Genomic DNA, 1153433 nt, shown 5'->3' with positions numbered 1-1153433 from the left:
GCCCGCCCCCCTGCTGGCGCCAGCCGGCGCTGGCTGTGGCTGTGGCTGTGGCTGTGGCGTTGGTTTCGTTGATTGGCGTCCTCTGCAACCCGCTGCGGCCAGGGCTACACTGCGGCTGGGAGGCCCAACTTGAATCCTGGGGTGGCTCTCGCCCCAGAAGGCACTCATGCGTCTCAGTCAAGAAAGGGTCTGAGTCCCTTGAGTTGAGCAGTAGGAGGACTACCGGGGGTCTCCCCTCCCGGAGGTGGTGGGTACAAGATGCTGAGGCCCGAGCCTGCCTCTTCTCCGTCTTCCCGGGCTTCCGGGCGAGGGAGAGGGGGCTTCCAGGGAGCAGAAGCACAGACCCCTCTCCTGTCTTCTCACCCAGAGAGCTGCCCGGCTAAGGAGCCTGGAGCTGGCAGGAGCCTGAGTCCACGTCCTCTCCTGTGCCCCCCCTGCAAGGTGCGAGGGCCCCAGAGAGATGGGGAGGGGAGGAGGGCTTCAGGATCCACCCCCATAGTCAGCGGCTGACCTCTCCCCACTGGGTGATCCCCACCCCAGTTAGTGCCTAGTGTTGGCCTGGGGCACTCAGAGCGTGCCCAGAACAGGGAGGAGGAGGGGACCGCACTCCCACTCTCAGCCCCTGAGACAGATGTTGGTGCCCACAGGAAGTTGTTTTCAACAGCTCGGTAGGCACGTGGCCCTACCACTTGAAGGATGTGTTGATGTCAGGGAGGATCAGAGAATGTGAGTGTCGGAAGGAAATTTAGCAAGCATCCAATCCAGACTCCTTGCGTCGCAGCTGAGGAAACTGAGGCCCAGAGAGAAGGAGGTTTCCAGCATTACGTGCTTGGTCACTGAAGAGCCAAGACTAGAACCCGCGGACACCAGCCCTCGTGCCATCTGGCTCCGCACCGACTCCCTCTACTTGCTAGCCTTCTGAACCAGCCTCAGAGAGAACAAGAGTCCCGGACTAAGAGGGGAGTGACCTTCCCTAGACCACCCTGGCTGCCTCCCGGTCCAAAGCAGGCTGGGGAGAAGTCCCAGCTTCCTGTGGCTACTAGTGATGAGCTTCCCCCCCCAAATCCTGATTGGGAAGCACTTTCTGCACTGGTGGGTTCTCCAGCCTTCAGCCCTGGAGACAGTTCACGCACCGAACTATGGAATTGGACGACGTAATGCTCGCTGCTGTTAACCCTGTGTCAGTGATTCACCACTTTTGTGCTATTGTATGTGTCTTGCCTCCTCGGCTAAACCGTAAGCTCCTCAAGGCAGGGACACTGTCCTCTCTCCCAGCACTGAGCAGGCACTCAGGAAAGATTTTATAGAACACGAGAGTATTGGTGCTGGAAGAGGCTTCAGTCTGAGTAAGATCCTTGAGTAACCCTTCCACCAGAAGCCACATCCCCATTCTGTGCCTGCAGGTGTCCAGAACAGCCATGCCTCTGCCCGACAGCTCTGGTTGTGCTAGAAGGTTCTACCTCAAGCCAAAATCTGCCTCTCAGTCATTTTTAACCCATTGGTACTGGTCGTACCCTTAACCTTACAGAATTTCTTCATATAGGGGATAAGTATCCTGTCCTCCTTAGTCTTCGCTTACTGATATGAGGGCATTGAGACTGGGGGAGGGGCGAGGAGAGGGGGAGGCTTCGAGGACAGTGCAAATAAGGGAGGGGGAGGGGTAAAGGAAGAGAGCAGAAATTCAGCTAGGCTGGGGTGTTCTGCACATGGATAAAGAAAGCTGGGTTGGGGTTGGGATTTGGTGGATTTTCCCATCTCCATTCTTCTGTCCTCCCATCTCCCTGCTCCCTTTGAGGTTCAGAAAAGTTGCGGGGTGGTGCAGAAAGACACGTTGGGTGGTGTCGCTTCGAACTTCCGGATCTCTGTCTCTCACCACTCCCATCCCTAAACCCCCAGGAGGGTCCCAGGACACAGCACGAATGTGTGGAGTGGATGGTTATCAGTCCTCACAACATGTAGGTGAGGGCGAAGAAGTGGAGATGGGGAGGACTGTCGTTTCTCCCCCCTCTCAGGAGAAGGCAAATGAGGCACAGGGAAATAGAGGGACTTGCCCAAGGTCATCAAAGAGAGAAAGAGCCAGAGACTAGGGACACAGGGCCTCCCAAGCCCAGCCGACACCGTCTCGGGGCCAGGGCCATCTCTGAGGGACTCCACTGGGATTTGAGACATCCCATAGGAAGCAGAAGTCCTCCCCCAGGTCCATGGTGTTTGACCCCAGCCCCTGAGTGCCAGCCAGAGCACTTTGGCCAAGACCAAGGGTCCACCACGAGCTGCACTATCATATCTTCATCATCCAGTGAGTTTTTTGCATAGGGAGGCCGTGGCCAAATCGCCTCTTTGTGACAGGGCATACACACAGCCAGAAGGAAGAAGGTGGCATACACAGGGACATCCTGGCTCTGAGGAACACGGGGGCAACTCGAGCGCAAAGCTAGCTCCGCCCTAGTTCCACAGGGGACCGCGGGACCCGGGACATGGCTGGAACTAAGTACATGTGCCCTGGAACTGGGGGGCCCTCCTTCAAGACAGAATTTCCCCTTTCACTGACCCAAACTCTGCCTTCCTCGCCCTGGCTGAGCCCCTCGGGTGCCCAGCGAAGCCGCCGTCTCCCCCTTTTCCTGCCCTCCCCTTCCCCAGACGCTCCCCTTCCACACTCCGTGCACTGTAAACATGAGAAAAACAAAAGCAAAGGAAAAAACAAAACCAAAAACAAAACAAGAACCACCCCCCTCCCGCCTCCCAACCCGGGTGAAAAAAAAAAAAAAAAAAAAAATCATCCTTTTTCACCAGAAACAGGATTTGGCTTTTTTTTTTTTTTTTTTTTCACCTTTGATTCCTTTTTCCTTTTTTCTCATAAAGACGGGAAGATCTGGGCTGTCGTTGGTTGGTTCAGTCAGGCACCAAAACAAGGAACTCAATGAGAAATATTTGGTGCGAATTCGTAATAGCGACATGTCCACCACAAGATGACTAGAGCACCACACACAACATTTTTCTTAAGCTAACATGCTCCGGCTGCCATCCACAGAAATAGCTAGAGACCCCTACATGGTTTCTACGTGGTCGAGAGGTATATACACAATCCTTCAAAGGACAGGATTGAGGGGCCTGTCTATCAGCTAGGACCTTCCAGTTCGCATCCAGATTCTCAGCAGCGTGGGCCCCCCCTTCCCACCCCTGCTCCGGGCACGGCCAGCTCCCTCCCGCGCAGCGAGGTGGATGGGGGCAGTCACCGCTCTGGATGGGGGGGGGTCGCCCCCCCACCCCTCCTTTCCCTCAGACACTGATACCGCCAACTCCTCTTTCCACAAAATGTGCTTGCAGGCTTTTCCTCTACATCAAATGGCTCAGAAGGCAAAGTTTGGCTGCAAGGGCTATGGCCGTGGGGGGGACCTGGTGAAGGAAAATGGGGTGTCCACTGGCTAATTCCTCCCTCAGCTGTCGGCTCCCAGTTGTGTCTCAATGTCCACTCGGCAGATGGGACATTTCTTGCTCATGGCGAGCCACTGGTCCACACACAGTTGGTGGAAGAGGTGCATACAGGGGAGGCGCCTGGAAGAGAAGGGAGGGTCAGAGGACTGGTGGAAAGAGAGGGGCCCGGGGCGGGGCCAGAGGCGGAGCAACACCGGCTCTCACTGGACTGGGGACCACACCAACGCCACGGGGGATGGGCCAAAGAGGGTGTGGGGAGACCTGTTCCAGAGCGAGGCTGTGGCTGGGATGGGAAGTCATGACAAGGCCCTCCTCCACGAAGCCCTTTCAGACCAGCCGAAAACAAAGCCATGACTTTGTCTTAGACCCATCCAGGCCAAATATCACCCTGCTCTCTTACACTCTGTGTCCACCAGTCCACACCATAGACATCGCACATCTTCCACGCCTACCTGCCGGGAGCAACCACGCGGCACACTGTGGCACGCCCAGCACACACACGCACAAGTGAGCAAGCACCACGCCCCTGACATACAGCAGGTGATTGATCGCAAATGCCTGTGCGGGAAGGGAGGGGGAACAGAAGAGTCTGGCCTCCTACCTCACATCTTCTCCATCTTCCAGCATAGACAGGCAAATTGTGCATTTCTCATCTGTGTCTGACTCCTCCCCCTCTTCCTTCTTGCCCTTGCCATCCTGGGGTCTTCGCTGTGAGAAGAGGAGGGGCATTAGTTACCTGGAGCAGACGCACCTGGTGCCTACTGTCTTTCATCCACAGCCTCCCCTCCCTTACATGTAAGTCAGTGTCTAAGTTCTTAAGGAAACCCCAGGCTGGTGTGCTGTCGCTAGCCCCTTCTCCTGGCCTCCTCTCCGACTCTTCCTCCTTGCCTCAGGATACAGGGGTGGTATGCTGGCCCAGGGCACATAGGGTTTGGACAGGAAGCGGGTGCCTAATGAATCGATCCTTCGCACAACAATGGTTTGTGCATGAACGGTTTGCTCTATTCCCCTCATACTCTCCATCCTCCTTACATCCTTTCCAACATAGACCCCTGCCTCCAGGCTTTTCCCTCACATTCAGGTCCAGCAAGCTCCACCCATCCATCCACCCATTTAAACCTCCATCCATCCATCTATCCATCCATCGATCCATCCTGTTTCCCTCCCTTCCTTCCTTCCTCCCTCCCTCCCTTCCTTCCTCCCTTCCTTCCTCTCTCCCTCCCTCCCTCCCTCCCTCCCTTCCTCTCTTCCACTCAACTAACGTCTACTCATTTATTCATCTATTACTAGATGAAGGCAAAATTCCTCAACCTGGCATTAACTCCTATAATTTTATATTGTTGGATCTCTTCCTATCCAGAAAGTTCCTTTAGCATAGGCAACAGCTCCAAACACAAGTTTGGACATCAAACATTCTGTTTATACTTACTGACTTTAGTTGTCCTGTTTTAAATTCTATGCTAATTACTTGAAAATAGTTAACTAGTTTATAGGAAGTTCCAAGCTCTTAGATGGTGTGGACCATGGTCCACCCTTCTTTAGGTACTGTTCCACACTTGGCCGAGTAGAAGGCACATCACTGGTGCTTAAAAAAATATTCTGGAGACCAAGGAATCTAATCATTGAATGAAATCAGCCATGTTTCTTGTCCTCATCTCCATGCTGTGCAGTGAAACAGTCTGATAATATCCATGGGAAGAAAACTAGCCCTTCTGGCCCCTTTCCAAAGAGAAGCAGGGATAAAGGCCATTCTTGCCAAGAGAAAAATCTGAAGAGTCACAAGATAAGCAACATGCACAGAATGACTGTAAGCTTCATGCCAGGCTTGGGGGCCAGGTTTCCCCACTCTGGTCCCTGGTCCAAAGCCCTGGAGATCCTTAGTGTGATATGGTGTCCAGAGTACTGTAGCCTCCCTGGAACACTGAGGAAACTCTAAGCTTCTGCTCTCAGGCTCCCTGTGCCCTGCACACGCTAACTGCAAACCATGCGATGGCCACTGCAATAAGTGTGCCCTTATCTAGAATCCAGAAAATCAAAATTACGCCCTTAGTCACATATAACCACCGTGGCTTTTGAGTCTGAACGGAATGACAGTCGGCCTGCCTAACAGCCCAGCTGTGTTTCTGGTGGGGAGTGGCCTTCTTTTAGCTGGTCCTTTGAGAAAAGGGATATTCCATAAATGACACTAATAAGAGTCACTATTTGCCTATTTTCTATTGTTTCTCCCGACCATTATTCATGATTTCCTTTTTATAGCTAATGATTTAAACCTAATTGTCTTACCATGTCTAATCTATATTTAATGATTGTCTCTTTTCGAATCTTTTCCTATTTTCTCTTTTGTGTTTGTAATCTTTTAGGTCTTCTGGGTTTTTTCTTCTCTTCTCATCCATGTAACTTTTATTTTAACAGTAACTTTTCTCAGCATTTATTTATTTCATATTTATTTTACTCCTTCTGTCTGTCCCTCTTTGTCCTCATGCACAATACCTTTTCATGTCAGTGTTATTGGTTTTAATTCTGTATGTTGCTTCCATATCTTTTTTAAAAAGTGTTTATTTTATTTTTGAGAGAGAGTGTGCAAGTGGGGGGGGGCAGAAAGAGAGAGAGAGAGAGAGAGAGAGAGAGAGAGAGAATCTCAAGCAGGCTCTGCACTGTCAGTGGACAGCCTGAGCGGGGCTCAAACTCAGCAACCATGAGATCATGACCTGAGCCTAAATCAGGAGTCAGACCCTTAAACAATGAGCCACCCAGGCACCCCTTATTGCTTTCATATCTTTGCCTAATTCTTATTTTTTACATTTTTCTACATGAATAGATTTTATATATTCTATTCTTATATCACCATTGTAAAATATTTTTCATTTTGTTTTGTATTACTTGACTCTCAGTTAAAATTTTTTTAAATGTATTTATTGATTTCTTTTGAGAGAGACAGCCATCAGCGCAGAGCCTGATGTGGGGCTCGAACCCATGAACCATGAGATCGTGACCTGAGCCAAGACAGAGTTGGATGCTTAACCGACTAATCCACCCAGGCACCCCTCTCAGTTCACATTTTCAAAGTTTTTTTCACAATTTATTTGGGTGGATCCTAAAGTTTATCATTTCATATTTTTAATTCTTCTGGTTTCTTTTTTATAATATTCTATTCCCCTAATTGTCCCTTTAGTCTCATCATTTTTACCTCAATTCTTTATATCATTGGCTTGGTCCACATTCCCTTCTCATTCTCAATGTATGTTCTGTTCCTGTCTCCTCACGGCCTGTTGCCACGAGGGCAGGTGAGAGTGTGGCCCTGGCAGGAGCGAGGACACCCTAATCGGTGATGCGGAAGCTGCTCCGGGCTCCTGAACACATCACTCATTTCTTCCATGTTCTCCTCCAGTAGCCTAAAGCTCTCCCTGCAGAGAATGATCGTTTTCCACTTGGAGATGACACCTTTAGTTACTGAAACACTGTCATTTCCTCTACGAACACACTACCCATACAGGACACATCGAGGTTAATAAATGTTGATTGAAATCACTTACGGGTGAATCCAATGCCTCTATCTTGGTCTGCAGAGACCAAGATTCATAGTCTTTGACACTTACTGCATGGACACCTGGGCAAGCCTAGAACAAGTGAGCCTTGTATCAAGGTGAGAGTGGTTCACCATTCCCGGTCACTCGCCAGATACCAGGCACTGTACTAAGCTGTTCTATGCATTGTCCCACTGAATCCCTGGAGCACCCCTTATGGTCACTACTAACACATCACTCCCGTTTTACATTATAAAGGTCAGAGAAGGGGCCAGAAAAGCCAAGTAAGTTGTCCAGAGTACCTAGCTATCAGCAGTGGTTATGAACTGAATGTCTGTGCCTCCCATCCCCAAATTCACATATTGACGCCCTACCCTCCAATGTGATGGTACCAGGAGATGGGGCCTCTGGGAACTAATTAGGTTTAGATGAGGCCATGAAGACAGAGCCCCTGGGATGGTATTAGTGCCCCTATAAAAAGAGGAGAAGACACCAGAGCTTCCTCTCTCTGCCATGTAAGGTTACAGCAGAAGGCGGCCGTCTGCAAGGCAGGAAGAGGGCCATCACCAAGAACTAAATCTGCTAGCACCTTGATCTTGGACTTCCCAGCCTCCAGAACTGCGAGAAATAAATGGCTGCCGTTTAAGCCCTCCAGCTGGTAGTATTTTGTTATAGCAGCCCAAAGACAGTGGTAACACTGAAATTAAAAGCTGGCCCTGTCCGACTTCAACGCCAGGTGATCACAACCACTGCACCCTAGCACCTCATGAAGAAGTGAGGATGGGCTCTGGCCTGACCACCATGAGCATTTTCCCACTCCAAGTTTCTCAGCACTTGCCAAGCTTTTAATTCTTAAATTTTAAAAAGCTATTTAATACTTGTTTCCATAGAATTTATTTTGTAGGGCGGTTTTAGTTTACATTAAAACTGAGCAGAAAACACAGTGCATTCCCAAATCCCTCCCCCTCTCTCAACACCACACACACACACACACACACACACACACATTTTCCCTATTATTAACATTTTGCATTAATGTGGTATCTCTGTTACAACTGAAGGACCGATAGTGATACACAGTTAATAACTGAAGAACATTCGTTTACGTTAGGGTTCATTCTTTGTGTTGTAGAATTCTATGGGTTTTGACAAATGCACAATGTCATGTGTCCGCCATTACAGTACGTACGATAGTTTCACTAAAAATACCCAGTCACCCACGTGCTCATTTATTTTCCCTCCCCAAAGCCGTTGGCAACAGGGATCTTTTAACTGTTTAGTTTCACCTTTTCCAGAATGCTATATAGTTGGAATCATATAGTATGCCACCTTTTCGGGCTGGCTTCTTTCACTTAGTAATACGCATTTAAGGTGCCCACATGTCTTTCCATAGCTTAATAGCTCATTTTTAAAAATCATGGAATAATATTCCATCGTATGGATGTACCACAGTTTGTTTGTTTATTCATTCACTTATTGAAGGACATCTTGGTTGCTTCCAAAAATTTTTCATTTATTTGAATGTTAAAATGTTTTAAAAATCAAATCCCTGAGTTCTAATCCTACTCCACATTCCTGAGCAATAACCCTGGAGAATCTACCTCTACAGGCTTAGGGTAGAGCCTGTAAACGTGTGGCTTTAAAAGCTCCCCAACTGATCCTGCTGGTCAGTGAGGATTGGAAACCCCTGCTCTGAAGGCTTACTTGCCTATTTGTCCACACAAGGGATTGGACTTGGAATTCTCTTCTAAGGCAAATCTCAGCCTTCACTGCAGGTGTTCCCTTGGCTCACCTCATTCAGATACAAACATTGACATACCTGTACCCCTACCTAATACACCCACTCACAAGTCCATGTGTACCACACACCCAGCCCTCCTCTTTTATGATGAGAGGCACCCCCATCTCCCCTCCTGGTCACACCTGACAGAGACAAGGGAGAAGACCCTGGGAAAGCATCACAGCTTCAGAGCATCTAACCACAGCACCTCAACTATGCAGGCTGACCTGCTTGCAGACGCACCTTCTTGTATTTGTGGGGGAAGGTGAACCTCTCGATGGTGTTCTGTACGGCTCCCCGAGTCACATTTCCCAACCTGTCCTCAAGCTGCAGCAGCTCCTGCAAAGAGAAAAATGTGGATATGCGCACTCTGCATGTACAAGCTCATACACACACACACACACACACACACACACACACATACACACACACACAGAGGATAAGGTGGAGGGGCACTGAAAGATGTTAACAGGAGCCATTCACATAGCCATCAGGAAGAACTTGCCTGGTACTGAAAGACCCCACATCTCTACTCACTCTCTCTTTTTCTCTCTCTTACTCTCAACCCTGAAGCTCACTGCAACCTCCCATCCCCTACCCACCAGCAGGGGAAAGAGGGAGGGGACAGTGAACAATAATGGTGTCTCCACCAACCCAGCTGGAGCCGGACAGAGGGGCAGGCATACCTCGTAGCTCTCCCGCACTGCAGAGGTGTGTCTGCTGGGGTTCAGTCCCTGGAGAGCAAGGAAGTGAAGCTGAGGGTAAGGGTAGTTTCGGATTTCATGGACCACCTGTTGGGGAGGAAACGCTCAGATGGGATTCCCGGCTGCATGAGCCTGGCATCCAACTCCTCACCACCCTCATAACCACCAATCTGCACACCCTCAAGATTCTTCAGGCAGAAGTTCTATCTTTCCTGCTCCTCTGTCCTCCTCTCCTCATCAAGAACAAAGCCTGTACTAGACCAGCCCCAGAAAAAAATAACAAAATCAATGAAGTAAGTATAAATTAGGGGCACCTGGGGGCGCCTGGGTGGCTCAGTCGGCTAAGCGTCTGACTTCAGCTCAGGTCATGATGTCGCAGCGTGTGAGTTTGACCCCCGTGTCGGGCTCTGTGCTGGCAGCTCAGAGGTTGGAGCCTGCTTCAGATTCTGTGTCTCCCTCTCTCTGCCCCTCCCCTGCTCACACTCTGTCTCTCTCTTTCTCTCTCTCTCAAGAAATAAATAAACATTACAAAAAATTAAATTAGGGGCACCTGGGTAGCTCAGTTGGTTAAGCATCTGATTCCTGATTTTGGCTCAGGTCATAATCTCGCAGTTTGTGGGTTCGAGCCGTGCATCAGGCTCTGCACGGACAGCAAGGAGCCTGCTTGGGATTCTCTCTGTCCCTCTCTCCCTGCCCCTCCCCCGCTCACACACACGCATGTTCTCTCTCTCAAAAATAGATGGATAAACGTCTAAAAATATATATAAATTAGTAAATATATATACCATATACTAATATAATTAGAAAAATAACCGAGCTGATTGGGCATTTATTTCGTGGCAGGCACTATCTAAGCACTTCACATGATTAAGTTAATGATCTCATCTGCTCTAGAATGTGGGTGCAATTACACATTTTCCTGATAGGACAAATAGGAAAATCCCCATTTTCCTGATGGTGCAAATGAGACACAAATAGATAAAGTAAGTGCCCAAGTTATGCAACCAAGTGGCAGAACCACAATTTCAAACCCAGGCAGTTGGGTGGCCATGGCCACTTCCTTCCTCTCCACTCTGCACTGCCTTAAACGGGGAAGAGCTGGGGCCAGGGTCCTCACTGGGAAATGCAGGTGAGAGCACAAAATTTAAACACAAAAGACTCAGTAATCAAGGTAAATAATATCTTCACGCAGTATCTTTTAAATTGAAATCAAATGCGGAAGTCCACAGTGAACAAAATATCAAAAGCTTACATAAAGACAGAATCTGACCCTGTGCTGGCAGGGCTCTGCCTCCCTCACCTCGCTCTGGCATCAGCTTTGTGCCAGAGGGGCCAGATCTCCATCACAGCTCCTCTCTACATGAACCCTGTTAGCTAACCCTCCCTATACCTCAGTTTGCCAATCTGTGAAATAGGGACAATGCCCTTTTGGATAAGGTTATGGATAATTCATGCAAAGTGCTTAGAACAGGGCCTGCCATGCAGTAAGTGCTCGATAAACGTCAGCTTTTTTCCCCAGGAGATGGTGCTTCATGACACGAACCGAACCATCGTGCCTCAGAGCTGACGAGGGCTCCAGGCCTCTCATTTGACAAATACGGAGACTGAGGAACTGAGTGGCTAATGACACAGGCAAGGGCTGGAAGGGTGGAACTGTGAAGCAGCTGGGTGGAGATAAGACTTTGCCATCTGTCTTTTGCCGCTTTGATGGAATATCCAACTTCGCTCCACTTAGCTCGCAACGCCAGGGACCGACCAGAAGGCCCCCAAACCCAACCTGCCCCCTTCTGCCACCCCGATGCCTGTGCTGACAAAGACCAGCCCCCTGCAGAAAGCAGAACTGGATCAGCAGGCAGGGCCCAAGGGCCACCTGTGGGGTCTCCTCTGTCCCTCACAACAGCCCTGTGAGAAGGACGAGGCAGGCTTCTTCCTCCCATCCCACAGATAAGCAAAATCAAAGCCCAGGGAGGCACTGATTCCAAGAAATTAATTAAGTGAGGCCAGGGACCACCAGGACTGTTCTGTCCTTGGCCTCTTCCCCACAGACCACAGCCTGCTACGCACCCCCTTGGCTCCTCGAGCGCTCCACTCAGTCCTGCCGCAGTACCGACTTTGGCCGGGCAGGTGGGAACAGGAGTGGGGAGGGGAGGGCGGCGTGACAGCAGGACCCACGGGAGCCTCTGGCCTTGGCCCACCCTCGGCACCCAGCCGTCGGCACCCGCCGGCAGCAAGGGGGGGTCTGTTCCCAGCAGGGCCCTTCCACTCACCATCTGCGTGGAGGAGGAGTTTCTGGGAAAGTGGTGCATTCGAGGAGTCGCTAGGTAATGCTGATAGTGCTGAGGGATGGGTCGCACCTGGAACTGGGCAGGGCTCAAGCCGGCGTCCACGCTGAGATCCCTGCAGGGACGAGGCCACAGGGCGGTGTGACTCAGCCGTCTGAAGGGGGTCTGGAGGACGGACCTCAGACCTCAAGCCCAGGGACAAGAGTCAGAGTCACAAACCACCAAGGCTGCAAGGGGCTTGGCATCACCAACCCCGTCGGCTCTCTTTAAAGTGCTGAAAACGGAGACTCAGAGGAGGCAAGGGGTCTGCCAGGCCTGAAGGGGCCGGGACGGTCTATGCCTCACAAAGCTTCTTCAAATTAGTGCACCAAGGCTCCCTCCCAAGATAAAGCCCGGCCCTGGCAGAAATGCTGAAAGAAGAATTCAAATAGAGCTGCTCAGGGAGGGATATGGAGCAAAGGGAAGACAAGGGAGGCAGAGACAGAGGTGGGAGCAGAGGCAGTGTTTGGAGAAAACCACAGAAGAGGGACGGACCTCTAGAGCGGTGAGGTTGGAAAATCTATCCTGGACCCCTGCCCCCCACTCCTGCAAGTACAGGAAAACTCATTTCCCTTAAAAATTAACCAGTCAATGGGGTGCCTGGGTGGCTCAGTCAGTTAAGCGTCTGACTTCGGCTCAAGTCATGATCTCATGGCTTGTGAGTTCAAGCCCTGCGTCGGGCTCTGTGCTGACAACTCAGAGCTTGGAGCCTGCCTGGGATTCTGTGTCTCCCTCTCTCTCTCTGACCCTCCCCAGCTTGTGCTCTTTCTTTCTTTCTCTCTCTCTCAGAAATAATAAGTTGGGATTCTGTGTCTCCCTCTCTCTCTCTGACCCTCTCTCTCTGACCCTCTGACCCTCTCTCTCTGACCCTCCCCAGCTTGTGCTCTTTCTCTCTCTCTCTCTCAGAAATAATAAGTGAACACACTTTTTAAAAAAATTAAAAAAAAATTTAACCTGTCAATGTGACTGAAAAGGAACCAGGTCCTTGGGAAACGGCTAATTTCAGGTCTGGGGCAGAAAATGCACAAAATGTTTTGAAACGTCTTGTCATAACTGCGAGTAAGGAAGTTACACCAGGTCAGAGGTGAAAAGGATTCAGGAACCATCCTGAAGAGGTTCCCCCTGGCCAGTCTGGACACCTGGCAAGTCAGTGAGCATAATTACGATGGATGGAAACCCATCGCATAGGTTATGTGACGCTAAGGAAAACAGGGCCCTTTGAAGCATGTCAGGGAACCCAGACTTCATTTTGAAAACTAGTAAAGAAAGGGAAAGAACACAACGTTTATCCTGCCTTTCCTCTATTAGCTGTACTTGAGGGTAACCAAATGGCTGAAGAAGGGAAATTTCTCGTTATAAAAGCTTCCTAGGTAATAAATGAGGAAGCAAGGATTGAATTGTCACCTTTTTGCAGCCCCTAAAGGAATAGAGGCTCCTGGCAAAGATCATTTGATGTTACCATCACAGAAGGAAAGGCAACCAGCTCTCTGCTGGAAAAACACACCCCCTGTGAAGGATTTTTGCCAAGAAATAGTAAGAGCTGAACCGGAATCTGCTCAAACCTTGATCTAAGCACCAGAGCACAGGGAACATAGAGAAACTGAGGGAGGTCTTAAGGGATACACCAGAGTACAAGTGCAACTAGCTGAATCCAGAAAAGGAGAAACTCCACAGAAGCAGCCAAATTCTTCAACAAATACATCAAAAGAAACAAAAACAAACAAGCAAACAAACAAACAACCAATATGAGGGGCATTTGGCATTAAAGGGATTTCTAGCCGTGATATACATATATATTACAATGTACATGTAGTGCTGTATTTCCTGAATATATTAGCCCAAATCCCTGGGATAACTTTTCATGAGTCTATCATTTGGGAAATGAGCTAAATTCTTGGATCCAGTTGGAAGCAAACTTAGAAACCCACTAATCCAGCCCCCAGGCTCCCCAGGTCCTTCTGAGGCCTGAAGAGTGGCCGTGCCTGATCCACAGTCCTAGGCGAGGCAGTTTGGGCCACCTGGGTTCTAAGCCTTGCCTGGGCCCATTCCATTGACCTGCCTTGGGGAAGGTGTTCCATGGCGCACCCTCATGTGGCTGAAGCTCTGGCTGTCAGTATTTACTTAGCAGCCTCGGGGCGGGGGGGGGGGGGGGGGGCACCCAATTCAAAGCAACAAAGAGATATTCAGGGAATTCTACCAAGAGCAATGTCCAAAGGAACTTAGAACAGAGTCGACCCAATTGCAAGAATGCTAACTGGGGGAGCAACGGCACCTTGACCCTCAATGAGTGGGATAACCTGCCCAGGTTGGCCCTGGGTGGTCTCTGGGATACCCCTCTTATCATCTCACCAGAAAATTCCTTCCTAAACCCAGGATCCCTGAAAAGGGGACACTCATTGGGTGCAAAAGAAACCTGGATTGGGACTTACCCTAGGACACATCAGCCCCTGGAAAAGCAGTGTCTCCCACCTTTCTGCTGTTGCCCCAAACTGTGAGAACCTGGCTGAGGGCTGAACAGGGTCACAGAAATACCTTACAGCCCTAGAGCCACAGGGTTAACCCAGAACGGTGTTCTGGAGATTTCCTGTGGGCATTGTCTCAATGCACAGTTTATGTCAGCTCTGTCTAACTATCAAGCTAAACTTGGAGTGCCTGGGCGGTTCAGTTGGTTGAGCGTCCGACTCTTGATTTTGGCTCAGGTCATGATCCCAGGGTCGTGAGACTGAGCCCCATGTTGGGCTCACTGGGCGTGGAGCCTGTTTGGGATTCTCGCTCTCCCTCTGTCCTTCTCCCCTTCTCACACATGTTCTCTCTGTCTCTCAAAAAAATTTATATATATATACGTATATATATGTATATATACGTATATATACACACACACACACACACACACATATACATATAGCTAATATAGCTAAATATATATATAGCTAATATAACTAATATATACATATAGCTAAACTTTATTTTCCACTATCAATGGCCTTGAAGCATGCTGTGGTCCAGTTGCTACACAGACCCTTACGTTCTTCCCTGGGGGAGCATCCGTGCTGGACTGTCTCACAGGGGAATCTGGAGGCTTGGCAGAGGCACAGCTGCCTGCAGGGGAAGGACAGTAGGAGGCTCTTGTTCGCTGCCCTGCCTCACAGGTCCCAGGTGCCCCTGGGGGGCTCTGCCTGGGCAGGGCTAAGGCTGGGGGTAGGCAGTCAGAACAGGGCATCAGAGTTGGAACTCTGAAACCGGGACTGAGTCAGAGAAGGAGCACCATGAGGACAGAGACATTGGAGCTCAAGTTCAGGGTCGCGTTATCAGGCATGGACCCAAAAGGGGGCATATTTGGGATTGATCCCCCAAGGCCTGCTGCTCCCACACACTCTGGGGCCAAGGTGCCCAGCTAAGAGAAGCTGCCTAGGTAGGATTCACATATCCTAAAGTAAGGGTGACAGGCCAGGCAGAGAAAGCCCGGGGTGGACCCAGATGTGCCTCGGGGCAGGGGCCTCCCCTCTTCCCCCGCTAAGGCCTCTCAGGGCCTCAGTCTTTATGTTTCTTAGGCAGACAGAGGTCAGGAGGGCAGCGTGATTGAGCTGCAGGAGGACGGAAGGTCTGGCTAGAGCAAGCAGCCTGGCAGGGCTCACACCCACACTGCACCGGACACCTCTCCAGGCCACCACTCTCCACTCACCCGTGTCACCTACCCGGTCCCAACCTGCTGCACTGGCCCCGACATGTTTGTTCAAATCACTCGGTGTGTGCTGAATTGAATTCAATCGGATGGGCTTGAGTGCCGAGGGACAGAATTCAATCCAAACTGCAATTAAATCTTCCTGATTTGAATCTGCTAATTAGAAAAAGCCTGGGCTGAAGTTGGCCGCCATGCAGCCTGTCTTTTAAGGAAGTGTTCAATTTAACAGTGTCCCCAAGAACCAGCAGAGGGCTGAGAGACATCGGAATGTGCCAGAACAACAATTTCCTGCCCCTGGAAGCATCCTGCACATGTAACCAACCAGAACTTTCCAGTTTTTGCATCATTCATTCCTGGATGTCCAGTTCGCCCAATGACTGAAGAATGACACAGTGGATGTCTTTTTTTTTTTTTTAAATAGTCCATCCCTGGGGCCCCCCGGGTGGCTCAGTCGGTTAAGCGTCCAACTCCGGCTCAGGTCGTGATCTCGCGGTTTGTGAATTCGAGCCCCGTGTTGGGCTCTGTGCTGACAGCTCGGAGCCTGGAGCCTGCTTCGGATTCTGTGTCTCCTCCTCTCTCTGCCCCTCCCCTGCTCATGCTCTGTTTCTCTGTCTCTCAATAATAAATAAACATTAAAAAAAAAATTAAAAAAAAATAGTCCATCCCTTTCCATAGAAGTTTCTTGTTTGCTTTTGCATTCTTTCAAGAAACATTTTTGACCTCAAAGTTGCAAAACCAGCACAAAGAATTCCTGGATACCCTTCACCCAGATTCCCCATGTGTTGATGTTTTACTGTTTACTGCATTCTTATCTCTCTCTCTCTCTCTCTCTCCATGTATACATATACACATCTACACACACACTTCTCCAGGGTTTTTTTTTTTTTTCTGAACTATTTAAAAATAAATGACAAGCATGATGCCCTTTAAGCCTAAGTGCTTCAGTAAACTACACGTCTTTTTCATGTGTTTGGGTGTTTGGATCTGACTCTAGATTAGGTCAGCCAACTTCTGAGCTAGAACCAGAGAGTCAGGTAGGGCAGAGGACCCAAAACCAAGCAACACTGCAAAGACATCTGTCTCCAGTGCAAGAGATAGTGGAAGGCCTCGTAGGGACCTGGTGCCTAAAAGGCATCAGGCAAAGCTCTTAATCTCTCTCCCCAGCTTCTCTCCCCAGTCCTTACCTCCAACCCTGCTGGCTCTGCCTCTACGAGCCTGTGTTTGGTCTTGCTGACTGGCCCTGGCTCTTCTCTGTGGATCCCTCAAGGCCCACCCCCTCCAGGAAGCCTTCCCTGACTAGCTAGCTCTTGAGACTCTCCTTTCTGCCCGCCTCCCCAAAACCGCTGGTTTCCAGCCCTCACTGACCTTGGGAAATGTTTTGTAACTCTGTCCCCTCCTCCCTTGCAGGACCGTGAGCACAGAGCCCCAAGCCGGGTGCATGATGATATCCAGCCACATAATGAGCTAATTGCTGAAACCAGGCCCACTGGGGGCCATTTGGCCTTGAGGGTGACTGGGGGCACAGGCAAAGGCAAGAGCTTGAGGACTAGGCCTCCTGCCCCATTCAAAGTGAAGGAAACAGGGTCTCCACGGACCAGCAAGACCTTCCTCCGACCCTCCTCCCTCCCTCGCTCAGGGGCCCCAAAGACTCACCAGTCAGTACCCTCAGCCAAATACCTAGGCTGAGGCGTCTGGAGTTGGTGGCCGAAGTCGAAGCTGGGGTGGAGGCGGTGGGGGTGGACAGACACACGCTCCTGACTCCGCCTGCACAGGAAGGGAAGGAGGGCCCGCGGTGTCACGGCTGCCCACGGCCAGCCCAGCTCCCAGGACCACCGAGCAGCCGTCGTCTGCCTGAGCCTGCAGCCTACAGAGCAGTGGGCTCTGCCTCCCTTCCCAAACTCTGAGGACATTCCCCAGCTTGGCAGCAGCCTGACCATTCCTGCTGCCCCGGCTCTGTCCACTTTTCTGAGGCCTCTCCCCGGGTGTGCCTGCAGCAGGCCACCCATCCCACCCAAACTCTCTCCCCTCCTCTGCTCCTTCTCCTACTTCTTCCTTCTGAATTTGGTAGGCTGTCCCCAAGACACACAGATACGCCTCCTGCAGGCTTCCGCACACCTGTGCACCCCTCTCCTCCACCCTTCTCTACACTCTTCCCAGCTTTCGTAGTGCCGGTCAAAGCCGCCGCCTGCAGGAAGGCCTCCCTGAACACTCCAAGCATGGTGACCTCTTGTCCCTCCGACCTGCTACAACATTCATCTCTGCCCCTGCACCTGCACCCCTACAGTCATGGATGAGACTCCACTCAGAGCCTTAGAGACCATCAGGTCCAGCAGTCTTCAAAGTGTGTTCCAAGCACCCCCGGGGGATTCCTGAGGCTCCGTCATGGGGTTCGTGAGGTCAAAACTATTTTCATAATAATACTGGGACGTTATTTGCTGTTTTACTCTCATTCTCTCATAAGTGAATGGTGAGGTTTTCTAGAAACCAAATGTGATTCTGCAACAGATTGAATATGCAGAAGCAGACATGAGAACACAGCTGTCTTCTATTAAGCCAGGCATTAAAGAGATTTGCAAATATGTAAAAAAAAAAAAAAAGCCCCTCTTCTCACTACATGTATATATAGCTCGTTCCCCAAAAAAGATATTATTAGTGTTAGCATGAGTTTGTTATTGTATTTTGAAGTGAATTAATAAATATTTTTAAAATTTCTTAGTTTTAACTTCCATCATGGTAAGTATTAATAGTCATAACCCACACAAACAGAAGCTTGTGTAATCCTCAATAATTTTGAAGTGTGTGAAGGGTCCTGGGGCCCCTGGATGGCTCAGTGGGTCAAGCGACCAACTTGGGCTCCGGTCATGATTTCACACGCTCATGAGTTTGAGCCCCGCGGGGGGCTCTGTGCTGACAGCTCAGAGCCTGGAGTCTGCTTCAGATTCTGTGTCTCCCTCTCTCTCTGACCCTCCCCTGCTCATGCCCTGTCTCTGTCTCCGTCTCTCTCAAAAATAAACATTCTTTTTTTTTTTTAAAGAGTGTAAAGGGTCCTAAGGCAAAAATATTTGGGAAGCACCAGTGTAATCTCTTTCTCTTGACAGAGGTGAAGTGACTTCCCCAGGGTCCCACAGCCCTTCGGACCTATCTGATTAGTATTATCTAATTTTACTCTCCATTTGTTTCGGAGCTAGTCACCTCAACCAGACCTCGGGCTCCAGGGCGGAAGCAGCCACGTCCTTTGGTGTCCCTTAGAGAACCGAGGTGTTAGAATCAGGTGACCATGGAGCTCAAGGAGACATAAAGGACCCCATCTCCCCCACCGTGAGCAGAAACCACCAGTCACTCAGTCCCCGTCCCTGCACCCGGGTGGTATGGCAAGGACACACACTAGCTACTGAGGGAACCCGTGTGGGGTCCAGGTGGTGTTCCCTGCCTGACACCAACGCCTCTAACGAGCAAAAGCTGTCCCCGCCCCCCCAGCCACGGCGGGTAAACCCACTCAGGACCGCCTGACCAGCCCGCGGGGGGGGGGGGGGGGGGGGGGAAGCCAGGCGTCCCGCTCTAGGCCCCGCCCCCAGCCCCCCCCCCCCCCCCCCCCCCCTCCGCTCCCGGCTGCAGCGCCCACCTCGGGTGCGAGACGAGCCTGCGGTGCTGGGCTTCCAGGAGCTGCTGCTGCAGGAGGTATTGCTGGTGCAGGGCCTGAGGTAGGAAGGAGGGACCTGTGACGTCCTGGAACTGCAGGGTGGGCAGCGGAGTCAGCGACTGGTGCAGGGTGCCGCTGTGCTGGTGGGCCGGGGCCATGTGGGCGCTGAGGCCCGGCTGCGACTGCACGGGGTGCGCCAGGGGGAAGTCGGGGGCCAGCTGCTGCGGCTGCGGGGGGCCCAGGTGGAAGTGGCGGCAGGAGGTAGCGTGAGGATGCTGAGACCTTTGAAAGGGGGCACCTGGAGAGGAAGGACAGAGAAGACCCGGTGAGGACCCGCCCTGCGCCCCTCCCCCACCGAGGGGCCGCGCCGGCAGCTGGTGAAACGCCCGGATTTCGATTTCGCAGGAACGCAGCAGTGTCGTTGCTCTTAGACACACGTGGCCGTCTGTAATGCCGCCAGGTAGAGGCTCTGTGCCGTGTGTGTTGGAGAGAGGAGCGTTTCGTTTACTGACCCGATTCGCAAGCGTCCTTTTAAAAATCAACACACTTGTTGGAGGAGGTGTCAGGCCCCTCGCGGCAGTTTGGCCTTGAATTCGACGGCTGCCGTGCACACTCACTGACCCTCCTGCCCGTGTTCATAGATGCTACCTAGAAAACAGGGAGTTCAGCCTAAGGACCCAACCCCGGGGGGAGCCCTAATTTCCAGAGATGAAACAACCAGACATTGTTTTCCATACAGTTTCGGGAAAAAGACTAATCCACGAAAAGTCATTTTTTCGTTCCATAAAAGTTAAGTAACTTGTTACAGTGTTACAATGTATTTAAAAGCAACCGTTTCCAAGAACGAGCTGGGCTCAGGGTACGCTTAATCTAGTCTCCACGACTTTTCTAAATAACATTGACCTTGATGACAGGAAAGCCTTACAGATTCTCCATGAGGAAAGAGCCAGCTCTCAGCTTGGAGGCCCTTTATGAAGACAAGGGAGAGAACTTGGCACTTCACAAACGTTCACCGGGGCTTCCTGCTAAACGTGGCAGGTTCAGCACATGTCTGCTCCTTCCTTAACCCCACTGAAATGAGAGCAAAGTTGTAAAGAGAAGATAAACAGCTAAGGACAGAGAGAACAGTAGAAATGACACGAGCCGACAGCAGATGTCAACAGATTTTGGAAGATGGAAAGCAAATGGAGGAATTTGCAGCGCTGAGAAACCGGAAATGAGTGTGCGCCCGAGGGGGCGGGCAACAGGAAGTAGACAGATTTTGCCGCCCCTCTGGGTCAGGAATTGGAGGTGGTGGCTACTTTGGAAGGCTGGGGAGAGGGACACTGATGACAAGTCTGTATGAGGACCAGTAATGCCTGGGGCTTCTCCCCTTTCCCACGGAGGCACTGACTACCCCCTCCCTCATCCTAGCATTTTGTAGGGAAACTGGGCCAGAATGCAGCAGCGTGCTCAAACGGGGGGGTTTAAGTGAAAGTCTATGCACGGAACTTTGGAAGCCCCTGCCCCCTTCTGCCACTTGGCTCTGAAAGCACGGTCACCCAGCAGCGTACTGGAAACTGGTCCCAGAAAGACATCTGCAGATACTTCTACATCTGCAGATACTTCTGGTTGGGAGGGCCCAGTAAAATGGCTGGGTCCCCAACTAGCCGCTCTGCAATGAAACCTGTACATTTAAAAGTCCATACAGGTACACACAATCGCTCCCACTTTCTGGATAGCTTTTAGTGACCTAGTCTTCACCATGAACAGATAGCCCAAAGGTAATCAGTCTCTGAGGAAGATTACTGAGTGAAAAGAGAGACAATGTATCAAAATTTTAAAAGAACAAAACAAAAGGAATCCAAAGGAACAGAGGCCATGCAAAGGAAAAACCCTATAATTGACATCCGCGGAGAAATAAAATGTTGGATCTATGAAACAAGAAGTTCTTTTAAAAGGAGCTAAGAGAAAACCAGAGCTCTTGGACATTAAAAACAGAAGGGTCAGAAGACAAAGCTGGGGAAATTTCCCAGGAAGCAGAACGAGAAAACCGAGAGACAGGAAATAGGAGAAAACAGATATAAACATAGACGGATGGGTGGGAAGTTTACATACATGACTCGTGAGAGAGAAAAGACAGAGAAAACAAGGGGGAGGAGAATATGAAAAACATTGTACAAGATAGTTTCCCAAACTGACCGTTTGAGTTTCTAGATAGAAAAGGTCCTCTGAGTGCCCAGCAAAATGGATAGGAGAAGAACCCGTACTGAGGCATTTGACTGTAAAATATCCAAATTGTAGGAGCCAAGATGATTCTAACACTTTCCAGAGAGAAAGCAAACAGGGGCTACACAAAGGGTCAGGAAGCAAAATAGCATGAGGTTTTTCAAAAGCAACATTGGTAGCATAAAAACAGTAGAGCAATTGCCTTCAGGATACTGAGGGGGAAAAAGATTTCAATCTAGAGCTCTATGCCCAGCCCAACTATTGATTGATCAAGCATGAGAATAGAATAGAGACATTTTCAAACATGCTGGGTCTCAAAAACATCAACCTTCTCCGCACGTTTCTCAGAGAGGGACTGACACAAACCAAGAAAGAGGAGCAGACACTGGGGGGTGCGGCCTGAAAGAGATGGGGTTTCCCAAGCCGTGCGCAGCAGGAGGGGAGGCGCTCTGAGAGGGTGTCCTGGGGTGGAGATGGAAAGGATAGGACTACCAAGAGATTTAGCCACACAAAAACAGTATTTGAAGGGGGTGCCTGGGTGACTCAGTCGGTTAAACATTAGGCTCTTGACGCTGGCTCAGGTCATGATCTCCCGGTTTGTGAGTTCGAGCCCCACGACGGGCTCTGTGCTGACAGCTCAGAGGCTGCTTGGAATTCTCTCTCTCTCCCTCTCTCTCTCTTCTCCTACCCCACTCACACATGTACTCTTTCTCTCTCTCAAAATAAATAAATAATTTAAAAAATTTTATAATATTTGACAGAATTTTGCAGTTTGACAGAATTTGGTAAGAATTTGTGCAAATGTCATAAAAAGCAAGGCAACCACAAAAAATAATGCTAAACTACAAAAAGAGGCAGTTATTACCTCCCAGGAAAGAAAAAGTTATGCAAGAAAGTGTAATTATTATGTACTACTTGGTTCAGCAGTAAAAAAGATTTCTATTACATATATATTATATATTATATGTATAATAAAGCAAACATTAATAAGCTATATTAGAACAGAAAAAGACATTTCTCTCTTAATAAGAAACTATAAGGGTGCCTGGGTGGCTCAGTTGATTAGATCTCGGTTCAGGTCATGATCTCATGGTTCATGAGACAGAGCCCCGCGTCACCGGCTCTGTGCTCACAGCACAGAGCCTGCTTGGGATTCTCTCTCTCCCTGTCTCTCTGCCCCTCCCCTGCTCACGCACTCTCTCTTTCTCTCTCTCTCTCTCTCAAAGATAAACATTTTTAAATTAATTAATTAAATAAAAAGAAAATGTGTAATGTCAAAATTGAAAAATCAACAAATAGCATTATAAGAATTTACTTAGTAATTTATGTGTTTCAGGAAGTGAACAGCTAAAGACGAGTGGCATGAATTGGGCTTTGGGCTGTAGGAGAGGGGAAGAGGCAGATACATTGCTACATGTATCTTACATACTGGTGCCTTTTGACTCTGTAAATGATGGCCATGCAGTTGATAGACGTTTTTAATCTTTTAAAAATAACTCTTTGCAAATCCAAATGAAAACCAAAAGAGTTTCTGACTGCCCTCAAATGAGCCAGGAGAGAATTATCTAGAAGGTTTATTTCTACAAACATTCTGGGTAAGTAGGACTTCTCTGCCTGTTGAATTCTGGCTTTGCTGAGTCCAGGGGCGGTGGCCTGAGCAAGTAGGTCCTGGATTCCCCCTTCTCCCTCACTCACGCCTGACCATCAAAAGAGAAGAAAAAGGCCAAGGTGACAGAGGACAGGGGCAAGAAGAAGGAAGGAGGGCTGTTGAGAGATCATGGAAAGAAGTGAAAGGCAGCATGACTGCAGGGAAAGGGAATTGCGTAAAAAATACAGAGACTCTAATCCAGTCCTGTCCAAAAGAATTATGACGTGAGCCACGTGTGTAACTTAAAATTTTCCAGTAGCCACCCTTAAAAGAAGTAAAAAGACATGGGTGAAATTAATTTTAATAATATATCTAGGGGCGCCTGTGTGGATCGGTCGGTTCAGCTTCCTGACTCTTGATTTCGGTTCAGGTAGTGATCTTGTGGTTGGCGAGATAGAACCCCGCATCGGGCTCTGTGCTGACAGCGCAGAGCCTGCTTGGGATTCTGTGTCTCTCTCTTTTGCCGCCCCTCCCCCCTCTCCAAATAGATAAATAAACGTTAAAAATTAAAATAAATAAATAGTATATGCTACATAAGCCAATATATCCAAAGTGTTATTATTTCAACAGGTACTCCAGGAAAAAAAATGAGATATAGTACATTGCTTTTTTTTTTTATGTTTTTTTAATGTTTATTTATTATTGAGAGACTGAGAGACAGAGAGACAGAGCATGAGTGGGGGAGAGGTAGAGAGAGGGGGAGACACAGAATCAGAAGTAGGCTCCAGGCTCCGAGCTGTCAGCACAGAGCCCAAGGTGGGGCTCGAACCCATCAACTGCGAGATCATGACCCGAGCCGAAGTCGGACGCTCAACCGACTGAGCCACCCAAGCGCCCCTAGTACATTGTTTTTTTATTGTGCACTAAGTCTTCAGAACCAAGTGTGCATTTTGCACTTATAAAGCATCTGAGTTCCGACTAGCCCCCTCCCAAGCTGCCCCTTGGGGTTAGTGCCTCCCCTATTGGACAGTGAGCTGTGAAGGAAGAAAGCCAACTGCATGCACAGAGCAAAGCATTTGAGCCAAGTTTCCTAACTGGTCTGCCTTCAAATGGGGAGCTCCCCATTGCTTACAGGTGAGATGCACACCCCTTTGCCAGAAAGTAAGCCCCATCCTCCTGATCCCTGCTAACTCCACTAACCTCCCCCCCCACCAGCCGTTTGCACTGGTCAACTCAAAATTCAGACACGCCACGCGTATTCCCACTGAGGGGCCTTTGCTCACACCTCACCGGCTGCCTTCCCCATCTTTAAAGGTCACCTCTCAGCTCTTCCAAAAACGTCTCCCCTGCCCACCAGCCTCCCCTGAGTTCGTGGAGAACGCCCCGTCTCTATCACTCATTTGGCACCTGGCAGGGGCTACCTTGAGCTGTTTCTTCACACTCGCCACCCCCAGCTGGCTGAGCTTCGTGTCTTACTGTTTCTGGATCCCCACGCACGTCTCTGGGAGCTGCATTCAGGGGAGACCTACTGGCTGATTGTTGGAGGGTCTGAGGCAGAAACAGTAGCTCAGGAAACTGGTGCGCTGAGACTGGTTGGTGGCAAGCTGGTTTCAAATTGAGAGGGAGAGAGAACGGCAAGAAGGGCCTGGGTGAGCTCCCGGGTTTTAACTCGGCAGCTGGGCGGGGACAGGTCAGGCGGGGCTGGCCAGAGGCCTGCCGCCAGGGTGCCCACCCTGCCAGGGGAGCCTTCAGGTTTCCTTCTTCTTAGAAAGAGGACCGAGCGACTGTCCTAGCCTAGAGAGGCTTTGCTCCCTGCGGCCTGGACCCTCACACTGATGCACTGGGAAGTGAGGACAGGTGCCTTCCCTCCGGCAGGGGCGGCAAGAGAAAGGTGAACCAAAGTGTCTATTTGTCCCATATTTCAGGCAGTTTCTACCTGCAAGAACCCTTTGACTCCCACTCTGGGACTTTGGGTCCCTCTCCCCATCGCCTCCATGCCCGGAGGGTGTCTTAGTCTCAACACCCCTGCTCAGGAGGGAATTGAAGCCAGGAGACAGCCATTCAGGGACCCCCGGCTCTCCTCAAGCCTGTGTCATGTAGGGTCTGTGAAAGTAGCACGTAATAGCGATTCTATCTGGCCTCGAAGACCAGAGGAGTGAAGTTCTCAGGGTAGAATATCTGGGCCCATGACAAGCCAATGATCAATGACGTCTGAACAGCTCTTACATCCCCAAATGGCCCCATCAATAGACAACCCACAATTTTTCCCATTAGAGCCACTCCCTTGGGTTAAAACATAATCTCCAGATGTCCCTGATTACACTATCCATTTATCATACTTCCTCGGGGCTGATATGCCATCAATTGCAAGATCCGCCATGAGCTAAATAACATTTTTAGGGAGTGAGGAGAACGAAGGAGCTCCCCGAAACAAAGCACCCCACTAAAGAAACACATCAAGTATAAGACACAAATTAGTTTGGGAAATGGAAGAGAAACATGTGCATCTCTAAATTCAGAAAATCAGTGTTCATAGCAACCCTCCACCCCACCCCCTCCGAGAGCTGGCAGGGAGCCATATCTTCAAGCGGGGGGCCTGGCACATGCACAAGGTAGGGCAGAGCTGGGGAGGGAGGCCCCGGGCTGGCCCCTCACAGCTGGGGCAGGGGAGGCACGTGGTGCGGGGGTCTCCTGATGCCCACCTGACACACGGGACACAACAGGTACTCCACACAAGCCTGGGGACTGGTGACTGATTTGTGCCTTGTGGGCAGGGAGCCTGAACAGGCTGGCAGCTGGAGAGTGGGTGGACCAGGGGACAGAAGAAACCATACAACCCCACAGCAGAGGGAAAGGTAAGGAGAAGCAGAGGACTGTGGGGCTAAGGATGGTGGGTGAGGTGAGTGGAGGCAACGGTGACAGAGGTCCCGAGTCTCTGAAAGGCTCATGGACACTCGTCTGGTAAAAAACAGAGCAGAGACTTGAACCGAGGTCTTTCCTGAAAGCAAATCCTCAATGGGAAGGAGGGCCCAGAGCCCAGGGAACTAGGAGGCTTGATAAATAAAGCAGAGGTGGCAGTGAGGGGACCTACCAAGGAGGAAGGTGGTACAGAAATGGGGCCAGGACACCCAGAGGACACACCGGGCCTGTCTGCGGTTTCTGGCCTGGGGACAGAACCAAGGGGGTTGGGGGAGCCTCAGGGCTGGGCCTAGGTGGGAGCACAGAGGAACCAGGCCCACGTGTCAGAATGCCAGGGATGGTGACTGAGACCACAGAGCCCTGAGGCCTGACGGAGGCTTCTTCAGCGCAGGCAGCCCCCAGAGATGTTGGAAGGTTCTAGCTGTATTCGAACCTGACCAGCATGGTCACCCGGAGGCAAAGGGGCTTTAATCCCCAAGACTCCAGGGCCCATGAGCACCACCTTCAAGCCTTCAGACAAAGAGGCAAGGGGGAAGAACAGACGTGCAGTAGGACAACTGACATTGTCCCCAGCAGCAGTCTGGGCTGCTGCCCGCAGCCTGGTGATAGTCCCCTTGTGCTCGTGGGTGCACAGAGTCTACCAGCTGGCGGAGTCTCGCCTGCTCCCCCAGGGGATCCGGGACCCTGGGAGAGGAGGGTGGGAACCAAACCCTCCAGGTCCCCAGGGAAGCCAGCCTGGCGTGTCCCATCCTCCCCAGGCCTGTTCCCAGGGTGTCAGGTTCCTGCTGTCCCTCAGCTCACTGACCCAGCGTCACCCTCCCTCAAAGCTGGGGGCAGAACCGGCAGGGGGAGGGACGCTAGGCAGGCCCACGGCAGAGTCAGGAGGGAAGGGGCACCACGGAGACTCCCTGCCCTGGGGCCAAGGATGGCTGGGGAGAAAGGGGACAGGAGCAGCTGGAAACCTTGTCCCTGCTGAGCCTTTCCCTAGAAGCTAGGGCTGGAGGCAGCATTTACTCCTTTCTGAGAAGCTGGCTCTCAAGCAGCAGAGAAAACCAGTCCTTTGAGAAGCAGACTGCTGGGGTGTCTGGGTGGCTTTGTCCTCGATTAAGCAGCCGATTTCAGCTCAGGTGGTGGTTTCGTGGTCCATGGGTTCGAGCCCCGCATCGGGCTCTGTGCGGACAGCTCAGAGCCTGGAGCCTGCTGCGGATTCTGTGTCTCCCTCTCTCGCTGCCCCTCCTTCACTCACACTCTGTTTCTGTCTCTCAAAAAATGAATAAACGTTAAAAAAAAATCAAGTAAAAAAAAAGAGAAGAAAAGAAAAGCAGATTGCCGTCCACAAGAGGCCAGTGAGGAAGGCCTCTGCTACCAAAGAGGCTTTCAAAGCCAGGCAGAGTGATCCAGTGGAAGCCTCTGTCCTAGAGGCCAGGGCGCCTCCCCTTAGCAGTCGGACCTGGCCAGGACATTGGGCTTCTCCAGGCCTTAGTTTCCTAGACTTGTGACCCACGATGATGACACCTGATCCTACACACCTGCTAACAGGTCTGGGCTGCCTGGGGCCATGAACATTTTCCTGCCAGGCCTCTCATTTCGCTCACTGGGAAGCCAGGTAGAAAGCCCTGGAAGATGTTTGTGAACTGACATCTGTGCTCCCCCAGGGGCCCACAGCTGGAAGCCCAGACCCGGCTCTGCTGCCCTGGCCCCTGTTGACATCTGTGTGATGTCCAGCATCTCAAGTGGGCTAAAAGCAGTGAGGAGCAGAGCAGACCAGCACTGACCTTTGAAACCCACCTTCCGAATGGCTACCACATTATCCTAAAGCCTACCCCTGAGCATTCTATTCCCCACCCAAATTCCCCTCCTGCCCCCACCCCTCACTGCCCTGTGTGACCTTCCCTCTCACCTCTCCCAGAGCCCCAGGGGCCTGGCCTGCCTCCAGCCCTTGGCTGCCATTCTCTGCCCCCGCACTACTGCCCTGTCTAACCAGACTGTCATATGTCCTGTGAAGCCTGTACTCTAGGGCGGATGCCAGTCCGCCTTGGAGCCCTCCAGCGCCTTCCCAGCCACATGAGGTGCCCTCTCCGCTTCACTTGCGGCCTTCGCCTCATACACTGGCATTTCATTTGTGGGCAAATTTTATCTCCAAAAATAAGCTGTGAAGTGAGTGGTTTCGAAGCAAATACGATGCAGTAGATGTCTTTTGTTCTCAAGAGGGGCTTAGCAGGGCACCTGGGTGGCTCAATTGGTTGAGTGGCTGAATCTTGATTTTGGCTCAGGTCATGGGATCAGCATGGAGCCTGCTTAAGATTCTCTCTCTCTCTCTCTCTCTCTCTCTCTCTCTCTCTCCCTCAGTCCCTCCCCTGTTTGTGCGCCTGCCCTCTCTCTCTCTCTCTCTCAAAATAAAATAAATAAACATTAAAAATAAAGGGGGGAGGGGATTAGAATCTTCCAAGAGGGACGGAGAGGGAAATGAGAGAATGGAGGAGAGAGGGTAAGAAAAATCTAGGAGGAGGAGAGGGAAGACAGAGGGAAGAAAAAAGGAAAAGAAAGACCTTCATTATCTCAGAAAGTTAAAGATTACGTTATTAGCTAGTAAGGAAATCGGGTTCTTCATTGAATATTCAAGCTAAATGATCCTCAGTGAGTGGACAGGTGAAAACCCCAAAGGGGTAAATGCGGGGTGGCCTGTCCAAGGGCTCTCGGGTAGTGACGGCTGAGCTGGGGGCTAAGGCTCTGGGCCTTGAGAGTGTGCTCTCCCTCAGCTCTGCCATTTCAGTCCCCCTGCCAGCCCTCAGGCCCCCGCATGTCCCTCCATGACCATACATGGTACCCCCAGAGAGGAACCCACCTGTCCCGGTGGGCTGCTGGATGAGAATGACGCACACGACCCTGCTGGAACCACCTCCGCTGTCTCACCCTCATCTGTCTCCCCAGATGCCCCCAGGAGAAAGCCTGTTCCTGCCTATGGAGGTAACCATGAAATGACAAGGGGCCAGCTACCACTGTCCCTGGAGAGTGGTGTCCCGCTGAGGAAAAGCCATGCTGATTGAGGTTGCTTAGGCACAGTCCAATCCACTTTGGCCAGGGGCCCCAGGAACCCCCGCCTCCCGCCCCGGCCTAAGAAAATGCCAAGGGCTTATTCAATGTTGCCAGCCCGTCGGATGCTTCTGTAACAGGGCAAATCTACGGAGCCCTGACAAATCCTCTGCAGAAGGCTTTCAGCCCTATACTTCACGGGGTTTAGCTAATAAAAAGGATGGTGGAAACCCCTGGGTCTGAGCACCAACGCCGGAAGCCTTATAAGAACAATCACGTAGGTAAACCAGGACGAGAGCAGGATGGTCAGGGGACTTGGGTTGTGCAGTACAAGGACTAGCTGAAGAATCTGAGTGTGAACCAGGAAGAGGAGACTCTGGGACAGATAATAGCTGCAGGCAAAGAGATTAAGCTCTTTCTGGTAGATTTGGGTCAACATAAGGAGGATGTCTTTTAGAATGTCACTATGTCCCCCAAAGCTCCTCATCATGGGGGATGCCCACGCAGAGGCCTACTACCTGCCCAGCAGAGGTGTGTGGACGCTGGAGATGGCCTGGAGCACCTCCAGGACCCCTTCTAGGCCCACCAGGACATGATGCACACTCACTGCAACACCTCCCAGTGCTTGATCGTAGTGATGCCGAACTGTTGTGGGAAGGCACAGAAAGGCTGGCCTGGGTGATAGGGAAGGGTGTATGGAGCACAGCAGCGAGGAGAGACCAAGCCTGGGTACTCGGGGCCCGAGCTTGGAGGCCGGAGCCCGGGGAACAGGGAGTCGACGTGAGCCACAAGTCAGACTCCCTGTACTACTCCACCTGGCCCTCCAGGGGCTTCCTCTTCCCTCTGCTGATATCAGAAGAATCCCATCTCCTGCGGCAGCTGAGCCTCCTGATGGCCCACACTGACTTCTCACATCTGAGATCCACGTGACAAGAAATGCATCCTTTGCGATCCATTCAGATGCAGAACACTTGGGGGTGGGGGGGACACGGGAAGGAGAAGGGAGGGCTAAGTTGTGGGGAATCTTGAATCCCAAGACCAGGAGTCTGGGATATACTTCCTGAGCTGAGTACTTGATGACAGACTGGATAAAATCAGAGATAAAGAACGGGAATGTGAGCCATCTGCCCAGAGCCCAGCTTCTTGGCTGCTCTTCCCGCCTCCTTACCTCCTCCAGGTAAATCGGCTTAACCCCTTTTGCTCCAGTCCGATCAACCCCCAGAGGCCTATCCCCTGGCTCAGCCCCTTGGGCTGCCAGAGGTCTCCTTTCCTCCCACTCCGTGGTTTGGTTCCCTTACCAACAGAGCCAGGAAAGGAAGTGATATGCCCAGAGGGGTCCTTTGGAGCCCAGAGCAGCTTTGTGAACGCTTCCCCAGGGCCAATATTTGATCTCTAATGAAAAGCTCAGCTTCTTCCAAGGAACTGAATTCTGGCTCTGAAACCACTGATGGGAGGGAAATTTCCATCCTAAGGAAGCCTAACTTGCCCTTGGACAGGAAGCAATTAAACTGCATGCTTCCAACAAGCAGCAAAGGGCAAGCGTTTAGCTCTAGTTGCCCACTGGGCCAGGAGTAGGAGCCTGGAGCCTAGGAGGGAGTGGCCAGCTAGCAGCAGGCTGCTACTGCAGAAGAAAATGCCTACGGGGATAAGGTAATCTTCCAGGCTTCCTCTAGCCCCGAAGATACCTCTTCTCCATCCAGTGCCAAAGATGGCTATAAAAATATTCCCAGTGGGTACTCGGGTGGCTCAGTCAGTTAAGTGTCCGACTTCAGCTCAGGTCATGATTTCGTGGTTCGTGGGTTCAAGCCCCGGGTCGGGTTCTGGGCTGACAGCTCAGAGCCTGGAGCCTCTTTCAGATCCTATCTGTCTCTCTCTCTCTCTCTCTCTCTCTCTCTCTCTCTCTCCCTCTCTCCCCCCATCCCTGTTCGCGCTCTGTCTCTCTCTGTCTCACAAACATGAATAAATGTGAAAAAAACAGGCAAACATTCCCAGTGCACTCATAAAAGGGCTTTTGGTGGAGGGCGTCTATGGTCAGGAGACCTCGCTACCTGAGGGCAGAACCTGGGTCTATCTCATTTACCTATGTTCCTGGTGCCTGGCACAGATCCTAATACCCAGGAAGAACTTGCTGAATGAAAGAATGAATGAGTGAGTGAATGAAAACGAACAGTTGAATATGTAGAAAGGGGCATCTTGCTAAAAGCCTTGGTAGTGTGCAAACCAGCTGCCCCCAGCGAGTCAGCACCCGCGGGCTTGCATGGCAGCAAAGGGGCTGACGGAGTTCAAGAGTAGGGCAGGAGGACTAACCCGGTGAGCACCACAGAAAGACTGAGGATTCTTTGCATGAATCCCAGGGCCCAGATGCAAGTACCAGGACTGGGGTGGCCCAGCATGTGAGGTGGTCACCATGAATCACAAGCAAATACCTCAGAAGAAGAAGCCGTTTCAGACCCAGAACAGAACACCTGCCACTCCTGGCCGCGGGAGGAGGGGTCCACACTGTTGGTGGCATTGGTTAGCTTCCATAAACTGCGTGCAGCGAATCCCAGGTCATGAGTTCAGACACTCTCCTCATGGCCTTAATGCTCCAGTACATTTTTAAAAAACAGAAACCAAACCCCAACAACTTTCGAGAAGTGCCAGGACGCTCCCGGGACCTGGTCACATTAGCACCGCCTGGTGCCCATCAGGCAGACCAAGTTCAGCCAGCTGCTTCCATGGACTTTTCCTACCCAGGTGTGCAGGACATACGTGCCTCTGGCACAGAGGCCCGGCCCTATGAACATCCGGGCCAGGGCCGCGGGGAGCACCGTGCCTCTGCCTCCTGTTTCCCACCGGGGCGACTCGGTCTGCTCTGACCACTGGTTCTCCTGCGCGTTCCTCCTGAGAAGAGTGTAGAAGAGCTTAGACGGAGGCCTTTCTCCGAAGCGGCTACGTTTGGGCGGGATCACGCTGCGAAGAGCTAATGGTGGGGTTTCAAGGGGAAGCCTGTGGGTCCGCCCGCTGGGGGAGTCCTTGGCCTCCCCGTGCCCCTGAAATCAAACCACATGCGTGGGTGGGCATCCGTTTGCTTTCAGAGGGAGCCAGGGGCACTGAAATTAGATCCCCGTCCATTACTGCTCATGAGGACCTCAGGCCGGCTCCCTGGGCTGTGAGGTGTGAGAGGGACAGAGACAGAGACAGAGAGAGAGACAGAGACAGGAGGGAGGGAGGGAGGGAAGACCTTGGTTGAAATGCTTGAGGGAGCACAAAGCGGAGCAAGAGAGAGGGAAGGCTGGGAGAACAGAAAGGAGATGAGAAGACAGAAGGGGCAGAAGGAAGAGGGAGATGACTTGGGAAGAGCAGAGCTATGGGGGTCTCACAACCCGCAGATCCCAGCTGCTTGATGGACGACCAAGGCCCATCTCAAGTCACCTCCAGTGACTCTGTCAGTCCCTTGGCTGCCACTGGCTTGGCCTGTGACAGCACCTGCCTCCCCAGGCAGGCCGGGGCCAGCCGTGCCACCGGGCACCCAGCTCACCACGTGGTATCCTGCATACTCATTTCAGGCCAGTGTCCCTCCGACCGGGCCACCCCAGCTGCCCTAAGAGCCCAGCGGCCCCCGGACTCCACCCACCCGGAGGAGGGCCCCACACAAGCCCTCAGGAGACTGGCTGAGCCACCTCACTTCCCAGCTCTGGGCTGCAGCCTTCTGTCTGCAAAATGAGCTAGTAGTGCCTCTGGCCACCTGGCAGGGTGGACACCATGAGACATCACCGCGGAAGGTGCCTCACGGAGGACAAACACCGCTCACCCCTCTCGGGGAGGGGCCGGGGTTGGCCGCAGGGAACACCCACTCCTCCCAGGTCCCCTCTCTCCCCACCAAGCCCCAAGCATGGTCTATGATGAGATGTCAGGCAGGGGAGCGCGGCCAGGGCACCCTGCACCGGGGCTCCCTGCCTGCAGAGCCACCACGGCCGGCCTCCTACTCCTGGGGTGAACGCGGAGACAAGGAAGAGATTCATAGCCCAGCAACGGCACTGGAGCCAAAAATTCCCAGGAGAGAGGCACTGCCTTGGGTTAAGCATTGCTCTCTCACCCTCCTGCTTTTAAGATGCAAATGTCCCCAAGAGGGCGACACTTTAAGTCCTTAATGCGGAAGGCCATGCAGGGCTTTCTGTCGTCCACAGAGAATGGAAAGCCGGGGAGGTACAGAATGAGCTGCAGGGCTCAGAGAGAAAGACTACCTTCATGGCCTTTGCAGCTCTCTGCCTGGCCGCCCTGAGGATGAGAACAGCCAGACAGTACTTCTTCGCTGGGTCTGAAACTATCTGGCCACACACTTGTATCTGATTCCAAACCCGACTTACTCATTCACCAAATATTTACGGCGTGCCTATTACGGGCGAGGCACAGTTCTAGATGCTAGGGATGCAGCCCTGAGCAAAACAGTCAAAAACCCTTGCCCTCATGGGACTGTGGTCTCGTTCTGTATGACAGCAGTGTGGTCACCACATGTGACTGTCAGCTTGTGAAACGTGGCTAGTCTGAATTGGTATAAGCTGCCAGTGTGAAATGTGCACCAGACCTCCAAGACTTAGTAAAAACCAAAAGCTAACTTTCAAATGAAGTATACATTGAAATGACTGATGTTGGATATATTGGATTAAATAATATATATTGTTAAAACAAATCTCACCTCTTTCATTTTACTTTTTTAATGTGGCTGCTAGAAAAAAATTAAGTGATATATGTGTCCTACATTATATTTCTATTGGGCAATGTTGGTCTAGACCCTAAGGGGCTATATAAGAAAATATATCATTCATTGATGATGTTGCCAAGAGCTGTAGAGAAAACTGAAGCAGGGAAGGAGGAGGGGTGGGGAGAATGTGTCAATTTTAGATAGGATGGCCAGGAGGGCCTTCAGTGAGAGGGCGAGGTTTTTGTAAAGAGCTGAAGGAGGCCAAGGATTGGGGGTGAAGATATCCAGGAGAAGAGCTTTCCACGCAGACAGGTCTGCATTGCAAAGGCCCTGTGGTGAGAGAAGCCTGGCATGGTGAGGACCATCTGGAGGCCAGTGTGGGTGGGGCAGAGTGAGGTAGGGGACAGTGGTAGGAGTTTAGGTGAGATAGATATTGGGAGTTCAGGGAACACATTGTGCAGGCCCCCATTAGCCATTATAGGATGTTGGCTTTCACCCCAAGTGAGATTAGGAGCCAAAGGGGTGTCTGAGCAGGAAGTAATATGAGTTGGCTTGCTCCGGCTGCCATGTTGAGAATAGGCTATACGGATAAAAGGGAAGAAGCAGGTACCAAGAAAGAGGTGATTGTTTCTTGGACACTGGAGGGAATAGGGCAGAGGGAGGAAGGGAAAATATATGTCAAGGGTGGAGGTAACCAGATTTGCTAATAGATTGGATGTGGAATGTGAGACAGAGCACAAGGCTGACTCCAGAGCCTCTGTGAGCAACAAAGATTGTGTGGTTGACAGTTCAAAACAGTGGCCCCAATTCCTCCGCTCTGGATAGACACGATTTTTGCAAGGTGATTTGTGCCCGCCCCGTCAAGAGGCAGAATCCATTTCTCCACCCCTTGAATCTGGGGTTGGCCGTGTGACCGACTTTGGCCACTAGAATGTAGTGAAAGTGACATCATGCCAGTTCTTAGCCTGGGTTTTAAGAGACCTTGCCTGTTCGCACTTTCTTGGACTCCTGCTTCTCCCTTGTAAACAAGCTTAGGCTGTCCCACTGGAGAGTGAGAGACCTGCGAAGCTGGGGAAAACTCTCCTAGTGGAGGTCCTCCTGCCCCAGTCGGTCCCAGCTCCCTGTGGATGTGTGACACGGCCCAGATAAGACCAAAGGTCCTGGCTGAGCTCAACCCAAATTATCAACTCACTGACTTGTGAGCTGTATAAATGGTTGTTGTTTTATTTTTTTATTTTTTATTTTATTTGAGAGAGAGAGCGAGAACATGAGTGGGGGAGAGGGGCAGAGGAAGGGAGAGAGAAAATCTTAGGCAGATTCCATGCTCAGCATGGAGCCCAATGTGGGGCTCAATCCCACAACCCTGGGATCATGACCTGAACCGAAATCGAGAGTCAGCCACTCAACTGACTGAGCCACCCAGGTGCCCAATGGTTGCTGTTTTAAAGCCAAGCTTTAGAGTAGTTGTTGTAGGAAAAGCTAGCTGGTATAATTGATTTATTGATGCGGGGACCCAGTTTTGAGTTATGCTCTGTTTTGAATATGAGTCAGGATGTTTAGAGAGCAAAAGCCTCCCCTTCCCTCATCTCTTCCAGAACACTTCAGAGGGGGCTAGATGGAATCTAGGTGCACACTGAACACTTACTGGATGGGTGGATAGATGGATGGATGCATGCATGCATGCATGCATGGATGACTTATTAATTGGTCCCTAAGCACCAGCCAGGTCCCTGAATCACCCTTCCCCTGACAAAGCCAAAAGGGCTTTCAATGCCTCTTCTCTCTACCCCGAGGGTCTGCAGTTGAACCTTGATTTCATAGCGCTTTCACCGGCAGTAACAGTGGAGAACTGAAACCTGCAGAGCCGTGAGCTTCCTTGAGAATGTGAAGCACTGATTTTTAGCCTGCTTTTTGACCTCCCACACCCAGCCTTTTCCCAGATGTGCTGGCAAAGAGACAAATCAATTGTTTTGTGTTTTTCCTGCTCTCCACCCCCATGACATGCTAATTAGCAGGGAAAATGCCAACAGCAAAGTCAAAAGGCTGAGGACAGTTCCCAACCCTGGGTAGACAGCTGGTGCAGCACTGGGCGTCCTGACTCTTCCATCCAAGGTTGGTGCCCATTTCCAGGGCCTTAAGCACTGTTTCCTGCCTCCCTGCTTGTCTTTCCTCCACCCCAGGTGCTCTGAATCCCTCAGGAACTCCGCTTCGGTACCTCTGTGATGCTGACAGTAATCTCAGTGCACCATGTCACCTCCCACAAGCCCTTTCCCAAATTCAGCCCCACAACCATCCAGCACAGTGCATTGTAGACATTACTTCCATTTTAGAGATGAAGAAACTGAGGCTCAAAGGGTTAGAAAGACTTACCAACATCCTTTGGCCCAGGGCTGGAAATGTGGAGCCTAGTTTTCTCATTCCAAGCCTGTCTTTCTTTCATTGTCTGCACCATCAAAATATGGGGCCAAGAACACTGAGGCGGGGGGCTCCATAAGCAATTCACTGGTAAGGTTACCATCTCAGGTCTCACGTGGGCATTTAGCTGATGTCAGTTAAACTCTGACCAGTCTTCCAGGCCCAGGGAAGGGGACACTCTGAAGAGACGCAGGCTCTCCCAGGCCCTGAAACTGTCCTGCCCCCATCTCCTGGGCTCTAGCTGTCACCTGAAGCTCAGGGTGTCCATGAGCCAAGAATAAAGACCCATCTTACCAGGTTCTTCCGAGGTGCTTAAATCAAGTCCTGATGCCACACATACTCTCATGCAGCCCTGGTGCAGGCTCCCCATCTGTAGTGCTCCCCATCTGCAATTCTGTGAACGTTCCCCATCTGCAGTGCTCCCCATATGCATATGGGGTGCTCCCCATCTGCAATTCTGTGCACGTTCCCCATCTGCAGTGCTCCCCATCTGCAATACTATGACTGCACAGAGTAAAGATGTTTACCGGGTGCAAAGTGAGCCCCGAAGAACCTAATATGGCCTCTCACATGACCCTTCCCAGTTACCATTGCACCCTTCCCTCTCCACTAAGGCAAGAGAAGCCAAGAGGAGCAAGGGATTCCACATGCTGCATTTGCCCTTCTGGAATCTGAGGGGTGTCGGGGGGAGGGGGGCAGCGTGCACGTGCGCGTGTGTGTGCGTGCGTGCACACGTGGGGGCAGCTGTGCCCTTGCATCCATCGCCTGCTCCGTGGCCTGCTGGAATTAGGCCTACTTGTTGGCAGTGGCTTCACATAGTCCTGCTTTGTCAGGTCAATCACACCGGACAGGAGAAGGGGGAGTAGACTGTCCCTCTAGGAAGCAGTGGGGTACATCTGCCCTGGGACTCAGGAGAGTTTCACTGAAGTCCAGTCTCACTCACTCACTCTCAGTGTGGCCTTAGGCAAGCAGCCTGGCCTCTCTGAATTCCAGCTTCCCAACCTACAAAACGGCACAAGGATATTGCCGTCTGTTCATCCAGGATGGTCACGGGTTCAGAGGAGATGTGCTGGGGTCAAGTGCTTTGAAAAGTATACAACGGCTCACAGCAGGGAGGCCTGGGTAGGAAGGGCGTTACAACAGACGTTTAGGGGAGCCTGAGGGCCCCGCAGTAACTTCAAGTCAAGTCTGCCACTAGGTTATAGTGTACACGCAGCAGATGATTTCTGGAAGATGACACGAGCTCTGACGGCAGTGGTTCCCATGAGGAGAGAGCACGGGTGGCTGATGGCAGGGGAGGGAAGGGGATGTGGTTTTCTCGGTCTATATACACCCTCTCTACCATGTGGCTTTGTACCCTACACTGTGTGGTTTTTAAAATACACAAAGTAGCTTTTAAAAATAATAAATGTTAAGCACGGCAAAATGGGCAAGTCGGTTGGTCTTCAGCACTGTTTCTGCCCCCCTTTCTATTCACTTTCTCACCCCAGGCTCCCAGGGTGCCCCACACTGTCTCCCCCATCTCCCCCAGTTTCAGCTTTCCCCCTCTCCCCAATTTAAAGATAAGCAAACTGAGGCACTAAGAAAGTCGACAACGGCCCATCACATTACCCCAGAGTGAACACAAGGTGTATTGGGGTTCAGTTCCACAGCCAGGGGGGCCCTCCGACCCCACGTGGCACCTACAACTCAGAACTGCTCTAGAAAGCCAATGGAAGCCCTTACAGTGGTGTGAGTTCAGACCCCATGGGACAGGCTGCAACAGACATACTTTGGGGTGGAGAGGGTCCTCCCAGGGCCCCTTGGATATCACCACATGGTCTGCTTCTAGAGAAGGCTGGGCTTGAGTGAGGCTGCTTTATCAAAGGTGCTGCTTTGGGTGTGAACTTGAGAATCGGTGCCCTTGGAAAGGGTCGAGGCAACCCACCTTATTCTAATTCCACTCTAGACAGAAGAGGTCCTGGCAGGATTCCCGGCTTGCAGTGTTTGAACCAAACAATTTTGAAAACTGAGTTCAAGACCTGACACCCAAAGCCACAAGCCTTTACAGAGTGCCACAGAGCACGGCCACAGTTCCCACCCACCGCCCCCCCCCCCCCCCCCCCCCCGCCCTCAGCAAAGGCAGGAAGGTGTCTGGAACACCTCCACCTTCTCAGAGAGCTGTGCTGTTTGAAGCTGAAGCCTCACTAATTCCTGAACATCAGGAATTCTGGCAAGGTTGAGAGCGGTGGGTTGAGGATCCTTGTCAGGGAGAGACGAAGGATCTTCCAGTGACCTTGGCCGGGGGGCTCCCCTTTGGGCCTCTGTGTCCTCACCTGTAACAGGGCACAGTGATACTTGGCCCACAGGTGTGATATGTAGAGCATGGAAGGCATTCACCCCATGATGGCTGGTAACGGCAACTCCATATCCGCCACAGCTCCTGCCTAAGGTGGCCTTGTCCTTCTCCGAGAGTGAGGGGTCGTCAGGACCACCAGCAAGGCCCTTCCTGTCTTCCCTGCATCCCCTGCAAGGGGAGCATTTCACTGCCAGCCCATGGCTGAAGCTGCTGGGGGCTGGGGAGCGGGGGGGAGGGGGGGGGGAAGTGTGCAAGTGGAAAGAACCAGACAAACGAGGGTGCCTCCGCCGTGGTGCCACTCAGAGAGGCTGGCCTCCCTGGAGCCCTCTCCCCACCCAGGGCAGCACGCAGTATGCGGCTCAGCTCCCAGAGGGACGCTGGACAGGTGGGTGCCTGCTCTCTGCTCTGACTCCCGCTGTCTTCAAAGCCCGACAGGCAGCTGTGAGCTGCTACCAAGAGTCAAAGACAGTGGCAGATGGCAGACAGGCAGGGACATGTTTGCCTGCTGGCCTAGTGGTGAGCCTCTGGGGCCGCCAGGCAACCAAGAGACCAGGGCTGCTGGGCTGCCTCCGGCCAGCTGGGCAGCCGGCCCAATAACCGGGATGCATCCCTTCTACCCCACGGCCCGTGGAGTCCACACTTCCCCAATCCGGGACATGTGGTGGTCATGGCCGGATTCACAGGCGGCTGCCCAGTCGATGTGATTTTGAAGGACGAGGGTGGGGAGACTTAAACTTTGGTTAAACTTGGGGTGGGGGAAGTTGTTCTTTGATTCCCGAGGCTCCGAGATGAGCCATTCTCTCCCGCTGAGCTTGAGATCTGCACTCGGGGAAGAGAGGGCGTTTAAAAATAGCACGGCTGACTTGAATACCTCTGCTCCCTGCCTGCTGCAAGTCAGATCCAATTACTCTGCTGACAAGAGGCTTTTAGCCCAGGGAGCTTGGCATCTTTGATGCCACTCCAGGGGGCCAGATGCCATGGTTCCCTCCGGTCCCTCCTCCTCCCAGTGGGCCTCCAAGAGTCCAGGAGAAAGGGACCAAGGGGATGTGAAGATCACAAACGCACGTGGCTCAGCCCCAGGCCATAACTTAGGCACGTCCGGCTACTTGGCTGTATCTGGTTTCCCCGAACGACACCCCTTGTAATTAAAGTATATGTCACATGCGATATTCTTATTAGTTTCAGGTGCACAACGTACACATTATGAAATGATGGCCACGTTAAGGGTAACTGCCATCTGTCACCATGCAAAGTCATTGAAATACCGTTACCTGCATTCCCTGTGCTGTACTTTTCATCCCTGTGACTTACTGACTTTTTAACGGTAAGTTTGTACCTCTTCAACCCCTTCGTGTATTTCACCCAACGCCTCAGGCCCCTCCGCCCCTCTGCCGCCACCAGTTGTTCTCTGTGTTTATAAGTCTGCTTCTTTTTCGTTGTGCTGTTTGGCTTTTCAGATTCCACCTCTAAGTGAAATAATATGGTATTTGTCTTTCTCTGTCTGACTTATTTCACTTAGCATAGTGAAGTCTGAAGGCACCTCAAGGTCTGGGGTGCCTGAGTGGCTCAGTTGGTTAAGCTGCACACTCTTGATTGCAGCTCAGGTCATGACCTCGGTTTGTGAGATGGAGCCCCACATAGGGCTCCATGCTGACAGTGCACGGAGCCTGGTTGTGATTCTCTCTCTGTTGCACCCTCATTCACGCTTACTCTCTCTCGAAATAAATAAATAAACTTAAAAAAAAAAAATCTAAAAAAAAAAATCCCAAGGTCTATCCGTGTTGTCACAAACTGTCAAGATTTCATTCTTTTTTTTTTTTAATTTTTTTGTTTACATTTATTTATTTTTGGGAGACAGAGAGAGACAGCGCATGAGTGGGGGAGGGGCAGAGAGAGAAGGAGACACAGGATCCGAGGCAGGCTCCAGGCTCCGAGCCGTCAGCACAGAGCCCGACACGGGGCTCGAAGCCACAAACCGCGAGATCATGACCCGAGCCGAAGTCGAACGCTCAACCGACCGAGCCACCAAGGCGCCCCAGGATTTCCTTCTTGAACACACCCCGTCTTATTCACACTGGGTGAACAGCCCAAATATAGGACTCATGCCTGAGTTTCCACCAGTATAGGCTCAGCCCTTCAGAAAGTGAAGACCTTTTCAAGACTCCCCCACTAAGATCCAAGTGAGCCTCTCTGGGGTGGGTGGCTTATCACAGTTGAGGACACATATAGAGTGTCAACTCCATGAGGCAGGACCTCCATTGTCCGGCTCACTGCTGGCACTCAGTAGGTACTTCACAAATGTATGTTGAAATGGTCAGTAGTAAACTTCCTCACAACTGCAAGTGTGAGAAACGATCTACTGATCCAGAAGCACGGGTCCTATTAATGATAGCCATATGGCATTACGTCACCAACAAAGGCCAAGTGCACAGGCCCCTAGGAAATCTTGTCTCTTTTCCTTCTCCAGCCAACGCCGCTATAGTTTCATCTTTCGGCAAACTGGCCCCACCTGAAGCAGCTTGCCAGTGACCCTGTTAACCAGCAAACGTTAGACCTGAAACTGTCGCCTGCAAGCCTCACTCCACCTGCCTGTGGAGCCGTCCTCTCCTATGTACTTTGCTTCTCTCCCTTGAAATCATTGGATGCCCAGGAAATGGAAACTAAGAGAGCTGTCACTGAGAGAGAAGGGGGGATCTGTAGGGCACGACTTGCCCATCTTGTCTATGACACTTGTCACCTTCTATCCTGTGCTCTGTCACAAGAGGTCTTGTCTGAGCAGTTTCCCCTGGGGGGAGGCAGGGATTTGGTCATCTGCCACCCATGCACAGCCAGCATCTGGCTTACAGTGGTGCCCAGGAGATGTCTGATTAAAGAATACGTGTGTGAGAGAGAGAGGGAGAGAGAGAGAGAGAGAAGGGCCCTGTAAACATTATACAAGCACATGTTGCAGGATCCAGGGACTCCTTGCTGACCACTTTCATCAGCCTGGACAACTGAGGAAACGATGCATAAAAGTGGGCTCACCGTGTGCTATGCCCATGACAAGAGTGGAAGGGACAAGAGGCATTTCCTTTCCTTGGTCATTTTACACTTCCTTTGTGACGGATTTCCATTTGTGTGTCAGAGAGGCCCTCCCCCTTAGCTAAGCCCTTGGAGGGTTATTGGTGACAGCTTTGAGTGTTTCTGGGCATGGCTCCAGGTCACCACCAAGATCTAGGCCCTACCAGCATCTTCCTGGGGTGAAATTACCATAAGTATCAGAGCCTCGTTAAGCTAAGGATGAGGATCCTTCACCGAAGGCCTGGACAGTGAGTTTGCCCTTCAGTCTCACGGCCTGAGGGGCTCTGACCACCTTCCCAGTGACACACACAGCTGGCTATTCTCCTTTTCCTCCTCCTCCACCCTGACCGTGGGAGGCAAGGCATGTGTTCACGGATGTTGGAATGATGTCAGTTGCTGGCATATCACTGGTAAGACACTGAACACCAGAGACTCTCTCATTCTTGCTATCTCTCTCTCTCTCCTTTCTGAAATTGGGGTGGGAAGCATCCCAGGAACGGAGCCTGATAAGAAGCCCAGCCCAGCTAAGCATTCGGTACCTTAAGAAATGGGAGCAGCAGCACAGCAAGACTCTAATGTCATGTAGCCTTAGAGGTGGCAGGTGGCAGGTAGATTGGAGGGCTCGTCAAGGAATCCCACCCACCGCCCCACCACGTGAGTAAGGTAGCAGGGCCCACGACTTAGCAGTAGGATTATAACTGGTGCAGCCACTGTGGAGAGACATCTGGAAATGGACATGAAAATCACAAACGCACAACCCCTGGCAATGGCCGCTCCGCTCGGCACCCTACAGCTCAGCGCGTACAAGTCCAGAGAGATACATGTACAAAATGTGCACGGTAGCTTGTGAGACTGTGAACAACCGGGTGTCTGTGGATAGGGAACGTGTATTCAGAGAACACTGTGCTGTCATGAGGAAGAATGACCATGATCTCCAGGACGCCTTGAAGTGAAGAAAGCAAGGAGTCTGAAAGGCCTCCGGATCCTCCGTCTCGTAAATGGGGAGGTTAAGACCAGGAGAGGACAATGAGTGGCAGAAAGCCACCACCCTGCCACCACCCCGCGGCCCCTTAGCCTCCCCACCCAGTACGTAACAACACAGAGCCAGACAATTCTTTCCCTATCGAAATCAAACCTCAGTGTCACTGCTTTAGTGTCTTTCCTCCTGCACTGTCCTTGGCTACAGTAAGGAAGTGTGTGTCACCCCCCTTCACTTGCACATACATAGATGTGCCCCAAACCTCAAAGCCTCCTTCCATCCCCTTCCTTCACTGCTCAGAAGATCACACCAGTCGAACAGGACTTGCTTGTTCTAGATTATGGTGGCTTCCACACTGTCTTGTTGTGGTCAGGGTATCTCAGATCACGGTACCTCTTTTTTCCCCCCTTAAGTGGAAAACAAATTTGCGGACCATCCTTTGTTTAGGGGCAGTAAGGATATCTATGTTCTTTTTTCTCGATCTTGAAGGTTTGTAGTGATAATGATGGCCGGCGTGTATATTGCACCCAGTGTGTGCCAGGCACGGTTAGATGCTTCTAACGTATTAACTCGTGTCATCCTCAGGATTCCACGGTGTGGCTGCCGCTATTATTCCCACTTGCCCAGTGAGAAAACCAAGGCACAGTGGGGGCAAGTAACTAGCCCAAGGGCAAACATGAGGGAGGACGTGGCCCTGCGGGCAGATAGGCAGTGTCTAGGGAACTGCGACTTGAAACAGAAACCACCAATTGCAAAGAGGCCCGTGTGATGATTCATAAAACAGAAAAACGGCACAGCGCAGACTAGCTAAGCTCAAATGCTTTGACACCAGCTCATCCACACCCATCTGTTCCAAGAGAAGCCCACAGACAAACTGATCTGACGGCAAATCCGAGCAGGCTTGCGTGTTCTAAAGATGTGACTTCTGACTGTTCAGCAACCCACTAGTTTACCGACTCTGATCAAGACCGTGCTGGGATTCTTTCCAGCCCCCAAACTCTGGGTGCACCCCTTCTTTTTTTTTGATATAATTTACTGTCAGATTGGTTTCCATACCACACGCAGTGCTCATTCCAACGAGGAGGGTGCGCCCCTTCTTTAGTGCCCTGTTTGGAGGTGCCCCGCAGTTGCCCAGGATGCGTGCCCTCACTTGCTGCCTCGGGCTAATACCCCTGACTGGGTTGGGATACAGGTGTGTTCCCACTGGTCTTGGCCGGTGGGTTTTGATGCGATAGACGTGGAATTTGAATCTCGGAAATCAGGTTCTCTGTGCTGAGTGTTTCACCTCTAGAGACCCTCTCCTGCCTCCAGGCTGTCATTATAGATGCCGTGGGCCAAGCTGATGCCAGTCGGATCAGCCCGAGACCAGCTCTGGCCGGGCAGAGAGGAGGTAGGACTTGGCAGATTTCCCTCCTGGCCTCTTTACTATTCCTTGAAGCAGACCTGAGATTCCTCCCGCTCACCTTTCCCTGAATCAGCAGCCTCCATCACAGCACCTCGTTCGGCTACCTTCATGGTTCCCTGCTCAGCCCAGGACAGGAGCCACCCATCACGCCTGACTCCAGCTCACCGCTCCCACTCACTGAGCCACTTCCAGGCCTCCATACATATTGGAGCTTTCCTGTCTCCAAATATCCCCCCAGGGTATCCACCCCCCCCCCCCCCCCCCCCCGCCAAACTGAAATGCAGCCCCCTTCTCCGACGTCCATCTTCCAAGACTTCAGTGTTCAGCCACCATCCCACCTCCCCCAGGAAGCCTTCCCTGACTCCCTCACCGGATCTTTGCCCCCCTGGATTGTTGAAGGCACGATCAATCTCTGTGTTTCTCAAAAGACAAGGTTCCCCGAAGCAGCATGACATTTGTGATGACATAATGCCTGTGATATCACCCAACTTTTTACCTGAGTGGATCTTGTCACCTTACCTAGAATATATGCTCCTTCCAAGCAGGAGTTCCCTGACATGCCTCAAGACATCGAGCCCAGGCCCAGCAAGTGCTTCCCTGCCCTTAATTTTTAAAATCCAGCTATGAATAGCAGCTGTGATTCATTTTTTTTTCCCATGCAAGCCACTGCTGGAGCCATGGGTCTGGAAACAGCCTCTGCATTAGAGATTAACCTTCAAATTCAAAACAAAAACAAACAACAACAACAACATCAACAAAATCAACAAACTAACCAAGACCTCATCTGCCTAAGGAGAAAATCTAGAAGGAAATACATGGACAGGTTAACATGGTCTTGTTGGGTGAATGGAGTCAGGAATGATATTTTCCAAATGTCTTGTTACATGATTTTATAACAGGAGAAGTAAAGGCACATGCTGATAATAAAGATAGCATGCACCAAAGAGAGAAAGCCCACGGGAGCAAGCCAGACAGAGCTAATTCCCAGGCCAGGCCAGCCCGAGTGGCGACACTCGGGTGGGGTGTCAGGAGACTGGCTCAGAGGGGACACCTGCTTCCTCCAAAGGCCTGGGGGGTCTGAAGCAGAGGCCCAGGCCAGAGGTGGTGTCCTGCCCTATGGGGTGAAGGCCACACACGCCCTGGGAAGGGAGTGAACGGTAGCCCCTGTTCACTGAGCCCAGTATTTCAAATAGATCTCAAACGCTGGGGAATTCAAGGCAGATCAAAGGATGCCCAACTCTATGCGGTAGGATGCAATTTATATATAGTCCTCATTTCCCCCAAGAGCTGGGAGAGGCAGGGGCAAAAGTCAGGTTTGAGAAGGTTTTAGATAACTCTTAAATAAGAGCTCCATAAATAGCCATTTTTAAAGGGAAACTAGGCTGTTCAGGGACAGAAGGAGGGTGATATCAGCAAAGACAAGCACGTTTGGCCTCCCGGTCCGCGTCAGGGTTCTGGGCTGGTTGGGTGGGTGCCGGGGGCTGCATGCCGCATGCCCTCACTACCCACTCCCAGGCACCAGCCAGGCCCCGCCCCAAGGACGGCAGCTTCTCAGGACAGGACCAAAAGAGGCTCCCCCCCCCCCCCCCCCCCCCCCCCGCCCAACATCTGGCCTCACTGCTGTTGGTAGGCCCTGTGCCCAGGCTTCAGCTCAGGCCCACCTCTGATCCCACTGTGATCAAACGTGTCAGCCTGGGCACTGAGCACCACCCCCTGACCCAGATCCTGGTGTTCTAGCTCCTAACCTGCCACCACCTGGCAGGGTGACCCTGGGCAGGGCAGGCCTCTGTAAATGAGCCAGATGAGAGGCTCTCTATGAATTCTTCGAGTTCTAATGCTTCGTCCCACTGCAAGGACACCCTGGTTTGCCGGAGGCCTGGGACTGAGGACCGAAGGGCTGCACATCCTGGAGAGGCTCTGCTCCAGCTGGCCGGCCCCAGCCAGCACCCACGAGGTCAATGGCGACTAGAGGTGGGGAGCCAGCCCAGGTGGGGGCCACCTGACAGTGGAGCCGCTCCCCTGCCCAGGACGCCCAGTCCCCAGATGGTGGCCGCTCTCTGAGGAGGCTGTAAAGGGCTGGCTGTGCAAAAGGAGCAGTTTCTGAGCAGGAGGGAGATGAGAGAGGGGACACGTGTGTGTGAGGCTGTGTGTTTAAATGAGTGTATGAGTGTGCACGGGTGTGTGAGCGGGAGTGAGTGTGTGTGGATGAGGGGAGTGTGTGAGTGGGTTGCATGAGTGTGTGGGTGGCTGAGGGTGTACACAATGTGTGTGTGTGTGTACTAGTGTGTGGATATGTATATGAGGGGAGTGTGTGCACGCACAAGCATGTGAGGGTAGTGAGGGTATGTGTATGTCAGTGTGCAAATATGTACAGGTGCGTGAGTGTGTATGGAGGGAGTGTGCATGTGCGTGGAAGGGGCCTGTGAATGTGTTTATGGATGTGTGTCGAAGGGATACGTAATGTGTGTGTAAATGTGTTCCAGTGTGTGAGTGTGTCCGATAGGAGTGTGTAAAGATGTACACGTGGGTGTGGGTACGTATGTGAGTGTGTGGTTATATACAAGTGTGTGTGGATAAGTGTGTGAAGGTGCACACGCGTGTGGGTGTAGGTGTGACTGTGTACACGTGTGTGAGTGTGGACACGTGAGGGGACCGCGTGGTGTGTGTGGATGAGTGTGTGAGGGCATGCGCATGTGCACAAATCCCAGCGGAATCTTACTGGGTGGGAGAAAGGGAGATTCGTTTCGGGGAAGGTCTTACATACAAATAACTCTAGAAAACAGCTCTCCTCCCGGAAGTAACCCCGAATCTCTGCAGCCAGCCCCAGACACTAAGACGCCAGCCAGCGTGTCCCATGACACGTCTGAAGCCACCCATCCAAATCAAATTTATTTCCCCTCCCACCTGTTCCTCCACCTGTCTTACCCCTTGGGGTACACAGAACCCATCTGGACCCATGGCCAGGGCAGGGGCCTGGGAACCTTCCCAGGGTCACCCCTTGTTCTCTCTCTCTCTCTCCCTCTCTCTCTAGCACCCTTTCAGTCCAATCCTCCACCCACTTCTCTTGTTTCTGCCACCTCCCACCGACACCCCAGCCCCCTGCCTCAGCTGTGCCTGCGGCCCTCACGGTCCCTCCCTGGGCCACCACCGTACCCCTCACCCACCCCACCACCTGCCTGGTGGGCCCCACCCTGCGCTCTCTGGGTGCCAGCCCGCCGGCTCGCAGAACTCCGCGGCTCCCACCAGCTGCCTGCCTGCCTCCCTGGCCGTAGGCACCTCCCTCGGCCACTGCTATTCCTGGGGAGCCCTCCGAGCTGAAAACCTGGCCTCTCAGCTGCCCCCACGGCTAAAAATTCTCTGGGATACTGAACAATCACTCGACCTCCCTGTGTCCCAGAGAGAGACAACCCAGGCTGCCACACTGCCCACGATAGATGTGTTTGAAATAGTCAACTCGTTTCATGAATCAGATCCTATGTAAAAAAAGAATTACATGATGAACTTCATCTCTCTGAACATTTGAGTTTGGCCATATTATACTCGCTGCAAGTTAAGCGCATCCTGGAGCACAGTGGAAAGAGCACAGACTTTGAGGCTGAATGGAGCTGGATGTGGAGTCTGCAGATATCACACAGACATTCCAGCCGTGTGACGTAACTTCTCTGAACTTCTCAGTTTCCCCAACTCAGAAACGGGGCTGATAATCTCCCCTTCATCGAGTTGGAGGAAGGTGGAATCATATAATGAATGCTGAATACATTGCATATCTGACACAAAAGTGCTTACTATTAGCTTCCTTCTGTCGCTCTTTCTCCTGTCCTTGACCTACATCCACCAAATTACTTAGAATTCATTAGAGTTAGAAGTTAAGAAGAGTAAGGCAGCCAGTCGTTCAGCACATTCACTGGACACATGTCTCTCAACTCTGTTAAATTGTAGTGCGGCATGGGGAAAGGACTTGCAGACGAGACCACAGACCTGCTGAGCAATTTTGGAGGAATCACGCATAGCAGCAGAGGGCCAGACATTTCCGACCATGAATTGTGTTTAAATTTTCCCACAAGGAAAAAAGATGAAGTCTAGAAACTTTAAATTGGAATCTCAAACACCTTGACAAATTTTTAATGGGTTTCGAAATGGTTTGTGGTCCCTTAAAAAGGGAAGGGGGAGCAAGAGGAGACTGACAATCACTAGGGGCCAGTAGAGTTCCCTAAAGAACGAGCCTTTCTGATGGGGTTACCTCAGTTGGGAGATGTAATGGATCTGATTTTCACCAGGCATCTGGCACATGGCACAAGGAGGCGTTCTAAAAATATTCCCTGAAATGAATGAATCAGAAAATGGAAGAAGACTGTTATAAAATGTTTGTAGATGAAATGAGAAATGTAGTCTGGGTAATAGATACTACACTCAGGTAAGCTGGCCCAGTGAGTGTTGGTTAATGGCAGCCTACAGGAAGTGGGGAAGGGAAGGCTGTCACCAGGGGCACACCAAAGATGTCAGTGCTTAGCCTTGGCCAGGTCCCCGTTTTCACCAACTACTTGACTGTAGATCTACCAGTCAGGCTTATCATGTCTGAACATACTCTAACCTGGGAGGGATAGACTTTTTTGCTGGGCTACACACTCTGGATTCCAATGGCCCAGAAGCATGGACAAATCAACAAGGTGAAAGAACACAGGCAGAGATGAAGGAGCCAAGACAGTTCAAAAACGCCTGAAGGCTGGAGGGGAGGACTGCCTGATGGCACCCAAGTCAATGAGGTCAACAGAGGCCATGAACGTGACTCGAAAAGGCTAGCATGATCTTAACATCAGTAATGAAATTCATGACAGGGAGACCGCTGTGCAGCACCCTAAAACCCCAGGAAGGTTCAGAACATCAGGGAACGCTAAGATTTGTCTTCAAACACCAGAAGGGCTGTTCCTTGGCAGAGGGAACACACGAATTCTATACAACACAAGAGGCTAGAGCTCGGGGTGAGCAAATAAAAATACAGCATGCCCAGTTAAATTAGAATTTCAGGTAAGCAACAAATGGTTTTTAGTATAAATATGTCATGTGCAGTATTTGTAGAAGTATGTCACATGCAATACTTGGGACATACTTATACCAAAAAAAAAAAAAAAAAAAAAAAGCCCTATTCATCGTCTATCTGTGATTCGAATTTAACTGAGCATCCTGTGTTTTATCTGGCCACCTAATGAAACTGGGGTTGGAGAGTAGAATGTAGAGGGAACATAAGTTTGCAAAAGCCCATGGCATGGAGGGTGTTCTCAAGGAGCAGCTGATCTAATAAATGAATTAGTCGAGAAGAACCAACCAGCAGGGAACAGATGCTTTCACAGGTATATACACGTGGCAAAACTCATCAGACTTTACACTTTAAATACATGCAGTTTATGGAGCATCACCTATACCTCGATAAGTCTTTCTGTAATAGAGGAGGAGACCTCCTGCAGAGCAAGCTAAGTCCAAAGCCTCCCGCTGGGAATTGAGGAAGGGTTTTGTGAATCTGCATCAGATCTGCAGTTTCCAATTCTTCTCTGGCTAAATAGATCTTGCTGAGAGTCCTCCCTCCCCCCAGTGCGCCCCACAAAGAGCAGCGGAAGGCAGGCGGCCCCTCCCACAGTGCAAAACCCCCACTGTGGCGGGAGATGCGTGCTGTCAGCTAGACTCCGGGACCTGGATGTGCGTCCCTCCCCCCCACCCCCCCCCCCCCCCCACCCCCGCCTATTTGAGGAGCAGGAGGAGACACTTCCAAAACCTCCTCAACTCAAAGGCCCATGGCACCGGGAAGCCCCCTGGAGGGGCTTGAGCCTCCAGGGCTGATGCCGGTGGTTTGCAAGGGCAGCCCAGAAGGTGGTGGACGTCTCTTAAGGCTGGTTTAGTGGGAAGATGGCTGGAGAGAGGGAGAGCCAGCTGCCTTCGTGTGTTCCTTTGCTCCATCCTCTGACCCTGGCATGGCCCAGGAGGAACAAGGCCCTGAGTAGCTGGGTGACCATGGGCAAGTCACTTGGCCTGTCCAAAAGAGGATAAGGGTTTTGCTAAGTTCCTTTCATGCCTTCATGCTCTTGGATCCATTACAGAATGTAAATACATGGCATCTTCATTCTTAATTAGATGACACGGAGAGGTCAGAAAAATTCCGTAATAAGGAAACAGTGTCCTTGTGTGACGGCGGTGGCTGCAGAAATGGAGGTGGGGTGCAATGCTGCGTGCCGCCTTGACTTCGGCTGGGATGTGGGCCGCTGACCTGCTGAGTTTGGTGTGGCCTGTCCAGCCGGCCGGCTGCTGGGAGACCCTGGGCCACGCCGGGGCCAGCCTGGCAGGTAAAGTGGCTCCCCAGGTAACGGACCCACTGGCCCAGGACCTCTCCCTCAGACAGAGCCCGGAGGAGCACTGGGTGAGCCTTTGTCCTCACCTCTGTGCAGGGCTGAGTAGGGAGGGCCCTGGGGACCCAGGTCTGGGCTTCCCGTGCCCTCACCTGCCGTGTCACATGGCCCTGAGGCTCTCGGCCTGCATGCAAAGTCCCTCCATCCTTGTGGGAGGGCCAGGCCTCCCAGCATTTCCAGTACAAGACTTAGCTTTGATGGTGGCAATCTCTGCCTCTGGCAGCTTTGGCCTCGCTGTATCCCATCCCCATCCCCATTCCTTCCACCTGCCCATCTAGAACCTGCTCTCCCCAGTAGACCCAGAAGGGCTGAGTTGTAAATGCCTCCATGAGCCCTGATCCCGAGCCCTCACCAGCACATTTCATTCTAGCAGAAGACCAAGGAGGGAAAAATGCAAACAGAGAAAACAGGATTTGGCCCTCAGGAGCACGGTGACAGGGCTGCTGAAAGCTGGCACAATTCAGGCTGTGTTCAGACCTAGGAAGACGACAGAGCATCCCCGACAGACTGTCTGACTCGGCCCACCACACTAAGAGGCACATTGACGCGTCAGGGAATGTTCTGAACAGCTGGGGACTTGTGAGAACAGGGAGGCGTTCTGACTGCAGAGAAACGACAGTGCATAGGCAAGGTTCTTCCCCCATTTCTGCGGGTCACACAATCTTACAAACTGCCCATTAACAGACTGAGGGTCCCCGTTTGATCTGAGCCTGTTGGAGAGGGGACAAAGGCCATAACAGCACTCTTTTAACAGGCCAGGAAGAAGCCATTGGAGTCCCTAATGAAGCCACATCTATTCACCGGGAACCTGCTGGGTGCCCAGCCCCTCTCCCAGGGAACACAGAGAAGTGAGCAGTCAGGACCCTGCCCTCGATGTACTGGCCAAGCCCAAGTACAAAGAAGGCACCCAGAGACTGCCCATATGGTTCAAGCAAGAGGCTCAGAAGAGAGGAGCTGACGGGAGGGGTGATCAATGAGGGTCAGAAAGGCCCAGCCCATTTTTAGAAGTCTGAGCTAGAGAGGGACACCAGGACATCCAAGCCCCGGGAAATGAAACCAGGGGAAGGCTAGGAGGTGGGGTGAGGGTCCAGACGTGAGCATGGGGTGCTCTCTCTGAGAGTCAGAGTGTCCAACACCGAGGGCCTGAAGATCAGAACAACCAGGGTCTGGTCCCATATCTGCATTCCACTAACCCGGTGGCTCAGTTTACTCATCTGTAAAGTGGGTTGCTTGCCCTGATCACCTTTCAGGGTGGTCTACACAAAAGTGCTTTGGAAAAGCCAATCACAATGTAGAATACAAGGGCTCAGCATCAGGGAATTGGAGAGAAAACCAGAGAAACAGTCCAAGATGAGACAGAAGAACAAGAGTAGATCCCGGACAAGAAAGGAGGTGAGTTGATGAGTGCCTGTTGAATCTGGAACAATCTAAGCGTGTGCCCTTGTCTGCTGTTAATGAGGGCATCACCCTAGTCCACTGTGATTAGTTATTGCATGAGTCATTTCCGGTCTCTGCATCTCAGTTTCCTCACCTGTAAAATGAGATGCCTTCTGTTTTATAACAGTCCATGATTCTGGAGCTCCCCAGGAGTCCTCCAACGGCGAGAATGGGAAGAGCCAATACTTGCCTCTAGGACTGGCTAAGACTGGTCTGAAGCAGCATGGGACACTGTCATTGCCAGCTGACCCTTCCTTTTGTTGCCTCCCCTTCTCTGCCTGTCAAAGCCTGTCCATCCTGCGTCCCAGTGCCCCCCGGACTCTGTTCTCTGCCACTAATCAGCAACCACAGCACATTAGGTAACCAGATAAAACAGGCTTTTCCTGGGGAGTCACATGTCTTTGCCCAGTTCAAGTGCACACATTCCCAGGAGGCCTCGCTGCTTGGCCCAGTCTAGCGAGGAGTATTTGATGGAAAAGGGCATCCCAGTTCTACCATCCATTCCCGCATGCCCCTGGGCAAATGCTTCTTTTCAGGAGTTCCTTTGTCCCCATTCAGGAAATGGGCACAGCTATCCCTGCTCAGCCAACATAATAGGGCAAAAGGGAGTTCTGGGGAAAACCCTGTAGTTGAAGGTATTTTACAATCATAATACATGGAAGCGTAGTAAGCACCCACCCCACCCAAGAGCATCAAGCAGAGGACCGGGGTCACTGCATCTGGGGTATTTGGCCTCTCCTGCCATGGGCACCGGAGACCGTGATGGCAGGTATCAGGCTACTGGTCTCCACGGAGCCCCAGCGCTGGACTGTGTGCTCTGGGTCACACAGATCACACAACGATCTGTGCCCAACGATCACAGTGGACCCCCACCATTCCAGACCCGCCAGCCCACTGTGCCACCACAGCTCACGCTCTTCTCCAAGCTTTCCCCACCCGCCCTCGCTGTCCCCCAGCCCCGGTGTCCCAGCCGCACGATCTGACTGTCCATCCCTGCTGGCTAGCAGTCTCCCCTGTGCCAGGTTCTTGTCCCCACTCACAAGGGGACCTTGGAGACAAAGGGCTGCATTTCTTCTCCCCGGCCATCCACAGATGCTGGCAAAGGCTCAGGCCACCACATGCACACTCAACATATAACACCTGGTCTCCTGGTATTTGTTCTTCCTTCTACCTGTCCCCTCTCTCCCACCCTGCCACCTCCCCATGACCTCACACACACTCACACACACACACCTGCCTCCTCCCTGTAACCACACACACCTGCCTCCTCCCTGTGACCACACACACACACACACACACACATTCCACACAGCCTGACCTAAGTGACTGATATGGTAATCTCCACTCTCAGTCACCACCGAGAAACCACACACACCAGCCTGATTTACTTCCCAATCTGGAAGGAATCCCACTTTACCTCCTGCCCTAGGCCCTACTCCTGAGATATGGGTGGAGATGAGAGGGAGGACTGATATCTCATTAAGACCCCTTCCTTCCTCCTCCAAGCTGGAGAGCAGGAAGAGGGGACGCCTCAGGCACAGGCCTGCTCGGCCAAACTAAGCCGGGACTCTGGGCCTGCCCGGGGGAGGCTAACCTCGTTGACTCCTGGCAGAAGGCAGCTTCCTGTTTCTAAGAATCTGGGGCTTTGAAAGTCTGTCCTATCCCGGGTGCCCTTACACAGACAGCATTGTGGTAAATCTCGTGCACAGTCTCAGATTTCCCTTCCAAAGCTCTGAGGCTTTCAAAGGAAAAGGGAAGCCAGCAGGCTGCCGAGACACCCGCTGGATTTGGCTAAACTGAACCACTCGGAAAAATCAGCAGAAAATCCACCCAACCCACATGGTGCCGAGAACTTAGGAAGAGTTTCCAGAGACCCGGGCCTCTGCATGCCCTTCCTTGGGTGGCCCAGGCTGTCGCGACATGGGTGTGGTTTGTAAGGCCAGCACTTCCGAGGCTGAATGGATGCCTTCTCAGTCACGTCCCCCATGAGTCACGTCCAGCTCTCGGTCTGTGGTGGAGACCTGGGCAGATCTGACTCTCAGAGTAAGTAGGGCTAAGCTCAATAGACAGCAGGGACAGAACAAAGACCACTGAAATCAGGTTATGTGATTTCAGTGAGGTGAATTCGTTGAATTAATCTCACGCTCAACAGCTGAGAACCTACTGTGTGTCAGGCACATGCTAGATGCTCAGAACTCAGGGGTGAACAGAGGCCATATCCTCAAGGAGCTCGCCATCCGGAGGGGTGACAGGAGATCTGCTCTGCCTCCAGGCAGCCACAATTTCTCTGCAGAAGCCTGAACCTGCTGACATTTCCCTTTCCTCTCTCACTAGCAGGGCCTGGGCTTCCCATGGCCTTCCAGAAAGCCAGATGAACTCTCTGAGAGAAAGAACACAAAAAAGGCCTCAGCTGTCCCCTCTCTTACACTGTGACTCTGCAGTCACTCCATTAGAGGCAGAGTCTATGTCCGCACCCTAGAATCTGGGCTGGCTCTGTGACTTGTGGCCGATAGAATGAGGCAGAAGTGACTGTTCTAGCTGCAAGCCTAGGCCTCATAGGGCCCTGCACACTTCCTTTTCCATTTCCCTCTCTCGGATTCCTGCCCCACCATTTGAGCAAGTTAAAACTAACCTCCCGCACAATGAGACCAAACGGAACAGAGCCAGGACAGCCCCGGTGGCCAGGCAGGAGCACAGACATGGGACAGAGCCCAGCCAAGGGCGGCAAACCGCACGCGCACACGTGGGCCTCCCTGAGACTTCATGAGGCCAGATGCACTGCGGGGGAATCGCGAGCTCCAGCAAATGATTCCGGTGCGCGGCTACTGGTGTTGGGTGACTTAGTACGCAGCGTGATTGTGGCACTCGAGATCGATACAAGGTCCAAAGCTAGCCAGCCCCACTGCAGAAGGAAAGTAGGTTTACCACTCGGCTACTTCTTCCCATCCCTGCCTGGCCCCAGAAAGCCTCTGAAGGAAGAGAATTCAGGGCTGGGACCCTTGCAGTGAACCTGTTAGCTCACTTTTCTCACACCCAAAACTTGAGCATTTTCCCAGGCGACCCCTGGCTCCTTGGAGCTTCAGAGAGTGAACAAGATCTCATCTCACCCCCTGCAGCAGGAATCATGGCTAGAATCACGGTTAAAGTCATTGATTTTGGGGCGCCTGGGTGGCTCAGTCAGTTAATCGCCTGACTCTTGATTTCAGCTCAGGTCATGATCTCACGGTTCATCAGTTAGAGCTCTGCATCGGGCTTGGCGCTGACAGTGCGGAGCCTGCTTGGGATTCTCTCTCTCCTTCTCTCTCTGCCCCTCCCCTGCTGGTCTCTTTCTCTCTCTCTCTCTCTCTGTCTGTCTCTTAAAAACTAAACTGAAAAAAATTAGAAAGCAATAAAATAGACTTTGGTGTCAGCAGACTCAGGTTTGGGTCCTGGCTTTGGCATTGACCAGCTGCAGAAATGTTGCTTAACTCAGCCTCAGTGAATTCATCTGTAAAGTGGAGGTGATCATCCAAGTTGGTCCCTCAAGGGGCTATGTGTGATGATATGTAAAGCCACAAGTTCTCAAGTGGAGGCGATCTAGCCCCTCAGGGGACACTTGGCAATATCTGGAGACATTTTTAGTTGTCACAAAGTTGGGGGGACAGGTTCTGCTACTGGCATCCAGTAGGAGAGGCCAAGGATGTTGGAAAACATCTTAATGACGCCCGGGGTAGCCCCCACTATAAGGAATTATGCAGTCCCAAATGTCAACAGTGAAACCCCAAGGTGTCCAGCCCCAGTCCCTGCACACATCAAACAGCAGTGGAGATGGTCACACAGCCCCTGGGGAAGCGGGGTCCAAGGTCCCCTGTATTCCTGGGAGGTTCCTGGCAAAGCGGCAGCAGCAAATTGGGTGCGGACGATAGTTATCCCACCTTCCATCTTTGAGTCCATCTACCCCGTGTGTCTGTAACCTGGGATCCCAGCCAGTCTGGATGGAGTTTAGGTTTCAGCTTGAGTTCCAACAGGGGGAGGACATTTCTGAGTTTCTGGCCGTCTGTGACCAAAAGGTAGCTGTCTTCACAAACTAAGTGAGAGGTTGTGCATGCGATTTATAGCACTCTTGAGCAAAGTCCCACATGAAAGTTAATGTTAACTGAATGTTGCGGGTTCCCAGAGATACCTTGTACTCTCTGCTAGAGCATCTGTTTTTAAAGAACTAGTCTGTAATGAAATACACTGGAATCTTCCTTTGCTGATTAGAAGGCCTTTGGCTCCTGCAGGAATAATCGTGGGACCACTTATTAGGATCCACAGTTGTCCTTGCACAGGGTCAGGGACGTGAAGGGAAAACTCTGCCTCCGGGAACTCCTGCTTTTTGGATTTGGGTGGGCTACGGAGGGTCCATTAAACCCCAAATAGAAGTAAGTAGGAAAACGCCCCCAGGATAGTTAGTTGTGGATACACGTCGAGCCACCTGAGAGACTGCATTCTATCTGATCAATCTGAAGCCTCCCCCACTGTAACCATGTGAGGAGATGAGCTGGGAGCCGAATGGGGAAGTGGATAGGGGGGTGGGGTGCAGGGAAGGATGGGGACTCAGGACCCACAGAAGTGGAAGTCCGGAAGAGTCATTAGGGTGTCAGCCAGCAGACAGAGGGAAGGGGAGAGCCCTTCCCAGCAGAGACCAATCCAATGTCAGGGACACCGGGCAGGCCAGAAGGAAGGAGCCCTCTCGGTGTGGGGCAGTGAGCTGGTGTGGGGGGCTGGGACACACGAAGGATGCCAGGTCAGGGCCCGGAAAGATGACCTCCTGTGGTGAAATCAGGACATGCGCTTGATCACCTGAGGTTCATATTCTCACCCCATTTAGAGTCTGTCTTTCTGCAGGAGCCCCTTCATCATGTCAATATCCCTAGTCATTTGCATCTAAGTGAGAAGAAGGTTCTGGAGGAAGGAAATGAGTGCGAGTCTGGTTTGCAGCAGGGTGTGCACTCCCCATGCCCTAGGGATGCTTCTAGGCAGCAGAAAGCTACAGGGAAAGGTGGGGGCACCTAAGGCCACTCTCCCCGCCTCCCATAATGCCTGGAGCCAGCACCTGGAGACGCCTACAACCCCACCAGGCGGCGGGCACCGTATCTTTTCTAAGCCTTGCACCAACCAAGATTCAGAGGCTTAACTAACAGCACAGCTAGCATGTGGCAGAGACAGGCTTTGAACCCAGGTCTGTCAGACTCCAGAGCCCTTCCAGTTTCCAAACTGCAAGTCTGCCCTGTTTTCTACTTACTGGGCCATCGCCCTGTAGACCTCTGCAGAGTAGCTGACACTCCCAGGAATTGGGAAATGGTTTCACTGGGTGGGAGGTTTTAGAACCTGCGGGTCACATCAGGGTTGGACAATCATTTGGAGTGGGGTGACAGCAGGTCTGAGACCTCACACTTGGGTGAATTCAATAGCACATGGGCCAGCTCCAGTCCTACCCGGTGGGTAGAGGAGGGGGCCGTGGCGGGAAGGGCATGAGGCCACCACGGAAGGAGGAAGCCTCCCAGCTCTGAGGACTGTGTTTCTAAAACCTGGGGAGAAGGGAGAACAGGGCGCCCTGGGGGCTGCCCTCTGGAAGGCTCTGGTTAGGCATCCTACCTCCTAGAGGGAGCTGTCGGCAAGGAGGAAGGTCACCTGGTCAGGTGCTGCCTGGCCAATGGCCTGGGGCCCCGGGGCAGCCCTGTCACCGGCGGAAGGCCCGCCACAGCCCAGAACTGTTTGAGAAGATTTATACCGTGAAGCGCTCCTCAAATTTAACTGGATGTTGTCAGAATGAAACCAGTGGGCATATCCTCTTGACAAATACAAGAATTCATAACACGGTGCCCTTTTGTGCTTCTGCTTTTAAATTCAGAGGCACAATTTAAGCAAACCTGACCCATGAAAAATCTGAATCTGTGAGGCCGACAGAGAGGACGTAGCTCCCCACGTTGGAAAGGGCTCATCCTGCGCCCTTGCTGTGAGGCGGGGGGGGGGGGGGGGGGGGGGGGGGGAGCTTGGGGGCCCCTGGGCCTCTGTGCCAGTGATGTGAGGAAGCTGCTTCGGGGATTCCATTTTCCCTCGAGCTCTCAGGGAGCTCGAACATGGCGGTTCTCAGTTCCTGGGGCTGGACCCAGATGGAAACAGGACCAGGAGTCACCACCTAAAGGCCAGGGCCGTGCATCTCGCTGCACTTCAGCTCCACTGAGGCTCCCTGTTCTCCTGCGTACGGCGTGATGATGCTGGGGGCTGTTCCTCACATAGGCCCCGTCCCAAGCTGGGTGCCCGGCAGGGGCATAACGGAGTATTGAATCGAGGGCCCTGGCGCTCAGAAGGGAGAGAACGAAGTGGCCAGGGACAGTGTCTCCATCAGCCCCGAGGCTGCCCGGGCACCTGCCCGCCTTGACCTCATCCCGTGGGTCCTCCCCTGTGAACTGACCCAGCCCCCCACGCACGGTCTCCCTCGGGCAGCTTCTGCCAAGTCTGTGTTCACGGGCCCAGCAGGACAGGGCTACGGCCACCAACGGCTTCGCACGTGCCAAGGGTGGCTTTCAGGACCCAGCAAACAATACCATACTGAATGTTGTCCCCTCCCACCAAGTATGGTCAACAAGGGACAGCAGGAGGGCACTGAAGGCCTTATTGTGGGGTGGACACGTAGGGCTATTCCTGGCAGCAAGGAGTCCCTGGCTGAACCCAGTCAGATGCCCCACTGAGCGGTCAGGAAGGAGAGAGGTGAGCGCGGGCCCGTGTGAGCCCAGCCTCTTTAGGGAAGAGGCAGGCTGAAGGTGAAGTCCAGCGAGGTGAGGGGCTGAGAGGGCAATGGCGTGGAGGCAGGAACGAAAGGAGGGATGTGTGTATGTGTGGGTGTGGGTGTGGTGTACGTGGGTGGGGGGCAGGTGTGTGTTGGGGGCCAGGCTGGCGGAGGGAAGCGAGCAGCGGACACTGTTGGAGATGGACGCGGCCGGGCCCGCAGCCGGTGGCCCCAGTCGGTGCTGTGCAAACTTATTTTAAACTCCAACAGACCAAACGGGGCCTATTAGGTCGCAGGGCAGGTGGGAGAGTCGGGCTGCGCCAGCCACCTCTGCCCCCGCGGGGCCTGCCCAGGAGGCTCCCGGGAGCCCCGTGTCTCCCCAGGGCACAGGTGGGGACGCACGGAGTAGGTTCAATACACGTCGCACGTGAAGACACCGGGGCTGGAGTAACGGCAGCAACGTGAGCGCCGTCGTTTCTGAGAGCGTGAGCGCGCGGTGAGCCTCGTCTCTACCTCTCACGACCCGCGGGCACGGCCGTGTCATTCCCCAACAGAGACATAGCCCGCAGCGCAGAGCAGGGACCCGACTTGCTCCAGGATCCATGGCGCTACGAAGGCGCGAAGTCTAGAACCCCAGTCTCCCGCCTCAAGACTAAACAATGTAACTCACGTGAAACACACCCCACAAGGAAGTGCTAGTGAGCGGCGAGCTGGAAATGACCAGGGAGCGTCGGTCCCCCCACTGAGGGAGTCATGACCGGCCCCGTGTTTTGTCCTCGGCCCTGTGAGGCAGCAGCTCTTGTCCGCAGCCCCCCAGCCGGCAAAAGCAGATTCAAAGCCAGCCCGTCACGCTTGGAGACCGTTATGAAACGTGAAGTGTGCCCATTGTGCTCACTGCTTTCAAGAATTCCAGCGACGGCTCTCATCAATGGCAAGTCAGTCAAAATCGGTCAAAATCCCCCTGCAAGCAATAATCTGCCATTCACCGTGGGCTCCCTAAATGATTCATAGCCATCGCCGCTATGAGGCATCATATGCCCATTCCACAGATGAGGCAAACGAGCTACCGAGACCGAGGGCTCCCGGCTCAGCAGTGATGCAACAGGAACCCGAGCCCAGGCTAGCCTGGAATTCTGAGTCCCATTCTCCCGCCTTTCCTTCGGCTCTCCTTAAGTGCTTAAGTCCACACCAGAAGTGCTCGTGAATGGGGGCGGATGGATTCATCGTCCTATAGTGAAAAAAATAGAAGAAACTGGCCTATTTCCATCCCTCAGAGAAGGGTTAGTGTTCCGTTTCACAGGAAGCCAGAAGTCCACAAGCTTTAAAATCAAGCTCCACTGAAAATAGAATCTATATGCCAGAGCCTTGTGAAACCAGCCCCACCACCTGAGGACACAGATGCAGCGACCCGGCTCCAACCTCTGCCACTTGCCATCAGACCAGTGACGGCGAACGCAGTTGGTTTCCTAAGAGACCCCCACCCTGGCTGAATCTCCCACTATGCCCCATTCCTATGCCAAGTCCACCCTAAGGGGCGTGGGGGGTGGGCAGGAAGAAGAAAGAATCATAGGGTCTGGCGATGTTAGGGAAGGCTAGGGGGCTTAATCCCAGGGGAGAAAGACAGGGGAGAGTTACACTATCCCTCCCTCCACCAGCTGTGGGCGTCTAACTGGGTGGCTCCTGTCCACCCCACCTCCCTTTCTGTGCCTCCAGAATGAAGGGCTTGAACCAGATGACTCTGACATGCTCTGCTTCCTATACATAGTATGTGTCTGTCCCAGGGGAAATGTATCTAGAGCATTTAGAATTTACAGTGACGTTTCACTTATCAGCCTTGTTGAGAAAGATTCACATAAGTGAATTTTCCCCATGACACAAACCTACCCATTGAATCCCCATCATTCAGTATGGAAATCTTTCCTAAATGCTCACTTAGTTTCCTAGTTCCTTCTAGTGGCTAAATATAACGTATCCTCCCCTATTTCCTAGTGGTCAGAATTACCCAGTGGTGAGTTGTGATAAGGATGAGGGTGTACACAGTTTTCTCCGTGATAGGTTCTGCCGTCCCCAAGCCTGTCCTTCCCCTTCCAACGGGTTGCTTTCAATCTATTGTTGACTGGGCACCAAGACTGGTAGAACTCTTTGTAAACTAAGAGTCAATAAACTATGAGAGAAATCTAAGACCCTATGCCCCAGAGTTAAGCACGTGAGCTCCATGAATGCTATTTCAGTGTTTTGTGTCTTTTTTCTTTTTTTATCTCTGTGTTCTTAGATCTGTTTTTGACCGCCCCTAAGTGGGGTGTTAAATTTTCACACCCACCTCCTCCACACAAACATGTCTCTGGGTTCTCCAGGTTTACCCCTCACTCTGGGGAAATGACATTTTCTTTGATTCATCCTAAAACCACCTTCCAAAAGAGCTGCTTTTTCATGACTCGGATTTGGTGAGCAGGCTGTTGCCCACCCCCCCACCCACGCCCACCTGAGGAGCCGACACCCCCAGAGCAAAACGAAGCCATGAAATCAATGACCCCCGAAGACCCCAACTGAGGGCAACGCCAATTAGTGCCAACCCGCATCCTCCTGTGTCCTTGTTCATGGCTGAGGCAGACCCTGAAACCAGAGTGCAGGCATCTTGACCCCCCCCCCCCCCCCCGTGTCTTTCTGCTCATCTCGCAGGTCCCAAAGTGTGTTTCAGGAACACATTGTGCAGCAGGACTCAGCGGCTTGTATGTTGCTGAAAGGGTCCTAAGACCAAATGCGTCCAGGAAACAGGGGTAAAAGAAAAGTTCCCGGATATTCAAGCCTGTAACGTAACAGGTGAGTGGTGAATCTTCCAGGTAGAGGGGACATTGCATACAGGATATGTCAAACTTACCCAGCCGGGACCCAAGCGTCCCTCGACAAGGCCACCTTATCATGCAGCTACCCTCCTTCATCTCCCTGCAATAATTCCAAATAACCATCAAGCAAGCCTCTCTCAGCCTCCTGGTCCTCATGGGGCAAATGGGGGAGTTCATCTAGATTGGGAATGGCAAGGAGGCATGCGTGGGATGCTAAGTGGTACATACGTGGCAGGTGCCAACAAGAATCTGGGAACATCCCGGGCTGCTGTGCGGTCGGAAGAATTCTAAAGCTGTCTCCAGGCTCAGGAGGAATACCCACCTGGCCACCGAGGATGTCTGCCCCCACCCCAGGAGCTGGGCTGGCAGCCGGCGTGCCCCCTATTGGCTGTCCCTGTAACTAGAACCTAAGGACACCTAAGAGTCTGTTTTGGGGGGACCTGAACTTGGATTTCAGAAGCCCTCAATGGCAGAGACTGGAAGCCTCTCCAGTCACGGAGGCCGCCTGAGGTTTCTGTCTGTTCCCATTTGGTGGGTCCTTGCACCCCTCACTCAACCTGCTTGCTCAGCTCCAGACCTCCTCCCGTTCTGATGTCCTTCCTTCCCACCTTCCGGACCCGCACTCGGGTGGAGTTGGAAGCACACAGTTTCCACGTTTTACACAACCTCAAGAGGACCTAGCACAAGTCTCTCCGCTAGAAGCCCTGAATACTTCAAGTCCTATACAAATGCCCCGTCCGCAGAGGTAAGCGCTGTTTTCATGCCAGACTCACTCCCAAAGCCTCCACTGTCTTGAGGAGAGCTGCTTCCCCAACTTCAGGGTAGCCCCTGGGGCACTGGAATCATGGCGTTGAGGTCAGAGGGAGCAACTTGGTTTAATGCAGGAGCTTATTTTAATTTCCCACACCCACTGTGGAACTCTCCAGAGGTGGGTTCTGGTAGAGGTGGGTTCTCCAGAGGTGGGTTCTATCTTTTTCACATGTGCCCTGGCTGGACACTGAAGTTGAGAACCACAGTCATCAAGAAACTTGTCTGCTGAGCTGGCCAGACCAGAGCCCTGCACTAAAAAGGCACATCAGGGGGCGCCTGGGTGGCTCAGTCGGTTGAGCGTCCGACTTTGGCTAGGTCATGATCTTGTGGTTGTGAGTTTGAGCCCCTGTGTCGGCAGAGCCTGGAGCCTGCTTCAGATACCGTGTCTCCCTCTCTCTGTCTCTCCCCACCTCACACTCTGTCTTTCTCTCAAAAATAAATAAACATAAAAAAAATTTTTTTAAAGGCACATCAGGACCTCACTGCAGCGAGACCACCAGAAATCACTGTTTCTCTGACCTGACCCACTCTTCTTTGGGGATTTTCCAAGAAATGAATTAGATGAGATGTGTTTGCCAAATGCCTGGTCAACACCAGCACCCAACAGTACCCATAAACATCAGTGTCCTTGCTCCCCTCGGCTAGTGCTTAGCTGCTCTGTTGTTTCTCAAGCCCTGCTCACCATGCCAAAGGTTCTAGAAATCGGAAGGTGGAGGGCTCCGAAAAACCGGTCTGCTGGGGGTAGAAGGCAGGAGGAAGTGGTAGGAAGGGAAAATGAAATCTTCCTCTGAGAGCTTCATGCCCAGGCTTTCACTCTACGCCCTGGATCTTTCTATCTACAGAAAAGACAATCTCCACTTAACTGACGACAGCTGGGGACAAGGAACAGGTTTGTTTTTGTCCACCGCTACCTACATGCTTGGCTCTTAGTAATTATCTATTGGATGGATGGATGGAAGGATGGATGGAAGGATAGATGGAGGGATGGATGGATGCATCTGGGGTCAAGTCATAAGATGCCACAGAAAGAGAGTTGGATTCTTGTTCGGGCCCCAAAACTTGCTGGCCTTGGAAGAAAATTGACATTAACCCCACTGAGCCACTGCTTCTTGTCAAATAATGATGGTTATATCTGTCCTGACCTCATCATAGCAGGATGACTACATATATGGTAGCTATTTGGTAAAACACCAGATTATACAAATGCCAGAGGTGATGATGACAGTGACAGTGTGGTTGATTCAAGAGGTGTCAGAGTCCACAGGCCCTGGTACGTGGATAGGGGGACGCATTCAGCTTTTGCCTCTCCAGCGTGGGCACCGAGGCAGCCAGGAGAAGGAGGACAACCTGTGGGAGCCCATTTCCTTCTCACCCATGAGAACATTCCCCCCATACTGATGGGCCAAAGCATTTGCTGCCAAGGCCCATGAGGCTGTGGGTGGAGCCCAATACCTCCTTTTGGCAAACCAACCAAGAGGAAAGCCCAGATGGCCTGGAAGCTTCCTCCTGTAGACACGGGGTCTATGTCACCAGAGCCCCAGAGCTGGCAGACACCATCATGATGTCATCCAGCCCTCTCCTCTCAGTTTATGGAGATGATATGACAGTCTTCTTGGCACGTATTCATAAAAACAACTCCTCCAGCCCCAGGCCCTTCGCTGGGCTCAGCTGAGCCCGGCTGAAACATCTGTCACTTACGGGGGGGGGGGGGGGGGGGGGGGGGAGAAATCACTTTTCCAGGTCAAAGGCAAACACTGATTTATTCATTAATTACCTCCAGGGGGTCCTGCCAAAACCATAAGAGAGGAGCGAGAGGCTGGGTTGGGGGAGTGGCAGAGAACCTCTGGAAGGAGGTAGTGGGCTCCCAGTTCACACTCTAGAGGGTCGAAGGTGACATGTTCAGATGAAGGGCTGTGGGGCTTGTATTTAGGTTTTCTCTCTGTGCCTTTCCTTGTTCCTTTCACCCATCAGCAGAGAGGAGAACATCTGGGAATTTAAAAGCTCCAGGCATGGTTCTCTGTCCAGTAGGGTCATCAGAGCCAAAAGCTCCCAGTCTTGGGCTCAACATCCTTGTACATCACCTTGCTCTTTAGAACCCTTTTCTGTGTTCGTGAGCATGCACACAAGTTCCTAGTTCCCAGAGCACCTCCAGACAAGACGATCTGTCATCAGTCACTTACGCACAGCTGTGAAGATGCACCCCCCACTCCCATCTCCCAGAAGAATGTACAACATCTTGGCCTGGCCCTCTGTAAGTCTCATTTCTGTGCAATTTGATTTGGGGCCCAGAAAGAAGCCCTGTAACTCATGAGGTAGAATGGGCTTCTCCTGGCCCCTGACATCACATCACCTGGGCAACCATAGTCTCCAACTCAAGAGACAAGAGCTGGCACCAGCATGGGGAGTAGGATCTCAGAGGACATATGCCAGTGGTGGTTGGACTATCTCCCATTGAGACTTCAAAAGGTTTGCCAACCAAGAGGTTGAAGGGGCTCTGGAGACTACTCTAGAAATCTCCGAGGGGGAGGGAATGGGGCCGTTACGTGTAGATGTGCTGTCTGTGCCAAACACAAAGATGTCCCGCAAAGGGGGGAGTAGGACCGAAGCAACAGTGGGTGCACCCTGGCTCTGGCCACATCTGCCAGCGGGGAGGGGAGCCATTTTCTAATTCATGCAAAAGTGCAGAACGGGCTAGCCTTGGCCCCAAGTGGAAAGACGTGAAAGGTAGAGACGGACCCCTTTTCTATCAGAAAGCCGTGCTCCTTCAGAGCTCCTGAGTGAGTGGGCTTGCTTTCATGGGAGGTGCTGCATGTGGGCCTGTGTGGTGGGGCAGGGATAGGCGAATATATGTCCATGGGAAAAACTCAAGGAAAGAGCAATGTATTTGGGAGAGTAGAAAATAAGGGCAGAGTTCTTTGAAGAAAGAAGAGGCTTTCAAGGCCCAGTTCTTGGCAGATCCCTAAAGGAGAGGGTCCCTGTGGTAAGGGAGTGGAACCCCACACACACACACACACCAGCCTGCAGGAAGGTCCCCAGGAAGACTGGGTGCCCACAGGGAGTCCTCATGAGCTCTCGGGCGTCTCCAGAGCCTCTTGGATTCATGTCCATCATAAAGTGTCCAGTCCAGGTTGTTCTAATAACCAGAATGGAATGTTCTAGATGAAGGGAGGGGTCAACCAAGTAGGTGGAATGGGACCAGCAGAGGGGGACAGTGATCTTAGATGGTTAAAAAAAAAATCCTCTGTGCTATCTCTGTCTTGGGCTCTCTCTGGCTGGAATCCCTCAGTTTCACCCCCTGCTTATTTCTGCCTGCTATTAAGGAAAATACCCAAAACTTTGAAATAAGGCAAAAAAGAAACTACATCCTTTCAAAGTCATACTAGAACACTAACGGCCTTGCCTGAGAGTCATCTGGCTTTCTGGAACAAGGTAACTTTACCTGACTTACTGGTTACTACTGAGAGAACCCAGTCTCCGTAAAGTTAGATTATCCAAGGTAAGGTGCAAATGATTTTTGGTCAATGGAGAATACCAGTTTTGTATCTAATTTAGCAATCTTATTCCGGCATTCTTTTTTTTGCCCCCCCCCCATTAATGTGTGTGTGTGTGTGTGTGTGTGTGTGTGTATCCTGCTGATTCCCTCATTAACAACTTAAATATATCTCTCTGTATATCACCATATATTTTTGTAGGAGAATTACACTGTTCACCATTTTAAAAATCTGACTTTGATGCTGTCTCGGCCTGACCCTCTGTCTTCAGCCCCAACACCAACCGCTTCCCACAGCTCCGGGGTGCTGACCGTGGCTCGCTCTCACACAGCCATCCGCCGGAGTCTGTCTCACGCAGCTGGCTCCTGTGCCAGCCTGTGCGGGGCCCTGGGCTCGACCTCGGCCTAGCAGGGGAGAGGACGCAGGGCACGACGGAGGGCCACGATCAGGCCGTGCTGGTCAGGCGGCCTGGAGTGTGCGTGAGGTTCCAGCCCCGGGGGGGCCATGAGGGGCAGACAGCTCAGCTCTGCCCAGTTCTGCTGCCTCTTCACCGGGAGGGAAGCCTCAGGCCGGCCCTGGCACTCTGTGAGCCCCTCTCCCTGCACACAGAGGAAACACGGCTCCGGGGGCTGTGGCAGCCTAGGCCATAGACGAGCACGGTTAGAAGAACTGGGAACTTACGATACAAAAGTGTTAACATGACCTGCAGGATTCTAGGCACGAGCAGGGTTTCACCTTCAGTGGGTAGGTAATACCAACAACGGGACGATAAGAGACTGACCCTAGATGAATGCATTCCTATTAAAACATTAACTGACACACAAGGGAAGGGATTCCTCTTTGTAAAAATAAAAACTCACATCTCTGAATGCCACAGGCTTGCAGAAACCCAGATGCCGTCGGGGCCGGGCCGGGGGCTCTGTGCTTTGCAGTACGTCTGAGGCCGAGAGCCAAGGAGAAGCATATCTCTCCATAAAGACCTTCTCGCTGGGGGTCCCTGAAATTCCATCACTAACGTTTTGTTCCTAAGAGTCTTAAAAGATGTGCTTTTTCCCTTCAGGAGGGCTCTGTGGAAATAGGAGGACGTCGAGAGGGGCCAAACGTTGATGCAGCTGAGAGCCTTGGAAGCCCCGACGAGGGACAGTCTGCACCCGGTGACTGCGGGGACAGAAGGCCCTGGCAAGAGGAAGGGGGCGGAAAAGCAGAGCACTGCCCTGGCGTGGGCCACTGCTTCCTGTGGCTGGGTCTGCCGCTGTGGCCCGAGCAGGGGGAGCCTAGCTCATCAGAGACCAGAGCCGGAGCGGCAAATCTGGACGGACCCTGGCTTTGGCTGCAGACAACAGAGAATGTGCTAGGCCTTATCTCCGAGCCAGGCTGGAAGTAACAACAATCCCTCCGTCCTGGGAAGGCGACTCTGCTTCCCTTCTCTCGTTCCATGGGGGATGGCAGAGTGAGGGCATTGTCCCCATTTTACAGATGGGGAGACTGAGACCTAGTAAAGTGTCAAGCCCGGGCTTTGCCACACTCCCATACATGGCCAGAGGAACCCGAGGATCGAGGATGTTCTCTACGAAGGATTTGTTTCTGAGAGAGAAAGAAACCCAAGCCAGGCTATGATTGTGTTCTGGGGAAGTCTCCCTCTATCTCTTTCCTTCCTTCTCCACCATGGGGCTGGCTCTGGGGCTGCCCTAAGACTCGGGGGAGCAGGGCTAGGAAGAGTGTGATGATGTGAACCTGACCCAGGAGGGCCCCCCTCGTCTTCTGGTCTCTCTTTCCCCCAGCTAGTGAGGGGCCACACCACAGGGGCTGCCAGCCCAGGGTGCACAGGCTGCATTCAGAACTCTAGGACCCCGGAGAGTGTGGGTTGGGGGACCTCAGAAGCCACCAGCTCCCAGCCCCCACCTGCCTGAGCTTCTCCAGGACCCAGTGGTGAGCCCAGCATCTCCCTTAGGCCACCGGTTCAGAAGTTTGGGGATCTGAGGAAAGACAAGCCGTGAGCCAGAATTCATGTAGGTGGCCCGTGGAAGCCGCACCCAAGAGCTGCTTGTTACTATTACCCCTGCCGTTGCTCTTGACATTGTGCTTGTCGTCATCATTATTACTACACCTTCCTCTCAGTGAAGCAAGTCCCTCGGGCCTCCTTCAGGCCAGCGGATGCCTCTGCACTCCAAGGTCCACCTCCCGGCCCCCAGCCCCGGCAGGGCCAGACTGGCCATTTGATACAAACCCCGCCCCCCAAAGCCACACGCACAGGCGGTGGCTCAGCTCCCTTCGTGGCCATACTTCCTGTCGGCCCTTCTTCCTTTCCTTGGGGGTCACTGAGTCAGAGACCGGCAGAGACCCTCAGCCCCACTCTCCTGCTTGATGGAGGAAAGCAAGGCCTGGAGGCAGGGGGTGGAGAGGGAGACAACCTGTCAAGGCTCTTCCCCTCTGCCCCCTGCCAGGAGGGTGGGGGTGGGGCGAGCTGTTTTTAAAAAGCTGTACAGCACAGCTCCTTGATAGAATTTGAGGACCAGGGCAGGAGGCGTTTCAGGGAAGGGGGTGTCTCTTGCCTTTGGACCCTCATCTTTTGTTCTCTCACATTCCAATTCCATTTGAGATGAGGTCAGCAAGCAGGTCACCCGTTCCTAGTGGCAGGAACTTCCCAGGGGACCAAGGACCCCGGGGGGCAGGACAGGCCCTTCTGCAGTTAGCTCAGTGACAGGTACTGCCGGGGCAACCTCTCTTAAAGCGACCCTGGAATAGACCCTCTGGATCCAGTGCCTCGGCCCCTGTGTGTGTCCTGAAATCACACCCTTTAGGTTTGGAAAGCTGATTGGTTCCCCAGGGCGGCTGGCTAAACCCTGGCCTCTCCGGAGAGGCCACACCCTTGCAGTTAGCAAGGAGGGGAATGGGCAGGAAGAAAAATCCAGAAGGTGACCCAAAGGAGGAATCTTGCCCAGGGGGCCTGGTGGAGCTAGAAGGGGTCAGGAGAAAGAGCTTAGGACCAGGGTAGCTGTCCCAGGCCAAAGCACTGTGTGACCTCAGTCAGTTCACTCAACCTCTCTGGGCTTATTCCTGCATCTGTAAACTGGATAGAGGTGGGAGGGGTAGTGAGTAGGGAGGGACCTCTAAGAATCTGGAGGGATGAGGCATAAGCCCTGAAAGGAAACCAGCACTTTGCCCTATGAGATCGGTTTGTTCTCTTAAATTTCAAGCTAAATGTAAAGGAGAAGATGTTGTGTTTGTCAAGGTGGAGACCAGTGGGGACAACAAGCTTAAAATCCTCTGTACTAGAAGCCCCCCAAAAGACAGGGAAGTTGAGTGGTTGAGTGACTCACCGGGATGATAGCATTTCTACCTCCTCTTATCATGGGGTTGAACGGGGGTTGGGGGCGGGCCCGGGAACTTCCAGCAGGAACGTGAGGTCCCAAAGCCATCCCTTTCTTTTCTGCATCCTGGGGACCACACGCCAGCTGCTGTCCTTTGGTGCCGCCCTATCCTCCCCACCCCAGGCCTAACTAGGAGCAGGTGAGCCCCTCTCAGGGCGCTGGGGTCCCTCCCCTTGACAGATGGTTACTTTCAGCCGCTTACTCATCTGAGCCATGCTGGGGAAGGAGGAGGCTTGACATCAGACAGTGAAGACCCCTCAGGGCTTCCCCTCAAGCTCCCTGAAGCCTTTCCATCCTTCGTGGTGAGTTATAGAGAGAGGGGTGCAAAAGGCTCCCACTTCTCACCCTGTCCCTCCCCCACACTATGCTCAGAGGGATGAGTGTTCTAGAGGACATGCCCTGGGTACCTGGCCTCTAGCCCTGCCACTGACCCTGACTGCTCTGTGCCTTCAGAAGCCACACAACAGCCTCAGTTTTCTCCTCCGTGGCATGGGCAAAGGGAGGACCAGAGCTCGGCCGCCCCAGGGAATGTGTGGGGCCCTTAGCTTGCTTCTGAACCGAACCCTCAAGCTCGCTCCCCCAGCACAAGTTGATAAATGGCTGGGGGTCCCTTGGAGCATTGATGAAGTCCACATGAGGATCTGGCAGAGTAGTCTGCTCAAGACGCAAAGCCCAGGGCCATCTTCCATGGACGTCACCTCAATTGTGACTCGTCAGCTGCCAAGACCTGCCCCCCTCTTCCCAAACGCCTCTCCGTTCCTGCACCACCTCCCTCATGTAGCCCACCATCACTTACTAGCAGTCCTACTCCCCAGATCTTTCTCTGAGATGCCTGATCATGCCAAGTCCCACCTTTTTGTACTCTTCTCCTAGACACGATGGCCTGAGGATCACACTCTAAATATAGCGTGCATTTATCAGCACTTGCCTCTCCCTGGGCTCAGAGTGCTCTCAAACTTGGCTCCTCAAACTCCTACTCATCCCACAATGCCCCAAACACCAGCCCCTCCCTGAAGCCTTTGTCTACCTCCCATGCCTCTGCCATCAAGCAAATTTAATGACATCCTCCCTTGACTTCCCATATATTTGGTTCTTAGAGCCTCCATACTTGCTTTTCTCTCTACCTGATACCTTCTCCCCACCTCCCACTTCATCCTCCCCTCCTTCACTGGACAAAATGGCGCTGTCCTTCTGGTCACCTTTTCCTCATCCGGGCGCCGCCTGCCCCAGAACGAAGTGAAGTCCCCCCCGATGGCTCTTGCAGCCCCTGCATGCAGAGCCATTCTGGAGCGATGTTGATATTGCCCTTTCTTTTTTTTTCAAGTAGACATTTCCAGAGCAGTTTTAGGTTCATTATTGCCTTTTCTGTGTCTGCCTCCCTCAACTCACCATAGCTCCCATAGCTAGAATAAGCCTGTGTGTTTAGCATGTAGCAGGTTCCAACGAATACCTGTTGAAGAGTCGGGAGGGAGGGGAAGAGAAAAGAAAGGGGGGAGGAAGGGGCAGAAAGAGGGAGGAACGACATCATGTCTCAAATACGCAACCTCGGCCTTATGAAACATTATTCTTTTCGTTGAAGGCCATTTACTAAAGATATAACAAAAGGTGATACAATTTACACCTTCCTAAGTCCTTTCCTATACGTATGTTCACAGTTGAAGACACCCCACTGTGCTGCGTGCTAACTTGGAGCTCAGGCAGGGTCCCCATATCTAAACCTCTCTCCCAGTGCTCCCAGTGTGGCCGCCTCCTCCCAGGGGCCAGGGCGCATCCTGGGGCAGGGGCTGGGTGTTGCGTCTTTGAGCCTCTGCCATCCCCTGCACATAAAACATTCTCACCCGGTGTTTGCTGAATTAACTTCAAATGAACTGAATTGAGGCCCCGAAGGAAATTCTTTTCGAAGTCACTGGCCCATCACTTTGCAACATCCCACAAAGGCTGGCCTAATACTCCGGTGCACCGGTGGGGTCTGGGGTCCCATCCAGGAGGCTTCAAAAGACCCCTGACAAAATGATCGCCCCACAGAGCTGCACCTTCTGTTTCCTGTACGCCTCTGCCCTCCCCTGACGGGAACAAAAGGGAATGCTGGACGGGCCAGGGCCACACTGTGTCCTCTGCCGTGTCCTGACCATATTGTCCTCGTCATGCTCCTTCCCCACCCTGCACCTCAGTTTCCTTGTCTTCAAAGCGGGCATACTGACCCTTACCTCGCAGAGATTCCTGGCACAGAGAAGGTAGCCAAGCAGTGTCAGGTCCCTCCCTGTCGCGCCCTGATGTTAGGACAGGTGACAGCTTTGCTGCCTAAAAGCCAGGGCTGCAGACAGGAAGCTCGGAGCACACAGCAGGTACAGAGAGGTGTCCGTTGGCCCCAGGCCACAGGCGAGGGTGCCACTCGGAGTGGCCAGCGCCTGGTGGCCCTGACTGTGCCGGCCCGGCCCAAGCACTCGACAGGCTCTCTCTCACCTCACCCCTGGACAGCCCTGGCAGACGTCGTCATCCCATTTTACAGAGAAGGAAAGGGAAGCAAAAGGAGGTGAAGTGACTTGCCTAGACTCACAGTCTCACGGAGGGCAGGGTCTCAGGTGCACTTTCCCTGGCACGGGAGGGGTGATCAATCCACAGCAGTGTGACGGAGGCAGGGATTTACGGGACGCCCAAAGTGGATCCAGGCTGTGTGCTGCTCCCGTCCCCAACTGTCACCACCCCCCCTTGCCCGCCTGCCTGCCGTGGGGTCTGAAAGTCCCTGTGCACCTGGCTAAGGAAGGAAATTCTGCCACATGGTAAAACACGGACGAACCTGGAAGACCTCGTTGTGGGTGAAATGAGCCGGTCACAAAAGGACAAATACTGTATTTTTCCACTTACGTGAGGTTCCGAGAGTAGTTAAACCCATAGAGACAGAGAGTAAAATGGAGCTTGCCAGAGGCTGAAGGGAGGTGGAATGGGGTGTTAGTGTCTTTCGGGAACAGTGTCAGTTGGGGAAGATGGAAATGCTCTGGAGACGGATGGTAGTGATGTTTGCACAACAACGTGAATGTACTTCATGCCACTGTGTGCTTCAAATGGTTAAAATTTTATGTTATGTTTATCTGGCCATCATAAAAAATAACCAATTAAAAAAACTTTTATTTCATTATTATTTTTTTTTTTTAGTAAGCTCTATGCCCAATGTGGGGCTTGAACTCAGGACCTCGAGATCAAGAGTTGCACGCCCTACAGACTGACCCAGTCCGGCACCCCTAACACAGCAATTTTTTTTTAAATGTTTTTTTTTTTTAACATTTATTTATTTTTGAGACAGAGAGAGACAGAGCATGAACGGGGGAGGGGCAGAGAGAGAGGGAGACACAGAATCTGAAACAGGCTCCAGGCTCGGAGCAATCAGCACAGAGCCCGACGCGGGGCTCGAACTCACATACCGCGAGATCGTGACCTGAGCCGAAGTCGGACGCTTAACCGACTGAGCCACCCAGGCGCCCCCCTAACACAGCAATTTTAAAAGAAAACACAAGCTACCTGGCCGGTGCACAAGTGCCTGGGCCCCAGTTGGTCTGTTTGTGGGAAGGGCTCCAGCCGCGACACTTGGCAGGGAGGGGACCAGGATGACGAGAACGCCTCAGCCTGGCCTCACTCACACCCAGGGAAAAAAGGAACATCAGGGGTAATTAGAAGCACGAGGGGCCTGAGTTTGCCACGGGAACCACGGCACGGGCACCACACACCCTCTTTGTGGGAGCAAATGCCCATCTGCTGGGGGAAAGCAGGCAGCACAGGGCTGGGTCAAGGCACGGAGCCACCTGGAGCCCAGCTTCCCTGCGCTCGCGATGCAGATAACGGCTCCTTCCTCCCGCTTGGATCCTGGGAAGCATCCTGTCCTGGGAAGAACCACACAGGGCCGTTCAAATGTGTCTGCTCTAGCGGATACGGGTAGGCTGTCCTGGGGCCCGTGGAGCTTCTACTGGGGAGCAGCGGCAGCAGGGGTTTATTAAGCCCCCTGTGTCCCTGGCACTGGGCTCTCTCTTGTCCCGAATCACTTTGAATTGGGTCATCAATGGCAAGAGGCACCATCACATTGACAGGTTCTCTGGGATGCGTCCAATTAGGCCAGTCATCCCAGCCGAGACACTATGGGCTGCCGGGGAGTCAGGCGGCCTGGATAGAGTCCACCCCTCCCTGGGCCACCCAGCCCAGACCCTCAGCACCGCTGGGCCTCACTTTCTTGTCTTTCTGGACGGGCCAGCCGCTTTCACAGGTGATTGGCAGGAAGAAAGACAAACGCAACCCTAGAAAGCCTGCACGCAGCTCTGTGGAAATGTGCACCGTTATTATCCGTAGCCTTTGACTGGCATCCCCATTCCCCCAGGCTGAGCATTAGCCAGGCTACCGCATGAGCCACGGCATCAAGTTCACGGCCCTGGAGGTCCTGGAAGAGAATGTACCCTCGCAGGAGGCTTGGCCTGAGTAACGAGAAGATGGGAGAGCCCACTGTGCACTTGCTACCTTCGGAGCTGTAAGCCCACCCATTTCACAACCTCCACACACACCCACACGCATGCACACACACACATGCACGCACACATGTGCTTCTGGTTCCAAAGCAGGGTTGGCGGTGCCCCCGAAAGGCTGCGGGGCGAGAAGAGAGAGTGCGGGCTGCAGAGGTGAGGAATCTTATTTTCCCTGTGCCCCCAGGAGGCCTCCTGGACGCCACGCAGCCTTTACATAACAGCACTGCAGTGTGGTTAGAATAAAGGAAACACGGATTTTGTCCTTCGCAAATGTACAGGATGGGACACGTGGATAAAGCAGCCTGGCCAGAGGCAACAGACCCTTTCGTTCCTGGGGCCAGAGCAAGAGCGGGCGTAGCTGGGGAGCCCAGCCTCTCCTCCACCGTTCCCTGACAGGAGAACCCCTGATCCCTCAGGCCAGCCAGCCCCCAAGACCCACTCCTGACTGTTGCCACGGAAACGTGGCCCTCGCTTCCAGGACTGAAGCAAGCTGGAATGTGCCGTGAGCTGGGAGTGAGCATAGGTGCCCCACACAGAGACGGTGGAAGGGACAATGATGCCCTGACACCGCAGAGCACTGTTCGCAGATTGCCCTGTGCGCTCTTTTACTGAGTCCTCACAGGACCTCTGGGAGGGACGTTGGCAGGTTTATGGCTCCCAGCACCCACGCAGAAAGCAACCAAGTGCACTGCCTAAGGATGCGCGACAAGGGCGGCGCTACAACGGAGCCCCTTCGTTCTTCAACCAGGCTCTCTCTCTAGAAAACTCTGCTTCTGCCCTGATCAGCAGCACCCTCCAAAGGACTCCATGCAGGACCTGGATTCTCTAGTGCCCGTGAACTTGGCATCGCTAAGACACAGCAGACACTGCAACAACCTTCAAGGACCTGCAGCCAACCCACAGCCCAGCAACACTGCCTTCATGGAGCACTCCTATGTAGACATCAGTCCCTTGGTCCCACCCTACAGGAAATCTGCCTCATCCCCGGGATGCCTCCTGACATGGTCTGGCCAGGACACTGTGCCCAGTTTCCCAGAAATGACGTGGTCAAGTCCAGCTCCCTCAATAAATCGCTATTGGTTGAACGGGTATGAGTCAACAAACATGAGGATGTTGAGGTTCAAGGAGGTTAAGTGACCTGCCCAGAGTCCCACAGCTAGTGAAGGGCAGAGCAGGTTTGCCCCCAGGCACCATGCAGACTCTCGGGGCAGGCTGACCCGCATCTTTATTCACAACCAGACCTTGGTGCACGGTAAGCGCTCCACGACCCTCCGTGCCACAGAAAAGACCCAGCTCCGTAGCGTTGTCCCGAAGAGAACAGAACTACAGAGCTAATCACCACAGGGGAAGGCCCAGCTGCCTCCCCCTAGACAGCTGGTGAGGCCGGGGACAAAGCCCATGACATCTTGACCAAGATGACTCGGGTCCCTTTGGCCCACAAGGAAGCCAGGGGCATTCACGGGCTTCCTCCTGTTCCTCTATCCCATGACTAGGCCTGTTCTGGAGTTCTGGCTTCCCATGCAATGTCCCTGGGGGGTTAGGGTGGTGATGTAAGCAGGAGGTTGGGGGCAGGAAAGGAGGAAGATGGGGGAAGAGCAAATGATTTAACCAACATATTTTATTCTCTGTTCAGGACCCCACACCCCAACCCAATCTCTAGGGTGAACATCAGCCAGACCCAACCTCCATCTCTAGGGGTGAACCCACTTAGTGAACTTCCAACAAGCTTCACCTAGGAAGGGTTTCTTCATACGAGCACCAGGGCTTACCAAAGCCCGTACGAGACCCAGGGAAGCAGACAAGGCCCGACACACCAGAGTTACCATGGAGGATCTCATTTAGTAGCTCTGGGGAGGGGCCCAGGACACTGCATGTTTAACAAGCTCCCAGGTGAGGGTGCTGCCCAGGGTGCTGCCCCACTTGGGAGATTCACTGACCTCAAGTACCAGTTCTCAACCTTAGCTCAGCCATCAAAACCGTGTAGGAAGGTGGTTACATGTATAGATACCTGCTCCCAACCCAGAGAAGCTGCCATGAATACAAAGAAGTAGAACCCAGCAGTCGGAACTGTTAAAAGCATTGAAGAGATTCTGACATTCAAGAACTCAGGGGAGCTGGGGTCTGGTCTCCACTAAAGCACAAGTCACAGGCTGCCGGTGGGGGAAAAGCCAAGGCCAGTTTGGTGGCATATGTTGCCAGAGTTTATTCAAACACAACTCACTCCGTTCTGGGAGTTTTAGACAACGTGGGTTTTAAGGCCCAGGTTGAGGCCAGATTTCATCATGAAGACACTGCCTAACTAGGAAGATACCAGGCAACAGGTCCAACGGACCGGTCTGTCGTTCAAGAACCAATTCAACCCTGCTTCAAAGAGGGTCAGCACAAGGCTTTGGCACAAATGCATGGAACAGAGAGCCACTTTTCTCCCAAGCAAAATCCCACTCACTTTCCAGGTCATTGCTATGGACAAATTGTTCCCCATCACGTATGCTGAACGTTAATACATCTTCTAGTATGAGTTTAGATCCTGAAAATCCCTGAGCTGTTGAATTTTAGAGCACATGGAGACCTCAGAGGTCATCTGGTCTATCCAACATCTGGAGAGGGTTGAACCAGTTGAATACAAAGCTGAATCCCAAAAGGTCCTTGGAAATCCCCCAAAACTCTGCATCTGTAAGAAGAGATCCCACATCTCCCAGCAGATGGGCAGCCTGGGAGGAGTCTTTCACCCACCTGATCCCAGTGTCTTCCTGTTGTGTTTGCTTTACAAGGCCCACAGTGTTGTTTTGCTTGGCGATTTATTTCCTTTTTCTTAGAAATTAAGTATATGATGAATTTCCTTTTGGTGTGAATCCCAGAAGCCCAACGGGAGGACCGGGCCCTAAGCCAGTTTCAGAAAATCCATTCTTTCCAGCAGGACATAGAAGGCTTTTTGCTAGACTTGCATTTCACTCTCCAGGACTATTTTGTTTGCTCTCATTTCCCTAGCCTCTAGCATAGCACCTGACATATAGTGGATGGTCCACATGTGTGTGTTGAGTAAATGAATGAATGAATGAATGAATGAATTCAACCTAATTCCAGGACTATGAAGTGTAGAGAAAAATCTCAAGGCACAGCTATATTTCTCTATATAATCTCAAGGCACAGTCTAGAATTTTTTCAGAAATCCTACTATTCCTCTGTCCTGACTCCTGCATTTACTGACCACTGTGCTTTCGAGAAGTTCTCCTGGAATCCCTGCCAAGGGATTGCCCCGCCTTGGCAGCCAAGGCATTGCTGGGCACTCTCATTTACTAAGAGCATAGAGGAAGCTGGGAACAAGTCTCCATGACCCCTCATCAAGTTCTCAGGGGCTCATCATAAAATGACTCACAGCATCTGAGGGGACATTTGAGAGGAACAGATTTGGGGCTGGGCTGGGCTTGGGGAGGAGAAGAGACAACACTGTCAGTTGTTCCCAGCTCATCCCCCACTAATCTTCCAGAGGACTAAAGACCCCAAATTGTATGGCTCACAACGTATGACATTTCCTTTGCAAATGACTGTAACTTCCCTTGAGGCAACCTTGCTGTATACCTTCCCTGTAATCATTCCTATTCCTCGCTCACACCCTGCACTTTCTGGAAATTCTAGCCAAAAGCTAGAGCTCCCCATTACTGAAGGAGGATGTGGAAGCCCAGAAGTGAAGTGAGACATCCAAGGTCACAAGATAAGAAGGTACCTGGCCAGATTTCAATGTCAGGACCTTGCATATCAAGAGCCAGCATCTTTGTGAAGAAATAACTATATGTGTTTACTTAACGTAGAAAAATCTCCTCTAGAAATTTCTGGAGACAGACACCGACACTCCAAGAACAGAACCCCTGAACCCTTGACCTTTTGTGGCCCTGAGTCAGGGGTATGGAGTGGGTAATGCAGACAGGGGACTTGCATTTCTTTTTTTTTTTCTTTTTAATTTTTTAATGTTTACTCAATTTTTTGAGAGAGAGAGAGAGAGAGAGAGAGAGAGAGAGACGGAGTGTGAGTGAGGGAGAGGCAGAGAGAGAGGGAGACACAGAATCCGAAGCAAGTTCTGGGCTCTGAGCTGTCAGCTCAGAGCCTGACTCAGGGCTTGAACCCATGAACTGCAAAATCATGACCTGAGACAAAGTTGGACACTTAACGGACTGAGCCACCCAGATGCCCCAGGGACTTGAGTTTCTGAAGAGCCCACCTGGGAGCCTCAAGGCCAGGGTTCGGGCCACCTATCATCTAGGCCCCTGTTGTCCAAGCCCCTCCTCTCCCACCCAAGTCTGGTTACAAAGAGCAACTCCCCTTCCTGTCCTCTAACAAGAAGGCAGGAAGCTTCCTGGAGAGGACATGGCAGGAGAAGCAAGGGAAGGTGATAAATTAGGACTATCTGGGAGAACCAGACTCAGAATGTTAGAAGCAAGGGGAGTCCCAGAGACCCCCAACTCACTCGCCCTTCTCTTGCCACAGAGAGAGAAACAGATATCTGGGAGCCTAGGAGGGCCCAGCTCTCCCAAATCTGGGCCAGGGTTCTTTTCTACCACCTAAGCCACCCTGAAGTTCCAGGAAACCTGGCCAACCCATCAGCTGCTTCCTGGGGCCTCCAGCCCGCAGCCCAGACAGGAGGAGTTCGGAGGAATCCACTGAACCTGGTTCTCCTGGTTTCTATTCCAGGGCCGTGTGGTCCTCAGCAAAGGCCACCCCCAACCAGCACTCAAGGACAGGTGTCAGAGGGAGCCCCAGGGCAACCTTGTAAAACCACCGAAGGAGATTCCACGCTGCCTCCTCTGTTCTGGGCACTTCTGAAGAAAACAAAATTCAGCTGTGAACCAGTCCTAAAATCTAGGCATGGAGCAGCAGCCGGAGGAGGGCTTCTTGCAGTGAGGGTTGGAAGGTGACCTGAAATCACATGCCCAGGTGCCCACCTCCTTTGTGTGAGGCAGGCATCACCAAGGGTCCTCGAGCGCTCCAGAGTGAGGCACTCCGCGGTCACTTTAGAGTGTATGCTCTGTGTCCTTGGAGCTTGCACTCTGATGCTTTGTTAGAACACACCAAGACACATTCGGGGTAACTCCTGAGGACTTTTGACCCAAGCAAACGTCTGGTTGGGGAGGAAGTGCCTGGATAGGGGGTGGGGAGTGCAAAAAGATCCCAGAAGATCTTTTTCTGTGGGAAAGGGTTCCAGGGAGCAGACTGGACCGCAGGCCCTCTGAGAGGTGAGTCCAGAGGTCACGCACTCACTGGTGGCCCTCACTGTTCTGTGTGAACTTTTCAATTCTACCCACAAAGTCCAAGGAAACCCAAGACCAAGGGGCAGGTTCCCCGTCCTCAGGGAGCATGCAGCCCGGCTGGGGAGACACGGCCAGCTCACTATGGCAACGAGAGCCCTCCACTGCCCATAACCCCCCTGTCACCACTACCACGGGCTGGGCTGTGGCTTGACCACCTGCTCTCCCCCACATGCCCTCCCCTGGGCCCACCACAGGGCTGCACTCAGAGTATGTATCAACTGGCACATGGCGGGGTAGGGCGGGGTGTAGGGGTGAATCGGGGACCCAGACACCAAGGGGTGGATCCTGACTTATGTGTGCCTCAGGCTGAGAAGCGGAGCCAGCCTCTACTCCCAGGCCGGCGTAGCTCCCGTGAGCTTTGCAAACCGGGGCTGATGGGCTGGGGGCACTGCGGCGTGTTCCTTTCCGTCTTCTTCACACCTGGAAGAGAGCGGTCTGTTCTGCCAGGTGGAAGACGGCCTCTGCCTCCTCTGCAGCTGAAGGAGGTGGAAGAATTCCGCACGCTCATCTCCAGAGCCATATTCGGAGCCCAAAGACCGAGGGATTTTCTCGGCTGACGGCACAGCAAAGCCACATTTATTCAGACCCCGCTGACTGACAATGTGTTGCAATTCCCATTCATTTGCTCAACTAATATTTATCGAGCATTTCCTATGTGTCAGTCCTGGGCCAGGCGCTGGGGATACAGTGGTGATCAAATGGGGCAAAACCCATGCCCTCATGGGCTTCCGCGTGGGCAGAAGAGGGGCCAGCCTGGGCTTCACTCTACACGCTTTCTGCAGACGTGGAAAGATCTCTGTGAACTCCACACACGAGCCCTGGGCACTGGCTGGCTCTTTGCCAGTATCTCATCCTCTGATTTTCCCCTCTGAGACAGCCTCCACCTGTGCAAAATGGAGGGCTGGGTGAACACATCTCTGAAGACCTTTCAGCACTAGGGTGCCGTGCTTCTGTCATTTAAAGAAAGGGGTCCAAAGGGGACCGTCAGAAAGAAAACCTTGTCAAGCACTTTGAACACACCTACTTCAAACACAGCTGAACTCGGTATGGTTATCAGAGATTCCTCTTGTCGGTTCACCAAAGCATGTTCCCAAACTTTTGTTGGCCAAGGTGGAGTTGCCCGGAGTTTGTAAGTAACAGAGCTTTGAGGCTCTCACTAGTTCAGATGAGTGGGGTGTAGCTGTGTCACCATCTGTTTGGGTGGCTTCTATGATGCTCTTCAGAGTTTTCAAGAATAGAACATGAGTCACAAGGAGGATACCCACGATGGGATTGCAGGCATTGCTAAGGAGTGGGCCTAAGTCCTGGGGCCAGTGGGACCTCTCCACACACACACACACACACACACACCCCTCCTGTAAGGCAGGCATCTTGTCAGAAGTCTGTTATTCCTTTTAGAAGTGCTCTCAGGGACTCTCCCAGCTGGCTCTCAGACAGTAAACCCAGGTCTAAGGAATCTTGGGCGGAAACCAACTTTCTTGATAAACCTTGAAGGGAAACGTGGTGTCTTCAAGGATCCATCCCATGGGCCTACTGGGACCCACTTTATAGCCTGGTGGAGAAAAGACTGGCCTCAGAAGGGAAGCCACTGCCTCCAGCCCCTTGTCACCTGGGACCTGTTCCCAAGCCCGGAGCCTGGGGCCTCCCCACTACACCACCCATCTTTGAGTGGAGATGGGGCAGGAGGTGGTGACTTTGGCAGGCCAACCACAGCCGAATTTGAGCTCCATTTTGCTTGTACTCTGTAAATGCTTTGAAATCCTTCAGGGACATAAGTGAGCTATTATCTTCAATGCTGCCCTATTTCTTAATGCCTTTAAGTGGGGAAATGGGGCATGAAGCAGATAAGAGACTCAGGGAAATTTGAGCTGAAAGGCGTCTTGGAGATCTGGCTCTTGGCTTGCTAGTACAGTAGACTAAGGTCCAAGGAGCATCCGAGGGTCATTCTCCCAGGAGCCAGCAGAGGAGGGGCTGGAGGCCCCCAGGGTTGGCTAGCTCACGAGTGGGTAGGGGGCAGGACTTCACACCTGGGCCTCCACGCCCTGTCCTGAGTGGGGCAGGTCCCTTCCTGGACAGTCGGCCAGCTGCCCCTCTCCTTCCATAACCATATATACTTAGTACCAACACTGAAACATAACATTAACAGGGATCAAGAAGGCCAACCAGAATGAGCATGACAGTCCTTGACAGAGTCCACAGGAATCTCTGGAGGGCCACTGGGGGGCTGGACACAGTGAAGGGAGCCCTGCTCTCACTGTGTGCCCCCTCTGCTTTTGGATATTCTGTCATGTGCCTATGATGCCCAACCAAATATCAATAAACATACATGTGTATATCTATTATGTGTGTGTGTATATATATGTATATGTGTATATACACACACATATACATATATATGTATATGTATATATATATACACACACACATATATATGCTTGCATATATAATGATTTCCATATCATAATCTATAAATACGATTTTTTCTGTTTTTTACAAGAGCGAGTTTACAGGGATTGGGCTAAAATTTCGCTTTAGAACTCTGTTGTACACCTGAAACTAAAGTAACATTGTTGTCAACTACACTTCAATTAAATATAGATATATCAAAAAATAATAACAATCACAAAATTTCACCTCAGAGAGCAAGGATGAGTGTTCAGTTCACCTTTTTGTTTTCCCAGCTGGAGCCGGAGGGAAGCCCCGCTCAAGGTCAAGAAGCTAGTACCTAATCCAACTCGACTGCAGGCAATATGGCGAGCATCGGGAATGGGTGCCCACACCCCAGCTTTGCCGGCCAGCAGCGTGGGTCTCTGGCAAGTCACTGTGCCCTGCCCAACCCATCTCCCATCAGCTGCTCATTGGGGGACTGGCTGGAGTCCAACTTTTTCTATTTGCAGAGACTTCCTTCAAATGCAATGTCGTGAAAGCCCCCCTGTGAAAGCCAGTGGGAGTCTCCCGCTGTGATGGTGAGCCCTGCCCATGGGTTCCTCCCTCTTCCACAGGGCTGCAGTCCTCATGGCTCCCCAAGCGCAACTTGGACACCCCCAGGCTGGACGGCATTCACCTCCCTCCCAGCCTAGTGCCCTGGGACCAGCCTGACCCCTCAGTGCCTGACCTCTGGCAGAACCCCAGACAGAATTCCACAACCCACCTCACGTGCCTGTGACAGGCAGTCCTGGGGGCAGGGAAGGGTTCTCCCATAGCACCCCACCTCCTGGCCCCCAGGGAAGTTCCGATAACTCCCTACTTCTGGGGTCCTTTGTCTGGTGCTGCCTGGTGCTTTGGCCTCAAAAGAGAGCAGGGCAAGGCTGGAAAGCAGGGACTTGCTATGGAAATGTCTTCGAGAACAGGGCACAAGGAGCCTGGGTCTCCGGGTCTGTTTGTGAACGAGGTGAGGGAAATTCCAACTGCATTCTCCTTGGGAGCCCTGGGTTCCCAGGTTAGCCCACGGAAGCAGCAGGACTGCATTCTAGTTGAGCCTGACTACCAGTTTTAGTCCACTCTCTGTAGAATTCGCCCTCTGTTCCTCCATGGCTGGCCACAAATACATCATCCCTCCTCCCAATCTACGCGTCAGAGGGAAGACCTCCAACGCTCTCAACACCCTTGTCAGAGAGTGAGGGTTCCACGGGGGAGAGGAAGATGGCCTTTGAATGGACCACATCAGTGGGATGAGGATTGTCCTGTTTGGGGGAGTGACATGGAAGGCACTCAGTGAAGCCAGTGCATGGACCCATGATGCATCTCCTCAGTTCCTGGATCCAGGGTGTCCTCATCAACTGAAATACTAAGCATGGTGACTATGGAGCAGGTCGTGAGTTATCTCTAAATATCCATCTTGCTCTTTCCACATTAATAGAAGCCCCCCTCCCCCGTTTTTAGCTGGCCCATGGCAATCTGGAATAAAGGCTGTTTCCCAACTTGCCCTGAAGCTAAATGCGATTCTGCGACTACAACCCGCCCAATAGGATTTTACGTGGAAATGGTACATGTAATTTCTAGGAAATGCCTCAGTTTGAGAAGGCATCCTCACCTCTTCCTCCTCTGTATTTGCTGGAATGAAAATGCCAGGGCTGGAGCTTTAGCAGCCATTTTGGGCCATGAGTGACTTCGGGAATGGAAGTCACGAATGACAGAGCAATTAGTAGAAAGAGTCTGATTCTCTGACATCATGGGGAGCATCATACCTGCCTTGGATTGCTACCTCCAGACTTCCAAACAGGTGAGAGAAACAACCTAGATTTTGAACCCAAGCAAATACTAACTAATACAATGGCCTTTCACGTGGGGTCCACCTGGGCCCTGGACTCAGTTCTTATACCCCCTTTGCTCTCTACACTCCCACCATACCAGGCTGCTCTCTATTTCTACGACAAGCCATGAACTGCAGTCTCCCAGATGCTATTCCCTTTGCTGAGAACTCTTCTCCCGCTCTTTGCCTGACTGACCCCTCCTCATTAGTCCACTCCCCTCTTATGTATCACTTGCTTGGGAGGGCTTTACCTGACCCCTGCACCAGCTAAAATCCTGGTTACACCTCCTCCTCCTCCTTATACTGTTCCTCATTTCTGTAAACCCTTTATGCAAGATACGGTTTTCCCAGCAGACAGCCCATAACCTCTGTGGGCAGGGCACAGCCTGCCTTGTCTACCCCGAACCCCCTGGGCCTGGCATAGGGCTTGGAGTGCAGAGCAGGAGCCCAGAGCGTCGGGCCGAATTGAAGCACACAATTCTAGCTCCTGGACAGCTGTGCACATCTCCTCACGTAAGCCCCGTGAAGGGGCTACTACCACCTACTACTTTACAGGGAGGGCAACTGAGTCCCAGGACGGGGAGGCACCTCACCCAAGCTTCACGTCAGCCCAGCAGCAGTGGCAGGACGTGAGCCTCCTGACACAGTGGTTGCATGAAGGGCTGGGGGATCTCGGTCTCTGCAGGGACAAGGTCTGAGGACATCGCTGTCAGGAGCCTCTCGTGTCTCTGTGGTCGTTGTTTAAGTCAAAAGAATATTTCTTCTTTTTTTTAATGTTTATTTTTGAGAGAGAGAGAGAGCGAGTGTGAGTGGGGGAGGGGCAGAGAGAGAGGGAGACACAGAATCTGAAGCGGGCTCCGGGCTCTGAGCGGTCAGCATAGAGTCTGACGCAGGGCTCAAACTCATGAACTGTGAGATCATGACCCGAGACAAAGCTGGACATTTAACCAACTGAGCCACCCAGGCACCCCCAAAAGAATATTTCTTATGTGCCTCCTCCGAGCAAACCCTTCTCTAGGCAGTGGGGATACAGTCCCATAGCCCACCTGCAGGTTTCTCCCGAGAGTGGGAGAAGGGAAAAGATGGGAAAAGGAGCTAGTTGTGTGGGCATATGGTAAGGAAGGGATGGTTTGGAGCCTATCATCAAGGGCTAGAGGCTCTGGGCTCTGGGGACACGTGCTGGCCTCAGGAGCCATCTCAGGAGCCCAAGTGACAGTGACTTCTCCCCTGTCTGCAGCCACCGTATCTGAAGGCCAGAGCTAGCAGCTGGAAAAGGTCACAGAGGACACCCCAGAGCCCCCCCCCCCCCGGAGCCTCCTTCAGGGGAGGAGCGAACAGTGACGTGTGGGATACTCTTCAGGCTTCATAACTGCCATGGCCTCACTGTACTGGATCACACTTCTAGAAGGCAGCTCTGCAGAGGTCCTTGGAGCCCCTTTCCTGTGGCTGTGTGTGCTCTGTGCCTTCCCGACTCTGCCATCTTTCATTCATTCGCTTGCTCATGCTCCACCCTCCTCCCCATGTACCTGGACCCTCCCAGACCATCCAGACCTTCCCCTTCCTGAGGCCTGCCCTGGACTGCCCACCCCAGCCTGCAGGGACCCAGGCCCCCTTCCTTGACCCATCTGGGTCACTCTGGGGCCTGCATGTTTTATCCTCGTTGTGGGTCAAATTGGGTCCTGCCAAAAAGACATATCGACGTCATAACCCCCTGTACCTATGGATATGATCTTATTTGGAAATAGGGTCTTTGCAGAAATGATCGAGTTAAGATGAAGTCACAGTGAAATAGAGTGGGCCCTAATCCAGAAACTGGGTGTGCTTAGAAGAAGACCGTGTGTGGGCACAGAGACACAGAAGGAGAAGCCCACATGATGACAGAGGCACAGATTGGGGGGATGTGTCTACAAGCCAAGGACTGCGGCCACCATCAGAAGATAGAAGAAGGAAGAAGGATCCTTCTCTAGAGCCTTCAGAGGCTAGAGCATGGTCCTGTCGACATCTTACTTTCAGACCCCTAGCCTCCAGAACTGTGACAAAGTAAATCTCCATTGTTTTACGCCACTCATTTATTTGTTACGGCAGCCTTAGGACAATCCTAAGGCAGCCAGTACAATCCTTATCAAAACCTCTGTCCTGTCTCCCTAACTGGAAGGTGACTCTGAAACATCAGGAAGCATCTTGCTCCCCTCTGTACCCTAGACTTAGAGTAAGAAGTGAGTGGAAACTGGGGCGCCTGGGTGGCTCAGGCAGTTAAGCGTCCGACTTTGGCTCAGGTCATGATCTCACAGTTTGTGGGTTCAAGCCCCACATCTGGCTCCGTGCTGACAGCAGGAAGCCTGCTCCGGATTCTGTCTCCATCTCTCTCTGTCCCTCCCCAACTCGTGCTCTGTCTCTGTCTCTCAATAATAAATAAACATCCAAAAAATTAAAAGGAGAAGGAGAAGGAGAAGGAGAAGGAGGGAGTGGAAACTGAGGGTTCCACGAAAACCACCTGGCATCCTGGACAGGAAACCAGGGAACCCTCACCCATGCACCACCACCTCCTCCAGCTCAGCCTCCCAAAGTGAGGTCATCCCTGCCGTTCTCCCTCCCGACACCCTGTTCTGTTCCTCCTGACCCTTGTCAGGTCTCGTGATAACGTGAACATTTGTGGGCCATTTGTTTCTCCCAGTCACCTCAACTAGACTATGCACTCCAGGAGGGCAGGGACCCAAGGGTTCTGTTCAACACAGGATGTGCCACGTCAGGTGCAGCATTTGCTACTTAATCAAGAATGAGTATTAACAGGGGCGCCTGGGTGGCATAGTCGGGTAAGTGTCTGATTTGGTTCAGGTCATGATCTCATGGTTCATGAGTTCGAGCCCCCACGTTGGGCTCTGTGCTGACAGCTCACGGCTCTGAGCCTGCTTTGGATTCTCAGTCTCCCTCTCTCTGCCCCTCCCCCACTCACATTTGTCTCTCTCTCAAAAATAAAAATAAATGTTAAAAATTGTTTTAAAAAGGGGAGGCTTAGTTGGTTAAGCCTCTGACTCTGGCTTGGGTCACGATCTCACAGTTCATGAGTTCGAGCTCCGCGTCGGGCTCTGTGCTGACAGCTCGGAGCCTGGACCCTGCTTTGGATTCTGTGTCTCCCTCTCTCTCTGCCCCTCCCCTGCTCACACTCTGTCTCTCTCTGTCTCAAAAATAAATAAACATTAAAAAATGTTTTTAAAAAAGAATGAGTAATAGCAATTGTCAGCTCTGGGGAGAGGTCTGTGGGGCAGGAAAGAAACCTGCTGTTCAGCAACGAGTCTTCCATACTGCTTACATTTTTTTGCACATTTTTCACTTACATTTTTTGGCTTACATTTTTCACTTACATTTCACTCACATTTTTTGCACTTTCTTCTTCTTTTTTTAAAGTTTCTTTCTTTTAATTAATTTATTTATCTTGAGAGAGACAGAGACAGTGCAAGTGGAGTAAGGGCAGAGAGAGAGAGAGAGAGAGAGAGAGAGAGAGAGAGAGAAAATCCCAAGCAAGCTCCAAGCTGCCAGCACAGAGCCCAATGCAGGACTCAAACCCATGAAACAGATCATGAGCCCAACTGAGCCACCCAGGTGTCCCTTGAACTTTTTTCTTTATTGACAAAACAACTCATTTGCATTTGAAATTCACATATACATGGGGCACCTGGGTGGCTCAGTTGGTTAAGCGTCTGACTTTGGCTTAGGTCATGATTTCACGGTTTGTGGGTTTGAGCCTCACCTCCGGCTCTGTGCTGACAGCTCTGTGCTGACAACTCAGAGCCTGGAGCCTGCTTTGCATTCTGTGTCTCCCTCTCTCTCTCTGTCCCTCCCCTGCTTGTGCTCTCTCACTCTCAAACATAAATAAACATTTAAAATGAATAAAATTTAAAAAATAAAACTCACATATACATAAAAATACAGATTCCCCCCTCAGAAAGGTAGCTCTGCTGCGGGGCCTGGGAATATGGATTTTGGCAAGCTCCCCAGGTAACCCTAATGACATGTATGAGAACTGGACAAAGCCAGTTGTCCCCACCTAAAGTCAGCGCCGCAGCTCAAAGGCACAGAATTCTGTCTTCCCAACCAGGGCTCCATCTGGCTCTGGAGGAAGCCTACCCGTCTTTAGGGTCTCAGTCTCCCCTGAGTATAAAACCTATGCTCACCAGATTTGACCATGATCTCAACTGGAGGCAGTGAGCTAGGGGACAAGAGGTGGCACCATGAAAGGAACAGCCGATACCGCCATCGAGAAGGGCCTGGGGAGGGGCGCCTGGGTGGCGCAGTCGGTTAAGCGTCCGACTTCAGCCAGCTCACGATCTCGCGGTCCGTGAGTTCGAGCCCCGCGTCGGGCTCTGGGCTGATGGCTCGGAGCCTGGAGCCTATTTCCGATTCTGTGTCTCCCTCTCTCTCTGCCCCTCCCCCGTTCATGCTCTGTCTCTCTCTGTCCCAAAAATAAATAAATAAAAAAAAAACGTTGAAAAAAAAAAAAAAAGAGAAGGGCCTGGGGAGGTAGGGCCCTGGAAGGGGTGTTTGAGACTCCGGGCACCACTCAGTTTTCAACGGCCTATGTCTGGGCTTGATTCATGGGGGTCCTTAGTGGGACTTTGGTGGGAATACACCTTCCATGTGCACATGCATACAGGCACACACACTCGCGTGCACACATGCACGCACACACCTGCCTTGTGCTCAGAGATGGTCCTGAGAAGACAGATGGACCCACTGTGCTCCTGCCTCCTCCCAGACTCCCCCTTCCATGGCCCTGCACTAGCCCTGAAGCTCCCAGAAAGAAATCCGGCAAAGAGGAGGAGGGAGAGGAGACTCTCTGAACCTATTTGGTCATTAATTAGAAGGTGGCTCCAAGCAAGTCACTTTGCCTCTCTGGGCCTCAGTTTCCTCACATGTAAGAGGGGACAGGGAGCCATGCACTGAGAGACTCTGAATGCCGTGTTGGGTGCTACACCAACCAGTCGGCACTCCTGCCCTGAGTGGGGAGGATGGCAGAGCCAGCTGTCCGTCTGGCTCCGGAGCTCAGAGAACCCACGGGATGCAGGGGTACGGCAGAGACATTCAAGAGCGGTGTAGCAGAGTGGTGACCACTCAGACTCTGGGGTCCCCTGCCTGCATCTGAAGCCCGGCTCAGCCTCTACAAGCTGTGTGCACTCTGGCCACCTCCTGTGCCTCAGCTTCCCCATCTGTAAACCAGGGATAATGACGGTCTCTAACCACCCCCCCTCGCAGAGTTAGTATGAAGACTGAGTGAGGCAGTGCTCAGAGCGCCTGGGAAGGAGGATGCTCCAGCCCACTGGGGAGGCAGGAAGCAGCCATACTCAGCCGCACTCACAAGGGAGGTGAGATCGAACCCCTCAGAGCCGCTGGGCCCCTCTCGCACGACCCTCAAGTCAGGCCTCTGGTAGCACCGCACTGACCGCAGAGCTTTTCCCGAGCAAGCGTGGACAGAAAGCACCCCGGCCCCAGCATCACTGTCCCCGTGCCCCGAGCTACTCCACCGCCTAGCTCCTGCCACCTTCCATCTGCTTTCTCTGCCACCTAGCCCCTGTCACCTTCCACCTGCTTTTACCTACTTACTTAGTTGCTGTCTGCCAGCCCCCACTAGAGCGTAAGCTCCGTGAAGTCAGGGTGGAAGGTTCTGACTCACCGCTGCATCCTCAGTGCCTGGAACACACCCGGAACGGGGCTGGCCGCCCAATCAACATTTGGGAACGAGTGAATGATTGAATGGAAGGAAGGAAGGAAGGAAGGAAGGAAGGAAGGAAGGAAGGAAGGAAAGACAAGGCAATATCTTTTCCATTTTCCACAAGTTCCTGGCACAGAGTAGGGACTTCATAAATATTTCACGAATAAATCAAGGGGGGAATGAGGGAGGAATGGTGGCAGTTTGGACCTGTCCTGAGTCAACCTCGTACTGGCCTTGGGCTGAGTGCCATGGGAACTCTGCCAACGAGTGGCCCCACGGCCTTGGCCCAGCAGCCCCGTCATATGGCCGTGCCTCCTCCTGCCACAGAGCCTCTTCATCATCCTCGTCTTCATCATCTTCAACATCACCATCCTTATCATCACCATCATCCATGCCCATCAGATCCCCCACATGCTGGGGCCATACTGGGTCTCTCGGTGCTGGGGCCCTGCAAGCATAGTGGGGCCGTGCAAGGCTTTGGCTCACGTGTGCACAGCTGGGTTTAGGGAAGGTCCTGAGGGGGCAGCTGAGTTCGCAAGGGGTGGAGAGAAGGGAGCTGCCAGAAAGCCAGGCAGGCACTGAATTTAGGGATGGCAGGGACATCACAGGGCACTGGGAGACAGTGACTGGGGGAGGAATGGGAAAAGGAGGGGTCAGCACCCCAGAAGGGTCATCTGACCATCTAGGAGATTGGCGGTTCTCTGACAGGCACAGGAAGGGGGCTTAGACAGCTGGTTTGGGGAAAGAGGGAAAGTCAAGGAAGTTCGCATTTTTCCTAGCTCTGGGGCACGTCTGTCCTTTGCAAAGCTATTTAGACAGCAAGTATGCCCTGCGGGTCCTCACCAGCCCCTGAAGAGTAAGGCAGAAAGAGGATGCTCCTCCCTTTGGACCAGCAAAGAGCCCAAGGCCCCCCCAAAATGGTAACAAAGCTGGTCCCCATCAGAGGGGTCCCAGGAATTTTGTCTCCCGATTCGCCCACTTCTGGCCCTCCCCAATGTGTTCATCGTCCTGGGTCCTTGGGTTCTCGTGAAATGTTAAAAACAAGATGAAGGAGGATAGTCCCTATTGCAAAAGAAACCTAGATATTATGAATCACAAACTTGGCACTGATGTTTTTGTCTCTGAGGGTTTTACAGACTTATTTGTGGCCCCCAAAGCTTTGTGCATGGGGAGCATAAAAAAGCTGCCGAGTTTTATCAGTTCTAAGAGGCCATCGATTGCACAGTGAACCATCCTTTATCAACCACTAAAAGATTTTTTAAGGGCAATTAAACTAGAACGCACGGGCACTTCACAGGTGCCCTCCAGTTTCGGAGATGTGAACTGCGGAAATGTGTGCAGCTCGGAAGCTTACTGATGGCTGAACAGTGGAATGTTCTGTGAAAACCCGGAAGTGTCAGGCAGAGACCCTGCAAGCATTCTAACCAACTACGGACACTCTTGTAAAAACTTCTCTCGTTTCTCCTGCTTACCAATAGCACAGTTAGATCTCGGTGCCCACATATCCTTACCATGCTTCTTCCCTTCCTGGGCCCTGTGCCCGAGGAACCTCATCTTTACAGCCTAAATGGACAGAAGCCCTCGAATCTGAATGGCCCTTCACGGTTTACAAACCTGTGTCGATGAATCTCCACCCTGACCCCAACAGGCAAGTCCGACGGTGCCCGCTCTTGCCCTTTGGCACACACAGATGAGCCTCGGAGCTGGTGACCAGGCCCCGGCCCCCAGCCCCTGACGCTGCAATGCCCCCTCCCCATCACAGCTGCTTCCCCAAGAGATTGTGCCCTGCCCCCCTCCCTGCAGTGCCTCTGCTAATGTGCTTGCCCCTCCCTGGGCCTTCCCCAGACAGGTGACTGCACCATGGGAAGAAACGGACTAATTCCTAACTGCAGGCAGAAGGCAGAGGAGAGGAAAGAGGAGTGGGGGAGGGGGCACAGAGGCTTGTGGCTCCGGCCCTCCCAGGTCAGGAGCAAGAATGGAGACTGAGAGGTGGGTCTGGGTCTTCACCGTGGCTGAGGGTCCTTGGCCAAGCCCTTTCCTCTCTCTGGGCTCTGTTTCCTGTAAAATGAGGGGTGGGGGTAATGAGCTGGATATCTGAGTCCCCTCCTGCCCTGCTATTCCAGGCTTCCAGAAAGAACCCAGAGAGCTGAGTCTTGGTGGACAGGAAGACAGAATCTTCTGTCACAGCCAGGCCACCACCAGGAGCCCAGGGAACCATGCCCCCAGCCCTCAACATGGGAAGTCTGTGTCTAGTTACTGTTCCTGGAGGCACATCTCATTTCCCCCAGCAGAGGATCTGAGGCAGAAACGGGGGACAGTGGGCATGACACTGGTCTAAGGCGCCAGAACCCCAGTCTTCTCCTCACCAGCAGCTCCTTGGCCCCATCACTTCTGCTCTGATTCTCAGAGACCCGCCCCCCTCCCCCCGCCCCCCCCCCCCGCCGCTTCTTTTCTCCACGGAGTGTCTACCGAGGGAGGGGGAGGGATCCAGGGATTGGCATCCAGGGTCCCCCACCAGTGGCAGTGAGGTAGGCATAGGGAGCAAACTAGTATTCATTGAACACCCACTGCTTACCAGGCACCTGTACTGAAATCTCACTGGATCCCATTTCACTCACACAACTTCTCGGGAGGTTAGAGCCTCACTCTCACCCGGCAGCCTGACCCAGAGCCTGCTCTCTGGACCCCTAGGCCAGCCTGCCTCTGTGGCAGCTTCCACTCCCTGCGCCAGCCATTGCCTGGTGCTCCCTGTGGACTCTCACTGAATCCCCCCAGCCACCCAGGGGCCGGCCATGATTATATCCCCATTTCTCAGATGAGTAAACAGAAGCCCCGAGAGGTTAAGTGCCTTGCCCAAGGACGCACAGCGTTTATTGAGCGCCTACTGTACACATGCCCTGGGCCGGGCACTCCACGACCATCATCTCAGTCTCCACTCCAACATCTTACTGTATTCTCGGGGACAAGATGCCAAATGAGAGCTAGTCACCAGGACAACAAGGAGAATCTGCAACTAGATGAATGAGCACATCCCATCAGTACAGCGCAGGGTTTGATACCAGCTTGGAGGGTGGCTTCCCCCTTCCCACCTTGGGGCTTTGTCCTTGCCTAGTGGGGAAGCCATGGAGGGCATGCTAGCCCACCCACCATAACGCTAAATGGAAAAGTGCACGCACAGGACGTCAGTGTAAGGCCCGGTGTACGGGTCGGAGAACCAACGGAGGCAGAGCTGACTTCTCTGCCAATATCCATTCTCTCCTTCTGTGGTAACAGAACTCCCGGATTTAAGCTAGCACGTGGCCTTCCAGAATGAAGACTACATTTCCCAGCCCCCTTTGCAGCCACACGAGGTCATGTGGCCAGTTCTGGCCAACGGGATATGAGTGGGTGACGGCAGCTTGTGTCACGCTCCTTCTACCCTTTCTTTCCTTCCTCCATCCCACGGCTTGGAAAGTGGACATGGGGGTGAAACCACTCTGGGCCACGCAGAAAGGGGCCACGCCCTAGGGAGGGGTGCAGCAGCAAGAGAGGAGGTATCTGATGCTTGACATTGAGTACCCACCTACCAGGCCTGGCCAGGAACACTAACTCCAGGCTGTGCCAGAGAGCTGGTAGCCCCTTTGAGCCACCTTTACTTTGTGTCTCTGTCACCAGAGCCAAACTTACACCCTACCAAATAAACCAGTTCAAATAAGCTAAGGCAGAAGAGTCCCGTAGCAGGTGTTGGCAGTTTGAGGGTTCTGGTCCACCTGAATTAAGCTCAATACAAGGGTGCCGTGTGCTCAGAACATCTGGTGCAAAATCAGGCTGCATTAACAGAAGCGTGGATTCTCGACTAGGGGAAGGCATCTGCTGGAGTCCATACTGGCTGCCTTCCCATTTTATGGGCTTTAACCAGCTGGGGCTCATCAAGGCAAGCGTCCTGGATGGGACCAGAGGCACCCAAGGAGAAGGAAACGGGGGTGTTTGGCCTGAAGAACCGTCAGAAGTCTCCGGCAGAGCCCTGCAAAAGCTGCCAAGAGCCGGTGGCAGGGCAGGAAAGGCCAAGGCCTGGGAGGCAGGGGACACGAAGCAGCCATCCCGGGGACAGGCCCAGGAAATGCAAGGGGAAACGCCAGGAGCAAGCTCACCACCCACGGGCCACTGCCGTCCATCAGGACAAGATGGAGCTCCGTGTGTGAGTCAGGTAGGCCCTCCTCCTCCACAACCCATCTCCCCCACTGACCTGTAATAGCGTCTGCCAGGCCACCCGTGGAGAAAGATCCATTGCATTCTGTTCCAGAGGCCCCCAGGAAAACAGACGCAGCTCTTGGAGGAAGGCTGCATAGGTCCATGAGCCATGAGGACTCCTCGAATAGCTCGAGTTCCTACAGACCCCTACCCCAACACACGCAGCTGTCTTACTCCCTGCTGAGCGATGCGGTGTCAATGTGCGTGCGCTGATTCAGGGCTAGGCCCTGCCTCCAGGCTGGGGACACTGCCTCCGGTCCTGGAAAGGACATCAACGTCCAAGTTGCCTTTAAACCCAGGCCTCAGTTTCTAGGCCATGACATTCAAAACCACTGCTTGCAACACCTCAGTTTTCTTATTGTTCAGTCGGCTTTAGTAAAAGCTAACCCAAGAGCAACATGGGATGATCGGCAGGGGGTGCCTATAAAGCCCCCAGTGGGACAACATTCCGGGACTAATGCTTCTCTCCCGCCAGGCCGGAGGCTCCCACAGCCAGCTGAGGGTCCGCAGTGCTGGGAGCCTCCAAAGATGCAAGGAGACAGCCTCTGCAAACTTGACCATTTTGATCAAGACACAACCTCATTCTTGGCCAGCCCTTCTCCTGTCCTTTTCTTCTTCAGAAATCCAGGGAAGGGAAGCCATTGTTTGGAGCAGGGGGACTAGCGTGGCCTGTCCACAGGCAACAGTGCACCAGGCAGGCCTCCTCGGAGAACACTCCAGACCCCTTTCCAGACTGGGGCAAGTCCCAAACCCTGCCCCTAGGCTAGGGCAATCTGCATTCTAATAAGCTTCCAGATGATTCTTACTTGGTGTAGACTTGAGTTTGAAGCTCCTTGGCTGGGTGATCCCCAGTGTCTCTCTCCCACACAGGTGGTTGGGCTTCCGCACCCAGCTTGCTGGGCCTGCGGACCTGCACACCGGCCAGGACATCCCTTTCCCTCCCGCACTCCGCCGGCTCGGGGAGCTCCCCGGCCTCCAGTCTCAGCGCTGCTGTTCCCTTCCATGATTTATGACTGTGACTCCCACACACACTCCGGAGCAGGAAAACCCAGCGCACTGTTCACAAATTAAATCCAGCCCTCCTCTCCTCCCAGGTAATGGGCCCATCTGATGATAGAAGAGCTTATAAATGGCTATCATCAAATTAATCTCCATGTCAGAGAAATAATAGCAGCTGTAAATAAGACTGAGTGTGCCTGGCTTACCGGCTTGTTAGGACACTTTATAAAACAAGGCAGCAACATTAATACTGCATGGTCTCTTTAATTCCCCCAACCACCTGGGTGCAGAAGCTGAGCACTGAATGAGGAGTCTCCTGGGCAGCAGGAGGAAACCCCAGCAGAGCAGGGCTACTGACTGCTTCCTGGCCCCACTGCTTCTTCTCCCATCTCTGCTCAAACTGTCCCCACAATCATCACTGGGGCTCTCTGGGTTAGGGGGTCACCAGCCATGCTCACTGCTCCCCATGCCCTTCGTGTGACTTCCCCGCCTCCACGTCCTCCCCTCTCTCACCTCCTGCTGACATGGTCCTCGTCCTTCACCCCAGCTCGAGACCCACCTCTTCCATGAAGCCCTCCAGGCCACTTGACGTCCAAAAGGGGCTGTCGATGTTTGTTTTATCCATCACCAGGCGGCTATAGTGGATACCATAGCAAATCAGCTGTGCCTCCCGCATTAGCCCACATAGCCACTGCCCCTCCTGGGCCTCAGCAAGGCCCCGTGGAGAAAGCAGAGTCCTGAGGATGGGAACAACGGGATGCCACAGGCCCCGGCTCTGAGGCAGGTGTGGGCCCCTTACCTTGGCCAGCCTGACCAGGGGATACGGAGACGCTCAAGCCTCGTGGCTTTAGCCTGGCTGAAGGTCTCCATCTGTTTATTGGAATTTTAACTGTGTGACTTCAGTGATGGTGGGATGGGGGCCTCATCGGGCACAGGTGGCGTGTCAGTGACAAGAAGGAGAAGGAGGTCCCCATCTGGAGACATTTAAGCTTGTATGTTGCGAGGCGAGGAGGTGTCACCGGTATACCTGTGTGCACGCGTGTGCGTGGCTGCAAGTGCATAGGTGTGCATTTATTTGCATCTGTGAATGTGTGTACCACACATTCCGATCCCGTACAGGTGTTAACGAGTGTGAATGAGTGTATGTGCTGACATTCTGACTGCGTGTGGATTGTGTACGAATGTGTATTACACGGGGACCATGTGGGGTTGCGTGCGTGCGTGCGTGCTGGGGTTGAGCACCTGGGTGCATTATTAGGTGAATATCAAGAGCTGCGTGGACCGTGTGCAGTGTGTCAAATATAGCTATGGGCACAGGGGCATGGGGGCTCCCAGCTGGGTAGGGAGAGAGCCCACCCCGTGGCATCTGGACAAGGTCATAAATATAAAAGGTGGGAGGAAAGTCTTAAGCAGAGCAGGGCTTTGTACAAGGCCCGTCCCTCCAGGGGCCGAGAGCTCCCTCCAGGGTCTCCTCCGCTCCCTGGCTGGAGCTCCCCCAGGCTGGCCAGCAAGGGTGTCGCTGGGAGGGGGTGACCTGCTCACCACTGACCTCCTGATCTTAGAGTCTTCTCTTCAGCAGGTAAAGATGGCCCTCCTGGGAGGAAGACTGGGCTGGAGGGGTGAGGGGGGGAACTTCGAGACAGGCAGTCACCAACCGATGGGCCACCTTTCATGGCCTTTCTTAGCCTCTACTTCCCCTCACATAAGGAGCTGCTTTGGGCCAGCCTTGAGGTAGATGACCCAGCTCCCAGGCCGCCATTTCCCAAACGGTCTCCGTGCGCCAAGTTCAAGGGATGTTTTAGGACTCACCATACACACACACAGTTCTGTGGTCAGAGTATGGGGAAGTGCTACTGAAGCAGAACCAAAGGGCATTCAGTACTGTGCGAGCTACCAGAACCTTCAGTGTGCTCACATGCATGGGGACCTCCACGACAGGGGTGTCGCGTGCAGCATTTTCCCAAATGGCGGAACGTGTAGCTTTTCTGCAGAAACAACATTTAACAGCTCAAGGGGTCCTAGTGTTTGGGTGAAAAATGCTGCCCCGGGGCCCTCGTTCAAGGGTCAGTCAGCTCAAGGCCCATGTCCTCCAAGACTCCTGGACACCACGTCCCCCTCATCTTGCCCTCGTCTGGCCTCCTCCCCCTCCTCCCAGCAGTCAGCCATGATAACCCTTGGAAGGTGGGGGGAGGGTATCCCGTCCCCTCATTGCTTCCTGGGCTGGGGGGGGGAGGGGGTCTGTCGAGATGTCAACCTTGTTTCCTAGGCCTTCAAGGGCAGTGCCCTGGTCCCGCCCTCAGCCCGAGGCTCAGAACATGCCATCTCTGGGTAGGGCGTGTGCACTTCGTTCTTGACACAAGCCAGTCAACCAGCAGCCACGCTGATGGACGGGCAACACTGCTGTGCTGACAACTAGGATTGACAAAGCCCCAGCTGCCCCGCAGGACATCAGCCTCACCTCCAGGCCCCACGGGCAGCATCTGCTTCTCAGCCCGCCCGGTGCCCCTGCAGCCCCTTGGCCTGCGAGACGTTGCCCCGGCCCAATCCCCTGGTCAAGCCCACGCATGCTCCAAGACTCAGCTCCGCACCAGCTCCCCCAGGCACTGCCTTCCCCGGGACGTCCCCGCGCAGGCTGACAGAGCACCCGGTACGTACCTGGGCCCTCACTTCTGACTGCTCACGCACCTGTTTCCCACCACACTGAGTCCGTTTAGGGTAAGGTGCTTAGGAAAGCGGCTGGCACGGACAAGTGCCCCGTGAGCATATGCTATAGTGCTCCTGTTGTCGTTACCCTTGTGTCTCCGGTGCCCGGGACAACGCCTGGGCCAGGGCACATGCTCAGTGCACACCTGTCAGATGAGCTGCACAAAACCACCATCGGATCTGAGCCTCATGATAAGGGGGGCCAGTGGGGGTGGGGGCATGGGTTTACCAGGATTGTTCCCATTTTACCGACGAGGACACTTTGGCTCCAAGAAGTCTTGGCTCCTCGCCTTTGTTCCCCTTACCAAATTCAAAGTGCTTCCTAGAAGCAGGCAGGGGATTCTGTGTGTGGCACGTCCCTAGTGGACAGCCACATGGAACAAAAATAGCCCCATACTCTGTGCCGGGCATCATGGGGGGCCCATTTAAACCCCACGCAGCCTGGCACGTCAGGATGAGGACCCCATGCTGCAGAGAACAGAACCAATGCCCCGAGAGGGGTACCTGCTCCAGAGGGAGGTCACGAAAGCCCCAGCTCCCCTAGGGCAGCCTCGCCCTCCGCAGGCTCTCCCACTCTGACCCACTGAGGCAGGCTCTCCGCACGCTGACCCACTGGAGCGCTCAGGCAGGGGGTGGGAGAGGAGGCAGAGAGTTATAGGGAAGATGGCTGGGGGTGGGGCAGGGGAGAGAGCAGGGAGAGCGGGGCTGGAATGGGTGGGATGACAATGAAATGAGAGGGCCCAATGCTCCAGAAAAGAAAAAGAAAACTCAGACAAGGATGACAGCCACAGGACTCTGAACATTCACCTCTTGGATCGGATGTGGGCCTAGTGGGAGGGGGCGTGGGAGGCAGGCTGACCTCACAGCTCCCCCAGGCAGCAAAGGGCAGATCTCTCTCCCTCCTGGGGAACAGCTCCAGCTCTGCCTCTTCCGGGAGGCCCTCCTGACTTCTCCAGGCCTCAGCGACCTCTCCCCATCCCATGTGCCAACCCTGACCAGTTGCCTCCAGGCTCCATTTCTAGCCAGCATCACCATCAGCTTCGCCCTCTGTGTCGCCCAGTCTGGGTTTTCCACCCACTTCCGGGGTGCTCGGGGGTCTCCCCAGCACCCTAGGTTCTCATGAACTGCGTATGCAATGACACGGGAACGTGTCCAGCCCCTTCTGGTCTGCCCCTAGACTGTCCCAGGGTTCCAGGCCCAAACAAACAGGATGCGGGTTCAGAGGAGGCAGCGGGAGCTGGGAATGACCATCTTTTGCTAAGCACCTCCAAGGTGCCTTGTACCTGATATGTAATTCCTTCATCCTCGCTGCCCCCTGACACTGGTACCAATAACAATTACCTCCATTTTTTGTTATGAAGAGAGGAGGCTCAGAGGGGCCCAAAGTCACCTGGCTAGTAGGTGCCAAAGCCAAGAATTGAACCCGAGACTTCCCGATGCCAAAATCTGTGCACTTCCTGCTACCACTTAGTCTCCCCCAGTGGTCGTCAAGGAGACCCAGCAGGCACAGCCGTGCCCTGCCCAGGAGCAGGCCTCAAGGTCAAGCGGGCCCTTAGTTTCTGTTTGGGGCCATCCACAAGTTTTAAAAATAGAAAGTGGTGATGGTGGCACAGCACTGTGAATATACTCCATGCCCATGAACTGCACACCTTAAAGTGGTGAAAACAGCAAATATTACGCTATCCAGCAGCTCCCCCTTATCCACAGGAAATACGTTCCAAGACCCACAGTGGATGCCCGACACCAGAGACGGCACCAAACCCCCGTACATACTATGTTTTTTCCTATACACACCTACCTGCAATAAATGTAATTTATAAATAAAGCACAGGAAGAGATTATCAATAACTAATAATAAATTGCAACAATTGTACCAATATGCTGTACGATACGCCGTACAAATAAAAGTTACGTGGACGTGGTCTTCCTCTCAGAACATCTCACTGTCCTGTACTCGGCCTGCCCATGATGACGTGTGGTGACAAAATGCGTCCATGACTGTGGGGGGGACGACCAGGCACTGTGACGTAGGTTAGGCTGCTACTGACCTTCTGATGATGCGTCAGAAAGAGGATCGTCTGTTTCTGGACTATAGCTGACGGTGGGTAACTGACACCGTGGAAATCAAAACTGCAGGTAAGGGGGAGCCGCTGTATGTATTTTACTACAGTCAAAATGAGAGTCCTGGGGGAAGCCCTGCTAGACACCCCCCACAGGAAAGCCTCCCTCCCTTGCTTCTTCCTGGCATTCGTCTCCACCTCCCGACCTCCCCCACTCAGACCCTCGCTCCCAGTCCTCGCCCTGGCTCTCCAGACTTCGGAGGCAATACGGCAGATGAGGCACCATATTAAAATACCATCGTTTTCTCTCTCTGCCTAAACCCCACACTGTCTTCAGCCTCACCCAGTTGTGCCCCTGACAGAGCTTCACTCGACCACCCCTGTGAGGGCTCCTGGAGCTCAGGCCGCTTCCAACTGGCCTTGAGTCAAGACCAGGAAGAACACTGGCCCCTCAGAATCAGGACACCCGGGTCCCGATCCTGACTGGGGCGCTCGGGAGCTGGCTTTGCAACTCCAGCCACTGGACAGGCTTGGGTTTCCGGTTCTGTGACGAGAACCTGCTTCACCCAGCACCCCTCATACTCTTCCCCGGGAGCACCCCAATGTCAATGTAAAACAACGAGCTCCCCAGCCATGGGGGTACAGTCTGACCTGCCCACATGAAATGTGTCATCCAAGTCTTCTATTTTCACTCAAAAGTTCACGCAACCTTTGCAATTGATGACTTAAGAGCTCCTTGTCTAGTTTAATATAAAAACCTCTTTTTCCCCAGATTTGGTAGTAAAACTGGAAACCACGCTATGTTTCCCTGGCATGGGGCATGGAAGGGCCGTTTTTGGCCCGGAGTCACGGGTTCCGCTGTCTGTCCCTTGCACACCTCTCCCAACTCCCCGCTAGTCTGGATGCTCCTAGAGGGCAGGTCTGGACCACCCGGCCATGGTGAGCACAAGAGGGACTCCGAAAAGACTTAGTATTGCGGGAGATGGTGAATGCCACCTGCTGAAGAGCAGGGGGGACTGTGACAACATGTGTCTAACTTCCTCCTTCCCATCCTTCATGTCATGCTCCTTCTTTCCTCCACCTGTCTCCTGGGGGGAGCTCGGACTGGTCAAGGACCCTTCAGGATGAGGTGGGGATAGAATGCGAAAATGCCGCCCAGGTTCCTGTCTGGGGTCCTTCTCCACCTTCTCCGTCACTCTCCCAGTTCACCTGCCCAGGTGAGGGCTGGTTGGCTGTTGTTCCCTTCACCACCTGCGACCTCTCTTCCCCTCCCCCCTCCCCACGGCTGCCTCTTACTGCCCTTCCCCTCTGGCTCGGCTCCAGCCCTGCCTCCCGGGCACCCCTGCCTGCGGCAGCCTCAGTATCTATCCCCTCAGCAGAAAGGAGTCCAGGAGGCACTGCCTCCTGAGCCCAGCTTCCATCCAGATCAGCCGCTGAGCTCCTGGCTCAGGCCGGACTTGCACCTGTGCCACAGTCTACCCAACCTGGTGTCCAAGAGCAGCTCCAGCGAGTTCCAACTAAACCAAGGCCGAGGCTCTGTCCAGCTACCTCTTTTGTCTCCCTCACCTGGACACACAGGCTCCCAAGCCAGGGGTGACCGGTAGTGGGGGACAGCCCTGTGCACCCAAGCCTTCCCCTCATCATGTCTCACCTTCCCCAGGGTTGGATTTCTCAACTCTGGTCACGAGGACCATGTCTGCTAGGTGGAGGTGGAGGCCTGGACAGGCCAGCCGCTCTTTCCCGGCCAGTCCATTTCCAGCTCGCCTGCAGGGAATGCCCCCCCCCCCCCCACCAGTCCGGGGAGCTCCACCCTCCGGCTTAAGGAACGCTACCAGGATCTCCAGTCCTGGGGGGAGGCATTCATCCATTCCTGCCCACAGAGTTTGGGGACGGGAGCAACTGCTCCAGGAGGCGGGTGCCTGGGGAACACGGGGAGGGGGTGGCACGGAGGCCCTGGCAGCTAGGGGAGCAGAGCCGCGGCGACACTGGCTGTGGGGGAGGGGCAGACTCGAGCGCGCCTCCGCCCCCTTCCCTCCCACTCTCAGCCCCAGACTGCGAGCAGCAGCTGTTCCAGAGCTTCCTGCCCTTCCTTGAGACAGGTGTTGGCCCAGTGCTCACTTCCTCCCAGCCTCTCCTCCACCCCCTCTCCACGTGGCAGGCTGGTGCTGAGTCAGCAGCCGCCACTTCCTGTCCCCGCCGCACCGCGGCTACCTGGGGGAGCGCTGAGCCCCGATGGGCCATGCCACCCACTGGGTGACTTCCCGAGCCCTGTCTCCCCGGCCCCGCGCTGGCTCGCCTGTGGTGGGGGGGAGGTTTCAAGGAAAGGATGCCTTAGGAAAGCACGGGAACTTCCCGCTCTGAGGCCGAACCAGGGCAGCTGCGCCGGCAAGCCGTCCCACCCTGAGCTCGGCCCGCGTCGGGTCGGCGTTCAGGGCCTCTGCGGGCCCCTGGCTGCCGTCCCGCGGCGCGGAGAGCCGGCCAGCGGAAGTGGCCTAGGAAGGTGGCACTAAGGAAAGGCAAAGAGTGATGCAAGTGAGTCTCATCTGGGGGAAATCCCAGTTTTTGAAGGCAGGAAGGGGCCATTCGGCCAATCGTCTCCAGTAGCAGACAGCAAAGAGGGCACCGAGCAGTCGGACGTGACCCAGAGGTCACACCCTCGCTAATTGGCAGAGCCGGACCCCGCGTCCGGGCTGTCCCCACTGCACTGTCCCGCCTGTCTGAGGACAACCACTAGGGAATGCCAGTCAGTGCCGCTACCCTGGCCTTTGGCTGACTTCTCGTTTTGTTTCATTTGCGTCACTTTCTGTGGCAAGTCCTTCCCCGTGAGACAGACACGATGGACCTATCATCCCCATTCAACTGACCGGCCAACTGAGGCCCAGTGGGGGAAGCTGACCTGCTCATGATCACAGGAGTTTGTGGCAGAAAAAAAGACCAGCACCCAGATCTCAGAAGTTTATGCAAACCTTCCTGCTTCCAAGCCCTCTCTTACCCGCCCTCCTCTCCACCTATTTGGACCTGTTGATGGAAGAGGCTGATGGTGAGCAGAGAGGCTTTGGAGCTGTCAGACCCATCCCGCTGACCTCTCCTCCCATGTGGCTCACAGCAGCCCTCAACCCAGTGCCCTGTGAGTGCGTTGGACTCCACCAGCCCAAGTGCAGAGCCACCATTCGAGGGGAATATTGCGCAGCCATTAAAAGTGATGCTCATGGGGACAACATAGGAAAGCATGAAAAGGCTTGTGACATGTGACGTTAAAAAATGGAGAACGCAGGAGTGTACGTTACTGTGTTTACAGCTCTCCGCAATATATACATGTATGTGTGCACGAACACGTGGAAGGAATTTCACTAACATGATCGGAGGGGGTGGACATCCAAAAGATTTCTTTTCCCTTTGGTCTATTTTCTAAACCTTCCAAAATGTCATTCCACTACTTCCACGATAGAACACAGATAGAAGTTGTTGAAACACCAAGCTCTTCCTCCTCACGTGGGTAAAGTCAACCTTTCCGCAAACGTGTGGAGGCAAGAATCCTGGCACTTGCCTGCCTTGGAGTCTCTCTTCTCAAAAACGGTGAAGTTTGATGAAAACCATTCAAACTGAGACATCGGGGCACAGCGGGGCACAGCTCCCCAGGGGTCTGTGTCGTAAGGGAGGCTATGGAGAGAATGGCCTACTGACTAAAGATGCGTGCATATAACCGAAGAAGGGGGTTTCAAGACTGCAGAGAGAGGGTTTTGAGGAGTTGCCATGTAAACATGAGGAATTTTTATTGAAGTGAATTTCCTAACCGCGCTGGGTACAGAAGTCTTAAATCACAGGAGACTGTCACAGTCCCCTTTCCTCTGTCACTCTTGGCATCTCAAACTTACTGAACTCAGCTCTCCCTGAAACTGACTACTGCTCCCATCTCCCAGTTTGTCTTCATGGCCGTACACACTCCCAGGCACTTCACCCAGGCTCAGTTCTGCTCACTTCCTCTTATGGTAAGGCCCCTTGTGGGAACTGTCCTTCCCATCCCCCAGACCTTTGGTTTAGGCTTCCATCACCCCTGGAAGCCTGCCATGGCCTCCTCCCCGGCCTCGGCCCCTTGGCTCACCCCTCTGTCATCAGCTGCCAGAATGAGTTGTCGAAATACCACTCTCCCCAAAGAGCTCCCAATGGCTAAAGGAGCAAGTTCAAACTCTGCTGAAGCTTCCCGAGGCCTTCAAACACTGGCTTCAAAATATCTTCCAGACTTTCCTCCCACATTCTCCAGACCATGTGCTGCTTAACCCCTGGAGCTATGCACTAGGGAGAAGCAGTGACAATGACCCCAGGGCCTCCTATGGCCATGCAAGGCGACAGATCTGCACACATACCCTTATACACATGCACACACGCATACACGTGCATACACACACACCCTTCCTCATAGGCACATCCTGGTCTTGCCAAATCAGCGGAGCCTCTTGGCCTTAGCCAAAGTCTCACTTCTACCTTACCCCAACCTGCAGCCCTTCTTCCTCTTCCTCCCTCCTGTATTTATACGACCCTTTGAGGCACATCTTAACCCCACTTCCTCAGCAAGGTCAGCTCTGAGACTTTATTTGATCCCTCACGAATAAATGCCTCCAGTTATGGGGGGTGGAGGGGCAACCATCTAGCGGACACTAGGCACCTGCTGCGTGCCGGGTGCCTTTGAATACTCTAGACACACCCTATCGGGTATGATGGTGGTCACTGTTTAGAGGATGCTCAGAGCAGCGGTCTAAGTTCACCCTTCCAGGTCAAGACTGAGCTAGGACTCAACCCCGGGACGGCTCCAGGCTCTTCCCACTTTGCCCAGTCAGGATGTTCTGCCATCACAGAACATCTGAGACAGCATCTCGTTTCCTAAGCATTCATCTCCCAGCCTCAGCATAAGCCTCAGGAGGGCAGACACCCAGGTCCTACATTGCTTTAGTATCCCCCTTAGCTTGGTCCCAAGTAGGTATTCAATAAACGCTCAATAACTAAATGAACAAACAGGTGAGTGGATGAATGAATGACTGAATACATGAAGGCACAGGCATTGCAAGCGGCTGTGCTTCAGGGTAATGAACATTTGCTTTTAGTTCTCAAAGCATCCAGAAATGATTCTCTCCAAAGCAAGCTCTCCCCATTACTCTCCCCCCAACTCTCTTGGAAATATATTGGCTCATCCGTGGCCAAGCCGTACCGGAAACTAATAAAAACTCATTCACATTCATACAGTGTTAAGCCAGGAATTTTTAAAGAGCTATTTAGATCCATAGGAAAACAAAGGCACAAATGTCTGGCACATTTGTGCAAACAGTAGTCAGGTAGGATTGAGAGATCCAGAGTCATACTCTGAATTGGAGTCAAGGGCGTGTGTCTCCTGGCCAGGAAAGGGGTTTCACACTGCACTTGGGTCCAGCTCAGAGCTGCTGCTTCCCTCACTCAGGAAACCAGGAAACGAGTAAGTTTTCCAATGGGACACTTTAGGCTGCTTATTTAAAGATGGGAGAGATGTGGGGGGAAAGGATGGGACAGGAGGTGAGCAAACTGTAAAGTGAAGAAAAGAGGACCCAGGTCTCTGTCACCTGCATCTTAGAGCATCGAGACTCTTGATGGTTTTCCCCTAGTCTTGGGTGACGAATTATATTTGCTGGTTTATAGGTAACTATTATTTAAGAAAACTCATCAATTAAGTGGTCCTTATCTGATGCTAGTTTCAAAAGAGTTCTTTTGTTTGAAAAGAAGACTGGTAAACAAGATCTGTGTTTCATCTCATTACAAAGTCTGTGCTGTAGGATCTAAGTAACAGATGGCTTTTCCAAAATCCTGGAGTCAAAAGTTATTAAAACGGATATGTGTCAGATGGTTGAGAGAGTAGATGTAAAGTACAATGGCTTTGTAATGATTGGATCATCCAGTCAGGGGAAAAGTCTTCTTCATCTGAATGTGTTTCTTCTGACAATCTGGGTGAAAATAGAGTATGCATTTGATCAATTGCTAAAGCATGACTTCCCACTAACCCCACTAGCTTTCTATATTATTACTAGGTTATGAGACCATCCTTGCAATGTATTGTTCAACGAATTCTGACACACATAATCTAGAGAAATAGAATCTTAGGGTTGGTTAACATCAATCTAATAAAAGCCACTGCTCTCTAGGACAAAAATGAGGGTCATCACCTGATTTGGGGTACTTTTACCATTGTTGAGGATGGGTTGGGGAATGGTTGATTTTGCTTTCTCGAACTAGGAACAAAATTAAAAGTTTCATGTAAGCCAAAATAAAAGAAGAAAAGGAAGGAGGAGGAGAAGCAAAAAAAGAAAAAAAAAATCCTTGAAGGCCTGCATACTCTTCTCGTACCAACTACAGCATGAGCCTCTGCTGGGAACTTCCATGTGTGTCCATGTGTCACAGTAAATCAGCTCAGCTTTCCCACCCAGGCTGGGGAGAGCATGAGAACAAAGGCCCAGAGCAGAAAGGGCAGTAATGGGAGGAGAGGAGAGTCCTACCAACCCACAAAGAAGGCAAGGAAGCACTGTGGTCAGGCAGGGTGCACCTCCATGGGGAAGGAATGCCAGCAGAGGGGCAGAGGGACCCCAGGAGACAGCCCAGAGAAGGAAGGAGGAGGTACAGCCCAAGGAAGAGCGGCTCCAAAATGATGACCCTTTGTAGAAACCGTGAATTTCTTTAATGAACTGATTTCCTGGGTGTCTAAAATGCTTCATTTAGCAAGACTTCTTCTGGGCTGAAATTGAATAGGTGTAATTGACAAATGCTTGAATTTGGGTTCCACTCTGGGGGAAGAATACCTCTCCACTGGCTTCTCAAATGTAATTACGGAAAAAAGATACACATTAAGGGCTTTTCTTCCAATTCAATTTGGGGGAAGTTTCCCTCCTGATCCACACCCCACCTCCTACACACATGCGCGCGCCCACACACACACACACACACAGCGACAATGGCAAGAGATCGGGCTTTCTTTCTCAAGAGAGGCAGTAGGGCCACAGATGAGGCAGCTGTCAGGGAACCAGGCTATAATCAGCTTTAACTGGCTTACAGCCTACAGAGGACACAGACCCTCTTATTTCTACGGTAACAGGTCAGGCTGCTGACCCTGGGATAAATGTGGGGGTGGTCTGGGTCGGTTTCTGTTGCCAACATCTTCCTTATGCAGGATCTCAATGAAAAACTTACACTGCAGGTCCCAAGAATTTAAAGATGCACATAGAAGAGGGTACTTTAAAATTCTAGACCATGGTTTCAACTGCATGTAACATGTTACCCCAGCATGATTTATAAGGACAGTAAATCAATGAGACAGTAAAAGGAAAAGTTAAAACACAACCAAAAATGGGTTTTTCAGGCGAGTCTGAAATGCTACAAGATTGCTAGTTAAGAACAGTATCCCTTTTCTCAACCTAAGTGTTATACCCCTCCCTCTTCCCCAGCATCACAAACTGAGTGCCATGTAACTTAGAAACTATGATGAAATGTGCAGGCTATTAGGTACACAGGTGGCCAAAGGCCGGGTCCCTACGCAGTTGAGCGTTTTGGTGTGGTAGGGCAGCTGACCCTTCCCATGGCCCCAGGCGTCTACTGTAAAAAGATACGGACTAGATCTGTACCACAAAAATAAATAAATAAATAAGAAAGAAAAAAAGAAAGGAAAGGAAAAAAACAAGGCATTCACTCGAATCTTACAATGGGAGGTGGGAGTGGTGGGTGGGTGAGGGTGGGGATAGAAAAGCAAGGGAAAAAATCTAAACAGCAGGATACGACAATAAATGGGAAAACAGCAAGAGAAAAAGCACACTAGGTTAATATAGGAAAACTAGTTCTTTATTGAGAGATTGTATATTAGTATTAGTGGATTCTGTGTGTAACAATGTCATCATGCACACGATACAAAAAAAAAAAAGGCTGGGCCCACCATGCTTCGGAAGGGCAACAGAACAAAAGCAGCGTACAATGAGCAGATGGCCGGGGCTACACGACCACAGTACGTTTCAGCAGGGTGACATCTCTAACCGAGCGCTGTACATTGTCAACTGGGGGATGTAAAAAAATACAGATCATGCTTTAGTTTTAGTACAAGAAAAGGTGAAAAAGATACACAACCAAAAGGATATTTGATACAGAAAAAATTACCCACAAAATAAGAACAAGAAGTAATTCAGCACAGCAGAACACGCTATCCCTGTTTAATGGAAAACCATTTTGCTGGGGATTCTTTTTTCTTCTTCATTTTGTTTTGTGGTTTTTTTGTTTTTTTTTTTTCTCTTTCTTTTCAGATTGCCAAATGGCAATCTGGGGCAGCCACTTGGGACTTTATTTTGGAAGGGCCCTCGAAGTAGGGGCCTTATTCTTTCATTATTGCCGCTGTTTTGTTTCAGTTTTCAAGCAGGTCTGGCTGGTGAGGCAGCAGAAGGGAGCCGGCTGTTAAAGGGGCAGCTCTGAGGGCCAGGGCGGATGTCCAAAGATGCTCTTGACATTGTACAATTAAACAATTAAGACACCACGGCCCCGGCTCCCCCTTAAGCCAGGGACCTTGCTGCACCAAATTTCCAGAGGCTATGGAGTGGAAGCAACTGCCATTTCATCAAAGATTTTCAGAGATGTATAGATACACTCATTATTTTTGGCCTCCGACTAAATGTAATCTCTTCACTTATTCCTGGGTGTTGCCAAGAAGCTAGCTGATGGCCACCCAGATAAGCGGGAAATGGGGTGCTACAGCCTCCAAGCCAAGGCAAAAGGAATCCACTTAACAGGGATTTACAGTGCAATGTACTCAGCTAAACAAGATGAAGATACAAAAATGGTTATTTCTCTACATCTATTCTGAAATGGCCTACATCCTACACTACTACAATGGAAACTAAAAAGAACAGACTTAAGCTGGCAAGCTATCTAATAGTTTTACAAGAAGATTGTGGTGTAGGACCTTGTTGGGTTAAGCATTAGTATCCTCTATCAAAAGGTCATGAATTCTTATCTCATGGTGCTAAATTTTACCCACAGCCCCACTCACCCTCAGCCCTTGAATTTCCTGTGGGCGTGTTTGCCATGAAAGTAAACTTTGACTGATGGGCAGAATTTGTTTTGTTGGGGTTTTTTTTTTTGGGGGGGGGGTGTATTAAAAATAAAATTTAAAGGCAGCTGAGCAATTTGAATTTCAAAACGTAAAATCGGCATCCTGCAATGGTATTTAGAGATCCGTGGTATTAATGAGGATGATAATGATTTAATCAGGATAATTATACTTTCAGGCTCAACATCCTTCTTAATCATTTTTGAATTTCTGCCTAGTGTAATGTTCCACACCCGCTTTAAGAGGAAATGCCAAGTAATAAGACATAATTGTGTGTTGGGGGAGGGGGTTGGCATTTCAAGGGAGATCTCGCCCAGCCCCCGCCCCACTCCTATTCCTCACACACCCACCCCACACCCCCTCCACCGGCCTGAGATAGGGATACTGCCGCTTAAATAGCAATGCCTTCCTCAGATGGAGACAGGAGATGGTTAAGAGGGGTGTCACAATACAGCTAAATGCGGAGGCAGAAGGGTCACAGCGCACACAGCAGCGAGTTGACCATTCACTGAGCTACACAATGAAGAAAAAAAAAGATTTGATAAATGCAGAATGTCATCATTCTATCATCACACAAAAAAACTGCGGTTCAAACAGGCCTAAGGGGGCCAACCTTGCCTTTTAGGTTCTGGGGAGAGGCGTGGGGCTGGGGACAGCTGGGCTGGAAGAAAGAGGGCTGGGCTTTCATTTTCTTGCCCAATCGGGCCCCTGGGGCGCACTAAAGCGCTGGCCCCGCGACCCCACCCCCTGCTCTGACTCGGAGGGGCGGCCCTGGTCGCAAAGGGAAGACATCATTCTGTGCGTGAGGAAGGGGGGAGGAGGGAGGGCCTTAGCCAGCAGGGATTCAAGCAGACTTGGAGTGGGAGAGGGTAGCAGAAACATTTCCAAGAAGAGAAATGTGAGTCCAGAGGCAGAATACAAAAAGAAAAAAAAAAAAAAAAATGAATCTAAATGCATCCCGGATTTGCTTTGGGAGGTGGGAATTTTTGATTAAAAGAAAATGGAAGAAATGTAGGGGGGGGGGGGGAGAAGAGGGGGAAACCAAGCTATTGTTGGAGCAGAATGTAAGGGAAAGGGGATGTGGGGAAGGGGACCGTGCAAACACACCCCATATATCACAGTTAAAAACAAAGCCGGCGCCGGCCTGCTGCTTTGTCAACGCCCGCCCGGGGCAAAGGCCTGGCGTGGAGGCAGCTTTCCACCTCATCCTCACACACAGCGCGACACCCAAGGGCCGGGCACCCCGCTCCGGCCGGGACCAGGGGTGCACGGCAGGGCACGTCTGACTCCTAAGCGCGCACACACTTACACACACGCTCACATACACACACACACACCCAAGCATACTGAACCCATAAATGCAACTGTCATACAAAGACAATGGTGGGGGTTGGGGGGGATAGCACAAGGGAGATGCAAAAAAGGGTTACAGGGGAGAAAAGGATGGGACGGGACGGGAAATCATGCAAGTGCCCACCAGAGGGTGGGGGCTGGGGCACGGGATAGGGCAGATGCCAGATCCCAGCTAACCAGCCTTCGGTATCAATGACCAAAGAGATAAAGAAATACAAACACAACACAAAAACATATATGCCTCAACACACACACACACACACACACACACACACACACCAGAAAACCAACTATGCTTGCACACACACGCACACACACACGCACACAGTCATGTACCTCTCGCCTTCTTTCGATCATACAGGGCTAGGTATTAGGGAAGGGGCTGTGATTTGGGGGAACCGCGTCCGCCGCAAAGAATAAAAAATGGGGCTGGGGAGGGAGGGACCCAAATTCGCCAAACCCTAACTTCACTACAAAAGCTCCCACGAGGGCGGCCACCCCCACACTGGGGGTCCCCCAAAAGGGAGAGGGGAGAAGCCACCGCTCGCCCTGCGTCCCCGCGGGTGTGCCCTGAGCCCCCGGCCGCCCGCGGCGCCCGCCCCCGCCCCGCTGCCTGCGGCGATCCACGCTCCGAAGCGGACCCCGAAAGGAAAAAGCGATACCTCTGTTTCGCACAGAGCCAAACACTGGAAGCACGAGATAGCCGACGTGGACCAGGACCATCCTGGCTCCTCGCGCGGCGGCGGCGGCGGCGGCGGCGGCGGCGGCTGCGCGCGGGCCCTTTGTGGCGCGGCTCCGGGGCGCGGGCGCGGGCGGCGGCGGGGCTGCGGGAGCCGCCGGGGCGGGAGGCGGAGCGCGGGGCGCGGGCGGCGGTGGGGCGGCGGCTGGCGGGGAGACAGATGGCCCATGGAAAGGCTCCCTTCCCGGCCCCTCTCGACATTCAAAGGCGCTGGGGCCGCAGCTGCCGCCACACAAAGGCGCGCGCAGCCAATGGGAGCGGAGCGCAGCGCGGCGCGGCCTCGCCGGAACCGCGGGGGACAGCGGGGACCGCGGGCGCGCGGGTGGCGGGGGGAGGGAGGGGTGACGGCTGCGAGGGCGCGGGCGGCCAATCGCGGAGGCCCGCGGCCGGGCGCGGGGAGGGGTGGGGGGGAGGTCAGCCCCGCGGGGCGCGTGGAGCCTGGCGCGGGTCCCTGGCCGCCCGCAGGCCCGAGCGCGCGCGTGAAGCGCCCTGCACACAGACACGGGCGGCGTGCACACGGAACGTGCACACACCGAGGGGGACGTGCATCCAGACATGTGGAAGTGCGTTCGTGCGTGCGGAGAGAAAGGCACGAGCGCACCAAGTGCACACGACCCGGAGGTCCTTGCACACCGCGCACAGGTCACTCGGGGACGTGCGCATGGGGGCTGGCGCACGTGCAGAGCCTGACTGCGGGCACAAGTGAAGGTGGAAAGCGAGCAAGCAGCAGCACACAGGACCCAGGCACCGACACACAGACATGCACACACCGAAAGCCTTGTTAAGGCAGGACACGTGCCAAGAGCACATTCCCAAAGACACACAGAGGGGACACACAATGCAGACATGTACACTCCCAGGCTCCCTGCCCGTGGCAACGCTTTGTTGCTTTGGCAGAGCACAAAGCTCACAATAATTATTTGCTGAATTGAAATCCACTCATAACACTGAAGTATGTGCACGCCGAAAACCCAGAGCCACCTGGCCACCATTCACCCTGCTCTGACACAGGCACAAGCAGCCATGTGCACAGACACGCCCACTTCCTCAGCCGGCGGGGAGGGGGGAGGGGGATGGCACACATGACATCAAGGCTAGGAGGCTCCTCAGATTTACACGTGGAGGCACAGCTGGGGTGTCACGTGTGGCCTGCGGCCGGCCTGCCAGGTAAAAGCAAGACAGAAGTGAAGAGCCTTCACCCCACAGCCCTGATGTCAGGTGCACTGCTAAGACTGTGTCCATGCACGCTCAGCCCGCGGGCTGTGAAAGTTCCCGGCACAACCCTCAGACCAAGCTCTTAGCCCACACCAGGGCCAGAGTGTGCCCAGAGCCCATCCACAGGCACCAAGGTGGAAGACGTTTCCTACATTGGGACTTGTCTTCAAATCCCAATGGCTCCTTTATTTAACGAGTCTGGTAAAAAAAAAAAAAAAAAAAATTTACATGGTAAAATCATAGTATACGGAGCTAAAAGGAATCTAATACAACCCAACCTTCCCCCATTTTAGAGACAACGCAAAAGAAGATCATTCATTGAACACATGATAAGCTTGTGTCCGGGCATAGGGAGGCCATGCAGGATCCCTTGATATTCCAACCCTTGCGGGCAGAGGGGCCTCAGGCAAGTAAAGGCAGTCACCCAAAAGCCTGCTAGGGGCTGAGATGGAACTTAGCATAGGGTGCTGGGTAAGGGGACACCTAGGGGGCGCACCTAGCCCAGTGCGAGAAGCGGGGTGGGGGCAATTGGCTTGACTCCAGGAAAGTGACTTCTGAGACAAAGCATGAAGAGTGGCAGGGGTGAGGCGAGGCAAAGAAGGAGACAGTAAAGGGAAAACCATGGCCTGGCTTTGCCAAGACAACTACCATGTTCCCGGTGGCAGCAGTAGGGCGGGATCCCAGGACATACTGTTCTCTCCCTCCCAAGCACATATATCCCTCCGACTTCTTCCCCACCAAGCACCTGTGGCTGCCCCACAGGGGCGAACTGGGGGAGGACATCTCCCGCCAGGCCCAAGCCCCCCTCTGGAAGGTCATTTCAACAAGCTTCTGCCACCAGCTCTTTCCTGTTTTCATAATCTGTCAAATAAACACAATGCCACCACTAATAAAAATTCTTGAAAAAATGAGAAGACCTGGGACACCTGGGTGGCTCAGTTGGTTAAGCAACTGACTTTGGCTTAGGTCATGATCTCACCGTTGGTGGGTTCAAGCCCCGCGTCAGGCTCTGTGCTGACAGCTCAGAGCCTGGAGCCTGTTTGGGATTCTGTGTCTCCCTCACTCTCTGCCCCTCCCCACTCATGCTCTGTCTCTGTCTCTGTCTCTCTCAAAAATAAATAAAACATTTTTTAAAACATTTTTTTTTAAATGAGAAGACCTTAACAAACACTTAACTACTAGCATTTTTCTCCTGTTCCATTTCAGGCTTTGCCAATATGCATATAGACCAGATTTGTCATCATAATCTACATATTTTTTATTCTGCGTTTTAATCTTAACATTTTATCAGAGACATTTCCCCATCCTTCGACATAATTATCTTCATAATTTTCATTTTAAATGTTTTCATAGTATCCAACAAGTGAAGGTACTGTGAAATTACTCAATCATACTCTACTCTTGGGCATGTAATTCACTCCCACTTTTCCCTTATTGGAGATCACACGATAAACTTCATGCCTATAGCTTGTTGCTTTTGTTAAACTGTAAGCTTAGAGCAAACTTCTAGGGTTGGCATTCTTGAGTTGACAAATATGGAAAAACTTTATGGCTCTTGCCATACATGGTTTATGAAAAGATTAAACTCACAGTCAGTACTCCCAGCAGTATATAGCGTCCCAATTTCTCTGCAACCTTCCTTGCTTGAGTAGCTCTTCTTTATTTTTTTTAATCCTACTTTATACCAGAGCAGCTCACAAAGGCTGATGACTACCCGACCTGCCCTCGACAGCGGGGGGGTTGGGCTACAAACTCTGAAACCGGATTGCCTGGCTTCACATGCTGGCTCTTGGACAAGTTCCTTAACTTCTCTAGGCCTTGGTTTCAGTATCTGTAAAATGGGTGTGATTATAGTTCTTCATGGGGTTAATGTGAAGATCAAGAGACCTCTGCACTCGTGCAGTACATACAATGGTGGTGGCAATTCAGCTCTTCGTTCTTGCCCCTTTACTTCTCCGTCTCCCCTTGCCCACTACCCTTTGTCCTCCTGTCACTATTTATTTTTGCCTAAAGCATTTAGCGTAAATTATACTGTAACACGGAACATCCGTCAGACAAAAGCAAACATCCAGGAATAGACCAAGAATGATACCATGACATGGAATATCCATCAGACAAAGCGGAAATCATGAGTCCAATTAGAAGCTGCACCCTTCTTACTCAAACATCAGAGAAACATGACAGACAGATGCCCACATTCACCAATATGCCCACATGCACACAGACGTGAGCCTCCTGCTAAGAAGGAAGTATTTCGCATTACGAGAAGGGGTTTCATTTTGAATGAAACCTTGGGTGTTTACCATTCCGCAGCCTCAATGCAACCATCTGTCCAATGGGAATAATAATAACCCCTGTCAGACTACCTTAAAGGTTTACTGTGAGGATCAAATGAGCAGAGAGCCGTGGAGCCACGGCTAAATTCTAGAAGCATAGAACACGGAAAATTCTAGAAGCATAAAATAGTGGTATCTCCAAGAATGAAATTTGATTATTGTTTTGCCCATCTCCTTGTCTCATGGATAAGGAAACTGAGGCTCAGAAATGGGGTTATGAACGAGGTCACCACCATTCCTGGATGAGTCAGAACGAGGATCCTTGTTTCCTGGCACATAGCCTAGTATTGCTGCCACTTCCCACTGGTTCTCCATCACACCAGGATGGCTGTCTTCCACTCTTCCTCGCATTAGTTAATGTCCACAGGATACAATAAAGCAGATTCCTGAGAAGAGGAATATTTGTGGAAACATTTCATTCATCGGGGTTTATCTTTATGTGTGCTTCCTGCCCCCTGCCAAGGTCAAAACCTAGAGCATGTTTGCAGGCTTAGCATGTAACATTCAGGAAGAAATACTTAAAAACTGAGAGGTGAAGAAATATTTTAAAAATGAAATCTATAATTCCTGATCCAAACTAGAGAAACATCACCCTATAAGGTAGAAATAGCACTGTCACCTTGAACCTTGGCTCATGCTTTGATTCCTCACTCTCTTTTGTCTCCACCATGGCTACCTGCAGAAGGGGTTCTACAGAGCTTCTTGATTCTGGGGCATCTGTTTTGAGAATTTCTCAGACGCATCTGTTTTGAGAATTACTCCTTTGGAGCCCAACATTAGATCTGGGTTATGACCTCCACTGCCCTTTAGTCAACAAACGGAAACAAACCTAGCACATCAGCCACGTAGACATCCACAGTTTTCCAAAACAGACGACAGAATTCCTGTTCATCTCCAGGTTGGGTTGGCATCAGGTAGACACAGCTTTCAAAATCTGTGCGAAACAGCTGGACTTCAGTAGACGCCCCCTCCACGACTGGCGTCACAACAGCCTCTGTGCTGAACGTGGCGGGGTTCTAGATGCAGCCTGCCACAGGAAGAGGCACGGCCCGGGGCGCTGACGGTCACTGGGGAGTCAGGGCATAACTGCAAGAAAATAAAAAGGGATCCAAGAGAAGCTGCCCCAAACCAGGGATGATGGTGAGTCGGGCGGAAGTCAAGATGGGCTTGAGCACTCAAGAAGTCCTTCAGGACAGAGCAGGGTAGGAGAGGACCCTCAAGGGTGGGGTCATTTGCAACAAGCTAAGAAAAAGGAGGGAGGTAAAACATGAACCAAGGCCCAGAAGCAAACAGAGGAGAAGAGAGAGAAGGAGCTGGAGGGGTGGAAGAGAGAGAAGGAAGGGGAAAAAAGGGAGGAGGAGAGTGGAGAGAGGGAAGAAGAAGGGGAGGAGAGGGAGGAGAAGGAAAGGCAGCAGCAGCAGCAGCTCGGGAAAAGTGAGGCTACAGGAGACAGCTCTGTGCTCTGCACTGACCTGGGACACGGGGTGGATGGAGCAGGCAGGAGGGGACTGCTGACCCATGTATGCCACGCACACGCACTGACCAGGGCTCCAGGTGCCAGGAGTTGGCCGAAATCCTCAAACAAAGATGGACCAAAAGGAAACGAAGAAGGACCCGGGGTCCATGATCCCCGTCTCCATTGTAATAGGGAAATTATCTGAGCCCCTGCCTGTCCAGGCTGGCAGTGAGGTGGGGTCCTGTGGCTACATCCTGGGGAAAGGCATGGAAGCAGGAATTTTACGGGATGGCCTTCTTAGAAAATAGAGCTGTTTTGGAGGATGTCAGGAAATCGTTTAAAACAAACAAACAAACAAACAAACAAACAAACAACTGGTAAATAGAATCAAGCATGTATCCTGCCTTTCCTCTATGAACTCTATTTCAGGTTAATGAAATATTTGATGAGGGGAAGTTTCTCTTTATAGAAGTATTGGCTAATAAATGAAGAAGAAATGAGATGATGAGAATATCATTGTAATGAAATAATAGTTCTAGGCAATGGCCATTAATAGCTGTTAGTGTCTCCAAAAGAGAGACAGTGCGAGGTGACATGTGTCCTAATAGAACAGCCAGCCACCTCTGAAGTGGTCTTTCCAGAAAAATGGAACCTGAACCTAATGAAACTTCTTGATCTTAATTCCCAGTTGATTGGAAGCACAGGAAATAGAAACATATTAAAAGATACCATGGGATACAACGAGCAGAGTCTAAATTGTGGAAATGCTACAGGACAAACCAGCCGTGTTTCTCACAAATGAATGGATTATAAGGGGGAGAAAAAGAGACAGAGGGGCAACCTATAGAGACAGAAGGGATATATCAATCAAATGCAACATTTAGACTTTTGTGAAACATGATTAGAACAAAAAAAATAATTGGGGAAATGCAGACAATGGATATTAAGATATTAATTTTTTCAGATGAGATCATGGTATTGTGGTTATGTTTACACAAAGTGTCCTTGTATTTCCAAATGCTTTGCAGATGATATTAACTGATGTCTGGGGGCTCAGTTGGTAGAACATGACAGTCTTGATCTTGGGGTTATAAGTTTAAGCTCCACGTTGGGTGTAGAGATTACTTTTAATTAATTAATTAATTTATTTATTAATTTATTTATTTATGGAAGGAAAGAAGGAAGGAAGAAATAAAGAAAAGAAGGAAGGAAGGAAGAAATGAAGGAAGGAAGGAAGGAAGAAAGGTAGAGAGGAAGAAAGAAGAGTGGAAGTTTCTTACCTCTTGGTGGGGGAGGAGTATAGGTGAAACCAGAATGGCACTGAGTTGATAATTTTTGAAACTGAATGATAGATATGTGGGGATTCATTCTATTATTCTCTCTACTTTTCTTTATGTGATGGTTAATTTTGTGTGTCAACCTGACTGATCTAAGGGATGCCCAGAGAGCTGGGGAGACATGATTTCTGGGTGTGCCTGTGAGGGTGACTCTGGAAGAGATAAGCACTTGAATTGGTGAATTGAGTAAAGGACTTTCTGTTACCAGTGTGGGTGGGCCTCACCCAAGGCACTGAGGGCCTCCATAGAACAAGAGGGTGGAGAAAGGGTGGGATTTGCTGTCTTTAAGTGGAACGTCCAACTTCTCTTGCCCTCAGACATAAATGCTCCTCATTCCTGGGCCTTCAGACTTCCACTGGGACCTGTACCATTGGCTCCCCTGGTTGTCGGGCCTTGGGTTTGGACTGGAACTTTCACCACTGGATTTCCTTGCTCTGCAGCTTGCAGACAGCAGATCGTGGGACATCTCAGTCTCAATAACCATGGAAGCCAAACTCTTATAATAAATCTCCTTCTTTGTATCTATATATATCCTATTGGTTCCGTGTCTCTGGAGAACCCTGACTAATACGGTTTATATTTAAAATTTTTCAAAAGTAAAAATAAAAACTAAAACACACAGAAAATAGCCAGCACACATCCTCGTACTCTGCAAGCACCTGAAAAGATGTTTCCTCAGGTTGGGCAAGTTAGGAAACAGTGCCTGTTTCTCATATTGGTCACAGGCCTAGGCTGGGAGCTAAGGCTGATTGTTAGTTCCTGCTCACTGCCTTGGACTGTCCCTGCTCTGCTGTGTGACACGCTCAGCAAAGCGGACGGCTGGCTCACTGTTCAGTTCACCACGACGGCTTACCTGCTTCACAGCCTTCATATGAGAGAGAAATAAACTCCAATCTTATTTTCACCACTGTTTCTTTGGGTGTCTGTGTTCATATCCAAACCCAATCGCAACTGAAGGTAGAAGAGACTCATACTCTAAAAGACACACAGAAAATACTGCAGGGGTTCAGATACGGAAGAGCATATGTAGTCAGGTAGATCAGTTAGCAATTGCTGCAAAGATATTACATAATAAATAGCTGTAAAATCACAGTGACACACAACAATAAGCATTTATTCTCACAGATCTCAGGGCTGGCCAGCTCCAGCTCTGCCCTGAGGCATCTGGAGTGGCTCGGCTTCTCACAACCAGCTGTGGGTTGTGGGATGGTCCTGCTCCACCTGCCTCTCATCCTCCATCAGCTAGCCCGGACATGTTCTTCTCTGGCAGGAGCCAGTGGAACCAGGCAAAGCCTCATAAGGAAGGCCAGTGGTGACTAAATTCAGAGCCCCAAAGAAGCCAAGGCAGATGGTGAATTAGGGAGACAGCCAGTGTTTTCATTTGATAGGAATAGAGTGTGTGTGTGTGTGTGTGTGTGTGTGTGTGTTTGTGTGTGCCTGGTGAAGAAAATAAGAATATATTTGGTAATCTATGGGCAACCCTGGAGGTTTCTCAGCAGAGGGGTGAACTGATCACGAAAAGAAATCTATTTATGCACAAAATGAATGGGGATGGGGGTAGGTTCTAGGGACCGGGAAATCATGGAGATAAAGGGGTGAGGTTGAAAGTCAGACGTAGGAACTGCCCATCAATCCTGAGCGCAGGAGTATAAAGGAAGAACAGAAGACACCCCTGACATTTTTAACCAGGGAAAGAATGTTTTATGAGCACTCCTCCCCTTATGAGGATGTAAGACTCCAACGGTGGTTCCCAAGTCCCATCGCTCCCAAATCCAAAGTGATTACATATACTTGTCTCTGAAAAGTTATGCTTTACTTTCATTCCCTTTGTAATTATCTGATTCTCTTACTATCTTTTCCACATTGTCTCTGATTTTATTCTTATTAGACATGAGGCAGTTTTTTACTTTCACAAATCAACTCAAATGTAAGGATCACCATAGAAAACATGCCTCAGATCGAGGAAGACTATAGGGGTGGGCAGAGTGCTGGCAGGCAGTCCCTGTTATACATTCCCCCCTTTTTCCTTGATGATATGTGTGACTTTTAATCAGACAGCTGGCCACCCAGAATAATGACTACGTTTCCCAGGTTCCTTTGCAGCCGGGTGTGACTGTGTAACTAAGTTCTGACTGCTGGGCTGAAAGCAGAAGTTCATGTATTCCTCCCAGAAAGTGTTCTTAAAGGCAAAAAGATGAGTCTTTCTTCTCCTCTTTATCAATTGTGCTAACTGGAAGATGGATGTAAGGGCTGGAGCTAGAGCAGCCGTCTAGGACCATAAAATGGAAAGTGAATCTCATGCAGCTGGTGGAGAAGCAAGTTTGAAAGAGTATGGACACTGGATGATTTCATAAAGCCAATCTGTAAGCCCCAGATGCCCTCTCGTGACTTCTTCCTTTTTTTTTTTTTTTTTTTTTTTCTCTCTCCTAGGAATCCCTGACTTCTTTAAAATAGAAAAGAATTACATGTCTATTTCATTGAAGCCATTGTTACTTGGTAACCTTCTCTCACTGTCTCCCACTTGTAGGCAGGTGGAAAATCACCACAGGAACACTGACCCCTGTGTATGTGTCTGTGTGACTACTGGATAGAGGCGACATGCGAGGCTTTGTTCAAACTTATGGACACGTATAAGTTCTAAGTTCCTAAACAGAGGCACTACTTTCATGCACATCAAGAGGCAATGAGGAAGAGAAAAGCAGGGAGAATGTGGCCAAATGTAATCAGCAAATGTTAAGGGCCGCTGGAACAAATTGGGTGTGACAAGATGAATGGCTTAGCCTGTCTTGGCGGGCAATGGGGGCATTATGACTTTATCTTATTCCTTAGTTCCCTCATTCTTTTTTCTTGGTTGGTGGGGCTGAGTGAGGGGTGGAAATCCATGTTGGGGGCAGAAGGCAGTCCCTAGATCCACAATCCTTGGGGGCTGGTTCTTGTACCTCAGTGTGCAAAAGACTCTAATGGAGAACTTGCTTCAGAGGTCCCGGCCCCTGAGAGTCTGACCAGGAGGGCCCAGAGCAGGACCTGGGAGTCTGCATTTTAGTGAGCCCTGCCTCCTCCCTGGTAAATCTTATGCAGATGGTGAAGGGCTATCTGGAAGCAACCCAGCTGTGAGGTCTAGATTGTCAGCCCCAAGGACAGCTTCTGCTGTGTCTGCTTTGCACAGCACGTTGCGGCTCGGGTGGCCGTTCAATGCCTACCTATTGGCAATGGGGAGCCACAGTGCCGTCTCGAGCAAGAGAGTGACTTTAAAAACACTTCCACTTCTGGCCCTGCTGGTCTGGGCCTGCTGAGGGAGAACAAAACAATTTCTAATCCAACAGGAGCAGAGGATTTTCTTTTTTAAAAAAATCAGACTCTCAGGCCAACATTTGGATCCTCAACCCACTTTCTGACTGGGCGGCCAGTGTCTAACCGGCCCCCGGCGAGCTCTGTGTTAGTATTGGGCGGTCCGTCCCTTTGGAGATGGGGCCTGGGAGGGCGCTGAGGAAAGAGACAGGGTGTGGAGATGAGACGGTTTGGGGCCCGAGGCCGTCCTCATGCCTTCCCCACGGTGCCCCTCACCCTTCCCTGAAGTGGGCATGGGGAGGAAACTGAGGCTCCGAGAAGTTAGGTCCCTTTGTCCAAGTCCAGGGCACCAAATTTACACTTGGGGTTGCCCCCTAGGCCTGGTCACTCCAACTACAGGACACTGCATGTTGCTGGCATGGGCATCCTGTCACTCTAGGTCCTAACGCCCAGAACCCAGGGTGGCGTTGGAGGCGTTGGCCTCACTTTACAGTGGAACTTGAGGGGCCTAGGCTTCTTGGCCCATCTCCTCCACATTTGTCCCCAAATCAGCCACAACACCGTCAAACACCACTACCCCTCACTCAGTGGCTTAAAAACGAGGCCTTAGGAAAAAGCAGTGAGTGCTCAAGTAAATTTATCCAAGTGCCCCTCTCTGACCTGTCGGCCCTTGACGCTGAATCTTCCCACAGCTCAGGAAGTACATGCTCAGCCCTTCTTAGTGTGTTCACCACATCTGCCAGACTGACCTGCAGAGGCTCTCTCTCTTTTCCCTCTCCTGGGTCTCCTGTCCCTGCTTCGCTGGCTATGTGTGCCCCGGGTCAAGCTCCAAAGATAGGAGTTTCAGGTTTGGGCCTGGCAGGGGGGTGGATTTGAGAGGCCTCCAGAGGCTGGTCCTCAAGACAGGGAGGGGCTTAGGGCAGAGGCCCAGCCTCCACCCCCTAAAGGGCCCAGAGGGAGGTAAGAAGAAGTCCGAGGCCATCTAGACCTGGGGATGTCCCCTGCGAGGCAGCTGGGGTCCAGGCTTGACACCCCACAATGCGTTCAGGTTACATCATTAGGGCTGAATTGATGTTGATGACAAATAACTGCTCCAAAGCAAAGCCAGATGGGGAGTGTTCAAATTGAATGAAGAAGGAAATGAGCTGCCATCCACAGGGAGAAGGGCTTCGTGGGGGGCCTTGGATCAGGGACTCTCAGACACGGAAGGGAAAGTTTACAAAATCCAGTCCATCCCCCAACTCAGGGAGGGAATTTTCGCTGTACCATCACCCGTGAGTGGTCACTCAGCAGGAATACTTCCCGCGACAAGGGGCTCCTTCCTCATGTGTCTGTCCTTCTGGGTCCCATCCACCCATCTGTATATCGAGGGGCTCACCTGGATGTTCTTCAGAGCCCCTGCCTGTGCTGACACTCCTCCCTGACCCTTGGACTCTTAAACCCTTTTGGGCTTCTGACTTGGCCTTACGTGAGGTTACAGTGGTAACGGCTGATGGGAGTCTGAAGCGTACAGCCAGGGGTCCGTGGCTCGTTCATCCTAGATGCTTCTATCCAAGGCTGAGAGAGTGAGTCCCAGGTCCCTGCACAGCCCAGGGGGTCGGGGGACCGTGAGACACCTGGAAACCCGCTGAGGTGAGAGTACAGGGCACCACAGCATTTCTCGGCCGACCAGGACGAGCCAGCCCAGGACATATGGGGCAGCAGAGGCGGGGGCTTTGCGGGTGTGACTGCTTAGCCAGCAGAACGCTGGGTGTTTGATTTTTATTTCAAGGCTTCTCACTCTGCCACATAACCCCTCTCCCTGTGATCTACTCCCTATACCAGCTAGTGCATCTTATAGCATTACCTGCCTGTCCCTGAAGCATTTGAATTTGCCATTCCTGGTTCACCCCTCTGCCAGGACGCCCTCCCAGATGAACACCTCTGACCCCTGCTCACCCTGGCCATGCCCTCTCCTCGGCCCCAGCACGGGCCTGAACCAGCCCTGCGTTATTTTGCCCGTGTTCTCGGATCCCCTCATCTGCCCTGCTTCCTCCAGGCACCGACGATGTCTGAGTCATTTTTGTTTCTCCACGTTGCCTAATGGGAGGTGCAAACAGTCTCAACGTGGGCAAAATCTGAGCCTCACTTTTTGGTTTGGTTTTGTTTTATTATGGTAAAATACACGTAACATAAAATTCACCACTTTGACCATTTTTAGTGTAAATTTTTATCAAGTGCATTTGCGTTAGCACTAAGTGCCTTCAGATATAATGCTGTACAATCATCACCACTATTTCCAGAACTTTTCCATCACCCCAAACAGAAACTCTGTACCCATTAAGCACCCCATTCTCCCTCCCCCTGGCCCCTGGGCGCCTCTAACCTGCTTTCTGTCTCTATGCATTTGCCTCTCCTAGATACCTCATATAAGTGGAATCATGCAACATTTGTCCTGTTGTGACTGGCTTATTTCACCATTGTCAAGGCTTCTCCATGTCGTAGCCTGTGTCAGAACTTCATTCTTTTTTAGGGAGGACTATTTTCCCAGTGTATAGATAGACCATATTTTGTTTTTCCAGTCATCTGTGAATGGACTCTTGGGACGTTTCCACCTTTTGGCTATTGTGGCTATTGCTACGATGAATGCTGGTGTACCAGCATCTTCTGAGTCCCTGTTTTCAGTGCTTTGGGGTGTAAGCCTAGGAGTGGAATTGCTAGGTCATATGGTCATTCTACACTTACCTTTGTGAGCTTTTTTCCTGAGCCTTGCTTTGAAATCCACACCACGCTGTTTTCCTGAGCCTTGCTTTGAAATCCACGAACTGTGCCCTCCACTGGGATGCTTCTGTCTCCAGCTCTCTGCCCATGTCCTAAACCAAGATCAACCGGGAGGCACCTGTGCATGACAAACGCGACCCTTGTCTCTTGGCCTCGGCCTCTCCCCATCTGTCTGCTGGCCCCTAGGCTGTAAGTGCCCCGAGGGCAGGGGTAGGGTCTTTCCCTACTGTCACACCCGCCGGAAATCACGTGCTCTGGGCTCAGGGTGAGCCAGTCAAGACATGAACCCATGTTTGCTTGACTGACAGGGTGACCAGTTGTTCACCCACCACTGACCAGCCGTCTGTTGACTGACTGAACAACATAGCACTCTCCGTACTCTATCTGCCAAATTACAACCTTTTATTCTTGGCTGGAAAACAGACACTCATTTCCTGTCCCACCTATGAAGTGATTAAGTGTGGGCTCAGGGATCCGAAGCTGACTAGTTATGTTACCATGGACAAATTTTTGAAGCTCTCTGAGCCTCAGTTCCCTCATCCGTATAATGGGGGTACTACCACTACCTACCATGGGTGTCGGCACACAGATGAACATACAATGCTGCGCACAGGGTGGGCCATAGCAAAGCCCTGTACGTGCCCTGATATACACTGAGGCATCCTGTTTTTTCTTTCTGGCTGATGCTCCTACATAGTCCTGGTTGTGTTTTGGATTTCAAATCCAGTACCTAAATCAGGGCCTGGCACAGAGTAGGCACTCAATAAATATTGAATGAATAAATTGCTGGCTTACCTTTAACCCCAGTAAGTCATAGCTTTTGTTACAGTGGAATGCTTGTGTCTTCCCCAAATTCTCACCTCCATGTGATGGTATTTAGGATGTGGAGTCTTTGGGAGGCAACTGGATGAGACGGGGTCATGAGGGTAGAGCCCCCGAATGGGACTAGTGCCCTTGGAAGAGTCATAGAAAGTTTGCTTCCCCTCCGCTCTCTATCCTGGGAGGACATGGTGAGAATGTGGCATTCTGCAACCCGGAAGAAGGTCCCCACCAGAACTTGACCATGTCGGCACCCTGATCTCAGACTTCAGGCTCCAGGACTGAGAGAAATAAATTTCTGTTGTTCTTAAGCCACTCAGTCTGTGGTACTTTGTTATAGAAAAGTACTAAACTAAGACCACTTTTTTCCCAGGCACCAGAAGAATCCGAGACCAGAGACGGTCCGTGAGTGTTATTAGTCAGGCTGCTTTTAACTATAATGAAAAGAAAACCTTATTTACAGAAGCGTAAACCACAAGTTCATTTATTATTGACTTGGCAAGTCCTACAGTGGGAGTAAGTGTGCTTTCAGAATGGGTTCAGGGACGCCCAGGTGATTCAGTCGGTTGGGCGTCCGACTTCGGCTCAGGTCATGATCTCACGGTTTGTGAGTTTGAGCCCCGCGTCGGGCTCTGTGCTGACAGCTCAGAGCCTGGAGCCTGCTTCGGATTCTGTGTCTCCCCTTCTCTCTGCTCCTCCCCTGTTCATGCTCTCTCTTTCAATAATGAATAAATGTTTTTAAAAAATTAAAAAAAAAAAAGAACGGGTTCAGAGGCTTAACAATGAAATCAAGTCCCCATTCTCTTTCTTTCTACCTTTTGACTCCACTAATCACAGCATATGGACTTTCATTTTCTGGTTTATTGCCTCATGGTCACAAGATGGCTGCCTAGCTCAGGCACCATGTCCTCACATGAGAGCATCCAAAACAGGAAGAAAAACAGGGCGAAAAAGTCTCCTCTCTCTTTTAGCAGAAAGAAACATCTTGGGGGTGCATGAGTAGCTCAGTTGGTTAAGCGTCAGACTATTGATTTCAGCTCCGGTCATGATCTCATGGTTCGTGGATTTGAGCCCTGCATCAGGTACTGACAGTGCAGAGCCTGCTTGGAATTCTCTCTCTTCCTCTCTCTCTTTCCCTCCCCTGCTCTCTCTCTCTCTCTCTCTCTCAAAAAATAAACTGAAAGAAAGAAAGAAAGAAAGAAAGAGAAAGAAAGAAAAAGGAAAGGAAGGAAAGAAGAAGGAAGGAAGGAAAATCTCTCCCAGAAGGTGCACCACACACTATATCACCCCCAGCCCAGGCGCACATCTCACTGGCCAGAACCAGATGGCACACTCATCCCTGAACCAGTCATGACACAGAGGAATAGGATAGCTATGACTGGCTTTGACCACTCCTCACTCATCCTGGGGTTGGCCTAACCCCGGTCGTACCAATCAAAATTCTTTTTTAAAAATTTTTTTTTTCAACGTTTTTTATTTATTTTTGGGACAGAGAGAGACAGAGCATGAACGGGGGAGGGGCAGAGAGAGAGGGAGACACAGAATCGGAAACAGGCTCCAGGCTCCGAGCCATCAGCCCAGAGCCTGACGCGGGGCTCGAACTCACGGACCGCGAGATCGTGACCTGGCTGAAGTCAGACGCTTAACCGACTGCGCCACCCGGGCGCCCCAATCAAAATTCTTTTAGGCAGGAGGAGGGGCCATGGCTGTTGGGTGAGCATCAGCAGTGCCCCACAATGACACTGTCCTTCCAGGAGAAACATGGGCTGCAGCTCCCCACCCAGAGGCAAGGGTTGCCAACACATGGGAGGACACATCATCACCAGGGAAGAGTTAGCCTGACAAAGAGTCAGCCCTAGTTCTGAAAAGAAGGGTCCTAGGCTCCCAAAATGATCAGGCTTCAGAAGGCAAGCATTTGAATGAAGCCCAGAAGGAAAAATGTCAGCATCTTTCCAGCGTGTGGTCCATCCTCCCTGCCATCCACAGCATCTGGCCACGTGGACACAAAGACAACTGTGCTGCCCACCCAGGCCGATGGGTTGGGTCATCCTTGGCCGTGCCTGGCTGGACTCCATCCCTTCTCAGCAAAGTAGTACCCACTAGCCCATGCCTCCCTCCCTCTGAGCTCTCTGTGAAGGGTCTGCAGGTGTGGGGGCTCTGAGAGACCAGAGAGGTTGGGGCTCTGGGGCTCTGTCCCACAGGCACCTGTCTCTGCCTCCTAGCTGCAGCAATTTGAGAAGCAGCTGGTGGGGGCCTGGCCGAACTGCCAGGAGGCAGAGAGATGAAGTCAGCAGGACAGAGCCTCTGCAAAGAATGGATAGACCGGTTATAGCATAGCGACAGAGCAGGTAAAATGGCAGATTGAACATGCACATCGAGGTTTGTTCCCTTCCAAAATTCACTAAAACTAGTAAAAAGATTTTTTTAAAAACATAAACCTACAAGGACAGAAATGACAAGAGAGGAGAGTGCAGTGACAAGTCTGGAAGTGTTGGACGTGGACAAGTGGTAACTGGACATGACCAGGCACAAGGGAGTGAAATCCTAAACTAGTTGGTGGGGGGCGGGGGGCGGGGGCTCAGAATGGATCCAATTCCACCGCAGAGTTCTCAGTGCACTCAAGAGCTAACGCTGGGGTGCCCTTGGAACTAAGAGTAAGGGGGCTGGTAGAGATTGGGAGACCTGTGAAGAAGCGGGTCCCCCAGGCCCCTCCCCAGCTCCGCAGTGCTGGGTACCTGCCTTCTCCCTCAGGGCAGGGGCTGGAGCTTTCTTCTCTGCAGAAGGTAAAGCAGAGAAGAGAGTCTGCGGGCAGGGATTCATTCTCATCCCACCTGCCCTCGGGGTCTCCTTTCCAACCTAACCCCCTCAGGACCGGCACCAGTCTCGCTCCTGAGGCAGTAGATCAGAAGACAGCTCTCTGGGCATTTGACCATCCAAAAGGAAAGCCCTAAATGAAGACATTGACCCAGAGGTTTCCCATCAGAAGGTCCACCAAGATCACCCTACAGTGGGGACTCAGAGTCAAAGTGCCCCCAGTTTCCAATCAGCGTTTTGGTTCCTCCCCACTCACCACTATACTTAATTACAAGCAGACAACCAAAGGTTCCCAGACTGCCTAGAAAAACCTCTAATAAGGAATCCAGAGGCCAAATGACCTGAGGCAGCCGAAAAGAGAAAAAGAACGATTTTTAAAAGATCATTAATCTCCCCAGAGAAATAAGATGTTGCATCCCAAGAACAGAATGTTGGGGTTTTTTTAATGGCCATTTAGAGAACAACAACAACAAAATACTTCTTGGAAATCAAAAACTTGTGAACAGACATGGGAAACCCAATGGAAGCACCTGAATCTCCCATGAGTCCCCAGAAAGGCATGCTGGGTCGGGAATGCAGCTGGGATGTAGTGTAGGTCTGGTTCCAGGGGAGGGATCTCATCATCACTGGGAGTCTCCCTGCTACAGGCAACTGGAGGGAAGCAGCTTTGCCAAGGGAGTAGTAATAGGCTATTGGGCACCAGGCAGACTGGATTCAGTGTTCCCGAGGTTTGCAGCTGCTGGGGAACACCAGCTGCTTTACATCTGGTGACCTTGGAGTCTGTGGAGATTTATAGGTCTACCTCCAGACCCCTACTGCAGAAGTAGGGGAGAGAAAGCTATTGGTCCTAAAAGAAGCTAAGCTCCGGTGTAGCTCCTCCTACCCAGACCTTGGCTTAGGTCTAGGCACCCCAGAGTTAGGTTTCCAGGGTCTTCTTAATAGTTCTGCACCACAAAGACTGAATAGCCCACTGATCTTCCAGCATAGTGGCTAAAAACAATCCCAATTCCAATGCACATCACTGGGAATTTTCAGAACACTGAGGACAGGAGAAAATCTTGTCCACTTCCAGGGAGAAAATTATGGGTCACACAGGAGGGGGTCAGTGCTTCTAATGGATTTGAGCCTCTCAGCAGCCAGGCCATACTGGCAAAGAAGATAATGAAGCAAGACCCTCAGGTAGGAGAGGAGTACTTTTCAGCCATGCAAAGTCTCCAAAAACCACTAGTCCAAACCCCTTCTCAGGAAGCTACTAGAAGGTGTTCACCACTAAAACCAAAAAAGACAGATGCAGGAAACAAGAGGTCCAACCAAAAGAAAAGTCAAAGGCATTTCCTGGAAAGCAACGGAGGGAGACACTGGAGGGCAGCCAGACCAGACTGGAGCAGTCATTATCATGCCCTCTCCTGCTATACACATCGTTCACCAGATAAGGTGCATTACCAGAGCAAGAGAGTGAAAACCAAGCAAGAGAAACCCATGAGATCCAGGCACACAGACCCCCAATTCCAGAGAGAGGCAAAGGGAATTTTAAGGATGAAAGCAAAAGAAAATCCCAAGACAACAACTGATGGGCAACCCTAGAGAAGAGCAAGTCCAAACTGAAGGAAAATGAAGGTCTCCAGGAAGGACAGCTCTGGAGAAAAAACTGAAAATGATAGATTACCTCCTATGATTGACCTAATGGATCAGTGTACTGTGTCTGATTTGTAAACACTGTACAAAGGCTCACATGTATACACTACTGAGAGAAAGTTAAGCAAATCGAAACAACAAAGCAATTATTAACTTTGGGAAAAACAAAAACCAAAAAACCAGAAAGAAAACAATAGCACAAATTACAAAGCTCAGTTGTGAATAATTTTTACATAGGCGTGAGTGATACTGTAGACTCTGAATGTTGACCTAAGGAAAAATTGTAAATTAATCATATTGGAAGGATGGGGGAGGGGAGGAGAGAGGATATTAGTGTCAGAGCATTAAACCTCATCTATCATAATGAGCAATCAATCGATAATGCCTATAATTAAGTAATTGAAAGATAGCAGCATAGGCATATTCTTTAGACATATAGAAATGGGTGAATTCCAGAAGAAATAGGTAACAGAGTTTGGTGGTTGCCTTTAAGGAAGAGAACAGGGAAAGTGGGGAAGGGTGGAACAGGGAACCACCACACTGTCATAAGCCTTTTTAGCGCTATTTGACTTTCCAAATGTGTGTATACATCATATTGGCTTTCCATATTAATTAAACAAGTAAAAGTACAGCAATATTAGAAGGCTCTGACTTGGAAATTGTTCCAATGTCTGATTTGTAAACACTGTACAAAGACTCACGCGTTTGCTCTTACTTAATAGCTTTGGGTCTGAGCTTCTTCCCAAGACGGTGAATATTTCCAAGATATACAATAAGCATTTGTGGAGTGAACAAATGCACCAGCAGATGAGCTAACAAGCCAGACAGCCACCAGAAGTAAAGCAGAACACACAAGAACTCATAAGATGCCGGTGTCGTGTGGATGGATGCCATCTGCGAGGGGCCATGGCAAAGATGACTGCACACAACCAGGCAGCCTCTGGGTGAGGGATCCCCATTCTCCACAGGAGGCCTGGTGGTCCCAATCCCGGACACACATGGGACAACTAACCCCACGGCCTGGGCGCCTGTGTCCACAGGAGCTTGGGCTTTGTTAGTAGGACTCCTTTGGTAGAAAGGAATCAAGACTCACCTAAACCACCTTCAGAAAGGAAGACATAATGGTCAGAAAAAGGGATGACTGAATTGGAACAGGACAGGGCAAACTGGGAAGGTCACCAGAGTCAGCCCTGGGGACCTGCTCCTCTCTGGTGCCACTCCTCCCTCCACGTTCTTCCCTCCCCATTTCTCTTGCTTCTCTGGGAAGCCGACACCATTGAATGTTCTGGCTAGGTTTGGGGGCATGTCCACCCTTGTGAACGCTCTTCCCCACTGCTGAGCCCAGAAACCTGACCTCTGCAGCGTCCTGGCAATAAAGCTCCAGGCAAGTGACCTAGACTCCATATTGAGGTCTCACCCACACCAGACTTGGACGAGACATGAGCACTGGAAGAAGAAAGTGCCACATGGCACAGGCATCTAGCTTCGGGACAGTGGCACCGTCTTCTCCTAGGCAGGGGCCATCCTTCTTGGGAGCTGAGCTTCAAGCCTGGTTCCCAGTTCTCCAGATGATTCTGTGTGGCTCTTGGCTTACATTCCCCCAGAGTAGACAATGGTTGAAATATTCAAGTGTAACTATTGGGGTTGAGGGCGGGGGGTGGGGGGAGTCCCAGGAAACACTGGTAGAAGAGAGGAAGAGAGGGAAGGAAGCTAACTCAGTATGTGTTACCGGGTGTGGTGGGCTATTTCGTGGGCCCCATTCCTCCCCTCCAGTATCCAGTACCCATGCTCCCTGGGAATGTGACTTTACCATGCTTCCCATTCAGGTGGGGAGTGTATTTCTGCACCCCGTGGATCTGCCCAGGCTTGGGCCTTGTTTGGCCCAAGAGAATAGAGATAGAAGTGGCATTGAGTGAGTTCTGGAGCCTAACAAAGCCCTGCAGCTTCTGCCTGTGTCCTTTCAGAACACTGCCCTGAGACCGCCTCACAAGGAAGCTGGTCTAGCCTGCTGGAGGATGAGGGGTCACTTGGAGAGAAACTGAGGCACGCAGCCAACTGCCAGACATGTGAGAGAGGCTATCTTGGACTTTCTTTCCTGCTGAATGCAGCTGAACGAGATGACACCCGCATTAGAGTCGCCATCCAACCCACGTGAGAAACAATTCATCATTACTGTTTTACGCCACACAAGTTTTGGATGGTTTGCTCCACGGCAATAGATAACTGTTGTATCAAGCCAGTTGCCAGTCAGGGCACCTGGAGCTCAATCCTGCTGGGGAGCTCTGGGAGACAGTGGGGAACAGGCCTCAGAGTTAGTTCCGTTGAAGGAAGGGGGTGTTTTTTGACCTACACCCCATCTGTCATTGGTTCAGGCTGCTTCCAGGGACATGAACTGGCCAGCACTTCTGGTTTGCCTGGCACACAGGCCAGGCGTGCTCCCTGCGGTCAGAGATCTTGTACGGTGTCACAGTAAGTAGACTTGGCGTGTGGCAGTGAATGCAAGGGGGCCTGGGCAGGGCACTGGCAGGGCCTGCTATAGTGGGTATCCCAACGTGCTTTTCAGAAACTTCTTTTCTGATTTAATCAGCTAGAGCCAGTGTCTGATGTTGCATCCTGGAGCCCTCCTGACTGATGAATGTGCGTCTCCATTCCAGTCCTTCCTGGCTACCAGCTGACCTCATCCCTCTCTAATTCATAGTCCAAATTCTGGAGGCAGCCAAGTGGATTGGCTCTGTGCACCTCCACGGCCCCTGATGGACAGAGTTCTTCCAGCCAGATGGTCACCAAGTGACCTGCACATGGGCCGCCTGCAGTCAGGGGCCCGCCTGGACCAGTCAGGGTTCAGTTACTTCCCTGAGCAGGGCCATTGAGTATGTGCAGGCACCATGACTGATCTGCTCCAACAAGGTGGGGACAGCCATTTGTGTCTGAATTCCTGCCCCTGCCCTATCTCACTGCAGGGACATGGCCCATTGTTCTGCAATTCAGAACTTCTGGGGCATGGAGCTCTCTGTCTACTGTGGGGGGAAAATTAAGGACTCCCTGGTGCCCAAAATACTTGCCACCACCCCCCCCCCCCCGGCCCCTTGATGCCACTTAGAAGTAAGATGCACGTCTGCATTCCCAACTGGAACCTGAAATGCATTTTCTCACCATACCAAGACCGTCAAAGGTGACCGAGGGCAGTTAACGTTGTACTGTTAATGATAAACTTCAGGAACACTATGAGTTAAAGAGAATTTTGTGGACTGGAGTGAAAAACCAACCACCATTTATAACTTGGTTTCTATGGGAAAAATGCATTCTGAGTTTCCAAACAACTGGCTCACATGGAGATTTCTGGAACATAGCCTGGTCCCAACGTTGGGAACTGTAGGTGGCTTCTCAGTATTCTCCATTAACATGGTCACTGTGGGTAGTTTGTAGCGGGCTCTTGTGCCAGGCTCAGAGAGCCCGGAGGAAAGCCGTGGGATCCTCTGGACAACCTTGTGGAGTACCCAAACCTGTCCTTCTGAAGCTGGACAGGACCTCTGAGCTGACAGGGACAGCAGAGGGCATCTGATCCCACATGCTCCCCAGGGTCACATTCCTGACAGTCTCTGCTTATATGCTCACTGCTACACAGCGATCTTGTAGGGCCAACTGTCACTGGTCAACAGCTCTTTCTTCTATTGAGATGAAATCTGCCCTCCCACCCCGATTCCACCACTGCAATTTCTGCTCAGCCTTCAAACCTTTCTCAGGTTTTAACGTCTCTGTGAAGCCTTCCCTAACCCTAATGTCATCCCTTCCCTAATGTCATCGTCCTGCACATTAGAGCACTACTAGCTGCGACAACGAACAAACCTGAAACACTGTGGAATATATCACCCCTTATCAAATAGTGAGTGTCTTAGCTCGGGCTGTTCTAACAAAATACCATAGACAAACACCTATTTCTCACAGTTCTGGGGCTACAAGGTCCTGCAATCTAGGTGCCGGCAGCTTCAGTGTCTGGTGAAGACCCGCTTTCCGGTTCCTGGATAGCCATCGTCCCGCTGTGTGCTCACATGGCAGAGAGAGATGGTCTCTCTCGGGTCTTTACTCGGAAGGCCACTAATCCCGTTCGTGAGAGCCCCACCCACCTTCGTGACCTACTTACCTCCCAAAGGACCCACCTCCAGCTACCATCACTTTGGAGATCAGGGCTTCAACATATGAATATAGGGGTGGGGGACACAAACATTCAGTTCACAGCAGTGGTGCTCCTGGCTGGCAAGCAGGCAGTATTTCCCATTTGGCGATTTAGGGTCCCGGGCTCCCGTCATCCTGCCAGCCTGCCGTCGGCAGGTAGGAAAGAGAGTGGTGAGAAGTCATACCTGCTTCTTAACAGCCGACACTTCTTGTCTTGGAATTGATCCATCACTTCGACTCAGTGCCTTTGGCAAGGATTAGGCACATGGCCCCACCCAGATGAAGACAGAGGAGAGGCCGAGAAATGTCATCCATAGTTGGACAGGCATTTGTAGTGACAGCTCTAGACAGAGGAAGCAGAAGCACAAAGATAGACATGGAGTTCAATCTCTCTCTCTCTCTCTCTCTCTCTCTCTCTCTCACACACACACACACACACACACACACACACTCCAAGCCTGTCCTCAGCTGGTACATGATTCCCAGCTAATCTGCATGTGTTAAGCAATACACTGAGCTCAGTCTTATTGAAGCAAAAGACAGGACCAATCCCCCTGCCCTAAACTCATCCATGTGTCCCCTGAGGTCACAGGACACCAAGGGGGTTAGAAGGCAATGCTCAGAGAAATCCTTCCTCCAGCTGGAGACATAATGGGAATGGAAGCCCCTCTGACTGGGGCTGGGCCTCCCTGCACATGTACTAACTCAAGAGAGGCTACAGTCCCCTGTGGGCAGATGCCTGAGGCCTAAGGCACTTTTCCGGGAAGATAGGCAACTGAAAGCAATCGCTCACATTTCTTGGGCACTTAGTAGGTACCAGCATTGTTCTGAGAACTTGACACTGTAACTCAACTTTCTTTCATGCTGTTACTGAGTTCTATTATTATGCTGTATATTACAGACAGGCATGTTGAGGCACTGAGGCTGTCACTTACCCAAGGTCACAGAACTAGAATGTGGTGGAACTAAGCCACAGTCCCAAACTCTGGCTGCAGAGCCAGGTTCTAGGAACCACTGACCCTACTGCCCAGCTCCAACAGTGTAGGGGGCCCTGTCCCCCGCCCCCAGGGCTTTTGCACTTCTTTATAAAGCCAGCCCACCTCCCTTCTGTTAAGGGCAAGGTGGAGAGGGGAGGGAGCATGAAGACTCCAGGCTAGAGGCTAGGATGAGTTCTTCCTTTGGTCCTCCCCACCCCCACCCCCTACCCCCTGGGTGGGTGGGGGGGGCAAGAGTCCCAGTCTGCCACCTGTCACCCCCAGCACCACAGAGCAGCTGCGCCCAGGAGGCGGGCTCCTCACCTCGCAGCTGGGAGGCTCCAGGGGAGGGGGGCGGCCAGGGAGGAGAGGCAGCCAGTACCCTTCGTGGACTTTTCTGCTGGGCTTGCAGCAAATCTGTTGCCCAAGCTCTTTACAGGGAGAAGTTCCCTTTCCCAGCCTGGGGCCCCTACCCTCCTTCCCGCGCCCCACCCCCACCCCCACCCCAGGATCCTCCTTCCCAGTCCTGCAGCAGCCCCAGGTGGCTGGGAGGCCAGGGCTGGGGTAAGAGACTGCAGAAGCCTAGTTCCCACTGTCCCAACGGTGGGAGGACCCCCAAGGAAGCCACCTCCCAGAGACAACTCCTCACACACGTGGTGAAAGCTGGGAACCCTTGCATTTCAGTCTCCTCTGTCAATAAGTGGAAAATAGCTTAGAGGGCGTATCCCCATTTGGAGTCTTAGTTTCCTCATCCATTAAATGGGTTTAGTACCCTCAGTCATTGACTTCCTGGGGCTTTGCAGGGTGTCAGAACCTTACTAAACCAGTGCCCCCATGGCAGGCACCCTTAAAATGGTTTGCTTCACTAGCAAAAAAAAAAAAAAAAAAATCCCATGGGTGATATTCTGCAGCCATGAAAATGAATGTCAAAGAAAAGATGCTTCATATCATATCTGTTGTGTCCATTTCCATCAGATGGGGGTCCCCAAATGTGGAGCAACAAGAGTTGGAAGCTGGCAGCCTGGGGCGGGGTGTGCGGGGGTGGGTGGTGAAAGGATTCACCCAAGGCTGAACAAAGAAGATAGAAGTTTATTGAATACACCGCAAGAGGCAAAGGATCTGTCTGCCGGAGGCCCGGATGGGAGCTGTTATTAAAAGGGGAAGGTGAGGAGGTATGGGGACAATGGAATTTTCCCTTTTTTGGTAGTTGTGCCTGGTAGCAAGCAGCCCACTGGTCAGGTAGGGCCTATGGGTATTTTGAGGCGGGTGCCTGATGGACCCGTCTGGATTCAGCCAGGTGTTCGCTGTGGGCCCTTTTGCCTTGATGAAGTTTCCATTGCTCGAGCCTGTTGTCTAAAAGTGGCCTCTACAACATCTATACCTAAAAATAAGAAGCCACCATAATGCTAATAATGTGGAATAATTATGGGGAAGTTTTAATTTTGGGGTGTGTGTGTGTGTGCTTTCAGCTTTTTAAAACACACTTTCTATGAGTATTTGCTACCAGATCAAATTTTTTTTTCAGGTACCTAAAGCCCTAATTTTACTTGTTCATTCCCCTATCACTGAAGGCTCTTTCCAGCCCACATAATACGGTCAGTGAGAGACTTTTCATGCTAGAAGCATCTGGGGCAGTGATTTTTAACTCTTCGAAAGCCACACATCTCTTAGAGAGTCTGATGGAAGTTGTGGGCCAGTCTCAAACACGCACACACACACACACACACACACACATAGATACAACTCTTATGTGATCTGGCAGGATGTTCTCGGACTCCATGAAGTCTGTCCCTGAACTTCAGGTTAGAAGCTTCTGATTTGAGTAAATTCCCAGGCTTAAGGGGTCCCCGAGTAAATTCCCAGGCCGAGGGGTCCCCAGGCCAGGGGAGAGGCTTACTGAAGGTTACCATAGGCTAGTGGCACAGTCTGGGTTTTAAGGCCTCCCCAGTCTGGCTCCCGGCAGCCTTCCCAGCTATGGCTCCACTAGGCCCCCACACAGACAAACTGGCCTCCACTCATGCTTGGCCTTCTCCAGGCTCTCCTCCAGCCACTGCTCTCCAGCCCTCTGCTGAATGCCCAAGTCTTCTTCATCAGTTTGCAGATTGCCTGTAGCTGCGTGTAAATGACCCCCAGGTCCCCACAGGAAGAGTGGCTCAAACACCCTAGGGTATATTCTATCTGGGCAAAGTCTAAAGGTGAGCAATCCACGGCTGGTATGCTAACTCCATAGAGGCATCAGGTACACAGGCTCCTTCCACCTTTTTCGCTCTGCCATCCTCAGAGTGCAGAGTCCACGCCCAAGGTTGCCCCATGGACCAAGACATATACCAGGAAGCAGAAGGAAGGAAGGTGGAAGGAGCAATAAAGGCACACCTCCCACACGAGTCGTTTTCCTCTGAGGAGTCTTCTAGAAAGTCCTGCATACCACCTCTGCTGCATCTCACTGATAGGGGGAGGCTCCTTGGCCACATTCCACTGCAAAGGAGGCTGGGAAATGGAGTCTTTGCAACGAGGCCCTCTGCTCAGGGTTTGGTTACTAGGGAAGAAGGGTGGAGTGGATACTGGCCAGGCAACCTTCAGCTTCTTCTGTGTCATGTCTACAGCCCACTGCCAACTGCCAGGGTCTCAGCTTCCTGTGCAACCTTCTGGTCTATGTCTAAGCCTGTTAGTTTCCAAGTCCCATCTCCAGATATTTATTTTTTTTATTTTTTTTTAATGTTTATTTATTTTTGAGACAGAGAGAGACACAGCATGAGCAGGGAAGGGGCACAGAGAGAGGGAGACACAGAATGTGAAGCAGGCTCCAGGCTCTGAGCTGTCAGCACAGAGCCTGACGCGGGGCTCGAACTCACGAACTGTGAGATCATGACCTGAGCCGAAGTCAGACGCTTAACCGACTGAGCCACCCAGGCGCCCCTCCAGATATTATTTAAATATGTCATTGCTATCAAATTTGGGGGGAGGGGGTTGATACATTATAAATATGACTTACTTTTGTAACAATGATACAATTCTTTTTTTTAACCAAAATCTATATTCCAGTTTGATCAGTTGGCTCGATAATATTCTTTACACCACTACAAAAAGCAAGCTTAAGAAGAGATCAAGACTTATTTCTGGTTCTTTTTCTCTGTAGATTGAAGGACAAACGACTGTGTTTAAAACATTACACAGATTAGGGGCGCCTGGGTGACTCGGTGGGTGAAGCGTCCAACTCTTGATTTCAACTGAGGTCATGATCTCACGGTTCGTGAGTTCAAGCCCTGCTTCAGCTCAGCATTGACAGGTGGCACCTGCTTGGGATTCTCTCTGTGTGTCTCTGCCACTCTCTCTCTCTCTCTCTCTCAAAATAAATAAATAGGGGTGCCTGGGTGGCTCAGTCAGTTGAGCGTCCGACTTCAGCTCAGGTCATGATCTCACGGTTTGTGAGTTTGAGCCCCGCATCGGGCTCTGTGCTGACAGCTCAGAGCCTGGAGCCTGCTTCAGATTCTGTGTCTCCCTCTCTCTCTGTCCCTCCCCTCCTTATGCTCATGCTCTCTTTCTGTCTCTCAATACTAAATAAACTTAAAAAAATTTTTTTTAATAAATAAATAAACTTAAAAAATATTACATGGATTCCTTGTTTTTTCTTTCAGTATGGCTATTTTGCTCCTATGAAGTATGGTTGAATTCATTTATTTCCATCTGAACACAACTTTAGGGGTCACTCCCATCCTTGCTGACCTAATATTCAGTTTTAAATATATAGTATATTGACATAATTCCAAAAGTCAAAACTACATAAAAATGTATGCTCAGAGAAGTGTTGCTCTCATAAACCTTCCCCAGCCTCCTTCCCCCTGAACCCCTCATGCATAACCAATTTCTTTAGTTTCCAGTCTAATCCCTTCTCCTATGCTTCTTTTGGAAATAAGCAGATATACATGTGTTTTCTTATTTTCTCTTCTTTCTCCTATAAAAGATAATATGTACAGTACATGTTCCTTTTTGCATTTTTTTGCAGTTTTCATTTAACAGCGTATCCTGAAAGTCACGTCGTATCATTTCAAAGAGATCGTCCTCACTGACTTCATAGATGCACAGTATTCCCCGGGGTGGGGATGTTCCCCGGTTTATTCAACCAGCCCCTTGTGCTGTGACACGTAGGCAATTTCCCATGTTTTGCAATCACAAGTTATGTTGCCACGAACCATGTGTGCTTACGTATTTCCACCCTGTTGAGCTATGTCTTCAGGGTAAGCCCCTGCAGCAGGTTACCAAGTCGAAGGGTAAATGTGTCCATGGCTTTGTTAGGTCTTGACGAGGTCTTCTCCAAGGATTGTGCCAGTTTGCACTCCCACCAGCAGTGTGCAAGATGGCCTATTTCTCCACAGCCATGCCAACAGAGAGGATTGCCAAGCAATTGAATTTTTGCCAGTCTGCTGAGTGAGAAATTGTATTTCAGGGTAGTTTTGTTTGTTTTTAAGTAGGCTCCACACCCAGCACGGAACCCAACTGTGGGGCTTGAACTCACAAGCCTGAGATCAAAACCTGAGCTGAGATCAAGAGTCAGACACTTAACTGACCGAGCCACCCAGGCGCCCCTAGCTGTAATTTTAGTAAGCATTTTTCTTAATATTTTGATATTTGAGGGCTATTTTATATTGTGTTTTACGTATGAATTTTCTGCTCATATCTTTTGTCCATTCTGTAAAGTTTTAAAGGTTTTTTTTCCTTCAATTTTTAAATATTCTTTCTTAATAGTAGGGACATCTCATATTATTATTATCGGGTGACATCTACTTCCTCTGCGCGAGGCACCACGCTGGGGACTAGGAATCGTATACCTAGGACAGTGATAGTTTAGAAAAAGAGAAGAATTCCACACAATGTCCTGAGAGTTGTAATAGAAACAAGAAAAAGATGGAAGGAACTTCGGTGCCTGATGGAATCTGGGAAGACTTCACAGAGAAGGTGACTTTTAGAAAGCTATCAAAACTATAAAAACATAGAAAGGCAAACAGATACAGGTGAGGAAAGGGTAGGGGAGAGGAGGGCATGGCCTGGACTCCAGGGCCCTTTCCAGCACCTTCTGACCCCTAGACTTGGAGGTGGAGCTCTGACCCCTCCACTCATCCCTCTTCCTGGACCATCCCAGGGTCCTTCCACGGAGTCATAGTTCTGCCTGGTCAAGCTCGCCAGCTGTCATAGCTCCCCTTACTTACCTTAGATGGTTAGACTAGTGGGGGGCAGTGGGTTCTGTTCTCTCTTACCGTGGACTCAACGGCTCAGCTGTTTTAGGCACAAGTGGCCTTGTGGTCTTGTTTGTGGGCCTGAAAACGTGTGTGTGTGTGTGTGTGAGAGAGAGAGAGAGAAAGAGAGAGAGAGAGAATGCACAGTGCATGGGGCACATGCCCAGGAACACCCAGGAGAAATGCAATCCGTTACCGAGAGGAGAGGTCGTGTTTCCCGCATATGCCTACAACCTGTGGGTTTGGTTAAAATTAGCACTCGCTGTCCCTGTGCCACCTGAGACTGCCATCCTCAGCTATCTCCCCACCTGCCCAGACAGGAAAGGGAGGGACAGAGCAATCAGAGACCTGGCCTCAGGGGCTCAGGGAGGCCTCCAGGCAGACATGGGGTGTGAACTAGACTGTGAAGTTGCGGGGGGGCGGGAATTCAAAGAAGGTGGAGGCCAGTGGGGAGTGTGAGCAACCCAAGGAGAAGACAAGGATCCCGCACCCAGTCCGGCTCACACATCCTGGAGTGTCTGGAGCAGCCATGGAGATGTTAGTGAAGACAGACCCAACAGGGGTAAAGAGGCGTGTGTGTGCAAGCCCGGTAACACGGGGAGGGTTACCAGGGAAGGTGCTGTGATATAGAGAGGTTTGATCACAATAGAAATCCATGTCTCAGGTTTTGGGCCAAGGCACAATCCCAAGCCTGGTCGGGGGACAGCCCTCTTTCACGTAGAGGTTCAGGTACCCAGGCCCATTCCCTTCAGTGTTTCTGCCATCCCAGCCCTAAGGCAGTGTTGTCTGCAGCTGCCTGGTGTAAGCAGACCTTGGAGGAGGCGTGCCCACTCCTCCAAAGCCCCAGCCAGAAGTGACACCTATCACCTCCCTTCATACCCTGGGAGGGGTGGCCACTTCTCCAGGTACTTGGGACCCTGAGCCCTTGTCCTTTAATAGGCCCTGCTGGAGTGAGAGACCCCAGGCCCCTCCCCAGCTGACCATGGCCTCTGCAAACCTGAGCCTGCTCTCCTGTGTCCCCGTCCTGGGATCTGCTGGCCTGGTTCTCCATGTTCTCTGGTGACCTAAACTGCAGCCTTGGGCTCTCTTTGCTGGATAAGTTTGGACCCTGACACCTCCTGTGCACACGTGTGCGTGCACACGCATACACACGGGCCGGCCTCGCCAGCTCAACAGGAAGCCCCAGCCTGCCCTCAACACTTGTCCCTAGAGGAGCCTCCAAAGGGGATCTGACACCCACAGAGCGTGAAGAATGATGCCCAGCTCCAGGTTCAGACTGAGCCCTTGGCCTCATACCCTTTCAAAGGTACTAAGAAAGGCTAATTAAGGGAGTGTGCCTGGGAAGATGGTCTCCGTTGTCTCCTTGCAGATCAAGGGGTCCAAATCAGCCATCCTTGCTTCCAGAGTCCAGCCAGACCAGCCTCTGGCTTCTAGCACTCACCTCCTCCGGGGAGCCTCCTGGATTAACACTCTTACTACAACCTAACCATGCAAAGCCTCAGCGAAGGTTCATATATTTGACCACATTTGATCTGATCTGTGATCAGAGTCATTTAGGCTACGAGAACCCTCTCCCTCATTATAGTTCTCTGGAGCAGATGTACACAATTCTCCATTCTTGTTTCTTCTTTTTTCCACCTGGTTCAGGTTCCACTATTCTGTACCTGCACACGTTCAAAGTCTAAATCTCACTAGTAGGACTTGTAAACGGCACTGACACCAGTGGTCCCGACAGGCTCCTCAATGAACCATTCCCTCCATTTACCCAGAGAGATACTTCTTTTTCTGTTTTAAACTACATTTTAAAGACAACATTGTACCTGTCCTTTGTCCTTTGTTCTGCAAGCTTTAAAATGGCTTTTGGACAAAAGGGGGGAAAAGTATGTCCTTAAGAAATTATAAATCAATGCATTTCCCATTTTTGAAAATTGAACAGGCTTAATGTTTTTACATGGAAAAATATGCATATTAAGTAAATCCAAACTTTATTCCCAGAAAAAAACATTTAGAGGTGATTTGTAAAGAGTGTTCCTTCCCCCCTCTCCTTCCCTCTCTCCCTCCTTCTGCCTCCTTCCTTCCCTGCCTCCCTCTCCCTATCTCCCTTTTCTCCTTCCCTCTCCTTCCCTCCCCCTCCCTCCCTCTCTTCATCCTTCCCTTCCTCCCTTTCCTTCTATCTCCCTGCCTCCCTTCCTCCCCTCTCTGTTCTCCCATCTCCTGTGGGCCCCACTCCCTCATCTTTCTTCTTTTTTCCACCTGATTCAGGTGGAACCTGAAGGGCCCCTTCCTAACAGGTTTCGTAGTTTTGACACATGTACGTTCTTGTTTGGGCCACATGTAATTTTAATTAATGTAACTGGGTTGTGTTACGGATCTCATTCTGACTTCTTTTCTCTTGGCTCTGTTTTAAGCTCCTCCATTTGGTCATATGTACATCAAATCTGTTTCTTCTGACTGCTTGCAAGGAGCCATCAGACAGACCCGAGGGGAGAGCAAGAGAATACCGCAAGCAGGACTGTTTGGGTCCAATGGCTTAAATTACCGGAAGGGGCTCAGCCAGGGCCTTCAAACTTTGGATTTGTTTGATCTAATCTTGGGCAGGGCCATCTCCTTAGCGGCACTTACCAAATGGCTGCTGTGGTGGCCCTGTGTCCCATTCAATTAGGCTAGGATTAATTTCAGAGGTGCTGGCCTGTCGGGAGTGGGGGCAGCATGGGGGGACGCCTAGGGGGCATTCCACGGGAAGAGAGGGAGGGAGTGAGGGTAGGGACATCATCAGCTCCCTCATCAGCTCAGTGGGGCTCTGGGAGCTGCCTCAAAAGCACTCCCTGTCTATCCTGATCCCTGGGCTGGGGAGGCAGGAGAGCTGGGGTCAGACTTTCATCTTTGTTCCCATCCCCCCAGCTCCCAGGACCAGAGAACAGAAACTTCCAGAGAAGGAGCCCAGGGTTTGGCGTAGACAGGCTGTGGCACTCAGCCCTTGCCCAAGCATCCTGGAGGGCCCCGCAGGCCAGAAGCCTGCCTGGTGGCATGGGCTTCGAGGAAGGCCCTTCCCCAGTCCCCACTGCCCATTTGCCAAGAGCCTAATAGGAGTTGGGGGACAGAGTACTGAGTTCTAGTGCTGACTCTGCCTTGACTGGCTTCAGGAGGAAAAGGCAGTAGACCAAGCCTCCAGCTGAGGAAGCCCTCCCTTGTCGAATGGCTGGGCTTCTTGAACAGGCTTCCCTGGCCCTGACGGCCACAGGGGTCCTTGAGGAGGAGGCGAAGACCTCAGCCTCTCTCCAGTCTGAGCCTGAGCACTTTGTAAGAACGTTTGAAGAAAGTCACTATAGGGCATTGCCCTGAAACGAAATGCGTTCGGTCCTCAAAACCTTCATGAAAGTGAGTTTACTAGTAGTGTGAGGGCCTGAGCACCCTGGGGATCGGGGTGGCCAGAGAGGAGGGAAAGGGGAGGCCAGGGAGCCTGAGGAGAATGGCCTGCTTCGCAGCAGTGCTATCCCAGCCCCCAGCCCTTCCCCGTCCTTCGCTAGTCCAGCTGCCCACCTGTTCCTGCTGAAAAAGCAAGCTGGTCTGCAGGCTCCCTCCTTCCCAGGACAACCCTCCCCCTAACCCCCCAGCTGCCTGAAGAAGGAGCTGGGAATGGGGGATACCAGAGACTATTTCCCCAAACCGGTCTCCCCAGCCCCAGACAAAAGAGGGTGGTCCGGGCTGCCGGGCTCCTGAGCCGAAAGGAGATACTGCTGGCCTGGGCTGGATTTCAGGATGAGTCCCTGGGGTTTGGCGGCTGTCCTCCAGCCTCCTCTGTGTGGAGGAGGGAAGGAAGCCTGTCACCAGCTCGGGCCTTGGATAAGGGAACACTGTCTACCTCTCCCTTCCCGCTTGGTTGATGTCAGTGTAGGAAGTAACCACGGTGGCTGACATTTCTGAGCCGTATGCGTCAATTCTGTGCCAGGGGCATCACCCGCATGGTCACATCTCAGGTAAGGTGCCCCAGTTATTTCCATATCACAGAGAAGCAGGCAGATTCCAGGGTCAAGCGACTTGCCAGGGTCAAAAGACTAGGGTGGGTCAGGGACTCAGCCCAGGAAGTCTGGCTCCGAGTTCCCCTAGGAGTAGATGGCTCTGTACAGCGGTGAGCAGACCTGGGCCTCCGTGGGCTCCTGGTTACTCTCACGAGCCCCTCTGGCCTAGTTCCCACCCTGAATTTGGATGGGTATCAGATTTGCCTGGAAGTTTCCCAAACGTGCCTGTCCTGTCTGTCCTCCAGCTGGTATCAGAATAGGCTGGGAGAGGTGCACAGAACATGACTGGGGAAAGAACTCCCCCAGCGATTCTGATGCCGCCCCTGCCAGCCCCCAGGCCTGCCTTCCAGGAGGAAGGAGGCCCCAGGAGAGGTAGCCGAGGTCCCATTTCATGTTCTGAGGCTGTTCCAACCCGGCCCCGCCCGTGGGTTGGACGCTCTGCCCATCTCCCAGCCTGGCGGAAGGGTGCGGACATGACCACATAATCATAGTGTCAAACGTCCTCAAGAAGCGTGGGGGCAGCATGGAGAAAGGATTCGGACTGCAGAGACTTACCTTCTGGCTCCTCCATTGTCCAGCCCAGAGCCACCAGACCCTACCAAGCCTGCCCTAGAGGCTGTGGTTATGTCACCTATTTTCATGTAAATTTCAACATTCCCATCATAAAAAGACTGGTTTTTTTCCCCTCATGGTTTGCAGTAAGGATCAAATGTAATAACGGATGCTTTGCCTCTCTGCAGGCAGGAGGGATGATGGCAGGATTAACCAGCTCACCTCTAATACTCCTTGGAAGAAAGGCTGGTGGAAGGTCAGGGGACCAACCCTGACCGGGAGGAAAGACACAGAGGCCCAAAGAGAGTGAGCGAGTCATAGAGGCGCAGGACAGGGACAGAGGGGCCTGAAGCTTATACTGCGTTTGGGGTGGGGGGGGGGGCGGAAGCAGGGTGAGGTGGGCAGGGACTATGTAAGAAGAAGAATACAAGCAGAGGGGGGTATAGCTCAGGGGTAGAGCATTTGACTGAAGAAGAAGAATACCAAATGACAAACACAAAATTAGTCCAAATCTGAAAATCTATCTACAATGAGACAAGAAAGCACAGCAAATTACAAATGTTAAAAAGCTAAGAAATACCAAAAATATCACAAAGTCCAGAAAAATAACATAACATCTTAATGAATGTGGAGCCCAACACACCTTTACTATATTTTTCTTCTATATATTTTTTGGCTGCATACTCTTTGATTACCTCCACTTGGGACAGTTCTGTGATGTTTTTCCATAGAGAAAATGGAAGACTATTCTAGTATTTCCTCTAATATAGTTGATCCAAATTTGTTTCTCTATTATGGTTAGTTTAGAAAATGTTCCCGGTCATAAATTACTATTGCTATTGTCATGTAAATGTTTAGGATTGTTGGGAAATCCGGGAAAATTTCTATCAGTTTCTTTTTGTACGTGAGCTATGAAAATTCAAGGCATCACAAGTTTTCTTGTTCAAATCGGCGAGAAATGTAAACACAAAAATTCTAATAAATTCAGTTTCATGGGACTCCCACTTTAATACAAAAGTACAGTGTGTATTATGTTAAAAAAATTAGGGGTGCCTATGTGGCTCAGTTGGTTAAGCATCTGACTCTTTTTGGCTCAGGTCATGATGTCGTGGTTCATGAGATTCATGACTCTCACATCAGTGAACTCAAGCTCTGCTTCAGGTGAGCTTGAGCCCTGCATCAGGTAAACCCTGTTCCTCTCTCTGTCTTTCACTCTCCCCCTCTTTCTCTTTCCTTCCCTCTGCCCCTCTGGGATTCTCTCTCTTTCTCTGCCCTTTGCCCACTTGTGCCCTCTCTCTCTCTCTAAAAAGGGGGTTTTACAGTAGAGGAGATAGATTGAGCAGGATGAGGGTCAGTGAGTGGAAAATCATTCAGAGGAAACATCAAGGGTGAGAAGGGATTCTGGCTAAGCTGACCTCACAGGACTTGCTGAGGGCAGGCCAGGGTGATCACACATCACCTGGGTGCTAGCAGATGATGAGGGTGACCAGATCTGGAGGCTGGGGCATTCTGGCTCAATAGACTAAGCAGGATTCTTGGACCATGCAAAGAAAAACATAGAAGCTCAAAAGTCAGGGCCCCGTTGAGGCTGAGTAGAGTTCGAGCAAGGAGAGAACTTTTGTCAATTATAGGATTGCAATTCCATTTTCGATAGGAATTAATAAAACCAAAAAGTTTCTAATTTTATGTATTTGATGACCAGAAGAACCCATTGTTTCAAACCTTATTTCTCCTGAATTACCCACACATGCATAGGCCAGCTTCAGAGGACAGGTTCACATTGCAATACCACCTCGGGTCCTGTACCCACGTGTCTTGATGCTCATAGCGAGCCATTTCTACACAAACTAGAGTGTAAGTGGCTGAAAATCACATAAATAAATCCCACTTAATCCTAACTAAATGCACCTTCAACTCGACTTCCCCTTAGCTAGATCCCCAAATGCCCAGAGCCACTCCAACACCATCCATCATGAGAAGGAGTGACAGAGGGGGCTCAGAAAGGAAAGAGATAGTAGACTTAACTAATTACATTGAAAATTATCTTACTTCTGCAAATTTTATAAAAACATATGGCCTTGTGCCTACATTGCTAGGGCCTCCCCCAGGGCTCCATAACTCTCAAATTCACATTGATGGCAAGAGGCCAAGGAGACTGGCCGCGGGATCTAGTGTCCCAACTCCAAATTCCCAGGAAGAACTCTGAGTGGTCCAGTTTGGTCACAGTCCATCCCTGGACCAATCAACTCCAGCCTGATGGGCAGATATGTATGTCTTGTTGCAATTTAGATGGGGGTAGAGCAGTTCTGAGAGAAGGGCAAGACCGGTTCAGCACCAGCCCTACAGATTTGTACGGCTGCCCTGTAGGGATGGACAGAAGTAAATGCACTCATAAAGCAGGCTGAGAAGGACCTTGCCATTCCTGGACTGTACCTTGTACCTTAATATTTTTCCATATGCTAGGAATTCCTTCCACTCCATTCCCACCCGGACCATCCTAGAACTCAAATGCCATTTCCTCTTTAGTGGTGCCTTTGACTAATTAGCTTCTAATTATGCCTAAAGGTACTAATTATACCTTTATCTAGATTCACCTTATATTGGTCTCATATAAGCACTTTCACTGGTTACAGTTGTGTCTCTCTCCCCAGTCAGACTGTCACGCTGTGAATTCCTCTAGGATGAAAACTATGTCTCGGGGCACCCGAGTGGCTCACTTATAGTGCGGAGCCTGCTTGGGATTCTCTCTCTTCCTCTTTCTGCCCCTCCTGTGCTCTCGTGAGCTCTCTCTCTCTCAAAAGAAATAAATATACTTAAAAAAAAAACAACAACAACTATGTCTCATCTTGGCAGCTTCAGCTCAGAGCAGTAGGGCTGGCACATGGTCAACATTCAGGGTATACTTATTGCAATGAAGAGTTTGCAAAGTCAATAAATAAATAACTATCCATCGTCTGGGGTTCGATTCAAGCCCTCCTCCCACCATAGTAACATTCTCTCCCGTTAACTACCAAATGTCTGTTGAGTGCCTCCTGTGTTCTCTGTCCTGTTTAGGGTGCTGAAAAAGACCCATAGTGCAACTGTGAAGCAAGCAAAGACAATCTGGAAATACCACTGGAATTTCCATTCTCACCACTCCTATTTCTGAGACTCAGAGCCTCTCGCCTGGATGTGCTGGGACCCACTAACTGGCCATTTTACCTTCATCTTGTGGCATGTCCTGTACCCAGCTCCCCCAAAGACCCGCTTGCCTCAGGTACACAGCACAGTGTGCCATATGGCAAGAGCTTAAGAAATGTCACACAACTAAATGAATGAATGAATGAATGAGCGAGCAAATGAATGCCAATCCCTTGAGAATCCTGTGAGTCTCCCTGTTGTAACACTGATTCTGCAGGAATGCTGCATCTTTGATTACAGTATTGTGTCCTCTTGATCCCACAAATATGCTGTTATCTGTCAGGTTATCAGTCCTGAGTTTGGGTCAGCAAATAAGGTCACTATCATTGCTATTGCAATGAGTAAACCAACCTAAACAGTTCCTCCTGACGTTCAATTCCTCCACAATGAACCCCACCCTACATAGCTGTCTAGACGATGCTCCAACCCCCCCCCCCCCCACCCCCAACTCCCTGGTCTATTGTTTCAGTAAAAAAAAGTATCCTCACTTGTAAGACACATTTACTTTACTATGACATTAATTGGATTTTAAAATAAGTCAATTGTAGAAAACTTGGAAAAATCAAAAGAGCCTAAAAGATGAAAAGCATCTCCCACAGGAGCTTTAATATTTTCTTGCCATTACTTTTCAATGAATTTATGCTTAACTGTATACTTCTAACAAAATTGAGAGCACGCTGTTTTGCAACATGCTCGTTTCCCTTGGCAGTGACTGAATGCGCTTCTTTTTGCCTCCACGTCTGCACAGCCAGATACATGAATGTTTGAGTGGAAAGGAACCATAGCAGGGCAGGGGGCGTCTTCAGTCACATTCGGAGAGGAGAGGAAACAGGCTAAGAACCAGCTTGCCCTCCAACGCTCCAGGTGAATAGGAGCCCCTCCCCTCCAGGGCTGGGAGTCCGTCGGTGGGCGGAGCTACTTCCTTCTCGGGGAGCTAAGATCGACCCGCAGGGCCTCCGAGCGCTGGCTCTACTGCCTGAGCAACGTGGGCCAGCCTCCAGTCTTCCTGACAGCCTGTCCACCTGGCAAAGGCTGATACAGCACAAACCCTTTTCTAGGTGCGACAGTCCTGAACTGACCATCTTAAACATCACCCAAATTCCATTCTCATCCTTCTCCTTGCTCACGCTATTAAACTGTGCCATTCGGGGAGAAGTACAGGTGTCTGTTAGTTACTTCTTTATGGTCTTTTATGTTTTCCAAGCTTTCTACCATGAGTTTATTTTACTTCCATTGTAAGAAAAAAAAAAATTTACTGTATGACTTCCCTGCTATCCTATAATGTTTTGCTCTTAATTTTTTTTAATGTTTATTCATTTTTGAGAGAGAGAGACAGAGAGTGAGCAGGGGAGGGGCAGAGAGACAGGGAGACACAGAATCCGAAGCAGGCTCCAGGCCCTGAGCTGTCCACACAGAGCCTGATGGGGGCTCAAACCCACGAACTGCGAGATCATGACCTGAGCCCAGTCGGACGCTTTACCGACTGAGCTACTCGGGTGCCCCGATTATGTTTTGCTCTTAATTAGCTGAATCCTGAAGTGCCAACTATGTACTCTATCGGCCCATCCTCCCCACCATGTGTGCCTCTGACACTTCAGTGACTGGACAAGAGCCCTGGGGCCTGCCAGCCGGGCCAGCTCTCCAGGGTGATGTCCAGCCACTCATCCAGCTCTTGGGGGAAAATGTTCATATCGCTATAGACCTCACTAACCAGCCACCACCCTGCTCACATTCCTCTCTCATGTCCACATGGAAAGCATGGGAAACCTCATTCAGTGCCTTGCCAAGATATGCTGTGCTTTTCCTAACAGGCTGACAATAAATATGTTGAGTGAATGGAAAAAAAAAAGAATCCTTTGGTAATTAAAGTCACTGAGAGTTTGGTTTGACGTGATTTAATGAATTAGTTCTGGAAAAGCATGGTTTTTCGTAAAGTGCTCCCAACCCATCTGTTTAATAATTCTAGAATGCTGCTGAGTGACATTAAACTTACATCCCAACAACCACGTTCCTTTCTTTTAGACAATCAGAACATTTTGCTCCCTCCCGCTGGTTAGTCCTTCCTCTCTCTTGGCTGACCCATCCTCCGAGTCCCATCTCAGGCCATTCGGGATCATTCAGTGGATTCCCCTTTTCCTGAACTATAACCATTCACGACCAAGCAAAACAGCAGCAATAGTAACAGTTTGCACCTCTTAGAGCTTGCTCGGTGCCAGACACTTTGCTAAAGGACTCTACATACTTTATCACTTATATCACTTAATCACTGTATCATATATTTGAATCTATATAATTGAAGTGTTTTTTTTTTAATTTTTTTTTAACGTTTATTTATTTTTGAGACGGAGAGAGACAGAGCATGAACGGGGGAGGGTCAGAGAGAGAGGGAGACACAGAATTTGAAACAGGCTCCAGGCTCTGAGCGGTCAGCACAGAGCCCAACGCGGGGCTCGAACTCACAGACCGTGAGATCATGACCTGAGCCGAAGTCGGACGCTTAACTGACTGAGCCACCCAGGCGCCCCTATAACTGAAGTTTTAATCACTTGAGTAACAGGTACTGTTGTGACCCCACTTAGCAGATGAGGAAACTGCGATCTAGAGAGGTTCAGTTGCCTGCATTGCTCACTACCCTCAGCTGGTGAACAAACCTGGGGTTTGTCTGGGTCTGAGCTCTCAGTCCTTACGGCCCCACCCCCACCCCCAGGCATTAGCATCTGTGTGACACAATTCAGTCCTCCTATTGCTTCTGGGGCTTTCATCTTGATATTTCTGGTGCCTCTTGGGCAGCACCCCATGACCCCAGGCACACAGCCTCCTTAGACGCTAAGTGGTCTTACTTGAGCTGCCCCTGGTCGTGCCCTTCACTCGGTGCTGGCCGCTCTTTCACCCTCACCACCAGGTGCTGGGAGAAGCCGCCTCAGCAGGCCTGGGCAAGGGTGCAGAGAGGGCCCCACTGTCACCACCCCTCACTGCAGGATGAAGGAGGAACCCCATCACAGAAAGGAGAGGGATGCACCTAACCCCCTTGAGACCCCAGGGAGGTCGACACTGTGAGAAGTTTCCGCCCTCTGTGCTCGCCCACTGAACCCCCTCAGGGGCCAAGGCCCCAGCTGACAATTCTGATCGTCTAATTCTCAGATTGAATTCAGTGTTTCCCTCCTAACCCAATGAGGGAGGCTTACCCCCCATATCTTCTCGGCCAAACACTGGGCCAGGCATCCTGGGAGGGGCGGAGGCATGGAGACCCTCTTCAGCCTCCTTGGGAGCTCATATTTCAGCTGCTACGATACGGCTCAGCACTGATGATAGAGTGAGAAAACCGCCGTCCTTCCCAGGACAGTAGCTGTGGTCAGGACGCTTCAAGCAGGCGAGGCTTGGAGTGTGTGTGTGTGTGTGGAGAAGGGGGTGGATGGAAGGCAGAATTCTGAGAGATGGGAGAAAGGCGGAGGCGTGGGCAAGGCCTGGAGGTGGGAACACGCATGACACATTTGAGTGCAAGGAGTGCGCCTCCCTGGATGGGCCTTCAAGGCCCTCAACCAAGCAATGGCTCCAAAATGCAAACCGCTCAGCTATTCCCAGGAAGAGTGTGCTTGTGGGGAAGGGGGCGGTGGGAAGAGGAGCAGGAAAAGGCCCCCCTCAGGACCCCTCACCCACCAGGTCTACAGAATGACAAGAAAACCTGGGGCCGGATGGAGCTGAGTGTGAAGAGGGGGGCGCCCCAACTCAGCACACAGACCACCCACTTTGGCCCAGAATGGGACACGTCCTCACCTCCAGGTCCGTTTCACCATCTCAGTAGCCCCCCTATTGCCCCTCTCTGCCAGGCAGGCCACCATCACTCTGACCTGCCTCAGGGCGACGCGCCCCCTCCCTGCCCACACTCCTCTAGCCATGCTGTTCTCTAGTACATTCCCCACACACATCTCCACATGGCTCCCCAGAGCCTTCAGACCCAGAGTGTGGAGGTAAAGCCCCCGTGGCTTTGTCCCCCCCAACTCTCTAGTGTCCTCTCCTGAGATACTCTGGCTCGTGTCTGGGCCTCTAGCTCAACTTATAATTATAGCCCCATCCCAACAGTAATAAGGAACATTTCTTGTGTTTGTTTTTTTATAAGGAACATTTCTTCACTTGATCTTAGCCAAAAGGCCGAGAAGCGATAGGAACATTTCTTATATGTGTGCTTAATCCTCACAAAACCCCACGTGGATAAGGTACAGCGAGGTTAAAGGACTTGTCTGCAGCCCCACTAGAGAGTCTGGGTGCAGCATGATTCACACCCAGATGGCCTGCGTCCAGAGCCCAGCTTCTACAGCACTAGATTAAAGTCCTTTAGAACCTTCTGTGGGCACCAGCAACCCCCTCACCCTCCACATTCCCCTCTAACCCATGTTGGCTCACAGCCCCCATTGCATTTAAGGTTTCTGCCTCTCTGACACCACCTCCAGGAAGTTTTCTCAGATGCCCCCTCCTCCGCCCTCCACCCAGGTGTGGGTTGGGGCAGTGGTTCCCCTACTTTGCTGCACCCTGGAATCATCTGGGAATCTTTTTAAAAACTTGTGATGCCTGGCTCCCACTCCCAGCCATTGTGGTGACACTGGTAGTGGATGTCCCCAGACAACCTCAAGTGCAGCAGTCTGGTAGCTGCTGGCAGTCATTCTCAAACTGGGTGTGCACCAGCATCACTGGGAGGGCTTATTAAAACAGATAGCCAGGGGATCCAGTGGGGTGGAGAGTACCTGGGTGGCTCAGCTGGTTAAGCGTCCAACTTCGGCTCAGGTCACGATCTCACGGTTCGTGGGTTCAAGCCCCTCATCAGGCTCTGTGCTAGGAGCCTGGAGCCCGCTTCGGGTTCTGTGTCTCCCCCCCCCCCTTTCTTCCCCTCCCCCGCTCACGTTCTGTCTCTCAAAAATGAATGAACATTTAAAAAATTGTTTTCAATTAAAAAAAATAGCCGGGCCCACCTTCAGTTTCTGATTTTATACACCTGGGCTAAGGCCCAAGACTTTGCATTTCTTTGTTTATTTTTGAGAGAGATACAGCACAAGTGGGGGTGGGGGCAGAGGATCCAAGTGGGCTTTGCACCGTGGGGCTTGAACTAGAACGCTGTGAGATCATGACCTGAGGCGAAGTCAGACGTTCAACCAACTGAGCCACCCGGGTGCCCTGGGGACTTTGCGTTTCTAACAAGTTTCCAGAAGTTTCCAGGTTCTGTTGCTGCTGAAGCTGCCGCCGCCGGTCTGGGGACCATAATTGGAGGGCTGCTGAGCTAAGGAGTCCTCTGGGTACCCATGTGCTCCCAGAGGGCACGGCACTAATCACCACCTACGCCCTTGTCACATCTGTTGTAACCGGCTGTGTGTTTCTCAACCACCTCTGCCAGGCCCGGAGCCTTCTGCTCAGTTATCTTCAGTAACCCGTGTCAACACATGTTGGGTGAGTGAATCCACCAGACGCTAAAAACATCCTTGTTTCCGCGTGGATAAGGAGCTGTGATTATAACAGGAGCTGTCCTTTACTGAGCACCGAGGGGTGGAGTATGTGGTCCTGGCCACAGATGGAAAGGGCAGAGCTGGGATTCCACGCGGCAGCCTGGCTCCCAAACCCACACCTTTAACCACTGTACTGAGAGATCCTATCCTAGGGGTCCCCAAATCTCCCCCATCCCATCCCCACTCCCCAGGCTTAGCCTCCCCGTGGGTCTCAGAGTACAGATCTCCATCTATTGGTGGGTGTGAGCAGCATTTTTAAAATGACCAAATCTCCAGCAGAACTGAACAAACTAGAAATAGATCAGAGTGCACCCGTGTAGGAAGGGGAAGTATTGCTTAGCAAATTATACATGTGTGCAACCCTATACTGATGTAAAAACGCATGGCCAACGTGGGTCACGGTCAAGAGTCTGCCAAACCCTAGAAATCTCCAGGCAGCAGCCAGCCCTTCACCACCAAGCGGGAGACGGAGAAGAGCTAGGCTGCCCCCTGCTGGGAGCTTCCAAAATTGCACCAGGAGCCCTAAAATCGGCCCTTTGATGAGAGAGGGTCTGGCCCTGATTGGTGTGTGGGTTGCCGGGAGGCAGCAGCAATTTCCTCATGACAGATAAAAATACAGAAAAGTTTGTTAATGAAATATGAATTCATTTTAACTTCCAAAATAAATACAGACCGCATGGTGAGGGACGGTACAGGCTGCGGACTGACCGACCAGCACCGAAGGAACTATGGAGGGCCACCAAACGTTTCACTGATTCTGAGCACCCAGACAAGAATCAAGACTCACGTCTTTTTCTTGTTGCAGAAGTGGAGGGAATGTGGCATCCAGAACAGTAGCTACTCTGAGGCACGCATTCACAGATCCTCTTTCATTAAATCTTTTGCTCCCTCATTCTCCTTGAGAACATGGAGGCCGAAGATCACAAGGTTGACAAGCAGAGGAACAAGTCCCAGTCGCCGGGCCTTCTGACCTCTCAGCTGGCCCTCAGGAGACAAAATGAGGAGGGGGTGGGTTGGGACATTGTCCCAGTTGGGCCTTCTATACACCTCTAGCTTAACTCTGCCTTTTCACTCCTCCCCACACTCTTCCTGGAGGAGCTGATACCTTGCAAGGTGAGTCTATGACCTCAGAGAGGGGGACCTTCTGGTTTCTAGTGAGTAGCTGCACCGGGTTTGTGCGCCCAAACCCTAGCTGCCGAATCTGTAGTCTTATGGGAAAAGCACATTTTCACGCAGTTCAACCAGAACCACCTTCTGTTAGAGGATGAATCTAACAGAAAGCCTTCTTGTCTGCGGTACACCATGACGGTCTGGGTCAGGGGCGGGGAGCTTGGGAGGGCTGAGTAAACAGGGGGAGGAGGATGCGGGGATGCGGACGATTTGCAGGGAACACATGAGGGGCAGGGAAGGGAAGAGGAAGAGGGCTCACAACATGGCTCGAGGGTGGGCACTGCATGACCCCAGGCCTGGCCACAAGCCAAACGTTTGGCGTGAGGTGGTTCCGCAGAACTGAGAGAAGGGCTTCATGTCCAAGTTTGAAGCCGTGGCAGAGAGAGCCCATACAGACACAGAAACCAGGAGGCAGAGGTGACCCCAACGCTTAAATGCCCCAAGTCCACAAACCTCTTGGGAGAGAACTCTGGATCTCTGCAGGCATTCTGCAGAGGAGTGGCCACCAGTGTCTCAGGGGAGACCTGAGTGTCCACAATAGCCTCAGGAACACACCAGGCAATAAAAAGGACAGACTTCCCAAAGAGACTCTTTCGGGAGAGCAGAGCAATACCAGTCGCAATACGATCAACAACCATACATAATCTATCATCAGGGAGTCCTTAAAAAGGTTCCCACCCTGCACCTCTCCCCTCACACCCTGCAGACAGCTTTTCCTAGACTTTGGAAGAACCAAAAGGCCCGGGGTTAACCCCTGGACAGTCTACACTCTCTCCCCCACAGCTGCCTGTGTAACTGCTCCCATGCCCTCCCGCGTCCAGCTTCAGAGGAAGGTTTTCCTTACCTGACCCGAGTTAGTGCTCCTGTGTTCTGGGGTTTGGCAGCACGGATGTCCAGGGGCTCTATCTACCATCAGTCGTCCCCGTCCCTGTGTCCCCATGGTTCCTGATCATCAAATACAGATGACATTTGTCTTTCCAGGATCTTTTCAAACTCTTCCTCCACTCTACTGCTCCTTCCAGCCAGTCTCAGCAGCCCTTCCTTTCGTTCACCTCCGAGCTCCTGAGGAAGGTCTGTCCTTGTCCTCACTGCCTTTCCCTCATGCCTTCCTCCACACCAACAGACTTGTGCACCTCAGCTGAGGAAACTGCCTGGACGAAGGTCCTATCTACACTAGATAGACAATTATTGGTCCCTCCCTCCCCTGACCGCCTGCAGCATTGGCCGGCTGGCCCTTCTAGCCCCCGGGCAACTCTGGCTGTCACCACTCCCTCCCAGTTTTCTTCCTGCTGCTTCGGCTGCCCCTTTGCAATCTCCTTAGAACGCTATTGACAACTGGGGCTGGGTCATTCTTTGTTATGAGGACATGACTTGTACATTGTTGGATGTTTAGCAGCATCCCTGACCTCTACTCCCTAAATGCCTGGAGCAGCATCTGACTTCTCTCTACCCTTCCCCACCCATCATTGTGACAACCAAAACGTCCTCGGGCTTTGTCAAATGGCCTCTATGGGCAAAATGGCCCCTGGCTGAAAACCACTGCCTTAAAAGGGTGCTTCTCTTCCACTGGTCACTTTAAACGTGGGTTTTCTATATAAATCTACATCTCCAATAGTCATGTGGTCACTGCCTGGAAACAAAATGTCTCTTCAGCCTGTTAAGTGCAGAGTGAACTCTGGACTCTCTTCTGGTCTTAGTTTGGATTCTCCCAGAAGCAGAGCCTGAGACAAGGACTCAGGTGCAGGTGGTTTAACTGGGAGGTGGTCTCAGGAAATAGGAATGAGGAACGGAGGACTGTGAGAGAGCAAAGGAGGAAAATCAATATGAGGTCCAACATCAAAGTCACCGCTGTGAGCAGTGGGGGCTCCCTTACACTGGGAGTCTCCTGAGAGGCACAGGGAATGCCTCCCAGAATTGTCCAACCAAAAGATGTAAGGTTGGGCATTTATCCCTCGGGTAGGGCACGTGTGGTGGGGGCATCTATCCAATGGCTCCCCATCCTTCATTGTTGAGGATTGTCCCAGGGCCATTAAACTCCCCTAACTTTGGGCTGCATTTGAGCCATGCAAGCCAAACAGACCCCTGTGGCTTTGAAGAAGGCCCTAGAAAAGACATCAGGATGATGCACTCCCTGTGCTGCAATTGGGGGTGCCGTCAAAATGAGTCAAAGCTCACAAAGAACATCTCCCATGGCTGCAGCTGAAATCAGAGGGTGACAAGGAGGATGCGACGTAGGGCACCCAAATAGTCTACCCTGGTCTGCCCCTTGCACCTCTCCAACCCACTTCTGCCCCACAGTAAGTCCATTCTGTCACACAGTCTTCAAGGTAGTGGCCAGCCATGAGCTAGTGAAAGGACACAGGACAGAGGGATGAGCCACCACCCTTCACCGGGACAGCAAGTCGAGGCTGAAATTACTGCTCGTTACCTTCCTTCTCCACCACCTATTCTAGATTTTCTTGCCAGCTAGTCTAGGTTGTGTGCCTGATGGGTTGAGTCAGACCCACATCCGAGGGCTCTGGGCCCTCAGTTGACTTGGCCTTGTCAGGCGACGGTTGCTGCAAGGGCCCGTTTTCTGACATTGCCAGGCTTGAGTTCCAGACCTCCTCTCACCTGATGCGAGGGGAGCACTGAGAGTGGTGGTCAGAGGGACTGAGCCCACACCCCCCCTTGATTCCTGTGTATTCCAGCAACTGGGGACACAGCACCACAGGTCAGCTACATTCCGGTGACCGCGCCCAGCCTGGACATCATCCTCGAGCTGGGGCCTTAGCTGAGCTTTTGCAAAGCAACCCATCATTCTATGAAGCTGGATACTTCCCGCGACTCGGTACATGCCAGACCAGTGGGTCCCATCATCACGCACCCAATGTTGCAGCACTTCCTTTGCCGTAAAACGGGCCTTTTTTTTTTTTTTAATTTTTTTTTTAACGTTTTTATTCATTTTTGAGACAGAGATAGACAGAGCATGAATGGGGGAGGGTCAGAGAGAGGGAGACACAGAATCTGAAACAGGCTCCGGGCTCTGAGCTGTCAGCACAGGGGCCCGATGCGGGGCTCGAACTCACGGACCGCGAGATCGTGACCTGAGCCGAAGTCGGCGCTCAACCGACTGAGCCACCCAGGCGCCCCAAAACGGGCCTCTTGATCTGAGGTGATGTTATGAGGCAGCCCACGTAACTCTGTAAACCCTCAGATTAACACTAGGTTAGGGAAAAAGCCCCAGAGGGAGGATTCGCTCCTCCTTCCAGCGTGGGGGGGGCCCGATGTAATCAACTTCTGGCCAGCAGCTGGCTGGTCAAGGGCTCAGGGCCTGTATCAGTCAGCAGTGGCAGTGGCCAGACCGTCCTGAGAGGGAGCTCGCACTGGTGGGCCCCTGCTTAGCCTCCATCCGTCACCACGGCTACCCTGCGCAGGCGCTCACCATGCAAGCCCCGGGATGGCTGAGGACGAGGCTGACCTCCACAGGGCATCATGCTGTCCACCTGGTTGTCGAGTGCATCCTCTGTGGTGGGTGCTGACAAGCATGAGCGTGAACATAAAAGACCCACACACTTTGCGTCCACTCCCATAAACCAATCCGCACACCCCTAGCTCAGGCCTCCCTTGTTTCCCTTCTTCTTAGCATCTTCTTTTCAGGCACCTGACCAACCAAATCCCTGGCCGGTGCACAAGATACATATTCTTTTTAAAAAAAAAAAATTTTTTTTTAACATTTATTTATTTTTGAGACAGAGAGAGACAGAGCATGAACAGGGGAGGGGCAGAGAGAGAGGGAGACACAGAATCGGAAACAGGCTCCAGGCTCTGAGCTGTCAGCACAAAGCCCGACGTGGGGCTCGAACTCACGGACCGTGAGATTGTGACCTGAGCCGAAGTCGGACACTCAACCAACCAAGCCACCCAGGCGCCCCTCAAGATACATATTCTTATAAAATACACACACTTCCACTGAACCATGTTGACTTACAGGTGTAGCACCTGAAGTTCTGCTCATGGGGAGGGACTAACCACTAGGCACTGTCTTTCAGGGCTACCTCACCTGGGGCTTTAGTGACACCAGCAGTCCGGCTACTTCCTCCCTCGGCTGATCACAAGAAAATGCTTGGCGAGAACTGAGGGAGAGTCATCGATGCAACAGCGGGGGTGCCTTGGAGGTCTGGGGAAGAGGCACATGGCGTGAGTCTATTTGCGCAGCTTGCTTGTGCCCCCGGGCCCTGCTAACGCCCGATCCTAGATGGTGCCACTTCCCATCTTAGAGCCGACTGCTACGGGGCCTGCCTGGATTTGTGACACGAACAGTACAAAACCCAGCTCACGATGAGAAGTTCTGAGGTCTTGGCCAAATGATGTCCCGTGGTCAGGACCCAAGAGCATTCTGGAAGCTGCTTTTCAAATGGGGACTAGAAAGCATAGTCCTGTTCCCAAACCCATAGGGTCCCCTACTGGGGCTTGCCAGACTCCATGCTGCATCCTTACCCACCATGAGTATCTCTAGCACCACTGCACTTGCTGGCCACGTGGTCCACGCAGAGTCAGATCATTCAGTGGACGGACTGGAGCAGTTATTTCCCAATATGCTAGGTATTGTGTCCCAAAGCCAAAGAGGTCCATCAAGTGCTATGTCTCCTTCCTAACGGCAGAGAGTACAAAGGGCAGTAACGTGTCCTCATTTTAGAGGAGTGACACGGTACGCCCCAAAGCCTCTGCTACATTCTCCAAACTTGACCCCTTTTCTGCATTTCCCACTCAGTGTACAATAACCTGAGTCCCTCTCTTCCTTTCTTCCTCACTCACGTGCTCTGCACCCTTTAACCCTCTGTTGCCAAGTCCTAAAGAATCAACCGCTTACATTTATTTCTTCGTTCAGATCTCGCTTCCCTGCTCTCCTTCCCACCAACTTGATGCAGCCTTCTTCATTTACCTGTTCAACTCCCACAGGAGCTTCCTAATTGAACTCCCCATTTCCGATCTCAATTCTCTTCTACCTCATTCACCCATTTTACCGCAAGGGAGAGCTGCTCTCATTCTGCCCCTCCACACAATACCTTAGTGCTCCCATCATTTCAGACATCCATCTTTATCGCACTGATGCCTTCAAGTGCGGGCTTGTTGAGGGTAACATGCATGTTCTACTGGTCGAGACCAATACCCAGAAGTGTCTGTGGGATGTTAGTGAGGTGTTCAAGGCTGTTCGCCGCAAGGCCACGGACCTCTGGCTTACTCCCCAGCACTCACCCCATTTCTCCCAACCAGCAGCTCATTATTAAACCACACTTGCTCCTTCTCCCTTTCACGCTTCACCTGAGCTTTGTGCCTGGGACGACACCCACCACAGCCTCCACTCTACTTCCTCTGACCCCACAGTCCCTACCCGTCCTGTGAACTTAGCTCAGCTGTCACCTACAGGAGCTCTTCCCTTACTTGTTCATTCCACCCCAACACTGGCCTAGGGAGCATTCCTTCTGTTCCCACTGCACAGAGCTCTGTCTTAGCACTTGTCAGACTTCGTGACAATGATTTGTTACACCACAGCAAGTTACTTCAGAATGAGGACTGGCCTCCAGTCACCTTCATGTCTCTGGGGACTGGCGCAGTGCTTAGCATAGAGCAAGTATGTACTTAGTGTTTGCTGAACCAGGGAAATTTGCATGGTACGGGGATAGCAAACTGGCAGCCTACAGGCTAAATCACACCTGCAGACAAGTTCTCTTTGGCCCACACACTTCCTGGCTGAGTGAGGTCAATTAGGATTGATCCAGGTTACGGGGCTGATGACATGGAATTGGCCTCTACTCCCTTTGGCTGACCATCTGGCCAACCAGACATGTATGCAGGAAATACACCAGACCAAGAATGCAAACGACCACAGTCCCCTAGGGTGCAGTGTCCCTTACAGCTTGAAAAGTCTCTGCAGCCTGTACAGAATGAGGATCAGAGCACCTGACTTACCCTGACTCACTGCTTTTTATCCCAGGCCAAAAGGACGGGAGGGGGAGCCAGGAAGAGTGGGAAGGGTGGGTGTGGGACAGACCCACCATACTTTTATTTCTTCCTGTACCAACACATCTACTCAGGTTGTCTATTCACCAGGTCTGACCATGGCCACTCAAGAACATACACAAATCAGAAATGTCACATTTACATTTTAAAAACCCAGATTCCCTTTTTCTCTTGAAAAAAATCCATAGATCCGGCAACATCAAGCCTGCACTCTCATGACGAGAGATGTGGCTTTCCCCTCAAAGCACAGGCTCCTTGCTCTCGGCCACAGGTCCCACTTGTCTGGCCCAATGCACCGCTTCCATTACCAGCCCTGCTTTGTCGCCATTCTGGAGTGCTTCTCAAGTGCTCTGAATCATCCCATACTGTTATCTTATTTGATTGCTGCCCCTCCCTGCCCCATGGTGTGCACACAAGTCCCCTCCTTTCACGGATGCAGAGGTTGGGATCCAGGGACGTGGCTGATGTTGGCAGGTCACACAGCTCTTTAGCAATGAAGGCGGGACTCAAAGCCAGATCTTGGGACTTTATTTTTTCACCGCCCCACGCCAGTTACCACACGCTGGAACTGTTGCTATAGTACTTCACTTGTTTCAAGAATATGCTGAAGATTTAGCCTTGCTGCTATGAAAATGTTAGTGGCCAACAGGCTTGCTTTATTTGATCTACACACTTCCTGGCTGAGTTAGCCAAACAGCTGGGGCAGTGCTGACAAGATGGCGGGCCCGGCTTGGCCTTCATTCACTTACTCCTCATGACAAGCCCCTACAACAGGTACTATTGTCCCCATTTTATGGGTGGTACCGAGAGGTCGAGTGAATGCAAGACTGATATTCTGACGATACTCTGGTTTGGTTCTATCCATTGTTTAAATGCCATACTTCAATTATATTTGGCCGACTGCCCCTGCCCTGAGCCACCTGAGTGCCTCCCCCACTGCCCTGGCCACTTTGTGGGGATCTGCAGATTAGCAATGATCCCACATGTGGCACAGCAGTCAGTGGCCATCGTACTTCCAGAACTGACAGGCTGGTGCCTAGGCCAAAAGGATTCGGACTACTTCGTGACAGTGGGTTCACGTTTAGTGTCACAAACTAATGTGCTCTGCCAAGAGCCCAAAGAGCCCATTGGTAGAATTTAGCCATCCGCTATGGGGTGCGGAAGACTACTAAAGGGATGAAAGAGGACAGGTACTACCCAGCACAGCCTAAAAGCCAAGGTCCCAACACAGGTTCTGCCTCAACGCCTCTAGGGAACACCAGACTCTCAGCCGAACAGTCACAGAGACTTGGAGCAGGTCACAACCAGGAGGGGTGGGGGCTGCTGCAGCAGGATCTCTGGGGGCAGGGACATGTTATGGGCAGTTGAGAAACCGCCCCTACCCCCACCGCCGGCCCTGCGGCTCACTGCCCAAAGGACGCAGCTGCGGCCACTCGGGCAGAGTGTCGGCTGTCAGAAAGGGCGTCTTAAGGTGGCCGTCAATTTTATGGTCCACACAGGCTACCGTCCTGACCTTGCCCCAGGAGCAAGCACTTCATTTCAGTGGGGGAACAACTGGTTTCTTTCACGATAACCTTCACCCCCTGGTGGCAGATTTGACCTACACAGAAATCTCACTAATTCCCAACTCTCTCCAGAGGGCAGGTCTCTCTTCCTAAAGTTGCTCTCAGGGACAGGAAAATCTGCGCTCAGTGAGAAAGCTGGGCATGCTTGCCTTTGATTCCTGTCACGTTGGTCTCCTAAGTCCCAGTTTCCTAACTGGGTTGCAACTTACCTAAATTTGCCCATTCTGGATATTTCCTGTAAATTAAAGAATATGTGAGCTTTTGTAACTGGCTTTTGTAACTTCTTTCATTTGACAGGTCTTCAAGGTTCATCCACATAGGACACTGCATCAGTGCTTCATTCCTATTTATGGCTGAATAATACTCAACTGTACAGCTAGATGACACTTTGCTTATCCATTCATCTGCTGGTGGCCATTTGGATTGTTGCCCTTTCGGCTACTATGAACAATGGTGCTGTTAATACTTGGGTGCCAGTTTTCGTGTGATCCTAGGTGTTCATTTCTTTCAGGTGTATACTTAGCATAGGAGTGGCTGAGTCATGTGACAACTTTTAACAGTCAACCCATTTTCCAAAGTGGATGCACCACTTTACATTCCTACCAGCAATGTAGGAGAGTTCTTTCTGATTTCTCTGCATCCTCACCATGTTATTATTTTTTTTTTAATGTTTATTTTGGGGGGGTGGGGAGGGCAGAGAGAGAATACCAAGCAGGCTCTGTGCTGCCAGCATGAAGCCCGACACAGGGCTTGATCTCCTGAACTGTGAGATCATGACCTGAGCCAAAGCCAGATGCTCAACCGAGCCATCCAGATGTCCCCCTCACTGTGGTTTTGAGGTGCATTTCCCTGATGATTAATGATATTTAACATGTTTTCATGTGTTAATGAACAAACTATATGTCTCTCTTAGAGACATATCTATTCAGATCCTTTGTCCATTTATTAATTTGTTTCTCTTTATATTATTGACTTGTAAGAGCTCTTTATTTATTCTAGATACAAGTCCCTTACCAGATAAAGGTTTGCAAATATTTTCTCCCATTCTGTGAATTGTTGTTTTGCTTTCTTGATGGTGTCCTTTGAAGCATAAAATTTACCAGTTTTACTTTTTGTTGTTGCTTGTGCTTTTGGTGACATATACAAAAAGTGTTGAGAGGAAAAAAAAAAGTGTTGAGGACATCTAAAAGGAATTCAGCTTCAGATCTTACCCATGCCCACTAGTATCATCTGGGAAGTCATAAAAAGCTTTTGTTCTTTCTACTTGAGACAAAGAAAATTTAATTTTATTATGAAATATTTAAGATATACATAAAAGTGTAAAGAACATATACCTGTGTCCCCCCCTTACCCAACTTAAGAAATTTTGCCCATAAAGTTGAAGTCCCTGTGTCCCCTCCTTCCCTTCCGGCAGTAACCATTACCCTGAATTTGGTATTTATTATTCTCATGAATTTCTTTATACTCTCACTGCACGTGTATGTATCTTTTACCAAAATATGGTATTTTTTAAGCTTCATATAAGCAGCATCATGTAACACATATTCTGAAATTTGCTTTTTCTCCACTCCACACTGATTTAACTATGTTGATAAAACTGCTACATGAATAGAGATCTAGTTCATTAATTTCCACAGTGGCTAAACATTGTATAAATACACTGTTTGTCCATCCCATAGATGAACATCCATGTTGAAATAGCCAAAAACTGGGAAAAACGACACTAAACATTTTTGAACACATGAAATAGCTTCTCTAGAACCATGGCTTTCCTTATCTTTTTGACTGCAACCCACAGTAAAAGAAATACATCTTATATCTTGACCCTATGCAGACATATACTTGTGTGTAGGTGTGATCAGCATGTAACAAAAGCTTCATATAACAATACTATCTGTTAACTGCTGTGTTGTTATATTCCCTTAAATAAACAAAAGATGGCTTACAGACACTAAATTGATTTCATGACTTCCCTGTATAGGTTTTCAACATGGTTTAAAACCTGTTCAAGAGAATCAGCCCAAGGAGTGAATTTCGTGGGTCCTGACATGTCTTAGCTCAGGATGCTATAGCAAAATACTATAGAGTGGGTGGCTTAAATAACAAACATTTTTTCTCACAGTTCTGGAGGCTGGACATCCAAGACCAGGATACTAAACATGGTCAGATTCAGCTAAGAGCCTTCTTCCTGCATACAGACAACTAGCTGCCTTCTTACTGTGTCCTCTAGCATGCAAAGCTCAGGTCTCCTGTCTTCTTATAAGAGCACTAATCCTATCATGGGCACTTCCCTGTTATCTAAACTTAATTACTGCCCAAGGGCTCCACCTCCAAACATCAGACTGGGGAGCAGGGTTTCAACATATGAATTGGGGGGTAAGGGGAACACAAACATTCAGTCCATACATGAGGTATACACATATTCAGCTTTACTAGACAACTCCACTGTTTTCCAAAGTAGCCATAGCAAATTATGCTTGCGCAAAAAGACAGGTTGTCACTGTTCTGCCTCCTGGATTTAAATTACTCCTGATTTGCCTACATGAAATAGCATCTTGTAAAGTTTGTGTTTCCATAATTAGTGGTGCGCCCAAGCATCTTTCCTGTTTACTGGCCATCTGTATTTTCCTGTTCCACCAACTATGAGACAGGGAATCTATCCATGGAAAGAGAATCAATCAAACATTACCTTCTCAGGAAAACTTCCAATTCTTCTCAGGCCAGAGCAAAGTAGAATCAACAGCAAAAAGAATAAAGGAAAACTAGGTGGAGAAAAGACGTTTTGTTTTTCTTAGAGCTAAAAGCCCTAATTTGGCCCACAGGAAAAATCTGCTCTTGCAAAAAGTCTAGCCACGCAAACCTGGGTAAGTTGTTATTCTTCTGTTCTCGGTCTTCCAATCTGCAAAATTAGGATAACAATCTGTACCACTTCTTACTCCCATGTGGAAATTCTGAACTAAACATTCTTTTAAAACTTTGAAAATTAAGAGTTTGTAGACAGTCAAGGTTCTATGGTGTTAGCCAGTGCCTTCCAAAAGCCTCGGGAAGATGATGGAACCATAGTCCTTCAAACAGCTTCCTAGAATGAGCTGCTGCCCTGAATTCTTGCATGAGAAGCCCAACAGCTCCGCAGAACATCAAATTATTACCTAAAATAATACAGTCCTACCTTTCAGTCTCAGAAAAGAGATCTAAAAAATTCTTCATTTTATAGGTACGGAAATTAACTCCTCTTGGTCAGATGGCCTTTCTGGAGTCTCCTAGTCTCTGGTTCAGGCTTTTCATACACTAGCCACCACACCCTCTGGTCGAATGGCCCTTGTGCTGCAGATGCCAAGATCCATCCTACCGTCGGACTTGCCTGCTTGCGTCAGACTCCATCACAGGAGTGAGGGTTCAACAGTGAACAATACTCCACACCTTCCTGCTCTCAGGAGGGAGCCATCATGGAAAGGAAACAGAAATCTCAGGTGTCAATTATCAAAAGCACAAAAGAAAAAGCTGGTTATCATATAGCTTCTTTCACCAAAGAATAAGAAGCTGGACCGATACAATTTACAAGCAAGGGGCCATGATCTATGAGATCACATGGACTGTTGCTGCCATATCCCCCTTCTGAGGTTTGACTCCATGGCCGGCACTCGTTCTGACCCTTCACTCACCCACCCCACACCAAATGGGATCTCAAGGCTAGGCGGAAACGAAGAAACAGTGAATGCTCTTCACAACAGCAGTGCTGAACTGAAGAGCAAATGGGTGCTCTTTCCGCATCACTATAATGCGTACAATCATCACTTGCATCTTTGTCTGAGCTCACTGTTCCTTCCAGTATTTTCGATTGCCGCCTTCTGCTCCAAGTGGATTCTCCCAGCCAAAGCTCCACGGTAGCCCAGGAACTTCTCAGATTCTGTGACTCGGTGCTCTCAAACATGGAGTCAAGGAAGTAAAGAAAATCATACCTACCAATGACCCAGGAAGATCACTCCTTCATAGATCAGTAATATAGTTAAGACAAGTCCTAGAAGAAATTCACTTTACTTCGGCTACAAAATTGGAGCTGAAGAGAGATATGCATATATTTGGTCAAAGACTTATCTAGAATTTTTCTCCAGAGTGAAGTTATAAATAGCTGCCATCTACCATGAAAAACATACCAATAAGGCAAGGCAAGGCCAAAAGCTAGCCAAGAACAAAAGGAGGAAGGCAGAATGAGAGTAAGTACTTAGCCACAAATTATTTTACCTACTCGTTCTACAAATGCAGCATCGAAGGGCAAAAAGGTTAAAAGCAAGGGCCTAGATAAACAATTTTCTTCTAGAGTCCAAGAAAAGAAGAGTTTCTCACGGGCACTACTACATCTAAGTCTCAGATACAAGGTAGTACAACAGAACCATTCCAAAAACCTGAAAACATTTCCCCAACTGTTCACAGTGTATTTTCTAATTGTTACCAGGCCCCTTTCCAGTGCAAGTAGAACTAAAAAAATTCTTGAGGAACAATAAGAGATCGAGAAGTGGTATTTTAGGAAATATAGGCCTCATTCTCCCCACCTCCCCATTCCCCTTTACATGAAGATAAGTTACAAAAGTCATGAGATGCTAATATGGAAGTTCCTCTCATTTGTAGAACCAAATAATAAAACCAGAAAGTAGAATCAAATTAAAAGAAAAGTTCTTTAGGCTGTTTTTGAAACACCATACATTTGATTCAATGTTTGACCACGTGCAAAGTACATACAGTCATGGCGCCCTGTCCTGGTGCACTGGTCTCTGAGAAGCTAACTGTCAGCTGACCTTCAGTTCCCAGGAGCAAAGGTGCCTAGCACTAGGAGGCTTTCTGCTCTCTTTAGAATCCCACTGGTCCTAGCTGGGAAGGGACGCAGGGGCTACAGGACAGCCAGAGCAAAGCTACTTTTATCAAGACCTAACACCAACGGTCACTTGCAAAACATTTTGGGAGTAGGGCACAGCTACTGCTGGGAAAAAGTTGGCACATCGATAAGATCTGTTAACAAAATATAATCCGCTTTCACATCCAAAAGCTAACTTAGGAGCTGCTCCAGGCACCATCTAATTAACTGAAGCAGATAGAAAAAAAATCCTCAGAAATTATGATTGTTTAAATACACTCTATTTTATTTTGTCTTAAAATAGTTTAACCTTTATGCTACAGACTTATTTCAAAAAACAGAAAATCTTATCTTGCACCAAAAAATATATATATAACACTCTGTTTTATTATTATTTTTTCTCCAAAGACCATTAAATACTAAATGGAAACAAAAACTAAATAATGAATGTAAAGAAGAACCAAATTTTGTTTTAAAAACTAGAGTTGCACATTTTAAAACATTAATTCTAAGCAATGATTTGTCGTCACTGCATCAAGTCCACACTCACACTCCAGCAACAGCAGATCTGTTAACCACCAAGTGCATTGGTTCCTAGCCATACAATGGCTAACATTTCATTTTCATGGTAAGAGGAGCAAAAGGCTTCATATGACCTTTGTACTCTTTAAAAAACAAAACAAAACAAAACAACAACAAAAATATTTCCTAGTTATCCAGTGATTTCTCTTTTAAGATCACTACCCTTTAAAATTTGTTAAAAGAATAAGAAGTATGTAGTGTTTTAAATAAAATGAAAAATACAACAGCAATGGACTAAAATACGTGATTATTTTAAACAAACAGTGCACAATCTGAGGAAGTTTGGTTAGGGCGCAATCATTTTTATATATACATGGAAGTCACATCATACACATACTGGAAAACAGAGATTAGGGGGCTCGTTGCATTTTAAAAAAAAGTTTAAACTAAAAGACAACATTGTGTCCCCAGCTCTTTGAAAAACTTTGTGACACAGTATAAAAAGCAGGCAACAAATTCATTTTGAAGTTACCTATGGTGGTGCTATTCTGCTAAAAGGAACAGTGAACGATGGACTAAGTTAGAAAATCAGACGGTTCATATTCACAACTGATGATAATAAAAGCAGAATTTATGCAATGCTCAACTGTAATAAATCCTGGAGTTCACTCAGTCTGGCCCCTTCCATCAGAATGGAAAGACAACTACTGGTGAGTAGATGTATATGCTCTAGGGCAGCCAGGATGACCTGAGAGCTAGTTACTGCTCTGTGGTTTCACACTGGAGGGGAGGGGAGGGAGGAGCTTAACTAAATTGGTGCCACAATCCAACCCGTGACCCAAGTGCACCACTTGAGCAGAGACACTACTTTGAATAATGTTCTGTGGAGCATAAAGAAGTACTGATGCTACCAAATGCCAACACTTTAGTTAAAAAACAATTCCTTTAAAAGAAATTTCAAATGTCATTGGACTTGTTTCCCACAGAATTCTATCAGTAAAACACCTTGCCAGAAGCCACACCCTCACTCTTCTGGATCTGGCAATGAAAGAAGAGCTCAAACAGTCTCTCTACAGTTAGTAAGTAGGTGGAAAAATCCCAACCCTGTAGGGGGAAAAAAGCTGAGTGTTTCTACCATCCCTCCCTCTCCCCTTTTTGCATGTTAACTTCTAAATCGCTGTTCTGGCAACCAGTCGGGTAGTCAGGATGCTGAAACAGGGGCAGGTGTGGGAAAAGTGCAACCTGGTGTAAAAACACAAGGCCACAGCGCCCTGCTCCCAATCCACTGTGCATATAGCACACCAGAAGAATTCTCTTTAGAAGATGACTATTGGGGGCTAAAGGAAGTGTGTCATGGGAAATCACCTGCTGTGTGGAATCAAACAAAACACACTATTAACGTAAGAATAGGTAATGCGAAAACATTCTTTAAAATGGGGCTCTGCCCTGATACTGGGGAAAAAATAAGCTGCAAAAACTTCAAGTCATATAATCCACTCTATTCTTGTCCCAATGATTTTCCTGGAAAACACAGACCAGAAATTGTACATTTCTGCTTTGTCTAGCATTTTAATTCAAGTCAAAAACAATGTGTAACAGTAAAATTCAATAAATTAATCCTAAAGTAAAATGTGAAGGTCCAAGGATACACCAGTAGTGAATCTGCAGAAGGTCCTATTTAGCTCTGGCCTCTGGATCTTTGGTTTTTGTCTAGAACTGTGGCCATGTGAGAGATCTGATATATGAGGTGCTAAAACTTGAGGTTCATGATCTTTTAAAAGCCTGATTAAAACTAGATTGGCAGAAAAATATTAGTTGATGAAGAACAGAGGCCAGATCAAATGAGATGCTACGAGAGAAGACCAAAGAACACATGCTCATACCCATTCCCATGGAAGAGGTATATGGAATAACTAAAGCAGCAGGAAGAAGGGTAAAGGGATAAATGAGTCTTTATAGAAAAACTGGAGAAAAGGCCAGGCAGGTGGAGCCAGGCAGACTCTGACGCATGCACACACAAGGGTGTCCCATTTGTCTCGGTGGCCACACCACACCTACCCTGCACAGTCCCATGTGCAGAACAGGCGCTTGGTACATTTAGTATGTCCACTAAATGACAACTGAAAATGGTACTTCTCGTGCTCTTAAGATAAGGAAGAGCCACCAAGGCATTTGAGGAGGGAGGCAAGGGCTACAGCAATGTTATATGGTAAATATGGAAACAACAACAACAAAAAGCAAACAAAAACCATGGAAAAACAAAAAGATGAGGTCTTCTAAGCCAATAGTACTTCACTCCTCCCCGTGCACAGTACATAGTGTTCTAACTAGGTATTGCTTGTAAAAGAATTCACTAGTAACTACAACATGTTATAGGAAAAAAGGTAGTAACTAATGCCACAAAACTCCAACACTGGCATTTCCTGAATTCCCTGAAGCTCCTAACCACCCTTTGCTTATTTAGATACTGTAAAACCTACAGTGTCATTTATGTGCTTTGCATCTGGTTTCTTATGGTTCATTTTGATTTTTCCACTTTTAGATGGTAGAGGAGAAAAATACCCAAATATAGCATCAGGTCTATTTATACAGCTCAAGCGTTACTTAAAACAGTTGTTGTACATCCTTTACAGAGAGACCAGCTATGAAAGAAGGCACTGCCTTCTCAGACTTGTAAGTGCCCACAGTCTTAGAGACGAAGACAACTTTTCATATTCTACTTAAGTAATAGGTTTCTGTGTTCTCCTGTTATGTAAACAAACCAGGAAAAAAAAGCTGAGGGACAAAGATTTTCTTACTGATCTCTCAATGCTCTCCTTACATGCCCAGAAAACCTCATGGGTATCTAACTGAAATGCCTCTGCCCCAAAAGGAGACATTTTCCAAAAAATTATGAATTATTGCAACAAGGAGACCAACTAAGTCACCTTAGCAGTATTTATAAACACAAAGGGGCATATCAATTATTTGTGCTGTGGGAAATCAGCCAGGAGCAAAGTCAGGAAAGAAGGCAGAAGACTCAAGCTAAAAGAAAAGTAATACTTCTGTCTTCTATTTTTAAGGACAGGTTTTCAAATGCACATGCCCTACTAGGTGCCAATAAGGACCTGACTAAATGTGTGCAAATGCCCTAAGGTAGGAGTGCCAATGGGTGGGCTGACAGTGGTCAAGGCTAGATATTAATTTTATTACACAGAAAAATAAATACAAGATTCAAAAACTGAAATCCATTTCACCTGGTAGTTAAAATATTATTCTAAAAGGAAGGCAGAGTTTCCTAAGATTGAAAGTCACCAAGTAAAATGAAGTTGTCTAAGTTGTCTAATAAAATTCATCATTCTCCTATTCCTACTGAGGGGAAAGAAGAAATTCTTTTCTCTGTGCTAAGTTATTTTCCTAAGTGACTTCTTTTAATTAAAAAAAAAAAAAAAAAAAAAAGGGACGTGGGGGCAATTTTCCATGAGTTTGGATTATACAAATGCCACAAACAGCTTCTGAGGCTGAAGCTATGACAATGAACTTCCATGTCACAAAGAGGAGGAGGAAAAGGAAGGGAACAGTGCAGAGGAGACACAGTGACATTGTATTACAGTAGGTATTTACGTCTGCTATCCTCATCCAAGGTAAGATCAACAACTTCCGCAGGTGAAGCCCAAGTCTGCTGGGGAGTCACAGCAGTCCATGACTGTGTTTGCCGGGTGCTGACATACTGCGTGCCCGAGCCATGCTTCCACGAAGAAACACTCTGAATCACACCTCCTCGAGGATGAACACACCTGCAATTGAGATGAAGAATAAAAGTATAAGTACGGTTAATCCCACTGTAGGAAAAATATAAGGCAATATGGCTTCACTAGCACGGAATGATACCTTCACAAAGATAAGCCTATATGAGTCTGTGAAATGTGAGTCTGTGAAACTTCCAACCAATATCCTTCCCTTTTTCCTCCCTATTTGTCTCCCTCCTTGCCTTTTGTCAAGTTTAGTCTAAAAGTGTCAGAAACTCCTGAGTTATGTCTAGATCTGTTACTGACAATGCATAGGTAACATGATGTTTCTCTGAACACATTTAAACCTCTGGGGTCTTCAGGACAGGGCAGAATACGAATCCAGAGCAAAACTGGGATACCCAAACAATCTTAATCTAATCAAACGACATGGTAAGAAATGTAAGTACAAGCTGTTTTAAAATAAGTCCTATGCCATACTGGGAAGAATACCTTCAAAGACAGTATTAGTAATACTCTTTTACAGACTGGATTTCTAGAAGTCTGTAAGTACTAGGTCATGCATAAAGGATCAATTTTCCTTATCCTGAAGGTCACAACAGAACACTTGGCTCATTCATCTGAAGTGCTTACGTGCTTTAGTTCAGTGAAAGTACCAAGGTTGAAGTACTCAGTTAAGGTTCTTTAAAAGTGCTTTATCAGAGGGACAGAACTGCCTTGGTGATAAATCTCACCAAAAGCTCACTGGAAGAAAAAGGTTTCGAAACACTGACATAATGAATTCCACATTCCAGTCAAATGATAACACTGAGCCTCCAGGATGAATCACTGAGTAACTGGATTCAGATGAGAGGAAGGCAGGCACTCAAGCTATCGTTGCTACTTTTGTTCTCACATCCATCACATCCCTATGTAATATATGTAAGAAGTGACAGTTGGCAGGATTCTAGTCACATTAACTACTATAGTGGATCTTGAAAAGCTGTTTAACAACCTGTGTACAATAAGCGATGCTGGGTCACTTGAGAATTCCAGCTTTGATACACTGCTACCTGCACTGCTAGGTTCAAAAGAACATTAGGGTAACAATGGACAAATTTTAGCTGCAGAACTGCCCAAGGACCCCTAAGCTCCTGGAAAGAGGTCCTGTTCTTACAAAGGTAGCTTGAAAACTACTCCCTTACCGAGTGAGGTGCCGAAAAACAGATCCCTCAGGGCCAGAGCAGAGCAGGGGGCAGAAGGTAGATGTTACCATACCAGAGGCCCATCATCTGTTGAGAATGGGTTAAGTAGCTACTAGCCCAGAGGCTACTATGTTTTCAAAGATTAGCCAGTGAAAAGCATTAAAATAGGAGACATAAAGTCCAAAGGCTAATCCAGATCTGTCCAACGCATTAAGTACACTCAGATGGAAGTGATCGTGTAATCACGGAAGAATGTCAGCCAAAGGAGTCCATTCAATGTTTACAGAAACAGTTTTGATGACTGATGGCACTAGAATACTGTTTCTTAAGCAGTCTCACCTCATTGGACAATCCCAACAGACCTATGAGGTAGATGTGGAAGTTACTATCCATACTCAATCGAAAGCAAAACGGAGGGTTAAAGGGGTTACATGATTTGCCCAGGGTCATACTGCATGACAGTGGTGGGCCAAGGAGCTTCAAGCCAGGTCTGATGTGGAGTCCAATGCTTTTCACAACATCACGCTGTCACTTCACAAATGTGTATGTTAAGTTAGGTAAGGCAAAACACAGTGAGAGTCAGCAGAGTGCAAAGATAGGCCCAGATTAACGACTTAAAAATATAAAGTTCTTCAATAATTCAAAAGCTCATCTGTACAAGTACTAATTAAAGTAATCGTAGCTAGAAATTTAGTAGAATTCAGAGAATGAATGACTACAGAGAGAATCGATGTCATCTTTGGCAGAATTCCTAGAAATACTTCTGAAATAAAAGAGGTATTTAGTCCCAACTGTTACTCTATACTGCTCCCTAAGTAATCATACAAGGGATTGACTTTAAAAGGGATCTGAGCCAATCTGCTCATTTTACAGAAGAGAAAACCAAGGCCAAAAGGCAACTGTCCAGGGTCTGAAGCAAGGTAAGCACAGAACCCAAACAAAACGAGGTCTCCGGCAGGGAGTTTATTTTCCACTAAGTAACTATGCCTTCCTCAGACTACAGCTGAAGTACTGTACTGTGTCTGGTTGTAAGGAGCACTGCTTAGCCCCTGGGAGTCATTACAGCAAAGCAGATTCTAGAAGGTACTGATACTATACAAGAGTGAGAGGTGTAGAGCCACTATTTACTACTGAGGAATGATGGATAGAGGGAGAATAAGGAGATGAGGCACTTCAACTATCTAAATTAGATCACTTCTGTAGTTATATTACAAATGATTCCAGTTACTGGAAACTAACTTGGACTACTTTAAGCAAAAAATAGAATTTGTTGGAAAGACACTTGAGGACCTCAAAGAACCTAAGGATGATGGGATAACTAGGCCTCATTCACTGGACTCAAGCCCCAACCTCTCAGTCTGTTTCTCTTACTTCAAAATTTTAGATTCTCTGGAGAATGTGATGATTCCATCTTTAGTCAAAAGTTCTCCTGGCTCCTATTTAACTGTAACTAGAAGGTCAATTCCCAAAGAAGGGAGAATCGCCATGGAAGAAGGTGGCTACTCCATCTTGTACAGAGATCTCAAGAGCAGACTAACAACCATCAATCAGTTTACAGAGGGAAGCTTTAGGTGATCATGACTATACAACAATTACAACTACTATCAAATGGAATCAACTTCCTTTTACGCTCTCAAGCAAGTGCTGGGACATCTATCAGGAATACGAAAGAGTATTCTAAGAAGACTTCTAAGGTTATCATTGAGTTTAAAATTTTTAAGAATACAGGCAAAACTCTCCTTTTAGAAGTCACGGGGTGCAGTGGTGGGAAGGCTCTGACAAGAAGATGGTGCAAGAGGGACTTCTGTTTTTTGTTTTTGTTGTGTTGTGTTGTTTTGAGAGAGAGCAAGCAAGCCAGACAGCAAGCACAAGTGGGGGAGTGGGGTAGGAGGGGCAGAGAGAGAGAGACAGATGATCCCAAGCAGGCTCTGCCCTGTGAGCACAGAGCCTCATGTGGGACTTGAACTCACAAACCGTGAGATCATGACCTGAGCAGAAATCAAGAGTTAGTTGCTTAACTGACTGAAACACCTACGTACCCCGAGACTTCTGTTTCTTGATCAGAGTGCTAGTTACCGGAGTATGGGCAGTTTGTAAAAACTAAAGCGTACATTTATGACTTTTCTAAGTGTGTTAAAGTCAATAAAACACTCAAAAAATTTTTTATGATTTAATGACCTCAATCATCTTAAATAAAATGGTAGCTAAGAGATGGATGAGGCCAGAACAAGGCTTTTAACACATTCCCTTTTTAAAAATTTTTTAACGTTTATTTATTTTTGAGACAGAGAGAGACAGAGCATGAACGGGGGAGGGTCAGAGAGAGGGAGACACAGAATCTGAAACAGGCTCCAGGCTCTGAGCTGTCAGCACAGAGCCCGACGCGGGGCTCGAACTCACGGACCGTGAGATCATGACCTGAGCCGAAGTCGGACGCTTAACCGACTGAGCCACCCAGGCGCCCCGCACATTCCCTTTTTAAATACACAGCAAAAGGACTCATGCTGGTAAACAAAGAGTGCTGGAGAAACATTTCAACTATTTTATAAGACGGTGTACATTACAGATCAACTTATACCAGATAGGGAAAGGTTTCAGGAGGAAAAGGGACCAGAACAATTGTTATAAGCCCTACAGAGATGCCCTATAAAAACAGAAGTGAGAGACTCAAAATTTTGTTAAGTCTATGCACATAAAATATACAGTTTCAGGTATTAACACATACCCTTTCCCTGTATGATGAAAGACATGGAGGGGGAACATACTCAGCTGTTTTTAAGTTTGTTTGTTTATTTTGAGAGACAGTGAGCGAATAAGCGGGAGAGGGGCAGAGAGAAGGGGAGGGAAAGAGAAACCCAAGCAAGATCCATGCTATCAGTGCAGAGCCCAATGCAGAGCTCAACCCCATGAACTGTGAGATCATGACCCAGGCAGAAATAAAAAGTTGAATGCTTAACCTACTGAGCCACCCAGGAGTCCCATACTCAGCTGTTTTTTTAATTCATCCAAACTAATTCTAGTGTAGATATAGGCTTTGTTTTCACAAAGCATTTAATCTGCATATGATTGACAATAGGTACAAAACATAATCTAGAGTCATATTTTGAGTCCTATATTCAAGAAAATGCTTAGGACTCACTTCCCCCCAAAAAACCTACTTTATAAACAGTAAGTTTTGATAGAATAATTTCCTGCTCTTCATATACTGAAACCAATAAAGGAGAGACTTCACAGTGGAAAATAAAAAACAGAGAAAGAGGGCAGGCTCTCATGGTCAGCTTTAATACAGTTCATTTACTATCCTAAGAAAACAACATTAAATATTAATCATTTTTGCTCTCATTTACAGAGCCTGAACGTGACCTCTTAGATAACATTCCTACTTATTTTTCCTAGCTAAAGATGAAGTGAATCTTCGTGGCTTCAGAGAAATGCCTGTCTGCCTCCCCTGCTTTTTTAGGGTTAATGTTTACAATTAGTTCTAGGAAGCAATCGTCTTAAATGCAAAATGCTTCTAGCATCAACTCTTCTGTTGTGGGATGAACCAACATTAAGACAAATGAACACAGGACCAAAGACTACAGTGAGTGAGGTTAGGATCTGATTATTCCCAAAAGCCTCAGAGGACAGGTATCAAAGAAACTGTTCTAACAGTTCCGTAACAGAAAGATCTGTGCTATATCCATTTATCTTCCTAGGGCAATTACCAATGAAGCTGGCAGAAGAAAAGGAAAAAGGAAAAAGAAAAGTATCGGCATGAGGGCCATAAATTAAAAGTTCTGGCAAAATTAAGTGGGCACAGAGGAGCTAGAGGTGCTGGAAAAGTCTCTATCTCATTGGCAAAGAACATCTTGTGAAACTGGGCTGTCCAAAAATTAACTCCTAGAAATGATAACATTTAGGTAACACAGAGAGTTAATTACAACAATACAAGGCAGCCATAAAAGATGCATTCAAACCATTAGTTCAGAAGGCATGCTTTCTAGTCTATGATTAGAAGAAACACAGAAGCTAAAGGAACATATCAAATCTAAATTAAAAGAGCAGGTAAAGATATTAACATGCAAGAAAAGAAAAACTTAAAAAAAAAGACACACTGTAACTAAAATTACTGAGTGCAATGTCAAACAAAATTCTTCCAATAAGGAAAAACGGCAATGCAATGCAAATCAGAGCATTCCCAAAGAGAAAAGCTCAAGAACCAATTCTGAGTTTTTAAAAACTCTCAGCCCACAACAAGGTAGAATATCAAAAAGAAAAAATAAGAACAGGACAACTAAATCCAAACAAAACATCTATGCATGCAAATCAAATTAGAACAAAAAGATGTGGATCAAAACCTAAAACCTTTTTCCAAGCGATAACCCTGCCAGAAGCCCATCAATACTTCATAACTGCAACCCTAGACCTGTAAAAGAAATAAATTCCAGATGAGATACAGGCAGCCAAAAGAGTAACTCTGAAGCAACCAACAAGAAAACTTCTCCCCCCACCTGCTCCTCAGCTTTTAATCTCAATTATTTGAAAGATTATCATGCTTCCTCTAAAGAAAGTGCTAGAAAATGTTCAGAAAGACACAAAAGAGCCAGTAAGACTCTATTCAGTCCTCGACCCAAAGACCAAAATAAAAGACCCTCTCAGAATGACACAAGCGTCAGCCCAAAGTACTCTAACGAAACTTCTCAACGCCAACATTCTATTGTATGGGCAGCATTAACCACCACTGAGATTTCATAATACATTTGTCACCTCTAAGACCGTATTTCCACAGGATTCAAACCAAAGTATCAGAATACATCTTTATGCTTCAGAGCCTGTAAGGAAAAAGTCCTTGAAAGTAATGTTATGTACTGTATGTTATTTAAAATGTAGTCAGCCACTTGACTTAGTTCAAGAGTGGAACAAACATATCTATAGAGTAAAATGACAATCTGGATAAAAGACCTAATAAGTATGGAGAAGGGTGTACTAGACAAAGTGTGTGTGTGTGTGTGTGTGTGTGTGTGTGTGTGTGCGCGCGTTGGGAGTGGGTAGGAACTTAAAATTTAAATTTCTGAGTTTTAAGAGAAATATAATGATAATTTTAACTCCGGATACCAAAAATATTGGTAGAAAAAAAGAAGCTAAGGAGTTCATGATGGAAGAAAAGTTGAACAAAGAAGCCAAGAAGAAGGGTGGCTCACTCTGTAACATTTGTAGGCACAAGTAAACAGTAAAGAAGCGAGACTTGATATAAGTTAATACAGAACTGAACCAAGTAACATGTTTCAAGAGAGAAAGAGATTAAGTAATAACCAACACAGGTTATTACCTACTCTTTGCTACTTCAGTAGGAACACATGACTAACAGTGAATTAAAATTTGAAATGTAACTCAAGACAAAATTGGTGAATGGAGAATGTGCAAACTGAAGATAATTTACCTGTATCAATCTGTTAATAGGCAAGGTAAGGTTTACAGTAGGGAATAAAAGGATACTCATGTCTTCTTTATTGCAAGGAACAATGGTGAAATAAATAATGGCAAACACATGCTAAAGTAAAGGAAAAAAACCAGAAGGTCTATAGTCTTTCATCTAAAGAGGTTAAGTCAACATGAAGGGAACAAATTAAAAAAAAGAGAGAACAGGAAAAAGTACTTAAGGCAGGAAAAAAAAAAAAAAAGAAAAAAGAATGAGATTAAGGAAAGACAGAAGAACGAAAATTCTTTCCCACCAGAAAAGGGGAAATAATCATTAAACACAGGAAAGAAAAAAGGAAGCACCTACGCAGGAATACTTCTGGCATAAACACAGGACAGAAGATGGAAGTGGTTAGGTCTGATAAAGTGAACTGGCCGCTTTTGGGGAGAAGACATGTTAAACTATGACATAATTTTACAACCTTAAAGTCCCAACAGGTATGACCTGAAAAATGCTCTCAGAAAGTAGAATCAGTTCTAAGACAAAGGTACCTTCGATTTATACGCATGTGTATTTTGCCTGCGCTCTCTCCTCCTAAGTTCACTTTTTATATAAACAACAGAAGAAATGCTGGTGAATGTTTTCCTTTCTAACCAAAGAGTAAAATCAGATCTAAGAGCCAGGTAATGTAGATATTGTGTAGATATATGTATCTACTTGGGGAAATCAGGAAAAAAATCACAATTTAACTCTTGCAGCATAGAAGAAAAGTTGTTTGCTATATAGAACACAGATTTTCTGGAGTCTAAATTTTTGTTTTCTATATAAGTGTGTGTGTGTGTGTGTGTGTGTGTGTGTTAAATGTTCCTCAGGAATACCTCTGAGAGGACTATAACCAATTCTTAGGAACACTATCTAAAGCAAGAATCAGCAAATGTTTTTCTACATAGGGCTAGACAGTTAATTACCTTAGGCTTTGAGGGCTATCAGGTGTCTGTTGAAACTTCTTCTCAACTCTGCCACTGGAATGCAACAGCAGCCACAAACAATACGTAAATGAACAAGCATGGCTCCATCCCAATAAAATTTTATTTATGGATAAATATACTGTATTTACGTGAATTTCGTAAAACTTTCACAAGTCATAAAACATCATTCTTCTTTTGATCCCATCCCCCCTCAACCATTTCACAATGTAAACTAGGGGCGCCTGGGTGGCTCAGTGGGTTAAGCATCTGACTCCAGCTCAGGTCATGATCAGTCTGGGAGTTCGAGCCATGCGTCCAGCTCTGTGCTGACAGCTCAGAGCCTGGAGCCTGCTTCGGATTCTGTCTCCCCCTCTCTCTGCCCCTCCCCTGCTCACACTCTGTCTCTCTCTCAAAATATTAAATACTAAAAAAAAAAAAAAATTTTTTTTTAGTTAAAAAGTAAACTAGTCTTAGCACAAGGTCCATATAAAAACAGGCAGCAGACCAGTGGGCTATAGTTTGCTCACCCCTATCTTTAAGAATGACAAACTTCAAAAGTTATTTTCATAACTCTAGACGAATTTGATGTCTTGTGGCTTTTAATCCTAAAAATAGGACTGCCGGAGTCACATGAACATCACTAGAAATATACTATGTTAGGAATAGACCAAAGTAACTCGCAGGTTTTAATGAACGACAAGAAGAGGTGCTTTAGGAAACAAGCATACAGGTATGATGTCAGATGTATATTTCCCAATTGTTTGCTCCCAACACATTTCAAGATAAAGTGAAAGGCAAGAAAATATGAATGACAGGGGGAAAGGTAGGATGACACTTATGCCATAAGAGAAAAATCTGTCAAGGTATCTAGACATTTGCTAAAAATATGAGGAAAACATCAGTTCTATTTCACATGCATATATGGTTGAGATGTTCTTGATAGAAGATGCAACACATTCTCAAGCTCATTATCATGTCTAATCAAAAAGCATTTTCTAAGCCACAGGAAGCTACGAGATAGCTCCCACCATTCATGCCAGCCATGCCATGAGGACTACCACTTTCTTCTCACTTTATGGTTAAAATCAAATTCACATTTAAAATATCAGAATGCTCCACTAAATGTCCTACCTTGCATGTTCCTGAACTCCCACAATCTCCACTTCACTATCTGAAGAGGCAATATTAATTTCTTCATTGAGTGGTACATTGCCAGCCGATGTCTTGTCACTTGCTAGGAATCCTGGATCCAAATGACCTGAGAGAGAAAGGGGGTAAAATAAGCACTACAGTCTGACTTCTTACAAGCAGCATGAAACACTCATTGACAGATTTCCCATCCAGGTTAATCACAGAAACAGAATTGCCATATGAGAGCTTGGCAGAGTGAAACTGTCAAGTCTCTCATTCATTCTCTATTCATTAGGAGGAAAAAAAACTAAGTACTTTAGTAAATAGATATATATAAATTATGATAATACTCTATTATATTTTATTCCATAATGCTTTTTGGATTCAACTCTAGTCTCCTTTTAAATGACCTGTATAACAGGTTTGTCACCACCTAGAGGGCAATACGGTTCTCTACTGCTTACCGGTAAATTTTATTATTTATTTATTTATTTACTTACTTATTTACTTATTTATTTATTTATTTGTTTGTTTTTAAGTAGGCTCCACAACCATTGTGGGGCTTGAACTCATGATCCTGATATGAGGAATCACAACTCTTCTGACTGAGCCAGCCAGGCGGCACCGGCACCACCACCACCACCACCACCACCCCCCACCCCGGGTAAATTTTAACAGAACAAAATTCTAAAGCAGAAAAGCTCAAAGGCATAAATAGAATAAATAACAGAGGTACTCATTAATATCATATTTACACTGGAATGCTTTATGAAAGTTTTAACAAACTTCTTTTAAACAACTTTAACAGTTTTTCTCAAAAGGAATGTAGAATTGACAAAATCTGACCCAAAACCATGTCTAAAAGAAAAGGCTAGAGGCAGATCACAATTTTTGTTCTGAGCAACTAAAACATAACCTGTACGTTGCTGACAGCTCTTATTAGAAAGAAACCACATATTCTGAAAAAGCACGACAATTTGTGGCAGTGGGACATATAAGAACTTTTCCACAAGGGGCTTCACAAAGCATCTATTACACGGTAGAATATAACATTCTCCCAACTCACAGAAAACATGAGCTTCACAGAACTCTCTCTCAACAAAGGCTAAGAGCATAACATCAAAGTACACAGGCATATAAACAATTCTAACAAAAGTTAAAATAGTTCAGCCTATGTATCCAGCTCTTAAATGTTCTGACCTTTATGAAATAGAATATCTAGGAGTCAACATGAAATAAACCAAGTTGCAACAGGCACAAATTTTCAATTACTCTTTAAAGGGTATTTTTATTTAAATGTATTATCATCTGATACAATACTGTTCCTCCATATTTAAAAAAAAATCCTTGGTGACACCTCATATAAACAAAGCACGTATCAGTAAGATTTTACACACACAACTCTCCCTTCTCCCTCCATCACCTTCACATCATTCATACCAATGTTTCAAGGTCACTGAGAAACCTTGTACTTCCATACTCCTGCGAACTTTTAGTATAACCCTCTTGGAAAATGATATACAGTCACAAAGCAAAAGTCTTACAATTTCTATACCCTCTGACCTTGTAATCCCATCTCTGAGAATTTAATTTAGTCCAAGGGAAAAAAACTTTAAATAAGCAAAATGTTATGAGGTCCAAAGATAGTGACTACAGTCTATGTAGAAACTTGGGGAAACATATGCATAACACAGAAAGTGTCACGTACAACACTTTAAAAATATTTTGGTGCTGGGTAAAAGTTGTAAAAAGCAATCAAGCTTGACTTGGACTGTGGGTCTTTTTTACAATTCTTTAATATTACTTTTACTTTTTTCTTCAATTGAACACGACGCAGATGAGAAAAAAGACTAAAAAGCTTAAAATGGCTTCCAGATACAACAGGTAATTGAGATTATATTACAGTTTGCAAGGGCTTGTTAAACTTTCTGTATTAACGAATAGCCTAAATAGATTCTACACACTGGCAGTGGGTAAATATCTTTGAACGTCACAAGCAAACAAAAGGTGGCATTCACCAGATAAAGCCCAGTTTTGTTAAATCTGGGTTGGTTGCTTAAATGAAGTATGGTTAAATCTTGATTTGGTAAACTCAGATTCTTGCTCTGATGCCAATACCTTGTTTGTGGCCAAGTCTTTTGTCTAATTTCTAGTTCAATGTTGAAGTTAGAACTATCATCATATACACTATTCCTACTACACTTCTAGGAAAGAATACAAATTGATAGTCTCTTTTTTCAAACCTTCAACTTGTCCATATTCAATCTTTTCAGCAGCCTTGCTTTGTGCAACTATAACAATTTGCTTCTTCTATTTGTTCCTACAATAAATATGTGTTTATGACATGCTATGCACTAGGTGCTACAAATACTATAGAGATCAAAGACAGGAGGTGCAGTGCCTATGCTCAACTCAACGAGCTCACGATATACTTGGGGATTAGAAAAAGCAGTACATTCATTATACTATGGCTTGAAAATTGCTGGGGGGTCTGGGGGGATCAGTTGGTTCAATGTCCAACTCTTGATTTCAGCTCAGGTCATGATCCCAGGGTCGTGGGATTGAACCCCGCTTTAGGCTCTGCACCGAGCATGGAGCCTGAGATTCTCTCCCTCTGCAGCTCGTTCTCTCTCTCTCTCAAAGTAAAAGGGGATGGCTCAGTCTGTTAAGTGTCCATCTCTTGATTTTGGCTCAGGTCATAATCTCACAGTTTGTGAGTTTGCACCCCGCATCGGGCTCCATGCTGATAGTGCACAGCCTGCTTAGGATTCTCTCTATCCCTCTCTCTCTGCCTCTCCCCTGCTCACTTTCACTCTCAAAATAAATAAACTTTTTTAAAAAGTTTAAAAAAGAAAAAGAAAAAAAAAGAAAATTGCTCAGTCAGAGAGCAATTTAAAGATATGGAAAAGGGAGGGAGTACCTGCGTGGCTCAGTCAATTAAGGGTCTGACTCTTGATTTCAGCTCAGGTCATGATCTCATGGTTCATGGGTTTGAGTCCAGCATCAGGCTCTGCACTAACAGTGTGAAGCCTTCTTGGGATTCTCTTTCCCCCTCTCTCTGCCCTGCCCCCACTCACCATCCCTCCCTCTCTCAAAATAAACAAACATTTTCAATGCTTTTTTTTTTTTTTAAAGTTTATTTATTTTTGACACAGAGAGAGACAGAGCATGAACGGGGGAGGAGCAGAGAGAGAGAGGGAGACACAGAATCCGAAACAGGCTCCAGGCTCTGAGCTGTCAGCACAGAGCCCGACGCGGGGCTCGAACCCACAGACCGTGAGATTGTGACCTGAGCCGAAGTCGGACACTTAACCGACTGAACCACCCAGGCGCCCCTAAACAAACATTTTCAAAAAAATAAAAAAGACATAGAAAAGGGAAATTTCCCAGACTTAAGAATAATCAAAGACACAGAGCTCTCAGGAAACAGTAGGCACAGATGAGAGGAAGTAGCAATACGGAACACTGTGTTGCCCTTTAGGGTATAAAAGTTCAGTGATTTGTGGGGTAATATAGTAAAAGCAGTAATGGGAAACAAGGCTGGCAAAGTCAACAGAGTTCAGATCATAGTAAGAAGTCTGGAACTTAACCTTGAGAAGTAGGAAACCACTGAAGAATTTAAGCACTGACATGATCTGATTTTCCATTTTTAAAAATTGCTTTTTGGCGTGTAGAAATGGAACTAATATCAAAGCAGGGAATATTAGAGGCAAGAAAACCAGTTAGACTGCTATCCTGGATGAGAAAGGACTATGGCTGAACTAGAAAAGAAACAAAATGGGGAACAGTCTGTGTGCGTGTATACACAGTTAGTAATGGTGGGCAATTCGAAGTAAAAAATGATGGCTAGGTTTCTGATTTAGGTAACCAGATAGAGTAACAGTGCCCTTTGGTGCACCAATGAACAGCTGAGGATGGTTGCTTAGGACGTGATAAGGACATGCTTCTGAGATGTCCACAGGGCAGCTGGAGGCACTGTTCTAAAAACTCATGTCAGAGGTCGAGGGAGAAATAAAGAGTCCTCAGCAACAGCTGGGAAGGTAAAAGTTAACAAGAGGAACGAAGAGGGCCTAGAACAGAATGCTGACGAACACCAATAATTAAGGGTGGGCGCATGAAGGGGAGCTCACCAGGTTAAGTGAGAGGTAGTAAGAAAACCTTAAGATGTGAAGCCAGGACACCATGGAATGATCATTTCTAGGAAGAAGTGCTTATCAATGCCCAACAGAGAGGTTCAGTGAGAAGAGGGACTAAGTAGAGTCCACTAGAATCGGTAGTGAGATGACTACACATATACCTTGGTAAGAAGAGCCTCAGGAGCGATAGGTATAAAGCCAATGTGGCAAGGCAAGCTGAATGATAATGGAAAGTCAGGAAGAGCAGACACATTTAAATAGTTATGCTATGAAAGAAAAGGCAACAGGATAGTACTGAGAAAGAAAAAAAATGCGTTTGAGGGAGGGGAATGCATGTGTATGAATAATCTTAAAAAATGGGAGAGACCTGGCCAAATTTGGGGGGGAAAGGCAGAGAACAAACAGATGTGATGGCAGAAGGCTGAGGCAATCTGCATCTGTGAAGAATGCGGGAAGGCCGTGTGCAGAGCACAGGTATGGGTAGGGTAGCAGGGTGGGGGTTCAGAAAAGTGAAGGAACACTATGAAGAAAGAACACCGCCTAAGGAAAGACAGGATCTGCTGGGCAGCACTGAGAGCAGGCTGCAGATTAGGAAGTGAAACTCAACCCTCAGCTCTGCAGCTATGTGATTTTCTCCCAGCTACATTAAGCAGCGTGACACAGGCTCCAAGTGTGCGTACAGGGATCTGACTTTGCCAGCTGGGTACACCAGGAAAGCTGGGGAGCTGGCGAAGGAGAGCTGAGCTTAAACATGCTAGAGTGGGTAAAAAGCGAAGCCAGCAGGGGGTTGGCAAAGGACCGGGTGGCAGGTCAGTGAGGCAGAAGAGCAGTGCAAAGGAAGTAACAGCATGACAGGGCAGAAGAGGCCCCCATGGAAAAGGAGAAAGCAAGAGCAAGAATAGGAGGAAAACCAGTGGTTAGGGGAAGTAAACACCGTAATTCAACCCTCTTGGCTACCCACAAACACAAGCCTCTGGGACCCATCCATTGCTCTCCAGTCTGGTCCTCTACTCGGCTGCTACTCTCCCTTGCTCCATCCAGCCACCCACTACTTACCTTCCTACAACCTTTCCACTGCCCTCTGGAATGTCAGCTCCATGGAAAACTGCACTGAGCTTTTCCTTTCACCTCCCCTGTGGAAACTGAACTCCTGAAAATGCCACCTAGCCTGACTGCTGCTAGGTAGCTGCTCCTACACCTGACTTTCAGGACTAGAATCACTGACAAATCCTGTTGTCCATCCTCATGTACCAACACCAGCAGCCCCTATCTCCCAGGGCACTTCCCTTGACTGCCAAATACCAACTCCAGGACGGTTTCACTCATCCATGAAACATTACTGGCACCTCACTTAGTCTCTATTTTATGTCCCGCTATCATGATTCCTTATTCTTATATGAGTGCTCATTATTTATGTGGACAACCACCCCAAAATTCTCCATGCCTACTCTCTAAGCAGCTGAGCCCCAAGAGGCACTTAAAACTCCCTGCAGTAGGGGCACCTGGGTGGCTCAGTTGGATAAGCATCCAATTTCGGCTCAGGCCATGATCTTGCAGTTTGTGGGTTTGAGCCCTGCATGAGGCTCTGTGCTGACAGCTCAGAGCCTGGATCCTGCTTGGGATTCTGCATCTCTCTCTCTCTCTCTCTGCCCCTCTCCCGCTTGTACTCTGTGTCTCTCTCTCTCAAAAATAAACAAACTTTAAAAAAAAAACACAAAACAAACCTCTCTGTGGTAGACTCACAGCAAAGGGCTCAGCCCTTACCATCCCCAAAATAAACAAGATAACTGAATTAAACCAAACTAAAAAAGCAGGTTGTGGGAGTCATGGTTTCTATAACTATAGTTATTACTATAATTGTAACTAAAATATAGTTATATTTGATTACCCAAATCTTTTCAACAGTAATTAAGAAAACACGACAAGAATACGACAGAGTTAGTTCTTAGTGCCTCTATGCCCAGTTCTATCGCCATAGTTTTTATTTTTTTTTTAATCTGAGGGTAGCCCGCAATTCTAATTCATGATTCCAACTTGTGAAATGTTCTGCCCCAGTCATCAATATTTCTAAATAACCGGTCTTCACTGATTAGGCCCCTCATTATTATAACCATATCACCTACAGAACCTCATTTCAGATCTAGAAATATCATCACTCGTTTTTAAAGAAAGGGGAAGAAATGAAAATTACTATGTTACTTTTGCTCACAATTTTATTACAATATCTTAAGAAAAACAAGGTAACTATCACCAATATTTAAGATTCTTCTAACTTTATTCATTCATTATGGATCTAGAAACTAGTAATTTACATACTGACTTCACATTAGAGCAATTCAAAATTTGGGCCATAAAAATTGTAATCCAACCTTGCTGGTATTTACAGAACTTGTGTGATGTTCTAAAATTGATCACTTAAAATCAGGTTCTCTGATAACCAGTATCTTTACTGCTTAGTCTAAAAATCGGTATCAAATAGGAGCTCCTGGGTGGCTCAGTTGATTAAGCGTCCGGCTTCGGCTCAGGTCAGGATCTCGCGGTTTGTGAGTTTGAGCCCCGCATCAGGCTCTGTGCTGACTGCTCAGAGCCTGAAGCCTGCTTCAGATTCTGTGTCTCCCCTTCTCTCTGCCCCTTTCCTGCTCATCCTCTGTCTCTGTTTTTCAATAATAAACAAAAAAAATATTTTTTTTAAATCAGTATCAAATAAAATAAGTAAGGGATATGGAGGAAAGTGATAGGGACTAAATACAAATTTCTTGGTGAATATTAACTCTAGACTAATGGTGTGAGAGTTGTGCCACATTTCCTGTCAGAGTCATTAGATAAAATGTGCCATTCAGATAACAAGTCAGCTGAGATCCCACCAAGTCTATGGGATGCCATGCTCTACAAGAGACACCAAGGCTTTCTCCAACGGCCAGGAATACATCCCCTCTTCTATCTATTTCAGACCCAGGACTATTAGTCCTTTTCTCTCAGCGTAACACTCTTCAGAATGCCATACATTCCTCTGGGAGCTCCTGTGCAGGGCTTAGTTCTCTGGCCCCTGGGCCATCCTCCACTGTCATCCCTCCAACTCATGACCTCATAGGAATCCAATGACAGAGCAATGGCCAAAGCATACACAAAAGTGAGTCTCAAAGATGCTATGGAGTTCTCAAACTGTCAATGGCAATTAATCTTTCCTGTTTCAGGATAAGAATAAGCCCTGTAGAGAAAGTGTAAATACCACAATTACCATATATTAAACTGAAAATAAATCACAGGACTTATATTTTATTGGGGCAGGAGGCCCTCTCTATGCAGCTCTTTGCCTGTGTGGCTCTTTGGAAAGATAACCTCATGTACTCTATAAGAAAATTCTAAATTTTTGTCCTCCCACTACAGACCTTTTCAACACACAAGTCAGAAAGAAACAGCATAAAAAAGTAACTAAATCATCATGGCAAACATTTTTTTTCTTTTTGTCTTCAAAGAAATAATGTAGCTACTTTTTTCTTAAGGACAAATCATTTTACTTTTTATTTTTATTTTTTAGAGAAAGTGTGCACACATAAGTGGGGAGGATGAGGGAGAAGGGAGGAGAAGGGAGGAGAAGGGAGGAGAAGGGAGGAGAAGGGAGGAGAAGGGAGGAGAAGGGAGGAGAAGGGAGGAGAAGGGAGGAGAAGGGAGGAGAAGGGAGGAGAAGGGAGGAGAAGGGAGGAGAAGGGAGGAGAAGGGAGGAGAAGGGAGGAGAAGGGAGGAGAAGGGAGAAGGGGGGAAAAAGAGGGAGAGGGGAGGAGAAGGGAGAAGGGGGGAGAAGGGGGGAGAAAGAGGGAGAGGGGAGGAGAAGGGAGGAGAAGGGAGGAGAAGGGAGGAGAAGGGAGGAGAAGGGAGGAGAAGGGAGGAGAAGGGAGGAGAAGGGAGGAGAGAGAAGGGAGGAGAGAGGAGGGAGGAGAGAGGAGGGAGGAGAGAGAAGGGAGGAGAGAGAAGGGAGAAGAGAGAAGGGAGAAGAGAGAAGGGAGAAGAGAGAAGGGAGAAGAGAGAAGGGAGAAGAGAGAAGGGAGAAGAGAGAAGGGAGAAGAGAGAAGGGAGAAGAGAGAAGGGAGAAGAGAGAAGGGAGAAGCGGGGAGAAGGGAGAGGGAATATCTTAAGCAGGCTCCACACTCAGCTCGGAGCCTGATGCCATGACCGTGGGATCATGACCTGAGCCAAAATCAAGATTCAGACTCTCAACCAACTGAGCCACCAAGGCACCCCAATGTAGTTATTTTTTAAATCACAAATCTACTGAGGAAGAACTAGTCCTGAGCTGATTTGCAGCACATTAAAGGAAATTATTACATACCGGATGACAACAGCCTATTAAGTATAAAAAAGGTTAATATCTCAAGTCACTATTCACTTAGTTTTAAACCAAGTAGTAAATTATTACCTTGTATTTAGTTTTTTCAGTAAGAATGTTTTAAAAAAACTTTAAAAAGTAGGGGAAGAAGGGGGCCTGGGTGGCTCAGTCGGTTGAGCATCTGATTCTTGACTTCGGCTCGGGTTGTGATCCCAAGGTTGTGGGATCAAGCCCCACGTGAGGTGCTTGAGCGTGGAGCCTGCTTAGGATTCTCTCTCTCCCTCCTTCTGTCCCTCCCCCCACTCATGTACCCTCACTTTCTCTCTAAAATAATAAAATGAAAAAAAAATTTTTTTTAAGTTGGGGACGAGGGGGTCAGAAATCTAAAATCATATATAGTCCATACAAAACAGGTAAAAATAAGTGGAACCTGAACAAATTTATCTCCTTCACAAGACTGCTACATTGACTTTAAAGTGCTAATAAGAGAAACATGGCCAATCTAGCCTAAATATAAAAAGCCCTACACTAAGAACAGGAAACAAGATTTGTTTCTCTGCACTACAACTAGTATTATGGACAAATCAAGATTATCATCTGTATTTCAGGGATGGGAACATGTTCAACAACCTACCTTCTTGACAAGAAGGCCGATGGGAAAAAAACTATCATTTCTGTATTAGTTTTAATTTCCTTGGGGGCCGGGGGAACACTCTAATTCAGTTTATCACAATTACAAGCTTTCTACACCAAGAGTACTTCAGACTTCTGCTGGTCTTAGCTTCATCTGCATTTACGTTCACAGTGAGCTATTACTAGCAATACATAAAAATTAAGCCATTTTCAGATCTACTGATAGTTTCCTAAATATGTCCAATGCAAGAGTTACCTGGGGGTGATTACTAAAAACAGGTTTTTCAGACCCCATACCAGATCTACTTACAGAATCTTCAGGGAGAAATCTAGGATTCTGAATTTTTATCAGCACCCTGGGTAATTTTGACACCCAGGTCAAGTATCGGACATTCCTGTAGCCAGAGCAACTCATTCCAGGGGAGGACAGTAAATTAGAAATTCACAGATTAGGTCCATTAGTCACCTGCTTCCTTACTCAGCCTACTTCAGCATGAATATATTAGCATAATGCCCGCTAGCATTCCTGAAGGCCTGTGTGCTATATTCTGTACTAAGTACAAACAATAATCTTTCGGGGTGTATACTAGTTTTATTCCAGTTCCACAGACAGGGAAACAACTGTCATTTATCGGAGTTCACACAGTATGTGAGTGGCTGCTGCTTCAAAACAAGATGCTTGTTGGCAGCAAGCTGCCACCTACAACACTATGCGATTCCAGCACCAACCAAGAGAAAAGTAAACACATAGCAAGAGTTGAAAGTTGAGATCTTCTGTTGACCAGTGGCTTTCTTAATTTCAATTCTTTTTCTTGGTTAAAACTAAAACTAAAGAGTAAAAACTCTTTTGCATACTGGAGCATCACATAATTGCTTAAGGATCCTAAACAGAGTGGGGCTCCGGACATCATCTGAGATGCTGCTACAGATTAACCCCTGAATAGTCAGTTCAGTGACTGGGTTTTTATTTTGTTGGGAGGGACAGTAGGATAACTCAGATTAACCATCAGAACATTTATCTTAAACTAAAACCACAAGAATGACATCTCATTGATGCTAACAGTTCAAATCTCAAAACTATAAAATTGGCAAACAAGCATAAATTCTGTTAACACTTTGTTGTGGCACTGTAAGTATATTCAAAATCTGCAAGATGGGTTCCCATTATGACAACTGTATCAAGACTAGAGAATATTAGACGTTTTCTTTATTACTCACATACTTGCATTGTCAGATTTAGAAAAAAGGACTTTCATGAGCCAATAAATGGCTTCATAAGAAAATGTCATCGGGATCTGTTGAACAGTGATGACCATGTCTTATGATATACAAAAATCTACACACAATTTATGGCCCAATACATACATATGTTCTCTATATATTATATCCTAGAGAAATTAATCACACACATGTATCAAGAGACATACAAGAAATGTTAATGGTAGCATCATTAGGAACAGCACTCTAAATGTCCAAAAAGAGAATGGGTAAGTCAACTGTGATAGATTCATACAGTGAATACTAAATAGTAAAAAATGAACGAACTAAAGCCATACTTATCAACAAGAATAAAACTTAAAATGTTGAAAAAAGTTACAAATGATTACCTTTTATGTAACACCAATTAATATTAAAACATGCTTGTTTACAGATATGCAACAAATGCAGTAAAAATATAAATACATACACAGGAATACCAATATCAAATACCAAATTCAAGACAGCTTTGGAGTGGAGAGGGAAAAGGAAGGGGAACAGAGTTGAAGCCATGGGTGTTTCCCCCTCACATATTTTTGTCACATTTCATTTCTTAAGAATGGTGGTAAATACCTGAGTGATATACTCTTAAAGTTTTGTATAACTGAGGGGTACCTGGGTGGCTCAGTTAGTTAAGAGGTTAAGTGGTTAAGCTTAAGCGTCCAACTCTTGATTTCGGCGCAGGTCATGATCTCACGGTTTGTGAGTTCAACCCCCATACTGGGCTCCATGCTGACAGTGCTCACACACACACACACTCTCTCTCTCTCTCTCTCTCTCTCTCTCTCTCTCTCTGCCTCTCCCCTGCTCACACACTCAGGCTCGCTCGCTCTCTCTCTCTCTCTCTCTCTCTCTCAAAATAAACTTAAAAAACATTTTTTTTGTGTTACTGAAATTCAAAAACACAACCAAAAATAGAATTAAGTACACAAAGACTAGTGATGTTTTAAACAGCCAAGCTAACAATTACTTGAATCTTAAAATGTGATGCTATCCCCAATGCTGGTAACTTTAAGGATACTTTAAGACCCCACAACCTGCATTATTAGGTTGAAATATCTGAAACTGCTGGGTTTGTTATAGGTCAAAAAGTCAAATATTAACAATTCCATGTGGTTTAAACTAATATTAAAACTCTCTCTATAAAAAACAAAAGTCAGGGCGCCTGGGTGGCTCAGTCGGTTAAGCGTCCGACTTCAGCTCAGGTCACGATCTCACGGTACTTGAGTTCGAGCCCCACGTCGGGCTCTGGGCTGATGGCTCAGAGCCTGGAGCCTGCTTCCGATTCTGTGTCTCCCTCTCTCTCTGCCCCTCCCCCGTTCATGCTCTCTCTCTGTCTCAAAAATAAATAAACGTTAAAAAAAAAAAAATTAAAAAAAAAAAAGTTAAATTTTGATGTGTTCTCCAAGAATTTACTACGCAGTGGTCTACATTTTAATGGAAAGACTAAGAAACAAGGAAATAAAACTGAAATAGAATGGACCATTTGTCAATGGATAAAATATGAAGATAAATTTCCCAGTATACAGAACAAATATATAACTTAGAAACACATATTGCACAAAATGTGGTCAACCTACTGTCCTTTGATATAAAATATTACTGCTTAATTTTTTAAAAGTACTTACACATAATAAATCCTTAAAAGATCCTTGTTGAGCAAAGCAAGTCTTTATACATATAAAAATTGAAGTCCAGAGGAGAAATACCTTGTCCAAGGTCAAGGTCAAATAGTTAGCAGTCTAAACCTATTTAAAACTAAATCTAGGTCCTGCTCCAAAATTAGTCACGATAAATTAATCAGAAGTTCAACCAGAGATTTTTATTTTGTTCCAATCAAAGATTATGAAAGGAAGAATTAAGGACAAATGATCTGTGGAGTTCTGTCTTCTTTTTTATTTCTTAACAATTTCAGTATAACAAGTTCTAAGCCCATTATTATTTTTGCAAAACTCATTTGCCATAAACATATTTTAGGTAGTGATTTACAGGATTAGCTCATAAAAGCCAAGGCTATTTATAATTTAACTATAAAACTATATTCCTTCTGTAGCACTAAAGAAAATACACACTACAAAAGTAGTCTCTCCATCCCCTCACCCTCTTTTCTCAAACTTAAGAACTAGTGCTTTAAGAAAAAGGTTTAAATGAGAAAGAATGCTGAAAAAGTACTGAGGAACACACTGCAGGACAGTTGGAGTTGGAGGGAAGGTTTTTAAAAGTAATGCAATGGGTTTTTTTAGTGAATAAATATCACTCTTCAGAATTATTATAGAGCCCAGATAAATTATGCAAGACAGGGATAGAGATTTTCCTGAGATACGAGAAGCAGAAACTGAAAGAAAAAGGTTGGAAAAGACAAACATGAGAACTACTGGAGAGGAATGGACAGGGACACTGGCACCGCTAGAAGCAGAAGAAACAGTGCAGCCCTTCTTAGGAACAGCCCCAGGGGGCAGGTGTAATCAGATCCCCCCCCCATACTGCAAGGTTGCTATACAGATTAAGTGAGGGAAACCCCTGGAGAAGGGGAGGGTGGGAGAGTATTAAGGTCATATGAGTAGTTTTTAATGTATGTTAAGCATTTTTAACCCAAGAAATAGGTATACTGAAATCTACCTGTGCCTACAATTAATTCTCATTTTTGCTTCCTTCATATTAGGAAAGATGAATGACAGACACGCTACCCACATCTCCTCTTCAGTTGTAAAGGGCACCCTGATAGTCACAATCATTGAAAGCCAGATGTGTCTAGTTGGCCTGCTCTCCTCGGCAAGGTCCACTACAAGGAAAACAGCTGCCAGGACACATGCACGTACACCGTTAGAGAAGGGGGAGGGGAGGGAGACCAACCTGCCTCCGCATTCAGCTCCTCTAGAAGCCCGCTGGTCCTCCAGGTAGCTCCTGTGTCCTGGCCTCCTACAGAATTACTGTGCTCTTGAACTACCGCAGCCGCCAATAAATTGTCCACATTTACCACTTCTGGGTCAGAGCTGGTGTCAGACATATCATAATGAGCTACAACTGGAGGTCCATCTAGGGAGGAAAGAAAATGTATACTTGTATCTAACTTGTGGGGTGAAAAATACTTCTGCAACTAAGAGCCCTCTAAATGCCAGTTGCCTTTATCTTATTACTCTACCTGGTCAGAAAAGCTGCACTTTATACATCTAATATTTTGTACATGATGTGAAAGTGGAAAAGATAACCCAAGCTTATAAGATGAGGGACACATTTGAAAAGGAGAAAAGGAGTGTTATTATGAAGAACAGAAGACAAGACTGTACTGAACAAAGTTACACTGAATTCTCGTCACATTCCTATAGAGCAAAAGACTATGAAAAAGGAGAAGACTCCACAGAGAAAATAAAACTGATTTTTTAAGGAAAAAAACTGATGCAAACTATTAAAAGTCAATTTATAGTTTTTCAGAGAATGAATCTAGTTCTTTCTCTTAGTAGCTAATACTTAAAAAGTCACTGTTAGATTCAAAGAAGAAAGTCAAATACATATTTTTCTATTCTAAAGAAATAAGGTTAACATTAGGAGCTCTACTTGACTATATCCAATAAAGCCCTTTAAAAATACCAGGGATCAGGGCACCTGGGTGGCTTGGTCGGTTAAGCACCCGACTCTTGGTTTCGACTCAGGTCATAATCTCACGGTTCATGGGATCTCATGGGATCAAGCCCCACATCGGGCTCCACGCTGAGCAGGAGTCTGCTTGGGATTCTCTCGCCCTCTCTCTCTGCCCCTCTCCCACTTGTGCTCGCTCTCTCTCTCTCTCTCTCTCTCTCAAAATAAACTTTAAAAAATAAAAATATCAGGGGTGTTATGCATTTCATAACAAAAAGACAATACTCTTTTCTACAAAAAGAAACACTTTCTCTACAAAAAGAAAACTTTTTCTACAAAAAGACAATACTCACAAAATCCACCTTCAGGATTTTGCTTGGGATGTCTTGTTAGGAATATCTAAATTTTCTTTTCCCTGAGAAAGACAACCAGCTCACATTCCAAGGCAACGATACGCAACCTTATGGGTTATTTTAGAGGAAGATATTAAAGTTCTGACTGGAAAAAAAAAAAAAAAAAAAGATCCCTTCTACCTCCAAATCACCCTAACTAGCCGAAAAAGGCAGCTGACTTCCAAAGAAATTAAACTGCAGTGATTCATGCTAAAATAACTCAATAATCATGCTTGTAGAATAGATACATGCTTTAAATGCTAATGCTACCCTTTTCTCATAGCAAAAAACAAAAATAGAGTTTTCATTCAATTATGAAATACATCCCTTACTACCATCTTCATTTTAGAATAAAGCAGAAATAAAGGAATGCAGTTTCTCTCCCCAACAGCTATTTATAAAGTGCAGGCAAATTATTTATTTCCATAAAGATTTTTTAATATCAAGACTGTTTTACATTCAACACACCTATTTTATGAAACTCTGGACTATGAAGGAATACATATGCCAATGACTCATTAAAATAGAACACAATGAAAGATTAGTTTTAATACAAGCATCCATTGTGTGAATTGTGACTGAACAAAACATGAAACACATCTGGGATATTTATCCCTTAAAGCAAAGGTCCCAAACCAAAAGTTTATGTAGCAACATTTTTAAAATAAAAATGACCAAATAAAAGCAAACGAGTTGTTAAGTGCCACTGTATAAGAACAGACATGTCACAATATGAAATTCTGACGATCATTACAATTTCAGTTGACTACTTAAAGATAATTTTCAATTCCCCCAAAAGGGTAAATCAAGTTCAGAAAATTCGATAGTGTAGCCTCAGTATCAGTTGGTAATGGATTTTAGCTCAAATAGCAAAAAATTAGTTCATGTTTGACGTTTTTCTTTTCTAAAAAAGAAAAGAAAGCTCTATTATTTATGGAGTTCTCGTCAGAGTTCAAAATGATTATTATGGAATCAAGATACTGTGTGATGTCCAAATACTTGGGTGCAGAAGATATGAGGGTCAAGTACAATATTGACTATTTGACCAAATGTTCTATTTAAAAGGGCTTTAGTTAAGTGTTGTTTTGCAAAAAATTAAAGATTTATTTTAAAATTTACACCACTAGTACCATTCACCACCTCTTGCTCTCACATCCCTCCCCCCTACAACCACCAAATTGAGGCATCAGGTCAACAGTCAAGTCAAAATTGTACCACTCCTACATGTAGAATCATGCAAAGAGTAGAGTTGTATATGTACATGCAGAGTTAACATCACCTACCCATGGAAATAACTTGTCTGAAAGTCTTCATCAGTAGGAAATACAAGCATAAACTTGTTATCTGGCTTCATTCTTGTATCTTCCATATTTCCAAACAGCACACCTTATAGCTTAGCTTAAATTTAGTATTCATCATAAACAAAGACAGTGATATTTTCATATTTTAATTATACTTAAAAGTTAAATTATTATCAGTGTCATTTCTCATTTCCAGTCTATCCAAAACAATGACAAGTCAATACTATACAAACTTTAATAAAGGAATGGATGCCTTTCCATCTTTCTTCCAACTTGAAACCAAAATTAAGGATCTTATGTTCCAAGGTCATGTTACACTTATCATTAGCAAACCAGGATGAAATAAAGTAGGTTTAAAGCACTCAGCATTAGGGTTTGAACTTTAAACCACTAAGTAAATACGAGCTACCTGATGGTGATAATTTGTGATATTCTTTTAAAAGTGATTCTTGCTGCACAGCAGAAGTAAGACACAGGTAAGATCCTGTAGTAATTGTATCTGTCTTTTAAAAGAAAGAAAGGAAAAAAAAGCTACGGAGGAGGAGCTGGGAAAATTCAGCACATTAATAAGAGAAGCAGCAACTATTCTTCCAATTTGACTCTAACAATTCATTACAGGATGGAATAAACATGGAGATACTGTCCTCTCTCCCACTTGATTTTTCTCTATACTGTGAGAACAAATGCACTGCTACTAAGATTACTTTGGCTTTCAAAAGCATCAAAATAGTCACTTCAAGTAAAGTTACACATGGAAACATTTCCAATTTAAAAATTAATCATTAATGTAAGCACATTCCATGTTACATTTAAGGATTAGCCAAACTACACATTCTCCCATCTGCTAAACTTGATGTCTGTCACAATCTTAAAACATAAATTTATAATAATGACTTCCTAGTTTTTCTACAATCCTTAATAGCATATCTCTATAAAGGTAAATGTTAACACAATTAGTTAATAACTAACTGGCCTGTGGTTAATCAAAGTGCTGTCTCTCCTCCTGATTGCAAGATTTTGAAAATTTTGCTGCTCATTACAATTACAAGGCAAAAAATTAAAAGTCAAGTAATCCACTGACTTAAGAACATCGATTCATCCATTTTATGCTAGAAATAGGTTTGTACCCTCTCAATTACATCCTAGCCTACACACAGGTTCTAACTTTTCAAATAATAAAATACAGATGTATCTGTGTCATCACACATTTCTGACATAGTGAAGTTTACTCTTTTATGGTTAGCCTTCTCTACTACTGTCATCAAGTGTTTAATTTTATGAATTAGTTTTCTTTCAACCTATTATTTTCTTCTTTAAAAAATGTTCTTTAAATCTCACTGAGAGAATGTGAAACAAAACAAAAAAGCAAAACAAAACCAACATCCTTTACTGCATTTATCCCTGACAAACCCCTTTTAGAATTTCACTACCAAAAGCACAAAATTTTTAAAAATGATGTAAGGTAATACATAATTTACCACTCTTGTTTTACAGATGAGAGATCTGAGTCCTAATTAGGTGGAACCAGAAATGAATTACATGACAGTTGTGCAGTGTTGAGAGAACTGGAAATATACAAGACGGAACAGCATAGGAAGTACGTACAGATTTTTGGCAGCCAACATACAGGTTGAAGTCCTGCCTACTACTACTTAGCTCTAGGACTCATTTCTTCACAGAGTTATGGCAAGAGTTAAAGATGACATACCAGCAGAATACTGGACCACTGCCCCATCTTTCCACTATAATTAGCACCTGCCCTATTTTATTTGTTTGCTTATCTTTTTACATGTAAATTCTACTCTACAGGGCCTGCATGCAAGAAGCTTTGAGAAAAGGGCACCTGGGTGGCTTAGTCAGTCATGTGTCTGAATCTTGATTTTAGCTCCGGTCATGATCTCATGGTTCATGAGATCGAGCCCCACGCTGGGCTCTGTGCTGACAGGGCAAAGCCTGCTTGGGATTCTCTCTCTCTGCCCCTCCTCCTTCTTTCTATCAAAATAAACAAACTTTATTTAAAAAAAAAAAAAAAAGCAGGAGCAGCTATGAGAAAACATCCCTGACTGGGTTGGTGCCTCACACTGGTCATAGATTAACCCCACTTATTAAGCAAATGCTTTCCTGGGATTACTGAGATCTTCACAAATGGGCTTTTGTATGTTTCTTTTTGTTTGAAGTGTAATGTCAGCTTGGGTGTGTTCATATAAAAGTGTTTCATACCCAGAGATCATTTTTGGATTATTTCATATTTTGCACCATCCTAGCCTACAGAGCCTCCCACTAACACAAGTGTCAGTCTCCCAGTATGAGGTCTAATTAGATCTGAGAGATGGGAATTCTAGTATCTCAGACACCCTAGAAACGCACTCCTCCTTCTCTATTGGTTAAGTCTTGGGCCCAAGGAAAGGTGGGGCAATGGCCCAAGACACACTTTGCCCCTTCAACTCCCATTTCTATAACTATAGTAATATACAACAAAGCTCAGAGAAAATTCCTTCTGTCCTCCCCAGTATAGCCAATCTCCTGAAACCCCTCACTAGGAGAGAAAAAAATTAATCTTGTTACTGCAAAATGATCCCATATAAGCTCTACTGCCACAGTCATTAAAGGGCCTATGCCCAGGGCCATTATCTATCTACAACATCATGAGAAAGGTGGAAATCACACTTGGCCTCAATCCAGATAGTCAGATTCAAAAAAGCTACACCTGAAAGAAGCATTCTTGGGAATTACCTAGCCAAGGGGTCTAAGAAGGGAGAGTATATGTGGCAGTGGGCAAGTGAGAGAATGCAGTGTGGGGGGAATAAGGAATTGAGAGGAAGGACAAACCTGAAGAGCTGCAGGAGGAAATTTGCATTTTGGCAGAACCTACTCAAGAAAAAAGGCGTTTTCATTCCATACCAAAATACTTACCAAGGTGAAAATCTGTATTTGCGAATATAAGAGAAAAAATACTTGAGAATACTTATGCTGTATTTTTATTACTATCAAAAATATATATGTACACATAGAACAATGTGAAAAAATAAAAAGCAGTCATTTTCAAAGCAGCTGTTGAAAAAGACAAATAATTACATCTACCAGAAAAAAACAAAAAGCTACACAGAAAAGCGCCATCTCTAAAAAAAACAGCTTTAAATACCAAAATCTGTGTGTGTCTATTTTCTCCAGAATAATATCAAATGCTATTTCAGTAAAAAGAAAAATGTCTGAGAAAACAGAGCTCAATGGAAATTAAATGCAATATACAATGAAATTTTATGTTTAGGCATTAAGTCATTTTCACTTTTTTAATTAAATTTTTACTAATTTGTTTTTTAAGTAATCTCTACACCCAATGTGGGGCTTGAACTCAATATCAAGAGTCGCATGCTCCACTGAGTGAGCCAGCCAGCCAGGCACCTGGCATTATGTCATTTCCAAAATAAAACTGTTCTGGTACTTTTTTCATTCTACTCATCTCAATTATTAAAATTTTAGACATTATAAAGTTTGCAAGGTGGGAATAAAGTTTTAAGGACTACATCTGTCCTTATATCATACTAGTAAATGACAGGTCATTTTGTTCACCCAGGAAAGTTACCTATGATACTGATTAAGAGTTAATTTTTGAGAGGATCAAAGATGAGGTAAAAGCAAATATTCAAGATTATCAGAGTAGTTAGAAAGTTGATCTCAAGAAAGAAAATTTCATTTTAACATTTCACCACTAACTACAAAGTTGGGAAAATTGGGAGGTTATTCGTAAGATAACTCGGGTCACGTATCTGGATATTCAACAAAGCCTAAAAGTTCGGAAAACAGGGCACCTGAAGAGGTCACCATCTTTCAATTTATCTTCCTATTTCAGAAACAAACTCATGACCTACTGCTTTGAGGATTCAGAGAACAAAACTGAAATATCTGTACCATGTACACAAAGAACACAAAAATTAGATATGATTTTAGCCACACCTCCATCTCTATGATCCCTGTTAAAGATATCTCCATTCCAGCTTTCTGATTATTCCCTGAAGTAGTCTAAACTCTATTTTCCAAATATTCCTCAATTTTTAATAGGATAACTCAGTAGAACGTGTAAAGAAAAAGAATCTCAACCTTTTATGTTAACACTGGTATTATTACCTTTTTCAATATAGCAATTACAAAAAAACCTGAAAATCATCTCAAAAACATCATGTAAAATCTATTAATTATTCTGACCACAAACTAATATTGCATAATGGAAAAGCAGGTTTCTTGACTCCCAAACACCTAATGTGAATTAACTGGTAGACAATCACTAATATACCAACCAATGCTATCCTCAATAGAGTAACAAGAAACACTTCTTTTTTGAAACTTTTATTTATCTAGATTAATTGTTACACTTCAAATGCAGTTAGGTAAAATATATAAAAAAAGTGCAATAAAATAAAAATCAGTTATTTAATAACATTCTTTCCAAATCTCAAAGTTGTAAGAGTTTATTACCAAAGAATACACTTCCTCATAGATTATTACTCCTTCATTTTTTAGGATGTCTTCTATTTTATGCTGCAGTAAATTTAATGTAAGATCTACTCAATGCCAGTAATAATAGTTTGTTTTCAATTCCCACCAACCTTCCTAAAATTCAGAGAAATTAAAAACAGAAATAAAAAAAAAAAAAAGAAAAGTGTAGAAACTCCGAAGTTATTCACGTTGTGTACAATCCATGTATCATACAACTGTTCTGGACAAATTAAAAAAACAAATTTCTTATCTGTACACTGATTAAGGACATAGATGTCATTTATGGAGAGGATTTTGAGAAGAATTTTTCTTCAAGAACAATTTTTACTGAACAATTTTCATAGTAAAAAAATTTTAAGTTTAATAAATTTGCTCAAATTATTTTGATGCTGTATTTTCTAACATGTGGCATTCCACAAAATCTCTTTCACTGTACTCTCACTGTATCATTTAAATAATTCAAACTGGAGAGAGGGAAATAAATATAAGCTAAACAAAATGTAACAGGTACAATTACTTTAAAAGGTCACCTTCTACGAGACAGCTTGCCTATAATCTGTTATTCTAAACAAATGATGACAGGAAGAAGCCTGTTCACCATCTTACCTACAACTTTCATGTAGCTGTATCATTAGGCAAATTCAGCTATATATTAAAAATGAAAATTATCAGTGATATCAATTTGGGTGCTTTATTTGCTCAACAAAAGGATTCGCTACAGCATTTCTTCCATTAACAAGCAGATTTAATCGTTTAAAATTATTTCATTTCTAATATTCTGACTTGCACACAAATTTTAAGTAATAAATCTTATGTAAATTGAGATATACCTAGACTCAGAGACCTGGGTCTCTGCTGTTAAATCTACATAACACTGTAGAATGACAAAAGCAATGAAGCAAAATTATTCTTTTACTCAGTCTGCTAGTGAAATAAACAAGAGGTCAAAAACCTTTACATGACAAAAACAAAATCCATAAAGTAACTTTTTTCTCCAATTTTATCACCCCAACTAGGTTTATATGTGGGCAACTCTTACATACATGAATGGATATTATATTAATAAAAATCCCTGTAGACTATTCCATTGTTATCTGTCTCCAACAACTTGTCAAATGTAACAATAAAAAAACACAAAAATTAGTTATTTCAGAAGTGGGCATATGTGCACACGTGCAGACACACACACACAGACCAGACCCCTTGAGATAAGGCTCAATCCTCTGACTTGGTAACAAGAAAAAAGGTTTTTTTCTCTTGGAGCCCCAAAATGATAGAATCCTTTATTCTAAGTTAAAAAAAAAACAAAAAACACTTTATACAAGATATTAAATCTTAAGATTTTCATTGTGTTGTGTTCTAAATTGAAATTTTATTTGGGCTTTTATTACACTCATTTTTAATGATGCGCACAAAATATGCATCAATACAAGTAAGACAGTTATCATCTAACAAATGGCTCAAATAACCAGATCGTTCTAATCTGGTTAAATACTCTTAAAATTATTAAAAATCTAATATCCTAAACACTGAGTTAGTACAAACCAGGCAGAAAGTAGTCTGTAGACAGATTATCAGAAAACACATTTATCTTTAATGAGGGGATAATGCCCCCTTTTAAATATCATCACCTAATTTCATGTGTACATATTAGAGAAATGGGATTTTATTCTTAAATAAAAAGTATTTCAACGACATCTAGATTAATGTTTTAGGTTGAAAGAAGTTTCTTCCAGCATTAGCCCTTTATATACTACAAAGAGGTCCAAACAGGATACATTCCTTAACCTTCTTAAAATTCTAGGAAAATTAAAGGAATTCAAAAGAAACAAATTAGGGAAGACCACTAGGCACTTCTCAAACAATACATACACGTACATAAAAATGCCACCACATAATCCATAAGTGATTCCCACTTCTTCGTTTTAGTACTTAAACGTACAACAGTCTCCCTTTAACCACGGTTTCACTGCCATGATTTCAGTTACCATCAGTCAACAATGGTCCGGAAACAGATGATCTTCCTCCTGACAAACGGTCAGAAGGTCAAAAGTAGCCTAACACTACATCACAGTGCCTGTATCATTCACCTCACTACTTCTCCTCACATACGCATTTTATCACCTCACATCATCACAAAAAGGGTAAGTGCAGTACAATATTTTGAGACCGCATTCGCATAATTTTTATTACGATATATTGTTATAATTGTTGTATTTTATTATTGTTGCTCATCTCTTACTGTGCCTAATTTACAGATTAAACCTTATCATACATATGTTTGTATACGAAAAAACAAACTATTTATAGGGTTCGGTACTATCTGTGGTTTCACGCATCCACTGGGGTCTTGAAACATAACCCCCACAGATGAGGGGGTATAATCTTAGGGATACAGGCTTTGCCTCACTGAAGGAGAATTCAATAATCCAAAACAGCAGTTATGTTTTAAAAGTTCAATACTGGATATTTCTGTAAATATATATAATACAGAAACAACATTTTTTGAAAGAGGAATTTTTAAATTGTGCAATCTGGACAAGGTGTCACCATTTAATGCACAACTCATGTAAAAACTTACTGTTTTTCAAAATAATATTTCCTATAACAGCTCACATTTTAATTTTCTTTTTTTTATTTTTTTTTAAATTTTTTTTTTTTCAACGTTTTTTTTTTTTTTTTTATTTATTTTTGGGACAGAGAGAGACAGAGCATGAACGGGGGAGGGGCAGAGAGAGAGGGAGACACAGAATCGGAAACAGGCTCCAGGCTCCGAGCCATCAGCCCAGAGCCTGACGCGGGGCTCGAACTCACGGACCGCGAGATCGTGACCTGGCTGAAGTCGGACGCTTAACCGACTGCGCCACCCAGGCGCCCTCACATTTTAATTTTCAAGGCACTGTGAGAAACTAAAAATCAGGATAAAATTTGTAGGTATGTTTCTGCTTCAAAATTATTAAGGTTAAGCACTCCAAACCACAAAATTTCAGATTTTACTTTAGAATAAGTTTTAATATTTGAAACATATTCTACGAATTAAATCAATACATCCTGGTTTCCTTTTTCTACCAAAACCTCTTTCCACTTCTTTACCCAAAATTATGTAGAAAGGTGTCCCAAATTATTAATGTTTAACACCTTCTCAAATATCCTAAATATCATTCTTACCTAGAATATCAATTATTATAACCTATGTTTGAGGAGCGCCTGGGTGGATCAGTTGGTTAAGTGTCTGACTCGAGTTCAGCTCAGGTCATGATCTTGCGGTTCCTGGGTTTGAGCCCTGTGTCAGCGTGTGGAGCCTGCTTGGGATTCTCTGTCTCCTTCCTCTCTCTGGCCCTCCTCCCACACAAAATAAACAAATAAAACCTATGTTTGATAGTTCTAGTCCACTAAAACTTTTTCATTTTTCTCTTAAAGGCAAAAAGTATATCTATAGACTTTTTGCTCAATTATCTAATAACAAAAACTAGAATATATTCGGTCAATACTAGGAATAATTTGTGTTCTTAAAAGATGAATTATTTTCTATTTTAAAAATAAAAAGCATCAGTACATCCTTAATATATCAAATATTAAATCATGAAGCAAAAAAGAAACCTGCTAAGTACTTGAAACAGTTTATACATGCATCAAAAAGTAGTCATGTTAACATGCTGAAATTAACTTTTTAAATTTATTTTTTTAAGTAGGTTCCATGCCCAATGGGGGGTTTGAACTCATAGCTCTGAGATCAAGAGTCACGTGCTCTACCAACTGAGCCAGCCAGGCACCCCTATATTGACATTTTTTATGCCTAAAACTCCATGTCTAGTAAAATCAGTGATCTCAGGAAGAAACTGAAGACAGAACTTCCCTGAAAATATCTCAAATTCAAATAATTACCGCAGATTAGTTAAAATCTAGTCAGTCATCCCAAAACAATGTTCTTCCTGTTGATATAAAACTTAATCTAAAGATAATACTAGCTGAAGTAATTTACAAATGTTGTATTATCATTTCAGAGAAAAATACATCAGTTATAATTAACTCCTATCATAGTTTATGTTGAAAATTCATACTAATGTTATGTAAGAGCTTAGCTGATGTTAAGAAATTTATTGCAAGTTGCACTGGTGTTTCCAAACTTACTCCTATTTGTCAAATATCAAGTTCAGGAAATCTGACCATCATTACACAATTAAGAGACTTCTAGTCTTTTTCATTAATTCCTATATACATTCTTCAAAGAAACCTGAGAACATTAACACGCCTCCCGCAAAGTTAACTCCCAATTCTTACCCATCAGGTTCTAAAACGAAAAAACCAAATCACACAGTTTATTTTTCAATTCAAAACTAGAAAAGGAAAAAAAAGTTGGCTCGGTCTATTACAGTTAATTTAAAAATTACAAATATTTGGATAAAGAACTAAATAGAAAATATACTAATAATTTTCTAAGTTACTGATAAATTCTTAAAATACTGACCATTTTCTGAGTAAAGTTCCTGATAAATTATTAAAATAAAGGTCTTCATTGTTATATAAACCACCTATCCTTCCTCTTACAAAACAGAATTAGTTTTTCCAACGTTGCAACTTCATTAAGTATTAAAATAATTAATCTGTTTCATATTGAGAAGTTATGAAATTATAAATTTGAAGGGAAAAACCAATAAATTTTTATTGTAAGCAAATCCAGCAGAAAGCAAAATTTGAAACAAAAACAGTATTAGCAAAGTTACATATTCCTACTAAAAAATTTCACCCTAATTTAGTGGCTTCTCACCAACCCAGAAAACATAAAATACCAGTATTTCCCAATCTCAGGCCACACATAAAAACAGCTATCATACTGCAAGACTTTCAATCCTGTGATATTTTCTCCCCTTTGACATACTCTGTGGGCCCTTTAACATGCCAAAGGGACATTTATTTTCAGTCTGGGGATTAAAAACAAAATTAAATTGGTAGTACATTAGCTAATACAGTTAGTCACCAGTAACTTAAAAACCCATTTAATACATACGCTTAACAGAGTGACCATTTCATCTATTTCCTCTAGAGGTACTCTTTACATCAAGGTACCAGACAATTTCACTGAATGATGTCTGTCAGGTTTACTGCCTCAGGCAGTGAGCTTTAAGTTAATGCTCAAGATAAAAATTCATCTATGTAGCAATGAAAAGTCCTCATGCAAGCAATCAAACTCTGTTCTTATCTGCTTTCTCTACAATATCTTGCATAGTAGGTACAGAGTATATATATATCCTCAAAAATTAATTCATTCTTCCTACATACAAATGTTACTGAAAGTTGTAATTCATTAAAGACTAGCAACAAATGCATTCATTAAATGACATACGGAAGAATGACATAAAAATGTTCATGCAGTGCATTCATCATTTATGATCTTCAGAGTGGGATTAATTACATGATTCCCTCCTTTGGAATCAGAAGAGAGTCAACAATGTTTGGGGAGAATAAATGTTAAGAGATTCTCAAAGAATTCACTACTTACCTATCTGGATTCACTAACATTCCCTATCTTATATCTTATTTATGTTTTTGGCATGAAAAAAGCATAAAGATGAGGATCACTCCTATTATCATATAAATGTGGTTCTATGTTCCAACCATATGTAATGAAACACAAGCTAAAATTATCCAACTCTGCTGTTTTGAATATCTATTTTTTTTTAAAGGAACTGTTTACTATTGTACTTTTTAAAACACCATCAAAAGAAACTTACAATAGCCAAAAGCATATTCCTTCTTACACAATCCAAAAAGCAGATAGTTAACACAATTGATTTCTGTGATAGATTCAAAGCTTGTTCTGTAATATTCCCATTTTTGGTCAAGTTAACTGGAAAATGTTATGTCTTTGGGAATTCTACTGTACTGTCAGCATTTCAACAAGTTGCACAAGAACCAAAGGGCTGCTGTGATAGTTCTTGGAAATCAGGCATCTGCATGGCCCAGACTGGGTGAGAAGGGTAATTCTTTGGATGACTAGTTGCATTTTAAGTTCCCTGGGTTCGACAGCTGCTTGTTCTCTTCACCAGTGTCAAGGTGAGTTAGCTCTTCCATCCACACGCAAAATTTCTCCTCTGTCTGCCTCTGCATCTTGGAAAAACAGCCCATGGTCTCTTCTAGGACGCTGCCTATGCAATTCCTATCATACACAGCATCCCTGTCAAATAATCCTGGAATTTCCCTGGGCGCTCCTTCAGTTCCCCCATTATGACTGAAGTCAGCTTTAAAGACATTGAGGCCATTTGATAAAACATCATTGATTCAGAAAATGTATTTTTATTAAGACAAGCTTATTCAGGAAAATGACTTGAGCATTACTAAGAAGAGCCATAAAAGCACTGATAAGCAGCACTTAAGTTAACTAAAGTAAAGTAATTCTGAGAAAAATTAAGTAACACTACCATTTTTCACAGCTTCAATATTATTTGCCCAGTAAAACTTGTATTCTGTTACTATACAACTAATCATTAATCTGTTAACAGTGGTTTTCAACCTTTGCTGCACATAAAAACCTGTAGTGGTTTAACAAATACCAAAACCTAGGGCTCCCAGGCATTGAAGGTTTGTTTTATTTTGTTTTAAGCTCTCCATGTGATTTTATTGTGTACAACCTCAGTTGAGAACCACTGTATCCTTGAGTATTTGCACGGTCTAGACTTCAAAATTCTGAAAGCTATTTTCACAGCTGACCCCTAATAAATCAGTATACAATTAATTCTCAACTGACTGATTCTTATCAAATGTTCCTACATGATGTTAAAAAATATTCCTTATAGAAAACCATGCAAAGGATATACACAATCCATGTATATACCTCTGGGTCAGCTTTGTTACAAACCCTGGTCTATGCAAGGTGCTAAATTTATGCCTTTAAAAAACAAAACAACAAAAAAAAAAAGGTTCTGTGTTTAAGTTTAGGATATGCTACAAATCATATCCTCCCCTCTTAAAAACACATTAATGTCTCTGAGTTGTACTGCAGTAAAGAAACCTATTTCCACATGGTCCAGCACTTTTCCAAATGTGTGAAGAGTCTACAGCTATTAATATCCAGTAAGAAGTCATTTCATGGTATTCCAGTTTAGGATATGCAGTTTTACATAGTTTTATCCTTGAACTAAGTAAGGTTATCTTTGGTCTGGACTGGATCCCATAGAATTTGGGTTCCCAATAAAACTAATTATGCTGATGGGGCGCCCGGGTGGCTCAGTTGGTCGGGCATCTGACTTCGGCTCAGGTCATGATCTCACAGTCCATGAGTTCCAGCCCCACGTCAAGTTCTGTGCTGACAGCTCAGAGCCTGAAGCCTGCTTCGGATTCTGTGTCTCTCTCTCTCTCTCCCCTTCCCCCCTCACACTCTGTCTCTGAAAAATGAATAAACCTTAAAAAAAAAAAATTAAAACTAATTATGCTGAACTCTTCATTTCTTTAGGGAGCTACTAAAAATGTTACCTCTTCAAAAAATAAGTAAATAAAAAATAAAAATGTTACCTCTTCAGACCACTCGTGACTACTGTACTATCTAAAATAGCTTTTTGACCCCATTCCTAGTCAATCTTTAACTCTTATATCCTGCTTTATTATTTGTAGTGTATATTCTGACAGCATATGATGAATTCACTTATTATCTGTCTGCTCAAAAAAGATGAAGTTTCATGAGAGCAGAGACTTTTCATTCACTACTGCACTCACATGCTGCAAAGCAGGTGCTCATATATTTGCTGAATAAATGAATGATGGAATCAATCAACCTTGGCCTTATACCATCTACTTATAGCAAGAAGTCTTACAAAGAACAGCCCTATGAAATGCTCTATAGTATTTACTCCAGGGTGTTTCTGAAAATATGGTTCACTTTATGTCATAGTGGCTTTTTATGAAGATGCAAAAGAAAAATTTCCCAGGTCTCAGTATCAAGAATAGCAGTGTTTCTCCTAGAAAATGAGAACTATTTAATCAGCTTTGCCACCTCTTCACAATGCCTAAAAGGCTATGGGAAAATTTCTGGCCCATACTTAGCAAATAAAAACCTCATGTAGTTTATTATTCTCTAAGTTCATATTATTCCTTTTCCCCTGACTACTCCATCCCTTGTCCTCACATTTTAAAAAAATCTTGTTTACACAAAAACATCCTCAAGAGGAACATACCTTTCCCCAAAATTTGTATTTGGCTTATAGAAACACTAAATGGAATTTATTTAATTTTTTTTTAAACATTTATTTATTTTTGAGACAGAGAGAGACAGAGCATGAACAGGGGAGGGGCAGAGAGAGAGGGAGACACAGAATCTGAAACAGGCTCCAGGCTCTGAGCGGTCAGCACAGAGCCCGACACAGGGCTCGAACTCACAGACCGTGAGATCATGACCTGAGCCGAAGTCAGACGCTTAACCGACCAAGCCACCCAGGTGCCCCTAACTGGAATTTAAAGAATATGAAACTTTCTTTAAGCAGTTTATCCATTATAAATGCTGGGGGAGTTTAAATATATAGGACAGGAAATTAAGATGGCTACTTGGATCTGTTTCAGATTCTGGCACTTAGTTTTCAACAAACACTGAAAAATGGGTATTTAAAAGCTAAATTCAGAACATGGTGTAAGATTGCTTATGCTAGGGACAGTGACATAAGTTGTGGCCTTGTAGAGATGACTATCAGCAATAAACACTGGTAAATAAGACATTTTAAAGTCTTAAAATCAAGGACCAATTAATTATACATTTGTCAAGACCCACAGAATGTACAACACCAAGAGTGAACCCTGATGTAACTATGGACTCTAAGTGATAATGATGTCAATGTAGGTTCATCACTACCTCTGGCAGGGGATGCTGAAAAGGAGGAGTCTGTACGTATGTGGGGGCAGGGAATATAGGGTAAATCTCTGTACCTTCTTAGTTTTACTGTCAACCTAAAACTGCTCTAAAAAATAAAGTCTATTTAAAAAAAAACAGGGACCATATTATAACTTTAAACACACGTATGTCCTTTTATTAATACTAAGATATATCCTATTTTGAGAAAAAGACTTACTGAAAGCAAAGCTTATGTTTTTGCATATACAAAGTTAATATAGGCACTCAACTTTAAGGAGTTAGGAAAAGCAGGTGGAAAATAATACCTTAGTGCTTTAACATGAGATTACCAAAGGATACCCACCAGTAAGACTTCAAAGCTGCCAAATTTAAGATCACATTATCCAAACACTGTACCGAGAAACAATGCATGCTTTTAAAACAATCACTTAAATGGAATAAAAGAAAAAAGTGCTTCTACTTGTTAAATTAATACAGAACTGTGCTATAGATTTTATAACTAATAGGATTTTTAAAAACTAGAGTCCACTGTTCAGAACTTGATACCCATTAACAATAACGCAACTCAATTGAGACAGATAACCAGTTTCACAATGACTTTTAACTATGTAGGAGACTTAACATCACCACTTAACTGAGTAGCTCTCAGCCCTGGCTGTTCACTGTAATCATCTAGGGAGCTTTAAAAATGCAAGGTCTCAGGGCACCTGGGTGGCTCAGTCGGTTGAGCATCCAACTCTTGATTTCAGCTCAGGTCAGGATCCCAGGATTGTGGGATCGACCCCCATGTCGGGCTCCATTCTGAGCATGGAGCCTGCTTAGGAGTCTTTTTCTCTCTCTCCCTCTGCCCCTCTCCCCAGTGCTTGCTCGCTCGTGTGCTCAAATTTAAAAAAAAAAAAAAAAAAAATGCAGGGCACCTGAGTGGTTCAGTCAGTTAAGTGTCTGACTTTGGCTCAGGGCATGATCTCAGGGTTCATGAGTTCAAGCCCTGCATCAGGCTCTGTGCTGACAGCTCGGAGCCTGGAACCTGCTTTAGATTCTGTGTCTCCCTCGCTCATGTGCTCTCTCTCTCTCTCTCTCTCAAAAGAAAATAAACATTAAAAAAAAATTTTTTTTAATGTGCTATCACATATATACATAAAATCTAAAATAACCAAACTCATGAAGTAGATTGTGGCTGAATAGGGAGATGGGTGAAGGTGATCAAAGGGTATAAACTTCCAATTAGAAGATGAATAAATTCTGAGGATGTAAAGTACAGCATGGTGACCACAGTTAACAATGCTGTATTGTATATTTGAAAGTTGCTAAGACAGCAGATCTTAAAAGTTCTCAACATACATATTATAACTACGTGAAATAACAGAAGTGTTAACTAAGCTTACTGTACTAATTATTTTGCAATTTATACATACACCAAAGCATCACATTCTACATCTTAAACTTACATGATGTTGTATGTCAACTGTATCTCAAAAAAGCTGGGAAAAAGTGCTGATGCCTTGGGTAAGACCCAGAGATTCTGATTTAATTGGTCTGGAGTGGGGCCTGGGCATCATTAGTTTTAAATGCTCCCAAGTGAGTCTAACATATTGTTAGGTTGAAAACTGCATGGATTTTACCTGCACTGATTGCATTTACTAAGCTGAAAATAGGCAGTTTTCACCTGATTGCTACATCTCGGTATTTTGTTATCAGTGTATTTACTGAGTGCCCAAAATAGCTACCAAAATACAGTAAGATTACAAGAGGCTTAAAATGGGAAAGTGGGGCTTTTACCCACTTAATATGCAATCTAGGAAAAAGGTTATGGGACTGCTTATGTGGGTTTGGGGTCATCTCCGTGAATTCCCAATGCTTAAATCAATATAAACAATTTTCCAAGTAATTCAATCCCCAATAGGCTAAGAACCCTCACAAATCAACAAGAAAAACAAATGTGGCAGGAGGAAAAGGTGCAAAGAACATGAACAGAACGTCTGCTGAAATAACAAATGACCAAACAGAATTTTTCAGCCTCACTAGTGATCAAAGAAATGCAAATTAACACTAAGATACAATTCTTCCATCAAATCAGCAAGACTTTTTAAAATATATTCAACAGAAAGAATATAATGCAACGAATACACAAACTCCTGAACGCAATAAACAATATATTTTAAAAAGCAGTTTGGCAATTATGTGTCAAGAGCCTTTAAGTATTCATACCCTTCCCTAATAGCAAAATAAAAACAGTCCAAAGGACCAATAATGGGGAATTTATTTTATGGTTAGCTAAATAATTCAAAATCCATACATTGTAGGGAGAATATTATATTTTGTTAAAAAGTTCAAAACCCAACTTTAAGAGAGAAAGGAAGATGGACATATACATATTGTGATAGTTTTGTTACATATCATGGGAAGGCAACATACTCAAATGTTAACAAAAGTAGAATTGTGACTTTAATCTTCTACTTCACATTTTTTCTATTTTCAAAATTTTCTACAAGGCATTTACTACTTAAAAAAAAAAATTCTTTTTCATTTCCAAGCATGAGTTAATTGATCAAGCCTAAGTCTAAGTCTTTACCTCAGAAAAACTGTGAGCTAAGATGATAGTGTATCATGATGCATTTCAGTGCATAAATGTGTATGGTGAGTAAGGGGTACTGAGATCCTGGCTTCACTGGGGCTGAGCCTGGCCACATGGACTGAGAATTCAGGTGATCTTAGCCAGTTGTCCTCAACAGCCCTCCTCCTCCCCCGACATTCTCCAAAATAGATCAATTAGATTTTCTAAATGCAAACCTGCCAAGACAACTGACCCTTACCTACGAAGGCAGATACTATTTTGGTACCTCAGTCTGAAAAGGCATTTATATGGTAGACTATTAAACCACACAAAAGCAGATCATTATAGCCAAGACAAGATGAAGCCACCCTGAGGTTTAGTCTATGCTAAATATTTATCAAAAATAAGTTACTAGAAAAATTTTTCCTTGCTGTCCACGTACACTGATGGACACAAGTTAGTCTGTTCAGAGAACTAATTTCTTGAACTTAATGAAGTCTGATGTCCATTATTCATATTCACTAAAATCAAAATTCCCTGCAAGAGCATACTTTACAGAACTAGTCTCAACTTAGAGTGATTTTACAGAGAAGTGACATTCTGTCCCATCCCCTTCCCCCATCACCAGAAGAAATAATGCTCTCACCATAAAACTGCAAAGAGTGATCAAGAGTACAAAAAGGTCATCTATAAAGATAAATGAGACATTTGATTAAAAGCCTCAAATACTCAAGACTACCATGAAGCATTTTCACATTAATATTCACTACAAATACTCTATTTTTGCTCATCTCTAAGTTCCTCACATGCAAGAACTGCCCGAATTATCTTGATATGGTATCTACAAACAGATTCTTAAAACAGCAATATGGGGGCGCCTGGGTGGCTCAGTCGGTTAAGCGTCCGACTTCGGCTTAGGTCATGATCTTGCGGTCCGTGAGTTCAAGCCCCGCGTCGGGCTCTGTGCTGACTGCTCAGAGCCTGGAGCCTGTTTCAGATTCTGTGTCTCCCTCTCTCTCTGACCCTTCCCCGTTCATGCTCTGTCTCAAAAATAAATAAATGTTAAAAAAAAAAAAAAAAATTTAAAAAAAGAAAAAAGAAAAAAAAACAGCAATATGTTCTCAAAGACTTCAAGGAGAGAATGACTTAGTGTGGATGCTACGCTGCCTGTCAGTTAACTAAAAACCAAAAATCCTCATAAACCTCTGTTTCCAAATATCAAACTCAATTACTAAGCATGATCAGACACTGTACAAGTCTGCATCGTTATCTTCACTCTTTAAAAGAAAATGCATTAATTGTAAATTATTTGGCATGAGAACATTTAGCATAATTCCTTCAATATTTATGCTGCTAACAAAGCTTATAAATGAAGCATTTTCTGAATTACTAAATCAGTTGTACCTTGATGAAAAAGTATAACAAGAATCTCAGTTTCTACTTTTCCTCCGGATTTTCATTCTGTGTAAACAGCTTATTCAAATTTCAAAATCTAAGAGATTCCATCAGGTACATCCAGTTTAAGTTCACCTGAATGTCCATGTTGCTGCCCTCAAGTCAGTTCATAATTTATCCTATCTTTATAATTTATATAACTCTTCAACAACTGCCCTAGCTATAAGGTTGAGTATATCCCCTTCCTGAAGTCATAATGTGACTCAGGAAATTGAGGGGTACATTATTATTACATTACAAATGCACACTGTCACAATTTTTTAGGGGTAGCAATATAGACAGTTGAAATGAACTTCCTAATATTTAAACTTAGGCTGTTCCCTCTTTTGCGCTTTGCATACCCACGTATATGAACAGTACCTCCTGAAACATGTGGTGTGCAGTGTAGGCAGTCATATACAGTGGCCCAGCACCTTACCTACCATTTGATTCTCCAGGATTACCTTAGAAAATTCCACAAACTTTCAAAAGCCACAAACTTACTAAGTGGTGTAAGCAAAAGAAATTAAATCATAGATTCAGATAATTTACTTTGGTGTTTTGGTTTGCATACACTTCAGAATAGACAAGAAACAGACTGGTGTTTTAAAGTTTTACACACTGGTGAAAGTAGTCAATTACCAAGGAAGTTTGGATAATATACACAAAGCATACCTAATCTACATAAGCCAAACAGGGGGAGTGCCCATAAAGACATTTCTCATTCCACTTCCATAACTGGATCTATTGTCAAAGAGAATTCTGTTCACCTGCCTTCTTTTCTCTTTCCATAAGGAGGTAAAATATTGGTGTGGTACCTAAAACTCTGTTCGGTGAGTGAAATTAAGCACTGTATTGAAGATTCATTATGATCTTAATTAATAGATTAGAACACAGGACATGAGAATGCAGGAATAAACAATTTTACAGGTGTTAATCAAGCTTTCTTAAACACATTATTAAATGTAAAACTGAAATATACCTAGAACCTGCTGGAGAACCACCCCAAAATCTGCTCTCTCATGCTTTCAACTGATGAACTTCAATTAAATCCCCTCCCCAGCAATTTTAACACAGAGAACTACCAAAGGAATTCAACAGATATTAAAACAGTAAGCATTTCTAATTGTTAAAAACTCATATTTAATGTACTATAAGGATGAGACTTTTATTATGAGATGAACACCTATAAAATCATTGTTACTGAGTTTATAGAAGTTTGGTTGGCTATAGGTTTAATTAACCAATATGATTTTTCTTGAAATATTCTTTGTATTATCAGCAATATGCTGTCTTCATGTGTAGAAACAAACATTCCAGAAAACTAGGAGGAAAAAACAATCACCCATAAAATTTTAAAAACCAAAACCTCCCCCTCTTTAATGTAGCAATAAACAATGCTGTCATTATCTATTAAATGCCATGTAGTTTATAAAATGTTCCTAATCATGAGTCTCTTCAATAATGAGAATTCGCCAATTAAGAACCGCTCAGACTTCGTCTTTCTTCCACCTTGAACTCTCAAGACTGCCTTTGTAGTACACAGTACCAAATATGGTAATATGGAGAAAGCAGGTATGTCAAACATGTAATAAATTACAGACGCTTACACCAATAAGAGCTAGAATAAACAGATTTCTGACAAACTTCTTAAAGCTTGGGGGATAAAGGGGGGAGTTCTGCAAAAAGCATTCTTTTCAATGCAAGTGACAACTTAGAATAGAAAAATGTGCCACAAGGATAACTATCTTATCATGCGCTGAACTGGAGGGAAACGCCTAAAACTACGGTTTTTGGAGGAACAGTTATTAGAAAACTTTAACGGAAGATAGAACGTGTTATTTCAGACACCATAAGCTCGAGTACAGTGGCTATATAATAAAGCAAGGTGCCTATTCCTGAGGAGGATTTACTTAGTAATAATGCTGATCAGTGAGTATTAAATCTAAGCAGTGCTAAAAAGGCAATGATGGGAGTTCAGGTAATGGGTTACAGGAAAGGAAATTCCATTACTTAAAAATAATCTTGTCCCTATTATTAACCATTCAAATATTTTTTTTTGCTGATGTGCAAAAGTGCACTGGAAACCTCAGAACAGGTTTTTAAACTGGCCATGTCTTGTTAATACACTGCAGTCTTCAAATTTACACAGAGCTGCAGGTCTCCTGGATTTTTTCAAGTGTCACTCATCTAACTCGGCCTGACAGCTTAGAAATGCCATCGGTTGCTCTACAGTCAGTTTAAAAAACATCCTCTACCTGGTATCTCTGCAGTGATTGTCTTGCTGCTCCCTGAAACCTCTTCATCATCATCTGATGAGCTCGTGCTTGAGTCACAAGTCAGGTCACTATCACTGGTACTACTGTCCTGCAATAGGTTATATTTCTTCCGTGCAGCAGCCTCCCTTTTCTGTCTCAGTAGCCTGATTCTCTCCTTGTGCTTTTGGCTCCGATGACCTTTAACCTTGGGGACTCGGCCATTCTGTTTATCACTGGATTGCCGGTTTTTCTTGGCAGCCATAGTAGATGTTTCACTTTCAGATCGGGACCGCCGAGATTTGCGCCCAACAGTGGCACCAGACACTCCAGAAGGGTCTCCTTCCACTGCTGTTTCTGCCTGGGAGGGCTCATTCTCTTCTGCAGAAGACAAGGTATCTGAATCAGCCAGGTGACCACTAGAGGAAGGGGAAAGCATGCAGTGATTAGAGGAGTCACTCTCATAAACTCGGCCAGTTGTTGGCTTGTCACTCTCTGTGGATGCTAACTGAGACTCAGAAGAGTCCCTTCTCAGTTCCATCAACAAGCAGGGCATTGAAGAAAGAACTGTAGAATCCACTACCCCATCTTTCTGAACTTGAGATTCCAGTTCTACAGATCCATCTTCCTCCTTAGCTGTCTCTTGTTCAGATGGTTTCGGTGGGACTTCAGACTCAATGAGTTCTTCGACTTTTCCCACTGCCTCCTCCATCTTCATTTCAGACTTTCAAGTTCAATCATGGAGCAGAGTCTAGGAAACTAGGTCAAAGATGCAACAGGAAAGCAACCTGTACAAAAACACACAAAATCAATAAACAGAAATAGTAGATTATTTAATGAACACAACATGCCTTTCTAAATGGGTAGCAAAAATTACCATCACACAGGCCTTTAAAATATATGTTTATCTGCCTGGTTAAGTCAAATTCAAAGGACTTATTAGTATTACCAAAACACTAGCATACACAATTACTAATAATGGCACGATATTAATCCTTAATTACTGAACTTGCAAGCCCAGCACAAGCATCCAAAGATTTTCAACTTTAAAACCTTATTTAAAATGGTCCAAAAAGAGAGCCTCAAAACTCTGATAGTTAAATATGTACATTCTGACTTTAACATAAAGGAAAAAGAATGCTTCAAAAAAAAATCTGGGAACGAGATTTTTCAAAAGTCTCAGAAACAAGTTAACTATACTCAATAATTTTATACTCAAATCCTCAGAGAAGAAGCTACAGTGGAGTAACATCAAATGTACACTTATGTTTAAAATTTTTTTTTAACATTTATTTATTTTTGAAAGAGACAGAGCATGAGTTGGCGGGGGGGGGGGGGGGGGGGGGGGGTGGCGTGCAAAGAGAGAGAAGGAGACACAGAATCTGAAGCAGGCTCCAGGCTCTGAGCAAGCTGTCAGCACAGAGCCTGATGCGGGGCTCGAACTCACAAATCATGAGATCATGACCTGAGCCAAAGTTGGATGCTCAACCGACTGAACCACCCAGGGGCCCCCAAATGTACACTTGTGTTTAAAAAAACCTTCAACCACATGCATTTGGCAAATGAGCACCCAAAGTAACTCTGCACCAAACCTATTTGCTATTCCTCTCAGGAAGAGTTGCTCTACAGGGGTATTAAGATGCCAGGCCTGGAATGCCTGGGTGGCTAAGTTAGCTAAGTGTCCAACTCTTGATTTCAGCTCAGGTCGTGATCTCACGGTTTGTGGAATCGAGCCCTGTGTCATGCTCCATACTGGAAGTGTGATTCTCTCTCCTTTGCATTCTCTCTCTCTCTGCCCCTCTCCCTGGATTGCACTGTCTCTCTCTCTCTCTCAAAATAAATAAATAAACTTAAAAAAAAAAATGCCAGGCCTGATGATACTGTTTCCTCATGGTCCTTCCTGTTCCCACATGCCTCTCATCAGGCTGAATGTGAGCCTAGTGTTTCAACATGCTTTATTTCATAAACAATAGCCACTAAATACAGATCAACTACTTTGTGAACCTAGTACACTCTAGTCTATGAATGACTTAAGGGGTTGAAGAGAAAACACCCTACATACATTTTCCACCTTTATATACTAACTTTAGAACCTAACATCCTTCCCCCATTGAATGTGCTACAACTCCACTTACTCATGGAGACACGGGACATAATCTTTAACCGCAAGATTTGTGACCTATACAGTGTTCATTAACTGGTGGTTTGGTTTTAAAAGGATGATGCTAAGAATGTACAAGGCAAGTAAATACCTCACTCTGTACATGTGATGTTATAGAAAGCAGTTACCATGATGTCCCACTGGTAACAGACAGACACAAATACTAAGCTACATGTACTCATCAGGAGCTGTAAGACAGCTCTGCTGCTTCACTCCATCAAGTTACTTGACAGTTCAACATATGGTAGACAGCAACTAGAAGATACTTGGAAAATCCTTTTTTTAATCTAACATGCCAAGGCTGCTTTTTCCCTTACCATAAACATGAATAATCTGTATTACTATCTTTTGTTTTTCATGGCCTTGTTCTTAGCCGCTGATAAAACAGACATTCTGATGAAGATTCCTCAACATATTCATGAAAACCAGAACATTCACGGCCACTGGAAACATTAATTTAAAACAATCTCATATGCAGCCTATTTCATAAGCATATTTGCATCATTACTAACTTTTTGAGTTAAATAAAAATGTAAGCATAAATGTTATTCCTGACACCATTCCAAAAGGAATGCAACACCTCTGAAAGCCAACAGAGGGAGTAAAAGTTAAACCAGAAAACTGCCAGTGTCATAACTAAAGCATGCTGGCAATATAACAGGAAATAAAATATTCATACATATGAAATACCCCATATATGAGGAATAAACCAAGAGTTTTCTAGCGAAATAAAAACGAGAGTTGATTCTTCTGCATAGAATGAAGTTAATATTTCTGGAATAAAAAATTTTCTTATAGCTGAAATATTTGAGAAATATACTCAAGTGAAATTAATGTCAGCCATAAAGCACAAGAATCAAAAGTCTCAAATTAATTTTTGAAAGCAGAAGGTACTGGAGCTTTTAAAGTATATAACATCAGGTTGAAAAATAAATATGGGGGCGCCTAGGTGGCTCGATCGGTTGAGTGTCCGACTTCAGCTCGGGTCATGATTTCGCTGTCTGTGAGTTCGAGCCCCGCATCGGGCTCTGTGCTGTCAGCTTGGAGCCTGCAGCCTGCTTCGGATTCTGTCTCCTTCTCTCTCTGCCCCTCCCCAACTTGTGCTCTGTCTCTCTCTGTCTCTCAAAAATAAATACATGTAAAAAAAATTTTTTTTAAATTAAATACGTTAACATGACCATAAAAATCTGGTTTCTTCAGTAGTGTGGGTAAGACAAATAAATCTAAACTGCTTTTCTTTGTAGGAAAACATAACATTATCAGTATTTTCAATATGACAAATCAATCAAATGATTATCTTTCATTTCAAGATCCTTATATCTAAGAGTTAGTTGAAATTTACAATACACCAGTCAGAATAGCTAAAAATTAACAACTCAGGCAACAACAGACGTTGGCGAGGATGCAGAAAAAGAGGATCTCTTTTGCACTGTGGTGGGAATGCAACTGGTGCAGCCACTCTGGAAAACAGTATGGAGGTTCCTCAAAAAGTTAAAAATAGAACTACCTACAACCCAGCAACTGCACTACTATGTATATATCCAAGGGATACAGGTGTGCTGTTTCGAAGGGTCACATGCACCCCAATGTTTATAGCAGGCTATTGACAATAGCCAAAGTATGGAAAGAGCCCAAATGTCCATATGTATGTGTGTGTTTATACACACACACAATGCACACACACAATGGAGTATTACACAGCAATCAAAAAGAATGAAATCTTGCCATTTGCAACGTGGATGGAACTAAAGAGCATTACGCTAAATGAAACAAGTCAGAGAAATGTATGATTTCCCTCATATGTGGAATTTAAGATACAAAACAGATGAACATAAGGGAAGGGAAGCAAAAATAATATAAAAACAGGGAGGGGGACAAAACAAGAGACTCTTAAATACAGAAAATAAACTGGGGGTTGTGGGAGGGGGGAGAGGCTAAATGAGTAAGGGGCATTAAGGAAGACACTGTTTTGGGATGAGCACTGGGTGTTATACATAGGGGATGAATCACTGGAATCTACTCCTGAAAATATGATTGCACTATATGCTAACTAACTTGAAAGAAAGAAAGAAAGAAAGAAAGAAAGAAAGAAAGAAAGAAAGAAAGGCAGGCTTTTACTGCCTAAAAAAGCAATTTTAATCACAAACACTAGCATCATTAATAGGATACCAGTTAGCTCACAGTGGTATGTCCATACGATGTGGCCATGAAGGATGAAAAGGTTCTTTAATACACTAATATAAGCAATTTTCTTTTAAAAAAAAATTTTTTTTTAACGTTTATTTATTTTGGGGACAGAGAGAGACAGAGCATGAACGGGGGAGGGGCAGAGAGCGAGGGAGACACAGAATCGGAAGCAGGCTCCAGGCTCTGAGCCATCAGCCCAGAGCCTGACGCGGGGCTCGAACTCACGGACCGCGAGATCGTGACCTGAGCCGAAGTCGGACGCTTAACCGACTGAGCCACCCAGGCACCCCAGCAATTTTCAATACATAATGTTAAATGAACAAAAAAGGTACATTATACCATTTGTGTAAACAAAGAACAAAATTATATTTATATGTGAGTTTGTCTGTAAATGTACAGAATCTCTGGGAGGATACTTAAGAAAATGGTAACACCAGCTACTCTGGCAAGGAAAGAAAGCAAATGAGGGGAACAGGAGTCAAAAGACCTTTCTACTGCACGAAGTCTTTACCTCTTGAATTTACTATCATGTACAAGTTATTATCTATTCAAAAATCCACTCTAACATAAAAGTCTACTGAAGAGTCTTCTGAAGAAAAGGGGACTTGTGCCTTTTCTGCTCATGACACCAACTACTTAACTGTTCGGGTCAAATTTAGTCCGTGAAGTGTAACAGTTGCCCCCTGCAGTGGAATTTTGTTATAATTCATAAAACACAAGGAAAAAAGTCACAGAAAGTGAAAACAGAAGTTCTGACAAAACTCCCTGCATTAGAATAAAAATGAAGTACCCTAAACACAGGGGGAAAAGATGTCATATGTATAGAAAGTAATAATCTTCCCAAAGAACCAGAGTATTTACTGCATGTTGTTTTTGGTCAGGGAAAATACATGTATTTTCCTGACAGAGGTAATCAAAAGTAGCTGGCAGCAGAAATGATAAAACTATCAAATGATAGCTGCATCTTATAAATGGGATAAAAGGCTCTCAACCACCTGATTTAACATTCAGTGAATTTACAATGATGTATTAAATAAACAACAGAGAGCATTTGTTTAGTTATTTTTATTTATTTTCCACCATGCTGTTCTAATCTCCACTCTAAAGGTGGTCCCCTTCTACCTGGATATTACAGTTAATCCCCCCTCGTCTCCCTAGAGCCCTTGTTGATTATTCTTCAGCATTCATTAACCTCTCACACTCAAATGGATTATCCAACCATCCATCCACTCATTCATTTGAAAAAATCTTCCTCCTACTTAACCTCCTCAATCTCACATCTCCTCCTCCAATTACCATTCTCTTCTTTCACGGCCAACCTCATTAAAAGAGTTGTCTAAATTCCCTCCAATTTCTTTACTTCTCATACTCCTCCAACCCAATCCCATCTGACACCTGCTTTTATCACACCTGAAGAACAGTTCTTATTAAGGTCATTAATGATCCCCATAACTTTAAATCCAACAAACATAGTTTGGCCCTCATCTTACTTAATGTCTAAGCAGCATTCTATATCCACTCCCTCTCCCCCTTAAACTAATGTTTTTCTGTAGCTTCCAGGCTTCCTTCTTCTGATTGCTCCTTCTCAGCCTACTTTATAGACTTAACTTCCTCTACCAAACCTCAGGCATTAGTCCAAGGGTAGATCCTTTTCACACCCATCAAAGTTATCTTTTCTACCAATCTTTCCAATACCATCCCTATACTAGTAATTCTGTCTCTCCATCTCAGCTCTTTTCCAAGCTCTATACCAGTCTACACAAATAGCCACCTGACATCTGCATTTAGATTTCATAAAGGCCAAACTACAATCTCTTCATGCCCAAAACCAAATTACCCATCTCTGAACTACCCCCTCTCTGCTTCTTCTCTAGCTTTCCCTTGTTCAGTAAAAACAGCATCACTGCTTACTTCAGTTGCTCGTATCAAAAACCTGAGGGTTATCCTTGACAATGCCTTCTCCTTTACTTATTGCATCCCATCATTCACTAATTCCCATCGGTCCTACCTCCTTATATTTCCAGCCTACTATTTTCTATCTCCACTGTCAATCACTCTAAACACAACCTCCATTATTTATTTTTCAGTGGAACCACTGACAATCATCTCCTCTTTCCATATTCAGTCTTGCTCCTGGACCACCAACCTGAGCTCCATACAGCAGGCAGAACAATATTTTTGCAAGGCAAATATGACATGTTTATATGAGAAATTTTTCTTTTTTAGATTCCACGTAAAGTATTTTTTTTAATGTCTTACAAGGTTGGAATGAGGCAACGAACAAGAGGAGAGTATCAAGGCAACCTGAGTTTTATGGGAGTTTCTCTCTCCCCTTTATAAAGGATTATATGCAATTATTTTAAAAACCTGGGTTCTGGACAATCAAAATGCAGCATGTATTGGTCCTGCGTTCATTAAGAAACTAAGATGACAAAAGAGGAGGACAGGAAAGAGAGTTAAACCATGGAAAGGAAGCAATATACTGCCCCTCTAAGACAGAGAAGAGGAAAGTATTAAGAAAAAGGAGTGGAAATAACAAAGTATAAGGCTAAATGAGGCTACTGTGAACACCTGGAGGAGTTTCTTTCATACTAGACCTCATTCTTGGTCAGCAAAACTTAATACAAGGTGAAATGAGCAGGTTTTGAAATTTGTGAAAATGGAAAAGGGTTCAAACTTTTGCTACAGAAAATCTGAGGAGAATAAAAATGCTAAGCACAGTAATTTACACAGTGTCAAAAAGAATAATTCGCAATACTACTTACTCAATTCCCACACTATGTAGGGACCGCTAACACAAACTTAAGGGATGGGGGTAGGAGGGCAGTGTGTGATTGCTCTTCCCTGCTCAAAAACTCTGCCCACCATCTCCAGTTTCATCTTGGGTCACTCACACCCTAGCTCCCTCTAGCTACAAAGAATGTTACACGAACAGTTTTGGGTATTTTTTTCCTCTTTTCTTTTCTTTTTTCAGATCTCTGGCCTTTTACTTATTTTGTGCCAGCCCTCTTGCTGGCTACTCTTCACATATATCAGAGTACGTATCACTTCCTTGGGGTTGCCTTTGGTACGTATTAATAGGATCCCTGTTATATACAGATCATACGCCTATTTTCTTTCATAGTATTTTGCATAATTGTCGTTAATTTTATTTAATGCCCATCTACCATATAAAGGGACTTATATAAATTTAAAGAAATAAAAAATTATATAAATGAAAAATTACATAACCCTCAGCTGACTTATCTCTATGATTAATACGTAAAATAGACCTTAAGGCAAAAATTATTGTCAAGACAAAAGGTGTCATTCTAATTTTCATAGCCCAGTGATAAACAGAATGGGAATCTGTGGAAGTTCCTTCTGACCACAAATTTTTCAAGGCAGTAGAAACCAAGATCATTGTTAAAAGGGAAGACCAATGAGGTGGTGTTGAGGTTGATCATAGGACCAGGTGTGAAAAAGTAGTGAGGAAGTGAAGACACTAGGGAAATACAGTGTAGGATTTCCAGGCAATAACAAGGGCCCACTTTAAGGGCTGGAGTATGAATTTCAAGTGAGACTGGTACATGTGGTTATGTTTTTCTCCTCTGAAGTTCAGCTACGTAAGTCCAAGCACAGAAGAGGAAGAAATTTAACCAGAATTCTAGTTTCACCAAGCAAGCAGAACAGTACAAGAAAGAAACAAGAGTGCATGCAAGGAAATGATTGTAATTATCACATCCAGAAGGTACAGGGCAGTGAAAATGTCCAATGGAATGGACATCCCAGTGGAGTTAAGGATGGAAGGGTTACATTTATTGGTAACTGCCAAGATCTAAAATAGTGCTATACTAAAAATGTTCTTCAAGGACTATCTTATAGAAATTAAGAGTAATTGACTAGAAACTTTGAGCCATTTGATACTGTCATGACAACCAAACAGCATTTCAATTTCCTAGTAGTTAGCTGACCGTATTTTACAAAACAAAAATCTACCAATTTGGATTGGAAATAAAAATACACTGGTCCAGGGGTGTCTGGGTGGCTCAGTCAATTAAGCATGTGACTCTTGATTGTGACTCAGGTCATGATCTCACAGTTTCAAGAGTTTGGGGCCCCGTGTGGGACTCTGCACTGACCACGTAGAGCTTGCTTGGGATTCTCCCCCTCTCTCTGCCCCTCCTCTGCATCCTCTCTCAAAATAAATCAACTTAAAAAAAAAAAAAATACAATGGTCCTTCGCAACAGATAGTTTGAGAAACACTGGTTAAAGTATGACTGTGGAAATAAGTGGCTAAGGTAGAGAACAAAATCATTACAGGTGAGTTCACAGAACTGAGTGGGCAGTGTCAGAAGGATCATCTGTGTATACTGAAATCACCAAGAATTAACAGTAATAATGGACAAAATGACACTAAGCAAGGAACAAAAATCATCACAGCATAACGGGTCAGTGGTCAAAAGATGACAGCAATTATCTGAAAAGTGGCAATGAGGAACAAGGAAATCCAAGGCAGAGGATAAGGACTGCAGGAGGAAAAAAGCACAGCCACTCCCTTGCAAGGTAAAGCAGTGCCCTCAGTGGAAAGCCATGTTGCTATTAGTGCAAGAAGGTAAAGGGGAAGTTCAGAGAGGAAGGTAAGAATATTGGTGATTGTGCTGATGATGAACTAAAGTAGAACTGAGCTGGAGAAGGAGGGGAAGGAAAAGAACAGGGACTGCGTGGTGCTTTCTGAAGATTAGACTGCAGGAAATAAGGGGTGACTTAGGAGTTTGGAGCTTCCTGTGGTAACATTCGTGAAACAAAAACCTATGTCAAGTACGTACTCAGATGTTTTCTTTTTCATTCTATACATTGAAAAAATTTAGTGTTGGTCATGACTCAGTCAACTGATTTCACAACCCAGTAGGTGGTGACCTAAAACTTGAAAAACATTGTCTAGAGAAACACATGGGTCACAGCAGCTCTGTTTCTGAGATAGACAAAACAAAAACAAAACATCTACTAACAAACAGTGGAATGGAAAAATAAATTGTGGTACATTCTACATTATGGTACAATAAAGGAGCATATAGCAGTGGAAACAAAAGACAACTACATCAACATGGATAAAACAATAAAAACGATGGTAAGCAAAAAAAAAAAAAAAAAAAGCTAACTGCAAAAAAAACCTGTGTCATTCAATGTATACAAAGTCCAAACTAAGACAAAATAAAACTACTTTAAAAAGCAAAGGAATGGTTACCAAAATGTCAGGATAGTGGTTACTATTAGGATAGTTCTTCAGGAACTGAAGAAGAGGGGACAGATTATGAGTATGCAGGGTTTCGTAAGTATTGGTAGGGCAGGACTTCTGGCTACGAGCAAGGGATGGGGTCAGCAAAACTCCCCAAAATGTAATTATAAGGCATGACAAAATTAATCAAAACCACCATTACAGAGCTCTAGGAATCTGTCAAAAGTATACACAAAACATACTGATGTTTAAAAACCTGCAGGATTTTTATTAAGAATAGTGGGGGTCTGTGGTGTTCCTTGCCTGGGGCTGCTCCCATTCCTCCCCCAAATCCATGGAGCTCAATAGGTTCAGCCTAACTCCGTGCAGCAGGCCAAGAGGATGTGAGGGTCAGCTTTTGCACTTACAAAGAGGCCTCACTCAATCTGGAAAGGCTGGCCACACCTACGTCCCAAGGGCATTATAGGGGCAAGTGACAATTTCAGCAAGCAAGCAGGGAGGCCAAGGGTTCCACTAGCCTGAGGATGTGATCATGAATGGGTCAAGCATATTCTTGGCTGAGGCTGCAGGATTATGCAGAGAAAATGCCAAACAGCCCAAGAGAGTTAAAAAAAAAAAAAAAGAAAAGAAAAAGCCAGCAGACTTGAAAACGGCCTGAACTTTAAAATGCTCTCATCCATCCATATACAGATCCATCAATACAGAACAAGAATCCTTATTGGTGGGAGGTATTTGAGCAAAATTTCTGTACAAGTACTGGCTGATTAGTAAACCGTGTTGGAAAGGACAAGAGCAACCATTAGCCAGGTTTAAAATTTAAAATAGGAAAAATAAAAAATAAAAAACTGAGCAGAGACATAAGCAACAACACACTGCAGGAGAGACAGATTTCAGATTTACCCATTACCTAAACAAAAAAAGAGCAACACGTTCAAAGGGAAAAATAGTACGAATCCAAATATATTTGGATATATTTGCAATATATTATCTAAAATGTCCAGTTTTCAAGAAAAAACTGAGACCTTTAAAAAATAGGAAATGTGACTCATACACAGAAGATAAAAGCAGTCACTAGAAAAACAAGTGTCCTCAGATGGGCTTCACAAAGATTTCAAAAGAACTATTTTAAATATGTTCAAAGTACTAAAGAAAGATACGATTTAAAAATTAAAGTATAGCAACAACGAAAGAACAAGTAGATAATCTCAATAAGGAAACAAATTATCAAGAGAACCAAATGGACATTCTCCACTTAAGAAATATAAAAATTGATGGGGCACCTGGGTGGCTCAGTCGGTTGAGCGTCTGACTGCAGCTCAGGTCATGATCTTGCAGTTCATTGAGCTCAACCCCACATCGGGCTCTGTGCTGTCAGCTCAGAGCCTGGAGCCTGTTTCAGATTCTGTGTCTCCCTCTCTCTCTGCCCCTCCCCTGCTTGCGCTCTGTCTCTCAAAAATAAATAAAAACTTCAAAAAGGAAAAAAAGAAATATAAAAATTGAAAAGAAATTTCACTACTAGGGCTCAACGACATGTTCAAGATGACAGAACAGAGAAACCAGTGAACAAAATAAGAGAAACTGTGCAATCGGAAGAATAGAAAGAAAAAGAATGAAGAAAAATGAACAGGGCCTCTGAAACACAAGGGACAATGTCAAGAGTATCAACATGTGTGGGGTACCTGGGTGGCTCAGCAGTTAAGCTTCCGACTCTTGGTTTCAGCTCAGGTCATGATCTCACAGTTTGTGGGTCTGAACCCTACATCAGGCTATGCTCTGACATTGCAGATGGAGCCTGCTTGGAATTATTCTCTCTCCTTCTCTCTCTGCCCCTCTCTCCCTCTCTCAAAATAAATAAACTTTTAAAAAAAGAAGAAGAAGAAAAAGAAAAAGAAACACTAGAGGCCAGAAAGTAGAATGACATTCAAAGTGCTGAGGGGAGGGACCGCCTGGGAGGGAGGCTCAGTAGGGCTGAGTGGTGTCCTTTCAGTTTGGCTCAGGTCCTGATCCTGGGGTTGTGGGACTAAGCCCCGTGTTGGGCTCCATGCTGATGTGGAGTCTGCTTGTCTCTCCCTCTGTGCCTCCCACTCCCTACTGCTGGAGCTCTCTCTCTAAAAGAAAAACACAAACAAAAAAGAGAAAAAGAGCGAGAGGGAGAGCGAGAGGGAGAGCGAGAGGGAGAGAGGGGGAGAGGGGGAGGGGGGGAGAGAGAGAGAGAGAGAGAGAGAGGGAGAGGGAGAGGGAGAGGGAGAGGGAGAGGGAGAGGGAGTGGGAGTGGGAGAGGGAGAGGGAGAGGGAGAGGGAGAGGGAGAGAGAGAGAGAGAGAGAGAGAGATAGAAAGGAACAGAGAACAAAGTGCTGAGGAGAAAAACTAAGAATGCTATAACCAACAAAAATATTCTTTCAAAATGAAGACAAAAAGGGGCACCTGGTTAGGCAGTCTGTATAGAGCATGTGACTTTTTATCTTGGGGTCTTAAGTCTGAGCTCCGCGTTGGGTGGAGAGACTACTTTAAAAACAAAAGAATTTTTTCAGGGGTGCCTGGGTGGCTCAGTCAGTTGAGCGTCCAACTTCGGCTCAGGTCATGATCTCATGGTTCGTGAGTTCAAGCCCCGCATCGGGTTCTGTGCTGACAGCTCGGAGTCTGGACCCTGCTTCGGAGTCTGTGTCTCCCTCTCTATCTGCCCCTCCCCCACTTACATTCTCTTTCTCTCTCTCTCTTTCTCTCTCAAAAATAAACATTAAAAAGATTTTTTTTAAAAAAGAAAAACAAAAGAATTTTTAAAAATGGGGTGCCTGGCTGGCTCAGTTGGAAGAGTATGTGACTCCTGATGTCAGGGTCATAGGTTCAAGTCCCACATTGAACGTAGAGATTACTAAAAAAATAAATAAAATGAAGGGAAGAAAAAAAACAGGCACCTGGGTGGCAGAGTCAGTTAAGAGTCGGGCTTTGCCTCAGGTCATGCTCTTGTAGTTCATGGGTTTGAGCCCTGCATCAGGCTCTCTGTCAACACAGAGCCCACTTCAAATCCTCTTTCTCTCTCAAAAATAAACATTTAAAAAAATAAAAATAAAAGATTTAAGAAAGAAAGAAAGAAAGAAAGAAAGAAAGAAAGAAAGAAAGAAAGAAAGGGAGGGAGGGAGGGAGGGAGGAGAAAATTCCCAGATAAACAGACTAAGAAATTTCATTAGTAGCAGACCTGCTTTACAAGAAATAATAAAGGAAATTCTTTAGGCTAAAAGAAAAGAATTTGTGACTCAAATCCACAAAATGAAATGCAGACAACAAAAAATGCTAAATATGTATGTTAGCATAAAAGACACTATAAATGATTCTTATTTCTTCTCTTAAAAAATAAAAGACTACACAGAGCAGTAATTATAACACTGTATTGCAAGGTTTACAATACACACAGCTGTTATAATATACAAAAGTAATACTATAAAAAGGAAGGAGGAGATGGAGCTCTTCCTTACTGGTGCAATGTTTCTATATTTTATTGAAATTAAATAAACACTAATTTGAAGACAACTGTGACAAATGAAGATACAGATGTAATCTCCATAGCAACCACTAAAATGAATAATACACACACACATACATATCTCCCAAGACAGTAAAGAAGGTACACAGTAACAACAATAAGACATTAGAAAATAAAATGGCAGGGGCACCTGGGTGGCTCAGTTGGTTAAGTATCTGACTCTTGGTTTCAGCTCAGGTCATGATCTCACAGTTCATGAGTTCAAGACCCTCGTTGGGCTCTGTGCTGACAGCTCAGAGCCTACAGCCTGGAGCCTGCTTCGGATTCTGTGTCTCCCTCACTCCCTCTCTGCCTTCCCCACTCGCACTCAGTCTCTCTCTCTCAAAAATAAACAAACATTAACATTTTTTTTTTAATATTTAAAAAAATAAAACAGCAAATGTAAATCCAACTAAATTAAAAATTACATTAAATGTAAATGGCCTAAATGCTCCAATCAAAAGGCAGAGATTGTCAGAATAAATAAAAAAGACCCAATTGTATACAGTCTAAGAAACATACCTTAGATTCAAAGATAAAACAGGTTGAGGGAAAATAATGGAAAATGATATAGTATGCAGAGACCAACAACAGGAGAGCTAATGTTTATATAAACATGAGATAAAAATAGACTAAGACAAGAAATGTTACTAGAGACAAAGAGGGACATTCATAATGATACAAAAGCTAATGTATCAGGAAAATATAAAAATCAAAATACTAACAAAATGGAAAGGAGAGAATTCAACACCAAAAGCTGCAGATTTCCAGTCCTCATCAGATAAAACTAGACAGAAAGTCAGCAAAAATTTAGAAGACTTGAACATTATCAACCAGTTCAACCCACGGGACAATATGGAACACTCCACTCCTTGGATAGTTATTGGCATTTGGAACTAGGTACAGGGTAACCCCAAACTAAGATATGGACTACTGGAAAGTAAAAAGAGAAACAACCAACTTTAATTTGAACTAGATTAATGCTTAGGAATATATGTCTCAAAGGAAAAAATAAAGAGATACAGATTTGGACATTATCCATACAAGAAGAGGTGGTAGATGAATACAGATGAATGGTAGATGAATCAAATTAGAAAAAGCATAAAATAGAGGAGAGACTCTAAACAGACTTTTTTAAAAATGTAAATCTGTTGCTTTAGCATATAAACTGATAGGTAACAAATTATACTTGGACCAAAAAAAGATATAAAAGCATCAAATAAAACACACACATATAAGAAAGTCTTCCTTCTCACAATACATTTTTAGATGTTTAAGAACTTCCTGTGAACTTAGAACTGTGAGAATAGACAATGATTAACGGGGTCTTATCTAAGACCAACCACTATAGGAAACCCTCCTGAGAGTTTTGACATAGCAGAGTATACAAAATCATTAAACACTCAACATAGGAAAGGTCTGCCTTTTACACTGCTCGATTTTACTCCTTTTGGGCTACAATCACTAACCATCCTTTAACACCATTATAAAGACATAAAACGAATGAATGAATAAACTAAAACAGTATTGTTGTTCCTAATGTGACAAATGCAAACTGAAGTCATCTGCTGTTAGAAGTTTACTGTTGCTACAGGCACTTTTCCGTTGAAACCACAAGTTGACACAATCACAGCCCATTATGTGAAACTGCTTCTAGGCAAGATTTTCTCTACAGTCAAGGTAAAATGGGGCATTCTAATTGCTAGCATTCCTACATATCACCACCTTAGACCTGTAAGAAAAATAAGCAGCTAATGCCTCAAACATGATATATACCGATTAACCCATTAATTTACACTGCTTCCCCACACGTACAATCCATATTATTAGATAATTCTTGAATTCCAACATTGCTCTCTTATATAAAACAATACTCTGCAGTAAATACGGCTACTCAGACACAAAAGCAACTTTAAAGATGGTCAACATTTTAATGACAAAATAACAATGCTCCTGATCACTAGAGTACAAGATATAATATTTCCTGTGGTCACAAAAAGTTAAAAAAAAAAAAAAAAATCCTTACAGGCACCTGGGTGGCTCAGTTGGTTGAGTGTCCGACTTCTGATATCATGATCGCACAGTTCAAAAGTTCGAGCCCCGCATCGGGCTCTGTGCTGACAGCTCAGAGCCTGGAGCCTGCTTCGGATTCTGTGTCTCCCTCTCTCTTTCTGCCCCTCCCCCGCTTGCACTCTCTCTCTCAAAATAAATATTTTTTAAAAAAAATTTTTAAATCCTTACAAGTGATCCTATTTCCTTGCAATAATGTGGAACTGTTCCAAACAGGACGCCTTCTACTGTTCTAATCTAGCATCAAATACCAAGTAATAGGGCTTACACCAACCACCCTTGGGAGAACACTATGTTTCAAATAGAATTCATGACCTAATTTTTTCCCAAGATTTAGTCTACTTCGGTCCGTCATTTTGTTTAAAATTGATACTAAAAAAGTTCTCTCTGTATCTGTGACCATAAACCATTCAACATAAAAACAATCTATAAGAAACCCCAAAACCTTTCATATAAGTCTACTCTTATTTTCAATATTTAAATTCTTTACCTACTTCCTTCCTCACAAAATATCTATACCCACAAAATGTCAAAGCTACTAAGTATTAAGACCACTAAAACACAAATTTGGGTTCCAAGTTTTCTGCTCTTTAATCAAAACAGTCAGACCCTCTCCTCTAAGTTTTTTTTTTTTTTAATAAATATTGAAAATAGGGGCACATGGGTGGCTTAGTCAGTTAAGCATCTGACTTTGGCTTAGATGATGATCGTGCAGTTTGAGAGTCTGAGACCTACACAGGGCTCTCGGCTGTCAGCATAGAACTCATTTCAGATCCTCTTTCCCCCTCTCCCTATGTCCCCTCTCCTACTTGCAGTCTCCCTCAAAAAAAAAAATATTTTTTTTTGAAAATTTTACCAAAGAAGTGTACACATTGTTAAGTATACAACTTGATGATTTTTACAAAATAAACATATCCATATAATGACCACATAGATAACAGAACACTCCCCAAATCCCAAAAGCCTCCTCCATGCCCTAATCATTACCTGCCCCTCCCCCAAAAGTAACCATCTTTTGGACCTTTATCACCACAGATCAAAGTTGTCTATTCTTAACTTTTAAGATGATATAAAGAAATAGGGGAATAGTCTGTATCCATAGTTTGGAAGACTCATTATTGTTGAGATGTCAATTTTTCCCAATCTGATCCAGATTTGATATATTCCCAATCAAAACCCCAAGCTATTTTGTAGATATAGACATACAGATTCCAAAGTTTATGTGGAAAAGCAAAAGACCCAGAATAGTCAACACAGCACAGAAGGTTGAAGGACTGACATTACTCAGTTTCAAGACTCACTATAAAAGCTACGGTAATCAAGACAATGTCGTACGAGCCAAAAGGCAGACACACAGATAAATGGAACAGAATATAGAGAGCCCAGAACACATTTAACTAACCACTGATGAAAGAGCAATAAAAGCATTTCAATGGATAAATAATTCCATTGAACAAATGGTACTGGAACAACTGGACATTCACATGAAAAAAAAAAATCACCTAGGGGGTGGCGGTGGAATAAAAAAAAAAAAAAATCACCTAGACACAGACCTTACACATTTCACAAAACTTAACTCAAAATGGATGAGAGACATAAATGTAAAATGCAAAACTATAAAAATTCTAGTGGAAAACAGGAGAATATTTAAGTGAACTTAGGTTTGGCAATGAATTTTCATTTCTTTTAATGTTATTTTTTGAGAGAAAGACAGGGAGAGTGTGAATCCCAAGCAAGCTCTGCCCTATCAGCACAGAGCCCCCTATGCAGGGCTCAATCTTACCAACTGTGATATCATGACCCACCAAAATCAAGAGTCGCTTAACCGACTGAGCCACCTAAGTGCCCCTGGCAATAAAGTTTTTAAATTTTTTTTTAATGCTTTATTTTTGTTTTTGAGAGAGAGAAAGAGCGCGAGCAAGGGAGAGGCAGAGAGAGGGAGATACAGATTCCAAAGCAGGCTCCAGGCTCTGAGCTGTCAGCACAGAGCCCGACACAGGGCTCGAACCCGTGAACCACCAGATCATAACCGGAGCCAAAGTCAGACACTCAACCAACTGAGCCACCCAGGCGCCCCTTGGCAATGAATTTTTAAATGTAATGCCCAAAGCACAACCCATGAAAGAAAAAATAGACTATTAAAATTAAAAATTTCTGCTCTGCAAAGACACTGTGAAGGGAACGAAATGTTTGAAAAGTATGTCCACGTCTCACTTTAAAAGAAACAAAAACAGGGGCGCCTGGGTGGCTCAGTCGGTTGAGCGTCCGACTTCGGCTCAGGTCATGATCTCATGGTCCGTGAGTTCCAGCCCCACATCGGGCTCTGTGCTGATGGCTCGGAGCCTGGAGCCTGTTTCAGATTCTGTGTCTCCCTCTCTCTCTGACCCTCCCCTGTTCATGCTCTGTCTCTCTCTGTCTCAAAAATAAATAAACGTTAAAAAAAAAGAAACAAAAACAAAGGCACACATCTTTCTTGCTCTTTCACCTCAACTACCAAACTTTAGGATCCAACAGCATCTCTAATTCCTTTTTTTCCCAGTGTTTATTCATTTTTGAAAGACAGAGAAAGAGCACGTGCACATGTGCGATTGGGAGAGAGGCAGGGGGGACAGAGGATCCAAAGTGAGCTCTACACGGATAGCAGAAACAGAAGAGAGCCCAATGTCGGGCTCGAACTCACAAACCATGAAATCATGACCCGAGCAGAAGTCAGGTGCTTAACTGACTGAGCCACTCAGTGCCTCAGCATCTCTAACTCCTTATCTTTCGCTGCTTAACCCATTGCAATCTAACCTCTGTTTCCATTATTCTACCTAAAGTTTGCTAAGACTACCTTTATTTCATGTTATTAAATCCAAAAGACATGTTTAGTCTTCATTCCTTACCTCTGAGCAGTATCTGATGCTGTTAACCATATTTCCTCCTTCTTGAAAATCCCTTTCCACAGACTTCTATACCATCACACTATTCTGGTTTTTCCTCCTTCCTCTCCAATTCAACCAACTTATATCTCCTTTGTTGACTCATTCTCATCTCTCTAAATGTAGTTATTTTTTTAAGAACTGTTTTCCCATTTAATCTGCCATGTTTCATCCCAGTGAAGTCTCAGCTCACATAAGATCATTTAAGTACCAATTCATTAGGAATGGTTAAGACCATTGAGAGAAACCAGGATACATACAACCAAATATTCCATCATCTGTCAACTGGCTTGGTAAGGACTACTTCCAATGTGAGGTGCCAGAATGATGTTCTTCAACTTCAACAAAGAATTATCTTTGACAGGGGCTCTGGGCGCATCATGTCCAAAGTAGCCACTTTAATAACCTACGGGAAGAGTTTCCACCAGGTCATCTTGACTGAATAATTGACATATTCCAGTTTAAAGGATATGAATCAACAACCAGATGAAGAGGCACATGGGGAAAGTATATGGAGCTTCCATGCTCTCTCCAGGCACACCACTCTCCCCAATCTCCTACTGTTCACCAACCTGGAACTCCAAATTTAGTTCTTCATGGCCCAGAGTTGGGCCCTCTTTTCTCTTGTTGTAATTCAAGGTGGTATGATCAACACCCTTAGCTCCCAAATTCACAACTTTAGACCAAAGGGCTCTTCCAAAGATCTCCAAAAACCCGGTGATCAATCGCCTCCTTGACATTCTAGTTAAATTATCTTAAAGATACTGCAAATTTCATGTTTAAAAAGAAACAAAAACAAAAACAAAAACCCAAACCTGCCTTTCCTCTAGCAAGCACTTAATGTGTAATTAATTCTGTATTGTTATCAAATCCAAAAGGGATACCCCCAAATTCCATTTTAACACCACATCCTATCAATTTGGCCACCCAAATATCCCAAATATCCTTCAGGCATTTTCATTTCCCTACTGCCTGGACTACTATAATAATCACAGTGGTCTCCTCATACCCACTCTTGATTGCTACAAATGCAGCCAGAATTATTTTGTTTAAAAACTAAATCTGATCTTGTTATATGTCTCTTCAAACTCTTCAAAATATTAAAACCATTTTTAAAAGAAAAACTAGGGCAGAGGGTATTTAATTCAACTAATATGTATCAAATACCTATTATGTCAAGCAACTAGGTCTGGGCTTACAAAAATGAATAAATCACAGTACTCACACTGAGATATAATCAGAAACAAATCTGTGGCTTGAAAACCTACTATTTAAGTGTTTCAGAGCAGTTAAAGACAGTAAGCAGCTCACACAAATGAACTGGATGAATGTAACAAGTAGTGCAAAATTAAGGAAGTGCTACAGGAGAGGTATAAACAACTCCAGACATTCACCAGATCAGAACCAGGAAAACTATCTATGAAGAAGATAATAAAATATGGGTTTGGAAAGGTAAGAATGATTTTAATAAATGAAAGCAAGGATAAAATGGGCTACCACAGAATCTTAAAACTGTATACCAAGAGAGACATGAGAAAAAACATTAAAAGCAAGAAAGGTCAGAGGCACTGGACTCAAAACCCAAGATGGGATTTCAAAGTTTCATTTGAGATAACTTAAAATTGATTAGATTAATATGAAGAGGTCTATGTTAGCAAAGACAATAATCCTGCATAAATAAAACTGCTGTCAGTCACTTTTCATCAATGTTACTCTCAGCATTCATACAATATGGTAGTAACACTAATTCAATACAGTGGTAGCCATTAAGATATGGTGATCCACACCTTTCCAACAAGAGAACAAAAGTTCCTAAGAACATCATTCCTGATGCAAGAAAAGAAAGTTAATTTGAAGCACCATGTATCCACTGACAAATTATTGATGTTCTCTAAGCCACAATTTCCTTGTTTCTAAAACTTCAGTCCTTGGCAGGACAAAATGAGTAACACATGCAAAGCACCTAGTACACAACTTCAAAGTCAAATTTCAAGAAACAGTATTTTTTTAAACCTTTCTATTCTCTCTTCTTCCTCTTCACTTCAAGTTCCTCACAGAACGAACATTGTAACATGTCTACAATGTTATCTGAATCCATTCATGTATTAGGCACATATTTATTGAGTACCTGTGCCAGGCACTGGGAAATATGCAGTACTTCCCTGACAGTAAAGTCTAAGAAAGAGACAAATGAATAATCACACAACTGAATAATCACACAAACATGAAATTTACTACTGTGGTAAGTATGTCAGAGAGAAGATATATTGGCACCATAAAAAGAGAAAAAGAAAGAGGAATGTAACATAGCCAAAAGTAAATAGGAACCCACTATTACAAAGAGAGGAAGGAGACATAGATTTAAGTTGATTTGTACACTCTGGCTGCATCGTGGAGACAGGATGGAAAAGGAGACAAGTAAATGTCAGTAGAACAATTCAAAGGCAAGGTAAAAAAAAATTACAGTAGCTCTGGACTAATGGTTCTGGCAACACGTGGATGTGGATGGATGTGAGATCATGGAGCAAACATGCGGAGTGAGAAAGGCACGTGTCAAGGGCAAGTCTTCGGTTTCTGGATTCTGCAACTAGACTGACAGTAGAACCAATCACTAAGAGAACATGAAAGGACCTGTGTAGTGAATGGAAGAGAAAAGGACATCAAGAGTTTGGTTTTAGGCTTACGGATTCTAAAGTGCCTTTGAGACATCCAAAGAAATGTTGGAGAAGCACTAGATATTTCATATTGAGGTCTAAGCTCAGCAGAGGTTGGGGAGGGATTTTCCTGCCAAGAATATTAAAGTAATCTTGGCACTCCTAAGACCAAATAAAACAATGAACTGGAAAAAATCTCATCTTTGACAATCGGCTACGATTTTCTCTATTTTTCTCTGTGCACCTCTCACTGTATGTGTAAGTAATGACATGAAGAAGAAAGGCAGCAGGGCGCCTGGGTGGCTCAGCTGGTTGGGCATCTGACTCTTGATTTTGGCTCATGTCATGATTCTAGGGTCGTGGGATTAAGCCTCACTTTGGGCTCTGCACGGAACATGGAGCCTGCTTGAGATTCTCTCTGCCCCTCTCCACAATTCATGCTTGCTCTTTCTTAAAATAAAAAAGAGAGAAAGAAAAGAAAAAAGAGAAAAGAAAAGAAAAGAAAAGAAAAGAAAAAGAAATGCAGCAAAGTAGAGAAGAAAAAAATAATTTAGGTAGGAGTCAGGAACTTGGGTTCTAATCTTCATTCTGCCACTAACTGTATAACCTAGGATGAGTCTCAACCTTTGTTCTTCAGTTCCTAATCTGTAAAAGTTAAAAAGGAGTAGGAAGTAGAAATACACATTCTGAAGGTTAAAAGAAACACGTGCATATATGAAACAACATAATGCTTTAAAAAGTCTAAAGCATAGGGGCACCTGGGTGGCTCGGTTGCGTGTCTGACTTCGGCTCAGGTCATGATCTCACGGTTCATGAGTTTGAGCCCTGTGTCAGGCTCTGGGCTAACAGCTCAGAGCCTGGAGCCTGCTTCAGAGTCTGTGTCTCCCTCTCTCTCTGCCCCACCCCTGCTCACACTCTGTCTTTCTCGCTCTCAAAAATAAATAAACATTAAAAAGTCTAAAGCATAGACTGCCCAAGCACACTACTTAGACACTTCTCAATACATAGCATTTATGTAGGAAAGAGGAGTAGTTTTAGTAGTATTTTAGTGCTAATCTTACATTTTTGTAAAAATAACTGCAAATTATCCAGCCTTTGGATGACTGCATGGAACTGTTTGATGCCCAAGGATACACTACATCTGTTCATATGTATAAAAACAGTAACACTATTAAAGTCAAGCACTCTTTAATCTCCAGAAAACTGCTAAGCATTTAAATGCATTAACCCACCCCCAACAACCCCATAAGGTAAATACTATTATTCTATTTTACAGATAGAAGCAAAGTTAAGGAATTTGCACAAACTCACAAAGTTAATACTGGAGTCAGGATTTTCTCAGAAGCAACTCCAGAGTCCAAGTTCTTTATCAGTCATCATCACTCCACAGTACATCCCACCTAGCACTATATCTTAAAACAACGAGCCACTCAATAAATATTTGCTATTGACAACCCTCAATCCATCACTCTTAATTTATCATAAACAATTAGGTGATAGTTTTGCTAAACCATAAAGCGTAAGGGCTTTGGAGTCAGAGAAACAAATAGAGATTACACAGAGGAGTTAATACAGAGAATCTGTAGATTCTGAACCACTTAGATACAATATTTAACTGGTGCTCCCTCCCCCCAAAAATGTTAGGATTAAGTAAAAGGAGAGCAAAGTGCCATGCAAAACCCAGAAGACTTACAGTAATATGACCTTTGTTTTTATCTGAAGCCTATGTGACTTTGGACAAGTCATGTAACCTCACTAAGCACATTTTCCAGCTACAAAATGATACTACAGTTAAGTACTAAACTAAGAATGTTATTTTGAGTATTAATTTCACTTACAATTTACTGATTGTAAACCAGTCAATGCTAGATTAACAATGGAGAAACATTTAATTTGCATTTTACTGTTTTTAAAATAGAACTATTCTTATCTTAGCCTAGGAGAAAAATTTCCTCTAACACTTGCCATCTTTTGAAAAGCTAATAATAAAACCCTTACAGGGGGAAACCACCTGGGGGGGGGGGGATAAATATTTGCTATAGATGACAGTAATAAAGTCAAGAAAAAGAATGCTTTCAATATTGTGTTTTCAGTCAAAAATGCTACAGGCTAGCTGCAAAAATTGGAAACAACCAAGACATCCTTCAGCAGGTGACCAAGTAAACTATGGTACATCCCAACAATGGAATATTATTCGGTACTAAAAAGAAATGGGCTATTAAGCCACGAAAAGACCTGAAGAAAACTTAAATGTATGTGACTAAGTAAAAGAAGCCAATCTGAAAAGGCTATATACTCTATAATTCAAACTATATGGCATTCTAGAAAAGGCAAAACTATACAGAGAGTAAAAAGATCAGTGGTTGCCAGAGGCTCAGAGGAAGGAAAGATGAACAAGTGGACCACAGAGGATGTTTAGGGCAGTGAAAACTACTCTGTGTGATACTACAATGGTGGATACACATTATGTGTCCAAAACCAGAAATTATACAACACCAAGAGTTAGCTGTAATGTTAACTATGGACTCTGGGTGATGATGTGTCAATGGAGGTCCCTCAGTTGTTAGAAATGTACCACCCTGATTAAGGATATTGATAATGGGGCAGACCAAGCATGTGTGGGACCAAGGGGTACATGGAAAACTCTCTGTACTTTCCATTCAATTTTGCTGTGAACCTTAAACTACTTAAAAAAAAAAAAAAAAAAAAAAGTCTTAAAATAAATTGCCAAAAAAAAAAAAAAAAATTCATGGTTGCCAAAGAGGAATGGAGAAGGGGAAGGAATAGTAAGTAAAGCAAAGGAAATCTTTAGGGCGGTGAAACTATTCTGCTGGATACCACAATGACCAACAGGCATTAGGCATCTGTCAAAATCCACAGAACTGTTATTCTGTGTTATGGTATCTGTTTTTCAACACAAAAAGTGGGGCCTAACTAATGTAAACATGGACTTTAGTAATGTATCAATATTAGCTCATCAATTGTAACAAGTGTACCAAACTAATGCAAGATGTTATTCAAAGGGAAACTGAAGAGGGGGTATGCAGGAATTCTGCACTTTCTGCTCAATTTTTTAGCAAATCTAAAACTACTCTGAAATATAAATTCTATTAATTTTTTCTAAATGCTGAGGAAACTGTTAGCTTGGAGCTGTTGGAAAACCAATTTTGCCCTCATAAAAGAAAAGTCTGGCTAAAAATGAAGCCCACGAAGAAAAGCAGTAGAAAGCCAGTATACAAAGAGAAAAATAGTGCCCAGATGATATCAAATGAGTTTCTAGCCCCAAACAGGCTAGAGGCCAGTTGTACCTTGGATTTATCAAAGTTAAATGAACCTATCAGATCTCATTTTTGCTTTCTAAAAATGCATGTGGTGCTACAGTACACATATGGTACAGTCATCTGCGTAAACATTATTGCAGGAGCTAGGGGTCACTGTATACAGAAAACAGATCTACTTGCAGACTTCATTGAAAAGTCAACACCAGAGCAATCTGCATTACCCTGCATTACCCTGGCCCTTGTATCTTGGCATCCTAGTGCCTCCAAGCACTGCTACTAGTGACTATAGTCAATTTCAGACACAGCATAAAATTCGACCATGTAATTAGCCAAGACCTCAATGTTTCAAAAAGGCTCAAGGAACATTTTAAAAAATAATAAGTAGGCAATTTCAACTGAAAAACCTACTAAAAGAGTGCTTCAGTCACTATTACTTTTAAAAAAGAAACTGATGAGGAATGCCTGAAGTGGCTCAGTCAGTTAAGCCTCCCAAGTCTTCATTTAGGCTCAGGTCATGATCTCACAGTTTGTGGGATCAAGCCCCGCACTGGGCTCTGTGCTGACAGCTCAGAGCCTGCTTGGGATTCTCCCTTTCCCTCTCTCCCTGCCCCTCTCCCATTGGTACACTTGCATGCTCTCTCTCTCAAAATAAACTTAAAAAAGAAAAGAAGAAGAAACTGATCAATGTTTTATTGCTTATTTGTAGACCCTTTATAAAGCTGTAATTTAAAAAGATACAGAGAATGAGTGGTCTGCCCACACTGACAACTTCCTAAACAATTCCATTTAGGTTTCCAGAACATTTTAATTATTTTTATTAATTATTGCTCATAGTTAACCTGAAATGTATAATCCTCATTTCTAAGAAAAGAATATGTAGGTCAATGGCCAAGATATATTTAGATAGAATCAGATAGATATATTTAGTAGAACAGTTTCTGAATTTCCAACCTGCTTCTTAACCTAAGACTAGACTGTGCTACCCAAGTAGCCTCCTTCAACCAAAATGAAAGTTCTCAACATCTGGATCTTTACAAAAGATAATTTAGGTTATTTTTTTTTTTTTAATTTTTTTTTTCAACGTTTTTTATTTATTTTTGGGACAGAGAGAGACAGAGCATGAACGGGGGAGGGGCAGAGAGAGAGGGAGACACAAAATCGGAAACAGGCTCCAGGCTCCGAGCCATCAGCCCAGAGCCTGACGCGGGGCTCGAACTCACGGACCGCGAGATCGTGACCTGGCTGAAGTCGGACGCTTAACCGACTACGCCACCCAGGTGCCCCATAGGTTATATATTTTAAAAATAAGGCTTTCATACAGGCTCCTCAAAATAAGTTTTCCTAATGTATTTGAGGTTTAATATTTAAAATTTGGGGTTTCCCCACAAATATACAAGAATATATCTCCTGAGTGAATAAAGGTATATCTACATTGTACACTGAAGAAGGTAAACAAGACTGCTCCTTGCTTAGACTTGCAGTTTCTTTTACATACATTTCCTTACAATTAAAATAAAATTTTTTGGCCTACGAGGCATGTACTGCTTTAGTCTCACTTCAGCATCATTTTGTTTCATTGTTTTGTTTCATTTTCAACATGTAAATAAGATCTTTTCTGACTCAAGGGGTTCTGCATTTGCTGTTCCCACTACCAGGAAAGCACGTTCCTTCACTCTTATGAAGGCAGGATAGCTCCTGTATTTCAGATCTCAATTCAAACTCACCTAAAAAAAGGCCTTCCATAAATATACTAAACACCTCTCACCCATACCCCATTATTCTCCATTTTTTAAAAGGGATCTAAAGTTACCTTGCTCATTTGTGTATTTATAGTTTATTTTCTGTTTCATAGAATACAAGAGGTCACAAGACTTGTCTCACCGTAGCATCTAGAAAAACACCCAACAGAGCAGACATTTAATATCTGTTGAACAACATATACTTCTATTCACTATTTATTAAGTAAAAGATATTTTGCTAGGGCCTGTAGATATAATGTTTAAAAAACAAGTTTCATTAAAATAAAATCTTGAGGACTTTTTGCTTTTTCAAAAACTGGCCATTTTAAAATCCTTTATTTTTAATAATTTCCCAACCACTTAAAAATTTTAAGGACAGAGGCACCTGGGTGGCTCAGTTACTTAAATGTCTGACTCTTGATTTCAGCTCAAGAGTCAAGCTGGGTTCTGCACTGACAAAGCAGAGCCTGCTTGGGATTCTGTCTCCCTCTCTGCTCTCCCACCCCCTGCTCACACGCACTCTCTCAAAAATAAACATTTAAAAATAAATAAATAGGGGGCGCCTGGGTGGCCCAGTCGATTAAGCGTCTGACTTCAGCTCAGGGCATGAACTCGCGGTTGGTGAGTTGGAGCCCCGCATCAGGCTCTGTGCTGAGAGCTCGGAGACTGGAGCCTGCTTTGGATTCTATGTCTCCCTCTCTCTCTGCCCCTCCCCTGCTCGTGCTCTGTCTCTGTCTCTCAAAAATAAATAAATGTTAAAAAAAATTTTTTTTACATAAATAAATACAGGCGCCTGGGTAGCTCAGTCGGTTAAGCCGCTCACTTCAGCTCAGGTCACAATCTCCAGCCCCTGTCGGGCTCAGTGCTGACAACTCGGGCCTGGAACCTGCTTCAGATTCTGTGTCTCCCTCTCTCTCTGCCCCTCCCCAACAAGTGCTCTGTCTCTTTGTCTCTCTCTCAAAAATAAACATTTAAAAAAATGTTTTCAATAAATGAATAAATAAATATTTTAAGGACAAACTCTGCTACAAGTGTAGTTGCCCTTTAGCACTGGCTTTATCTACAAATGCATCATAGCTTAGCACATGCCTTTCAGATATGCGTAATAATGATACAAGACTTAAGAAACTAATTATTTTTTCAAAATTGCAGCCACAGGAAAAGCAAATGGCATGACATTTTTTCCTTCCTTATATCTATGGCTCAACTAATACAAACTATCAATGTTTAAATAAATACTAAGCCACTTCATAATTTGGTTTTGCCACAATTATACAAGAATACATCTTTTGTGGGCACCCAGCTGGCTCAGTCAGAAGAGCATGTGACTCTTAATCTTAGGGTCATGGGTTCAAGCCCCACTTTGGATGTAGAGATTGCTAGATACATATACATGTATATGTATGTCTATGGGGTGCATGGGTGGCTCAGTCAGCTAAGCGTCCAGCTCTTGGTTTCAGCTCAGATCATGATCTCATAGTTTGTGGGTTTGAGCCCCACATCCAGCTGGGTGCTGGCAGTCGCAGAGCCTGATTGGGATTCTCTGTCTCCCTCTCTCTCTGTCCCTTCCCTGATGGCTCTCTCGCTCTCAAAATAAATAAATAAACATTTTTTAAAGTAAGTAAATTTTAACCAAAAAAAATCTTATTTCATGTAAATCAAAGTATATCTACCTTTTACATTTAAGAAGTAAACAAGGCTACTCCTTTGATAACTTTCCCTAAAAACAAATATCCATTGTTTTTACTTTGTAGAAACCCCCAAACCACCATTTCTTTAGTATATTTATATTTGAAAAAAAAAAATAGATATACTTTTCTATACCGCACTTACTTAAAATTATGCTCACGGCATACCAATTAACCAATAAAAGTAAAAACTATGACATATTAATAGGGAAGGAGTTTATTAAGCAAGGGAATTGCAGTCTAAATAGCTTCACAGCAGGGGCGCCTGGATGGCTCAGTCGGTGAAGCATGCAATTCTTGGATCTCAGGGTTGTGAGTTCGAGCCCCATGTTGGGTGTAGAGATTACTTAAAAAGAATAAAATCTTTAAATTTTTTTAATGTTTATTTATTTTGACACAGAGAGAGAGAGAGACAGACAGAGCATGAGAGGGGGAGGGGCAGAGAGAGAGGGAGACACGGAATCCGAAGCAGGCTCCAGGCTCTGAGCTGTCACACAGAGTCCAACACGGGGCTCAAACTCACAGACTGCGAGATCATGACCTGAGCCGAAGTCGGATGCTCAACCGACTGAGCCACCCAGGCGCCACAAGAATAAAATCTTTAAAAAATAAATAAATAGTCTCACAGCAGTCTAAACAAATATTTTAAAGTTACTTTTTTAATAGGCTTGCCTTCAAAATTCAAAAATTGTGGGGTTTCTTTACAGTTTAAATATTCAACTGTGTTTATCACTGAAACTATGATTCAAAAATGATGCACTCTTCTAGCACTGAAAATCAAAGCAACTAGACTACTTCTACACTGTTGTAAAAATACTTCTTATGTTAATGGAACTTAAAAAAAAAATCATGAGACTACCACCAACAATGAGAGAAGTTTCTGCCTCCAAGACAGTTATGATATAAAATAGATTATAGTTTGTATCTACTGCTCTTTTTTTAAATAAGAATAGCTTTCCTAATAATTGAGACCAAAGTTAAAAAAAAAAAAATCCATGACAATCAGTTGTGAGTCTTTAAAACCATTTTCTAAGCTCTTTGTCAAACTCTGACTACCCTGCACCTAAAAACTTTAAAAAAAAACAAAAAAACAGAGCCCAAGTTAAGGTGTTTTGAAGTTTTGCTTTTTTTTTTTTAATTAAAAAAAATTTTTTTTAATGTTGGTTCCTTTTTGAGAGAGAGAGAGAGAGCATGAGCGGGATAGGAGCAGAGAGAGAGGGAGACACAGAATCTGAATGAAACAGGCTCCAGGCTCTGAGCTGTGAGTACAGAGCCCAACATGGGGCTCAAACCCATCCAAGATCATGACTTAAGCCATAGTCAGACGCTTAACCAATTGAGCCACCCAGGTACCCCTTTAATTTTTTTCTTCTAACGTCTGTTTGTTTTTGAGAGACAGAGAGAGACAGAGCCTGAGTGGGTAAAGGACAGAGAGAGAGGGAGATACAGCATCTGAATGAAGCAGGCTCCAGGCTCTGAGCTGACAGCACAGAGCCCAACGCGGGGCTCGGAACTTGTGAACTGTGAGATCACGACCCGAGCCAAAGTGGAACACCTAACCAACTGAGCCACCCAGGCGCCCTAATACATAATATTTAATAAATATTTGTTAAATTGATGAACTGAAGAATCATTTTAAAAAATCACCATGACTAATAATGAAACACCTTAACAGTACTATCAACTTGGATATAAAAATAAATCAAAAAGAAGCCCCCTCTTCCTAGATGTTCAGTTCTAGGAAGAGATTCCATTATGTCCCTAATGGTGGTGTTGCCAAATCCTTTGAAGTAGAAAAATTAACCTTGTTTCTAATTTTTATATATAAACACTAACTTACTTTAATGACAATAGTACCCTTATCTTAAGTAAGCACTAATATCTCAAAACAAATATTGCTTTTCAAAGATTTCTTTTGATTATTTGTTGCATTTGGGATTAGTTTTCCACTGAGAAGTTGTAGCATGGATAATATGGACAATGCAGTAACCAAAGATCAGGATTGAAATAAAAACTCCTACAAAACTATAATATAGTTGAAATAGCCCTCTTCTCCACAGCAATCCATCCCTTCGCTTAGCTCTCAAATGGAAGAGGTCGAAGAAGCTATAAACAAGGTACAGTATAAAAGGCTAGAACCGGGAATGATGAAGGGCATTCAGAGTGAGGAGTTATGAGTAATTAAGTAATGGAATTCAGCAGTGATTATCAAGAGCTGCTAATACCACAGAGAACCAACCATTAAGTGCCTCCTAATGCAAGTACTCAACATCACCTATAAAATATTTTCCCCCTCAAAGAAAAAGGAGAGACTATACATTATAGAAACTGAATCTGATCAAGCCTCTAAACCTAAAGCCAAATAACAAGAAACCAAAGGGACAGAGGAACACGTTTAATACCACCATTGGAATATAACTGGCAAATTCAAACTGGGAAAATTTTCTTCAACAAATAATTTGCCAGGGGAAAAAAACAAAGTGGGGGACCTTTAAATTACAAAACATTACAGACCTTATTTGACTCAATCTGAGTTAAGTATAAAAATACATTTATGAGACAACAGAGCAATCTGAATACTAAATATTATATGATAGTAAAGAATTATTGCTAATTATTCTCAGTGTGGGAATAGTTGTTTGGCTTTTTCCTTAAGAGTGAAGTTGATGGGGCACCTGGGTGGCTCAGTCGGTTGAGCGGCCGACTTCGGCTCAGGTCATCATCTCGCGGTCCGTGAGTTCGACACACTGTCAGCTGTGCTGACAGCTCAGAGCCTGGAGCCTGGTTCAGATTCTGTGTCTCCCTCTCTCTGACCCTCCCCCGTTCATGCTCTGTCTCCGTCTCAAAAATACATAAACGTTAAAAAAAAATTTTTTTTTAAATAAAAATAAAAAAAAAAAGTGAAGTTGACTAAGAAACTGCAGTGCTAAAAGATTGGAGTACTGAAAAGGAATGTTAAAAATGAATGCGGTTGAATGGATTTGGCCTATCCAAACTGAAATATAAATTGAGAGATTGCAACCACGGGAAGAGAGCAACTTTGCTTGCTTGCCAGCCAACCTTTTCTCCACTGATATAAGCTCTATAAATAGGCCAAGAGTGATAATGGCTGCTCAAATCACTTCATGTTACAGATACTACCACTACTGACATGCATCTGGCCCAGCCCCAGGCTGTGAATAAACCAGCATCGAGAGCCAAGGAAGTTACCAAATGCAGAGAAGGCACCATGGCTAATGAGAGACCCTCTACTCAAAAGCAACATTGGTGTAAATTAAGGATAAAGAACAGGTTCTAGATTTTCTCCAAGATTTCTGCTCTGGCTATTTCTATCTCCCTCAGAATACAGAACACATAAAGATGGGTCACCACATGGTGGGATCTGAGGTCCCCAAGATAAATGATACCAAAAACTTACCAGAGCAAATCATTTAGGGGGCTGCAATGGAGTAAAATAATAGGAAACCCTTGATGATAAAGTGTTGATGTAAGAATAAACTATGCTTCTATGTTAGATTAAAACGAAGGCAGCCAGGGGTGCTGGAGTGGCTCAGTTGGTTAAGCATCTGACTCTTGGTCTTGGCTTGGGTCATGATCTCACGGTGGTGGGTTTGAGCCAGCGCCCCCCACCCCCCACGGGGTCCAGCTCTGCCCTGACAGTACAGAGTCTGCTTGGGATTCTGTCTCCCTCTCTCTCTGCCTCTCTCTCCCCTACTTGCTCTCTATCTCTCTCTCAAAGATAAATAAAAATAAACTTAAAAAAAATTTTTTTAAACTAAGGCAGACAGGATACTGCTTAAAATCTTAACCACATGAGGTTTTTGTTCTTAACACAGAAAGGAAAACAGTTCTGTTTTCCCAGAGTTTTAGTCCACACCCAACTTCCCTATCCCCAACAATACCTTTCTCTAATTATAAGGCATCTAGCAAAATGCTGACTCAGAACATCATAAAAGTTATTTTTTTTTAACCAGACAACTCAATAAAAAATAACTTCTAAACACGTTGGTCCATATCTTGTTTCCCTAATGTTTGCCATGCTAATGAAAACTTAAATTTTTTAATTTTTTTTTTAGCTTATTTATTTTGAGAGAGAGAGGGTACAGGCAGGGAAGGGCCAGAGAGAGAGGGAGAGAGAGAGAATCCCAAGCAGGCTCTGCACTGACAGCGCAGAGCCCGATGTGGGGCTCAAACTCAGGAACCATGACATGGTGACCTGAGCCAAAACCAAGTGTCGGATGTTTAACCGACTGAGCCCCCAGGTGCCCCGAAAACTTAATATTCTAAATTACTCAAGCACAACCCTAATTTATCCACATTCTTGGATATGACTGCTATAAGTTTCAACAGATTTAATTTTGGTAATCTTTGAACAAATGACCAGAACTTACTAATACTTGGACTTGAAATCCAGGCAGAGGAAAAAGTATTTTGTAAACGAACTGGCAGTACAAAAAAGAACACTCAAGTCCACATTTTCTTTTACACTTAGAGACCCATTTAAGAAAAATGTCATTTAAAAACAAAAACAAAAGAGGGGCACCTAGGTGGCTCAGGGGGTTGACCATCAGACTCTTGGTTTTGGCTCAGGTCATGATCTCATAGTTTGAATTGGAGCCCCGCATCGGGCTCCACGCTGGCAGTGCAGAGCCTGCTTGGGATTTACTCTACTCCCTTTGCCCCTTCTCCACCTGTGTACACACTCTCTCTCAGACAAATAAACTTTAAAAAATAAATCAGTGAAACAAATTGATTTTATAAAGGAAAAGACTAATTCCACACTATAATTATTTTGTTTTACAGTACCGTTTTCTCCTATAGCCCATTATTCTTCACATTAAAAAAAATTTTTTTTAATGTTTGTTTCTTTTTAAGAGAAAGAGAGACAACACAAGCAGGGGACAGACAGAGAGAGAGGGAAACACAGAATCTGAAGCAGGCTCCAGGCTCTGAGCTGTCAGCACAGAGCCCAACACAGGGCTTGAACCATGAGATCATGACCTGAGCCAAAGTAGGACGCTCAGCCGACTGAGCCACCCAGGCATCCCAAAACTTTACTTTTTTAAAATGTTTTTATTCAATTTTTGACAGAGAAAAAAGTGGATGAGAGGCAAAGAGAGAGGGAGACAGAGGATCCAAAGCAGGCTCTGTGCTGACAGCAGAGAGCCTAATGCAGATCCCACGAACCTCAAAATCGTGACCTGAGCCGAAGTCAGATGTTTAACCGACTGAGCCACCAGGCACCCAACTTTTCTTCACATTTTAGAGCAGGAAAGAAACTCAGAAGTCATCTGGTTCACTAGATTTGAGTACCTTAGGCAGAAATGGTTTCTTTCATCTTTCCACCCATTCCCACCTGTCACCTACTCAGTAAATGGGATTTTAATTTAATCAGGTATAAACAACCCACATACACATACACGTAAGTCAATTCTGTGGTTGGTTTCTACTTTTTTTTTTTAATTTTTTTTTTTTAACGTTTATTTATTTTTGAGACAGAGAGAGACAGAGCATGAATGGGGGAGGGTCAGAGAGAGAGGGAGACACAGAATCCGAAACAGGCTCCAGGCTCTGAGGGGTCAGCACAGAGCCCGACGCGGGGCTCGAACCCACGGACCGCGAGATCATGACCTGAGCTGAAGTCAGACGCTCAACCGACTGAGCCACCCAGGCGCCCCGGTTTCTACTTTTAATTAATCTTCAGTTAACTAGAAAATACTCATCTAGGTAGTTTTTAAATCGAATAAATTCAAACTAGTAAGTTAGGGTTTATACCATGTATCTTTTTGCTATTAAATTACAAAGGCTGAAATCCTTGTTTTGAATAGGGACATGAAAGAGAACAGAATCAAAACTGACAATGAGCGCCATAAAGCCACAAAACCTAAAAAAGACACTCATCAAATGTGAGTCACATTGGTTATTTTATGGTATTTTTAAACCACGTCTACTATTATCATCTGCTAACATTATGAAAAATATGTATAATATATATAACACACATTTCCTCCCTTAGTTCAGAAATATAGAAGGAATATGAAATACTTCTTAGTTTCACCCTGCTCCTTCCTTTTACCACAAGGACCTGTAGGCTGAGTGTGAAAACTGACTGAACATCAATCCCACTTGTGCTGAGAAGCTGCCCACACAGAAGCAGAAAACTGTTTATTTCCCCTAAGTTCAATCATGAGCCCTGAAAGAGTAAGGAATATAGGTACAATTAAAGATAAATGCTAAAAGATTTAGAAAAGTTTCAAAACAACAGTCAAATTTAAATTTAAGACTAGAATTTAAAAACTAAAGAAAAATAACTATCAAATTACTTCAGTCTGACAAATAACAATCAACCCAAAATAAAGAAAACCAGCAACATTTCTACTCATTGAACGTAAGGATGAAGAAAATCTTTTAAAAGGAATGCCTATTGCATCCTTCATATTCCACCTGAACCTTTTTTCCCTAAAAGAAGAAAATAATTTATTAGCAGACTAAGGTACCTTCACAACCTAACTCTCTGTAAACTGAAGGCACTGGTCACACTTAACCAGTCAAGATTATTGATACTCATGACTTTTGCATAGGCTGTTACCTAGCCTAGAATGCCCACCTGGAAACCCATCCCAACTCCGGTTTAAATAAATTTTTTTAATGTTTGTTTTATTTTTGAGGGGCAGTGGGGGTGGGGGGGAGAAGGGAGGAAGAGAAGGGGGGGAGGGGGGAAAGGGGTAGAGAGAAGACAGAAACACAGAATCCAAAGCAGGCTCCAGACTCAGTTGTCAGCACAGAGCCTGACGCAGGGCTCAAACCCATGAGTTGTGAGATCATGACCTGAGCCAAAGTCAGACCTACTGAGCCACCCAGGTGCCCCACAAATGCCGGTTTAAATGGTTAAGTTCCTTTAGCATCAGGACCTGTTCAATCCTATTCACCAAGCATAGCTCTAGCAACTAGAGCACTACTGGCACAAAGTAATCAATAAATAAGTGTCCTGTTTGTCCTGTTTTCTCAATAGCTCTTCCCCCTTTCTACAGTCAGCTTTTTACTCATTTATTACTGTCTATTTCATTTTTACTACAGCTATCCAAGAAAATTTATTTGACCCCAGATTCTTTCTTAAAATAATACAGAATACCAAAATCAGTAGGGTTCAAAAGAAAACAAATTAATGGCACGTTTTTAGGAACGCCTGGTTGATTCAATCACTACAGCATATGACTCCTGATCTTGGGATTATGAGTTCAAGCCCCACATTTGGTGCAGAGTTTACTTAAAAAAAAAAAAAAAAAAAAAAAAAAAAGTAAAAATTTAAAAAGTAGCATTTTTAAAAATATTTATTTATTTTTGAGAGAAAAACAGACACAGAGCACACAAGCGGAGGAAGGGCAGAAAGAGAGGGCAAGACAAAGAACCTGAAGCAGGCTCCAGGCGGTCAGCACAAAAACTTATGTGAAGACAAACCCACGAGCCGTGAGATCATACTCTTACCAAAGTCGGATGATCAACTGACTGAGCCACCCAGGCACCCCAAAAGTAGCCCATTTTACAGGTTCTCTCAAGTACTGTCAATTATAAGCATGTAAACATGAACACACATGTGTTTTCACATCCCTAGTTACATGCAGGAAAATCAGAAAGGTCTAAGATGGTTTGTCAAAATTACAAACGTAGGGTTTGGGTGTCTAGTACATACCAGTTCCAAACTTTAAAAAGAAACAAAACAAAACAAAAAACATTCTAATTGCCCATACATCAAATTTATTCATGCACATGTCAGAACAAAACTGTAAAACTGAATATCCCAGCAAAACAATTCTTTGAATGAGTTTACAAGTTACATAAAAGTTACCAGTCATATAGTAAGGAGCCTTAAAGTACCAATGTCACTATCAAATAAAATCTTTGAAGAACATACAGTGAACACTCAGTTCCAACAGAATCTAAAGCTGAATTTATCCTTAATATACAGATCTGGGATTAATCATGAAAAGTATAAAACAAAGAGCCTTATGGCACTCATTCATAAATGCATTTAAGAGTAATATACACTAAATTAGTGAGGAATTTAACAACTACACTGTGAACGTAATATGAAGCTAGCAATGGGGAAAGTTTCCAGCTCCAAAATCCAAGCCACTCATTTTCCACAAAAAAATGTCAGAAAAAATTGTTTCATTAAGAAACCATTTAGCTGATGCTTCAGGTATAATTACCTTGCAGCTTCTCTCTGCTTTTCATGTTGTCTACACCTGTATTGAAGTTTACATCTACATGTTAACATTATGAAAAAATATATGGCTTGAAGTTTCAAAAGTATGGGGCGCCTGGGTGGCTCAGCCAGTTGAGCATCCGACTTCGACTCAGGTCATGATCTCACCGCTCATGAGTTCCAGCCCTGCATTGGCTCTGTGCTAACAGCTGAGAGCCTGGAGCCTGCTTCAGATTCTGTCTCCCTCTCTCTCTCTCTCTCTCTCTCTCTCTCTGTCCCTTCCCTGCTCATACTGTCTCTGTCTCTCTCTCAAAAATAAACATTAAAAAAAAAAAAAGTACAGTCATACTGAAAAGCGTTCTCATTTAAAAATGGCTAAAGGGGTGCCTGGGTGGCTCAGCTGGTTAAGCATTCGACTTCGGTTCAGGTCATGATCTAACAATTCACAAGTTTGAGCCCAGCATTAGGCTCTGTGCTGACAGCTCAGAGCCTGGAGCTTGCTTCAGATTGTGTCTCCCTCTCTCTCTGCCCCTTCCCCCCACTTGTGCTCTTGCGCATGCTCTGTCTCTCTCTCCCAAAAATAAATAAAAACATTTTAAAAATTTACCAAAAAATGGCTAAAAATATTATTTCTCAATGGAACTGCATGAAATTTCATTGAGATCCTTTTCAAAGTAGCATAGGTCACTGCAGTAAATTCCATTTTAGTTTCCTGAACTAACTTCTATTAAAAATTTAACTCAGTTTTATATTTACTAAGCACCTACTGTGCATAAAGCACTAAATGAGGCATCATATTTGCCAGATTAGACAACTAAAATATTACACTTCGTAGTAATTAGACAACCAAAATATCACACTTCCTACTAACAAACGGTTAGCGTTATGACTCCTCGGGACATCAGGTAATAACTATCAATTGTAGGCCTCTAAAAATGCTTGTTAAACCAAAAGGCAATGCTCTTGCTGGAGGAATCCAGATTGCCTAGATCAGCAAAACTACATTAGAAAGTGAATAGCCTCCATCCTTAAAATATCCCTGGAGAAGAAAGGGAGTGATTCAAACTGTTAGCATGTGCCCAACTACACTACACAATAACAGGCTAGGCAAAACTGCCAGATGTATTTGTAATTAAGAGGTCCAACCTTGACAAAGCATCACCAGTGGGATTTTCATCCTACTGGCTGGAAGGATTCAGAAAGCAAAAGCTCAGTCAAGAAGTGAAAAGCACATCTAAGCATAAACTGCTCAGGCGGTTCAAGCTAGAAGAACAAGTACCCACAGACGTTCATTCCTTCAACCTGAGAGACTCTATTCTGACACAGCAGAGAGGACGATTTAAATGGGAAAATAAGGAGCACCTGCGTGGCTCAGTCCCTTAAGCGTGGGCTCTTGATTTTCGCTCAGGTCATGATCTCAAGCCCTCCATGGGGCTCTGCGCTGACAGCGGGAAGCCTACTTGGGATCCTGTCTCCCCTTCTCTCTCTCTCAGAATAAGTAAAATAAAATTAAAGGAAAGTAAATTAGTGAGAGAATGCATAACCTGCTGTTCTCGTGGGGGCTGCTGCCCCAACAATAAACTGAGGTCGGTGCTATAAGAAATTAATTACAAAGTAGGAAGCGCTACTGCGGAGAAGTGAAAATTCCCTGGGAAGAGCCAGAGAAGACAATGATCTTTGATTTGGGATCCGTCAGTTTAACATTTGCGCCGATTTTCCAAAGAAAGTTGACAAACTCTCCACCAGACGTCAATTCTGGAGGCTGACACATCCCTCCATCGACTGGAGGCGTCTGCCGACCCAAGGTAGTGGAAGCGCCGAGAGGCAGGCGGCGCCAGCCAAAGGAAGCTTTTTCTCCCTCTCCTAGGCCGCGGCAGCCGCGGCGCTGGGGCGGCTGCCTGGGCTCCCGAGAGCAGGGGCAGGTGTCGGCGCCAGATCCCCGGTCGCGGAGCTGGCAGAGTTGGCAGAGCTGCCGCCGCCGCTTCCCCGGCGGGCCGGGACGCAGGAAAGTTGCGTGAAGACAACTCCAGGCCGAAAAGCGGCTCCCCCGCGCAGCCCGCGGGCTGCGGCATCTCCAGCCTCCTCTCAGCCCCCGGGGACAGGGACCCGCGGCCCGCGGAACAGGAGAGGGAGCTCCGCCCGCCAGCTGGGCGAAGCCGGGAGGACCCGAGGGTCACTGCCGGGCGGGCGGGCGGGCGAACAAGGCGTCGGGCGACTCCGCTCCTTTCGGGAGCCCCCACCCGGGCCGCGCCTCCCGCCAAGTCCGGGCGCGAACACTAGGCGCCCGCCGGCCGGGCCCGTCACGACCCCGGCGCCCGGGCGCCGCAGATCCCACACCCGCGGCCCGAACCCCTCCGACTCAACCCGACCCCTCCCCGGGACGCAGCCCGGTCCCACGGCTCGACCCGCAGCCGGGCCGCGGCCCTGCGCACCTTCCCGCCTCACCTGCGCTCCGCGGCAGCTCTGCACCTCCTCGCCCGCTCCGCGCGCCCCGTCGGGGCACGCACCGACCCCCCGGCCGGGACTCCCCCGGCCGCGGTGACTCGGGACGCGACGGCCACCGCCGCCTTCTCCTCCTCAGCACAAGCCCCGGCGGCGAGCAGAGGGTCGCAGTCAAAGCCCCGCCGGGGCTAAGGCGAATCTCGCCACCTCCACAGCCTCCACCACCAAGTCCCTTCACTCGTCCGCGCCGCCCGGAGAAAATGTCACCAGAGGCCGTTCCGCTCGGCGCCTCACTTCCGCCCGGAACCACAGAGGCCGCGCCGGTCGGCTAGAGCGGCCGCTGCGGCGGCGGCCTCCAGGGACTGGCTCGGGAAGCCGAGGGAAAGCCAGACAGCGCCATCTAGCGGACAGAAAGACGCAATCCTCCAGCTGCAGAGCGCCCAGCGTGCGGAAACCAGCTTCCCGGGCTCCTTTCCCGCGCTCCATCCATCTGATGAGGCAGCTCCCTTCCGGAAATGTCCTTCCCAGAGGGTCGGAAATCAGCCAATGCAAGACAAGGATAATGCCCTAAAAGAAGGACAGTGCTCCCTTTTCAGTGCACTTCTCACTATTCACCCCTTCTGAAGCCTTCCCTCAGGGAGCTCCTAGTGTCTGAATCCTTGAGTGACTCTTCACCGCACCTTTCGTGGCAGCAAAGTTCCCTGGCCCCCACAAACTGATTTTCTCTAAGTTGGCTACAGCAGCTTGAGAATCAAGGGGGGTGGGGAGGGGGGACGGGGAACAGGAATGAAAAGGAAAGCCGGTAAGAGCAAATAAAAAGGGCCAGCCTGATGTCTGAGCCTGGACTCCCTTGCGTGCTTTTGGCTTCTGTAATCTTGCTTGCCTCTTCCCTCCTTGCCTGCTCCAGCCAGCAACCAGGAACCAGAAGCTTGACTATACTAGTCCTGCCCAACCCAGAAGCACACATGTATAAAGGATCAATAAAACCCAAGCTGGGTGCTCAGCCTTTGGAGGTGATTCTGCTGGGCCAGCACTGGTGCAAAATAAAGTCTTTTCTGATTTCTCGAGTGCATGTCGCTTGTCTCTTCCTGAACGCCTAGTATTTCCTGTAACATTTTCTCCCCACTTTTCTGCAGATGGTGACAGCTTGGCTGGTGAAAATTCGGCTGTGCTCTTCTCTTGCAGTAGCATCAACATCCCATTGGAGTTTTCTGGTCAGGAACCCTACAGGCCTGGCATATAGACCGCCACCTGCTGGTGAAACCGGATCAGCCAGGGAGACCCTGCTCTCCCCTATGGGCTGCAGACGCCCCAAATTCCACCTCTTCAGAGTCACTGCTCTCATTTGCACTTCAGCGTGGGAGGGGTGATGCATCTGTGCATTCTATGAGTTTTTGAGACATTTTCTTGACGTCTGTGATTGAAAGAAATGTGCTATACGTGGAACCTGGAGGAAAGGTGAAGTGGGTGCTGGCTACCTGGCTGGTATAGGGCTTAGAAGGAGAGAGAAAAGGTACTGAGAACAAACTTTATAACTCAAGATCTAGCCAAGGACCGGCACTCCCAAAGGCAGGGTTCTGAAAAATGAATAAGTAAGAGCTTAAGGAGAACATGTAAAAGGTCTTTACTTTTTCAGGAACCAAGCTGGAAGCTGGGGTGACCACTACCCAAGAGGAGATTATGAAAATCACAGCACTAGCCCCACGTTCCCCTTAACATCAGTGTCCCCATCAGATCAGGTGCTTCAGCTGCCCCAGTTCACTCATGTATGTTGACTGCGCACAAGCATGAGAATTTTCCATCCACGGCTAAACTAATAAATTGATAATCATTTTATATTAATAGCTAACTTTTTTTTAATACCCGCTATGTGCCAGGCACTGTGCTGTGCAGTGTGTGTGTGTGTGTGTGTGTGTGTGCGCGCGTGCGCGCCGTGAGTTTAAATGGATTCAGTCATTTAATCCTCACAACAACCCTATGAGTTTGGTACTACTACCAACCCCAGGTGACAAAAAGGGAAAGTGAGGCACAGAACGGCAAGGTCACACATCAGTACTAGACTCCAACACAAACAATCCAAGTCCAGAGCTTGCTTTCTCAACCACTACCACCAGCTACCTCTTTGAGACTGAGAACATACTGTGTGCCAGATACACATCTTGTCTATGTATGATATTTCACTTATTCATGCATTCGTTTATTCATTGATTTCCCTGCTACCTTAGTCCCCAAAGAACTTGAGAAGTTGGGGGTAGTGATAAGAGCCCAAGCTCTTTCAGAAGAAGAGGAGAAAATTTAATTACCAAGATCACAGCTGTCAGTCTTGAAGTGAAAGTGTAAATGTGGACTAATACTGTCTAGTTTTTCTTTGACGATCTTTTTTTTTTAATGTTTATTTATTTATTTTGAGAAATGGGGAAGGGGCATAGAGGGAGAGAGAAAGAATCCCAAGCAGGCTCCATGTTGTCAGCACAGAGCTGACAATCCCATGAACCGTGAGATCATGACCTGAACTGGAAAATCAAGAGTCAGAGGCTTAACTGACTGAGCTACCCAGGCAGCACCATGGTTTTTCTTTGACATTCTTATCAGCGCTGTAGATACTGAATTGTCTCCCAGAATCTCATGTGCATGCCATGCTCAGCTCTGCAAGCTCCTGAAATCCCATCTCCATAAAACCAGTCCAGTCCAGCCACCATCCATATCACTAGCAACTCTCTCCATCCCATTGTCTCTACAGAAATTTGTCAAGAAACCTCTGTTCACAGACCCTGTCCTACAAACACGTCCATCCCTTAGCCTACCTGCAATGTTATTACTGAATCATAGCAATGGTTCTCTCAACTTCTGTCGTAAGCCTTGGAGGCCAGGGCCAGGCTTGTCTGAATCACTCAGCATTATTGTTGCACCTGATGCATCGCCTGCGCTGGGGCTGGGCCTGCAGCAGGTTCCTGTTAGAAATGGCCTCGGGGCACCTGGGTGGCTCAGTTGGTTGAGTGTCTGACCTCAGCTCAGGTCATGATCTCATGGTTCGTCGGTTCAAGCCCGGCATTGGGCTCTGTGCTGACAGCTTGGAGCCTACTTCAGATTCCATGTCTCCCTCTCTTTCTGCCCCTCCAACGCTTGTACTCTGTCTCTCAAAAGTGAATAAACGTTAAAAAAAAATTTTAGGGGCACCTGGGTGGCTCAGTCAGTTAAGCGTCTGACTTCAGCTCAGGTCATGATCTCGTGGTCAGTGAGCTCGAATCCTGCATTGGGCTCTGTGCTGCCAATTCAGAGCCTGGAGCCTGCTTCAGATTCTGTGTCTCCTTCTCTCTCTGCTCCTCCCCCGCTCATGCTCTGTCTCTGTCTCTCAAAAATGAATAAATGTTAAACAAATGGTGGCCTGAACAGTAGCATCAAAGTGTGGCTGGCCTTGCTTGGACTATAGTCTGTTCCCTCCCTACCAAGCACATTACTTCTGCTGTTTCCCCCTGCAAGGTGGATGTTATTATTAGAACCACTCTCTAGATGATGAAAATGGGAGATCTGAGAGACAGAACTCTCATCTCTGGTGTCTGGGCTGCCCCTACTCTTCTCAGATTGCTAAGAGCTGGGCTACCCCCCTCCCAGTGTAACCACCCACCCATCTGCCCTCCACCCCCAGCATAACCAGCATTCACTCCAATCTCCCAGCACCTGCTGTACAGGTAAGTGCTGAACCTCTGCAGTTGGTGGCCACATAACCTCAAACAAGCCACCACTTCCAGAGTTAACACTACCTGCTTTGCCTTGGAGCATTATTTCACAGAATTAAATTACGTCCTCCACGTGGAAGGCCATCTAGAACATTCTAAGGATTCCAAGTGGCAAAAGGTCACATAGTCATCAGCACCAGGGGCTCTGGAGTCTGGCAGGTCTGAATTTGGATACAGGTCTGCCTCCCTCTAGCTGTGACCTCTGGGCAGTTGAGCAATCCTGTCAAGCATAAACATCCTCACCTGTTCAACACGGAGGACTCCTGATACTACGTTGTAGGCTCTCCTGGGGGTTAAGTGAAGTGACTGGTGTCTGTAAAGTTATCAGCATAATTCATGGCTCAGAGAGAACACTCCGTAAAGGGGGTCCTTGTTCTGATGGCAACAGTCCAGGCCAGCACCTCACTGGTTAGTACAGGCACAGACTCGCACTGCTTTACAATGATGTTGCCACCTCAACTGCCAAGTCCTCATGGAACCAGAATGGAACAGGGCAGAAGATGTCATGCAAGTGGAGCTATCTGCAGCTAAGAGTGGCTGGGAGGGGATACCTCCTTCAGCTCCCTTGTTCACTGGGGTGGCTGAGTGAGGCTCCTCTGTCTTGGGCTCCCCGTCCCTCTTTCCAATCAGGTGACCCCCTTGATATCCCTTCTATATGGAAAATCTGTAACTTAAGTTGTTTTAAACGTTTATTCATTTTTTTTAAATTTTTTTTTAACGTTTTATTTATTTTTGAGACAGAGAGAGACAGAGCATGAACGGGGGAGGGGCAGAGAGAGAGGGAGACACAGAATCGGAAGCAGGCTCCAGACTCTGAGCCATCAGCCCAGAGCCCGACGCGGGGCTCGAACTCACGGACCGCGAGATCGTGACCTGAGCCGAAGTCGGACGCTTAACCGACTGAGCCACCCAGGCGTCCCAACGTTTATTCATTTTTTGAGACCGAGACAGAGAGAGAGAGAAACAGAGCACAAGTGGGGGAGGGGCAGAGAGAGAGGGAGACACAGAATCCGAAGCAGGCTCCAGGCTCCAAGCTGTCAGCACAGAGCCCGACGCGGGGCTCGAACCCACAGACCGTGAGATCATGACCTGAGCCGAAGTCGAATGCTTAACCGACTGAGCCACCCAGGCGCCCCAGGAAAGTCTATAACTTGTATTAAAACATGAAAATAAATGCAAAGGATAGTTTAAATTTTTTCAACAAGTGTGTGTTGCCCTCTCATTTTTTTCCTGTAAGGACTAGCTCTGAATGACACAGCACCCGACCTTGCGGGGCCTCCAGGCTGGAAGCTGCAATCTTCTACTCCACTGCCCATCACAGGAGCAGCTTGTTCCCTCCGTAACATCTGCCCTCCCAGGTGCCTGTGGTGCATGCTCCTCTTCCTCACCCATCTGAGTCACCGGAGAGCACGGGGCCCTGCTCTGGGAGAGACACTCGTTCGTGGGTGTGAATGGAGGAAGTCCATCTGAGGATCTGCCTAAGGAGACACAGAAACTGGAAAGGATGTCAAGACAAGGAAGTGGTGCGAGAGGCTGGGAGGAGGCAGGCAACGAGTGGAGTCGAGGGCAAGGAGAGATGCCTGAGGGAACCTGGAGCCCGCCCCACCTCTGTTACAAAGGAGGAGAGTCAGCGCCGAGGGCAAAGCCCGTGCCTCTCTTTCTCCAAGCCCCCTTGGGTGTCCAGCACAGAGCCTGGCAGACAGGACAATCCAATAAATATATGTGACGGGAGAAAAGAGTATGCAGAGAAGCTGACCTTGGGGAAAAAGGGGCTAGAGGTGAAAAAGTCCCTGGGATGTTTGGAGGACGACAACCCCAGGGCCAGACTGCCTGTGGCTGCACAGCAGAGGGGCGAGGAGAGGGAAGGCCTGAAGGGAGGTGGGGGGCTGGATGTGAGCTTAAGGAGTCTGGGCCTGCTGGGCTGGGGGGCTGGATGTGAGCTTAAGGAGTCTGGACCTGCTGGGCTGAGTTCCTTAAGCACCAGGAGGAAAGCAGGATGTGACATCTCCACCTCTACTGAGTGTTATGAGCAGGACCACAGACAGCAGATCCTCTCCGCCCACAAACAACCTGGCAAGGCATTGACCCCACGCTGATCACACTGGGGGGCAGGTAGAGCTCTGGGACGGGAAAGGTTAAATCTGGTTACTGTTGAAGGAGAGGGGAGGAAAGCATTAGGAAAGAAGGGAAGGGCCTGAAGCCCTAGGGACCTTCCTTGGGCAGGTGGGGGAGGGGCGTGCAGATAAGGGAGTTCCAAAGATACACCGTGATTTGAAAAAAAAAACCTCAAGGACTTCAGAGCAACTGAAACACCAGCCTTATGGAGAAGGTCCCCTGTCCCCCACCTTCCCCTCTCCAGCTCTGAAAACTATGGTTTTTAAGTAAGAGCAACATCAGGGGATCTGTGGCCTAATTAAAACTATAAGGTCTTTGTCCTCAGTTCCTGGCACCGAGCTCCTAAAAGCCTTGGAATTTCCTAAGTGATAAGAGTGCCTTTTGTCATTCTTAAGAAAGCCCTTGCAGACACTTCAGAGTTTGTGCTAATGAGGGGAGTCTTGGTGGGCCCGCAGGTAGCTTCAGATTGGGGGTTGGTTGCCAGAGGGACAGACCTCTGGAGGAGAAGGTTAGAATTTTCAGCCCCACCCCCATCCCAGGAAGGGGAGAAAGGCTGGAGATTGAGTTCAGTCACGAATGGCCACTCATTTAATTAGTTGTGCCTACATCCTGAAACTTCAATAAAAACCCCTAAACAACAGCATTCGCAGAGCCCCCATGCTGGCGGAGCGCATTGAGACGCTGGGAGAGTGGCGCTCTGGGGGAGGGTACAGAAACTCTGCCCCAGCCCCCAGCCCCCCTTCCACCATGATTCTTTTCCATTTGGCTCTTCCCGAGTTGTATCCTTTATAGAAAGCCAGTAATCATAAGTAAAGTACTCTCCTGAGTTCCGAGACTTTCTAGCGAATTACCGAACTTATGGGAGAGTCATGGGGACCCCCAAATCTGTAGTCTGCCTGGCATAAGTGTGGGTAGCCTGGGGACTTTTCTTGTGCTGGCATCCGAAGTGGGGGCCCTCTTGTGGGGTCTAGGCTAACTCTGGGTAGTTAGTGTCAGAATTGAACTGAATTGTTGAACACCTAACTGTTGTCAGAGAATTGGCGTCAGGAAAAAACCACTCGGGATCCTAAAAACTTGGACTGAAAATTAATATACTTGGTTGTATTTTTTTTTTAGTTTATTTAGTTATTTATTGAGAAGAGAGAGAGAGAGAGAGAGAGGATCCCAAGCAGGCCCCGTGCGTCAGCACTAAGCCCTACATGGGGCTAACTATGAGATCATGACCTGAGTTGAAATCAAGGGTCAGAGGCTTAGCCTACTGAGTGACCCAGGTGTCCCTTAATATATGTTTTAAATAAACATGTTATTTTTAGCAAGACCAATCCTACCAAATCTCTCTTCAGACTCCTCACCTCCCTTCCCTGTGGTGTCTCTACTTTTTCACCGGTGGCCAATGCTGCCAGCACCCAAGACCCCAGGAGGTGGAGTAGTTGGATGCTTTGCCTTTCCCGGTGGTACTGAAACGTAAAGGAGTGACTTTGAGGAGGAATTAATCTTTCATGGTGATATTTCAGGTACCAAATCCTGTGGGGAGATGGTCCCAACATTCCTCAATGGCACCTATTTTTTTTAAGTTTGTTTGTTTTTTTGTTTGTTTATTAATTAATTTATTTATTGAGAGAGAGAGAGAGAGAGAGAGAGAATGAGCCAGGGAGGGGCAGAGAGAGGGAGAAAGAGGATCAGAAGAGGGCTCTGTATTGACAGCAGACAGCCCGATACGGGACTCGAACTCACGAACCCCGAGATCATGACCTGAGCCAAAGCCGGACCCATAACCGACTGAGCCATCCAGCGCCCCCCCCCCCCACTGGCACCCCTTAAGCGGTCATCTACTCCACCTGTGTCTTAGGAGCACCCAAAGAAGTACGCGTGCATGCCCTTCAATTTTATTTAAAAGACATCTATTGCAAGCCCAGCCACTAAAAGTAAGGCACACGGTGTTAGGCCCTTCACATGTGGTATTTCATTTATCCTCATTACAGTCAGCAAGGGCAGGTAGGTTTTACAGAAGGAGACTGAGGCTCAGAGAAGACAATGCGCCTGACCAAGGTTACATGAGCTGAAGGGGCAGAGCCACGATTCCTGGAAAAGAACAGCCAATACCTCCTTCCAGAACACTGGTGTCTGTCTAGTAATAGGGCTCATTCTAGAAACAAATCACAGTAGTTCACGGGTGGAACACAGCAATCCCCAAAGCAGGGGAAGAGCATGTGGAGGGAGAAATTAATTCCCGAGAGCAAGAAGGACTTTGTGGAAGAGGAAGCTTTTGACCAGTGCCTTGGAGAAAGCAGGGCTTCCAAGGATAGAGATGAAGAGAAAGGTATCCCAGGCAAAGTCTGGCTTGAGGAAAGGATGGGATCCAAAAATACAGGGCAGAGACAGTCCAGAATAGTTGTATTTCTCATACAAGTGATGTATCAACTGCTGTGATTTGGGCCCTCACCTCCCTCTCCTCCAATTTTGTGTTCATCTTTTTTTTTTTTTAATATTTATTTATTTTTGAGACAGAGAGACAGAGCACGAATGGGGGAGGGGCAGAGAGAGAGGGAGACACAGAATCCGAAGCAGGCTCCAGGCTCTGAGCTGTCAGCACAGAGCCCGACGTGGGGCTCGAACTCATGGACTGTGAGATTGTGACCTGAGCCGAAGTCAGACGCTTAACCAACTGAACCCCCCAGGCGCCCCTTGTGTTCATCTTTTTCCCGAAACAACATATGTATGTGCAGTTTACCTTGAACACTATGATTTCATTAGCTCTTCTTTTTTTTTTTTTTTTTAATTTTTAACGTTTATTTATTTTTGAGACAGAGAGAGACAGAGCATGAACAAGGGAGGGTCAGAAAGAGGGAGACACAGAATCTGAAACAGGCTCCAGGCTCTGAGCTGTCAGCACGGAGCCCGACACGGGGCTCAAACTCACGGTCTGCGAGATCATGACCTGAGCCGAAGTCGGCCACTTAACCGACTGAGCCACCCAGGCGCCCCTCATTAGCTCTTCTAAACAGTCAGGAAAGGTATCAGGAAAGTAAGAGCAGGTATTATTAACATTTTGCAGAGATTATATGACACAAGGAGATACTGAATAATTGCTTACTAAGTGAGTGAATGAATGAATGAATGAATGAATGAATGACTTGCCTCAGGTCACCAGCACTGGACAGGAGAGTCAGGACCAAACCCAGCTCTGCTGCCCCAGACTCTTCACCACCGCACATATCTGGAGGCCTTAGGGATGCCATTGTGTGTGTGTGCACGCGCGTGTGTGTGTTGGGGGGGGTGGGAATTAGACCATTATTGTGTTTTATAATGTGCTGATCACTTGAAAAAGGCTCCAGCCTGAGAACAATACGAGCATTCATTAAAGTACTTCAATAGACTGACAGCAGCAACAATAACCTAAAATTAAATGAAGCAGAGGATCTCATGTGACTCCTCTCTTGAGGAGTCAGTGCAAAGGCACCGGGCTTTGGGAAACAGGACGGGCCCCTGGGGGAAAGACAAAGCAGAGGTTTACCGAACCCATGTAGGGGAGCAGGCTGGGAGAGCCCTCGCCAGCCAGACGGGCCAGACCCAGGGATGCAGGAAACCAGGCAGCTTCCAAAGGACTCCCTCCTCTGGAGCAACTGTCATTTACTGGGAACCACGAGTAACCACCGGGCCAAGAAGGGGGCCTGAGAGAGCACCCTTTTATTTTGCAGAAAACAGGCTTTGGTTTCTGTTTTACTAATTTTGCTTTTTGGAGAAATGTGTCCCTTAATGCACTTAGTAGAGCTGCTCTGGCTTTTAATTCCACTTGTGGTTTTTGCCATGAGTCCTTCAAGTCCCCAGAAGAGCAAAAGACCAGCTCCCAGGGGAGACAGCTCAAGATCCCTCCCTGGGGTGATGGGGAGGCCTCACTGAGTGAACTACGTGTGCACAGCTGGCTCCATTCTGTCACCTAAGAGAACACACACCCATGTATTGTGGGTCAGTCCGAAGGATGTACAAGATATACACTGGCCAGTCCCTGTCTTCAGAGACCTAAGACCTTGCTTATGGGATGTACAAGGTGGCCTTACCTAAGGCAAACTGTAAAATCAGTTTCTCTTTGGTGTGTCTTTTCTCACTACATCCAGGACCCTCCTTGACCCAGTCAGTGCTGTTACCTGTCACCACTCAAGGCCCCAGGACTGTAGCCTTCTTTGCCTCTCTCTTCCCTACCTCTGACACCCAAAACATCCTGGCCTAGGACTCAATTTCTAAGGCTTCTAGTCTCCACATCGTAACAAAAATTAATTAAGCAACCCAATTCTTACTAGAGTGATAGCTGACTAACACACTGCCTCTCCCAGGTGATGGCATTTTGTCCAACTAAAATAAACACTTCTCTAGAAGTCATCAGGGAATGACATAAAAGATAGGAATTTCAGACATCTAGGCAGGTCAGCTGGGAGGAGAGAGATATTCTTGGTTAGCCAGGTTCTTCAGAATTCTCAAGTCACAACAATCTGACAGCCTGGGAGGACCAATCTAACGCACATTCATCTATGTGTTCTGACCAAGCCCCAGCCCCAACTGTTTTCTCAGTCCTCGTATACCAGGAACAAAGAAGCTCTAGCATTTACAATTAAAGAAGACAAGAATAACTCAAAGGGAAAGAATATTAAGAAGAGAGTTGAGAGATAAATCTGGGCTATTGATTATTAGTACTAAAACAAGTCAGAGTCCCGCTCTGCGGTGGGCTGACAGTGGGCGCACAGTGTAAACAGAATACAAATATGGGACGTTTCAGGCCTTTGTAAACTTCAGAAGCTTCAAGAGCCTGTTTCCTCGCCCAACCCTCTGGAGTAAGGGTGGCAACCGTACCCCAAACTGGATTTTCTATTGCCACAGGGACTGCAGGAAGCTTGCCTTCATTCTGGCAGGTGACGATCCTTTTGTATAACCATATGCCATTAATCTGCCTCTTGGGAGACGTGTGTTTTCAGCCAGAAACCCTAAGTCTACGTTGTTGAACTAGAAGAGCCAGAAACACTAAGGAGGCAGCTTATCTTCCTGGAAGGCCCCAAAGAGGTTGCCCCTGGCTACCAGGGGGTGGGGATGTCCTGTCACTGCCAAGGCTCCCCTGTGCCTGCCAGCCAGCCTGCCAGATTCTAGTGGCAGACAAGGCAGTGACACTGAGGGTTCACCCCAGCCAATATCAGGAGCTCTGCAGAGGGTCCCCAGATGCTCAAGGGTGCCCCTGCTGGGCTTATATCTCTCCCCCAAACAGGGACCAATCACATTTGTCTTGTCTTCCCCTCCCCACCGCTGTTCCCTCTTTTCTTTCCTCCTTCCATTCTTTGGCTGCATCTTCTTTACCCTCCGCTCCTGCGTTGTGTCCCGGCTCACATCTTCTTGGCCCACATTTCTGCTTCGGCTGCATGCCTCTTCCGCTTCCCTCCTGTCCTCAGACAGAGGACTCTGGATGAACCTGGAGGAAAGAAGGAATCAACAGTCCACGGGGTGACACTCAGCCAGCAGAGGCCGAAACTGGTAGATGAGTGTCCTGTCTTCTTTCCCTCGGGTGGACAACTCTATGGCCCCTTCTGCAGTGCTCCTCAGAGGCGACCAGCAGGACCATACTCCGTTCAGCCTCCATGGAGACCAATGTGGTAGCATTCCCCCGGAATGTCTCTCCCTCCTTCCACATGCTACTCTTCCCAGTCCCTCCCTCCTCTACCCGAGGAGCTTCCCAAGTCAACTACCTATGTGCAAGCTCTTGTCTCAGACTCTGTTTTTGGGGGAACTTCAACCCAAGCTCTCCTTCCTCCCTCTGTCCCCCCCCCCCCCCCCAGTCCCCACTCAGCTTCCCCTCTTCTCTTTGCTGGTCTGCTCTCCTCCTCTCAACATATATTCTCCTCCCCAGTCTACCTCAGAGATAGATGTTGTGTCCCCAGGCTGAAGGAGCATGAGAAAGTCAGACATTCCGTCACCACACCATTCCTTGGGAGCTTTGGCTCTGCATCGAGGTGAAGGGGGACAGCAGGCACAAGAGAGAGGCTGGAGATGGGATAGAGATGCTTGTGGTTTCTAAGAGGTCTTTAGTAGAGTGGAGGTAACCAGTGGGTCTGAGAGAGAGAGAGAGAGAGAGAGAGAGAGAGAGAGAGAACTCTATAGATCTCCTGGCATGCTTGGGCACGTTGCTCCCAATGGCCCAGTGCTGACTAGAGGAATCCTTCCTATCCCACACAGACTCACCCCCACCCCCACCCACCTGGGTTCATTTTCCTGTGGAGCTTCTTCTCTGGTCTCCCTGGGTTCCTCACCCTCTCATGCCTGAGGCTTGGCCTTGAACAAGACTTCTACTCTCCATCTTCCTTGAGTGAAGGATACAGTTTGCCTTACTGGAGCCTTCAGTGTCTGGAAGGAGACGTCTGGTGGCTGAAGAATTCCCCTTCTGGGGCTGTGCCAGGCTGCCATGAGGACAGGTCACCATCCAGTCTTGAGAATGATAAAACATTCTCCAAATGGCCACACTACAGGCAAAAGATGAGGGGATGAGGGGCTAAATTCTGGACCAGTTCAAGTCTTGGCAAAATTTGGGGGGCAGAAGAGGGGGATGGGGAGCAACGTTTCAGGACTTAAAGGCTCCAGAATTCATTCCTAGTGGATGATAATCTATCCTCCAACTCAAGTATGTAAGAAATACCACCTTTTTTTATGTCCTATAAATTTTTTCAAGATTTTTCAAGATTTATTTATTTTGAGAGAGAGAAAGCACACACGTGCATGCGTGCACATGTGTGAGCAGGGTGGAGGTGGGGAGACAGAAAGAAAGGGAGAGAGAGAGAATCCCAAGTAGTCTCTGTGCTGTCAGTCTGGGAGCCTGATGTGGGTCTTGATCCCACAAACTATGGGATCATGACCTGAGCTGAAAAGCAGAGCTGGATGCTTAACCCACTGAGTCACCCAGGCACCCCTAAGATTTTATTTTTTAAGTAATCTCTACACCCAAGGTGGGGCTCAAACCTATGACCCCAAGATCAAAAGTCACTTGCTCTACCAACTGTGCCAGCCCTGTGCCCCTCTTTATGTCCTATAAATCAATTTAATTTAAAAAATTTTATATTATTTTTTATTTTAGAGAGAGAGAAAGCACACAAGCTGGGGAGAGGGAGAGAGAGAGAGAGAGAGGGAAAGAATTTTAAGCAGGCTCTACACTCAGCCTGGAGCCTGACATGGGGCTCAATCCCATGATCCTGGGATCATGAGCTGAGCTGAAATCAAGAGTCAGACACAACCAACTGAGCCACCCAGGCACCCCTACATCAATTTAATTTCTACTCCAAGGCCCCAGCTGGCAAGAAAGTCCATGTCGGTCATTCCTGAAGCTTCATTTCCCTTCCCCACTTAGGACCTCAGATCTCAAGTGCCCAGAAAGGTAGGGTGGGGTCTTGTCTTTCATCCAATGTAGATACATCATTTGCCAAACCCCAGTGATGGGCAGTAGCTGACTCTGTTTTCATGTCATTTTGGGGAGCAAAAATCTTTGCTGGCCACCTCCATCAAGGGTAAGGGCACCCACAACTCTCTCCCCCTTTCTAGACCTTCATTTCTTCTTTCTCAAATGTCATCTCCCTCTTTACCCCTACCCTTCCCCCACAATGTACAGAAAACCCACTGAGTTTAGATTTGTTCAAAGGACAGGAAGTCATTGAACTCAGGCTCGTCTGCTTTGCACCAAGCCCAAATTAAGGAATTACCAACTGGCCAGTATACTTAAAATGGAAGGGGTGGGGTGGAAAACTATGAGAAACACACAGATTAATATGTCAAAATGTCATCCTGCCACTCATTCATACTCCAGCCCTTTATGGACTCCTGCTTTGGAGCCAAGCACCATGCGAGCCCTGGGGACACAGATGTGACCAGAGGAAGTCTTTCCAGGTACAGCGCTCAGCCTGGTCTGTCCTAGTAGAGAACACGGACATGAAGTCACCTAACATTAGGACTGTGTGACAAAATAATAGAAATATGCATGCCGAGGAGGACTCAGCTAGGAGGAGGCCTCTGAGCCAAGACTCAGAGAATGAAGAGAATCTTGCAGCACAGAGAAGAGGAAAGGTGTTCTAGGTGGGCATCCCAGTGGAATCTAAGAGCCAGGCCATCCTGGGAATGAGTGGTCCTGGACGGAAAGCACCCATTTGGGCGTGGTAAGGGCATCAGTTAAGAGACGGGTTTGGGAAAAAGAACAAAGTCCCCTGGAAAGGGCGCCTGGATGACTCAGTTGGTTAAGCGTCCAACTTTGGCTCAGGTCATGATCTCACAGTTCATGACTTCAAGCCCCGAGTGAGTTTGAACTCTGAGTCAGGCTCGCTGCTGTCAGTGTGTAGAGCCTGCTTCAGATCCTCTGTCTCCCTCTCTCTCTCTCTCTGCCGCTCCCCTGCACACCCGTGTGCATGCACTGCACTCTCTCTCTCAAAAATAAAATAAACTTAAAAAAAAAATCCCCAGGGAAAACTAATATGTAACATGGACTACAGTACTTTTTCCTTTTTTCCTTTCCTGGAGGAGGTGGGAGGGGATGTGCAATAAATAACCATGTCCCAGCTCCTCCTCTAGTTTGGAACCGAGAAGACAGACACAGGAAATAGATGAACATTTATATGTCAACTTTACAGTAGATGAAAGCCGGATTGGAGGACATGGGGCACATGTGCCGCCCCCAGGGACTTCCTAATATGTCCCAGCCACTGCAGACAGACATTCACCTAGCAGCAGACGGACCTAACAGACTCAGTCCTCTCCCAGAAAGTAGGTTTTCTGTACGATGAGCAGTCCTGAATATACACCCTCTGTAGGCAGGCAAGTCCCAAAGAAAATCGTGTATTCGTCGGCCAGGGCTGCCATAGTGAAGTATCACAGACAGGGGACTTAAACAACAGAAAGTTATTTCTTCACTGTTTTGGAGGCTGGAAGTCCAAGATCAAGGTGTCAGAGGGTTAGTTTCTTCTAAGGTCTCCTTGGCTTGCAGATGGCCTCCTTCCTACAACGTCCTCATAGGACCTCTCTTCAGTCTGTATGGACTGTGTCCTAATCTCCCAAGGATGTGAGCTGTAGTGGATCCGGGAACACCCTAACAACTCCATTTTGTTTATTTATGTATTTATTTCTTCTTAATTTGTATTTATTTTTGAGAGAACGAGAGACAGAGCATGAGCAGGGGAGGGGCAGAGAGAAAAGGAGACACAGTATCCAAAGCAGGCTCCAGGCTCCAGCTGTCAGCCCAGAGCCTGATGCGGGGCTCGAACCCACGAACCGCGAGTTCATGCCCTGAGCCCAAGTCAGCCGCCTAACCAACTGAGCCACCCAGGTGCCCCAAAGAGCTCCATTTTAACTTAATTACCTCTTGAAAGGCCCTGTCTCCAAATACAGCCACATTCTGAGGTGGCTGGGCATGTGGATTCAGGAAGCTGGTCTTAGTGAAGCATGCTCTCCGTTCCTTCCTTCAAACTTCCCAGTCAGATATCTTTCCTGCAGAGAGGGCAAGAGACAGAGACAGAAACCAGGGAGACTCCAGAAATGTGGCCCAGTGGAGCCACCTCCAGATTGGAACACAAGAAGCAGGGAATAAAGGTTCCATGTCACGCCCCATACCCACTCCGTGGGTGCTCACGTTACTACCGTCTTCTGAAATAAAGGAGTACCCTACACATCTATAGAAATCAAACTTGTCTCAGCACTGCACATTCATGAAACAAAGCATAGAAAGTAAGGTAGGAGAGTTTCCAGGAATCAAGAATCACCTAATCCTCCTTGTTCCTTTGCAGGTGAAGGAAGCCAGGCCCAGAAGTTCAAGAGTCCAGCCAGGGGCCCCTCGACTAATTAGCGGCCACCTGTCTTCCAGCTGTACCAAATGTCACACGTTCACTTGATGTTAAGGTCCCCCCCACAAAACCTTCTTCCATCTTTATGCCCTCTTTCTGTGAAGTGCCCATCCTGAAGATCAGCAAAACTGTTTGAACAGGGAATTGAAGTAAAACATTCTGAGAGCCGTTAACTGCTTAGGAAGGTCTGGAGCACCCTGGGCCGTGCAAGGTGCTTATTTATATTCACGTCCCCTGTGTCCAGCACGGGGGCCGATCCACAGTGGGCACCCAGTTCATGTTAGCCCATCATGACTGAAGAGCTAGAAAACTGGACATGGGAAACATTTTTTCAGAAGTGGGTGAAGAAGAAAGTGTTCCTTAAACAATAGAGCTATGAGCTCGGCATCGATCTGAGGCCTCTGCTGGGTTTGTTTGCTGGCACATCTCCCCAGTTCTCCAGAGATCTTTCAAGGTCATCTTGAGCACTTTCCTCTCCTTTGTCCTCATATCAAATTGGTCTCCAAGTCCTCTCACATCTCCTTCTTTTCCATCTCTGTTGCCACATCCTGGCCTGGGCCCTTATCACTTCGTGCTGGTCTGGACTCATGTGTCGAGCAGGGTTGAGCACAGAGGCCTGGGAGGGAGCTAGGAGGCTATCTTGGCAGATCAGGCTGCAGTGTGCATTTGTTCTGTCTCCCCTCCCCCTCCACGGCCTGCGTCTTCCTTCTTATCGGTACCCTTCATAAGGTCCCCCTGCCTCCTCCTTGCACCAGCTCCCAGCTCCTCACTCCGCCAGTCTACACTGGCCACCCACTCACCACCTCACCCATGCCTACCCCTCCCCCACCCCCTACTTCAGGTTTCAATTAACTAGCCGACCATAGAAAGATTCCAGCAAATTTATTCTCCCTGAAATAGAAGTGACCCATAACAAGGCTTAATGAGGTCATCCTCCAAGGAATTTAATAAGGGACAATCACTTCAGCCAGTCAAATGAGCATGTGAGCTGTGTCTGAGGGAGTATTTGGGGGAGGGAAGGCAGAGAGTTGATGTGCCACCTCTGGGGCTTGTCGGTGGTCTGGGTTCCCTGTGACAGGCGGTACGAGTGAGGAAAGCAAGGGGACGTGATGGATTGGCCTGGTGGGAGAACACAGAAGCACACCCTCACCCACTTCAGAGAGTTGCCAAGAGCTCACAGGAAACCTGATGCCCTCCCTGACTCAGCTCCCCCTGAGTTCCCCAGGTCAGTTCCCGAGGTCACCAGCCCAAGAGCTTTAGATGTCTGGAGATGAAGATTGTGAGAGGGGAATCTTCTGCCCCTTCCTAAGCTGACAGAGATGGGGGCGGGTGCCCAGCGTGGTAAAGCGTCCCTTCCAGAGCAGGGAAAAGAGGATGCTTGTTTTTCCTGCTTCTGAAAGATGATCGCTCCTGCAGCCAGGAGCAATGCCAGCTGTGGTCAGTGTCCAGCCTGGCAGCCGAGTCACTGGGGACTCAGGGTGAGTCTTCAGCTGCCTGCATTTTTCTCTGCCTGTGCACCAGCTGCCTCAATGACACCCTTCCTGCATCTGCTTACCCACTGAGAGAACTAGTCTCCCCCCAGCTCCTAACTCCAAAGCACCCAGCAAATGCCCCGTACATAGAGTCTCCAAAAGCTGGAGCTGGAAAGACTCCTATGTGTGCCCACTTCCCCAGTTTGCAGATGAACAACTGGAGCCCAGGGGGGTTAAGGGATGTCTCTGACATGCTGGTTCTCTATGTTGCATAACCAATGACCACAATCTAGTGGATTAAAACAACACACACTTATTAGGTCGGTTTCCACGGATCGGGATCCTGGGTTTGGCTTAGCTGGGTCCACTGCTTCTGAGTTTTGCTATGTTGGAATCCAGGTATCAGTTGGAGCTGCTGTCTCATCAGAGTCTCAAGTGGGGAAAGATCTGTTTCCAGGCCCCTTCGAGTTGCTGGCAGCATTTCCTCCTTCGTGAATTCATCTTATGGTTGCAGGACTGAGATCTCGATTTCTTGCTGGTGGTCAGGTGGATGTTTTCTGTGACTAATGCCTGCCCATAGTTCCCTGCCAAATGGGCCTCTCCCGAGGCCCTCTAACAGCACCTCAGCTCCTCCAAAGCCAACAACTGACAGAGTCTCTGATCTCAGGGAGGGCCTAGTCTCTCTTTTAAAGGCTTTTGCCTGATTAAGTCAGGTTCACTCAGTATAATCTGCCCTTTGATTAAATAAAAATCAATTGATTTGAGATTTTAATTACATCTTCAAAATCTCTTCACCTTTGCCAGATTCTAGTTACTTAGAAGCAAGTCACAGGTCCTGCCCACTCTCAAAGGGAGGGGCTTATACAGGGCATGCATGATGCAGGAGACATGAATCTTTGGGCCATCCTAGGGTCTGTCTACCACATTTAATGTCACATAGCTAGATAATAGAAGCGATATGATATAGAACCTAGATTTCACATAGAAATAGGTCCTGGGGACCAGTTATGTTTTAGAACTGAGAATGGTCGATTTTGGAAAGACAATCAAGTGCTTACACCATAGACTCACAACACACACAGTGGAGTCTGGGACAACACCCTGTGATCAAATACTGTAGGAATACATGAGTACTCCCACCAAGTGGTCCACATACACCAAAATCAGTGGTGTTGTGTTCGGGTGAGCTTTTGCTGCCAAATGAATTCACGGCAGATAAGTTTTGCCAAACGAATTATGAAAGACCTTTGGGTTTTTAAAGCTTTGGAAATTCTAGCAAGGGATTGTGGACCTATAATAACTAACACTCACCAAGTTCTTGCCCTATGCCAGACTCAGGCTAAGTCCTGTGCAGTCTCACAGCCCTGTGGAAGGAGAGTATTTTCGAGATATTAACCATTTTCCTCCCTTTCCCTCTTCTCATTCAGGTGGGCTATGCATTCATTGATGTGGGAGTGGGAGGAGGCTGAGTAGGAAAGAGCTTGAAAGTCTCTGTCGCTTATGTGTTCCCAAAGCTGCTCAAGCCCCAGATTGAGAAGGGGATGTGCAGCTCTGATAAAACACGTGGTACAAGCAAAAACCAAACCAAAACAAAAAACTGGACCTAGATCCCTCACCCTAGGCTAGGAAGGAGAAGGCCTGGGTTTTCTGGAAGCACAACCTTCACTGGCAGGACCCCAAGGATAAGGGCTGCATGCTGCATCTGGAGAGGCTATTGTCTTGGGTGGTCTCCTGCGTGCTTCTCCTGGAACAGAGAGAAGGGACATCCTAACTGGACGCTCTTGGCCGTGGGGCTGTCCTTCCTGCCTTCTCATAGTATTGTGCAAGTGAGACCCCTCTTTGGAGCCAGAACAAGTCTATTTTTCTCCTGCCCATACAGGGCTGGTTGTTGAATATATACTGCTCAATAAATACTCACTGAATGACTCTCTTCAGTGAGGACTTGAAGGGTGGTGGGTGTGTGGGTGCCCTAGGCCCCTCCCCGTAGGGGTTCCTATGCAGTTAACTTCTGAAGTGTTTGATTTGTCAGACCCTCTGAGCTACTTCATTACGGTCCATGTCAGTTTCCATTACATCATCCTCCACTCAAGGGACCAGAGCCTCGTGCTAAATTGGTGTGACCCTGAGGCCTGAAGTGGGAGAGTGGTTTAGGTGCTGGGTTATGTCCCCATTGGAGTGAGTCCCACCATGTCGATTGACTCTAGTCCAGGAACCCCCCCACCCCTCTCCATGGCCTTTCAAGGAATGGGTGGGTCTTTTTTCTTCCCCTTTGGAAGTGTTTTTTAAGTGTGACTGCCCTCTGGTGGCTAAAATTATATATGTAAATACCCCATGGGGAATGAGAGTTTGCCCAACCGAGCAGGTTACCAAGTTTGTTTAGGATATGGGTGGGAGGGCCGGAAGTAACACCCCTTTCTGCATCTGTTGGCACAAAGGTCGGATTTCAGGTACTTAATTGGACCTGGATCATTTTGGCTATAAGCTTCCTGAGGGCTGGAACCACTTCTGTTTCTGAGTGCCTAGCACAGGGTCTGGCACACAATAAGTGCTCAGAAATACTCACTGAGTGAAGGGATCAACTTGCAGGCGTGGCTTGAAGGAAGCAAATACAACCTCATTCATTTTTACCTTATTTTGTTGCTTCTTCAATAGGTGATTCATAGATGCTGAAAAGGCATTTGAAAAAATTCACCATCTACTATTTATTTTTTAAAAACTTAAAAATAGGGGGACTTCTTTGACATGATAAATAAACAAATCTGAACTGAGGCTTAAAGATGAAATTCCTTTACTGAAAGGATTTTTACTCAACTCAGGAACACAAGGCTGTTCCTTTTGGCAGATTGTATGTTCCAAAGGTGACCACAAGGAAATCTTTTATCCCACATGCTTTTCTTAGAATGTAATACTGACAATCCAACTACTGGGTGAAGAGTCTATGTTCCTCCCTTGCCCTTGACTCTGTGGGTGGTCTTCGCAAATCTGTCTGGGAAGATATAGTACGGTGTAAGTGATGCTTTGTGACTTAAAAAAAAAAAAAAAAAGAAAAGAAAGTTTATTTATTTAGGGGCACCTGGGTGGCTCAGTTGGTTAAGCAACTGACTCTTGATTTCAGCTCAGATCATGATCTCTTGGTTTTGTGAGTTTAAGCCCTGCATTGGGCTCTGTGCTGACAGTGGCGAATCTAGCTTAGAATTCTCTCTTCCTCTCTCTCTGCCCCTCCCCCATGCATGCACTGTCTCTCTCAAAATAAATAAAGTTAAAAAAAAACATTTAAAGTGTATTTATTTTGAGAGAGAGAGAGTGTGTGTGCACAAGCAGGGGAAGGGCAGAGAGAGAGAGAGGGAGAGAGAGAAAATTCCAAACAGGCTCCACACTATCAGCCCAGGGCCTGACTCAGGGCTTGAACTCACACTGTGAGATCATGACCCAGGCTGAAACCAAGAGCCAGATGCTTAATTGACTGAGCCACCCAGGAGCTCTGATGCTTTGTGACTTTTAAGGTTAGATCATAACAATGCAATACACCTCTGTCTTTCTACTTCTGTCATGCCAGCTACCATATTGGGAAAGATCACTCAGAGAGGTTATGTTTAAGTGTGTCAGCCAGAGGCTGGCAGCCTGGGACCCCAGCCAACAGCCAGCAAGAACCATCAGAAATGTTGAGTGAAGACATCAATGATTCCACCCCTCAGCTACTGAATCATTCCCAGCCTTTAAATCTTTAAACTTGAGGCAGCGGATAGATAGTAAGGAGAAAGGATAAGTCATGCCCACTGTGCCCTGCCCAGATTCCCCATCTACAGAATCTGTGATTATTTCATGCCAGTTTGGGGGTAGTTTGTTACACAGCAATGATGACTAAAACATTTACTGTTACCACTATCACCACCTTGGTATTACCACGAGAGTACCTCCTAAGAAAAAAATGAGAGGAATCAAAATTGATAAGGGGGAAGTAAATTCGTCATTTTTTGCAGTGAAATATTTACATATCTGGAAAAGCCAACAAAACCAGCTGAAAAAGAGTTAGAACAATAAGACAATTCAATAAGGGGCTGGGTTCAAAACCCAATTTATTTCCATTTTTTACTTGCATTAATGACCAGTCAACGTTGTGACTCCCATTATCAAGATTTCCGTAATATTGGAATCAATTCTCATTTAGAGACACCATCCACAGAGGATACACACCAGTGGCCAGTTTAGCAAATAAAAATACAAGATGACCAGTTAAATTTGAATTTCAGATAAACAAAAAAAGTCCCTTACTGTACTCCGCTTCATACATTTTCCTAAGAAACTAATTTTATTCCAAACAGATATTGTTGCTCAGAGAGCAAGCCTGGACACCCTCCCTCTGGAATTTCTCCCTTGGGCAATGGTTTTATTAGATGTACTAAGGCGCTTAAAGCTTTTCCCACAATGTTTGCATCTACCTAGTGTTGAACTGAATGGGTATATTGGTACTTATGGCCCATGTGAATAATAAAAGGAGAGAAAAAAGATGAATTACAATGTTTGCACTTTTAAAAAATATTTTTACACATTTTTTAAATGTTTATTTATTTCAGAGAGAAAGAGACAGAGCGCAAGTAGGGGAGGGAGACACAGAATCTGAAGCAGGCTCCAGACTCTGAGCTGTCAGCACAGAACCTGACGCGGGGCTCAAACTCTTGAACCATGAGATCAGGACCTGAGCCAAAGTCAGATGCTTAACCGACTGACCCATCCAGGTGCCCCTTAACATTTACTATTTATTTATTTATTTATTTATTTATTTCTGTTTATTTTTGAGAGACAGAGAGAGACAGAGCATGAGCAGGAGAGGGGCAGAGAGAGAGAGAGAGAGAGAGAGAGACAGAATCCGAAGCAGGCTCCAGGCTCTGAGCTGTCAGCACAGAGTCTGACATGGGGTTTGAACCCACAAACTGCTAAATCATGCCCTGAGTTAAAGTCAGATGTTTAACTCACTGAGCCACCCAGGCACCCTATTTTTTATTTTTTTAAGTAAGCTCTACACCCAAGGTGGGGCTTGAACTTACAACCCCAAGATCAAGAGTCACATGCTCTACTGACTGAGCCAGCCAGGCGCCCCTATAATGTTTGCACTTTATATGTCCACAGTGTTTCAGTGGTCTGTAAGTCGGTTATAAACACGTCTGATTGATATCAGGGTTTTGAGATGATACTTGCTTCCTACAAAAGGATGTGAACTGGGGTGACTGGGTGGCTCAGTCGAGTGTCCGACTTTGGCTCGGGTCATGATCTCACAGTTGGTGAGTTTGAGCCCCTTGTCGGGCTCTGTGCTGACAGCTCAGAGTCTGGAGCCTGCTTCTGATTCTGTGTCTCCTTCTCTCTCTGCCCCTAGCCCGCTCGCATTCTGTCTCTGTCTCAAAAATAAATAAACATTAAAAAAAAAAAAAAAAGGATATGAACTGAAGTATAAATTTCAGACCACATGGGGTGATATGGAGAAATCTACATTAAAGCATAAATGGGGCACATGGGTGGCTCAGTCAGTTGAGCATCCGACTGTTGGTTTCAGTTCAGGTCATGATCTCATGGTTCATGGGTTCGAGCCTTATGTCAGGGGCTGTGCTGACAGCGGAGAGCCTGCTTGGGATTCTCTCTCTCTGTCCTTCCCCCACTCATGCTCTCTCTCTCTCTCTCTCAAAATAAATAAATAAACTTTAAAAAAAAGTATAATTCTTTCTACCTTTGAGAAATGTGCTGAATCATAAATGGTGTGGGAGAGGAAAGCTGAAAGCCGGGCAGTAATACAACAGAAGTGTCTGCCAAGGTTCTCTTCTTGCCGCATCTGCTGGGAGAACGAAGACTGTTCTCAGCAATGAGACTGTCAACATTCCAGAAAGTGTTGACATCACTCTGAAGGGGTGCGCTGTTACCGTGAAGGACCCCAGAGGAACACTGTGGAGGACTTTCGGTCACATCAACGTAGAGCTTGTAGTCCTTGAAAAGATAAAGGAGAGGCTCTGAACTGATAAATGGCAGAGAAATGGAAAGGAACTGGCTACCGCCCGCATTATCTTCAGTCATACACAGAACATGCTTGGGGGCGTTACACCGGGCTTCCGTTACAAGATGAGGTCTGTATACACTCATTTCTCCATCAATGTTGTTATTCAAGAGAATGGTTCTCTTATTGAAATCCAAAATTTCTTGGGCAAAAAATATACCCATGGGGTTCGGATGAGGCCTGGCATTACTTTTTTGGTATCTCAATCCCAGAAAGGTGAGTTAATTCTTGAAGGAAATGACATTGAACTTGTATCAAATTCAGCTGCTTTGATTCTGCAGGCCACAAGAGTTAAAAACAAGGATATCAGGAGGCTTTTGGATGGTATCTGTTTCTGAAAAGGGAACAGTTCAGCAGGCTGATGAATGAAAGCTAAATTGCCCAGCTACAGAAACAGCAAGATGTCAGATGATTCCTCAGACTTATTTGTGGTATGTTAAAGATACAATAAAAGCTGTGTATTGATTGGTGGGGGGGAGAGAGAAATGTCTAACAGCAGCAGATTAACGAGAACAAGATCGGTGATCTGGAAGATAGGTTGGTAAAAATATCCAGACTTGAGGAGAGAAAAATACGGAAAAAATTGAGGGGCGCTAGGGTGGCTCAGTCAACTGAGCATCCGACTCTTGAATTTGGCTCAGCTCATGATCCCAGGGTCATGGGATAGAGACCTGCATCGGGCTCTGCGCTGAGTATGAAGCCTACTTGAGAATCTCAATCTCTCTCTCCCTCTGCTCCTTTCCCCCACCTTACGTGCTCTCTCTCTAAAATAAAAAAAATAAAAATTAAAAAAAAGATGTTAAAAATATTTTTCAAATATCTGTAGATACCGTTTTGATGAATAAATTCCAGTTAATATAAAATGATGTTAATTTCTGACCTCATATTAGCTTTTTGTTACTGTATATTTTCTCAGTCATTGGTTACTAATTTTACAATTTTTTAAAATATGTTTTACTTATTCTTTTTGAGAGAGAGAGAGAGGCAGACTGTGAGTGGGGAGGGGCAGAGAGAGAGGGAGACACAGAATTTGAAGCAGGCTTCATTCAGGCTCTGAGCTGTCGACACAGAACCCAACGCGGGGCTTGAACTCATGAACTGCGAGATCATGACAACCAAAGTTGGACACTCAATTGACTGAGCCGGAAACTGAGACCCAAAGAAGTAAAATGACTGACCAGGTGTCACACCCAGTCACTGACTGAGTTGGGATTAGAACCCAGGCTTATTTCCCACCCCAAGGATCTTTCCTCTGTATCACCTACTTTTGGCTAAACTGTAGTAAGTCTCAATCTCCCTTATATGGCCTTGCATTAACATTGTAGTTTCCTTGCCTATAAGACCAAAATTTGGACTGGACAGTCCCTTCCAGTCTGATATTCTGTGTATTTATAAACCGCCGGAGACTGAGGGGAAAATTCTTATTTATCTTTGAGGCCCCACAACCTAACACATAGCATTTAATAAAGCTTGTTAACAAATAAGTGAATGAATGAATGGGTGATGAGGGAGGGAGGGCAACTTTATATCCTTTGGACACCTGGGAGTTTACATGATGCCTTCATGGTTACATTGCCAGGAAGCAGGATCAGTGTCTGAACACGCTGTAGAAAATCTGGATCCTGAAAAGGCCAGAGAGAGCAATTCTCTTTCACAACGCAGTGGGGGCAGGCTGTCAGCCCACGACCGCCGCTGCAGAATTTAAAGAAAATTGTCATTGTGCGAGCTGGGCATGGTAGGATCAACCTAAAAATATATACCTGTACAACGTGAGAGGAAGCCAAGGTCAGAAGGACACGCGTGCAGCGTGGTACCAAATACAGCTGGCAGAGTGGCCTCTTCAGGTTGTCTCTCGTCAAAGACAGGACACACAGGTACAGTCCTGGCCACACTGTGGTGTGCCATTGGTCACGTGCTCCCATGATAAATCACAAGAAGAAGATCCCCTGGCAACCAAACAGGCTCCAAGGACATCCACACACAATCCTCAGCCTACTCTTAAAATAGCTTCGGAAGCATCTTGATGAGGAACAGCTTTTCATTCATGCTGCACTTCTTACCCAACATGCAGCTCCACAGCCCTCCCATGCAGCAGAAGCTGTAACAGCTAATCCTATTCTGCTGGCAACTCAAGCCCCTGCCTAGGCCATGACTTCTCAATCTCTCTCTCTCTTTTTTTTTGGAAAGATTTTATTTTTAAATAATCTCCACACCCAACATGGGCTTCGAACTTACAACCCGGAGAGATCAAGAGTCGTATGCTCCGCTGACTGAGCCGGCTGCGTGCCCCAGGACTTCTTGATTTAGTATAAGCAAAGGCAAATCTACCGCCAATACTGCCCTTCCCACAAGGCGGAATATGAGGCAAAGCACAGGGCCTCTTCACGGCATGGCCCTCAATATGCAATGGTCCCTCGATTTGTGCCCACCCTGGCTGGACTCGCTCAGACAGCTGAAACTGGGGGGAGAAAGTTTCACAGACCTAGAAATGGGGGTGTAATGAAGCAGCACAAGCAAAATGGTCAGAGCAAAATGGTCAAAATCAGGTATCAAAAGCTGGCTTCAGGCAGAGACAACGGCACACAATGTATGCTCCTAGATTGGAAAAACAATTGTTATGAAGTACATTATTTTTTTCATAAACATTTTATCCACCTGAGCATCCCATGGGTTTTTTTTTTAAAAGATTTTATTTTTGAGTAATCTCTATACCCACCGTGAGACTCAAACTTAGAACCCCAAGATCAAGAGTCGCAGTTTCCACTGACTGAGCCAGCCAGGTGCCACTGAGCATCCTGCATTTAAAATTTTTTTTCACATTTATTTATTTATTTTTGAGGGACAGAGAGAGACAGAGCACAAGCGGGGCATGGGCAGAGAGAGAAGGAGACACAGAATCCGAAGCAGGCTCCAGGCTCCGAGCTGTCAGCACAGAGCCTGAAGCGGGGCTTGAACCCACAAACGGCGAGATCGTGACCTGAGCCAAAGTCGGATGCCCAACTGACTGAGCCACCCAGGCGCCCCAGCATCCTGCATTTAAAAAGCTGAAGGGTGGGGCGCCTGGGTGGCTCAGTCGGTTGAGCGTCCGACTTCGGCTCGGGTCATGATCTCACGGTCCGTGAGTTCGAGCCCCGTGTCGGGCTCTGTGCTGACAGCTCAGAGCCTGGAGCCTGCTTCAGATTCTGTGTCTCCCTCTCTCTCTGCCCCTCCCCCATTCATGCTCTGTCTCTCTCTGTCTCAAAAATAAATAAACATTAAAAAAAATAAAAAGCTGAAAGGTAGGGGCACCTGGGTGGCTCAATGAGTTAAGTGTCCGACTCTTGATTTCGGCTCAGGTCATGATCTCATGGTTCATGAGTTTGAGCCCTGCATTGGGCTCCATGCTGATAGCAAAGAGTCTGCTTAAGATTCTCTCTCTCCTTCTCTCTCTGCACCTCCTCCACTATCACTCACTCTGTCTCTCAAACAAAAGAGAAAAACTGAAGTATAATTAACAATGTTATATTAATTTCAGGTGTAAAACATGATTCAACAATTCTATACATTACACAGTGCTCACAGGTAAGTAAAAGGTGAAAGATTTATTCGATCTGAAGAGAAACCAGAGTATAGTGCTCACAGGTAAGTACAGTCAGTCATTGTCACCAAACATTTTTACAATCTTATTGGCTATATTCCTTATGCTGCACTTTTTACCTCTGTGACTTATTTATTTTGTAACCAGAAGTTTGTATGTCTTAATCCCCTTTATCTATTTCACCCATCCCCCCACCTGTGAGGCACATTATTCAGACAACCAGAGAAATTTGAGTCTGGACTATATATTAGATAGCAATACTACATCAGTTAAATTTTCCGAATTTGTTCATTTTACTGTGATTATCTAAGCATGTCTCTGTACTTAAGAGATTGATTTAGGGGGGTATTTAGGGATATAGCAGTGGTTCTCTATAGATAGACATGAAGTCCGGGGGTCAGAATTAGAGACAAAAACCAGAAGCTCCCTCTCACACACTGCCTCCCAACCCACATCCATATGGGTGCATTTGATGTTTCCAGAAAATATGCATGCTAGAGACCTGGAAATGGAATTAGAACAAAAGGCTGAATTCTGGGCTGCTCTGGCTATCTGCTTGCCCACACCACGCATCTACGTGCAGGGATGGACACTCACTTCGCTACGTCATCTGTGATAGAAACAGCTCCACTTCTTCCTTGTTAATTTGCATACCTTTTCTTCAACAGCTTTATTGAAATATAATTCACATACTGTACAATTCACCCATTTAAAGTATATAATTCATGGGGCACCTGGGTGGCTCAGTTGGGTAAGCATCCGACTTCAGCTCAGGTCATGATCTCATGGTTTGTGAGTTCAAGCCCCATGTCAAGCTCTGTGCTGACAGCTCAGGGCCTGGAGCCTGCTTCAGACTTTATCTCCCTCTCTCTCTACCCCTCCTCTGCTCATGCTCTGTCTCTGTCTCTCTCTTACAAAAATAAATAAACATTGGGGCGCCTGGGTGGCTCAGTCGGTTAAGCAGCCGACTTCAGCTCAGGTCATGATCTCGCGGTCCGTGAGTTCGAGTCCCGCGTCGGGCTCTGTGCTGACAGCTCAGAGCCTGGAGCCTGTTTCAGATTCTGTGTCTCCCTCTCTCTGACCCTCCCCCATTCATGCTCTGTCTCTCTCTGTCTCAAAAATAAATAAACGTTAAAAAAAAATTTAACAAAAATAAATAAACATTAAAAAAATAATAAAGTATATAATTCAGGGCGCCTGGTTGGCTCAGTTGGTTGAGTGTCTGACTTCGGCTCAGGTCACCATCTCATGGTTCATGAGTTTGAGCCCCACATCAGGCTCACTGCTGTCAGTGCCATGCCTTCACCAGATCCTCTGTCCCCTTCTTCCTCTGTCCCTCCCCTCCCTCTCAAAAATAAACATTAAAAAAATAAAGTATACGATTCAATGGTTTTCAATATATTCACCGACATGTGCAACCATTACCTCAAAAGGAACACTGTACCCTTAGCTCTCAGCCCGTACCTCTCATCCTCCCAGCCCTAAGCACCATCAATTGACTTTCTGTCTCTGGACATTTCATATGAATAGAATCCTATTACATGTGGTCTTTTGTAACTGTCTTCTTTCACTTACCATAATGCTTTCAAGGGTCATCCAAGGTGTAGCATGTACTGGTATTTCAGTCCTTTTTATTTCATGGCCGAATAATGTTCCATTGTGAGGACAGAACATATTTTGTTTGTCCACTCATCAGCTGGGGGGCATTTGGGTTGTTATGAATAATGCTAATACAAACATTCATGTATAAATTTTTGTGTGGACATATGTTTTCATTTCTTTCGGGTATATACTTAGGAGCTGAATTGCTGGGTCATACAGCAACCTTATATTTAATCATTTGAGACCCTGCCAAACCATTTTCTGAAATGACTCTAGCATTTTCTTCCTACCATTAGTGTAGGATGGTTCTAATTTGTCCACATCTTCACCAACACTTGTAATTTTTTGTCCTAGCCAGCTTGTGAGCAGGGGGTAGTATATCTCACTCTGGTTTTGATTTTTATTTCCCTGATAACTAATGATGTCAAACATCTTTTCATGTGGTTATTTGGGCAACTGTACATGTCTCACTGGAGACATGTCTATTCAAATACCTTATCCATTTTTTTAATTGGATTTTTTTGCCTTTTATTATTATTTTTAAGTCAATTTACTTATTGTGAGAGAGAGAGAAAGAGAGAGAGAGAGAGAGGGTAAGCATGGGGGAGTGGCGGAGAGTGAGGGAGAGAGAGAAAATCTCAACTAGGCTCTGCATTGTCAGGGCAGAGCCCAACGAGGGGCTCTATCCCATGAACTGTGAGATCATGACCTGAGCTGAAGTCAAGAGTCAGATGCCCAACCGACCAAGTCACCCAGGCATCCCGCCTTTTATTATTGAGTTGTAAGTTTTTACAGATTCTGGATACAAGTACTTTATCAGATATGGGATGTGCAAGTATTTCCCCCCATTCTGCAGATTGTCTAGTCACTTAAAAAAAAAAAATTTTAAGTAATCTCTACACCCAACATGGGCTGAAACTTACAACCCTGATATCAAGAGTCGCGTGCTCCACCCACCGAGCCAGCCAAACACCCATATTTACTTTCTTAATGGTATCTTTTGAAAGACAAAATTTTTTTTTGAAGATCCAATATTTTTAATTTATTACTTTATTTTAGATAGAGAGGGGGAGAGAGAGCATTAGTGGCAGAGAGAGGCAGAGGGAAAGAGGGAATCTATTTTTTTTTAGACCCTCATCATCTTTTTTTTCTTCATCATCTTCTTGTAACATAAGTTCTTATATAAAATACACTGAGAGTTTATTACATTCTGTAGTCTTGATAAAAAGGTAAGCCACAGATGTTTTCACAAAATTGTAATTATATATGCAACTTTTCTTTTTCTTTTCAGATTCACCTGTTTTTTTTTTTTTCTTCTAAATACAATTTATTGTCAAGTTAGCTAACATACAGTGTATAGTGTGCTCTTGGTTTCGGAGGGTAGATTCCCATGATTCGTCACTTATATACAACACCCAGTGCTTATCCCAACAAGCACCCTCCTCAATGCCCATCACCTGTTTCCCAACCCCCACCCCCCCCCCCACCCCCACCAGGGAAAGAGAAAATCTTAAGCAGGCTCTAGACTCAGCCTGGAGCCTGACATGGGGCTTGATCCCTTGACCCTGGGATCATGACCTGAACCAAAATCAAAAATCGGACATTCAATCGACTGAGCCACCCAGGAGCCCCGAAACACAAAAGTTAGCCAGTTTTAGCTATTTCCATGTAGTAAGCTGGGGCAATCATAGGACTCACCTAATTTTTTTCTCTTATCAATGAATGTCCTGTGCTTCTTTGTTGTTCAGTATCTGAAGACTATTGTTTCTTAATTTTTGTTTGTTTTTCTGTGTAAATCAAGGCAGTCAGTCTGATCACTCTTCTCCGCCTGGGCCAAAAGCAGAAATCCACGTTTTGACCTTCAGAGTTTTAATTACTGTTTGGTTCAAAATATTTTCTAATTCATATTATTATTTGATGCATAGGTTATTTAGAATGTTTTTCTTAAATTCCAAACATAGAACTTTTATTTTTTTTATCTAATTGCATTGTGATGAGAGAACATGCTGCATGGGGTTTCTGTGCTTTTGTAGTGGTTGAGATTTCCTTTACTGCCCACTCTTGGGACAATTTTTTTTTTTTTAAGGTAAGCTCCATGCCCAATCTCCAAGCTTGAACTCATGACTCTGAGATCAGGAGTCACATGCTCTACCAACTAAGCCAGACAGGAGCCCCTGGACAACTGTTGAAATGTTCTGGATACACCTAAAAAGAACATGTATCCCGTGGCAGGTAGGTATAGGATTCTTTGTATGTCCATTGGATCAAGTTTGTAAATTGTGTTGTTTAAATACTCTGTATCCTTGCTAATTTCTTTCTGTCTGTTCTTCAGCTCAGGTCATGATCTCACAGTTCATGAGTTTGAGCCCCACAGTTGGGCTCTGTGCTAACAGCTCAGAGCCTGGAGCCTGCTTCAGATTGTGTGTCTCCCTCTCTCTCTCTGTCCCTCTCCTGCTCACGCTCTTTCTCTCAAAAATAAATAAACATTAACAAAAAAATTAGGGGCACCTGGGTGGCTCAGTCGGTTAAGCATCCGACTTCGGCTCAGATCATGATCTCCCGGTTTGTGAGTTTAAGCCCCACATTGGGCTCTGTGCTGACAGCTCAGAGCCTGCTTCAGATGCTGTGCCTCCCTCTCTCTCTGTCCCTCCCCCACTCGTGCTCTCTCTCTCTCTCTCTCTCAAAAGTAAACATTAACAAACTAAAATAAAAACAATATAATTACTGTTTTTATAAAATTATGCTGGTCCTAAGTTTGATTCTTACAGTGTATATTTTTGCTCTCCTTTTACTTTGAACATTAATTTCACAAGCTACTTTTATCAATTAGCTACCGCAGCTAACAATCAGCCCAAAACTCAAAATAAGCTTCAAATAACAATCATTTATTATTTCTCATGATATATACGTTGACTTTGTGGGCTTCTGGCCCAGGCCAGGTTGGTTGATCTCTGCTGCCTGCTGGTGGCTTGATGGGGGCTGGACAGTCTAAGAAGGCCTCATTCATATGGCTGGCAGTTGGCAGCCTGCTTGTCTTGGGTTGGGGCAAGGCTCGGCTGGAATCACTTGTTTCTGCTCCATGTAGCTTCTCATCTGCCAACAGTTCAAGTTGCTTTACGTAGTGGTTTCAGAATTCCAGAGCCATAAGAGAGGGCAAGCTCCAACACACAGCTTTTAATCCTCTTCTTCTGTTACATTCGCTATTGTCTCATTGTCTAAAACAAATCACAAGGCCAAGCCAAGAGGTAGAGATACAGACTTCATCTCTGGACGGGAGAAGTAGCAAAGTCACCACACAACGGGTGAGTGCCCAGGGACAGATTGGTCATTTCCACAATCAATTCAAGCTGCCTTACCAAAAACACTGGAATTAAGTCAAAAGAAAAATGACAAACTTGGGAAAAATATTTACAGTGCAAATCACAAAAGATTAATTTAGCTAATATACAAGGGGCTCTTATAAATTGTTAAGATAAAGACAAAATCACTATACCTACATGGCTAAATGATATGGACAGTTTTCAAAAAAGGAAATACAAATGTCCTTTGTATATTATATTTCCACATATTTGTGGGAAAGGAGTGGGAAATTTTTAAGGTCATTTAGGTAACCTTTAAAAAAACTGATTGCAGGTGGCTGGGTGGCTCAATTGGTTAAGCGTCTGACTTCAGTTCAGGTCATGATCTCACGGCTTGTGAGTTTGAGCCCTGCATCGGGCTCTGTGCTGACAGCTCAGACCAGGGAGCTTGTTTCAGATTTTATGTCTCCCTCTTTCTCTAACCCCACCCCCACTCATGCTGTGTCTCTGTCTCTCACAAATTAATAAACATTAAAAAAAGAACTGATTGCAAAAACAAAACCCCTCATTGTTTCATTTTCCTCTTTTTTAAAAAGTAAACTGGTTGCTGGGGTGCCTGGGTGGCTCAGTTGGTTGAGTGGTTGACTTCAGCTCAGGTCATGATCTCTCAGTTTGTGGGTTCAAGCCCCGCATTGGGCTCTGTGCTGACAGCTCAGAGACTGGAGCCTGCTTTGGATTCTGTGACTCCCTCCCTCTCTGCCGCTCCCCTACTTACGCTCTTTTTTTCTCTCAAAAAATGAATAAATATTAAAAGAAAAAAAAAGCCATGACAGAGGATCGTACTTTAAAAATAAATAAATAAAATAAATTTAATTAAACTTGTTGCTTCTTAATCACATGGTACAAAATTTTTCAAAGTACAAAAAGGAACACAATGAAAACTTTCTCCTTCTTTTTCCCTATACCACGTTTGTAACGGCCTTTGATTTTACTTATAAAAGATCTTGCCATGTAGGAATTTTTTAATCCAAATTTTCAAATAATTCTATCATTTCATTTATGGCTCCTGGATTTGGGTCCTCTGTTATTGACTCTATGATTATTTAAAAGTCAAAACATTAAAGCGTTTCCCTGATTTCTCTTACTGTCTTTTTTTTTTTTTTTAACATTTAAATCTTTGATCCTTGGGATTATCCTGACATAAGGCATGAAATAAGGATATAGTACCATGGGTTGAATTATCTGTCTCTCTACTACTGATTTAAAAGGTCATCTCTTTCAACTAAATTCCTGCATATATTAACATCTGGAGGTAGGCAGGTGATTGATCAGAAGGAAGGCAGCAAAACCCTAGAGGGAGGGCTGGGGAGAAACGTAAGTTGAGTTACAGAACTCTTCACTTAGTTGGCCTCACAAGTGACTGCATGACAACTGTCATAATGTTCACCAAAGAGACCCACCGAGGGACACTTAACTGTCAGCAACATAGAAAACCCACAACAGTTTGTAATATGAAAACTGTGTATTTGGGCACAGAAATGCAATACACAACCAGAAACCACTGTTCCATCAACAGTGACATTATTATACAGGTGTTAAATTGTTAAGGTATAGGAGAGGAAACAATTCTTTCAAGTCCTATTCAATTTACTTTTTAGGGACGATGAAGCTTACTGGACTCTGGTCACAGTTCCATCATATCTACTTTCTTTGTAAGCTCAGCTTCAATGGTATCCTAAAGGAAGAAAGAACCACCATAAATTCTATAAATAAGGATATAAAACAGGTCCTCTAACTTCTAGTGTTATTTAAAATAAGGGAAGCAAAAAAGAAAAACATTAAAACAGAAATTTTTAAAAATACAATTATAAATATTAAATATGTGTTTAGACATTCCTTGCTTTTACCTCGCCCCCCTCATTCCCACACCCTAAAAGTTTTCAGACCCCTGATTCTAGTTAACATCTCAAGGGGGAAAAACCCTTTAGAGAGATGAATCAGTGTATCAGTGTAAAGACACATGAACACATTTTTCTGACCTCTGCTGCTTGACCAATGCATTTCCTCAACATCTCTCACGTCACCTCTTTTCTTCTCTCGTTGACACTTTCTCATTACTTCTCACCTGGTCTACATACACCAACCGTTTCTGCAGTTTTCTTTCTCCTTCTTCTAATCCACCCTATATACTGATTCCAGAATAATCTTCCTAAAAACTGGCCTAATCAAAAAGCATAGCTCTGATCACATTTCATTTCTCTTTAGCTTAGAAAGTTAAGAAACACACAGCAATGTTCAGTGGTCCCAAACAGCCTCCAAGTTCAACTCCCTTTATATTTAAGGTCCTTTATATCATAAACCAATTGACCTTCTTTAGTCCTATTGTCCACTGCATACCCCTAAACAGCTGGGCCGCATCACTTGTCAAAGCTTGGAAAAGTCCTCCGTTTTCCAGCTCATACACCTTTGTTAATTCATTTGCTTAGAATATTCTGTCTTGGGACACCTGGGTGGCTTAACTGGTTAAGCATCCGAGTCTTGATTTAAACTCGGGTCACAAACTCATGGTTTGTGAGACTGAGCCCCGGGTCGCTGTTAGCACAGAGCCTGCTTGGGATTCTCTCTCTCCCTCTTTCTGCCCCTCCCCTGCTTGCTCTGTCTGTCTCTCTCAAAAAAAACAAATAAACTTAAAAAAAAAAAAAGAATATTCTGTCTTGCAACCCCCCTTTTCCAATTAGGAAAATCTATGCGAAAATGTAAAAGACATAAAAGGTCACTATATATTTTTTATGCAAAGAAACACATACACATATCCAAAAAAGTATTAAAAAACGCATGGTAATGACGCACAACAGCTTTGAGACCGTGGTTTACCTTGGAATAGGAAGGAAAGAAGGGTGGAAGGAGCTGTAGCCATATCAGTGTTTTTTCCTTTATTTTTAAAAAATAGGAAGGAAAAAAACTGGAACTACTTACTAGTTCCCGCTTTGCTTCTTCAATTTTCACCTGAGCAAGCGACGGATTCTTTTAAAGAAAAATAAAACAAGGAAAGATTATGTTGCTTCAACTAGGACTCAAGGAGAAAAAGTGCAACAATCTTTTTCAAAAGGCAAAACACCTTACAGAGTGTATCCAGTGCACACGCAACACTGAAACTCAGCGGAGACTTGAAAGCCTTAAACATGAACCCAGTATTTTCATGATCAGTTAGTACCCCCGGGGAAAGTTGGCGACGACTTTTTTTAATTCATAAAAATAATTACCGGCATTAAATCTAAATAGGACTCCAATTTTTTCTTCAAAGGTATTGTCTGTCGTTTTAGTTCTGCCAATTTCTGGGGGTGGAAAAAGATCCAAGAGTCACAGAGTGATAGAGATATTCATAATGCAACTAAATATTGCTCATTTCTGAAATAAAACATAATAAAGCGTTAACATTAAGATATTTTAAATAATATATCAAATTGTATCAATGTGTTAAATGAGGTTCAAAGATATAGGAATAACAAACTCACTTCCAATGGAAACAATCCTTATTAGATGCTTAAAATAGAAAAGTTATACTCCCATTTATTAAGAATTGGATCTAAATGGGGCACCTGCTGGCTCTGTTGGTAAAGCATGCAACTATTGATCTCAGGGTTTAAGTTTGAAACCTACAATGGGTGTAGAGATTACTTAAAATCTTTAAAGGGGCACCTGGGTGGCTTAGTTGGTTAAGCGCCTGACTCTTGATTTTGGCTCAGATTATGATCTCACGGTTCCTGAGTTCAAGGCCCATGTCAGGCTCTGTGCTGACAGCATGGAGCCTGCTTGGGATTCTTTCTCTTTCTTTTTCTGCCCCTCCCCTGCTCTCTTGCTCTCTCTCTCAAAATAAGTATTTTAAAAATTAAAAAGAAATGAAAAAGAAATAAAATCTTAAAAAAAAAAGACTAGGATCTAAATATGCTGTCTAGGAAGACAGAACAATGTGATCAAGAGGAATCAGAATGTAAGGGAACAATTAGAATCTCAAATACATACTTATGAATTGTCAACTTTAGATTCCCAAATCAAAGTATAAAAAAATCTTAAGAATAAATAAGTAATAATAAAATAAAACAAAGCCCCCTCTTTCTTCCTCTTCCTATCAAAATACATGAAACACTTACACAACCTAAAAACCTAGAATTGCATCCTATATGAGTTTTGGGGCCTGCATTTTTACTGTACATGGAAAGAGAAGAAGAGGACCTACATGGTTAGCACATAATCCCTCAATAAATGTATTTTATAAATAAATCAATAATATATAACGGACTCTAGCAAAGAGTTTCTGGCATATAGTAGTAAATAAAGGAAACCAAACAAATGTGAGGATAGATACAGCTAACCACGTAATAAAGGTATAAATACTAGTGAACATAAAGTACAGAGGTAAAGAAAAACAGGTCAATAGTGAATAAAGCTCTCTAAAAAGAAGCAAATGAAAAGGCAGATTGTGTGCTAAGATTCTAAAGAAAGCTAAATTGGGTTAAAATAGGCTCACCTCTGAGAGCGCTACGAGGGACTGGTGAGACAGAGAAGCATCCATGCCTCTGGTGGAAAGTTGCTCCTATAATTACAAAAAAAGGGAGTTTAGTGAAAAAAAGTATTTTCAAAGTGACCATCGTGACATATTTTCATCATATAACACAGTAAAGAGAAGCTACAAATCATAGATGAAAGACCACATGCATCTAAGCAGTTCTATGCTGCATGTGGGTCATTTCAAACAGTCACAGATTTGTGACAAGGTGGGTTCAGCGCTAAGAGTTGGGGCCCCCAGGCTTGGGGGCCTGGCTGCCTGTGTTTGAATCTGGATCCACTGCTAAGCAGCTACGTGACCTTGGGTAAGTGACCTATTTTCTCTGTAGTTCCCTTATCTGTAAAAAAGTAAGCATATGTCTAGTTGTGAGGATGAAGGTCGACAAGAAGTCTGAAAAGAACTAAATATATTCAGTCCTTTGTACAAACCTCTGCAGCTCTGATTCCAAATCTGAACTCCTCCGACTTTGCTTTTAGGAAATCCATGTTCTGAAGACGATGGTCAACTTTGGCCCTTTCCGTAGACAGATGCAACTCTGCCTTCTTTAGATCCCTTTAAAAAGTAGAGTTGAACCCATGGGGGAGGGGAAGGAAAAAAAAAAAAAGAGGTTAGAGTGGAAGAGAGCCAAAGCATAAGAGACTCTTAAAAACTGAGAACAAACTGAGGGTTGATGGGGGGTGGGAGGGAGGGGAGGGTGGGTGATGGGTATTGAGGAGGGCACCTTTTGGGATGAGCACTGGGTGTTGTATGGAAACCAATTTGACAATAAACTTCATATATTGAAAAAGAAAAGTAGAGTTGAAAACATTTTCTTCTCCTCAGTGGAATTATTATTAAAAAAATACTCTGGATTAGCCAAAAGTAGACAACATACTTGCTACTTTCTACTACAGATTTTATATCCCGGACTAGCTACGGTTTATTCTCCCAGGTCATTCTCCACTCCATGTTGCCACCTGGGATTTTTCTCATGGAATACTAAGTAATTTTAAGATTAATCTATGCCAATTATTCTTGGAGAAAGTGAACCTGCTATTTAAAAAAGTGATTTAATATATCCTAAAGCAATTTGAATTATGGAAGTCTCAAAGCCTTCTTTCCTAAATGTGACATGATACAGTGCCTTGCATATACATACTTAATATTTGTTAAATAAATTTACACACCACCAAATTACTTGTGCATATCCACACTCCTGATCTATAGCATCTAATCTCTGGGGCAACCAAATATAATGTGACTTTAGGTTGCACCATGGCTTATAAGTTAAAAAGAAAAATTCACATACATTTTCAAAATTATAAAACCCAGGCTATTTAATTATTTTTAATTTTTTTCTTTCATGTTTATTTATTTTTGAGAGAGAGACAGACAGACAGAGTGTGAGAGGGGGAGGGGCAGAGAGAGAGAGGGAAACACAGACTTTGAAGCAGGCTCCAGGCTCCAAGCTGTCAGCACAGAGCCCAATGTGGGGCTCGAACTCACAAACCGTGAGATTGTGACCTGAGCTGAAGATGGACACTTAAATGACTGAGCCACCCAGGCGCCCCAAACCCCAGGCTATTTATAAAAGAGAAAAAATGGTAAGAAAAAGTATGAAGTAAAAGGTGAAAGTCTGTACCCAATCCCTACTTCCACCCAAGTCATTTTTTACTTAGAAAACCATGTATGGACTCCAGTTTCTAATGTGTTGTTTTAAATCCCGTCTACTGTCAAAACTAAATCTGACACTGTCCTGTTACTGCCTGTATAACAAACATCATCACCACTTTCAACTCAGTTACTTACTCTCGTAGACATTTTTCCAACACTAAAGTTGCAGTTAGATTTTTTTCAAGTTTTGCCAATTCAAGCTTGATTTCTTCATTTTTGGATTTGGTACGGAAAAGATCAGACGTCAAATCATTCACTGCGGGGATAAAACTAAAAAAAGGATCTGGTCACGTAAATGGACATTAAGGACAATAATGATAATTATTCCTCATTTCTAACAATGATTTTGTCTTAATGTGGATTCTTCTGTAATCATGCTCTATGCATTTTTTTAATAATTAAAAAAAATTTTAACGTTTATTCATTTTTGAGAGTGCGTACACGCGACTGGGGGAGGGGCGCAGAGAGACAGAGAGAGAGAGAGAGAGAGAGAGAGAGAGAGAGAGAATCCAAAGCCTGCTCGACGGTGTCAGCACAAAGCCTGACATGGGGCTCAAGCTCATGAACTATGAGATCATGACCTGAGCTGAAGTCAGACACTCAACTGACTGAGCCATCCAGGCGCTCCTCTCTGTATTTTTTTATATGCTGTTCCCATTTCCTGGAAAGCTCTTCTTCAGGTAAATTTCAATTCGTCTTTTAAAATTCAAATAAGATTCACTCCGGTTCTGGAACTCACTACCCCTTTCTCTGTACTACTTATCAATAGGTTGTACATTCTTATACTGTTAAAGGTGTCACTCTATGCTATAGTTTTACATACCCATCTCCCCTATTTGACTGTGAGCAGAGACTGTCCTTGCTGCCAATTATTATCCTATTCATCTCTGCTTCCTCAGAGCAGAGCTATATGCCTAGCGTATAACCGGTATTTGGTGTCTGCTGAATTGACTGAATTCAAGTTTAGGTTTCTTATGTTCTTATACCTGAAACACTACTTCATGAGAATATATATAAATTCCAAGTTTTATATGGGCAATTAAGTAGAATAGCTATACAGTTCTCGGATTGTAAGTTATAGTGGTAGTCCTAGCTGAGATACGGCCACCAACGGTAATCACATGGACTTTGGGGTCAGGCTGGGTTTGAATCCCAAATCTGCCATTTACCAGCTTGGAGAAGTTATTTAATACACCTCTCCTGAGCTTTAGTTTCCTCTTAGGGTTGCTAGAAAGAATAATGTCATTACATAAGTGGAATACCTGTCACAAAGAATAAAGGTCCGTAATCTACTCTACCCAGTAGAGCAGGGACATGACCAAAATTCACTATGCTTAATAAGATAATTTAGATTTTTTTTTAACGTTTATTTATTTTTGAGACAGAGAGAGACAGAGCATGAACGGGGGAGGGTCAGAGAGAGGGAGACACAGAATCTGAAACAGGCTCCAGGCTCTGAGCCGTCAGCACAGAGCCCGACGTGGGGCTCGAACTCACAGACCATGAGATCATGACCTGAGCCGAAGTCGGCCGCTTAACCGACTGAGCCACCCAGGCGCCCCTGAATAAGATAATTTAGGCTACTGCTTTTCTTATTGTTTACGGGGAATAATGTAAGTGTTACCTAATTTCTTTCCAAACAAATGTGAGAAGCAACCTTCACAAACCTAATCCTGAAAGAAGAAAACACTAAAATTTAAACAATGCCAGGTTTATCTGAATTAAATACATACATTTACTAGCAATGATAAGAAGGAATTAAGTAAATTCAGTGTTTTGGGATTTATTGTTAATTTCCTATATAGAATTACCCAGTGAAACAAAAAGTCCTTAGTTGAGACCTTACAGTACCTATGATTACAGAAATGAAAACTGTCACAAGAATTACCTAGCTAGTGAGGAATCCTTTGTTTCAAGGGCCACTGCACTGTCAACCAAAGCATTCAGGTACCTAGAACCAGCGCCAGACAGATTGGCAGGGGAAAAATTCACACTTTCCATGAGAAGGTCTTGAAGGTGCTTGGCTGAAAAGATATAAGAGTTCTATGGTGACTAAGATGTTTGTTTTACTTTAATTTTTAACAGCTTTAATGACAACTTATCATATACCATATAACCCACTCACCTAAAGTATACAACTCAATAGCTTTTAGTATATTCACAGAGTTGTATACCCATCAATACAATCAATTTTAGAACATTTTCATCACCCCAAAAAGAAACCCCACCATTTCTTAGTCATCCTATTCCAATACCCCAACCCATGAAGCCCTAGCAACCACTAATCTACATTCTGTCTTTTCTCATTTCGTATTTGGGTATATACCTAGGAGTGGAACTGGTGGGTCATATGGTAACTATGTTTTAACCATTTGAGGAATTGCCAGACTGTTTTCCAAAGGGACTGTATGATTTTACATTCCCACCAGAAGTGTATGAGGATTTCAATTTCTCCGTATCTTTACCAACAAGTTTTTTTTTGTTTGTTTGTTTTACCAACAGTTGTTATTATTTGTCTTTTTTTTTTTTTGCATAGTGGTCATTCACAGAACTTAATAAATGGTTACTCAAGACCCGAATATTTTTATTTTTGATTATAGCCCTCCTTATAGGTGTGAAAAGGAATTGTGGTTTTCATTTGCATTTCCCTGATGGCTAATAATGCTGGCTTAATGGTCATTTTTATATTTTCTTGGGAGAGATGTATATTCACATCCCTTTCCCATTTTTAATTGGGTAATATGTCTTTTTATTATTGAGTTGTAAGAGTTCTTTATAAGTTGTAGATACAGGTCCCTTATCAGATATGATTTATAAATGTTTTCTCCCATTCTGTAGGTTGTTTTCTTCACTTATTTGATGGTGTCCTTTGAGAACAAAAGTTTTAATTTTGATGATGTACAATTTATCTACTCTTTCTTTTGTTGTTTGTGTTTAGGGACTCATAGCTACAAAACCATTGCCAAATTCAAGGTCATAAAGATATACACCAATGCTGTCTTCAGAGTTTTAGGTTTAGCTCTTACATTTAGGTTTTTCATTTATTTTGAGTTAATTCTTACATATGGTATGAGGCAGGATCCAACCTCATTCTTGTACATGTGGATATCCAGTTAGCCCAGCACTGGTCATTGAAAAGGCTATTTTTTTCCTCCACTGAATTGTCTTGTTACCCTTGTCAAAAAATCAAGAGACCAGGGGTGCCTGTCTGGCTTACTTGATGGAGCACGTGACTCTTGATCTTGGGGTTGTGAGTCTGAGACCCATGTTGGGTGTAGAAATTACTTAAAAATAAAATATTAAAAAAAAAAAAATCAATAGACCAGGAGTTAAGGCTTCCAGCCTACCAGTGCAAAGAGCTCTGCATACCTGCTGTCCAGTCAAAGTGGTGAAAATTGTAAACAAACAAACAAACAAAGACACCCAACCATGTAAAAACACAAACACAAAAACAAAACCAGAACTAAAACACAATGATTTAAAGCCTCTGGAAATGGTCCTAAGAACAAACAGCAAATGAAGAAACATCTATTCAAGAAAATCTATGACAATTCAGTAAGGAAGGTGAGTTTGTGATATGTAAACCAAAACCACTCTCTCCTTCTCTCTCCCAGTTCAGGGAGGCAGAGACTCCACTCCAGACTGTTGTAGTCAAGAACACAGGGATCCCTCTGCCCCCAGCTCCCAGCCAGAGGGCTTTGTTTCCGGGAGGAATAGGACTTCAGTGTTTCTCATCCTGCCACCAGCTCTCTGTTGCTGAGACTAAGTCCTAGATCAATGTGGATGAGAGGTGTGGGCTCCCCCATCCAGCCACTGTTCTTAGTATCAAGCTCTACCGTGGGTGAGCATCTACCATGCTGAGAATACCAGGGCCCTGAGGGCCCTTGCACCAGCTCATGAGGTGGTGACTTCAGACCAGGAAAGTCAAGTCAAGAGGACCTAAGTCTGCTGTACTCCCCCGTCCACCCAGCACTCAGCATCTACACTAGGGTGTCACTTGGAGAAAAGCTTGCTATTGTCTCTACCCTCACCTCCAGATCACTGGCTCAGAGATTTTTGTGCAGAGGAAGAAGCAAGCCATAGAAGAGATAATGCCCAGTATCTTCCCAAAGGAACTGATTTCATTTGCAACAGAGCCTGGAGAAGTCCAAGCCTAAGGAGACTCTCGAAAACAATGGAAGTTATAGTAAAAAGCAATTGGGAGAAGAGTCAAACTGCGGGCTAGTTAGTTTACATGGGAGAACCAGAAAATAAGACATCTAGGAGGGGCCATCCTTGGGTCACAACAAATATCAAACACTGCCCTGTAAAACTACTCCTTTAAGGGTGCCAGAATTTGATTGAATTAGCTTGTAGAACAATTTATGTCCCACAGCATTGCTGAAATCAATAATCAGCTGTCAATTACCAGAATTTTACACCTGGATGTGGTCTATGAAAGAGAGTAAGACAGTCCCCAAAACCACTGACATCCCAGAGTGACTGTGGGAATACTTAAGTCTGTGCCTCCCTGAGGAGCAACATCAGAGGCTTAACACCATCAGGGGTAAATAGACTTCATTAAAAGCAGTCAGTCACTAAGTAAATAAGAAAACAACAATGAAAACAAGCTCTGGGGCGGTGGGGGTGTTGGGAGACTAGTACTCAGAGTTGCTACATTACCTAAAATGTCCAGTTTCCAACAAAAAATATACAGGCATGCAAAACGACAAAGCATGACCCATAGTAAAATGTAAGCAAAAGAAACTGCCTGTCAGAATGACCAGATATTGGATTTGTCAGAAAAAGACTTCAAAACAGCCATAATAAATATGTTCACAGTACTAAAGGAAACCATGATTAAAGAAGTAACAAAAGGTATAAGGACAATGTTGTATCAGAAAGACTATCAAAAAGAGATAGAGGGGCGCCTGGGTGGCGCAGTCGGTTAAGCGTCCGACTTCAGCCAGGTCACGATCTCGCGGTCTGTGAGTTCGAGCCCCGCGTCAGGCTCTGGGCTGATGGCTCGGAGCCTGGAGCCTGTTTCCGATTCTGTGTCTCCCTCTCTCTCTGCCCCTCCCCCGTTCATGCTCTGTCTCTCTCTGTCCCAAAAATAAATTAAAAAACGTTGAAAAAAAAAATTAAAAAAAAAAAAGAGATAGAAATTATAAATGGAAATTCTAGAGTTGAAGAGTACAATAACTAAAATGAAAAGTTCACTAGAGAAAACAAACAATAGATTTGAAGTAGCAGAATAAATAATAAGTGAACTTGAAGATAAAGTGATAAGAGATTATGGAAGCTGAAGAACAGAGAGGAAAAGAGTGGGCGCACTTGGGTGGCTCGGTTGGTTGAGTGTCTAACTCCTGATTTCAGCTCAGGTCATGATCCCAGGGTTGTGGGATCGAGCCCCACATCGGGCTCCTTGCTGAGCTATGGAGCTCTCTCTCTCTCTCTCTCCCCTTCTATCCTGCTTGTGTGCTCTTTCTCTCTAAAATAAAAATTTTTTTTTAAAGTGAAAAATAAAAGAGCCTCAGAAAAATGAGGAACAACATTAGGCACATCAACATATGTACAATGGTCATACAGAAGAGAAAAAGCAGAAAAAATAGTCAAAGAAATAATGCCTGAAAAGTTCCCATATTTATTGAAAAACAATAATTTACACATTCAAGGAATAACTCAACAAATCCAAGTAGGATAAATGCAGAGAGCTCCACAAACATACATATCAAAGTAAAAATGTTGAAGTAAAAGATAAGGAGACAATCTTGAGACAATCTTGTTCTCACAGCAAAAGAAAAAGGACGTGTTATTTACAAGGAAACCCCAATAAGATTAACAGTTGACTTCTTGGCAGAAACAGTGGAGGCCAGAAAGCAATGGGACAACATAGTGGAAAGTGTTCTAAAAGAAAATCTGTCAACAGAGAATCCTACATCTAGCAAAACTATCTTTCAAAAATGAATGCAAATAAAGACTCCCAGATAGACAAAAACTGAGAGAATTGGTTGCCAGCAGTCTTGACTTATAAGAAATACTAAAGGAAGTTCTGCAGGCTAAAAGCAAGTGACCCCAAACAATAATTCAAATGCACACGAAAACAACAATGAACACCAGGAAAGGTGGCCAGGGAATTATAAAGAGTATAAATGCATATTTTTTTCTCCTGATTTAAAAAGCAATTGTATAACATAATATGCATACAAAGTACTGCTGGGTCATAGAAATGTAATATATATTCTAAAAGCAGTACTCCAAAACAAAAAGTCAATTTTGCTGTATGTTAACTTTTAAAAGAAAGCAGGAAAAAAGCCCACACATAGAATTACAATATAAATTGCACTACACTCAAAACATGGAATGTAACACATGCCACACATGTAAGTTAGTTAAATACAGGGCAATTGCAAGACTCAATTCTTTCCTCTTTTGTATATTCTGACCATAGATAGACTTTTATCAATTGTTTTTTAATGTGTGGTTAGTATTATAAAAACAACAGGTTTCCCAAATACACTCTTTCAAGCTACACAGGCGTAGCATACATACTAATAGTGTGACTTGTGCAAGTCTCATAGTTCATGGCTGCCACTTCAGATGTCCCAATGGCTCACTGTAACTAAATCATGGAGACGGGGAAACAGATCAAAAAGATATGTAAGTGAAAAACCACAGGCATCTTGTATGTCAGGCTACGTTTAGATTCATGTTTTAGGGGTTACTGTTGTGCTATCAGAGTACCAATTGAATTTATATTATAATGAAATTTATTGCTTATTAAGTTGCTGTAACAGAATGGGAGGCAAATCTGGGTAAAATAAAGAAGCAAAACTAACAAGCAGTCTACCTTAAATTAAAGCTTGTATACTTTAACGTTATATATAAAATGTAGTCATCTCGAGTTATTACCTCATTCAAAACTCTTACTAATCTCACCTTCTGATTCATATTCGCTTGCTTTCTGTTTCAAGTCCTCTATCACCAGGCAGACATCCCTGTCCCGGACTCTGTTGCGTTCTGAAAGGTGATGTAAAATCTCCGTGGTCCGAGGATTCACCTCATATTGCGGAATGGGGTGATCTCCAAATATTTTTTTCAACCACGCAGCAACCTAACCATTAAAAGAAAAGCAAAGATTATAAACCTTGTTTATTGTAAAAGCATGAAGCAAATATTCGAAAGAAGTGATCAGAAGCAAAGAAAATGTGTTGTAGAAATGTTCTATTTATTTTACATTATAATTTGTCTTTACGGAGATAGATACTAGACGTCAGGAGACAAAAGTGAGCAAGCACAAATAAAAAAATTACCATAAAACAATCCATATTTTCCTAAAGCTACAAAGTTGTATACGCTAATAATGTGCATCACTCGGATAATTTTAAAGCTCAATATGAAGGTGTTCAAGCTTTCTTATACGTGAAAAGTCTGAAAAAAAAAAAAAAAAGAGTTGCCCCCAACAACACACCAAAAGCCCCGCTGTTCTGGGAGGCACCTAGAGTTGGGATGCAGGCCGAGGAATCAGGTCAGGTGTGAAAATCCTACTAGGAAGCAGCGGTGAACGGGGAAGCTTGGCTGTAAGGTGGGTCTGGATTTGGAAGTCCCACTCCAGTCTGCTGAGAGGGATCTCCTACCAGGGGACTCTTCAACCGCTGTCCAAGCCCGAGTCCCAGCAAGGAGAGGCCCGGGGAAGGAAGGGAAACGCCCTTTCTGGGGGGTGGGGGTGGGGGGGTGTAAGCGGAGTCGGGCTCCCAGATCGCCAAGGCGGACTAAAGACCGATCCGCGGAGCAAGGGGAGGACAAAAGTAAAATGGTGCGCCCAGGAGATGCGCGGGCGAGGAGTGTGTCGCCAAAGACGCCGTTTCCAAGAGGCCGCAAAGCCCGGCTCCCGCCCCATCACCTGCGCCTCTTTCTCTTCCTGTGCTTCCATAGCCGCCGTTCCCTCAACTTCTCGAGAAGCTCCTCACGAGAGAAGTGCCGAGCTCGCTCGGAAGGCCCCGCCCACACACCGTTGGTCCCGCCCCTTCTGGGCCAAGGGTTTTTGGGAGTTGTGGTTTCTTACTAGGACTCTGGGCCTCTGAGTCCTTGGGCCAGGCTGGTGGAAGACTCCAGCACCGGAGCCTCTCTTCACTTGCTGCTTCTACGCTCTCTCCGCTCTCCGTGGTATCATTTCCTGGGTGAGAAGTACACCTGTCTAGAACCAGCCTGTTTTTTCTTTCTTATATTTTTATTTCTGACTTGAATCATTTGTCTTTAAAAAACAAACAAACCTGCAACTTGTTTTTCCGATAACTGATATTTGTTTCTTCCACACGGAGTGCATTAAGTTAAATGTTTTATTTTTACCTGAGCAATATGAGCCACAGCAATCTTTATCTTATCCCTTAGTTTTCACTCCCAAAGAGCTATCTGTGCTGGAGGCTATTTTAAAACAGTTGCCAGCTGGGGCGCCTGTGTGGCTCAGTCGGTTGAACTTCAGACTCGATTTCAGCTCAGGTCATAATCCCAGGGTGGTGGGATGAGCCCCCACCTTGGGCTCTGCACTGAGTATGGAGCCTGCTTGGGATTCTCTGTCTCCCCCAACCCCCTCTCTTCCCCTCTCTGTCTCTGTCCCTCCCCCACTCATGCAATCTCGTCCTCTTCAAAATAACATTTATTTTTTAAAAAGGAACATAATTTGCTTTAAAAAATAAAACAGTCGGGGCGCCTGGGTGACTCAGTCGGTTAAGCGTCCGACTTCGGCTCAAGTCATGATCTCACAGTCCGTGTGTTAAAGCCCTGCTCAGAGCCTGGAGCCTGCTTTGGATTTTCCTCTCTCTCTGCCCCTCCCCTGCTTATGCTCTGTCTCTCTCTGTGTCTCAAAAATAAATAAAAACATTAAAAAAAATAAAAAATAAAACAGTTGACAGGAGCCAACTTCTGACATTGTTGCTGCTGCTCAGCCATTCTTCCATTCATTTCTTGCCTTCCCTAAAATTCTCCATCCAGTAGTTAACACGAAGAGAGGTTCTCTATATTTACACAGCAATATATAGTTTTCTATGTGTTTTATTTCAGTTTAATTCTTTTTTTTAAATTTTCTTTTTTAATGTTCATTTAATTTCAAGAGAGATAGAGCGTGAGCAGGGGAGGGGCAGAGAAAAAGGTAGACACAGATTCTGAAGCAGGCTCCAGGCTCTGAGCTGTCAGCAAAGAGTCCAATGCAGGGCTCAAAACCATGAACCATGAGATCATGAGCTGAGCCAAAGTTAGACACTTAGCCAACTGAGCCACTCAGGCATGCCTTTAGTTTCATTTTTACAAGTAGCTGGTAAAAATAGATGAACAAATTTTACCTATTTTCATGTTAAAACACACACACACACACACACACACACACACACACACACACACACGGATTAAATGAATTGACCAAGATTAGGTAGTAGAAGGTAGAATCCGACCATAATGTTCTGGTTCCGATTGAGTGTTTATCTTTGAAGGCTAGTTAGACCACACTGTTGCCTGCAACCTCCTGTAATATACTGTTACACCAGGAAAGGTAGACCGTGTACTCGACTGCCTGATATATGTGGTTTAAGACCAAATTGTGGAGTAGTCTTACCACTAAATATCTTTCTTCTAAGTCATGTGCATATTTAAAATGACGAAACCTTTCTTTTCAAAGGAATTTTATTAACTAGTGAATACTATATTGTATGGCTTGTTTATTCTTTTTGTTTTACTCAAATATATCTCTGCTCAGTAACCAAATATCTGGTAAGATGGTACAGCCCCTGAACGGGAAAAAGTTATCTTTATGCCCTTTGTCCACTTTCATCACTACAAATTTCACAAAATAACCCTCCAACTTTGTTGTTTTTACAAACCATTTTTTTTTCTGTTAGCCTACTATTACCTATGAGGAGAAGGATTCTCAGCTTGAAAATAGAGTAGAATTTTAGGGAAAGGGATTGCTGACTGTACATTTACAAGCCATCTTTTAGGAAATGACCCTTTCAACCCAGATATTCATATGCCCTACCCAAATTAAGGTTTTAGGTGTAAACCAGGATTTGGCGAATGAAGCTGAAAGATGCTTCTCAGAACACTTACAAGTGAAGGCAATATTAATAGTTTTACTATCACAAAATACCCCATATCTTACCCCCCCCCCAATTCTGTACATATCACAAAAAAATCTCAATAAAAATTCTGTATGTGTATGTGTGGGGATAGTTCTGCCCCAATCTTTTTTTTTTTTTTTTTTTATGTTTGTTTTGAAAAAGAGAGAAATAGAGAAAGTCCAAATAAGCTAGAGCAGAGTGAGAGGAGAGACTCCCAAACAGGCTCCTCACTGTCAGCACAGAGCTGGATTCCATTAACCATGAGATCATGACCTGAGCCAAAGTCAGACACTCAACGGACTGAGTCACTTAAGTGACAGGGCACCCCAGGAGCCCCAGTTGTGTCCCATATTTATATATATATGTTATAAATTATGTATATAATATATAATATAGTAATATATGTTATATATATATCTATATGTATCTAGTGTTTTATAAATAATTATAAATAATTAGTGTTTATTTTTGAGAGAGAGACAGAGCACCAGCTGGGGAGGGGCAGAAAGGGAGACACAAATTTGAAGCAGGCTCCAGGCTCCCAGATGTCAGCATGGAGCTGACACCGGGCTAGAACCCACGAACTATGAGATCATGACCTGAGATCATCACTTGAGCCAAAGTCAGATGCTTAACCCACTGAGCCCCTCAGGCACCCCTGCCCCAATCTTAATGTGTAGATATAGAAAAGGTTTTTTCTTCATTTCCATTGTATTCCAAATTTAAAAGCATAGTCCCTGCTGTCATGAAACTAGTTGCTGGTAGAGGAAACCTTGACTTCTGGTCCAGTCTGTGGTGGGACTTCTGATTCTGGTCCACTCTCAGTAGAATTGGCAACCACTCTTCTTGAATTGTGTTTGTTACCATTAAAAAATTGTTCTAATATACAGTATTCATTTAGGTAGAATCTAAAAGAACTGCGATTTTCCAATTTGAGCGCGTACTGGATCACCTAGAATGGTGTGGGTGCCTGTCAAAAATTAAGATTCCTCCAAATTTTCGATTTTAAGAGGGTCTGGGGTGGGGCCAGCGATCTTCACATTCACCAGTTCGGCAAGCCCAGGGTGATAATTGTTTACTGTTGCTACAGCACCAAGGCTTTAATAGCTGTAGTCTCGGACATCCCCCCCTCCCCCCCGCCCCACCATTCAACCTCCTGTCACCTTCAAACCAGCCGCGCCAGGTACAGGGTGACGTCTACACCGTCTCCCTATCGGAACCGGGCCTGAGCGCCGCATCATAGCAGGTTCCGCTACCCACATGGTCGCCAGGGGCAACCATAAGGTCGACTCAGTAGGCCAAAATAAATGTATAACGAATGCCTGGGCCGAAGCTGGCCAACGTCTAATCACTCATTTTTAAGTTTAAATCTAAAAATAATATTTAAAAAAAGCAACTCCACCCCCAGTCCTCCTCTAAAAGGCAGATTCGCGTCCGGAGGTGAACACGAGGGGCGGTACTTCCGGGTCAGGTGGACCGGCTGCCTTGACCTTCCTTGCCGCTCAGCCATTTTGTCCCAGTCAGTCCGGAGGCTGCGGCTGCAGAGCAACCACCCTAAATAGAGCAACCAAGATGCTGTCCGTGCGCGTCGCCGCGGCCGTGGCCCGCGCCCTGCCTAGGCGGGCCGGGCTGGTGAGTGCGGGCAACCGGCGGGAGGGAGGTGGGCCGGCAGGTGGCTGGTGGTGTGCTGACTCGAGAGCTCTTTCTGCAAGGAGGGTGAGGGGCTGGCGGGCGCCGCCATCTTGCACTGTTGGCTGCTCGGGCTGGGCAGGGAGGAGGCACAAGGGCCTGTTGCTAGCCATCCGTGCGGGACGGTGCAGAGCGGTGCGGGGGAGGTGCTGACCTCGATGCTGTCCAGAGATGGGGTCTCGGGGAGGGTTCCCGACTTCAGCTGAGTACTGCCCGAGAGGGGCCTTGGGTGAAGGTCAGTGTTGGAGCTCCAGCTCCGATGCCTGCTCTGAAACGGCGAGGCTTGTCTCCGCTGATTCTTCGGGGCTGTGCCACTGAAGGTCAGAGCACTGTTGCTATGTCTCGTTGAAGCGGTTTAAGGAAGCCTGACATTGTATGAAGGTCAGCGGGCCCCGGCATTTCACCTCTGCCCGGAGGTCGGTTCAGGGGAAAGCAATAAATGAAGGTGCCTTTCTGAATACTTCAATAGGCGATCTCTTAGTGCTGAATATTGAAACAGTAGCGAAACACAGCGCAAATGTGCATTTCATGTGGCAGATACCGTGACAGCAGTGATAGCAGCGAATCCTAAATTGCCTCAGGTAGAAAGACTGCTTTGTGTTCTGGTACTTTGACATGTTTTAAGATTTCGTCCTTGAGGAATCGTTAGACAGTGATTGAGAACTCAAGTAAGATAGAACATAGGTTAGAAAATGCCTGTGAAGGTCAGTGCTCTCCCTTCATTACTTATCGCCCTTGAAGTTAAGGCTTACATTTACTTATTTTTTCCATGTTAAACATAATCTCAGTTTCAGAGGTGAAATAAACATATTTTGTTGTCATAATGGAACTGGCATCAAAGAGCATTTTTAACGGATTTCATCTGGTCCTAGAGAAAGTAGTAGATTTAGAATTGCCAGTGACCAAATTTAGGGCATTACAACTTGAAGGAGAAGGAGGGGGTCCAGATTGCTATAGGCTTTGTCAAAGGCAGGGAAAAAAGAGTAGACAGCCATACTTAGTTTCTAATCAAACTCTAACATTTACAACTCAATTTTTGTTTGTTGGTTGGTTTTTTTTTAAGTAAAATAGGATATGTTATTGACATTTGCCCCTTTTGGAAAGCAATTTATCTTACTGAGAATTTTCACAATTCAACTGAAATATATCTAAAGATGAAATAATAGTAACTGGTGCCTTTAAAGGAAAAGATAATTTAGTAACTGTTGCTTTTAAAAATAGGCCATTACTATTTTTTTAAAAGTAGGCTCCATGCCCAATTTGGGACTTGAATTCATGACCCTGAGATTAAGAATCACATGCTTAACCGAGTCAGCCAGATGCCCCTAGACTGCATGACTGCATTTTTAAAATTTGCTTTTTATAGAGTACTTCTAGCATTGCCAGGAGCTGCATAATAGATTTTCTCATATATCAAAAGCTACTTTGTTATATGATTAATAGTCTTCCAATTTTAAGCAAAATATTTTGATATAATTAATATTTTCACTGATAACGTGATCAGAGTAAGCCCACATTTGTTTAAGCTTGCCAGTTTTATAGAAGCTTTTATTTTAATAATATCTTAAAAAATGTTTATGTGCTAGGTCTCCAAGAATGCTTTGGGATCATCCTTCATTGCTGCAAGGAACCTCCATGCCTCTAACACACGCCTTCAGAAGACTGGTAAGTCAGTATTTCTAAGCGTACATACCCCACAGTTACTGTCTTGTCAATAAGTGAAAAAATAAGTTACATAGGTAACACAACTGTTGGGGTTTTTTATTTTCATCTGTTAATTTTTTCTTTCAAATTTAGTTACCACAAATCCCAGATTCTTAGCCCATAATGTGCCATTTAGCCCTGTCTTGGTAGGTTTTCTTGTTCTAGTGAAATATTTTATCATGTTATTAGCTCTTTCCTCTTTTTTGTTTTCTTTTTTCATTTATTTAAAAAAATATTTTAGAGCATGTGTAGGAGCAGGGGAGAGGGGCAGAGAGAGAAAGAATCTTAAGCAGGCCCCATACTCAGTGCGGAGCCTGCTGCGGTGCTCAGTCCCACGGCCCTGGGATCATGACTTCAGCTGAAAACAAGAGTCCCAATGCTCAACTGACTGAGCCACCCAGGCACCCCTACAACTTTTTTTTTCTCTGATACAATATCCCTTGGGTGGAAACAGAAAGTACACATATCAGGTGCTGGGCATCCTTCTGAACTATGAAAGATTTCTTTTTCTTCCCCCCAAAAAAATTAGAAAAAAGTAAGCAGTTTTTACCTTTGTTTTTTGACGGTGATAGCTGCTAATCTACATGTGGCAATCTATAAATTTACACATTGCAAATAGGATAGAGAAGTAGGGAGGTGAGCATAGGAAGATGCTGTAGGTTAGGGAATTCCTTTGGAGATGTGATTGGAGCTTTTGAACTAAAAATTAAGTAAGTGAATCCATAGGGGCACCTGGGTGGCTCAGTAGGTTAAACATTTGACTTTGGCTCAGGTCATGATCTCACAGTTCGTGAGTTCAACCACATGTTGGGCTCTATGCTGACAGCTCAGAGCCTGGAGCCTGCTTCGGATTCTGTGTTTCCCTCTCTCTGCCCCTCTCCAGCTTGCTCGCTCGCTCTCTCAAAAATAAACATTAAAAAAAAAAAAAGTGAATCTGTAAATCTCCCACATGCTAAGATGAAGAATAGTATTTGCATGTTTTTAAAAAGAAAGATATTTATACTTTGTTAACAGTTGCTTTTAAAAAATAGATTGTATTTTTAAACTTCCTATAGAGTTTAGCCAAAAAGTCTGGTTTCAACATAGATAGAGATTCTTAATCACTTGGATTTGTTTTTATAGTAATGGTAGGTACTAAGCTTTTTCGAATAGAGCCAAGTATATTATATTACATCTTAGAGTAATTTTATTATTGTGATTACAAAACTATAGTTTTTACATTGTTGAGGAAGTGGGTTTTAAAATCTTGAGACCAGGCTATTTTTGCAATGGAATTTTCCTCTCAATAGGCACTGCCGAAGTGTCCTCTATCCTTGAAGAACGCATTCTTGGAGCTGATACCTCTGTTGACCTTGAGGAGACTGGGCGTGTCCTAAGCATTGGTGATGGTATTGCCCGTGTACATGGGCTGAGAAATGTTCAGGCAGAAGAAATGGTGGAGTTTTCTTCAGGTTTAAAGGTAAATTATAAAATGAGATTTTGGTGGTTTAGGATTGGTCTCTGAGTTATTCATTAGTAATTCAGAGATTGTGCTAGTGTTTTTTTGTTTAACTTTAAATCTCAACTTGTTCACTGTTTTAGTGATTATCATAGGTTGTGAAAAGAATAAACTTAAGGGTTTTAGTTACCAAAGTTTTTACTCTAAGGATTGATGTATATATCAGTTGTAGCCACTAGTGCTAAAATATATAATTGAGTAAACGTTCATCTGGATCCTAAGAATGGTATACTCTTTGCAGCCGTTAACATCATCTTATACAAAAGCATTAGATAACTTTAAATTCATTTCTGGTGGAAAGTTGAAAGGCATTGAGTTTGTATTTCTAGTAAGAGTAGATGTATTATTGTTGAGGTAGGGTAGTGTAGTTATCAGAAGCTCTCTGATAGAAATCTCCTTTCCATTAGGTTGAACCTAGTTGTTTTCTGAGGAAAGCAGAGTGTGATATGGGTGGACCAGGGGGAGTAGGATTACCCACACATGGGAGAAGACAGTCTTGGTCCTCTGGGTAGTGTCCAGTGTGGAAAAAGAGCCTTGATGTGGAAGAATAATTACAAAGCCAAAAGTTTTATCCAGGGTGTTAGACTTTGGCTAAAAATGTAATCTCCCATATCTTCAGTGTATGTGTATTACATAGTTTTGAAAGTTGAGGCGAAATTAATGAACTCTGAGTTTCTGTTTAGCTTTTAAGATCTAAGAGTTTAGTAATGCCTAATAGAACTTTCTGCAATGATGGAAATACTGTGTCTTTGCTGTAAATGTAGTAACTGTTACATATGTGAGGCTGTTGAGTGTAAAATGTGGAGTTTCTCACAGAGAGTAGGTGATGTATAGAGATGTGTTAGAAAAGTAAGTTTCTCTGACTTTGTAAGATGGTGTTAATTCAAATTTTATTTTATTTATTTATTTTTTTTTTTTTAAAGCAAGCAGGACTTTTTTTTTTTTTTTTTTTTTTTTTTAAATGTTTATTTATTTTTGAGACAGAGAGAGACAGAGCATGAACGGGGGAGGGTCAGAGAGAGGGAGACACAGAATCTGAAACAGGCTCCAGGCTCTGAGCTGTCGGCACAGAGCCCGACGCGGGGCTCGAACTCACGGACCGCGAGATCATGACCTGAGCCGAAGTCGGCCGCCCAACCGACTGAGCCACCCAGGCGCCCCAATTCAAATTTTAAATAGCCACATGTGATTCGTGACTGCTGTATTGAACATCTTAAGATTTAGATTAAAGATTTTGTACATCCAGTGGTATTCCATGATATTCCTCTGTATTTGTTCCAAGTACTTTTACAAAGCTTTCATTACTGACCAGACTCTGTTCCTGGAATAACCTTTTTCCTTAGTAATGATCAGGGACCTAAAAATCTTACCATTTTGAAATAAGATTATAATGAGGAGAGATGACCCATCATTGTTACATTATGGCATTTTGTTCTTGTTTGAGTAGCTTTTAATTTCACTGTCTACTAACCTGATGAGTTCTCAGTAGGTAATTTAAATTGTGTATGGAACTTCTCACAGATAAAAAGATGTAAATTAACTGTGTCTTAAAATTTCGGGTTGATGATTTTATTTCATACTGATCACCCAGTTCAAAAGCCATAGACAAAAGAAATGTAGTGAAATAAGCTTAACCTGTTGAGGTTTTTTTTTTTTTTTTTTTGCTTCTTTTAGTTCTTTGAGGATGTGATAAAGGAGCATGTTAGGCTTATCATAACGCAGTTTTGACCAAAGAAGGGTGTTGGAAAAATACTTGGGTAAACCAGATCTAAAGGACAAGACTTTTTTTTTTTTTTTTACTAGGCATTTTCATAATATGTAGTGTTAATGTATGGGAAACAAGTACTAAAGTTTTGTTGGTGTTTGATTGTGTGTTTTGTGTAGGGTATGTCTCTGAACTTGGAACCTGACAATGTTGGTGTTGTCGTGTTTGGCAATGATAAACTGATTAAAGAAGGAGATATTGTGAAGAGAACAGGAGCCATTGTGGATGTTCCAGTTGGTGAGGAGCTGTTGGGCCGTGTCGTAGATGCCCTTGGTAATGCCATTGATGGAAAGGTACGTTTAACGTTTATTAGATGTGATTGTAGCCTCTAACAGACATCAAAACTGATTGTTCTGGGGACGCTTTTTATTGTTTACCAGGGTCCAATTGGTTCCAAGACCCGTAGGCGAGTTGGCCTGAAAGCCCCTGGGATCATTCCTCGAATTTCTGTGCGTGAGCCAATGCAGACTGGCATTAAGGCTGTGGATAGCTTGGTGCCAATTGGTCGTGGTCAGCGTGAGCTGATTATTGGTGACCGTCAGACTGGGTAAAGCTTGTTAAAAGTTCTAACTAAAATATGCTTGTGGAAAGATTATTTTTCAGGCTTGGAATGGTAAATGCTTTGGATATAATAGGGAGCATGGAATGTGATGAGCATTAGCAGTAGTACTTTTAAGTTGAGAAAACTTTTGAAGTATTTACTAAGATTCATGTTTACTTTCCCTTTTTAAAGCAAAACCTCAATTGCTATTGACACAATCATTAACCAAAAACGTTTCAACGATGGAACTGATGAAAAGAAGAAGCTATACTGTATCTACGTTGCTATTGGTCAGAAGAGGTCCACTGTTGCCCAGTTGGTGAAGAGACTTACAGATGCAGGTATTAAAGAACTTTAGTCCTGGGGCCAGTCCAACTGGCTGGCTCAGTTAGTTGGTAGAGCATGTGACTGTTGATCTCAGGGTTGTGAGTTTGAGCCCCACGTTGGAGGTAGAGTTTGCTTATAAGAAAAGAAGTTGTTCAATCTTGTTATTGTTTGGTGGGAGTCCTATTGTTGCTAATCTTAGGGTAGCTTCTACTGAATGAAGACTGGTTTTAATTACTCCCTAATGAATTGAAATTTCTCATGTAATTCAATAAGTAAAAACAAGTGAAAATAGTGTAAAACAATGATACATCTTAAGGTTTTTGTCAGTTTCTTTAAAGTAGGTGCCATTTAGAAGTTCTGGCTAATCCGACTTTGATAGATGACTTAGTGAAGCACTGAATTCTTATTTTAGTAGTCTCTAAAATCAAAACGTTAATAATCTTGTAAAACTGAAAATTTATCTTCTTCCCAGATGCCATGAAGTACACCATCGTGGTTTCAGCTACTGCTTCTGATGCTGCTCCGCTTCAGTACCTGGCTCCTTATTCTGGCTGTTCTATGGGAGAGTATTTTCGGGATAATGGCAAACATGCTCTGATCATCTATGACGACTTATCCAAACAGGTCAGAGTATATATATTTTTAGAATCTGCGTGTTTGCACCACAATGGAAGGTGACAAATTTAGCTTTTAATAACTAAACTTCGTAACCCTTTTCTATACTCTAGGCTGTTGCTTATCGTCAGATGTCTCTGCTGCTCCGCCGACCCCCTGGTCGTGAGGCCTATCCTGGTGATGTGTTCTACCTACACTCCCGTCTGCTAGAAAGAGCGGCGAAAATGAACGATTCTTTTGGCGGTGGCTCCTTGACTGCTTTACCAGTCATAGAAACACAAGCTGGTGATGTGTCTGCTTACATTCCAACAAATGTCATTTCCATCACTGATGGACAGGTATTTTATGCTTAAATAAATGTAAAAGCTTTGGATGACTTCAAGGCATTGGTTGAGGCTGGTGTTTATGAACCGATCTGTTAAATGCCTTTTACTTTTTATTGTGGACAATTTCAAATATATAGAAAAGTAAGGAGAAGGGTATAATGAACCCCACATCTCTCTCACCCATTTCAATTCGTGGTATAGTGGACCTCATTTTTGCTTCATTTATAGCCACTACTATTTTCCGTGTTAGGTAGTTTTGAAGCAAATCTCAGAGGTCCTATCACTTTATCTGCATATATTTTAATATAAATTCATAATCTGTTTTTTTTCGTCTCACATCTTTTAATCTTACCAACAGAATATGTAGTTTGATATGGGCTGTGAAAGATTGGAGGGACTCTTTACTATGAGAAGAAGACAACATTCTTCTTTGGAGATGTTGGGTTTCAGTTTTTTAAAAAAAAAATTTTTTTTTTTAATGTTTTTATTTATTTTTGAGACAGAGACAGAGCATGAGCAGGGGAGGGGCAGAGAGAGAGGGAGACACAGAATCCGAAGCAAGCTCCAGGCTCTGAGCTGTCAGCATAGAGCCCGACGCGGGGCTCCAACTCATGGACTATGAGATCATGACCTGAGCCAAAGTCGGACGCTCAACTGACTGAGCCACCCGGGTGCCCCGGGTTTCAGTGTTTTGACTTAACTTTGAAAATACTTGATTTCTTTAAGCTCATTATCATGTGTATTCTCTGTATGATGTAGATCTTCTTGGAAACAGAATTGTTCTACAAAGGTATCCGCCCTGCCATTAACGTTGGTTTGTCTGTGTCCCGTGTCGGATCTGCTGCTCAAACCAGGGCCATGAAGCAGGTAATTTGCATCACTTTGTCAAGGAGATGGGGTGTCTTTAGTTTAAAATCACAATGTATTTGTTCTTTGTCAATGAAGTTAAGTATTTTTGTATTTCATGACTTAACCATTTCTGTATTTCAGGTGGCAGGTACCATGAAGCTGGAATTGGCTCAGTATCGTGAGGTTGCTGCTTTTGCCCAGTTCGGTTCTGACCTTGATGCTGCCACACAACAACTCTTGAGTCGTGGCGTGCGATTGACTGAGTTGCTGAAGCAAGGACAGTATTGTGAGTTGTTCTTTTATGTCATCAAGTTCCTACCTTGTGTTAGGGCCTGGGAATATCACACAGCTCCCTATGTAAGCTACGATACATACTGTTACCTTTCATTAAAGATGGAGTGTTTTGAATTTTTTTTTTTTTAACGTTTATTTATTTTTGAGAAGAGGGAGACAGCATGAGCGGGGGAGGAGAGAGAAAGAGGGAGACACAGAATCTGAAACAGGCTCCAGGCTCTGAGCTGTCAGCACAGAGCCTGACGCGGGGCTTGAACTCATGGACCATGAGATCATGACCTGAGCTGAAGTCAGATGCTTAACTGACTGAGCCACCCAGGTGCCCCAAGATGGAGTGTTTTGAATGTGATCGATGCCTGTTACACTTGTATTGCAGGTATTGTCATTATTTGAAGGAAAACTTATTAAAATATACTTACTACTTTTGAGAGTTAAAATCTATCAGATCCCTTCCTCTGTCCCTTTCCGTGTTGGCTTTGAGAGAATGGAATTGGGCAGATTTAAAAGAATGTTAGTATGTGTTTACCTTGCTATAAAATGTCAGCAACTTATTTATGTCTCAAACAGTATAAATACTGCCAGATGATAAACCGTGCTTATGGAATATGCCCAAAGATAACACTTCAAGGCTTGCAAATATAAGGAAAAAAGTTTTTCCTGGGGACAGAAGTGGGAAAGAGTATTAATGTGGGGTTTCTCATAGAGAATGTGAGAGCAGGTGAAATGGAGGAGACATGTTCATAATTGGAAGAAAAGGTAAGTTTCTCTGACTTCGTTAATATGGCATTTATTTATTTGAGCAACTCACTTGGCATTGTTTTGTTTGTTTTCAGCTCCCATGGCTATTGAAGAACAAGTGGCTGTTATTTATGCTGGTGTGAGAGGGTATCTTGATAAATTGGAGCCTAGCAAGATCACAAAGTTTGAGCATGCTTTCTTGGCTCATGTTATCAGCCAGCACCAAGCTCTGTTGGGCAACATCAGGTATTAACACAATCGGTAGCCTCTTTTTTATAATTTTTAAGATACAAAGCCTTGATAAAATTCTTTTGAATTTTGTAGTTAGTCATTGAATTTTTGTTTAGGTCTGAACTGATGAACTGTTTTTCATTTCCGAATAGGACTGATGGAAAGATCTCAGAACAGTCAGATGCAAAGCTGAAAGAGATTGTGACAAATTTCTTGGCTGGATTTGAAGCTTAAATTCCCTGTGGATTCACATCAAATACCAGTTTGGTTTTGTCATTGTTTATTCTAGTAATCAGTTCCATTTGTAAAAGGATTACTGTCATACTCCAGATGTACAGAAATTACGTTAAAAATAAAGGTTCCGTATTGCTTGGTGGTTTTCTGTAGTTTGAACGATTCTTTTAAAAGAACTGAAATTAATTAGAGGAATTGGTAAGCATGCTTTAGCTAATTTACTTGAATGTTATTCAAATTAGCAGGCCTAGATTATTCAAGACTGATCTCTTTGCAAGATTCTAGAGTGCTTTGTGATTGATTAAAGAAGAATTCATAAACTAGGTAACTGGATATGTAGTAGAGTTCACATTTGGTAATGTTGAAGAGCCTCGCTGGCTTGTCTGCCAAGAAGACTGATCTATATAAAGATGTACTGTAGGCAAGAAAAGAACAGGACAACTAAAATTCTCAAGGAAATAAAACTGGTAAGTGAGGTCTGAAAGATTGGGACAAAGATTGAGAAAGAACATATTAATGAATAGAATTAGCATTTGTTAATATCTTTTCATTGTTAATTTAACATATCTTTTATAGGCAGTGGTTTATATAACCAAGTTGGTCAGTTTTTATGGTATTTTTGGTCTTATTTAAGAAATTTTTACCTTACAGTCTACAAAGATAATTATATATTTTACTAAGAGTTTTAAAGATTTACTTTTGTTATCTAAGAGCTTAGTCTACTTACTAGAGTTCTTCAGAGAAATACAGCAATTAGGATGTGTATAGAAAGATTGTAGGGGCTGGCAAGTTTGAAAGGGCAGGTGGATAAGGCTGGAGACTCCGGGAAGAGTTGTGTTTAGAAGCAGAATTCCTTCTTCGTGGACCTCAGGTTCTCTAAAGGCCTTCCAACTGGATGAGACCCATCCATGTTATGGAAAGTAAGCTTTTTTTTTTTTTCTAAAGTAATCTTTTTTCAGAGTATTTCAGATGTTAATCATGTCTAAAAAATACTTCCACCGCAATTAGACTGGTTTGACCATAAACTAGATACCATAGCTTAGCCAAGTTGACACACAAGATTGACTGTCATTGTTGCACCTGGCTGGCTCAAGTTGGTAAAGCATGAGATCTCAGGGTTGTGAGTTCAGTCTCCACATTAGGTATAGAGCTTACTTAAATAAATTAAAATGGGTTCTTGGGTGGCTCAGTCGGTTAAATGTCCAAATCTTGATTTTGGCTCAGGTCATGATCTGATCTCAGGGTGAGTTTGAGCCCTGTAACCAGGCTCTGTGCTGGCAGTAAGGAGACTGCTTGGGATTCTCTCTCCTTGCTCTCTGCCCCTCCCCTGTGCTCTTTCTAAATAAATAATAAACATTTTAAGAAGGTAGGAATGCAAGCTGGTGCAGCCACTCTGGAAAACAGTGTGGAGGTTCCTCAAAAAACTAAAAATAGAGCTACCCTACAACCCAGCAATTGCACTACTAGGCATTTATCCAAGGGAGACAGGTGTACTGTTTCGAAGGGGCACATGCACCCCAATGTTTATAGCAGCACTACCAACAATAGTCAAAGTATGGAAAGAGCCCAAATGTCCATCGTTGGATGAGTGGATAAAGATGTGGTGTGTGTGTGTGTGTGTATACACACACACATATATGTGTACACACACACATATATACATACATATACATGTACACAATGGAGTATTACTTGACAATCAAAAAGAATGAAATCTTGCCATTTGCAACTACGTGGATGGAACTGGAGGGAATTAGGCTAAGTGAAATTAGTGAAAGACAAAAATCCTATGACTTCACTCATATGAGGACTTTAAAAGACAAAACATGAACATAAGGGAAGGGAAACAAAAATAAAAACGGGGACAAAACAGAAGAGACTCCTAAATACGAAGAACAAACAGGGTCACTGGAGGAGGTATGGGAGGGTGATAGGCTAAATGGGTAAGGGGCATTAAGGAATCTACTGAAATCATTGTTGCACTATATGCTAACTAATTTGGATGTAAATTTAGAAAAATAAATAAAAAATAAGGGTGCCTAGGTGGCTCGGTTGATTTGAGCGTCCCGACTCTTGATTTTGGCTCGGTTGTGATACCAAGGTTGTGGGATTGATCCCCGCATCAGGCTCTGTGCTGAGCATAGAGCCTGCTTGGGATTATCTCTCAAAGTTAAAAATTTTTTTTCCATATTCATATCCAATTTTTAAGCTCCATTTATTAAATGAGCCCTCCATGTAACCTGCTGTGATACCGGTGTTATATTTAAGTTTCACCCGTGCCTCGGTCTTTCTGGGCTCCTCATTTTTAAATTGTTAATGGGTATATAATTTAAAGAATCAAAAAGTCAAAAGACAGTTGTTTATGAGAAAAGGAAATCCCTTGTTTGCCTACCCCCAACCTCTACAAAGGCAACTGATTCCTTTTTTTTTTTTTTTTTAATGTTTATTTTGAGAAAGAGTGCATGAGTGGGGGAGTGACGGAGAGAATCCCAAGCAGGCTCTGTGCTGTCAGCGCAGAGTCTGATGTGGGGCTCAAACTCAGGAACCGGAAGATCATGACCTGGGCCGAAACAGTCGGACACTTAACTGACAGCCACCCAGGCGCCCCCAAAGGCAACTAATTCCTATTCAGTTATTTTGTCAGCTCCGTATTGCAATGGTGCCACTTCCTGATTTGTACATTATGTGTGTAATCTGTTGATTTCACCCAACGGGTAAGAATTTTGCATGTGCACACAACTGCTATACTACACCACCATAAATCTGTTTAACTATGATCACAATATGAACAGATGATGATTTGGGTTAAAGAGAAATGCTGCTCATAGGACTTATGATCTGCTTAAACCTGAAATGGTTTTTTGTTTTTGTTTTTTGCAGTGACATGAACAATTTATTTTTTGTTTTGTTGTTTTAAATTTACATCCAAATTAGTTAGCATATAGTGCAACAATGATTTCAGGAGTAGATTTCTTAATGCCCCTTACCTATTTAGCCCATTCCCCCCCCCCCCCAACACTCCCTCCAGTAACCCTCTGTTCTCCATATTTAAGAGTCTCTTATGTTTTGTCCCCCTCCCTGTTTTTATATTATTTTTGTTTCCCTTCCCTTATGTTCATCTGTTTTGTCTCTTAAAGTCCTCAAATGAATGAAGTCATATGGTATTTGTCTTTCTCTGACTAATTTCACTTAGCATAATACTTTCCCGTTCCATTCACGTAGTTGCAAATAGCAAGATTTCATTCTTTTTGATTGCCGAGTAATACTCCATTGCATATATCTACCACATCTTATCCATTCATCCATCGATGGACATTTGGGCTCTTTCCATACTTTGGCTATTGTTGATAGTGCTGCTATAAACATGGGGGTGCATATGTCCCTTCCAAACAGCACACCTGTATCCCTTGGATAAATGCCTAGTAGTGCAATTGCTGGGTTGTAGAGTAGTTCTATCTTTAGTTTTTTGAGGAACCTCCATACTGTTTTCCAGAGTGGCTGCACCAGCTTGCATTCCCAAGAAATATTTTTTTAAGTTTATTTTGAGAGTGAGTGGGGAGAGGCAGAGAGAATCCCATGCAGGCTCTCTGTCCCGACAGGACTGATCTCCCGAGCTGTGAGATCAAGACCTGAGCCAAAATCAGGAATCGGATGCTTAACTGAGACACCCAGGTGCCCCAAGTCTTAGAATATTTTAAAGCATGTCTAGTTTACTTGGTCTAATAAAAGGACAGACCATATCTGACAAGTACACCCTATGAGAAGAATTTTTGTGAATGGTCCTCTGGATTTTAGTTTCTACTATCCACTAGCTGTAGTGATTTGGTAAGTCATTTATTCATCTGGATTAAGAATTGTAGAAGAGGGGTGCCTGGCTGGCCCAGTCGTTGGAGCATATGGCTCTTGATCTCAGGGTCGTGAGTTTGAGCCCAACATTGGGTGTAGAGATTACTTTAAAAATAAAGAGGCAATGGTTTGGGGGAAAAATTGTGCTGGAAGATGGCAAGAGTTCCCCTACAGCTGTAAAGCCTCCCTGATAGTTTTGCTGACCTAGAGCCCAACACAGTCTATTGCAACAGTGAACCAGGAGAAACCAATTCTGAGATAACAAATGTTATTTTTTTATTAGTCACTCAGAGGTGAGCAGGTTGGGAGACCACAGGCATGGCGCTGTTCTCACCAGATGTGCCTAGCCTAAGTACCCAATGGCCCTGCTGTGAGGCAGCCAAAAGGCTGCCATAAAATGAGTTTTTGTACAGCTTATCTTCTGAGAAAGGCACTCGACCTTTGAAATGTGAGGTTTTATAGCTTTCAGATAGGTATTTTAAAATCTATTTGAGGATTATTAAGTCTAGCTCTGCAGAAGGCCTCTAATGTCTCAGCTCTGTAATCTATGTAAGAATATTAAGATAGGCATATCTTCAATAAAATAGTGCTTAGTTTAGCTATTTATTTATTACTCAACTATGAGATGAGCACTAAAGGATACAAAATGAGTGACATAGAAGGACCCTCTAACTTTCCTAGGATAGGGAGGAAGACCAAAGACATTTGTTGTAATGACTTTATAATGCTGTGCAATTACTGCAGTGACCAGAGCAAAGTACTATTTGAATTGAAAAATCCATATCTATTGACAGAAGTGAAAAAGAGTTCATAGGAGAATTGGCCTTTGGCAAGAGGTAGACTTTTTTTTAATTTTTAAAAATATTTATTAAATGTTAATATTAAATATTTTATATTTATTATGTTATATAATATAATATAATTATATATGTAATTATATATTTACATATTATATATGTAAATATATATAAATATGTATTTATATATAATTATAATATGTAATATATATTACATTAAATATTATTTATATTAAATATTTTAATAAAATTAAATATTAAATATTTTAAATATTTATTCATTTCTGACAGAGAGTGCGAGCAGGGGAGAGGCAGAGAGAGAGGGAGACACAGAATCTGAAACAGGCTTCAGGCTCTGACCTGTCAGCACAGAGCCCGATGTGGGGCTCGAACTCACGAACTGAGATCATGACCTGAGCCGAAGTCGGACGCTCAACCAGCTGAGCCACCCAGGTGCCCCAGAGGTAGACTTTTTAATTATGAAAATACTCAGTCCTAAGGAAAAGTTGGAAGAATATACAAGCAACACTCTTTTACTATCCGTCAATATATGCCACATGTTAATATTCTGATGCATTTGCTTTATTTTTCTGGGGAACTATTTGAGAGTAAGTTGTAAGCATCCTGACATTTCTGACACTTCATCTAAAAAATTTCAGCATCTGTGCCCTAAGAATAAAGGCCTGCAACTCATCTGCATAACAGAACGGGCTTGTTTTTCCAAACATCTTTCACCTTGCTAGTGAGTTTTCTCCCTTTTGTGTCCTCAGCCCCTCCCCCTTTCTTTAGGTCACATAAGCTTCATGTTGCCTCTTTGGAATTCCATGTCTGTGTGATTCCCCATACATATGCCTATTTAAATTTGATTTTTTCCTCTTTTTTAAAGAAATAGGGATGCCTGGGTGGCTCAGTCCATTAAGTGTCCAACTTTTGATTTTGGCTTAGGTCACAATCTGATCATGAGTTCAAGGCCTGCATCGGGCTCCATGCTGGCAGTATGCAGCCTGCTTTGGAATCTCCCTTCTCTCTGCCCATCTCTTGTGCACACTCTCTCTCAAAATAAATAAGCTTACAAAAATAAAGACCATCTATATAGCCACAATACCACTATACCTAAGAAACAACTGATTTAATAATATGCTGTCCATATTAAAATTTTCCTAATTGTCTCCCCAGCATCTTTTATAATAGCTATTATTAAAAAAAATGTTTATTTTGTGTGTGGGGGGGGGTGCGGCAGAGAGAGAGAATCCCAAGCAGGCTCAGTGCTGTCAGTGTGGAGACTGACACAGGGCTTTATCTCATGAATCGTGAGATCATGACCTGAGCTGAAATCAAGTCAGACGCTTAACCGACTGAGCTGCCCAGGTGCCTGTAAAATAGTTATTTTTTTTAAGTTTATATAAAATTCCAGTTAACATACAGTGTAATATTAGTTTCAGGTGTATAATTTAGTGTTACAACACTGGTGCTCATCACAAGTGCACTCTGTATAATAGTTATAATTTTTATTAAACAGTTTTTTTTAATGTTTATTTTTGAGAGAGCAAAGGGGGGAGAAGCAGAGAGACAGGGAGACACAGAATCTGAAGCAGACTCCAGGCTCCAAGCTGTCAGCACAGAGCCCATTGTGGTGCTTGAACCTACAAACCACCAGATCATGACCTGAGTTGAAGTTGGACACTTAACCAACTGAGCCACCCAGGCACCCCTGTATAATAGTTGTATTTTTAAAATTAATGTGAATATCTTGTTCTCCAACAACTTTTCACTGGATGTTTTGGGGATCTATTGATTCTTACCTGAAATAGAACATTGGGAGTTGTAAAATGGTGATATATATATATATATATATATATATATATATATATATTTTTTTTTTTTTTTTTTTTTTTTTTTTTTTTTTTTTTAACCCTTTCATTCTCCTCCGAAGGAAAGCTTTCCCTCTCAGGTCACTACGGACCATGGATTTTTTTTTTTTAAATTAAATATATTACAGTATAAGTTCTATTTTTGACAAGCAGAGGATGAAGGTCATGGACATTAAGGGTAGAATTAGCATACATGAAAGAATAAAAATGGTGAAGTAGTTTATTTTGGGAATAGTGACTTAATGTGCTTGCAGCATATGGTATATATGGCTGGGTTGTGTTTTACACATTTGAACCTGTTAATGGAGGGCTTTGAAGACCACTGAAGCATTTGGAATTCTCACTGATGATCAGTTGTTGATCAGAGCTACTTAGGAAAACAGTAATGATTTGTTGATAGCTTGGAGCAAGAAAATCAGAAAGCCAATTCAGAATTCTCAGTAAGGAGAGTACGGAAAGGGAGAAAGAGGAAGTAGATTTGAGGGACATTATATAAAAGTATTAAATATAGTACTGGGAATTCATGAAAGGAGAGAGGATTGACCATGAGCCTTCTGGTTTGGGCAACCAGAGTAGTGAGGGAAAATCAGATTTGGAAGTAGAAGTTAGATCATTTAATTTTGTATAAGTTTGTTATCTATTTGTTGAGGTTAATATCTCAGATGCTCACTATAGATTCAATTTAGGCCAGAAATGTCTCCTGAGAGTCCTCAAAAGGAGGACACTGAAGTACCGAACAGTGTTCTCAAGGAAATCTTAATAGGAAACAGAGACAGGTTCCCAAAGCTATGTCATTTTTCAGTATGGGACAAGAGATTTTGTCAAGGTGTGATTTGGTAAAATCATTCATATTCGTGGGGGTCAATACCATCCAGAAATAGCCCCTTAATTGTTTGACCTAAATCCTTTAAAGTCATTCCCCATAAATATTCTTTAGTTTTTGATGCACACAGAGTGACACAGTCCAAGACTCATTCCTTAATGGGTAAATAGATTTCCAGTTCCTTCTTTGGAGATGGTTCCTCAATTCATGTATGGAAAGTGTTGCAAGTTCCAAAAGAAGAGCAGTATATCCTTCAGTTTGTCAACTTTATCAAACACTTAAGTATGTATTTGTTCACCACCATGTTAGGCAATGAGTGTATCATGACTCATTCCCTTAAGGGAATAGGGAGGTGAGATAAATACATATGAAAGAGAATAATCAAGAGTAACATGAGAATGAAGCACCAACATGAGCATCTTCCCAAACCACTGAGTCCAAAAAGGAAAGCTTTGCCAACAGTACTGGAAGTGTTGGAAGAGGTTCCAACATGGAACATTTCCTAGTTCTCACTTTAATTAAGTCTATTTTCCTATTCCTTTTATGGTGGTGCTTTTTGCGTCCTGTTTAAGGAATCTTTATAAATTTGAACTCAAAAGCAAAGAGTAAAATAATGGTTGCCAGGTGCTGGGAGGGGGGTTGGGAAAACGGGGAATTGTTGGTCAAAGGACACAAAGTTCAGTTATGCAGGATCTAGAGAGCTGATGTACACCATCAGCTGCAGCTACTAATCCTGTTTTGTATACTTGGCATTTGCTAAGAAGTTCATCCTAAGTGTCCTCACTACACACAGAAAAATTGTAACTGAGATCGTAGATATTAGCTTGATTGTGCAATCATTTCACAATTTATATGTGTATCAAAACATCACGTTGTATGCCTTAACTATTTAAAATTTTTATTTATCCAATATACCTCAATAAAGCTGGGGGGAAAATCTTAGTTTACCTTAAGGTTAAGTTTTTTTTCTCTAGAAGTTTTATTGTTTTCACGTTTGGGTCTCTGTGTCAGGGGTCCAAGACCACGCCCAGGACCAGTAATTTTCTAGAACTCAAAGGACTCGCCATACAGTGGTACTCATGGCTGTGATCTATTATAGTAAAAGCATACAAAGCGAAATCAGCATGGGAAGGTGCTCGTGGAGTGATGTCTGGAGGAAACCAGGCCCAGAGTTTCAAGAGTTGCCTCCCAGTGGAGTCACGCGGGATGCACTTAATTCCTCCAGCAATGAATTGTGACAGCATATGTGAAGTGTCTACCAGGGAAACTCATTAGAGCCTCAGTACCCAGGGTTTTTACTGGGGCCACTCATGTAGGCACTTTGCTTAACACATACCAAAATCCCAGACTTCCAGAAGGAAGCAGGTGTTTAGCATAAACCACATTGTGCAAATAATTTAGGCACAGTGAGCCACTCTTATTATTTAGGGAAAGTTTTTTTTTAACGTTTATTTTTGAGAGAGAGAGAGCACAAGCAGGGGAGGGGCAGAGAAAGAGGGGAACAGAGCATCTGAAGTGGGCTCCATGTTGACAGCAGACCGCCTGAATTGGGGCTTGAACTCTCAAACCATGAGATCATGGCCTGAGCCCAAGTCAGACACTTAACCGACCGAGCCCCTTAGGGAAAGTTTTATATCAACGTTGGGAAATGTTTACCCAGCAAGTCTGCAGACACCAGCCATGGGCCAACTTTGCCAAGCAGGCGTCTCTCAGGACAGCATTCCCGGCCTGCTACGTGAGTTCTTCTGCGCAGGTTCGATTCTGAAGCGGGGTGATACCAACCTCCAGTACTGACCTCAGTCGTGTTCTCCAGGAGTCCTGGACTTAGCCAGCAAATCCTGTTAGCCATGGAGGTCTGTTTTAGAATGCTGGGTACCTCAAGTTTCTGTATGAACCTTTTTTATTTGGTTAAAGGTACTAATTCAGGCCTGGTACAACTCTCGTCAGTAAACCAAAGCTGACCTGATGCCTTCCTGGGCTGAGGCAGTACATGATAGTATATTAAGATTTTTAATGTTTATTTATTTATTTATTTGAGAGAGAGAGAGAGAGGGCACACGCGAAGGTGGGGAGGAGGAGGGTAGAGAGAGAGGGAGAGAGAGAATCCCAAGCAGACTCTGAGCAGTCAGTGCAGAGCCTGACATGGGGCTCGATGCCACAAACCACGAGAGCAGATTGATACACTGCTGACTGAAATCCTTAGTTTATTGAGATTTCTTTTGCTTTATTTTCACTTTCTATCTTTCCTGCCCCGTTGGATTTTCTTAGTTTTTACCTAATGTCCTTTTTTTGTTCCTTAGATCCCATCTAGGACACCACATTAATCATCATGTCTCCTTAGGCTCCTCTAGGCTGTGACAATTTCTTAGATTTTCTTGGTTTGTGGTGACCTTGGCAGTTTTGAAGGGTATTACTCAGGTATTTTATAAAATGTCTTTCAGTTTGAATTTGGTGTTTTCCTCATGTTTAGGCTGAAGTTATGGGCTTTTGGGTGGAAGACCACGGACATAGAGCGCCATTTTTATCATGTGATATCAAAGGTATGTACTATTAACACAAATTATGACTTTTTTTTTTCTTTTGCCTTTCCTTTGTGAATTATCACTGTTGATGTTAACCTTGATCTCTTGCCTGAGGTACTGTTTGTCAGGCTTCTTCACTGTAGGGTTACTCTCTCTCCAACCCTTTCCACACTGTATTCTTTGGAAGGAAGTCACTATTCCCAGCTTCCATTTAAAGAGTGAGGAATTGGGGCGCCTGGGTGGCTTGGTCGGTTAAGCGTCCGACTTCGGCTCAGGTCATGATCTCACGGTCCGTGGGTTCGAGCCCCGCGTTGGGCTCTGTGCTGACAGCTCAGAGCCTGGAGCCTGTTTCAGATTCTGTGTCTCCCTCTCTCTCTCTGCCCCTCCCCTGTTCATGCTCTGTCTCTCTCTGTCTCAAAAATAAAAATAAAAAAACGTTAAAAAAAAAAAGAGTGAGGAATTATGCTCCACCCCTTTGAAGACTGACTGTCTACACAGAGTATTTGGAATTTTGCTGTTTATTTAGGTATTCAGTCAATCTACTTACGTCAGTATGGACTCATGGTTAGTTGTTTCATATTTGGGGTTCTAATCCAGTATTTCTTTTGTTGTTCAAATTGTCCCAGCTTTTTGGCCATTGGGAGCTTTCAGTTGGCTCCTGTATTCCTTTGATATGGCCCTAACTATTTTGCGTATTTCTTGTCTTAATGCACTTTCTGACACTACAAGATACTCTAGGCTTGTATATTTCCTGCCCCAGCCCTAGAACCAGTCCTATGCCTGTTTGTTTTTTTTTAAATCATGTTGTCTGGTTTTGTTTGTTTGTTTCTTTTGAGTTTTATAAGTTCCTTATATAGATACTGGATATAAATCCTTTTTGGACAAATGTGCTATCAATTTGTTCTATTCTGTGGCTTGCCTTTCACTCTCTTAATGGTGGCTTTTGACGGAAACACAAGCCCCCATGTGCAGTTGGTTGTCCTCTGTGACAATAGATACCAAAATTTTCCCATCTTTACACTCCTTTATGAGGAACAGACCCTTTGAGTCCCTTACTTCACTCCCATTACCTTATGAAAATTCAAATCGTGATGGTATCCAGCCAGCCCTTGCTCTGATGCAGGCCAGACAGAGCTCCTCACCCACCGTGCAACTAGCCCTTGGTCACTTCAGGCTCCTCCTGGATGTTTGTCCCTTGTATTCGATTCCCGTCCTGTCCCGACTCTCTCCTCCATTCCTCAATCTACTCAGCTTCCAAACTAAGTGGCAGAAATCCAGCCACTTATCTTGACATTGACTTGGCAGACCTAATAACACAGCTTAATCCTGCCCTCTGGTGCTTTCAGACCCTGGCTGCTGCTTGGCCAGGTTCTGGTCCAGGGATCCCATCTGGCTTTAGCTAGTTGGCCGGTACTCCCACCAGGTTTTCCCCCTGCTTCTTGGAATGGAGGGAACAGACGATGGGAACTGAAAGAAAAATTGATAGTGCTGATGATCAGAGAGAGTTCATTGAATCCCCTGGCTGGGTCCATCATTGTCTAATGACAATGACACACAGAGAGAGAGAGGGTGCAAATGAGTGAGGGGAAGAGACAGGGAGAGAGAGAGAATCCCACAAGGGGCAGAGAGAGGGAGAATGTGAGAGGGAGAGAGAGAGGGAAAGAGAGAGGGAGAGAAACAGGGCTCATCCAAAGCAGGGCACAAGCTCACCTGAAGTGGGGCTTGAGCTCACCCGATGTAAGACTCGAACTCACGAACCATGAGATCATGACCTGAGCTGAAGTCAGATGCTTAATTGACCGAGTCACCCAGGAGCCCAAGAGAATATCAGTCTTACCTTGAGGTGCTTTGCAATCTTCTTGGGGAGGTAAGATATCCAAAAGGAACAGAAATTAGAGAACATAAGGATATAAGTAATACATGATTAAGGGCTTATGTGTGTGATACGGGTGACAAGTTCCAGAGATTCAAGAAGTGAGAAGACAACAAGGGCTGGAGAAGTTGGGGAAGTGTGATGTCGTGGAACTTTATTTTTATTTATTTTATTTTATTTGTTTTTGATGTCGTGGAACTTTAGCAGGAGGAACAGTAGCAGGTGGCTGGTAAAGTGTGAGCAGAGATGGCATGGCAAGACTGGGAAGAGCTGATGGCCTTGGGTTGGTTGGGGGGAGGGCAGGAATCTGGGCAAGGGGATCAGAAAGGTCAGTGCAGAGCAGAGCCAGGAAGTTCTTGAAAGTCAGGCAGAGGTGTTTGGGACTTCATTCCGATGGGCAATAGGGAAACTTGGTAGCTTTGTGAGGAGAGGAGAGACGCGAAGAAACCAGTGTTTTAATTTTTTTTAATGTTTATTTATTTTTGAGAGAGAGATAGAGTGGGAGCAGGGGAGGGACAGAGAGAGAAGGAGACACAGAATCCAAAGCAGGCTCCAGGCTCTGAGTTGTCAGCACAGAGCCCGATGTGGGGCTCAAACGCAAAAACCGTGAGATCATGACCTGAGCCAAAGTCAGATGCCTAACCAACTGAGCCACTCAGGCGCCCCTGTTTTTGTCTTTTAAAAGCTTATTTATTTTTGAGAGAGAGCCACCCAGTTGCCCCAAGATATAAGTGCATTTTAAATTTTGGTAACATGATCAAATTCTCTTCACAAGGATTTTCAAGTTTTACATGCAAGAGTCTATTTGGCCACTACTGTGTACTATCAAACTTTTTGTTAGGAAAAATGCATTTAATGACTTTAGAAAGTACTTCTGAAATGTTAAGTTAAAAAGCAAGATTCAAAATTTTATGTATAACAAATGTGTATTATTGGAAGAGATTATGCCAAAATATTAACAGCAGCTATCTTAAAAGTAATGATCAGGGGCGCCTGGGTGGCTCAGTCGGTGAGCGTCCGACTTCAGCTCAGGTCATGATCTCACAGCTCGTGAGTTCGAGCCCCGCGTCGGGCTCTGTGCTGACAGCCCAGAGCCTGGAGCCTGTTTCAGATTCTGTGTCTCCCTCTTCTGTCTGTCCCAACCCACTCGCATTCTGTCTCTGTCTCTCTCAAAAATAAATAAACATTAAAAAAAATTAAAAAAAAAAAAGTAATGATCATTTATTTTTTAAGTGTTGATCATTTCATTTCAAAATTGCTATAGCAATATTATTTAACTTTGTCAGTAAAATCTCTCCAATTGGTTGTAGACCCTTAGATATAGTACACATTTTACTTGTCTTTTTACTCACAACACCTTGTCCAGGAGATGACTTTAATACGTTTGAGGAATGAATGAGTAATACAGTAAATCCTTGGTTTGCAAGCATAATTCATTCCAGAAACATGCTTGTATTCCAAAGCACTTGGAAATTTCCCAGTAAGAAATTTTCCATTAAGAAATAATGGAAACGCAGATGATTTTGTGATAAATACAAAATGATAAATATAAAATATAAAGACAAATAAACTAACCTGCATTTACCTTTGAAAATCTTCATGGCTGGTGTGAGGGAGACAAGGGAGAGGAGGGTTACTGTGTAGGATAACTTTCACTATCACTAACAGAATTACTACTACCTATTGGCTCCATGGAATCTTCTGCATGGGGGCCATTGTATACACTTGCACGGATGTTGACTACAGCACAGTATTAATAAATTCTTGTCTTATATTTAATGTAATTGGCAATAAGGCAGCAGAGGAAAGGGTCTGTATCTGCAGGCAGCCTAAACCTAGAATGAAGCAAAGCATTCCTAAGCTTATTCTTGTATGGAAAACCAAAGGACCGTTCATAGGTGCTTTGAAGTGATAAAAAATACATTAGTGTCAATTGTGGGCACTTTCCAACATTCTGAAAAATCACTGATTTCTGCCACACACCGCGGGCTGAGACTGAGCATCTGAGCATGGGAGACTATCACCCGCAATCCCGTAGAGAGAGAGAGAGAGAGAGAGTTATAATAATGTGGTTTGGCATCACATACTACTCGTATTGAAGACATCACTCATTTATCAAGTTAAAATTTATTAGAAATGTTTGCTCCTCTTGTGCAACACTAGCAGAACAAGTTACGGGCAACCCACGGTTTTACTGTATTTTCCGTCAGTGTGAAGCATTTGCAATTTTCAATCCTGCCACCAGGTGGTAGAAGAGAGTTAAAATTCAGGGATCTTTGGAATCTAGGTGGTGAAACTCAAGCATTACGCACCATGACAGTTTGGAAGACTTTCTAAGACTTAAAAAGTACATGCATTAAAAGTTAAAACTTACACAAGTAGAATTATGTCCAAAATATCTGCCCTGGGGCGCCTGAGTGGCTCGGTCAGTTGAGCAACCAACTTAATTTCAGGTCAGGTCATGATCTCACAGTGGTGGGATAGAGCCCTGCGTGGGGCTTGGTACTGAGTGTAGAGCCTACTTTAGATTCTCTCTCTCCCTCTGTCCCTCTCCCCTGCTTGTGCACATTCTCTCTCTCTCTCTCAAAGTAAATAAATAAACACATAATAAAGTATCTGCTCCAAAATATTAAAAACTTCCAGGAAGCATCTTGGTGCTATCTTTCTTCAGCCTCTTTCATCTCCCCAGTTGGTGCTATTTTTTACCTCTCCTGCAGTTTAGCCTTCCTCCTGGTGTCCACCGAGGCCTCTTCTGTCTCCTGATGGTGTTGCCAGACTCCCCTTCCTTCTAACCTCACTGCTTTTCAAAGAGATGAACAACCGGATGGATGGATGCATGGCCTTGCAGTGACCCAGAGCTGGAGGCAATCTTTTCATCTTTCTATTGTAGGTAACTCTGCTGGTGGAATTTCATTACAGTGGAACCCGGGTGGTATTACCATGCAGAACCTTTTAGCCGTCTTTCAAATCCTCCCAGAATTGCCCTTTCACTGTGTCTGGACAGAGGTAGAACCTGCTCGAGAGGCAAATGCTTGCCTTTCCAGGCCTGTGGTTATAGGTGGTCATCAGCACTTGGTCTTGGTATCCTTGACCTTCATCTTCCCCTCCTTGAGCACCTACTCTTTGCCCAGGGTGGATTTGCTCCAGGAGTGACATCTCTCTTTGACCTTGGCCCTGTTTAGAAGTGTAGAACTCAACCCAGTTCTTCACCTGTTTAATACCCTGGGATCTTGGGCAAGACTTTCAAGCCTCTCTGTCTGCCACAATTTTGGCTCAAGGCCTGTAGCATCATGCAAAGCATCACGCTTTGTTCCAAAGCGCCATATTACTACCAAGGAGAGATAGGTCTGACTTGTCCTGGGGTTATGGGGTATCCTTAGGGAGGGAGAGTGCATGGAGAGGAAGGAGGCTCTGGGCTGCTGCTGGAGTGGGCTTACTGGAAAAGGGTCTTGGGTCTTGAGAATGAGGAGGAGGTCGGAGAGGAGCTAAGCTCTTGGAGGCATTGAAAGGGCCCCGCTAAGGGACAAAGAATCAAGGGCTGACAGTATCAATGACCTTTCTTGACTTTTAAACTAAAACCTGTCCAGGGGCTGATCTGTAGCGGGTGCATCTGGAATGTACTCAGGACTTCCTGAAGCGTTTGCACCTCACGTGACCGCTAGCATTGTCAGTCCTCGAGACCACACTCCGATCAGGTCCCCAAGACCTCTATCCAGCATCCTGCCGGGCCAAGATTTCTCCGGGAGGAATTCTATTGGGGGAGGAGGGAGCACGTCGGCGGGAAGGGAGCCGAATTCGGCAAGGCGGCCGGACCAGTTCCTTGCAATCCTTGAAGGCTTCCTGCATGAGGGGACAATTCCCGGCTCCCAGATTGCCGGCTGCGGGACGCGGCAGGGCTCTACCCGGGTGCGCGCGTGGGCGCTGAACGCTAGTGACCGCGAGGCGGAGGAGGTGGCGGCGGCGGCGGCGGCGGCGGCGGAGGCGGAGGAGGAGGAGGAGTGTGTCCTGGGCGGGTGCAGTCGGGCGTGGTTTAGGACCCGGGGCGGCACCCCCCCCCCCCCACCCCCCGCGGCCCGGAGACTCTCCAGCTGGGCCGCCCCACCGCAGGCTGCCACCCTCCGGTCTCCCCGCGCCTGCCCGTCGCCCCGCTCCGCTCGGCCCCCTGCGACGCGCGCTGGCCATGACGGGCGCACTGTTCAAGGCGAACTTCTGGGTAAGTCGGCGCCGCCTGGGGACCTGTCCCGCTGCCGTGTCCCCTCTCTGCCCGGCCCCCAGCCCGCCGGCGCCCTCGAGTCCCCCGGGTGGAGTCCTCCGCGCCCCTGCCGCCCGGGCCCCAGCGGCGCGGGGCCCCCAGTCTCACAGCCGAGGATCCGGAGACCCCGGCGAGGAGCGGCGCGGCCGGGGAGAGCGGCCGGTGCCCTCGAGGCTGTGCCAGGCCTGGGTCTGGGGCGGACCTGGGTGAGCTTTGCGAGCGGACCGCTGCAGGAACCCCCCCCCCACCCCGCCACCCCCCCACCCCCGGGATCGTCTCCAGGTTCGTCCGGGCCCAGTCGGCGCCCGCCCTTCCCCGCAGAGGCTTTGCCCTGTTCCCGGAGCCCCCTCCCCGGAGCCCCCTCCCCAGGTCTTTGCCCAGAGCTGCTGGCGGCGTCCAAGGGCTGCCTGTCCCCCTTCCTCCGTCTGGTCCTCTTCCCTCAGTCCTGTCACTCCTCAGGGGCCCCTCAAGGGCCTGTAAGCCCTCTTTCAGAGGAACTGCCCTCATCCTTTTAGGCCAGCACACCTCCCGACTCCTTACTTCGGACCCTGCATGCCTCCATTGCTACCCCCCCCCCCCTTCCTGAAGTTTTTGAAGTTCCCCTGCGGCACTGCCCCCCTGCAGGTCCCATAGCAGGTATTGTCACTGTGGGGGAAAAAAAGTAGGGCAGAGAGACTGCCTTCCCCCACCTCACAGTGTGACACCAGTTGTCATATCTCAGCCCAAATGTCACCTCCTCAGGGAGGCCTTTCCTGATTGTGCCCAACAGGCCCTATCACTAGTTCACATGTCACCATTCTGTTCCTTCGTAGCATTTGTCAGCCTGTGGTTTTGAACTGGGGAGACTGCAAGCGCATTGAGCCTCTTGGGGCAGCTACTGTGCAGTTTTCAGGGCCCGTGCCCCTTACACAGCTGATGCGGGGTGGGTGCTCAGCAAATAGTTGATGACTGAGTAAGTGCATCTGTATTGCCCAAGGGGCCTGAGACTGGGTGAGAGCCGCAGCCTCTGTCCTCACAGGGCTCCACGCCACCACCCCACCGATAAATACTTGCCGGAGTGGTTAGGGCCAGGGGCAGAAATGAGGTCTGGGTTGGGTAAACGTCAGCGGGGAAAGAACCCTCTGTTTATACCTTCCCCCCTCCTCTGGCCTTATACTTTCGGAAGGTATCTGAGATCCTGAGAGATAGTTTGCAAAGGTATCTTTTACCTCTAATTTTCTGTATACTTTGTGTCAAATAATAGAAACAATAATAGCTGACATTACTGTGCACCGTCTGTGACGAACACCTGTTCTAAATGCTTTACATACACTACTCATTTCAGCCTCACAACTACCCTGTGAGGTAGCTTGCTTACTATCTCATTTTACAGGTGAGAAAACCGAGTGTCAGATTGTTAACCAACAATCCCAAGCTGCTAGAGCTGTTAAATAGTGGAGTAGGCCTCTGCACGGACCAAATGCTCTGTGAGTGCCTCAGTGAGGCTGGGGCCCAGCAAGATTATCCCAGCACTGCTGTCTGCATGGATCCTTTGGTACTCCCAAAAGTAGATGGTGGGTCATCATTTGACCCTCTGTGTGAATATCTTTCTCCCCCTGCTCCAATCATGAGCTTCTGGAGGGTAGGTACTGGGTGTCACCATCAGCTGAGCCTTCAGCATTGAATGCTGCCTTACCTGTGAATGCTCAGGAATCAGGCAGACAAGATTGTTGGCTAGGTCTGGGGGCAAAGGAGCAGAAAGGAACCTGCTGGAGGCTTCGTGTGATGCCTCTACCCACTCAGGGCATAGAGGAGGCAAGGCTGTGGTTAGCACAGAGGGGAATAACTTTCATGTTTCAAGGACGAGAAGGTTGTGATCAGATACAGTAGAAAACTTTGGAAGCACAAGTGGGTATCAGTGACTGAATTTAATAAATATTTATGAAATACTTTTCCTGTATAAGGATTTCTAACTGAGGTGGCATTTGCAGAGTAAGGCCACCACCTTGGTTGGAAGGTATATTCCCATGAGGAATCAAGGTACGGAGAGCAGGCTTTGGCTTTAAGTTTGTGGAGGAGGAAGGGGCGGAGGTAAGAAGAGTCCAGCAGGGGCCATGGAAAGAGGGCCAGGGGGTCTAGGGTGGAGACCATACGGAGGAGAAAGGAGGAGATGAGGGAGGAGTAGCAGGGGGAAGAAGAGGTCAAAGCCACAGGGCAAGGCAACCATTGAAGGTGAGCAGTAGGGGAAAGGGTAGGAGGGCTCAGAGGAGGCTCCATGTAATACGAACAGGAGAATGAGATGCGAACAGGAGAATGAGATGCGGGCCCAGAGATAAGGAAGTCAGGAGGAGGAACTGGTTTGTGGGGAGAGAGGGAGGAGGAAGAGGCAGAGCCAATATTAACAATATTTTAACCACAGGGGTGGCAATGGTGAGGACCAAGGCCAGCAGCATCCTGAAGTTCCCAACCCAGCCCTTGCCCCCACCCACCCCCCAGCACCATGCCAGGACTGGTGGGTATGGGGACGTGTTGGGAGGGGGAGGGTCCTGGAAAGGGGACAGATGTGTGAGGCAGCAGGGTTTGGAGCTATTTTGTTTCAGTAACCAGTGCAAACACGGCAGTGAGTGTTCTCTGGTGTCTGGTGGTCAACGTGCTGACAATGGGCACCTGCAGGGTGCTATGGTAGTAGACCGTTGGTTGGCATTCTGGGTTCGAGGAGCTGGTCTGGAGGAGATGGCCCTGGAGCCTTGCGAGCTGTCCAGGTGAGAGAATACAGAGAACAGCATGAAGTACAGAAAGGCATTGGTTACCAGTGGAGGCTCTGAGGTGGACTGGCCAGGTTTGAATATCCGTCGCGCCCCTTACCAGCCGTGTGCGACTTTAGGTGGCAGGTTACTTCAACCTCCCTCCTCCTGCCCCGCCACCAAGCCTCAGTTTTCCTTCCTCAGTCCCATAAAAATGAGATATTAGTAGTGTCTACCCCATCAGAGTTTAGTACCGAGATTAGCACAGTGCCTGGTGAGTACCTGTGATTGTCAGCTGTTACTACTATCAGCACAGAGGTGACAATTGATAAGTTGTCAGTCACTCGAGGAGAACAGTTGACAGTTGACAGGAGACAGTTGACAGTCACTCGAGGAGAAAGAATGAAAAGACAGGAAGTTCCCAAGGAAGCACTCTTGAAGAATACCTTTGTTTAGGCAGGAGAGGAGAAAGGACAGGGAAATAAAGACAGGGATGTAGGGACACAACCAGGAAAGGGCTGTCACACGCCCAAGAGAGAAATGTTCCATAGAAGTGGAAAGGCCTGTGGTCAAATTAAGTAGGTGTTCCAGAAAAGGTATGAGTCAGTACATACTTTGTATGTAATCTTCCTCAAATGACCCATGGAAATACTTTCCATGGATCTGTTTGAAAGAGAGTACTCAGTGTTCTTTACTAATTTTTCAAAACATTTTTTTAAGTTAATTTATTTGGAGACAGAGGGAATGTGAGCAGGAAGGAGCAGAGAGAGGGAGAGACAGCAGTCAGAGCTTAACCGGCTGAGCCACCCAGGTGCCCCTACTTGGTGCTCTTTAAAAATGGGATGGTCCCAAGGGGCCCTGGGTGGCTCAGTCGGTTGAGTGCCAACTTAGGCTCAGGTCATAATCTCACGGTTAGAGAGTTTGAGCCCCACATCAGGTTTGCTGCTTTCAGCACAGAGCCTGCTTCTGATCCTCTGTCCCCCTCTCTCTGCTGCCTCTCCCTCACTTGCATATGCTCTCTCTCTCAAAAATAAATAAAACACTAAAAAAAAAAAAATAAGGTCCCCAACTGAGTTTGCCCGATGTGAAGCACCCAGGGGTGTTGTTTCTTTCCCACTCTTCCCTGTGCGTACCTGGTCTGTGGCTGCGTGGTTAAGCAGTGCTGTGTAATTTATCATGTTAATGTAAATACTACCTTGTCAGAATAAGAGTGACCATGGATGTGGATTCCAGAACTCCAGGAAAGCAGCTAGGACACAGTAGAGGAAAAATCCCAGTCTTTGACACGATCAGACAGTGTCTTCCAGATGTGGACAGGCACATGTGATATAGAACCTGTTCCAGCAGAGGTAGAAGTCCTCCCACCCTAGGAGATTCTCATGCTCCTCACTTGGGTGTGAGGCCCAACCTACCTCTGTACATTGTCTAGATCCTTATTTTGACCAGGGCTTTCTGCTTCTCAAAGCTCTTGGTCTAGACCAGCTTCCTAGTCTCTGTCCCAGCCCTCCTCTGTGACCTCCTGCACCCGCAGTAGGTGGGGGCTCGCTGTTCTGCCTGCAGAGTGACCAGGGGAAGTCTTGGGGCTGCTTGAATTTGCTCATTGTCTTACTGTGGACCCAGGGCTGTCCCTCTGCTCCAGATCTTCGGTCAGTGTGGAATCTTGTCATTCTGGGGCCTTACTGGAACGTGGGTAGGTGCCATATTGGGCTTTGCTCAGTGACTTTTCTCTGTACGGTGACCTACATCACTATGGGAAGCTGTTTTATTTTCTTTTTTTTTTATTAAAACTATTTTTTTTCAAGGTTTATTTAATTTTGAGAGACAGAGAGAGACAGAGTGTGAGCAGGGGAGGGGTAGAGAGAGAGGGAGACACAGAATCCAAAGCAGGCTCCAAGCTCTGAGCTGTCAGCACAGAGCCTGATGCGGGGCTTGAACTCACGGACTGCTAGATCATGACCTGAACTAAAGTTGGGCTCTTAACCGACTGAGTCACCCAGGCACCCCAATGTTTATTTATTTTTGAGAGATAGAGAGAGACAGAGCATGATTGGGGGAGGGGCAGAGAGAGAGGGAGACACAGAATCTGAAGCAGGCTTCAGGCTCTGAGCTGTCATCACAGAGCCTGATGCGGGGCTTGAACTCACAGACCATGAGATCATGACCTGAGCCAAAGCCGGACACCCAACCGACTGAGCCACCCAGGCACCCCCTTTTTTTTTTCTTAAATAAGCAGAAAAACCAGGTTATCACATAGACCCTTCATGCGGACTCCATGTGCTAGTTTCTACAATGTTCAGGGTGCTGCTTTACGGCTTTAATACTCTCTCTTGGGAACCTGTCCCTAGAAACATACCACAGGGCTATTTTGTATTGTTTTGCCTAGTGGCAAAAGGCAAGGTAAAGTTATTGACAATTACCCTTGTCGAATTCATTCTTCTTAGAGCAGCCAGTGGGATCTATCTTTAAAATAATTATCAAAATCCTTTTTTCTTGTTTTATCGTCTTAAAAAAATTAAAAAAATATTTTTAATGTTTATTTATTTTTGACACACCCAGAGAGAGAGAGAGAGAGAGAGAGAGAGAGAGAGCGCGAGCATGAGCGGGGGAGGGGCAGAGAGAGGGGGAGGCACAGAATCCGAAGCAGGCTCCAGGCTCTGAGCTGTCAGCACAGAGCCCAATGTGGGGCTCGAACTCACAGACCGCGAGATCATGACCTGAGCTGAAGTCGGATGCTCAACCAACTGAGCCACCCAGGCGCCCCTATCTTCTTAAAAATTTAATGAGAGGCATGGGACCTCTCTTTAAGAAAAATAAAAAATTACAGCTTTTCTCAACATCATTGTGCAGAAACTTGTTACCACTTTACAAAATAATGTATTTATACAGCTTTTTCTTGACAGAGCAGCTTTAAAATTATCTATTGACTTACCGCTCTAATCGAGGATTTAGCCTTATGTCATCACCTCTATTTCCCTGTAAAATTATAACACTAATTTTAACTTTTTATTTAGAAACAAATTTTTAAGTGTATTTATTTTGAGAGCGGGAGAGGGGCACAGAGAGAAGGAAAGAGAGAATCCCACCCAGGCGCCCCTGGAAACAATTTTAAAGTTACAGAAATCTCGAGAGTATGAAGAATTCACATATACTCTTCACTCAGATTCTCCAGTCTTTTTAATTTTTTTGTTTTTTTAAAATGTATTTATTTTTGACAGAACGCATGTGTGAGCAAGAGAGGGGAAGAGGAAGAGAGAGAGAGAGAGAGAGAGAGAGAGAGAGAGAGAGAGAGAGAGGTGGGGGTGGGGGGAGAGAATCCCAAGCAGGCTTCATGCTCAGTGCAGAGCCCAAAGCAGGACTCAGTCCCATGACCCTGGGATCATGACCTGAGCCCAAATCAAAAGTCAGATGCTCAACTGACTAGCCACCCAGGTGCTCCAGATTCTCCAGTTTTTGTTTTTTTTTTCAACGTTTTTTTTTTTTTTTTTTTTTTTAATTTATTTTTGGGACAGAGAGAGACAGAGCATGAACGGGGGAGGGGCAGAGAGAGAGGGAGGGAGACACAGAATCGGAAACAGGCTCCAGGCTCTGAGCCATCAGCCCAGAGCCTGACGCGGGGCTCGAACTCACAGACCGCGAGATCGTGACCTGGCTGAAGTCGGACGCTTAACCGACTGCGCCACCCAGGCGCCCCCAGATTCTCCAGTTTTAAACCCCATCTGCTTTGTCTCTCTTTCTTTCTCTTAATAGATATATATTTTTTCTCCTGAACCACTGAAAATAAATATCACTGTTTTGAAATCAATAATCACTATTTAGGTTGTCAGCATAAAAAGATTGTTTACTTAAAAATAAATTGTATACTATGATTACATCTCCATTCATGCTTTTCCTGGACTTTTTGTTTTGTTTTGTTTTTTGTTTGCATTATTCAACTTTATCAGAGACTTTTTTTTAATGCTCAAGCATATCAGGGGTTTTGTTTGTTTTATTTTTTATTAAAAATTTTTTTTCCCACAAATAAGCAAGTTTTTTCACAGATCAGACTTACATAGTGAATGCAGAGTTCAGAGGTTGGTCTATCAGATACCCATTATGCAAAGGCCTAAAAATATAACACGTGTATAGATAAGTACATATAGTTAAAATGTATGGGTCTCCTGGGTGGCTCAGTCGGTTAGGCATCCAACTCTTGATTTCAGATCAGGTCATGAGCTCACAGTTGGTAAGTAGGTTTGAGTCCCGCATTGTGCTCTACTCTGACAGTGAAGAGCCTGCTTGGGATTCTTTGTCTCCTTCTCTTTCTGCCCCTCCCCATCCAAGAATAAATAAATAAACATTAAAAAATGTATTCTAAAGGAAAAAAGATTTGGTGTATTCAAAACTTGGTATAAATGTGTATGATGCGTGCTAATTTATGGATTTTTCTGGTGAAATATCTATAGATTTCATCAGCTAGTCAAAGCAAAATAATGATTATATCTAAAATCTAGATCTGTACGACTACTTGATAATTTTGTACTTAATTTTTGTATTTATCATTTACTACTTCCTAAATGTAATCAGAATGTCCAGTTTTTATTTTATAGTTTATTATTTTATTTTTACTTTAGGGAGAGAGAAAGAGTGTGAGTGGGGGAGAGGAAGAGAGAGAGAATCTTAAGCAGGTTCCATGCTCAGTGTGGAGCCCAATGCCGGGCTCTATCATGGGATCATGACCTGAGCTGAAATCAAGAGTCGGACGCTCAGCTGACTGAGCCACCCAGGTGGCCCCAGAATGTTAAGCTTTATACATATTTTATTACAGAATAAATATCATCTACATTTCAGTATTAATGAAAACCTCATCCTGAGTAGAAGTGGCTGACATTGTTTTTTCTTTACCTGCGCTACAAATCTCCTATTTTAACAAAAAGGAGATTTCAATAAGAGGAGTTGTTGGTTAGCTTTATAGTTGCATTTTTTTAATGTTAATTTGTTTTGGAGAGAGAGAGAGAGCAAGGGAAGGCAGAGAGAGAGGGAGACACAAAATCGGAAGTAGGCTCCAGGCTCTGAGCTGACAGCACAGCGCCTGACATGAGACTCAAACTCACAAACTCTGAGATCATGACCTGAGCCAAAGTCGGACGCTTAACCTACTAAGCCACCCAGGCTTAGTTGTAATTTTTTAAAATTTGAAACTATTAAAGGGGCACCTGGGTGGCTCAATTGGTTAAGTGTCTGACTCTTGACCTTAGCTCAGGTCTTGATCTCAGGGTCATGAGTTCAAGCCTTATGTTGGGTTCCATGCTAGGCAGGGAGCCTACTTTATCTATCAATCAATCAATCAATCAATCAAACCATTAAAAGTTTCTAATTAAATAAACAAGGATGCTTTAAGTTAATTAAGTACTTAATTAATTTTAAATGTTTATTTATTTTGGGAGGGGTGGAGGGGCAGAAAGAGGGAGAGAGAGAATCCTAAGCAGGCTCCATACTCAGCATGGAGTCCATGCTGGGCTGTATCTCATGACCGTGAGATCATGACCTGAGCAGATATTAAAAGTCGGGTGCTTAACTGACTGTGCCACCCAAGCACCCCTAAAATCATATATTGTGAAAATCCATGAAGATGGCAGAACCATACAGCTCACTCTAGAAAAGTCAGGCAATATAATACATGGTATTTTCAATACCAGTGTCCAATAGCTGCTGTGAGTCTTACAGCCTCTCAAAACAAGGGCTTCGTCACCTGTCTCAGAGTCGTGGGGTTCCTATTTCCCAAATAACACATGTGTGAGCTAAGTAGGAAAATCAGACTTCTCAAAGATATAGTAGACTGGTGGCTTATTTGTTTAAACCTACTTTCTGAAGTCGGCTGTTTGCATTTTGGGCTGAAGGTTAGCCAAGGGTCAATAGGAGATTTTGACATATCTAATAGATGTTTGTTCTTCATGAGAATAGAAAAGCTTTTCTCCAGTGGACCCTAATGCCCCTGTCTTAAATTCTTTGTACTATTTGTATGTTCAGGGAGGCTCAGAGCAGCACAGGGCAATCTTAAGCCCCAGTGCACAATCCATAACATTCATTATTCTCTGTCTTTGGAAACTATTATATAACCTTAAAAGTCACTGTTCAAATATGGCTGTTTCATTAGCATTGACCAGGTCACACTGGATTGCATTTGTGGATTAGAAAACGGCTTCTTTTTTTTTTTTTTTTTTTAAGTTTATTTGTTTGTTTTGAGAGAAAAAGAGAGAGAGAGAGAAAGAGAGAGAGAAAATCCCAAGCAGGCTCTGCGCCCCTAGTGTGGAGCCCCGTGTGGGGCTTGAACTCATGAACTGTGAGATCATGACCTGAGTTGAAATCAAGAGTTAGTTGCTCAACTGACTGAGCCACCCAGGCACCCCGAAGACTTCTTTTTTAAACAGAAATGATCACAGGTAACTATTTTTGAAAGTTGAACAGAAGAGTATTCTTAGATATAAAATACCCACTATTCTTAAAAAAAAACAATGCTGTGATGATCTTAAATATTTTTTTCACAGATGACTATTCATTTTTTACACATATTATTGTTTATGGCCGTGGATTACAGTTTCAAGTACTTTTATAAACCTCCAAGAATGACACTAAAATTCCCACCTGCCTCAATGACATAACCGTTTTCACAACTATATTTTAGCAGAGAAAGAGAAAAAAAATAAGGAACAAGAAAAGTTGTAAGGGCAGCAGAAAGCTGACCCCTGCCTCACACCCACAAAATTCGCACTTTGAACCACAGTCACACAAAACTACTTGCTATACCCCAAGGTGGGTGGGGCAGTGTTCCCTTGGCCCTGTCCCCAGGCTTTTGCATTGACTTCTGCTCCTGCTTCTAGGTCTTGGTTAAGAGAGTTTCTGAAAGCCCGTTGTATTTCTTTTCTTTCTTTTAATTTTATTTATTTAAATAATCTCTAAACCCAACGTGGGGCTTGAGCTCATGACCCAAAGATCAAGAGTCAGGTGTTCTTCCAACTGAGGCAGCCAGGCGTTCCAGCCTACTGCATATTTCTAACAGTACTTATGACTCAGTATTTAGTCACCACTTGCTTTGCCTGTCTTCTTTACAAGGCTATTGTCGCCTTTTGTCTCATTTACCTCTATGTCCTTAGAGCTTGACACAGTTCTGAGAACAGAGTATATGCTCAATAAATGTTTAACATGTGAAGAAGAAGTGAACACGGAAATCTAACCTACTTGATTAAAAAAAAAAAAGAGGCATCCACTGCTCTTTGCCCCTACACACACTTACATATATGTAATATTCAGGGCCATGCAACTGAATTCCATATTTAACTAGTTCCCTTTTCACTTTTTTAGTCTGATAGTATGTATATTTTTTATTGTGGCAAAATACCTATCACTTAAAATTTACCATCTTAATCATCGTAGTGAACATCTTAGTTCAGTGGTGTTAAATACGTTCATCGTGTTGTGCAATCATCACCGCCATCCATCTCCAGAACTCTTTTCGCTCTGTGGAACTGAAAGCCTATATCCATCAAACAATAACTCCCCATTCTCTCTTACCCCAGCCCCTGGCAACTATCACATTTCTGTCTCTATGATTTTGACTGTTCTAAGTGCCTCATATAAATGGAATCATACAGGATTCGTCTTTTTATGACTGGCTTATTTCGCTTAGCATAATGTCCTCAAAGTTTCTCCATGTTGTGACCTGTGTCAGAATTTCCTAACTATATTATATTATATTATATTATATTATATTATATTATATTATATTATATTATATTATATTATATTATCTTAATCTCCTAACATAGTAATACATATTAACTTACATTCCATTGCGTGTGTATAGCACATGTTGCTTATCTGTTCACCTGTAGATGGACACTTGGGTCGCTTCCACATTTCAGCTATTGTGAATACTGCTGCTATGAACACGGGTGTACGAATATGTCTTCAGGACCCTGCTTTCAGTTCTTTTGGGTATGTGCTCAGAGGTTTAGTTGCTAGATCATATGGTAACTCTATTTTTAATTTTTTGAAGAACTGCCATATGTTTGCAACAGCAGCTGCACCATTTTACATTCCCACCAGCAGTGTGGAAGGGTTCCGGTTTTCCCACGTCATCATCAACACTTTGTGGTTTTCTGTTTTTTTTTGATAGTAGCCATCCTAAAGGTATGAGGCGATACCGTAGTTTCATTTTGCAGTTTCCTAATGGTTAGTGACGTGGAGCATCTTTTCATGGGCTTGTTGGCCATTCGTATATCTTTGGAGAAATGTCTATTTAAGTCCTTTGCCCACTTTTGAATCAGGTTGTTTGGTTATCTTTTGTTGTTGTTGAGTTATCTGTATATTTTCTGGATATTAACCTTTTTATTTTTATCAGATATGTAAGTTGCAAAGATTTTCTCCCATTCTGCGTGTTGCCTTTTTACTCTGTTGTTAGTGTCTTTTGCTGCACAAAATTGAAAATATTCATGAAGTCCAATTTGTTTTTTCTTTTGTTACCTGTGCCTTTGGTGTCCTATCTAAGAAGTCATTGCCAAATCCAGTGTCATGAAGTTTTTGCCCTATGTTTTCTTTTAAGAGTTTTATTGTTTTAGGTCTTACATTTAGGTCCTTAATCCATATTGAGTTAATTTTTTTGTATTTGGTATTAAGTAGGTGTCCAACTTCATTTTTTTGCATGTGGGTATCCAGTTTTCCCAGTACCGTTTGTTGAAAAGACCATCCTTTTCCCATTGAATGGTCTTGGCCCCCTTGTCAAATGTCATTTGACCATGTATGAACAGCTTTATTTCTGTTCTATTCTGTGGGCCTGTCTTAATGCCAGGACCACACTGTTTTGGCTACTGTGGCTTTGTAGTAAGTTTTGAATTCAAGAAGTGTTGAGTCCTTCAGTTTTGTTCTTCCTTTTCAAGATTGTTTTAGCTATTCAGGGTCCTTTGAGATTCCATATGGATTTTAAGATGGGCTTAGAATTTCTATTTCTGCAAATTAAAATCAGAGACTCTTTTTAAAAAATTCTCCAGCATACTAGGTATTTTTTAAAAGTCCTCTATACCTCCATCCTCCTCTGGAGACCCCCTTTTTGGAGCCCTCTGTCCTCTGTCCCAGTCAGGCCTGCTGCACAACTGTCATCCTGGGCTTTCCTTCAGTGCTCTCTTGAGTTGGAGCCACTGTTTTCCAGATCCTATGTCACTTAGAGAGCTCTCAAAACATAAATGAGTTCATATCCTTCCCCTGCTTGAATTCTTCCAGTGGCCTCTTGTGGTACTCAGAGTCTAAAAGTCTGACCATGGCCTACACAGGTCTGCCAGCCCCAGACTAGCCTGCCCCTCTGCGCGTATCACTTACCTTCTCTTGCTCACCTACTCTACTGTGGCACTTCTAGGTCAGTTACCAAATGATGAATTATTGTTTCTGACTAGCCAATTTGCTTGCCCCACCTGCCTGTTCCTATGGCATCCTGTGCCCATAAGACAATCCATAATACTGTAACTACCTCTTTAATGTCTGATTCCCATGACCATAAGCTCCATGTGATGTGTCTGACTTGTTCAGAACCATATTCCCCCACATCTAACATGGTGCCTGGCTTGTAGCAGACACTCAGCAAATGAGCTGACACTCATCCAAGCCGATGCTCTGTCTTCACATTCCCTTTGGTGAGAAGTGTTATTCTAGGCTTCTAAAGAGCCTGTCCTACTATGACTGGAGGGGTCATCTTGTGCTTGGGAGAATGCTGTTGTCAAGGATGGGCTCCGGCTGTACTGGATGCCTTATGCCCAAGGAAGGGCACAGAGCAAGGTCCACACACTAAGTGCTGACCATATGGTGAGAGACCCTGTGACCAATAGAGAAAACACAACACTGGTTAGAGAGAGGAGCATTCTGGTTCGAGCGACCAAAGCAAGATGGGTCAAAGTCAGAGTGGTGAGCATGGCCCTGGAGGTGACAAGAAAAATGACAAGGAAAAGAAAAAGAAATACAAACCTCCTGTACCGACTAGAGTGAGGAAAAAGAAGAAGAAAACAAAGGGACCAGTTGCTGCCAGCGAGCTGCCACTGGTGACATGTCACACTCAGTGCCGGTTAAAATTACTGAAGTTATGGGGCGCCTGGGTGGCTCAGTCGGTTAAGCGTCCGACTTCGGCTCAGGTCACGATCTCGCGGTCCGTGAGTTCGAGCCCCGCGTCGGGCTCTGTGCTGACTGCTCAGAGCCTGGAGCCTGTTTCAGATTCTATGTCTCCCTCTCTCTGACCCTCCCCTGTTCATGCTCTGTCTCTCCCTGTCTCAAAAATTAAAAAATAAACGTTAAAAAAAATTTTTTTAAAAATTACTGAAGTTAAGATTAAAGACTCTCTTCTCATGGAGGATGAATTCATTAGAAATCAGGAACAAATGAAGACTTTAGAAGAAAAGCAAGAGGAGGAAAGATCAAAGGTGGATGGCTGGGGGGACCCCAACGTTGGTAGGAACGTTGGAAGACATCACTGTATCTACATCTGTGGGCTCAGAACGCTGTGTCAGTATTCTTTCCTTGGTGGACAAGGATCTGCTGGAACCAGGCTGCACGGCCCTGCTCAACCACAAGGTACATGCTGTCATAGGGGTGGCTCATGGATGACACGGATCCCTTGGTCACAGTGATGAAGGTGGAAAAGGCCCCCCAGGAAACCTATGCTGTTATCGGGGGTTGGACAACCAAATCCAGGAAATTAAGGTATCTGTGGAGCTTCCTCTCACACATCCTGAATATTATGAAGAGATGGATATAAAGCCCCCAAAGGGGGTCATTCTCTATGGTCCGCCTGGCACAGGTAAAACCTTATTAGCCAAAGCAGTAGCAAACCAAACCTCAGCCACTTTTTTTTTTTTTTTTTTTAATTTTTTTTTTTTTTTTTTAACGTTTATTTATTTTTGAGACAGAGAGAGACAGAGCACGAACGGGGGAGGGTCAGAGAGAGAGGGAGACACAGAATCTGAAACAGGCTCCAGGCTCTGAGCACTCAGCACAGAGCCTGACGCGGGGCTCGAACTCACGGACTGCGAGATCGTGACCTGAGCCGAAGTCGGACGCTCAACCGACTGAGCCACCCAGGCGCCCCAACCTCAGCCACTTTTTTAATAGTGGTTGACTCTGAACTTAATCAGAAGTACCTAGGTGATGGGCCCAAACTCGTTCAGGAATTGTTTCTAGCTGTGGAAGAACATGCACCATCCATGGTGTTTATTGATGAAATCGTTGCCATTGGAACAAAAAGATGTGACTCAAGTTCTGGTAGTGAGAGAGAAATTCAACGAACAATGTTGGAACTGTTGAACCAGTTGGATGGATTTGAATCAAGAGGTGATGTAAAAGTTACCATGGCCACATACTGAATAGAAACTTTGGATCCAGCGCTTATCAGACCAGGCCGCATTGATAGGAAAATTGAGTTCCCCTGCCTGATGAAAAGACTAGGAAGTGCATCTTTCAGATCCACACAAGCAGGATGATGCCAGACTTTGATCATGGCTAAAGATGACCTCTCTGGGGCCGACATTAAGGCAATCAGTAGAGAAGCTGGTGTGATGGCCTTGAGAGAACAGAGAATGAAAGTAACAAATGAAGACTTCAAAAAGTCTAAAGAAAATGTTCTTCATAAAAAACAAGAAGGCACCCCTGCAAGGGGTGTACATTTTTGAGGGTGATGTGGGTATAGGATGCCCACCGGGCTGCTTTCATCTGTTGGCCATGTGCAGTGCTCTGCCCCCAATAAAGCGAGCTCCTTCTCAGGTAAAAAAAAAAAAACAAAAGAGAGAGAGAGAGCGCGCATTCTTCCCTAGTCATCACACCATCTCAGGCAATTCAGCTTAACAACTATCTGTGAAGTCCTGAGCAGCAGCCTTGTGGTAGCTGCTGTGGGTCACAGAGTGACATGAGACACCTCACCTTCTAGAGACTGTTATCTATTCAGTGGGTTCAGTCTCCTGTGCTATTTAAAGACAACAGTTTTTTAATATTAACATAATAAAATTAAGGACATTAAAAATGTATTGTTGGGGCGCCTGGGTGGCTCAGTTGGTTAAGTGTTCTACTTCGGCTCAGGTCATGAGCTCATGCTTGTGGGTTTGAGCCCCGCGTTGGGCTCTGTGCTGACAGCTCAGAGCCTGGAGCCTGCTTCAGATTCTGTGTCTCCCTCTTTCTCTACCCCTTCCCTGCTCATGCTTTGTCTCTCTATCTCTCAAAATAAATAAACATTAAAAAAAATTTAAAAAAGTGTATTGTTAGTGATTTGGTACTTTTCCCCATTTTGTCCTCCATGCATAGGTATAATCATACCGTATGTACTATTTTGTATTCTACTGTTTCCATATAATAAATCAAATATAAATATAAGAAAGTATCAAAAGTTTATCTTTTGCTATCTACTTTTCTCAACAATCATTTAAAAATATTATAATTGATGAAACTATCTTCTTGCTGTTTGACATTTATATAATTTCTGAAGTTGTCTATAATAAATAATGTGCTGCACATCTTCATTTATTTAGGATATTTAAAAATTGGAATCTTTGGGGCATCTGGGTGGCTCAGTCAGTTGAGCCTCCAACTTCAGCTCAGGTCATTTCAGTTTGTGAGTTTAAGCCCCGTGTCTGGCTCTATGCCGACAGCTCGGAGCCTGGAGCCTGCTTTGGATTCTGTGTCTCCCCCTCTCTCTGCACCTCCCCCACTTGCGTTTTCTCTCTCTGTCTCTCTCTCTCTCAAAAATAAATAAACATTAACAAATTTTTAAAAAAGTAATTAAAAAATGGAATCTTTAAATATCTGTTTCTGGAAATTCATGAAGGAACTTGTCACTGCTCAACTGTTTTACTATGTTTCTCTGATGAGATCACTCCCTCTCTTTCCATGGTGTTAATTTCATACCTTTTCCACGCTACTCAGACCTCTACTTCCTTCCCATATGCTCACTCTGTTTTGATGATCTTGCTTCCTACTCCATGGAGAAGCCAGACACCAGCTGGTGAAAGCTCATTTACCTTCTGTATAAATAGGATTAGGTTTGGCCATGAGTAACAGAAAACCCAGAACAACAGTGGCCTAGACAAGGACAGTGTTTATTTCTATCTCACATACACAAAGTTCCTAGCCAGAGCTAGGCATGGCCAGGAACGATACCCCTGCCTGCTTACTCCAGCGGTACCTGGTTCAATGCCTGGTACATAATGGATTTGACGTAGGCAGGGTGGGTCCCAGGACCCAGAGGGGGTCACACAGGACCAGCCAAGAGGGTCATTGGTTTTGTGCAGGACAGAAATCAGCACTGGCTGGCTTAGTTGCAAGAGCATGCAACTGTTGATCTTGAGGTCATGAGTTCAAGCCCCATGTTGGGTGTAGAGATTACTATAAAAAAAAAAAAGAAAAGAAAAGAAAAAAATCAAACATGAACCTGAAGGAAGTGAAAGCAGAGTTTGTTGAATACTGTCAGTGATAGCACATAGCAGATTGAGTGTCTGGGAGACTTGGAAAAGAAAGGAGAGTGAGTCTCTTCATTGCTCGGGGTTAGGGCTTATATTGGAAACGGTTTCAAGGTACGTGTTCCTTCAGGAATCCAGAGTAGGGTCCCTTCAAAGGCGAGTATCAGGTGAATAATAGGTGCTATTTCTTAAATCACTGAAGGTAGGGAGGATTGATGTCAGCATCGGCAGAGGTTGGTTTGAAGCTAATGTCCTGGGACATGTTTGGGCTTCGGTTCTTCTTAGATGATAAAGTGTTTGGGAGCCTAGGACAAGAATCCAAGAATGATTAACTTTCCTGCCTCTCTCTTGGAGTGGGAACATAGATAGCAGCTTGGTTCATTCAGATGCAAGGTGAAATATAGAACATGAGTAAATGGGGCCTAGCAGAGAAACAGCAGAGACGGAGCCTTTCTAAAAATGGAGCTGCTCTCTTTCCCTGTCTCAGATTCACAGTACTATCTGTTGAATGAAAATAGCGTTCATTTACAGTAGGACACTTAAAAACTTTTGGTGTATATATAAAGTGATTTCTTAGAGAGCAGATGTATTCTCAATGTCTCCAATAATATCCCAAGGTACTAGTTCCACTACCTCAGTCATGGCCAGTGTGGTTTCTTCCCTGCCCAGTTAATAAGCAAAAACAGGTGCCTCATTAAACTTGCATTTGTGTTTTTACCACCAGGGAGAGTGAACCTTTGTTTACTTCCATGTTCTATTTCCTCTTTATGAATTGTTTTGTTTCTTTCCTTGTGCTTTGCTTATGAATCTATGTAAGCTATAAAAAATGATAAAGGTATTGTTTGTTATTTACTACAAATATTTGAAAGCACATTCTCACATCTACATATGTATGTGTATACATATGTGTGTTGTGCATGTGATTCACATCTTCTGGCCTCCAGTAAATACCGTGTGCAGTAGTGAGGGCGGTCCTGAGGCCCTCAAGCCTCTGTGTCGGACATTCTTGGGTTGGAATCCCAGCTCTGCTCCTTTTAAGCTGAGGGATATGCCTTGTTCAAATTACTCAACTTTCCTAAGCTTCGTATTCTCCTCTGTAAAATGATCATTATACTTAAAATGTATACATATTTTGCAAATGCTTTATACAGTCAAGTGTGTTGAGCTAATCTTTTGTGATTTCATCTATTATATACCAAAGTTTAAAAACTTCTCCCCATGCTTGATAAACATTTAATTATTTTTCTTTGAACTCTTCTATGGTTAAAGTTTTACTCAATAGTTAATTGTCTTTTTGGATGAGTCCCAGGTGTTCTGACATTTGCAGAAGCCAGAGATCTGTGTGACCTCTAAAGTCAGGAGAAGATTGACTCCTGCCCTCAGTGGGCCTACGCTCTTGTCAGGGGGCAAACACACATGTATGATCCCGATGGGAAATAGGCTGACCTACTCTCCTCACGCTAAGAGGTGTGGGTTAGCAGAGTAGGATTATGGAGTAGGCCCAGCTGGGTGGGTGCCATGGGCCACCAGTCCCTAAAAAGCGCTAAGATAGCACTGGGCATGTGATAACATGGGAAAAATCTGTGTTTCCAGAACACCTCAAGGGAGGGTAAGGCTTGGCACAGGGCTGGAAGGAATACTTAAATAGGCTGCTTAGGGTAGGGGGACCGAGCCTCTGCCCCTACCTGCAGGCCCTGCTTGAATGACAACAGTTGACAGATCGATGTCCTCTGACAGGCTGGAGCCTGGTTTCGGGCTTAGTTTTGCTGGGTGATGGATGCAAGAGGAAACACTGTATGGTCACTGTAGTCTTTCCTCTCCACTCTTGCCTTACAGGGCTGATCCGATTCTACTCCAATTTGAACACTAGTTTTTCTATTTAAAGAATAGCTGCTTAAGGTGACAGGTCCATAAAGGGCCACAAATGTCTGAAAACCCTAGAAATACAGTCCCTTTACTGCTCCAGGCCTTGGTTGCCCTGCCTCTTGGAAACTGCTCTGAGGATATACTCTTTAAAAAAAAATTTTTTTTAATGTTTATTTATTTTTTGAGAGAGAGACAGAGCATGATTGGGGGAGGGGCAGAGAGAGAGGGAGACACAGAATCTGAAGCAGGCTCCAGGCTCTGAGCTGTCAGCACAGAGCCTGATGTGGGGCTTGAACCCATAAACTATGAGATCGTGACCTGAGCTGAAGTCGGATGCTTAACCGACTGAGCCACCCAGGCACCCTGGGATATACTCTTTTTTTATCAAACACAGGCACTAAACTTTCTCCCTCCCAAGACAGCCAGGTCTTGAACAAGGGGTCCAAAAAGACCTTAGTTCTCTGGGATAAAAAGTATTTCTCTAGGCCTTTGTCAGCACTTCTACTGATGGTCAGGTCTGGAGATCTGAACAGTTGACCAGTCCTGTGGGTTGTCCCCAGCTCAGCCTCCATCCAACTGTCCTATGCTAGCACCTACCTGTTTAATCAGGATTCCCATGTAATTCCTGCCAGAAGAGTGGTTGGCTTTGATTCTGACCAGCTGTTGTTTAGGGCCATCATCTTGGCCAGCAGGCTTCTCCCTGGCTGACACCAGCTGTATTTCCCTTTCCTGGGCTGAGTAGGTGGAGAGTCTGTATATGAGAGACCATGGTGTTCTCCTAGATATCCTTAGCTGTGAGTCAAAGGCAGGAAATATGATGCAAATCAAGGCACCTGCCATTGAGCCACGTGGCCACTTCTGCAGACACTGAACTGAAGGGCCCCAGGACCCAAGAGCTTGGGTCAGCAAGCCAGAAGCCTGTCTGCTCTCCAGGGCAAAGAAACGAGTCCTGTGGACAGGGTTTCAGATAGGGAAGCTGGAAAGACCAGGGGGCTCAAGAGAGGCTGAAGGTACAAGACCGCAACTATTCAGATGGAATTGTGGTCGATTCCATGGGAACCCGGGAAGTGGGGAGGGAGAGGCCACCAGCTAAGGGCAGCTGCAGTCCTCCCGGCCATGGCTCCGTATCGTTTGGGATCTACATCCGACACTACCTCAGACTAAGTGAGTGCCTTGCCCAAAGCCACTCAGCTAACCGCTCTGAACTTGAGCTTCCTGTTTTGCAATGAGGACAATACTGTCTGGGCAGCCTAAAACTAGGACCATTCTGTGTCTCAGATGATAAGATAGATTATAGTTGTGTTAAAGACGTGGAACTGTTGGTAATGCATTTGTATATCGATATTGTAGCGCTTTGCTTTTTTTTTTTTGCAGTTAATTTTAAAAATTGAGATAATTCATGAAAATGGGTGGAAATAACTTTAAAATTTTTAAGGAATTGTTAGAACAAGTGAAGTATAGTCCCTAATCCCTAAAAATTGTCATTTACAGCAAGCAGCAAGAAAGGTATTTGTAATACATTAACTTAGAAAAAGATACTGCCAATTCGTAAAATAAGACCTCCTCATTTTTTTAAAGTTTATTTATTTATTTTGAGAGAGAAAGAAAGCATGAGTGGGGGAAGGGCAGAGAGAGAGAGGGAAAGAGAGAGAATCCAGGATAATCTCTCCATTGCAGGGTCCTTAATGTAATGACATCTGGGAAGTCCCTTTGCCATGTGAGGTAATGTGTTTACAAGCTCCAGGGATTCTGACTTGGATATCTTTGGGGGCGGGCCGTTGTTCTGCCTAGAACATAGAGTGATTGGATAGTCACTCCATGTGTTTGGGGGACAGAGTGATCACTGGGGGCTTCTCTGGAAAGATGACATTTGAGCTGAGATGTGAAGGGTAAGGTCCAGCCAGCCTTCCGGAGCGCTGAGGGAAGGGGAGACAAAGCAGCGAGGCTGGAAAGGGCCTGGCGTGTTTGAGGAACAGAAAGATCAGTGTGGCTTCAGCAGGAAGCAGGCAGGATTGCTGGGAATCAGTTTGACAAAAGCCAATTTGCTGAAATGATCAAGTCACTAAAGTCCTGCTTCTAGTAATTACCTAGAAAGCTAAAGCATGCTGTGTTATCGAGGGTAATTTCAAGAATCTTTAAAATTAATAGGTTTTATTATTTAGTGCAGTTTTACGTTTACAGAAAAATTGAACAAAAGTACAGAGTTCCCATATTGCTCCCTCCCACCCCAGTTTCCCCCTCTATTAATATCTTGCATTAGTGTGGTACATTTGCTACTCTTGCTGCACCAATATGGATGCATTATTATTAGCTAAAGTGCATAGTTTATGTTAAGGTTCACTGTGTTTTATAGGTTTTGACAAATGCATTATGTCATCTATCCTCCATCATAGTATCATACAGAATTGTTCCACTGACTTGAAGAACCCCCTGTTCATCCTTCCATCCCTCCTTCTGAACCCCTGACAACCACTGACCTCTTTGTTGTCTCCAGTTTTGCTTTTTCCAGAATGTCATGTAGTTGGAATCATACAGTGTGTGGCCTTTTCAGATTGGCTTCTTTCACTTAGCAGTATGTGTTGAAGATTCTCTCATGTCTTTTTGTGGCTGGATGCCTCACTTCCTCCTATTGCTGAATAATATTCCCTGGTGTGGATGTACCACAATTTGTTTATCCACCTGCCTACTGAAGGACATCTTGGTTGCTTCCAATTTGGTGCAGTTAAGAATAAAGCTGGTATAGGGGCGCCTGGGTGGCTCAGTCGGTTGAGCGACCAACTTCGGCTCAGGTCATGATCTCACGGTTTGTGAGTTCGAGCCCCGTGTCTGGCTCTGTGCTGACGGCTCGGAGCCTGGAGCCTGCTTCGGATTCTGTGTCTCCCTCCCTCTCTGCCCCTCCCCGACTCACGCTCTGTCTCTCTCTGTCTCAGAAATAAATAAACATTAAAAAAAAAAAAAAGAATAAAGCTGGTATAGGGGCACCTGGGTGGCTCAGTCAGTTGAGTGTCCAACTTCAGCTCAGGTCATGATCTCACAGCTTGAGGGTTCCAGCCCTGTGTCGGGTTCTGTGCTGAACTCAGAGCTCGGAGCCTGCTTTGGATTCTGTGTCTCCCCCTCTCTCTGTCCCTCCCCTGCTCGTGCACTGTCTCTCTCTGTCTCTCAAAAATAAATAAACATTAAAAAAAATTTAAAGAATAAGGTTGGTATATACGTTCATATGTAGGTTTGTATGGACACAAGTTTTCAGCTCACTTTAGTTAAAATATGGTTTCAATGAATCAGATTCATTGGTTTAGTTCAGCTGAATGTCATTTTAACATGTGTTATTTCACGTCTAAGGTGCCTGAGTGTCCTCTGTGCTCAAAATTCATGCAAAATGCTCCTTGGATTAGGCTGGGTAAGAAATCAGTGAGTTAGAGGGGAAAAGTCAGTGGACTTAGGAGAATGTGTACTGGAAGAAATACTTGGTATTTGCTTCTAGAATTCTGACATTTAAGACATGTGTTAAATCTGAAATTTGAATATGTAAGACATTCTCATTCCCAAAAGTCATGGACCCGAAGTGCAGAAAATCCAAAACATATTGAACTTGAGCTGGCCTAGTGACATTGCAGTGGCGAAGCCAAAGATAAACTAAAAGTAAAACTTAACCAAATCTAAATAAAAACTTTGAGGAAAAAGCCCTCAAAGACAACACAAATTGTCATCAATTTTACAGAGTCTCTAGGAACAAGTAGAAACAAGAGTCACATATTTCCGGGGTCAGGGAAGGCTGAATCACTGAGAGATAGAGGATGAGTAATTTCTGGACTACAAAGAATCATTACTTAGTATTATCCCTATAAACAAAGTTAGTCATCCTGATGGGCACATTTGGAGATCATTGCATTTATTTGCATATTTTTGGTTGGGTAACATTTTTTTTGCATTTATGTACTTCTGTTCATGTTAAGAATATAATGATCAGTCAAATTGTAACCTAAGCCTCCATTCCTTCATTTGTAAAAGGATGGAAATGAATTATGTGGTTTAGCTCTAAGATGCTCTCAAATACAGTAGCATTCTAAGGCTAGAATACTGTGGGAAAATAAATAGACTCTTTGACTACCTAGAATGTTTAGGACATGGGATATTCTGCTTAATTCCACTTTCCGATCAACTGATAATTAACCCCAATTCGTTTTTGGTTTGAAATTTGTTAGAAATTATAAATCCACATCTTGGCGAATCCACATCCAGAGCACGTAAGGGATTTTTTTGAGGATTCTTCTGATTTAGGTGCTGGGGTTTCAGAAATGGAGACGGAGAACATGGAAGATGCTGAATAGGAATGAATGCACTTTGTTCTCATCAACATCACATAGTTTCTATTAGTTTGCAGTTTCTTGGCTTTAGATAAATTGTCATGGAAGAAATCCAGTCAGTTGACTATCTGGGTTACTGGGGTCTGAGATACGGCGTCCAGTCAGCGGCTGTGAAATGCATCCCAGACATTACTGCTGCAGGGACGTGGCTGCTTAAGAGGCTTCACAGTTATGTAGTGTCTTAAGACTTTGAGATTTATTCTCGTTTGCGTATTTGGTTTGCCTAGTAGGTGAACCAGACGATAATAGATAGAGACTAAAAGCCTTCAAAATTGTATTTCAGTGGGGATGTGACATGAAGGGTGTCAGAAGCTGGAGGGAATTTTTATGGACTGGACTCCAACTTCCCACGGGGAGCAAGAGGGAATACAAGTCAGCTAGAGTAGTGACTGGATATTTCCCTGGGCTTGACCTACTTTGGTTTCCTGACTTAGTTCTCTTATTTGCTTTGACAGTGGTGGTAGTTCGTTGGGTATTTGATCTGGCTGGCTTTTTTGGCTCCGCTGGCTGGACTGCTGGGGTTTAGAGAAACACTGTCCTGTTCCCTTGGTCCCCCATCTGAGGACCTACTTCAAATTTTAGGTATAACCGCTTCCTGGCACTTGCTTGCTTTTCCAGGCCTGTGCAGTGTCTTGGGCATGTCTGGAGGATTCTCTAGGGAATGCTGTGGACCAGGAGGAAGACTTGAGTCTGTATTTCTGGACATTGATGTACCACTGATTGGTGCTCAGTTCAGCAGCACATGTACTAAAATTGGAACAATGCACCACTGATTTTACCCTGTGATATATACAGTCACGCACCTCTCAGGGGTAAACTATAGAAGTTCAACTTGTATTTATTAACTGGAAAAGCGTTAGCACTAACATTAGCAGTGCCCTTAGCTGTGGTCTAATGTTCCTCATGAATTGAAACACCCACCTTGGATTCTTAGATTTTTCTCTCCCTGTGGATTTGTAAGTCAAATTTCTCATGTCCCTGAAGGATGTGTGTGTGTGTGTGTGTGTGTGTGTGTGTGTGTGTGTGTCTGTGAAACAGAGAGAGAGAGAGGGAGGGAGGGAGGGGGAGAGGGAGATTTAGATCATATTGAAGGTTAGATGGGTAATGCTGAACATTAGCCAACTTTCTGAACATTGATATCTTCTAAATCTTATGCCTTCTATGTTAAATTTAGAGGGATATTTGTCTTTCACAAAGTCATGGTCTCAACATACATAATATAAATTTTCTGTAGTAAAATGTGAAGTTGTTCCTTTTTTTATGTTCAGTTTTGTTATGAGGAGTCCAAATAGTTCAGAAATAGAGGTTGCCACTAATAAATGTGTGGTGTGTTTCCTTCCGGACTTTTGTCTCTGTATTTATATACAATGTAGTTATGCATTTTTCTTAACAAATATGGACTCATTTATTATGGGCTTATATAGGAACCTTTCATTTGTCTCATGATAATATATTGTGGATATCTTTTTGTTACTATGTATAATTCTATTTTATTCTAGTATCTAAAGAAACTTGTGATTATGCTGGGCCCACCTGGATAATCCAGGATCATCTCCCCCTCTCAAGATCTTTAACCTAATTGCACCAGCAAAGCCCTTTTTGTCATGTAGGGAAATATATTCATAGGTTCTGGGGCTTAGACAGGGGCATCATTTGGGGTCATTATTCAGTCTGTCATACTGGTGTTTTCTAGGTATCTCCGTGGTAAAATTACTGCTTTCCCTTTTGTAAGTAATGAATAACTAATGTAATTATATAAAATAATGTAATTAATAAGTAGCTTAAGGGGGGATACTTTGAAATTATGTAAATGTACTGCTTGCCTCAAACTTTTATCCATTAGTTTTTAACATCCATTGGTGATTCTTGCCTGAATGAATTATTAAGGGGGTGGTCATTAAAATTTTTTAACAGTTTTGTTGAGGAATAATTGACATGTAATAAACTGCCTGTGTTTCATTTTTATTTATTTATTTAGTTTTTAATTAAAAAAATTTTTTTAACATTTACTTATTTTTAAGAGACAGAGAGAGAGCATGAGCAGGGTAGGGGCAGAGAGAGAGAAGGAGACACAGAATCTTAAGCAGGCTCCAGGCTCTGAGCTATCAGCACAGAGCCTGATGTGGGGCTCAAACCCACAAACTGTGAGATCACGACCTGAGCCGAAGTCAGATGCACAACCGACTGAGACACCCAGGCACCCCTCATTTTTATTTTTTTTTAAAGAATTAAAAAAAAAAATTTTAACGTTTATTTATTATTGAGAGACAGAGAGACACAGAACCTGAGCAGGGGAGGGGGAGAGAGAGGGGAAGACACAGAATCTGAAGTAGGTTCCAGGCTCTGAGCTGTCAGCACAGAGCCTGACGCGGGGCTCGAACTCACAAACTGTGAGATCATGACCTGAGCCAAAGTCAGTTGCTTAACCAACTGAGCCACCCAGGCACCCCTAAAAAATTTTTTTTAAATATTTATTCATTTTTTGAGAGAGAGAGAATGCGCCTGTGTGCATGTGAGTGAGTGGGGGAGGGGCAGAGAGAGAGGGAGACACAGAGTCTGAAACAGGCTCCAGACTTTGGGCTGTCAGCACAGAGCCTGGCGTGGGGCTTGAGATCTTGACCTGAGCTGAGGTTGGACTGATGGAGCCACCCAGGCGCCCCTAAACTGCCTGTGTTTTAAGTATAAAGTTTAACGGTTTTCACATATGTCTACCACCCATGAAACCATCCCCACAGTTAAGCTTGTGAACCTATTCATCACCCCCAAGGTTTCCTCACACCCCTTTGAAATTCCTCTAACCTCACCTGCCTCTCTCAGGCAACCACCACTCTGCTCTCTGTCCCTGTATATTAGCTGCGTTTTCTAGAATTTGTATAATCCAAACACAGCAAGTGCTCTTTTTTTGGCCTGGCTTCTTTCATTTACCATATTTATTTTGAGTTTCATCCATGTTATTGTATTAATAGTTTGTTCTTTTTAGTTACTAAATAAGATTCCATTTTATGGACATGGACATGTGACAGTTTGTTTATCCATTGATCGTTGATGGACGTTTGAGTTGTTTACAGTTTTTAGCTATTACAAATAAAACTGCTATGAACATTTGGGTCTCCTGGGTGGCTCAGTTGGTTAAGTGTCTGACTTTGGCTCAGGTCGTGATCTCATGGTTCGTGGGTTTGAGCCTGTGTCGGGCTCTGTGCTGACAGCTCAGAGACTGGAGCCTGCCTTGGATTCTGTGTCTCCCTCTCTCCTTGCCCCTCCCCCCACACTCTGTCTCTCTCTTTCTCAAAAATAAATAAACATTAAAAAAATAAAAAAACTGCTATGAACATTCATGTACATCTTTGTATGGTGATTTTCTGATTCCATCTATTATAATGAAGTTGGCATTCTACTGTAGGGAAGAGCTTTCTCTCCTCTCTCTCTCTCTTTATTAGTATGCATACAGGGATTCTTATTTCATTCGATGGATATAGTATGTTACCATCATGATTTCTCTTGATGCTCAAATTTTTCTGGATTTGGATAGCAAGGGGTCCCTCTAAACTGGGTTGTGTGCCCTAGATTTTGTGTCCTTTAGATATATTCCCATCATTCTTTGAGCACTCCTCGCTTTCTGGGACAAGATGTTATAGGCTTAATAGCTAATTTCTCTGCCACAGTCCTAGAACCTGCTATTTCTCCAAAGAGCCCCGTTTCCTTTTAGTAGAGAATAGGATTTAGAAAGCAGTATTTGTGCTGTGGGTGTGCTCATTGCTACCTGGAATTCATTGTTTCTAGGCTCTTTCAACAGAGTGAGGAAACATATGTATGCATAACAATACCTCCAGTTCCATTACAACACCACAAGGTTATTCTAGCCTTCTCGTACTTGCTGTATTTTCCAGAGGTATGCTGGTAAATGGTTAACAACTTCTCCAGTAGATAAACTTTAATCTATACTTTGCAGCATTTGCCAATTTCCGTGGTGTAAAAACTCCCTCCATGGCCATTTTCAAACCACCAACATGACATCACTGAACAGGGAGTTAGGAAGAGATATACAGCATTGGTCCTCACTGGTGCGAGCCAGGTCTTGCATGCCACTGTAGGAGAAGTGGGCTCCTATTATCCGCAATATATTTGCTCATTTCCTAAATGAGCCCTAAAACACATAGAAAGTAGTTTTAGGATTGCTAACCAATACCATTGGGAGAAACAAGCTAGCGTTTAATGCGTCTAACTCCTTTGGCTTAGGATGAGAACACACTGTCAGAATAGGGTGGCTAAAGTTACCTGGGTTGGTTCTACCTCCCTCTCCTTTAGTGTGGTGATTTTATTCATTCAAATGAGGTTAGGTTTGTTTATTTCTCTTTGTATTCCATTAGCTAGGTTTCTCCCTTACTTGTGTATGTTTCTAGTGTTTTCCACTGTGTAAAATATTAACATAATTTCAAAAGTTAGAACAACTTAGAAAGGTGTACCCAGAGGTGCCTGGGTGGCTCAATTAGTTAAGTGTCTGACTCTTGATTTCGGGTCAGGTCATGATCTCACAGTTCGTGGGTTGGAGCCCCTGCTTCGGATTCTCTCTCTCTCCTTCTTTCTCTGCCCCTCCTCTGCACGCACATGCATGCTCTCTCTCTCTCAAAATAAATACACCTGATCTTATCCAAAAGGCTGAGAGTGATCTCTCTCAAAATAAGTAAATAAACTTTAAAAAATAAAATAAGTGTACCCAGAGAAGCATCACTTTCGCCCCCTCCTTCTATCCCAATTCTACTCCTGTCTTGTCCTTTCTGATCCCACTTACCCTGTGTAAGTGACTAATTTCATTAATTTCTGGTTTATCTTCTCTGTTTCTTTTGTACAAATGAGTAGATACACATATGTATATTCTCATTTTCTTTTCTTTCTTATGCAAAAGGCAGTATACTACATAGAATAGCCATGAAATCGGAAACGTGTGTGTTTTTGTTTTACTTTTTATGATTGAAACTCCTCGATTACTTCTGGGACATGCTAATGATAGGTGTATTCCATGAAAATCAGAAACATGAATCCCTTGAAACAATGCAAAGGCGCATGTGCAGGGGTTGATAGAAATGCTGTATTGATAAGTTATGTTCATAACAGTTTTGCATAATGCATTAAACTATGCATTGCTAATCAAGGACAGTACGTTCAACATATATGATATCATTGAAAACTTTGTAATGTAATAGCAATTAATCATTTCTTACGTATATTAGCCTATGCTTCCAGACTTTGGGACCACGCTGAAGCTACCCTCTTGCCCTTTGCTGTTTTAGCTTTAAAAAATACAGACTGAGAGAACCTAGGTAGCTCAGTTGGTTAAGGTCTGACTCTTGATTTTGGCTCAGGTCATGATCTCCGGTCTTGAGATGAGCTGAGCGCAGAGCCTGCTTAACATTCTTTCTCCCTCTCCCTCTGCCCCTCTCTCTCTGCTTGCGTTCTCTCTCTCTCTCTCTCTCTCTCTCTCTCTCTCTCTCTCTCTCAGGGACGGAGTCTGATGTGGGGCTCGAACTCATGAACCACGAGTTCATGACCTGAGCCCAGATCAAGAGTTGGACACTCGATATACTGAACCACCCAGGTGCCCCTCATTCTTTTTTATAGAACTTCATTGTGAGGATATACCACTCTCCCTGTGTGTGAATATTTAGGTTGTTTGCAAAACTTTGTAACTGTAGACAGCACTTTGTTGGAGGTGTATCTTCAGGGTAAATTCCTACAAGTGGAATAGCAGGATAAAAAGGTAAACACACATGTACTTTGGTTATTATTGAATTCCCCTCTCTTAAAGTTTGAACCAATCTTCATTCTCACCAGCAATGCACAAGAGTGGCTGCTGCCCGCAGTCTTGTCAACTGAATGTGTTTCCTCTTGTTAATTTTGCCATTCCAATGGGTGAGGTTAAGTTTCCATTTGCATTTCTCTTTAAAAAAAATTTTTTTTTTACATTTATTCATTTTTGAGAGACAGAGCACAGTGGGGGAGGGGCAGAGAGAGAGGGAGACACAGAATCCGAAGCAGGCTCCAGGCTCCGAGCTGCCAGCACAGAGCCCAACGCGGGGCTTGAACCCACAAAACCACGAGATCACGACCCGAGCTGAAGCCAGACGCCGAACCGACTGAGCCACCCAGGCGCCCTGCATTTCTCTTTTTTAATAGGTGAGGTTGTATGTATCTCTAAATATTTAAGGAACGCATACACACAGAGTAAATCATGTGTTCCATATCTTTTGCCCATTTTCTGATTCTTTTTCCATCAATTTTATTTTATTTTATTTATTTTTTTAATTAAAAAATTTTTAATTTTTTTTCTTTTCCATCAATTTTGAAGAATTATTTCTATGTCAGGGATATTAGCCCTTTAGTGGTGATTTAATTGCAAGTGTTTTCTCTTTGTCAGTTTTATGTTTATTCTTTATGTGTATTATTATTTTTTGCTATGAAAATGTTTTTATGTTTAGGTGGTCAGATGCATGAACTTTTTTTGTTGTTGCATTAGGATTTTCAGTCATAGTTAGAAAACCCTTTGGCATGTTTATCTCTAGCTCTTGCAGGTTTCATGTGTTTACATTGAGATCTCTGATCCATTTTGAATTATTCTTGGGTACATTGTGGGGTTTGTATCTGCTTTTACCATTTTCTAAATGGCTAACAGTTGTCCCAGCACCGCTTATGAAAAAGCTCATTTTTGCCCCAGTGATGTGAGATGCTACCTTCAGCATATATTACTTTTCTGTGTGTACTTGTGTCTATTTCTGGGCTTTATATTCTATGCCACTGGTCTGTTTGACTATTTATTATGCACGAGCCCCACAGGGTGTCAATGATGGAGGCTTTATAAAGTGTTTAAATGTCTGGTAGGGCCGGCTTCCCTTCAGAACTTTTCATTCTCAGTATTTTTCTGGCCATTTTTGCATTTTTATGATTTCCATATGAACTTTGTTTAACCACATAGGAAAAAACTTGTTGGTATTTTCGTTGGAATAGCATTACAGTTATAAGTTAACTAAGAATTGACATTTTTATGACACTGAGTCATCCTATCCAAGAACAAAGAATATCTTTCCATTTGTATCATATCATCTGCAAGTAGAAATGGTGGAGATGGTTTTATTTCTTTCATAGCTCCTATGCTTCTAATCAATTTACCCCCTCAAATCGCATTGGTTAATCCCTCTAGTATGAAGTGGAGAAAGGGGGCATTCTTGCCTTGTTCCCCGTCTTAATACAAATAAATGCCTGCAGTGTTTCTCCTTTAAGTAGGATATGAGCTTTAGGCATAGGACATACAAATATATATAATTATTTTAAGAAAGTACCATCAGTTTCCTTTTTCTTGAGTTTCTTTCTTTTTTTAAAAAAAAAATTTTATTTTAACGTTTATTTATTTTTGAGACAGAGAGAGACAGAGCATGAACGGGGGGGGTCAGAGAGAGGGAGACACAGAATCTGAAACAGGCTCCAGGCTCTGAGCTGTCAGCACAGAGCCCGACGCGGGGCTCGAACTCACTGACCGCGAGATCATGACCTGAGCTGAGGTCAGCCGCCCAACCGACTGAGCCACCCCGGCGCCCCTTGAGTTTCTTTTAAAATCAGCAATGGGTGTTGAATACTGTTGAAGGCTTTTTTGGCCTTGCATTGCATTGCTGTAATAAATTATGATGACCTTGTGGCTTAAAACAACAGAAATGTATTCTTTCACAGTTCTGGAGGCCAAAAGCCCAACATCAGCATCAGTAAGATGAAATCAAGGTGGCAGCAGAGACATACTCCCTCTGGAGGTTGTAGGGAAGAATCTATTCCTTGACTTTCCCAGCTTCTGGTGGCAGCTGGTGTTTCTTGGCTTGTGACGCATCACTCCAATCTTGGCTCCGTGGTCACATGGCTTTTCCTCCTAAGTGTCAAATCTCCCACTGCCATCTGTTTTATAAGAACACTTGTGATTGTGTTTAGGGCCCACCCAAATAATCCAGGATAATCTCTCTATTTCAGTACTCTTAATGTAATCATACAACAAAGACTTGGTTTCCATATGAGGTAAGGTTCATGGAATCCTGGGGTGAAGACCTGGGTATCTTTGGGATCTATTATTCAGTCTACCACGGGTATCTATGGAGAAAATCATGATTTTTCTGTTAGATTTATTGAAGTGTTTTATTAGATTAATAAATTTCCTAATATTCACCCAACTTTGCATTCCTGGAATAAATCCCACTTAGTCATGTTACATTCTTTTCAGAATGTGTTACTGAATTATTTTTGCTAATATTTTATTTAGAACATTTTGATTAATATTTATAAGTAATATTGGTCTTCAACTTCCTTTTTTGTACTCCACTGAGTTTAAGTATTGTGTTATACTTGCTTTGCAAAGTGAATTAGGACATTTTCTTTCATGTCCAATCAATTTTGGAACCTCAGGAATACTTTTTTCCCCTGACGGTTTGGTGGAATTCTATTTTCCGTGAAACATCCAGTTCGGTTGCTGTTTTCTCCTCCTTGATTACTTTCTGCTGCTTCTGTGGGAGCTGGCCTGCTGAAACTTTCTATCTCAAATCGGGTCAATTTTGTTAAACTGTATTTTCAGAATAGGCTAATTTCGTCTTTTTTTAAACGTCTTCTAAGTTGCAGTGTAGGAAAAAAATCTCTTACCTCAATATTTAAAAAAATATATTCTATATTTTCTTCTTACATGTTTATGATTTCCATGCTTAGACCTTTAATTAATCAGGTATTTATTTTAGAGTATGATGTTACAAAGGGCTCTATATTTAGTCTTTGGCAAAATGGACAGTCATTGTCACAGTAACATTCATTGAATAAGCCATCCTTTGCTTTCTGGTTTCATGCTTCTTTTATCATATATGAAATCCTCCGTGTATGTAAAACTATCTCTGGACTGTTGTTTGTATTTTATTTACCTGATTGTCAATTCACAATGTCAGTACTATGCTTTTAAAATTTTTTGTTACTTTATACTCTTTTTCATATGGGTAAGTTCCTCACTCATTACTTTTCAACATTTTGTGAGCTTTTTTCATTCACCTACCCTTTTTGGTGGGCTTTGGAATGAAGTTAAATTTAAAAAGAAACCCCAGTAACATTTTGATTTTTATTGGAATTATTTTAACTTTATAGATTTACCTGGGGAGAACCGAATTTTTCTAGTATTAGATTTTTCCATCTTGGAGTAGGATATATTTCTAGATGTATTGTGATTTTGTCTGTATTTTTTGGTAATGTCCTATACCTGGTAATGTCTATACCAGATTTTGTCTGTATTTTTTGGTAATGTTTTCCTTCAAAAAAGCTTATTTCTAGGTATTTTATTTTATTTATTTAATTTTATTTTTTATTTTTTAAAAAATTTACATCCAAATTAGTTAGCATATAGTGCGACAATGATTTCAGGAGTAGATTCCTTAGTGCCCTTTACCCATTTAGCCCATCTCCCCTCCCAAAACCCCTCCAGTAACCCTCAGTTTGTTCTCCATATTTATGAGTCTCTTCTGTTTTGTCCTCCTCCCTGCTTTTATATTATTTTTGTTTCCCTTCCCTTACGTTCATGTGTTTTGTCTCTTAAAGTCCTCATATGAGTGAAGTCATATGATTTTTGTCTTTCTCTGACTAATTTCACTTAGCATAATACCCTCCAGTTCCATCCACGTAGTTGCAAATGGCAAGATTTCCTTCTTTTTGATGGCTGAGTAATACTCCATTGCACACATATACCACATCTTCTTTATCCATTCATCCATCGATGGACATTTGGGCTCTTTCCATACTTTGGCTATTGTTGATAGTGCTGCTATAAACATGGGGGTGCATGTGTCCCTTCGAAACAGCACACCTGTCTCCCTTGGATAAATGCCTAGTGGTGCAATTGCTGGGTTGGAGGGTAGTTCTATTTTTAGTTTTTTGAGGCATCTCCATACTGTTTTCCAGAGTGGCTGCCCCAGCTTGCATTCCCAATCCTAGGTATTTTATATGTTTTGTTGGTATTGAGAATAGGATTTTGTGTTTTAAGTTATGTTCTTTTTAAAAAATTTTTTTTAACGTCTGTTTATTTTTGAGAGAGACACGAGTGTGAGCATTACATTCTTAAGTGGTTATTGTTGGTGTGTACGAAAGCTTAATGCTTTAAAAAAAGTATTTAACTCAACTCCTAGCTTTTCATTTGATAAAATGTCTGGTTTTCCAAGTAGGTACTTGTATCCTCTAGAAATCATGACAATTTCTGATATGTTTTTGCCTGTCTGGAGTGAGAAAGTGGGAAGGGTGCCCTGGAGGCGAAGGGCATTTACAGGACTTGACAACTGTGTGTAACCTTTTTTTCCTTTCAGTTTGTACTGTGGAAGCTTTGGTGGTGCCAAGGGACGGTAGCTTGTTGCTCTTCTGCTCTTCCTGCCCTTGCTGGGAGCCTGCTGCAGGGTGGAGTCCTCACCAGCTGTGGCTTTGGCACAGAAGTCCCAATTGGCCGCTCTGCCTCCACTCAGCGGGGCGGGGCACTGGCTGGGCTCCCTCGGCCTACAAACACTGCCCATGGTTTACGTGGTTGCTTCAGTTTCAGCCCCTGCTGACTTGAGCTTCAGGGTTTCTAGGGCTTTGCCCAGAAAGTCTGTGGAATTCCTTGTTTGGCGTGGGCTAGAATACTGGCTTCTGTCCTCTGTGCATCTAGCCCCATTGGCTTTTTGTATAATGGAAATTCCTACAAATCTCCAGCTTCCTCCTTGGGCCCTTCCTTATTTTCTATTATTGTTATGGATCATTTGGTATTTTAGTGGGGCCCGGGAACACAGGAGAGAGAACAAAAGACCTCAATTTGGCATCTTTAAAGGATGGAGGTGGGGAGGAAGACTTCAGATTATAAAAGCAATATAAATATTTTATAGTAAATTTAGAAAATACAGATGTGTGGTAAGAAGAGAATTGCTTTCAGCATTTTGGTGCACATCCTTCCAACCATGGTTTTGTTTTGTTTTGTTTTGTTTTGTTTTGTTTTGTTTTGTTTTGTTTTGTTTTCCTGATGCAGGGGTTTGGTGTCACACAGTTACTTCCAAGTGTATTTTCAGCTGAGTGGAGTTGCCTTTTTAACTCACCTGCTGACTTGACAGGAGGGACATTTAGACATGTGAAAATGTCCGGTGTGGATCCAGCCCAGGCAGAGCTGGGGATGTCTGATTGAAGGCTGGAGGAGGTGAGGGAGGCACCCTGTGGGCTTGCAGGGCACAGCTGGAGTTGGAACTGGGGTGCGTTTCATTCTTGCTTTCACAGTCCCCTGCTATGGCTTACGAGAAGGCTTAAGGACAAAACCACGATATGGTTTTGACTTTATTTTTTTTTAATGTTTAATTATTTATTTTGAGAGAGACAGAGAGAGAGAGAGAGCAGGGGAGGTGCTGAAAGAAGGAGAAAGAGAGAATCCCAAGCAGGCTCTACGCTTTCAGCCCAGAGGCTCAAACTCATGAACCGTGAGATCATGACCTGAGCCCAAACCAAGAGTCAGACGTTCAACCGACTGAGCCACCCAGGCGCCCCAATTTTGACTTTTGATTTAGGAACACATGGCCGAAACAGCAGTTTCCATGTCCCTTTCTGAGGTCTCTCTGACACCTTTCCGGCTGCTTCCTGTGATGATGACATATTAAAAAAAATTTTTTTTTAATGTTTCATTTATTTTTGAGATAGCACAAGAGGGAGAGGGTCAGAGAGAGAAGGACAGAGGATCCAAAGCGGGCTCTGCGCTGATGGCAGCGAGCCCGATGTGGGACTTGAGCTCACAAACGTGAGATCATGACCTGACCTGAAGTCAGACGCTCAACTGAGCCACTCAGGTGTCCCGACATACTTATTTTTGTTTTTTTTTTTTTAAATTTTTTTTTTCAACGTTTTTTATTTATTTTTGGGACAGAGAGAGACAGAGCATGAACGGGGGAGGGGCAGAGAGAGAGAGGGAGACACAGAATCGGAAACAGGCTCCAGGCTCTGAGCCATCAGCCCAGAGCCTGACGCGGGGCTCAAACTCACGGACCGCAAGATCGTGACCTGGCTGAAGTCGGACGCTTAACCGACTGCGCCACCCAGGCGCCCCCCGACATACTTATTTTTGAATAGCTAACAGGCTACATTTCTTTCACTGTTGTCTGTTTTTAGTAAAAAAGTTCACACGGTCCAAATACATTTGATTTTTTTGCTTATGTGGCCTGGTCTTAAGAAATTTGAATGTGTCTCTCATAATTCCTTTAGTTTATGAAGCACTTGACAAACTCAAATCACAATATCTCATTTGATCCTTACAAGAATCCCCGTTTGATAGTCTGGTAAGTTAACATGAAGAGAGTCTGAGCTCTTAGCCCAAGGTCACATAGCTGGCGCGGGGTAGAATTTGGACTCAAATCCATGTACAGTGTTAAAGCCTGGGTGTGTCCCTTGTAGAATTGCTGGGGTTAGGGGGGGCGCCTGGCTGGCTCAGCAGGTGGAGCATGCCAATCTCAGTCTCGGGGTTGTGAGTTCGAGCCCCACACTGGATGTAGAGATTACTTTAAAATCTTTAGGGGCATCTGGATGGCTCATTCAGTTAAATGTCCAACTTCAGTTCGGGTCATGACCACGCATTTTTTTTTTTAATGTTTATTTTTGAGAGAGAGAGAAAGAGTGCAATCAGGGGAGGGGCAGAGAAAGGGAGACACAGTAGGAGCCTAAAGTAGGCTCCAGGCTTTGAGCTTTCAGCACAGAGCCAGACAGGGGGCTAGAACCCATGAACCATGAGATCATGATCTGAGCCAAAGTTGGAGGCTTAATTGACTGAGCCACCCAGGTGCCCCATGATCTCATGGTTTTTGAGTTCTAGCCCCTGCTTTGGATCCTCTGCCTCCCTCTCTCTCTCTGTCCCTCCCCAGCTCATGTGGGCATGCTCTCTCTCTCTCTCTCTCTCTTTCTCAAAAATAAATAAACATTGAAAAAAAAGTCTTTAGAATTGCTGGAAGCAGACTGACAGAAAGTTAGCTATGGTCCTTGTCCTCCAGGAAGAGAAGCTGTGTGGTTGAGTGGTTTATGAATACAGACTTTGTTCCTCAGTTGCTTGTCCTATAAATGAAGATAATAATGATCCCTGTGTTGCAGGATTATTATAAGAATTAAACAGGATATTCCACTCACAATAGTTGGTATGCTATTTGGAATACAGTGAGCATTCAATGGATGTTAGACCTAATTATTAATATTAATTAACAATAACTAATCCATATTTGCTGATAACGTGAGTTTGAACCATTTGGTTTTACCTCTCTGGGTAAAAGAGATAGGAAAGCAAGCAGGAAAGAAAGTTCCGGGTGGAGAGCATAGGGAGGTAAAAGGAATGCCTTGGTCTTTACCCCCAGTCTACTGTTGCTGTATAACTTTTCATGAATAACAGAGATTTGAATAATATTGTTGGTTGAGGGTTAAGATCTTTCACTGTGGTTAGAGGTAGTGATAAGGAGACCCTCACTTCCTATTTTCTCCAGCTGTAAAACATGGAAATAGCTCCCATCTTGCTGTGTTTGTGGAAAACGCTGTGGACCTGTAATGCAGAGTGTGGCACAGCATATGCTCAGGCAGCGAACAAATGTAGCCTTTGTATGTAACACCAAGTCAGCAGACCCCAGCCCCGGGTCCCCAGAGGGCATCAATGTTAATTTGCATTTTTTACTCAAAATCAGAGTTGTGGGTTTTTTTTTTAAAGTTTATTTATTGATTTTGAGAGAGAGAGAGAGAGAGAGAGAGAGAATGGGAAAGCAGGGGATGGGCAGAAAGAGAGGGAGAGAGAGAGAATTCCAAGCAGGTTCTGTACTGTCCATGTAGAGCCCGATGTGGGGCTCAAACCCACGAACCATGAGATCATGACCTGAGCCAAAACCAAGAGTTGGATGCTTAACTGACTGAGCCACTCAGGTGCCCCCCAAATCTGAGGTTTCAAAATGAAGTGCAAACCATGGAGTCTTTCTCTGCCCTCTTCTCCATGCCCCTTCTTACAGTCACTCTCCTGCCACCCCAAGCTCTCACGTTTTCTAGTTTTGCCTGCATGCATCCTGCTTTCCTCTGTGCTCAGCTCCTCTGCGTGGGAACCTTGATTGTTCTTTTGTCTTTTATCATTTCTGGGGCAGCAGCAGTTCTCAAACGGCATTAAGTCACTTGGAAGGAGCGTAAAAAGTGGAGATTCCCCTGCCCCAAGCTCAGAACCCAGCAGGTCTGGGTGGAACCTGGGAGTCTGCGAGGGTGATTCTGGCACAGGTGGTCCTTGGAGCCCACAGCTAGGGAAACCGTGTAGCAGACACCATGATAGGGTGGGCGTGACATGTAGCACAGACCCAGATGTGGGGACGCTCTGGTGGCAGCGCCTGTAACTGCGATGGCAGCTTTGGAAGCTGCAGGATGCTTTGCTTCCCCTCTGCCCTTATACCTTCTGCCCAGAGGCCACGTGGTGGAAAAGGATCATGGAAACAAGTTCTGAGAGGCCCCTGCAGCATGGGGCTCAGCGCTGGGCAGGAAGGAGAGTGTATATGCCTGGACTGAGTGACTGAAATCAGACCTGAGTGTTAGATCTGGGGTGGGGAGCTGGTGGGCAGTGGAGTTACCCTCCACCAGGCAGTGCACAGAGACTTCCTCCTTCTCTGAACCCACACCCTGACCTGGTCTGGACTGCCAGCCTGTGTGCTCACACGACTTTTACTACTATTCTTTGATTCACATGTCTGCTGATGTGGCACACATGTTGCTTACTGCTGGATCTGGCAAATTTTTTGTCTTAAAAAAATTGAAGTTTCTTTGTGGTCAAAGAACTAACACATTGACTGAAACTTGAATGCTTTTTAACTCTTTATAATTCGAGCATTATGAAACCTTACGTTCTGGGTCCTTGGGTGGTTTGCTGGGTGCTTAGATCTGTTCTCCCTTCGTTGTCATCTCCCTGTCTCACACAGGACTCCAAGGCCAGATGCACTTCCAAGGCTTAGTTAGCTTCCTCTGTTCCTCCTACTGTGTTTCCTGCCTGTGTTCCCTCTGAATTCTGTTTCTTTCTTTCTTTTTTTTTTTTTTTGCTTTTTAATTTATTGAAGTGTAATTTATGTAAGTTAAATCTGCAGATCAAGGAGTTTCAAAAACTACACACACCTGTACAACCCACACCTCTATAGAAAGATCTTGATAAGAATGTGGGTCACATGGGTGTATGCATTTCCATCATTCCAGGAAGTTCTCCGAGGGGCCCTTCCTACTCCACCCTCAGTTTCTCCCCTGGCTCAGGTAATCACTGTTATTTCTTTTCCTGTAGAGGTAAGTCCTAAAACTGCCTGGCTGCCCTAGAATGTCATGTAAATGAGATCACACATTAAATGCTTTTTTTGTGTCTGGCATCTTTCACTTGCATGAGGTTTTGTTGTTGTTGTTGTTGTTTTGAATGTTTATTGAGAGAGGGAGAGAGAGTGAGAGAGAGACAATCCCGAGCAGGCCTGACTCAGGGCGTGATCTCACAAACTGTGAGACCATAACCTGAGCCGAAACCAAGAGTCAGACGCTTAACTGATTGGGCCACTCAGGTGCCCTCACTGGCATAATGTTTTTGAGATTCATCCATGTGGTTTCCTGTGTCAGTAGTTCTGTCATTTTATTGCTGAGTAGTATCCCACTGTATGAATATATCACAAATTGTTTGCCATTCATCAGTTGTTAGGCATTTGGGTTGTTTCCAGTTTGGGGCTATTGTGAACAACACTCCTATGAACATTCTTGTGCAAGTCTTTTTGTGGACATATGTTTTCATTTCACTTGGGCAAATGTTTAGGGTGCAGCTCTGGGCCATAGAGTATGTGTATATTTTTCTTTTTGAGAAATTGCCATTTTTCAAAATGTACCATTTTTACACTCCCATCAGAATGCATGAGAGTTCTGGTGGTTCAACATTCCTGCCTACATTCAATGCTGACTTTTTAATTTTAGCTTTTCTAGTGAGCATGAAGTAGATATGACCGTGACTTTAATTTGAATTTCCCTGTGATGGTAAGCAACTTTACATAAACTTTTTGGCCAAATGGAATATCTTTTATGAAGTGTCTTTTTATGAAGTATTTATGAAGTTTAAGTATTATGCCTGGTTTTTATTGGGTTGCTTATGTTTTTATTATGAATTTGTTGGAGTTGTTTATATATTCTGGACATAGTCCTGTGACAGACATATATGTTCAAATACTCTACCCCTGACTCTGACAGACATATGTAAGGTGAATAGTTTCTCCCAGACTGTGGCCTGCCATTTAATTTTCTTCATAATATCTTTTTTTTAATGTTTATTTATTTTTGAGAGACAGAGTGAGAGCAGGGGAGGGACAGAGGGAGAGGGAGACACAGAATCTGAAGCAGGCTCCAGGCTCTGAGCTCTCTGCACAGAGCCCGGCGTGGGGCTTGCACTCACAAACTGTGAGATCGTGACCTGAGCTGAAGTCAGACCCTTAACTAACCGAGCCACCCAGGCTCCTCTCTTCTCTTTTCTGATGACTCAAGCCTATTCTTTCTTATGTACCTCTTTCATTATATATTTTCTCTTTATAGTCTTGTGTATCGTCTTAGTCTCTAATTTTCCTTGTGCATACACATTTGTTTTATGTATTTGTCTTTTATTGACTCTCTAAATGAACAATAGGCCCCTTGACTGCAAGAACTGCAGCTAATGAGGACTTGGTAACCTTGTTAGTATCTTGTCCATAGTTGGCATATAATTAACAGATATTTCTCAAGCTCCACTAACATGGAAGCTACTGTGGGTGATAAAAGTTGGGTGTAATCCAGATACTCTTTAAGAAGTTAACTAATTTTTAAAAATATGTTAACTAATGATATAAAATAATGTATAATAAGAGCCAAATAGAGGAATGGGCATTAAACACTGCAGGTGTTTAGAAGAGGAAGTGAAGTCGTTAGCGGGAATTATTTGAGGAAGACTCCAGAGAGGAAATGGGATTTGAACTGGCCCCAAACCAGAGGAGGAGATGCCATTCCCGCTGTGGGAAAAGCATGTACAAAGGTCCTGAGGTATAAATGTAAACTGTCCATATAGAAGACAGGGAAGAGACCAGTGTGGGGAAAGCTGAGGAAGGGAAGTCAGGGATATTGTGTAGAGAACTCCAATTAACAAGCTGAGGATATTGAGGTTATGGGGTTATCACTTCTGATGGCAGATCTGAGATGCCATCTTGGTACTCATGCAGTCTTCTATCCTACTTGACCCTCCTATTCTTACTTATGCTAGTCAGAGCTTACCAGCCATGCTTTCCGAGCAGCATATGAAGAGTTCCCAGGCCAAATCTTCCACTACTTTGAACTTGGTCATGGGCACTGTTTGTTTTCTCTTGGGGATTTCATTTCTTGGTTGGCTCTGTAGCCCAGTCACTGCTCTGAAGCAGGAATTCTGGTTTCTTAAGCTGACAACCACGAGGCCTAGTGATTTGGTTTGTTTCCATGAAACACTGGTCTAGCTCCACCCTTCTTGCTCAGCTCAAAGAGTATGTATCTGCACCCTTCATTAAGAAAAAAGAAACCATTTTTTTTCAAAAGAATAGCATAAAACAGAGAACCCAAGTGTTTTTCTCTGAGAAGGGCAAAGCACTTCTGTCTATAAGCCAGCATTGGTTGTGGTCCTTTGTGCCCATTCACTCATTCACTCAGGAGTCTTTGCCTTCATCACTTCCTTCTGATGCATCTGGCTGGAACACAAGAGGCGTTTTCATCCTCCTTACTGTAGATCTTTGGTGTGCATAACCCGAAGCTAGATTTTTTGGTGTGTGTGTGTGTGTGTGTGTGTGTGTGTGTGTGCAGAAGCGCCCCAAGACTTGGAAGAAGCTGCAGGAACTTGCTGTAGAGTTGGGACAGCAGGATTCCTCACGTGGTGGATACCAAGCAGCAAATTCAGAAGCTGGGCGCTCTGAAAGCCCAGAGGAGGGGGCCTTGGGGTCCTTCAGAGAAGGCTTCCAGAAAACCTGGCAGTTGCAGGACTGGATCTAGATTTATCTAGGAGGGGATAATGTAAACATTGTGTTAGAGTTGCCGCTGAGTGCTGTATTGCTGGTGACAGGAAGAAGCCTCCCTGGCCGAGACAGAAGAGTGTGTATGGAGGGGGTGGGTAGAGGAACGAAGCTTTGGTGGAGGCTGTTTCTTTAGGCTTCCCAGGGCTTAAATTTATGCTGAAACAACAGCCAGAACTCCTAGAACTAAATGCATTTCTAACTTAGATTTATTTATATGCCCACATGTAAAATTGACTCTGCTCATTAAAAATGCAGTGTGAGTTATGGCTGGTTAGGTTTATGAAGGCCATGTTGAAATCAGCCTCAAGCCTCGTCCTGCTAGATCTCCCTGGGACCCTGTCTGCTAGTCCAGGCCATGCCAGTGGCAGCAAATGGAAGAGGGAGATTCTGCTTCTCCAGTGCTCAGAGCTGGGTAGAGAGGTATCTTCAGGGGTCCCCCACTCACCACTAATGGTAGAATAGTACCTCCCTCAGCCCACTGGGGGCTGGGAAGGGGTGGTCTGCCTGGCTGGGCTGGGGGTGGGTGAGTTCAGAGCTCCTCAGGGCACACTTGGGACAGCCTAACCAATCTCCCTAAGGGACTAGAGTCTGAATCAGGCAACCTAATGTATGCCTTTGGAAGTAGAAGCCAGGGAACCAGCCAGATTAGGGGACCTCATAGGGGGTATTTTTTAGCCCCCGACTTGTTGGTTTGAAGCGTTGTGGGACTTTGATTTTAAAGTTTTTTTTTTTTAAATCTTTATGTATTTTTGAAAATGACAGGGAGGGGGAGGGGCAGAGAGAGAGGGGGGGACAGAGAATCCAAAGCTGACCCCATGCTGACAGCAGACAGCCTGACTTGGGGCTCGAACTCACAAACCGTGAGATCACGACCTAAGCCGAAGTTAGATGCTCAACCGACTGAGCCACCCAGGTGCCCCATGGGGGACTTTGATTTTAAAAATGTACTGCCTCTGGGGCTACTCCTTTGGGGACTTAAGTAGCTTCCTCCAACCTCAGAACACATAATAAAATAAAATGGGCATAAATTGCTAATTTAAAATGAGAAAACATCCCTCCTCCCCACCACCCCTCCCCGATTGGGGCCAGCCGGTGACCATGTGATGGATCATGCTGACTCCCCTTCATGTTTCCCAGTGGGAGGCCGGGTCCCCCTCTCTACTCCAGGGACCTGGCTCCTGGCTCAGAGCTGCTTGCCCTTTGCAGGGATACCCTTGACCCTTGACCCTCGACCCTCAAACCAGGCTTATTGGCTGTGGGAAGAGGTGTCAGTGTCAAGCTCTGTGACAAGTTTGAGAACGAAGGGAAAATTGTGTAGCCCTGGTTAAAGCAGCCCTGCGGTTGCAGTGGGTTTCCACCCCACAGGAGCTCTTGCCCTGTCCTGATGTGACTTGGCCTTGGGGGTTGGTGCAGAGAGGGACAGAGCCCAGCCAGCTCCCTCATCCATGTGCTCTCCATTTCCTGTCATGTCCTTCCTGTTTTGTGGCCCTTCAGTTTCATAACTTTGAAAATTCTCCCACAGCCACATACACTCTTACTTCTTCTATTTTGTTTGCTTTGGTCATATATGTCTTGGGGGTGAAGTTCTTTAGAAACTTCCCACTGCCGGCTTCCCCTGTGGTCTGCCCTGTCTACTCGCCAGGCTCAGGGCTGCTATCGTCACTCCCTGCCCTGACAAATGTCCTGTCTCATCAGAGCTCAGACATCCTCAGCACCGCCGGCTACGACAGCATCATCCAGCACCTGAACAATGGCCGCAGGAACTGCAAAGAATTTGAAGACTTTTTAAAAGAAAGGTACATGCTGTTCTTCCTTGAAGATGGAGGGGAAGACAAAACACCCCCACACAAAGGAACAATTTCCTACTTTCTGTGTGTTTCTAAGCGTTCCCAAGACCTCTGCTGTAGGCTATGGAATGATACCCAGGAAGTAAATGATATCTCTGTCCCAAAGCTCTCAGAAACCAGCTTTGACAGATGACATTCATGAATGAAACAGCAAACAAAATGTAATAAAATGCTAAGTGAGGTGATACGCGCAGCACTGAAGACCTCACGGGAGAGGGAGATTGTGAAAGACTAGTAAATAAAGAGGGGCAGCTTCATAGCCGATGGGACCGATGGGACCGGTGAGTGGCCCTGGCGGGGAGGGGCGGGGTGGATTTGATAGGCGGAGGTGTCTGTGGAAGAGCAGCAAGCTTGCAGGTGGAGGAGAGGAGCACGACTTAAGGAGCCTGATTCAGAGACCATGGGTGGGGAGGGGCAGAGCAGTGAGAAAGATGGGGGCGGACGGGTCCCAGCACTCCAGAGGGCAGGGAGCTTGGTGGGGAAGGAGGGGACTGGCATGGTGTAGAGGATTTTTCCTTTCCTTTCCTTTTTACATTTTATTTTATTTTATTTATTTTATTTTTTTATTAAAAAAATTTTTTTTTAATGTTTATTTATTTTTGGGACAGAGAGAGACAGAGCATGAACGGGGGAGGGGCAGAGAGAGAGGGAGACACAGAATCGGAAGCAGGCTCCAGGCTCCGAGCCATCAGCCCAGAGCCCGACGCGGGGCTTGAACCCACGGACCGCGAGATCGTGACCTGAGCCGAAGTCGGATGCTTAACCGACTGAGCCACCCAGGCGCCCCTATTTTATTTTATTTTTAAAGTTTATTTATTTATTTTGAGGGGTTGGGGTAAGGCCAGAGAGATTGGGAGAGAGAGTATCCCAAGCAGGCTCCCTACTGTCAGCACAGAACCCAATGCGGGGGTCAAACTCACAAACCATGAGACTGTGACCTGAGCTGAAACCAAGAGTCAGACGCTTAACCGAGCCACCAGGCGCCCCTCCTTTTCTTTTTGTAATAGATAAGGTTTTTTTTATTATTATTTTTTTAATTCCATACTTAATGGGGTAAGTTAGTTTTGTGGAAAATCGTAGTCCTCCAGAATACTCAATTGCCCAGTGATTCTGGATGAAGGGGTACTCTAGGGGGATTTTTGGCCAAAGAGCTGGGTCATTACCAGGGCCCAAACTAATGAACAGATTCTCTTTGTAACACAGTGAGTGAGAGGTTTATAGCTTGGAGATACAGACATTAAAGTCTTTTTCCATCAAGTCTTTGTATTTTCTTCTCAAGAGAACATTGGGTAACATCACACCTACATGGTCGTGCGCCCTGATGAGGAGGCCTCTGTCCCTGAACTGTCTGAAAGGCCCCCGGGAACCGGAGAACTGCCACACTGTAGTTCTCAGGAGCCGTGGGCGAAGTGAGGTCGGTCCACTGTCAGCCTCCAGGGAGCTAGCTGGTCATGCACCTCTTCCTTCCAGACACCAGCCTCCCTCCTCTACCCAAGCTGGTTGACAGAGGTGACACCAGGTTACCACTTTTCTTTCTCTTGATGGCTACTGGAGGTGGGCTTCCTCTGTTCTTCAACAGAGCTCTGGAGGGAGCACGCAAACAGGAATTTCATGACTGCAGGGTGTGCACATTGTAGAGCCTCCCTTGCTTTTTGTGCCCCTCCTCCAGTTAGTGCTTTTATCGATTTTCTCCTGGGAGTGAACTAGCCCTGCCCTGCATCCATGAGAAGGCATTGTCAAACATCCATGACCGAAGCTTCCGCTGCCAAGGCGGGACCATCCAAGAGTCCCCTGACACGATGTGGATGGTGTCGTAGCTCAGTGGTGCCCACATTTTTTTTAAATGTGACCCTCAGCAAGAAATACATTTTACACTGCCGTCCGGTACACACGTGCATAAAACAAGAGTTTAACAAACGTCACTACCCTATTATTTTACTCAATTCTATGTATTTAAACACGGCTGGTCATGACCCATTGAATAGATTTGTTATGCGCAAGTGAGTTATGACCCACAGTTTGAAAAACACAAGTCCAAACAGATCCCAGAAACTAAGTTCTCACTTTTTAAATGTCTCATAAAAACATATGGAAAAGAGGAGGAAATATATGGAAATTAAAAATTAATAAATATTTTTATTGTATTTTTTTAAAAGTTCTTATTTATTTATTTATTTATTTATTTATTTATTTATAGACAGAGACAACACGAGTGGGAGAGGGGCAGAGAGAGGAAGAGAGAGTGGGTAAGGGTCAGGGAGGGAGAGAATCCCAAGTAGGCTCTGCACTGTCAGCACAGAGTCTGACCCGGGGATTGAACTCACAAACCGTGAGATCATGACCTGAGCCGAAACCGAGAGTCAGACGTTTAACCGACTAAGCCACCCAGGCGCCCCTGTGCTGTATTTCTAGTATATGGTCATTTTTCTGCAGGAGTTTCAGAGCAAAAGAAACCAGTCCCATGCTCTCTGGTTTTGGGAAAGAATCGGCTTCAGGTCAGAGTGTCGGATATGTATGCCCTGGGTACGGGGGTTTGAGGCTCTTGGTCATGTGGCCTGCCTGGGCCCTGGGCTTCCTTTCTGGTGGTGAGCTTGCCATGAGGAGGCTGCTGTCAGTGAGGGAGTGTGCATTCCTTCCCTGTGTCCTGTTCAGAGATAATTCATGTGAAGAAGTGCAACCCTCTTCAGGGTTTAGTTGCCTGGCCTTTCCTTTTGCTCTGGTAGGTGTGGGGTGCCTGTGGTTCAGAGAGGTTATGTAACTTGCCTAAGGTCACACAGTCAATAAAGGATAGATCTGCTTTCAAACCTAGGAAAATCGGGCCCTGGAACTCTCTTCATCATACTTGGTACAGTGCCTGAGACATCTTAAGTGTTGGGGAAAGGGGATATTTGGCATTTTAGATCATGCTACACCAAGTAACAATCAGTTGTTTTTGTGAGACCTGCCAACTGCAGAGTTTATATTCTGAAATTTCCCTCTCTTTGCTACAGTTTAGCTGTGTATATGAATTGGCTCAGTCGATTAAACGTCCAACTTCCGCTCAGGTCATGATCTCACGGTTTGTGAGTTCGAGACCTGCATCGGGCTCACTGCTGTCAGCGTGGAGCCTGCTTCAGATCCTCTGTCCCCTCTTCAGATCCTCCCTCAAAAAACCCAAAGAACAAAAAACATAAAACACTGAATTGACTATGAATGAGGAACTGTTTAGGATGGTAAAAAGGATACTCTTCGAGAACATGGGAAGAGGGGTGGGCCTCAGGAGTGCAGCATTTAGTGGAATTATCTCTTACTCCACTTAAAAAATATATATGAATAAAAATAAATTTTTGGTAAATAAATCCTTGGGTCACAGTTTTGAATAGTCTGTAACGCGCTGGCCTGTGCCAGTCAGGGGGCCATGTTTGGTTTTGCCAAGATGTGATGTCCACCTGGCAACTGAGACATGAAGGCCACCAATCTTCTCACAATTCCCCCTGTCCTGTAGGAGAGTTTTGCATTTTAGAGAATGGTGTTATATCTGAGCTTCTCCCTTCAGAAGTGCAGTTTTGCCCTCAAGGGGAGTGCCATGTGTTTTAACTAAGAGTCAGCCCGAGAAAGACTCAGAGCTCTCTCTTCTGTTCCCTTTAGGGCATCAATTGAAGAGAAATATGGCAAAGACCTGCTAAACCTCTCCAGGAAGAAGCCGTGTGGACAGTTGGAGATCAAGTAGGTACCATGCTTTTTTCCTGTTTCCAGGTTGACTAACACTGCCAGGAGCCCCATCACTTCAGCAGACAGAGCTGGCCAGTGGGGTAAAGTGTGTCGGGTGAAAATAGTTTTTAGGTTTTTTTTTTTCTTATTTTGAGTCGTGAAAAATCTAAAAAAATAGAAAGGAGGCTAAAATGAACTGCAAAGCCACAATCCATTAGCAAAATGTTCTAGATTTTCTTTGAAGTCTTTTTCTATGTATACTTTTTCATAGGTAGGATTATACTATATATGATTTTGTACTAGACGTTTAATAGAGGGCCTTCCATGCACGCACACACACACACACCCCACAGTTTGTGATAACTCTGAGAGACTGTCTGCATGATTTTATAGTTCTCACAATCTGCATGATTTTATAGTTCTCACAACTGATACGTATAGTTCTATACGTATTCTTCTGTTACTCGCTGATTACAGGAATGGCCAGGACATGGTGCCTGCTTTAGGAACACGCTCCCTCTCATCTATAGGGTTGGCTTCATGGGCCGTCATACAGGAGCCTACGCTTTGAAGGGCTTCATAACGGGTTTGATGCTCTTTGCTGTCCCCATTTTGAAATTCTTAATAATTTTTATTTATTTATTTATTTATTTTTTAATGTTTGTTTATTTTTGAGAGAAAGAGAGCATGAGCAGGGGAGGGGCAGAGAGAGAAGGAGACACAGAATCTGAAGTATGTTCCAGGCTCTGAGCTGTCAGCACAAAGCCCAATGCAGGGCTTGAACTCATGGACGGTGAGATCATGACCTGAGCCAAAGTCAGTTGCTTAACCAACTGAGCCACCCAGGTGCCCCATAAATTCTTAATAATTTATAAACAACGGGTCCCACGTTTTCATTTTGCAGTGGACCTCACAAATTCTATAGCCCATCCTACTCATATGGAAATTTCTACATTCCTTCTTCAAAATAGGCATGTTGAGGGAGGCTTGGGAGAAATAGTTTCAAGTAGACTTTGCAGGCCTCTGCAGACCTAATCACATCACATACTGTGCTATAGAGAGCTGCATAGATGCCCTGAGGTCTGTGTCCTATCAGAGACCCTAATGGGGGAAGATAAGACATAGACCTTCCTCTTCTCTTCTCTTGCTTCTAACACACACACACACACACACCCCACCCCACCCCACCCCAGAAATGTGCTGGATTATAGAAAAGAAACATTGAAAACTACTTAAAATATTAATAGTTACATAAGCCTAAAAAATTTGTTACCCCCTGATATCAGGCATTGGTATAAGGAGAATTTGTTGATTAGACTATATTTTACTTTTGATGTTTTAAATGAAAAATTAAAAAATACACTAAAAGGTAAAAAGACAAACATAAAGACTGGCTGTATACCCAAATCACCTAGATTTAATAATTATTCATGTTTGCCATACTTTCTTAATATAGGTTTTTTGTGAAAATGTTTAAATTGGAACATTTTAAATTTAAACCTAGAATTAGATATTCCTCCACATGTTCTTGGTTCCTTTTAGTGATTTATTGTATTTAGAGATGAAACCCTGATTTCTAGCATTGGTCATTGTCACAGAGATGTCACTGTTTCTAGGCACTTTCCCAGTACAGATATTATATATTATGTTATGTTATGTTATGTTATGTTATGTTATGTTATGTTATTTATATTTTATTATTTTTAAGTTGTTTTTAATAATTTTTTTACATTTTATTCTATTTTTGAGAGACAGAGAGAGACAGAGCACAAGCAGGGGAGGGGCAGAGAGAGACAAAGACAAAATTTGAAGCAGGCTCCAGTCTCTGAGCTGTCAGCACAGAGCCTGACATGGGGCTCGAACCCACAAACCATGAGATCATGATCTGAGCTGAAGTCGGCGGCTTAACTGACTGAGCCACTCAGGCATCCTATTTATTTATTTTTAAATGTTTATTTTTGAGAAAGAGAGAAAGCAGTCACGTGCGTGCGTGAGTGGGGGAGGGGCAGAGAGACAGTGGGACAGAGGATCCCAAGCAGGCTCTGTGCTGAAAGCAGAGAGCCAAATGCAGAGCTCGAACTCATGAACTGTGAAATCATGACCTGAGCCCAAGTCGGACGCTTAACCGACTCAGCCACCCAGGTACCCCTCAGGGGACAGATTTTAAAAGCATGAGTAGTTCATATTGATATTTCCAATTCTAAAATAACTTCACAGGGTTTTACTTAATTTCCTTAATTTTATATTCATTTCACCTTGCACTGAAAATCTTGATTCCTGACAATATTAGCACAATTACTTGCTTTATATGACCATTTATATTAAAATATTTCAAAATAATATCAATGTTACTACTCATAATAATACTTCTGAATGAAGTTTAACATTTCCTTGAAGTTCCTTTTGATCTTAGAATGTATTTCACTGAGAATACTGTGTTCTGGGGTGCCTGGGTGGCTCAGTTGGTTAAGCATCTGACTCTTGATATCGGCTCAGGTCATGATCTCATGTGTGAAATGTAACCAATTTTGTTTCAATTTTAAAAATTTTAAGGATTGTTTTCTTTTCCCTATTTGGTTTAGTTTTATTTTTTGAACGTGTAAAACATTTACGTGTTGACAGATCAAAACTGCATAGATTTAGGTATGTTTCTTTGTCATTCAAGCAGGGTTTAGATAATTTCAAGGAAGATTAGTGGGTCACTTGACCAAAAAACTTATTTGCAGAGAAAGCGTAAGCTGTTTGGGAAGATACCCAAAAACTTGAGGTGATGTCATGAGAAAGAGCCATATTCTCGCACATTAACACTTCTTAGGAAAGGTATTTAGCAGAATGAGTCTGATCCAAAATGGTATTTATTATATTCTTACCCATTTGACTTATAACTTAGTAAATTCATAGAGAACACTGTTCTCTCTGTTCTGTGATAAAGGCCAGTCAGTGTTCCTTCTAAGAGTATACCTCAGACAGGAAGATGCAACAAAAAATGAGGCCTGGGGACAGAGTGTCCAAAGTTGAAGGCCATTTAGGTGACTTCTGTTTCTGTCACCTCCAGAATGATCTTTAGGAAGGGGCCCTCGATAAGAGTGCAAGACTCTGCTTCTCTGTGGACTAGTTAGGATTTTTCATCTTGTGGACCACATTGAGAGACTCAGGTGCCTAATGGGCTTGCTAGGATTTAAGGCCAAAGTGTTTATCGAAAGGGTGGTAGAGGGGCACCTGGGTGGCTCAGTTGGTTCAGCGTCTGACTTCGGCTCAGGTCATGATCTTGTGGTTTGTGGGTTCGAGCCCCACATCGGGCTCTGCGCTGACAGCTCAGAACCTGGAGCCTGCTTCAGATTCTGTGTCTCCCTCTCTCTCTGCCCCTCCCCCGCTAATGCTCTGTCTCTCTCAAAAATAAATAATAAACATTAAAAAGAATTTTAAAGGGTGGTAGAATATTTTCTTTTCCCACAGTGAAGGAGAACACTAGGGAGAAGAGGAGTCGGATGTTGCTAGGCCACCACCCCCAAAGTTCAGATTCTCTCCGGTTGTCATGTCCTGAACAAGGGAAACAGCAATTAAGTGATGATGTGAGACAACAAAGCTAATGACAAACTAAAGAGAGATTGAGGCTGCCCTTCTTGTGGCCCTGCAGCCAGTTGCTTAGGGTGGGGGAAAAACTTTAGACCCTGAACAGATTATTTATGTGTAAGGCTGGGTTTCAGCTCCACGACTCCCAATTGAGAAAGCCTTCTGGTGATGTTTGATGCCATATCTCTGCATTTCCCAGTAATTCCAGTAGTGTGCCTGCACTTCAGTGACGTTCATTTGTCCTTCGGGACCACTGGCACATTTGTTAGACATGGACACTTTCTAGTGTCTATCCACACCATATCACGATAATTGTATCATAAGATGGGTAAAGAGAATGGAGAATGTGCAGTTATGTTTTCCTGCTTGATGTCTTTGTAATAATTGGAAGTGTTTGTGTGAGAAAAGGCATGGAGAAATAAGAATTCTTTCTTTGCGATAAACAGAGCAGGGGAAAGGAAATAGCTGAAAGAAACAGCCAGCTGGAAAAGACAAGGGGTTTTTCTTTGCAAAGTAGCAAAGCTTGCCACCTACATATATACATACAAGAAGTGATCCGTGATGTTATGCTGTTGTGGTGCGGGGACCATGAATTCACAAAGTTCCATTCCTACTTAGGGGGCTGGAGTGAGCCCAGTGAGATCTGCTTCCAGTGAAAGCAGCATGAGCAAGAACATCCCCAGGGCCATGTCACCCTCACAAGGATGTTTACTTTAGGAAGTGTAGGATGACAGACAACTAAAACCATGGGCCAGGGCGTCTCCAAGGGAGGAGGAGCCATGGGCTGTAAGAGGATGGGGGAGATTGAGAGAAGGTATGAAAAATGAGTCATGGGCTTTCCCCACTGAAACTGTGAGGTAGTAAATGTGTGTAGTTTTAAACTGCTAAATTTGGGGTAGTTTGTTTTTTAGCAGTAGAACATTGAAACGATGTGTTTCATGTCTGTCCTTTCCTTTAGAGTCCAAGGTCTGGGACCAGTCTGTCTTGTACCATGGAATCATTAACATCTGACACAACACCTGGCTCATGGTTTATGTTCAATGAACACATGATTGACAAATGAGTGAAAATGAGGGCGATCAGGAGCCAGGGTTTGAACCCTTCCTTGTATCCTTATTTCTAATTATCATACTTTAAAGAAGTGGACTGGTATTCTTATGAGAAAGGGATCATAATTCCTATATAATCATTGGGAGAAATGAAACATAAGGAATTTGGGCATCTTGCTCTACCCAGGTGGACAGTGAAGAATTTATAATGCTTTACCTGGGATTGAGAGAGCAAGAAAGAGGAAAACTGAACTGAAGAAATCTTGATCCTTTGCTGTCTTCCCAAGTTTACATGCAAAGATGAGTCTGCAGGCCATGACACGTGGGCGGAGAGAAGCATGCAGTGGGTTTATAATAAGATCGTACAGGGGCACGTGAGTGGCTCAGGTGGTCAAGTGTCTGACTCTTGTTTTCAGCTCAGGTCATGATCCCACAGTTTTGTGGGTTCGAGCCCTGCTTTGGGCTCCTTGCTGGCAGCATGGAGCCTGTTTGGGATTCTCTGTCTCCCTCTCTCTCTGCACCTCCCCACTCACACTGTCTCTGTCTCTCTCAAAATAAATAAATAAACTTAAAAGATAAAAAGATTGTACAACAATTTCCAGAACTGAAGTTATATATGTGCTTGTTTTTCAGCACCCTGAAGCAGGCCCTTGAAGTCTTCAAGAAGCGTAAGTGATTCTTTAAACTATATTTGCTGCCCTTGGCTGGTTCTGGGGGTTTTACTTTGAACAGCCATCTCGTATTGGGTAAAAAAAAAAAGTTAGAGCAGCTCCCAAGGTGAGAAGTAGCTCTGCAGAGCTGAAATGAGCTGGAGAGCCCACCTTCCATGTGGAAGTCATGACGTGCATTTGACTTACTTCGAGCAGGGGTTCTCACACTTGAAATCCAGGGCAAGGCCCTCGCAATTTGGTCTTCAAGGGGTCCTGTCCGGGTCTTTTTGAAAAAAATTTTTTTATTAAAAATTTTTTTTATTAGTTTATTTTATTTTTTGACAGAGAGAGGGAAGAGAGAGAGAGAGAGAGAGAGAGAGAGAGAGAGGGAGAGAGAAGGGAAGGGGCAGAGAGAGAGGGAGAGAGAGAATCCCAAGCAGGTTCCACGCTGTCAGCACAGAGCCCAATGTGGGGCTTGAACTCGTGAACTGTGAGGTCGTGACCTGAGCCGAAATCAAGAATCGGACACTTAACTGATTGAGCCACTCAGGCGCCCCTTTTTAAAGTAATTCGTACACCCACCATGGAGTTCAGACTCACGGCTCTGAGATCAAGGGTTGTATGCTCTACCGACTGAGCCAGCCAGGCGCCCTCCTGTTCAGTTCTAAGAGTCCCCAGTCCTGTTACTCAGAAATGGCCTTTAAGACTTTCTGTTCTTCACAATACTTGCTGCTTTCGAGCTAAGGATTTTAACATGGCATCGTATGTATGTGCTTAAGTGTTTCTGTAGCTAGTTGACTGGTTCTAGAAGTTTGTAAATGTTAGCTAAACAGATATTCATCTTAACTTTTCCATGGAAGGTGTTCTCTTCCCTCTTTAACTCACCAATGAATACATTTCTCAAGGTAGAAATGTTTATGTTTCATGTTTTTTATATGCCCTGCAAGGCTAACCATGGGGCCCAAGGGAGCTTCAGTCTAGGCTGGGTCTCCTAAGCCTATGTACTTGCTGTTACTTGACTTACTTTCTACCCTCCTCGAATAGTTTTATTTCCTTCTTATTAAAAAATATATTTATCTTAAACATTCAAATGAGGCAACTATCAAGAAGATAGTAAATACCTAGACTTTCAGTTCCTAGTGATAAGCAGTTATTGGTGAATGTGACTCCAGATATTTTTATGCAATTAAACACATGTAAATGTATCAATTCATATAAAAAAATAGGATGATACCATGGCAGTGGTTCAGAATCTGTGGGGTGAGTGAGGGCAGATCATTTGTTTTTAAGTCATTTTTATTTTTTAATTTTTATTTATTTATTTATTTAAAAAAATTTTTTTTAAGTCATTTTTAAAATGAAAATATCAATGGTTTCATCATGCCAGCAGTTTGGGATATATCTCTCCAGACCTTTTCCTACGCATTTACAGTTCTCTTTCTCTCTCTTAAATTGCACACAGACACACACACGTGAGTTTTTGTATAAATGAGATCATACTATACCTATATCCTACAATTTGTTTTTCCCAACAATATTATCTAAGCATCTTTCTATTTCTTTTTTTTAACTTGTTTTATTTATTTATTTTTTTTTAATTTTCATCCAAATTAGTTAGCATATAGTGCACCAATGATTTCAGGAGTAGATTCCTTAGTGCCCCTTACCCATTTGGCCCATCCCCTCTCCTGCCACCCCTCCAGTAACCCTCAGTTTGTTCTCCATATTTATGAGTCTCTTCTGTTTTGTCCTCCTCCCTGTTTTTATATTATTTCTGTTTCCTTTCCCTTATGTTCATCTGTTTTGTCTCTTAAAGTCCTCATATGAGTGAAGTCATATGATTTTTGTCTTTCTCTGACTAATTTCACTTAGCATAATACCCTCCAGTTCCATCCACGTCGTTGCAAATGGCAAGATTTCCTTCTTTTTGATTGCCAAGTAGTACTCCATTACACACACACACACACACACACACACACACACACACACACACCACATTTTCTTTATCCATTCATCCACTGATGGACATTTGGGCTCTTTCCATACTTTGGCTATTGTCGATAGTGCTGCTATAAACACGGGGGTGCATGTGTTCCTTTGAAACAGCACACCTGTATCCCATGGATAAATGCCTAGTGGTGCAATTGCTGGGTCGTAGGGTAGTTCTATTTTTGTTTTTTTGAGGCACCTCCATACTGTTTTCCAGAGTGGCTGCACCAGCTTGCATTCCCAAGCATCTTTCCATTTCAGTTCATATAGATCTGCCTCATTCTTTCACATTTGAAAGTTTCGGTCTTATAAAATGCCAGACCTCCTCCAGAAAGGTTGTACTGACTTCTCCCCCACCAAAAGTGCTATTTTTTACCCATGCTTGCCAATATGAAGAATTTTCACATTTAAAAATTTTTCCCTAACTGAAAAGTAAAAAATTATACATCTCTGGGGGTTGAGGTTTTGCATTTTTTCCAATAGCTTTATGGTTGAATACATTTTCAAATGTTTATTAGCCATTTAGCCAATCTTTTAAAAAATGCCATGTTCTTTAACCAATTTTTTTATACTGGAATGTATATATTTTTCTTTTGACTTGTGAAAACTCTTTTAATATAGCGGTTTATTCTGTTACATAAATTGCTAATATTTTTCTAATTTGTCATGTCTCTTGGAACCTTTCAAAGTTATTTTGACACACACAAGTTTAAATTTTTTTCTTAGGTCAGATCTGTCCATCTTTCTAGCCTTAAAGTCATGCTTCAATTTGTTTTCTTAGAACAAGTAAAGTAAGAATTTTTTTTTTTTTTTTGCTGCTACAAAGGTAAACTGTACTCATTGCAAAGATCTTAGAAAATAAGAAGAAAAAATCACCAATAACCTTTCTGTCTAGAAATAATTATTGATAGCCATAATTTGTGTGTGTGACCTTTCTTACAGATGCTCAGGTTCAGAAAATGTTAGAGATGGAAAGACCGTTAGAGTCATCTAATGAGAAATAAATACTGAATTTGAAATTGTAGTGGGTTCAGTGACATCTTTCAGCATGTAAGCTCCATGAGCTGGGGCCTCGGCTGTTCTTCTCCCCAGTTCTGGGAACACACTAGGTTAGTAACAGTTAGTGTTTGGAGGTTAAGCTAAAGATTTGCTAGCCTTGGTCTTGGTGATCAGGGCAAGGCAGGACACATGGAGGGGGTTGATAAATGTTGGTGACCAAGTGAGGTAGGTTAATTTTACCACTTGTTCCAGTATTTTATTTTGTAGATAAGTTTTGTGTGGTTTTGTATATTTCAATTCAGACATATGTAGATCTTGTTTATTATGTTTTTTTTTTTTAATTTTTTTTGCAGAGGTAGACAGTGTGGCACAATGTCACATTCAGCTTGCCCAGACTCTAAGAGAAGAGGCCAGGAAGATGGAAGAATTCAGGGAAAAGCAAAAGCTACAACGGAAAAAGGTTGGATTTGCATATATGTTAAGACATTGCTTTTCCCGTGGCGGAAAACTCCAGGCTTGGTTTTTCATCAAACTCTTTGGCTCACACCCGCCTTCATGCAGCCGTGCTCCTCTTTTAACCTATGAGATTATTTATTGGGAAACCATGTGGAGACCCAACTAGATGGTTCTGTCTCTATACCCATTTGCACCCAGGCCAGTTCTCTTTGAATTCTCGCAGGATTTATGGGTCTGGCCTTCTTCTTTTCATATCTGCTGCCACTATTCAGACTATGACTGGCAAGGGGAAACCCTGTCTTTAGTAGAGTCTAGGGCATTTAACCTGACGAACTCCCAGACCACACTCCTCCTCCTTGAGAAGGCAGTAAGGGAAGGGTAAGATGTAGAGAAGACTCACATTCTCCCAGAGACCATGTAGTCTAACCACCCTATTTTACAAATTGGGAAACTGAGGCCCTGGGAAATCCAAGTCCTTTTTGTCTTCAAAGCAGATGTGCATAGGCTGTTTTTCATTGATGGAATTTACTCTGTCCAATTACATGGAAGGAGATGGGAGTAACAAGAGTTAATAAAACTGGTGAATGTTTGAAAAGTTACAAGGATCAAGAAAAGAAGTTCAGATATACAGTAGTAAAGTGTTCCTTAGAAGAGACCAGCGACTATTCTGACTCCCTTCTATCTTGTTCCTAAATGACTTATACATTCAGGTTGGCCTGACAGCCAACTAGAGCTCTTCTAGAATTTCTTCTTTTTTACATCTGGTCTATAAGGTTGGAATGTCAGCCTCACATGGGGGACCAGCTCTTCTTTATTTGGCACCCAAAGATTTCCACCCCGGTCTCTCCAGACATCTTTGCATGAACTTTTTGGAAATCTGTTCTCATCCTGGTCCTTGACCATCTGAAGGTCATTGTCTATAGTGTGTGTATCCAAAAAAGGTCCAGCTGTTAAGGCTGAGTCTACCCATATGCCATTTTCAGAAACTTTGCCTATGGTTCTAAGCCAGAGTCTAATTCCAGCCTTTGGTGACCAGCTGGCATTTGGAGTGGATGGCAGACTTAAGAGCCCGACTGCCTTACATCTATGGTCATCTCATGAGCTGCTCTTAAAGCTATGCCTCTTCTTAGGAATAAAAGGTGGAAACCAACATTTAAGGAATACCAGATCAGTGGTTTCACACACATTCACACTTCGTATATCAGGTTTGAGAGGTGCATCTGGCCTCAAATATTTTTCAGAGCAGAAATAATATGTACATATACCCACCCATTAGACAGTCAAATTGTTTTGACCTGACATTGCCAGCCTTGCCCACCTACCTAGAGAAATAACAATTTTTCAGGGGCAAAATTAACAGAGTCTATACGCATATGATTTCCAGTAAGAGGAGCAGAAAGTCATTTCCTTATGTTTCCAAGTGCCTTTGGTAGCCTTAGTCGTTTCAGGGAGACTTTTGTTAATTTTGCAAGGCTTCTGAAACTTCCCCTCCTAACAAGTTACAAAGATCAAATTCTCATAACTGGAAGAATGTGTTCTGAATTCTGTTAAGTAATAAAGGAGCCTGTGCTCAGCTCATTGCTGTCATCCAAGTTCTCTATATTCTGTGTGCTCTCCACAGGAGGAAAATGCCTTCTGAGCTTTCTTGAAGAAGTCTGAAATTTATTAATAAATTTCTAGTTACTTGTGTCACAGTGAACTCTGGGTTGTACCACTTCTGTTTTTAGATGCCCCCACCCCCCCCTTTTTTTTTTAAATCAAACTTTGGGAGAAAATGTGTCAATGCTAACTTCTCATTTTCACTGTATGTTTTGGGCTTCCACTTTCTGGAAATTGAGCCATTTCCACTTATCAAGGAAAACCATTGGTTCCTTTTAGCAAACGGGGGAAAGGGGACGGCAGGTAGAATAGCTCAGAAGTTAGTGGTGTACTACTCACTTAACTAGATTTCTGAGGGTGGTGAACAATACAGACATGGTCATCCTTCCCTCATGGAGTGTAGAGCATGGCCAGAGAATGATGTGACGTAGTCATCATGATAAAGCGTGATGAGCATTAAATATTAGGGGAGATGAAGGTGCCACCTCACCTGCAGTGGGGACTCCTAACCTTATCAGTGAGGTGGGGGAGGCGTCTTGGGGGCAGACCCTGAGGCTACAAGCACCAGAGTGAGTGACAGTACAGGTGAGGATGATGAGGGACAGGCTGTCATCCCTGAGGGTTGGCCAGGTTGGGGGGGCTCTTAGGAGCCACTTTCAGGAGTCTTGGCGTTTTAGGGTCCTGAGGTTGCTTCTCCGGCCCAGAATGTGCTAGGCTGACAGGGACAGCACACGGTCAGTCACTCTCCTCTGGTGCCTACATTCTGTTCTGCTCTCTCCGCTGACATTGGGATGAGCATGGCAGAATGGTGCTCTGCCTGTGTAGAGAGAAATCTCCAAAGAAAGGAACGTCCTTGGTTACACGGAGTGCGCTTACAGCTTTAATGGCGTGAATGCAGACAGACAGACCACCAAAGCAGCTATTTCAATCATGTACTGCAGGACCATTTGAATCATTTACATATCTCTTCTTCCTTTGCCCCTCCCTTCTGCTTCTCCCCACCCTAGAGCAGAGGTGATAGTTCTTGTACTACTTTGTGTTATCAATAATAAGACAATTAGATTTCCATTGGGTTTGGCCTTTGAAGACCTGCCAAGAATAGGCCATTCTATAAGTGAATACAGACATGAGGAGACTTAAATCAAAGTGAGTTAACAGACAGATCTGGACTTGGTGTCACTGAATGGCTTTGAGCAATTATCACCTCTTGGGCCCCCAGGGCTCACAACTGTCAGGTTAGAGCCAGACTACCTCTCTCTCTCTCTCTCTCTCTCTCTCTCTCTCTCTCTCTCTCTCTCTCTAGGGTCCTGTTCTCATACAGGTGCCAGGGATCCTCCAAGGTAGAGAGGAAGATGAAGGGAAAAGGTCTGACTAATAGAACTTTGTAGCCACCTGAGAGGAGCTGGAAGCAGGTGTTATGTGTGAGTTGGACATAAGGAGGCCTGGCTGAGGCCATAAACTATGAAATAGTGGCAGCTCCCAAACTGGAAGAAAGGCAATATATATTTTTGGACTGGCAAAGACCACAGGACAGACCAACAGTGCTGAGTGATCTGCTCCATGGAGTTTGGGGAAATCAGGAACCATTAATAAATAAACCCAGCTCCTCTTCCTGGTAGAGGTACCTAGGTGCTCAAGTGAACCACACAGCTTCCTGTCTGTGATGACAAGGGCCTTCCTATGAGACTCTGCGCGTGGGGCTCATGCCTGTTCTCTGTGTCTACAGGATCTTCACTGTTAGCAGATGCATGGCCCACCTCTTAGTCCTCGATTTCAGCTGGGCTGGAAGATGGCTGTTCAGTTCTCTGAAGGCCCCTTGGGGATCCCCAACAGAATTTCATGTATTCCACAAAGCTTATATTTGAAGTCAGACCATCCCAAACATTCCATCCAGATATCTTGAAAATCCATCCAGCCATGTTTGTGTTGGTAACAGACAAAAATGTAATTCTCCAGAAGAAAGAGAAACCACATTTGAACATCATTTTCAGAGTTATTATTTTGCATTGTGTCGTTTTGCACGAGAGCAATGCCATAGCTCATTTTGAATTACTGCACCTCTTGGTTTTTTTATATGCCCGTTTGATTTTATAGAGCTATCATAAGGATAATGGTAGGTGAGGGTAATGATTAGGAACAAGGGCACAGGAGTCAGGCTGTGCCCAAATCCCAACTCTACTACTTGCTTGGGTAAATTAATCCCCCCCAAAATGGGGATAAGAGTACTTACAGTTGTTGGGATGCATGAAAACTGATTAGCACATAATAATGCTTGATAAATGGCAACTACTATTATGTCTGAGACATACATTTTTACCATTAGCACCATTATTTTGAGTAATGAAAGGGTTATTATCAGAGCCACAACAAAGAAATTGCTCTCAAGTGAACTCAGCAGAGTAGTTTACCTTTCCTGGATTAGCTGGGATTAGCTGGGAGAATACCTTCTTTTAGTTGTCCTACAAACATTTCTTTTCTTCATACTGCCCCGGCTCCTTGCTGGTTTAGGGTGTGTTATTGGTGGATACAAGAGGAGTGAATATTTATGAGTCCCTAATTTTATTGTGCTGACACAGGCTTACAGAATAAACACCCTTTTAAAATATGAATGGTGCCTTAACAAAGGTTTTTAAATCTTTTTTGAAATCTAAGTTCCTTGATTCCAGGTTTACGGAAGAGACAGCTCCAAGGATGATCAGTGATTCTCAACAGTCCTGCCCAAGTTCAAGGGCGGGCCTTACCACTGAGCAGCCGTAAGACCTTGGGCAGGTTGTTCAGCCTCTCTGCTACAGTTTCCTTGTTTGCAAAAAGGGAGTAATAAATAGCACATCTACCTTCTGGGTGTGTGAGGACTAAGTGAGGTAATCCACGTTGAACACTTACTCCTCAAGATAAGCTGGCATTAACAGTAATTTGTTTTTTATTAATAGTGCTTGTCCTCTCTTCACAGACAGAGCTTATAATGGATGCTGCCCATAAACAAAGGAGCTTACAGTTCAAGAAAACTATGGATGTGAGTCTCAGTTTATTGCATTTTTTTTTTTTTTTTTTTGCCATGGTGACATTTTCTGAAATCCTGTGCTGTGTAAGAGCATATTCCTGAAAATAGTACTTTAATAATATTATGGACTAGTGCAGTGGTTTGGGAAAACAACCTTTAGAAGTTTGACTTTCCTGCTTTTTAAGGCCTTGGAAAGACAGAGGATGAAACAAGATAGAGGAAAGAAAATGATGGTGACTTTCTGGTAACCTGGGAAAGTCTACAAGTCAATTGAAATATTTCAGGCCAAGACACAAAAGTGTCTGTATCACATGCCATTTATCTTGTTGGATGTTAGCTTTTTCCCCTGTGACTATTTTGAATCTTGGTTTCTTACCTATTTTACTGAGTGAGCCCTTCATGTTTTAGGATCTACAAACTGTAAGAGCCTTCTGTAAGTAATCTATTTAAACACACACACACACACACACACACACACACACACACACACACACACTTAACAAGACAGAGCTAAGACAAATTGCGAGGGCCCTCCCTCTAGCTTTCCTAAATCTGTTCACTCTGGACACAGTGAACTCTGTTACTGAAACATCCATGATTCCATATTTGTACAGAAGTATCATCATGATGTTCTATGTGACATGATGTGTGGTAACCCAGTTAAAAAAGAAAATGTCACCAATGTCAATGACATATGCAGTCTGCTCCGCGTCATTTTTTTTCTGTGATGCATGGCACCTCCAAAGCAACTGAGAAATAGGGAATGATGTCATTGTAACTGCAGAAATAGCATTGGTCCATACATGGTTGTTCCCAGACTTTCTGTGTTTTGAGCAATCTGGGACAAGGTTTCTCACAATTCAAGAGAAAACCCTAGTGAAATGCAAGTTTCTTAACTATCTCTTCTACCTGCCTGCAGAGCCATGCTAGTATTATAATTTTTGCTTCGACTATCAAAAGTGATTTAGAAAACTCAAGAAAAAGGAAGACTATTGTATTAACTCATTTTTCGCTTGCTGTGTCCTTTTTTCCTCTTGATATTCCAGCGTTTCTTCTTTTATAGTTTCCTTTGCTTAGAGAGTTTAGCCATCTTCAGGATGGTCTACTATTGACAAATACTTTTAGTTTTTCCTCATCTGAGAATATCTTGATTTCCCCTTCAGTGTCAAAGGCTGTTTTCACTGGTTATAGGTTTTTCCTTGTAGGTAAAGTGTCATTTCTGTTTTAAGATATTTTCTTTCTTTCTTTCTTTCTTTCTTTCTTTTTTTTTTTTTTTTTTTTTTAGTTTTCAGAAGTTCACCTATATATGTAGTGTCATGGATTTCTTTGGGTTTATTTTGTTTGGGGTATGATCAACTTCTTGAATCTGTAGTTTTATATCTTTTGCCAAATTTGGGAAGTTTTCAGCTGTTATTTCTTCAAGTAGTTTTTTAGCTCACCTTCCTTTCCTTGGATTGCAAGGACATGAATGTGTTAGATCTTTTGTTATGGTCCCAAGGGTTCATGAGGCTCTATATGTTTATTTTGAGGTTTATTTATTTTTCTTGAGAGAGGGAGTGAGAGCATGAGCAGGGTGGGACAGAGAGAGAGGACAAGAGAGAATATCAAGCAGGCTCCATGTTGTCAGCATGGAGCCCATGCAGGGCTCGATCTCAGGAATTGTGAGATTATGACCTGAGCTGAAATCAAGAGTTGGACACTTAACCCACTGATCCATCCAGGTGCCCCATCTATGCATTTTTTTCAGCCTGTTTTTCTCTCTGTTGTTCAGATTAGGTAATTTCTATTGCTCTGTTTTCCACTTCACTGATTCTTTCTTCTATCTCTTCCATTCTGAAGTCCATCCATTGAGTTTTTAATTTTCATTAGTGTGTTTATTTAGTTCCAAAATTTCCATTTGGTTCTTCTTTATAGCTTTTATGTGTTTACTGAACTTTTCTAGTTCTTTGCCCAAACCATCTGTTTTCTCATTTAAGTGTTTTTGTAATTGCTTATTGAATTTTTATGATGGCTCCTTTAAAATCTTTGTCAGATAATTCTAACAATCTCTGCCATCTTAATGTTGGCATCTATTGAAGGCCTTCTGATTCAGTTTCAGCTCTTCCTCGTTCTTGGTATGATTAGTGACAGTCATTTGGTTTTGGACATTTTAGGTATTATGTTACAAGACTCTGGATCTTATTTAAACATTCTGTTTCAGCTGGATTACTCTGACACCTCTAGCAGGGGACAGTGAGGTCCCCTGCCTCATTACTCCTTTATGGGGTAAAAATCCAGGTTTCTCCCATTGGCCTCCACTGAAACCACAGGGTTTGTGTGGCTGTGTTACTACAGAGAGGTGGTTAAAGTTCTGACCCTCCACTAGACCTTCTCTGACACCACCCCAGCAGGCACCTTGTGACTGCCAGGCAGGGGTCGTAGAAGTCCAGGTTGCCCACATGGTTTCCACTGGCACTATGTGTAGGGCTGGTACCTCCCAGTAAGAATGAAGCCTCCAGTTCCCTATTTGTCTTTCTCTGAAACCATCTTGGCAGGGAAGTTGGGCATCCTGTTATAGCTTGGTGAGAGTGGAAGTCTAGACTCCCTGCTTGTCCTTTGCTGGATGTATGGGGGGCAGGCCACAGTTTTTTTAGGTGGTGCTTGGCTGCAGTAGAATGGTTATTTTCTCAAGGTTTCTCTCCTGGTAGACTGTCCCTTTTCTGGTCTTTTGGCTAGAGAGGGCAGGTTTTTGTTGGGACTTCTTGTTTTTGCTCATTGCCACTTCTTGGTTGCCTGCTTCTTTGGCACTCAGTCTGTGATATATGAGGCAAAGAAAAAACCAAGAGAACTTACTTGTGGGTCACCCTTCTCAGACCAGGGTTGCTAGCCAGTCTGCCTTCTCTCCACCTTTCAGAGTCTTATGTTCGTTTTATACAGAGTGTCCAGGGTTTTTAATTGTACTTATGTGGAGGAATAGGGAAAATTACATCTTTCCATCTTTTCAAAAGCTTGTATGTATAACCTTTAAAAAATTATTTAGGACCATAAATGTGATCATATCCGCTCAGTCTTATACTAAGAATTTAAGACTCTATTTTTAGGAAATCATCCCAAAAAAGAAAAGCAAAGGCATGAACTTATTCACTCTTAAAATAATGAAAATTGTAAATTATTTAGTGACTAAAAAATGGAGAAATATTAGTTATATGACCTTTATGAATATGTAGCAACAGAGAAAAAATATTTAATATGCCATATTAAAAAATAAAGTAGGGTAGAGAAAGATTGATAACTGACAACATTAAAATTTAAGACTACTTTAGAGCAAAAGAAAAAATATCTTATACATGGCTTAAAGAGAGATAACAAATGGGGGAAAATATTTGTAACTTACATAACTGATAGCCAGTTAGTGTTCCTAATATAGACTGAGCTCTTAAAAACCAATGGAAAAAGGGGTGCCTGGGTGGCTCAGTCAGTTGAGCATCCAACTTCAGCACAGGTCATGATCTCCTGGTTCATGGGTTTGAGCCCTGCATCCGGCTCTGTGTTGACAGCTCAGAGCCTGGGGTCTGCTTCAGATTCTGTGTCTCCCTCTCTCTCTGCCCCTCCCCCACTCACCCTCTGTCTCTCTCTCAAAAATAAAATAAACATTAAAAAAAAAACAATGGAAAAAAACTCAATGAAAATATGGAATTCTCCAATAGGAAAGCAGGTAAAAGACATGAAGGAGAAAGGACATACCACCTTAGTGGTCATGAAATAAATACAAATAACACAACTTTATGCTGACATTTTCTCCTCTAATATTAGAAAAGGTCAGGCATATTGTCCAAGCTTGGTGTTGGTGAAAGTGAGGAAATTTACTCCATATACTGCTGGTGGGAGTACCAGTTGGTGTGGTCATTTTGGAAGGAAGTTGCACATATACATATTCTTTTACCAAACAATTACACTTCTAGGAATTTGACCCGTATAAATAAATTCATACTACCCAAAACAAAATCAGAATATTTTTATGTTATAAAAAATGGGAAACAAGTTAAGTGTCCACTGATAGAGAGATAGTTAAAATTATGGCATGTGTGTGTGTGTGTGTGTGTGTGTATGTGTGTGTGTGTGTGTGTATGTGTTTACAACCTTTAAAATGTTCAGCTACAGGGGCGCCTAGGTGGCTCAATCGGTTAAGCGTCCAACTTCGACTCAGGTCACGATCTCACAGTTCATGGGTTCGAGCCTCACGTCGGGCTCTGTGCTGACAGCTCAGAGCCTGGAGCCTGCTTCGGATTCTGTGTCTCCCTCTCTTCTCTGTCCCTCCCCTGCTCACTCTCTGTCTCTCTCTCAAAAATAAACATTAAAAAAAAAATGTTCAGCTACAGAGATCATGCTTGACATAGAAAAATGTCTATCACATACTGTTACAAAAGGAATTTGCTGCATGAATATCTTATGTGCTTACAATTATGAAAAATTATGAAACTTCTATGTGTGTGTAGCATATATAGAGAATTGTATGGTTGTTTACTGAAAGGTTAACCTCAACTGAATTGCAGAGGATGCCGAGAATTGCACAAACCATCTCTGCAAAGGAGTCTTCATTCTTGGTCAAGCAGTTTTGGGGGGGGGAACAACATTCTTATTTATTAGCTGACTCACAGCTTTCCTTTGTTTGAGTAAGTTAAGTCTTTGCTTCAATAGGTGAAACAGAAAATTATTTGATTTGCTAACTATATAGTTGAGAACTGTTTTCATACTAATGGTAGTGATGACAGCACAGGATAGACCAGGGTCTACTTTTAAACTAGTTAAAACAGGGGCACCGAGGTGGCTTGGTTAAGTGTCTGACCTTTGGTTTTGGCTCAGGTCATGATCTCACAGTTCATGAGTTTGAGCCCCACATTGGCTCTGTGCTGCTGGTGTGGAGCCTGCTTCGGATTCTCTCCCTCTCTCTCTCTCTCTGCTCCTCTCCGACTCCCGTGCATGTTCCCTCTCTCAAAATAAACTTTAAAAATAAAAATAAAAAAATAAACTAGCTCAAACAGATTTTTTTAAATCAAAAAGGAACATGGCTATGCTTGAGTGACAGAATTGATGGGATCCATGCCCTTGTCACCTGCTAGGGTGGGTGCATTAGAATATTGAGGCATAATTACAATTACTATGGTCAAGTGGTGGCATCTAAGTTCTGAGGGTTATGTTACATAAACGTTAGATTACACATCTTTTTTTAAATTGTTTTTTTAATGTTTATTCATTTTTGAGAGACAGAGAGAGAAAACCAGAACGTGAGCGGGCGAGGGGCAGCAAGAGAGGGAGACACAGGACCTGAAGCAGGCTCGAGGCTCTGGAGCCGTCAGCACGGGGCTCGAACTCATGGACCATGAGACGATGACCTGAGCTGAAGTCAGCCGCTTAACCAACAGAGCCACTCAGGAGCCCCTAGATTATACACCTTACAGTTATATACATATTTTGATTTTGCCTATTTCAAATCCCATCTTTTGTTCCAGTTTTTAAAGCCCACATACTTTGTGTTTGCCGAACTGGAGTTATTACTTCCTTGATCAGGCTGCCACCACACACGTAGTTTGGAAAAGGGCTAAAGAGCCCTTCCACAAATAGATAAGAAGGAGCCTTTGCTGCCAGGGTGCCCACCATCTGGCGGTGATCACGGCACTGACCAGAGCGCCCTGTCCTTTGCTGGGCTCGGTGGGCTCGGGCTGCTGCTTTGCAGGCTCACGTTCCGCTTACCTGTTTTGGTCCTCTTTTGGCACATAACAACAAAGGCAAAGAAGACCTATGTGCAGAAATGCCGGGACAAAGACGAAGCAGAGCAGGCTGTCCACCGGAGTGCCAACGTGGTGAACCCGAAGCAGCAAGAAAAGGTACCTGGGAGAGCCGACAGCCTGAAAAATCTGAGCTTTATGTATTTGAAACTAAAGCCAATTACTAATCTTAATGAAAAATGGACGTGCGTCCTAAGTCCCTGGCAATATCTTGCTTTTGGGCTGTCAGGATCCTCTGGCCCAGAAAGTCCCTTGTCACAGTTTTGGGGTTTGGGAGGAGCTGGAGAAGCGTGGCCGTGGGGAAGGGAACAGGGTGATAAGAAGTAGGGGAGAGGGTTTTGGTTTTTTCATCTTTCTTCAAGACTGAAGTATTCTTTGTAGCCAGGCCACCTCAGGCTTGGGCACATTATCAATTTTATGTAATCTGGTAGAAGACTGTCAGCAACCAGAGGGCAGGGGTTATGTCTTTAGGATACCATGGGGCAAGGTGCTTGATGGCCGTTTCCCTGTGGTGCTAAGATTAGAGGGCAAGTTGAACGGTTGGCTGAGAGAAACACAGGTAAGATGTGGAACACGGGTCTCTTCACAGCCATTGCTTTCTAACCTGTTTTGCCTGTGGGAGCTCTACCCAGCATTCCCCATCTCTTGTTCTTTGTGTGTCCTCACAGCTTTTCGTAAAACTGGCAACTTCGAAGACTGCAGTCGAAGACTCAGGTGAGGGGGCTGCTCCCAGGGATAGGGGAGGCTTGTGGGGAGGGGGCTGACATTATGCTGAATCTGTCGGGAAAGGTATTTTTATATATCATACAAGAACGTATGGACAGACAGTGGGATTAACAACAAAGCAGGAGGGAAGAAGGGAGAAAGGGAGGACACGGAGGGAGACAAGGTATATCAGAACCTGGGAAAGTGAGACAGCTGTTTCTGGCCACTGCCTGCTTGAGCCGTACTTGTAATTAAATGGTGGTGGTGCGGGGGGGGGGGGGGGGGGGGAGGTCATGTGACAGCTGCTTTGTAAGCAGGTACTCATTCTGATTTATTAGGAACATCTGTCTTAAAAGCCCCTTTCAGCCCTGATAACTCTTATCTGCTATGAAGGAAACAGCCAAGTTGCAAGGCCTTGTCATGGCTGAAACCTGAGATCCAAGCCAGGTGTTTGCAAAGCCTTCTGATCCCAGAGAATTCTGCAGGAGCCAAGCCTCTTGTGACAGTGGTCATTTAAGAAGTCTCTAAACCCAAAACCAAAGTCACTTGGTAGTTCTCTGCACCTCTCACTGTCTAATCTTCCTGAAAATGGAAATGGGTGGAAGCTATTGAGGTTGAATTAGCTCAAGAGAACTCTGGCTGAAGTTCCTGTCAGCCTTTGTTCTCCTTCCTTGAAGCATTTCCTTTTTTTTTCTTCCCCTTGAAACATTTCTTACTTGGCTTGGTTTAATGTCTAAAAAGAAAGTGCTTATTTCACAAATATATTGTGAGAGAGAGAGATGGATATGGCCTCCCACTGTTCAGAGCTCCATGGGGTCTTGTGAGCTCAGTGTGACTCTGGCGAGTGTCGTTTGCCATCCAGGTGAGCTGGGCAGTGGGTCTGCGCACCCTGCTCCTGCCTGGTTTCTGAACCCAGGCCCTTCCCCTCCACTGCAGACAAGGCGTACATGATGCACATCAACACTCTGGACAAAGTCCGTGAAGACTGGCAGATCGAGCACATCAAGGCCTGCGAGGTACCAGAACCGGTGGCTGCTCAGGAGGGGATGGGTCTTCCTCCGAGAATTTGGGGAGTCTACTTTGCCAGAAATGCACCACCCCCTTATTACAGGGCCCCAATTCTCATAGAATTGCTTGAGGCCAAGTTAGAAATCAGAAATGTAAGTATAGGATGGATGGAACTGGGATGTTTTCCTCCAAGCCTCATCTTTCTGCCCCGTCCCAGTCCTGAGCGTTGTGTCTGACTCTGTTCAAGGACTTCCTCCAACGTTTGGTTAGTGCAAATATGAAATAGCTGAATCAGTTAATGGGTGATTAAATAATTATCTTTCAAGAGCCTTGCCTGAACTTGCTATCCAATAAGGAGAATGCAGATAGAAGGTGAGCTAGAAGTTTTCACTCAGGCACCTGGGTGGCTCAGTCGGTTGAGCGTCTGACTGCAGCTCAGGTCATGAGCTCGAGGTTTGAGAGCCAGGCATTGGGTTCTCTGTTGTCAGTACAGATCCCATTTTGAATCCTCCACCCCCTCTCCCTACCCCTCCCCTGCTGGCACACCCTCAAAAATAAATAAACATAAAAAAAAAAAAAAAAGAAGTTCTTACTCCCTTTACACCTTTGATTTCACCATTACCTCCTGCTTCATTTTGAGCATGTGACCTCACTTACAATTTCCTGGAGAAAATAAAGACATAACTTGGAAACTTCCTCAAGTTTCTTTTAGCCTGTCTATAGTTTTTCTTACCAGTGGTTCTCAAAGTGAAATCCCAGGACGTGTAGCATCAGTATCATCTGGGAATTTGATAGAGATGCAAATTCTCAGACCAACTCTGGACCTAGGTGCAGTACTGTTTATAACTCCCCTGGTGCTTCTCACGCAAATTCAAGCCTGAGAATCACTGATCTACACCCCCCTCCCCTCCTTTTCTCCTGTTAGTTGAAAAGGGGCTGCCCCTGCCTTATCAAGATCCTATCCTGCCATCTGGGCTCAAGATCCCATCATCCAGCTGTCTTTCCCTCATGCCTGTGCAAAGCTCCCTTCAGTGTGAACTTTTTATACCATTGTTTGGACAACTCAGCTCATTCTTGGTGTTACAACCTACTGGCACTGGCTGTTGCTTCCTGTCTGCTGCCCTCTCCTCTCTTCACAGCCAGGCTTCCTGAAGGAGTTGTCTTCACAGGCTCATTGCCCCTGCCTGTCCCAGCCTGCTGCATCTGGGGTTTGTCACCCCTGCTGCTGCTCGCTGAGGAACCAGACATCTCTGGGGTGTGAGGTCCAGCAGGCCTTTGCAGTTCCTGATCTTATTTGGCTTGTGTCTACTATCTAACACTGTGGGTCACTATCCCCTTCCTAAAACACTCTTTTCTGCTTTACTTCTGTGACTCCACACTCTCATGGAAAAACCTAGAATAAGTCCCCCTTTTTAAGGTTTAAAAACATGCAGAGCAGTATCATATGCATTTTATAGACACACAAATATTAGAAAAGCCTGCATAGGAATGATAAAGTTTAGGACAATGGTTATCTTTGGGAAGGAAGAAGGGGATCAAGTTTGGAGAAAGCACACAAGGAGCTTAAACAGAATCTGAGGCAAATATGGCCAAACTTGTTGACCAAGCGAGGTGGTCAATATGTATGTATTCATTATATTGCTCTCTATGATTCTGTCCATGCGAAGTATTCTATAATAAAAATCACATAAAATCTACTGTTTATATGCTACATAAATACAAAATATAATAAACACTACATATATACCAAGTATGCTAAATACTAAATACTAAAAGGTTTCCAATTAAAATAATGTATTTGCTTCAAAATATCCTAGGGAGTAGATGAGTTGGTAGGGATATAATAAAACAGAATTGGTTGTGAATTGATACATGTTCAAGCTGGTGAAGGGTACATGTGCATTCATTATACTATTTTCTCTGTTCTTATCTATGTTTGAAGTTCTACATGATAAAAAGTTTTAAAATGTAATAGTGTTATATTCAACCTTTAAAAAGTACATTAATATATAACATCCACTGTTGAATAGCATCCCCTTTATAGAATAATAGCTTGATTTTCCGAAAGTTGATACTTGCTTATGTCCAAGAAGCTATTGTTCAGGAAGTGACTTCTTAAAAAACTTTTTTTAGTTAAAGAAACCTTCAAACATAAACAGAGTTGGAGGACAAGTGCGGGTTCCCCCACGTTCTCGTGAACTTCAGTGATTATAATCATCTTGCCAATATTCAGTCATAGGGGAATTTGAATGTGAGGCTCTGGCAAGCTGCCCACGTGGAGATGCCCACCAGGCAGTCGGAAATGTTAGCTGGAATTCAGGTTAGACCCTTGGCATCTGGGCTCATCATTACCTCTTACCTTCAGAACTATATCCAATCCTGTTTGTGTCAATACCATATTAGAATACTATTTGCATTCTTTGCCTGCGGTAAGAGTTTATGAGTTTCCTTGGTAGCAGGGAATATCCTAAATGGGACAATAAGCTTACAGATAATGAGCGTTGACACTGTTTCTTAAGTCATAGCCAGTCTAGACAAATGTCTCCCTTCTCTGTATATGTACGGACATGTAGTTATGTTTCCGCAGATGTTCGAAGCTCAAGAATGTGAACGAATAAACTTCTTTCGGAATGCGTTGTGGTTACACACGAATCACCTGTCACAACAATGTGTCACAAGTGATGAGGTAAGTCAGAAGCATCCATGGAGGATTCATGAGAGTGGGAGGAACCATAGGCATTTATTAGTGCACCCTCCTCATTTGAGGCCCAGAGAGGTACAGTGACTTGCCCGAGGCCACACAGTGAGCTGATAGAAAGACCCAAATAAACACCTAACTGCCTGACTCCAAATCTGCTTTGCTACCATGACTTTCTCTTTAAGGAATTCACAGGGCAGGAGAGCGGAAAAGGGAGACCCAAATGTAGTTTAGTTTATGGAAGACAGAGATGTCATAGCAAAGGGTCACTCCAGGACACCACCAAGCACTAGGAGACTGACCCATGCCTGGGCTAATGATCATGCCAGGGCTCAAGATTTACTTCAGCAGCATTCCCACAGCCAACATCCGGGTTTAAGTTGTGCACAGAAACCCTCATGGGGTTTCCAGACCTCAAGAGGGATTAGAATCAAATTATCACAACCTTCTTTGCTAAGAAATAGCCACCCTCACTTGGATGGGACATTCACTTTAGGAGAAAAATCAAACACCTAGAAAACCTGTAGAATTGACTAGAAGAGCTTTTTTCCAAGTTAATTCATCTTTGCATTTTGTGTGTGGCTTTGGTCTTAGTATCTATTTTCTTTGTCCCGTCAGTGTTAAAGACAAATCTTTCTGTGAAGGTTTTTATGCAGTCACAGAGATAACATTTCTTGTCATCTTTAAAACAATTTTAATAGCAGATATGCACCAGAGAAATCCCTTTATATGAATCTGGGACTTAGGAATGTCTCTTTTTCTTTTCAAAACAAAATTTGGAAGAGCCAGCCATTCATCAAACCTGTTTTAATAAGCTGTGTCACAATTATTCACAGACATACCTCTACGCTTGATTTGTCTTCTTTTTGTCAGATGTATGAAGAAGTCCGTAAGAGCTTAGAGGCATGCAGCATTGAGAAGGACATTGAGTACTTTGTGAACCAACAAAAAACTGGACAGACTCCACCAGGTGAATGGAGTGGTGGGGCGGGGCATTTATTTAAGCAATTCTGCTAGTCTTTTGTGCACATGTCATTGAGAATGGGAGACACCAGCATCTTAATATTTTGTTTCTTAATTTCCCTAGCACCCATTGTGTATGAGAATTTCTACTGCCCCCAGAAGAATACAGCCCCACAGGGAAAGGCTCCAGGGCCCAACTTACCAAGGTAATAACCACCTACCTTTCACATGAAGAAAAATACTTAAAAAAATTTTTTTTAATGTTTATTTATTTTTGAGAGAGAGAGAGAGAGAGAGAGAGAGAGAGAGAGAGACAGAATGTGAGCAGGGGAAGGGCAGAGAGAGAAGGAGCCACAGAATTCAAAGCAGGCTCCAGGCTCTGAGTTGTCAGCACAGAGCCCGATGTGGGGCTCAAACTCACAAACTGTGACATCATGACCTGAGCCGAAGCTGGACAGTTAACTGACTGAGCCACCCAGGCCCCCCGAAGAAAAATACTTTTAATAAGTGTTGTTATCATTAGTGTTCTAAGAGATATTGGAACACATCTACCCCTGCATTTGCTTAAGTGAGGTTGCTAGATTTGGAGAATTAGCGTTTTTTTTTTAAATTTTATTTTTTATTTTTTTAAAATTTACATCCAAATTAGTCAGCATATAGTGAAACAATGATTTCAGGAGTAGAAGTAGCATTTTTAGGACAAATGTTAAGTGGATTTTACCAGTCATAGTTTAAGGAGGACCATATTATGCTTGAGTGTGATTATTATGATTCACGCATGAATCCTATACTTTTCGTAGAGCTTGTAGAAAGCAGAACTCTGTCCCCCTGTGAGTCAACTGACCTACCTGTTTTGGTAGGACCCAAGAGTAAAGAATGGTTTTTATAACTGGCTGAAAAAAGAAGAAAAGGATACTATTTTGTGACACATGGAAATGATATGAAGTTCATGTGTCAGTGTTCATATAAAGTTTTATTGGGACCTGATCATGCTCATCCATTTACATTTTTTCTGCGGCTACTTTTGCATTAGAGTTGGCAGAGTTGTGACAGAGCTGCCTTAGTGGCCAGCAGAGCCTACGTCATTTACTGTCCCTTTGCAGAGTTTGCCACCCCTGCTTTACCTGAGAGAAAAGAAACTTCTGTTTCCCGCACAGTCAACTTGAAATCTAAGCTGTTGAATTTCCATTCCAGTTTTTAAAGAGAAGGGAGTATTTGAGGGAGGATTGCATGGTCATCATCAGTATTTAAGAACACCAGGTGCCATTCAGAACAGGTCATGTGAATGAGCTCATTTAATCCTCGCAGTGAGGTGGAAATTGCTTGGATTCTCCATTTTACGTGTGGAGATGTTGAGGGACCAGGAGGTCAGGAAACCACATGCTCCACAGTAGAGACTTTACTCCTGCCTGTTTGGGGTGCTGGGACGGGGCTCTGGGCTTCCTGAGTCCTGTGCATCCTGCTGTCCTGCTCACCAGCACAATAGAATGCTGGCAGCCTAGATTCCGGTACGTCAGTGTTGCCCGGGTTTTGCTTCATCTGAACTTTTCTTGACTCTTCAGAACAGAAACCAGATCTGATTAGCTTGCAGTATGATTGGGGTGTGAAGACAAAAATTACAAACTAACGAGAACTTATCTGAAAGACTTTGGTTTTCATCTCTTACAGGAGAGGACCTCTCCCAGTTCCTAAAAGTTTACCAGGTACGATGTCAAGAAAGACCTTTCAAAATACTCATGTCAGGTTCTCTTTAAGGTTGAGTAGCTAGAATGTTGAAATAAAGGGAAAGAAGGGAATAAATAGAAATAAATTCTCAAGAGAACGAGCCTGTATCAGGATCTTGATGTAATACTGTTTGTCAAAGAATAGACTTTGGTAATTAGGGGTCTACTTTATTGCCTGTCAAAGAGAATTCAGTTCCTGGAGTACCAAAAGAAACTTATTATAAGGCAGTCTTACCTAAGAGATTATTTCAACTTGGACCATAAGAGAAGCAAAGTATAGTTTCCTTTGGATTACACAGAAACGTAACTGATAGAAGTTATGTCTAGAAACACATAACCTAATAGTATATATCTGCATACTGGCCATAACTGGGTCTGTCACTCATGACTTGGTCTCTTTTTAAATCCTATCAGAACTCCTATGACACCTCTAGGACAACCACACGTTTTAGGTTTTTTGTTGTCATTGTTGTTAGTTTTATTCCTTGGATAATTATAAGATCCTTGAAGGTGGATAATTGGTTTTCTCCTGTATCACTCATAGCACTTAACACAGTCCTGAGCACATAGGAGGTGCTCAACAAATATCTATTTTTTTGAGGAAAAGAAAGGTATACTTACCTATGTTCAAGGGAAGAGGGAACTTATGCTGCATATCATGGTTTACTGAAACTTCAGTGACTGAAAAGAAGTTTAGGACCTGAAATTATAATAATATCTTTGAAAAATATAAGGATTTAAGTTATTTTACTTTAAATGTTTATTTATTTTTGAGAATGAGAGAGTGTGAGTGGGGGAGATGCAGAGAGAGAGAGGGAGACAGAGGATCTGAAGCAGGCTCTGCGCTTAGAGCAGAGAGCCCGATGTAGGTTTCAAACTCATGAACTGGGGGATCATGACCTGAGCCAAAGTTGTGTGCTTGACTGAGCCACCTAGGTGTTCCCGTTATTTTATTTTTATAAAACAATTACCACCTGATAATGTGGGACTGATTTTTGTCTATGTCTTAGCTTGAAATCTAAGCTAAGCCTTGAAGATGGCTTTACTCTAGGTGCCGCTATCTGCACATGGATGAAAAAGGGCAATGAAATCGTGGTAGTGATTTCCAGAATGTATGCGTGAATCTTCTGTGTGTAGTCTTGATTTTCATGGGTAGGTTTCGTCGCCGGATATGTTTTCTTTTTACAGAAGGGCAGTCAGTAGAATCTTTAAGTGGAATGTCTTGATTTGAAAAGGGGTAAGAATCTTACCATGAAGCAGTATTAGCTTAATGTTGCTCTGTTCTGCCCTTTGCAGATAACCCTGATTATTCTTTGGTTGATGACTACAGTCTGATCTATCAGTAACATCAGTGGTAAGAACCTTTAATTTTCACATAATTTTCAAGTTGCATTTAGACTATTGATTGTGTTTTTGAAGTCTCTGAAGCTTCTTTACGACACCACTGCAGGCAGCAAGGCCTTGCCTCAGGCTGACCCATGCCGTGGATGCACGTGATCCTGTGGAATGGCCTCTCTGGGTCCCACAATTGCAAGGGGACTGGAGCCCATGCCATACCTACTTGAATGAGGAGATTTTTCCTTCGTTAATTATTCTGCAACTCATTTTCTGCTCTAGTTAAGCTCTGTGGCTACAACGCACCCGCACTTATAATACACCGCACACACAACGCTCACACAATGCCCATGATCCTCACTGTTTAATTTAGCCTTTCGTGTGCTCCCCCATCCCCCAAAGGGGAAAAGTCAAGTAAAAAGAAGTCAGTGACAATGAGGCAAACACTGTCACACTCCCCTGTCACACAAAGGGCGTTGGAGGGGTCATCTGGTATCAGATCATTACTACTCCAAGCTAGCAAACCCCAGGGATTCCTAGAGCAAAACTATGAGACGGTGCTTGTCTCTGACTCTCAGGTGCTTGCAACGTGTCCCAGGTCCATCTTTGCCTTCACAAATGTGAGTGAAGTTCACTTCACTCCGAGTCCAAAACAGCAATAGTAAATGGAACTCTATAAAGTATAAATGTTTTAACCCAAACGGGTGTGTCTTGGGGCATGACAATATCCGTATAGATGAGCAAAGAAAAAGCTTGAAAGGATACATTCCCAAGCAAGTAGTAGTTTTTCTTTTTGTTTACTTATGTTTTCCAGTTTGCCTACAGTGAAACTTTGTTACTTCTTTAATAAAAGACAGTTTTGAAGAGTTGATCCTTTTGCACACTCCTGATGTTCCCAGGGGCGACAGGAGTGGGGGCGGATTCAGGAACTGTGCCAGCCTCTCTCCCACCCTTCCTGGTTTGCTGTTACTGCCACTTAGGAAAAAAAACAAGTTTTATTTCTTAATGTTTATTTATTTTTGAGAGAGAGAATGATGGGGGAGAGGCAGAGAGCGAGAGGGAGAGAATCCCAAGCAGGCTCTGTGCTGACAGCGCAGAGCCCGATGTGAGGCTCAAACTCACAAACCATGAGATCACAACCTGAGCCAAAGTCGATGCTTGACTGATTGAGCCATCTAGGTGCCCCCCAAACGGGTTTTAATGGTGCTCCATCGTGCCTTTCCTTCAGTGCTCTATAACACTGAAAAGTTCTTCAAGTGAGCACATCAAACACTGCTTGTCTTCAGTCCTCCAGAAACACCCACTTTGTGACTTGTAGCCCATTAGCTAGACGGGATGGAAGCCATGTTGTTTTGATTGGGTAGAAATGATCAGCCAGTGTGTGTTTATATTTAAACATAAGTCCTTAAATTGCTTAATAAATGTGTTTAATATCTAAGCAACTTTGCTGTGAAAGATAATGGAAATGGAAGAGCTTAAATACCTCAGCTGCTAACTGTACATAACTTTCTGACCTACAAACAAATTGGTCATCATTTCTTCATTTCATAAGGCTCCCTTTTTCTCATGAAAAGAGGCATGGCCCATATTAGAGGTAGAAAGGGACATGGGGATCAGTGACTTGGGACTCCAAGGCGAAATCCGCCCTCTGGAACAACACCATGGAGGTGATGGCTGCAGGTAGGCCGCTGGCAGCTCCGAGAGTTTGAGTTTTATTTTAACCTCCTCCTTTCCCACCCTCCCTTATTTGCATAAAGCACACATTCTAGTTGCTTAATAGTAACCTTTGACCCAGCAACTCTAGTTCCTCTGAGTTCAAGAACCCGTTGCTTCAGTGCAAGATGCTAATGCCAACACACGTGAGCTCTGTCATTTCATGGGGTTCATTAGTATGTGGAAGCTCGGGGAACAGGACTCAACATACACATGTATCATTGATGGAGTTGAAGAGAATTTTACAGAAGGAAGTCTATCTTAGTTAATAACTTAGCTGAGCAATGTATTATGACATTTAAAGTAGTTTGAGCCTTTGGAAATGAAATAGGAATGTGTAGGAATTTAAATAGGAAGGCGTAGGAATTTGTGGTTTGTTTGGCATTGTTGATGTAGCTGCTATGCTTGTTTTTATTTCTGACATGTTTAGGGACAGATTATAACTTCTGAGCATCAAAAATATAAATATGTGTATTATTTGCATAAAGCAATGCTGTTGTCATCACAGTCCATTTTTTCATCACTTTAAAACACTTATTCCTCACTGTGTGTTCTCTTTGGCCAAGCATACTTATTCTTTTTTTTTTTTTTTCTAAGCATACTTATTTTCATTGAATAATATGGCAAGGGGAGGAGTGAGGAGCTGATGTGAATGGTTCATTCAGATGAAATTTCTTTGTTATTTTCTTTCAGAAAACAAACCTTTTTCGGGCCGGTGCTTCTACAGCGTGGGAGGAGGCACTCAGAACAGCAGAATCCTTAGCCAAACTGTGTCAGTCGTGAAACTTCCAAGTGAAACCTTGCTGTAATTTTTTTTGTATTTTAAATTTATTGTAGACATTTAGATCAACTTAGGCTAGTTAAGTTCTGAAATTCTTAGAAGAAGTTTACAAATTGCCCCAGACTGAAGAATCATTCTTTCCTAGGCGGTTACTAACGTTGTGAGTGAATTGTGTTATCTCCTAGGTCTCTGGATTTGGAGCCCTGACTCTTGTTGTGGGGGGGCAGAGGTGGCTGCAGAGGGGTATGAGCCATGAACCTGGAGGGGCTTCTTTGGCTCCGGGGGCAGCTTGGCTATAGAATGTTCACAGCAGCACGTGCCCTCGGTGGTGCACCATTTCAAATCACCTTCCTTTTTGGCTGGAAGACTTGGAGGCCATCTAATTATACTTTCTCGTTTTACGGATGAGGAAATGGGGCCCAGAAGTGTGAAATCAATTTTCTTACTGATTAGGGACAGAATCCAAACTGGAGTGTAAGCTCACCTCACGTTACCATTCTGACTGATCCTTCCTCAGGCCATTGGTGCTTGTGTTGAAATTTCAGACGCCGAATGTTTTTTGCCGGCGTCTTTCCAGTTGGGAAAATAACCAGGGTTTAAATGTCAGATTTATTTTTATGGGAGTCCCTGTGTGTCCTGAACTTCTAGAGCACCATATTTAATTTAATCTAAGAAGCCGCTGATTATAAAGCATGGCCATTATTTTACACACCACTGAGCAAGTTAGGTGAGGGAGTTGACATTCTCAGTGGGGGCAGAATTACTCATAAAGGGGTGAAAATTGGGACAGTTAATGGTTAAGCCCATTTAAATTTGATTTGCTAAACTGAGGCGGGGGGGAAGTACATCCTAGAGTCAGTGCAATAGGGTATTTGGACTTCAATTCCTAAGGAGAATTCGAGAGCTCCAAAGCCAGTCCTCAGTCCTGGGTCTTCACAGAGAATCTTTCCCTTGCTAGCTCCTAGAACTTTTTAAAGTGTCAGTCTTACCCTTTCGCAGGTATTTGAGTCTTTCTTCTTGTTACCCACAGACAGCAGGGAGACAATGTCCCTTTTGTGTAATATCCACATGCCATGAGAAAATGGTACATTTTAGTTAATGACAAATTAAACTAGCATTGGTACTTATTCAGTATGTTGTTGGCCTTGTAACACATATTTTCTTCTCCTGCTCTACGCAGTAGCTTTCTCAGAACTGTGCACAAATTGATTGAAACAAGATTGATTATTTCCCACCCTTTAAGGTGTTACTGAAAGTGGCAGCTTCTCCTCATGACAGGAAGCTTGCATCAATTGGATATCCTTTTGAGAAACTGAAGTTTGCAAAGGGCCATTGACTTCCCCAAATTGAGCAGGCTCAGGACATTTCCTTCAAGCTCGGAACATTCTAATTTTTAGGTATTTTATTTATTGTTCACAATTCCTCAGGGATTTCACTTTTCTCTCTTTTGGTCAGTGCAATCGCTGTAAACGTGTTTTATGAATTGAAAATACTTTATTTTATTGCTCTGTCAGTTTGATATGAAGTAAAATAAAGGTTCCTTGGAGATTTAGGATTTATTTTGCCTTTTTGTGTCCACCACGTCCTCTCTTCCAAGCTGTTTGACCCTCGTCACATTTGCTATTGTCCGATGGCAGTGGAGCAAACTGTTAGGAGGGGAACTGCCACATCACTTCCTACTGGTCCTTCATGACAAAGTCACTTGCCTGGGGAAGCATCACTCCCGCCTCCAGACTAGCTTGGATCCCACTGCTGGGTCCTTCTCCTCTCCCTTTTTTTCCTTGATAGTACGTGGTTCACTCTTGAAATTAATTGTTCAGAGTCTGTCTTCTCTCCTAGACGGTGACCTCAATGACTGCTATATCCCCAGCACCTGACACGTTGTAGTGAGTATGAAAGAATTAGCGGCTAGAAAGAGAGCATACCTCGAGAAACAACCAGTTGGGAGTGTAAAGGGAGCGAAGCCAGTCAAATAAGTATACATGTTGAATTTAGTAAATAGGATCTACCCCTAAGACTGGAGGCTTCTTCATTTGAATTCCACCAGAAGCAGCCCCTGAGATAAGGCTTTGAGTGCAGGTACTTTTTCGGGGGGGGGGGGTGGATCCCAGAAAGCACCAGTATGGGAGTGGGGAGGTAAAGGGGGTGGAAGGAAGGAAGGGAGGAAGGGAGGAAGGCAAAATAAACATGTATTATCAAGACAGCACTGCAGGCACTGGAGCTGTAGTCTGGCGGGGACTAGTAGGAAACTGTGGCACACGCACCTCACAGATGGCTCACCAGTTAGGATGTTGCTGTGATATTCATTCCCCGGCTCCCTTCAGTCACTGGTTGAGGGCCACCCCCAGGAGGCATTAAACCCCTGGCATTTCTGGCCTGCTGGAAATGCGGAAATGCCAGCAGAGTGGGATCCCGAATGCTGAGAGAGTCCTTGGGAGAGGCAGTTCCTGGCAGTTGCAAGTGGGCTGACGTTTAAGGAAATGGTAAGTACTGAAGGGAGGTGGATGGTGCCCTGACAGGGTCTGACCCCTGCATGGCTCAGATCCAGCTGTGCCCCACATGGATTTTACTCCAGCTCGCCATCATTTCTTCAAGTTCCAGTTTCCAACACACACACACACACACACACACACACACACACGCACGCACGCACACCCTAGGCCGTTTAGTAGGACAAGCTATGGTCCCTTGCTACAGATGGTCCTGAGTCTCTAACTGATATTCATCATCTCCTTCCTCTAGCAGCGTGTTAGGGAGTGAATTGTATTCTGCCCACAGCCCCCTCCAAATTTATATGTTGAAGTTTCAACCCTTAGTACCTCAGAATGTGACTGTGTTTGGAGATAGGGCCTTTAACGAGGGAATTAAGTTGAAATGAGATCCCTGGGGTGGGGCACTAATCCAGTCTGGTGCCTTTCTAAGAAGAGAAAGAGACACCACGGGTGAGTGGGCCCAAAGGATGACCTTGTGAAAAACAAGAGGACAGCCACCTGCAAGCTGAGGAGAGAGACCTCAGAGGAAACCAACCCTGCCAGCACCTTCATCTTGGACTGCCAGCTTCCAGAACTGCCAGAAAATTAATTTCTATTGTTTAAGCCACCCAGTCTCTGGTATTTTGATATGGCAGCCCTAGCAAATTAATACCACACATTCTAGATTCCCTTCACACTTGGCAAGTCTACTGCTTGTCTAGGTTGCTCAACTGGGTTGGGTAATCCAGATCGTCATCCCTAAGGGTCTTAGCCCCTGGTTGTCAGGCTCTTATCAGACCCTGTTTGCTGAAATTGCTGTTTATCACAGGCAGGGCAATACCCAGAGGCACCCCAGTGAAACTCCTGAGTTCCAGATACATTCCCCCCCACCCTACTTTCCTCATGATGATCACCAATTCCTACTGGGACAGTTACTCCCTTCTTGTCTTGCTGGTTTACTGGGATGACTAGGCATCAGCCACCATTTAGTGGAACCCTTTCTATGTCCCCCGGTTAATGCATCTCTTGGCAACCACATAGAGCTAGGTGCTCTAGTCCAGCAGAGCCTAAAGTTAAACACATGGGAAGCACCAATTTCCCAAGTGGGTCAGTGCGACCTACCCACTCTTACCTCTTCACTACCAGGCCTGTTTTCCACCCAGTGGAGTCAACATATATTACCATATTGCAGCCGTATAAGCACCATATATGACCTCATCTTTAAGACCAGCACCCCAACCCTGCAAGGTATTCTCAAGCTGCCACACTTTATAAGGCCATTCCAACATTCTATCAGGACAGTAGTTTCGAGGTGATGTGGTATATAGTAGACAAAGTGGAGCCCATGGCCATTTGCCCATTGTTGTACCAACTATACTGTAAAGTGAAGCTCTTGTTATAAGATATGCATTCTCAGTTGGGGCAGAATTTCTCATAAAGGGGCAAAAATCAGTTCTTGTTGGGCAAAACAACTCTTACTCTTCTTATGTTTAAAGCACAGACACACATATGGCACATATACAGAGATGCAGTATATCTATGGTATTAGAATTTCATGAGCATGGCAATTAAGGAAAAAATGTCTTAAAAGGCTCCACAGGGTAATGAAAAACACCAGTCTAAGGTAATGTTACGTGGAATTTCATAATGATACATGAGACACTCTTTCAGCCTTTGGATAGTGGTGTTGGCCAAGGCACTCCCAGTAGAAAAGAATAATGTATTCTTGGAATCAATCCCAGTAGAGGTGAATCTCTGCTTCTTCTATAGTAGAAGAAGCTTAATGAATCACTTCTTGCCAAGTGGCTGGTTGGTCTCCTTGGGGGATGATAACATATTAAGGGCTCACCTTCAGCTTCAGGGGCTAATTGATCAGACATTTAGCAATAGCCACTAGGGCAGGCCTGGTGAGTGGGGCGGGGGGCTGTAGAGTCTTCATCCCTGCTTCCATGGCTACTCTGTTGAGGAGTCCACTGAGGAAGCACTGGGGTGGTCAAGGACAGAGACCGCTGGATGCCACTGGATGAGTCATCCTTGCCACTTGGTTGCTCTGTACCTCCTTTGATGAGTTGTTTCTTGTGGGCACTGGTGTAAGACACGAAGATTTCACACTTCGTTGCCCATTCTTTTGTTTTCGGTCTTCTGATCCTATTCCTTGGTCAATCGGTCAAGTCATGTGCCATTGCCCAGCCGTTACCTTGGCCTTCTCTTCTTCACATCAGGCTGATGACCGGCTGTGTTACTTGATGCACTTCCCACTGGGAGCACTTCTCTTCATCCTAGGTGGTGCTGTAGCATAGCAGCCCACATATAGATGAACAACAATTAACATAGAGAGATGATTTATTCTTGAACCAGGCATGAGTTTTTTTGCTCTTCTTCACCCACTGGGTTGAAGGAAGCCTCCTCTGAGGCCACGGGTATGAGCTGCAAGGAGAGGCATAGGTGAGGCAGAGGAAGTTGGGGGAGGTGTCTGCATTGCCTGTTTGAGTAGTGGCCTTCTGGATTTGCCCCCCCCATTCCAGAATGTACCACATGTTCCACAATGTACCCCACATGTTCCAGAATGCCCCCTGTACCTGACTCAGGGGATCTAACTCAGGATAAAATGGTAATAACATTCATGTTTATGTTTCCTTTATAACTTTGACAAAATGCATCTCTGTCAATGTTACCATGGAGGCTTTCTGGCTTTCTTAGTCCCTAGTGATCTGAGCTTGTAATCTTCTTTGGTACACCAACAGCAGTTGACGACCAACCCACTCTATGGTCCTTATAACTAAATTTGGCCCATATCTCTCAAATGTCAGGAATGTTCTATAAGACTGTCCTACTGAGTCCTGCCCTAAGTCACCACAGATGAGGCCTCCAATCATTGTGATGCTTCAGCTTGGAGGTTACCGATTGTTCTATTTCTGTAAGCAGTGAGATCCTTGTTACCATATGGCTGGGAAGCAGTCTAATTCCAGAGTCCCATCCTGACATCTGAGTACCATTTCTGATACTGTCTTAGTCTAGGCTCCTCAAGGGGGCTTGGAGACCAGGACTTGAGATCAAGCAGTTCATTTAAGAGGTGTGTCCAGAGAACACTAGTAGTGAAATGGGAACTGAAAAAGGGAAGAGAAAGAAATGAATAAATACAAGGTTATCAAGGAAGTTGATAAGAAAGTTACTTATCACTGTGGGCAACTGGAGCCGAATCTTATGGGGAACTCTGGGCAGAGGCGCAGAACACAGATCAGATCGCAGTATTAATCCACCCCAGATGTGAGGGAGCTGAGCATTCGTATTTGCTAAAGCTGCTGTAATAGGGCACCGCACACTGGCTGGCTTAAACAACAGAACGGTGTTGTCTCACAGTTGTGGAGGGGAGAAGTCCAAAATCAAGGTGTTGGCAGAGTTGACTCCTTCTAAAGGCTGTGTAGGAAGGAGCTGTTCTAGGCCTCTCTCCTTGCTCAGTAGATGGTCGTCTTACCTCTATGCATGTTTGTGTGTCCATTTTCCACCTTTGTATAAGGACACTTGTCTTATTGGATTAGGACCCACCCTCATGACCTCATTTTAACTTGATTACTGAAAGATCCTATCTCCAAATAAAGGCACGTTCCAAATAAGGTCACATTCAAGTAGGGGGTGGGGGGGTGGGGGGGGAGTGGGGGGGTGGGGGAAGGGAGGGGGGCTTAAGGCTCCAAAATATAAATTTTGAGGGATACAATTCACCCCATAATTGTATTTATATGCCAACTCTCACCTGTCACTGGTTGAGGGCTGCTTTCAGTTTAGGGGGATGCAGTATTTCCATGGCACCTTCAGCCTGTCATACATGTGGCCAAAGGGAGCTCTGAGACAAAGATGTGATAATTAGAGCTTGGGTTTTTGTGTACTCAGAAATGAGAAATGCCAGGGAGATATGAGGGGGACACCAGCAATATCCGGTACTTTGTGGGTGCAAATAACTAATCATTTCCATGATTCATTTAACATTTTTTTAAGTGGGGAAGATTACGAGAGGGGAAATAGTAGAAAAAAGATAAGTTTTATATGTTTTGCTTCCTGTGGGAGAAAAAGTCTGTCAATAGAGGAGACTCCACCTATATAAGCCTTCAAAAAAAAAAATGTAGGCTGGCTATTTTTGGTACTTGCACTGCCAGCTAATTGTCTCAAGAAGCTGAAAAAATTTAGAAGTAACGTGAGTTCTGTGTGATTTTTAAAAAGTATGTTTAGTAATCACGAATGATGAAATCATTAATGCTTCCTACAGAGTGAGGAAGTAATTAACTGTAGAAGACGGCCTTCTCGGAAATCATGTCACGGGAGGTTTTGTCAGTGGGGTATTGCCGGCAGATGGCAACAGAGACTCTGGAATCTACTTTCGTAGGGGAGTTTAAGAAAGGATTACCCAGGGCTCATTCCTGAGTTCAGCAGCATTCATCGAACCCCTGTTACGGCAAATACTGTTCCAGACGCTGGCTGAATTAGGAATCATGCTCCTATTAAGTTTTGGAATACTATGTGAGTTATACTCCTTTTATGAATGCCTGGTAACTGTTTCAAATTGGGATTTTTCTCACGAGATAGAAGACTATTTTAAATTCTTAAAGCTGCAATGAAAATTAATATAACCCATTGGAAGGAAATTTGGTAAATACTTATTAAAATTAAAAATGAGAATGTCTCAGGGCACCTGGGTGGCTCAGTCAGTTAAGCATCTGACTCTTGGTTTCAGCTCAGCTCATGATCTCACGGTTTGTGAGTTCAAGCCCCACATCAGGCTCTATGCTATCAGTGTGGAGCCTGCTTGGGATTCTCTCTCTCTTTCTCTCTCTCTCTCTCCCTCTTGATCTGCCCCTTCCCTAGTCATGTGCTCTTTCTCTCTCTCAAAATAAATAAACTTAAAAAATAATAAACTTAAAAAATTAAAAAAAATGAGAATGTGTTTTTCATCAGCAATTTTGCAGCTAGGCATCTATCTTATAGAAGTATTCATGCACAAAAATATACAAGTATGGTCATTTGTAATTATTTTTTAAAGATTTTATTTTTTTTTAAGTAATCGCTTCACTCAGTGGGGAACTTGAACTTACAACCCCCAGGATCAAGAGTCCAACTGAGCCAGATGGGCACCCCTAAGCATTGTTTTTAATAGTGAAGAATTGTAAACAATTAATGGCTCCCAGAAGTCTGTTTAAATAAAGTTATTTATTTAATATAAAGGGAATGTTAAATTAATTAAGAGAAAAATGAAATAGAGCTATTGGGGTGTCTGGGTGGCTCAGTCAGTTGAGCGTCCGACTCTTGATTTCGGCTCAGGTCATGATCCCAGGGTTGTGGGATCAAGCCCCATGTTGGGTTCCGTGCTGAGCGTGGAGCCTGCTTAAGATACTCTCTCTCTCTCTCTCTCTCTCTCTCTCTCTCTTTCTTTCTCTCTCTCTCCCTCTGCCCCTCTCCCCCACTTGTGTGCTCTCTCTCACTCGAAAAAATAAAAAAGAGAAATAGAGCTATCTTCTTTATAAACACATATCTCCAAGATTTATGAATTAAAAGGTCACAGGCAATATACACATAGACACTGAGTATTTAAGAATGGGGTATTTGTGCATCGGTAGAAAGTCTGAAAGAATGTATAGTGAACTGTTAGTAATTATTGACTCTAGGGAGACAGGTTAACTTTCTATTACATGTTCTTCTATGTTGTACTTCTATGTTTGTGAAAAATTTTAAGAATAGCATAATTTAAAACTATTATATAGAAACTTTGAAGGAAGAAAAAAAAAATAAAATCAATGCCCATGTCAATGCTGTGACTATTCTGAATAACTCAGTATCTTTAAATAAAATATTTCTGATATTCATCTTGGCCCCAGTGTATAAGTATAGAGTATTGCAAATACAGAGAGAGTAAACCTGGCTACCTATCTTAAAAGTCTGTTTATGCTGCACAGTTGCATGGGTTCAAATCCCAGCTCTCCCGTATCCTAGCTGTGGGACTCTAGACAAATCATTTAACTTCTCTGGGCCTTAGTCTCTGTCTATAAAATGAGAACAATACAATTTTGTAGGGTTGCACGAGAATCAAATGGGTTACATGAAGAGTCCTCAGAACAGTTCCTGGCTTATAGTAAGTGCTCAGGAAATGGAGATTATTACTGCTGAAGGATCGGTAATAGCAAACCCTTCACTGCTCAGTTAGGCCAGTGATTGTGCTCGCTGTAAATATTTTAGAGTTTCTGCAGATAGAATTTATATATAGAAAATACATTTGTCATTGTTTTGTAGGTTTTTTTGTTTTTGTTTTTGAAGTTTGTTTTTGAGAGAGAGAGAGAGAGAGAGAGCGAGCGAGCACGTGAGTGCACAGGTAGAGAGGGAGAGAGAGAGAATCCCAGGTAGGCTCTGTGCAAGCCTGACACCAGGTTCCATCTCATGAACCAGAGATCATGACCCGAGCCCAAATCAAGAGTTGACACTTAACCTATTGAGCCACCCAGGTGCCCCCATTATTTTCTTGTTTGAAATGAATCTTTTAAACTAATTATTTTAAAATTAATGTTCAATTTATTTGTCATATACATTTTAAAATTTAATTTTTTAAAAAGTTTTTTATTTATTTTTGAGAGAGAGAGAGTGACAGAGCATGAGTGGGGGGAGGGCAGAGAGAGAGGGAGACACAGAATCCGAAGCAGGCTTCAGGCTCTGAGCTGTCTGCACAGAGCCCGGTGCAGAGCTCGAACTCACAGACTTGGAGATCGTGACCTAAGCCGAAGTTGGACACTTACCTGATCCACCCAGTCGCCCCTCTTTCTCTCTCTCTCTTTTTAATTTAGTTTTCTTAAGTCTTTATGAATCTCAACATTCTGTTTATAAATCTAATAAATTTTAATAATCACTTTCAAGGGGGAACTTTAACATTTGGTCAACTCAAATTCAATAGACCAAATTTTGTCAAAGAATCAGTCTCATTTGTGATTTAAATTCCTTCAGACATTGTAAACTACAGTATTAAACTTAATATAGATTAATTTCTTCTATTGCCTGAACTGACCAACAAACCAACTACTTATGGTACTAAGGTATAGCAAATTCAGTTTATAAATGTAACATATGCCCCCTTTTCCCCATAGGCTGTGATACATTTATTGCAGTTTATCCATACGTCATGTGTGCTTCCCAAATAAGTTGTAAATCACTGGAAGTGAAGGTAGGGTCAGTTCCATTTTGCTAAGTAGTGACTAACACACAGAGAACTTTGAAGTCCAAAAAGGATTTGAATTGGTGGAAACCAGAAAGGGTATTCCAGACCTGGAGAAATACCAGCAAAAGTAATTGGTAGTAATGGTGGTATAAAGATTTTGCTCATATTTTCCAAGTCTCACCCATTATAAATAAACACACACACACACACACACACACACACACACACACACACCAGGGTATACAAAGTGCATGGGCATTCCGAGTAGCTTGATAACTTTTTTTGTTATTGTTGAGGATTTGAGATCAAAAGATATGAAACTGTACTTTATATGATCAAATAGCTCACAAACAAGTCACTGTGCAGTGGCCATCTTTGGAGTGCTTTTCATTTCTCACATCATATTTCAGGATTTTTCATTCTAGGATATGCTACCAGTGGGTGAATAGACTTATTTTCCTCCCGTACAAGCCATCTCAACTGTCTTACCCCACCACCAGACAAAACAACTCACATTCATTTGTTCCATTCATCAAATATTTATTGAGCGTCTACTATATGCTGACCAGTGTGGTAGAGGCCCTTGGGATACTACAGGGAACAAAACAAAGAACTCTGCCCTTTAGGATCTTACATTCTAGAGGAGCTGACAGGCATAAACATGAAAGCAAATTTTATAGTAGTTTAAGAGGCACTAAATGCTTTGGAAAAAAGAAATGGAACAGCTGGGGAAGGGAGATGGGGCCAAGCTATTAACATCTGGAATTTAAAAATGAAGCAAGGTACACACAAGGTACATACATTCTATACTAAGAATACTTTTATGGGTCTTATTTCTTCTTTGCCCTTTTTGGATCAGGTGTCCATTTCCTGCCTGGCAATTTGTTTAGTAATACCATTTACTAACATGTCTGTCGCTCTACCAGGTACCTTTCACGATTAGCCCATTTAATCTTCATCAAACATCATCATTCTCCTTTATAAAAGAGGAAACTGAGGTGCATATCTTAAGGGACATCAAGAGCGCCAAGCAGAGACAGAGGCTAACTGACTTAAATACAGGTCAAAACAAGATTGACAAACATCCCTCCCCGAACTCCTTAAAGCCATTGGGCCTGAGGTGTGCGCGGCCAAAATGGGTGTGGGCCAGGGAGACAGACGCGACTTGTCAACCGGCCAGGGCCCAGGAGCTACACAACCCTCTGGAAGCCGCGGGCGGGTTGGACCTGGAGGCCCCGCACGCCGGGCCAGGGGTGGAGCCTGGACGGAAGGGGGCGGATCTACCATCTTTCAGTGAAAAAAAGCCTCCTGGGGTGGTTTGTCCTATGTTGCGGCCCGTAGCGTCCCTGAGGTGCCGCCCCTTCTCCGGGAGTGGTGGATGTCTGATCACGTGATAAGTCCAGAGGCCGGAACTGGGCAGGTTGTGGGACGCGCAGGGGTTTGATAAAAACAAACGGCGACGGCGCCGCCGCAGGGTCTATGGCCGAGGCGGTAAGGCCCCAGCGCCGGGCCAAGGCCAAGGCCAGCCGGACAAAAATCAAGGTGAGGATCGCCCCCGCTAGCCTTCCAACACCCTGGCGGATGCTCCCTGCCTGTCCCCTTTTTCCTCTCTTGGGCCTCTCTATCCAGGACTAACCATCCCCTGAGCCCTCCGCAGCCACTGCCCGCACCTCCCAATATTTGGTCCCCTTACCCACTGACACTGGCCCTGTTCAGTTATTCCATTTCCACGTTCTCCTGCCGGATTTTGTCAGGAGCCCGTATTTTCCTTTTCCTCCTCTGACCTCTGTGGGCTCTTTTCTGCTTCCTTCTTGACTTTTTCTCACCTAGGTCTGGATTCCTGCCATGTAGCAGCTTTTCAGTTTCCAGCCTCATCTTTTGACTCTGTCTCTTTTCTCCTTTAAACCTAGGAACATTTTCAATCCTCTCATGCACAAAGAGGGAAGGGATCGTTCCTCCACGCGTAGCATGTACTCTCTGGTAGAGCTTTATGGATAGCGACAGATAGAAAGTAGATTATAGTGATGGACCTCTTCACTTTTGAAATTCAAGGTGATCGTGGTGCTGCTGCTGTTTATTTCTCATTATCCTGGTCATTTATGATGGGGAATGAATGTCCAGAAATGAAACCAGGGCAGGGCTCACACAGTAGAGATAGATTTGAATTTTCTGGGTTTCTTCTGTTGGTGTGTTTTGTATTCGATGCAGCTTGGGTTTTAATTTTACTCCTGTATATTTTCTGAAATGACATTTATTTTACAGTGAACAGATTAAATGCTGGCCCTGGATGGCTGGACCTAGATTATTCTGGCTTACCTAGAACTGAATTTACATTAAGGAAATAATGATGATGGTATTACAATTACTGGGAATTTCCTTTTCTACAAGGGGTGATGTGCAGAGCAGGCATAACTTAAAAAAGGTATCAAAATCTGATTTTCTGATGGGAACAAAATTTTGACAAGAGACAGGTGTTCACCGGTACGGTATCTAATAATCCATAAATGCTTTATGTGGCTGTCTTTCATTATGATACATTAAAAAAAGGCTGTAATGGAGTTGTGCACATCAGTATACCCAGGCCTGTGAGGAGTTGCTCTTTGGGGCGAAAGCCATCTTGCTATCTAATTTAAGAAGCATATTTAAGAGAAATAATTTTGCATTGTATTGGGCTGGTAAAGAACTAGCTAGACAGAGGAGGAAGAAAAAAGCCCTTGGTCAACCATGCATAAGGTCCCTCAACCTAGAATGTGGTTGTGCATAACATGTAAACATCAGTCATGTAGAGAACAGAATCTCAAATCTTAATCTGTAGGGTTTTTTTTTTTTTTCAAATGAATGATGAAGTGACAAGTGATAAGTTCAAAGTCATGCAGTTTGACAACTCAAGTTAAAGCCAAATATCGCAATCCAGTAGCTTAATAAATTCATATATCTATATGTCTCTGTCTATAGATAGAATGTTATAAGTACTTAAAAACTTAAGAGGATGCTCTGTGAAGTTATTTTGTTTGCAAGAGAGTTTCTAAAATAAACTAAAAACCTTAAGCTTTTAATCCATCGTGAAAAACCAACTGCTTATTTTATTGACATATATTAGGCAATTTTCCTATACAAACCCATGTTAATTTATTTGAAGAGACCTTCATTCTAGAGGTATTTGGTCAAACTAGAAATCTGGGCCACATACCTTTTCTCACTCTTCAAGTCTCATCAGTCACTAGGTCTTGCCAGTTGTTGTTCCTAAATATTCTCTTAATTCTGCTCATTTCTCTCCATCCCACCACTACTATCCTCCAAGGAAGAATTCTTGGATTTCTGCTAAAGGGGCCTTTCCAAGTTCATTCTTGCTGCCCATTCTCTAAACTAAAGCCAATTGATAGTTTTAAAAACAAAACCAAAACTGATACCTCTCCTCCTTAAAACCTTTCAAATGTTCCCCATTGCCCAGAGGCTAGAGTCTGGAGTCCTTCCATGGTCTCAGGGCCCTAAATGATCTGGCTTCTATCTTTCTCTGCAGCCTCAGGTTTACCACTGTTATCTCTTTTGGTTCTCAACTCTGTCTGCTTCAGGACCTTTGCACATGCTGTTTCCTCTGCCCTGACACCTCTTCCTGCCCCCCTTACTAGCTACTGCTCAGTCATGAGATCTCTAGTGAAACAGTGCTTCCTTAGAGCTTTCCCTTATCACCCTCACATTACTCCTTCCTGCAGTGGCACACTGCATCCCTTTTGTCACTCGCCTCACTCGTAGTTATTTTGTCAACAACTCTTCTCCCTTCTCAATGAGGGAAGGCCTTGTCTTGTTCCTAGTATCCTTCACAGCTCTCTGTGCACTTGGTCATGTTTGTTGAATAAAGGAATAGATGCTGGTATTGAAGAATATTTCCAAGCTTTGTCACTTAGAAGAATTTAGTAAATTTCCTCTGAGTAGCATGAAAAAAAAAATGGAAAAAGTCCATAACACCAGTAAGGCCCTCATATTTGTCATTGAAAAAAATTATTCTCTTAGAGTAAATAGATTCATTTTTAGTGCTGGCTGTACTTGGGCCATAATTATAAAGTTCTACATTAATGAAATCTTTATTATCTGTAATACGATTTGTAAATATAACTATTTACAGAGCCATAAAGCAGTTCCAAGGCTCATTTCAGGAAGTGAGTAGTGTCATGTGTTGTTGCCTTTAGACAGTTTGGGTGGCTTGTGGATTTTTTACTCGGCAGCTGACCTGCATTCCTCAATGTTAATCATCTGGTAGATGACCTCATGTTGTTAGGTTGTGGTTATCACCTCATTCCCAAGAGAGCATCTTAATAACTTTTTCATCTTTTAGTACCATTTTCTACTAGAATATCCCCACCTCAGAGGACCCTGACTTTGGTGATCTTGGTAGATTAGAGGTTAAGTACAGTAGGTTTTTAGATTTGGACTTATTCTACAGATGCAGTGTATTATAGTCCTGGAATGTATATGAACATTAGTTAAATTCTGAATGCGAACAACTCATTAACAGTAACAATGTATGGTGATTGCTAAAGATAGACTGAGATGTGGCCCAGAAAGCTGATCACAGAAACAGAAAGACCTTTAAACTGCCATCCCCTATTGCTCTTGCCTGGATGATTTCTACCTCTTAGTCCCTCCTTCCCATGAGTAGTTACAGGAGTGAAGGTAGGGGATCCGCTATATATTATTTAGTTCCTTTTGTGCCTCCTAAGATCTATTCATTTGTTGAGCAAACACTCACTGGTCACCTAGAAACTGTTCAGGGTACTTGGGAAATAACAGGAAAATCAAAGAACCTGGCCTTAAGGCAGTTTACATTCTCAAGGGAGAAGACAAACAAACCAATAATCCCCCTAAAAAATAATTAAAATATGTGATATGTTAGGAGGTGATAAGTGTTAGGAAAACAGAAAAAGAACAGGGTACAGAGTTGAGGAGTACTGGTGAGAGATAAAGATGGGTTGCAATTTTCCAAGGTGACATTTAAGTAAAGACAGAAAGAGACGAGGGAGTTAGCCACATGGATTTTGGGGGAGAAGTGTTCCAGGCTAATGCCCTAAAGGAGACCTGTCTGGTTTGCCCCAAGAACTGCAGGGAGGCAGTCTGGATAGGATAGAGTGAGGGAGGGGAGGGTAGTGGAATGAAGTCAGAAAGGTAACACAGGGCCAGGTCATGCAGGGCTGTGTCAGCCATTGTAGCAACTTCTACTCCGAGTGAAATATGTAAGCGCCAGAGGGTTTTGAGCAGAGGAGTGATACCATCTGAGTTATGCTTTAAAGGAGCACTGTGCTTGCAGTGTTGATAATGGATTGTAAAGGAGCAACAGTAGAAGCAGAGAGACCCTCTAATTGACTGTTGCAGTAATCTAGGCGACAGGTGACAGTGGCTTGGACCAGACTTGTATAGCAAAGGTGGTAAGAAGTGTTTGAAGTCTGGGAGTTTCTGCAAATAGAGCCAGGAGGATTTGGTGATGGTTTAGATGTGGTATGTGGGAGAAAACAGTCAAGGATGACTGAGATGGAGGTTCGGGGGCTGATCAAGGGTTCAGTTTTGAATATGCTAATTTAGAAGCGAGTGTCTGCTAGACATCCAAATGGAGATGTAGAGTAGGGTTGGGTATGGGAATCTAGAGCTTGGGAAAGAGCTCCAGGCTCGAGATTAAGATCTGGGAGTCTTTAGCCTAGAGATATTTAAAGCCAGAGACTGAATTAGGTCACTTTGGGAATGAGTGTAGTGTGAAAAGGTGATAAGAAAAGAACCCAGGGCACCCCAACTTTAAGAGTTTGGGGAGAAGAGGAGGACCCACAAAGGAGTGTGAGAAGCTACCAGTGAGGTATTATGTGTCCCCAGTGCTCTTAACCGAGAATGTAGGGCCCAGAAGCTGGGTGAAGGAAGTGTATAAAGGAGGAGGAAGAGGTCAAGCCTGCAAAATTCTGACACGTGAAGTAAGATTGTTAAGAGCAACAGGAAAGAGGTGGCAGCCAAGAGGAGATGTACTCAAAGCAAAATATAGAGAGACCCCATCATTCCCCCCAAGTCTTTGTACTTGTGCAGCATCCCTGTATACGCGCCCCCCCCCCCCCCCCAAGGAGAGCTGGTAAAATTGCCCCAAGAGCTCTTGATCTGATACAAACCCACGTGTCCAAGCCCTTTTTATCTGTTCTGTGCCAGACATTGTGCTAAGTGCTGTGGATACAGACATTATTGATAAACAGACCCTGCCTTTAGAATAATCTCATGGAAGTATTCTGTGAAATGTGTAAAATTGAACCTTCATTATTCATGAAGAAGCAGCTCGTTGTTATTTTTATGGAAGGAAAGGAGTCGTAATTATTTTCACTTACTCCAGTTCAGAGAGAAGGAATTGCAAATGAGGAAACTTCCATTTGTTTCCCAGAACTTGAACTCTCATTTTTCTTCTGATTTTATAAAAGTGCTCATTGCTTAAAGAAGTATGTGTGCCTGAGAGTACACACATACACACACACACACGCACAGACACACAGAAATGTGCAGCAGAAATGAAATACCCTGAATTCCATCTCCTGGAGATAACTGGTAGTGGCAGTTTGTGTGCATTCTTTAGTTTTTTCCCACATGAACACAACATTCCAGAGCATATTTTATTTACTGTGATGTATGGTTAAGTGTGGTTTTCCATATTAACGACTCTTCCATTTCTGTATAAGTGCTTGATTATTTTTCCTTCTGTGGAATTATTTTAAAATTTGTTCTCTATCCATATGTAATTTATGTGGAGATCAAAAATAAGGAAATACGGATTCCTAATCTCCCGGCCAATTTTAGTTGTAAGAAACTTGTCTTTTGTTTAAAATAAAATGGTATGAATTTTTGCACACATAACTTGATACACATGGAGCCCTATTTAGATTTTATTTTGTGATCTGTAATGATTATTATATGTACAGTATGTTCTCCTTTATCTTTATCTCTAGTTAACTCAAGTAGACAAAGTAATTGGAAGCTGCCTTTTTTATTTTTAAGTGAGATTTTGTATTTTTAGTGTAAGAATAGATTCATATTTTGATCTAAAAGTTGCGTTTCCTCTGAATTCATTGGATAATCCCTCTGCTTTCTGAGAGGCATATAAAAATAAACTGAGTGTGCCAGAATACATGGTAAATATTCTAGATAATTGAATAATGTCTTTATCTAAAGTTCTTTATTCTAGTACCTAAGACAGAGCTCAGCGCACAGTTGGTACTCAGTAAACCCTTACAGTCCTCCAATCCATCACGAGTGTCTCAAGAAACATTTATTGAACACTGCTGAAAATCAGGGGCAGATCAGATCCAAAAACATAAGATATAGTCCCTGGCCTTGAGATACTTGTGGTTTATGTGGAGGGAGACAGAACATAAAGATAAATAAAGATAAGTAACCGTATGTCTAAACCTGTAACCAGGGCCGGATGACAAGTGTGTGTGTGTGTATGTATATATATATATATATATATATATATATATATATATATATATATGTAGCAGGAGTTCAGAGTAAAGCACGTGCGGAAGGGTCATTGTAAGAAGATTTTGTCTCGAGGCACGATCATAACTGAGTCATCAGAAGCACTGAGTGCCAGAGTTAAGAGTCAGTCTTTCATTAAGTGGAGAGCTGTGGCTGCGTCTGTGGTGTTTAGAGTGGTGTCTTAGGAAGGCCACTGGTAATGGCATCTGGGATGAATTGGTGGTGGGGCAAAGGCTGGAGGCTTGGAGACCATTCAGAACCTGTTCCCCTTTTCCGTGCTTTGGAAAAGTGACATAAGCCACAGGGAGCCACCACTGCTCCTGAGGCCTTGGCTTCGGTGATGATTTCAGCAAATTCCCTCTCCCTCCACATTCATACCCTAGAGGTCCTGCCCCGGTCTTGGGATTTGTGAGGGAACGGTATCAGGCCTTTGCCATCAGCCCAAACAGTTGTCCGTCCTTCCCTCCAGGTAGCTTCCTTGGTCTGGATGGTCCATTTGAATCAAAGCACCAGCTTCTCTGTCCTGCCTCCGCTCCCTCCTTAGGCCAACTCCAGGCTAATTCCTCTTTGGACCTAACTTCCCTAACCTGTACAGGTGGAATTTTTTGATTCCACTTTTGAACGCCAGAGAAGCACTGACTTCCACCCCAGGGGAAATAAAAGCCTAAACAAAGTCTTATGTGTTCTTCCCAGAGAGGCTAGGAAGTTTTTAAAAAAATCAGTTGATTCTCTAGCCATATTATCTGTTGCTAGAGCTGCTGGGAGTGGGCAGGCGAATTTGGGAGTAGCAGTTGGAGACTTCATTTTGTTAGTGAAGGGGAAGAATTTGAAATTACAAGGGCAATTCTGGAGTGAGGAGAGAGAGCAGTGAGGTGAGGTTGGAGTGGAGTGAGATGGGACATGGGGAGGTTCAAAATTGCCTGAGGGACAGGCTGGGGAGGAAGCGTCTGGATGCCTGTGTGTTGGAGGAGGTGTGGTTGCTTGCCTTGCCCTTGATCATATGGCTCATCTTGTGGCTGCTTCCAACTCCCTGTCTTCCAGTTGGCATTTAACACCCCTTGAGGTCTCTTTCGGCTTAAGGAAAGAGAAATAAAAATCTTCTGTGTTTTACATTCCAGTCTCTGCTTCCTTACTTCTCATTCATTTGTCGGCTCACTAAATTTTAAAAATCGCTCATCTTTGTTTTTAATAGCTTTATTGAGATGTAATTCACATACTATACAGTTCATCTATTTACAGTGTACGTCAGTGGTTTTCAGTATGATTATAAGGTTGTGCAGCCATCACCACTGTTAGGAACTGTTCTCCATAGTGGCTGCATCACGGTACAGTCCTGCCAGCAGTGTATGAGGGTTCTAATTTCTCTACATCCTTGCTGTCACTTATTATCTTACTTTAAATAGTTATCCCAGGGGATGTGACGTGGTGTCGAGGGATTTTGATTTGCTTTTCTCTAATGGCTCATGATGTTAGCATCTTTCTGTGTGCCATTTGTATATCTTCTTTGGAGAAGTGTCTGTTCAAATCCTTTGCCCATTTTTAAATTGGATTATTCATCTTGCTATTAAGTTACAAGGTTTTTGTTGTTTTTTTTTTTTAAATTCTGGATATAAGTCCCTTATAAGATAATTGATTTGCAACTATTATCTCCCATTCTGTGGGTTATATTTTCATTTTCTTCAGTGTCATTTTCAGCACAAATATTTTTGATTTTTATGAAGTCCAATTTATCTATTTTTCTGTTATTTGTACTTTTGGTGTCATGTGTACCCCAAGGTCATCGAGATTTACTCCTGTGTTTTCTTTTAAGGGTTTTAAAGTTTTAGCTCTTACATTAGGTCTATGATAGTTTTTGAATTAATTTTTGTATATGATGGAAGTTAAGGGCCCAATTTCAGTGTTTGGATATCTTGTTGTTAAGCACCATTCATTGAAGACTACTCATTCCCTGTTATATTGTCTTGGCACCCTTGTTGAAAATCATTTGAGGGGCGCCTGGGTGGCTCAGTCGGTTAGGCGGCCGACTTCGGCTCAGGTCATGATCTCACGGTCCGTGAGTTCGAGCCCTGCGTCGGGCTCTGTGCTGACAGCTCAGAGCCTGGAGCCTCCTTCAGATTCTGTGTCTCCCTCTCTCTGACCCTCCCCCGTTCATGCTCTGTCTCTCTCTGTCTCAAAAATAAATAAACGTTAAAAGAAAAATTAAAAAAAAAATCATTTGAGCGTAAATATAAGGCTTTATTTCTGGATTCTCAGTTCTCTTCCATTGATCTATGCTAGAACCACACTGTCTTTATTACTCTAGTTTTGTAGTAGGTGTTGAAGTGGCAAACTGTGAGATCTCCTTTGTTCTTCTTTTTCAGAATTGTTTTGTCTATTCTGGGTCTCTTGCATTTCCTTATGAGCTTAAGATCCAGTTTGTCATTTTATGCAAAAAAGGCAGCTGAAATTTTTATCGAGATTATGTTGAATTTGTGTATCAATTTGAGGAGTATTGCTGTCCTCCATGAACATGGAATGTATTTTCACATATTAAGTCTTTAATTTCTTTCAGTAATGTTTTGCAATTTTCAGAGTACAACTTTTACAATTCTTTGGTTAAATTTATCTCCCTGTATTTTATTCTTTGTTCATTATAAATGAAATTATTTTCTTGATTTTACGTTTTGATTGTTCAGCTCACAAAAACTTGGCCTTTCCCCTGACCAGTATACCAGCATTTCACTCACTGTAGTAACCAAAGGCCTCCCTCTCTTGATTTTCTCTTTCTGAACTCCCAGTCTGACAAACCTATTTATTATAGAAGCATACTGAACATCACTGCAGTGTAATTGGACCCACTTTTTCATTTTCTTATAAATACTCGTGCAGCGCTTGTTTGTTATTCGTGATTTTAGGCAGTTGGACAGACTGGTTTGTATGCATTGTGTGACTCATATCTGAATCTGATATCCACGGTTCATAGTGTAGGTGAATGTAGTTTTGGAGGGGACACATTGCTTCTTTAATCACCACTTGTAAATGTTTGGTAGCCATATTCATTACCAGCAAGATGACCTCAAATTCCATTTCAAAAACATTTATCTTTTCTTCCTAATATTAGGTACATGTAAACATCTTACATTTTTGGTTATTTACTCACCAACTTTTTTTTTTTTTTTTTGCTGAACATTTGCTGGATGGCACAATCCAGAATCACTGATAACTTGTGTAACTGTCAGGTTTGTCTTCCTTACAGTTTCACGGTGAAAGGGGAGTATTTGATTCAGTCATTTTTCCAGTTTGTTTGAGTGTAACAGTTTTATTTAAGTAATTTTCCTGTAATTTTTTCTTCTTTATCATCATGTTTTCCAATGTGTCTAGTTTGTTAGTGCCTGAAAATTTTTTAAAACCATAATTCATTTTATTGCATTTTTTAATGGTTCATTTTCTGTTTTTTTTTTTTTTTGTTGTTGTTTGTTTCGTTTTGTTTTTTGGAGTTAATTTTGGACTTCACAGAAAGTTGTAAATATAATACAGAGAGTTCCATATACCCTTCATGCAGCTTTATGTTATCATCTCACATAATCATAAATTCTATGGTCCAGAATGTTTATCAGAACCAAGGAATTAATTTTGGTACAATACTATTAACTAAAATATAGAATTTATTTGGATTTCAGCAGTTTTCCTACTAATGTTCTTTTTCTGTTCCAGGGTCCAATCCAGGATCCTACATGGCATTTAGTTGTCCTGTCTCTGTTGTTTCCTCCCATCTCTTGATAGTTCCTCAGTCTTTTCTTTGATGACCGTAACAATTCTGTTGTTTTGTAGACTGTTCCTTAATTTGAGTTTTTATCTGGTGTTTTTTATGATCATATTGAGGTTATACGTTATTGGAAAGGCTACTGAAGAAGTGATAGGCCTTCTCAGAACATCACATGGGGATGTGCTACTGGTGATGTTATCCTTGATCACGGGTTAAGGTATTAACCTGCCAGAATTCTCCGCTGAACCTTACTATTTCCCCCGATGTAATTACTAAATATTTAGGACATATTGTGATGCTCTGCAGCTGTCTTGTTTCTGCTTACATTTTCACTCACTCTAGCATCCATTAGTAGATCTTGCCTGCGACAGTTATTATCATAGTGTTGTAATGTGAATTTTCTGTTTTTCTCATTTCACCTACATTTATTGATTGAAATTCTTTAAGAAGGAAGTCATTTTTTGTCCATTTACGTTTATTTTATCCCATGGGTTATAATCTAATCCTGTAGTTACTTATTTTATTGCTCAAGGTATTTGACTTTTTCCGTGCTCAAGGTATGGGTTTTCTGTGACTATGTGAAGATGAAGGTAAATCTATTGAGGCCTCAGCTACTTGGAAACTGTTCTGTTTCACTTGACCTCTAGCAGAATGGAGAACAACCTAATTAAAACTTTCCTCCTCTGTCCTCGAATCATAATTTGCTGCTTATTTTGATGTCTTTCTCTTTTGGGATTATACTAGTGAGTCTCCCAAGTTTACTGTAGGCAAAATTGATTAATAGGAAACATGAAACACATCGCTCATGAAGTTTATTTAGGTTCCATTTTCTACATTATAAAATTTAGATTTTATATACAATTTAAGAATTTCTTATGTTTAAATCATCAATTGTTGCTATATTACAAATTAATTCACATTATAAATCTTGTTTTTAGGAAAAGAAAAAATCTGAACCCCTTCAGAGGGAAGAATCTGATGAAGTCTCCCTTCCAAAAACCTCCAGAGAGCTGGAAATTTCTGCTCCAGCTTGTGAATTCAAAGGAGACTGTCTGAAGGTGTTAACTGATTCTCAGCTCCAGAATGCTGCCAGTGGACACAATGAGAGTGAAATGTTTGATGTACCACTCACCTCCTTAACTATAAGCAATGAAGGGTCCCTGACATGGAACACAGAGACCTCAAAGGAAGGGGAGGAGGTCAGAGCCTGTGCTGGGGACGATGCCGTGAAGCCCAAGGTCGACCCTGGAGACAGTGCCGGAATCAAAGTAGAAACCCCCAAGAACTTTACAGAAGCAGAGGGAAATAAATTGATACAATGTGGACCTTCTGAAAGCCCCTTGCAACCTGATTTTTTTCATACTCAGCAAGAAATGGAAAATTTACAGGTCAGAGAAACTCTGAAAAAGAAAGAAGACAAACAAGCCTTGGGTCTTTCTCCAGAGGTGCTACAAAATGTTGGCTTGCAGAGTTCTTGTGAAGCCAAAGACATTTTTCAGCCACCTAGAGTGAAAAGACTGTATCCCCAGCTGCCAGCTGAAATTGCTGGAGAAGTACCAGCTTTGGTGGCAGTGAAACCCTCGTTCCGCAGCGAGCGACTGTACCCCGAGCTCCCATCCCAACCAGAACTGGTACCATTTACTAAAGAACAGCTAAAAATCTTTGAGCCTGGTTCGTGGCTGGAAAATGTTGAGTCGTATTTAGAAGAGTTTGACAGCATGGCTCATCAGGACAGGCACGAATTTTATGAGTTGCTATTGAACTACTCCCGATGTAGGAAGCAGCTGCTGCTGGCTGAAGCTGAGCTCCTTGCTCTGACGTCTGATTGCCAAAATGCGAAAAGTCGACTATGGCACTTTAAGGAGGAACAGTTGTCTGTGCAGGTATTTTGACTATTTCAGGAGCCTGGGGGATTTGCAGTGGAGGTGCTCTTCTCGTGAGGCCATCCAGGTCTGGAGTATGCTTATACTAACGCTTGACCCTGACCTAGCCCAGAGTAGTACAGTGGAGGAGTCACAAAGTCAGATGCCTGCAGGGGCCAGGCAGGTGACCTAGAGAAGTGAAGTGGGCTGAGCGGGATGGTGGTCACTGGGCTCATGCCCAGTGGTCTGGGCTCATGCCTGGCCCAGCAGGGGCAGCTGCTCTTAATTCCTTGCTGATTGTTGCTTTGAGGCTGTGTGGTCCCGCATTGCCACGTCTTTTCAATTCCTAAGAAGAGCTGGAAATCCGGATTTTTATGGGCGGGATCCTGAAATGTAAATGTTGGCAACAAAATACAGAGTAGAGGACAAGCAAGTCATGTCTCCAGGTCAGATCCAGCCTGTGGACCATTTACTTTGGAGCCTTGGGCATAATGCCAGGAATATCCAATAGGTGGAGAGTGTCAAGGAGAGCATGATCCATGGAATAAGCTTGAGACGTGATGAGGAAACAGGGAAGGCAATCAGATATGGCTGTATGCAGGCCAAGGTGACCATTAGGAAAGCCATTCCATAGTGGCCTGGGAAGGATGGCAAGGAAGAGAAAGCCACTCTTGGCAAGTTTGGCAGTGAAGGGAAGCCAGAGATGCCAAGGAGAAATAATGTGCTTTTCCCCCGTCCTTAATCCTTATTTATTGGGAGACTCGTGTATCTCTCTTTGTAGATAGAAAGGAGTCTGTGGAGAGGGGAACATTTGAAAATACTAAAAAGGAGGATAGAATCAAGAACACAGCTGAAGGTGTTAGTATTGGAAAGGAGAGGAATTTCTTTTGAGCAGCGGGTAGATACAGAGATATTTTGAAGTCCCTTAAAGTTGTGGAGATCTCACATTATCTTCAGTGTTTGCAAAGTAGAAGGTAAGATTATCAATCATGAGAGTCTTAGGGGCAAGTTTTATTATTTTTTTCTGAGGGTTTGTTTTTCCTTCTTGGACCTTGTGATGCTTTACAATTGGCATTATACTTCTCGGCACCTGATTATATATTTGATTTATTCTTCTCTATGTGGCGGTACTGTCCCCTCACCATGATTTATAAGCTCTTTGAAGGTGGTACTGAGCCAATGCATCATATGCCTGCAGCCTGATTATTTCAAGTGCAAAGAGTTAACTGGTTTCCTATTTTCCCCTTTTGTCCACCGCTAGGGTATCTGTGCAGATCAAGTGAAAGTTTCTGGCTATCATCGCTACCAAAGAGTAGAGATGAATGAAAATGCACTGGGGGAGCTAAAGAAGCTATTTGATGCCAAATCTGAGCACCTCCACCAGACCCTCGCTCTGCATTCGTATACCTCTGTGCTCTCAAAGTTGCAAGTGGAGTCTTACATTTATGCCTTACTCAATAGTTCAGCTGTTCTGAGATCTTTAGCAGTTCAAGGCCGAGGTAGGTGAATAATCAAAGTCTCACTCTTTCTTGTGATCTGCAAGGAAAAAAAGAATTGAGGGGTTGGTTGAATTGTGCCCTAATTGGTATTAGAAGGGAACATTTGTGCTGTTTTACCTTGTCTTTCCCAAAGCAGGATGGAGGTCTGCCTTAGTAACATTTCTTGGGAGCTATGCCAGGTCTCCCTTCCCTGGGGCTGTTAGTCTGTGCTTCTCTGGGAAGCCAGAGAGCTTGCTTTTTATCATTAATGCCCCTTACTGTCCTATTTATGTGCTTCTTAACCAAGTCAAATTCAAATGCAGTTTTTGATTGTAAAACTGATACTCAGCATACTTTTTCATCCTCTGTCTGTTGTACTTTATTTTTGCTTGTCTGGTTTGTTGGGCTGTTTTATATAACTTTCTTCAGAGGATGTATAATGTTCTGCATTTTTCATCATATTTGGGTTTTACAAGACTAGCTTTGATTGTGTCATGTATTAAGTATGAATTAGCTAATTGAATTATGCAATTTTTATTTCTAGGGGAGATATTAGGATTATTTAAAGTAAAAAAAATCCTTCCCCCTCATTGATTTCATAACTAATCTAAGAGCTGGGGTTAGACCAGAGGTCTGCTGCTTTTCAAATAAAAAATAGATTTTGATGAAGTTGGTTTTCCCTTTGTAATACTTCACAACATTAAATACAGTTTTGGATTACATATTTAGTAGAGAGAATTAAAAAAATTTTTTTTAACATTTATTTATTTTTGAGAGACAGAGAGAGACAGAGCATGAGCAGGGGAGGGGCAGAGAGAAAAGGAGACACAGAATCCGAAGCAGTCTCCAGGCTCTGAGCAAGCTGTCAGCACAGAGCCTGATGTGGGGCTAGAACCCATGAACCATGAGATTATGACCTGAGCTGAAGTTAGATACTCAACCAACTGAGCCACACAGGCACCCTGAAATTCAGATTTTCAAAGAAGTTTCATTTATTTAAGTGATCTTTGCACCTAGCGTGGGGCTCAAACTCACAAACCCAGAATCATGAGTCGCATACTCTTCTGACTGAGCTAGCCAAGTGCCCCAAAATTCAGATATATATATGTATATATATATTTTTTAATTTTTTTAAAGTTTATTTATTATTTATTTTGAAAGAGACAAAGCACAGGCAGGGGAGGGGCAGAGAAGGAGGGGGACAGATATCTGAAACGGGTTCTGTGCTGACAGCAGGGCCCGACGTGGGGCTTGAAGTCACAAACGTGAAATTGTGACCTGAGCCGAAGTCAGACACTTAACCACCTGAGCCACCCACGTGCCCCAAATTGAGATATTTCTGATGCAGTTTTTTCTCCTTTGGATTTTTATCTGAACTAAATATTTTGAGAAGTTATTTATTTATTTATTTATTTATTTATTGAGACACTAAAAATTCTCCCCAAAACACCACTTATATGGGGCTCATTTAATCCTCTTTTTAATTTATAGCTGGCAAACAGACTGAAAGCTTTCCCTCTGATCTGTGTCAACTAAAGGAGTGCATTAGTGTCTTATTCATGTTCACCAGGAGGGTTAATGAAGATACTCAGTTCCATGACGATATTCTTCTCTGGCTGCAGAGATTGGTAAGGAAACAGATAATTGAAGAATTATCTCTTATTGTAGTTCTTTTTTTCAACAGCTTCTTCAGCTAATTCATTTAATACGTTAATTAGTGACATTTTCTTTGTTCATGACACATGGAAATAAGTTATACTTACCTAGTGTGTTATTAAGCACGAAGTGTTTTTCTTTCTAATATAGTTTAAGCTAAATAATCTTGGGGCTTCATCCTTGGGAAGAAATGGAAATGTGGGAAGCATGGTAAAGCAAAGATTAGATATGTATTTAATATAGGCCGCTGCTCTGAAAACTTCCATGTCATTTAGTTTTATCATCTTATGTTTGATGTTGCATTAAAAGATTAAGAGAAAAAAGACAGGTGTCAGGATTTGGGAAACTTAAGAAAGATGTTAAGTGTAGTAGTGAAGGAAGCTTCTTTGTCTAGTGGTTTTCAGTGGGGCTGCCTTGGGTGTTTTTTTAATTTTCATGCTAGAGTTCTTACATATGTGGTAAGATCCCAAGCATACTTACTTGGATTTGAGAATCTGTTACAAACTGAGACTACATTAAACTACTTGGCTTGTATCTATTCACATGTGGCCAGGAACATCGGGAATTTGTCTTTTGCCAGATAATTAAAATTGGGTTGCAGGAAAATACTTACGATATTTTGATCGTAGTACTCATGGGTTCATAGGCCTCTGTGTGTCTCTGTGGTAGAAAGTCACCTGTTCATAGTGTATCTTTGGGTATGTACTACATGTATGCTATATGGGTATATATGAGTGTAGTCTCTGGTTATTCTTCTGAAAGATTCACGTATTTCAACATTGGCTAAGTGACTTACTAGACCCTTAGGTACATTTTTCTTCTTAAATAGTGAAACTCTATGTTCTTTCCTGTTCAGGTATCAGTGTTACAAAGAGTTGGCTGTCCTGGAGATCACTTCTTCCTTTTAAACCATATTCTTCGATGCCCGGCAGGTGTTAGTAAATGGGCTGTTCCTTTCATCCAGGTATGATGAATGGTTGTCTAATTTTGAGTGGGATGAGAGAGATTTTGTTAAACGTTTTTTCCTGAGGAAATTGCTTTTTTTCCCTTAAAAAAGCTATTTAAAAATATTAATATTTAAAATAAAAATTTTAAAATACATCTATATATATATTCGTATATTCATAGGAGTTTTTATGCTGAAACTTCTTGAGCCACCCTAATTGATTAAATTAAGACAGAATTATAAGAGTTCCCTTGTAGTCTGGCTTGGTAGGTTTAGTAGTATTTAATTTTGTAAAATTTCTGTGCAGGAAGGCTCACTAGGACTTTTTTGGTAATACTCAACACAGCTTTGTAAATTAATCCATCTCAGTTGGTACAGACGAGGCAGACACCTTGAGCATCTCAGTTCTTTAATACTAGCAGAGATCCGCATCTGTGTGATGATCAACTCTCAAATAATCACCTTCAGTGTTGATTACGTGGTTCATGGTTTCCCCTCTCTGTTGCTTGCCTTTGGGTTGTTCTGTTACTCACAGCAACCACTCAGATGGGTAGAAGCCAAGTGCATGCCAAATTCAACTTCTCCACATTACATTTCCTTCAGTATTTCTGGTGGTGAGAAGTTTGAATCGTTTTGGGTAGAAGGAAGATTTTTTGTTTTGTTCTCTCTTTGGATTAAAACAGCAGCATTGTCCTGCATCTTGTCTGGTTACAGTGGTCGAAGGACAGTGCTTAGCGAGCGCTGCTCTTGGAGGACAGCTGACTTCAGTACTGCCAGGTAGCCCGCCAGCTGCGCTCTGCTCTTGTGGATTCGGCGCGAGTCCATCTTTGTTTTCGTAACCGCTCCCTTTGTCAGGATGCTGGTGAACTAAGAACGTGGAAACTCGGGTTGTTGGTTTTCTACAGTATGCTTTTTCCTTTTCTGATTTCAGATCAAAGTGTTGAATAACCCGTCAGGGGTCTTTCATTTTATGCAGTCCCTTGCTCTGCTAATGTCGCCTGTCAAGTAAGTGTGGAAGAGCTTTATGAAGTAGAAATTGAAATGCTTCTTTCTACCAAAGGATTGGCTTCCTAAACTGCTCAGATCCAAAGAACTGCTAAGGGAAGAGTCAGCATTCCAGAATTTAATGTTGTGGATTTTCTTTGGGTTGGATACCCTTTGTCCCCAGGTGACCTTTTTAACTGCTTATGTATAAACAATTAAGCTTTTCTGGGTGCCCCTTTTTAGTGGGTTTGCCTCTCCTATCATATATGTCATTGTGAAAGGTGCCGTGGGGAGATCGGAAAAATCATCTTTTCCTTAAAAGAAGACATTTAGAGTCAGAGAGGGAAAAGCACAAATTGCCAAGCTGCGATTGGCACACTAGCACTGAAGAGGCTGAAGAGAGGAGGGTGGAGCCATGGAAGAAGGTTCTAGGTGCATGAGCTGGATTGCAAGAATGGGGCAGATCTCAGCAGGAGTGAAGGAGCAGGCAGTGCTCTGGCAGTGGGGAGAACAGGCAGTGGCCCCAAGCACAGGTACAGATGGCTGTGCAGAGGACAGGCAGGAGATCAGTGTGGCTGGAGTGAAGGACTGTGTGGGGGATGGTCAGACAGATGAATAACCACGGTGACTTGGATTATAGAAAGGTTTGACATTAAGACAGAGGAATCTAGAATTGATATGGTCTGGGCCTGGCAGCAGTTGAGGACTTTAGAACAAAGGTAAAAGTCGTATCAAGGAAGGTTAGGATTGACTGAAGGCAGAAGAAGATGTGCTTCTGCTTAACTGAATTACAGGTGCAGACTTTTGGCTCTCTTGGCTCTGGATCCTAACTCACCATCCGGAGGACACTTAACTGGGGAAAAAGGCACAGTCTGTCTCGGTGACCTTGAACAATGTTACTACCACTTGCTCTCGGTCCTAGAAAGCCTGTCTGCCTCAGAGCCTGAGGTGGGATCATGGTGGTGGGAAAAAGAAGGAGGGGTACCTAAGGTCATCTTCCCAGAAAGGGATTAAGTAGCTGGCTGAATAAGGAAATGGTGGGAAAGGGGTGGTTCTGACATAACCCTGTAGATGTCTGAGCCTGACTGACTGTGAGGGCACTGGTGCTGATAGACCCAAAAGACAAAGGAGAGCCGTTTCATAAGGAGAAATGTCTGAGGTCATTGGGGGCCTACAAGTGACAGATACCAGTGGACATTTGGGGCTTCAGGACTGGAGCTCCTCAGGTTGGAAGGGCAGCAGTGGACCTATAGAGCTGGAAGTCATAGGAGAAAGTTTCTGTAACAGGAGGGAATGGATGAATTTTTCAGGGTCAGGTCAGAGGGGAAGGAACAGGGGGCTGAGAACCGTGTTGTGGTCCAAGAGGAAAAACTTCTCTAGTTATACCTGCTCCTCAGATCTAGCCAACACCTTGTGAAGTCTGGCTGGCAGGAATTCTCTCCAGTTCTGTCTGCCTGGGTACAGGGGGGCTTCTGCAACATGTGGTAGATATGATTTTGACTTAATGTTTTTGCATTAGATGTACTCTTTTGCCCTATACAAGCTTCTGAGTTACCTGCAGATTGTCCTTTTTTTATTCAGTAAAGCATGGTTCCTAAAATCGTGTACCTGGCAACACTTGGCAGGCCTGGCTCGAGTTAAGGTACCGCCACGGTCCGTACGTGTTAAGGTCCCAGGGAGTGTGGGGGCTGTGCCGGCATAACCGCACTCCTGCAGTGACTCATCATGACTAATTCAGAGTGGTGGAGGTCTCCACCCCCAATTAGTAAGCTTTTAGCTTCCCTGAGTTTTAGCCAGTTCTTACTGTTTACTACTTGTTTACTACTTTAAGCCATTTGAAGACTGGATGGATGGCTGACTCTTCTCTAGGGTGAGTAGATGATCCAGAGTGTGTGCATGTGGGCTTTCTGCGTTTATGTGATGGATGATTTCCCTTGTCCTTTAGAAATCGAGCAGAGTTCCTGTGCCACATGAAGCCCAGTGAGCCAAAGCCATCCTCCTCGGGGCCTGCATCTGGGACCTGGACACTAGTAGATGAGGGAGGAGAAGAGGTAATTTGTCATGTCTGCATTATTCTGGTTAATCATTTTTAAGCTTCTCTTATGTGCCATGCATTGTTTCAAGCACTTTTCACGTAGCATCGCATTGACTTCTCCCAGTAGCCACAGGAGGCAGGTACTGATGGGATCCCCACTTTACAGATGAGAAAACTGAGGCGCAGGGGGTGAAGGATTTTTCCCAGATCATGAGGTCATTAAATGGTGGCGCCTCTAGAGCCTGTGTTCTGAACCAGTGTGCTATGTTGACGCCTGTGTGTAAAATATCTTCCTCTTCAGCTGGGAGAATTTGGAACCTGGGAATATTTTCATACTCTATAAAATTTGCATTAGGATTTTCTTTTATGTAGTGACAAGTTTCTGGACTGGGAGCCAGGGCTTACCGAGGTTCTTCCTTTAACTGTTACAAATACTTCTCATCCAGATCTTCTCATTTGAAAAGTAAAAGATAGTTCTTTATTGGTGATGAGGATTGAGTGATCAAAATCTAGTTTCTCAAGATAATACTTGTTGATTTTTCTTTTTGCTGTATACAGGGTTAGTGTATTTGTAAGGGGTTCTCCCTCCAGCTGGTTATCAGCCCTGGTGCTTTTTTATGGTCCACATCCTGATTTGATGTGCTGTCCAGGATGGCCAGGGACCAGATGTACTGAGACTCCTTCTTTTTAAAAGGAGTTGACAGATCACAACAGACAGTTCTCAGAATGACAGCCATGGCAGGTGTGGGGATCATGTCTATTTACCCAAGTGCTCATTTAGGAATGGGAAGCCCCTTCACACTCTTCTTACTCTTTAGACATCTTTGCTAGAGACTGAACAGTCACCTTGAAGAGAGTCTCTCAGGAGCTGGTGCAAATCGGTCTTTTAAAGATTGTGGTGGAACCGTTTTTTTTCCCCCAAGAGTGTTCTCCCCTGAGAGAGAAGTCTTTTCTGTGGTAGGTTTCCTGCATTTACTCCCAGAAACAGATAATGATTGAGGACCCTGCAGTGGTGCCTGGCTGCTGGTTAGCACTCACTGATTGTTGAGTGAATTCCAGAACTGGGGGAGTAGATGAGAGGGTTGAGAGTGCTGTTGGCTCTATAAAGGCTGTGGGGAGGAAGGCACGCCAGATCCGCCACATCAGTGGTTGGTTGACGCTGGCTGCCTATTGCAGCTGCCTTGGCAACTTGAAACTCTTGCCCAGGCCCCTGGCCAGACATCCAAGTGCTTAAAGGCCTCCTTGGTGATTCTAAAATACAGCCAGAGCTGAGAGCTACTGCTAGTAGAGCTGAGGCTTGCTTGTTAGCCATTTAGGACCTAGAATGGAGGGGGAAATGAGTGGCTTGGGAAATTACGAATGAATTACATTAGTCCCTTGCTGAAGTTGAGTGAGAATCCTCGGGATCTCTGCATTTTTCACAGCGTTCCCTTTTGAGTGTAGCATATCTTAGGACACAGATCAGCTTGATTTCTAAGTGACTTTCGTGCCGTGTGTCAAACAAGAACCTCAAAGGCTTTGTCTGTGGAATTGCTACATATGACCTGTTACTCTCTCCTGCTCTGGCAGCACTGCCTGACAACGGAGCCTCAGTTATCTATGGCAGATACAGAAATTGCTTCGCTGTAAGGCAGTTAAGTACTACAGTAGGCCTTGATTTGGGGGCAGGAGACCTGTAGCTAAAATAACTGGGACTCAGTATGTGGCTCTTTAATTGATGTTGTCAAAGCAGTGAGCTTTATAGTAAGATTCTCTACTCTAGAAGAACTTTTTTGGTTTAAATCTTCTTTGGGACGGAGATTTTGTGAGAGCAGTTTCGGCCACTGAAGGACGGACGTGACCCAGATGCACATAAAATTGTGCTTGCAATTTCGGGGGGTTTACAGCCCATCTGTGGAACTGATGCTGGGAGGGGAAGTCCATGAAGACACATGGTCCATGATGCACCACTCATGCCTGTGATAATTTAGCTCCTGTTGACTCTAGAGCACGGTGCGTTCTCATCAAATCAGCTGACGTGATTGTGCATCTTTTCCCTTAGGATGAAGACCCTGAGACCAGTTGGCTGCTTCTTAATGAAGATGACTTGGTTATCCTTTTATCACAGTTTCCATTTCATGAGCTCTTTCAACATCTTCTTGGGTTTAAAGCAAAAGGTAGACTGATTTCTTTTGTCCTATGTAAAATGTGGTTCCTGATTCAGGTTCCCCTGTGCCTGGCCATACTGAACAGAGTTGGTTGCATCAGACCTCAGTGAGATTTCCTTCCTTTCTCTGGTGCTTGTGATTTCCCACTTAGTGCTGAAATGCAGAGAGGTCACCTAGCTTGCACATTGCCCAGCTTTCACAAATTGTTTTCATTTTGCACTTTGTCCCAGGTTTCCCATCTCCTGTTCACAGAGGAGCCAGAGCAACAGAGATTGTTATTTTTTCTGCCTTGGCTTAGTTTCCTCATTGAGGTATTTACGGTCGTATCCTTCAGTGTTTTTTGATAGCATTTATAATTTTTTCCTTTTTTCTGATTAACTTCTAGGTGATTATTTACCTGAAACAACAAGACCTCAAGAGATGATGAAAATGTTTGCGTTTGTTAACTCACTAGTGGAGCTTCTGGCTGTGGGGTTAGAAACATTCAATAGAGCGCGCTATAGGCAGTTTGTGAAGCGGATTGGTTACATGATCAGGTAATACTGCCGTCGGTACATCTGTTTCTATTTGCTTTCGCCTTGGTCAGATGTAGATACTGCGAAATTGGGATGATGGACATTTTCGTGTACGCTTCACATCTGACTGATCGTAAAAGTAAGAATTTTTTTTTCACCACCTAGCAGGTGGGAATTCTGTAAATGCTTCCAGTCAGGATATTCGGTTAATTAACTCAGATTTAACTGGTTTGCTAGGTAATTGTCCTTAGAGTCAAGATCCTCAAAGCAGTTGCTGGGTTGAATGTGGCCAGAGAAACTGAATTTGGTCAAGGAAGATGAAGCCTCTTTCCTTTTCCTTCGCTCGCTCTTTTCCTTCTACCTCCCAGCCTTTGCCTGGGAATTGCCACCTAGTGGTGGAAGATTGGCAGCAGCTCTTTCGTGTCATTGTTTCCCTGTTTTCTCTTGTATTTATTCTTATTCTGATTTTGTGTTAAATACCATTTAAAGAAAGTTGCAAAGACTTCATCAGCAGCCACTATATTTGAACTAGGGAAAGCATTATTTATTTGATTGAAAAATGAGTTTATGCTTTTATTATCAAGTACCAATAAATTTTGACAATATGTACTGCTTTTCATTGAATTAATTTTGTATCCTCTTTTCTGCATCATTAGTTTTTCTGTATTTACTGGGTCATTCCCGATAGCATATAAATATGCTGTTATTTCTTCCAACCACCCTTCTCTCCAAAAAAACCCTCTAAAACTTCTCCCCCTCTTTGGTTTTGTTTCCAAAACAAAATAGATTGTAATTAATTTTAGATGTGTATCCATCTGCCTTGTAAAGCCAGGTAAATGATTATAGGATGTCCTGAAAGGCTGGAGGGTGCCTTTAAGGGCTTGAGAAAGATGATGGACATGAGATGGTGGGAAGAGGGATGGCTGGTGACTTGGAGAGTAATTTCTTAAAAGCTAAAAACCTATCTACTTATTATCAGAAGTCCAGACATTTATTTGCTGATTCTGCTTGGTGTAAATAAGGTAAAATCTGTCCTTGGACTCATATACATGATGTAGGATTGAGTGCTCGTTATGTGCTGGGAATATACTTCCTCATTTTATTTTCTCAATGACTCTATAGGAGAGGCATTGTTATTATTGCTTTAAAGTCAGTATTCCCTCTTTATATTGTTTCTATGTAAATACTTACAGCTGATTATTGTAGCATATTATGACTATTCTTTCTTTGTTTTCCATCTGCTTACTTTTCTTTGTATCTATCACGGATTCTTCTCACATCTTCCAGCTGTAGCATACTTTCTACAAGGTCCCTTTCTTCAGGTCATCTGTTGGTTCCAGGTTTTTCCCTCCATTCTTGCCTGACTGCTCCACAATCAGGCTTCCCCCCAGTACTACCCAAACAGCTGTTAGGAGTGACGGTTGCTATTGAACTTTGTTGTACTGATCCGGTGACCGATTCTGAGTCTTCTCCTCCTTTACATCTTTCCCATAGTTTACATGGCTTTCTCAGAGTTGCTCACTTTCTCCTTAAAACACTTTCTTTGCTTGGTTTCCAGGATCCCACATTCTCCTGGTTTCTCCTCCATTTTACCTGGCTGCTCATTTTCTGACTCTGGTCGTTTTCATCCTCACGTCCCAAACTTCTTGATGTTGGCGTGCCTCAGGGCTCATTTCTGGACCTCTTCTCTCCCATCTAAACTTGCTCCTGGGACCTCATCTGTTCTCATGTCTTTAAATACCACCTAAATACTGTTAGGATTGTCAGAGTTCTATTTCCAGCCCATGCCTCTCTCTTAACTCTTAAGCTTGTAAGTCCAGCTGCCAAGTCAGCACCTCTACTTGGGTGACTCATGAACATTGTAGTTTAATACACCCAATGGGCCTCCCTCTTCCCGCCTCCCACACTGCTTCTCCGTGGCCTTCCCAGTTTCAGTAAGCAGCAGCTTCATTCTTCTGGTCGCTCTGGCCAGAACATTTGGTGTTATCCCTGACCTTTCACACCCCACATCCAGTCTAATGGCCAGTTCTGTCTACCTTCAAAACACCATCTGCCATCAAATCTAAGATGCCACCAATTCTGAAGATGCATTTATGTGTCTTTAAGAAAGAAAAAATGTTACCAAAATATGGCATGTTAGCAATTTAGTATACATTCCAATCGCAGGGATTGTGTGAAAGTGTGAAATGTTCATCCTCTTGAACCAATGAAACATGCTATGTCCAGAATCCAGCCGGAATTCTCACCTTCACTGATACGACTCTAGTTCATTCTTAGGTATTTCTCCCTAATTATAATTGTAATAGCCTCCTGACTTACCTTCCTGCTTTGCCTTGCTCTCCCCCCCCAGCTTATTCTCACAACAACCAGTGTTCCTGGTAAATGGTGAGTCAGTTCATGTCACTCCTTTGCTCCCAGTCCTGTTCAGAGTAAAAGCCAGAGTCCTCACAGTGACCTCCAGCAGCCTTCATGGTCTGGTTTCCTGTCACTTTTCTCATTTCCTCTCCAGCCAGTCTCCCTCTCACTTACCTTGCTTTTGCACACTGGCTGCCTTACTGTTCCTGCAACATGCTGACCACACCTTGGAACCTTCATTGGTATTTCTTCTTTTTTATTTAAAAAAAATTTTTTTTAAATGTTTATTTTTGAGCGAGAGATTGAGAATGAGTGGGGCGGGGGTGGGGATCAGGGGGCAGGCAGAGACAGAGGGAGACACAGAATCCAAAGCAGGCTCCAGGCTCTAATCTGTCAGCACAGAGCCTGACGCGGGGCTCGAACTCACCAGCTGTGAGATCATGACCTGAGCCGAAGTTGGACACTTAACCGAATGAGCCACCCAGGCACCTGTGGTGTTTTTTCTTCTACCTGGGGATGCTCTTCCCTTAGATATCCCTGTGACTTCTTCCAATGTTTACTCACATGTTCCTCTTCAGTAAGGTCTTTCCTGCTCCCAACCAACCCCCTTAATCTGGCCAACTCCAGAGAAACATTATTCCTCTCTCCTATGTATTTTTCTCACTGTCACTGATAACTATGTGACAGACTATATTTCTCACTTTATTTTGTTTGTTGTCTGTTTGTCCTCCCATTAAATGTAAGTCTCATGATGGTAGTGTTTGTCCCCCCATTGAATTCTTTTCAAAACTTAGAAGGTAGTAGGTGTTCAGTAAATATATATGAATAAATTTGTGTTTCAAATGTAATATAAAGGTGTCAGGATTGAGTGCATTAACGAGAAGTGCCATATTGCCTGTCTTCACACTTAGGATGACCCTTGGTTATGTGAGTGACCATTGGGCACAGTTTGTGAGCCACAACCAAGGCTTGGGTTTGGCCCAGCAGCCCTACTCTGTGGAGAAACTACAGGTTGAATTTGATGAGCTATTTTTGAGAGCTGTCCTCCATGTGCTGAAAGCCAAAAGGTAAGGAGTATGATGGTAATTGTGGAGAAATGGCTCTCTGACTAGTGAGAAAGATTGGTGTGAAAGTCATCGACTGTAGTAGATGTCTTATTTTTTAATGTTTGGTTTTTTTTTTTACATTTATTTATTTTTGAGAAACAGAGTGAGAGAAAGCGTGAGCAGGGGAGGGGCAGAGAAAGAAGGAGATGCAGAATCCGAAGCAGGCTCCAGGCTCTGAGCAAGTGGTCAGCACAGAGCCTGATGTGGGGCTCAAACCCATGAACTGTGAGATCATGACCTGAGCTGAAGTCGGACGCTCAACTGACTGAGCCACCCAGGCGCCCTTGTAGTAGATGTCTTATATAATGTCGAGGTGTATTTCATCTGCTTCTTATCTTGGGCAAATTCATGGGCTTTAGTGTCCTTATTTATAGTGGTGACTGAAATGTTCTTTCTTTAATGTTTCTTTCAATCTTAAAATAACCCAATTGTGATATCTCAGTTTTGCCACCCCTGAACTTTTGGGGTAGCCTAGAGCAAGGTATGAATTCTGTTTCACACCCACCTCAGTGCCTGAGTGAGGCAGAGTAGTGCACAGTGCAAATGATTTGCCAGTTTTATTGTTTCAGTTGTCCTACTTACTCTGAGGGTTTCAAGGTCTAGGATTCTTATGGGTCCTGGTCCCCTGTCCTGTCTGTGTAAATGCCGGCTTCTGATCATGTTGTCTTTGTCGCTGCTTATAGCCCGGTTACCCTTGAGGGTACCTCCTGCACTGTCTTCCCTGAGCTTCTGGCCGAGAGTAGGAGCAAGTTCTGCTAACAGCCCTGTGCCCTCTGCTGGGAGAGGTTTGCTGGCCTCCAGCTTCACTCAGTTAACTGCCAGCTCTTCCCCACCTTTGCCTTCTGAGCTATGCTCCCTCTTGCCATGGGTCTCTTAGCTTCAGCCCCGTATTTATTGCGTGTTGTGGAGGGGGTTTGAGTCTTGGCTATTTACTGTCACCTTGGGCAAGTCACCTAGTGTTCGTGTCCTCACTTTCTTCATTTGTAAAATGGAGAGGATGATGCTACCTGTTGTGTTGACCTCATGGACATGTTCCTAGGATGAAATGCAGTAATGTATGGAAATACTTTGTAAACCCTGAAGGACTTTTTAGATGTTAAGTGGTGGTGGTTCTTTTGTGGTTTTAGATGAAGAATAGGATACGTGCTCGCTTAGAGAAATATCAGAATTCCTTGACTAAGTCTTAAGCACTTGTAGGCACTCAGAAGGCATGGTTCTAAGATGAATAGAATTTGGGCTTAGAAATTTATCTTTAGGTTATTCGTCATACATTCTGTGTTATCCATAAATTCGCTTGTCTCATGAGGTACACCAGATCCTGTGCAGAACCCGGCCGGGGGATCAGGAATAGCCTCCCATCTCTGCTCTCATCACTTATCCTTGCACCTGCTTAGCTGAGATGGAAAGTTCTCGCCATAGCTGCTAGCTCTTAGATTTTGAGCTGTGAACTGTCCTCTAGTATTATATCTGTAATTCACAAAGATGATAATCATTTTAAACTTTAAAATATCAAGAACTGTTACTCTTGAGTATAATTTCTTTTAGGAAAGAAATTATACGAGAATCAGATATTTAAAGCCATGATACTTAAATTTATTTGGCACTCCAATAGAAATTTCTGATGTGGTTATCCCCCAAAACAAACCCAAAAGATAGCCAAAGCCTAAGCCACTTACTGCATATCTGCCATGTGGGGAATTTTGTAGCCTGAAATACAGAGTTCTGTGATGACTTTTTTAAAAAAAAATTTTTTTTAATGTTTATTTAATTTTGAGAGAGAGGGGGAGACAGAGCGTGAGCAGGAGAGGGGCAGAAAGAGAGAGGAAGACACAGAATCCGAAGTAGGCTCTGGGTCCCAAGCTGTCAGCACAGAGCCCGACATGGGGCTCGAACCCACGAACCGTGAGATCATGACCTGAGCTGAAGTCGGATGCTTTGCCAACTGAGCCACCCAGGCGCCCCCTGTGATGACTTTTAAGGCCTCTGCAGTTTTCTCTCATTGTTTTGGGATAAGTTATACAAGAGTGTCAGGTCCTGTGTGAGGTGTTAGGATATTATTTAATTTTTTTTAATGTTTATTATTTTTTAGAGAGAGAGAGAGAGAGAGAGAGAGAGACAGAGACAGAGACAAAGAACAAGCAGGGGAGGGGCAGAGAGAGAGGGAGACACAGAATCGGAAGCAGACTCCAGGCTCTGAGCTGCCAGCACAGAGCCTGATGCAGGGCTCGAACTCAGAGGCTGAGAGATCATGACCTGAGCTGAAGTCGGCCGCTTAACCGACTGAGCCACCCAGGCGCCCCTCGGATAATTATATAATAAGACAGAAGCTTGGCTCACCTGAAGTTACGGTTTCTTCAACCTTTGCTCAAGAGTCTAGCTGTTGCTTTTCTTTTTCTTTTTTTTTTTTTTTTTATAAGTAGCATTCTTTTTTTTTTTTTTTTAATTTTTTTTTTTCCAACGTTTTTTATTTATTTTTGGGACAGAGAGAGACAGAGCATGAACGGGGGAGGGGCAGAGAGAGAGGGAGACACAGAATCGGAAACAGGCTCCAGGCTCCGAGCCATCGGCCCAGAGCCTGACGCGGGGCTCGAACTCACGGACCGCGAGATCGTGACCTGGCTGAAGTCGGACGCTTAACCGACTGCGCCACCCAGGCGCCCCTAGCTGTTGCTTTTCAAATCTAGGTCAGTAGTGGTTTGGGTATAGATGTGGGTCAGGCATGCACAATTTAATACCTTTTTCTTGTTCTCTTAATAAGCCTTGTTTGTAATTGGACAATTTGTAGTTTTGCCCAAAATAAAGCAACCGTTTTGAGTGCCTCCCTGTTTTTTCCAAGATTTTTTTGATATAAAATTCACACCACAAAGTTTTAATAGCATTTAAAGATGCTATTGAGTGCTGATTGTTTTCAAGATACTGGCTTAGGTAGTGGATAATTAAAATACAAGACTCTAGGTTACATGGTGGTTTATTCAAAGATGATCAAAACCTGGTTTCTGCTTTCAAATTGTCATGGTTTGTATGTGTACGTAAATTACAGTAACTTGAGGCATTTCTCACTGTGTGGCTTGAGGAGCACCTGAGTCTGAGTCACCTGCGGTGACTATAGAATGTGCAAATTCTTGGGCCCCAACTGTGATCTACAAAATCAGGATCCTATAGGCAGGCCTTGAAATCTGCATTTTCCACTTTGTGGCTTTTTCTGCCCACTCCAGTGTGAGAACCACTGATAAAGGGTATGATGTTGCCAAAGTCAGGTGTGGACCAAATTCTGTGATAGTGCTGAGGAGGAAATCAGAGGAGGGCTTCACAAATGGATTGGTAGCTGCTTGCAGGTAATAGGTTCTTGCCAGGCTTGTCCAGGAATGGTCTGAACACAGCAAGGGCTCTGGTTAGAAACATGGGTCTGAGCTGTAAGTGCAGGCCTTTGAATGTGGGGCTTGAAGGGTTTGAATTTTATTCAGTGGTGAGTGGGGAGTCACCGGAGGGCTTTTGGTTCTCCTCCCACCCATGGCACACGTGTCTGTGTGTACACACATACCTGTACTTAAGCTCACACACGTACATCCACATCTAAGCAACCTGTCACCTAGGTCTTAATAAGATCTTTGGTTTAAAACACAGCTCTGCCTCTTACCACCCCTTCTGCGCCTTGGTAGCCTTATGTGTAAATTGGGGATAGTGTCAGTGATAGTTCTTGCCCGGGTCTTGTGAGGATGGAATGAGGTGATGTAGGGTGATTAGAACAGTACCTGGCACAGAGTAAGTGCTTTGTGAGCATTGCTGTTATTGCTATCCATCCTTGAGGTGTGGGTGACCGAAGCATGATAGCGAAATTGCTGTGCTGTGATTTAAGAATTTGTTTTTTCTACCAGAGCAGGTCTGCCTGCTTTCTCAGTGTGGTGAGGTTGACTGATGGACGAAATTATTCCTACTCTTTAAAATGCAGACTTGGCATTTGGCTGTTTATGTCAGAGATGCCCTTTGGGACGCTGTCCGTCCAGATGCTCTGGAAGCTCTTCTACCTCATGCACCAGGTGGAGAGTGGGAATCTGGAGAAGCTCTGCATCAGTCTCCCGCCTGCGGAGTGCAAGAGGCAGCTCCAAGGTACGGCCGGGCCACAGCAGGCAGCGGAGGTCTTTTCCTACCTGTGTGCCTTTCTCGTCGTGGCTTTATTCTTTTTATCTTGTAGAAGGACTAAGAGTATTTTACCCTGTGTACTCATAAGTAAAAATTTTGAAATTTGAAAGACGGCTGTATTGTTTTGACATACTAGAATGGTAATTCCAATTTTCATTATTCTTGAAATGCTCTGGGTGGTAACTTGATATGATCCCAGTTTGGGGAGGGGAAATGAAAATTGGGTTCTGAATGCCCCCAGGGAGTTATTTTGAAAATACAGGGCATTTGGTAGACTGCTTTTGATTTCTCAAAGGTGTAAACACGTGGAAAGAGTTGTAGGCTTATTGCCTTCTTCCCGTGAAACTTCCATCAGGGGAATACATTTTTTAAACGGTCTCTCTCTCTCTCTCTCTCTCTCTTTAAAATCTTTCCTCTATACCTTTTCTTTGTGGCATTCAGTCTTCTGTCATGGATCACAGAGCTGTTTGTCAATAGTGCTCCCTAGTGACAAAATGTAATATTGCTTCCACTGCATCCTCTGAGGAGTTGGTAAAACAGATCGTATACTGTTTATCACATTTACCAGTATTGCAGTCATGGTTATGACTCACTTCTTGCCCAAGATTTTCATTTATAAGGAAATCTCTTTTGTTTGGGATGCGTGCTGTGTTTGTGCAGGGCGCTTTGCTAGTCTTAGCCGTTTTCATTAGTCACATGGTTCATTGGCTGACAGTTACTGAGTAGTTTCACGTGTGCCTTTGAAAATGTCACACCTAGTGATGGTAGTCGTGCTTTGCAGTTGACAGACCCCTTCACTAGTGACTGGTCACTAGTGTCATTTAATCTTTAACAGCTGTTTAAAGCAGATGAAGAGACTGAGAATTGGAGATGTTAATGTCACCTCTGAGGCTACATTATACATAGAGTTGGAATTTCATCTGGTCTCCGGCTTTTTCCCGATGCCTGTAGATATCTATGCTGGAACAGAGACTTTTAAATATTTCTATATATCTTTTAATTTTATATCTTCTTTCTCTCTGGAAGAGTAATTAAATGTGGTCTATGTTCATTCTTCACCCATTTTAATTTTCTTGCCATGAACTTGCAGACCCAGAATATTTTGTGAACTTTGAGAAGTGTCTTTCTTCCATGAATAGCTCAGAAGAGATTTGCCTTCTAACGACATTTGCTCAGATGGCTCAGGCCAGAAGAACCAATGTGGATGAAGACTTCATAAAAATTATTGTTCTGGAGATATATGAGGTTAGAATATTAAGTTTTAGAAATCAGCTAAAAAATGCTTTTTTTTGGATTGTCCATGCGTTGATTCTTTGGGGATTGCTTTAAAAAAATTTTTTTTTTAACATCTATTTATTATTGAGAGACAGAAACATGGCATGAACATGGGAGGGGCAGAGAGAGAGGGAGACACAGAATCTGAAGCAGGCTCCAGGCTCCGAGCTGTCTGCACAGAGCCTGACGTGGGGCTCGAACTCACCAACCAGGAGATCATGACCTGAGCCTAAGTTGGATGCCTAACCGACTGAGCCACCCAGGCACCCCCTCTTTGGGGATTGCTTTAAAAAAAGTGACTAACTTGTATTGTCTGTACGTATGGAAAGAGATAGAGAATTAAAGGATTATCGTTTTGCTCTAAGGAATGTTGAAAATATGAATCATACTCATTCTATTTCCCCCTACTGTCTCTTGACATTTGATGCATGAGTTTCGGTGAGGAATAGGCATTCTGGCACAGCCTGACACTTGTGGTTTTAACAGTCTGTTGTCCCTCTGCCCTGTGTCACTGCCAATTACGCAGAAGCCTGGCTTCCAAGCCAATTTAAATGAGATGGTGGAAAGGATACTGATGCTACAGCCAGAAGACCTGGGTTTGTTTGAACTCTTGTTAATAATTGCTCATCTCACAGCAGGAAAGACACCTCATCACTCTGGGTTCAGCTGCTTCATCTGTAAGATGACAGGCTGGGATGACATCCTTCACTGAGTCATCCCTAATGGAGGAAGAGAGTGGACTTTGGACCCCTGAGTATCTAGAGACAGAACCCAAAGTGGTTATCAAGATTTTTATTAGAGTTTTGTGTATTTTAAAAGATGTATATTTTCATTTTAGGTTGTCATGTATCTGTTTATCTTCATTAAAAAATATCTCTTCTAAACTATTCAAGTACACTTAAGTAAAATCATGTTTGAAGAAGATTCTCTGAATTTAACACCTTCTCCCCAGTACCCTGGTTTAAGAATGAATGAACTGGATGATCCAAAGTTCTTTTCCAGGGTCCAGCACTAGGCTATTCCTATACTTACTTGTGAGGTTAAGGCCTAAATGGGTCTGGAATTCCAGACTATTTTCATGGTATGAGAATATCGTGGGTGTGGAGGGAAGGTCTGTTCTCACATACAGTAAGTGACATTCTTAGGGTCTGTTGTGAAAGTAACACTTATGCTCTTGAATGTTTCAAGGGTTTGGCCAGTACTCACAGTAAAAATTACACTGTGTATTACATTTTGCTTTTGTGTACCTGTGTGTGTGTGTGTGTGTGTGTGTGTGTGTGTGTATGTGTGAAACTGAAGCAATACTTAATCTTACTGAGATGCACCCTCACAATTTTCTATTCTATTCTGTTATTTTTCTGTTCTATTCCATTGTATTTTTTAAAAAAAGAAATGTGCTTGCCATTGGCATCAGTGGATTATAACCTGTACTTTGGAATATGTTAAGAGGAGTTGATAAACATTGATATTTTAGAAGCTCGTGTAGTTAGGGATTTTATTTTATAGCAGACAATAGGTATTTCTATGAAATGCATTCTGGTTTTCATCATTTTGGAAATTTTCTCAAATTTAGAAAGTTTTTACATCAAAGGGGTATAGCTACAGACAGGCTTTGGGATATACTTCCTGAACCCAGTGCTTGAAGTCATTACATAGGTGCCTTTCCCTCTCCTCCTGACTCAGCCTCAGGTAGACAGGTAGCTCTCTGTAGTTCTAACATCTTTTTGAACATGGCGTGACCCAAGGCTCAGTGTGAGGCTCTTTCTCTTTTACTTGAAAACATCCTGCATTAAGGAACTGTGTTTTGACTGATAATTGATGGGTATTGAAAGTGCCATCTCCACCTCCTCCCACTTTTAGGTATCTTATGTCACCCTGTCCACCAGAGAGACTTTTTCAAAGGTTGGTCGAGAGCTCTTAGGGGCCATCACAGCTGTTCACCCTGAGATAATTTCTGTCCTTTTGGATAGAGTTCAAGACACCATTGACCAGGTTGGAATGGTAAGAGCACTTAATTTGTTTGTATGTTTTGCTTTTTTTGTTCTGTTATCCTGGAGTAATGGAGCAATGAGAAAAATAATCAGGTTGTTGGGGAATGACTGAGTGACAGGCGCAGCAGGATGAAGACAACGTGTACTGTGTCCTGGGCCCTGCCATTCACTGTGCCTGCTTGGGGTTAGCGGCTTCTTACAAAAAGCTGTGATTCTCTTTAATCTCCTCAAAGTGACTTTGTACCTCCCTCAATAACAGGTTTTTGTTATCTTTTCTTTTTTCTTTTTTCTTGTTTTGAGAGAGGGCTCGCATGCACACATGCACGCATGGGAGAGGGGCAGAGGGAGAGGGAGAGTGAAAATCTTAAAGCGGGCTGCACACTCAGCGTGGAGCCCAACGCAGGGCTCGATCTCATGACCCTGAGATCATGACCTGAACTGAAATCAAGAGTTGGGATGTTTAATCGGTCGACTGAGCCACCCAGACATCCCTCAATAACAGGCTTTTCTTTTAAGTACAGTCTATATAGTTAATAACAGTTTGTATTTCACAGTTTGTTTGGCTTTCGTAATTTTTATAGTTTATACTTGGAAGAAACAACTATGATTAAGAAGGCCCTGTTTACATAGGCCAAAAGCGAAAATAAAAGTGGTAATTTAAGTCAAACAAGATACATACAGTTTATTTCTGTCATTTGTCACAATCCCTTTTGTAGTCCGTTGATGTTAAAAACAGCTGGATTGTGACATAACTCACATACCATACAGTTCCCCTATTTAAAGCATGAAAGTTGGTGTGTTTTGTTTTTTCACAGAGTTGTGTAGCCATCACCACTCTCAATTTTAGAACAGTTTGATCACCTCAAAAAGAAACCACATACCCTTTAGCTATCACACTCTGTCCCTCCATCCCCTCCAGCCATAAGCCACCACTAATCTACTTTCTGTCTCTATAAATTTGACTGTTCTGGACGTTTTGTATTAATGGAATCATACAATATGTGGTCTGTGAGCGGCTTCTTTTACTTAGCATAGTTTTCGGGTTCATCCACATTGTAGCATGAGTCAGCACTTCACGACTTTTAATGGCCAAATATTCCATTGTATGGATGTACCATTTAAAAATTTTTTTAAAAATATTTATTTATTTTTGAAGGAGAGAGAGACAGAGCATGAGTGGGGGAGGGGCAGAGAGAGAGGCAGACACAGAATCCGAAGCAGGCTCCAGGCTCTGAGCTGTCAGCACAGAGCCCAACATGGGGCTCGAGCTCACAAACTGTGAGATCATGACCTGAGCCGAAGTCGGATGCTCAACTGACTGAGCCATCCAGGCGCCCCTGGATGTACCATTTTTTTTTTTTAAATTTTTTTTTTAACGTTTATTTATTTTTGAGACAGAGAGAGACAGAGCATGAACGGGGGAGGGTCAGAGAGAGAGGGAGACACAGAATCGGAAACAGGCTCCAGGCTCTGAGCAGTCAGCACAGAGCCCGATGCGGGGCTTGAACTCACGGACCGCGAGATCGTGACCTGAGCCAAAGTCGGACGCTCAACCGACTGAGCCACCCAGGCGCCCCCCCCCCCGGATGTACCATTTTAAAAAAACACACACTTACTGAAGATTTTCTTCATCATCTGTAATAACTGTTATATTGTGTGAGCTTTGCTAATGGCAGATAGTCCCGCATTGTAACTTGAAGAAGAGCATTTAAAGTGATAGTATTTTTCTGTATGGTATTTGCAGAGGCCCTTCATCTTGGAGTCACTGCATTGTCCCTGTAGGATGTATCACTGATAACTGTCATTGCTTCATTACATTCATAAGTGTGCAGATTCCGGGGAAAGATTGGTTTATGAGACAATTTTTTCTAAATGAAGAATAAATGATACGCTCTCTTTGGAAAAGTACATCGTACTTTTTTTTACATTAAAAAATTTAATCGTGGTAAATTATACACGACATAAAATATACCATCTTAACCCTTTTTAAATGTACGGTTCAGTGACATAAGTACATCCCCATTGTTTTGCTTGTTACCATTGCTGTCATCCAGCTACAGAACTCTTTCCATCTTGCAGAACTGGAGCTCTATACCTCTTAATCAGTAAGTCTGCATTCCCTCCACCCTCCACCCTCCACTCTCCACTCTCCACTCTCGAGTCCCTGGTAACAACATTCTACCTTCTCTCTGTCTAGAGTTTGGCTACTCTATGTACCTCGTGTAAATGAATCCACACAGTATTTGTCCTTTTGTGATTAGCCTATTTCATTTGACATATTGTCGTCGGTGTTCATGCATGTCGTAGCATGTGTCAGAATTTCCTTCTTTTTTAAGCCGGCATAATATTCTAGTGCATGTATAGACCACATTTTGTTTATCTGTTCATCTGTTGCTGGACACTCAGATTGCTTCTCCCTTCTGGCTGTTGTGAATAATGCTGCTGTGAATGTGAGCGTATAGCTGTCTCTTTGAGGCCCTGCTCTCCATTCTTTTGGGTATATACCCAGAAGTAGAGTTGTTGGAACATAGGGTAATTCCATTTTTCATTTTTGAGGCAGCACCATAGTGTTTTCATAGTGGCAGTAGTACTTTTTCTTTTTAATAAAAGCATTGTATCCCACCACGAAATGATATGATTTTATTGAGACGAAAGGGCTTTTATATTCAATATACGGGAGCATGTTTTTGGTTACTCCTTTTTGGGTGATTATCTAATGGAATGAGTTCTAAAGAAATACACAGTGGGTCGCAAGATTCTTTCGCTTTGGTTGAGCTCATCACCATTTTCTCTTAAGTGGCTGTCTGGTTTTGGCCACACTTACATTTTACATTTAATTTAATTTAATTTCCCATATGGATGAATTTTATTTCATTTCATTTATTTATTTTTAATATAATTTATTGTCAAGTTGGCTAACATACACCCACTTACATTTTAAATTTGCTCATAATACTTCTAGTAAACTGGCCCAGGGGTATGCTTGACTTTAAGTATAAAAATTGGAAGCATAATGTTTTTTAGAGCATATCTTCTAAAAGGTGCCTCCATTCTCTGTTTATACCTGTAGTTCCTTAATGCTTTGTGAACTTGCTGACGTTTTTGGAGGAACTTGTTCAAACCTTCTGTGCCTTCAGATGAATATGATGGCTTTGAATATTTTTGCTGTTACCTTGGGATAATCAGGAATTAGAACTAGCCCCAGAGCCTAGGAATGATCTGTGGGCTCTAAACTGTCCTAGTTTTCAAACGTTGAACTGTTACTGCTTTCTGGAATAAAAGCCACTTGATCATCGTGTGTTATTCTTTGTATGTATCGATAGATTTATTTTGGTAATTTGTTTTTAATTAAAAAAAATTTTTTTTTGGCGTTTATTTACTCTTAAAGGGGAGAGATAGAACATGAGTGGGGGAGGGGCAGAGAGAGAGGAAGACACAGAATCAGAAGCAGGCTCCAAGGCTCTGAGCTGTCAGCACAGAGCCTGATGCGGGGCTTGAACTCACAGACTGCGAGATCATGACCTGAGCCAAAGTCGGACACTTAGCCGACTGAGCCACCCCGGCACCCCAGGAAAGGCTTCTTTAAAATTCATTCCTTCTACTGTTCTTTCCCATTTTGTTTTGCCTCTCATTGGGGGCAGTGCAGGAACCTGAAAAGTACTAGTATGCATGTTCTAGATCTGTGTTGTCCAATACAGTAGCCACTCGGTACATGCAACTGTAGAGTCCTTGAAAGGTGGCTAGTCCAAATTGAGATGTATTGTAAGTGTAAAGTACTCACTGGGTTTCAAAGATTTAGTGTGAACAAAAAGTATGTAGCATATCTCAATAGTTTTGTATAATGATCACATGTTGATAATGTATTGGACATATTAGATTAAATGAAATATATTAATTTCACTTGTTTTACTTTTAAAATATGTGGCTAGTAGAAAAATTAAAATTATGTATGTGGCTTACATTGTATTTCCATTGGATAGCACTGTTCTAGACAATATAAAATGAATTGCTCTTCTGATCAGTCTCCCTTAAAGCAAACTATTGAGTGACCCCAGATTTATCTTAATTTGCACACATCGATAGGTTATTCAAAAAGTGATGCTATAGACTTCTTGTAAACAGGATTTTAAAAACTTTTTATTATAGAATCTGTCAAATATATATAAAAGGGAGAATAGGAAATGAATCCCTGTGTACCCATCATCTACTTTCAACAGTTACCAACTCTTGGTTAATCTTATTTCATTTTTACCTCTGTTCACTCCTTGTCCCTCCTCCCCAGATTGCTTGGGAGCTAACAGAAATACCTTTTTAGATGCCAGGAAAGAAATAATAATTTTTTCACTGAAGTGTAGTTGACATGCAATATCATATTCATTTCAAGTGTACAACATAGTGATTTGGCGATGATATACTTTACGAAATGCTTACCACAATAAGTGTAGTTACCATCTGTCACTGTACAAAGTTACTACAGTGTCATTGACTGTAATTACTATACTGTACTTCTCATCGCTGTGATTTATTTATTTTATAACTGGAAGTTTGTACCAGTTTTACACTTTTAATCTCCTTTACCTTTTTCACCCATCCCCCTACTATCCTCCCCTCTTCTGCTCTGACAACTACCAGTTTTTTGTTTATTTAAATAATTATTTAAAGCGCTAAATCTTTTTGTAAAATGAATGACTGTTCCTCGTTTATTATGGCTTTAAATTTGGGTCTTGGTATGGTGGTTTTATTAAATGGAAGTATACCAAATTATAAGTAATAAAAGATTGACCTTTACACAGGGTAGCAAAATGTGCTTTTGGTGTATTATTGGTTTTAATATTTATTTCATTTGGTTGTCCATGATGTCCATTTCATTTGTCTAAAAATCAAACAAGACCCCACTTCCTTTTGGAAAAAAAATTTTGCAAGCAGTTTAATAATATATTGTAGTAATTCAGGATTGTTCCTTAAGTTTTGATCTTAATTACCATCATTTTCTTTTAAATAAGGTTTCTTTATACTTGTTTAAAGAACTGCCTCTGTATCTCTGGCGACCTTCTGCCTCTGAGATAGCCGTGATTCGGGACTGGTTATTGAATTATAACCTGACAATGGTGAAGAATAAGTTGGCCTGTGTTATTCTAGAAGGACTGAATTGGGGATTTGGTGAACAGGTATGTGTATCAAAACCACTCTCTAGATACTGGAGGTTCTACACATCAATTTTAGAGAAACATTTCCTCAAAACATAAACATTTCTCAGTACTCAGTGATGGTAGTTTTTATTAATCATAGTTTATTAATGTTATTATTAATAGTTTTTATTATTAAGAGTTTGCTATGTATCATGTCTCTAAAGATGCCACGTCCATGATTTTGACCATTAAAACTTTCCTTCCTTTTTACTCTAGGCCTTACATGTTAGTTCCTAGGTCAAAATGTTTCAACATTTTAAAGGGAAAATGGGAGAGAACTCAGCCCTCTCTAACAGTCTGCCAGCTTTTTTTCTGAACAAATCATTTGGTTGTCATAGCCATCTTGTGTGTTTTGCACGAACTTGACCCCGTTGTACAGATGAGAAAACTGGAGCCAGGGAGCTTTTCTTCCAGAGTGTCCCTGACCACCTGGGTCTGCCCATGGGTACATCCGGGGCTTCCCACCCTCCAAGTGAGAGCTGTAGACCCCTCTTTTCCATCCTCGTGTTCTCTGACTTGTGAATAGAAGCCCCTAGTCCTCCCTCTCCTAGCAGGCTGCATGAACTTCCCTATGAGAGTCTCCATGATCCTTCGTTAGAGGATTCGTGAGAGGATTAGGGATATATTTCTTTATTTCTTTTTTTTTTTTATTGTTTATTTGTTATTTATTTTTGAGAGAGAGTGCACAAGCCGGGGAGGGGCAGAGAGCGGGAGAGAGAGAATCCCAAGCAGGCTCCTTGCTGTCACTGTGGATCCCGACACGGGGCTCCATCTCACAGACTGTGAGGTCATGACCTGAGCCAAAATCAAGAGTTGGATGCTTAACCAGCTGAGCCACTCAGGTGCCCCAGGAATGTGTTTCTTCAGGTTGCAGAGGAAGATTGGATGGGAAATTCTATAGGCAACTTCAGGCTCCTAAAGGAATATTCTATTTGTGTTGTTGAGTATCTTCTATATTTTCACTGATGAGAAAATGAGGAAAGGGGATATAGACTTAATTTATTAAGTATCTTTTTGTTTAATAATAAACAAACATCTTCCCAGTTTGTGGCAGTGCCCTTAAACTTGTGACCTAAAGTCTTCATGGAGCTTCTAGGGTAGGAGTGGGGGAGTTACATTCAAAGATACCTTTTATATGAGGGTCCAGGATGACTCAGACTATTTAAGTACAACGTTATGGTTCTTTAAGATTTCCATGTTTTTTCCTGTTGTCACTTTAGAACTTCATTGTTAGGTGATGTAATTTTTGGAAAGTTGAGGATCCAAGATCCTTTTTTTACTATCCTTCCTAGTCCTTTTGTTCAAAGGTATGTTAAAAAAATCAAGATGGCATGTTTATGATGATTTTTCTCTTTAAAAGGGTACCCTTCATCTGGATCAAGCAGTCCATGCTGAAGTGGCTTTAATGATTCTTGAAGCGTACCAGAAATACCTTGCACAGAAGCCGTATGCTGGGCTTCTTTCTGAAAGTATGAAGCAGGTATTTCCTTCTCTTGTATATTGAGAATATCTTTATTATAAATGATTTGGGTGGATACAGCTACAGTATTTACCCTTAGGTTGCCTAAGAACATTTCTGGCAACTTAAGATACTGAAATTGAATTCTGTGGTTGGATGAAGATTTTTTTCTTTGAGAAGTGGCCTACATGTGACCATTTTAATACTGTGGCATTTGACTTGACCTGGAGCTGGCGTGTCCTGGCTCTGGAGAGCTGAATGTTAAATTTTCGGGAACTTTGCAAACTAGATTGTTGACCTGTTGGTAGCTTGAAACTGACCACGGTGGGAGTTTTCACACTGACAAAATTGACAAACCCTGTAAAGGATCTCCCACACTCCAACTGGTTGTTAAAACTTATTTATCATCACCCCATTAGTTGTGCACCAACTTTTGTATTATTACTCCTTTGCTTGTGCTGACTCATATCAGACGCACAAAGAGACTAGTGAGTAAGCAGAAGTGGTCAGTTGTGAGAAATTGCTGTAATTGCTGCAAACTGAGTACTGGTAAGTAGTGTGTCCTCTCTTTTGAGGACGTTGGTGATCACAAAAGCAAATGGGCGGGTGAGCTTACTGATTTAATTTGTATGTGACTAATGTGGTTTAAAATAAATAATTGTTTTAGGTTTCATATTTGGCCAGTATTGTTCGATATGGAGAGACACCTGAGACCTCATTTAACCAGTGGGCCTGGAACTTGATCTTGAGGTTAAAACTGCACAAAAATGATTATGGAATACAGCAGAATTGTCCAACTGTTCCCTTCTCCAGCACTGTGCCTGACATGACAGAGTCACCCACGTTTCATCCTCTCTTGAAGGCTGTTAAGGCGGGCATGCCCATCGGCTGTTATCTGGCCTTAGCTATGACGGCTCTGGGCCACAGGTACAGTGTTTGGGCTGAACCCCTAGGGTTGCTGAACCTTGTAGTCAGTGATTCTGGATTTCATTTTTCACATCCCAAGGTCTGAGGCCTCCATCAAACCTATCTAAGGGCAATCAGGACCAAATTATAAGCCTTATTAATGGCTTATGTAGGGGAAATGCTGCCCAAATTCATATAAGACAGATTTGTACCAGAAAATCATCTCATACATTACGGAGAGAGTATACCTGTCACCCAGAGGAGAATGTTCACGTTAGCGCTAGATGTTTTGTCTTCCTTGGAATAGTGACAATATAAAAATAATTAGTCGTCTCTACTGAATTTTGTTTAAAGTGATGGCAGCCCAACTTTGGCTTCTCAGTTAGAGGGCTAAACCTGCCCAGGGGAATGAAATGCCTGCTCAGGTCACGTGCTTCTCTGGTATGAGCCTAGAGCGATCTCTGTCTCTTCTACACTGAGTGGTAGTTTTCTGTTCAGTCTTCTCAGGGATCATGTGTGAGGTCCTAACCTCAGGAGCCGTGGTTGTCTTGTGTTACCATTTTATCCCAGTGCTGAAGGCTATAGCTGGTGCAATAAGTAACTGGTGCAGTAAGTAAATGAATGAATTCTTAGTTGGTTAAAAATCCTTTTTTTCCCCCCAGAGATCATTTTCCTACAGTGTATTAATTTTTTTTAGCCTCTTTTTTTCTAAAATTTCTTTCACCTACATGCTTTCTGGTTCTTTCATTGAGACTCACTTTTTAGCATCCCAATTTTAACATCTTGTTCCACATTACATATATTTTCAGTAGGATGCCAGTTGTGCTATTAGCTGTTTATGTTCAGCCTTGTGCCAAGAAGTGGGAGAGAGACAGGATTGTTAGTGGCCTTCAGGCTGTTGACAGTTTAGTGGAGATGGTAGATGGAATCAATTGGCAGCACTAAAGGCATGACCGTGGGCTGGATGAGAGGTGTAGAGCAGTGCTTCTCCGTTCTGGCTGCTCTTCAGAGTCACGTTTGGAGTGATTCTAAAGCTCCCTGTGCAGAGAAGAGTGTGAGAGTCCTGATCTAATTAGTCTGGGGCCGTTCTCCAGATTTTTCTGATGTACAGCCTGGATTGGGAACCACTCAAGAGTATGAGCAGGAGGAATTTAAAGGAAGGAGAGATCATTAGGGCAGGATGCCTGCGTGGAGGAGCTAAGCTTTGGAGAGGAGTCTTAAGTAGAGAAGGCGTCCGAGGCTAGGGGGCAGAGTGGTGATGCTCACCCTTGCCAGGTGACGGTGTTGAAGATTCAGCCTCGGACCATCCACTCCCCCGCCCATAGCACCTGTGTGCTCTGAGCAGAGCCCTTACTGTATTGTAGTGTAATCGTCTCTCTCGCTCTTCCCATGCACTGTGTGCTCCTTGAAGGCAGGGGCATCGTCCTTTCATCAGTGTATCTCCAGAACTTGAACTAGTATATATTTGATTCAAGCATGAACGTGGGAAGGAGCACCAGGTGTCTGAGTGGGGAGGGGGAAGAGTGAGGAGTGATGAGGAAACACTCCTGACCGAAGCCCACGCTTCATGGTAGTGAACTGAGGTGATCAAGTAGGTCAGTAGGACTAGTGATGGACAGATTTGAAAGTCAGGTAAAAGAGGGTAGAAGTGACCCACTGGGATGAGGAGAGATCTTAATTAAGCACTTTGGGAGGCACTCTACATCTTTTCCAATAGCCCTCGTATCATTCTCAGGGTCCTGTACCTCAGGCACCTCATCTATAAAATGGTAATAATAATAGTACTGGACTTAACTTTATGAGCCTTAAGTGAGTTCTAATTCACTGAACACGTTTAGCATATGTCTGGCGTGTGGATTCAGAGTGTAGTGTTCTGAACTCAATCGTTTCATGATTCTTCTTGTTTTCTTCTATTCATTCTGGGACTGTAGTTCCTTTACTCACTGATAAGACTGTGTGTCTTCTCCAAACATAAGTATTTGTTTGGTGCTGATTACCAAATCCTGAATGGAGTGAAGGTGGGAATAAAGAGTTTCTCTTTGGGGCTGAATTCCATCCACCACGGTCGTCTGGGATGTATGCATACTAGAATTAACTTAACAATCTTTTTTTTTTTTATTTTTTTTTATTTTTTTTTTTAAATTTTTTTTTTTTTTCAACGTTTTTTTATTTATTTGTGGGACAGAGAGAGACAGAGCATGAACGGGGGAGGGACAGAGAGAGAGGGAGACACAGAATCGGAAACAGGCTCCAGGCTCTGAGCCATCAGCCCAGAGCCTGACGCGGGGCTCGAACTCACGGACCGTGAGATCGTGACCTGGCTGAAGTCGGACGCTTAACCGACTGCGCCACCCAGGCGCCCCTAACTTAACAATCTTTTGAATGTGCTTAGGGTTGGGTGCAGAGTATGCAGCAGTATAAGTTGTATACGAATATAACATCACAGAATACAGAGAACAATAGTCAAAGAAATCACCCAGAATCTTTCTCACCCTAATGAAACATTGTTTTGTTTTGTTTTTTAATATTTATTTTTGAGAGAGAGAGTGCATGTGCACAAGTGGGGGAGGGGCGGGGGGGGGGGAAGGCAGAGGATCCAAAGCGGTCTCTGTGCCTACAGCAGCGAGCCTGATGTGGGGCTCAGCTCATGAACCATGAGATTATGAGCTGAGTAAGCTGACATCAGATGCTCAACTGACTGAGCCACCCAGGCACCCCTGGTATACATTATTTTTAAATAATGTAATAATATTCGCATTGAATGCATTTTTCCAAAATTTACATAAATCATGTGTGCTTCTGAGTTTGTGATTTTAAATAATTTTGAAAAGTCCATCTTTTACATGGATCATCTGTCATATGTTCCTCCGCATTTGAGATTATTTCTTAAAGATAGATTTTCTGAAGTGCGTCAAAGAGTAAATAATTTTTTATGCAAATTGGTTTCAGAAGAACTTTGCCATTTTATACTAACAGAATGAACTCACTTTTGAATCGTCTCTTTGCTCTGCTACCTTGTGGGAATATGCAGACAGTGAGAGCCCCACAGCTCTTAGAAGAAGCACCATTTGGGAAGCAAAGTAGGGTAGTGGCAAAGTGCTGTGGACTGGAAATTTGCAAACCTGGGTTCTCATTTTGGCCCTCCTTTAGGAAATTATGTGAATTTGGGCATGATACTTCACCTTTCTCATGTGTAAAATGAGCATATGGATGAAACTTAAGTTCCTTTGTGCTCCAGAGCTCTGATGCTAGTATTCCTGGGCTAAGTTTGGTGGTGCAGAAATGTGCTGGAGACCTGAGATCAACTGGGTAGCAAGTAGGCTGATGGCTCACTGGAAGAACGTCATTTTCTGAGCCGGCTGCCTTGCATGCTCATTGCCTTTGTCTCTTTCCATAGCATTGAGAAGTTCTGTGCAGAAGGCATCCCACTGTTGGGAATTCTGGTCCAGTCGAGGCATTTGCGAACAGTGGTTCATGTCCTGGATAAGATCCTGCCTTTGTTCTACCCTTGCCAGTGTTACCTTCTGAAGAATGAGCAGTAAGTAGAAAACAGCCTGGGGAGTACAGATGACTGCTTGCAAGTAAAAGAGGGAATGATATAATTCACTGGTGTATTTTTTTATGAGGCAGAAAACTTCCTGCCTAGTTTAGAATGCAGTTTGATAAACAGTGACTCTTATAATGATTCTTGTTTTATTATCATGAAAGATATTTCCATTTCTCATTTGATTTTAGATTGCTCATAGCTTATTAGCCGTTGAAAGGGAAGTTTCCATGAAACCTGGGAATAGTGCTTCTGACACTGAGCAGCAAATGGCTTTGCCATTGTAACAGTAGCAGAACACATTGCTGTTAATTGTCTGTAGTATTACAAACAGATAAGATGCATAGAAGGGTGCTCATCACATGAGACATACATAATCTTGTTGAGAAAACAAGACTTTTGAGGTAATTACAAAACTTATGAAGCAAAGTATTATTGGCAAGGCCATGCATGCTGTGGTGTATAGGTTGCATTCGTGTTGTGTGGTAAAAGTATATGGAATTTAGGGTAAAAGAAATAGCTGCTTGGGAGGGAGGGAATTAAGAATAGCGGGGCGCCTGGGTGGCTCAGTCGGTTAAGCGTCCGACTTCGGCTCAGGTCACGATCTCGCGGTCCGTGAGTTTGAGCCCCGCGTCGGGCTCTGTGCTGACTGCTCAGAGCCTGGAACCTGTTTCAGATTCTGTGTCTCCCTCTCTCTCTGACCCTCCCCCGTTCATGCTCTCTCTCTCTCTCTGTCTCAAAGCTAAATAAACGTTAAAAAAAAAAAAGAAAAAAAAAAAGAATTAAGGATGGGGTGTTAATCAAGACTCTTAATTGCACATGATAAAAACCCGGTGCATGCTGGTTTCATCAAGAAGAGAATGTTTTGGCTCATGTGATTGGGAAAAGGGCTCATGATAACATCAGGGCATTCTAAAGTGGTAGTTCTCAGTCAGGGGTGATTTTGACCCTTGGGACATTTGGCAATGTCTCCAAATGATTTTGGTGGTCACATCCTGGTGGGGAGCGGGAGGCAGTAGATGGTTGGGCAAGGGGGTGGTTGAGGGGGCGACTGGGGGAGTCTGCTACTGGTATCCGGTGGATAGAGGCCAGGGGTAGTGCTGAACGTCCTGCAGTACATAAGAGAGCCCCTCACAGTAAAGAATTAGCCAGCCTAAAATGTCAGTAGTGCCAAAGTTGAGAGACCCTGGATTAGTGTTTCTCTGTTTTTCTCTTATCCTCCTTCCCAGGTCCCTTGGCCCCGCCTCTCTTTTTCAGTTTTTCCACTGCAGGTGCACTTTTCTGCAGGGGAATGAAAGTGTGTGGCTGTAAAGAGAACTAAGTACTACCCTGTGGGAAGGGCCAATGTTTTCTGTATCATTGTTCCTTGTAATGATCCCTGATTGGTCTGACCTAGTCATGTGTTCTCTCTCAGCCTGTCACTGTGCTGGGTGGTATTGACTAGTCCTAAGAGGAGGGTATAGGGATTCTGTTTTGAGGGCCCCTCCCTCCCAGAATTGGCAGTTGCCCGGGGGGGGGGGGGGGGGGGGGGCGGGTGGACAGCTCCCTTAATGAAAGGATGTGCAGTTAGCAGAAGGGAGAGAGAGAGAGAGAAGATGCTCAGTGAACAAAAGCAACAGATGGCCGAAGCATATGACTTTATGGAAGAGGTGGGTTTCTAGTTGAGTTTTGAAGTGCATGTAGGTGTTGGGCCAGTGGGGAGGACAGGGTGGGCAGGGTGGGGCTTTTTCACTATGGGTAGGGGGTAAAAAGAGGGTCTGGAGAGGCCAGGCTGGGAAACAGTGAAGGCATAGAGAAGGAAAGAGAACTGCCAGTTGGGGAGCAGGGTAGAGAGCACCTGGCTGGGGCCTCGAGAAGTGTGAGCACAGGTGAATTCCTTGACTTTGCAGGGCCTCAGTTTCTTCATTTGCATAATGGGCTGTTACACCTCGCATACAGGCTGGGTGTAAGGGTTAAGTGATACAAAGTACAATGGCTGGCACATTTTAGTAAATTGTTTTTAGATTTTTAAAAGATATTTTAAAATTAGATTGAATGGCTTCTATATTTTTTTCTCTAATCATTAAATTTTGAGTAACGATGACTCTTTCTAGGCTGTGTTTCAAATACTTCCTCTCTGTATCTCTCCCAGGCCCCTCTAATGCCTGCACTGGCTCTGTCCTCTGAACTTGTACAGCACTTCATTGGTACCTTTCCCGCCCTCACTTTTCCTCTTGACTAGGATTTGGGCCTCAATTGGGCCTGCACTGTGTCTCCTGTGAAATGGGAGGGGTGTTCATTCACCAATAACAACTGCTTATCGATTTGCACTGTGTGCTGCTGCTGCCTGTACAGCGGGGAGGGAAGCAGGCCGGCTGTTGCCCTCAGACACGTAGGAAGTGATCACGTCCTCAGGATGCAGTTGCCAATTTTAAGGCCCATGGAGGAAAAGAACAGGGTGCCACGAGAGAGGTTAATGGGTTAGCTGTGTTTTAGATGGCAGGAAGGCTCGGAAAGTATCCTCTGAGGAAAGAACGTTGTAGATGAGGTGTGGGGAGTGAGTAGGAGTTTGGCAGGTTAGGTGTGGGGGAATGTTTCAGGCGGAAAATCCAGCAGAAGCAGAGAGAGGAGGGAGCTGGGAACCCAGGAACTGAGGGCACTTCCTGACTGATGGTGGTGGGATCCCCCTTGTGCCCCTTTGTGCCCCTTCTACCACCTTGTAGGAAGTTGACTTCCAGTACAAGATTGTGGGATGATTTTACAAACATCTTGGCATTTGTTAGTGAGTGGGGAGGGGGTAAAGGGGCACTTGGGGTGGTGTTCCTCTAATGCTCTTGAACTTGTACGTGTTTGTGTGTCTTGGGATCTCTGTTCTCTATACTTCTGCAGGTGGATAGATTTCCTTTTAACCCACCTTAAATTTGAAAACTTCATTTTTCTGAAGTTCTTAAAGATTTATTGAAAATCCTAAATAGAGCTTTGGCCTAAAAATGGGACCAATTTCATGTTTTTCTGTTTCCTCCTAAGTAATTAGCCACTGGAAATTTTGTTGACTTCTGATTGGAAGGTCAAATGCATTGTGTTGTGTTCTTGGCAGGTTTCTGTCACACCTCCTTCTGTTCCTACACTTGGACAGTGGCGTCCCTCAGGGTGTCACACAGCAGGTCACCCACAAGGTGGCACAGCACCTGACAGGAGCCAGCCATGGGGACAACGTGAAGCTTCTCAACAGCATGATCCAGGTCAGGCCCCCAGGAAGCCCCTAAATACACCCTTGCCCACCTTCCCAATCAAGCACCCTAGGGTTAGCACATCTGAGTGTTGGTCATTTCAAAGCACTTGGCACAGTGCTTTTGGCCAAGAACATCGCAGATTTGGGCTTTGTAGTGGAGGTAGTCATTTTGCTGGTGTTTTAAAAGTGGGAGCCTGACTCTTACTTCCACATCACTTGAGCGCTTTCTCCGTAGGCCCATGTATCCGTAAGCACCCAGCCCAATGAAGTGGGCCCCGTTGCCGTGTTGGAGTTCTGGGTTCAGGCTCTAATAAGCCAGCATCTTTGGTACCGAGAACAACCCATCCTCTTTCTCATGGACCACTTGTGTAAAACAGCGTTTCAGCTGATGCAGGAAGACTGTGTGCAGAAGTTGCTCTACCAGCAACATAAGGTAAACCTCCTAGAGAATTTGTCTTTCGGTCATTGTCTAGATAGTAGCCTTCCCAGGATGCTCCCCCAAATGCACAGTTCTCAGTACTACTCTGGGGCCACTGCCTTTTTAAGCTTGGTCTTCTTGGTACCTGATCTCAGTAGCCACAGTCTGCTAATGCAGATTCCAGGGAAGCCAAAGGAAAGGACCCCCCAGGACAAGCCTTGCTCATGACATTTGGCTGTAATACGCTGCCTGTGGCTCTCACTGCTGGTGGACTAATTATGAAATCTGTGTCTTACCAGAGTCTACCATCACAGTAAGATAATTGCTGATATGCTTGAAAAGGTCATTGATAAGGTTTTTTTAAAGCCTTCTCTCTCTGTTCCACATCCTGTCCCCTGTATAGAATGCTTTGGGTTACCACTGTGACCGGAGTCTGCTCTCTTCTTTGGTGAGCTGGATCGTGGCTGGCAACATCACTCCTTCCTTCGTGGAGGGCTTGGCCACGCCTACTCAGGTAGGAAAGCCCTTGCGGACCGTTGGTAATCTTTGCGAACTTTTAATGTTCTCATCTTTACTAATGTATTGCTAGCAGCTTTAAATAATGCTCATCTAGCCCTTGGCACGTGTAAGAACCCTCGTTCGTTTAATCCTCGCGGCGGCCCTCTCCTGAGGTTGCGCTGTCGCTGTTCCGTTTCACCGAGGGCTTAACTGAGGTTGAATGGAGCCGAGCAGCTGGCTCAGGATCAGACTGCTGGTGGTCAGTCCTGGTCTGCCCGGCTGTAGAGCCTGCCCGGCAGCACGGTTGAGGGTGGATGCTGGAGCCAGGCCGCCTGGGGTGCACACTCGGTTCTGATGCTTGTTAGCCCTGTGCCTTGGGCAGGGCTTACCTCACCGTCCTCAGCTTCCTCAGCTGGCTGCTGGGAGTACTGAGTGCACCTGCACGGGATGTACTTAGAGCCGGGCTTAGTACGTCACACGGTGCACACGAGGCGTTGGCCGCTCTTGTCAGCGATAGCGGCCGCAGCAGCGCTTTCTTCATGACTACCACCTCTCTGACTGTGAGTGTCGAATTATGGCCCTGATCCATCACTTAAACCAGCAGCGACATCCTTCAGCCTCCCATCACAGTCTTCCCTCCCGCTCTTCCTCTTAACTCTCGTGATCCAGCCGAAACACACTCCTCGCTGTTACCTACCGTGTCCCATGTGTTTCCACCTCTTTGCCTTTTCCTCACTGGTCCTCTTGCCAGGCATCCTTCGCCTCCATTCTCCACACAGAGCCGTCTCTGATATGTCCACCTGTGTGATCCCGCCCTCCCTCTGCTGGCTTCCCGGAGCGCTGGACTCCTGATTCAGTACTCACCACCTCTCACTTCACATTGTGATTACTTATATATTAGTTTTGTCTCCTGTATACGAGATGGAAAATTAAAAAAAAATTTTTTTTAGCATTTATTTTTATATTTTTGAGAGAGAGAGAGAGAGAGAGAGAGAGACGGAGCACGAGTGTGGGAAGAGCAGAGAGAGGGGGAGACATAGAATCCAAAGCAGGCTCCAGGCTCTGAGCTGTGAACACAGAGCCCGATGCAGGGCTTGAACCCACGAACTGTGAGATCATGACCTCAGTTGAAGTCAGACGCTCAAGAGACTGAGCCACCCAGGTGCCCCTGAGATGGAAAACTTCTTAAGGGCAGAGCTCATGTCTGGCCGTCTTTCCTGTCCTTGTGCATACAGAACCTGCATGTTGCATGAACAAACATTTTCTTTTACTGAAGTAGCTTTTCCAAAGGAATTCAGCATTTTTCAATGATCTTTTTTATCTAAGTTTATATCTGTGACAAGAACAGAGGTAGGTATAAAACTCTGTTAATTTTGGAAATTATAAATACTTGTTGATTGAGATATCTGGTAGAAAAGATGTTAATTTGTAGACTATCGGGATATTTTTGGTCTGAGTGAGCTGCTCATTCCCCTCGCTCTTAACCTGCTGTCATTGTAGGTCTGGTTTGCCTGGACAGTACTGAACATGGAATCCATCTTTGAAGAAGACTCCCAGCTCCGAAGGGTCGTTGAAGGGGAATTGGTTATAAACACTGCTTTTACCCCTGACCAAGCTCTGAAGGTGCAAATAGCAGTTCTGCATTTGAGTGGGAGAAGGTGGTTCTCTGATAGATTTATCTATAGCTTTTAAACTTCTCCATTTTCTTTCGTTGTAAATGTTTAGAAAGCACAGTGTCCAAACCAGCGCTTAAAACTGTATAACTGAAGTGCATCCTTCTTTTCAAGGTTTATTTAGCATGAAGAGCCACATCGTAATGATTGAAGGCTGTGTTTTTGCGTGTGTGGAGGGGATTGCCATTGTTTTATAGCAATTTCCAGTGTGTCTCATGTGCCTTAGTCCCCTGGAGAGCTTGTTTTAAAAATCAGATTCCTGGATCCCAACTTTTGAGATTCTGAGTTTTTAAGTGTGGAGTGGGACCAGGAATTTGTTTTAAAAACTCCATAGCTGATCTGTAGGCTCACTGAAGCGAAAGAACACTGGGATAAGGCTTTAGAATGTAAGACCTATTTCAGGGTCTTATAGTACAGATTTTGCTTTTGGGTTTCAGAGCCTGTCATGGAGTTTATCATTCTGGAAAGTCCTTTTCAGATCTAAGTTTTTAAGAGATTGATAATGTTTGGCAGTAAAACTGGCTTTTGGTTTTCCTATCATTCTGCTCCTTTCCACTGTGGCGTTTTATGTGCAAAGGCCTGGAGAGGCACAGAAATGAGATAAGACTAGGTGATGTGTAAGACACATTCCAATCTGGGGTCTGGGAAATGTTTTGATGGAAAAAAACCCCCTGCCCCATATGTTTTGCTACCAAGGAGGTTAAGGTATTAGTTAGTGGGTCGGAAAGGTCAAGGTTCTATGACTTGTTTTACTTACTGAATTGAAAACAAAACGTTCAGTGTTTTCATTTGGATCACTTAGAAAGAGCAGACTGTTTGGAACTGTGATCATGTCATGGTTGCTCAAGGGCCCTCCTCTTTTGTAGAAAGCCCAGGCCCAGCTGAAGCTCCCCATCGTCCCGTCCCTCCAGAGGCTGCTGATTTATCGCTGGGCCCACCAGGCCCTTGTCACGCCTTCTGATCACCCTCTCCTGCCTCTCATCTGGCAGAAGTTCTTCCTCCTGTATCTTCACCGCCCAGGACCGCAATATGGGTATGGTACCCCGTGTTGTTGTAAGTGTCTGTGAACCTGTTCTTGACTTGGCACTGCTCTGATGCTCTGTGTCCTCCGCCGTGGCCTGTAAGTTAGAACCGTTCTTTGACCTACGACTAGCAGTGTCCCTCTCTCCCCTGTTTCACACTTACTAGACTTGACCATTTTTGCGTTTAGGGTATCTTATGGCAGCTCTTCCTTTGCCATCCCCTGTACCCAATGGGGTGAAGACAGTTCCAGATACCTGGAACCAGGTAGGGTGTAGCGTAGAGCCTCTAGAGCTGCAAAGGGAGGGAAACTGCTCCATACAGGCTGCTCGTGTGACTCTTGGGAGCCCGTCCAGGCGGACTGCTGATGGGCATGACGGGTGTGAACAAAGGCCTGGCTGTGCCCGGCAGCCCTTGGGCTGGGAGGTGTCTGCCATTTCCACTGGGTCTGAAGGGACTCTGGTCGGCTGGAACTGTCCACTGTTCCCGACCATATTCTCGGACTCCAGCCCAATTCCTAGCTCACCCTCACTCCCTTAACTCCGTCCATCGGAACATACGGATGTTGGTTATTGGGCACTTCTGTTTTTCTACCAGATTGTAAGTTCTTCTAGAGCAGAGACTGTCTTTATTCAGTAACCGCTAAGTGGTGGTAATACTTTAAATTTGTGTAGTATTTCATTCTTTTTAAAACTGCTTTCATATATACCGTGTTGTTGGAGCTGCATACTAACCATTGAGGTAGAATAATAGGTATTAATTCAGTGTGGGATATTTATAACCATTGACTTGTTGATTGATTGTGATTTTGTGCCACATAGATCATGTTGTGTTGATCTTGTAATCTATGCTTATATTTTTTAAGGTTACCCATAGATGGTTGTATTGGAAAAAGGTTTTTTCAAAGCCCTGCTCATACCAGTTTGTTGAGAGAAATGAAGAGGCGCCTGACTGAGGTGGCCGACTTCCACCATGCTGCGAGCAAGGCCCTCCGCGTTCCAGCAGAGGGCAGTGAAGGGCCGCCTGCTGGCCAGGCTGGCACCCCTGGTTACCTGACTTCCCCAGAGCTGCACACGGAGCTCGTGAGGTGGGACATGGTTATTTAGCTATTGATGCTGTGGTTTGCAGCACAGGTACTGTGCCGGAACAGTTATCTGTGTTACAGACTGCCAGGTGCTGTTCTCTTGGCCTCGATAGGATGTGGAGGGTGGCAGTGACCAGGTTTGCATCTCGTCATGCTTCCTTTTTAAGTTCTTCATGAGAAGAAAGTCAGCAGTGTGGATCTAGCTCTATCAAGTGCCCGGAGTCCGAATGGAAGGCCTTAAACCAGAGGGCTGATATCCATCCTCTCTGTTTCTCTATGTAATACTAGAAACAAACCAAAACAATTGATCATAGCAGGTAAACACCTAGTAAAGCCTGCTAGGACACTTCTTTAAAGGAAATTCATGAGCAAGGCAGGGTTCTTTAAGTGAAGTCCAAACACCTCTAGGAATCTGCCTGGGGTAAGGTAGGATCTAGTAATCACCCAAAATTGCTTCTAAAATCAGGTACAGTATGTGTGTCCCCCCCAGACGTTAAGAACTCTGGAGTAAGGTTGGTCCCTTTCACGCTGTTCCTTTACCTTTCATTTATAAGCTTTCTGTAAACCAGGTATTAGTTTTACTAAATAAGACTTAATAAAAATGGCTTCTAATAATTAGCCCTGAATGCAAAATGTCTTGGTGAGGAAGCCCAGGGTTTTGATCCAGCACTGAGGCTTCAGGCTTGCTTGACCTAAAAGCCCTTTGGGCTGTCTTTCAGCCTTTGGAATGATTTCTGCCCTCATCTTGCTTGCTTCTTGAAGGAAAACTTACTTTTAGCCAGCCTTACGCCATGGGGAGGCTTAATCTTTGAACATTTAAATCAGCCAAGAAAGCTTGATGTGCCCTTCCGCCTCTCTTAAATCCCCCTTCCTTTGGCATGTTGGTAAGTAGCCATCTAGCTGCATCAGAAGCTGGGAGAGAGCTCTGTACCGGCCTCTTGCGTGTGAGAGCCTCAAAGTCCTGTCCCTGCCTCTGTTCCTACGCAGACTGCCTCAGAGGTGAAGGAGGTAGTTTTCCATGTTACCGAGCAAAGCCAAGCCATGCCGCCTCCCAGACCCCACCCAGCAATTTGGGTGCCACAGATTCCTCTAGTACCTGTTGCTGTAAACAACTGCTTAAAATACCGGTGATCTTAGCTCAATGGACTGTGTTCCTTGTAAAAACAAAGGAAACATCATTAAATTTTTTTTAAAGTTTCTACTGGAAAATGGAGATTTTTTTTTTTTTTCCTTTCTTTTTTTAGCTGGGCTTTGTTCTGTTCCTTCTTAATAGGAGCAAGGTGTACACATGCTCTGAGTCCTCTTTGTGCTTCCTTGAAGCGGGAGAGCGTCATTGAGCCTGAAGCTGGCAGGTTCTTCCGTTGTAGTAGTTTAAGATGGCTTTTAATGTCTTCTCTAAAAGATAGAAAATGTGTTTATTTGAATGTTAGTTAACCTTTTCCAACCACTGAGGCTCACCGACTGGATTGCCCAGGAAAGAAAAACTCCAAATTCATATCCTAGGTCTGTGTTAAAATCACCTTCTCTGGTTATTTTTTCCTGTATGTTGTATTTACCCCTGATTTAATAATAGAGTTCACAGAGCCCTTTCTTTACAGCCTTGTTGTAGCAATTACCGCATGAGATTGTAAGGATTTGTGACCTCCTCCCCTGCTGGCCCGTGAGCTTCTTGGGGGCTGTGGTGGTGGTTGGAAGCATTTTCTGTATTCTGTGCTTTTTACTTTTATGTAGTAGTGACAGTGTTCCTAGACATGTAAGAAACGTCATTTGCCTGCATGTCTTTTTGTATTTTATATAATTATGTTTTTTTTTTTTCTTTTAGGCTCTTCAATGTATATATATTATGGCTAGAAGATGAGAATTTTCAAAAAGGAGATACCTATATCCCTTCTCTACCAAAGCATTATGATATTCACAGGCTAGCAAAAGTGATGCAGAACCAGCAGGTGATACTGCAGTCCTGTCTCTCTTAGCATATCTGTGATCGAACATGTCACAGTCATAATCTAATGTTAAATCCACTTACTGATATGGAAATGGGGTCACTGGCATGTTCAGGAGGTGCAGCTGGGGTACAGCCACTGTGGAGGGCAGAGGATGCCAGATAGGTGAAGGGGGGTTACATTGTTAAAGGCCATGTATGCCTTCCTAAAGAATTTGGATTTGTGCCAAAGTATTTGTTTGGAGAGCCGTTAAAATAGTGTGAGTCATTAGATAAATGGGTGAATTTAAAATGTGTTGAAGAAGAATCAGTAGGATCAGGAGGAATTTTAGATTAGAGACACAGGTGGGATTGATACTGTCATAGGATTGTTTCGGTATAAAGGACAGCCAGACTTCTAGAGTGGGCAACTAGAGATACTGTTTACAAAGATAGAGGATACTGGAAGAGGAGGTGCCACAGGGGCTTCAAGTAGAACGGTGTGCCGGGCATTTGGTAGGGAGGGAACGCATAGGTCTAGAACTTAGGAGTGGGGCAGTGTAGGAAATATGTTTTTTTTGTTTGTTTTTTTTAACTTAAGTCCACGTTAGGTAGCATATGGTGCAATACTGATTTCAGGAGTAGAATTTAGTGATTCATCACTTACATATAACACCCAGTGCTCATCCCAGCAAGGGCCCTCCTTAATGCCCATCCCCCGTTTAGCCCATCCCCCACTCACCTTCCCTCCTGCAACCTTAGTTTGTTCTTTGTATTTAAGAGTCTCTTACGGTTTGTCCATCTCTGTTTTTCTCTTATTTTTGTTTCATTTCCCCTATGCCAATCTGTTTTGTTTCTTAAATTCTACATGAGTGAAATCATACAATATTTGTCTTTCTCTGACTGACTTATTTTGCTTAGCCTAATACACTCCAGTTCCATCCATGTTGTTGTAAATGGCAAGATTTCATTCTTTTTGATCGCTGAGTAATAGTCCATTGTATGTACGTGTATGTGTGTGTATATGTATACACACACACCCCACATCTTCTTTATCCATTCATCAGTCGATGAACATTTGGGCTCTTTCCATACTTTGGCTATTGTTGATAGTGTTGCTATAAACATGTACCCCTTCGAATCAGCACTCCTGTATCTTTTGGATAAATACCAGTAGTGCAATTGCTGGGTTGTAGGGTAGTTCTATTTTTAATTTTTTGAGGAACTTCTATACTGTTTTCCAGAATGGCTGCACCAGTCTGCATTCCCACCAGCAGTGTAAAAGGGTTCCTCTTTCTCACATCCCCGCCAACATCTGTTGTTACCTGAGCTGTTACTGTTAGCCATTCTGATAGTTGTGAGGTGGTACCTCATTGTGGTTTTGATTTGTATTTCTCTGATGATGACTAATGTTGAGCATTTTTTCATGTGTCTGTTTGCCATCTGGATGTCTTCTTTGGAAAAGTGTCTTTTGCCCATTTCTTCACTGATTGTTTGCTTTCTGGGTGTTGAGTTTGATAAGTTCTTCATAGATTTTGGATACTAACCCTTTATCTGATATGTCATTTGCAAATATCTTCTCCCAAGGAAATACGAGTTTAATGGTAGTAGAGCATCTAGATTGAGAGGAGGACTGAATGGAGCTAGGGCCCCAAGGCATAGTGAAATAAGGCTGAGAATACGGAGCCAGAGCAGCAGGAAAAATAAATAGGCAGTCATGGACTGAGATCCTTTGAGCGCAGTTCTGTGTTCATCCCTCTTTGTCCTCTACACGCCACGGCCTTATCTAAGAATCTGCGTGTAGCGGATGACTGGTCAGTGTTTTTAAAAATATTAGTCATAGTGTCTTGGTTCTCTGATAATTATCTTGGCTCCCCATCATCTACAGAATTAATACCATTCTCTTTTTTTTAAGTCTTTGCCATTTGATTTTATAGCTCCAATTTTTATCTGTAGTTCATGTTTAGTGTTGTTCTTTTTGTGGTTTTCTGAGACATCTCTGCCTACCTATCGTTAATTCTCAGTATTCTTAATCATTAGCCTCTGTCAACAGTTACTTAGCACAGAGGCAGACAAGGTGATAGTGACCCCACTGAAAGGAGATGGGTGTGCACAGTAGGAGGGACTGGTACAGCACCTCCAGCAGTTGTCTGGTGCTTCTAGGTTTCAGACTTGTGGTCAAGATGACTTTGGAGTTCCTCTCCTGAGTCTGGAATGCCTCGTGCCATGGTTGGTTTGGAAGTAATGATTTAGGACTTCATGGCAGTGTGCCCATTACAAGCCAGAGATTTGTAGGTTTAGAGGAATCCTTTAAACACTTAAGATCAGAAAGAAAAAAAATAATCATCCACAAAACCATAGTCCATAGGTGATCACCTTCCTACTATTTGGTACAGTTTTTAGTGATCATGAAGACCTGACGTTTCTTTTCATTAAAGACAGTCTCCCATTCTAATAATAGGTATTGATCATCAAAGTGAAGTATGTAGTTCAAAATATGCAAGACGGTTTATTGGAGTGTAGGAAGAGAATACTAAAACGTCTGTGTTTTCCCATTTTATTTATTTATTTTACCTTTTATAATAAATTCAATCATACAGAAAAATAGAATAGCGTAGCACACATGCCCTTCTCCCCCTGCCCACTGTGTACCGGGTGTCTAATTTTATCTATAGCCCGTTCACTCCCTTCACCATATTATTTTGGAACTAATTCTAGAAAGCATTTGATACATGAAGATTTCAAAAGATGAGGATTAAAAAACTATTATAACCCAATAGCATTTATATCTGAAAAATATTAAGAGCAGTTTCTTAGTATCAAATATCGAAGTTGTGTTCAAATTTCCAGTTACCTCATACATGTCATAAAATTTTTGTTTTTATTTTTATAGTTGAATCAGGATCCTCATTTTGCAATTGGTTGACAGCTCTTATAAGTCTGTTTGATCTGTCGCTCCTCCCTTATTCCTTTTTCCCCCTGTAGTTTGTTGAAGAAACTGGATAGTTTGTCCATAGAGTTTCCCCAGAGTCTGGATTTTGCAGATCGTCGTAGTATGGTTTAATATGTTTCTCTGTCCCCTGTATTCCTGTAAATTGGTATTGGGACCAAGGGCCCAGATTATTTCTAATCCAGATTGTTATTTTCAATATATTTGTTACCTATCTCTTTAAAATTTCTGGGTTTTAACTTACTAGCTCAGTAGTATTTGTATACAGTGTATAAATACACAGTTGGTGGGGCCATTAAAATTGTTTTTTCTGTTCTTGGTGCATAATCAAACTCCTGCAAAGATTGCTAGTATCCATTTTAGAACATGATCCTTCTTAACACTGGAGAACTTGGTACGGACCACCTCGTGCTGAAACTTTCTGGTCTACCTTTTAGTTAAATATATAATTTTATATGTGAATATATGATTCATCTGTGAAAGTTAAAGTCCTATGTGAATATATGATTCATCTGTGAAAGTTAAAGTCCTATGCTTCAATTCTAGGATCTGTGGATGGAGTATTTGAACATGGAGCGCATACGTTATGAGTTCCAGGAGACTGTTGGTCTGTGGACACAGGCCACACTTGAGTCCCATTCGCCGCCCTGCAGTTTGTCAGTGCAGCTGGACTTCACTGATCCTTTGTTGGGTGAGCTGTACCACCATCATCCCCCTTGAGTGAATGAATGAATGAATGAATGAATTGCGGGTTAAGGTTTACACAGTGTATCCCTCCAGTGAGAATTGTTTTTTTAGAAGTTCATTGTTACCTTGTCTGCACCTTAGGGTTAGGTTCAGCAATGAGTGAGAGAAAACTTCAAAACAGTAATGATTTACATAAGGTGCTTTTTCTCCCATAAAAGAAGTCTGGAGGCAGGCAGTTCAGGCAGTAGCTTTAGAGTCGTGGCCTAAAATGTTGCTTGAGAGAAACTTGAACAAAGTCAGGAGTCTTTTCCAGTGATTAACATCTGACTTTGTTACTTTCTGTGCAGAGAGTAGTTGTTCTAGTGGAAAAACCCCAGCCGTATGGGACGATCCCGTACTTGACCTGTTTGGAATGTTAAATTCCATCTGTTTGGGGTGCAAACAATACAGGTCTTTTTATGCCAACTAAAATCATGGCTATTAAGTTTTCTTTTATTTTTCTTAAGAACAGAAAATGGAATGCTACATCTGGAATGAAGTCGGAAATTCATAGTAGTTCCTTAAGTATTTGTTGACTTGATTTATTGACTTGAAATTTCCTTGACCTCTCCTGTTCCCTATTACCTTACTGTTGAAAAGAGGCAGGTATGTGGCAGCATTTTTCTTCCTGTGCTCAGTCCCCACCTGCTGTATGGTATGTGTATAGTGCAGTGAAGAGAGAGGGTGGGAAGATAGGAATTTATTGATTTATTGGATACCTGTGTGGTCAGCTCTGTACTAGGTGTAGAAATACAAACATTTAGATTGGATTCACCACTATGACCCCATGTGCAATCTAGTGCAAAGTTGGATGGACAGATTTGCCATCACTTTTCTCATATGGCACCTGGTTTCTTATTTGGATTCCATTTGTTGAGTGAATGAATAAGTGGATGAGTGAAAGAACGACAATATGACTGTGTAATGTAAGTTCTGTAGGAGTTTGTGTCCATGCCTTTGTTCATTTTAACACGACTGGTCTCAGCCCTCCTGGTCAAACCTTGGCCTAATTTAAGATTTTTCCACTCAGCCATATTCCGTAACGCCCATTTCTTTTTCTCCTGTTCTCTGAAGTTTATCTGGATGATTGCATTAAACTCTTAACAGGACCACCCTCCCCGTCCCCAGTCCACTGACTGGTGATAGCTGCCATCTTCGTCAGACTTGCTTAGAGAGTTCGCTAGATCCCCTTTACGCTAGTTTCAAGTCCACACACTTGAGCATGTCATGCGAGACTGTCTGGGGTAATAGTTTAAGATCGTGAGCTTTGACTCTTTAACTCTCAGTAAGGAAGGCTGTTTGAGGCTAGGAGTTGTGTTTAATCATACCACATGCTCGTGAGCTCCCGACTCCTGGTAGAATATTAGTACCCCGGTGGGGGCTCCCTCAAAACTAGCAGGTAACGAAAGATAATGATTTTATTCATTTAGGCCACTGATGGTTTATGTAACTACTCTGTACATCTTCAACATTCTTCTCGAAGGTAACCAGCCAAAGCTTTGCACTCAATTAGTATGTTACTACCTAGTAGTAGCCTTTACTCAGTAAACGCGACTTAATTTTCTTTCAGCTAAAGAAAGGGTTTTAAGCAACTTGCGGAAGCACGAGGCTCCCCAGCCTCCCCTTGATCTGCACCCAGTGAGGCCTCCTGTGCCAGTCATTTCCTCGGCTGTGCTCCTGAGTCAGAAGGACACCACCCAGCTGGTGCGCACAGACCTGAATCTGTTGCAGCAGCAGGCCAGGTGAGACCGTGTGACCTCCAGGGTCATGCCCCTGTGCTTGCTGCTGGGACAGCTTGGATGCTTTAGTACCTTGAAGGGTTTCCTCCTCAGCGTTCTCTCCATGAGGATGATTTGACCAGGCTGGCCCAGTCAGGTACCTCAGTTAGCCAAGTTGTGACAAGTCCTTCGGTTTCATGTTGAAAATGCGTGGTGCTTTCACGGACTAGGAATTTTACATTTCCTGTGGTGGCATTTCTGTGGGCCAGCAGTGCCTGCCAAGTGTTTCTTAAGCTTCTCCTGAGGAGACTTTCTGACACTGAAAAGATGGTATTAAAAGGGTAGGCAATGAGATTTACTTTCTTTTGTCACTGCTTTGCTCCCTAACTTTCCATATTCTTTAATAAATTGCCTCGGGCATTTGATTGAAATGCGGGAAAATCATTTAGTGCTCTGAGTTAAAGTAGATACGGAACGATTAGCTCTTTGTTTTTTTTAAGTGTTTATTTTTGAGAGGGAGAGAGAGCGTGGGAGGGGCTGAGGGAGAGGGGGACAGAGGATCCCAAACAGGCTCCGCGCTGACCGCCCCATGTGGGGCTCAAACTCATGAACCGCGAGATCATGGCCTGAGTTGAAGTCTGACACTCACCCCACTGAACCATCCAGGCACCCCCGGAGCAATCAACTCTTTAAGGTTTTGGTTCCAGCTTGCGGTCTGGCGAGAAGGAGCGGGTGTGGAGTGAATCTGTTTTATGAAGTAGAAGAGTCTAATCTTTGCGAAGACACTGGGAATCGATCTCTTACTGGCTTTTTTTTTCCTTGGCTGCTCTTGGTCCAGGCATTGATTGTGTGCACGTGCATACAAATGTGCACCCCCGCCAGTGTGCGCACACACATGCCTACACAGTAACATAACCGTATCAACACCCTTGTAAACAGCTTTGTCCATCTTTGACAGTTCAGTTTGAGTTGCTAATACCGAAGAAATCACTGGTGCTTACAAGCAAGGTACCCTTTAGAATGCTTTAATTAGGATGGGATTCTCATTTGCTCTTGTATATTTAAGGGTCCATGTAAAAAACATCGTTAGTGTAATACAGATTCTAAATGAAGCTTCGTTCCTGGCTAAAAAGTTGTCCCACTTTTCCTTCCTTTTTAAAATTTCTTTAAAAAAAAAATTTTTTTTTTTTCAATGTTTGTTTTTGAGAGAGAGACAGACAGACAGAGGGTGAGTAGGGAAGGGGGAGACAGAGAGGGAATCACAGAATCCGAAGCAGGCTTCAGGCTCTGAGCTGTCAGCACAGAGCCCGACTCAGGGCTCTAACCCATGAACCGTGAGATCGTAACCTGGGCCGAAGTGGGACGCCCAACCGATTGATTGAGCCACCCAGGCGCCCCTAAAATTTTTTGTTAAGAAAAAGAGAGGATTTGGGTAAGGCTGGGCACACACCTTTGGTCTTTTGTTACTATAGGATACTTGGTCTTGATGCTCTCTGATGCAGGCTGGGGGGAACTGGAAGCCTTTATCACCTACCGTGAAACCTTTCCGAAGCCTTTCTTCTACTTCCTGATGATGTTTTTCAGAACTGCAGCTCTTCGAGAATCTCAGCAGGTTGCCCTGGATAGTGAGCTGTTGGACACAATGCCCAAGCAGTATGTTAATAGAGAAGAACAGACCACACTACATTTGGAGTGTAGAGGCAGTAGTGGTAAGAAATGCCAAGGAGCAGCAGTTGTAACAGTTCAGGTAAGATTGTTTAAGCTTCTTCTTAATTCAGAGAATTTTTAATTGAGTCCGTAATAGTGGCATATTGTTGAGAGAGACTGAAAGAAGTTTGTAGCACATGATTCACATCCTGAAACACTTAATACATTTGGGGGGGTGAAGACCCACACAGAGCTGATCATGTATTTCCGTAAGTGCTCGTGTGTCCGACAAGGACAGAAATTCAAAGAAAAGCATAATCACTGAGAAGATCCTTAGAGGGTTTTAAATTGATCTTCAAAAGACTTTGATGATGATGGTTTGGATTCTGTTAGAAGGAATGTGGGAATGGAGTCCTCTGGACAACCATTTAGGGGTCAGTGGCTAGGTCAGCCTACTTCAGATTGTTTTTGGGTGTGGTGGTGGGAATTCACATTGGAAAGGATGATCACTTGGGAGCTCCAGCTGTGTGCTGTGGTCGGTGGGGAGCCACTGAAGACAAACGTGGGGGGGACGTGTGGAAAGCAGGTCAGTTGGACAGAGCCTGCCAACAGGCAAAGGAGAGGCGTGCAACTCCGAGATTAGGAATTCAGCTGCCTCTTAGTGTCATCTTCTTGCACTGGAAAAACAGGCTTAATTAAGTTGGGTCTGTGACATTGAAAGGACTTCAGAATGGAGCTTAACTTTAGCCAGCACATCGTAGCACTTGCTTTATGCCCGACTCTGTGTAAACACTCTACAGAACTTATCCTCACGGCATCTCTGTGAGGTGGGAATTCGGGTTATCTTGTTTCCAGACGGGGAAGTAAAGGCATAGAAAGGTTAAGTTTCATACCCAGAGTGACACAGCCACCGAGTGACAGAACCAGGGAGACCCGGGCAGGCTGGCTGCAGAACACAAGCTCCTTACTCACTGCACCCTAGTCCTTCTGCGAGGGACTTCGGGTCCCCAGAGCTGGGGAGGAAATGCTCAGAGGTTGGCTACCGCATTTGCACAAACATAGCTCCTCTTTTTTTGTTAGCTTTTAGAAATCAGGGAAAACTTATTTTACTGACTCTTGGTTGTCTTTCATAAATTTCTTTTTGTGCTTCCTCATTTGAGCAGTTCTGATGTATTCTTCATCAGTCTCCTTGGGAGCCTGTTTTCTCTAAAATGTCTTCTCTGAAATAACTTATACACTTGTCTTTTTCGTTACCTTCATAATTTGTTTTTGATAAAATAACATATTTGTATGCATCTAAAGTTAAGAAATTTGACATGGGATGTGAGACTCCCAAACACTGAGAGAACATCTTTGGCCAGGTGTTTTATAAAGTTAATTTTCTTTCAGTGTACTTTTCCCCCAGTTACTAATGTTTTAGTAACACTAGGTGGGAGCATTTAAGAAGGATCACTTGCAAAAATAATGGAGCTTGGAGATAAGTCTGCTGATTTAGGACCGAATTTGATTTGGTGCAAAAAAAAAAAAAAAAAAAAAAAAAGAAATGTATCAAGTTCTAATTAAAAAGGGTGTCTTACTACCAATCTGTGCCTTCAGAAATACGGTATTTTTCCATATTTTGGAATTACACATCTTTGCCAGGCTGTTAATACTGTACAGAGAAGGGAATTCTCCTAAGATGCATCTTATTAAGTGACTTGGTAAGATAAGTACAAAAATGTTTTTTCAGTTCTGGCTAATAGCTTGCTCTGTGAAGAGTCATGAATACTTACTGCCCAGCCAAAAACCAGTTCTCTTTGCCTGACCGCCTGTTAACTCTCAGGGTCTTGTTGTGGTGGGCAGTACCACCGGGCTGACTTGGGAGCTTCAGCTCCCAGCCTGTCAGTGACCTGGCTTTTTCCTTTTCAGAAAAAGTCATCATAATCTTGATTTGTCTGAACTCTTGAATTGAAATTTCTTTTATAAGCTTTTGCTTTGTTAATTCTGAAATAGAAAGGTATACTTTTTCTGAAATACCTTCTAAGTAATTCTGATAAGACAGAGATTGGAAAGCAGATGATTTAGGATAAGGACTCAAATGAATGTGGCTTAGATTTTATTTTTACAGACAACACAAAAAATATTTATGCTTTATCTTCTCAAAAGAAAAATTGGTAAATGCAAAGATTGCTTGAAGAAAAAAGAAAAAAAAAGAAAGGACAGAGAAGAAAAGGAGATTTTATAGAGACCTAAAGAATTTGAAAAAATAGCTGTGTTTTATGGCCATAATCTCTTTAGAAATATCTAAGTTTTCTTAAAAAGCACATTCTAATTTTCTGCTGGCCTTACTAGTTTGCCCAGCACCCTGACTTTCAGTTCTGTTTGGGAAGATCTAGAAACTGGGAAACTCCCACTGATGGCTCCTATCAATATTGACAACGGTATTTACTTCAGCCGTTAATTTTGCCTGATGATGCAGATATGACAGAGGAATTGAAAATGTGAAGATGGCAGCTTTTGTAGTCTGATTTATTTTTTATTATTTTATTTTTCTTATTTATTTTTTAAAAAGTTTATGTATTTATTTTGAGATAGAGAGCAGGTAAGGGGCAGAGAGAAAGAGAAACAGAATCCCAAGCAGGCTCCATGCGATCAGTGCAGAGCCAGATGTGGGGCTCAAACCCACTAACTGCAAGATCATGACCTGCACTGAGATCAAGAGTCGGATGCTTAACTGACTGAGCCACCCAGGCACCCCATATTTTTCTTATTTTAGAGAGAGAGAGAGAGAGAGAGAGATTGTGCACGCAAGTGGGCAAGAGGGGCAGAGGGGGAGAAGAGAGAATCTTAGGCAGGCTTCATGCTCAGCACAGAGCCAGACTAGGGGTTTAATCCCACAACTCGGATCTTGACCTGAGCTGAAGTCAAGAGTCAGACGCTCAACCAGCTGAGCCACCCAGGTGCCTTGTAGTCTGATTTAAATAGGATTTCTTTGGAACGTTACATGGTAGTTGCTAACTGAGGTTGTCCAGGCGGTACTTGCTGGTTGATACTTCTAGGAATTGAAGATAAAAACTTTTTTTGGCTACTCATCAATAGCTAAGAGCAAGGTAGAGGAAAGTTGAAACTCTAGCTGCCATGAAGTTAGGACATTATCTAATCTATGCAAGTCAAGTTAGGTTTGCTCTGAGTTTTGGCCAGAGATTGTACTTGAGGTTAAAGCTGTCTCATTACACAAATGGATGACTTTGGTTATGGATGTCGGGGAGGGAAGGTGAGTTCTGATTGTTTATTACTCATCAAGAAATTGTCTCTGGGAGAGCATATGTCATGCAGAGGGTAAGTTGTGTTGCTTTTATACATAGAATTATATCCTCTCTGTATGCGTGTGTCTAGGGACCACTTCATGGCTATATCTAGTAGTTTTGATCCTGTTTAACGTCATTTTATTATCTGGAGATGTTGAACGTCATGAGGTCTCTTCTAGTCCCTCCAAATCACTAGCCACTTTGTAGTTTCCCTCCAGAATTCCTTTTCATCAATGCAACCCTTAGATTGCTGGTTGTGCTTGCGTCTACCCCTGATCCCCTTAGTCATTTGTGACATTGGCTGCTTTTGCCTACTGTTTGTGTTGGAGTTCTTAATCTAGAGTGGGTGTGTGAATGGTCTTTAGTGAGTCAGTGAAGTCCCTGAAAGTATATGGAATTTTTTTGTTCTGGATAGTTCATAACTTCAGTAGATCCTTGGTAGTCTATGACCACTGGAAGGATTAACCCATATGTTGCTGACTCCTACTCTGCTTTTCTAGTGCAGAATTCTCTGAGTTCCAGATCTAGATTTCCACCTGCCTATGTGATTTTCTGTGAATGTCCCATAAATACTTCAAACTCCACAGGTCCCAGCCTAATCCAATTTTTACCCTCCAAACCTGTTTTTCCTGTAATAGGAAGTGGGGACCTGGGCATCATTGTCATCTCCCCACCCTCATACTCCCCATCTAGTTACTTTCCAAGTCATACTGGTTCTGCTTCTGAAATGACTTTACATTTGTTTCTTTCTCTTTGTTCCCATTGCCATTGTCCCCTGGTAGGCCCACATTACTTTTCCCCTGAACCACTACATAAGGCTTCCTGTCTATAGACTCTCTCCCTGTCCAGTCCGTTTTCCATTCTGCCACATTCATCTTTTTTTTTTTTTTAATTTTTTTTAACTTTATTTATTTTTGAGAGAAAGAGAGCGTGAGTAGGGGAGGGGCAGAGAGAGGGAGACACAGAACTGGAAGCAGGCTCCAGGCTCTGAGCTGTGAGCACCGAGCCCGACGTGGGGCTCGAATTCACGAGCAGTGAGATCATGACCTGAGGTGAGGTCAGAAGCTTAACCGACTGAGCCACCCAGGCGCCCCTGCCACATTCATCTTTTTAAACACAAATCTAATCACATGTCCAGGCGAAAACCTAACATTGACTATCCGGTATCTAAAAGGAATAGGACCCTTCGGATCCCCCCATAGTCTATTCTTGATGAGTTTCTAGTGGCATCATTTACCCTTTCCTAATCCCTGAACATTTTTTTTTCTAGCCACATAGGCTTTTTCCATTCTCCAAACATGACATGCATGTTCCTACCTTCTCTCTCAGGCATGTGCTGTTACTTGTTCTCCCATACCCATTCGTGAGCTCCTTCCTCTCATCCTTCCATGCTCGGTTCAGGCAGCATCTCTTGAGGTCTTTCTCAGCCCCTCTAGTCAGACTGAGATAGTCCCTCCTTTCATAGCAGCTTTTGCATAAATGCTGTTGTATTCACCTGCTATTTTTCCTACCGGTCTGTGAACTGCTGAGGAATAGAGTTCCTGCCCTTAGTCATCTGTATTTCTGTACCATCTAGCATGGCTCCTGGCACATAATAGGTGCCCTTTCTCGCCCCCGAATGAGTCAGTGAAAACCACCAGCACGTCAATCATGAGGTTATGTTACAACTTGTTTTGTATTATCATTACCTTGTCACACTGTTACTAGATTTTGAGTTGCGTGAGGGTCAGGACCTTGTCTTATTCGGGTTTCTGTTGTTAATGCCTCACACAGTCAGTGCCATAGAACCAGTGTGTTTGAAGCAACGAACCGTAGATTTATATTCTTCACAAGTAAACCCCCTGATTTTAACTAGCTTTAGGGATTTTGTAGATATTATTTGGCTGGAAGGTGGAACCTTTTCCTACTGGAAATTAGCCGTCATTCTGTGTGTTTACCGTAGGCCAACTTAATGCTTTCCATACAGAATCTCCGGCCTCACACACTGCTGCACTTTTCGCTGTACTACAAATGTCTCCTAGGCGGTCAGTCTGGGAAGCGATAAGGATTGTCTTCCTTCCGTACACGAGATTATTTCCCAGCTCTGTTCGGAGCACTTCTTATCACGTGCTTGGGCACTCTCATATCCCAGGTAACATGCCGGTGACTGTTAATCTTCACAAAGTGGGGATGAGAATATAGGTTCAGAGAGTCTCAGAGACTTGCCAAAACCACACAGCTAGTAAGTGGCTCAGCTGAAATTCAAGCCCACGTCTATTTGAACTCAAGACCCAGGCTTTCCCAGGCAGTATTGGGAAATGAAGCCATTTGCTTTTAGCTGTTTCTGCTCCAGCTTCTGAAGACTAGGTTAGCTGTACAATTCTGAGTAAGCTGGTCATGGCCATCATCTCTCTAAATTGACACGTGTACCATTTTCTCTCTCTGAGTTGGTGTGACAGGATCATCTTCTTTTTCAGTGATTAGAGAATTCATGGACCAGATCAATTTTTTAAAATCAACTTCATGGGGAATGACTTTATATTTTAAATATAAATTTTGAGATTAAAATGCAAGAGTATGTTTTAAATATAATTTTAAATGGCTCATTTGTAAAGATTTCAAATTGTATCATGAACATATTTCATTGCTTAATAGAATTTTTCGTGAGGGAAAAGCCCTGGAAATTTCCAGCCATCTGCAAATGTTTGAACTATGTATAGCTTGTTTGGGGTATACAAAAGCCAAATATGTTTTATGGGAAGTGAGACGTGCTTCTTCTGTGGTCGTCTCTCCCAATAGAAGGCTCTAATAATTCAGTGATATTCCCTGAGGAAATGGGGTGATTTATAATAGGGTTCCTTTTGTTGGACTTCGGTATTGTGGGGCATGTGTGCCAGACCCAGGATTGATTTATTATCATGTGAAAATTTTGCTCCATCCTAGAAATGAAAGATGGAAAAGACCCACTGAGGGCCTCACAGTACTGTAAGATCTGACTCGCTTCGTCCGGCTTGCACATGGCTTTGTCTGCTTACAGTGACTCCGGCGCGCCCCCCGCCCCCCGCCCTCGCCACTTTGTGCCGTCGTCTCCAACTTCTGGCGATTGTGAGCTGCCAGGCACTCAGCCCCTCTCCCGCCCTAGCGAGCAGAGAAAATTCTCTGTAGAGCTGGGGACAATGAGCAAAAATAAGTAGACTGGGAAATAATGAGAACTTTGAGTTGCTTTTGTGTGTGAGGATGTCTGAACTTTCCCACCTCGGTGCTTTGCCTTATTCCTGGGCATCTGTGGTTTGTCCGGCGTGGGGTGGCAGTTCTGCAGCGCCAGTCCCTTGGTCTTGATGGCATTTCCCAAGCGAGGGCACCTCTGTCCTTTCTCTCTTGTGCTTCCCTCCATCCTCACTGTCTTCCTCCCTCCCCTCACGTTCTTTCTTTTCCTCCCTGTTTGCCTGCTTTCTCTCCAGGCCAGCCAAGGGCCGTGGCCCTCAGAGACCCCGCCTCATTGCACTCGGTGACACGTTAGGCATCGAAACTGTGCAGACTCCTGACCACGTTTTAGGCTGTTCAGCATTGGTCTTTGATTTGAGAGGTTGGAAATTTAATATTTGTGTTGATTCATTATGTGGTCTAATGGAAGTCATTTAATCATCTTATCTTTCATTTCTCCAATAGTAGAAATTAAAATAATTGTTAACATCATATGTTCTTGGATCTTCACCTTCATGCCTTTTGATTCAGACTAACAGCTTATTTCGTCTTTAAGTAAGAAGCTTTGTAAAGCTTTTTAATATGACATTGGTGAGTTTGATGGAAGAAAGTTATCATGATCATGAAAGCAGGCGCTCCGTGTACCGTCAGAGTTGTGCTATACTGGGGTGCTGGGTAGAACAAAACAAACAGCACCATTGCCCTCCAGTAGCCTTTCATCTGGAATTTACGATAATAACTCTGGCAGGGACATCAGGACCTCAGTTATATACGTTTGTGAATTAAGTATTTACATTATTTACAAACAAAGGATATCTGTAATCACTGCAGAGGTGGCTAAAGACTGGGTTTGGGCATGTGTGTATAAAGGAAAATGTAGACCCTTTGCTGACTCAGTGATTGGAGGAGACCGTTGGAGGAGAGTGTAGGATTTAACATTCCCACCTTCTGAATGTTCTCATCTCTTCAGCATTCTCTGCTATGCCTGCAAGATAAGTCCACATTCCCTAGCCTGCTCCAAAGGACTCCCCAGGACAGGAACCCCGGTCCCTAGCCTGACTGCTCTGTGCTCTCCAGCCCTGACCTCCCTGCCTGGCTGGGCTTCTCTTTGCTGTCCCTCTGTCCTCTTGTCCCCCACAACTGCCACATGGGTTGTGTCTTTGTGTTGCAGCCTGGGCCTAGGATATGTTTTGCATCATTCATATCCAAAAGGGGACATCGAAATGTACAAACAAAGCAGCTATCACATAGGTCACCGTCAACTAGTTAGAGAAAAGGGATATTAATAATCCCCTCAAATAGGAAATACATAATCTTAAAGAAAGGCTAATTGTTTAAATTGAAATAGATTTAGTTTTTTTTATCTTAAACTCAATACATTCTCCATTGTCACATCTTTACTGAGAATGAGTAAATATTTCATCAGTGACGAGCTTTCGGGAACCACTGAATCAGTCACTTGCTCTTTCATAGGCATGCAACTGATTGGCGCACTTCTTGTATTTTTTCATATTTTGTTGTTTTATAATTGGATATGTTTTCTTCATTTCAAAAGGACAAGTGTTTTATTAATAGCATCTGTGTCATGCTCTTTGTATGCTTGGCACACATGAGATGTGCACCCTAGTGGTTTAGGTTGACGTGTATGTGCTTTTTGGGTGGGGAGAATGGAGAGTGGTCAGGGCTCAGGGGAGGGGGCTCAGTGGGGGAGACGCTTGGTGTGCTTCCGGAAAACCTCAGTGGTAGAAGACATTGAGTCTGGTTGTTTTTTTTTTTTTAATTGTTTTTTAAAATCTTTATTTATTTTTGAGAGAGAGAGAGAGACAGAATATGAGCAGGGGAGGGGCAGAGAGAGAGGGAGACACAGAATCCGACGCAGGCTTCAGGCTCCACGCTGTCAGCACAGAGCCCGACGCGGGGCTCGAACTCACAAACCGTGAGATCATGACCTGAGCCGTAGTCAGACGCTCAACCGACTGAGCCAGCCAGGTGCCCCGAGTCTGTTTTTGATGAGAATCGGGGAATCAAAACATAAGTGACAGAGAGCATATCCTACAAAAGACTGAACCAGTGATAAACTCGCTCCAGTTTGATGCTTCATGAAAAACCTGAGATTCTTGAATAGTTTTTTGACATTTTTTTCTCCACCCCTCTCCTATTCAACTGAGAATTTTGAGTTATAATATTAATTATAGTAATAGTTCTTCATCAGATGCTCAGTATATTTATAATATTTGCTTTAGGAACATAGCAAGGACAAAAAAGGTCTTGACCACTTTAATCTTTTTTAGTTTGAAGGTATGCATAAAAATGAAGCAGTAAGCCAACAGCTTCATGTTTTGCGAAAAGAAGTGAAGCAGTTGCAAGCAGAAGCTGCTAAACCACCATCACTTAATGTTGTGGAAGCTGCTGTTCACGCGGAAAACTTGATTACGTAAGTTTTGAGGGCATTATAATTTAAAATGCAATGTTGTTATTATTGATAGTAATCATACATGCTACTATACCCCCAGACACCCACTAATTAAATTAGTACAGGATCAGCAAACAATGGCCTTTGGACCAAGTCTGGCCTGCCACCTATTTTTATAAATAAAGTTTTATTGGAACATAGCCATGTCCATTTATTTACTTAATGTGCATGGCTTTATACCACAATGGCAGAATTGAATAGTTGTGACAATTTATGGCCCATAAAACATAAAATATTTACTGGTTGGTCCTTTATAGAATAAGTTTGCTGACCCCTGAATTATGAGATGATACAGCACATTGAAGTTCAGTCATGGAGAGATTGAGTGCTTAAGTTTTATATCAAAGTTGCATTTACCCAGGAAGTCAGCATTGTCAGCTCAGATTATAGAGCAGAGTTTGAAGGGGAATTGCTCAGGGGAATTAGGTTCTCAAGTATAGTTGCCAGCTTGCATTTGGCCATCATGGCTTTTCCCTTGGAGCTCCTGGCTTACCCTCAATGTCTTCTTTCTTCCTAAAGCCACCAGGGCATGACTTGGGAGAGTGGTTGACCCTGCCTTTTACTTTAAGGTGGTTCCACATTCCAGTACCAGCAACTAATCCCCCAGTAGATCGGCGTAGTGGTGTGTGGGGTGGGGCATTGAGTTCTTTTGTGGATTGGACTGGGGGTCCAGGGAAGAAGGAGATGAGGTGAATAAGAAGTTGATGTGTCTTTTACTAGCAAAGGAACTCAAAACAGCCTGAGACTTAGAAGAGATATCTTTATTCTGGGATCTTATTCTATATAGAAATCTCTTTCTGTGACACGGGTTTTAAAATTTAGAGAGGGGCACCTGAGTACTCAATTAAGCATCCAACTTTTACTCACATCATGATCTCGCGGTTCACAGGTTTGAACCCCGCGTCAGGCTCTTTGCTGAAAGCTCAGAGCCTGGAGCCTGCTTCAGATTCTGTGTCTCCCCCTCTCTCTGCCCCTCCCGGGCTCATGCTCTGTATCTCGCTCTCTCTCAACAAGAAATAAAAGCATGTAAAAAGAAATATTAAAAAATTAAGAGAAATAAGTAATTAAATTAATTAAAAATGCATATTATATAAGGAATACACAAAGTTAAAGAATTATGAATTACATATAAAATATGAAACATTTAAGAATATTTAAAAAAATTTTTTGTAATGTTTATTCTTTGAGAGAGAGAGAGAAAGAGAGACAGCATGAGCTGGGGAGGGGCAGAGAGAGAGGGAGACACAGAATCTGAAGCAGGCTCCAGACTCTCTGAGCTGTCAGCACAGAGCCTGACGCAGGGCTCGAACTCAAGGACTAGGAGATCATGACCTGAGCCGAAGTCAGCCGCTTAACTGACTGAGCCACCCAGGGGCCCCTAATAAGGGTAAGAATATTAATAATATATATGATTCCATCCCTCTCCCCCCGGAGGACATAAAATCATTTCTGTGTATTCAAAATAAGTTGTTGGGTCAAGGTAGAAGATACTTATCTACCCCATGGATTTTTTTTCCCCATGAAATATTTTTAAAGTGACATTTATTTGGGGGCTCTGAAGGACTCTTAAGAATATTGCCTGTGTGAGAAGTGTAGAGTACCACGGAAGTACTTGTGAGTCTGTATTCTCTTATTGTAGACCAGTAGCCTCACCTGTATTTTCCCACAGGGCCCTAGTGAATGCCTACAAGTTGCAGCCTACCCCTGGGGTTCAGAAGGTTGGCATTAGCCTCTTCTTTACTGTTGTGGATTATGTCAGTGATGAGACTCAGCGCCATCCTCCCACAAGGCAATTCTTTACTTCATGCATTGAGATCTTGGGACAGGTAAGGTAATTCTGTGTTTCTAGCCTCACTCACATATATTGAATCTCTGTAGCATCCTCATTAGTTATAGTGAGGGTTGACTTCAGACTTCTGTTACACGTTCAGAGTCTCACATAAGTCAGAAGCCCCTTTGAATTGTTGACTTCTCAAGATGTGATTAAAATTGTTGGTATAGAGTTTTGCTTCCCATACAAGAGATATTAAGTTACTCATATTTGAAAGTCTGGGAGACATCAAACTTTTTCATATGCTTTTTGTGTTATTAACAATGACAAGCTCTTTATTATTTATAAAATGCTCTCCACTTCATCCTCACAGTGACTCTGAATGATTGATATCCTTTTCATTTTAAAGATGAAAACACAGGGGCGCCTGGGTGACTCAGTCGGTTAGGTGTCCGACTTCGGCCCAGATCACGATCTCACAGTTCATGGGTTCGAGCCCCGCGTTGGGCTCTGTGTTGACGGCTCAGAGCCTGGAGCCTGCTTCAGATTCTGTGTGTCCCTCTCTCTCTCTGCCCCTCTTCCACTCACGCTGTCTCTCTCTCTCAAAAATAAACATTAAAAACAGTTTAAAGATGAGAAAACAGGTCTCTAAAAAATGAAATAACTTGCCTAAAGAATATAGCTGGTCAGTGCTGGAGCTGAGCCTGTATCCCACGTCGTCTGTCTCAGTCCATGTTCGCTCCACCTCTCCACTGCTGTCTCCCAGTTGCTATTCTCAGTCCCCATTTCTTGATTTGACTTACTATTAAAAATACAGATATTTAACAAGGCAAGAGCAATGTATCCATGCACATTTGTGAAATATGTCATAAAGGAAAGGAAAGCCACTTGATGGAAAATATGTAAACACTAACCATATACTCTTACCCAAATTCAATGGAATGAGTCCTTAGTTATTAGATACTTATAAGGGGACAATATAGAGCAGAAAATAAAATAGATTTTTAAGTAGTTTTTTTCCCTTGATTTTAAAATTGATGTATGCTTATGATAAGCAATGCAGACAATATAAAAAGTGTAAAGAAGAAACATTTCTCAATTCTAACCTCCTGGAGATAGACACTGGTTACAGAGCTAAACATTTTATTATAGTTTATCTTGTGTATGTATGTTTATTAGTGTGTTATGTGTGTGTGTGTGTGTGTGTGTGTGTGTGTATGTAGAAATGATGTATCATTCCTATATACAGCTAAATAGATAAACTTCCTCAGAAATGGGCAAGTGCTATTTTGTAACCTCGTGTTTTTCATTCAAACACAACTTCTAGACATTATTCTGTGTTTATAAATATAGACTGATATCATGGTCTTTAATACATACTGTTCCATGGTACAGATATATTGTAATGTATGGAGCCCAGGGCCCTGGATGGATATTTAGGTAGTTTGTTTGTTTTGCTACAATAAGCCTGAGATAAATGTTCTTCCACATCTCTGTGAACTTGGACTATTTTTTCCAGGATAATTTCCTAGAAGTATGGTTGCTATGTCAAAGGGACTAACATTTGATGTATATTGTTACAGTGCCCTGTTCCCACTACCATAGCAGGGTTTGAATTTATTGCTCTCCATACCATAACCAGTGTTAAGAATGATGATTCTTTTAAAGTCTTGCTAATCTAAAAGGGGAAGTGTACCTTGTTATTATTTTAAGTTGGATTTCTTCAAGTATTTGTTAACTTGCATGACTTTTTCATATGTTTATTGGCCATTTAATTATTTTTTGTGATTTGCTAGTTATTGACCTTTGCACATTTTCTGTTGCAGAATTTCTTATTTTTTGATTGCTTTGAAAGAGCTCCTCAGACTATTAACCTGGTATCTGGAATATGTTCTAAATTGATTTTTCTACTTTGTCATTTTCCTTTTATTTTATCATACTTCTTGCCTTATAGAAGGTACAATTTTTGTATATTCAAATCTCTCAGTCCTCTTAGTATTTCTTTCTGCCTGTGGTCCAGCTTATCGGAGCTTTCCTGGCCCTGAGATTATTTAAATACTCACTTACATCCAGTACTTGAAACATTAGTGATCTTGATTATATATCAGTTGTTAAAGTTAGCTTTTTAAAAGTATTGAAAGCACATCTCAATAATATCTATAACCTAGAGGTTTTGTTTTCTTGACAAAATGTTGATACTTAGTGGGGGCGCCTGGGTGGCTCAGTAGGTTGATCATCTGACTTTGGCTCAGGTCATGATCTCATGGTTCAAGAGTTCAAGCCCCATGTCAGGCTTTGTGCGGACAGCTCAGAGCCTGGAGCCTGCTTTAGATTCTGTGTCTTCGTCTTTCTCTGCCCTCCCCTGCTCGTGCTTTGTATCTCTCTGTCAAAAATAAACATTAAAAAAAAAAAAAATGCTGATACTCAGTAATCATGGTAGGCACCTTGCAAATTTCTGGATTCAGATTATCCCAATATTTTAATCTTTTAAAAATTCTCTATGACTTGTCCAAATCAAATTAATGGATCATCCAGAATTTTTAATATCACTTCCATTAGAAGTGTTAGGTTTATCTGTGATGATTTTAGATTTTTTTTTATTGTTCCACATTTTCATTTAGAAAACGTTCTGTTTGCCTTACACACTAGCCCTTAAAACTTGGTTGTATAAATAAAAGTTGGGGAGGGGAGAATTTGGTGACATTTTCCCTTTCTGATTCTCTCAAGGTGTTTATCAGTGGCACTAAGTCAGAATGCAGAAAAGTACTTGAGACTATTCTGAAGAATAGAAGGTTGTGCTCTCTCCTGTCCCCTTTCTTCACTCCCAATGCTGCACCTGCGGAGTTCATTCAGCTCTATGGGAAAGTGGTGAAGTTTCTAAGTGAGGACAACAGTGATATGATTTTCATGCTGCTGACCAAGGTGAGATGTGATTCCGTGCTGATGCCATCACTGAAACGTGGGATCTAGTGTCGTTTCTGCTCTGTAGAAATGAAAGGCCCCCTGGAGTTCTGTTTCCAGGTAGACCCTTTCCGCATTTTGTATCGTCTTCAAGCAGCCTTTCCGTGTGGGGGCAGTGGTTGTGTCGTGTAGGGCAGTCTTATTCCTCATAGTAGAGAAAGGACTTTGCTCCCGAGCCCTCTTTAGAAACAGTACAGCTTTGAAATATTCATAATAGTAATTTAGTGCATCCTTCTTTTGACTATATCCTGAATTTATGCCGAAAATGTGTTTGATAAATGAGTTGTAATATATCAAAGTCTCTCATATTTGGAATAAGCCAGATATAAACAAATTGCCTTTGTCCTCATTCTGAGTAGAATATTAACTGAGACCTAGGCAATGAATTTACTTTGCCACTTGAGAATTACAGAGCCTTAGTGATTTTGCCTTCAATTGTATTTCTCTGACATCCATAAATCATAAAACCTAGGCATTTTTCTTTAGGGCCTAGAGACTGCTTTCAGTCTGTAACGGGGGAGAACAGGCTTTATAGTTGGGAATTCTGGAAGGTGATAGATAACAACACCCTGAATTTTTATTAACTGAGATAGGTAACTGCCATAGACACAGAAACATGGCTCTTTTAGATGGAGACAGTCGCCTAAGTGGCTGCTCTTTTTTTTGGCAGAGTGTGGATTCTTGCCTAGGAGGGAAAACTTAACCAAAAGTTTACTATACAAAAAAGCACACGGAACCGAGAAAGCTTTGTCCCTGTGGCCCAGAGCGCAGAGATGGAGGCTTCTGGGTGCCTGTTAATTATTGACCTCCGCTCAGTACTTGATTATAAATTCTAGTTTCAGTTTTTGTAAAAAGCCGAATGCTCAGTGGTCTTTGACTTTAAATTTGCACATCATTTTCTCTACTTCAGCTAATTTCCCCGTGTCAGTAAAACTGCTTCTTGTTTCTTTTTTCTTTTTAGTTCGATCTTAAGCAATGGTTAAACGCCACTAAACCTCCTCTGTCTGATCGTACCAGGCTTCTGGAGTCCATTCACTTGGCACTTACTGCCTGGGGCCTTGAACCAGATGAAGATATTTTGATGCCTTTTAATCTTTTCTGTAAGCACTGGACTTACCTTCTTCTCTACCAGTTTCCTGACCAGTACAGTGACATTCTCAGGCTGCTGATGCAAAGTAAGTGGCTTTTAATTGTGACTGATTAGATTGCAGCGAATATTTGATGTGACATTTACCATTCTATGGATGTCATCTAAAAATGTAAAAATAAGACAAGTACGCAGGAGTTTAGAATTGCTAATTTTTACCTAAAGTGCTTGACAAACCGAAAGCTGTTTGTAGAAGAGGGCAGTGATTGTCTTTAGTGATTGTCCTAAACGTTTGGATGGGTCCTGATTCAATAAGGCAGCACTTAGTATGTGGCGTTGGGGTCCACAGTCGTGCACCCACCTCTTTCCCTTGACTTTGCAACCGTCCTGAACTGGGCTGGGGTAGACATGCGCCTGCTTCCTCTGTTGACTGCAGATTTGGTGAGAGAAGGAAGTTGCTTCTTTGCAATATGTTTAAGGTGCCAGTCGGTTTCTCTGTAGGTCCAAATAGTGGATACATTTTGGTTCCCCTCCCCCTTAATTCTTTGACTCATGTTTGTTTGCGAGTAAATTTTACCTATATATAATGGCAGACTGTGTTTATATTCGCCAAGGGACTGAGATGTGTTCAGTTTTCCACAGCCCCACTCTCCCATCTCCCCACCGCCCTGCATTTTTCACTGGAGTATTGGAGATTACAAGAGGAGTAAAGGTTGTTAGCGTTTTTATTTTGGGAATTTCATTAGGCAGGAATTTTACTGAATTTTATTAAATGAGATAGTATTTACTTTTTTTGTGCAAACTTCAGATAGTTTATAGGTGTAATGGAAAACTAAGATTTGCTTCATGCCAAATCTTTGTGTTACTTCATAGAAACCATTTAATGAATAGGTTAATGATTTTATATATTGGACTATCTGAAGAAATACTGAAATGTGTGGTCTCGTTTTCAAGCTTTCATTGTTTCCTGTGGAGGCCAGTTGCAGGGTGGGTGGAGAATGGTTGCAGGAGAGGTATTTGTATGATTTTGATCCATTATGCATAACTAATTTTTGTTCTAAATTTTCAAAATTTGATCAAGTATACATTGTGGGTTTTTTCCCCGAAACCTTTTTAAGGAATTGTAAACGGTGTGTTCAGGCAACCATTGACTTGCATTTAACAGGAAATTTATACTTCCCAGGAAGAGTAATTCAGTTAAAAGCCTAGGAATTACAGTACCACCCCTGTCAGATTCTATGACTTCTAGCCTCCTGGTTTCCCTTTCCTCCCTGGGGAGGGTGTTGCTGTTCTCGGGGCTCTATCCTTTGCTTTTCTATGATTTTCCTTCTTCGTGGGCATGCCCGTTGTTTTCCCTGGCTTCACTACCCTCTTCTAGGTGTGCCTGACTCCCACACCTGTAACTTGATTCCAAAGCTCTGCCCCAGGAGCCAGACCACAGTAGCCATTCACCACAGACCCTTCACTGTTCCCTAGACATCTCTCGCTCACCATATTGCAGCTGCCTCATCATCTCTCCCCTCAGATATACCAGCCTTGGTTGTCCCTCGTGATCCTCATGCCATCTCTGGGTGGGAAGGGCCTGAGGAGGTCTGAGTCCTGGCCTCTGGGTGTGAGACTTACCAGGAGCACAGTGCTGTCCGTAGTGTCTATTTTGCATGCTGTGTCTGTGTTGCTTTAGGTTTTGCCTGTTGAGGGAGTGGAGTTTCAGGAGTAAGTACGAGGAGAGAGCCTAGACTCTGAGGTTCCATTCTGCAGTCCAGTCTCCCTTGTCCTGTTACTGCTGTTTCTCTCACAGCTTCATCCAGGAGAGTGGCACTTTTTTTTTTTTTTTTTTTTTCCAAATGTTACTCACTTTATTTACATTTACATTTTTTTTTTTAATATATGAAATTTACTGTCAAATTGGTTTCCATACAACACCCAGTGCTCATCCCAAAAGGTGCCCTCCTCAATACCCATCACCCACCCTGCCCTCCCTCCCACCCCCCATCAACCCTCAGTTTGTTCTCAGTTTTTAACAGTCTCTTATGCTTTGGCTCTCTCCCATTCTAACCTCTTTTTTTTTTTTTTTTCCTTCCCCTCCCCCATGGGTTTCTGTTATGTTTCTCAGGATCCACATAAGAGTGAAACCATATGGTATCTGTCTTTCTCTGTATGGCTTATTTCACTTAGCATCACACTCTCCAGTTCCATCCATGTTGCTACAAAAGGCCATATTTCATTTTTTCTCCAGGAGAGTGGCACTTTTACCATTCCCCAGGTAGGGGCTGGTAGGCAGGATTCCCCACTCCCAACACTGGATTCCAGCCCTGATGACTCCGGCTGTGCTCACTCCCAGGAGAGTCACTAGGAACCAGGAAAGTCAAGAGGGAAAGTCAAGTGTCCGGGTGGACAGTTCTTTTAATAGGTTCTCATTACTGCGGCGTCTTCACCATAGATCTGTATGAATTTGTTTTGGATTTTTATTTAATTTTCATTCCTTTGGGTTTGTTTTTAATTTTAATTTTTTTAATGTTTTTATTTTATTTTATATTATTTATTAAAAATTTTTTTTTTTCTTAACGTTTATTTATTATTGAGAGACAGAGAGAGATAGAGCACGAGCATGGGAGGGGCAGAGAGAGGAGGAGACACAGAATCTGAAGCAGGCTCCAGGCTCCGAGCTGTCAGCGCAGAGCCCGACGTGGGGCTCGAACTCACAAACCGCGAGATCATGACCTAGCTGAAGTCGGACGCTCAACTGACTGAGCCACCCAGGCGCCCCGTTAATGTTTTTATTTTATTTTTGAGAGAGACAGACAGAGTGTGAGCAGGGGAAGGCAGAGAGAGAGGGACACACAGAACCCGAAGCAGGCTCCAGGCTCTGAGCTGTCAGCATAGAGCCTGACGCGGGGCTTGAACTCATCAGCTGTGAGATGCTTAACCAACTGAGCCACCCCAGGTGCCCCAAAATTTCGTTCCTTTGTAAAGTACACGTGTTCTTTGATTCAAGTTGAAAAAGTTAGTTTGTGAAAGATGCTAACTTGCTGTCCTCTTCCCGCCCCACAAGGCTCCGCGGAGCAGCTGCTGAGCCCGGAGTGTTGGAAAGCCACTCTGAGAGCCCTGGGCTGCTGTGCCCCAAACTGCCAGCAGGGGGCAGCTTCTGCCGAGAGCTCAGTGCTTCAAAGCTCTCCAGATGTTCTCTTGTCCGATAAGCAGGTGTGTAGCTTTTGGTGTCTGAAGTTTATGTCTCTGCATTTCTTTTCTGTTTCCTTCCCTATTTTTTAAACAGTTGGGACACATTCAAAATTTATATCTAAAAAGCTGCACTCTTATGGATTATCTTTAAGAGCCCTGTGTTTTCCTTTGTCTCTTGCTTCCTCCCATGCCCCCTATGCCTTTCTCTCACACCTCAGAGTCTGATTCTTGCCCATCCATTTAGGAGCAGCCCAGGCCACCCCGTTAAACCTCCCCTCACCACCTTAACTCATCCGATTCTTAAGCTTACACCCCTGGCACCTTTGGTCAGATTTTCATGCAGTGTCCCATGGGACTGGGCTCCTCATTTCGTCAATTTTATGTGCTATGGGTCCATGTGAGAATGTACTGGACAGAATGGTTCCTCTGCTTTAGAAAAAGAGTTTGAAATCTGCTGATTTACTTTTCATATGCAAACACCTTTGCAACTGTGTTACAAAGTGTGAGCCCTCTGTCACAGTCCTCTGTAGTAGCTGCTGAAAGTAGACATTGGGTGAGGATTCTTTGACCAGTCATTCTCTTCCAGGTAATGGAGACGATACAGTGGCTCTCAAATTTTTTTTACAAGCTTCGCTTATCCACATTGGACTTTAAAAGCTTTGGTTTATTCTCAAAATGGAGTCCTTACATGGCTGATATGAAGACACTCTTGGGCTATCTTGTTAAAAGGCTGCTTGACTCAGAAATGGCCTGCTTGGCTCAAGACCCATCTGCCAGCAGCAAAGCAGGTAACATGCCTTTAGTGCAACAAAGAGTGGGGTGTTCTGACCTTCCATCAGAGGAGACTTGAATAGACACATGGAGAGATTTAAATCTTAGCAATAAAATTAAATATCTGAGTGTCAAGAAGAAGAAACAGGAAATATGCAGTGTAGGTGTGAACCCATCTATGTGTCATACCTCTGTTCCCCCGCACAGGGGTGCCTGCTTCAGCTTGTCTCTGCCCCTCCTTCATAGAGCAGGGTGCAAGGAGATGGGTTTCAATCTCTAACTCTTTCTTCCTGTTCTTTATCTTGCTCAGGAAAGGGTTCTGAATATTTAAGCTTTTATCGTTAAAAAATACGCAGTAAAAAATTATCCATGATCCTGTGTTGTAATAAAAATTCTTCAAGAAATTCCATTGCAGCAAATGAAAACACAAACAGACACACTTAGTTATAAGAAACATGTTGTTTGCATATCAACATAGGTTTGTGAGTATATAGATGAGAAGAAGTAGATTTTTAGTGTTACCAATGATAATTGACAAAGGATGAGCTTGTTTCTTGTCTCTAAAAATTTTGCTTTGTTTTAGTGCTGAGATCCCTACATTCAGTAATCATCCAGCTCTTTAAGCCATGGATCTTGGTTTTAGAGGACAATGAAAGGTAAATTGTTTTTCAGATATTCAAATTCCTTTGAAATTTATAGACTTAAAGTTCTGAGGGGATTTTGGTATAAGGGATGCATTCATGGATTTGAATTTTTATGTAGGGCCGTATTTAAATTTAGAAAATGCTTCCTTATTGTTTTTTTAATTTTTATTTATTTTTTTTTAATTTACATCCAAGTTAGCATATAGTGCAACAGTGATTTCAGGAGTAGATTCCTTAATGCCCCTTACCCATTTAGCCCATCCCCCCTCCCACATCCCCTCCAGTAACTCTCTGTTTGTTCTCCATGTTTATGAGTTTCTTATGCTTTGTCCCCCTCCCTGTTTTTTTTTTTTTAATTATTTTTGCTTCCCTTTCCTTATGTTCATGTGTTCTGTATCTTAACATCCTCATATGAGTGAAGTCATATGATTTTTGTCTTTAATTTCACTTAGCATAATACCCTCCAGGTCCACCCATGTAGTTGCAAATGGCAAGGCTTCATTCTTTTTGATTGCCGAGGAATACTCCATTGTATTTATATACTGCCTCTTCTTTATCCATTCATCCATGGATGGACATTTGGGCTCTTTCCATACTTTGGCTATTGTTGATAGTGCTGCTATAAACATTGGGGTGAATGTGCCCCTTCGAAATAGCACACCTGTATCCCTTGGATAAATACAGAGTAGTGCAATTGTTGGGTTGTAAGGTAGTTCTATTTTTTATTTTTTGAGGAACCTCCATACTGTTTTCCAGAGTGGCTGCACCAGTTTGCATTCTCTCCATAGAAAATGCTTCCTTATGAAGGGAACTTAAGACATTTTCTGTTAGTGGAATTGCTAGTCTGGTCGATCAGAGTTATTATCTTAATACTAACTTCGAAGCAAAACTGGACACTCATTTCCTTTTTTTCCACAATAAAGACATTGAATAAATTTTGGTCCTTAATTTTGGAAAAATTTTTCTCTTGAATTTGAATTTGATAATACGATACTATAAAATATGAGAGTAACTTGGTTTTATCCAGTACCTCAGTTATTTTTTGGAAGTAAGTTGGCTTCCGAATTACTGGGTGGGAATTAACGTGAGCTCTGCAATTAAGTGAAAACATGGTGTTGTGAGCATTCAAATGAGAGGTGTAGAACTGCTCACATGCAGGTAGCTGCCTTATGAGTCTTTTCCCTGAAAGGCATACAGACAAAGCTACATGAACTTGTCGGGAGCTTGTTAACATTACGCCAGTGCTAGATATCTCAGTATTTAAGGTACCTTCACAAATACTGATCTGTTCCCAAGACTCAGAGAACAGGAATGGCTTACTCCAGTTCCACAGCCAGTGAGGGCAGAACTGAGAACAGAGCTCAAGGCTCTGACTTCCATGTCAGATCTTTGTATTAACCTGTGCTGCTCCAGGGGCTCATTGAGGAAAATAGAAAAGGTTCTGGATCTTTTCTTTTGCTAGAGAACTATCCTTAATCTACAAGCTTCAGGATTTTGCACAGATTCTAAGACTGCTGGCAGTAATGCAGACTGCTGTTTATTTCTAGGAAGAATTAATGGGATTTATTTTGATATTGAACTTTCTGAACCCAGTTCAGAAACTAAAATGATCATGTAAAGAGTTTTTTTCTTTGGTTATTTCCTGTCCCTTTTTGGTCATCTTTTTTGTTATGTGGATTTTTTTTTTCTTTTTTTCATGTTTTGGGTAGAGAAAACTGTTGAAGCCACTTAGCAGCATATACCTAAGACATTTGAAATGTAACCAAGATACACAGGGTGTAAATTAGGTATAAAAAGGTGTTAATTTATGTAGGTAACACATCTCTGACTTAATTGCATTGGAATAAACGTTGAGAAGAAAAACTAAATTGTATGGCGGATATTATGAGCCTCCCGGAATTTCCAGCTGTTAGAATGGTCTAAGTGTGTATTTGGGCTACGTAATACAGTGTTCTCTAGGACATAGGCGGTCCCTAGACTCTGGGGCCTAGAATAATTTAGTCATGGTGCTTTCATTTCTAAGTGTGTGCTTCTTTTATTTGAAGCAGCCAACGACATTACCCCTGGCTGGAGAGTGATGCTGTGGTGGCCTCGAGCATCGTGCAGCTGTTCACTGACTGTGTTGATTCATTGCATGAGAGTTTTAAAGGTAGGAAGAGGTTACGTTATGTCTCTGGTTGGCTGTCACTTTTTCCCTAAGTCATTCGGTTAATCTTTGGCCTCTGCTCTCCCTACTTTATTTAATTTTATTTTAGTCGGGGGGCAGTCATCTTTGACCAAAGACGGTCACTGATACAACTGGTTAGCGTGAAGTTTGTAACATCATACGTTGTTTGTAAGGCAGCTCCGAGCTTCGCCAGCCATGGCAAATAGGCAGCCGTTCTCTTCAGATACTCTCTGGCCCTCATGTTGAACCTCGTTCTATCTTCTGTGCCTCTAACTCCTTTTTCATGTTTTCTTTCTGTGCTTCATTTTGGGCAAAGGCTTGAGGTCTCTCTTCCAGTTTACTCAGTCTCCCCAGTCCTGTCTAACCTGCTTAACAACAACAACAAAAAGCTTTGAGTTTCTTATTTCAGTATCTAGAAGTTGTATTTGTTTTTCAAATCTACCCTGTTTCTTTTTGATAGCATCTGATTTCTTTTTTTGTTTAAAATTCTAATTGTTATTTCTTTGAAATGTTTAAACATACTTTGCTTTATGACCTGTGTGCGGTAGTAATTATCTGAAGTCCCTGCTGGGGACACCTGGCTTATGCTACAGTTGGATGTTCCTTTAGATTCTCATACTTAGAGGCTTGTTTCCTTGTGTATTTTAAAAAAATGTTCACTTATTTTGAGAGAGAGGAAGTGTGCGTGTGCACACACAAGTGGGGGAAGGGCAGAGAAGCAAAGAGAGAGAAAGGAGGCGAGAGAGAATCCCAAGAGGCTCCATGCTTAGATCAAAGCCTCACTTAGGGCTCGATCTCAGAACTGTGAGATCATGACCTGAGCCAGTAGATATCAAGGGTTGGATGCTTAACCGACTAAGCCACCCAGGTGCCCCTCCTTTTGTATCTTTTTGTTTGTTTGTTTGTTTATTTTGAAAGAGTGCGCAGGAAGGGCAGAGAGAGAGAGAGAATCCCAAGCAGGCTCTGTGTTGTCAGTGTGGAGGGTGACACGGGGCTTGAACTCACAAACTGTGAGATCACAACCTGAGCCAAAATCAAGAGTCAGATGCTTAACCAACTGAGCCACCCAGGCACCTCTCTGTGTATATTTTTAAATTTCGTATTGTTAGCCCATATTTAGAGACATTTTCTCTGTAGAAATTCCATGAAGACCAGGATGAGGGTGTGTCTTCCAGAAAAGATCCTCATTTGTTCCATCTGGAACTATGATTCCTCAGCCTGCGGTTTCTCTCACTACACAGGTATAAGCAGTCAGACCCCAGACTCGCTTGTAGGTGTGCCCAGTTACCACGAACAGCTCCCCCCGCTTCCTCCGCTCCAAGTCCAGGTGAAGGTAGAGAAAAGGTTCCTTTCTTCCCCGGATCTGCCCTCTCAGTGAGGGCACAGGCCTTGGGAGACCCCTCATGCTATTAGAGCCCTGCAGAAGCAGACCCCTCGGCATGCAGCTGAGGCTTTGGTGTCTGTTCAGGACTTGCGTTTCCTGGGCTCTCTTTGCTTCTGGCCACCCACATTTGGCCTAGTTGTCTTCCGCTGAGTGTACCTCGCTATGCATTTTCAAAGATGTTTTATTTGGGGCGCCTGGGTGGCTTGGTCGGTTAAGTGTCTGACTTCGGCTCAGGTCATGATCTCACGGTCCGTGAGTTCGAGCCCCGCGTCGGGCTCTGTGCTGACAGCTCAGAGCCTGGAGCCTGTTTCAGATTCTGTGTCTCCCTCTCTGTCTGCTCCTCCCCTGTTCATGCTCTGTCTCTCTGTCTCAAAAATAAATAAACGTTAAAAAAAAATTAAAAAAAAAAAAAAAACAAAAAAAAACCAAAGATGTTTTATTTTACCTACTGTATCCAAATGTTTTATATTAGGAGGTTTATAAGGACATTTGTTCCACTCCACCCAGATTCTTGCGGTTGCCTCCTTTTTTTCTCATTCTAGTTTCTGTTCCTGCCTATTGAATAGATTAATTATTTCCTGAAAACAGTATTTATGTCCTATCATATTCATATTTCCAAACTTTTAAGTGTCATGTTTTAGCCCAACATTCAGATGTATCTGGCCCAGTGCGCTTCAGCATTGTGCAATGGCTTCCTTATGGAAACCTTCCACTCCAGCCATACTGCTTGACACACTGTTCCGCCGATGTCCTTGGCCCTCCCCTCACTGTACTTGCTCATGCTGACTCCACTACTGGACGAAGCCTCGGGTCCTTTATATTCTTCTGCACATGTTTTTGTACACACGTGTTTCTCTTCTGCCTTTGAATCTTCATAGTACATCTTCATAGTTTCAGTCCTTCAGGAGCAGACACCGTGGTGGGGTAGAATGCTACTTGGAATCTTTTTGGGGTGGTCCCTGGGAAGATAAGAGGGAGAGGAGCGGCAGTGGGCGAAGAATGCCTTCAGGGCCCGTGCAGGTGTAACACTTGTGAAAGGCGATGGGAAGGAAGAGCAGTGCCTCTGCCCAGGCACAGCTCCGAGAAAGGGCTGGCCAGCCCAGCAGCGAGTGCCGGGCCAGGATTCCTCACGGAGTGTTCCCCCGGTGGGCAGAAGTGGCCAGCTCTGTGCTCAGCTGTTGGCTCCACTCAGGCACTGCAGTGAGTCCTGAAGGTGCTACGGCCCGATTGGCACGTGCCGTTTCTGACTAGTGTACCTCTGTGGCTGCCGTGGCCTCTGTGGCCGCCATGTGTCTGTGTGGCACTTAGTCGCAGACTTAATATGTCATCCAGTCCTTAAAAAAATGTGCACATGTATAGAAAGATTTAGGTTCACAGCAAAATTGAGCAGAAAGTACAGCAAGTTCCCATATCCCCCCCCCTCCGCCCTGGATAGCCTCCCCCACTATCAACACCCCCCACCAGAGTGGTACATTTGTTACAGTTGATGAGCCTACACTGACACATCATTATCACCCAAAGTCATGGTGTATGTTAGGGTTCGCTCTTGATGTTGTACGTTGTTGATTTTGAGAAATGTATGATGACACATACCCACCATTACAGTTCTGCCTACGCCCCCCCCCCACTAATTCTTGGGGAGAATTTTTTTTTTCTTTCTCCGTAGTTTTAGTTTTTCTATAATGCCAAATAATTGGAATCATACATTATATAGCATTTCATATTGGCTTCTTTCACTTACTATCATGCATTTAAGATTTCTCCAAGTCTTTTCATGGCCTGATGGCTCATTTCCTTTCAATGCTGAACAACATTCCGTTGCCTAGATGTATCCATCCAGTATTTTTTATTGATCTTTTATATATATGCCTGATCTCTTAAAAAATTTTTTTTTCTGACTCAACTGTAAGATGTAAGCTCTAGGCACAGAAACGTTCTTTTTATCCCCACAAGACTCGGGCAGTGCCGTAGGTTCAGTGTCTATTTGATAAGTATGTGTTCAATGAGTAACGCATGAAATCCTAATAGTACTCACTTTTTTGTTTTTGTTTCTTTGGAAAGATAGACTTCTGGCTTCTTCTTACCATCATCAAAAAGATTTGAGCATTAAATTATAATCACAAAGGCTGTATATATTTGGTTTCTTAGTATAAGGGACAAGTACTCTCTTAGGCTCTTGCCTGTGTATATAAAGTAAGAAAGTAGCTTGGGTACAGGAGGGTACACAGCTAACATCAGGAATTGGTAGCTGAGTTCAAGGAGAGGAAACAGCACTATGCAAAGCAGGAAGAAGTATTTTGTTATAGCCTTTTAGTGAGGTCTTCTGATCCAGCTCTCTCCTTTTATTTGTGAGAAAATGAAGACTCAAAAAGCAAAATGAATTTATCTGAGCTCACAGAACTTAGGTGTATCTGGGCTGGAACTAGAAACTCAGTCTTGTCCTAAGAGATTACCTTTTAGACATCTTGTACCTACATATCCGTACTTATTTAAACAAAACTATTTTTATTCACATTTGAACAAATGCTACTCTTACCTTGTCTTAAAAGGTTAAAAACATGTTAGTGTTTCATGATGCAGAATAAAGTAAGGATGCGAACCAAGGGCACAGGCATGTTAGAAATGATAAATTGATTGGTACCGTGGGCTGATGCTTATTTGTCATTTTTCAAAAGCCGCTATTAAGAAACATCGTCAGGTTTCTGTTCTTGTTGTGCGTGGCTCCCTCTTCTTTGACTCCATTCATTCCTTTTCGTAAAACCAGAAAGTCTGAAAAGTTTTGTTTTAGACAAAATGCCGGTTACATTGCCATGAACTCTTGAGGGCACTGTAGTAATTGATACTGGTGATGATAATACTGAGTGATAACACAGGAGTGTCATTTTAGACTGACTTGGCTGAGTGACAGCAATAATCTAGTTTTACCGCACCAAGGGTTAAGTTTTAGTCATGTGGCACATTTCTTCTTGAGGGGTATTAGATTCCTCCAGGGTGCCAAAAGAGTAAGTGCTAAGGCCAGTGGCCGCGTATATGCCGAGGGCAGCAGACTAAAGGGGTACCTGGAAGTGGTTGGGGTTATGCAAGTATATTTGTGTTAAAAAGCCAAATAGTTAGAAGTTTTAAAGAAACACTGATCGCCCCTGCTTTCTCCCACATCCCAGCTACTTATTCCAGTTACCCAAGTGAGTAATTACATACCAATCTTTGTTAGTAATTTGCCATCAGTTTTTTTTTTTCCTGGCACAAGAAAATCTTTGAAAGTGAGTAAATATAGAGAACCTTAGGTCTTAGACTTTCAGTTCAAATTTCTGTTTTGTATTAATTTGTTTATTTTTAAAGATAACCCCGAATGTCTTCAGCTGTGTTTTCCATTTCAATTTCAGATAAGCTGTCGCCAGGTGATGATGGAGCCCTCAGGTTGCACCTGCTGCATTACTGTGAAGCATGCACAGCACCCAGAATGCCGGAGTTCATTCTGTACGCTTTCCATAGTGCCTACCAGAAGCTCCCGTGGAGGGACCTGCACCCTGACCAGATGCTCATGGAGGCCTTCTTCAAAGTAAGCCTCACTCCCTGTGGCACAGCCCGGCTTCTGGGCAGCAGCCTGTTCAATGGTTTTTAGCCACAGTTGCGGTGTGGGCTTTCTGTGTGCCTGTGTGGTGCTTGTGTGGAGCATGTGACTTCCCATGGAAATCGTTTCACTGTGTGAGCGGGTGATTGGAAAACACTTCTAGGACCATTTTTAAACCCAGAGAAAGATTTTGTCTGTCACATGGCTGTCACCCCCTAGATTTTAGTAATATTGTTCGATGAGTACATAGTTTAATGACTTCGTCATGCTCAATCTTGCTGTTTCTGGGTTTGCATATTTTTCTAGGATAGCATCACCAGACTTTCATACTGTTAAATGTTCTATTAAAGCAAAATGTAATTGGTACTCAAACCATTAGTTTCTTTAAGCAGTTACATAAGGGAATAATGTTGTAGGAGATAGAAGTGCGTTGTAACGGCCAATGATGCATCGTAATCGTATAAAGACCTGAAATGACCTGGAAAAAATGCTAATCTGTGTGTGTGAGTTTTAGCAGTAGAAGCAGTAGTTGTGAAAAACACCACAGTGGTGTTACTTACCAGCCAGGCAGTGTTGTTGTTCTTAAGTTTATAGTTTTCTTTTTTTGTTTGAGAGAGAGAGAGAGAGAGAGCGCAGGGAAGGGGAGAGGGAGAGAGAATCTTCAGTGGACTCCACGCCCAGCGAGGAGCCTGATGTGGGGCTCAATCTCATTCATGACCATGAGATCACGACCTGAGCCGAAATCGAGAGTCGGACGCTTAACTGACTGAGCCACCCAGGCACCCCTCTTATGTTGCTATTTTTAAAAACCTGTTATAATCTGGTCTTCTTAGCTTTTTACAGTCATTTCCATTTATTTATTCATAGTCATTAGCTCATTTGTGTTCACTCTTAACTTAATGTCAATTGATTACTGGGACACCCTAAGTGCTTTAATTACTGCGGGGCCACAGTGGTTCGCGGCAGTAGCGAAATGTACTGCAGTCCTTCTGTGCTGCACACGGAGACTCACCCAGGATGTTCTTGTCAGCCACTTGTCTGTGGCTGAGCTCCAGGGAAAGCTGAGGACAGTTGTCTCAGAGATAAAAGGTTAGGAATGATTTTGTAGCTAGGTTTAGTATATGAGACAGGTCCTAAGTATGTATTTGTCACTGTTATGAACATGGAAGAAAATGTTTATTTAAAGAGCTGTAATACAGCTTTAAGTAAGAGGGCAGCCTCAGCTGTGTGACAGATTAAACTAGAACAGTCTCTGAAGGGATGCTCTAGACTCTGTGCCTCTAGGAATTTTAGTCTAATGATAGATGACCCCGACCTGCCCAGAAGCTGGAAGCTTTTCAGTTCTATGTGTCTTGCTGGCCTTAGAAGGGATGTTTTTGAAGGGTTTAGAGTGAGGTTAGAGGTTATCAGGAGGATGAAGAATCATTTTCTAAAAGGGAAAAGAATAAGTAGTTAGTATGATACAATGATGGTAGTCATGGGAGGGCATGAATCATTACCAAGGTCCATTGATTGTGATTTTATAAATGGAGTAGAGCTTTTTAACCTTCATTTTAAACAGAAAAATTTATAGCCAGCCACATTTTATTTTAAACAGACTGTTGAGGGGCGCCTGGTTGCTCAGTCGATTGAGCGTCTGACTTCGACTCAGGTCATGACCTCGCGGTTCATGAGTTCAGGCCCCGCGTCGGGCTCTGTGCTAATAGCTCAGAGCGTGAAGCCTACTTCAGATTCTGTGTCTCCCTCTCTCTCTGCCTCTCCCCTGCTCGTGCTCTGTCTCTCTCTCTCTCAAAAATAAATAAACATTAAAAAAAAATGTAAACAGACTGTTGAAATGGGCTAATAAGATAGAACTCTGACATTGATTATATACTTTAAAATATATCTACCACCCCTCCTACCAATCCCTAATGTATTTTAAATAGGATTTAACATTATGAAGTCATCAAAAATCACAAAGACTAATGTTGTGGAGATATTTTTATAACATAACATTACACTAAAAAGGCAGTATAAAAATTATGTACACTGTTATAGTAGGTCTCAAAGTAGAGTCCTAGGACCAGTAGTGTCTGTACCACCGGGAAACTTACTAAAAATCCAAATTCCTGCTGCCACCCTAGATTTAGGAAATATAAAATTTGGCAGCAGGGTCCCACAGTCTGTTTTTTAGTGGGTCTTTAGTAGGGGGGGTGGTTCTGATGTATGATCAGCTTTAGGAACCACTGGCTAGTAGATCTCAGTCTTTGACCTGTCCTAGCACATCTGAGGGCTGTAATAGACTCCCCTGAGCTTTGGTGACTGACCGTGGCAGTCTGGTTAGAGCTAGGGAAGGTCACTCCTCTCCTATTAAGAATTAGTGGAATAGAGGCACCTGGGTGGTTCAGTAGGTTGAGCATCTGACTCTTGATTTTGGCTCAGGTCATGATCCCAGGGTCATGGGATTGAGCCCTGTGTCAGGCTCTGTGCTGAGTGAGTAACCTGCTTAAGATTCTCTCTCTCTCTCTCTCTCTCTCTCTCTCTCTCTCTCCCTCTCTCTCTCTCTCTCTCCCTCTCCCTCTCCCTCTCCCTCTCTCTCTCCCTCTCCTTTTGTCCCCTGCTCATGCACTCTCTCCCTCTCCCTCCCTCCCTCTCTAAAAAAAAATAACAAAGAAAAAAAGAATTCGTGGAATAAATAATGAACTCTAAATAAGGTGAAAAATGTACACATTCACTGAGCATGGAAGAAAAAATATGACAAACGTTAAGTCTAAATCTCTGGGGGAAGGATTTATAGATGATTTTTATAATCTGGGAAAAAAGTTATTTTCTAAAATACAATTTAGTAAACACTGATTTATACGCATCTTCAAGGTAGCTTAAAGCAAAACATTGATTTGAATTCATTTACCTTTAGGTGGAACGAGGAAGCCCTAAGAGCTGCTTCTTATTTTTGGGGTCTGTCCTGTGCGAAGTCAACTGGGTCAGTGTGCTCTCTGACGCCTGGAGCCCCAGTCCTCACCCAGAGACGCGGAGCATGATTGTCTGCCTCCTTTTCATGATGATTTTATTGGCAAAGGAAGATCAGCTGGTAGACCAAGCAGTAAGTTTGGAGAGCCTGAGATGAAGACTTGGCAAGGCTTCTGAGATCCTCCCTTTCTATGAAGTTGGAGTTTTTCACTGGTTTCCCTAACACCTCTGTCGGTGTGATATCTGCTTGGCATTTGGGATGTGCCTTCAACTAGTGCCTGATTTTCTGGGATCGTTCCTAATCGAATTCTGGATCATGAAGGGAGGCACATGGAGTTAGAATATAAAAATCAATTTTATCTTACATCTCATTAATTGCTAGTTCTATGACTAGATCCAAGAGTTCCTTTGAAAAATTGGGTTCTGAATACTTACAAATCTTAAAGTGTTTTTGCCAAGACTTTGGTTATTACTTTCACTAGCACTTCTACTTGAGTAGATACTTCTTTGACATCTTACCTGTTCCATACTGGTCATGGGCCCTCTTAGTGGTCACTCCATAGACTGGAGACATATTTCTGGGAAATGGGGAACTCCAAAACTAAAGGAGTGTGTGTTTTATTTTCAGGATTCACCTCTGCTGAATCTCCTTGGACAAACAAGCTCACTTTCATGGCATCTTGTAGACGTCGTGTCATACCAGAGTGTGCTAGGTTATTTCAGCAGCCATTACCAGCCATCCGTCATCCTGGCAAAGGAACCTTCTGCTGAATTAATCATGAAGCTCCTGAGAGTGTCTGCAGGCCTTTCTGTTCCTACTGACGGCCAGAAACATCTCGTAAGTCGAGTGGGTGCTTTAAAAGGCAGAGTGTTCTTCGGGGTTATAGTAGTGTAAGTGCTACTGAGGACAGGCTCAAGCCTCGTGATGGCTCAGTTAAAAAAGGTAGAGGATGTATGTCATGGTGCACTTATTTTGTACTCCTAGAGTTTTTAGTTTTAATTATCTCTCTTGGTCAACCTTCACTTACGGCAGTATCATGGGCTAACGAGAGGTGAAAAAGGTTGGGGGTGGCAGCTGTTGGTTTAGGGATCTGGATGTCCTTGGCAGCAGAATGGCAGGGAAGTTATGAGCACGAGTTTGAGGTCTGACCAACTCCGGTCCCCAGCCCCCTGCCGTTGTGACGTTGGTGTTCTCATCTGAATTGGAACTAGTAATACTTGCCCGTAAAGTGTTGTTGTGAGAATTAAATTAGGTAATGAACATAAAAGTGTTTGGAAAAGTTTCTGGCAAGTAATTAGTATAGCGTTAATGTTTTTATTAACGTAGTGAAAAAGGAAGAGTGTTCTGGAATTCGGGAGGATGTGTGTTCTAGTGACAGATGTGCGCGTATCCCTAGACACAGGGTCGGTCCTTCGACACACGCCTGTCTTTGTGTGGTCTCCTGCTCTGTTCTCTCTACCCGCTACCAAAGCAGTCAGAGCCGCGGCATGCTCCCCGGCACTTAACACTGCTTGCATGGATTCATATGAACGCTCCTTTTTCTGTCAGGATGCGGTTCCAAAATGCCGAGCCTTCACTCATCAGATGGTTCAATTCCTCAGCTCCCTGGAACAAAATGGAAAAATCACCTTAGCAGCCCTAGAAAAGGAGATGTCTAAGCTCTTAGATGATATCATCGCCTTTAACCCACCTGGTAAGTGGCCACGGGCAGTCATGTATTCAGTCGGTGAATCCCTGAGGCGTGTGAGGCCTCGTGAGGTCCGGGAGGCGGGCAGGACGCTTTCAGTCGTGTTCCCGGAGAAGTGATGCGCAAAGAGAGGACTGGCTTCCAGGGACACTGTCATTTCAGCACTGGGGAGGCACGAGTGCTAAGAACTTGAGGAGGGGTTCACACTGTCGGATGCTGGTGTGAGGTTAACTGGACTGAGGGCTAAGCTAGACGACTGGATTTAATGAGTGGGGGGAGCCAGAGACGGCCCATGAGCAGCATTCCAAGATGCTTTGGCTCTTCCCTGGTGGGCACTCCAGAATCACCTATAGACACGTGAAGAAATCATGTGCAGAGAACTTGTGCTCCCAGCAGTTTGGTGGACTGGGTATCCTGACTGCTTCTGCTGAAAACAACTAAGAATGCTGGAGAAAATGTTTTTATGAAACCAAAAATGAAACTTATCATGGAAAATCTTAGAAGTCAGGACCTAAGTGGAGGAGGAACCTGCAAAGGTAATTGGAGTGCCGAGGCTGGCTTCCCCCATGAAGGCTTTTGTGGAACCTTCTTAGACTGGGTGGAGACACTAAAGCCTGGGGCCTGCTAGTAATGGGATCCTAAAAGGAGCTCCTGTGCATCACCCACAGGATGGTATCTTCAGGACAAAGGTAGCTAGAGCTTAACCTGCCCCTGGGAGAGGAGGGCAAAGACAGTGGTATGTTTGACCTGGGTGTTGGGGGACATGTCTGTGTGGTGGGCAAAGAGCTACGTCTTTTTGAAAATTAGTAAGTATAAGTTGAAGCACATCTTTGAATTTGAAGCACAAATTCCCGCTACCTAGACTGTCAAGAGAAAAATTCCTGTATGTGGAAATTGAGTTCAATTTGTTCTGGGTTGGCAGTGCCGTTAGATGCCTGGTACAAAGCAACCACAGAGCCACTTTGCAGAAACCTGTCTTCAACTCTGGCCTCAGAGTTCCAAGGAATATGAAATCCTAGTGGAAAAAAAAGTCATAAAACACATAAGGAAACAAGGCCCCACAAGCAAGTCAGCAGAAAATGACAGTAGACTCACACATATAAAGACTTAAGACACTGGAATAATTAATTAGCACAGTAAACTAGTATTTTTAATCTATTTGATGAAATAAAAGATTTGAAAATGTCAGTAAGGAGCAAGAAATTATAGAAATATACAGCTTTGAGAGAGAATCAGATATTCTAGAAATGAAAATATAAAAATTGTGATAAAAACTTGGTAGGCTCAACTCATCTGAAGAGAAAATTAGTAAGCCGGAAAACGAATATGAAGACAATGTCCAGAATGCAGAACAGACAGAGAAAGAATGTGGAAGTAAGGTTAGAGGGCATGGCGGATAGGCCGAGAAGATTTACCACATATCCAGTCACCCAGTCAAAATTCCAAGAGAAGAGGACAGAACTGGGGGGAGGCAGTAAGGAGCTGGAGAGATAGCAGGGCTGAGAATTTTCCAGGGCTGATGAACGGAACACTCTTCGGATTCAGTAAACGCATCAAATCTCAAGAAGGTTGGAGAGAAATTGACATCTGTACACACGGTGGTGACACTGCAGAGGTACCAGGGACAAAGGAAACAACTTTCACATGAAGGAAGGAAGGACAGATGGGTGGACACGTTCAAAGGAACAACATTTGCACTGACCGCCGATTTCTCAGTAGCAACAAAGGAAGCTAAGACAGTGGAGCAACTCGAGTGTGCTCCGAGAAAATGACCGTGACCTGGAACTGTCACCTTAGAGATACAGTCTTCAAGGGTAAGGATAAAATAAAGATATTTTCACTGACAATGGAGAGTGTCCCAAAGACATCACTAAAGGCAGTCTTGAAGCATGTTCTTTAGGTAGAAGAGTCATCACGAATAAAAAGGATTGGATTGCAAGAAGGAAAAGTAAGCAGACAAAGTGGTAAAATGTGGTTAATATGAACATAAACTGCCTGTGTAAAGCTACAGTCAGCATGCATTTAGGGGCTTAAAAAGCAAAAGCTAAAATTAAACTATATGACCACGAGTATATAGAAGTGAGGAAGGAGGTTGAGTTAAAAGCATTCTAAAGTTTTAGTATTGTTCGAAAGGGTCAACAAATTGATTAAATTTATACCTTGATGAAATGTGAATGTTGACATTTCTCAGATGTTCGCTAAAAGAATAGAAATAAAATGTATAATTGCCAAGTTAGTGGAAGGAGATAAAAAGGAATGGCCAAAATGCATTTAGTCCAAAGAAGGCAAGAAAAGAAGCTTGGAGAAGGTGAGAAAAATAACCAAAACGAGGTGGTAGAGTTTACGTCCATAAATGTTAATGGACTGTTTAAAAGACAGAGTTTGTCAGACTGGATTAATAATGCACAACATCCAGCTCTAAGCTGTTTATAAAAAGTACATACAAAGCATAGGCTATACAAAGCTTTCTAGAAGGCAGTCATAGCGGGCAGTTACTAAAATAGAAAGCTGGCATAGCTTTCATATTAGACAGATAGATAGGACTATATGGCAGAAAGCATTACAGAGCCAGAGCGTTACAGAGCACCCAGATGATCTCTAGGGTGTTTTCCTGCCTTGAAGTTGCATGACAGAAAAATAAATAAATAAAAAGCGTTAATAGAGATAGAGTCATTGGAAATTGATAAAAGTTTTCATATACCAGGAAGATACTATAATGATAAATGTATTTGTACCTAATAACACAGTAGCGACTACAAATACCTGAAGTGAAAATTGCCAGAATTAGGAAGAGAAATGTGAAAGTCATTCACAGTAAGAGATGTGGCCACACTTCTGACAGTAATTAATTAAGGAAGGAAAATCAGTAAGGCTCTAGGAAGTCTGATGGCCCAGCTGGCTGTAGTGCCCATGTGGAGGAGATGTGCCCTGTAAACGCAGAACTCATGTGGTGTCAATCTTGCCCGGCACGGGTAAGGAACCTCATCACTTGTTCAGTAGAAAGTCAGTTTCCACCAATCCCAAAGGACTGGTGTGGAACAGACCACACACATTTTAACCACAGTGCAGTGAACTTAGGAATCAGTAGCAAAATATAATCGCGTGCTGGAATTAAGAAGCAAACTTTTAAATAACTGATGACCAAAGAAGCAATCATAATAGAAATTAAAAATATTTAGAACTGGATACAAAACCAGAATGCATCAAAACTTGTAGGATGCAGCTACAGTGGCACTTAATTGCTTGGCCTTAAATGCTTATATTAAAATTTTAAAAAGATGAAGATTAGTAAGGTAAGGATCCAGCTTAAGAGGTTATAAAAAGAACAGCAAAATACAACTAAAGACTGTGGAAGGGAAGAAGTAATAATCCAGAGAAGATAAGTAGGAAGAGACTGAGGATGAAGAACAATGAAAGTGGCCAATACAGGCGTAGGTGAATCTAAATGAAATGTGAGTGTCTAAAACAAGAATAACAGTAATGCCTCCCTGGGTCATGGCACCAGTAGGTTAATGCCCTTGCATGGTCTGAGAGTCAGTTAACATCAGACTTTGAAAACTCAAGAATGCACGTGTCATTTGTAAGATAACCACCATAAGAATGTTGAGTGTTTAACTTACAGACGAAAAGAGAAAAAGTACAATAAGAAATAATGAAAAGAAGTAAAAGAGAGAAAAAGGAATTTGGAATAGGAGGAATAAAGAGAAGACATATCAAAAGATAGTAGATTTAGACCCCGTTATGTCAGTAATTACATTAAATATGAATGACTAAAATTGTCACACCGAATAAAGGAAGGAAGAAAAAGATGACCCACTGGAAAAAAATGAACAAAGACCCTTGAATTGACACTCCACAAAAGAGAATATCTAAATGACCAGTGTATCTACAAAAAGGTGCTAAACCTTGTTAATAATCAGGGAAAATACCGGGGTGCCTGGGTGGCTCAGTCGGGTAAGCATCCGACTCTTGGTTTCAGCTCAGGTCATGATCTCACAGCACGGGGCCTGCTTGGGATTCTCTCACTCTCCCACTCTCTCTGCCCCTCTCCCGTTTATTCACACATGCATGAGCACTCGTGTACTGATCAGAGTACTCGTGTACTGCTGATCACAGAGTATATTGGTACAACCTTTTTTAGAAGTTTGCTATGATCTACTGGTTTGCATATCTTACGACTCAGAATTCTGCTCCTAGAATGTTCTAAAAGAAATGCACCTGTGCCCTGGGAAATATGAACAGTGTCTGTAGCTATGCATCTAAGGGGGTCCAAAACCGAAAAGAGCCCATTTGTTCAGTAGAAAGGACAAATTGTTGTATATTTGTATAGTAGAATACAACAGTAAAAATCTGCCACACCATGGGTGAATCTCACAAACTTTTTAATATTTACTTAAATACTGTTTGAGAATAGGTGATTGTAGTATACTATGCTGGGAAGCATAGTCATTTAAAGCTGATGTCACTGCATAGATTGGAATTGGTGAATAAGAAATCAGTTGAAATTTCTTGAACATATCTGCAATATAGATTTACCATATAGGTCATGTAATATGGTAGTCAAAAACAGAGATTCTGGAACCAAACTGCCTGCTTTATCCACTTGCTAACTATGTGATCTTGTAGAAGTTGTGTAACTTCATCTGCAGACTGGGCATAATAATCGTACCTGTCTCATGTGGATAGTGTAAGCACGGAATGAGTGTATGCCTGGAGCTGTAGCATCAGCCTGGCAAGTCAGTAACTCAGTGAATGTTAAAAAAGGAAAGAAAAGAAAATTACCAGACAGTACTGGAGAGGCTGTTTTAGAATTGATCAAATGGGCTTAGGCCCTGAAGATTAGCTAATAGCTGGCCAAGCACAGGAGAGGAGGGCTTTCTAGAAAGATCTTAATCAGAAGAGTGATGGGATCAGATCTGGTTTTTCAGAAAACATTTGTTGGCTGTGTTGATGATGCATAGGGAGAGGCAAGGGTGGGATCTACTAGGAAGTTTATTGTAGTAGTTTTTTGTTCCTGTGAGTCATAATTAAAAGGCAGATTCAAATTAAAATTGCTATTGGACTGAAATTCATAGATAATGCCTTAATAAAGAATATCTGTGGGGTGCCTGGGTGGCTCAGTTAAGCGTCCAACTCTTTTTTTTTTTTTTTTTTTAACGTTTATTTATTTTTGAGACAGAGAGAGACAGAGCATGAACAGGGGAGGGGCAGAGAGAGAGGGAGACACAGAATCTGAAACAGGCTCCAGGCTCTGAGCTGTCAGCACAGAGCCTGACGCGGGGCTCGAACTCACGGACTGCGAGATCGTGACCTGAACCGAAGTCGGCCGCTTAACCAACTGAGCCACCCAGGCGCCCCAAGCGTCCAACTCTTGATTTCAGCTCAGGTCACGATCTCATGGTTCACGAGAGCCCTGCGTCAGGCTCCACGCTGTCAGATTCTGACAGCTAGGGATTCTGTTTCCTTCTCTCTCTGCCCCTCCCCCGCTCGTGCTTGCTCACTCACTCTCAAAATAAATAACCTTAAAAAAAAGAATATCTCTACCCATAGAAATACATGAAAAAATAGGTATTCATATATAGTGTGTTTCTAAAACCTTTGTTTTTGAAGTCCTTGCTTGATAATAAGTAGGAGTGTTGTTGTTTTTTTAATGTTTATTTATTTTTGAGAGAGAGGGAGTGAGCAGGGGGGAGGAGAGAGAGAGGGAGAAAGAATCCAAGCCGTCTCCACACTATCAGCACAGAGCCCGATGCAGGGCTTGAACTCATGAACTATGAGATTGTGACCTGAGCCGAAATCAAAAGTCAGACGCCCAACCTGACTTGCCACCCAGGTGCCCCGATAAGAAGTAGGTCTTATGGTAACATTAAGTTAGGGTTTATTCAACACTTGTGAGTGGGTGAGTTTGGTTTGATAGGTGTGATGAGTAAGACCAAGACTCCCCTACTTTCATTGATGTGAGTACCGAAGCCTTGTGATAAGAAAGCCCCAGTTCTAGTTCAGTAAGAAATTTTACCTAACTCGAGGAGAGCTAGAAGGAGCTGGCAACAACCGTGGCCTGTTGGATTGTCTTTTCCATGAACTCCCGGTGAAATGTTTTCTATTTGGGGATGTGGAGAAGGAATCCACCTCAATAACGTTTTGCAGTTCTCTTGTGGAATGAATTTGCTTTTTCTCGTCCTCTGTTCTCTTTTCATCTCAATTTTTTGGAAAGACCCATTATATTGCCCGTCTGTCCACTTTTCTTACTGAAAAAAAAAAGAAAGAAATAAAAACTGCTTAAGTGAGGAGTTCTTTTGAAAAGGTTTAAAAAGGTTTTTCTTTTCCTTACTTTTATATTTAGTTTTAAGGAATAACCTCTGTTCCTTGTAAATCACTCCAGAATATCTACAGCTTTGGCACTGGTGAGTGGAGGTACTGTTTCTAGACAGTTTACCAGGTGGCTTTTGAGATCTGTGAGCAAAGTCTGGACGATAAAGTCTAAGTAAGCATGTTCTGGTAAATAATTTAGTCTTTTACCAGCTTGATGTCTATTTATTGAAGTATAGCTCAGCCGCCTCCCGTGACCAGGGATCTCTCAGTGGTTCCTCCTTTGCCCTTACGAAGTACTGATGTGCTGCATCCTGTCCTTAAAAGCTACACCCCATGCAGAGTGTTCCTTCTGGTCCTTCAAGATCAGTGACCAGAACTGTAAAGTGTGCCCCGGAGTGTGGCCAAGATCGGGCACATTGACATCTCCATTCCTGCAGCCACTCACGATGTGTCTGTGCTCCCCTGCAGACATGGACAGCCAGACCCGCCACATGGCGCTCAGCAGCCTCTTTATGGAAGTCCTGATGATGATGAACAACGCAACTATTCCAACGGCAGAGTTCCTCCGGGGCAGTGTCCGCGCCTGGATTGGGCAGAAAGTGCACGGGCTGGTGGTCCTGCCTCTCTTAACAGCAGCCTGTCAGAGCCTGGCTTCTGTCCGCCACATGGCTGAGACGACGGAAGCCTGCATCACTGCCTACTTCAACGAAGGTACGAGGCTCTCTTTAGGATGGTCTTTTCCAGGGGAGAGTAAAGCTTTCTCAGAAAGATGTACCTTTCTGGACCCTTCCAGTGAGCGATTTGTTTGTTAATGTAGCTGATGTTTCACAATGTATTTTGTATTGTCCACAAAGATCTGCAGTTAGTGTGAGAACCTATGGCCCGTGCTGTTAGTACAGTCCTGTTTCAGTGGAGGGAACCTCCAATTCATTTTACAGTGGTTTTGGAGGTCAGACCGGCTCTTTTATGGGAGGCAGGTCATGTAAAGTCACAGGCCTAGCCATGATCTTCCAAAGAAATGCTATAAACCAGAATCTTTATAAGACCCACTGTGTTAATATTCTTTATTTTTGTCACTTTTTAAAATGAGTTTTCATGTGTGTCTTTTATTGCTTCTTGTCACATCTTTTACACTATTACAAAGAGATCAAAGCCCACCCCCCCCCCCACCACATTTTAAAAATCATTCTTATTCCCTAACCTCCCTCTAAACTCGATTCTGGAAACATTGTGGTCTGGTTAAGAAGAATTGCTTGGATGAACATTCTCAGCTGTGATACCCAGATACACATCATTGTGCACACAGTAGGAGAGAAGGAAGGGTGTTAGAGCAAGAAGGCCGGGAAGTGCCCGTCACCTGCTGCTGTCCTTCCTTGACAACCCATGAACAATGCATGTCCCTGTGTCCCCCCATGGAAGGTGCTGCACATGTCACCATCTCCCCGCTGTCATTCCCCCAAAGAATTGAGAACCACTAGGATAACACTCCTGCTTCAAATTCATTCGGGTTGCTAAAATCAAAAAATTTTTTTTCAGTTTGTGAAACAGTTTTAAGGATTTCTGTTGAGGTATGAGTCAAACCAAGCCCTGAAAAGTAGAAATACTTCTGTCAAATAGAGTAATAATAATTTCCTTGAGAAAAGCATATTCACAACCCACTTAAAAGGTATTAGATGAAGTTAAAACCCTTAGGTGACTTGGACAGGCAGTACCTACCTGTGATTTTAAGGTATTAAAAGGGAGAGAAGGGTGATTCTGATCTCTTGCCCTCTAGCTGTGGATGGGCACTTAGCGTGAGGACTTCCCAGTCTCTGCCATGAGGCACGTTTCACTTGTGTGGCCTCCAGGGCCCACGCGGGCTTGACATGAAGCCTAAAGTGAAGAGGCCCCTTCCAGCAGGTAAATAATTTCATTCTTGTTTTCATCTTGCTATCTTTCCTTGTTTTTTTTTTTTTTTTTCAGGCTCCCTCAGTCAGAATTTAGGATGGGGCCCCATTCTGGTGTCCCTCCAAGTTCCGGAGCTCACCATAGAAGAATTTCTGCAGGAGTGCCTGTCCCTCGGCAGCTACCTGACTCTCTATGTCTACTTGCTACAGTGTTTAAACAGCGAACAGACTTTAAGGAACGAAATGAAAGTGCTTCTCACCCTGAGCAGGTGGTTGGAGCAGGTGTACCCCGGGTATGTTGGCCCTGTGGCTGCTCTGTCCCTGTCACTGTGTTAACACGCTGGGCTGTCAGCCAAAGCTTTGAAAGTACCAAGTGTCCCCCATACTTAAAATTCAAATGTGGAATTTCAATTAAACAGGAGCGGAAAGAAGCCACCTCTAATTGTGTTTTCCTCCTGGGCCTCCCCCCAGCTCCGTGCAGGAAGAGGCCAAGCTGTTTTTGTGGTGGCACCAAGTCCTGCAGCTGTCCCTGATTCAGACGGAACAGAGTGACTCGGTCCTGATAGAGTCTGTCGTTCGAATTCTGCTCATGCTTCAGAGCAGACAGAGCCAGCTGGCCGAGGAGAGGCTCAGCTCCGGGATTCTGGGGGCAATCGGGCTGGGCCGGAAGTCGCCCCTGTCTAACAGGTAAGCAGGCGCCTGCCACTGCTCTTCCCACTGGGCCTCAGCATCTGTCCCTGCTTGGGGACTGGGATACTTGAGTAGGCTTTTTGACTTCAGGGCTAGGTCCCCTCATAGATTAAGGGGGGAGAAAATCAGCTTGATTACATCTTTATATATTACAAAACATGTTTATTTTTTGTAAACAACTTTGTTTTCACATTTAAAGAATGTTTTCTTAGTAATATCTCTCGTTGTATTTTGACTGTGTAACCTGACCACACTACTGATTTCTTTCTGGCTTTGAGCCAGCGATGGTGTGTAAAGTTAGGTTATAATACCCCAGTTAGTTGCTTCACTGTCTGTACTTTGTCAGGGCAGCGCAGGCCCATGAGGGACTCAGTCTCCTGGAACTGTGAATCGCGATGAGTTCAAGTCAACTGATGAGAGGGATAAGTAACGAGAAACAAGTCTAAGTTTTTGTTGCTGAAAATTGCAAGGCATGGAAGAATTTGCCACTGGCCTCCAATTTTTGTCTCCCTTATTGGCATAGTGGTTTTCTTCCCTAGCCTTTATCAGGGTTGAAAAGAGTTCTGCCATTGTGATGTCAGCATTCTTGTAGAATAGCCCATTGCAACTTCGGGAATCAATCCAGACCAGGTCACATCATGTGTCTTTGTTTGTGGTAGAATTTAGCAGGAGTATGTGACTTTGATTTACCTAAACTGTGGAAGACTACACATAACGTAAAATTTATTACGGTAACTCTTTTAAACTATACAATTCAGCGGCGTTTAATACATTGACAGTGTTGTACTCATTGCCACTGTCTAGTTCAGACATGTTTCTGTCTTCCCAACAGGAAATCCCATACTCGTTAGACAGTTAACTCCCTATGTCCCTCTCCCCTGAGTCTCTGGCAGCCACTAAGTGACCTTCTGACTTTATTATATCTTTTCTGGACATCTCATAGAAATGGAATCATATACTGTGTGGCCTCTTGTGTCTGGCTTCTGTGACTTCACCTGAAATTGCAAGACTCACCCATGTTTAATCATGAATCAGTACCTCACTCCTTTTTATGGCTGAGTAATATTCAGCCATGTGGATGTGGTATGGATGTATCACATTTTGTTTATCCATTCATCGGTGGATAGACATTTGGGTTTTTACACTTTTTGGCTGCTGTGAAGTTTGTTAACAAATTTTTGTTGCACATGTTTTCCGTTCTTTTGAGTATGTGCCCAGGAGTAGAATTGCTGGGTCATATGGTTTCTCTGTGCTTAAGTTACTGAGTAACTGCCCAAATCCATTTTCCTGCACCAGTTTTTACATTCACACCAGCAGTGCCTGAGGTTCCAGTTATTCTACATGTTTGCAACAGTCTGAATGTTGCTTACGTTTTTTGGGCAGTGATGATGGAAAGGAAGGTTAAGGCTCCTTCTTGGTCATACTTAAGATTTTCCTGCAGAGGCTAGCAACAACGTTAGGTCTGAAATGTGTTTATCTTGTTTTTAAAGAGAAAATGTGGTATTTATTTTAAAATATTTACTTGAATCGTCATTTACTTCTGACCTCTCCCTGACGCCGAAGGTTCCGAGTGGTTGCTCGAGGCATGGCCGCCTTCCTTTCGGTTCAGGTTCCTTCCGAGGATCAGATCCGTTTGAAGCCTGGCTCTGAATTACATCTGACCCCAAAAGCTCAGCAGGTCAGTAAAAACAGCTTTACAGTTAAGGGTCGGAGTCTTTTCGGCGGGCCTTCCCGGGAGGCGAGGGGCGGCAGCCGTTGTCCTCACACACGGCGGCGTGGTTCGCTGTCGTAGCTCTGTGCTGTGCTCTGCATACTGCACGTGCCTGCCTCAGATTTTAAACCAGTTTTTGTAGGTGCGTGCCTAGAGCACTGGAAGTGCCGTTGTAGAAAAAGCAAGGCCATGGGCAAGCCAGCCGGTCCAGGGTCGAATTGGTTCTGCTGAATAGGATTGTGACCACGTGCTGGGGGCCAGGGACTGGCACAGAAGATGGGGCCACAGGAGACTGACTAGGTTAGTTGAGCTTTAACTTGGAACCAAGGAAGTCGTTCTGATTTTGTGAGTCTGGGGGCTGACCCCTGTTGGCTGATGTGGGAATAACCAAAAAACATGGACACAGTGGCAGCTGTGAGAAATTATAGTTTGTTCTAAAAACGTGGGAGGCCACATGGCAGTGGTCCTGTCCTCATAGGTATTTTCACCTGTAAACAGGCTGGCCGTGTACAGAGGGGTCTCCTGTAAAACAGTGGCCAGCATTCCCGAGTGCTCACCGGAGGCACTGTTGTGAGTTTTAACTCACTTGATATTAATGAGTTAACGTTTTAGCTCATTTAATCCTCACAAGAACCCTGTGCTGTAGGAGCTGCTGTTATCCTGGTTGTGTGCTGAGGAAGTGGGGCCGAGAGGGGCGGGGCTCAGTGACTTGTAAGTGCCGGCTGGGGCCTCGCCCCCTCTGCGCTCTGCAGTTCTGTGTCGGGTGGGCGGTCGCACCCCTTGCTCTTCGTCCTTTGTGGCCTTGTGATGTCCAAGCCGGCCACGTGCAGGGCGATCTCTGGGTTATTAAGAGCAAGCATCCAGCGATCCAGGCAGCAGGTTCTTCACAGGCTTCTTGGTTTATACAGTACCCGATACTTGTCGCCAATTGACCTGACAACTGCCGTTTGAGTCCCTAATGTCATATATGAGCCGTGTAGAAACTGCCACACGTGGGCAGGAAATTCTCCTGAGGGCCGATTGTGAAGTGGGCGCGACACCCACGTATATTCGAGAAGTCTGATGCTCTCCTGTGGCTACCAGGTCTCCCGGGCCTTGCCTCTCCACCTTCATTCCCTTATGTGATGACTCCTGCCTGCCCCCCATTGATGCCTGTTCTCAGATTGAACTTCCTCCACCCAGCAGTCAGGTTGGGAGCTACATCCCTTCAGTTGTTCATTTTTGGCTCTGAGACTTCTGTCTTCAATCTCCTGGCAGTTTATTTCTAAGCTGCCAAATTATTTACCATCCTCAACGACTTCTCCATCCGTGTTTACTGACCTGAGCATTGATCTGCATTTGATCTGCATTCTCTCGTGTGGTGGCCCCCATATCTGAGAGGGGAAGGTGTGGGGTAGTCTGTGGTCACGTTCAGAATCCTGGGGGTGGATGACCAGTGTAGCTGGAGAACAAAGCTCTCCCACACCAAGAACCACTGTTCTGATTTTGTTTTCTCCACATACAGTCTTCTTCTCCTTTCCTACTATGAAGGAAAGAAATGTTAAAATTGTGGAATTGAAGAATGTTTTTCTTTATTCCCGAAGAGAGGCATGGGAACACCTTCATTGTTTCTGACGGGCAAAGCTGAGGAGCTTGATCTGTACTTTATGCTTGTTGACCGATAGAATGATCTCACCCTCAGCAGCACTTAGGCACTGGTTTCTTTTGAATGCATATAAATAGATAGTTTAATATGACGTGATTTTGTAATCTAAGAACAAACCCAATAACAAATCAAAATCTCACAGTAGGTGGTGCCTGGGACTTCGGCTTGGGTTCTAGGAGGAGAGGCAGCAGGAGATCGGTGGGGAGGGCTCTGTGCCGGCACTGGCGGGAAGGAGGATAAGGCAGTGGGCCAGCCTGGCCTGGCTGCCCCAGTGGCTTTCTGCGGGGAAGGTTGGAGAAACAGCACAGCCAGGAGGAGGGAAGGCTGGGTGTGGAGGCTGCTGAAGCCAGAGAAGCTTGGGTGCTGGCTTCCTTCTGCTGTGGTTCATCAGTGCCTGCCTTTGGGACTTCTACTTCCGGTTCCCTAGGCTTCCCAGTTGCACCAGATGATGGCAGGTGTGCTGCACCTGCGGGGATCACGAACTGTACATCTGTGTGGTTAACCCTCCCATCTTCTGTGTCTTTCAGGCTCTGAATGCTCTTGAATCCTTGACATCAAGTAAGCAGTATGTTGAATACCAGGATCAGGTATCACAAGCTGCACAATTTATAAAGCATCCTGGCCATTGCCTCCAAGATGGGAAAAGCTTCCTGGCTCTTCTTGTTAACTGTCTCTATCCAGAAGTGCATTATTTGGACAACATACGATAGTAACACCGAGTCTCTCAAAAAAACCTGTTGCTGTTTATGTTTACATTTAACTTTGCTGTTGCACAAGTAACTTTGCTCAGTCTCACTGCAGAGCTCAGTTGGGCCAGTGAGTTCGTTGACTGAGAGGCAAGTCGGGAGGCACTAGATAATTCTGTTGTGCATGCGCATGTGTGTATGTCTTTGTGTGTGTGTGTGTGTGTGTGTGTGTGTGTGTGTGTGTTTTCTTAGTTCTTGAAACTTCCCAGGGCCTTTGTAGTTTTTATGTTCACCCCACTGGAGAAAATGAGTCCCACTTGGGCACAGAGCCATTCAGCTGCTGGATCCCCAGTCACCTCACAGGACCCCCCCACGGGGCTCTGTTGTATGTCGCCATTTCTGTCTTCCCTGTTTTATTTAAATCTCAAGACTGCTGTGTCAGATCTAACTGCTTTGGGAATCATGTAGAACCCTCAGTTTTGAACCTCATTTGTGTTCTTTCAAAGTAAAACAAGCTTTGAAAACTTCTGCATTTCTCAAATGTGGGGAAATACACCAGCTTCAAAGTATTATTTCCCTCAAAATGGAGATAAGAATGCTGAATTAAAGTGAGGCATTGTCTGAAATGTGGCCACTTGATCCTTGATTGTAGCGGATGGCAGAGATGGTGACAAGTCCATTTCCATCCAGCTGTGGTCCTCATGAAGAAGGAGATGTCCATGTAAACCGAGGGGGCACACAGGTAGCATGTGATGAGCAGACTGTGTACAGACGTGTTTCGTTTGATCCCCGTGGTGGAGAGTGTGGTCACTGTGGACATATGTGGACATAGTGTCAGGCCTACCCCAGCCCATTCCTGCATTCACACCGCTCCCTCAGCCCCCGTGGACATCAGAGTTTGCACCTCTTGATAGACAGCAGGTTTGAAATCTGAAGGCCTTGCTGTCTAGAGAGGGAGTCTGAGAACTTAATGCTCTGTATTCTGCTTGTTTCTTCATTCCACATTTAAGCTCAAATGAAGTTAGACACTTGTCCGTGGAAACTTGACTTTTCCAGTAGCCATGTGCCTTGTGTTGTTGTTCACCATTCACTCGCTACCAGAGCCTGTCTGCTGCCTTGCTCTGTAGCCAGCTTCTTGCTCTTGTCATTTCCACCCCCGGCATGAGCAGTTTGACTTCTGCCTTCCTAATTCTCTTGGCTCGAAATTGATTTTGTTCATTCAGCTTGCAGAATATGTCTTCTGTTCATGGATTAATTATAACCCAAGGATATTTATCTAACGGTGTCTGAACTGAGAGCCCTCAGCAGGGGGAGCAGGATAAAGGTTAATGGAGTGATAACCTCTCTTCAGATCTCCTCTTGGAGTGCTCACCCCAACATTTGGAAGTGTGCGGGAGCCTGTTCTCCCATTTTGAACTTGTTTAGTTGCACAGAACACATCTGCTCCACAGATCAAGATTATCCCTGTGAGCCTCCAAGGTTGTAGGCCACAAAGCATCCCTCTCAGAGGGCACGTCACAGGGCTCTCCTTGGTTTTGCTTTTCTCCATTTTCAAAATCAGTCAGCCTCCCTGTGCTGTGTTAAGAAAATGTCATAAGCTGTGGGCAGTTCAGTGGCCGATTTGGCAACAAAGATTTCATGACAGAAGTGTTTTGTGTGCTGTTTTCTGTGAGGAGGCTGTAATTATTGATATCCTAGAATGTGAAAATTTTGAGTGACAGTCTACATTTTAAAGACAATTATGATTCATCTATTAATTTTCAAAGGTTTGTAATATTTATAATGTATTTGGTCTGTAAAAATTATAAAAAATAAAATCAGTCTTTGGTTGTAGCTGGCAAGAATATGAATTTTAGGGGTATTTCAGTTTAATGCAGAATGTTATGCCCAATGTCCTCTGTTTTGATACTGGAACTTGATTATCAGAGATGGTTGGTGAAATACTTCCTCTCTGACTACTTTGTGCTTAACGGTGGAGGCCTCACTCACCCCATAGCCTCCTTGGAGCGTCTCGAGGCTGAGGAAGTGCTTTAAAGATGCTGAGATAGTTCAGAAGGGGGCAACACTGCTGTAGCCTTCTGGGGGCAGAATAGAACAGCCAGCCCTTGGCTTTCAGGAATGATGAGCCTTTACTGCCCAAAACAGTCGGCCTCCGGAGAGCGCAGGGCCAGGTTCAGACACCCTTGCCTGCGGTGCCAATGTGATGCCTGGATCAAGCCAGACCAAGGCCGCCCCGCGCCGAGCGGTGTTGGAGGTGAGCTAGCACTGACCTTCCCTGCCTGTGCCCGTTGGTGGCACCTGGCTTGGACAGGGACGTCGTGACAGGTGCCTCCCCTGCATCTGCACTCATCTCCCCACAGCTCACAGAGCTCGGGTCCGAGAGGCACGCTCGACCTCCCCCGTTTCCTGGCTCCTGCGCCCGACTGGAACAAGGGGACAGGGCAGAAAGCTGGAAGGCACAGGCCGATGGGGAGGTTGTGCTGATATGTCCGCTCAGCCTGATGGAGGAGCCAGGACCCACCCGGCGTGATCCCAGAGCTCCTGGGCGTGCAGAGAACATCATGATCAGTTTGGGGCTCAGTCACATCTGCCCCCTGGGGTGGCCTGAGTCCCTCATTCTGAGGCCGGGCGAGCCTCTCCAGAAAATGAAAACCCCCCGAGTGGCCTCACTTCACCATAACCAGCCCCATTCCTCCCGCTCAGTTACTAAAATCAGCACATCCAGGGGGCACAAGGTAGGGTGTTCAGTTCATGCCCTTTCTTTTGAATGAAGGTGATACACAGTTTTCTATTGGGTTTTTAATACTAAGATTAATGATTTCCTCTGGAGCAGGAAGCAAATGCTGTAGAATCATGACTTTTAAAGTTCATCTGGTCCCACTTCTCACTCAGCAGGGACCCCCAGCCCTGCTCTTCCAGCCAACCCCCTGCCTCTCCTCCGCCCTGTCCTGTGGCCAGGAGTCCTGCCCCTTGTGGACAAGCCCAGGTGGGCATTGGCTTTATGTTGTGCCAGAACTGGCCTGATGACATTGGTCATGGTTCGGCTGCAGCTGGCCAGGCCGGGGCTCCTCTGCTACTCTAACCGGTCTTCTAACATTTTCAGACCTCATCACCCCCCTGACCCCACCGGTCCACCTCTTAGTCTTCATGCTAAATGCTCAGTGCCTTTAGTTGGTCCTCTTCCCCCACGATGTCTGACAGGGCTGCTCTTTGGGGAAAGTGCCCAAGTTAGCCCATGTTACTCCAAAAGGGCCGTGTCCATGAATACCAGGGCCGGGGCTCAGGGACACAAACTTGAGGTGGCAGTCACCCGCAGACACCAAGAGAGTATGCTTCCTTCTGTTTTGTGCCCTTGGCCTGATCTCTGTCCCGGGCTTTGTCACACCAGTGTGGGCCAAGCAGTGACGTTGACCCCCTGGGACATGTGGATGGCATCGGCTCTCGGCGGCTGTGCCCTGTGGTTCGCACATTCAGTTAGTGGCGAATTCAAACTCCACACCTTGGTTTAACATTAGTTGCTGCCCAAGATCAGTCTCATCGCCTGCCTGCATGATAAGCTAACAAATAAGGCGCTTTGAACGTATCCTTTAACACTGTCTGCTCTTCAGTCTGGACCAACTTCACGGCTTATTTTGAAGTAGTAGCTGAATTTTTTTCTGCTCAGTTAACTTTGTCTTACTAAACAAAACGAGGAGTCTAATGTTGGAAACAAACATGTTGCTTTTTTTTTTTTTTCCCAAGAGTATCCTCATACTGATCTTCCGTTTGAATCTGGGTTGAGCTGGATAAAGTTCTTGGCTCACAGCCAGGCGCTCTTACAGACCTTGTCCTGGTCCTTGGTGATCCCCACACATTATAGAGCCATCAAGTGTCCTGCAGAAGCTACAGCTGACACTTCTTCCAGTCTGGATAGGTTCCTGATTTTTGGTGACAATAACTTGAAAAAAATAAAACCGAACTACTGACCCTGTTTGGGGATAATGAAATCACTAAGGAATGAATGTTGTATTAAAACTTTTATTTTTTAATGTACAGATGTAGTATCTCTCACTGAGCGCTGAAGGTTAGAATTTAGTTTTCCTTCAGTGGCTTAAAATCACTTACGTGGCAACAAGTACTTCCTAAGTGTGTTTAACTCTTTCCTTCCCACATGTATAGTGTGGCCTTTAACAACCACATCTTACCCGGTCATTAAATGTGCAATATTCAACTTCTTGTTCATTGTTGAGCATTTTACACGCTTGTACAAAGATTGAGTTTTTATATAATGATGAGAAACAGAGAAATGCGAATGGGTTTAAGTAAAATCCTGCAAATAAACCAGAATTAAAATTGAATTTACATGTGGTGGACACGTCTCGTTTTTGGCAGATTGGTTGGCAGGTCTTTTCATCCAGAAGTCACACTAAGAAAAATTTGGAATCAGAGAGCTTGTAAGGGGTAGAATCTGTATTTTGTGACATGCCACCACATGACACAAAGTTAAATTCAAAGAGAATTTAAGTCTTGGGGGTTTAAGAACAGGAGGCCACCTGGTGACCCCAGAGAATTCAGGAGAGCCCTGAGGGTCTACGGTGTGGCTGTGACCTTAGGAGGAGGAGGGACACGAAGCTGCATGGAGGCTCCACCACCAGACTTCCTGGGCGGGGCTGGGGCACCTTGGAGGTCGAGCTGCCAGGGGAGGGCAGTAGAACCTGAGCATTGAAGCTCAGGGAGCTCTTTCTCTCGCTTTCCTTAGCATTCGTGAGACACATCTTGAATGGGCCAAAGTATGGTGGGAGGGCCTGCACATTTGATTTGGGATTGACATCAGTTTGGAATTTCTGTGGGACAGGGCCCCTTCCTCCCTGTCTGGGTTTGGCTTCCTTTTTCCAGACGGAGCCACAGGATTTAGGGATTGGGAAGTGGATTAGAGGCAAGCTGTGCCACCTCCTAGTGTAGGAATCGGTTTCCTGTCTCTGGACCAGTGGGCTTTCTTGCTGGGACACACCCACAGAAATGCAGCGGGAAATGGTTCCTGTCACCCTGGGGCAGCTGAGAAATAGAGATGGTCTTCATCTAAGGGTGAAGGAGCCAGGATCTTCCTCTGGAAACTGCTCTTCTGAAGACAGCCCTCTTCCTTCTTGGTCTTCCTTTCTAGCCAAACCTTTTTAGGAAACAGCCACACTTTCCTGGTCTGTCAGAGTGACCAACATGGCCCCTCTCCTGGACACTGTATTGTAATATAGCCTAAATTTGTGGCTGACATCAGATTTACTGTGGACCTTCAGTCTTCCTGGGCTGCCCTGCTCCCTGCCTTGTCTTTTTTTTTTTTTTTTTAATATTTTGAGGTAGAGAGAAAGGGTGTGAGCATTGGAGGGGCACAGAGAGAGGGAGAGAGAGTCCCAAGCAGGTTCCATGCTGTCAGTACAGAGCCCGAAGGGGGCTTGATCTCACGGTCCATGAGATCATGACCTGAGCCAAAATCAAGAGTTGGACACTTATCCGGCTGAGCCACCCAAGCGCCCCCTGCCTTGTCCTTAATCAACCTTCCTTAAGGCCCTTTGTCCACCTTCCTTTTCCTGTCCCACTCTTCTCCTCCTTCATCCCATCCTCCTCCCCCTCCTCTTCTGATGGCAGTATGGAGGTGAGTGCCTGGGCTATCTTCAGCTCTGGGGACCCTTTGAGGTCACTTGCACACAGGACTTGGGGGTGACTGTGGAAGACAAAGGTCTGGGGGCCCAAACCCCGGGAAACCCAGAGTGCCAAGTGTTTCTGTATCCTTATGTTGGCAGATCATGTTTTTCTCCCTTTAGTACATAAAATGTGACACAGAGGAAGGGGCACAGGAGAGGAGGAGAGACATGGGAGAGAAAGCCTGGGAAAGAGGAGGCAGCATGTGGGTGTGGAAGGAGCTGGGACCACAGCTGTTTTGTCACAAAACATGTGGGAAGCTGGCCAGGCCGCTTTCCTCCTGAGACTTTCCCTATTTTAAATGGGGATAATTGCAGCTTTTCCTGTTCCCTGGGTTTACAGCAAGAAGTCCCTGAGGCCACAGAGGTGGAGGCACTGAGGAAATGTTGAGGGGATGTTATTGGGGGAGAGAGGGCTGGTAGCATTGACTTAAGCAGCCAGGGCTGGAGGCCGGACAAAGCCCAGGACCCCCGGCTCTTGGTCTCTAAGGTCCCACTGGCCTGAAGGCCCTGTGACCAGTGGGCCTGGCGTTCCCGTCCAGGCTGGCTAAGGGGCTGTACGTGAACACTCAGCCCACTGTGTGTCATTTCGTACCCAGGCAGGGCCTACCTTCAGTGTAGATGATCTCATGGACACTGTCTTCTCCTGTAGATGCATCTCGATGTAAAAGGTCACTAGCTCCTCAAGCCAGGGGAAGCGTGTCGGGCTCTTGGCACATCTGGGTGCACCTCTTCCTCCCACTGCCCATCTCCAGGGGCAACAGGTGGAGGGCTGGCAGTGGAGGGCAGTCTCTGGGCTGTCAGCAGCCCTTCTGGGGACAAACGGGCTCACATTCCCAGAGCACTGAAGGGACGGCTCTAGCTGTACGTCCTGGGCCACACTGCGGAGTCCTGTCTTGAAAACGCCAAGTCTCCTGGGTCCCTTCTCTCCCTGACAATGTGCCGACTGAGCCCATCGCCTGTGGCTCTGGTCCTTGCCACTGACAAAGCCTGAGTGCTCCGAGACGGTCGGGTTGGGGAGGACGGCAGCTCTGCTCCACGCAGACCTCCCAGTGAGAGCTCCAAGCTCCTGAGGTCTGGTGATGGCCAAATACAGCCGCTTCACCACTCTCCCCTTTTGCCCCTGGAGCAGCCGCTTTATCTGGAGACTAAGCAGAAGGCTGCCTGTGCGCAGTAAGCAAATCGGTAGAGGGAGTGCCGGAGGGACCCTCTGCTGTCCCTTCTCTGTGTGTGCTCCCCACGGCCCAACATGGGGTGTGAAAGCACTCCACCAGCTGCGTGTTCCTTTTAGGAATGCCACTTCGGCGGTTTCTGGGACACCCTCCTTCAAACTGCACATACCATAAGAAGGAGCACTGGGTGGTGAGCTCGCACCCTTGGAAGTCAGCCCACCTGGAGGCAGCCTCAAACTTTAGCTTAAGAATCGCCTGGAGTCACCTGGGCCCTGGCTAGAGACGACAAGCTAAGAAAGACATTTTGAGAACTGGGGAAATACGAATGTGGGCTATACGATGATATTATTCAATTATTGTTAACATTTTCTCAAACGTGAAAATGGCATTGGAGTTATGGAGGAGAATGCTCTTGTTCTCTGGAGATGCAGCTGAGGTATTTAGAGGCGAAGCACTGTGGTGTCTGTAGTTGGCCCTGAATGGTTCAAACACACACACACACACACACACACACACACACACACGTGTGCACATTAGCAAATATGGCAAATGGTAGTAACTGTTGGATGTAGGTGGTGGGTACCTGGGTGGTCATCTTCCTTTTTCAGCTGTGTGTGTGTGTGTGTGTGTGTGATTGAAAATGATCATAATACAAAGTTAGGGGCAAAAATCACATGAGCATCTGTTTAAAATTCCAGCACCCAGCCTCAGAGCTCACTTTTAGGAGGCCCAGGTAGCACTCAGGATGGGGATTTGAGCAAGCTCCCCAGGTCCTTCTGATGCAAACCACTTGACCTTCAGAAACCACTGCAGAAACACGGCTCTGAGAGCCTGGGGTCTCGAGGTGGAAACCCCAGCCCCAAAGCATGGTGGCTCCGGAGCAGGTGCAGCAGTTGGACGGGTGAAAGCAGCATGCTGAGCAGTAGAGGGAGTCAGCGTCCTGCTTGGCCCCTTGGTTCCCCCCCCCCCACCCGCCCCATCCCCCCACCCCCCCACCCTGCTTCTCAGCCCTGTCGGGGGCAGCACTTACTACCATGTGGGAGCCCCCTCTAGCTGCAGCCCCAGCTCCAGCCCTCATGCTCCAGCAACTTTGGGTGGCTTCAATATCATGCCGTGTCTGACCACCTGGCCTTTTCCCAGACTGCCCTTTCCGCTTAGAATCACCTTTGTTCTCATCTTCCGACTTCCATTCTCCCCCATTTACGTGGCCGGCACGTGCCTTCTCCATGTCCCCTCCTCTAGGAAGCCTTCCCAAGACTGGGTCACTCTTCCTTCCTGTGTGCTCCCATAGCACCTTCAGCATTCTGTTGCCCTTACAGGATTCCCCGCTAACTGGTCTGTCGCTCCCTAACCTGAGAAATTTTACTGTGGAGCCCTCGGGGCTGTTGCCCATGCTTCTGGCTTCCCTCCTTCCAGGCATCGTGTAGGGCGCACTGCCCAGCCCCCTGAGGGTGAGTGTGGCATGTTGGTAGTTCTGGCCAATGAGTTATGATCTCAAGTAGGAGGCCCTCGAGAGCTCTCTTTTTATCTCCAACCCAATGACCCACAACAAGAGATGGCGGGTCCTTGGGAGCCTGTGTTCCTAAGTACAGCAAGCAAAGCTCTAATGCCAATCTGTGGTGGGCATATAACTCTGGTGCGAATAAACCCTAGTTGCTTTCAGCCACTGTGATTTTGGCTTTGTTAACACAGCACAACCTAACCCAGACTGACCGAGACGCATACCTCATTCATTTCTGTATGCCCAAACACCTGGCCCAATTCCTAGCACAAAACAGATACACAGAAAATAATTGCTATCATGGCTTTTTCTTGACTGTGAAACGGGCCTCAAAGACCAGGCAGATGTTTCAAACCACACCACCCCCGTGTCCCTCGCTTCTTCCCTGGTGATATGGGACTCTCCATGGAGGTGCCCAAAGTATCCTCATACGAGGAGGTACAAATTCCAACTCCTCTGACCTTCTGACAGTTCAGACAGGTTCCTGGATGGATCCCAAGTTAACCATGAGCTGCTGTCACCCACTTTCCCTGGCAAAGGCTCTGCTGAGCAAGGGAAACTTGTCACCCACTGCCCTGCTTATTAACTTGTGAAGATTCCTCTCACCTCAGGCCACCTCCCCAGCAAAGCATCAGCGAGGACCCTTCCTTATTCTAGGTTACCACCCTAGCTTTGGGAAAAGTTCTGAGGGAAAGACTGTCCCCATTGCTTCTTCAGTGCCTGGCCCGGTGGCCCTTTGCTCTTGCCAGCTTGCCCTGGGCTCAAGCACACCTCCTCCCTGTCCCCTAAGCCCAAGAACTGCAGAAGCTAAAATGCACAGGCTCACACAGAGGTGTGAACACGGAAGGCAGCACCCTGCAGTCAGTCTGCGAGGCCTCGGACAAATGCCGTGAAATCGCTGTTTTTGGACCTCGCACATGCAAGGTGGATGCAGGTCATAGGTGGAGGTCACAGCCACAACTGCTTTATCCACACGAACCTGCAGCCCAGACTTCCCCTCTGACCTCTCAGCTTTCGGTCCTTAAGGACAGTGAGTCCCAGATGCTGTGAGATGATGGGTGTTTCTTTTCCCAGGGGACCCAGCTCAAGGCAGTGCAGAGCAGCCAATGGGGTAAGAGGTAGGCACAGTGTGTGAGGCAGTCACAGATGAGACCCCAGGGGGCAGGGGTACTGGGCTTCTCACCGCCGAGTTGATGTTCCTGGGACCACAGGTTTGCACAGCCCCAGACTCAAAGGTTTGCTCTCTGGAATCCTTGTTCTTGGCCAGGCTGGTGTGGGGCCCCCACTTGTCCAAGAAGTCTCTGCACGTCCCAAGGGTGCCTGCAAGGAGGAGCCCGTGGCCTCCCCCCTCCCCCCACCGCCGCCACATTTGTACATGGTTCTGTACTTCGCGAAGTCCCTTCACATCCATTATTTCTTCAGATCTTGATAGTCCTAGCAGCCAGGAGGAAAGATTATTGTCCATGTTCCAGAATGGACAAACTGAGACTCAGAGAGGTAAAAACATGCCCTAGTCGACACAGCAAGTCAGAGCCTGGGAGCCCCTCTGACCAGTGTCTTGCCCGTTTTATGATGGCGTTCTATGTAAGAAAGGGCCAGAACTTGTCTGTGAGCTTCACGCTGAGCTCACGCACACACGCACAGACACGTACACACACATACAGATTCTTTCAAAATGCTGGTCCCAGTGATGGGGGCTCTGGGACAGACATCCACGTAAGAAACCACTGAGCCTCTGTGAATGGGGTCTGGACTCCCTTTGTGGGGGTTTGCCTGGCAAGGGGCTGCCAAGGTGGCTGGCAGCCAGGAAGGGCTGTCCCAGCCAAGCCTGGCATTGGCCTTCGCTCCTCATGCTGTACAAGAGGATGCCAGTGGCCAAGGGGCTCCTCACGGTAAACATGTGGCTGCTGGTGGGTCCCGAGGGCTCATCTGGCTCAAATTCTCATAGTTGGACTCCTGAGCCTGGGGCCTGTGGACAGGAGAGAGTCGGTTGACCACCCGATACAGAAGTGGGGTCATCACCAATTGCCCAAACCATGCCCCAGCGACGGGCAGGAAGGAGAGACGAAAGGGGATTGGGGCCTATATCCAGCAGGGCTTGCGGACCAACTAAAGGGTGAAGGAAGGGTAGGGGCAGTAGCTGTGGAGCGGGGAGGAGGCTAACACAGGGGAAGGCAGCCCAGACCACAGAGGTGCTATCTTCTCGAAGGGATCTCATTGGTGGCTTCAGCTGTCTTGTGTCACATGCCCTCCAGACTGATCTCCCGGGCTTGGCCTCCTGAGCTCCAGCTGCTCTCCTGACTTTGACTTCTCCCCAGGGACATCTTTACAGGCATCTCGCACCTACATGTGAGTGCTCCCATGATCCTCACCACCACCCCCTTCTCTCTCTCTCGTCTTCATCTTAGTGGCACCCAGGGTGACAGCTCCAAACGGGGCACCCTGGCTGCCTCCCTCGCTTGTGCTGCCCACCTGGCCCTATGGTCAGCCCTGCCTTCCACCAGTCCCACCTCCCCACCTCCACCACTCGACCTCCTTCCTTGTGTCAAGCCGGCCTCAGCTTTGGTCAGCAGTCACCCCAAAGATCTCCTGGCCCCCACTCTTGTTCGGATGGGGCCACCTGTCTGCTTCAGTGATTTCTCATCGGCCCCTTTCCAGGTCGCCCCTGAGCCTTTGACTTGCCCAGTGACTGCCTCCCTCCCCTGGGGCTCTGCTGCATGGCCCTGTCCATTTCCTTCGCAGCTCTTATTTTAGAATCTAAGATGATCTTGTTTAGGTGTTTATTAAATTCTCCACATCATGTGAGTTTTCTGAGGTCAGGGAGTTTTGCTGTAGCGTTAGCATCCAAAACAGCGTCTGGTACGTGGTAGGTACTCAATAAATATTTGAACATTCAGCTTTCTGATTTAGGTGCCTTTAGCAAAGAAAAGGGACATTGCACAGGTTTCCAAGAATGTGAGGGATAGTTGGCCAGGCAGCTGGAGAGAGGGGACTGGGCTGGCATTATGGTTTTTCCAGCCCTCAGGGCACAGGCAGGGATGGAGTTATCGGAATGCCAGGGCTTGTCCAATGGGCCTGAAAGGCTGTGTTCCGCCTCCCCGCTCCCCAGCATCCCAGGCACACTGCCCAGGGTCAGTGAATTGGATTCTTTCTTCTTCAACACAGACTTCCACATGAGCAGACACTGGGGGAGAAGGGGAGCCTGGACACGAGGGTCAGCACTTCCTAGATTAAACCCTCTGAACCTCTAATGGCATTTTGTTTGTGAAACCTTCAGCTTTGGGGGAGAATCAGTGCCCCCAGGTGGCTTTTGTGTGAGTCTGCCTGTTCTACAATGCTTAGGAGAACAAGAGGAGACACAGCCTTGAGGAATCACATCTAGGTGTGGACATAAAACAGAAAAATGGCCCTGCAGCACCAGGAAACCAGGCGCGTCTGGGAGAGATGCCAGGGCGAGGCTCAGACTGTAAATGCTGGGGTGGGGTGGGGAGAGCAGGTCACCGTGGCCTGGTCAGGCCAAGAAGGACTTGGGAGACCGAAGAGGAAGGCTTTGGAAGGCCACAGGGAGGGTCTAAACCCTGGTCAAGGTCCAGCCCCCAGTCCTGCCCTTTGCCGTTCTTTATCCTTACGGCACGAGCCTTGAGAAGCCTGCATGCCTTGCTTGGCCAGTGGGGACTAGAGCCGGGTGGGTGAGGGCAGGGTACTCACCGTGGTGGGGTGTCCTGGGCAACTGGGTGCTCTGTGTAGGGACAGAGAGACAGAGAAAGAGAGAGGAGAGGCATGAATCTCCATGGTCGTCGCAGGCTACAGGCGCTGGCTGCCCACCCTACCCCACTGTGGAAAGTGGTCTGAAGGGACGTGTAACAAACATTAGCTGGCAGGGGGTGAAGTGGCCTGGCAGATGACCAGGAGTTAATGAGGAGGAGCGTGGAGTGAGGAGCGGCCCGGCAGAAAGACCTGCCTTTCTGAGGACCGTGCAGCACAGAATGCTTGGTGGGTGTGAAGAGCCAGCAAGACGGACGGCACAGCCACAGGAAAGGAGGCAGCAGCCAGGGCAACTGTGACAAATTTTGGATTTCATCCCAGGAGAGACTGAGGCCGGTGCTGCTGACCTGGGCCTGAGAGGCTCTGGGAAGCCCCTCTCTGGGGCACGAGCAAATTTCCCAGCCAGCTCAGCAAGAGAAGCGTGGGGTGAGCAGCAGCTCCTGAGGACACCCTGTTAGCTCACACTTCCTCACCTCTGTGTTTGCTGTTCCCTCTGCTGGGAACACCACCAGCTCCTTGTTTGCTTTTCTGAGTTAGCTCTCACCTTCCCTCCCAGGGAAGCTCTCACCTTCCCTCCCAGATGTCCCACCAGAGTGAGGCCTGCCAGTCTGTGCTTGGGTGGTACCTGGGCTCCAGGACAGCCCTTCCCCCTGCAGACTGGGCACCTCTTACTCAGCTCTGTATTCCTAGCACCTACACAGCACACAGTAGGTCCTCAAGATGCTTACTGTAACATAAGGGAATGGTGCTATCTAGGAAAGCCTGATGGAGTGGTGGAGTCATTTATGGGGTGCCGCCAAAAGGGCGGCGCTATACTTTCTGGGTCTCTATCTCTGTGCCTCTGGCTAGAGGCAAGTTCCGTAACCTCTCTGGGCTCCGCTTCCTTGGTGTAAAACAAGGTCCTGCTAGTTCCCACCTCCTGAGCTTTACGCAGGGAGAGGAGAGTGAGTTGGAGCACGGGTGCAGAAAGTCTGTTTGGGCTGGGTTACGCCAGGTGGTCAGCCGGGCGGCCTTACTTAGAAGGAGAGCCCCTGCCCCTCACACCCACCCTGGCCCGGGGGTGCACCCACCTGGGCGGCGGCGGGCGACGGCGCGGGCGGCCAGAACGCCGAGCAGCAGCAGCGCCTTGAGGCCGAGCGCCCCGAGCGGGAGGGCGAGCGCCGAGGCCCCGGAGGCGCCGTGGAATCGGAACAAGTAGACGCTGGCCTCCGCGCGGCCCAGGCTGTTGGACGCCGTGCACGTGTAGCGGCCGTCGTGGACCAGGGCGGGCAGCTCGGCGGTCACCTGGTGGCCGGGATCCTGTCTCTGACCCGGGCCCCGCACGGCGGCCGAGCCGTTGCCCAGGGCCGGGCCGGACCAATCTAGGACGGGCGGCGGCTCCCCCTCGGCCGTGCAGAGCGCGCGGAAGGAGTGCGCCGGACCCGGCAGCACCGAGAGGTTGATGATCCGCGGGGCGGCTGCGGGCAGCGGCCAAGGGGTCGAGGGAGAAAGCGAATCCTGGTCAGAGCAGAGGGGGGAAAGGGCAAGGGCAAGGGGGACCCCTCCCAGTCCCGTTTAGTCACCAAGAGATTTGGGGGTGGTTGGCTCAGAGAAGAGGGAGTAGGCGCTCTAGCGCCACGGTGCCTGGGTCCCAATAGAGATGTGGCCTTGGGCAAGTTATTCCGAAGCTCCGTGCCTCAGTTTCTTCATGCGTAAAATGGGGATCGTTTTCTTTATGGGGTCGTTGGGATTTGGCAAGTTAATACATGTGGGGTGCTTGGATTAGGGCGTGGCCCATTAGCAAATGCGCACTCAACGGTCGTTATTGTTGCGGTAGCTCAGGGCTGGGGACTGTCTGCTGGTAGGGGTTCAAGGGCACTTCCCACTCCCAGACAAACTGTCAGTGCAGGGTGGCGAGGGCCCTGGGGAGAAACTGAAATGCACTCGGAGAGGCAGCCCGGCCAGCCCAAGGGCACATGGGAAGTTCGTGGCAGAGCCAGACTGGAGCCCAGAACCGGATCCCCACGGCAGCGGGGTGGGGCTAGGATATTTAAAAGCTCCCCAGCTAATTCCAGTGCACAGCCAGGGTTGAGAACCACTGTTCTAGGGACCGGGGATCCTGGTGCCCACTTCTTTATGCCAGGGTCTAGCAAAATACTGGACACTGTGGGCTCCCTGGGCATCCCCCCCCTCCCAGGGGGCTGCGGGTGCCCTTCAGTGCACAGAGCACACATTCCATTGCAGCCTTTGCCGTATTCAGGATGACTGTTCGACTCGTGCTTCTCGCCCCCTAGACTGCGAGCTCCTGGGAACATTCACTCTCTGCGCGCTTCATTACAGTGCCCATTCCCGGGCCCCATTCAGCCCTTCTCGGAGCAAGCGGTCTGCATTTTTAACTAGTTCCCATGTGGCTCGTAGCCATCGCCAGTGAGCACCCCCCCCCCCCCCCCCGCCTGCCCTAGAGAGATGGGCTGTGCATTGCTCCCCTTTCTATGCCCCGGCGGGCGCAGTGCCGGCACCCGGAAAGCCCTCTGGACGGGGCGGGGAAGGGGGCCGGGACAAGGGCACGGCGCTCACCGGTCACGCGGAGCCGGATGCCGTGGCGGCTCTCGTAGCGGTCGTGGACGTCGCCGGCGAACTCGACGCGGCAGAAGTAGCGGCCGTCGTCGGCCAGGGCGAGGCGCTCGACGCGCAGCGACAGGTCGTTGCGGCGCGGGTTGCCCAGCAGCCGGAAGCGGCCGTGCAGGCTCAGCGCCGTCTGGCAGAGCTCGCTGCCCCGCGCCGCCGCGCACCGGAACACCTGCGGGCCCGCGTACGCCTCGCCCGCGCGCCAGATGGCCGTGAGCGGCCCGTCGTAGTGGCGGTGCGGGTGCGTGAAGGTGCAGGGCAGCACGGCCGCCTCGCCCGCCGCCGCGCTCACCTCGGCTGGCACATGCATGGACCAGCGCTGCGTCGGCGCACCTGCGGGCAGGCGGCCGGGAGCGTCAGCCCTGCCCTGGGGCCGCGCCGGCCGCCATCCCTCGGACTCTGGGGGGGCGGGGGGAGGGGAGTCCCCACCGGGAGGTTTGGAAACCTTAGGACTCTGGGAGCGTCTCCCACCTGGGGGCCCAGAAGCCCACCCCGTGACCGTGACCCGAGAGGCATCTCCCGGGACCTTGTCTCCCCGGACTCTTGAGGTGCCTGGGACTATTTGCCTCATTCGGGCGGTCCCACTTCACCGACAGGCCCCTTGACCCCATACTCTTCCCTAACCCCTGCCCTGCTGGAGAAAAGCCCTGGATTCCATGGTTACATTACAGTCCCAAGACCCCCGCGGTAGTGATAACAAAAGCACTTACTGTGCACCTCCGTGTCGAGCAAGTTCCTGGTAGTATCTCTTTTAGTTCTCACAAATGATCCTAGATGTAAGCACAGTTATTCCTGGGTTGTATGTAATAAACTGAGGCAAAGAGAAGTTGAGTGATTACATAAGGTCACACAGCTAGGAAGCAAAGCCGGAATTCAGACTCAGGACTGCCTGATTCCACAAACGCATGGAACCTTGGGGCTCATCCAAGGAGACCAACACTCCCATTTACAGAGGGGAAACGGGCCTTGGCAAGGGATGGTATGTTTTGAACTTAACGTGTTGAACGCGGTGAGATTCTTTGAGAATCCAGGTCAACCGAAATGGGCTTCCCAAAAGGCCGGATGAGCTGAGAGACCAAGAGTGGTAGACCATTGCGCTGCCTTCTTGCTCTGCGCAAGCGCGTTTGGGCTGTTTCCTCACCTCCTGTGTTGCGAGCCTCTGAAGTATGGTTGAGCTAGGGTCTGGAAGCTGTGCTCCGCCTTCAGCTTGAAGATGACGGGAGAGCCTCTGCCCCTGTTGTTGCATATGTGTGCTGCTTTGGGGAAGGGGTGAGCAGGTGGGTGGGTGGGTGTTGGACCTGGGCCTTGGAGGATCAGGATAGGGGTGGTGTCTCCCTGAGGAGGGAGGACAGGCTGCTAGTTCTACCCAGCTACAACCCTGAATGCAGTTCACAAAAGGGATCCTTAGAGGGAATAATATACCCACTCTGGTATTTCCCAAGAGCTTTGTAATTTACACAATTCTTTTGTATACATCATGTCACATGACCCCCAAAACACCCTAGGGGAGAATGACTCGGGGAACTATTGTTATAGATGCGAAAATGGAGTCCCAGAGTCACACAGACAGATGATGGGAGAAACCCAGCTTTGCTGACTCCATGTCCAGTGCTCTTTACTCTTTGGGGGTAGCTCATGTCCTGGTTTGGAATCCCCCCGGCCCACAGCCAGTTACCATCCGTCCTCCAAGAAGCCCATCCCATCTATGAGTTATCTACAGGTCAGGACATTTCTTCTGCATAGAACCAACATCTGCCACTACCCACATGACCCTCTTTGGAGCGTGCACATCCTCTCACGGTGATGGCCCTTCTGGGACCCCAGCATGGCTATCCTGGACCCATCAAGTCTTCCCTTCTCTGGTGGAAGTCCCGGGGCCTCCCCTGCTCCTCCCCTTCCTCACTGCCCGCTTGGTGCTCTCCGTGCAACGTAGTGTCCTGAGCCGGGGACTCCAGGTATGTGCTGCAGGGGTGTATGTTGCACGTGTTCCTGCAGGAGTGTGCCGCGGATGTGCGCTGTGGGGGTGCTGGGCCAGCAGAGTGGGGTACGAATTGGGTTGTGCGAGCTTTGCCTCGTATAAAATGACACTTTGGGCTTGTGCCGAGCTTGCAATCCAGTAAAACCACAAGTTCTTTTTTCACGCGATCTGCTTATAAGCCAAATTTCGTTTCCTCTAAACAAGTGGAATTATGCTTTTGAACCCAAGTGGAGGACTTGACATTTACCTCTACTAAGAGCTTGTTTGCTCAGTTGTTAATAATCAAAGGGCCTAGTTTCAAATCTGAGAAACCCTTCCTGAAGGTTTTGCTGGTTTACTCAGTACCTCCAGCTACAGAAACAGTTTCCCCACTCTTGAGGCTCAGTCCCTGCCTCAGTTTCCCTACACTTCTCACCCTCTGTAACCTCAGCGTCTTTTGAGCTTCTGCATCTTGCAGGCATCCTGGAGCCAGGTACTGATTCCCCAGAGGTATTTTTTTTTGCTATTGTGCATTCATCAATTAGGAGGTGTTTATCAGACATGTCCCACCCTAAGCCAGGCACTTGGATACAAGCCAGGGTTACAAAGATCAATAGGTTACCTTATCAGCCTGCTGGAGCTCACCACTCAGAAAGGGAGACAGATCTGTGAACACATAATTACACTACAGCCTGCCAGGTGCTCTAATGAGGGACACGAACAATGTTCCCTCTGTCTGAACAAGTTTCCTGGCTCATATCATTCACCAACTTCCCCCCAGTCATCCCCAGGTCTCTGCTGAGTCTTCCTACAGAGGGAGGGCTTCCTCGAACCCCAAGGCTGGGTCTGGCACCCTTGCCTTCAGCCTCTGGCCTGGCAGAGGTACATCCTCCAGGCATCCAGAAGCTCTGGGAGGACAGGGACCACGTATGTGTGGTCGTATTTGGGTCATCACTGCCTAGCATGGCACTTGCCACAAACCAACTGATGTTGAATTGGATTGCTGTAGAAGGGCGGAAGGGAGGGTAATCAGGCTGGCAGGGGAGGGTGGTGTGGCTGGGGGAAGAGGAAGAGATGTGCAAGTATTAGGCAGCGAATGCTTGGAGGACCAGCAGATCCTCGAGAAAGAAGTGGGATTTTCTAAGATTTGGTGTAGATGGAAGGTGCTCTAGGCAAAGGGAGGTAAGGACATGAGCATAGAGATTGCGGGCATGACGAGATAAGGGAGCCAGAGGACACAGTGCTTTGGGTGCTCACTGGGAGATATTCCTCATTTCATTTCATACGTACAACGACCCAGTGAGAGACTCGCGATAGCCTCTTTTGGGGAAGAGAGAACTGAGGCTCAGAGAGGCCACGTGACTGCCCAAGGTCACTTGACTCACCAGAAGCAGAGCCAAGGCTTCCCCGTTGGTGGCTCACGTTTCTACTCTGTCCTGTGTGCTGTGTCGCTTGGGGATGACAGTCTAGTTTGGAACATCCTGAAGTGGGATACAGATGGTCTGCCATGGCCTCTCCCTCCCTGGGGGCTTTGCTCTAGGAGCAGAGAGGGCACACAGAGGCCCTTTCAGCCAGTGTGAGGATCTTGGCTCCAGTTAGGGGGAGATTTGTGTTTCCTGTTTACCTGCTGGATGGTGTTTCAAGAGGAAAGCACCTGGACTCCCTGTTACATGGAGACTTTGGACACATCCACTCAGGGACTCAAGGGGAGGGTGGGAGGTCCTGGCAGGAACTGCCCAGGGAGCACATGCATTTGCTTTGGCAGGAATCCAAGCTCCCCAGCATCCTGTGACATTTGTCATTCCCTCTGGCAGCTCATGCCCGTCTTTAGGACAAGGGAGGGATGACTCCTGAACTAAAACCATGCCCCCTTATTGTGGAGTTTCTAATCTCCTTGCCTCAGGACTATTAGCCTCTGGGGACAGCAAGAGACCCACATTCTTCTCACTGTCCACCTTCACCACTCAGTGGTGGGCCACAGGGCATGCTGGCAAGCTTTCCTGCTTTGGCACAGCTGGACCTGGGTGACAGTCTCACTTGTGGTCATTCTTTCCTGGGCTCTTATGAGCACCCAGTCTGAGCCTGGCACTGTTCTAGGCTCACTCACTTATGGGTGATCTTTGGGCAGGTTACTTACTGTCCCAGGTCTCAGACTCCTCTGCTGCAAAATGGGGCGCCTAATACCTTCCTCATGGGCTTGAAGGTTGAATGAAGTCACACGTGTAGCTTGCCCAGCAAATGCTCAATGCACGTCAGCCCCCTTCTCTCACCAGCCCTGCCAAGGGAGGGTGGGGGGGTGGGGGTGCTGAGCAGTGGCGGGAAGTGCTCTGGGCACACACCTCAAGCCGATGCAGCAGGGGTGAAGATAGGGGACGCTGACATCGCACCTTTGGCAGCTCAGTTTAGCATCTTAGGGACCGTGTGGGCAGTCAGGGCGGACCGTGCCTCCCAGGGGATGGCCACGTGGTGCTCAGAGCTGGAGTCCTTCAGACCTCCCCAGTGCTGCCGCCCCCTCGGCCCCATGATGGCTGACATCACCAGCAGACGGGCAGCCACTCTCATGAGGCCAGCGATCTGTAAGGGGGCCACCCTCCTTGGGGACATTTGGCATGCTAGCAGGGGTGTTCTCAGGGAGTGACTCCGGCGGTAGCCTCTTGGGCATGGTGGCACCTGGAGTGTCAGGAGAGGGCATTTGAGGGCAAGGGGAGATGTTCCTCTTGGCCAGCAAACCTCACCAGGGAGGTGTGTGGGTTCAACTGGGGCACACTGCCTTCCGTCCACTTCTCTCCTGCCTGCGTTTGCTCCCAGCAATTCTTTTTGGGGCCTGTGTGTTGTGCAGATAGGTTGTCAGTGGAGAAAAGGGAAGAAAGGGCTGCGGACTGGGGAGGGGGGTGGAGTGACAGAGAAAACAGGAAACCCATCTTTCAGTGTGAGCTGGACCAAGAAGTTTCTAGGGAAGGGATGAGGAGCAGGGATGCATGAGGGAAAGGCCTGGCTGTTCTCCTGACCTCGGGGTTATCCAGGCTTCTCCCGTAGCCTTGCCTCTTGGCCACACGGTTGTGGACGTGGCCCCGCTTGCCTGAGCTACAGATGGAGAGCCTCAGCTGACCGTGCCCCGTGGCCAGTGTCTGCCCCAGGGCGCTGCTCTCCCAAGTTCCCACTCAGCCTGTCTCTGCCCGTGCTCCCCTGGCCTTCTCAGGGGGTCGTGCTCCCTGTCAGTCCTTCTCCACCCCAGGCGGGACTTCTCAGCCCAAGCTACTGGCCACAGTAGCCGCCAGGAGCAGAAGCATCATCCTGGCTTGGGGAACTCTCCCATTTCCCCCCGGACCCATGACAGCAGCCCATCTCCTCCTTGGCCTCTCCCCGCACCCCATGTCCTTGCTCACTACTGAGATTTGTCTTGCCTTTTGGTTTGTTTTGCAGCAGTGGTTCAGAGCTAATAAATTCCTTTGAGCACAAGCTTTGCTCTGGACTCCCCACCGCTGCATGTGGATGGTGTAAAGGTTGGGGCTTGCACTCAGAACCCTCTGGTTCAACCCAGGCTGTGACAGCCCAGAAAAGTTACTCGACTTCCACTGGCCTCCCTAAACAGGCACAGGGGTCCTTGCACTGCAGAGCTGGGGTGAAGAGTAGATGAGCTGCTTGTCAGGGCCTGACAAGGAAGCCCTTGAGGGTGACAGCGACTATGATCGCTCTACCTACTTATCAGAGGCTTGTGGACCAACTGCAGAGTTGTCCAAAGTCACCCAAATGGTCAGAGCTCCCAGACCATTGTTCTTTCCACCTGTATGTTCCCTGGCATCTCCAGCTTTCTGAAAGCAGATCCGTGGGGAGCCAGACGGGAAAGACAAGAAGACAAGGGAGAGTGTGTGTGTGAGCCCCTGGGAGATTAGGGGCTGCCCCAGGGCGCTGGGTGCTGAGGATGGGTGGCATCGGTAAGAAGAAGGGCACAGAAAGGGGGGGGGGTTTCCTGGACAAATTCCTCCCACTTTGTTTTTGCCAACGGCCTGCCCTGGCCCTATGCTCAGAGATGCAGCTGGGGGGCAGAATGTGACACGCGGGGACCCTGCTCACGTAACACCTCAGGCTTCCACATTGCAGTCTAACCCAGCCCGGTCATCCGGCCTCTTGCCCAGGCCTGGTGCCACACGGAGAGGCTCATAGGTGAACGGTACCAGAGGGGTCTCAGAACGTGCGACCCTGCTCACCCTAGTTCCGTGAAGCAGCTGCCAGTATGAGAAAAAGGGATCCCCTCCCCAAGACGCCTCAGCCTCCCTGGGTAAATCTCAGTACATGGCAGGAACACTTGCGTGGTTTAAGTTTTGTTCTTGGACACGTGACCACTCATACTTCCTCTAAGTGTTTTTGTCTTTGACTGATTCATAGCCCCTGACCCTCAACAGGAGAAAAGAAATAAACCAAAACAAGCACCCCCCACCCCCACCCCGCCAAAGCTAGCCTCTCTCAAGGGTATGTGACTTCAACAAGATTTCCTTGCCATTTCCTTGCACAATCACTGAGCACCAGGACTGTGCTGGGGGCTTTTATATACATGATCTAATTATCCTTCACAGCACCCCAAGAGGCACCGGGGACCCCACTTTGCTGATGCTCAGAGAAGTTAGGCAACCTTCCCAGGGCCACATAGGTAGTAAATAGCAGAGCCAGGATTTAAAGCTGTGTATGATGTCAACACTTATGCCTGAACTGCTCTCTTATCAGCCCAAAATCCGGGCAGGGTCACCTTCTCCAGCCCCCACCCTCTAAGTGGCACCCTAAATCATCCCAGGGAGGCAGCCGAGTTAGGGCACTCTGGGAAAAGAAAGCCTCTCCCCTATCAGCCCCCACTGGAGGGCTCTGTCAGGGGACAACGGGCAGTGCAGGGTGGGGACTGGGGTCGGTCCAGTCTAGAGCCACACATCCCAGCCCCACCCTACACCACACTTACCAATTAAAGTGGCCAGCACTTCTAAGAGCTCTGTAGGCAGGTGCTCTTATCCAAACCCGACCTGAACTGGACTCTGCCTCTGTTGAATGCTCAAGAGGAAGGAAAAGGAGCCTAAGGTGGGGGAGTGTATAATCCAGTCATGGAGACAGGACTCCAAACAAGGAATGTTGCCTAACAGCTTAGAACACCATGATATCAGAGATCACTAATGTGGCACATGACGGCCAGTGGCCATGCACATGGAGGCACTGACGCTGAGTCCAGGGACATATCCACAGGAGGGATGTTGCAGGCGGGGGTCCGGGAAAGGACTGAGGTTTGGGCCAAGGGGCTCGGAGGATGGCCTTTGTCATTTATCCCAATTACCCTCAACTATGTTGAGCATCAGAATGACCTGAGAAGATGGTTGAAGATTCAGACTTCTGGGCCCTGTTGCCTGATATTCTCATTCTGCAGGACTGGGGTGGAGCCCAAGGATCTGCATTTAAACAAATACTCTCTTCCCACTGAAATGCTGCTACCGATGGTCAGTCGGTAACAGAAACGCCGTTCCCAGGGACACGAACTCACTGAGCTCAGTGCCAATGACGTCGTTACCTAAGCCTGCGGCAAAGGGTTCCCATTCACGCCTTGGGGTTCCCCCTGGGCGGTCAGGATGCCCTCTATCGGTTGCCCTGTTCCCCATGTGAAATCACCCCCACTCTTCCCCCAAACCCGTTTTCCCTCTGAGCTGTGCCCATCGTGACACAAAGCACTTGGATGACCGCAACACCCGAAGTCCCTTCAGAGCCTGGACTGTCCGCGCCAAAGCTTGCCCACTATCTCCTTGGATCCTCACAGCGGTGGCTGAGCCGGTGGCCTTTCTACAGGTGGGGCTCAGAGAAGTCAGAGGATTGCCTAAAGTCACCGGAACCCAAGATGACACCCGGACTTGAACTTGTGGTTTCTGTCAAAGCAGCTTCCCTAAGTGCAACCCGGTTGTCCCAAGTTCAAGGAGAGAAGACTGTACCTAAGATTCTGTGAGCATCTATTCTGTTCTGAGCAGGGGCCACAGAGAAAAGTGGGAAACTTACCTATAGGGAGGATGCCCACCAAGCAGGCCAGGAGCCGGAGGGACCATTCCATGCTGTGAGTGTCTGGAGACCCCAGACCAGCCCCACACTCGCCTGGGCCACCAGCGAGAAGCCTCCCTGATGAGGAGAAGGCAGGTGAGGGGGTGGGCTGCGTGCCCAGGCCTGTGCCCCTACTGGGCTCCAGGCTCCAGGGGAACTGGGGAGAGGCAGTTGGGCAGTCTGGATATGATCAGATGAAGCCCGTGGGGTTTAGTCATGTGGAAAACCAACAGGGGAACCACTCAGATGATTTTCCAGGACAGGAAACAGAGAAGCACTTGAGGAAGAGGAAGGACCCTTTCCTGGGGCCACTGGTCCCTTTGTGAAAAAAGTGCTGCTCTTTTGCTGCCTGCCCTCTCTTCATCCCTTCTTCCCTTCGTCCTCTCTCTCCCTCTACCCGCCTCCCTTCCCCCTTCCCCTTCTCCCTTCCTTCCCTCTTCCTCCCTCTTTCTACCCTCCCCTCCCTTCCATCTTACCTCCCTTCCTTCCCTCCCCCCTCCTCCCTCTCTCATTCTACCTTCCTTTCTCCCTCCCCCACCCCTCCTCCCTCCTCCTACCACCCTCTTCCCTCCCTCCTCTTTTCTTTTCCTCCTTTTCTTCTCTACATTTTTAGTGTGCCAGCATGGGTTTTCATTTTGATGAAGCTATCTTCCTGTGGCCATGCTGATTCTGAAGTGGTGATTATTCACAGAAGAAAAGTCCTCTCCAAAATGTAGTCATCATTGACAATGGTTACATTACCAAGCAGCATAAAAGGGAAATAGTAAACTTATAAGCAAATCAATCCAGACAAACTTGTCAAAATGCTCAGAACATCAAAATGTCAGATAGAAATATCCTACCACAGGGGCAGAATCTCGGCATCTGTGCCAAGGAGGTAACCAGAAAGCTGAACAGAAAAAACGGCCAGGTAGGAGGCTGGCCAAGGTGAGTCAATGCTTGGGGAGAGGGAAATGTTTTAGTTAGGATAAATGCTAATCTGTTGAGAGAGAGAGAGAGAAGTTCTCAAATACAATAGATTTTTTAAAAAATGGAAGTTGATTTCTGTCCCATATATCAGTCCCAAGGTGAGCGATTTACGTAGGCAGGTGGCCTTGCTTCTCCAGGTCATTCAGGGATCCAGGTTCAGTCCTACTGTTACTTCCTCACCCCCTTCTCCATTGTTAATGCCCTTAAGGCTGAAGGTGGCAATCAGGCTTGTTCAAGAGGAAAGATAGAAACTCTACTTGGCTTGTCTTTTTGGTTATCCATGATCCAAAAGCTGTAGACATCACATCCACTCACCTCCATTGGCCACACCCATGGCAAGGGAGCCCTGGAAGTGTGGTCTCTAATGAGGTGATGCTATGGTCAAGATAAAATTTATTACCATGGAAGAAGGAAACAGATGTTGATGGGTGGTTACTTGTCTCTGCCCCAAGTGTTTGCTATAACTCTAGAAAACTAAACTTTGGAAAACAATCAATTCCATAAACTCTAAAATGTCCTTGAAGGATGCACCCTTATTTTATATACAACTGAGAGAGAAAAAAACTTTGTACCTTTTTATAATCGTAAGATGCCATTGGCTGTAACATGTATCAGAATTCAGAAATGTTAAAAATGTGAAAAAAATGAGCATCTTAAAATTGATGAAATATAGTTCCTTTTTGGCTTTTTGGTAACATATTCTCAACAACAAGAGCCTTTTCAGGGGCACCTGGGTGGCTCAGTTGGTTAAGCATCCGACCCTTGATTTTGGCTCAGGTCATGATCTCACCATTCATGGGTTCAAGCCCTGCATGGTGCTCTGTGTGGACAGCAGAGAGCCTGACTGGGATTCTGTCTCCCTTTATCTCTGTCCCTCCCTCGATGCTCCCACCCCCACCCCACCCCCCCCCCCCCCCCCCCCAGCGCACTCACCACTCACGTCTTTCTCTCTCAACAGTAAATAAATAAGCACTACAAAAACAGAAAAGGAAGAAAGGACTTTTCAGAGGGGTCAGCCTGTCCTCCCTATGCTATGAGGAGCCACAGAGAAGAGATGTATGTCTGTGTCTAGACCAGGGTTTTACAGATACTCTTTCTCAGATCAAGGAGGTTTTTTGTTCTGTTCCTGGTTTGCTGAGAGTTGTTAACGTGAATCTAGTGTTGAATTTTCTCAAAAAGTTTTTCTGAGATAATTCTAAGATTTTGTCTCTTTAGTGAATTACATTGATTTTTCCAAGTTGAACCAGCCTTGTGTTCCTGAGATAAACCACACGTGATCATGAAGTATTATCCCTTCTACATATTTCTGGGTTCAGTTTGCTAACATTTTATTGAGGATTGTTTAATTGTGTCCATGAGGGATATCGATCTGTAGTTTCTGTTTCTTGTAGTGTCTTTGTCTGGCTTTGGCTTTAGAGTAATGCTGACCTCATAAAATGATTCAGGAAATGTATCCTCCTCTTCTGTTTTCTGAAAGAGATTATGAATTGACATTATATCTTCATTAAACATTTGGTGGATTCCCCAATCATCTGTGCCTAGAGGTTTTTTGTTGTTATTGTCGGAAAGTTGAAACCTATGAGTTTAAGGGCACCTGGGTGGCTCAGTCAGTTGAGTATCTGACTTTGGCTCAAGTCATAATCTTGTGGTTCATGAATTTGAGTCCCACATCGGGCTGTCTGCTGTCAGCACAGAGCCTGCTTCAGATTCTCTTACCCCTCTCTCTTACCCTCCCCTGCTTGTACTCTGTCTCTCTCTCTCACTCTCTCTCAAAAATAAACATTTAAAAAAGAGGAAAAAATACCAGTTTAATATGTTTGATAGAATGCTATTCAGATTATTTCTTCTAGAAGTAAGTTTTGGTAGATCATGTATTTCAAGGAATTGGTCCATTTCATCCAAGTTGTTAAATTTAGGGACACAGAATTGTCCATAATGTTCTCTTATTGTCTTTTTAATGTCTGTGAGGTCTGTAGTAATACCACCTCTTTCATTCCTGAGTTAACAGTACTTTATTTTTGTTATTATTATTTTTATTTGAGAGAGAGAGAGAGCAGTGAACAGGGGAGTGGAGTGGAGGGGGAGATAGAGAGAATCTTAAGCAGGCTCCATGCTCAGCATGGAGCCTGACATGGGGCTCGATCCCTCGACCCTGGGATCATGACTTGAGCCGAAACCAAGAGTAAGATACTCAACCAACTGGGCCACGCAGGCGCCTCAACAGTACTTTAAAATCTCAGATTCAAATACTTTTGAACCTGTATCATGCCCCAAGTCTATGCTGGACACTGCCCAGATATATGGAAGATCAGCTTCCAGTAGAGGTTGACAGTCTAATCGAGTGTGCTACACATTGACAACTCAGCTCTCAGCCCCAAACCTACGTTTCTATACTCTGCTGTCAGTGCTGAGGCTGGCACTCTGCAAACCACATTTCTCAGACCACACTTGGCCAGTGGAAGGCACTAGAGAGAGGCTGGGAGGTGGAAGCAGGGCTTCCAGTTCCTGTTAGCGGTGCTCCAGCACCTTACGAGCCATCTGGGTCCAGCCTCTGGCTCTGTTGACAATCCAAGCCTGCCGCCTCCCCTCAGAGGTGCGGCCCCAGCCCGGCACGTCTGTCCCCCTCCCACCCTATCCTCTGAGCATTAACCACACAGTGTCCCCCTTCGCAGAGCTGACCACCAGCTGTGCTTCCTCTAAACTCCTGGGCCTCCATAACCTTACCTCCACCCCTCCTTCCCTGCCAGCCCCAGGGGTGGTAGCTTCTTCCTGTAGTTACTAATACTTGGGCTATCTCCGAATCCCCGATTTTCTCTCTTATCCTTCAGTTAGTTATCTGTGTAACCAGTGGCTTACACTGTGTTTGATACAGGAACTCAGCATATCTCAGTTTAAGAGGTCAACTCTCCCCAAGTTCATCTCTAAATTCAACACAGTCTCAATCAAAATATCAACAGGCTTTTTTTTTTTTTTTTCCTAAAAGCAGATTCTAAAATTTATTTGGAAGGACAAAGGACCTGGAAGAGCCAGAATTGTTTATTCGAAAAAGAAGAATGCACTGGGGGGACTGTCATTACTGATTTCAAGAACCACTATAAAGATGCAAAGCAAGAAAATGTGATATTGGTGGAATGATAGCCACAAAGATCAATGAAACAGAATTGAGAGTCCAGGAATACCAGTGTAGCCAACTGATTTTTGACAAAAGTCCAAAGGCAATTCAATGGAGAGAGGATAGTCTTTCCAACAATTGGTTTTGGAACAGTTGGATGTCATATATATATATATACACATATACAGGACCTTGACCCATAACTCACAATTTATACAAAAATTAACTAAAAATGCATCATAGGCCAAAATGTAAAACGTAAAACTATAAAATTTCCAGGGGAAAACAGGAAAAAAAAAATCTGTGTAAGCTTAGGTTAGGCAAAGAGTACTAATTTAAAAATTTGATAAATTGGATTTTGTCAAAATTGAAAACATTTTATCTCCAAAAGACACTGTTAAGAGAATGAAAAGACAAGGGGCGCCCTTCTGGCTCAGTCAGTTGAGTATCCGACTTCGGCTCAGGTCATGATCTCAAGGTTCGGTTCGTGAGTTTGAGCCCCGCATGGGGCTCTCTACTGTCAGCACGGAGCCCTCTGAGGATCCTGTTTCCCTCTCTCTCTGCCCCTCCTCAGCTGGCGCTGTCTCTCTTTCAAAAATAAATAAACATTTTAAAAAAGAGAGAGTGAAAAGACGAAGACTGGGAGAAAATATTTGCAAATCATATCTCTGACAGAGGATCTGTATCCAGAATATATAAAGAACTCTCAAAGACCAACAATAAGAAAATAATGACTTAAACAAATCAGTAAATTTGAAAAGACGCTTCACCAAAGAAGATGTACAGATGGCCAATAAGCTCATGAAAACATGCCCAACATCATTAGTCATTAGGAAAATGCAAATTAAATTTATCATGAGATACTGCTATACACCCATTAGAATGTTAGAATGGCTAAAATAAATAATACTGACAATACCAGATGCTGAAGAGCCTCAGAACAACCGAAACCGTCATGTATATATTGCTGGTGGGAATGCAAAATGGTGCTGTGCCCTTTGGCAAACAGGCTGTCAGTTTCTTAAAAAGTTACAAAAGTTAAGACGTTCTTAGCATATAGCCCTGCAATCCCACTCCTGGGTATTCACCCAGTGAAATAAAAATCTATGCTTACAAAAAGTCCATGTGAGAACGTTTATAGCACGTGTCTTCATACTCACCCTAAAGAAGAAAGAGCTAGCTGTCCCTCACCAGTGAATGACAACCTATCACACAGCGTGCAACAGAGCGCTACTCAGTGTCAACAAGGAAGAAACCACTGACTTACACAATAGCACGGATGAGTTAAATGCATTTTGCTTAGTGAAAGAAGATAGGCTCAAACGGGTACACCTTACATTCCGTTCAGGGACGAGGCAGAAACTACCATGGAAGGGGCTCGCGGGGTGGTTGACTGCAAGGGAGCAGCATGGAGGATTTGGGGGTGATGGGACTGTCTCGTGTCATGACTGAGGTGGTGAACACGTGATTCTATGCGTTGGTCAAATTGCAAACACATATGCGTAGAATTAGCACCGCAAAGAATGACTTTGACATATGTAATTTAAAAAACTTAACCAGGTTGTGGGGAAAACCCAAAATGGACTACAAAAGGTTGCAAAGCATCTACATGTATTACAGAAGAATAACTTAGCCCATGAGAAAGAATATAGCACTAGCTGAAGTGACTTTGGAAAACAGTGTTTTGACTGAATGCTCTGGCTAAAGACAAAACACTGGGTGTAGACACCGATCTGTAGTTAGCAAACTGGTTTCTCATAAGGATAGAGCCAGAGACTCTGAAACTATGTATGTGTACATGAGGGTTGAACAGATAAGTAGGTGTGATGTAGATCATGAGAGGCAGATTTCTTTCTGCTGTAGAAAAAAGCTACAGTTGAGAAAAGGGGAAGAGCTAGGATGACCCTTGTAATAATTGGATTGGAACTGGAGGTGTCAGAATAGTCTTGGTTTTACAATGTATATACAGATAGATGCAGAGCTGTTAAAGCTCTTAGTGCAGAGGCTGGAAGGTTGAGGAGTGTCTAACACTTAAATGGTAGCTACATATGTATATGAATGGTACATACACATATGTAGCTACCATTGTTATATATATTATACATGTTATATATATGTTATATATGCATTCATATAAAAACATACATACGTGCATGCACATAACACATATATACATATACGTATATATATTTGTGACTCAGTTAAATGATCCTTAGTGTGTGTTTGTGTTGTTGGTCAATAAGCTGGTGCTGCCTTTTCCCAGTCTCCCGGGGCTGGCCCACTTGTGGCTTTTCAGTAGGGTGACTATAATGAACTATCCAAACCAGGACACTTTTGTCTGGAACAAGTGCTAAACTGTTGGGACCACCATTACAATAGTCATAACCTGTGACTGTCCTGGGAAAATCAGACATGTGGTCACTCTTCTGGAAACATCCTGCGCTATGAATTTCTTGGCAGAGTGTCTCAAAGGCTTTATGGATCCACATATGAATATAGGGGTGGGGGAAGAGTGGGGGGCGGGAGAAGGCGCTGGTATTCCCAGCTATCAAAGGCAGAATATTGCCCTTGCCTTTTGAGTTCCTTTGCTTTGGTTTTCCTGGGAGTCACCAACTGAGAGGATTGGGATGATGTATGTGTACAGACCTCTGAGGGTGAGCTGTAAATTGACACCAGGGTCCTCATAGTTGAGGAAACACTGAGAGTATGTGAATCAGGGGTCATTGCAAGTTATATCTTCAGTAATGTTGTATAGTATACAACCTGTACAACTGTATGTGGTCACCCCATGTGAATACCTGGGAGAAGGAAGGGTTGGAACATGAAACCAATATTGTTTCTGGGGTGCTTTAGGGCCCCTCTCTGCTACCTGACACTCTTAATCAGATTTCATCTAGTGAAAGTGAACCGCCAGCTGGCCTAGGTCATTGGAACCAGAGTGTAAACCCCAGGAGTGGCAGTGGGTGGAAATGTAGCAGCAAGGAGGAATGGCAGACGGAACCTACAGGGATTTCCAGTGGGAGGCCACAGGGTTACAGGCTGATATGATTTTCTCATTCCTTTGCACCTGCTGATTCCAGGCCTAGGTAAGATAATGCCCCGATTCAGGGCCAGGGCCATTTGCTAGGCTCAGGTGGCCAGGAAGCCACGGAGGTCAAATCAGGTCTCTGCTGAGAGGCTTCCAGAGAGAAGGGTATCCCCTGTGACATGACAGGAGTCTGAGCATGGATGCAGGCCAGTGGGACAGCAGCTCAAACCACTTAGGCTGGGAAAGGAGAGGAGGCTTATGGTTTCCTAAGTCATTCTTGATTGGGGTAAATGAGGCCACGTCCTCTTGCTAGTTCTGGATGAAGATGGGGCGGGTTGTTCCTTTCCTAGTCTTCTTTCCGTTTCCTCTTCTCTGGGAAACTCAGCTTTAAAAATCTTTGTCATTTCCCCTGATCTACACTATAGATGACACGGGAAAGGCCGTGTTGCATCCTGGCGAGGCCATCGCTCCCGCAACAGACGGTGCTGTGCTGAGTTCCAGCTTTGTTGGTGACTCTACTGTCACTTTGGGCGAGCACTTATTTTCTCTGTAAAGCACAGATAACGATGGCCTCTCGTGCTGCTACAAGGACCACAGGGCGAGGTTTACGAGGGACCACTCGGGGTGCCTGGCACAGAGTAAGAACACCCCTAATCTTCAATCAAGGACAGGATCATCTTTTTATTTTGGAATCCCACTTGTTTGGAATACACACAGATTCAGATTCTGATACAAGCCAGCATGATTTCAAGAGTCAGAAGGAAGATGATAGAAGAAACTAGACGCCTATCAGAGGTCAAAGTGATTTCAAGAACTTTAGAAATGTTTGGTTAGCTAATTAGCAAATTCATCTTTTGCTCACAAAAGCAGGTCCTCTGAGACCCAGGATAAGTGCTCATTATTAGTTTTAGTTGTTTTGGGCAACAGCACGGTTGCTTTTAAAAAATACCATTATGGGACACCTGGGCGGCTCAGTCAGCTAAGCATCTGACTCTTGATATCGGCTTAGGTCATGATCTCATGGTTCGTGAGTTTGAACCCTGCATCGGGCTCTATGCTAACAGCATAGAGCCAGCTTGGGATTCTCTCTGTCTCTCTGTCTCTCTTTCTCTCTCTCTCTGCCATTCCCATGCTCTCTATCTCTCAAAATAAATAAACTAAAAAATTTTAAAAATTAGCCATCAGTCTCTTTTCTGTATGCCTGGTGCTCCCCAAATCCTCACTCTCCTCCTGCTCTCCCTCCCAAGCTGGTTAGACAGCACCCCCTGGTCCCCACAGCTGTGTTTCTTCCCTGGCCTTGAACTCCAAAGATCCAGACCTTTCTCCTTTTCGTGGCTTCAAAGCTGCCCTTCTTCAGAGAGGAGTTGTTGGTTGATGAGACAAAGCAGAGTTCATAAACAGTCTGCAAAACAGAGGAAACATAGCACATCTCATAAAACGGCGTTTCGAATCACTGGAGAGAAGTGGATTCTTTAATGATTGATGCTGGGAAAGCCAGTTTGTCATTTGGATAAAAAAAAAAAAATGAAGATAGATAACATCCTTACTTTTTAATCTATATTCCAGATGCCACAGTTACTTGAAGGTAAACGTTAAAACCGTAAAAAAGCTAGTAGAAGGCATGAATGAACCATGAAGTGGAGATCTTTCTAACTTTGGGGAAAAAAAACAGAAATCATAAAATGAAAAACTTTTTTATTTTTATTTGAAAAAAATTAAAAAAAAATTTTTTTTTTTAATGTTTATTTTTGACAGAGACAGACTGCGAGTGGCTTAGGGCAGAGAGAGGAGACACAGAAGCAGAAGCAGGCTCCAGGCTCTGAGCTGCCAGCACAGAGCCCGACGTGGGGCTCGAACTCACAAGCTGTGAGACCATGACCTGAGCTGAAATCGGACGCTCAACCGACTGAGCCACCCAGGCGCCCCTGAAAAAAATTTTTTAATGTTTTATTTATTTTTAAGACAGAGAGAGACAGAGCATGAATGAGGATGGGACAGAGAGAGAGGGAGACACAGAATCTGAAGTAGGCTCCAGGCTCTGGGCTGTCAGCACAGAGCCCGACACAGGGCTCAAACTCACGAACTGTGAGATCATGACCTGAGCCGAAGTCGGATGCTTAACTGAGCCCCTAAAATGAAAAACTTTTAATGTTTTATTATTTATTTTTGAGAGAGAGAGAATGTCAGGGAGGGGCAGAGAGAGAGGGAGAGAGAATCCCAAGCAGGCTCCACGAGGTCAGCACAGAGCCTGATGTGGGGCTTGAACTCATGAACAGTGAGGTCATGACCTGAGCTGAAATCGAGAGTCGGATGCTTAACTGACTGAGCCACCCAGGCGCCCCATAAAATGAAATTTTGATACATTTGACATCCTTGTGAGAAATTCACTTTAAACTTGACTAGTTCAAAACTTAAACATTTTGTATGGGGGAAAAAGAAAGGCACAAGGCAAGTGACAAAGCGAGGGAAAACGTTTGCAGCATATGTGATAGATAAAGACACATTTCCTTTGTTTCACGATTAATAAGGTATAGGATAGCTCATAGAAAAGAGATAAAAGAGGCTAATAAGCTTAATGCTAATTTTAAAACAACAAATCAACTCAGCAATGAAATACTATATGGGCCTCTCAGGTGGGCAGCATTTAAAGGCTACATTAAAACCTTGCTTTACCAAGGATAGGGAAATGGGCTGTCAGTAACACAGATGGATGTATCACCCAGTCATCTGTTTGGAAGACAAATTGACATAATCAGGATTGCAAATGTGTACAAACTCTCACCCAGCAATTCTACTCCAAGAACTTTATTTCCTAGATATTCTTACATAAACTGGCAACAATATACACACTAGAATCTTCCTGGAAGTGTTATTTTGTTGTAGCAAACAACCTAGATGACCATCAACAGGGGCTGATTAAGTACTGTAGACATCCTGTGATCGGATGCTTTGAATCTATTTCACAGAGCAAGATAGATCTCTGTCCTGAATTAGGAAGATTCTCAAGATATATTATCAAATGGAAAGAGCAAGGTATAGAATAATATATAGAGAGTGAGGTCTTAGCTATGTTGAGGAGAAGGGCTATCAGCTTTTGAATGTGTAGATAATTTCTGGAAAGACTCAGAAGAAAGTTAAAGGCAATAGCATCTGGGGAATTGAGATGATTTGAATATATGTCCACAAATATACTCCTCCCCTCAAAGGGCAAAGCCTTAATTCCTCTGGGGCCGGACTTACTGACTTGTATCTAATGAGTAGGATGTGACAACTGTATCTTAAAAGTCATTGTGGATTCTTTCCTGCTCTCTCTTTTGGGCCACACACTCTGGGGGAAACAGACTCCCTCTTAAAAATTATACTTTGAACATTTTTTAGAATTCCATTTTCATTACCATGCTGGTAATTTTGCCATATCCCAGTGCATTTCCCCTCCCCGGGGGCTCTGTAACACTCATGACATACAGTCTTAATTTTCACCGTAGAGTTAGAGTACATATTGTCCTACTTCACATAAATCTAGCAACCTTGCAACTATATAGGTCCATTGTCACCCCCAGTGGAATATCGATCTGACATATAACATTTCCTTTATGGCACCTGACATGTACATATATTATAAATACAAGACAGTGTTACAATTTTTGTCTTGAATAGTCATATATGTTTGAAACAAATTAAGAAGGAAAAGTCAGTCTTATATTTACCAGATATTTATCATTTTGGATGCCCTTAATTCCTTCCTAAAGATTCATATTTTCATTTGGTCTCATTTCTCTTTAGCCTGAAGAATTTCCTTTAGCATTTCTTTAGTGCAGATCTGCGAGTGACAAATTCTTTTAGTTTTCTTTTATCTGAAAAATCTTTATGTTGCCTTCATACTTGATAAGTGTTTTTTTGCTGGAGATAGAATTCTGGGCTAGGTTTTTTCTTTCTTTCTTTCAGCCCTCCAAGACGTTAATCCACTGTCTTCTGGGCTCCATTGTTTCTGACATGAGAGACCAGTCATTTGAATCACTGTTGCCTGCTTTGTAACATTTTCAAGATATTCTCTCTGTCATTGATTTTCAGAGGTTTGACTCTAATGTGCCTGGGCATTTTTCTTTTATTTAACCGGTTTGAGGATTGCTGAATTTCTTAGGTATGTAAATTTGTGTCTTTTTCTGTGGCACCTGGGTGGCTCAGTTAAGCATCTGACTCTTGATTTTGGCTCAGGTCGTGATCTCATGGCTCATGAGTTCAAGCCCTGCATCAGGCTCCTGCTGTCAACACAGAGCCTGCTTCAGATCCTCTGTCCCACTCTCTCTGCCCCTCCCCACCCCGTCCCTCCCTCTGCTTGCTCTCTCTCTCTCAAACTAAATAAATCAACTTAAAAAAATGTATGTCTTTCCCCAAGTTTGGAGATTTTTCTGGTCATTATTTTTTCAAATAGTATTTCTATCCCATTCATCTTTCTTTTCCTTCTAGGGCTCCAATTGAATGTATGTTAGACCTTTTGATATTACCCTACAGTCTCTATTATTATTCTCTCTATTCTTCAGTTGGATGTTTTGTGTTGATCTCTCTTTGGAGTCGCTGACTCTTTCCTCTGTTTTCTCCATTCCGTTGTTAAGCCCATCCAATTGATCTTTACAACTTTAGATATTGTGTTTTTCAGATATTGATATTTCCATTTGATTCTTTTTTATGGTTGTTTTTTTATTTATCTGCAGACACTTTATTTTCGTCATTATTTTAACACGTTCCCTTACATCATTTAGCATAGTCAAAATTGGGGCTTTAAAATCATTTTCTGCTCATATCAACATCTGCATTGTCTTGAGCTTGGCTTTTTGTTGATTGTCTTTCATCCTCAGCAGGGCTCACATTTTCTTTGTATGTCAAGAGATTTTAGATTGTATTCCAGACAGTGTGATTGTGACGTTGTGGAGACTGGATCTGTTGTGTTCCTTCAGAAAGGTTTGAAATTTTGCTTTAGTAAATTATTAACTTGGTTGAGCTCAAGCTGCAAACTTTGTTTTTAGGGTGACATCTCAAATCTCAGCTCAGCTGTCTTATCCTTATCGGGACTGCCTAAAGTCTGTCCTGCCTAAGGGGGTTTGGGGGTCAGGCAGAAATTTGAACAGCATTTACACATGAACGTTGAGGCTTTTTCTCTCTGTCCCTCTCCTTTTCCAGATTCCACTCATTTCCCAGAAGTTGTGGTTGCTCCAAATTCTATCCCGTGGTTTTTCAGACCAGAAAGGCTGTGGGTTCTCTCTCAGTGTTAGTTCCCTCTGAGGACACTGACTGATGCCGCCCTCAGGCAAAAAGTCCTAAAACCAGGGCACTCACCTCATGCTGTTCCCTTCTTCCAAGAATCAACTTTCCTCTGGATTCTGTAGCTTTTGTACACTCTTCAGGGCCTCCAGCCTTCAGGTAGGTTTTTATTTTGATTTTTTGTTTTGTATGTTTTGTTTTTGAGTCTGGAGCTAATAGTTGTTATCTGCAGGAAGGTTGGTACAGTACAGACTTACTCATCCATATCAGAAGTGGAATTCAGTCCAGAAACTGGATTTCTTTTAAGTTTTTTAAATAAAATGTTTAATTATTTTCGAGAGAGATAGAGATAGGAGGCATGTGCGAGTGCTCTCCAGCATGAGTGGGGGGGAGGGGCCGCGAATGGGGGGAGGACAGAGGATCTGCAGAAGGCTCTGGGATGGCAGCAGTGAGCCTGATGTGGGGCTTGAACTCATGAACTGTTCGCAGTCCACGTGATCATATCCTGAGCGGAAGTCAGAAGTTTAACCGACTGAGCCACCCAGGCTCCCCTAGAAACTGGATTCTTAACCACTAAGATATACTGACTATCACTTAGTAAAATGCTGATCTGGCCTCATCAAATATTCTTGAAAGAAGTCATTTCTCTGAGAAGTGTATGAAACAGTGGGTTTTTAACACTATGTGAACTTGATGATGGTTTTTTAATTTTTTAATTTTTGTTAATTTTTGTTAATTTAATTTTTGTTAATGCTTGTCCATCTACAGACAAGGACCTTTTTTTTTTCTCTTTTTTTTCTGTAAAGAAAGTAATGACCATATGCAAACAGGAGATACTGACTCATCTAGGGTGAAGCCAGCCCTTCAGGGTGACTCACTAGACCTTAAGAGACTGGGGGAAATGGCCAAGTGGGTGGGCCTTCTGCTAATGCTTGCTTCTGACTTGGCTAGACTTAGAACAAATTGATTCTGATTTGGGAAAGGTATGAACTTGATTTTCCAGGTCATTAGGAGGCATCTTCTGTTCCTTTTTATTTACCATCAAGAGGGCATGAGATCCTAGGATGTGATTAGAAACAAGCAAATAAATGCAGTTTGTATTAAGTCATTCAGTCACGCAGAGCACTGTTGGGAAGGGGGGAGGGGAAGGTGAGGGAGGTGCTAGGCCCCTGGGGAGACGCCAAGGTCAGAGACCTTTGACACAACTGGGCCCCGCTTAGTCCTCCTTTCTGTGAGCATCCAAGTGGGGGTTGGATGTTTGGGGGTAGTTAGGACGGACCTGGGTCTCACAGATTGGTGCCAGCCTTTGTCACCGCTTTAGTCCTCTGTAGTTTAGGAGCTTTCGGGCTGTCGGAAGGGCTCTGTAATTTCCCTTTTCTCCTCTGTAAAACTGGTTGTGGATTAGATGTGCTTGAGTCTCCAGGGAGGGGCCTCTCCACCTTATCAGCACTCACCAGAGGGGGGATTATGGGAATAGGAGCCAAGACTGGAGTGGTTAGGGTCAGGAGAGTGTGGACACTGGCGGGCGATATGCCAGAGGCAGAAGGCATCATCACTCACCCTGTTAACCTTTCCTCCAAGTCCACTGTAGACCCAGAGAACCCCATGGTGTGGGTCAGAAAGTGCAGCTTTCTCTGCAGAGGGCACTGCCTTCACCTCCCAGGAGAGCTTAGAGGTCAGTGAGTGCCAAGTCCTCCCAAGGGGTCAGACCTGAAAAACCACCCACTGGGCTTCCTCTCCCTGGGCTGAGCTGCTTCCACAGAGCGACTACTATTTCGGGAAGGCAACATGCATTCTTCTCCCCGTCTCATCCTTCCAGGGGTGTGGGACCCCAGGTGGTTTAAGACAGTGGGAGAAGGGGAGGAGGAGGGGCTGAAGGAAGGGAGAAAACAGAAGGGGATGGTGGAGGGCGTGGAGGCAAATGTCATTTGCTCAGGGCTGCAGATTCTACTCTGCTCACAGTCCTTTTCCCTGTCCCCTTTGCCCCCCACATTTGGGACACCAGTTTATTAGCTATCAAGTTTGTGCTCACCAACACCCTCTATCAAACTTAAAAAAGTAGGAGGATGATGCTTTGGAATCTATTCACTTCCTCTTTACAAATTTTTCACCAATCCGATTTCCCCATAAGTAATTGCCCCTCCTTCCAAATAGCTATCAGCCCTGCCCCTCGTGGAGGCTTTCCCTAATCCGAGCAGGGGCTCCAGCGGCTCTGAAGGTGTTTGGTCTCAGCTTGCATGCCTGTCTGTCCACACCCAGGGGGTCTCCCTGCTTTGGGGTGTCAGAGGTCCTGGTTCCTGGGCAGCCCGGCCTGAAGAGCACATCTTTCTTCCAGGCCAAAAATGCAGTGGAAGAGGGTGAAGCTCCAAGATCAGAGGGTGACGATTGTCAAGAGACAGGACCTCCAATGGCAAATGTGTCATTTGTCACATCTGTCATTGAACTACTGCTCAGTGACACATCTTACCAGTTTTTGTTTTTATTTGTACTTTTTAAGCTATGCCTCCCCAGGCATCATGGGACTGCGTGCCCACTGTAGAAATTTTGAATAATAGAGAAAATGATAAAGAGATTAGAAGAAATTGTCCATAGATTTGCTACCCACTGGTAACATTGGCACATTCCTTTCTGGTCCTTTCCTTTTACATCTATTCTTTCTGTATATATGAGATCAAATAGTATATACTCTTTTCCATACTGTTTTTATTTTCTATTTTAAGTATTTTTTTTAATGTTTATTTAGTTTTTTTTTTGAGAGACAGAGATAGAGTGTGAGTGGGGGAGGGGCAAAGAGAGAGGGAGACAGAATCGGAAACAGGCTCCAGTCTCTGAGAGGTCAGTACATGGGGCTTGAACTCATGAACCGCGAGACCATGACCTGAACTGAAGTCGGACACCCAACTGACTGAGCCACCCAGGCGCCCCTAAAGTATTTCTTTTTTTAAGTTTATATTTTTAATTTTGAGAGGGAGAGGCAGTGTGAGCAGGGGAGGGGCAGAGGGAGGGGGAGAGAGAGAATCCCAAGCAGGTTCCGAAATGCCAGCTTCGGAGCCCAGTGTGGGGTTCGCACTCACGAACCACGAGATCATGACCTGAGCTGAGACCAAGAATCAGTGGCTTAACGGACTGAGCCACCCAGACGCCCCTTCCATGCTACTTTTAAAACTTAGGCCCTTTATTAATAGGATTTTCCTATGACATTAAAATTCTGTAAGCATCATTTTCTTTCTTTTTTTTATTATGAAATTTATTGTCAAATTGGTTTCCTGTAAGCATCATTTTCAATGGCTGCATAATGTCCTGTCAAAAGTATATGCCTATTTTAGTTAACAAGGGGCCAATTTTTTTGGATATGCAAGGTGTTTCCACTTTTAAGTTATTATAAATGAATCTGAAATGAACATGCTGGAGCACAAGCCTTTAGGACAGATTCCGGGAGTGGGACGACCAGAAGGACCGGTTTCCCTTAATCCTTCCCAGCCCCCACTCCTCCCGCCCCTTTACGAGCTTCAGCCCTATTCTTGAGTCAGTCACTCTATTCCACCTCATGACTTTCTCAAAGTCTGTTCACATTCCCACCAGCACTGGATGGACCTCCGGGTTATTTGGAAAGGTCATTTGCAAGCTAGAAAAAAACCTTTCTGTTGCTTTGATCACAGGGAAAGTTATGCACCCGGATCTCCACCATGGTGCACAAGTGAGAGGCAGAGACAGGTGTAGACCCGGGTTGTCTGCCCCCTGATACCAGGCTCCTGCCACATACTACAGAGTGTCAAGGGAAGTGGGGAGAGCACCGTGGCTAAGTGTAAGCTGGGCTTTCTGAGGGCTTGGGAGTTGTGGGTGGGTATGGTATAGGGTTGCTCCGATTTTGGTTTTCGTTGTGGTTTTGGCCTCACCACCTGAGTCATTTGTCACTGAGATCAAGGCCAATCAGTGTCTCGGGAGTGTCTGCTCAAGGCCGTGTCCCTGGAAGGACAGACCTTATCACTCTTTTTTATTCTCCAGCTTTGAGATATAATTGACATATTGACATAGTGTGTAAGTTTAAGGTATACAACGAAGTGATTTGATATATGTATATATTGCAAAATGATGATCCCAATAAGCTTAGTGAACACATCCAACATCTTACTTCATTACAATTGTTTTGTTTCGTTTGGTGCTGAGAATTTTTCAGATCTACTCTCTTAGCAACTTTTAGTTGTACAGTACAGTATGTTGTTAACTAAAGTCACCATGCTGTACATTACATCCTTGGAACTGACTCATCTTGGAACCGCAGCTTTGTTACCCTTTGACCACTTTCACCCATCAGCACCCTCAGCGCCGACGGCCACCCATCTTCTCTCAGTTTCTGAGTTTGTTTGTTTTTTTTAGCTTCCCCGTATAAATGAGATTGCATGGTATTTGTCTTCCTGTGTCTGACTCATTTCACTTAGCATAATGTCCTCAATATTCATCCAAGTTGTGGCAAACGGCAGGATTTTCCCTTCTTTTTTATGGCCGTATAAATATATCATAGATATGTTCTATTATATCTATACCACATTTTCCATTATTTATAAATCACATTTTCTTCATCCCTTCATCTGTTGATGGACAATTGGGTTGTTCCCATGTGTTGGGTCATTGGGAATAATGCCATGGTGAATATGGGGGAGGGTATCTCTTTGAGATAGAGATTTTATTTCCTTTGGACATATACCCAGAAGTGGAATTGCTGGATCGTATGCTAGTTTTATTTGTAATTTTTTTGAGAAAACTCCATATTGTTTTTTATAGTGGCCTCACCAGTCTACATTCCCACCAACAGTGCACAGGGATTCCCCTTCCTCCGCACCCTCACCAACACTGGATATCTCTTGCGTTTTGGACAGTAGCCACTCTAACAGGTGTGAAATGATATCTCATGGTGGTTTTGATTCGCCAGATCTTGTCATAGTTTTAATGCAGGTGGATGGAGACTTTCCAAAACTGCTGTTTCTGTGCCAATTCCAAGATCCAGGCTGCAGGGGACCAGGGACTGGATTTGCCTAAATGGAGGCAGTGCCTCTGCTCTACTGCCTTGGGAAAAAAACAAAACAAAACAAAACAAAAAAACCACTCTTAATTTAATATTCTTGGACATGCAACCTCCTGCAAACACAAATTTATAGCTGCAAAAATACAATTATTTATATGCCCATCTGTGCGTAGTTCCCCGTGCCCACCCCCCTTTTTCTTTTTTGGTTTACTCTTCATTCTCCCTTTCCTCTTTTTCTCTTCCACACCAGTGTCCTGCCCCTGCAGCCAGGTAACCCGAGTTCACAACTACTGTTCCCCCTGCCATAGTTCTTAATATTATTGAATGCCAGACATAGGTGTGCATGTATGCAATATATGTGCATGTACACATATCCATGTATATATACATGTGAACACAAATATTTACATGGTGATTAATTTATTACAATGAATCAAGTTATGACCACCTGACTATACCTGCTTTTTTATCCAACCATGCTTCCTTGAGGCCCCTTTAAGCCACCTATTATATGTCTAATTTATTCTTTTAAGTAGTGGCATAATATTTATGGTGTGGTTGTACCCAAATTGATTTAGCTACTCCCCTATTGATGATGATAATTCCACCTGTTTCCATTTTTCTCTCACGATAAGCTCTGCTACAACGAATGCTCTCACGCATATGTGCTAGTGATTTTATTTCTATAGGATGGATCCCCAGCAGGGGAATTTCTAGGTCAAAATCATATGCATTTGTAATTTTAGTGATAGCATCAGATGGCTGCTGAAATGATTGTGATACTTTACATTTCCACCAACAATGTAGGACAGTTTCTCTACATCCACACCAGGAGCAGGAGTTACAGCTTTTCGTTTTTTTTTTGCAAGTCAGAAGGGCATAAAGTGATATTTTGTTGCTATGTAACACTTCCATGCCTGCTAGTGAATTTAAGCATCTTATGTTTGCCAGAGAAATGAACTTGCAACTCCGGATTTTTTTCTAGTTTGATTTGTCTGTGTTTCTTTGCAATGATCGTCTTACTACAATTGTAAATGCTGTTTGCATGTTTTAAATGTTAACTTTATATGATCTGCATTATAAATATTTTTCCTGAGCTATTGCTTTACCATTATTTGTTTAGGGGATATTTTACTGTTCAAAGGACTTTTGTTTTCTTTGTAACTTTTCACGGCCAAATATGCCTATCTTTTCTTTTATAGCTTTCAGGTTCTCAATCTTGATTAAGAAGGTGTTTTCTGCCCTTATCTCATATATATTGCCTTTTGGTTTGCTGGGGCTGCCATAACAGAGTGGAGGCCTTAAACAACAGAAAGTTATTTCTCACAGTTATAGAGGCCAGGAAGTCCAAGATCAAGGAGCCAGAAAATTTAGTTTCTGGGTAGGGCTCTCTTCCTGGTTTGTAAACTTTATTATCCAATTAATTTTTTATTACCCGATTGAAAAATAACTATTCAAAATGGAATTGCATGAATTATATATATTGACTTTTGGAGAATCGGTATTTTTATGAAATCAACAATTTATTTTATAGTTTCCTTCATACGTCTTGTGCCTTTCTTGTTAAATTTACTTTTAAAGTCCTGGTGATCACGAGATCCTCTGGTAGACTCCTGTGGCCTCTTGTCTTCAAAGATGGCTTCCAGCACCATCCCCCATCCCTGCACCATATGCCCACTCCTCTACTCCACTAGGAGTGGAGGAGTGGTATTGATTCTTATTAGAAGGAGTGGAGGAGTGGTATTGATTCCTCCTTCCCTTGACTCTGGGCTGGTCTTATGACTTGCTTTTACCCACAGAAAGTGGTGGAAGTGACACATTGTGGCTTCTAGCCCTAGACCTTAAGACACCTTTCAACTTCTGCTTTTGCTCTCTTGGAAGCCAGCTGCCATTTAAAGGATCCTGGGCTAGACCATAGAATGGACAGAAGCCATGTAGACAGAGGGAGGCCTCATCAGCCCCCAGCCTTTGCAGCTATTTCCAGTTGAGGTACCAGACATGTGAGTGAAACCATTTTAGGTGTTCCAGCCCCCTACGTTTCTTGCTGAGCGCAGCCCCCTGAACAACTCCAGCCAACACCACAAAGAGTTGGAGAAACTCCCAACTGAGCCCAGCTGGAAACACAATCCTAAAAAACAATAAGTCTTTGTTTTAAGCCACTAATTTTGGGGTGGCTTGTTATGAAGCAATAAATAACCAAAACACATACAAAAGACTATAAAAATATATGACAGTTAAACACACACACCGGGGGCGCCTGGGTGGCTCAGTCGGTTAAGCGGCTGACTTCGGCTTAGGTCATGATCTCACGGTCCGTGAGTTCGAGCCCCGTGTCGGGCTCTGTGCTGACAGCTCAGAGCCTGGAGCCTGTTTCAGATTCTGTGTCTCCCTCTCTCTGCCCCTCCCCCATTCATGCTCTGTCTCTCTCTGTCTCAAAAATAAATAAACGTTAAAAAAAAAATAATAAAAATAAATAAAAATAAATAAACACACACACACCAGCATAAACACTGGGATACCACCACCTAGTTTAGGAATAAAAATTACTAGTTACTTAGAAGCTCCTTGCTCACATCTTCCTTCTCCCCTGACAGAGATAACTACTATCCAGAATTTCCTGTTAATTATCTTTGCACTTTTAATTTTACCGTCTATGTACATATTCTAAAACAATACTTTGACAATTGCATAAATGGAATCATACAGTATATGAAGCTAAATATATATTTATATATATAAGTTTTTGCTTAATATTTTCTTTTTAAGATTTATCTACATTGAATTAGTGGTAGTTCATTCATTTTCCATGCTGTACTGCACTCCATTATTGATAATATTTGGGTCGTTCCAGTATTTTGTTCCTATGTTATGAATATGCATTTTATTTTATTTTATTTTATTTTTTTTTTTTTTTAATTTTTTTTTTTTCAACGTTTTTTATTTATTTTTGGGACAGAGAGAGACAGAGCATGAACGGGGGAGGGGCAGAGAGAGAGGGAGACACAGAATCGGAAACAGGCTCCAGGCTCCGAGCCATCAGCCCAGAGCCTGACGCGGGGCTCGAACTCACAGACCGCGAGATCGTGACCTGGCTGAAGTCGGACGCTTAACCGACTGCGCCACCCAGGCGCCCCATGAATATGCATTTTAAATTATTTTTCAAAAATGTTTTTTATTTGGCTGAAATTTTTATCATGGTAAAAAAATTGACAAATTCTATCAATTTTTATTTTTATTTTTTTATTTGAGAGAGAGCATGAATGCAAGTGGGAACGGGGCAGAGGGGGAGAGAGAGAATCTTAAGTGGGCTCCATGCAGAGGCCGACATGGGGCTCAATCCAGGGACACTGGGATCATTACCTGAGCTGAAATCAAGAGTTAGATCCTTAACTGACAGAGCCACCTAGGTGCCCCAAATTTTATTTTATCAATTTTTAAATGTGTACATCTAGTTTTCAGGGGTATCTAGATATACAAGGCTTAAAAAAAAAAAAAATACAGCAGTCCCTTGGAGCACCTGGGTGGCTCAGTCAATTAAGCATCCAGCTCTTGATTTCAGCTCATGGTCGTGAGATCAAGCCCTACATTGGGGGTGGAGCCTGCTTGATATTCTCTCTCTCTCTCTCTCTCTCTCTCTCTCTCTCCCTCCCTCTCCCTCTCCCTCTCCCTCTCCCTCTCTGCCTCTCCCCTGCTCTTTCTCACTCCAAATAAATAATTAAACATTAAAAAAATACAGTCTCCTCCTGTCTAGTCCATCGCATCTATTTTTCTACTCTGCAGAGCCAACCACTTCTGACTTTGATCATTTTGTCTTTCTGTCCATATCTCTATATAACATGTTTATAATGCTACTTGATTTTTTGAGGACTTAGTTCTTTTTCTTATGAACCTTCTCGCCTCAATACATATGCCATCTTCCCATTCTCTCATCCTGACGTTATGAGTATGTTGTCATCATTTCTGGATGAATATTATGATGACAGAAGTGCTTTCACAATTGTTTACTTTTTCTTGTATTTTTTTGTGCTATGTGTACTTAAGACTTTTTAAGAATATGCTTCATTTTTTTATGGACTTGTCCCTGATTGGAACCAATCCCCTCCCTGCCTCCTTTGTGGGTGTCTGGTCTTATGCGTTCAACCACATCGTCATGTCTTTCCGGTGTCCTCTGTCGCACCCCACTTGGGACTGGCTGCCTGCTCCACTTTCTGTGGCTGCCATGCTGTCAGCGCCCCTCACAGTTACCAGTGGATTCCCTTTGGCTGTTTGTGGGATCTCATGTCTCTGTCTTGCGTCCGTGCTTTGTACAGTTGTGGTGGAGGTGCCGGTGAAGACGGCACCAAGACTTCGGTGGTATCAGCAGTGCCAAGAGTGTGTCCCAACACGACTGTCCTTGGGGCTATCTCGGCCGCATTATGCTGCCTCGTCTCCTTGTCTCAGTGTGTTTCCCACACCTGATTCTCCAGCCTTCCTGTCCTTGCTGTTATCTACTGACGGGTTCCACTCCTGTGTAGCTCAGCCAAAGAGGATTTCTATCATTGACAAGAACCATGGTGGGTACAAAAGCTGTCTCACTCCCCACATCCTCCTTACCACCCGCAAGTCTTCTCTCTTCTAAACCCAGCAGTCAATTTCTAGATCTTTTACTGTTTAGGTGGTGTCCCTACAAGCATGGTGTTTAGACTGAGCACTGGGGGCTCTCAGTGACCTTGATATGGGTACCACAGTGACATGGTCGACTCTACATCCTGAAATGTCACCGATAGGATAGCTATTCCTTGTTCTTGGGGGAAGCCTGAGGAGGCAGCTGGGCAGAGGGGCACACAGGTGCCCTACCTTCTACGTAATCGTATGATTTGAAGTTTTGCAACTGGAATGCAAGACTTTACATTCAATTTTCTCTTGTTTGTTTTGGTCCATCATTCCATCTGTGAAATAACTTTGAATACTGGGCTGTCCCTCATCTTTGGACTCCCCAAGCCAAGTACAGTGCCTGCCATGCTGTGGTACGAATGAATGGCTTGTTGGATGCTGGATGCTAGGTATCGAGCAGCATCCAGATGGCCTAATGCCCACTCTGCCAATCTGTCCTCCTTCCACAAGGTTCCCGAGAGACGTGTGCTCACAAGGGATGCTTGCAAACGCGAATCGATACATCTCATCATTACCTCGACCTGTGTCCTATACCAACTACGCCTTCTCCCCGAATGTGGCGTTCTGGTAAAGATGTGTTAGATCACGTATCTCCGGCCACACACCATTCTATAGTTTCATAGGCAATCACATGAAACTAGAAGGTATTTCGTTTCTAGAATTTTTCTGTCAGGCAGAATCAGGGCTGCCCTCCCAAGCAAGTCCTTTTTTAATTCTTTTGTTGCAGTGAATGGGAATTTTGAGAACCCAAGAGTCTGAGGCTGCTCAAGGAGTTTCACTTAGCTTCTCCCTGTAAGTTATAATGCCTCACATTGCCTCCCTGTCCTTTCTCACCTCTGGGGAGGTTGCCAGCAATCGGAACGTTCTCAGGTATAAAAAAAGCTTATGCTCCACAGTGAGGTGGTGGGCAGTGGCTTGTCCAGGGTCTGACCTGAGGCCAGCATTGTCCCTTGACTAACCATAACTGAGAATGTTTTGGATTCTTTTATTATGTCCCTCAGGGCAGAAATTAAGGGCCCAAGATGACATCCAAACACAACCTTCTTTTAGTTTTATTTGGAACACTGATAGACAAGTTTTCCATCAACTTACTTGCAGATATAAAGCCAGCAGGACTTCTAAACAAAAGGGACATTGAGTGTGGACCTGCAGGTGCTTCGTGCTCTCCTCCTTCACTGCGCATGTGCAGCCGATTTCTTGGAAGGAGCACCATGGCCTTGGTGGACTTCACTTGAGAACAATAGACAATGGCAACCATTAATCCAAATTTGCTTCCCTGGAGAAGGAGAAGAGCTTTGCATGGAAGTGTCATGGGGACTTAGGCTCTTTGTTGGGAATTTTCCAGTGGGTCTTTCAAAACACTACTCGTCCCCTTTAAGAAAACATATAGCCCTTTTGGGGATGTGTTCTATTTTCTATAATTTATCACTATGATTGTTGGTGAATCTAATGATACCTTGGACATTTATTTTAAAATAATAGAGTGCAACACATGTGAGCCTAGAAAGAAACTCAGGTAGGGTAGGTCTGACCTTTCTGGTTCTCTTCTCCTAGGAGCATGGATGTAGGCTGCGTGTGCCCCGGGGCTGGCAGTCCCCATACCTGGCCACAGGCGTGGTGCAGACAGTCTCTGCAGAGGGAAGCTAAAGAGACAAAAAGAGATCAAAAAGATGAAGACAGGAAAAAGTGAGGGAAAGGACGGAGTGGTGAGAGTTGAGGTAGTAAGACTGGCAAATCCTGGCTGCACCAAGGCCTCCTTTGGGCTCTGGGAGTGGCGCCAGCCGCCCTTCTCTCCGAAATTCCCTCCCTCTTTCATCAGCTGATACGAATTCGGTTTAGGTCACTTGCCTTCTCGAACCCTCATTAACAGACCATGTTAGGTCTTGAATAGTTTTTATATGTCTATGTTTATATGTCTATGAATAGTTTTTATATGTCCTTTCCAACTTGAGGAGAATCTTCTCTGGTGGAGAACAGGTGTTGCAGGAAGGGGCGTTGATGAGTTCTGCTTTCTTTCTGTTAGTCCTTAACATTACAGCCCCCTCTCTGGGCACAGGCTTTCTGCCTTCTCTGAGCATAACTTTACTCAACCGTTTGGAATCCTTAGATGTTTTCCTAAATCCTGTTCATTTTGGACTTTGGATATGTTTATGCTACTCATAGAATTTCAGTCTAAACTCTTAAAGCTCCTCCTTCCATTTTTGGATATTATCATTAACTTTGAAACATACATATGTGCATGTCTTATATATTTTCATATGTGGAATTATAAAAGTAATATATGTTTATTACAGAGAACATGAAAATCCAGAAGTGGCCCAAAAGAGAAAAATGATAAAATAGTTTTAAAATAATAAAACGATGGGGAACCTGGGTGGCTCAGTTGGTTAAGTGCCCGACTTTGGCTCAAGTCATCATCTCACAGTTCACGAGTTCAGGACCTGTGTCAGGCTCTATGCTGACAGCTCAGAGCCTGGGGGCCTGCTTCAGATTCCGTGTCTCCCTCTCTGTCTCTGTTCCTCCCCTGCTTGCACTCTGTCTCTCTCTCAAAAATAAATAAAGATTAAATAATAATAATAATAATATAAAAAGATAAAATGATGTAATCCCTGCATCCAAAGAAAAATGTCGTTAATATTTTTTGTATGTGATCTTGTTTTTTCTATGCATATCTATGGATCCATGCTATTATATTTGTTTTACTTTACAAAAAAAAATTTTTTTTAATGTTTATTTATTTATTTTGAGAGAGAGAGAGCATGTGTGAGCAGGGGAGGGGCAGAGAGAGAATCCCAAGCAGGCCCCACACTGTCAGTGCACAGCTTGATCCCATGAGCCATGAGATCATGACCTGAGCTGAAATCAAGAGTCAGACGCTTAACCGACTGAGCCACCCATGCGCCCCTATCCATGCCATTTTAAAATCCGGCTTCAACAGGAGAGAAATCACTGTCTCCCAAGGTTTTTGTTATTTGCATGGCTCAGACCAGTCCTCTCTTTTTGCTCAGATATAAGTCCTGAGAAGCTGGCACACTTCCTTGTGTTACTGCTTTTCTTTTCTAGCTTAAAACCGTCAGAGAGGCAAGGCAACGTCTTATCAGCTATTCTGACTTTGGCAGAACATGGTTTCTTTCGCAGGCCTGGGCCTCCGCCCCATCGCTCAGAGTGCTGCACCGGGGTTTATGATACCTGTTAGGGGAGAACATTCCAGGCCTCCAGCTGGCTGTGTGTGTTTCTAGCGCGAGTGTGCTTCTGTCCACTTCCCTTCGCTGAGAAGCCCGGCTTCTGCCGGGGCGCAGATCTCCACTTGCGTGCACACTTCTCCACGCGTTGATGCCACTTCTCATCTCTCCTGCTTAGGGGTGTTATGGCCACTGCCTTTGGGGTGGAACACATCTGGATTTAAATACTGCCTTGGCACTGACTCAGTTATGTGACCCCGGACAAGCTACTTAGACTTTTGGCTCTGCTATAGCTCATCTGAGGAATGGGGATAAGCTGATCTGAAAGGGGCAGAGCTGGTCTTCTCGGAAGGAGGTGATAGTGCTCAGTTATCTCAGGAATCCCAGGGAGGAGCCCCCCACACCCCAGCATAAACACCGTGCAAGAGTCCACCCTCCCCTGTGCCCCAGAGCCTGAAATGAATTTTGTAGAGGTTAAGCCTTTTCTCTTTTTCTTCTAGAACCAGAGATAAGAAGAGACTATATATAGCCCCTTGGAGCTATAGTAGATGGAAGGGTCAGTGACTGATAGCAAATATGCTGAAAGTGTTTTGATACAGCCTGAAGGGGAGAGAGAGAGATCTTCAGGCCAGTGGGGACTGAAAAAAGGAGGAGACTGAGGCTGGGGCGGGGGCAGGAAAGAGGGCTGCAGGGTGGAGGCAGGCCACAGACAGTCCTGGCTTCGGATGTTCTGACGGTTGTTTAATCCTTTGCTGTCTCTTAGACACATTGTTTGTCGAGCCAGATGCCTTGCGGCATGGGCTCGCCCTTGCCTACATTTGTTGTCCTGAGCAGTCTCACCAGCTGCTCTTTGCATAAATAAAATGGATGGTATTGAGGTCTGGGAAGCAATTAAATTTCAAGGAGTTGTCTCCCATTAGGATATGCATAAAAAGATGTGTAATGGACCTGGGCTCACAGGCGCCTATCAGTTACTTGAGAGAGTCTTCCAGAAGAGGGTGGGGCTCTCCGGGGCCAGGGGTTCCATCCTGGGGACATGCTGGTCCCTGGAGAACTTACAGGTGGGACAGCTGGGAGGTCGGGCTGGGCTGCGGGGAGTCACAAAGGACTGACGGTTGTTGAATACAAACGGACACATCGGACACACCGTTTCCCAGCTCCTGCAGCTGCCTGCTCGGTGAGGGTGAGGACTGGCACCTTCTCCAGCTCCCGAGACCCTGCAGGATGACACCAGGCAGCTGGTTTGGTGAGTGCTGAGAGCAGGCTTGGTGTAAGAATGTTAGAAAGTTGAGCAGGATGAGTAAGCAAGTAAGAGAGGCAACCGATTTTGAACATGTAGGATGAGGGAAAAGGTGGGGCAGGAGGAAAAAAAGGACCAACCAAGCTGACTTCTTTCTTTACCCTGAGCAGAGCACTTGCCTGCCAAAGATCCAGGGTAGAATTCAAGGGTGGCCAGTGTTCATTCATTTATCCAACAACTAATTACTCACGGGGCAGCTACTGATGTGTGCTGGGGATACAGAAAAGAGGGCAGTCTCTGCTTTCAAGCAATTTATTGCTCATTCTGCCTCTGTGTATCAGCTCACACTACCCCCTGCCTGCCCTCCTCTCCCCTTCTCTCCATCTAGGCCAGGTTTCTCATCCTCAGCACTGTTGGTATTTGGGGACGGATATTTCTTTGTTGTGGCAACTGTCCTGTGCATCGCAGAACATTTGGCAGAATCCCTGGCCTATACCCACTAGATGCCACCGCCCCTCCTGAGCTGTGACGTCCACAATGTCTCTAGACCTTGCCAAATACCCACTGCGGGGGGGGGGCAATGGAACCACTGATCTGTTTTGTCTTTATCCATATTTCACAACCTTATTCAAGTGTCACCTCCTCCATGAAGCCTGCTTGAGCTACTTCTGCTCACTTGGGTTCCCCCTTTCTTGGGTCTCACAGACCAGGTATTGCTACTGCAAAGCCAGTTAGCGGGTAACCTTCTCCTCTCCTCTTTTGATCTCTGTGAGAAGACAGGTCTCCAAATGCTCCTGAAGTTGTAGATTTCACTCAAGCACCCAGCAAGCCTGTTGCCTCTCCGAGAACAGGCTGCTTTCACTCGGCCAGGGAGACCCCAGTCTCCTCAACTGTCAAATCAAATGCAATGCTAGGTCAGAAATTTTCAACCATCCATCATACAAGATATGGAGGGGCCAATTGGTTAGGTTTCTAGGTACCAATTCTCCTTTTTTTTTGTTTAAGTTTATTAATTGATTTCGAGAGAGAGAGTGAGCCTGATCAGGGAAAGGGCAGAGAGGGAGGGAGAGAGAGAGAATCATAATCTGCACTGTCAATGCAGAGCCTGATATGGGGCTCAAACTCACAAACTGCGATATCACAACCTGAGCTGAAATCAAGAGTCAGATGCTCAACCAACTGAGCCACCCAGGCACCCCGGTACCAATTCTCCTGAAAAGAAGCAGATTTGGGGGCTCCTGGGCAGTTTAGTCAGGTAAGCATCTGACTCTTGATTTCAGTTCAGGTCATGATCTCACAGTTGTGGGATCGAGCCCTGCATCAAGCTCTGTGATGACAGTGTGGAGCCTGCTTGGGATTCTCTGTCTGTCTCTCTCTCTCTCTCTCTCAATCTCTCTGTCTCTCTCTCTCTCTCTCAATCTCCCTGTCTCAGTGAAGAGTGTTTCATTTGCAAACCATAGAACACCTAACCGCACCAGCTTGGACAAACAGTGGTTTCTCTTTCTCATATAAGAAAACAGCATCAGGGCTGGCATCTCGGAGGATTTCGGGGCCTCTCCGTCCGCGAGGTTTCCAGACCTTCCCGCTGTGGACGGCTGGCAGCCCAGCTCACGCACCTGGGTGGGGGGGCACGGGCACTCGAGTTGGAGCAAGGACAATGGTTCAGTGCTCCCAGGCAGGGGGGAGGATTAATCTCTCTGTGGCTTAGGTCTCCCTTTCCTCTCGGGACAGTTGACAGTTGGAATCGAAGGCTCCCCAACAAGGAAGTAATTAAGTAAGTCGGACAATGCTGCCTGTTTTTGAAATCCCACGGGTTTAAGTAGGATTAGAAGTACCGATATGAGAATTAACCCAATAAATTCTTTCATTCTTTAAGTTGGTTGGAGCAAGGGAAGGAAATCAAGAAAAAGAATTCTTTTTCTTCTGTTCCCACCCCTCTAGTGACCCCTGCAGCTACTCCCTCACACAACCCCATACTTGATTAATATCTCTACTCATGTCCCTCTGTTGCTGGAGACTTCCGCTCTTCATCTCTATCCACACCTCATATCAGACTTCTGCTCCTAGTAGAGGCAGACCAGCTAATCTGGACCAACCCTCCCTCAGAAAATAATTAAAACGATCTGAAGAAAATATTTTAAAAAATGTTCCCTAAAACATCAAAATAAGATAGTGAGTGATTAGCAAGCCAAAATCTAGAAGACAGAAATCCAAAGAGGTGAGCTTGGCATTCAGGGCTCTGTCTGCCCAGGGGGCCTCCGCTAACCAGTCTTTGTGCAATTTCTGCATCTGCCACGGTGATGTCGCCCCTAGTGACTCTGTCACCCATGACTCCTTTGTCTACCAAGTCTCCTACTGCCTTAATAGACTGACACACTCCAGATTGGATTTATTATACACTCTTTTTTAAAAATTTTTTTCTAAGAATTATTTTGAGAGAGAGGGCACACACGTGTGCTCACGCTCTCATAAGTGGGGAAGGGACAGAGAGAGAGGGAGAGAGACAGTAACTCAAGGTAACCATGAAAGCCATTTAATATCTATGACTCATGATTTCAGCTGTTAAAAGGATGAAAACAATATCTCATCTAACCTAATTTACAAGATTGCTGAGAGGCTCAAATGGGCTAATAGACATGGAAAAACCTGGATTACGCAATACGCTATAGAGATTTGTTAATAGTAAGAAGCATTGATGGCCAAGCAATCACTGGGTATTTATGACGCGAGGACTCAGCTATCACTGATGAGAGGTTAACAAGAATCCAAAGTCCTTATCTGAGCCCTCGGGTGGTTGACACCAGGATTCAAATCATCCATTTTCTCACTTCAGCAGCGATGTTTACTGAGGACATGTTTTATGACTGGCGCTGTGTCAGGCACTGAATGTACAAAAATAAAAGTTTCTGCCCACATCTAGCTCAGTCTGATGGGAGACCAGATAAAGGTGGCCCATGATATAACAGAGATATTTATAAAATGCTAAAACAGTGTGGAGGGGAGTCACCTGACTTGAGAAGAGAGGTATTAATTAGGAGGCCTTCCTGGAAGAGGTGACCACTAAAACCAGTTCTGAAGGACAAATAGGAGACAGGTAGTGGAAGAAAAAAAGCTATTTCAAGAGGAAGGAATAGCAGGTGTAAAGGCACAGAGTCCTTAAAGTTTTAGCAGTTTTATGCAGATGAGGAGGCCTGTTGCCTTAGGAGCCTGGACCTCCTGAGGACTTCACTTAGTGAGGCCCTTGGGCGGCCTCATGCACCGCTCTAAGTACGCGCTCTCTTCTCTCCAAGAGACTTTCTAGATCATGTCGTCCAGCAGCTCTCAAACTCCAGCATGAATCAGAATCTCTGGGAGATCTTATTCAAAGACATACTGCTGGGCTCTGCCCTGAGCTTCCTCTTTGGTAAGTCAGGGGAGAGGGCAGAAATGCAAGTTCCCAGGGGAACTTGCTGTTATTGCTGGTCTGAGGACCACTTTGAGAACCACTACTCTGGCCCTAACTTTTTTTTCTTGCAGACCAGCAAGCTGAGACCTGGAGGGGAAGGAAGTGCATTAGCCTGTTAGCCGAGGTCACACAGCTAAGTCGGGCCAACTAGAGTAACAACTGGAGCGGTTTCCCCTCCCAGCGGAGCCCCTCCCTTCTAGGATCTTCCACAGCCTTTCCTCCCTTCCTCCCTCCCTCCCTGCAGGAACCTCCGCTGGCAGCGCCCCCCTTTCAGCCACCTGTGAGGCAGAGAAATTTGCATGTTCCAATTTACACCGAGACCCACTTTTCAGGAAGGCAACGTTTTAACCTAACGGAGGGCGAGTTTAATCGCGGATTTTCAGGCGGGCACCGCAGCGCCTCCCGACACCGCAGCGGGAGCGGCGCATCTCTGTCCAGGGAGCCTCGCTCTGCGCACGGTGGCCCGGGGCGCGGGGGAGAAGCCCGGCCGCGCCGGCGACAGTCGGGTCCCCCAGGCCGCCGGTGCGCGCAGCGAGGTGCCGTCGGAGCACTGTGTCCTCCCGTCCCGCCGCGGAAACGACTCTCCCCGAGGGGCCTGGGGTGGAGATGGGGGCAGCCGCTGCCGGCAGCCCCTCCCCCTCGAGGGTTCTCAAGCTGGGGGGGGTCTTCCTCTCCCCCCCCACCCCCCAAGTACAGTCTCCTTCCCAACAGGGGTCCCTCCGGCTTGTTGAGTTCTTGGGAGTCCTGGAGCCTGGAACGTGTCTCCGTGTCTGTCTGCAGGGCCCCACGGGCTTACTAAAGCAACTATTAGTGTCCGTTACATCATTAACTAGTGACAGAGCCATGTGGGGCCCCTTCCCTTCCATGTATTTAGAAGCTATTTATCGTGGGTCTGCCATTCCCATTGCCCTTTGCTAGACATTATGGGGCATTCAAACGTGGCATGCACGCACCTTCTGCCCTCCAGAACTTAAAGGTAATGCTGGGGAGACAAGGACGACAGGCAGGGTCCACAAACGATTTCACTCCCCCAGGGTGGAGGCGCCTCCAGGACTGATACAAGTTGAACACATGTTGCCATCTGCAGTGTGAGTATCCAGAAAGGTCACTGGGAAGACTGGGTGGCTAGGTCAGTTAAGCGTTGGATTCTTGATTTTGGCTCTGGTCACGATCCCCTGGTCAGTGAGATTGAGCCTCAGGGCAGAACGTGGAGCCTGCTTGGGATTCTCTCTCTCTCCCTCTCTCTCTCTGCCCCTCCTTGTGCTCTCTCTCAAAATAAATAAATACACTTAAAAAAAAGTCACTTATGTGGTGAGAAGAGGCTTCAGAGAGGAGGTGGGCTTGAAGTGGACTTGGGAGGGTTGGACAGGAGGGAGGCCTTTCTCCGTTGGGGGAAGGGAGTGACCTGAGGAATGGCATGGTGGAGGGACGGAGGGAGGGCTCCCATAGGTGGCGGTGTGAGTTGGCATGTGAAACTTCCTCTCCTCCAGTAGATACAGTCTTTACATAGACCTTTATACTTCGGTGACCAGTCGCCTTGGTAAGGACACAGGATGTGCTGCCTCACTCTTGGACAAAGACTGAGTCATGCAATTCTGTGAACTCTGGCTTTTCTGCTTTCCTCAGAGCCTTTGGGAAAATGGCGCAAAGCCTTGGGCAGGTACAGGAGATCCAGAGGTGGAAACAAAGCTGTCTGGAGTTTTATGGGCAGCCTCATAATAGGACAGTGACATTGATCTTCCAGGGTGATTTTTTTTTTTTTTTTTTTTTTAAATTAAGAAGGCCTGGTTAGATGTGGTTAATGGCTTATTTAAACCCCAGTTGGGGGTCCCTGGGTGGCTCAGTCGGTAAAGCATCCGACTTCAGCTCAGGTCATGATCTCATAGCTTGTGAGTTCGAGCCCTGCATCGGGCTCTCTGCTGACAGCTCAGAGCCTGGAGCCTGTTTTGGATTCTGTGTCTCCCTCTCTCTCTGCCCCTCTCCCGCTCATGCTCTCTCTCTCTCTGTCTCGAAAATAAATAAAAACATTAAAATAATTTAAAAAAACCCAGTTGGGCAGGGCTGAGGGAAATCCCAGTTTCAATGGGTTCTTGGTTAATAATCAGAACAGTGCTGGAAGGGAAGGATGGGTTGTGGTGAGCAGAAGGGAAGAAAGGATTCACAGTGGAGGTCTGATGTTTATGACAGGCTCTGAAAGAAACGTACCTATACTAATATTTTTTCTTAAAAATTTTTTAATGTTTATTTTTGAGAGAGACAGAGTGTGAGCGGGGGAGGCGTAGAGAGGGAGGGAGACACAAAATCTGAAGCAGGCTCCAGGCTCTGAGCTGTCAGCACAGAACCTGACGCGGGGCTCGAACTCACGAGCTGTGAGATCATGACCTGAGCCGAGGTCGGATGCTTAACCGACTGAGCCACCCAGGCGCCCTTAATGTTTTATTGATCCTAATGATGAAGAAAATGATGAAGAAAACAAAGACAAGACAAGTATGGCTTAAATTAAATCTCTGCTGATATGACCTGAGACATGCAGAGTGTGACTTTCCTCAGAGAATTCATAGCTGCCTTAATGTTGATGTGTTTTTTGCTAGAGACTGAAAGTGACCTTACCTTAGCAGCAGCTAGCCCCTCAAGGTCCTGAAAGGATTACTTCAAAATTCCTTAGAAACTTCCTTTATCCCCACTGCCTCCACCAACATAAAAGTATATAATCCATCAGTCCTCACAACCCCAGTGCAGCTCTCTCTGTCTATGGGTCCTGTCCTTGTGCTATAATAAAATCACCTTTTTGCATCAAAAATGTCTCAAGAATTCTTTTTTAGCCGTTCACTCTCAAACCCAACCTTCAAATTACATCACTAACAGAACTTTTCTCCCTGAGAAGATAATGAGGTCTGCAATGCCATGGCTCCAAAGGAAATGAAATGTCAAGTCATTTTTAGATTTAAAAGGTAGCAACTATTCATGAGAAGCTGGTGGAGGGGGGTGGGCATCTTCCCACACCTGGTATAAAGTGGATGGTCTTCGTCTGGTTCATGTAGGAGGCTCTGGGTGTAAGATGGAGAAAAATATCAGGAGGGTGGCTAAACGCTCAGGCTCTCTCCTCCCAAGCCTCCCCCAGAGATACTGTTTTAGTTGATCTCTTTCTAGTCGTCACCTTGGAGTTTCTTTGGGGTTTCCAGATGCTTCCTTTAAAACACAAACACATCTGAACACATGTCAGAGGGAAGGATGGAGGGAGGGCTGGGAAGGGAGTGAAGGATTGGGAGCAGGTTTGGGGCATCTTGGGGGCGGGAGGACTTCGGGGGGATCTTCAGGAATGCCTGGGTGTGGCAGAGGACCTTAAAGAGCCCTGGATGTTAGGACAGGACACTGCGGGTAGCTGGGAGGGCATTCAATACAAACTTGCCCAATGTGCCTTGATAATAAGGGTGAAATGCCATCTCTGAGAAGGAGGCTGTTGGAGACCCGTGAGGGCGTCCCAGCTTCCCGTTGCGGCCTAGCAAACTTCTCCAAAACTTGGTGGCTTAAGTCAACATCCATTTTATTTCATCTAATGATTTTGTGGATCAGAAATGAGAGAAGGGCTTTGCCAGGTGATTCTTTTGTTCTGGATAGAGTCTATGAAGATCACTCCATGGTCCTCTGCTAACATTTTAAGAGGAAGAAGAGGAAAAAGAAAACACCAATAAATATTTTTGCGCACCTAGGTCTCATGGTGGTTGAGAGCCCAGACTCTGGCCTGACAATGGTGCCATCACTTCCTCCTTACATGACCTTACAATTAGCCTGTCAGTGTCAGTCTTCACATCTGTCAAATGGGAAAACTTCCTCGTGGGGCTATTATGGGGTTCAGATGGGACCACATATGCGAGTCTTCATTAAATCTACGTTGGTGTGGCTGTTACTGTTTTCACTTCTCTGGGAACGATATCTTGCTCTGTGTGTGGGCCACAGAGGTGTGGAACTTGTAGTCCGTACTCTTGAGATGCTTAATGAGGCAAACCCTCCCTACGCCGCAGCTGGATAATACAACCATGCACGTAGCTGTGAACCCACTGGCTTAATCCAGGGGCTTAGCCGGGGGAGATACCGCCGTCCTGGAGGGCTTCGTGAGCCATCCCAGACCGCAGGGGAAACCAAGCAGATGGGGGAAAGCCAAAGGGATATAGAGGGGGAATCCAGCGAGGCTCTTGTGCGGCAGTGGGGTTAGCTGAGCCTGGAAGGTGAGTGGGACAGACCAGAAATCTGACATTCCGTACTAAGCCCTTCATCCTGTTTGCCAGTTGTTTTTCATAGTTTTCTTTGGAAATATTCTAAACAGGAGCTGGTTGGAGTCCAAACTGGCAACTGCCAGCAAGGCATTTCATAGAAGTCTCATGTTTCATCTTGGAAATTCATGTGATTCTTGTGTCCTGCTTAACAATGTCTCTGTGTTTATTTTTAATATAAAAATCATCTTTTATATTAAAATTATTCAAGGCATTTTATATGACTTCTATATTACTTTGTATTATTATTTTTATAATAAAATAATTACAAGTATTTTAAGTTACTTATCACTGAGTGAAAGGGAAGGACCTGGTATGTTCTTCTCCAGGCTCCCTTCCCCCAGGCACATCGCCTTGCACTCCTATGGGATTGCGGGCTCTGGTGTGTGACGGGGCCACGCAGGGCTCGAGAGGGCACAGGAGAGGCCCCGGGAACCTGTGATGAGGGCTTCCTGGAAGTGGTGAGCACAGACACCTCAACGTCTGCAGACACAAGTTCAAATCCAGGCTTTGTCACTTATTGGCTGTGTGCCCTGGCCAAGGCGTAACCTTTCTCAGCCTCAGGGGCCTTAGTATGATGGGGTGGCAGTGAGTGTAAAGGGAGGGAAGGAACGGCTGTGTCTTCTCTTCCAAACCTTCCCACCATTCCCCGGGACATTCATGTGGTCTAAGTTCCAGTTGCCATGTCTGTAGAACGGGAAAACTTCCTCACAGGGTTATTACATGGTGCAAATGAGATCACACAAGAGTATGCAACAAAATTGAAGTCACTTAAATGACCCCAAGTGGCTCCCATATTTAAAATAATATCCCTCCCATCTCCCTTCCAGGTAGCTCTTCTCTTTTTTCTTAACTCTTTAAAGATTAGCAAAGTTTTCCTAACTCGCTGTCTGCACTTCTACCTCCTATTCTCTCCCGAATCCAAGACTCCCCAGCTTTTGCTCCCACCACCCCAAGGTCTGCCTCCCAAGGTCATCAGAGACCTCCTGACTGTGGGATCTCACCATCAGTCTCTTGGGAGAGCAGCCACCACTAGCACTCTCTTCTTTTTGAAATCTGTCCTTATGGGGCACCTGGGTGGCTCAGTTGGTTGAGCGTCTGACTCTTGGTTTTGGCTCAGGTCATGATCCCAGGGTCATGGGATCAATCCCTGCACTGGGCTCCACGCTGAGTGTGGAACCTGCTTGAAATTCTCTCTCTCTCTCTCTCTCTCTCTCTCTCTCTGTCTCTGTCCTTCTGCTCCTCACCCACCCCCCAGCTCCCCCACCCTCGCTCTCTCTAAAGGAGAAAAAGAAAAAAGAAAAAAGAAATAAATCTGTCCTTCCTCTGGGTTCTGTGGTACCCACCCTCCTGGTTTTCTTCCTGCCCCTCTGGCTACTCCTTCTCAGCCTTTCTCCTGACCTTCTTCTTCTGTTGCAGCTTGACAGTGGATTTTCTCTGGGTCCTGTGTTCATCTTCTCACTCCCTATGCTCTCCTGGGTCATTTCATTAACTCATGGGGTGAATTATCATCTGCAGCCTGAGGCACTTTCCAAGCCCCAGACCACTGTGGTCACCTGCCTCTCTGGAGCCTCTACTTGGATTCCCCTGCTCCAAACTCTTCAACTTGCTTCTCTTCTGTGTTTCACTTCACAGAAGTGACTGTCACCACCACTCGGCTGCCCAAGACGGTCGTCCTTGACTTGGTCTTATTCCCCACATGAAGTAAACCACTAAGTCCTAATTCCATCTCCCAAAGTGCTTTAGAGTCTCTTACTTCTCTCCCATCCAATGCCATTCTGTCCATCATGTCTTATGTGGATTAGTTCAGAAAGTATTGTAAAAGGCCATGGTTTGAGAGAGCTCAACTCAAGTGTTCAGAAATGGTTGGTTTGTTGGGACTTTTAGGTGAATTACACTTTCGTTTTTAAAAAAATCCTTATTTATTTTTGAGGGAGAGCAAGAGAGAGCACGTGGGAGCAGGGGAGGAGCAGAGGGAGAGGGGGACAGAGGATCTGAAGCGGGTTCCGCGCTGACAGCAGACAGCCCAATGCAGGGCTTGAGCTTAACAACTGTGAGATCATGACCCGAGCTGAAGTCAGGTGCTTAACCAACTGAGCCATCCAAGTGCCCCAATAACTACACTTTCTATACTAGCTTAACCAGAAAAGGTAAGTTCAGAGAATCAATAGATAAAGAAGACACACAGGAATCAGGGAATTTATGGGCACCTCAGGGACCAGACCCGGACACCTGGGCCTTCCAGAACACACACACACACTCTCTCTCTTCTCTTTGCCTCATTCTCTCCTACTTCATCTGGTCTTTCTCCACACAGAGGGGAACATGGCCACTGACAGCCTTGTACTCACATTCTAGCCTTGGACTCACATTTTCTTGTGTCACCAGGAAAGGACTTCTACAGGCTCCAGCCAGAAGAATTGAAATTGGCAGCTATTGTCATTGTCATATGACCTTCCTGAATCAATCACTGTGGTAAAGTGCAGTGATTGTTGTAACCTGGCTCATGGGCCTCCCTCGGCAGTCAGAGGTTCAAGGTCTGTGACCGGAAGTGTCAGGTGTGGGAGGTGGGTGCAGACTGAACAAAGACAACAGTTACTTTGTTGCCCAGCTCACACACCCTCTTCTCCCCATATACACAACTGCAAAAATGTTCCTACTTAAGATAATACCACATTGCTCACACCTCCCCCTGGGAGACAACCAGAAGTCTATTGAATACCCTTCGCCCTCAGGGCTGGATGTGCACTGTGTGACCTCGTGAAAAGAGAAATGTGCCCCTCAACACACCCTATATATAACCTTTTTGGGGGAGGGACAGAATAACAATAGAAGCTTCCATTTAAAGAAGGGGAAAGGGAACAGGAGATGACAGCCACTGGCTCAGAGGATGCATGTCCTGCTGGTCAGGAACAGTGAGTAAGCAGGCAGACATGTTTGCCAACTCACTACCCCAGGTGAGCCTCGGTTGGCCACTGTGGCTTCCCTGTGCTCTGCTTGCTGGAGCCTCCATCTGGGGTTCGCCTTTGCCACACCTGAGGCGTGCTGGTCAAGATTTCGCTGCTGGCGCTGGGCCTTGAGGCCCACTCCCTCCTGGAATGGGCTTGGGGCCTGGGTTTGCCTTGGGGTTGATATAATTGTAAGCTCCTGAGTGTCCAGCCTAGAGTATCTCTGCAAATAAAGTTTAATGAAACTCTCCCTGATTACATATAGGGGAGATTTATTGACTGTTAAGTCATGATGTTTGAATCTGGACCCAGTCTTGCCTCTTAGCCACCCCCACTCCCCCCCACACACACATAATGGCTGAGATCCAGGGAGCAGAATTGATTTGCTTCCTGTCAGGCCCTCCCCCAACATTTATGGGGCTGGGGCAAGAGCATGAAAAGAGGGCTTTGGTAGACCCCATCTCATTTCTGTCCTGCACAACAGGGCCTCCTGCTTGCACACAGGCAACTCAGGGGACATATCCAAGCTTTGGTCACCCCCACCTCTATCAGCTGTCTCTTAGTAGCACCGTGGGCCCAAAGGTCTGTGACCTGCAAGCACAGGGTCCTCTCAGAAGAATGACTCAGGGAAGGGGTCCTTATGGGAGCCCAGGAAGCAGGCTCTGGCCATTTGGGCAGGACATTCTGTGATCGTGGGTGTTCAAAGCAAGGTCTAGAAGGGGGTCCCAAGCTCCTGGTGGACACATCCTCTGGGTCCCCTGGGCTTTTCATCCTGTAGGGAAGTCAGATTTCTTCCAGAGGAAGTCAGATTAGGACATTTTAAAGCACAGAGGGTCAGGACAGGGCCCTCACTGCCCAGCTCGAAAGCGTGTTCTTCTTCTGTCTCCAGGCTGCTCCCCAGAAAGTGACATTTAATCGTGGCCTGGAATTGCCAGTCTCTTTTGGTAAGGAGTGAATTTATACTAGAATGTGTTTGGAAAGGGCCTGGGGATAAGACTTCCCCCATTTCTAATCATCCTCCCAGTTTGTTGCTTCCTAGTCAGGACATTAATTTTAATGCAGGGACAGAACTCAGCTGAGAAAGTGACCTCCGGGCTGGTCCTACACCTGGGACTTCTGAGGGGGGTGTGGTGAGTCAGGTCGTGGGACAGTGACAAGAAATTGGCAGAATCCCTCTCCCTGCATCCTGCTTCCTGCCTCTGAGTCTCCCTCTGGTCCATCCTATTAGCAGAAGCTAACAGGATGAGGAGAAACTGCTGAAGGCAGAAAGAGATTCTCAACATGCCCACGCATCCCATGTTAACATGAGCCAGGAGCACAGCCGGAGCCCTCCCACAGCCTGGCATTTTCTGCCATGTGTGTCCCAAAGCATTAGCCATGGGGATGCAGAGTTTGGGTCATAACATTAGTTAGTAGTTTAACCCCATGTAGCAAGTAATATCAGATTCCCAGCCTGGGATGTGGGGGGGCAGGGGTGTCCTCCCTTGGTTCCCCACCCCCTCTTGACTCAGCCTGTTCCATCCACTAAGTGTGTCACTTGAATATTCCATTATCAGTTTTTTTTTAAATGTTTTTATTTTTGAGAGAGAGAAAGAGACAGAGTGCAAGCAGGGGAGGGGCAGAGAGAGAGGGAGACACAGAATCTGAAACAGGCTCCAGGCTCTGAGCTGTCAGCACAAGAGCCCGACGCAGGGCTCAAACTCACCAACCACAAGATCATGGCCTGAGCTAAAGTTGGAGGCTCAACCCACTGAGCCACCCAGGTGCCCCTTCTATATCAGTTTTGGTTGTTGGTCACAACAACTGAAACTGATTCTAACTCATTTAAGTACCCGTTTATTGGAAAGTCATGGGGCTAGTTCACTACATGAAAGTTAATAGTAATCTGGCCTTGGGAGAGGGTGGGGGGTAGGCCCTGGGGGAAGAAGCCAAGATCGCATGAAGGTTGCATGGCCTTTCTCCACACCACTGCGGTGAGACCCAGCTCCAACCCCCTTCTACCCTGGATGTCTGCTCAAATTTCAAATTCCTGCAGGGCGGAATCTGATTGGCCCAGTTTGGGTCAGGTGGCTCTCCTTTGGGCCAATCCCTCTGACCAGGGGATTAGAGTCCAATGATTGGCCAGGTCGGAGCCCCTTGACTCTCAGGTGCCTGCGTGTAGGGTATTGAGGTTGGCGGCCCCAAGAGAACCCAGTGAATGGGAAGGAGCAGATCTCTTAAGGGAAGGGAGGTGCTGTTACCAGAAGAAGGTAGGAAGTATGTTGGGAAGATAAAAACAAAAATGGCCATTAGGGCAGGCAAGCTGGGATTTCAAGATTCTGGGAAGAGGAAGTAACCGTATTCTAAATAGCATGGAGGAGGGAAGCCTACAGCCTGCCCGGCGGCACAGGCACGCACCTGACTTGGCTCCTTGGTCCTCGCTGGCTGGCTTCTCTCTTCACTTCCATGTGCTCAGCATGGAATGCGTTTTAATCATGCGTTGTCCTTGGCTTCCTCTTGTACATCCCTCCTCCTCCAGCCCCCTCCTCTTTCCTTTCCTTTGCGTGACAGCTCCCCTAGTGCCGGATGACCTCCTTTCTTGGATTCGTCCACCAAAACTGGTCTTTCTAGAACCCCTTTCCTATATGATTTGTTCTTGCTGACTATTAGGTGGGAAGAATCCAGATAAACGAATTCCACCAGGTTTTTATTGTCTGAGATCTTAACGAGTTGCAGCTGTCACAACATAATGCTCTTTCACTGAGAATTCGAGGGAGAAATTTTTGATTGCGTGGGCGGCTGCTGGCGAAGCCATCATAGGGCCTTGGTACCTCTCAGATCATGCAGGTGGTGGCCTGATCTGGCCCAGGTGTGGCGGTGCTGATTCTGACACCAAGGGCATGCACTTCCTTCATGGACCTGACACTGAGTCCTGGGACGGTAGATCGCACCTTGCAGCCTGGAAAGAAATACTGCTTTACGTTAAATTACAAGCGGTATTAAGCACACAAAGTCTGTCTGCACGGATCAGTTGGCCAAATATACACGGGGGTGACATTCAGAAACTTTAACTGCTCTGGCAAGGATACTGACCAATCAGATCCAGGATGCTGAGGAAGGGGGCTCCCCACGCGTGGGGCTGTGACAGGCTGTGAGGGGCAGGGCTGCAGGTGACAGGATACTTTCCACGAGGAATGTGAAGGTCAGAGGCAGGACAAGCGGTGCACGTGTGGACATTGGAGGAGGCCCCCAGAAGACAGAAAGAGAAGCAAAGCTGTCCTCACACAGTGAGTGGAGGGGTGCGGGGCAGGGCCTGGGGACTAACAATGTTATCCTTCTTCTTTTGGGTTTTTTGTGTCTATGAAAAATCTAATTAGCCATTTCTAAGTCTTTCCTACAGGTGAAAAGAAATAATCACATGGCAGCCCATGAGGATGGCTAAGATGAACTCTGTACCATGGCCTTGGCAGTGAGACAGGTGGGAGTGAGGTGGGAGATGGTGGCGGTGAAGGACTGACTCAACATAGCAAAGCTTCGGGCGTTTAAAGACTAGGTTCTCTGCCACAGGCCCTTCCTTCTGCCCTTGACCACCTTCTTTGTACTCTGGTGAACTGTGAATTTCAGGGCCCGCCAAGACATGGCTCATTTCTTTGGACCTTAGCAGTGGTTCTAGAAAGGGTGGTAGTCAGGGGACCCAGGAGGAACCCAAATGAGCCGAGTCCCGATGACCCAGGGAGAAAATGTGCCAGAACAATGGCAGAGTCTCACCTCCTCCAGGAGGCCATCCAGCTTCTGTTAGTCTCTGGGATTTCTGAACTTGCAGTTGCTTTTATGTAGGAGAGCACATTAGAATCGTCTGGAGAGCCTTTAAAGATTCAGGATGGGATAGGACAATTGTATTTTTTCAAAGATCCTTGTGAATAATTCTGATAAATGCACTTGGTTGACAAACATTATGGAACACTTATAAGAGTGCCTGGGAGTTGAACTTGCAATATGGAGCCCTTGCAAGAAATCTAACTCTCAAACTGGCTTCATTTGGCTAGTACAGTGTTTAAAAATATCTGAGGGGCTCCTGGGTGGCTCAGTCAAACATCTGACTCTTGATCTCAGCTCAGGTCTTGATCTCAGGGTCCTGAGTTCAAGCCCCGGGTTGGGCTCTGCCCTGGGTGTGAATCCTACTTAAAAAAAAAAAAAAAATCGGAAATGTGAATGCTTTGGTAGGCTTGGGGTGGGGTGTGCAATTTTCAATTATCCACAGTCCCACTGTTCCCTTTTACTTCATAACCAGGTGCTTCGCTTTTTTTCATCACTTGTGACTCATGAGCACTTGTACATCTGGGACACTGTTCTTCACATGGACACATTGGGTGGCAGCCCGCTTATCCCAGTGGGGTTGCCCCAGCTCCGAGTGTTTCTGAGGCTGCTTTTTAGGTACTGCCTTCACCATAACTTTATTCCACACACAAGAAAATCAGTCTTCTCCCTCTGTAGCCATGTTATGATTATTCTTTAAAAATGACATCCTCAGGGTGCCTGGTGGCTTAGTAAGTTGAGCATCTGGCTCTTGGTTCCGGCTCAGGTCACGATCTCATGGTTTATGAATTCGAACCTCATGTCGGGCTCTGCACTGGCAGCACAGAGCCTGCTTAGAATTCTCTCTCCCTTTCTTTCAGCCCCTCCCCTGCTCTCTCAGAAGGTCTTCCTGGAAGGGTATAAAATTTTACCTGAAATTGACACTCCAGAGTTAGCTAACTCTGTCTCCACAATGTGATACAGGAAAGGCTTCTTATCCATTCATTCAGGACATAATGATTCTCTAGAAGTTTGAGTTCCAACAGCTCGGTGCCATCTGAGTTGCCATGGAGACCTTGTAGCCTGTTAAGAGCCCAGGGTTGGGACTCGTCTAACCAAGCACCGTCCCATAGACATATGATATGAGCCGCAAATGCAAGTCATATATGCGATTAAAATTTTCTCGTGACCAAATTACAAACTTTTTAAATGGTGAAATTAATAATATCTTTTATTTAACCCAATGTATACAAGGTATTGTCATCTTGATGTTTAATAAATATACAAAATTATTGAGATATTTTGCTTTTTTTTTTGGTCTTATATGTTTGAAATCCAATGTGTACTTTTGAACACACCTCAGTTTGGGCTGGCTTTATTTCAGGTGCTGCGTGTGGCTACTCGCTCCCACAAATCTGGCCGAGAGGCCAACATGGGGTCTCAGAGTGTGGAATTGCCGCTCCTACGACCTGCCCGTATGTGCTCTTGTTCCCCCAAGATGTGCTTGCTCTTGGGTCACTGACTCATGCTCGAGCTGCCGTTTGTTTCCTGTGGTCCGAGGGACCTAACCCTAGCTAGATTTCCTGACACTGTGCCAACTTTCCTCTCTGCTTCATTTCTTCCCCTTCGAGTCCTTGCATGTCACTGTGATATAATTCAAAGCTTCTAAGGGCTAGGATCCAATGGACCCAACCCAAACAGGAAACTGGCTTTCTCATTGTTTATTTGGAGCCATAAAGCAGAAAATGTCAGACACTTGTTTTCAATGCTTCATTGAGCTGGAACTGAATTGAAACTAACTATTTCCAGTGGGGCCTTCTGACATGGAATGATTTAGAAGCTTCAACTGTTAGATCGAGAGGGCTAATTAAAACATGAATTGACCCTAAACTTTCCTTGCTCTGGTCAGTATCACTGGCTGCCTCACCTTTTGCTTAGCATCTTGTTAGTCAGAGGCTACAAGATTCTTGTTAGTCAGAAGCTGGGGTATCCTAAAGTACTCTGGGAATATTCCAGCAACTATTCCACAAAGCATCTCTGCGTAAAAGGTCTTGGTTTAGGTCTCTGTCCCAAACCCCTTTGTAAATCCCACAATAGACAATCTTGTCTGTCACCACATAGCTCTCTTCAGTGTGGTCTGGGCACGACGGTACTGTATACTGTGTGGTTTTGTATACTCTGTACCACTGTGGCAGACATGTTTGTCTGCTTGTCCAATAGCCATTCTTCCTGCGTTCCCTGCAATATGGCGGAGCTCACCTGCTACAGTAGGGGCTGACAGTGCCACATGCATGCTTTTACAGACTCCTTTGCAGCCAGGAATGGCCTTATGACCCTTGTATGCCATAGAGACACAAGTGAAAGCATTTTGGGAAAGATTTTCCTCCCTGATAAAGAGAGAGAGACATGAAAGAATGACTGTCTTGCAACTCCGGTTGCCTCCTTCTTCCTGATGTGGTTGTGAGGTTTGTAACAAGGCAGCTGTTTTGGGACCGTGAAGTAACAAGCCCGGGGATGAAAATGAAGTCTTCTGAGGATGTTGCGAAAGAGGAGGAGGATAGAAAGAGACTGCATCCTTGATGACATCACTGAGCAGCTGCACCAAACTTGGAGCAGAACTTTCTACTTTTAGGAATGAAACTACTGTTGTTTAAAGTACTTTTGGGCAGGTATTCTCTTACTTGCTGCCAAAAGCATGCTAACTGGTATGGATGCCTGGCATTTAGTGATATATTCTTGTCTTCTGTTTCTTAGAAGGAGGAAGTCACTGAAACACTGTTCCTTCAACCTCGTTGGCCAGCTACCTCTTACATCCTCATCATCATGCTACTCCCTTTCCTCATTTACTGGTCAGTTCACCTCAAAAAGTTCTGTGAGAGCAGAGGCTGTGACTGACTGGTTCACTATGGAAGCCCACTTCCATCATGTGCTAGTCATTCAACAAATATTTGCCAATTCGTGAGCCAATGGGGGCTATCAAGGAGGTAAGATCCTTAGAATTTGGCTACTGCCTAGAGGTGAGGGAATGAAGCTATGGATGATGAACTGTTTCTGGATTGTACGGTTGGCAAGAGGATGCTACCTTGTAAGTTAGCACAGGGTGGAGAGCAGAGTCATTGAAGAAGATGAGTTTTGCCCTGGATGTGTTGAGATGGATACTTTTGGAACAGTCCCCATAGACGGTTGAACACCAGGTCTGGACTGAAGCTCTGGAAAGATGGGATTGGACGGGAAGATGTATAGCATGAGAGAAGTGATTCTTGGGTGCTGCCATCTCATTGTGTGGCACTGCCATCTACCTTGTTACCCAAGTGGGAATTCGGGAAGTCATCCTTGACACCTCCCTCTCCCTCCCTTCCCACGTGAATCCATTACCATGATTCCACTTCTTGTCTCTCACCCCCATAAACTTCTCTCCATCCCCCTGTTACCACTAGAGTTCAAGCCAAACCACATCTCCCCTGCACTACTGCAGTTGTCTGCTTGGTTTCCTGAAACCACTCCAAGCCCTTTCACTCACTGTAGTCCCGCCACATCAGTCTTCTCCCACTCCTATTTTTCTTTTCTTTTTTTTTTTTTTTTTTGAGAGACAGAGACAGTATGAGCAAGGGAGGGGCAGAGAGAGAGAGAGACAGGGAGAGAATCCCAAGCAGGCTCCATGCTGCCAACGCAGAGCCAGATGTGGGGATCAAACTCACGAAACCGTGAGATCGTGACCTGAGCTGAAACCAAGAGTCAGACGCTTAACCGACTGAGCCCCCCAGGTGCCCCTTCTCTCACTCCTTGAAAGCACCAATCCTTGTCTCAAGGCCTTTCTGCATGAGCTTCCATCTGCCAAGAACACTGCTCTCTCCATCCTCCAACTTCCTCCACCTGCCCATCTCTGGTCGACTCTAGGTCTTGGCCTAAACCTCACAACCTCACATACCCCCGACCCCATGCACCTTTGTAGCCTCAGAAATTTAATTTGTTGGAACACCATGGGGTGATTTGGCTTTTGGTGACATGTATGGGCAAAAAAGCCAACCAACCAACCAACCAGCCAAATAAACAAAAAAACAAACAGCTTAAAAAACCCCTATTATCAAACTTGAATTATTAATTAAAATGAGAACTGTAACTATCCAGGGTCAGGAATTCACGAGTATGGACAAGTGCATTGTTTCCCCTAGAAGGCAAATCTACATAGGAAACCAAATAGCTTGTGAGTACGGGCTCAGACAAGGAACATTAGCTGCTTGATCTAAATGATTATATTTGCTAAGCCATGATCCCTCCAGTGTGCCCATTTCTACCACAAGGGTCTCCCTAGACACCTGTTCCTAGACCACTACTCCCCGTGCTGGAGACCCCCCTCCCCCCGCCACTGTGTCTGCCTTCAACTCCTAAGCTTCAGTGGCTGACCTGGTCCCCCTCAGATGTAAGGTTGCTTTAGCTATGTTAACACCTATCTGGCTAATATTTAGTAAGGTTAAGGTCAGACCTTGGAGCAGTCGTTTAGACGATTTCACATGTCAGCTTTGATCTACTACATGTGTTTTATAGGTCGATTTTAAGAGCTGTGAAAGCAGACTATAGAGGACTTAAATCTACTTCTTTAAAAGTCTGTTATTTACTATATTTGTTTAAATTCCTTCAGGATCTATATTGCTAATTGTTTTAGCAAATGGCACTCTGTAGCCTTGAAATTATAAGCCTTCTAATGTTCTGGGGGGATTGTCAAAGCAGGTTCAAGAAGGAGATTTTAGGGGCACCTGGGTGGCTCAGTTGGTTAAGCATCTGACTCTTGATTTTGGCTCAGGTCATGATCTCACAGTTCCTGGGTTCAAGCCCAGCCTCAGGCTCTGTGCTTACAGCATGGAGCCTGCTTGGGATTCCCTCTCTGCCCCGTGTGCATTCTCTGTCTCTCAAAATAAATAAATTTTTTAAAAAAGGAGATTTTACTCTAAAGATGAAAGCCTTTTGGAAGGAGGTTGTTAGATAAAAGGAAGGCTGAACACATTCATACGCATAAAACATTTTGCTATACTTAACAACCTCAAAGATATTTCTGCAAGATTGTCTGTAAGAGGCCCCCCCTTGGAAAATCCTGATTTCGAACTTAACCTCCTATCTCAACATATTTCATGCTAATCAGATGTCATAGGTAACTAGCATTTGTAGTCTGTAGCTGAAGAGCCTTAAAACCTTTTCTCTGTTTTCTACCGAAGACCAAAGGGGGCATTTAATGACCAGATCACTCTTGTATATTTATTATCTTGAAACAATAGGTAGAAGAGGTTTTGTTTTGACAGAAGGCATTCCAATGTGGCTAATCTACCGTGGCCTTCTTCGATTTCTTGTTTGGACTGCCTTTGAAGGTTGGAGTGAATTTCCATTCTTACCATGTTTTCTTTCAAACACGCTAACTGTGGATGAGGGGAGGTGGGAGAGCAGTCTCTGAAGACAGGTTTCAGAGACAAGCACTGCTTCACCTTCAGGGGCAACGTTCTGAGAAGTAGTTCCTCCCAGAATGCTGCCCCCTGAGGCTCAGTCCTGGTGGGGTACCGAGGGCCCGGACGGGATGCCTGGAGCTGCCTGGCGGGATATTCATCTTAAAGTCTTAGGAGCATGTCCTGAACGTCCATGGCTATCCTCAGTAATCCAGTCTCAACCCTGAGTGGGGAGAACGATGTGTAGTTGAGAGGAGACCCACAGGGATGGGCCCATATATCTGACTTGAACAGGGTTTGCTCAGCGACACGTCTGGTGCTGTTACCAAGTAGAAGAAAGGAATCAGGATACCAGCACATCAAAACATAAGCAGATTTAAGCAAGACACAATTATGCATGTGATTGTTAATATACACGCACGATAGCTATAAAAGGCATAGGTGACTTTTAAACAAAATCTGTACAAAACTGAGCTGTGAGGATAATTTTATTCATATTCTTACCTAGAAATTTGTTATACAAACAATAGGAAAAGAATCCAAGTGATCCCTGAGGAAACTAACAAAATACTCACTTCATTTCAGGGTAACACTTAGTAACAAAAACAGCTTGAAAAAATTAATACCATTTAAATTCGGCAATGTACAAGGCTTTAGAATGTTCCTATTTACACGCCTGTGTGAGTCCACCAGCAGAAGGTATACGGAGAACACTCCATGTCCTGTGAAGATGGGCCCGGAGGCATGTCAGAGGCTCTGGTTCACTCAACCACAGCCTGGACTCTTCTCTCCTGGTTTATCTTTGGTTCTGCTTTCGTTTTTGAGTCCTCCTCCCCTGCCCTCCCACCAAGTCTTATTTCACAAATTCCCTAACAAGGGAGATTTCCGTTCACACGGTGAAGATTTAATTTTTCCACATGACTCTATGACAGTTGCAAATTCAGGGTTTCAAAAGGCTTTGGTCACAGGGTTGTTAAATCAGAACAATGTTTGTTTTCCTGAGAAAAGGAAGAAGTGGACTTCTCCCTGAAATATTTTAGGTTGGCTTCCCTTCTTCTGTTTATTCCTGCAGCCACCTAAATATTTTGCACTGAGCACTGCAAACCCAAAGGGGGGAAAAACCCTTTAGGATTCCACGGTTTCTCTTTCCGAATCCTCCAAAACACTGAATCCATACAGATTCAGCGGAAGGTAGCGAGTGGCACTTTCTATGGCATCCTCACTGTGTTTGGTTATAGGATGTTTATAGGACTGATTACTTTAAAATTAAAACAAAGAAAAACAGGAGAACCCTTTACCTTTGGGTCCTGAGTGAGAATATTGTGAGTGTGCAGATAATAATGACTTTTTTTTTTTAATGAATTTTTTTTTTAAAGAAATTCAACAACTTCCAAGCATCCAGAAACAATCTGAACTTAACTTTCAGGCTTTATAACATGTCAAACATCCCAAATGGATTGCAAATTGTGGCGTTAAAGGACCCTTGGATGCTGATAACTTGGTTCTACACATTCCTGGCATTTACAAAATCAACATGTGGATTAAAGTGAAAACAGCTATGCCGAATATTTCATAAAAATGTAACTTTTCTTTAATATCTAGGAACTGGTTAAGCCAGGAACTTCTCTTATTTTACCTCATTGAAAACACAAATGCATTCTCATAAGAAAAAGATAATAAACCTTATCTAAAAAAAAAAAAATCCTTTGCCACGTCTAAGAAAAATAACATTCCAGAATAATTTTGACTGATAAAATCCCTTTCTCTCTCCTACAGCTGTGTCCACCTGGAAAGAATCAGCCCATCTCCCGTAAGAGAATCCCACCCACACAGGGCAGGATCCAGGCTGTTCTGCTGAGGGGCTGGGGCATGAGCTGTGGGCACTACCACTGTCATGTGTAACTTGTATCGATTTCAAACAAGTCACACTGCTTATCTGAGAATTCTGGGTTGACTTTGACTTTGTGACCATGAATTCCATTCGCTTGAGGCTTAGTTGTAGAGCTTAATTTTTAATACTGTTAACATCACGTAGCCTAACCAAACACTAAGAATATCAATAAATGTCAATCATTAGCTCTGGTCTCACATCTTCATTCTGTTGGAGCACTTGACCTTATGAATATATTAGTCTTAGCACCAACGCCCCACCAGGGCACACCATCTGGTCTCTCACATGTTTGGGGATGCTCCTGGAGTCTAAGAGAAAGCTACAAAATGAGCCTAAGAGCAGATCGCCAATGGGTTAGTAGTGCGAAAGTCGTTAAGGGCAAAGAACAGCAGTTTGCCAAGACCCTGGGGGTCACCTGGGGCAGTCGGTCAGCCACCCCTTGTGACTATGGCTGTGGGTGGGGTTGCTCTCACAAAGGGCTTTCAACCATCCTTTTTTTCTTGGCTTGTATGTAGAAGATGCGGTTTTCTTCAGGATAAGTGACTTTACCGAGGGGCATCCTGTACATGTTGGCATTTTTCGTGGTCAGCAAGAGGAACAGTAGTGTGGCCAAACAGAAGGGCCAGGTACAAGCTGGCAATCCCGCCTGAAGAGGAAGAGACAAGGCACATACTCCTCTGAGATCCTGTCACAAAGTACCACCCTTCATCCTATTCTCATTCAGCCCAGGGGGATGCATCCCTGGAGCACTGACCCAGGTCCACTAATGCCCAAGATGGAGTCCAAGATCCCAGGGCATTTAGCAGGTGAAATGCCCTCATCTGCTTCTTAGGGTGGTCATTTGCCTGTCCACCTTGTACATCTTTCCCTTCCTTTCATACAGTGGGCTTCCTATGCCACGGGGCACCTAGAGATGTCACTTAGCAAACCGCCAATGTCTCCTGACCTTCATCACACCCACAGGGCCCTCTTTGCTGAGTTCAGCCTGTGGTGCCATCTCTCCTCCCGATTTCCACCCAGACTAGTCTTGGACTCTACTGGCTTTCCTTCCTTTTGTTCCAGTTCCCAAATAGATTCTAAGCTCCTTGAGGGGAGGTCCTTCCTCTGGGCTGTTCTTGGCAACTCATGCAGTTCTGAAAGAGAAGGTCAGGGGCAGGACAGTGCTGAAAAGGAAGGAGAAAGAGGGGCAGGGGCCACTAAATGGGAGATGGTTTTGCCTATTAAATAGTTCAGCAGGGGTGGCACCTGGGTGGCTCAGTTGGTTAAGTGTCCAACTTCTGCTCAGGTCATGATCTCACGGTTCACGAGTTTGGGCCCTGCGTCAGGCTCTTTGCTGACAGCTCAGAGCCTGGAGCCTGCTTTGGATTCTGTGACTCCCTCTCTCTCTGCCCCTCACTTGCTCATGGGCTTGGTCTCTCTCTCTCTCTCTCAAAAATAAATAAAACATCAAAAAATTTTTTTAAATACTTAAGCCAGGATGTGAGTCTGAATAGTCTTACGACTGATGGAGATTTAAAAAAGGACAAGGTGTGGGGTACCTGGGTGGCTCAGTCGGTTAAGCATCCAAGTCTTGATTTCGGCTCAGGTCATGGGATTGAGCCCTAAATTGGGATTCTCTCTCCCTCTCTCTATGCCCTTCCCCTGCTCTCCTCTCTCTCTCTCTCTCTCTCATTCTAACATAAAATTAAAAAAAAAAAAAAAAAGACAAGAGGTATGAAAAACTAATGGCTTGACCCAAAACAAAAAACAGCACCATCTGGGTCATTAGCCAATTATATTTTTCTCTCTTTCCTGATTTCTCAACCACCACATGGTCTTGGCTTTCTGTTCAAGTAGAAGATATTCTAAGGTCAATTCCCTGACACTCAGAGTTAGAATATGAACTTGATAAATATGTTATACAGCCTAAGTTTCACTTCTTTAAATTATCAATCTGATATTTTTAGCAAGCCTGGTGATTGTAGTTTGGATTATAATTCACGAAGAAGCTACAAGGTGAGTGGGGACAGGAAGGTCCAGGAGATGAGAAAGTAGTGGCTATCACAGCCATGGATCCTGCGGGACACCACCCAGGGGGACCTTGGGAGGGTTTCCATATCATCAGAAACTGATCAGTCATGTTATGACAATGCAAGATTAAAGCAAACTCACCACAGCCATCATGTGTGACAGGCTGACTCCAAGGTAGGCAGTGAACAGGGCTACAAACAAAGGGGAACAACAGTACTTAGTAGGTGCACTTCTCATTACAGGGAAGACTGCCTTCTGGTATAAATCCCCTGCAAAGGAAACTTCCATGTCTTTCCAGCCAGCCCAGCACCCTGGTTATAAGTATGAGCTTAGAGTCGGCAGCTCTGGGTTCAAATCCAGACTCTACCACTTAGGAGCTTGGTGGCCTCCATTCTAAGCCTTCACTTTCTCACCTGCACAATAGAGGGAATAGGAATTCCTTTGTCACGGGGTTGGTGTGACACGAAAGCAGGTAATACTTGGGTTTAGCACGCAGTACGAAGTGCTCGGTAGGGGTGCCTGCGTGGCTCTGTCGGTTAAGCACCCGACTTTGGCTCAGGTCATGATCTCGAGGTCCATGGATTTAAGCCCCGCATCAGGCTCCTGTGACAGCTCAGATTCTGGAGGCTGCTTCACATTCTGTGTCTCCCTCTCTCTCTGCCCCTCCCCCGCTCATGCTCTGTCTTTCAAAAATAAACATTAAAAAAATTTAAAAAGAAGTACTCAGTAAAGGTAGCTTTTCTGTGATTACTATTTGGTTCATGTTACCGCTGATCCTTAAGGAAAAGGCTTTCCATGGCCAATAAACTTCCCTGTTATTTTATCTGAGCATGGTTGGACTAAAATGAAAAGTATGAATGTTTCTTCGGATAGCACGGTTTCTGTACGATCACAAGGATTCTCGTATTGGTTAGAATTCACAGTTAGAAACACTTGTGGTATAAAAAAAAAGATGCTAACTCAGAGATCAGTAGAAACAGAACACAAACTTGCGATTTCTCCCCATAAGAACATTTTTCCAAATACCATTAAGATCGGCATACGGGCTAATGAACTAACATGCTACGTTTTTATTTACTCTGAGCGAGCGCAAAACTTAAAGTAGCAGTTTGAGTATATCTGTGACCTTCAACGTGAAACAACAAAAACAAAGCTCTCAAGTAGCTAATCATCAGTTGAAGGGGGGTGCTCAAGAAGGCTCAGGGAAGCCCTTGGGTTTCACCAAGGCAGGCTGCAGAATGACCTTCATAAGCTGGCCACACAGCCACCTGGCCTAGCAGCACAGACCGGTAGGCACGCCCACCATCTACTGCCCCAAAGCAGGAGAAATCACACAGCCACCACGGGGGCGGGGCAGGAAGTTGGGGGGAGGGACTCCCTCCCTCATTTACTTTACCACAGACTTCCAACCTTTTATCAATCTTTGGTCTTTTTGTCCTGGTATTTTTGTTCAACAGTATGTCTTTCAACATCTGAATTGTCTCCAGCTAGCGGGAAAGGCGTGTCTTGGAAAGACAAGCTTCAAACCCCAGCTCTGCCATTTAATTGTACAACAAATCCCTGAACGTCGGAATCTGTTTTTATCATTTGTCAAAGGGCAACTTGAAGATGCTCTTTACAGGGAGGGGATGAATCTCACATTCAATCCTGTATTTCCACAAAGAGCAGCTCTCAAACCCATCCCTGTCCCTGGGGGGTGAGATACTGATCTGAGCAGAAGCCAGCAACAGCTTGGGTTGGAAGAGCTTTTTTGTTGGGTTTTGAGAATTTCATTCTTTTTTTTTCTATTTCATTCATTCATTCACTCACTCATTCAACAAATATTCACCGGCCCTTGGGCAAGTACCGGAACATTCTGTCCTTGCTCCCTTGGGCGCCGGCTCTTCTAGGAGATGTCCCCTGAGCACCTGAGACTCATTGCACTTCTCTGCATTTGATACTTATTACATTTGGAAGGCATTGCTCTGGTTTCTTACTGTTACGCAGTTTCCAGGTGCTCTCCAATTACAAGCCACTTTTCTCCCCATAGAAAGAGAGTCAGACTGCGTAACAGTAACTGCCCATCAATTAAGATTTGCTGAATCAGACTGGGAAAGCCTTACAATAGAGGTGACATTCTGCACACCACAGTTTGTAGGTGATGACTCTGACAGAGCTCTGGGCAGCAGAGGGAGAGGAGAGGCCCCGAGAGCTGAAGGGCCGGCAATGTCCGTCCCCACAGGCCACTGTGTACAAGTCCTACTGTGACAAGCCAAGCATTAAAAGGAGACGAAACGTGTTTACAGTTTGCACTGATAAAATAACAAGACTGAGGAATTCCTTGGTGGGCAGCTTCCGGTGTCGAGGCAGGGAAGGCAGCAGTGCCGGGCCCTGTCAGAGCTTCCCGGGTCCTCTTGCTGATAAGGCCATGTGATCTAATGAAAGAGCAACTCTGTAATGAATGTCCGTTCTTTATTTACTTTGGCTGGCCGAGTCGGTCTTTGGTTTGGCAAGGTCAGGGTGACGTGGGCAAGCTGGAACTTGCTGTTACATTTCCCATGTGAGATTTACCTTACAGGAGGGGGCTGGAGGTCTGCCTCAAAACTTTATGTCCAAAGACGGAAAGGATGGCCAGTACCTAGTATGGATGAAACGTGCCCTCTCACACACCACTGGTGGCAGGGGAAAGCGGGATGGCCCCTGGGGGAGGGCATCTATTGAATGTGGCATCTATTGAAGTTAAACTTGGCAGAGCTAGGACGTGGCAGAGGGTCTGGGTTCTCAACTAATTCAGTACATTGTCTCATCCATTACGCTACGCCATTAAAGAAAATCTGACCTGTCCGAAGGAAGGTAGGCGTGATAGGCACAGTCACGGCCCCCAAAGACGTTCACGCTCTAATCCCCAGAACCCGTGAATATGTTACCTTATCCGTCAAAAGGAGCTTTGCAGCTGTGATTAGGTTAATGATCTTGAGACCGGGAGATGAGTGTGGGTTATCCAAGTGGACCCAACGTAACCCAAGGTCCTTATAAGAGGTAGGCAAAAAAGTTACACTGAGGGAGCAGGAGGGAGTCTTTTTACACTCTGCTTTATACTCTTCTGTATTTATCAATTTTTTTTTTTTTTTGGTACCATAAGCCCATACTGCTTCTATAGTGAAGAAAATAATGAAGATATTCCTGCTTTGAGGAAACCCATCTGCTAACATCTTGGCCTCATCCCTTTCCACAGTCTGTCAAGATTTCAGCAACAACTTGTGTGACCAAAACAGTTTCTCCTTGATCTTGAAGGATGTACTCAGGCTGCCCCCATGCTGGCTCCGACCATCCAGTCAGATTGCCTCCACCAACAGGACTTCCTCCGCTCAATTTTAGGACATACAGAAAAGCCACCGTCTCTAGGAGGTGCTTCTTCTTTTTTTTTTTTTTTTAAATTTAATATTCATTTATTTTTGAGAGAGAGAAACAGAGTGAGAACAGAGAAGGGGCAGAGAGAGAGGGAGAGACAGAATCCAAAGCAGGCTCCAGGCTCTGAGCTGTCAGCACAGAGCCCGACGCAGGGCTCAAACCCATGAACCATGAGATCATGACCTGAGACAAAGTGGGGCACTTAACCAATTGAGCCACTCAGGCGCCCCTAGGAGGTGCTTCTTGATGATTCTGCACTGTCATGTGCCCCCAGGGAATCTGGTACTGCAGATGTGTCCTTGTTCTGTCACAGATATCACATGGTCTCCAGTGGGCTTGCTCTCACCCACCTGGCTTCTGCCCTTGATCATAACACTCTCTGCGCACAGGAATTTCTGGATCTAAAGTTGCTAACCCCCTAGGTCTTCCCAGTACTGTCTGGGAGGAAGTTCAGATACATCATATCCGGCCATGGCCACGTGGGTTTCATGAGTGTTTAATATGTATTTTCTATCACCGCCCACACAGAAACATAAATGTAAGCCCCTTGAATAAAGATTTGAAATCTCAGGGCGCCTGGCTCAGTCGGTGAAGTGTCGGACTCTTGGTTTCGGCTCAGGTCACGATCTCATCGTTTGTGGGATCGAGGCCCGTGTTGGGCTCCGTGCTGACAGCATGAAACCTGCTTGGGATTCTCTCTCTCCTCTCTCTCCTCTCTCTCTCTCTCTCTCTCTCTCAAAAATAAACTTAAAAAAAAAAAAAGATTTGAAATCTCAAAGAATCTCATAGTAAAGCTTCTAACTTGGCCTACCTCAGGTGACACGTAATCAGTTTTCTCCTTTGCTCTAAGCTTATGAACAAATATGGGAAAATGAGCAAAAACTTTGACAGGACTAGTTGGCGAAACAGCTTTGTACTATAAGGAAATTGGCAAACTGACATGTAAAGTGGCAACACCACAACAATCTGAGATTTTTTAACTTCACTACAGCATCAGAAAATTAAAATTGAGTGAGGCCTTAGAAATCCTTGGTCCTGCTTCCTGCCCAGTGCAGGAATCCATTCTAAATTCTCTGCCTGACATGTGGTCTACCCTTTTATTTTATTATCTTATTTTTTTTAATTGGGGTATCGTTGACATACAATATTATATTAGTTTCAGGTGTACAACATAGTGTTTCCATCTTTGCATACATCGTGAGATGCTCACCTCAGTAAAGTCACCGTCCATCACTGTACAAAGTTAATACAATATTATTGACTAGATTCCTCATGTTGTATATTACACCCCCCATGACTTATTTATTTTATAACTGGAAGTTTGTACTTCCCTTTATCCATTTATACTCCTAATCTGCCTCCTCTCTGGCAACCACCAGTCTGTTCTCTGTACTTATGGGTCTGGGTTTTGCTTTGTTTTGTGTTTTTAGATTCCACCTGTAAGTGACATCATATGATATTTGTCTTTCTCTGACTTGTTTCATTTAGCATAATGCCCTCAAGGTCTACCCATGTTGTTGCAAGTGGCAAGATTTCATCCTTTTTATGGCTGAGTAGTATTCCATTGTGTGTGCGTATGTGGTCCACCATTTTAATAGTGGTGTAGGTAACTTGGATTGATTAATCTGGTGATAAACTGACTCTACACAAGTATTTCCATTAGATTACAGATCATTTCTGCACATTCCACCCTTCCCCAGTATCACCCAGGGATACCCCAGTATCCCTACACTCTAATACATTATCTTACTTTTTACTTCGTATTGAATTAGGGATGCCAGAGGCTCTGGGTGAATATGTCTCCACTTTACAAGGGCCTGAGAAATCCATTAGCTTTTCAAATCTAAATCACTTGAGGTGTGTTCTCTTAAAGGCCTGAATGCTGCCACTGGGAACAGAGTAGGGTAGGGGAATTACAGAAGTTGTTACCAAATGTAGATTCCGGGCTTGAATTTACCCTAATTGACTGGATGCCCTTCAGCACATCACTTCACCTCTCTGGCCTCAGAACCCCAGTAGTAAAATGAGAAGGAAGGTGTGGGGATCTCCAGAACCATCTGGCTCTGACAGGAGGAGTCTGGCTGGAATATGGGGGTCCGAACGGATGAATACAGCGGGTCTGAAAATGTGGTCCCTGGAGGAATAGCATCAGTGCCACCTGGCCCTCGTTAGAGACGCCAACTCCTCCCCCACCTCTAACGACGAATCAGGGACTGGGGAAGGGGGGCAGCCATCTGTGTTTTAACAAGCCTTCCAGGTGATCCTGACACTCCCTGAAGTGTGAGAACAGCTGGTTCCTGTGATTCTCAAAGGGCCACATGTAGTCCTGCCTGACTCACCAGGAGAGATGGCTCTGTGTTTAGCTTGACTCATTTTATTAGTTTCTTGGGTCAACGACTAGTATGAAGAACATAGGACGAGTCAAGTTTCTATCCCCCAACATATACATAAGGCAAATGTTTAATATGGCTCAACAGGCTCTCCTGTCCTCATGATAACCCATGAGGAGGGCCCAGGAGGGCTTAATCCATCCAGAGAGAGGAAGCCACCTGCCCTGCTCACACACAGAGAGAGCCGGGGCCCAAACTGGAACCCTTGCCCCAGTTCCTCACACAGTCATATCTTACTGTTTGGGCTGATCCCATGGTTATGAGCGAGCTTCCCTCCGAGGTACAGTATACTCACCGCAGGCAAGAGCCAGCAGGTGGGTTTGCCAGGTCAGTGCCATGAACATCCCCCCCATTGCAATGCAGGCCAGAGAGCTGTTGAAACCCCAGAGTCCAAAGTAGATGTTCTCAAATGGCGCTGAAAGACTGAGTCCTGTTAGGTAAGACAGAAGGAGTCACAGCTGTGGACAAAAGGCAACACGCTCTGGAAGGAGGTTAGGGGTGGGGGAGGCACCAAGGGAGTTCTTGGAAGCAGAGCTTAAAGGCCTGAAGGTCTCAAGAAAGGTCTGGAGCATGGAAGACACCGGAGGGGGTGCAAGCAGCGGGGGAGGTGCTCGATATCCCATTGCCCGTCTCAGGCTTACCTGCTGCTATCCCCAGCAGTGACCCGATGGCAGCGTGCAGGCACATGAGCGGGGAGGAGAGCAGAATGGCGCCCAGGAAAATGCCCCCCGACCACGGGTTATCGCAGCCGTAGATCTGACCGACACCCACAGGCAGGGATTTCAACAGCTGCAAAGCCATTTAGAGAAGGAGGTCATTAAAACAGCTGAACAGACACCTACAAACACATACAAGGCAATGGTAGAGTGGGTTTATCTTGTCTTTTGAGATCAGTGTGACTAATTTTTTTTATTTTTTTAATTAAAAAAATTTTTTTTAATTTTAGAGAGAGAGTACGTGCAAGTGGGGGAGAGGGGCAGAGGGAGGAAGAGAGAATCTTAAGCAGGCTCCACGCTCAGCACGGAGCCTCACGTGGGGCTCCAGCCAAACCCATGACCCCGGGATCAGGACCTGAGCTGAAATCAAGAGCCGGGTGCTCAACCAACTGGGCCACCCAAGTACCATCACCCTACCCCCACCCCCCGCCTTTTTAAAAATTCTCTCTCTTTACAGAGAAACCTCACACTTTTGCTTTATCCCAAAAGATGCACCAGCCCATACCTGCTGCATACTGAGCACACCTTCCTAGAACCCCCTTCACTCTGGGGCTCCGTTGCTGCACTGACACGGTGGCTTTGGCTGCTGATAAGCTCCCTGGTGGAGTCACTGCCTCACAGCTTACACTTCTGTTGCTTTTAACTGTCCATTGGTTCTCAGGCCTAATACATCAGTGCACACTGTGGTCAATAGAAGTACTATTGCTCCCTTGCAATTGGGTTGTTAAGGCCAGAGACCCAGAGTCGGGTTCTCTTATCCATAATTCAGAAGCAATTATCAGCAAGTTCATGAATCAGGACCCTATTGACACTTCTGCTGTTAATGAGAACATGTATTTATTTAAACCAGAATATCCTTAGCTTGTTCCAGTTATAAACAACTGCCAGTCAGTGCAAAAAAACCGCCACAAAAATACATGTAAATGTCATGTAAATTTACCTGTAACACATGTAAATTTCTACTTTCTGGCCGAGGCCTGAATTCAGCTCGTGTGTTCACAGAATGGCAGTTTTCGGGAAGGGACAGGGTTTGATTTAAGCTAACAAACGTGAATAGCATTTTATAGCAACACATTTGGTAGGTCCAGGATAGGCATAATTAACCACACTAGGTTCCTTTGTGACCAAGACCATTTACTGAAAGATGCCTTCCCATCTTGCTCCCTCCGTCTTCTCTAGGTCACATGTATACCTTCTGAGGGGCCTTGGGGAAGCAGTGACTCTGACACAGGGGGCTCTGCCTCGGCGCGGGGACTGGGGAACTGCCCTCTCCCTTCATGCGTTAGGCTGGAACTAACGCTGGCTTCCAAATGCTGCATCAGTCCTTGCTCAGAGCACGGGACCATACTGTGAGTTTGAGTCTATCCTAAGATGGACCTTAAAATTTCCAGCCCACACTGGATCTTCATGTCTACGCGAAATCATTTCCTGTTTCTCTAGAGCAGGGAACTTGATGCGGGCAAAGACTACTTAGGCTTTCATCTCAGAAGTGGACAGCAGAACTATCCCCTGGGTAGCCCGGGAGGCGGAAGCTGGGTGAGATGGGAAATAAGGGTGCTGATGTTGGGGCGGTAGTTCATAGTGAGAAGAGCAAGACCCTTACCTCCGCGGATCAGCACTATCCAGCAGGACTTCCATGGAGGTGGAATATTCCTTTGTGTGCTGCCCAATACATGTGCCTACTGAGCACCTGAAATGTGGCTAGTGAGGCTAAGAAACTGAATTTTTAATTTTATTTAATTGTAATGAATTTCAAATTTAAATTAAAATAGCCACATGGGGATAATGGCTACTATGTTGGACAGGGACATTTTAGATAGATTACTTAACATTATTTATAATATTTTTCACAGGGGATTCGAATAAACATTTGATTTTCTTTTTGGGTTATTTCCAAATGCTCCTATTTATTTTCTGGGCAAGAATGTACAGAGAAGCCTGCCTGAGCTCTTCACATGTTTTGATCGCTCAGCAAGGAGGACGGCAAATGGGGTTTCATAACCTGATAGTGGGAAAGCCAGTCTTTTTCACATCATAAAAGGTGGTAGTTTTCTTCTGATTTAAAAAAAAGTGTTTTTTAATGTTTATTTATTTTTGAGAGAGAGAGACACACACACAGAGTGTGAGCAGGGGAGGAGCAGAGAGAGAGAGAGACACACAGAATCCAAAGCAGGCTCCAGGCTCTGAGCTGTCAGCACAGAGCCCGATGCGGGGCTCGAACTCACGAGCTGTGAGATCATGACCTGAGCTGAAGTCAGATGCCCAACTGACTGAGCCACCCAGGTGCCCCTCTTCTGATTTTAAGTGTTCTCTTGTTTTTAATAGTCAAGAAACCTTAAACAGAGTTATTAAATAAACACCAACAGGAAGAGCTGGAATGTGATTTGGGTTAACCAGGTTTTTAACTTATTTTTATTATTATTTTTTAATGTTTATTTTTGAGAGAGAGAGAGAGAAAGAGAGAGAGAGAGAGAGAGCATAAGCACAAATTGGGGAGGAGCAGAGCAAGAGGGAGACAGAGAATCCCAAGCAGGCTCCACGCTGTCAACACAGAGCTTGATACGGGGGTTGAACTCACAAACTGTATCAGTATCAGCCAAAATCAAGTATCAGATACTTAACCAACTGAGCCACCCAGGCACCCCTGGGTCAACCAGATTTTTTAAAAAGGTGCTCTCTTTGTGCACATCTGTAAAGAGATACATAGAATACATCTTATGATAGCAGTTCTCAAACTCTGGCCTACATCACCGTTATTTGGGAAGCTTGTTAATACAGGCTCCCAGACTCTATTCCCAGAGATTAGGATTTAGGGAGTCTGAGATGGAGCTTGTACTGATATTTAAAAAAGAAAAAAAACAATGATTCTGATGCCTACCAAAGCTTGAGAACCATGAATTATTGTACATATTCTATGAGATCTGCCAAATGAAAAAGCAGAATAGAGAGGTTCTGTAATGAGATCTAATGGAAGGAACAAATTCTTTTGATCAGAGGAGCCAGATCATGGAAGCCTTAACTCCAGGCTGGAGGCCTTGCCTCAAAGGATGGCCCCCAACACACCCACCCAAAGTTTGAAACAGTCTTTGACTCCGACTTTGAAACAGAGCTATACTCTGGAGTGGATTTTAGGAAAAGAGGAGGAAAAGTTAGCTTTGAGCAGTCATTTAAAAGACCCCTTAGAGTGGTGCCTGGGTGGCTCAGTTGGTTAAGTGTCTGACTCTTGACTTTGGCTCAGGTCATGGTCTCACAGTTTGTGGGTTTGAGCTCCATGTTGGGCTCTGCACTGACAGTGGGGAGCCTGCTTAGGGTTCTCTCTCTCTCTCTCTCTCTCTCTCCCTCTCTCTGCCCCTCCCCCACTCTCTTTCTTTCAAAATAAATAAATAAACATTAAAAAAAACCCCTTAGAACAGGGGTGCCTGGGTGGCTCAGTTGGTTGAGTGTCCAACTTCAGCTCAGGTCATGATCTCGTGGTCTCTGAGTTTGAGGCCCACATCAGGCTCTGTGCTGACAGCTCAGAGCCTTGAGCTTACTTCAGATTCTGTGTCTCCCTCTCTCTCTCTGCCCCTTCCCTGCTCATGCTCTGTCTCTCTCTCAAATATAAACATTAAAAAAAAAATTAAAAAAAAATCCCCAAACCCCAGAACAAAGAAAAAAGAGACAAAAAACAAAAAACCCAGAAAACAAAAAACCCGATGCTTAAATACAGAGAGCAAAATGGTGGTTACCAGAGGGAGGTGAGTGGGGAGACGGGTGAAGTAGGCGGAAGGAATTAAGAGTACTCTTATCCTGATCAGCACTGAGTAATGTATAGAATTGCTGAATCATTATATTGTACACCTGAAACTAATATAACACTGTATGTTAACTATACTTCAATAACAATAATACACAAACCCTTAGAGCCCAAAGTTTTGGAGCAGGACAAATGGTTCAGAGGGCAAGATGAAGGCAGCAAGGCCACCCTAGAGCTGAGTCTCCATAAGGCTCTGATGCCTTAGCCAGGAGGACACAGAGTCTTCCAGAGCCAGGCAGGAATGTGAGAAGACTGTGTACCTTACCTGCAGGGCACTGAGGTCAGTCCAGGTGACATTGGGAACCTCGGTTATAGGTTTGAACAGTTTGCCTGGGAAGAACGGATTGTAATGTCCCGTGGCCGAAAGGTACATTGACAACGCCATGTTGAAGGGCAGGGTGAAGACGGGGAGGTCCCATTTGCAGAACAAGGAGTTCAGTGCGCTTGAGAAAACTGGACTAATGACAACAGCAACAACCACAGAACAGAATGGAAGAACGTGCATGTGACAAGTCAGTTGACACTGAATCTCTACACCATGGAGGGGCTTTGTCTTCTGGGCAAATATGTCCCTAAAGTACTATTTCAACAAACTTTTCATGGCGGGGGGGGGGGGTGAGGGGGGTGGGGGGAAGATAACCGAAAAACCAAAACGAAACAAAAAAATAAACACACGTGGAATAAACCCTGTCAGAGAATAATTCTTACACAAGGTCAAAAATGAATGCTTTGCTTACTTGGTTTTGAAAAATTATATTCTGGGGTTTCTCACAGTGACTTATGAAATCCAGATTTTAGAAATACTTTTGAAGTATTTTAGACATGAAGTAATATACTATCTACACAGTTAAAGCCCCTGTGTAACCCACTTGATCATATGCCCCTCCCTCCCCACCAGAGGCGACCACCATCTTGAATTTCTAGATCATCTTCGTGTTTACTATATCTGTTTTTGAAGAAGAGAAACAATTGTCCAAGGGAGGATATAAGGTGGTGTGGGCTTGGAGGAAGAAGATTGGGATGGAGGATCGGGCAGCAGCTTTAGCAGTTGGTGACCTTTGGCAAGGAACTACTCCTCCATTTCCTTGTCTGTAGCCTGGGGGACTGGATTAGATTAGATGGTCTCTGGGCCTCTTTTGTGCTCTCCCGTGTTGGCCCATCACTAAGGTCAAGAGCTCCAGGTTATGGGAAAGGGTGCGGGGAGCACTGCAGGGGACAACTTCCGTCCTCCAGCCAGTTCTTCAGAACTGGTCAGAAATTACTTCCTGGACAGGTTGGCTCTACCAGCAAGTTCTCTCCCACACACCTGTGGTTGAAGCCAGGGTGGGTGGCCCGGCAGACACTGTCCTTAGTGGGCCACACTTCTCATTTGTGTGGTTATCAGTGTTTTATATCCTAAATACGTCATAATAAGAAGGAAATGTTTGCTTCCAACAAAGGGGGGAGGAGGTTTAAGGAACTAGTGTGAAGGATTGAAGGATTTAGGTTTAAAAAAAAAAAAAGGAACTGAATTCAGTAAATAAATTTTTTGAAGGTAGCAGGGACAGGTGGGTAGGGAGAGTTCATATAGGCACACATACAGAGTGGTTCTCAAAGTGTAGTTCCTGGATCAGCCACATCACCAGGCAACTAGTTAGAGATGCAAATCTTTAGGCTCCATCCCACACATACATATTTATATATATAATATATAATATTTATATATATAATATAATATATAATAACATTTACCATTTTAACCATTTTAAAGGGTGCGGTTCACTTGCATTAAGCACATTCACATTGTTGTGTAACCATCCTTATTGTCCATTCATACAACATTTTCCATCTTGCAAAACTGAAACTCTGTACCCATTGAACACTCACTCCCCATTCTCTCTTGGCCCTATACATGTTTTTTTTAAGGCATTTTGAAAACCAGGTATAACTTACCAAGTCATGGACATAGCAGACACAGGGAATAACAGCCACCAGAAATAGTTGCCCTTGTCTGAAAAGACAGCCATGAGGATTCCCACCAGGGTGCCGTTGTAGCCCTGCAGCCCGGCTGCAATTGCTGACCTGCGGGCAAGAGGCACAGCATGGACATTGGAAAGTTGTTATTTCTTCTGTATCATTAAGGGCCTCTGACCTGCATCATTAAGGGCCTCAGAGCTCTTATGTGAAACTTCCCTAATTCTGACATTCTTGGTAAGAGGTGTAAGATCGTCAAATTGTAAATTCACTTCTGTAGTGTCTGTGACCTTATAAACATTAATCTTCCAGCTCAGCATACATTTTCATCTTCCTGCACCTCCCTTTGGTCGTCTCCAAATATCCATTTTCAAGTTATTGCAATGAAAAACAATTACCTTTCCTGGGCAGGGTACTCCATTTATGTGCACATTTAGCACCGAATTCTTTATGCTTCTCAGCATATCACCTCACTTCTGAAGGTTGTCCTATTGGCAATTTTCTACTCCTGACCCAAATGGTTCCCGTTTCATAATTGAGGACACTAGAAGCCCTAAGTGAGAAATAGAACAGCTTCTACAGAATAAGCCCCAAGGCTGACAAGCCAGGCCCCCTAGGGCTCTAAGAGCTGACATCTCACACCACGAAGGGCTGAGTTAAAGGATGAAGTCATTGGGCCACCGGGTGCGAAGATGGTGGAGTGAGTATGTGAGGTTAGGTGCAAGGTCTGAAGGAGGGTGACACAGCCAGAGGCCACACTACAGGGGTCGTTTGGGTGGTGTGAGAGCTTCAGCGGGGGCAGGAGGTACCAGTGCAACAGCAAGGTGGTGTCGCTTACACTCACCTGGGTGAGAGCATGAGAGGAGGGACTCTCTGTCCAATGTCCTTGGTCTCCCCTAACTAATCTATCAGGACAGGTAGAAAGTGATGGGCTTTGTACTGGTTTAACCCCGGAAGTGATACTGTCTTCTAGAATGTGGGACTATACATGAGGACGGTGGACAGCTATGCAAAAACTCATCTTCTAATAAGGGACTTGGAGACTTGATGCTTGACTGCCATTGCTTTAATGGCAACGTCTGCAAGTTGCAGAACGCCATACTTAAGGCAGCAGGAAGATGTGAATTCGCTTAACACAGGATTGCCATTTTAATGCGGTCCTTTGGGACTGAAGAGAGTAATAGAGATTTGAAAATCAACACGTGTAAATATGGCTTGATTTTTAAATAACACCTGATAAGGAAAATGTGTCATTTTCCACTTGAACAAAACAATGAAGGAATAGTTGATATGGCGCAGTCTTGGACCACACCTCCATGCTGAATGGACTGTTTCCTGATGTGCGTTGGAATAGGACTGAACGTAAGCTATGGAGAACAAATCGGGCTCTTTGGACCTGATGGGAGAGTGGAACTCTTTCTGATTCTCTTTCTGGTTAGCTCCTTAGGTAATTTATGGTAAGTGTTATAAGAGCTGAGTTATTACAATGACCATCCACTGGTGCTTATGCATTGATCCTGGACATCTAGAAGACCAGTGGCCTCCCTGATAAAACTAGAAAGTCAGGAGCTGTCTTCTCTCATTGTAGAAGTCAGCTTATCACTTCTTCAATGACAGATCAATTTATAAAGTACATGCTATTTTTGAGTCGAGTATGAGATCGAGCCCTGAGTTGGGCTCTTTGCTGCCAGCATGCAGCCTGCTTGGGATTCTCTCTCTCTCCTTCTCTCTCTGCTCCTCCCCCACTTGCCTGCTCTTTCTTTCTCTCTCTCTCTCAAAATAAATAAGTAACTTAAAAATGTATGTGCTATTTTTAACCTAACACGTAGTTGAGAAAACACACAAACACTTCGTAAGTCAGAACTTACTAACTTGGAATTTGTGATTATTCATCTTTCTAGAAACTGAGCTAACCTTTACACTGTCTATAAAGAATGAATTTGCTAAACTAAGCATGGAAACAAGATATAATGGAATTAGTGGAATTTTTTAAGCCATCAAGACTTTTTTTTTTAATTTTTTTTTTTTTTAGTTTGTTTATTTTTGGCAGAAACAGCATGCGAGCATGAGCTGGGGAGGGGCAGAGAGAGAGAGGGAGACACAGAATCCGAAGCAGGCTCCAGGCTCTGAGCCGTCAGCACAGAGCCTGACACAGGGCTCGAACTCACGAACTGTGAGATCATGACCTGAGCTGAAGTTGGACACTTAACCGACTGAGCCACCCAGGTGCCCCCCCCCCCTTTTTTTTAAATTTTAAGCCATCAAGACTTTTTAAGAACTCATGCCCAAACAAAATGCTCATGATAAATAATTGATTAATCACTAAAGAAGAATGATTTAGTGAATGATGAAAGAGAAATAATAAGGGATATAGATGATCCCTTGATGTCTGACTCAAGACAAATGTAGAGTTCTGTGGAATAAAGGTAGGTTTTCTGGGAAGAGTGGGACTTTATCACTGGTTCCCAAAGTCGCTGGTTGGCTCCTGTGTTCTCAGAAGCAAGACGAGCAGGCTTGAATGGACACGCCTACCTGTCCTGAGCAAGTAACAGGGCCGTCAGGGTAGAGACCACTGTTCCCACACAGCCATTGAGAGCCCACCAGGGATTCTGGACGAGGAGCCCCACCAGAATCAGGATTCCGCTGATGGGGTTGCTGACGAACACCACTTGGGATATGCCCCGAAGAACCCAATCTACGAACTGGAGCACCTGTGGTTTGTCTGGAAGAGATGAGATATGCAGAGCTAAGGAATTGACAAGGCAAGATTCTCTTTTCCATGCCTAGTGCCCACCCTGAGTAAAATCAACACCCCTTCTGAGAAAGGTGAACTAAGTTTTGATATTCCTGGAAGCTTTTTCCCTCTGAGTCATTTCCCTTTTAGTGGCACTCAGATCCCTGAAACCCTTCTGTTTCTTTATGCTCCACCCACACTGCCCCTATTAGAATCTCCACTGCAGAAAGCACAGAATGCACTTATTTACCATGCTCAGTGGTAAAGACTCTTAAGTCAAAGAAATGAATTACCAATAATAAAACTTCAGTCTTTAAGTGCTGAAATTATGGGATGGAACCAGGTGCCTTCCTCTATTATGAACAGGGCCCTGATCCTGACCACTATCTCCATAAAAAAGCAAAACATTGGAAGGGGCTTGCTGGTTAGAAGATAAAAAGTTAGGGGTGTCTGGCTTGCTCAGTCAGTAGAGCATGTGACTCTTGATCTTGGGGTTGTAAGTTTGAACCCCATGTTGGGTATAGAGATTAGTTAAAAATAAAATCTTAAAAAAAACGAAAAGTTAAAAACTGGAGAGGAGAGGAATAGTTAAAAGTCAAGGGAATATAACTAAAGATATGAGTACAAGAACCCCACGCTACCTATCCCATCAACCCAAGGGATGGAAGCATAAATACCTTTAAGCCAGCTGGCAAATTCTTTCATATCACCGGTGACGTAGCCAAGTGCCTTGGGGAGGCGTCTTCTTCTTGGACTTGGTAAAACCTGATTTTCACCCTGGTCCATTTTAGCCATAGTGGGGCTATTCTCCATGGATAGCTCTTCCTCTGGCTCCTTCAGGAAAGGACAGAACTCATAAACATCCTAAGCCAGAGCACTCGAGACTGGCCAGCATCGGGCCTGCGTACAGTAGCCACAGAGGATGAGTTTAAAAGCACTTCATTTAGACCATGACATCCCAGGGGACTAAGAAAGCATCGATTTCCTCCTGAAACACTGTCGTGGCGAGCATTGTCCACGTCCAAATCCCATAGTACTTTTTCATCACTGCCTTTAATGCTACCATGAGAAGGTTCTGGCCTTGAATTTCGTAAGTCCATTTCTAGTTCAACAAATATTCGTTGAGCATCTACCTCCTGCTCTCAAGGAGCTCAGTCTAATGGGAAAGACTGAAAAATAGTTAATTTCAACATACTGAGTCAACTAATAATATAGAAAGAGCTAAGACCAAGTACTGAAGCTTCATGCTGTCAGTTAAAGAGCCAAACGTCAGGTTACAAAATGGTGCTCACTAATGCAGACCAAACAGCTACTTCCCGAGATAAGAAGACTTTTTTTAAAAATTAAGTTTAAAATTTTAATTCCAGCATGGTTAACATACAGTGTTATATTAGTTTCAGGGGTACAATATTGATTCAACAATTTTATACATTACTCAGTACTCATCATGGTAAGTGTACTCTTAATCTCCTTCACCTATTTCCTCCATCCCCCCACCTCCCCTCCCCTCTGGTAACCATCACTTTGTTCTCCTTAGTTATGACTCTGCTTTTGGTTTGTCTCTTTTTCTTTCTGTTGTTCGTTTATTCTGTTTCTTACAATCCACATTTGAGGGAAATCATATGGTATTTGTCTTTCTCTGACTGTCTCATTTCACTTAGCATTAACTCCATCCATGTTGTTACAAATGGCAAGATTCCATTCTTTTTTATGGCTGAATAATATTCCATTGTACATCACATCACATCTTTTTTATGGTCAAATAATATTTCATTTTATATTATATAAAATATATACAATAATGGAATATTATTCAGCCACAAAAAAGATCATTCATATATAAAAAATATATATGAATATTACTATCATTGATGGACCATATATTCCATTATATTGACACCGGGGCTGTTTCCATAATTTGGCTATCGTAAATAATACTACAATAAATATAGGGGTACATGTATCCTTTCAAGTTCATGTTTTTTTATTCTTTGGGTAAGTCCCAAGTAGTGCAATTACTGGATCATAGAGTAGTTCTGTTTTTAATTTTTTGAGGAACATCTATACTATCTTCCACAGTCACTGCACCAGTTTGCATTTTCAGCAACAGTGCGTGAGGGTTCCTCTTCGTCCACGTCTTCACCAATACTTGCTGCTTCTTCTGTTTTTGATCGTAGTTATTCTAATGGGTGTGAGGTTGTATCTTATGTGGTTTTGATTTGCATTTCCTTGATGATTAGTGGTGTTGAACATCTTTTCATGTGTCTGCTGGCCATCAGTATGTGTTCTTTGGAGAAATGTCTGTTCATGTCTTCTGCCCATTTTTAATGGGATTATTTGTTTTTTGGGGTTTGAGTTCTATTACTTCTTTATATATTTTAGATACTACCCTTTTATCAGCTATGTCATGTGCAAATATCGTCTCCCATTCATCAGGCTGCCTTTTAGTTTTGTTGGTTGTTCCCTTTGCTGTGCAGAAGCTTTTTATTTTGATGTAGTCCCAATAGTTTATTTAGGCTTTTATTTCCCTTGCTTCAGGAGACATTAGAAATGTCCATGTCAGAGAAATTACTGCCTGTGCTTTATTCTAGGATTTTTATGGTTTCAGGTCTCATGTTTAGGTCTTTAATCCATTTTGACTTTATTTTTCTGTATTGTGTAAGCAAGCGATCCAGTTTCATTCTTTGGCATGTAGTTGTCCAGGTTTCCCAGCAACATTTATTGAAGAGACTTTTTCCCATGGCATATTCTTGGCTCTTTTGTTGATGATTAATTGACCATATAACTGCGGGTTTGTTTCTAGGCTTTCTATTGTGTTCTATTGGTTTATGTGTCTGTTTTTGTGCCAGTACCATACTGTTTTGATTATTACAGCTTTGTAGTCATCTGGAACTGTGATACCTCCAGCTTTGTTTTTCTTTTTCAAGATTCTTTTGGCTCTTTGGGGTCTCGTGTGGTTCCATACAAATTTTAGTATTATTTGTCATAGTTCTGTGAAGAATGTTGTTGGTATTTTGATACTGATTGCATTAAATCTATAGACTGCTTTGGGTAGTATGGACATTTTAACAATATTTGTTCTTCCAAACTATGAATTTGGAATATCTTGCCATTTGTTTGTGTCGTCTTCAATTTCTTTCATCAATGTTTTATAGTTTTCAGGGTACAAGTCTTTCACCTCCTTGGTTAGGCTGATTTCTAGGTATTTTATTATTTTTGGTGCAGTTGTAAATGGGATTGCTTTCTTAATTTTTCTTTCTCTTGTTTCATTATTGGTGTATAGAAATGCAGCAGATTTCTATACATTGATTTTGTATTCTGGGATCTTACTGAATTCAATGATCAGTTCTAGTAGTTTGGTAGAGTCTTTAAGGTTTTCTATTTATAGCATTATGTCGTCTGCAAATAGTGACAGTTTTACTTCTTCCTTACCAGTTTGGATGCCTTTTATTTCTTTTTGTAGTCTGATTCCTGTGGCTAGGACTTCCAGTACTATGTTGAATGAAAGTGGTGAGAGTGGGGGTGCCTAGGTGGCCCAGTCGGTTAAGCATCTGACTTGATTTTAGCTCAGGTCATGATCTCATGCTTGTTTGAGACCCTCACTGGGCTCCATACTGACAGTGCAGAGCCTGCTTGGCATTCTCTCTCTCTCTCTCTCTCTCTCTCTCTCTGTCCTTTCTTTACTCCTCCCCTGCTTACACTCTCTCTTTAAATAAATAAACTTTAAAAAAAAAGTGGTGAGGGGTTCCTGGGTGGCTCAGTCGGTTGGGTGTCCGACTTTGGCTCAGGTCATGATCTTACAGTTTGTGAGTTCGAGCCCCACCTTGGGCTCTGAGCTGTCAAGAGCCTGGAGCCTGCTTCGGATTCTGTGTCTCCCTCTCTCTCTCTGTTCCTCTCCCGCTCTCACTCTCTCTATCTCTTAAAAATAAATAAACATTAAAAAAAAGCTGTGAGAATGGATATCCTTGTCTTATTTCTGATCTTAGGGGGAAATTCTCAAGTTTTCACCATTAAGTATGATGCTAGCTGTGTGGTTTTTATATGCTGCCTTTATTCTGTTGAGGTATGTTCTCTCTAAATCTACTTTATTAAGACTTTTCTTTATCATAATTGGATGCTGTCCTTTGTTAAATGCTTTTCCTGCACTTATTGAAAGGATTATATGGTTTTTATCCTTTCTCTTATTGATATGATATATCATGTTGATTAATTTGCAAATATTGCACTTGCATCCCAGGAATAAATCCCATTTGATCATGGTGAATTATTTTTTTAATGTATTGGTGGATTTGGCTTGCTAATATTTTGTTGAGGAATTTTGCATCCATGTTCATCAGAGATATTGGCCTGTAGTTTGTTTTTTGTAGTTTCTTTATCTGGTTTTGGTATCAGGGTAATACTGGCCTCGTAGAATGAATATGAAAGTTTTCCTTCTTCTATTTTTTGGAATAGCTTGAGAATAATAGGTATTAAGCTTTTCTTTAAATGTTTGGTAGAATTAGCCTGTGAAGCCATCTGGTACTGGACTTTTGTTCGTTGGGAGTTTTTGATTACTGATTCAGTTTTATTGTTGATAATCAGTTTGTTCAAATTTTCTATCTCTTCCTGAATCAGTTTTTGGAGGTTATATGTTTCTAGGAGTTTATTTCTTCTAGGTTGTCCAGTTTGTTGGCATATAATTTTTCATAATATTCTCTTACCATCCTTTGTATTTCCACAATGTCACTTGTTATTTCTCCTCTTTCGTGATATTGTTTATTTTAATTATCTCTTTCCCTCTCTCTCTCTCTCTCTTTCTCTCTCTCTCTTTCTTGATGAGTCTGACTAAAGGTTTATCAATTTTGTTGATCCTTTCAAAGAACCAGCTCCTGGTTTCATCAATCTGTTCTATTGTTTTTAAAATTTCTATATAATTTATTTTTGCACTAATCTTTATTATTTCCTTCCTTCTTCTGATTTGGGTTTCTTGTTATTTTTCTAGCTTCTTTAGGTGTAATGTTAGGTTCCTTATTTGAGATATTTCTTGCTTCTTGATTTAGGCCTGTGTTGCTATATGACGTCCCTCTTAGAACCACGTTTGCATCCCAAAGACTTTGGATCATTGTGTTTTCATTTTCTTCCTTTCTTTTGTGTGTGTGTTTTCATTTTCATTTGTCTCCATGAATTTTTTGATTTATTCTTTGATTTCTTGGTTGACCCATTCGTTGTTGGATAACATGTTATCCAACCTCCATGTATTTTGTTCCTTCCAGATTTTTTTCTTGTGGTTGATCTGTAGTTTCATAGTGTTGTGGTCAGAAAAAAGGCATGGTATGACTCCAGTCTTTTTGAATTTATTGAGACTTGTGGCCTAACGTGATCTATTCTGGAGAATGTTTCATGTGCGCTTGAAGAGAATGTGTATTCTGCTGTTTTAGGATGGAATGTTCTCACTGTATCTCTTAAATCCATATGGTCTAATGTGTCATTCAAAGACACTGTTTCCTTATTGATTTATTATTTGGATGATCTGTCCATTGATGTTAAGTGGGATGTTAAAGTCCCTTACTATTATTGTATTACTACTGATTATTTTCCTTATGTTTGCTATTAACTTTTTCAAGTATTTGGGTGCTTTCATGTTGGATGCATAAATATTTACACTTGTTCTATCTTGCTGGATTGTTCCCCTTATTATTATGTAGTTTATTTCTTTGTCTCTTGTTACCATCTTTGTTTTAAAGTCTACTTTGGGGGCGCCCCGGTGGCTTGGTCAGTTAAGCGTCCGACTTCGGCTCAGGTCATGATCTCACGGTCCGTGAGTTCGAGCCCCGCGTCGGGCTCTGTGCTGACAGCTCAGAGTCTGGAGCCTGTTTCAGATTCTGTGTCTCCCTCTCTCTCTGCCCCTCCTCTGTTCATGCTCTGCCTCTCTCTGTCTCAAAAATAAATAAACGTTAAAAAAAAAAAATTTAAAAAAAAAAGTCTACTTTGTCTGATTTGAGTATTGCTATCCTGGCTTTCTTTTTGTATTCATTTGCATGATAAATGCTTCTCCATCCCTTTATTTTCAGCCTGTATGTGTCTCTAGATCTGAAATGAATCTCTTGCAGGCAGCATCTAGATGGGTCTTTTTTTTTTTAAATCCATTCTGCCACCCTATGTCTTTTGATTGGAGCAGTCAGTCCATTTACACTCAAGATAATTATTAATGGGTATGTATTTATTGCCATTTTGTTACTTTTTTATGGTTGTTTTTGTGGTTTTTCTCTTTCCCTTTTTTCTCTTGCTCTCTTCTCTCATGATTAGTTGGTTTTCTTTAGTTTTATACTTGAATTCCTTTCTCTTTAATTTTTGCATATCTATTACTGGTTTTTGATTTGTGATTATCATTCAGTTTGTATATAACATTTTCTGCATTTGGCAGTCTATATTAAGTTGATGGTCACTTAAGTTTAAACCTCTTCTTTATTCCACTTGCCCTTATATTTAGGTATATGGTGTCATACTTTACATCCTTTTATTTTGTGAGTACTTTGACTGATTTTTGCAGATACACTTTTTTTTTTCACTGCTTTTGTGTTTCCTACTTTCCTTACTCTTACTTGTGGTCTTTGCTTTTTACTCAAAAAGTCTCCTATCTTAACATTTCTTCTAGGGCTGGTTTAGTGTTCGTGAATTTCTTTAGCTTCTGTTTGTCTGGGAAGCTCTTTATCTCTCCTATTCTGAATGATAACCTTGCTGGATAGAGTGTTCTTGGCTGCAGATTTTTTTCCTTTCAGCATTTTGAATATATAATGCCATTCCCTTTAGGCCAGCAAAGTTTCTGCTGAAAAAATCAGCTGATAGCCTTATGGGACTTCCCTTGTATACGTTTTCTTTTCTCTTGGTGCTTTTAAAATTCTATCACTACTTTTTGCCATTTTAATTACTATGTGTCTTGGTGGGAACCTCCTTGGGTTGATTTTGTTGGAGGCTCTCTGTGCCTCCTGAGTCTGAATTTCTGTTTCCTTCTCCAAATTTGGGAATTTTTCAGCTATTATTTCTTCAAATAAATTTTCCGCCCCCCCCCTTACTTTCTCTTCTTCTGAATCCCTATAATGCAAATGTTATTACTCTTGATGGTGTCACTAAGTTCTATAAGTCTATTCTCATTTTGTATAATTTTTTCCCCTCTTACTTGCTTAGCTTGATTGCTTTCCTTTCCTCTGTCCTCTAGGTCACTGATTTGTTCCGCTTCCTCTAGTCTGCTATTTATTCCAACTGGTGTATTTTTAATTTCATTTATTGTGTTCTTCATCTCTGTTTGGTTCTTTTTTTATCATCACTGAGTGTCTCACTGTTGTCCCTCACTCTTTCCTCCAGTCCAGTGAGTATCTTTATGATCATTTCTTTAAATTCTTTATCGGACATATTACTTATCTCCATTTAGCTTAGATCTCTTGCTGTGATTTTGTCCTGTTCTTTCATTTGGGACATATTCCTCTGTCTCCTCATTTTGTCTGTCTCGGCATCTGTTTCTCTGTGTTAGGAAAGTCAGATATGTCTCCTGCACTGGAGAGTAATGGCCTTATGAAGAGGTCCTGTAGTGCCCTGCAGTGCAGCGTCCCTTGTTCACCAGGACCTGGTGCTCCAGGGGTGTCTTCTAAGTGTGCTGCGTGCATCCAGCTTTTGTGACTGAGCTGATTTCTCCTTCAGTCCGGTCGTCTGCAGCGACTTTCTTTGCCCGTTGTGGGCAGGGTTTGGTCCGTGTGGTGTTAGTGGACCAGTCTGAGGACGCCTGGGGCTTGAGTTGAGTCAAACCAGGCATTTGCCAGAGATGCGGTAGCACCCATCTGCAGGGTGCTCTCCCCGTGCTGTCCACTGAGAAGCTTTTGTTGGTGGGCAGGGCCTGTAGTCAGACAGATGTCTTCCCCCAGCCCACTGCTGGGGCTGTAGTCTCACTGGTGTGTGTGGTTATCTTTCCCTTTCCCCGGGGCAGGAGTCACTTTGGAGTGGTGGTCAGGAGGGAGTCCACCACCTGTCCTGTCGGGCCTGCTTGTACTCTGCCAGGCCTGTGGCACTGCCCTGAATGGGCTCCAGCCAAAAGGGGCCCTGCAGCGTTGGGGCTGAGGCAGGTGTGTCTGCAGGGGGTGGATCAGCGGGGGAGCTGCTTTAGCAAGTTAGGTAGCTACTGCAAGCGCCCCTCTGGTCCCTGCAGGTGGTGGTGTGTTTATGCTGGGGGGCACGGGAGGGAAGCTCCTTCGTGCCTGGAGGGTCTCCCAGTGATCTCTGTCCCTCCAGGACGTGCTCTGAGACGAGTAGATAACTCTTTCTCCTGCATGTCCCAGGCGTTTTTCAAACTGCTGCGTCTCTGCTGTGCCTCCACAGGGCTGTTGTGCAGTCTCTTTAAGCACAGGGCCTCAGTTTCCTCTCTCCTGCTCTGCTCTCCTAGTGCCAAGTCTGCTGATTTTAAAGTTTCAGATTTTAAGTCCTGCTCATTGTGAGAACTCATGAAATTCAGTCCCTCTGGTTTTCAAAGCCAAATGTTATGGGGATTTGTCTTCCCTGTGTGGGCTCCCTGGTCCAGGGGTGTGTTTCTGTCCTCTCTCTGTGCCCTGGACTCCCTCATGACCATGGACCAACCTGCGGGTTCGTTTAGCTCCTGACCGTGTCTTTGCCCTTTCTACCCTCTTCCATGTGGCTTCTTCTTTACATTTAGCTGTGGTGTTTGTTTCTGCCAGTCTTCGGGTGGTTTCTGGGTTATTTACATTGAAGTGAGTGTTAGCTAGGTGTATCCATGGGACAGGGTGGGCTTAGGGCCTTCCTACTCCACCACCTTTCCTAGAAGTCCCAAGCAGCCTTGTAAAATTAAGTTTTTATTTTATACACACAAAAAAATTGAAAATTGCTGGAGATTTTAAGGTTTGAAAGGGCAGAATTGTTTACAGTCTGTATGCGTTGACACAGCCTAAGTAAAGCCCCTCATAGACAGTCTCCAACTCAAAGATTGCTTGAATATGTCCCCACATCGGGCAACTGCCTCAGACATTCTTTGTTTTGGGGATTTGTTATTTAAATGTTGAAAAACAGACAAGGATAATATTCCACAAAGTATAGACACTGGAAAAGGTAAAAAGGAACCAAGCTATTGAAAACCAAAGAGTTGTAATCTAGGAATTGTAAAACATAAGAACGTACGAGGCATGATTATAGTCAGCGTGCCTCGGGAAAATGCTAATATGACCGTGGCTTGTGTTCACTACGAGGCTCTTCCCTTCTCATGATAACTATATGATAGGAAAGCACCAGCATCACCAGAATGGTACCCACCAGACAACAATGAAGTTTTCATCGTGCCAACGGTAGAAACAAATGAAGAATACCAATGAGGTAATCCCAGAGATAGGCAAAGAGAGAAAGACAATGGCAAGACCACCGTGAGCATGCAAGAAATGCCAAGAGCACAGCCAGGTGAGCAGGGAGTAGGAAAACATCAAAACTCTCAGATCCCAGAAGGCACAAGTGGAATGTTGAAGCCACAGGCATATAAGACATGTAATACCCCAAATCTATGCAGATAAACCAGCTCATCTTCTCCCTGTGGCCAGGGTGTGCATAAGGGGTTCTCATAGTTATTTTTGACCCCATCACTGTTGCATTTACCATAGCCAACAAACACCTATCAAAAGATAATGAAGTTACGCCTTTTCAAAATTTTTATTTTTTGCAATCCTGTCTAGTTTTGGCTTCTGTTAATTCCAGTACAGAAATCAATGTGGGTCACTGATTTTTTTATTGAGTAACCATTACACTTCAATTCCATTCTTTCACTGCCCAACTAACTGCTCCACTTTTAAACAATGGCTGGCCATTAATCATTACGCAAAACAGAAGCTATTTATGCAACGAATTCTAGAGCAAGCTCATTTCGTCTTGGCAAAATAGTGTTAGACACCAGCATTTGTGAGATTTCCAATGAACCTTGGCATTAAGAAATTCTTAAATTGAAAATTGCTGGAGGAGGTCAGGAATCAAAACTTTGCCTATATGGAGCTCAGCTGGCCCCAGAGTTAAACATGGAAAACTATTCAAATTCTAAGCAATTATGAAAAATTATCTTTTATTTTATAATCTAAGTGATAGCTATCATTTATTTTCATATATCTTCCTCTTTAAATCTTATAACTGACCGTATTGTTCAGTAAGTAACTTCCTCAGCTCTAGTGACCCACGTGCAAAGCTAGACCGATCTGTGAGAGGCATCAGGATTTGTCCCAGGCAACGTCAAGGACCTCAGACACAATTGCTTCGAGTTTCTGTAATTGAGGAAGTCAGTTTCTACAGAGGCAGCACTGAATGAAAACATTACAAGTTTTCCATCAACTACAGGAACAATTAAACGTATAGGTTATTCCAGAGTGAACAAATTCATGTTCTTGAAATTTCTGGCGTCTATTTATTTATTTAAAAACCACCACCACCTCAGAGATTTTGGAGATAACAGATGCCAGACTCGATATTCTAACTGGCCAGACGTGATTGAGAACCTGCATGGCCTGAGCTCCCTGCGGAGCCACCCAACGTTAAAGCCTGGGTTATTTTTTGTCTAAATCCACAGTCATAGAAGGCTTATTGTGATTTATGTCTCCAGTACCCACATGTTGGGATGAGTTGTTGGGGTACCATGCCCTGGAGACAGGGCTCCTCTCCCGAGTTAAGCAGACAGGTGCTGCTGTGGCACCCCCACCCCACACCAGGAACCATGCGTTCTAAACTACTAAACACTTCCAGAACCCCTTGAATCTTGACAACTTGCTCCAGAACTCAGGCACGAGCGCTGGTCATGAGAAACCAGTAACTTCAAGGTTGTAGTTCACCTTAGAATTCTATCACGCTTGACTATTTGCAGGTCTTGGGGGGAACTTTAATAATTCCAATCGGGAAGAGAATGCAGCAGGGAACCTCTACTGATACTCAGATTTCTTAAATCTAAGTAGGTCATGAAATTTAACTAAAAAGACAAGAAAATGAAAGGAAGAAGCTCTAATTAAGTAGAAGCAGGGTAAGATTAAACCCCAGACTACTTTGTTTCCTCGCTTTTCCACTGTTACCAAAACTCATTAGTCAGCATCTAACCCAAGATGAGCACCATGTGACTTCTCGGCCATGACTCTTGTGTATGCCACTGAGCTCAAGCCACACCACTCAGCAGAGCATGAGGACCCCACTTCCCAGGCTGTGTTCAGAAAAGACACACCAGAGTGTGGAGGGCAGGCCCCCACGTTCCTGGAGACGGAGGCTGCAAAGAGGGATCATACCTGTTCCGGCGGCCCACGCTCCTGGGCCAAGCTGTGCCAGGAAGAGCCTCCGCGCGAAGCCTCACCAACCTTAAGTCCAAAAGAGTCTTTCCAAAGAGGACCACAAGGGGCATCACCAGGGCCGCCAACCAAAGACTGTCCATTCATCCTTCCTTTCTCTCCATACTTGACAGAGGGCAAAAAGACGTGAATCAGAAGGATGAGGACGTGAAATGCAGGGTGGTAGGAGGCAGGAGGTGCCCAGTGGGTTTCTGGGGAGCAGAGCTGTGGCCCCAGATGGAGACTGCCAGCAGAGAAGGCACACTTCTCCATCAACAAGAAGAGACAATGAGCTGACTACAGACATGGAATGTTCACTTTACTTTGTTTAAAATAAAAGGAAAAAATGATGTCAAACCACCCTGCACAGAGACCACTGCACAGACTTTGTTCTGCTGTGTTTCTCTGCTAGCGGGAGGTTGGTAAATCTGAAGCCTGTCTAGAGGGAGGCGTGGGCTTTAGGCTAGGACATGCTTCAGGCAAACTGTTAGGGCTCCATCTTGGGGACCAATGCCAATGTAACAATTTCCCTCAGCCTTGTTCTTTACAAACAGGAGAAGAAGGCATGGGGGTGGGCTCTATTTTCTGTAGTAAGATATGAGCCACACTTTTAATGCACAGCAAGAGCCCCGTCTCAGAGACTGCTAAGTGGCATTTTTTTTTCTTGTATCAAAATGAGATTTGTTAAATATTGGATATCATCTTGTTAATAACAAACAATCCTTAGTTGAATTCAACAAGCGTGGCAACTCTTCCTAAGTTTTATTTATTTATTTATTTTTAAAAGTTTATTTTATTTATTTTGAGAGAGAGAGCGGGGGAGGGTCAGAGAAAGGGACAGAGAGAGAATCCTAAGCAGGCTCTGCACTAACAGTGCAGAGCCTGATGCGGGGCTCAAACTCACGAACTATGAGATCATGACCTGGTCTGAAGTTGGACACTTAACCGACTGAGCCACCCAGGTGCCCCTCTAAGTTTTATTTTAAAAAAGAAAACTTCCATTCCATTCAGGGATATCATTCTTCCTTCAGAAGTTCCAGAAAAGTTGCCTGTGTGTGGTAGTTTTTTTCACCTTTATTTTAATTTTTACTTTCCTCTACCAGCTTGCTTTGAAAAAGCCACACTTGTGAAAAATGTTACTGACATGTCTTAGAAAAAATTGTGTGTGTAGGGGTTTATCCGTGGTTAAACTATCTGGTTAGTTAAGTACCAAACAGAAGTGTCTGTGGGTTGCATTATGCATTTTTTTTGTTTGATAAAGAACGACATTATGAAAAACCAATCGCAGGGCTCTCATCTTACCTATGGTTTAAAAAGAAGGAGAGAAGAAAATAGAAGAGACAAGTAGGGACTGTCACATTCCCTCAGTGTCGGTGTTTACCCCTCTGGCCCCTGTATGGCTCCTGCCTGTCCCCTGTCACCCAAATCACACACATCTAAGAGGACAATATCCTTGAGCTCAACATCAGTATTTTCTTAGAGCCACGAGAGAAAAATATGAGAGCTGGGTGAGGTCGTAAGGAGCACGTAGTTCGAGCCTTCATTTTATAGAAGAGAAAACTGAGGTTCAGAGTGGGGACCATCAGAGTTTACTCGGCAGAGTCAGCCTCGTGCAATACGGAAGCTGTGGTAGTTTTTTGTCTTCCTGGAGCCAGGCACAGTAATGCCACCCGAGAGTCTATTCAAGTCAACAAAGAGTGAAGGAGCCCCTCTTCAAAGAGGAGGTCTGCAGAGTGCTTAGGGATGCAGCGCACACAGGCTGCGTTCATGGCCACCTTGAAATAACCCTGGGGTGGGGGTGGGGGCCAACAACAACCAAGGGCCCAGCCACCCCCATTCTCACCCCACGCCCTTGCTGGAAACAGTGACTCTCCTGACAAACAGACATGACCCTGTACCTCAAAGAGAGCCTCGTTCTTTTCTATCACTGACACATCCTCACAACATCTGAGGAATATTCTGGAAGCTGCACCTGTTGAGCTTTCCAGCGGGAGTCAGAAAGCGCTTGTCATAACCCAAATCACCAGTGAAATGAAGCAGTACTTACTCCAATACAAGACAATATCAGGATTTCAATTCAACCAACACTCCTTATTTTAGTCTATGAAATAAAACTCATTCTGTTGCCAGGGTATATTAGAAATCTGTGTAATTGGAGAGATCCGAAAGTCTTTAATTTTCTATGGCTCAAGTATCACTTTAAAAAAAACAATGCAAAATTTTGGGTACAGACATAGAAGAAAACATTTAAACATTCATGCTCTATCACAAAGAGAACGAAAGCATTGACACTTATTTGGTACTTACAATAATCCTGATTTTAGGTAGCTTTTGGTCTGAAGTGGTAGGAGGTGCTCGGTGTTCTTTAAAGCTGTTATCAGAAACAAAGAAAATGCTGTCAGGTATTCTTGTCTCCTGAGGAAAACACTTCTGTCCTCAGAAGGCACCACTCCTAGAAGCCTTGAGGTCTGAATTCCACACCAGAAAATGCAGCAGCAAAGAAGCTGTGAGATCTATGGTTGCAGTGTGGCCACTGGGCTCTCCGATGGGCCAGCACACTCCCGTCAGCATGACGGCACAGGCAGAGAGGTGCACAGAGCCAGAGTTGGGAAGAGCCGTTCCTAGCACCCCACTTTTTTTTGAGTCAAAATGATAGGTTTCCAACTTCACTCAGTTATTTCAAGAACACGCTCGAAACTCCTATAGAGCATTGATGAACCCAGAGTCATTCGGCAGGTGCAGTGGACTGCTTGCCCAAACCCCGCTTGCACATGGAACTCAGGTGCTCCTTCTACCCTGCTTTGGAAACCATGAGCAAAGACATTGCTTCCAGGCTTCCAGGAAGAAGCCCGCAGCCTCGGTGAGTTGCTTTCTAGACTGCCAGGACTCGGACTTGGCTGCTTCTACTCAGTTGCAACCATCTGAGATGTATTTCTTCATTAAAGAGAAGAAAAGGGCGAAAAGCAACAATTAGGAGTAAGAAGACGAACCGGCAGCAAGGAGCAGTTGGAAGTGAATAGAAACGAGGAGGAGGAGGGTACTCACACTCCACGGGCTTCCTGGTGGCAGAAGGCACTGGCTGATAGAGCCCTGCTGGGCTCCACTGAGAGGGAGGTGCTCAGGAGGAGATAGCACTGGGAGGAGGCACCTAACAGTTTTATACTCAAACTGGCTCTGCACCCCCCGCCCCCCGCCCCTGCACTTGGCTTTCTCCTCCCACTTCGAGCCCCAGGGCCAAAGCATTGCGGAGGACCAGTCCCCTGTCTTGTACCTGATGTCTCTCTCTCTCTCTCTCTCTCTCTCTCTCCCCCTCCCCCCCACCTCTCTGCTGTTTCTCTCCCTCCTCCTCCCTCCCTCTCTCTTCCTCTCTCTCACTGTCTCTCTGCTGATGTTTCTCTCTCTTCCCTTCCCTCCCTCGCTCCCTCCCTCCCTTCCTCCCTGTCCCTCTCTGTCTCTCTCTGCTAATGTTTCTCTCTGTGTGTGTCTCTCCTCTGTCTGTCTCTTGTTTCTCTCTCTCTGTGTCTCCCTCTCTGTCTCTCTCTGCTGATGTTTCTCTTTCCTCTCTGCTGATGTCTCTCTCTCTCTCTGTCTCCCCCTCTGGCCTTGATTTGGTGCCATCTCTGTGCGGTGCTCCAAGATCCGTGCCCAGGGATAATCCTGCAACTTCGTCTTTTCCCTCTTGCTTTAGCTCCTGCCCTCACCCTGAAATATTTCGGGGAATGTTTGTAACTAAAAAAGATCAACATAGTGTCTCTGAAAACTAGAAACTGAGGGTCAGGTTGCTATACTGTAGGCTCCTGTGCTACGTGACTGCTCCCGGTGGAATTTTCTCTTAGACACCACGCAGCTTCTGCACAGGTGTAGGAATCCAGCAAAGTCCCGAGGGGTGTGGTGTGAGGGTGGGGAGGGCAAGGGGCATGCAATTCATTTTCTGGAAACCAACCTGCCCTTTTCCCCGGTTAGGAGGAACCAAAAATAAAAGTTCCCTGGAATGTCCTTTTTTCCAGGTGTGGATCCCAGGACAAACTCTGCTGACTTTTAATAGTCAGGATGCAAACATTCCATAGCAGAGAAATCTAAAATTCAAGTGAAAAATCCATTTCTTCCCCCATCCTTCTTAAACTTCAGTTTTTGGGGCTTTCTCTGTTATGGCAGGAATCTAACTAACTCAGGTGCACTTCATGGAGCACGGAATTAAAAACAAAAACAAAAACAAAAAACCAGACAACCCCCAGAAAGCCCTGCAGATGTCATGATGTTTCTGTCTTCTGGGCCTCTGGCCTCCTGTTGGAGCTGAAGGGCTTGTCAGAGGTCCTCGAGGCAGCTGCGACTCTCTGGCTCCTCCCACTGGACACCCACGAAACCACAGGTCTCCCTTTGTGGGCAGCCCCCACTCCTACCTGCTGCAGCTCAGGGTGTGTGTGTGTGTGTATATGTGTGTGTGCGTGTCTGTGTGTGTGTGTGCTCATGCCTGTGTGTGTGTGTGTGTGTGTGTCTGAGGTCTAGGAGAAGACCAGAGGTCCAGGTTCATGATTACAGTTCTGAGCTTCAGAGGAATCTGCCTCCAACATTTTGTGGTAGGAAAATAAGGAGAAAATAAGCTCCTGATTTACCCTGAAAGGGAAAAATGAATGTCAAGAGGACAGTCAGAGGGCCTGGAATGGGAATGAAAGGAATCACACTAGTTTCTAGAAGTTCCTCATGCAAATGGAACATAAATCCTTCCCTCACAGTAATAATAACGATCGCGGTAAGAAGTGAGAGTGGTGGGAGTGGTTGAGAATCACTCCGTGTGCTGGGCACTGTGCTAATCACTTCATTCTAATTCCCATCAGCCATTTAAACATTGTAAGAGTCTGGGGCGCCTGGGTGGCTCAGTTGGTTGAGCATCAGACTTCGGCTCAGGTCTTACACCTCATGGTTCATGAGTTTGAACCCCACATCAGGCTTGTTGGGCTTGCTGCTGTCAGCACAGACCCTGCTTCAAAGATCCTCGTTAACCCTCTCTTTTTGTCCCTCTCCCGCACGTGCTCTCTCTCTCTCTCAAAAATAAACATTAGGGGCACCTGGGTGGCTCAGTTGGTTGGTTAAGCATCTGACGCGTCCAACTTCAGCTCGGGCCATGATCTCGCAGTATGTGAGTTTGAGCCCCACATTAGGCTCTGCGGACAGCTCAGAGCCTGGAGCCTGCTTCGGATTCTGTCTCCCTCTTTCTCTGCCCCTTCCTTACTTGTACGCTCTCTCTCTCTCTCTCAAAAATAAATAAACATTTAAAAAAATTGCAAAAAACCCATGAGGTTAAATGCCATTATCCCCATTTTGCAGATGAGGAAACAGAGGCTCACAGGGTTTAAATAACTCATCCAAAGTCTAACACCAAAGTTTGTACTTTGATGTACTTCAGCACCATCCAATATTTCCAACTGCTGCCCATGGTTTGCTTTTCACTAATTCACTGATTAACTTCGTGAACGTGGCCATCAACACATCGATCCTAATCCTGAAGCTGCCTCCACACAGCACCCATGCAGCCTTCTGCCTCAGTGGCCTTGGTCAGAATTGAGTCCCAAATCTTCTTGGCAGGACCACCTTCCTCATCCCTCCCCATCCTCTTCCCCACTTCCTGTAAAGTCACACCTAAAGTACCGCTTGCAAAATGCAGCCTTGCTATGTGGTGTGTACAACAGGCAGTGTGCCCATGTGGGCTTCTGGGTCAGGCGGACCTGAGTTCGAATCCTCGCTTTGTCAGTTCCTAGATGTTTTACCTTAGATACGTGCGCACCCCTTTATGAAACTGAGATTCCTCACTAAAAAGGTCGTGATGGGTTTTGGCAAGGATAATTGGTAAAGCTCTGTGCCTGACCCGTGGAGGTGCTGCCATTCCGACGCCTCCCTGTCTCCATAGAGGTTGGGTTGTCCTTGAGCTTTCCAGAAAGGTCCCTCCTCCCAGCTTGGACACGGGGAAAATCTTCCCGGCTGTGCACCGGAAGGGGCAGAGTTATGAGAGTGGAGACCGCTGTTCAGCAACAACTCGGGGATAGGTGGCTGGCTGACGAGGCTCCCCGAGTTTTTGTCCTGCAAGATCCCAAGGCGCAAGTGTCTACTGTCACCCAGGAGCTTTGCAGAGAACCCCCTGAGCAGGAGAGCAGAGGGACGATTGGGCACCCAGTGGGTGCAAACCTGGGTTCTTAGGTGCTTTTCAACCCTCGTTGCAGAATTTGATGCCTTTTTCTCAGTTCTTTCTCCAGCATCTCCTGCTATCACTTACGGCATATCTTTGGCTGAGTGTTTAAGCCCAGACATTGCTTTTCTTTCCTCACCTGCCCTGAGTCCCCCCGCCAGTTCCCCCTTGTGTGCGCCCCTCTCCTCCACCGGCTCTCTGAACCCATCTGCCAGCCCTCGGTCTGGCTCTATCACAACCGAATGTATGCAGAGTTTTCCCTCCTCTGAATGTCTCCATAGAATTTCTGCCCCTAGAAAGTTCTCTCTCTCCTCTCCCCACTTGCTCTGCCCAAACCCTCACACCCCACTTTCTTTCTTCCTCTATTTGGATTTCGTAGCAGACTCCTGTCCATGCCACACTCCTGGGAACCAAAAGCAATTTATGTCCCTACTCCTCACTAGACAGGCGACCATACCCCCTGGCCCTGCAACAGCTCTGGCATTGTCCTTTATTTTGTAAAAAATGTATCTTATGCTGCACCATCCCACCTGGACTAGAAGATACTAGACAACAAGGTTGGGATCTAAGTGTCGTCTTTGTTCCCAACAGATCTCTCTCCAGAAAGGTTTGAGAAAGTTCATAAAATATATGTGAGAAGAGGAAGGAACTAGATGAAAAAAATGGTGAAGAAGGAGAACAAATTTACGGATAATGACATGATTTCAGTGTTTCCTACGTCTTGCATTTGTAGGTGTTTCTAAATACATGTTGTTTGACCCAGAAATTATCCCAACACCACCTGGTCTGGACTGCTGTTTGCTCTGGGTTTACCTATAGACACTTAAACTTTACAAATGACTTCAGCACAGCACAGCTGGAGTGCCCGCGCTCGGGAAGTGTGGCCGGCCGTGAGTGTCTTTTGCATCCTGAGCAGCAGGTTCTAAATGGCAGAGGGAGCATGGGAGAAACTTATTCTCAAGTCGTTTCTTATCCCCCCTGCCCCCCCCCCCCCCAGAGAAGCAGGACCAGCAAATCCAGGACACAATGTTCCTCTGCAGTGTGTTCCGAGCCCACAACGTTGTCCTTTGGTAAACAGTCAGACAAAAAGCACCAGATGAGAGCCCAAACTCACACTGACCCTGAACGTCATTTGGGGGGCACCCTTTGTGACAGGCGTTCCCTAGATGTAGAGCCAAGAGGCAAGCTGGCGCATAGTGTCGCGTCTCTCTCACTGCCTGTCCTTGCCAGGGGAGTGTGGGGTTGGGTAGAAGCAGGAGGCAGTGAGGCGCCTACATTTTTAGCTCTCAGATGCGGTCATGCAATTATTCTGCTCCATTTAAAAGCTCATTGTTTCTCCTGCACACATTAGAATGGCGAGAGAATCTCCATCCCTGCCATGACTTTTATCAGATGCCTTCTTTCCATGCAGCACCTTCTTTCCAGATTTTAGTTTAAACTCAGGTCACATTAAGGTCCGTCATGTAGATCTCTTATCTCCACAGCCAGTGTCTAAGGATGAGCAGGTTGTGCACTGCACAAATGCACCACGTCTAAAGTGGTACCACTAACATCCTAGACATTTATGTATTCATTGCAACAAAACTGTTGCAGAGGGTATTAAAGTATCTTGAGGAAAGGGTGTCAGGATGCCTTTGCACGAAGGGGCCATGTCAGCTAGCAACGGTCCTGCTGGTGTTTTGTTTCTCCAGGATTGAAAAAAAATCCCAATGAAAGACAATAGGAAAGGGGGTAGGAGTAGAATCTTTGCAATTTCTTGAGTAGACTGAGGAAAGGATTGAAGTGTTGGGGAAAATGTGGGCTGGGGAGTGGCACGGCCCTGTTTCCCTAACTCTCTCTTGAGACTAATTTAAAGCTCATTCAATTGTTTCCTCACCATTAAAGATATTGTGATATTGGCTCCAAGCTTGGGGAGTCGAGCTTTATTTTATAATTGGGCCTGGAAGAGAAAGTGGGATGACCTGGCACCACCATTGCCCACGGGGCTCTCTGGGTCAAGGGCTACAGGCTCTTGCCAAAGACATCAGCCACCAGAGTCTGAGTGGGACGGGTGAGGTCACTTCCAGAATCGGGATTACTCACTGGAGAGCATCACAGAGAGACCTGGCAGGAATGTCGCCAAGAAACTGCAAGGGATGGCGTGGACGTGTTAGGTGAGGCTGCCCTCTGGAGCTCAGGAGGTGGCAGCTGGCTCGGGCTCCTCACGCTTGTCCCAACTGGAGGCTTGCTGAGTGCTGGCTGCACAGTTTTGTGGTTTTCAGAAATGCACACTATTACCATCCTTTGCCTCATACCAACTGGCAGCCGAGAGCTAGAGAGGGATGCAGAATCTTCTGGCCCTCACCCGTCTTTCTGTTCTCCTCGCCTCTTCTTTCCCCACTGTTGGCATCTGCCAAGTTGGGGTGGGGGCCAAAGGCAGAGAGTCTGGGCCTTGAGAGCAAACTAACCAGCTCCGCTACCTATCTGCCAACCAGCTCAAAGGCGGACCTTACTGCATTTTCAGTTGAGCTGATTAGTTGAGCTATTATGCTTTAACTGGCCACAGATTCACATCAGAGCCTTAGCAATCCTCAACTCGAAGCCTTAACTCAAACCGTAGCAATTCTTGGCATAAGAAACGCAGTTGTGCAGGCATACCACGACAGACACGGGGGAGAATTCCCGTGCAAGTCTGACACTGCACCTTGTTCTTAGAGAATGAAATTAATTCCATGTTTCATTCAAAACCAAAATTAAATCCAGTGGAGAAGGCATTATATGTTTTTGGTGCAATATCTCTTGTTAAAACTTAAAAAATATCACCTAAGCATTATAATGCCATTGTTCTCTGTACATAGCTATTTGAAAATAAAAAATTTCAATTTCTTATTTAAAACAAGATGTAAAAATGGCAATAGACTAGAAGAAGAGTTCACAATTAATCACAAACTCTTGTTTTTAAAGAAAGCATGGCAATTCTCAGCACTATTGTAATCCTTAGTTGGAAAAACACCCCAATGATGTTGTTTCCAAGTGGAAGAAGCCAGGTTAGGACTCAGCTTCTTGGAACCTTGGCCAATGTGACAAAGTGGGCCAGGGGAGCCTGGATGTTGTGGAAAAGTTCATCCTCTTTGCAGAAAAACACCTGAGATAGAGCTCAGGCAATGTCATCTTTGAAGATGAAGTTCTGTGGGTTCATAATTAAAGCCACACAAAATATTAATGATGGATGAATTAAACACTGTTGAATTAGGGGGAAAAATCCAGTAAGAAATTTAAACAAACATACTGATAAGTGATGAGCAAAACAACATCCCCATGTGGACTCTTAATATTTGACATCACTCGGAGTTTTGACTCCTCTTGACTCATACTTTTGCAGAATCTGGGGTTTACAGACTCTCAGAGACGGAGCCAACTGCCGTGTAATGCTGACCACCAATTTCTCAATAGCTTCTCATCCCCAAAATTTTAAAGGGCAAAACTAGTTTTAAATTAATATCTATTGCAGACTTGTAATAAGTCTGTAAAGGTGTAAATCTGGAAGTTGTAAAAAGTCACCCAAAGGCAGCTTTGGGGGCAGGTGGAGGACCCAGAGTTTTGCTTGGTTTAGAATCTGAGATTTCCATGTGAAGGGTTGGTGGGAAGTCTCAGTCCTTCATCTTGATGATGGCAAGAGATGATGTGCCAAGTGTCTTAGAAAAGCTTTAAACTTTTTTTTTTTTGCTTCAAACAGATTGCTCCATTTTTTCCTCCACTTGGTGCATTTCATCCTATTATTAAAAAAACAATTCCAATCCTAAAAATAAAATCCCAACACAAGGTTTCCTAATGGACTAGTCCCTTTTGTGATGGTAGCTTTATACTAGGTGAAAGCTTTTCTCCCATCATTATCCCTTCCCTTAATCCCAGTGTGAGTCCCCACTTGTCTGCTCAATTTGGGTTTCAGATTTCCTTGTCCATGGGACCCACCCCATCTTCCTTATTCCATCCATTCACTCATCTATCCATTGTCTAGCATATGCTAGGATGACTTAGAGATAAGTCAAGGACTTCGGTTTGGTGAGTTTTTCTTTCTGAATTTTCGCCTCAGGTACTAAAATTATAGTACTTTAGCATCGGCTGACATTTTCTGCTCTTTTCTACGTAGTTTTCCCTGGCAAGCACCTCCATCCTACATCCTCTCTGGTCTTGCTTCACCCTAATATATCATCTTGTGTCTAGCTGGATTCTTGGAAGGAGTCCTGGAGTAGGAATTGAGAGGTACTAGTTCTGATGAGAATGGACTTCAACCATAAGCTTCTCAAATTGTCTCACTTATTAGAAGGGGAGCGGGACTAGCTCAGTGACTCTCTCCCTTATCTGCACATTGGAATTGCTGGGGAGCTTGACGAAACACTGATAGTAGAGTCTGATGTCATTGGTTTGGGATATGGGAGCTTTAAAAGTCTTCTTGATGATTCTAACATGCCAGCAAGTTTGAGAACCACTGGACTGAATTCGATCCTACTTCCTTACCCTGTAAAACAAGGACATGTGTCATAGTGAGATGGCTTGGAGTTTGGAGTTCGACAGATCAGATTCTAATTCCAGCCAGCTATCCCACCCTGGGGAAGATTATTTCACCTTTCCAAGCCTTAATTCCATTATGAAATTTATGGAGATCAACAATAGCTACCTTGCCAAATCCGAAGATTAAGCAAGATCATGGCACACGAAAGACACTTAGGGAAAGGTAATCTTTATCTTCACTTGCATCTAAAACAGTTCTTACCTCTGACTTCCTTATTTCTGCCAGTGGTGCCATCACGGCCTCAGTTCTTGGGCTCAACAAGTGCTTGCTGAGTGAGTAATGGATGGTGGATCTGACCCTCCTCACTTACGAATAAGTGGGGAAGGTTTAATTTCATTCACTCTTACCAATGTTCTCAAGTCTTTAAAGTGTCCGCAGACCAGCAGCCTCAACATCCCTGGGAACTTTTTTAGAAATGAAGAATCTCAGCCCCACTCAGCCTGCTGGAATCAGAATCTGCATTTTAACCAGGTCCCCAGGGGACTTGCATGCACATTAAAGTTTTGGAAGCACCCTCTCAAACATCCCTGTCCTTGAGACTCAGTGAAAAGGGATGGATTCAACCCCCCCCGCCCCCCACCCCCGAGCGGCGACCGTTTACGAATTCCAACGTCTTGGTTGGAGACGCCATGGAGAGCCCAAGTGAGTCATTGTGCCGGTCCAGCTGGCAGCATGGAGCATGCTGTCACAGGCTGGGCCACGCCGCTGGAAGGCAGCATTCCAGGAGAAGCTTCATCATCCCATTAGACTCCATCAGGCCACTCCATCAAGCCTCACCCTCTGCCTGGTGTCGATTGCTTCACATGGGCTTGGTGAGTGCCTCGAGGCCCGCAGTCACCGCAGAGAGATTATCACAGGTCACGAGAGGGGGAAGCTTGCACGCACAGGGGCAGGTTCCTCCTGCCTGGGGAGCCCAGTAGCGGCACCTGTGGTCCGGCCAGAGGCCACTGCATCCTGCCCACCCACAGGACGAACACCCCCACACTGCCAGAGCAGCGCCCACCCCCCAGGGCTCAGGATCTTCCCCAAGCTGTTTCCTTGGGGGCCCCCACCACTTGGTTCTCCATCTGGGATTCCTTGGCTTTTTTACCCTGGGGGTCCTGCAGTAATTCCCCCACCCCACCCTGGTATACAACTGCTTTGGCTGAAAGGCAAAAACACCCGTGTGGAACTGTACTTTTTATAGTCTACCCTACCCAGTAGACATGTTGAATACACTTTACAAACTATACCTGCCTTCCCGTTTGCTATCCCTCCTACGCGGGGGCAGGGGCAGCTAAATTGTCCTTCACTGGGACTCATTGTCTGAGAGAAGGTGACTCTCAGGCCAGGACTACAGTCACAGCACACGTCTCCCAGAGTGTTTCTCTTTCTCTCACAGCATTGACCATTGTCTGTAATTACATAATCATGTGAGCTTTTGCTCCATTGAGTTTGCCCACTAGACTGCAAGCTTCCTGAGGGCAGAGTCTGGGCTATGTTGTTCGCTGCTGTAGCCCCAGTTTTGAGCTCAGTGTCTGGGTCATAGAGATCCTCAATAGCTCTTCATTGAGTATATGGATGAATAAATGGGTGAATGAGCCCGTGACCGTGGGGACTTGATGGGCTGGGGTGAGTTCTTGTATGGTACTGAGATAGTTTTGTGTCAAATACAGCCCTCAGAGTGGCATCCTGCATTATGACTGGGACATGTAGTCCAGGGGGCAGGGCCCCTGCCCTCTGGAACACACATGGATGGCCCTTATTCATTTGCTTCTGCCACAGGTCAACCAGCCATAGGCACCAAGCACCCAGCACTCTAGCTTACAGGTCAGCCTTTCTGGTCAGAGGCTCTGGCTTGACTCTAGGACTGTCTTAAAATCGGGGAGGATTGAGCCCCATCTCCAGGCATGCAGGCTGGCCAGTTCTTGGGTCACTGAGTCATCCTGAGGAGGGGTGAGCAGAAAGGAAGCCTGCACCTTCAGGGTCTCCATGGTGGAGATCGTGATATAAGACAGCCCCAATCCCAGCTATCAACCTGGGCTCACCCTAAACCCAGGAGGCCTGGGCTCTCCAAAGATTGGGGGTGGGGCATGGCTGACTCCTCCTTTCTCTACATCCCAGGTCTGAGGCTGTATACTCATGACGCCTTGCCCATTCGCTGCTCTCCTGCTGACCTCAGACTTAGCATTCTCTCAGGCTGTAGGCCATGCTCTGAGGCACCCCCCTCCCTCTAGTTATCTGCCATTTATTCATCCCCAATTTCCCATCCTACCGTACGAAGGTAAGTCCTCATGACTGTAGTGGATGGCACAAAGTATAAGATGGTTCTCACATCTGGTGCAGCAGTAAGACACAGGAGAGCATTAGTGTCAGGTTCAAGGCTGTATGTGATCACTGGTCATGCTATGAGCAGAAAGGAACTTTTCCTTCAGCACAGAAGGGATGTGTAATATCATTAACCCACAAGAAAGCCCATCATGCAGTCTTCCAGGGAGGGACAAGATGCCTGTCAAGTTTAATCAAGAACTGGCAGCTTTTAGGGCTCTCTTAAATGATACAAGATGATGTGCAATGAAGTGTTAAATTGTGAGCAGACACAGCTTAGAGCTAGAAGACTTTGGATACTATCAGTGGTGTCTGGAGTAGGCAGACGGGGCTTTACTGAAGGTAGGGGCCTCATAGGGCCCTTGACATCTGAGCAGCGTTTGGTGAAGGCAGGAAAAGACGGGACAGCCTTTCAGGAAGAAACCTGAGAGTCAGCCGAGAGAAACATGGCGTGTTGGTGGGCTGCGAACAGCCTCACGATTGCACGGGAGGGTGCGTGCTGTGGGTCACAGGTCCAGCCCCCACTCGGGTCCCCAAGGAAGGCAGTGTTCCATCTGTGCAAGGTATCCAGACTGACGGTGTCCTCTGACATGGGCTTCCCCCGATAGGATACACTAGCCAGGCATTGAATCCCTTCCGAAGGACTCCGCATCAGAAGGACAGATGAGAAAAATGCTACGTTATAGAAGAAAAGATGGGCCTATGAACCTCTCTGGCCATTTCAAATAGCAAAATTATGCTCTAAGCTTTAAAGATGGGCAATATGAACTAGAGTATATTGGGGTCCCTTGTGTAAAGAATTTAAGTGATAACTATATGTAACTGTAAGCAAACAAAACACATAGTTTTATTTGCCTTTTTAAAATTTGGGAGAAGTAAGAAAAATCTGATTTCTGTTTCCTCTGCGTTTATTTCTGTGATTCTCTGTAATGACAGGAGGTTTCGAAAACTTTCTACAGATCAGAAAGCTCCTTAAATGTGGTGGCTGCTTGAGAGCTTCCGCTGGTGAGGACGTTTCTCTCACCAAGAAGCAGTTTTAAAAGCAGAGCTGACTTGGAATTTCTATCTGTTGCCCCTCTTCTCCCCATCCGGCTAATATCCCCAATTCTGCCTGCTTTCAGATCAAAGCTACCAGCAAGTAAGAAATGATAGCTGTCACCTTAAGAAAGTCACAAAAATATCTGCCAAGTCATTAGGATTAAAAAAAAATTCTTTATAACTTGGGGCTTCTTTGGAAACAGGGCTGTTGGACCAGGCTCTCTAAGCCTCTGCCAGCCCTAACCCTCTCCAGCTGGGGGGTTTCTTACAGAACTGCTAACAAGGAGGACATTTTTCCTGCCAGAGAAGCTGACATCCCAGACTTACAGGGAGAGGGACTGAGGCATTGGAATTCACCATACGAGAGTTGTAGAGGTGGCGTTGAGGCCTTAGGGAAAGATGGGGTCAACTTGTTCATTGACTAGGTTTGCAGACAGTGTCCAAAGCCAGACAGATGAAGAGATGTAGCTCTAATGTAATAGGAGACGAGGAGCCATTGAAGGTGTGTGGAAAGAACAGCGTGATGATTAAAGCCACATTTAGGGAGGGTCGGCCGGGAGTGCTTCACGGAGCCTGAAGGCCCAAGCTAGGGAGGCTGGCGGGAGTTCACAGGGCCTGAACCTGAAGCAGGGCAGGGTCAACGGGAAAAGGCTGCACATATGAGATAGTCTGGAAGGCAGAAGGGACACAGATAGGCACGGGGTGAAGGTTGAATCAATCAAAAATGGCGTCCAGTGTTGGCAAGGATGTGGAGCAGCCAGAACTCACATCCGCTGCTGGAAGAAATGTACCTATAACTGCTTTAGGGAACTGCCTGGCGGTCTCTGCTAGAGCAGGCATCTGCACTGCCCAGCAATTCCTTCCCAGCAACATGCACAGACAAAAGACGTGCATCCATCACACCAAAAGACACGCACCACAAAGTTCGGTACAGTACGGCTCGTAACAGCCCCAGATAGGAACTAGCCCGATGGTTCATCAGTGGTAGAGAGGATAAATAATGATCTATTTGTGCCTCAAGAGAATGAGTGCCTGACAACTCCGGGCCATGGTAGGGATTCATCTCACAGCATTGAGCAAAAGAAGCAAAACACAAAAGAATAATAATAGATTGTGTAATTCCATTTACGCAAGGTTTGAAACAGGCTAACCTGAGAGAAATCTGTATGTCAGCCACCACTGGAAGGGGAACAGGAAGGTCTTCTGGGGGCAGATGACGTTCTGTGTCTCGATCAACATGCTGGTTACCGGGGTGTGTTAGTTTGTGAAAATCCACCAAGCTGTATACTAACGATATGTGCACTTCAAGGGAAGTCTATTACTCTTGTTTTTTTTAATGTTTATTATTTATTTTGAGAGATTGAGAGAGAGAGAATTCCAAGCAGGTCTTATGTTGTCAGCACAGAGCCTGATGCAGGGCTCAATCCCACAAACTGTGAGATCATTACCTGAGCCAAAGTCGAGAGTCAGACGCTTAACTGACTGAGCCACCCAGATGCCCCAATAAGTCTATTGCTCTTTAATAACAATTTTGAAATGACAATCTGAGGTAGAGTAAAGGCAGGTAAGTTCCATTTTGTGGCAGGGAGCTTGAGATGTCTAGACAGGTGGGTGGAAATGCCCAGGATGCAGTTGGAGATGGAAGACTGGTCTGGGCAAGAGTGCAGGTCTGGAGACACTGAACTTGGGGCTTGTTTACCCAGAGGTGATGGGGAAGATGAGAGCCTAGTGGCTATTGGGGGCTGTTGGAACCAGCATCAGGCCGCATGAGAAGGTGCAGGGAGGGTGAGGAGTGAGCAGAGCCATTCATCAGAAGTCACTCAGCACAGGGGTGCCTGGGTGGCTCAGTCGGTTAAGCGTCCGACTTCAGCTCAGGTCACGATCTCGCGGTCCGTGATTTCCAGCCCCGCGTCGGGCTCTGGGCTGATGGCTCAGAGCCTGGAGCCTGCTTCCGATTCTGTGTCTCCCTCTCTCTCTGCCCCTCCCCCGTTCATGCTCTGTCTCTCTCTGTCTCAAAAATAAATAAACGTTAAAAAAAATTAAAAAAAAAAAAAAAGAAGAAGCCACTCAGCACTTCACTGTGCTGGGACCCCCTGTTTGGCTCTGTCCTTTGGGACTTCTACTTTTCTGGGGTGGACGCAGATGCTTCTTCATCCCTGCAGGTGGCATCACTTTTATTAAAAGGCGAGGAAACAGAGGGGTGGTGAGGCAAACTGTTTGGGGCTGGTGGGCGGTAGAGCCAGGAGCCAGCCACGCCATCCACCTCCAAGGCACGTGGTACCTTTGACACTGTGGCTGCCGTTAACACAGGGCATCAAGCCGCCTGGGCAGGTGGACAAGCCCCACAGAAGACCCTTGAAGGTCAGCCTGAGGGGGTAGTAGGCGACGTGCTGCCCGGCACTCCTCCCTGGAACACAGGGGCCTCTCGAGAGAAGAGGAACGTGCTGGAATACGGGCACACACAGAACAGCCACCCAGGCTCGTTGTCCCACTTGTGGGCTGCTGGGCCTGTGCTTTTCCTGTAAGCACATTAGGTCAGAAGGTCAGGGTACCATTCTAACCCCTGTGTGATGCTGGGGGCCAAGGCAATATGTCGATAACAGAGCCAGTACACTTCCTCTAATGGAAAATACCAGGGCAGTGGGGACTACCAAACACGCCAACAGGAAACATCAAGACAGCTGCAGAAATGCAGAAGAAAAATGTATATTAAGACATTACACACACACACACACACACACACACACCAAGGTCCCCACCACAGACTCTTAACCATACATGGAAGGGCAGGAGGGGCAAAGTAGCTGGTTGGGGCAAGCTGAAGTCCCTTCACTAAGGCTCCTCTACCTATTTTCAGGATGCCCCTCTGAAATGGGGTGCTTCTCCACCCCTCTGCCCACCGGCTCTGTGATGTGGGGTGCTCCTCCGCCCCCCCCTCCATCCTTAACTCTCATTGCTCCTCAGTGGGATGTCACATGGGTGTGTCCGTTCCCCCAGGGTGGAATTGCCCAGGACAAGTGGTCCTCATTCCCACCTCAGTGCCTTTCCCTATGCTATTACTTCTAGAAAGATGTTCTCAGGAGTCAGATGGATCGAAATCCTGGTTCTGGGGCTTCTGAGCATGATAGATTGAAGATTTGGGACAAGTCCTGTTAGCTCTCCTCAGCTCCCTCTTCTTTCAGATAGGATGACACTCTCAATGGTCTCCCTGGGGGGTGGTATATGGGAAGTCCCTGGCAGAGATGGGCACAGAGTTGGTAGGTGATCAACAGCAGCTGCTCACGACCTCACTTCCATTAACTTATCCTGGAATGTCCTTATAGCCAACGTGAGCTTGTTCTTCAAACGTCATTAGTGGTTTCACTCAATTAGATGATGTACCTGCTGCCCCTGATCCTGGGTCAGCTCTAAAGCTCAGGAGTGCCCACTGTGGGGTGCAGGTTAGCTGAGGGCCTGGGTGTTGCGCTGGAAAGGGACACAGTGCCTCCAGATCCTCAGAGTGGCTTCCTCGGGGGCCTCTGGCTTCTGTACCTTCTGAAATATCTTGGAAAAGCAAGTATCTGCTTGCATATTTGAAATTTGATGGGTCATTTTTGAAATTATGAGTTTAAATAGAAATGCACTTTTAAATACAATTGTTGAGGGGCTTCTGGAGGCTGCTGACATTCTGTTTCTTGATCACATGAGTATGTTCACTTATCAGAAATTCGTTTACAAAGTATTCACTTATGATTGTCTCACTTTTCTGGATATATGTTAAAAATAGATTTGTTGTAGGGGCACCTGGGTGGCTCAGTCGGTTGAGCATCTGACTTTGACTCAGGTCATGATCTCACAGTTCATGGGTTTGAGCCCCACATTGGGCTCTGTGCTGACACCACTTAGCCTGCTTGGGATTCTCTGTCTCCCTCTCTCTCTGCCCCTCCCCCTCTCATGCTCTCTCTCAAAAATAAATAAAACATAAAAAAAAAATATTTGTTGTAGGCTTTCTGAGCTCTGCCACTTGACCTCAGAGCAGGCATCCCAGACTGAAATGGAGTGACTGCTGGCTTGGCATGAGGGCATTGAGTCAGAGCCTAAGATCCGTGGAGGGGTCAATTTTAAGGCCACCTCTGGTGGGCAAAGAGATCCCATTAGCCTGTTTGTTACAAAGCAGATAAAAAATATCGGAGTTGAGGTACCATGGAAATGTTGAGGAAGGAAACTTTGCCTTAAGAATCAAAGAACTCCTCTCAAAAGATGCCAGTGACACTTGGACTGGGTATTGAAGACTGAATAGGAATATTTCTGGTTGGAAAAGGGAAGAAAACGATGATGAGAGTAGTATGAACAAAGACAGAGTAAAATAAGGTGCATTGTGTCTGAGGCTCAGGAAGTATCCTAATGCGGAAGAGCTTAGTGAGTATGTGTGTATGTGTGTATGCGTGTGTATGTGTGTGTGTGTGTACGTGTGTGTGGCTGGTGAGAAATGAGGCTAAAGATGTAAGGACATCCTCTAAGGCCTGTGAAGCACTTTCTCAGAACTGTCTGGAGAGCTGGGGGGCAGAGGCTGACAGGTACCTGGGACCAAGATGGCTCTTCTCTTTTCCTCCTTTCTTTTCCCCAGCTTCACTGCCCACCGGTTTAGTCAAAACGAAACTTAGATTTGTTCATTATGAAATTAATTATAAATAATAATAAAATAAGTACTTTTATAAGCATTTTATAAAATTCATTTTTCTGTCACTTACACACCTACAAAAACTTAACGGGTTTTAGCAAATAACAATATCTCTAAAACACAATCACAGTGTACCTAAGTCTAAGGTCAAGTTCCTGAACCCATCCTTTCGAGAAGTCCTAGCTCATGAGGGTCTCTGAAGTGGGGTGTATCCACTGAACATCAAGTTCTAGCATTCACGCGGGCTGGGGAGAGGGCAGGCCACGCACACCTACCTCATTGCAGAGATGATCCAAAATTTCAGAACTGAGTATTCCTTATTTGGCTCTATTAAGTTCATGCTCCTAAAGCATAATAAAGTTAAGAAATACACGTTTTGGCCACTCGAGCTTCTGGTTTCCTAGCAGTGCAAATCACTGCCTGTGGTAGAACAGTAGTAGCCAGGAGCTGATGGAGGAGCGTTACCGCAGTTATCTCCTTTCACTGTTGAAAGCACAGCAATAGCCAAGTTCGTATTTTTCCTTGTTAGGAGGAGAAACTTGGGCTCAGAGGCATTAGACAAACTCTCCAGGACTCTCAAGTAATAAGTGCTTTTTGCTTTTTAGCAGTCGTGCACCCTCCTGTGGCCTGACATCCTTTGGAGAACCGGTAAGGTGAGGGACGGCCTGAGATTGGGAGACCATCCTGAGTGGAGAGCCTGCCTTGGAAGGGGAGGGCGGCTTGGCTTTGGAGATGCTCTGGTGCCCTCTGGTGAGAATCTGGAGGTATCACAGGGCAAGGAGTACTTCGTGTGTTGAAGTTCAGTGATCATACCCACACATGGGATGAGTCAGCGTGAGAAAGGGCACAGAGGTGGGCAGCGAAGCTGGGGAAGAGAAAGGAAGACGAGACAGGAAGAGCCATCTTAGTCCTAGGTGCCTGTCAACCTCTGCCCCCCATCTCTCCCCAGACAGCTTGTCTCTCTCCTTTAATCCAAGGATGAGCAGTGGTTCTCAAGCCTTGGTGTGAACAAGAATCACAAGAGCTGGGAAGGCAGCATCTGGGCTCCAGCTGCAGAGTTCTGATTACTAGGTCTGAAGGGGCCACAGTGATCTGCATTTTTAAACTCCATTCAGGTGATTCTATGCAGGTGGTTCTTGGACCACCTCGATTTTCAAAAAACCTTACTGTTTAATATTAATATTAATCTTAAAAGTAGATTAAAGTTTATCTAGGGCTGGAGGGCTTGGGGAGAAATGGAGAGTGATTGCTAATTGGTACAGGGTTTCTTTGGGGTCAATGACGATGTTCTAAAATTGATGGTGGTGATGTTTGCACAATTCCATGGAACTGCATACTTAAGTGGATGAATTGTCTGATAAAATGTGAATTTCATCTCAACAAAAGTGTTATAGAAAAATTCTTATAAATTCCTTCCACCATAGAAGCCATGGGAAAATCACAAGAATTGGGTATGAAAAGAAATCTTTATTTTTAAATTGCACCTTCCCACTAAAAGAAGAACTATTAGCTTCCCGAGCTGAAATGGTGGTAAGGACTTACAGTTTTTGAAAATATATTCTTGGAGAAAAGACAGGCGAAAAGTTCTCCTTGGACTAAGTCTATTAATATGCCCAGTACCATTTAAGGCAGCTTAGCTGACACTATTAACAGTATTTCACCTTACAGTTTCCAAAACGTGTAAACATGTGTTTACAGTAACCTCTGAGGCAGGCAAGCCAGGGATTATAATCTCCATTTTACTGGTGAGAAAACAGGTTCAAGACAGGAAATATCTTGCTCAGGGCCACGATTAGGAAGAAAAGGGACATGGGCTTGAGGTTTTTGGATTCCATGTCTGTTTACACTACTGTGGCTTCTTTCCGTTGTCAATAACTGTCCTCTACCCCGAGAGGTCTCCGTGCACTTTATGATGGTCAAAAGCTGAGTCTCCTTTGTTTACTTTCCTTGGCCAGAAGACCATAGCCAGGCTGATTGCTGTCATTGGTCCCTTGTCTGTCTTGCCCACCCTTAACAAACTAACATCTCCAAATGATCTCTGTCTTCAAGTCCCGCTCCTGCTCTAGAGCCTTCAAAGGCAGTCATGGGGGCTTGGGTGTGAATTGCAGCTGTGAGATTTACCAACTGGGTATCTGTGAAGATGCCACTTAATGTATTATATCTCTGGGCATTTGACCTCTAAAATGGGAATGAGATGTTCAGCCGAACAGGATTTACAAGATGTAGCTGAGTTGTTACATAAAGCGCGGGGCTTAAGGCTGCGTCCATCCCACCCAGTTCTACTGGCTGACATTGCATCGCATCCAAGGGATTCTGCTTGCTCGCCAGGTTGTAGCAACCTCTTCCCCTTCCAAAAGATGTTTCAAGCACACAAGGGTCTGCATCACACAGCTTGGCAGATGGTTAACTTCCAATGAGTTTTCTGGTGTCACCTTCTAAATGAAGGTGGATTGTCAGTGGATTACAGAATAAGGGTCAGAAAACGCTGGGGTTCTATTTTAAAAATCTAGACTTACTGAATCAAAATCTCTTGGGGGTGAAAAAAAATCTCTTATGGTAGACAAACCTTAAATCTGCATTTCCCATAAGCATACCCCCCAACCTACCTCCTCCCCCCATTCTTACATACACAACAGCTGGTGCCCAGTGAGCTAAATTCTAAGCAGGTAGAGACCAGGAGGGTTCCAGGGTCTTTGCTCCTACCACATCACTGAGCACACTTTTACGTACCTAACAGGTACTTATGTCGGTACTCGTGTGATTGAAAAGTAGGTACCGTGCTGAGCTGAAGAGTTCTCAAACCCACCTGCAGCAGAAGCATCTGGAAGGCTTGTTCATATGGTTCGGCCATGCCCACCCTCAGAGTCTCTGAGTCAGTAGGTCCAGTGGCACCTGAGAATCTGCATTTCTACCAAGTTTCCCCAGTGATGCAGTGCTGCTTATCTGGGGACCACACAATGTCACCATAAAATTTGGCTGGGAGATCAGAAGCATCAGCATCACTCGGGCACTTACAAATTTCAGCAGCTCAGACCCACCTGCGACTTACTGACACACAGCTGGCATTTACCTAAGACCCTCAGGAGATCTGGGTGCACATTCAAGTGCAGGAGGGGTCACGGTGTAGTTCCTTTGGACCTCGTGACAAACCTAGAAGGCAGCTTCCACTATTACTCCCATTTCGTAGGTGAGGAGATGGAGGCTGGCAGAGAGATGGCTCGATGCAGAGTCACGCAGAGGACATGGCCAGCAGCAGGGCTGGGACTGGAATCGGCTCTGCAGACACCCAGCCCTCACCCTTAACACTCAGACACTGTTTCCCTCTCCCCACGGAAGCCCTCCCAGCGCCTTCCTTCCTTCAGATAACAGTCCTATGAGCCCAAACAAGTGAATCAAGCTGCAAGGAAACCCTGCACCCAGCCATGTACTTGAACCCAAGACTATGTTGTGTCCACATAATTATGAGATGAGGTCCCTGGCCTCAGAATTTGCTGCCTCGTTGAGGAAGTATGAGTATGAACTCATCCCGATGAAACTAGCAATAGCAGACTCCATAAAATTAGGTGTTAAGTCCCATGGTCAATCTCACATTTGATATTAAAATTATAGCTTGCTTAAAGAGTATGGAGGCTACTAAGAAATTTATGCCAGATCACGTCACTGGGTGTCTTCCTGGCTTGTTCCAGACCCTGCACCGTGGAGCCTGGGTATGCTGGGGTTTCAGAATGGCAGATGCCACCTCTCTCTGGGTTTCCCTCTTCCCTTGGGTACGTGCCTTCTCTTTGTGAGGTCCCTTTGTGTATATGGAGCTCATGTTGCTGTCTTCTGCTGTCACAGGGGAGGGAGGAATTAGAAAAGCAGAGGAGGAGCTTTGATGCTGTTGCCATGGGAGAGAGAGCGCCAGTCTCCAGCAAGAGCCCAGTGCAGAGCCAGCTACATAATCCACAGGGTCCAGTGCAAAAAGTATTAAGATTTTTGAGATAGCGATAGAATAGCATTAAACCAGATGTGAGGCCCATGTAACTGCATGGCTCCCAGAAGGCTAGCCCTGGTCCAGGGGGCTGGAAACAGGACAGACAGTACATCACTTTAACTTGCAAATAACCTGCCTGTCAGGGGACCCGGTGGTCTGTGGAGGTGAGGGAAGGAGGCAGGACCAGAGGATAGGAGATAGTGCGGGGGGCGGGGTGTGTGTGTGTGTGTGTGTGTGTGTGTGCTGTGTATAGTTAGGTTTGCTCCAGGGCAACTGTATCTGCCACTCTCTGCCTGCACCCAGGGGAGAGGCTGAGGCCCAAGGATGGATGCGTCCCCACCCCTCTCCACAAGGGGCTCAGTCTGTTCCTGTTGAGGTCCTGGAGCCAAGGCCAAGGAGCCAAGGTGGGGACCCAGGAGAATGGGAAGACGGCAGCCCAGGAATTGCAATGGGTCCTTCTGCCCCGGCCCCGGGGTTCCCCTTCCTTCCCCACCAGGTCCTCACCTCAGTCTTGGTTCCTGTGTTCTCTGTGGAGCTCTGCACCCGGGCTGCTGGAAACTAGCTGCGGGTCAATGTCTCTCTCCGTTCAGCAATCAGACGGGCCGAATGTAATCCTTTGTGGGGCCAGGAGCACAGCTGAAATGTGTCCAGCTCCAGAGGGTAAGAATTGCCAACTCTGACCCTGGGGATGGGGACACCTTCCTTTGACAAAACAATGCTGCCTGGGGTTCCTCCCATCTAATAAGTCTTCAGAGAATCTTCCCGCTGCAGCTTCCCTGTACTTACTATCCTCAAGGGCGCTGGCTTGCCGCCCAGCACTGGTGGCCCCGAGCGTCCCTCTCTACCTCCACTGCAGGGGCGTCTGTCCTTGGCTGCACCCTTCGGGGAGCTTTGAAAACTACTCCTGCCTGTCCCCCCACCCCAACATCCTGTTGGAGCCGGTCTGGCCACCAGGATTTTTAAATTCTCTGCTGCCCAGTTTGCTCACCTCCACCCACATGACCCTCGTCGCCACAGCTGCTCAGGCCACACTACAGGTGACACTTGCTCTCCAGCGGTGGATCCTCCTGACTCAGACTGACTCCTGGAGAAGCAAGTGCTGGGGAAAGGAGTGGGAACTACCTCTGTCTCTGTCCCATTCTGGCCCCACCTCCCGAGGGGAGGAGCCTCAGACCTCCACCCAAACGTGCCTGTTGTTTGCCTGCTTCCTGTTGTGGGACCACCTGGCCGCCCAGCACCTGCTCTCCCATATTTCTTTGTGTTCTGCTTTTTCTCCATCTTCTTTATCTCTTGCTTCAAATGTCTCCCTGGCTTCGGCTTTCTGCATGCAGGTCTCCAGGGAGCGCCTTTTCTATCCTGCCACCTCCTCACCTGTTTGTCCAACTGCGGCAGCAGCTGCTGCCAGCCCTACCTTCCAACCCCTCCCACTTTCTATCCCCGCCCTGGGTGGGGGGGGGCGGGCAGCCCTGGACCCCATGCCCATACCTGGTCACACAGCACACCTGCACGCTCACACAGCACACTTAGCACGCCTCTCCGCCCTGACCAGCGGCTGCCCCTGTGGCAGCACCAGGGAGACCCCCCTGCCTAGAGCAGCATTGTGAGCAGAGGTGCTGCTGACCCCGCTGCTTCCTTTCTAGGGCCTAGGCTGCGTGCTTTGCAGGTTTCCGGGGCCAATGCAAAACCTTGCTTGTCTGCTCAGCCTCCTGGGCCAGATGTTTCCTGTTTAGTGGTTTCATTTTTTTAAAAATCTAGTCTCTTTTTGGGGTGCAGGGCTGGGCCCCAACAACACTGAGGAAGAGGCCCACATCACTTCTGAGGATTCTCTGTGCCTCTCGCACATACCCCTCCTACCTCCAGGCACCCAGGGCTTCTCGCTGCACCCTTGCTGGACCTACTGCTTCTTACCAAAACCCTCTGGGAACTGAGGATGGTGAGGGCTTAACAGCCTCTAGAAATGATTCTGATTGGAGACAGGTTGGACACAGACACTGTAGTTGTTTTTTCAACCCTGGATGCACAGTGGAATTGCACCAGGAGCTTTAAAAAATACCTGTTCCCAGGCCCCTGCTGACTTAAGTGGTCTGGGGTGGGACCTGGGCCTCAGAATCAGGTGATTCTCATCCAGTCGGGGCTAAGCACCCTTACGCAAGGATCTCAAAATCTGGACCTTGACCCAGCAGCATCTGTATGATCTGAGAGTTGCTAGAAGTTCAGATTTTTGCTACCACCCAAATCCACTAAATCAAAATCTTCAGGGTTGAGGGCCAGGGATCTGTGTTTTAATGACTACTGTAGATGATTCTTCTATGCACAAGAGTTTGTAAACCAGGGCATTATAACCTGCAAAGCAAGGGAAAGGGATGGCCAGAGGCAGCATCCTATTTCTGAGTCTACACCAGTGGTTTTCAAAGTGTGGTCCCTGGATCAACAACAGCATCACATGGGAGCTTGTTAGAAATGCACATTCTCAGGTCTGGCCCCAGACCTATTGTATCAGACACTCTGGGGGTTGGACCCAGCACTGTTTAACAAGTACTGTAGGTGAACCTGATGTGTGTTCAAGTTTGAGAGCTACTGGTCTGCCATCTACCTGCCTCACCCAAGACCATTACATGATTTGGGTCTAAACCATGGAGACTCTATAAGGAAAGGATGGTAGAAAAAACATTTGTAGAGGCTTGAAGTTATTACCCATCAAATGATGATATACTTCTGGTCAGATGGTGTGTACTATTCTGCAGAGTTCCTTCTCTGAGGACTATGCAGGAGTATATGTTGGGAAGGAGTTTCGGAGGCAAGATTCAGGCAGCTGGCCCGCCTGAGATTCTGTGTGTCCGTTATGTGTATGTGGTTCTATGTGTGAAACAGATCACAAGATCCAGCCAGAATGAGCGACTGGGCTCTGTAGAGGGAGACAGAGCGGGGAGAGGAGGTGTTTCTATTAATCATTTCCCAGGGCCAATACGTGCCTATCAGTGGCTAGTTCTCTGAAGGAAAGACACGAAACACAAAAACAATTGCATGTGTGTATATATAGATGTACTTACATATGTGAGTATATTAGTATGTGGGATATATGTCTGAATGCATAAATGCATGTGTATACGTAGGCAGTTGTATCTCTTTGCTCATGCACATGTGTATGTACGTACTCCTGTGGTAGTGTGTGGTATTATGTATCTATGTGTGAACATGTGTGCATGTATGTGTGCATATGAATGTGTGTGTGTGTGTGTGTGTGTGTGTGTGTGTTATATGTGTGGGTGTTTACATTAGAACCACTATCCTCATAGGACTTACAGTCTATTTGGAGAAAAGACCCACATAATTGAAACAAAGAACAACTGTGCAGTACCCTCCACAGTAGTGACCTTGAGGGATTAAGGAAACAGGGCGTCTCGGGGAGTTCATTTTGAGAAAGTTTTCCTAAAACAAGTAAGGTAGGAGAGGAAGGAAGGAGGACAGTCCAAATGGTGAAATGAGGGAACAGCCTTAAGGTACCCCACTTGGGTCACACCTGAGCTATGTCCAGTGTCCAGCCAGTCCTTTCCTCAGCACCTTGAAGCTAAGAAAAGGTTCTGATCTGGCCCCTCTGGCCTGAACACCACATTTCAAAGAAAACCAACGAGAAGATGTCCAGACTTCCCTGGGCATTTCTGGTCACTGGGACTCGAGGAATCGGGATAAGAATGGAAGGTAAGAGTGTGAGCTCCTCTATCTGCATCCCACACTGATGGATTCTGGCATGGACTAGTTACATTCCAGGAGTTCTTATTTAGCCTCTACATCAACACTGCTCTTAGGAACCATTCTCATTGTGTAGATTAGTCCCAGCCAGTAAGGAACAGAGAAGGGCTGGATTCAAAACCAGGTCCATTTGACTTCAGAGCTGGGAACTTTCCACACCTAACCTCCTGGTTGACTCGCCAATTAGGTTTGATGACTGTGGGAGGTTTTGTGAGTTTATCATCTCGGGGGTCCCCACTCTTTGTGAGCCCAGCTGATAGTCTCCACGCCACCGCTTTCATTCTCAGGAATGTCTTTTCTGTCCCACCTTTTTGCTATCTCTGTAACAACAAAATTTCCCTTTCTTTCCACATTTTATCTGAGATTCTAAAACATTCCAAAGCAGAAATGCATAACGTGTTCATTACTGTTGTTATGCTCGGGATTACAATGTTCCTGTAATTTGGAGGCAAAACACAGAATTATTTTAATATATAAAATTATATTTAATATGTTAAAAATACATATTTTAAGTTATAAAATATGTATAAACGCTTTCAAGTGTTGGTGCAGACAGAATGGAGCACCTTGGGGCTTTGCAGACCGACCCTGCCCCAATTCTGGGGTCACTGGGAAACTGTCAGAGGTTCTGACAGGCTGAGCAGAGCACATGCTAAGCCCCAGTTCAGATTTTTTCTAGCAGAGCTGAGTTACCCATGTGGCTTAGTTCCTGCATGTTATCTTCATCGGCCCAGGAGAGGTGCCTGTCTTCATTCTTCTTGAGTGTATGAAAGTGTATATGTTTTTTTCATTTGTATACTCCACTATCATTTCTCTTTTTTGCTTGTGTGAGTGCTTACAAACGGTCTATTGTTGTTTGGTGCACATGCATTTTTATTTATGCAAATGATATTGATAACAAATGCCATATTTGGTTTTTTTATTTATTTTATTTTAGAGAGAGAGAGAGTATGTGAGTGATGGGGGAGAGAGGGGGAGAGGCAGAGCGGGGGAGAGAGAGAATCTCAAGGGAGCTCCATGCCCAGTGTGGAGCCTGATGTAGGGCTCATTCCCACAACACCCAGCTCATGATCTGAGCCAAAATCAAGAGTCGGCACTCAACCGACTGAGCCACCCAGGTGCCCTGAAATGTCACATATTTAGTTTTAGCCCAGCACCGGGTTTTTAAGATCTGTCGACATTGCTCTGTCTGTGGTCCTGGGCATCTACCTGCTGTGGGGACTGAACACACGCCCCACTCTGCTTAGCCTCTGCCTTCTCCAGCTCTCCCACCCCAGTCAATGCCGTGATGAAGAGCCTGCCTCGTGACCCATGTGGGAGCGGGGGTACTTTCCCTGAGAACTTTTCCCTGAGAACACACTCTGGAGGGGAGTTTCTAGGTCACAGAGGGTGGATAGACTTTTTTAAATTAAGTATAATGTATTGTCAAGTTGGCTAACACACAGTGCAAACACTGTGCTTTTGGCTTAGGGAGTAGATTCCAGTGATTCATCGCTTAAACACAACATCCAGTGCTCATCCCAACAAGTGCCCTCCTCAGTGCCCATCACCCATTTTCCCTCCTCCCCCCCCAACAACTCTCAGTTTGTTCTCTGTATTTAAGTGTCTCTTATGGTTTGTCTCCCTCTCTGTAATGCTTTTTGCCCCTTCCCTTCCCCCATGGTCTTCTGTGAAGTTTCTCAAATTCCACATACAAGTGAAATCATATGATATCTGTCTTTCTCTGACTGACTTATTTTACTTAGTGTAATACCCTCCAGTTGCATCTACGTTGTTGCAAATGGCAAGATTTCATTCTTTTTCATTGCCGAGTAGTATTCCATTGTGTGTGTGTGTGTGTGTGTGTGTGTGTGTGTGTGTATACCACTTCTTCTTTATCCATTCATCTAATGCTACTAAATACTGAGGACCTGCTCTCCAAGTGCTGCACCAGCCACTTCCTACCAGTGCTTTATGAGGATCCCATGCTTGTTTTATGGTATAATAAATACATGGTCTGTGTTGCAGGTGTTCTATGGGTGCTTAAGGAAAATGTGTGTTCTCTGTTTGGATTTTTGGAGGGGGGGTGTTGACTGGGAGGGTTGATAATCCTACATGTAAATAATAGCTCACACTTATCGATCCTCTTGTTATATGTCTATAAACTCTGTTCACCTTTTGTTCTTTTGATATATCAGTTTCTGAGGTTTTGGTAAAAGCTACAATTATTGATTTATTTATTTCTCCCTGAAGTGCAGTCAATTGCTGCTTGATGTATTTAAGGTTGATTGTTTATGCACATATGTGTTTATGATAATTTGTGTATGATAATTATGTACTCTTCACTCTTCTCCTATTCCTTTTTACATCATTCTTTGTTTTTTTTTTTTAAATTTTATTTAAACTAAACAAAAAAACCCAATTTACTCATTTCTCCCACTTCCCACCTTTCACCTCTGGCCATCACCAATTTGTTCTGTCTCTATGAGCTTGCTTTTTTTTTTTAATTTTATTTTTGAGAAAGAGAGACAGAGCATGAGCAGGAGAGGGGCAGAGAGAGAGGAAGACACAGAATCTGAAACAGGCTCCAGGATCTGAGCTGTCAGCACAGACAGTGGGGCTCGAACTCATGGACCATGAGATCATGACCTGAGCCAAAGTTGGACGTTTAACTGACTGAGCCACCCAGGTGCCCCTGAATTTGCTTTTTTAAAAAAATTTATTTAGTTTTGGATTCCACATATAAATGAGATCATATGGTATTTGTCTTTCTCTATCTGACTTATTTCACTTAGCATAACACCCTCAGCATCCATCCATGTTGTCACAAATGACAAGACCTCATTCTTTTTTTTTTTTAATGTTTATTTATTTTGAGAAAGAGAGAGAAAGCAAGCTCACATATGCGCACAAGCAGGAGAGGGGCAGAGAGGGAGAGGGAGAGAGAGAGAATCCCAAGCAGGCTCTGCACTGTCAGAGCAGAGCTCAGCATGGGGCTTGATCTTACCAACCGTGAGATCATAACCTGAGCCGACATCAAGAATCAGATGCTTAACTGACTGAGCCACCCAGGCACCCCGATCTCATTGTTTTTTATAGCTGAATAATATTTCACTGTATATCCATTCCATATTTTCTTTATTCATTCATTTATCGATGGACACTTAGGTTGTTGCTATGTCTCAGCTTTGTAAATAATGGTGAAATGAACATATGGGTGCAGATATCTTTTCGAGTTAGTTTTTTTTGTATTCTTTGGGTAGATACCCAGAAGTGGGATTGCTGGATCATAGGATAGTTTTATTTTTCATTTTTTTGAGGAGCCTCCATACTGTCTTCCACAGAGGCTGCACCAGTTTGCATTCCCGCCAACAGGGCATGAGGGTTCCCTTTTCCCCACCTCCTTACCAGCACTTATTGTTTCCTGTCTTTTTGATACTAGACATTCTGGCACAACTAGACATTGTGGTTTTGATTTGCATTTTCCTGATGATTCATGATGTAGATCGTTCTCTGTTTTTTAACTTTTTTTGCCTTCAATTTCACTTTTTCAAGGTATTATGGTTGATGCCCTAAACTTTTTTTTTGGTCCACGTTTATTTATTTATTTGAATTTTTAAAAAAAATTTTTTTTTAACGTTTATTTATTTTTGAGACAGAGAGAGACAGAGCATGAATGGGGGAGGGTCAGAGAGAGGGAGACACAGAATCTGAAACGGGCTCCAGGCTCTGAGCCGTCAGCACAGAGCCCGACGCGGGGCTCGAACTCACGGACCGCGAGATCGTGACCTGAGCCGAAGTCGGCCGCTTAACCAACTGAGCCACCCAGGCGCCCCTTGAATTTTTTTTGTATTTAAACATTCATGTCTTTTGTTTTAACTTTTTAAGTTTATTTATTTATTTTGAGAGAGAGAGAGTGCTCGCGCACATGAGCAGGGGATGGGCAGAGAGAGAGAAGGAGAGAGAGAATACCGACTGAGACACCCAGGTGCCCTTATGTCTTTCTGTTTTAAATGTTTTTCTTGAGAAAAGCAAATGGTGAAGTCTTTTCTCAAAAGTGCGACTGAAGGGTCTCTGTCTTTCAGTGGTAAATTTAATAGTTAACATTTTTTTTATTTTGCTCAATTGCTGTCATATTATGACTAATTTCTACTTTCTGGGTTTTTTTTTTTTTGTTGTTGTTGTTGTTCTTATTGTCTTTTTGCGGGGGAGGAATTTTTTCTTTCTTTGCTGCTTTCCATTGGAAAGAGAATTTTCTTTTAGTTCAAAAATTCTAATTCTAATTTTGTTCTCATGGTGGTTGCTCTTATCACTCATTTTTTTCTTTGTGGAATTTTTAAACATATCAATTTCTGTACAAGCCAAGTACTCTAACAGGCTCTCCTATCTCTTTTGTCTACCTCTCCCCTTGCCAATCATTTAATATTCCACTTTTGGTTGTCACAGTTACATTTGTTCTATTTTCCCCCCGTCGGTCCCAATGAACAACAAACACTACCAAGGTATTTGATCACCTTGCACTTCCTGTGTCCCTTGCAACATTTCCTGGATTTGTTCCTAGTTGCATACTTCCACCTGGTGTGTTTTCAGTGTCCGACTCTGTGGGTAAATCTTCTGAGCTTTTGTTAATGCCTGGGAACATGATTGTTATCCTTGCAGATGCCTCCTGTGTGTGGAATGGCATCTATGTGGCATCACAGAATCGAATACATTGGCTTAGTCTCTGAGCCTCGGGTCTGGAGCCCTACCGCTGTCCTCATTCTTCCCACCAAACTGGCCTGGTGGTGGTGTGCTGGTAAGCTGTCTGTCTGGGGAAAAAAGGTCCAGATTTATAGTTTGCTGCGGGAAATACTCCCCTCCCCTTGAAGCTGACTTCAAGCCATTGGTGTGATGGGATTGATGCACTCATTTGCACAACTGGCTGGTTGTGTTGGAACTGGTGGGACCTGACTCCCTCTCTTTGTTGATGCCTAATTGAGATGCTGAAATCCTGTGGCCATCATGTATTTTCATACATTGAATTCTTTTATCCCATCCATTTCCACCTTGCTTGGTATCCTGGGCCAACTCAATTTTCTTTGTAGATGAGGATATTGAAATACTTAGAACAGCTGAGGGGATTTGTTAGTGGTCACTAAGCAGAATGGTATGCACATGGAGGGTTTCCTGTTCTAATAAACCCAGATTATAACACTTTGGTGGAAAATACACGAAAAGTGCTATTTTAATGGTTCGATGTCATCACGTAGAGGTTTTGGGGTAGCTGAGTGAGCTGTGAGCAGAAACAACCATCTGGGGAAATTCCTGGATGCCTGATCTTCAGAGAGCCACAACTCCATGGTCATTAAAATATAGCTTGAGACCTTCTTGGCCGCAAGGTGTGATCCCAAACTCAGAGGTAGCCTCTGGAATGTGACTCATTCCCCTTTCCCATGTGCGGGATTTGCTTCCAGTGGGAAGTGTTCCATTTTCCTGGAGAAGTCATAATGGCTAGATATGATCTGGTAGAGAAATAGGCAGACCAGTGCTCTTGGGGTGGCAGAAAATGTCTGGGATCTCAGGGAAGACAGAGAAAAGAAAAGATAAATGCAGACACCGGCTTTTCCCAAATAATGGATTTTGGCCAAATGTAAGTCTTTCTTAAAGCTGCATTTAGAGAGGATCTGTCCCCTCCCCCTTGCCTTCTTCCCCCCATCTTGTATCCTCACCCCATCATGCTAAACTAGAATGTGTAAGATGGGGGAAGGGTGTCCTACCAAGTGCTCTGATGGTTTATCCCTGTCCTGCAGGGGAGGGGTGGGGGATGCTGAGCCACGTGCCTTCTCACAAAGGGCTCCTGTGGGTTAGGGGCTCAATGCCGTAAAAAGATTAAATAACAAGAGTTACTGACATTCAAGAGGGGCTGGGTTTGTAATTTGGGGGTGCAAGACTAAAACACCATTCACTAGAAAGTGAGATGTGTTGCTAACAGCCTGTATTTCTACTCAAACAGAAATAGAAGACCACAGTCATTTCTGTATAATTCCCTTTGTATGCAAATCAAACCCTCTTTTGATGATTTGTAGCCCATCCCATCCCTTGTCAGACACATGCTTGACCATGGAAAACCCCTCAGATGGGCAATGTGTGAACAGCGTAAGTGAGCCCCATTTTAAGAAAATCCCGATACCATTTTGTGAACTTAACCGTTTAATGACAGCATGTTTATGAATACTACTAAAGAAAAAAACATTTGTTTAAAACATGATTTAAATGTTGAAAAAGATCAGTTTTCATCTTATGACATTTCCAGAAATGTTTCTGTTATGTAAAGGAAGGCACATTGGCATTTCCAGTGAATTTAAGTTCCTAACCCCAAATCTGGAGAACATCTTCTCGTGACTCAAGAACAAATCTCAGAACATTAAAAATTTCCTGCCTCTTCTCCAGGTAAGCGCTCCATCTATTACTTGACTCAAAGTAATTACTTGATGGTCACACTGATTTCATCAGTTTACGGGAGAGAGAGAAGAATCAACACTTCCGAGGTGGGAGGGACTGAATCCCTCCCTGTCATGAAACCAGTAAGAATTCAAGGCTGAGAGCAGGGATGCGTTCACTCCAGATGGCAGGGGCTCCCTAGGGGCAGAGCTAGGGCCAAACCATCCTATCGCCTTCCAGGCTGATGCATGTTTCCTGGAACTGTGCATGGCTCCATAAAATGACTGAGTTGGAGGCTCATGCCACCAATCCCCGTCCCCTTCTTGATGAGTTCTCTTTAGGGATGTGGCTTATTTTGCAGAAGAGGGCAAATTCCCTTCAAAGGGAGCTCTTATGGTACGAGTTGTGAGTACGAAGTCTAAACTAACGGTATCTTTGATAAATGTTGTACATCTTAGAACAGAGAGGTTCCTAAATGGTGACTAGACACGTATTTCCCTATGTGGGGAAAAACTAGGGTGTAGGCTTGCTTGGGGAAAGAATCACAGAACAGACAGAAAGGGAGTTTACGTGGCCTTCAGCCTGGGGACCTGGATGACCTGATGAAGGCTGAGTACACAGTGACATGTTTTGGAAAAGGCAGCCTAGGAGACATCATAGGCCTGGTACTTTGTTATGGTTGATGCTCTTCTGTTTTTCTCCTGGGATAGGTAGTAGATGCGATTGGCCTCTGGGTAGGTAACTTTGCTGAGTGGAAGCTTGTAGATGGCAGGGTTGTTGGTCGTCAGGAGCAGGAAGGTGAGTGCTGAGAGGCAAAAGGGCCAGGTGCATGGTGGCAGTCCAAACTGGGCAGGGGAAGAAAGGAGACACACACGAGAAGCCTTGATTATATCAGATGCTTTGGCCTGTTTCATCAGCCCTTAACACTCCCCTACAGCCCTGGGTAGAGGACGGGATGCTTTGTGGGTATTGAGAGGAATAATACTTCTTGACCAATATAAATAAAAGCATGTCAGTGCTGTCTGCCTGAATTTGCAACAGGTGGATGCACATTCTCCAAAATGCAGCCATTGGAACCCTATTACAATATGGCTTTATGTAGAAGTCATGTTTTGCCTTGGGCTGTCTGGCTAGGTTATACCTTCAACTCTAGGAACTGACCATTGCCTGCCTCTCCCATAGCCCCTGTTGAAGGAGTAGCATTGGCAGCCATTTTGTAGCTCACGATCTTTCTTTGGTCACAGCTGATTGGACTCCAGCAATGCGACTTCCACAGGCAGATGGCCTGGGAGTTGAATCCTCTTTTGAGAATTTGAACTAAGAGAGACTGGGCTTTTGGTCTGAAAGGACTAGAGAGCCAACCAGTGCTGGGTGGCCGCTAGGGGGCTGTGTGCAGCAGAAGAAACCCACCACAGACACAGGGAGATAGAACAGACATCTGGAGAGAGGCAGAGATGTAATGTCCTAGTCCTAGGGGTTGGAGGTGGAGGGTAGCTGCCTCTATTCTCAAGGGCTCCCCCGTTCCCAGCTCTCCTTCTCATGGTGTTGACCTATTTTTTCTTCCTTAAGATGCCCTGAGGCTTTTCAAAACAAAATGTTTATTTATTTTTGAGAGAGAGAGAGAGAGAGAGAGAGCAGTGAGGGGCAGAGAGAGAGTGGCAAGGGGCAGAGACAGACCAGTGAGGGGCAGAGAGAGAGAGTGGCAGACAGAGGATGATCCAAGGTGGGCTCTGTGCTATAGCAGAGAGCCCAATGTGGGGCTCGAACTCGTGAACCAAACTGTGAGATCATGACCTGAGCCAAAGTTGGACACTTAGCCGACTGAGCCACCCAGGTGGCCCATGCCCTGCGGCTTTTTAATACACCTCTCACTCTTCCTTGAGATCACTTGAGTGGAGAGCTTGGTGATAAGGGGTCTGCAGACTCAACTATAAGGCTGACCAAATCATGTTCCCCCACACCCAACCTCATTTCCTTATAAGCAGTAAAGACCTCAGAAAACACCACGGGGATAACAATGCCGGTAATGTGCTGCTCAAAGATGTCACTGCTGGGTGAGACTTGGAGAAGGACTACAGCAGCCAGAACCATGGCCGTAAAAATACCCACGAGTAATGAATTCCACCCAACAAGTCTCTCCAAAGCCCTGCTCACACGACACAGTGTGTTTTGGGAAGAACCCTCTGGAGCCCCACAGTGGGAAAGAAAGTAGGTCTGGAGTTCACATCTCAGACCCACATCTCAGCTCCAACCAAATAACTTGTTAAAGTTATTTCATCCGTCTGAAACCTATTTCCTCAATAGCAAAGTAGGGATAACAGTGTCCACTCAGACAGTTAATGCCTAGTGCATATATAGGACTCAGTAAACAGCCCTCAGCACTCAGTAAACAGCGGTCATGATTGTCAAGTGGGGGGGGGGGGCACGTGGAAGACAGGGTTGCGTGTATGAGTGTCAGTGAGGAAGCAGAGGAGTGCAGCTCCCAAGTGCTCTGTCTGTGGAGGGTGTGAAGGGGCTCATAAATGTCACTTGACATTTTTATATTGTTGTTCAAGCAGATTGGACATTCCTTCCACGGGAGTAAATAGCCTGCACTTTTTTGTCTCCCTGAGAGTGTTCAGCATAGTGTCCTAAATATAGTAGGCACACAGAAAGTAAACTCGAGTTCAAAAAAAGTCTAAATGGAATGGTATTGCCTCTAACTCCTCTGCCCACAGAGGAAAAGGGCCAGTCATCCTCTAAATGCCTGTGATCAGAAACAAAAGCCTCCTGTTTGCATCCCTTCCAGTACCTTGCCCAGGGAAGGCACGTGACACATATTCACTGGCTGGACAGTCAGGTGGAAGGATGGGTACAAATGATGGGAAAGCCTGGAGAGCAAAGGAGCCGCAGAGACCATACCCTATGCTCTAGTTACCTGCCCATTCTTCTGATGGCTGACCATTCAGCCCCAGCTCTTAGATTCCCCATGGTGCAGGCTTGCTATCTTAGGATTTTATTCAGTCATCATTTCTTGAGCACCTATTATGTGCTGGGTGTTGTAATAGGTACTATGGATAAAGACTAGAATACAGCCGGGCCCCTGTTCTGAAGGAGCACATGGGCTGAAGTTGGAAAAGGAAGAATATGTATAAGGCTTGTCACCATACTGTACGTCAAGTGTCATAGCAGAGGCATGTACAAGATTCACCAGAGCCCAGAGGAGGATTTAGCCCACTGGGAGACATAGGATGGTACCAGGGAAGGCGGGTTCTATTGCTTAGAAAATTCCTTCCTATGCTAAGTTCAACCTGGCCAGTATCCCTAAGGGTGAGGAAGGGATTTGTGCAGGTGTGAGTAAAATGCCCACCTTCATCCCTACCTTCAGGACCACTGGGACTTTTCCTGGTTGCTTTTATCAAATGTGCCCTTGAACCCTTATCTAAAAGGGGGAGGCATCAACTGCGGGCTGAGCCCTGAACACTCTGTGCCGGGCTGGGGGCCTTACCCAGTGTACGTGGGGGCTGGGGCTGGCCATGTGGCTTCTCCTGTCTCAGACACCACCTCACACTAGGGCTCAGACAAGGAAGGGATTCTTGGACTGGTGCATGTGCGCATAGCCACCAGCGCTGGCTTCTCTCAGGTATTGCTGGGCCTTGGTTCCCTGTCTTCCCTGGAGACTTCCCTCATGACCCCCTCAACTCCTAGTTGCCAATGGATGAATGGAGATGTACCCTGGCCCATAAGTTAGTTGGGCAGTTGATCTATAAACATACAAAAAAAATTAAATAATAAAGATTTAAAACTAGTTCTAGGGGATGATGCAGCCGAAAGAATTCGAGTTACAAGATAGTGTTCTTCAAATTGTCCTTCTATAACAAGCTCCACTGGCCCCCTGACAATGGGGTCTGTTTGACCGGTGGTTGACATTGAACCTTTAGAGACCCAGCTCCTTCTGTCTAGCAGGTGCTGAGGCAAGCGGTGTGATTTGAGATGAGAAGGATGAGTTGGGGAAGGGTCCCCGGAGGATAGGCTTGCATTGGCTGTGGGGAGCTGAAAGAACGGGGGAAGGGCATTGTGGCACGTTCTTAGCCGACGCTGACTCACCACAGACAGCACGTTAGCCAGCGCAGCACCCAGGTAGGCCGCAAACAGAGCTGGGAAAAGAACCAAGAAACAGTCCAGTGACTGACGGTGCCTCAAGCTTAGTCTACATATTATCTCCCCAGACATTTTATGCCACAAATGCTATCTCTCAGATTAAAATAAAACTTGAATTATGTTTCTATTAGTTGACAGCCCTGAAATGTGTTAAATTCCAGGCAAATGCCGGTACAGCTAAGACAGCAGATGAACTTTGTTAAAAAAGGGCCAGAATGGAGTGATTATGGTTCTCTTGGGTCCCACCACCTTGCATTCTAGCAAAGGAACATTTAGCAGCATAAACCGTACATGAAAATTTTACTATACAGCCAAGGCAAGTGGATCCCAGAGCTCCCCGCTGGAATATTTCACCGCGAGTTATTAATGTAATACGGGTTTCCAGGGAGGAACAGCATTCTGTAAGCCTGAGGAAGACCAAATATGCCCACTGTCTTGTCATCCCGGCTCTGCCTGCAGAGGGTACGGCCAGGCTGGCCACTGGGAAGAGCCACGTGCCGGTAAGAGGTGACGCTCTGTAAAAACGAGCAAGTGTAATTGGGCTTTGCTTCTGAACTCTCAATTTCTCAACCGAAAGCATCTCAATTGTCCTCAGGATATTAACAACAGCAAATCTTTATTAGAGAGTCACTGAGCACCTGGCTGGTAGCCATGTGACCACATCCTTCAGCATTCCTCTGGCGTAAGCATTATTTGAAGGTCCTAATGATGAGTATTTGGGTGCTTAAAGTTAATCTCCATATCTGAGGTAAATCACCCAATTCTATACATAAAGATTAATTTGGGTAAGGGTTGCTCTGTCGGTTGGCTCCAATCACCAGCCAGGAGAGTAGCAATCACAGAGACAACCCATGAACAACAACAAAACAGCCACCGTCTAAAAGTTCTGTCTTCGTGTGGCTGAACACTCTGTGTTCCGTGAAAACAGTTTTTACTGTGTGAATTGTTGAACAACCACTCAAAACCGTTTTAGATAAAAACGCTTTTGTGAAGCAAACGATCCTCCCGTTTATCTTTGGGGGATCCAGAGAATCTTCAGGGTGGTTTTCCCCGCAGGGACAGTCACAGGTGGCGCTGAAGGTGCAAAGGGAGCTAGTGGTGGTCCCTACCACAGGCGATGGCCAGGAAGTGGGTCTGCCAGGTGATGACGTAGAACATGCCTCCTATGGCAATGCAGGCCAGCGTGCTGTTGAAGCCACACAGGCCGAAGTAGATGGAGTCCAAGGGCGTTGCAATAGTGAGGGCTGCGAGAGAAGGCAGGCATCAGTGTTGAGTTCGGGGAGGGGGGGTGGTGGGTCTCGTGGGGCTCGCCTGCTCTTCCTGAAAACCACCATAGTTCTCAAAGCCCAGACCAATCATCCTCTTAGGCATTTATAAAAAAGAACTTCTGATTTTATTCAGTGAAAAAATAACTAAAGGAAACAAATGGCCATAGAGTCACATGAGTATTAGTGGTGATGCCGTTATAGGTAGAAGAGAGCCTTCTGAGCATAGACTCTGCAGCCTTTTAAATCAGAGAAGTTCCTTTCCCTGCCAAGAAAGAGGACTTTTCCTTCTTCACTGATATTTTTTTAAGAGAGAGAGAGAGAGAAAGCACACGAGTGGTGCGGGAGGTGGGGAGAAAGAGAGAGAGAGAGAGAGAGAGAGAGAGAGAGAGAGAGAATCTTAATCCATGCTGAGCATGGAGCCAAACGTGGGGCTCCATCCCACGACCCTGGGATCATGACCTTAGCCAAATCAAGAGTTGGACGCTAACTGATTGAGCCACCCAGGCGCTCCTTCACTGATATCTCCGTGTTCTCTAGTGGAATATCATCCCTTGAGACAAGACTTAAAATACAAACATGACTGGAATTAACCTCTCCAAACTTTAAATTTATACTAAGGTGTAACTGACTCACACCGAATCCTTTCGGGAAGGCAGCTTTTGCTCAGAAACGCATGAGGGCACTGGCACCCAAAGTAGGGAACCAGGGTACAATGGAAGGGGCGAAAGTTTGTAGGAATAAGCGGGGGTGGGGAGGTGGGTATCGAAAACACCTGTCACCATTTTCTTCGGAGCTGACTCGAGACACTAACATCCGTATGGCCCATTAACACGTCAGAAGTGATGACACTGACCTGCCAACATCCCCATGGTGGAGCCGATCGCAGCGTGTAGGCAAATGAGAGGTGAAGATATGAACAGAGCTATGAGGAAAATGCCTCCAGTCCAGGGGTTGTCACAGCCATACACCTGGCCGACTCCAACAGGGATGGCTCTCAAGAGCTGCAGGTGCAAAGGGTCACATGCAGTTAAGGAGGCAGAAGAGACAACTTGAACCTTGGCTGGAAAAGATTCGTGCCAAGCCTTGTACACCAACAGTTCGCAACAGGTTTCTGAGACATTTTTATCCAAATAGGTTAACTCTAAAAGGAACACAAGCCTTATTGTTTTAATCTTAGGTTCTTAGAACAATAGGAGTTTAGGGTGTTAAGTTTCCTTTCTGTAGAAACATGAGTGTAAGGCACTCAACCCCCAGTGAAGAGACACTAAAAACTTTTCAAATGAGGCTATTATTCATCAGTAAAGCAGGAGATGTCTGATCAAAGTTGGGGTTTAAAAGCTCTCCTGTAACACTAAAAAAAACCCTAAAATTATGACCAAAAGGCTGAATATTATGTGAAAGAGTAGTCCTTTGTGTTTCCAAGAATAAGGTGTCTGGGCTGTGGTCACGTTAGCTCAGTCTGGGTGAACACCTGGACTCGTATCCAGAGAAGAATCCCTGAGAAGGCAGTATCATGGTATGCGCGTTTTTGATTGAGAAGCCAAGTAAACGGTGACTGATAGACGAGTCCCTGCTTGCATCAGGCCTCCGTGTATCTCAGGGGGTGCGGGGCCTGTCTGCAAACGTGAAGGGTTTGATGAGGCCAGGGTCCACTGCCTTGTGGGCACTTGCACATGTGTTATGCAGTTCCAGAAAAGGATCCTGGGCATGCAGCCTTCCCCAGCAACTGGGATTGGGGTCCTATGGTTTGGAAGGTTGGCCAAAGGCCCTTGAGCTAGGAAAGTGCATAAGGGAGGGGGCTCTGGGCCACGCAGGGGACACTGGGGTATGTCTTACCCCTCAGACAGTGAGCTGAGGAGAAACGGAGTCCTGGGGCGAGGGTGTGCGTATATTAGGAGGGGGCAGCTCTTCTCTCAGCCCATGCCCTCTGGGGGTGTGCGGAGACAGGAGGACACTGAAGGGGCTGTGGGTTGGCCTAGTGGGCTAACCCTCCAGACTCTGTCTTCTGTTACCCCAGGAACAGAGAACAGGGTGGGGGCTCTGGCATTACCACGTGGGTCAGGGCAGGCAGGTGGGAGAGCTTCATACAGAGGCAGTGGTGCTGGGCAGTTTAGTCCTGAGCTGGTGACACCCTCCAGGGGGCCCTGCAGTGGCCAAGGAGCTGAGGAACTCATGGGGTTTCAACATTGTTGGGAGTTTTAGACTCTCTGACATTTACTTGTTTCCCCAACACTCAAGGCTCTCATGAATGGTTAAAAAGATGAAACATATTAGTCCTTGTTATAATCCATTTAATTGGCTAGAAAGTTACTTCTATAAAAGGTTAAAAAAAATTTTAATGTTTATTTTTTAGAGAGTCAGAGACAGAGCTTGAGTGGGGGAGGGGCAGAGAGAGAGGGAGACACGGAATCCAAAGCAGGCTCCAGGCTCTGAGCTGTCAGAACATTGCCTGACACGAGGCTCGAACTCACAAACTGTGAGATCATGAGGTGAGCTGAAGTCAGATGCTTAACTGACTGGGCCACCCAGGCGCCCCTAGAAAGTTACTTCTTAAAATGGCAACCACCAAAAATGGAATTTTTCTTTCTTGGAACTTGGGGGTTCTAAAATATTTGTACAGGATTCCCTAGCTGTTTTTCAATTCTACAAAATGCCTAGATATGTTTCCATTGAACATGTGGCACAGAGAATGCAAAATGTCTTAAACTTACCTTTCCTAACATCAGCTCCTCAGAGCCAACGGTTTAGAGCGATTATGCCTTCAAGAGATGTTGCTGGGGTTAATGCCATGGAAAGGAAGCCTACGGAGGGAATTGCCAACCTTTTCTCACCTCTGGCTCATGAGGGTCCTCTCACACACACACACCAATCAACAAGGATGAAGCTAACACTAACACAAATATTTCTTTTACTAAATAATGTGCCTTAGTGTAAATGCCCGGTCCTTTTTACCACGCTGTGCTGTTGTGTACTATGAAACGCTAAATGAAACTAGGCATCGTTATTTCTGAAAGGTCCTCAACAAGCCCAAGTGGCTTTGTGGTTAGATGATCAATTGACAATAACAAAGTTGTAGAGTGGGCCCTAGACCATGGGGTAGTTTAGTGTAATGCAATGCAGGAGAACCTCAGACAAAATGTCTTCTTAATTATCTTGGAAGACTTCCAGAGGCCAGCATTATATACAAAATGCTTGTAAAAAACATTAAAAGTTCTGATATATAGATGTTTCTTAATGGAGGAACACCTGCACTTTATGGTGTGACCTTGGAAAGCCAATGGAATCAACTCTGGAGGTTGGAACAGAGACTTTAGCCCACAGGTGGTTGTGTGACATGTATGCCTTTAATGGTTCAGTGTGATTGATGGAAGGAAATAGACAATGTAAGTTGAATGAAAACTGGAAGAAAGCATCAAAAAGACTTTTTCCAAAAGGAAAAAGGAAAGAAACCAGTTCTAACAGTCAGGAGGCCAGAGTGCTAATCTTTAAAAAAAATTTTTTTAATGTTTATTTATTTTTGAGAGAGAGAGAGAGAGAGAGAGAGAGAGAGAGAGACAACAAGTGGGGGAGGAGCAGAGAGAGAGGGAGACACAGAATCGAAGCAGGCTCCAGGCTCTGAGCTGTCAGCATAGAGCCTGACGCAGGACTCGAACTCACAAACCGTGAGATCATGACCTGAGCCAAAGGCAGACGCACAACCAACTGAACCACCCAGGCTCCCCTAGAGTGCTAATCTTGACTTTGCTCTTCACTAGTTAGCTGTGTGACCTCAGGCCTCAGTTTTTTCCTCTGTGCTATGACAGTGTGGCACCAGAAATAGTCTTGTTAGCTTCTAGAAAAAGAAAGGAAAAGGATGGTGGCTAATGAGATACTGCACGTCCACTGCCTTGTATGGTATGATTGTTAACAGTCATCACTTGTGAATACTTCTGATGTGCAGAGTCAGTAAATGCCACTTTAACATTGCATTTGGACAGACGCTGCCTTCTTGCTTCCGTGTTACCTACCAAGGGCACTTGGACCTCTGACCAGGTGATGTTGGGCACGGAGGATGGAGGCTGCAGCAGCATCGTGGGGAAGAAGAGGTTGTAGTGGCCGGTGGCTGCCAGGTACAGGGTCACAGCGATGTTGAAGGGCAGCGTGAAGACGGGGAGGTCCCACTTGCTGAAGATGGTGCCCAGGGCACTGGAGAGGATGGGGCTGCAACAGAAACATAAAAGACTGTTCAAGAAGCTCCGGCCCTGACACTAGACCTAGCAGGAGTAGAGGGGTCCCTGGACTTTCCTGAGGAAAAGCAGCCCGCTGGGTATGTTCTCTGAGGCCGACTGGCCCTGAGCAGGTCTCCTTCTGGCCCCCTCCGTGGGCCTGGCACGGTGATGGGGCAGATGCCCAGGCTCCATTTCAGAAAGTGGGAAGACCTAAGGCAAGGGGTCACAGAACTTCCTTGATAAGTCATATAGCTCCACGCTCAGGCATGAGGAGAGAGGACAAGCTGGGGGAGTGACCAGGGAGGGGGATCTCATTCATTCGTCCATTCATCCATTCATTCAACAAATGTTTGTTGAGCAGCTAAGAGTAGCAAGCCTCCATCCAGAGTGTCCTATGATTTCTGGAGGAGAAGGGGAGCTGAGCCCTGATCCTCTGAGGGCTCTGTCTGGTGGCTGGTCCTTTAGCCCACCCTAGGAGGTTGTCTCAGTCTGGTCAGGGGATTCTAAGGACAGGAAAAAGCTAGGTGTGGTGGGGGGGCGGGGAGGCAGGAGGAATGAGAAGGTTTCCAGAAACTGACAGGAAGCTGTAGGGTGGCTCTTCACCTTTCTCTGTCCTCTGGTTGAGTAGGACCAGAAACCCTGTTAAGTCTTAAAAAAAAAAGAGTAAAGAAGGGCTCCTGGGTGGCTAAGTCAGTTAAGCATCTGACTCTCAGTTTTGGCTCAGGTCATGATCTCACAGTTTGTGAGTTTGAGCCCCACATCAGGCTCTGTGCTGACATCACGGGGCTTGCTTGGGATTCTCTTTCTCTTCCTCTCTCTCTGCTCCTCCCCAGCTCATTCTCTCTCTCTTAAAAATAAATTAAAAGAAAAAAAGAGTCAAGAACGGTAGGTAATGAGAGTGCCCGCAGATCACCCGGCACAGTGCTATCACTGCATGACATTAGCAGTTATTTGCAGTGGATGTTTCTGTGAGAGCTAAGTCAACGCCACCTTAAGACTGAGTTTAGACAGACAGCTGGGGGAGCTGGGATGAAGAGGTTGGCAGCCCTTGACTGCACCCACAGCCTTAGGAGCACACTTACCAAGACATGGACATAATGACGACAGGGAACAGAAGCCACCAGTAGTAGCTGCCCTTGTCTGAGAACACAGCCATCAGCAGCCCCACCAGCACCCCGTTGTAGCCGTGAAGTCCTGCTGCGATGGCGGACCTGGGGGGATGGAGGAGGGCTGGTGAAGGGGGGACTCCCCAGGGCTGAGGAGGGCCACTGCCTTCTTGCTTTTCCTTCTGACTCACATTTTCCTCAGCTGGGGCCTGACTGCATACACACCTTCAAGCAGATGGCTCCTCTGGGGATGGGAAGGGAAGACATCAACCCTTTGCATTTCCCTGGACAGTGTGTAGATGTTACCAAATAATCAGGGGACGGTTGTGTTTAGTTATTAGTGTCCTTATTCTGAGGAGTTTCTGAGCTTGGAGGCCAGCAGTAAGGAGATGGGAAATGGTCCCCACGGGAAGTGACCTCTGGCTTCATGCTTGGACCCTGGGTCTCCTGGAACTTACCTGTCCTGGCTCAGGATGAGGGCTGTCAAAGTGGACACAACAGTTCCCAAGCAGCCGGAGATGGCCCACCAGGGGTTCTGGACGAAGAGGCCAAGGACGATGAGGATGCCACTGAGGGGGTTGTTCACAAACATCACCTGTGATGTGCCCCGGAGGACCCAGTCAAGGAACTGGAACACTGGGGATTTGTCTAAAATGAACCAGGGCAGGGAGTCGGTCAATGCTCAGGTGTGCTGGCCCTGGGGGAGACTTCAGTGGGCGGATGGAGGGTCGGGGAAGCTCCATGTCCAATGTGGGTTCACAGGGCACCAGCCTCTGCTGTCACCTGCCCCAGAAGAGGGTGAACCAAGAACCCAAGAGGGTGTTTGACTGCCCAGAAAACTCTTCAGACCCATCACCAGCTGGTTGTGGTCTTTAGGTTGTTTTTCAAGCAGTGGGGATAAGGTACCCTGAGCTATCTATGTCTCTGTGATAGGAGCATGAATTTTCAAGAAGACATATCCAAAAAGATAATTCTTTTGCTGCCCAGAGGGTGTCAAACCCATGGCCTGAGCCCTGGGAAGATTCCTAGAAAGAACTTATCTGAATAGTAGATATAATTCTTCCAAGAGTCATCTGTAGGGTGGGCACTTTTTTAGAACGCTGACTCTAGAATCCCATGCCTAAATGCCCATCCCCTGATGGGATATTTGTTGAGCACAACTGCTAACATTCAGAAATGAGAGCTCACACACTGACATGTATTGTATTTCTACCCCAAGAGACTGCATTTGTGTCCTACCAGCAAAATCCCTGTCCCTTCTAAAAGACCGAAATGGCACTCAGTCTAGTCTATCAAGAAGGCACTGTGCCTTCTGGGGACGGCTGGAAGTGACACTTTAGGGGTAGGGTCAAGGGCTTTGCTCTCAGGACCTTTACCTTTAAGACCCTCACCACACTCCTTCATCTCCCCTGTGATGTAGCTGAGGGCTCTGCTGACCCTCTTCCCACTGGCGGCCATGTGACTCTGAATCCAGGAAGTCTTGGAAACGTTCGCTTCCACCTTTATCTCAGTGTTCTCCTCCATGGTGTCTAGATCCTGCCCGGGGACAAGAGACAGAAAGACGCCCCCACATCCTGTGTTTCTCACCCTGAGAAGCGACACCTGTGCTGGCTCTGGGGCCAAGCTAATATTTTCATTTGCTATTTAGAGAAATTGCTGTTTAATCATCTCCATGTTTCTGTAGACTAGAACACCTTTTGTCTTGTTTGACATGTTACCTCACTTAATATGGCCAACAACCTTGCAGTACAACAGGATACTGTATTTATCCTCATTCTATGGGTGAGGGCTAGGGCCTGGATGGAAGGTTCTCATTGGCAAAGGTCAAGGTCAAACAGCAGAATCGATATTTAATCACAGATATTTAGACTCTTTATTAAACCATTACTTCTACTATACCACACTCTTTCCAGGTGAACTTATTCCTTATTCCACACCCCCCAACATGTCTAGTCTTTAAAATTTAACTGTCCATAAAATTAAACATATAAAGATTCTGTTTTTGAAAATTGGTACCAGCTTGTTTCCCAAATGCTTGAATGCCAGATTTAGAGAAGACAGATAACTAATTCAAATAAAAGGGATATAAAATTTTATAAAGTAGACTATGAAAAATAGACATTTTTATCCCAGGTAATTATGTTTCTGGAAATATGAATTCAAGAAACATCTTTTCTGGCCCTCTCTCCCTAATCTGCTGCAGGTTCTGTGTCTGTAGGACCCTGCCCGATTCAGGCCACTCTTTACTCACCAGCAATTCAACCGTGGGCTTCCGGTACTGATAGGGAAAAGGGTCTTTGGTTTGCCTCTCCTGGTGTTCGCCTTTTCCAAACACTGGAGTTGAAAGAAAGCACATCAATTAGGACACCTCTACCCTGGCGTATTAGCAGCAAATTCTTAGTTTTCCTATTCCACTTGAGGAAGCCCAGAACTGTTGTATCTTGCAGCTGGAAGACCCCTTTTCATTTTACTGGTCAAAAGAACCCATTTGGGTTCTCACTTTGGGTAAAAAATGTACATCCCCATGTAAGCAGGACACTTTATACAGGAATTTAGGGAGTTCTGAGACTTGAGTGTTTCGGCCTTGGTGCTTTGGTTCCCTCTTGTGGTCAAGTGTGAGGATGGCAGGCTGGGCTCTGAACACCCTGTATTTTCAGACTGAAGGGACCATTCCCACTGAATTCATGAGCTTTCAGGGAACCTAAGCACTAGAAAGATCCATCAATGGCACCATGTGCCCACTTTTGAAAGGGCAGGGGCTGCAAATAACAGTGTTTTTGGGAAGTTGCACTATGCAGAAGAAACAAACTAATTTTGGAATCTTTGAAAGAAAGGGTGGGAGCAAAGAAAACTCCTCTAGACGTTGAGGCCAGGTGCATGGCACCCTGATGGACCTGCTGCTTGTGTGTGAAGCCCCCCTCTGTCTTCCATTGAGCAATTCCCATGAAACCCATATCTCAGTTTCCTTTGCACGCTCTGCTAGTGCTCCCCACCCCCTCGGCCCCCAACCACAGTGATAGAGGATGTTTGGAGGGTGATTGTTAGAAGAAAGCCACACAGTCTTCCTTGACATGCTAGTGGCACCTGTCAAATACAAACCCCCGGGATAGAGGGTCCTCGAGCTAACTCAATGCCCTCTCCATCTTGTGTGATGTTTTCCCACACCACCCCAGGCCTGTGTCTCTGGGATGGCCACTTTTGGTGAGAAACAACGAGGCCTAGATGCGCAAGTGCAAATGCAAGAATATCACTAATGCATCTTCTGGGAAGCACGCGGTTTGTAAAAAGGACACTAACAGGTCCTCCCCCACTTTGTCCCTTGCCAGCTGTGTGACTCTGGGCAAGTTGGTTCCCCTCCCTGAGATTTAAGGGGCAAAATTAGATTGGCCTTCTGCCCTGGCTCTTCACGTGGCTGCCTTTGAATCTGATTGGGGAGGATTCCTTGTACCCCCGCTTCCCCTGACTCCTCCCTGGCTTCCCCACCTGCTCATTTTTGGCTGCCCTCTGGACCTTCCCCTCTTGGCCTTTGGGAGCCCCCTTCCCTCTGTGGCTCTCCATCTGTTTCCTTGGCCTTGATATCTTGACCGCTGCTGTAGATAAAAAATTTCACTTCTAATCTTGTAGGTCGTCAGTAGTTTGTGGCTTGGCAGAAATTAGAATCTCATGGGGAGCTTTGAGAGATCCTTATGCCCACCCTGGCTAATCCCCAGACATATTAGATTGGTGTCTCCAGGGATGGGATGCAGGTGATTCCAATACGTAGTCAAGGCCTATAGAGTCGGCTGCCTGTCCCAGTTCCAGCATCCCCCTGTTCCTGGGAGGGTATAGACACTGGGGTCATGGCTGTGGTCAGAGGTTGGGTGTGATAAGAATGAGCCTGGTCCTCATGTCTCTCCCTACTACCCTATGAAGTAGGTACTGCCATTGTCCCCATTCTAGAGATGAGTAAATTGAGGACCCGAAAGCAAGGAGGAGGCAGTACACACCTTTGCTCCTTCTCCGAATGGATGACCACTCGATGTGGAACACGCTCCTGGGCTTGGGGGGCACGGCTTCTGAGCCCTCATCGGCCCTTGGGCTTGTTGTGGCTGGCTGCTCCCCACCAACACCTGGCCAGGGGCAAAATAAGACAGGTCGGTGTCTGCCCTGGCCTGTACCCTGTAAGAGCCAGGCAGGCAGCGCAGGGAAAATCACGTGCAGAAGCTGGAAAGGCAGGCGCGGTGTGCTCTGAAGCTTCATTAGTAATCACACTGGTGCATTGGATGCAAGCAGCATCTTCCCCCTTCCTCCCGCTAAAACATCCACTTCCTTTCCCCGCAGAAACCATATCGCAGACGCATAGACATGTCAAGAGCCAGTCTGCCTTATTACTCCAGCAAGAAACTACCCTAAGACCTACTTAACCGGGCCTTGGCCAGCGTGGATGGTGGACCTGAGCTGGCTGCCGTTTCTGCCCTTCAGCCAGTGCCTTGTCCGCCATCTGTGGCAGGGGGTGTGTGTGGCAGCTCCTCAATCTTGGAGGCCCTTTGGAACCACCAGCGTGCCTTAAAAGATGCAGGAACCCTATCCCGGACCAATTTAAAAAATTAAAGTTTTTAAATGCCCATTTTATTTAAAAGATAGCTCCAGTGAGTAGCTTGGGTTGAGAATCACTAATGTGGGTTCTTCTTACTCAAAATGTGGTCCTGGGATCAGCATCATCAAACTCATCTGGGAGCATGTTATAAATGCAGAATCTCAGGTTCCACTGGACTGTCAGAATCAGAGTCTGCACTTCAACAAGATTCCCCAGCTGTTTCTGTGTACATTAAAGTTTGACAAGCATGAGTCTATGGGGAGGTAAGGGTCTGGGGCTATGACCAGCTACAATAAACCCTCTGCTGAACTTTATTATTTCAGATTTCCACACATGGGGGAGCACAGCACGCTCCTCACTTGGGACAGGGTTTCTCAAAGCTGGGTCTGAGAATCGACACCATCAAGTCACCCTGGCGGCTTTGCTGGGATGCTCGTTCCTGTGCCCACCCCACATTGATCAGCTGGAGTATTTGGTGGTCCCTAAGTATGCAGCTTTAACACATTCTTTAACACTTTTTTTTAATGTTTACTTATTTTTGAGAGAAAGAGAGAGAGAGAGTGCTAACAGGGGAGGGACAGAGATAGAGGGAGACACAGAATCTGAAATGGCTCTAGGCTCTGAGCTGTCAGCACAGAGCCCAACATGGGGCTCAAACCCACGAACCACAAGATCTGGACCCAGGCCAAAGTCGCGCTTAGCCAACTAAACCACCTAGGCACCCCTTAACACTTTCTGCTTGGAGCTCCAGTGGACTCTAGAGTTAGATGATTTAGTGGTTTGGAATAGCACCTGGGCATTGTTATCTGCACAAACTGGAAAACTGAGGCTCGGCATGGTTTCTGAAGCTTACCTACAAACAGTGAGCCATGTGACTCTCAGCCCCCAACCCTTTCCTCTGCATTTTGTTGCTCAGAGTCTGGTTTGTGGGCCAGCTCCACGGACATCAAATGCAGACTCTTGGGTCCCATCTCAGACTGACCGACTTGGAATCTTTTTTAAACCAGATCCCCAGCTAACTTTGCGTGCACACTGAAGTTGAAAAACTGGTCTAGATCACACTTCTCAGATAAAAATGGCTTTAGCAAAGCTTAGAATATAGCAAGACCAACAACCAGAGAGTATGTGGGACACATATGAGCAAGGAGAGGGGTTTTGTCTATCTTCTCAGATTCAAAGGTAAAACATGCAACCATGTCCATTTCCTCTAGGCTCAGGGTGGGGAAGAAACTATTTCAGCATCCTGTCTGTGGGTCAGCATCGGGCCATAACTCCCCATGCTGGAGAAGCCCCCCCTCCCCCCCAACCCCGATCCCATGCTTGAGATACACCTGGAACATAAGCCTGCCATAGGACACCTGTGCAGACAGGTTTTGCACCAAGGGACAAGGGGGTATCATACATCACCTGATAAAGTGGGGCATTCTCCCAGAGCACCTATCCCAAGTGTGCATCTGCCAGGCTAGAAGGGCCCTTCTGCTGGCGCATTGCTTCTTGTTCCTTATATGTGGAGTGTCAGCTGCCCCAGCCACACCTGGGCGGAGGAATATTTTACCTTAGCCTCCTAGACCGAGAATTGCATGGAGTTTCAAGATCACACTCTACCTCTTGTGTCCAGAAATATCAACTTACCAAAGTCACACCATTCATTAATCATAGCACAGCCAGGAGTTGCTCCCAGCTCTCCTGACACCTGATTTGAGGCTCTATAAATGGCTGCAGAAGGTCTGGCTCACCTTTCATGCCCTGGCCCTTCATTTTTAGCCTCCCAGATTCTGCTACCTGCTTAGGTCCCAGGAAAGTGGGGCAGGGCCCATATTACTATGTGGTCCTAGCATTGATGTCCCAGCCACAAAAAGCAAAAACAAGAAATATCTTTCCTTCCCTTGGCAACTTATTTTGGTCTTTATTTAGGGTGAGCTGGGGAGGAGGCACCACATATGGCCCGACACAGGGTTGGCTCTGGGTCTCACACGGGTATTACTGGGGTGCTGGGCTCCACCTCCAGGTGGAGGGCAGTGGCCCCTCTGGCTGTGCTGGATAACAGTTGAGAAAGAAAAGCGGGAACATTGCCACCAAGAAGACTGGAGATAAAGTAACACATTCCCCGCGGCTGTGAAAATACTTAAAGATAAGGGGATAGCAGTTTACTGCTGCTTTTGGGTCAGATTCCCAGGACTTTCATAATGGATAAAGGCGATTTCAAGAATATCATGAACACATCTATCAAATGTTCCAAAAATAAATGTTCCATTGATGTGGTGGGGGATACAAAGAAAACAACAGTAACACTGGCCAGGAACCAGACTCACTCATCTCTGCATGGCGTTTTTCATTGACAGTTTCTCCCATGCAGGCATGGCTCTCAGAAAGAAATGTGTAGATGCCATAGGCAGCCCTTGCAAACTCAATATATGGAACTATGGCAGATATTTTGGAGGGGTACCCTCCATTTCGATCTCATGTTGTTATGAAGATAAGACAAAAGGCTCTGGGAAATATTTTGCAGGGCTCACATATCAGATACCTTTTCAGTGAGGCCACGTCCCTCGGATGGCACATGACCCTCTGCCTCCTTCAGTCAGAAGGGCTCCTGGTCCCAGTGCACACCTGGCATTTTATACCTGCCTTCACTGACTCTTACCTTGTCAAGTGTCAATTATGTGTTCTTGTCTGTCACCTTCACAGGATGGTGAGGTCCTTGGAAGCCTGGGTTATACCTGATTGTCTCGGCTCCCCCAGCACCTACCATAAGCCTGGTATTCTGTAGGCACTCAGAAGCATTTGCTGAATAAATTGATGAGGGGTAATTATACTACACATTTTAGTCTCTGAATGGTATAACAAACAATCATTGGATATTTCAGGGTGTGAACTATTTTTAAGAATAATACATCTCATCATAATTGTTAAATGCTTGATAAATATTGAAATAAAGGTGAGAGTCTTTCATTGGTTGACAGAGGTAATAGCTGAGTTGTGTAGGGCTTTGCAGGTTACAGGGTAAGAGCTGATTATTTTCCGTGGTACTTGGATACAAGAAGGGAAGTTTATAAATGGTGATACAATGCTTGGCCATCTATGACCAACCAACCAGAAACCCAGGAATACTGTGAAAGTGGCTGGAAGAACCCGGTTAATTACAGAGAAAGAAACAGGTCACTGAAGACAGAGATCATGCTTGATAGGATTTGTTTTCAATAACCGGCATGTTCCATAGGTTCCTTCTGGGTGGCCACAAAGGCCTAAGTGGTTCAGAGGTGGGGCTGGGTGTTCTATAGCCCAAGAGCAATTTTGTTCATAACTCACTTTTTCTGCCCCTAACATCATGGCACACATAGAAAATAGTGTGTGGCACGGTGCAGTAAATAGATAATGTTGTTTATGGCCAGAGGGCGTAGGCCCTCGGACTCCTGGCCGAGGCACACCTGGCCCCTCGGAGGGCCAGTGGTTGCTCTGCCAGCCCAGCTCTGTGTGCTCTGCTATACACGGTTGGAAAGGTCTGTCCCTCATAGCCCGTGGGTAAACCTTAGCGGCTCACTAACTCCTCGGCCTCCCTGCCTTGTGTAGGAGCCACGGCTCTCCTACTCTGACAAGCTTTATTAAGCATCCCAATGCATGTAGCTTCACACTGCCATTTCAGGGGCACTGTGTCCGCCCTCGAGGATTGCCACCATCCTGTGTTTTTATGGGCAAGAGTCCAGCAACGCTTTCCTCCCGTTGACTCACACAAGGAAAGAACAGTTATGAGCCACAGTATTTGTTCAGAAACACTTTCTGGAGAGCAGTGTCCCATAGTACTTATGCCTCTACTGACGTCGAACGTGCAGAAAATGTCAACCATTCAAATACCAGGGCTAAAAAAGAATTTGTAGAGGAGGCTGTCAAATACAATTTTGAAGCCTATTGTAATTTCTTTGAGAGGAACCGAGCAAACCCAAACCATGTATGACATCGTTCAGAGGATGAAAACTGATCTAGTCCATCTTACTGAAAGTCAATCTTTAATCAAGCAGGCCCACACCGAAATTATTTCTACAAGTTGTCTTCCTCAGATTTTGAACAGGTGTTACTGTCTCCTGCAGGTGGATCGATGCCATCCACACATCACTTACAATGTCCAACATATGGAACATCTGGAACCTACCATCAAGATCCATTTGTTACTCCTCCCAAAACAAGAGTTACCTCCCAACCCCACCCCCCCACTCCAAACCCACCTGTGTATCATTGCATCTGTGACACCAAATAAAAGGCCAGGGAAAGTTCTGGGCCATTGTACACCAGCTTCTTCTCTGGTAGCGGTGTTTCCATACCCCTTGCCCCACATCCTCTTTCCTCTGCCTCCCTTCTCTCCATTATCTATGGCAGACATAGCTAATTAGTCATAGCAGTCTCTCTCAATATGTTCCCCAAACAGCCTCAGACTCCTTTTTAACACAATTCTCAGACAACCAATACTAATTATTTAGAGTTGGCACTTGAGAGTAAACTAATTTTCTCCCTCTAGCCTTAAAGGGAGGTGTCGATGCTGTACAAGTTTGAGACAAGGGGTATATCAAGGCTATGGTGTTGGCAGCTAGCAGAGAGGCCTGGCCACAGAGAGGCCTGGCCACAGGCATCTTCAAGCCTCACAGGATAGCCTTCCCTCAGCAAGGTCACAAAAGCTCACATCCTTTGGTGCCAGTTTTGGAGGAGATTGCATGCCTTACAAGGTTGTCCATTCTCTGATAAGATAACTTCAATATCCTGGAATCTTCCTTATGGGGTGGCTGTCTTCCAGAAACACTCTCTGTACTGCACATAATATGTCTACAGTAATCTAAGATGGCTGTGTAAGAGAGGAGCACCAGAGGTACAGGTTGTTAAGTTGGGATGTTATGATGTTTGTATATACTGAGATCGTCTAGTTCTATTGGCATGTCTGAGGAAGGGGTACTGAGGAGAGGGGCCAAGATGCCTGGACCAGGTACCTCCACCCTGGAAACAGCAGGTAATGATGCCTGGGAAGGAAGTTTTCAAATTTACTGCATTAGCTCCCCACAGTTCAAGTCCACATGGTGCTGCCCCAGGAACCACACTGATGTCAGAGCATTGGGTCACAAAACTGTGGAAAGGATAACAAATAGTGTGAAGGCTCACCCAGTGGGCAGCTAGTTCAGTAAGGGGATTGAAGGTGGTGGTTCCATCACCACATGAGGTGTGAGTTGGGACCCCTGGACTTTTTTCCAGGCTCTTTTATCATCTGGACAGGTCCTCGGACAAACCATGGTTTCCTTATCTATAAAGTAAGGGCTTGAACTATACCTATTTAATAGCTCTTTCAGCTAGAAGCTTCCAGAATCTAAACTCTCTTTAGAATACTTAGTAACATTCCCCATCTCAGGACTAGCTTCCCCAGACACCACAGCTCAACAGAAGAAAGGGATAAAAAGATCAGCCTTTCTTTTTTTGTCTCTTCCTTTGAAAAGTCAGATGGTCTTGTTGGCTGGGGTGGGGGTGGGGGGACCTACGGTTCAGTTCTCTCCCACAAGACCTCTTACCTGGGCTCCTTTTGATGTTATGCACAGGGTTGGAGGAATCTAGACCATTGGGATGTGGCAAGAAGCTTCTTTCAGACTGAGTGGAGTTTCTGGTCCTCAACTCCGGATGCTGGACTTTCCTCTAAACCCAAAGCCCTTCGCTTCCTGGATCCCTTCTGCCCATCCTCTTGCTGGTCCTCTGTAAGTTCACTTTACATTCCTTGATCCTATGCCTGGCACACGTCTTCCAGTTGAGAAAGGGTATCATGGAGGAGGAGGGAGAGGAAAGACAAATCTTCTTTTTGCAGCTTGCTCTCACACTGGCCTTCCTGACAAAAGATTACCTTCTACACACCCTGAGGAGGACTGGCTCTGGCTACCATGGTTTTCCCACCTGCTTTGATCAGGCAGGTTTCCTTTAAAGGGGCAGAGCGAAGGATTGTGTAGTAGGAGCTTCCCTGCCCTTCCTAAATTACTCCTTTCATTAGAAACTCACTCTAGCACTTGCCTTTAAAGTAATCATCTAAGTGTTGTCTCCTCAGGGGGCCAATTTGCCTTCGAACCTCAATAAACTCCCTTAATTCCCCATATAGGCAGGGCACGGGCTGGGGAACAGTATTGCCATCAGCATCTTGATGGAAATTTCTGCATAGTCCAATAATAGATGCTGTCTTTCTGGTTCTGTGGAAAATTTCAGACCTGTCCTCCTTCTGACTTTTCCTGATGGGGGTCCCAGGGACTCACCATGAGACCCTCTCAGAGCAAGAAGGGCATGACCTAACTCCTGCCTCCAGAAAGGACTTGAGGTCTATATATTAGGAAAGATGGCCCTCCCACATCCCGTAGGGCTGTGGGGTCTGGTGGGCTGGAGTTTGAGGAGGGGGGCCCAATCTAAACATGTTTTGTTTGGCTTTGTGGTATGATGGGTCAAGCATCATTCCCCCCACCCCCGCCCCAGCCAGCCCCAGGTTTGTGTACCTCCCCCCTGCTGCACCCCTTCCATGCACACACACACATACTCTGTCAGTGATGGGGTGTGAGGTGGCCTACCCAGGTTTAGAAATAAAACCTCACACTGAGGAAATTAGCTACACCTGAGTAGACAATCTCCCCACTGACGTCAAAGGCCCCCTTCCCACCATGCCAGGTGTTTTAGAACTGCCAAAGAAGGGTCCTGATCACGGAGATCCTTCTGAAGAAGGAAAGCAAACAAAGGGGGGAGGAGCTGGAGGGCCCAACATTCCAGGGACAGGTGTGGAGCTGACTAGAGATCAGTCCCCTGCAGGGTCCCTACTTTGGTGTTGCTAGCTCAGGGCCCATGGATGTCTGCCAATGACACTTTTCCTTGTTCCCCAGCTGGCAGTCCTTGGCTCAGCCCTGCATGCCCTATCTGTTATCCTCTTGCTCTGGTCTTTCCTGAGGGCTCCTGAACTTCTTGTGGTGTAGTCCCTCCAGACCCCTAAGCATCCATCCGCCCTAGAAGTGACAGGAAATATGCCATCTGAGCACAACATGTAACTGGTGTGAAAAGACAGGAAATAATTCTGAGGAGCCATTCACAAGCTCACATGCAGCCCGTGGGCAACTTAGACATGTAGAGTATCTGTCATACACACTAAGGGTGGGGCAATCAAGTGCTGTCCTGTAAGACAGAAGATCAAGATGGAATCTTGTCCCAGATAGATCTTACTGAAGGCTGCAGCTCAGATACCACGGCTCCCCAAGACATCTATCTCTACAGATTATTTCCTTAAAGCCTCAATCAGAATTCACATCAGAACTAAGTTTTCTTCACAGATCTCATGGGTCCATTCAACTCCACACTTCCAATCTTGTAGAGGGAGGAGGGATGCACTGACCACTAGGGGCTAAACTTGGGGAGGTCAGATTTTTCCAGCATAGGCCAGAGTTTAGGTGGAATAAATGCATGCTGAGTTAGATGGTCTCCAAAGAGCAACTTCCTTCACTTAATTCTGTTCCGGCAGCCCATTCAGCTGTAGGAGGGGGCTGGGGGCTCCTACTTATCCATTTACAGAGAGTAAGAAAGACTTTTCTTTTTTTTTTTTTTTTTTTTTTTTTTTTAGCAATTCCTCATCTCTCTCCTTGGAGTCTTGCAATTCTGGTTTCACTAGGGACAGAAGTGTTCCCTATGGATTCTTCTATCTTCTTTGAATGGCAAGAGGCGGGAAAAGCCAGGCAAGTAAAACAGTTTCACATAAAAAGTGAATGCCTTTCAAGTTGCCAAATGAAACTGTGGTTTATTGAGTAGAAAGCATACCCACACTGAAACTGCCAACTCCTAACTAGTTTGGATTATAGCTATCCCCAGACTCTCACAACCTTTATGACCCAAGGAAACAAAGCTCAGACTCATATAGGAAGCATAAACAAACTGGGGCACATGGGTTTGATGTAACTACAAATGCAGGCCATGAAGATTTGAGTTTCCAAATGGGCAGATCTTAGAAGACTGACCCAAAGAAGAACTCCCCGAGAGGGGAGAGTGATAGGGGACAGTAATTCAAGGACAAGGCATAGTTGTGTGATGTTGGCCCCTCAACTTGCATCTGCACAAGCAACCATGTTGAGCATTTTGGTAAACTAACCAAGTGGCTAAAGGTCAAGCTATAGGAAAATCTGTAAAGGCAACAATGGTATGCTTTTGGTACATTTGATCTTCATATTCTTAACTTTTTGTCATCTCAGTGATGCTTCTTTCTCATTCCTCTATAGGAATCCAGGGCCAGAATATCACAGAAACTATTGTTGGAAGAGAGAGGCTACATTGTCATCTGGTCTACCCCCACCCAAAGCAAGCATTCCCAACAGGCGTCTAGTACTGCCATTGTTCTTGTATTGCCAAAGCAGGGAACTCAGGGTCTCACAGGACTATTTCTCAGACAACTTGCATTGAGAAAAAGCACCCTTATCCATTGATTCAAAGTCTGCCTGCTTGTCATTCCCACTTAGTTGTCCTTGTTCTACCCTCTAAAGTAATGCTGAGTAAGCTGACTTCTTCCATGTGCATTACCTCATACTGCAGATAGCCATGGTCCTAACCATTTCTTTTCTTCTCCAAGCCAAATATAACAGTGTCATTATCATTTCTGATGAAATAAGGGGGCTTCAGACCTCATTCACCCAGCTTGGCCTCACCTAGCATGTCCTCCATTGCCAAAGACTCTCTCAAAGTATGCTACCCACTTTTTTCCTACTTTCCCCTCCTTTTTCATCCAACCTATTCTCAGAAGTGACTCCTTCAACTTAAGATGCAAATGATTGATCATGCTTATTATGTTACCTTCCCGGGATTGTTTATATTTTAACAGGTTCAAAGTCCTGACCTGAGGGGATGGCTAGGAATGTTTGGGCATCAGCTAATGGCAAGATAGAGGACAAGAGACAAGGCACAGAAATCTTCTTGGGACCCTTACCTTCTTTCTTGATACTTTTCCTGGACAGAAGACCAATCTAACCAGATAATTCACTCAAAATAATGAAACTGGTGCTGTGAACTTACATGACTTAGGCAATCTGTGGTGTTATCCTCATCATCACCTCAGGTGAGACTATTCACCTGGCCAAGCAAATTCCCATAAAATGAATTCCTTGAAGGCAGGAGCTGGGTTGATTCTTTCCTGGTTTGTTGTCAAGTAGAGACCTGAGTAACATATTAATAGTTCCTCATACATGTCTTCTGGATGAATGAGTGAATGAGGTCAGACCATAAGGCAGAATTTCTAGGGCCTTGGCTCATGAAAATTGGCAAGTGGCCTTGGGCACAACAACAACAAAACAATATAAACATACATGGATATTGGAGTTTGGTCCCCATCCCTAAGATTTTCTGAAATGAAACATACAATTTTTTCAGCTAAAAAATTCAACTTATCTCTTGAATTGAAGGAAAGAAAGGCTACTGTTGGGATTTGAATCAGTGACCTGCAAGATCAAATGGAAGAAATATCTCAAAGCAAAGCAAAAATACAAATGGTAAAAACTGCGAAGGAGGTAAAGCAACTTGGAACAGAGGTCAAGGAGACTGAACACGTGGATAATAGGCATTCTGGATATAGAAGAAGGAAAGGATGGAGAAAGAGCAATAATCAGACAAATGTTGGAAGAAAAGCTGCTGAGCTGAAGAAAGATTTAAGTGTTGCAGATTTAAAGGCAGGACTGATGAGACAAGACGCACACTTATGCTTTACTTAATAAAATTCCTGAAATCCACTGATACGGAGAAGATCTCACAATCTTCTAGAAAGAAAGAACAGGTTATTTACAAAGGAAAAAAATAATGAAATTGACATCAGAGTTTTTATTTGTAACACTTGAAAGCCAGAAAATAAAGAGCAATGGTTACAGGCAGCTGAAGGAAAGGCTGGGGCCCAGGGACCCCCAGCCAAAATGCCATTCACATGCAGGGCAAAGAAACTTTGTGGATGTGCAGAGTCTGAGAACACGTCACCCATATTCTCTCATATTATTTGAACAAAACACTCAATATTCAAGCAAGGGTTCTAAACAAGTAACAAATGAATCACAACAAAACGGGAAGGTGCAGAATAGAGGAAACAGTGATAGAAAGTAACATGTCCACTATACGTAGTGAACTCCAAATGGACAATGATAGAATTACTGGGAATGTGGGGCATAGAGGCCAAGGAAGGATTCTTGCAAAAATAAGAGGTAAGAGAAAAAAACTGAAAATGATAAATAATCTCAGCATAGATCCAGGGGTGGGTGATACTGGAGAAGTAAAAGTATTGTAAGAATGGGGGCATAGGGGAGGAGAATAGTGAAAGTGGCATATGGGCTTTAGTTCCTCAGAGTGGGGAAGGAGCATTGGAGAAGTGGGAAATCTTGTCAGGGTAAACTATTTGGCATCTTGTTTTTATATAATAATAGAGAAATATACTTTTGATCATGAGTGTTGGGAAAGAAGCAGAATGACTAATGAAATGGAAAAGAATGGTAGATCTTCCAAATGAACAAAGGAAAGAAAGAAAAAGATAATAACGTGATCAAACTTGCCAAATGAGGAAAATGAAAAAGCAAAAGCAGTAATCACAAATAAATGGTACAAAATAAAGTAAGGTGGAAGAAGTAAAACCAGCATATTGATGGTTACACTAAATAGGAAGAGATTAAATTATCCTATTAAATTATAGAAACACTAAGATTAGGTTAAATACAAAAACTTTGCTAAATGCTATTTTTAAGAAATACAGTTAAAAGAAAATGATGAAGGTTGAAACAAAGGGATAAGAAAACACTAGGAAGAAAATAGGTATGGCAACATTAATGTCAGGTTGGAATAAAGTTAAAAGCATGAATGAGGATAGAAATAGGTAGCATGTAATAGTAAAAGATAACATTTATGAAAAATCAATGACAGTTATAGTCACTGGGCACCAAACAAGGTAGTTGCTAAATATTTGAGACAAATGTCATAAAAATGCAAAGAGAGTTTCATGAAACTATACAATTATAGTTGAATTTTAATAAACTCTTTTCAGAATTAAGATCCTATAGACAAAAAATAAACAAGCACATAGAAGAACTGAATGATGCAATTAATAAATAAATTTAATATGTATTTCCTTCAAATCAAAAATTTGCATTTTTTATCTCCAAAATCAATCAAGTACTTGGCTACAAACAGAGATTCATATAATTTTAAAATAGAGATTTTACAGGCCATCCTCTCTGCGCATAATCTAATAAAACTAGATATACAAAATTAAAATATATCAAAAGATCCCAAGTGCTAGAAATTAAGCAATACATTAAATAATTTTTGGACCAAAGAGAAATCAAAACTAAAATTACAAACTATTTAAAAACTGATTAAAGTAGAATACTTTATTCCAAAACCTATATCACACAGCTATAGTTGTACTCAGGGGGAAATTAATAGCCTTAAAATGCCTTTGTTGCTAAGGAGAAAGATGTAAAATGAAGAAACTTCACATCAATTTTAAAACATTAGGAGAAAATGAACATTTAAATAAATTATGGGAAAACAGGAGAAAGAAATCAATAAAATAGAAAACAAACCAAACTGTAGAAAGGGCAAATGAATCTCAAACTGCTTCTTTGAAAAAGACAATAAAACGGATGAACCCCTCACATACTTGATTAGGGAAAAGAGGGAGCAAAATTCCATAAGACTGGAAAGAGAAAGGAGAGCCATAGATACAGGACGGATTGAAATTACTGTATGAGAACATTATGAGTAACACTATGGCAACATTGGTTTAAATCTAAAGAAGATGCATTATTTCTTAGCAAACAAACTGAAGTTTTGACCAAGAAGACGTAGAGAACTTGACAATGGAACTTGGCTATGTCAGTTATCATAGACAAGACTGAAAGATGAGCTGAGATTGATCATTTAAAAATACAGCAGAACGACACTGTTTCATGGCAGACGGTGGAGCTCTTCCATGAGGAGTAGAGGAGACTGGAAAGGGGGTTGGGGATGATGAGGTCAGAGGGAGGAGATGCGAAGGTCTGAGGAGGGAATAGTGGAGACAGGGAGAGGGGTGTGATTGGGACAGGTTAGGACAGCACCTCCTCTACTATCCCCTGATGCCCAACATACATTCCTTCTCTTTTTAATGCCTATTTATGTTCAGCCATATTTACGTCCAACTACCATTTGTGCACCCAAGAGCTGCTGCTTGGAGTTTAGGATGATAGCAGCAAAGCAGCTGGGATGTGTACCCCAAATCTCTTCTCCTTCTCTCCTGGTGGCTCGCTCCTGTGCAAACTCATGTTGGTGGTAGTGTCTCTGCTGTTAAGGCTCCTGCCCCTACTCATCCAGGGGGGCAGTGGGATGGGAAGGAGCTGGTGAAGTCAGGACAAGGTCACTGCAGGGAGTTCTCCAACCCCCCTATCACTATTTGGGCTACTTCAGAGGACATCTGGGCATCTGTTTATGGCCCACGTGCAGGACCTGCATAGGGCTGACTTTTCTTAGAGGGATGGGGAATTCTCATTTCTGCCCCACCCTTCTCCATGCTCATGAGAGACACAAAGCATCTGCCCACCAGGCTGGCTTAATAAGATTTGTTCTGCTCCAGGAGGAGCCTGTTTGACCACATTTGGGAAATACCATTGATTTTCTGCCTCTTAATCCCAAAAGATGTCTTTTGAAAACATTTCATCACTCCTGGACAACATCTCTTGGCAAGAATTCAGTGATTCACAATACTTCATCCAGACAGTTCTTTCTTATTTTAAATTAGTAGGTGTTTTCCTATTTCTACCTACATATCTGGCCATCTTTATTATAGTGTATTATAGAATTTCTGAGGCCCTATGGTTTTTGCTGAACATACTTTTTCCTTTTTCTGAACCACTTAGCTTTTATCCATGTTTCTTCATTGAATTTGACAGCTGGCAATGCAGTTAACATTTAATTTCTACAGGGGTGAAAGTGGGAACTTGGGAGGAAAAAAAAACCCAATACCTGTAACTGAAGTGGACCTTGTTAATGACAGAGACGTGGGGTGAGAAAGAGACGGACAAGAGACACTCCTGTCCAAGTACACACACACATACATACATACACCCCCAAATAGTTTTCCTGTCCTGGAAATCCAATACAAAGTACAGTTTAAACACAGCTCCCATCAGATCCAGTTCTTGGGGTGGAGAGTCTCCTGGGCTTAAAGGAAAGGAAAGTAGGTTTCCAGGTGCAATTGTCCATAATGAATGAACAGGTCAACTGGTTCTGTTATCTCTTGTTAGAATGTTTTGGGGGTGGCTCTCCCCTCCCTTTTGGGTAATTTAGCCCTGCCTGGAAGCCTGGCAGGGAACTGAAGCCCCCGTCCTTTGTACAGAGGGGTTCATGCATCTCAGAATGGCAGGACCCTCTGGCCCTCACCACTACTCCCCTCCAAGCTTGGGATTGTAGGAGCCTCCCTGCTCTTCCTGCTGGAAACTCCTGTACTAAAGGTCAGGTTTCTCCCCCTCTCTCATGGTGGTATGCCTGTTGGCAGAGGTGGAAACAGAGTGAGGGAATGGAGGAGGGGGAATCTTAGGGGTGGCTCCCAGACATTTCCGTGGAAGGAGAGCCTGTTTAAAACTGTAGCCCCTAGTGCCTGGGGTCTATCAAAGAGCCTCAGATCTTCCAGATTCTGGTCATAGTAATCTCACTTTCCTAAAAAGCTTCCAGTATCACCCAGCATATAAATGGTTATGTGGCTGTCTGTTGTAAAGAATTTGGTGATGTCCTATGGGCCTGCTGCCCACAAGCTCCTAACCATTATTATGGTGAACATCCATGTCAGGCACTGGCTAAGTTCAGCTTTTGGGTCCAAACTAGTTTGTTTGTTTAATAGAGTCTTCTTGGAATACAACCATGTTCATTCATTTATATGTTGTCCAAGACTGTTTCATGCTATAATGACACAAGTGAGTCTTTCTATAGACAGAATAAAAAATATTTACTATTTGACCCTTTCCAGAAAAAGTTTGCTGAGCCCTGATCTACATATAAAGACTGAATGTAAGCTAATGGCTGTAATTGGGAAGTTAAAGTATGAAATTCATGGATACTTGTTGGTCCTACTCAGGCTAACCATTTGTTTTAAGTATCACAGACTTGATAAAGCTTCCAACACCCATAAGCAAATAGGAAAATGAAATAAATTTCCCCAGATTTTCACACATTGAACTCAGATACTTTTCTCAATTGAGATCTCTACTCAAAGTTGCTGGTTTGACTTATACTGAGAAATGCTTATCCTTCATAATTTTATCCTCCATAATAAAACTCATATATGGGATTCTAATCTTTATTAATTGCTTCCTGCTATTAGATATCATCTTGCCCTTTCCTCTGACCAATGAATGTTTGAAATATCCTATTTAGACACTCCCAATTCCCTAATGATCTCTTTTGACTTTAACAGTCTATCAGTGTGAAATTCCTCTTTTTTTGTAAAGCTGGGTGTGCCCATCAACCACTAGCTAAGTGCACTAAGGCACCTTCAACTCTTTGTGCATATCCCCTGAATTTCCACACACTCTGTTTCTGTATCTGCCTAGGAACCACTCAGCAAGTTCAATTTTACAGCATCTATTATTTAAACATGCCAAGAAGATCATCTTGTAATCATCTTCCCAAAAGACTAAATAGAAACGTTTTTGCTTTAAGACAATGACATTTAAAGCACATGTCTTACTTCTAACTCCAGCAAGCTCATACCAACATTCTCTAATGTCACACATGGATAGTTATGGTGATCTGTGCAGAGAGAGAAAAATCAGCCATCAGGATAAGGGAGGTACAGGTGTGTTTGGTTACACAGGTGCAAGGAGAGGCACAGAAGGTGAGTGCTGCTGCTGATTGACCCAGAGTTGAGACCACAGGGAGCAGACACCAGGTCCAGGCAAAGAGCATTTCAGCCTAGAAATGGGCTAGTCACCGCTGGGGGACTTCTCTTCTTCAATGTTCTTCACTGTCAGGTAGTAGATGCGGTTGGCCTCTGGGTAGGTGACTTTGCTGAGTGGGAGCTTATAGATGGCAGGGTTGTTGGTTGTCAGGAGCAGGAAGATGAGGGTGGAGAGGCAGAAGGCCCAGGTGCCTGACGGCACACCAATCTGGAAGCAAAAGCATTGGGGTCTGAAAATGGTCCTAGGCTCCAGGGACCCTGGGGGAGAAGGCTGTGGTAGCAGCAGAGGATGGGGATCCTTCCCTATTGATGACATCGGTTTTTAGGTTCATAAGATAAGGTTAGTTTGGTCTAGGAATCTGAGATATTGGTACCTTTGGGCACAATCAGAATCTTTTAATGATGGAGTTGAAAATCAGCCTAGGTACGACTTCCCACATCCAGCCACACACAAGTACCTCCATCTGTCCATCTAGGTTCTCCACTGCTGGTTATACCACTCTTTTGTGCACACACACAGCCACCTCCAACACACCTCAGAGGCACATATATGCAATTTCCAGTCCTTCTCTGGACATTTGTCCTGGATAAACCTTGACAAAGGCATTGTGTGGATACAAGCTACCAGAATGCATTCAGGATTCTTTCACAAACTGTAAATGTCCTAAAGCCCTGGCTGGGACAGGCATGTTCAGGAGAATCCAAACTTACCACAGACATTATGTTGGACAGGGCTGCTCCCATGTATGCACAGAACAGGGCTGTGGAAAAACAAGGACCATGGAGTCAGCTTCCCAGGGTTCTCCCCCACCTCTTCCCAAGGGCAGGGGGCCCTATACTGTCTCCAGCAGCCTTGGTGTCTCACCACATCCTGACATCTGGCATATTTGCCTGACATTATTATGGTAGCTTTTTTTTTTTTTTTTTTTTTTGCAGGTAGGTGTGGCCAATCTCCCACCAGACTGTGTTCTGAGGGCAGAGATTAAAGCCTTCTATCTCCTCCGCATTTCCATGGTGGCCTTGCATACAGTCAGGGGTCAGTAAGCATTTTTTGCTTGTCCACGCTGACCTTGGGGATGTGTGGCTGGATTATTATCTGTCTTAGGAATGAGTGGTCAGACTATATGAACCCCCAACAAGGCTCCTCCCATCCAAGATTCTGAGCGGCCCTGATAGAACTTGTTGGACCCGCACCAAGCCTCACCAGAACTGGACCTTACTGGTCTGTGAGCTTGTCCCTAGGATCCAGGCTTTGGGGTTCACTGTAGGCTGTGGCCCCCAGGACAGGTAGGGGAGCTAAACCACGCCCTTGTGCTTCTGGATAAGCTTCTTATGCCCCTGCATTTTTGCTCTTTCTGTTCCTCTGTCCAGAACACCTTCTCCCCCTGTCTCTACCTACCCAATTCCCATCCTGGAAGCGTTGAGATAAACCCCGTCCTCCCTGCAAAGCCTTCCCAGATGGTTCTAGCCACAGGAATGTGCCACTTCTCCAAAGACCAAAGGCAGTTACAGTATTAGCTTCAAAATATCTGGCACTTCTGACTTGACAGATATTTACCGAGCCTACTGTCTCCTTGCTGGCTGCTGAGGGGAATACAAGAGACATACATGGAAGTCATTTACAGTCTCCATGTATGAATGGGGAAAAAGTTCTTCTGAATGTTATTCTGCCCTTTACTTGTCTCCAGTTTTGCTTATTAAAGTCCTGCTGTTTCCAGATAACGTAAGTAACTCCAGGGCAGGAAAACTGGGGGAAAGATGAGGCTGGGGTTTGAATCTTGCTTCTGCCCTCAATAGCTGTGTTCTAGATTAAGTTCATTAAACCTTCTGGGTACCAGGGTGTACAATGGGCTGACAATCTATGCCTGGTAGTGATCTGGGAGGACTGAGTTTGTATGTGGCGCTGGGGTGCAGCTTTGAGAGTGCCGGCACCCATTTCCCTTGGGACAGTGCACTACTTACTCCATGGAAATCAAGCTCCCATGTTGTGATCTTCTGACAGCTCAGTGCTCCCAGGTATGTCATCTCACTGGGTCTTTGTAATAATCTTTTCAGACATCACAGCCTTAATGATTGTGTGATAACTGCTCTTCCTCTAGATGTGGCTTCATGACAATGTGGTCACCACTGTATCTTCCATGCATAGCCTAGGGCATGGCACTACATGGTGTTCTCTAAAAGGTTGTAGGATGAAGTTATTATACCAGAACACTGCCACTAGCACCTGAGGAAATGCATGTGTGATCTCCTTGGAAACTTACAACACTGTGTAAATAAAAAACAGTAAGCATGGTTGTGACTCCATTTCACAGAGGAGGAACCTCAAGTCCCCCATTGGGACCCAAGCCACAGGTCCTTCTAGAACTGCTACCAAGTTCCGATTAATGTTCCTCATGGGTTTTGCATAATCAAGTAGGCAGGGAAGGAAGGAATTGCAGAGTGACCTGGTGGTCAGCTTCCCCAAATACCCACCACAGACGAGGGCCAGCAGGTGCGTCTGCCAGGTGAGGGCGTAGAACATGCCCCCTATGGCGATGCAGGAGAGGACACAGTTGTAGCTCCAGAGGCCCATGTAGATGGTCTCGAAGGGCGTGGCCACCGTCAGGGCTGTGGAACAAGGTGTGACGTTTCTGGCCAGTTCTGGGTCCCCACACAAAGGCCACCTCGTGGCTGGTGCCAGCTCTCAGGATGGCCTCACTCCTGCTATCCCCTCCCCACACTCCTCCCCCATCCCATCAAAAGAGCCTCTAGAAATGGCATCTGGTCTTCAGGCACCAGCAACAAGAGGACAGCAGTGGTTCCCAAACTGGGGCTTGAAGATTTCACACAGAGGTGTGACTACTTTCAGGGTGAGAGGAGGTCAAGGCGTTGGGATTCTAGGTATTCTCCACACCTTTGGCCTGAGTAGCTGCATTTTTATCAAGAAACTTTTCAAGTGAAAAAGGTCTGCTTCAAATGGTTGAGGAAAAGTATGTATATACACATACAGATGTATAGAGATAGACAAATAGAAGTACAGGATGTGAACAATAGGTGAATCAGGCAAAGAATTTATGGGTGCTTCATGTACCATTTTTACTTTTATAATTTTTTGATAAATTCAAAATTATTTTTAAATTATTTTTTTAAAGTTCTGCTTCCAAGATGTTTCTGAAAAACATTGGAATGAGTCAACAGGATCCTAGTCCTATGTGCCCGACTCCAATTTCTGGCTCTACTGTGCATATTTACATATATAAATGCATGTACATACATATGCCTACATGCAGAAATATTAAATCACATTTGTCAAATAGGAATACAGTTTTTGAGAAACTGTTTTCTTTTAGTTTACTCCAAACTTCAAAGCACTGGGTCATTTATACTCCTCGGTCTGTTACTGCTCTCCAGGCCTCTGAGTGACCCTCCCTTTCCTTCCACCCCTCAGCTCCCAGGGGCTCAGGTAGCCAATGAGGTCTTCAGCCCCTTGCCTCTCCCCACATATCCTGCTGAGGCAGTCTGCTCACTTTGGAAAATCAAGAAAGGGAAAAATAAGTCTCTCCCCTGACAATGTTCAAAAACACCAGTGAAGATAACAAGTCTAGATTATTTGCCCTGTGCAGGGATGGAATGACCTCAGGAAAATTATTCCAAGGTCCTCCCTGCAGAGAGGGGACCCTGTCCTACCTGCTAGCATCCCCACAATTGAGCCAATGGCTGCATGCAGGCAGATGAGTGGCGAGGAGATGAAGAGAGCCACCAGGAACACGCCGCCTGTCCAGGGATTGTCACAGCCATACACCTGGCCAACCCCGATGGGGATGGCTTGTAGCAGCTGCAAAGTCAACAGAATCTGGGGTCACTGGAGTGTGGGCACATAATGAAAAGAGCAGGTCTTAGGGTCAGGACAAAGCCATTCCTGGTGGGGGTAATGGGTTGGAACGGGAGGATGGCGGTGCCCTCTAGCGTGGAAGAGAACTTGGGAGGAAGGACATGAGCTGGAACAAATAGCTCCTCACTCCACCACCTAGCAGGCATCTGGCATCCCCCGTGCAAAACCCTCCCAACACAGGTGCTTCTGAAAGACACATGGCTTCTGCTTTGAGAGGAGGAGTTTGAGAGAACCAGAGGGCACCCTCTCCTGAGAATGCCATTGGAAGTTTCAGGGCACTAGGGAATTTCCACCAGACCTTCTGACATCCTACAGGTATTCCAGGAATATTGGAAATATTCTAGGCCATTTTGATGATTGATTTAATCAAAGGTCACCCAGATCATTGGTGGCTAAGGCCAGGCTACAGCCTCTGAGCTTGACCCCTAGTCTAGAGGTGGTTGCTGCACATTCAGAGCTACCTAGGGTATTATGGGGCTCTGGGAAGGAGGTGGCATTTCTCCTGCTCGAGGATCACTTAGCATTTGTAGAAAGATAATATGTATACCATTGGAAAACAGAATAAAGCCAAACATCCCCGAGTTTGAGAGTCATTTGAGGGTGTTGCAATTGTAGATGGCTAATTTGGGAGTCAGATGGCCCTTTTTCTGCCCAAGCTGAACCATCTACATCTGACAGAGGAGGGCCTGAAGGAGAGGAGGGAGATTGGCAGGCTAGGGAAGAGTATTGGCCTGGGAGCTGAGGGCTCCAGCTTTCAGGGGAGTTTTGCACACGCTCATGGAATGATGGTGGGTATGTCACTTCCTCATGCTGGGCTCTGGTGCCCTTCTCTGTAACATGAGAAGGCTGCCATAGCAGATAATCTCCCACCTTTAAAATTCTGCTGTCTTTGCTCTATTACTATGTCATGTGACCTCTTTGAGGGCCAGGCTCCTTGATGGCTGGGTACATAATAGGTGCTTAATAAATATGTATTGATTAGCTCAGCAGTTTCCAAACTTTGCTGTACATTGGAAATCCTAGAAAAAAAAATTGATGACTGGCTCCTCCTTAGACATTGTGATTTAACTGGTATGGGGCATGACCAGGGCCTCAGGAGATTCCCAAGTGCAACTGAGTTTGGGGACCACTGAGTTAGTTATACATGACCTGCTGTAGATGTTGGAAATTAATTGCACATCTCCCTTTGGGTGAAATTTTGTACTTTTTAACAACCTGACTTAATTCTGGAGTCAGTCTGATTTCTTTAGAGAACAGTGTTTGAGGAGTCTCACAGAGCTTTTTAAGCTTTGCCCATCCTGGTCTCTGGATGGGTGGCCTTTCAATTACCAAGCACCGTCTGGGCCAGAGCCTAGAGCCTCATGCCAGGAATGATGGGGGTGTGCATCTTATTTAAAGGAACCCTGAGAATGCTTTCTGCCAGTTCAGGGAACTCAGCTTAAGTGTGGGGTACTGGCTGAAAATCTACTCAATAAATATTCCATGACTTCCCAAAGTCTGAGGCATGCAGGATGCAAAGGGGGTGCCAACTTCCCCCTTGCTGTCTGGGAACACAGATTTGAAGCCCAAGCAGTCAAGAATGAGAAGAATGAGGGACAAGTAGCCTCAGAACAGAGTCTGGGCTCAGAAAGCACCTTCCTCTGCCGGGATCCATATTTTAGCTTGGTGAACTGTGGCCCTGGGGTGGCACCCCTCCCTTCCACCTGCTCTCCAACACCCTGGGGTGAAGGTGTGAAGGGCAGTCGGGTGTGCATGGAAATTTACTGAGCCCCTGCATCCTTCCTACTGCCTACTCTCGACAATCCTCTAGTAACAAGAAAGGCCAGTTAAACAAAAAGGAAGTCATTCTCATCATTGTTTAAAAGACAAGGAGGGAAGGGGAGTTGGGACCTGGATGGTGTGGAAGAGAAGGAGCCCACTGTGAAAGTAGTGGTGTGGTGGGTGAGCTGGTGCCTCAGGGTATATGGATTTGCATGCTGCCACTTTCTGTTCACTTTGAAGATGAATGAGAGGCATCTCTCGCAGGTGGCAGGTGGCCGTCTCCATCCTGTGCCCCTCAGTGGGGAGGGTGGGAGGCTCTATGGGCAACGCCCATGCCCCCGAGGCTGTTACTGGGACTCTGCCTCATGGGTAGGGCTCAGGGACGGCAGGTCTGTGCCCTTATGGCAATGTGCCTAACTGCCAGCTGATGATCACTGACAGTCCCCTCAGAGTTAGAGCTTTGTCCCTGCTCCTGCTCCTGCCAGTTTCCACTTGAGACAGTGGGCTTTCCCTCCAATGCAGGGTTCTGTCTTTTCCATTCTCTTGGATTTAGATCCTAACCCTGACTCTGATGCCCCTCCAGCCCCTGCCCCACACAAAACTTTGAAAAGACAAAATATTAAAAAAGGTTTTGCATAGTTAGCATTTGCACTAGGGGCAGGGAAGACCTTCCTTTTCTGATAGCTTCAGGTCCGAGTGTGGCTGACCCTGAAACCCCTGAACTGTCCTCCCCACCCACGAGTGGTGGCCCTGGAGCTGAGCCCCCAGCAGCCCATCTTGATGATGGGCTCAGCTGGGTGGTGAGGGCTGGGAAAGCAGACTACATAAACAATACTGAGGATGTAGGTTCTGTGTGCAAGTATTCAAAAGGCAATCATAGAAATAATATTCTGAATTACTCTAAACAGCCGAGTTAGAACCAATGGGTGAAAGATGGAGGGGGACAGATTTCTGAGGAAGGTAAAGAGCTCTCTAATACTTCACGGTACCTAATGAGGGGTGGACTGCATTGAGAAGCAGGTTTCACCGCACTGTGGTCGTTCCAGATGAGGGTGTCTGTCTCACCTGGGACTAAGTGGGTGATGGGTCAAAGCCTGGGCTCTACATCAGGCTGCCTGGGCTTTATATTCAGGCACTAGCAGCAGTTTGAGCTTGGGCAGCTAACCTTCTCTGTGCCTTAGTTTTCTCATCTGTGAATGGGAATGATGATAGTACTTACAGTATTGGGCTATTAGGAGGGTTAAATTAAGTCCAGAAGTCAAGGGCTTGGAACAGTGTCTGATACGTAATAAGCTTGCCGTAGCCTTAGCTGTTAGCTCTCTCTATTGTTCATGAACAAGGCCAAATTTTACAATTCTGTCTATTTAATCTTGTGTTAGGTTTTTATTATATCCCTTTATCCCAAGTGTCTAGAGATTGGTAGAATAAATGAATATGTACATTTGTGATAGTTGGATGTGAAGCAGGGTTTCTCAACTTCGATATTTATTGACATTTGGGGCTAGATAATTCTTGGTTATGGGGAGGGCTGTCTTGTGAATAGTAGCATGTTTGGTGGCATCCCTGACCTTTTGATACCAGTAGCACCCCTCCCCCCAGTCTAAATTTTGCCTCCTCCCTCCAGGAGGGCAAAGTCACCCCTGCTTGAGAGTCACTGATATGGAAAGTACATGAAAGTTCATCCCTATCTTCTCTTGATAAGACCTTTAAAACCCTAATTTTAAACATTTGTTTTAGTATCTGGCCCCTTCACCCAACCATCCATCTTATTGAGTATTTTTCCCTGAACCCTACCATTCTGTATAATTAACTTGGTACTGACCTATGCACTTATTTACTGTCTGTTTCCCTGTACAGAGAGTACACTTCAAAAGGGCAGAGAAGTTGTTGTCCTTTTATTCCCCGTGTATTCCTAGTGTCTGATAAAGTGCCTGGTACATATCAGACCTTCAATGAGGTTTGTTGAAAGCACAGCAGCCTTTTTCTCTGTCCTGTTCTCTACTATGACCATCATCTGGTGGAGATGCATCTGGAGAAGCTGAGAGCCTGGATAATCCACAAACCAGTTATCAAGAAGGTGTGTGGTATAAGCAGGGGTCCCCACTCATCTGCCATTGGGTAACTTACCAAGGGCATCTCCATCTCTGTCCAGGTGATATTGGGCACTGAAGACACAGGCTCCACCAGTGTTGTGGGGAAGAAGAGGTTGTAGTGGCCGGTGGCTGCCAGGTACAGGGTCATAGCAATGTTGAAGGGCAGTGTGAAGACAGGAAGGTCCCACTTGCTGAAGATGGAATTCAAGGCACTGGAAAGAACTGGGCTGAAGATGAGCAAGACAAAGGGTTAATCTGTGCTCATCCTTAGGTCTACACCATCTTGTCTTGTCATCTCTGTCCATGGTGCCCCCCTGTCCTTGGCCCAGCCATTCCTGGCTCCTTTGAGACTCTAGTGGTCCATTTATCTGGGACTGGGGATAAGGTGTTCCATTTAAGGTGAATCTTTGAGAGATGCATTTTTAAAGTATAAATATACTTGAATATATTGTAAATTATACTTGAATAGCAAATATAATACTTGAATATAAAACTTTATAATTTAAATATTTGCTTGTTTCTTAAACCAAGAAAATTAAACAAAACATAATCCTTAGAAAATAATGTGTATTGCCCTTGAATCATCAGGATGTACAACAGCTACTCTCCTGCACTGTGATAACATTTTAGAAGCCTGGTCTTGGAGGAGGCAGCTGCTATGGCACAAAGGTAATGTGTGGGCTTGATTCAACTGAAGTGCTTTGAGCTACTCTGGAAGCCACCACATGAAGATGAAACCTTCAGTTGTTTGTGTCCTCTCTTTTCTCGGCCTCCTCCTTGGGAGAAGCAGGCATGTTGGAAGCAGATGGAGCTGGGTGCAAATCCTAACTCCTACATTTATAGGCTGAGTGAGCAGCCTTAGGTAATGATCTCCCTGAACTTTAGTTTCCTTGAAAGGACAAGCCACCGTCGACACTTAACACCCTACGTCTTCCACATTCAAAGAGCTACTGGGACAAAACATGAAATCACATGATCTGGCTGACTGGTCTACCTTTAATTCATGACCTTGAGTCTCCAATGGGCATTTATGACTGCCTGAAAACCCTACTACACAGTCCATGCAAATTAACTCTCCAACTTGTTGAGAATAAAAGAACAGAAATGACAAGATGAGAAATGCTTCATTTTCCCAACCGTAAGCTCTACACTCCAATTGCCCAGCTCCTACATAGTCTCCCTCTCTGCCTTTGTCACATAATGAAAGTATTCCTCTTTCTTTATTGGGCCAATTGTTACTCTTGTGCTTCAAGATCCAATCTGTCTCAAAGACTTCACTCTTGCAATTCTCTCCTCTCTCTCCTGCAGGTGCAGTCTCTCCTTTATCTCTGGAACACTCTCATAAGTTTACAAAATGCTTTAGTATCTTCTTCCTATTAACACCCTCCTCCTCTAATCCGATGTTCCCTCTGGCTATTTTGCCCCACTTCCCTGCCCTTGTTCATAACAAATATTCCTCAACAGATTGCTATGGTCAATCTTTCCACTCCCTTTCTTTCCTAAATCCACTCCAATCAGGTGTGTGTTCTCTCCATGCCATGCAAGTGGCTCTTGTCCAGTTCACTAACGACATCTATCCTACCAAATCTATGGCCATTCCCTGCTCCCTTCATTTGATAATCGGATGCTCCAACTGGATTGAAATATTTTCTGTCAGGGCTACCATGACACTGCTCTTTCTTAGCTTTCTTCCTACTTCTCCAGCTGCTCCTTGTCACTTCTTTGTGGTTCTTTCTCTCTTCTCCCAGTCATCTAGATACTGGAATATCCTATGGTTCAGCCTTGGGTCTTCTCTTCATCTTCTTTTTCTGGGTGATATCTTTTAGACCCATGGACAAAATGTCTTCTGTATACTTCTGCCCTCCAAATCTTGACCATATCAAAGTTCTGGATTTGTACATCCAGTTACCTTGTCAACATGTCTACTTGGAAGTCTATAGCCTAATATGTCTGTCAGAACTCTTGATTTACACCTTGTCTCCTACCACCAACCTGTTTTTCTCTTAGTCTTGTCCATCAATCCAGGTGCTCAGGCAAACTATAGGAGTGTACTGAATCCTCTTTTCTTCCCCACCCCCCAAACTCCACAGCCTCCCAGAAAGTCTTGTTGCCTTTACCTTCCTTAAAATACATCCTAAACCCAACCACCTTCCTGTGTATCACCCTTGTCCAGACCACTCTCATCTCTCTGTGGGTTCCGGACTCTGCTTCCAGCATCCGCTCTTGCTCCAGTTAAAATCCATTCTCCACAAGGCAAGCAGAGCAATTTGTTTAAATTTAAACCATATCCTATCACATCTCTGCTTAAAACCCTTTAACTGCTTCCCATCACAGTTGTAATAAAAATACAAAAGCCTACTGGATCCTCAAAGCAAACGGGGTCTAGCCCTCATTTACTTCTGCCTTCACCTCCTCCATTCCTCCTTCATTCACTGGGCATAAGCCCCCGCTGGTCTTGTTTCCTGAACATGGGGCACTCCTCCAGCTGGGGTCTGCACATGCCACCACCGCTGTCTGCAACATCCTTCACTAGATCTTCAGATGGCAAGTGCCTTTTATCATTTAAGGGAAAGCATGAATACTCCTTCCTGAAAGTGGCCTTCCCTGACCACTCACGTCTGGAATCCCTCTCTGTCCCACTTGCTCTGTTTTGCTTTCTTCAAAGCAGTTATCAAATCTTGACATGAGAGGCTTAATCTGTTGTTATAAACCAAATGTATGCAAATGAAGACAGGGTCTCCTATGCCTTACATGGGGGCAGTTGCGGGGCATTGAGGAAATCCCCATAGAAATGACTGCTATAGTTTTTGTCCCAATGGATTCAGAAACACAGAAACCCTGAGAAGAAACATAAATTTCCCAAAATGCTTAATGTAGTAATTTATTTACAAGCACTGCTAAAAAGTAATAAACTGAAACTTAATAAATTAGTACTTAAACTAACTGTTTTAGTGACTCCAGAAATCTAAGAAAGATATGTACTTCTTAGAGGTGTTGAAAATGAGTTAGCATGTCTCAAAGCTGTGGGGCACAGACTGGAGGACATGGGTCACCTTGGGCTCCTGCTCTTTGGTGACAGCATGCATAAGAATGATAGCATCAGGTAGCAAAGACCTGCCCAAGATCCAGGTGAGCTGAGCCACAGCACACCCCTCATCTCAACAAGTATTTGTTCCCAAGACCCTTTCTCTTGACTTTTTTATTCCTTTGCAGAATGAAGTGATTGTACAGCAAGATCTCAACTGATGTTTCTTGTTCAAAGATCCTATGCTTTCACTATAGACATTCTTCTCCAAGAGAGTTCTGATTCTATCACAAGTGAGTTTTTAGCTTTTCCATCTTGGTCAGGCCACAGTTTAGATAATTCCCATGTAGCCTGGAGTTTAATAGTTGCAGACTCTGGGTTCATCATCAAAAATTTTGTAAAAGTATGGCCTGGGGCAAGTTACTTAACCTCTTCATGACTTGTTCTTTTCTTCTGTAAACTGGGGACAAAAATAACCCTACCTGGCTGAGCACAGGGCTTGTCTTGCAGGAAATATTCAATAAATGTTACCTTTTGTTATTAAACCTAACATTCAAGGAAGAATATTAGCACAATGAAACACCTGTGGTCACTGCTGCTCTAAAGGGTCCCCGTTATTCCAAAATAAAAAATGATCTGTTGTGTTGCAATCAAACTGATGGATTTTCACCGTGTCTTGTGGCCACGTCACCATGTCTTGTGGCCACGTGTCAGAGCCAGCCTGACTCTGAAGACACTAGGCTCCAGGAGGGCACATGTCCCCATCCAGTGTAAGATGCAAGCACCACGGGGCCCTGGGGGTCTGTGAGCAGAAAGAAGGAGGCATCTCACCAGGTCATGGCTGTGAAGGTCACAGGAAACAGAAGCCACCAGTAATAGTCTAACTTCTCAGAGAACACAGCGATCAGTAGTCCGACCAGCATTCCGTTGTACCCGTGGAGGCCTGAGGCGATGGCAGACCTGGGTGGGGGCAGTTACATTGCATTTGAATTTGGTGGGGCTTGTAGGGCCCTCCCTGGCACTCCCAGAAGAAAGTCAGCTTACTCCTGAGTGTTGGGCAGTCACACAGCTGCTAGTGCCTTCCTAGATCTGACACACACACGCGTGCACACACACACGGCCCTGATTACCTTGCCATTCTAGAATTAAAGTACGCACTTTGTCTTCTCACTGTGTCTAAGCTCCCTCTTGGCTTCTCAGGGGGTCTCAGACTGCTAAGTTTAGTGAGAGATCTAATAGAAACCTGAGGTATGACACCAGGGAAAGTGTGTGTGTGTGTGTGTGTGTGTGTGTGTGTGTGTGTGTAGGAGACAGGGAGGAGGGGTGGGAGAGAAGGGGGAGGAGAGAGTGCATCTGACTGCATCGTGTGAAGCTGTAATTGTTGCAGTTGGCCTGTGTCCCAGAGTGGACAAGCTGAACCCGCTGGGGATGCACAAAAGCCTCTCCCCACAGCAGGATAGGGAGGGGCCCAGAGGTGGGGAGAATCCAAGCTTGAGTCTATCCTTTCTTTTTGTTTCATCACGGAAGGCTATGTGCTCCTAAACTTCTCTCCCTGATGCTAATAAACCCTGCCCTTGACCCTTCCCATGGCTCAGCTGGCTGGGGGATGGGGAACAGGGTGAAGGAGGGACTGGGCAAATCACTGCAAGACCCCTGCCAGAGCATGAGGTTTGTGTACTGTGCTCTGTCCTGCCCTTGACTGTAAGTTGTCCAGGCTGGAACTTGTCTGTCTGACATCAGTGTAACAGAAAACAGCGTCTGGTGCACAGAGGGCTCTAGGCCTTACTTGGTTGTTGAATGGGTGTGTGTACATGCTAAAGCTGTTCACAGACTGATTGTCTTTGCCCAGCAAGGGCATCCAGAAGCATAAGGAGGGAAGAAGGGCATTCTGGCTAGAGGATGGCTCCTGCCTGGCAGAGGCCATGGCTTGGGTCTGGAATGAGGGGAGCTTTCAGCTCTGGAGTGGCCAGGAGATTAGCTCAGCTAGACTGAGGAGAGTGGGAGCAGCTGGAGGGTGGGAGGAGGTATCTCTAGACAGTTTCCAACAAGAAAAGCTGAACACATGGCACTGTGTGGGGACACTTGTATGGGACACTGGTTAGAGGGCTGGCTGCTCCCGAGGCCATAAACATATGGGGCAGTTGGAGATGGGAGTTGGGGTAGGGGGTGGAGAGGACGAGGTGGGTGGAAGAGTGGCTGGGAGGGAAGACCGCTGGGTTTGGAATCTATCTCCTTGGGACTAGAAAATCTACCTAAAAAGCAGAAACCCATGTTTTGGGAAAATAATTAGTTTTAAGTCTGTGTGTGTGTGTGCATTTTATCTGTATTTTCCCATTTCTGTTCAGTGTTAGGATTTAGTACTTTTTTGGTTTTAATACTAGTTGCTTCAGGCAAGCTGAGAAAAAAATGGCTGACCCATACTGGGGGCTGTCCTGTAGTCCCAGTGGCAGGGTGCAGTGGGCATAGCAGGAATCAAACAAGGGAGCCCAGGGGAGACAAAATTAGAACCCCTCTCTGTGGAAGTCCCCTCCCAGAACACTTCTCTGCCGAAACTTTGGTGGCTTCTGGGTTTGGTTGTCAGAATGAAACCCATTACCTTATATCTGCTCTATCAAATATGTAAAACTTGGTTTAACCCCAATGCCAAAAAGATCTTCATTAGGACCACATTCTTTCAGGACTGCAGCATTAGTGCTGTTGACCTTGAGTTACTCTCTGTGAGCTACAGTCTCTGGGGTAGTGGGGTTAGGGTAACAGGGATAAGGGGGGACATGGGCTGATGGAGGAGGAGGAGGGGAGTAGGACTGGTGGACAGGAAGTAGCGGTGGTCAGGGGAACAGGGGTGGGGGAGTAGGGGTGGTAGAGAGGGATGGTGGGGGTTATGTTTAGATCATGTAGCTGTGTCAGTGATTTGCTGGGGACAGTGGTGAAGTCAGGGCTCCTTAGAAGGATTTATGTGTGGATATTGTGTAGGGTGTCTAGAGTTTTGAACCTATGGTATAGAACATGGTACTGACCTACCAGCAATGAATCTTTTCTTGACATAGTAGTAGAATATGAAATTCAAAATGGACTTCCTGTCCTGAATATGCTTAGAACACAGCCAGGGAGAGAAGACTCAGAAAATAGAGAGCCAACCCATATAGTACCAGGGTATGTTCTGTGGTTGTCCAGTGAGAAGGGAGGGTTCAGAGAGCACTGGGATAATTAGGGATGGCTCCCTGTAGGAGGAAGATTTGAAGGAATGGTAGGATTAGACAGGCAGAAGCAAAAATGCTCAGGTGGGAACAGTGTGATGCTGAGTGGTAGATGTGGTGGGCCCCAGCAGAGAAATCTCTGGAAGCCAAACTGGCACACACTAGTCTTACTAAAATGTTTGGGAGGATTAGGCAGGCATGGTGTGTGTTTCCTCCATAGTACTGAAGTCCATGAAGCAACTCTCTGAATGGCTTGGCAAATTTACCAGTAGATTATGGTCAAGAGGGAAGTCAGAGCATGAAGGGGCTTTGGCTCCTTGAAGGTAAGCCAGTAAGCAGCAGATCTCACAGATGAGGACAATGGAGCCAGGAGGGGAAGTACTTGCCCAAGGTCACATAGCTAAGGAGCTGGTGGGCTGGACAGAGTTCACCCCTGGTGTTTTACCCAACAGTGATGAAGCAGTGAGACAAGAGTTAATCTTGTCAGGGGCCAGTTCTGTGCCAGCCGCCCATGAGATGACAAGTAACTGGAAACAAGGAATAGGGAACCTACTGGGTTAAAGAGAGACACAAAATCCTGGCTGGAGCCTATTTTTTATGTCACTCACCAGACCTGCACACAAAATAATTCAGCCTCTCCTTCATCCAATTTGTCATGGCCTCCTGGCTTGCTAGAATCAGAGTGCTCCCCTAATGCCACCTCAGAGGTGCACGAATGGCTTCTCAGGGGAGACAACCCGACTCACAAATTTGCCTTGGTGGCATCTGGAATGTGAGGTAGGCCTGGGTGAAGTGTGATGTTGGTCACAACACAACCAACTCTGATGACTCCCCATCCCCTGGGTTCACCAGGGGCCCTTTGGCCTTGCTGTCCACACTCTGTCTGTGTGACAAGGACAGTACTGGCCTTCAGCCTAGAAGATGCAGGCTTTGTGTTGCAGCCCGAGCCCTGCTACCCACTGACTGTGGCACCTTAGGTGAATACCTGCTCCTCCCAGTCTTTCTCCTACCTTCACTGTCTGCCTGGTGATGTGATGGCAAGACTCACATGTAACAAGGCATGACAGTGCTTTTCAATCTTTTTGACAGTAACCTGCGGTAAGGAGGGAATACCGCGGTAAGGAGCATGACTCAGTTCTCTCTCTCAGTCTCCCTAACCTCACGCACCCCCCCACATATACAACACATCCCAACATTAATGAAACAAAAACGTCACAAAATATTTCCTACACATGAATTACTCTAATCTATTTTATTTTATTATTTTAATTTTTAAAAATGCTGTTGCCAATTGATTCATGATCCACAAATGGATTGGTGACCACAAATTGAAAAACACTAAAAATATGAGCATTCCCAAACTTCTCTGATGATCAGAAGCATCCAGGAGGATCTTGTTAAAAACATCCCCTCCCAGACCTACTGAATGGGACTATCTGAGGGAACAGAAGTGGTTGGGGGTGGAGAAGTTACATTTCTTAACAGCCAGCCCTGGTGACTCTAGCCATCAGGAAAATTTGGGAACTGTTGGGACAGCATGGGGCAAAGTCTGAGAAAATGGTCCAGTTCCAGAAAATGCTACTCGTTATTGTTCCTGGATTTTGTGGCTACCAGTGCAGGGTTGGGGGGGCCCTCCTCTAGCTGTCTCCCAGCTCTGCACTGGGTTGGAGGGGCCCTCCTCTAGCTGTCTCCCACCTCCACACTGCCCTCCCCACTCTACCTTTCTCCTCGCTCTCAGATCCCATGTTTCCAGCTCAAAGGCCACCCTCTCTCATACCCCCACCCCCAAAACACTCTGAAACATCTGTCTTCTCTGAGCTCTCCGGTATATACCGTCTCATATTATTCTGGGACATTTATTACCTGTTAGTCAACCAGACTGTAGGCTCCATAAGGGAAGAACAGTTTAAGAGTTCCTCTGCACCCGCCTCATAGGGAATGTTTCCAGAAGGATCTACAGTCAAAAGGAGCCTAGTGCTGTCACTTCCTTTGAGCACAGGAGTGGTTTAATTCTGTAGAGACCTCCAGTGACCTGTTCAAGGTTAATCTTTAGGAGACTTGGGCTGGTTGGTAGGATAACGTTGGCTGATCACTCAGGGACACACTTCTCTATCTGTCTAACCCAAGACCCCACGACCACTGCAGACAGGCACCCACCTGTCCTGGTTCAAGGCGAGGGCAGTTAAGGTTGAGACCACTGCCCCCAACACCCCAGCAATCGTCCACCAGGGATTCTGGATCAGAAGCCCTATGAAGATGATGAGTCCGCTGAGAGGGTTGTTGACAAACATTACCTGAGCAGTGCCCCTCAGGACCCAGTCTGTAACCTGGAGGGCCAGTGGCTTATCTGAAAGAGACAGGCAGAGCCATCAGCAGAGTCCCAGTTATGCTTCCCTGCTGGACCACTGGTTGGCGTGGCAACCAAGGCAAACAAGGATGCATGAGCCAGGACATTTCCTCTCGTTTGGCCTGGCACCTAGCCCAAGTCTCTGAGTGGCTAGGCAATCAGTCCACAGTGGGTGTTAGTTTTTGCCGTACAGACTGAGGCATCGTGCTGAGACCAATTTAACGCCGTTCCAGCCCTCGACTTGGTTGGCAAGGAAGCCTCAGGAGCATTCCAAGGGAAATTTATTGGTCCAAGGGAAGGGGTGAGGAGGCAGGGAAACCCTCTTTTTGTGTTGTGCCGTATGACTCAGTTGAGAACTGGTATCTGAGCAGCAAAGAAAGTCATCTGGAGAAAAGGAGCTGGAAAGGAAATGGCTTTAGCTCAGCTATGGAATCAGTATTGAGTTAGGACCCGGGGGAAGCCAGGTCAAGAAGAGGGAACATACATTCTGGTTTGGTTTCCAGGACAGCCTATGCAGGTGTGATTGGGGAGGGAAGGGCTGTTTGTTGCAGTATTTAGTTGAGGTAAACTAGGAGAAGAAGGACGTTGAAAGGAAAGAAAGAGCCTTGGAATATGGTGGAGGGTGATGTCAATATTTTCTTGGCACATAATAAATGGCCATGGAACAAGGGAAGGAATGACAGCTTGTTTGGGAAATGACTTATATACCACTAAGTGGTTGTCCTGTATCTATTCCACATAGGGGCAAAGAATTTGCAAAGCACTAAAATTAGTGAAGTGTATTTAATTCTGAAACTCCATGGGAATTCCAAGTTAGTAGGGTACCTTGGACCCATCCAGAGCCAACTCAGGGTGGGAGTACTCCAACTGTGGGAGTCCTCTCAATGGGTGAGTGAGGGATCAGCTTCCTCCACTCACGCCTGAGGGAGGGCTGTCTCCCTGGCCCAGCCCGGCTGCTTCTTTCCTGGGACTTTGCCTACCTTTCAGCCAGCTCCTGCACTCCTTCATGTCCCCTGTGAGGTATCCCACTGCTTGGAAGAGGCTGATGCCCCCCAAGCCTGCAGAGCCCCGATGAGCCGCCCCGCTTTCTCTCCTTTTACTCCTTTCATTGAGTTTTTCCATTTTCACAATATGGCTGTCTTCATTGGATGACCGGAGATCCTTTTAAGAGAAGCCATGACAAACTATCAAATAATACAGCTTTTTGAGAGCAAGGGCATTTGGGGATAGGGAAGGTTGGCAGGTGTCCTGATAAAGACAAATGATCGTAAGACATGTGTCCATTCTCTATTGTGGTCCAGAGTGCTGCACACAGGCCAGCTCTTCTAGGACCACTACACATTCTTCACAGTTGGGTTGCATAGACTTTTGTGCCACGGATCCCTGGTGGCAGCTGGGCAAGGCTGTGGACTTCTTTCCAGAATAATGTTTCGAAATGGATAAAATAAATAGGATAGCAAAGAAAACCAGTTATACTGAAGCAGTTATTACAATATTAAAAAAAATCCTATGATCTACATATAGGTACAGCCAGTCCAATATCTATTATAATTTCAAAGTAGCAGTGAGTGAATAAGTGGGGCCTCTTCACCCCAACTCAGGACAACTTTAAAGGGCTGCTTGAGATCTAGAGCTGACCATAGGGTCACCTGGGGCCCTTATTGCCCAACTTCTTCACCTAATCCTGTTGCCCTTCCTCTTCTACAACTATTGACTGCAAAGGCACATCCCAGTTAACTTCTTACATGAAAATCACCATCTCAAAGTCAGCTTTCTAGGGGAGCCCAATCTGTGACAATGACAACAATCTCAGGTGCTACTGATATGGTTATAGTTCATTATTTATATTTATAATTGAAATAAGTACTAAAGTTCATTGGAGGTTAGTGAAATAAAGGTAAATTATCTTCCCCATCCAAGTTTGTCTGCCCTTGGTTCTATCTGTGGCCTCCTAGGTCAGGACTGCTTGCTCTTAAACTGCACTGTCCAATATCACAGCCAATAGCTGTGGCTATTGAACACTTAAAATGTGGCTAATCTGAACTGAGATGTGCTCTAAGTATATTCTGAAGAATTACTATGAAAAAATAATGTGTAAAATATCTCAACGATACTTTATACTGACTATATAATGAAATAACTGCTTCTTTTTACTTCTAAAAAATGTGGCTAATAGACATTTGAACAAACGTGTGGCTCATATTATACTTCTATTGTATGCTGATGGTCTATAGATTTCCCCAACTTCCTTCCTACATCAAAACTTAAATGTCTTGAGGATATCAATGAAAATGGTGGAGTAAGGATCTCCAAAAATTCTCTCTTCTATAAAGGCAATACACATTCTTTTACAGAGCACATGGAACCTTCTCCAGTATAGACCATATGTTAGGCCATAAGATAAGTAAAACATTTTTCCCTTGTCTCCAGAGACATGTTGAGTAAGAAGCTGCTGCGGCCAAGGTCAAAGAGGTTTTTGTCTGCTTTCTCCTCAAGGATTTTGATGGCTTCCTGTCTTACATTTAGGTCTTTTATCCATTTTGAGTTTATTTTTGTGTGTGGTGTAAGTGGTCCAGGTTCATTTTTCTGCATGTTGCTCTCCAGTTTTCCCAGCACCACTTGCTGAAGAGACTGTCTTTATTCCATTGGATATTCTTTCCTGCTTTGTCAAAGATTAGTTGGCCATACATTTGTGGGTCCATTTCTGGGTTCTTTATTCTGTTCCATTGATCTGAGTGTCTGTTCTTGTACCAGTACCATACTGTCTTGATGATTACAGCTTTGTAATACAGCTTGAAGTTGGATAAGTAAAACATTTTTACCGATAAAAAGGTATCACTAAATTTAAAGGAATTGAAATCATGTTCTCTGACCATAATGGAGTGAATTTAGAAATCAAAAGCAGAAGGAAATTTGAGAAATGATGTGGCAATTAAACAACACGCTCCTAAATAATCAATGGATCAAAAAGGAAATCAGAAGAGAAATTAGGAGCTACTCTGAGATGAATGAAAACAAAACTTATGGGATGCAGCTAAATCAGTGTTAGAGGGAAATTGTAGGTATAAAGACCTGTGCTAAAAAGAGAAATATTCTGTATCAACAACTTAACCTTCCACTTTAAGAAACTAGAATAACAGTGAACTAAACCAAAAGCAAGTAGAGTGAAGGATATAACAAAAATTATCAAGAAAATAAATGAAATAGAGAATGAAAAATACAGAAAAATCATTGAAACTAAAAGATGGTTCTTTGTAAAGGTCAAAATTGACAAACTTTTAGCTAGATTGACCAAGACGAGAAAAGAAGATTGAAATTACCAGAATCAGAAATGAGAGACGAGACATGACTACCAACCTTCAAGAAATAAAATGGGTTGGGGCGCATGGGTGGCTCAGGCAGTTGTTTGACTCTTGATTTCAGCTCAGGTCATGATCTCATGATTCATGGGATTGAGCCTCGCATCAGGGTCTGTGCTGACAGTGAGGAGCCTGCTTGAGATTCTCTGTGTCTCCCGCTCTCTCTGCCCCTCCCCCTCTCACACACTCTCTCCCTCTTTCAAAATAAATAAACATTTAAAAAATTAAAAATGTTATAAAGAAATGGATTCTAAAGAAATGAATAATTGTGTGCTAACAAATCAGATAACCTAGATGAACTGGATACATTCCTAGAAAGGCAAAAAGTACCAAACTGACTCAAGAAGAAACAGAAAAATCTGAGCTGACTTATAACAAAGTAAATTATATTAGTAAAGCAAAACCAAAAACAACAAACAAAACACTTCCCACAAAGAAAAGCCCAAGTTCAGATGGCTGTACATTCTACCAAATCTTTAAAGAATTAATAACAGTATTTTTGAAAAAACAGAAGAGAAGGCAATACTTCTTATCACATTCTGTGAAGCTAGTATTAGTATTACCCTAACACCAAAGCCAGACAAAGACATCACAAAAAAGCAAATTACAGATCAATCTGCTTTATAAACATAGATGCAAAAATCCTTAACAAAACACTACCAAGCCAGATTCAGTAACATATAAAAAGAATGATGGCCAAGTGGGATTTATTCTCAGAATTCAAGACTGTTTCAATGTATAAAAAATCAATCAATAATTATTACTGTTGAAAGAATAAAAGAAAAAAACCCACATCATTGTTTCAATAGACACAGAAAAACCACTTGACAAATTCAACAACCTTTCCTGATAAAAACATTCAAAAAACCAGGAATAGAAAGGAAATTTCTCAACTTAATAAAGGATATCTACTAAAAACCCACAGTTAATATTATATATAATGGTGAAAGATGGGATGCTTTCCCTTTAAGATCAGGAATGAGACAATGATGTTGGTTCTCTTGTCACTTTGATTTAATAATGTACTGCAAGTTTTGGCCAGAGCAATTAGATAAGAAAAAAAACAGACCAAAAGGGACCCAGATTGGAAAGAAAGGATTTAAAACCTCTCCATTTGCAGATGGGACATTCTGCTGTATAGCAACTCCTTAAAAAATCTTCAACCACCTCCCCGCCCCCTACCAAACCTATTAAAGTTAATGGACAAGTTCAGCAAATTTGCTGGATAGAAGATCAATATACAAAAATCAACTTTATTTTTATATATGGGCAAGGAACAATCCAAGAATATTGTGAAGAAAATTCTATTTATGATAGTATGGAAAAGAATAAAATATTTTGGAATAAATTTAACAAGAAAGGCTTTATATCCTAAAACTAAAGGTTTTATACAAGTTTTTTAATACTAAAAACTACAAAAAATCAAAAGGAATTAAAGACTTAAGTAAATGGAAATATATCCTGTGTCCATGGATTGGAAGACTTACTCTTGTTAAAAATGGCAATACTCCTTAAATTGATCTATAGATTTAATACAATCTCTACCAAAATCCGAGTTTCATTTTTTTTCAGAAATTCAAAGTCAGATCCTAAAATTAATATAGAAATTCAGGGGTCTGAGAACAGATAAAACAATCTTGCTTGATTTCAAAACTTACTACAAAGCTACCGTAATCAAGATAGTGTGGTACTCGCATAAGGATAGGTATATAAATCAGTTAAATAAAATTGAGAGTCTAGAGATAAGCACATACACCTACGGTCCGTTGATTTTTGATGAGTGTCAAAACAGTTCAATGGAGAAAGAATAGCCTTTTCAATAAATGGTGTTGGGACAACTGGATAATTGGACCCTTACTTAATGTCTTATACAAAAATTAACTCAAAATGGAGAAAAGACTTACATGTAAATGCTAAAATTATAAAACTGTTAGATAAAAACATAGGAGTAAATCTTTGTGACCTGGATAAGAAAATGGTTTCTTAGATATGACACCAAATACATAAGCAATCAAAGACAAGAGAGATAAATTGGACTTAAAAATCACAAATTTTGTGCTTCTAAGGACACTATCAAGATAGTGAAAAGACCTATAAAGTGGGAGAAATTATTTGTGAATCATACAATTGGCAAGGGCCTAATATATCCAGAATATATAAAGAACTATTACAACTCCACAATAAAAAAACAAATAACCCAATTGAAAGATGGGCAAAGGATTTGAAAAGACATTTTTCTGAAGACGGTATATAAGTGGTCATTAAGCACATGAAAAGATGTTCAACATCAATTTGACATTAGGGAAATACTAATCAAAATCACAGTGAGATGTCAGTTCACATCCACCCAGGCTGTAATAAAAAAGACAGACCGTAACAAGTTTTGACAAGGAGGTAGACGGGAACAATGTATACCTGGCTGGAGAGAATGTACACCTGATGCAGCTACTTTGGAAAACAGTTTGGCAGCTCCTTAAAATGTTAAACATAGATTTACCATATGACCCAGAAATTCCACTTCTGGCTATGTACCCAAGAAGAAGAAAAACATATGTCTGCACAAAAACTTCGACACAAATGTTCACAGTAGCATTGTTTTTTTTTATAACAGGCAAAAAGAAACAACCCAGTGTCAATCAATGGATGAATGGGTAAGTAGGCCATGGTACACTCATACCATGAAATATTGTTGGGTCATAAAAAGAAATGATGTACCGATTCATGCTACAATAAGGATGCACCTGAAAGCATTATGTTAAATGACACAAGCATTTCACAAAAGGCCATATGTTGTATGATTCCATTTACATCACACATACGGAATGGGCAAATCCACAGGGACACAAGGTAGATTGGTGGTGGCCTGGTGGAATGCGGAGTGACTGCTAATGAGTATTGGGTTTCTTTTCAAGGTGATGAAAATATTCTGGAGTTCAGTGGTGGTGATGTTGGCAAACTCTGTAATTATGCTAAAAATCAGTGAAATGTATACTTTAAAGGGGTGAATTTTATAGCATGTAAATTATATCTCATTAAAAAAAAACCCCAAACGTTAGTGGTCCTGGATCCCTCTCCACTCTATCAGTTCAAGGAGTGTTAAAAGCTAGCATTTGAACACAGGCCTTACTTTGGGAGACAATAAGGTAATTCAAGGGAGCAGGTCTAAGGGGAAAGATTTTGGGGACTGGTTGGAAGACCGGTGTGTGACTGTGCATTCCCCACCTGCCTCTAAAATCACGTTGCACACAGAAACACGTTTTCTATCTTAGACCCACTGGGACCAACCAGGGGGTGGAACCCTGCGTTGACTGGGGCAGAGCCTCCCTGGCCAGTGACCCTTCCATGGCATTATGCAACCCGTGCACTGGGCAGCTGGGAGAGCAGCATCTTTCATCACACTTCCTCCCCTTCCCTCCACCTGTGAAATATCCTGGGAGGGACACTCCTCACCTTTTCTTCAGGCATTTCCAGGAGGGGCAGGGCTGGGTGTGTATCCTGGGGGCTTGAGGGCCAGCTAGGGCTGGTAAACTCTGACTCATACAGTTTGTATCTGCTGGAAAGAGGCTCTGTCAGGAGAGGGCTGCTGTGATGAGTGTCAGACATTTCCTTCAGGGGGCGGTCGCTCCTAGGTCCTGCAAGCGGAAAGGAAAGGGGGAGAACAGTGAGTCAGGATGGGGCCCAGGGGGACTTGGCTGGGGCTGCAGGGAGGCCGCAGGAGGCATGCAGTCAGTCCTGATACATGACTCTTGCAGTAGAGTGCTGCCAGAGAGCCCTGGGGCCACTCCTCCACCATTGTGGCCTTATCTTTCAAAATCCCCCCATTCTTCCAAGTCCAGAGGAAAGTCCATTTCTGCCGTGAAGATTTCCCTGACCACCCAGTTAGAATAGATGCCTCTCTTTTTTTCCTGATCACTGAAATATTTTTTCTCTACCTTTTATATTATCCATAGTACTATCTCACTGCTGTAGTTGTAAAAATACTTTCTCTTTGATATGCACACATAGATCTGGGGCTTCTAACTGAGTGAGGATCTAAGGGCGACTCCTTTTCTTACTTGCTATGGAGCTTATGTTGATTATGGTTGACCTCTAGTCCCTCCTCTCTTCCCTCTGCTGTCAGTGCCCTTTCCAGCTTCTTCCTCCTTTTCCTTCCCCAGGAACAGTTCAAAGAAGCAGCAGCAGTTCTGGTAACATCTACTAGAAGCTGTGTGCACCAGGCTGGAGGTCCTTCCCCCTCCACGTGGGACTCCTTTTCCCTTCACTACCGGGGCCAGGGTTTATGCCAGGACAAGCTGGTGGAGTAACTTCTGCCTGCGGTCCTCAGTTTCCTGGCTTACTGTGGCTGCCCGCTGGTAGTGCGTGCTTCTCTCCTTCCTCTTCAAGCCACCTTAGCCATTCTGTTCTTCTTTGTCTTCCCCTGGCTCAGTTATGTCTTCACTTACTTTACTGTTCCTATGACAGGTGGCTTTGGACCTGCACAGTCCCCTCTCAGTATGATCTAGACTTCTCCCCATGGCTCCACCCTGCCTCCCCTGAGTTGCAAGACAGTGTATCTTAGGACGGTGTCTGCAGATCCCTAGCATACTGCAGACCCAGATAAATGATGCAGAGTTCTCTTCCAAAGGGGAGCCAGACCCCTTCCTCTACTTGCATTAGTGCCATTTCCTTGGGCTATTTCCTACTCCCAATGAAAGGATTTCTTGTTCTTCCCTGTTGCTTCCAGACCACTGCTCACTTCGCTGGTGCAGAAAGCCCTCTTTTTTGAGGCTTACACTATCCCTCTCACTGCTCACTGCCGTGTTACTGACTTCCTGGTCATTCACTCCTTCAGTGAAGACTTGAGGGGCTCCTTTCTAGTTATCTTCATCTCTACTCCAATAATTTTCAGTAACTTCAATGTCTGTACATTGAGATTGATCTCTTTGACATTAAGTCATCACTGCATTCTCTGACTTCACAGACCCTTGTGTTCCTCATTTCTAGTGACCCTCTCTACCTCTTCTTTTCAGCCACTAATTTCCACAGTCACCATGTGGACTTGGTCTTACACAAACTATGAAATCTCCAGAGTCTGATGCTCTCCTTTGGACTTCAGGCTCACCTGCTCAAGTGCGTCCACTGACAGCACTTTCACTTCTGGGAGACCTCCAGTCCCTTAGCTCCACCAGCTCCCTATCTCCCCTGCCCTCCTTAACCAACTTAGACTTTGGAGCAGTCACTTTACTTCTTTCAACACCCTTGCTCTGCCCTCCCCAATCCCTCTCTCATGCTTGCGTGGTGAAATCCTGGCCAGGCTAAACCCAACACTCCATCTCTTCTAGGCTTTCATCAAGCAACTGAACATTGCCTGAGAAAAACTGCCTAACTGGGTAGGCTGCCGTCACTTTAGATTTATGCTTGCCATCCTCTTGGGCGGACTCCTGGCACTCCCCTTTCTGTCTTTGGCCAGCCCAGGCTGGTTTCTGCTGCTACTGCCCCTGCTGTAAGACCTCCATGTTGGCAAATCTGAAACATGCTTTGGTCTTCATCTCATCAGACAGCTCAGGGCATCCACACAGCTGACCAACTCTCCTTGACACATTCTCCTCTTTTTGGCATTCACATTGATCCTCTCTCTAGCTGCTCTTTCACACTGTCCTTGGCTGGCTCCTCCTGTAAATATAAGCATTCTGTTGAGCTCTGTTCTGGACCATTTTCTCTTTACTGATGCTCCTACCCAGCTGACGTCAGCTCTCACTGTGGCTTTATCCTCCATCTGTGTACCTATGACTCCCAAATCTAATATTTCCAGCCCAGTTTTGAGCATTGGATTCACAGATTTAATTGTCTACTTTACACTTGCATATGGATGTTCCAGAAATAGCATAAAGTTAATGCACTGAAACAGCTCATAATGTTTCCTTCTCAGACCCTGTCCTCTCTGAAAGGTGCCTGTCCCAGGAAAAGTCCTCTCTCCATTCCAAGCTGCTCCTTACAATACCCCCTCTAACCTCCCCCAATCCAGTAATACTACCTCTAAAATACACCTGGATGCCCACTGTCACCATTTGGCTGCCATCACCTCTTGCCACTGCTCCAGTAACTCCCAATTGGACACCTCACCTCTCAGATTTCTCCTTCACGCCATGCTCCACAGGGCCACCAGTGCTGTCATATCAATACTCAACTTTGCTCATGTCTGTTCCCTGCTTCAATCCCATCAATGGCTACTGATGGAAAAATGCATCTTAAACATGCACACAGAACTCTGTACCACCATGTTCCTGTTATGTGTTAGCCCACCCTGGGTTTCTCCTGCCCCTTGTCTCTAAGTTCCACACTTGCCTCCTTTCAGTGCCTAAGTGTTGAACACTTTCCACCTCAGGGCCTCTGCAAATGCTGGTCTGTGCGCCCAGATGGGCTCTCCCTTGCTAGTTACCTAGAAACTCCTCTTCTTCCCTCAAGCATTGTCTCCATTACCACTCATCAGAGAAGCCTGCCCAGGTCAGCTTCTGACCATGTTCTCCTATCATACTCTCATCGGACCTAATGTCTTTCCTTATAGCATTTTTTTTTGTACCAAGTGATGATAGATTTATTTTTATAGTGTATGTCTCCCCACCAGAACTTAAGATACATGAGGACAGTGACCTTTTTTGTTCTGTTTACTGCTGTATTCTATTCTTAGCTCCTAACTAAGTGCCTGGCACATAGCAGATGTTCAATAAATAGTTAAATGAGGGAAGGAAGAAGGGGAGGAAGAAAAGGAGGAAGAATAGAAGGCTACAGGTGATTACTGGAGTGGGAAAACTTCCTTGCACAACTTTACAAGTATCCTGAGTCTTGAATGGTTTAAGAAGGGCATTGGGCCACTCATCAGCTCTGCATTTTTTGTGGCAAGAACTCTGCCATGTCTAACACGTGTCCTCATTCCCCAGAGTTGCTCATTTAAACCATAGCTGATTTTTATTGTAGGTTTGCAAACATCATTCAGAACTAATTCCTCTTTCTGACTGCCATTGCTCTGGAAGAGGGCCCTTTCCTCTCTTCTGACCTTGCAGGTGGAGTTTGAGTGTGTTTCAGATTGCCCTGGAGGGGGCATGCTGGAATGGTTTAAGCGAGAGGGAAAACCAGCAAGCCTGAGAACCAAGGTGCTCTCTCCCTCTGGTGGCCAAGAGGTGATACAGCATCCTGGCCCATTGGTATGAGATTGCTTCCAAGCCATCCAGAAGAAAAAATGAGGGGCAATCAGGTTATCTAGACACATGATGTGTGTGGCACCATACATCTGGACGAACTAGAAATGTGCTGGAAAAACCTTATGTTAAATTCAGTGGCTGTTAATTCCTTTAAAAGCCCAATTGAAAAGTGAAATGAAATATATTTCATTAAATCTAAGATGTGATCATCTGTAAGATGATCATTATTTGGTGTATCACCAAGAAGAAAATGCTGCCAATCAAAATTGCAAGATGTGTGTTGATTTAATAAATTTTGAAATATGAGAACAATGTATATTATATAGTCAAGGAAATATTTTTTAGTGATAGGGCTTAAGTATACAGGAGTGGAGAATGGGTATATTCAGGATTATTTTCTAACCATGACAATTCAAACACTTATATGTATATATATACATATATATTTTTTTTTTTTGGTGAAAAAATGGCTTATACATTAGGAGTCCTTTAAGAACAGGGGCTTTATCTTTTTGATTTCTGTATTTGTTCTGCCTGGCAGAGAGCTTGACACATGTGTCTATATTGAGAGCCCTCAATATGTGTCTAATGATTATGGAAAGAATGAGTGATTGTACGAGGGAAGTACTCTCTCCAGAGTCATCTCCAAAAAGGTACTTTCTTCTCTACCTCTGAGTCTCTCCTGTATGTGGACAACATTTGCAACTACAGATAGAGAAATCAATGCCCAGGAAAGCAAAATAAGAATTATTTCTCACATGGATTTAACTCTGCACTTTTCGAAGCAAGCTACTGCCTTGTGATGGCAAGAGGAAGCAGAGACCCAGGAAAACCAGCAGCTTGCTGCAAAGTCAAGATTAGACCCAGCTTTCCACCCTGGGCTCCCTACCCTTCTGTTACTCTAACTGCCTTGCAGGGCACAGCTGGGGGATTCAGGGGAGGGGTGGCTGCCCTCAGCCTGTGTCCAGGCCCTCAGCCCAGTTCTATTTCATAAGCACACATAGCCTAAGCAGGAACAACGTGATTGCATCTCCTCTGGGGAACACAGCGTTCCTTTGCCATGGGAATGTTTATCCTGTTCAACTGGGGGAATTTTGGCTTTGGGGTAGGATTGAGACGTGCAGCAAGAATGGCCTTGTAAAGAGAAGGTCGCTGTGTCTGGAAAGAGCACAGGCTGCAGAAGCTGAGATGCCCAGCTTCACTCTTTTCTCTGCCGCGAGGGGCTACATGGGCCTCTGTTTCTCCCTCTTCAAAGGGCAATGTGGGACTCTTAGGACAGTGAAATTGCTGACTTGGTTCTTGGCACGTAGTAGGCACTCAGTGATTTTTAGTTTCCTTTCTTCTTGTGCTCTCAAATTGAAGGAAAGATGGGTAAAGTAACCAGATGAAGTACAAGCTGGCTGGCCTGAAACAGAACGCCTTTCAAAAGTTTCCATAAGGCGTTGGCCACTTGTTAAAACTGGACGGTGAAATCCTTGCCTGAGCCACGTCCCGTCTGAAGGCGGCAGGCCTCAGAGCCCATTCCCAACTCAGCTCTGAGCCAGTCCATTAAACCAGCTTCCAAGAACACATAATTATCTGCTTGGCGTGCAAATGCTCCCCTTGGCTGCCCGCACCTCTTCTCCCTCAGAAATATGGACGGAAAGGGCTGTTGGATCAGCCTCATGTCTCTCCAAAACCCAGGCCTTGAATGTTCCCACAAGGGGGCTCCCGAAACACTAGCTCCTCCATCCTCCTTGTAAGAATGCTCTTTGTTGAGCACCTACTGTGTGTCCTTGGACTCCCCCAGAAGCATCAGAGCTGCCTGCACAGTGCTCATGTTTGGGCTTGGGCTTCGGAAGGCAGGGAGAGAGAAGTGAACAGACTTTCAGAACAGAGGAAAGGCAATAGCAGAGGGGATGCGGGGCCAGCTGTAGGAGCACAGGGCAGCTCCTGGGCACGAAAAGACTGGGGCCCAGGCTTTCACGTTGGGACTTGGCTGAGCAAGACAGAGGGAGGAGAACACTCAAGGCCAAGGAAATGCCTAAGAAAATACATTCATGGTTTGTGCCAGGAAATCCCAGTTGTACACCTTGCTGGAATATGGGGAAGGGTGTCAGCAGGCAATAGAAAGAGGAAGGTAGGGAGTCAGAAGCCAGACTGGGAAGAGTTCTCAGTCCCTATATTTGGACCCCAATTCTTGCAATATTTAGAAAACGTGTCTGACTCTATTGTACTAACTTTGAAATTCTTTATTTTTTAATTAAAAAATTTTTTAAACATTTATTTATATTTGAGAGACAGAGAGAGGCAGAGCATGAGCAGGGGAGGGGGAGAGAGAGAGAGATACAGAATCTGAAGCAGGCTCCAGGCTGAGCTGTCAGCACAGAGCCTGACGCGGGGCTTGAACTCACAAACGTGAGATCATGACCTGAGCCGAAGTCAAGACACTGGACCGACTGGGCCACCCAGGTGCCCCTAACTTTAATTCTTGACCTGATTTTTTTCTCTAAAGGACTATCTGTCCCTGATAGCAATGCCAAAGCATGCCCATGCTCAATGGGGAGGGGCTGTGTCCTCTCTAGCACATTCTGGGTGTCAAGGGAGAATGGGGGCTTGTGACTGGAGGGGTTTCTTGAGTTGTTGGTGTGACTTAGTGCAGAGCGAAGGCTCGCTCCCTTTCCCGTGGCCTATTGGGATTAAGTATGCCAGTGAAGTTGTCATCCCGGGGTGAATCTAAAATGGCCTCGTTTATTCATCATCTACCCAAGCTGAGTTATGGAGGTCACAGCAGCTCTAGAGAAGAAAAAGTGATTAGCAGGTTTTCCAAAATATTTGTTGAATTAATTTTTCCCAAGAGTTTGTAGTTGATGCAATTATGGAAAACAGTTTCTGTGTATATCTACAACCTCAGGATCAAAAAGGATATTCTTCGCCTCTCTCAATCAATGAAGGAATCTACTTTTTAGTGCTTCTGACAGTTGGCTGGTGTCCCACGATCCCATGAGGCAGGCTGCTCTCCTTGTGAACATGTCTGCATACTAGAAGCCATTAGGTCTATGGAGCTGATGTCAAGTCCCTGCGGTTTTACCCAGTGCTGGTTCTAGTGCTGCCTTCATATCTGCACAGGATATATGTCCTCCCTTCCCTACATGAGAGCACTTCAAAGATTGATCTTCATCTTCCTTTCTCTGGGGCGGACCTCTGGATTTCCTTTAATTTGGTTCACCCAACAAAGCCCCCAGACTCTCTGCCATCTTGCTTGTGTATCTCAGTGACAGCAGGATCAAAGGCAGAGACATGACTCCAAAAGGACCTTGCTGAGTCAGGCTGGGTCCCTGGGCCAGGGCTCTGCTGATTTCTGAGCCCCGTGGACAGCTGTTGAAAGGGAGAAATCAGCTGTCTGGGGCCAAGTTGATGCTGGAATGGGGACAGGACAGATCCATGGATCATACCTCAGTGAGGCCAAGGAGGGGATCAAGCCAGGAGAGGCCTCGTCCCTTGACAGATAGGGCAGGGAACAGAAGAAGGGGCTGGCCGGCAGCTGGGCTAAGGTGAGAGGTGCCTTTCCCAGGGCTGGCTTGTGTAAGATGTTGGCTGAATGCTCCTTCTTATTAGGGGGCTCAGATTTTTTCTTGGCAGCTCCAGCCCAGCGAGTCTGATGTGGGCTGAGAGGAGCCTGACTCACGGGGCCAGGGGTCGGGCTGGGAGGGATGGGAGTCAAGAGGGAGCACAGCCTCCCCTGGCCCATCTGCAGACTGTCGGGGTTAGAGATGGCTGGTGGTCAGCACATTGGGGGCTCTATTTTCTGGGTTCTCTCGCAGGGGCCAGGGTTGGTGCCTGCAGCAGGGGACATAACCAGGGCCCGGAGTGGGATTGGGAGAGGAGGCTAGACCTGCATGGATCTCCTCCTTAGATACTGGATCTCCTTGCATTTGGAAGGACATTCTGAGGGGGTTACTGTACCCTTCTCAGTTGACATTCTTTAAGTGGGATGACCCTCTGATGTGCTGTGTATTGAGCCCCTGCTTCACCACATCCCTAAACCAGCAATTACTAAGCCATCAAATTTCACTTCAAGGGCCTTGTCTGTGTAAGTCTGTTTTCTCCCTCTGGGCTGGTCCTCTTCTGTCCAGGTCAGCTCTCAGCCAGTCTCCCTGACTGCAGCTCTCCAGCTTCTCTCCACCTTGCCCCTGGTGATGGATGAAATACCTTAAGACATGGCTTGGTCATGCCACTACTCAGAAAGCTTCTGAGGTGCTCCAAGTCTAAGGGCCTTGCTGCTGGGACTGGGTGCTTACCGCTTTTACCTTTTTTATTTTAAAACAGAATTGCTAGGAAGACATTCTGAGTCTGCAGATGGCTACTTCAGGTGTGTCCCCAGACTGCCCGGGGGGCAACGTGTCCAGTCTCCACACAGGTAGGGGCTACTTGGGGGAAGAGGTGAGTGGCACCGAAGGTGAAGGTAGCCGTGTTCTCACTCTCCCGTGGTTCTGCTTTGGTGCGGGGGGTGGGGGACAGGGCTTCATGTGTGCTTGAACCAATCTCCAGCCTCTCTGTAGCACGTACTCCTGTTCTGGGCGGGAGGTCTCCTCTGGGCCCACGGCTGCCTCAGGCTCCATTCTGTTTCTTCGTGTGTTGTTCTCCATTACTTCCCTGAATCCTGCCCACATGTCCCAGCCCAATTATTGCTATAGTGCTTTCCTGACCCAGGGACACTCTGACCTCTCCTTTGGCCCGTGCAGTGGTTAGGATCTATTTCCCAGTGCAACAGTCACACACACACACTTGTACTCATACATATGCACAATCCTCATGTATGTGCACACATACTCATACATGTGCACTCACATGCACATATGCACTCTGAACTCTGCAAATTCCACACTGCTCTAACCCTCTGTGCACATAATATTTCATACTCTACAAAGTACTCTCCTATCCAGAACTGCATTTGTTTCTCTGAATGATCCCATGATGGGGAGAGGGGCAGGGTGGTGTTATTCTTATTTCACTGGCCCAGAGAAGTGAGGGTTCTCACCTGAGTCACACAGGGCATTGACACAGTGGCTGGGGCTGACCCTGCCTCTTAATGCTCAGGCCTGGGCTCTTTCCACAACACCATCACTGACCCCAAGGGCTCTGACCCCAGGATGTCTCTCTCTCCTCATGCAGAGCTCAGAGGCTAGTGCGTCCTCCATTCTCCCTGGGGCCTGGCTTTATGTAGTTTAGGTTTCATGTGTACAAATACATGTCTCCTTCTGGGAACTGAACCACACCCTCAAACTGGAACTTCCTATGTGTAACCTGGGGCAGTATGCAACCCCGTTCTTCCATTTGGCAGGGATACAGTTCTTCCGAAATTAACCTCTCCAAGGACTTAGTTTGGCATGTTCTTTAGGCCCCTGGGCTACTCCTTTTCTTTTCAGTAAAACCTTGATAATGTTTTCCCTGCACAGATGTTTATTTTCTAGAAGTGACAGGGATCAGAGTAGGGAGGCAGGGCTGTCCCTGGGAGGGTGCAGAAATTGGGACAGATCCCATCAGGCGCTGTCCCTGGAGCCTCTAATCTGGGCACAACTCAGAGTCAGGTGACACTGAAGGCCTTCTGGAGACAGAGTGGAGGTGTTCTGAAGGGGGAGGGGGTGCTGTTGGGTACAGGTAAAGAAGGGCAGTTAAGGGGATGGTGTTAAGTCTCAGGTCTTAAGCAGCAGCCAAAGGGGCCCCAGGGCAGGGTTCTCCTAGTGCAGCAGCCCCCTGCCCCATCTTCCATGCTTTTGGATAGACTTCTCAGCACTCTGTAATGTGCTTGGGAGCCATTACAGGCACTGGCTTCCCCAAGTCACCCTCTGTCTTCAAACATGACTTCACTTTCTGCACATGATGGAAAAACAACTGGGCGAGTAGGGGGCAATGCAGTTTTCAGGGCACCTTCCCTTTCCCTTCAGCCATATGTGAATGCTCTTTCCTTTCAACCCTGAGAGCAGATTCTCATCCCTGACAGCACACAACCATCTTTCTCTTGGGAGCTTTAAAAAAATGCTGATGCCTGGGCTCCTCCTCCAGAGATTGTGGCTTCAGTGAGTGGTCTGGGGTGCAGCATGGGCACTGAGAATGTTAAGAGCTCTCCAGGTGATGCTGATGCTGATGTGCAGCCCAGACTGAGAAGCAATGACCTGGACCTTTGGGTGTCTGACCTTGCAGAACACATTTTATTGCCCTGCTACTCATGGTGCAGGCTGAGGATCAGCTACATTTCTTTTTTCTTTTTTTCTTTTTTGAGAAGGGAGGGCAGAGGATGCGAATGGATGCACATGTGAGCAGGGGAGGGGCAGAGGGAGAGGGAGAGAGAGAGAATCTTAAGCAGGCTCCATACTCAACGTGGAGCCCAATGCTGGGCTTGATCCCACAACCATGAGAGCATGATCTGAGCTGAAATTAAGAGTTGGACACTCAACTGACTGAGCCACCCAGAGAGACCCTCTGGGTCTAAATGCAGGTTCTAGGCCCTTTCTCAGAAGCAGACTTTGCATTTGAATAAGACCTTCAGGTGGTTCCTCTACTCATAAGCTCTGGGAAGCACAGGGCCAGGGGTCTAGCTGGGCAGTGCTCTTGTAGGGAGAAGGCACTGGGTGTGGGGAGCTACAAGAAGGGAGCAAGAGGAGAGGGCCTGGGCACAATCTCCATTCTTTTCAGAACTTCGGCTGAGTGGTGAAAACATTCAGTAAACAAGTGAAACCAGATTAGATTTACCAACAGCAAAACCAAAACGAAACCAAAGCTAGATTTATTATTTTAATTAAATACCATTTACATCCTCTACCTCCAGATGAAAGGAGATGGCAAACACCCCAGTCCTTTTCATCATGTGTCTTGGCCTGTGGCAGCTAAATCCCAGCTTCCCACGCAACCTGTGCAGGGCCCTAACCATGGCATGCTCCCGAGAAAGCTGGTTTGTAAAGGGTGCACAGTTTCAGAAATAAAAATGTAGCACCTATGGAAATGGAGGCTCCTCCCATTGTTGAAAATACCTAAATCGAAAACTCAGCTTTGCTTTGTAAGCTCGACAACACCATAAAGAGGAGGTGAGGTTGGGTCCTTGCTGTGAATGGCCCCAAAGAGGGCATAAACATGGATTCATGTTGGGGTGAGTCAAGGTTAGGAGGCTTTAGTCATGACAGCCTCATGCTATGAACGTCAGTGGGATGCTGGGGTGGGGGTGGGGGTATGCAGGAATGAAGGGCACTAGTAAGAACATCAGTAATCAAACAATAAATTCGTGCCATATTGGAGAAGAGAGAATAGAGGAAGCCTCGCCCAGAGTGGAAGGGGACATTTCGTGGGGGTAGTGAGAAGAGGAATACAGTTGGAATTGGCAGGCAGGAAGGAAAAAGTGGGAGGACTGGGGCATTACAGGGAGACGTAAGGGAAGTGGTGGGGGGGGGGAGGAGAATAGGAGGAAGGAGAAAGAGAAGAGAGGAGAGAAACCTCAGAGTCACAGCACAGTAGGAGGATTGAAGTGCTGGTGGGAGAGGATGTGCTGAGAAGGAGATGGAGCAGGCGAGGAGATGGGCTGGGGAGACAGATGGGCACTCCTGAGCCCTCTGTCTCTGCTCTGAAGGGGCCACAGCCTCCAGGCTGCCAGACTCCCTGGCAAGGCTTCTCCCTCCTCCTCCTCTCTTTCATGAGTCCTGTGAAGGATGGAGCAACAGTCTTCCTGGGGAGGGGAAGTGAGCTGTTCTGTCACACTGCCCTGTACGTGGCCCTGGCACATCATGTGGTTCCAGAGACAGCCAGCTCCGGACCAGCTACCGAAGAAGGAAAAGCAGAGGGATCCTGGTGTGGAGATGGGGACTTAATCTAACTTTATCCCACTCTTTCTTCTCCTTCAGCCCTAACCAGATTTACCAAATGAGCTTTCCTCAGATCTCCAAAGAAGCCACTTGGGGTTACAACAGTTGAGTGTTAAAGAAGGTATGCATTTAGCAAGTGGCTGAAGACATTTGCCGAGATGCTTGTCCTCTGACCCCTTGCAGCTTGACTGATGTAATGGGAGAGATATGTTGGCTATATTTATGCAGTCAAGCCTCTGAAGAGATAGAATTTATCTGGACATCACTGGAAAACAAATTTTGTTGTGAAACCTCTGAAGATGTGTTTTCTCGAGAGCATCTGAAAGGAGGGTGAGTGTTGATGAGCAAACTCCGTCGGGATGGTCACAGTGGGTGGAACCAAAAGAACATGGCCTTGGGAGTCCAGCCAAATTCTAGCTCTGCCATCTACCATGTACCACGTGGGGATTCCTCCTCATCTGGGAAGCAGAATGGTGATTGCTGCCTCATAAGGCAACATGTAGAGGGCTGAGCAGCACACTACTCCACGAACCGTAGGTGTCACCAAATGTCAGTTTCTGCCTACGTCCTCCCGGCTTTTCTGGGGCTGTTCATAAGCTCTAAAGGCTCCAACTACCAGGAATTTAATGAGAGTAGATTTGCTGATGTAAATATTTAGAAATGTTCATCTTCCTAAAACACTAATTTCCCCATAGCAGATCCTACATTGGATATTGCTCATTAATTCAAATGTTTGTTGAGTACCTACTATGTGTCAGTCACTAGAGATTCATCAGTGAGCAAGACAAAGTTCTTCTTGTCCTCATGGAAACCAGAAGGTACACTGTGAGTGTCCAGGGATGGGACTGCCCTGCTTCCCACTGTGGGGGTGGGTAGAGAATGAAGGTGGAAATGAGGGGAGCATCTTTTGGTTGACTCAATGAAGGAGGGGTACCACTACTATTTAGTGGTGAAGGCCAGGGAGGCCACATATCCTGCAATATGCAGGTCAAGCCTATATGACAAGGGTCGGTCCCCACAAAATGCTCAGTGAGAAAACCTGGTAAGCCCGGGATGCAAAAAGTCATGAAAGTCAAAAACTTCCCTGTTGGTAGAAAGGTTTATAATACCATCATTTCTCCAAGATCAACTTTGAAGAGATATTTTAATTGGATGTGAAGGAGTCCTGTGTCCTGTTTCTTTCTGTTTTTCAGAGTTTACAGAGCCATCCTTCTAAGGGTCTGTGATTCCATTGCCTATTTGGTGGTGCTCCTAATTCCTTCATGGCCCGGCTGATACAACTGTGAACTAGGAAGTAGGATTCAACCAAGACTCCAACTTGCAGGCCCCTTGATCAGTGCTTTGCCTCTATAAGTGGTCCAGTTCTGGTTAGGGGTACAGATGGGGATCACAGATCAGGGAGAAGACAAATGGCTCATTTGGAGAACCAAACCCATTGTCTTGGTTGCATTAATTCTACACACCAACCCACTAGGGCAAAAGGCAGGTAAAGTACACCTCTCAAAACTGATGGCCCATCTATAACATCTTCAAGGGCTTCTGAGGTTCTAAGACATAAACATTTTGGGGGATATGCCTTCAAATGAGATGATAGTATCACCCACCCAATAATCATATTGTTTTTAGTTTAAGCCTCTCCTTGTCATGTTTAAAAAAATCATATGTAGTCACTATGAAAATTTCAAATACTGAAGAGCACAGGAAGAATGCAGAAACTTACTGCCACTTCCCAAATGCAGAAATGGCCATCATAAACATTGGGGAGCTGTCCTTCCAGATACCTTTGTGCTCATATTCCTGAACAGCAAAAGAAAAAATGGAAAGACAAAATTATTTCCTAGAAATAGGATAATGTCTTATGAGCTATTATTTTTGTTTTGTTTTTGTTTTTTTGAGCTATTGTTTTTTAACGGAAAGTATCATATTTAATTTTGTGTGACTTGAACAAAAGAAAAATGAATTAAAGTGAAACTAGAGAAACTGCTAAACTTCAGATAAATGTTTATTCATCATGGGAAATATTTTTAGTTTTTGTAACCTTTTAAGGTTAAGAAAACAGAAAAAGCATTTAAAAAATTAAGAACTCAGTATCTTTAAAAAAAAATCCAGGTTTCATATTTAGGTAGTACTGATTGCCTCCTAACTAAGAAAAATAGGAAAACTGTTTTCATATGCTTTTATCAATTTTTACTAATTTTATTATTATTATTATTATTATTATTATTATTATTATTACTGCATTGTCAAGATTTATACCATTTCATTCCATTCCTTAATTGTAATTCATAATTTCATACATTTCTGTCCCTATTTATTGAAGAAAGAATATATATATATACATATATACATATACATATATATGTATATGTATATATGTATACATAAAAAGGAATTCAGCAATTATCACTAATTTTTTATAGTTTATATGTTCCCAAGTACTTTATTTTATTTCACTATGTGGGTGACATTTTATCACACACACACAATGCATAATTTATATACATATACATTCACAAGAAAGCCCCATAGATGCTTTATCTCTTGAGTTGCTTCATTTTGGAGAATGTTTATATGTTGCTTAAGGGACAAATTTATTCTTTCTTCACATATTTTCTGAGTGTCTAATGAGTGTGCTCTAGAGCTAAAATCTTGACAAAGATTAAAGTATCTCTAAGAATATCTTACAAACTTGCATTGAGACATTCAAAATCCCTTCCAAATCACAATGACAGTAAATGGAAGAGTTCATCTACCCTATTAGGCCATTATGAGGTGTGGCAGCCAACCTCCACAGTGGCCCTTGGTGACCCTTGCTTCCCGGTACTCACAGAGCTGACCTGTGTAACCAACAGGACATCATAGAAAGGAGGTTCTGTCCCTTCTGGGGCTAGGTTTAAAAGACACTGCCACTTCAGCCTTGCATTTTTGGGTCACTTGCTCTGGGGGAACTGCAGCCTTAGGAGTCTGTCGTGGAGAGGAACTGAGACCTCTTGGCAACAACCAGCATCAGCTGGCTAGATGCACAAGGATCTTAAGAGCAGATCCTCCAGCTCCAGTAAAGCCTTTAGTAAAGCCATCATCGTGACAGCCATCTCATTAGAGACTCTAAGCCAGAACCACCCAGCTATGTTCCTCCCAGATTCCTGGCCAAAAACATTTTTCTTGTTTTAAGTTGCTAAGTTTTGGGCAATTTGTTACACATCAGTAGATAACTAATACATTAGCCACTAATACCTCTTCAAAGATCTAATTAGCCAGTCTCTTAGCAGAAGCCTGGAAAGGTATACTTTTTTATGAAGGAAAAAGGAAGGAATTGATACTTACTGACATCTACTATGTGGTAGGTAATGCTCTCTGTGTTATCTAATCCTCATAACAACCTTGTAGAATAGTGTAGAGGGCACCTACTTTAGAATTTGGAGGTAGTCTGCTGCCAAAATGAGACAATAGTGCATATAAGAAAGATCTGTTGTCCTCACACTTTTGCAGGAAATTAGTTTCCTGTTGGTTGAACTTCATAGGGCAAAAATGTCTTTTGGGGGAAAAAAAAACCACTTCTGGGTGAGAATCAGTTGTGAAACACAATCAACACACTAATTTAGGAGGAATGTATATGGCCAGCCCTGTGGCTCACTCTATGGGGACACACCTGAGAAGTACCAACCAGCATTATCTTCAAGGGGGTTTACTTCAGAGATAACATTTAAAGGCAGGAACAGAATCAGAAAGCAAAGTAAGAAAGTACTGAAACAGTGAATGTGTTTCATCATTTGATTATTTGGCTGTCCTTAGCAAGGACCTCTCATCTGCAAGTCTTGCAGCCTTGAAGGATGTGAAAGACATGACGTCCAGGAGCTCTGTCCTTCAGGAGCTAAGGGGTGGTTAGACACATTAAAAAAACAGAATGTAATTTAGCATATCCCATGCTGGAGCCTGTAGGGTGGCTTGCTCAATCCTTCTAGGGTACCTTACTATATCCAAGAGGCTAGAAAGTTAAAAGTCAAATTTCTCAGGGGCGCCTGGGTGGCTCAGTTGGTGGCCCAGGTCATGATCTCATGGTTTGTAAGTTCGAGTCTGCATCTGGCTCTGTGCTGACAGTTCGGAGCCTGGAGCCTGCTTCAGATTCTGTCTCTGTCTCTCTCTGCCCCTCCCCTGCTCCCGCTTTGTCTCCCTCTCTCTCAAAAATAAATAAACATTAAAAAATAAAAAAATCAAATTTCTCAGCTTCTCTTGCAGCTGAGGTTTTAGAATAAAATCAGGCTTTGTCAATTTGAGGCATTAGGCAAAATTTAGAAGGTAGAAGTGAAGCAGAAGTCTTGCCTTTTCAGCTGTTTTCTCCTGAAAGAAAGGTCATGGACAGATGATGTTTTTTGCTGCTCACTGCTCAGCCACTAGCTTTGTGGGTTTTAGGGGCAGGAGCTATAGTGACGTCATGATTCTGGCTTCCTGATTCCTGGAATATAATGGTGGGTTTTTGAACTCAGTAGTTTCAGTGGTGGCCTCAGAGGTAGTAGCTCCTATGGTAGGTCGGTTCTGTAGTGTTTCAGGAGTAATTTCTGGCCCAAAGCTCACTCCTACAACTGTGTCCCCAATTTTGTGAGCCCCTAAATTCCTGTATTAAATCCCTTTCTGCTTAAAATACCTGTAGTCGTTTCTGTTTTATGTACTAAACCCCGACCAATAGATGCCATAAGAAAGGAGACTGGGGCAGGAGGCAGGGGACAAGAGGGAAGGGGTAATTAGGAAGGAATTTTTGGAGGAGCTAACTTTTTAGCTTAAAGGAAGAAGGACTGTAAACAGCCCAACAGAAGAGATGAAAGCTCCTTAGTGAGAGTGATTACAAGAGTCTATTTCTCTTTCCCCCAAGTTGGTACTTCCCTATCACCTTCCACCCTTCAGAAGGATGGGTTATGGCTTTTGTTAAGGCCTGGACTTGAATGAATAGTCACTTGGAGTTTCAGTTTGTTGTCACTGGAAAGTGTGTTATTTCAGTACGGGATTCAATACCCAGAAAACAGATTCTCATGGAGCCCCCTCATGGATCCTGCAAAGATAAATACATCTGGAGAAGGCAGTGCTTTTCCTTTCCTGTTGCCTTCCTTCATCACCCTGCTGGAAACTGCACGCTGCTATCTGGGCTTAGCTCCTGATCACCTATCTCCCTGGGGGAGGATAAAACAGAGGGACCAGGTGTTCTCTGACATGGCAAATCAGAAGAAAAATCACTGTATTGGGAGTGAGGAGACCTGGGGTCTAAATTTAGCTTTGCTGCCTACCAGCTGTTTAACCTTGGGCAAGTTTAATGGATAACCAAATTTTTACTATCGTGTGAATCTTCCCACTTTTCTCCAGGCTGCAGCCTTAAGTCAGACCGTTATCATACCTCCTGTTATAACTCCTGGTATCTGTGTATGCTCCACAATCCGTTCTCCTTGGTGCATTCAGAATAATTTGCAAGAATGCAAATCATGTCATATCACCCCTTCTTTAAGACTCTTTAATGCTTCCCAGTGAACCCAGGATGCCCAAACTCCCAGGCAGGACATTAAGTCCAACTTGGTCTCAGTGTACCTCTCCAATTTCCTCTCCTCTCTCCTCTCCAGAAGAGGCTTCATTTTAAGGTGAACTAGAACCAGGGGTCCCCAAAGTGGGACATTCATCCTGAGGGGTATTGTAAGACACTCAGTCAATTGGGGTGTGGATACATATTAGAACTTCTATGTATATTTTTATCTAAAAATTGAGATAAACTTAAGGTATCCTGGTTCAGATCCTTTTTCAAGTTGTCACATGTCATTTATGGATCTTATGTACCATACCTTTAGTGTTGCAAGATTAGGAGGTTAGTGGCTATCTATTTAGGCTCTGGAGGAAAACTTTCTGAATAAGTGTTTCTTATTGGTTATTAATATTATTATTATCATTCTGGAATAGAGTGGAATTTCCATGGTACAAAAGGATTGACACAAAATGGACAAATGGATTAGAAAGAGTCCTACAAAGAAATTTCAGAACATAAAAAATGACTAATATAAGTCCAAATAAATCACAGGAAAGTGGTGCTATTGCTTCTTCAGTTCTGATTATGTTCTGATGATTCCAGCCACATTAGAAAGTAAAGGCAATGACAACCTAATTAGCCACAATAAGAATTAGGCCCCCAAAATGTCAAAATTATGAAGTCTACTTTAAAAAGGGTTTACATTCTACTACAAAGCTGTAATCATCAATACAGTATGGTATTGGCACAAGAACAGACACATAGACCAATGGAATAGAACAAAGAACCCAGAATTGGACACACAAATGTATGGCCAGATAATCTTTGACAAAGCAGGAAAGAGTATCCAATGGAAACAAAGACAGTCTCTTTACCAAATGGTGCTGGGAGAATTGGACAGCAACAAGCCAAAGAATGAAAACTAGACCACTTTCTTATACCGTACACCAAAATAAACTCAAATTGGATGAAAGACCTGAATGTGAGACAGGAAACCATCAAAACCCTAGAGAAGAAAGCAGGCAACAACCTCTTTGACCTCAGCTGCAGCAATTTCTTACTTGACACATCTCCAAAGGCAAGAGAAATAAAAGCAAAAATGAACTATTGGGACCTCATCAAGATAAAAATGCTTCTGCACTGAAAAGCAAATAATCAACGAACCTAAAGGCAACCAATGGAATGGGAAAAGATATTTGCAAATGACATATCAGATAAAGGGTTAGAATCCAAAATCTATAAAGAACTCACCAAACTCCACACCTGAAAAACAAATAATCCAGTGAAGAAATGGGCAGAAGACATGAATAGACACTTCTCTAAAGAAGACATCCACATGGCCAACAGGCACATGAAAAGATGCTCAATGTTGCTCCTCATCAGGGAAATACAAATCAAAACCACCATCAGATACCACCTCACACCAGTCAGAGTGGCTAAAATGAACAAATCAGGAGACTATGATGCTGGAGAGGATGTGGAGAAACCGGAACTCTCTTGCACTGTTGGTGGGAATGCAAACTGGTGCAGCCGCTCTGGAAAACAGTGTGGAGATTCCTCAAAAAATTAAAAATAGATCTACCCTATGACCCAGCAATAGCACTGCTAGCAATTTACCCAAGGGATACAGGAGTGCTGATGCATAGGGGCACATGTACCCCAATGTTTATAACAGCACTTTCAACAATAGTCAAATTATGTTAAGAGCCTAAATGTCCATCAACTGATGAATGGATAAAGAAGATGTGGTTTATATATACAATCGAATACTACTTGGCAATGAGAAAGAATAAAATCAGGCCATTTGCAGCAATGTGGATAGAACTGGAGGGTATTATGCTAAGTGAAATAAGTCAGTCAGAGAAAGACAGATATCATATGTTTTCACTCATATATGGATCTTGAGAAACTTAACAGAAGACCATGGGGGAAGGGAAGGGAAAAAAAGTTACAAACAGAGAGGGAGGGAGGCAAACCATAAGAGACTCTTAAATACAGAGAACAAACTGAAGGTTGATGGGGGTGGGGGAGAGGGGAAAGTGGGTGATGGGCATTGAGGAGGGCACTTGTTAGGATGAACATTGGGTGTTGTATGGAAGCCAATTTGACAATAAATTATATTAAAAAAAATAAAAAGGGTTTACATTGACTATCATTATAGATGACCCTGACCTAATTGTGTATTGTGCCTTGACATATTGGCTGATGTAGATACATAAATATAATTTGTAATTAAACAAACGTATTGGGGTGCCTGCTCAAAAATATTTTTCTGGTAGAACTGCACAGTAAAGAAATTTGGAAACCACTGAGCTAAGGACAGATTTGGGTCTAAATGGTACAAGACACCCCAGATCCAATAAATGTCCTCTGGCCCTAATGTAAGAGTGTGAACTTCTTGGTTATTGATGCTTTTAATGCATTCATAAAGCAGAGTTGTTACTGTGCAGTATATTTTCAACGGATTTTAAAAGAGTAGACTTCAAAATTGGGGAGTATTTTATCTGCAAAATCATTTGATCTGATATTATCTGATATTTACTCAGAATAAAACAAGGTCAATGTTATGTACCATACAAAATTTTGTCACTGATAGGATGGGTTATGTGACTTGCACCCTCATGATGGTGAATTGCCTGCTGACATTAGGACCAATTGGGTCGCACACCAGCTCCATCATTAGAAGCCAGAAAGCAATGCCCTTTTTGCTCCAGTTATTCTTGAAGTAATTTGTTTACCCCAGCCATCAGAACACAGTCAATAAACTGCAGGGATTGACAAAGTGGCACTGTACAGGCAACACGGAAAATTGGAAAAGTGAATTGTAGGTGGTGAGTGGTTAGCAATAAATAATCAGCTTATTCCAGTTGCAGAAATGTCTATGACCAGGAGAAAATCTGACCAGTGAAAATTTTGAATTGGACAAAAGTGGACCACTTAATTCTCCATGAATACATTCAAGACTGAATATGTTTGGATTCTCTAAGCAAGACTGCTCTTCACAATACTTGGCTTTGTTAAAATCCTGTCTGCTGACATTTGGATTCTCTCCAGTTACCTGGCATCTGAAATTATATCATTAGTGATTTACTCCTTTGAACTAAACATAGACCTCTTCAGGTATCCTCTTTTGAAAAACAAGCACCCTTGGAAAGATTTAGCACAGTAAGTAAAAGATCCCTTGGTATAACTTGGTCTACTAAATGGCTGCCCCTGCAGGGAGAGCTCTGGAACAGTAAGTATCAAGGCTCCAGGCATCCTGGGGAGGGTGTGTGAGGAGGTGGGGAGCTGGGAAAGGGTGAGGTGAGGCTTGAGAAAAGAGTAAAGGTAGAGAAGGAGGGTGCCAAAGGCCAGGTTGAAGGGTTTCAGTTTAAACAAAGAAACTGATTTTAATTCTTTAGTTCAGGTCTAAAATAGACTGTGTCAAACACTGAATTCATCATAATCCTCTGGACTTGGGAAGGCATCATATCTTTCAGAATTAATTCAGTATAATATAACACTCAAGGGACCCCAAATAAATACAATCAACTTTCAGTTTTCCGTGAAACTGCCATGAGCTTGTTGATGGTTGACAGGCAATTGGGGACACAAATCAGAACTCCCTGGGCAATCACACCCATTTTCTTATCAATTATGGACAAACGAGACAGGAAGGTGAATTTCTAGAAAGAATAGAAAAATGCTCTTCAGTGCAGCAAATTGTCCTGATTAGGGACTACCTGTCATACATCTTGCAGGATCCCATTCCTCATTGTTATTGTGGATGATTGAGCAGTGGCCGTTCTGATGGAATCTCTTTGATGATTTCATTTCTGATGTTCACCTCCCTGCTTGTTCAGCAAGCTGCACATCTGGTCAATATCCTCCCCACCCCACACACAACTGATTGATTTAGTAGATTCAGTGGGAAAAAAAATCAAAGTAGTTCGACAAAAATGTACTTTTTGATAGAAGTTATTAGTCAGTCGCTAACTAAATTGATAGGTTACTTTTATCTTGATTTTTTTTTTATTTTTGTTTTCAGAAATAACAAGTTTAGCTGACTAAAAAGACCAGGTGTCTAATCGACTTGGCTGGTTGTGCTGACAGATATTTGATGTGACATCCATTGACTACACTGACGGGAATTTGAATGAGTTCAAGTCAAAATGTTTGAATTCATCAGTGGGGAGTGTCAACCAATTTTTGCTCTGGAGAAAGCACTCAAATGTCTGCATTTTACAATGAGGAAGTACAAGCTGTTTGGCCTCAAGAAATAAGTGATCCAAGAGGAGATTTCTTTGAAAGGACCTGAGTGATATTTTGTGTCTTCTGATCTCTTGTAAGAACCTGAGTTTGTTCAGGAAAGACCAACTTATGTGCCCATTACAATTACATGGTCTCTGGGGGAAAGTGAAAGCAGTGGAAGTGATTCTGAGTAGAGATGTTTTTCACATTACACCAGAGACCTCATACTATACTCTCTTCCTGAGGTTTCTAGAGCCAGACCATGGGAAAGTAGAGCAGGAGGTAAAAGGGGTTTTCAGTTTTCCATAATCCCTGCTCCCACCATGCCTCAAACTCCTTTGTCCACCTCTGTCCTCCCTTTATCAGGGTGTCCAGCTCTCATACTGTCCCTTTCTAGGGCAAATAGCCTCCAATCCCCCCACGGAAGGAGTGACAAATCATGCTGCTCCCTAAGCCTCCCCAAGAGAGATTACATTTGTCAGGGACTGACATTTTGGTCAAACACTTACTATGAACCAGGCGCTGTACTGAGCAATGTACACATGTTTCTAACAACCACTGACCATCGTATGGCTCATCTATGGCCTTAAAAATTTTTTTTTAATGTTTATTTATTTTTGAGAGAGAGAGCATGAGCAGGAAAAGGGCAGAGAGAGAGAGAGAGAGAGAGAGACAGAATCAGAAACAGACTCCAGGCTTTGAGCTGTCAGCACAGAGCCTGATGTGGGGCTTGACCTCATGAGCTGTGAGATCATGACCTGAGCTGAAGACAGATGCTTAACCAACCAAGCCACCCAAGCGCCCCTCATCTATGGCCATTAGTTAATGAAATAACTCTCTTGGCTGATGTTGAGAGCTGAAATTCTGTCAAATATGTTTGGCTTGGTCAGGGCAGTGAACTAGCACTCCTCGAGCAGGCCCTGGATCCCGGAGAGATGGGGGGCCCTTGGGCATCACGCACGGCCATGCACGCCCTCAGCTGGCATAAATTACTACAGTGGCCAATGCAAAGGCTCTGACTGTTTAGATCTTTCAGCCAGTCTTGCCAAAGCAGAAGCTTCTATGATGAGGCCAAAGGAAAGCTCCCAAGCTTGTCTGAGGAAGCACGTGTCACTCTAGTTCAGCAGAAAAGACATAAAGGTTGAGGGTCCCTAAGGCTTTTTCTTGCCTTACTACAGTTTTGGGTCCCTTAAGTCAATTCTTACTAATAGTTCAGTCTTACTTTCAATGCTTACTACTGGGTCAATCTGATGAGTTCATTTGAGGAAAAACGTCATGTAGACTTTTGATGACTTCATTCAGCAAACATCTACGCAGTGGCGCAAATGTCGGCTGGGCAGGGGAAGTCCTGGATCATCAATGGAGAGAGCTAGCCCGATGGACTGTATGCATATAAGAAAAAAAATCTCCATTGCAATTAAGATGATGAACTCAAAGCAGGTGTACATAGACCCATAAAATATTACATCCTTTAGAAACCTGAATGGTGGAACTGGCCCAGCCTGTCCTTTTCTTACTGTGTGGCTACAGAGTAGTTATATTACAAAGCATGTGCATTGTCCTCTCTGGACATTCAGGGTCAGAGTCCGTTGCCTACAGAGGGGTGGGGAAAAGCCTGGGAAAGAAGGAGATGGTTGAGAGGTCCAGTTATGGTCAGGCTTTCCTACTTGTCTTATATGTATTAGGTAAGACAGGTGCTTCCCCATAAGTGTACCTTTATTACTTCAAATTTTTTCTTCACAGTGCCCCTCAGGTGGCAGATTGGGCTAAAGTTCAGAGAGGCTAAATGACTTGCCCAAAGACACACAGCCAGTGGCTGGTTGAGTCAGCATATGGTGCAGGTTGGGGTGCATACTCTCTTTTGCCTTTTCCACCAGACCATGTGATATTGTGCTGATCACCCTGAGGGGAGGCAGCCAGGTTTACTGGAATGAGGCACAGCATGGGGAAATGGTAAAGAATGAGGTTCTGGAGCCAGATTATGCAGTTTGAGTCTTAGTGTTCCCTACTTCCCAGCATCATGGCCTTGGGCTAATTATAGGGCCTGAGACCACCCATATGCAAAATTAGGACTGTGGTAATATCTACCCAGAGTTGGCTTCATGGGCATGTGACCAGTGCAATTGTATATAGTCTTGTGCTTAAAAGGGCCCCAGGCTTGGGGTTTGATGCTCCACAAGCACCATCTTGAAATTCTTAATAATTCAAACATATTCAATTGTTCAAAATCCTAACATTGTGTTTTATATATGAAGTTTGATAGGTCAGTGGACCATGAATGGGGGTGACTTGGATCCTTGGCTTATACTCAGTCCTGCCTTCTGCTGCCTCTCCTGTTCTCAACTGCCTTTAGGTGCCCAGGGCCTCTCCCTCCTGGCCCCTCACCCTGGGACTGCTGCTACCCTCTGTGCTCAGGTGCGCACAGGTGTGGGGAGGGTTGGAGTTAGGTGATACACCCTGCAGCACTTTGGCCCATTCCTGGTACTGAGCAGAACCTGGCATATAGATTGCAGTCCCTTGGGGGTCATGCATTCACAGTGGGCTGGGCTGGAGGGCTTGTGGGAAGGGGAGACCCCCGGCTTAACTCTCCAACTTTGATCGGGGCTCAGTGTGGCAATCTGATGGCTGGTGGGAGGGAAACCTGCAGAGAGTGGATCTTTTGTGTGTACACTTAGTCACTGGGTGGGGCCTTGTGCAGTGAGAGTCTGTGCTCACCTAGCAAGAATCCCTGCACTTCTGGGACCGCATCATTAAATAGCAGATAAAAACATCATGATAGGTTATGACAGGTCAAGAAGAGAGAGGGAGGGAGTGGTGGTGAGGGTGCAGAGGAAACCACCCAAGGAAGAATGAAAAAAGTTTTATATTTTAGTACCCTTAACTGCATGTTTCCCCAGCTTTTTTTTTTTTTTTTTTTTTTTTTTTTTTTAAAGTAGGCTTCACACTCCAGGGCAGAGCTCAATGTAGGGCTTGAACTCACAACCCTCAGATCAAGACCTGAGCTGAGGTCAAGAGTTGGACGCTTAATCGACTGAGCCGCCCAGACACCCTTCCCCTGCTTTTTAAACAAAGGCTCCATTAAATCTGTATCTGGCCCTGAACTACCCCAGGGCTTGTCGAGGACTGGACGAATGAGGACCTGGAAGCAGTGGAAACGGCCAGTGTATGCGTGGTGCTGCTCAGTTCACTCTTGGCCATTTCCTGGCAGGACACGTGAGCCATGGTTAGGTTCCTTTCCTTTGGAGAGGGAGGGCCACAGCCATGCTCTAAGCAAGGTGGGCGGTGTCCCTCCACCCATCAAGCCCATAATAAAGCAGAGTCATGTGCCCTCTTCCTAACTCCTGACAAGCTTCTTTAAATCGGGCCAGGCACAGAGAGGCAGCTCCCTTTGCAATAGGGCTGGCAGGGGCCAGGGCTGAAGCAGGCATCTCGCTGAACCCAACTGGAAGGAAGCAGGGGGATCGTCATGTGGTCACATCCGCTGTGATTCAACTCATTTCCAGCATGATAATGAATTCAAGAACGAGCTTCTGAAATGAACTCTCCATCAGGAGGGAGGCGGTAATTGTGCTGGTTATTAGCGATTACTCCTGGATGGGGGTTAGGGGTGTGAGCAATAGAATTAAATGAATTTCCTTTGAAAGTTCTGCTGCGCAAAGTAAGAGATATAAATGCTACATTATGCGTTTAAAATACCTCCCGGGTTTGGTTTATAGACTTGTTTATATTTATATATTTATTTGAATGTTTATGGCCTTCTCTCTGTCATTTCACGTTGGTATCTCCATACTCATTATGGTTTTATGGCCGCTTTTTGGAAATCAGTGGCTGCACACACCAGCAAATGATTTGATGAGAGAAGGAGATCCAGAAAGGAAAACAAGTTTAATATTGTAGTTAGTGGGGTGGGGTGGGAGGGGGGAGGAAGAGCCTTCCCTTGGGGTCAGAAAGCTAAAAAATGAAGCTCGAGGTCTGCATGCTTTAGTTAGAACCTTGGGAGTTGTTGCTTAGAAGGCGGCCAGGAGATGGTCAAGTTCCACCCCTCCTTGGAGAGATTAGGAGGCCTTGTGAGATGGAGACACTGATCAGAGATCTCATAGCTTATTGTTCAGGAGTTAGGACAGGGGCCCAGGTCTCCTGATGGCCGCTGTTGCTCCAGACCCACCCTCTTCCGTTCCTATACCCAGGGACACTTCTCTATTGGGCACAACAGGCACTGTGCCCAGAGCCCATGATAGTTTTCAGGACTACAACATTGCTTTAATTTCTTTAAAATCAGAAAGAAAAAACACATATAATCCGGCCTGCATTATATTCATCTCAATACCAATGTGGTCATAAAATATAATTTTTAATATTTTTTTATGGAGAAAGAGACCTATGAAAGCTGAGTGCCTAGGGTCCCCACAAGTCATAACGTGGCCCTGCCAATACCGACCACCCAAGAGGACTGTGGGAGAAATGAGGGAGGTGAGGAGCAGTCCATTGAATCCTCCCCACCCCACCCCCACAGCAATGAGGTTCTGCTTCCTCCCCATCCCCACCTCTTTTAAGCCACCATATCTCAGATGTTTTTCTGTCTATCTCTCCGCAGGGAGATCATTTCAAACAGGAAAGAGGAGGCTCTGAGTATAATACCTTATGATGGGTAAAGAGTGACAGAGATAACCCATGTGGGTAAATGCACACTGAATTGCGAACCCCTGCTGAGTTCAGAAGGCACTTGAGGATGCTCTGAGTCTCAGGGTCTCCATGGTATACGTGAGCCACAAATTCTGTGTGAACGTGGGGGTGGCCTGTTTAGTAAAAAAGTAAAGATGTGAGATGTGTCAGGTACCTCTGCTTGGGTACATACTGATTAGCCTGCACCTCCTCAAACCTGATCAGCCTGAGGTCCCCAGTCTCAGTAAGAGAGACTGTCACTCACTGCTATGGACTGAATGTGTCCCCCAAATTCATATGTTGAAACCTACACCCCAATGTGATGGTATTAAGAGGTGGAGTCTTTGGGAGGTGATTAGGTCAAGAGAGTGCAGCCCTCACGAATGGGATTAGTGCACTTGTAAAAGAGACATGTGAGGACACAGCAAAGATAGCTGTCTATGAACAAAGAACGAACACCAAATCTGGGGCACCTTGATTTTGGACTTCCCAGGCTCCAGAACTGTGAGAAATAAATGTTTGTTGTTTATGAGCCCCCCATCCCAGTCAATGGTTTGTGTTGCAGCAGTTGGAATGGACTCAGACACCCCCACCCAAGTGCTCTAGACTCTCTCTCACACCCCACACTGCAATGTAGCAGCAATTCCTATTAGTTCCACCTGTAAATTACATCTGGAATTGGCTTTTCTCATTGCCTTCATTGCTAGTGGTGGAGCCTAAGGCACCATCATCCTTCTCCTTGTTTATGTGTCTCAGCTTCCTCCTGTGCCTGCCTCAGTCCAGCTGGAGCAACCTGAGTGGTCCTTTGAATACGTAGCACGAGTCCCTTCCCTGCTGAAGACCTCTCCAGAGACTGCCCAGCTTGTGTAGACACAAGCTGAAGTCATTCTGCCTCCTGCTTGGCCTCCACACCTGACTTCTGGCTACATCTCTGACATCATCTTCTCCTCTGCCTAGAGCATGTTAAATCCACCCCTGCTCCAGGACCTTTGCATGTGCCACTTCCTCTGCGTAGAGCACCCTCTCCTGGTTAGTCATGGTTCCTCAGAAAGGTATTCTCCAGACACCCCTCTACTGTAGCACCCCATCCCCCACTGACTTTCCATCTCTCTTACCTGTCACTTTCCACAGCACACTACCACCATCTGACACTCTGGCACACCCCCATTTGTTTCCTGTCCTTCCCTCCCACTGGGATGAAGCTCCTTGAAAGCAGGAACCTTGTTTTACTGTCAAATCTCTAGGCTTCTAACAAATTACGTGTTCAAATAATATTTACTGAATTAACGAATTAAAGTCTGGGGCTGTAAAGTAATTTGTCCTTTAAAAATGTCTGAACATCTGTCTGTATGGGCAGGTTTCCTATTTTCACCCTAGATTTGGATCCTGAAATCTTGGTGATTCCTCTTCTGGCCTCTGCCTAGTTCTATCCCTCATCTCCTCTGAAGTGCATTCTAGAAACAGCCAGGTGGCTGGTCTCCTAGCCCCTCCTCCTGTTGCCAATGGAGGGTACTCCTAAGATGGACTTTAGCCTGTCCCTGCCCTGCTGAGGACCCTTGGAAGGCTCCCTGCAGTCTTCAGGGTCAATGGCCACTCCTTAGACCAGTGTCCAGCCCCGCTTTTTGCCCTGCCTGCCTTACCCTCTTGGCTGCACTATCCTATGGTTTTTTTTCAGTTCCTGAAATGGGCCTCAATACCTCAAGCCATAACTTCTGTATACCATAAACTATCATGACAGTATCATTGCTCAAAACAGTTCTCAAATTGGAAGACAGAGAAGGGAGAGGGATAAGAAAAAACCACTCCCTACCCCCAATAAATTTCCAACGGAACTACAGGCAGAGGAATAACATGAGGAGCCAAGCTAACACAAGGTGCTGGGGAAACCTTGCTGGTGTATTTTGTCCATGAACTGAGCCAGCATTTGCAGGACACACATAGTCAGCCCTATGGACGTCGGGATGGGCGCTAGTGGGGCAGAGGTGCGATGGTCAGTTTGCAGTGGGGGCAGATGATAGACAGGTAGTTCTGGCCCAGAGAGGGAGCTTCTGTCACCAGGGGAGCTAGTCCTCAGTGAGGAGGCAAAGACATGGGTGAAGGTCAGAGGAGAACATGGGCCTTGGCATGGAGGTGAGCAGTGTGGTCAGTTCCAGGAAACGCAGAAGCACAGAGGGGAGTGTGGGCAGGTGAGAAGGTGGGCTAGACGCCACTCTGAGGAAAGCATGATTCAATAGGAACCCTGTGGGTGGTTGCTGAAGGAGTCTTAGCCCCCAAAGCGATGGACCAGGTGTAGAGATTAGAAATACACTCTCCTGACAATGAGGATTTGGAGGCAGGGATAGCAGGTGGGAGGCTATTTCAGGCACTTGCTGGAAAAGTGATGACAGAAGCCATGCAAACACTCTATCTTGGAGACCTGGTTTTGATAGGGTTGGCTGGCAGACACCCACAGGGCCATTCCTGGAGGACTGGGACACTGGACAACCATGTGAGATGGGGAGGCTTCAGTAGGAGGTGGGTGGGTCTGACAGTAGAGGAGGTGGGGGCTGAGTGGCGGGAGGACAGAGCAGTTGTGATGGGCAGTTTAGCCTGTCAGTGTGGCTGGGCTATGTCCCTAGTTACTCAAGTACCGATGTAGGTGTTGGTACATAGGCATTTTGTAGATGTGATAATAGTCCATGATTGGCTGATTTTAAGAAGATGATCCTGGATGATCTGGGTGGGCCTGATTCAATCAGTTGAAATTCCTTATGAGCAGAACTGAAGCTTCCCTGAGAAAAGAAGTAATTCTGCCTGTGGACAACAGCTTCACCCCATGCCTGAGAATTCCAGCTCACCCTGTGGATTTTGGACCTGCCAAGTTAGCCTCCACAATCATATAAGCCAGTTTCTTGCAATAAATCTCTTTATGTACTATGTATTATCTTCTACTGGTTCTGCCTTTCTGGTTGACCTCTGATGATACAACCCCTAGGAGAGAACCAAGCCCAGCCCCTTGCCTGAGGCAGGTCTCTTGGTTCCCTCCAGTAAGTCCTGCCCCAGGCTAGGGTACTTCTTCCCCTTCCTCCTTTTTCAGGAGCTGATGGAGTCGCAGACGCAAAGAGGAGTCTGTTTAGGGAAGGGCATTATGTACCTGCCCATCCTCTGAGTGCTCACAAATACAAGCACCCATAATTTTAGGACTGGATTTTTGCCTCTCAGAGAGACCCAAACCCACCCAGCCCCATGTGCCTCACTTTAGTAGGTATCCCCTTTCTCTTGTCCTAACCTTGGGCAATTCCCTTTGGGTCTGATGCATCACAGGAGAATCCCTATGCTGGTGTCTTTCTTTCCCTTTTAATTCTGTCTCCTTGCTCCCCAGTAAGGGCTTGACATATATCCATAGTGTTTTTTAATGACTATCCTGCTCTATCTGCATATGCCTCCATTAACCAAAGTCAATCTCAGGAGTCCTGGGGGTGAGATCAATTTTGCTCCAGATAGCCGTGCCAATTTCCACTGCTTCCAATAGTATTTCAAACCTATCAAGAGCACTTGGCAAGCCAAACATTTCCACATGGTTTACACACATTAATTAATTTAGCCTCATGCCACCATAGCAAGACAGGAGAGGGCAACTGGAGTGCACAGGTAGAATTTATGGAAGGGCTGATGGGGAGAGGTTCCCTATGAACAGGGGAAGGGGGACCTTCCGGAGCAGATGCTTTCCTCCCATCCACAATGGGTGGTTGTCTTTTTCTTGGATGGAATCTGTACTACTCAGCAGGAGAGCCTCCATGAAGCATGAGCAACACAAGTTCTGTGATCCCATTTCTGCAGTGTCTTCATGATTGTCAGGGGACAAAACCTTCTTAATGAGTATGCTTAGGGCAGCCTGCTTGGTCTGATACTGGCTCTCAAGGACGAGGTCAGGCAGACGGAACAAGGACACTGCCCACAGGCTGCAGTGTGTGGGAAGGGGGGCGGGTGGAGACCGGAGGAGAGAAGAGGCTGAAAGCTAGCTCTAGTTCTGTGCCAGGAAATGCGTGGTCTTCTTTGGTCCTAACCCCCACAGCAACCTGGCTAGGTAATTATTGCTATTTTCTTTTTACAAAAGGTGAAACTGAGGCTCTGCCTGGCTTTAAAGTCCTTGCTGTTTCATGTATACACTTCTCTCACATGGAAGGAAGAGTTCAATTGCCAAGCTGGAAAGAGGTGGTGATGCTCAGTGGAGAGTGCCTGGTTTCTAGCCCCAACCACGTGACTTCAGGTAATTCACTTAATGTCTGTGTGTCTCAGTGTAGTTAATGGTTAAATGGAAAGACAGTTGTTTTGTGCAGTGGCAAAAGTGTGGCATTTGAAATCAGACTGTCTTATATTCTAGAATATTCTATGCCACAGCTTTTTTTTTTTTTTTTTTTTTTTTTAATAAAAAATCTAGGCATGCCTGGGTGGCTTAGTCAGTTAAGCATCCGGCTTTGGCTCAGGTCATGATCTCACGGTTCATGAGTTTGAACCTCACATGGGGCTCTGTGCTAGCAGTGTGGAGCCTATTTGGGATTCTCTCTCCCTCTCTCTCTGTGCCCCTTCCCTGCTTGTGCTCTCTCTCTCTATCTTAAAATAAATAAATACACTTAAAAAATAAAAATAAAAAATCTGTAATGCCTATCTTAGGGTTATTGATGAAATGGGATATTGTATATAAAATGCTTAGCATAGTGCTGGTGGCCATGTTGTTAAATGCAAAATAAATGTTAACTATTATTAATTCCTCATAGAGACACTGTGGAGATAATTTTTTTCAGCTCATTTTTAATGAGCTTCTGCTTTTTGCATAACATTATGTTTGGTACTATAATAGGTATGAAAACACACTGAAAGGTTGTGAGCATACTATTATTTTCATATGAAAGGAAATAGTTTAAAAAGCTGGTTGCACAAGTAGATAAAATTGTTGAGTAGACAGTTGAATAAATAAGGTGGTCAGATTTTAAGGATTAATGCAGAAAGGTTTCACAGAAGACTGAAAGTCTGGGCAGGGTTTGGAAAGAGGAAAGGGCTATGTTTTGGAGAAAGAAGTGTTCATTTCTGGAGAGGGGATAAAATCTCACAGAATGGGGAGGAAAGTGTGGGTTTGTGTGCATGCATGTGTGTGTTTGTCTGCACCTGGGTGTGTGTTTGTGCGTATGTGCGTGTGTGCACATGTAGGTAAATGTGTCTCTGTGTGTGTGCATGTGTGTGTCTGTGTGCACATCTGGATATGTGTGTCTATTTGTGTGTGTGTCTGTCTGTGCCTGTGTGTGCATGTGTGTGCTTGTGCCTCTGTATGTGTGTGTACATGTGCATGTGTGTGTGTGTGTGTATGTGCGTGGCTGTGTATTTGTGTGTACATCTAGGTGTGTGTGTGTGTGTGTGTGTGTGTGTGTGTGTGTGTTGAGCAGTTACCTGGAAGGAGCCTGTTCTGGTGGGGTGTGACCGCTGCCCAAGGTGGAGTCAGAGTAGTGGTATGCCCTGAGGTCCATGTGTGGGAGTCCCATTTTGGTAGCAAGACTTAGGCTGTAGAGTTCTTGGCTTGTTTCCTAGAGTTCTAGAATTGAACACTAGAAGACATCTGGTTCAGCTTCCAGTCTATCAGGCTAGTAATATTATCCCAATTTTTACAAGGAATAGAGGAGGTGGTGCTGAGTTGTATGGGTCTGTATCACCGACCCCGCTCCCCTTGGTCCTCCCCTCTGTCCCACCACCTTCTGTTGGCAGAGGTAACAATTGATCCAGGAGAGAGAGGAGAGGAGGGTGTCAGGGAGGAAAGAAGAAAGAGACAAGCGAAACCTTGTCCTCACGACAAAATAAAGACCAAAAAAAGCTTGGTGAGCAAGTCATGGAGTTAGTAGAAAAAACCTCAGTGTCATTTTCTGACTGGAGGAGGGCTGTTCACTCTGCTCCACCTGCTGCCATGCCCTGGTTCCCTTGAACCTTGTATCTAATGTCCAATATTCTCTGATGTGTCTTATTTTTAAAACTCACACTGTCCCAGCCAGATCCTAATACTCGGCGTCCTTGTGTTCTCCAGCCTGGTACCCTGTACTTGACTCGTCTGTACCACAGTACTTCTCAAACCTCTCCTCTACCGGCAAATAATCCATCCAAATGCATTCACCCTTCCCTCCACCCCCTAGTGCCCTGACTCTGTTCTAACCCTGCACCCATGCATGCTGAGCTCTGCTCTTCAAGGTCCTCACTTAAATCACATTTTCAAAAAGAAACAATACTGAATACTTCATTTGTTGAGAAATTTCCCCCGCAGGTGCTTTTTTGCACCGACCAATGCCTTCTCCACTGGTCAGTCAGAGTTCCAAAAGTATTTACTGAAGGAGTATAGGCGCAAGTTGGTGGGAATGGGGTGGTGTTAATGTTTCTGTGTTGACAACACAGAGCCCGATGTGGGGCTCAAACCCATGAACCGTGAGATCATGACCTGAGCTGAAATGAAGAGTCAGACATTAAATGGGCTGAGCCACCCAGGCGCCCCTACTAAAAATTTAGAATTACATAGATACACATTGATGGCTTGTAAGCATTTCTAACCCTGGATCTTTAGTTGTTCCACAATACAGGTTCCAAGTGTCTCTTGGACTCTGTCAGATTGGAGAACAGATCTGGAGAGTATCTGATTTATTATCAACAGTCACTCAAAGGAATGGTCTCACTTTATGGCCCAGTTACTCTGTGCCTAGCCCTTATAAGGAAAGACACTTGTAACATTAAAGGCTAGAGAGTCTGCAGCTCAGATCCAGGGACCTGGGGGTTTGAGCCCAGCTCTGTGGGGCTGGCTATACTGGGCCACCATGCCCCTCACTAGGCCACAGTGCTTTGCGTCCTCTTGTCAGAGGGAGCCAGACCAAAGAGGACAGGGGTCAAGTGCTGCCCCTTTCTGCTCTTAAATGCCTATTTCTCTTGGCTGTGTGAGGTCTTCAGAGCTGGTAGGAACACAACACGGTGTGTTTTGGCTGTGAAACAGAGCCCTGGGGACTAGGCTCTGCCTTCCAGTCTCCGGGCTCAGGCAGCATGCTTGGCTACTCGGGGGAATCAGCCTCCTCCATCTGCTTCCCAAGGGGGGACCAGGAATGGGGCAGCCAGGTTCCTGTGAGAGCTGTGTTTGTGGTGTTCAGCCTCCACTGGAAAGTTAATGGGTTCTGTCTGATATCCTGCTATGTGGTGTTGGCAACAAGGACATCAGAATATTTAGATGTGCAGAACAGTGTCTGAATTTTTATTTGTTGTATAGGCATTTGTAGACTCATAGATTGGGATAGGAAGGAGGGGAGAGATTCAAAGATTATCTAGTGCAATCCTCTCATTTTATATGTCAAACAAATGGAACTGGAAGGTGAAATGTCTGTCCAAACTCCCCAGCAAGAAGGTGGAAACTGCCACACTGGGCCAGTTCCTCTTGGTCAGCAGGATGTAAGAGAGATGTTGTTGTTGACTGTTCCTGACCCCAGGGTCACCATACACTTATTTCTGCCCCTGCCAGGAATGTATAGATACTGGACTCTCTGGTCCAAAGAGCTCTGCTCTTTGCTGCTGCAAAGATATCAATCCCACGGTTTCTTGTGACCCCAAAGACCTTCCCCAGGTCTCCCAATGCCTGAGACTTGAAGCTTGGAAATCTAGTGGCTCTACTGATGGTGGGGGGAGGAGGGCTAGCCCCATCACAGCCGTGAAATTGATGAGCCATCTTTGACCCTCTGGCTGCCTTCTCATAGGTGCCTCTTTTGGTGGAGGAAAGCACTCAGGTAAATAGCCTAGAGCCTTGTCACTCAGAGTGTGCTCCTTGGACCACTGCAGTACCTGCAAGCTTGTTAGAAATGTGGAATCTCAGGCTCCTTCACAGACCTACTAAATGAGAATCTGCATTTTGACGAGATGGCTAGCCAATTTGTATGTCCATTTTAGTTTGAGAAGCCTTGGCTTAGAGTATTAGTGACTTAATGCCACCCACACTCAGGGGCTATTTATATTTCAAAAGGGTAAAGAGAAAGCCTGAGCTGTTTATTTCAAAAAGTATATTTCCAATGGGAGTGAGAAGAAGGAGAGTTAAGACCTTCTCCTCTGACATTGATATTTAGGTCTGTGTGTTTGGGTGTGGGGTTGAGGAGGGTGGCAGGCAGTTTGAGAGCTCAGGCTCTAGAACCTGATTGTTGAGATTCAGTTACTGGCTCAGTCGCTTATGTCCATTATGTGATTTTAGTTGGCTACAAGACTTTGGGAAATTTGTCTCAATTTTCTCATCTGCAAAATGGGGATAATGGTGCCACTATATCATAAGGTTGTTGTTATGATGGAATGATTTAACTCATGCTAAGCTTTCGAGACAGCACCTTAGCATACTGTAAGCCCTCGATCAAAGTCAGCTTTTATTCTGATCTCTTTCTATACATAACACTGGGCAAGAGATGCAGCTGCTTGTACCATGTGATGTTCCTATATCAGGGACCACTACATGGATGACAGGTGAGTCATGATGTTCTGTGTGCCCTTCTACTCCAGGCCTCCGGACTTTGGATCCCTACGGTGCCAAGACGTTTGGGGAAGAAGGGCCCCACTTGGCTTCCTGCAAGGTGAACTCTGCATGTACATGTGAGCTCCTGAAATTGCCATGTCCTGTGGAGGTTTCCAGAAAACAAAACCAATTCACCTCCAGGGAGCCCTCACCCTGATCTGTTTGAAAATAAACATGCAACAGTTTTATGATGTGAATTATAGTCCAATAGGAAATGAACTTAGAGTGTCCAACTTCTTTAGGATAGACTGTTTCATAGCTGGGGTTGGGGGGTAGTCTAGGCCTATGAGTTCATGCAAAAAACCCATGTCGTCAGCAGCTCTGATCTGGGGCAGCCAGTGAAGGTGTCTGAGGTGTGCTTTGGTAGAAAGAACTACACTGGGATTGAGGAGCTGTGGGTTTTCTTTCAATTTGCTGGACCTTGCGGGGAGTCCCTCTCTTCCCTCCTGCTGCCCTTGGCCCCTCAGCTATGAAACAAGGGGTGGAGTCTAAATATCCACCAGGGATTGCTGGAGTCTCCTGTGCTCTGAAACACTCATCCCAGCAGAGAAACGGTCACAACAGCTGGAAGCTCAGCAACTTGAGAGGGAGAGGGATCATGGTGACCACCCCCTTTCCTGGGAAGAGTCAAACCTTGAGAAAGCCTTGTGCTGCTGGGGTCTGAGGGAGCGCTCATACCCAGACACAGAAATCTGCAACCTCTTCAGAATTCCTGGCGCTTCTCTGTTTCCCTCAATAGGGCCTCCTGTCTCCCAACCCTGCCCCAGCCTCGCCACTTCCCCCTTCTTCGGCAAGTTAACCAAATTCTCTCTTCATGGACAGTTCAATGGAAAGTTAGTCTGAAACGACAGTATATCATATTTCACGAATTTAATAGGGTTTTCATGATTTTACAAAGTGCCTCCACCAGACACTCACAGCTGGAGGCGGCTCAGCAGGAGGCTGAAGCCCTGCATCTGGGTTTTTCAACTCTTGCCAAAATCCATTGAATTTGATCCGGAATGACTATGAATCTTTGGAATGTACAGTCCCTTTTCTCTTGCCTTATCCAAATAAAAGAAGGGGAGGGGGGAGGGTGGTGTGGGGAAATGTCCTATGAGAATTCCATATGGAAACACTAAACGTGCATTATGAAGGATTTCCTATAAACAAAATCACAGTCAGAGATGTTGGACCCTCACCATGTCGAAAACAAAGGGCTCTTGTGTGTGTGTTTGTGTGTGCTTTAAAACATATACATGTATTCATTCGGGGTATCTTGGCAGCCCCCTTCCTCTCTCTAGCTGACTCTCTCCCTTTCTGTCTTCCCCACCCCCCAAACTAGCCCCAAACTCCTAACAAGAACAAACTTTAATCGTTCTGCGCAGTAAATCCCCTACAAATAAATATCCAGGGCAACTTCAAACGCGCTAAATTGGAAGCACATGGGAAGAGCTGCACAGTCCTGGCCGAGGCCGCTGAGTTGTAATTTAATGTTATGATCTGCCATAAATGTGTGCCATAATGAGCCGAGTTTGGGTTTCCCTTCTGTGTATCAGAAAACTGCAGGTTTAAGTTTTTTCACATTCCTTTTTCTCTTTTGCTTTGCTTTTGTTCGCATCAAACTTCACATTTAACATCCCCCACAACTCCCACCTGAACGAAAAGGACAACCACAATCTAAACAAACCTTCTTCTTCCTTTAACCTCTCCCCGCAGCTCCTATGCTTCAAACCATGCATGACTGTCCTGTCTTTCCCTCTGCTGTAAAAGAATTATGGTTTAGGGTTTATAGGGTTTAAAAAAAAAGTGTTCTATCACCAGAATGGGAGAAATGAGGCTAAACCACCTCTGGGCCCTCTAATGGTTTTATCATAGAATTATAGCTGGAATGGGCTGGCAGGAACTTGGAGAGGTCATGAATTCCATCTCCCTGCCTCCACACTGCTTTATCTGTAGCACTGAGGCCGATGGTTACCCACCTTCTCCTTCGACATCACCCAGAGAGGTGTTCCTCTAACATTCTCTGGCACGTGAACCCCACCTCCAACCTTACAAGATGGAAAGGCTTTCACAAGTCCTATGGAAGTCACATGATTTAAGGCCATTTCTCCTTATTCCATCCTGGGGGATGGCAGACTTTTAGATGTCAGACTTTAGGATGACTTTATTGGAGAGAACACCTCCAGTCAAGTAGGTGGGAGAAAGTCTGGTTTCAAAAGGAAGGAATCCAATGCCAAGTTCCCTGTGTACAGAATTGCTGAATGCCAGGCTTAAAAGGGACTTCAGAGGCCATCCAGTTCAACTGCCCCTGTGAGTTGGGGACCCCTGAACAGTGCCTCTGACTGGCTGACTTCCAGCTTGGACCCAGGTCCTTCCAGGAGCCCACCATCTCCCCAGTCCATTCTCTCTTTTTTCAGAGAGCCCCAGTGATCAGAAAGCTGTCTCTCCTCCTGAGCCCAGATCTACATTCCATTTCTCACTTTTGGGGGTCCTCATTCTGTTCTCAGGAGCTACATGGAAGAACTGGAATTCTTCTGAATGACAGTCATGATTTATTATCATATATCATTGTAATATTTATGTGCTATCATTATTATGTTCCTATCATATCATTATATCCATATATCATTGTCATATTCATCCCAACTTTCCCCCTTCCATGGATTAAAAAAACCCAGCTTTTCATTCACCCCCCTCATTTCAATATATGGTCTAGACCACTCAGCAGAATCTTAGTTTTGCTTGTTCTACCTAAAAAATGAGGATAATTTTGCCATTAATTCCTACTGTCTAGAATGGCTGCAAAGATTGGAGTGAAGTGCAGTTTTATCCCCTCTAGCATTTTTTCTTCAGCACTGACACCAGCATTGGTTGGTGAGGGTGGGGAGCCTCTGGTGGCCTCTCATCTTCACTATCTGCACCTGCCTTTTCTAGCTGTGTGGGCCCTGGGCCACCCACTTCACTTGTCTGGGGGTTGGTTTCTTCCTCTGGGAGATCAGAGCTGGATTAAACAACTTCCAAGATCCCTTCTAGTTCAATAGACTCACAAAGATGAGTGCTCATGCCAACTGGAGCCAAAGACCTGGAAGCTTCTGTATCTCAGATCCTACTGTCCTCTGCTCATCTATCAACTGGTGCCAGCAGTGCACTAGACCAAGGAAAAGAAGGTGTGGCTCTTGCCTGCTGGGAACCTACCTCCTGACTCATGAGCCAAGACATACACAGAGGACAGAATCAGAGGATGCATAACCATGTGCCCCAAAGGGTATCCTGGAAGAAGGTTCTCATTCCTAGCGTTGACACACTGGGTGTGTGGCAGTATGTGGCAAGCCAAGCATTATCAGTAACAGTTACCGTACTGAGTTTGTGAGTGCAGAACTAAAAAGATAAAACAGAATGGAGCTGTTTTCCTATAAGGTCATTCCCACCCATGCACGTTCTATTATAGGTTCTTAAAAATGGTAGATAAAGGGGCAAAGTGATAGCTGGCATTTTATCTCCCTCCAAATCCCTGCATGCCCATCCTTCCTTGGGAGCCCCATTCAGCTTGCAGGTGGAAGTAGCCAAAGGCTGCAAACCACTGACACACATGACTAGGTCGAAGGATGGAAGACAGAATCTGTGAGCTCTAACGGAAGACCAGGGCCTCAAATGGTGCAATCCACTGGGGCATGGGGGAGGGCAAACCAGTCAGGGCCTGGTTGGAGCCCCCATTGAGCATCACCTGGACTGTTGCAACGGCTGCCATTCTGCCTCCACTCTTATTCGTTTACAGAGTATTCTCCACCCAGCAGCCAGAAGGATAGTTTAAAAACAAGTTAGATCAAGTTGCTTCTCTGCTCTGGATCTTTCAATCCTTTCCCATCAGACTGGGAATACAATCCCCATCTACCAAGGCCTCCACAGTTAATGAGACTTAGTGTCTAGCTATCTCCACTACCTGACTTTCCACCCCTTCTCCTTTCATGCTCTGCTTCTTAGCCACACTACCATTCTCTATGTTCCTTGGACAAGCCAGGGACACTCCTGCCTCAGGGCTTTTGTACTGGTTGGTCCCAGATATGTGACTCATTCCCTTATATTGAGGCTGTCTCAGTGCCTAGAGCAGCACTCCCTGCCATTCTCTCCTCTAGCCTACTTCACTTTTTCATAGTATTTATTACCACCTGATAGTATATTATATATATTTATTAGCATATTTGTTTATTACTTGTCTCTGTCGTAGGTGAACAGGGAACTATGTCCTATCTACCTCCATATTTCCAACATGCTCAATAAATACATGTTGAATGAATAACTGAGTGAATGAATAAAGCCTTCCCTTTCCCAGTGAGAGATGTTGTCAGAGTGAGAGCCTTGAACCTGCTTCAAGCGTGAGATAGGGTGTCACTGGTTCCTGCTCAGGATGAGGCAGTCCAGCGACTCACATTCACAAGGAGCCACCCATATATTGGATGGGTCATCAGAGCATCTCCTGAAAGTGGCTCAAGAGGAGGGAGAAAGGACAGGAAGGGCCTGGGGGCATCTCCAGTGGGGTGGGAGTGGTGTCAGGACTGGAGCAGGCACCAGGAATGGGAGGCTGGGGCTCACCAGATGGAGCAGAGCACCTTGGCTATTTCACTTTTATTCCCTGAGCTCAGTGCTACAGGTGAACTAAGCTGGCTGTACCTTTAAAGGGGAAAAAGGTAATTTGAGTATTCCTGTGAACAGAAGTTTTCTAGAATCTTGGCTATTAATCTTTTTGTTTCAAATATTAATTTTTATTGATAGGAAGTTGTAATTTTATTTTTTTTTATTTAAAAAAATTTTTTTAACATTTATTTATTTTTGAGACAGAGGGAGACAGAGCATGAACGGGGGAGGGTCAGAGAGAGAGGGAGACACAGAATCTGAAACAGGCTCCAGGCTCTGAGCAGTCAGCACAGAGCCCGACGCGGGGCTCAAACCCACGGACAGTGAGATCGTGACCTGAGCCGAAGTCGGACGCCCAACCGACTGAGCCACCCAGGCGCCCCAGGAAGTTGTAATTTTAGAATGTCAGAGCTGTAATGGTGTCCATTCATTCATTCATTTAACCAATATTTGTCGATTATCTGCTATGTACTGTTTTAGGCATGGGAAATATATCTGGTTATGAAAACAGACACAAATCCCTTCTCTTTATGGAGCTTATATTCTAGAGAAGGGAGATAAAGATCAAATACATAAATACAATTATGCTAGGAGGTGATAATTACTATGAAGGAAATAAAATAGGGGTGGGTGTTTCAACTTAAACAGGGACATCACCGAAAGGTATCAGGTTGGGGTCATGGGGACCGGACCGTAAGAAGGTCAGAGTGGCTGAAGGCTAGAGAAAGGGGAAGAGGGGGAGGAGATGGTTCCAGAGAGGTGGGGTGGGGGCAGTCTGACCCTGGGGGGGAGGTAGGAAGCCATGGAGTTTGCTAATACAGGATGGCATGATCTAACTTACGCTGGTCGCTTAGATGGGTCCTTTCATTCTAGTGATAAGGAAAAGGCTTTATGCTTTGCACAGCTTATTTCTGACAGATCCAAGAAAAGAATCCAGGTTTTCCAGTTTCCAGTCTTTGCATCTCTCACTAAGGTCTGCTGCTTTTAACCTCGATATCCCAGCATTTAACATTTTTCCAGAGCATTTTCATAAACATTGTTTTGTTCGATCAGAAACCTGCTGCCTCTCAATGTCAGATTACAGAAGGATAAAGCAAACTACAGAGATTATGGGATTTTCTGAAAGTCCCACAGAGCTGAGCTGGAACCCATGACTTCTGATGCCCAGGCCACTGCTTTGGGAGTTGCAGACTCTCCTTTCCAAAATGAAGGCCTTGTATTCTCCTCCCTGAGGCTCCTATGTGGCAGCTTACCTCCTCCACTAGTCAACAGGTACATTTTTAAAAAATTTTTTAATTGTTTATTTTTGAGAGAGAGAGAGAGAGGGAGAGAGAGACAGAGCACGAGTGGGGGAGGGGCAGAAAGAGAGGGTGACATAGAATCTGAAGCAGGTTCCAGGCTCTGAGTACAGAGCCCAACATGGAGCTCGAACCTACAAGCCCTGAAATCATGACCTGAGCCGAAGTCAGATGCTCAACCAACTGAGCCACTCAGGTGCCTCTCAACAGGTGCATTTCTGTCCACTTCCCATTCGCATTTAACTTCTGAAAAGTTCAGCCTCATTATCTGTGTACCCACAGTCTCTAGCAATCATGTGATGGGAGGAAAAGTCCTAGGGGTTGTGGGGGAGGGAGGCAATTTCTGATGCTAAATTGGCATGTGGAGCAGAGGGAAAAGTACATTTGGGTGTTCACTGGCTGCCTTCAATCTTATACTTTGAAAGCTGGAAAGAAGGTGTAGTAATTAATAAGTGCTCAGGATCCTAATGGAGCAGCCATATGGGTCAGAGGGACATGATGTCCTGCTGAAGTGCAACAGATTCTTCTCTTAATCTAGCCCATGGGACAAGCACTGTTTCTGCCTAAAGTTTTAAAAAGCAACAGCATTTAAAAAATCACTGACAGTATCCTAAAAGTGACAGCTGTCCATGTCACTCTGTCTCTGTGTGGCTCTGACTCCGATTCTAGACTTGTGCTGTCTGTCCCATACTGGCAGCCACTAGCCACATGCAGCTAGTCCCAGAGGAGATGTCCTACAGTGTAAAATACACACTGGCATTTCAAAGATTAAATATGAAACCAACAATATAAAATAGCTCATTAGTAATCTTTTGTAAGGATTCGATGTTAAAGGAAAATTCTGGGTATACTGAGTTAAAGCATTAAGATTGATTTTGGCTGTTTCTTCTTACAATTTTAGTTAGACTACTAGAAAACTTAAAATTACATATGTGGCTTGCTTTCAGTGGTGGGCTAGAACCATATGGCTCATGAGAGCCAATTGTGTACTGACTCTGTGTCTAGTGAGTTCACGTTAGTAGCTTACAATCAGTCATGGAGGGGGTTTTTACACCATGGAAACTGGAAAGTATTGCAAATTATGGCTTTTTTTTTTGAGAGCTGGTTTATCAACATGCCACTCCTCATATTATATTTCTCAGTTCTATTCTAGATGTTTTGTTTTCCTAAGATTTATTTTCTGGGTGTGCAGGTTGAATATGGGAGTTTGTGTGCTTTCTTATCTCTTTTCCCTAGTGCCTGTATTATTTCATTCATCCACAAACACTGAATAAGTACTATGTATAAAGTACTGGCTTAGACCACAGAGATTTACAATGAATAAATCACATTCCGGCTCTTGGAGCACTCAGGATCTGGTGGGAGGGGCAGCAGTGATAGAAGTTGGAGCAAACCACCATGGCAGTGGTGCAGGTAGGACCCAGTGAATAGGACAGTACACTGAATAAGTACTATGTATAAAGTACTGGCTTAGACCACAGAGATTTACAATGAATAAATCACATTCCGGCTCTTGGAGCACTCAGGATCTGGTGGGAGGGGCAGCAGTGATAGAAGTTGGAGCAAACCACCATGGCAGTGGTGCAGGTAGGACCCAGTGAATAGGACAGTCTGCAGTGCCTGCACAGGGGTGAGAAGCAAGAAAGGCTTGAGAGAGGAAGGACTATTCGAGTTGGGTCTCTAAGGATAAATAGGAGTTTGTCAGGAGAGATTCTGGGAAAGATCATTCCAGGTGGGATGGAGTTGGCACCTCATGGGGGACAGGAAAGAGGAGCAATGTTAGATGGGACCGGAATATGATTTTGGAACACAAGGGAGGCTTTGTATTACATGCTAACAAGCCTCACACATATTTTCTCTTTTCCTCCGATTCCCCAATATCTCTTTCCAGCAATGGAGAATTGGAATGGAAAGCATTTCATTTTTCAAGCCTCATCTCCCAGGGGCCAGAGATTCCATGAAAGAGACAAGGCACTGGTGGGTGGTGAGGAGATCAGACTGGCACTCCCACCCCCAAGGGCCAGGAGTGAGGTAGATTCAGAGACTCCATGTGTGGAGACTAGAAGTCTCTGTTTAGTCATCTGAAATGTACCTAAGGATGTGGGTGGCTTCAGAATTTCCAGGGATATATGTATTGGAGATGCAGAGTGAAGACGAAATAAAATCGCTGCTTGTTGGTGCCAGTGGCAGGGTGGGGGTGGCATAGGGAATAGCAAAGGGTGTAGAAAGAGCACACGGCCAGCAGCTTGCTATGTATGTGACATGGGAAAATCATCTCCTCTCTGGACCTTAGTTCCTCATGTCTAAGATGAGAAAGTCATACTAAACCTTGTGAATTTTAATGTTTATTATATTTGTTGATTATCTTTTCTCTTAAATTTTAAACACGTGACTAGAGTATTTTCTATTTCTTATAAAATCAAGGCTAAATGAATTTATTTTGTACTGATGTGGCTTTGGTCAGTATCACAAATGGTTAGTAGTACATAATGGAAAATAAAAACCTTCAGGAGCTAAGCCTGGGTGGCTTAGTTGGTTGAGCGTCCAACTTCGACTCTGTCATGATCTCATGGTTTGTGGGTTTGAACCCCACATTGGGCTCTGTGCTGACAGCTCAGATCCTGGAACCTGCTTCAGATTCTGTGTCTCCCCCTCTCTCTGCTCCTCCCTCTCTTGTGCTCTGTCTCTCTCTGTATCTCAAAAAATAAATGTTCAAATAAGTGTTCAAAAAAACCCCAAAATCGTTTTCATCTCTACTTTATACCTCTGTTCTGCTATGACTGGCAATACTAAGACCTAAAGTGTGGAATTTCTAACCCTGGAGCAAAGGGATTTGCACATTTTCCTGGCATCTCTGGCCCTATATCATTTCTTTCTAATTAGTCTTAGTCCATTCAGAGATCAGCAATTGTCTTATTTGGTGCCAGAGGTAGAGACTAGGTTGCCTGGCCCATGGTTGCCCATGGTAAGCCCTTCCTTTCATCATCTTCCCATGGCCAGGGGTTCTTCCTGCTTCCCAAACCGGTGGGTCAAGAGCACAAGTTTTCTGAACTGGATGGTATCTTGCATATTGTACTGGACTGTTTACCTTTTCATCTAGAGCTCCCTCTTTGGTTCACTCTGCCCACCTATCAGAAAGTGCTTTTAAATGACATCTTTTGTCTTGCTTTTTTTCCCTCTTATGCCCTAGAGCCATCAGTGGCTTCTTGGGGCAGACAGAGCACATACTTCCCCTGGGTGAGTGAGGCTTCAGCTTTGCTTCTGCAGCTTCACTACTCCCTTGATATCATCCTATGAGCTGTCCCCCAACACCCTTCCTTTACCTCACCCTGATGAATTTGGTCACCACAGATCCAGAGACACCTCCAGTTTCCTTTCTGCCACCTCAGTTTTTCAAGACTCTGAAAGTTCTCACTTCTTCGTTTCCCTTAGTCTCCAGCCTGCACACCCCTAAGCATCTACAAATGCTTGCTGTGGGTCCTCTTTTGGTCCCTCCTGTCTGTACGTTGTCTTCCAAAACAGGCAGTAAGTCTGGGAGTGCAGGGATCCCACAGGTGGAGGAGCAGGGTGAGACTGCTGCCCGCCCAAGAAAGGACTGTGAGACAATGGGCACAATATTTCACCTCTTTGGCAATCTCAAGTGCTTTGTCTATAAGATGGGAATAATATCGCCTGTCCTCCTTCATTCTTGGAGTTGGACATCTACTGGGAGAATCTGACATGTGTACATTCACTAAATGATGAACTGCATGGTGGCAGGTTCCTATTACTCACAGCACTGGGATCACACTTCCTCCTCTCAATCCCTGCCATTTAAGGGAGTTCTGAAGGTTATTCTGACTCCAACACTGAATCTAGAATTTCAGCTGGGAAATGTGGTATTAACAGAGGGGCAACTGGATTTGTTAACTTTCAAGTCTAAGGCTTCTGAGTTGTAAGGGATGCGGAAGGGGCCCATTAGTCTTTATGATAAGTTGTATAGCCTCTATTATGGAAGCTGTGCTGGTTTTAAAACATGCTCACAAATTCTTTGCTACCCTTCCATCAAAAGGTGGAGTCAAATTCTCCTCCTCTTAATTATGGGATGCCTTAATGACTTGCTTCTTACAAATAGAAAGTGACAAATGATACTGCAAGACTTTTCAGTTAGCTCATAAAAGGCAATGATAATGTCTACCTTGGACATGTGCTTTTGGAGCCCTGAGCTACCATGTGCACTAACCATACTTTTCATTTTCTATATTTTGATGCTTTGACATCTGAAACTTTGCTGACTCTGGAGGGACTGCCCTCCTTAGGATTAGTGAATTCCTAGAGATGGCTAACAACTCACCTGGGAGTGCATCTTTCATTTGTAAACTAACCAATAAAGGGCCCATACCCCTAATTGCCTCCTTTATCAGGCTCTCACATTGTGGGCCACTATCCACCTGCTCTCATCACCCTAGGGCCAGGTACCAGACAACTAGGGGACAGATCCTATGCTCCAGAGCCTACTGAAATTAGTCAAATTAGTCGATCCTAAGGCTGCATACTTTGCCTCATCTGTTCTTTCCCACAGAGATACAATATAGGCTTGTACCTACATTCCACCCCTCTCCCACCCCTAGTGCTTCTCCATGTGGTTCCCCATAGCAAGGCATGCCCCTTCTTCTTAAGATCTGTCAGTATAACAAACTACCTTTTAAATGGCAAGTGTCTCTTGATCCACTGGCCTCACCATACTAAATAATAATACAACCTATGTTTTGAAACACCATGTAAGAAGTCTGGGTACCTTGAAGCCACCACGCTGGAGGGACAATGTGGAGAGATGACATAGAGAGGAAGGAATGCCTGAGGAGCCCCAGCTGTTGTAGCCTTCCCAGCCCAGATGCCGGATATAGAAGGGAGCCTTCGAGAAGACCCCTGCTGCAGTCAACTTCTGACTGCAACCTCATGAAAGATCCCAATCAAGAACTATCAGCCACTCCAGAACTATGAGAGATAATCATATTAAATGACTATTGTTTCATAACACAGTTTGGATGGTTTGTTAGAGAAACACAGGTATCTGAAATAGAAGGGGTGATCAAAAAGAGTGGTTCTGCTGATTACATTCATATTCCCTTTGACAGCCAAATTCCTGCTCATGCCTTTTTAGTACCATTTAATTCCTGAAATTTGAAATTCTTCCAGTTCTAGCAAGATGCCACAGACTTCCCCCGCCCCTCCCCCCACCACCCCACAGTACCAGTAATAGCCCGCTTGTATCACTTTATGCAGTGCCTCAAAGAAAACATCTAAAACAATTTAGAAATAATTCTAGGGGCAATAGGATGAAATTTGGAGCTCAGCATGGTCAATCAGAAAAAAGAAAAAAAAAAGAGAAGGTGGCGGGGCGGGGGGAGAAAACAAGACAAAGTAGGCTTTCAAAGAAAATTGAGGATCTGGAGAGCCTTCAACTATTTTGATTTATATTTAAACATTTCTTGAGATTGAAGTCTTGATTAGCCCAGTCCTCTCAAGTTCTGCCTTAGCCCTGATTTATGGGAAAGCCAGGCCTGAGCAAAATGAAAGCAAAATGAGGTATTCTTTAAAATTACCTTGGAGCACTTGAAGGAGGGCACAAGTGCTAACGTGGAGATTAAAAGGGAAGTGATGAGATGAGTTTCTGAAACCCAAGATCTGTAGATGCCTGGCAGTGTAGGGAGGGGAGCCTATGAAAGATGGGCTACAATCTCTGCATGTGAGACCCCTGCAGGATGCTTTGTTTGGTTTGGCTCGCCATAGACTGAGCTCTCCATCAAAGGGTGGATCTGAGAGCCCAGGCTGGCATTTTGATTCAGTGACTCTTCCATCACCAGCTGGAAGTGAGAAGCTTCTAATATGGAGAGAATGGTAGGGGTATGGAGGGAGGGGACTGGCTCACAGTGGGTTGTGACAGTAGAATCCTAGCTTACCATGGCTCAGGGGCTGAATCACTGTTAGACCAGGAGACATGAGCCTCTGATCCATCTCTCTACTCTTGACTGTCTTCCAGCCATGCTTTCCACATGGGCAGGAAAGCCATGTGAGTAAGAAGATGTGCTCACCTGGAGTGTGTCCTCTTCTAGATTTTACCATTAGTTCCTGGGATCTGTAATTCCCTGACATAATGGCTCCAAGCTCACTTCTAGGGGCTGCATGAACCTCCTCCTTGGTCCATTTTTCTGAGGACAGACTATATCCCAAGATTTGAGGGGTGGCTAGGTGGTAGCTATTTACGGGAGCCTGTGGAGGCACTTGGACACATTGTCTGGGATGTTCACATGCATGAGCATAAGGCCTTTACTATGTGGGTGGAGCCAAGGGTGAAAAAAGAGAAGAGAGGTATATGGCAGAGGCTGGAACCTACACATCCCCAGGCCTGCAGGTTTGGTACAGAAAACTGAGAATTCTGAGAATTTTAAATTGAAACTTGGCTTTCTAGGTTGATATAAAAGTACATCTATCAATAGAGGAGGAGGGAACATATTGTATTTGACAGTTGTTATCTTTATTTATAACTCTTACATATGTAGCCATATGGCACATGTGGGCCTCCATATGTACTCTTGCCCTGGTCCTACAAATATTAGGAGAGGTCTGTGCAAAGGACAGAGGCAGAGTGTGCTGTTGGTCTGCTGTGTCAGCTGCAGGGAACTCAGACTTTCTCCAGCCTTATCCCTGACGGTTGGATGGTATTGTTTTCAACTTTGACTTCTCTCACAAACCCCTCCCCTGCACCCCAGCTCAAGAGTCAACAATGATTGTTCTCATCTACAGGAAGGGTCCTGAAGGCTTACGGAACATTCTGGGTCCAATCTACTGTCCTAACCCTACTTCCCATCACTCTTCTTCCCCTCCATGAACCTTCTATGTGGTAGTATAAACCTCTTCCCTACTCTCTACTCCCCTCTGCCTGCCTCTCTCTCTCTCTCACTCTCTTTCTCTCTCTCTCTCTCTGTGTCACACACACACACACACACACACACACACACACACACACACACACAGTTTCCCTCCTCTCAATTTACTCATGACATTTATTCTGCCTCAAATGGCTTTCCTCGTCTTCTCCACCCATCCAAATTCTACCTATTTTTAAAGATCTAGTTCAATTTGAATTTCTTACACTGTGTTTATTTATTAATTAATTTATTAAATGGACTAATCAGTGAAACTCAGTCACGTACCATTGCCTGGATTATAGTCATCTGGAAATTTTTTTCCTACTCTAACTCATCTTGATCTTGATCTTGATTTTTCCTAATTTCTACTTCATATGACATCATTACTACTAAATTTTAACAAAATTTCAACACTGCTTTCTTAAATTTTCTTATAGATTTTATATCTAAATTGGATGACAGATTTCTTGTGAGCAGGACTGCTCCGTTGAACTATTTTCATATCCCACTCATTGGCAGGCATAGGTTAACAGTATAAAGTTGATATGCAGCAAAGACCCATTGACTGAGTGATAGGCAGATTGATGGAGGGACCAACTGATTTGTTGCCAAACTTCCTCCCTTGCAAAGGAATTTGCAAAGAGCTCGGGTGGTCTGGCTTATATTCTCTCCTTGCCATTTTTTATCATTCTGCTGGATTATTTCTAATGCATTTTGTATCTATCATGCCTGAATTTATTTCAACCCCTTTGAACATATTGATATTTTGGCTTGAAGTCTTAATAAGAGTGATTTCTTTACTACAAATTTGAGTTTTTATTTGTAATTTACACCAAATTACTCTTATAGACAAGCATGTGTTGAAATAAATAGGTTAAGTCATTTATTATTTCTTATTATTTCCATATGATTTTGGTTTGCTTTTCTAACATCTCTTCTCTTAGGCTTGAAGTCTCTGTTTCTATCTGTTTTCTTTTAGGAAATAGTTTGTATTAGAACAGTGGTCCTCAAAGATGTGGTACCTGGGCCAGTACCATCAGCATCACCTGGAAACTTGCTAGAAATGCAATTATCAGGACCTGGCCCAGATCTATTATTTGAACAAGACTCCTAGGTGATTCTGATGCATTAGCTAAAGTTTGAGACTCACTCTATTAGTTGAAAGAACACTGAGCTGGCAGGGTTGAATATTGGCTCTGGTTCTATTATTAAAAGGCTGTATGACCCATTCTGAATGTTAGTTTCCTCATGCCAATTCTTCTGTCTGTCTTGGTGTCTTTGGGGACAAAGATGAACTATTCTCCTTTTAGGTTTTTTTGTTTGCTTTTGTTTTCATTTTTTTTACTGGTGACATGGTGAAAACGGTAACAATACTTACTTCACAAAGTTGTTCTAAAGATGAAATAGTTTTTTATCTTATGAAAAAATAATAAAATAAAATAATTCACTGCATACACATCCTTACAGGATTTTCTTTCAACTCTCAGAATTCCCAAGGGAGCCCAAGTTCTCATTATTTTACACTGGATCACATAGTAAGAAATCTTGGTTTCTACCATATGTAAGTGTTACAGCCCCTTGGGGAATGAGCACATACATGGTTGTGTGTGTATTTCAAGTGTCTGAATAAATGGTACTTATAATGAACAATAAACTCAGAAGAGGAAGCAGCTTCTGAGAGCTACGGTGGTCACACAGAGAAGGCTGCATATCAAAGATACTTGTTGAGTTGAGACATAAAAATAGGCTACAGAGAGATGGGTGGGTGGGGGAAGGACACTTATGATCAGCCTTAGTAGGTAAATGCCAGGATTAAATATGCAGACTAAAATGGGGGTGCAGAGGAGGACAGTGCGTTTACCAACTACTGGCAGTTGGGTGTGTATAGAGAGATATAGTGGAGGAAAATTTGAAGGGGATGTTGAAGCCAGTTGTGGAGGGTCTTGATGGTAAGCAAAGTGATCTGGAAACTTGTAGTGAGAAAAATCATCACTAGTCATGATTTAGATTCCTCTAGGGTCAGTGGGCTATTCACCTGGTGATATGTTGGGGGCATCTGATCACATGCTTTCAGGAAAGAGGACAGAAGTCTGAGGCCTGAACACTTGAAACCTATCTTGGGAACTCCGTGGCTGGCTCAATGGAGCCAGTCTAAATGTGTATGTGTTAATTAACTCCTAATATCTTTAAAGACTAGCCCAACCACAGAGTTTAAGACACCCCAGGGGAGAAGAAGCAAGTTCATCATATCAGTGGTTCTCAACCTTGGCTACACAGGATCACTGGAGAGCTTAAAAAGTCCATATCAGGAACTCTGCCCCAGAGATTTTGATTTAATTGGTCTGGGGTGGGGTCTGTGTACTGTTATATTTTAGAAGCTCCCCAGGTGATTCTGAGGTTCAGCTAGTGCTCTGAACCATGATCCCTGCAGAGTTCAGAAGATAAAATTGTAGGACTCAGATAAAATTTGATCAACCCCAATGACTTGTAACATATTCTCAGTAAGGAAGTGTTTCTGTTGTCTCAGACATCGGTTGTCTCTGACTTTTGGTGGCTCTTCAAATAATATGGCAGATTGCCATGGTCTTGGCAGGCTGGGGAGTCTGGCAGACACAAGTGATCTTGGCTGGAGTGTTAAAAAATATGAACCCAGAAAAGAAAACATAAGGTGAGGTGGAGCAGTGGAAAGGACTCTGGGTAGGACATCTGAAGACTTCTATACAACACCAGTAAGAAGTCAGGAACTGCAGATCAAAAGCGCAATTATAAAAACATTGTCTGATTTCCTAGACTTTATAACCATCACATGTTTATTTTTTATACTTCCTTCTGTAGCTCCACAGAAACTACCAGTAAATCTCTGGAATTGAAAAAGGATGGAAGGCTTGTTGTCAGGGCCTGAAAGGAAAACTGGAGGGCTTTGTGGCACAGTGTCTTGGAGGGAAGGAACTCTCAGGCCAGGCCTGGGTAGGGACAGTTTTCAAGAGAAAAGAGAACATGGCTTCCGGGAGGACAGCCAGAAGTCTCTTGTAACTTCACTGTGTTTAAAAGTACAACTAACCCATTACCCAGCACACAGAATTAATTAAATACAAATTTGTCTAATTGACATGTGTTCTAGTCCTGGCCTCTACTCCTTCTGGGTTGTGTATCCTAGAATATCTTCTTTATTCATCTAGTGTACTTCTTCCAAGTGGGGTAAATCATAATCTAATTTCCAGTCTTTAGGAAGTGCCCCAAAGGCATGGGCAAATGGACTGATAAATTTGAAGGAGTCTAGGTTTAGAGGTTAAAGTGACATGCTTTTGATGACATCATTTTCCCAAGCCTGAAGTTTTAGCTTAGAAATTTATATATGATGTGCATTCATTCATTCATTGAAATTTTAAATGTTTATTTATTTATTTTGAGAATGAGAGAGAGAGGCAGAGAGTGAGGGAGAGAGAGAATCCCAAGCAGGTCCCACACTCAACACAGAGCCTGATGTGGGGCTTGACCCACTACCATGAGATCATGACCTGAGCCAAAATCTAGAGTTGGAAACTTAACCAACTGAGCCACCTGGGCACCTCCATTCATCAAAATTTTACTGAGAGTCTATGATAAACATGGCATTACCCTAAGAACTTCAGACTCAGCAAGGAATCACTAAAATAAAAAAGACCCTAGTCTCATGTTGTTTCTCTTCTAGTGGAAGGAAACACAATAAATTATAATTTATCTGTTTGTTTAATATAAAAACAAGGAAACATTATTTACATGTTCAAATTCCTTAAAACCCCCTCTACCCTTGCTTCATCTTGATGTCATATGAGGCTCCAAGAGGAGGTATAAGGTCGGGGCCCCTGGCCATGGTGGTATACTGCCTAAAGCACATGGTCCCATGTGGGAAAGCTGAGAAAGAATATTGTGAGGATCAAGTAAGAGATGGAAGTCACTCAGTCGGGAGACTTCAATATACTGTGTAAACTTAAAGGATGAATACGATTTTTATGATTCCAAGTTACGAGTGCACTCTGTGCCAGAATATGGTGGACTCACTCAAGCCTGTGAGCTGTGAATACTCTAAACTGCTGTCTTACTCTCATGTGCCCCTCAGGCCACAGTAGTTGGGTACATGAGGGCATGGGGTGATATCAGAGTTGATGTTGGCCACTCAGTCTGCTTTGGGAGATGTGAGGAAGAACCTGTGCCATGGTGCTTTGATATCTACCATTTTGGTTAAGTCCAACCACTATAATCCATGAAGAACTTCCTTTCAGGGTAAGGGTTGGGTGAGGGATTGGGGAGACTGCAGACTAGGTGTTCAAGAACATGTACAATATCATGGAGTTTTAGAGCCAAAGCGTAGTCCAGAGTGGTTAAGTGGCAAGTTCAGGATCACACAGCTAATCACGGGTATAGCTGGAATGAGAGAAGACAGCTGTTTGTCTGTACTTCTTTTCTGTTAAGAAGTGTTGACTGCACACCAGTCCATATCACTCTGTCACCAGCTGGTCCCCCTCAAAGGCACAAACTTGCTATAGGTTGAAAGATAAATGTTTCCTGTTTATCTGGAACAGATTGATACAACTCCAGCTCTTCATTCCTGACAACACTATACTTTAGCACAGGAAAGAATGATGAGAAGGAATCAATAATGTTGTAGTTTGAAACACCATTGCAGGGCTTTTAGTCAAACTCTCTTGATTAGGGGTGGAGGTGGGTGGGCTACAAACTGCAGCCTGAAGAAGGAATGGTACTGGCTCAAGGTCACATGTCTGGTTAGTTGATAGCTGGGAAAGGAACTCAGGACTCCTGACTTCCATGCCAGGGCTCTGTCTCCCACTGTCACTGAGAACAGATATTGGTGTGGACCAGCACTCTTGGCAGACGGATTATTTAATGAGCCAAATTATTTTACCATAATGGCATGAACATTTCATAGTAAATCAGGTCCATTGTCACTACAGCATCACTAATTACCCACATGCAGTCAGCAAGGGTGAACTTTCCTCTTGAAATCGTTATTTCATAGAATATTGATTTCCCAGATACATTGTGAGATGGCTAACATTGGATAGGATGAGATATGAAGTCTGGATAAATATACCTTGATGTGCTTTTTATAGCCTCTGATCCCTAAATCTTGAATTTTATTTTGTAAGGAAGAAGCTCATAGTAGATTCTATAGGAATAAGGAAGTATAGAATTGGTATATTAATGAATCATTTAGACTAAAGGGGTTCGTTCAAGGTTAAGAGATGATTTTTATTTCAAGTAGGGAGGCATCTGGGAACATTTATAGGCTGTTGATAAGGAACCAGTGGAGAGGGAGGTACAAACTCAAGAAAGGGCAAGGGTAGATCACTGAGGGAGTAAAGTTCCTGAACTGGTAGGGTGACTGGATTTGGACAAGAGCAAGGCACTATATTTTCTCAGACTGGAGGTTAAGGATAAGCGAAGATGGAAATCAACAGAAGATTGAAGGTGTGTGATGGGAGGCAGTTGGGATGAAGGGAGGGGGTCATGAGGGGTGCAACTGAAGCCTATTGCCCTCTTAGTTAAAGAAATGTTGGAAGAACAACTTAGGCTGGAATAGGTACCCAATGTTCAGGGAGAAATGAGAGAGTGGGGATTTCATCTCACCCTCATCAACCTAACTTCAAGCCTACTCAGACTTCTGCAGGTGCAAGTGATCTCAGGCTATGCCAGCTTACAGTAAATTCCTCTTCTTTTACTGCATCCAGGGTTTACCCCCAAATCCATAACATCCAGAATATGACTATCCATAGTCCTGTATTATGATCATTTTGTCCAAGACCTACACACCTTTCGTCCCTGTATCAGTCAGGGTTAGGTTAGGTTGTGCGACAGTAATAGCCTCCCACATCTCTGAGGATTAAAACAATCTAGGTTTATTTCTTGCGCGTATTAAATGTCTCACTTGGGGTATGAGGGTGGGGGTTGGGCTCTGCACAACACCGTCCTGCAGGGACTCAGACTGACAATGGAGCTGCCTTCTTGAAGTAGCTGGTCCTCATGCCAAATATAAAATAATGTTTTGTGAGGTCTTGCCTCAGCAATGAGATGTTCTGGCTTGGAAGTAACGTGACGCTTTTGCTCACAGCCGATTGGCCAGAGCCGTTCTTCTACTACCCCGCACAAGGAGCCGTAAACGTAATCCTATTATGTGCCTTGAATGGGGAAGGGTGGTAGATCTTTAGCCAACAGAACTAATACTACTATACTCCTCCAGTCAGACCACATGCTCTCTGAAAGGAAGGCCAGCCATTCTGGGCCTCCTGCTTCTCTAGCGGAGGTGCCGAATTTGGCAGCCCCAGCACCAGTCACAAGGCAGGGATGTTCTAGCTGCACCCACCCAGCTCACCAATTAGCCCAGTCCTGAGGCCACAGGCTACAAATCTCATGAAGCAGGCCAGGCAGGGACGGGGGAGGCGAGACCTGCTGGGGGTAGCAGTGGAAGTGAAGATCACAAGGAGATGAGGAGCAAGTAGTAAGAAACATAAAGGAGTCTGCTCACAATGACAGGGGCACTGATGTTGCCATCTTGGGTGGTTCAGCCCCCACAGTGCTGGGCACATACAGGAGTGTCTGAAAGAGGGCAGGAGAATAGCCCAACAGCCATGCTGGTTTGACTGCAGTGAGTTGAGTGTAAGAACATTAGAAAGAGTAGGCTGGATCCAGCCCTATGATATTGAGGGGCAGGCTGGAAGAGACCATGTCCACCCTTCTCCACATCTTCACAGCCTTCTCCTGAACATCCTCAGGTGGATCTGTTATTCATGAAATGATCTGAATTTGCCCGGTGTTTTTTTAAAAAAATCTTTTTTTATTGGTCTCCTCTTGAGGTAACTGACCATTTTGCCTTTGACCCCAACAACTCCCCAGTGAAGTGGTCAGCCAAGGTGGAGGCCCAGAGAGGCAGAAGGCTTACTGCAAGCAGGGAGGCTAACGATTGGGAGTCCCACCTCTCTCACATTCCTCCTTGTGCCACATGGTCACTAGGCTAAACCTAGACAAAGGTTAGTTTCTTCAGAAATAGAGTGAAAAGAACCTCAGGCTTCTGAATTAATGGATACTCTGACTCCTTCCCAAATTTTAAGGTGTCCTAGACATTGAATAGATAAAGAAGCTTCCCTCTGTTCAAGGACAACAGCTCAAAAGAAGCAGACAGATCTGGACTGTCCAGCCAGCTTGCTCTCTCTCAGCTGGGGTCCCTTTAAGACACGAGAACTTGGAGGTAGGGAGGTCAGACACAGGCCAGTGGAAGTTTCCACACTCTATGTGTCTGGGCCAGAGTCTCTGTCTATCTCTGCTGGGGAAGGGTGGGCCCTGTTCCCACAGGCCTGAGATTTATGACTTCAGTCTGGGAGGGGGCGTTGGCCTTTACTTCTCGGCACGAACAATGGTAAACACTTATGAAGAACATTTGGAACTGGTAGCCCTCAGCCTGTGTCAGGCTAACTCTCTAGTCCTCTGTCTTCTTGTGAATTGTGTGCACCAGCACCTCTCACAAACCTGACCTCTGAGCAAAGCTGGAAGTTTTCTCAGCCTGCACTGCCTTGCAGTTATCTGTTAGTGCAGATAGCATCTCCTGCCCCCAAGATTCTTCCTTTAATACACAGAAGTATTAAGGGGCCAAAGTTGTATGTGGAGCTTAAATGGGAGTCAAAGATCAGTAGCTAACCGGCTGAAGCCTTAATTATCAGTGGAGGGACAGTGACAGGGAAGGAAGTCTGGCCAGATGAGGGAGGCAGTGATGTGTGTGTGTGTGTGTGTGTGCACATGTGTTGGGGGTGACAGCATGGAGAGGGCTGACATCAGCTTCCTATTTAGAGGGTTTTTAAGTGGTTGCATGTAGAGGGGTTCTGGTCAGGGTTCTGTGCTTATGGAAGAATTATCCCATTTTCTTCTGTTGAAGGCAGTAGACCATAGAGGTTAAGACACAGTCTCTGAAATCAGACTATCTGAGTTGAAATATCCTGGTCCTGCTACTTCTACCTGTGTGACTTGGACAAACTCCTGCACTGCTTCTAAGCCTCAGTCTTCTTGTCTATAAAATGGGCGTGGCTAGGAAACTGACATTGTAGAGTTGAGATTGCTGAGTGCCTAGCACAGGGCCAGAAATCCGCAATTACTATTACTATTGTTTGATATTCTCCCTGATTTCCTCACCTGCAGCAATGCCGAGACCATTGAGAACTCCTTCTATGGCAGAAATGGCCTGTCCCTACTTGCTTCCTCAACAAAGCAATGCACAAACCCACGTCTACTCTGCCACTGAAGCAAAAGGCACACCTCCCCCGAGTCCACCTTCCCACCTGACACCCAGTGCCTGTGGCTTTAAATAGGGATGAAGCTGGAGTGGAGGAGGCAGGGTAAAAGGACAAGGCAGCTTTCTTCTCTTCTGAGTCAGGGCTGGGTGGGGGATGGATAGTAACAGAGTGACCCAAGGAGGAGGCAGGTGGCCTTCAGACACAGCGTCCCCCCTGCCGCCCCTCGTGCCTGGAAAGCGCTCTGCCCATGGATAGGCCTGTCAGGGTACACTGATACAGTGCCCCAGAGGAGGCCGGGGCTGTGTGTGGTGCATGTGGTGACGAGTGGCCTGGGAGTGGCTCAGTATTCTGCTACCGACTGACTGCAGAACCTGGGACAAGCTGCCTCACCTTTCTGGGCCTCAGTGTCCTCCTCACATGTCAGACTGATGTCTGCTGTTATGCCAGGCCATCTCTCCTGCATCCTTCACACAGATCCCTTAATTCCCTCTCTTTGCACACTCACACAGGCACATGTGCACACACACACTCATACACACCCATACGGAGGCACACATACGTGCACAGAGTGCACCATAGGTGCGGGTGCACGCGTGTACACACACATGTGAACACAAGTGTGCTCCTCCTCAGCCGTCTGACTCACACCCAGTTCAAGTTCCACCTCCTGCCTCCCTGGTCTTCCCATTCCACCCTGATCTCCTGCTCTTCTGAACTTTCATGGTGGCCTGCACGAAGTCTCCCTTCAATTTCCTTGTCAGCTTCGGGGTGTGTGTAGTTCTGCACTATTTTTTCCTCCACATGCACAGTAAGCCCCTGACAGCCCCAGGTTCTAGGTCCTCCCCACCAACAACTTCCATGGTGCACAGAAGTGAATTTTCTACGCCACTAATGATGTGTAAGCTTCACGGCCTTCTTCAACACTGTGCTTACATGGTCACATATTTGCACACAGTTGGTGAATGCAAGATATTTTAGCTATGATCTGTTAACACCTGCGTTTCTCTCACCTCTGATTTACCCCCTGTCACGCTTCTCTGTTTGGTGGCATCAGAATGCCAGTTTGGAAACTAGCTAAGGAGCAGCTGAGTTGGGGGTGTTGGGTTTGCGTTGAGCGGGATGTATTTAATGTGGTACTTAGTCCCTTCTATAGAAGCAATTCACTGTTGCTAGCTGTCACCGTGGAGCAAAGGCTTCCAGGGACAGACTGCTGCCTACTGTGCAGAGGTATTCTGTGTCATGCCACAAAGAGCCACTGAAAGTTGTGTGGAGACCTGAGTGAATGCGTCCTACAGTGTCCAGCCCTGGAGGTACATGGAGAATGGAAGAAAAACAAGGACTAACATGTACAGACCCCAGAATCTAGCTGGTGGGGGATTCCTCCAATCATCAGGCAGGTGAAATTGTAAGCAGAAGATTCTATTCTCATCACTGCCTAGTCAAAATGAAAGTTCTCTCTTGTCAGGAATATACTCTATCATGCAAAGTAATACAATTACAAATGCACTATTCATTTTGTTTCTTTTTTGATGGGAATTACCGACACAGAATTTATCAGAACCCCCATGTTTAAATGTCTTGCTGATTTGACAGGAAATACTGACACTGACAGAGATAACAGAAAACTCATTATACGCCACCACAATGAGGACATCGATGACAATCTGGTTATAAGTTTCATAAATTCAAAGAGTATTTTAGATTTGTCACTGTAAATGAGAAGTTGAAATGCCCTGAAATCTCATAGCTCATATATGAAAGATACTTGACAGAGGTTTTCCCAAAGTTGATAACAATCCTGAAAATTCACATGGCATTACCAGTGACAAATTGAGAGACTCAAAGAAACCTTTCCAAACCGTGAATAATAAAATACAAAAATTGGATCAACTTGTTAGAGGAGAGACTGAATTATCTTTGTATTCTCTCTATAAAAATGATATTGAAAAATGATAGTCATTTAAAGAGATGATCAAAGAGTTTGCAGCCAAAAAAAAAAAAAAAAAGTAGGAAGAAGAGTATTATGGATGCGTATCAGACACTTATTCTAGATTATGTGGTGCCTGTGGAATTTGTCAGTGTTTTACGGTTTGTAATTTGTTGTGATTTCTTTTGTTTTTGTAACTACAACTTCACTTTCAAACATAATTTTGTACTTGGAATTTTGAATTTTTTCCCTTCAGCAGGGTCCCCTAAATTGTGAAAGTTTCTGCCCACCCCCGCACCAAGGTGGGTCTGCTCTGTGTAGTCCTAGGTCCCTACCAAGAGCTGCCTTGGCCTGTGGCTGCCAGCAGAGGTTCTGGATATGGGGACAGGTGTGGGTGGCACTGACAACAGTGGCCACATTAGCCGCTGGGTGACATCACACATCCTTAGAGACCACCTGACTCTTACTCTAAAAGGGGCAAAAGTTCTGTCACACCGCCTATGAGGGGCAACAAACCTTTCTACCAACAGTCTCGTCGGGGCCTGGCTGGGCCCCGCCAGCTCTTCCCCCTCCTTGCGTTTCCTTTTAATAAAATTTAATGTTTTCATTTTCAAAGACCTAGAAAATCCAAACACTTTTTAAAAGCCCCGAGGAACTATAAAAATTAATAGCACAGGGATAATTTCTTTTTCAGTGGCGACTCAATTAAACCTGCCAAAGTCAGACAGTGTGATTTAAACGCACCGCTTGCAGAGAGACCCGAGCAAAGCAGGCAAACATGGAATGAACAATAATATTTACCAATTACCCTCTTGGATGTTTCCCACCCGGCCCCTTCCCCCCGGGGAGAATTTTTTCCTTCCCTCCCTCCTCTCTAGGGGCCAGAGGTCAGCATCCCTAATTGTTTTCTCCTTGAATGGTCACATTGCTATCAACAAGTGACTGAACTTCTTCTCTGTTCAGGGTAATGGAAAAATACCACCCGGGCTGGCTGCCCAGGGCAACAGGCCACGTGGACATTATCCGGACTGTGGGGCTGAGCTCAGCTTTGAAAATGGAAGAATGGCTCCCCTCTGGCTCATCTCAGCCAGGCGCTCCAGCCAGACTAGACATCTCACATTCCACACTTAGTCCTGCCTCAGGGCACTTGCTCCTGCTGTTCACCCTGCCAGGAATGCCCTCTCTCCTGTTCACTGACGCTTACCACAGAACACTTAAATATTATATTTTGTTTGAGGCCCCTATCAAGACCAAGTTCTTTTAAGAAAGCTTTCCTGATAAAATCCATATCCATGTAGATTTCCTATGTAATCTCATTGCCTTCAACTTCTCTTCACTGAGTTGATTGCACATTATCTCTTAACTCATAAGGGCTGTCTGGGCACTGTACTAGCCTAGAACTTTTAACCTGCAGGCTGGTAACTGGCTTCTCCCTACTTCCAGACTGTAAGCTCCTCCAAGGCAGGAACTCCTCTGGATGTATCATGTGCATTATTCATTGCCTTTACTTGGGTGTTCTGCCTGTGATGGAGGCTTAAAACTTGCATGTAGACTGGAATGGAGAGTCTCAATATTTTCTCTATAACAGGAGAATGAGTTTTGTGCCTCAGGAAATGGTACAAGGATTTCAATGCAGCATTGTTTGCATAAAAAAATTAACAAATAAATAAATTACAAGAGATAAAAAAGACCTGAGCTAAGCGTCCAACAGTGGGGAATGGATAAAGAGAATATGGGATATAGTAACATGCTCTGGAGCAGTTAAAATAAAGGAAATGGAGTTGAATTATCAATATGTATAGATTCCCAAAACAGAAACATTGACTGAAAAAGGCAAACTGCAGAATAATATGTTTGTTAAGATATAATTTATGATGATTCAATGCCACATAAACCAATACTATGTAGCATTTTATGGGTCCATATGAACATATCCATGTGTGAACACATGGATGAGAAAGAAATACACACAATTCTTGCCAGGGGTTGCCTCTGGAGAGGGAAGGAAAGGAATGGGGAATGGGACCCAAGATTCTTCATCTTGGATATCTTTTTCTTCTCATTATAAAACTCTGAAGCAAACAAGAGAATGTTAACATTTGCTAATCCTGCTTGATGAGTACATGGGTGTCTGTGGGGGAGAGAGTGGCAGAACGCCCACCTCATGGGCTCCCCCTCCTCTAGTTCACCCTGGACCCCCTTTCCTGGCCTCCTCTGTGGCAGCCATGTGGCTTCAGTCTGGCTGGGGAAGCGGGCAGGTGGGTGGGAATGATAAGACAGTGGCTCCAGGTCTGGCTGCTGAATACCTGGCCTGGGTCAGCAGCCCTAGAAGCAAGCAAACCAGCCGTACATTCTGCTGTCACCCTCCCCAGGGAGCTTCCCCGGATTAAGCCGGACTGCAGGGAACAGGAAGAGCCAAGTCCAGGGGACTTTTGCTGCCTGCAGGATGCAGGTGAAGCCTCCAGTTGCCAGCCTGTGCCCCGCAACAGGCACTTTGCCCTTTGATTCATGTTAGCCAGCCTCCTCACTGTCCCCAGACCACACTTTGCTCATTTCTGATCTGCTCGCCACTAGGGATATATCCCTACATTGCTTTTTCAGCACATACTCAACCATCAAACCCTTCTGCCTGGCTCAGGCTACTGTCCTGGTGACGCCACATCCCCTCATCCCAACCTATTCCCAGAACTCTATCTGTACTGCTTGTTTTGGCTTTAACCACACACTGTCCTTGCTGTTGCTTGTATCTTCGTGACAGGGACAATGCCTTATCTTTGCATTGTCTGTCAGGGAAGGACCTAAGTGGACTTTTTCTGTGCTACGCAGGGTGGGGTGGTGGTGGGGGTGGGGGGAGAATAACAAAGTCTAGTCTGGTGCCCTCTGCGAGTCTGATGGGTTTAGAACACATTGTTTGGAGTTTCCAGAATTGAGGTAAAAGAGATCCTTACTGGAGAGGGGTGAGGGGGGGCATGTGCCCCAGTGAGAGCACAGCAGGGAAGCCCCCTTATGAGGAGCTGTTGGGGAAGAGGGTTCTGAACCCGCAGCTTAGATTCATTCTCATTGCAGAGAAGATCAAGTTTAACTCCAGCCGGGTTTCTTAACATTGCTTGTTTCACTTCTGGTTCCTCTGTAGGGACTCCAGATAAGATCCCATAGAATGCAATGGTGTCTATTTCAGAGGCAGCGGGGAAGGTGGGGAAGACATCAGGAAGCAGCATCCTATTCCTGAGGTTTATCTGTAGAAAGGAGGTGGCCGTGCGGGAGCCTAGGATGGAGAGAAGATCCTGGAGGCAGGGATGGGGTCCTCATCTGGGGTGTAGCAATGACCAGTTACAGAGCCTCCCTGAGACTCAGGTTCCTTATTTTTAGAAATGAGATAATACAACTTTGCTGGGCTGCTGAGGTTGAAGTGAATAAAATCCATGAAAGGGTTTATCAACCTGTGAGTGCTATGCAAATAGTCGGGATCTATGTGTCTTTAACAGATGTGGATAACAAAATAGATGCCAGATAGAGATAGGCCTGTCAGAATGAAAAGGCTACTGAATGAGTGAATGAAGGGATGAGGGAATGAGCTAGGGAGGGGGCATATGCTCACAAGGTGGTCCAGAGGACCAGGGCATGGTCACGTGGGCAGAGGCAGTATCTAGACAGACACTGAGTAGGGACTTGGGACTACACCCAGGAAGCATGACCTTGATGTGGTTGATCCCTTATCTCCTACTAAAGACTGGAGGGCTTGGTCAAGCATCCTCTTCCCCAGGGGAGAGCAAATACCTGGTGCCTGCAGCTAATGGAGGGTTCCTAGGGCTCTAGCACCAACCAGAGCCCCAAACTGCGTCCACTCCAAGGAGGACATGGGAAACAAAGCCGTTCCTCAGATGTTAGTAATCTGGTCAAATGGCATGCAGAGCACCATTACTGCATGTTTAGAAAAGGAACAGACAATCACAAATGTAATTAGGGGAGACCCTGATGCAAACTCAGGATGGAAATACTTTGGAGGAGGGTGTAAGGACCACACATGTTTTATACTACAGAGTTTTGTCTCTCTGAGACGCTTATCTTCCTACTTCCCTGAGAAATATAATCTGAGCATTGTCTTTGGACACTGGAGCTTTCCACAAACGGGCCAGCTGGTCCTTCTGGTGTGTTCTCCCACTTTGGCTGCCTTGCACAAACTCCTTCCAGTCCATGGGTCCCATCACCAGGGCACTTCTCAAAGCTCACCTTCTTCCCAGTGGATTCAGACCTTCCCCTCAAACTATGTCTTTTTGTTTTCACACTCTCCCATTTGTATCCTCCACATGCTCGGCTGCCCCCACCCTCTACTGGACTCACCGTTCTCTGCCTAGCATTGCACCTGTTTGTACCTCACCTTTTCTTTCACACTGTGAGCTCTCTGAAGTTTAGTTTACAATTTCTGTGCCCTTTAATCCCCCTAGCACAGTGCTGGGCATATAGGGAACCCCCAAATATTTGATGACTTGTTGGGAAGATAGCATTCTTCATGACCCAGTAACACCTTGTCCCTTGTATCTGTGGCTAAATGGACAGTTACGGGCAGTCACAACTTTTCATGCTTGCCAAGGTGCAAGCATCAGCAGGCGACACCTGGCTTCAGCTCCCACCTCCAAATACTCTCCTTCCCACCCTGTGTGTGAGGCTGGACTCATTACTAGACCCTACATAACAGGCAGCACCTGTGTAATCCTGCCTTGGTGATGCTGCGTTTGCTGTTTTTCTCTCAACACTACACTTCGATGCCTAACCACTCCCCTTGTGCTCCTGAGAAACAAACTCACAGCCCAGGGTGATCTCCAGAGGATGGGACATCCTCCTCAGTGTCCCTCCCTTTTCATTCCCACCTTCTTTGCATTGTGCGGTCCCCTCGGGGTGGGGTGGGAGAAACCAGATTCGCAGATTACTGCCACCTGTGCAGGGTCAGATGCGTGACGAGGCTGTTCAGAGAGGGTGAGCTCAGTTCCAGACTGGGGGTGGGTGGGTGGGTCCTCAAGGATATAGGAGGCGGCGCTGGAACGGAGCAGTGAGGATGGGCAGGATCTGGACTGGCCAAGGAGAAAGCTGCAGGAGCAACAGGGCAAAGAGTGCCTGGGAAAAGTGAATTCAGACAGTGGCTGGGAAAGAGGAATTATAGGACATGGGGCAGAAGTTAGATGATGGCCCAGGACGGGGAATTATCCAAAACGACACAGTATTCGTACCTGAAGTCTTTCTGAGCGTCTATGAGTGCCCACCTTGTGCTGGGCTAGAGACAACCAGATTGGCTCGTGCCTGTGCCACTCTTGGAAATACCCAAATCCTCAGGCATGGGGTGAATTCACTCTTTTCTAGCGAAATGGGAGTTGGGGGGAGGGCATCCTTCTTGGTCCACACTCATGTGGGATTTAAGGATGGTCTCTCCTAAGTGCCTTATCTGCTTTGGGAGTGTGACAGTCACTAGGCAAGATCAATCAAGTGGGCAAGGCCGCGTGTGCTTCGGAGAGAGAAGGCTCACCGAGAGAACAGGCAAAATAAGAGAGGAAGCCACATGAGGGGGATGCTTACACACAGACCCCAGGCCTAAACGTGGGGACTCTGACATGCCTTATGAAGGCAAGAACTTCTCCTGGCCAAAATTCAAGTGCAGAAAAGTGGGACCCTGAGAGAGGCACTGCTGAGGACATTTTTGAGGCAACAGAGGAGTGTGTAAAATCCAGCTGCTCCAGGCTACTTCCAAATGCCTTTTCCTTAGGAACCTCAGAAATGCAGAGCCTCGGCACTCAAGCCCACTGGGTGAGGGGGCTGAAAATGAAAGGCAAACTCAGACACATCACGGGGGCTCAGTGGCCTGGCCTGAGCATGCAACCCCTTTAAGAAAGACACTGGCATGGAGAACACCCAGACCAGCATGGCAGGGACTAGAGGAAACCTCCTCTAGGAACTCTGAGAGGAGGATGAGGTGCATGGGGAACGATGACAGAGGGCACAGAACAGCAGTTGTCACTGGGTTGAGGCCTTCAGCTCTGTGGACAGTGCTCCCATGAGGGCAAGACTAAGACTTAGAGGATACTGGCGTCCTAACACCCTAGGGCTATTGTGCAAGCCTGAGAACTGCCTGCACCGGGGTCGCCTGGTCTTTCTGAGCACCTCTCATGTGCGGGGCCTGATGCTGTGTCCCAGCACAGTAGAAAGCTGGCCATACTCAGGCTCACAGAAACCACATTTTGGCCTTTTTGGAACATGTAGGGGAATGCTTTGTTTGGTAAGAGTATTCTGAAGATATGCATAAACGTTTCATAATGAATAGAGCACTGTGCTCTCAGGAGTGGGAAAGTGACATACACGTCCCCCTCTGTGGGTGATCCATGTGAGGAAACGACTCTTTACAGAAGCAACGGCCGGCCGGCATCATTTTTGGCATGCACACTCAACTCATCCTGAATCGGGCTACACACAGATTGCAAAGAAGGTCGTATGTAAATATAAATACATTGTATCACATAAATAGAAATTTAGAATTCCAAGCAGCAGCATAGGAATCACAGCAATATATCTCATTTAACACTCATGATCATCCCATGTGGTGGGTGCTATTATCTTCATTTTAAAAAAGAGGAAACCAAGACATGGAAACATGAAGCAAATTGGCCAACGTCACTTAGTTGATAGGTGGCTGAGGCAGGACTTGAACCCAGAGCTAAGGTCTTAGTTGCTATGTTCTATGGGAGGGATGTAAACACAGGAAGAAGGGTGCCTTGCCAGAGACACCGATGGGGAGTTGCTGCCTCAGGGCTGGGGTGGATAAGGTTCCTTCCACCTCTACAGGTCTATGGTCTGACCTCTACGGTTTTCAGGCAAACACAAACATATGCCAAGTTGGGCACAGCCTCCACAACCCTAAGTAATTCAAAGAATGTGATACTGGGGAGGCAGAGAAACAGCCACAAAGGCAAGACTAGGTGAAGTCTGTACATTCCTGAGTCCCTTTTCTCCTTGCAGTTGTTCTTGCTGCCCCTTTAAGGGTACCTGTCCCCTGGGGACTGAGCAGCTGATCTGTCTTAACGAAGGAGTATTAAACAGCCCAATGGAGAAGATGGGGTGGGAGGCCTCAAGTCCATCTACTCCAATCCATGGACCCATGATAAAATAAATCCTCTTCATCTCAGGGAGATCCAGAGATGCTCTCATTTTTGGTGGGCTGGAAAGTGCCTATCTTGAATACTAAAGTTAGTTTATGAATCCTCACCAGCCGGGAAGGTTCTGTGGAGCATTTCTTTCTATAGACTGTATTAGGAAAGTCTCTTGTCTTAGAAGCAGACTCTTTGGTTTTCCAAATACAACACTGTATTATACTACTGAATATTCTTTGTTAAACTATGAATGCCTTCTCCCTCCCCATGGAGTGTGATATACCCCTTTGGAAAGACATGCCACCCTCTCTGCTGTCCTGACAATTGAGAATCACCGGTCTTGTGTAACAGTTGTAGCTGAGAAGCCAGAGATATGAGTTAATTTGGCTATAGTCACAACATGGCTTATTCGGCTCATTCATTTCAGTTCTACTGAACAAAGATTTATTGAGCAACTACTATGTGCCTTGGATCTTAAAGCTAACAGGTGCACGTGCATTTTCAAATCTATCTTGGAGGGGGCCCTTTGACCAAAGAACTGGATATTTTCACTGGTAGAATTTAGGTACCAGTAGGGTACATTCTCTTAGTTGGGAATCTTTGGATACCACTAAAATCTCACACTGTGGACAAATCTGCTCAATCAGTGCAAAAAGGGCCAGTCCTGCATGGGTACCCAGCTTTGAAGATGGCAAAAATGAGAAAGATTAGATCTCTCCCTAAAGTAATAGCATCTCCCTGCTACCCCTCTCTTGTCAACACCCTCTTCTCCTTGGATTTGGCCTTATACCCTGCCTGCTGTGTTCTTACTAAATTGGGCAGAAGGGCGCCTCCCCCTTTATTTCTTCCCATCCCCCCCAACCCGGTTTCTTCCCAGCACAAGGTTCCATTCTTCATTAATGCTGTTTTAAAGCCAGCATGGAGCTGTTTTCCAGATGTGGCCATGGGCAGACAGTAATTATGCTCTGTGATCCCTTCCAGCTGCTCCCATCGCTTGCCAACAACCCCCTCCCCAACCCCACCTTGCAGCCCCAGGAGTCCATGTTTGGGGGCTGCAAATTAGGGCAAACGTTGTAAAATGATCGTGTGCTACACACGGCCTTCTCCACAAGAATTATGGACTTTATAACTGAGCTAATTGGCATTAGGTCTTGCCTGAAAGGTCAACAGAGTGGCAAAGAAACAGGATCTTTGTAAATTGATCGGCTGGTTCCCCCTGCGTCCCCCCAACTCTCTCCCGTTTTGAAATACGGCCTACCTGCCTTGCAGAATTGCTGACTCTTGTAAATTACTGCTTTGACTGTGTGGGACTGTGACACATTGTTTCACGTCACCTCACGTGGAAGGTGGTGGGGATGTTGAAGGGGAGCATAATTAAACCCTGTGAATTCTTCTACCATGCCACAAGCTTCAGCCTTCACACACCTCGGTGAAGCAAGCAGTGCATTGTAATGCTCCTGACCTTCAAATCAAGCGTGATTTATCCAAAGGTAGCATACAGGCTCACGATTATTTATTTATTTATTTATTTATTTATTTATTTATTGCTCCAAATACATGAGTTCCTTTGGGATGATCTTGTCTTTCTTAAATGGGAACACTTGTACATGTTTTTGTTTTTGTTTTTTTTTTTCACTCCACACATTCTTATTGAGCATAGTAGTGGCAGGGTTCAAGACTGACCTTAGGAGGCAACAAAAGTTGTGTTTCTGGGAATCTGAGATGTTACGTTTTTATCTATACTTTGTGCTGATCTTTCTGCACAGGGTGAATTGAAGCCTTATGGTTTCAAAATGTCTGCCCTCCCCATCTGGTGCTCACTGTTGGGGTTAAGCATTGGAAGTCCTTGTTCAAACATGTATGGTATCTGGGAGAAATAATGCATCAAATTTGTGGTTCTTACTCCCTTCCTTCTTCTTTTTCTTCATCAGGGACCCTTGAGAATCTAATGAAAGCTGACCTCATATTGCACACACACATGTTTTGCCTACAACGTAGGGCTGTTCTTGGATCTTCCAAATCCCTGCTATGGATCAACTCCAGGTTATGAATCCCTGCTTAGTTATCATCCTTGCCCACTGACAGTCTAGCTCACATGGACTTATTAGACCCCCTCTAGCAGGGAGACCTCAGGGAACAGGTCTTAGGCTGGCCAAAGTAATGGGAAAAATGAGAGAAGCAAAATTTCAGTGGCCTGCTTTTGGGCCACAATGCAAGGGGAGGTCTGAAAATCATCTATTCATTAAACGTGCAGTCTGCAGACCTAATAAACAATGCAACATGCACATATCCACATGCAACTCTTTTCCAAATGTATGTAAATGCTGTCGAGATGTGAACATTAAGTGTTGGCCTAATCAACAGACACAAAAATGGTAACTGTTGTGCTGGGAGGTTATTTAATGCAAAAAAGGGATCTGAGCTGGGAAGTTTAGGAGGCCTTGGTCTACTCTATCCGTGATCCAGGTCACCATCCCCTCTTACCTTGATTGCTACTGCAGCCCGAGCATGTTTCTCCCTCACATCCTACCCCTAACACTGTGGCCAGGGTGGTTTTCCCAGATGCCAGGTCTCCTAAGCCTAAACCCTCCCATGGCTGCCATCCCACTCTGGGTCCTAGCCAAACCCTTGTCATGGCCTCCTGCTCTGCCCTCATCTGCTATTACTCTCCCCTTTGCTCATATCACCGCAGCCCCTGATGCTCCTCAAACAAGCTGGTCAAGCTACCACCTCACATCTTTTGCCCTTGCAAAAGGGCACTCTGCCCACGGTACACCTGTCCCAGGTGTTCTGATGGTTGGTCTCCTCTCCCTTCCAGGTCGTTGCTCATGTTTCACACTTGCTCCTCACCTCATCTAACACAGCCACCACCTGCCCCACTACTCCCAATCCTTCTTCCTTGCTTTATTTTCTCCCACAGCCTCCAGCACCACCTGACTTCATATTTACTTTTGTCTGTGTCTTCCCACCAGAATATCAGCTCCTTGAGAACAGAACCTTTGTTTGGGGTGTCTTCTGCTGAATCCAACGGCAATAGATATTTTCCTGTCGGTGAGCTCCAGGCCGCCGGACCCCATCTGCTACCAGCTCTGTGCTTTGAGCATTGCAGTGCAGCTTCTCCTTAAGAGGTTTTCACAAGTTCAGAGCAGTCCTGGGTATTGGGGAGTTGAAATTATTTTTACCCATGTGCAGCTGAAATAGCCATCTGCCATCACACCGCCCAATTCCCCACTGTGTTTAAAATCCATCTGGAGTTCTTTTTTTTTTTTTTTTTAATTATCCATATTAAAAAAACATCAGTGTCTTGGTGCAAAAGAAGGTGCCTTGTTTTCATATCTTTTCTGCCTGTGGCAGAACCTGTCCTAGGACAGAGGGATAGATTTAGGGCTACTCACTGCTTGTTTCAAGCTATATGGATTAATTATTGTTTCTAGGTGCATGGTTGTTCCTTGTTCTAGGGATGTTTACCTTCCTGTACCTAAATATAATTCAAAGCCCAGCTCATGTTACCTCCTCCACAAAGCCTTCATGATTACTCTAGCCTTCCCTTCTCTGACATCATCATGGTAGAAATGGGTAGCTCCTTAGAACAGTGTCCTTACTTTTCTTCTGTTTTCCTCAGCTGTGTTGGCCTTGTACTTGTCAGCTCTGTGACAACTGAGACTATACTTCACGTTGATCTTGCAACTGCCACAGAGCCCAGCCCAGAAGGGCCCTTATAAAGTCTTGGAATGCCTTTTAAATCCTTCTTTTCCTTCAAGGCTCCTCAGATCCTTTTTGAACAGCTCAGGTTTTCACCATGTTTGGACTCGTAGAGTGTCATCTAAATAATCTGAATTCAATATAGTACCTACGTTCCTCCTGCTTTGCCAAAGCACTCTGTGAGCTCTGGATTGTGGGGAAGGTATCTCACATCCCATTGCCTACATAATGACCAGACCAAAGCGATGCTCAGTGAATAATTTTGATTTAAATTACGATGGCGATGATGATGGAAACACTCAATCATTGTTCCTACCTTCAAAGGGCTCACAGTCTATTAGAGGAGAGAGATAGATGGCGGGGCCGGGGAGGGATATGTGGGCACCTCCACGTGATTTTAAAAGGAGAAAGCAATGAACTCATCATGAAATTTAAAAATGTCTAACATTTGAACTTGAAGTTTCAGGAAGAGGATGCACAAAGGCACAGAAGTAGGAAGAGTCTGGTGGATTCTGGGAGCAGCTGTGGTTCTGAGTGGCTGGGGTATAGGAGGCATAGGTGGTGCTGAGAGGTCAGCCTTGGAAAGTAGGAGGGTCGGGCAGGGGGCCCTATCCTGCTCTGTTAGACACGCCCATCCCCGCCCTCCCTGGTCATTTATTCCAATCTCAATGCGTGCATTTATCTAAACTCTTTGGTAATGAGATTTATGGGTTTGTCCTCCTCTAGGTGAAGTGGGACCTCCTTTGATTCACCTTAAATTGTGGGTTGGGGCTCTGGGGGGTTGATGTCCCTCAAGTTCCTCCTATTCCTTTCAGTCCAGTGACGTGTCCTTTATAAAAAACAAGACACATACAGACAAGTATTTGGAAATTAGGTGTCTGGAGATAGACCCATCTATTATTACCTTCACGACTTTGGACAATTTCTTTAACTCCTCTGAGCCTCAGTCTTTTCACTTGAAAAACAGAAAATAACATCAGGCCCACCTACTTCATTGCTCAACTATAATATAACTATCGGTGTAAAAGAGCCTTAAAACACGTACCACTCTGCACAAATGCAAGGGCTTATTACCCTGACGGAAGGAGACAGCCGCTCCTTCCTCCCGAGGAGACTCCCTTGCCAGGCGGTACAAACGTCAGTGGGGGTCCCTTGGTCTCCCATGGCAACTCGCCTCATCAACCCACTGGCGTTTTTGCCTCCACAGAAGGCAGCACTTGCTCATTAGGCAGAACAAATTACCCACGTTCCATTGGGGTATAGATGGAAAGCTGCGAGGTAGAATAGATTTCTTCCCCTCTGCTTCCCTCCCTCTCCCTTTTCATGTTCACAAGTGTCTCCGGAACAAGCTGTCTCCTGTCTGGGGAAGGCAGAGCCCAGGCCGCGCAGAGGTGGTGTGAGAGATTTGAGAATGCAGCTGCTCCAGCCCTCTTCCCCAGTGCGTCCCACAGCTTGGCTGGCTCTGGCCCTGCCATGCTTGTAGCACATCTGAACATCAGCCGTTCGCATAAAATGTTAGCCCCAAACACTGCAGACCTTCGTCTGGGCACCGAAGGTTATTGGCTCCACATACCCACTGGGGGCAGGGCATCAAGGGACAGGAAGGAAGCCAAGTTCCTATTTCTTTACCTGCTCTCATCTAGTGAATGGTGAAGGGGCCCCTTGTGGCCACATTTCCAGCCCCTGGTCCATTTTACTTCCATTCAAGCAGCAACACATATCCCAAATCCTGAATGGGAAGCAGGGGAAATAAGCAGTGCAGGAAGACAGATGGGAGAGAGGCAGGATGGTGGGACTGATGAAGAGCACCCACTTCACTCTCTGGGGTTCCTTCTTTTAGGCCCTTGGGACCTTTACAATGCCCACTTCACATGCCCCAGCACCCTCTGCCCCAGGCTCCAACAGAGGTGGAGGTGACTTCAGGCCAAGAAAAGTAAAAGCATTGTCCAATGCTTTCAGAGATTCAATTTGATTTGGTTTGCTTCAATGTGATTCGATTCAATTCAACTCCGTTCCCACATATTCAGCACTATTTGTGTGTCAGGAAGTTTTCTCAGTCTTGGGGATTCTCAAATGAAGCCGAGTCAATCCAGAAATAATTTCAAAACTCTTAAAAGTTAGGCTAATCTGACTCAGCAATTCTTTTTCTAGGAGCTTAAACTAAGAAGATAATCTTGAATGTATGGGAATATTAGCTATGAAGACGTTCCTCTTTGTTTAAAAAGCAATACAAATTTCTCAGGGATAGGAGACAAGCATTAGATGTATTTAATACAGGCCTTACAAGCTCTAATGACATAGTCAGGCAGGTTGAAACCAGTCAGGCAGGAGGAAAACCAGTTAGTACAGTATCTTTAGATGCACAAGGAATGTGCCAAAGGTTCCCAAACTTTGTCTCAGTAGTATTTTTATAGCATCCATAAACCAAAATAGGTGATACATGGTTAAGTTTATTAAGGATGTAGGGCCAAATAAGCTGATAAGTATTTATTTCCTAACAGCTTAGTAGCTGTTTGAAAAAATATTTCACATAAGTTGAAAGAAAAAAATATTTATAATTCAGTCTTAAATAATCATAATCATTTACCAATGGAATATGTGCACCTGTTGGCCATTGTACAATTAGTCAAACCTTGGAATCAGATTGGACAGATCCACCCTAATTTCCTGTTCTACAATGATTTTTGTATGGTACTTTCTTTTTAATACATCAACCAATGAAAACCCAGAGTTGCAAAGATATGATGATATCATATATATGTAGCATGATATAATCTCTGAACTCCCTCAGGCTGGTAATTTGTGTAGTATCTGACAGTATTAAGTACAATGGTGCGTCCTTTGATAATTAAAGATATCTTGTACTACCCTTATGGGTTCCCTGTGGCACCCTGGAGTTCCTTGGAACAAAGTTTGGGAACTGCAGAAATATGTTCAATTCCATTTTGTTGAAACAAATTGCCTTCTTTATTTTCCCTTTTGGTTTAGCTTTTGATAGACATAAGAATACAAGAAATATTTTACTTTTCTATTGACTGTAGAAAAGAAAATCAGTCCAAGACTCTTATAAATAGCAACTGACCCTTAACTTTAGTTTAGTTTAGTTTCAAGGAGGCCATTGGGCATGGTGGGGACTGGGGCAAAGAGTGAACACAAGTTCCATCTAAAGAAATAAGCTTCTACTCAGCTTCCCCCACGTAGCTTGATGAGAATGTGATTATTACCATTTTTTTAGAGAGAAGCAGAAATTATGGACTTTTATGTAAAGTCTCCCAATATCCAGATACTGGCAACTAATTCTAACATATTCTTTTTATAACTATTGGGTAGCTCAATACTATCCTACACAGAAAAGACATGCCTTTAGGTGGTGGCATTTCACTTGTGAGTCATTGGGTTTGTGACACATAATAAGTTATTATGTCACCATTAAAAATGACATTATTGATAAACATATAATCACACTAACAGATGTTTATGGCAAGTAGAAAAAGGTAACAAAGATCATACCATTTTTATAAGGGCTATTTATGGATAGTAAGATGACTAAAAGGATATATAACCAATTGGATAAACTTGTTTTTGCTGGGAAGGGAATCATTGCTGTTCTGTATTTTCTAAGTTATTTTTATAATAATCATATATTGCATCCACAATTTGTTTTGTTTGTGTTCGTTTTAAAAAAGAAGCTTAGAGCAATTACCATGAATAAGAGACTATTAGGCACAAACACAAATACAAATCAAAGTTGCATGAGTCATACAGAAGCTTATTAATGAATGGGAGAGACATCACATTTACTAGTGATATATTAATTGATGAAACAAGTGGGAGAGTTACATGATTATATCTAAGTTGTTGAAGGGGTTCAAGATAGGGAAGCAACTGGAGGGTGGCATGCAACTGGAGGGTGGCATGGCCATGGAAGGCAGCTATATGTGGGGTCCCGGAAACCATCCCCGGGTCAGTAGTTCGGGACTCAGCTTAGGGTTGCATTCACAGCTAAGATTTACCGAAGTGGAAGGACACGAAGCATAAGCAGCAAAGGGAAAAGGCACATGGGGTGAAGTCCAGAGGGAACCAGGCATAGTCTTCCAAGAGTTTTCTCTCAGTGGAATCACATAGGACAAGCTTAACTCTTGCGCTGAATTGTGACAACACATGGGAAGTACTGTCTATCAGGGAAGCTTATCAGACATGAAGTGCTCAGGGTTTTACTGGGGCTGGTCACACAGACACCGCCTACCTAGCATGTACCAAAATTTTGGACTCCCAGAGGAAAGCAGGTTTCAGCATAAAGCACATAGTTTGTATAGTGTAGGCACAGTGAGCCATGCTTGCCTATTAGGGAATAGTCGGAACTTTCCTAAAATCCAAGTTCCCAATACCAGCCAAAGACAACCTTGCCTGCAGCACACTTTTCTAAGGATGGCAATCTCAGGCCTTCTGTTTTATCTCTCCTCTGCACAGAAGCCTTCACAGGGGAGATGAGATTTGAGCAGGGCCATGATTTAGGGAGATGGAGAGAAGAAGGGAAAGTGTTCCAGGTGTGGCCAACACTCAAAACTAAACCTCTTTTCAGAGATCAGAGAATCCTAAAATTGGAAGGGGTCATAAAAGTCATCTAGTCTAGAACTTCCAGAGGGCAAGCATATACCATCAGCAGTATGCAAGCCCATTTTAGACTATCCATGGATGAATGGTGAATTGTTTTAATTTGTATATATTAATGTTCATATATTTATCTTGATGCACAGTTACAGGCATACCTCATTTTATTGTGCTTTGCTTTGTTGTGCTTCTCAGATATTCTGTGTTTTTTACAAATTGGAGGCTTGTGGCAGCCCTGTGTTAAGCATGTCTATTGGTGCCAACTTTCCAACTGCATTTTCTCACTTTGTGTCTCTATGTCACATTTTGGTAATTCTCACAGTATTTCACATTATTATTATATTATTCATTTTTATACTTGTTATGCTGTAATCACATGGACACATGTTCATGATCTATTAAGTAAAAACAGGTAACAAAGATCATGATACCATTTTTATAAAAGCTATGTATAGATATTTATGACATTTGTTATGGGGATCTATGATCAGTGACTGCAACTCTCTGAAAGTTGAGATGATGGTTAGCATTTTTTGGCAATAAAGTATTTTTCAATTAAAGTATGTACATTTTTATACATAATGCTAAGTATAGTGTAAACATAGCTTTCATATCCACTGGGAAACGAAAACATTTATTTGAATTACTGTATTGTGATGTTTGCTTTATTGCAGTGGTCAGTAATGAAACCCACAATATCTCTGAGGTATGCCTATACATATATAATGTAAAGTTAATAATAATATTTTATAATATATCACAGACATTATGTATATATGTGTATATTTCTACATATCTATCTGTTATCTGTATAAAAACCTGGTACTGTAGGTACTATCTAGGATTAGGCTAATTTTTTTTAATGAATATAACTTATTGTCAAATTGGCTTACATACAACACCCAGTGCTCATCCCAACAAGTGCCCTCCTCAATGCCCATCACCCATTTTCCCTCTCCCCCACCCCCTACCCATCCTTAGTTTGTTCTCTGTATTAAATAGTCTCTTGTGTAGGGCGCCTGGGTGGCTCAGTTGGTTAAGCATCCGACTTTGGCTCAGGTCATGATCTCACGGTCTGTGAGTTTGAGCCCCGCCTCGGGCTCTGTGCCGACAGCTCAGAGCCTGGAGCCTGCTTCAGATTCTGTGTCTCCCTCTCTCTCTGACCCTCCCCTGTTCATGCTCTGTCTTTCTCTGTCTCAAAAATAAATAAAAACATTAAAAAAAAAAATAGTCTCTTGTGGTTTGCCTCCCACCCTCTCTGTTTGTATCTATTTTTTCCCCCTTCCCTTTCCCCATGGTCTTCTATTCAGTTTCTCAAGATCCACATGTGAGTAAAAAGGTTAATTTTTTTTTAAAAACATGTTAATTGAAAGACAAATATTAAATAATATTAAGTAATTAATAAATATAGAATAATTAAATCTTAAATAAATCTCAAATAATATCAAATATTAAATAAACAACAGCCTCAGGGGGCTGAGGCCACATCTAACCCCTGAGGACAGTACAGTGAGCAAATGGCTGATGCTGATCAGCTCAGCCTCCCTCCCACCACGGAAACCTCACTATCACGTTTTTACTTTGGTTATGTAGTGTCATATGCTACCTGTGTAAAGGAAGAGCTTTTTGCTAAACTTCTAGGGTACCTTCCAGATCTACTAGACAACACTTCCCTGATTCTATGAGACCTCGTAATGTAAGTCAGTGGGAAAATGGAATTCAATTTTTACTTATTATTTTAAGAAGTCTTTTTTTTTTCTTGTATAACTCAAGATACTTCTTTATGGATACTATCATTGTTTATCCACTGCAGGAAGTTCATTGAAAAAAGAAAACACACAAATCACCCAGAAGCTTCCTGTTGTACATTACTTTCTGCGTCTTAAATCCACTTCCTCATCTCTCTGTTCTTTCACCAAATTCCACTCTAATACCTTTTACGCATGAGACACTGACTGGCATTGCCGACTTGGCCTGATTCTGTTTCCCTTGCCCATCCTTCAGGAAAGGCAGTCCTTGGTGACAATATTTTGGCTCTGACCATCCACTCTGGGTTCCAGCGGGACTTCTAAAACCACTCACTGCAGTTCTCAGCCATGCCCTCTGAGATTTCTGAGCCCACAGAGACTAGGAAGTTATTATTAAGCAGAGAAATATACCTTTGTGATAGTCCTGGAGGCTATTTGAGGCAAGTGAGCTGAAAACCTAAGTGAGGCTTTTTGATTGTTGATGCCTGGGGGACCCAGAAGCAAAAGCCCCTCTTCTCTTTCATCTAACAAGCCCCTAGGATAGATGCACCTTATAATGTCTGTCAAAGAACTTAGCTTGCTGTCAGGAAGAGGTCTCTGCCTTTCAACATTATTAATTCACTTAACAAAAAAAGTACCTATTTTGTGTAAGACCCTGTTCTGAGCATTGGGGACACAGCAGTGAGTGTGGTGCCCTTGATTTCTGTCCATATGGAGATTACATTTCAAGAAGCCTTAGCCACAGGCAAAGCAGACAGCCTGATGACTTCACACAGTCCCATCCGCCTCTGTGCCCACTCCCAATTCTCTCCCTTTCTTTCAGATGTGAAAATCTAGATCTTATTTTATAGGTAAGGTTTGGATGTCTAATGGCCACTAGACAGTGTTAGATCAAGCGCTTAAGTCAGGCACTCTCTTAGGTCTGGAATTACACCTCTATCCACTTACATATGAACCAACATTTAAGGCTCAAATAAAGTTAAACCTCTTCTGTGAACTATTCTGTATTAGAAACTCTGAGAAAACCTGTCTTTACTCAGTTCTCCCATGGGCACAGGTCTGCTCCATTCCTTTACCTGAGCAGTCAAGCTGGTGCCTGTGAGCCTGTCTCTTACAGATAGGTGACTGGACTACGGTGGGCACCTGATCCTGGGGCAGCCTATCTATCTCTAGGCTGGCCAGGTGCCTCTGAGCAGGTCTTCATTTGAGAGATTTGCTTAAAGGAGCAGTGTGACTTCAGTGGGCCAGTCTGGCCTCTGAATTGGGCTTATAGGGCTGTTGACAGAGGAAGCAGATAAGAGGAAGGGACACACACACACACACGTACAGCTGCATCATGGGAGAGGCGGAACTCTGGCAAGAAGACGGTAGACTCCTGCTGTCAAGGGGCACTGCCAGAATGGCCTTAGATCTCAATGGTCTTTGATTCCCATTTATATTATTGTCCTGTGAAGAGGCCCCACTGTGCTTGAGATATTCTGAGCTCCTGTTCCTTCTAAATCAAAGGGCTGAGGTGAGATGTTTCTTCTCCTCCAGCCCCATCCCTTCCCTCTTGTCATCTTCCCTCACATGCTTTCTCTCTTGCCTCTCTGGACTAGAGCCTTACAGAATTCCTGATACTTAGCTTCTTAATCCCAGTAACTTGTGAAGTTTTTGCAAAGTGCTCAGTCCTATGCCAGGTGCCAAAAGGGATAAGAAAGGAAGTAAGATGTTCAGCTCCAGCCTGCAGGGAGCCTCTATTCCGGCAAGACAGGGAAGGCCTGTGAGCACCACCAAGCTTGGTAACTCGCCAAGCCAGGGTCTGACTATCCCTGAATGCAGTGTATTTGGGTGCCTGTGAAGTCAGAGGAGGCCTCTGGGCACTGGGGGAGGTGAGAAAATGTGGCTGGAAGGAAAGGATTGGGGAGATCATCCCAGTTACAGAGACCAACATGAGCAAATGTCTGAGGAAGGGAATGAAGCTGGTCGAGGGGGCCAGGAGGAAGGTCCAAATGGGGAGAGGAGAAGGGGGCTGGAGATGGCTTCACTCTGCAGTCCTTACCCTGCCATTAAATCTGGGGGGGTAAAATGGTGAGCTGGCCAACCTGCCCTCTCAATCACCTCATCAGGCATGAATTACCCAGGATTAAAAAAAAAAGAAGAAGAAGAAGGAAAGGCCTCATTATGTGGTTGGAAATCCTCATACCAGAGATAAAATTTTATGAGTTGCCTATTGCTCAGCACCCCATATTTTTGACATTCCCTGTTTCACATACAGTATTTTAAATACATGAGACACAGACATTACTGTTTTTTTTATTTTTTTTTTACCCTTTCATTTTTTTTTTTCTTTCTGTCATGGCTTAGTGGGTAGCTCTGAAGTTTTTAATACTGAAGGGCCCATTTCATGTTATTTATTACCCTGCTTGCGTGAAAGCTGAGGCCTATAAATCGTCAACACAGGCCGTCTAATTCCAGCAACGGCAGGGCTCCGTCACATGTAATTAAAAGATCCCAAAGCCATTGGAATGTAATGGATTTGGAAATGACACCATAGGGGCGCGGGGAGCAGGCCCAGGAAGAGGCAGCCGTATTTCAAAGGCTCTCCTGCGTGGTCTGGGATCGATGGGGCCGCCTGGCTGGCCTCCAGCAAGGCTGGCTGCAGTAGGGATAGAGGAACGGTCTGGATTTGATCTCACCCTCAACTCGGAGATCTTTCCAGCTCCCACCTGCATGGAGGCGCACCTGGCTCTTGGCTTCACAAACTCCTTGAGCCTGGCCTGCCAAGGTGCCACCTCTGGTGGCAGAGAGCATCCTAGCAGGAGTGTTTCTAGAAGTCAGGAGGTAACCCCGCTTCACAGACAGAGAGCCAGCCTAGGATGGGTGGCAAGGGCTTGGTTCCACCTTCCCCACAAGTACAACTGTCCTCTCATTCTTGGTCCCCATCTGTCTCCCTGAAGCTGTTTCCAGCTGTTCTAGACAAGGTCACCCGTGTACAGCTCCAAGTCTGGCAGTGAAGTTTCCTTGACTGTCCACATCCACCTAGAGTCCCCTACCTCTTCCTGTGAGCCCCTGGGGCACCTTGTCTGCCCAGCTGTGGGACACTATGGGGCGGGGAGAGGGTGTTCATTTGCCTGGCTGCCTCATCATCCCTGACAGCTCCTCAGCAACAAGGGCTGCATTTAAGTTGTCTTAAAGTTGTTAGCCCAGTGGCTTTTATACAAACCTGCTGTGTGGTAGGTGGTCACAGGGATGGTGCAGGAAGGAAGACAGGGAGGAGAAGAAAGGACAAAAAGAAAGAAACAAAAAAGGGAGAAAGCAGAGAGGGATCTTTGGTGATCTCTCCGTCTCCTGGTTTTAAATAATAAGCTAACCAGACTCCAAGATGCCCCCAGTGACCTCCACCTCCTGCTAGCACATCCTTGTGTCCCTCCCCACCCAATGCACCGAGTTAGTGTTTGTGACTAATGGCATGTGGCAGAAGTGTGGTACGTCACTTAGGAGATCAGGTTATACAAAAGAATGCAGCTTCTTCTTTTCCCCTCTCCTTCTCTCTTGAATTTCTTATTCTGGGGAAGCAAGCTGCCATGTTGTACGAGCAGCTGTATGGGTATGCCCGTGTGTCTGGAAACTGAAGCTTCTGGCCGGCAACCTGACTGCAATCCCACTAAGCTGCTCCCAGGTTCCTGACCTCAGAAGTCATGTGACTAAATGAAGATTCTTTAGGCTTCTCAGTTCTGGAATAATGTATTGCACAGTGATAGATAACTACATACAAACACCATCCGTATGTTGATGACACCAAATTTTTGTTTCCTACTCAGACCTCTCTGCTCAACTGTAGAATTGTATACCCAACTGCCTCCTTTACCTCTCTGCCCTACATTCCAAACTGAACTCCTGATCATGCTCTTAACCTGCTTCCTCCTCAGTTTTCCCATGAGAGTTGGTGTCAACTCCTACCTGGAGGCTAGCTACAGCCTCCTCTCTGCTACCTGCCTCCTCCCTTGGCCACTGCAGTCTGTTTTCTACCCCACAGCTGGAGATCCCAATCAAATGTAAGTCAGACTATGATACTCCGAACCAAAATTTGCCACTCAACTGCCTGAATTCCCAGGCCTCATTACTCTGCTCTTCTCACCATCACCTTTTTATACAACACTTAGAACCTTCAAGAATATTATACAATTAGTTTATGATGCTTACTGCTTATTGCTTATCTCTGCTGGTTTGTAAGCTCCACAAGAAGAGGGATTTTTGTTGATGTTTTCTATTTTGTTTATTGTGGCATCTCCTAGAACAGAAGACCCAGAACTATGAGCCTGGGACATAGTGGTAGGCAAAAAAATTGTTGAAGGATGGAAGGCAGGGAGGAATAGATGGTAGGGGGTCAGGATGGCGAAGGAGGGAGGAAGGACAACTCTATGAGAACGCTTCATTTTAATCTGAATTGTTCCTCTCCTTGTAAGATGTTTGAAGGTGGGAGAGGCTATCCTACCCCAACATCTGGTGGCAGGCTTGCTGAGACCAGGAGTCAGGGAATGTGTATGAACGATCTGCTTGGGCCACCCAGGAATCCCTCAGTTTTGCTGTTCTCCCCATCCAGAAAACCTGGATATTTTCACTTCTCTGGTGTTTTGCTGCTTTTCACATCCAGCTCTATGCTTTTCTGGCTTTGTCATGGGTTGACTTGTGTCCCCCTAAAAGATATGTTGAAGTCTCAGCCTCTCAGTACCTTAGAATATGACCTTATTTGGAAATAAGATTGTGGCAAATATAATTAACTAAGTTAAGATATGGTTACCTTGGAAAAGTATGACCTTAATCCAATATGATTAATTGTCTTCTTAAGAAGAAGAGACACATAGGGAAAATCACATGTGAAGACAGAGGCAGAGATTGAAGTGATGTATCTACATGTCTAGGAGTGCCAAGGATTGCTGGCCATCACCAGAATCTAGGAGAGAGGCATGGAAGGGATTCTCTCTCAGAGTCCCGGAAGGAACCCACTGTGCCAACACCTTGACTTCAGATGCTCAGTTTCCAAAACTGTTGGAGAATAACTTTCCGTTCTTTTAAGCTACCTAGTTTGTAGTCCTTTGTTATAGCAGCGCTACAACACTTACACATATCTCCATGCCTTCTCCAAGACTATCCCAGTCCTGCCTTCTCTCAGCATTAACAGACTATTAGAACACACCAGTTTTGGCGGCCCCTGGGTGGCTCAGTTGGTTAAGCGTCCGACTTCAGTTTGAGCTGAGTTTGAGCACCGTGTTGGGCTCTGTCCTGACAGGTCAGAGCTTGGATACTGGAGCCTGCTTTGGATTCTGGATCTTCCTCTCTCTCTGCCCCTCCCCTGCTCATGCTCTGTCTCTCTTTCTCAAGAATAAATAAACACAAGAAAGAAAAAAAAAGAACACAGCACCTTTGATTTGCCACAGAGTGTTTTTTCTCTCATGTACAATAGAATGAATCTCATATCCTCCAAGAAAAGAAGCCCTCTTGGACAGCTTGAGAAGAAGGAGGCCAAAACTCTTAGCATTCTAGTATTTAAAGGTTAAACTCTAGAATATATGGTTTCTTTCACATTTAATGTGCATTCTACTGGCTTGAGAAAATGTAGACAGTCCATCTTATCTATTTTCTTGACTTGCTCATTCATTACCATTTTGTCACTCTGATTAAATGTCATCAAATGATAAGAAACAGATGTGTCTCCTTCATTGCCCATAGTTATAAGTCCAACTGTGGTAAAGAAAAGGCACTCATGCTGACTGATAAGGACTGTTTGGTGAGTAAGGGTCTGGTTGTCTGGTTTACTTATTCCCTTTCTATTTTACAAATGAGGAAACTGAGGCCCAGGCAGGAAAAGTGACCCCGGGAGATGAAGAACCACCAAATGTTTCCATTTTATCTCCATATAGGATCTCTAACACTGGGGCTTTTGCTCAAAGTCAAACAGTTACAAATATAAGCCCTTGTATAGTCATTGCTAACCATAGACCAAGAGCTATATTCAAATCCCAGCCCCATCATTCTTTGCTTGTACAATCTGGGGCAAGTTATTTAACCTCCCCAAGCCTCAGGGTCCTCATCTGAAAAATGAGGGTGGAAATACCAACCTTGCAGGGTGGGAGGGGGATGCAATGAGAATGTCATCGAGGAACTGAGCCTGTGTACTGTGGGAATGCAACAAACGTTCATTTCTTAACTTTTATTCCCATCACATAAACTCCAAACTAGAAAAAGGTAGAAACAAATTACATTTTCAACAAAATCTTGGTCTATTTGTCACATTCAGCTTAAGTTGGAAAAGTTGTCAGAAATAATGGAAGTGTGTAAAATAATCTATCCCAGCCTTGTCACTAATAGCAAGTGTTATATAGTGCTAGCAAGATCCTTCATCAGCAAACAAAGGCCCAGTGATGTTCACTAAACTTGACTGAGTATAAAAAGGAAATGGGAACCCGACATTTTGGAAAGATTTCCAAACACCAGAGCAGAAACAGGAGGAGCTTTCTGGTTGCCCCATGGTGAGGGATCAGATATCATTGCACATGGGAAAGTGGGCAAGAATTACAGACATGGAACAGACCTTGGGTCTCATTAACTAGCTAATTCACTTAACCAGAATGCCTCATTTTCTGAGAATTTCAGTGAACTGAGATTTTACAATATAGCAATATTTGGAGGATTTCTTCCCATCAATGGCTGCAAAGATGTCCTGTGTGGTGCACTGAACAGCCTATAGGGCTGATAATAGTAGTGCCAGGATTTAAGAACCAGCTCTACCATTAATCGACTATAGACCAGCCAGTGCGCTTGTCTAATCTCAGGGTCACCCTTCAGCTAATGCAAGGTAGGACTAACGCTCTCTGAGGTTCCTAAATTTATAATTTTATATACTGCCGCTCCATGTTCAACCCTTTGTCCAGGTTACGCATCCTCCACGAAGGCCCAATTTGTCCCCTGCTTGACCTTGAATAGATAACTGTAAAATGTAAAAGTTGGACCAGATAATCTCCAAAGTTCCTTTGACACTTCACATGTTATTGTTTATGGCAGTATGATATCTAAGGAACTTTAGAGTTTATGTGATCCAATCTCACATTTTACAGACACTTGTAAGTATCTGGAAGAAAGTGAACTTCTTTACTATTATTAATTAATTAGTTAATTAATTAAAGGATTAAGTTTACAAGGCCTTCATCTCAAGCGTTTATGGTGAAAGAAAATGAAAAACCTCATAAAGCTGCCTCACAAGGTATTATAGACTGAATGTCTGTGTCTCTCCCAAAATTCCTATGTCGAAATTCTAATCCCCAGTATGATGGTGTTAGGAGGTGTGGTCTTTGGGAGGTAAATAGATCATAAGGGTGGAGCCTTCATGAATGGGATGAGTACCTTTACAAGAAGAGACACAAGAGAGATGGTCTTTCTGCCACAAACTTTCTATAAACCAGGAAGAGGCCTTTCATCAAGAACCCAAACATGCTGGCACCCTAATGTTGGACTTCTGGCCTCCAGAATTTTAAGAAATAAATGTTTGTTGGTTAACCACCCTCCAGCCCCCCAGTCTACAGTATTCTGTTACAGCAGCCTGAACTGGCTAAGGCACATGTATGATGGGGAAAACACTGGGCTTGAGTTTGAGTTCTGACCAGCTGCTAACCAGCTTTGCTATCCTGAGTAAGTCAACACACCTTTCTGTACTTTTTTTTTTTTTTCTATCTATAAATTTGGATGCTTGAACTAGTTAGTCTTTGGGCCTCTTCCAGCTCTCTCTTTCTGAGACTTGCCATAGCACTGTAGAATTATCTCTCCAACTTCAGCAACATCTCATAAGGGAATAATTTACAGTGAGGAGTAGAGTGGAATTTGTAGAAGGAATACATGCAAAGTGAACTCGTAAGGTCTCTTCCAGCTCAAAAGTTGCAGCTTTAGTTCCTCAGACTTAAAGTACCTCCCTGACAGAGTCGCAATTTCACCACACCTGGATGTGAAGCCCCAAAGCCCAAGACAGCTTGAGATCCTAAACAAAGGTGTTTATTTTTTTTCCACCTTCTTCCTGATTTGAGTTCTTGAGCCTGGCATGTTTGGCTTTATAAAACTGCTGAGACAGATTCAGTCATTAGAAAAAGTGGGGCTCAAATGCAAACCCCTGGGTGAGATTAGTTAACCACTTCAGCTTGCCAGTTGGCATCATTTGATCTCTCCTGAAAGCAGTCTTTGACCTTGGCCTCTGGACTCTAAACAAAAGGAAGGTGATTTCTAATAAGACTTCCCCCACCAGAAGTGATGCTATAGTAAACACATTAATTAACATAGACTTTGAAATTGATCACATAAAATGAGTGGAGCCACCACTTTTCAAAGGACACATATAAATGTGAAATGGCTCCAGGTTCATAGAAACTTCTATGTAGCAGAATACCTGAAGCTCCTTTGGCTGCAGTTGCCCTGAATGCTTTATCTTACCGAGAATAATACCCCAATGCTATTTCAGTACCACATTTATTCAGAGGCCAGGCTAGTAGCAGCTTGGACCTTGGACCCAAGGGCAAGGACAAGACCCTTCTGGACAACTGAAATAGCTTCCCACAGAATATTTTGCAGTATGTAAAGTCCATGTACCTTCTCTCTCCTTAGGCTATCATGCAGCACTTTATTGACTCTTATTCAATACACGGCTTCAACACAGTCATAGATGGTTGTCAAAGCTTACAGAAGGCTAGATATGGAGAATCAGAACTGAAAGTGGGTTATGTGAGGCACTGGCATTAGGAAGAAATAAGATTGACAGTATAGGATCAAAAGAAAAAACTTTTTAGACTTAATATGAAAACATAGCAATACAAGGACATTTTTATATTAGGGCAGGTAGCCTCATATAATTCAGTAACCCATGAGACTTTTGCACTGTTTAATGTTTATTTATTTCTGAGACAGAGAGAGACAGAGCATGAGTGGGGGAGGGGCAGACAGAGAGGGAGACACAGAATCTGAAGCAGGCTCCAGGCTCTGAGCTGTCAGCACAGAGCCCGATGCGGGGCTCGAACTCACGGACTGTGAGATCATGACCTGAGCCGAAGTCAGTCGCTCAACAGACTGAGCCACCCAGGCGCCCCTGCACTGTTTAATAATGGGTTATGGAGAAGAAGCTACATTCAATTTCAGCGTTTCCTTTATATAATAGTAGGGAGGAAATAATCTTGTCAGGGAAATTGCCAACAAAAATTGTCCTCCCCACCCCCATCACGGTTATTATTGATGAGATTCATCTGAGCTCAGGAACTCTGATTTGTACCTCTGTGTCCCCAGTACCTAGCACACTGCCTAGTACACAGCAGGTGCTCAACACTTGATGAATAAAAAGAAGGCATGTTTTGAAGGGTTGTATTTTTTAATTTCTGGAAAATTCACTTACTTGCAATATCATGCTTTCCAATGATTCACTGAATAAAAATCTTTGTGGAAAACCTACAAACTAGGGAGGCAGGGCCTTCCTTCTTAGGGAATGGTGCTGGATCAATGACAGCCCCTTGCAACAGTAAGTGTGAACCATCCTGATGCCTGGTTCTGAAGATTGGGCATACTTTGGGACCCTGGCAGTTTTGTGCCTATTTGGAGAAATTAGAGGCCGTAAGGGAGTCCATTCCAGACACTCTTTTATTTTAAACCCTTAGACACAAGATAGTCCTCCACCAAAGAGCTTCAGGGAGGGAATCCCACATACGATTGGCATGCTGAAGAACACACATAAGGTGTTATTTCACTCCACCTTCCTGTACCTTGGGCTCTTTTGTTAAATCAAAGCTACTTTTCTCTTGCTGGCTGATTAACTACAACTCAACCTTAAGTCTTGGGCCTCAATATGACAAGGCTAAAGATTTCAGAGAGAGAAGGTAATAAGCTAGGGATTGACATATGGGTCAAACTATTGAAATCAATCTATTACTGGTGACTTATATGCCCAGCAAACTATGTCAAGATCTTTACTAGAAAGGGACAAAGAAATAGAAGACCTAGACCTTTTCTTATAGAAAACCATCTAAGGGCTAAGATACAACCAGCTTGGGTTGTAGGAGGTACAACTTCTGCCTCTTGGATTTACCCCAACCCCCAGGGTTCCTCACATAGGATTATATACTTAACACCTATGTGGGTATATGGCCAAATAACCAATGGTTAGTGGATCACAGTGAGATAGTTTTTTTTTTAATTTTTTAATTTTTTAAAATTTACATCCAAATTAGTTAGCATATAGTGCAACAATGATTTCAGGAGTAGATTCCTTAGTGCCCCTTACCCATTTAGCTCACCCCCCCTCCCACAACCCCTCCAGCAACCCTCAGTTTGTTCTCCATATTTTTGAGTCTTTTCTGTTTTGTCCCCCTCCCTGTTTTTATATTATTTTTGTTTCCCTTCCCTTATGTTCATCTGTTTTGTCTCTTAAAGTCCTCATATGAGTGAAGTCATATGATTTTTGTCTTTCTCTGACTGACTAATTTCACTTAGCATAATACCCTCTAGTTCTATCCATGTAGTTGCAAATGGCAAGATTTCATTCTTTTTGATTGCCGAGTAATACTCCATTATATATATATATATATATATATATATATATATATATATATATACATACACACACACACACACACACACACACACACCACATCTTCTTTGTCCATTCATCGATCGATGGACATTTGGGCTCTTTCCATACTTTGGCTATTGTTGATAGTGCTGCTATAAACATGGGGGTGCATGTGTCCCTTTGAAACAGCACACCTGTATCCCATGGATAAATGCCTAGTAGTGCAATTGTTGGGTCATAGGGTAGTTCTATTTTCAGTTTTTTGAGGAACCTCCATACTGTTTTCCAGAGTGGCTGCACCAGCTTGCATTTCCAGAGATAGTTGTTTTTTAAAGAAATCTTTTACTGCACCAGGCTAAACAGCTGTTTTGATTATGTTCATCTTCCCACTGCTGATTGTTTGTTATAAATTGCTGCCTAACAGCACAAAAATTTATTATTTCTCATGATTCTGTGGGTCAAAAATTTCAGCTCTTTTGTGCCCTCATGTGAGCTGGAGTCACTCATTTAGCTGTTTGCCAGAGAGGAAGGTGCAAGAAGGCTTCACTCTCATGTCTGGTGCCTTGGTTTTCCCTCATGTAGTCTCTTTCTCTCTAGGAGAGAAAGAGTAACAAGTGATTAGTGGTATCTAATCATTCAGAAGTCTAGCCTAAGGTTCTATACAGCTGGCTTCCCCAGAAAGCAGAAAAGTGGAAGCTTCTAGTCTAGGTCTGGCATTGACACAAAGTCATGCTCACCTCAGTTTAGTGGTCAAAGAAACTCACTAGGCCAGCCCCAGAGGAGGTGAAATAGCCTCCCCTTCTTGATGGAAAAAGCATACAGGAAAAGGCAGAATAGATGGCAGCCATCCTTGGATGCTTTCTAGCATAGGCTTTTTGTTTGAATCTGTGTTTTCCAATTAATTGAATAGATTTTAGGGTCTAGTAACTTGAGTGCCAGGACCAGGGATTGCTCTTTTGTGTGTGTATCTTGAATATTTCCACGGTTCTGGTTTGGAATGAGTCAGTCAGGCTTTGATGGAATCAAATGTGGACTGTGTGTGTTTTAACTGGGAGTAGAGGAATGGAGTTCCTATTGGCTGTATGATTAACTCATTACTGAAGCGATCTGAAACAGAACACAACTGTATGTGATTTATGACCAGGGTGGTAAACACTCCTGATGCTACAGGTTCTCAGCCCAGGTAAGGAAACTGGTGTAATCCTAAGATGTCAGAATGTCAGTGGGCCTTCTTCAACAACACTGATTTTGAAGTCTAATTTAAAACTACAGGAATGATACTGAAAGCTTACTGGCAGCTTCCAATGTCTGCCTCTTTGCTTAAATCTAGAACAATCCCGTTCCTTTCAGATACTTTTTTGGAGGAATTCCTGAGATGGTTTTGAAATCAGAATGTCTTCATATGTAGACATAGAGAGACTGAGGAAGTGTGTGTGTGTGTGTGCGTGCACACACAACTATTGTGAATAGTTGTGCACCTGGGGAAGGAAGCAAGTATGGTCTGAAGTCGAACCTGTGTGCCATAGCCACTGTGGGGCTGTACTTGCCTGGAGGTAGGGGAAAATAATTTCCACAAGAATGTCCTAAGGTCCCTTTAAGCTGGTGATGGTTCTATGGGCAAAACACACACACACACACACACACACACACACACACACACACACACACAGCCAGTTTCCTTCCTTAATTATAGGACAGTGTTCCTTGGAGGTAAGTAAACTTCTTTTCTTGGAAAGAGTTGTTGATTTGGCCCCAAGAATAGCTTTCTGGGAGAGAAGTTGTGGGTGGTAGAGAAGAGTCACGAACTGTAATCACATTTGTACACCAATTTGCATGTTTTCAAAGCACTTTCAAATATATTATTGCACTCAATCCTCACAATCCTGTAATACAGATATTGCTATTTCCATTTTACAGTTGAAAACACAGAGAGAAAGTGATTGTTCAAGAGGCCACAGCTGCTAGATGTGACAGTTAGAACTGAACCTGGGGCTTTGCCATGGCCTTTCCCTATTACTGGTAGAAAAGGCATAGATTTATGTTTTTTCTCTAAATGTTTTTTTTTTCTTGTAAAAAGTTTAAAATAGCTTAAAGTATGACTTGGGCAATTTCTGTAATTCTATTGCTATTGCTAATTTTAGGGGCAACCTTATCTTGCTTTTCTCGTAAGCTGTTTTCTATAACATCACCAAACATCTTTATCAAATACCTCAAATCTACATTTGATTTCATCTACATCATCTACAATAAATAAGACAAGTAAGGGGGTGTAATATTAAGATTTTCGAGATGAAAAATGGGATCATGAAGGTGACTTTACTCCTAATCATTTCATGTTTTGGATCCACTAGCATTGCCTCATTAGCTGAAAGGTGCCATCTAAAGACTTAGGATCCTACTGCTCAACAGAACCTCGAGAAATCTGTCACCACAGGACACAGCAAGTCAAGCTTTGTTTTCTTGGAGGAATCTTGGGAAAAGACACTGGAAGATCTCAGCTCTGTCATTCACCAGCTGTGTGACCTTGGGCAAGACATGCCCCTCTCTGGGTCTTAGCTTCCTGACCTATAAAATGAAGGCTTTGTTAGATGATCTCTGAGATTCTTGTAACTCTGATATTTTATGTTTATAACTTTCCATCTTGTCTACCCATCATCTAGTATTCTGATTTTGAAGAATCTTCTTCCTGTTCAATTCCTTCTTCTTTAATTACATTTCCTCTATTTGTGCTCTGTGTGAGGTCATGGTAAATTTCATAGCTGCTCCCTCCTGGCCTATAAAGTCCCTGCTCCAGATTATCATAAAAGATTGAGAAAATTAAAATCCATCCCCCTTAGCCTGGCCAATAAGGCTTTTGCAGTCTTGCTCCACTCAGCTTGTCTGCAGTGTATTTCTACTTCCTCTTCTGCAGGAACTTCCTGTTGCAGCTAAGTCAGATATTCTACCCACATCCCCTTCCTAATGGCTCGGTTTTCTAATATTATATACCCTGTGACTTTTTACTACCTATCAAATTCGCTCCATCACTTCTTCTCTGAAGCACTACTTTGGACCTACTGCTTTCCATTTATTGGATTTTTAAAAAATCTTTCCAAGTAAATTACAAGCTATTTAACTCAGATATTGTGTGATGCTTCCTTCTGCATCCCCACAGTGCCAAACATAGTTAGTGTGGGTCTATTGATAGGTGAGGGTGTCTATTGGTTAGAAGAGCTTGTCTCCCAATTAGGCACTGGAATTAGGAATTAACATCTCACTGCAGTGTCAAAGCATCCTGACAATGACTACTGGTCATGTCATCCACGGTTCTTTTAGATTACACCAGCAAAGAAGCTTTTTTATTCCCTTCAGCTGGACAAGGAATCCCAGTGACTATAGTCCATGAGGGGTCACTGTTGGGAAGAGAATGGTTGTGCAGGGTAGGCTATGCTACCACAACGACCCTCCCTGCATAACCCAAATATTTACAGCCACAACATTAGTTCATTTTCTCTGAAGCTATCTTTCATACAAAAAAGAATATTTCTATGCCTTATGCCTTTTTTCTTCATTTAACCAACTGAAATGATGCTTTTATTGACCACTTAGCTTTTTTAATTCCTTTTTGCTTACAAATCTCCTTTGAACTAGTGAATTGATTTTGATGGGACTTGTTGAGATATTAAAGGGCCCCAAGGTGTGCCCTGAATTCCATGGTGTCTCAGAGGACAGTGAGAAACAAAATGATCACCATCAGCTGCATTAAAAATGGTACACCTGCCATCAATTTAAATTTGTACAGTTGGAAATTTGAAGTTGCTGTTGCATCAGGTGCGTTCATGGGCCAGAGTTCATCTAGAACACCATCAGAGAATATATTCCCAGTCTTAAGAGTCTCATCTAAAGTGTGAAAATAATTCTTGAGCAGATTTACAAAATGCTAATTGGAATGCACAGCAAATAGGTCAGTTAAGTTCGTGAGCATTTTGAAATTATCATGGGTGATATAAGCATATTTTTATTCCTAGTGTTTAATAAAAGCCATTTCTGCGTTTGAGCCAAGGGCTTTGGCACATGCTCAGTGCAAGTCAAAGGATTAATAACCAGTAATAAAGGGAAATTGAGCCAAGGAATATCTAAGCTGCATATCTCTAGGGATCTTGGAAGCAGCAGAAGGGACAGTCCTCGAGACGTGCAGGGTGGACTGCACTCATGTCACCATAATCAATCATTCACTGCAAGCCCAATCTACCAGACCGTTCCCAGGAGAAAAGGCCAGGGCTGATCTCATGAAGTCCTTGCTTCATTTGCTTATTTCTATGATTAACTGCAAGTAATTCTGTTTGCTTCATTACCAATAGAAACCACATTAAAGAATTGCCAGGTAGGTGGGAGCAAGAATTTTAAAGGATGGGCAGAGGCAGGAGAGAGGATACTTTATGGCATTTCACTTGGTAATAAAGGAGCTCCTCTCTCTGTCTCTATCTCTTCCTCTGTCTCTGCCACACACACACACACACACACACACACACACACACACCACACACACACACACACACACACACACAATCATCTGCCTTGGGATTTCCAAATTACTTCATCTTTGCTGACCACATGTGGTGAGAAGATGGGTGGGAGGTCTCCTGAATTCATTCTAAAAGAAATCTCACTGAATTTTGAAGAAAACATTCCTTTACCTTCACGTGCCAGAGTCAAGACAGGAGGGCAGAGGTCTCCCATGTCAAGGTTAGGCTAGGGGGTAGAGCAAGGCAAAATGTGGGGAAAAGCCTTTCAGCTTCAGGATGAGGGAAAATAACTTTAACCACACTGCCCAGACCCCTAGTATTTCATACAATTTAAAGCATTTTACAGAGGGGGATGGGCACAGTAGGGAAGAGGACTAAAAAGTACAAACTTCCAGTTGGGGATGCAACAGTACAGCATGGAGAAAATGATTAATAATATGTAACAACTTAGTATGGCGACAGATGGTAGCTAGATTTATTATGGTGATCACTTTGTAAAGTACATAAATGTTGAATCACTATGTTGTACACCTGAAACTAATATAATATTACATGTCAACTACACTTCAATTTAAAAGATTTTTACATATATCTTCTACTTGGATCATTGAAAATATCCTGTACACTACGGTGGGGTTCATCGCTCTTAGTTTGAAAAAAGAAAATTCTGAAATTCAGATGAATAAATCAGATTGTTTGTCCAAATACACCTCATGGGAGGCAGCCCTTGTACCAGAAACTGCTTCTTTGATGCCATGCTTTGCTCTAAGCCAGACAGCATGACCCTGTGGCAGGTGCTGCAGCTCTGAGAGTTTCTGGGAAACCAGATGGGGTAAACAGACAGAATCTGAGACCAGGTTCTCTTCCTGGTTCTGTCACATATTTAGACAAGACGCTCATTGGCTTTCTCAGCTCAGGATTCACCATCTGTTCACTGGTAATGGTGATGGGGTGGGAGCAATCATGCCTACTCTGTGACTCTCAGGGAAGGTGTAGGGGTCTGTGGACACCCATTTCTGGGATAGGTGCTTCTCCCATTTGATCCTGACAATAGCACTTTGAAGTCAATATTATCTCTATTTTATATGTCATATGACAGCCTGGAACTCAGAGAGGTTAAGTAACTTGTTGAAGGTATGTGATTTGGTAAGTGGCAGATGTTAGGATTCCAATGCAAGTCTCGTGCTATTTTTACTGTGCTTAGCACCCTAGATGGGATAATGGCTGTGATAGTTTTTTAGATATATACAAAGTTATCCTAATGTAAGAGGAACTGGGTGGTGTTTCAACAAGTATCTGAAGTCTGGAGCAAGCTGGAAGGAAACCAGGGTGAGATAGAGGGGGCCCAGAGCTCCTTGATAATTATGGCAAAGCTGGACACAGTCCCCCACCTCTTCAGTCATCTGTTCTACCTATGTTGAATGTTCTAGATTAATTCACTCATTTGTTTTTTAAACAAGTATCTACTGAGCCTCACCAATGGCCAAGCACTATGCTTAAAACTGGGGTGGCAGCAGGGACACAGGGGAGTAGCAGGCCATCACAGTATATGTGACAGGGGCACTCAGAGAAGAAAAACAGAAGACATGGAGGGACTTGGTATCTAGAAGAAGCATGGAATGCAAGGTGGGGGAGGAGGGGGGAGCTTCCAGGATAGAGAGTCAGGAAGTGACTGAAAAGATGTCCAAGAGCAGGCAAAATGGCCGGAGAAAGGCATTTCCCACTCAATTTCAGGAACTAGCATTGCCAGGAATGGTTCAATAGGTGAGATTGAACACAGACAGAATCCATGGATGTGGAAGCCATGGGTCACCCAGCTTGAAATGGTCATCAAAGAAAACGGGCCTTCTTGATGACTCTGAGAAGAGAGTACCTTTGTGTCCTGAAGAACCAGCTAGAAAGCCAGTTGGAGGGGCTCCTTCCAATTTACCAATGACTGGGAACAGGGCAAATGCCTTCAGAGAGAGCACGTGGCATTGGTTGCCTCCCTTGGCAATGAGCCACGCTGCCCTCATCTGCCATAACCTGGGTCAAGCTCTGGAAGTCTCTCTGTGAGACCCTGGCTGGGGCCCCAGCCTGCATGTCTCTGTCCAGCCTCACACACTGTACAGGGCTCAGAGGGAGGTGTTGCTGGGGAGTCCAGCTGCAGTCAGCGAATGCTAAACCTGGAGCCAGCAAATGAGCATTTAGTGCCGTCCCTGCCTTGCTCTTCCCAGTGGCTTCAGGATCGTTTTTCTGCTTTTCATACTAGAATTAGACTCTTTGAGGACATAGACTTTGTATTTTTAATGGTGACTGACCCCGATCTGGGCATGGAGTAGGTGTTATTTGTTAGTTGAAGGAATGCTAATTGGTGCTGTTGTAGAACAAACTGCTGTGGAGATTTGTAAGGGAAGCCACTCTGAGTTTTAAGCTTCACTTAGAGCCACAGAATCATGGAATGCAGGAGCTGGCAGGGTGATGGTGCCTATACCTCATTTTACAGACAAAGAGAATGAGGCCAGAGAAGGCAGGTGAGTCATTTAGGTGCTTAGAAGAATTACATCTACACTTGTTGTGTTTTCATTTCTGGGCCATATTCTTGCCACCAAGACATCACTCGTCTCCTCTCTAAGTGAGCCCTGAACTAGGAAGAAGATGAAATGCTGAAGTTTCACACACACCTGCTATCTGCTCGCTGTCCCATGGGCTGGATGAAAAACTGAGGTCAGTGTGCCTTGCCTGCTGTGGGTGATCAGGCTGCTCTAATCTTCCTCAAGGTCTTGTCCAACCTTCCATCTCTCTTTGGGTCCAGTTGGGCTGGTCGCACACTGGGTCAAGTGCACATCCGTCTTAATGTCTTTGTCTTCTCTTTTTCCCACCCTATTCAAACCCTGCCAGGTCTTCAAGGGCCAGCTGTGTTCAGTGCAATGTAATTCAATTCAACAGACATTTATTGAGGGCCTCATGTATACAAGGCATTGTGTAGCCAGACATTTACTGGAGGTGTTGAGGACACTAAGTGAATAAAACACATTTTCTGTTCAAGGCTCAAGGGGAAGACATATCTGTAAACAATCAAGACCCACAGCTCAAGGCTGAGAGTACTAGTAATAAAGATCATTTATTGAGCACCCACAAATTACCGGACTCCATCCCAGGCACTTAATATTTGTTACTGCCAATCCTTCCAAGGCCAGAAAGGTAAGTATTAGATGCAGCCCAGTGCCTTCAAAAGAGCTCCAGTTTTGTAACTGGTCCTAAGACTAAATTCCATCTCCACTCTACAAATTATGTGTCTTTGGGCAAGTTACTTAACTTCTCTGCATCTTTCATTTGCAAAATGAAGACAACAAAACCTTCATAGGAAGGGTGTGAGGATTAAATGCTAAAATGCACACAAAAGACCTAGTGTTGGCAAAGTGCTTGACAAATGTGACCAGAGGCCCAGATGTTCCAGGAAATGTAAGACATCTGTGAGGGAAGACCTCAGTGAAGCTAGCCATGGATTGGGGCAGGTCATAGGTGGGAGGCATCATTTGAGCTGAGTCTTTAAAGACAGGGAGGAACTGGGTGGGGTTAGAGAATGGTGGTCACCAAAGGGCTCTGGTTGCTGCTGCCCTGAGGGTCCTGTCTTCGTGACGTTTCCCTACACTGTAGGGTGTCTGGGCTGGATTACCCAGACCTCGTATAGTATTAGAGGCTTGGGGGAATTTCTGGGCATTTCCCCCCATTATTTATTTAATCCCTTCCTCAACTGAGTATCAGCTACAATCCTCACCAGCTTGAAAGTGAAGACCTCTGAGTTCCCATCATCTTAGTGATCTGTGTAGACTACAGACTGCTGCAGATCATCTACGGGGTTCTGTTTAGGCCCTTGGGCTGCTCCTGACTTGAACCCTAAATGGACCAGTTTTTTGGCTGCATGTGTACAAAGACGTGTGTGTTTTGTATTAGAATTTAGCAGTGCTGGGAACCTCAAGCAATCCAGATTGTCTAAACTAGGCCTCCTTTAAAATGTCTTCTGACTTCCATTGCCCAAGGCAATGGGGTGTAGCTGTTGGGTAATATGATTTTCCAATGACCCACATGTCAGTGAGAATCAGATGAGAGCCTGAGGAAAGCAGGCAAGCAAGCAAATGAAAATCCTCATGCAGCAAACAACAACAGCAGCGACAACAAGAACCCTGAGAAGAATCGATAAATAGTTGTGGTGCGGAATGAATGAATGAATACATGAATGGAATTTCCTGAAAAAAGTCCTCTTACCAAAACCATCAGCTTCTTTTAGAGCACGAGGGAGAACTAGGCCCGCTTCCCGGGAGCTGTCAGTGCAGAATTAAGTGTGCTTGGTGGCATTTCCATTCCGGGTAGTGAGTTATGTAGGACTGTCCCCTCCCCGAGCAGAATGAGAGACGGGCGCTGACGGGTGCTGCCAGGAAGCGGCTGCACCTAAGATATGGCAGGGTTAAAACTCGCCTTGGTCTGAAATGTTAAGGGCAAGCCTGCGAGGGCTCCCTTCCCGAGTTTATCACTGCAAACTAGACATTTTCTCATGGGCTCACAGTGTTTATGCTTCTAGGGCTTAGCTGCTTGGATAACAAGGCTAATGAAAGAAATCCTTCCTTTTCACAGAGCATCATACCCATAACACGACACCAGCATGCCCATGGCACTTTATTTCTGAAGGTGCTTTTGTGTTCACACTCCCATTTGAAACCCACAGTAACCCAGTGAGGGAGACGTTATCTCCAGTCATGAGACTCGCAGGCTGAGGGTCAGAAGAGGAACCTGACTGCTTTAACATGACTCAGGAGGCAAAGAATCAAGGCAGGATTAGAACCCACATCTCCTGACTCCCAGCCCAGTGTGCTTTCCTCCTTGACAAGCTGCCCCCAAATGAAGCATCTTCTCAATGAGTGCACACAATGCTTGAGCCAGTTTTCCCATATAGCTTGGAGTAAATGCTTTCTGGTGATGTTCCCTCCCACTTATTATAAGCACAAGCCTGTTCCTGCTGGAGTCCCCAGAATCAGCTGGCAGTTTGGTACAAATACAGATGAGGGGCCCAACCCCAGATATTCTGATTCTTTAACAAGATGCATTTTTGACACACACATTAAGTGATTCTGATGCATGTTAAACTTTGCAACTTGCTGGTTTACGGAATACAGTACATTCTCAAGATCACTTGAGCCAGACATGATCTCACATATAAATCTGTTCCCTTGAAAGGTAAGTGAAAAGGGGCGCCTGGATGGCTCAGTCGGTTAAGCGTCCGACTTTGGCTCAGGTCATGATCTCACAGCTCGTGAGTTCGAGCCCCGCGTCGGGCTCTGTGCTGACAGCTCAGAGTCTGGAGCCTGCTTCACATTCTGTGTCTCCCTCTCTCTCTGCCCCTTCCCTGCTCATGCTGTGTCTCTCTCTGTCTCAAAAATAAATAAACATTAAAAAAAATTAAAAAAAAAAAGGTAAGTGAAAAAGAAGAAAAAGAAAAGATAAAAAAGAAACATCCTTCCTTTTTGGCAGCCTTTTCCAAGACTACTACTTTTGCCTTGAAACCCCCGCCCCCCTTTCCTTTTACTCCCAACCTGCCAAGCTTTTCTGACCCTCTCTCTGCGCTAGTGTCTGCTCCCTGAGCTGCATCATACTAACATGACTATGTAGTCACTGTGGGTCGGCCTTGTGGTTTTTGGTCCCTATCCTGCGCAGTCGCTGAGGGCAAGTCTTCTGTAAGAGTCCTTAGCACAATACTGGAAACTGCAAAGATGCTTTCGGCACATTCTTGGGATGAACCTCTTAACTCTGTTGGATGCTGCCTAGCACCACTCCCTGCATCGATTTGGACAATCAAGTGTGCTTGTTACAGATGCCAAGTCCATTATCAAATAGGCACTGAGTTCCTACAAGGTGAAAACCTAAAATCTCAAAACCCCCCTTCAAAAATGTGGGGACTCATAAATATGGATGTACAAAACATGACTGTTGATGGATTGGCTGATACAGAATTGTGTTGGAAGGTGCAGAGGGTGGTCCAGCCCACAGGTGGGCCTGTTGGTTGGTCATCGACATCACTCTTGCCTGGGCCAGCTGTTCAGATCCTGGAGGATCTCCCAGGAGGCAGGGGAGAAGGTGTGCACACTGTCCGACATAAACACGTAGGTCCTACTCAAGCAGTGCACAGAAAATCATCTTTGCATTCAAAGGAATGGAATGCAGGCCTCTGCAATTGTAACAACTATGATAATAACTGTTTATATTTGCTCCCAACTTTGCCATTTACTAAGTCCTTTCAATGAACTTTTCATAATCACCTACATATTAGGTAAACTGTTACTTCCAAGTTTAGGGAGGAGGAAATGGATGTTCCCAGAGGTGAAATGAATTGTCCCAGGCCATACAGCTAGATGTGTTAGAACCCCACTTTCCTGATGCTGAAATGTCATGCTCTCCCAGGACACCATGTAGCTTGTCACCTGTAGGCCACACCTCTTCAGGATGTAAACTCCCAAACACTTTTCCATATAGATCTAACTCATTTTACATGCAGAGTTTATTCCATAAATCGTAATAAAAAAGAATAGAAGGAACTGCAATTAAAAATTTTTTTAATGTTTATTTATGAGAGAGAGAGAGAGAGAGAGAGAGAGAGAGAGAGAGAGAGAGAGACAGAGTGCTAGTGGGAGAGGGACAGAGAGAGGGAGCCAGAGAATCCAAAGCAGGCTGCAGACTCTGAACTGTCGGCACAGCGCCTGATGCCGGGCTCAAACTCATGGGCTGTGAGATCATGACCTGAGCCAAAGCTGACACTCAACCGACTGAGCCACCCAGGCACCCCAGAAAGAAGAGTGATTTTAAACACATTTAATCAATCATTTAAAAAGTATCAATATAGTCCTTAGTACTATGAAAACACTGTGCCTGGCACTATGGGGGACACAACTGATGTGTACAAGGCATGCCCACTGGCGCAAAGCGCTCTAAGCACGGCACAGGGGTGGTTTCCAGTGAGTGAAGGTGACAGCAGCTGCCAGTTCCTATGCATGTATGCAGAGCCCTGCTGAAGACCAGAGGAGCTGGGCGAGTAGCTTGATGCCACTGCCAGGTACCTGGTGCCTGTCCAGCTTGTTAGTTCCTGGTTCAGGACTCACTCCACCTGACTCTGGCTTAGCTCAGAGACCTCACTGTAGGGTAGAGCCCAGAGCGTTCTTACAGCCACAGGGCTTCCAGACCAAAGGCCCTCAGTAATAAAAGACAGAGTAACAGGAGAAAAACAAACAAAAGTTTAATAACAAATATATCTCCTGTATATATGGGAGAGACCCAGGACAATCAAGTCACTCTTTGGAATGGTTCAAGCTATCACCCTAAATATCATCTTCAGCTGAAGATAAGATGGTGTGGGGGCCTGGGGAGGTAAAGGTGCATATGGGGAGCTGACCAGGAAGGGCACAGTAAACAAGGGTAAGGATTGTTATGCAGATTTAAGTCACCTTCTCCACTTCTAAAGAGTTTTAGATATTTAGAATGATCTCTTCCTGATACAAAGAGAGACATTCTTACAAATAGAGATTTCCCTTACAAATGTAAATGTCTCTTGCAAAAGGTAACTGGGTTTACTGGGTTTTCAGAGCTTCTCCATTTGCTTCTTAAAAATAATCAGCTGAAGGGGTGCCTCTGTGTGTGGCTAAGTGGGTTAAGCTCCACTTCAGTTTAGGTTGTGATCTTGAGGTTCCTGAGTTCAAGTCTTGCATCGGTATCTGTGCTAACAGCTTGGAGCCTGGAGCTTGCTTCTGATGCTGTGTCTCCCCCTCTGTCTCTGCTCCTCCCCCACTCACTACCTGTCTGTCTGTCTCTCTCAAAAATGAACATTAAAAATGAATTTTAAAAAATCAGCTGAAGACAATCCTTATGTCCAAAAGTCATATTATGGGGTGTCCTATTCTGTTCCCCTTCACCAGTTAGCAACTAACAGTGAATTATGAGTCTGGGATCCCCCCTGGAGGGGTGAGCAAGTGAGGTGTGTGTGTGCTTGCATGTGAGCTTCTGTGTGGGCACCGGCCTGTGGGAGTAGAAGATGATCCAAGTTCAGAACTAACACCGGGGACTGTGAATGGGCAAATGATTTCCCTGGAGGGTCAGCATTCCATCTCCTACAAGAAGCCATCAAATGGAACTATGCCTGGTTCAGGGGTAGCTAATCTGCAAGGGAGATTTTTTTTTTCTTTTCAGTCCGAGCCCCACCTTGCCTTTTCTGCCTTCGTGGATTTCAGTTCATTTATACATGGATTCAGTTGCTTGTTAGTGCGCTCTGCGGTGCCTCCCTAAGGATATAACTCTGCAGATGGACGACATTTTTTATTTTCTTAATATTATTCTTGGCTTTTCAGAGAAGAGTTTTTAATGATTATTCCTCCCGGTATTATTTTAGTTTCCAATTACAATGTGGGTATACTCCAGCACACTGCTATTTTGTAAATGGATGTATATGCTTATTGTTAATTGATTCCCCAAACAGGCCCCAAATGCTTGCATTTAGATTGTGTATTATATTACTTGTATGCCACTGGGCTGGCCCCCTGCCAGCTGGGGTTCTCAGTTCACCAAAATCACCGGTGGACACATCTTGTTTTCCCTAACACCTGTGCAAACTAGTTTGCCTGTCCTTGGCTTTGCTCTCCAGGGAAAGGGAGTTAAGGTGGCACACTATTGAAGAGATGTTCAAAAACCTGAGATCCATCTGTTCTGTTTTCATAAGAAAAGGAAGAGAAAGAGATTTCAACTCCAGTCCCTTCATTATTCATCATTTTGTGAAAACACAAAGGAAAGTGAGCTCTGGTCACCATGTCTTAATGTCTGACCATCAGTGGCTGAATTCTGACAGCAACAACTTGAACCACTCCTCCGTGAAGCTCTTCCTGGGGACCTAGCACGTTAGAATTCCTTGCTCTGGGTTGTCTGTCACTACTCCATCCCAGTGCGTACAGGGCTGCTTTATTCACTAACGTGTCTATATCACCTCCAGGCTGCACGTGTGGGCTGAGTTCTCTTCTTTCTCTGAGTAATCCTGGTGTCGAGAACTGTACTTGATAGCTGCTAAACTGAATGAATGACAAACAGCTGAATACAGATGCTGTCACAAAAGAGTTTTACTGAAGTTTAACACTGGCTACATGCAAAAAATGGACATGTGATTTTTAAACAAGATGATTATTTTTTAAAATCACAGTATTCAATACAGTATGAAAGCTAAAGTGCATAGCACATGGTGAACAGGGATCTGATCTGTATCAACTGTGAAATGAAATAGACAATCTCAAAGATGTCTTGGAAATGCTGTGGTGATCCAGAGCTATGATCTATGCTTTAGCAGGTAACAGCTCTTATAAAGCATGGAGTTGCAATTGGGAAAACATATTATACATCTTATTCCTTCTTCTATATAATGCAGTAGAGACAGATTGAATCTAGATCTGTGTTCTTTATCATTATCATTATTATTATTATTGTTATTATTTTGCATTTAGGATATCTAATCGAAGATGTCAAAGCTAAGGTATGGTATTAGTTTGAACATTCCAGTTCCACGATCTTCTAAAACAGATGCAACAAAACACATTACTCTATAGAAGTCACCCATTGAGGAAGTTGCTTCTTTCCTAACTCTTCTCTGTTACCAGTGTACTTTTATTTTTTTGCGCCCCTATGAACCTACTATTCCCTCCCAGAAAAAAGAGGGATTAAAGTCTTCAGGAGAATGCCCCAAATCCCAAAGGTAAAATTTCAGGCATCAGTCAAAAGGCGAGAAAGCTCTGGGAGGGAAGGTCACTGTGTAGGGTTCCTCAAGGTACAGGATTTACAACTCCCAGCCAAGAACTGGTGGCCACCTTCACCTCCGGGTGAGACTGGCCTTGGCCATGATAAAGCCTGTCAAAAGAAGCTAATTTGGCAGTTGGATAGCAGCATGAATGTTTATGTAATGCTAGCCTGAGGTTTAATGCCACAATTAAAAGAATAACAAACCCTCCTGCTGAGGAGCCTTTTGGCTACTCCAGACCCTTTAATTCCCTTCAGAAAACAGCATGTCACTTCCAAGGGTTACCCACAACAGGGCTTGCTTTGGAGACCTAAAGGGGTAATTATCTATTGGGAGAGGCAAGGCTGAGGTCAGTCTGGCTGGGGTGAGGGCCTGCCCTTTGTGCAGATATTGGAATGTCTCGGAATCCCAGCCAAACCGAATCAGCCAGGGCCGTGTCTCATGAGAAGTTACTTCGGGAGGTCATTTTGTCTGCCCTGCTGCTGACTCAGGCGGCCTTTTCCAAGCTAACTAGAGTCAGATGAATTCGTGGGAAAAGCTGTGTCGTCACCATCGAGGACCCAAATGGAGCTGGGCCCTGAGCCCACTGGGTTCTTTGGTGGGCTGTCCACGTCTCACCAAACGGTGATGTCTGGTTCACCTGTGTCCCCATGCCCACGCACAGACGGCACACGGCCAGGACTGTGGGGGGAAGGGGTGGCCCTCCCTGTTTCCCGTGTGCTCTCCCTTCTTTCCTTTCAGATGCCACCCATCTTTGAAGGCTTAATTCAAGTTCCATCCCTCTGTGCATCTTCCTCTGCTGCTGACATTGCTCCCTGATCTGTCAGTGACCCCTGCACTCAAGTACCCCACGGTGAGTGCCAGAGTCCAGGGAGCCCCTCGAGCCACGGGGTCTCTGCCTTACAGTCCTCCTGGTTTCATTTTACAGGGCCAGCACCATGTCTTTTACATGACAGAAACTCAATAAACACTGGAAACCCACTCCCCTGGTGTGTGAAAGGACCTTGGAGATCAAGTGGCCCAGTGGGTCTCTAACATTTTGTTTTTAAAAAGCAAAGAGAACACTTTAATCTTTTCAAACAAACTATTATGAAGTCTCCTCCCCTGTGGAAAGCAGATAAGAAACCAGCTTCCTGATTGAGGAGAGGGCAGAGGGCTGCAAGCCCCATGTCTGATCTTTCTCTCCCCCACTCAGCTCCCTGAGGCAGCATCTGAAAAACCACTGGTCTGTTCAGACCCTTCACTTTATACATGAGGATGCTGAGGGTCAGAGAAATAAAGTGACCCCACTAGGTTCACACTTATTTCAGTGGCAAATTTGGGAGGAGAATTAAGGTCTCCAAAGTATTGCCTGAGTGACCTTTCCAATTTATGATACTGCTTTACTTTAGGCTAAGAGAAAGGAAGGAAGGAGGCTGGGAAGGAAGGAAGGAGGACAGGAAGGAAAGAAGGAAGGGAGGGAGGGAGGAAGGAAGGAAGGAAGGAAGGAAGGAAGGAAGGATGGAAGAAAAGAAAGAAAGAAGGAAAACAGTGGGGAGAGGGAAGGGAAATAAAGAAAAACATGAAAATTCAATATGTTCTGGATAAGTTTAATTTAATGTTCTCTTTGATTCCAGCATCAACACAGCCTTATACTTGGTATAGCATACCCCTTGCACTCCCAAAAGTCCAACTGTGATGTTTTTTTAATGAGAATCTTCAGAAAGGGAGTTTAGGAAACCATATCAATGATTAACTCAATTACTTATTAATATTAAGATTTCACACTGCCTATCAAGACTTTGAATTTTCACAGTGAGGAATTTCCACTTAACAGGGCAGTTTGGGTATGCAAGGTGCCTCACACTTAGGGAACACAAAGGAGAGCAATGCAGATCAGACCCTGATTAATTCCCAAGAACTAAGGGTCTGTGTTAAATTCTTCTTGCTCCAGGTCCTGTTTCCTGTGAGGGACAGTTTCTCTGCCCCAGGAATGTCACCCCCTTGTGACTTTGCCCACCCTGCTTTCACAGGCCCCATGTGTCTACATTCCATAGGGGGTGAGCTGTGGAGGGTGCCCCCATTGGATGGGAGGTGCTCCTTTTGTCTCCTCTGTGCCTCCTTTTGACTCTGCTTATACTGCATTTCCCAGACTATTTTGTTAGGAAACAGAGGCTCAGAAAGATGAAAGGACCTTCCCAAGGCCAACCTGGCTACTTGATATTAGTCAAGCTCAGTACCCAGGTGTTTGGATACAAATTTACACTCTGTCCACGGTCTCCATGATTGCTCCTTAAAATGGATTTTAGCTCAGTGATGCTACAAGTTAGTATGACAAAGCAGTTACTTTAAAATCATAATTTTCAGAATCTGTAGTTGTATTAAGAGCACTTGAAACCTCTTCCATTTTCAATCGATCATTCACTCATTGAACAAATATTTATTGACAAATCACTTAGTGCCAGGCACCGTTATGGTGCCGGGCATACACCACCAGGTATTTTAACAGTTCTATGAATGAAGCGCTCATCCTGTTTAGCTAACACATCCCCCTCAACCTGCCCCGGGAGAATGCCATTATGATTAATGCGGTTCTTATTGTTTTCTTATTAGGTTTCAAGAGAATCACTGAATCTGGTGCTTGCATTTCAATTTTTGATAAATTGGGGAACAGAGGAAAGAAGATAGCCTTAAGGGTAGGAATAAAGCATTTATTAATATATAAATTAACATTTTAATGAGTACTAATGGCTATATTAGTAGCTATCTCAGTGCCATGTAAGCAACAGGAAGTTTGCCATGGGTGAATTTCCACCTAAATCTTGAGGGCATGGGTTGATCTTTATTCATCTTTGTATCCCTCACAGAATTGAGCCTTGCCCATCATAGATGTGCAATAAAATTTGCTGACTGACTGGTATGCTTCCCAATATCACCATTTACACAACAAGTAATATAGGCCAGGTCCCCCTTAGAACTCTCACCTAAGGCATCTATGGGAAATTTCTAACAAGGCAAGTTCGTCTACAGGGCCAGATTTGCATTTTATCAGAGTCGATGTTTACCTCCACGGTATCATCTTTGGGGGAAGCTTTTTTTCCCCATCTGTGGCTGATGCTATTGGTCTGATTAGGACTGACTTGTGGTTCTAGAGATTAAACCAGGAGCTACAGCATGGAAAGGGCAGGATGCCTACCCAGGGAGGCACAGGAAAGGTTACAGTTTTTCACCACTCCAGGGCAGAACACTTTGTGGAGGTGGAGATGTTCTCTTAGTCTGGGATCCCCATGGAGGTTGGGTCCATTCTCAGCTGGTCAAAGGAGAAACTTCTTCCATCATGAGTCTGAGTAGGTATAGTGAGAATAGCACAGACCAGGTAAGTATCTCATTCTTTTCACCATCAGACTTCTGGGGCCAGGCACTATAGGCCCAAGTCAACTATCAATTCTTTGCATATGTGTAGGTAAGATCTAAACACCTTTACCCTTCCTTCTTTACTTTGGGGCTAAGGTCAAACTGTCATTATTATAATTACACATATCACAATTAATTTTGTATTTGAGTCCTACAGGCCCTAATTTGGAGCTAGTGTTGTGACTCAAAGAAAGGCAGTATCATTACACAATGGTATTACAAAATGTGTTTTGTCTGTGGTGTATATCCCTCCTATGTATTCCACACCCCCCATCTCATAAATGTAATGATGCTGGAGATTTCTTTGCCAGAGAGTTAGTGATAAGGCTGAAAGTGGAGGTTACTATGGGAAAGAGAACATAATGACTTATGTTTACACTGGGGGGCAAATGACCAGTTTGAGAGTTTTTCTTAAAGTAGGTTTTGACCCCGAGACACACAGAGAGGGAAGTAAAGGCTGGGGTATATAAGATCAGGATGTGCCTCAGATGGTATTTGTAATAGAGACCTGTGTTTGCTACCAGCTGGCTCCACTGACCTCTACAGTGGCTCCATGATATGAACTTTTGGGGCATCCTTTCACCGAGGCTGAGGTGCAGCCATGGAATAGTGAGCCATCATTGGGCACCTCTCTGAGTGGGCACCACACTGGTTAGTGGTAAGTTTCTGGAGACCATCTATACTGAAACTTGGTCAACAGGGATCCTCAAAGAAGCCCTTTCTCTGATCACAGCCCAGAGTAGACAGACCCTTGGTAATGGATTTACCAAGTACTTGAAAGTATTCTGAACTAGACACGACCCTCATTGTTGAGAAATGATGTCTGGGAATTCCCCTCTGCCTTCCCCATCCTTCCAGCCCACCACCCACTCCCAGTAATGGCCTTGTGATCTCATCCTCTCAGACAAACTCTGAAGGCATAGTGAACCTGATGTATGTAAATCCTGTGCCCGAGCCAGACTCTCCCAGCGAGGCTGCCCTGAAGAAAATCTATTGCTCTAATCAATTACCAAACTTCCAAATGAAATAGATCGTTCTTTCTTGCTGGAAGACTATCAAGCCGTCATTTTTCTTGGTAATGAGCAATAGTGCAGAGGGGGAATTGCACTTTCTCTGTGGCACTGGACGGAGGGTTCCAGTAAGCAGGGCCTGACCAGGAAAGCTGGGAGTTACCTGCCAAAATGATGGAAAGGTATCTGGAAACTTCTCTCACTCCTAAATGCACTCCAACAAATCTCTCTTGACTGCTTCATAGGGATCAGGCAGTTTTCTGGGTGTGGGAGGTGTAAAATTGAAAAAGGACCCTTCCTCCTGGCCTGGGAATCTCCTAATCTGGCTTGTGCTTCCCTGCTCCCCACTCCTTCCTTGCTGGGCCTGTTTACCCCAATTCACGAGCTATACCTGGTGAGGCCAAGAACTCATTTGGGAGCCTCACCTCCACCATCTGATGGACAGTGTATAATCTGTTGCCCAGGGATGCTCCATGGGCACTGGTATGTAGTCTCCAAGCATTTATCTTTCCCCCAAAATGTGCTCCTGTACGTGCATCTGGGTTCCTGCTTCAGTTTCCCTTCCCAGCCTCCTAATTCCCCTGTGGGCTTGAAACCACATCTCAAACTTTAGTCTGTTAGGCTGGGTTCTTGCTAGGCTTATTCCCATTCCCTGAGTGGGGCCCATTTTTCTAGCCCCACTCTTCCTAGGAGGGCCCTGCCATGAGCAGACTGATAAGTCAGTGTCTTGAGGCCACAGCCTACCTGTTTTCAAATAGTACGTGTCCCTGGGCATTTTCTGCAGTAATGCTTTGCCTACTGTAGCGAACCTTCTGATATACACATGGAGGCCTGATCCCTGTGTGATATCATCCCACCCCTTGGATTCTGGACTCTTTTTCCAAGGCAATTCTGGACTCTTTTTCCAAGGCAATTCTGGACTCTTTTTCCAAAGGTCTGTTTTGGGGACAGGACTTAACACAAATGGGAGAATTCTTGTGGGAGAATTTGGGACACATGGATTAGGTCCTCCTTTCCCACCTAGTTCCAACTGCGTTCTCTCTCAAGCTTACATCCCTGAGATCTTGCTTGTCCTGCTAGCTGTTCCTGGGTATGGCAGTTACCCACCTAGTGCTCACCTTCTGGATGGAAAGATATCTAGATATTTAGCAGATAAAAATGAACCATTGTGATCAGGCAAAGATAAAGGTATGTATAAAGGGCCATGGAGCAAGCACAGGGAAGGGGTTACTAATGTCATTGGAGTATGGAATGGAGCCAAGGATGTCACAAGGAAAACAATGGAAATGGACCTTAAAAGAGGGGTGAGGGCTGATTTGGAGGACAAGGGTCTTCCAAGGAAAAGTTACCCTGAAAGGGTCCACTGTTATGAGTAATATGTGAGAGTCTGAAAAAGAAGCTTTAAGTTACTATATACACCCTAGAATTTCAGAGCTTGTTGCCTCAAATATAGTTTCTGCCCCACCGAAGCTATATCCTGGTTGAAAAAAGTTCCTCACGTGGTAAACAGTTGACTAAGGATGCAAGGCTATACATAATAAAGTGCTGCTTTGAATACAGACAAGTACCATGGATGTGTTAAGAGCCAAACTGTCTGGCCCAGGTAATGCTCCCTGTAAAGGCTGGGAAAAGAACAAGGCTATTGGCTTGGGGTGACTCTGTACACAATTAAAAGGGAGTTACTACATGAGCTAGGAACAGGGACCTTTTTGCTATCTGTAAAATCATATCATGTGGGTGGCTGTCTTCTTTGGCCTGTGCCCTGCAGAGGACTCTATGGGATCTTCAGGAGAGAAGGAGAAAAAAAAAACACAATAAAAATAACAGGACTTGATGTGCATGTGTATGAATGAGTGTGTGTCCAAAGAAATGTCTAATGGTGCAACTAGCTCTGAGCACTGGCTGGTGGGGAGGTGTCCTGAATCCAGAGTGGGGAAAATGGCCTTTGCAAATGCCAGCTGGAAATGCTGCTGTGCTGTGCAAGCAGGATGAGAACAAGCTAGTGAGCTGTCACCTTTCCAAGTAAGTTTCCTCTCTGAGTTCAGGGGATCATCTAGCTGTTTGGTGTGGGGCTTTGGGCATCTTGAAGCCTCTTTCAGTGAGGCAGACACCTGTGTGTGGGGAGCAGGGCTGAATGCCTTTTTATTCCACAGCTGGTTGGGCCACTTTCTGGAGGCAGGATCCTGACAGGCAGGCCAAGGGGAATGTGACATTGTGATACTCCATGAAAGAGTGGGCCAGGCTGCTTCCCTGTGAGCATGGTGACCTACTTCTTCACTCCCACTGGTGGCGGGGTTGGGGGACAGAGCAGCATGGAGAGTCTGGGGAGTGTGGGAGGGCATGGTCATTGGTCCAAATACATCTCATTTTCTCTAAGCCTGTGCTAAGTACAGCTGTGGGGTGGGGGGTGGGGGTAGGGGATGGGTCCTGGATAAACTGCTGGGATCAGGATTCAGATTCTGACTCTACAAGTTTCATGATCTTAAGGAGTTCGCTTAATCTCACAAAGACTAATTTTTCTCCCCTAAGTATGGGAATTTTTATGACTACTGAAAAACGCAGAAATGTCAGGTTTAAACACGAAAATAGTTGTAAGCACTTGTTACTCTACAAGAAGCCCTCAGAAATACTCTCTTTCCATGCTCCCTAATTCTGTAGTAAGAACTCTGAGGCTCAGAGAGGTCAAGCATCTCACCCAACATTGCCTATTAGAGATGGCGATGAGGCAGGAACCTGGGAAGCACAGTGAGAAGGTGGTGGAAAAATGCTCTGGGCTGGCTCTGCCCCAAACTAGCTGTGGAATTTTGGACAACCTCATCTCTCTGGCTTCAGGTTCCCTCTCTGTTAAGCAGAGGATGGATCAGACACTCTCCAAAGCCTCTTCCAGTCTTGACACCGAAGGAGTCTTAGTCACTCCTCTGTGCAGCAGAGGCCTGGCCTATGACCCATAATCCTATGTATTCCAGAAGAAGCAACCATGTGGGCTCCAAGTGAGATAGCTCTACAAAGAGAATTTATCTTAGCAGAACTTCTCAAAGGCTTTGGCCCCAACACCTCTTGTGAAAACAATCAAAGGGAGGCAGGGGGTGAGGGCCCACAGAATGCAGAATCACGGCCATTATAGCAGCAGATTGCTGACATAATATAACCCAGACTTTCTGGGTCTTAACTTTTTCAGTTCTGTCCAATTTATTTTTCCTTCCCTGTCCCCTCAGTGACCTGAAATGCAGTCACAACCTTATCGTGGTTTTCCTGTAAATGTCTTTTCTTCTTCTTTTAAACCTTGATCTCCTTCATGCTAATAAATTAGAACCGAGGCTCACTGTGACAAGGATAGGGGGTTTCTCCCCAAAATATAACTGTGTGCATGTAATAGAAAGAGACAGAGACTGTGAGGCAGAAAGAGATAGAGAGAAAAACACAGAAAGGAAACTTTTGGAGAATTTGTGAGAGAGACAGTTTTTTTCTTTTTTAAATTTTTAACGTTTATTTATTTTTGAGAGAGAGAGAGGGGGAGACACAGAATCCAAAGCAGGCTCCAGGCTCTGAGCTATCAGCACAGAGCCCAACATGGGGCTTGAACCCACAAACTAGGAGATCATGACCTGAGCCAAAGTCAGACACTTAACCAACTGAGACACCCAGGTGCCCCTAAGACAGACAGGTTTTGACAGAAAGACAAAGAGAGGAAGATAGGGAGGCGATGACACAGATGGATAGGCAGAGATAGGGACATTGGTCCATCTCCTCTTTGTGTCCCTGGCTACAAAGAGGGATGGGACAGAAACTGCCAGGTCCACAGATGAGTTGGGTAAGGTGTGGAATGTATTCCATGAGGGGGTATATGGAGTCTTTATTTTCATCCTTGTTCTTTTCAAAGACATTTCAAGGCCTTTGGCTGTACTGGAAGCTCCAGGATAGACCAGCACCATCTGCAGTCCCCAGGCTAGGGCCAAGGATCCTTCATCCCTGAATTTTCCCTTGGATCGACCTGAAAGCAATGATTTGGAGGATGCTGGCATTGCTACCCATGATATCAGCTCAGAGGTCATCCTTGATTTCCAAACATCTCTACATTTTGTGATCCCGTTTACATTTTTACATGTGTATGTTTGGTCTCCACAACCAGATTGTAAACTCCTTGAGGACAGGTGCTTTTGTGTGTGCATGATGCCTTGAACTAAGAGCCTTTAACAAAGTCTTGTTGAGTTACTAGGCTCACATCTTCAGACCACTTTCAATGGTCCATATGAATGGATGCTGGAAGGTTTGAGGGGACTCACTAAATCAACACTGGTTATTTGTATAGGAAAACTTTGTAGATGGCTAGGCACCCATGAATGGGTTGGCAAGCAAAGAAACAATAAAGGACCTGTTTTTGAGGAACTTAGGACTCTCTTCCAAGGACTGAGAAAGAGAAGAGAATCACACCAAGAACATATATGAAGACCAGTCTGTAACAGTCAACATAAGAAGATTCAGGAGGCTGGCCACTACTGGGAACAGATCTACCCCAATCAGTCTTCCAGAGAGCTAAGGTGCCTTGTTGATGATATTGAATGATGGCATTTCTGAAAATTATTCTAGTCTTTCTTACCTTTGAGAAAAGCAAAGGACAGTGAATCTATTTTGAGCTTGTATTTTAGGTTCAGAGTTGTACTTGGAAGGCCCTAGTTTGTGCAGGGATATTTGTCCCTGTGCCAGATGGCCCCAGATGGCCATGTTTTTCTAACTGATTATTCTTCTTGCCTTTTCTTACTGTTCCTATTTATTCCTGTTGTATGTTTCTGCTTTTTTTATTTTACACATACTCAAATGAGGGAGAACTAAAGGAAGCCCTCACCATTCCTGTCAACTAGCCAACTTTTATTCATTTTTCAGGTAGCTTAAAGTCATTTCTTTTGGGAAGATTTCCAAGCCCCTCAAACTAGGTGGGACTCAGCTTGAGGTATCCCTCTGTTTATGTTCTTGACTAAAATACCCACCACCTTGAACATAGTTACATGCTCAATGATCGGCCTCCACCATCCAATTGCAAACCCACTGAGGGCAGAGGCTGTGCTCACCACTGACTCTTCAGTGCATGGGTCACTGCTGGCTATATGGTGAGTGTTCAGTATGTATTTGTTTAATGCATGGATGTGTGCAAGCTGAGGAAGAGTCTTATTTCTCCCATGGAGCAAAGTACATCCCTTGGTGCAGGGATGCTGGCAGTGGAGCAGACATTACCAAAAGATGACTTTTGGGTGAGTGGGAATGTGGTGTTCTCATGGTCTTTCTTGCTCTGCCCTGGCCCATTTCCTCACTGTGACCCACTCATCCAATCTCTGCATGTTACCTCCCCTTGGCCCTTGTGTCTAATGCTCTCTCTGCTCCTCTCCTTTACCAATCTGTGCTTGAGATCAGTCTGCCTCCTCTGCCGGGCCTTCACTGACATTGCCGCATGTGAAGTTCTCCTCTGATCCATGATGGATTTTTTAGTCTGCTTTTCACAGTGGGCACTTGGGCTGATAAGGTCATCATCCTATGTAGTTACAGCCTCTCTTTTTTGTATAGCACATATAATATTAGACCTGCAAGAGGTCATAGACATCATTTTCTCCACCTCCTTCAATGTGCAGGCCAGGATATTGAGGCCCAGGGGGCTTATGTGACCTCTCTGAGGGGACACAGCAGACTAGATCCCCTAGTGGCAAATCTAGGGCTGATTCCAATTCCCATTTTTAGAATTTTGTGCATCACGTCACCCTCGCCTAGGGCTGCTTTACCATAGTACTACAAATTTGGTGCCTTAAAACAACAAATTTATTCTTTCACAGTTCTAGAAGCTTGAAGTCCAAAATCAAGGTATTGGCAGGGTCATGCTTGCTCTGAAGGCTCCAGGAAAGGAGCTTTTCTTGCCTCTTTCAGCATCTGGTGGCTCCCGGCATTCCTTGGCTTGTGGCTGCATCACTCCAATCTTGGCCTCTATCCTCCTCTCTCATTTCCTTTTCTGTTTCCTCCATCAGTGGATTTAGGACCCACCCTCATGCAGATGATCTCATCTCAGGATCCTTACCTTAAAGATGTCTGCAAAGACCTTCATCTCCTAAAGTTTGCATCCTGAGGTTCTGGAGGGGACAACTTTGGAGGGGACCACTAATCAACCCACTATGGCTCTAAATGCAGCAACAGCACAGTATGTCCTGATTACTGACTGGAAGCAGTGCTGCTGAATGTGTGGCCTGGTCCACTGGCCAGCTGTAGGGAGGTTCTGTGGAGATGATTAGCTTTGACAGAGAAAAGAAGGGAGGTTTTTCCGTGTGAAGGGCAGGGTCTCAGAGGCCAGTGGGAACGGGGCTTGAAGGTGACTTGAGGATGATAGCCTTGGCTAGTGTGTGAGTCAGAGCAGGGGAGGGACATCTGCTGGGCGGGTGGTGGGAGAGGCCTCACCACAATCTGGGGCCAGGGGTGGGAAGAGGGAGGCAGGTGTCTCTCTCCCAAATCTCTCCTTTCCCAGGAAGGTGACTTTTTGCTCTCCATTTGGCCCTCCCCACCCTCGGTTCGTCTGAGAGAACCCTAGCACAGAGCAGACTGGGGTGAATGCAGGTGGCCCTGTCACATGTCCCAGTCAGCCACTTGAGAAGAAAATGAGAGAGGCGGTGATGCTAGGCTTTGTGTCCCGCCTCCTGTGAAACGCGTAGGCGGGTCTGTACACAAACATCGGCTCATACAAATAAACCAAACCTGGCCAAAAATAACAGAAAAGGCAACAGATGCTTCCAATTAAAATGTCAGCGTCTCCCGAGAAGCCGCATTCTCACGTGGTGTGGGTGCTCTGGGGCCGAGGACTGCGGGGAGGGACTGCATATGGAAATCTGTGTGCATTATACCATGTCCCAGATGCCACGGAAGACACTGGCCTGACCCTTGCAATTAACACAGTGACTGTTTCTGGGGTGCAGACACGGACCCAGGGAAAAATCAGGAAGTTGTGAAACAGAGAGACTGTTCCCACTGTGTCCGTAGACGAGGAGGAGTCCAGGAGCGTTCTCAGAAAACACTACCCTGGGGGCTTCCTCACACCTTCATCCTCTTTCCTCTTTGCCTTCATTTCCTCATATTCTTTAACATTATCATAAAAGGAAGATCAATGCACAGGAGTAATAGGCAGTCAGTGGGGAAAGGCTGCCAGAAAGATGTGTGTTGGGGATAAAGGGTCAGTACCCCTTGTTCCCTAGTGGTGAGGGTCGGGGAATGATGGACACATGCTGGTATAGGAAAACAGCCCACCGACTCATAGCCTCCCTGATGCTGCTGGTCTCCTAAATCCTTCATAAGATAGTTTCTTTCCAATTGGCTTTGCTGTTTCTTGGTAGTAGGTTCTTATTCCCCTTTCCTTTCAGGGTAGCCTTGCTCTGTTTTCTTTCGGTTTTCCCCAAACTCTTTCTGGCCCCAGCTGGGTAATAACTAAGGAAAGCAATTAAAGAGGCAAGGAAACAAAATGGTAGAAGAGCACAAGGAAACCAACATTGTTCTTTCCAAAATTTCACCATCTCCTCAGACTAATAGGAAATATGTATTTGAAATGGTGCCTTATTCTAATAAATGAATCTCTTTCTTCTCCTGATTATTTTTATTATCGTCACTATTATCATAAAATCCACATTTTATAGCTGAGGAACCAACTACAGTAATGTCCATGGACAGGAAGAGCAATGGGGAAAATTAATGAACTGAAACCTCATTTGAGTTTCTATTGGGAAAGATGATAATTTGTTGATTTTAATAAGCTCCTAGATTGAGTTGCTACCATAGGCCAGGGCTGGTAGGCCTCAGTACCCACTAGGCAATACAAGATGTAAAATTTAAATATTTTTATGTGAACTCAAACACATTTTAATTTCTTAATGGTCACTATTACTAACCAGATAAGAGAAAGACCTGTCTGCATAAAACAAACAAATAATTAGTTTTGACAACAGAAGCTTAAACAGGACGTTAATTAGCAGCCATAGAGATAGGGAGGTCCTGGATGGGAACAATTACACAGACAAATCCACAGTATGGCTACAATGTGCCAGGGTCCCATCCCTCACCATATGGCTGCAGTCTGGCGAATGGCTCGTTGGCAATTCATTACCATATCGCTTGGAACTCAGGAGCGAATGGTTTATGATTAGCCAATTCATTATGCTATCCTTGGTACCTCAAGGGGGCCCTGAGGGCTTGCCTCCCCCATTGTGTTATTTTAAGGACATATGACAGGGAAGGAACAGCCTTCCCTTCCCCAGCTGCCTCAAAGTACTGTTTGCTGGAAAGTTTTCTGGAATTGAGATAGAATCTTTCAAAAGAAAATAAACAAGCAAAAAATCCCTGCAGTCATGAACTGTAGCCACAGCTGGAACCATTGGAACATTCCAGGAGAGGAAAACAAAGATTTCCTCCTCCTTCCCTTCCATCCTACCGAGGACACATCAGCCAACCTTGTGAGTACACTTTAGCTATGCAAGAGCGTGATCAGAGGGGGGAAAAAAAGGACTAAAGACCATTAGACCAACATACAGGAAGTCATGGTTCTTGAAGGGGCCCTATTACTAACTAACTTTAGGTAAGTCAGCTTGATCATTGATCCTTAGCTTCAAAACCTGCAAAATGGACACAATCCTTTACAATCCTTTCTGTCTCACCCATTTCCCAGTGGTGTGGGAAGCCTTGTGAGAGAAGTCTTTGATGGGGAAAATTACTCTGAATCCTCAAGGCTGATTACAATGCAGCAGATAGCACTTGAGCCATCAGAGGGATTTATTTTCAAATCATTAGCACAGGTGGGCAAGGAAGAAGGGGGCACAGCCTCTCTCATTGGATCTACTACAGATGGGGTCCGCCTACCTCTGGAAGTAAGTATTTTAACTAGAGTTGCCAAGAAAGAGTGTACAAGATTTTGCATAAGGAAAAAAAGTGAAGATGTGCCCAAGGACTGAAGAAAAGGAACCCATCTCGCAGGGAGCCTGACATAGTAGCAAGAATACCTGAAGAGTCAGAAAACATTAATATAGGTGGGTTACAGTGACAACCCAAATTGAAGGAACAGAGAATGGAGGGAGGACACATAAAACCAGACATTGAGTTAGTTGCATTAATGTGATTCACTAAACATTTGGATGGGCAGGGACATAGCACTGAAGAAGAGAAGCCCCATTGGCAAGTGCAGAGCACAGGATGGTTCCATTTTGGTTAATGTGCATAACATGGAGATGCCCTTTGTGTAGAGCTTGTTCTGTGAAATCCACTGCAGTCCGTTCCCCAATCCTATAAAAACCCGCCTCTAGTAATAATCCCAAGGCCGAGACAAGGTCCCCATTTCCTGAAAACATACTCAATGCTATCACATGTCACAAACACTATAGGCCACTGCATCATAAATCTGACCTAAAAGAAGCATGCTTGCTACAATCAACAGTAATTACACACTTAATTAGCTCTAATTTTGTTTCCTTCTTAGAATTCCAAAGGGCTCTGGGGAAGACTTTCCATGGCCCAGGTTCTTGGTAAGAGCTGTCCAGGGAACTTTAAAATGATGCCTTCTTCGTGTGACAAATATCCCTGTAGCAAGCAGTAGAGGCATTAAAAAAAGAAAAGATTTTATTGACCCTTCTTTGAAAAAAGAAAACACAAAAACCAATACAGGTTCTTCTCAGAATCTTATGGCTTTAAGGAAGCTCTGCCCAGAAAATCCAGAGAACTGAGTCTAAGTTTTGGGCATGACACTGATTCAGGGTGCAATCTTTAATTCGTCAGTTAGCCTCATTAGGCTTCCATCCCCTTGTCTACAAAGTGACTGTAATTACGTTGGCTAGATGATCTCTGAGAAAATGCTTCTCGGAGCATAATCCTACAGACTCAAATAATTGCAGAGAGCCAGAGTTGTGCCTTTGCTCTAGGGATGCTAAAGAAGGGATTTGGGTACTTTTCAGTTCTATCGCTCTAGCATCCCACCATTCAGTACTGTTGCCATATTTACGGTATATGGGGATTACCAGTGATGCTTGTCAACAACACATGCCCTAGATCTGAAACCGTTCCCATGGGAATGGGTGTATTTTTTTTGGCTCATTCTTGAGCACAACCAAACACCTATCATGTGCCAGGTGCTCTGCCGGGCTCTGGGGTACAAGGATGAGGAGACACAGGCCCTGTCCTGGAGTCTGGTGGGGGGAGTCAGACCCATAAATAGATCATTTCAATACAAGATAGTATGTGGAATAATAGACTATCACAGAGTTTCTCAAAGTTTTTGCCCCAGGGCTTACCTGCATTGGAAACAACTACAGAGTTTGTGAAAGGCACATTTCTTTCCATCCCTGCCTCATGAATCTGAATCCCTAGGAGCAGAACTTGGGAATCTCCCTGTTTAATAAGTCCTCTAGGATCTTCTGCCTAACAAAAAGTTCATTATGGGAAAAGTTAGCTGTGGGAACTCACAAGGCAATGGCACAGCATCTCGTCTTTATGGACCACTTATTTGAGCTCTGTGTTCTTCTAGGTTCTATGGGAAATCCAATAACATCTGAGATAGAGTCCATTCCCTCTGGGATCTTACAGCCTATACTTTTGTCTAGAGCCATAAAACCAGGAAACCATATCCAGGGATAAGGGGGGAAAAGCAAAGTTGGAGCTCATCTCTCTTGGTTTTTTTGCTCTAGCCAGCTGCAATGACCTGTCAGCTTCTTCCCCCACGACTCTCCTTTTCCCAGGCTGGAAGCCACTAGACTTAACACAGGAAGACTTAGCTCTGCCCAAGGCTCTGGGACCCCATCGATCCTAGGAAGGTTTTAAGCAGCATGTGTGGGGTCCCTTGTCACTGCTAGTGCTGCTCTGACCTAGTAATTCATTATCAGACCTCGGCTGCATTCTAGGCTCCTGCTTCATTCTTATCCAGTGCTCCAGGACCTCTATAGCGTTTGCTCTTTTGTGTCTATGCCAGGGACGTGACCTTCAGCTGCAGCTCTGTGAATGGAGGCAATGCCACCTTCTCTATCTGACTATGACGAAGTATTTTCACAAATATCACAGCATTTGAATTACACAACTTACACATTTCCTAGAGAGATAATGTTCTGTTTATTTTATAGGTAAGCATAAGGGACGTAGTTAAGTTTACAAGACTTGCGTCTTCCATTTCAGACTGGAGTCTTCTTATTCATCTATAGTCTGTGTCTATCACATAATAATCAAAGGTCCTTTATCAAGGGGAATGTCTGTGGACCGGACATAACTGGAGAGTTACTCTTTATCTGGGTGTGCCCAATACTTGGAAAGATCTCTGACACCTATGGTGAGCCAGTCTGCAGAGTGGAAATGGTCTGGAATTTGGAGTCCCTCTGTTCCTTACTCTCTATGTGATCTAGGGCAAGTTTTAGCCTTTTTGGCCCTCGGGTTCTTTGCTGGTAATATGGGACAATAATCCCATGCCAGAGGGTATTGTTGAATGAAATAATGTAGGTAATGTCCTTGGCTCAGTAGATATTAGCTTCCCTTCCATTTCCTTATTCTTCTTCCTCTCTACATGGAACCCAAGACACTTTGTTGCTCCTCACTTCTGGAATGAAGGGCCAGTTTTGCACCTCTCAGGTCCTAGAGACTGTTGAGAAATGCTTCTTGCTCTGTTATTTGACTCTGACAGCATCCCTGATTTGTCTTCACCAGATAATAGCTAGTCCTCCCTTCTCATAGCACCATGGAAATCCCACCTCTTTCTGAAACCAAAGAGAACCTGGTGAAAAGGCAGACATGGATCAATCTTAAGCTTGATAATTTGTCTGCACCTGTCCCTGACCTACTGCTCTGAACTTCAGCTGGGCACAGCGGGACACAGAAGAAAGGACTGGGAACAGAGAAAGCACAGCAGTTCCAGCTGCTGTGCTCTTTCTTGGAGAGCTGGAAACCTGTGCACACCTACTAGAGGCTAGGAATGCTCATGCATCAAGGTAAAGCCAGGATTTCAGGTCAGGAAGTATTTTATAGCAACCCAGTATACCAAAGAGACATGCGTGCTCCTTGGGGTGGATTCAAATATAGGCCAAGTGGCTAGAAGGAGTGATTATTTCTACAATGGATAATCTTCCTCACACACTATATTCTTTCTCTCCATGTCCCCTTTATAAAAATAATAAGTAGCCAATTATTATCAATTTATTTGCTGCTTCTTATAATTACATTATCCATGATTAACTCACTGGAGTCTAATTTGACTCTAGAGTTATTTTGTAGGAATGCTCCATCACTGGGCACGGTGGGACTCTTGTGAGCACAGCCTCACTCTGCTGGGCTTATGGAGCTCAATTAATGCACATGGAGAGAGACAAAGAAGAGGATGAGAAATGGCAGGCACCTCGGTCTTGCTGAGTTGCAAAGCCCCTCCACATTCATTATTTCATTTGATACACATAGTGGTTCTATGAGGTAGCTACAATAGCTGTTATCTACAGTTTACAAACTGGGAAACAGACCCAGGTCAGATCATAAGATGATGCCCAACAGAGGAGTAAAACCCATGTTACACCCTGCTAGTGCACCCCTAAGGATATCGATCAGTGATTTTAATGGTAATCATTTCTGTAGTGCTTTGAAGTTTGCAAAAATGTTTTCAAATTCCTGATCTCATTTGACCTTTACAACAATCCTGTGCCACAGAGAAGAAATTATAATGCCCAATTTTACAGAGGAGGTAACTCTTGTTTAGAGAGGTTACTTGATTGAGCTTTTAAGGTATGAAAACTGGGATGGGAATCATGGGCTCCTTCTGATAAAATGTGTGACTCCATTATAGCACCCCTGGAAGCCAAGAACTTACTAGAAACATGTGATTTAACAGCAATATGGGGTAGACACATGACATTATAACTGCATTTTGTACAAAAAGCTATTCTCTGGGGAGAGGTCCTTAATTTAGGGAGTCCATGAGCTTTTCCTGAAATAACGCATATCTATCTATCCTATCTATCTATCTATCTATCTATCCTATCTATCTATCTCTATATGTCCATATGCATGTATATGTAAATATAAACCATATTTTAGGGAGATTCTTTAAAACGTCCATCAGATTTTCGAAAGAGTACGTTAACCCCAAACATCCAGGGTGTTGAATTATTCTGGTCTCTTTTCCACCAATGGACTAAGATGGTGGTCTGGGGAGAGTGGACCAGGAAGGAGATGAGAAGGCTTCAGAGGAGCACTGGGGAACGGCATCATGTAGGCCAGAGGAGGCAACTATTTTAAGATGCTGGGTCCAGGCAATGGTTACACAGTGACAAATGCTGTAGAGACCAAACTGAGGCTTGGACAAGTTGGCATATCTGGCAGAGGAATTTCTGTGGAATTGTGGGACCAGAAAGCAGACTGTGAGGTGTTAAAGAAGGTGGAGATGAGGAAGGGAAGACAGTGAACACAGAAGTACTTCTTTAAAATCTGGCAATTAAGGAAAGTGGAGAGATGGGGTGCTAGCCTGGGGGGAAAGCAGGACCAAGGAAAATTCTCTCCCTCTTTTTTTTTTTAATCTCCTTAAAAATGGGAGATGATGTGTTTGTGGAGGAAGAATCTAACTGAAAGGGAGAGACCAGGTGAGAACGCAGCAGCCTAATTAGGAGACAGGAGGGGATGAATCCTGAGCTGAGATGGAGCGTTCACTTTAGAATAGATTTGAGACTCTCCTGAAGCAGGCGTGGTGGTGGGAGGGAGAGGTGAAGATGCAGAGAAAGTGTGAGCTTCACGCACTTTTCCTGCCAATTTCGTCTACAGCACTACTTATGGCGCTTACAGCAAGCAGCGCGCTCCCATCCAGCTGGGCTGTTCCTGTCACCTCCAGGCACAAGGCCTCCTGGCTCAGGGTGTCTGGCAGCCTCTTGCTGACCTTCCTGTTCTGAGTCTCTCCATCTCCCGGTATCTGACACCGACCCTGTCCAGGGGCTTCTCCAGCTGCTCCCTTATGGCTGCTCCTTGAGCCCCCAGCAAACAAAATTCTCCTAGGCTGATTTCAGTAATAAAATACAGGAATGTATTTGGGCAATGGTTTTCCTTGTTGTTGATTTATTTGATTGCTAAACCTTTTAGAAAACTTGTGCTACACAGGGTACAGATACATTATCACTTTATAGCTATACAATAGATGATGTATTTGGCAATTTCTGCATAAAGGTTTTTTCTGGGTCTTGGACAGAAACAGACTTTCATATTGTTTCTAAGGTGCAATCAGAGACTTGTTATTATTTTACTTTTAGCGCCTTTAATTAATCTATGAAAAGCACTCAGACTGGTGCTTGACACAGACAGTGAGTGTTAGCTAATGCTGTCATTATCATCACTGTTGTTAGGAGCTGTATGACCAGGGACAATTCAATTCTGACTTAGGGCAGCAATGTCTTCATTCATAAAATAAGGGCAAGATGTTCTCTTTTCAGAGCGTGTTCTGAAGACTTTGGGCTCCACCCCATTGCACACCACCATTTTAATTCATTGTATCCATTTCCTTGGGGTTTCACAGAATGTTCAGTTGAAGAGGGGTTCTGGAAAAAAAAGTTACGAGCACTGCACCAGACAGTTGAAGGCCCATCCTCAATAAAAGTACTTGACTGTCTATGTGAAAGAAACTATTGACAATGGACAGAGAGATGAAGTGGTCTCAGTGCGGGTACCACAAGCCAGGGAAGGCTCTTTGGAAGAGGTGAGTTGGAAGGTTAGAATCTGGGTGTTTTTAGCAGTTGATGAGCCTAGAAGAGAAACTGCAATTCCTAGAGTGGGGGGTATAAAGCATAAGTGCAGAAGGACAACTATGGGGGGAGAAAAAGGTTAGCAGCCCAACTCAGACCTATCCCTGAGTGGTAGAAGCCAAATGGGCAGATAAGGGCTTCAGGTATAATTACCCAAGTAGAAATTTGACCAAAGTGTGACTGGATTAACAGCAAAGATGATTGGCTCCACTGAGGAAGCCACCTAGTCAATGCTCTTTCTTGCATGGACAGGAAAGCAGTGCCCAGAGGAGGCAAGCTCTTGTCTAGGGGCACAAAATGCATTACTGCTGACTGGGAGCCACCACTAGCTGTTAACCAACTAGCCTCTCCCCCTCTTCCTTAGCATTAGAGCTCCCAGCTTTTTAGCTGGGCACACTGCTGACTGCATTTAACAAAACATTTCCTAGCCTCCTTTGGGGGTTAGGAATGGCCAATAAAATGACCAGGCAAGTTAAGGACTTCCAGAAAAGAACTGTTGGAGGGTGTAGGATGGCCCATAGGAAACATTTTGTCCTTCCCTGCTTCTTCTTGCTTCTGACCTTGATGACTTTTAGTTGTGGGGCTGTCTCAGATCATGAAGTGCCCCTGGAGATGGAACTCATGTAACTAGGGATGGCAGAGCAGAAAGATGGAAAGAACCTGAGTCCTGGAGAGATCGCACAGACATTGTTATCAGCCCTGGACTGCCAACCTCTGAATTCTTTTATGTTGAGAGAGAGAATGTCCTATTGTATTTAAGCCATTGTCATTCCTGGGCCCTGTTCCTAGCCACAGAATGTTCTTGATGCCCTGGCAGAGCCGGGGCTGGCGGAGCCCCCTGTGTGCCTTGACTATTTTGCTTGGCAGCGCTTTGTGCATGACCCCGCTGCTCCCGTGTGTGGAACTGTCTCGGTGTGTGTGCATGAGCAGAAATCCAAAGCCAAAATAATCTTCAAAGCTGTCAGCTCTGTTTCCTGCAGACTCATGCTCCCCACTGCCTTCTCATTTCCACCGGAGGAAAGAGAGGCTGCTGGTGAATAACTTTTTCTTTCTTGAATTGTTTACTATGTCACACACTCAATATCCACAGCACAGAATGGTACAATGTTCACATCTTGCTGAATTTGTTTTAGCTTTTTTTTTTTTAATTAATGAAATAAAACATTGGTTCAGTTGAATCTTCTGTGTACTATCCTTGAGCCTATTAGCCTCCTCCTTCTGAAAACGATTCTCCTGAACTGCATGGATCTTTCTCTGTGTTTTTATGCTTTTACCTCACCTATGCGTGAATCTGTAAGTAATAGTATTGTTTTGTATGCTTTAAACATGGATGTAAGCGGTACACTGATATGATATGATTCTTTTTGTTTAACTTGGAATTTCCAAAATAATCCTTCTCTTTTTTTTTCTCTAAAATAATCCTTGATACATGAGTCTAGCTCAGGGAGGCTCACTGCTATGAAATGTACAATGCTTTTCCATTGCCCTATTGATGAACATTTAGATTGTTTCCAAATTTTCAATATTGCACACCATACAATAATAAACATCCTTTTACAAGTCATATTACACATAGGAGTGAGTTTTGCTAGGGTATATATCTAGACATAAAACTAGTTGTCATAGAGACACATATCTTCATTTTTACAAGATTTCTCCAAATTGTTCTCTAAAGGGGTTAAATAATGCGCTCCCTCTAGAATGACAGTGCCTATTTCCCTCAAAAATTCAGCACCGTTGAACTATTAATGTTTGACAACTGGGTAGGTGTGAAATGGTATCTGTTTGCTATAATTGGCATTTCCTTGATTATTAATGAGGGAGGGCATCTTTTCATGTTTTTATAGGCCATTTTGATTTACATTTCTATTTTTATATTTTGCCTGTTTTTCTGTTGGGCTGTTTGTCTTTTCCTTATTGCAGTGTTTTACCAACATATTTTAGATATTAATCCTTTGTTGGTCAAATGCATTGCAACTGCCTCTTACAAATATCTCACTTGTATTTTGGCTTTGCTCATGGTGTCTTTTGTCTTCTAGAAATCTTAAATTTTAATGTGATCCACTTTATCTTTTTCTTTTGTGCTTTTTTTTGAATCTTAAGAAGTATTTCCCTGGTTTGATATAAAAACATCTTTCTGGACTTTCTTCTAATAGTTTAAATTTTTTAAAAAAAATTTTTAACATTTATCCATTTTTGAGAGATGGAGAGAGACAGAGCATGAGTGGGGGAGGGCAGAGAGAGGGAGACATAGAACCAGAAGCAGACTCCAGGCTCTGAGCTGTCAACACAGAGCCCAATGTGGGGCTTGAACTCATGAACCATGAGATCATGACCTGAGCCGAAGTTGGACAGCTAACCAACTGAGCCACCCAGGCACCCCATTCTCCTAATAGTTTAAAAGTTGTTGTTGTTATTTGAACTTTTAGCTTCAAATCCACCTGGAGTTTATCTGCAATATTCTGTTATTTAGTATATGAAATAGAACTCTAATGTTAATTTTCGAGTATGGGGAGACAATTGTTGTGACACTAATATCAAAAGTCCATACTTTACCTATTTATTTGTAATCAACTGCTGTCTTGTACCCAACTTCCCAAAATGCGTGGGTCTCTTTCTGAACTTTCTAGTTTATTTCATTAATCTCTGTATCCCTACACCTCCATCACAAGGTTTTATCATGAGTTTTGATGTCTGTTAGATAAGCCCCTCTTCTTTATGTTCTTTCTCAAAACTCTTTGGCTATTCTTGGCCCCTTTTACTTTTGTATGAATTTTTAAATTTATTTCTTCCAGTTTTATTGAGATATCATCAATGGACAGGCAATGGATATATAAGTTTAAGGTGTACAGCATAATGGCTTGACTTCCGTATATTGTGAAATGTATATGAATATTGACGAGTCTTTTAAGGCAATGCCTCCTTCCTACCTCTCTCAGCAGGTGCTCCCCCCCATCCCATCCCCACGCAAAGATCTGGGTTCCAGCTCCAACACTGCCACCAGATGGCCAACTGTTCTTAGGCCAGTGGTCTAACCTCTCTGGGCTTCAGCTTCATCATCCCTTGTTAGATGTGCTCTGCCTACCTCACGGGACTGGACTGCTGAGTGGAACAAATGAGGTAAGGATGTAAGAATTTTTTGGAGAATTAAAAACACAGAGCTAAAGTCAAAAAGAGTCAAAAACAATAAACTCAGGACTGGCCTAAGATAAAAGGTGAAAGTTGGACATTTTTTTCCTCAGCTTTCTGCCTTCTCTACCATTCCTACTCCTTTCTCCCAAACTTCCAGGGTTATGAGACACAGCTCTTTCAATGGGGTGGACATACCATGAAAAGGTGATGGAGGCAACTTGTGTTAATAAGGTCCAGCTCCAGTTTCAGACTCTAACCTGTGACTTAAGTCACTCAAACTCTTTGAATCTCAACTTATTCATCTTTACAAGGGGCATAAAATGTTCCTTCCCCAAGTAGTATTGTCAAATTAAAATGAAATAATGGACATGAAAGTTCTTGGTAAAAATGTGAAGCCTTTATAAAAAACAGAAGTTTTTGTTAGTGTTTTTGCTGACAGTTACATGTGGCAAAGGACTTACAGGAAGGTAATGGTGTTTACTGTGTTGAAGTGCTTTGCTGTCACCAGTTGAATCAATGCATGTAGGAGAAAGAAACCTACTTTGTAAGTATGGTAGACCCAATGCGGTATCTACACAGACTTCTAGAAGATGCAAGAAATCCCTATCATTTAAAAATATTTTTTTAATGTTTATTTTATTTTTGAGAGAGAAAGACAGAATGTGAGTGGGAGAGGGGCAGAGATGGAGGGAGACACAGAATCCAAAGCATGCTCCTGGCTCTGAGCTGTCAGCACAGAGCCCAACACAGGGCTCAAACTCATGAACCATGAGATCATGACCTGAGCTGAAGTCGGACTTCAACCAACTGAGCCACCCAGGTGCCCCAAGAAGTCCCTTTCTTAAATACCATTTCCTTTAGACATTTTCAGTCTGGATGTGCAAAGAAGTGGAGGTGGTTGAGATTCCGTGAGGTCTGTGTGGAAAAAAAGACTAAGCTAACCCTGGTGCAGGTATTGGGCTCAGCACTGACTAGAGATAGTGAGAGTCGCAGGGATTCAAGGGTGGGAACATATCAGTCTTTGTACCCTCCTCACATATACCATTTTGTTAAAATTAACATTAAGGTTAGCCCTGATGTTCTGTGAAAAGACTTCCTGTGGAGTGAGCACACAGCAATGCCTCCACATCTGTCTACCCCTTGGTACTGAGATGACCGGAGTATCCTCTGCTCTTGTGCCAAAATCAGACTTGGCCTTGCACCAAATGACATCCATGGGCTAGATGACATGAGACCACAGCTCACCTGCCTAATCTCATACAGAACACCCTTTTCCTTGGTAATTTGGTTCCTGTTCTTTCCTCAGTTCTACTGAAACAGGACTTCTTACCTGTTCCCTAGTCACCTCCATGGCTGATGATGGACTGCAATGTCCTGACCAGTCTCTGCTGGAAGTTGCTGGAATCCTTCTAAACCAATTAGCAGCATTACCACCCCTGCCTGTAGCCTCTGCCAATGTCCCCTTCTCTGCTGTGGCTTGGGAAGAGTCCTGGACTTTTGACCTGGGTTTGGATCTTAGTTGCCAGAACTTGCAATCTGTCTGTCCTTTCCTTTGGGGTCCACACCATTTCTGACCCAGTCTTGTTCTCCTCTTCCCATGTGACTCCTTCCTGCTCTTGCTTCCATGTTCATGCAAGTCTCCTTCTAGACCCTGTCTTGTCTTGCTATAGATGAATCACTTTGCAAAATCTGTCAATTAGGTATCATTCAAAACAGATCACAGCTGACTTTATTATTATTAATATTTTCAAACGTGGGCATGAAACATAGGCACAAGTTCTCTGGTAGAAGCTGTGATTGTCTGCTTATAAACTTCTTTCATCAATGAAGGACAAATTCCACTAGCTACTGGGAGTTGTCCTCTCTGAAGAAAACAGACTTGTTCAAGATCACAACCTTTCGTTGGGGCAGACCACACCCTGTGACTGCTTGATGTGGTCACAGCAATCAGAGGGAAAGAGTTTAAAGGCTGAGACCTTGATGACAACTCTGAAGGGCCATCCCCTTCTTGGATTCTCATGGGGTGAGCTGAGGCTTTGGGAAAGCCTGCTGCCCAGCGCCTCTCTCTGCCCATTCCTCCCTCCTTCCCTTCCCCTGCAGGGCTTGATCCTAAGCACTCTTCTTACTTCCAACAAGTCTCCAAGTGGAGTCAGAATCTTAGAGACTCTAACCTACCACAAGGGTCCACAGTTATTTTCTTGCTCAAGCAATCAATGCTCTATCTCACCATTTTCTTTCTCCATAAATTCATTCTCCCTGTGGTGGGCAGACTAATGCCCAATCCCCACCCAAAGATGTCCACACCCTAATCCCCCACAACCTGTGAATGTGTTATCTTCTATGCTAAAAATGAACTCTGCAGATGTGAATAAGCTTACTGACCTAAAGATAGGGAGATTATCCTGGATTATTCAAGTGGACTCAGTCTCATCACATGAGTCCTTAAAAGCAGAGAACCCTTCCTGGCTGTGGTCAGGGATGTGATTACAGAAAAAAGATCAGAGAGACCCAATATTTCTGGCTGTGAAGATGGAGGAAGGGGCCACAAGCCATGGAATGCAGGCAGCTTCTATAAGCTGGACAGGGCTAAGAAATGGATTCTCCCCAGAGTCTCCAGAAAAGAATGTAGCACTGCCAACACTTTGATTTTGGCCCAGTGAGCCCTGTGTAAGACCTCTGGCCTATGGAGCTGTGAGATAATAAATTTGTGTTGCTTTAAGCCAGTAAGTATGTGGTAATTTGTTACAACAACAATAGGAAAGTAATATATGGCTCAACTTAATATTTGTGCATTTATATGATCTTGGATATACACTTCACCTATGTAAGTCTTACTTCTCTCATCTATAAAATGGTTATTTGGGCCATATGCTTACAAAACCCCTTATAACTTGATATTTTATGGCCCTAACGGGCTAGATTCCCTACTTTGCAACATTTATTTTTTCCTTCCAATGAGGCAGTTGTTTGCTTGTTTTTGATGATGATACGAGGCAAGCCTATCTGAAATGCTGCAGGAAGCAACAGAATGGCCATGCACCAGGGTCAGGAGTGGGTATTCTTTCTTTTTGTCTGTCTGGCCCTTCTAGTATGTCTTTATGAGGAGCTATTCCCATAACTCCTCATGACCATAGGAAAAATGCATCTCAGCTGGTGAAAAATTTATAAACCAAAGCCTGATAACAAATAGATTCTGTCATTTTTCTCTCTACTGGTAGACCTTCAAGTACAATTTAAAAAATTTGGTTATGCTGAAAATAATTCATTAAAAGTTGTAGGTACCAAGCTTAGAGGTAAGGTAGCAGTGTTCTGGTTGCTGGTGAAAGTTAGGATTTCTTTAGGGAAATCTACCATTTTTAAGATTAAAAAAATGTCCTTGGCCTGATTTTTGTTAGGAATAAGTATAATAAAGTGGCACTGTAATTAAAATACTGATAAACCCACTAGATATAGCTGTTGTGGAAAAAAAAAACTGGACACTAAAATGGGATAAAAATAGAGCCTCATTTGGCCCCGTCACCCTCCTAGTGGGAAACCAATACAGTTGCCACTTCATTAACTGCTCTGCGTTAAGAAAAGCTGAGCTGACCACAAAATAATAATGGCAATAGCACAGTGATAATGATGACTCCTGCTACATTTATTTAGCACATTATGCTTCTCAAAGCACTTTCTGTCTATTTACTTGTTTGAGCCCCTAGGTCTCAGTATTTCCATAAGAAAGTGGGGGAGGTGGTGAGGAGAGCATCATCCACCTGCTTTGACAGATGAGGGAATCCTGACCTACAGTGTCTAAATGACCCTCATGTCGTCACAGCTGTGAGCAGCAGGTCTGGGCCTGGGGGCTGTGCTGTACATGGAGATCCACGTTTGTTATAGCTCACTGCCCCTGGCAGTTGGAGTCACCCAACTCAGGGTCAAACACTATCTCGAGACATTATTTATACTGCAAACCTAAGGCTAGTAGAAATATTTTTTTTCTCTCAACAGAAAGAACAAAGTCACTAAAGAATTAAAATTTTTTTTAATGTTTATTTATTTTTTAGAGAGAGAGAGAGAGAGCAGGGGAGGGGCAGAGAGAGAGAGGGAGACACAGAATCCAAAGCATGCTCCAGGCTCTGAGCTGTCAGCACAGAGCCCAACACGGGGCTCTTAACTCATGAACCGCAAAATCATGACCTGACTGAAGTCGGACGCTTAACTGACTGAGCCACCCAGGTGCCCCTAAAGTCACTAAAGAATTAGTCATTAACATCAGCTGGGAAAAGTCCAAAGAATTGAATGGAAGAGAAAGAAAACGCTAAGAAACCTAGAAGTGGTTTTTAGTCTGTCACCCATATCACTAGGATTGTGGTGCTGGCCAGTGTGTCTGTGTATGAGCCAGAGTGGAGGAAAAGTACCCCCTTTTCCACCTTCCTGGGATCCTGCTCATCTTCCCTGGTACAGTTTCCAAGAGCCCCATGTGTTATAGCCTCTGTAAAATGACATCAACACTCACTACTTGCCTCTATCCCCATCCCACAACCCAGGTCCAATTAGCCTGACTAATCTGGAAGGAGATAAGACAACCTGAGGCCAGTGGCACAAAACAGAGTAGCCCTCAAAGGCATCCCCATTTCATCTGAACAATGAGGGGGTGAGACTAGGTCTCCTCAATGATTCCACTTGTTCCAACAATTTCCTATTTTACTTCTGGTGCAGTAGTATCATTTGGACTTGGGTTTGAGAGCCAAGTGGTAACTCTCTGAGTGGGCTACAATGTGACCTTGGTCATTATCACTTAGCCTCCATGAGGCTCAGTTCTCTCACCCATGAAATGGGTGTGATAATAGTGAGTCTCCTTCCCACTGTATACCATTGTCATGAGAGTCAAAAATCCAAATGTAAAGCACTGTTGATCAAGGCTCGTCTATGTACATCTTGCATAGAAGAGATGTTATGGGTTTATTATTGGCGGTAGTGCTAATTATTATAATTGTAGTTTAATAGTAACAAGGATCTTACTAGAATCAACAACTGTGGTAGTGCTGGTAAGGCATTTCAGAGATTATTCATCATATGTGGATATTGGCTGGAGAAGTCACTGGTGTTGAGAAAATGTGTACCATGCCCTTTCTCGAATTATTTCCTTGGGGCTTTACAACAATTCTAAGAGTTAGAACTTGTTACTGTCATTTGAGACAACAAGAAGCTAAGGCTGAGAGAGAGAGAGAGAGAGATAGGCAAACAGACAGAAGTGATTTTAAAGCTGGTATCATGAGAACCTAGTGGCTTCTGCAGACTTCCAGCATTGGCAGGCATATCTAGCACTTCTTATATAGAACAATCTATAGAGCCTTGTTACCAGGGGCTTGTTGCCTTAATCACAAGAAGGGGGTATGGTTGGTATTAGAAGTTCCTTCCTAGGAACAGAATGATTCACTATTCAAAGTCATTGATGAGTCAACTGACTCTGAGTCAACTGCTCTGTGATTGATGTACGAATGCCCATTAAGAATTTTCTGAGCAGGAACTCTCTACACTATGATTTTTCCTCACAGAGCCCATGAGGTGTGTTCCCCTACCACATAGTGGATTTGTTAGGAAGTGACTGCCAGTCATGGACTAACCCAAGCCCTTTTTTATCAAGGTAAGGCCCATGTGACTAGTGCTCATTGATGGGATATAATGTGTATCAATCACAGGCCAAGGTGGGTAGGAAGTGGGTGTACCATCTTCACTTTCTTCTTCCCTGTCAACCAGGTAGATGAAGAACATAAAGCATAAAACTCAAAGGCCCTAAAAGACGGTGAAGCCACAAGACAGGAGACACCTGGGTTTCTGAATCACCACTCTGATAAACACCCAATGGGGCCTTATAGAAGGGAAAAATGATCTATGGTGTTAAACCACCAAGATTTGAGTGTTTTACGTTACACCAGCTATTGTACTATAGATCCACTGAAAGATCCACCAGTGTTTCAGACCTGGTCCTAATTCCCTGCCATTTAAAAACTACTGCGTTCCTTCTCCATGGATACCAGCTCACCCATCCTAAGCAGATTTCTTTGTGTTCTGTATAGGTGTAGAGAAGCTGGTCTGCTTGTCAAACAACCAATAAATCTATGTTAAGCAAAACAGTAGTTTTCATCAGTAAGTGACCTTATGATAACATTTACATTGCTAGAGAAATCATTCCAACCCTGAACCAGAGGCATCCCAACTCAGGCCCTCCTGGTGGCACATGGCAAGGAAACTAATGAAGTGTGGGGATTATTAATGATTTTATCTTCTCACTTACCCATCCCCTTTCCTTTTACAAACTCACAAATATGTCCAGTAGTGTCACATCTGTTCATCTATTTTTGACATATAAATAGAACCTATCCTATTGGAATTTTGCAGAGAAAATAGACACTATGTGATTATGCTATCTTATGTCTGAAAGCGGCCATGCATGACTGAGCTGGGAAGACAATGACTCAAGGGGAAGAAGGTCTTCATATGACTTAGCTGTCTCAGGTACTTCCCATGTGCTCCTAGTGACCTCAGAGGGGAAATTTTTTTTTAGTTTTCCATGGCAGCATTACTGGTGGTAACAGTTATTTCAGAAGACACAAATATAGAAAGTTCTAGAACATACTCACAATTTCTTGACAGTGGGGTCAACGGGTTCTACAAAGAGTCCTGTGAACTCCTATTTAGGTGCCTTCAAGTAGTAAGCAACAAAAAGTCCTGTAAAGATAGACAGTGGAGGTCAACTTTAAATTGCTTTGGGTTTTGATTAAATAACATGTGCTCTTTTTTGTTTTAATTGTAAGCAAAAATGTTCATTTTAGAAAAAAATAGAAAGTAAGTATTAGGAAACAAGACATAAAACTCATCTGTCATCCCACGATCCAGATATAATCACTAGTTAACCCATGGAACACTTACAGATTGTTTCATGAGTATTTATGTATATATGGATATATATTTTTTTCTACTGTTTTTCATTCATAGAATTGAGATCATACTGCATATGCTGTTTGGTGACCTGCTTTTCTTTCATTGAATAAGATGTTATGAATATTTTTTGCCACCAGATAAATGTCAACTGTGTGGTACACAGCCTGTAAGATGGTTCCCAGGGATCCCCACTATGTTGCATCCTCACCATTGTGAAATCCATTCCCCTGGAGCGTGGGCGGGACCTCTGGCTTACTTCTAACCAATAGAATATGGCAAGAGTGATGGGATGTCAGTTTGAGATTAGGTTACAAAATCGCTCTGGCTGCTGTCTTGCTCACCCTCTCCTGCTCTCAGGCTCGTTTGCTGTGATGAAACAGCTGCTGTGTTGTGAACTGCCCCAAGGAAAGGAGGGCAATGGAACTGAGGGAGACTTCCACCAGCAGGCTTAGAGGACCTGAATCCTGCCAACACCCACTGGAGGGACCTTGAAAGTGGATTCTCTCCAAGTTAAGCCTTGAGATGGTTCAAACACCTTGACTGCAGCCTTATGAGAAGTCCTGAGTCAGAGGATCCAGTTCAGCCACTGCCCACAGACTCCTGACTCACACTGTGAGATACTATGTTTGTTGCTCTAAGCTGCTAAGCTGTGGGGTAAAGCAGCCATAGATACCTAATATAAACCACACAGTTCGTAATAGTTGTTTAGTATTCCAGTGTAAGGTTTACTCAATCTTCTACTGTTGTGTGTTGCTTATTTTAGTTTATTTATTTTGCTATTCTAAACAGGGCAGTAATGGATATCATTGTAGCTAAATCTCAGTACACATCCTTCATTCTTTCCTAAGGGTAAATTCCTTGAAGTGGAATAGCTGGATTTCAAAGGGTTTTCATCTTTTAAGGCTTTTGAGATGCTGTTTCCCACTTGCTTTCTGGTAGAACTGTACCCTTTTACACCTCTGCTGGCGGCATTGTGGAGCGGCTGCTGCCCACACCCCAGGGCTTACGTTTCTGAGCCATACTTTTGGTTAAGTTCAACCACTCTCTCTTGAGCTGTGTCTCTCTGCAAACCAGTTAGAAACAAAACCAAAACCAAATCCCAAAACCCAAGAATGAAGCCTAAGGTTGACTCTTCAAAATTACTAGATAATCTGATGCTAAACAGTTTCTTCAAAGTATATTGTTTTGAAGTCAGGCAGATGAATTCAACCACCCTCAAATTGTTATTCTTATCTCTCAGTGAACACTGAACTTCTGAAAAGATGATGATGCTCAAGTCCCCAAGAACTTTGAGAGGGAAAACCACAGTGCTAGTTGAAGTCAAAATAATAATGAGCTATTCTGAAAATCTTAGTTTATTTCAGTCACACAAAGGACTGTCAGTAAATTCAACTTTCTAAATTAGCTGGATGAATTCTATATTTTCTATATTTTACATATAGATATAGATATAGATATAGATAGATATAATTTATTTTTTTAGTTTTGCATACATGGATATCACCACCATTTCCAAATTGCAACTTCACTGTTGGGGAAAGAATAAATATTTTAACGACTATACATTTTAACAGGCTTTGAACCCTGTGGTTGGTTTAAGCTAAGGGTGCAATTTCAGGCATCTAAATAAGTAAATAAATGAGGAAGAAAATCCATGTTAATTGCAGTAATTTGCGGTACTTTCAAATTCTTAATTAAGAAATAAAATAGGATTCATTATCCATGCCCACTGTAGATGGCACACATAGATCACCATTATGACCAGACACAAGACCTGAAGTTATTGCCATAAATGAAATAACAGAGAGAAATCACTGTTATTGGTGCATTATTGGTCAAAATGTGCAGGCGCAAGGAGGGAGGAAAGAGGACACACAAAATGCCTGTTCTCCATAAATGCCCTTCTTTTTGACCTGGAGATTATGTTATCCCCAAATATCTCCCCTGAGCCTCAGGTCCTGCCCCTCCCTCCTACTCTCTGGGATAGATTCTTCCTTCAAACCTCACGTAAAAATTTCTGAGCCTGTCTGGACACCCTACAGTGTCAAATTTTCCCCAGTCACCTGTTCCAGGTCACTTGTGTGCTGGGACTTCAGGTATCTGTGTCATTCTTCTTGGTGTCATTCTTTTGGTGAGTCCTAATATTCTTCTACAAAGGTGGGAAAAAGAGAAGGACTTTTCTTATAACCAGAGGCATTCTGACTCGTGCTGCCTTTTGAAAATCACGTATTAAATTAAACTAGGGACAGCATATAATTTGTCATACAAAAATCACTTTTGATTGGGACACATGCTTAATTTGAGAGGACACCAGACATAACCTGGGACTGTTCTAGATGAAGCAGGATGCTTGTGTTCCTAATGAAAATCCATCAAAGTCCCTAGGATAGGGGTAGGGTTGGTGTGGACACAGGTTTTCAGGCAGGTAATCAGGGAGGTATTCTGCTTTGGTGATGTGGGTGGGAAGGGTAATATCACGTACGTCTGGAAGGAAGAGCACTTATGTGCTGGTTGTAGGCTGGTCATTGTGCTCTTGTTTGGAGTATTTATAATAAGGACTTTGGGTATGCATTTCCCAGGCTCTCCCTTTCCTGTTGTCCTACCCATCTTGGTCTTGCAGGCTGGCATAGATAGTCCATGGTCAGTCAACATGACTCTGGGTTTCATGTCTGTCAACATGGGCAGTTATGGGCAACCAACTGCAGTCAGCTCAGCAATGAGAAGGGTGCAGAGCATAAGCAATTTGGAGGAGTTTGAGTGACCCAAGACAAAGGAAGAAGGGAAATCATCCATTGAAGATCTCTTAAAGGAATGAGGAATCTTGTCAGAGATTAGGCACTGAAGTTTTTTGAGCAAGTAGGACAGCTTTTGGTTTTACCTATAAATCCAAGGACAATCAGAAATTAACATGTATATTTCTCAGATGCCTATTATATCCTATATGGAAGGCATAAGAATAGTCTGAGACATACATCTTATTCTCAAGGGACTTAAGGAGTAGATTCTTTGAGTTAAAGGCTCCTGTCTTTTGGAAGGGAAACCAGAGAGAAACCTGGACTTGGTATCTCTTCTGACAGCCGGGCTGATCTTTTCTTGGATCACATACATGCTAAAGACCGCCATGGAATTCACAAGGGCTGAAAAGAGTGTCTGTATCTTACAGTGTTCCATTTCTCAAAGGATCCTTCCTCTATGGCTGCAACTGGATGGAGTCCAGACCACTGTGGGGCCCTGGGGGGACCTGGGGAAATGTGAACAATTCCTTATTTTTTATATGTGATCCTTATATAAGGATCCTTTCTTACCAAAACATGGCGCAGAATGACATTCTGCTTTTATTTCTGATGATTTATGGTAAAGAAGATACAGGGCTTTTCCAATTTCAGAAGTAAGCCAAGGAGAAACAATCATAAAATGCATCCATAAAAATGGGCTAGATACCAAGCTAGAAAGAAAACCCCACTGTATAAAGTGTTTCTGTAGAATTTACTGTTTCATGGGTACTGGTACTCCAAGCTTCAATAGTAAGTGACATCAGGATGCTAAGAAAAGGTGTGAAAGATGGGAGGAATGTGGGCAGAAGATCTTTAAACCATGAGAAATGCCTTGGGAAATATGCCTTCTTACGCTGTAGCGAGGAGGAACCAGATTAGTTGCATAAGGTCTTTTGAAGAAAGGTCTTAAATGCAGTTATGTCTCAACTATTACATTCTTTCATTTATTAATTTAATCTAACAAGTATTTATTGAGGATTTTCTCTTTCCCAGATATAATATTACGTGCTGGGGATTCAGAAGGAGCAAGACAAGGATTTATAGCCTTTTAAAGGGGACTTCTACTTTTAAGATGATAGTATTAAGAAAGCCTTGCCCACTTCTTTCTAGATTCATTCCCAAACAATAAGGAAAATGAAAAAGCAGAAATACAAATTTCACCTTTGTTGAGGAAAATCTGTCAAATGCAATAAAACTCCAAAAGGAGCAGGTAGATGTTGAAGGATGTCTTGGGCCAAAGACCTCAAGCAAGGTTGGCAGAGCACAGAGTTCATCAAAGAGAAGAAAACCAACACAATCTTTTGGGAAACAACGTGCCTACAGTGAATCAGCTGTCTGTGAGAGAATCCCTGGACCCTTTCTGGCTCCATCAAGAAACAGGGAATATGGTATAAACAAGAAAACAGCTAGGGGTGCTATCTCTGGTTGGGCAAATAAGCACAGACAACCAAAACAATAAACTTTAATGGAAAAGATCACTTATATAAAATAAGAACTCAAGGAAGAAATGTCAAGACCACTGAAAGAGATAAAAAATGAGCTAGCAGAGCTCAGGAAAGAAGTAGAGGAGACATAATGTCCTCACAACAATTAGGAAGCCATCAGAGGCAACAAGAAGGTAAACAGATAATGCTCAAAAAAGTGGGCTTAAGAACTGGAATGCTAAGGTGAGCAAAACAAAATGGAAATGATTAGTCAACAAGGATTAGAAAGAGAACATGGTAGCTGTGGAAGATGAAACAGATCAAATAGACCTATGTGTATGCATAAATAGACCAAGCAGTGCTTGATAAAGAATATTGAAAAAAAAGAATAGAAATTATATTTGGAGAATTATAATCACAGAGATAAGATATTTAAGTCTATGTACAAAGCAAAGCCCAAACCAAGCAAAACTATCTGAGAAAGTCAATACAGAACCAGCAACCCAAAAGGTAAAGAAAGACTCTTTACCATAAAAACAAATGAAAAAAACAAAACAAAACAAAACAAAACGAACAATACAAAACAAAACTAAAATGTCTTTTCTAAGGGGAAAAATTTTGGGTTGTTTTCAGACTTTTCCATGGTAACATCTCATGCTAGGAGACAGTGGAACTGTGCTTACAAAAATCTCAGTGAGAATTAAATTTAAGGGAGATGCGCTTGGGTGGCTCAGTCGGTTAAGCATCCAAGTCTTGATTTCAGCTCAGGTCATGATCTCATGTTTCATGAGATCCAGCCCTGTGTTGGGCTCTTTGCTTGATAGCATGGAGCCTGCTTGGGATTCTCTCTCCCTCTCTCTCTACTCTTTCCTCTGCTTATGCTCTCTGTTTCTCTCAAAAAAAAATTAAATTAAAAAAAATTAAAAAATGTTAAATTCAAATTTTTGTTTAAGTACAAATGCTGCTACTAAACATCTGACAACCCAGAAAATGTGGTCACTAGGATCCTGTCTGGAATAAATTGCACTTTAACCAACCAGTAGAGAATAGAGAAAGTGTGGCAGAAAGACTAGTACTGGGTTTTTAACAATTTAGTTTAGGATTAAGATGAAAAAAAAAAAAAAACCTTAACAAACACTGACCTGTGGCAATTATGGTTCTAGAAAATGATGTACTTTCTAACAAACTAGAACAACATGAAAAACAGTAAAACTAACACAATTCAGGGGTGCCTGGGTCGCTCAGTTGGTTGAGTATCTGACTCTGGATTTAGACTCATGGGATCAAGTGGTTCATGGGATCGAGCCCTGCCTCCAGCTCTGTGCTAACAGTGCCAAGCTTGCTTGGGATTCTTCCTCTCCCTCTCTCTGCCCTTCTCCTGCTTGCATGTGCACTCTCTCTCTCTCTCTCTCTCTCTCTCAAAATAAATAAATAAACATTAAAAAATAAACTAACACAATTCAGAAGGTGAGGAAAGAGAGAAGCTGGGGGGAGCCAAGAGTCAAAATTACCATGTAGGGCTAATGAATCAAGGAATAGAAAGAAATATATATTAAAAATTATAAAATTAAGATTAACAGAAATATTACCATCATTGTCATTATTATCATCATCATCATCAACTAAAATTGGGTATGATAGGAAAATGAGAGGCAGGAGAAGAAGTATGAAAATTTCATCATCTTGCAGAGCTATATTTAAGGATATAGAGGATCAAGAATATTATATTTAGTTTACTTAAAAATTAAAAAAAATATTAAAACTTTCTAAAGTATCACTATGAGCCCATGCATCTATTAAATTAAAAGAGAACAAAACAAAGACCATATAGTAAAATAAAAGCAGAAAGCATATGATATTAAGACTGGTTCTAAGTATATCTAGCAAATTAAAATTAATAAAAGTCAAACGTATCAAGCAAAAGAAATAGATCCTCGGTTTACATTACAAATAAAAAAAACAATCGTATTCTGTGTACAAGAGAAACAAGTAAGACAAAGTGACTGGAAAGTTGAAAATAAAAGGTGGGCAAAGGCAAACCAGCAAACCAAACCAAAACCAAAACAAGGAGAGATCCCAGTTTTAATATTAGACATGTTTCAGACAAGGTTGAGTTCAGGGCACAAAACAGTAGATGATGCAAAAATGGGAACTTTATTGCAATCTCACTGATGCTATAATTATTAGGAGGATTTATGTGCCCCCATTTTTTTATAGCAGTAACATTTATTTAAAATTTTTTTAATGTTTATTTATTTTTGAAAGAGAGAGACACAGAGTGTGACCAGGGGTGGGACGGAGAGAGAGAGAGAGAGAGAGAGAGAGAGAGAGAGAGAGAGAGAATCCGAAGCAGACTCCAGGCTCTGAGCTGTCAGCACAGAGCCTGACAGGGGGTTGAACCCACAAACCGCAAGATCATGACCTGAGCCAAAGTCAGATGCTTAACTGACTGAGCCACCCAGGTGCCCCTATAGCAGTAACATTTACTACGCTGAAAGGTGGAACATATAAAAATAAAGGCAGAGACACATGAGTAGTAAAAGACTAATACAATTCCCTCCATTCAAGTAATTGAGGATGCTTTCAGAGTCACATAACAATTCATTTTGAGATTATCTGTATTTTTCAACTCCCTGTATTTGTACAAACAACTACAAGAGATTCTTACAGTGTCTCTCCCTTGCGCTAAAGCCTTCCAAGCTCCCAGTGCCTGCTGCCTGAAGTCCTAAAGCTCCTCTGTGATCTAGCCCCTGCCTAGTTCTCCAGCCTTCTCCCACTCTTCATGTGTTCAGAGACATCCCCACAATGGGGGGTTCTCTTTTCCACACTTCCCTTCCTTTGTCTTGGTCCATGCTGTTTCCTCTCTTTGGATGCTCTTTACTCTCTGAGAGCAAGCAGATGTAACCTTTAAGACTTCACGAACATGTCACTTTTCTGGGAAGCCTTCTTTGTCCCCAGTCCTGCCAGCTACAGGACTGTTAGGGCATGCTTGCAACTTCCTGTAACTAACCCAGTTCTTTAGGATCAAGGCAATCATGATGTCTTTACTCCAGAACATCCTTCATGCTCCACATGCAAACAGGTACTAAGTCCTACCTTTTCTTCCTTTATTAGTCTTCATTCCCTCTGTACCCATCTGACCGTTGCCCCCTGCACTCCTGAGCTCCTCTTCTGTAAGTATTTTGCCACTAGCCTCACCCTGCACCCTGTTTATTCAGCATTCTACTCCTGTACCCATGTGCCTAAAGCACCACTTGGTCAAGCCAGCTCCTTTGTTCCAAAGTCTCTGATGGGTTCCTTTTCCTTTACAATCAACTCCTTCATATGATGTCAAGGCTTTCTGCAACTGGTCATGATGCCCTTCGTGATGATTGTTCATCACTCCCAACTATTTCATTCATACTGACAACCCCTCCAACCATGCCATCACCATGGGCTTCCTGACCTGCTCCTTATGTTCCTCATGTTCTCTCTCCTTTTCTCTGCTTACTGATCCAAATTTTGCTTCAAGAGCAACTCCATGGGTACCCCTCCCTGGTCTACCAGCCCAGTGATTTCTTTTCTTTTCTTTTTTTTTTTTTAAATTTTTTAAATGTTTATTTATTATTGAGAAACAGAGAGACACAGAGCATGAGCATTGGAGGGGCAGAGAGAAGGGGAGACACAGAATCCAAGGCAGGCTCCAGGATCTGAGCTGTCAGCACAGAGCCCAACGCGGGGCTCGAACCCACAGACTGTGAGATCATGACCTGAGCCGAAGTTGGACACTTAACTGACTGAGCCACCCAGGTTCCCAGCCCATAGATTCCTACTCTGAGCCCTTTGGACATTTATTATCAACACCCTAGCTTGACTTTTATCATAACTCATGCTAGGAGTTGTGCTTATTTGTACATGTTTATCTCATTTGATAGACAGTAAGCCTCAGCAGTAAGATCTTATGCTTCTTCTACACTATTCTCGACATCTTACAAGGGATTGAGAATATGGTAGGTGCTCAGCAATCATAGATGCTTTTTTAAAAACAGAGAATCTGTTGCTTCCATCTGTGTCATTTAGCGGGATGGCAGGTCACCTGAGTCCCGAGCCTTAAACAGCCTCCTTCACTGCCCTCCTCCCTTCCAGGGTTGTAAGTGACCCAATTTCCAACTGTCATTTTCTAATCATTTACCTAGCCTAATTAATTACGATAGAGTTGCTTAATATTTTAAAAACTGCTTCCCTACCCATCATCTCAGTGGACCTGCACACAATAGTGTGTTGTAGGCAAGGTGGAGATTTATGGGGAAATAAAGTCAGTGCATCTGGTGCCAGTGAGACCAGACCCCTGGCTTCTATTTCTAGTCTAATAGCCTTTATGGCAGGGCAGGCTGTGTCTCTTCCCTAAGTTTCTAGAACTTCTCTCTGGAAGTGTGAATGTGTGTTTTTAAAACATTGATTTTTGCTCAAATGGCTCTTTATTTTGCTTTTGATTTCTCCTTCCTAGTGAAGATACTGCCCTCCCCCCTGACGGCAAGCATTCTTTTTCCTTCCTGAATGATGGCCCCACTTGGTCCCCCTTTGGTTTTCTTTGCCTGAGTTTCCACTTAGCCCCGCCACCCCCTGGAGAACCATTCTGGCTTAATGCCTCCTGCATCCTTTCAAATTGTTCTTGTTCCTCAGCTCAGGATTTCCTGCAGGGCTGGCCTTCTTGGCTAATGAGGAGCCTCTAGCTGAAGGCACTGTTCCTGACCAAGTTTCCCAATCCTGCTGGGAGGTGGGGGTTGCGGCTGGCGGGAGAGTGGGTTGCAGTCCTGCACTGATACTCTGCGATCACAGGCAGGAGTCTCTGCTAATGCAGGTCTGGTGAGCCTTGGAACTTGCTGGTACCTGGTTTTGTTTTGAATGACCCACTCTCTCCACACCCCCCACAACCCCAACACTGTATCTTTAAAGTGATTCACTTTACTTTCCTCCAGGAAGGCTCGTTCATATTGTGTTTTCTCCTTCTCTAAATTGTCCAGTGCTATTACTATAATTTGTGGAGGTGGAGTGGGGAGAGTACTATTTATGTTTCAGACTAATTGAGTAGGAGTGACCTTGTATTATGCATTTTGGAGAGATGCTGGGGGCACCCCTCAGCATAACTGTCCATTAAGTAAAATGGGTTTCAAGTTATCACAGTACTAGTAGCAGAGATCTATGATTTTTGTTTCCCCTTCTGTCTTTATTAGCCATAAAGGTGAACAGGCTTTGGCTATCAGACTGGCCCAAGGGGTGCATATGGGACCCAAGCCAGGCCAGCCAGAGTTCTTCCCTAGGAGTCGCAAAGTGGAGCTGGGCAGAGGAAGCCAATCTTGCCGTCCGGCTATTGAGCTGTCAGGATATGAAACTGCAGGAGCTGATGCCAAATTCTAAACAACAGCCAATTTGAGGAAATGACATAACACCCACCGAGAAACGTAAATGGAGATTGAGGGATGGGTGGCATTAACATCTCCAATTCTAGTTATTCATGAAGCTAGCTCCCAACCCTGCTTTTTCAGGAGTCTGGCTACATGAGCCTATAAATCACTTTTTACTGCTGAAGCCAGTTTAATTTGTTAATTGCAACCAAGAAAGTCCTGGCTATACAATCCTTCCTGTCCGACTTTTCTCATCAGAGGCTCCAGATGCCCTTGTATTGTCCTTAGCTGCCCCAAACGAGGTGTTCTTACACAGCATCCTTGGGGCCTCCTAGGGGGGTTGATTCCTGCCTGCATATGAACCCTAAAAGTCCTGCCCTCATGGACCCAGTCCCATCATTGGTAGAAAAGGCATAAAATGCATGTGTCCCTATAAGAATCAGAGCTCCACGAGGTAGGGACACAAGGAAACTTGCCTGCTTTCTTCTCTGATGTGCCCATCTATCCAGACAGGGCTAGGCACACAGTGGGTACATGATGAATATTTCTTTTTAAAAAAATTTTAAAATATTTATTTATTGAGAGAGAGAGACAGAGAGACAGAGAGAGAGAGACAGGAACAGCACAAGTGGAGGATGGGCAGAGAGACAGGGAGACACTGAATCTGAAGCAGGCTCCAGGCTCTGAGCTGTCAGCACAGAGCCCAAAGCAGGGCTCAAAATGATGAACTGTGGAGATCATGACCTAAGCCCAAGTCAGACACTTAACCAATTGAGCCACCCAGGCACCTCAAATACTTCTCTTTAAGTAGTCTCCATGTCCAGCTTGGAGCCCAATGCAGGGCTTGAACTCACAACTCTGAGATCAAGACCTGAGCTGAGATCAAGAGTTGGATGCTTAACCGACTGAGCTACCCAGGCGTCCCCATGATTGATACTGGTTAAGCGAAAGAAGCACTGAATGTGGCCATTCATTCATTCACATGCCTTTCTTCTTCTGATTAGACGTCTTCAGTCACTGCCTACTGCACTCTGAATTTAACCCTCCCTCAGCTCAATTTCAACCCACCTGTCTAGCTTCATCTCTCACTGCTCCTCCACGTGTTCAAAGAGCCTCCTAGTATGAAGTAGGAGTTAAGCTCACCAGATTGCAGCCTGTCTCTGCAGCCTCCGTGCCTTTGCTTGGGCAATTCCAATCATCTGGAAGACACTTTTTCTCTGCACTTCAAAATCTCATGTTTTGAACTCATGCCTCAAGGCCTGGCTCAGAAGAAGCTCATGCCACGTGCTGGCCCTGTTCCTCCCATTCAGAAAGAATCTCATGCTTTTTTGAATCTTCATAGCACCTTCTTTCAGCCTTTGTCTTCTGAATTTGCAATAATAAGAGATACTGAGGCACATGCATTCTCTTGCCCAGTGGACTCCAGGCTCCTTGGGCACAGTGCTCCTGTTTCTCTCTCTTTGTCCATCAGCTTCTCCTTCTGGCCCTCCTCTTCACCACACATCACCACATTTTCTTACCAACTAGATCCTAGCACAGCCTCACACAAGGTGATGTCTAGTGAATATTATTATGCATGAGGAAATCTGTGCACATCAATGCAAAACAGTAAACTCTGGCCTGACTGGGACAAGCCCGTGGAATCACTGTGCATGGCTTATCCATACAGTGGAGTTAATAAAACTACAGACTTTACTGGGGTTGGCTAATAAAATACATAGCTTATGCAAAGTGCTTAGTCCATGCGGGCACATTATTAGGTGCTCAATAAGTGTTGATTGTTGTTATTGATAGGTCTTAGGTACCCAGAAAGCCAAAAGGACATTTTCTTTCCATTTTCCATCCAGGCCAGTTCTCTGACATTTACAACCTGATAGTTCTCTCCATTTCATACCTAGCCATGTGGCTTGCCACACATCTACCCCATTCAAGAGTCTTCCCTGTGTGGCTGCCTTCCAGCTAGCCAAGCAGCCAGCTTCTCCCCTCACCACAAACTGTCTCACCTGCTAGACCAAAGGAAAAGGAAAGGAAAGGGAAGATCAGGCCAGTCAGGGACTCCCCGGCCTGGGCCTGGGAGAGACAGGACAAAACTGACATGTGAAGCAAGGCTGGCTGCTTCCATTAAACTAACTCCCTCTGTCACCTGAGCTGCTGACAATGAGGCCCCACGAGGACATGGATCTGGTCTGGGTGCTTTTCTGTCTTTGCCTGTCTGCACACTCCTCTTCTCTTGCTGGATGCTCAGATAGCTCCAGAGGCTTTCAGGGAGGTGAAGTGCTGTGACAGAGCTCTCTTCTTCTCTCCCTCTCTTTCTGTTTCTGCATTACTCTCTCTGGCTCTGGCTCTCCTCCATCTGTCTTGTTCTACAGATCTGCTTTTTATTCTCTTTAGCTGACCTCGCTGCAATTCCCATCTCTTGCTTTTCTGTCATTTCTCCAGGTATCCCTTTATTGTTTCTGTCTCTCTTAGGCTGACTCTTCCTCCCTCCCTCCTGCCCTCCCCCTGCTCCCCACTCCTCCACCTGCAGTTTGGCTCCCTTGCTCTCCTTTTCATGGCCATAATGCTGCAGTGGTGAGAAGGGGACCATCTATCTGTCAGAGACAGGCTCCGCCAACCTCGACCACCTCTCTCCTGCTGCTGGCAATTATCTGGAGGTTGGCACAGGGCCCGGAAACTGCCGCTTGCACCACCCCGCAGCTCAGGGTCTGCTCCCCCAACCCAGCCCCCTTGGAGGACCGCTTGGTGCCATGCCCAGGATGTGACAACCTGCAAAGGTCACACACACTCCAGAGAAGATGGACTGCTCTACGGGTGGAATTGACATTGGGCAGATTTGCAAATGTCCCTCCAGACTTGCTAGTGTTTCACAGAGGCACGGAATGAGGTGCAAAAAATAGAAACTATAAACTGCACACAGTGCCCCTACCTCCCCTTAACACACACACTTTAACACTGCCATACATCCAGATTTTTACTTTCTTTATTTTTTTAAAGGGTGGCTTTCGAATCTACCTTATTTGAAATTTCATACAAATTCATCCATATGACATCACTGGAAGTTAGTGTACCTGGTACCACCAGGCTGGGAGCTGACCTGTTATTTATAGGAACCTGTGTGGCTCTGTAAGCTGAGTCACAGCTGTGACCTGGCACTCTCTTTTTCAGAAGTTGATGAGATTTCAGAGCTGACAGAGACTTTTGAGGCTGTTTATGCCAAGACTCTCATTTCGGGGCTGGGAAATCTGTAGACCAGAGTGGCTGAGAAAGGTACCCAGAGTCAACCGGCAAGTTGGCAGCAAAGGCCAGGGACTCCAGTTTTCAGGCTCCTGGTAAAGTGCCCATCTCACTCTGTACTCCACTGCCTTTAATGAGGGAGGAAACAGATCCTCCAGGAAGACAAATAGTTCTACCCAGGTTACTCAGTTATTAGGTGTTAGAGTCCCAGTATCTTCTGATATCTCATTTATTTGTCCTTGAAACCAGCCAACCAACTCATGAAGCATAATGGCAATCAGAGATATTGAGAAAAGGCTGGGCTAATTACCTTGGGCTGATTTGGGCCTTTGCAGATGGTTCCAAGCATGGAGACTCTTTTCATCAATACTGAAGCAAAGGTATCAATACCGTCAGAAAGTGCTTACATATGTTCAACGAGTCTTTCCCCCAAGGTCACCATGTGTTATAGGTTCATTTCATGGTAGGGCACCCTGTACCCGCTGTGTACATGCAGCCACATTCCACGTGCTCACTCAGAGACCTTTGTGTCCAGGGTTAGTGGCTCACTGCCACCAGCCTCACGGTAGGCTATATGATATGTGCTGTGCACTGTGGTGCTGCCTCACTTGACATGTGGAAAACCCCAAGTGGAAATGGAGGCATGCAGAAAGGGTGACTGAAGGGTTAAAATATGCTATGAACCTGGCTGTGACCAGATCACGGCTCACTGTTGGGTCGAGTGTAAAGTTGCAGACTGAATGGCCTTGGTTGCTCCCCTGTGGCCATCAGTTAACAAGAGCTGCCATTTATTGGGCATCTGCAGCGCACCAGACACTGTGTCAGAGGCTCCTCCAGCATCGTCTCCCTTAATCCTCACTGCCACCCAGGATGGTGGGGCCACCATCACTGTCTGGTTCCCTAACTGAGGCTCAGGGAGGCCAAGCCCACAGGGCTGTGGGGAGAGGGAGTGGAGTGCTGAATTGAGGATTTCTAGCCACAAGGGCCGTCCCTGTTCTTTATCCTCTGTCCAACTGCCTCCTGGTTTGTCTATTTACACGGACTCCAGACCCAAGGCTCCTGGAAAAGAAGGGACAGCAGAGTAGTGCAGGTAGTGCAGATGGGCCTGCTTATTTGGGAGGTGAACCTTCCTGTTTACTTTCTAGGCTCCCAAGGGCATCGCAGGATATTACAGAGCGAATACTTATCAAGTATCATCCACCCTAAGGGAAACAAAAAGTTAATGCATGCTCAGAATGTTTGTTTTATTTTTTAAAAAAGAATTTTTTTAAAACATTTTTATTTAATTTTAAGAGACAGAGAGGCAAAGTGCAAGCGGGGGAGGGGAAGAAAAAGAGAGGGAGACACAGAACCCAAAGCAGGCTCCAGGCTGTGAGCTGTCAGCACAGAGCCCAACACGGGGCTTGAACTCATGAACCAGATCATGACCTGAGCTGGTCAGATGCTTAACCGACTGAGCCATCCAGGTGCCCCTAGCATGTTTTGTTTTAAAAGGGAAGGAATAATCCTAATGATGTGAATGATAATATAGAGAAACATTGAGAATATTGAATACTTAGTAGGTGATAAGCAGTTTGCTATGTGCCTCACTTATATATCATAGACATCTGTGAATTAGGCATTATCCCATTTTGCAGGTGAAAAAAACTCAAGTCCAAAGATATTAAAAGCAAATAATCCCCCCACCCGAGCCTCTTCAGATTTATTCACATTTTAAGTGTGGGACTAGGATTCAAATGTCAAACTGCTTGCTTCCAATGCTTTTCCACCATCCTGCTCTGAAGGAAGTACACATTACCAGTTAAAAAGCTTTCTATTAAATAATTAAAACTTCAGAATGGTCCCAGTCCTAAAAGGGATACATTTCAATTACCTGGAACAGTCACCGAGGCAGAACAGCCTCTCTGTCTATATACTCTTCCTCGACTCTCTTTCAAATCATATATCTCGAAACCCTCAGGCTCTAGTGGACAATATACACATCCTGCCTGGCAGCTTCATGAGGGGGCCCTAAAAACTGGGGAATTTACAGGCCCTGCTAGACGGCCTACAAGGCCCTCGCCTGCTCGGCATGCAGGACGCCGGCTGGCCAAAGACTCTGTGGAAACAAGGGCCCAGTTCCAGAAGTCAGCTGGGCTCTAAAAGTCTATGCCTTTGGTACTGAGGTTTTATTTTCCCTTTCGATGCTGTTATGGGGGACAGTTGAAGAGGAAATTCCCTACAGTTCAACAGACTCCAGATTTATGGAGTAGTAGGAAAATATTTGCCCTGTGTTTGAAACTGCTGAAGAGGGGAAAAGAAATGTTGTTTTCTACAGATTTATGAAAACAGAAACATTGATTTGTTTTGCTTGGGGTTTGTCACTTTTCTGAATGATGGCTTGATGTTTTCGGGTGCTTTGAGAGGGCCACATTTCTTTCAGGTAAGCCTGGCACCTGGGAAAATTGTGAGGTTTGTCTCCTGCACCTTCTTCCCCATCCTCTGTGTCCCTCCCATCCTGTGTTCCCTGTCATCTAGACTTTCCCAGGGAGGAAAATAATCTAGCATTAATTCATAGAAGTTATGAAGAATGGATGGCTCACAATTCCTTTTGTATTTGTGTCTTTTAAAAAATGCTGAAGGTGAGTAATGATAGCTAACTGAAATATATTCTCACTCTCAAATGATATGATTTTAGGCACTTGGGAGAGAAATAAGTTCGAGTGGAATCTGAAGATCTTTTCACTGCCCTTCATGCTGTATCATATAAGCAAAGGTGGGTTCTGACTAAACAGGAGACTGGCTCTGGCTATAAACATAGATTTTGCTTTAGAAGTAGCTCTTTAGAGAGCCAAAATTATTCTAGACACTTTGATCTCAAATATCAGCATGAGGATTCCAAGCACAGTTGAGTGATAGATTCCAGGGCCAAAACTAAATTAGAGTAGGTCCTAAAAAAGGAGATTAGTCTGGGTCTACCAAAGGATGGCTCAGAATGCTGCCCCTAGCAGAGGAGGAAGAAAGAGAAACACAATTCTCGTTAACAGATCGCTCAATTACACCCAAGCTAGGCAGCTCCTGGAGATGACCGTGTCACTCAGATTCATCCTCACATTCTCCAATGTCCCTAATGCAAAGGAGCATCTCTGAGAAGTGACCACAGTAATGCTCTCCCCCGTGCAAGTTCCCGTAATGCAATAAAAATTAGCGAACTCTGATTTACTTCTGCATGTCTGCTCAGCAACCACGGCTGCCGGGACCAGCAGGTTGTCAGTGTTGGGAATAATAAGAAACAGAAGGACTTGGAAAGAGTACAGTAGGAAATAGAAAGTAGGGATAAAGTTTTGGGGGGACAGTGAAGATGAGTTGGGGAAAACAATGTTGAATGGCCTTTGAGAGGGAGGTGAGAGGTGAAATCTGGTAGGAAGGATCGGGGCAGGTGCCCAGGGCCTATGACATTATGTATTGAGACAGGATTTGAGAAATCTCCACTTGGCATCCAAATAAGTTAAATAAAGGCAAGCCAAAGCTTTTCTCTCTCCAGCTTCCAAGTCACACAGTGAGACCCAGGAGGCAGGAGCCAATAAAATCTTAAAAACACCCAAGGACGAGGCCCACACATTCCAAATGCTTCTTAGGGTGAGTATTTTTTGCAACAAAGCAAAATGAATTTACAAGTATCTCATTAAAGCTGCAGGGGAGGAAGAACGTGAGAAGTTTCCAGGGAGGGAGGGATGGTAAATGGAATTAATAGCACAGAACTCATTAGGACCCATTATTACTAATTTAAGATATGTGAAATGTTACTGATATTTTCTTTATTTGGTGCATAGTCTCTGTTGTTGGTTGGAGTAGATTTCGTTAGAGCTTCTTTAGGGTTTTTAAACCTAGACTCTAATCCTATTTTACCTAAGTTGGAATTCACAAAGGAAGATTCTCTTATTGTGGACTAGTTTTGGGAATAGTCAGGAAGTTCCCCTGAATCACAAATTCTGGGTGGGCCCTACCGCAAGGTGGATTGGGCAACCCCAGAGTGTACCTGTGGGGACAGCACCCCAATAGAAGACTTCGCATAGAAGCGGTGGTGGGAAAACAGGTGAGGGGTCAGTGTGTGATTTGTGGAGTGCTGCCAGTGCGGAGTCTCAGCCTCTACCTCCTCTCCTTTCTACCTCCTTTCTTTTACCTGCCTTTGGTGGCTGTCTGAGATGTATATGTTGGAGCTGTCACTGGTTTAAGGCAGCACTGTTTTCTGTCAGATGAGAATATGCTTGAGAAGGTAATAGATCACAGCTTCAAGAAAATGGCCTCTCAATCCCTCAGAAGCCAATGGCTCTGTCTTCAAGAGAAGTTTTGAGTATTAAAGGAAGTTGGAAGAGCCCAGAATATAGAGTGAACTAGTGACCAGAGTGGGTAGACAGGGGTGGGGCACATGAGGGCACTGGGTGCTGGGTGGGAAATGGCTGAGGGTAGGAGGAAGGAGACTCAGTGAAGGGGGAGGGGAGCGAAGATGCTGGGGCTGAACACTCAGTTTTCTTGTCTTCTGGTTTGGTCAGGCCAGGTCTGCAGCACACAGTTATAGGTTCTTCTAAAGAGGGGTTCCTCCCTCAAAGCCATGATGAAAACCACCCACTGAAGTGAGACAGGTCATAGCTTGAATGCTTCTAGCTTCCAAATCTGGTCCCCAAATGTCAGAACTGGATAGGGCTACATACTCCCTTGATTCCTGACTATTTTCTTAGCAGCTCTATGTACCAGGCACTGGGTGGGGTCTTGGGAATAGAAGGTTGCAACTTGCAGGGCACTTTTGGGAGATGGATGGCAGTTAGAGTCTTCTACTTGAGCTGGCACTCTTTTCGTTGCTGAAGGGAGTTTGGATCTGACAATCACCTTCATGGAATCACAAATTCAGCAGAGGGATCGCTACAAATCCACTCTAGCCCAGAACTGATGGCCATGCACGGTCCTCCCATGTCTAATCTTCCTCCGCTATACAGACAGCATCTCATTATAATTGTCTTATTTTAACTGTCATTTGTACCCCGAGGTACAGTTTCTGTACATCAGTATACTCACTTGCACCAAACATTCTGTGAGTTTTCTGACTTTGCCAGAACTGTGAAAGGTCATGAGGCAGGATAACTCAACTCACCATCTAGATTTCAAGTGACATGATTCTACCTCTACCTTGCTGTCACAGCTCCACAAACCTACGAGGACATGGGGGCTCAGACATCATATCATGGCTAGTAAATGTGATTTTGGGCAAATTAAAAATCCTTCTGGGTGCCAGCTTGCTCTTCTATGAAAAGAAATATTCAAAGCTTCCTTCTAGCTCTAACCTGATCACTGAGGTAGGGATGGCTGACGAGCCAGTAGAGGTGGTGCTGAAATCAGTGCATGGCTAGCTGATCATTTCAAGACACTGTCAGGAAGAAAAGACTCTTTAGCAAAGGGGAAGTGGGTGAACAGATTTGGGGGCTGTGGGTAGCCCACGGCCCAAAGGGAAAGGCTCCTCTTCCTGAGTGTCACCCCGAATGGGGGTTTCCTGCCCAGAAGCTGCAGGGCCACTCTGGGTTTTGCAATGATGCCAATTCTCCTTTCCTAATGTTCCGGGAAGAACGTTTTCATGGAACACAAATCACTGGTCCTTCATCCTGTGACAGCAAATGGAGACTAATGATAGGAACTGGGACTTAAGAGATGCCTTTACATTAGTGTCTGTTTCTGCAAACTTGCTCCAGAAAGCTCCTTTGTGCTGCCTGGATTCTGGCCTGAGGGCCTCCCCCTGGAGGCTGCAGGATGGCAGATGTTAGGCAGCAGTGCCTCCCCTGGGGCAGGCATCTCTTCTACATCTCTCTTCATGCTGTAGCCTGAAACCCCCAGTTCCCTCATACCCACAGCAAAGCCCCAGCATGGCATCTGCCCTTTGGCACATCTCTCAACATCATTTTCCTGGGACAGCCTGCATGTACTTTTCCTCAGCTTCCTGCCACCCTTCTCAGCCACTTTTGATCCTTGATATTCAGTGCCCTGTTGGAGTGCATCTGGATCAAGGATACCCCTCCTCCTCCCACTTCTAAGAGGTAGCTACTTCTATTTTCTCCATTTTACAGATGGGAAAATGGAGGCATAGTGAGGTAAAGTGATTTGGTCAAGGTCATGAAGATGGCAAGTTTTAAAGCCAGAATTGGAACCCAGGCAGTCTAGCTCCTGAGATTGCTGTTGACCTTGTGGTTCTTTATTATTATTATTATTATTATTATTATTATTATTATTATTATTATTATTTTACCAGCACAGTCTTCTGACTCCCAGTCACAACTTCCTGGTCCCCATGAAAAAAGCCACCACCCAGAGACTCTTTCTAAACTGTTGCTTTCAAACAATGCTTCTAAGATTCTAGAAGTCTCCCAACTGCCTGTGGACCTCAGAGAGAGGGGGTAAAACTGACCTGAAGCAAACCTGGCCACCTTCATGAATCTCCCTTTGCCACCAGAACTGGTGCTGGTGAGAACCCCAATGAAGAGGTGGGCCTGGGCTGGGTGCTTCTTTTCATTTTCCCTTCTGCATGTACATGTAGTTGATTTTGGAGGCCTTGCATCAGGGAGAGAGAGAGGAGCATGTGCTGCCCTCTCTAAACCCTACCAGGGATGCTGAACATCTGGGATGGGGTAGGGGAGCTTTTGGGCACCACTGTTAAGGAATAGGTTGCAAATGTGCTATACCATTTATTCTGCCCTACTGATCCAATCTTAAATAAAATCCAATCTTACTTGATAACTGAATCTGAGACTCAAAGAGATGAAATAGGTAAGAAACAAAAAGAAAAACAAAAACAAAAACCTCTTCATAGACTGCAAAATACTGTGCAAGATGTGCTTTGTTATAACTTATTAACATTCAACTTTCACCCAAAGTGGAATTGATTTTTTAAAATTCATATTCATGCATGCTCCCTAATTGGGGGGAGTGTCTGGCAGCCCTGAGGTCTCTAGGTCCCTGCATCTCATGGGTCCTGTAGGCTCTATCCCTCCAGGCACATCTCGCCTGGAATAATAAGGCATTTCTTCACATTCCCTCCACCCCACTGCCCATCTTGCATTCATTCCAAAGGCTGTCTTTACCTCAGCTTTGAGAATCTACAACAGCCCTGCAGCTGGGAAGAGAGTGTATCATTTGGCTTTTTGCCCAGAAAATAAGATGCTTCAAAAAGGTCATCAAAAAAAAAAAAGTCTCTTGGGGGAGAAAGGGGGGAAAAAAACCACCTTCTCTCTCAAGGTTAATTGAGTGGAAGGTGAACTTTCATCACATGTTGTCCTTTTGTGAAAGCAGCACAGCCTTAAAGATGTGGAGAGGGCAACTGACAGGATGGCATGGGCTGGGCTGCTGTGCAGGGACATGGTGCCTCCAAAGTTGGCTCTGAGCTTCCCAGTCCTTGGACAGTGTCCCCACCGAGCAGGAGCAGAAGGGAGTGTACAGGCATGTAGCCAGAGCCCAGCCTTCATAGGATATAAAGGAATGTAGGCTGGACGCCTACCCTCAGGGAGCTTTTGCTCTGGAGGATGAAAGGAGGCCCACAGCCAGCCTGTGTGAAATGAATCAGAGACCAGTAGTGTGTTGTTGGTGCTGGCTCTGCAGGTGGTGGGTGCTCAGGGCTGACGGGGTTGCCTGTGACTGAGAGTGCTGCTCTGAGCTATGGAAAAAGCCTGACCTGTTTGGGGCCTTTGCACTTGCCTCTTACCATGTGCGTTGACTCTGGTTCTAGCTGAGGATAATTTTGCTCCTTAAAGGGCACGTGGCAATATCTGGGGACATTTTGCTTGTCATGATTGGGAGGGAAGTGCTACTGGTATCAAGTATGTAGAGGCCAAGGATGCTCCTAAACATCCTACAATGTGCAGGTCACCGCACCCCCCCCCCCCCACACTGCTCCAATAAAGAATTATCCAGCCCCAAATATCAATAGTGTCAAAGTGGAGGCACCTTGCCCTAGAACTAGCTCCCACCACCTCCACCCTGGCCACATAACTTCCTCTTTCCTTCACTTTATCTAGGTGTTTGCTCAAACCACCTACCAAAATCCCTTCATGACCATCTTATATAAAAGAGAAACCCCGATCTCATTCCACCACTCCTTTCCCTCTCCCCATGATTCAATTTTTTCATGGCTCTTATCCTTGTCTGATATGTGCATGTGTGTGGCTGTGTTTGTTTATTAACTGCCTTTCCACACTAGAATGTAAGCTCTGTGAGAGCAGGGATGCTGCCCCTTTCGCTCCTTACTCTGTTCCCAGTGTCTACAACAGAGGATATAGTAGATATTCAGTCAACATTTGTTGAGTTAATGAATAAATGGACACTAATCCCAAGCAGCTGTGTGACCCTGGGCCAGTCACTTAGCTCCTGTAATATGCACTGAAATTCTCATGTGAAAAAAAGAAAGCAAAGGATTAGAATGTTTCAATGGGTCTTTCCAGCTTAAAGTTTTTTCTATTCTCCAAGAAAGAGTAATCTGGGAGTATTGGATGACCCAAGAGGGCAGGTTTCAGTAAGACAGCACTGTAAAGGCACAGCACGTGGGTTGGAGTCCTACCTGGAGGGGATAGTATCTGGATTAAATAAGCAGAGCACTTAGCCCAAGGCCAGCTTCCCACCAAATGCGTGGTGAATGGCAGCTGTTGTTATTTATGAAGAATTCAGGGCCAGGATTAGGGTGAGGCAAGAGAGGCACTAACCTCAGGCACAAAATTGAAGGTGTGACCAAAAAGCTCTGCCATCTAGACAGATAATATTTTAATCCAATATTTTTTAAAAATAAAAATTAATGCAAAAATCCACAAAGAAGGAAACACCAAGATCTTAGCTAAAGACAAGATCAGTATGACTGTTTCCTTTTGCTTTAGGCTCCCATAGGCCTTGGCACAGTGCTGCTACTGATGCTGTCTTTATTTGAAATTTTGAGATATTTCTCATCAAAGACTTTTTTGGCATGAATTTTGATTTTTAAAAAACATGGCACTGAAATATGATTTGTCTTGATTACTGAGATCTCCATCACTTCCTTCAGTTTTGTGCCTGAGGGTGAGCACCTCACCTTCTTCACCGAGCTGGAGAGCAATGGACTGTCTAGAAGCAGAGAGAAGCTCCAGACATCCCTCTCTGAGGAAGAGAAACAGGGTGAGGGACGGGTTACACAGATGATGGGGATTAAGGAGAGGGGAGCTTTTGGACAGCGGGTGGGATCTTAGAATTTGAGGGCTGGGTTTCCCAGGCAGACTGGGGCTGAGGAGATGGTCTGATTCCAAGTGAAAAGGAAAAAGACCCCAGGGCTGGGATTGCAGGTCCTGGTTTGCTTGGGACAGTCTTGAGTGCACTAGCTGTCTCAGCAGTGATGAATAATTCCTCCTCTTGCTCTCTAAAGTGTCCAGGGCTGGGCCATCTGTGTATGGTCATCCTGGGTCCGGCTGCTGTCCATGCCAGTGCTGTAGTGGGCCTCTCTGAACCCCTACAAAGGAGAAAGACACTGCCCTCCACCTGAGACCCGGTCTCTGATGATGTCTGATGCTGCTGGAAGAATTCCTCAGACCCATCTCAGACCTTAGCTATGCTTCATAGCTTACCCTTTGCCCTGTAGCCATTTTTCATGTGTCTGACCTTGCCCTTATCTTGCCAGACTCTTTGCCCCTCATGGCCTTGCCGTGTGACCTGCTGCCAACACCACAGAGTAGCTGTCCTGGGAGCAACACTCACAAAGAAGCATGGCATTGTTTTAGTCCATGGTGTTGGAGAGAAGAAAAAAGTGAAATTGACAAGAAAAATAATCAATACATAAAATTAATGTCAAATTTTTTAAATGTCCTTATTTCTATGGTATTAACCTACACTTTGATTCCCTTTCACTTGCATTGTTTGTCCTGAGCTTAAAATGCATGTATGGACTAATGTGCAAGGTACCTCACCAGAAATAGCAGATTCCCATCTCACTTATGCATAGTATGAACTAATATAATGATTTAGTGTGTGGTATGTAAAATTAAGCAGTAAGAAGCTCTGAAACCAGAAGGGCATGCACTGTTTTGATGACTGCAAATAATGCCCTTTGATTTCTTTTTTTTTTTTTAAATGTACTTGTTTTCATTATCATTGCATATTGGATTGTTAAGTTTTCAGACCCTGGGCTACAAATTTTACGGGCACTGTCCCTTTTAACTTTAATACATACAGCAATTCTGACAGCGGGTGCTATTGCTTCCATTTTAGAGATCAGAAAGTTAAGGCTTATAGGAGTCAAGTTGCCAAAGTCACAAAGTTGGCACATGGCAGACCTGGGATTCAAACCCAGTCTTTTCTGAGTTCAAGCTCTCAGCTAAACCCAAGCACTGTTTTGCCTACAATGGAGGGTTAAACCAGCAGCCAAGGACATCTCTTACACATGTATCCAATCTTCTGTCAAAGAGGCATGTGACCAGACCTGTCCCTACCCTTTGTATGAGCACCCCCCACCCTCAGTCCTAAAATGTTCTGCTTAACTGAGGTTTGAGTTACTGAATGGGCAAACAGATAAACCAGGAGGTAATTATTTATATAACCAGCAAAACAATCTTTCAAAATAGAATATCATTAGTCCTTTGAGTAGTTTATTGATGACTCATGACTCTTTTTTTTTTTTTTTTTTTTTTTCAACGTTTTTTATTTTATTTTTGAGACAGAGAGAGACAGAGCATGAACGGGGGAGGGTCAGAGAGAGAGGGAGACACAGAATCGGAAACAGGCCCCAGGCTCCGAGCCATCGGCCCAGAGCCCGACGCGGGGCTCGAACTCACGGACCGCGAGATCGTGACCTGGCTGAAGTCGGACGCTTAACCGACTGCGCCACCCAGGCGCCCCGATGACTCATGACTCTTAAAATCTCTGATAGGAAAGGAATTTAGAAGTTCATCTGATGCAAACTTCCTTGACTACTGAATTGAGATGCCATGAAACTTAAACTAAAAGAGTCTATTGGAGTGAAATTGTGGATAATCATGGATATCATCTCTAAGATGATAATGTGAATGTGAATAGGAGGGAAGAGTTCACTGGACTCAATTTGATTATTTATTTTTCAAGTATTTTTATATCCAATTTTGGGAATAAATAATTTTATCCAAATCTTCCTCTCCCTCCTTTCCATAATCCAAATTCTGTCCATTCTTCAAGTCCTAATTTAATTGTAAGTTTTTTCATGGAAATTCCTCAATGGTGGGACAGCTATTTTTCCTTCTGGACTTCCATTTTTCTCAGTCTTGTTTATGTCACTTAGTGTTTGATTTTCAGACTGCATTCTAATAGTTTCATCATTCTAACTGATTGAGTGAAGGACATAGAAAGTGTATATTCAGTTTCTTGCTTCCCCAGAAGCCCCTCACTTAGGGATTGACTTTGTAGCAGGTGCTTTCAGGGCCCCGCCCTACTCTTTGGACGCTTCAGTGGGCTCCAGCTAACTTAAAAATGTCAGTATCTGCCTTTGTGTGCCTGAAGGCTCCCCTTCCTTCACCCCCAGTAGGGGAAAGCTTGCTCTTTGTATATATGGCAGGCCAGAGTTTCAAAGAGTTACCACCCTCTAGCAATAGCCCTCAAACTAATGAAGCTCTTAAGTTGGTATATAAACACCCCAGCTCCCTCACTCCTTGAAGTGGTTCTGAATCATGTGCTTTGCACCATTTCCCAGAGTTAGGCTCCAGCGGTCCATAGCAGTAGCTGGCTAAAAAAGTCATGTACCCTTTATTTATTGCATTTTCTCCTTGTGTTACCTGCAGTGCCCAAGTAGATAGTTTACACTCACATCAGGATCTGCTTCTGGGGAACTCAAACCAAGACAGGTATAGAGGATATTGTCAAAATTGAGTTATTGGTTGGATGATTAGCTGACTGTCAGTGTTTTTCCTTGCAGGTACAGGGATTGTGCATTTTTTTTCGGAAGCCATGGTGCTTTTCTGCCCAGTGGTACTCATTCATTCCTAGTTGAATGGAACAATGATGAGGGCAAGGATTCCCACCCCAGGTTCATCTAGCTCTGTTCACTACTCTGTATTTGTGATCTATTACTGACTTCGGTAAGTAGCAAAGAGCCCAGGGGAATTATGTCAAACCTCTATTCCCTTTCTCCCATCCTTGCTGCTACCAGCTGCATGCAATTCTCATGTTTTATTGTCTTTACATTGATTACCTTCTGACAAGGCCAGGAAGAAATGCTGACCCTTGGTTACAACTAAGCAAAGGCCCCTTCCCTTTGGAAACACAAAAAAGAATGAGAAAATGAACAACAGAAAGATGTTTCCTAACAGGGCCATGTCAAATTTATAGATAAATAAAATATCAAAGATCAAATGAGGCTAGATCAGCAGTTTGGATCTCTCCCCAACCAAGCAGAGAATATGCTGTCGACTCTGTCTTGGACTGATTTCCAACTTTGTGATTCACAGCTGTAGCCAGGCAGAGTACGTCCAATAATGCTATTTGTTTTCCACTTAAAAAAAAAAAAAAAGGCTGGGGAAATATATAAATGGCTCATAGGAGAAGAGGGCATTAGCAGACAGTCAGTCTGACCAAAGCGAGACAGGCAGATGGTTTGTGGGCCTGACGCCAGCTGGGTGTTTCCATAAGTGATCGCATATCTCCTCTCTGTGCCCCAGCACTCGGCTTGATTAAGAGGTCAGGAGCAGGCTGCCACAGCACGAGGCCAGAGCACACATGATATACGGCCAACCTGTCGGTCGCCTAGAAACAGCTCTGTAAAGGGGCCCAAAGACAAATCAATTTATAAGCCCACAAGTTTGGGCCCAGTAGTCTTGGCTGTTATTAAAACATGAAGTTTGATTCTTTGGGCTTGCTTTCTCAAATGTCACTCAGCCCCTTTAACTTTGACCGGACATCACTTCTTTTCCTTTTTAATACAGTAGTATCTTTGGATAAGTGATAATACCTTCGAGGTGGGATTCTGGGAAGTGAGTGAGGCTGGAGGCAGGCAGGCAGGAGAGGGATGCATTCAGGGAAAACTGAGGTGAGGTCTGGTTCTCCTTTCTTCATTTGCTGAGCACTGGGTCCCCAGTACTGTGGAGAAGTACAGGGAGAGGAGGACACATCATCCTTTTCTGGATGGTGAAGGTTTATGTGTATAAAGCAGGGCAACCCAAAGATGCAAAGGGCTGAAATGAGTGATGTGGATAATGCAAATTTTTAAATGGTCGGCGAGGTGGTCAGAAAAAGCCTTAGAGAGGAAGTAGAACATGAGGTAGGTGGGATTCACACAAATGAAGAAGTCAGATTTGCAGAGATGCAGCAATCATCTGGGTAACCTTCGGAAAGCCTCTTAACCTGTATATGCTTCGATAGATTTTATCCTTGCTTTTCAGAGAGCATAGGATTAAGAACTTTCCAGAGAGAGGACTCAGAGAACAAAGGCTAAGCATGATACTCTAGGGCCAATGAGGCACTAGTCTGCCTGGAGTGGGCCTTAAGACTTTGTTCACCGATCTGTGAGTAATCCTATTCTCAAGTGATTTCCACGGCAGACCTGAATGGCTCTTGGAATGCTGCCTGCTGGCCACACCTTCCCCTGCTATGTCCACTCTGCAAACTTATCTGTTCAGTTACAGATTCTGGTTAGTGATCTGGATTGAAATTCTGTCTTCATTCCTGATTAGAAAGATGAGGGATTGTGTTTCCCAACTATAAAATCTATTTAGTAAATGTTTACTATATATCTACTTTTAGCGAGGCACCAATGTAAGCATGGATGGAAGAGTTAAAAGTCTGCAAGTATAGTCTGTCTTTTACTGTAAGGAGTTTGCAATCTCTTTACAGGGTGGTTAAAATAAATAAATCAAGGCACAGCAAGCCTCTGAGATAGGCCCCAACAGAGGTGTAAGCAATGTGATGGGGGTTAGAAGTAGTGGTCATTTCTGGTTGGAGGGATCGGGAAAGGTTTCCTGGGGAAGACTATGGGCAGCCCAAAGTTGCCTGAAGTTGAGAGAAGGCAGAAGTCCAGCTTTCTATCTAAAACCCTATGTGGTAAGCAGCAGTCAGAGGTAAAAGGTGACTCTTAAATTCACAACCCGGTAAAGGCAATCCAGCTTGAAGGGTAGGTAAAGGCCATGCTAATTTTTGAAGGTTCAGTCTTGCTTTGCCTAGAATGCTCTCAATTTACATATTATTATTAGTAGCATCCTCTTTCATTCTCAAAATTGTCCGGGTTTGGACAAGAATTATACAATCATCTTCATTATAGGTAATGTTTTTAGCAGCCCTTCAGGAGCAGCCAATCTGAGCTATACCAACAAAGTAGACTGGGGATGTTCCCTTGAACCAAGAAATCCTCTTTATGTTGCCTCCAAACGAACACACACAGATCAACAATGAGAAAAAGCCAAGGTATTCCTTTCCTGTAGAATGAACCAAGCAATGGAAGCAGGTGGGCACGCCAGACACACACCCATTGTTGAGGTACACTGATAGAGCATGGAATGATCACGAAAAATCTATTAACACACTCGAGCCACACTCAGTCTTGTTTTGCAGATAAACATGGTCTGTGATTATTTTACAACACTGTGAAGGTGCTGGGGGTTGTCCCTCATTTATTACTTGACTAATAAATACTTTAATTACACTTAATAAATAATGTAAGCAGGGCTCACTGAAGTGGTAATTCTTTAAATTAATTATTAACTGCATGCAAAAGGCTGCACTGCCAGTACCACTAAAAGAAAATTCAGCCTTTAATCTAAAGTGATTATTCATTATCTGGTATAAAGGCTCCATTTGCATATTATTAGGGAAATAAACTTTGGCCTCCTTGGCAATACAGATAGATCTCAAAGTCCGTGCATTATGAATCTCCAAATACTAAAGTAATGATAAACAATATGTAATAAAGTCTCCAGTTTATAGCTTTATAACAGCTGGTTTTTGATTTTCCAAATATATTACAATGATAAAGTGACCAGTTAATGTATAAGCTCTTTGTGAAAGGTGGTGCCTACAGATGGTCGACTGATAGGAAACGGTAAATGTGCAAACTGCTCATTTCCCTTGAGATTGGAGCCATAAAATGATCTCAATAAGATATGAGAAGAAAATCTCTCTTTAACCCTTTTCTTAGCTGCAATCCAAATATGGGGCTGCGTTTAGCTGTCTGGTGTGTCTCTTTCTCCGCTCCTCCCAGACTCCCACCTTTCCCCTGATAAAGTGAAGGGGGAATATCTGGATATGCAGACCTTGTGGTATCCCTGACTCTACCTTGGGGAAAGAGGCAAGGTAAGGTTCCAGTCAAAAGAGAAAGATGATCTATAAAACAAGCAAAAGACCAAAATTCATGTGCCCCTTGCATTCTCTAACTTGGTACTTTCTCCTTGAGCCTGGGCTTCTTCCAGAGGAAGTGACTGACCCCAGATGTGATGGCTGGGGAGCAAGATGCATGGAGCAGCCTCCTAGCATTTAAACTGTAAAATTCTGTGGAGAAATGATTGAAAAAGAGGTTTCTGAAGGAGAAGGAGAAATCTCTCTCCTTGACTCCCTTTGGCACAAGTAGGGTTGGGGGATAGGGGGAGGGGTAGGGGGAGGAGATAGTGGGAGGGGAGAGGAGGAGGAGACAGGACGCCAGGAACTCATGAAAATGGCGACAATCACAAGGAGGCAGGGATGACTTCTTTTCCCCATTTCACACCCCATCCTATTCATCTCTCTGAACCCCATTCAGAGACTATCTCTTTCAAGAGATCTTCCTTAACTCTCTGTGCATTCCAGCAGCATTCACCTACAGTGTGGGCCAGTCAATAGTCACTGATTTCTGGGAGGTGGGAAAAGGGCTACATGAAGATGAGGGGTGTCCTTTATTTTTTAAAAAGTTTTTATTTATTATTTTTTTTCAGAGAGAGAGAAAGAGAAAGAGAGAGGGGGGAGAAAGCGTGGAGAGAGGAGGGGCAGAAAGGGAGGGAGAGAGAGAGAATTCCAAGCAGGCTCTGTGCTGTCAGGGCAGAGCCTGATTGATGTGGGGCTCAATATCATGAACCATGAGATCATGACTCGAACAGAAATGAAGAATTGGACATTTAACCAACTGAGCCATCCAAACATCCTGAGGGGTGTCCTTTAAAGTGGTCATTCCAAGAACTGAAATTCGTTGCAATAATGTTGCTGTGCTCCAAATATGGTTGAAAATCTTTGAGAACTGCCTTTCATGTTTGTTTTAGTCAGCTTGCACTGCTATAACAAAATACCATACACCTTAGGTGGCTTGGATAACAGACAATTATTTACCATAGTTCCATAGGATTAAAGTCTGAGATCAGGGTACCAGCATGGTTGGGTTCTTGGTGAGGATTCTCTTCTTGGCTTGTAGATGGCCACTTTATTGCTATGTCCTCATAGGGCAGAGAGGGAACTCTGAGTCTCTTCCTCTTCTTATAATGACACTAATCTCATTGGGGGCCTCTACCACCTAATGGCTCTTCCTCCTAATACCATCATACTGGGGATTAGGGCTTCAGCACATAAATATGGGGGTGGGGGCACAAACATTCCATCCATAATAATGTTCTTATGAACATCTTCAATGGGAGAAAAATCATGTTAATAATAATCACTGTCCTCTGAGTATGAGTGACGTATGCAAATAGTTTCATGTACATTATCTCATATTATCCCCATAGTACACTAAGAAGTAAATATCATTAGCCAATTACAACTGAGAACACAGAGGTTCAGAGTTCAGTAGCTTGCCTAAGGCCACATAGCTGGTAAGTAGCATACCCTAGATTTGAACTGAGTGACTCCAAAGCCAAGGCATTGATGAGTATGCATACTGCTCTGTCTTTTGAAGGTAGACTAAAGTCTGGGAAATAACTAGTGTTAATGTCTGAATGTGTTTACCTTCTCATATAATTTATATCACCAATGGAACTTCTCTGGGCTTTTTTTTTTTTTTTTTTTTTTTTTTTTTCAACGTTTTTTATTTATTTTTGGGACAGAGAGAGACAGAGCATGAACGGGGGAGGGGCAGAGAGAGTGGGAGACACAGAATCGGAAACAGGCTCCAGGCTCCGAGCCATCAGCCCAGAGCCTGACGCAGGGCTCGAACTCACGGACTGCGAGATCGTGACCTGGCTGAAGTCGGACGCTTAACCGACTGCGCCACCCAGGCGCCCCTCTGGGCATTTTATTTTAGCTCAAAGGGAATTCTTTTTTTTTTTTTTCCCAAAGGGAATTCTAAGAGTAGGAGTTTTAGGCATACTACTTCTCAGTGGCATGATGCCTGGGGAGAGAAGGGCCTCATCGACCTTCTGAAATCATGCCTTAAAGGCAACTGCCTAAGTGCCTTCTGTGGTACACACATAGGGCCAACTTCATTCTCATCTAGCCTAATCTGTAGCTCCTTGGGCCATAAAGTGTAATTAGTGTTCACACTTATTATCTCCTTCTGTCTTCCCACTATCCCCAGGCACTAGATAGGTATTATTAATATTTTCATTTTAGAGATGAGAAAACTAAAGCACAGACAGGTTGAGCAACTTCCCTAAGTTTACACAGCAAATGAGGGAAAGACCTAGGGCTCAAATGTAGGAATCTCTGTTTTTATCAATGAAAACTCATTGAACAGATGGATGGTACATCACAAATGTTTCTCATGTCCTATCAAAAACGATGTCAATTTGACAGAAAGAGCGAAAATTCATCTGTACATTTTTTCCCTTACCTACAAGGTTCCCATCCATTATTCATGCATTCCTTCATTGTTCCTGTCACTCACTGATTAATTAATTTAATAAATACTTTCGAAGCACATTACTTGGTGCCAGCTACTGTCCTAGGTACTGGCTATCTAATCTAAATTTACAAAAGGAAATTGAACCAATGGGCTGTTAACTGAATTGACAAAGTGATCCAATTACTTTGGTGTTGGTGGAGACTTCGTTAGAGACCCCTCCATATTCTCAATCTCCCAGAGGCTCCAGGAGAGATGTGGGGTCTTCAAAAGAACTGCAGACGCACAACTACCTGTGAGCTTCGCCACTGGCTCCCACTTTTGAAAAGATGACTGCGTGATTTCTGATTACAGCCATTAGGCAAAATAAAACACAGAGAACGCTGGCTCACCAGTTTCATCCTGCTTAATCAAATAGCCTCATTCATCATATTCACTCACACTATTCAGGGAAAGTGCTTTTCCGTACTTCAAAGATGGGCATGAGCAAGCCTGATCTGTACTTCCCATTTTGCTCTCCTCCCTTTTTAAATACAAGCAGATGATCTTTCCTTCTTTTTTCTCCCTTCCAATTCCTGATTGAGAGGCACAGCCTCAGCACAGCAGCAGTCCAGCCAGGAAGAAATCTAAGCCGAGGACAGTATTATCCCTCATGACACTCATAATTCAGCAGGATTTCTTTCTAACTGACTTTGGGGCTGGGCCTGAGCAGGGACCAGAATATCATAGAATGTCGGGCTAGCAGCATCCACAGAGAGAAGGCATTCTGGCCACTCATGTTACAGATGAGGCCAGAGAGGGGAAGAAGCTTGTCCAAGGTCACACAGCAAGGTTGTTGCAGAGCAGGGGGCACTGGTTCCCAAACTGGCAATTCCCAAGCTAGTGCCCTCAACTGTCTTATCACCATGACTATTGCTAATACCACAGGAAACCCCAAACAGGGGCTTGGGTTCTTCAGCACCTTCCCTAATCCTACATTCAGGTAAATTGCTGATGGTTTCACACAGGAACCAAACCTTCTTTATGATAGAGGCCAATTTGCAAAATTGGTGATATTCACTCTATTGTGCTTCTACATCCTCCCTCTGGGTTCCTTTGCCATTTCTGGGTGGCTCATTCTCTAGGCACATTCCCCCAGAATTTCTTACTGCTAACCAGGTTTTCTCCACAGAACCCAGGCTCTGGAAAGACCCCTTCCTCCTCCTTCCTTAGTCCTAGGTTTCAAGTAAAGAGGAATGCTTTACACTCTCATTTGAATTGAGATCTTACTGGCTAGCAACTAATCTGGGATGAATCTCAAGGTTAAATTTCAAGGGGTTTAGATTTTAGAGAAAAGATTTTTTTTTTATATATTTTGCAAAAGGTGTGCATATATAACTGTCCATTTGCCAGTATGGCTGGCCTATATATTGTTTTTAAATTTTTTTTTTTTTTTTACGATTTATTTATTTTTGAAAGAGAGAGAGAGAAGGGGAGGGGCAGAGAGAGAAAGACACAGAATCTGAAGCAGGCTCCAGGCTCTGAGCTGTCAGCACAGAGCTCAATGTGGGGCTTGAACTCACAAGCTGTGAGATCATGACCTGAGACAAAGTTGGATGCTTAACCAACTGAGCCACCCAGGTGCCCCGACTGGCTCATATACTGACATTGTATGGATGTAGCCTAAAACTTCCTATAGCCTAGCACCTCCCCACCTCCCAGGCACACACACATCCTGGGTAACTTAGATGATGTGATTGATGTATATGGGAGGTGATTTTTTTCCCTGTCATCTGGCCTAGCTAAAAATAAATCTTTTGTAAATCAATGTTTAGCAAAAAAATAAATAAGTATCAATGAAATAGCTTCCTTTATCGAATGCTTATTTTGTAATGGAGATTCTGTTAAGAACCTTATATATATATATGCCATACTTTTTAATTCTTACAACAATCGTGTTAGGAGTGACTATATCTCCTCCACCTCCACCCAATTCAATATGCTAAAGTCTAACCTGTAATACCTCAGAATGTGACTTATTTGGAAGTAAAGTTACTGCAGATGCAATTTGTTAAGATGAATTCAAACTGAAATGGAGTGGACTTCTAGTCCAATATGACTGTTATCCTTATTAAAAAAGGGGAAATTTGGCCACAGAGACAGACACACGGATGGAATGTGATGTGAAGATGAAGAGAGAGATTTGGGTGATGCTTCTACATCAAAAGACTGCCACAGATCACCAGCACATGACCAGGAGCAAGGAGAGAGGCATGGAACAGAGTGTTCTTCACAGCCTCAGAAGGAACCAATCCTGCTGACCCCTTGATCTCAGACTTCTGGACTCCTGAACTGTGAGATAATAAGTATCTCTTGAAGCCACCCGGTCTGTGGAACTTTGTTATGGCGGCCCTAACAAATGAATATAAAGCCTCTGTGCACTATTTTCTTTATTTTGCAGACAAGGAAGCAGAGGCTCAGAGAGGTTAAATAACATGCCTTAGATCACACAGCTGGTAAGGAGCAGAGCCAGAATTTAAACTTAGTACTGCATGCTTTGTTGCTTTTATGTGGGAGTCTGTTCTGGTAAGGAATAGAAAAGGTCAATTTTCTCTGTATTTCAAGCAGGATGTGATATATCTTCTTTCTCAGCCTGGCACAGGGCAGCTGGGTCTCCCAGTCCACACCCATCACCAACTCTGAGGTACATCCTCTATTTCCTCCCACATTTTTCCCCTTCCAGCAACAGCAGAACCCCAAATCAATTGCCTCGGGCTAGCATTAGAAAAATAAATTTTCTGGGGTGCCTGGGTGGCTCAGTCGGTTGAGTGTCTGACTTCGGTTCAGGTCATAATCTCGCCATTTGTGTTCGAGCTCCACATCGGGTTCACTGCTGTCAGCGCAGAGCTGGCTTGGGATCCTCTGTCCCCCTTTCTCTCTGCCCCTTCCCCACTGGTGCGTGCGCTCTCCTTCTCTCTTAAAAATAAACATTAAAGAAATAAAAAGAAAAATAAATTTTCTCACCCCAGTCTTCTCATTTTATTTGATCTTATTTTAATTTTTGTTTAGCCCTGGGAATACATCTGAGGCCCTCAAATACAGTGTACACTTTCATACTGTTTCTGAGGTGGTAAATACCAAAATTCACCAGGAGTGGAGAGAAGGGTCAAGTTTGAAATTAAATGCTCCCTTATTCCTGATCTCTGTGGTCAAACGGCCCTCTTGCTGTCTGGTATTCATCCATTCAGCCTTCAAACACACACACACACACACACACACACACACACACACACACACACCTGAAAGTTGAACTGGGCTCTTTTACCAAAGCCAAACAGACCAGCTTCCTCCAGGGCCTCCTCATCTTACCGTCCATCCAGCACTAAGCTCTAGTGGGCCCACCCTCAGATGGCTTCTCCCACCATCTTTCCTGAAGCCAAGATCTATGGTGGTCCTGCCTTAGCAGCTATGGCATTCCTGTCTCAGGGTTTTGACTGGGTGGAAAAAGGGGAGCCCCAGGATAGAGAAATGGCCACCAGCTTGGATCGGATTCCATTTCCAAATCATTTGAATCTAGTGCCCCTCAGCAGGAGGGTACTTGGAGACTTATCCTTGGAATTTCTGCAAGGAAGGACTTCTTAGCATTTCCCAAGCTGAGAAATTATGTAAAACTATATTTTTTGAAGGGGACACTGTTAGTTTTCCAATCCAGTGGCCTAGGACGTTGGTGTGACGAGGATGCAGACAATCTGCCAAAGTGGAGGGAGAGGGGGCATGGTTGTCCATCAGAAGGGACAGTCTGGGAGCAGGCAGAAGCAGGTCAGGCAGTTACAAACCAAGAGTGCAGCCTTGAGGTCAGGCAAAACAGGAGACCAGAAACAAGAAAGTAGGTCAATACTAGATCAAAACTGTGCAGCCCCAACAAGGCAGCCTTGCTACTCCTCAGACAGGAAGCTCTTTATTTCCCTTGACAGAGTAGGAATCAACACCTAAGTCCCAGGGCAACATCAGATTCAGACCTAAGAACTCAAAGTGTCCATCATTCTGAGCTTATGGAAGATTCTTATCTATGACTCAAAGTAACAATAGCAATGGTTTTCCTTTATTGCACAATGTCTCTGTGTCCTGGGTCAACTCAAGGACTTTATCTTTGAGGTAGCTTCTATTACTCTCCTCATTTACAGATGACAAAGTACAGAGGCTAACTTGCCAAACGTCACACAGCTAATAAGAAGTAGTGCCAGCCACTCAGATAATTTACTCTTAGAATTCTGTCCATCAGATGGGGAAAGTAGTTTTAAGGTTGTAGTCTTCAGACCCTGTCCTCTTGTAGGTTAACCTCCCATTTACTAGGCTTACTAGGTTCACCTCCCCCTTAGTTGCTGATACGAGTATTCTGGTGCGCAGAGAACTCTTTTAACTTCTAATAAGCTGGAGAAGTTCTTCTCATGAGGAGGGAAAAGAAAACCAGGTCCAGAGTTTATGCTGAAATCCCAGGCTACCCAATTGCTGTTATGGTCCTGGAGTGAGTGCCCATAGGTGGACCTGGCCAGGGCTGGGGGTGGATGGAGCATTAGGAGGCAATCACATAGGATTCAGAGTGTGTATGTGAGAGCAAAAGCTATAGAGCAATACTTCTGGATTTAGTCCAGGCTGTCACGAATTAATGGCTGACAGAAAGAAAAGAAAGACTTGGAAAAAAAAATTCTTGAAAGCTGTGTTTGCATGGAGAGGAGCTCAGTCTGAGCTGCCTGGAGAAGGCCTATATTCATGCCCCTTTGGAAGCCCTGGCCATCCATTTTCATTAGTTTTATGATTTGATCAACTTACAAAGGTCACTTTTTAGCTTCCTGTGAACCACAATATTATGACTGGGCTTAAATAATGCCAAAGCGATTCATTGAGAAGGGAAACATTCAGTTACACTAGTCACTGGGCACTGAAACTAGCTTTCCAAAGCTGAATTGCTCCCTTGTAAGGCAAGGGTCTTGCTTATGAAAACAGAGCACAGAGTCTCCAAGGACTGCTCCATATAGGGCAGAGCCTGGGGGAGACTGTCCAGGTAGGAAGTGTGAGCTGGCACCACTTCTCTCCCTGGAGAGTGGTGTGGTCTCTTTTCTTTGAGTTCCCCCACACTGTGACTCCTGTGCCTCTCCCACCCCCAACACTTGCTAGCGTAGACATGGTGCCATCTTCTTGAAAATTCTGCGCCAAGTGTAGACACAACTCTTCTGTGTTTTTCCTTAGCACAGCAGAGACCAGTCTACAATGATGTGGCTAATTACATGTAATGATTTCTTTGGCATCTCTTCCTCGCTAGCCTCTAAGCATCATAGGAGCAAGAACTAGATTGGCTGTTTTCATCCCCACATCCCGGCACCTACCACAGTGTGCGAAGCCCATTGTAGATGCTCCAGGAATAGCTGCTCATTGACATTTTTTTTTAAAGGGAAAACCAAAAGAGAATATCCCAGAAAATACAGACAGCATGAGAATCGGTAGTTTCTTTACTGAATACTGCTAAAGATCAAATCCCTTATTCTAACCCAAGTTAACCACACGTGGGAATCTGAAAAGCAAATCATATACCTTTGCTATTTCAATGCCAACTCTGCAATGTCTTTCCCTGATCTTGAGATGCTAGAGGTCTCAGATAACATTGGGGTTACACAGGGTCATTGGGAAAATTAAAGGAGATACTGCACAGAAAATGCCCAGTGCCTAGTATGGCCAATAATGAACTCCGTGTGTGTCCCTCATAGCTCTGTGCTGGGTTCTTAGCCAGGTAACTTTGTTGGCACTGGATTACCTCTAGGCACTACAAGTTGGTCTTCTTGTCTATTTTCGTAGCATAGGACAGACATGAACCTTTAATTTAACTTTCTTCCTAGATCATTACTACATTTTTACTCTTGGTTTCTAATCTGAGGGATGCTATTCATTGCTTGCTTGAGTGGAAATGGTATTTTTTAGCCTTCAGCAGAATGGGTTTCCTTTAAACAGTTGCTTTGGCTATTATATATATCATCTTAATCAGAGTCTTATATAAAAATCTCTCTTTCTTTTGTAAACACACATGCATGAACATACATGTGTGCACACACATGGAGCCTTTCTTTAAAGTTGTACCTGAACTCTGTCAAACTAGTTTGTGTACATACAGATAACAGGAGGTGAATCCTCTCGGCTGTAGGGTCAAAAATATTTCTTTGTGTTTTTCTGGCAGGGTTGTGGTTTCAATAGTAATAGAAGGGACCCCTTCCCCCATTAGCATATGTTCTCCTTGACCTGCTTGAGCCAGTCATGCAGAGAAATGCTGATTTGCTGCCTACTATCACAGGAATGATTTTGAAGGTTTAATTCAAGTGATTTTATTTAACCAACCTGCACTGAGCACCTACCATAAACAAAGAACTTAACACATTTTGTACTTAATAGGAGTCTTTATTTTTGTCTTTCCATATCCTTGAGGGCACCATGTTGCTGCTCATTTCTACAGCTTCAGTGCCTGGCACAGTATACAGTAAGTGCCCAATAAATGTTTTGTTGAATGTATGACTGAAGACAGAGGGCAACAGGAAGTCAGGAGTGTAAGAGTATTTGTAACTCAAGCTTACCAGGCCCTCAGAAGGCAGCAGGGAATCACATACAATAAGAGTATGGGTTTTGTTCTCAGTATGAGTGTGGATTTTCCTTCTGGCAGGAACTATCTACTAAGAAGTTAATTATCCTTTTCAAGTCTCAATCTCCTCATCAATAAAATGGTGGAAACAACAGGTGATTTTGAGGGTTAACCCACTGTTGATGTGCCATAGTGAGTGTTCAACACACAAGTACAACTCCCATACTGCTGCTGGGGTGATGGTGAACATTTCTGCATAGTGAACACTTAATAATCTCCAATGTAAGTTGTGCGTGGGGAAAAGAGAGACAGGGGCCATGTGAGATGGAGGTGGCTGGGGGGCTGGAGCAGATGGGTCAGCTCTCTGATGGGGGGGCTTAAATGAGGTGGGGACCCTTGCAGTGTACCGTGATGGTGGGCATGGCTGGCTCCTTGGTGGGAGCACATCTGGTATCAGCAGAAGACAACTATCTTGTCTGACAGTAGGGTTCTGGATGAATGACTATATCTCCTCAATGTGTGTTCCACCATCTAGAAACAAGGAAGTGCCAGGCCCATAGCCCTGATCTCTTTTATGTCCCCTTAGGGTCTGCCAGTATTAGCTGTGTCTCAGTAAGGTGCACTCTCTGGTTGCTTTTTACCAGATTTTAGAGTCTAAGCACAGCTCTCAAGGACCTTGCTTAGAGGGCAAGAAAAATGGGAGGGAAATGGAAAGAAGATGAAAAGACAGAGCAAAGCAGACTGTGTGTGGCGGGGGGGTGGGGGGGGGAAGGGGGGAGGGCAGGTCTGGAATGGAAAGCACTAATTCAGAACAGCACTCCACCCTCTGTTATCTATTCCTTGGTCCAATCTGGCTGAAATCCTGAGCAGAGGACAGTATGCTTTAGAAGAAAATATGCAAAGAAGTTCAAGTGTGCCTTTCCTTTTTATTTGCATCTCAGTTCATTTTAATCAAGCACCCTCCCCCTTTCCTTGCAACCTGTTTTTTGGGTTTGTTTCTTCGTTTGTTGGGAATGCGTGCCTTTTGGTTTTACCTGCTCTACTGAAACAGTTTTGGGTTTTGACTTTTCCAAAATGAAATCTCTAGCCATTCTGATTTTCTCAGCTTCTGGCCCCACTGGCATCTCCATTTTGCTTTAATTATCCAATTACTGAAGCTATCCAACCTATTTATTCAGGCAATCAAGGCTTTAAATGCATGGATTTATCATCACCTCAAATCACTTGTCACTGTGGTTGAACAAAAATAGAAAGGTAACCAGAATGCTGCAGGAGGTTTGAATCAACATACTTCTCCTGGTCATTACTGTCAAGGTTCCCATATGCAAACACAAAAATTGTAGAAGGGGATGCTCTGACAGGGGTGGGGGGGGGGGAGAGGACAAAAGAGTGTGCACAGAAAGGGGATGAAGACTGGAAGGGTTTTGTTTCTGTTCCTCCGAGGATTGGCCTGTACTCCTTACCTGATTTTCCCCACATCCCTCCTTCCCTACTCTTCTCTCTGTAAGGAGGGGCACAGATTGCTGCTTCTCCCTATTTCCTCTATTAACAATGTTGTTGAGTACCGATGTGAAAAGATACAGAGGACTTGGGGGTTAATTTTTATCTGTCAGTTGTACCTTAATAAAGCTGAAGAATGAAAACAAAAACACAGAGCTTGGGAGTTATCAGAGGAAAGAGGAGTGGTCTATAGATCTGGGCTGTTACAGGAAATTCATCTGCTTTCTGGAGTTACCCAGAGTAAGTCCATTTCTTCATTTATCAGACTGCTCTGAACATACTTAAAAACAGACTACTTTTTAAAACATAAACAGCCTTATTTCTTTCAAACATTTCTCATTCGTCATTCTAGGCATTTTACCCCAATGTATCAACTTCTTTATTGAAGGGTGGTAACCCTCAAATTTAACATAAAACTCCAAGGGTGTTATGTGCAGTGAAGGGCAATCACCTCCCTCTCTCCGGGCATGGTATTACTATTAATAGAGCCTCAAAACTTTTTAAGCTTTTTTTGGCATGTCATATGCTGCTGTTTAGCCACGTTCCCCATGATGTGCTTCCTTGGTTGTGAGCTTTTGAGAAACCTACATACAGAAACTTATACTTAGCCTTCTACATTTTAATAGGTTAAATGTGGCCCACTGTATGAGCCATAAAGACCAGTTTAGATTGCAGCCACTGCAGCAAATGTATTTGCCACTTTTACTAAAACTGTAGTTTTCTGTATCCTCATCCTTGTTATTAAGGCTGTCAATCTGAACCATGTTGATACAGAACACTGGGACAGGCCACTAGATACTACCCTATTGCTCCATTAATCAGTATTCTCAGGGTTAGCTTTCCCAATCAAAGGCAAAGTCTTACACTGTTAGGTCCCTGGTGTTCCACCAGCACTAATATTTTTAGTATGAAAGTAAGAATAATGGACTAGCTTTGTGAAAACTGTCTTAGTACGACACCAACTTAAAAGAGGACTCTACCAGGTCCAGACCCATCCACAACTTCACAATTTGTGTTTTCTCATGTGGGTGATATCATAACACTAGCTGATGCTGTACTCACTTTTCATGTATAAATTTCTCAATAATATACTGTGTGGTAACAAATGTAATTGACCCATTCTATTTGTTTTCTCCAAATTAATTTAAAATACTCTCTCACTTCCTTTCTCTTTGAGTTTGGCTAATATCCTCACACTTGCAGGTTTCCATCTGTGAGTTTGGTCAAAGCAAGTTTATCAGCAAAATTTCGAAGAATCAGCTTCATCTCCACTTGGCAGCATGTGGTAAATGAAGGTATTTCTGGTGAGATTTATTGTATCACCTTCGAGGAAATGCTAACTCCAGAGAGGAGCAGATTGCAGAGAACTGTATATTAAAGTTCCTCTTCCTATCTCTGGGCCCAGGTGGAGGGGACAAATGGATTCTTACCTGACTGCAAAATATGATATATTATTATAAACAGAGTCTTGAATTATAGAAAATACTAGTTAGCATAATTACATTACCATATTTTTATATGGAGATTATTATTCAAATACCAAACAGGCAATCTTCCATTGGAAAAAACCAATAAACACTCTCAATCCAGACTTCCACTGTTATGTATGTCACAGTACAAAACAATTTTAAAGTTTAAAACCCATTACATTACAAGAGCTATTCACTTCAAGTAGGTGGCAATTTGCTTCTTTTTTTTCACCCCACGTTTTGATAGCTATTCACCTCTATCAATTCTTATCTTGCCCATTCTTTAGAAACCAATTGCAGTTTAAAAAGTGCCCATCTATTTCTGATTGAAATCTTCACATGCTGGTTTTTTAAACTATTTTTCAATCTCTTAATAAAATAGATTGCCTCCAGGCTGTCAGTTAGTAAACCCACTAACAATGCAGTGATTCCAAGGACTGCCCTAGCTCATGGGTTTTCCTTGCTCTTGGTTCTGTCCAAGAAACCCCAGATTTCCATTATTGCTGCTACATGTACAAAACAGTTTAATGGATTAAACTTACGTAAACTTGTACAAGCAACAAAAACAATATCCTGATTAAACTGAGTTAACCTCTCAGACTTTTAGTCCATGAAATAGAAAATAGGTCTTACACCTTTTTCTTTTATTTGTTAACAGTTGACATCTCAGAGTCTCGTCGGATTGAAAAGTCTTTCCCTATCATTGAGCACAACCTCCATTTGTAAGAGGGGCTCTCAGTCCATCAGTCTTAGAGCAAATACTTCTTAAGGACCCACCCTTGTCTGGAAAGTAAAGGAAGCATAGATATTATGTTGGTCCCTGAGGGCTCCTGCTTTAGAGAGAGAATAATATGAAGCAATCTACAAAGTTAAGGGGGGAGGTTCAGACTACGGGATCACCTGTGATTCAGAGATGGAAGAAATAAGGAGGTGAAGGAGTGGTCCCCAATACCCAGGAAGGTCCCTCAGAGATGGTGATGAGGTTATGTGAGGTGGAGAGGACCATCTGGTGCTGAAGAATAAGTATTATGAGCATGGGGTGAACCAAAGGCAGGGAGAAGTTGGCCATAACGACACTTTCCCCTCCATCCACCTCATCTCAGAGGAGGAAAAGCCACATTTTCTTTTCTGTTGTACCACAGTCATACTCAGTGCCCACTCTGGACTTTCATGCCCATTCCACAGCCTGGGTCTCATCATTCCCCAGGGTTTGAATGTCCTGTGACTTTAAATGATTCTCACATCATCATGATTTGAATCAGATCAAGGTAAATTCCTTCCCAAACCCAAATACAGGAATCAGGAAACTTTAGGACAATGGAACTCCACAAGCATTTATTGATCTCATGTCAATTGATGACATTGCACATTGTCAGACTTCCACATCCTTCTACCTCACAGAAGTGTGACAGATAAGGTAAGGGCCATGAGAATAGCAGGGAGAACTCTGAGAGGGCATTTCCTGTTTGGAGAAGTCAGAGCAAGTTATATGCATTTGAGATGACTTTTAGAAATGACTGAGGCTTTTATATTCATCATAAGAAGAAGGCCTAGAAATATAAAAGCATAGGAGAGGCAAAGCATGGACATAGGCAAGCTGAGATTACATTCAAGGAAAAGCAAATAGTTCTGTTTGGCTAACTGCATTGACAATACAATTTTATTAATTATAAAACAGTATCTAGTGCATGCTTTCTGTTAAAGGCATCACATTCTGCTCTTTACAAGCATTATTTCAATTAACTCTCGCATATATATCAGCATGTGAGGGGGTACTGAACACATGGGGAAACTGAAGCTTGAGTAGGTTAAGGATCCTGTCTGCAGTCTCTTAGCAAATAAATGTTGAGGCCAGGACCTAAGTCTCATCCATATTGAGAAGCATATAGTTTGGGGAAGATAAAGATTTATTTTGAGGAGGTAACACAGAAGAGTTGATGGAGCACATCTCCAGAGAAAAGGAAGAGAGATCACTTAGAAAATTTGCTGTCATGACAAATGAGAGCCTTTGTAAAATATACAAAAGGAATTTATTTGCTAATATAAGGGCATCAAAATTTCAGACAAACTCTTACCCCTGATGTTGGATTTGATGGCTCAAGGTCAACCCAGCAGACACTTAATAACTGAGGCTGTATCTATGTGCCAACAAATCCCATCTTGAGATCCCATCTTCCACCAGGCTGCCCTGAGCACCCACATGACCCTATACTAGGGAGACAAAAATGCTGGATAGTTGTAGTCCAGGCCTTTGTAGAGAACCATGTGAGAACCATGAACACACTACAGGTGCCTCACAAGGCCAAATCAAGATTGAAGGTCAGGGGCTTGCACATTAGGGAACAGCAGAGCAATTGGAGTTGGTGACTTCTCTTGGGCTCTGCCTCACATTGATCATGCTGGCTGTTTTCCAGCACAGAAACTAGCTCTCCTGGGTTAGGATGTATGTGCTGGGCTGACTCCCTGGGGTATGATGAGCAAAAATCTGATCAGGGACTGAGTATTCTAGGCCACTTGTTAATTAATTACCTCTTTAGTGTTCTAGCTACTTTCTTTGGAAGAAGGCTTCATAATGGTGATTTCCCCAAAGCTACACCGGAAACTCCTTTCAGTCACCTGGGTCTGGTCTGCCCCTGCAATAGGGGAGTGTCTTGTCATTTTTTTTCCTTCCTTGCCATGAAGAACACTGAACAAGGAGGGTGCCATGCTGAGGAATGCTGTTATCCTTTCTAACACTGCTATTTTTATTATAAAAGATGGAGACATAGTAGGAGGTTAATGGCTGCTCAGAATAAAAACAAATAGTGACTAAGAACAAATATGCAAATGAGGCATTGTCTTGCTGGGGGAATGATATTCAACAGTGAAGCTCTGTGCTCCAAGCCTCTTTGATTGCACAAACCAGGGGATGTGTGGACTCCTTTACCAGCACTGTACTGCCTTCCATTGTCAAGTAACCTAACAAGGAGACTTGGTTGGAAAAGTATGAGCCCTCCAAGGGCCAAGGGCTCTACCCAGGGCAGTCTGCTTCTTCCTCTCCCCAGCATCACTCTTCCCATTTCTTTCATCTGATTGAATGAATCATCATTTCACAATGACTTTCCTGTATGCCTTGCAAAGCCCAGGCCTGGGCACCAAGGGGCGAGTGATCCTGATAGGCCATCAGCCCTAGACCAGATTCACTGGGCTTGGATAATGCTTGTTTCCTCTGTACAGTACACACTCTGTAGAGTCCACAGCACACACATCACTGCTCCCCAGCACTGCTTGCTGACAACTTCCAATTTCTAACATTTTCTAACTGTGCTGACACAGTGTCCTAACCTCCAGCCTTCTGTTGTCCCCATGCCCAATTTCCCCACAGTGTTCCTTCTTTGCAGTTATGAAAGAGGAAAGAGAATCAACCTTATTTGGGTGCATAATGTGCTAGGCGCTTCATAAGTGTTTTTATCTTATTTACTTCTTTTGATAATCCTACAAGGCATCTTTATTTTACTGTAAAGAAACTAAGGCACACAGAGGTTTAATAAATTACCCAAGGTCACTGAACTAGTTAGTAATAGGCCAAGATTCTTCATTAACCAGACATTGCATGCACACACATATACCACACACTCATTCACTTGCTAGGCATGTGTGTGTGTATTTTTTGATTGATAATAGGCATAATATATATAACTTCTTAATTCTTACAAAATACTGTCTCCAGAAATCCCTTGAGAAGAGAGTCTAATGGTCACTGTCAGACTTTAGCATAAATAATGCCATATAAAGAGCTATTCCCTCTACCTATTCAGCATTTAGCTTTATCTAATTATCAACCTAAATGAAATGTTTTATTATTGTTTCCAAATACAGTGTAAGAGATCTAAAATCAATTATGTAAGATCTTCTACATCCTTCTTCACTCATCTCCAGATCCTTTGTATCCCATGCTTGGGTCCTAAACTCCTTGTTTCCTCCCCCTTCTAAAATTAAGCCATTCATACCCATACAGAGAAGTCTCCTTAAGCATGGGGCTCACACTGGCCAAGGGCTTATGGAGCTCTCTGGCTTGTCCACTCTACCTGTTAGCCCAATTGATCTATAAATCTCTGTGTTTTGGAGGGTAGTGTGCAGAACTTCTTTCTTACCACCATGTGAAGTCCATCCACCTCTGCGGTCCCTCTGTATCTGGGTTATGTTTGCTTTCCAACCTGCCTTCTCAAGATACTCCCTTCAGTGCCTTCCTGAGGTCACAGTTTCCTTCCATAGGCAGAAACTGACAAGAGACTCCCACCCATACCACTCTCTCCCTTTTTCCTGAAATCCGTTAGTCAGTGTTAAATGGGTTACCACAATAGCCCTCTCATTTCTCTTGTGTATGTTTTGTCTATTCAATTTGATTTATAGCTTTGAGGGTAGGAGCCAGGCCTATGCTTTTCTCTAACCTCTGGTAGCAAATGTTCAACAAATCTAACTGCTAAAATGAAGCCATAGAAAGACACCGAGTTAGTGATTTGGAAACCCGTCTTTCATTCCAACCCTGTTACAAACCAGCTATTGTGATTTGGGGAAAGTTACTTAACTCTCAAAGACCGTTTTCCCCATCTGCAAAAATGGTGATGTGTGAGCAAATGGCTTCTAACACCTTTTTCAAAGTTTAGTGAACTGGTTAAACATTTGAAGAGAGAGGAAATTACAAAGAAAGGCCTGGCCCAAACCCTAATTAACACACAACTGTTCTGAAAATGGAGGCTGAGCTGTGAGCTATATGAATGAAGGAGCAAGAGACAGCACAGTTAATTAAGGCAGATTATTAAGTTTCCTTTAAAAAAATCACTAGGTCCAAGCAATCTGGTCCTCCTTAAGTGAGCCTTTAGGGAATGATGAAAAGAACTTTTGGAGGAAGATGGTGGCATAGGAGGACACTGGGCTCACCTTGTCCTGCTGATCACTTGGATTCCACCCATATCTGCCTAAATAGCCCAGAAAACCACCAGAAGACTAGCAGAATGGACTCTCCAGAGCCAAATGTAGACAAGAGGCCCATGGAAGAGGGTAGGAAGGGCGGAGAGGCAGTGCGCGCTACGCAGACTGGCGGGAGGGAGCCGGGCAGTGGAGGGGTAGCCCACCTGGCAAGGCAGAGCCCCTGAGTCTGGCTTGCAAAAGCAGAGGGGCCGGAATGCATGAGTTCTGACAGCCAGCAGGACTTAACATCTGGAATGTTATAAGTCAACAGCTCTGCTCAGAGAGTGGGAGGGCGAGAGGACACCAGGAGGGAGTGGGGTCAAGCCCCAGAAGACAGAGCTCAGCTTGAGGGGAGCAAAGGCACCGGCCAGTGCCATCTCCCTCTCCCATCCTCCAGCCAAAATCCCAAAGGGGACCAGTTCCCATTACTGAACTTGCTTGCCCTGCGCAAACACCCAATGCTGTGATTCTGTGGATCCATCCCTCTGATGGGTCGGCCTCCCTCCCAGTGCTGCAGGGCCTCTCCCACAGGGGACCACCACCAGCAAAGCGAGCTAAGCCTGCCCCTCCTGCCAGTGTGCACCTTGCGGATCCACCCCGGCTAATACGCCAGATCCCATCAAAGAAGCACCACAAGCCTGGCAGTGTGCAAGTGGCCTAGACAGGGGCCACACCACTCCACAGTGAGTCCTGCCCCTGGGAGAGGGGAAGATAAGGTACACACCATTCTTACTGTGGCCCCAGCAGTGGGCTGGAGACAGACATCAGGTCTGACTGCGGCCCCGCCCACCAACACAAGTTACTCCAGACAGCACAGGGGAAGTGCCCTGCAGTTTGGCAGCCACCCCAAGGACTATCCAAAATGACAAAACGGAAGAATTCTCCTCAAAAGAAACTCCAGGAAGTAGTGACAACTAACAAACTGATCAAAAACGATTTAAGCAATATAACGGAACAAGAATTTAGAATAGTCATAAAATTAATCGCTGGGCTTGAAGAAAGTATAGAGAACAGCAGAGAATCTATTGCTACAGAGATCAAGGGACTAAGAAATAGTCATGAGGAGCTAAAAAATGCTATAAATGAGGTGCAAAGTAAAATGGAGGCGACCACAGCTCGGATTGAAGAGGCAGAGGAGAGAATAGGTGAATTAGAAGATAAAATTATATAAAAAGAGGAAGCTGAGAAAAAGAGAGATAAAAAAATCCAGGAGTATGAGGGGAGAATTAGAGAACTAAGTGATGCAATCAAACAGAACAATATCCGTATAATAGGAATTCCAGAAGAGGAAAAGGGAGAGAAAAGGGCTAAAGGTGTACTTGAACAAATCATAGCTGAGAACTTCCCTGATCTGGGGAAGGAAAAAGGGACTGAAATCCAAGAGGCACAGAGAACTCCCTTCAGACGTAACTTGAATCGATCTTCTGCACGACATATCATAGTGAAACTGGCAAAATACAAGGATAAAGAGAAAATTCTGAAAGCAGCTAGGGATAAACATGCTCTAACATATAAGGGGAGACCCATAAGACTAGTGACAGACCTATCTACTGAAACTTGGCAGGCCAGAAAGGAATGGCAGGAAATCTTCAATGTGATGAACAGAAAAAATATGCACCCGAGAATTCTTTATCCAGCAAGTCTGTCATTCAGAATAGAAGGAGAGATAAAGGTCTTCCCAAACAAACAAAAACTGAAGGAATTCATCACCACTAAACTAGCCCTACAAGAGATCCTAAGGGGGATTCTGTGAGTGAAATGTTGCAAGGACCACAAAGTGCCAGAGACATCACTACAAGCATGAAACCTACAGACATCACAATGACTCTAAACCCATATATTTCCATAATAACACTGAATGTAAATGGACTAAATGCGCCAACCAAAAGACACAGGGTATCAGAATGGATAAAAAAACAAGACCCATCTATTTGCTGTCTACAAGAGACTCATTTTAGACCTGAGGACACCTTCAGATTGAACGTGAGGGGATGGAGAACTATCTATCATGCTACTGGAAGTCAAAAGAAAGCTGGAGTAGCCATACTTATATCAGACAAACTAGACTTTAAATTAAAGGCTGTAATAAGAGATGAAGAAGGGCATTATATAATAATTACAGGGTCTATCCATGAGGAAGAGCTAATAATTATAAATGTCTATGCACCCAATATGGGAGCCCCCAAATATATAAAACAATTAATCACGAACATAAGCAACCTTAGTGATAAGAATGTGGTAACTGCAGGGGACTTTAATACTCCACTTACAACAATGGATAGATCATCTAGACACAAGATCAATAAAGAAACAAGGGTGCTGAATGATAGTTGGATCAGATGGACTTGACAGACATATTTAGAACTCTGCATCCCAAAGCAACAGAATATACTTTCTTCTTGAGTGCACATGAAACATTCTCCAAGACAGATCACATACTGGGTCACAAAACAGCCCTTCATAAGTATAAAAGAATTGCACCATGCACACTTTCAGACTACAATGCTATGAAAATTGAAATCAACCACAGGAAAAAGTCTGGAAAACCTCCAAAAGCATGGAAGTTAAAGAACACCCTACTAAAGACTGAATGGGTCAACCAGGCAATTAGAGAAGAAATTAAAAAATATATGGAAACAAATGAAAATGAAAATACAACAATCCACATGCTTTGGGATGCAGTGAAAGCAGTCCTGAGAGGAAAATACATTGCAATCCAGGCCTATCTCAAGAAACAAGAAAAATCCCAAATACAAAATCTAACAGCACACCTAAAGGAAAGAGAAGCAGAACAGCAAAGACACCCCAAACCCAGCAGAAGAAGATAAATAATAAAGATCAGAGCAGAAATAAATAATATAGAATCTAAAAAAACTGTAGAGAAAATCAATGAAACCTAGAGTTGGTTTTTTGAAAAAATAAGCAAAATTGATAACCCCCTAGCCAGGCTTCTCAAAAAGAAAAGGGAGATGACCCAAATAGATAAAATCATGAATGAAAATGGAATTATTACAACCAATCCCTCAGAAATACAAGCAATTATCAGGGAATACTATGAAAAATTATATGCCAACACACAGGACAATCTGGAAGATATGGAAAAATTCCTAAGCACCCGCACACTTCCAAAACTCAAACAGGAAGAAATAGAAAACTTGAACAGACCCATAACCAGCAAAGAAATTGAATCAGTTATCAAGAATCTCCCAACAAATAAGAGTCCAGGACCAGATGGCTTCCCAGGGGAATTCTACCAGACATTTAAAGCAGAGATAATACCTATCCTTCTCAAGATGTTCCAAAAAAATAGAAAGGGAAGGAAAACTTCCAGACTCATTCTATGAAGCCAGCAGTACTTTGATTCCTAAACCAGACAGAGACCCAGCAAAAAAGGAGAACTACAGGCCAATATCCCTGATGAATATGGATGCAAAAATTCTCAGTAAGATACTAGCAAATCGAATTCAACAGCATATAAAAAGAATTATTCACCATGATCAAGTGGGATTCATTCCTGGGCCGCAGGGCTCGTTCAACATTCGCAAATCAATCAATGTGATACATCACATTAATAAAAGAAAAGATAAGAACGATATGATCCTGTCAATTGATGCAGAAAAAGCATTTGACAAAATTGAGCATCCTTTCTTAATAAAAACCCTTGAGAAAGTCGGGATAGAAGAAACATACTTAAACATCATAAAAGCCATTTATGAAAATCCCACAGCTAATATCATCCTCAATGGGGAAAAACTGAGAGCTTTCCCCCTGAGATCAGGAACACGACAGGGATGTCCACTCCCACCGCTGTTGTTTTACATAGTTTTAGAAGTGCTAGCATCAGCAATCAGACAACAAAAGGAAATCAAAGGCATCAGAATTGGCAAAGATGAAGTTAAGCTTTCACTTTTTGCAGATGACATGATATTATACATGGAAAATCCGACAGACTCCACCAAAAGTCTGCTAGAACTGATACATGAATTCAGCAAAGTGGCAGAATACAAAATCAATGTACAGAAATCAGTTGCATTCTTATACACTAACAATGAAGCAACAGAAAGACAAATAAAGAAACTGATCCCATTCACAATTGCACCAAGAAGCATAAAATACCTAGGAATAAACCTATCCAAAGATGTAAAAGATCTGTAGGCTGAAAACTATAGAAAGCTTATGAAGGAAATTGAAGAAGATATAAAGAAATGGAAAAACATTCCATGCTCATGGATTCGAAGAATAAGTAATGTTCAAATGTCAATACTACCCAAAGCTGTCTACACATTCAATGCAATCCCAATCAAAATTGCACCAGCATTCTTCTCAAAGCTAGAACAATGGGGCGCCTGGGTGGCTCAGTTGGTTGGGCATCCGGCTTCGGCTCAGGTAATGATCTCACGGTCTGTGGGTTCGAGCCCCACGTTGGGCTCTGTGCTGACAGCTCGGAGCCTGGAGCCTGTTTCAGATTCTGTGTCTCCCTCTCTCTCTGCCCCTCCCCTGCTCATGGTCTGCCTCTCTCTGTCTCAAAAATAAATAAAAACATTAAAAAAAATTTTTTTTAAAAAGCTAGAACAAGCAATCCTAAAATTTGTATGGAATCACAAAAGACCCCAAATAGCCAAAGTAATATTGAAGAAGAAGACCAAAGCAGGAGGCATCACAATCCCAGACTTTAGCCTCTACTACAAAGCTGTAATCGTCAAGACAGCATGGTATTGGCACAAAAACAGACACACAGACCAATGGAATAGAATAGAAACCCCAGAATTAGACCCACAAAAGTATGGCCAACTAATCTTTGACAAAGCAGGAAAGAAAATCCAATGGAAAAAAGACAGTCTCTTTAACAAATGGTGCTGGGAGAGCCGGACGGAAACATGCAGAAGAATGAAACTAGACCACTTTCTTACACCATTCACAAAAATAAACTCAAAATAGATAAAGGACCTGAATGTGAGACAGGAAACCATCAAAACCCTAGAGGAGAAAGCAGGAAAAAACCTCTCTGACCTCAGCCACAGCAATTTCTTACTTGACACATCCCAAAAGGCAAGGGAATTAAAAGCAAAAATGAACTATTGGGACCTCATGAAGATAAAAAGCTTCTGCACTGCAAAGGAAACAATCAACAAAACTAAAAGGCAACCAATGGGATGGGAAAAGATATTTGCAAATGACATATCAGACAAAGGGCTAGTATCCAAAATCTATAAAGAACTCATCAAAACTCCACACCTGAAAAACAAATAATCCAGTGAAGAAATGGGCAGAAAACATGAATAGACACTTCTCTAAACAAGACATCCGGATGGCCAACAGGCACATGAAAAGATGCTCAATATAGCTCCTCATCAGGGAAATACAAATTAAAACCACACTCAGATACCACATCAAGCCAGTAAGAGTGGCTAAAATGAAGAAATCAGGAGACTATAGATGCTGGCAAGGATGTGGAGAAACGGGAACCCTCTTGGACTGTTGGTGGGAATGCAAACTGGTGCAGCCGTTCTGGAAAACAGTGTGGAGGTTCCTCAAAAAATTAAAAATAGATCTACCCTATGACCCAGCAATGGCACTGCTAGGAATTTACCCAAGGGATACAGGAGTGCTGATGCATAGGGACACTTGTACCCCAATGTTTATAGCAGCACTTTCAACAATAGCCAAATTATGTTAAGAGCCTAAATGTCCATCAGCTGATGAATGGATAAAGAAATTGTGGTTTATATACACAATGGAATACTACATGGCAGTGAAAAAGAATGAAATATGGCCTTTTGTAGCAATGTGGATGGAACTGGAGAGTGTTATGCTAAGTGAAATAAATCATACAGAGAAAGACAGATACCATATATTTCCACTCTTATGTGGATCCTGAGAAACTTAACAGAAGACCATGGGGGAGGGGAAGGAGGAAAAAAAAAAAAAAAGGTTAGAGAGGGAGTGAGCCAAAACATAAGAGACTTAAAAACTGAGAACAAACTGAGGTTTGATGGGGGGTTGGAGGGAGGGGAAGGTGGGTGATGGGTATTGAGGAGGGCACCTGTTGGGATGAACACTGGGTGTTGTATGGAAACCAATTTGAGAATAAATTTCATATAAAAAATAGTAATAAAAAAGAACTTTTGGAGTGCAGTGGATCAGGTTCCTCAATCACAGACCCTCACTGGATCTGGCTGCAATGGCAGGTTCCCCCACTGCAGAGATCAGAACTCGGGACCCCAGGGGAGCCACAGAAGAATTCCAGGTGCTCCAGAAGGTAGCTTGACTTGGAAGATCACACTCAAGCACTCTGTCTTCCTTTTACTCTAGACTCTTATCACAGACTAGAATTTCTTTGTGGGGCTGAAATGTATGCAAAATGTTAAGTTAATTCTATTCTAAGACTGGCTAGGCTGGACAGGGCTGTCTGACTATAAGTGGGGGTCCTAGGAGCTAATGGTTGTCCATATCACAGAGTTTGACAAGAGGGAATGGAATGATGGGATAGGGCTTTTCCAGTGCTACTATAGAAAAGTCTGAGGGCTGTGCAGGTGAGATGGTCCTCCTTGAGCCTTGCCAGCATGCTTCTGTTCAGATAGGTCCTTGCCTCTCAAAACATCTGCACAAAGAGTGGCTTCTTATGCTTAGCCGTAAGTCTACTGTCACAGGCAGGTTCTTGCTAGAAATGTGAGCTCCCCAGACTCCTGGATTGATGGATTTAGCTTTTAAAAATGTAACTGTGTTAATTTATCCAGTAAGTATTTTTACTTTTGCAAAAAATGAAAACACACAGTATATATTATTTTATAAGGTAATTTTTAATTTAATGATACATTATAAACATCTCTTCATGCCAATAAATTCAGAATCTAACATCTTTGTTCTTTTCTTCCTTGTCCTTATTGCATAACTCCATTTGTGATCCCGATCAATGTTCCTCCATATATATAAGACAGTGAATTTTGCCTTTGCTCCCTGGACTCTCTCTCATCCCTGTTCATTAATACACCTGTTACTCAGTCCTTTTATGCATCAGGCACTTGTGAGGGGATGTTGTCAATGCTTACAGGAAAAGTACATGGATTTCTCCCAAGAGAGCAACAGATTCCCATCTCTTCCCAGAAATCTAGAACCAATGGTAGAGAACAAGTTTTGGGAGCTCATTAAGAATCATTTTATCACCAGTTCATCACGATGAGCCACTATTCAACAAGAACTACTAGTCATCATCCTGAATAACTTCAGGGAAGCTTAATTTATGTCTTATATTTATTAAATAGAACCCAAATGGAAGTTTCAGTTAGTTTTTCTTCTTCTGGTTTGGGGTAGGAAGTGGGGCAGGATTTTTTTAAGTGCAATCCCAGGGATTGGTCCTTTCTATCATTAAATCTGCTACTCCTTCTGCTCACTTTCCTACCCTGACCCATGTCACCTTGAAGTGGTCCTCCCTCTTTTTGATTTTCCAATTATAATCCACATTTCAGGACAAACTTATATGGTATATGCTCTGCGGGTTATGTGCCCATAACCTCCAGCTCACAGGGGTAGCTCTCTCTCCAGCCCTCAGGGATTTCCCACAATTTTGTGATGCCCATTGTCAGTATTGTTCTCTGCTTATATTCATGTTAGCACTATTTCCCTCTGTACTTCCAATATTGTGTACAATTTCTTCAGTTACAATTCTGCAAAGCAGGTTTTTTTATTTTAAAGTTATGGTCTGTGGTCGCCATTTTATAGCTTCTTAAACATGGATCATTTCTATTCAACAATCCAAAGAAGTGACACTGCGCCCTTGAAAGGTGTTGTTTTATTTGAGTTGGATATAATACTGCTAAGACATATGCTATCCCCAGGGACTGGCTGTGTTGTGAGTTTTCCTTGTAAATGTCTAGCTTCCATCTTTAATTCCCAGGCTGGTGCTCCTTGTGTTGAATGACACATCATCCAGAAGTAATGCAGGTATAGTAGCAGGGTAATTTGCATATAAGCTTTCCCTCTGGGACTCCCTTTTAGGAAGGTAGGTTTCTTACATGGAACGAATGGACTTCAATCCAGATAGACTTGCTAAAAACAGTGAACTCTTTCTTACTTGAAAACAGTGTTGTATACCTGTCATTGCTCTTTCATACATCTTATTTCAGATCTTCACTGCACCCTTGTGTGAAAGGTAGGGCATTTATTTTAATCCCCATTTGACAGATAAAGTAAGTGAGGCCTGAAGAGGTCTTATGACTTGCCTAAGGTCATATAGCAGCCAAGTTAGAACCACATGCCAGATACCCCTACCTGGGCTATCTCCTTGGCAACACAAATGATGATGTTCTGACAACCGTATCTGTTTCTCTACATCATTTTGCTTCTAAAATATGATCATATTTCTAATCCCATTTAATTCTCAAGAACCTTGGAAGAAACTTATCTGCATCATTGCTTCCAACTTGCAGTCAGAGAAACAAACAAAGAGACAAAAGGGGCTTTGCTGATCACATGGGGATCAATGGATGAGGTAGGAGAGAACTTGGTTCCCAGACCCTCCAGGTGGAACTTTGACACCCTTTTACACACACACTGTATACCTCAGAGGTTGGTCTCCCTGCTGCCAATAATTTTAAGTAGCATGAGTGTCAGCAGGAACTTCTGGGTGGTCTTCAAAGGAAACATGCCACCCAAATGAACCCATCACTTGGTACTAAGTGACAGGCAGGTGTGCAAGTGGTGTGGTCCCATGGAAAGAACCAAGGGGAGGAGGTCTTGGGCACAGAGCCAGGGTAAGAAGCCAGCTCTTCTGACTTCCAGGCCAGTGCTGTTTTTTTCTAATCCCACTAATAGGAGAAGTCAACAGCTTTTACCATGAAGAAAAATTAAGTGAATGTCCGATCAGGGATTTGGTTTCACCCATGACAAATATAAAGAATCACTCTTACAATCTTCCAGTGAGAAGGGGTTGGGTGTCCATTTCCAAGCTACTTATGTCCCTCAGTAGGTATTTTGGAATGACTCAGTCACTATTAACTAAGTAAAATGACCCAGAATCTCAACTCAGCCAATACTAATATTTCCCCAATTCTGTGTTGAAGAAGGAATGAATATATTTGGCATCTTAAGAGGTGAAAAGAGATGGTTACAATGCAGTCATTCCCTGAGGGAGGACAGCAGATGGATAGATTTCCTGCTGTTGTGATGGGTGGTCCAGAATCAGCAAAGAAGGGACTTCCTCACACAACCATGTGTGACCAATGCAAGTTCCCTGGGGCAGAGACAGAACTGTGGGACAGCACTGTGCTTCCCCCAGAAAATGTCCAGTCTTATTTAAGAGCCATTATTCCACTGAGTACACATATGTTTTGCTCACTCAGTTCTGCTTTGTGTTGTGAGGCCTAAGTCAGGATATACTCTGCTTCGAAGTCATTTTTAAAAGAAACTAACATATTCTATGTGATTAGCAAAAGTTATAAACCATAGCAAGGAACAGAGATGAAGAAAGTATGTCTTCCGCCTTCAGGGAGGCTATATTCTAACTGGAAAGTCACGATTACACACCTGACAAGTCAGTGAGCAACTGAAGAATAATAATGATGAATGGCACCCAGTGAAGAACAGAAAGACTGGCTGTCATAGCCCTGGAAAGGGAAAGGTCCAAGGTAGGTGGGACAGTCTGGGCAGAATCAGAAGTGTGGGCTTGTGTTGGGTCTTGACTGCTGGATGGCTGCTGGATAGGAGCAGTCACCAGGCAGGTGGTGCCAAAGGCAAGGAAGGAAGTGCAGATGGGAGAAAGCAGGCACACTGACTTGGTCATTTTCCCCAACACAGACTACCCTTTTGTGTCCAGGGACTTGCTCTCTCATAGTCACAAAGGACTACACAAGGCAATGTGGATGACTCAGGAGAAACTTGCCTCCACTTCCAGAGGCTCATCCTGGGTGAGAAACACCATTTCTGAGATGGAGGGATAGAACACAATTTTTCAGACAAATAAAATCTACCTCCCCCGCCTTCCGCCCCAATTTGAAAAAAAAAAAAAAATACATCTGGGCTGTGTTACCTACCTATAGAGAAAACTTGAAGGGAAATGTGGAAACAGGGATTGATTTGAAGATCTGAAGAAGGTTAATGTCATGTTTGTCAACTAGAAAGTAACGGACAACTTACTAATATATACAAAGGCTTGACTGAAGGAACAAATTCTGGGACACACCGGAGGTAGTGTAGTACTTCCTGTGAGTATATTTTTTAAAGGTGGCAAGAATCCCAGTGCCCTCTCCCAAGGCAAGAGATCTCTTTCTGAGCCATCTCTAAGTACTGGCCATCTAGCCTCTTGTTCTTGCAACTGCTTATTCCATTGATATACCAGCACATCAGTGGGGCTTAGTAGGGACTGAACCAAGGATACATTTCTAGGGTGGAGGAGACTGTGGAATCATGGTGTTAAGAAGGGAGAGATTAAGACAGCACTGAGACGTTGGAAAATATTGCTATATGCTTTGCTTATGTCAAATCAAAATTGAAGCCTGGGCCTGCTGCCCTCATCAACTGTTACTATTGTCCTGCCATTCCTATAAGAATTATTCAGTATCTCCTAAGTCATTAACTAGGGCTAGAAGGCCATCTAAAAATAAGAGTGGGTGGTGGAGGACCACTATTTGGATGTTTGGGTGGTATATTACCATTGTGGAGCTATTTTGTCTATGCCATATTTAGAAACTTCTTTCAAGAGTTTTTGTTTTCACATTAAAAATCACAGCTCTGGGGCACCTGGGTGGCTCAGTTGGTCAGGTGTCTGACTCTTGATTTTGGCTCAGGTCATGATCCCAGGGTCATGGGATCAAGCCCTACATCAGGCTCTATGCTGTCAGCTTGGGATTCTCTCTCTCTCTCTGCCCCTCCCCTGCTTATGCTTTCTTTCTCTCTTTCTCTCTCTCAAAATAAATAAATAAACATTAAAAAAAAATCACAGCTCCTAAATGCACTGGATATGCACTTGAGATCTATGAGATAAAAACTGGCCTTGCCAGTAGGCAGTCGTGTCTGGGTTGTACTTGGTGGATCATAAATGCTCTGTGAGAGGTTGTTGGATGAATAGAAAACTTAGGGAAAATCACTTAATTTCCCTGGGACTCAGTTTCCTCATCTCTAAAATAGGAGAAATGGTTCCTAGTATCCTAACTAATAGGGTCATGGCGGGTGAAATATGAGGTAATGTTGTTTTTTTTTTAATACACTTTAAAAGTAAAAAGTTCTGTAGAAATGCAAGTGGTTATTACTGCAAACTGAGTGGGAGAAGGCCTGTAAATAGGACCTAAGAAACTTTGGAACTTGTCCAACTCAGCTCATATACTACATCTTGGGAAGTCTATTACCTTCTTGGAGCCTCAGTTATCTCCTATGTAAATGCAAGATTATAGAATCTGTTTACTTCACAGGGGCGTTCTGAAAGTTAACAGAGATGATTATGAATTGCTCTTCTTTGATACGCAATAAAAAAGTTAAGCTATGAGTGCCTAAGTCTTGCCTGTGCTCAGTTGTGATTTTGGAAACAGTTTGCCCCTAGAGAAGTGAAGCTTTTACAGGGAGCTCCCGGGCCTCCCTTTCTTCCTGCTTCTAGTCCTCCATACCATGTGTTTTCCATTAGCCTCTCCTTAGCATTCACCTTCCGGCCCATGCTCCTTGCAATCATTGTTCACCATAGCCCGGATGCAGAGTCTCCATAGAATCCCAGAATGTTAGAGTTGAGCAGGGTCTCTGAGTCTACAGAACAAACCCCCTTATCTTAGACATGAAAGCATGGAGGCTCAGAACGGTTATACAGCTATCTGGTTGCAAAGTCAGAACCAGAAACTGGGTCCAAGTCCAGTGTTCTTTTTACTGCATGTCACCTTAGGCCTTTTAAACATTGTACTTCCCAACCCCATCTTCTTACAGGAAATCCCATGTGCCCAGGGTTCAGCTGAGATTCTTAATAGATGCTGTAATGTGAAGTCTGTGAGTCTGTGCTGTCCTCCCTCTGCCATCTCAGGCATCTCCCTGAAAGCCAGCCCCAAGAGTGGCATTGGTTAGCATGTCCCAAATTCAGTGGGGAGGGGCTACTCCACTCAACTCCAGTTTTTTCTCTCTTTTTCAGGAAGGCAAAAAAGAGATGAATAAGGGATAGAAAAAAACTCCACCTCAATAAATCTTGGGTGGAATGATGCAGTTTGACAAGGTAAATCAAAAATGGAGCACTTGAGCACCAACTCTTGAGACAAAGGCATGCAAATTACCAGGGCTTCTGTTTATTTTGTTTTCTCAACATAAAACATCAAATTAGAATTATTCTATGTCATAATCCGTGGGTTTTTGTTTCTACTTAGGACAGTTGAGCAGACATGCTGGATGTGACATCTGTGATGTATTTAGCAAAACAATTCTTTTAAGAAGATATTTTTTGACTGTCAGAAAGCTTAGTTTCCTGTCCTGAGGTTGTCATTATATGTGTGCCCTGGCTGATCACATCCCATGTGTGAGCTCTAGTCTCTTCATCCGTGAACTGGGTGGGATAGCCTAGATGCTCACTAATGAATCTTTCCATGTCAGCGATTCACTGTAGCCCCTCAGCTTATGCACACTGTTGTTGAATATGAGAGCCTTTTAAAAATTAGTGGTCACCTGGCTCTACTGCGGCGGTTCCTCCACACAGGAGCTTCAGAGCAAAGGGCTCTCACCAGGGCAAATTCTGAACTGTCAAGCAGTGGCCGATTATCCTGTCTTTCAGTTCCTGTTTCCTGACAATTCACATAACCATCCTTCAGAAGGACATGATAATGCAGTGTCTGGATTGTAAAACTGCTCATAAAACATTATGGGATTGTGGGAAATCTGGGTCCCTGTAAGGACGGTGCTGGAATCCAACTTGAGCCTGAGTGGAAAATAAATAAGGAGCTATTTGAAACCGTCATCTTTTCCCCAAACGCAACAGAGAAAGTGAAGATAAATGGAGATACTATCAATTACTGTTTTTCCCAGTGGGAAAGTGATAAAGATATTTAAATAATATGTGACACAATGGAGTGTGGGTCCTAATGGAGGGCTTCCCATCCTTAACAGTGGGAAATTGTAGGTAATGGAATGAGTAGAAAAACTAGGAGGGGAGAACAAAGAAAGGGCACAAATAAATGAGAGGATGGGGGAGCCAGGCTGAATCTACACATAAAAATAAAAAGCCGATTGAAACAGAGCACAGGCTTACACAAAGTTTGATTGCTATTGTTTAAATGGAGATCCAGAAAGGAAACATAGAGGATGGGACTCCCAAAAAGGGGTTGAATGGAGAAATGAAAAAGCTTGGGCTGTAAGATCTTAGACAGCAGCACCTTTAGCTACCGTTTCTGGGCCATGAAAACATCTGGCTAAGGGGATGGAGCAGGGTTTTGGCTAAGGCTCAGACTGGACACTGGCTTTCTTTCTCCCTGCAAGATCCTCCTCAGAGGTTTGACCCACCCACTTTTAGGGTCTCTCACAGGCTGCTCTATAGATGACTCCTTAACCTACCCCTTGGGTTCCAGCCCCTTTCCTTGGGTCCAGTCCTCCACCTCATACCACTCCTCTTCAAACTGCCCCTCTCCCCTCCCACTCAGCCTAAACCGGCATTCACTTCCTTATCCTTCCCGTATGTTCACACTATGACAGTGGCACCAACTATTTCTCATATCTCTCTAGACTCACTCTTGCATTTCTTCTACTCATCTTCCCTGTTTTATAGCTTCCAAATTCAGTTATTTTTTTCTAGTGAAAACTCTGTACACACAACCTACATTTGTCAGGACCCTCTCACACATTGTTTCCAAACTACTCTAATAGCTCCTTGCATACTGACCTTGGCTCCAGCTTCTTCTTCCCTTTTGAATCTACTCAGTGCCCTCTTGACAGTCTGATAGTCCTCAAATACTCTCAAATATCTCCAAGAGATCACATTTTCAGCTTTTCTTTTCCATGTTCTCTTTGCTATTCTACAAATATTCTTATCATTTCCATTCACACTCACTTCTGTAGTAGAACCTCCTGTCCCATTGGAGGTCTAATATCCTATTCAAGGCCAAAACCAAGACCCTTTCCTCCAGAAAGCCTACTCTGACTACTGATACTGATGCTGACACACTTATTCCACGTATTGCCATTCAGCATTGGATTAGAAGCTGATCTACATTATCACCCTAAGGTTTGGGGCCAAACATAATTAACTCTTAAGCATTCATTTTTCCATTCCTAAGATCTTCTCCGGGCCTCTCCTACATGCTTGGAAAGAAGAGCACTGGGGGTTCATTGATAATCAATGATTATCTGATCAGCTATATGGCCAGTTCAATGATTTGCAAATTTGACTTTTTTTGAGGAAGGAGCACAAAGCTCAGTCATTTAAATGCATATTTTAAAAATACTGACCATAAACATTGCCTTAACACATGACCATATAACCAATGCTGTCCATCCCGTCAAGACATTCTGATGAATTCTGGGGCTAGCACAGTCCTCTCCAGGAGCCCAGTGCATTCTATTTCTACCTGTCATTCTGTATGCTTTCTTAGAATCAATTATGTTTGTTCTCAAGCCCTTTTATGCTGGTTGTAGTTGTAAGTATGCAATTTATGTGGAAATTATGCAAAAATGTGAAATATGAATGCAAAGAGAGTTGTTTCATTGATAAAAACCAAGTCCAAGTTGATTGCTTTGGAAAAAGTCAATAAATAGGAAGTTGATTTTAAAAAAAAGATGTTGAATTGAGTGTGGGTGAAGCAGCTTTAAGAAATTAGCCAAAAATCATAAAGGTCTTGACAAATTCTGTTTTCACATAGCTTGGAAAATACATTTTAGATTCTAGGTTTACTTTAAAGAAACCAAAACTAGATTATGTAAATTATGTATTCTGGGAATGGTTTTGGGGAAAAGATGATGCAGAACTTTAATTAGAAGGTCCTTACTCAAAGGAAAATTATTATTTTCTCATGAAAAAGAAAAATGAAAACATTGATAAATGAATGCATATTTATAAGCATAAGCTACAATAAAAGGCTTACTTTATAAATGTATGTTTAAAGTACTATGACCCATTGAGGCACCTGGGTGGCTCAGTTAGTTAAGTGTCTGACTTTGGCTAAGGTCATGATCTCATGGCTCATGGGTTTGAGCCCCACATTGGACTCTACAGTGAGAGTGCAGAGCCTGCTTGGGATTCTCTCTCTTTACCTTTCTTTCTGCCCCTCCCCAACTTGTGCTTTCTCTCTCTCAAAAATAAATAAACTTTAAAAATAAAATAAAATAAAATAAAATAAAATAAAATAAAATAAAATAACTTTGACCCATTATCAACCATTATTCCAGACTATGTCAGATTAAAGCAATTCTTCTCCAACGAGCATTGCTTAACCTTAGTACAGGTAAAAATTTTCCCAGAGTTTTTGATCAGAAACAGGGAAGTTTCTCTTCTTAATACCAGAAGCTCATAAATTTACTTGTGAGGCACAAGATATAGCACTTCTGTGATAGGCAGCCTCTAAAGACACTTCCCAGTGATCTATAGTCCCTGGAGTTCACACCTGTGTAATTCCCTACCTCATCCAATCAGGCTGTCCTGTTGCGTGACAACAGAATACATTATAATAGAATAAACACAACATATTGTACAGCCAGTAGAATGAATCATTAGTGGTAGTGTGATTTCTAAGACTGGGTCATAAGGGCTTTGAGCTTGGTATCTTATATTACTTATCCTGGGGGAAGCCAACCACCATGTTATGAGGACGCTTGAGCAGTCTGGTGGAGACCCTGGTAGTGAAGAAGTGAGGACTCTCCACAACAGCTAATACCAACTTACTTGCCAGCCTGTGAGTGAGCCACCTCAGAAGTATATTTTCTAGCCCTAGCCAAATCTTCAGATGACAATAGCCCTCCCTGACATTTGACTGAAACCTCATGAGAGACCCCTACCCACCATTGCCTAGCCAAGCTATTCCTAAATTTATGATCCTCAGAAATAATGAGAGATATTAAATTGTTATTATTGTTTTAAGCCATCATGTTTTGGAGAGACTTGTTATGCAGTTATAGATAACACACAATCTTCCAAATAGAGCTGCTATTTCTAGCCAGGGAGAACCTGATATTGAGAACTAATAGCAAGAAGAATGCCTACTCTACTGAGAATACAAAGGACACATTGCTTTTTGTCCTCATGGATCTTATAAAATGAAAAAGGAGAAAGAAGAAGAACTCCATTTTCAACAGCTTCTGGGACAGAACCATAATACAAAAGAAATTTGCTCAATAGTTTGCTGGTCAAGAGCAAGGCAGAGTAAAGACACCAGAGAGAGAATTGTTTACCCTTCTATTCACACTTTAAAGCTCATCTACAGATGTCACCCCCACTAACAGAGTCAGAGGGAGCCATGAGGAGCCCCAGGGATCATCCAGGTCAGGGTGGGCTTCATGAACCCCACATTCCAGACACAATTCTGTGAAGATTCTCCGCCACGTAGTGTGAACATGTTTCTCTCTTTTTTTAAATTTTTTTTTAACGTTTATTTATTTTTGAGACAGAGAGAGACACAGCATGAACGGGGGAGGGGCAGAGAGAGAGGGAGACACAGAATCCGAAGCAGGCTCCAGGTTCCGAGCCATCAGCCCAGAGCCCGATGCAGGGCTCGAACTCAGGGACCGCGAGATCGTGACCTGAGTCGAAGTCGGACGCTTAACCGACTGAGCCACCCAGGCGCCCCCATGTTTCTCTTTTTAATATCTAAGTAAAGCACTCTTGGGTCTAACAACAGCAATTCTCACTGGCAGATTGATCATAGCTTACTGAGTGTTGGTCAGTACTGGTCACTTCTTTCCTCTTCACAAGTCTTGTTAAAACTTGAGAAATCAAATGATGATGATGAGTCTGGCTGTATCTTTGGTGCTTCAGCCTGATCAGCCCAACTGCGACCAGTTGCATATTCCTAACTATTCTCCTACCTAATTGTTAAGCCACGGATCTGAGGCTTGCACGCCGAGGGATCCTCTGATCACTTCTAATATAGTACTTCAAAGCCATCATTAAAAAGGAAATGCATTTTTCCCCCTAGAATTAAAACAAGAAGGAAAGCTAGCTGAACAGGGACTTGGGGTAAATCCACCTTTCCAAGTGATAAAACAACTTCTGAAATGTCTTTCTCTTTCTCACCCCAGTCTCATTTAAATTTTCCTACAGCTTTGATCAGATCAATATTCTACTTAAAACCTGAAATGACTCTCTAATCACCCAAATAAATGTCCAAGAATCTTACCATGACACTTAAAGTGTCATGGTAATGACACTTCAAATCTAGCCTGAAAATACTTGCCAGTCGTATGTCTACCCACAACTCATGGATGTGAACCTGGAGCCCAACAAATATTGACCAGCCTCAGAGCACACCAAACACTTCTGTGCCTCTTGCTTTCATTCCTGCCATCTTTTCTCCCTGAAATGCTCTCTTTCCAATCACCAGCCCTCCATACCTCTTTAGAATCTAGAAGTTTGAACACCACAAAGTACAGGAACCCTCTCATGACAATACCAATGACTATTGTCATCTCTGGGCTTTTATGCTACTTTCTTACAAGAAGTTGGTTTCTCACTCAACAGTGCAGCTGCTACCTAGGGTCTGTACGTATTTTATCTGCTCTTTAAGCTGGTAAGGCCCTAGAGGATGGGAATCAGATTTCATTCCTTGCCATTTCCCCCACCGCACCTAGCAGTATCTTTGGCATTTACAAGAACTTAATTCATTGATGCATGAATGAATTACTGTGTTCCCACTATTGCTCTGTGTCTTTTCCAACTCAACTTACTGCCTGCCCCAAGTACACATTTATTTCCAAGGGGGAACTGCAAAAAAGACAAGAGCAGGGATCTGATATGGAATGGGCAGTGCCATTTCCCTGAATAACTTGACTCAAAATCTGCCCACTTAGCTACTTTTCATCTCCAAATCCAATCAGTTAACTTCATTTAATTGGACTGACCGCAGGTTTTAGAAGGTGGTAAAGTACATGGCTACACTAAAGGTAAAATTGGGTGGGGATTTTTAAAATGTTCTTTCCTCCTTCAATCCCTTCTTTAAAAACACTATTCTTTACTGATTTTTAAAAATTCTTCCATTTGAGATTTAATACTTAGTTTTTTTTTAATGTAACTATTCTTGGGAGAGGCCACACTTAAGGTGTGAAGATTATTATTAATGGGATAACCGTGACAGATGACCTGTAAGAAATATGACTCTAGGACTAGGAAAGTGCAAGAAGGTGTAAGAGAAAGGGTCACTGAAAATGGTAAGTGTTAAAGTCCCCAAGAAAACAACAATTTGGTGAATTTGCTGAAGTTTGTTCTCATCCCTAGTAGAATTTTACGTGGCAACTTTTCATGGATCAGAAAACCTCTCTGCTGATGAATAACAACAATCCTGACACTTTTTTTTAACCCCCCCATCCCCCAACCCCCCCATGCTCTAACATAATTGCCTGTGACAGAGCACCAGCTGTATCCCTGTGATGTAATTATTTTCTTTCTGGGGTCCATCCTGTGGGCTCATGTACCTACACATGAACGCCGGTGTGGGTGTGCATACACGTGCATGCTGTGTAGGCACAGAGACAGCTCACTGGTCCTTTACACCCCATTCATTTTCCCTCCTAATATGCTACATCAGAAGCACATTGAAATTTCTGGATGTGTAGTAAAACATGAATTTATGGAAAATAAATTAACCTAGTAAAATCCATTCAAATGATCAAATGTCCTGTAAAGGTAATTTGAGAAGAAAAAAAAAACTACTGGTTTTGATGGCAGTTTAAAATATCTTTTATTTCTCATAAATAATAGGCTAGTTAAAATGCCCATTTTACTTATATCATGGTAATGAGTTCTATGTGCCTTTCTCAAATCCTCATTCTTCTCTCGTTAAGCCTCCTCAGTAATAATAATGACAATAACAATAATAACAATGGTCATATACAACAAAGAGTAAAGATCATTCGAAAGTTTTCTTCCTCCAAAGAGGAATTTTTGAATGGCTGCACTCTGTGTCTTGAATGCATTATGGTTAATTTCAGATTCCGAGGATGATTAACTCTGACTGGTGGAATAAAAGGCCACGACCAATTATTATTCAGAAAAATCCTGCTGTTTAGCCAAAGAGCGTACAGTGCAATCCAGTCCTTGATGTTCCTGTGATAAATGCTCACATGACAAGGTTATTTGGTGTAGAGCAGCCAGAGTGGTTGCTATGGCAACCTGTTCACAATGCTCATAAATCTGAGGTGTAGTTATCCTTGCTGTGTATGCAAAAAAAAAAAAAAAAATAAGGAAAGAAAAAGGAAACCTACAAAGCCAACTCAAGCGGTTTAATTTACAATGCTGCCTCAAAAAAAGAAAAAAATGGGCAAATGAATTCTAAGATAATAGACCTCTCCATATTATATTCTTTCACAATACGGGCACTTAGGACTCAAACGCTCTCTTCAAAGCCACAAAGACTTTTAAGATAATCATTATGGTAGAGAATATAGGTCATCATTAGCACCAGGAGTGACAAAAATAAAAGAGGTGGTTAGAAATTCGAGTTTGCGGGCATCAATTGTTTTCCCTTGGCACAGTTAGCAATGCAAACAGCTGTTGACAGCGCATCAGGACAGGTACATTCAACGGGGAACAAATGGCTTTTTTAGTCGCTGCTTCCCAGAAATGATGGGCTGTAAGTCTAAGAGGCCAAAGGTCAAGCAGACAATGATGAAATATCCCCCACAGACCCAGTGTCAGGTGGTTCGATGTTAAGATCACTCTGATATGGTCTCTCGGCCTCGATTTCAGCTCTACTCAAGCCCCATTAGAAATAAGGGCAGACTATTAAACCAGCAGGTTGCAAGGGTTTCTCATCTTGGGTATAAGCTCCCTGGCCACCTGGCTCTTTGACCCCCTGTGGCTTATTTCAACCATTATCAGTTTTCTAAATAAAAATTGGGGAAGAGTTGAACCCTTTGAAGTGGCAATTTTTTTAACACTCAGGAATGTGAGAGCCATTGGCTCTGAAGTTACCTAGAATGACAGAGAAGTCTAGTATGTTAATGGTCTAATTTAAATTAAGACTAATATTTGACTTATGCCATCTAACAGTGGAGATGGCTCAATTAGAGAGCTTTGACGGGCACGTTCAGTATGTGATCAAGACTCAGCATACTCACATATTGCAGCGTTCCGAGGAGTCCAACAAACCACACATTTGCTTGGACAACACTGTAAGCACTCAGTCGTAGAAAACTGGAGAGAATGATGACAGAAACACACCTGCTGCCCTTGGGCCTTAATTCTGAGCCACAGCTTAAGTCTTTCCACTAGTCTGTGATAAAGGATACCTACAGGATATGGGACTTCTAAAGCTACCCAGTAGGCCAAGGAGGATCCTGACCAACATATTTGGTAGCCAAATAGCTGGTTTACTCACTTGGTCAGCAAATACATACCCAATTTATCAAAGTTTGCTCCACCTATTCTTTTAAGAATGCCTAAAAATATGTCATTTGAGATCATCTTTTTGGTTTAAGATGTATCTTCTCCTTTTAAAAAGCAGACACCCTTGTGATCTGAGAAGAGGTTAGAAATGTAGGCTTGTGTGCAAGGTAGCCAGGCAGACTTTAGTACAAAGAAGCTGAGCAGACTGTTTGCAGAGAACAAGTGAACACACTGGGCATTCAGGATGGGAAGAACCATAGACGGAGAAAAAGGATGACTGAAGATTTACAAAGATAATCTTGTTTCCAATGCCATGAGACCCTTGAGGATAGGCACTATATTTTCCAATTATTGTATCTTCAATGCCCAGCACTGTGCAAGGCACGTGGAAAGGTCCACTGGATCTTTGAAGAACTGATGCAATTATGTAAGTATGTGGAGGATAAACTTTCCTCTGGAAAAGTAAATTGCTCATGTGTCCAAATGTTCTAATGCACTCCTCATTATAGACATGGATGGATCAGTAGGAAGAGAGAAAAGAGTGATGAAAGAAAGACAGAAGAAGGAATTTCCTTCCTCTTAAATTGTTGGGTTCTCTTCGAAGATTCCTCTGTCCACAGACATTTATTCTAGGATTCCAAAAAACTTGGAAAGCTCTGTGCCATTGTTTATTATTTAACCAGGGCCACTTTCCAACTAGTGGCATAGAGGGTTGGACTACATGCACTGCGCCTCAACTCAGGCCTACAATGCTGCATGCTGAGTGCTGGGTCTGGAGGGGCACATTCCTCCATTGGCCAGGCCAGAACTCATCCACCACCTACATGACAATAAATGTGGCTTTGCCTAGGCTGACTTGCTGCATTTGCAATGAATTAGAAATTATGCAGATGTACCCTTATTCTCACAATACTCCATACCAAAAAGTATTTGTGCTCCTGTTTGATAATACAGACTCTCTTTAACTGAGAAGCTTTTAAAAATGTGTATTTATTTTTGAGAGAGAGAGTGTGAGTGGGGATGGGGCAGAGAGGGGGTGGGTACAGAGAGCCCAAAGCAGGCTCTGCATTGACAGCAGTGAACCTGATATGGGGCTCAAACTCATGAACTGAACCATGAGATAATGGCCTAAGCCGAAGCTGGACACTCGCTCAACCAACTGGGCCACCCAGGGGCCATGAACTGTGCACGTTTTTAAATGTCAGGTGCAGATCTCTGTGTTTCACATATAGACCTATGCATGATCTTCTCTCTTACCAAACTCTGTGGGATACCTATAGAGTTTTTTATGCATGTAAAATTACATGTATGATCTCATTTGTTCCTCATAAAACAATCAGGAAATAGGTACTATTATTACCTTATAAAGAGATGAGAAAACTATTGCTTAGGCATCAGGTTAAATACCTTGGCCAAAGTCACACTGCTAGTATGAGAAGAAAGAGACTGGAATCAAGAACGGATGCTCCAGAACCCTAAATATTACCTACTATGGCTCAGCACTGGCAGAAACAGGGAAAGTCTGATTACTTGCTGAATGACAAAGTTGACGAAAAAGCAACCATGTTTTAGAAAGCACTGGAATTCTGAATCTCAAATGTTCCCATTACCTTAAAGTTCTGGTTGCTCCTTTTTCATAAGCAAAGAGAGGAAAGAATGCCTTACTGGAAGTCAGGGACTTAGATCTGAGTCCAGATGAGGAAAAGAGGAAAAGAGGAAAAGGAAAGGAAGCTGAAGAATGCTGGCACAGTATGGTTGTTTGACTATATTTTAACTCAGGCATGTACGTGATGCAACCACCTTCAGTAGCCTTCTTACCACATTGCAACACAATTCTGTAAACAATTCTACAATTCAACAAGCTAAGCAAAGAGACCCTATTGGCAGAAAAACCTTCTTTTTCTGGGAGCAGAAACAGTAAACTTTTTTGTTGCTAAAGAGAGGAGATTCTCAACAAAATTGCCTAATAAAACTTTGCAGCACTCTTTCTCCAGATAACATTAGATAACATAAGCTACTGAGTATAATGATCTTTGAATACATGGGCTTTAGCTCTCCCCCTGGACCATTGGCTCCTTTAAATGGGCACATGGTTCCATTTATCTTTATCCTCTTCCTAATGATCGATAAAAGGCACTTCAGAAAAACAGTAACAACAACAAAACTGACAAGCTGAAGATAGAATGCCAGAGTTCTGCCTTTTCTTTAAAAAAATCAGAAAATGTGGCGATACTAGTCCCAAATTTTTGCATGGAGTTGAGTAGCAGTTACCCTCGCTAGACAGGTCTTATCACAGTTCTACCTGACCACTGTGCTTATCTAGCAGCCATGTGAACAGCTGAATTTAAGGACACCACAAAAAATAAGTGAGAAACAGAAGGGCAAGGCCTCCTGGTTCAGACACCTCATAGTATTCTACCATCTTGGGGTTGGCCATTCTGGTTATCCTGGCCATGATCAGCACCTGTGCACCCTTTGACTTTTGTCCCACTTGGATGTGCTTTATCTTCTTTGTACACCCAGAGATTTGGTGTCTTCATGGTAAGGGAATTTAAGGGGACTGAGGACAAGCAAATAATTCTTTGGGGATGGGATTCTGGGCTTATCCTCAAGCTCAAATCTGGTGATTATATCAAATCAAGTTATTATAAAAGTAGGTATGTGAACTCCTGCCCATGAGGGTAGTCTCCACTCTGAGCTGAGAATACAGGTCAAGGTGCTAAAATCAAAGATTGCATTTAAAAGTATGCATTAGAGGGCCTGACACCTTTCTGTTTTCTCTTTTTAGTTCTAGTTACTGCTAATTTACCCATTATCAGGTCAAAGAGTTATGCAAAATAAAAGCTTAGAACATGATGACAAAAATACCTGTGGGATGTACATTTATTTCCCAGGATAAAACATTGTTCCATATGGGAAAAATCCCCCCAATATTTTGATTTGCCAAACCTCCTAGCAAAGCTGTCACTCTAGGGATAAGACTGTGGCCTTACTCTACAATCTTCATTCAGCTGTTCAGCAGTTTGTGCCAGGTGGTGCTTAAGGCAGGAGATGCAATGGCGAACAACAAAAATACCTGGCCCTCGCTTTCAGGGGCACACTCTATTTGGAAAGACGGATACTAATCAAATAAGTGCCAGGATGAAGAAGAAAGGAGTCCTATGGGAGGCTACAGATCTAGTCTTGGTTGGGACTGTATGTGTGCAGGGAGGGGAGCATGTCTCCAGGGAGAGCTTTCTTGAAAAACTGGCCTGGGGTGCCTAGGTGGCTCAGTCAGTTGAGCGTCGACTTCAGCTCGGGTCATGATCTCACAGCTCCTGAGTTCAAGCCCTGCGTTGGGGTCTGTGCTGACAGCTTGAGGCCTAGAGCCTGTTTCGGATACTGTGTCTCCCTCTCTCTGCCCCTAAGCCACTCGCATTCTGTCTCTGTCTCTCTCAAGAATAAATAAACATTAAAAAAAATTAAAAAAAAACCAACAAACCTGGCCTTTGCGGGGGGTGAGAGAGGGCAGCCCATGATATTTGTTCTTGTGCCTTACATAGAGTAAATGCTGTGGACCCTTGCACCAGGGGATCCCAGCCAGGTCACCATGCTCATTGGTCTTTGTCTCTCAGTTCAAGCATCTTATCCTCAGGGCAATCTTTATTAACATGTACCCTCCCCCTTACACTGAGTCCCCCTCAGCAGTCTTCCCATATCTCCCAATCAGCCCATAACATTGTGGCAAATGTAAGATGAAGACCTGTCATCTCTACTAACCAGGACCTAGTGCAGCTTGGGTGAATGCTTGCTGCAGAGTGGACAGATGATCTCCGAGAGAACAGAGATGACATGATTTGCATTGTGGGTGTGGGGAACTGAATCTGTGTTATGGGGAGACTCAAACTTGACTTACACCAAGATAAAGCATCTTTGGCTGGATCAGAGCTCTTAACACAGTGACATTTGGTTTTGAAGCCTGACTATTTTGTTTCTTAAGACTCAGCTGACTGTTTTTCATTTATCCTAATAAAGCATGAATGCTCATTTAAATTAACAACTTTGGGTGAGATTAACAGGTTAAATAGAGAAGTACTGCATAAATTTGCTAATTATATTCCTCTATAGTCAGTGTCTCTTACTTAAGTAAATGACACAGGTGTGTGTGTGTGTGTGTGTGTGTGTGTGTGTGTGTGTATAATCAACTCTCAGTATTTGAGGGAGTTATGTTCTAGAAAGTTGCTTCTAATACTGATTTAGTGAATACTGAGTCATTTCTCCTATGGGAAATACAGGGTTAGGTTCCTGAGAGCCTTTGGTCACATTTTTGCCAACCAACCAATATATAACCTTGTTTTATGTGTGTTTCTGTTTAAAGATACCTTATATAATATATATTATTAATTAACTAACATTTAAGTCATGGCCAGCAGCATGATATCTCTCATGAAAATATATCATATATACCATAACTATATATATATAATTCATACCTGAATGAAGCTTATCTAACACATATATTTTCTCTGTAAGGCACACCACAGCCTTTTTGAACTTTAGGAATACTAGACAGGACCTCAGCACTGTGCTGCAGGCCATTTTAAACAAGAAAATCACAAATTAAAAGCACAAAAATGCAAAAAAATGTGTGACATTAAATAAACCACAAAAAGACACTTGTTTGTTGTATGACAGCTGAAACAAAAAGGAAGAATGGCTTCCTGTTCAACTTAGCTGAGAATGTGTGAGTCAGACAACTCAAAGTTTTCACCATTCTGCACAGGTCTTTGAATGACTTTGAAAACACTATGAGTATTGATTTGGGGATTACAAATAAATTTTAGTATGCAGATGAATTTTCAATATGAAATCTGCAAAGAGGGATCCAATATCTATAAAAAGATATATATATATATATATAAAATTATATTCTTCTGCACATTATCTGGCATACAGTAAATGTCCAATAAACATTTTTTGAATGAATTAATTAATAAGATTTGCTATTTAATACAGTAAAAATAAAACATTTTGGTTAAGAGAAGGCATTCTTGGTTGACAGTTTGCTTTTTCATTTTGACTGCTTTAAAAATATTGCCCTACTCTCTCCTGCCTTGTTTGGGAAGAAGATCTTGTTGAGATGATCCTTTCTGGTATCTGTTACTGCATGCTGACCTCAGAGCCCTCAGAGCAGCGTTGGTTAAGAGAGAATTCATATGCTTTATATGAGGTATGTAATAAAGTATATTTAGTAATAAAGTGCTATTGAACATAATTTAATCCTAGGATAATGTGCCTCATAGGTTCCTATAAAGATCATCCCAAACAACCTCACCATGAAAGTTTATAAAATTCACTACATAATTTAATCCTAGGATAATGTGCCTCATAGGTTCCTATAAAGATCATCCCAAACAACCTCACCATGAAAGTTTATAAAATTCACTTAAAGTTAAATAACTTCTCTAGAATATACTGCTCATGTGGATTTGGGGAGTGGGGATTTGAAGTACAAACAATTATTTACTTAATACTTTTGCTTCTTCATTTCCATCTAGGAAAAGTCCTGAAAATGTTCTTTGGAAAAAGGGGGTGGGTGGAAAGAAAGTTTGTCTTGAAGCTCAGTGGGTCAGGTTTACTTTGAAAGAGGCAATACCACCATATAAAACTTTAGAATTTTCTTTCTGTTTCATTTCACTACTTTAGTCATAAAAGGGTTTAATAATTGTTTGTTGAGGGAAGCCTAGGTGGCTCAGTTGGTTGGGTGTCCAACTCTTGATCTTGGAACAGGTCATGGTCTCATGGTTCATGGAATTGAGCTCCATGTCAGGCTTCTGTGCTGACAGCGTGAAGCCTGCTTGGGATTTTTGCTCTCCCTCTCTCTCTCTGCCCCTCCCCACCATCACAAATAAATAAATAAACTTAAAAAATAATAGTTTGTTGAGTAAAGAATCATAGGTACCAAAAGGCTTGGTGATAAATAGTCTACTCTATATTCAGAAAAATAAAAAGTCAAGAATGAGCATTAAGGTAGGAGGAGAAGAAGCAGAGAAAAGCTGAAAGATGAGGGAGTAGCCACAGGCCCTGACATCACTCCCATAACCAGTTGTCAGTGGCCCTGGTAATGATGATAAAAACAAAAACAGTAGCTCACATACATATTACAGTTTTCAGTCCTCATATAAAATATCTCATTTAGTCCTTATAACGACTTCTTGCAGTTGATCATTTCAAGAGTGAGGGGCAGAGAACCAGATGCATTTGTTGACTTCTGGAATCTCACCTCTGGTAGCAGAGTGGAAGTGGAACCTGCGAATCCAAGTCAGTGCTCTTCCACCTGCCCGTGGAGGGCTGTAACTGGAGGGGTTGGAGCTTTGAGCCACATGTTTGGGGAGCAGAAGTCAACAGATACTTCAATGGTTGAGTAACTGAACCACTCCCAGAATCCATTTGGTTAAATTCATAGACTCTCAGAGCATTGGTTAAATAAAATAAATCTTAGGGATAATGTTGTACATCTCTATTTTTCAGATTAGGAAACCAGTCCTAGAGGGGTAAAGTGAATTACACAGTCATAGAACTAGTTGGTAGTAAAGCCTCATGCCTCCAAATTCTGGGTCTTCTTCTGCCTGCCTTATGCTATTTCTACTTTCACTGCACTTTTTCTTCCCCACTGCCAACAGCTGCACAATTTTGAATTTTCCTGATGGAGTTTCAAATACATGGTGTGGGGAAATCCTCTCTGTGGTTCACAGATAAGAATTGTAGACTTCCCCACTGTATTAATTAATGGCCTCATTAATCCACATTTAACTGTTCAATTAAATGTTTAATGTAACGCTTAGAGGTGCCATCAATTACCATGTACGAAGCAACTCTTGGAGATCCTAGCCTGGAAGCTGCTATGTACATGTGCAAAATTACTGTCATTCGGACACACCATGTTATCTCATAGAGCTCTATTCAGGGAAGGTGCGTTACAGCTCTGGTTTAACTCAGGGTGGATTAAATCAGTGCGTTAGAGAAGAATGGAATTAAATGCTTTGCTGTAATGACTCACATCCTCACAAGTACCACTCATTAATTGTAGGTGCTACATGACATGAATGTGCTAGGGGATGGCAAATATAATATTTTGAATGCTTTCCTTTCCCAGAATTACCCCCAGAGAGGGAGAGAGAAATGATCTCAGTGGTGGTTACTGAAAACATATGCCAGCTTGATTTCCCCAGCAATGATATGAACAGTGAAGACTAAAGCATTTGCGCCTTCGTTCGAAGAAAGGCAGCTCAATTTTCACCAAATGTACTTCAGCCTGACCTAGGTAATAATTAAGCAAGCAACGTGGGGAAGGTTCATAACTGCAATTGCTTATTATGTGAGCGAAAATGGTAAGATTTGTTTCTGTGGCAGAGTTCCTCTACGTAGGCTCACAGATTAGAGCTTGCAGTTGCCCCTTTGCAAAGCCGCCAGATGTATGTGACGTGTTGTTTGAATGGACAGTGGTGCTGTATATCAGCGCTAGGTCTATGTCTTGCACTAGCTGAAAGAATACAGGATTTTAAAAGTTTGGATCAGGCAATTAACTCTTGTTGTGGGTGAGTGCAAACATTTTGCCTAGTAACTAGTGGTTTAGGTATCGAAGAGACTCAGCTTTTATGAGAAGAGTCTTTGGAGTGAAAGGTGAGAATAACTGGTACCTGGCTCCTCACAGTCTGCTTCTTTGAAGCCTCATGTATCATGAATTTCCTTCCAAGTTTCTGGGTGGGTCTGCTCAGTGTCAGGACAGGAGGAGATGGGGGGTGGTGTGCGGTGGGAGGAAGAGGCAGGTCCAAACCAGGCAGAGTCCAACAGCAAGGCTCAGCATCCAGAAAAAACTCTTGCTAGAGATAGCATTCAAAGCACCTCTTCTGAATGGACAACTGAGTTAAAATTATGAGGTGGATTCAAATGAAAGGAAAGACATTCAGGAATGAGTCTGAGTTAGGCATGAATGGGGGACCATGAGGTAGAGCCATACATGGTCAAACCTGGTCAAAATCTTTGCAGGCAAGGAGGTTTCCATCTGGGTGTTGGGTGGAGTCAGGGGAGTACAGTGGAAGATGAGGAACTTCTAGAATGAAAAGACCCTAACAGTGGGGATGGAAAAGAAGTGGAGAGGCAAGAAAAGTGGATTTTAGAGAACTATTGCTATGTGTTATAATTTGGACCTCAAAGATACCAGCACAGATTAGATATTTTTAATTGGCTTTGGCCATTAAATTTTATTTCTTTGAATATGACACTGTCCTGAAACAGAACCATATGGTACTAAGGGTTTATTAGGTTATATTTTCCTCCATGTGGAAGAATTAGATGGGATAAGTCCTGATACTGACTGCTATTTCAGCAATAAGCACTCTCTGATTTCTTTTTATCTATCTATCTATCTATCTATCTATCTATCTATCTATCTATCTATAAATGTTTATTCATTTGAGAGAGAGAGAGAGAGAGAGAGCATGAACATGAGCAGGGGAGGGGCAGAGAGAGCGGGAGAGAGGGGGACAGAGGATCCAAAGTGGGCTCTGTGCTGATAGCAGCAAGCCCAATATAGAGCTCGAACTCACAAACACTGGTTTCATGACCTGAGCCGAAGTCGGTGTTAACTCTGATTTCTTATTGAGGTATACAGGAATTTCTGGATGCCCTGGATTCATCTGGACTGTTCTACTTCAACTCTTTGCTACTTGTATCTCTCCCGGCTTTAGCTTGCTGATGTGTTCTGCTCACTGATGTCCTTCTCCCTACACCTTTTGCATCTCAGAGCTCCAGAGCTGTTTCAACTGTTTTTCTGCCTTTTTTTTCTTGGAACTGTTCCTGCACATCCTCAGATTGCTCTTCTGCCCTGGGGGATATTCTGCAACTTTCCAGACACTTCCATAAAGTGACCTGAGGGCTTATCAGGTAAGTAAGCACACTGTTACCATGGAGTGACAAAATGCCAACCGGAAGAGACATAGATTTTCTGGTCTAAGGTTTTGCAAATTATATGCTAGAGGGCCCTGGAAGTCCTGCACGGAAGTGTCTTGAAGGCTTCTCAGGACAGTGCTGGTGGAAATGAGAATGACGCCGAGTGGGAAGTCCTCTTCAGCCTCAACCATTACAGCCATGTTTTGTTTTGTTTTTTGTTTTTGTTTTGGTTTATGTATTGGGTTTCTGTGCAAGATTTTGTTCCACTGCTATGAAAATAAGACTGACAAACCCTAATCCATTTGTACTCTTTCTACATGCATAGAAACCAAGGTAAAAATCTAAAGAAATGAATGACCTTACCAAGGAGGCTCAGTTCATCAGTGGCCAGACAAGATAGAAACTTCAGCTTCGGTCTTCTTTCCACTGTACCAGTGGTGGCCACCTGGCTGATCACAGAGACACCTGGAGTCTCTCCTGGGGAGATTCATTCACTAGAAATAGGGGGTATAGTCTGATAACATGTAATCATAAGTTTCCCAGGAGATTCAGACAGATTTGGGAATTACTGCATCATTCCCACTGTCCACCAAGCTTCCCATTCCAGTAAGTATGAAGCACTACAAGGGAGACATCTCCCATTTATGGGAAGAAGGAGGAAAGAGAGGGAACTCAGGAGTTGGCCAAATTCTCTGAGCTCCCAAGACCATAAACTTTCTTACACATCTATGTACTGCACCAGCTTCTGATTCATAGATTAGAATCTAGCCTTATTATTACATAATGCAAAATTAATAATATCATAACACACTTGGCTAATTAATCATGTGTGTATCAGGCATTGCGCTAGATAGTAAGATATACAGATAACAGTGTCATATCTAATGGAGGGAGACAGACAAGTTAATGGACACATATAATTCCAGATTTGGATAGAAAGCAATAAGAGCCCAGATAATGTGAGAACCTCCCAAACTTGGAGGAAGTGAGGGTGTCTTGATGCCTGAACTCAGCCAACCAGATAAAGGAAGGGTCTTTCTAGGCAGCATGAACAGTATGAGCAAAGACACATATGTATGGTAGGGCTACAGGTAGGCAGAAAACTGCAAAAAACTTAGCATGTACAGAGAGGGGAAAACGGGCTAGTGTCAAAGTGAGAAGTTCTGAGCTTGGAGGAGTGGATTTAGCTGGATCATGGAAATCTGTACCAGCCTTCACCCTCTGGATGTAGGGAAGCTACTAAAGCATTGTAAGCAGAGGAATTTGGCAATCAAATTTGATTCATATAAAGTATCCACCCATCCATCCATCCATCTCTGACTGTTTCAAAGGAGGATACAAAGGAGGACAGATAAACCATAGTCCTTACCCAGCATGCAGGGTGAATAATGCTGAGGCCGTGAACTAGGTTATGGAGTGTCCAGTAAGTTCCTGCTTGCTCCTGTGCCCAGGGTGCACCCCTGGCACAGACTCTCTGGTCAGCTCACATGAGAAGGAGTGAGCAGCAATGCAGAGAGCTCAGGAATAACCCATTTTAAGGGTTTGAGAGACAACACTATATCCATGGCCCAAAGTTATGGAACACTAATGTCACTTCCAAGCAATTATTACCATTACTAACTTAAAAGTTAAAAAAAAAAGATTCTGTGATAAACTTAATTTATTATCCTTAGAATTCTATGATAGAATTAATTATTATTATCCAGTTATAGACTGAATTCTGTCTCCCACCCCATTTTTATGTTGAAGCCCTAACCCCTAATGACTATATTTGGAGATAGGGCCTTTAAAGAGGTAATTAAAGTTAAATAAGGTCATAAGGTTGGGGAACTAATCTGATAGGAAGAGGAAAAAACAACAGAGCAAGAGCTTTCTGTGCAACATAAGGGAAAGGCCACGTGAAGACATAGTGAGAAGGTGGCTGTCTGTAAGCCAAGGAGAGAGGCCTCACAGAAACCAAATCAGCTAGCACCCTGAACTTGGACTTCCAGACATTAGAACTGTGAGAAAAAAAGTGTCTGTTGTTTACACCATCTAGTCTGTGATATTTTTTATGGCAGCCCTAGGATATTAATACAACCTGTTAAGGAATACTGAAGTGTCTTATTCATAACAAGAATTTTTTAGAAGCTAGGAGCTGAAGGAAGATCCATCCTAAAAGTGTATGCAGGGGTGGTGAAGCCCCAGATGCCATCCTATCAATGGTTCACACCTATGACAGGAAATTAAATTCTACTTGAGATTAGTTAAATCCTGTTACATCTCCACTGTTCTAGATTTATGCAAGAGGTCTGGGTTCTGGTCTCAGGACAGCCACCAAATAGTCTGCAAGCTCCTCTCAAGGATTCAGATTCCTTGTTTGTAAAATGAGGATGTTGGGCAGGGGCAGGTTGGGGGGAGTGGCTGAATTCTAATGATACCCTTAGACAACCAAGGGACAATGATTTTATTATTCTTTTCCTCCTGGCCTCCTAGATAGATATTTCAATATTGACAAGATCTACTGGGACATTCACCAGCTAAACACACCAATGGTATAACAATCTAGAAGTGGCCCACTTGCAATAAACCTGATTGAGGAAAGAAATGGACAATTAATTTCAGGCAAACAATAAAAATGTGTGAAAATTAAAGATGTAGAGAAACTAATAATGACAGCGATGAGGGCTGGCTCTGCCTTTATTAGTGTCTTTTGTGTTCTTTTATGAAACGTCTATTATCGGAGAACTGGCTGATTATTCTCTCATAATTACTTCATACAGAATAATTAAATAAAATGCAGACAATAATCTTTTATAGACATTTACAAAGAGAAACATTTTTATGGGAAGAAAGGAAAGGAGGGGTTGTTAGGTAAGAAAGCTAGAATGTGATTCCTCATTCTTGGGTTTTCATGGGGGTTCCTTTGCCAGCTCCTGGCTCTCTGCTAAGACCTCCAAAGGGACTGTAGGCCTGTGTCATAGGTGTTGAGGGCCTTGATCATCACTTCTTTGTCTAGAGGGGGGTTTGGCTCCCTGGTAGGTAAGGATGTATGGACAGATTTTTTAAAGCAACTCTTGATCCAAATATTCACCTGCTAAACTTTATTCTCTTATATACATCTAGGGATGTCAAGGCAGTTACGATGACAGGCTTTGAAGCTAGAGAGGCCCAGATTCAATTCCCTCTTCTTGAAACTATACCTTGGGGATCATTACTGACACTTCCCTCTTCCTCACCCATCACATCTAATCTATCACCAGTGGCCTTAGGGAGTCTGTCTCCAAAATATCCCCTAAGTCTTCTACTGTTATGTCTACTGCCACCACCCTAGGCAAACATCTCTCTCTTGGACCACTGCAACAACCTGCATATACCTATCTCTCCTAAAAGTCTTGCCCCTATATAATTATTTCTCCATTAAACAACCAGTGTGATCTTTGAAAAATATAAGTCAGATTAGGTCACTCCTGTAATTTAAAACCCTGTAGGGACTTCCTGTGGCACTTATATGGAAATGTACCAAATCCTTTTGCTGAACTACACAGGCTGGCCTGGTGTGGGCTCATCTGGTTTCTCTGCCCTTGACTTTTTTCCCCCTAGGTAACTCCTACATATTTTTCACATTCTTTAATGAGGACAAGGATTTTCATTTGTTTTGGTCACCTAGCATTGTGCTTACCTTCATTAAGCCAGTATTTTTGAAGGGGTGGGTGGGTTAATAAAGTAAATACATTAAAATACTTATGATATTATATAATAATAAGTGATTGGGAAAAACTAAAGCAAGAATGATGGATAAACTATGGCTAGGTCTGGTGTCAGAGGTCACCATTTTATATAGGGTAGAAGGGAAGGCCCACAAAGATGAAATTTGAGTAAAGATGTGTAGGAGGCAGGGAGTGAGTCTTGCCATTGAGAAGTCTTCAAAGCAGCAACACCCTAGTCGGTTTGAGCACATCCAGCACCCAGATCTCAGTTTCTAGCTGCCATCATCCACTAAAAAGAACAGGCATCATCCACTAAAAAGAATGGCTGACTCCAGGGCTGTGGCAGGGAAAGTATAATTCAATGAAGGGCTCAACGAATGACATAACTAGATGAAAAGGACTCAGGAGCCAGATTGAAAGAACTCCTGTTGGCCAAATCTAGGACAAAGCTGAATGTCAAAACAAACAATGATAGGAATGGATTATGACCCATTGAATGAAGTAGAAATCCATGAGTCAATGTTGATATTCATAAATGAATACAAGCATGGGGTGAAATTAAAGCTCTTTGTTACAGGAGAATGCCAACTAATAAATGTAGAAGGAATGAAGGAATTAGGAAATCACCTTTTGTCAATCACAGTAACAGGCAAGAAAGAAACAACAGAGGAGGCTAAAAATAGTGGATGAAATGGGACCATGAAAGAGATCGTTACATTACCTCAAAATATCTACACAAAAAATATTTATTAAGTACAAAAGGGAAAAATAATTTCATAGTGGGGAAACCTGGAACATGCCGTCTTAATTAGGTTACTACAGTACCAACACGACTGGGACAAACTGACACTGCATGCCACCTGAGGGGTGCCAACATGCAGAACAGCATTGATCCTGTGGTTTCCTGCCCAGAATGCATAACATGGGTCAAATCATGAGGAAGGATGCAACCAACCCCAGTTAAGGGACATTCCACAAAACAACTGCCTTGTAATGTTCAAAAAGGTAAAGAGCATGACACTTGAGAACAAACTAAAAGACTGTTCCAGATGGAGGGAAGCTAGAGAGATGTGACTACTGGGTGCAACTCAGCATTCTTTTGCCATAAAGGACATCATCGGAGCTTGACTGGCATGATTGGCTTGATGTGTAGCCTGATTGGCATCTCTGGATGAAAAGTATATAAAACCTCCTTGTACTATTCTCACAATATTTTTGGTGAGTTTGTTTCAAATAATGACATTAAAAACATTTACCCTAAACTTCCATACTTCAGATACTGCTAGGTGACAAGCTTCTTGCAGCATAAAATGCAATTGACTGATGCGGCCATGAACTGCCTCAGGTCTGTAGGACCTTTGGGGCCACAGCTGATTGGTGAGTAAGAGGAGGAAGAAAAGAATGGAGAGGATGTTGACGAAGTGGTTTTGTCCCTTGGCTCTTACCCTTCGCATTTGCAAATTCCTCTGCAGGAGTAGTAGCATAATCAGATCCCTTTTAACTCTAAATGTAAGCTCACCAGTTGTCTTCCTGTGTGGTTGGGAGTGTGTGGGTGGCAGCAAATAGAAGAAAAATCTGAAAAAGTAGAAAAAAATAGATGCAAATGGAAAAAGAAGTTCCATCATAATATATATTCTTCTCCTCCCCTACAGCCCTATCAAACAGAATAATGAAAGGAAAATAAAAAACAAAAATCAGCCACCAGCAGGGAACCTCCCAAGTTCTTTAGTGCCAAAAAAACAACAGAAGCCAAGGAAGTGGCATTTCACCCACATGGACTTCTTGACGATGGACCTCAGCTGGGTCTCCCACGTCTGGGATATTTATGAGGCTCTGGGAAGGTGTTCAGAACTGGAGATAAACTCTAAACTCCACCACTCAGAGAAGTGTGATGGCTTCAAAGCCTGTGGGTTGGCCAGCTCCTCCTCTGCTGGTTCAGGTGCTCACAACTTGGGCAGCAGATCCCCCACAGGGGACCTCACCCCGGCTCTGGCATTGCCTCTACTGCTTAAAGCCGAAGGTTCTCCTTAGACTCTGGAGCTCTAGTTTGCTTTGCCAATTTTAGCACAGGGGGCAAGAGCATAAACTCAGAAGCCAGGCTGGGTTCAAATCCTGACTCCAGCCCTTACTGGCTGTGTGAACAGAGGTAGGTTTCTGGACCTCTTTCAGCCTCAGGGTTCTCATGTCAAAATTTAGAGCATTAATAAGACCTACTTCTTGAAATTATTATGAGGATCGAATGAGATGGAACTTAGTCTAATAAGTGAGCATCTATGCTATTTTTTGGCTCTTTAAATATACTTTTTATTGTGGTAAAATATACATAACACAGAATTTAACCATTTTAGAATGTGTAGCTCTGTGGCATTAAGTATGCACACATTGTTGTACCATCTGTCCATCTCCAGAACTTCATTAACCTCAACTGAAACTCTGTCCCCACTCAACAACAACTCCCCACTCCCTGCTCCACTCAGCCCCTCTCAACCGCCATTCTGCTTTCTGTTTCAGTAAGTTTGACTACTCCTATAAATTTCTGTAAGTGGAGCTGTACAGTCTTTGTCCTTTTGTGTCTGGCTTAGTTCACATAGCATAATGTCTTCAGGTTTGTCCATGTTATAACACGTGTCAGAATTTCATTCCTTTTTAAGGCTGAATAATATTCCACAATATATATAGAAAACATTTTGTTTATCTGATCATCTATCAACTAACATGTGGGTTGCTTCCAGCTTTTGGTAAATAATACTGCTACGAACACTGGTACAGAAATCTTTGTTCAAGTTCCTGCTTTCACTTCTTTTGAGCACACTATTGTTTTATAGTAATGTCTGCCCACCCAATCCCTGCTGCTTCATGATAAGAATCTGGCCTGATGCTCAAGACAGCTTGGAAGTGGCATGGTCATTTGCTTTCCCTCAAGAACCTTGGCCTTCATTATCTGATGTTGGTCAAAAGTAAACATCCAGGCTTGATGTCAGCCATACACTCAATGCAAAGAAATCGGAAGAAGAAAGGTTGATGGGGAGGGCTTTGGACTCTGAAGAATTCCTTTAGAATCCTGGTGTGTTATCTTAAAACTCTATGGGCCTTGCCTTATTCACTTAATCTCTATGAGCCTCAGTTTTCCTATATGTAAAATGAATTCTGTACATAGAATATCTACTTATTTTTGTGTGTGAAAATTAACAGAAGTTATATATGTAAGCTCCTGGCACATAGTAGGTCCTCATTGAATGCTACTTCCTAAATCCCCCACGAGGATTCATGTCACAAGTAATATCAACTAGCAGGTGATTTATTTGTATCATTATCATCATAACCATCATTACTGCTAATTCTTGAGGGTCTACATGGAACAGGCACTGGAGTATTTTTTCTTTACATAGATTAATTTATTCAATTCTGTAAATATTTCTTTAAAGAGGTAAGTCCTATGGTTATCTCTAATTTACAACTGTGATAACTATGGCTCAGAGGGATTCATTAATTTGTGCAAGGTAGTAAGTGATAGAGCCTGGATTCAAACTAGGCAGGTCAACTCCTGAGCTGTGTTCTTTACCTTCCTACTCCACTGCCCCACTAACTAACTTCAAAAATAAAAATGATAACAAAATAAAATGAATAACGGAAAGTAAAATAAAACAGGAGGAATTCTCACAGTTTGTTGAATGAACATGTATCTGAGTAAATAACTGACCTTAAGGGTATAGGTTAATGAACCACTATAAAGATGGAGAAAAGTCTCTAGTAGGGTTCCACAGGACTCTTCCCTTGACATGATCAGCAGTTTTATTTTATATGAAGTCATAGAAGGAACAATTATACAATCATGTGGATCTGGGAGGGCCAGCTACTAAGATGTCAAAAAGTTCTCTATAGAGATAGATGCAGAACAAACAACATAAATTTTAATAAAAAATATGCAAGGCTAACCTCAGGTAAAAAACAAAACAAAACAAAACTGCACAACTGGAATGTAGATGAAATGACTTGCCAGAAGTTAAATGAGAAAAGATTAAGAATGACTTATTTGGCCAGAAATGCTTCATGCTCTAGTTATGGGATATAGTTGCCAAACATCTAATGTTCCCTGAGGCCTTTCAATTAGTGGTACAGTATCCGGATGAGGAAAATGGGCAAAGGACTTAAATATCCATTTCTCCATAAAAGATCTAGAATGACCATCAGGTGTATGAAAAGATGCTCAACATCAGTAAACATTAGGGAAATGCAAATGAAAACCAAAATGAGATAGGACTTCACAACTGCTAAGATGACCAATATAAAAAAAATAGATAATATTTTAAAAGTAATTTCTACTTTGACAGTTTGTGATTCTAAATTTAAAATAACTAAAACACTGTGAGTTGAAAAGGATACTACAAACCTCACATATATTTACGGCGAAGCCTGAGGACTTGATTCAGTGTCTCTTAACTTTCAATTTATACACCATTCTAAGAGCATGATTCTTTTACTTCCAATATCTTAAGAAATTATATGAAATCAAGTAAAGTAAAGTAGCAACTTACATCAGTGGAAAGTGACTCCTGACAGCCTGGTATGCAACAGAACAATGAGAAGAAGTAGGCACAGAAATTTTCAATTCAATGTCATTTGTCCTCGTATAATACTTTGAGCAATGAAAGTATCATTACAGCACAGCAAAGCATTTAATGTGCATAATATTTCTGGTTTCATTAACAAGGCAAATGATAAAAGGCTGACTTGCCTTAAGTAGGCAGACTTGAATGAATTAAGATCATCTGGGAGGGGCCCTGGGTGGCTCAGTCGGTTAAGTGCCAGACTCTTGATTTCAGCTCAGGTCATGATCTCATGGTTTGAGGGTTGGAGCCCTGCATCTGGCTCCATGCTGAAGGTGCAGAGTCTGCTTGGGATTCTGTCTCCCTCTCTCTCTGCCCCTCCCCTGCTTGCTCTCTCTCTCTCTCTCTCTCTCAAAATAAACAAATAAACAAACAATAAGAAAAAACTTTAAGTAAGACCATCTGAGGTACAGGGTTAAGGATGGGCTAAGAGCCTGGAGCCTTTTAGACCTGAGAGTGGATCCCACCTCTGTCACTTACTAATGGTGAGAACTTGGGTCCCATTTTCTCTTCTGTAAAATAGGGATTATGATACCACAGGGAGCTTTGGGGTCAGAATTCAGCAGGATTATAATGCTTATAAGGTACACTGTCTAGAGCAAGAACTCAGTGAGTACTGGCTGCTGCTCTGGTATGGAGAACTGGCAGAAAAATGGTAGTGTTGTCCATCCAGCCTGCAAATCAGGCCAGAGTTATGCCAGAAAGGGTGGGGAAGAGAGTCAGCCTTATGTTCCCTCAGTCAACCTGGAGAAGGTGAAGTCAGAGTGGATGAACCAGGTCTACTCCTAGTGACTCTCGAGGGCTTCAAGATCCCTCCCACCCTCGTGGGCTATCCAACCTTCAAAAGCTTCTGAGTATTGTCTTGTTTCAGACCTTGGCTTTCCATAATGCACAGGGACAAACTATTGTCACAACCTTTTCTGTAGAAAAAGATGAACTGATGCGTGCTTCCCTGTTAAAGCAGCAAGCGATGTGCCATGTCTCCCAGGAGTGCATACATTTTATAAATTTTTGCAGCAGAGGACAAGGTTTCAATTAAGGGAGTGACTCAAATACCAGGAAAATTTTAGGCATGGGTTGGCAGAAGGGAGCAAGGCATTTTCAGGAGTTTGGGTCTTCCTGGACCCTTTTGAGTTATTTCAAAAATAGGTTAAGATCATATGCATACAAAATTGATCTAAAATGTATCAACTTATAAAACTGATACTAACTGATACTATCACATAGGTACAAGGGGAAACATTGAGAGAGGAGAGGCTTTGCAGTCAAAGTGGGGTTTTTTTGTAGAAAGAATGCTAGTGGAGCCCATGAAGAAAAATCTTTCATGCTCTATCTTCACCAAGAATTTACTGCTTTCTTGCAAAGAAAATAAGTTGATTCACATTATTAGAAAGCAAATGTGCTCTTAAAAAGAAAATAAATTTAATCCCAAAATTTTAAATATTGAACCTTCTAATTGTCTACACATTTTTATTACAAAGTGAGATAGAAAAATTATACACATACATATTTGCATATACATATGTTCAAAGGTTCAGATACAAAGTCTACTGTCACACAAAATGATACCTTATTTCAGTATTTTAGATAAGGGAATTTTTTATGTAAGCATGTTATGTGCCAGTTAAAGCAAATAGTGTATACAATAGCCATTTTAGTAGAAGATCTTTTAAAAATTTGTTATTCTACTCTGGCCCATTTTAAGCAGAGCGATTAAATGTATTCTGACATTTTATGGTGAACTCCAGGTCAACACTATGCACACTGATTACCATGCTGTGCTGTGAAGAAACGGTGCTTTCATTGGCCCCAGTAATACCTGGGGCCAGTCATCTGTGTTTTTTCAATCTCCTCCCTAAACATTTAGCAATGAGAATGCATACACATCAAATAAAATTAAAGTCTTAGATACAAAGTGAAAAACCAGCATATTATAGATGAAAAGCATGTGTGTGTGGAGAGGGAGAGGTTGCTGGTGACAGTGTGTCCTGAAGGGGCCAAATGGCCTTGGGTGGCTGTGCTCATTGTGGTTAAGCACAGTGAAGATTTGGGGATTTGGAACCTGCTTTCACTTCTTTCTGTGTGTCCAGGACAATGTATTTACACTCTGATGCTGCCTACCTCTGTAAAATGGGCACAGCAATACTGACTGCCTCCCCCTGGTTATCGTGAGCATTCAGTGAACAGTATGGAAGGTCCTCAGCTCAGTGCCTGGCCCCATTGGCCATTCGTGACAGGTGGCAATTATTATCATTTTCCCCCCTGACCAGCCCAGCCAAAATCACATCCCTATTCACACTCCCCTCCTAACTCCCTTCCCATTCTCTATACACCCTATTTTATTTGTGCATCTTTTAAAATTACCTGTCTTGGATAATAAAATGTAGGCTCCTTTAGGGTAGGGTTTTCTTTGTTCACTAAGTGCCTGGTGTTTAGCAGGTATAAAGGGAACATTTGTTTAAAAATTTTTTTTTAACATTGATTTACTATTGAGAGACAGAGAGAGACAGAGCATGAGCATGGGAGGGGCAGAGAGAGAGGGAGACACAGAATCCGAAGCAGACTCCAGGCTCTGAGCTGTCAGCACAGAGCCCAACATGGGGCTGGAACCTACGGACTGTGAGATCATGACACCTAACCGACTGAGCCACCCAGGCACCCCAGGAATGTTTGTTTAATAATGAATGAATACAATGGGGCACCTGGGTGGCTCAGTCGGTTAAGCATTCTTCTTCAGCTCAGGTCATGATATTGCGGATCGTGGGTTCAAGCCCCGCGTCGGGCTCTGTGGTGACAGCTCAGAGCCTGGAGCCTGTTTCAGATTGTGTCTCCCTCTCTCGCTGCCCCTCCCTCACTCACGCTCTGTCTGTCTCTCTCTCAAAAATAAACATTAAAAATTTTTTTCATAATGAATGAATTCGCTGATGAGGGTGTGGGGCAGATAGCACAATGGACACAAGGTGGACAGCCATTCCCACTGTGAAACTTAGTGGACTGCAAAACCACTTACTCCATCCTGACTCTCCCATTCTCAGAGCCCCACAAGCTAACGAGGCAGAGATGAGGTACTGCCTGAGGTTGTTCAAGGCTTGCCTCACAAAGCCCAGTGACAGGATGGCACATAGAACACAGGAAGCAGGGCAGATATATGTCTCTCTTTAGCACTATCTGGACATGCCAGGGTCTGCGCCAGAACTCAGCTCTCTCCCAGTGCTCACATCACCCTTATCCTGCAGCCTGGGATGTAGGGAGAATAAGGGGCCACCCATGCTCTGCAGCTCCAGGACCTATGGAAAGGCCCTTTTCCTCCTCTCAAATTCTCTCCAAATGCCCTTGGGGCTTTTGCATGCTACAAAGATGTTTTAACTTAAAGTGTGGATATCTGTCAAAATGCAAAGATCTTTAAGCAGGGTCAACGTTTTTCCTCCTTAGAGTGTGAAATCTAATCTATAGATCTTTTGGAATGGGGATGAGCATGGGACACTCAGCTCAGGAAACAGGAGAGAAAGAAGGAGAGAACCATTAGGTGAGGTATCCAAACTTTATCAGTTTTCTTATTTTGCTTAAGACCTGCCTAACCCTCTGGCACCTATAAGAAAAATATCCTCAAATACAAAGCAACTTCAGTTCTATAGCTGAGTAACTGTTTGAGAAACATTTTGTAGCAGAACTCTAGAATGTCACAGTTTTGCAATGCTGACCTGTTAGCTTAATCCAAGGAAGACAGAATGCTGGTTGAAGTTGATTTGGGACTCTGAGAGTAACTACAAGAACAGTGCATTTTATCCCGGAAAATTGGTCAGATCTTCAATATGAGGAATGGTATGAATGAAGAATAAGACAGTTTTTTGGAAAAGCTTAGTTTGGCCACTGGGTTGACCATTACTTTTGGAGAAAATTCATGGTTCAAAAATCATGAACATGGAAACTGTAGCCCATATTTATGAAAAAGAAAGTTTATAAAGCATCAAACCAATATCAAAATTTAGTCAGAAAAACAAGTTGCAAGCCTGTCCTGAAGTTAGCACACATTCTGTACCATTACTCAAGCTATACGCTTCAATAGCTGCCTATTAACTGGTTGGAAAGATGATCTTTATCACCAGCAAATGGCTTCAGGTTCGCCAGCTTCCTCTCTATACAAAGCTTCACACTTGTGTCATATATTTTAAGAAGATTTCTATTAAAACAATTTGAAATCAAAAGATTTTCTCTCTCAAATGGTTAACTCTTGTGCTTATCCATGCCAGATTACTGTGTGTCTATTTATATGCACATATTTTTATATATGAATATTTATTTGTGTCTTAATTATTTATTCAATATTTAAAAAAATTCCATGAGATGCTTCTAGCACATCAGCATGCCTTCTTTGAAGGAGCCAACCCACATTTGGAGGTAGAAGAATCCCTTGGCTTTACAGTCCTATCATATCACGCACAAACATATACCTATGTGCACCTGTGGCCTTTATGCTCCCTCTATATTTATGGATTGCAGTGGAGGATTTGTGATCTGTACCTCTTCTCCATGCAAGTGCTGAGATACTCTTCTTTTCTAGCTAGCATGTGGAATCAGAAACATGGGTGGAATTCCTATCTTTTTCATGATCTCTTGGGGAGTAAAGGAGGATGGTGGAGATGAAGGATTAGCGGTTATGTATCTGAATATATACGAATGATCAACTCCAGGTACTGCTGGCCTTGGGGCATTGAAGGGAAATGCCAGAGTGGCCCCAGCTGCTGGGAAGGAAAGGAAGGAGCTCTCAAATAATTCAACAGCTCTTGTTGTTAAGAGCTAAGAAGTGAGGGGCGCCTGGGTGGCGCAGTCGGTTAAGCGTCCGACTTCAGCCAGGTCACGATCTCGCGGTCTGTGAGTTCGAGCCCCGCGTCAGGCTCTGGGCTGATGGCTCGGAGCCTGGAGCCTGTTTCCGATTCTGTGTCTCCCTCTCTCTCTGCCCCTCCCCCGTTCATGCTCTGTCTCTCTCTGTCCCAAAAATAAATAAAAAACGTTGAAAAAAAAAATTAAAAAAAAAAAAAAAAAAAAAAAAAAAAAAGAGCTAAGAAGTGAAACTCTTCTCCATCTGTGATAAAGTAAGGCCTTATTTCAGGTTCATGATTTCTTTAAGATATGAACAAGGTGACTGGGGACTCTTCCTTCTCTGAGCATTCCCAGACTGTACACTGCCTTTAAAAATCAGGTCAAGAATGACCTCCTTCCCATATAGCCTGACCTTTCAAGGGATCAATCTATTTTTCAGTCTCTCCTATGGACACAGTATATACCAGCTCTTATGCCTTTTCTACAAGTAGCTGTGGACTGTCTTTCAGCTATGTTATGTGTAAGTGCTATTTCATGTGCGAATCAGTTTTCTGAGGCCAAATAATCCCTTTAAGTTACTAACTGCCATAATAATTCATACAACTTTTTACATGTAAAGACACACAGTGTGAATAAGAGGGGAACAGAATTGTGACCAGTACCACCCCTTTGGACTTGCCCTGAGGATATCTGAAATTTCTACAAGCAGTCATTAAGAGACTTTTGATCTAAGGCATTGATCTTTACTGGGAAAGATAACATAAATGTGAACAACTACACTCATTCAGTTATTCACTCAAAGATTTCCGCTGTGCATTTACCGTGTATAAGGCACGCTGCTGGGTAAATAAGAGGGGCAGTGCAAAATGGAATGGGATATTGCCTTTGCTTTCCAGAAATGTAGTACCCACTACTCATTCTCACCAATAGCCAGTTCTCCTCACCTTGGGGGTGAGGAGGCACGTGGTAGGGTTGTATTTACTGCCTCCCTGCGTTGGGGACAGGGTATATGATCAGTTTGCCTATGAGCTGTGGCAAGAAGTCATGGGTTCTACTTTCAACATTTAAGTGCTGGTGTGAGACCCTCCCAGTACTCGTCTTCATGCATGGTGACCAGGAAAGTGTGAGATGGTGGTTGAGTCTGGCCCCTGAGTGACTGTCACGAGCAGAGCCCCCCGGACGATGGACAAGGAACGTGAGAGTGAGTGTTTAAAACCTTTGAGACTGGGAGTCTCAATAGGCTGCAGCATAGCCTGGCCTATTTTGACTAAAATAGGCAGCTCATCCTTATAAGACAGAAACAGGACGTGGGCACACACAACTATAATATAAGGAAGAAAGCTGTAAAGGAGATACAGCAAAATTCTTATAGAGCGATTCCTTAATGTGTAGAGTGTACGGGAAAATCCAACGGAAGAAGTGGCAACTGGGCTAGGCCCAGTTTAGAGAAAAACTGTAATTTAGATACGAGCATTCCACAAACAGTTTGAGCCCAGGTCTGGAGGGAGAGAGAGTTAACATTCATAGAATGTTCATAGAGAATAATTCAGATTGAATCACAATTCTATTACTACTAACAAGCTGCTATTTATTGCATGTGCTCATCCTGTGCCTGGTTATATGCCAAGTGGTTTGCATACATTACCATCAACCTTCACAGTGTCCCTGAAAGGTAAGTACTGTCATCATTCCATTTCTACAGTTGAGGAAACCGAGGTTTCAGGGAGGGTCAAGTAACATGCTGGAGGTCCCACAGCCAGTTGATATCGCTGCAAAAACTCAAATCCCAGCCAGAGTCCATGCTGACAACCACAGTGATGTTCTGCTTCTGAAAGCAGGCCCCTTGAATGGAGGGGGACTCTAGGATTACATGTTAGCAAGACTCTGTTTAACTGTTAATGTAGCTGTGCACACTGCCACTCAGCAAGAAGTGAGTCTTTTTGGGATGGGACCCCAGGAGGTGAGCTATGATGGAAGAAGGGGAGAAGCCAGGTATGGAGGCGATGCTTGGGTCCATTAGGGGGTGCTGTGGGCCTTCAGACCACAAGGTTGCGGTTGGCCCTGGTTTTTTAAGACCCTCCTGGGCTCTTTGATTTGTAGAGGACACTGCAGGAAACAGCTCCAACTCCAGGTGTCATGAAAACTGAGTTCTTTGTCACCAATCCTCACTCTACCTTGTCTTCTCTTCAGTTTTAATATGATCTCCCCTCCCATCTATGAAATTTCCACAAGACCTTTGACCCTTCAGTTTGGGTTTTAAAAGCCAGCCAGAAGTAGCTTCCAGCTGCAATTTTTGAACCCACTCCAGCTAGGCAGATGTAATTTCTCATCTGGTCCTCCTCATTTACCCCAGAATAACTCACCACCATCACTTGCACCTCCACCATTTGGCATATGTTCTTTTCTCTGCTGATTTGAGTCATCTTTTGTCAGTGCAGCTCTCAACACTTAACCCCAAGCACCTCTCCTTTCTGGGCCAAACAATCTCCTCTCCTTCAAATAGACCCTGAGCTCCTTGAGGGCAAGCACTGTGCTTTTCACTTCGCTCATGGCACTCAATGCAGTCCTGGGGACATGGAAGGGGCTCAGTGAAGACCTCAGCTGCTTCCAGTTTATTTATTTTCATCTTATCTGAAGCCATTGATTGGCTTCTAGTCTTCCTCTTACTTTTCCGCGTAACCTCTAGAACATCCTAACATCTGCAGTACCTCATTTGAACTCCTGTGTCCATCAGAGCCATTTACTTTGAAGGCTTTTAAAGTCAGTTCTGCATTCAAATTATGACTCCATAATTTCCTAGCTGAGTTATCTTGGGTGAGTCAGTTAAATTATCTACACCTCAGTTCTCATCTGCAAAATGGGAAAACAGTGATGTAACCATGTACTATTATGTGAGGATGCTAAATATATAAAATACTCAGCACCTGGGACATAGCAAACACTATATGGGTTTTTAATCCCCCCACTCTCCCTCTAGTTCATTTTCAAGCTTTACTGGAAACAGTCTGGTTCTTCATCTACTAAATCTACTTCCCTGTGCCTCTGCTAAGTTCTTTCTTTCTTTTTTTTTTTTTTTTTTCTGTTTAAACCCAGTACCTCAGCACCCTGGGAAGAGGGCTGAGCTGTGCTTCTTGGGGGAGGTTGTGACCTAAGGGTAAATAGCCTGCTGCCAAGCCAGCAGCAGCCCCCACCATTGGAGAGCTGCCCTGTGACTCCTGCGTGCTTAGAAGCGTTATCAAGTTGCAGGGAATTTGGTAGCACTAATCAAACATTTGCTGTGCACCACCTGGAACTGGTGTGTACTTTAAGATAATGTCTGGCTTCAGATTGGATGCTGGTGATTAGAGCAGTAAATTAGCCCCACTTCGTGGCTGCAGGTTTTCTTGGCCCACTTAGCACATCGGAGCAGATTTCAGCGTGCAGATGTTTTTCAGCTTCCCTTTTCATCTCCAAGGAGAACAATTACAATATCCTGATGTTCCCCTGCCATCCAATTATTCCCATTTTGCTTCTGTGCTTTAGCTCATCAGTAGCAGAAGGCAGGTAAAGCTTGAAAGCCCCCTGGTCATCTCTGCTTGAAGGTGTTATCATGCCGGTAACCAACGCGGGGCTGTCAGCTGAATGATACCTCGGTTAAGGTCTCGCTCAAGTCACAGAGAGCTTTCACCTAATTGAGGACAACTGGCCATTTGGGTTTTATACTTACGTGCCATCTGCCCTCAACACATACAGGTACATACACCCTCCTGGGCCCTCAGTTTCTTTGTGGTTTTCCACTTGAACATGAGGTGCAAGATAGATTACGAGAGGGGACCACAGAGACAGTGGCTGGGCAGCTGGGGGTGGACAGAACACCTTGTGGGGTCAGTTGGCTACATACCACCCAGCAGAGGGCAGCAGTGCCTAACAGTCCATCCTAAATCCATCCCTATCTTCAGAGACAGGTCAAGGCAGATTGGGGATGACTTTGGAGCATCCTCTGGATCCACAAGAAAGTGGGGAATGTTTCCTTTATAAAGTCTGTCGGCTGATTTCCATTGAAGACACAGAAAATCCTAGCTCTATGGAGAGAGAACCCGCAGAGAGCAACAGTCTGATCCATTCACTTTATAGCAGCAAAACTTGTTCATGGATTGCCAGGAAGGGTTCCATGCTGCTCTTTACTCTGAAGGTGAAATCAACTGTTGGAGGTGAAGCCAGGATGTCACAGCCAGGGGAAGAGAGGATCTATATGGTGCCCCCAAGCTCTTACTCCTCCTTTTGGTGCATGGGTTAGGTCCCAGTGGTTTAAAAAAAGTGCAAAGGCTTCTAGTCTCAGCTCTTTCATTTTCAAAGAACTGTAATTTACATCCAGTCTCTATTTCCTTGTGCAGTGCCTATGTTAGCATGCTGTATATAAGAGCAATTCTCTCCCCGCTCTCAGCCAACCCAGAGACTCTTCTTGGCTTCCTATACTTGTTCATGTTTCTGGGGATTTACCCTTGATATTGGTCCTTCTCAAATCCATTTCACAAATGAATCTCAGATTAACCTCACTCATTCTTCTCACCTCATCTCACTGTCAGAGGCCCCTTGGGGACTGCAGTGAGAAAGAAGAGGGAATTGATAGGTCCAGAAGTGAAGGAAGTAAAGAAGCCTGGAAAGCAGAACCCAGGGCAGCCACCCAAGGATATTTTTCAGATTGCTTTTATATAACATTTGGCAGGGATAGTGACGCAGATATTTTGAGTTATGGAACAACTTGGGGCAAGACTAAGCCTGGTTGAAGGTCTACACTGAGAGTATCATAAGGGTATGAACACCTGGAGGCCCATGAAAGGAGCCCCAGGAGGTTGGGGAGAAGTAGAGAAGGCAAGGATGTAATGGGATGATGGGAGTGTAACAAATATAAATCTTGCCTACATCCATATTTTGTTTAGGACCATCAGGGAAGCTGCCGACTGGCTGGATAGTTTTACTAGACGACTGCTAAGCCCGTTTTAACTCCCAGCCTCTGGGATTCTAAGAGCTGGATGGAGTTCGGAAGTGCCTTTGGCTGAAGGCGCTTCCATATGGTCACTATGTTTTCCACATGGAGCTGAGCTGTTTTAGCATACAATAGGCCAATGTCCTCTATTTTCTGCAGACAGCCAGCATAGAACCTGCTTCTGGGGGCTGCCTAGGATTATAGGAAAAGCAATATACTTGGAATCAAGAGACATGGGTCTTGTTCCTACTTGGTCTTAACTCATTGTGTGATCTTGGGCAAGTCACTTTCCTCTCTGGTTTTTAATTTGCTTTTTTTTTTTTTTTTTTTGACAAATCCAGGTACTGGAATACATCAGGGAAGGCAAATGTGTAGCACAAAAGCCAAAAGCCAAAAAAAAAAAAAAAAAAAGCCAGGCAGTCAAGGCCCACAGCACATAGTGCTAATAGATTATGGTACTCTTTCCTACTGAACTAGACTCAGAATCCCTTTCAACGCTGCATTTGAAACAGCCATTATCAACCAAACAGAGCTTTTTCTTGAGAGTAAAACTGTTTGCCATCACTGGATGAGACAATTTTAAAGGTTTTCACAGTTCTAAACTAAACTCTTCCTCTGCCATATATTATACAAGACTGCCATGGTCACAGAACAAATGCATATCTAGCAGCTCTTTTCAAAACAGTGACATGAAGTATAAAAAAAGACACTTGAAAATATTGAAATTGAAATATTGAACATTTGAAATTATTTGATATGTTAGGAGTATTTATGAAGTGCCCACCAAATGACCAGAACTTTCATAAGTTCTTTATGTAGAAATTAGGCCTAAAATACAAATATTTCCAGGGACTAATGGCACCTAACTTAAACTCACTGTAACCCATAAGGGCATATGGTTCTTTCTAATAATACAGTGTGAGTAATCATTTAGTTTCTAGGTAGCAAAAGTAGGGTGGAAAGAGTTTACTGGGGAGAACCTGGGAGACGTAATATGGGTAGCTGGGATACTGCAGAGCAAGTCATATAGACTTACTCTAGCATAAATAACTTTTTTGCATGGTCTTCTCCTATACCTTTAGGTAGAATGAAATACCATTGTCCTTGACACTCATTATATTCCTCAATACACTCTGACATGTACTATCTTTCTTATAATAGCATAAACTCTTTGAAGGTAGAATTTGTGTTATTTTCTATATCTCCAACATCTAGCACAAGTATTATTCCAAAATGTTACTTGAATTAAGCTGGAGTCACATTTTTGTCTCCTACCAGTCTGCCCCTTAAAGCATTTATAGTCCATATTACTGGATCCCTCAGAGCTATTCTCAAGACACAGTGAAGAAGAAAATAATAAAATATTAACTCAAATGCTGAAGCTCTCAATTGGTTCAGGTCAGGATCTGGAAGCAAAGGGAATATATAAAATCCCATTCTGTGTCTTTGTGGCTCATGTAGTTTGGGATGATTATAGTCAAAAGACCACAGAAAACTAAATGCAGGAGGTCTTTTATTTTATGATCCTTAATTTCTTAAACTATAAAATAAGAAGCTTGGTCAAGAATATGTCTAGTGTCTTCCAAATCTAATATCCAATTATGTTTTGACTTGAAGAGTGCAATGATTAATTAATCAAATATATGCTCAGTGTCACTATCAACTGCCTGGATTAAGCCTGCTAGATTCTGTCCTACAAGACAGCTCAGCTTCCACTGGTGGAGAAGATAACTTACTGTCTAACAAGTGAGGAAGACTGGCTAGCTTCATCTATGGAGAGAGGTTTATCAGAAGAATTCAAGAGCAGCTTTCTCAGAAGACTCAAGCTATGAAGTTCTAGGTAAGATGTGTTAGCTCCTGAGGGGTAATATGAAGGTAATATGGCTCAGGAAAACTTGAGAAATTCTACAGGTCATGGATCTGGAGAACAGAACTGGCCAAGGCAGTTCCATATTTGTCAAACAACTGTAGAGTTAACAAAGCAGTTTCACAAACGTTACCGCTTTCGATCCCCAGCACGGTGCTTAGAATTGTGATTTCTGTTTTCCAGATGAGGAAACTAAAATTTAAGGAGGTTCAGTAAATAGTTACATTAATTTTGGAAAAGAAAATAAAGAACAGCTCCTGACATCAGAAAGCTGGCCTGGCACTCACATCTAGGTCATGTTATTCTTTTATTGGACAAAAACAATCTCAAAGAATATTAAATTCAGACAAGGTTATTCTGAGACCATAATAAAATAAGACAAAGCAAGGTCACTTCATAATTTTGTCTAAACATAGACAAAAACAAGGCCACCATGCCACCCACAAATATCAAACTGTGGGTAAAATGAGCGACTTTTACTTCTTTACCAGTCATAGATTTATCCTTATTTCTCACTGTAGATGAGATGAAGATAAGACTCTTCCCCACTTGTTATAGCATCCAATCTAGAGAAAATCTTTATTTCCTTAGACCCTGTCTCACATCATGCAACCAAGGCCCAAAGACTGTAATAGGCTCTTTCTAGCACCCTATTACTGCAATGTCCTGTGGTTCCTCATGGTGTGCATTCTCCCTTGCTGCAAAGAGTAATAAGCCCAACATGTTTAACTGTAGTATGCTCCCGATGGTCTTTGGCTGGAGGATATTGAGAATTTCCATAAGGTTAAATGGATTGCCATGGAAAGACACACAGTAAGGGCTAGGCTTGTGGTACCCAGCCCCACATTCTTTCCAGGGCACGATACTACTGAACAGGGCTGACCTTTACCACCACCATAGGGGAGAGGCCCAGAGAGTATAGTGGATGCCACCAGGAGATAGTTGCAAGGCACAGGGATTTGAGGAGAATGAATCATCTTAATAATTTCTACTTGAGTCTCTGCTTCAATTTTTCAAATCCCTTTCAAATCTAACTTTAAAAAACATTTTTTTTTACATATACTTATTTTTGATAGGGAGAGACAGAGCACAAGTGGGGTAGGGGCAGAGAGAGAAGGAGACACAGAATCTGAAGCAGGCTCCAGGCTCCGAGCTGTCAGCACAGAGCCCGACATGGGGCTTGAACCCACAAACTGCGAGGTCATGACCTGAGCTGAAGTTGGATGCTTAACCGACTGGGCCACCCAGGTGCCCCAAATCTAACTTTTTTATTTGAGCCTTACATTACTCTGGTGAGGAAGGTAGGATTAGTATTACTGTGCTATTTGGTAGGTGAGATAGGAAATGATCATCCTTGGCTGGTTTGGGGAGAGTCCCTTTCCTTATCTATCATATTACTCCTACAAGTCCATGCATGGAGGACATGCATAACATTCTTTTTGGCCATAGTCAAATACTGTGATAACCACAAAATTAGAGGATGGGGAGGATTTTATCTAAAATGGGCATGAATTTTTAACATAATAATAATGTAAGCAAATAGTGATGAAGCTCTAATAAAATTTGGTGTGCTCCTGGGCCTCATTAAGCAGTGGATGGGGCTCAGTTGTGGAAGGTAAGTAGTTTCAACAGAGCATAAAGACAGTATTTTGCTCAGGTCTGGGAACCACATTTTAGAGGATCAGTGGGTACTTGTAGCACATTCAGAAGAGGCTAGTGATTATGAAGAGTGGCTCTGAAACCAGGTCATAGAACAGTTGAGAGAATGAGGGCAGGAGCAGTTAGCCTGAAGAATAGGTCACATGGTGGAGACATGATAGCTTCCTTCAGACATGGGAAAGGCCATCACATGGAAGAGAAAATAGATTCACCATGTTACTTTGGAGGCAGAATTAGGACTAGTGGGTGGAATTTATAAGAAGCCAGCTTTGGCTAAATATAGGAATTGTCTTTTTAACATGAAGAGATGTCCAACAATGTAGATGTCAGAAAGCTTATTATTCTTAAGGGAATTTAAGTACAGCCTGGAGGACATTTTGTCAAGGACACTTGAGAACAGAACCTGTACTAGGTGGAAGTTTGTATTCCATGACACCTGTGGCTATTCCATCTCCACCATGTCCATCTGGGTTGTTCCAGGCAGTGTGTTAGATTCTAGGTGGGAGTGAGGGTCAGGTAGGGAATTCAAGGATTAATAAGACGCAGTCACTTTCTATCTTTTTTTATTTGATCATTTGCTAATTTAATTAGCTCTTTGGTCAGGTATCATCTCCCTATCAGATCCATTTGATAAAAATGTGTTGCACACTTATGTTTTCCAGGCTCTGTGGATACCTTGCTGTATAAAATAGACATGAATCCTCTTCTTATAGATTTCCATAAAGATCCTAAACTTGAGGGCAGGAGCTATATCATAGTCTAATTTTTACCTCCCTAAGAGCATCAGTGAAATGGCATATTAATGTGGCTGCATATGCAAGAATAAATTAGAATTCAGGACAATTGTCTAAGCCCAGATACCTTCTGCTGAATCACTTGCCTCTATTATGTTATCTCAAGAGTTTTAAAGGAAAAACTACTTCCGGAACCCTTTGAAGTCAGTTTCCACTAGAGATGGGAGATGGTAATCCAATTTCAATTCTAAATGTGAGCTGTGCTGTAGCTCAGAGATTCTTTTCAAGAAGTAGTTCTCCAAAGATTTTACTCTAGAGATGAGGAATAAAGGGAACGGTCTTCAGACCTCTTTACCAATATTTCAATTCAGTTCAGTTCAATTCAATTCACTTCTTAATGGGAGCCTTTAAGGCACTGTGTTAAGTACTCCAGAGAATTCAGAAACAAGTAAGACCTAGCCCCCAGTCTTAAGAGCTTACTGTCTAGTTTGGAGCCCACAGATAAATGTAAATTCAAAGTAAAATATCTAAGTGCCTTAGGGGAGAAATAAAGAGATACATTATAGTAGTTTTTGCGTCAAAGAAGGAAATGATAATTTCACAGGAATTTTGATGTATATGTAAATTTTTATGGTAATTGCTGGGGGTAGGATTTTCCAAGAAGAGAGGTGAGCTTGAGAAAGCAAAAGAGATAGGAATTTGTGGGACAACTCTGGAAAAGTCAAGATATCTGTAACTGGGTGGTTGAGTAGATAGTGGTAGGAGGCAAAGCTAGAAGATAGGGCCACAGAAGACAGAGGCTCAGATGCCTAGACCAAGGGTTTTAATTTTAAGTTCAGTAGGTAATAGATAATCATGGAAGGCTTTCAACCAGAGAAGAGGAATAGTAAGAACCATACCATAGAAAAGGTACATTTGGCAGTTTTAAATGGATTGGAAATAAGAGTGATAGGGCAGGTGTCTGTGAGGTAGAGATTACCCAAACAAAAGGGTGAACCAAGAATAAAAAGAAGAGGATGAATCTGAGATGCTAGAGTGGGAGAATCTATAAGGCATTAGCTTTGGAATAAATGTAGCTGGGAAAGGAAAGGGGGAGTAGGGAGGAAGTTAAAAAAAAACCTAGGTTAAGGAAAAATAGAAATGCCTGGGGCTTAGACACCAGTTTTGACTTCAGGCTGAGAGTCTGATTGGTAGTCGGAAACCAGTGTCCAAAGCTTGGGATAGGAGGTGCAGTTTGTATCAGGGGTTTACAAGTCATATGGGTAGAAGCCAATGTTGTATGAAAAGATGTAACCATCAAGGGACTGAGGGTAAGGATCCTCAACTGTGTTTAAGGAAGAAGAGGAGGGAGTGAAAAAAAAAACCCCACAGAGAATGAAGTTTGTGATGAAGAAGTCACCACTGATGAGACCACATAATTCAGAGGTAACATTTCAAGAAAGCTGGATTGGTGGTCAATAGATCAAATAGTGTCAGAGGTCAAGGAGGACTAGTAATAAGCAATAGCTTTGAGGTTTGGCAATTACAGATGTTTTGGAGACCTTTAGAAAGTAGCATCAGCACATGGTAGAAGAAACAGTCATATTTCAGGAGGTTGTTTGAACAGTGGAAGCAGTGATGGAAGCCACATTTAAAAGAGGTTAAGGAGGTAATGGAACATTATGAAAGAATAGCATGGGCAACAACATGTTTTACTGAGACAGAGATACAAGAACCTATCTTTAGAAAGAAGTAGGTAGAAAGTGAGAGGCTAGAGGTATAAGCAAGAAAAAAGAACCAAAATCTAGTTGTAAATGTCTCTTATTAAACTGACAGTCAGAAATCATGGACCATAGCTCTAGAGGTTGCCATTCCCATTCTGCTTATACTCCTGCCTCAAAGCCATGCTGTGGCTCCCATAGTCATCTCCTCTTTGCTCCCACCCTGTGCCCACCCACCTACTACCATCAAGAACCATCTTTAAATGCCCCACTTGGCAGAGATCTCTCTCTTCTCTGAATCTCTGTTACATCAACTAAAACCAACCAGCTTAGCCTGAAATGACTTTCTTTACTGAATGGGTTTGTCTTTCTAACTAGACTTGTGAGGGGCAAGAACAGGTTTCATACTTCCCTTGATTCTTAGTAACTCCTACCAGAATTTGAGTACACAGTGGGTGCAATAATATCTTAGAGTCACAGAATTAAGTTGAGAAAGTCCAACTACATTATTTTCCTGATGCAAAAATTGAAGTCTGGAGAGGCTTTTATGACATAGTTTACTCATTCCATCATTTGTCAAACACTTGCTAAGCATTTATATGTGGCAGACACTGTGCAAGATGCTCAGGACTTTAGGAGACAAAGAGATTCACAATTTAACCTAGAAAAGAGACATGTAAACAGCTCAGAAAAGTATAAATTATACAAAGTAAAATAGTGGTTTGCACAAGTTGGAACAGGAGGAGGGGCTGTTAATTAAATCTGAGAAATGAGGTCAAGTCCAGAAAAAAAGTGTCGGGGAGGAGGAGCTATTTGCCCTGTGCCTTAAAGAAATATTGAGAACTTACAGCTTGTTAATGTCCATGCCAGCGTGTAGCCCAAATCTCCCAAATCCACACTGTTACTCTTCCAACTTGGGCATTAGTTAATTGCCTGATTGAGTAATTGAATGCTTGGTCTCTTGCCACAGCTTCCCACCCTGCCCTGGCCAGCAGGGATGTAGACTTGACTGGTGCTTGTTAGATATTTGGGTGACAGAAGGTGCCATGCCTCAAGGCAAGCCTCTAGGGAAGGGAAGGAGCATAACGGAAGTGGTGAGGCTGCCTAAGATTGGCAGGAGGACAGGGAGAGAAGGGAAGAGGTTAAGAAAATGTGGTTACAGATTACTCACAGAGCCTGCACGGCATCTGAGCCTCCCAATCTTCTGTCCTACAGCCCTAGAAGTTGGTTCTCTAGGTTAGAAGTCCAGATTATCAAAGAGAGTTCAACCAAAAGAGAGAAGGCAGGGGAGGGAAAGCTAGAGACAATTCCATGTAGACGGCTGCATTTTATAGCAGCAACAGCCCAATCAGCAGGAGAGACATGTATTGACATCTCATGGAGAGCTGAGACTGGGAGTCTGTTGCTGTCTTGTGACCTCAATTCTACTACTAACAGCACAGGAAACCTGGGAGCCTCCATACATTTTTGGGCTTTTGACTCCTAATCCTTAATGTAAGACTGAACAGTTCCTGAGATCCCTTCCAACCCTAGTGGTCTCCAGATTTCTAATTGGAACCCCAAGAAGACGGCAGCTTGTCAATTTCTCTTCTCACCTCAAGAGGAGTCAGAAAATATTTGGCTCTGGCTTTTTAGCATGGGAAGTGGTGGCCCACAGACATCACAGTCGAGATATTAATAGATTATTCCAAATGTTATATTTGCATAGATGCACCACTCATTATGCAGATTGCCAATTATGAACTATTTGTTCTTTCTTCCAGGGGAGAAGTTGTTTATTTGCAAAGTGCAGGAGGGTGACTTTGGGCAGCATGGTGACAGAACCTTAGCCAGGAGATCTTTGTGAGGCTCCCTGAGATGATCTGCACTTTGACACCAGCTGAAGGTCACCAGTGAGTGCTGGGCAGTGAGGTGATGAGAAATGATGAGAAAGAAACCAGTGGAAGATTTTTAAGAGAAGGACTGAAATCAAAAGGTCTTGATACAATAGTGATCAGATGTTTAATGGGAAAGAGAAATTATTTTGCTGTAAATTAGGCACAAACTAAAATGTGCTCAGTCCTTTAGAGCCACAGCATTTCTTCTGGCTGAACCATGCAATGATCGGGTCCTTTCCTTGTAATGCAAAAAACCCCCACCAACTGGGGTGCTTGGGTGGCTCAGGCAGTTAAGCCTTTGACTCTTGATTTCCGTTCAGGTCATGATCTTTTGGTCATGAGATCAGGCCTGTGTTGGGCTCTGAGTTAGGTGTGGAGTCTGCTTAAGGTTCTTACCTCTCCCTCTCCTTCTGCCCCTCCCCTGTTTGCATGTGCATGCATTCTCTTTCTCTCTCAAAATAAATAAAGTTAAAAAAAAACAGCTTCAATAGACACCTGCCACTTACTGAGCATGAATATGCAGGGGCACTGTTTTAAGTCCTTTACTTGGGTTATCTCATTTAACCTCATAGCTCTTAGGAGGCACTGAACTTTGGAGAATTTACATATGCCTCATGCTGAACTTAATATTTGATCTTAGGCTGTCTGATCCCAGAGCCAGTGCACTTACTGGCTACAGTACATACTACTCTTCCTCAGACTCTTATTGCTTTGACCATAGGCCATTTTTCTTGGGGCCATATATAAACACAAGACTGGCTTCTGAGGGCAGGCAGAAACAGGAGCATCTGATATAATGCCCCCAACTGTCCTCTATTAGAGTCCAGTTTTCCGCATAAGGCTTTAAATCTGAGAGTTGCCTGAAGTTGGCTCCAGAGGGAGTGTGAGGGTGATTAATGAGTTTTTAAGAGGGGAAATGAGTGAGGGATATAGGAGAGGCTAAGAGGGTGCCTGAGACAATGGCTGCCATTAATGCTGGAAGGGATAAAAGCAGAGACTCTTGCAAGAAGAAAGAAGCTTGGAAGTCACCTTGTCTAATGTCATACACAATGCAGGAACCAGAGAGCCCTGAGCTGAACAATATAAATGTATGAAGATGCTGGGAAATGCTGCTGTCTCTTCATAAGAGATCAGGGTGAGCAGAAATCAGTAAGTTTCCATGGATGGCATGTGTGTGTGCCCAGACCTGGGCAAGATGTCACAGGACATACACAGAAATGAGCCCTGTTGTGGGATGAGCTGGCCTAGTCGGGTTTCAAGACTTTTACAAAATGACATAAACTCCACAAGATAGTCTACAAGTGACACCAGTGTGGTATAGAGCTGTGCTGTCTAATTTGGTAGCCACTGGCCACAGGTGTCTATGGAGCATTTAAAACGTGAATAGTCCAAATTGTGCTGTAAATTTAAACTACATCCTGGATTTTGAAGACTTAGTATGAAAAAAATGTAAAGCATATATTTTCTCTTGCTTATATGTTGAAATAATAATATTGTGTATATATTAGATTCAATAAATATTATTAAAATTAATTTTACCTTTTTCTTTTCTTTTCAAAATGTGGTAGCTGGAAAATTTGAAATGATACAGGTGGCTTCCATTATATTTCTATTGGATAGTGCTGGTCTAGATTAGCTCCTGGCTACCTAAGGTATAGTTAACTCATGGACCATTTGCATGGGCATCATCTGTGAGCTTGCTAGAAACACAGGCCCTGAAGTTTGAGAAGCACTAGGTAACACCAGTGTTCAATGTCTCCTTTGCGGGCTTTTCTCCTAGTCTTCACACTTAAACAATGCCAGGACTAATAGTAACTACCTGAATGACCAAGAACAAGGTCTGTTCTTAGTCCACATCTTAGATTTTCTCATCTAAGACAAAAAGGAGCTGCCCTTAGGGTCATTTTCAGCCCTATCTAGTGTGCTCTGACTCTATGATTATACTGTAGAAATTTTGTTATCTGGTAGAAAAAGTTAATTGTTCATAACAATTAATTTTTGAATCTCTAGTTCACAGTCAAGGTCTTATCTAAGAAAGTAATACCTTTCCACTTCTTTTCAAGAATATTTAACTCTAGACCAGATAACCTAGTCCCATGTTCTTCTGAAAACTTTATTCCAGCATTCATACTCATGAATAAATTTACTTGGAAAGTAAGCAGTGGAGGGTTTAGTATTTGGAATATATGCACTGAATAATGAAAATGGTCAGACATAATGCCATTACTTACAACTGCTTTTTGAACATCTTCTCTGGCTAGATCTGCAAAATGGGCATTCATCAATTCCTCCTCAATAGACAAACAAAAAAATTCCTCCTCAATAAGCAAACATTAAGTAGAAAAGCACAGGGGTGAACAGCAGAGTATTTCAAATCGGAAGGACTGAATTTTATATCCAGGCTCTGCCCATATGTGTAATTACAGATAAGTATTTTTACCTAGCTAAGCCTCAGTTCATTTCTCTGCAAAAAGGATAAAATAACGTCACTGTTTATTCACTAAATAGATTATATAGGGACTAAACTAGTTTAGCATGGTGTTGGGATCAATAAATATTATTAATGTTACTAGATGAGACTAACACAGAGTGGGGCTAGGTATTATGTGGGTGAAAAAGTCTTAGGAGAGGGTCTTAATTGTAGTTGAACACCACACTGGGGTGGAATTTGAAATGGTCTTTGAAGTATAATAAAGTTTGGAGAGATGGAAGAGAGAAGGATGGGATCCTAGATAGAAGAAACTCCTGACCTATGGAGCATGAAAGACCTAAGCATGTTTGAGTCATCTAATTTGGTGAACATAAGGGTATAAGGGGAATTATGGTGGAAAAGGGAGGTTGGGTCCTTGGTTGTGGAAACTGAGGTAGAAGAGATTTCAGGGCTACAGGATTAAAATTTTTTGATTAACATTGAGAAAATGTGTGTCTACACTACCAAACCATGATGCAGAGCCTCTTTACCTTTGGGGTGTTGTTTGCTTTTGCTACAACAGATTATTCCATCAGCCCCATCTCTCTGGCCTGTCTTCCCCCAACCAAGCCATTGGCAATCGGATCTCGCTCCCATGCTGACATTTCCCTGAGACTCATTTCATGCTATTTCTTCACGGGGGCATCTGGGCTGACAATGCAAAGAGACTTTTCCCACATAATTGAAAGGAATTTCTGATTATGCGCGGGGATGTCAGCCATGATGAAGTCTTGGACTGTTTCCAATTCCAGCTGCTTCTGATGACAGTGTTCCAGTCCCCCTTTCTCTCCCCCTCCCTGGCATTCTCCTTGTGAACTTTTTGCTCCCTTCTGGGAGTGATTTCTCAAGATAATATGCTATTTCCAAGCTTTCCTTTCTCCAGCCAGATTGATGGGTCCTGCATGAAGTGTACTCTTTTGGGGGGTCCAGCTCAGAAGCACTGCTATTGCACAGACCTGCACAAATTTCATCAGTAGTTACCCTGTCATTTCCATATCTGGAACCCTGTGCCTGACAGGAAAAGGTTGAGTGAACACACATATATTTTGGGTCTTTCTTTAGAGAAGTTCTTTTGAATATGCAGAACAAAGTGAGGGCTGCATTTATCTCTGACCTTTTCCGGCTCTTTTCTTGCATCTGTTAAGGGAAAAGCAGGCCTCTGAGCTCACCAGTCTCCTCTCCCACGGAGCAGATGATAGAGTTGCCTGGATTCACTTCCTCACCAGCCTTCATTGCTCAGGCCTGCCTGAATCTTTCTCTGTGGCTGATTTTCCTGCAGGTTTCTGGGGGATCCCAGAAAAAAAGGAAACAGTGTTCTTGGGGAGTAGTTGAGGTAGCGGCTAAACATCCAGGACCTTGGGTTCTCACTGTGTGTTCAACCTTTAAATCTCTTTTCCATGAAACAGTTAACCCCATTGTTATCTTCTATGTGTCTCCTAGCACAGGATGTGAGGAAAGAATGTGTATCAAGAAGAGGGAAGGAAAAGTTGGAGAAACCATCAGGTCCTTCCCCCAGTGCCAATCAGAGATGATGCCTTGGCCTGGAGTGAACAGTTCTTGGTCCATGGTGTCATTGCTGATCTGGTGCAATCCAGGGGTGACTCTGGGGGCAGAAATCTACCAATATAAGCTTTTGCCATTCTTACAACTTCTCTGGGAAACAGTTAATAACATAGTAGAAAGAACTGGACTTGTTATCAGGAGTCTTGCATTTAGTTCTGGCTAGGACTTTTAGACGGTATATGCACTAGACTGTGGGCTTCACAAAAAGTCACTGCGTCTGCTTCCCAATGTGTCTCAGAGTTTGGCACTGTGCCTGGTGTATAACAGGTGTTTAATAATGAAAATATGATCTGGAGCAAGTTCATATATTAAATATGTTATATATGTGTGTAACACACACACATACATACTCACAGAGTACTTTTATGTTAAAAGAGATTAAATAAAAGCACTATGAACAATGCCCCAAAACAATGTTCCTAGCATAAAACATATATACATATAAATCTTAGCTTATCCTCCACTGGAACACTGTCCTTCAGCCAACCCAACTATATTTAAAATACCCATCTTGGATCCCTGAATCCTGAGATTTCACCATTAAGTGTATGATATTTCTTTTTATTAGCCTTACATTTTCCTATGACCACCTTTAAAATGCAAATGTACTTGTGTTGGGCATCACATTAAATTCTATATGTGAACTAGTTTGAAAAATTACTTCCTAAGATAGACAGAAAAGACCAACTATCCTTTGGGGGTTTGGTTTTTGTTGTTACTGTTTTAATTTCTTTTAATGTTTATTCATTTTTTGAGAGATACAGAGCATGAGTGGGGGAGGGGGAGAGAGAGTGAGAGGCAGAGTGGGAGACACAGAATCTAAAGCAGGCTCCCAGCTATGAGCTGTCAGCACAGAGCCCGACATGGGACTCAAACCCACGAAGTGTAAGATTAAGACCTGAGCTGAAGTCAGGCACTTAACTGACTGAGCCACCAAGGCACCCCAGCCAGTTCTCCTTTTGTTTGGCTTCAAAGAGGAGTGGGTAGGTAGAAGGATACTAGATGAGAAAGCTGGAAACTGAGTCTTCATCAGAGATTGAATTACCCTCATCTTTCTGGTCCAGGTGATCAGGCCCAATTTATTTTTATATGGTAGGGGAAACAAAGAGAGGATGTATAGAGGGGATACCCTCTGAAAAGATGAGCAGTGACAGTATTTCTTTGTTTTTTCCCATGTTGACTAAGACTAATACAAAATAATTACTTTTACCTAACAGAGAATCTTAGCCTCTCCAGATGAGCTGGTTGCAGTCACTCATTCAGGAACCCCCATTACAACATCCCACATTGTTGCTTGGATTTTTCTTGGCTGAAGATGGCTCCTGAGTCTTAAGGCTTGCCATTCTACTGTTGAATGACCAAAAATTTTAGGAAAGATTTAATTTAGTTGGATGGTTAAGATCTTTGGTATTTACTGGCTATTAACATCATTTGAAACCCTTCAATGTCCAGTAGGACCAATTTCTCTTTGGTGTGAGAGAAGTAAGGGGTTAAGCCAAATCAAAGCAGAGTTATGAGGAATCTGAGATTTGTCTTAAGCCCCTTCCACTTGCTCATTATATCTCTCTTGTCCACATGGCCTTTCCTTTATGCTGTCAACACTGGAGGCCAAAAACCTTTCTGGGTTTGACATTTGCACAGTTTCACTAATTGTTAAATGGAAATAAACCTGACTTCCCAAATGCTTAACAAGGGAAACATTATAAAGTCATATGCCTAATGTGATGGGTCTTTCCTTAAACCTTGCCATTGAAGCAGTCATCAACTCTACCCACATCTCAGTCTCTGACTCCTAGGAATTTATACCCAGGGAAAAACTAACAATGAATCCCAGAGACCGAGGTTTCTTAGCTCTTGGTAAGCAAAGATACGGCTGTTATTTTAAGTCTTTTTTTCCCTCCCACACTGCCACCCTCAACTTATGCCTCTTCTATATATTCTAATGTCATGAAATTCAACTGCAACAAACCAAAGTATACATTCAAAGGAAATGAATAACCATATGCATAAGGATGTCACTCTTTTGGGAGAACTTGCTCTTTAGCACTGTTCATAAGACCTTTATTCAGGTAAAGGGACAGCATCAGAATATGTCTCTCCATGTCTCCCTGGTTAAATCTGCTCGAAGGATGTATCTGTTGTTCCTGACCTCCTGTGTCCCCATAGTAGGATTGAGGAATGAGTGTGTACAGAGCACCAGAGGACATGAAGGGTCACAGGAACCCAGATGTTTCTGATCCAAGGTGTCAACCAGTGAGCCTAACATTTGCCTTTCATTAATCAAAAAGAGGATTAAATCTTCAGTGTCTCTTTTTCCAGATAAAGAGCTGCCACTTTGTTCTGATTACAATTCCTCAACTTGGGAGCCAGAAGTAGGCTGAGCCAAGATTGCCTCTGAGAGCAGGGTAAGTAGGGGCCCTGGGAAAGGAGAAAGCTGATGAACCAGTGCAACATCAATAAAAAGCTCTGATCTGTAGCATTTGCTGATTTCCATGGTGTAAATACTTCCATCATGACCAATTTCAAGCTACCAACATGAAGTTACTGAAATTGGAATTGGAGAAAGATGAGCACAGTTGGCTTGGTGTGAGCCAGCTCCAGCATACCAATGGGAGAGTGACCTTTGTGAGGTCACAAGGTCACTAAAATGTCAAACTACAGGATGGCATGATGTTCCAGCATACTTGCTCACTGTTAAAGCAATTTGCTATTTAAAATTGAAAGGTGTTCTCCAAAGGCAAGGGAATTAAAAGCAAAAATGAACTGTTGGGACCTCATCAAGATAAGAAGCGTCTGCACTGCAAAGGAAATAATCAACAAAACTAAAAGGCAACCAAAGGAATGGGAAAAGATATTTGCAAATGACATATCATATAAAGGGCTAGTATCCAAAATCTATAAAGAACTCACCAAACTCCACACCTGAAAAACAAATAATCCAGTGAAGAAATGGGCAGAAGACATGAATAGACACTTTTCCAAAGAAGACATCCAGATGGCCAACAGACACATGAAACGATGCTCAACATCGCTCATCACCAGGAAAATACAAATCAAAGCCACACTGAGATTCCACCTCACACCAGTCAGAGTGGCTAAAATGAACAAATCAGGAAACTATAGATGCTGGTGAGGATGTGGAGAAACGGGAACCCTCTTGCACTGTTGGTGGTATTGCAAACTGGTGCAGCTGCTCTGGAAAACAGTGTGGAGGTTCCTCAAAAAGTTAAAAATAGAACTACCCTATGACCCAGCAATGGCACTGCTAGGAATTTACCCACAGGATACAGGAGTGCTGATGCATAGGGGCACATGTACCCCTATGTTTACAGCAATGCTTTCAACAATAGTCAAATTATGGAAAGAGCCTAAATGTCCATCAACTGATGAATGGATAAAGAAGATGTGGTTTATATATACAATGGAATACTACTTGGCAATGAAAGAATAAAATCATGCCATTTGCAGCAACGTGGATGGAACTGGATTATGCTAAGTGAAGTCAGTCAGTCAGAGAAAGATATCATATGTTTTCACTCATATGTGGATCTTGAGAAACTTAACAGAAGACCATGGGAGAAGGGAAGGGGAAAAATAGTTACAGAGAGGGAGGGAGGCAAACCATAAGAGACTCGTAAATACAGAGAAAAAACTGAGGGTTGATGGGGGTGGGGGAGAGGGGAAAGTGGGTGATGGGCATTGAGGAGGGTACTTGTTGGGATGAGCACTGGGTGTTGTATGTAAGCCAATTTGACAATAAATTATATTTAAAAAAATAAAATGAGAAGATGTTAATTCCTATGTATGTATGTATGTATGTATTCATTCATTCATTGTTAAGAAAGACTGCCACATGCAGCGCCTCATTTGGATGTGTCTGGAGTCTTGGAAGCTTGACTGCCCTATGTCTTCCTATAAATAGACCTTGAGAGCTTGTTTGGAGATTCTAGCAGGAGAGCACAGCTACTCATGTGTTCTTGACCAAAGACCGATTCTTCTCCACCAGGGAAGACTGTACTCCACTGAGCATGCAGCTTTGGGAGGGGTACACTTGGAGTGGAAAGAGAAGAAGGGGACACCTGTCTAGCCAGTCACATCAGCCAAATGAACCCTGGTGATCAATGGCGTGACAGATTCCACAGCCAGATAATCCCTCACATCCAAAGATGGTAATTCTTCAAGTGCAGTTTCTTTTTGCTCTTGTGTATACCAGATTCAGCTGGTTTCTGAGAACCCAAAAACCAAGGAGAAGGATATATTGAGGCAAGTGGCCCCATTCTTTCCATAATGTAGAAGAAACCTTACTTCATTTTACATTTGTGAAATCTTGGTAATTTCCCTCAAACACATAGGGCACCATCTCACTGTGAGACCTTGGTCAAGTCATGTCTCTTTTCTGGGTTCTTGTTTTTGCATCTGCAAAATGAGGCATCTGGGTTATAAAATCTCCCAAGTCCCTCATAGTTTTAACATTCAGTTTTAACAATACTGAAAATCTCAGAGCTACAAATCCACAATATAAAACACAAGTGAAAATTTCCAGTCAAAGAAACACCTTTTTCTGTTTACATGCTGCTGGATAACTGGTTCCCTGCCCCTTACCCAAATGGAGCTGTGATTCTGACAGATTTCTTTCCACACTCCTCTTGCAGGGCCTCAGCATGCCCTGGTATTTGAAAGGATACCAGCAAGTACCAGCCTTTGTCCTTAAGCTGCTTTCCCACTGGCCCAGTATTTGGCCTGACATTCTACCTTTATATATAAACTCTGTTCCATTCTGAAGTGCATAGACCACTCTGATGAAGCAGATGGAATCCATCAGTCACCATAAATGCTTTTGTATCCATAAATATTCTACCAGATACCAGCTGAGCCAATTCTCCCAATGATGAGAGACATGCACCAGGTATGTGTGGAGAGGGGTAAACAGGATACAGAGAGTCAGTCTCAGGTCTTGGGGAAGTGGAGATATGTCCCAGGCAGAAAGCTGCAGCTAGTTCCCCTGGGCAGCCAGAGGACAGCCAGTGGGTGGTGGGAGAGGGGAAGGCACTAAAGGAATAAGAAGGACTCCAAAAAGGAAGGTAGAAAGTGAGAGACAATTCTCTGGCTCACACTTTGCTGAGAACCACTTTGCATATTTCTATTTTTGCTATAGATGGTAGTGATGACAGAGGGGTCCTTGGCATGAACTATGCTAGTGCCTTTGTCTCTGTGATTGTCAAGAGTGACTTCCAGACCTGGTAGCACCTGGGTGGACAGATCTGAGTCTGACTTCATCACAACCTTTCCTGCAGCTGATCTAGCTGCACACACTTAGGAGACCGAAGGGGAGGAGAACAAATGTGGAGAGAAGCCAAGAAAGAGGCCGGCTGGGTCAAGTGGGGGGCTAAGTCCAGAAAGGGCAATGTGATTGAGGTCACTGCTATGGCTAGTGAGCACAGGGGGCAGACCAGTGGGGCTGGCAAAGCCTGGCTGAGGTGCTGGGTTCAGACTACTGACTGGGGAGGCAGCTGTGCTCTGTTTTCCCCTCTGGGGCACTCTGCTTCATGGTAAGTCCTTTGGAAAGGAAACACTAAAACATATAGTTATACTCACTCTACCCTTGCTGGTGAAATTTTCTAATTACAAAACGTAGTTTATTGAAGTTTATTGAAGTTATTTTTTTGGTTCCTTTGCTTGGGTGTACATGCTTAGTCTGTTTATGGGATAATCCAGCCCAGTTGCAGCTCTACATTGGCTAAGCGTACAGCTGATGTGTTCTGAGCACACAAGAGAGAGTCCATTCAGAGTCCTAGAAAAACAATTAAAAGCTACAATAGTAATAATAATAATAGTAATAGTAGTAGTAGCTAACAGATACAGTGGTTATTATAAGCCAGGTGGGAGAGCTGTGACTTGAACCCAGTCCTTTTGGCTCTAGAGTGTGTGATGACCTCCACCAAAAGACAGATGTCTCCTTCTCATCAAGAATGTAATCCAAGTGAGACCAGGGGAAGAATACCGATGTAGGGAGCTGTAGGTGACCTGGGATCCTTGACACTGGGCACAATACTGTTTCTAATCCTCAATGCCTTCTGTAAATAATCAGAGTAGCAAAGAAGACTATTAAGACCAAGGCACCTCACTGTTATGCATCCTGCTTTGCATTTGGTGATCCTCATGCTCCACAAGGGAATGTACACTGTCTTTTACACAAAGAAAGAAGTACCTGGGGCGCCTGGTGGCTCAGTTGGTTAAGTGTCCGACTTCGGCTCAGGTCGTGATCTCATGGTTGGTGAGACTGAGCCTTAAGTTGGGCTCTGTGCTGACAGCATGGAACCTGCTTGGGATTCTCTCTCTTCCTCTTTCTGATTCTCTCTCTCTCTTTCTCTCTCAAAATAAACAACCATTAAAAAAAGGAGTACGTGTAATGACCACTTTCTAGGCAAGATCACTAAGATTACGCTAGAAGAATGGATCTCACAAGGCCATAAAGCTAGAAGAAGGCAGAATTGGGACCCTACTCAGAATTTCTAACTGTAAATCTGGGTCACTGGAAGAAAGAAGAGGTTTTGTACAGTGTTGCTCTGAGCCAGGGGGCCTTGGAAGTCTCTGTACCCTGCTAGGGCTGCTGGGGCTCGAGTGGAAGGTCAGAGGACAACGGGAAAGAGGGTCCTCTTGACTTATTTACCTGTCTGCAATTTCATTTGAAGATTTTATGGCTTGAAAAAGCTTGTCATTCACCCTGTTCCAGGTCTTTCACCCTTCACATCTGGGGCTACAACAGGGCTTCTGACCACTGTCCCCAAGAGCAAAGATGTGAGGAGAGAATGGTACTTTAGTTCTCCATAAAAGCTAGTGAAGCCCTGTGAGTGAATTCCTATTCAGGAGACAACACATTCCCACTCCTGGAAAAACGACTTGAGACAACATTGATAATAAAAATGAACAAAACATGTCATGCTTGCTAGGTGCCAAGCACTATTCTAAAATTGTGTGTTGCCTAATCTATGTTGCTTATAAAAACCTGCAGTAGTTCTTGTTTACAATGAGAGACCATCGACCCCTTTCCAGAAGAAAACTGTTTCCTCTCTTATTGTAATTGCTCTGTTGAAATACATGTGCTCCCATTCCATATATTTATGGATATATATACCTTTCCAGACATTCACACACCCATATATAACATAGGTACGCATTCATTTATATTTACATTCTTGTAAAAATTAATTCTTCTTTTAATTTGTCCATCTTTAGTATTTCCATTACTACAGACGGGCTACCTTATTGCTTTTATCTGACTTTGAACTTGGCAATGACTGAAATAAGAAAGTCCACCAACCATGGGTAAGAGCCTTTAAGCATAGTGTAGGGAAATTTTGATTTTAGGAATTTGGAGACCTGAATTTCAGACTCAACTTTGGTTAGTTATGTATCTGGTTCAAGTGATGTTTATTAATTATCTCCTAAGCATATGGGATTGTGGGGAATACCATAAGTACATGATACAGTCATGGGGGCACGTGGAAGATAACGGGACATAGCAGGGTACAGGGCAGATGAAGGGACATGGGGGGTAGAGGGAAGCCCAGGGATACAGGTGACCCAGGGAAGAGAAAGGGACATGGGAGTACAGGAAAGATAAAGGGACATGGGGGGCAAAGGGAAGATAAAGGGACATGAGGGGGGCACAGGGAAGATAAAGGGACATGAGAGGGGCACAGGGAAGATAAAGGGACATGGGGGTACAGGAAAGATAAAGGGACATGGGGGGCAAAGGGAAGATAAAGGGACATGAGGGGGGCACAGGGAAGATAAAGGGACATGAGAGGGGCACAGGGAAGATAAAGGGACATGGGGGTACAGGAAAGATAAAGGGACATGGGGGGCAAAGGGAAGATAAAGGGACACGAGGGGGGCACAGGGCAGATAAAGGGGGTAGAGGGTTTGGAGGAATGTGAAGGGGGTAGGGAGAGTATAAGGTGAAGACTGGGGAAGGCACTGGAATTTGCAATGAGTCTGGAAGGATAGAAACAGATACTTATTTGTACAAGCCTCTTTTGGCAAGTGAGGGGACTGAATTTTAATGGGGAGGAAGGTGGCCTGGTGAGGCAACAAGAGCCTGGGGTGAGGGGAGCATGCTGAAGCCCCTTCTCTGCTCCCACTCTTTCTTCTCATCTGTTAAAGGAGCAGTGAGGACTGAGTAGGTGACTCCCCAGGGCCCCAGCCCAGACGTGACACCCCAGGAGGTGGTTCATGCCCATTCCTAGCTCCCCAAATAGCCCGGTCCCTCCCGTCAGTGCCACATGGCAAGGACCCAACTGGTGCTTTTGTCTTAATCCATGGCGTTCCAGAATCAACCTCTGCGTTTCTCCATCTCCCACTTCTAAGCACAGCCTCATTGATATTCTGCAAACTTTCCTGGCCCCCTTCTTGTCTAATTCTGTGAGAAGACATTTCAATGAGTCTGAGCTGGGACAATTTAGAGCTGAGACTCGGATCTCTATTCACAGCCAGGGTGCGTTCTCACCAGATTTGAGTCAGGAGGCTAAGCTTTTTAGATCCCCCAACGGCATTGTCTCCAAGTTTTCTCGGGGCCAGGCTGCCAAGTTCATGCGAGGTGCTGATCTCCCTGCTTTCACAGACCTACTTATTAGCAGCTCTCTTTCTTTCTTTTTCTTTTCTTTTTTTTCCCCCTTCCAGGCCCATAGATACAATTATTAGAAATTCCTGGTTTTGTGCCCATATTGAAAGAAGGCCTGAATGGGTATGCTAAGGACCCGAAAGTGAGCCACTCTCCCTAACTCCAGCTTATGCGGTTAATTAGATTTGGATGGTTTCAGAGGAGCAGCTGGAGTTTTCAGAAAATGGGAACCATAAAAAGGGACTATTCAAGGTATTTTGGAGGGGCCTTATAAAACAATACAGCTGTGAAATGGGGTTTGGGAAATACAACGCTCTTGATTTGGGGGGAGGTTTCAGAGGAGAGGGGTGGGCAAGGGGTGACAGGAATGGGTGTGAGCAGGCAGAGAAATGCCAGGCCAGGGCAGATTCCGTTCACATGGACGCTGTTAAGCTGGTGCCACACAGATCTGGTCCCCATAGCAGCCTTGTCCCTAGTTCGGGGGAACAGCTCCAGCACATGCCAGAGTCAGGTCGACTGGAGAAGATGGGAGTTAAATATTGGCCTTGGAGTACGAGGCTACTCTCATTTGGCTGAAACTATGAAGTTTTTCAGAAAACACAGTTTCTGCAATGCTGGCTTTGTACTCTGCAGGCAGCATGGGTGACAATCCCCCGGCTGTGTCTGACCGTAGGAGAACTGTGTTCTCCCTACTTTGGATTGAATACAGCCTAACCTGGAAGTGCCTAATGCCTGAACCTCTGTGAGAGCCCTGGGTGCTTGCAGTGTGATATTTTGAACTTGTTGAGTATGCAAACACCCTAAGGCAGGAGTCTCTAAAGCCACAGTCTGACAGTGTGACTGGGCCTTCATCTTGCCTGTCCAGAATTCACAGTGGGTTTCTTCATCTCTAAGACCAAGAAGAGTCTGGACGCTCTCGCATTCAGTTACTCACTTGTGATAATGCAGAGAAGGTGTGGAAGGGGGCAGGGTGCAAGAGGGCCTGGGGAGCCTGCAGATGAACAGGAGGAAAGGCAACTTTCCAGAGTTCCACCTGTAGGAGGAGGAAGTTCATAGCCAAGTTCCCCATGCAAATTCTACTGCCCGGTGGTCAGCGATCTAAGCATTTCTGGGGTCTGTGGTCAGGAGTGCCCCCGGGGCAAAGGTGGGCATGAACAATGGCATTTTGTTCCATGGAGCAGTAATTAGGAAACTTTATGGAACCTAGTTTTTTCTTTTCTTTTCTTTTTTTCTAACGACCGGAAGACTTTCTCCAGACCAAATTCTACCTACAACCCCAGACTATGAAACTGGGAGAAGCAGAACAGCCCTGGTTAAGGGGGAGGGAGCTTGCTTGTTCTCACTCTTCAGATGACCTCTTGGGCGCAGGCACAGAGCACTTGGGCCCCCTTGTTGCTTGGAGCCTCTGCATTCTGCAAAGCAGCCTTCTGCCAAACCCAGACATTTTAACCTGTCCCATATGTTTTTTATATTAGGGTCTGTCTGTGGGTCTGCCCCTTTCCTCCATTCCCAATTCAGATGGAGTCAATGTGTGACAGACTGTCTGGTTGTGTAGGTGGGAGCTCTGTGGGACCAAAACATGGTTATTAATATCAGTGTGTCCATGGGCTGTCAAGCCCTGGAGAGAATCATGGTTTCAAAGAATAGCTCACTCATTCCTTTAGCAAAAGACCACCTTCTTATACCAAAAACACTGCACTGTGTCCTGCTGCTACTGGGGTGAATGAGACACAGTTCCTTCTGTTAAGGGGTTTGTACTCTAATAAGGGTGAAAACCACACACACAATGACTACAGTCCAGGACCACTTCATCAGTACTGCATCAGAAGGGCACCAAATGTTCTCAGAGGAAGGAGGAAGACTTTCATCTCAGTGATCTGACAGGAGCTACACAATGTGCTACCCAGTTTCTGGGGAGAGAACAAGCAGGGATGGATGTGGGCGCTTGCTGCCCAGTGGATTCTGTTTTGACGTTTTAAAGGATTAAATATTAGAAGAGAAGGAATGAATAGAAAAAAGAAGTGAAGAATTTAGGGGTGGGGGAGGGAGGAAGGGAGAGAGAGAGAGAGAGAGAGAAAGGGAGGGAGGGAGGTCTGCTTTGGACAAGCTTTCAGCGGGTAACACTATAAAACTTCCTTCATTTGATATTTTTAGACACTGTCTGCTCCTAGTTCTTGTATTTTCAATTGTCTGTGTGCCCTTTCTCTCTGTGACATATTTTTAGATTTTTGGCTTCTAAAAGGCAAGAATGGTGGGCAGGTATCTTAGTAAATCAGTTTACATTGCAAGTGTTTCCCTTCCTTGGAAACCGGATCACCAGCTGGAGAGCCTTTAAGCAAACGGAACACACATGGAGCACTCACCTTTCTGTGTTAGTTGGGGTGGAGGTGAGGTATGAGGAGGTCCACATGAGATAGGGTGCTGGTCCCCAGAAATGGACTATTTGGAGACACAAGACAAACTACCAGAAGCTTTTTAAAAATGAATTTTAGACATCCCCAAAGGCAAGGGAATTAAAAGCAAAAATAAACTACTGGGACCTCATGAAGATAAAAAGCTTCTGCACAGCAAAGGAAACAACCAACAAAACTAAAAGGCAACCAACGGAATGGGAAAAGATATTTGCAAATGACATATCGGACAAAGGGCTAGTATCCAAAATCTATAAAGAGGTCACCAAACTCCACACCCGAAAAACAAATCACCCAGTGAAGAAATGGGCAGAAAACATGAATAGACACTTCTCTAAAGAAGACATCCGGATGGCCAACAGGCACATGAAAAGATGCTCAACGTCGCTCCTCATCAGGGAAATACAAATCAAAACCACACTCAGATATCACCTCACGCCAGTCAGAGTGGCCAAAATGAACAAATCAGGGGACTATAGATGCTGGAGAGGATGTGGAGAAACGGGAACCCTCTTGCACTGTTGGTGGGAATGCAAATTGGTGCAGCCACTCTGGAAAGCAGTGTGGAGGTTCCTCAGAAATTTAAAAATAGACCTACCCTATGACCCAGCAATAGCACTGCTAGGAATTTACCCAAGGGATACAGGAGTACTGATGCATAGGGGCACTTGTACCCCAATGTTTATAGCAGCACTCTCAACAATAGCCAAATTATGGAAAGAGCCTAAATGTCCATCAACTGATGAATGGATAAAGAAATTGTGGTTTATATACACAATGGAGTACTACATGGCAATGAGAAAGAACGAAATATGGCCCTTTGTAGCAACGTGGATGGAACTGGAGAGTATGATGCTAAGTGAAATAAGCCATACAGAGAAAGACAGATACCATATGTTTTCACTCTTATGTGGATCCTGAGAAACTTAACAGAAACCCATGGAGGAGGGGAAGGAAAAAAAAAAAAGAGGTTAGAGTGGGAGACAGCCAAAGCATAAGAGACTCTTAAAAACTGAGAACAAACTGAGGGTTGATGGGGGGTGGGAGGGAGGGGAGGGTGGGTGATGGGTATTGAGGAGGGCACCTTTTGGGATGAGCACTGGGTGTTGTATGGAAACCAATTTGACAATAAATTTCATATATTGAAAAAAAAATGAATTTTAGTGAATTCCTAAACTCTGGGACATTGTCTGTGACTATAACTGGCATTGACCACTTGAGGGACTACAGGACATTTCCAAGGGACAGGGGTGAGCTAGGCTCTGCAGAAGGTTCAGGAGTTAGGATAGAAATTGAATTACCAAGTTATTCAGTGCCTAGACTTTAGTCTCAGATACTGTAGGGGACACAAAAAGTAGCAGACCCTTGAGCCACTTTCTGTTTTGTGGTGGGGGTGGTGTAACACACCCAGGAAACCAACCTTACCAATTAAGGAGTGCAGAGATGCACTGTTGGGTTTTGCAGTTCCAAATGGTAGAGAAGAAAAGGGAGAGGTCTGTGTGGGGCTGGAGTGGCCATCAAGGGAGGGAGTGCCGTTTGATGAAGAAGAGGAATCTGGAGAAATCATAAATCAAACAGTAAGGTTAACCGGGAAGGGAGGAAGTGCAGGGGAATCTTGGGAAGAAGTCCAGAGGCAGGTTAAGCATATCTGGTTAAAATGAAGACATTTCCTGATATGTGTGGAGGGTCTGGGTTGGCAAAGAGCATGAGGGGAATGTGGGCAAAGATTCTGAATAAAGATTGCATGGGAATTTGGAGACTGGAGGCCTTGAATTCCAAGCTAAGAGATGTGAACTTTTTCCTGTAGGCTAGAGACGCTCTTTTTTGGACCAGGAAACTGAGCCCCTATCATTTCATCAGTTGGAGAGAGGCCCTCCCCAGTGGTTGGTGGTCAGATAGGAGAAACCTGTGCCAGGACACTCTGCAGCATTCGGAGACACAGACAGAAGGAGCTGGAAATGTCTCGCCATAATTGGCTCTCTCTAGGCTGCTGCCTTGTTGTGAGGAGAGGTGGTACTCCCTCCTCTGCACAGTGATTGCTGGCCCAAAATAGCCCTGCACCTGCTCTGAGATGCCTGCAAGATAATTTCAGCTTCCAAGGAAACTGCCCTGATTGGTGTTGATTTTTCATGACCTCCCTTCAGGCAAACACCTGGAGATAAGCACCTGATCACAGAGGTGCACCCTGGAGAGTTGAAGGCACAGAGGTATGCAGCCTGGGTGCTCCTTATCTCCTACCAGGGAAGGGAGGATCAGGTTCTGGGTGCCTCTCACCCCACGGGTATTGGAACCAAAAGGTTGGGCACTAACTGGCCAATGCAGAGGGCAGGGAAAAGGGCAGGGGGGTAGTGTGGGGACTAGGAGCCTGAGCCATCACCCTGGGGAGCCACTTTGGAAGCAATGCTTGAAGTGGGCCGACTCTGATCTCTAATTTACAGTCTGACTATGACCTATCTTCCCAGCTTATCTCCCACCTCTGCATACTCTTCCTCTTCAGCTCAAACCAGCCCTATGGAAAGATCTTCCTTTAGCTCATGCCTGAAATTCTGGTTTGCTCACCTAACCACATGCTTCCCTTTCAGCTCAAATATCACTTTCTCCTCGGACCTAACTGTGGCCTTCTGTGTATAAAAAAAATCCAGGGCACTTGGGAGAAATACAAATAACTGGTTGAAAACTGGGAGGGATCACACACAGATGAGTGAATTGGCATCATATTTTAAGGCATATTATTGATGCCTGCCTGCTATACTTAAGACACTGTCATGAGTGACTGCATACATAGTCTCTCATCTGATTCTCTCCAGAACTCTACATGGCAGGTGTGGGTATCCTTGTGTCCACTTTTCAGGTGTTTACAAATTTGCCCAAGACCATATAACTTGGAAGTGTTATAAGCAGGGTTGGGCCCCGTGGTCTAAGTTAACAGTCCTTCCTCTATGATGCACTATCTTGGTCACACATTATATAATTGATTATGGGTAAAGAAAAGTTACTTGAACCAAGTCAAGTTTTATGATACAGTGTTTTATTATGTTCCTTTGATGGGCCAATGGGGCTCTGAGGATCCTCACCGATATTTCATATGAACTCAAGCAGGTACTGCTTCCAGAAGGAGTGGCATGTAGGAGTAATGAGGCTTTGGCCAGAAAGGTAAAGCTCCTTTCTACTGTTTCTTCCATTTCTGAAGCATACTGTTCAATGTAACTCGGTCCGTCTGGCAAATTTTTGGAGAATTTAATGTGGAATCCTCATTTTGGCACTTTACTGGGACAGAGGGTAGACAACTAAACCTTTCTCTCATTCTATCTCCTTCAAAGAGTTTATTTTTTATGATTTTTTTTAAACTGAAGGTATGCACAACCGAATACCTTGATTTGGGAATTATGCGGCACTGACCCACTCATCTGTTTGGTTCACAAACTCTGTTCTCTCTCTCTCTCTTGCTTTTTTCCCCATGTTGTGGCTACCAAAAGCTCTATGTCTAAGAACTGGGGGATCTGTAGAAGTCCTCTGAGATGTGGTGGATTCAAACCCCTCACCAAGGTGTGAAAACAACTTCTTCCAGGATCCTGTCAGCCCACCAACCTGGTCTCCTTACACACCTGAGAACATGAGCCCCAGAGCATCACTCTCCTCAGGGCACCTGCGGCTTCTCTTCACTCCTCTGACTGTAGTTGTGGAAGATGGGGTGAAGGAGAGGAAAATCCGAATCCACACACTCTTATTTTTTCTCCCTCTTCTTCTAATTCTACCGTATTTCTCCCTCAAGCGCTATTTTCTTAACCTGTCCTGATAGTAGCAGTAAGAAAAAAAAAGTGTCCCAAGCCTACTGCCTCAGGAGAGAAATTCAGAGAGCATGAGAAGAGGAAACGTGCTTGTTTTCACAGTCATCCCCAGTGGCTCCTTCTGGCTCCCCATCCTAACTGTAGCTTTCTTTCTCCCCAAACCTACAGACCCAGCTCTTCAGCATCCTGAATTGAAGTTCCCACATCACTAGAATTAAGCAAATAAACAAAATCCATGTGCCAATGAAGGCTGTCCCCTTCATTCTTCCTGCTATGTACCAGTGTTTGGTGTCCCTGGCGTGGCCCAGGTAACTGCAGACCCCAGGCTCCCACACACTTGAACCTGCAGGGCTGATGGCTTCATGCACCTGGACCCACCTGAGATCCTGGCTCAGACCTTTGCTTCCCAAACCTGGCTGATCACCCCAACTATATAGGGAACACTCAAAAACATTTGCCCCAGACACCATCCAGAGATTCTGATTCACTAGGTCTATATTTTGTTAAAGCTCCTGGCTAACTCTAGTAAGAGCCAGTCAGGTTTAAGGACCACTAATCTAGACCACAAATTATTATCTCATTCTTAATCTGTATCTTTATCTCTTTGGACCCAGATTTGCAGTCTACAGTTTATTTCCTCCAGCTATGACTTTAGGGAGATCCAGCTTTCTGGTCTCAGATTCAACCACTTTCCATATCATTCCTGTTGCTGTCTATGCTGATGTGATAGGTTTCTTCCAAGACCTCTATAAGTGGGACATTATCCCATACTAGAGAAATTCCATAAACAGGATAAAAGTCTGTTGAATGGGCTTTGCTGTTTAACTAGCACCCCTATACAGTGATGATTATTGAAAATATAAAATTCACAATCATAATAATAGTCACCTATAAGAGAAAACAAAGTTGTTCCCTATCCATTATCTCATTTGGTCTTAGTAAAATCTCTAATACCTACCAGTGTCATTCTGACTATACAGATTTATAAACTTAGACTTGGAGAAGGTAAGGGGCACATGCAAAGATCCATAGAAGCTATCTTTCTGGGCTTTTTGAACACTGAAGGTTACAGTATGCTGAGCACAGCTATGCTTTTGGTACACTGTAATGTAGTTAGAAAACTGACATGTCCATGAAGCCCCCACCACCTCCTCATCAAAGCCACCACAGAAGCCCTCAGGTGTTCACAGCAGTTCAGCACCACCCTCCAACTCCTATAGCAGTCAGCTTCTCCCTTGGACCCTGGTGGGGATTTATCCTGGTTTCCTTGATTCTTGCTTCCTTAGATGGTAGGCTTGTCCTGACTGTTCCCCAGAAGCCCAACCTGGTCAGCTCACTGGTCAGTCCACCCAGTGCCCTGAGATGGAGTGGAACATTAGACAATAATTCTTAGGCATTTGGGACCCAGGTATTATCTGAATCCAGGGTAAGCCTTATGGAGGCTCTGTGAGTGTGAACATAGCTCAGGAGTCTTTGTGCTTCCTATCCAAAGATGCCTGCCTTCTCCAACCTACCTTAGCAGCCAAAAAAAGATGGTCTCTTACATCTGTGTGAGATATGAATCATTACCAGCATCATGAGTTGTCTTTCACTGAACACCTACTATGCTCCAGGATCTGTGCTTTGTGTACTTGGTCTCCCTACAAGACAGAGGTACGATCTTTTATAGATTAGGGCATTGGACTCCAAGAGATTAGTGCAGAAATAAACGGGCATCTCTCTGCCCCAAGCTACAGAACCAGGAGGTAAAAGGGCCCTGTCTTCATGTCTCAAAGGCAGGTAAGTCTCAAGTGTTTGTTCTATGATACTATCTTTCTCCAGTTCCATCACTATATCATCCATTTAAGACATGATACATGTTTAAAAAAATACATAGGAGTGATCAGTCACTGACGTCCTTTAGTGAGTGTTCTTAGTTGATGCTTCCTAGTATACACAGCTGAAAATCCTTTGGGATTTTGAGAGGGGAGAACAACAGATTAATTTGGAGGTTGAGCCACTCTGTCCTATAGCAGGCCGAATAGGGCACATGGGGAGTGAGGGCTTGGGTGGGCAGTACACAGCATGAAATTATGAAAACTTCATCTCTTGCCTATGTTTATTCCATCTGGCTGTTTCTGTGAATATTTTCTTTTACCATAGCAGTGGCTTTACCAGGGCATTAACAACCTGACCCCACTAGAGAGCCAAGTGCCATCAGTTTTGGGGATATTGCTCCAACTCTACCAAACAGGGTTTAGGTACAATACCCCTCAGTGACCTGAGGATATGCTTACATGTTTGTCTGCTTTACTGAACTGGGAACCTCCACAAGTCAAAACTATTATTTACATGGCTTTTATTTAGCATTAGCCACAGAGTCAACATTACTCAAGAGGTGAGTGGAGGAATGAATCAAAATAACTTTTGTTACCACCAATAACCCAGGAGCTAGCCCATCCAGTCCCTGCGTATTTCCAAAGGTTCCTCAGAAATCATCCTGCTTTCGATGTCTAAAGCTTTGCTGATTGATTTACCAGGGATTCTTGAAGACTATTGATTAGGTAAATAGAATGCTAACAAGTTGGACTGGTGAGCCAGAGAACATCAATAGCTGAGATAAGCTTGAATCAGCGACTTCTACTGGGTATATAGCACAGGTAATTTGTCTTTATATTTACTTAGTATTGATGTTAAAAAGAACAATTATTCATTCACTCTATAGCTTACCTCAAACATACCCCCTCCAAAAAATTACATCGAGTGCCTTTGATATTAAAAAGATAAAGCTAAGAGTTTTGCTGCTTTCTCATAATGGAAGGAGACCAATTAAGAACAAATAATTCCCATCATCTCCACCCATTATTTCTTAAAAAATTCCTCACTTATTTTGTTAAAAATGTTTTTAATCTAAGAAAGGAGAAAACAATTAGCAGGTCACTTAATCTGTCCATTTAACATAAATCTCTGAGATTTCAGAATAAAGTCAGCCTAAGAAGCCATAGGCAGATTAATACAAAAGATTGGATAATCCAGGGGCCTATGTTTAGTCTTGGAACATGGTGAGAAAAAAACCCACTAGCCACAGACTTAATGTATGCCTATCACATTCAGATTTTCTAATACATCCATCTTCTTGGTATCCAGACCCAGGATTCCTTCACATCTAATGTGTTCTTGTCCTGCTGAGGGTTAGTAACATGGTAGAAAGGAAAACCACTTATGGGCCCAGGTTACAAGGGATGATGCACGCATGGATAATTAAGAGACCTTGCAATTTTAATCTGCACATTCTGCCTGGGCCTACAGGAGAATTATGCTAAAACAGCCCACCCCAATCCAAAATACTTTCTGTAATACAACTGACCTATGAAATTAACACTATCCTCCCCATATTCCCAAAGAACTGTACACAGCAGGACGGTACTATTTCCAGCAATCTGAGGTTCCTGAATTTCATCAGTTTACCCTTCCTTCCTTCCTGTATCCCTGGTAACTAACCATGATCCTAATTCGGGTATTTTCTACCATTGTGAATGGGTACCATGTTTGTGTTTCCTGGAATTTTATTTGAGTTCCCTGAGCATGTAGTTCTTCCTGTGTTTGTTTATGTTGTTTCCTCTTCCTGGAATAATTTATTCCTCCTCTTCTTAGCTCTTGAATCTCTTCACATTCACCTTCTTATCATCCCCTAACCTTGGCTCTCAGCTCATATATTCCTCCCTTAGGGAAGCCTGTTCTGTCTCCACTGCAGCCTCTATCTGGGCTCTCTCTTACATCTTCTCATTTCTTCCTGTATTTTCCTCTGGTGTCATTTGTAAATATGTATCTGTGACATTACTTGGCTAATGTCTATCTCCTCTGATAGACTGTAAGCTCTCTGGGGGCAAAGACTACATCTGTTTTTGCACATCATTACATCTCTAGCACTTGGTCCAGTGCCTTGATCCTCAGTAAGTTGTTTTAGAAGACAGAAAAATAGGTGAATTAGACACAAGAAAGAAAATAAAGGCATGAACTTAAAAATTTGGTCCACTTCTTGTACTTTTTCCTTCTTTTTGTGGGATGGATAAACATGATATGAACTATTTTTTCTCTGCCTAAACTAGATAAATTTGCTCTCTGAATGAGGAATTACAAGAAATAATGTGTGTGGGGGAGTGTGAGCACAAGTTCAATGTGTGTTGCTCCTTCTTTAGAAGCACCTTCTCCATATCTTCTTGAGCAGTTCAGCTCTTACAGAGGGACTAAGTCAGGTTTTACCTTTCCTTTGAAGTCTTCCTTGATAACTAAAGCCCTCACAGATGTATTCCTTCTACAGACTCTTAAAGCACATATCTGTCACATCAGAGAACTTGGGGTTTAAATGGGCCAGTCCCATAACCTGTCCAATACAATAATTCCATGACCATAGCCCTCTCCATGAGTTACTCACAGATGTCATCTTCTTTTGCCAGATGACTCCACTTACTGGATTGAGAAGGTTTCCTGATGTCAACCTAACATCTCTGTCTTTGATGATCCCATACTTTAATCCGATTCATGTTCCCCAGAGCTCCCACAGGACATCTACTCCTCCAGGCCCTTCACTGTCCTTCTGATACTTGGATACAGTTGTCACACCTCTTCACTTCCTTCCATCTACTGTCCATCCTACTCCCACAGTGTCCTTCTCAGTTCTATGCTCCATGTGTGTGTCTCATCCCCTCATATAGACTGTAAGCTCCGGAAAGGAACAACTTCCCTTCTGCCTCTTTTATATACCTTTCAAACCCCACATTTGGCTGAAAACACAATGGGCATTCATTGCTGAATGAAAAGTGCCTAAGTGTAGTGAAGAAAGGTTATGTTGGAAAAAAAAAAAAAAAAAGGAGATTATGTGGGCTGGAGACCCAGGAAGAATAGGATTGCCCTCTTTTCCCATTGTTGACAAAGTTTAACTTATCAATGTGAAGATTTTTCAGCACTCCATACTAGGCCCTTTTCTTCCAGTAAAGAAATACAAAATGTTCCTTTGGTAGGTGAAGAGGAAATTATTTTCCCACCAGTTGGTATAAGAATAAAAGAGTAAAGACAACTCTCATTGGAAAGCCGTAGGAACTGAGAAGACTATCTGTTAAAGACAATTTAACACATACAGAAAAAGATCAAGGAAGAAGTAGGATGAAAGAGGAGATGGTGTGGAATTCGGAACATGGCCAGTCCAAGAGCACCATTCCTCTGGTATCCCCTAGTCCCAGAGGATGCATTAGGTTTAATGCAGAAAATGACTGACAAATTACTAGGTCACTGAGTGTGAAATTTATACTTTTTGCTCCTTGCTTTCTCCCATCCTATAATTGTATCGACCTAACCAGTAAAAATATTGCTATTGTCTTCTTTATTAAGGCACCTCTGAAAAGGGAACTGCTGTGTCTCAGTAGATTTTTTTCCTGGATAAATCTTTTCCTTGTGAAAAATAAATTTCCTAATAGGGTCTTATTTAAATAACACAGTGCTGGGAGTGAGGCAGAAATCAAAAGATGAACCATTAAGCCCAGTAATAGGAAAGTGGTGTGTGTCAGCGGCATTGCCACGTCCCGAGAAGCCACATCAATTAGATACCTAATGTGTGACCTGTCACATAAACCAGTCCAGCCACACACCCCTCATGCTCCCACTATTGATTGTCACCCAGATATTTAGAATTAAACCGAGCCTCTTAATTATTAAGCACACAGAGCTATGCTGGTCCTGCCATCAGGAGACTGAACTACAGCCTCTTTCTGAGGAATTTCCCTCATGGTGATGAACGTGCTTTCCCTGTGACCTTGGGCTGTGAGTGTGTTTGTTTTATAATCAACCCGATCTGAGATACAGGGTGTTCCTGGGAATCAGAGAAATCAGAAATAGCAACCATTCAGGGCATCTCAGTGGCATACCTCATGATTCTGGGGCTTTATCCAGGTTGGTTTTTAGCAACATTTACTCACTTTGGAGAAAATGCTCTTTAAATCAGATTCTTATACATTTCTCTGGCTTTTTAGCCACCCCCGGTCATAGGGAACTCTCCGTGCCCTGTACCTTTTTCTAATATTGTCCACTCTCTGGACTCTGTTCAAGGATATGTGCTCTGTCTTTTTGCCTGCTGTCCTCCCAGGTGGGTGCTGTAACTTGTTTTGCTTTCATCTTAAGTCTTCATTGGTGTGCAGCACAAGGTTGGACACATAGCATATGCTCAATAAAAATGATAATATTGCTTCCTTTGACTGCTTCTGATTTCTTAGCCTACCTTAAGCAGTCATTGTTTCCACCATTGATAGATTTAGATGTTGCCTCTTGCCAAATTACCTAGGCACACAGAATACTTAGAGACTGCTTTCAGGTCCCTTGGCATTTTCATTTAGCTAAGTTATGCCTAGTTAGTTCTCTTAATCTTCTTCTATGTTCCACTTCTTGCCTTTAATTTTTTACAATCTAGAGATGACAGCACCTTGGATAATTCTAGGGCAACATTTGGGGAAATGCCCAGGAGAGGAGAGTGCTGTAGCCAAGAGGGGTGATGTTTGTGCTGTCTCCCTGTTCACTGCATTCACTGCATGATGTATCAGAATTGAAATGCCGGGTGCAAACCACGGACAACTGTTGCTGTCTGTCTCTGCTTGACCTTTGCTGTGTCTGGAAATGGATGTGCTGGTCTGCCACCTAGGAGGCCCATTGATATATTTCCATTCATCCCCAGGAGGTGGTTGGAATGTGGCCAGCTAATCAAAACACAGAATAGGGGAAAGGGGATTGTTAGCAACCTTTTTTAAGCAACAGAATCAGCTTCTATCCACATGACATGGTCCACAAGCCCCGTATGCCACTTTTTGGTATACTGCGAAGTTCTCGAAGTTCTCACGTGGCTGTTCTCATCTACCTGGGGACTTATGTGGCTTTTCTCCCATTTGATATCATCCCCAGGCTGAATCATGCAAAACTTTTGATCAAACAAAGCTTTCCAGTGAACAAAAGTCCTTCCAAATATGATCTATGTCCAAATGGACAGGGAACATGAAGCACCTTTTAAAAGCACAAAAGCAAAATGAGCATAGAGACATTGACAAGAAAGTAGTGAGACTCCATTATAAACTGTCTCAATCTGGCATGAATTGTATCCTAAGTCCAATCTTTTCTCCTCAGTCAACAAAAAATGGAGGCCAGGAGCCTGACACAAATTGAAACCTCTGATACTAACATTCCAATCAGTTCCTGCTGAATGCAAAGTATGAGGCTAAAACTATCCAGTGACTAGCCATGCAAAAGGAAGACAGGGTCACATAAGTGGTCTGAATGCAAAAGAAATGGGAGACAGAACGATACAAGAAACATGCTTTAGTTCATCTTCTAGAGCCCCGACTCTTAGTCTTTGCTTTTTTACTTCCTACAGTGTGATTCTGGGCAAGCCACTCAACCTCTCTGGGTCTCAGTTTCTTTATAAATTACAGCAAATTGTTACTGTCCTATCCATCTCCCAAATTGGTTATGAGGAACATAGAACTGCAGCATTTTGGAACTGAATTGTTAGACTTTGTTGAGTCTAACATTTTTCTGTTACAAATGAAACAACTGAGGTCCAGAGCTACCAAGGCTGAATAGTAGAACTTTAGGAGGAATAGGGGAGACCACGATCCTAATCACAGCCACAGAGTGTTTGTGCTAAAAGTGACCTTGGGACTGACCTGGTACAGTATTGTTATTTTATAGTGAGAATACTGAAGCCCAGAAAAAGAGAGAAATTAGGGAATTCATGGGAAAACTGGGGCTGTCCCTTGGGTATTTGGATCCACTGTCATCTAGTCCAAGTGAGATGAACTATGTGCACGGCTTTTGAGAAATCCAAACTTTTATTTACATGTACATAAATGTGTAAAAGAACTAAATACTATCGATGAACATTTCAAACCTTGTAAATAATTTTCATAGACATCTCACAAACCAGAACTTATGACTGATGTCATCTTGTTCACTCTGGACTGTCTATAGGCTGTGGGCCAGTGCATCCCTGACCTGGTGGAAAAGCTGGGTAAGCTTCTGCCAGAGAAACGGTCTCAGTGCCCTGGATGGTGTGGTAGTGCAGAGATAACTGTATGATGGCAAAGAGCCTCAACTCATGAAGTCTACCTGTGCCTATTATGTACATCTCACTCAGTTGAGATGCTATGAGGATGCAGGGATAAGACCTTGTTTTGCAGGGAGCTCACAGCTGTGTGGGTATGGGGGAAGTGGGCTGGGGCACACAGGATAATGGGATAAGACCCAAGGCAGATCTTGAAAGATGCCATCATGGAGGTAAAAGTGCTAAAAGAACATTGGGGTTAAACATAATAATTATAAATGGCCTGTCAATGGAAGGTTCTGTAGCTGTATTTATGTTTATATTGAGCCTTGAAGATTGAGTCGATGGTAAGTGAGGAAAAGTAGATAAAGGCTAAATTAAAGATTCAAAAGGACTAAAGAATCAGAATATGCTGACCTCCCTGTATTAAGACTTATTATAAAACTAGAGTTATTATAACAGTGTGGTATTAGTACAGGGACAGATGGAGAACTAGATATAGAGCCCTAAAACAGACACTTTTCTTTTCTGGATTCCTGATCTATGATAAAGGTGATCTTGTAGATTTACAGGGGAAGGAAAGATTGTCCCATACTTTGGAGTAGAGACAACTGGTTATCCAAATGAAAAGAAAATGATGTCAGATATTGGATCACTACTTCAATCTTGAACATAAATCAATGTCAGAGAAAGATCTAAATATGAAAGGCAAAACTTTTTTTAAAGAAAATTTCAGTAAAAATTAAGGTGGGTATGATTTTTCAATATTGGTAAATTTATATTAAATTTCAAAACTTTTGTTTATCAAAAGTTGCCATTAAAAGAAAAATCACGCGCAGAGAAGATATCTGCAACTCCAAAAATCAATAAAAGATTGATGTTTAAAACATATTTTTCTAAACTGGTAAAAATCACAAAGAAAAGACAACCCAACAGAAAAGGAGATAAAATATGAACATGCAGTTCCAAAAGAGGAAATATAAATCACAATAAATCTGTAAGCAGAAGTTCAACTCTTATTATCAGGCAAACGCGAATTTAACTATAGCGAGATACAGGGTCTCACCCATGATATTAGCAAACACTATAAGGTCTGACAATTCCAAGTGTTGGCAAGGATACAGACTGATGGGATCTCTCATCTACGGTTAATGAGAGTGTAAATTGACACCGCTAATTTGGACAGCAATTTGTCATACCTAGTAAAGTTGAAGATGCATATTTCCTATATTCCTGCAAATTTTCTTATAAATATTTTCTCTAGATGAACACTCATAGTGAGGTCAAGAATACACCTATCTGAATCACTGCACAGTGTAAAACTGGAGAAAACCCACAGGTCCCATCAAAGGAGACTGCGTAAATAAACTGGGATGGTTCTGCAGTGGAATGATATAGAGCACTGTAAACAGATGAACTAAATGATATGTATAGATCAATCTCACAAATTAAGCCCAGAAGTGATGGTTGGTTTGCTTGAGAACTAGAGATGGCAGGGTAATAAACAAAAGGGAACCAGAGCTGTGCTTCTGAAAAGAAGCAGAAGGTCTCATATGCATGATGCAGTGTGAGTTGGGTTTCTCTCCTGAACATCTGACTGTTGGATTCGTGAAGTCATTGCTAGAGTAGACACTCTAACTTTTCTATCTCCATGTCTCTGGCACCTATCAGAACGCCTGGCATGGAGTAAGTTCTCAATAATAGATATTTTTAGACTTTTATTTAAGTTTTAGTTAACATACAGTGCAATATTGGTTTCAGGAGCAGAATTCAGTGACTCATCACATATAACACCAAGTGCTCATCATAAGAAGTGCCCTCTTTAATACCCATCACTCATCTATAAGGTATTTTTATTTTATTTATTTATTTTTAGAGAGTGAGTGAGAGTGAGGGAGAGGGGCAGAAGGAGAGAGAGAGTGTTAAGCAGGCTCCACACTCAGTGTGGAGCCCAACGTGGGGCTTAATCCCACAATCCTGGGATCATGATCTGACCCAAGCCAAAATCAAGAGTTGGATGCTTAAACTGACTAAGCCACCCAAGTGCCTCTATAATGTATTTTTAAATGAATGAATGTGCCAGAACCAATTCTACCTTTCTTTATAGGGATACACACAGAAAGACATAGTGTGCTCTTTGTTCTTACTACATTCACTTCCTGGCCAGATGATTTTCTCCTTTTCTCAATTTCCCTGAGACTTCACAGAGTGAAATCGCTTACTGGATCCGTCATTTTGACAACATTTCTGGGATGTGCCTCTTCCCTTTTGTATCCTGCTTGTATTCTGCTTGGATTCTCCAAGATCTTACCCTATACCTCTTCATCTGTATATTCATTTGTATCCTATATAATAAATAGGTCATCATAAATATACAGCTTTCCTGAGTTCTGTGAGTTGTTCTAGTGATTCCTGAGCCTGAGGATGTTGTGGTAAGCCCCAAATCTGTAAGTGGCTACAAGTGCTTGGGGGGTAACTGGCACTTGTGGCTAGTATCTGGAGTGGGAGCAGTGTTGTGGGAAAGAGCCCTTAACTTGTTGGGTCTGCACCAACCCTGGGTAGTCAGTGTTAGAACTGAACCAAATTGGTGGACACCTCATTGATGTCAGACAGTTAATGCTGAAGAATATATGGGTGAAGTAACATCTCAACGAACTGATCAGTGTATGTTTATTTAGTAAACAATATATGTAGGAGACTTTGCCAGACATTATGGGCATAAAAAGAGTAACAACAACAACCACCACAACAACAAAGATAGTGACAAGATTTAACTAGAGAACTACACAGAAGGTCAACATACATTGACCCTTTTAATTCTAAGAACAAAACTGGAATATTACAGCTAATGAAACTTACTGGGCCAGCAAATTGTAGCTGCTTGTATGTGCAGATTTCATCATGAACGCTTTCTTAGGAAAGGATAGCCTTGTAAAATGAGCCTACCCCCACCCTAGGGACTATAGTTTCGGGATAACTGAGGTCTCATATAATCAGATATTGCTGTCACATAAAATCTGGTCTCGTCATCACCTCACAAATTGTCTCTTCTGGATCCTCTATGCAGTTTGTACAGAGAGTGACTTTATATTTTTTGATCTCACGATACCTGGAATTTCTAAGACCCTTTGAATAACCAGAAGGAACCACAGGGCCATAATCTGACTGGGTTAGGGACTCCGGAACCCTTTCAAAGGCCTCATAAAGGGGAGAGAGAATCCTTTCAGCAAAAATTAAATCATAGCATTTTATTTTTATCAGATACTTGCTATCATTTTCCCCCTCCCTTTGCTGCCATGAAAATTGAGAAACTGGGAATCCAATTACAAAGGCGAGATAAAAAGGAAAGATAGTAAAACATTTTAATTGGATGGAAGAGACTCTGAATTGTGTTCTCCTGCTCTGTGCTGCAACTTCTCTGTGTGTCACAGCAGCAGAGGTGGTCACTGGAGATAGGGACAGTAAAGTGACACGAGAGAAATAGGAACCGCCATGTGAGCGTCCCTATCAATAAGGGGACCATCATTGTAGCATCCTGGTCCCCTAGCATTATTGATTTCCACCTGACCACCTGAAAGAACATACTGATAGGAAGAATGTAGCCCAAATAAAAAAGACCCAGCTCCTCTGTGGGGCTCATTTCAGATGTAGATTTTCAGAGCAGTGAGAGACTGTGATCAAACAAATTTCGATAAATGAAGGTAGCTTTGGAGGGAGGGTTTCCCTTGGAGTTGGATCAGGGTTTTGCTCATGAGAAAAAGCAGCAGAAAAAGGTTTTCAGCAGTACTGAAGGACAATCCAATAGGACTACCTGGAGTAGAAGTGGTAAGATCACTTTTGATGGGGGGCACTACCTATCTGCCCAGATTTAGGTTCTATGTCCAGTTTTCTGACCCCAGCTACTATCAGACTTGGCAACTCATCAGGGCTTTAGGGACCAGGGACAATGGTGGTTTGTCACTCATATCTCAAAGACTGATTAAAGGATGCCTCAGGGGTGTCGGGGTGGCTCAGTCTGTTGAGCTTCCACTCTTCAGCTCAGATCATGATCTCACAGTTCGTGAGTTTGAGTCCTACATTGGGCTCTGCACTGACAGTGCAGAGTCTGCTTGGGATTCTCTGTCTCCCTCTCTCTCTGCCCTTCCCTCACTTGCTCTCTATCTCTCTCTAAAAATAAAAATAAAAAATAAATCAACTTTAAAGGGTGCTTCAATAGACTTTGGTGATGTAGAAAGTTTGGTAGATTGAGAGGTGCCTTCTTTAGTTCTAATTTGAAAAGTGGGTTTAGAAGTTTTATATTTCTCTCAAGGACAAAGCTTGAGCACTGAAGTGCACTGTCATGGGAAGGTCTTTGGAATTAGGATCAATTCCTGATGGCATTTCCAATTCTGTTAATCACCAACTTCTGCCCAGTTTGTCTCCTAACAAGTAACTCCTCAAATAACTCAAATAACTGCTTCTCTCCATCCTAATCATCAATACTCTGGTACAAACCAGACACCATATTCTACAGGACATTAGCAATAACCTCCTCTCTGGATCCCTGAATTCGCTCTGACTGCTCTCAAAAGTGTTCTCCACATTTTAGCCAAAGCTATCTCAAAACGTAAATCTAATCATGCCCCTTTGTTCACCAATTACAACTCTATAGGGCCCAGTATGGACTGGCTCCTGTTCACTTCTCTGACCTTGACTTTAAATCACACTTTCCCTCACTCTCCATCTTAGCCACATGACTTGCCATCTCTCTCTCTTTTGGGGGCAGGATAGGTCTCCCTACTGTGTCCTTTCCCCAGAACACTCTCCCTCTGGTTCCCTTCTTCTTATCCTTCAGATCTCAGCTAAGCCTTCCTTGTCCAGCAAGGTCTCACCTGCTCACTCTCACCTCAAGCACCTATAACTATACACAGCTGCATTCTTTAAAAAATTTTTTTAAATGTTGGTTAACACAGTCAATTCCCACTATTGATGGTAGTTGGGTGAGTGAATACTGAACTATTGCTTCTAAGGGAAGTACACAATTGGGTTCCTATGAAACTTTGGTCACATTTTTTGTCAGTCAATGAACACATGATCTTGTTTTATGGGTGTTTCTGTTTAAAGACACCTTATTTAATATATATTGTGGATTTATTAACATTGATCTCTTGGCCAACAGCACTGTACCTTCATCCTGAAGGAAGTTTATCTATTTTCCTCGTAAGGTGTATCACAGCCTTCTTGCACTTAGGAACACTAGACAATACTTCAGCTCAATGCTTGGGGCCATTTAAAACAGTAAATTCACCAAGAAGAAGCTCAAAAGTGCAAAAAATTGTGGCACCAAACAGATCACAAAGACACTTTTACAGTATGAAAGAACTTAACAAGAAGACAACATAGTGCTTTATTCAAACTCAGCCAGGAAAGTGCATATCTGGTGACTCAAATTTTTTGCTGCTCTGTGCAAGTCTGTAAAAGACTTCAAAGGTGTTGCCTGTGTTGATTTTGGGGTTACAAATACATTTTAGCAAGCAGGCAAATTCACAAATATGAAATCAATAAATAATGAGGATCAATAATATTTTATACTCAATAAATAATGAGGATCAATTATATTTTATACTCACTAGATTATAAATTATATGAAGTTTGGTTGTTTTTTCCTTTCCACTTGATTCACAGTACCTAACAGTACCTGGAAAGTGGCACATGCTCAATAAATAGATGTTTGGGGGTGTCTAAGTGGCTCAGTTGGTTAAGTGATGGACTCTTGATTTCACCTCAGATCACGATCTCACAGTTGTGAGATCAAGCCCTGCACTGGGCTCCATGCTAAGTGTGGACCTGCTTGGGATTCTCTCTCTCTCCTTCTCTCTGCCTCTCCTCTGCTCTCTTGCTCTCTCTCTCTCTCTCTCTCTCTCTCTCTCAAAAATAAATAAATAAACATTTAAAAAATAAAATAAATAGATGTTCGGTAAATGAATAAATGTGAGGGATAACTGAGGCTGGATACTGGAAAAAAAAATAGAAGTCTTAGTCATTTGTCTGCTTGTTTAAAGGAATAGCCTAAACTCCTCTACAACCATCCTTGGGGCCTCTGTCTGAGGGAGAATTCTGGGCTGGATGATATGGTGGATGACTCAGAATAGTTCTCCAGTATTATTATAAAAGTTGTCATGGGACTGACCTACCTGAGATGTAATCATCCATCAACTGGACATATCTACAGCATAGACCACTTCTTGAGGTAACAGGATGTGACAGTTGGTATCACCCCAGATTCACGGTATGATATTCATACCGTGGTAACATACATTAAGGGCCAAAGCAGAGACCAGAACTTCCAGTACCTGACTTCCACACCAGTGCCCTTTCCCCACACCACAGAATCCCCTTTCAAACAAACAGTGCTTATAGCTTGTGTTTCATTAATCTACCAATTATTTCATAGGAACGGCATTTCTAATGCAGAATCTCTGCCTTCCAAGAGACCAATAAAGTTCTATTCTAATTTTAACCACCTAGTACTTTGGGAACCAGAGCTCACAAATATTCCTGGAATTATCTACATTGGTGGGACTTTTCTATCAGTTATTCCACAATGGATCTCAAGGACTGTAACTTGAACTTTAGTTCTTCTATTCAAGAATATTCTACCTTCATAACCAGGATAACCAATTCTCTGATTTTTCAAGGATCTTCTTGCCTCATTTTATCTTCACACATCCTGGGATGAAAGTAGGGTGGATACTTACACCTTCATTTATGGATAGGCAGGTCATGTTGCCTCCCACACACTTCTCAGGGCTACTAGGAGGAATGAGATTGCATATGGAAAAGCACACAGTAGTTTCTCAAAAAAGACCTGCTAATCTAAATTGTTGGCCCAGAGAAGTGATTGCCCAAAGTCACATAAAAATAATAGGGAGGAAGGTGGTTTCCTTACTACTGTGTAATTGCTTCTGGACAAGCCAAAGTTTTAGGATGCAGAACATGTTCCAGAAATGCTGCTCTGAGAAAGTAGGGCACCACACTGGCAGCAGATGAACAAGTCTGAATAACTAAACAAAGTACAGTTAGAGGAAGTTTTCTTCCCAGATAGCCCCAGTGACCTATCAAGTCACCCAAAGGAACCTTTGCTCTGTCCAGGTGACTCACAGCAAAAGTGTCTGATGGACCATGCTTCATAGAATGCAGCTTTAGTCACGTCTTCTCTGTGCTTTAATGCAATGAACCTAGCTAAGTTGACCATATGTCTTGGTTTGCCTAGGACAGAGCCAGTTACATCTGTTGTTCTGGCATTATTATTAATAATGCCCTCTTCTGCTCTCCAATAAGTTTTTTCTTTTTGTACTCTCAATAAATTATATGATCACCCTATCCATAGACTACACCATCAAACCTGCTCAGCCTGTAATGCCATGCATCACCAATCTGCCAAAAACCTGCCCATACAACCTGTTCTCTCCTTTCTTCTCAACATCTACCAGGTCAGCTGATGGTCCTTCCACTGTCCACAATCCATGCCACATTATTTTTCATCTATTTATATTATCTGTAATTTACTTCAAAATGCATTAGGAGGGATGGCATAATGGGTACATAGATGTTAACTTTAATCTGTAGAGACTATTGATTAATATTTGTAGTTTCTTAATCAGGAATACACACTCCACAGGGGGTTAGCATTAGAAAGACTCTAATTAGAAACCATAACTTCAGAGACACCTACCACAGGCCTTCAGCTTTATTTTTTTTTTAATCTATTTATTTTGAGAGAGAGAGAGAGAGCACGAGCAGGGGAGAGGGAGAGAGGGAGAGAGAGAGAATCCCAAGAAGGCTCCACACTGTCAGCGCAAAGCCCCTGTGGGGCTCTAACTCACCAACCGTGAGATCATGACCCAAGCCGAAACCAAGAGTCTGACACTTAACCAACTGAGCCACCCAGTTATGGGTTATGACCAGAGGCTTTGTTAATTAGAATAATGGAAGTTAGAAACCTTTTATTTTTAATTGACAGCTAGAAATGTGGGATTTTTTTTTTGGCACTGTTTTATGGGCAGCCCTGCCCTTGCACAAACAAAGTATAATAAACTAGTGAGAACAATTTTCTCTTCACTTTGGAATAGTGTCCCTTGGGTTAGGAATCCAAATGGGTCCTGTGTCTTTGTTTATCAGACTAGAAGATTACTGAAATCCTGCCACCAGAACATTGCTCCATCTGTTTCAGTATGTATTTTCATACAAGGACAGAGGGACACTACCCATGTTGTTTACAGCACAGGTTATGTGACTGTTTTCATACCTGCCTGTTAATAAACTTGTTTGTGTATGGCAGAATTGAGTACTCCTTGGAAGCATGACTCAACTGGTAAATTATAATATGGAAGCAAGATAGTAGGAAAACAGACCTATAGACCTTTCCTACTTCTAACTTTGGAGGCTACCAGTACCTACCAAAAATAACTTAATAATTGGCACAAGTCAGTCTGCAAAGAGTTCCATACCTTGTTACATGTTGTTTTTCCTTACTAGATTGCCCCTTCTTCCTATCCCTCATTCCAATTCATTCCCATCCTTCAAAGCCCAGTTCAGGTGCCCCTCAGAGCCAAAGGACCTTCTGATTATTCCAGTCCTTTTGGATTCCTATTCTAAACTCTTATACCACTTAGAGCTGGACACACACAATCTAGTACATGGGGCTTTTTTCTTTCATTATTATTTTTTTCTCTGATTATTTTTGTATATACACTTCTTAAAAATTGTATTGTAAACATCTTGGGTGTGGGGATGTGTTCTTCCGTTGGATGCCTTTAATGCCTGACCCAAAGGTAAGCACATATTATATGCTCAGTAAATACTTGCTGGCTTGTCAATTTATTTAAGGATCTGAACCAACAAGTCTTGAGCCTCCATCCATGTATTTGGACTGGGGCAAGGTGGAGGCCAGCTGAAGGATGCTGAATTCTGGGATGTGGGTTTAGATTTGGTGGTGGAGGAAACAGGGAGCTATCACAGGCAGTTATTGTTACATTTCCATGTGAAATACGGGGCCAAAAGAGCAGTCCCAGAACATCTGTCCAGGGCTGGAGGCCAATGCATATCCTCCAGATGTTACTCAGGGATCTATGAATGCACTCTTCCTGCTCTGTTGGCAAGGAGGTAACAGAGGGAAGGAGGCAAGATCCAGGGGGAAAACTGATGAAATAAAAGAGACATTATAAGGCACACCTTCAGAGAGCAGTTGATTTATAGGTTCTGAATATTACACTATAAATATCAGCATCTTAGAATCTCAGAGTGAGAAAGGGCCCTTAGAGATCATCTGGTCCAACCTCCTGCCCAATGCAGAATTATTAACTATGGCAGGCTGATGTTAATAAGGATCCCCTGCTGCTTTCTCTGGAAAGCTCCATTTTTCAAGGGTCTCTCCCTCACCTTTATATCCGGTTAGGCTACTGCCCAGAGGACATTTTCCCAGTTCAAATACCTTTTTGTTTCCTTTTGGATTTGCTTCTTTTAAATCTGTTTTCCTTACCAATAAGGCAACACAAAAGCAGGCTGTCCAGGTGGTGTATGTTGTATCTCCTTCACCACCCTCACTTTTCTAATTAATTGGTCCATTTTCAAAGCTGAAACTGGCAGGCACTTACTCCTTTAGGGTCTCTCTATCCCTGCCAAAAACAGCCATGTTAAAAAACCTATTTTATGGCTAGATTTTCCAAAGTTACAGCCTCTCTCATTCCAACCAGCTTGGCAAGAAGGAGGCCAAAACACAGATTAAGCCATTTTCTCCTCGTTATCGCCCCATTAAGCTTGCAAAGATGCTGTGGAAGCCCAGGGCTTCATCTACCTGTTCTGGCCAGGGAGCCAGGAGAGTTTAGCACCTTCCTCTGAAAGGAGCCATTTATTCAGTGAGTCAGGGACAGGCCCCTCCTTTCCTGGCTAGAAGAAGAAACCCTACAAGTGAAGTGCAGTAAATCCTTGGCTGCATGGAAGCCTTGGAGAATTCCGGTGAGGCAAGTTTTCCAGGTAGCTTAAGATGACTTTTTAGACTTCAAAATTCAAAATAATTCTAGCTATTTTGGAAGACATTTCTACAAGGTATTTTCTGCATTTCCTTGTCTTCTTAAAGAGTATTCTGACCATGACTTATCCTTTCTTGATTGCTGAGGGTCATCTGTATTGACACTAATTCTACTGGCTTTAATGAATCATAGGAGTTGTGCAACACTGATGGTCACATCCAGAATGCAAAATGCTTTAGATTCTTATGTCTGAATATAATAGCTTTTATGCCACCATCCTCCACTGCAACCAATGAATCTACTTTCAATAGGACATCCTCAAAAGGACATCTAATTTATACACACGACAACATGGGTGAATCTCAAAATAATTATGCTGAGTGCCAAGAAGCTAGACAAAAACAAACCAAAAAAAAATAATAATAATAAAATAAAATAAAATAAAAAAGAAAGAGTCCACACTGCATGATTCCATTTATATAAAACTTTATAGAATGCAAAGTAATCTATAGTGACCAAAAGAAAATCAGTGGTTGCCTGGAGTGGGGGGGGGGGGGGATTACCAAGGGACATAAGGTAACTTATAGTGTCATTTATTTTATGTCAATCATACCCCCTCAAAAGGTATTTAAATAAGTAAGGATATAAGTGAATAAACAATAAATAAATAAAAGCTATATACTTGTTCACTCAAATTCTTGTGGGAGCACACATGACTGAAGGCAGGAGGTGAATACTTTGCAGGTAGAGAGAGGCAGGGGAGGCAGGTGGAACAGGGCTCTCAGAACAGATGCCTCCTCAGCTAGCAGTGGGTGGAGAAGCACCTGGTCTGTGGTGGGTGGCACTCACTCACCGTTTACTGAGTGCTGCCACGGCATGCTCTTGGCACTTCATGGGGATTAACTCATTGACTCCTTACGATGAGCCCAAGAGGTAGAGGTGTAAATTTTATTTTACTATTTTATAGATAAAAGAAATGGGAGATGAAGGCAAAGTGGCTTCTGTATATGAGCAGTCATCTAAAACAGACATCCAAAGGACGGTTTCCGATGTGCTAGGAGTTTACAGACCAAGATAGACCCACAGAGGGAAGTACATTTATGTGATATTGTGACCAAAATGCTTAATGACTTTATTTCTAATTCTTCAGTAGGTGTAATGGGAATTTGGTAACTGCTTCTGTGGTTTAAGGGGCGCCTGGGTGGCTCAGTCGGTTGGGCGGCCGACTTCGGCTCAGGTCATGATTTCGCGGTCCGTGAGTTCGAGACCCGCGTCGGGCTCTGTGCTGACAGCTCAGAGCCTGGAGCCTGTTTCAGATTCTGTGTCTCCCTCTCTCTGACCCTCCCCTGTTCATGCTCTGTCTCTCTCTGTCTCAAAAATAAATAAACGTTAAAAACAATTTTTTTTTAAAAAGTTGTAAGAAGTTTAAAAAAAACACTAATATCTAGGGTGGTCCTCATGGACACAGAATATGTAGCTACTACACCTCATTTCCCAAATATTGCCTGTGCACCCTAGTTCTGCTGGCTAGTGTTTAAACATCATTAATAAAGGATTAACAAAATATTCTCATCAAACAGGCAAAACAAAATGCAATTGCTATTTGGATTCCTAATATGCAGACTTACATTTACCATAAAAGGCGATGACTGGGATTCCATTTTTACATTAGCTCTTCTATTGTATCTCTGATTACATACAAATCCTGAAGCAAACAATTCAGCATTGACCAGGCCTCAAGGGACCGATGCAAAGGAACAGAATGTGGAATAAACCAGAAATATTTCCTTTACCTTAAATTACTAGTTTTTGTAAGAAGAAACTGCAACTAACATCAGAACCTGTTATGTACCTTCATAGTGTATCATATACTGCTAGGTCTAATAAACTATATATAGCTCTCAATTTAAAACCAGTCTCAGTCATTCTCAACAGACACTTTTATAAAGTTAAAGAACCATTTCAAATATTATTATGAATAAGTGTCAGTGCTGGGTGGGCCTGGCACTCCATAAACACTTATTAAATTAATGAATGGAGTCAAGATCCTGTTGCCCAAAAAAAAAGCACAGCCAGTCAAACATTACACTTTTTTTCTCTTTTAACAAGGCATCGTTAGGACTGATGGGCCACGAGTCTTTAGCCCTTTGAACCTGCCATTGTCCACAGCACAGTGTGGTGCTCCTCAGGAAACTTCAATAAAGATTCATGGCTTAAGTGATTACAATTTACTGACTCCACGATTTTTCTCAGGACCAGTGCTGGGACAGGTCCTCTGTTATTTTCTATGTATACTGTTCTAGAATATAAATTACAATGCCAATACAAAATAAATGGCATTAAACCATGCACTGAATTTTAAGGAAATACCTCAAAAATGCCTTTCACATAGTCCCTCTTTGCATTATGCCTCAATCCCAACTACTTCTTTACTATTGCAGAGACTCTATATATTCACCCTTAGAGATGTGCAGCCACTGGGTCTGTTGCATGAGGTAGCCACCACTACAAATAAGGATTATATTATTTTTTTGCCTCTCTATCTAAATATTTTCATCTCTCAGTTCCAGACCACTCTGCTTGATCCTCTGAGAGGGCAAATAATTTCTTCTGTCAATGGATATGATTCCCCAGAAGATACTGATGCATTTGGGAGTATAATTTGGCCAGGGAAGGAGATAACCTGAAACCACAAACCGCCCTAAACACTCTATTATTAACAAAGAGAAAAAGGCCGAATTGAGTTGGAGAAAAGCCTTGCTGAATGATAAATTGCCAGGCCCTGTGTAGCTCAGAAGGTTTCACCCCAGCTGCATTTTTATGAATTCTTGAGGAAAGAACTTTGAAATGGAAAGTCTAATAGTCAGGATTTGAATGGCTGCATTTGCTCCCTAAGGTGGCCTGAATCTTGAGAAACATGGCTGATAAATTCACCCTGTACATCTCCCCACTCCTGACCCTGTAGGCTTCTCTCCTCATGCAAAATTGCATCATTCAAACTGCTGCCAGTACTTTTATTCCAGTTTAAGCTGTGGACTTAGTATACAGCCATAATTCCAGAAACTTCTCTGGAAGCAGTTGTCATTCTGGGTGAAGGCTTTGACTCAGCCTTGCAATTTTTTATACCTCTTTGGTTTTATTTTATTATTTTTTTATTCTCCTTGAGTTATGGTTACCTATTTGTTTTATTTCCTCCCTTCCACTCTCTTGGAAGCCTCCTGAGAGATGTTTCTACAGTATCCATCCAGGTCTTTGATCATTAGTGGACACATTATATCTTTGAAACATGGAATTGACTGTCAAGGAGAAGCCTAGAAAGATGAAAACAAAGTGACTCTTCCACACTGGTTGATGAGAATGTTATGGCTGACTTTAACTTTAGAGAAGATGTTTTAAAAGAGATGAGACAGTGGATGTAGATTTCAAAGGGGCAAGGACTTATCCTCTACAGACAGCTATGTACTTCAAAAAAACAAAGATTTTGTTTGTTTTTGTGCTTTTGGTTGGGGGAAAACAGATGAAACAAGAATTCAACAATGTTGATGATATTCAAGGTGAGTGATGGTACATGGGGTATATATACTATTCTATTCTTGTATATATTTGAAAGTTTAAACAATTTTTAATTAGATAAAAAGTAAGAAAAAAAGAGAGATTGCCCTTAGAAACTAGCCAACCAAGGGACGAATAGCTTTCTTCTGCCTGTTAGAATTTTTATGCCATTTGAAAATGATTTTGTGTGTTTTTAAGTGGATATTACAAGAAACTTCACTTTGGGTCTCATTTCATGAGGCCCCAAATCTGAGAAAAAAGAGAGTTAGGTGTCCATATATTCTAAAGAGAGATGCCAGAACCTCTATTCAATAGTTGCTAGGAAGGTGGCTGTTGTGGGTCAATATGTGTCCTTTAAAAAGAAATGTTGACGTTCTAACCCCAGGTACCTGTGATCTAATCCTATTTAGAAATAAATTCTTTGCAGATGTAATCAAGTTAACATGAGAGCATGCTGGAGTAGGGGGTACTTTAAATCCACTGGCTGGTGTCCTTATACACAGAGACACTCACAGAGGGAAGAAAGCCATGCAAAGACAAAGGCAGAAATCAGAGTGATGCATCTGCCAGACAAGGAATGTCCAGAGTTGCTGGCAACCACCAGAAGCTAGGAGAGGCATGGAACAGATTCTCCCTCAGAGTGTCCAGATGGAGCCAAGTCTGCTGATACCTTGGTTTCAGACTTCTATCCTCCAGAACTGTAAGAGAATAAACTTCTGTTGTTTTAAGCCACCAGTTTGTGGTAATTTGCTACTGCAGCTCTAGGAAACTAATTCAGTGGCCAAACACTAGTTCTGCTGCCCATAGCTCATTATTCATCTTTCCTCTACCATATAAGATGGGAATTTAGAGGGAGAAGGCTGGGGAGAATAGATCTCTGCAGAGAGAGTTTCCAGGAAGTATGGCTCCCTTCCACTCAACTCTTCACATTCAACTAGGTCAAGGGGCTTCCAGAAAACTGTCAGGGAGCTTGACCTGTATCACTAGATTTTGAAGAATTCAGAGCCTGGTGCCTGATTCCCAAGTGAAGATGTCCAAAGACTGCAGCACCTGTGGTGGCTGAGGAAAGAGTGAGGACTGTGCTGGCTTCCAAATATTTCCTGTGGGTTAGAAGAAAGGCCAGTGGATTCTGCAGAAGTGAGTAGGAATAAGCTCTTCTGAAAGGATCCTGCTCAAGAGCTGCCTGCCAGGATGAGGGAGCCACAGCAGAAAGATTTGACATGAGTTTCACCACCAACAGCTTGAAATAAAGGGAGATTCAAAGTTGTTCAGACAGAGGTATCAGTGTACATAGAAACCATTCAGGGTTGGACTTCAGAAAGGAGAAGACTGACAAAGAACTCATAAAAGTGTCCCATGAGAGAAAGAGCTGGTATTTGTTCACCTAATTCAAAATGAGCCCAATACGGTAGAGCCAACTTGCTACTAAAAGCTGTGTTCTTTTCCTCAAATTTTCTTTCCTCGTTGTAGTCAATCTTGAGGTCTGGAGTGTAGAAAAACAAATTCTATCAAGAATAAGGTCGGAATGAGAAAAGGATATAAAACAGATTATGTATACCCCTCCTTCCTGAGTTCGAATGGTGTGGAGCTTTTCACCACTTTTGACCCAACAATTCAATACCTCAAAATGAGACTGTCTGTTGATATCTAAAAATGACTTTGAAAACTAGGGGCTCTGAGATATCACTAAAGACAGAGATAGCCAGTGGCAGGAAGAAATTAATTTCTTTCTTTCTTACACCTTACTCAGCCCAGCTTGTTCAATAAACCAATAACACTTGCTAGTTTTACCATCTCTAAAATAGTATAGGCTGCCTAATGGTAAGAACTATGTAATGTATGTCTTTAGTCATTTCATCCAAATGTCTAACAGAGTCTTGGACATAGAAAGACCCAGCAATAATTTTAGCTAGTTATGCATTTCTTATGTCCCTTGGGTTTTATGATATACACAATAATTCACATACTTTTTGAAAATGCATGAAGCACTTCCATGTTTGTGGATGTGTGCTATGTGTAATTTTATCTTCTCAACAATCACATAAGTTCAGGAAGACAGAGATTACTTCAAACATCTAGTTCAAGAATGAAGATTTAGCTTCTCTAGCTAGTGAGTGACAGTGAAAGACGAGCCATGGTCTTCTTATTTCAAAGCCAATGCTCTTTTTTCTCCAATACAAGCTTCCTATAATTGGATATGGTTTGGGAACAAAGGGTCTTGGGGTCTGAGACAGAGCAGCAAATGATGACTCTGGATGACAAGGAAAAGATTTCTCTGGTAATATCACATCCATGTCTTCATATGTGTGTACTGAGCTTGAAAAGAGTATATTTGTGCTCATCCATGAGCCCATATATTCCCATGTCCTACTTGGGGTGGTTGGACATCTTGCCTTCTTGTATAAATCCCCCTCATTCAAAGAGAGGGACCATGGCTAACATTCCATCTCGATCCCTTCTCAGACCCTGGCAGCCAGGCACCATCATCACTCATGCACAGAAATGTTTTCCCAGCCTCCCACTAGAAGACCATGTGCTCCGAAATGCAGCTTCAAGCCTAGTGATGGATTTTCCCCAAGCCACCCACACTCTTTTGCCTGTGACCAATTGCACAATTTCAAATCCATCTGGCTTGGCTTAGGGGTGTGGTTGGAATCCAAAAAAGAGTTTGTCTTGATGCATCACAAACACAAAGAGTCCCAATCATAGCTGTGGGCTCCCTAGTCCCTTGCTTGACCCCACTGAGTGAGCTGGCTATGACATCAGCCCTGTTTACTTTCAAGGTCTCATCTCATATCCAAAGACTCATCAACCAACCTGGATCTGACCCAGCTTCAGTCACTGGGATCCAAAGTTATTTAATTCTTTGTGCCTCAGTTTCCTTATTTTTAGAATAAGATAGTCATTTCATTTTTCAGGCTTGTTAGGAAGATTAAAGGAGATTATATATGTAAAGCATGTCACTGTGCCTAGCATATAGTGTAACCTCAATAAATGGTAAAGATGATAATAGTAATATTAAAAATAAGTTATAATTATTACTTACTACATTGAAAACCATAACAGTTTGAAATCTGAACTGGTTATCTTCCTAGTTAAGTTATTTAAGTTTTCCTTGGCTCCATGAAAATTTAATGAGCTAAAAAGTGTGTCACATGTCCCATTCTATCAATTTTTTCCCCAAATCGACATCTATAGCCGGTTGAACAGTGTGCCAGGCACTGCAGGAGCTTCAAAGAGGAGGAAGACACACTTCTAGACTTGTAGAAACTCGGAATCTCACAGTGGAGATGAGGTGTACACATATTAAACTACTGAATGACAATATAGTCTAGTGACAGTTTAGGAAAGTAAAAAAAAAAAAAAGCCTTTTTTTTCCCAATCCCACTGAAACTTGTCCCTCCTTAGAAATTACTCTAGCTATCAATCATCAGCTTTGGCCCCAGTGCCCAAACATGTTTCTAAATGGAAACTATGTTGGGGCACAGTTTTTTCTATTAGTACAGGGAGTTGTTATCTGCAAACTGATGGTTATATGAAGATCTGTTAGGGAGAGGAAGGAGGTCACCAGCATATACCAGCATATAAACATACACACACAGAAAATCCCCAAGTTCAACTTCTTTGAAATGAGCTTGCTCATTGTCTTACAAGAAATACATAATTGTGTGGCTGATTTCTCCATCATAATCTGCTCCATAATACGGAAGAAATGCTATCTTGCCAAAGGAAATAAGATGTTGGCAATCAACACGTCCCCTCAGACCTTGTCAAAAAGCCATAACTGTAACAAAATAAACAAATAGATAATCAAAACACTCCTTTTCCCTTTCCCCTTGTTGTCTCTGTCTCTCTGTCTCTGTCTCTGTCTCTCTCTTTTTTCCACTTTGAATGCTCCATTAGACTGTAGAAGATTTCACAGTTTTCTCCAGCTCTGGAAAAATCGTTAGGCCCTTCTGCTGGTCGGCTTTGGAAACATTTGGAACAAATTATCTCTACTTTTGGAATCTGAATAAAGGAATGTGAGCCTCACTAGAGAAATGTGAAATCTAGGGTGGGATTCGCAAAAACGGTTTAAGGTTTGCTTTTGCACACATACTTTTTTCGAGTTTGTTTGGGTTTGGAACATAGTACAAGAAAAATAACAGGACTTGCAATGTGCTTTCCATAATTCCTTTGCTTTTCATAAAACCCACTGGCCCCTCCCCCAATGCTCCATCATCCCCCTCAGAAGCTTTCCAGCTTGAGTGTCAAGCATGCCCTTCTTACATAACATGAAATCCACCAATTAAGGTAAAGCAAGAGGAAGGAGATTTTCTAAGGATTTACTGTTGACCCAATCTCATGTATGCTTTTTATTATGCTACCAACTTCATGATATCCAAACACCCCCTGGAAAGAAGCTGACATAGCCCTCCGAGGGAGTTATTTGAGACTTCATGAATCTCAGTATTGAGTTGTCTTATCTGAGCCCCAAAGCAGCTATATTAGAGTATAAGAACTTCAGTCCAACTCAAGACAGTTAGGTTCTGACAGGGTTGATTTCAGCCCTATTCTGCTTTTCAAGACTTTGCCCATCTTTTCTACCCAGGTACTGTGGTTGATATTTAGTGATAACAGGATCGAAGTCCTAAGAGGTTGAAAAATAACACAGTCATCTTCCTGGGCCACAAGATGCTTTTAAGACATTTTTCCTGGGATTTCCAGGCTATGTTCCCTTCCTGCTCAGCAGACACAGCACCTTCAAGAAGAGAAGGCACTCATTTCACAGAAGAGGACAAAATTAGGAAGGTGGGGAGAGAGAACTGTAGAACCTCTGCTTTAGAAGTGAGAAATCCTTATGGAACAACATTTTTTTTCTTCCACTTTGTTTTTCCAGTTGCTAAGGGAGTTATAGTGACCACACCTGCTTAATCTTCTGGACAGTCTATTTTCAATGTTCTCTTCAGTTATCCACCTTCAAACATGATATTTGTCAAATCATGTCCTCATTTTTAGTTCAGAAAAATGTGGACATTATAATATTTCTACAGTTTATAATGCCTTATTCAAAGGTTCCCTAAGACCTCACCAAACCTCATTATTTCTTTCCTTCATTCCTATGCCACAGCTTAGTTAGTTAAATATGCATCACACTCAACCAATAATAGTATAAAAATGCCTAGGTTAGTTCACCCACTACTGAATGGTTAAACACATGTGGTCTATACATACAACATAGTATTAAGCCTTAAAAAGGAATGAAATTCTGATACATGCTTCAATATGGATGAACCTTAAACATTATGGTAAGTGAAATAAGCCAGACACAAAGGACAAATATTGTATGATTTCACCTATATGAGGTACCTATGCTAGGAAAAGTCACAGAAACAGAAAGTAGAATAAAGGTTACCAGGGAGTGAGGAAGTAGAGAAGAAGTAAGTGAGAGGTTGCTGTTTAATGAGTACAGAGTCTCCATTTGGGTTGATGAAAAAGTTCTGGAAATGGATAGTGATGATGGTTGCATAACACTGTGAATATACTTAATGCCACTGAATTGTATACTTTAAAAAAACAGTCAATTATATTCTATCACAATAAGAAAACAAAGTTTTGGGCTGCTGGTTTGCAGACCCTTATTACTGGCAAGAAAGCCTCATATGCACATTCTTTGGAGTAAAGAAATACATTACGGCTGCTACCAAGTAGGTGGCAACACTCATAATAGAAAATTGTGGTGCATAGAACCTTACTCAAATGAAGGACATTTTGGACACAGCATCTGTTTTTAAGAGCAGGACTGGGTAACTCTTCATTGCCTTCTTCCATCAGGAACTTCCTAATGAGGTTTCCTGCACTCTGGATAGGAACTGAGATCAGGAAATTTGTAAAGCCTGTCTTAGGTCTGCTTATCCAACCTGCAGCATGAAAGAGGTTAGCCATGAAGAAAGGTCTGCCTTCATTTCTTAGCACTTGAGCTCAGGAAGCACCGGAACTTGAGCTCTATTTACCCTTTCACACAGTAACCAGCCCACTAGTAAATGGGACCAATGAAGGGCATGGTACTGAGCAATCTGATGCCACCCTCCTGTCCAGGAGTGTGAGGGGATCAGATGAAATTACTAGAGAAGGGTATGACAGAGGGGCAAAGAAGCAGGGGAGAAAGATTTTTGCTCCTGTCTCCAACATAGCTCACTTGCTGCCCAGAGTCCTTTCTCTTCTTCATCAGTGCCTTTTCATACATTTTAGGGTACTGATGATATAAGCCCCAAATTCAGTGGAATGCTCCTGTGTTTTGGGGAAAGTATAGAGAATCTGGAGATGAAATGCCACCAAGAGAAAGAGGGTAATCACTATTCATGAGAATCAGAGCCAAATTGTAGCACTGCAGAGTAAAACCTGTGAGGAACATGCATTCAGGTAGAAATGCTTCTAACAGAAAATTGTGGTTCTGGGAACTTTACTCACATGAGGTATATTTTGTACAGAGCGTTTCTTATCATTTTGCCTTCTGAAAGCCAGAAGCAAAAAATAGTTTAAAATAAAGAACCTCATCCTGGAAGTCTGTCCTTTGACTTGGAAAAGTGGTAGGAAAGTGGGAAAGAAAGGCTACCCAACTAAGTGTCAGGGGGCCGGACACTTTTGCCTCCAGGTCAGTCATGTCTGCTTTACGCCTCAAATTCCCCACTGGACAAAGGAAGGACTGGTCTAGAGTAGTGATGTAAACTGGGGTGTGCTCTGGAATGTTTTCTAAAAAGCATTTATGTGTGGGTTCTCCTCCCCACTTTGTGATTCAGACTCTGTATGTGCGTGTTGGGGGAGGACAGCAGGAAGTGGAGAGTTGGGAGGGTGGTGCACACACATAGATGTTGAAAACAATTTCTCTGGTGATTCACCATGCATCCGTGGTTAGCATCTACTGATCAAGATTATAGCTAAGGTCACTTTCAGTTCTAATATTCTTAAGATTTTATAAAAACAAAGACTGACTACCTACTAAGGCCATTAAATGTGGTTTTTATAAGGATCACATGAGAAAATAATGCATATGGATGTCCTAGAATATGGTACTATACAAATGTAAGCACTTATTAGGGTTCCCATAATTCTGTGCATTATTCAAGTAGTTCATCAAATATTAAGCATACCCTCTTAGATTAGAATTCTGCAATGATAAGTCTAGGGAATAGGATCTACACTTGGCACTTTTGCCTGAGTTTCTTTTAGTAAGAACATTTGCCAGTGTAATAATATCCCTGCTTGTTTTCTGATAATGTGAATACATGCAAGTCAAAAGAGGATAGCCCTAGATATATACCCATTTTCCAGCAAAGCTAAGCCATGGAAAACCCGGATCTACCTAAAATCTACCCATTTTTCTCAGTTCAGATGCTGTGTGCCCTGAAAGCTTCTTTTTTTTTTTTATCCTGAAAGTTTCTAGTCTTACTGAAGAGATGGGGGTTGTTTTATTGTCACTACCCTATTCCCAGAAGCTGATAGCCATCCTCATGCCCTGGCCTCTAGAATGACTCTTAGAGTTGGTTAGTATGCTACAAAGGAGAGAAGTCTTTGCCTAGAAACCTTCATTTCCATTGAGCTAATGAGAGTGCTGTCACCTAAATTTTCATTGTTTTAAGAGCAAGTGGAGGCTGACAGTTTCCTTTCAAGCTTGAATGATGAAGAGAAAACATCCCACAGCCTCATCTGGCTGGCTTGCTGCGAGGTAATGAGCCCTGTGCAGCACCCATCTCTGCTAGACTGGGATGACCTTATGTCTGGTAATGCATCAGGGAAGAGTGAAAAACGCACTGCGGGTCCCGCCAACAATTCCCCCAGGACGTGCTGAATGTGCCAAACAGTTTAGTAAATAGATCTCGAGTTACCGTGTTGAAACCTATTCCAACGTATTGCAACACAGAATGTCTCAATCCAAAGGTCATGCTTCACTTTGCAAAGACCCTGTGTGAAGGGGTCCAGGCGGTGGCTTGTGGGGGGGTTGTGAATGGAGGTGAGGGTCAGGAGATAAAATATTCGTAGCATTAAAAATAAATTTCAAAACCTTCCCTGGCTAATTGCATTTTATTCCCAGTCAAGCAGGGGATTTCATTTGCTGTCGGTCTTTGTTTCAAGACTTGCTGGAGTTTTTTGGGATAAGATGACAGCACGATGTGGTGTGAGAAGGGGTAGATGGAGCTGGGCAGTGTCCTACAAAGGCAAGGAGAGCATATATAAGTGATGGGGTAAGGCCAGGATGGAGTTCAAAGGGCTCAACTTTCCTGATCTCTTCTCTTTCCTTTCCTCCCCTCTTCCTCCCTCCCTCCCTCCCTCCCTTCCTTCCTTCCTTTTTAAATTGGCTGTTTATTTTTCCTTCCCTGACTTCTTGCTTTCTTAGCTTTTGTAGTCCTTTGGAGGACAAATAAAAGAGGACTTAGAGCTATGAATATTGCTTAAAATAGTTGCTGGACATTGCTTGGGTGCAGAGAAGAGTAAACGGATTGAAAAAAATTTGGTTAAGTGTCCAACTTTGGCTCAGGTCATGATATTGTGGTTTGTGGGTTCGAGCCCTGTGTTGGGCTCTGTGCTGATAGCTCAGAGCTTGGAGCCTGCTTTGGATTCTGTGTTTCCCTCTCTCTCTGCCCCTCCCCCAGTCACCCTCTCTCTTTCCCTGTCTCTCTCAAAAATAAACAAACATTTGGGGCGCCTGGGTGGCTCAGTCGGTTGGGCGGCCAACTTCGGCTCAGGTCATGATCTCACGGCCCGTGAGTTCGAGCCCTGTGTCGGGCTCTGTGCTGAATGCTCAGAGCCTGGAGCCTGTTTCAGATTCTGTGTCTCCCTCTCTCTGACCCTCCCCCGTTCATGCTCTGTCTCTCTCTGTCTCAAAAATAAATAAATGTTAAAAAAATAAATAAATAAACAAATATTTAAAAAAAAAAAAGAAAAAAAATTTGGATCAAATCTGGCTTTGCAAGTACAGGTAACCAGTGGCTGCCTCCATAGTGTGGTTTGAAAAATGCCTGGAGAAGGGACATCATGCTTCCACCATTATCGGCTTAAATACTGAAGATCCTAAACAAAGTATTTACTTTGATTCGATGGATACCTGGTGATCAGCTATTATGTTCCTAGCGATGTATGGTATCGAAAAGTTAATACTTAACTCCAAAGAGCTTACTCCCTTTTGGGTGATGGACATATGCCCCACTACCCCTACATGTGCTTACATTGCTTGTTCCTGCTTTCAAATTATAATGTCTCTTTCATACTTTCTCTTTTGCTCTCCTTCCTACTGCCATTAAACTTGAAATCTCCAGAGCATGCATTTTACACAGAGTGCTAAGCATAGTTCAACAGATATCCCTGAAATCAATAGTGAAAACAGAAAGAAAAACCTGCTACTTTCCAATGTTTGTTAGTGCAAAAGCCTGAGAAACCATGATGTATTCTGGCGGTGGGAGGTGAAAAGGGGTCAGGCTATATACTGGTGTTTGGAACTTGTCTTGGCAAAAAAAGTCCATGAAGATGAGAACCTTAATTTATTTGAGTGGCTGCATAGCAACAACAGTCTGAAGAAGGAAGTACCCCACTGCTGTGGGGGCATCCTCAATCCTCAGAACATACTGACTCAATGACATTAGGTTGAATCTTAATAAATTGGTGATATTTGACTGTTTTTGACCTACAAAAATGACAATTTTCTAGGGTTCAATCTAATACAAAGCAGAATTTGAAAAAGCCCATAATGGAAGCAAACAAAATCAGAAGAATGAGAGAGAAATGTATGGTTAGATTTAGGAATCTGTACTTCTTAAACCTCTATTTCTTTCTGGTTATAGACTGAAAATAGATCCCCAAATTCTTATGTTAAAACCTCATCCCCAATGTAATGATATTAAGAGGTGGGGTCCTTGGGAGGTAATTAAATCATAAAGGTGGAGCCTCCTCAATGGGATTAGTACCTTTATAAAAGACACCTCAGACAGCTCCTTCCACCATGTGAGAACACAGTAAAAAGATAGCTGTCTATGAACCAGGGAGAAGGCTCTCATGAGACACTGAATCTGTCAGTGTCTTGATCTTGGATTATCCAGTCTCCAAAACCATGAGAAAATAATTTCTGTCATTTACAAGCCACCCAATCTGTTTTGTTACAACAGCCCAAATGGACAAGCACACCTCTCTTCTTCCCTTTGGCCTTCTCAAACTTATTACATATTTATGGGAAAATGCTTTAAGGGGGGATATGGCAGCTGGCTGACAGCAAGTCTCCAAAGGGTGATGGTTAACACAAGGGGTGGCTTCTTGGAAGAGGCCTGACATAAAAAACAGGGAGAAATCATCAGGAAGTTGAGTGGACATCAGAAAATAGCAAAATTTGTTGTTCTGAAATTCTGTTAACAGTTCACTAAGGTTATTGTTCCAACAGTCACAAAATGTTTGCATTAGCTAGAATGCATTAAGGAATATATACAGTATTTATGCAGCAAAATCACAGCTTGGTTTCCATCACAATTTGTTTACCCTGTAAAAATAGTCTTACGAGGTCCACAAGTTCTGAATTACACACCTCAAGACCACTCTACATTAAGATGCAGCCAGGTGGTGTTTTTATTTGTTTGTTCTGCATTTATGTTAAGCAGGATCAAAAGAAAATTGACTCAACTTGGCATTCATCCCTTTTGTCTAATTTTGTGTTTCAAAAGAATTATTAGAAAAAAGTCTGTGATCTCCAATTTATCAGTTCAAGCATTGGGGATAACTGGTTATGTTGGATGATTTTTAAGGTTCCTTCCAACTCTAGGATCTTCAGATTCTCTGATGTAGTAGAAAAAGCACTAAGCTGGGAGTCAGGGTTCCAAGCTAACCATGCAAACAAATAGCTGTGTGAGCTTGAAAAGGAGACAAGACTCTTTTGTTCATCCACAATGGGAGAGGATTAGACCAGATATTGCATTGTTCAACCCAATATTCCCAGGAAGGCTGAAAATGAAAGAGGAGACTTTCCTAATTGCAAATGGGAAAAGAGAAGGAGGTAGATCAGAAAATGACATTTTCTGACCTGAAGTGTTATGAATCTACCTGAAAGGTCAAACAAATGCATAACATTTATCAGATTGATGGTGTTCACTTGGATGGGAAATTCCAATGTCATAAAATGTTACCAAAGTTCCAGTCTACCTTTCCATGTGTATTGATATCTTTAGCTAATTGTCAATAGGTCTGCCCTTGGAAATGTTTAAGCCCTCAATTAGTGTTTGCTATTATTCCTCATTTGGAAATAAGAGCTGACATTCTGAGTTGACAGTCTTTCCAAATGGCCAGAAGCTCTAATGGTCAGGTTCTAACCAACCAACCTAACATATATCTAGCACTAAATTATGTAATTTGTCCTATCTACAAATGCAAAGTGTGACTATCCCAACAAGGAGGACATTTTTGCAGCTGGATAAAATTAATAAGATAAAAAATTTCCCATTTAGTCCTACCTTGAGCTGCTCCAGAATAAGTCCTGGAGAAAAGACTGTTGTATATTTTAGAATTAACATCATATTAACTTTATTTTAAATATGTGTTCCTCCACCAAAAACATCACCAATAGATGTGAATGACACTCCTTACCCCATCTTGTTTCTCTACCACTATGTCCCCACCTCATCCTTAACCATAAAACAAACCAAACAAAGCAAAAAGTCAGACTTGCTAAGTTTTCAATTACTCCATTCACAGGGCATTATAGAATCAACCAGAGAGAATATGCTGGAACCTCCCCACCTTCCTGTTGCCTAGTGCCCTTCGGGAGTCTCTCCAAATGTCCCTCTTCTCTTTGTAGCAGCTCTAAAAATAGAGGATGGCTGCTCAGTACAGGTGCTGTTTGTGAAAATGTTCTTCTTGCATTTAGCCTGCCTGGCTTAGTGATTAAGGCTCTGCAGACACTCAGCATCCCCTGGACTCTGCTGTGTCAGCTCTTCTTTATAATGGTGAGGGAGCTGGAGGGTAATTCTGGGACTGCTGTTTATAGGGACTCTCTTTCTCCTTCAGAACACAGAGCAGGCTTTCTTCCTTTCTCATCCCACCATCAAGAGCTTCATGCTCCACAACAGCCTGGAGGGAATCTCAAGATGAGTCTGCAACTACAGTGCACCCCAGAATGAACTAGCTTTTTCAAACGCATCTACTTTCTACAAAGAACTGGCATACATGGTGGGGGATAAAAAATCAGGAGACTAAAAGTATAGCTGGCACCTTTTGGACCTTACAATAATTATATCCATAAGATCATAAGATGATATCTCACGATGGAAGTGAGGGTCCTGGGGTTGTTGAACCTTAGCATGCTTCACAATCTTACCTGGTAAGTTTGTTTCAAGTGCTGTTTTTCATGCCCACTCCTTAATACTCTGATTCAGCAGGTCTTGGGGAAGCCTAGGGATCTGCCTTTCTAGACATGCATCCAGATGATGTGGATATACTTGGTCCTCAGACTAAACAGTGAGAACCACTTCTCTGAATAATTCTCTTATGTAAAGATGAGGAAAGTAAGACCCAGAACATGGAAGCAATACTTTAACTAGGGCTTCAGCTAGAACTCTGGTTTGCTGTCTTCTTGTCTAGAATTCTTTCCATATGAAATCATATGGTTTCCACATGTTCAAGCCCATGAACACTGGTGATGCAATATTCATACAGATGCTGTTGAGGTCAAAGTTTAAAAGGCACTTTCGAATGAGAAGGAAGCTTTCTCTTCTGGCAGTGCATGGGGAGTATAGCCATATGTCCTGACCACTGAATTTTGGTGGTTCCTTGGACCAGCCATTACACCTTTCCAAGCCTTATATTTCAAAACTAGTATAACAAACCAGCCACCCTTTCTTACCTTATGATAGCAATTGATGTGGCATGGCTGAAAGTACTTGAGCTGTGTCCTTAACTGGGACTCAGCTGAAAGTCTGGATCCCTCCCATGATCTCTGCCAGGCTCAAAGGGTCCAATGCCAGGATCACTGGACCACAAGTCAGGGTAAGCCTGATGCACTGCCAGAGATCAGTAGCCCTGGTTTGTGACTGACAGGGAAGTAGGAAGACACTTTTTCCAAAAAACACAGACCATCATGACTATGGGAGATTTCTCCACCAGGGAGTCCTGTCTTTGGAGAATAAGCTCCTCTGGGTTTTCTTTCTTACCACCCCATGTGAATAGGTTTGTGTTCTGTGACTTGTGGGTACATGGGAATTCTTGGCCTTACCTTGAGGAAGGGATCCTGTATATAAGGGCCAAAGGGTACAAATCTTTACATTTAAACCTCTTAGAAACTGAAAACTATAACACATATTAGAAATCCTCTAGATCAAACTATCCTACTTACCCCACAGAGCAATGAAATAAGAGATAAGCAAATATATAAGTTTCATATAAAGGGCTGAACTTGTGGAAACAATTTTTAATATTTTTGTAACAATTAGTGAACAGACTAGAAAGGTAGTCTAGAAAACCTCAACTAGAAAAAAAAAGGGTGAGACATAGAAGTAGCACTTGCAACTAGGAAACTAGGCCAGTTGGGTGAATTTGCCTGAGGTCTCATAGCATTTTAATAGCAGACTCTAGTTTCTAACTCTTGGGAATAAAGCTTTTTCTAAGACATCAGATTTCCCAGTTTTGAAGAATATCAAACCTACCATAGGACAAAGTATTTTTCTCTTCTCTCCTTGTATGTAAAAGGAAAGAGCACATTAATTGCTAATGTTGTTTGTACTAGGACAAAGGTGAGAACCCAGAACTTCTGGAAAAATTACGTATTTGATTGAAGTTATTTAACTACAACTACTACCTCAGCACAGTGATTGAGTTAAGCACAGTTTGATGATGTTGGGACTCTGGGCAATTGCAGATCAAGTGTGCCTTGCAGGGGACCTGGACTAAGAGAATAAGGTGTTTATTGGGATAAGGTGTCTGACTCAGACAAAGTCTACAATTGGTTTTCAAAATCCCAGATGGACTCATTCATTTACTCAATATGTATTAATTGAGCAGCTCCTAGGTGTCAGACATATGCCAGGCATTAGTGATTGGCTGATGGACAGGATGGTCATGGGCCCAGTTCTCCTGATACTGTAGCTTATAAATGGTGCACACAAATAAACAGTCTTCATCATACTATGTGTGTGAGCAGGGTAATGTGAGGGTACAGAGAATGTATATCGAACCAAGCCTGGGAGGTGGAGAAGAGGTCAGAGAGGTTTTCCCACAAGAACTGTTATGTGCCAACACTGTGCTAGGTACTAGAAAGGTAACAGACACTGTCTTCAGGTGGTTTCCTGTCTAGAAGGGAAGACAGATCTGCATCACTGGGTGATAAACTCTGTCACAGGAGTGGGGGAGAACTCCTGTGCCAGGGAAAAACCAAAGAGGAGGCTGTAGGTCAACGATCATCAAGAAGACCATCTTTGAGCTGAACCTCAAAGCATGGTAAGGAATTTTCCAGGTGCAAGGAGATGATTGGAGTAATAAAGAGGTCATAAAGAGGAGGCGAAGCACGTGGAAAGACTATAGGTAAGGGTCAGAACTGGGTAGAATAAGAGGAGTGAGAGGTCTTCTCCTATATGGAAGCCAGCTTGGGGCTTCCTTGGCACAAGTGAGGAGTGTGTGCGGTGATAACAATGCAGTATCCATGTACTGTAACTTGGATTCAGGTTCTCCAATTCCCCTGACACCATCCTCATCGCAATGTACTCAAGTGTGGCTCAACATCTGGCTGTGCATTTGGCCTTTCCTGAGACTCCAGAAGACCTTGCAAGCAAGCATGCTGACTGGTATTAAGTGATACCTACAGCCTGTGGAGGATCTGCCCAGGAACCAGGAGCACAAGGTATGGGGCCACAATGTAAATCATGGACTGTAGGTGAACAGAGTCAAATCTGGGCCATTTACAGCTTGTGGTACTCTCCCTTCCATCCTAGGTACCCAGATACTCAGAGAAGCCCTCTCAGAGGTTCTCCAGGGCTGGTGTTTCCTCAGAACAGTCTCATTTCCCCAATATACCTTAAGGTAAAGCAGTTGGAAGAATGGAAAAGGTGTAGTGGTTGTCACTACAGACCCTCAGGATGATATGAGAAGACATGCATGAAAGACTCAGTGTTCTCCTAGGCTTGTAATGGGCTCCCTAAATTGTTGTATGTCCCCATCTATCTCCTTGGGCCCTAAAGGGTAGTAATCAATTATTCTCTAACCAAATAAGGTATTTGTGACTAAAATTGGTTTAATCGTTTTCCATCTTAAGGGACTTCTGAAGCCACCATGATTTAACTCCAAGGAATAACTCTGTAACCAGCTGGTTGACCAGTAACCAGCAAGGAAACCCAATTTTGTACCAAGAGGCCTGTTTTAGATATCTTAGTGTCTACACTAAAAGCTGGCTTCTCCCCTGTCATCGGAGCAGTGAATCTCAAGGTTTGGCCTCGGGGTAGGACTTGTATCTGAATCACTTAGAGTCTGCCATGCTATTTCTCACCACTTTGAAACTGCCCCTTGTTACAGGGCATCATGGGTGGTTAGCACCAGAGCTTGTCATAGTTCTAAGGTGGGGCAAGACCACTATGGGAGGCTGTGCAGGTGGCCAATGAGGTCACTTGAGGAAGGGAAAAGAATCCCAGCTTAGTTCCATACTTTAAACTTAGAGCAGTAAGAGGAGCATGGATCAAAGGCCAAAAATGCATTCCATACACCAATATGTCTTTGCCCTGCACATAAGGAGACACTGTCCAGGATCTAAAGGCCTTTCTTAAAAATTATACCTCTCATCTATGGAGAATTTTCCCATGGTCCAACTCACTTGGGTAGCAAAATCATCATCAGCTCTGAGCCTGTGCCCATTCCTTCCAGCTGAAGCCTGTCACTCAGGAGGTCAGTGGGCTGGGACAAATGGCCCGGTGTTTGCAAAGGCAGCCCAAACCTGAACCTTCCCTCTCAGGGACAGAGAGGGGGCAAACTGCTTTCCCTAAATATTTCTGGCCGGTTCTCTCCAGTACCAGGCAGGATCCCAAGCCTGCCCACGATGTGTCTATCCCTCCAGTCTTTGTTGCCACCTCCTCTGTGCTCAGAGCCAGCTGCCTCCCACTCCTGGAAGCCTGCCAGCATCACCCTCCAAAGAGGCGCGTCTCAATCAAGTTATTTATTCACCTAATCAAAAAGGAAATAATGTATACAATTTACAGTCTTCCCAGGTCCTAGCTCCCACGAAGACTGGGGAGGGGGAGCTACGAAAGAAAGCAGAACTCTCCAGGTGGGGCTCTGACAGCCCCCAGTAACCCCGTTTGGGGAGATGAGCCATGAGCCCCACTGTCCAAGTGGTCCAGAAGCCCCTGCCATGATCAAAAGGAGAAAATGGACAAAAAAAGAGGCCAAGCTCTGACTGAAGCTGTGGATAACGTCATAAAAACAGACCAGGGATACAGACAGAAGGGGAGGCATCTGCTAAGCTCAGGGCATTCAGAATGTGGGGCCCGGGGGCTCAAGAACCCCAAAAAGCATGGCAAAAGCTGAAAGCACACACTGGCTGCCTTCGTTAGGTGTGTTCCTTTAAAGCTCCATGTTTCTTTCTGCTTCGAGCTGTGACCAGAAATCACCCCTTTACCAGATCCCAATCTCCTTACATTCTGCCAGCTCTTGTTCATCTTCCAAATTTCAGCTAAAATAACACTTTTGAAGGTAGGCTTTCTCTGGTCTTCCCATCTAAAAACAGTCCCCTGGCTATTATCTCTCATAGCTTATAAATCTTTCTCTCCCTAACATTTCATATGGTACAAATTATACAGCCATTTGCAAACTTATTTGTTTAAGAACTAACTCCCTCAGTGGATTATAAGCTTCAATGGAGCAGAGACAGTTCTCTTAAGATCTTGAGGAGCTTAGTACCATGCCTGATGGTACATACTAGATGCTCAATAAACATCATTTGTTATGGTGTAATGTGTTCTGTATTTTAACCATTTATTCGTTTATTTATTTATTATTATTATAATAAATAATATTTATTTATTTTTATTTATTATTATTATTATAAATAATATTTATTTATTTTTGAGAGAGAGAGACAGAGCATGAGTGGGGGAGGGGGAGAGAGAGAGAGGGAGACAGAATCCAAAACAGGATCCAGCCTGTCAACACAGAGCCTGATGTGGGGCTTGAACTCATGAACCGTGAAATCATGACCTGAGCCAAAGTCAGTCGCTTAACTGACTGAGCCTCCCAGGTGCCCCTTAACTACCTATTTAAATACTTTATCTGTATATCCAGATTTCAAGTTCCTTGAACAAAAGGGGATGTGGATCTCATAATACTTTATGCTCCCAATGAACCTACCAAGTTCAGTTTTAATCTATATGGTCTTAATACAAAAAAAAAAAAAAAAGTTCTGCACATGGTCAGGGCTGGATGAGGCACTAGAATGCAGTGGTTCAGAGCTCAGACTTTGGGATCGGCCGAACCCAGGTTCAGATTCCTCAGCTTCTTTGAGTCTCTGTCCTCCCATCAGTTAACATAATGCTTCACTTCATAGGTTTGTTGTGAACATAAATGAAGAAACCATGACTAACACAGGGCCTAGAGTCAGCATTCTTCAAATGGGAGCTCTCTCTAGGTAGCTTTTGGGAAAACATATGGATCGGTGTTGGCTATTTGGAGCTACCTTCATGGAGCAGAGGCCTCAACTTGGTTCTAGAAGGATGGAGAAGGTTTGTGAGTTGAAGGTGAAGGAAAAGAAGCTCTGCCCATGGAAGCACAGCACAGGAATGAGTCATCCAGGTCATGCATAGAAGTTGGTGACTTCACAGGGCAGAACACATGGAATACTGCTGTATTCTTCTTGGCTCCTCAACTCAAAATTCTCACACTTGGAAATTTTCAAAGGTCCAGGGAGCTCCAACCATCATGAAGGGTTTAGAATGCAGGCCCTCTCCGCTCTAGAAATCCCTAAGGAAAAGACGACGTTGCACGGGGGTCCTCAGAAGCACTCAAGCAGTCACTTTCTTTGCAACACCACCACCAATCCAGTTCCACATGTTAGAAGATTTTAAATACCAGACTGGCTGATTCATTCAGTGAAATGACCAGCTGTGTGGCTTGGGCAAGACACTGCACCTTCCCTGTTGGATTATCTGATATCTGCATCCTTCTTCCTCTAACCTTCCCTTCCCTCTGCCTGTCCTCTGTGGCACTGCAGCAGCAGGAAGCCTCCTGATGGCTGTCATTTACTCTGCCCATATAGGTTCCCCTGCTTCTAGAAGCTTTCCCTGATTTCTCCTCCCTGCAGCAAACAAGATACTGTTCCTCTTATTGCCAGGCAGCTAGTGATGCACTTCCTGGGGTCCCCTCTTGCATGATTCTCCTCTTGCATCCTAAATCCAGCCCAGCATTTATAGGCTCTCACCTTTTCTCAAATTCTAGCCTATCTAGTCCATACGACTTGGTAACAGCTTCCAAAAGCTAATATGAAATTTCCTTCTGGGGATTCTCACTGTATCTTCTCCTGGAGTCTGTGATGCACCAGAGGGTAGGGACAGCATCTTACTCATCTCTGTGCCCAAGTTCTACTCCCTCCTGCTGAAACTCCAGCCTGGTGTCTTGTATGCAGTAGGTGCTCCACAACTATGGCTGCTTTACTGAGAGTATTCATTTCTCCTAGATTCCCAGTTCATAATTGTAGCATTGTGGAAACATGCTTCTTCTTTTATCTTCAGGTTACGCAGCCCCACCTTGTACTATCACCAAATGTGCTTTTTCTCTGCCATTGCCAATTGTCAGTGGAGCAAGGCTGTCAGGTCAAATAGCCTTTATTTCATGGAGGAATTGATGTGTGTAGGGGAGACAGGAGAGGATCTTAAACCCAGAGACCTGAGGCCACATTCCAGCTGTGCGACCTTGGGTAAATCCCTCAACCCTTCATTGTCCTACTGTCCTCACCTATTGTTTAGGAATGGTTAGCACAGTGCTTTACCAACAGCAGGATGCTGCTTCAATGTCAAGTTGCATTATATAATTAATATCCCTACTTACAGGGATTGTGGCCTCCTGGAGGATAGGCACAATCTTTGTATCTTCAGTATTTGGTATAGTAGCCAGCCCAAGGCAAGGCCTTAATGACTATTTATGGAGGCCCCACTGAGAGCATATACAGCAGTGTCTCTTAGACCAGAGTCAGGTGGCTCTACCCTATGCTTTAATAAATTAAAATAAGACTGGTGATCTTGCTTTTCCTTGGAAAGAAACAGCAGTCATCCCTAGGACCAAAGAAAGGGACCAAAGCAAAGATTTGTTTTGCTCCACTTTGTTTTTTTGTCCTCTGTAGCCTTGAAAGATATAGCCACAACTTGCCTCTCCCATGGACTCTTGGTAGTTTAGCACACATTCAAGATATACTCTGTATTGGACCTGAGCTGGTCACTGGTAAGACAGTGACAAACAAGGCAAGTTTTCTGCCATCACAAGGATTTGCATCAATGACTTTGGTTCTTCTGCTCTTCTCCTTATTAAGAGGGAGCCTCAGACATTTCCAAATACTGGAATTCCCTTATTAGATTTTTAATAATAAAAGCAGGACAGATGGTAAGTGAAGGCAAGGGAATAACAGCTCTCCTTTCTGAGAGGACAGGAATATCTGGGTTCACATACATGCACATACAAATAATCTTAATATAAAATCACAGCAGAAATTTAGAATATTCCAAATAATGACACTAATAATAGCTAATGTTTACTGAACACTTTCTGCCAGGCATTGTTCTAAGCACTTTACATGTATTAACTAGTTTGGTACTCATAATCTTGTTAGGAAGAGTGTGCTATTGTTATCTGCATTTTACAAATGAGGAAACTGAGACACTGAAAGGCATGAGTAGCTCATGTAATATTATCTAGCTAGAGCAAGGATATGAACTTAGGCAGTCTGGCTCTGGGTTCCTGCTCACAAGTTAGCAATCAAGAAGGTAACTGGGTTTACTTTATAGACTTGTTGAGAAATGGTGTAGCAGAGAGTAGTAGAAGGGTGGTGATGTCCTGGAGTTCTAGGCCCTAGTCAAGCTACCGACTGCCCCTCTGACCCTAAGCCAGTCACTTCTCTTGGGCTTCCATGCCTTCGGCCACAGAGAAAGGTGGTAGTCGCTTAGTGCCAAGTTCCACCTCTGCATCCTCAAAAAGCTGCCTTTGTTGCCCTCAACAGAGAAGAATCCACTTAGCTCATCAAATTAATCCATTTAGTGTGGATTAGGTAGTTCTCTCTTTCCCCGGAAGAAAACAGCTCCGCAGGAGGCCAGGGGTATCACCAAGCCAGAGAGCGTAAAGCCAGTTGCCTGGCACTAGCAGGTACCCATTTGTCTTGGAAGAAAGGTCTGGGCACCAGTCCTGGGCATAGTGGGGAGAGTACCATGCATGTCCTTGGTCAGCATCACTGCCCAAGTGAACCGGCTTTCCTGTGACTTTGGTCTTGGAGCAAAAACCCCACACCTGCAGTCAGCAAATATCGCACCCCTCTATGGTCTGCAAATTCCAGGATGAGAAGCTGGGGTGGGGGTGGGGTGAGGCCTGAGAAGGAGCCCAAGCTTTCTCTTTGGCTAAGTAGACTGGAAAACGTGAAATTAACACACATTGTTTATTTCACGCTCTCAGCCTTGCCTGCACAATAGCACAAATTAAATTCTGCACTAACCAGACGAGCAATTAGCCCACAGCGAAGATCGGGCTTTCAGCTGATTGCTGAGGCATTCCATTCACACTATTTATGAAGGGAACAAACTTACTGAAAATATTTTTGTAGCAATAATTTTTTCTGATACACATTTTCCCCCAATTTGCTGCATTACCCCACACTTCCTGGTATTTGAGATGATTTGGCTAGGTTTTCTGAAGAGCAGTATGTAGTTCATCAAAGAGAAATTCATCTTGGGTCAATACCCAGTAATTAGCATCATTTTCATTGAAAATGAAGCTGCTGTCATTTTGGGAAAAGCAGAGGGTTTTTTTTCCCCCCCAGTCTGAAGGTAGCCTGCAGTAGGATCAGAGATCTTGCTGCATCAAAGACCAAGCATTCTAAATCGTAGTTTATTGTCTCTCATACTTCCTGATTTCCATCTCCTACCAGTAAAAATAATAAGACCTAACATTTACTGCAGACATATTGTGAGCAAACCACTGCTCTAAGCATTGTTTATATAGTAATCACCCAATGAGAGGTGCTGTCATTGTTTTCACTTCATAAATGAACCCAGTGAAGCGTGGAAAGGTTACGTAGCTTGCCTATCCACAGCCACGCAGCTTGTAAGTGATGGAGTAGGGGTTGGAACCAGAGCCCACGTGTTAACCACTGTGGTGGACTCAGCAGCATGAGGATTTTGTTACTCTTTATTCAAGTTCCCAACTTGAAGGCATCCATATCTCTTTTTAGATAGAGCTAACTGGTCTTCAGCATCAACGGTTTATTCAGTTTCTGTTTCCTCTTGGCCCAGCTCCTCCTTTCCCACGACTTGGCTTCTGAACAGTCTGCCACTCTCTCTCGACCTCAATTCTCTGGACCTTCCTAGTCCCTGCCAAGCACAAGTCCCAGATCAGTTCTGCTAAAATACTGCTTGTGATACTCCTTTGCTCACATGGTGAACTTTGCGAATGTTGTTGGGTTTATCAGAAACCTGGCTTAACAGCAGTGACTGTCAGTCAGATGTGCATGTACACCTGAATTACCCAGGAAGCTGTTCAGTATTTCAGATGCGTGGGATTTGAATGTCCAGTGATGCAGCAAGACATTTGGGATTTTTGAAAAGCAATAGGCTTTAACTACCTTTACTTAAAAATTCTCAGATCCTATAATGGGACTTAAGATAGTGGTTATAAGTCCAGACCGAGCAGCTATCCTGCATAGGTCCAAAGCCTAGCTCTACCACATAGCAGCTGGAAGATTTGGGACAAGTCTCCTAACCTCTCTGTGCCCAGTTCCCTCATCTATAAAACAGACAAAAATACACCCACTTCATATGCAATTGTGAGAATTAAATGATATAAGGTATATACAGTGCCATATAAGTATGCCGATAGTATTACTGGATGATGATTCAGTTCCTTTGCTTGGCATTCAAGACTCCCCATCAGTTGGTTCTGGTTTTTCACTTTAGCTTTTGGTACTACCATTCCCTACTACTGACTCCTTACCATATGTCTACTTCTACTCTAACATATATGTATACAAAGTCTTTTAACTTTCCTTATTCCAGCTTTCTTACGATAAACAAAATCCTTAAACTTGCTATCTCATATCTCAGTACCTCTCAAGTGTCTGAAGCTGGCAGGTGCAGAGTAAAAATTTGTATACACTTGCACCTCTGGGCTTGTGAACTTTACCTTCTGGATCTAGTCAGTAGCCATTGCCCTGGGCTTCCCTAGGTCAATGTGTGGCTCCAAGGGAAACATCACCACCTTCTCTGTGCTATGTGCCTGTAAGCTCTTTCAATGGAACTGCTCTAGTAGACTCACTGGCATTCGCCTGCTGGATGCCTGGGCTTTCAATATTGCCTGAACTTCCCTGGCTAGCAGGTCTTCATATCCTTGTCCAGGCTGTCTGTATCTTCCTGTCACCACCAAGTCAGCAGGGCACATCTCTTGGAGCACATCTTCAAAGCTGGGTTGACTTTCTGTTTCTATTACTCTAACCCCAACGCCACTCTTTAGCCTCCATCTGGGCCACTGCTTGTGGTCTTCACTTGCTCTACCATTTAATGGCAGGTTCCTTGAGAGGATGGAGTGTGTCCACTTCCACAGAACCTTATGATCACATGTCTTGCTGTTATATAGACTGACACAGTGCACACTTCAATTACATCACCAAAAGCAGCATAAGTCCAAATTACAAACCCACTTTACCTGTACATTGCCTCCATCAGCATTAACAAATGCAAAAGGATTTCCTATGGATGTCGCATGGCACCTAGGATAGCTATTTTTTTACAAACCAATGCCTAGGCAATATTGACGAATGGCTGAGAGCAGCAGAGCAAATTCTATTCCTGCCTGCATTCCAGTTCAGACTGTGTGGCTTGGTCGAGGCACTTAATGTGAATAAAGTTTAGTTTTCTGCACTCTACTATAAATTAGAAACAACAATATCTATTTCTGGCAAAACAGTGATGGTCTTGCCTATCAGACTGGCAAAGTATGATATTACTAAGTGTGGATGAAGAGGTAGCACCATGGAGTCCTTCAACCACTGCTAGTAGTGAGCATAAAATGCCAATTTGGAGAGCAATGTGTTCGTATCTGGTAAAGCTGCACATACTCCAGATGCACAAATTCTGTCACCTAGTATTTCAATTTCTAGAGAAACTTGGGCTCCAGGAGCCAAGTAGCATGTTTGTTGAAGCATTGTTGCAACAGCAAGATGGGAAAGAACTTACAATGTTCAGCAATAGTAGAATGAGTAAAATATAACATATTAATTACAGGGAATATTACAGGACATAGAAAAACATGAACTATAGTCACATGTATCAATATGAATGAGTCTCAAAACCAAAATGTTAAATGAAGTAAAAAATCAGGATACCTACATTATGAACAGCATATATATGAAGTTTCATAAAACATGAAATTATACTATGTGTTGTAAAGGGATAGACACAAAAAAGAATGATATGTATGACACTTAGAATAGTGGTTACTTATGGATTAAAAGAAGGGAGATAAGGTGGGGGTCATTTTAGAAGGGTACGTAAGCTATGTATCTGTAATGTTTTATTTCCTAAGTTGGGTAATAGCTATAAGGGGGTTCGTTAAGTTATTAATTATACTCTTTTGGTATGCCTTAGGTATTTCATTTTAAAATGAACAAAAAAAGGGGTGCCTGGGTGGCTCAGTTGATTAAGTGTCTGACTTCAGCTCAGGTTATGATTTCACGGTTCATGAGTTTGAGCCCTGTGTTGGGCTCTATACTGTCAGTTTAGAGCCTGGAGCCTGCTTCGGATTCTGTGTCTCCATCTCTCTGCCCCTCCCCAACTTGTGCTCTGTCTCCGCCTCTCTCAAAATGAAATAAACATTAAAAAAAGAGAAAATGGGGGCACGTGGGTGGCTCATTCGTTTGGGTATCTGATTTCGGCTCAGGTCATGATCTCACAGTCTGTGAGTTCGAGCCCCTTGTGGGGCTCTGTGCTGACAGCTCAGAGCCTGGAGCTTGCTTCAGATTCTGTGTCTCCCTCTCATGCTCTGCTCCTCCCCCGTTCATGCTGTCTGTCTCTCTCTCAAGAATAAATAAAAACATTAAAAAAATTTTTTTAAAAAGAGAAAATGTTATGTAAAATGAGCAAAAAAAATAAAAAAGAAATGAAGAAAAAATAAAAAGCTCTGAGCATCATAAGCAAGTATTGGGCTGCAGAGAAACGTATTGGGTTTCAGTGACTCTTCACTGGACAGTAGAGGAGTCAGGGATTTATGGTGAACACAACAGTTTGTTCACCTTGCAATCAGTCTCCTCATCAGTACAGCAGGGAACCCCAATGTCCTCGCTATTCACAGAGTGTTTGTGAAGATTACATGATATAATAACTCTTCCAGTGCTTTCTGAGAGTGATGGTCACCCATGGTAAGAGGATTCCTGAAGTCTAATAGGAAGAGAAAGATTAGGAAAGTGAGCACGATCAATGCCAAATCACCTAAAAGGTATTTGAAGGAATAGAGAAAACTCACTAGAATAAGGAAGCTTCCAGAATGACATGATCACAGTTTTGAAACTTTTGGACATCTACTCATGGCCGACATCTTACTCTGTGTAGGTCCAGAGGGTAGAACCTAGACATGTGAGCAAATTCTTCAGGGAGGAGAACTACACCGGCATATAGAGGGAGGGAGAACTTCCTAATAAATTTCTCAACTGGATCAGGAATTTCTCACTGGATAGGAATCTCCAAAACTTAGGTTGAATTCTACCTATCAGAAAAAAACAAAACAAAACAAAACAAAACAAAACAAAACAAAACAAAACAAAACAAAACGAAACACTTGGAGAACATAGATTACCTGTGGATCCCTTGCAAGTCTGAGTCCCTTGTTCAGTGGTCCCAAAATACTCTGAAATACCTCCTTGTGTGATCATGGTTATGGAAACCCTAAAATAACTGAGCCACTCAAATGACGTCAGGAACTGATAGGAAACAACAGATGGCCTCAGTGGCATTTTAAAGTGTTATGTTTTTGCTATGTTCAGAACAGGGGGAAAGAAAATTCTGAGTATAAATCATAAATATTAGCTTTACTTAACCAATTATTTTTATAATGAAGTTATTATTTGGCCATCTGGATAAAATCATACTGCAAGGGATGGCAAGGCAACCTGAGAGGAAGGGAGTGAGGCAGAACTAACAGCTCCAAGGACAATCAGCTCCCAGATTCCAGTATACAAGTATCCTCCTTCTTGGCAAACTGTGAATGAGGGAAGGAAAGCATATTACAGGAGAGGCAACCTCACAGGAGACAAAATGCATGGCAGCTACAAAGTATGTATAAGAGAATGGTTCAGGCAAGCTCTTCTAAATACTTTCCTTTTTCCACTTACTGATTCTCCAAATTTTACTATTCTAGAGACAGTATAAGAGTGGCAACTCTAGGGTCAAACTTCTTGGGTTGAAATCCCATCACTTAATAGGTGATAGTTACTAAGTTTGGGAAAGTTACTAAGTTACTAAGTTTCTTTCAATTGGGAAAGTTTACTAAGATTCTTTTAATCTTAATTTTTTTATCTGCAAAATGGGGATTTCAGGTAGAAAAGTACACACACATGTGCACACCTACACACAGAGTTTACCAGGTGTAAGAACCCATTAAGTGTTGGCTTTCATAATTATCAGAGCCCGATTCTTCCAGCCTTCTCCAGTGTTACAAGTTTTCAACAACTGTCCTTATCTCAACATGAATGGCCAAATTATGTCCTTATCCTGACAATGGGATTTTATAGGAAGAAGAAGAGCATAAAGGGACAGACATGGCTATTGAAGGGATAAGAGCCAAAGTGGAAGACTGGAGGGAGTTCTGCCTCCTTTGGTGGCTTGAATATAGCTGAGGGCCAGCCCTTCTAAGAGAAACATGTTCTTCATTCCATAGCCATGTTGTTTACCTCTGAATTCTATGGGCTTCCCTGGTGGTCAGCACTTCCTGGATGGATTTTCTGGATGAAGATTCTGAAGCTCTCAAGAGAATGAAGTTTCCAGGTCATCTGGGTGGCTCAGTTGGTTAAGCATCCAACTCTTGATTTTGGCTCAGGTCATGATCTCATGGTCTGTGGGTTTGAGCCCCACATCCAGTTCTGCACTGATCGTGTGGAGCCTGCCTGGGATTGTCTCTCTGCCTCTCTCTCTGCAATCCCTCCCCAGCTCATGTGTGCTTTCTCTCTCTCTCTCAAAATAAATAAACTTAATTTAAAGAGAGAGAGAGAGAGAGAGAGAGAGAGAGAGAGAGAGAGAGGTTTCAAAGAAGCAGAGGGAGAAATTGTTTCTGTTGCAACCAATGCCAAAATGAAGCTTCTGTATCCCAAAGTGCAGACCATGAACCTCAGGCACTCCGGAATTGGCCTGGCTACTTTTGCTCTTCCAATTAGCCTTCTGATGCTGAAGGAGAGGGACTGCTTTAAGAAGCAAGAGGGAAATGAGAATAGATGGTTCTTATGGTCTCTAGAAAGAATACCTGAGCAAGTTACTGTAGTGGAAGCAATGATTCATTCTTAGACCAAGATCTTAGCTACCATCCAGGCCAAATCTTCATTTTCCAACTAAAGAAACTGGTTCCCAAGAGAGTGCAGTGGCTTTTCCAAGAGTCCCTAGGTGACCTAGTGGCAAAGCTGGTCTCCTGACCTAGGTTCTGCACTCTTTTCACTCAAGCAATGGCTGGAAAACTGGCCACTGACCAAATTTCAAGCTAAGCATGGTTTCTACATGCTTGCATGGTTAAAAAAAAATCAAGAAGAATGTTTTGTGACATGTGAAAATTACATGAAATTCGTATTTCATTGTTCATAAGCAAAGTTTTATTGGAACACAGTCACATCCATCCACCTATGTATTGTCTATGGCTGTTTTGCTATAAAAGCACAATCAAGCAGGTGGGACAGACACCATATGACCCACAATGTCTTTACAGAAAAAATGGCCCCTTACAGAAAAAGTTTGCACTAATGTATGTTACTCCTATGCACTGAAAAATAAATTAGAGATGAAAAGAAGAAATAAAATACCTTTAAGGAACATAGTTTTAAAAGTTCCTTCGTGTACTTTGGACTTGCTTGTTCAGAAAATCTACTTGGTGCCTCTTGCATACCCAGTGGCAGAATATTCTCCACTCACTTCGGTGGGGAAGTTAATAATGAGAGTGTTAATTTGTGTTCCTGACCAATACCTCCTAATGGGCTCTACTCTCTTGGGTGAGGAAGGACTAAAAGGAAGATATGGTTTCCCTATTGGCCAGTGAGAACCAAGGACCCTGAATACCCCAGTCCCTTCCTTGCTGAGAGGATCCTGATCAAATGTTATTGGATATTAAATATGCATTACTGCAAGCATTAATTGAGGATTTAATATGCTCCCTAATTAAAATTTGGTGGAGAGAAGTTCATCATATTTAGAAACACAGTATTAAAAATCCTCAGAAACTTAATAAAATTATAAATCGGAATATCTTCTCTGAAATTAATGAGCCAAAATATTATAGCCAAGCAGGAGTCAGCCGTGTCTGGAATTCTGAAGGTCATTTGGAGTCATAAAAATGCAGTTTTCAGTTTTATGGTTTCCGAACAATAATAAGGCTGAGAAGAAATCTGGCAGAAAAAAAAATCATCTCTGCTACACACAGCAATTAATATAATAAGAAGCCCTAAGCTGGTGACTAAGGCAGAGAAGCTGGTCTAATTTAGAGTTCTAAATTTCAAGCAGTGGGTGGAAGTGTGATAAGCGGTAGGGTCAGATGTGTCTGCAGCGATACATGGTGGCTTGGAGGGAGAGGGTTGTAACAGAGGGTGGGGGAAGAACAGGAAAGGAGAGACCATCAGAAAATCAGGGGGAGAATGTCCTAATAATAAAACCCATCCAGAAGGATCAAGAGCCCCAGGAAGCAGTGAGTTCATGCTCACTGGAAGAATTCAAAGCAGAGACCTAGCTAGGGTGGAGATTCCCGCTACGGGTGGAGGTCAAACTAGATGACATCCAAGTGCACTTCAAGATTAAGATTTTGAAATCCTTTGACCTTGGAAAGATACATTCTGCTAGGAAGTGCCAATAACATTAAACAGTTTGTTGGCTTGATTTACTCTTGGGTGCACCAAAAGACAGTCGAGGACCTCAGACTCCTTCCTTAACACATGTGTTCACTTAGTGCTGTATCCTATATCTCCAACAACAGCACTCTTTCCTACTGTTCACCCAGCCCTGCTGCTGGTCCCGCAATGCTTTGGCCTCCCCTACCACATCACCATTAGCTTTCTGTATCTGGAACAAGTTCCATCTCTCCCCAGGACTACTGTTAACTCAAGCCCATCAGCCCTGTTCCCAACCTCTGTCACAGGTCAGGTTGCAAGCACTCACCATGCATTTGGCCATGAGCACTATTTGTGGAATGATTCCCAGAGGTGGTTTCTGCCTCTCAGACAGTCTCTTATTGACTCCATGAGAGCAAGGAAAACACATAAGTATTCTCTAACAAGGCTCCATTTGATCTGTGTTAGACATAATTGATGTGCTAATGAAGAGTTATCCTATGTTCCTAAATGAAATAGGGAGCAGGAGCCTTTACCCAGAGGTGGTTCTTTAACTCTGTGGGCCTCTGAGTCCTCCTCTCTAGCAGATGAATACAAACTGGAAGCATGTGCTGAATGCTGTCTGCCTCTCAGGGGATCCAAAGGTAGCACTATGCAGTAAGCTTACTTTCTCCTCTTTAGCACTATGAATCTTGCCTCCTCTCTAGCTCCCAATACCAGCTATAGATCTTCGATTCATTCCTTAGAGAATGATCACTGTTTCACCAAAGAATGATCACCCTCCCACCACACAGACCACCTACTACCCAGGGTTTGCATTTAATAAAAGTTCCAAAGCCTTAAGTTAACTGCTACAGAAGTGGCAAAGTGTTTGGAAGGGCCCAAATGACAACATTTGTACTTTTGTTATATGTTCGTGAAGAAAATATTTATGTACGTGTGTGACTGAAATCCTCTTGCAATGACTTGTTAGTCTTCCTAGGGGCCAGTGGCCCATAGGTTGGAAAACTATTCTACATCATTAAATTTCATTTATAGAAAAAGAAAATCCTGAGTAATATGATCTCTGGGTCATCTTTTCAATGAGTCAGGATGTCAAGTAATTAGAAAAACACTTCAGTTATTAATTAATTATCACATTTTCTGAAAGTTTCTGCAGTTTGTAGACAGTGCTTATCGTAGATATATGTAGATAGTGTAGAGAGTGCAGTTTGTGATAGATACTTTCATGAGCAAGGAGAATACAACAAGAATGAGACATAGGTCCCATCCTCAGAAGGCTTGGAGTCTGGTTGAGGGCCCACCAGACACACATAGACATAAACCAAAGGCATCTATGGAGAGGACCAAGAGACCAGCACAGGAAGTAATAATGGAGACCAGGTGAAGCCATGCTTGTTGAGCTGAAACAGCAAAGAGTGACTCCTTGGAGACTCTCTGGAAAGAATCGTATTCTAACATTATTGACATACCGTATACATACTGAAAAAATGGGAAGTGGGGAGCCTGCCATGTCTTGAAGAGTTGGGTTTCTTGAACATTCAGTTTTCTCAAACTGTTCAAAGAATGCACATTTTAGATCATAATTGTAATAAATTAGAAATTCAACTGGTGTGTCATTATTAGCATCTTTTCATAGAGAGGTCCAATTACTCTGCTGCTACAGGTATGTGGAAGGCTTTCAAGCACAATGCATATTTAACATGTCTGGGTCACATTGTAAGTGCTTGGGGATGGATGCATCATTGACTGATGGGGACAGCTGGACCTCACTCCAACACTAGTGTTATAGACGATGATCTTGGTATAAAGCTTGACTCTTGATCTTTTGGCCAAATGTAAGAAAAAAGAAACATTAATAACATACAGAGAATAGACCCACTTTTAAAGTTGCACGGTGTATATCAACTATTTGACTAGCCTATAAATTGATTTGCCAAGGTGGTTCTGCAGTGAACATTACTGTGACATTTCAGACCCACCAAAAAAAGAACACAAAAAATCATGGAAGAGGGCAGAGGTGTCTCCTCATCTGGCACATCATAAATCAAGTCTGTATACATTTCACATAGATAAGAGCAGCTACTACAGGTGGCTGTGCCCAGAAATGTCCATCATAGAAGCCTTGTCTCTACCAAGCTCTCCATCCCTGGACACTTCCATGAAAGTTCCTTGATGCACAGTGCTCTTGGACCCTGGCTTTGACATGTGACAAAGAGATTGCCTTTTATCCATAGTTACCCAATACTGACTTCCACAGGAAGGATCTTTCTGAGGAATTGTTTTGGTAGTTTGTTTGACTGGTTAATGACTTTGAACAATGATCACTCACTGCTCTATATTTTTGCTAACAGTTTCCATGCACATGTCTCATCTTCTCACTTATACTACATGTATTTTATGAGTAAAGACTGAATCTGAAATGTAAGAGATACAAGCAGTGGCTTGTACTAGGATGAGCATATGAACTTACAAGAATAGTATTTTTCTTTCTGTAATAGAAGCTGAGTTTCTGTTGGGTATAGAAAGAAGACCCTGATCCAGGACTTGATAAAACCAAAGAATGGATAACTAAAGAAGAAATAAAGAAGGGGTGCCTGGATAGCTCAGTTGGTTGGGTGTCCGACTTCAGCTCTGGTCATGATCTCACAGTTCATGGGTTTGAGCCCCGCGTCGGGCTCTGCGCTGACATCTTGGAGCCTGGAGCCTGCTTTGGATTCTGTGTCTCCCTCTCTCTGCCCCACCTCTGCTCATGCTCTGTTTCTCTCTCTCAAAAATAAATAAACATTAAAAAAAATTAAGAAAGAAAGAAAGAAAGAAAGAAAGAAAGAAAGAAAGAATGAAAGAAAGAAAGAAAGAAAGAGAAAGACAGAAAGAATGAAGGTCCCCATCTCTGGAAAGTATAAGGAGCCAGACATACTGGAAAGATTAGGTAGAGTGATGGGAAAAGAGCCAGGGGGCCCAGACAGACAAGGGGCCTTACTCCATAACTTCCTGAGAGAATTTTGACAAAGTCACTGTCCCTCTCTGGGCTTCAACGTCCTCATCTAGTGAATAAAGTCATTGGAAAAGCTACTCTGCAAGGTTCCTGCTAGTGCAGATATCTGCTAATTCAATGGCTTCCAGCTATCTACAAGTGAGTATAGACCAACCATCTACTTATTCCAAACCTCAGCAGCCAGAGACACCATCATGTGAAAATAGACCTGTTAGAGATCAACCAAAGTATCTTGAGTTGATAAAACCCACAACAGCCTCATTCAGGACTAGATTATGTGACATTTTTCAGAGAGGTACCAAGCACAGACTTGGTCTCTTCCTCTGCAGGGTCTCCTGTGTAGATGAAAAGAGAGGAGACATAAACATAGATGATAAGCATTACAGGGCAGAGAGGGGAACACGAAATAGAGTGGCCATTGTAAAACCTGGAAGAACCCAACAGAGGTAATGAGACCTGAGGGCTGGCACTGAGAAACAGGCTTCAGAGACAAGTGTTCTTTGGGTGGAATATTCAGGGGAGGGCCTGACCCGGAAAACAGGAGCATGGAGCTTTGTGGGGGTGGACGAGCAATATTTTAAACAAGAGTAAATATTCACGGTGGTGAGAATGTTTGTGGCGCATTCAGGGATTAGTAAGTAGACCAGAAGGCTGTAGAAAAGGTTTCCGAAGAGGAGCAACAGGAGACTATACAGGGTACAAAAATCATCCCAACCGATGATTTGGCATTATGGAGAGGAAACAACCTGCTCGATAGATTACATTTTCCTTTCTCAAAGCTGTTGCTTTGGCTTATAACTTCACCACACAAACAAACCAGTTTGATTGAATGGAGCAAAAACAAAATTTCTGAAATCAGTCACAAATTCTCTGAGCCAAGAGCAGGCACAAATGTGAGTATCTGTGATGCCAATATCCACTTCTTAGTTTTTCTCAGCAACTCCCTCTTTCTTGGTAAATAGGTAGGCAGGTCAGGCCTCTTTTAAAGGGTAAAGGAGAAGAGGCTTCTGGATGGACCTGCCACGGGTCCATGAATGGTACAGCCTCTAGCCAGCTCAGGTGGGACTCCAGGTCCTCCTTCTGCTGTGTCTGGGGGACCCTAAGTTGTCTTTATTCACTGGCTTCTTATCCACCCAGTATAGCAGCTCAGTGAGGTCAAAATATCAGAGTTGAGAACCACAGGGTCAGTATTAGGTTCTAGTCCTGACTCAACTACTAGCTGCGGTACGTGACCGTGAATAAGTCCCCACTAAGCCTCAGTTTCCTGGTCTCTAAAATGGGGTAATATTACTCTGCCCTCCTTATACAATTGTAAAAATGTTTTATAAATCATAAACTTTTTTAGGAAGAGTGGTAATCCCTGAGCCAGCCAGCAGGCAGATGATTTGCTTATGTAGAAAGTCACATCATCCACGTTTCATTGACCCCAACTCCTACCCAACCTTCAAGGCCCAGATAACAATCCTCCCACATCAGCATCATCTCCTTTTCCTATTGGCCATGTGATATTCCCTCTGTTATAGCAGAGATATTCGACACATATCGGCCTCCTTTATGAGGCTGCTCCTGGGGCAACAAATACAGGCTGTGAGTCAGACAGGGTTCAAACCAAGATCTACCTCACACTAGCTGTGTGATCTTGGGGAAGGAATGTACTCATCAATGCCTCCATTTCTTCATCTATAAAATGGGCATAATAATAGTACTTACCTCAGAGGTGCTCTGAGGATTCATCATATTTAAGTATGTAGAATGCTTAAGACAGTGCCTGGTCCATAGTGGGAAAGTAATCAGGATTCACTATTAACTATTTTTACTTATGAAAAGGAAGTTTTGTTTTAATTTTCACCTGTCCTATACCATCTAGTCCAGTGACTGGCATGTAAGAGGTAACTGCTATGGACTGAATGTTTGTGCCGCTTGCCTCTGCTCCCCCCCCGCACCCCCCCCCTCCAGTTCCTATACTGAAATCCTGATGCCCAATTTGATGATATTAGGAGGTAGGGCCTTTGGGAGGTGCTCAGGTCATGAAGGTGGCACCCTCAGGAACGGGACTGGTGGCTCTATAAAAGAGGTTCCAGAGAGATCCCTAGCCTCTTCTACCATGTGAAGACACAGTGAGAAGGCACTGGCTAAAATATGCTACATTGGCATACTGATCATTTTGAACTTCATAGCACTTGAAAAACAGCATGTAGGAGTACTGACAATAGTGACTCCATCTTTGATGACATCCCTGAAGGCTACACGTTCCAGGCCCCTTGGAGGTTAATGTATGCCATGGCCAGACTGCACGGAGGCTTGTTCTGGTTTTCCTAAATTTGTTTAGATAACGAGTAGAGACAATATAGTTCCCCAACCCCTCCTGACGGCACCACAAGTTCTGATAAGTGTGGACCTCACCACGGTGCCCTCCCGCACATCCCCTTGCTCTATAAAAATCTGTAGACTGGGGGCGCCTGGGTGGCTCAGTCGGCTAAGTGTCTGACTTCGGCTCAGGTCATGATCTCCCAGTTAGTGAGTTCGAGCCCCGCGTCTGGCTCTGGGCTGATGGCTCGGAGCCTGGAGCCTGGTTCAAATGCTATGTCTCCCTCTCTCTCTCTGCTCCTCCCCTGCTCACGCTCTGTCTCTCTCTCCTTCAAAAATAAATAACAATATTTAAAAAAAAAATTTTTTTAAATCTGTAGACTGAGGTCCAGACTTTGCAGAGAATAGCTGCACAGCTGTCCACCTTGTGGTCCACCAGATCTTCTCTGGAGCTCATGCTGAATAAAGTTCTGTGTAAACCACATGGAGTGGCCTGCCTTGTTTCTTTGTCTCAAAGTGCTTTCCTAGTTTAGAGGATCCTTTCTAGTCCCTCCTCCACCTTCCAACCACAAAATGCAGGGAGAGGCTTTCTCTGAACTCCCTTTATCTGCCTAAAGACAGATCTTCCAAAAGGAATGTAAGTGTCAATCCCCTCCCCAAAAGTGTCATCACCCAGAAGGGACTAAGTCTTATCACAGGAGAGGAGACTGGAAGTCAACACCACACCCAGACAGGCTTTGTCACAAACTATCATACCTCCAGTCTATTCTTTTAAGGGCCCATTTATCTTCCCTAAGAATCATTTCTTTTTCCTTAAGAGGCCTACATCTCCCCAACCCTTTCTCTATTAAGATGGTATTTAAGCCTGAATTCTCAGCCACCTCTAAAGTTATTCATTTTTTTTCTGATATCTCCGTTGTGCATACAAAGTACATGTTAATAAATTTCTGTTTGTTTCTCTCTTGTTAGTCTATTATTACAGAGGTCTCAGCCAAGAACTCAGAAGGGTCAAATTATGTTTCTTCCCCTTCACTATGAACCAGGAAGAGGACCCTCACCCAACCATGCTGGTGCCTTGATTTTGGACTTCCCAGTCTCCAGAACCACAAACAATAAATTTCTATTGTTTACAAGCTACCCAGTATCTGGTATTTTTATAGCAGCCTGAATGGACTAAGACAGTGATAAATAAACTTTTTTTTTGATTATGTGAATGAATTATTACAACACAGCATTATCATCAGTTTCAAATTAAATGGGAAGGAAATGATGCAGCTTCTTAGACTTCAATGTGGGAGGGTTCAGTAAAATTACATATTAGTGACAAGGACTCTGGAGACAGACACAGCAGGCTTAACCACTTAACTATCTGTGCAAACTTTAGCAATTTACTTAACTTCTCTGAGCCCCAGGGCCCTCAACTGTAAAATGAAGATGTGACAGCCCCTACCTCACTACTTCTGTTGAAAAATGGAAGAAGGAAATCCTACAACACAGGAGGCTGCAAGTCCTCAGAAAGGGCTGCTAGATGCTGACACACAAACAAGAGAGAGCAACAGTGCCACATAGGTGGTCTTACTCTTTCCCTTCTTGAAGCCATAGCCTCTCTTCTGAACTGTGCCTGGACCAAGCCGGGACCTGCCCTTGGGTCCTGACCTCCAAGGGACAATAATTAAGATGGAGTAGCCACTCCTCTTCCTGTGGAAAATGCACAAGGCAAAACCACAAACCTAATTACTGGCCAAATAACTAACAAGAATAAAAAGCCAGGAAGCCACTCCCCTGCACATCTTTCTGCCAGCCTCAAGCATTAGCACCATTTGAGACAGCCTAGGAGGACAGGACAAAGACACAAGTACTGGGAACTGACTCTCTTAGGCCAGGACTTGATTCAGGAAAGGAGCAGCAGAGGGGACCTGCTGCATTATTTTCCTCAGCTGCATTATAAAGTAGGGTGTGTGTGTGTGTGTGTGTGTGTGTGTGTGTGTGTGTGTATCCCTTCCTTTTCCTGGGATCTAATCTACATCATCATCACAATAGCAAAGGCCCAGAGAAGACAATAGTTAAAGTGGCATGCCAAGAGTCTCTCCCTAATTCCCTGTCTTTACATAGAACAGATCCTTGCACAGAATGCTGGAAACCCTCTAAAGAGAAAGAGCTTTGCATTTACTGGTGGCAGCTCGATGTCATGGGCAACACCAGCAGCACTCCTGTGAACCCCACTCTTTATGCATTAGGAGCTGAGCTATCTCCCATGAACACTGTCTATTCAGAACCCAAGCTGAATGCCTTATCTCTTTTACCGAATTTCTAATGTGTCAAAGAATCTAATTTGCAAAACAAAACTACCTTTTAGCCAGAGGGCTTGTGATGGGCTTTATCAGTTACTCTGCATTTTTTCACAGCTAAACAATGGCTCTTCAACCAATGGGTCAAGCAGCTCAGCTCCAGACTGTGTCTTTAAAAACACAAAAACTTGGTGAATTGTTCCTTAGTAGAGAATGAGAAAGATGTCACTGTCATACTAAAGAGCAAGAAAACCTGGCCTTTGGGGGTATATGCTCTCTCAGTCTTCCCAGTGAATTAGGTCAGAAAATCCCCCTCTTTTCTCTCCCAGAGAACCACACAGGAGGCTGACTTTGGGAGAGATTTAAATTGGATATTTTTATTTAAATTTCAGTTTTCATAATTAAAATGATGTTAATATACAATCAAACATTAATCACATCCTGACGCATGCTAACCTCCACTGAAAGCCTGCAGACAGACGGTCTTTGATCAGGTTTGCTATCTAAACAAGAGGAAGAAAAATGAAGCTACAGGGGGCAAAGGCTGGGGAATAAAAGGTGGCGAAAGGGGCCTCAGGAAGAGGAAATCCTATTTTGAAATGATTTGATCAGTACAGAGTAAACAGGTCTTAACACCGTACTTGCTCTAGATATTGCCTGTGGATAGGTGTAGCCTGAGCTCCCGGTAGATTTTTGCATGCTGCACTGTCATATTTGCATCAAGGGGAAGACAAAACAAACAAGCCACTTTAAATAAATGGGTATTTCATTAGCCTTTTCTCTAAGTAACAGCAACAAGCATTGCCCTGGATGGCCTGCTTTCTCACTGCTGCTCTACCAATTACAGGGATGTCTCTTCCGACAAATGGTTCTAGAACACATTTTCCTAAATCTTAAATTATCTCTCTTGCTACTTTACAGAAAATGATGTGAGGAATAAAAGAAATGATGCGTATGTCCAGTTAAAAGTAATAAATATTCAGAAGATACTATATTATGATTATAGGTTTTTCATGGCTCCAACTGTGGCCTGATTAAGTAAATTCATCTTTGAAGGATTTTTCCACTTACTTTTTAAAATGGAGACACAGGCGTAGAGTATAAAATGCCTCTTTGTCTTTAAAGTGAACTTATTTTGACCTTTTGAATGAGTGGCTTGTCACATTTTATCTGTGTTCTAAATGGGATTGTAAACTCTCTCCTTCAGGGTGATGCCCATGCCGGACAGTCAGGTTGTTTGGTCAATCCCATGGGGCAAGTGCCTGCTGTGTGCAGAAATAATAACCTGGACCCTGAAGACGACTAGTGAAGATAGAGCTATTCGTCTGGCAGGGATTGGTGTCTCTGGTCACTCAGGGACTGACATTAACACTTGTTAATGCACTTTCATGTACATCATCCCATTGGACCCTCCAAATGATCCTGTTGGGTCAACAGAATGGCTATTTTTACTCCTATTTTGTAGATTAAGCAACTGACATTCAGGAAGTTCAGGTGATCTGTCCCAAATCCATAGCTACCAGGTAACAGAACAGGAATTAGAACTAAGCCTGTCTCTTCCACGGCAGGTAACTTCCACATGGAGCATCCTGGCTTGATGTGCGACCCTGCTCACGATCACTGACAAAATGCTCTCATCCACATTCGTCCTCAGAGGATGTGAGATTCAAAATGCCATCCTGGATAAGAATTCTGTCAAAGAATGCTAATCAAATCTGGCCTGATTTGATGTCAGCTCTTCCGTTCATCCCAATTGTGAAGCTAAGCTATAATTAATACATAAAAGATGGTGATTACACTGAATTAGACAACATATCGGGAGAAACCACACTTTCAGACTGTCTTTCAGTAGTTGCTGCACCTTCAAGAAATAAATCTAACAAGGCAGTTATTATCAGGTTAATAGACTATCTGAGTGTCACTCATGATCTCCTGCATTGATTGTATGCCCAATATCCTTCTTCTTCTTTCATTCTCCAGTGAAACAGATTCCTATTCATCTTCCCACATTCTTTCCTTCTTCCAGCACTGTATTTTTATTGTTTTCTTCCATAGGGGAACATGTAACTTTAAATCAAAATAAGAGGCAGAATAATAGAGGGTCTCACATCTGCCTTCCTTACTCAGTATCAAAATATCTTACAAGGCCTCAAAAGAAGCTATCAAAGAGGCATAAAGGAAACAATAAACATGAAAAGAACAATAGGATATTTGAAAAGGAGAAAAATATCTCAGCCAACAGAGACAGACACTTTTATGATGGATACCCTGGGACAAATACATTCAGAAAAGAAGTTGTCTTACATTTCTCCATAAACTGAGGAAGTAGAGACCACCACTCTTCACAAACAATGCCCCCTTACCATTGCTGAAAACAGAGCTTGGGGAACATCAACTCCTACTGATGGGCATAGAAAGTGGGTTTGGGGTACCCAGAGCAGGAATATAGTTATTCTTAACTGATGGACCCAACAGCAAAATTCTAGGGGGAAGGTTGACTCCCTGATCATTTGGTGAAAGGACCAAGACACTGGTTTAGCTAACCTTTGTTTGTTTGTTTGTTTGTTTTTTGGTTTAGCTAATTTTGAGATACCAAATGAACCCCTGGGTGACAGATGTTGTAGCCAGGTTAGCTTCACATCTGGCTTCTCTACTTTATGCCACAGAAACAGTTCCATCAGTTGCGTGTCTAATTATATCCCAACCTAACCTGCTCCCTGCATAAAAAGCTAATATCTCTGTACAGGAACAGTCATAGGATCTTTGGGAGACTAGGACTGTTTTGTCTTACAGTTGTACCTACCCCATTCCATCCCAAGACGGAACACATAGTAAATTCTAAGGTCCTTTATTCCATGGTGCTGTCCTCTGGAGACAAGATTCTTATTCTATTGACCTTTATTTCCTCAGAGCCCCTTTATTTCCTCATGCACATCATGGATAGTTAATAAATATTTGCTGAATTAGATGTCTGGTGCTCACTTAAGACTTATTTCATTCAAAAATTAATTCCAAACCTAAGAAATGATATAAAGAATATTAAGAAATGATGAGCAAAAGAAAAAAAATATAGGGAACATTCTTTGAGCATTTACCCTGTGGCATATCCCCTGTAGTTTCTTCCCTCTGTGATCTGCTTTTTGCTTACAACAGTCCCTTGAGGTTAATATTAGTTGTTATTCCCATTCTGTGGATGGGCAAAGTTGGAGCTCAATTCAGTAGCCCATGGTTAAGTTATACAGCAAGTATTTCTATGATAAAAGACACCAGAGAGGGAAAGTGAGATAAATCTGGCATTTCGCCCACTTCTGCGGTCCTTCAGATAGCTCCCATAGCCAATGCGATTGATAGTGCAGAAATCAGTTATCAAGGCGAAAAGGCAGGCTGTGGATAGATAAGGCCTGTAAAAATGGACAGAACATGACATGCCTCACTGGGAGGACTGATGGAAAGGATTGGTATTGCTTCCGAGAAATGTGCTGATTCTTATCCAGCAGTGACTGTGCCCTGACCTTTTCTAAGGAAACATGTTTGTAATGGGTTCTTTCCTCTTCTCCTTTTCAGTTGTAGGAAGCTACAGTCTGTGAAGAGGATGGACAGCTTCTTGATGATGATCCTAGACAGCCCTATGATAACCCATAATAATGCCTATAGTGGTCACAATCACCACCACTGCTGCAAGTGGCATATCAAGGGACTTGGAGAGCTATGAGCAGCTGCATTTTCCATGGATGTTCCCCTACTCTCAAAAAAAAAAAAAGACTTTAAAAAATGTATATTAAGGAACATTTAAAGAGGGTGCAATGTGAATGGGTAATATGGAACCAAGCTGAAAAATGGCTCATCACTGGTATAAATCACAATCTCCCATTAGTCCAAAATGGAATGGGAGGGGCTTGCACTTCTGTGACAAGATTAGCCTTGGGACAAGCTCCATCACCACTTACCACATCACTGCAAGAATGGGATTTCTTATTCATTGCTTTGCTTGAACTATGAGTTCTAGCACACTACCAGTCCACTGCAGGCAATTAATGTATATTTGACCAGTGAGTAATGGAATGAAAGGAAAAGTTCTATGATTCATGAAGGATTCACTTTAACTGAAGACTGTCATATGCTTTCAAAAACTAAAAAAAAATATGTATATTTCAAACATTTTGAAAAAGCCTTAACATGAACTAGGTTCCCTGAACTGCACTTCACAGATGCTGAGAAATATGTGGCCAAAACAGAGTGGGGAACAGAGGGAAGTCTGTGATTAACTGAGCTTGGGAATTCAGGAGTAAGCAAAGTTAAGTATCATCTTTAAAGCAGGATTCCAAGCTTGTAAGATGCCAATATGCACTGTGTGTCTTCATAAAGGTGTTATATAATGTAGTCAAATATATTTGACCACAGAAATAATTTTCAAGTTACTCCTGTTCACATCTGTAAAATTCCTCTGCAGGAACAATTTAGCTTAGTAGACACTTAAGGATTTTATAGGACCAAGGAAGGCATGCCAGGTTGCATAGCACTTACCATTCATGAATTCCTTCTAGTAACTTCTATAATACCTATGCGATATAGTTCTAAAAGATAATTGAGGGGGAAGCAAAATAAATAACAGTTTGTCCCTGTCACAATTTAATAGGAACAGCAACAGATATGCTAATATTAATAGTACTAATATTAATTTAGCTTGCATAGTCAAAGGATATGTAAAGTGCAGGGAAATTTGATTAGAAAGTAACTTTATTTAGAAGTCAAGGAAAAAAAGTAAATTAGAGCAGACCCTATGGCATAACCTAGAAGTTACTTCCGTGAGTAAATATCTAATACCTGTTTGATGACTCACTATACACAAGGGAAAAACAGGCATAAAAATGTGTGGCTATTTGAGATTTTCGACAGATATTTAAACTTCTGGAAAATGTGAAGATTCTCATCCTATGTGGATGGCATTCTTTGAAAATCATCACTCATCTGAAAATGGTAAATGCAATGACCCTTTTCAGATGACATCTGTTTTCCCTCCAAATATGAGGCCTAGAGTGAACTCATTCCTACTTGCTTTAAATTCCTTCATCCCAGCAAACTCCCCTGGCCTCAGTGTCTCACATGGGCTGTCTCCTGTGTAAAATATGCTTCCTCTTACTCTCCCCACATTCCTCAGATCTCTCCAATATCAACTTAAAATGGCACTTCTCCTGATGACCTTGCTTGATTCCTTCAATCTAAATTAGGCACCTCCCTCTGGTCCCTCTCATCATTTCTGGTTCTTACAACTGCATATATATACACACACACATATATATACATATATATATATATATATATGTATGTGTGTGTGTATATATGTATATATATACACACACACATACATATATATATATATATATATGTATATATATGTATATATATTTGAAAATATGTCTTCCCGATTAGGCTAAGCTTCATGAAGACAGGGGCTGTGTCTATTATGTTTACCACTTAATCTCCACCATCTAGAATAGTTCTTGGTGTAAAGACACCCAATAAATATTTGACAAGTGAATACATGAATGAAATGAATGGCGGGTGAAAAAAAACTCAGGATACCAAACGAAAAACGGAGATGTAGCTATAAACTCATATGCCTACATTCATACATCTGAGTGCTTTGCCTGTCAAAAAAGTTCCCCATGGGAAGTTGCCTGTTTACACTAATAAAGTAATTGCTGCTTAAAATATGTTTAGAATCCTCCTTTTGGAAGAGTGCTCAGAGCCTGATTCAGGGTGACCTGATTTTGTGAAATGGCCAGAAATCCTTCAGAACTGACCCCAAAGAACCTGGAAGAAGTTTAATCATCTTTTGGGGGGCCAAGAAATAGGGCTCGTAATTTGACTTGGAAGACAATTTCCAAACTAGAAATCCACTGACATACGTTGCATCATCACTGTGATCATGAAGGAGCTACTGGAGATGCACATGAAAGGAGGTAACACTTACTTGGATAGTGATGAAAAAATGAATCTTGTGACTTTAAAGTTTTATTTCCTAATTTATAAGGTTAATGAAACATCAGAACAAAAATAATGGATGAATCTGGAGATAAACTGGCCCAATATACTCAATAGTTTCTAACTGCACATGCAACATGTAGGCTAATCCAGCCTGTCCCACAACCAATGGGGCTTCTCAAAGTCATTGTTCTGAGGGAGTTATCAATTTCCCATAAGACTTATTTGGGGGACCCTATTTCAGGGGGAAAGAATAATAATTGACTGTTATAATGGAGATTCATCTGGTCTGGGTACAACTGCCCCCACAACCCACTCCTTCCTTGCACCATAATGAGATCATGTGTGAAAGCCTAAATTATGTAAATGAAAAGGCTCCACTAATACCGCTGAAATATTCCTGGAGTGTTACACTTGACAACCTCAAAGTACATTTCACACTGCTAATGACTTCATCACTAACACAACTGCCATGAGTCAAGCAGTTTCCATGGCAACGCCCTAGTACAGCTGTTTACCCATATAAAGTATTGCACCTACTTAGTTACATATACAGACAGATCACTAGATTCCTAGGTACTGAAATTGAAATAATTCAATTTTCAATGTCTCTCTTTATGAAGTGATTCTGCCAGCTATAGGGATTAGCATATCAATGTGACTTTGACAGGGGTTGCCGCAAAAGACATATTTTGCAGGCACTTCATGTCAATTAGAGCCCTAACTGTTTCATGGAATAATCATTCCTGCCAGATTAAGGTCGGGCTGCAAGGTAATTTAATTGGTGCCATTATATGTAGAAAAAAAATGCTCTAATAGAGTGCATACACTGTCTCTGCCAGGAAAGGGGAGGGCTGCACAAAGCAAATGACTGAAAAGAATTGCCTTCTTAGCCATTTAGAAGGGATTTAAAAACACCACACACACCAAGATGGGAGCCTCTGCGATGTTATTTCCTGGATTAGCTGGGAGGAAAACTTTGAAGGAGAGGGAGGATGAGGGCCAGTTCGTGGTTTTCTCCAAAGGCTTTTTTTTCCCCCCAGTACAGGAACCTGGAATAGCATGACAGTTCAATTGATTCATCACCATAACACCTATGTAAGCTTTATGAAATGCTATGGTCGCGTTTGCTGAGGGGGGCATTTGTCTCCAGGCTGGGGAAGGGAAGTCACAAAGCAGACTGGAAGCTACTCAGTATGCCAAGGAGTGTGCTGCAACACCACTTTCTCCCTCTCCTGGAGGAGTAAAACATGCCTCACACCTTTACTCTTCTTTGTTGCCAGAGTTCTCTAATATAACCCCCCATTGCCTCAGAGAGGCTTGTTATCATCTCTAGCTTCCCACAGTTGGGAGTTTGGAGAAAATGGCAGAAGCAAGGGGTAGCACCACCCAGGTGTCCCAATCTTGATGGAAAAAAAAAAAAAAAAGCAGGGGAAATATTCTTAGAGGGAAAGATAATGGCTCGGTAGACATTTTCTGTTTTGGAGAACACTTAGCTCACTCATCATTCCCCATTATTGTCATGCAACTATTTATGGGGGAATGAGAAATAATAGTCTCATCTTTGTTTTGTTCTCACCATTAATCCCCACTAGAAGGAGTCTCCCCATGTGAAGTCCTCTGATTAAAGACTTACACATCCTATATCGTGCAAAGAACTAAGTTGGCATTTAATTACATCTGACTCTGTATCATCAGTGATTATCTTGTGTTTCCATGTCTTATAACTCCACTCCCAGCATTTGCTGCTTGAGGGTGGGGCTCATGTTTTTTATATCTTAATAGTGCCTGGATTCCAACATGTGTCCCACATGACATGTTTTGTATTCAGTAATTCTTTAACATCCACTGATGATGCTGGGGAATCATTTCTAAAATATCAAAGAAGTCAGTGAACCTTGGAGGATATAGCATATGCAAGGAAAATACTGATTGTCAGAGGTGGTCTCTAACATACCTAATTTTACCAATTAGGGAAGCTGTACTGATTAGTCTAGGGCAGCACTGACCCATAGAAATATAATGTAAGTCATGTGTGAAATTGTAAATTTTCTAGTAGCCACATTAAAAAGTAAAATTACAGATGAAATCAATTATTTTGTTTAATCTGATTTATCCAAATTGTATCATTTCAATATGTAATCAACACAAAAATTACCAATGAGATATTTTTGTGTGTGTGCACGAAGTCTTTGAAACCCAGTGTGTTTTTTACCCTTAGAGCAGATCTCAAATTGGACTGGCCACATTCCAAGTACTCAGTAGCTGTGCAGGGCTGGTGGCTGCTCTGTTGGACAGAACAGTTCTAGGTTCCCACTGTCAGTCATAGTAGAGCAATAGAACCCACGTCTCTTGACCCTCAAGCCAACATTCTTTCCACCTCAGAGCTGATTCCCCTTCTGCCTGCCCCCTGCAGTACATCTTGGCTTCAGCTGTGAACCAAACTCCAGCAAACATGTCTGAGAAGCTCATAGCCACACAAAGCTGAGAAGTCTCAGGAGAAAGTGAGTGAGTTTGCCTTGCTTTTAACAATGCAGGTTTAAAACAGTGCAATGGAAGCTTGAAGGTTTGTGGGGGTAGGGAAGAGCAGCCACATATGGGATCTTGGCAGTTGGAGGCCTTGTCAATGTTATTATCAAGAATCCGTTGTCTCCATTTGTCAGCAAGGAAGCCCTCACCGTGTGCCATATTTCTCTCTTTCAGTGTACAAACTCATTTATCAAGGCACAGAGTTATTCTCTCAGGTTCTTCAGGTCTTGCCTCAACTTGACAGTGACCTTTAAAATGATGTTAAAAGAAAACAAAATCCTTACCTTGCATAACACCTTCGTACCTCTTAATGGAGAGGGGCTCTTTGTGAGTTAACATACTCAGTTGGAGATTAGTAACCACCTCCCCTCTGCTCAGCCTTGGGGATACTTTTAGGGGAAATAGGTGTACCTGGACCACACACAGGATACAGATGATGCCAGAAGAGTTTTTCATTTGAGGATAAAGACTATATTCCAGAAACTTAGCCAATTTGCACATACAGCAGGACTTCTAGCTGTCCTGGTCAGGGGGCAGGGTAGAAGTTAAGGAACATTGGTCTGTGGTTCAGTGGAGTTTATATAACAGCATTGTGGGGGCGCCTGGGTGGCTCAGTCGGTTAAGCGTCCGACTTCAGCTCAGGTCACGATCTCGCGGTCCGTGAGTTCGAGCCCCACGTCGGGCTCTGGGCTGATGGCTCAGAGCCTGGAGCCTGCTTCCGATTCTGTGTCTCCCTCTCTCTCTGCCCCTCCCCCGTTCATGCTCTGTCTCTCTCTGTCTCAAAAATAAATAAAAAAAACATTTTATATAACAGCATTGTGGGGTTTAAAAAAATAGGACTGTTGGGGAGCCAGGGTGGCTCAGTCAAATAAGCGTCCAGCTCTTTAAATAAGTGTACAACCTTCAGCTCAGGTCATGATCTCAGGGTTCGTGGGTTCGAGCTCTGCATTGGACTCTGTGCAGACAGTGTGGAGTCTGCTTGGGATTCTCCCTTTCTCCCTCTCTCTGCCTCTCCCTGGCTCGTGCTCACTTTCTCTCTCTCCCTCAAAATAAATAATAAATAAAAAAATAGGTCTGTCTCCCTCTTATAGTGATGGGTAGAATTTTGTGTTAGTGGAATCCCAGGGTATTTAATTAGGGAATTTTTATTAAATCTTGGCTCCCAGGGGCTCATAGGACCACTGTGGAGGTGACTGGAATTGGAGGGGGATAGTGTCAGTTCTCTTTTGCTTAAGCATCCTTGCTGCCTCCTCCCTTGGGCTGGTGGTGCATATCCACCAATTAAAAAAATATTTTAAAATAAAAAAGATTTTAAAAATGTGATAAGAAATCAAACAACAGAAAGTAGTGTGAGAGATATGGACGCAATGATGAAAGCAAAGGATGAGCAGTGTACCAGGTCCCTGCCAATACAACCCCATGGAAGGAAGGCAAGTGTCTTTGTTGAAGTGGCTGAGAATGATCAACAGGTGTCTGGGCACCTACTTGCTCAGAGCTAGGGTATACCTTGATGGCCCCAGGCCCTGCACAGACCAGTGAGATCCTGGGTTAGTGAGCCCCAGAATGCTTTCACTCATGTTTAGCATGAGTTGGTGGAATGCACTATTACTGCATGTAGGCGGTTTCACCCTCACAGGAACCACAAGTAGGATTAGAGATGTCCCTCGTCCTCAGACTCCACATATCCCCTTGGGAGTAAGAGGTGTGTGTGTGAGGGGGCGGGGGCTGGGAATGATAAGATCAAAAGCGTAGCAGAGGGAAAGTTCATGCTCTCTGCACTCGCAGAATGGTACTATGTCAGCTACGTAAGAACGATCTCAATTGCCACTCAGAATCCTTACAAGGAAGGAACTATTATTCTCCCTGTTTCTTCAGTTCCCTAACAGACATGGTTTTATTCTCCTCAAATATATGGTCTGTTTTGGGGTTCAGTATATACTATGTGTCTGGCAACGTATGCCACATAGAGAAGCGAGAAGTGGTGAGTAAGGATATCATGCCTACCTACCTCTCTCCCAAGCTGCCTGTGAATAAAACGAGGTGTCTAGAGAGGTGGGGCACTGGCCCAGGGACCCTTTTCAGGCAGGGCAAGTGAACTGTACCTTCTAGTGTTTGCTATTATTATCACCACCCACCCTCCTGCCCCATGGAGGGTGGAGCAGGGGATCCTGGCATGCCATCTATGTGTTCAGGAGTCTGGGGCAAGGCAGCTCACCATGTATAATCAATTCCAACACACAGGGTTAGACCACTAGGAGCATCACAGAGTTTGGTTTAGATTTTCGGCAACGGACTCTACTCCTAAGTCCACCTTAGACCCAAGAAAAGATGTCTGAGGAGAAGGGTCAGAAGCAGCAGGTGCCACCATTTGCCCCTTTCGTTCGTTCACTGTCTTCCTCTCATTTTTTTTTTTACCTCCCAGAAACCCTGTGAACTGAGTATTTCTATAAGTAAGAGTGTCCCTGTTTACAGAGGCAAAATGGAAGCTCACAGAACTAAAGTAACTTGCTCAAGGCTGTTGGGCAAGTGACAAAAGGAAGTAAGACTGAAGAACAGTTGTCCTGCTCCCAGCAGGATTCAGCAGCAAGAAGGGTAGCATACTGGGGCTATCCAGTCCCCAGGCTTATGGTTGGCCAGGGAGGCCATGCCAGCAGGGGTCCTGGGGGATTTTATCCCCTGTTGCTGGTGTCAGGCCAAAGGGAGAGGACTTTGTGGTGTCTGGGAGAAGTTTAAAGTAGGAGGCACTGCCCAAATGGCTTATGAGAACAAGGAGCGCCCTTGGGAAGAAGGGAGTCCAGACAAACAGCCAAAGAGTCTGAGAGGAAAGGTGTAAGTCTGGGACAGCTGGTGAGGTGGGGTGCAGGAGGACAGAAGGGACAGAGTGAGGGGTAATCATTGATTCTCATGGCCACCATGTGGCCTCCATTTCCTTCCTGAAATTTCACAGCATCAGAATTTGAGAAGGTAAGGCTGCAAGCAGTCTGGGAGAGAACACTTTTGTGTCCTGTACCCATGAACTCCCTCATGGGCTAACAATGAACTCCCTTACCACGGACCGTGAGCTGTTGCTCTCCAGGTGTCTGTGTGGGAAATCACCTGCAGGGCCTTGACCTGCATGCAACGTTCACAGGATGGTACCCTAATTCCAACCTGCCCTTTTGTTCCTCTGAGGTGACATGGGTGGCAATCAGTATGCTGTTCATGCAAGTTGCAGTAATTCCTCCCCAAAATATTTACCAGCTTTTACCTCTTTCTAATTAATGCCGACAGGTAATCCCTCCTCCCACAAGGAAACAATTCCCTCTTCTGAGCAGGTGTGCGGTTATCCTTCATCCACGACAGCTTAGACACAGGCAAACAGGAGTAACACGCACCACCTTCCAGAAGCTATAAAGGGAAAGGTCTTTCTGCTTTCTTTTAAATCTCTGTGGGGTTAGTTTGTTTGTTTTAAATGAGACAGCGTGTAAATGGCTCTCCTTAGGAGAAGGGAGTTCTAATGAACAAGCCTGGCCCATTTTCCACTGGGTAATGAGTGCACCCAGGTAGCTGCCGGGAACAGTGATGTATTCCGTTGTCACCCTGATTTTACACCGGGTCTGGGTGGCCTGTTTAATACATGAACATAAATCTATCAGCTGTTTTTACATGTTCCCATTTGGAAAGCCAAAGTCTTAGAATAATACATGCTCTGTGTTTGCGAGATTGGCAAAGCCCTTCCATCACTTCCATAACATCTATGAGCATTTGCAGGTACTGTGTATTATGGACCCTAACATTTGTGGACATGCATGCTTGTGTGTGTGCAAGTGCATGCACGCGTGCACACACACACAGAGTCATGCATACATTAGAACAGTGAATGCCTGTGAAAAGAAAGAGGGATTTTGAACACTAGAAACCCTCTCAGTCCCTCAGCTTCTGAGAGGGAGAAGATATGGTATGGGATGAACAAAAGCAACACTCAGCCAAAACTTAGAGCGCCCTCCCTTAGGCTTCTACAAAATGGGGGCAAATATAGTCCCTTCGTTTTTTTCCACCACCAAAATTTTGAATTCTAAGATTTGGAACTTGGCACAAGTGAGAAATCACAAGTCAGGTTTTAATAAAGGAGAAAAGAGAGGCCGCAATGCCATGGGGGTTTTGGACATGTGCGGATGAAGGGCATAATAAATGGCACTGGATGAAGAGGCGGAAGGTGGCAAGAGACAATGTTCAAAATGTTGACTATTTCTGAATCCAAACGGCTCTGAGCATCCAATCAAGACCATGTGATCATAAGGACAAAGATGGAAACATGGGCCATGATAAAGAGGAGAAACTCAATTGTATGCTAATAGCAATAAGACAAAATGAGAAATGCCCAGGTGAGAACATGAGTGTTTCCAAGGAAGTCTGGAAGACCAATCTTGGAAGGGGTCCTGATGAAACACAGTGCACATGGAAATTCAAACTCAGCTCAGCTGTCAGCGTCTGGGAGAGTCGCTAAGCCACAGTGTGCCAATTTCTGGAGCTACTGTGCCCTCTAGGTCTGGTTCTAAACCCTGACCACATGTTAGAAATACCTGGGGAGTTTTTTAGAAATACCAATTACCAGGCTCCAAACCAGACCAAAGATGAGAAGCTGTAGCCGAGGCACGGGCATTTTTCAAGCTCACCAGGTGATTCTAACGGGGACACAAAGTTAAGAATTGCTACTCTGAAGAAATGTGGGGCAGCTGTGGATTCCCTCAATTGAGGTCTGACATGCACCCCAAAGTACAGACCTGCACAGACCCAGGCCCTGAGAAATGTCATGCATAAAACTCTGGTTGTGGTTCTCTGTAAATCCCTCTGCCCCAATAACAACACAGTGGCTGAGGGAATAATCGCTGGACTGCACGGAAGAAGCATCTAGCTCTAGTCTCAATTCTTCCACTAACGAGCTATATTACCCTCGGCTTACCACTTTAGACCAGTGCCTGGACTGTAATTTATTTTTAGTGAGTGAATAAAAAGACACTGAGTTTCTTATAAAAGGAAAAGATTAGATGAGAGGTCCCCAAGACCCCTTCAAATTCTAAAATTTGGAAACGAATATAGATCCTCTTATAATCTGCTTCTACTCTGCCAATAGAATGTATCACTCACATTTAAAAGAAACCTTTTAAGTTACCATTGTCATGTAAGATGTTAATATTAGGGGACTCTGAGTAAGGAGTATATGAGAATATCTCTGTAATATCTTCACAACTTTTCTGTAAACCTTGGATGTCCACATTATTCCAGAATCAAAAGTGTATTAAAATAAAATCAAACCAAACCAAACTCTTCCATCCCATTGGATGGTTTCTTCCCTGTCTTCTGAACAGAACTTGCACATCCCGACATTTGAGCCTTTTCCGGGGCTAGCCCCCTCACCTGAATTTTTCTTTTTCTTTCTCTCTCCCCTTCCTTACATCCCCACTTAAGTTCCTCTCTTCCAGCCTAAAAGGGGCACTTGATCACTTTTGAGAGTCTTCCAGTCCTCAAACCCTCATTTTGTGTTCCATCATCTTCTCCAGCTCTGGGGCCAACCTCTCCCTTCATTTAGGTTTTGGATCAGTCAGTGTCCAGCCAGGAAAAGAAAATGGAATTTGTGACACAGGGGGTACAAAAGATGACAATCCAGTGTAGAAGCAGAAGGCCACCCCCTCTGGGCTGAAAGAATGAAGGGAGAAGGTTCTGTTACCAAAGCCCAGGGTCCAGGTAACCCTCTACCTGGGGCAGGGAACCGGGGGATTGGAGCCCTAGAGTGGTTTGTCTAGTAGGGACCTGAAGCATGCTGATGACACAGCACCTGTCAAAACACTGCCAAAGTAGAAGCAGAGAGGAAAGAAATCCTCTCTCCATCTCCCTAATAGTGCCTTCCACTGGCTGTATCCAGTAGCTTCCACTGGAACTTGGGAAACAGTCTGGCAAGCAGCAGCCCCCCTGTGGTACAAAGCAAAGTAGGAGCAGGGTAAGGAATGGGTTTGAGGGCAAAAGGTCAAGAACTTATACTGTACCTATAGCTTGTATAACACAATCTGATGGTTGATTATATCCTGTTCCGTCTGATACTCTAAGACAGAGTACCCAATAGAAATGGAATGCAAGCCATGAAATGTAGACCACACAGACTATTTTAAATTTTCTACTAGTCATATTTTAAAAACTAAAAAAAAAAGTGTGTAGTTAATTTTAATAATATATTTTATCTCACCCAAAATACCCAAATATTATAATTTTAACATGGAATCAATACTACCAGGCTTAATGAGATAATTTAATTTCTTTTTCCATACGAAATCCAGTGTGCAGCTTATACTTACAGCACTTCTCAACTGGGATATTTCAAGTGCTCAATAGTCACATGTGCGTAGTGGCTGACTACTGAAGTCTTGAGTGATTTCATAAGAGAGTGTAGGATATGAATCCACTGTGGAGAATGTCTCCATATCTAAAAGAAAACCTCATGTGAGTGAAAGTTCCAAAAAAATTCATAACCGGGAATTGAAAAAAAGTAAGAAGAAAACACAACAGGAACCTCCTGAACATAGATCTTAGAAGTCTGAATAAGGCAGTGCTATATATGCTAAATTTAATAACATTTAAAACTTTTTCACACATAATATTAAGTAGCTTTGGAATCATGGGCTGTTATTGATTTGCGGGTTTCTCTTGGATGATGTTGGATGATGATAAATTAGTTTTTAATATCTCCCATGTTTATTAATAAGAAAAAGACTACAGTGTTCACAAATGTCCCTCCTGTCATCTTCTCGAAGTTGGAGGGAAATTTTTTCTTACAGGAGGTAATGGCTCAGTGTCTGGGGAACTTTGGGATTGTAAAAGTCTCAACAGGTCATGAGCATCACAAATCAGATGTACACAATGTAGGGGCAGTGACTAGTTCTAATAGGGGAGGGAAGAAAATGAGATAGGAGTTTCAAGGTGTGACTATGGCCTATTGTTTCTACTCAGTGATGGTGTGCAACTGTTGATTATATTGCTAGTTTTCATAGTCCATGTATATTTTATAAATGCTTTTATTCTTTTGATATTTAATAAAATCACAAATGGCACTCATGCAAATGCATACAAAGTAAATAAGGAAGGCAAAAGGTAAGGAAGGAAAAAAGGAAGGAAGTGGGTGAAGAAAAGGAGAAAGGAGAGAATAAGGGGAAACAAAGAACACAGAATATCCAACTGGTATAAACTGACCTCAGGCACAGAGATGCTTTGTTGTATTTTGAAATCCCATCTTTGCGGTCTGCCCCACTGTCCAGCTTCATACACCTAGGGCAGATGTCTCCTAGACATGGAGATACTCCAGAGTAGATGAGGCTGGGCCTTGGCATTTCCCTCTGGCAAAAGGCCATTATCTTTTGACAAATCCTGTGTCTTTTATGAGATGATTCTTTGAAGTCAGACCCTTTGATTGGCTTTTATGAGAAAAATAGAAAGGCACATGATTTGCAAAAATTGGGATGGTGTTGGTGTGGTGGAATGATACAACTTGGGCTTCAATGCCAGCTGAGCACACAATAGATTAGGGACCTTTCCCTGGCTTTTGGAATAACTCCAGACTTGAAAATGACAAACTATAGAGTTAAGTTGGGATCCATGTAACTTGAGTGCCTCATGACTCCGAACAGAAGTACCCCAGATGCTGGGTCTACTCTCACTCACAGCAGACTCCTCACATGCCATTCTAAGCCAGGCCTTACTAAAAAGGGCAGGGTGGACTTCTCTTCTGGAGTTGGCACCAGGTCTCAAACCCCCTCTTTCAAATCAGGCCAGGGGTTCAATGGCTCAGCATCTCATTCTATTTGCATTAGCCTGGTAGTAGTACAAACTCTTTGACCCAAAGGCCTTCACTGCCACAGGGGAGTAAGCTGGGCCAGCATGCAACTGGCCAGGACTTGGCATTCTAGGCATGGATTCAAAGAGTAAGACTTAACTCCAGTATAAAAGCAGCTACACGAGCAAGAAGCAGGCAGAAAGCAGGGCCTAGGTCAGGAATGCCCTCAGAGATAGGCAGGCATCTGAACTAGAGCAGTTCAGGAGTTGAGCCACTTGCCAGAGCTCTGGTGAACAAGGTTGACTTCTGATCCTAGAGCTGAGACTGTTTGACTGCCTATTCTCTGTTTTATACTCTTGGTTGCTGAGTATCATTGGACCTGGAAGTGTTTAATATTAACAGAAAGGTATAGGATCTGCCTCAGGAGTCCTGCATCATGATGAGGCAGGATTACTTCACTTTTCCTGCTGTGGAGTGATCTTATTTCTACTAATAAGCAGGGAAAGTGATGGGCTTGCTTTATTTACCAAGAAATACTTCTAAATTCCCCTCTAGCATCTAAGAGAGGTGAGAGAGAATGATGACAAGCATTCTCAACATATTTCAACTGACATAGTCACATAATTAAATTTTGATTGGAAAGGGCCTGGAGAAACAAACAAAAAAATCTAAGCTATTCCATATTTCTTTTTTCTTCCCAATGATTCAAGTGGTCTTTGAAAGCGGGAATGATCTCAGACATTCTGCTGTTCGTTTAACATACAGATGGACAATTAACCCAGCCTGATGCTTATGGCAGTGATGGAGTGGGCAAGACATTATTCATGTGTCTGCACGTGCATGTGTACGAGTATACATTTATGTGTGTGCAAGTGTGTATATATATGAGTCTAGGAGCACACAAATAAGGTGGCTGAGTTGGGGATGTAGTGAGTAAACTCCAAGAATAGCAGGGGCACTGTTAACCCCCATAAAAATGATTTGGAATTTAAATAGCAAGTGTTCAGAAGTGATAGGCAAAATAGACCTGGAAGACTGTTTGTGGTACAGATGGGATCTGACGCTCTCTGAGCAGGGAGAAGCACTGTCAGTGTTTTGACAGACACAGACTGATGTTCAGGACAGAGCCAAGGAGGTGATGGGTGGAGGGACTTGGTGGGGGTGGGGGGCTGGAGACCCCATGACAGATTGACAAACATGCACAGGAATTCTCAAAGCAGAGGGCAGAGAGAGAGGAGATATGGAGATAAAGACAGAGGAAGACTGAGATGCTGGTGGTGGGGAGAGATGAGAAGGGTGGAACTGCATTTACCACATCTGCCTCTTTGGGGACTATTAAGGAGGTAAAGGCAGGGGCCAAAAGCCAGACTGCATGGGGAATAAGCATCACTGTCCAGCACTTTATTTCTCCTTGCAGTCTCTGGAGCTGGCAGGACTGCTCAGTGCTCCAGAGAGGGAAACCCCAATGACAAATGCCTCCCATGAGGGCTAAGGGTCACAGACAACCATCCAGACTGTGTTCCTCTTCCAGGACCTGTAGAAATGTTATGCTGAAGGAAAACTAGAGCCTGAAGGAGCATAAAATCACTATAAACTGTGGCCTGTGAGACAGCAGACCCCTATATAGACTTAAACACTTGGTGGTGGAGATACTACTCTCCAAATGTGGATCCTCAACCCACTTGGACCAAATCATTCCCTTACCCCTCCCAGACTTTCCACAGCCCCTCAGAATTCTTGTATGCTCCTGAACCTGGGCTATCCTGCCCTCCTCTCTGATCCATCCCACCTGTCTACATTGAGGCCCCTTCTCTCACATGCCCAGCCTCTTCAGGCCGATGCAGTGTCCTTGTGCTGATTTCCACTAGTGTGCATCCTGGGCCCTTAGAATCCAGCAGGCAGTGTGGTGGTGTGGTCACAACACTTAAAATCAGGAAGACCCCACTCAAATCTTTCCTCTGCCCCTCATTAGCCCTGTGCTCCTGGGAAAGTTAGTCACTCTCTTGGAGCCTCAATTTCCTGGTTTGTGGAGTAAAAATATGCAGCAGGAAAGCAAGCTCATTACAATTAAATCAGTGGTTATCAACCAGGGGCAACTTTACCAATTATGCAGTTTTGGTTGTCACAAGTGCAGGAGGGGAGGTTAATTCTGGTGTCTTGTCATTAGAGGCCAGGGAATGTTACTAAATATCCTAAATGCATAGGATAGCCCTCCACAACAAAGAATTTTCCAGCCCCAAGTGTCAATAGTGCCGAGGTTCCTTATAAAATTTCTTTCAATGTCTCATGGGTTCTCTATCAATGATAGCTTCTATCATGGATTACATGGATATATAAGATATATATACATGTTATTGGAAAATTGTAAGCTTCTTGAGGGCAGGCAGAGGCTGTATCTAAAACCTTTTTGTTTCTCATTCAGAGCCCTGCACAGCAAAAAGGCTCACAATTTCTTATAAACATGGAAGAGACTTTGACTCCTGGCAAAAAAGTAAATCTGTTTTGTACAGCTGGGTTCATCTGTTCATGGCTTAAGATGGAAGTAAAGCCATATACTATGCTTCTCCCCTCCCCCAAATCTGCAGTATTAGAAGATAATGTTAAAACTATATCCAGATCATTCTAAAAACAGTTCAAAAGAGAAAAATACAGTCAAGTCACTGCGTTCCAACAGGTTGACAACAAAAGAAAGACTGACTAAATTCATCCTTTTTATACTGCAAGCCATCAAAATGACATATGAGCAGGGTCTGGCCAGTGTGAGAAAATGTCACCTTTGCACATAAATTCATCAGAAATGTTTCAAGAGGCCTGTTTTTTCTGGAAAATATTGTAGGTAAATTTCAAAGTCTTTCAACTGCTCCTTTGTAATTATTCTAAAACATATCTCAGACAATCTGCTATTGCCACCATGTTATGTTTTCTTTTATCACTGGCTGCCCAGCACAGGAACTGGCCCACTGGATCCTCAGTGGATATTTGCTGAGGAAGACGTAACCTTCCCCATGGCCTATAGAACAGATCAGAGCCAGTCTATGTGGCTAGAATGTCTGCTGAATATCTCAGCTCCACAATTCACATGCATGTGCATCATGTTGCTTATCATCTCTATATTTCTGCTTCCCATCTATGAAATGGGTATGTATGTTGCCTATCTTTGGGGGCTGTTGTGAGATAATACTTACCAAGTATTTCTATATCACACATCATATATAGTGAATGTGCACTAGTAAGTATCAGTCAGCAACTATGCTGTTTACAAAGCAAAATAAACGATGATCACCCTCCAGCTTTCAGAAAGAGAAGAATATTTGTAAAGAAAAAATTTTTATATAACATTTTATAACACTTCATGAGCTTTTTGCTTTTTGACCATCAGAGTGACCCTGTGAGTTAGGTAAGCCAATATTACCTATTTCCTGCCCAAGCCAGGTATCCAGCCAAAGTCAGAATTCCTGCCTTCAATGCTCTACCACAATGGGTGTTAACAGGGAAATTCTGCCTACCCCCAGGAGACATTTGACAATGTTTGGAGACAATTGGGCAATGCTGTTGGCATCTAGTGAGCAGAGGCCTGGGGTGCCGCTAACATCATACTATGCAGAGGACAGCCCCTACAACAAAATAATTATCTGACCCCAAATGTCACCAGTGCCAAGGTTGAGAAACCCTGACTTAACAGGAAATCTCATGTTCTTCTCACCAAACACACAGATGAGACACTTAATTAGTATCAGAAAAACCCACACTTTATGAGGAAACCACTGATTCATCTCATGGGCTATGTATTTCAACGGGAAGCTCCTAAAGAAGGCCCTGTGTAAATTTCCACATATTCACTAAACCACAAAGTCACAATGATTATCACAGAATTTAGTGGTGTTTGGGGGAGCACCCTAACCATGTGAATTTGGCCTCATAGACAAAGTCCTCCTATGTGTGGATAATCACAAGGAGCTAGTTCTGGGATGAAGGGAGAGGTGGTATAAGACCAGGTTGTAATTATTGGGAGAAATCCATACTATCAGGCTATTCATGTGAATGCTAAATATGTTCAGAAGGTGGGAAAATGGAAGTCCCTTTTAAAAACAGGCTAAGATGAGGCACCTGGGTGGCTCAGTTGGTTGAACGTCCGACTTCAGCCCAGGTCATGATCTCTCGGTCCGTGAGTTCGAGCCCTGCGTCGGGCTCTGTGCTGACAGTTCAGAGCCCAGAGCCTGTTTCAGATTCTGTGTATCCCTCTCTCTCTGACCCTCCCCTGTTCGTGCTCTGTCTCTCTCTGTCTCAAAAATAAATAAACATTAAAAAAAATAAAAATAAAAAAAATAAAAAAATAAAAACAGGCTAAGAAAGGATGGGGACTTTTTGGACCCTGTGCATATATTTGTGTGCCTCTAATATATCAAACAGATCCTGTGTTAAGTGTGTTATCTCATTTATCCTCACAACAACCTTATTAGGTAGAAACTGAGGCTTAGAAAAACTAAGGGTACATTTCACAGATCTTAAATCAAATACATTTTTCACATTTTAACATTCTGGAATGGAATGCACCTTAAAACACTGATGCCATCTTAGAATCAGTGTTGGCTTTTTTCCCCCCTTTTCTTTTTTTTTTTCACATTTTAATACATCTGAAGTGAGGATTCATCTTACAATCTTTGGCTTCTCAGATTCATAAAATATGGTCATTTATCCAAGATCACACTACTAATAACATGGCAGAACTGGCAACTGTAAGATGCTAGATGCTATTCATTTCTCATCCAGCAAGGAAATTCAAGTGGTGCATTACAGGTTTCCCATAAAATCAGCTGAAGTGTTTTTTCCTGAGATGAGTGGATGACTGCAGTGAGATAAGGAAAATGGTACATTTGTGTTACTCTATGTTTTGGGGGAAGTTTTAAAGTAATGGGATGGAACGAAAAGGGTAAAGGCCAAGGATGATTGTTAACATCAACATTATTGGATCTAAGTCTATCAGAGAAGACGAGCAATTAAATATATGTAATACAGATTTACATATATAATAAAATACATATGTAATAAAATAATATAATAAAATGTTATATTGCTGATAGGAATAGCCAGGGCTAGAGTGGGAGGTCAGGTCTAGCTATCAACCATTATGCTGTTGGTTGTCTTGGATACTGGTACAGGGATTCAGCCTTGCACGGGAGTTTGGAGACCAATAAAACATAGTTTAACTTAGGAGGGCTTGATGATAATTCAGTTATTCATATGGCACCAATCTATGCCTAGGAACAGAATTTATTTTGAACTTGTTCCAAATGGTATTCTAACTCAATGGTAACATAAATAGGTAATGTCTAATACCTACACTTGTTGAATGCAACAATGCTTAAAGGAAAAAAATCATGGCCAGGATTATGGGCTTTCTCTATCCGATACCATTTGTGTTTCTGAAGTTGTCATGCTCACTAATGTCATACTGCTGTTACTTGGCATGTTTATCCTACCTCACTACTTCCCTTGTCTTTACCTAGAAAAATTCACTCATGTTTCATTTTTCAAAGCTGATCTCCTAAGAGCCTGTCTTGATTTCCTTAGACATAAGAGCCTCTCCTATGCTCCCTCTGCACTTTGTGTATATTTCTGTTTCAAGGACCATGAAGCTCCACTGAATATTTTGCAGTCCATTTCTGCCTGGTCCTTGTGAATCATTTTATCCTTTTGGACTCATCAGCATAGCCCCTGATTTACACATGATAGTGAACTGGCTAAAAGTATGAATAAGTGAGGTATGCATGCCATGAAATGTCTCCTCACCATGGCCTAGAGGGCTCTAATGATCTACCCCAGCTGTCTCTCAGACCCCATTTCCCAACATACTCTGCCTCACACACTTCCATCCTAACCCACACGTCTCCTTACTGTCCCCAAACACCAGACCTCTGGGCCTGCACGTTTGCTTTTACAACTGTCCGGAGCACTCTCCTCTGAGATGCATGCCATAGCTCATTCCCCTTCTTGATTTGAGTCTCTGCTTAAATGTCATCTGCACAAAGTGTTTTCGCTATATTGTCAAAAGTAGTACCTTTCTTCTTCATTCTCTTATTTGACTTCTTAGCACTTATCAACAACCTACATATTTGTATATATTCATTTTTTTTAACATGCCAATCTTCCCTACTGGAATATAAGGTAATGAAGATGAGGATTTTTATCTGCAGATAATAATCACTCAGCAATAAATGAATCATTCAATTACTATCTTTAATGAGACTACTTCCACCTGGTGGTAAAACGCAGAACTGCAGGCATAGTGCCTCTAGAGAAAATCACTTTTTTGGAGCACCTAATACAGCTATACACCATTTTAAGTTCTTTGCATCTATTATCTCATTTATCACTCATAATAGCCCTAGCACACAGGTACCATCACATCCAATTTAAAAGAGGAAATAATTGTGGTTCTTCTAAATCTCATGTACTTTCTTTTATACCCTGCTATCTTTACACTATCTCATTGTTGTAAATCTACCTATCCCATTACCTTTATTCAAGTTTACTCAGTACTTGAGTTTATCCTATATGTTTCCATTCTTAGGGATGCATACAGCTTTTCTCATATAGGAGTTTAGCAAAGTATTTGTTTCTTCTTCCTGTTATGTACGTATACTCTTTCATTGTTACTTTCATCCAAAAATAAAGTCACTCAAAATGTGGAACAGGTACCACATATTCTGTGAAACATGAAAAACAGTACTTTACTTGTTCCTACCCACTACCACCCCTTTCCAGGGGTAATGCTTAAGCATTACAGAGAAACATAATCTTAGCATGAGTAACAGAAAGATTGCAAGGTGGGAAGGAGCTTTAAAAAGAGAATTCAGTTCATGCACCTCTATAGTTCTCCCTGGAAGAGACCTTCAAACTCATTCATCAGGCAGAGAATCAAGACTGGAAAAACTGTTCTTGGCAGAGCTGTGCTTGAGGAATTCACACCAAGAATAACATTCTCAAGGGAGCCTAGGGTGTGTTCAATGAAGAGTAAATGATGTTCAAGAGGACAAGAGAGTTATCAGGGAGGTCACAGAGAATTATGAGTCACACTCCCTTGGGTAAGGCCTGAAATACTATTACAGAAGTCATTATAAAGGATCTGAGGACACTGCCCTTACTCTGTTGGGCTTTGGTGGTTCCCACCTTCAACATCTGTTGACTGGCAATATCTTGTTCTGAAAAAAATATGAATTTGCTGGAGCATGGATTTCCTATTCTATGGATGACTTACAGAACAAAGCCATGTTAATAAAATGTTCATAACTGTGGAAAAATCAGACATTCGAAAAACCTGGATCTTATAAAAACTTGGACTACATCTATGAGCAAAGGTAATAAAAGATCTATGGCTGGGTCTTAGCCTTGGAAAACAATGGCTAAGGCATCATTTAATCCCAAAGACTTCCAATAATATAAGAGAAAAAAAGGGACTACAAGTTTAGTAAATTGTTCAAGTCTTAATATTTAAGCTAGTAGCAGACTAAAGTTTTCTCATTAAGACAGATGTTTAATTTCACTAATGAGAACAACACACACCTTGCCTGAATTGACCCAGGAAGATCAACATGGGTGAAACTACACAGACAAATTACAGCTGATCAATTCACTTTGGCCTCTGCTCCAAGCACTATATATAAGGTCTCAAAGTTTTGGGTACCACTTTTGGTCAGTTAGGTTGTACTATCACCAATACAAGGGACTCCTGGCAAGCCCATTGTCACATAAATGGAATACAAAAATATAAGGAAGTAGAGGTGAACTGTATTACATTTTCTTGAATTAAGTATTTCTTGTATTAGGTAATCCTCATTAGTCCTGTCTTGAAATTATAATTCAAACTAAATAAAATTCATTAAACATTAAATATGACATAAATTTTCAGCATAATGGAACCTTAGTGTTCAGTGGACTTAAATCCTCTTCACCCTTCCATGCCATTTCACAGATGATTACCCTGAGCCCAGAGAAGAAAAGGGACTTGCAGAAGTCACAGTTAAGTTTTAATTTCCAAAAAAAGAAGAGGATTTTATTTCACTCAAAGAACAATCTGTGCTAACATACTGAATCTGGCTTGCTCTCCTATTTGTCCTACATCTTACCTCCCAGCTCCTTGTTAATGCTTTCTTTATAGACTTTCAGACTTTTCTTTGGAGACCTTGCTACTCTGCCCATCTTTTTGTGCTTCCTCTTTTCTTCTTTGCCACCCCCTACCACAAACACACAACAAGCACACATTATCAGAGAAAAACTGACTCTAGACTATAGTGGTGTTTGATGGTTTTATTGTACATCATCCATTCCCTCTTGATTTGGAAAGAGAAATTCTTCTTCCTGAAAAATATTCTCCCCAACTTCAGTGTCAATGATTTGAGTGGTATCTTGATTTTACCTCCAGGTTCAGAGAGAGGAATGTGACTCACACCTGACCAATCACAGCATCCAATTGCCCTGGCCACAGAGATTGGTTCAATTAGAGCCATGTGACCCAATTAGAGCCAAAAAGGCAATATCATAATAGAAGCATTCTGTCAGGAGTACCATAATAGAGGCATTCTCTCTTGCTAAACTTACAGTTACGGGGATGTAAGCCTGGAACTGCTGGATGATCATTTTACTTCTGCAATGTATAGAGTCACCGAAAATGAAATCAATACATAGCAAAGCAGAGTGGAAGGATGGAGAAAAACCCATTCTGATGATATTGTTAGAACTGCTTGATTCATCTGAGCTTGAAACCTTAGACATTTCAGTTATATGAACCAAAAAATCACCCTTTTATTTAAGCCAGTTGGTTCCATTATTCTGACACCTGCAATAGCAAGATTCCTGACAGACTTTTCCGTGTAGAGTTTATCTAATATCTAGGTTCACCCAGAAGGGATTTGGTTGCTGGTTTAGGTATCTTTTTATCATTGCATGTTTTGCTGGTACTTTTAAAGTCACTTTTAAAAAAGTCACTGCATTTTTGCAAATGCAAAATTTTGCAAATGCAGCTTGAATTTCAAACAGAGGCATTACTAGCCTTCTTTACCTGGAAGTGGGGCCCCCACTGTACAAAGGGGATATGGACACTGGTGCCATTAGCTGTACTACTCATTTACCATGCCTGCTCTCTATTTTCAGCCCTGTGTGGATGGCTTTAAAGAACACCCTCATTGATGTATAAAAGCAGCTAAAAGTTTACTGTGCTCCCCTATATGGCAAATCTGTGTTAAAGCAAAGTTTTATTTCAAGGTAAAGACCTATAGGTATCAGCCAAAAACAAATGAGAAGAAAGTTCTCAGCACACTGAAATCCTTCCCATCCATTCTGCTTTTGGGTAAGGAGTGCCCTATTAATGAAAATGAAAGGGCAGACCCTTGGGAATCAAATTCAGGTCATTTTCAAAGTTTTATCTTGATTTGGCACTATAAAACTTGGCCTATTCAGGTCTCCTTCTGGAAGCATGACTCAACCTCAGGGCCTTACCTCCTTCTGTCAGTGATCATTACTGGTAACCTCAACCTCCTCCCATCCATTTAGTACACACACACACACACACACACACACACACACATGCACACACCAAAATGAGGCTCTAATTTGCTGAACTCTGGACCTTTCCAATTACTCTCATGATCTGGTATGACTATCCAGCCTCACCTGTCATGTGGAGCTCCACCTTTGACCAGCCTGACCTACAGCAGTTACCAGCTCCCACCCATGCCCACCCAACCAGAAGAAATATCAGGAGTCTGGACCTGTGACCACCTGCTTGCTGCTCCAAGGCTGGACCACACTGCTCACAACTGTATATATGTGCTTCCAAATTGGTCACATGCCATGTATTTTGACTTTACATAATGCATGTTGCTCTCCCAAAGAGACAACAGGACAAAGAAGGGAAAAATAAACAGCAGCATTGCTTTTCACTTTAGCTAAGGCAAAATCCTTTATGGGGCACGTGGGTGGCTCAGTCAGTTAAGTGTCTGACTTTGGCTCAGGTCATGATCTCGAGGTTCGTGGGTTCAAACCCCCTGCATCGGTCTCTGTGCTGATAGCTCAGAGCCTGGAGACTGTTTTGGATTCTGTGTCTCCCTCTGTCTGCCCCTCCCCTGCTCATGCTCTGTCTCTATCTCAAAAATAAATAAACATTAAAAAAATGTTTTTTAAAAAGACAAAAATCCTTTGTCATTTTGAATCCAATTGTTTATGAAACAATGGAGTCACAGCAGTTGTACATATGATAGCCTACCATTTGTTTAGCATGGGTCATAAACCGCTTTTGGTTTCTTATATATTACATATTATTATTATATATTAGTGCTCAACATTTCTGTTTAACATTAAATGGAAATTAACTACTTGTGGATTTTTTTCCCATTTCTCTCATATTTTGAGGAAAAGACATATTTACATTACCCAGCTCCTAGCAGAGGGCTTAGGCAGATATTTGTATTAAATAAACCCATAGTTTATCAATACATATTTATTGAGCACTCAGTATTTGCTTCAACATTGTTCTGGTTACTGTGGGATTTACAGAAGAAAACTTTATGGTACCCTCTCTTCCCTGGAGATTATGGAGTTTATGGGTGGGGGGCAGGGCAGAGTAAGATTAATGAGCATGAAACAAATAGAGACAAATGCAAAACATTTTATGGTCAAGTAGTGTATCATGAGCAATGGGCTCTGTTTGCTATAGGGTTTTAAAAAACAAACAAAAGTTCCTGAGAAAGTAAACTTTTTACAATCATGAGCTGAAAGGGAAGAACAACAAACAGGGCCATCCTTCAGTCCATGCCAAACTGCTCCCTACAGTTTATCTCCTCAGAGTTGTTCCAAGTAGTCTTGAATGCTGCTCAGCATCCAGTTTCCATCAAAGTCACTGGGAAATACCAGCAACTGAAGTGTTCTCCATCCCAGGGAGTTTTTTCCAGCACTCAAACACTTATCACCCCATCTCTTACTGCCTTTCACAATTCCTTGTCATCATTTCTTTTTTTTTTTTTTTTTTTTTTTATTTATTTTTTAATTTTTTAATATATGAAATTTACTGTCAAATTGGTTTCCATACAACACCCAGTGCTCATCCCAAAAGGTGCCCTCCTCAATACCCATCACCCACCCTGTCCTCCCTCCCACCCTGCCCTCCCTCCCACCCCCCATCAACCCTCAGTTTGTTCTCAGTTTTTTAACAGTCTCTAATGCTTTGGCTCTCTCCCACTCTAACCTCTTTTTTTTTTTTTTTTTTTTTTTTTTTTTCCTTCCCCTCCCCCATGGGTTTCTGTTATGTTTCTCAGGATCCACATAAGAGTGAAACCATATGGTATCTGTCTTTCCCTGTATGGCTTATTTCACTTAGCATCACACTCTCCAGTTCCATCCATGTTGCTACAAAAGGCCATATTTCATTTTTTCTCATTGCCACGTAGTATTCCATTGTGTATATAAACCACAGTTTCTTTATCCATTCATCAGTTGATGGACATTTAGGCTCTTTCCATAATTTGGCTATTGTTGAGAGTGCCGCTATAAACATTGGGGTACAGGTGCCCCTATGCATCAGTACTCCTGTATCCCTTGGATAAATTCCTAGCAGTGCTATTGCTGGGTCATAGGGTAGGTCTATTTTTAATTTTCTGAGGAACCTCCACACTGCTTTCCAGAGCGGCTGCACCAATTTGCATTCCCACCAACAGTGCAAGAGGGTTCCCGTTTCTCCACATCCTCTCCAGCATCTATAGTCTCCTGATTTCTTCATTTTGGCCACTCTGACTGGCGTGAGGTGGTATCTGAGTGTGGTTTTGATTTGTATTTCCCTGATAAGGAGCGACGTTGAACATCTTTTCATGTGCCTGTTGGCCATCCGGATGTCTTCTTTAGAGAAGTGTCTATTCATGTTTTCTGCCCATTTCTTCACTGGGTTCTTTGTTTTTCGGGTGTGGAGTTTGATGAGCTCTTTATAGATTTTGGATACTAGCCCTTTGTCCGATGTGTCATTTGCAAATATCTTTTCCCATTCCGTTGGTTGCCTTTTAGTTTTGTTGGTTGTTTCCTTTGCTGTGCAGAAGCTTTTTATCTTCATAAGGTCCCAGTAATTCACTTTTGCTTTTAATTCCCTTGCCTTTGGGGATGTGCCGAGTAAGAGATTGCTACGGCTGAGGTCAGAGAGGTCTTTTCCTGCTTTCTCCTCTAAGGTTTTGATGGTTTCCTGTCTCACATTCAGGTCCTTTATCCATTTTGAGTTTATTTTTGTGAATGGTGTGAGAAAGTGGTCTAGTTTCAACCTTCTGCATGTTGCTGTCCAGTTCTCCCAGCACCATTTGTTAAAGAGACTGTCTTTTTTCCATTGGATGTTCTTTCCTGCTTTGTCAAAGATGAGTTGGCCATACGTTTGTGGGTCTAGTTCTGGGGTTTCTATTCTATTCCATTGGTCTATGTGTCTGTTTTTATGCCAATACCATGCTGTCTTGATGATGACAGCTTTGTAGTAGAGGCTAAAGTCTGGGATTGTGATGCCTCCTGCTTTGGTCTTCTTCTTCAAAATGACTTTGGCTATTCGGGGCCTTTTGTGGTTCCATATGAATTTTAGGATTGCTTGTTCTAGTTTCGAGAAGAATGCTGGTGCAATTTTGATTGGGATTGCATTGAATGTGTAGATAGCTTTGGGTAGTATTGACATTTTGACAATATTTATTCTTCCAATCCATGAGCAGGGAATGTCTTTCCATTTCTTTATATCTTCTTCAATTACCTGCATAAGCTTTCTATAGTTTTCAGCATACAGATCTTTTACATCTTTGGTTAGATTTATTCCTAGGTATTTTATGCTTCTTGGTGCAATTGTGAATGGGATCAGTTTCTTCATTTGTCTTTCTGTTGCTTCATTGTTAGTGTATAAGAATGCAACTGATTTCTGCACATTGATTTTGTATCCTGCAACTTTGCTGAATTCATGTATCAGTTCTAGCAGACTTTTGGTGGAGTCTATCGGATTTTCCATGTATAATATCATGTCATCTGCAAAAAGCGAAAGCTTGACTTCATCTTTGCCAATTTTGATGCCTTTGATTTCCTTTTGTTGTCTGATTGCTGATGCTAGAACTTCCAGCACTATATTAAAGAGCAGCGGTGACAGTGGGCATCCCTGTCGTGTTCCTGATCTCAGGGAAAAAGCTCTCAGTTTTTCCCCGTTGAGGATGATGTTAGCTGTGGGCTTTTCATAAATGGCCTTTATGATCTTTAAGTATGTTCCTTCTATCCCGACTTTCTCAAGGGTTTTTATTAAGAAAGGGTGCTGGATTTTGTCAAAGGCCTTTTCTGCATCGATTGACAGGATCATATGGTTCTTCTCTTTTTTTTTGTTAATGTGATGTATCACGTTGATCGATTTGCGAATGTTGAACCAGCCCTGCATCCCAGGAATGAATCCCACTTGATCATGGTGAATAATTCTTTTTATATGCTGTTGAATTCGATTTGCTAGTATCTTATTAAGAATTTTTGCATCCATATTCATCAGGGATATTGGCCTGTACTTCTCTTTTTTTACTGGGTCTCTGTCTGGTTTAGGAATCAAAGTAATACTGGCTTCATAGAGTGAGTCTGGAAGTTTTCCTTCCCTTTCTATTTCTTGGAATAGCTTGAGAAGGATAGGTATTATCTCTGCTTTAAATGTCTGGTAGAACTCCCCTGGGAAGCCATCTGGTCCTGGACTCTTATTTGTTGGGAGATTTTTGATAACCGATTCAATTTCTTCGCTGGTTATGGGTCTGTTCAAGCTTTCTATTTCCTCCTGATTGAGTTTTGGAAGAGTGTGGGTGTTTAGAAATTTGTCCATTTCTTCCAGGTTGTCCAATTTGCTGGCATATAATTTTTCATAGTATTCCCTGATAATTGTTTGTATCTCTGAGGGATTGGTTGTAATCATTCCATTTTCATTCATGATTTTATCTATTTGGGTCATCTCCCTTTTCTTTTTGAGAAGCCTGGCTAGAGGTTTGTCAATTTTGTTTATTTTTTCAAAAAACCAACTCTTGGTTTCGTTGATCTGCTCTACAGTTTTTTTAGATTCTATATTGTTTATTTCTGCTCTGATCTTTATGATTTCTCTTCTTCTGCTGGGTTTAGGCTGCCTTTGCTGTTCTGCTTCTATTTCCTTTAGGTGTGCTGTTAGATTTTGTATTTGGGATTTTTCTTGTTTCTTGAGATAGGCCTGGATTGCAATGTATTTTCCTCTCAGGACTGCCTTCGCTGCATCCCAAAGCGTTTGGATTGTTGTATTTTCATTTTCGTTTGTTTCCATATATGTTTTAATTTCTTCTCTAATTGCCTGGTTGACCCACTCATTCGTTAGTAGGGTGTTCTTTAACCTCCATGCTTTTGGAGGTTTTCCAGACTTTTTCCTGTGGTTGATTTCAAGCTTCATAGCATTGTGGTCTGAAAGTATGCATGGTATAATTTCAATTCTTGTAAACTTATGAAGGGCTGTTTTGTGACCCAGTATATGATCTATCTTGGAGAATGTTCCATGTGCACTCGAGAAGAAAGTATATTCTGTTGCTTTGGGATGCAGAGTTCTAAATATATCTGTCAAGTCCATCTGATCCAATGTATCATTCAGGGCCCTTGTTTCTTTATTGACCGTGTGTCTAGATGATCTATCCATTTCTGTAAGTGGGGTGTTAAAGTCCCCTGCAATGACCACATTCTTATCAATAAGGTTGCTTATGTTTATGAGTAATTGTTTTATATATCTGGGGGCTCGGGTATTTGGTGCATAGACATTTATAATAGTTAGCTCTTCCTGGTGGATAGACCCTGTGATTATTATATAATGCCCTTCTTCATCTCTTGTTACAGCCTTTAATTTAAAGTCTAGTTTGTCTGATATAAGTATGGCTACTCCAGCTTTCTTTTGGCTTCCAGGAGCATGATAAATAGTTCTCCATCCCCTCACTCTCAATCTAAAGGTGTCCTCAGATCTAAAATGAGTCTCTTGTAGACAGCAAATAGATGGGTCTTGTTTTTTTATCCATTCTGATACCCTATGTCTTTTAGTTGGCGCATTTAATCCATTTACATTCAGTGTTATTATAGAAAGATAAGGGTTTAGAGTCATTGTGATGTCTGTATGTTTTATGCTTGTAGTGATGTCTCTGGTACTTTGTCTCACAGGATCCCCCTTAGGATCTCTTGTAGGGCTGGTTTAGTGGTGACAAATTCCTTCAGTTTTTGTTTGTTTGGGAAGACCTTTATCTCTCCTTCTATTCTAAATGACAGACTTGCTGGATAAAGGATTCTCGGCTGCATATTTTTGCTGTTTAGCACACTGTAGATATCGTGCCAAGCCTTTCTGGCCTGTCAAGTTTCAAAGGAGAGATCAGTCACGAGTCTTATAGGTCTCCCTTTATATGTGAGGGCACGTTTATCCCTTGCTGCTTTCAGAATTTTCTCTTTATCCTTGTATTTTGCCAGTTTCACTATGATATGTCGTGCAGAAGGTCGATTCAAGTTACGTCTGAAGGGAGTTCTCTGTGCCTCTTGGATTTCAATGCCTTTTTCCTTCCCCAGTTCAGGGAAGTTCTCAGCTATAATTTGTTCAAGTACCCCTTCAGCACCCTTCCCTCTCTCTTCCTCCTCTGGGATACCAATTATGCGTATATTATTTTTTTTTAGTGTATCACTTAGTTCTCTAATTTTCCCCTCATACTCCTGGATTTTTTTATCTCTCTTTCTCTCAGCTTCCTCTTTTTCCATAACTTTATCTTCTATTTCACCTATTCTCTCCTCTGCCTCTTCAAGCCGAGCCATCGTGGATTCCATTTTGTTTTGCAATTCGTTTAAAGCGTTTTTCAACTCCTCGTGACTGTTCCTTAGTCCCTCGATCTTTGTGGCAAGAGATTCTCTGCTGTCCTGTATACTGTTTTCAAGCCCAGCGATTAATTTTATGACTATTATTCTAAATTCACTTTCTGTTATATTATTTAAATCCTTTTTGATCAGTTCATTAGCTGTTGTTATTTCCTGGAGATTCTTCTGAGGGGAATTCTTCCGTTTGGTCATTTTGGAGAGTCCCTGGCGTGGTGAGGACCTGCAGTGCACTTCCCCTGTGCTGTGGTGTATAACTGGAGTTAGTGGGCGGGGCCGCAGTCCGACCCGATGTCTGCCCCCAGCCCACCGCTGGGGCCACAGTCAGACTGGTGTGTGCCTTCTCTTCCCCTCTCCTAGGGGCGGGATTCACTGTGGGGTGGCGTGTCCCGTCTGGGCTACTTGCACACTGCCAGGCTTGTGTTGCTGGGATCTGGCGTATTAGCTGGGGTGGGTAGGCAAGGTGCACGGGGGCTGGAGGGGCAGGCTTAGCTCACTTCTCCTTAGGTGATCCGCTTCAGGAGGAGCCCTGTGGCAGCGGGAGGGAGTCAGATCCGCTGCCGGAGGTTTGGCTCCGCAGAAGCACAGAGTTGGGTGTTTGCGCGGAGCGAGCAAGTTCCCTGGCAGGAACTGGTTCCCTTTGGGATTTTGGCTGGGCGATGGGCGGGGGAGATGGCGCTGGCGCCTTTGTTCCCCGCCAAGCTGAGCTCTGCCGTCCGGGGGCTCAGCAGCTCTCCCTCCCTTTGTCCTCCAGCCTTCCCGCTTTCCGAGCAGAGCTGTTAACTTATGACCTCCCAGATGCTAAGTCGCGCTTGCTGTCGGAACACAGTCTGTCCGGCCCCTCCGCTTTTGCCAGCCAGACTCGGGGGCTCTGCTTGGCCGGCGAGCCGCCCCTCCGCCCTGGCTCCCTCCCGCCAGTCCGTGGAGCGCGCACCGCCTCGCCGCCCTTCCTACCCTCTTCCGTGGGCCTCTAGTCTGCGCTTGGCTCCGGAGACTCCGTTCTGCTAATCCTCTGGCGGTTTTCTGGGTTCTTTAGGCAGGTGTAGGTGGAATCTAAGTGATGGGCAGGACGCGCTGTGAGCCCCGCGTCCTCCTACGCCGCCATCTTCCGGAACCCCTTGTCATCATTTCTTAAGTCACTAAAGGTCTCCTGGTACCTTTGTCTTCCATCTCCTTGATGTGGTTGGCCCAGTGTTCCACACATCTCATCTCCCTTGTCCCTCACTTTTCGTTTCTTTCCTTTATATTTCCCCTCACAATGATGATCGTATTCCTCCCCAGGAATGTCCTTCATATTAAATAAACTGTTAGGGTGTGACTCACAGGATTCAGAGTACTTTGTTTATTTTCACTTATGTTTTAAATGTTTATTTACAAATATTTTTTTCAACATTTATTTTTGAGAGACAGAGTGCAAGTGGGGGAGGGGTGAGAGAGATGGAGATACAGAATCTGAGGCACGCTCCAGGGTCTGAGCTGTCAGCAGAGCCTGATGTGGGGCTCAAACCCACGAACTGTGAGATCATGACCTGAGTCAAAGTTGGACACTTAACTGAGCTGCCCAGGCGCCCCAGGAGTACTTTAGGGGCAACAGCTTTGCTGTTCTTTAACATCAAAACACTCCTAGTTCATGGTTGTATCTCAGTGTTTAGTAGTGTCATGGTGGGTGCTGGGTGCATGGATTAGCTCACCCTCCTAAAAGTACTTAGTTCTCCCAAGAATGGCTACCATGGGTCTAAAAGGAATGATAGCACAGTGGAATGGCACGTGACATCTTCATGCTTTTGAAGCCAGGAAGAATATAGTGAGGATAACAAGAGAAGGGTGGTAGTTCACACAATGTTGTATAGTTATCAAATGACATAGTAAAGTATGGAGCCTGAGAGGTCAGAGGAAACAGTCAGGTTCTCAGCTCTGTCTATTGCTAGCTAGACGAGGAGGATTGAATGTCAGTAGACATCTTATAACATACCCACCTATCTCAGGTTTGACAAAGTGACCCAATGGGGCAAGCCTGTGTCTGTACATATTGCGAGGATTTTTAAGACAGGATTGAGTAGTTGGAATTGTTGGCAGAACACTAAATACTAACACTTTCTAAACAAGTTGTCAATGAGGGCAAGACAATCACCAGTACAATTGGAGGATCTCCAGTACCCATAAAGACACCCATATAAATATACACACTTGTTTGCCTGGTTACCCTTCAAATCTGCGTCATGTTTAAAGAGATTTTGTCACTGTCCAGACTCCGCTCTCATTAACTCACAAGGCAGTATTCTCACATGTTACAGAAAATACAGGATGTTTGTCTGATATTTGTTTGATCACATGCCACATTCCTTACCCTGACCTGTAGCAAGAATTACTCAAGTCCCTCAGCTTAGCATCCAGTCTGACAGCCACAGCTATAAAATTATAGATCTTTGGTTCCAACAAAATTAGTGTACACATAGCTTGTATGTGTAATTTGGCAGTGTGTCTGTGAAGGGTGTTTGGTACCCAGGGAATAACCACACACCAACTGAAAACCTCTACTTACAGTGAGCTTTTCATAACATTATGGCCATGAGAGGATGTGAGAAATGTATGAAAAACCTGATCTTAAAACTATTCCTTTGCTTAAGTATGTTTGACATATTATATATATACATATATATATATATGAACATACATGCATATAAGTTATATATTGTATATAATATGTAAATAAGGAGTTTTGGTTGTTGAACTCTCCATGAAAATAAAGCCTTGATTAATAGCTATGAAGAGGCCCCACACTCAGTGAATTTTAGATAACTCAGTCTGAACAGAAGTTTAAAGAATGTAAATGAAAGGAGTAAGGATATGTAAATAAAGCCAATGACTAAAAGAAGCGACTTATCATGGCACAGGGAAGTGACCTCAACAAGTGACCTCAGTCCCTTCTCAGCCTCTAGTGTGGTATTCTTGGGAAATGAACCTGTCAAAATTTATATTCAAATTCCTCAAATTCAATGCCATTACATCCTCCATCCTCTCTTAGCTTATTGGCCAGGACTAGTCACATGGCCTCATGAAAGCAGAGGTGGTTAGGAGCCTAGCAGTGATGACTTCTACTCCTCCTGTAAGTTTGTGGTCAAAGTCACCTCAAGGAGACCCACACTTACTTCTTCACTTTATATAACAATCTCCTACCCTGGTCCCTGGTGTACCTGATTTTCCCCTCTCCCTTTTTTTTTTTTTTTTAAGTGATTTTATACATCCCCTTTTTACCTATTATATACTTTAACCACTGTACTTGATGTCTGTCTCTGTCTGGTAGAATGTACACTTCATAATAGTGAGAACTTTTTGTCTCTTTTGATAAGTGTTGTATCCCTAGTGCCTAAAACCATGGGCAGCACAAATTAGGTATTCAATAATATTAGTTGACCTGACATGAATTTTAAGAACATTGAAAACCATGCAACTCACTGATATATGCTTATGAATTGCCCTTATCTATACTACTTCCCCAAATAATGGGGTTACCCTCTCAGATCAATCCCTGAAGTACTTTTTACTAAATTATTTATTTAAAAATGTTGAAGTTACAATTGTGTTTGTCTTAATATGACAGGATTTCTCTCATTCATGGGTAGGTTTTCTATCTCTGACAGTGTTCTGCCAAGCCAAGTGCTTTTGACAAGGGTCCAGATGAAATGAAAGAGGAGTTAGACACAGAGCAAATGGGTATCTGGGTGTTAAAGGGTGTGTTTTAGAACCATATAGATTCATCTTTCAAAAGGATCTTAGAGGATTTCCTGTCCAACTTTCTAGCCTCTTGGAGAAGTTCTCAGCAATGAGGATTCATAACTGTGTAAGATGGCCTATTCAATTGTCGGGCCATTCTAAGAATTAGAAAATTCTTTCTTACATTTAATGAAAATTTGCATCACCATATATTCGACTAATTTGTCTTGGTTTGGCTTAATGGACCTAGTCAGGAAAGGTCTAATTCTTATTCCACATGAAATGCTTTCACAAACTTGAAGAGAATCATCCTGGTCTCACTCCAACTTCCAATATAGTCTCGATAATTCCAGCATTTAGTTGCTCATAGCCCATGTGTTATATGCCCCCCAATAAATCTTTTTCAATGGATAGATAAACCACTGCTGGCTGAATGAATATACGGATGCATATAAGAAGAGGGTTCACTCACTGATTAATGAATGCCTTGACTGTAGACCCCTCACCACCTCTGGCATCATTTTCTACATGCTCTGTTCTTCGCTGGTGTAGTCTTAAAGTAAATTTTCTACAACATAACCATCCAGGAGAGATATGAACTATACAGAAAACAAGACAAGTAAGAGTTAAATGTGACTTTCTGTTTTTCAAAAGCCCAAAACCATACTGTAAGGCAAAAGACAAAAAGAACTACACACAAATACTGTGTTATAGTTAGTAAATTTGCTTCTCAAAAGGGGATGGGTTCATAATTCTGAAACTATTTCATGTGTATTCTAGTTTAGAACAAATAAGTAAATATATTGTAGATAATGAGAGTCAGGTTAGAAAAATCTAAAAATCTGTTACAAAATCTGTTCTTTTTCACTACTGGAAAATAAAATTACACATGAGAAAAGAGAAAAGGGTATAATAAACCTTGTGGTGTTGGATTAAAATGAAAAATATGAGTATGAACTCAAGGCTTTTTAATATATGTACATAAGTACCTAAATAAATATAGATGCATGTGAGTGCATAAGTTAATATTCATTCACTTATTTGCAAGCTCCGTCTGCTATGAGGAATTAGGAGCAATGACACTACAATAGCAATGAGCACACCTGGTGCTCAGATCATGATTTCTAAATGCCATCCTCCAACAGATAGAGCCAGGGCTCCTTGAAGATACCTTTTTGATTCCAAAGCTACTCAGAGAAAACACAAGATGATCCTGGGGCATATTGTGGTGCCAAAAAGTTATGAAGTGCTTTAAAAAGAATGCAGATATGTCAAAATGGCATAGGGACCAACATAAAAGAGCTCTTAATGACCAAATCTAGAACAATAGGATAAAATAAATATGTATAAGTCCATACTTATATACATCAACATCTGAATAAATAAATGTGGGAAAAGTAATAGCTTTTCCTTCTAGAATAATTTTACTTAAAAATGTAGAAAAATAGGGAAATGGAAAATCATCATTAAGACACTACATTAGAATTGTTACTGGCAAGATCCCCAACATAAAATTAGTGGGGGAAAGTTTGAAGAGAGACAGCATATTTATATAACCTCATCTCCCTAAGATATATTAATTTCAGAGGGAAAAATAGAACTTCACACAGTTGAACAACTTATCAAACACCAACTTAACTAAGTGATAAAGGTTAATATCACCAGCAAATAGACATCATCATTTGACACCTGACTGATACACTGAGTACACATCACTTCCTAGGTAGACTTCTTACCAAAATACATAACCACAATCTAGTAATGAGAAAACATAAGACAACCCCAGATAGAAGGATGGTCTACAAAATTAATGACCGCTACTCTTCAAAAGTTTGAAGGCCATGAAAGATAAAGAAAGACTGAGGAACTGTCATGATTAGAGGAGACTCAGGAGGGACGAGGGCTAAATGTATGACATGATACTGGATCAGATCCTGGAACAAAAAAAGCACAGTAGTGGAAAAACGAGTGAAATCCAAATACAGTCTACAGTTAGTTAATCGTACTGTAGTAACTTAGTTTTTATATTTGTGCTATGGTTATGCAAGATATTAATATTTGGGGAAGCTGGATTGGGCGCCTGGGTAGCTCAGTTAGTTGAGTGTCTGACCCTTGGTTTGGGCTCAGGTCATGATCCCAGGGTCATGGGATTGAGCCCCATATTGGGCCCTGTGCTGGGTGTGGAGCCTACTTGAGATTCTGTCTCTCTCCCTCTGCCCCTCTTCCCCGCTCATGCACGCTCTCTCTCTCTCTTTCAAATTATATATATATGCACACACACAAATACACACGTATATATTTGGGGAAACTGGTAAAGCATTTATAGGCATTCTTTGTACTAGTTTTGCAACTTTTCTGTTAAGTCTAAAATTATTTCAAAATAGAAATTTTAAAATAAACACACATGTTTTAAGGGTTGATCACTCATTCTGGCTAATGCTGACACTGCCTTTGTTCCATCTTCTCCTTGATGTTCATCACATAGCAATGTGCTCAATTAATGTTGTGAAAGGAAAAAAAAATGTCAGCAAGGTGGTACGTACTCAGGACTGGGTGGGGTGCGGAGATGGAAAAGTGGGACGGCTCCCCCCAGAGTCAGAAGCTCTGACTTGCAGCAAGGACCTTAATTCTAGCTCTGGCTCATCAGATTGTTGTTTTTGATGATGTGACCTTGAGAAAGTTATTCAATCATTTCTGTCCAGAAATGATTAACAGTGACCTTGCCTCCCTCACTCTCAGGGTCACTGTTGGGCTCAAAGGCCACAGTGAGAGTCTGGACCAATGCAATGACAGAGGCATGACCTCACTTAGAGTTCCCCTGCATTTATCGCATGTCTAATTCATTTACTTTTCATTGTACATAGTGGTATTTTACAAGGGGTGGCATGTGTAGTGGTTAAGTCTCCAGGCTCTGGGTTTGTACTGCCTGGTTCCCATTCTAATGTCACTGCATACTCCTGTGTTGTAATTTCCTTGGCTATAACATAAGGGTAGTGACAAAACCTACCTCGTAGGGTTGTTGTAAGGATTAAAGGACATAATATTTGTAAAGCTTTTAATCTTGCAACATGGTAAACACTATAGTGTTTGTTTTTAACATTACATTAATATTGTTTTTCCCAGTACTTCATGACACTATTCGGAATATTATTTATCTCCTCTGGGTATAGCAACTTGTGCCCTCCTAACTAAACAGTAGGTTTTTTGAGGGCAGGGATTCATGTGGCATGTGCTCAGACTTCCCCAGCATGATGCCTTGTGCACAGGAGTTGCTCAATAAATATCCAATGATTGATTGATTCATAAAGTCCTAAAGCCAATGTTCTCTTACTTCACAATTTTGCTTCGGGCCAACTTGTCATCTGTGTATATTTAAACAAACTTAGAAAATAGAAAATTCTCTAGTGCTAGAACTGGTCTTTCCTGAACTCTGTCAGAGTTTGCTGTGGGAGTCGTTAGCTTTTTGACATCTCTTCCTCCCATCCCTCTCCACCAAAAATCGCCTGTCAGCACCATGTCTGAGAAGACAAACTTAGAAATAGCATGCCCGACACTCAATCTTTGACTGTACTCTGCCCTTCTCTTTCCTCTTGTTTGGAAGAAAAAAAAATCCTGCCATCCACTTTCCCAGATTATCTCTTTATGTTCTTTTGTCCCTGTTTCCAAGAATACATATTCAGAGTCAACTTGAGCTTCAATGGTTGGCAATTACTAAAGAAATAAAATATCACCCTCCTTGTTAAGCATTTTGGCCACATTCTTTTTGATGCTTCCATTTTCAATATCTAAAGTGCAGTGCTCCTTCGGTGCCCTTGAAGATGTACTTGTTTCCTTACTGAATGCATTATTCCATAGAAGAAAAAAAATATCATCTTTCAATTTATGAATCACTCTTATCTTTACTCTTCACCTTTCCTTCTCTTTGTGTTTCTTCCACTTACATACTTCTAAATTATTTCTGGCCAAACATGAGGCAGCCAAGTTGGGATCCTGGGTCTGTTGCTATCATTATGATCATTCCTATGGTGCCATTTGTATGAAATAAAGTCCCATAGATTTGGGCGTACTGCAGACTCCTTTCATTTTTGCAAACAGTAATGATTTTGCTCAAGAATTATCCAAATGCTGCCCCCCCACCCTGGCTGCCATCTCTCTCCAATATATTATTTCCTCCCATTTTGCCTCTATGGCTCAGTAGTGGAAATGTTTCAGGAGTCTCAGAAGTTTTATTATTCTCCTGACCCTAAATAAGTGTCCCAGAATGAAAGGGGTACTTCCCCACCCTGTGGGAAAGGGAGAGGAGATGACAAAACATTAGCACTGAAGTCCTCTAAATCTCTTCTCCTTTCTTTCCTTGCCTAACTCTGGTGGGCCAAAACCACAGGCTTCTATTCTAAGAAGAGAAAGTGTGGGAGATAGAAAGCAATGTAGCCTGAGATGAACTGACCTGTGAGTGTGCTAGTGTGCACATGCTTGGGCATACTGCAAAGAGAATGGCTACTCCAAAATAAGACACTCCACTTATTTGTGGTGATATGGCAGCTGAGAGAGGCACAAGGTCTGGGTTTGAACAACCTGCACTGTGTCTCAGTTCTGCCACCTTCAAACTTTGCTCCATGACTTTGGTCAAATTATATATGTGATCATCTTTGGGAAGGGGAGAGACAATCCAAATCTTCCTCACTGGGCTGTCATGGGAATCAAGGCATTCTGCACTTGTTGAAGTATTCACAAATAGCAAAATACCATGTGGATGCTTTTATTCAAAAATAGATTTTGCAGCAATGAATAAGAGTATGGTTATTAATCTGGCCATTCAAATCAACTGATCAGTATGATTTGCACTTACTATGTGGGAAAAAAGCATTAGACAAGGTTCTTGGCCATAGAAGCTTAAAGTCCAGTTGAGAAGACAAAACTTACACAGCTTATCAAGAGTTACACAGCTGAATCCATGAGAAAGCAGAGAAAATCTGGGGTTAAATTCTGTGCTGTGGAATACTCTGCAATGGTGTTAGGATTTTGGAGGTTTAAATACCTCGTTAGGAAATAACATTGAACATACACTCCTCCTTCTAAGTCCGGGTAATTCTTTAACTAGAAAGCAATAAGGAGTGATATGTGAGATGCAGGAACCTCCTAGGCATCCAAGTTCCTACCTTGGAGGGTCTCATACTCTCGGCCACTGTGTTCTACCATTGTCAACCTCTTGTCACAGGAAAGAGTAGTGGGAGCATAATGTAAGAAGAAGAGGGGCACCTGGGTGGCTCAGTCAGTTAAACTTCTGACTTTGGCTCAGGTCATGATCTCACGGTTCGTGGGTTCGAGCCCCACATCAGTCTCTGTGCTGACAGCTCAGAGCCTGGAGCCTGCTTTGGATTCTGTGTCTCCCTCTCTCTCTGCCCCTCTCCCCTCCCCCACTCCTGCTCTCTCTCTCTCTCTCTCTCTCTCTCTCCTTCTCTCTCTCTCTCTCTCTCTCTCTCAAAAATAAAGAAACCTAAAAAAATTTTTTTAAAAAAGAATGAAGAGTGCAAGTAGGGTTAATCAGCCTTGTTCAAATCATACCTCCCAAATGTAATGGCTGGGAACCTTAGATAAGTTACTTATGCTCTTCAGGTCTTGGGTACCATAACTGTACCTGTCATAGAATGATGGGGATGATGGGTGAATACATGTTAATACTAAGAACAGTGCTTGGCACATAGTATGTGCTCAGTAAAAGCTAGTTGTAGTTGTAGCAACTGTCACTGCTATTATTACTATTATCGTTAACAGTAGTATTTCCCAAAGTGTATTCAGAAGACACTAGTACTGCAAGTATTTCCTCATACAGGGGAGGGGGTTCTGTGGCTGAAATATATGGTAATTTCTGAATTTTACATATAAAAATGTGCATGAGCATTGCAACATATGAGAAACCCTTAAAAATAAAGATACTTACACAGACCAACTAGATTGTTTATCATACCCATGTGGCCCTTGGTTCCTATATAAGACAGTGACTTTAGACTTCCTCTATAAAGCACACATCAAGGAACTTACTCTAAGAGAGTAAAAAAAGGTGAGATATCTCCAATTTATAAGTACTCTGAATTTAATCAAGGACTGTACAGCAACAATAAAATCAATTGGAAATATTAACTGTATTGTGAGTGCTTTGTTAAAAAATTTCAAATGATTTGCATATTTTAATGTAATTATTAGTTCTTTATTGATTGATTAAAAACAAGTAAAATACTGACTTTTCTCTCTGGCCATCGGCTCACCTGCAATTTTAGAGAGTTTAAAATTGTGTCATTCTCCATCTCACTAATGAAAAAAGGGCCACAAAGGAATGTGAGGAGGAATACATGTATCTCATCCGCTGGCAAACACAAAAGTTAGGGAGCTTAACTCAACCTGAAACACAGGAGAAACCGTTAAAGGAAGACATTTAAAAAGATTTTATCTGATTTATCTAAAACTCTTCAGCTTCCATTTTCCCTGGAACAATTAACTTCCTAAGTTGAAATGCAATTTTATGAGACAATTTTAGGGTCAATGTGTCTGTATGCAGTGATCACCTTATTGTCTACCTTCTACCTCTTTGAAAATGTGCTATCACTGCCAGTCTTTGCAGAGACCCACCCCGACCACATGCTAACTTTTCAGAAGACGTGCCTTTGGGAAAACATTGGGGGAAGTGTGAGGAAAGAAGGCAAGAGTAACAGGATCTAATAAAATTTAATTTCTTAAAAAATTTTTTTAATGTTTATTTTCTTTTTGAGAGACAGACAGAGACAGAGAGAGACAATGCAAGCAAGGGAGGGGCAGAGAGAGAGGAGACATAGAATCTGAAGTAGGCTCCAGGCTCTGAGCTGTCAGCACAGAGCCCCATGCGGGGCTCGAACCCACAAACCGCAAGATCGTGACTTGAGCCAAAATCGGATGCTTAACTGACTGAGCCACCCGGGCACCCTTAAAATTTAATTTCTGATATTTTCTCTAGGTGTGTATACATGATATTTGGGAGGCCTTCCATTCAAGGCCTTTCCAGTGCCGACATTTCAAATCCCTATTTCATGCTATACCTGTGTTTTAACTCTTTCCTCTTACTTTACTTAGATAGTCAAGAAAAGTAACTTTGAAAAATAAAGGCTACTAACCGTTAGGTTCTTATTTTAGTCATCAGCTGGTGATGGAAAGCTTCCTGCTGAATTTGAACTTTCCGATATATGTTTTAATGATAGTTCCACAATTGGTAACTTGGCCTTTCTTAAAATAAAATTATTGCACCAGAAGAGCAATAAGAAGCACAATCAGTTAAGATGCCTTCACTCAATGGAGTTCATCAGTTTCTTGCAGGACAGGCTAAGAGGAAGTGAGAAAATGAACTTGTAAGATAAACAGAAAAGGAGAGGCAGGACGCTGAAAGCCATTTTTGACCCTAGCAGGATATACCTCTGGGAGCTCTCTAGGCAGTTGGAAGATCATGAAGAGATGCCAAGTTCAAATGGAACTCAAAGAGTTCAAAGGGTGGTTGAAATGAAAGTGATGTATTCTGGTTTTCTTTTGCATGTGGCTTTGGACTGGCCTTATCTCTGAAACCTCATTCTTATTCAGCAGCCATTGCTTCTCTAACTATTCCTGTTGCTTTACGTTAACTCCCAGTGAATGATCAACAATCCAAATACTTTGATAAGAACTTGTTCCTCTTGTCCTCCACTATCTGAAATTTAGGGAATTTTAGATAGATGGTACCACCAGTCTCTTCACCAGGGAAAATCAAGGGTCCTGGGGGACGGTGGTGGGCACATGTTCAGCCTCCTCCAGCAGTGACTGCAACTCAGGATACAACCATCTCCCAGCTCCTCGATGCATAAGGCCAGGTGTCAGGAGTCAAAAATAGAACGAATACTCAAGTCTAAGGCTGGAGTCAATTCAAAGGGCTTAGTCTTGTAAGATCTATCAAAGGCAGGCATCTGGGCCTTCCTACTCTCCCTGTGTCTGCAGGCATCTGAGATGTGAAGGGCAGAGGAGCTGCCCATGAGACTGTGCCAGGGACACCACTGACTGGGGTTTGGGGCTGGTGGCATATGGGTTTTCTTTTTAAATATATACATTTTTTCATCTTGGTTAAAACCACAAGTATTTGAAATACTCCCAAAGGAATGAAATCTCAGACCTGTGGAATGTCAGTCGTGGAAATTAAATGGCCACCACGTGACCTAGCAAATGCCACTGTGGAAAATAAACATATGATGCTGAGCAGACCCGCTGTTTACTCTAACATTTTGAGATGACAGGCAATCACTTTCCAAAACCACAGCCAGAGGTAGAGCTCTCAGAAGGCTTAAATCAAGAGTCTTTTAAAGCAAATTGACTATTCGGCTGTGATTCTTCAGCAAATTAAGGATCTGCTCTTGAATGCTGGACAATGAAAGCCTGGACAAAGCTACTAAACACGCACAAGCACACTCTTCCTTTTTGGCCACAAAAAAACCATGCTGTTAAGTACAGTCTTGCTCAATCCTGCTTGCAGCTGTGCAAAACCAAGATCTCTTTATTTTAAAGGAGCAAGGCCTGTAGCTTAACTCCGTTGTGATGCTAGAGGGAATGTGAGGCAGGGCTGGGAAGAGGAAACATCAGGGTGATTGAGGGTGCCAGAGGAGAGAGGGAAAGGATTGGGTAACGGAAAGGGAGAGCCATAAAGGATGCAGAGGGAAAGAAAAAGGGTGGCACAGTGTGAGGCGCGCGATAAAGATGGAAAGAGGAAGAGAGGGAATGGGAAAAAGAGAGGAGGAAAAGAAGTGAAAAATGGGAGTATGGGGAGAGAATCAGCAAAATGGCTAAAAGAGGGCAATGGAGGGAAGCAGGGTGTCCCTTTTTCAGGCACTTGCACGGAAGCCCCCTTGTCCCTTCAGATAGCATTACTAATGCGGCCGACTTGGCCAGCATGGCACCACACAGCTGGAATCAATCGGAGTGAATGTGGGCGGCTGCCCAGGCCGGCTCTGGGGAAGCAGTGGGAAGCCCTGCCCTCTGGTTTGGCAAGGTCTGGCTCAAGCCTGCCAGAATCATCAGCCTCTTTGGGACAGCAAGAACTTGGCCTACCCCAGCCTTCAGCAGCCCTGAAATCCAGGCCCATGTGGACCGCTCAGGCTCCGCCCACATTTTCACCTGAATTGCTGGAATGTTCAAATGGAATAATTTCTCTCCTCAAAGGCAGAGATAAAGCAGTTTAGATTCTTCCCAGACAAAAAGCAAAATCCCATCAACTGCCTTTAGGCCTTCAAAGCACTGGAATTGAGGTCCAGTGTTTCCTAGTATATGGAAACAAAATCTTGGCCAAATTGCACAGTTGGATGGTGAGTATTTATACCTCTCTCTCTCCTCCTCCCTTCAAGGCCCCTTTCCAAATTTTAAGCATCTCAGCTCATTTGATTAAAGTCTGTGTGTGGTCTACAATGTGCTTGGTCACTGTCCTGTGCAGGAAATGCTGAGTGACTGACATTCCCAGGGCTTGTCTTCAGGTTGCTTGCAAGCTCTTCCACATTCCTGTGTCTCTCCAAGCCAAAGTCTTAGGATGTTGACAAAAGCAAGGACATGACAATGTTCCCAGCTAACAGCACCAGGGTTCTAAATGAGACAACCTGGGTTACAGTGTCAGGAAACACACTGCCTGGCTGTGTGACCTTGGGCCAAGGACTCCCCACCTGTGACATGAAGCTGTGGGACTGGGTGACCTGTAGGGTTCCTTCTTGTGTTTCATATCTGTGATTCTCCTACAAAACCTCCTCACTTCCCCCTACTGCCGATTTCCACCAATTTCCAACACAGAATCAAATAGGATGTGAACTGCTCATATTTCTTTTTAGGCATGGAATAGAATTTCCTCACCCATTCAGGCACATGAGAACTTTAATAAACAACAACAACAACAACAACAAAACTATTCACTATGAAAATTTAATTTGGGAAATAGAAATTAAACCAAATATTTCTTAAATCACTTTAATGAGTTTACAAAATTGAAGTAAATCTATTTATTCTCTAAAGATAAGATCTGGAGCTAGAGGTTCAGTTGCATCTTTCAAATGGCTTGGGGTGAGGGTGAGGGAGAGGGAAAGTATATTCATATCTGAAAATGATTAAATGAAAATTTAATTCTTAATTATCCTCCTAACAGCTGCTGATGGAAAATGATGTGTGCACACCAAATTTTAAAGTGCCTGGGTTCTGTGCTTTCAAATTAAGATTTTTTTTTTATGCAGTCATTTGACTTTTAAAGTTATAATGAATGTCTGTGTTCAAAGCATCCAACATATTTCAAATAGCAAATACTTTAAGTATTGTATAAAAGTACAGTGCTCGTTTTCCCAAATCTGTGGATCTCTTTGAACTTGCTTTGATATGTTTCTTGGTCTGTTTTCTGTCTTCTCTCCATTGTGTTTCTTATCATTATACTTGCTCTTTCCTACCTCTCGATACTGGGCCATTGGGATGCTCGCTTATCAGACTGTGTTAGAACAAAGGTTCTCACAGTGTGGCCTTCCAGCCATCAGCAGGAGCATCAACCGGGAACTCATTATCATCACAAATTATTGGGCCCCACTCTGACCTGTGGAGTCAGAAATTGGGTAGGTTCCCCCAAGTCCCACAGGAGATTCTGATGTTCAATATGAGAAGTTGGGTTAAAGGAAGGAATTAGAAACTGAAGCAGAAGGTTATAGGGTGGCAGAACTGAACCTTTTTAATTCCGTCAGTCACGGATTTGCTCCTTGACCACCCCAACTCTCATCTTTTTTGAATGCCTCTCCTTATTTTAGCCTATCGGTAGAAATGGAGGAAACATATAGCCAATTATACTTCCTAATTCCTTTTGCTCTCTTTCCATTGAGTTCTCTTGTCTGTAAAAATAATTCAGTGTCAAATTGCTTTGAGTATGTTGGCACCTAGGTAAAACATAAAGTGACAATAACTAGCTTTGATTTTAATGTTTCTCAAATTGGGTTTATAGAAAGCCTGAACATTGTCAAGTTTGAACAACACTGATGTAGAACATCAGGAGTCACAAATACCACTCTATAGACTGTTCCTGATCTGTGATTGAGTTCTTGTCAGAATGAAGCAAGGTGTTCAGGTGAAGATGTTCAAGTTATTTTGCATTTGTTTGCTTGTTTTTTTAATAAGGCCAGATATTCAATTTAAATGAATATGACTTTTTTGGGTGTAAGATTTTGTCCTTCAATTTTTTTTTTCCTGTTAATACGTTCTTTATTTTTTTTAAACCTCTATATTTGGCAAAGCAAAATCAGAAACCCTAAAAGACACCCCTGTTAAAAAATTATTGGTAGTAAGCTGCAAAAAGTCTAGGAAACAAAGCCATAAGTCATTTCTAAGGTCCTTGTATGCTTTCAAATTTCTGTGGTCCCAAATTTCTCCTCATCTCTCTACTATCCCAATCTTAGGTGATTTCAAATCTTCAGATTTCTCTTATAACACAATCAATTCTCATTTTTTTTTCACGAATAAAATAAAAATCTATGATTCTGATATAGAGTTAAAAAGATAGAGTCTGTCCATGGCTAAAATTAGCAACTCAGGCAACAACAGATGTTGGCAAGGATGGGGAGAAAGAGGATATCTTCTGCACTGCTGTTGGGAATGCAAACTGGTGCAGTCACTCTGGAAAACAGTATGGAGGTTCCTCAAAAAATTACAGGTAGAACTACCCTATGACCGAGCAACTGCACTATTAGGTATTTATCCAAAGGATACAGGTGTGCTGTTTCAAAGGGGCACATGCACTCCAGTGTTTATAGCAGCATTATCAACAATAGCCAAGTATGGAAAAAGCTCAAAAGTCCATCAAGAGGTAAATGGATAAAGAAGATGTTGTGTACACATACAATACAGTATTAATGAAAAAGAATGAAACCTTGCCATTTGCAACAACGTGGATGGGAATAGAGTATATTATGCTAAGCAAAATTAGAGAAAGACAAATATCATAGGACTTCACTCATATGTGGAATTTAAGATACAAAACAGATGAACATAATGGAAGGGAAGATAAAAAGAGGGAGGGGGACAAAACATAAGAGACTCTTAAATATAGAGAACAAACTGAGGGTTGCTGGAGGGGTTGTGGGTGGGGGGATGGGCTAAATGGGCGAGGGTAATTAAGGAAGCCACTTGCTGGGATAAGCTCTGGGTGTTATATGTAGGGGATGAATCACTGGATTCTACTCCTGAAATCATTATTGCACTATATGCTAAATAACTTAGATGTAAGTTAAAAAAAAGAAAAAAGAAAAAAAGAAAGATAGAGTCTGTTCAATCCAGACTTTGGTGTGAGGCTCAAGGCACCCCTGGTATAATTCCCATTACTGATAGCAATGGGGACCAAGGTCTTTCTATTGTGGAAATAGCTTTTATCAATAACAGGGCCTTCTGAAGAAGGCTGATGTATCAAACAAAGCAAAGAGCTCAAGAGATACATGTTTCCTCCATCAAAATTTTAATGTTTTATTCTGTTAATAATGCTTCTCTGTTTCTTTAAGCTCCAGACCAGGAGAGATGCTGCCATTACAGGTAGGTAGAGGTTGCATTTGCACAGATCCTCTATTACCTACCTATTAGAGGTTGTGTTTTCCCAAATTTATATTTTAAAACCTTAATCTCCCAGTATCTTAGAATGTGACTGTATTTGGAGACAATTTTCTTGTGGTAGGCTTTGTTATGGTAGCCTTAGGAAACTAATATACTACCTATCCTGTGAATCATAATGCATTTTCTTTTCTTTTTTTTTAATTTTTTTAATGTTTATTTATTTTTTGAGAGACAGAGACAGAGCATGAGCGGAGGAGGGGACAAAGAGAGAGAGAGAGTCACAGATTCCGAAGCAGGCTCCAGCCTCCGAGCTGTCAGCATAGAGTCTGACACAGGCCTCGAACTCATGAACCGTGAGATCATGACCTGAGCTGAGGTCGTAAGCTTAACCGACTGAGCCACCCAGGCACCCCCCAGAATGCATTTTCAAGGGAAGAATTTTCTTCTGACAGGGAAGATAGTTTGAGTTCTTTGACTACAGTGCAAGAATCGCGAAGCAAGATTCTTCTTTGTCTATAAATGAATTATGAAGTTTTCTCAGCCTTACTTCACAGTGTATGATCTTATAATCTTTTATATTCTGAATCACAAACACTCTTTCCTAGAATGATGGAGTTGAAGAGATTTCAGAGATCATCTGCTCTACCTACCCTTCCCACCCTCTGTTTATAGAAAAAAAAACATGAAGTACTAAAAGTTTAAGCAATTGAGTTGGGTCATTGGCTAGTTATTGGCAGAGACAAACCTTGGTCCAAAGTCTTGATCCCAATCCTAATTACCTTCACCAGATAAGTCTGTTTTTGATTCTTTTTCTGCACACATTTGCTGAATTACTATGTGCAAGGTACTGTGATACAGGCTTTAGGTTAAGGACAGTGTCTCTCAACCAGAAGTACACAACAGAAGCACATGGTGAGATTTTTCAAAATTTGGATGCCAGGCACCAACTTCAGACCTACTAAATCCAAATGTGCTGGAGTGTTTAACAAGTGGAGTGTCAAAATAATATGGTACATGTATGGCTACCTTTTCAAGAAAGTGCAGAACCATGAATATACTATTTGCCACTCCTTCCAAGCAGCATATGAAGGTTCCAGGTCCTCCATGTCCTCACCAACATTTGAGATGGTCAGTCTTTGTAATGTCAGCTCTTTGTACTATTATAGCATAATGTTTTTAATGTCTGCATTTTATTTCATAATATAATCAACTCCTTTTCTATTGATGGATATTTATGTGATTCCAATCATTTGTTGTGACAACAATATTGCCCAGTACAGTGCATCCATTTTATATACTGACCCACTACACAGCCAATTTCAGGAACCATCATTCCCAATGTAGTTTATGTAAAAATACCCTAGACCTGTCCATTTTAACTGCCCAAGTTTTTAATAAGTAGGAAAAAAGTCCTAAAAGGCATAGTCACACTGTGCCAAAGAGAGGCACATTTAATTGTTTGCACCTGTGTATGAGTTTTTATCAGAAAGATGATAGCAGGAGCCAAGGGAGTGGGTAAGATCAACCAGAGAAAACCTGAAAATTTGAAGGATGAGAAGAGAGGATGTAGAAAGACAGAACATGAAACACCAACATTTAACATACAGAGAGAGAAAAAGGGAAAAGGTGAATGACATTAGAGGCAAGACAAGTATATGTTCAGAGTGATTAAGTGACTTACCCAGTGCTGCCCAGCTGGAGGCCAGCAAAGCACAGACAATACCTGACAAGGTTCTATCAGTGCAATTTACCTTCTGGCCAAGTACATTTTGCAACTTGAATTCCCTCTTTCCACCACTTTGTTCCTCTCTTCCTCCTTTTCCCCTCCCCCCATATTTTTATGCATATTAATTTGTTCACCTTTTCCCATAACTACTCCCTTCCCACCTGATTTATCTTTCTGAAAGAAAACCAAGAAAGCTTCATTTCTCCAGATCCAGCTCTAAGAGGCACAAGCCATGCAACCTTGTGAGTCAGCTGCCTTTCTGGTAGGTTATTGGTGATGAGATGTGTTTTGAGGACCAGGTGGCAATACAGGTGTCTTAGATACAGAAATGCTCATAGCCAGGGTGGGAGAAGATGCAGAGAAGGTGCCTCAACATCACTGAAACCCCAAACAATTGGCTCCACAGTGCCCTGAATTGACCAAACTTGACAATGTTTTGCGGAAGATGGTGAGGAGAGTGACAATGACATCCATTTTGAAAAAGAAGCCTTGTTTTTGCAGGGTCACTCACTCATAATGATCTCCTATGAATACCTAGTGCTCTACAAATATTTGTACCTTACAGAACTATTCATATAAATTTTCCATAATGTAAGCAAAGCACCTAAAGAGAGTTTGGCATGGAGCCAGTGATCTCTATAAGGTAGCCAGTATGATCACTGTTTAATACCAGGATATGATCTGATTTTAGTAATGACTGGCTTCAGATTAGCACCCCCGTGGGAGAACAATGCCCACCTGCAATATAAAAGATCACGTATCTCTGGAGGGATATGGAAAGAACAGGAAGTTTTCTTTAATTACTCTGACTTCATTGTATGAAAGCACATACAGCCTCTGTCTGCATGAACATTTGGTTTGACAACATCAGACAAGAAAAGCTTATTCTTTAACACCATCTCATCCATGACCTGACCTGAAGGATCCAGAATTGGAGAGCTCTGTTACGCACCTGTCTGTGTTTCATAGAAGAGAGGTGATTGCGGCACCAAGACTCAGAAGCTAGCTCACAGGTGCATAAATGGGGAGGGTACGTATGTGTGGGAAGAGAGAGCCAGACAGAGGGATAGAGGCACAGGGAAAGAGAACTGTGAGAACATCAGCTACAGGAGAGATGACCATTTGTTTCTCTTAATCTCCTAAGGCTTCCCTCTCTCTGTAGCCTTCCACTAACCCTTTCAGAAGAGCTGTGAATATTATTTCTCATGGGGCCTACACATTTTCCCAGCTAGCTTGCCTCAGGCATCTCATCTTCAAAGTTTCCAGTAATGTTCACAACTGGCTTTCAGTTCAGGGAAACAGACCTATAAAGATAACACTTTTTTCTCCCAACGATGTCTCAGACCCAAAAAAGCAACTATCTAGAAGATTCAGTTGTAGGACAAGTTTCTGTGATAAGTTCAGGAGGAGTCAGCCCTTTTGATCTTCTGGACCACTTCGCAATCCCAGACCAGCACTGTGCAGTGGGTCTCCAATGGACAGCCTTGATTTAACCCTATTTACCACTGATTACCTTTGGAGATCAGGGAGATGGAAAGTACATTTAGAAAACAGGGAGAAGGGGCAATGAGTACAGCAAGAGGATGAAGAAGGAAAACTAAAGGTGAGAGATGAAAAGAATAATGGAACAATTGGGGTAAAGGAAGGAAAGAAAAAAGAAATGGAAGAGTAGAAAAGAAAGAAAAAGAATAAAGAGGGGAAATATGTTATATGTGATAATAAAACACTTTAAAGTGGTCATGGAATAAAAGCAAGATTAAAAATCAAATGAGGACTTATTAAAATATACCCTCAAATGTGTGCATGCATGTGTGAGTGTCTGTCAATGGAATCCTTGATCTAAAACCCAAAGATCAAACTACAGCTAATGCCCTGAGCAGAAAAACATTAATATAGATGCTCATTAGGACCTATTTAAATGCCTCTTGATTTTAGCCTCTTGTTTCTTTAAAATGACCACACCTCAGTTGAGTTATCAAGACATGCTGGTAAATCATATTGTTTGAATTTCCACAGGTGGGTTTATGCTATTTCTTCTATTTCAATTCCAGGATCTGGCCTTAGTGAGGATCCTTCTTATCTTCTGGTGGTTATTAGGCCTGTTTGGATATTTAGTCAATGTCTTTGATTCATGCAATGAATTTGACATTTTCTTTTCTTTTAAAAGATTTTTTAAATGTTTATTTATTTTTCAGAGAGACAGAGACAGAACATGAGCAGGGGAAGGACAGAGAGAGAGAGGGAGACACAGCAGGCTCCTAAGCAGGCTCCAGGCTCCAAGCTATCAGCACAGAGCCCGATGCAGGGCTCAAACTCATGAGACATGAGATCATAGCCTGAGCCAAAGTCAGACGCTTAACTGACTGAGCCACCCAGATGCCCTGAATTTGACATTTTCTACACTAGAAATGAAAGTCATTTTTGCCAAGTGTTGCAGGTGGAAGGAAGGAGAGAGACCATTCACTGGACCTATAAGGAGATAAAGACCAGAGGGGCAGGTAGTTTTCAGGAGGCCAAACACTATAGTTCTGCCTCTAGTGACACTCAGGCAAGTCACTCAACCTCTTTGAGCTCTTATATCTGCTCTCAAACAAGCATTATAATATTTGCTTCAAGAATTTTTGAGACTGTTAAAAGAAAGAATGCTTGAAACATAAATAACACAAACCAAAGTAAGTGCTCAATAAATGTTAAGCACATGTGCACACACAAAGACCCAGTTAACAACACCTTAGTGTCCTCATCAAGGCATCACAGGGATGTAGCTAAGTCCAAATATAAGATAATAGAAAAAGAGTAAATGGGTGAGCAAATTAATTAAAGTTACTTCCCCTCCTTAGTTTAAAAAGAAACGTAAAAACATTTTTATAGGGGCACCTGGCTGGTTCTGTTGGCAGAACATTTAACTCTTGACCTCAGGGTCGTGAGTCCAAACCCTATGCTGGGCATGGAACCTACTTAAAAAAATTATGAAAGTCCTTTAAGAAGGAAACAATTGTGGGGGCACCTGGGGGGCTCAGCAGATTAAGCTTCCAACTTCAGCTCAGGCCAGGATCTCGAGGCTTGTGAGTTTGAGCCCCACGTCAGGCTCTGTGCTGACAGCTCGGAGCCTGCTTCACATTCTGTGTCTCCCCCTCTCTCTCTCTGCCCCTCCCCTCTCACTCTCTCTCTCTCTCAAAAATAAATAAAACATTATTTTTTTTTAAAAAAATAAGGAGGGGCGCCTGGGTGGCGCAGTCGGTTAAGCGTCCGACTTCAGCCAGGTCACGATCTCGCGGTCCGTGAGTTCGAGCCCCGCGTCGGGCTCTGGGCTGATGGCTCGGAGCCTGGAGCCTGTTTCCGATTCTGTGTCTCCCTCTCTCTCTGCCCCTCCCCCGTTCATGCTCTGTCTCTCTCTGTCCCAAAAATAAATAAAAAAATGTTGAAAAAAAAAAATTTAAAAAAATAAGGAAACAATTATGTCAAAAATGCGCTTATGTAAAAATCCTTCTCTGTTGATACTGAAGGAAACACACTTATAAACGGCTAACAGTTGCTCCCAAATGAATGTCGCTTATATACATGTATAGACCCATGCATGTATACAGTCTGATGACTATCTGGAGGAAACTCCCCAAAGAAATCTGGATCCCTTCTTCTATTTCCTTGAAAAGACACTAAAGGGAACTTAAAAGAGAAAAATTATGGAAAGTGGACAGCAATGAAAATATCATTTCACTCAGGTTCATAAATCATTTAAAAAATTCTTCTTTCGTTTCCCACCACCCAGCAGATTTATTGAAAATTTATCACCAGTCCTTTCAGGGAAACTTCCCCTTGTTCAGAAGAGAGAGGATTTTGACCTAAATTGCCTAAGAGCTAAGCCAGAATACCATTGTAGTTCTGCGGCTCCATTTCAAAACTAGCCTGTATTTTACAGAATTTCAAACATCCAAGTCACTTCCAGTCACAGGAGCTAAAATTGGGCAGGGTGGAACTGTGGCTGTCAGAACTGATAAACATTTCCTGAATGCCAATTGGTTGGAGAACCATGTCTCTGAATGCCATTAAGAGAGTCTGAAGTCTACCTCAACACGTAACCTGAAGTTGCAATTGCTTGTCAGGAAATTGAGACTTTGTTTGAACAAGCTCAACCAATATTTTATTCCCTCATTCTGTGGTGCAGGGGTCTTGTGAGTGCTGAGATCTCTGGAGGGAACAGGCCAAGTCTTCCTGTTCTGCACTAGGATGAGAATAATAAAGTTCAAATACCTTGATCCCAGGGATCAGGATCTTTCTATATGGACCAGTACCTTCCATGGGCCTCGGAAGAGCTTAAGGAGAAGAAATAAAAATCAAATCAAAGCATCCAATAAGTGCTATGGTAGGACAAAATAGGTTTGACAAAGTCTAAGACCTTTTTCTGGTTGGAAATTTTGTTCTCTAAGGCAAAGTTTTCCTTGGCAAAACTGGAAGAGGGTGTTTCTTTTTTCTTGCCTCCCTCCCTCCTTCCTTTCCTATGCAGTGACCACTGCCAGCTAATTATTTACTGCGCAAATTCAGAGCAGGCTGCTACCCTCTTTTCAAGGTAGTATTTAATACACATTTCTTCCCCTCCCCCAAGACTCTTATTGATACAGAAGGAAGTCTTTTGTTCACATAACAAATCCAACTTAAACTTGTTGAACCACAAAGGAAACTTATGAGATCACCTGGCTGCTGGAAAGGTGTGGGTGTGGTGTCCTGGGCCTTAGCAACACTTGCAGTTAGGGACTATAATTCTACCAACCTTCTTATTTTTCTCCCTTTCATCTATGCTTCTGACTGAGTCACTTCCATTCTCTCCCACCACAGGTTGGCTTCTTTTATAACAGGGCCCATGGTTGCCTACAAGTTTAGTGCTGCATTTCAGATTACCAGAGAGCTTCTCCTCTTTTGGAACCCAAATTTTAAAATGCTAAGAAAGAGCTTTGACTGAGCTAATGTAAATAAGGTGCCCATGACCAGAATAATCAATCAAAGACAGCAGAGTAAGGTTCTATAATTGGCCCCACCTGTTCAGGGGGCAGATCTGTTCGAAAATGGCAGCTCCCATTTGAACTCCTCTAGAAAGAAGGGAGGAGGAGTATATCTGGAAGAAGGAAGGAGGGTGGGAAGGAGTAGACAAAGTGATGTATGTTTCTCAGACAAATCTACAAATATTCCTATGTAAATCTGTTGCTTATATTTAAGTCTTGATACAGATAAGTAGCTGAGGCCAGGATCTAGGAGTTCAGACCACACATTTCCAGGCCTCCATAATCCATCAAGGAGGCCATATGCTATTACTGTCCTTATCATGATGTCTTCAGTATCGCTCACTTGGTTTTAGTAGTTTTGTCTTTTTACACAATGGATGTGTTTTTAGAAAGTGACTGTATAAATCAATTTTTTCTAAAGAAAATCAAATTTTAAATGAACTGGTGAAATTTATTATTTAAATAACTTTTTTTTTTAAAGTGGTAATTCAGGGCACCTGGGTGGCTCCGTTGGTTAAACGTCTGACTCTTGGTTTCAGCTCAGGTCATGATCTCATAGTCTGTGAGTTTGAGCCCCACATCAGACTCTGCACTGACAGCTACGGAGCCTGCTTGGGATTCTCTGTCTCCCTCTCTCTCTGCCCCTCTCCCCTCAAAAATAGATAAATGAACATTAAAAAAAAAATAAAAGTGGTAATTCATTTAAAGTGATAACCTTTTTTAAAGAGTGATGCATATATAGTCAATTACTTTACAAAAAAGAAACCAAGAATATACAATGGGGGAAAACACTCTCTTCAATAAATGATGTTGGGTAAACTAAACAGCCACACACAATAGAATGAAACTAGAATGCTATCTTACACCATACACAAAAATCAACTCAAATGGATTAAAACTTGAACATAACACTTGAACCCATAAAACTCCTAGAAGAAAACATGGGGGTAAAGTTCCTTTATATCAGTCCTGGTGATAGGTTTGTTTAGATTTGACCCCAAAAGCAAAGGCAACAAAAACAAAAATAAACAAGTAGTACCACATCAAATTAAAAAGTTTCTGCACAGCAAAGAAAACCATTAACAAAATGAAAAGGCAACCTACTGAATGGGAGAAAATATTTGGAAATTATATCTCTAGTAATATCTAAAATATATAAAGAACTCCTACAACTCAATAGCAAAACCAAAAATAACCCAATGAAAAATGAAAATGAGAATTTTCCGGGGTGCCTGGGTGGCTCAATCAGTTGAGCATCTGACTACTGAGTTTGGCTCAGGTCACAATCTCAGGGTCCTGGGATTGAACCCTGCATGGGGCTCCATGATGAGCATGGAGACTGCTTGGGATTCTCTCTCTCTCTCTCTCTCTCTCTCTCTCTCTCTCCCCTCTCTTACCCTGCTCTTACATGCTTTCCCTCTCCCTCTCTAAAATAAAAAAAAAAAAAAATAGACATTTTTCCAAAGAAGACATACAGATGGCCAAAAGTTACATGGAAAGATGCTCAACAAAATTAATCAAATGAAACCACATGCAAATGAAACCACAATGAGATCACCTCAAAACTGTTAGGACAGCTATTATCAAAAAGACAAGAAATAGCAAACATTAGTAAAGATGTGGAGAAAGGGAACCTTTGTGCACTATTTGTGGGAACATACATTGGTGCAACCACTATGGAAAGTGGTGCAGCCACTATGTTTGGAGGTTCCTCAAAAAAATTACAAACAGAACTACCATATGATACAGAAATCCCACTTCTAGTTATTTATCCAAAGAAATGAAAGTTATAACTCAAAAATATTATCTGCACCCCCATGTTCATGGAAGCATTATTTACAATAGCTAAGACATAGAAACAAACTAAGTGTCCATTGGTGGATGAATGGGAAAAAATGTGATATATATATATATATATATATATATATATATATATATGTGATATAATAACAATGGAATATTATTTAGCCATAAAAAGAAGGAAATTTTGCCATCTGTAACAACATGGATAGACTTTGAGGGCACTAAGGTCAACAAACAAAAAAAGACAAAGATTATATGATCTCACTTAGTGTGAAATCTAAAAAAAACAAACAAAACACCCAAAAACTAGCTCATAGATACAGAGAATAGTAGCTGAGAGTACTGGTTCTGAGTCATAAAGACCTGGTTTTAAATCCAAGCTGGGTGAACATGAGCAAGTCACTTAACCTCTACATGCATGCTTCCTCGTCTGTAAAATGGCCGTGAAAACAGCTAAGAAAATTATTGTTAAGATTAATTAGGGTAATGTTTAGAAGTACTTAGCACACCTGCAAACTCTCACTCACAGTAAGCAATAATAAATTTGACTCTTAGTCATTATTTTTCATTCCTCCATTCAGCCATCCTTCACTGAGCACCCACTAAATGTGCCCGGCCCCATGCTAGGCCAGGAATCTAGCACAGGATAATTACTACAACTGAATATTAAATTTAGCTTTTAGCTTCCTGGCTGCCAAGGCCCAAAGGGCCATATTAATTATTGCTAAGGTTTTTTTTTTTTCCGAGCTCAAGTTTATTCAGTTCTGTGATACTTCTACAAGAAGGTTGATACAAAAAGGTTTAAGCTCTGAAGGAATGGCCATCTAATTACGGACTTTCAGATACCAAGACAACCATATGAGAATGACATCTCAGCACTCAATAGGCTTAACCTTGTGGTAGCACAAATCAACCCATATTGACAATACCCCACACATCCCTCCACTTCCAATATAAACTAAAAAATATAAACTAAACATGGAGGTGACCGTGGCAACATCTCACTCTCTGAAAATAGGATTGGTCCTCCTAGCTGATGAGAAAAATATGCAAGTTTAGTCTAATAGAGATGTGACCCTGGCTATAAATTATTCTTTTATAATTTTAAATACAGTGCTTAAGAAATGAACTTGCATGGCCAAGATGCACGTATGCATTCATTTAGTCTGATCTTGAGTAATTCACATTAATAAGAAAGACACAGGGCCCCATCTTGCCATATGCTAGCAGTCACTTTACTGGACTCGAGATAGAATCAAAGTAATTGCTCCATAAAGTAAAGCAGTTAGTAATAACCTAAACTCCAAAAGCCCTTTAATTTTCTGATTCATATCTTTAATCAATTTGCAACATGGAGCAATTGAGTTTTCCCTCTAGTTTTCCCAATTGTTTGCTCAAAAGGGCTGCTCTGCTGCCTTTGACTGACGTGACATTATTGCATTTATATTGACTTTTACGGCAGTTTTTACAACATTCGAGGTGCATAAGTTACATGAAAATGTAGCACGGGAACATTTCAGGATGAAAGTAAGCCATAAAGAGAGTGCCCGGCTATAATGTCTGCAATTTACAGTGTGAGGACTTTACAAATGGAGGAGAGCAAACCAGGCCTGGGCTTGGCGTCATCTGCTTCCAAACCCCTCAGGAAATGGTCCAAGCTGCCTCCCTCCAGACCTGGACCTGAAGAAGCCAAAATTGTGATGGCTGCTTCAGGCTTTACTGTGCCGTGAGGTGCTCTGACATACTTTCTCAGACACGTAGGACCATTTTCTAGCTTCAAAGCCGGAGCAAGGGAAAGTATGGGGAGAGGTTGCTAATGAGGCATGTTTGCTCTGAAAATCAAATAAGTGAACTGAGGCCTACAGTAAACCAGGGGATGGTTTGAAGATGACACTACTACTGGTTGGTTATCACCTGTTCTCAGCTGGCACCTCCATCTCTGCCATTCACTTTTTACCAGGGACCTGGCAGGGAGGTGGAAACAAAGGGAAGGTCATTTTCCATCTATAGATCCTCATGTCCACTTCTTCTCTAATTGAGATGACCCCTTTTAACTCAGGCCCTCAGCATCTCCTACCTAATTGGCTCCAAATCTCCAGCCCCTTGCCTCTCCTGTCCTCCCTTGTCTTTTCTGAAAACATGTCAAGTGGCTTCCCCCTCCTTCAGAGTAAGTCCTCAATCCTTTCTTCAGCATCCTGGGAAAACCACACTGCAGCATTTTACCTTTCAAGGTGACTGCCTCCATTCAAACCACACCAGGCAGTAACTGGTCTGTGCACCAGCACTTCACTTTGAGTGTTCCCAGCACTCCTTCCCCTGCACTCCATCATTTCTCTACCTACTAAAACATTTGGAGAGGTCAAGAGCTATACCCTAGAGCTTAATTCCCTGGTTTGAATCTCAGTTGTACCACTTACTCCCTCTGGGACCCTAGGAAAATTACTTAGCTCCTGTGCCTCAATTTCCTCATCTGCAAAATGGGTATAATAGCAATACCTACATCACTGGATTGTTATGAGGATTAATTTATTCTATATATGTAAATGGCACTTGGCAGACTAAGGGCTATATAAGTGTAAGCAGCTATTTGAATGTTGCATTATTCCATATTTCTTCTTTTAGAATACCCTTTCTACTTTCTCTGCTAATCAAAATCCAATCCTTCCAGAATTAGCATGCTTCCTCCTCAGTCAAGTCATACTAGATTTTCCTGTCAGAATGAGGAGGCACCCTTCTGTGCCTTTGTCACCCCCCCTGCATATGTTTTTTACTTAGAATTTTTACTAAGATCACATGTGTTTCTGCCCAGAAGATCATGATTTTCATAAGTAACAGGAGCCACTGCATAAAAGGATGACAGCAGGTGACTGAGCCAACTGTCAGCCTTGCTTGCCTTCCTCACCCCATGGGTTTGCCACCTTTGGGGTCCTGTTGTGGGATGCAAACACACATAGTGCAAAGTTAATTTCTGGTATATTACCTGTGATTTGGTCTTCGCTTTGAAAAAGTTCAAAGTTCCAAGGAAAATTTAAATCAGAGAAGCTATATCAGTCCTCTTACACCTACAGACCTCCTGGACAGACCTTCTGGTAAAGCAAGATTGGAATAGAGGCCTAGAAAGGCGGGTCCAACACTTTCCTACCTAGGGAGGATCTGGGGCCGGCTGGTGGTTAGCTCCAGAGGTACATAGAGCTGATTGTACCACCGGGAACCAAAGAAGCAATTCATTAGCAGCTACCACTGTAGAGATGAAAGAATAAAGTCCTTGGTCAATGTTCCTATTGGGAAACTTTCTTTCAACATGTGGCCTTTTTATCTTAGACACACCTTTTCAAAAAAAACACTCCTCATGAACTAGGAGTGTCTTCATTTTAGTCTTTCTGATCATGTAGTTAATGCTTCTATGCTCTTGTGGGTTGTAAGGCCCTTGAGGTGGGGGACTATGCCTTTTAGGTATCTACTTTTGAACATTTTTATTTTTAAAATACTAAAACACAAACAAAAAAGTCACTGCGAATCTGACTTCAGAAAATTATATGAAATACAAACCAAGAATGTGACCCTTTCCACCCCACCCCCCATATTGCTATTAGTTTCATATAAAGTCTTCCTGTTTCTCTAGTTGCCTCTCTCTTTTTCTCCACTCTCTCTTACTTAAGTCCCATCTGACTATCTATCTTTCTATCTCTATCTACTTGCCTACATGCATAATTTATGCCTATAATCCCATAAACATACACACATAGTTAGCATAAAATTTTGGCCTGCAGAATTTTTTCCCCATTTAATGCTCTATCGTGAACATCTTTTCCCAAGTCATCTGAATCTGCCTCATTTTTACCGATGCTTACACTCTTAGAAATGGAGTATTAAGTCAAGAAGAATGGGCATTTTGGGGTAGTAAGCCCTCAAATTCTGCAACAGTACAGTGCCATCTTAACTTTCTGACATGGCTTTCTGTACTCTAACGTCTCTCTCAGATAACCAGGGGCCTAACTGTTCCTTGAACAGGGGATGGCTTTCCATGTATCTTATATTCACCTCCTGCGCCCCCCTCACTCAGTGCCCCGTAAGGTGCTATACAAACAGCAAGTGCTCAATAAAAGCCTATTATAAGAATGAATGGGCATGCAGGAAACCCAGTATAATGCTACCCAGTCAAGACCATAACCACCTGCTAGACAGACTGCATATGTAGTTGAGGGACTTTCTGTGTTGCTTTCAGGAAGTTACTGAGCTTTTTTTTGTTTCCTCAGTTTCCCATTCATTCAGTAAGTCTAGAGACACTGGTTTGTCTCCCTGGAGACCTTGGGTGGAATCTGGTATTTCAAAGTGCTTAATGGTGCTGCTCAGTAAATAAAAGATGTCATTAATATGCATGAAGCTATTTCATCAAGAGGCCAACAGAGCAAATTTAAAAGCTATCTTCAAGGGAAAAGAACTAAACTGCCATTATCATGCATACTAATAACCACAATGGAAGTCTGCAGGAGCCAGGACAATGCACTCCCTGGGGCCCCTCAGCCTGTGCTGAAACCTTAAGGTGCCCCTGGTCTTGCTGTCAGCTTCTAGGAGAAGGGCTGGAGGAGAATCATCTTTTACCTCCAGACTCCCACAAGCAGGACGGGAGCTCTCTGCATTCCAGGGCTGTGCTTAAGGGCCCTAAGATGATGCATCTAATGGTTTCCGAGAACTGTCCCTAACAATATGAAAAATTAGATGGGAAACAGCCAATGCATGGGCAAGAGAAAAGCTCGAGAGGATTTATGATTTGCCACCACTCCAAGGTCACATTTCCACTCACAGACATGAGAAATGGGGTGTGTGGTTAAGGCAGAGTCATTAGGAGTGAACTGAGCACACTGTCCCGACTGATGAGTTAGCAACAAGCTGGGAAAAGAGGTTAGGGGCCTTGGGCTGCCATGTGACCTTGGGCAAAGTCCTTATACTTTTGTCACCTGGAACCTACACCTTATCTCATCTACACTTCATCCATAGGAAATCAAAAACACCGTCCTGAGGATCTTCTGTGTTCATATTAGCAAGGAGTATAGTGTCTTCCTCTTGAGGATTCTTCTTTAATTATCCAAGAATTGCCAATGGGCCAGTTTTCATTCAAGTGTCAGGAAAACTTAGGAGACTGATGTGTCCATTAAAGGTCCCCAGTTGAGCTGCCTTTGTTTCTGTTATTACCACAGGTACTGCTGTTAAAAAGATTCCCACCCCACAGAGTCCCCTGTGTTCTTTCTATGGATGAGATGATGCCTTTAGGAGTCCAGATCCTGTGATAGGTTGTGGGAGGAGGGTCTCCTCATTTGTGACCCCCTACTACTAGGCTGTCAGTGGTTACACACCCATGCCCAGCAGCACTATTTCTGGGCTCTCCCCCAAGACTTCCAGGGCCTGGGGTGAAGACCAGAGCAATACTTCCAGATAGGTAAAGTCTTTCTTACTAAGAGATAACATTTGACCCACTCCAAGCTAATATACATGGTCTAAAGGGGATGTTTAAAATCTGAGCCTCCCAGGGGATCCCTTGGCACCTGTGTAAACTTACTCATCTCTTCTCCAGCTAAACATACTACAGAGTAACAAAAGGGTGCAAAGATTTATCCCCTTCACATTTTACATTTGCCTAATTGGGAGGGACCACCTTTCTGTTCAGAAAAGAGGCAAATTTAAAGGGTTCCAAAGTTACCTTCTGTACCCACCTATACAGTGAAATAGCAGATGAATTCTCTCATTAAAAAAAGTAAGTTCTACCTTTCCAGTTATTTTGCTCAATGTATAATGTGCTTTACTAACATCTTCATCTATCTAACTGGGAGGTTGTAAAGATCAAATAAGGCATTGGATGAGAACATGCATTTTGAAAAGTAAAAAAAAAGAAGAGCTAACTGATAAATACAAGGAATTTCTATATAAATGATGCATTCCATTGGAAACAGAGTTTGGTTCTAGAAACTCTGGGTTGACTTCTAGGCAGGTAGGTCCTCCCAAAAGGCAGTAGATAATAAAAATTGGTTCTCTGAGGGAGCTCAGGGACAGAGCATGCTTGATTTGTGATGCAAACACAGAGACGAAGCCAAAAGAATGGAAAGATGAATGAAGGTAGTTACAAAGACAGTATAACTAATATACAATATCCATCTCCCACTTAAATAATTGCTGCTCCCTTATCTTTTTCCTCCAAAATTTTGTATCTTTCTGAAGCCACTTAAACACTCTGGAATTCACTTTCCTAAATGTCAATGAGGTAGACAGACTAAAGTCAGTGGTTTTCTTTTCTTTTTTTTTAGTCATAGAATGTCTTGTGTGAACAAGGACTTATAAGATGACCAATACATAAATCCACTGAAGTATAGTGTTTGAATACTCTAAGACACAAATGGTAATCTTCCAACATCTGTTCATACTATACAGAGTAGGAGATGCTGCCTTACCTAGTGAGTTCACCATGAGCCCTTTGTAGATATTTTAAGTCAATGGTGTTTGGTGCCCAAGGCCCAGATCCTCAGCCCAGGACTGTATGTACACTTACACTGAGTTTCTTGAGTAATCTAGCACTGTTGAGCAGATGAAGGAATTTATCTAAGTAATCAGCACTTAATTTTTCCTAATTTTTCAAACAGAGAGAATAATTGACTCTGGCCAGAGGTATAATGTGAAGAAATTACCTCTGATAATGCCTGGAAGGCCATAAGCAGTCTAGACAATGAATATGTCAGATAGCCTTTCTTTATCTAATATTAGGCCTGCATTCTCCTAATGAGCTAATTTCTCACTTTTCTGATAGGTAGCTTTAAATTCACCCCTTACTCCAAAAAAGCAGAAAAAGCCAGTGTTTTACAGAAAAGAAACAATTCCACTTTACTGCATAAAGGCACTGTAGCTTTTGGGAAATGCTTTTAGGTGGGGCAGTGGGTGGGTGGAGAGTGAAGAGCACTTTCCCAAAAATGTAAAGACAACCTCAAGAGGCAATAAGGCTAAGACACACTTAACAAAAATCAGGCCAGTAAGCCAAACTTAGAGTCATGACAAACATATGGCCCCATCACAGCTTAACTTTGCTTCTCTTGAGTCACATAGATTGTCCTTTCTTCATAAATCTTTTTCATGACCACAGATCCTAAAGCAAAACCATGAAACAGGGGAGGTTTGTGTTTGGTTTATTCCAATGCTGCACTTTCATCCATACCAAGAGAAAAAGACACCCACTCATCAGGAGCAAAGAACCACATAATCTGTACATCAACAGGTTGGTTTGGGGAGGGGGTAGTTTGCCGTGAACAAGACAGCATCCCAGTAACATGCTTTTGCCAGGCAGGTGAGATTAGATTAGGAGAAAGCTGATCATAAGAGGTCAACTTGTGGAATCTCCTGAAACACACAGGAATCCCTTCCACAACATGGCAGAAAGATGGTCACTCAGGTTCTGTTTGAGCCTCTTGACATACAGGAACTTCCTGCCCCTCCAATATGCAGATTCTGCTGTTGGACCACTCTCCATGTGAGAAAGTTGTTGGAAAGTAGAATGAAACTAAGGGGATCCAACATTTCTTGTGGATTTTTTAAATTAAAAATATTTATTTTTTTTATTTTTAGAGAGAGTGTGAGTTGGGGTGGAGGGGTGCAGAGAGAGGGAGAGAGAGAAATCCCAAGCAGGCTCCATGCTGTCAGTGTAGAGCCTGATGTGGGGCTTCATGAGATCATGACTGGGCCCAAATCAAGAATTAGATGCTTAACTGACTGAGCCACCTAGGCACCCTTCTTGTAGTTTCAAAGACAGATGCAAGAAGAAAATGTCTAGCCAAAAATAAAGCATTTTGAGTATTAAAAATCTCACGTAGCCATTTACGTTGGAGGAAAATTGTGTAAGAAGTCAACCTGCAACCTCTCCTTTCATAGAACCCCTCCTAAACCCACACAGCACTGGTAGCCTCTTCCACATAGCTTGGCACTTGATAATTTTTTAAATTATCTTATCCTTTTGTGGTTTCATGGCTGTGCCTCACAAGTGGGTATACGGCTGCTTAACAGCATCTTCCATGACATCCAGCCTGGAGCTAGCTGACTGTTCTTTAAAGACCTTGGTTACTAAACCAATTAAACGGAACAGATTTTTAAAAGTGACAGCCTAGAATATATTTAAATATAGTCTCCTGATTGGGTCCCAAAGATATTGTCTACAGTGTTAGCTTGGTGGATCTGGGTTTGCCAAATGGGTCTCCAAAGCTGGAATCCAAGTTGGTTGTTTCTTCCACATCTCTAAATGGACACTGAAATGCCAAAGAATTAGAACATGGGTTGAGATGTGTTATTATGATGACCTCATTGATCCTTCCTCTTCTGTACCTGCAGGTTCAGTCCTGGTCCAAGCTCTCAGCATTTTGTGTTTTTTATTATTACATTGGGCTCCTAGTTTAAATCCTTCAGCCTGGTTCTCAAGGTGTTATGTTAGAGGTTTCCAGCTTCACCTGTTGCTTCTTCCCAGAGAAGTTTATGTTTCTTCTTTGGTAACACTCTTGAGACATGTACTCAATTATTTGAAGGATTGTCTTCACTACCACACTATAAAACTCCACATGGGCAGTAGCTGCACCCTGGATATTCACTGGGCAATTCACAACACTTAGATGTTCGATAACTACTTAGTGAATGAAGGACCTAATTCCCCATGTACACCCCACAGCATGACATAACTGAGGTGTGCACCACTCTTCAAACTGGCTCCCCACTCTCCTGCACTGTTATTGGTCATATCATTTGCTATTTCATCTAAATTATAGCCATATTAGGAGAAAATGCCAAAGATGTTGTGAAGACAATGACTTGGACATAATTTGAGTAATGAGAAAACAAAGGTCAGAGTATACTGGCTTGAGATAAGAAAGGATTTTTAGGGTCATGAGCTGAGAAAGGCCTACCATCATCATAAGAATACCAAGATTTTATTATTTCAGTTGTGCCTCTGCATTATACTGCAACCTTGGCCAGATTATTTAGACTCTCTGTACATTTATTGGTTCCTTACTTTGTGATGCTTGGATAGCAATGCCATTCTACTCTATGACATCTATGAGTCTGTGTAGAATAACTGTAAAACACCCTGGGCTTTGGCACTTAATGCCAATACATTTAATTTGTTTTTGTTAAATATTTAATATAACTGCAACCTGGGCTCAAAAATTTTTTTTTCCTGCCGGAGGTATTAACACATAACAATTTATTCCAATAATTTGCACAAATGACATTAGGAATATATTTTCTGGAAAACAACAGATTCTTCAAAATTCTCTTTGAGTCCTCCTTCCCTGGCTCTCTGTGAGGATTGGATTTAGTTCAACATTTCTTAAAAGTCTTTCATATGCCAGGCCCCATAAGGAATAGTTGAGGAAAAGGAGATCTGTCTTCAAGTATCTTGCAACAGGCAAAAGAATGCCTCCCAAAGATATCTACGTCTTTATCCCCACATCCTGTGGATATGCCACCTTACCTAGCAAAAGGACTTTGTAAATATGATAAAGTTAAAAGCCATGAGATGAGAAGACTTTCCTGGATTAGCCTATCAGGGTGGGTACAATCTAATTACATAGCTGGAGTCCCTTTCCTGATGGTCGTCAGAGAGGGAGGTATGTCTACAGAAAAATGGTTGGAGAGATACCATCATGCTATCTCTGAGGCTGGGAAAAGGAGTCCACAAGCCATGGAATGAAGGTGGCCTTTAGAAGCTAGAAAAAGCAAGAAAATAGATTCAGAGCTTCAAGTATGAAACACAACTGTGCCAACACCCTAATTTTGACCTTTGTTGGACCTCCGACCTGAAAAATTATAAGGTAATAAATCTGTGTTGTTTAAGCCACTAAGTTTGTAGTAACTTTTTATGACAGCAATAGAAAACTAATGACCTCATGAAATAACAAAGTAGAAACAAAGGGAGAAACCATGACAATCTAAGGACATCTGGGATAAATTCTGCAAAAGTGAGATAAGTCAGTAACATCGATAATAATGATAATGGTTATAATAATAATGCTTAAATAACACTGAAGAGCATTCGTGTAATGCTTGAGATATGTTTTATTATTGATACCATTTTATAGATGTGGTAACTGAGGCACAGGGGTATTAACTAACTTGCCCACGTTTATATAGCAAATATATGCAGATCTAGAATTTGAAACCATGTTCACTCCATAGGGTTGAAAGATCTCACCTGGGAACCCAGCAGCAACTTTCTAGATTATGGGAGATTTTGCTGGACCTTGAACTGGTAAGTAGGGTTTTGAGTGAAGAGACTAGTCAGACCACCATGTGGAGGAGTTATGTGAAGAATGGCATGGGGACACCACTATGGTTGGGGGAAGGTGAAGAATGAGTTGGCATCACGTACAGTGCCAGAGGGTGTACTAGGAGATACAGGCTGGAAAAACAGGTTCAAAATAAATCACAAAGCTCTGACCATGGTAGGCACTGGGTTCTAATTTGTAGGTAGATGGGAGCTATAGAAGTTTTCTACATGGAATGAGATGGTAGAACCCATTCAGCTTTTTACCTGATCTACCAAGAAAGCAAGAATTGGAAAGCAGTGAGAAAAGGCATTTATTTCTTAAAAAGTCTTGTCTATGGGAAAAATCACTGGCTTGAGTCTCAGGATATCTATACTGATTATTCGCCTCTAAAATTCTGAATTTTTTCTTCAACATTAAACTCCTTAGTTATTAACTCCTGATTTCTAATCCTCCAGAAGGCAGGAACTGGGTTCTATCTGTGTGTATCTCCAGCACCTATTTTAGGGCCCAACTCAGCATAGGGGTTTCTAGAGAAGAAACTGATAAATGAATGAACAGCCAGGTCAAGTAATGCATTCCTGAACTTCTTTTATTGGAGATACATGCCTTGTCTGCTTTCTGGAAAGACTGTAGGCCAATAATGCACAGAGCAGACGCTCAGGAAACATGTGTATGCCAAACCAAACAGTCTTGCTAAAAATTGGAGAGTATCCAGACACCAGATTTCAGCAGTTTCCGTGATTTCTGCCCTGGGAGATGTGGTGACGGTGGTGAGGGGATGTGAGAGCTGGGAAAGGCCAGCTGGCCCACCAGGCCTGCTTTCAGCTTTAGGAACCACTGGAGAGGTAGACTGGGCCACAGGCTCAGGGGCTGCATGACCATGGACCATCACATGACAGGAATGCTGGATACCGAAGGGGTGGGGTCTGAGAAATGCAGCATCCATGGGAGACAGCCTGAACTAGTCTGTATGCACTGGGGTGTCTCTCTGAAGCCTTCCAAAGAATCTGTCAAGGCCCTGAACTCACTGAGTGGTGAATGCCACTGGCTTTCTTATAGAAAAAGGTGAAGGGTGGCATTTTACATCAGAGTACGATGAGAGTCAAAGGCAGCCTGATGCTAGGGAAGAGGGGGTTCTGTGAGGGACACTCTGGACTTTTGAGAAGAGTGTCTCTTCACTCCCACCCCACCCCTCACTGAGAGGATTTGGGGGCCAAAATCAGAGACCCTCATGAAAAAACTCCCTTCCAGGGGCACCTGGGTGGCTTAGTCAGTTAGGCGTCCAACTTCAGCTCAGGTCATGATCTCATGGCTTGTGAGTTCGAGCCCCACCTCCGGCTCTATGCTGGTGGCTCCAAGCCTGAAGCCTGCTTTGGCCTCTGTGGTCTCCCCCCCTCTCTCTTTGCTCCCCAGCACCACTTGCGCTCCCTCTTTCTCTCTCTCTCTCTCTCAAAAATAAATAAAAACATTAAAAAAATTTTTTTTAAACACACAAAAAAACCTCTCTTCCATGAGGAACACTAAAAGACTGTGTCCTGAGGTTATGGGAGTCACTTGGACATGACCTCTGAGTCACTGAGCATCTAAAATAGTCCTAGAGAGTCTGAAAGAACCAAAAACCACAGTAGGCCTCACATGGTAGCAGGAAGGGGAGGGAGAGTGTCCCACATGAAGGTATAGCCAAGACAAGTCTCCCAGAATTCATCCTCAGAGGTGTTGGCAATAGCTCCCCCTCTAGAGAAGTTTCTGACAATTACATTTATTGACAATCGTCCCTACTAGAACTGCTGTCATGGTAACTTGACAATAGATTCTTTTTCAATGACCCTAAATATTTTTCCTTCTCTTTTTACTAAAATACAATTCAACTTTAAAGAAAATGTTGTAATAATAATAATAAATCACTCCATATCCTGTCACCCAACACAACCCCTATTGTCAGTGTCTTTTATTTTAATTCCTCTAATCAATGACAGATTTTCTCTTGTCTTATAGAAGGGACATTCCCAATGAGAAGATGAGACATTCTTTTTTTTTTTTTTTTTTTTTTTAAATTTTTTTATTTATTTTTGGGACAGAGAGAGACAGAGCATGAACGGGGGAGGGACAGAGAAAGAGGGAGACACAGAATCGGAAACAGGCTCCAGGCTCTGAGCCATCAGCCCAGAGCCCGACGCGGGGCTCGAACTCACGGACCGTGAGATCGTGACCTGGCTGAAGTCGGCCGCTCAACCGACTGCGCCACCCAGGCGCCCCGAGACATTCTTTATAGAAGAATTTTTCCATTATCTACTTAAAGTGATACAATCTACTTTAAATGGAGCACAAAGGATCTATTCACATATGAACCTAGAACCTTTTTTTCCTACTGTGGAATCTGGCCTGGCCCCAAGCCTTGGGGCAAGTTTTCTGAAATTTAGCAAATTGAAGTAATTAACACATGCATCTTGTTAAAGTAGGAGCAAGAGAATGTGGCTGACAGAAGCATGGAAACAATAGTGCATACCCATGAAGATGAAGTCTGGCTTTCAGGACTGGCACTTACATTTCACTGTAGTCTGAGCCTCGGATGGCTTTCCATTATGTTCCCACTGTTCTTGGCACAAACCAGATCCAGATAGACCAGCCTCCCATCTTCATGCCTGCACCCTTCCTCTCTGGCATCTTCCCTTTCTCTCTGACCATCCAGTGAACAGGTCACAGCTGCAAAAAGCCATTCTTGCCCTTCCAATATGGAGATTGGAAAGGCAAATTTGTGCTTTCCTCAGACTTCCTTCCAGCTAGGGGAGGCCTTGTGACCCCTTTATCGTCAATGAGACATAAGAAGTTGCTTTTGTTGGAGACAAGTTGTCCTGAAAAGCATTTTTCTTACCTGCTGGAAGGAAACAGGCTGGCACCAACCTTTCTCCTTTCCATCTTTCTGCCTTGAATACAGATGTGAAGTCTAGAGGTGCATGGCCTTCTTGTGACAAGAAAGTGATGGCACCTGAGGGCAAGGGCAAGGGAACAATCTCCCTCCAATTGAGCTGTTGACTGTGTACCGGCAGCTGCCCACCTCCTGAGTCTTACTAAGAAAGAAAAATCGACTCCCCCATTTATTTAAGTTGATGTGAATCACGTTTTTTATTACTTGCAATCAAAAGTATTTTTAACTGATGTAACCACCCTCATTAGCCTCCCCTAAGCAATCCAACCTGAGAGGCTATGTATACAATGGTTACAAATTTGGATTTTGGAACCAACCTTAATTTTAAATCCTGGAGCTATCACTGACTAACCAAATAACCTCGACCCAGTTTCCTAATTGCCAGAAGCTTCATTTACTTGTCTATAATATGGGAATCACAGTGGTGTGTGCTTCATATAAATGCTGAATGAGATAATGCACATAAAATATTAAAACAATGACTGTCAGATAAGTGTCAAATAACCCTGGTTTTCCTAGCAGAAGTGCTACCATCATCCCTCAGCACCCATTGAAGACTGAGATTTCTAAACTCTTCCTGTGTCCTGCAGCTGGCTCACTTCTCCCCTTCACAGTGCCCCATATTGGACTCTGAACTGAGAAGAGAGAATCCAGAGTAGGTACTCCACCCATTTGCCCAGACTTGCCCCTCGTGGACCTCCACTTGGAGCCTAAGTTGGACCTGGATGTGATTAGCTCTCACAGTTTCTGTTTGGCTCCTAAAACTGATTTGGGGCCTCATTCTACTTACCCTTCAGTTTCCTTGAAGGAGGAACTTAGAGCAGAAAGAGGGAAGGAAGAGAGTTATGACTCCATTTTCCATTCCCCTGCTTCCGAGTGGCCCCAGATGCTCTGGCTGTTGCCATGGCAGTGGACTCTGAGACACCACCACGGCAGCCACTTGGTCTCCCTGGCACTTCAAGGATGGGAAAAATAAATCATTCAAAGAGTCCCTTTCCCCCTTGGGAACTGGGGATTATGCTGAAACTTTATTATTACTTTAAATAAATAAATTACTCCCTTGAGGCCAGATGAAAACTTGCTCTTATTAAATTTTTTGAAGAAGGAAAGCAATTGGAGAATAAAATCAAAGGTGACCAAATGGATTGAAGTGGCTCCTCAGAAGCTGACATAATAGCAATTTGTATTTATATTATGCTTCTCATCAAAGGAGCATTTCACAAAGGCCCTGTTTCCCCAGAGTTGCCCCATGGAGCTCGACTCCAACACAGAAGAGCCCAAAGTCTTGGGGGTCTGCCAGTCTCCAAAGCTCAGCCTCAGGCTCTGACCACAGTGGATGACCTCCCGTCTCGACCTCAGGGCCAGCTTAGTTTCAGAGCCCTTATGGAAACTTCGAGAAGGCATCTATGTCCCTACTGGACAGTGGGAAAGAGAATGGCTGCCTCCCATGGAAGAACTTCTAGTGAAGACAGGTCATGAAAGTCTAATCAGGGGATGGTTGATCTCTCTCTCTCTCTCTCTCTCTCTCTCTCTTTCCCTCATACACACACACACACACACACACACACACACACACACACACACACTGAAAACTTCTGGAAATTAGAGCCATATCCGAGATTAAGTTTCCTCCCTGACTATCAATTAGCAAAGACCAGGACTTTTTATTGTGTTTGGTTTTCTCCAAGTGTTTCAGGCATGCAAGCAAGTGATAAAAGACTTTTTCTTTTCTTATAGTCTAGATGAGAGACAAGACACCTACATACGTATATAAAGTAAAGCATCTATCAAAGGAATGTCTTTTATTTGTTTCCACAGTTAGGGGTTAAGTGTCCTTCAATGAAATAACTGCACAGGTGAATTGATGAAGAAAGAGGGGGGATCAATGTGATGGTAAGTGAAAGTTTCCAGGTAGGAATGATCACTCTCCCTGCGGAGTTAGACATGCTTTCACTCCTCAATCACAAAAGCAATTTAAAAACTACAGCTACCATTTATTGAAAGCTTTTTTTTTTTTTTTTTGGCATTGTTGTAGAATTCAATATGTTTTAAAAAATTTTTTCACCATAATCATTCTCATAGTACCACTTTACAGATGAGGAGAAAGGAGTTGTGACTTGTCCATGGACTTGGTAAGGCTGGGTTGGGGGCCCAGCTCTACCTGGCTCCAAACCCATGCTCCTCCTCAGTGCCTCCTGTCTCCCTCCAACCACAGTCTTGCCTCATCTTCCCACCACAATGTCCACATCCATACTTGTTCCATGGAAACTTCACACTTGGAATACCTTCTTCCTATTTTATCTAGCAAAATTCTGTATTTTCTTTTCAGCCCAACCCTACCTCCAAAGCTTCCAGGATCCAGGCTATGTCTCAGCATAGCCACCAAGCAAATAATCCATCAAGCAGAGCAGAGAAGGGATCCCACATTGATTAATGTGTAATGGCAAGCGACTCCTACCACCTGTAGCCAGACTGTTTCCCATCCTGAACTTCTATCCTTTGTGACCTCACATGCACAGGGATGGTGAGCTCCTTACAGTCAGAGGCCAGGGTCTAAGTCCCAGCTCCATCAGTGACCACCTCTGATCTTAGGCAGGCCACTAAACATCTCCAAGAATTATTATCCTCATTTGGAAATGGAGAAAATAATATAGAACCCACTTCTTAGGGCTACTAGGAGGATTAAATGAAATATTAACTATTAAAGACTTGGCACTACTTGGAGCACAGTCATGTTGGCCATGATTATTGGCAATTAGTGTGTTAGTAGAAATGGCAACCCTATATGCTCCTCATACAGTATTAGCTTTGGTGAGTTGGCTGAGGCTCCGAGTGGCACTGAGAGGGAAGTAAAGGCTTTTCAGTGACAGCAGCGGAGTGTCATTGATGAGTGCTGGGACATACATATGCACTGTTTAAGCCCCATAAATGGTGGCTTCCCATGAATAGGACCAACTCCTAGGGAGACTGATCCCCAGCAGGTGACATAAGAAGTGTCAAACAATAGGATAAAAATGGTTTGGAATATTTAAAAGACATGGTGTGCAGTGATATTCAGAAGGGCAGTTGGACTTCTGCAGGCCTAAGTGTCTCTATCTGGGAAAACACTTTCCCACTTCCTCTTTCTTGTTCACACCACCCTTAGCTCATGCCCAACCCCCACATCCATGCCCTCACTCCTTGCCTTTGTCTATGTTAATCACAACTATCCTTACATCTCAGTTGAAATCTCATTGTGCCACAAAGCTTATCTTACCGCTGCAGTCCAAATGTCCCTCTCCTTTCCCTGAGCCCTTAAATCAGAACTGTCTGTATCTCTCACATGTCAGTTTCAGTATGGTGACCTTGCACTAATATTCCATTGTTCACATTTAAGCCTTGATGATTAGTCTGCAGTTCTTCATGGACAGGACCCATGCCAAATAAAGATCTTTGCATTCCAAAACCAAGGTCACTACAGAGGCCAGATGGGGCTGATAACAAGTTTTCAAGCTACATACTTGTTGGACAGAAAGATAAGTAGCAACTAACTGGCCTGGCAGGTCTTGAAAGTTCATAAGACAAATGCTTTCATTTGAAATAAATAAACTGAGAACCAAAGAGGGGATGTTCCTAGATCAGATTCACAGTTAATGTCAGAGCCCAGGCTAGTGTTTTTCTACTTGGGCTATGGGAAGCGTTAAGGTTTATAAGAGAGAACCCAAACCAAATTATGCTTCCCACCCTCTCCCCTTTCCCTTTTATACCTTTATCTTAATGGAAGTTCTGAGTTTTGTTGTTTAATCAGAAACACAGTCAAAAATATATGTTCACTTTGGGTCCACTGTGGGCCTTCCAAACTTTGCTATTTTGAAAACATGGACTCTCTAGCCTCAACTTCTACATTCTACTCTACCCTGTTGAAATACCTACAGTCTCCACAAAGCTCCCGCACCAGTCTTTGCACATCTTTTCCATGACTCACTCCACTTGGCTAGCCTTCTCCCCACTTAGGACTTATTTTTAAGTCCTATGTGAAGTCTTCACCAACCCTCCCAAGACTGGGGTATTCCCACCAAGTGCTGCCCTAGTTCTTTGGGAGAATTCCTCCTCCCCATCTTGTTCATTCCTGAAATATGCTCCGGATGAGGGCTGCCATCTTTTTTTTTTTTAATTTTTTTTTTAATGTTTTATTTATTTTTGAGACAGAGAGAGACAGAGCATGAATGGGGGAGGGTCAGAGAGAGAGGGAGACACAGAATCTGAAGCAGGCTCCAGGCTCTGAGCTGTCAGCACAGAGCCTGACGCGGGGCTCGAACTCACAGACCATGAGATCATGACCTGAGCCAAAGTCAGACGCTTAACCGACTGAGACACCCAGGCACCCCGAGGGCTGCCATCTTGATAAGACCCTGCCACCCTGGTATCAGTGACTGGCCAGGCAGCAGGCACCCATTGAACCTGGACCAAAGTATCTCACTGCTGTGGCCACATTACATCCATGATGTAAGATAAGCCAATTAGAGGCTTCCTCCAGAATGCTTCAAGCTTAAACTGATAGGAGGGCACTTATTTTCCTCTCTAATAATGCACTAAAGGTGAGAGGTCGGAGGGTCTGGAAGCCATGGTTCCCTCTTACTGGAGAAGTCATTCTGAAATGATGAAGCCTACTGAGAGAGAAGAGCAAAGACAACACTTAGAAGAAGAGAATCTTGGCCATGTTTGATTCCTTATTTTCCCAGTGCAGCTCTCACCCTGCCAGTTAGATGGTTTGATAAAACAACCATATTAGAAAGCTGAATTGTACCTCCTCCCAAATTCATACAATGAATCCCTAACCCCTAGTACCTCCAGTGAAGGTGGCCACTCAACTAAGATCAGGTGGCTTGGTTTAAACACAATTGGGTGAAAACTCTTCCTAGGGCATTTTTCCAACTTCCAAACCAGCTATTTGCTTACTCCCAGGAAGGGTTTTTTCCTAGCTCTAATAAGAATGACTTTACCTGGTCAAGTTCAAAATTGCTCTTTTATTTCATCTAATAATATCTGAATTCTAGGTTGGACCACCATTCGTTCACCAAGTATCTACTGCATGTCTACTAGTTATCAGAAAACAGAGAAGCCTGACCACACAGTAGCTTAGGCTGCTATAGAACATCTATCATTGAACTTAGATTCAATGTCCTAACCTTCTACAAGTGTCAGCCTTGGGGACTACTTCTTAAATCTTCAAAAGCTTTACAGTCTATTTATTCTCGATTGTGTTTTTTGGTTGTTTTGCCTGCTATAATCCTCATGTACTGCTGCCTGCTCACTCCATTCCATTGCAGGGGTGCTCTTTCTCCTAAAATAAAGTTTCTGAACATATTTTCCTGCCTCCCCATACATCAATAAACCCCTTGCTTGTTTAAAAGTAAACTAAAGTGTTTACTCAGAAAAATTCAGCAAACAGGTTAAAAATAAACAATGAGAAATTTATTAAGCTATAAAAAAGTCTTCAGTAACTGGCATTTGAGGTTTTCAGAGGTGTGAAAACAGAAAACTTATTTTTTTAAGTTCCCTTTGCTCTTTCAAATGCATCTCTCCCCCACAAGTCTCACGTAGCTCTCTCAATATTTCATTCATGGCTTTGATAATCTCCTTCCACCTTTCACCTCCTCTTTTCCTCACTATATTGTACCACTTGTGAAAACTATGGCTAAAAATCAGTTCTTTGTGGTGAACATGCTTCTAACAAATAATTGCCTTTATTTGTTTCTTGTTTCACTTACTGAAAGACTACAGAAAAAACTTGACTTAAACAGCCTTTTATTTAAATAAAATTTTACACACTTATTCATCTAAACAGCACTGCTATGTCTTCCACAAAAATGCAGACAAAAAAATATTAAAATTATTTACCGCATCTATCTTTCAATATTCTATATGTGGACACAAGATAAATTCTTGTGTTGAGGTAAAGGTTTTAAAAATAAACAACAAATAAATTCTCTGACTATAAGTGTCTTTGTCCTAATTATGGGAAAATAGAGAAGAATTCAGTTGTCTGTGGGTCACGATCCAGTCTACTCAATGCTCTAAAAGAATCTACTTTTCTGCTTTCTCAGATGTTCTCAGTCTTATCTTCTCAAAAATTTTACCTTATTTTAATCCAGAGTATTTTTAAGTGTTACAAAAATAACAACTAAAAAATGATTCTGAATTCAGATGTGCTTGTAAAATGCTAGATAGAATAACTTAAGTTTTGTGGGGTTTTTTTTTTTTGTTTTTTGGTTTTTTGGTTTTTGTTTTTTTAAAGCAGCAAGACTCCTCAGATTTTAAAATACTTGCATACCATGAGGACCCACAAGGGGTGCCAGTGGAAGCAACACTCACAAATTTATTTGACCTCCCATACCCACTTTGTGCAAAAAATCTTTTAGGATTAGTGGTCTAGGGAGTAATGGTATGATGTCTCTAATCATTTCAAGTGACTTAGAGAAGGAAGAAATCTTAAAGGCCTAACACAAAAACATTTTTATTTTCTTTTAAAAATTCTAGCTACTACTCTACTTGACTTTAAAACTGCTACTAATTGCCTTAGAGGAAGTGTTGATTTGGGTAGTACCATATGGCATATTCTTTTTTAAAAGGGCTGTATTTAAACCCTTTAATCAAATAATCAAATATTTCATAATAGAGAGAAAATCAAGTCACCAAAAATAATCATTGGAAAGTAATGAACATTTTACCTTCACCACAAATTTGAGATGATGGATACACAAAATGTGGTCTATCCACCCAGTGGAATAGTATTCAGGCTGAAAACAGAAGGAAATTCTGACATATGCTACAACACGGATGAACCTGGAACACATTATGCAAAATGAAATAAGCCAGACACAAAAAGACAAATGTTATATGATTCTACTTATATGATATGCCTAGAAGAAGCAAATTCATAGACATATAAAATAGGAATGGTGGTTGCTAGGGGTTGCAGGGAGGGAGGAAATGGGAAATTATTGTCTAATAAGTATGGAGTTGCAATTTGGGAAGAAGAAACAATTCTGGAGATGGATGGCGGTGATGACTGCACAACAATGTGAATGCACTTAAAACCACTTAACTATGCACTTAAAGATGGCTAAAATGGTAAATTTCATGTTATGTATATTTTACAATAAAAAAAATAACAGTTTGGGGCGCCTGGGTGGCGCAGTCGGTTAAGCGTCCGACTTCAGCCAGGTCACGATCTCGTGGTCCGTGAGTTCGAGCCCCGCGACGATCTCGCGGTCCGTGAGTTCGAGCCCCGCGTCAGGCTCTGGGCTGATGGCTCGGAGCCTGGAGCCTGTTTCCGATTCTGTGTCTCCCTCTCTCTCTGACGCTCCCCCGTTCATGCTCTGTCTCTCTCTGTCCCAAAAATAAATAAAAAAAAAAAAAAACGTTGAAAAAAAAAAAAAATAACAGTTTGAGGTGATCAGCATATGGTAATCCCACAATAAAGAAGGGTGGGATATCAAGAAGAGAAAGGAGAACCTGAGCAATTTGGTATTTGAAGAATATTTAGGGGCACCTGGGTGGCTCAGATGGTTAAAGTGTCCGACTCTTGATTTCGGCTCAGGTCATGATCTCACGGTTCATGGGTTCAAGCCCTGCATTGGGTTCTGCACTGACAGTGCAGAACCTGCTTGGGATTGTCTCTCTCCCTCTCTCAAAATAAATAAATAAACTTAAAAGAAAAAGAATATTTAAAGTAAATCTCTATTCAGATTTTTCAAAATACATTTTTCTTTAATAGAGTGGGTAAAGTAACATAGCAATTTTGAAGTAGAGAACTAAGGACAAAAATATTTAAAGTCCTCAGTTCCCGGGGCGCCTGGGTGGCTCAGTCATTTAAGTGTCCAACTTTGGCTCATGTCATCATCTCACAGTTGGTGGGTTTGAGCCCTCAGTCGGGCTCTGTGCTGACAGCTCAGAGCCTGGAGCCTGCTTCAGATTCTGTGTCTCCCTCTCTCTCTCTGCCCCTCTGCCACTTGCCCTCTGTGTCTCTCTCTCTCAAAAATAAATAAACATTAATTTTTTTTAAGATTAAAAAAATAAAAAGTCCTAAGTTCTTAATATGTTAAATTTTGCATATATATGAGACCCTAATGTATAGAAGCAGAGGCCTAAGTAATATCATAGATAGAAGCACAAGAAGTTTTTAACCTTGTTCTCAAATAATTTATAATCACACCGTAAGACTCACCCATGAGTAAACTGGAGTCAAGATACTCTGTGCTGATACATGTGTATGAGTTATAAATACAGAACTCCAGGCAACAAGTTTGATCGAGGACCCATTTCCTGTTCTTCACACCTACGTAATTCTCCTGGCACCAACATTCAGATCCAGCTCCACTGCCTTTGAGAAGCGATTGGTCAATGTTCTAAGCCACTGAGGTTTACCTTTTTAAATCCTGTAATCACACTCTTCCTGTAACCATTCAGAGGCTATCCCTTTTCTCTCAATGGTTTTAGGTAGACACTGCAACATGGTTAATATATATTTTTATGCATTTTCATGTGTTTTCCCTATTTGGTTAAGATATCCATTGCTTTGGGGATGATTAAAATAGTTAAAATAGGAATGAAAGGAAAAAGAGGAAAATGGGTGCTTTTTGTCCATAGTGCAAGAAGGTTTTAAAAGCAAGATATGGTCTAGAGAGAAGGATTTTCTAAATTCCCAAAGTTCCCCTTTGCAGATTAGAAGCTAAACCCAGCAAACTCCATGGTAGAATTTTACCCTCACATTGCAAAGAATAGAGACAATAGGGAGTTTTCTACAGATAAGACGAGAAGAAAGCATTTGCAGGCAAGAAAGAAGATAATTTTGTGTGGATACCACAGGATAAGAGTATTGTCAAGTTCTCTGAGAATCAAAGGCCTGGACTTTCTTGGGTCTTGACCAAAGGTGGGAAGTTAGTTCACTGAAACATTAGACTCTAGAGACTGAGGCCTTCTAGAACATCCAGGTTGCTGCTCTGCCCCTCTGCACCCAAGATGGCTAGGGAAAATCTTAAAGTCTGAGAGGGAAAGCTCTGATTTCACATTTCATGAGCAAAGCTTGAGTTCCCATATGCTTCCATGGGAGGGAGGAACAGACACAGAGTTACTGAGACCTTGTAACACTGGATTCGATGAGAAGGATTAAAAAAAAAAAGGATTAGATGAAAAGGATAAAAACCTCTCCAACACGTATATATTTGATGATTATATATTTTGATGGTGTGAGCAACAGCATAATACCCACAAAAAACAGATGAGATTCTCCATGTGGGAAGCTACCAGCACAAAGTGCTCAGGGACCAGACCAACCTCACTCTGGTGAAGGTAGGGAGAACTGTATATAAGAAAGGCCACCTCACCCCCCACCCCAGAGGGTGTGTCAGCTTACCCTGCAAGCATCTCACCATCTTGGGAGGGGATACAGAGGTGCTTCTTGTGAAAAGAGAAATATTCCTGACAGAGCATTTATATAGTTCAAATTCACAGAATATTTGTCTAAATTACTCCCAATTATACCTAAGAAACTATTCTAAAATGAAAAAGACTGAATCACCTTTAATTGGAAATTTTAAATCCCTCCTATCACTATGGGTAGAACTGAGGAAAACAGGTATAGAAAAGAAATATATTCTTTTAGGGGCGCCTGGGTGACTCAGTCCGTTGAGCGTCCAACTCTTGATCTGGGCTCAGGTCACAATCTCACAGTTTGTGTGTTCCAGCTCTGCTCTGACAACACGGATCCTGCTTGAGATTCTGTCTCTCCTTCTCTCTGCCCCTTCCCTGCTTGCACACTCTCTCTCAAAATACATAAATAAACTTAAAAAAAGAAATGCATTCTTTTATTTTTTGACCCATTTAGAGTATGTAAATGCTAATCCCTTTTCACATGTTTAACACAACAAGTAGACTGCAGTCTCCCAGAGATCTGTGCAATGCTTTATGCTATATACACAATAGGTGCCTCTAAAATGTACTATATGAAGAAAAGAAAGAAAAAAATATGGATTTCACTTCTTCCCTGCCTCTCACTCCACCAAAGTCAAGATAAATTATAAAACAGAGAGATTTAAAAAAAATAGCATAAGAAAAATCACAGAGAGAGTTCTGGAAAAAGAACTGGCATTCAGAAAGTCACAGGGTTTAGTCCTTGGAATATTAATACTGCTGGCCACAGACAGTCCTCCTGCCAAGGTTTCTGTCAATAAGCTGAGGTAAATATCTATCTGGACCAGTAAAGTCCCACAAAAGTAATAAGCAAAGTTTTCAATCCTCAAAAATATTTGAACATCTCTCTCTCTTACAGAGAAAAAAACCCTGGAACTTCTCATAAATGGATATTTCCCTTGGGGAACTAATATCCTCTCCAGGGTCAAACCTGCATTCTCCTGAAGATTCAGTGAGGCAACATTCACAGGAAAGTCAGTTATTTTTTTCTTTCTTATTCTCTTACCTTAAAATTCACTTTGCTTTAAGAAGTCACTGAATATACATTCTTCTAATTGGAGCTTTCACTAGGAGAGAAACTAGGGCAAATTTTAGACAGAGCAAAGACAATCTTAAAAGTTGGCAACCAGGCCAGGGAAGTCTTAATGAGAAAGTTAACAGACTAGCTGGCTTTTTGTTGGTGTGCATGATGAGGTGTGCAAAGCTATTAACAACAGAACTCTGCAAAAAGCAGTGTGGAAAGCAGGTGAATATTGATTCTCTGTCTGAAGCTCATAAATAATTAAAGAGGCAATTGTAGTTTAAAGAAACAGGCACTACTTTTTTTTTATATAACCTGGCATAGTGGTATTCAGAAACTCCCTGTATTCAGTATCCCATAAAAAATATCCTCTTATCCGTTAAGAAACCACTCAAATTTCATCTCATTCATAAAGCCTTTCCTGACCCGTCATCCAGCCATCACCAACCATTCCCTTCTCTGAACTCAAAGAGCATTTATTGCCCCCAGCACTCAGTGGGCATAAGCTGTTAGGTATCTTTTTTTTTTTTTTTTCTTAAACAAACATGATCCAATAGATGATAAAATCCTCCAGGGTAGGGATCGCATTAAATTCCTCTTATTATCCCTAGTATCTAGCCTGGAGCCTGATCCACAGCCCATAAGAGTTCAATAAATGTTTGTTGTTAATGATGATATGTTGTAGATGCATCTGAAACATAATCTGGATAAACACAATACAGGAAAAGTGCAAATCATCATCTAACGAACATGCAAGCCAAGAAATCAATACAAGAGAGCTGTCTGAACTCCAAGTGAAAGACAAAGTAATGCCCTTCTCCCTGGCCCAACATCCAACATGGTGATGGATTGTGCTACATAAAATTATCGATAAAGACCAATGTAGTCACAATGATTTCTAAACAGTAGCAAGAAATATTAGATACAAAATGTAACATTACAACAAAGGCAGCAGAACTGAGAGGCAATATATGGGAGAAACAGACAGATTTGGTTGATGAAGAACTTCTTTACAAATAAGTAACTTGGAATATAATGAAAGCATGGCATTTTCATTTCCTCCTTCTCTATCTTCCCAGCCCAGAGACTGAGATGCTGATTTCTTACAAGATACTTCGAATGAGTGTCACTTGCCCCTCAAACAAAGGAGCAGGAAGGCAAACTTGGGCATTCAACCTTTGCCAAAACAAATTCAACCCTTTAAATGAGTTATGGTCTTACAATATGAGTCAGGTTGCGTACATTCATACAATCCTCATTCACATATACAGAGAGTAAAACAATCTACTTACCTCTTGTCTGAATTCCTATCTCCTTCCACAAGGTTTGGCTTATTAACTTAGTAATAGAAAGTATGGGCCAAATATGTTCCAGCAGTGAAACTCATCTTGCCTTTCCCTGTCACTCTTTATTCTTTTTCTATTTACACCCTTTCTTTTACCCTGATGGTAGGGGACTCTTAGGGAGAAGGCTCTCTACTACTGTTATTGAATATGTAGGTAACATATTCAGTGCCCACATTGGTCTAACTGATATGAAGCTGTGAAAAGATTAATCAGGCAAACCCAAATGTCGTTGGTCCCTGGGCAAAGATCTGGAGCAATATGGGAGGAAGGGAAGACGAAGTGGGGGCCACAGGTTGAAATTCTCCCCTAGACTGCGTATGCTTTGTTGCTGTATGGACAACTGGAACAAGGATAATTAACTTAACTGATCAATTCAACAGAACATTGATAATGATTTGACTGTTTCAATAGGATTTACTAGTTTCTCTGGCTTAATTAACCTACCAAGAAGATTTGAATGAGTGCATTTACTCTTCACCTCATCCACTACCATGTTTATGAGTCACCTTTAAAATTCTGAAGGGGTCAAGGAACTTGCAAAATTAATTGTCTATATAGATACAGCTCTGGCCTGGTTTTTCTTCACTATTATTAATCATTTTCGTGCGTTGAATACACTAGCTAAAAGAAATGAGGATTGAATTCCATGGGTTAATCTATGTGTAGCAATAACAATTTCTATAGCCAACTTGGCTTCCTTCACAGCCAAAGGAAGACCAAAACCATCTCATTTCTTTGAAATAATTTGCCTGTGGTATCTCTTTGTGAGTCAAAGTTCTTATTGAAATAAAGAACTATACATATATAAAGTATTCCTATATTTAGTGAATACAGGAAGCTTCCATTATAAGATATAGAATTTTCCTTCTAGAGCCTAAAGACATGGCCTTAGAAGTGTTTCATGTACTCACGGTCATTCATGTCCTGTTGGCACAGTAGATTGAGGTGCTCCAAGCCTTTTCTTTGTCTGTAGATAGAGGTGGAAATATTTCAGTGGGATGTACTCATGTCCAGAAACACCCAGGAAGAAAACTGGAAAGAGTCTAAACAGAATGCAGAGTTCATTTAGGATGGTTATTTTTTTAGAATGATGGAGGCAGCCTGCAAAATGGTGAGTTGGAGCAATGGTTGCAGCCAGCACAAGGAGGCACTGTGGGGCAGAAAGTGGGATTCCCCACTAGATGGCGCTAGGATACATCTGTGGCACCCATGGGTATTGCTACCAAGGCAGAGCAGAGGGACGGGATCAGCTTTCACTCCTTTGTAAGCAAGGCTCTATAGAGTGCTGTATGGATTAAAGTGAGTTTATGTGGGTATTTCATACCTCCTTAGGTTTGATCTTAAATTGAAGATATACCTGGGATGGCACATGTATATGCTCTTATGAGTAGGATTCCACATGTGGGTATGAATATGGGTGTGTATGAACACACATATACAAAGAAAAATGTTAGCTTATATAGACAGATATGGGTTGATATGAGTATAGATACGGATGGAGGGACGTTATTACAACAAATAGAAATCTGGATGGAGAAAGAGGACTAGTTTCTGTTGAATGTGTACAGTCTGCCAGGACTGTATATTTTCTCATTGAAATGTGACAATAGCTGTGAAAATTGGCTATTATTACCTCCATGTTTACCATAAAGAGGATATTTCATGAACTTCATACAGATTAAGAAACTTGCTCAAGGTTACAGAGTTGAAAAACTGCAGGGCTTGGATTAAAATCTAGGTCTGTTTAGCTCCAAAACTTTAACACAGTCTTCAAAACCATAATACAGTCATGCTTCACATCACATAGACTTGCAATAGATTTTTGCAATGTGCAAATTAATTCCATACCATAATTGTGGTATGTTTGCACAAACAATACAGACATGTGCATTATACAAAATTAAAATAATATATATGCAAAAGCTTGATCTATGTTGGATTGCAATATATATATATAAATACCACATTCCACTTTCCCCCTTTTTACCCCAAGATAATTATTGAAGAACCCCATCATAGAACTATACATAAGAATGAATTCTAATATGTGACCCAATTAAAATGAGTCATTTAAAAGAATAGTAAGCTTATTTTAAAATGGATATATCAAATCCACATGCATACATAATTGAATACATTCACTACTTGCCCCAAAATACATTAGCATTAAGGTGAAACTATGAATTCCATTAATATTGCCTCTTTATGTTGTAGGAAAAGCCATTTCCATTGAGGTGGTTGGAACACCTTAATTCAACCCACTCCACTAGGGTCTATTGTCATTGAAGACTGTGTAGCCTTTGGGCACAAGCCTTTCAATCTTTTTTTCTTCTCCAGAAAGTGTGTTGTTCTGTAAATTATGTTTTTGTGACGCAGATTAAAGAAGATTAAAGAAGATACTGCATAATGAGCATTTAGCACAATGTTTGGCAAAAAAAAAAAAAAAGTTAAAAGTCAACAATGGTGAGTATGATGACTGTAAGGAGAAAGAAAAGGAAGCAGAGGAGGGAGTGCTGAAGGAAGGGAAGACTAAGGAGGAGAAGAGAAAATGTAAGAAGAAAGAAGCAGACAAAGGGAAAAGAAAGAAGGTAGAATTATAGTGAGATATAGGATCAAAGTGACAATTTCCAGCCCTTGCCTTCTCAGTGTCAGAGCTTCTCCCAGAGATACAAAAACACCGTCTGAAATAATATGGGATATTAAATATATGCCCTGCCCCCTGAAAATTATTCTATTCTTCATCTTAGGCTTTGTGCAATTTTCCTTTTTTTGTCTAAGATTGGTTACCTTTTCTGTAGGCTAAAGAAGAATGTCCTGAGAACAGAGCCCCTGGTTGAGATTGTGGAATTGAAAAGGAGGAGAAAAGCAATAAGCATTTCATCAACTTGTACTCTGGGCACTTGGAAAATATTTTGGCTGTGTTATTTACAAATGGACTATTTGGCAGCATGGTAAAGGTTAACATCACTGCTCTGAAACTAGATGGAAGATGCGGAAACTCCTTCTAGAGAAAAAGTGAAATGGATTTTCTCTGGTGTTTCTAAGCTCTAAAAAACAGTATCTGAAAGGAGAAATCATAACCCAGACAGAGGGGAAAAAAGGAAAATATTCTCAAAAGTAAAATTCCATTTAGTAAATTTCCTATGTAGATTTTTGTCATATCAGGCCTGTTTCTTTCCTTTGTGTTGGGGAGTGTTGGGAATTGAGCTGGTAATAAGTTAATAGCAATAATACAGACTAACATTTATTGAATATTACTATATGCAGAGCACTGTTTTTCATGTATTTTATCACTTTATACTCAATATAATTCCATAAAGTAGGTATCATACTACAGATGAGAAATATGAGGCTCAGGGAATTTAAATAATTTGGTTAAAGGCACACAAGTATTAGTTGGCAGAGCTAAAACTCAAACCAAGGGCTAGCTGAAAGGAAAGCCATCTGTGGTTTACCATGCTACACTTAGATAACTTACAAGATGCCTGCTTCACTAACTCACACACAGTAGGTATTTGATAATGCTTCCCTTTTCTTTCTTCAAAGGTGTTACTGCCCTTGGATTGTTATTTCTTTTTCTTTTAAGTTTATTTATTTATTTTGAGAGAGAGAGAGAGAGAGTGAGAGAACGTGAGTAGGGGAGGGGCAGAGAGAAAAGAAGAGAGAGAATCCCAAGCAGGCTCCTCACTGTCAGCACAGAGCCCCATGTAGGGCTCAAACCCATGAACTATTAAGATCATGACCTGAGCTGAAACTGAAGAGTTGGACACTCTACCAACTGAGCCACCCAGGTGGCCCTGTTACTTCTTTCAATAAAGCTGTTTTTATCTGTGCACAGGCTGAGAGAATGGGGGTCTGAAATATTCATTCTCTCCTGGATGTTTCTGTTTGGCTGATCCTAGATCTTTGCGTAAAAGCCTAGCAACATCCTTCCCTGGGCTTAAAAAGCCATGAGATATGGGCCAACAGTTGGAGGTTACCTCCATGGGTACTTGAGGAGATGAGACAGGCAGGGATGAGAAGGAAGATGCCTGACCCCCCTGGGGGTCCTTTTTCTACACCATTCTGGCACATTCACACTTATAAAATCATGTGAGATACCTAAATTTTTTAAGTTAAGGGAGAATCTCAAAGCTTCACCTTGTCTCTAGCAAATAATTTTCTGAGCTATTACAGGACTATAACAAATTGGATCAGGAGCACTGGGCATGGTGGCCACTAATCAGTTATTGGCACAGTAGGAGGACATGCCATCAGCTATAGCTGTTGTTCAAGGAATGACTATTTCAACTCTTGTCCTACAGTCTCCTTTTATCTGCTTAAACTCCAAACTAGGATAGCAATATGAGTGATGAAATCAAGGCCCATAGATGTCCAAGGTCACACCATTAGTCTATAAGTAAACTAGAATCCAGGTGTTGTTGTTGTTGTTTGTTAAACTTCCAGTCAAAACTAATCTCTGATTCAAGGTATTTCCACAAATATTGGAAGATGGCTTGCTGGGGAAAGAAAGGAGGATCCTAATTAGTCAAATGTGTTTGGGAAATGTGGCATTCTCTATCATCTTTTCAGAATGTAAGATATACATTATGCACACAAAAGTCTCATAAATCCTGCTATAAAATTTTAAAGCTCATTCTCCCCATAAATTCTGTACATTTTTTTTCAGGTTTTTTTTTTTAAACACCTGTTAATATGCAGAGGCACTAGTATTTCTTAGAGCCCATTTTAAGAAATAACACCTCAAAGCAATTCAGAGAGAGTTCTGGAAATGTTTCTTATTGGGAATCAAAGTATAAATAATAATTATAATAATTGCCTTTTGTTGGTATTTCTTTTATTGGTATTTTTATTGGTATGCTCATACTCTCTCTCTTCAGAATACTGCCATATATTTGTAATAGGTCTCTTGGGTCCCCAACTTTTCCTGTCAGATTGATTCTCTATTTTCCTACCAGATCTTCCTTTCCTAAATACACTTTCACTATGCCTTTCTCACTCCTCTATCTGTGACATTCTACTGTTCTCAGTCTGGCATTTTGATCTCTGCACTGCTCTCCAAGATGAGCCCTTTGGTTTAATCAACCAACTCACTCTCTGATCCCTACACAGGATACAAGCTTTCTCAATTCCCCCACCTTTGTGTTCTCCCCTCTGCCCACATGTGCAGGTATATTTGTCAATAGATTGCGGTTCCTCTGAGAGCACAGGTGATTATGTGCTCATTACTGCTTCCTTCACAGGACCAGTTGTCTACCTGCATTGCCTTCAAATCCCGCCCCCCTCATCTATGACTCTCAAAAATGAATGTCCCTAAGCAGGATCACATTTGATGACCTGACACTCAGCAACTCATGTGGTGTTATCTTTAAGCTTAACTGTGGTGACAAAATTTTATTATTAAAGAAGTCAGAAATATCTAAAAGAATTAATTTCTGAGGGAAAAAGCAACATACATTTTTGTTCTGTCTTTTAAAAAAGTTTATTGAAATTTTAGACTTCAAGCCCAAGTTTTTGTGTTGGTTGTAGGAACAGGTGCCCATGGGGTTGTGTCAAGGACATACTCCAAGCAGTTCCATTTCTACCTTATAAAGTAACTGTTTGCAGAGGGATCAATGAATATAAAGGCAGAGAGGATGAGATAGAAGGACAATTGATAGTCAAAAGATCTGGCTTTGGGTTCTGGTTTTATGGATGACTCCTGAGTGACCTTGGGAAAAGTGACTTAACCTTCCTGGGCAGCACTTCCCTCGGCTGTAAAATAAGAAGTCTAATATTTAAACTCACAGGGTTATTGTGGGAATTAACTGTGGTAATTGCTGTAAAATGCCTTGTAAATTATAAGGGGCTCTGCAAAAATTACTGTTAAGGAAATATTCTGGGAATCTCAGGTTTATTTGTCTGAGATGCCCAGAATATTGGATCAGGAGCACTGGGCATGGTTGCCACTAATCAGTTATTGGCACAGTAGGAGGACATGCCATCAGCTTATAGCTGTTGTTCTAGAGGTATAGCTGTTAATACTAGAGGTATTTCCAACTGACCTAGAATAATTTCTATCACAGAACATGAGATTCTCTTATGTCTCTATGATCGCTCCATGTTCTAGTTCCAACTCTGTTCATATTTACATTTAGCGGAGTTAACTTTTTAAAAACACTTTTTTTCTCTTTATTGTTTGAAGACTGCTGCTCGAGCTGTTGTTAGTAACCCAATGAAATATGCTGAATCCAACCTAGGACTTTCAACTCCCCCTGCACTGTCCCCCCCCCTCCCCCCCCCCCAGTACACACACATACCATCAGGTTTTCCTTCCATTCTTCCCCTTCCATTCCCTTCTGTTCCCTTCCCTCCCTCCTCCTTTCCTTTTCTCTCCTTCATGCCTCCTTCTCTTACTATTGTCTTTCTTCCAGGAAGAGTCTAGAAATATTCACATCAGAAAATACTACATGACCAGAGTGACTATATTCTACCTCACCCCTGCCTAAGTCTACATGAAACACTTTGTAAAGCCTAACCATTTTCTCCAGTGCATTCAGTTCAGCTCTACTCAAACATAGGTAAAATGTACCTAACTGTATGTTATTTACCAATTAGGTCCCAGGGCAGACTATAAAGTTAATGCAAAATCTACTATGCAAGACACTTGATTACTGAAGAGCATCCCCCAGGCATTCTGCAGCCTATAGGGGTGATACATTTTCTATGATATGATGGGAATTATTGGCTCACTGGACCAGAACGCTCTCAGAGTCCATGTAAAGACCCTTATTTTCACAATGAATTGAAAAGCCAACAGACTCTGGTTTCCTGCATATTCACAGTTTGCAGATTATTGATCTGATAATGAATCCACTCAGCATCCTCTGGGTATCCTTAGTTCAATGTATGTGCAACCCCCCTTCACAAGGCCTGTGTCACACAACCCCTGGAACCAGCACCTGCACACCAGCTGCTTATGGTGCTCAATTTCTCAGATGATTTTTGTCTTTAAAGTGTAGTATTTTGGCCTTCCTTAAAAATACAAGGTCAAGAAAAGTAATATCCCCTAGGAAATAATAAGTAAATTGCCATAGGCACTGAATTATAAACAAGAAAGGCCTGCATAAATATCATAGAATTTTCAAGCTGGAATGAAATGTAATACAATTGTTTACAACTTATTGCATATTAAGGCTAGCCTTGGCATATAAAGGCAAACTCCTTTTCAAATTAAGTGTGTGCAAGTGTCTGTGTGTATTTTCCTAATCCAGTACCCTCATATCATGCAGCCTTTCAGGAAGGTGTGTTCTTCAGTGGCTAACTTGAGTTACGCAAGAGCTACACAGAATATTTGGGAGGTAAGGTCAAACTTGATCTCATCCCCATCTGGTCTTTTAGAAAAATTATCTTCTAAATTTCAATATAAAAATCAAGTTTGGGGGTGCCTGGGTGGCTCAGTCGGTTAAGCATATGACTCTCAGTTTTAGCTCAGGTCATGATCTCGTAGTTTTATGAGTTCAAGCCCTGAGTAGGGCTCTGTGCTGGCAGCACGGTGCCTGCTTGGAATTCTCTCTCTCCCTCTCTCTCTGCCCCTCTCCCACTCACACTGTCTCTCTCAACATAAACAAACTTTAAAAATTAAAAAAAAAGACTAAGTCTGCTCTGAATGACCACTATCTCCTGTATGCAGATGAAAAGGTACACACTACTTGTCTATTTCCATGGCCTGCCTATCCCCACCAGCCTCTCCATTTCATGTGTCCATCTCAGGCTCTATTGGAGATCCTTCTGCTTCAAGCAGAATCCCAAAGCAGAATCTGTGATCTGAACTACTGCTCTGCCTCCCATTCTCTTCTCCCTATGGAAGTCCCTCTCTCTTTCCATGCTCCTGTCTTCTTGCACTGGAGCTGAGGGGTTCTGTAGCAGATCCCTTTGTTGAGATCCCAGAGATTCACATATGTGAAGTGTTCACTTTGCATCTGTGAAATAAAAGAATGAATGGATGGATTCCAGAAGGGGTCCAGCCAGTAATCCTCTCTATAAGGTCTTGCTCTCTGACATGTTCCATGTTCCACCGGATCTTCATGTTTTTAATATGTGAAAGACTGAAAAGATCTCTAAAGTCATCAAATTCATTTCTAGTGATGGGATTTTAGCTTCAATGCACACATGAAGTCTTGAGTCATATGTCTTTGAGTTGCATTTACTCAATCTCTTTTTCTATCAAGGGCTCATAAGCACCAGAAAGGCAATAACCCTTTTCTTGCTTCTGGGTTTAACCCCCAGTGGTCCTCAGTATATAATTCTGTTCAACAAATCCTGATGTCCAGCTATTTCTGGTCCTTCCACCCCCAGATAATTTAGAGTTAACTGTAATAAAATGATTTGGAACTTACTGCATGAAGTCACTAAAGATCCTTTGTCAGGTAATTGTTCTTTTATCTCTAAAAGAACATTCCAGCTTGTCCTTTACATTCACTGGCTCAAAGTTCATGCAACCTATGTACATGACACCTACACCACCTTTGGCCTGCTGATCCGAAGACATCATCCATCAGCAGATGAATGGTAATGCTGATCTTTGGCCCTCTATGCTGCCTGATTGGTGTTGCCGGGAGAAGGTCAAAGGCCTGCTGGACTGCTGCTAGGATGCTGGGATGTTGGAGGAAAGGCTCTTGGGACAGCGGTTCCCATGCTCAACATCAAATGGTAGGCTCCAGTTCTCAACTAGTTCCATATCATGGTCAACACTACAACTATACCTCAACACCTACATCTTCTATCTAGGTATTCTGAACAGAGCTGAAAAAGCTACTACCAAAGACAGGTATCTCCCCTCAGCAAACTCTACCCTACTTCCCATTCCTTCTCACCTCATGGCATTCTCTCTTCATGCAAAATTTATATAATGGACTGTAAGGCAGGGGGTTCATTCTGGCAAGCAACTGGTAGGTACCTTACCTGAAAAGGGATTTTTTTAACCACAAAAAGAGGTTTAAAAATTGGAAATTGCTTTTAATTCACAAAAATGCTTTGATTACATTTGGCTAGCTGATATAAAATCAAGGCTTACATATCCAGTAAAATTTCCTTTGACATTAACCAGTTAACCTGCATATAAGGCAATGATTTGTTAACAGTATTTATTTTATAGGTAAGGCCAATTAGCATTGAGATTTTTAGCCATAATAAATTTGCAATATCTACTTTATTCTCAAGAATGTTATTGATAAGACAAAATAAGAACACATACTTATCATCATTGCCTTTATACCCACACTTACAAAGAATCTAGACACCCCACCATACAACATTCTCAAAAGTCAACAAACCCCAACCCTCCATTAGACCAGTCAGAAGCTTTCACAGTTAACAGGGAGCCACACACTTCAGCTCTGTAATCACACTATGGTAATGGTGGAGCAAATCATCAGGTAGACTAGTAGGATTCCATTTAACAACCGTTCTGTGAGCCTGAATAGTTGGAATAGATTTTGGAACTTCCTCCTACGTGCACAGATGGATCTGTAAATATGTCCTCTTGTTCTAAAAGGAACCTCAAGAGGCTAATATTCATCCATCTCAAAAAACTTGTTTGAACTCTTGGGGGATTCCCTTTAGTTTTGTCATTACCACTATGAAATAATATACACATAATTAAGTGACAGCATGCCCTTTGTTTGAACATTATTAAATATACAACAATTATCACATATAGGATATTCTATGTGCATACAAGTCCCTTTAGGGTAATGCATATTCTCAACCCCAACCAAAACCAAAATGAGTTATTAACATTCACTCTTCAAGTTCTGTAAAACCAACTTTCAGATCATGGCACTAAATACTCAACTGCTCAGGCACCTACACAAGCTGGCTGGAGAATTCATGTGCTATAGTGTTTGACACACTCATTCTCTCAGGTGAAATACTGCGGGCAAAACAGCATAATTTATTAGGCTGGTATGGCAAGGCTGAATAATTAGATCATCTCCTTGTACAAGGCTACATTTTATGATGATCTTTTTAACACTGTAATCTAAATTGGGTTGGAGTCAGAGGCGTGGAGGGGGGTTGAAAGTAAACTAATTGGGAGATGCTCTATGAGAAATAACAGCTATACCATTCCATGCCATTGAAAGTAGGATCCTATCCTCAAAAGGCTTTCAAATCATCTATACTATTGGCTAACAAGCACTTCAAATCTTTTAATAATGGGAAAATGATCGTATGTGCATACACACACACACACACACACACACACACACACACACACACACACAATGTTAGGATTTTTGGTGGATGGAGAGAAAAAGGAAAAGAAGCTTAGAAGCCAATAATTTCCTCCATGAACAGGTAGAAACAAATTTCCAAATGTTAGTAAGAGGGCACAAAATTAGAAAAAGCTATGCCTTACCCTGCAGTTCCTCCTGAGCCTTGAAATGATGGTTTTGAGAAGAGTAGCCAATGTCACCAAAGAGACAACTCTGAATAAGAATTTGGGATCCTTCTCAGGTGGTCAAGGTAAAGAAGGCAGCTGACATGGGGGACACATGTGTGTTCAGGTGTTTGCTATCTTGGCTCACTCAGTCCTTCCTTATTCCTTATCAGCAACTGAGCACTAAAGTGGGTTTGGCAAATCTAGGAGATTTGCTTTTGAAGTGCCTCCCCTTGGACTGCCTTCATTAGCATCCCGTTCTCCTTCAATGGTCAAGTGTTACGTGAGGATCAGGTTGTTCTCCCATTGGAGAATTTGCTTATCATTAAGTAGCCAGACAACCCATCTCAGGGGCCCCAGCGAGAACTATTGGAAGATCATGCTTCCTGTGGCCACTCTGGTTCTGCTTGGTCTCCCCTCTGCCACATTGTTTCCTCCTTTTTTTTTTCTTTACACATTACTGAAAGGTTAAATTTTTACAAATCTTATATTCATAAGACATTTTTGTCTTTGAGCTGATTGAAGATAAGGAGGGCTGGTACACCTGGCCTTCCCAGGATGGAAAACTCCATTTGAGAAACTAATTGACTATTTTGAAGGTTGGTACATGAGCAAACTTTACCATGAAATTCAGAAAACAGAGGCAGATTCAGAGAAAAGGTCATGATAAATGCTTCACATAGGATCTTGTCCCTTCCTCTCTGAAGAGGACCAAACCAAAGTCAAATTCCATCCCTGTGGTTATTACTGAACTGAAGCAATTTTAAACTCAGGTGCCTAGAATGTCAGCTTTCATCTTCACTTCATTCTTCTCCTTCATTATCATTATCACAAAAAGAAACAAAAATAGTCTTTTATTCCCCAACCCTAAGCAGAATGATTTGCACATATTTGCCTTAAGCATAGGGTAAAAACTAAGGCTCACTCATATTCACAGTTTCCTTTGAACATCACATAATTGGTCCCTAGATTTCCCTGAAATCTTATATTTTATTCTGAAACCCTTACATTAGCTATGACTTTATCCTAAGGATCAACTCCCTTTAAGCCTCAATATCTATCCCTTGCTTTGGGAAATGCAACTGTTTTTCCAAAGGCTCAGCATGCTGCCCTTTGGGCTTTTCCTATATCTATAGCAACCACTCTGTTGGGGAACCTTACAAATAAAACTAGGCTTTGGGGTTTGGCACACATAAAAAGACACACTGCAATAATAAACATTTTTGGTTCTTTGTTTAAAGCAGCAACAACAGCAACAACAGCTTATTAATAACTGCTGAGGTACTGTCTCGGTTCTGAATAATGAAAATGGATCCTATTCCTTGAAACTTAGTATATTTCCAAGTTAATTTGCTCCTGCATTTAAGGCATTTCCATCTGATAAATTAATATGAGACCTATGTTTAGAAGAGATGTATGGTCTCAACTGGCAATTGAGAGTGAAGTTCTCTGTTATCTTTAAAGGAGTTTCCTAATTTCCTCTAAGAGGTGTATATTCCTATTTTTAAAGTCTTCCCTTTCAAAGAAATCTAATGGTTTTGTGAGGCCATTCACTCTGCTCTCAGCATTCCCATGAGGCTTAGAGGAGAACAAGTACCAAATATTTTATAAATGGGGATAAATAAAGAAAACAATGTCTAGTCATGTTGGATTCAATGCAACATTTCCTTTTATTTAATAATCTCCTTACTAAAAGGAACCAGGGCTCCTTGGAGAAATGGCTGATTCTGAGACTGGTACAGGAAATATATAAGATAAGCTTAGAGAATCTTGCATCACCAAGAAGAATTTAAATACACAGACACAAACAGATGGTGAGAATGTGAAAAGAACACAAAGAGAGGCAAAAGCATTCAATGGCCAAAGCTGGAACAATTTGGACAACAAAATAAATAAAGTAGTAAAATAAGTATTCACGAGTCTGTAGGGGAGGAAAAACTTCCTTCTACTCTCTTATGTTCTGTGATGGGGTTTAAGAGTTAAACTGACATAAGACATTAACAGCAAGAAGGATACAAATTTTATGTAATATTTTTACATGTACACAGGAATCTTCAGAAGGAAAATAAAGAAACTGTTAAGCTCAAAAGCTTATATAGGTTTTTTTTTAAACAAAAAACAATAAATTGTGGGGATATGACAAGACACACACATTTAGAATAGAGGCAGTAAATCTTTGGACAGTGGCCAGGAAATATATGGGAGAAATTAATGGAAGATAAGGATTATTTTAGTAGGTTTGTTCATACAGGTCTATTTTGGAAATGATTCCAGTCTCTGGTGAAAAGAATGTTCTTCTTGTGCTGATACAAAGAGGCCATCTATTCATGCGAAATTTTAGAACCTGGTTTTAGTAGAAAAGAGAAAGAGAACTCTCCTGTATCTGCTGTTTCTCAATGCCTTCAGCTCAAAAAAAAAATCAGTATGCTAAAATGATATATTTTGAAGTAACATGTCCTGAACTCCTTCAAGTACATACTGACATAAGTAAATGATTAAATAAATAAATGGGGGACAATAGACAAATATCCCAAGCAGAACAGTTCCAAATAACTTATATGGATAACCAGCTCTCAAGAAGGTTAAACATAACTCCCCACTCTTTTCAGTGCATGCTGCTTATTAAAGTGACTTCCTTCCAAAGAGATTCCATACAATATGGACAAGGGAAAAAGAGTGAACTTTCTAGTTGATAAACCTTACAAACATTATCTCAAACATAAAAATGATCTCATCTTGATAGCATGTACCCTTGATATGAAGTGATGAGAATGCCACATTAGCCCTGTGGTCTTCCCCCCAGAGAGACATGACCCCACTGCAATCATGATAAAAATGTTAGAAAATGCCAATTTAAGGACTTTCTACAAAATAACTGACCATTAGCCTTCAAAACTGTCAAGGATATCCAAAAATGGAAGTGTGACCTTCTGTCACAGGCAAGAGGAGGCTAAGAAGACATGAAAACTAAATGTAATGTGGTATCCTGTGTGGGATCCTAGAAGCAAACAAGATAAAAAACAAGGAAATCTGAATAAAAGCATAATAATGTATCAATATTGGTTCACTAATTGAGATAAATATACCATACTGATATAAGATGTTAATGTAGGGGCAAAAAGGATGGGCATATGGGAATTCTAGCTTTGCATTGTTTTATAAGTCTAAAATTATTCTAGAATAAAAAGACTGTTTCCTTTAAAAATGTAATTTATTTACTATACTCTAGGCAAAGCTTAAGTGTATGGTACATTGACTTTCAACAAATGTTTGTTGAATGTATGAAAATAAAATTTATTCTTTATTCTCTCTGAGTTGACCTTAGTAAATCACCTTCTATTCAGGAGGTCTTCTTTTATTTAATAACAAAATGACTTTGAGGGCAAAAGTGGTATATATAAAAAAAAAAAGGAATTCTATAGTGGAAAAATGAGAACTTCTTAGCAAGGAAAGTATATATGACATAACTTAAAATCTCCATCACAATAAAACATTAAAAATGATAACACCAATAAGAGGTTAAAATTTTTATGTTCAAAATACTTTCACATTTATTTGCAATGTCAATTCCTATAATAATGAATTGAAAAAGGCAAAGTAGACATTACTTTCTCCATTGTAAACATCAAGAATCTTGACACAAAGGGAATATATACAACACATTTAATGTAGAGAAGTGTTTCCTGATCTACATGTTGGCAATAATTAGATTGTAGCTTGGGTGAGTGGTCTCACTTCTCTGGGGTCCAGTTTCCCTATCTGAAAATGAAGGGTACATTCATGATAGAGGAAAGTTCATGTAGAATACAAACCCTCCTCCAATCTAAACACATAGAATATAATAAATTTATTGTAAAATAAATATATAAATGCACTAAATATTATGAAAAAAAAATCCAAGGACCAAAAAGGAAAGGAAAGTATGGTATAGGCAGAGGCTAAAGCCCCCATGGTCACCAAGGGGATAAGACTAGCTGTGTATGTATGGTCCAGGTGGGGTCCTCAGATGGGAATGTGTGGGCTCCAAATGGCTCAGACTATGTGTAACAGAGATTGAAACATCTTCTCTTGTCTGCCCAGGTGGCCTCTAAAAACATGGTCCTTCAGAACCTACTGCCAAGTCAAAATTCTCACATGAGCCTGCTTTCCAGGCTATTGGAGGCATGAGCACTGAGAGTATTGCTGAACTGATGAAATAAGGTTGTCTGTATCCAGACACCAAGAGGCATCGGCTAAAGCAATCATGAAATGGCCTTCCCAGAAAGAGGCATAGGGAGGAACTCCCCAAGAGATGAGTGAAACCAAAGAAATGGGAGAATTCTCATTCAAGGAAATAGAAATAATTGAAAAAAAATCTAAAAAGATGTTTAAAAATCAATTTCTTTGAAATCCTCAAAGAAATATGGGAGGATTGGGAGACTTGATGGTGTGTTAAGTATTAGACTAACAACCAAAGAAATTGTGAAGTGAAAGCTGTAATTGAGAAAATTTCCCAGGATGAAAACAGAAAGACATAGTGACAGAAAAAAAAATGAAAGAAATTGACATCAAGGCTATGAAGTACTAACATGTCTAATAAGAAATTCAGAAGAAAAAATATTCAAAGAATGAGAGACAGGGTCAAAAGGAGTTAGGTAATGGCTGAAATTTTCTAGAATTAGAAAGGTAAGAGGCGCCTGGATGGCTCAGTCGGTTGGGCATCCGACTTCGGCTCAGGTCACGATCTCGCGGTCCGTGAGTTCGAGCCCCGCGTCGGGCTCTGTGCTGACAGCTCAGAGCCTGGAGCCTGTTTCTGATTCTATGTCTCCCTCTTCCTATGACCCTCCCCTGTTCATGCTCTCTCTCTCTGTCTGTCTCAAAAATAAATAAATGTTAAAAAAAAATTTTTAAAAAAATAAGAAAGGTAAGAGTCTTCAAATTGGGGAAACCGTATTTGCCTAGCAAGACAAATAAAGATACATCCACATATAGACATTGCAATGGATGAAAGACTGTAAATCCTACCAGAGAAGAAAAATTACCTTAAAAGAACAGTAACCTGGCTGACCCAGCTCATTTTTTCACTAATAAAAGAATGTGTCAAAGTGCTATGGGAAAATAATTGTAAATGTAGAATGTTATGCCTTCAAGAATAAATGTAAATGAAGATATCTTCAGGACTAAGTTTATTACTAACTTACTGCAAGAACTATTAAAGGATATAATTCATCAAAACTAAAAATAAATTCAGAAATGAGGAGTGGGATTCAAGAAAATAGTTGAGCAAAGAAACTGGATATAGTGATAAAAATACATACTTACTGTAAACAAAAAAGAAAATATGCTTCTTTTGTGTTTAAAACATGTTAGAATTAAAATTCTAAACAACAATAGCATGAATTTGAGAGTGAGGAGATCTAAGGAGTATGAGGTATACTAAGGTTCTTCCCTATACACATTGTTAGAAAATTAGTAATGGAATATATATATTGAAAATTTGAGGGCAACCGCTAAGAGAACAAAAATGCATAATTTACAAACCACTATGAGGGAGAAAAGAACAAGAGACAGAAAATTATATCAACCCAAAAAGACTACTAATGAAGAGGGGGAAAGAAGTAAAGAAAAAGTAACATAAAGAGAATACACAAAATCAGATGATAGAAATAAATCCAAACACATAGAGAGGAGCAATTTTCAGAATAATACTTTATACATACCATTGATGCTTATCATGTAAGTTTTAAATCCCTAATAAATTATAATGCAGATACATATTTATGTAACCAACTCTATAGAATGTTTTAAATAGACGGAAAGAATCAAACTCATAATAGTGGTTGAATACTGAGTGAGAGGTCTAAGAAGACTTTCTTTATCTACATTTATTAATTATATATTAGTAATATTTAAAAAAGAAAACAAAATATTCACACTTAGTAATTGGAGGTGATGGAAACCCAGGTATTATTAGATTTACGTTTGTATGCCTTACGCTTTTCCATTAAAAAAAATTAGGCTTAGTTATTCCTTCTATGTCTAAAAAAACGTATATATTTCTGAAAATACCAAAAAGCAGCCAGGCAGCTACAGGAAGAATCAGAACTAGCACCAAGGTCTCCTAATTCCAAGTCCATACTTTTTCCCTTTACACCAATATTCTAGGTGTTCTGGTTATAATCAATGTTCGCTGCTCCCTGGGGTCCTTAGAGATGACTTTTGAAAGTTCATACAAGTCTGGGCTTTCATCACTTTTTCTTCTACTCTCAATGCCTAGATTGGCACCAATTTACCCTGGAGTGGTTCTTGTGAGCCTTAATTGAGGACCACAAAAGACAGCAAGATCTCTAAGTGAGTAGTCTGAATAATTTCCTCAAGCAGATCACTCTGTGGAATTTCATTTTCAACATGAATGGTCACACTTCAAGCAATGAATGAGATGCATTGTTCAGGGGGAAATGACGCACTCAATTCTGTAGTGCTGCTCAACGGTCCCAGTGCAACTTAGCAGTGCGTCAGCATTTTCATTATAAACCCATCAGCAGGATGTAAGTGCCCAGAGGCTACCTCTGAAATCAATTTGCTGAGTCACTGCTGAGAAGGGTTGGCTGGATAGGACCCACAGGATTGTCACAAACACAAACACGAACCTCTTCTAGTATGACTCTCCTGACCATATTGGTCCTCACCCTGACCTCTTTATAACCCTGAATTTTCCATCCTTCATGATTTGTCCAAGTCCATCTTAGACAAAGCTTCTCCCTTTGCTCATTAGTTTCCTGTTGTCTTTAAACTCCTTTTGTACTTAATGTTATATGCAGCTTAGCAGTTATTTACAAGTTCTCTTGGCCTGAGTTATTTCAGGGATATTTGTTCTGTTTGCCAAGTAAACAAGAGAGGCCTCTGAAAGCAGCCCCTTGTTTCAGGGACTGAAACACAGTTTGAGAACAGTGCTGACAACTACCAGGCACTGGAGAATTAGCTATGTGTTGCTTGACTGCTTCATGGCAAGTCATATAACTCCAAGTCCTCTGTTGAGAGAAGACCCCAGTTCCACTCCCCTGGATCAGCCCTCCTTAAAGTCTTGAAGTTGGTGGAGTAAGATGGGGCACAGACCACTCTCAAATTGTCTATATTCATACTTCTCCATTGTTCCACAAAGGTAGCAGTCTGTTTAAGAAATATTCCTCAATATTACCTTAAGGTTGGCAAACTCAAAGCAGATTTGGACTTACAGGGAGCACCTAAAGGGTAATCAACAATAGCTGTAAACCTTACCTTACTGCCACTTGAGAGAATCAGAGCCTCACAGAGGAAAAGTCCCTTAGCTCAGGAGCTTCAAATTCTTCAAATGTGATCTACAGTAAGAACTCCATTTTACATTGCAGCGGAGTGCATATGTGTGATTAAATGAGAGAGGAAGAAAATGAGAATTAAACAAAAGTTGTAGGAAATTCTAACTACTATATGTGGTTCAGTTGATATTATAGGTCTTGTCTTATCTTCTCCTATTCTATGATAAAATTCTATCCCATTTTAATTCATTTTTTGAATGTTGCATATGACTAAACATATTGAATTTATGACTCTAATACAGAAATTACTTTTCCTATATCCCAGATAAGAATTTCTTATTCTCTTACCATTCAGTAACTGCTTCAACCACTTTAGTGACCTCCTGATCAGTAAGGAGTTCTTTGGAATATTTGATAAGATCTCTTTCTTAGTAACTTCTGTACCTGGCCAGATATGTTTTTGGAGCTTTTCTTGTTGTCTTGAATTGTGTGTAAGGCCAAAGCCCCAACTCAAAATGAAATGTTGCAACTAGACACCTCCTTTTAGGGCTTTCTGAGAGGCCACAGATGGCTTCCCACTCAATAAGCTACAATCCCCTCCTCCTATCCCCAGTTTCAATAGGAAGAAGACTGAAATTGTAAATTAAAACTTAAAAAAAAACCCTTAAAATACCATAAAAAATGTGATCTTGGGGCACCTAGGTGGCTCAGCTGGTTGAGCATCCCACTCTTGGTTTTGGCTCAGGTCATGATCTCGGGGTTGTAGGATTGAGCATCAGGTCAGCATGGAAACTGCTTCAGATTCTCTCTCTCCCTCTGCCCCTCTCCCCAGCTCACACATGTTCTCTCTCTCTAAAATTATATATGAAAGGAACAGCTTTGAATCCAAATGACAGCCCTGCCTTAGTTTAAAGCTAGGTTCTCTTTTCTGCTTATTATGGATCTTTGATAAGAAATACAATTGCTGAGAAGTCTGTTTTGCTTGCTGTTTGCTATGAGCATTGTGAGACCTTTCCTGATTGTAACCTGCTGTGTAGTAGAATGGGCTGTAAAACTTCCTAAATGTAGTCTGATATGTAATGGAATGAGTGATTGTACATAAACTAACCGGCATTTCTCGCTTCTGTAAACCTGCTTGCTTAGCACATTCCTCACCTATCCCCTTCCCCCTTTCTTCCTCCCGCCACAAGTAACGGACAAAGTCTTCCCGCCAAAGGACAAAGGACGCCCAATCAGAGAACAACAAATGTCCTTACTCTAAAATCAACTAATCAGGCCCCTCATAATTTGAAACCTCCCCTGTGCTATTTGTCTCTGTCTATAAAAACGCTATACCAACCCTGATCGTGGCCTCTTGCGTCACCGGCAACGAGTGCGCAGAGGACCAGGTTCGAACCTGCAATAAACGACCCTTGCCGCTTGGCTTTGACTTACGACTCTGGTGGTCTTTTGTGGGAGGTTTTGGAACTTCAGGCATTACATATATATATATATATATATATATATATATATATATATATGTAATATTGAGAGGAATATTTGACAAATTATTTGAGAAATGTACACAGTGAAAACTACAAATTACTGAGAGATAGTAAAGAAGACCTAAGTAAATTTGGTCATGGGGTAGAAGATAATATTCCCAAGATGTCAATTTTCTCAAATTCATCTATAGATTCAATGCAATTCCAAGTAAAATCTGAGTAGGCATTTGTAGAAAATGGCAAACTGATTTTAAAATTCATATGGAAATACAGAGAATCTAGAAAAACAAAAACAACTTTGAAAAAGAGCAAAGTTGGATAACTAGCACTACCTGATTTCAAGACTTACTATAAATCCACAGTAATTAAAACAGTATGGTGTTGGCATAAAAGTAGACAAATGTACCAATGAATAGAATAGAGAATTCAGAAATAGATCACTACATATATGGACAATCTATTTTCTAAAAAGGGACAAAATTCAATTCAGAAAGACATTCTTTCCTACAAAAGGTACTGGAACAATTGAATATTCACATGCCTAAAGTGACCTTGGATACACATACCATGTGCAAATATTAATTCAAAATAGATCACAGACTAAATGTAAATCCTAAAAGGATAAATTTTTATGTATGAACCAAAAGTATAATCCATAAGAAAGAAATTGATCAATTGGACTTTCTCAAATTAAAAATGCTGCTCTTCAAAAGATATTAAGAGAATGAAAAGACAAGTCACAGGGAGAAAATACTGACAAATTACATATATCTGAAAAAGGACTTATATCCAGAATACATAAAGAACTCTGAAAATGTAATAATAAGAAAATAAGCAACCCAATAGAAATATGAACAAAAGATTTCAACAGACACTTGATCAAAGAAGATAAAAAAAAATTAAGCACATGAAAAGATACTCATTAGGGAAAGAAAAATAAAACCACATTGAGATACCACACTATACACCTAGAAAGGCTAAAATTAAAAGGCTGACCATATCCAGTGTTGAAAAAGATGTAGAGGAACTGGAAGTTGTGTACGTTCCTATGGGGATGTAAAATGATACAAGCATTTTTGAAGATTTTAGTGTTCTTCATAAAGTTAAGCAACACCTACTATATGATCCAGCCATTCCAATCATAAGTATTTTACCCAAGGGAAATCAAAAAAAACATATGTTTACACAAAGATTTGTACATGGATGCTCATAGCAGCTTTATTGGTAATAGCCAAGAACTCGAAACAGCCCATATGTCTATCAATAGGAAAACAGATAAACAAATTGTGGTATAGGCATATTTCAGAGATATTGCAGGTTTGGTTCCAGACCACTGCAATAAAATGAATATTGCAATAAAGCAAGTCAAATGAATTTTTTGGTTTCCCAATGCCTGTGAAAGTTTTGTTTACACTATGCTGTAGTCTGTTAACTGTGCGGTAGTATTATGTATAAAAAAATAATGCATATTCCTTAATTTAAAAATACTTTATTGCTAAAAAATGCAAACTATCATCTGAGCTTTCAGCAAATTGTAATCTTGCTGCTGGTGTAGGATCTTGCCTCCATGTTGATGGCTGCCAACTGATCATGGTGGTGGTTACTGAAGGCTGGGGACGCTGTAGCAATTTCTTAAAATAAGACAACAGTGAAGGTTACCTCATCTATTAATTTTTCCTTTCATGAACATATAGTATGTGATGCTGTCTGATAGCATCTGAGCACAGAACTTCTTTCAAAATTGGAGTTAATGCCCTCAAACCCTGACAATGCTTTATAAACTAAGTTTATGTAAGATGCTAAACCCTTTGTGGTCATTTCAACAAAGAATATTTATTAGGAGTAGATTCCATGTCAAGAAACTACTTTTTGTGCTCATCCATAAGAAGCAACTCCTCATTCATTAAAGTTATATCATGAGATTGCAGCAACTAGGCCATCTTTTCAGTCTCCACTTCTAATTCTAGTTTTCTTGCTATTTCCACCACATCGGCAGTTACTTCCTCCACCAAAGTCTTGAACCCTTCAAAATCATCTTAGAATCAACTTCTTCAAAACTCCTGTTAACATGGATATTTTGACCTCTTCCCATGAGTCACAAATGGTCTCAATAGCATCCATAGGATGGTGAATCCTTTCCAGAAGGTTTTCAATTTCCTTTGCCTAGATTCATCAGAGGAATCAGTGCCAGTGGCAGCTATAGCTTTACCATGGGGAACAAGCCTACAGTGGTGGGTTAACAAGGCATAAAGAATTATAAAGCCATAGATGTCCTCACCCAAGTTTGGGTAAACAAGATTAGGTAAATAAGAATAGGTAAGGCAGAAAAAAAAAAAAAAAGAACAGGTAAGGCTAGCAAAGGCCCCAGTATAGACAGGGTGGGGCAAAGGCCCAAAGATATATGAGGTAAACAAGATTAGGTATTCAGAGCAGAAATGCTCCCCAACTTAGTACTACAGCAGAAAGCAGAAAGCTGCTTTCACAGGAAGGAAGGACCAAATTAGGTAAACAAGCAAATAGGGATATAGACTCTTGCTGGGAGAAGTTGCCCAGAGCAAATTAATTAGCAAAAGAAAGGTGCCTTGTTGACCCTGGGGTAGCATGCTCTTTCTTGTCCCCTAGACCAATTTAGGTAAACAGAGGTGGTGCCTCACATCTGCTGTAAATAACCTTCTGCTCAGTGCCAGGATTTTGTTTTGTATTAACCCAAACCCCTAACCCTGCATATCCTCAAAACCCCCTTTCCTTCATACCCATGAGTTAATGTTCACAGTTTGTCTCTTTGTGCACATCCATCACCATGTTTGTAAGCTTCTGATCCTAATAAGAATGGAGCAAGGACCCTTAATCAGGACTCTTGTCTTCTGCCGGACACTAGCCACCTCTAGCATTTTTAATCTTGCGTCCCGCTTTCTTGCTGGACAAGAAAGAACTCCAGACTCACAGTCTACGACACCTTACAAAATTTATCTTTTAAATAATAAAACTTAAAAGTCAAAATTAGTCCTTGATCCATTCAGAATGGATGCTGTCAGCAAGCATAAAAACAATGTTAATCTTGTTGTACATCAGATCTCTTGGGTGGACAGGCACATTGCCAATGAGCAGTGATATTTTTTAAAATACTTGTATTTTAAAAAAATAATCTTTAAAAAAATTTTTTTCTGAGAAGTAGGTTTCAAGAGTGGGATTAAAATATTCAGCAACAATGTTGTAAACAGAGGTGCTGTCATCCTGGTCGTGTTCCATTTATATAGCATAAGTGGAATAAATTTAGCATAATGCTTAAAGGCCCTAGGATTTTTGGAATGGTAAATCAGTACCAGCTTATATTTAAGGTCACCATTTAGCTGTCTTAGCCTGTAACAAGAGAGTCAGACAGTCCTTTGAAGCTTTGAAGCCAAGCATTGACTTCTCTCTAGTCATGAAAATCCTAGGTGGCATCTTTCAATATACATCTGTTTCATCATATTGAAAATAGTATAGGCACCTTCATTAATTATCTTAGGTAGACCTTCTGGGTAACTTGCTGCAGCTTCTACATCACCACTTGCTGCTTCACTTTGCACTTTGATGATATGAAGATGGTTTCTTTCCATAAACCTCATTAACCAAGCTCTACTAGCTTCAAAGTTTTCTTCTACAGCTCCATCACCTCTCAGTCTTCAAAGAGTTGAAGAGAGTGGGGACCATAGTCTACTGGAGGAGAGGACTGGAGTCATACAGGAATCTGGCTTAGAATGTGCCTTGGAGAGACAGACAAGGAAAGGGAGGCTCAGCAGAGATGGAGGTGGCTGTCAGCTGGGAGAAGACAGGGTTGCCCTCCTGGTTCCCCATTGAACTGTAAGCCCTTTGGTGCAAGAACAGTGTCCTCTCTCTCTGGACCATGTTGCATGAAAGCCAAAATTCCCGATCTGGACCAAGGTAAACATTATGTCTTTCCCTTCTAAACAAGGCTACGTGGAATACAGAGAATGGACATGGTTTATAACCTTGCACCTGCAGTTCTTAGCTATGAAGACTTGGACAGAGTACTTACCACTTCTCAGTTCTTCATTTTTACATCTATACAACTTGAATAATAACAATACCTTTGCTTTTAGTTGATTAATTCAGTGATATCCTGAAGTTTGTGTGAAAGTGTAGACCCTGTGTAGATGCTTTACACAAGACAGGCTGGCAGGGTGGACTTTCTTCGTGTTAGGGAATTGGCAAGAAGATGTCTTGTTCTCACTGAGCTGGAGGCAAGAGGAAAGTGAGGTGGATTCTGGTGAATTTTATAACACTGCTGCAGCCCATCTTTATCTCTCATGGAGTTAGACCAGTTGACCAACTTGGTAATTGATTCAGTGACAGAAATTCCAAAGAGACTGACCTGAAATGATTCTCAAACCCAACTTCTTACACTAATAATATGGGACACCTATTAAAAATGCAGACTATTGGTTGAGAGGGAAGATGGCGGCGTAGGAGGACGCTGGGCTCACCGCGAGTCCTGCTGATCACTTAGATTCCACCTACACCTGCCTAAATAACCCAGAAAACCTCCAGAGGATTAGCAGAACGGAATCTCCGGAGCCAAGCGCAGACGAGAGGCCCACGGAAGAGGGTAGGAAGGGCGGCGAGGCGGTGCACGCTCCACGGACTGGCGGGAGGGAGCCAGGGCGAGGGGCGGCTCGCCGGCCAAGCAGAGCCCCCGAGTCTGGCTGGCAAAAGCGGAGGGGCCTGACGGACTGTGTTCCGACAGCAAGCGCGACTTAGCGTCTGGGAGGTCATAAGTTAACAGCTCTGCTCAGAAAGCGGGAAGGCTGGAGGACAAAGGGAGGGAGAGCTGCTGAGCCCCCGGACGACAGAGCTCAGTTTGGTGGGGAACAAAGGCGCTCGCCAGCGCCATCTCCCCCGCCCATCCCCCAGCCAAAATCCCTAAGGGAACCAGTTCCTGCCAGGGAACTTGCTCGATCTGCGCAAACACCCAACTCTGTGCTCCTGCGGAACCAAACCTCCGGCAGCAGATCTGACTCCCTCGCTGCCACAGGGCCCCTCCTGAAGTGGATCACCTAAGGAGAAGTGAGCTAAGCCTGCCCCTCCTGCCCCCGTGCACCTTGCCTACCCACCCCAGCTAATACGCCAGATCCCCAGCACCACAAGCCTGGCAGTGTGCAAGTAGCCCAGACAGGCCACGCCATCCCACAGTGAATCCCGCCCCTAGGAGAGGGGAAGAGAAGGCACACACCAGTCTGACTGTGGCCCCAGCGGTGGGCTGGGGGCAGACATCAGGTCGGACTGCGGCCCCGCCCACCAACTCCAGTTATACACCACAGCACAGGGGAAGTGCCCTGCAGGTCCTCACCACTCCAGGGACTATCCAAAATGACCAAACGGAAGAATTCCCCTCAGAAGAATCTCCAGGAAATAACAACAGCTAATGAACTGATCAAAAAGGATTTAAATAATATAACAGAAAGTGAATTTAGAATAATAGTCATAAAATTAATCGCTGGGCTTGAAAACAGTATAGAGGACAGCAGAGAATCTCTTGCTACAGAGATCAAGGGACTAAGGAACAGTCACGAGGAGCTGAAAAGCGCTTTAAACGAAATGCAAAACAAAATGGAAACGACGATAGCTTGGATTGAAGAGGCAGAGGAGAGAATAGGTGAACTAGAAGATAAAGTTATGGAAAAAGAGGAAGCTGAGAGAAAGAGAGATAAAAAAATCCAGGAGTATGAGGGGAAAATTAGAGAACTAAGTGATACACTAAAAAGAAATAATATACGCATAATTGGTATCCCAGAGGAGGAAGAGAGAGGGAAAGGTGCTGAAGGGGTACTTGAAGAAATTATAGCTGAGAACTTCCCTGAACTGGGGAAGGAAAAAAAGCATTGAAATCCAAGAGGCACAGAGAACTCCCTTCAGACGTAACTTGAATCGATCGTCTGCACGACATATCATAGTGAAACTGGCAAAATACAAGGATGAAGAGAAAATTCTGAAAGCAGTAAGGGATAAACGTGCCCTCACGTATAAAGGGAGACCTAGAAGACTCGTGACTGATCTCTCTTTTGAAACTTGGCAGGCCAGAAAGGCTTGGCACGATATCTTCAGTGTGCTACACAGAAAAAATATGCAGCCGAGAATCCTTTATCCAGCAAGTCTGTCATTTAGAATAGAAGGAGAGATAAAGGTCTTCCCAAACAAACAAAAACTGAAGGAATTTGTCACCACTAAACCAGCCCTACAAGAGATCCTAAGGGGGATCCTGTGAGACAAAGTACCAGAGACATCACTACGAGCATAAAACATACAGACATCACAATGACTCTAAACCCGTATCTTTCTATAATAACACTGAATGTAAATGGATTAAATGTGCCAACCAAAAGACATAGGGTATCAGAATGGATAAAAAAACAAGACCCATCTATTTGCTGTCTACAAGAGACTCATTTTAGATCTGAGGACACCTTTAGATTGAGAGTGAGGGGACGGAGAACTATTTATCATGCTACTGGAAGCCAAAAGAAAGCTGGAGTAGCCATACTTATATCAGACAAACTAGACTTTAAATTAAAGGCTGTAACAAGAGATGAAGAAGGGCATTATATAATAATTACAGGGTCTATCCATCAGGAAGAGCTAACAATTATAAATGTCTATGCGCCGAATACCGGAGCCCCCAAATATATAAAACAATTACTCATAAACATAAGCAACCTTATTGATAAGAATGTGGTCATTGCAGGGGACTTTAACACCCCACTTACAGAAATGGATAGATCATCTAGACACACGGTCAATAAAGAAACAAGGGCCCTGAATGATACATTGGATCAGATGGACTTGACAGATATATTTAGAACTCTGCATCCCAAAGCAACAGAATATACTTTCTTCTTGAGTGCACATGGAACATTCTCCAAGATAGATCATATACTGGGTCACAAAACAGCCCTTCAGAAGTTTACAAGAATTGAAATTATACCATGCATACTTTCAGACCACAATGCTATGAAGCTTGAAATCAACCACAGGAAAAAGTCTGGAAAACCTCCAAAAGCATGGAGGTTAAAGAACACCCTACTAATGGATGAGTGGGTCAACCAGGCAATTAGGGAAGAAATTATAAAATATATGGAAACAAACGAAAATGAAAATACAACAGTCCAAACGCTTTGGGACGCAGCGAAGGCAGTCCTGAGAGGAAAATACATTGCAATCCAGGCCTATCTCAAGAAACAAGAAAAATCCCAAATACAAAATCTAACAGCACACCTAAAGGAAATAGAAGCAGAACAGCAAAGGCAGCCTAAACCCAGCAGAAGAAGAGAAATAATAAAGATCAGAGCAGAAATAAACAATATAGAATCTAAAAAAACGGTAGAGCAGATCAATGAAACCAAGAGTTGGTTTTTTGAAAAAATAAACAAACTTGACAAACCTCTAGCCAGGCTTCTCAAAAAGAAAAGGGAGATGACCCAAATAGATAAAATCATGAATGAAAATGGAATTATTACAACCAATCCCTCAGAGATACAAACAATTATCAGGGAATACTATGAAAAATTATATGCCAACAAATTGGACAACCTGGAAGAAATGGACAAATTCCTAAACACCCACACTCTTCCAAAACTCAATCAGGAGGAAATAGAAAGCTTGAACAGACCCATAACCAGCAAAGAAATTGAATCGGTTATCAAAAATCTCCCAACAAATAAGAGTCCAGGACCAGATGGCTTCCCAGGGGAGTTCTACCAGACGTTTAAAGCAGAGATAATACCTATCCTTCTCAAGCTATTCCAAGAAATAGAAAGGGAAGGAAAACTTCCAGACTCAGTGTATGAAGCCAGTATTACTTTGATTCCTAAACCAGACAGAGACCCAGTAAAAAAAGAGAACTACAGGCCAATATCCCTGATGAATATGGATGCAAAAATTCTCAATAAGATACTAGCAACTCGAATTCAACGGCATATAAAAAGAATTATTCACCATGATCAAGTGGGATTCATTCCTGGGCTGCAGGGCTGGTTCAACATTCGCAAATCAATCAACGTTATACATCACATTAACAAAAAAAAGATAAGAACCATATGATCCTGTCAATCGATGCAGAAAAGGCCTTTGACAAAATCCAGCACCCTTTCTTAATAAAAACCCTTGAGAAAGTCAGGATAGAAGGAACATACTTAAAGATCATAAAAGCCATTTATGAAAAGCCCACAGCTAACATCATCCTCAACAGGGAAAAACTGAGAGCTTTTTCCCTGAGATCAGGAACACGACAGGGATGCCCACTCTCACCGCTCTTGTTTAACATAGTGCTGGAAATTCTAGCATCAGCAATCAGACAACAAAAGGAAATCAAAGGCATCAAAATTGGCAAAGATGAAGTCAAGCTTTCGCTTTTCGCAGATGACATGATATTATACATGGAAAATCCGATAGACTCCACCAAAAGTCTGCTAGAACTGATACATGAATTCAGCAAAGTTGCAGGATACAAAATTAATGTACAGAAATCAGTTGCATTCTTATACACTAACAATGAAGCAACAGAAAGACAAATAAAGAAACTGATCCCATTCACAATTGCACCAAGAAGCATAAAATACCTAGGAATAAATCTAACCAAAGATGTAAAAGATCTGTATGCTGAAAACTATAGAAAGCTTATGAAGATAATTGAAGAAGATTTAAAGAAATGGAAAGACATTCCCTGCTCATGGATTGGAAGAATAAATATTGTCAAAATGTCAATCCTACCCAAAGCTATCTACACATTCAATGCAATCCCCATCAAAATTGCACCAGCATTCTTCTCGAAACTAGAACAAGCAATCCTAAAATTCATATGGAACCACAAAAGGCCCCGAATAGCCAAAGTAATTTTGAAGAAGAAGACCAAAGCAGGAGGCATCACAATCCCAGACTTTAGCCTCTACTACAAAGCTGTAATCATCAAGACAGCATGGTATTGGCACAAAAACAGACACATAGACCAATGGAATAGGATAGAAACCCCAGAAATAGACCCACAAACGTATGGCCAACTCATCTTTGACAAAGCAGGAAAGAACATCCAATGGAAAAAAGACAGTCTCTTTAACAAATGGTGCTGGGAGAACTGGACAGCAACATGCAGAAGGTTGAAACTAGACCACTTTCTCACACCATTCACAAAAATAAACTCAAAATGGATAAAGGACCTGAATGTGAGACAGGAAACTATCAAAAAACCTTAGAGAAGAAAGCAGGAAAAGACCTCTCTGACCTCAGCCGTAGCAATCTCTTACTCGACACATCCCCAAAGGCAAGGGAATTAAAAGCAAAAGTGAATTACTGGGACCTTATGAAGATAAAAAGCTTCTGCACAGCAAAGGAAACAACCAACAAAACTAAAAGGCAACCAACGGAATGGGAAAAGATATTTGCAAATGACATATTGGACAAAGGGCTAGTATCCAAAATCTATAAAGAGCTCACCAAACTCCACACCCGAAAAACAAATAACCCAGTGAAGAGATGGGCAGAAAACATGAATAGACACTTCTCTAAAGAAGACATCCGGATGGCCAACAGGCACATGAAAAGATGTTCAACGTCGCTCCCTATCAGGGAAATACAAATCAAAACCACACTCAGATATCACCTCACGCCAGTCAGAGTGGCCAAAATGAACAAATCAGGAGACTATAGATGCTGGAGAGGATGTGGAGAAACGGGAACCCTCTTGCACTGTTGGTGGGAATGCAAAATGGTGCAGCCGCTCTGGAAAACAGTGTGGAGGTTCCTCAGAAAATTAAAAATAGACCTACCCTATGACCCAGCAATAGCACTGCTAGGAATTTCTCCAAGGGATACAGGAGTACTGATGCAGAGGGGCACTTGTACCCCAATGTTTATAGCAGCACTCTCAACAATAGCCAAATTATGGAAAGAGCCTAAATGTCCATCAACTGATGAATGGATAAAGAAATTGTGGTTTATATACACAATGGAGTACTACGTGGCAATGAGGAAGAATGAAATATGGCCTTTTGTAGCAACGTGGTTGGAACTGGAGAGTGTAATGCTAAGTGAAATAAGCCATACAGAGAAAGACAGATACCATATGGTTTCACTCTTATGTGGATCCTGAGAAACTTAACAGAAACCCATGGGGGAGGGGAAGGAAAAAAAAAAAAAAAAGAGGTTACAGTCGGAGAGAGCCAAAGCATAAGAGACAGTTAAAAACTGAGAACAAACTGAGGGTTGATGGGGGGTGGGAGGAAGGGGAGGGTGGGTGATGGGTATTGAGGAGGGCACCTTTTGGGATGAGCACTGGGTGTTGTATGGAAACCAATTTGACAATAAATTTCATATATTAAAAAATAAATAAACACACTTAATAAAAAAAATAAATAAAAAAAATAAAAAAAATAAAAATGCAGACTATTAGTAATCAAAATTCTGCCAAAAAACAAGAGTCCAGGGCCAGATGTCTTTCTAGGGGAATTCTACCAAACATTTAAGGAGGAGTTAACACCTATTCTCTTGAAACTGTTCCAAAAAATAGAAATGGACGGAAAACTTCCAAACTCTTTCTATGAAGCCAGCATTACCTTGATTCCAAAACCAGACAGAGACCCCAATAAAAAGGAGAAGTATAGACCAATTTCTCTGATGAACATGGATGCAAAAATCCTCAACAAGATAGTAGCCAACCAGATCCAACAATACATTAAAAAAATTATTCACCACGACCAAGTGGGATTTATACCTGGGATACAGGGCTGGTTCAATATCTGCAAAACAATTAACGTGATTCATCACAACAATAAAAGAAAGGACAAGAACCATATGATCCTCTCAATAGATGCAGAGAAAGCATTTGACAAAATATAGCATCCTTTCTTGATAAAAACCCCAAAGAAAGTAGGGATAGAGGGATCATACCTTGAGATCATAAAAGCCATATATGAATGGGCCAACACTAATATCATCCTCAATGGGGAAAAACTGACAGCTTTCCCCCTAAGGTCAGGAACAAGACAGGGATGTCCACTCTCACCACTGTTATTCAACACAGTATTGGAAGTCTTAGCCTCTGCAATAAGACAACACAAAATAATAAAAGGCATCCAAATAGGCCAGGAGGAGGTCAAACTTTCACTCTTCACAGATGACATGATACTGTATATGGAAAATGCAAAAGATTCCACACAAAAAAAAAAACTGCTAGAATTGATTCAGGAATTCAGCAAAGTTGCAGGATATAAAATCAATGCACAGAAATCGGTTGCATTCCTATATACCAAAAATGAAGAGACAGAAAGAGAAATCAAGGAATCGATCCCATTTACAGTTGCACAAAAAACCATAAAATACCTAGAAATAAATCTAACCAAAGAGGTGAAAAATCTATACACTGAAAACTATAGAAAGCTTATGAAAGAAATTGAAGAAGACAAAAAAAAAAAAAAATGGAAAAAGATTCCATGCTCCTGGATACGAAGAACAAATATTGTTAAAATGTTGATACTACCCAAAGCAATCTACATATTCAATACAATCCCTATCAAAATAACACCAGCAATCTTCACAGGGCTAGAACAAATAATCCTAAAATTTGTACGGAACCAGAAAAGACCCCGAATAGCCAAAGCAATCTTGAAAAAGAAAACCAAAGCAGGAGGCATCACAATCCCAGACTTCAAGCTATACTACAAAGCTGTAATCATCAAGACAGTATGGTACTGGCACAAGAACAGACACTCAGATCAATGGATCAGAATAGAGAACCCAGAAATGGACCCACAAACGTATGGCCAACTAATCTTTGACAAAGCAGGAAAGAATATCCAATGGAATAAAGACAGTCTCGTCAGCAAGTGGTGCTGGGAAAACTGGACAGCGACATGCAAAAGAATGAACCTAGACCACTTTCTTACACCATGCACAAAAATAAACTCAAAATGGATGAAAGACCTCAATGTAAGACAGGAAGCCATCAAAATCCTCAAGGAGAAAGCAGGCAAAAACCTCTTTGATCTTGACCACAGCAACTTCTTACTCAACACGTCTCCAGAGGCAAGGGAAACAAAAGCAAAAATGAAACTACTGGGAACTCATCAAAATAAAAAGCTTCTGCACAGCGAAGGAAACAATCAGCAAAACTAAAAGGTAACCAAGAGAATGGGAGAAGATATTTGCAAATGACATATTAGATAAAGGGTTAGTATCCAAAATCTATAAAGAACTTATCAAACTTGACACCCAAAAAAACCAAACAATCCAGTGAAGAAATGGGCAAAATACATGAATAGACACTTCTCCAAAGAAGACATCCAGATAGTCAACTGACAATTCTCAACATCACTCATCAGGGAAATACAAATCAAAACCACAATGAGATACCAGCTTACACCTGTCAGAATGGCTAACATTAACAACTCAGGCAACAATAGATGTTGGCGAGGATGTGGAGAAAGAGGGATCTCTTTTACATTGTTGGTAGGAATGCAAGCTGGGGCAACCACTCTGGAAAACAGTATGGAGGTTCCTCAAAAACTAAAAATAGAACTACCCTACAACCCAGCAATTGCACTACTAGGCATTTATCCATAGGATACAGGTGTGTTGTTTTGAAGGGACACATACACCCCCATGTTTATAACAGCACTATCAACAATAGCCAAAGTATGGAAAGAGCCCAAATTCCCATCGATGGATGAATGGATAAAGATGTGGTATATATATGTATGTGTATACATACACACACACACACACACACACACACACAATGGAGTATTAGTCGGCAATCAAAAAGAATGAAATCTTGCCATTTGCAACTATGTGGATGGAACTGGAGGGTATTACGCTAAGTGAAATTAGTCACTCAGAGAAAGACAAAAATCATACGACTTCACTCATATGAGGACTTTAGGAGACAAAACAAATGAACATAAGGGAAGGGAAACAAAAATAATATAAAAACAGGGAGGGGAACAAAACAGAAGAGAATCATAAATATGGAGAACTGAGGGTTACTGGAGGGGTTGTGGGGGGGGGGATGGGCTAAATGGGTAAGGGGCATTAAGGAATCTACCCATGAAATCATTGTTTCACTATATGCTAACTAATTTGGATGTAAATTTTTAAAAATAAAAAATAAAATAAAATTTTAAAAAATGCAGACTATTAGACTCATGCAGAAGTTCTGTTTCATTCAACCTATGATATGAGCAGGGAAACTATATTTTAAATGCCTAATGCAAGTAGTCTAAAACAGCATTTGGAAACCTGTGCCCTTTGAGGTCTGTCAGTTCCAACACTAAGTGTCAACATTCATTTATTTGTCTGTCCCCCCAAAAGGGATTTGCCAACTTTTGTAGTTTGATTTCCTGCTTTCCCAAGCAAGATCTAAAGGAAGAGTTTGTAGAGAAAATTATTGTATAAATAAGGAAAATGTTTAGCCTGCTGAAGATTAAAGGTCAACAAATGATTCCCAAGAAATTATAAAAGCCACTTGGTATGCAAATAATGCTGCCAAATGGGAAATGTGCTAATAACAAATTATATTTATCTCACTTGCAAAGCTTTTTCTGATATTCTGATTCATATTACAAACCTGTGCCCCCACTCAAGACCCAGGCATCAGCTGTATCTTGGGGAAAACCAGAGCTGCCATCTCAGGCTCTGTGCCTTTGGAGGTCTTCTGGGGCCAGGAGGTGACACTCCACAGGGAACTACTGAGAGAGGAGGACTCTTCTAAATGTAAACTAAGTTGAAACTAAGGAATGACACTGCTTGCCTACTTTGACACACACCCTGGGCTCTCCCTTTGTTGTTGGATTTGTGATTTACTTCTATGCTTACTTCCCTAAACAAAGATCCTCAGCTTTTTACACCTAGATTAAGACATAAATTGAATGAAGATCAGTGGCCTGGATGAATTAGCAATAATCATCATTGAGCAGGTGCCCAGGGATTCTGTAAATTCTCACCTGTGGACGTTGGCAGTTGAGAAATGGGAATCTGAGCAATACAGAAGACTACTCTTGGTTGCCTACTTGGTTACTTCTCTCTTGTATCTCCTTCAAACTATATTCTTGGTCTACCAACACATTCTCCCCATCTTTTATCATCTCCAACTTAACAGTCTATATCAGGTTTATAAGGACCTGTAGGTGGGAGCTACATCCAAATAGTTCATTTTTATACCTTCTAAATTATACTCTCCATACAGGGAATATTGATGTTGCCAGGATATGTAAGCATCCTGTGAACTTTGGCCCAAATCTTCTCTTGTTAATGGAGACTGCTCTGAAGGTCACTTGGCATAAGCAGAGACTGACTATGGCACAAACTTGTCTTTAGTGAGTTGGGAAATATCCTCTATTAGCATCGACAGGATACTTCCCTGTAGTCTCATGCAATGTTGAAGACATGGAATCTACTCTGTTTCACAGACTTTTTAAGAAATTTTACTGACCTTGTAATACCCATTGGCATAAGATAACTCAAGCTTGACCCAATAGGATATATTTTCACAAAGATAAACATTTTTTCACAATATTCTCTAAGGATAACACCTTCCTATCACTAAAACAACTTTTTTTTTCCTACCAGAAGCAGAGACTGGGGTAAGAGCATAGTTATCAGAAGATAAGGAAGGAATGATCTGGAAACCCTACATTTGCCCTGAGTCACAGATGTTTTTCTTCAAGGGCATCATTAGTCAACCTCATTTTCTTTTTTGGCAACCACCTATTAATGCTAAAAAGTCCTAGTTTTATACATTTCTTCCAACACCATAGTGCCAAGACTATCTCCTTCCCAGCTTTCAGTGAACAATACTGTTTTTTTACCAAGGAGAGTATCCTAGGGAATGTAAATCTCAGTTCATAATTTGAGATCCCCAAAACCAAGAATCATTATTGTTCCACAACTTAATTCCAATTGCAAGTCCATTCTATTGGGGTTGGTGGCAGACATTTAACCTTATTCAGTTTGTCATTCCTTCCACTTCTTTCTCTAGATTATATTTAGATCTTGGTTACATATGCAGTCCCAAGTATTGGGAAGGCCACATTTAAACTTTGAGGTAGTCTATCTACCCAGTCAACCACAGAACATTACAAATTTTCTCTGGTTCTTCATTATTGGTCTATATAAGTCATGGACTAGGCATTTCTTGTTTCTGCTACAGTTACCAAAGTAGACAAAAACATTTTAAGTTAAAGAAAATACATAATGCTCCCAGGTGGTGAGAACTTGAAGAGCAATCATGCTCTCAAAAGAAGGATTCTTTGGGACAGCAGAAGGGAGTGCTGTGGTGGGCAATAGTGATTTCTGAAGATAATCTAAAGGATCTCACAAGCAACTACAGAGGATTATCCCAGCAGAGGGAGTAACTGAGAAGCCATTTATGTCAAGGAATGGCTTTTAAGAAGACAAAGTCCTGGGATTATAAAAAGTTTCAGTTAGAGGAGACTGATAGAGCGATGAGAAGATCATTTTCAAAGCTTTACCATGGGAACCTGGTAGAAAGTAGAATTCCTGGGTAGAAAGTTCACAAAAATGTAAAGGCTTCCCTTTAAGACTGCAGCCCCCAGGAGTTTCTTACTCTCCCACTCATTCACACTCAGCCTCGAGCAATTCATTAGAATTGCTGGTAAGTATTACCAGGTAAGTATTCCTACCAGTTTGACTCTGGTGGCTTCTGCTCCAGTTAAGCAGACCTCAGCTATCACACTTGGGATGTGCCTGTCTCTTCAGATTTTTGGGTAGCGATTTACCCTGAAACTCCAGTTCTCTGATGGGTCAAAGAAAAATCCTTAATATTCAGTTTATCCAGCTTTTCCTGTAACAAGGAAGAGAGTGTTGAGTTCCAAGTTCTTTACATGTGGGAGCTGAAATTGGAAGTCTCTAAAGGTTTTTCTCCATATTTGCTTCTGTAAGTTTTATAGATTTAGGATTTACACTTAAGTCTATGATCCATTTTTAATTAATTTTTGTAGTTGGTGCAATATATTAATTGATGTTATTTTTTGTTTCCCTTTTTTTGTTGTTTGCATATGGATATCTAATTGTTCCAATATCATATATCGAAAAAACTATACTTTCTCCATTTAGTTGCCTTGCACCTCCATCCAAAATCAGTTGTCCATGTATAAGTGGGTCTCTATTTGGTTCTATTTTCCTTATGTCTATATTAAATCCAATGCCATATAGTCTTGATTACTGTGGATTTATAATAAGTATTGAAATCAGATAGTGTTTCTCTGCAAACTCTGTTCTTTTCAAAGTGCTTTGCATTTCCCTAGGCATTTTAGAACCATCTTGTCAATTCCTACAAAAAAAAAAAAAAAAAAGACTTTTGGTATTTTGATTGGGATTGTACTGAATTTAGAGGCCAATATGAAGGGAACTGACATCTTAACAATACTGAATATTCTGACATAAGAGCAATGTATATTGCTCCATTTATTTAAATCTTTATTTACTCACTTTGCAGTTTTCTGTGTACTGGTCTTACAATTTTTGGATCAGATTTATGCCTAAGTATTTCATATATTTTGATGAAGCAAATACAATTTTTGTGAAACAACACAGTTTCTTATTTAAGCCATTTAACAATTGAATATGTTGTTAATTTCAGCTGAAAATATACTACCTATGCCTTGTTTAATGTTTCAATCATTATTTGTGATTTCTTCCATTACTTTTATACTTAAAAAGTGGCTTCCAATTGTGATATTAAATAAATACCTACCTTTTCCCCACCTTGGCTTAAAAGTTTTAAATTAAACTGCTTCATTTATGTGGATTGTTTTGTGTATATGGCGTGAGGTAAGGATCCAACACTATCTCCATTCCAAATAATTAACTATTGTGTCAGCACAAGTCATTCCTTCACTTTTTAAATTTATCCCTTGATTTGTGATGACATTTTTATAGACATCTCTTCATTATTAACTTTCATAAATAATAATCATGATATGTTCCAGAACAAATTTGTGTCAACTACATCTGCACCAAGAGGTGCCATTAGTGGTCATCTGTGGTCATTTTAGTTTATTTACTAAATGTATTTGTATTTTTCATTGCTAATTTTGACTTATTTTACTAATATCATGAAGTCCATCATATAAAAGAAATGTAATTAGCAGTGTGAATATGGTAAAATGAGGACAGAAACAAAGTAGAGATCATTTTTTAAAGCAGAGTCTTAAAAAATAAAACATTACAAACATTTGAAGTTTCTCAGAAAATGACAAAATTGCACACATGAGTTCCACAGTTAGAAATGATTCTGATGGACAAAAACAAATCAATGCAATACAGGAAAGTGCTAGGTTCCTCTGCAATAAATAATAATTCACACTAACAAAGAAAACTAATGGGCAGAATTTTAGGTATGGGCTAAAGAAATATCAACATCAGAAGCCATTTGTGAAATATTCTGAGAGGTTAGGAGTTTGAGAACATAAAATCTCTATGGCAAGATTAGGCTGCTGATTCAATCCAGTTCAAGGCTTATTCATATCAGCACATCAAAATGAGCAGTAAGATAGCAAGTGACATTATTTTAACTGCTGGTGTCTTCAGGTCTCATTCAGGGATATTCAAGGAGACCTGTCTACCTTAGGAGTCTTTATCAGTTTCCACAAAACGGGTTTTCCAAAGCATAATACATAAGTTAATACATGAGGAAGGCTATCCCTGGGTTTAAAGCACTGAAAGACCACCTCTCAATCTAATTTGGTAGGAATGTATTGGGAGAAGCCATCTTAGACACCACCTTCCTAATCACTTTAAGCTTATGAACAGATGAACCTGTGAACTATATTTCTAAATTTAAGAGGTCATAATTCTAATCTATACTTAACTTCTGTTTTTGGCCATTATACTGTTCCAGTCACTAGTCTGTAAAGTCTGGTACCAATACCCTACTGTTATAATTACTTCCTCATAATTTTTATTTTTTTAAAAAAAATCCTGGCAGTCTGCATCCTTTATTCTTCCACATAAATTCTAGAGTCACTAGATTGAATTAAACTATAAGCTACAATTGAGATGAATTGTCATATTTATATTTAGTTTTCCTATATACAAACATAGCATATTTCTCATGTATTAAGGCATGTTTATACCCTCAGTCAATTTTTTTGACTTTCTTCATGTGACTATAGCACATTTTATATTTGGCTACATTATGTATTTGGTTTTTTTTTTGTTTTGTTTTTTTGTGTGTGTTTCTTTTTGCTTTATGTATTTTTGTATTTTTTGTATTCATAAATTTGCTTTTTAAAATAATATTTTCTATCTGATTTTTTTTCCAAATAGAGGCAGATCTGGATTTCTATGTATTTTTTCTACATTATCAAATACTCATGTTGACTTTGGTAGTTTTTACATTAGTTTTCTTCCCAAATACTATCCATCTTTTTCTATGTTCTGGTACAAGAGGATTAGCTATCTTTCCAAAGTTTAAAATAACATATTTTTCAAGTCAGCTGGAGTCTGGTCTTTGAGTGCCTTTTTTCCCCAATTATTTTTCTTCTCTTTAAATCAATATGGAAAGGTATAGTTTTTCCAAGAAAACCACCCATTTCTTTGAGAATTTCAAATTACCTCCCTAAGGTGTTATATAGTAGTATGTTGCTTTAAAAGTATTGTGTCTACATATTCAATGCAATCCCTATCAAAATAACACCAGCAATCTTCACAGAGCTAGAACAAATAATCCTAAAATTTGTACGGAACCAGAAAAGACCCCGAATAGCCAAAGCAATCTTGAAAAAGAAAACCAAAGCAGGAGGCATCACAATCCCAGACTTCAAGCTATACTACAAAGCTGTAATCATCAAGACAGTATGGTACTGGCACAAGAACAGACACTCAGATCAATGGATCAGAATAGAGAACCCAGAAATAGACCCATAAACATATGGCCAACTAATCTTTGACAAAGCAGGAAAGAATATCCAATGGAATAAAGACAGTCTCGTCAGCAAGTGGTGCTGGGAAAACTGGACAGCGACATGCAAAAGAATGAACCTGGACCACTTTCTTACACCATGCACAAAAATAAACTCAAAATGGATGAAAGACCTCAATGTAAGACAGGAAGCCATCAAAATCCTCAAGGAGAAAGCAGGCAAAAACCTCTTTGATCTTGACCACAGCAACTTTTTACTCAACACGTCTCCAGAGGCAAGGGAAACAAAAGCAAAAATGAAACTACTGGGAACTCATCAAAATAAAAAGCTTCCGGGGCGCCTGGGTGGCTCAGTCGGTTGGGCATCCGACTTCGGCTCAGGTCATGATCTCACAGACTGTGAGTTTGAGCCCCGCATCAGGCTCTGTGCTGACAGCTCAGAGCCTGAAGCCTGCTTCAGATTCTATGTCTCCCTCTCTTTCTGCCCCTCCCCCCCCGAAATGAACAAACATTAAAAAAATAAAAATAAAAAGCTTCTAAACAGCGAAGGAAACAATCAGCAAAACTAAAAGGCAACCGACAGAATGGCTAACATGCAAAATATCATTTGCAAATGACATATCAGATAAAGGATTAGTACCCAAAATCTATAAAGAACTTATCAAACTCAACACCCAAAACAACAACCAACCCAGTGAAGAAATGGGCAAAATACATGAAAAGACACTTCTCCAAAGAAGACATCCAGATAGTCAACTGACACATGAAAAAATTCTCAACATCACTCATTATCAGGGAAATACAAATCAAAACCACAATGAGATACCAGCTTACACCTGTCAGAATGGCTAACATTAACAACTCAGGCAACAACAGATGTTGGCGAGGATGTGGAGAAAGAGGATCTCTTTTACATTGTTGGTGGCAATGCAAGCTGGGGCAGCCACTCTAGAAAACAGTATGGAGGTTCCTCAAAAACTAAAAATAGAACTACCCTACAACCCAGCAATTGCACCACTAGGCATTTATCCACAGGATACAGGTGTGCTGTTTTGAAGGAACACATGCACCCCCATGTTTATAGCAGCACTATCAACAATCAGCACTATCAACAATAGCCAAAGTATGGAAAGAGCCCAAATGTCCATCGATGGATGAATGGATAAAGAAAATGTGGCATATATATACAATGGAGTATTACTCAGCAATCAAAAAGAATGAAATCTTGCCATTTGCAACTACGTGGATGGAACTGGAGGGTATTATGCTAAGTGAAATTAGTCAGAGAAAGACAAAAATCATATGACTTCACTCATATGAGGACTTTAAGAGACAAAACAGATGAACATAAGGGAAGGGAAACAAAAATAAGATAAAAATAGGGAGAGGGACAAAACAGAAGAGACTCATAAATATGGAGAACAAACTGAGGGTTACGGGAGGGGTTATAGGCTAAATGGGTAAGGGGCACTAGGGAATCTACTCATGAAAGCATTGTTGCACAATATGCTAATTTGGATGTAAATTAAAAAAAAATAAAAAATAAAATTGAAGTATTGTGTATCTATTATTTTTTCAATTTTGTATTGTAGTAAAATACACAAAACACAAAATCTACTACCTTATTCATTTTTAAGTATACAAGTTAGTGGTGTTAAAATATATTCATAATGTTGCGCAACCATCACCACTGCCCATCTCCATAATTCTTTTCATCTTGTAAAACTAAAATATGTATGGAATCATACAGTATTTGTCTTTTTGTAAGTGACAAATTTCACTTAGCAAAATGTCATCAAGGTTCATCCATATTCCTTCCTTTTTAAAGCTGAATAATATTTCATTGCATGGATATACCACATTTTATTTATCTGGTTATCTGCCAATGGGCATTTGGGTTGCTTCCATGTTTTAGCTATTTTGAATAATGCTGCTATGAACATGGGTGTACAAATATCTCTTTGAGACCCTGCTTTCAATTCTTTTTTTTTTTTTTTTTTTTTTTTTTAATTTTTTTTTTAACATTTATTTATTTTTGAGACAGAGAGAGACAGAGCATGAACGGGGGAGGGTCAGAGAGAGAGGGAGACACAGAATCTGAAACGGGCTCCAGGCTCTGAGCAGTCAGCACAGAGCCCGATGCGGGGCTCGAACTCACATACCGCGAGATCGTGACCTGAGCCGAAGTCGGACGCTTAACCAACTGAGCCACCCAGGCGCCCCTCAATTCTTTTGTGTATATATCCAAAACTGGAATGGCTGAATCATATGGTAATTCTATTTTTAATTTTTTGAGGAACTGACAGTGTTTTTACAGTGGTTGTACCATTTTGCATTCCTACCAACAGTACATGAGAATTCCAATTTCTCCATATCCTCACCAACACTTATTATTTTCTTTTTTTGTTGTTGCTTTTGTTTTTGCTTTTGTTTTATGATATCCATGATAATGGGTGTGATGTGGTATTTCATTATAGTTTTGATTTGTATTTACCTAATGATTAGTGATACTGAGCATTTTCTCATGTGCTTATTGATTATTTGCATGACTTCTTTAGAGAAATGCCTATTCGATTCCTTTGCTTATTTTTGATTTTGGTTTGGGGTTTTTTGTTGAGTTTTAGGCGTTTTCTATATATTCTGGATATTAATCCCTTATAACTTACATGATTTGTAAATATTTTCTCTGTTTCTATGGGTTGTCTTTTTACTCTGTTGACATTGTCCTTTGATGTACAAAATTATAAAATTTTCATGATGTCTGATTTGTCTTTCTTCAGTAGATCTATTTTTATAATACCCTTTTAATTTTTTGTCATATTTTTAAAATCGTATTTTCCAGAGATCATTTATTTTGTTGAGATTTTTGCCCCTAATGTACCAGATATTGTAAAAATTCTGTTTATTTAATTTTTCTACTTTGTAATGTACTAATTTCTTTATTTCATATCTATTCTTATACTCCCTTTATTTTTTGGTGTATTAAAGCTTATTAAGCTGGATGCTTAATTCATTACTTTCATTCCTTATTGCTTAATTAAAAACACACACACACATAAAATGGTAGGAGTTTTCCCAGTGATTCTGTTTTGCCCACAAACCATACATTTTGATTAACACTGCTCTTGTTTTCGGTACTAACAATTTTATAATTATAGTTTTTATTTCCTCTCAAATCCAAGAAATTTTTATGGAAATTGCCTGTGTTAAAAAATAAACTCTTATTTAATCTATATTTATGCAACCTCATTATTATATTTAAATCTCTTAGTTAGTCTACTTCATACATTAAAGAGTGTCACAGATTTATTAAGGTAAGGTTTGTGCAAATTTCTTTTTATTTCTTATGGGTTTTAAAAATATTTTGATATTTTTGATTGGTATATAAATCTCTGCTTCAGATGACATCTTTTATCAATTAAAAATAACCCTTTGGGGACTCAGTCAGTTAGGCATCCAACTCTTGATTTCAGATCAGGTCATGATGTCATGGTTCATGAGTTCGAGCCCTGCATCAAGCTCTGTGCTGACAGTTCAGAGCCTGCTTGGGATTCCCTCTCTCCCTCTCTCTCTGCCACTCCCCTGCCTGTACTTGTACACGCCCACGTGCTCATGCATGTTCATGCACATGTGCTCTCTCTTTCTCGGGGCTCTAGGGTGGCTCAACTTATTTTTTAAAACTTGTTTTATTATTATTTTTTTAAATGACCCTTTGTCTTATTCTGTGTATTTTTTCTTTTTATTTTACTTTATATAAAATTAATATTGTCATTTATTTTTTTCTAATGTTTGAATTTGCTTGATATAGGTTTTTGTTGTTGCTGTTGTTTTAGTTTTAACTTTTTTTTTTTAAATTTTTTTTTAACGTTTATTTATTTTTGAGACAGAGAGAGACAGAGCATGAACGGGGGAGGGTCAGAGAGAGAGGGAGACACAGAATCTGAAACAGGCTCCAGGCTCTGAGCGGTCAGCACAGAGCCCGACGCGGGGCTCGAACCCACGGACCGCGAGATCATGACCGGAGCCGAAGTCGGCCGCTTAACCGACTGAGCCACCCAGGCGCCCTAGTTTTAACTTTTTTGAGTGCTGTTTATAAAAGAACACATATTGGAATTTTACAAAGAGAGTCTTTTACAAAAGAAGGGTTAAGATATTTTTCATTCACTTTATATCTTGTTTGGCCCTCCTTCAGGGTTATGAAAAGACTATGCAATAATCCTTTGAGTTACATTACTTCCATCTGAAAAGCCACATTGCTGACTCTACTCATACCCTCCTTCCTGGGGCTTTGTACCTCTGCTGGGCTGAGGTAATAGGGTGAGGAAGAGAACTAGATATAGGACTAGAAGTAGGAATAAGTAAATGGACTGATTTAGATCAGGCATGTGATCCAAAAAGGTCCTATGAAATTCCCAGACTCAAGAGTCAATAGGGCACTTATATAGTAATGGTGGGGCAGCCCAAACACTCCCTCACCTTATAGAAGTTTGAAAGCATGACAAAGAGAGTCAGCAGTCAATAGAGAATACAAACCTCTGAAATACACTGAGCATATGGAAAAGTTGTAGAAGAAATGAGATGACAGAGCAGGCAGTCAGTAGTATCTGGGGAGGCTGAGAGTCCAGCAGGTGTGCTGCAGTGTGGAACTGATGTGGGAAACAAGCACAACCAGGTGAGAGCTGAATGGCATTTCAGGTCACCATCACATGTGCTGGGTTGGTGTTCTGGGCTGCCCCACTTCCCTGTGCCCCCTTTTCACCTTAGGGAACCCAAGAGTGTCTGAATTTGTAATCAAAGGGCCCCAAATAACATATTGCTTCCCACTTTCTATTCATAAACTTCTGTGCTCTTTCCTTTATTTTCTATATTTTGCTATGTGGAATATGTTGTTTGATTTTATATGCTATAATGACTCGAAGGGATTATATCCTGTTTTGAATTCTATTAGTGAATATCTTCCAGTTTTCCAAAAATATCATTTTATTAAGTGTTAGTTGATATTTCTGTAACTACTGAAATCAAGAACGGAGTCTCCTGAGTCTTATTTATACAAGGGAAGGGATTTAGCATCGGTTTATTGCTCTGACTTGATACTTCTTTTAAAATAATAAACTAGCATTTTTATACAGCTTGTTGATAAATCACTATTCTTTTTATGATACATGTATCATCTTTCAAATTCTTCAACATTTAAATTATTTTTAAGCAACTACTTTACAAGATTTAGTTTTCTTTTAAGTTTATTTATTTTGAGAGAGAGAGAGAGCATGTCTATGCACAAGTCGGGGAGGGGCAGAGTGAGAAGGAGAGAGAGAATTCCAAGCAGGCTCCACACTGTCAGGACTGAGCCTGATGTGGGGCTCAAACTCATGAAGGGTGAGATCATCACCAGAGCCAAAACCAAGAGTGGGATGCTTAACTGACTGAGCCACCCTGGAGCCCCAAGAATTATTTTGTTTTAATTCTATGTTTAAGTGAACCATTTCAATGCTTATTTCTCAACCTTTTATACCTCAATGTCCATATTCTTTATTATAATTAGCAAATGACTACATAGTGATCCCTTGGTACCAAGAATTGTAAGCACATAAGAATAAGGACTCATTTAACCCTCATAACAGCCCCATGAAATGAGTGCTAATATTATCCCCATTTTATAGATCAACAAACAGAGGTACAGAGTTATAACGTGCCTACAGTCACATGACTAGTTATTAACAGAGCAGGATGTAAAACTCAGGCAGTGAGGTGCCAAGCCCATGTTTCAGTCGATCTGCTCTACTGCCTCTCACCTGTAAGCTCTTAATTTTAATTAATTTTTCCATAGGTTCTTGTACCTTTTTTCAAAAACAGTATTGGAGTGGTATATTTTCTGAGTCCCTATATGCCTGAGAATTATTGTTTATTCCTTTCATTTATGAAATACAAATTCATTTAACACAGAGCATATTCTTTAAACAAAAATATATACATATTTTTATTAACAAGGTAGAAAAAATATTCATGGAATAACTTTCAGGGAGAACCCTGGGTTGTTTTTGCTCTTTGCTTTTCTTTGTCAAGAAAGAATACTGATAAACTGCAGGGCCAAGAGGCAAGATTCTAAGAGCATGTTTCTATGGCAAAGGAAGCTGGTTAGACTAGTGTGAATGCAGCAAGGGTGGAGACAAAAGAGAAGATTGGGAGGGCAGAGAGAAAGGAAGTGAGAGACAGCAAGATGGCCTATGACCCTACATGATGCTCTGCAAAGGCTCCTTAGGACCTCTCCCAAATATCTAAGCTCATGCATGTGAACAGATGAATCAGCACTCATATCACATGTGGCTCTGTGAAAGCTAATGAAGGTCCTGGGTCTGGCACACAGATTGATAAAGGTAGAACAACAATGCCTGGGAAAGCACAGGAAGTAAGCAAAGAAGTTAAAGAGAAGGTAATCTCCCTGGGAATTTTCAGATATCACCTGGGAAGGCTTCAAACTATCCTAGGCAAAGGAATGGGAGATTGAAGTCCATTTACTTAAATCTGTCTGGGGAAGGAATGCCCCAGCTGACATCTTCAGTAAGTATCTATTTTATAATGTTCTCTGGATATAAACTTGTTGCAGTATTCTAAGTGTGAATTGTGCTGGGAAAGAGATTAATCGCTTCTACTTATGTGATCAGACATTTTCTTCAGCTCAAAAATACATATTTTCTAATTAATCACAGTGAGCAAAGTTACAGGTGCCAGACTCAAATAGTCAGGGTGTGGGAACAGCTCATTGATGTGTGACTTGTGGAAACTTGTCCAAATTACATCTTCCCGTGCTCGGGTTTTCTCACCCGTAAAGCAAAGGTAAATGCTGCACCTACCTGCACTGTTCTGTGCAACGATGTGAAGATGCTTTAGCATATACCTGACACAAAGTAAGGGGCTTAATAAAAGTTAGCTGTTACTGTGGTTGAATATTTGACTATCAATTCTCTTCCAATTATTCTAGCACCTTCCTCAGGAATGTCTATAATTCTGTTGTTTGTTTATTCAGAAGCATTTATACTTACGTTTTTTTCATGATTTACTTTGGTTTTGCTTCATAGTCTGGTAAAACATCTCAGGTTTGCCCTCTAAATCACTGGTTTAATTTTCCATTATGTCTTCCTTGTTCTTTAATGCCAATAATGTATACCTTAATATTGCTACTGTGTTTTTGGTTTTCTTGTGATTGTTTTTTATAGTACCCATCTCTTTCATCTCATCCACCAATGTTTTCATCTCATTACTCTCCCTCCTAATATGACTTTCAATTACTTCTTTTATGGAGACTAGATCCTATTGCTTCCTACTAAGAATGCGAAACTGTTTTCAAATTTTCTGCTTTCCATAGTAAATGATTTTTCATAGCAGTTCACTTTTATTATATTTTGATATGAAATTCTGCTATTATTTTAAGTGTTTTGTCTTTTATGGACCTCAATAACAAATGAATTGTTTCTTCTTCATGGAAGAGAAGAACGGAGATCCTCTGTTGCCCACTGACAGGCTCTTTGCCTGGGGCTCTTCCCTTTGCCCTCTGGGTTGTGGGTCAAATCTTTCTCTTAGGTTTGCAGCTCAACACTAGACTGCAACTCTCAGTGTCTTCTTCTTCTTTAGCTTTGATAGTCTGAACAGATAAAATACATGAAAAAACAGAGGATATCTTGAGAGCAGAACCTTCCCTCTACCTTTACCTGCAGTGCTTTACTTTAGGTCATCCTCTTGCACTCATTCATTCATTCATTCATTCTTATTTCATGTAGACAGGCATTTAATAACTATGAGTTGAATGTATATAATGAGCACTGGGGATAAAACAAAACATCATTGGTATCTCTCAAGAAGCATACACACATAATATTAACAAGATATAATTGTAAATTTGTGAATACTGTGAGGAGAAAGAGTAATGTGGTGAACATATATATTTTAGAGCAGAAACAAATTCAGTGTCGGTAGCTATCAAGGAAGACTTCTCTGTGGAACTGACATTTAAGCTGATAACTGAAGGCTGAATTGAAGTCATTTAATGGAATAAGAAGAACAACATTCCAGATGGGGGGAACAGTCTATGTAAATACACTGATGAAAGACTGAATGCAAGGGGTGTGTGGAATGCAGTGCTCTGTGAAAACAGCCAGGGGCCAGCGTAGGTAGAGTCTGCACATCTTATTAAGGACACTGGTCTCTATTTCAAAAGCAATGGAATACCACTAACCAGATTTTAAGCATTGTAGCGATATGCTACTGATATGGTCTTTAGAAAATCTCCCTGCTTGGAGAGTAAAAATTGAATTAGAGAACTTATCATGGACTCAGTAAAACCAGCTAGGGTTATTTTAGTGTCCTAAGTAAGAAAGAAATGGCAGGTTAGTTGTATAGGGACGGAGATGGGTAGATTGGAGAGACATATGAAGGGCAAAAGTAACAGAACTTGGTGAAAGAATGGGGTAGAAGGAGAAAGGAGGTCAAGGATGTCCCCTACATCCTAATCTGTGCAATTTGGATAGATGGTAGAGTTTTTCACTGAGGTCATATTTTAAAATAGGCTTGAAAGAAAAAGCTTGAGATTATTGTTGATAATATTTAAGTTTGAGAAGCTATAGAGACATCTAAGCAACAATTTCAAGAAAACAGCTAAAGTGCAGATCTGGAGCTCAAAATAAAGGTTTAGGCTTATTTTGTAAGCTTTGTGAGTCTTTGGTGAATAGGCAGCAGCCAATGCTGTAGATGCCCAAGAGATTTTTTTTTTTAATTTATTTGTTTTTGAGACAGAGAGAGACAGAGCATGAACAGGGGAAGGGCAGAGAGAGAGGGAGACACAGAATCTGAAACAGGCTCCAGGCTCTGAGCTGTCAGCACAAAGCCCGACGTGGGGCTTGAACTCACGGACTGTGAGATCATGACCTGAGCTGAAGTTGGACACTTAACCGACTGAGCCACCCAGGTGCCCCGATGCCCAAGAGATGTCTAAGGAAGAGGAACTGGTGTGCACAAAGAAGCAGGTTAGTACTGGGCCTTGTGAAACCAACTCCACATTTACGAGCTGCGGGAAGAGAATAAAAAAGCAAATCAGACTACAATGTCCATAACGTAGAAGGAAAATCAGGAGAGTAGATGTGAAAGGAACTGAGGGAAGGAAGGGTTTCCAGAAGGACTAATGGCCAACAATGCCAAATAAGAAATTTGTCACCTTAGTTTTCTTATCTTTCTAGCTAGGATTATAAAAATGTTATTCTGGGGGTTTCCATCTGTGAGTACATATGGAAATGGAAGCACTAGCTGGGAGAGGGAGGAAGTGAAAGGAAAAATCTAGGCTGGACAACTAGTAGCTACTGTGTGGAAGCTTTTTGTATGATGCAGATCCTGTGTATCTGAACTAGGGAAGGGGGGGTGCGTTCTACGGGGATGGGGAGGCAGGGTTTGGGGACTGGGAGGTAATGGTGATGTAGCAAAATCATCACACTGGTTCTGGAGTTAGACTGAGTTCAAATCCTAGTTCTGCTTCTTCACTAACTAAGGAATCTTGAGCAAGTTTCCTGTGCTCTTCTCCATCTGCCAAATGGGAATCGAAATATGACTTACCACCTGTTGTGGTTGTGAGCATTAAATGAATTAATATTTGCACAGTACTCCTGACAGTGCCTAGCACTTTGGAATACACAGTGGGCATCAGCTACAATTTTTAGTTCAAGAGAACAAGCTTATTCTCTTTCCAGGGGGTAGCAGAGGTAGACAACCAGTTCTGCACACCAGTCTGACAGTCTCCCTAGCAGTCTACACAGCCAGGCTCACAACCTGCTTCACCAGGTTGCTAAGATATATTATCTATTCTGGTTCTTATATGAATTTTATATGGACAAAATAGTAGGTTATTAGTCAGAGACTCTTTTATGCTGTAATTTTTCTATTTTATTTATTTCAACAGGTATTTGAAGAAGAAATCAGCTCCTCTTAATAGAATTACTTGTCACATAGACTAACAATTAATGGCTCAGCAAACTGATAAGACCCTTATGTTTTACTCCCCTGAACAAATAAGTGTTCAAAGAGTGTGACCCCTTTCAAAAGTACACTGTCAGCACCCTTTACAGCAGGCTCATCAAGGTTGCTAACCCTGTGGTCCAATCATAAGTCAACATCACAGAATATTCCATAATGTTGTAACCCATCACAATGAACAGCTTGCAGTGTGACTTATTGAACCCAAGTCTTATTCCTTCTTGTCTGTCACCTTAGAGAACAGCTTACTCAAGAATTTAGGTCTGTGGTTCTGTTTTCCATGTAACACAACCTATTCTAAGTCACAAAAGTCAAACACTGTGAAGAGGCTCATTCCTCTTCCCTGCCTACCCAGCTATCACACACAAAGGTCTCAGTATTACCACAGGCAACCAAAGCTACAGTCTGTCAGGAATCTTCTGGAGTTGTCAGTTTGTACTATTGTTCCTCTATACCCATTTATTGATTATCAAATGTAGATAACTTTTTCACCTTTTTTTTTTGTTTTAATTTTGACAGAGAGAGAGAGTGTGTGTGTGTGTGTATGTGCATGTGTGCATGAGCACGTAAGGGGCAGAGAAAGAGTGAGACAGAGAATCTCAAGCAGACTCTGTGGAGCCCAATGCGGGGCTTGGGGCTTGATCTCACAAATCGTGAGATCATGACCTGAGCCGAAATCAAGAGTTGGACACTTAACTGACTGAGCCACCCAGGCACCTCAACCTTCCTTTCTTTTTAAACTTAATATATCTTGGGTATCTTTATGTATCAAAATACAGAGAGCTCTTTTCTTTTTTAAAGCTCCATATTATGTCATTATATGGATATATGATGATTTATTTTAAAGGCCCTATTGACAGACTAGTGGTTTGTTTCCAATCTTTTGCTATTACAAACAAGGCTGCAATTAATAACCTTGTAAGTATATTATTTTGCACCTGTGCAAGAATATCTGTGGGATAAATTCCCAGAAGTGGTATTACTAGGTCAAAGCATATTTGCATTTGTAATTTTGACAGATATCACCAAATTGCCCTCCATAGGGGTTGTACTAATACAAATTCCCACCAGCAATGTCTGAAAAGGGTCTATTTCCCCACAGCTTTGCCAACAGGGTATGTTTTTGATCTTTGGATTTTTGCCAATCTGATAAGTAAAAAATGGGATCACAGTCTAATTTTAATTTCCATTTCTCTTATTATGCATGAGTTGTGCATCATTTCATATAAGAGCCTTTTGCATTTTCATTTCTGTTCATATGTATCCATCCATCAGGTTGTTCTTTTTCTCCGATATTTTAAACATGTATAGCCCCTTCTTCATAATTTTTAACATACCACCCTGGGACTCAATCCTTATGTTTTTGGTCAGGGCCCTTTCCTGCCTTAATTCCCTACTAATAAACATGTAAGTGTATGTATGTGGTGAAGGGGTACATGAGACTATTATTAGAAGTGGAAAGAAATGAGGAATGGCAATTTATGATTGACATTCAAGCTCTGAGTCTTTTTTTTTTAATGGTGATTCTGGCAGACTCTCTCCACTTATAGCAAGGTTTCATTTCTTCCCAGTTCTGAAAGAAACGTGCAAATTAAAGAATATGTGTAACCTCCCCAGAGTGGTCTTCCTAGAACAATTACTCTCAAGATAGTAGTTAGGAAAATGGTGGAGCAAAGAATGGGATTTGAGGGAACTTGTCCAGGAGGAATCACCTTTACAACCACCTGTCAGTCACCTGGAAATCCAGTAGCAAAGAAGAAAAATGGCCAGGACTCTGTCATCGCTAGGGGGAAGGTAGAGTGAGTGTCATTCTTAATAGAGATGCTGATGTGGTGGGAGAGATCTGCTATGACATGCTCACTGCCACGAAGAAAACTCATTCCCTAGGTGTACATATCTGATCTACCCTGTGCTTTAAAAATAGAAACAGTGAGCCCAGTTGAGGAGCGGCTCAGGGTGGGAAGGAAGCATAATCAAATGCAAGAATTGCCCTGGTAACACATACTCACATGAGGTAACAGTTTACTCCATAATATCATTTAAGGTGAAACTCAGAAAATGATTTGAAAAATGACCACCAACCAAACAGAGTAAAACCAGCAGACTAAGTTCTGTCAGAGCTTATGTGTCCCAGAACAAATTGTTAAACTATTCCTGGGCTCAGTGTCTGGTTCTGTAAAATGGGGTGGGAGGAGGATGGGGCATCTCAGGACCCTTTGTCAACTTTATTATACTATGATTCCCTGATGGGGCACAGAACTAGGGTGCCATCAAACAGGGCCATGAATTTAGTTTCCAAGAATTTAAAGAAAATTTATTCTTAAGTGATACTTATCACTGATTGAAAATAATTGACAACTATTTGTGGTACTCTGCTCATGCTTCAAGTTGCCAGTCAGTTACTAAAGTCTTCCCAGCTGCCACAGGCCAAAGGCCCTCATCTCTTCTACAACCCTCCAGGCCCTAAACACCTATGTTCACAGCAGACCTAGTGGTGTTAAATATCAGGACATTTGGCTGAGTCATCCTCCCACACCCATCCATGAAATTTTGCCTTGCTTTCGTTTTCCTTTACAAATACTTTCTCAGGTGATCTCCACTCTTGACACTTTAGCTCTCAACTGCATGCCAACAAGAGATAAAACAAATTGATATTGGCCTTCTATGTTGAGCAGGGACTACTGCTAGGCATCCTATGCAATGCCTCATTATTATTATTGTCATTGCTTCTAGATTTAAATGACGAGAAATGGGTTTTACTTTAAGACTTCCTAAACTTGATTACAGAATCTTAGAGATGGAAGAAACATTAAAAATATCAGTTGTCTCTCACCCATTTCAAAATTCCTTATGCAGCATTCCTGCCAAAGGGCCATCTAGTTGCTTAACACTCCTGCTGACAGAGAACTCACTACCTGCCAGCTAATCGCATTAGCATCTTAACAATGACATTAAGTGGCTTCCCCTTTGCCCTTTTAGAAGAGATGTGACATTGATCCATTGCTCCTCTTGTCTTTACTCATTCTAAGTTAGGAGAGAGCATCTGGCAGTTTGATAGTACCAATTTAGTGTTTATTTAATAGTAAAAGTTCCAAATGCCAGCTGTAATCTTTAGTAGCTGTTTTTGTGTTGGTGATACAATTCTAACAATTATATTTTATGAAGTCATTTCCATTAGGGTTGAGGCAATCTACGAACGAATCAGGATTAGAAAGCAGAAGAACTAGGACTTTGTCACAGTTTTGTTCATAAGTGGAGACTTTAGGGAAAAACCAGCTCTCTTTCTGGTTCTCAATTTCCTAATATGTAAAATAAGAAGAACATGGACAGTTTCTAAATACCTACCTTCCTTTCCCAGCTATAACTTTTAATAGGCCATGACATTGCTTTGCAAATGGAAGATACGAAAAATGGTAAATAAATGAAAGGACGAATTTCTATGACTAAGTGAATATGTAGACAAGGTAGATAATCCAGTAGATATAGCTCAGGCTTGCCTTAAAAGCTCCAGTTATTACCAATATCCATGAAAATTAAGATAAAACAGGATTTCCACATGCTTGATGACTACTGAGATGACAATTCCACTTAGACTCTTTATTATTTTACTGCATTAAGGACATTGGCTCCTAAGAAATATCATCTCACCTAAAAGGGGAACTCTGAATTAACTTCATGGATGATTGGGCTCTTTTCTATAAATTATTTTGATGGTGGCTGGACATATTGGCTGGCATACAGAAGGGAGGAGGCCAAATTGGGAGATAGCCTGAGCCAAATCTCCAGTGCCAGCTTAGTGTGAAGGGAATGCAAGACAAAGGTTAGGGAGGGAGTGAGTAACTAAGGGAATAATTCTTTGAGTGAAGTCAAGACTTATTTACATGCTCAACCCAAGCCAATCACTGCTTACGACATTGATACACATGGAAGATTATTTTCTGGCACAAATCTGTGTGTGGAGAATTTAGTTGTCTATGGAAAATAACAACCACAAGAACTCTGAAGGAAAACAGCTTCTCTAAATTTAGGACGTCAGTGGCAATTTGCCCCCTGAGGGCTAATAAAAGAAGCTGTACCCTAGAGAAATCTGAACACCAGAGGAAGGTTTCCAAAACTGTTTAAGATGATTTGAGGGATTCATGGTGGAACTTTGCAAAAAATTTCATTATTTAGCTTTCACCACTATGTCCCAATAGATTGTTGGTTTGGGCCCACTGGTGGTTTGGAACTACTGGTTTATTTGAGAAATAAGAAACTATAGCATGGTGAAGTGAAAAGAACACTGGCCTGAGAATTAAGAGATCAGAATTATAGTCTCAGCTTTATAAATTTGGGCTGTGCTTTTGTTATCTGTAAACGAGGGGAGAGATGACTGTTAAGATTTTTTCCAGCATTAATTGTCCATGAACTTTTTACATTTATAAAAAATAAAGATTATATCTATCTGACTTTTATATCTTCAACTCTGAGGTCATTGGACCTATCAGTTTTAAATTCCCATGTAATTACAGTGGTGGATTCTGCTGGTCCACCTTTCTCTTCTATATAAGCTCTTAATTCTAGACTACCTGTTTTACTCACCATCCCTTTGCAAATGGTGGCCTCTTTTTAAAATTATACATTTCTTCATTTCTCCAAATATCCAATTATTTCTTCAGGTTTTCACATCCATCAAGCCATAGGAAAAACAGACTTTTTTTTTAAGTTGACTGATAAAATGCACTACATCCACGTAAATTTGAATTTGAATATTTTAGTGTAAGTATAATTCATGCAATATTTAGGATATGCTTATGGTAAAAATTATTCAGTAATTTTATGAAATTCAAATTTAACTGGGCATCTTATATTTTTATTTTTTAACTTTAGTAACCTTACCTTTGACCAGAGTTCTTTCTCCTCATTCCCAAAGTCCCACAGAACTTCATTTGAACCATTCTATGTATACTTACTTATGTTATCATCCAACATTTTGACTGTATGGGTCCATCCGATTTCCCTAACTAGATTATTAGTCCTGTGAGAGACAGAGCTAGATGCTACACATTTTACATCTCCTCCTACCCCCAGTGGTGCTTTTTATTATTTCAAAATTGGCTAATTCCTTTGAGACTCCTTCACAACCCATGTACTTGCTCCCAATTATTAAGTCGCAGTCTGCTTCTTCTTCAAGCTAAGATAACAGAATCATACCACATTAGCCCAGGCCCACAAGAAAATAGGATGGGACTCAATGAAAATTAACATTAAGGTCCACAACAGTTGATCAGTTGTTACCAATGATAATGAAAAATATAAATTGATCAAATTTCTTCTAGTGAATTGAAAATTACTATAAAGTCACTTGCAAAGCTGAATTCTTATTTGCCAGTTTGGTCTTACCTTCTCTTAACTTAAAAGATCCATTTTGCAAGGCACCAAACTTCCTAATGCTTTTGAACATCTCATATGATAGTGAGTTCCTTTTGCGTCCATATAAAAACATTCAATATTGTGTATTCCTGCCCCTAGAAAAACCAAGGGTACCAACCGACTTCTCTCTGTAAAATAAAGTTCTTTACTTTAACTTCATTTCCATGCTGGTTCTGTTCTCTTTCAAGTCTTACCTACGTGCATGGAGCACTCACCACTTCCCAAACACACCCTGAACCTTTTTTTGCTCTTCTGTCTCCATCTCTAATGCTCACCGTCTCTGACTTTCTAAATCCTACTTATTCACAGTCCCTGCTTTGTGAAGACCTAGGAATCTAGTGTGACACTATCGCTTTAGATATGAAAAAAAGATGGACCTTGGATCTATCTATTCAATACTCTGTAGCAGAGTGACAGAGCCAAGGCTCAAAAATGTCCCCAGTCTTTTATTTCTGCCTTTTCTTTTTTTTTTTATTTTTTTTAATGTTTATTTCTGAGACAGAGAGAGACAGAGCATGAGTGGGGGAGGGGCAGAGAGAGAGGGGGACACAGAATCTGAAGCAGGCTCCAGGCTCTGAGCTATCAGCACAGAGCCCAATGTGGGGCTCAAACTCACAGACTGTGAGATCATGACCTGAGCCGAAGCCGGACGCTCAACTGACTGAGCCACCCAGGCACCCCTATTTCTGCCTTTTCTAAGTTCTTTCTTCAAGAACCACCTTGGGGTGCCTTGGTGGTTCAGTCGGTTAAGCAGCTGACTTTTGCTCAAGCCATAATGTCATAATTCTTGAGTTCGGGCCCTGCATCAGGCTCTATGCTAATGCCTGCTTGGGATTCTCTGTTAAAACAAGAACCACCTTTAGCTACCACCTCTTTTTTAAAGGCTTTCCTTATCATCCCAACCAGAAATATTCTTTCTCTCTCCTTTAACTACTGACAGCATTTTATTTGTAGCTCTCTTGAAGTACTTCATCCTTTTTAGGTTGTGTTTTTATTGTTGGCAAGTTTCTAAAATAAAACTATTCCTTTTGCTAAGAGGAGATTGGGTGTGCCTCTGGAGTACTATTTTCCTAAATGCCTGAGGGTTCTGTTGGGAAGAAAAATGGATAGATGGTGTCACCCATTTGCTGTACCCAAGGACTGAGGCTTTCATAAGCAAGGAAGTATGGCTGTACTTCACTCTAGGGAAAGCGTTCAGCACAGAGAAGCATCTATGGAAAAAGGGAGAAGGAATGCCCTGGATTATTCCAGGGACACAGGCTAAAAATGATAGAAAAGAGATGGCCTTGTGAAGAACTTCACTGTATCTTGTTGTATTCCTACTCCATCAGGGTAACTTGTCATAAATAGGTTAAGAGAGACACATGAAAGAGGTATTATTATGCTAGGGGCATTTTAAAAAACTCATGTAACTGTGACACTGTGATTACAACCCTACCGAAGAGCTTTAGAGGTGACACCAGTGGGAGCAACCTTAAAAATGGGGTGAATCAGTGAGCAGAGGGAGAGGGCTGAACGAGGACCAGGCATGTCAATGTTGGCTGCCAGATCAATGATGGAATCAGCTGCAGAAGGTGACATGTGGCAGTCACAGGTCTCAATGTCAGAATGGACTGGGCTACCAAATAGTTTCAACAAAAATTCCATAGGACACTAAATTAAACTTGGTAGAACTTAAAATATGATATATATATTATATTTCATATGGGAAGTTCATCAACAACCAACCTTTTGGCAAATAATTGACTTTAAAGCATATGGCTTTTTATCAATGCCATTTTCTTTCAGAAAACTCTTTTTCCTCCCCCAGAATTTTAGAATAAGAGGAATGTGCATAAACAGAGAAACTACATATGGTTAATTTCTTAGTGACTCAAACTCAAACCTTCACTGGTTGTATATCTACCTACTAACCATTTATGGGCCAGCTACTATGTGTCCAGACCTGAGCAGTGGCCCATATAGAACAGTAAACAAAACAGGCATGACCTCTGTTCTTAGTGAACTTGGTCCTGTGATCCAACACCATAACATACTATTTATACACCATTTGACACAGGACTTAAAATATATAGTAAGTTTTAATAAATGTGGAGCAGCAGATTTATGCCGAAAATACATTTCTTCATTTTTAAGTCCATTCTATCACCAGAAGCCTTTTCCAAGGCACTGAATGCCTCATAAAAAGACAGCTCTTTTTTCCCAATACAATACCCTGATTAAAATGCTTCATCATCAACACTGAAAAACCAAATAATCAAATTAAAAATGGACAGAAGAATAGACATTTTTCCAAAGAAGACATACAGATGGCCAACAGACACATGAAAAAATCACTCAACATCACTAATCATTAGGGACATGAAAATCAAAAGCACAATGAGGTATCACCTCATACCAGTCAGAATGGTTAGTATCAAAAAAACAAATAAGTGTTGGTGAGGAGAACTGTTACTGGGAATGCAAGTTGATGTAGTCACTATGAATAACACTATGCAAGTTCTTCAAAAAACTAAAATTAGAACTACCATATGATCCAGTATTCCACTTCTAGGTATTTACCCAAAGAAAACAAAAACACTAATTTGGAAAGATACATATACCCCTATGTTTATTGCAGCATTATTGCAGCATTATTTAAAATAGCCAAACATGGAAGCAACCTAAGTTTCCATCAATAGATGAATACATAAAGAAAATGTGGCATATATACATAATAGAGTATTACTCAGCCATAAAAAAAGAATGAAATCTTGCCATTCATGATGACATGGATAGGCCTAGAGGGTATTATGCTAAGTGAAATAAGTCAGACAGAGAAAGATAAATACCATATGATTTCGCTTATGTGTGAAATATAAAAAACAAAACAAATAATAACATAAAAGAGAAAGATATTCATAAATATAGAGAAGAAGTTTGTGGTTGCCAAAGTGGAGAGTGGGAAGACAGGCAAAATGGGTGAAAGGGATAAAAATAAATAAAAATAAAATAAAATACTTCAACAAAAGAAGATTTCTCATGATCAATTATATTCCAAGCACTGAAATCACAATAGGGTAAATTTCTAAAGGAAGTCACTTTTACCAAGATGTAAGGACTTACATGTGTAGGTTTTGTGCTTCAAATATAAGTCCATGTCAAAAATATTATTAAAAACTATAATTTACTGAGTGCTTCTTGTATGGCTAGTACTGTTCTAACCCTTCTTGGTTTTGGTTGAATTCAATCTATACAAACTATAAGAGGTAGGCATTAATTATTATTTCCATCTTACACATGGGGTAGATGAGGCACTGAGAGATTAACAACTTGCTCATAGACACAAAGCTACTATGTGGTTCACCCAGAATTCAACTAAAAAATTCGGCTTCACAGATGACATGCTATTGGCTATACAACGTGATAAGTAGTTTGCCTTAACCATAAATACTAAAAGTCATATTAGCGTTTTTGTTTTTGTTTTTTTTTTTTGCCCTAGAGCAATGTAGGAAGTAAATAAAAAGTTTTAAGGCAAAATAGCTCATTTTTCTTCTATCGATTATGCATTACCTTAAACAAAGTTGCAATAAATGAGAAAGATAAAGCTTCACAAGAATGACACTGTCATGAACCATACAATTATGAAAGAGAACTATTCAGCATTATTATGAAGTAGCAGATCCAGGGCAATACCAAGAGTGGATGAATTCTCTACCAAGCTACTCAACAAACTGGCTGTTTGTTGAGCTAGCCATGCTCAGTAGAGGTGGATCTGCAATAACACCTCAGTCAGGCTCATTTAGTTATACAAATGACAAAGGAGCACAACAGCATGTAGGGGAAGCCTACACAGAAAATCTGAGCTCAAATCAGGTTATGACATAGGACAGCAGAACTTAGCTGGAAAATGACAAAGGCTTTTGTCTTAGCTTGTTTCCCATGCAGAGAGCTCAGATAACATCCCACCTGGTACAAAACCAGACACTACCTGGAAACCCTGAATCAGCACTGGCTGGAGTCATCAGACGGGTAGGCTAGCTGCTGCCAGGAGGGAAGGCAGGAAGGTGGGTTGCTTGGGGCGCTTCAGTGAAAGGTGAGACTTGGAGAAAGAGGGCCTAGGGTCCCCAAGTTCCCCTGGCAAGCTCCTCAGCCAGAAACCACCCACTGGCTGTACACTCAGACTGGTCTATTGTGGAGAATGGAGAGTGTAGATTTATTAATAAACATGCCTCACCACTTCCATAAAAGTAGTGACAAGGGGCAGAACACAACTGAAGTCAGGTTACAGCCCCAATGCTAAACACAGTCTGCATACAAGTGTTTGTCAGCTCTGTCTTATCTGTGCCTTCCTGTTTTGAGCTTCTAGGAGAAAAGCATTAGCTCTTAAATTCATGGTTCTCCTTCTTTGTTGTTGTGGTCAGTTCAGTGGCTATTGAGAGGCATGATCAACAGTTTGTGGGGGGACTGACATCCAGGGCTGCGCCCAGGCTTGACATTGACCCAACAGCGCATGAAGATTAACAAAGATAGTGACATTATTCAGTAGCATGTAGCATATAGTAAACAAGAAACTGTCAGTATGTTTGAAAGTCATTACATCTCATGCTGTCAACATAAAGTATATCAAGTGGTCTATCAAAGAAGTAACCCCTCCTAGTGGAGCAGTAGGAAGTGCAAATAGGGATACTCTGTGGAACTGTCATGATCCAGGGCCAGGTGTGGCTACCTATTTTTCCTCAGTGAGTATAACATTCCCCTGGGAACCATAATGGACAACCCTGAGTTACTGACACTATCCTAATTCACCACATTCAGAGGGTTATGAGTCAGAACAGAGAGTAACAGAACCCCACAGAGACAGACAGGCTGATGCTGCCCTCTTTGGGCCTTTAGCCAAATCAGTTTGGAGACAGGACCAAGGCCAGAGGCCTCAGAGAATAGGAGTAAGTAACCACATCTCATCTAGGGAGAACAGGACTGTATACTGAGAAAGACTCTCTTCACAGAGCACCCATATGCATTAGTTCATTTATTCATCCCAGGTGTTATGGAATGTTTGTATTGCTTTCAAGGTGACTGGTACAGACGGGGCTTGGCGGGGCAGGGTGGGGGGCTTATGTGAAATGCCTGATGGCACAAACCTATGAGTCATGGAACTGAAATTCAAACTCAGTCTGTGGTTATCAGAGCAGATTGGCATCTATACCAGGTCCAGCCAATTAAACTCAAGAGTAGAATCTGGGCCAGATTCAGAAAGATCTTAAGACCACGTGCTTACGTTGAGTAATGTTTGTAGTACAGCAGATCACTTTTAAAACCCAGTTTACAAGAAGAGAGAAAGTAATTACAAAACATTTGGTCATATATACTGTGAGTCAGATAATAAATCCTATCACCTTCAGACTTAGGAAACCTTCTCCTCAGACATGATGAGCATTACAACAGGGGCTTGACATTGTCCAGAGCGTGTTCCAATCCTGGTGAGAGGAATCAATCCACGCCAGAGCTGCTGTACTGAATCTGCTTTCAGATTAATTTGCACAGTATTTTTAAAATTTTTTTTTAATGTTCACTTATTTGAGAGAGAGGGGTGGGGCAGAGAGGCAGAAAGAAAATGAGAGAGAGAATCCCAAGCAGGATCCATGCTGTCAGAGCAGAGCCCAATGAGGGGCTTGAACTCACAAACTGTGAGATCATGACCTGGGCCGCAATCAAGAGTTGGCCACTTAACCAACTGAGCCACCCAGGTGCCCCCATTTGCACAGTATTTTAAACTTCTTAGGCAAGCCCACTAGAGACCTTCAAAAACATATATTCTCACCTGCTGGAAGAAATCAGATGGTGTTAGTCTGACAATTCATTTACCTTGACTCCAGGTATAATGTTTAGACACTTTCTAGATATGTATACCACCAAATGCTGTGTGTTCTAAAGAAGTTTTTCCAGCTGACCCAGATCATGACCTTAGACCTTAGTAACTGTTCAACATGCTTTATGGTTTCGGGAATTTGAAAGACTCTTTCTCAAGAGCTATTTCCCTGATTGCCTATTTTACCTTCCATGCAACTCATGAAAGAAATTCAGTTCCCCACTCAAATTCCCAGATGTGGCTCAGTCCTGCTTTATCTCTGGAATCTTCTCCCAAATACAGCAAATACAGGATGAGAAATAGCTAGACTCAGAAAAGAACAATTAGCCAGTGCTGAAGCAAGCCTGCTGACAGGCCTTCTTTAAGATCTTCAGCGTTTGCCTTCAGACACATGCTTCCTATTTTAATTCCCTTTACTCCTCTTTATAAAAATCTATTTCCAACTGCCTTTATGAAATATTAGTTCTTCAGATGACAGTCATCCCATCACACCTTCCACATGCTTTGTTTGCGCTTTGTATGTGCTGGACCTTCTAGCTCTGGGATCTACTCTTGTGTTTGTGTTGCTGCTAAGGAGGGACAGCCAGAGACAGAAGTGAAAATGTGTCTGGTTGTCAGTTGATAACACCCTCCAGAAGTGGCCAGGAGAGGGTGTGGCCCAGGGTGGAGGGAAGGGGCCTGTGTGTAACATGCAGGCTGGCCAGACTCAAATCCATCCGGTCACCATCTTGTAAGGATGCTGCTCATTGCTTGTGTCCACTACACCATCGGCAGCTTGTCTCAGAGTGAGGCAGGACCATTCTGTATATAGCAGGGCTCAGAGAGATTATTTGTAGGGTTTCATTATTTAGGCAAAAAGACTGTCAAAAATGAATGGCTAATGAGAGGTATACATTTCATTAAAAATTATCTTAAGCTTTTAAATAATTAGCTATAAATACTGTCCAGTAAGTTTCCAATATTACCTCCTAGTTCTTCCCCATAAAGAACACTTTGGTAAAGCATTCAATAACACTCCCCTCCTCTCTGGAACACCCCACAATGCCCTTCTGCTAACCCCACTTCTGTGAGCCATCACAGCCGATCTTCACTGCACTGACTTTTGTTGTTTATTCCAGAGCCCTTATTATTAAGTTTTCAGTCTTTCCATCTGCAAATGCCCAAGCTTCCATGTGAACGTGGACTTCTGGAGCCATGAATTGCCTTCCTATGTTTTACAAGATGTTAGCTGCCTGCTTTGCTTGTAAATTCCAGAAATGACTTGATGGGTCTGCAGTTCCCTCTCCAGCTTCAGCATCCTGCCCTGCCTGGATTCTCTCTGCTGAGCTCTTCCTCAATCCTTCACTGTGGTAAAGGCAGGGGATCCAGCTCCTGATTTGGAGCAGCATTAAGCATCTTTCCTGAAGTTATCCACTGGGCAAGACATCTCCATCTTACATGCAATACCATGTCAATGATAAATGTCAATGGAAACATGAGGTCTCCTCAAGTCACTTTTTAGTGCTGTTGGTAACTTCCTTAAATATTATCTTTTGTTAAGACATTTAGCATTTTCTAATTAATTTCACACATTCATTAATTGAAAATACTGAGTTAATTAGGACTGGTATTATTCCTATTTTGTAAATGAGTAAACTAAGTCCCAGAGAGGTAAATTATGTGTTTAAGCTCAAAACTGCTAAGCATCAGAAGATACTGTCTCCTGAAACTTAGTTCACAATTTAGATGTGCTTATGGAAAACTATCTTGTGAAATGATTTCTGGAAAATAAAATCAGTTGGCCCAGGGGAAACTCGCTATTTAAAAGAGACCCATTGTGAGTCATTTTGTAAAGCAAATATTCTCTAATGCATCTATTTTACAAATCTGGATTTGTAAACAACATATACCTGCTGAAAGTGGGGTAGGTGTGAGCCTAAACATTTCAGGGTACTGAATCTTACTTGGAGTTTCTCCTGGCAAGAGGTAGTACACAGGCTGGCAGAGTCCATAATGTGAGTAAAAGGCAGCATCAGAAGGGGCAAATCCCCTACAGACACTTGAGCAAATCTACCCCCTGAATTTGACCATTGGTTAGCTACTTCCCATTTTCTGTCTGGAAAACTGCTCTTACCAGGACTGAAGTATCAAACATCTAGGCCCAAGTCTGCACCTTGCTTTTGTCCATTACCTCTTTGCCTCAACCTGTCTCACCGTTCTCTGTCTCCTGACCTCCCGTGCCCCATGTTCAGCCCAAGTTGCAAATTTTGCTATTGATACAGCTCCTTGGTCATACCTTTGCCTCTGCTTTTGTCTTACCCTTTCGCCCAACTTTCTTCCTCCTGGTCTTGCTACTTGAAAGGTCCTCAGCTCAGATAGATTAGGGATTCTGAGTCCTGGATGTATATGAGAATAACCTAGAGAACTTTAAAATTTCTTCTAATGCCTTGGCTCACCATCAAAATTCTTACTTAACTGGGCTGCTATAGGGGCCGAAGGTAGTGTGTGTGTGTGTGTGTGTGTGTGTGTGTGTGTGTGTGCGCGCACGCACGCGTGTGTGTGTGTGTATGTTTTACATCACCTAAATGATGTAATAAAACAGAGAAACCCTTGATCTACTCCATGGCCTGATGTTAACCTGTGACCCCTGGTTACTGGATGGTCTTTGTTATGGGCTTAATCATACCCCTAAATTCATATGCCGAGGTTTTAACTTCCAGTCCTTATTTAGAGATAAGGTCTTTACAGAGATAATCAAGTTAAAATGAGGTTATTAGAGTAGAACCTAACCAAATAGAATTGATGTCCTTATAAAAAAAGGGGAAATTTGGAGATAAACACATATACAGGGAGGATACCATGTGAATGTGAGGATGGTCATCTATTAGCCAAGGAGAGAGGCCTGGAGCAGATGTGAAGGCCTAGCACCTTCAGAGGGAGAAAACACCTTGATTTCAGATTCCTAGCTGCCAGAACCATGAAACAACAAATTTCTGTTGTTTAAGTCTCTCAGTCTGTGGTACTTCATATGGGAGCCCCAGGAAACTAACATAGCCCTCAAGACGGCACTGCAATTGCCCTGATCCTGGAACATAGCTAGAGTGACCAACGTGCTCCAATTTACCCAGGATTTTCCCAGATTTACCACTGAAAATCAACATAATGGTTAAGTGCATAGGCTCCAGATCCAGAAAACCTAGGTTTAAAACCCATCTCTGCTTTTTCTTGGCTATGTTGCTTTGAACCTCAGCATCTTCAGCTGCAAAAAGACCTATCTCATAGTACTATTGTGTGGATGATGTGGGCTAAAATGGGTAAAACATCTGGAACTTCTCCTGGTACAGTGAGCTCTCAATAAATATTAACTAAATCTGTATTGTCATACACCATTAAAGTCAGAAAATAGTCATGTACAAATACCTGCTTTCAAGACAATGAGATAGTTAAGGGGCTTGCTTCAAAAGATGAATGCAGTCAAAGTCCTTTGCCTGCCATTCATTCACTACAATCCTAGTTTTTCTTCCTACTGACTATGAAATGGCCTTGACACTTCTCAACATTTCTGCTATACAATGCACATTTACATCAATTGAAACAAAAATATATTGTTTTAAGCATTGTGTGTTTCTTTCCCATCTGCTTGCAAAACCATGAAGAAGGCAACCCCCAGGAAACAAGTAAAAATCAAGACATGGTTCAATGGTGAACCCTGTAACAAGTCATAACCAAAAGCGCTCATTCAAAAAGGCAGACAGACTTGCAAATGAAGAGGTGTAGTTCTCTGAAGACAGGTGAAGTAGGGAAAAGACTGCAGGAAGGACTGACACTGAAGTTGGGTCTTAAATGAGGCAAAGGCACCGGTGGGTTAGAGTTAGTTCAAACAGAGGGGGGCACACCAGTAAAAGCAAGAAGATGTGAAACTGCCTGGCATGTTAGGAAACTAGAAGTCATTTGGTTATCTCCAGAGTGTAGGAGCATGTGGAGG

The 1153433-nt window shown here is 44.0% G+C and overlaps 10 protein-coding genes, 2 long non-coding RNA genes and 2 pseudogenes across 44 annotated transcripts; 7 read left to right on the top strand and 7 right to left on the bottom strand.

Annotated features, from left to right (window-relative positions):
- Positions 1-2850: 2850 nt before the first annotated feature.
- On the bottom strand, positions 2851-18773 carry RNF165 (ring finger protein 165). Its single transcript, XM_042910144.1, has 7 exons — positions 18647-18773; positions 17097-17207; positions 11708-11837; positions 9423-9527; positions 8980-9075; positions 4034-4140; positions 2851-3552 (listed from the first exon to the last, which is right to left on the bottom strand). The coding sequence occupies exons 3-7, from the start codon at positions 11744-11746 to the stop codon at positions 3435-3437; spliced, it is 465 nt and encodes a 154-aa protein (XP_042766078.1). The 5' UTR covers positions 11747-11837; positions 17097-17207; positions 18647-18773; the 3' UTR covers positions 2851-3434.
- A 93303-nt stretch (positions 18774-112076) lies between these two features.
- LOC122203225 lies at positions 112077-155122 on the bottom strand. 4 transcript variants are annotated; one of them, XR_006195099.1, is made up of 7 exons: positions 153060-155122; positions 151833-152029; positions 131783-131940; positions 122121-122274; positions 116962-117083; positions 114145-115025; positions 112077-113701 (listed from the first exon to the last, which is right to left on the bottom strand). It is a non-coding gene; the product is annotated as an uncharacterized LOC122203225 (long non-coding RNA). The 4 variants fall into 4 exon arrangements; XR_006195096.1 differs by having other exon boundaries at positions 151833-155122; XR_006195097.1 differs by having other exon boundaries at positions 122121-122248; positions 151833-155122.
- An 11203-nt stretch (positions 155123-166325) lies between these two features.
- On the bottom strand, positions 166326-251123 carry CD3H18orf25 (chromosome D3 C18orf25 homolog). Of its 6 annotated transcripts, none has more exons than XM_042911483.1 (6): positions 250851-251123; positions 212762-213546; positions 190770-190952; positions 177567-177693; positions 176436-176489; positions 166326-168930 (listed from the first exon to the last, which is right to left on the bottom strand). In XM_042911483.1, exons 2-6 carry the CDS (start codon positions 213474-213476, stop codon positions 168741-168743), a joined length of 1269 nt encoding a protein of 422 aa, XP_042767417.1. In that variant the 5' UTR covers positions 213477-213546; positions 250851-251123; the 3' UTR covers positions 166326-168740. The 6 variants fall into 6 exon arrangements, with proteins under 6 accessions (XP_042767417.1, XP_042767418.1, XP_042767420.1 ...); XM_042911485.1 differs by lacking the exon at positions 166326-168930 and adding an exon at positions 173020-174474; XM_042911487.1 differs by lacking the exon at positions 166326-168930 and adding an exon at positions 174859-174880.
- Positions 249291-251179, top strand: LOC122203141 (basic proline-rich protein-like). Its single transcript, XM_042909704.1, has 3 exons — positions 249291-249310; positions 250273-250414; positions 250508-251179. The coding sequence occupies exons 1-3, from the start codon at positions 249291-249293 to the stop codon at positions 251177-251179; spliced, it is 834 nt and encodes a 277-aa protein (XP_042765638.1).
- Positions 251180-267972: 16793 nt separating this feature from the next.
- LOC122203140 lies at positions 267973-274704 on the top strand (annotated as a pseudogene).
- Positions 274705-280875: 6171 nt separating this feature from the next.
- HAUS1 (HAUS augmin like complex subunit 1) lies at positions 280876-300122 on the bottom strand. 5 transcript variants are annotated; one of them, XM_042910308.1, is made up of 11 exons: positions 296640-296719; positions 296050-296167; positions 295676-295850; positions 290646-290781; positions 288893-289027; positions 287533-287656; positions 287066-287131; positions 285801-285872; positions 285514-285561; positions 284189-284272; positions 282103-282453 (listed from the first exon to the last, which is right to left on the bottom strand). In XM_042910308.1, the coding sequence occupies exons 2-10, from the start codon at positions 296062-296064 to the stop codon at positions 284222-284224; spliced, it is 822 nt and encodes a 273-aa protein (XP_042766242.1). In that variant the 5' UTR covers positions 296065-296167; positions 296640-296719; the 3' UTR covers positions 282103-282453; positions 284189-284221. The 5 variants fall into 5 exon arrangements, with proteins under 5 accessions (XP_042766239.1, XP_042766242.1, XP_042766237.1 ...); XM_042910305.1 differs by lacking the exons at positions 282103-282453; positions 296050-296167; positions 296640-296719 and adding exons at positions 280876-281066; positions 300009-300122; XM_042910303.1 differs by lacking the exons at positions 296050-296167; positions 296640-296719 and adding an exon at positions 300009-300122.
- A 171-nt stretch (positions 300123-300293) lies between these two features.
- ATP5F1A (ATP synthase F1 subunit alpha) lies at positions 300294-309798 on the top strand. The gene is made up of 12 exons (XM_042910302.1): positions 300294-300477; positions 302121-302199; positions 303528-303697; positions 305621-305794; positions 305882-306048; positions 306235-306383; positions 306842-306993; positions 307098-307322; positions 308070-308177; positions 308301-308445; positions 309287-309437; positions 309575-309798. The coding sequence occupies exons 1-12, from the start codon at positions 300418-300420 to the stop codon at positions 309654-309656; spliced, it is 1662 nt and encodes a 553-aa protein (XP_042766236.1). The 5' UTR covers positions 300294-300417; the 3' UTR covers positions 309657-309798.
- Positions 309799-325468: 15670 nt separating this feature from the next.
- PSTPIP2 (proline-serine-threonine phosphatase interacting protein 2) lies at positions 325469-399188 on the top strand. The gene is made up of 14 exons (XM_042911397.1): positions 325469-325601; positions 367814-367914; positions 371593-371670; positions 376911-376945; positions 380269-380375; positions 384921-384983; positions 390737-390835; positions 391405-391450; positions 392378-392457; positions 395037-395135; positions 396021-396117; positions 396235-396316; positions 397779-397813; positions 399131-399188. Exons 1-14 carry the CDS (start codon positions 325569-325571, stop codon positions 399178-399180), a joined length of 1005 nt encoding a protein of 334 aa, XP_042767331.1. The 5' UTR covers positions 325469-325568; the 3' UTR covers positions 399181-399188.
- On the top strand, positions 337040-340044 carry LOC122204149 (annotated as a pseudogene).
- Positions 399189-403820: 4632 nt separating the features above from the next.
- Positions 403821-521517, top strand: EPG5 (ectopic P-granules autophagy protein 5 homolog). Of its 5 annotated transcripts, none has more exons than XM_042910592.1 (44): positions 403821-404146; positions 423501-424445; positions 425686-425923; positions 427394-427530; positions 428415-428522; positions 429436-429509; positions 431434-431539; positions 433565-433679; positions 434056-434206; positions 437452-437607; positions 441596-441753; positions 442877-443031; positions 444922-445062; positions 450056-450220; positions 451602-451721; positions 452368-452627; positions 456004-456144; positions 459227-459371; positions 459597-459794; positions 460183-460293; positions 461778-461900; positions 462817-462983; positions 463836-464057; positions 465877-466000; positions 469472-469616; positions 471222-471393; positions 472954-473116; positions 481778-481920; positions 483629-483785; positions 486458-486652; positions 487653-487866; positions 490831-490979; positions 491545-491746; positions 492313-492385; positions 494419-494522; positions 499308-499483; positions 502392-502577; positions 503073-503282; positions 503994-504138; positions 510913-511155; positions 512407-512623; positions 512802-513017; positions 514584-514698; positions 516904-521517. In XM_042910592.1, the coding sequence occupies exons 1-44, from the start codon at positions 404144-404146 to the stop codon at positions 517084-517086; spliced, it is 7671 nt and encodes a 2556-aa protein (XP_042766526.1). In that variant the 5' UTR covers positions 403821-404143; the 3' UTR covers positions 517087-521517. The 5 variants fall into 5 exon arrangements, with proteins under 5 accessions (XP_042766526.1, XP_042766524.1, XP_042766525.1 ...); XM_042910590.1 differs by lacking the exon at positions 403821-404146 and adding an exon at positions 410930-412865 and having other exon boundaries at positions 494422-494522; XM_042910591.1 differs by lacking the exon at positions 403821-404146 and adding an exon at positions 410930-412865 and having other exon boundaries at positions 512407-512599.
- SIGLEC15 (sialic acid binding Ig like lectin 15) lies at positions 504252-539867 on the bottom strand. 4 transcript variants are annotated; one of them, XM_042910597.1, is made up of 6 exons: positions 539758-539867; positions 532490-532549; positions 531729-532112; positions 530243-530629; positions 529116-529146; positions 524920-527376 (listed from the first exon to the last, which is right to left on the bottom strand). In XM_042910597.1, the coding sequence occupies exons 1-6, from the start codon at positions 539807-539809 to the stop codon at positions 527295-527297; spliced, it is 996 nt and encodes a 331-aa protein (XP_042766531.1). In that variant the 5' UTR covers positions 539810-539867; the 3' UTR covers positions 524920-527294. The 4 variants fall into 4 exon arrangements, 3 of the variants coding, with proteins under 3 accessions (XP_042766530.1, XP_042766531.1, XP_042766528.1); XR_006195269.1 differs by lacking the exons at positions 524920-527376; positions 532490-532549; positions 539758-539867 and adding exons at positions 504252-505147; positions 510149-510380 and having other exon boundaries at positions 531729-532402; XM_042910596.1 differs by lacking the exons at positions 524920-527376; positions 532490-532549; positions 539758-539867 and adding an exon at positions 509915-510380 and having other exon boundaries at positions 531729-532402.
- Positions 539868-586613: 46746 nt separating this feature from the next.
- LOC122203483 (urea transporter 1) lies at positions 586614-640368 on the bottom strand. 3 transcript variants are annotated; one of them, XM_042910377.1, is made up of 12 exons: positions 640027-640368; positions 639543-639674; positions 635341-635930; positions 618635-618698; positions 605690-605846; positions 604811-605000; positions 602258-602386; positions 600591-600783; positions 596455-596602; positions 596109-596243; positions 590175-590224; positions 586614-588669 (listed from the first exon to the last, which is right to left on the bottom strand). In XM_042910377.1, the coding sequence occupies exons 3-12, from the start codon at positions 635403-635405 to the stop codon at positions 588493-588495; spliced, it is 1308 nt and encodes a 435-aa protein (XP_042766311.1). In that variant the 5' UTR covers positions 635406-635930; positions 639543-639674; positions 640027-640368; the 3' UTR covers positions 586614-588492. The 3 variants fall into 3 exon arrangements, with proteins under 3 accessions (XP_042766311.1, XP_042766313.1, XP_042766314.1); XM_042910379.1 differs by lacking the exon at positions 635341-635930; XM_042910380.1 differs by lacking the exons at positions 635341-635930; positions 639543-639674; positions 640027-640368 and adding an exon at positions 619373-619457.
- Positions 640369-648989: 8621 nt separating this feature from the next.
- Positions 648990-1080731, bottom strand: SLC14A2 (solute carrier family 14 member 2). Of its 11 annotated transcripts, XM_042910439.1 has the most exons (26): positions 1080607-1080731; positions 1062500-1062561; positions 1051074-1051278; positions 1050195-1050327; positions 1044401-1044527; positions 831023-831110; positions 715798-715874; positions 702518-702699; positions 696689-696869; positions 695519-695708; positions 690996-691124; positions 687174-687366; positions 683081-683228; positions 681887-682021; positions 680126-680175; positions 679448-679622; positions 663896-664018; positions 662161-662243; positions 661286-661445; positions 660368-660557; positions 659886-660014; positions 658603-658795; positions 655449-655596; positions 654437-654571; positions 653274-653323; positions 648990-650032 (listed from the first exon to the last, which is right to left on the bottom strand). In XM_042910439.1, the coding sequence occupies exons 8-26, from the start codon at positions 702668-702670 to the stop codon at positions 649832-649834; spliced, it is 2766 nt and encodes a 921-aa protein (XP_042766373.1). In that variant the 5' UTR covers positions 702671-702699; positions 715798-715874; positions 831023-831110; positions 1044401-1044527; positions 1050195-1050327; positions 1051074-1051278; positions 1062500-1062561; positions 1080607-1080731; the 3' UTR covers positions 648990-649831. The 11 variants fall into 11 exon arrangements, with proteins under 11 accessions (XP_042766373.1, XP_042766363.1, XP_042766367.1 ...); XM_042910429.1 differs by lacking the exons at positions 648990-650032; positions 653274-653323; positions 654437-654571; ... (5 more) ...; positions 662161-662243; positions 663896-664018 and adding an exon at positions 1063282-1063358 and having other exon boundaries at positions 675809-679622; XM_042910433.1 differs by lacking the exons at positions 648990-650032; positions 653274-653323; positions 654437-654571; ... (6 more) ...; positions 663896-664018; positions 1080607-1080731 and adding exons at positions 1063282-1063358; positions 1066963-1067003 and having other exon boundaries at positions 675809-679622.
- On the top strand, positions 822365-864684 carry LOC122203516. 2 transcript variants are annotated; one of them, XR_006195215.1, is made up of 8 exons: positions 822365-822557; positions 824204-824384; positions 829937-830025; positions 831681-831935; positions 846817-846894; positions 847663-847757; positions 856051-856213; positions 863981-864684. It is a non-coding gene; the product is annotated as an uncharacterized LOC122203516 (long non-coding RNA). The 2 variants fall into 2 exon arrangements; XR_006195216.1 differs by lacking the exons at positions 829937-830025; positions 831681-831935.
- Positions 1080732-1153433: the final 72702 nt, after the last annotated feature.

This window comes from Panthera leo, chromosome D3 (assembly GCF_018350215.1).
Source record: "Panthera leo isolate Ple1 chromosome D3, P.leo_Ple1_pat1.1, whole genome shotgun sequence".
In the NCBI taxonomy this organism is placed as follows: Eukaryota; Metazoa; Chordata; class Mammalia; order Carnivora; family Felidae; genus Panthera; species Panthera leo.
The sequence above is the reverse complement of the archived record's forward strand: the minus strand, read 5'-3'. Positions and strand labels throughout refer to the sequence as shown.

Coding starts and splice junctions, on each gene's coding strand:
- LOC122203483 (XM_042910377.1), bottom strand. CDS start 635,405: ATGAACTTAATAGAGCCAAATAAGGAATACTCAGTTCTGAAATTTTGG. Junction 605,847..618,634: donor TACCTAAAATCAGGATTATT/GTAAGTACCAAA, acceptor CCTTTCCTGAAG/GAGCCAGAGGAAGAGCTATC. Junction 600,784..602,257: donor TCTGCTATGTCCATGACTTG/GTAAGTTATACC, acceptor TGTTGTCATTAG/TCCAGTTTTCTCAAGCGCAC.
- RNF165 (XM_042910144.1), bottom strand. CDS start 11,746: ATGCACCACTTTCCCAGAAACTCCTCCTCCACGCAGATG. Junction 9,076..9,422: donor CAGTGCGGGAGAGCTACGAG/GTATGCCTGCCC, acceptor TTCTCTTTGCAG/GAGCTGCTGCAGCTTGAGGA. Junction 3,553..4,033: donor GAAGATGGAGAAGATGTGAG/GTAGGAGGCCAG, acceptor CTTCTCTTCCAG/GCGCCTCCCCTGTATGCACC.
- CD3H18orf25 (XM_042911483.1), bottom strand. CDS start 213,476: ATGAAGATGGAGGAGGCAGTGGGAAAAGTCGAAGAACTCATTGAGTCT. Junction 177,694..190,769: donor GGAGCTGAATGCGGAGGCAG/GTTGGTCTCCCT, acceptor TTTCTCTCTCAG/GTCATTTGGATCCAGGATTC. Junction 168,931..176,435: donor GATAGCCCTCAAAGCCTAAG/GTAATTAACTGT, acceptor TCTCAATTGCAG/GTGTGTTCATCCTCGAGGAG.
- SLC14A2 (XM_042910439.1), bottom strand. CDS start 702,670: ATGTCTGACACTCATCACAGCAGCCCTCTCCTGACAGAGCCTCTTTCC. Junction 691,125..695,518: donor CTCGCCTTGAACCAGGACAG/GTGGGTGCCTGT, acceptor GCCCCCACCCAG/GTCTGCCATCGCCTCAGGCC. Junction 683,229..687,173: donor CAGAGATGGAGATGCCCTTG/GTAAGTTACCCA, acceptor TTGACTTTGCAG/CTGCTACAAGCCATCCCCAT.
- HAUS1 (XM_042910305.1), bottom strand. CDS start 300,107: ATGTGGGTAGCGGAACCTGCTATGATGCGGCGCTCAGGCCCGGTTCCG. Junction 285,873..287,065: donor CCCTCGTAGCGCTCTCAGAG/GTGAGCCTATTT, acceptor TTCCACCCCCAG/AAATTGGCAGAACTAAAACG. Junction 285,562..285,800: donor CCTATTTAGATTTAATGCCG/GTAATTATTTTT, acceptor TTTCTTTAAAAG/AATCCGTCGCTTGCTCAGGT.
- LOC122203141 (XM_042909704.1), top strand. CDS start 249,291: ATGACTCCTCGGGACATCAG. Junction 249,311..250,272: donor ATGACTCCTCGGGACATCAG/GTAATAACTATC, acceptor TCCCTCTCCTAG/GCCGCGGCAGCCGCGGCGCT. Junction 250,415..250,507: donor GCGGGCCGGGACGCAGGAAA/GTTGCGTGAAGA, acceptor CCCCGGGGACAG/GGACCCGCGGCCCGCGGAAC.
- PSTPIP2 (XM_042911397.1), top strand. CDS start 325,569: ATGACGGGCGCACTGTTCAAGGCGAACTTCTGG. Junction 367,915..371,592: donor GAAGACTTTTTAAAAGAAAG/GTACATGCTGTT, acceptor TGTTCCCTTTAG/GGCATCAATTGAAGAGAAAT. Junction 391,451..392,377: donor GACTGCAGTCGAAGACTCAG/GTGAGGGGGCTG, acceptor CCTCCACTGCAG/ACAAGGCGTACATGATGCAC.
- EPG5 (XM_042910589.1), top strand. CDS start 412,803: ATGGCCGAGGCGGTAAGGCCCCAGCGCCGGGCCAAGGCCAAGGCCAGC. Junction 433,680..434,055: donor TCTTGGGTTTAAAGCAAAAG/GTAGACTGATTT, acceptor ATTAACTTCTAG/GTGATTATTTACCTGAAACA. Junction 466,001..469,471: donor AAGTGATGCAGAACCAGCAG/GTGATACTGCAG, acceptor CTTCAATTCTAG/GATCTGTGGATGGAGTATTT.
- ATP5F1A (XM_042910302.1), top strand. CDS start 300,418: ATGCTGTCCGTGCGCGTCGCCGCGGCCGTGGCCCGCGCCCTGCCTAGG. Junction 300,478..302,120: donor TGCCTAGGCGGGCCGGGCTG/GTGAGTGCGGGC, acceptor TTTATGTGCTAG/GTCTCCAAGAATGCTTTGGG. Junction 308,446..309,286: donor GCTGAAGCAAGGACAGTATT/GTGAGTTGTTCT, acceptor GTTTGTTTTCAG/CTCCCATGGCTATTGAAGAA.
- SIGLEC15 (XM_042910594.1), bottom strand. CDS start 532,350: ATGAGGCAAATAGTCCCAGGCACCTCAAGAGTCCGGGGAGACAAGGTC. Junction 530,630..531,728: donor CATCCGGCTCCGCGTGACCG/GTGAGCGCCGTG, acceptor CGCTGCCCGCAG/CCGCCCCGCGGATCATCAAC. Junction 529,147..530,242: donor CGTCGCCCGCCGCCGCCCAG/GTGGGTGCACCC, acceptor GTCCCTACACAG/AGCACCCAGTTGCCCAGGAC.